The sequence below is a fragment of the Scyliorhinus canicula genome, chromosome 17, assembly GCF_902713615.1.
Source record: "Scyliorhinus canicula chromosome 17, sScyCan1.1, whole genome shotgun sequence".
NCBI classification, from domain to species: Eukaryota; Metazoa; Chordata; class Chondrichthyes; order Carcharhiniformes; family Scyliorhinidae; genus Scyliorhinus; species Scyliorhinus canicula.
In genome coordinates, this window is record NC_052162.1 from 48833569 (window position 1) to 49701201 (window position 867633).

General features: G+C 46.8%; 2 protein-coding genes across 15 annotated transcripts; both read left to right on the forward strand.

Moving 5' to 3' along the window:
• Positions 1-36538: 36538 nt before the first annotated feature.
• On the forward strand, positions 36539-87505 carry LOC119952116 (ras-related protein Rab-6A-like). 4 transcript variants are annotated; one of them, XM_038775686.1, is made up of 9 exons: positions 36562-36711; positions 50253-50292; positions 53595-53653; positions 57984-58037; positions 66747-66852; positions 75900-76011; positions 76663-76756; positions 83154-83220; positions 84436-87505. In XM_038775686.1, exons 3-9 carry the CDS (start codon positions 53624-53626, stop codon positions 84498-84500), a joined length of 528 nt encoding a protein of 175 aa, XP_038631614.1. In that variant the 5' UTR covers positions 36562-36711; positions 50253-50292; positions 53595-53623; the 3' UTR covers positions 84501-87505. The 4 variants fall into 4 exon arrangements, with proteins under 4 accessions (XP_038631612.1, XP_038631611.1, XP_038631614.1 ...); XM_038775685.1 differs by lacking the exon at positions 66747-66852 and adding an exon at positions 68274-68379 and having other exon boundaries at positions 36567-36711; XM_038775684.1 differs by lacking the exon at positions 50253-50292 and having other exon boundaries at positions 36539-36711.
• Positions 87506-99103: 11598 nt separating this feature from the next.
• dlg3 (discs, large homolog 3 (Drosophila)) lies at positions 99104-857437 on the forward strand. Of its 11 annotated transcripts, none has more exons than XM_038776233.1 (24): positions 99104-99257; positions 115229-115360; positions 211267-211403; positions 348467-348625; positions 567418-567471; positions 586040-586090; positions 594824-594948; positions 602802-602971; positions 624354-624490; positions 625772-625916; positions 626961-627111; positions 702507-702663; positions 710181-710283; positions 775376-775490; positions 780447-780623; positions 795198-795273; positions 801886-801988; positions 804291-804332; positions 805054-805104; positions 808450-808551; positions 822755-822927; positions 824744-824853; positions 833532-833623; positions 851945-857437. In XM_038776233.1, exons 1-24 carry the CDS (start codon positions 99242-99244, stop codon positions 852049-852051), a joined length of 2685 nt encoding a protein of 894 aa, XP_038632161.1. In that variant the 5' UTR covers positions 99104-99241; the 3' UTR covers positions 852052-857437. The 11 variants fall into 11 exon arrangements, with proteins under 11 accessions (XP_038632161.1, XP_038632160.1, XP_038632158.1 ...); XM_038776232.1 differs by lacking the exon at positions 99104-99257 and adding an exon at positions 104009-104063; XM_038776230.1 differs by lacking the exon at positions 99104-99257 and adding an exon at positions 108392-108488.
• Positions 857438-867633: the final 10196 nt, after the last annotated feature.

Genomic DNA, 867633 nt, shown 5'->3' on the forward strand with positions numbered 1-867633 from the left:
GGGATATGGAGAAGGGGGATATGGGGAAGGAGGGATATGGGGGAAGGGTGATATGGGGGAGGGGGATATGGGGGAAGGGGGATCTAGGGGAAGGGATATGGGGAAGGGGGATATGGGGGCTATGGGGGATATGGGGAAAGGGGACATGGGGAAGGGGGGACATGGTGGAAGGGTTAGGGTTATGGTGGAAGAGGGGATATGGGGGATATGTGGAAAGGGGGATATGGGGAAGGGGGTATGGGGAAGGGGGATATGGTGGAAGGGTGGATATGGGGGAAGGGGATATGGGGGACATGGGGGAAGGGGATATGGGGAAGAGGTTTGGGGGGATATGGGGAAGGGGATATGGGGAAGGGGGATATGGAGGAAGGGGGGTTGTTATGGGGAAGGGAGGATATGGGGGCAGGGGGATATGGTGGAAGGGGGATATGGGGGCAGGGGGATATGGTGGAAGGGGGATATGGGGGAAGGGGGATATGGGGAAGGGGGATATGGGGAAGGGGATGTGGGAGTGGGAAAGGGGGCAGGCAGTAGGTGGTCTCACTTGGAGCTGTAAACTTGTAAGCAGCCATTTTGCCGGGTCACCAGGGGGGGAGGGGTGTCTTTTGTGCAGCGATGCCACGCGGCGTCAGTGACGGCATGCGGCATCGTTAACGGCACGCGCGTCTGTGATGGGTGACACTGTCGCGAATGGCGTCACGCAGCTACTAGCCCATTCCCAGCTGGAGAATTCGCGACGTTTCGGGCGGCCCGACGCCAGAGTGATTTGCGCCGTGTTTGCCGCGGGTTCGGGCCATTGCGCCGATTCCCGGAGAATCCCGCCCATGTAGTTTGAAATTATTTATTATAGAACAAACAGCGTGGTAAGATAACTAGCATAAGTTAACTGACGAATAACTAATATTAAACAACTCTCGTGGAACTACTGCAAATATGTCTATAGCCCAGCATAACCAACTCACAATTCCCAGACCACATGCTGACGTGATGGGTTTACAATGCCACCTAGTGTTTGAAATTGGTCCACCTAGTGGACCAAACTTACATTATGCATATCATCACATTTAGGACCAGAGGGTATAATCAAAGAGTAAGGGGTCGCCCATTTAAGACAGTAATGAGGTAGATTTTCTTTTCTCAGAGGGTAGTGAATCTGTGGAATCCTTTACCGCAAAGGGCTGTGGATGCTGGGTCATGAAGTATGTTCAAGGCTGATTAAGAAATCAAAAGTTTTGGGGATATCAAATGAGCCATGATCTCATTGAATGGCAGAGCAACTGCAATGGGCCAAATTCTTAGGTCTGATGGGCGCGCATCCCAATGCCATCGCGACAAAAGGTGGTTTAGTTAAGGTGAAAGGAAGAGGCCACTACGGTGGCATGCACGCATAATAATATTATTATTAAGTCCCAGTTGCGGCTATCTGAATGCCGGTCCCTGTCCAGGTAGGCTTTCATTACTGTATTTTGGTACCATTTTATTTTATTTACGCCTGATATTTCAACACCGGTTCCCCTCCCTGATTCCAAGGTTTACAAAGATTGATCAATAGATCCTCATCTCTTAAATACACAGGCATCTATTTCATTTTGACAGTGTCTGATTTCCACATTACCCATTAGGGTAATGGGGCCCCGATCGCGGGCCTGGCCACCGTGGGGGCACCCCCCGGTGTCCGATCACCCCGCGCCCCCCCCCCCCCCCCCCAAGGACCCCGGGGGCCCGCTCGCGCCACCAATCCCACCGCCACCAGAGGTGGTTGAAACCATTGCGGACCGGAGAATCGCCGCAGGGGGCTCGCCGATCGGCACAGAGGGCACGCCGATCGGCGGGGCGTGATTCCCGCCCCCACCAATTCCCGGGTGGCGGAGAATTCCGGCCACGGCGGGGGTGGGATTTTCGCCGGCCCCGGGCGATTCGCCGACCCTGTGGGGGGGTCGGAGAATTTCGCCCCATACCTTCACTAATGCTGGGTCAAAATGCTGGAATTCCCTCCCTAGTAGCACTGTGGATATGGCTATTCCAGATGGGTGGCAGCAATTCAAGAAAGTTGCTCACCAACACCTTCTCAAGGACAATTAGGGATGAGCAAAAAATTCTGACTTTGCAATGATGCTCACATCCCATGATCAAAACAAATACTCCATGCTCAGTAAGAATGAGGGCCTTCTATCTTGTATCATTGTAATGGTCCTATGTGAAGAGAAGTTTGACAGACGATCATATCTAAAACCTGTATGTTACTAATAAGCTCTTTATACTTTGTGGTATGTTCTCCTGGTTGCTGACAAGTCGCCAATATTTCTGTGGCTGAAACAATGAAATAGGATTTTGTTGGGGCAAAAGAACTGGGGGGGGGGGGAACAAAGGAAAATATCAAAATAAACAAATTGAATAAAATGCTTACTGCCTGTACCTTTAACTGCAGTTGAGTTGTGGTTTTCAGATCCAAGATGGGTTGGTGTCTTGGCTTCCTTCTCATTGCTTCATTTATGGCTCTCAGTTCTATTCCATATTTCTTCTTTCCAAGAACCATGTCCAAGGAAGGGATAAGTAACAATTTGTCGTCTTCACATGGTCATGAAATTTGTTGAACCTGGCTGTATTACTGCGTTCTTTTCATTTGCATGATGCGGTGAGAACCAGGCATGATTTATTCCCCTTATTTGTTGCTTTCCCATTTTGTGTTCTGCTCTGGGATGTACAGGCCTCCTGGAGCTTGGGGTGACAATGGTGCTCTTTATTTTGCTGCTGCTATGCTGGAAGCAGCACAGTAAAATGTCTTTGAGTAATCAGTAGCAGATCTGCTCTGCAATTTAAGTAAGTCCCATAAAATTCTGCTGAGCAGCAGAGGAGAGATGTCCTCTTTCACTGCAATGGCTGTCAGGTCAGCCAAAGGGTAGGTTAAAGGATTTGGCAAAAGGCCACTGATCATGTCAATGCCACCAGCACTGAATAAAGGATTTGGATTTGGAGTCAATGCCAAAAAAAGTTCAATGACTTCCCAAGAGTGGGAAAGTTGAGAATTACACTTTAATCTCATGCAGTGCATGAGAGGTGGAAAAGTTTAGGGTCAAAATGATCAGACTACAAATGTTAACTTCAGCAGAGGGATACAAAGGTAGTAGGAGATCAGCCTCCCATTATATGGCACTGGACAATGTTCCTTTTCATTGCAAATATTCTTTCGATGCAATATCATTATTTATACTTCTTGCATTCTATGGGTAGAATTTTATAAATATACAGAAACTTGGTCGCATTTTTGGAGAAACAGAATGAAATAGCAGACTCAGAAAATTGTAAAACTGTTACAGGAGGAACATGGAGGAGTTTTATGTATATCCATTTTAGGATTTACGCATTTATTTACATCTTACCTGTCTTCGTTGAGACAGCTGGTACTACATGCATATGACAATGCACGACTGTGGTAACAGGACATTAACTATTTACAATGTACAATGTACAGAGCACAAACTTGGGCACAGAACATTAACTATTTATAATATACAGAACACAGATTGGGCTGGTTCACCTGGTGCAAAGCCCATTCTGTCTCTTCCGCCCCCCCCCCCCCTCCCCCTCCACCGCCCTTTACAAAATGGCCCATATGTAAACTAAGTCAGTACATCGTCATTCAGCTTGGAGTTTGGTCTGCTCAAGTGCCCTGAGCATGTAATTTTGACAGTTGGTTATGTTTGGGGTACACTCGGGTTGTTATCCACTGAAAGGATGGGCCTAGGAGTTCCACAGGTGTTCACTGTGGCTGCAGGGCTTGTTGCATTGGTATGGGAAGGGGCCTTTATCTCCACTGGTGCAGGGGGCTCAGATTGTAACTCGGTGTTGAACCCTGTGGTAGTTGGTCCTGCTGCTTCAGGTACCTGTAACAAGTTATGCCAGTTCCTGACATAGGGACCACTATCTGAGGCAACCACACAGCTGTTTGGTTGGGAGTCATGGATGAGCACCACTGCCAGTTTTTCATGGCCGTGCAGGGCTGCATTCTGACTCTTCAGCCCAGTTCTAGAGTGCAAAGTCTGCGGGGGGTTGCGGTCATGGTACCTTTTACCTCTTTGTTGCCATTTTGTAAGGGCTCCATGCATAATTTTTTCCACTTTTGGTTTCAGAAGGATATTGGCAGCAGAGATAATGTTTCTGGTACATGTGGAGAACATTCTCTGTACTGACAAGGGCAGGCCCTGTCGCGGCAAAGTTTGCAGATTGAGTATTGCGGCATAAAAATCTGTGTTGTTATGGAGGCATTTCGAAGAAGTGCTTTGCTGAGTGTACTACCCACTCTGCCCAAACCGTTCCGACTGTGGGTCGAGGGGCAGCAACTTTCAATGTGTTCAAAGTCCCAGGTGTGCGTAAAGTCCTTAAACTCCCTGAAGACAAATTCATGGTCATTGTCTGTCATCATCCTTTGGGGATGCCTTGTGTAGCAAAGTGTCACTTCAGTTTTCCAATGACTATGTTGCTATTCATGTCAGGCAGATAGTCAATATCATACCTGCCTGAGTATGAATCAATAAGGACCAAATGCTGTTTTGCAACCTAGTCGAATATATCTATCTGTTGCCTTGAGTGGCCATGGAAGGTCTACAGCCTCATGGAGGTGCAGGGGTTCTTTGGTTTGATAAGCGTGTTGCACGGTGCACATCTAGACATTTTCCTCTCTATGTCCACTTACATTGTCCATACACTTTGTCGCTTCAACCCCTGGGTACCCTTGGTGGAGTTGCTGGCCAGCTACTTAGACCGTTGGAAGGCATGTGGAGGAAACAGAATCTGCCAACAGGAGACATGAGCGTAGTGCGCTTTGAAGATTCTTTATCCTGTGCTTTATATCCAGGATACTTAGCATTGGGGATGTCAGCTACAACCTTTTCAACCATCTTCATGGGATGGTGTGTCCAAGTAGTGCCTTATTCAGGTGAACAGAGACAATGTGGATTCTGACCATGCCATCTTTCATGATGGCAGCTACCATCACAGAAAACCACTCTGTGGCGATATCTATGGGGAATTTGACACCCAGTCTTGTCATTCAATCCAATTCTTCCTGTTTCATGGCAAGAGGTACTCTTCTTGAAGTACAGACAATGGGTATTATGGAGTAATCCAGCTTCATGTGATATACGACAGGCAGCTTTCCAATGATATCGCAGTCAAACAGGTATTCGAGTATCTCTGGGGCTTGGTGCTGCAAAGTTTATACATCTTACCCATGATTGATGAGCCCCAGTGCAATGCTAAGCCGGAGACCCAATAGTGGTTTTATATCCTGGTCGACTACATAAAACTAGAACTTGCACTGCGTGCAGTGCAGGGTGACCGTTGCCTTTTGGACGTATAGTTTGTCCACCATATGCGCCAAGATTTACCTAGTAATCTAGAGAAGCACAGGGATTGATTTCTTGTAGAAGCGGCTTCTGCAAAACATTCCATTTTGCTTTAATTACAATTTTGAGTTTAAGTTTTGCATTGTTATGAGCAATGTTTAACATAGCAAAGATTTCACCTTTTCCCATGGTAGACATTCTCACAATAGACTGTTTTGAGGTGCTCAGTGCTCTGGTTGCTTGAATTGACCTTCAGCTTATTCATCTGCTCATGTTCTGAACCTTGGAGGAGTAGCCAGCTACAATGCAGCTAGTAGTGTTATGGGTCCCGTCCATAACCCCCTGTTTTCGTTAAGATCCCAGATCAGAACACAGTTATTTTCATTTGGTAAAACTGTGAGGAAATGTAACTGCAACATACGAGTGATAACACTGACTGGTAGACAGCTTTCATATTAAAACAAACTTTAATTTGAACAGAGAATTAAGCACGTCAGCAACAACGAAAAAGCTTTTCAGTTAACAGTTACAACATCTTAACTTGCTTCCTGAAACCTGCCTCTACATTCCAATTAAGCAAATCTAAATATTTCAAATACCACTTGTATATAAAGTTAACAACCAGGTTTTACTTGCTTATCTTGATGCAGAGTCCTTGGAGAGAGAAAACTATTTTTAGTATGAAAACCCTCTGCTCAGCTTAGAGCCCTGGGCAACTCCTTTGTTCATACAGACCTGGCCCCTCCATTAGTTGCACTCGAAGGACAAACATTCTTTTGTCTCTTTTTACAAGATGTGCCTTGATTTGTTTAGCCAGTCTCAAACTGTTACATTACATTAGTTCTCCATTCGTAAACAGGAAAAATGGCTTTTAATATCTTTTAGCGAAACACTTCCTGTGCAAAAATTTCACTTTTAATCACAGCTCCAGCAGGCATACAGTCTGCATGCATTTTTACTTAGGTTTTTAAAAACATGATTGCAAAAATACAAAAATATAAAACATTGCAGTTTTCTTATATTCACAGTGGTAGTGGTTGGTTTCTGTGACCTGGACCTGCAACACTTAGCAAAGTCGTTCCACCTGCCACAGTTGTTGCAATGTCTATTAAATGCAAAGCACATGCTTATATATTGTGGATGATGGCTGCCATGATTCGGGTAGGATGTGTTCTATACCACAAAAACTTCTGTTTCCCGCCTTAGTTCCTTGGTGCTTCTCTCTAACTGCTCATTAAACATTCAAATATTGATAGTGGATTCTAACATAGAACATAGAACATAGAACAGTACAGCACAGAACAGGCCCTTCGGCCCTCAATGTTGTGCCGAGCCATGATCACGCTACTCAAACCCACGTATCCACCCTATACCCATAACCCAACACCCCCCCCCCCCCCTTACCTTACTTTTATTAGGACACTACGGGCAATTTAGCATGGCCAATCCACCTAACCCGCACATCTTTGGACTGTGGGAGGAAACCGGAGCACCGGAGGAAACCCACGCACACAGGGGGAGGACGTGCAGACTCCACACAGACAGTGACCCAGCCGGGAATCGAACCTGGGACCCTGGAGCTGTGAAGCATTTATGCTAACCACCATGCTACCCTGCTGCCCCTAACATGAGGCTATTTTCCTGGAGCAACTGTTTGTGCACAACATCGCTGTGTATTCCACAGGTGATACAGTTCGTTGTCCTAACCTTTTTGGACACTAAGTACAATTTTAGCATGGCCAATCGAAGGTCGGTGGAGTTGTGGATAGTGCTGAAGGATGTTATAGGATACAGAGGGACATAGATAAGCTGCAGAGCTGGGCTGAGAGGTGGCAGATGGAGTTTAATGCGGAAAAGTGTGAGGTGGTTCATTTTGGAAGGAGTAACAGGAATGCAGAGTACTGGGCTAATGGCAAGATTCTTGGTAGTGTAGATGAACAGAGAGATCTCGGCATCCAGGTACATAAATCCCTGAAAGTTGCCACCCAGGTTAATAGGGCTGTTAAGAAGGCATATGGTGTGCTAGCCTTATCAGTAGGGGGATTGAGTTTCGGAGGCACAAGGTCATGCTGCAGCTGTATATAACTCTGGTGCGGCCGCACCTGGAGTACTGCGTGCAGTTCTGGTCACCACATTATAGGAAGGATGTGGAAGCTTTGGAAAGGGTTCAGAGGAGATTTACTAGGATGTTGCCTGGTATGGAGGGAAGGTCTTACGAGGAAAGGCTCAGGGACTTGAAGTTGTTTTCGTTAGGAGAAGGCTGAGAGGTGACTTAATAGAGACATATAAGATAGTCAGAGGGTTATATAGGGCGGACAGTGTGAGTCTTTTTCCTCGGATGGTGATGACCAACACGAGGGGACATAGCTTTAAATTGAGGGGTGGTAAATATAGGACAGATGTCAGAGGCAGTTTCTTTACTCAGAGAGTAGTAGGGGTGTGGAACGCCCTGCCTGCAACAGTAGTAGACTCGCCAACTTTAAGGGCATTAAGTGGTCACTGGATAGACATATGGATGAAAATGGAATAGTGTAGGTCAGATAGGCTTCAGATGGTTTCACAGGTTGGCGCAATATTGAGGGCTGAAGGGCCCGTACTGCGCTGTAATGTTCTATGTTCTATGTTCTAATCTACCTAACCTGCACATCATTGGACTGTGGGAGGAAACCGGAGCACCCATAGGAAAACACATGTAGACACAGGGAGAACGTGCAGACTCCGCACAGACAATGACCCAGCAGGGAATCGAACCTAGGACCCTGGCGCTGTGAAGCCACAGTGCTATCCACTTGTGCTACCGTGCTGCCCCAACCCCACTGGTTAAAGTGTTTACTGAAAAATCTTAGCAGCTTTTACATGCTGTGTGTCTGCCCACGGAGAACCCCCAGTACCAACATCACTCCCTGTACACGTCATCATGATGTACACACGACCATCCAGTCTACATCTTTAATTTCACAATATCAAAAATTAGAAAGAGCTTTTAATCAAGTGAACTCTGCACTTAAGGTGAACCTGGAAAGTACAATTCTGTGAATAAATATTTATGGAGAACAATGTTTTAACAACTAATTAAAACAACAGCTAATTAAAAGAATTAAAAGATCAAGAATCCAAACAGGTGCTTCCTCTGAAATCTGACACAATCTGACACAAGTACTTCAGAAGACCTCTCTTTGGGAGTTTATTAAGAGTAATACTCAACTGTTTTTTCGATTTCAAAATGTCATCAATTCAGGATAAGGTTGTACGTGAATGTCAGTCCCCAGATTGGCAAAATGTAGCAGCTTCCACCAGTCCTGTAGGCAGCAAGTAAATTCCCTGGTCCTTCAACCAATAACTTAATCTGTGCATAAAACTTTAACTTGACTTGAAAATTACCAGTGCATGCTCTTGTGTGCTTGAAGTGATTGATTCCAATGTCTTTCCTGTCAATGAATGTACAAGTCTATAATATGATTGATGAAAAGTATCTCACCTACTCTGAAAGTCAGTGACATTGATTTTCCTTGGGAGACATTGAATAACTGTATTGTAATTTCCAGACTGTCATCGATCACTGACAGGAAGACAAAGGCTTGAGACTCTATAGTTAGATCACAGCCCAGAGAACACTTGGGGCAGGAATTTCCGTGTGGGCTCTCCTTCTCTCCAGGCATAGCACTGATGAGAAATCTATGGATTGGCACCACTGCTCACTTCTACCTACTCTAAGAGTAGGGGGTGGCAGAGTGCTTTGTTGCTGGATTAGTAATCCAGAGACCCAGAGTAATATTCTGGGGACCCGGGTTATAATCCAACCATAGCAAATGGTGGAATTTAAATTCAATAAATCATCTGGAATTAAAAGTCTAATCATGCCCATGAACCCATTGTCACAAAAAATATCTGGTTCATTAATGTCCTGTAGTGAAGGAAACCTGGCCTGGCCTACATGTGATGCCAGAACCACAGCAAAGTGATTCATTCTTAAATGCCCTCTGAAATGGCCTAGGATGTCACTCAGTTGTATCCAACCGCTACAAAGAAAACGGCTGGCATCGATCGAGGCACTAGAAACGACAGCGGGAAACCCTGTCCCTTTTACCTTGCAAAAACCCACCTTACTGACATCTGGGCTCGTGCCAAAATTGGGAGAGATGTTGCACAGACTAGTTAAACAACAGCCTGATGTAGTCATACTCAAGGAATCGTACCTTATAGATAATGTACCAGACACCACCATTGCCATTCCTGGGTATGTCTTGTACCACATCAGAACAGACACAGCAGAGGTGACAGTCAGGATGGAGTTACCTGGGAGCCCTGAACGTTGACTGTGGACCCCATGAAGTCTCATATCACCAGGTTAAATATGGGCAAGGAAACCTCCTGCTGATTACGGTGTACCATCCCCCTTCAACTGATAAAGCAGTACTCCTCCATGTTGATCATCGCTTTGAGGAAGCACTGAGGATGGTAAGGGCGTAAAATGAGCTCTGGGTGGTGAACTGCACTGTCCATCACCAAGAGTGGCTCAGTAGTACCACCACAGAAGCTGGTCAGGTCCTAAAGAACATATCTGCTACTCTGGGGCTGCAGAAGGTGGTGTGGGAACCAGCAAGAGGTTCAAGCACTTGCTGAACTCCAGAGGTGAGGTGAGAGTGACATCAATGCAGTATTTGACCGAGTCCAGCATCAAGGAGCCCTAGCAAAACTGGAGTCAATGGGAATCGGCGAGGAAACCCTCTGCTTGTGTCATACCTGGCACAAAGGAAGATGGATGTGGTGGTTAGAGGTCTATCATCTCAGCTCCAGGACATCAATGCAAAAGTTCCTCAGGGTAGTGCCCTAGGTCCAACCATCTTCAGCTGCTTCAGCAATTAACTTCTTTCCATCATTAGGTCAGAAGTGGGGATGTTTGTAGATGACTGCACAATGTCCAGCACCATTTGTGACTCCTCAGATACTGAAGCAGTCCATGTTCAAATACAGCAAGACCAGGACAATATCCAGGCTTGTCACACAAGTGCCAGACAGTGACCATCTACAACAAAAGAGGATCTAACCATCACTCCTAGCCATTCAATAGCATTACTATCACTGAATCCCCCAGTATCAACATCCTGGGGGTAACCATTGACAGAACCTGAACTGGATTAACAATATAAATACTATGGCTTCGAGAAGTACAAAGGCTAGGAATACTGCAGTCAGTAACTCACCTCCTGACTCCCCAATGTTTGCCCATCATTTTCAAGGCATAAATCGGGAATATGATGGAATAATCTCCACTTGCCTGGATGAGTCAAGCTCCAACAACACTCAAGAAGCTTGACAACATCCAGGTCAAAGCAGGCCACTTGATTGCTATTCCTTCCGCATGGTAGCGCAGTGGATAGCACTGTTGCTTCACAGCGCCAGGGTTCCAGGTTCGTTTACCAGCTTGGGTCACTGCCTGCGAAGTCTGCACGTTCTCCCCTTGTCTGTATGGGTTTCCTCCAGGTGCTCCGGTTTCCTCCAAGTCCCAAAAGTCGTGCTTATTAGGTGAATTGGACATTCTGAATTCTCCCTCTGTATACCCAAACAGATGGAATATGGCAATTCGGGGCTATTCACAGTAACTTCATTGCATTGTTAATATAAGCCTACTTGTGACAATAAAGATCATTATTTATTATTAAACATTCACTCGCTCCACCACCGACAAACTGGCAGCCATGTGTACCATCTACAAGATGTACTGCAGGAACTCACCAAGGTTCCTAAGGCATCACTTTCCAAACACACGACCACTACCATCTGGAAGGAAAAGAGCAGCAAATATCTGGGAACACCGCCACATGGAGATTCCTAACCAAGTGACTCACCATACTGACTTTGAAATATATCATCGTTTCTTCACTGTAGCTGGGTCAAAACCCTGGAATTCCCTCCCTGAAAGCAGTGTGGGTATACCTACACCACATGGACTCAGTGGTTCAAGAGGGCAGCTCACCGCTACCTTCCAAAACGGAAGCTAAGGATGGGCAATAAATTCTGGCCCAGCCAGAGATGCCCATAACCCCTGAATACATTTTTTAAATAAATTGTATTATGGACCACTTTCGGTTATCAGATGTTTCCCCAACTTCCTGTCAAATGTACAGTGGCAGAATGGTAACTATAACAATTCCCATTGATTTACATGCATCAATTTACAATCCCAAGGTCAAGAAAAAATATTAAACAAAATTTGAAAGAAAGCAGTTACAAATTTTCCAGAAATAGAAATAAGAACATTTTTGTGTTTGTAATAATGGCTGACCAATGGGAACGGGTCACCACTATTTCAAATTAAATCTTCAAAGCTTTAATTCCTCCTGATTAACAAAAAATAGATTTTAGACATTGGTTTTGTGTTCACAGTTGGGGAATAGCAAGGGTATAATTTGTTTAGTTTGCAGAGATGGCTTCCAGAAGGAGCAATTCCGCCAGTTTAAACTTTCTGTTTCCTCTGCCAATGATAGTAATGCCATGTGTAGAACAGACGGTAATAGTCAATTATGTCAAAACCAGACACCAGCTGGCTAATGTCCTCTGCAAGCAGGAGTCAGACCCCTGCAGCCAACCTCTCTGAGCAACTCAGCTCCAATTGGAAGCAGGGACATAACAGAGGAGGAAACCTTTTCAGCATTTCCAAGGTCTTCTTTTTTAAATAGTTATTCATCACGCAGAATGCTGCTTTGATCATACCTTGAGCCCATCATGGATTAGCGCAGGGGCTGGAAGCTGATCCAGCCTTGTATTGGAACCAACAATTCTACGGAAACGTGCTTGTAGGATTAGAATAGCTGTTTTAATGTACTTACAACAGAGTCAGCCTGTTAGCCGTTGAACTTTCGGTGAACTGGCCGGCTGACTCTGTGGCACTGATTTTTATACAGCAGCTCCCGGGGGAGGAGTCTTGGGCAGAGCCAAGGGAGAAGCCCAGTACAACTCTCGAGCATTCCCAGAGCTACTCCCCCTGGTGGTCAGGTAGTGCAACTGCACTTACAATATAGACACATGTGTATACAGGTTATAATCCCGTGTGAATCACATTCACCACACTTTGCAGCATAAAAGAACAGCTATTGTAATTAAAAGAAGCACATGCAGTTCCTGTGGTGTTAACATTGACTAGTTGAAAATTATTTTTTGTCTGATTTTGAGTGTGTCCCAACAAGGGAGGGAAGGTGGCTCACCCTTCATAGAGAACCTTGAGGGTTATACTTGGGAAGGTGAAGCCTTGGAAGATCATCATGCTCAGAAGACAGCGAAATGGACAACATGGACAAAGAAGGTAGAATAGATTAACAGTGCCTTCAGTGACAAGTTTGGCAAATTGAAGAAGTTTGCTAAGGTTAGTCCCTGCTTGATTGGCATGGTAGCGCAGTGGTTAGCACTGCTGCCTAACAGCGCTGAGGGCCCAGGTTCAATCCCGGCCCCAGGTCACTGCCCGTGTGGAGTTTGCACATTCTCCTCATTTCTGCGTAGGTCTCACCCCCACAACCCAAAGATGTGCAGGATAGGTGGACTGGCCACCCTAAATTGCCCCTTAATTGGAAAAAAAAAGAATTGCATACTCTAAATTTATTTTTAAAAAAGATTAGTCCCTGCTGAACGTACCTCTTTCCATGGGTATTGTGTGACATGCTGGCAATTATGTGCTTTTGGGTAGGTATGTTCATTATATAACTTCCAGGATACATGCTGCACTCCTTCACAGGATGGTAATCACACACAGTGGAAGGCCTTATTCTTAGCTCCCCTTGCATTGGTGGAAAGAGCCCAGAAAACAACAATAAGCGATTTTCATTTATTTTTTCATTTCGTTTGCTTGTTAAATGCGGAAGCACAAAGGTGATTTAAATAATTTCTGCTTCCTAGCAAACAATGCATGAATATATGCTACAGTGAACTGTAGACATGGTGGGCAGGGTGTTTTAGATGGCAGGGTTCCTGAGTTGCCAATTGAAGTGTGAGTGGGATTACCACAGCCCCGCAGAAATTTCACTCATTAATTGCAGGAGATGGGATTTCAGTGCCTCAATCAGGCAAAAGTCCCACCAGAGAGAACTGCTGGGCAATTGCTAGCCAATTGGCTGCTGGCCCCCACATCTGAAGCCCAAGCAGGGTGACCTACCTGCCCCTGAACTCAAAATTGAGGCTGAGGTGGGAAGTGCCCTTTAAGTGGTCTATAATTGGGCCCTCGGCCTTTCCCACCATGTCACATTGTGGACAGGTCGGGTTGGACTGGAGGGCAATAGGAAGTCCACCCAGAGAAGTTTCTGAGTACCTGTGCCTGCAAACTGCCAGTGGGAAGCTATAAATGGCTTCTCAGTGGCTGCATGCGCAGTTCTGTTAAAGGCAGTAGTAATTCTCACCAGCAGAGGGCGTGCCGTCCCAGTCAGGAACAAGCAGAGAGAGCTGATTGAAGAAGACACAGTTCCATTACTGCCTCCCTGGTGAAGTGTAGGTAGTGACAGAACTCCTTGAGCATGCCCAGGTGACAGTGGCATTGACTGTGTATCTGTCGCCTTCGGTAGGAGAAGGTCTGCTGAACACTTTTCCTATTTAGCCTTACCCGATGCTCATCCCATTCCCTAATCACTAGCTCTATCTGGACTAAGGAAATTCCTAAAGGAATATCCATCCTGTGCTTTGACAGGTGTTCTAAGCAAAGGGCAAGTCTGCTCAATGTTAAATGCAGATAAAAAAGGAAATCAAAAATCATTCTTAACTCTTGCTTCCAAAAACGTTTCGTTAAATATGGGGTATTAAGGATGTTGAGCACAAAACGTGAACAGTCACTCAAGCACATAAATGCAGAACCACATGAACCACAGGCCTGTAGGAAATGGGCACACAGCCTGGTCTCCCAGTTCTGCCGTCTCCCTGTGATTCTTGGACATTTACTGTCCTGATGCACAGAACCTCACACCCTACCCCTTAATTTTTTGAACATTGGTGACTGATTAGAATCCTGGACGGAATTCTCCGACCCCCCCACAGGGTCAGGGAATCGCCTGGGGCCGGCGCAAATCTCGCCCCCGCCATGGCCGGAATTCGCCGCCACCCGGGAATCGGCGGGAGCAGGAATCACGCCCGTCAATCGGCGTGCCCCCCGCAGCGATACTCCGGCCAGCGATGGGCCGAAGTCCCGCCGCTGACAGGCCAATCCCGCCGACGTGGTTTAAACCACCTCTGTGCCGGCGGGATTGGCGGCGCGAGCGGGCCCCCGGGGTCCTGGGGGGACGTGGGGCGATCGGACCCCGGAGGGTGCCCCACAGTGGCCTGGCCCGCGATCGGGGTCCACCGATGGTGACGTCAGCGGCCACTGATGCTCTGGCGCATGCGCAGACCGGCGAAGGCCTTTCGGCCAGCCCCGACGCCTGGCGGCGTAGCACCAAAGGCCGTTGGCGCCAGTTTTGGCACCATCGGTGGAGTGGGAGCCACTCCGGTGCGGGCCTAGCCCCTAAAGTTGTGGGGAATTCCGCACCTTTGGGGAGGCCCAACGCCGGAGTGGTTGGCGCCACTCCGCTATGCCAGGACCTCCCGCCCCGCCGGGTAGGGGAGAATTTCACCCCCTATCTGACAGCTTGGTTTCTCAGATTAGAACACACAAATCCACTCTCCTGAAAGCTGGCCTGTACCATCTGATCATCATCTGTATTTTCCCCCCCTGTTTCCAGCTTTCCTCATTCTTATTTTAATGCCTGCTGAAGGTATTTATTGGCCTAAACTTTGCAGTCAGCAGAGAAGCTACAGCACTCTCCACTGAACTTGAAGAAAGCTGCCAACAAAGATGTAATGATCTCTGACGACATCCTTTCCTGATGACAGTTTAAATCCAGCGCCAGGTCAAGGGGAAATTCAGGCCTTCAGCTGCAATAGTGTCAACAATTAGGATAAGCACCCAATCACATTTAAGTATTCTCAGAGAAGCAAAGCAGAAAGTACTTCATCCTTCATTTTTAATTTAAATTTTCAGAGAGCAAATTAAAGGATCACTGTCAGATTAAAATAGAAACTAAAATAAAGATAAACAAAATTATAACAAAAATATTGGGTGGAATCTTACCAAAAAATGGCAATGAGTCAGTCCCGGTGAGAAAAATCATGCAAATCCCATCGGAGGTGTTGGTGGGAAATCTCATGGAATTTTGACCCTCGTTAGCAGAAGCTTTTTTCTTTGTGCGAATCACACCGTGCTCTTGGAGGCCTCCCGCTGATTCGCTCGCCCCGGGAAACTTAATCTCTGCAGTCACTGGGGAGCTTAGTATAAACCCCTCCCCAGCACTTGTTCCAGATCAAATAGAGGAGATGGCTGCCAGAAACCCAGCCCCAAGATTCTTGGAGGGAGCCCTGACCAGATTACTGGACGGAGTCCTGTACCCGCATTCCAGAAAGCGCCCTTCCGGCAAGCTGACCGCCTCTGCCTGGGAGGCTGTGACTGCTTTAGTAAATGCCAGCTCCCTCCAGAAGAGGACGGGGCAGCAGTCCCAAAAAAAGTGAATGGTCATCTTTGCATGGCCAGGGTAGGTCTGCCGCCTGCATTCTCTCAATGCACCACCTCACTCACCCCTCGCACCTCTAAGGTGATCTCTCACCCGGCCACCTTGCCGGTTGCCCACTTTTCACACGCTCTTTTACCCACCCCTCCAATCCCCATGGTGCCCCCTAGTCCCTACTCAGCTCCTCACATCCTCACTCCCACTCCAGTCCCATGCATGCCAATCTTCAAACATCTGAACTGGCAGTACTCCTGCCTACAATCTCCCCATCTGTTTCTCTGCAGGACAAAATCGAGCACAACAGGCGTAAGCGGGCACAGTCACACGGAGTCATGCAGGAGCTCTGCACCCTCATGAGGAAAGAGCCAATGAGCTGACCGGGGAGAAGCAAGACCGTGCCTGTGTGGATGGTGAAGAGGGAGCAGCAAACAAAAGTGAGAACCTAAAGGATACACAATTATTCCTCAAACCTCTCTTAAGTAAACATCTTGTGTCATTCAATTCGCAATGCACATCATACAATAAGCATTCCTTCTGCAATGCATTTCATATATATTCATTGAACCTTGTTTGGACCCTCTGGGCTCGTGCGTGGTCAATTTCAGCCCCACTTGACCCGGAGTCACAACACAATTGAAATTAATAAATATTTCTTCAAAAAACACCCAAAGTGTTTGGCCCTCAGCTTCCCAATATCTAGTCACCATATTTGTGAATTTAAACACAAATAAGTTTATTAATAACAATAACTATAATTAAATATGCAACAAATACAATAGGTTAACCATTATCCAATTCCTAACCCCCCCTCCCCCCCCCCCCCCACCCCCAACCTAAACCCATCCCACCCTCTAAACACAGAAGACAGACAATCACAGAGGGGGGAAGATAATAAGTAAAATAGATAAAAGTCTTTGTAAATATGGTTGTATAAGAGCACACATTCCTTCAATGCAGGTTTTCAGTTCAAGATTTCTATTTCCAGTCTGTAATGGTTTTCCTGTAGATTCAATCAAGTCTCTGCAGTTTCAGAAATACAGCAGCTTTTCTGGAGAGAGAGAGAAAAGAGAAGAGGTCCTTTCCTCTTGAGTGTCAAGGTCTCCAACTCTGCTTTCCTCAGGTCTCTGGAAATCATCCCACTCGGGCAGGACCCAATCACCACCTGTTACTGGGCGGAATACATCCTTTTGGCTAACTCATTGGTCACCAGCCAACCAATCGAACTTAGTCCCATCCCATCTCTTGGGTGCCACAAGGCTGAGTTCTGCTGCTCGGAAACTAGCACCATATACAATGCTGCAAATTTTTGAATTTCTCATTCTCTCTGCTGCTTGACTTAAAGATACATGTCTTAAGCATCGATGGATCAAAATGATAATAGCAAAAATAAAGAAAGGGCAAATAAGTAAATCAACAGGAAGGACATTGCATTATACATTACACGGTATCCATACATCCTGCAATATTTTTGACTTTAATTGTTTGGCATGGCCAAGGACGCAATACTTATAATGCAACCAAACAAGTTGAGATTCTATGTCTATATATATGTTTCTGGAACATACTTCTCCATTCACCTGAGGAAGGAGCAGTGCTCCGAAAGCTAGTGTTTGAAACAAATCTGTTGGACTTTAACCTGGTGTTGTAAGACTTCTTACTAAGATTATCCAGAAGATTGGGATAAAGGAATTCCATTCGTCAACCGAATGCAGTCCCTTTGAACTAATTTTTGGTCATGAGGTAAGAGGACCACTTAAATTGATTCAGGAAAAATTGGTGAGTGAGAAATTGGAACTTACATTATTGACTTACGTATTTAACCTTTATTTACTTAAAGGTTACTGGCAGATTCTCTGCAGGGAAACGTGCAAGTTCAGTCGGCAGTCAGGAAGGCAAATGCAATGTTAACATTCATGTCAAGAGGACTAGAATACAAGAGCAGGTATGTACTTCTGAGGCTGTATAAGGCTCTGGTCAGACCCCATTTGTAATATTGTGAGCAGGTTTGGGCCCTGTATCCATCGAAGGCGGTGCTGGCCTTGGAAAGGACCGAGAGGAGGTTCACAAGAATAATCCCTGGCATGAAGAGCTTGTCATATGAGGAGCGGTCGAGAGGATGTTTCCATTAGTAGGGTAAACTAGAACCCAAGAGCACAGCTTCAGTCTGAAGAGATGATTCTTTAAAACTGAGATGAGGAAGAATTTCTTCAGCCAGAGGGTGGTGAATCTGTGGAACTCTTTGCTGCAGAAGGCTGTGGAGGCCAAATCGCTGTCTTTAAGACGGAGATATATAGGTTTTTGATTAATAGGGGATCAGCTGTTATGGGCAGAAGGCAGGAGAATGCAACGACAAACAAATCAGCCATGATTGAATGGCAGAGGGATGGCACGTAGCACAGTGGTTAGCACTGGGACTGCGGCGCTAAGGACCCGGGTTCGAATCCGGCCCTGGATCATTGTCCGTGAGGGGTTTGCACATTCTCCCCGTGTCTGCGTGGGTTTCACCCCCACAACTCAAAGATGTGCAGGTTAGGTGGATTGGCCATGCTAAATTGCCCCTTAATTTGAAAAAAAATAACAACAATTTGTTTCTCTGAATTTTAATGATTGAATGGCCTAGCATACTTGATGGGCGAGGGCCTAATTCTGCTCCTATGTCTTGAGGTCTTATGGATTGGCCATGCTAAATTTCCCCTTAGTGTGCAAGTTAGATGTGGTTACGGGGATAGGGCGGGGAAGTGGGCCGAGGTAGGGTGCCTTTCAGAGGATTGGTGCAGACTCGATGAACCAAATGGCCTCCTTCTGCACTGTCAGGGTTCAAATTTGGAAATCTTCTGATATACTGAAATTTTGAGTGACTGTACTCTGTTACCCTGTCATTTTTTTATGGACTATTCTTGCAAATAGTTGTCTGTTCATAAACAGGGTAGGAAAGAACTTTAAGGGGGAGGGAGATGTGGTTGCGTGGCAGAGTGTGAGGAGCGGCAATTGACTATGGAGCGACGGTTTTGTGCTGACCAGTCAACACCCAGGGGAGTCATGGAGTAGGGTGACATTCGTTGTCCTGCTTTGTGTACAGTTAAACGTCAATAAACTTGCCGAGTTGTTGCTGAGCCTCACAGCTCTTAGATAGGATTTTAATTTTCTGATGTAACATCATCATGCATATCTTTAGCCTACCACATCTTTCCTGTTCAAATTAAAAAATATATTTTACTTAACAGCATTAAACCCAACATATTTATTTCAAAATACTCCATAAACATTACCACTCATACACTTCCGGCCTCCATGATTTCTCCCAATTAGATCGTGGGATTATATTCATTGGAGTTTAGGAGGTTGAGGGGAGATCTAATAGAAACTTACAAGATAATGAATGGCTTGGATAGGATGGACGTAGGGAAGTTGTTTCCATTAGCAGGGGAGACTAGGACGCGGGGGCACAGCCTTAGAATAAAAGGGAGTCACTTTAGAACAGAGATGAGGAGACATTTCTTCAGCCAGAGAGTGGTAGGTCTGTGGAATTCATTGCCACAGAGGGCGGTGGAGGCCGGGACGTTGAGTGTCTTTAAGACAGAAATTGATAAATTCTTGATTTCTCGAGGAATTAAGGGCTATGGGGAGAGAGCGGGTAAATGGAGTTGAAATCAACCATGATTGAATGGTGGAGTGGACTCGATGGGCCGAATGGCCTTACTTCCGCTCCTATGTCTTATGGTCTTATGGCCTTAATTCCCAAAACGTTCTCATTCCCCTCAGTCTGACACCCACCAAATTCTCAGTATCAACTATTCCCATTAAATAGCTCGCCAATACATTCCAATGTTCCCAATTAAACATCAAAACCGTTCTTCAAGTTCCAAATCTTTTATATGAGAAACTGCAGGAGAACCACTCGTATGTATTAAAGAAATAGTCATTAACATGCCATGGTCCAACTATCCTCCATCCTTTAAACCCATTCGTCTAAAGATTACATTTAGAACATAGAACATTACAGCGCAGTACGGGCCCTTTGGCCCTCGATGTTGCGCCGACCCGTGAAACCATCTGAAGCCTATCTGACCTACACTATTCCATTTTCATCCATACGTCTATCCAGTGACCACTTACATGCCCTTAAAGTTGGCGAGTCTACTACTGTTGCAGGCAGGGCGTTCCACAACCCTACTACTCTCTGAGTAAAGAAACTGCCTCTGACATCTGTCCTATATCTATCACCCCTCAATTTAAAGCTATGTCCCCTCGTGTTCGTCATCACCATCCGAGGAAAGAGACTCTCACTGTCCACCCTATCTAACCCTCTGACTATCTTATGTGTCTCTATTAAGTCACCTCTCAGCCTTCTCCTCTCTAACGAAAACAACCTCAATTCCCTGAGCCTTTCCTCGTAAGACCTTCCCTCCATACCAGGCAACATCCTAGTAAATCTCCTCTGAACCCTTTCCAAAGCTTCCACATCCCCCTTGCAATACAATGGGACATAGGCCATTTTTTAAACATTTAGTTTCTGGAGATTAAATGATAACTGAAAGAACTTGGAACTTTTTTCAGGGAAATTGGAGGATTTAAAAAAATGAATTAAATGCATGGGAGTACTTGCAGAGCACAGTACATGCAGTTCTGTTCTGTTGTAAGTGCCCTTGTCCTTCTATATGATAGTGCTCATGGGTTTGGAAGCTGCTGCCTAAGGAACCTTGGTGAGTTCCTGCAATGCATCTTGTAGATGGTGCACACGGCTGGCATTGTTCGTCGGTGGTGAAGGGAGTGAACGTTTGTGGAAGGGGTTGCAATCAAAATGGGCTACTTTGTCCTGGATTGTGTCACGCTTCTTGACTGTTGCTGAAGCTGCACTTATCCATGCAAGTGGAGAGTATCTTCCCGGAAACGACCCCAGCCCCCACAGTCGCTGTTATCAGGCATTCTCCCAAGTGAGCAATACCCCACTATGGGTTCGCAAAATGCTCCCTTTAGGTTATGAGAAGATGTTAGAGCAGACAGGCTGCAGCGGTGCTATGCACTGTTATGAAGCTTTAAACATAAAAGAAAGCAAGCTTCAAGGCTTCACAGGCCAAAGCAACTCCAGAGGAGACCCACAGCCTCGCCATTTCCATGCCAGCACAAGCCCCCCAATCCCCAGCTCCCTTGAAGGACACTCCCATGGCCAGTGCCTGTGCCCTTGTGCTCCCTTGTGGTAAGAGTCCATGGCACCTGGTTCCTGCTTTTAAAGACCAGTAGTGATTCGCGCCCAGGTGACTTCCCACTGGGGAGAGGGATTGAGAGGAATAATGGGAGGTTGCTGATGTGACCATCAATTCACTCGAGTAAACTGTGGCTTTAATAGACTTACAACTGAGCCTGCCTGCGACCAGAAGAACTGAGGGCAGCCTCACAAGACCGCAGCACTTTATACTTCCGGCAGTGGGAGGGGCCATGGGCGGAGCCTTTGGCAGAGCCAAGGGTGGAGCCCTGTACAAGCTCCTCATCTCCCCCTGTGGCCAGAGCCGCGCAACGGCTCACAGACGGAGCCCTCAGGGACACAGTAATACATAGTGTGAATTAAGCATTATACATTTACCACATTCACCCCCTGTAAAAAAATCAAATCCGGCGGGGGTGACTGGTCTACAGATTGAGCCGGTCCGGTGGCCGAGTCGCCCGCTGGGATCGGCGAGCACTGGGGTTGAGCGGCTTCGGATGGCTGCGTGCTGACGGGCGGTGTAGATCTGAGGGTGGACTCCGGGGGTGGTTCGTTCAGAACTTCGTTCCTGACCGGTGCGACGGGCAAAGGGGGGAGCAGGAAACCTGTAAGTGTGGGGGGTCGGGTGTGGTGTAGTGTGAGGGGTACCTCGGAGGTGGTGGTGGTGGTGGATCCTGCAGGCGCCAGGTCCCGGAAGGAAACAGGGTCCTGATGGCCGTCGGGGTGTTCTATAAAGGTGTAGTGTGGGTTTGAGTGTAGCAGTAGTACCCTCTCTACTAGTGGGTCCGTTTTATGTGTCCGGACGTGCTTCCGGAGGAGAACCGGGCCCGGTGTCCTCAACCAAGATGGGAGTGCCCCTAGGGAAAACAAATAATCGCTCGTCAGGGGTCTGATTAGTGGCCGTACACAGGAGGGACCTAATTGCATGGAGTGCGTCGGGGAAGACCTCCTGCCAGTGAGAGGTCAGAAGATTCCTGGACCACAGGGTCAGTAGGACGGTCTTCCAGACCGTCGCGTTCTCCCTCTCCACCTGCCCGTTCATTCTGGGGTTATAGCTGGTAGTCCTGCTCGAGGCGATGCCCTTGTCGAGCAGGTACTGACGCAGCTCGTTGCTCATGAATGACGAACCCCTGTCGCTGTGGACGTAGCTGGGGAAGCCGAACAGGGTGAATACACTGTGCAGGGCTCTGATGACTGTATGGGAGGTCATATCGGGGCATGGGATAGCAAACGGAAAACGGGAGAATTCGTCTATGACGTTGAGGAAGTACACATTTCGATTGATCGAGGGGAGGGGTCCTTTAAAATCGATGCTCAGGCGTTCAAAGGGCCGGGATGCCTTTACCAGGTGGGCCTTGTCTGGTCTATAGAAGTACAGTTTGTACTCCGCGCAGATCGGGCAATCCCTGGTGATGGCTTTTACCTCCTCGGTGGAGAAAGGCAGATTTCGGGCTTTGATGTAGTGGGCGAGCCGGGTGACCTCCGGGTGGCAGAGGTCATTGTGGATAGCCTGTAATTGGTTGTCTTGCGCGCTGGCGCATGTGCCGCGGGACAAGGCATCTGGGGACTTATTGAGCTTATCCAGCCGATATATGATGTCATAATTATAGGTGGAGAGTTCGATCCTCCACCTCAAGATTTTATCTTTTTTTATTTTGCCCATGTGATGAATGTTATCAGTAGCTGATATAATGGTACCTTACCTTTAATGCATTGGCCCTTTAAGACCGGGCTTGGAACCCTGGGGGACTCCGCCTCTGGCTCCGCCCCCAGGAAACAGTATATAAGATAAGGCTCACTCAGGCCACATGTGATGAGCACACTTCTCGGCTGCTGTACAGTTCTCAGATGATTAAAGCCTTTGAATCATCTATCTTCTCTTCTGTGTCGTGATTGAGGGTATCTCAGCCCCATTGCGAGTTGTTGAACATGAAGGCAACCGATCTCTAGTCGGTGATGAGGGTGAACCTCCTACCTGCGAGTTAGTGCCTCCAGTGCCGTACGGCTTCCACAATGGCTTGAGCGTCTTTTTCGACTGAGGAGTGTCGAAGTTCTGAAGCGGAGAGGGTTCGGGAGAAGAAAGCGACTGGTCTCCCTGCCTGGTTCAGAGTGGCAGCGAGAGCGACCTCTGAGGCGTCGCTTTCCACCTGGAAGGGGACGGATTCATCCACCGCCCACATGGTGACTTTGATGCAGTTGAAGGCATGGCGGGCCTTGGCTGACAGTGGGAAGAGTGTGGTCTTAAATAGTGGGCGGGCTTTGTCCGCATACTGGGGGACCAACTGGGTGTAATAGGAGAAAAATCCAAGGCACCTCTTGTGGGCCCTGGAACAATGAGGGAGAGGGAGTTGTAAGAGGGGGCGCATACGGTCCGGGTCAGCCCCAGGACTCCGTTTTCCACGACATAGCCGAGGATAGCTAGTCTGGTTGTGCGGAAAACGCATTTCTCCTTATTGTATGTGAGGTTGAGTTTCTGGGCGGTTTGGAGAAATCGGTGGAGGTTGGCGTCGTGGGCCTGCTGGTCATGGCCACAGATGGTGACGTTATTCAGATACGGAAACGTGGCCTGCAGCCCGTACTGGTCCACCATTCGGTCCACTGCTCGTTGGAACACCAAGACCCCATTCGTGACGCCAAAGGGAACCCGGAGGAAATGGAAGAGGCGGCCATCTGCATTCAACGCCGTGTAGTGGCGGTCCTCTGGGCAGATAGGGAGCTGGTGGTAAGCAGGCTTCAGATCCACCGTGGAGAATATGCGGTACTGGTCGATCTGGTTGACCATGTCTGCAATTCGGGGGAGGGGGTACGCATCGAGGTGCGTGAACCGGTTAATGGTCTGGCTGTCATCAACCACCATCCGGAACTTTTCCTTGATCTTGACGACAACCACCTGAGCTCTCCAGGGGCTATTACTGGCCTCTATGACTCCCTCACGTAGGAGCCTCTGGACTGCGGATCTGATAAATACCCTGTCCTCCAGGCTATACCGCCTGCTGCGAGTGACTACGGATTTGCAGTTAGCAGTGAGATTAGCGAAGAGTGGAGGGGGGTCGATTTTTAGAGTCGCTAAGCTGCATATAGTGAGAGGAGGTAGGGGTCCACCGAAGCTGACTGTGAGGTTTCTAAGATTGCATTGAAAATCGAGCCCGAGTAGGAGCGGGGTGCAGAGGTCTGGGAGTATGTACAGCTGGAAGTTAGAGTAGCTGGCGCCCTGTATTGTTAATGTTGCAATGGTGCGCCCTTGTATTTGAACCGAGTGCGAACCCGAGGCGAGGGAAATAGTTTGCCGTGCTAGGAAGATAGGGAGCGAACAGCATTTTACCAGGTTTGGATGAAAGAAGCTCTCGGTGCTCCCGGAGTCGAAGAGGCACGGTGTCTTGTATCCGTTGACCTGAACGGACATCATTGAGCTTAGAGGTGCTTTGGCCGTGACTGGTCCAAAGTGACTGCGTTGAGTTGCGGGTAGTCGGTGGCTTGCTCAGCAGTGCTGGAGTGGCCCCGTAATGACTGTCCATGGATGTCGTAGTCGTTGAGGTGAACATCGGGTGATGGCCAAGATGGCGGCCCCCGTTGATCGCACGTGGCGGGCGATGAAGAGGATGGCGTCCAAGATGGCCACCCCCTTGGATCGGACGTGGTGGGCAGCAAGGAGGATGGCGCCCAAGATGGCGGCCCCCATTACTCGCACATGGCCGGCCGCGTGGGGGAGGATTGCCAAGATGGCGGCACCCATGAGTCGCATATGTCGGGCGGAGGCGGAGTCGGCAGACACGCTGCAACATTGCGGGGTCTGTGGGCCTGCGAGTTGGGGGAGCGATTGCTCTGGACAGCGGGAGAGTTAGAGGGTTTAGATTTAGACAAGCATACCTTAACAAAATGTCCTTTGCGACCGCAGCTGCTGCAGGTCGCGTTGTGGGCCGGACAGTGCTGCTGTGGGTGTTAGGGATACCGCAGAAATGGCACGATGGCGCTCCATAGTGGGCGGGTGGCCGCGCGGCCCGGGCCTGGGGCAGTCTCTGGTCGGGGGTCCACGATGGGGACACGTGATCAGCGGGGAACGAGTTCAAACTTTGAAACGCGACCTCCAGGGAGGTTGCTAGTGTTGCAGTGTCCTCCAAGTTCTGGGCCCCTTTTTCGAGGAGACACTGGCGCACGTAGTTAGACCGGACCCCTGCAACATACACATCATGGACAGCGAGTTCCATATGCTGGGAGGCAGTTACAGCCTGAAAATTACATTCCCGTGCAAGAGCTTTTAGATTGCGCAGGTAGTCCTCTAGCGACTCTGCGGGGCGCTGGCGGCGGGTAGTGAAAATATGCCGTGTGTAAACTTCATTTACAGGCCGCACGTATAGGCGGTCGAGTATAGCGAGGGCTTCGGTGTACGAGCCGGTACTATCGAATTGCGTAGAGATGCAATGGCTCACCCATGCATGCAGGAGACTGTGTTTCTCCTCTTCAGTAGTCGACGCAGCCAGGTAGGCCTTGAAGCACCGAAGCCAGTGTAGAAAGATTTCCTTCGTTTCTGCGGATTGCGGGTCAAGTTCTAGTCGATCAGGTTTGAGGGCTGATTCCATGGTGGTTTTTAAGTCTATTAAATTGATGTGACCATCAATTCACTCGAGACACGAGAGGAAGTAAACTGTGGCTTTAATAGACTTACAACTGAGCCTGCCTGCGACCAGAAGAACTGCGGGCAGACTCACAAGACCGCAGCACTTTATACTTCCGGTAGTGGGAGGGGCCATGGGCGGAGCCAAGGGTGGAGCCCTGTACATCTCCCCCTGTGGGCAGAGCCGCGCAACGGCTCACAGACGGAGCCCACAGGGACACAGTGATACATAGTGTGAATTAAGCATTATACATTCACCACAGTTGCTGCATTCAACTTTAATCTCATTAATTAGATTTACATGAATGCAAATGAGCTATGATAATATTCTGATCATGCCAGCTGCAGCACGCAGGGAGCATCGGAAACTGTTTTGTGCCCGGTGCAAATCCCATTGTGGGTGTCTCTCAGAAGTCGCTCGACATAGCGGCTGAAGAATCACCCCCATATCTACTGGTTCCCTTTTATTCACCCTACTTGTTACATCCTCAGAGGCCTCTAATAAATTTGTCAAGTCCAGGGGTGGCAATTTTTGGAGTGTCGGAAGATCCAGGAGTCCAGGGGGCAAGAGAGGCCTTTGCCTCCCTGGTAGCCCAGAGATGGATATTGTTAGCATGGAGGGACTTGAAGCCCCCGAAATCGGAGACCTGGGTTAGCGACATGGCTGGGTTTCTCAGTCTTGGGAAAATCAAGTTCACCCTCAGAGGGTCAATGCTTGGGTTTGTCCAAAATTGGCAGCCGTTTGTCGACTTCTTCGGGGAAAATTAACTGTCAGCAGAGGCAAAACATTTAAAGAGGGGGGGGGGTTGGGGGGGGTGGGGGGGGGGGGGGGGGTAGAACGGACTTATTAAGGATGGAGATGATTTTTGCAATATGATTATATTTGGATTTGCATTGTTGACCGTTGTTGTTACTGTTATTATTGTAAAATTACAAATACCATAATAACATTTCTAAAACTGTTCTAAAACTAATATTTCATAAAACTGTTGTTCTGAATATCGTGTTCATAATTCATATGTTTTTGAATATCGTTTTAGTTTTAGGAATTAAAGTTTTAAATGTAGAAAATGTGGCATCGTACTGAGAAACAGGTGAGAAATCAGGCAGAGTTAGCTTGGAAAGCTCTGGGAAGGCAGCTTGATATCTGCCAGCAACCTGACCAAGGAGCTGTGCTGTCCACAGTCATGAGATTGGTAAAGGAAAAGATGGAGGATCACATCTCATGGCCAAAAGGCGGATAGAAGGACCCGCTGTAGAATCTTACCTTTGAGAATAGCTGAATTACCAAGGAGAATTAAATTAAATTCCAGAGCATGGAGCATATCTTATGGTTTCATCACAGGAAAAGTGATTTCAAGATTTTGTAATATAAGGGAACACTTGCGGAAAATAAAAAGTAAAACTGAATTCATAATATATGTTGTAAACTATAGAATTAACTTAATGTTTCTTACAAAATGTATTCTTCCTATATAAAGTGTGTTTTTGTTGAAAAATTTGAGAAATTTTGTGCCATATTTCTGGCGGTTAATTGATAAGTATTCAGATTTCTTTTTTAAATGTTAGCAATCAGCGCCGGCTCTAGGGTTGCTGGCGCCCCGGGCAAGTTGAACTTCGGCGCCCTTGGGGGGGGCGGGGCGGGGCCGGGGGGGGGGGGGGGGGCGAGGAGGGGGGGCGAGGAGGGGGGGCGAGGAGGGGGCGAGGAGGCGGGGCGGGGCCGAGGGGGGGGGGCGAGGAGGGGGGGCGGGGCGGGGCCGAGGAGGGGCGGATCTGGGGGGGGGGCCGAGGAGGGGCGGACCCGAGGGGGGGGGGGGGGGCGGACCCGAGGGGGGGGGGGCGGACACGCGGGGGGGGGGGCGGACACGCGGGGGGGGGGCGGACACGCGGGGGGCGGGCGGACCCGAGGGCGGGGCGGGGGGGCGGACCCGAGGGGGGGGCGGGGGGGCGGACATGCGGGAGGGGGGCGGACACGCGGGGGGCGGGCGGACCCGAGGGCGGGGGGCGGACCCGAGGGCGGGGCGGGGGGGCGGACCCGAGGGCGGGGCGGGGGGGCGGACCCGAGGGCGGGGCGGGGGGCGGACCCGAGGGGGGCGGACCCGAGGGGGGCGGACCCGAGGGGAGCGGGGGGGGACCGAGCGGGGGGGGCGGACCGAGCCGGGGGGCCGCCCTGGGGGCGGGCGGCCACCGCGCATGCGCTGGTTGGCACCGGCCCAACTGCGCATGCGCGGGACCCGAGTCTCTGGCGCCCCCGAGCATGTGGCGCCCCGGGCGACAGCCCGAGTTGCCGGTGCCTTGAGCCGGCCCTGTTAGCAATCCCTAGCAGGGATGTGACACTATGTTGACTCTGCTTAAAGGTGTTTTGATTTTCTAAGTGTCCTGGTGCTACTTACCTAATAATGGATTCTAGCATTTTCACAGTCACAGATGTCCGGCTAACTGGCCTACAGTTTATTTCTTTCTGTCTCCCTCCTTTCTTGAATAGAGATGTGAAATTCGCAGTTTCCAAACCACATGCACCCTTCCGGAATCCAGGGGATTTTGGAAAATGACAACCAACACACCCACTGTCAGTGTAACCACTTCTTTTAAACCTCAAGGATGTAGGCCATTCCATACAGGGAACCTGTCAGACTTCAGTCTCACTAGTTTTCCTAGTACTTTTTCTCTAATGATAATGATAGTTTTGAGTTTCTCCCTTCCTTTTGTCCCTTAATTTTCTACTGTTATTATTTGTTTTGTATCTTTTACCATGAAGACAGACACAAAATACTTGTTTCAATGCTCTGCTATTTCTTTGTTTCCCATTTATTAATTCCCAGACTCATCATCTGAGGGACCAATGCTCACTTTAGGTTATATATTTGGAGAGGTTCTTGTTGTTCGTTTTTATATTTCTTGCTAGTTTACTCTCTGTTATACCTTTGAGTTTGACTCACAGAGAAAAAGTATGAAGATGCCCGCAGTCTGGATTCTTACACACACGATGCGAGGTTTACTTAGGGATGTTGCTCATATAATCTAAGATGGAGAACTGAAACCCGTGCAAAAATGCACAGCTGACATCACTACAGATCATGGGCGAAATTCTCTGACCCCCAGCAGGGTCGGATCCCGCCCCCCCCGTGGCAGAGATTCTCCGCCACCCGGGAAGTGGCGGGGGCAGGAATCTCGCCACTCCGATCGGAGAGGCCCCTGCGGCGATTCTCCGGCCGGGATGGGGCGAAGTCCCGCCGCTGGGAAAGCTCTCCCGCCGCCGAGGTTTAAACCACCTCTGGAACGGCGGGCTCAGCGGCGCGAGCAGGCCCCCGGGGTCCTGAGGGGAGCGGGGGGGCGATTGAACCCCGGGGGGTGCCCCCACGGTGGCCTGGCCCGCGATCAGGGCCCCCCCCTCAGAGTCCGGGCCAGTGCCCTGGCTGCACTAGGTATATATTGCATTGAGAAAGAAAGACGCCACAGGAAAAATGTAGCACCCGTGGCTGACAAAGAAAGTTAAACACGGCATAAAATTGAAAGAAAAGGCATACTATGCTGTGAAGGTTAGTGGTAGGCCAGAAGATGGCGAACATTCTAGAAACCAGTAAAGGATGTCTAAAACAAAATAAAATGATAGAAATTCAAAAATTAGAGTATTTCGTATCAGAGAATACATCCCTGCCATGGCGGAAGCGGAAGAGAACCCCACATCGGAAAGCCTTTCGGCCAGCTCCGCTGCCGGGGGCGCCGGTTTTTTGCGCTGGTCTTCTGGTGGCAACCGCTCCGGCGCGGGGCTGGCCCCCAAAGGTGGGGAGAATTCCCCACCTTTGGGGAGGCGCGACCCCTGAGTGGTTGGCGCCACTCCCCTACTCCGGGACCCTCCGTCACGCCGGGTAGGGGAGAATGCCGCCCCTGGTGATGCTTCACCAGCAGGGATGTATTCTCTGATACGAAATACTCTCATTTTTGAATTTCTATCATTTTATTTTGTTTTAGACATCCTTTACTGGTTTCTAGAATGTTCGCCATCTTCTGGCCTACCACTAACCTTCACAGCATAGTATGCCTTTTCTTTCAATTTTATGCCGTGTTTAACTTTCTTTGTCAGCCACGGGTGCTACATTTTTCCTGTGGCGTCTTTCTTTCTCAATGCAATATATTTTTTTGAGAGTTATGAAATATTTCTTTAAATGTTGTTCCCCTGTTCAAGAAAGGGAATAGGGAAATCCTTGGAAATTACAGACCTATCAGTCTTACGTCTGTGGTGAGCAAAATATTGGAATTAGAATTAGAACAGTACAGCACAGAACAGGCCCTTCGGCCCTCAATGTTGTGCCGAGCAATGATCACCCTACTCAAGCCCACGTATCCACCCTATACCAGTAACCCAACAACCCCCATTAACATTATTTTTTTAGGACACTAAGGGCAATTTAGCCTGGCCAATCCACCTAACCCGCACATCTTTGGACTGTGGGAGGAAACCGGAGCACCCGGAGGAAACCCACGCACATACGGGGAGGACGTGCAGACTCCGCACAGACAGTGACCCAGCCGGGAATCGACCCTGGGACCCTGGAGCTGTGAAGCATTGATGTTAACCACCATGCTACCGTGCTGCCCTATTGGAAAGGATTCTGAGAGATAGGATTTATGATTATTTCGAAAAATATAGTTTGATTAAAGATAGTCAGCATGGCTTTGTGAGGGGCAGGTCATGCCTCACAAGCCTCCTCATTGAATTCTTTGAGGATGTGACGAGACACATTGATGAAGGTCGGGTAGTGGATGTGGTGCATATGGATTTCAGTAAGGCATTTGATAAGGTTTCCCATGGTAGTCTCATTCAGAAAGTTAGGGGACATGGGGTACAGGGAAATTTGGCTGTCTGGATACATAATTGGCTGGCCGAAAGAAGACAGCGAGTGGTAGTGGATGGAAAGTATTCCCCCTTGAGGTCAGTGACCAATGCTGTCCCGCAAGGATCTGTTCTGGGATCTCTGCTCTTTGTGGTTTTTATAAATGACTTTGATGGGGAAGTGGAAGGGTGGGTTAGTAAGTTTGCCGATGACACGAAAGTTGGGGGAGTTGTGGATAATGTTGAGGGTTGTTGCAGGTTACAGCAGGATATTGACAGGATGCAGAGCTGGGCTGAGAAGTGGCAGATGGAGTTCAACCTTGATAAATGTGAGGTGATTTATTTTGGGAGATCGAATTTGAATGCTGAAAACAGGGTTAAAGGCAGGATTCTTGGAAATGTGGAGGGACAGAGGGATCTTGGGATCCATGTACATAGACCACTCAAAGTTGTCACCCAGGTTGATAGGGTTGTTGAGAAAGTGTAAGGTATGTTGGCTTTCATTAACAGGGGGATTGAGTTTAAGAGCCGCGAGGTTTTGCTGCAGCTTTTTCAAACCCTAGTTAGACCACACTTGGAATATTATGCCCAGTTCTGGTCGCCTCATTATAGGAAAGATGTGGATGCTTTGGAGAGGGTACAGAGGAGATTTACCAGGATGCTTCCTGAACTGGAGGGCATATCTTATGAAGAAAGGTTGAGGGAGCTCGGGCTTTTCTCACTGGAGCGAAGAAGGCAGAAAGGTGACTTGGTAGAGGTGTACAAGGCGATGAGAGGCATGGATAGAGTGGATAGCCAGAGACTTTTCCCCAGGGTGGAAATGGATGTCATGAGGGGACATAATTTTAAGGTGATTAGAGGAAGGTATAGGGGAGATGTCGGAGGTAGGTTCTTTACACAGAGGGTGGTGGGTGTGTGGAATGACTGCCAGTAGAGGTGGTGGAGTCAGAGTCATTAGGGACATTTAAGTGACTCTTAGACAGGCACATGGACAGCAGTAAATTGAAGGGATGTAGGTTAGGTCGATCTTAGATTAGGATAAATGGTCGGCACAACGTCGTGGGTTGAAGGGCCTGTATTGTGCTGTACTGTTCTATGTTCTATGCTCTACCATTTACTTTCCCATACCTTTTAATTTACTTTCCCAAACCAGTCTAGTCAATCTGTCTCCATACTGCCTTTATTTCATTTTAAGACATTACTTTCAGACCAAGGTTTCTCACCCTCAAACTGAATTGTGAATGCCCATCATGCTATGAACACTCTTAACTAGATGATCCTTTATAATGAGATCATTAATTCATCTTGTTTCATTACACATTACCAGGTCAGAAATAGCCTATTCCCTAGTTGGTACTGAAATTGTCTGATTTGAAACTGAGTGTGGTGGTGGGCAGCTCCAGCTATGCCTTTCCTGCTGGCCAGAACAGCTGGATCCCACACCAGATTCTGTGCTTGGAACCTCTAATAATGCACAAACGAGTGCCCGTCTGTCTCTCCTGCTGGGCCGGAAGCTGATTTGTCCGCCTGCCCTTAGCTAGCTGGTTGGAAAATCCCAGTGCCATATTGAAACACCAGTTCTGCTCACTGATAGCACTCTCTCAAGCGCACCTGTCTTAAACACACCATGTATGACGTAGAAACTCATAGGAAAAAGGCTAGCTCCCTCAAGAAATCTATTCTTCAATTCAACCACCCTGCCCCATTATCTACAAAGTACCCATCCCCCATTTGGACCTCTATCCATTGCATCTGAAGTCTTTGGGCATTCCCTTCCAGTAAATAAAGTGGTACCTCTTTTGACCCCCTTGTTTGTGAGCATTTCATGCTGGCATGTCATAGTTCAGCTTCCCTCCCCTCGGTCTTTACTCTGCCTTCCATTGTTCATCATCTACCTTCATCTTCTTGCCTATCTGCCTGCCATCATGGGTCCTTGCCCTTCCGCCCCCCCCCCCCCTTTGTACAGTCCTCCTTCCACATTGCCCCCCTTATCCTTGTCATAACAGCACCCCATCCCCCTACCCCAGCCTCATCTTACACTCCACCCCCAGTCGATCTTTGTTGCAGTGGCTGTATAAATCCTGCAACACAGTGCTGTCCAGATAGACACTGGTGTGTGGTACTATGGGGAAGGGGACCCCTGTACTCCCCAATCCCAGTGTCTGTACTGATTAGACTTGGTAACACAGGAGGGTCCTAGCTATACAAGTCACCAGGAGGGTCCCAGCACAGTTCAAGTGAAGGCCATCCCAATGCTGCTGTCCATTAATTTCCCATTACTGGTGCCCCATGAAACCCATTTCTCCCATGCCAATCTTTGAACCATGCTTTCAAATCTCTGATCTTATTTATCCTATATGAATTTGCATGTGACTCAGGCAGTAAACCATAGATTATTACTTTTGTGGCTCTGTTCTATAACTTTACCTCTAGCTTCTAGACTCCCAGAATCACAGAATTGTTACAGCACTGGAGGCTATTCAGCCCATTTGTTATGACCCCTTACAGGGACAGAGCTGAATAACATCCCCTCTTACACACCTGAGAATGAGCTACTCGGGTGACGAGGGAGGCAGAGCTCCCTCCTAATTGGAGGAGCTCCCCACAGAATAAACCTGACCTGGAAGCAATTTGTAGAGTGGAGAGTATTGTGACTGATGTGGAATAAAGTGAGTTGTACCCTGTGAGCCTGGCCTCTTGTAGAGTCTTTGTCTCCATCTACAACATGATTTTGCCTGTGCCAGCTATCTGAATTAGCAATTTACCTATTGCTACTTCCCCTCCTTCTCCCAGTAGCCCTGCGCATTCTTCCTTTTCAAATAATCCAAATTTCTCGAATGTCTGGATTGATTGAATCTGTCTTCACCACACTCTCAGGCAGTGCATTTTGTATCCCAACCACTCCATGTGTAACCTCTACCTTTGCTCCCTCAGCAGAACCTGAATCTGATCAGATTGGTTGCAGGTTTGGCTGGTGTGACTAAGACTACCATCAGCAGTAGCAGACTACTGTTAAAAAACCTGACACTTGACATTAAAGAGGAGCGCGTCAGCAGCAACATCCTGCTTTGGGAGACTTACAGCTGGACAACAAAGAGGAGAGCAGTAAAAAGGGTTGTAGACAGATGCAATTCAAAGCAGGCACTACACTCAAAATGATGTACAGCCAGAGGCTGACTTTTATTGACCTGTCAGAACAGCTGTGCTTCCACTCAGTTTGTCATGTCTGGTGGTGACAGATATCAGGGGTGGGATTCTCTGCCCTGCTGCGCCACATTTCTGCCCTGTACCGCCGGTGAGATTCTCAATATGCCGGCCGGTCAATGGGGTTTCCCATTATGGGACAGCCCCATGCTGTCGGGAAACCCCGGCACCGGCAAAACGGATAATCATGCCAGTGTAGAATCCCACCCCTGCCGTCTCATAGAAACATAGAAAATAGGAGCAGAAGTAGGCCGTTCAGCCCTTCGAGCCTTCTCTGCCATTCAACATGACCATGGTTGAATCCTCTATCTCTGAGAAGAACACTGTAGTAACTGAGGATGCCAGCAGTAGTGGAACAAAATTTAATTTTAAACTATATGCAATAATCTGCCCATGGCAATAACTCTCCACAATCCAGTCCCTGTTGGGATAACCAACAACTCTGGGCCCTGCTTGGTCTGGCTTTTATGTAAAGTCTAACCAGCTTCAAAGAACAAAGAAAATTACAGGAACAGGCCCTTCGGCCCTCCCAGCCTGCGCCGATCCAGATCCTTTATCTAAACCTGTCTCCTATTTTCCAAGGTCTACTTCCCTCTGTTGGGTGGTATCTGCCCACTACCTGGGATTGACAATGAAATGAGCCTAATGGCTCACTTAAATATGTAAATCTGACAACCTCGTCCTAGTGATTGCGAGATCTCGTTAGATCTTGCGAAGCGTTCCGAGTGTTGTAAATCTCGAGAGAGAGGCCTCTCGAGAGATTTAATGGCCTCATCGCATCACCGAGTCAGGCGTGACAAGGCCATTCAATCGTGCGTATTAACTCTGTTTCTCTATACAAAACCCAGGAATCACTCTGGTAAATCTTTCTCAGCCTTTTCAATTCTTATTTTTAAAATTCTTTCATTGCGTGTGGAATCACTAGCTAAGCCAGTATTTCTTGCCCAATCCTAAATTCTCTTCAGAAGGTAGCCTTCTTGTAGAGCTGCAGTCTATGTGGTGTCGATACACCCATGGCGCTGCGAGGAAGTGAATTCCAGGGTTTTGACCCAGTGACAGTAAAGGTATTTTCCCCATTTAGGATGGTGTGTGGTTTGGAGAAGTGCTTGCAGGTAGTGGTGTTCCCATGCATCCTGCCCTTGTGCTTCTAAGTGGTAGAGGTCCTGGCAGAGGAGCATTTGTGACTTGCTGCAGTACATCTTGTGGCTGATACACACTACTGCCACTGTGCATTGGTGCTGGAGGGAGTGACAGGTTAAGTTGGTGGATGGGATCAATGAAGCAGGCGACTTTGTCACGAATGGTGTTAAGCATCTTGAGTGTTGTTGGAGCTGCACTCCTCCAGGCAAGTGAAAAGTATTGCATCACAATCCTGACATGTGTCTTGGACACAAGTGGACTGGCTTTGGGGAGACACGAGGTGCATTTGTTGCCATTGAATTCTCAGCTTCTGACCTGCTCTTGTGGCCAGTTCAGCCTCTGGCCAATAACAGTCAAGATGTTGATAGTGGGGATTCAATTCCATTGAATGTCAAGGGGAGATGGTTGGATTCTGTCTTCTTGGAGATGGTCATTGATTGGCACTTGTGTGGCACAAATGTTACTTACCACTTATCAACCCAAGTCTGAATATTATAACAGCTGAAGATGATTGGGCCTAGAACACTACCTTTGGGGAGATCCTGCAGTGAAGGAGGCAAGTGGTATGTTGGGGAGAATGGGATCAAAGGCTATGGGGAGAAAGCAGGATTAGGCTATTGAGTTGGATGATCAGCCATAATCGTGATAAATGGCGGAGCAGGCTCGAAGGGCCAAAAGGCCTCCTCCTATCTTCTATGTATCTATGTATGTCCAGTTTTGAGTTCTAGATCTGTTCAATATTAATCCATTTAGCACACTGGTAGTCCAACACAACACAATACAGTAAAGGGTCTCTTAGATTTGCAGAATTCACAGCATTTTGCTTTTCTATGAGAAGTATAAACTTGAGACCCTGCTGGACTGAAAGGTCAGTGATTACAAAGCTGACAGGTTAACTGACCTCGCTCAACTGGGATTTTTGAAGTAGCAATTTGAAAGTGCTCAGATTCATGTAGGGTACCCCCCCTGAAGTACGGTCATAGCATTTCCCTCTTCATTCCCTGGGCATTATTAAGCAGCCTAGATACACCTTGTCCCGAGGCCCTGCCTCACTACCCCACCCTTATCTCTAATCTTTGCGCAATTCAATCATGGTCAATCCATCTAACCTGCATATCTTTGAACTGTGGAAAGAAACTGGAGCACCCAGAGGAAATCCACAGGGAGAACATACAAACTCCACAGTCACCCAAAGCAGAAATGGAACCTGAGTCCCTGGCACTGAGGCAGCAGCGCTAATCACTGTGCCACCACCCTTTACTCCTTCCTTTTGGGCGGCACGGTAGCACATTCGTTAGCAGTGTTGCTTCACAGCACTGGGGTCCCAGGTTCAATTCCTGCTTGGGTCACTGTCTATGCAGAGTCTAAACATTCACCCTGTGTCTACGTGGGTTTCCTCCGGGTGCTCCGGTTTACTCCCACAAGTCCCGGAAGACGTGCATGTTAGGTGAATTGGACATTCTGAGTTCTCCCTCTATGCGCCCTAACAGGCGCCGGAATGTGGCAATTAGGGGCTTTTCACAGTAACTTCATTGCAGTTAATGTAAGCCTACTTGTGACAATAATAAAGATTATTAGAATTTCTCCTCTTGTTAAACCTCAGAACCCAACCCCACGTCCCACCCTGAGGGAGCCGAGTCGATCACGTGACCTATTCGAGAGTCGCCACAGCAACGTGACGTGCGGGGCGGGGCCAGCGGAAGTGACGCACTTGTTGCTGCGGTGACGGGCTTGCCTTGCAGGTCGGACGGTCTTGCTTCTATTCCCTTTCAGCACCATCATTATGTCCGGCGGCGGCGGAGAGTTCGGAAATCCTTTGCGCAAGTTTAAGCTCGTCTTCCTGGGCGAACAGAGCGGTGAGTGACCGAGCGGCCCTAGGCCCGGAAATGAGCATCGGACTGTGTCGTCAGCAAAAGCTGGCTTGCGGCAAGCGAGGGCAGCGCGACGGGAGCATCCGGGCCTTTCAGTCAGGCCCCCAGGCCGCGGTGTTCGCTGTGACTGCAAGGCCCTGTCACTGTGACTGAGCTCGGGGTAGGGAGGCGCCCCATTGAGCCTCCGATCTGACAGCCATGACCTCGCTGAAGGAGACTCACACCCACCCCAAAATTAAACTTCAGACCGATCAGCGCTCACCCCAGCTCTCCCTTGTTTCCTTTCTCTCTGTTTATCTATCTATTTATTTTCCGTGGCTAGTATCCGCCTTCGGTCTCTACCCTCTTCCAAATGTTTGGGGCCTTTCCCCCTTGCATCCTTCGAGGTTCCTCAGAAAGGGGCTTGGTGTTTTTTAAAAAAGAACTTTATTTCCATGAATGAAAAAATCTAGAACGGGTGTAAGTGTACGCCTTATTTAGCCACTTCTCTAGAATCTTCACCTTTCGAGGTTTCCGGGTTGCAACTGATCCAGGGTTTGACTGTCAGGTGGATTTGAGACTGAGGAGAAAAATTGTAAGGGTGGTTACCGTCCGGCGATCTGGCACACAGCACAGTGGAAGAGGACACATCTATCTATCTCACTCTCTTCCAAAGCTCCTTCCAGAGGAACGTTATTTAAGTGGGTTCAGTCTAGTAAATGGGTTGAGTTGGACTTTGATGCCTCCAATATCAGTGTTGTCCATTGGAATCTGTCTTGCGTGCATTTCTACACATTGGGGGGAGCCAGATGGGAGTGTGCTGATCTCCTTATATTTGGAGACTTTTATCTCTCATTTCATTCCTGGATACATCAATTAATTCCTTTGTCTTTTCCCAGCTATTGCCTGTTTTCCTCTTTCCAGTATAGAAAATAGGAACAGTAGTAGGGCAGTCGGCCCCACCAGCCTGCTCTGCCATTCAGTAAGATCATGGCTGATCTGTGTGTTTCAAGTTCCACATTCCCATCTACCTCTGATAACCTTTGATTCCCATACCCATAAAGAATCTATCTACCTCTGTCTTAAAAATTTTTAAGGACCATGTTTCACCCCCTTTGGAAGCAGAGAGTTCCAAAATCGCAGAAACGTCAGAAAAAAAATTCTTCCGTTCTATAAGGGCAATGCCTAATTTTCAAATGGTGTCTCCCCCCCCCACCCTTCGTTCTGGACTCATCCACAAAAGGAAACATCCTTTCCATGACCACCTTGACAAGGCCAATCAGGATCTTGTATATTTCAGTCAAGACATTGGAGCACCTCCTTTGTCATTGTAGGAATGCTGCCAGATCTTTCAGATAGCTTTATTCCCTATCCTTTTGTGTGTTTAGGGGAAGCTCATGTTGCTGACTTGTAAGGATCTTACATTGCTGCATAAGCATGCACTTTAGGAATCCTGTGTGTGAAGGCCCTTTTCAATGTGTTGCACTGGTTTATTATTTTATATTGAGTTAACATATCAGTATAAACATTTTTCCTGTTGGCTATTTATGCTGAGGTTCAATCCCTTGGGTACAAGAAGCACTCCAGTCTGCCCTGCAATCTGGATAAAACAGTTGACCCGAGCAGAAAATGCTATGCTTAACAGGTCAAGCAGGAGGGCAGCACGGTAGCATTGTGGACAGCACAAGGGCTTTACAGCTCCAGGGTTCCAGGTTTGATTCCGGATTGGGTCACTGTCTGTGCGAAGTCTGAACATCCTCCCCGTGTGTGCGTGGGTTTCCTCCGGGTGCTCCGGTTTCCTCCCACAGTCCAAAGATGTGCAGGTTAGGTGGATTAGCCATGATAAATTGCCCTTCGTGTCCAAAATTGCCCTTAGTGTTGGGTGGGGTTGCTGGGTTATTGGGATAGGGTGGAGGTGTAGAACTTGGGCAGGGTGCTCTTTCCAAGAGTCGGTGCAGACTCGTTGGGCCAAATGACCTCCTTCTGCACTAAATTCTATGATCTATAATTGAGCAAATGTTAGACCGTTAATGTTTTGGGTATAAAACTTCAAACTGAGCAACATTACAGACAACTCTGGTTTTGGTGTTCATGGGAAAGGGCATTGTGGCGGAAAGGGGATTTAAATCTCCAATATGATGTACTTTAGTTTCCTGCCAATTGAGCATGTTCAAAATCTTGGAGGATATTTATTGCCAAATTTATAATTTCTAGTATTACCAGAAAAATAGCAATTTGGTTGTCGTAGTTAATGTCAATGAAACCTTCTGAATTTAACTCTGTGCCACTTGTGCTTTGACTAGCATAATTCTCCAAGATGCAATTCATGGATAGCAGAAACAGACCAGGGCTGATTAATGTACATCTGCCAAAATCCAAGTCCAGTTTTGCGTGAGGTGCTAGTATCATTGCTTAGCCACATAAAAATTTATCCCTTCATATAGGAGTTGAATCAGTTAGACAAATTTATCTGGAGGACCCACTCCCTTTAGAATTAATCAAATTGAGTTCCTATTCACCAATTCAAATGTTGCATGTGTTATGACCCCCTTGGCTAGTGGGCAGTCAATTCCAACCTCACTTGAGCTGGAGTTGAAGCATAATTGAAATTAATTAATATTTTTTAGAAAAACACCCAAAATGTTGGCCCTCAGCTGCCCAATATCTACAGTCACCAGGTTTGTAAATATAAACACAATTAAGTGTGTTAATAACAGGAACTATAATGGAATATGCGGCAAATACAACCATTATCTAATTCCTAACCCCCTCCTACTTAAACTCAACCGTACACAAGGCAGGCAAACATAAGTGGGAAGAAGAGAGGTGTAAAATAAAAAGATAGGAGTCTTTGTTTCAGATGGTTGTTTCTAGCACTCCTCTCTTCAATTTAGGATTTCTGTTTCCAGGGAGTATTGGTTTTCATTGTAGATTTATTCAGGTCCCAGTTTCAGAAATACATCAGCGTTGCCGGAAAGGAGAGCAGGGCTATTCCTCTGAGCATCCAGGATTCCAACTATGCTCCCCTGACTCTGAAAATCATCCCACTCAGCCTGGGTCCAATCATTGCCTGTTACCAGGCAGAATACGACCTTTTCAGCCAATCAATCAAACTGAGTCTCATTGATCTCTTAGGTGCCGAAAAGTCTGAGATCTGCTCTCCAAAGGGTAGTGCGGTGTTTTATTTTGTAACATTTGAGTTCCTTTCTTCCGCTGCTCGACTGAAAGATAAGCATCCGTGGATCAAAATGATAACAGCAAAAGTAATGGGGAAATAATGGAATCCACAGGAAGGGCACTTACAGCTTGGTGCTGGATCTTACACTTGACCAATTGCAGGCCTGGAATATAGGAAATAGGAGGAGGCCCCTCGAGCCTGCTCTGCCATTCATTATGATCATCCAACTTAATAGCCTGATCCAGTCTCTCTCTCCCCCCCCCCCCCCCCCCCCCCCCATATCCCTTGATCCCCTTCGCCCCAAGTACTATATCTAACTGCTTCTTGAAAACATACAATGTTTTGGCCTCAACTACTTTCTGTGGTAAAGGATTCCGGCTGACCACTCTGGGTGAAAAAACGGCTCCTCATCTCTGCCCTAAATGGTCTACCCCGTAACCTCAGACTGTGATTCCTGATTCTGGACACCCCCACCATCAGGGAAACCCTTCTTGCATCAATCTGGTCTGGTCCTGTTAGTATTTTATAGGTTTTTATGAGATCTCCTTGTTGTTCTGATCACCAGTGAATACAATCCTAACCGACTCAATCTCTCCTCATATGTCTAATTATTATTCTAAATATGAACATCTTTGCCTTGTAACATGCACCCTTATAACCTGTGCATAGTGTTTGTTTGATGTTCTAAATGCTTAGGTTATGATGAGCTCCAGACCTCCATCAGTGGTGGACTGAGTACGAATCACTTTCCTGCATCATCTGTATATAATGCCCTGCAGTTCGTGTTCCTCCTATTTTTATTTCAGGAAGCACTGACCCAATAATTAATTCTTTAAAAAATGTTTTTAAGAAATTCCTTTTAACATGAGGCAGTTTTAATTCAAAATTGATGACATTTTCATCAGACACATGTAGACAGACTAGTTTGTGAAGACTGGACACAGGCACAATATTTTCTTCCTGCAAATGGTGTCATAGTGCAGATGAGGAAGTCTTATTACCTCAACCAACATCTCCACGGACATTAACTCATCCAGATATCTAAAAGTACCCAATTAAAATTTTACTTAATAAAGCAAATCTTTCAAGGAACGCATTACTAATGAACAGAGTCTCAGACTTCCCAGTGCAGTCTGTAATCATCCTAATTCTTCAGAGTATGCACACTGCTGGCCCTGGAGTAGTGCTGGATGTCATTTGTAATACAGGTTTAGGAATAGTCAGTACAAATGACATGATACATAGTACATATTTTGTACGCATACAGAGCCATTATTATCACTGTTATGCATATACCAATGCATACACAATTCAAGAGCAGGTCAGAGACTAGGAAACTTGTGGCGAGTAACTCTCCTCTTGACTCCCCAAAGCTTGTCCACCACGGACAAGGCACAAATCAGAAGTATGATGGAACACTCTCCACAGTGCTTGGATGAACAAAACTCCCAACGATACTCAAAGCTCGACACCATCCAGGACAAAGTAGCTTGATTGGCACCCCTTCCACAAGCATTCACTCTCATCACCACTGAAGCGCAGTAGCTTCATCGAAGTAGACAACATCAAATGCATTGATTTCATCTATACACCTAGTCACCGTTTTGAAAAATTCAATCAAGTTGGTCATCTACAAGATGCACTGCAGGAACTCACCAAGGCTCCTTGGGCAGCACCTTCCCAAACCACAACCACTACCACCTAGAAGGACAAGAGCAGCAGATACATGGGAACACCACTACCTGGAAGTTCTGCTCGAGTCATTCACCATCCTGACTTGGAAACATATTGCTGTTCCTTCACTGTTGCTGGGTCAAAATCCTGGAATTCCCTCCCCAGTAGCACAGTGGGTGTACCTACACCACATGGACTGCAGCAATTCAACAAGGCGGCTCTCCACCACCTTCTCGCAGATAATTAGAGATGGGCAACACCTGCTAACCCAGCCAGCAATGCCCACATCCTGTAAAAATGAATTGAAAAAACTTTTGTCTTGTAACTTTCAAAGAAAGTTTTGCTGTATTTTCCCTCTGAATTGGGATTATTTGTCCATTCTTCTACTCTTTGGGTATGATCTCTTGCTCCTAGGTATTAAATGTCAGCCGATATAGGATTTTTGTTCATGCCTGTCCAGCAAGACGTTTCAGCTGATATTTCACACATGCTGGAGACAGCCCAGTCGTGAGTTTTTATTATGGAAGCATTTATATCTAGGTTGGAGAACTTCAGTTGGAGGCCCTCCTTTAAGGCCTTTCAGCAAGGTTCCAAACCAGCTCTTCTATCTTGCTATTTTCTGCAGTATGACTGATACTAGCTGATACTATAGGTCATCACTATATTTGACAAGCTGACACTATAGGTCGTCACTATATTTGACTGAACCATGGGCAGATTTATGATGTCTGCGAGAAACTTAATGCCTTGATGTCTGCACAAATCTGAGGTTGTGTTTAGTTGTTCAGACTTTAACCGTGCTTACCTGCCTGGAATGCTGCAAGCAGCACGTTCCTTTCTCCATCAACCTTCCCAACCGTGTCTATTTCCTTGTAATTCCAATGCTCTTATGAATTGTGTATACACTGGTGTATGGCAACATTGATAATGATCCTGTGTGTGTGGAAAATAAGCACTTTGCATTATGCCACTTACTACTCCTAAACACAGCCAGTGCTGTTTTTCTCTGACAAATTAGAATGATGACCGATTACAATGGAAAGTCTGGGCTATGATCATTTGTAATGTCGTAGAGGTCTACAGCACAGAAAAGACCTTTAGGCTTTCTGCCTGTTTAAAAAAAAACAAAAAAAAACAACCACCTAAGTATTCTGATACCATTTACCAGGACTTGGCCCATAGCCTTGTATACTTTGTCATCACAAATGCACATCTAAATACTTCTTAAATGTTATGAGGGTCTCTGCCTCTGCCACCTTTTCAGGCAGTGAGTTCCAGACCCCCACCACCCTCTGGGTGAAAAGGTTTTTTCCTCACATCCCTACTAAACCTCCTGCCCCTTTCTGTAAATTTATGCCCCTGGTCATTGATGTCTCCTCTAAGGGGAAAAGTTTCTTCCTGACTACATATGTCTCTCATAATTTATACATCGCAATCATGCCCCTCCTCAGTCTCCTCTGCTCCTAGAAAAACCTCAGTCTATTAAATCCCTTCATAACTAAAACTCTCTTGTACATCTGCTCTGCACCTTTTCCAGTGCTGTCACATCTCTCCTGTAATGTGAATTCCAGAACTGCACACAATACTCCAGCTGTGGCCTAACCCATGTTTTATACAGCTCCAGCATAGCCTCCCTGCTCTTAAACTCTATGCCTCAGCTAATAAAGGCAAGTATACCATCTGCCTTCTTAACCACTGTATCTATTTGCCCTGCACACCACTCTGGTGTACATGCATGGTGTACATGCACACCACTCTGATCCTTTGTGCTTCCCAGGGTCCTGTCGTTCATCATGTATTCCCTTGTTGTGTTTGTCTTGCCCAAGAGCATCATCTCCCGCTTACCCGGATAAAATTACGTTTGCCACTGACCAGTCTATCTATATCCTCCTGTAATCTAAGGCTATCCTCCTCACTAATTACCAACCCACCAATTGTCGTATCATCCGCAAATGTACTGATCAACCCTCCCACATTCAAGTCTAAATATTTTATATAAACCACAAACAACAAGGGCCCCAACACTGATCCCTGCGGTACCCCACTGAACACCGGCTTCCAGTCAGAAAAACACCCCTCAACCATCGCCCTCTGCTTCCTGCCGCTCAGCTAATTCTGGATCCAATTTGCCAAATTACCTTGCATCCTATGAGCTCTTTGCTTCGCTATTAGGTACCCATGTTGGATTTTATCAAAAGCCTTTCTGAAGCCCAAATAGACTACATCAAATGCATTACCCTCATCTACATACCTGGTCACCGTTTTGGAAAAATTCAATCAAGACATGGACTACCGTTAAGACCGTGCTGATTGTTCTTGATTAATCCCTGTCTCTCCAAATGCAGATTAGTTCTCTGTCTCAGAATTGCTTAAAATCGTTCCCCCTGACTTCCGGTGGTGATGTCCGAGTGAGCCGCACATTCGGCAGGCTCTCACTCCGGCGGGCGTTTAGGGGCTGATTCCCCGCGATAGCGGGACCACGGACCTGAAGGAAGGTGGCAGCGAAAGTGCTGAGGAGCGGGCTGCGGCACATGGAACAGTGGGAGTCCAGGAGGCCGAAGAGAGAAAAAGGGACAGAGACAAGGACCTGAAGAAACTTACCTGGAACCTAAGATGGCGGACATACGGACCCTGGACTCAGCAATCTAGCAGGCGCTGGATAACATGCTCCAGGTAATAGAACATAGAACAGTACAGCACAGAACAGGCCCTTCGGCCCTCGATGTTGTGCCGAGCAATGATCACCCTACTCAAACCCACGTATCCACCCTATACCCGTAACCCAACAACCCCCCCCCTTAACCTTACTTTTTAGGACACTACGGGCAATTTAGCATGGCCAATCCACCTAACCCGCACATCTTTGGACTGTGGGAGGAAACCGGAGCACCCGGAGGAAACCCACGCACACACGGGGAGGACGTGCAGACTCCGCACAGACAGTGACCCAGCCGGGAACCGAACCTGGGACCCTGGAGCTGTGAAGCATTTGGCTGTGAAGTAATGAAGTCCAGTTTTGAAGCGCTGAAGCGGGACAGCTTGGACCCAATCCAGAGAGTGGTGGATCAGCTGAACCAGAGGCTGGGTGCGCAAGATGTTAAAGTTAAGGAGCTGGGCGAGGCGGTGAAGGAGCAGGCGGATGTGCAGATGGTTGCGGTGCTAGAAGTTGACGGGCTGAAGGAGCGGCAGAGAAGACTGCTAGATAGAGTGGAGGAGCTGGAGAATAGAGCCCGCCGGAACAACCCGAGGATGGTCGGCCTCCCGGAGGGAGCTGATGCCGCAGCGTTTGTAGCAGACCTATTGATGCAGCTGATGGGGGCCGAAGCCTTTCCGCAACCGCTGGAGCTGGAGGCGGCATACAGAGTGCAGGCGAGGCAGGGGCGGCCGGGCGGACCCACCCCCCCGCCCGATGGTGATTAGGTTCCACAGGTTTGTAGACAAGGAGCAGGTGCTGCGGTGGGCAAAGCGCGCCAAGAGCAGCGCGTGGAACAACAGTGTCCTCCGCATTTACCAGGACCTAAGCCAGGAGGTGGCTCGGCGGCGAGCAGCCTTTAAGAATGTCAAGGAGGTGCTGTTCAAGAAGGACGTGAAGTTTGGTCTGCTGTTCCCGGCACGTTTATGGGTCACGCACCAGGGTCAGCACCACTACTTCTCCGAGCCTGAAGAAGCAATGGACTTTGCGAGGGATCAGGGGCTGGTCCCGAAAAGAGGCCCCACGGATGCGAATTAGGGCCCGAGGACTATCGTAGGAAGGTACGCCGAATGGGCCTGGACTGCTGGTCAACGGTTTGCTGGGTCAAAGGTGCCCAGCGGAACATTTGGGACTCTTTCCTTTGTTCATGGACATTGGTTTTGGGTTTTTGTTTTGGTTGTTTTTTCTCATGTTTTTGTTTTTTCCTCTTTTTTTCTGTTTTTTCCTTTTTGGGCGGATTTGTACTTTTTGTGCAGCTTGCGGAGAACACTGGAGCCGGCACGGTAACGAAGAGGGGCCGGTCAGCAAGGGGGCCAAGGACGTGGGTTGGGGTTTTTTGTTTTGTTTTGTTGATGTCCATGGCTTCCTATGCCAGTGAGTTTGCTCCAGTGGGTTGGAGAGGGGGATGGGGTGCCGGGGAGTGGGGAGGAGGACGTGGAAACAATGGGAATGAGACAGGAAGGCGCCGGAGTGTTGAGTCACCGGCCTAGCAGATTGGCTAGTCAAGGGAGTCAGGTGGCAGGGGAGATCACAGCCAGTGGATGGCAGGGGTATCGGGGGATGTTGTTACGGGGGGGGGTTCTGCTGACGTGGGAGGGACTTGAAATAGGCACTGGAAAGGAGGTCGAGGGTGGAGGCAGCCAACGCGTGGGCCAGGAATGGCGCGAAGCACGGGCCGGTGGCCGGCCCGAGAAACGCTATGGCTGACCGGCGGGGGGGGCTGGTTGTGCCCCCCGACCAGGCTGATCACCTGGAACATCAGGGGACTGAATGGGCTGTTTAAGAGGGCGCGGGTGCTTGCGGGCTCTGAGGGCGGACGTAATTATGTTGCAGGAGACACATCTGAAAGTGTCTGACCAGACCAGGCTAAGGAAGGGCTTGATTAGCCAGGTATTCCACTTGGACTCGAAGTCCAGGGGGGTGGCATTCATGATCAACAAGCGGGTGCAATTTGAGGCGGAGGGCATAGCCGCCGACAGGGGTGGGCAGATACCTGATGGTACGGGGCAGACTGGAGGGCAGAAGAGTGGTGCTGGTGAATATATATGCCCCGAACTGGGATGACGTGGACTTCATTAAAAGAGTGCTGGGGAAGATCCCGGACCTGGGCTCTCGCAGGCTAATAATGGGGGGGGACTTTAACATGGTCCTTGACCCGGCTTTGGATCGGTCGTGTCCCAGAACGGGTAGACTCACAGCAATGGCAAGGGAGCTGAAAGGGTTTATGGAGCAAATGGGGATAGTGGACCCCTGGAGAGCCAGACAGCCGACAGGAAGGGGCTACTCGTTTTACTTGCACGTCCATAAAGTATATTCTAGGATAGATTTCTTCGTACTAAGCAGGGATTGTATAGGGGAGGTAAAGAACACGGAATATTCGGCAATTACTATCTCCGACCATGCCCCGCACTGGGTAGACCTGCAGATCGGGGGGGGGGGGGGGGGGGGGGGGGGCGAGCTACCAACGCCCGCAATGGAGGCTAGACGGGGGACTGCTGTCGGAGGAGGGGATCTGTGAGAGGCTTCGGATGTGGGAGCGAAATTACCTGACATGGGGGAGGTCTCAGCGGTGACCCTGTGGGAGGCGCTAAAGGCAGTAGTGCGGGGGGGAGCTGATTTCAATTGGGGCCCACAGAGACAGGGCAGAGATGGATAGATTGGTCAGGGAAATGGGTCGGATAGATGAAGAGCACGCGGAGTCCCCGGGGGAGGTTTTACTCAGGGAGAGGCAGAGACTACAGGCAGAACTGGGGGCACCATCCACGAGTAGGGCCGTGGAACAGCTTAGGAAGGCGAGGGGCGTGGTGTACGAGCATGGGGAAAAGGCTAGCAAACTGTTAACGCAGCAACTTAGGAAGAGGGAGGCTCCCAGGGAAATAAGTAGAGTGATGGATGGGGAGGGGCGCAAAGTGGAGGACCCGGCAGGATTGAATAAGGTATTCCGGGACTTCTATCGCAAGCTGTATACTTCGGAGCCGCCGGAAGAACCGGAGGAGATGAAAAAGTTTCTGGACGGGTTAACATTCCCAATAGTAGGTGGGGGGCGAGTGGATGAGCTGGGGGGCCCGATTAGAGTGGGGGAGGTATTGGGGGGCCTAAAGGCCATGCAGTCGGGGAAAGCCCCGGGGCCGGATGGATACCCAGTAGAGTTCTATAGGAAGTTTTCTGAGCTGGTGGGCCTGGTCTTGGCGAGGGTTTTCAATGAGGCAAGGGACAGAGGGACCCTGCCGCCGACAATGTCGCAAACCACTATATCACTGATATTGAAGCGGGGTAAAGACCCGGAGGCGTGCGGGTCCTACAGGCCAATCTCCCTGATTAATGTTGACGCCAAGCACCTGGCAAAGGTACTGGCGGTTAGAATGGAGGACTGCGTACCGGAGGTGATTGGGGAGGACCAAACTGGGTTCGTGAAAGGTAGGCAGCTGGCGGCCAACCTGAGAAGATTACTTAATGTGATAATGATGCCCCCGGCGGGCATGGAGGTGGAGGTAGTGGTGGCGATGGACGCCGAGAAGGCCTTTGACCGGGTGGAGTGGGCATATCTATGGGAGGTGCTCGGACGGTTTGGGTTCGGGGAGGGACTGCTGGATTGGATCAAATTATTATATCAGGCCCCGAAGGCCGGCGTCAGGACTAACAGAGAAGTGTCGGAGTACTTTAGGCTGTACCGAGGGACCAGACAGGGCTGCCCGCTCTCCCCGCTGCTGTGGCCATAGAGCCGCTGGCGATTGCGCTGAAAGCCGCAGAGGGATGGAAGGGGATGGTGAGGGGCGGGGTAGAACATAGGGTCTCTCTTTACGCAGACGACCTGCTCCTGTACGTGTCGGACCCAGTGGACGGGATGGGAAGTATACTGGGAATGTTGAGGAAGTTCGGCCAGTTTTCAGGATACAAATTAAATACGGCCAAGAGTGAAATGTTTGTGGTACATGCAAGGGGCCAGGAGAACAGATTGAGAGGGCTACCGTTTAGGCTGGTTGAGGAAAATTTCCGGTATTTGGGAATTCGGGTGGCACGAGACTGGGGCAGGCTGCACAAGTTAAATTTGGCCAGGGTAGAGGAGCAAATGAAGGGAGAGTTTCGGAGATGGGATGCACTCCCTCTGTCGCTGGCAGGGAGGGTGCAGACTGTAAAGATGACAATCCTCCCTAGTTTTCTGTTTGTTTTTCAGTGCCTCCCGATCTTTGTCCCACAGTCCTTCTTCAAAAGAGTTAACAGGATGATCATGAGCTTTGTCTGGGCGGGAAAATCCCCGCGGGTGAAGAAGGCGATGCTGGAGAGGAACCGCAGCGAGGGAGGGCTGGCTTTGCCGAGTCTGATTAATTGTTACTGGGCGGCCAACATCGCTATGATAAGGAAGTGGATGGTGGGTACGGGGTCTATCTGGGAGCGGGTGGATGCGGCTTCGTGCAGGGGCTCCAGCTTGGCAGCCCTGGTCACGGCTCCTCTACCGCTGCCGCCGGCCAGGTACTCCACCAGCCCGGTAGTGGTGACGACCCTGCGGATATGGGGCCAGTGGAGGAGGCATGTAGGGGAGACGGGGGCGTCGGTTTGGGCGCCAATCTGCGACAAACATCGGTTTGCCCCCGGGAGTATGGATGGGGGGTTTCGAGCATGGCGGTGGGAAGGGTGGGCGATATGTTCCTGGAAGGGAGCTTTGTGAGTTTGAGGAGCTTGGAGGAGAAATTTGGGCTTGTAAGGGGAAATGATTTTAGTTACCTACAGTTGCGGGACTTTGTTCGTAGACAGGTCCCATCTTTCCCACCCCTCCCGCCAATGGGGATCCAAGACAGAATAGTCTCTAGGGGAAGAAGGGGTGGGTAAAGTCTCTGATATTTATAAGGTGCTCATGAGGGAGGAAGGGTCCCAGACGGAGGAACTGAAACTTAAATGGGAGGAGGAGCTAGGCGGGGAAATGGAGGATGGTCTGTGGGCAGAGGCCCTGAGTAGGATAAATTCGACCGCGACATGTGCCAGGCTCGGGCTGATTCAATTTAAGGTCGTTCACTGGGCCCACATGACGGTGGCTCGGATGAGCAAATTCTTTGGGATAGAGGACAAATGCGCTAGGTACGCGGGAGGACCAGCGAACCACGTTCACGTGTTTTGGGCATGCCCTAAGCTTAGGGAGTACTGGGAGGGATTTGCGGGCGTCATGTCCCGGGTGCTAAAAACAAGGGTGGCGATGGGTCCAGGGGTGGAAATTTTTGGGGTTTCGGAAGACCCGGGAGTCCAGGGGGAGAAAGAGGCCGATGTTTTGGCCTTTGCTTCCCTGATAGCCTGGCGACGAATATTATTGGCGTGGAGGGACTCAAAGCCCCCGAAGACTGAGTTGTGGCTTGCGGACATGTCGAGTTTCCTGGGTATGGAAAAAATTAAGTTCGCCTTGAGGGGATCTGTACAGGGATGCGCCCGGAGGTGGCAACCATTTATTGACGACTTTGCGGGAGAGTGAGCGGGGGTGCGGGGGGGGGGGGGGGGGGGGGTGTAGGAGGAGTAGGGTAGAGGGGATAAAATGGCGGGTAGTACCGGTGGGAGAGGAGCGGGCTTGTGCAGTATGTCACGATTGAAGTATTGAATGTACGTGGATGTTTGCACATTTTTGCCTTTTTTGCTTTCTTTCTGTTGATGTCTGTAACTGTTTACAAAGCCAAAAACTACCTCAATAAAATTATTTATTAAAAAAATAAAAAAATCGTTCCCCCTTTCTGAGGTTAGACTGACTGGCCTGCAGTTTCATGCTGTCCCCCTTCCTCCCTTCTTGAATAATGGTACCATATTGGCTATCCTCCAGTCCTCCGCACCTTTCCTGTGGCCAGAAAGGAATTGAAAATTATTGCCAGCGCCCCTGCTGTTTCCTCCCTTGCCTCATTCAGACTCTGGGATACATTCCATCCGGCCCCAGAGATTTATCTACTTTTAAGCCTGCCAGACAACTCAACCACTGGTAAGATTTGCTTTATTTTTGTTTAAGTAATATTTTAATTTGGTACCTTTTAGATTCCTGGACGAATTCATTTCCGTGGAAATCTTGGCTGAGGTAATGAGACTTCCTCATCTGCACTTTGACCCTTGCAGGAAGAAAATAGTGTGCCTGTGTCCAGTCTTCACAAACTAGTCTGTCTGCATGTGCCTGATGAAAATATAATCTTTTTTGAACCAAAACTGCCTCAAGTTAAAAGGCATTTCTTAAAAGCAATTTTTAAAGAATTAATTATTGGGTCAGTACTTCCTAAAATACAAATAGTAGGATCATGAACTGCAGGGCATTATATTGCCATTGTCTTTTTGAGAACAGGACTGACTGATGCAACTGGTTAAGGCTGCAACAGTAGAGCTAGATTGGAACTATCTATGCTAATTTTTAAAGAGATAGCATCCCATGCAATTTTTAGACCGCTTTACTAAATCGCCTTTTCTTTTCAGGACTTGTATATCTGAATCCCTCAGTGCCTTCTCTAATTTTTTTGCACAATGTTTTACCATTTAATGTATAGTTTTTTTACTTGCTTATTCCTCCCAAAATGTATATTAACATACAAATTAGGAGCAGGAGTAGGCTAGTCATCCCTTCAGGCCTGCTTCACCATCAGGTAAGATCATGATTAATCTGGTTGTAATTCCAGCCCCACGTGGTAACCTTTCACCGCCTTATCAATTATTTATCTACCACAGCCTTGAAGATATTCAAAGACTCGCTTCTACTGTCTTTTGAGGAAGAGTGTTGCAAAGACTCGACCCGTTGCATAACAAAATCTAATTTCTGTCTTAAATGGGTGACTCCGTATTTTCAAACTCTGATACCGAATTCTAGATTCTTCCACAAGAGGAAACGGTCTCTCCACATCCACCTCATCAGGAGCTGCCAGGATCTTTTACATTTGAAGCTAATACAAGCCCAATCTGTCCAATCTTTCTTCATAGACAACCCGCTTATTCCAAACATTAATCCAATAAACCTCTGAACTACTTCCAATGCATTTACATCCTTCCTTCAGAAAGAAGATCAGTACTCCAGTTGTGGTCTCACCAATGCCCTGTATAATTGAAGCATAACCTTCCCACTTTTGTATTCAATATCCCTCGCAATAAACAATAACATACCATTAGCTTTCCTATTTGCTTGCCGGACCTGCATACCAGCCATTTGCAATTTATGCTCTAGGACTGCCAGATCCTTTGTACCTTGGTGCTCTGCAATCTCATAATCTCTTCTTTTTTTTTGGTATCAGGTTTTATTTGACACCCATCCCCACTTTTCTAGTGCAATCAGTCATTTACAGAACTTTGTTTTAAGGAGTTGATCTATTTTTAAGTAGCCTGTAAATTTTGATATTGTGCCCATGCATCCAAACCCATATGTGGTTTCACATAAAGGTTCCTGGAAATACCTGGCCTCAAGTATTTGAGAACATTTGAGGGCAGCATGGTAGCACAGTAGTTTGCATAGTTGCTTTTACAGCTCCAGGGTCCCAGGTTCAATTCCCGGCTTGCGTCACTGTCTGTGCAGCGTCTATACATTCTCCCCGTGCCTGCGTGGGTTCCTCCCGGTGCTCCGGTTTCCGTCCACAGTCCAAAGATGAGCAGGTAGGTGGATTGGCCATGCTAAATTGCCCTTGGTGTCTAAAAAGGTTAGGTATGGTTACTGGGTTACCAATTCCAAGGGCTGGTGCATATGGGAACATCATTTTAATAGTTTGGTCAGGTGGCCACTAAAATGCGCTGAGATTAAACTTTGGTCTGCCATTTGCCAATAATACTGTGCATCTGAGGACAGTGCTGCCCATTTCTAATTTTTTATTTGTTGATTATTGACTTCAATGTAGTATTTCAGATTGATCAATAATTCTGTCTCTGAGCATTTTCTAAGCAGTTGAACAGCATGATGCACCATCTGTTCATCAGTTGACTAATTCAATATATTGTTATCAAGTTTTACTGGAACAATTCATCTTAAACTCTTAATGTTGCACAAAATGCAAGTATAGTATTCTTTCTGCTATAACCAGTACTTCGCTGAAGTGTTAAGTCCAAATCCCTCTCCAAAGACAGCCCCAAATAGGGGCTGGTTTAGCACAGTGGGCTAAACAGCCGGCTTGTAATGCAGAACAATGCCAGCAGCGCAGGTTTAATTCCCGTTCCGGCCTCCCCGAACATGCGCTGGAATGTGGCGAGTAGGGGCTTTTCACAGTAACTTCATTGAAGCCTACTTGTGGCAAGAAGCGATTATTATTATTAAATCCATAATTGATTTTTTTTTCATAGTTCAAGTGGCCGTTGTATGAAATCTGACTTTCACCACATTAACTTTACTGAAATCTATTGATCAGGCATTGAAAGCTTCTTCCTGGATACATAGTCCTTTTTTCAGTGTAATTTCACCTTCCGTTCCAGATTTTCTAGTCAAACACAACACGAGCATATTTTTTCAGATGTGATTATTTGCCAACATGCTCCACATTGATGTACTGTATTGAATTTCCATAACGAGGCAAAACCCTCTGTATCTGAAGGGACAATATGCGTTTATTTTATTTTGAGATTTTTAAAATCTAAATTAAGCGCCAAGTATTTTCTAAAAACAAAACCCATGTAGTTCTGCGTTTTGTTTTCACTAATATCACTTCATGCAAACACCTGTGCTGGGGCATTTCTTCAGTCCATGTAGAAAATGGAGAATAGTGTATTTAATTTTTGATCATGCAGTTGGATGAATTGACTCTGAATAAAGTATAAACGCAGCTTGATAATCATTAGAATAGTCTTTCATGTTAGAGCCTGGGTTTGAATTCCGCTTAGGTTAGTTTCTCTCCTGAGGGACAGGGTAACATAACACAAAGAGAAGGCTTACTTAAAAGGCTGTGTATGCTACAGATTGAGGGAACTTGAAACATGATAATTGCTGTATATTTTTAACTATTTTAAAATATTACAATTTTAATGCGCTTAATGCAAATATTACTACAATAAGACAAATTAAGTGATTTTATATCAGCAATCATTGTCACTTTTATTAATCATTTCCATATGGCTGTTTTGGTGAGCATTAAACACCGATGTGAAGCTTAGTGCAAAATAATCATTTTACTCAATTGCCATATCTTGGGAATCCATATGAATCTTCTTTCAGTTATCTTTTACACTTAACGTTGTAAAAAAATGAAAAGGGTTTTCCCATTGCAACAGAATTACATGTAAATTTCTTCTCTGCTAATCTCTTGGCTGTTCCGAAGCTGTGTTTTGCCTTAATTGTGCATGATATTTGTGTCTATTTGTGTGAATTATATTCCTTTAAATTGTAAAGCATGTTTGCTAATTTGAGGAATGTTGTTTTTGTTGCAGTTGGAAAGACATCACTGATAACCAGGTTTATGTATGACAGTTTCGACAACACTTATCAGGTGAGTGACACAGAAGGCCAGTATCTCTTAACAGTGTGTTTTAAGTGTCTATGTGCCATGTTTTGTGGCACTTGTGTGCCCGTGTGATGAGTTCATTAGCAGCTCGGTCCAGGAAACTGGCATGTCAGACTCTAAATCTTTTATGAACAGGCCATTAGGGTACTGAAGGATTTATTGCATGGAGTCCGCTGAGGTGATTTTTACTGTCCGGAGCAGCAGACAGCTGAGTAGATTTCACATCTTAGTAAGTGAGCAGTGGTTGTTAATCTTCAGGATATTTTTGTTTTCATTAAGCAAAATATAATGTGTTTAATTTCGAAAAAAAAAAAAAAATTTTTATATCAGCGGGCATGTGTCACGTTTTTTCGGTCTTTTTAGTTGCGGACAATAGAGAATTATCTCTGGATTGGAAAGCAGTTTGTTGGTGTGAACAGTTTGTGGTTGTAATTGTTTACTACTCCTGTTTGTTACAAAAAGGTGAACCTAAACTTAGCTGTGACAAATAGTGATATTAGTTAATCCAGATATTCAGTCACCATGCTGAAGGCCTTGGTGGAGATGGAATTAAGATGAGATGTCCTTGTCTGCAAGGCACCTTCCAGTCACAAGCTCAGAAGGCAGTGGGAGATGTGGGGATCGATACCAGGCCAATATCTGGATGCAGTGCCAAAAGTTGTTCAGTGATTGCTCACGAGTTGTTACAGTAATTGAATACCTCTTCAAATGCCATATCCTTATAGCTGCACCACTAGGTTCAAATACTTCTTGATTCATATCTCCTTCACTCGCCTATCAACAATCTGTCACTCGGAACCCAACTGACTTTGACATGCTGCACTGCAGCTTCACAATTTTGCACTGCTCCAAGCTTCACACCTGTCCTTCACATTTATCTATAAAGTAATGAGGAGCATAGATAAGGTAGATAGTCGACATCTTTTCCCAAAGGTCGAGGAGTCTAGAGCTAGAGGGTATAGGTTTAAGGGGCGAGATACAAAAGAGACCAGGGGTGGGAAATACTTTCACACAGAGGGTGGTGAGTATCTGGAATGGGCTGCCAGAGGCAGTGGTAGAGGCGGGAAAATGTTTGCCTTTAAAAAGCAGTTACAGTTACGTAGGCAGGGTGGGTATGGAGGGATATGGGCCAAATGCGGGCAAGTGGGACTAGTTTAGTGATAGAAACTGGGTGGCATGGACAAGCTGGGCCGAAGGGCCTGTTTCCATGCTGTAAACATCTGAGTCTATGACCTACATCTCAGAGCTGCACACACCACCAACTAGTCAACCCTAACAGCTATTGTACCTTTCGGAAACTCAAGAAGTGTAACTTGGCCAGCTAGTGCAGGAACAGTAAGAAGACAGTGAGGAAGAACGTGCAACATCATTCAACTGCAGACTCGCAGCCATTAGCTCAGACATTGGTACTATACTTAATAGAGCGGCAACATCTGCATGTGGTGAGACGCTATGCGTAAGTGGCCTGCAGCCAGAGCAAGGATAGCGCAGGCGCCAGCTGCTGCAGGGCAAGGTCAGACCCAAGTCCTGCTGAAGGGTAAATAGACTAGCATTTTGATGGTTCAGTCTAAAGAACACTGAGTATGCACAAATAAATGCTTGGTGCACGAGAAAGCCTCCAAAAAAGCCTTCAGTCAATGTCAAGGAGTTTGGAGAGTCTGGCACCAATTGACACAGAGCTGTGTACAATGCTGCAGTGGAAGCTCAGCTTGCTGTCACTATGGTTGTGGATTACATTGTGCAAACAATTCTTGCTGCAGTCCAACAATCTGTCCTCCAACAGACCCCAGGCAGGTGGCTCCATGGAACACAAACCTGTTGTCCTTTCGCGGGAGGACAGCATTCACCCTCCCACCAAATGCATCATTGTTCTTATTGCCTGCGAGCTAAATCAGACTGCTGTCACTCATGCCGAGGTGATGTTGTCCACAGCTGGGATTTCTGAGCCAAACCTGCTCGATGGAGAGATAAATGCACTGAGAAGATTGGATTAGATCTGTTTACTGTCACATGTACCGAGGTACAGTGAAAAGTAGCGAGCAGCTCAAACAGACCATTTAGTGCATGAAAATAAAATTAAAATAAAATACATAAGAGGGCAACACAGGGTACGCAATGTAAATACATAGACACCGGCATCGGGTGAAGCATACAGGTGTGTAGTATTAATCAGGTCAGTCCATAAGAGGGTTGTTTTGGAGTCTGGTAGCAGCGGGGAAGAAGCTGTTTTTGAGTCTTTGTGTGTGCTCTCAGACTTTTGTATCTCCTGCCCGATGGAAGAAGTTAGAAGAGTCAGTAAGCCGAGTGGAAGGGGTCTTTGATTCTGCTGCCGCTTTCTCCAGGCAGCGGGAGGTATAGATAAAGTCAGTGGATGGCACTTATGGAAATCTCAAGAGTGATTAGTAGACTTTTTGTATGCACAATGATGCTATTTGATTTGAGCATTTGATTTATTAAACAATTGATTTAGAATGTTTATTTTGTGGAGTCTTTTAGTTTTGCAATGTGGCTAATGGGTGCTGTCATATTTAGTGATAGGAAAGGTAAGGTGTGAGAATTGGGATGGGTAACTTGTATTGCAATTGGATGAGTTCTTCATGGCCAGGACCCCCCCCCCCCCCCCCCCCCCCCCCCCCAATGCTCCTGCTGCTCCACTGCACGCTGTTGACAAAAGCTGTCTCCTCATAATTGCGAGGTTGTACAACATTCCATGGACTACCACAAATCTTAATACCTGCTTTGTCGAGTACGTAAGTTCAATAGCATTTTATGTGGCAGCATCGCTTTTGTTTTATGCATGCTGCATTTACACGTTGGTTATGCACTGGACCTGTCAACCATGCCATCAGGGAATAGCCTCTGTCGCCCATTAGTCTCTCTTCAATTTACTGTGCTAGGTCGAATTTAGTTGGCTCAATGGACTGCCACGAATGAACCAGGCATTGGCCTGCATGATATACTGCCCATGGTCACACACCAACTGGACATGGAACAAATATAATTGTTTTTTTTTTGCGACAGAGCAAAATTGATATGCATCACCAGTAAATGAATGTATCTGCAGTCAAGGGCATCTGCACCGTAGGGGGGAAGCATGCATTGTTAATCGAGCAATGTGTACAATCCCACTGCTTCACTCTGGCAAAACAGAATGAAATGAAGTTGGCTCTCATCGCGTATAGAGCCTCAGTGACCTACCATGCAATAATGGGTGGCAAACTGCGAGATGTTGTAAATTAAAACCAGGAAGGAGCCAGCTGCCAAAAAAATGTTTATTGCCGCAGTCACATTCTCAACTGCTTGGAATGCGATCCTTGTCCTGCTCTTGAGTTGTGGCTACATCAATTGGACAGTTTCATTGAAGATGTCCTTATTGAAAAACAAACAACTTGCACAATTCTCCTTACTGAGATTCATGTCGGAGAATTGTTATCTAACCACCCTAATTGGAAAAGGGTCTTCTACTGAGGGCGCTTTTCCTTGTTGTTCGCCCCCTCTTTCCTTTACTCTCTCTCAGCTCGTCTGCTCTTTTTGCCTTTTGTTCATCTGAGTCGTACTGCATTCCAAGGGGAATACCACACTGTACATGTCTTGAGAGTAATTGGTTTGTGCAGAAGCCATGAAGTTGGCACCTGCCAAACCACACACCCTTAAACTTCTGCAGTTTTAAGTATTGGTACAAAGCACAAAATACTTGTGGACCAAAGCAACAGCTGTAAGAATTGAACCAACATTTAATCTAGAAGTCCATTACCCCTTTTAAGTAGCACTGGTGGGGTTCTTCCTGCTGTTGAATGCACATTTCAGTTATGCGAGGTTGAGGGGGCATTAGATTGTTAAATGAGCTCCAAAATGTTACTGGTATCAAATCAACATTTTAGACTGACTTTTATTTTTAGCACCATTCACTGTGCCTGCCTATGCCCAAAATTATTTGCCCCAAAAATGTGCATCTGCTCCACAGATGCCATATTGGAGTTCTAAGAGCACTCGCAGCACACGAGGGGTATAAAAAAAAATCCAAACTTTTTGGGCTAAGTTTCTTTTCTCAGGGGAAAAGAAGAGTGCCATTAATATTTCTGAATTAAGCTGACCATTCAACAAGTGACCATCCAGCTCCTTTTTTAAACATGCCAGGCAATCCTAAATCAAATACTTTTGCTGGGAATTTGTCCTATGAGGAAGATTTTCTAAAATTAATTATCCTTTGCATTTGACCTATTTTTGAGCCTTGTGAATTTCGAACTTGTTGTCATTTGCCCTCTGATCAATGTAGATATTTTTTACTACTTTTAATCTAGTGTTTTGTTTCCAGGCAACAATTGGAATTGATTTCCTATCGAAAACAATGTATTTGGAAGATCGGACGGTGAGTATGATCACATTTACAGTTAATAAGAATTTTTGTCTCAAACCAGTGCTTTTATCTTGTGTAGACACACACACACTTTAGCCTTGCTTAAGTTTGGTTGAAAGGCATTGGTTGTTCTATGGGGAATACTCATTGGAACATTGTGGATTTGTTATTCAGCAGGGCGAAAAGAAAATTAAAATGCGTGTGATCTTTCATGTTACAGATTATGGTAACTGCCTCACCTGAATCTACCTGAGCTGAGGCAGAGATATTTTATTTAATGTCCTCTAAACTAGTGCTGAATTATTCCAGAAGCTGTTATTTTTAACCAAAATAATAAATTGAAACCATTTACAGGTTGTGAACTGGTGTTTGTTTGAGTTTTTCTTGCTGGATTGTGATTTGGTTGCCAAGAAGTACTGCACAAATTGTATTAATTCTGCTGAATAATTATGCACTATGTGAATTGAACAACATGCTGAAGAGAATTTTCAAGTCCTCTTGTTACAATTTCTGGTTATCAGAGCACTAGAAAGGGTGCTGCAATTATTGGGTTGTTAATTTTGTAGACTACCCGTGTATCACAAAACCATAATACTCTTGTCTTATTTTCTTTTCTCCTGAAGATGTTCTTTCATATTGGTATGTGCTCTCATTAACACTAGTTCCCTTTGAGTATCTTGTTCAATTAGACATATTTCATGTGAGAACATGAATGGTGAGGCTATTCATGTAGAGTAGAAATCGTAAGAGTCTGGTGTTTTCACCTAATTTTGGGACATAAGTTCCAGCACAAGAATATAGGTTACAGATTGCAGGTGTACAGAAATTGGCAAAATGGATTCCAGCTTATTTGGTATGTTTCTCCTTCACTGAGGCTAATTGTGTAATATCTTGTCATGATCCTGGTTGAGATTAGTTAATTAGGATTAATCCATTGCTATACAATATGGTGCATCTATCAACTAAACTTAGTCTCAAAAACATTTTTACCAGGATGTTGCCTGGTATGGAGGGCATCAGCAATGAGGAGAGGTTGAATAAACTTGGTTTGTTCTCACTGGAACGAAGGAGGTTGAGGGGCGACCTGATGGAGGTCTACAAAATTGAGGGGCATAGTCTAAAAGAGACTTTTTCCCAGGGTAAAGGGGTCAATTACTGGGGGGCATAGTTTTAAGGTGTGAGGGGCAAGGTTTAGAGATGTACGAGGCAAGTTTTTTTTTTACAGAGGTTATTGGGTGCCTGGAACTCGCTGCCGGAGGAGGTGGTAGAAGCAGGGACGATAGTGACGTTTAAGGGGCATGGGAATAGAGGGATACCGACCCCGGAAGTGTAGAAGATTTTAGTTTAGACGGGCAGCATGGTCGGCACAGGCTTGGAGGGCCGAAGAGCCTGTTCCTGTGCTGTACTTTTCTTTGTTCTTTGTTCATTCGTTTTAGTTTTCTTATTTTTAATAATGATCAGCAGGTAGCTCTTGTGAAAATGCTCCAGTCTTGTTACTTTTCTCCACGATGGCTACTATTATCTGCAGTCAGAGAAACGAGACATCCAAGTAGGTAAGAAGTATTAAAATATCAGGAATTTTGCTCCTGATAATTTTTGAATGCAAATATCTACATGTGAGACTGGTGCTGGTTACTCGTCCAAGTGTTTCTTAAGCAGGTCCATTCACTCCTGACTTCCAGGCCATATTTGTTAATCTGGACATATGACTTCAATTGATAGTTCAGATTGGGGGAGGCTATTGGAAGCCCTTTGCTGGTGCATTTGAATTTGTCTGCTTAAATTGTGTGTTCTGAGCTGACATCATGCTTTGTCCATTGTCACAATGCTGCATACACAATGCTGGAACCTCAATTTACAGGAGTGTAATGGAATACTCTCCACTTGCCTGGATGAGTGCTTTCCAAGAACATTCCAGAAGCTCATCACCACCCAGATCAAAGCAGCCTTCCACAAACATTCAATTCCTCCATCACTGGCGAACAGTGGCAGCCATGTGCATCATCTACAATATGCACGCAGGAACTCGCCAAGGTTCTTCCGACAGCACATTCCAGCCCGCGACCAATTGCATCTAGAAGGACAAGAGCAATGGATACCTGGGAACACAACTGCCTGGAGGTTCCACTCGGAGCCACTCACCATCCTGACTTGAAAATATATCGCCATTCCTTCACTGTTGCTGGTTAAAAATCCTGGAACTCCCTCCTAACAGCAGAGTGGGTGTACTTCCACCTCAATGACTGCAGCCGTTCTCAAAGGCAACTAGGGATGGGAAATACATGCTGTTCCAGCTAGCGATGCCTGCATCCCATTAAAAAAAAAAGAATGATATATAATCCTTTTTGGCAATCACTCGCTAATAAGTGGGATTGTCCACCTAAGAAACTCCATGTTACTGGTCATCGGTTCTGAGAGTTCTTGCATGGCTGATGAGTTTAGTGCTGCATCTCCGACTGCACACTTGGCACATGTTTCCAGGCAGTGGCATTGATTCTTGGACTCCAGATAGCTGGTATTCCTTTCTCGGACTCCCTTTCCAGGCTTCCTCTTGCCGTCGGGTATCCTTGAAGAATTATGTCCCTTCAATCAGGAGGTTCCTCCAAGTAGGTCTTTGCTGAACAAAGGTCTCCCAGGCATTGACATCTATGTTGCATTTCTTGAGGTAAGCCTTCGAATGTCTTTGAAGCGCTTCCTTTGTTCAACAAGAATTGGTAGATCGTTTAATTTTTCATTTCTGAAATCTTGATTCCCTGGGGTAAGATTTCCATTTATAAATTCCCAAGGGAGAAAATACGGTTGGTGCACCTGCTTTTGATTTTGAATATTTGACTCGCACTGAACTTCTAACGTGGCTAAATACCAGTTATTTTGAATCTACCGTACTGACTGTAACCTTTGTGTTCAGAATCACTATTTACTTAAATAGAAAGCAAGGATTCATGGCAAGTGCCCCATTGAAACAACACGTTCTGTCAGTTTAAAGTACACCGTTTTAACCACATAGGCTGCTCTAACCCCCTCCCCCTGAGTATATTTAAACAAGCTGCTACAATTTCTTTACTATTTAAAATTTCATAGAATTTCATTTCATAGAATTTACCGTGCAGAAGGAGGCCATTCGGCCCATCGAGACTGCACTGGCTCTTGGAAAGAGCACCCTACCCAAGCCCACACCTCCACCCTATCCCCATAACCCAGTAACCCCACCCAACACTAAGAGCAATTTTGGACACTAAGGGAAATTTAGCATGGCCAGTCTACCTAACCTGCACATCTTTCGACTGTGGGAGGAAACCGGAGCACCTGGAGGAAACCCACGCACACACGGGGAGAATGCACAGACAGTGACCCAAGCCGGGAATCGAACCTGGGACCCTGGAGCTGTGAACCAATTGTGCTAACCACAATGCTACTGTGCTGCCCTAATTTATGCAGGTCTTGTGGCATCTTGTCAAATGCCTTCTGAAAATCCAGCATAAAACAGAGGACACATTAAGCATCCCGAGATAGAATAGTAAGGGGTAAAAGGCAAAGAGGAACTTAAAACAATCACTATTACTAGACAATGTATTAGGAAAATTGGTAGAACCAAAGGCTGACTGACCAGTCTCCTGGACACCAAATAGCCAGCCTACCAGGGGCTTGAAGGAAGTGGCTATAGAGATGGTGGATCTATTGGTTGTGATCTTCCAAAATTCCCTAAATTATTGAAAGGTCCCTGTGGATTGGACTGCTCTATTTAAGAAAAGAGGGAGACCTAAACCAGGAAACTAGGCCAATGAATCTACATCTGTTATTGTACAATACTAGAATCCATTAACAAGGAGGTAGTGGCAGGACATTTGGAAAATTGTAATACAATCAAGTAGATTCACCATGGTTTTGTGAAAGAGAAATCATATTTGACAAATTTATTAGAGTTCTTTGAGGATATAACAGACATCGTGGATAAAGGGGAATCCGTAGATGGAGTGTATTTGGTTCCTGCAGAAAATAAGAGCTCATTGTATTGGGGATGATACATTAGCTCAGATAGAGGTTTGGCTTACTAAGAGGAAACAGAGTTGGGAGTGTATTGGGAAATTGTGAGGTTGTCTACTTGGTGTAAGAATAGAAAAGTCGGATGTTATTTAAAGAGAGAGAGGCTGCAGAATGCAGCAAAGAGGAATCTGGGTGCCCTCACATGAATCACAAAACATTAACATGTAGGTAGAGCAAGAAATTAGGAAGGCAAAATGAATGGTTGGCTTTTATTGAAAAGGGGCTAGAGTATGAAAGTAGGGAAGTCTTGTTACAACTATACTGGGGACATTGGTATCCTTACTTAAGGAATTATATACTTGCATTTGAAACAGTTCAGAGAAAACTCACTAGGTATATTCCTGGGACGAATGGTTTGTTTTCTGAGGTAAGGTTGAGCAGATTGGATTCATACTCATTGAAGTTCAGAAGAATGAGAGGAAATCTTATAGAAACAACAAGATTTTGAGGGGCTTGATAGGTTAGATGTTGAGGGGATGTTTCCTCTGACTGGGGAATCAAAAACTAGGGGGCACAGTTTAAAAATGACTGGTTTCATATTTATCTTCTCAGTCGTTAATCTGTAGAATTAGAGAAGTGGAGTCTGGGTCACCGAATATATTCAAAGCTGAGTTATATACATTTTTAATTGATAATGGGGTCAGGGATTAGGCAGGAAATGGAGTTAAGGCCACAATCAGATCCACATAATTGAGCTGAATGGCCTACTCCTATTTTTTTTAATGATCCCAGCATTATGCACTACAGAGGTAATTGCAAGCCCCTGCTGCTGATAGAAGGCCTTGCTTGATGAGAGTGTGGGTCAGATAGGACCACAAAACTAGCAAACCTACATTTAGAATTAGCAGTCATTTTTTAACTTTCAAAAAATTTCTCATAATAAAAAGTAAAGCATTGATTTATTCCCTTTTCCTTTTTTGAATGGGCGTGTGAAATTTGCCACTCTTCAGTCCTTTGACACAATTCTCACTTTAAAAATCTTCAATCTGGGGGCAGCACGGTGCCGTAGTGGTTAGCAATGCTGCCTATGGCTGAGGACCCCAGTACGAATCCCAGCCCTGGGTCACTGTCCGTGTGGAGATTGTGCATTCTCCCCGTGTTTGCGTGGTTTCACCCCCACAACCCAAAAATGTGCAGGATGGGTGGATTGGCCATGCTAAATTGCCCCTTAATTGTTTAAAATTATTTGGGTACTCTAAATTTACAAATGTTCAATCTGTGCTTCCAAAATCTCACCCCCAATTTATTCCAAAATCTCAGGTGCTTACCATCTAGGGTAGGGTGATTTTCCTGATTGTATAGACAAGAATTTCAATTCCCAGTGCTGCCTAGGGTTGCAACTAAGTTTCCATGAAGTTCCTCCATTTCAAGTAGTGCCTCCAGTTCTCCAATCATTCACCCCTTTTTCATGTTTTCTTATTTCCTTACTGTAATTCTTAACTGCACTGATTTACATCTCTAAAATTGCTCTGTTTTCTTCTTAATTCCCAGCAACGAGAGCAAAACCGCATTTATTCTCTCTTCTCCCCCCACCCCCAGCCTCTCGATTATTGGCTTTCTCAGTATTTTAAAAACTATAATTCAAGCTTATCTATCAGTGTTCTCGTTTATGCTCTACTTTTAATTCATTGTTTGTCCCTGCTGGTTCCATGATGCACCACACTCTGCTTGCAGTCAGCTACCATCACCCATATGCCTTTGATGTACATTGGTATATCTAAAAACTGCCAAGAACTGCAAAGGCTGCTAACGAAAGTTCCCAATGTCTTGTACCCTTCAGCACATTGTATAAAATGTATTGAGCTGTTTGGGTTTAGAGTAATAATAAAAATTTGAAATGGGGTCTTCTCTTTACAGTGAAATTAGACACTGTTCTTGTAAGTTAATGCCACCTTTACATTAATTTTTCGTGAGCTTAGGATAGAACTATCATGTACATGGACTGCATTGAGAAATATGAATTCGCTTAGATGGCCTGTGGCTCTTCAGCTATCTATTGCATTAACTATTGGTGGTCCATTTTGAAGATTATCAGTAATCCCACTGTACCATTGTGTTCAAGATTACTTGCCTTGCTTGATCACAGATTGTTTTTTTGTTACCACCTAGACGATTTTTGATTGATATTGCCCGTTGTTGTCTCGGGGCAAAATGTGTAGACTTGTGGCTAAGGAGGCAACTATGATTGTCCGAATGTGTGCTGCTATTTGGCCAGCTAGCAAAATCTGCTAAAACTGGCAGAAGGTGTAACTTGTGGAGACTTAATTTCCTGTTCTGTTAGCTAGAACATGTAACCTCCACATTGTACTCAAGATCCCTATCTAAGGGAACCAGGGGTGCAAAAGCCATAATAGGCTGTAATTGAAACCAGCAACCTCTCAGTATAGTTTGCTATTTTTCGGCCAGTTAATGAAATATAAGCTGCATCTCCTCTCTCGCAGGATGTCTGTGCCATTTGAATTTTCATAGATGAGCATGATTGGTCTAGCAAACAGCCTTTGGGAGATTGGAACCTTCCAGGGGATGGTTTCATGTGTAGGTTCATTACAAGAACATTGTTCCTGTTCAAGAATAGGATCTAGCAACAAGACTGTCTTAAAATAACAGGTCATTTTGTGATATCCTCCAAGCTCTTATATTTGAGATGTTGTCAGCTTAAAACTAGGAATAAGTTTGTGTTGTGTGGTAATACTGCTTGTAACACTGCTGATGGGTTAGCAGCAGGGATGGTAAGATACAGATTTGACTTCCATTTCAATTCCCAATCTGAGCCATAACAAAAAAAGGAGACTATAATTGAGGGACAATTAACAATACACCTTTGTTAAGTTGCCAACCATTGGACAGTGAACATTGGGTAAAGGGGCCTGGCTGCACTAATTGTTTTGGTAGTTTACAGGGCTGCTTAAAATATATCCAGGAAAAAACTGGAGATGAGCGCTCCTTATTCATCTGTACACTCTGAATAAAGGATTCTTTGCTTGCCCAGTTTGAGGCCCATTTGTGACATGAAGAGTAAGGCTGTGAATGGTCGTCTCCATTGAGCCAAACTCTTTATTGACAGGAGAGCTAAGATCAGCCGTGATTCTACTGTTATTTTTAGAAGTTTGCAATGAAAGTCGTAGCTTTCCTAGCTAACATGTCAAATATAATACTGGAGCCTTTTTCTCAACTTTATTGGTTCCTGTTTCTTACCTGTCGTCTTCCCTCACTGGGAACATTTTTTTTTACTTCTCCGTCTTTTTTTTATTCAACTTCTCCTTGTCTCCCTAATTTCTCCCAGGCTTTTGCACTCTTTTTGAGCTTTTGTTTTTTGCGCAGGAAAACGGGGCCTTTGTCTTCAAATCGGTGGTCAGTATCATCAATTCCCAAAGAACCTGGGATCTCCTGTGCATACATTAATCAAGAAAGAGCTGCACGTGCGCAGTTCAGAATGGTTTATGTTGGTAATCCGAACCGTACATGTGCTGGCTGGAAAGGACCACGCACGCACAGTTCTGATTTTTTTTACATTGGTCATTCCATGACCAATGTTTAAAAATTCCAAACCGTGTATGTGGCCAATTCCCAGCCCATGCATGCACAGTTCGAATTACCAACACAAAAAATCCAAATCACAAATACGTGGCCCATTCCCAGCTGGCACAAGTGGGGAAGGCCCAAGGGTCATCGGGATTTGGAGATGCCAACCATGGAGCTGAAAACTAAGATTAGATTTAGTTCATTTAAATTAATGTGTAATCATTTTGAACCTTATTTTGTGGCACACTGGGCTGTTGAGTGCTGCGGCACACTGGTTGGGAACCTCTGCCCTAATAGTGCCTGCATGCCGATTGAGAGAGAACAGAATGGAGCTCAAGTTGTGATGCTTTCATGATTAAATACATATTAGTATTGACTATCTAGAGTCACAGTATTAAGACTGTCACTTGGGCAGCATCTGTGGAATGATCATGAAATCATAGAATTTACAGTGCAGAAGGAGACCATTCGGTCCATCGAGTCTGCACTGGCCCTTGGAAAGAGCACCTTGCGTAAGCCCACACCTCCACCCTATCCCTGTAACCCCACCTAACCTTTTTTGGACACTAAGGGCAATTTAGCATAGCCAATCCACCTAACCTGCACATCTTTGGACTGTGTGAGGGAACCAGAGTACCTGGAGGAAACCCACGAAGGCACGGGGAGAACGTGCAGACTCCACACAGACAGTGACCCAAGCGGGAATTGAACCTGGAACTCTGGAGCTGTGAAGCAATTGTGCTAACCACTGTGCTATCGAGCTGCCCCTGAATTGTACCCCGGCAATGGGCTTGCATCTTCAGGAGAGGACATGAGAAAACTCCTAATATACCAGTGATTCTCCTATTGAATGGATGGATGACTTGCTGTATTTTGAGACTTATTGACTGGGTGTATATGGAAGAGTAGAATTTAATTCTGCGTTTGCGCATTCATGAGATAACTAAGGAGAGGACATACAATTATTTCATTATATATGATTTTACCTGAATGTGCAAACTTGTTGTGAAGCTTCTGGTTGGTTTGTAAAATACCATTCTGCTTTTCAGGTTTTTAGGTTCCCTGCATTCTTTATTTTGTTTACTTTGCCGTTCCGTGTATTTTTCCTGTGTTGTTTTCCCATTTGGTTTTTCCCCTCTGCTCCTCCACCCCCAGATCAGACTCCAGCTGTGGGACACTGCAGGCCAGGAGCGATTCCGCAGCCTCATTCCCAGCTACATCCGTGACTCGGCTGCTGCTGTTGTAGTGTTTGATATTACAAGTAGGTATTCGGTGTATGTGCGTTTTGATTCCAGTACAATCTGTACTCTTTATAAAACAATTTATGGACTATCTGTCAATTAACGCACTGTTTTGTTCAAAATAACCACTCAGGTTCATAGGTTTTGAGACAGCACTAATGAAATGCCTGTTTGCTGTGACTACATACTGGTGTAACTTACTGAACCAATTTTTCCTTTGTTATTAAAGTGAAGGTTAATGCAACTGGGAATGGAACATGTTTCACTTGCACCCATTGACATCTTCAGGTAGCCCCAAAAGCCCATTGTGCACATCAGTTAAAACTTTCTCCTGAATTCTTTCAGATGCTAGGTCTATTTTGATACATATTTTAATGCACCGTGCACCTCTTATAAAGATGGCATATCTTCCATCCGCTGAGTAAGATTTTTGCGTTTATCTTCAATTGAAGATTATTTTTATGATTTATGGATTTAGCTTCTGCAGTATTCTAGAATTGCAGAGTTCTTTTCTATTACTGTGTTGAAAGCAACTCTTAACAACTTAAAGAGACAGCTCTAGGATTTGCACTGAATTCCACTGTCTCATATCACATTGGTACAGCTGCTTGTTGGGGGACTGTTGTTTTCACCTTTTTCTTGTAGTTTCAGCAGAACTGGTTTAATTCTGCAATCTTTCTGAGATAGAAAGGATTGTAGCTGAGATTATCTCTCTTGTGTTATCAAATGAGAGCTGTGTAAAGGGTCCTTACATTGAATATTTCCTATAATGCAACCCAAATAGGATGAATTTCAGTCATCCTGAAGAAAATTGACTGGAATGTGATCTTATCAGGTTATCATGTAGTAACAGACATATACAAGGGAGTTTCACAACACTTACACAATTGAGAGGTTCAAAGAGTAGTGTGTCTGAGCCTTTAAAATGTGTAATGTGTATTGAACTAGCTTGTGATCGTCACTTTGCATGCCTTGAGTCCCAAGAATTTCAAATGCCATTTACTACACCAACCAAATATATCAACTTAAATGTATTACATTTTCTGGCTGTTTATTGCTAGGATGCACAGAAATTAAATTCTCTAATTTGTATAGTTATATAAATGACACCTGATAAGACAATTCCTTATGTTTCAGGAAATGACCTCACCAAAGCTTTACTGAATTGTCATGGGACGCAGACGCAAGTTTCATTCTGCAGGCCTGAGATGAGAGTGATGTAAAATGCTTGTTGAGCTTTTCGGACTTTCTAACTGTTTTAATTTTATAACTAAATCCAATTATCATGAAACACACAATAGTGGAGACTCTGACCTGCTCCCAGTGGGTGGCATTCTGCTGTGCTGATTGAAATTGGTCCTTGATCCTGTCGTTTTCCCCTTGCCTTTTTTTCTCTCTCTCTCTCTCTCTCTTTCTGCTGTCCTGGACCTGGTCTCTGCAGGTTCGACTGCAGCTCTGGGATACAGCCGGCCAGGAGCGATTCCGCAGTCTGATTCCCAGCTACATCCGTGACTCCACTATTGCTGTTGTAGTCTATGATATTACAAGTGAGTGCAAATTCCTGCTAATTCTTTCTCTTACTCCACTATATTCCTGTGCATGGCACACTTCTGTTTATCACACAGCTGGTATAGTCTCTTATTAGTATTCATAGTAGGGTGTAGCTAGTAACGCCATTGTGTCCCCTGTGATGTAATGCAATTACTGCAAGTGATGCTACAGTGCTGAATATGGCAGTGCATTCGGAGTGTAACTTTCCAATCCTCTTAATCCCGAAATGTAATGATCAGTGATCTTACCATGCCCCTTCTAAAATTTGGCAGTGTTTTTGCAAGAAGCAAACCTGCAGAGGTGTCTGTTCCACTCCCTACATCAAAGGGGACCAATATTTGAAAGTAGGCACCCTGAAAATAAAACTGGGGGTATTAAAATACAGATTCACAATCTGTTTATAGTAGGTTTAGAACATTGTGGGTAGCCCCCATTTTATCTATTATGTGCACTTGATCCCAAATCATAGATAACGTTTTGCATTTCATGAATATCTGATCTGTTGCTTGGAGTCTATAATTAATGGCCTGAGCTTCCAAGGAGTGTCAATCAGAATCGAATTGCCACTCTGCTTCTACTTTCTTACCTGAAATTTTTTTGACCCTATCTCGCCCGACCTTCTGACAAGTGCCAGGTGAAATCCAGGAATTGCAGTATGTCTTTAGAGCCTTGCATGGAAGGCAGCTCGGTCAGATATAAGGAAGCCACACACCCTTTTTTTTTTTTTGTAGCACTAGTTGCAACTAGGTAAATTAAAGGTCTAGTCGAGTTTAAAAGTCATCGGGCCAGGGAGAAGGTAAGTGCATAAGATAAGACCTGGGGGGGGCGGAGAAATACGCAAATTGGGGCGATTCGTAGTCAGATGGTGGTGGGGGGAAGAGGAGAGAGAGAGGAAAGTCGGGCTTAGAGTTGGAGGTGTCCTGAGTGTGAGAATGGAGAGTCCAGTGAGGACCCAAAAGTTATTAATTTTAGTCCGAACGTTTTCTGGGTAACTATTGATGTAATACAGACAACCATCCAAAGTTAATGTTTTAAGTTGCATTTTCAGATGGCTCCCACCTTGGGGCAATTGCCCAAGGGTCGCTTGCACTTCCCAGGCAATTGCCATGCAGACCTAAGCTGGGAATTTCCCAGTGATGGGTCTCCCAGCCCATCTTTGGGTAACACTTCCCCCCCCCCCCCCCCCCCAAGTTACATTGTCCAGAAGCTCGGAAGTTATGGCCCATTAAGAACTGGCAAACAAGTGCCTTTGTACCCGCCATGCTGTTCCTTTCTGATTGAATCCTAATGTGTGCTTGGACTCCATTTCCCTCAATAAACATGTCTTATTGTCTCATGAAACCATTTGGCATCTATTTCAGTTTCTTCCCTGATAACAGTGTCTTCCCTATGTTTATTATGCACTTTTAGTAAAACGTTCTACTAACTCCTGCCCCCCTTCTTGGTAAGGAATGTACCTCGCTTGGTGTTTTGTTTCCTACACAAATGCTTGCTTCCGTTGCTATTTAGATGTTACGAGCAGGGACTGATCAAGTCCCCTGGGCCGGATGGCATTTATCCTAGGATTTTCTGGGAAGCTAGGGAGGAGATTGCTGAGCCTTTGGCTTTGATCTTTAAGTCATCTTTGTCTACAGGAATAGTGCCAGAAGACTGGAGGATAGCAAATGCTGTCCTCTTGTTCAAGAAGGGAAGTAGAGACAACCCCGGTAACTATAGACCAGTGAGCCTTACTTCTGTTGTGGGCAAAGTCTTGGAAAGATTAATAAGAGATAGGATGTATTATCATCTGGAAAGGAATAATTTGATTAGAGATAGTCAACACGGTTTTGTGAAGGGTAGTTCGTGCCTCACAAACCTTACTGAGTTCTTTGACTGGAGTCCAGTTACTAGTGTTGTACCACAAGGATCTGTTTTGGGGCCACTGCTGTTTGTCATTTTTATAAATGACCTGGAGGAGGGCGTAGAAGGACGGGTGAGTAAATTTGCAGATGACACTAAAGTCGGTGGAGTTGTGGACAGTGCAGAAGGATGTTACAAGTTACATAAGCTGCAGCGCTGGCTGAGAGGTGGCAAATGGAGTTTAATGCAGAAAAGTGAGGTAATTCATTTTGGAAGGAATAACAGGAAGACAGAGTACTGGGCTAATGGTAAGATTCTTGGTAGTGTGGACGAGCAGAGAGATTTTGGTGTCCATGTCCATAGATCGCTGAAAGTTGCCACCCAGGTTGAGCGGGTGGTAAAGGCGTACGGTGTTAGCTTTTATTGGTAGAAGGATTGAGTTTCGGAGTCATGAGGTCATGTTGCAGCAGTACAAAACTCTGGTGCGGCCGCATTTGGAGTATTGCGTGCAATTCTGGTCGCCACATTATAGGAAGGATGTGGAAGCATTGGAAAGGGTGCAGAGGAGATTTACCAGAATATTGCCTGGTATGGAGGGAAGATCTTAAGAGGGAAGGCTGAGGGACGTGAGGCTGTTTTCGTTAGAGAGAAGAAGGTTAAGAGGTGACTTAATTGAGGCATACAAGATGATCAGAGGGTTAGATAGGGTGGACAGTGAGAGCCTTTTTTCTTGGATGGTGATGTCTAGCACGAGGGGACATAGCTTTAAATTGAGGGGAGATAGATATAGGACAGATGTCAGAGGTAGGTTCTTTACTCAGAGTAGTAAGGGCGTGGAATGCCCTGCCTGCAACAGTAGTGGACTCGCCAACACTAAGGGCATTCAAATGGTCATTGGATAGACAAATGGACGATAAGGGAATAGTGTAGAAGGGCTTTAGAGTAGTTTCACAGGTCGGCACAACATCGAGGGCCGAAGGGTCTGTACTGCGCTGTAATGTTCTATGTTCTAAATCATCACTGCACATTGATCCCAAGCCACCAGCCCTACAAATGCCGATTCATCTGGTTCTCAGAGTATTTATGGGGTTTTTAAAGTTAGGATCCTAACATGAAAGCATTTTATTATATGACTGTTTACATTCTGATGTTAGATGATTTAATACAGAGTGGTCAAAGTCCTTTTAGCTGGTAGCGAAAGTGATATTGGACTGGATGGGGGGAGGCGGTGATGGTGTGGGTGGTGGAGAAAGACTTGCACATTCTTGGTTGAGGGAAGATAAGAGAGCGTAATTGATCTGCTATTGGAGGGATGGAAAGAGATTCCGACTTTAAAAACATGGCTGTGGAAAATCCCACTGGTTGAAACAGTTGGTTTGCCAATGGGTAGTGTTGCAGTAATCTTGGTGGGAGTGTAGCAGGTTTAAATTCGCCTTTCAATTCCATTGCTGCTGCTTTCTTCCAGTGTGTTGGTTGTTGAGGCAAGTCCTGATGGATTAATATTAAAAGCCGAAAATGCTGGAAATATTCAGCAAGTCTGACAGCACTTGAGAGAAAAGCAGTTAATAATTAGGACTGAGGTGAGGAGAGATTTATTCACCCAGAGAGTGGTGAATCTGGAATTCACTACCACAGAACGTAGTTGAGGCCAAAAGGTTCTGCAATTTCAAGAAGGAGTTAGATATAGCTCTTGGGGCTAAAAGAATCAAGGGATAAGGGAGGAAGGCAGAATCAGGTTATTGAACTTGGATGATCAGCCATGTTCAGAATGAATGGCAGAGCAGGCTTGAAGGGCCAAATGGCTGCCTCCTGCTTATGCATATTTCTAATTCGGGTTGTTTCAGTTGTGGAATAATTAAAGATGCCACAGGTTTTAAGCAAATGCAGAGGCAGGTAAAGGGGACAGGAGGGAAAACACTAAAGAGGCCCATGACAGGGACAAAAAGGATGATGCAAGACAAAAGGAGATGGTAATTGGCAAGAAAGGAATAAAGGGTGGCTCTTGATATGTGCATGGGGAAAGCACAATCATCACCAATATCTCCTGCCTAAAAACAAAACCTCTGAACCCCACCCATTTTCTTAATGATTTTAAATTGTTGAACCCAAAATTGAGTCCGGTGGCCTTGAAAGAGGAAGTGCTGTTCCTTGAGATTATCTTGAGTTTCACTGGAACAATGTAGGAAGCGGAGGACAAAGAGGTCAGGGTGGAATTGGACGGAGAATTAAAATGACTGGAGATCAGAAGCTTGGGTCAAGCTTGTGAACTGAACAGAGATGTTCTGCAAAGCATTTCTCAATCAGCATTTTATCGCCCTAATGTAAAGGAGACTGTTGATTGGTGAATACAGTATACTAAATTGATAAAAGTACAAGTAAATCGCTGTTTCACTTGGAAGGAGTGTTTGGAGCCTGAATGGGGTAAAAGACCGGTGTTGCTTTTGCTGTGTCAGCATGGAATGGTGACAATGATTCAGGGTTGGACTGTGGTGTCTCAGAGGGAATCGTACCTTCAGACTGCTGAGGAGGGGATACCTGCAGATGTATTTGGTGATGGCATCACATTGGAGAGGACAGAGGATAATCTCTTGAAAGTTGAGGCAAGTGGGTGAAAAGTGAAGATAAGAGGACCCTGTCATTGATCTGGGAGTGAGCGGCAGGGTAGAAGTGCAGAAAACAAACTTTTTGAGATGTCCCTTTTGTGCATATTGCTCACCATATCAATGTGGCATCTTATTTAAATGGAAAAGGTGATTGAAGCCAACTTAGTAAGTCCATAGAGGACAACTGAGCATCCCCAATAAAACATGAAAAATAGGCAAACACAAGACTAAGCCTACAGCATCATTTTGAACAGCCCTTCTCACCAATCCTTGGTGCTGTGTGCATCATTCTGTTATCTCCTGCCAGCTACTGGAGTACAGATGTTGCTGCTTCTAACTTGTCTGAGTCCCAATGCCAGTTCTTCTTCTAATCTATAGTTCCAGAAACAATTTGCAAAGATAAAAATAAATCTGAGAACGAAGGAGTGAAAGAAAAAAATAATGTCGGCAAGCTCTTTTCCTGTTCCAAACACTTTGCAGCCAATTAACATAGGCCCTTGTCTTTTAGGCAAATGCAGCAGTCAATTTGTGCGCAGATCTCATGTGACAGTTAAATGAATGACCATTGGAGGCAGTGGCGCAGAGGTATTGTCACTGGGCAAGATCTGGAGACCTGGTTTCAAATCCCGCCATGGCAGGTGGTGAAATTTGAAATCAATAAAAGCCTGGAATTAGAAGTCTTAATGATGACCATGAAACCATTCTTGATTGTAAAAATCCATTTAGTTCTAGGGCAGCCCTACACTAGTAGTGCTACACTACACTACATGTTAGCTCAGAGCTCCAAGGTCCCAGGTTCGATTCCCGGCTTGGGTCACTGTCTGTCTGGAGTGTGCACGTTCTCCTGGTGTCTGCGTGGGTTTACTACCACAGTCCAAAGATGTGCAGGTTAGGTTGATTGGCTATGCTAAATTGCCCTTGGTGTCCAAAAAAGGTAGGGAGATAGGGTGGAGGTAGGGGGATGGGGTGAAGGTGTGGGCTTGGGTGGGGTACTCTTTCCAGGAGCCGGTGGAGACTCGATGGGCCTAATGGCCTCCTGCACTAAATTCTATGATTCTAGTTCACTATTGTACTTTACGGAGGGAAATCTGTCCTTACCTAGTCGGGGCTACACGTGACTCCAGATCCTCAATAATGTGGTTGATTCTCAAATACCCTCTGAAACCTGAAAAGGCAAACAGCATCTTATTGTCAGACATATCACCTTTTTTAATGTGTTACTCTTTTAGAATGCCACTGAAATGTCAGTCTCGATTGCATTATAATCTAGTAGGGCTTTAACCTACAATCTTCTTACTCAAAAATGTATTCACTAACCAAGTTGACACTTGAGGACCAGAAGACATAGGAGTAGAATTAGACCACTCGGCCCATCGAGTCTGCTCTATCATTCAATCTTGGCTGATATTTTCTCATCCCCATTCTCCTGCCTTCTCCCCATAACCCCTGATCCCCTTATTAATCAAGAACCTATCTATCTCGGTCTTTAAAGACACTCAGTGAATTGGCCTCCACAGCCTTCTGCGGCAAAGAGTTCCACAAATTCACCACCCTCTGGCTGAAACAATTCCTTCTCATCTCTTTTTTAAAGGACTGTCCCTTTAGTCTGAGAGAGTGTCCTCTGGTTCTAGTTTTTCCTAGAAGTGGAAACATCCTCTCAACATCCACTCTATCCAGGCTTCGCAGTATTTTGTAAGTTTCAATAAGATCCCCCCCTCATCCTTCTAAACTCCAAAGAGTCAGACCCAGAGTGCTCAAACGTTCCTCATACGACAAGTTCTTCATTTCAGGGATCATTCTTGTGAACCTCCTTTGGACCCTTTCCAAGGCCAGCACATCCTTCCTTAGATACGGGGCCCAAAACTGCTCACAATACTGCAAGTGGGGTCTGACCAGAGCCTAATACAGCCTCAGAAGTACATCCCTGATCTTGTAATCTAGCCCTCTTGACATAAATGCGAACATTGCATTTGCCTTCTTAACTGTTGACTGAACCTTAAGAGAACAAGGACTCTCAAGTGCCTTTATGCTTCTGCTTTCCGAAGCATTTCCCCAAATGAGATTTGGAGAGAAGCACTGGAGGAATGAATGGAATGTGAAGGGGAGAACAAAGGAGAAGTGAAATAGATGTGGGAAGTGAGAAAAGCAGAGTGAAAAAGCTGACTATCTGTTCATGCTATAGTCATAGTTCTGTCACAATTTGCCCTACGCATTGGCAATATATCTGAAGTCTGGAGGGATTAATTGTAAAATCAGTCTTTGATATCAAATCAGTAGCTGCTTAATTTTTTTTACATGTAAAGTGAATTCCTTGTGCATGAATGGAGAAACAATTGGAAATCCCATCTAGCCACCAAGGTGGCTGTAAGTAACAGGATAGATACATAGAAGATAGGAGCACGAGTAGGCCTGTTGGCCCTTCGAGCTTGCTCCACCATTCATCACGATCATAGCTGATCATCCAACTCAATCCTGCTTTCTCCCCATCGCCTTTGATCCCACTCTCCCCAAGTGCTATATCTAGCCGCCTCTTGAATGTATTAAAAATGATGGCGTCAACTACTTCCTGTGGTAATGAATTCCACAGGCTCACCACACTTTGTGTGAAGAAATGTCTCCTTATATCTATCCGAAATGGTTTACCCTGAATCCTCAGACTGAGACCCCTGTTCTGTACACACCTTCCCTGCATCTACCCTGTCTCGTCCCATTACAATTTTATAAGTCTCCATGAGATTCCCCCCTCATTCTTCTAAACAATGTAAAGGAGCTACTATTTAATCAGTCTCTGGACGATATCTGAGAAGGAGGATTTCTTGTGGCTATTACTTGGCCGTTGGGGAAACTCCTTTCTTCAGTAAAATTTTAAATTTTGTATTTGGTGGTTTAATCCAGCTGAGGTTGTCTGGAGTTTGGACAGAATGGAAATGAGCCGCACACCAAGCGAGTTGGACATTACGTCTGCTGTTAATTTCCACTGACAGCCTCTTGCATTGAACATAACTTACCAAAGTTGTGTTGCTATATTCTTAGACTGTTTCTGTTTCTTTTTGCCCCATTCCCAATACCTCCAGATTTGAACTCTTTTCAACAGACTTCGAAATGGATTGATGATGTACGGACAGAAAGAGGAAGCGATGTCATCATTATGTTGGTTGGGAATAAAACAGATCTAGCGGACAAAAGGTAACAAGCCTAAAGAGTTTTTTATGTGATCTTTCTATTTTGTATATTTTTCTCACCATTTAATTAAGTGATGTTAGTGATTACTTTATTTGGTGTGAATTGTATTTTAGTAAGTTTTGTACAATTTTTCTGTTAATTCAGGTGATTAATGAATTATAATATGGGTGCCACAGGTATGCTTCTCAAGAGATATGCACCAGACATCTGATGTGGTGTGACCAAAGTTGGAATAGGTAGCCGGTTGCGCAGTGGTAATGTCAGTAATCCAGAGTTCCAGGCTAATGGTCAGGCGACAGGGGTTCAAATCTCACCATGGCAGCTGGTTTTAATTAAATTTAATTAATAAATCTGGAATTGAAAAGATAATTTCTTCATGTGACTTCATATCCACAGTATTGTGATTGACACTTAACTGCTCAAATCTGAAATGGTGATTCGTTCTATGGTGTTTTGGGCTGGACAACGAATGCTGGCCTTGCAGGCAACGCCCAAATCACAAAGAAAAATAAAATCACGATGTTTCTTTGGAATCATTAATAGATCAAATAATGCTGTTCCCTTATTTCTAAACTAGAATATGTTACAATATCTCAGTTTTCGGTTTTCCTTTTGATCATGTACTGATATCGTGTTTCATTTCCATTGTTGTAGGCAGGTTTCAATGGAGGAGGGAGAGAGGAAAGCCAGGGAACTGAACGTAATGTATATTGAAACCAGCGCTAAAGCAGGATATAATGTCAAGCAGGTAGGTACATATATGCTTAAAAAGATAAGGTTCCCCATAGGTGTAAAAATATGTAAGATTCCCCTGAGGTGTGAAACTGTTGCTGCCCTGAATTTACAAATTGATTGCTGTAAAGCAGGCTGCATTAATCTGCAGAGTTTTGTCTTAAAAGTATTTATATTTATTGTATTTTATATATTAAATAATAATGATCTGAATATCTATTTCTTGTTAAAATTGGCCAGTGTTATACGAATGAAAAACAATGCAACTCAGGGATTTCAGTTCAAGAAGGCAGCTTGCCACCACCTTCTCCAGGGCAACATGGGATGAGCAATAAATGCTGGCTGAGCCAGTGACACCCACATCCCGTAAATTAATTTAAAAAATAATTTGTTTAAAGGGACAGGCTTGATTTTAAAAATCCATTTTAGCAGCAGAATAATAAATATGCTGAGTTTTCACATGATTTAACCCTGCTGTCGTTATATGCCTCTTGCATATAAATGGAGAGTTTTGGGACCTCTGATTTTCACTATATTTATAAATGATTTAGATTAAGGAATATCAAACCATATGTCCAAATTTGATGACAACACCAAGTTGAGTGACCCAGTAAATACTGTGGTTGGGAGCAGAAATTTGCAAGGGTTGGTGGTAGATTGAGATTGGACAAATCTGGCAGATGAAATTCAATATTTCAAATTGTCCGGCCCATTTTAGATCTCAAAAAGATAGGTCAGAGTGTTGGCTCACTTGGCTGGACTGGTATGGATCAGATTGGTGTGCACAGCCTGGGGTTTAAACCCTGTTCCAGTTGGTGTGGATTGGGATCTGCCTCCACACGTGGTAGTGATCGGAAGGAACGTTGTGGGTCAGACGTGCTCAGGCAGAGAACTCCAGAAGAAATACTCTCTGTTTTAATACTGTGTTCAGTTCAGGGCATTTCTTCTGGTTTAAACTAGACTGGCAGGGGGGTGGAATCCTAAGCAGCAGGGAAGCAAATGAGGAGCTGAAAGGAGATGCAGTACTCCAAAAGCAAGCTGAATTGGCATGATAGGCAAGAACATGGCAGGGAGCAGGGGAAACCTGTTGGATTAAATTGCATCTATTTCAATGCGAGAGGGCTGACGGGTAAGGCTGATGAACTCGGGGCATGGATATGTACATGGGACTGGGATATTATAGTCCTAACGCGAACATGGTTAATGGAGGGACAGGACTGACAGCTTAGTGTTCCAGGGTACAAGTACTTTAGACGGGATATAGGTGGAGGAAAGAGAGGAGGAGTGGGTTGCATTTTTGACTAAGGGGAGCATCACGGCAGTAGTCAGAGATGAAATAAACGAGGGATTATCCAGTGAGGCTTTTTGGGTGGAACTAAGAAATAAGAAGGGGATGATGACCTTATTGGGGTTGTACCATCGGCCCTCAAATAATTAATGGGAATTAGAAGAACAAATATGCAGGCAGATTGGAGAGACTTGCAGGTTTAATAGGGTTGCCATAGCAGGGGATTTTAATTTTCCTAATATAAACTGGGACTGCCATAGTGTTAAGGGCTTAGATGGGGTGAAATTTGTTAAGTGTGTTCAGGAAAGTTTCCTCAGGCAGTATGTGGAGGGTCTTACTCGGGAAAGGGCAAAACGTGACCTACTTTTGGGAAATAGGGAAGGAAAAGTGACTTGAGGTGACGATGGGGTACTTTGGGACCAGTGACTATAGTTGTATTAATTTTAAACTAGTTGTGGAAAGGGACAAAACTGGTCCACAGGTTCAAGTTCTAAATTGGGGCATGGTGAATTTTGATGGAATTAGACAGGAGCTTGCAAGGGTTGATTCGAGTAGCTTGTTTGAGGACAAAGAGGCCTCCGGCAAGCGGGAGGCTGTAAAAGTGAAATAGCTGTTAGGGTGAAGCAAAAGGCTGGCAGGAGTAGGGAACCCTGGATGACAAAACATTGAGATTTTGGCCAGGAAAAAGGAGACATGGCTCAGGTACAAGCAGCTGGAATTGAGGGATTCCCTGGTGGTATACAGGAGTATACTCAAGGAAATTAGGAGGGCAAAAAGGGGTCAAGAGGTAGCTTTGGCTGAGAGGATTAAGTTGTATCCAAAGAGATTCTTTAAGTATATAAAAGAAAAAATAATAACTAGAGAGAGAATAGAACCCCTCAATGACCAAAGTGGAGACACACGTGGAACGGCAGGAGATGGGTGAGGACCTCGATGAATATTTCTCCTGTGTTTACCGTGGAGAAAGACATGAAAACGTGGGAATCTGAGAAGTTTAGTGGCGATAAATTGGGGAATGTTCGCGTTACAGTACAGAAATGAAATGAAAATCGCCACATTCCGGCGCCTGTTCGGGGAGGCTGGCACGGGAATTGAACCGTGCTGCTGGCCTGCCTGGGTCTGCTTTAAAAGCCAGCTCTTTAGCCCTGTGCTAAACCAGCCTCTACCAGAAGGTGATGGACGTATCAAAACAAAGGTGGATAAATCTGGCCCCGACCAGATATCCAAGAACACTCCATGAGGCTAGAGAAGAAATTGCGGGAGCCCTGCCTGAGATATTTGCATCATCGTTCACCGCGGGAGAGGTACCAGAAGACTGGAGGGTAGCAAATGTTGTGCCCTTATTTAAAAAATGGCTGCAAAGAAAAACCTGGGAATTATAGACTGGTAATCCTAACATCTGTGGTGGGTAAGTTACTAGAAAGGATTCTGACGGATAAGATATACATCCATTTGGAAAGACAGGGTTTGATTAGGAGTAGTCAGCACAGCGTTGTATATGGGAGATCATACCTTACAAATTAGAGTTCTTTGATGAAGTAACCAGGAAGGTTGATGAAGAAAAGGTGGTAGACGCAGCAGTCTATATGGACTTCAGTAAGGCCTTTGATAAAGTTCCACATGGTAGGCTGCTCTGGAAGGTTAGATCACATGGTATCCAGGGAGAGCTGGCAAGTTAGATATGTAATTGGCTTGATTGTAGGAAGCAGAGGGTAATGGTGGAAGGATGCTAGTCGGACTGGAGGCCTGTGAGTAGTTGTGTGCCTCGAGGTCAGTGCTGGGCCCATTGCTGTTATCTACATCAACGATTTGGATGAAAATGTACAAGGCGTCAGCAGTAAGTTTGCAGACGACACTGAAATAGGTGGTATTGTAGACAGTGAGGAAGGTTATCACAAATTGCAGCAGGATCTTGATCAGCTGGGGAAGTGGGCTGTGAAATGGCAAATGAAGTTCAATACAGATAAGTGTGAGGTGTTGCATTTTGGAAAGTTAAATCAAGGGAGGACTTTCAGGGTGAATGGTAGGACCTTGGAGTATCGTGGAACAGAGGGACCTTGGAGTTCAGGTGCACGATTCTCTAAAGGCGGAATCACAGACAGATAGGGCAATGAAGAAGGCTTTGGCATGCTGGCCTTCATCAGTCAGGCATTGATTATAAAAGTTGGGTAGTAATATTGCAGTTGTACAGGACATTGGTGAGGCCAAATTAGAGTATTGTGTTCCATTTTGGTCGGCTTGCTCTAGGAAAGATATTACTAAACTGGAGAGAGTGCAGGAGAGATTTGTACGGATGTTACCAGGACTCCAGGAACTGAGTTTTAGGGAGAGATTGTACAGGCCAGGACTTTTTATCTTTGGAGTGTAGGAAACTGAGGGCTGTACTTATAGAGGTGTATAAGATCATGAGAAGCATGGATAGGGTGAATGCACTCAGTCTTTTTCCCAGGATTAGAGAATTGAGAACGAGAGGGCATATGTTTAAGTTAAGAGGGGAAAGAATTAATGGGAACCTGAGGAGCAACGTTTTTATACAGAGGGTGGTATGTATGTGGAATGAGCTGCCGGAGGAAGTGGTTGAGGCAAGGACATTGACAATATTCATACATGGATAGGAAATGTTTAGAGAGATATGGACCAAATGCAGGCAAATTGGGATAGCTTAGGTGGGCTTTTTGGTTGGCGTGGACCAGTTTGGGCCTAAGTGCCTGTCTCCGTGCCATGGATTCTATGATTACATCTCTAGAAGGGCTTATGAGCCTTGGAGTGAGTGTAGCACAGATTCATGAAAATGATTAAGGTTACAAAGATTAAATTATGAAGGCAGATTGCATAAGCTATTGTAAAACTCTTTTATAGAATATTTAAATCATCAATTAGTTCATCCCTTAAGATTTGATGGGGTAGATAGAAAATATTTCCCCTTCTGGGAGAGTCCAGAAGAAAATACGTAACCTTAAAATTAAGCTGCGCTGTTCAGGTGTGATATTAGGAAGCACTTTCTTAAAAGAAAGTAGTGGAAATTTGGAATGCTCTTTCCCCAAAAGTCTAAGATTTTTGTTAAAAATAGGTACGTTGAGGGCTGCAGAATCAAGGTGGATAGACGGAGTTAAAATACAGATCAGCCAGGATCTAATTGAATGGTGGAACAGGCACAAGAGACTGAATGGCCTACTCCTCCTGTTCGTACATTCTTACAAAAATGGTTTGACATTAGAAGATTATCAGGTTTTAAATACTTTCTCCTTTTGTCCAGCAATTTCTTTGAAGGTATTAAACAAAGAAAATGTCAGTCTTCATATCTTGCAAAATACTGGGGAACTGCCTTTTTCACTGGACATCTGCATCTCCACTGATCTAGCAAAACCCTTGTAGTTATGACTCATGCAGTTATGAGTCAACTCGCAGAATGTCCCAAAGTTAATATTAATTTAATAAACTGTGCCACCAATTTTTATACAGCAGAGTTCCACAGATAGCAAATGAATGAATGACTTATTTTTGTTGAGGAAGGAATGTTGGCCAGGAGACAAAGCAGCCAAGGGCTCAATTTGACATCTCATTGAAAAGACTGCACACCCTCATAACTGCACTGAAGTATCAATCTAAATTATGTATCCAATTTTGAACAATTGCATAATAGTCTGCCCAATACTGCAAATATCAGCATTTAAGTTGCACTGCACACGTCGCCCAAAAGATCAACCTCTTGTAGCTTCTTAAAATACATTTTGATATGAGTTTACCAAGATAGATTTTCTGGGTTTTTTATATGTCCATGTTGGGTCCCCACATAAAGACTCCTATTAGGTCACGAGAAGTGTGGTGTTGGGTCCCAGTTTAAATTCCTACCCAGGAGGAAGGGGAGATGCTTTATATGCTGTTGCCAGGACCCCAAATAAACTTTGAATAAAATAATTTTCAGGTTGTGAATCAATTGCTTTGAAGCACTCTATCATGTTTATGTAGAGAGTTGAAGTTGCAGCTTGGATTTCCACATCTCCACTGTTTGATTCTTCCTGGAGTTTCTGTCTTTGACCATATTTGTGAATTTCTGCAGATGGTCAATGTGATGCATGGTGTAATTATCCAAATTCATAAATGTTTATTGGTCTAAATATTTATCAAACTAAATCATAATCAAAGTAGCTAATAATTTGCAGTTCATGAGAATGCTTGCTGGAAGGAGGGATTACTGAGACAGGCACGGTAAGGTAGCTTAACATCAGTGGATATAATCAGGAACTGGGTACAGGCTAGGAGAAGATACTAAGCTCAGTTGCTATGGAGAAATTGGATTAACATCAGTGTAAATATATTGGTGGCGTACCTTTCTCGCAGTGACCATCACTTTTTCTGCCTTGTGCCTCCTCCCTTATTTTTATTTAGGACTTTTGAAATGTTGACATTATTTAGAACATAATGTTCCTTTCTTATATGGAAGAAACCAGTCCTGTACTAAAAGCTGCTTGTCTACCATATCTTGATGCCAGTGAATTGAATCAAAAATCTTTCTCTCCATGGCCTTGCTTTGTTTCTGAAAGCCTCCCAGTCTTCAAAGTCCTCCAGTTATCACGCTCAGATTCTATTTCTTCAGCCAAGCCTTTAGTAACATTTTCAAATCACTGCAAAGGCATGGCACCCACTTTTTTGTCAGTGAAGCCTGGAATGGTATTTCAAGAAATGTGCAATATGAATGTACATTATTAAATATGTGTATCATAGAAAGTAATTCTGTTTAACGGTTTTGGTGTAGGACACCTCTTTACAGTACATGTCCTCTCGAGTAAGGATAGTAACGAGCTTGGTTTGTCATACTTGACAGTAGATACGACGTTGCAAGCTATTACTGAGCTATGTTGTAGTTTGTAGCATGATGGTCCAAAATCAACGTTTTCCTCTCCCAATTAGTGCAAGCAAGTTGATGGAGTTTTTTTTAAAAAGTAAAAGTGGTGATGTTGGGGATGGGGACATATTGGGGGAATTGGTAGTTTGGAACAGATTACAGTTGTTGATTGTAAACCTTACACAGCAGTTGTCCAGAATGAGTTTCTTCTCTTTTGATGGCTTGTCTTCTGTTGCCTTTGAACCAGTTAGTCTTCAACTTTTAACTCATTTCTTTCAGCTTTTCCGACGTGTGGCGGCTGCACTGCCTGGTATGGACAATGCACCTGAAAAGAGTAAAGAAGACAGTATCCTTCAGTGCACTTTCCCATGGCTTTTTAAATAAAATTTAACTGTAGGTCAGAGCAAAAACAGTTATTGTTTTTTATCTGTTGGGAAAGGCTCAAAATAATAACTGCTGTTGCATGATCTAGGAAAGTAGATTGTCAATTTAAAAATTCATTGAACAGTTTATGAATGATCAGGTGAGTTTCTCATTCTGAAGTTATTGACCTTCAATGAGGTCGGTTATTTCATCTGTGGAGCAAATTAGGATATTTTACTGAATTCAAAATTTACACAAGTGCTGTTTCCTTTTTTGTGTACAGAAACTGGAATGTGTTAATATAGTAATTGTATATTGTCTGCATAGCCATCAAGTATCAGCTGTTGGGCAGCATGGTGGTGCAGTGGTTAGCACTCCCACCTCACGGCGCCGAGGTCCCAGGTTCGATCCCGGCTCTGGGTCACTGTCAGTGTGGAGTTTGCACATTCTCCCCGTGTTTGCGTGGGTTTCACCCCCACAACTCAAAAGATGTGCAGGATAGGTGGATTGGCCATGCTAAATTGACCCTTAAATTGGAAAAATGAATTGGGTACTCTAAATTTATAAATTTATTTTTAAAAAGTATCAGAGCTGTGTATGAAATGGTCGTGGGCAACTCCATTCCCAGTTTTGGGACGATTAGCCCAATTCCTTGTGTGGGAAGGGTAAGATATGCAATATTACCTGAAGAAAGTGGGGAGAAAAAAATGAGGCAATTATTCTTTACTGTCTCTTGCATTTCAGTCTTTACAAGAGACTTGAGTCATCAGTAGTTCGAGACATGGCTGGATTGTTGTAGAGGTGGGGGATGCGAGGGTGGGATTGGATACAAAGGCTTAAACATGTAAAATTTAAGCTCATCTTTCGGATGAAATATTAAACCGAGGGCCCTGCCTACCATCTTGGTGGGTGCAAAAGATCCATTGACACTATTTGACAAGAGTGGAGGAGTTATTCTGATGTGCTGGCTAGTATTTATCCTTCAATCAACGTCACAAAAATCAGATTATTTGGTCATTGTTGGATGGCTATTGTGGGAGTTTGTTGTGCACAAGTTGGTTGCTGTCTTTCATTAGAATATTGACTACACTTCAAATGTACTTCATTGGCTGTAAAACGCTTTGAGATGTTTTTAAAAGTGCTATATAAATGCAATGCATATTTCAAAAAGGTGGAATTTCCTTAACTTCATTTACAGTGATTGATATCAAGCTGGAGAAACCACCAGAACCACCAATCAACGAGGGTGGCTGCTCCTGCTAATAATGGCACAATCAAACTTTTCCCTATTGGCCAGCATCACCAACTGCATTACAGTCATTGACTAGCCACCTTGCTCCCTCTTGGTGGTGTGCTGGCTCGGTAATGTGTGAACGTGCTGCTGTAATCACACCAGGAGCTTCATTCAGAAAATTCAATTTCATTTCCTTCAGCTGCATGGTTTATTTAAGATCCAAGATCAAGTTTGATTTAATTATGTTATGTATTGCACTCTTAACACTGAGCGATGCAGTCCTCTACATTGTACAGAAATGTGTGCACGATGTAAAATGTTTGTGTGAATATGCAAAGATGTTGCTGTGTCAGGTTTTCAGAAAAAGGAAAAATTTTCTATGATGAGGTCCTGATGTGGGTATGAGCTGAGGTGCTGATGCTGCTTTGACCAGAGAATGTTTGTTTGATGGGAAGGAGGGGGAAGCACCAATGTGTCCATCAAGACTTCTGGTATCTGAGTAATGTCTGAATGTGCTGCTTTGGGTGAGCTCTGATGAGGTGGAGCAGCCTTCTTGCTACTATGTGGTGCTAGAATTGATGTTCTACCATTGAAGAAAGCCAGTGAAGCTGCATTTCTTGTCCTATCTGGATGTGTGTCTCAGCTCATGTGCACAAGTCGTGTGGAGTTCAAGTGTAAGAGAGCAATTGCAGTGATGTAATATCTGTTTATTTAAAGTTGGAAATCAGTTGATGATCAATGGGGAAAGTATCTGAAGATTTTCCGCTGAGTAGTCCCTCAGTCTCCTTCCCAAGTAGATGGTGATTATGGCATTGCACAAATAGACAGCATCCAACTTCAATACCCATGAAATAACTCAAATCATGCTTTTTAATTTTAAGTTGTGGTGCAGGATGTGATGGCTGATATGTACAGTGTCATGTTTTGGTGGTTGCTGTTTACTGAATCTATTTGGCCAATATACCAATGAAGAGTAGCCCTTTCAAATGGTCCTCGCAGGTTTCCGGTTCAAAATGAATTGGTGCTTTTACATTGTGGTGTTCTAAGTTATGCTAACTGTAAAATGCTGTCCTTTTCGGGTTGTCACAAGAAAAGTAAAAGTCGTTTTCTTGGTTACTCTTAGTAAACAGCTCTAAATTCCTAGAAATTTCTTTTGTTCGGCACCACTGGATGGGTACATTTGAATTGTATTTGCGGGTCAGGATGTCTATGTAACTGGAGGATTGCTTGATTGCAATTTTGTACTTTAAACCACATGGCTTTATGTTTCGGACTAAATGGAGTGTTTCTGAATAATTTTGCTACAGCTAAAAAGAAGATGCCGTCCCAGACCTCTGACTAGACAGAGTTTGTGGTAAGAGTAGTTACAGCTTATTACACCATACTCCTTTGTGAGCTAGCAGTTTACGGGAACTATCCTGCAGGTGAGCCACAGTTAATTAGTTTTTAAAGTCTCTGGGTATTGTACTGCTCTGTACAGTCTTTGTACTTGCGATTACAAAAAGGCTGTAATGTGTAACTTGGGGGTTGAAGTTTGTTGTTGCTTCTTGAGCACCTCAAATCTCTGTCCATTAGCAAGCTCAATTCATAGCAGCTTTGTGAATCCTTTCTTTTAATGGAATACATAAAAATTTTAATGGATAGGTTGGGAACAGCTTTTTGACATTTACAATTTTGAACTGACATCTTAAACCACAATTATTGGCTATAAAATTGTGTTTACTGTAATTTTTGATGTGACCTTATTCCTGCCAGATTGAATGTCCATGTGATGTGTATAATTACATCAGCACACATTGATTTGCTGTGTTGCTATTGATTGTAGAAGCTTAAGGTTGCATTTTTGTACCAGAGATGTACCCAGCAATGCAGATTAAGCATACTCTGGGCAATGTTGTTTGTGTTCATTTAAACTGCTGTTTGATGTGAAACTAAAACCAAATGGGGAGGTATTAAAATAAACGTGATAGTTGGTGCTAACTCATCAGCAGACATAAAATTAACTCTTTATATCCAGCAGTATACTCTTTTGTACCAATATTGAGTACAAGTGCTATTACTGTACTTTTTTGGAAGAACCTAGAATATTTAATGGAACTGATGATGATTGATACAGGGGTACTTGAATGCATAAACTCAATTTTTTCCCATTTGGGAATTGACTAAAATGAAAAACGGAGTATAATTAGCTGGACTTCTAGAAGAAGTGAATGTGCTGTGTTCAGACTTTCTGACTGGGTCCTCCTGAGAAACAACAGCTATCGCCCTAAATGAAGCAGGGATTCACTGTGGCTCACTTGAAACATGCCTTGCATTTCTAATCACACCTTCAAAATAAACAATTTACCTTTATTCAGAAGACTAGCAACATGAGTGAGGGTGTCAAGTTTGTTGCTCAGTGAAATACTCCATTTGAACTTGCCATGTCTAATCAGCTTCATTTGAGGATGTGCGCGCAAGATTGAAGTTGTAACTGATACCAAGTGTGGCTTTCCTGTTTGTGATTACAATAATTGTTGGTATTTTAATGCAGCCTGTGGAGGCCAGTAATGAAGGATACTCTTGAATAATTCAAAAACAGCCTATTACAATGGAAATATTTGCAGACAAGTACTGGGGCCTCCTCCATCAGTGGTGTGTTTTACTTTATATTTTAAAAAAATTGTCTTTTTGTTGTAAATACTTGACAGTTGTAATGTTCTCATGTCTGTGTATGCATTTACTAGATTAATATCTTTGGAAAGGCAGTAAGACACTAATCCACTTGCCTGTACTGAAGTTTATACTCTTTATCAACTTAGATTAGCTCAGCCTGTGTACCTGTGTCTAAAGTCTTTTGCAAAGATAAATATCCTGTCACCAAACCATTCACTGACACATTAACTGTTTATAAAGAAAATTTGTCTTCATATTTACCAAATTAAAATGGTCTCATTACAGCTAGTTATTAGAATATTTGTGTTAAGGTACCACCTCCTGTTGTAAAGTCACATCCTTGTATTACACACAATAAAATGAGCCATTTCATCACTAAGCCAGTTTGCAATGGGTTTGTCCTGTATATATTTATATGAGTATCAAAGTGAGGGGTGCCATGTGATTGTGCCTATGGATACTACTGAATATCCTTGTATCAGATCCAACAAGAACAAAGTTGCACATGTCGTCAGAAATTTGAAATTTATGCAGAAAATGCTGATGGCACAATCTGTCAATTCCATGCTCTCACATTGCCATTTGAAATGGCAGCATCTACTGGATTAAAGAGAGCCGACAAATGTAACCTATTGAAAAGGTAAGCTGATAATGTGTCGCCGTTTCAAATTCTGGAAGTTGGATATACTGCTTGTGCTGCACAATCCAAATTTAGCACCGAATATAAATAACAGTCCAAGGCATTATAACTGCAAAATTCAGGCCACAGTGTCACATCATTAAAAAATGCAACTGTCCAATTCAACGGATAAATTAATTGTTCCTGCAAAATGTAATTTTTTTGAATTTTCAATTTTGCTTAAGCCCATAATTGAATGTTACAGAAAAATGAAAAACTCAATTTCATTTGTTCAAACCATAAATCACTGGGGGTTTCCCCTAGCATGCTTGTTTTCATCAGAAGAAAGTTTGGTTGTGCTTTATTCATGAGAAGTAAACACCAAATTCCCTAAATTCATTCTCAGTTTCTAAGTTATACAGCTGTATTGTGATGTGATGCAAGGAAGAAATCACAAGAACAAACAAAGAAGGTGAATATATATATATAGGAGAAAACAGGGGAGTGGGTCTATTTAGATAACTCAGCTGGCACAGATGTGGTGGACTATGGTTTCTTTATTATAACCTTTCATCAATCAAGAAATCTTAAGAATTGTGGGACCACAGCAACCAGGCTGTCAATGATGAGCTGTTATAAAAATGGACTGAGGAATTTGTAATGGGAAAGTTTGGGTACTGTCTATAAAAAGTACACAAGAATGTGAATCACTAAACTTAATGTGGTTGTGAAATTAACGCAGTGTGGTATTTCTCAATGGAAATTTAGTTTAACATAGCTATAAAGTTATGTTCATGGTAGTTAACCTGATCAGCTATATGATTAAGTGCTAATTACTATGCAGGAATCTGAGTCGCATAAATGTGCATAAAGTAAGCAGTATCCACACTGGGTGGTTTTGAAAAGAATGCAGGAGGAATAGAGTGGGAGGAAAAGGTGGGAATTTGGTGCAGAAGCAGAAGGTTTTTTTTGCCTCTAATACTCATTGTTTAAATAAACTTAAGGTATTAAGCACTTAAGCTTTCTGGTCGGTGAGTGCAAGTTAGAAAACAAAAAGCAACTTGGAACAAAATAACTTGAAGTTACAGATGCCCTAAACATAACTTTCCAAAGTTCTCTCGATTTGGGAAACACTGATTGAGATTGGAAAATTGTGCATGTAACTGCTATTTAAGAACAGCGAGAAAAAGAGGGAATTAAAGTCCTAGATCTTCTGTCAAAAAATTGCTAGAGTCTACAACAATTTTGAACAATTTGAATATTTTCAGTCAATCCAAGAGAGCCAACATGGATTTGGAATGGGCAGGTCATGACTGATGAACCTGATAGCATTTTCTTGAAGAGCTGACTACAGAAGAAGATCGGGTAATGTCTATGGATGATATTTATGCGAACTAGACAAACTTTAGAAGGCATTTGATTATGTCCCTCGTAAGACACTGATAGCTGAAGTTGAAGCTCATGGAAGTGAAGACCAAGATTGTGACAGGTGGGTTTAAATATGTGCACATTTGAGACCATCCAGTTTCAACCTAGAACAGAATACTTTATAAATAAGCTAGAAACCGTGGAGCTTTGTAGAACCTTGGGACTCCAAGTGTGAAGTTCATTAAAATGTCAGGAACAGGCCTTATAATAATTTTGAAAATGTTAATGGGATGCTGGTGGTCTTATCTAAGACATTGGAAAACAAGGGGGACAGGACATCCTTCAGCTATACAAAGACCACACCTGGAATACTGTGTGTTCTGAACACCACACCATAGGAAAGATATATATTGGCCAAGGAGGGAATAGCACAATTATTCAAGTCTCAGAAGTGATGACACAAACTAAGTTGTACTGCTTGAAAGTTAGAAACTTGTGGGCCTCAAGATATTAAATGAAATTGATAGGCCAATTGGAGAGAAATGTTAACCAGAGGTATTAAAAGATGAGCAAAGGTGGGTCTGTGGAGTTAGGCTACAGATGAGCCATGATCTTGTGAATGGCAGAATACGCTTGACGGGCTAAATTAATAATCTTTATTGTCACAAGTAGGCTTACATGAACACTGCAATGAAGTTACTGTAAAAGTCCTGAGTCACCACATTCCGGCGCCTGTTCGGGTACACTGAGGGAGAATTCAGAATGTCCAAATTACCCAACAGCACGTCTTTTGGGACTTGTGGGAGGAAACCGGAGAACCCAGAGGATACACATGCAGACACGGGGAGAACGTGCAGACTCCGCACAACTGAGCAGGAAATATTTTAAGGCAGAATAAGTAGGAATTTTGCTCTTGAGGCGGGTTAAAGGCCAGTTGAGCTTCCTGATGAAGAATGTCAGGAACTCTATTTGCATGCATGAGCATCTCGTGTGCTCCCCGACAGGGGGGTGAGTGATAGGGTGCTATCAGGGGTCTGGGTCGGGGAGGGGACGATCTCGACATCTATAAGATTATGCAGGAGGTGGAGGAGGTACCAGTAGAGGAGCTGAAAGATAAGTGGAGTTAGAGCTGGGGGAACAGATAGAGGACCGGGACATGGGCAGACGCCCTGGAGAGGGTCAACTCGTCGTCGTCATGTGCGAGACTAAGGTCGCATTCAATTTAAGGTACTGCATAGAGCCCACATGACGGGGACAAGGATGAGTCGGTTTTTCGGGGTGAAGACAGGTGTATTAGATGTTCGGGAAGCCCTGCGAATCATGCACATATGTTTTGGGCATGTCCGGCACTGGAGGAGTTCTGGAAGGGGGTGGCAGGGACGGTGTCGAGAGTGGTGGGGTCCCAGGGTCAAGCCAGGATGGGGACTTGCGATCTTCGGGGTTGGGGTGGAACCCGGGGGTTACAGGAGGCGAGGGAGGCTGGAATATTAGCCTTTGCGTCCTTGGTGGCTCGGAGGAGGATCCTGATTCGTGGAGGGACGAAAGGCCTCCGAGTGTTAACACCTGGTTAAACGACATGGCAAACTTCATCCAATTGGAAAGGACAAATTCGCCCTGAGAGGGTCGGTGGCAGGCGGTTTTTCAGGCGATGGCAACCCTTCCTAGACCTCTTGGATCAGAGATAGAAAACTGAGGCGTCGACAGCAGCAACCCGGAGGGGAGGGGAGGGGCGGGAGGGAGGGGGGAGGAGGGGGGAGGGGGGACAAAGAACGAAGGAAGTACGGTAGCGGTGGTGGCACGGGCAAGGCCTGCCCGAGGACGCTGCCAGAAATGATAAGTTGGTCTGACTGTCGGGTTCGCCGGTGGGGGGGGGGGACTTTTTTTTTCATATTTCTTGTTAAGTAGGGGGGTTTGACTTTGTTTTGTTATAATTTAAAAGTAAATGTAGGGGGGGTTAAAATGTTTGTATTTTGAAAAATTTCTTCGATTAAAATTATTTTTTAAAAAATGAGCATCTCGTGTGTGTGCTCATTAAAAACCACCTTGCAGGAATCAAGTTTGCCCTCCAAATTAACTTCCAGCCTGTGAGAATATTTGAGTTGTAACGTATGGTGTGGTAGTGGCATGACGGAACTTGAATTCTTCCACAAACTTGAGGTCAGCCAATGCTGCGTTCGCTACTTGGGAACGGTAGCAAAGTTGCAACTAAGATGGAAATGAGGCAGGCTAGAGGTGGGGAAGGGAGTGAGTGAGATGGGTGAGATCGGTGGGGTGGGGGGGGCGGTGAACTCTGATACTGTAATGAAGGGGAACAGTCAAAAGGGTAGGGGGGCGAAACTGGGAATTTGTCAGGTTGATACTGGACAGCTGGTTTGTGATGCAGAATGAGGGGACCAGTGTGGTTCAATTCCTGTACCAGCTGAGGTTATTCATGAAGGCCCACCTTCTCTACCTTGCCCCCCGTGATTAGGTGTGGTGATGCTCAGGTTAAGCAAGGGGAAAGGCAGCCTATGTTCATCTGGACTATGGAGACTACTTTTATTTTGGCAGGTGAAGGTTTCATGGGGGAGGGAATCACTCCAACTTCCCCACCCATGGCTTAGATTTTGGAACGGAAGATTCTGCCCAGAGATTCTGTTGGAGAGACCAGATTAAGGAGCTATAAAAATTAGATAGTCACAAGTAAATCAATTCAGGGCTGACCCTTTGAGCAGAGTGTGGTTAGAATGTGGAACTTGTTATTTAGGTCCAGTTGAGATGACAAATATACATACATTCAGTGGCGGACTGGCCAGGGTGTCAGCTTGCCCGATGGCAAGTGGGCCCCCTATATCAAATAAAAATGCAATAAAGAAACAAATACAGACAACTGTTTTAGTAATAAAAAGGAATAAGAAAAAAAAGAGAACAGGACACAAATAAGCAGTGCATGAAAAGGAACGAAGCAGGGGAGGTAGTGGAAGGATGTGGAATTGGGGGGCCCGGGTCGGGCATAATTAAGGAAATTCCATGTTTTCAGCAAGAGTGTGAATTTAAAGATAAAGTTACAATTCGTGATTTGAGATGGTCGGCAACGTCAAAGGATATCAAGCAGTAGTCTTGGTTCAGCCGGTACATTGGTCCAGGGCCCGGAGAGCCAAGAAGGGGCCCGTGAATCTCTGAAGGGCCCTTAAAAATTATAATTAATTAGATAAATAAATCTCCAACTTCTTTCCTGAAATTTGTATTCTAACTTAATAAAATATAATTGTTTTTAAAAAGAGCAATACCAAATAAAAATGCAATAAAGAAACAAACAAATAATCACTCAGTGTATGAAGGAACGAAGCAGTGTTAAACGGATGTGAAAAGGAGTGGGGGGGGGGGGGGGGGGGGGGGGGGGGGGGGGGGGGGGGGGTGGGGGGGGGGGGGGGGTGGGCTGTTCACCCGGGTCGGACATAGTTGGAAATCCACGTTTTCAGCAAGAGTGTGTGAATTTAAAGATAAAGTTACAGTTCATGATTGAGATTTGAGATGGTCGGCAACTTGAAAGGATATCAAGCAGTACCTAGGGTCGTGAGGTCACCGAAAAGGAGAAGCGGTACCTTTGACCGTGAATCATGAGGTCAAAGATATTGAAGTGATAAGCCATGATCAGTAAACTCAAAGGGTTGCGACTTGTAACACTACACTGGTATCAAACTGGACATGTTAACTTTGGTCGTGGGACCATTCTTAATGTTTTACTATAATCGGACCAAACTTCTAAGTTTCAACAGTTGTCTCAGTTGCTTGCTGGTGTGAACACTGGACAGTGGATTGTCTCCTCTTCTGAAGCTGCATAGGCCACAGTAGTATTGACTAATGAACATAGCCTATTGAAGTGTAAGTAAGTTATTTTATATTTTTTATCAAATAGGGGTTTATCTGGCATTCCTTCAAGTTATTCTTGCAATCATCAATATTCATTTTTCCCAATGTGGGCTATTTTTAATTAATTTTTTATTTCAGGAATATTACCCCTACCAGCATGGAAAAGAAAAAGCATAAATTTGGGTCACTAAAACGCAAAGAACAAAAAGCAGAAAGGAAGGAATCAGCCAAGCGATGCAGGCCTATTACAGAGTTTATAATACCACAAGCACAATCCACATCAATATCCAGTTCTGCAACAAATAATCAAGAAGCAAGACACAATGCTCATGGTGATGATGTAATGACATGCGAGTTACAAGAACAGAGAAGAGCTACTTTGAATGGAAAGACAAATACAAGTGCATCCATTACTAATCAACCCAGGCCCAATATTTCTTCTGGCTTCCTTGTTCCGGTATCTGTACTGCTTGTAGTTGCAACATATGAACGCATAGCTTTAACTAATGACAGGGAATCAGATATTCCTTCAAGCATAAATGACTTGGTTTCTGAAGCACATCCTGTAAATGAACCTACGCAAGAAAATGAAAGATCAATTACTGGAATCTTCCAAAATCCATCACGAGCAAAGCTAAAACAGTTTTTTGCTGGACATCCACTTCAGCCACTTGATGATCTGCCATTTGATGCTCGTTTGTATGAGAAGAAAATTATGAATGACTCAGTCCCAAGAAAATGGCTAACATATAACAAAGAAAATAGATGCTTATATTGTTCATACTGCTTAGCCTTTGAGTTTCCCAACACTTGTAATCCATCACCCTTTGTACGTGGCTTTAGTGACTACAGGCGTATTAGCCAGAGCTTGACTTTACATGAATCGACAACAACACATGTCAGAAATGCTCAGCAATATATCAGTGTGGTTAATGATGGCACCTTAGATAAAAATTTTTGCAGCATCACTAATTAAAAGGAAAGAAGTATTGAAGCAGAGAAGTATTGTCATGAGGATTATAGACATCATAAAGATGTTAGGCAAGCAAGCACTTCCTTTTCGAGGTCACAGAAATGAATCGGCCTACACTCTAGATAATGAGGTTCTGAATCATGGCAATTTTTAGCTACAGTGCAGTTGATGGCAAAATATGACCCCATTATGGCAGCTCACGTTTCTGCAGTGAAAAACAAGTCTAAACAAAGAATCAAACGATTAGAGCAACAAGGAAAGGTTCAAGGTAAAGGCAGTGATGGACTTGTTACATACCTGAGTAAAACAACTATAAACATGTTAATCAAAATTATGAAGAATATACAAGAAAGAATTAGTCATGAAGTTTCTCAAGCAAAATATTATTCTATTCAGGTTGATTCAACACAAGATAATTCATCCATCAGTTTAGCATTATTTTCGGTATGTGCTTAAAGGTATTATCTGTGAGCGACTACTTTCAGTTGTGCCAAGTAATGATGGTACAGGACAGGGACTTTTTGATCTATTGATTGAAACATTACAGCATCTTAAAATTGACCCTCAAAAATGTTTATCTGATAGCACAGATGGCGCTGCAAGCTACCATGGCCAGTATAATGGTTTACAAAGTAAAACTGCTGATGTGGCTGATCAACATGTTCATATATGGTGCTATGCCCATGTCTTGAATTTGGTGATAACTGAAACAACAAAATGTTGTGTGCCTGGAGTTTCTTTTTTCAATTTGCTCCAGAATATAGCAACTTTTGTGAAAGCATCATACAAGAGAATGGCTGTATGGATAGAAGTTGTTGGGAAACATCTAGGACAAGAAAAAATGAAATGATTAAAGCTAATTGGTGAGACCAGATGGTCAGGAAAATCCAATGCAGCAACAACTATATTTGGACGTTTTGATGATGCCGCTGCCAGTACTTTCGTAAATCTATTGACATGCTTATCAATGATACAAGATTCAGAAAAGTTTGATGCAAATCAAAACATGAAGCAAATGTTTTACTTCAAAGTCTTCTAAAGTTTGAAACCATATTGACAGCATTTACTTACTTGTATAATTTGAAACTACAACCCCGTTATCAAGTTATCTACAGACAAGTGGTTTAGATATGTTTACTGCATGGAGTTTGGTAGATTCAGCTACAACAAAGTTGAAGGAACAGACAAGAACATTGATAACGTTCACAGCAAGGCTTTGGAATTTTTAAATAAATGTAATGACAGGATTTCACAGATGAATATGGAAGAAAATCAAACATTGGAAATTGATGCGTTGGAAACAGCATTGCCAGTTAAGAGGCAGAGGAAGAAGAAAAAATGGCAGATGAGCTTATTGATGATGAAAGAATTCGTCAGATTCTCTAGCTGATTTTCGAGTAAATGTGTTTAACCTAATAATGGATCGCATTGTCCAGTCACTAGAATCACGCTTTGTACAACACAAATAGTTGTATAAAGATTTGTCCTGCTTGGACCCAGCAAAGTGTAAAACTATTGCAGAGAAGGACCTTGAAGATGAAGCATTGGAAGGTATTATTAAGCTGTTTCCACAAATCAGCAAAGATCAAGTAATATTGGAATTGTTTTCTTTTGCTTCAAAGTTTGATGTATTAAAGCTATTGCTTAATGATGGTGAGAATATGGATTCCAGTTGCAACAATTGTAAAATTTGCAGCACTTGCCCATCGTGTGTACTAAAAATTCTGGCATCCAACAGACTTCATGACAAGGCATATGATAACCTTTATGAACTTTTATAAAGTCATCAGTTACTCAAGTCCAATGTGAGAGGACATTTTCAAAGCTAAAGCTCATAAAGACAAGGTTAAGAAATTCGCTGTCTGAGGAGAATTTGGAATCATACATGTTGCTATCCATTGAAAAGGAATTATTAGATGAATTGGATGCAGAAGCAATTATTGGCAGATTCGCACAATCATCTAGCAAACACAAACGATTGCTCTTAATATAGTGGACTGCATGCAATGCTCTACTGTACTTTTGAACTATCTGTTAATGTGTAAATTGTGCAGTAAACTATTTAAAAATATCAACCAATTACTTAAAAATGGTTTAAAAAATAATTCAATTATAACATTCTGTATTTACATTTGGTATCTACTGCCAGTAATATGTGCAGTACATGTACACTGTAATTACTAAGAAATACACATTTTTTCCACAAATATTTTAATTTTACTCTTTTTTCCATATGTATTTTTTGAAAATTTTATTTATTCGTTATGAAAATTAAATGATAGCATTGTAGTTGTGGGTGGGCCCCCTTTGTCTCCTGGCAACCAATATTTTTAGACCCAGTCCGCCACTGCATACATTTAAGGATAATCTGGATGAGAGCAAAGAATAGAAGGGCATGTTGATGAGGCTTGATAAAGAACGGTGGGAAGGGGTTTGTAGAATATGAACATTGACAGGTCTCCCGGACTGAAGTGCCTGTTTATATGCTGTTAACATTGATTCCAACATTTAAAATATTTTTAGAGTTATGCAAATAATTTATGAAATGTTTTAAGAAAACATTGAACTGATCAGATTTAATATAATTAAGCTTATTAACATTTTTTAAATGATAAATTCGGATGTATATTATAAATTGAAAATGTTTCAAGATATTAATATTATTGAATTTTACTCTAATTAAACAACTATGAAAACAAAAGTGAAAGTTATCATTTACAGATGCACCATAGAAAGCATACTCTCTGGCTGCATCACAGCTTGGTATGGAAACTGCTTGGCCCAAGACCGTAAGAAACTAGAGAGTTGTGAACACAGCCCAGTCCATCACAAAAACCCACATCCCATCCACTGACTCTGTCTACACCTCCAGCTGCCTTGGGAAAGTGGGCAGCATAATCAAAGACCTCTCCTACCCGGGTTATTCTCTCTTGTCAACCTCTTACATCGGGGAGGCGATACAAATGTCTGAGAACACGCACTAACAGATTCAAAAACAGCTTCTTCCCTGTTGTTACCAGACTCCTGAATGACCCTCAAAAGTGAGGAAACTTATGGTAGTGGTATAATTTAAGTATTTAAAATGATCAAGGGTATGTGCAGATAAACTATTACCCTCTAGTGGGCAATCCAGAACAATAGGACACAATATTAAATTTAAACCTGTTTTGGTCAAACACCACCAGGGAGTGTGAAGCCAAAAGAGACAATGCTGGAAAATCTCAGCAAGTCTAGCAGCATCTGTAAGGAGACAAAAGAGCTAACGTTTTGAGTCCAGATGACCCTTTGTCAAAGCTGTTTTCCGTTACTCCACCAGGGAGTAATATATTGTGTTCAGTTTTGGCACTGAACCTTTGCTCTTGAAAGGCTGTATTGCACAGATCCAGTTAAATAATGAGGACAGGCATAAGCTTGCCTTGTATTCTCTTAATTTCAGAGGCTAGGGAGTGATATAATTTAAGTATTTAAAATGATCAAGCGTATGTCCAGATAAACTATTTCCCTCTAGTGGGCAATCCAGAACAATGGGACCCAATATTAAATTTAAATCTAAACTGTTTTGGCAGAAAGTTTAAAGCATTTCTTTTCCAGTCAAAGGGTAGTGGAATTTTGACTAATATATGTAAAATATTAAAGATAATTTTAAGGTCAATCAACATTCCATTATATTTATATATATTATATATATAATGGAATGTTGATTGACCTTAAAATTATCTTAAAATTACTCCGAGGCAATTGTTACTTGCAACTGAAAATTTCAAGACACTTTGATAGACTTTTAAAATCCAATGAAAGGTCATTAATTTGAAATATGAACTATTTTCTCTTCATAAAAGTTGCCTTGCCTGCCATTTCCAGTACTTCATCCTTGCTTCAAAATTTCATAACTTATAATATTTTGCTATTTTTTGTATTGATGGGAGTTTAGTGGATAATAGCATGAAGGGCTATGAAGCAAAGGCAGATCAGATAAATGGAGTTGAGGTACAAATCAGCCATGATCTAATTGAATGGTGGAATAACCTCCTTTTGCTTCATTGAATTGTGTATCTTTCCCTTAAATGCGCCTGTGCTGCTGGCTTCAGCTATTCTTACCCGGTACTGTCCACAAGTCTTTGCCCCTGTCTCTCACTTTATCTTACCGTTCTGGCTTCTCGCTTTTTATATCTTACCGTTCCAGCTTCTCGCTTTTTATATGGTTGATTTTTCATTTCATAGAATTTACAGTGTAGAAGGCCACTCGGCCCATTTGGTCTGCGCTGGCCCTTGGAAAGTGCACCCCACTTAAACCCACTACGCGACGCTATGACGGTAACCCAGTAACCCCAAGCAACCTTTTTTGGAAACTAAGGGCAATTTAGCATGGCCAATTCACCTAACCTGCACATCTTTGGATTGTGGGAGGAAACCAGAGCACCTGAAGGAAACCAACACAGTCACAGGGAGAACGTGCAGATTCTGCACAGACAGTGACCCAAGCCAGGAATCGAACCTGGGTCCCTGAAGCTATGAAGCAACTTTGCTAACCACTGTGCTACCGTGCTGCCTAGTGCTTATTTCTTTCTCACTATCTAGGGGCTGGACAATGCCAGCAGCGTGGGTTCAATGCCCGTACCAACCTCCCCAAACAGGTGCCGGAATGTGGCGACTAGGGACTTTTCACAGTAACTTCATTGAAGCCTACTTGTGACAAACAATTATTATTCTGCCTGTCTCCATCTGGGTCCCCTTGCCTGCTTATCTATCCTGTCTGTTTCTCGCCCACCCGACTATCCGCTTTTGCTTTTTGTCCCCTTATCACTTTTCCAGTCAATTTTCTCTTTTCCCACTATCTCTATCGCCCTCTACATGGAAGTCTCCTCCAAGTCGGTTATGTCTCATTTTTCTGCTTGTCAGTCTATTTTTCTCACATTTTGCCACTCTCTTTGTCTCGATGCTCCCTATCTTGATTCTCTATCATTTTCCCCAGTGCCTCTCCCTCTCTCTGCCTCTCCCGCTTCTCTGACTGACCGTCGCTGACTTCACCAGACGCCAGCTGAGTCCGGTTCTGTGTTTTGCTGGAGCTCCTGAATGAATGCAGCATTTGCAGCTTCGCCAAATCACTAAATAATCCCAGAACAGCGGAGGAGCAGCAGCGCCGCTCGGAGCAGGCAGGACACGGTAGCAAAACGCCAAGTGGGGGACACTTTCACACATCCTGCCGACTGCAAGCGTTGAGTGGCTGGATGGTCGCAGGCACTCCGTGGCACAATGGGGTGGACGGAGCGTCGAGTGTGAAAGGAGGGGTTTGAGACTCAACAATGGTTCACAGAGAAGGTGCAGTGCAGCATCTTTATATAATACAATACCTGTTGTGCGTGTTCTCTGAAGCTCTCCGGGCCGCGTGTGCTTCGTTAGTTTGCGGTAAAATCGACTCCTTCAGAGTAACGGACGAGTTTGTTGCACTTTATTTACGTCCGATGAGAACAAAAGTGGGCTCACGCTGAAATCGCTGCGTGGATTTTTTTTTTGAGTGGCGGTCTTATTTTCAGCGCCGTGATTATTGAAGCAGTTTAACAGACAACAAGGGCACCCGCCCATCTGAGAGTATTCACGGAGGCTGCTTGCGAGCCTGACTATGGTTGTCCATTTTTAAATGTGTTTTAGACTTTTATTTGGCACGTGCTGTATAATATTCGAGTGTAACATTGATGCTTAAATCACCCCTAGTTGCTCACACACAGGAAGGCGGAGGAACAATCAGCAAGTAAAAGCTCGGGAGAAGTGTTGCTGTTCCAAATCTCTTCTTTTTCACGCGTTTTATATTGAAACGGTTTTGGTATACATTGTCAAAAGTCCATGTGCTCCATACATTACTTCCCACAAGTACACAAAGATTAACCTTGGACAGGCAACTGGGGTATTTCATAAATTGAAGGTGATACAATGGAAACAGATTAAGTTCATAAGTGTCAAGTACCTATTGACGCCTAATGGATAAACTGATGTCACCCTCAGTATTGCCCTCAGTTGTGATTTCCACTGAATAACTTTTTAACATGAGTTTTGCAGCTCTGATGCTATGTATTTAATTCATCCATAAACCAGTGTGTTTCCATAGAAAATGTAATAGTATAAATCAGGGCAGTATAAAAAGTGAATTCCCATTTCGGTCTTTCCACAAGGGTAGGTGTCAAGCAAAAACCAAGAGAATTGTTTGCCCTCCATCTCCTGAATAGGAAAACATGATTGGAAAATTACTCTGGGCCACTTTTGTGCGTTATCTTATGCCTCGTTTATCGAACATTATTGATCAAGGTTTCCTTGTTCAAAAGAGGGGTCGGTATTGAGACCCCTCTCGCTTGTTTTGATAAATATTAATGATTTTGGTGGATAGGGAACAGCTTCAAAATTTGTGGACAATACAAAACTTGAAACCATGGTAAACTGAGGAGGACGATGCAGGACTTCAAAAGGACATAGACACGGTGGACTGAGTGGATAGTGACAGATTAATTTCAATGTGAAGAAAAATGAGGTAATATATTTTGATAGGAAGACATGGAGAGACAGTATAAAATAAAGGACACTATATAAGGTGTGCAGGAGCAGAGGGATCTTGGAGATATATGTACATAAATCATTAAAGTTGGCAGAACATGTCGGAAAAGCAATGAATGAAGCAACAGCAACCCTGGCTTTATTAATACTGGCATAGAGTACAGAAACAAGGAGCTTAGATGGACTTGTATGAGACACTAGTTCAGCCTCAGCTGGAGAATTGCATACAGTTCTTGGTACCAGAGTTTTAGAAAGGATGTGAAGGCATTGGACAGTGCTGAAGAGGTTTACAAGAATAGTTCCAGGGATGAGGAGCTCCAGCTATGAAGATAGATTGGAGAATTTGAGTCTCTTCCTCAGAGAAGAGAAGGCTGAGAGGAGATTTGATGGATATATTCAAAATCATGAGGAGTCTGTACAGAGTGGATAGGGAGAAACTGTCCCCACTCATGAAAGGATTGAGAAAAGAGGTCACAGATTGAATGTGATTGGCAAACAAAGTAAAAAGAATATGAGAAAAATTTCACACAGACAATGGTAAGAGTCTGGAATGCACTGCCTGAGAATGTTTTCGAAGCAGGTTCAATCAAGGTATTCAAGAGGGAATTAGATGATTATTTGAAAATAATTAATCTGCAGGGTTACATGGAGAAGGCAAGAGAATGGTAGTAGGTGAAATGTTCATTCGGAGAGCTGGTGCAGACACATGGGCCAAATCGGCACCTCCTGCACTGTAACATAGAATTACATAGAATTTACAGTGCAGAAATTCTGTGATTCTGTTAAGGTCCGGTTGCCTTTGAGTAATCTATTGGTAAACTACTAAAATTTATAATACAGGTTGAAAGCACTTGGTGGAATGTGAGGTAATCAACAAAGATTTTAAAAATTAAGTTTTTCATAGTTAAAAAAACAAATTCCAATTAAGAAGCAATTTAGCGTGGCCAATCCACCTACCCTGCACATCTTTGGGTTGTGGGGGTGAGACCCAACCAGACATCGGGAGAATGTCGCATAGGAGACTGTTAAATAAGTTAAAAGCTCTTGGTGTTAAGGGTAATATCCTGGCATGGGTAGAGGATTGGCTGACTGGCAGAAGGCAGAGAGTGGGGATAAAGGTCTTTTTCAGGATGGCAGCAAGTGACAAGTGGTGTGCCTCAGAGTCTGTGCTGGGACCTCAAATTTTCACAGTATACATTAGTGATTTGGAAGAAGGAACTGAAGGCACTGTTGCTAAGTTTAAAGATGATACAAAGATCTGTAGAGGGACAGGTAGTATTGAGGAAGCAAGGGGGCTTCAGAAGGATTTGGACAAGCTAGGAGACGGGGCAATGAAGTTGCAAATGAAATACAATGTGGAAAAGTGTGAGGTTATGCACTTTGGAAGGAGGCATTTAGGCACAGACTATTTTCTAAATGGGGAAATGCTTAGGAAATCAAAAGCACAATGGGACTTGGGAGTCCTTGTTCACGATTCTCTTAAGTTTATCGTGCAGGTTCAGTCGGCAGTTAAGAAGGCAAATGCAATGTTAGCATTCATGTGAAGTGGGCTAGAATACAAGACCAGGGAGGTACTTCTGAGGCTGTATAAGGTGCTGGTCAGACCCCATTTGGAGTGTTGTGAGCAGTTTTGGGCCCCGTACCTAAAGAAGGATGTGCTTGCCTTGGAAAGGGTCCAGAGGAACTTCACAAGAATGATCTCTGGAATGAAGAACTTGTCGTATGAGTAATGGTTGAGGACTCTGGGTGTGTATTTGTTGGCGTTTAGAAGAATGAGGGGGGATCTTATTGAAATTTAAAGGATACTGCAAGGCCTGGATAGAGTGGACATGGAGAGGCTGTTTCCACTGGTAGGAAAAACTAGAACCAGAGGACACTATCTCAGACTAAAGGGACGAACCTTTAAAACAGAGATGAGGAGGAATTTCTTCAGCCAGAGGGTGGTGAATCTATGGAACTCTTTGCCGCAGAAGGCTATGGAGACCAAATCACTGAGTGTCTTTAAGACAGAGATAGATAGGCTCTTGATTAATAAGGGGATCACGGGTTATGGGGAGAAGGGAGTAGAATGGGGATGAGAAAATATCAGAGAAAATATGAGAAAATGGCGGAGCAGACTCAATGGGCCAAATGGCCTAATTCTGCTCCTATGTCTTATGGTATTACGTGCAAACTCCACACGAACACTGACCCAGGGTTGGGATCGAACCCGGGTCCTCACCGTCGTAGACAGCAGTGCTAGCCTCTACGCTGCCATGCCGTCCTCTTCACAATTTTTATAGAATTTTTTTGAAGGAAGATGTTTTACTTGAGTGTTCAAGAAACGGTAAATGATTTCTGGCAAAGGTAATTCAATATCGAATTAAGGTGGTTGTAGTAAAGATAGAGAGCTGGAGGACAGAAAGTAAAGGGTATAGCTAAAGGGAAATTTCCCTCACTGCAAAGGTGTTGATGGTATTCCATTGGGGCTGTGCTGGAGCTGCTTTTATTTAATACATGAATAAACAATATGAACACAGGAATTTATAAACAATGTTGAACTTTTACAATGACAATAAATTGTGTGATATGGCATATAGTTAAAATGCTTATGTAAGATAGCAGAGAGACAAAAATTAGTTGGCAGATGGGTAGGTTTGTAATAGATGCATTTCAATGTATCCAACATGTGTCATGCATTTTGGAAATAAGAATTGGGAGTAGATATGTGACCCACATTAGCCTTTTCGATGTCCATCTTCAGAGAGCTACCTGTGTCAGTGCACCGCTGTCCTTGTTAAATACCTAATTAGGAATGAAAATATGACATTTGCTATAATATAAAGAATATGCGCCTCAAAACATAACCTAAAGTTGTTGAAGGTCAGCTTAAAAAAAAACCAGACTGAAATTTTTGTTTTTGTTCCTGCTGCAAATGGATTGGCCATGCTAAATTGCCCTTAGTGTCTAAAAAGGTCAGGTCGGGTTACTGGGTTACGGGTGTGGGTTTAAGTGGGATGCTAATTCCAAGGGCTGGTGCAGACTCAATGGGCTGAATGGCCTCCTTCTGCACTGTAAATTCTATGGAAAATAAGATGCAGAAATACCTGCACACTACATTAGTGCTTTCAGCATGGCACTTGCACCGCACAGATTTACGCACAGATCACAAATGAGTCATGAGGGGCTGGTTTAGCTCACTTGGCTAAATCGCTGGCTTTTAAAGCAGACCAAGCAGGCCAGCAGCATGGTTCGATTCCCGTACCAGCCTCCCCGGACAGGCGCCGGAATGTGGCGACTAGGGGCTTTTCACAGTAACTTCATTGAAGCCTACTCGTGACAATAAGCGATTTTCATTTCATTTCATGTGCACCTGAGTTCTGGAAAAATAGGGAATTTTCGGGTTTTCCTTCTAAAGTACAGGAGAAATTTATTTTAAATAATGTGAAAATTGGTTAAAAACTGTTCTTTAAAGTCATTACATCTCATCCATAGGTGTTAACCTGGGTTGATAACAATCCAAGAAAACATGATCAAAACAATTGGAATCAGAATCAAGTGTTATGTTAAATTATGAAGCATTCATAATACATCTGGAGAGTGGTAAGCATTAATAACTATTGAAGGTTAGTTTTAATAGAGATGGAGCGTAGGTTTAAGCAGGTCTGTGAACATAATTATCCCAATTATAAAAGAGAAATAAGGAAAAAGGGTAGGGGAATAACAGTGTTAATAAGGGCTTTCATAGCACTGGAAAGAGAGTATCTTAGTGTTCACCAAGATATAGATGGAGAAATAATTCCTGGTGCACATTACCGTTCACTCAACTTTTGAGATGGGATTGATAGGTCTGAAGATAGTTCGAGGCGCTGCATGAGAACATTGGATGGCAGGATACACTTTTTTGAATTACCAGGGAACTTGGGGAGCCTACAGTCCCCCTTTCTTCATGGCAATGCTTTGGCCAGAGTCGACTTGCCAAACAAGCAATGAGCACTCTTTTCTCCTGTTTTAAAAAAAAATCTTTTTATTCTCCTCATTTTCAACATTTTCATCAATAAACAACCAAAGAAAAAAACAAACAAAAAAAATTACAATACCAACCACCCCCACACAAAGCGCACCCCACTCAGAATACAGGCCAAAACATCCACCCGTACATTGCAGGTAAAAAACTAAAATTAACAATCAATCCGTAAACAATGTAACCAAAGACAGCAATACCACCGACCAATTCGCGGAAATGCATAATAAACAGCCCCCATGAATTGTGAAACCCTTCTTTCATCTCCTTCAGCTGAGACTTCACCTTCCCGAAAGTCAAAGAAATTCAAGTGGGGGGGGGGCAAGCCGAGGCACAGGGTGGAGAAGCTGACCTCCTCAACAGGACTGGCCTCCAGGCAATCAGTGATGCGAAGGCTAAAAACATCTTCCCCCGCGCTCATCCGCCGCACAAGCCGGTCGACACCCCAAAAATGGCTTTTAGGGGTACTGGTTCCAAGTTCACGAGCACAACCCCCGAGATGACATTGAAACCCCTTCCAACAAACCCCTCGCATTCCACCTAACTATCTTAACCGTGGTCTCTCACCCCGCCCCGCCGCTCCTATCTGCCATTCTCATACCTCCAGGCCCTGCCCACTGAATTTGGCCCGCCCCTTCCCATTGTTACCATCAACCCCTTTTCCCAATCCCCTCCCAGAATCCCCCCATCCTCTTGCTCTCGAAAACACCACCCAGTATCGGTCCTCTCCCCTGACTTTACACACCTAGGCTCCGATGGCCACAGCCCCCGCCCACCACATTCCCGTTCTCTGGACAGCTTGAGCTAGCCAGTGCAGAGGTCCCGACCCCAGTCCCCTCCAATTCCCCCCCCCCCGCCCCAGTCCGAGGAAATCAAATAAATCCCCTTCAACACACAACCCTAATGTAAATACACAACCCCCAAATAGCCGTAATTGCAAAAGAAAATCCCAACCCCTACCGTGTCCAAATAGGCAACTTCAACTCTAGTACATATATCGACATGAGATAAAAAAATAACGCTACATACAAACTTCCATCCCCCCTTACCCTCAGTCCAAGACCAAGCCTTAGTCCCATTTCTCACTTCTGCCCCAGTCCTTCTGCCTTCACAAATACCTCTGCCACTTCTACCATCTTGAAATACAAGTCTATGGAGTTGTAGTCACCCTCAACTTAGCTGGGTACACTACGCCAAGCTGAACACCGCTGTGATACAGTGCCGTCTTCACCCGGCTGAAGGCTGTCCTCGTCAACACCACAATAAAGTCCTGTTATATATATATGCATACCAACTTCAGCCCACTGCACCTCCCGCTTCTACTTTGCCCAACACAGGACCCTCTCCTTCACAAGGTACCTACGGAAACAAATAATCACTGCTCTTGGTGGCTCATTCGCCTTTGGTTTAGGCCTCCACGCCCTATGAACTCGATCCAGTTCATACCGGGAGGGATCTGCCCCTTCCGCCAATGCTCCGTCATCCCTTCACCCCTTCGGGCAGGTCCACGATCCCCAGATTTTGCCGTGTTGCTCTGTTTTCCAGGACCTCCACTTTGGCTCGCAGACCCTTGTTGGCCTCGGCCACCCAATGCAGCTCTCAGCCATCGAGTTGAGCCGATTGCTCTATTGTGATAGGCCTCCTCCACTCCCTTCAGTTTCTCACCCTGCTCCTGCACCTCTGCCGATGAGCTCGACATCACCGCCTTCACCGGGGCAATCATCTCCTCCACCAGCACCTTCAATGCTGTCATCATCTCTTTCCTCGTCACCTCCATGTTCTTTGCGTACTGTTTTTCAAGTTCCAGAGCCATCACCTTGGTCATCTTTTCTGCCGTGAACATTGTGGCCCCACCCAGCAACCTAACCTCGGCCATCCTTCCAATTGCCAAGCAGACCGTCCCACTCGACGGCGAACCTTCACTCGCCCCCTTCTTCACGGTGGCTTTTCTTTGGGTTTTGGACATCCATTTTCCTGCACTTATTTATCGAAAAATTGCCCCTGGGACCGGGCATTAAATTCTAAAATATAAAGCCCCAAGCAGGAGCCATCCAACGTGTGACCTCCTCCTACATGCCACCGCCGGAAGTTACTCTTTTCCCTATAGTACAAATTGTTGCGATCATTTCAACTTTGTCGATCTTGCATTTTGTCCTGATGGTGTAAAACGAAAAACATCGGAACAAGTTCAATAAGTGATTGAACATTTAGGGAGTAATTAAATACAACTAACGTGGATTTGTTAAAGAGAAATTGTATTTAAAAACCTTAATGAAATTACTTGAATACCATAAAGATTGCCTTCTTCAAACTCATTAAATCGCCTATCTCTAGCCCTGCTGTATGCCATTTGTGGAAACTCTCATCATTACTTTCCGATTCTCTATTCCAAAGCACTCTTGGCCAGCATTGCATCCTGCACCCTCCATAAATTGTAGCTTTGTTGCCATATCCGATCAAAGTTTCATTTACCAATCTACCCTGTACTTACAGATTTATCTCAGCACTCATCCCCCAATGCCATAAGTTCCAATCCTTATATTTAAACCCATTCATGGCCTCACCTCTGCATGAGTGTATAATCTCTTACAGTCCTACAACATCTGAGAATCTTTCTTGTGCATCACCTAGCCCTTTCAACCTCATCATTAATAGCTGTATTTTCCCTTTATTCTTTCATGGGATATGGGCATCACTGGCAAGGCCAGCATTTGTACACCTATGCCTGAGTGCCTTTGAACCGAGGAACTTAATAGCCAATCATGTCGCTGTGGGCCTGGAGCAACAGTCAGGCCAGTCTATGATAGTAGTTTTACTTCCATAAAGGACATTAGTGAACCAAATGTATTTGTCCAACAATCTATTGTTGCCATGGTCACCATTAATGAGGCTAGCTTTTATATTCCAGAGATTTATTAATTTAATTTAAATTCCACCAGCTGCCATGTAGGGGCTTGAACCCATGTCCACAATACATTAGCCTGGGCTTTTGGATTGTTAGTCCAGTGACATTGCCACTGCACCACCACCTCACGTTTTGGCTTCCTAAAACATGATGCCAAAATTGTAGCCACTCATTTTTTGCTTCTTGTCACTGTACTGCCCTGGACTGTGTTTTTTTTTCTGCCTTAACAGTTACTACATGAATACAAGTTGTTTTATTCCCTCATTATAGATGTCACTTGAAAGCACCAGTCACTCCCAAAAGTCCGTTTAGACTTCTGAATTTGGATGGTGCAGTCTGAGCGTGTGCAGCATGTCTAATTTCCCAGAATGCAGCAGTTCCATTCAGCCATCACCATTCTCGCAGTTTCTCCCTAACTGTTCTTCAAATTGTGCAAAGAAAAGGTACAGGACAAACTTCAGGATTTTTATTCAGGTGAAAATCTTATTGATTTATTTTTAAAGCAATATTTCTGTGAGGGTAAGTCAAATGACAGATTACGTAGCTGTATTTTTTTTTTCTTTTTGGTCCATAAAGTTCAGAAACTGCAATAAGCTCAAAGACAGATGGTGTTTTCCCATGGTAATTGAGTTGACTTGAAGCAAACAGCCTCTAATTTTCTTAACTAGTTATCACCTGGTATGTTGTGAGAAAAGTAAACATTCTAATTATTAACAGGTGCCAAATATCACAACTCTTCCCTTGTCATTCGGTTTAAATTGATCAAAAACTGGAATTTTCAAATCTCTAATTGTCACCTGTCCTTTGTTATTAGGAATTAGATTTTTTTTAATATATTAGGCTGAATACTCAGAGGAGTGGCAATCACTGACAGATTGCTGCACTGCTCCTAATTACTTACCTTGCACCTTCTGCATTTCTTGCCCAGAGTTCTGAACTGGCCTTTTCAGAAATACAGAACAAACCAGACCTGAGAGTCCTTCCTCATAGTGCAGGATCAACAGGGGAAGCCAAATTATGCCCCCTTTTTATGCCACCAGCTGTTATATTCCAGTACATTTAAAGAGCCAGAGCAACATTGAGAATCTAAAAAGAGAAGGTAAGTGTGTAAGGTGGCAGGTGGGTGTGTGAGCGTAGAGTGGAAAGTGCATGGTATGAGAGTATTGGGTGTCAGGTAGGTGAGGGGTGGGGTGGTAGGTAAGTTGGTGAGGGGTAGAATGGCAATTGGGAGGGTGAGGGGAGGTAGTTGTGGGCAGGGAATCAAGAGCGTAGTTGTGTGGTCGGGAGTATATTCGGGGGTGTGGTGAATGTAAGTCGTATAGTTACCTAGGAGTTACAACAGGTTTTAATCCTTCTAACTTTCCCAGTAAGTGAGTCAGAACCAGTCGAAGTCTCCAACTTAAATCAGAGTTCCGAAGGCTTCCAAACACAGGGGAATTGTCTGTTGGAAGTCCAAACTTCCTGGGGAATTCCCACATATTCAATGTCTGGGGACCTCCAAGGAATCCCCATTGCATCCTTTGAGCTAACTCTGGAATATGAGCAACAGGAAATCGGAAGTACTGGGTCATTTGATATATTGGGCGTGATTCACCCCAAAAAAATTATATGTCATTTTGACGAGGTGTTTCGCATCAGCTGCAACAGTGAGATCACATCCTGTATTCACCCACTTAGTGCAAAAAATTACCCCCAAGTGCAAAAATTGAGCCCCCAGGTGAATCTTGCCATTCTTGGCTCCCTCGCTGTCTGAATTCGCCTGATTTGCACCTCAGCTGCTCGCCGCTAACAAAGGGGAGCAGCTTTTAAATGCTCCCTCAGCACTCGCTCCCAGTCAAGAAACGAGGATGGCAGCGCAGAGACCTGCTCCTTGCTTTGGGGATGCTGACCTGACTTGTTCCCCCGAGGGGGTCGGAGAACCAGCAGCAGTGTCAGCAATGGCACCTGGGAATCAGTGGCAGCTGCAGTGAGTATGGGCAGCAAGGCCAGGAGGACCGCTGTTCAAAGTCAGAAGAAGACCAATGACCTCCACTGAGCTGCAAGGGTACATCTCTCATTTCATCAGTCTCGTCTGCCACCCCTCAACTTTCCAAAATCCCTGTCCCCCCCAATCCACTGGCTGACATCTCGCACCCTCCCAATATCCGATAAAGAACAAAGAACAATACAGCACAGGAACAGGCCCTTCAGCCCTCCAAGCCTGTACCAGTCATGATACCAACATTTGCCAAAATCCTCAGCATTTCCTTGTTGATCTTCAAGCTTGATCTTCAAGCTTGTTCCTCAAAACCCCCGGCACCCACCAGCACAACCCCTTCATATCTGGGTGTGGTGCCCATAACATGCCACCTGCTTTAGGCCCCCCTGACCCATCAAGTGTGTTGCTCATAATATCCTCTCTTTGTCCCCACAGGAGAAGATAGCCCATAATAAGAGGGAAAGGGTTGAATCCCAGAGATTCGAGTCATCACCCTAATGAGGAACTGGCCCTAGAGATTGCAGAGTTGCCCAAGGAGAGAGTAGCCGACTGCGAGGTTGGCCTGCGCCAGATAAGTGAGGATCGACTGTTCCTTCATCCAGATGACCTGTCTTAAATGAGTCGTTGATGTCCCACAAAATTAACTTTTCCCTTTCATTGACCACATGTCCGTTGCCGTGCAGGATCATCGTCTGATGAGGCTGGGCATTCTGGAGTCATAGAATCATAGAATTTACAGTGCAGGAGGAGGCCATTCGGCCCATCGAACCTGCACCGGCTCTTGGAAAGAGCACCCTACCCAAGGTCAACACCTCCACCCTATCCCCATAACCCAGTAACCCCACCCAACACTAAGGGCAATTTTGGACACTCAGGGCAATTTATCATGGCCAATCCACCTAACCTACACATCTTTGGACTGTGGGAGGAAACCGGAGCACCCGGAGGAAACCCACGCACACATGGGGAGGATGTGCAGACTCCGCACAGACAGTGACCCAAGCCGGAATTGAACCTGGGACCCTGGAGCTGTGAAGCAATTGCGCTATCCACAATGCTACCATGCTGCCATTATCCCTCCCCTGTCATCCAAAAAACCACCAGAGAGGAGAACACGGGCGATGTGCCACAGCTTTCACCCGCACCTTACACTAGCCCAGTGACACACACCTCGATGGACAACATTAATGGACAGGCTTCAGGGGAACTATCTGGTGAGCACCACACAGCTGCTGATGCACATCAGGTGGAGGCAGGAAGACCGAAGGGAGACAGGAATCGGAGGTCTGCTGCATCCCAGGACTCCGATGGGTCGTAGCCAGATGCCGAGGCTCTGGACAAAGTTCTCTCAGAGCTGATGTAGATGGACACATGATGTCATGGACACAGCCATGACATTTAGGAGAGGGTGTCAGCGGCGTTCCAGCAGCTGCAAGGCCGATTGAAGGAGTGCCAAAGTCTTTGGGTGCAGGAGATGGTGCTGGCAATGCCTAGCACCCTGGCCATTACTGCTAGTGTGGCCACCGTCGTGGAAAGCCTGAAGCACGATGCTCGTGCCTTGAGTGGTGGTGTCCAAGGCGTTGATCAGTCTGTGATGACCATGACTGAGAGCCTCGACATCATATCCCAGTCGATGAGGGGCTGCATCCCAGATGCAGGTGCGCATTGCCGAGATACTCCAGAATGTGGCCCAGTCACTGAGGACCAATGCTGAGGGTGTCGACCTCATGGTGCAGACCATGGGGAACTCCAGGTTGACAGCGCCAGATGACTCAGACTTCTGGAGCTCACTTCATAGAATCCCTACAGTGCAGAAGGCGGCCATTCAGCTGATCGATTCAGAACCAATTTTTAAAAATGCACAGCACAAAAAACAGACCATTCAGCACAATTGGCTCATGCCTTTGTTTGTGCTCCACATGGACTCCTCACTTCAACTATTCATTGTGATAACAAGTTTCACATTATAACCACTCAGAGTTTCTCCTGAATTTCATTGGATTGAATAATGAATATTTTATATTAATGGCCCTTAATTTTGGTCTTCCCCTTTGCGATGTCGGTTAGTATGTTAAGATAATGTTTTGCATGAAGTATGAATAATCATTTCAACATATATGTTATCAGAGGAAGCGATGTAATGTCATGTTCTAGTCAGTATTGCACAGTCAGTAGCATGTGTCAGCAGAGACGAGACGTTCCCCAGTAAAGCTCTGTCAAACTTCCATGCCAGCCTTTCAACTGTGCTTGAATTAGTCTCACAAACCCCAGATAATTGCAAAGCAAAATTAGCTGCAGTCTTAGCCATAGGGCCCATTGCAGCATCGTGATTTGGGCACAGATGTTTTCCCACAATTGCTATACTTGCTGACCCTTCATTGACCCATCGCGAGAGTAGATTAGGTGGATTGGCCATGTTAAATTGCCCTTAATGTCCAAAAAGGTGAGGTGGGGTTACTCGGTTATGGGGTGGAGGTGTGGGCTTAAGTGAGGCGCTCTTTCCAAGGGCCTGTGCAGACTCAATAGGCCGAATGCCCTTATTCTGCACTGTAAATTCTATGATACCTCCCACTTCCAAGCTTGTAAAATCAACACTGCGCCAGTGCAGCTATGTGGACATCATGATTAGCTGCAACTCTGACACTGAATCTTGCTCCATAGAAGTGATAAAGGATTGAAATCACAGCAGCCAGATTCCCTGAGATGAACTGCAAAGTATTTGATACCCCAGATGAAGTTATGCTTCCTCCATCATAAAGTTGTGGATTTAGGAAAACATGCTATAAAAACCCATGAATAGTGACATTTTTCATGGTGCAGGTGTCAGGAGCAGCAGCAGTACCAGGATTGTCAGGACCAGCAGTAGCGGGATTGTCATTGTCAGAATGCAACAAACTTGACGTGGTCTCTATTCATGAGTTGACTCAGTCAAAAGACCACAGTAATTAAGTACATGCATGCCAATAGAATCAATTCAAACCCACCAAAGGTTGTACTCCGACAATTTGACACAGTTGGTGAGTTCCATTGTCCTTCACCTCGGAGAAGGTGCAACGCAATCTATCAACCTGTCATTCAGGAAAGATGGAGGACCGAACTAGATAGCATAGAGGAAAATGCCATAGTTTGGTGAGCGCAACACCAAGTGGACTGGTGCAGCTCCATGACCACTAAGGTTATGGTTGAACAAAGCTTTGAAGAGAGGGCTCATAAGATATGAATACTAGAAGAGCGAAACTCCATGTTCGCAGGACTGAAGTACTTTTCAAAGCTCAGTGCCGAAATTGATATTGGTCCATATACCTGTGAAAAGTGTCACAAGAGGTGATAACATTCGGCACCCCTTTTGACAGAAACATTTCCTCGGTCTACCTTTTCGGGCTATTGGTTAACTATGACATTTTTCAGCAACACATGGACATAGTATCAGTATGAGTACCTGGCTGCATGTGTGTCACAGATGACATCACTGTGGTAGGACGCACGAATGAACAACATGACTGAAACTTACGCTTGCTCATGGGAGACCACTAGGCATGAAGGTTTGGTTTTCAGGTAATTTACTCTAGCATGGATATCCACCTGGATCCTGATAAGATTCAAGATATCCAATCAATGCCAACACTGCAGGACGAGGACAACCAACAAAGATGCTTCGGTTTGTTCAGTTTCCTAGTAGCATACATTCTGAACTTCCTGGAGAAGAGATCTGTTGAAGAAAGATCTACCTTTTCAATGGTAGGATGACTACCAACGTGCATTCATTACAGTAGAACAAGCTGAATCATTTCTTCAAAATTATGATCCACATAAAATGACAATGCTAAGTGAACTAATCACAGAAAGGTCTTGGTGCATGTTTTGTTCTGGGTAACAAACATATTGCATTTTGATCAAAATGTCTTGTCCGCGTGGGCAACATATTAAATTATTGAATGTTAAATTCTCGCACTTTTCTTTGGGTTAACCGTATTCCAGAGATACTTATTCAGTCTGAGACAGACCACAAACCCGTGGAAATAATCTGGAGGAAAGTGATTGCTATTGCACTGCCTCAACTCCAAAGGTGACTCTTGAAAGATTCAAGGTTATAACCTGATAATCGGATGTTTCTCATCTGATTAATAAAATAAAATGTTATTACAAATTGCATGGCACTTGAAGATAAATTCTGTGGCGGCCCCACATAAGTTCTGTACAGTTGTGGCATAATTTGCTGCTATGCTATTCAATTCTACAGTATGATGTAAATAATAACATTGCATTGTATTGTAATACAATACAATTACTATTTTAATAAATAGTAAACACTCTCTTAAAAACACAGTTCTCAAGAATAGTCCAGGCAAGGAGATTTATGCACAATGTCTAATTGGGTAAATTGAAATGTCCTCAAATGTAAGTATTCTGTGAATTGAGAGGTCACATCCTCGATCATAGCGAGTTTTCAAGCTAGGTAACCATTTCGAAATAAGTGTCTATTTGCCCAATGGTTAATTGAACTACTGAGCTAGAGTTTAAGCTCCTGCATATGTGGCTCATATACCATGATGAAGGTTTTGAATACAACCTGTCATGACTGTATTCTAATTTGTATCTCAAGTGTATGATACTGTCCCTATGTTTTTCCTGATAGAAACTTGATTAAATCTAGTCTGCAAATGTTCTGGTCCAAAAGGAATTAAAAACAAAAAATATGTAATCTGTTCATATTTTAGAAAAGGTAGTTCTGTATTTCTGGTGCAGATCATTTATCAAAGCTGCAGGTTCCAATGAAAAAAAAGCAGATAGTTTTCTCCACATGAGACACCTAGTCGTATCCCATGCCCCTGTTCAGTCTCTATTCTCCAATATACCTTCATAAAGCAAATGGCTAATTTCCCTTTAAAAAATTTGAGCATTCTGTTTTAATAATAATTTGTGGTCAAATATTCCACATTCTAATAGGTCTTTGTATAAGTTTTATTTTCCTACAACCTGGTTTATTTATTTTTTTTCAAGTATTTTGTGTGTGGTGGTTCTTACTGGTCTTAATGACCAGTGGAAAAAAAAATTACTATTTACCTTATAATCTTGAAGATCTCTATCATGTTGCTCCTTAACCTCCGCAGCTCCAGAGAGAGAGAAATGTCAGAACTTGTCCAGTTCTCCATCCTGGATAAAAGGCATTGCACCTGAAATTATAGCTGATCTTTTCTATACCCGAGAGTCAATATCCTGAAAAAATTCTATTTAATTTGACAATTCCAGCATACACAAGTTCCTTTAAAAAATACTAAAGTTAAAATTGCTACTGTGGACATTGGAATGCTCAATATTCTGTTTAGAATTCCTGCAAACCAGAAGTTCTTCACATTGTGGCACAGTGGTTAGCACAGCTGCCTCACTGTGCCAGGGACCTGGGTTCAGTTCCATTCAGGCCTTTGGTGACTGTTTGTGTGGAGTTTGATCTTTCTCCCCGTGCTGTGTGGGTTTCTTCCAGGTACTCTGGTTTTCGCCCATAGTCCAACGATGTGCAGGTTACGTGGATTGGCCGTAATAAATTGCCCCTTAAGTGTTTAAAGGTTAATTGGGGTTGCTGGGTTATGGGGAGAGGGTGGGGGAAGTGAGCTTGGGTGCGGTGCTCTTTTAGGGTGCAGACCCGATGGGCCAAATGGCCTCCTCCTGCACTGTAGGGATTCTATGAAGAAATCTGAAATTGCCACAGTAATTAGCTGCAGAAATTTGTCCTTTTTGGGCTAAATCTTTCCAGACTGGTTCATAATGATTTATTTCTGAGCATTTTGCTACCAAATAACATCTTGTGACTACACTTGACAAATGGAATGAATTAGAGCATCCTGTTTATATTTTCTTTGTAGACACTGAACGTGCAGTACAGTTACTTGCAACATACTGCAGGAATCTTCCAGAACTAGAGGAAGAGAAACTCCGAGTGGCAATTGGGAAAGTCACAAACATTTTCAAAAGTGACTTGTTCCGAGCATTATTAGGTAACTCTTCTTACTATATGTTGATATTAGAGTTAACTACTTGACAAACCTTTCTGACTTGAACAGCAAGTTACAGATATTTTGGGGAGCTGGTCGACTGAAGATTTGGACACATAGCACTTGTTTTTTGAGGAGTATGTGTGGTCTTAAAGCAAAAATAATGTCTTTGGTGTGCGTGCACATTTCTGGTGTGAATTGCATGGCTGACATATTGGTCAATGTGTTAGCATGTGCGCAGTGATTGTCAGAAGTATACAGATTAGCCAGAACAATAGAGTCAATCAGTGTGATGAATATGCACTCAGCAGTAGGAAAGACCTCAAACTCACACACCACCCAACCATCCACCTCCTATCAGCACTATTTAAAGGGATCATTAAGTGTTTTTAGGCTAGTGGCCAATTTATTTCTACAGTAGCACAATGGTTAGCCCTGTTGCTTCACAGTGCAAGGGACCTGGGTTCGATTCCCGATTTGGGTCACTGTCTGTGCAGAGTCTGCACGTTCTCCCCGTTCTGCACCGGGTGCTCCGGTTTCCTCCCACAAGTCCGGAAAGACGTGTTTGTTGCGTGGATTCGACATTCTGAATTCTCTCTGTGTACCGAACAGATGCTGGAGTGTGGCGACTAGGGGAACTTCACAGTAACTTCATTGCAGTGTTAATGAAAGCCTACTTGTGACACTAATAAAGATTATTATTATGTTAAATATTCTAAAATATACTGGAGTGGTGTGACATCTGCTGAAGAAGCGAGTCCTGACCTTTCCTTGGAATAAAATATGACTCCGAATGAACAGAGATCACACAGCGCAGGGCAAGCTGGAAGAAAGGGGGGGAGAGGATGGGCTCAGGTGCATATGACTTCCTGATCAGAGTATGTAAAGAGCAATTTTCCCACCTGAACCTCCGCAAGAAGGGAAGTGCACTTCACAAAGGCAGTCCTCACTGAAATCTGCTAACTGCTACAGCCACAACAGCAATCTCAGAAGGGTAATGATCGTATTGTTACTGGCTGAGGCAATAACTGTGGCAATTAACTATTTTGTGTTTGGCTCCTTCCAGGCTGGAGCCCAAATTATTTGCAACATCGTGCTGTCCACTGTTGCATAAGGAAGTTCACAGAAGTTCGCTATTAAAAGAGAGCTGGCTACATTTCATTACCTTGCCTGAGAGCAGCAGGCAGAGTGAGCACATTGCTCACTAGGTTTGTAGACTGCCCCCTGATACCAGGTGTTATTGACCGCACATACATTTCTTCCAGCTCTCTTCATGTCAATTCTTTCTTTTTTTAAAATAAATTTAGAGTACCCAATTAACTTTTCCAATTAACATGCAATTTAGCATGATCAATCCACCTAGCTTGCACATTTTTGGGTTGTGGGGGCGAAACCCACGCAAACACGGAGAGAATGTGCAAACTCCACACGGACAGTGACCCAGAGCCGGGATCGAACATGGGACCTCGGCGCCGTGAGGTGGGAGTGCTAACCACTGCACCACCATGCTGCCCAACAGCTGATACTTGATGGCTATGCAGACAATATACAATTACTATATTAATACATTCTAGTTTCTGTACACAAAAAAGGAACCTCGGTGCCGTGAGGCCGCATTCCTAACTCACTGCGCCACCGTGCTGCCCCTCTTGATGTCAATTCTAAGATGTCTGACAACAAACCAAAGGGTGGCTACGGGACAAAGAGCTATCCTCGGATAGCTCTCTGGTAACCCCAGTCATGTGCAAATCACACACACGTGGTCATCGTGCATGCAATGAAAGCCATGCAACCACATGCTAAGTGAGTTGGGGTGATGATATAGCCAGAATGACTGACGAGATCTCCACAGAAGATTTGCTTTGAGACTGGGGTGCATTCTCTTGGCGGTCTGTGGAGTTTCTACAAAGACACTCTGCAGACTTCATTCAAGTATTATATTGACTTTTAATCCTGGGAGAAACCTGCCCAGGGTCACTGCACATGCCAGAACCAAAGAAAGTATGGTGCAACGTCCTTCAAATGCAACCGCATATCAGAAGCAGTGAGAAAATGCAAGGAGGGGAAATACAGAGCAAAGCAACTCGTTCAAAACTCTCACCTCTGATGATGAACATGGTCGCCTTCGCCTCAAAGGATGAGCAAGAAAATAGAGCAGATCTTTGGTGTGCTAAAACAGTGCTTCCACTGCCTGGACCCCTCAGCAGAATTTGACTAACTGGGTGTCAAGATTGTGGTAGTCAACTGTATGCTGTACAAATGTGCCACCATGAGAGCACAGCCCTTTCCACCAGCTGGGCATTGAGCAGAAGGTGGAGGAAGAAGAGAAAATGGAAAGGAGGCAGCCCCGGCTGTCCCTTTCATGCAGAGTTGTCCATGATCAAATTGTTCAATTGAAATACTGGCAAACACAACCCCAATCTCCATTTGTCACCTATTCTCTTCCACCACAATGTCCATTTAGTCACAATGCAAATAAATAGTAAATTCAGAGCAAATTCATAAATGCAGCCATGTCATATTCCAAATCAACTAATCATCCTTGTGCATTCCCTTATTGTCTGTCTTCCATGTGCTCCTACTCTACATGTGGAATTTGATGCAGGCCGCTGGAATAGGAACTGTGGCAGCCACAGAATCCCGTGAGAGGCGATGTGCTGGAGGCTTCATGTTGGGAACTGATGTAGGCATTGGGAAGGCAGCAAAATGGTGAAGCCACGTACATCCTTTATCCATGCTGATGTGTACCCCTTGACACCATGAACTCTTGTTTGTAACCTTTGATGCTGTACCGTAGCAAATGCCTTCTGGATGTCCAAATCACATCACATTTATCTACCTTGCTTGTTCCTTCTTCAAATAACTCTAATAAATTAGTTAAGCACAATTTTCCTTTTACAAAACCATGATGACTCTGCTGGATCCCGTTATGATTTTCTAAGTATCCTGCTATAACATCTTTAATAATAGATTCTAACATTTTCACTAAAGCAGCTATGTGGCCTATAGTTTCCTGCTTTTTTGAATAAATGTGTTACATTAGCAATTTTCCAATCCACTGGGACCCTTCAGGAATCTAAGACATTTTGGAAGATTATAACCAATGCCTCTACTATCCACGTACTCACTTTTCAGACCTGAGGATGCTGACCACCAGGTCCTGAGAACTTGTCAGTCGTCTGGTCTAATACATTTGCAGTACCTTTCCACTGGCGATTGTTTAAAATTCCTCCCTCCTTTTCGCCTCCTGATTTTCTATCATCTTTGGGACGTTTTCCAAGTCTCTGCAGTAAAGACAGACACAAACTACCTGTTGAACACCTCTGCTATTTTCTTGTTTTCCATTATTACTTTCCCAGACTCACCTTTCTAGGGAGGACCAGAAGTCTTTAGTTTCCTTCCCCTTTTTAAATACTTGTCGAAACTCTCTGTCTGAATATTTCTAGCTAGCTTTCTCTCGTATTCTAATTTATCTCTCTTTCTTTAGTCTTTCCTTAGTTCTCAAAAGCTGCCCGGTCTTCTGAGCTGCCACTAATCTTCACAGAAGTGAACAGAATTTATTTCAATTTGGTAATATCCTTAACTTTCTTATTTAGCCACGATGATGCATTTTCTTTGTTACTGGGATAAATCTTTGGTGAGAGCCAATAAATATCTGAAAAGTCTGCCATTGCATCTTTACTGTTCTACATTTTAATCTAGTTTTCATGTTCAGACAACTCTGCCTTTATACTCTTATTATCCTTACTTCGGTTTAAATCAGTAGTTTTAGACCCACACTTTTCACCCTCAAACTGAAGGTGAAATTTATCAAGTTGTTGCTTTAAGGCTCTTTAGCAAGAGGTTATTGATTAATCCTGTCATATAACACATGACCAGGTCTAGGATAGCCTGCTAACTGGTTGGAACTGGTGTGTACTGCTCTAAGAAATTAGCCTGAATACAGTCTGTGAATTCATTTTCAGGGAACATTTTGCAAATATACAAATAGATTAAAGTCACTGATGATTATTTCTTAAACATCACATGATTATTTCTTAAACATCACATCCTGTATACTGTCAGGGCCTATATATACTGTCAGGGCCTGTCGTACATTCAGATCCTGCGCGGACCAATTGGCGGGTGTGTTCGCAGACATCTTCAACCTCTGCCTACTCCGTTCTGAGATTCCCACCTGCTTCAAGAAGGCCACTATCCTACCGGTACCAAAGAAGAACCAGGCAACCTGCCTCAATGATTACCGTCCAGTTACCTAGACATCTATCATTATGAAGTTGTCAAGAGGTTGGTTATGAGACACGCGACTGCTTATTTCCAGACTGCTTTGATGCATTGCAATTTGCACACTGCCACAGCCGGTCCACAGCAGTCGCTATCTTTCTGACCCTACTGATCCCTGGAGCATCTCGACAGCAAGGGCTCCTTCGTCAGACTCCTATTCATTGACTACAGCTCCGTCTTCAATATCATGATCCCAGCCAAGCTCATATCCAACTCCAAAACCTAGGACTTGGCTCCTCCCTCTGCAACTGGTTCCTCGACTTCCTGGCCCATAGACCACGATCAGTATGGCTAAAAAAACAACACCACCTCCACGATTGTCTTCAATACCTGGTCCGTGCAAAGCTGCATGCTTAAACCCCTACTATACTCCTTACTCAAACACAAGTGTGTGGCAAAATCCGGTACCAACTCCATCTACAAGTTTGCTGAGGCAACGAATGTAGAGGTCGATCCCAAAACTACAATGAGTGGGCGTACAGAGTGAGACACAGAACTGAGTGGAATGGTGCATGACAACAATCTCTCTCTTAATGTCAGCAAAGCTAAAGCTGGTCCTTGAATTTCTGGAAGTAAAGTGTCTTACACCCCTTTTCTGCATCACTGTTGGAGATGGTTGACTGCTTCAAATTCCTAGGTGTGCACATCACCAACCATGTGTCCTGGTTCACCTGCGTCGACAATATGACCAAGAAGCACAACAGCGTCGATACCTCTTCAGATAACTAAGGAATTCGCCATGTCCATATTGGAACCTTACCAATTTTTACAGATGCACCAGAGGCTGCATCACAGCTTGATATGGCAACTACTCAGCCCAAGACAGTAAGAAACTACAGAGAGCCGTGAACACAGCCCAGTCCATCACGCAATCCAGCTCCCATCCATTACTCTGTCTACACCTCCAGCTGCCTTGGAAAGCGGACCAACTAATCAACGATTCCCCCACCCGAGTTTTCTCTCTTCCAACCTCTTCCATTGGGCAGAACATACAGAAATCTGAGAACATGAACTAACAGATTGAAAAACAAATTTTCCCCACTGTTACCAGATATCTGAATGGCCCCTTATGGATTGAACTGATTCTCTTATGCATCTTCTCTACTGTTGTAGCACTATACTCACTATGCTTCACCCGATGTATATGTATTTACATTGTGTATTTATCATGTATGGAACAATCTATCGGGACTATATGCACAACCATACTTTTCACTGTACATGTATATGTGACAATACATCTAAATCTACTACAAGTGACCTCTTACCTTTCATATTTTTTATTTCTACCTAAACAGATTCTATATCTTGCTCTTTTGAGCTACAACTATGCTAATATCTCCCTTAGCTTACAGAGTAACTACACCACCTTTTCCTAGCTTCCTGTATTTCTGAAATGTCATGTATCCTTCAATATTCGGATCCCAGCCTCAGTCTCTTTGTAACTCTCTCTCTGTAATGGCTGTCAGCTCATACATATTTATTTCTATATATGCTACAATTCATCTATTTTTTTTAATGAATACTGTGTATCCAGAGCTTTGACTCAGTATTTTTTTTTACCATTTTGCAACCCCGGCACTATCTGCTGGTGCATTCTTAACTTTTTGTCTTTCTGGTTATTAGGAGCCCAATCACTGCATTGCACTAGTATTTCCCTTTAATTGGCCAAATCTCCCCTGACATGATACCACCACCCCCCCCACCACCCCCCCCCCCAGCCAAACTCTACAATCTTAATTGTATGACTGTAGGATCTCTGTGTCTATTCGTATACCAGTAACGCCGTACCTATAGCTAATAACAGAAATTCAAGATTGCTTCTTGGGTTAAAGCAATTTGCAACTTTTATTTTGTCAGCCAATAGTGTCCTATTGGTAAGCTTCAATTTTCTAATACAAAATTTAGGAAGTTCAGACTAGCCCTCAGCAAGCTAATCAGAATGATTGTCTTTCGCAAATACAGATTGTTGAATTCAAAATACAATAACAGCTCATGGTAATTTCTTCAAATCAAGATACACAGTACAAAAGACTGGGCAGTTTAAAATAGAATAAAATAGCGTTTTTTGCAAAGCAGCAGATAGAAAAGATTTCAGAAGATAGGTTGAATTGATTCTAGAATGGCTTTCCCACCCCCGATATCTGAACTTTAAGGAGATTACTTTCTTTAAAGTTTCATCCTTTTTACAGCTGTGATTGGTTTTAACTGATCTATAATTCATTTAATTCGGCCGAAGTGTCTGTCTGTCAAATTAATAGATAAAAGATTTTTGTATTTTTCCACTGGAAGAAAATCTGTCCCACCAAAACTTCTTACTATGGGGTGACTTGTTGTTACCATGGACACAATTGGATCTTAGACCAGTTCTCTAATACAGAGTCTTTCTTCTAGTTTGTCCTTGCAAATTCTAGTGTTTTGCTTATCTGATCAATTCACAAGAGGTCAGCCTTTTCTTACTGTAATGGTTAATATATATTGATTGAAAATTTTAGTTAATATGATTTTTAAAAATAATTTCTTCCTTTGACCCTTTTTACCTATAATAAAAGGTTGGTTTCTATCAATGACTCACCAGAACACTAGTCCCAACACAGTTCAGGTGAAGACATGCCCAACGGTACAGCTCCCATTTTCCCCAGTACTGGTGCTGGTGCTCAATGAATGGAAACCCATTTTCCCCACATCAGTCTTTGAGCCACATATTCATCTCTTTAATCTTAATTATGCTATACTAATTTGTTTCTGACTCGAGTAATAATTGAGATTATGATCTGATGTTCTGTTTTTTAATTTAGCACCTAGCTCCTCAATCCCTAAGCAGAACCACTTTCCTAGTTCTGTATCGGTGGTATCCATGTGGACCACAGCAGATGGATACTCCCCCTCCCACTGTAGGTTCCTCTCCAGTCTAGTGCAGAGGTGCTGAATCCTGGCAGGTCACACAGCTTCTGAACCCTTGGTCTTGAATACATAATCCCTCTATTGTCCCCTTCTACTAACTTGGCGGAGGGAGGGGGGGGGGGGGGGGGGGGCGTCCTGAGAGAAGGTACAGAATGGTGAGATGCACAGCCAAAATTAAAAGAGTCAGCAAGTGAGCGAGGAAGGCATAGAAATTATAGACCTTAAGTTACAAGGGAGTTTGACAAGATTGGATGGTATATATTTGATGCAAGGAGTTCGACAAACAAGGCGGATGACTTGAGGGCACAAATTAAACATGGTAGTATGCTGCCATTGTTGTCCCTGAGACATGGTTGAGAGAGGGGCAGGATTAGCATCTCATTATTACAGGAAGGATCTTCAGGCGAGACTGGGAAGTAAGTAAAAGAGAAGAGGAGTGTTGCAATCTTGATCAGTGAATCAATTACAGCACTAAGGAGGGACGACATCTTAGAAGGCTCTTCAAATGAAGCCATAAGCGTAGAACTTAAAAACCAAAAAGGAGCAATCACATTTCTGGGAGTGTTGTATAGGCCCCCTAACAGTCCAAGTAAAATAGTAGACCTGATATAGATATATAGGCAAATTTCAGAGAAATGTAAAAGTAATAGGGTACTGATAGTAGGGGATTTCAACTTCCCCAATATTAACTGGGGCAGTCAGAGTGTGAAAGGTTTAGAGAAGAAGAATTCTTAAAATGCATCCAGGAGAACTTTTTAAGCCTGCACATAGAAGGAGCTGGACTTAATTTTAGGTAACGAAGCCGGGCAAGTGGTTGGCGTATCAGTGGAGAGCATTTTGCAGAGAGCTATCATAACTCCGTCAGATTCAAGATTATTATAAAAAAAGGACAAGGGCCTGAAATCAAAGTTCTGAAATTGGGGAAGGCCAATTGTAATAAGGTTAGATATGATTTGGCAGAGTGGACTGTGAGCAGACACTTTTAGGTAAATCTGTGACAGAACAGTGGGGCACTTTCAAGAAGGAAATAGAAGGGCAGCACGGTGGCTCAGTGGTTAGCACAGCTGCCTCACGGCGCCGAGGTCCCAGGTTCGATCCTGGCTCTGGATTACTGTCCGTGTGGAGTTTGCACATTCTCCCCGTGTTTGCATGGGTTTCGCCTGCACAACCCAAAGATGTGCAGGGTAGGTGGATTGGGCACGCTAAATTGCCACTTAATTTGAAAAAAAAATTAATTGGGTACTTTAAATTTATTTTTAAAAAAAGAAGGAAATAGGGAGAGTATCGGGCCAACATATTCCAATAAAGAAAAAGGGTGATACCATAAATTGGGTGAACCCAGGATATCGAGGGATCTTCAGCATTGGATCAGGAGAAAAAGAGAGGCATATGGCAGATATTGAGGGCTCAAAACAACAGAAGCCCTAGAGGAGTATAGAATGTGCAGGTGGGAACTTAAAAAGGAAATTAGGCGAGCAAAAAGGGGACATGAAAGGATACTGGCAGGTAAAATAATGGAAAATTCTAAGTTTTACAAGCTCATTACGTGGAAAGAGTAGGGCCCAGTAAAGACCACAGTGATAATGTGTGTGTGGAGTTGGAGGGCGTGGAACATAGAACATAGAACATACAGTGCAGAAAGAGGCTATTCGGCCCATCGAGTCTGCCCCGACCCACTGAAGCCCTCACTTCCACCCTATCCTCGTAACCCAATAACCCCATCTAACCTTTTTGGTCACTAAATAAACCAGGGATAAACCAGGAAACTACAGGTCAGTCACTTTAACCTCAGTGAGGGGGAACTAATTGAAGAAATTCTGAGAGACAGAATTAATCAGTATTTGGAAAGGCATGGATTAATCAAGAACAGTCAGCATGGTCTTGTTAAAGGGAGGTCAAGTCTGGCCAACTGGATTGAATTTGTGAAGGGGTGACCAGGTATGTAGTCTACCTGGACTTCAACAAGGTTTTTGATAAGTGTAGGAGAGTTTTCAGAGACTGAGAATTGAGCTGGCTTTTACATGGGGGATTTTCCCCACCTAATTGCAGTTCAGCAAACACAAAGACTCGTAGAAACAGCAACTGTGTTTAAGACATCTTTACTTTCCAAGCTTGGTTCCAACATACGAGGGAGAGTGATTTGGATAAATGCCAAAATCACTCTGCTTTACATTGCTTCAGGTTCAACAGCTATACAATTTCCAAAAATCAGTAGCCCACCCCAGTTGGTCTCGATCCAATCCTTGTAGCTGTAGATTTTATCTTGACCAATGAATTTTACTGCCGGCAGCATGGTGACTGCGTGATCAGCTCGTGATTTAGCCCATCCTGTTCCCTGGCCATCTGTTGTTTGTCAAGACCCTCGCATCCGCTATCTCTTGCTCTCCATTACTTCTTTCTCTCTCTCTCTCTCTCTCTCTCTCTCTCCCCCCCCCCACGCTTCAATAAGGTTCCACATGGGAAACTGATAGTGAAGCTCAGAGGCCATGGGATCCAAGGAAATTTGGCAAATTGGATCCAGAATTGGTTGATCAGTAAATTTGCAGATGATACAAAAGTCTGTGGGGTTGTAAATACTGAGGATAGCCTGAGATTACAGGAGGGTTATGATGGGCTAATCAGTGCCAAATAGAATTCTATCTGGATAAGTGTGAGGTGATGCACTTCGGCAGGACAAACAAGGCAAGGAAATAATGCGGCATGGTAGCTCAGTGCACTGTTGTTTCACAGCGCCAGGGATCCAGGTTCGATCCCCAGCTTGGGTCACTGTCTGTGCGGACTTTGCACGTTCTCCCCGTGTCTACGTGGGTTTCCTCGCACAAGTCCCGAAAGACATGCTTGTTAGGTGAATTGGACATTCTGAATTCTCCCTCAGTGTGCCCGAACAAGCGCCGTAGTGTGGCAACTAGGGGGTTTTCACAGTAACTTAATTGCAATGTTAGTGTAAGCCTACTTGTGACACTAATAAAAAAAACAAAAATGATGAAAGGCAGGACCCTGGGAAGCACTGAGGATCAGAAGAACCATGGTGTGCACGTAGACAGGTCCCTTAAGGTAGCACAGCAGGTAGACAAAGTAGTTAAGAAGACATGTGGAATACTTGCCTTTATTAGCAGAGGCATGGAGTTTAAGAGCAGAGAGTTTATGCTGAAACTGTAAAAAACGTTGGTTAGGCTAAAGCGAGAGTATTGTTTACAGTTTTGGAATCCACATTATAGGAGGGATGCGATAGTATTGGAAAGTGTGCAGAAGAGATTTACCAGGATGTTGTCTGGACTGGAGAGTTTTTTGCAATGAAGAGGGATTGGACAGACTGGGATTGTTTTCCTTGGAGCAGAGGGGAGTGGTGGCATGATCAATGTCCAGGGGCAAAGATTTAAGGTAAGGGGCAGTGAGTTTCGAGGGGATGAGAGGAAAAATGGAACTCATTGCCTGAAAGAGTGGTGGTGGCAGAGACCTTCATAGCATTTAAGAACTATTTAAATGTGCACTTGCTTTGCCAAGGCATACAAGACTATGGGCCAAGTGTTGGAAAATGGAATTACAATAGTTAGGTGGTTATCTTTGACTGGCACAGACACGATGCGCCATAGGGCATTTATCTAAATGTGGACCTCTGTGACTATGACCACAACATTCCTCTTTACTCCCCATTGAATGGCTGCCTGTACCATGCTGCCATGGTCAGTCCACTCATTCACCTTGCAACATTTCCCGCTATCATTTAAACAAGCAGCAAGAACTTCAAATATGTTTGACAATTGCAAGGGCTGTGACTCCTCCACTTCTAATTTCTCGATCCCCTTACCTGCCTCACTTGCAGTCACATTTTCCTCTTCCTATCTGTTGAACAAAACGGATGACCCTATCCTAAGGGGTGTGACTGCCATCTGCAACAAGACGTCCAGGTAACTTTTCCCCTCCTGATGCCTCACAATATCTGCAGCCCAGCCTCCAGTTTATTGACTCTGAGTCAAAATTCCTCTGGAACTTTTACTGCCAATGTTTGCCTTTGATCACATTGGCGTCCACCAGCCCCCACATATCATCTGCCCTGCCACTTTTACTCTGTGTAAATTAGTAAACTTTGCTACCATAAATAAAACCTAACCAATTATCTAATTTTGGAAGATTCTCATTTCAATTCATGTTATATCTCCCCCAATTAAAATTCTCTAGATTAGATAAGAGAAAACGTACAGCAGCCAACCACTTACCTTCTTTGTTGTTCCATCACAAATTTTCTTTGGAATGTTCTGTATCCACAGACTCAACCCTATAGTTTTTCAAACCCCTGCCAATGTCTCAATGTTACTCTCTATTTCTGGAAACAGCAACTGGAGTGGAAAAGGAGCACCTTTTCTCCCCCTCTGCACCAATTTCACATGTAAAACAAATTCCCAACTACACACTTTGGTCGGCATTCTCCAGCTGTTCGCTGATGGCGGGCATCTCTGGTCCCACTGGCATTGCACGCCATGAGTTTCTCAGAACTGTGTGATGGCTGCAATAGGAAATCCCATAGACAGTGACGGCGTACAGAGTCATGCCGCCAGTGAACAGGCCCACCGTCCCCCACTGCTGAGAGACACGTGACTGGGAGTCCGGAGAATCCTGCCCTTTGACTATTTCGCACTCAGGCACAGTCTCCTCTCCGTATGTTCCCTTACTTCATGCAATTTGAAGAAATCTGTATGCTGATATAGAGCCTCTGATGAGTCGCTATCCAGCTTAGTTTCCTATTACCGTAATCACACGAGTTGATTGACCGATAACTGTCACTGCCAACTTTTTTTAATAACGCTATTTAACTAATGTGAAGTTTGGAAAATTTATGTCAGAGCCTGACTCTTAATCCAAATTTAAACTTCAAATACCCATACTATAAACTCCAAAAGAGCTTGCAGTATCTTCAGAAAAACTTACCAGAATTTTCCACACAAACCAAATTCCCAGCCACACATCCTGTCTAATCACAGCTAGACATGGTCTGCTTTCCATGCGTCCACTTGCAACATCCAGCATAATCTGGAAAGACTTCATTTATATTGTGCGATACAACGAAGAAGATATAGCAAATTTTAAAGCTATGCTTCAGAAAGTTAACAAAAGCTGTCACATCATGTGACTGCTGTCCTCTGAAGTGGAGGCTGTACAGTCTGCGGCCTGTACTGTATTTAATCAGGGTTACTATGGACCACATCACAGTGGTGATTTCTGTCAACTCATCTCCATTTTTTACCAGAGCCATAAAATCTCGATGGGTGTTGAGCAAATGTGAAATGCATCCCATCGAACTTTCGTTGTAATGTGATGTTTCCTCAACCAACACACAAAAACCTTTGAGAGCTCTCTCAAAGAGTGAAAAGTCACAATGCAGGATGCTTATTGGCCGAACATCCCACCTTATTTGGAAAAGGACTTTGCATTTATAACAGGTCACATGGATGCGACAACCATGTTTGTTGCCTGCTTTTGAAACAGCAAGAATCAGATCTGTGGAGACAGAGAGCAACAGAAATGCTTCAAACTGGTTACAGTCAACTAAGCCAGCAAGGTAATAAATAATGCCTTGAAATTGAAAGGACTGTCTTCAATGAGTTCCAACTTCAAGTTCGCCTGAAAACCAACCTCCTGCCAATCAAACGACAAGAAGCCTCACAATTTACCGAGAGCACGCTGCTTTTCAAGGCCTTCACTCCAGCCAAAGCATCACCCATCTAAGAAACTACAGGCCTGCTCTGAAAGAGACTGAAATAATCCCAAATTTTAATTATTGTTTTTTTTCTTCATTTGTATTTAATCTTTGTGTGGATGTCAGTTGGTGTCACACCTTTAAACTTTCATGGCAAGTGTAGAATAATAAATAATCTTCCCTATGATAAAACATATCAAAACCCTTGCTGCTGGAATTATTTAAATGCGGACAACAATTCTGAGGGTGGGAAAACACAAATACCTCACTTACAAACACTTTGATCACAGACAATAGTAAACATAAATTATGTCCTGTATCTTTCACAACCAGCAGATGTCCCAAAGCACCTCACAGCCAATTGTGCATTTTGAGTACTGTCGATGTTGTCACGTAAGAAATGCAGTAGCCAATTTACATGCAACAAGCTCCCACACACAGCAATGCCATTCTGATCAGATTATCTCTGTTTGTGATGTTGTTAGAATGATAAATATTGGGACAGGATATCTAATTTCTTGTGTGGCATTGTTAGTGTTTACTGAAAGTTACTGTGGCATTCTTCCCTTTGTCGTTGTTAAACCTGTTTCCAAGCCTGTGATTTTGTGGCTTTAAATGTGTTTTCTTTCTGAGGGATCAGCATTATATTGCTGATCTCCTGACAGAAGTATTGGGACTCAAATGTTCCTCAGGTAAACAGACTTGCCAGGTTCCTAGAATGCATTTAAGATAAACCTGTCTTATCCAGCCAAAGGCAAAATAAACAGAACAGCACACCAATCGGTCCTTTGAGACACTTTTCCACCCAAAGAAATTGTTTATGATGGAGATGGGATGAACCATCTGTTCAGGAGATATTCCATTGCAAATGTAACATTGATTATTTAAAGGCAAGTAGGCACAGGTACCAGCAATATGCACTCGGCCATGAAGGGTGACACTTTAAGAGATGGGCTGGTTACATGCTATCGCCAACTTTTAATTATTAAGTGGATTTGCATAATTTTTATTGCTGCAAAATGGAATCATGCTCATATTGTAGCATTAGATTATCTTGACTAGGTTGTTCCCATATATTATAATTATGCAGTACTAGTAGATTGTACAATTTACGCTGCACATACTAATACTAAAATATTATTCCAAAGTGTCAGCAGACAAATGGTCTCGTGTTTAGAAGCCAGCGATTGTGACATGAGTTCTGTGAGAGCTTCATTAGCAAGTGCTGCCTGGGGCTGCAAATGTGTTTGTGGATGAATTATTAAGTGATATGGCACATTTTCAATAATTAAGAAGAGAGATGAGATTGTGGGAGAATGTGCAAGAAAGTTAGCATTTAACACCGCTTGGGAATCATCTACCAACAGAATGCAAGAGGGAATACTTTCTCCCCCCTCTCAAATACCCATCCTATTAACTCGAAATAACTTATTTTTACAGCTTGTCGTACATAATCTTCAGTCATGTGTTCAACCTTGGTCTAATCTGTTCAACTGAAGTCTTCATATGCAGCTTTCCATCTGAAAATAGGAATTAAGTGACAGTGCCAAATTTTGGATTCTGATTGTCACCTATTTCACATGGCAATAAATAGAAGTCTCAGATATAGTGACTCACTTGTTCTTTACATTCTAGTTTGATAATTGCTTTCAAGTTCTTTCAGCCACTGGAAATGATTGATCGATAAGTCATGACCCAAGTTAATTAAAAAAAATGCAGAACAGCCCAATCCCATATCTGTGAAAGGCGACCCTAGACAAATCAACTCTTTTACCAAAATTAACATTAGTTTGACAATGAAGTAACAAATTGATGATGTCAATTGATTCCTTCAGGCACATAAATAGGTCAGCACATCAAGATTGATGATATCTCATGTAATCCTAATTAGGAAATTGTGAAATATCACATTGTTTCAGGACAGTAGGAGAATGGAATGAACTATGCTAGTTTACCCAAGAACAGGGGTTGTGATTTCTCTTAATGAGTCTCAATGGTTTTCACTGTTGTATGTAACAGGCAAAGATCATTAAAATAGAATTTGCAAAGCTTTCTTGAATATTTAAGGAATTCAAAAAAGAACCTAAAATGGAGGGGGGGGGGGGGGGGGGGGGGGGGGGGGGGGGGGGGGGGGGGGGGGGGGGGGGGGGTGAAGGGACATGGTGAAATTGACCTCAGAAGCCCCTGTAAATATAGAAAAATAACTTTATCAGAAATGGTTTTATTTGGCACCATCATTACACATTACAAAAATCATTCAAAAACCTTTCAAATTGACATCACAATAAAGCCAGTGGTATTCTCGCGGTTCACAAATTTGTTTCTGATTGAGATCAAGTATTTCAATTATTTAAGCAAAAAACACAGTGACCCAAATCTTCCCTCTGGATCATCGGAGACTGAACCTGCATCCAGAGATGTGCATCAGGATCCTGCAGAAGTCCTGTCATGTAAACATACGTGGGAATTGCCCGGGAGTTTAATTTCTGATGGACTAATTCCTGCTGTCTAGTACCCTCCATATGATCCTGTACGGTTCTGTACTTGGTGTTATAGACGTAGAACGATACAGCGCAGTACAGGCCCTTCGGGCCCACGATGTTGCACCGACATGGGAAGTCCAAAAACTAAAGGCCATCTAACCTACACTATGCCATTATCATCCATATGCTTATCCAATAAACTTTAAATGCCCTCATGTTGGTGAGTTCACTACTGTTGCAGGTAGGGCATTCCACGGCCTCACCACTCTTTGCGTAAAAAACCTACCTCTGACCTCTGTCCTATATCATTACCCCTCAATTAAGGCTATGTTCCCTCGTGCTAGCCCACCTCCATCCGCGGGAGAAGGCTTCTCACTGTCCACCCTATCTAACCCCTGATTATTTTGTATGCCTCTATTAAGTCACCTCTTAACCTTCTTCTCTCTAACGAAAACAACCTCAAGTCCATCAGCCTTTCCTCATAAGATTTTTCCCTCCATACCAGGCAACATCCTGGTAAACCTCCTCTGCAACCCGTTCCAAAGCTTCCACGTCCTTCCTATAATGAGGCGACCAGAACTGTACCCAATACTCCAAATGCGGCTGTACAGAGTTTTGTACAGCTGCAACATGACCTCATGGCTCCGGAACTCAATCCCTCTACCAATAAAGGCCAACACACCACAGGCCTTCTTCACAACTCTATCAACCTGGGTGGCAACTTTCAGGGATCTATGTATATGGACACCGAGATCCCTCTTCTCATCCACACTACCAAGAATTTTACCATTAGCCAAATATTCTGCATTCCTGTTCTTTCCAAAGTGAATCACCTCACACTTCTCCACATTAAACTCCATTTGCCACCTCTCAGCCCAGCTCTGCAGCTTATCTATGTCCCTCTGTAACCTGCAACATCCTTTTGGTTCCTCAAACACTGCCGTTCACAAATAGGCTTGATATTTGTACTCCAGCTCCATTCGTTCATGAGATGCTTGTTCATCTCAGCTTCATCTGCTTTATTTCATTGGTGGGTGAGTTATAGGTTGGAAACTTGGGATAGATGCACAGGATCTACCTGTGTATTAACCCTGGAAATGTTGCCCCAGTAGAAAATGTGGTCTAGCAGCTGGGTAATTTCAAAACTGACCCCCCCCCCCCCCCCCCCCCCCCCCCCCCCCCCCAATCAACCTGACTACACCCCTGATCCAAGCAGACCCAATTGCTACCTGGGCTACACCACTCAATCAGAAGGTCCCAGAAGAAATGGACAGTAACATCAGGTCAGTGAATCTTTGTAGGTGTGGCAATGTGCCCAGCATTGCCACTGATCAGAAGATTTAGGCCATAATTTTCCCATTTTTATCTTATCAGTACATAGGTGTAGTTGTTGGAGTTAAAGCACCTCAGTGCCAGGACATTTCGGCAAGGCTTCCTCAGGGTAGTGTCCAAAACCCAACCATCTTCAGCTGTTTAATCAATGATGTTCCTTCTATCGTAAGGAAGGAAATTGAGAGGTTTGCTGATAATTGGACAATGTTAAACATCGTTCATGAGTCCTCAGCTGCTGAAGCATTCCATGTCCACATGCTACCCACATGCAACAAGTCCTGGACAATATGCAGGCTTGAGCTGATAAGTGGCAGATAATATTCATGCCACACCAGTGCCAGGCATAACCATACCCAACTGAAGATAATCTAACCATCACCCTTTGGCATTACCATAGCTGAATCCCCCACCATCAACATCCTGGAGAGTTATCATAATGCAGAAATTGAACTGGTCCAGCCAAAAAAATACTGTGGCTTAAAATGCAGGTCAGAAGCTAAGGATTCAACAGCGTGTAACTCATCTGGCTTCTCAAAACCTGTGCACTACCTCCAAGGCGCAAGTCAGAAATCTGATGGATCATTCTTTGCATGCCTGAATGGGTGTTGCACCAGCAACACTCAAGAATTTTGACACCATTCAGGGCAAAGCAGCCCTCTTGTTTGGCACCCCAGTCACCACTTTAAACATTCACCCCCTCTACTATTGATGAACTGGGGCAGTAATGTGTACCATCTACAAGGGCTCAACGGCAACTCACCAAGACGCTTTTGACAGCATCTTCCGAACCCCTCGACCTCCAACCACGAAAGAATAAAGGAGCAGGTGCATGTGAGTACCAGCAACTGTGTCCCCTCCAAGGCACACACCATCGCTACTTGGAACTGTATTATTGCTCCTTCACTGTTACTGGGTCAAATTCCTCCAACTCCTTCCCTAACAGCACCACGGGGGTTTCTAGTTCACATGGACTGCAATGTTTCAAGAAGACGGTTCACTACCAACTTAATAAGAGCTCTTTGGTATGGGCAAGAAATGCTAGCCTAGCCAGCGATGCCCAAATCACCTAAAAGAATAAAAAAACTTTTGGCAAAATAGTTTTCAGATTCCATAATGGGGGTTAATTAAGGAAAGTTAGCATGGATTTCTTCAGGGAAAATTGTGTCTAACTATCTTGCTGGAGATTTTGAAGAGGTAACTGAGAGTATAGATGAGGGCAATGCTGTTGATGCGTTGTACATGGACTTCCAAAAGGCATGAGACTAAACCCAGTGTCACCCACCAGACCTATGAGCAAAATAATAGCTCATGAAATACAAGGGACAGTAGAGACATGGATGCAAAATTGGCAAGTGACAGAAAACCAAGCGTAATGGTTAATGGATTTTTGGGGGAGCTGTGGAAGTTTTGTATTGGGTTCCCCAGGGATCAGTGTTGGGATCCTTGCTCTTCCCGATATATGAATTCACCATGGCTTATAGGACACCATTTAAAGAATTTGGGAATGATATGAAACTTGGAAGCATTGTGAACTATGCAGAGGTTGTGTAGAACATTAAAAAGACATGGACCTGTTGGTGGAGTGGATGAAAAAGTAGTTGATGAAGGTCAATGCCGAAAAATATAAAGGGATTCATTACGAAGATTAAGGTAAACTAAAGGGTATCATTCTAAAGGAGATGCAGGCATAGAGGGATCTGGGTCTATATGTGCCTATGTCATTGATTGTGCAGGATATGTTGAGAGCAAGACGAACAAAATATATAGTAGCCTAGGTTTTTTAAAATAGGGACACAGGATACAAGAACAACAAGCTATTGTTGAACTTGCATAAGACACAAGCCTCAGCAGGAGTAGTGTGCCCAGTTGTGGGTCCTGCACTTTAGGAATGGTGTGAATTCATTGAAGAGCGTGCAGGAAACATTCACGAGAATGGTTCTATTGGTGAGGAACTTCTGGGAGATGTTGGGATTGTTCCTTAGAACATAACGTAGAACATAAGTACACTGTACTAGGCGCAGGATTATTGAATTCAGCCGCTCAAGCTCGTTCCATTTATTATGATCATGGCTGATCTCATCTTGACCTGAATTACACTTTCCTGCCTATTCTCCATAATCTTTCAACCCATTAGTAATTAAAAATCGGTCCATCGCATTCTTAAATTTATTCAATGTCCTGACATCCACTATACTCTCGGGTAATAAATTCCACAGATTAACGACCCTTTGAGAGAAGTAATATTTTCTCACCTCTGTTTTAAATTGAATTATAGAATCATATAAAAGTTGCAGCACAGAAGGAGGCCATTTGGCCCATCTTGTCCATGCCAGCTCTAGGACACCTAGGTGCCCTTCCTAATGCCACATTCCTGCAACCGGTCCATAGCCCTGTAGCTTAGAGCACTTAAGGTGCAGATCCAGGTACCTTTTAAAAGGGTTTAGGGCCTCTGCTTCCACCACCAACTCAGGTAGCGAATTCTAGACTGCCACTATCCACTGTGTAAAAAAGATTTTCCTCATGTCCCCTCCGTACCTTCTGCCACTTATCTTGAATCTGTGCCCCCCCGGTTCTAGAATTCTGCAAGGAAAACAGTGGAATCTGCTGCCCCTTATCCTAGAACTATGACTTCTTGTTCTAGATTGCCCCACAATCAAAGGATTCAGTGCACATTCATTATTAATGATGGAAGAGGAGATAATTATGTGTAGGATAAACCCACAAGAGCAAATAGTGGCTTAAAGGGAATCTTCTTCATAAAAGAGAAAATATCAAATTTTGATATCAGTAGTTTGCCAGGAAGTACAGTCAATTTATTTGACTCCGTTATTAAGAAATTCTTAAATTGTGGGCCAATGACTGTGCCTCCGACAAATTTAAAGGACGACGGTAAACCTAAAAAAGAAAAGCGGCTTGCATTCACAAAGTGCCCTTCATGACTTCCGGATGTCCCAAAATGGTTAACGGTCATTGGGATGCATTTGAATTCTGGTCACTGTATTAATGTAATTTTGCTAGGAAGTGAGGGAGTGGGGAATGGAGCTCAAGTAGGAAGGGAAAATGGGGCCCAGAATGTGGGGAAGAGTGAGTCACTGTGGAATGGGGTTGGGGAATGGAGGCTGAAGGAAAAGATGTCTCAGTTTTCCTCCTTTGCCTGCTCAAAGTTCTTGGTTCTCATAACTTCTCACATAGAAACTGCTGATGCAAAACCATGATCAAAGATGCTCAACTACAGAGAACTCAACTTTTCCAAGGTAAATACAATAACATCTGCAGATGTGGTCGGGATATGATGTATTCGAATCTAGATCACATTTACTTATGACTGAGTAATAAAATCAGTAGATGAGCAATGCTGAGTACCCTAAACTATTGAAGCGATATTATTGTCCTAACCAATCATGTCTTTCTATGAGTTTGGTCATGTGGAAAAATGAAGGTTATTACTGAAGATTCCTGACATGCCTTACTATTGTAGTTGTGTAGTCACCGATATTAAAATGATTAAACACTGAGCAGGCCGGATTTCAAAATAGTACTGAAACTCAGTGGCTAGCATTCTAATCAATGAGCCAGACGTTGCAAGTGGCTTTACTGGGAAAGTTGGCTCGATTACTAAATTGCAATGTGGAGAATTATAAAATTGCCATGCGGTGGCTGTTAAAATAAACAATGCGTGTGGCCATTGACTCTATCAAATCTTTTCAAGCAACAGCAACTGAGATTTTCCAAATCACCCAACTTTCGGTGCATAGTTATGTCATGCAGATCACAGATACATTTTGTTTGCATGGGATATTCAATTCATCTACTTCTACCAAGAATGCATGCAACATAAAAAATAACCTTTCCTTGCAAAGGAAACTTTCAAAGGAACAGATAGGAGAAGAGAATCAACAGTAACCAATAGTAGAAAAAAGCCTGGAATAAGGAATATCTACACAGTTAAAATAAACCAGTGCTAGTGCCTGAAGCCATATATCAGGAGCAATTTAATATAATATTTTCTGTCCCTAATGATCAGGGGCGGGATTCCCTCAGCCTGGGGCCGGGCCGGTGAACCCCCGCGACTGGCGGGAATCTGCGGAGAATCGGCGCCATTGGTGCCGGTGTGGTTGGCGCGGCACCGGTCGCGGGCCGCTCTATGCGGTCGGCCCGCAGATTCTTGGGCCGTGATGGGCCGAGCGGCAGTCGTGGAAACACAGAGTCCCGCCGGCAACATCCACACCTGCTCTCAGCCAGCGGGAACTCAGAGTTGAAGGGTCCAGTGGTGGCCTGTGGGGGCGGGGGGGAAGGTGGTGTCCGACCCCGGGGGGGGGGGGGGGGGGGGGGGGCTTCCGATGTGGCCTGACCTGCGATTGGGGCCCACGGATCGGCGGGCTGGCCTCTCTGCCTTCCTGCCTCCTTTCTTCCATTCTGGCCGTTGTACTCTTGCGACATGATGCGTCGGAGCCGGTGAGGACAAGGGTGACACCACGCATGCGCGGAAATCGCACCGGTGGGACGACGCATGCGCGGGTTCGCGCTGGACCCACTGTGCATGCGCACATCCCCCGGCGCCCATTCCACAGCCGGATCAGCAGCTGGAGCAGCGTGAACCGCTCCAGTGCCGTGCTGGCGCACTGTAGGGGCCAGAATTGCTGATCCTGGGGCCGTGTTAACACCGTCGAGAAACACGACGGCATTTCCGACGGTGTCAACACTTAGTGTCAGGATCAGAGAATTCCACCCTTTATTCTGGAACCTCGCATTCAGATACCTTTGCAGAAAACAATATAGGAACCATAAGAAGAAAAATATCTTGCATTTATAACAATTTTTATGAGCTCAGATCCTCCAAAACTCTTAATTTTTAAAAAAGTTTAGAGTGCTTAATTCATTTTTTCCAATTAAGGCGCAATTCAGTGTGGCCAATCTACCTACCTGCACATCTTTGGGTTGTGGGGGCGAAACCCACGCAAAAACGGGGAGAATGTGCAAACTCCACACGGACAGTGACCCAGAGCCAGGATCGAACATGGAACCTTGGCACCGTGAGGCGGCAGTGCTAACCACTGCGCCACTGTTGGTGTAGTCATTCTTGTAATCTATAGCAGCAGGGCCATCAATTTACCCGTGTCCTACAAATGGCAATGAGACAAATTGTGTTTAAAGTAAACAGTTTTAGTGATGTTGGTTGAGGGGACAATATTGCTAGGACACCCAGAAAAATCTCTTGTTCTTCAAGTAATGTAATGGGATCATTGAGAAGTGCCTTAGAGAGCACAGTTGACTCATAGTTATTGGGCAGGACTCTCCAACCTCCCAGTGTTTCTCGGTGGCAGGAGACAGCGTGCCATTCACCAGTGGCAGGATTTTCTGCCCCCGCCGCTGTCAATGGGGCCAGATTTCACCGTACATTAGCTGGTGGCGGGATCTATTTTCTGGCGGCAGGATTCTCCGGTCCTGCTGGAAGCGCACCATGCGGCAGGTTTCCCGGCAGCGTAGGGCGGCTTCAATGGGAAATCCCATTGACAGCGGCGGAAACAGGGAAGCCTACCACCAGTGAACGGCGCGCCGCCGTGAAAAACGCAGCTGGGAGGTCGGAGAATCCCGCTGGGGATTTCCCATTGAAGCCATCCCACGCCGCCGGGAAGCCCACGGGTGGGGCTGTACTGCCGGCCGCAGCAAAGAATTCCACCATCAGCGAATGGCCGCAGAATTCCAGCCAATGTCTCCTCTGAAAGCTGTCCCCCTACGTCAATATAGCAGCTATTTTAGTGGCCATTTGGAGACAAAGAGAACATTTCAGCAAGCAAGTGGAATTTCTATGTGATTAATTGCAGATATTGGAACCATATTTCACTTTTTGAATATCGCGAAGTAGAGGTGCTGCAGCATGCAATATATATACAAGGAGCATTACTTTGTTTGACGTGGTGCGGCATTCTTCCTACAGGGGAACAAATCAAATGCATGTGAGATGTGTCCAGTGCCCATAATATCTGCAAATAGTTGAGGGAAAAGGCTACGTGAAAGAAATATTGACAAAGCTGCCAGGGTAATGCTTCTCAACAATACCATTTATTGGATAAATGATCCAAGAATACAAAGCACTCTCAAAATCTTGTAGCTTTTACAGTGCTTACTATGCATGGCTGCAGGGCAGGCATTTCAGCTGCGACTTACAACCAGAACCCTTGTGCTCTTTCATTTCAAAATAAATCTGTATCTCACTCTGAAAGATGTAGCTAGACGTGCACCAGCTACATCTCTGCAATCATACAGGAAGGCTTCTTGGCATTACATATGGGCACTCCAAGGAAATCTATAGCAAAGCCTTAATTTCAGTTGGAATTACTCTCACAAGCTAAAACAGCCTTCAGTAGCAATGTGGAAGTTGTTTTTGCCTGGCTCCAACATTTTGGCACCTATCAATGGTACTTCCTTGGAGTTTCTTCCATTCTGTTCACATAACATAAGTGAAAAATGGCATTTGTGCAAAATTTCTGTCGAAGTGATTAAGTTGGAGAAACCTTGAGAAAATGTATGGCTTATGTGTTGGGATTCACAGACCCATTGCAGCTCCAGGTCTGTTTCCACACAAGTCACTGATCGTGCTTAGGGAGTGCTCATGACTAGTAGGCATGGATGAGGGTGATGTCTCTCAGGGCAACTGGGGCAGCATGGTAGCACAAGTGGATAGCACTGTGGCTTCACAGCGCCAGGGTCCCAGGTTCGATTCCCCGCTGGGTCACTGTCTGTGCGGAGTTTGCACGTTCTCCCTGTGACTGCGTGGGTTTCCTCTGGGTGCTCCTGTTTCCTCCCACAGTCCAAAGACGTGCAGCTTGGGTGGATTGGCCATGATAAATTGCCCTTAGTGACCAAAAAGGTTAGGAGGGGTTATTGGGTTACAGGGATAGGGTGGAAGTGAGGGCTTAAGTGGGTTGGTGCAGACCCGATGGGCCGAATGGCCTCCTTCTGCACTGTATGTTCTATGTTATACATTCCCTACACCCTCCCTGCACTAAATGTGCTTTTAAGAAGGTGGAACCTGTCAACTACTGTAACCATAAATGTTGCAAATGCAAGATAAACATGTATGGCATGCAGTGGAAAATGTAGGACCACCTCATTCTACTTTCTTCTCCACCGTTACCTCTATTCTTGGCGTCCTCCTTTGTTCAATCCACATGGAACATCTTTCAAAGTCATTGCGGTTAGTTTTCACTGACTATATTGTGCTCTCCCTCACCACCACCTCTCTACTCCTCCATAGTTTCTAAATTGCCGGTACTGGATGAACAGAAATTTCCTCCAAATAAATACTGGGAGACTGAAGCTATTGTTTTGGTCACCACTCCAAACTTCGTTCCCTAGCTACCAACTCCATCCCTCCTGCCTGGCAACAATCTAGGATTAAGCCCATCGGTTTGCAAAATTGATGTGCTTCCAACCTCATATTTGTGCGATCGACATGGCGCCTGTAATATCCTGACAGAAAGGCGACCACCGAGTTGATTAATGAATAACAATTTATTAAAGTAATTAACTATGTACAGAGAGTGAGACAAAAGGCTACCACGTTCCAAGAATCCAAACTTCCAACTAACTGGAAAACCCATCAGCCCCCAGGCTTCATGCATTCCAGCCCAGTTGGCCGATCGGACCCTCTGGGAACCTCTCCCCTGAAAGGCGCCGCTACCATATCCCCCTCTCTTTAAGTTGCTGATGAACACATTTCAATAACAGCAGAACCATTTACAGTAATATACAACAAATCGATTTCAACACAGTCGCTCATCAGGTAAGTCAGCCAGGAGACTCCTTGATTTCATTGGGAGTGTCATAATTCACTAATGGGTGTTTCAACAGTAGAGGTAACTTTGATTTGAACATCAATGGTTGATTCTTGATTTGTGAAGGTGCATCCGTGCAGATAGTTTCCTCAGTTCCCAGTGGAACGTTTGTGGGTTCTTCCTTGGGGTAGCTTGTTGCAGGATTACTCACATCTGTAGCTATATCACTGACAAGCCTACGTGGACCTCTGCCATCCTCCTCTTCTCAAATGTTCCAGATGCTTTTTTATTTACCCTTTTTCCTTGAACAGTAATCTCAGACTGTTTTGGCCATGACCTCTCCCAGGATTTGGGCCAGCAACAAAACTCTTCGCATCCACCAAATCGTCCACCTCAAACGTACTCTCAGTTTTCTTGGTGTTGTGGTGTTTCTTCTGTGCATTCGGGTTAGCCTCCACCGTCCCCACCAAATTAGGAAACATCAGATCCACTGAGTTCTGTTGCGTCTGGCCATTAGCACCTCGGAGGGTTTAACACCTGTGCTAGCATGAACTGTAGTTCGATAGGCGAGCAGGAGCAGACCAGCCTGAGTTGTACAGAGGCTGATAACTGTTTCTTCACGGCAGCATTGAACGTTTGAATGGTTCTCTCTGCCAGTCCATGTGAAGCAGGGTGATGGGAGCTATTCAAATATGTTGAACGCCATTGGTTCTCATAAAATGTTGGAATTCTTCTCCAGCCCCGGTTATCTGAGAGCAGAACCTCGGGCAACCCATGGCTGGCGAATGTCTGTTGTATTTTCTCCACGTCGCTCACGAGGCCATGGACTTCACTTCATGAATGTCCAATTGTTTGGCGTTGGCATCTATGATGAGCAAGAACATGGAGCCCATAAATTTTCCAAACAACGATGTGTGGTCACACCCAAGGACGACCTGGTCACTCCCAAGGGTGTATGAGGGCTGAAGATGGCAAGTTTTGCTGCATTTGACATTGGTCACATTGTTTAGCCAGATTCTCTATGTCAATATCCATCCCGTGTCACCACATGTAACTGCGTGCAAGCATCTTCATCATTGCTATCCCAAGATGGGCATAGTGTAGCTCCTGTAATAATAGCTTTCGAGCGGGAGTGGGAATGACCACCCTTGCTTTCATAATAATAAGGCGTCTTTAAAACTTAACTCATCTTTTCATAGAATTTACAGTGCAGAAGGAGGCCATTCGGCCCATCAAGTCTGCACCTGCTCTTGGAAAGAGCACCCTACTCAAGGTCAACACCTCCAGCCAATACCCATAACCCAGTAACCCCACCCAACACTAAGGGCAATTATGGACACTAAGGGCAATTTATCATGGCCAATCCACCTAACCTGCACATCTTTGGACTGTGGGAGGAAACCGGAGCACCCGGAGGAAACCCACACACACATGGGGAGGATGTGCAGACTCCGCACAGACAGTGACCCAAGCCGGAATCGAACCTGGGACCCTGGAGCTGTGAAGCCATTGTGCTATTCACAATGCTACCGTGCTGCCTGGTGAAAGTGTCGTAACCGGTCAGACTTGCTATCAGCCTCTGTTTGGATGGCAGCTCACGAGACAGGACTTCCACTACTGGGATTTTATTCGAGGAGAAGGCCGATCAGTGGTGACCTTGTCACAGCTTGATTGACTGGTTCGGCAACCCTTACCAAAAAGAGGCACCACAGGTCTCTTGCTGGCAGGCTATACCCTGCACCTCAACAAAATTGCTTTAAGCATGGAATGTGAAGTATATTCAATGCACAGCTAGATATGTGCACTGCTTATGAAAGGCCAATTGGGTCAGAGCGTATGGCATATTTGGTGTGAGGAACTGTCAAAAAATTATCTTCTGTTCCTTCTGTGACTAACATAGTGAGGCTCCCTCTCACCTGGCAATTGCTGCATAGAGTTCAAGGCCTACATACATATATGGCAACCACAAAATGCACTGGCTCTGCATGATGGTTGCCAACCTCTCTCACACACCCAAGACATGGGAGAATTCATGGCCCGGATGGACTTGCCCATCATTTGCACATAATTACACATAGCCGCTAGCAACACCATTAGATGTTCCATTGTAATTTGCTGCATCTCCAGCAGGTTCAGTGTGGCCAACACCAGAGGCCCATCACCAGCATGGGGATCAGCTAGGCCTGCCCTCTGGACGTCAGGGTCTTCACCTCTCACATTTTCCATCAGCTATTCCTGTGGTTCTGTGAGGTTTACACCAGATTGTGACCTCAGATTGGGTACCAAACACGTACCCACTGAGGTAAATGTATCTATGCTGGTGGAAGAAGCGGGGGAATGATGTCACACTGAGGTCAACTGCAGTGTCCCTTTCGAGGCAGCAAACCACCCTTGTGGTATGTGGATGCCTGCATGTGACAACACAAACATTTAGGGCTTAGACCTTCCCATCCCCTCACTCATTTATGCTTGATGCGCGCTTCCTTTCTGACCAGACGTGGATACCTAGTTTCAGGCTCTATCAATTTGGGATCTCTCCATCAGCTGCAGCCCAGCTGCCCTGCACTCTGGCCTCAATGGTTGTCTGGCAGACCTCCATTCATCTTTGCTCTTCACTTGTGTCGTGGGCTCTTTTCTCCTGCAGGTAGAAGGGGAAAAGTGAGTCTTCACAATAGGATCAAACAGCCTGCTCCTCACCTGCAATTCCTCAGGCACAGTCTCTCTCTCACTGAAACTGGACTAGCCATATTAATACTGTGGTGACAAGAGCAGATTAAAGGCTAGAAATCCTGCAGCGAGTAACTCACCTGCTGACGCCCCAAAGACTGTCCACCATCTATAAGGTACAAGTCAGGAGTGTGATGGAATACTCTTCACTTGTCTGGGTGAGTGCAGCTCCAACAACCCTCAAGAAGCTCAACACCATCCAGGCCAAAGCAGCCCGCTTGTTTGACACCAGTTCCTCAAAATTAATTCCCTCCAACACCGAAGCACAATAGCAGCTGTGTGTACCATCTACAAGATAGAACATAGAACGATATGCACTGCAGTAATTCACCAAGGCTCCTTCGGCAGCACCTCCCAAACCCACAACCACTACCATCTTGGAGAACAAGGGCAGTAGATATTTGGAAATACCAACACCTGGAAGTTCCTTTCCAAATCACTCATCACCCTTACTGTTCCTTCACAGTCGCTGGGTCAAAATCCTGGAACTCCATCCCGAATAGCATAGTTGGCGTACCGACATCACATGGACTGCTGAACAAAAAGGCAGCTCAACACCACCTTCTTAAGGGCAATTAGGGATGGGAAACAAATGCTGATCTAGCTAGCGAAGCACACATCCTGCAAAATTGAATTTTTAAAAAATGTCCACTCCAGGGACTTGGAGGATGCTGGAACATCCTTTGATGTGAAGTGAGTTCCGTTATCACTGACTAGTTGTTCTGGTTTGTCAAATCGTGCAAATATTTCGTCCAGGCATTCTATTTTCTTTTCCGTAGTCATCAACTTCATTATTTCGGGCCATTTGAAATGTGCATCCACAAGGACAAGAAACATATATCCTTCAATTGGTCTCCAAACCGATATGACTCTTTGCCGTGGTTGCTTTGGTCAATCTTAAGAGTGAAGCGATTGAAGAGGTGGAGTATTTTGTATCCCAGCACAAGACTGATATTGATCTTCTCTTTCTTCAATCTGTGAGTCATGTCCTGGCCACCAGAAATAACTGCTAATGAGTTTTTTCATCCGTACAATGTCCTTCATGGAGTTGATCCAGTGCACAACTCTGCAAGATTGGAGCAATGATGACTTGGACCTCCCATACAAGTACTCCATTTTGTACAGTTAATTCAAGTTACCTTGTTCGTTACGGATTGAATTCTGGATTCCTCCTCTTTATCCAGCGGTTTACCTTTTCAGATCATGTCCATGACCTTCCCCATCACTTGGTCCGACCTTGTGTGTCTTTGCACTTGAGATGCAGTAATAGGTACACTAGGCATATGAGAAAAGAATACATAGGGCGCGATCTAATGGAAAAGTGTCTAAGCGTGGTAGTGAGCTTCCTGACGGCTGAAGTGGCAAGGCCACTACCGGCATCTAATGCCAATTAGGCCCGGTAATGATGCCCCACAGGCTTCACGTTGGAAATGACTGCCTCACAGTTGATTTGCCTGGACGGCTCATGGCAGTTCCCCACTAATCAGGGGGAGCAGCACTTAAAACCAATCCCGCAGAGCAAACCCCAGATGGCATGCAGCCATGCCACTGCGCAGACCAGCTCCACGATTCGGGGGTGCTGACCTCGCCAGTCAGTTGGGACCGGTGGAGTCCAGATGGGATACCCTGTTCTCCGTAGGGGTCAGAGGGTCAGCTACAGGGCAGCCAGTGCCACCTGGTAGGCAGTGACAGCGGCGTCAGCGCGGGGAGTGTCACGAAGAGGACTGCCACCCAGTGCAGCAAGAAGCTAAATGCCGAACTAGTGAGTTGGCATTGGCCCTTTGGCATCAATCCCACCTGCTACCCCCAATCGCACCCCCCTCCCCTGCCGAACACCCTGTTGTTTGCGCCACACCACCCCTTCCCATAGCACATACTACCACACCTGTGCCCTGCCACAGCCACCCCCACCCCGACGATGCATAAAGCATGTGGCTCACGATACCCTCTCTTTGTCCCCACAGGAGAAGTTGGCCCATAACAGATGAGAGAGGGCCCAGACAGGCGGCAGGGTGCCAGACATCAGAGTTCTGAACCCCTATGAGGAACGGGCCCTGGCAGTCACGGGGGTGACCGAGGAAAGAGCGGTCACCGATGTCGAGTTCTGCCTGCACTGTGGAGGTGTGTATCCAGCGGCCCTCACCCAGATGATCTGTCACATGTGTGCTGTTCATGCCAGAATAACGATCCTTCCTTCCCACTGACCACATGTCCATTCTCCCGCAAGATCTCCATCCGATGGTGCTGGCCCATTTGGGGTGTTAATCCTCTGGACCATGTTATCCCAGAGCTGATGCAGACGCTAGGGTGCGGCTGTGAGATTTGGAGGGGGATGTCAGCAACACTCCAGTGGGTCCATAGCCGATTGGAGGAGTCCCAATGCTAAGGGCGCAGGAGATGGCGCCAGCAGTGCATGGCACTGAGGCCAACACTGCTAGGGTGGTGACCATAGTGGAAAGCCTGGAGCATGATGTCGGTACCAAAAGTGGTGGTGTCCAAGGTGTTGCTCAGTCAGTGACGGTCATGGCTGAGGGCATCAATTGCATGTCCTGGTTGCTGGGGGATGTGTCCCTGATGCAGGTGGAACTTGCCGAGACACTGCGGAGCATATCCCAGTCTTAGGTAGGCATTGCCCAGGTGATCCGGTGCGTGTCATTGTCGCTGAGAGCTATGTCCCAAATGCAGGCGGATATTGGCGAGGCATTGCAGAGCATGGCTCAGTCACAGAGGGACATCCCTGAGGGCAACAATGGAAAGCCGCCATGGTCGGCAGAGCCAGAGGATGTAGCAGCCTCTGGAGCTCAATTCAGCTGCCCCTCCGTCCCAAGGTGACCCCCAGGGACCTACGAGGAGGAGAAATGGCTGGAGGCCAAACCGGAGCCTCCCTACGGGGAGGTCACCAGCTCTCCTGACAAAGGCACATCTCCGGGTCAGCGGGCAGAATGGGTGGCATGAGGACTCGTGCCACCGGTAGGTCGGCCGGGGAACCTCTGGCCCCAGGCCCTCCAGAGGATCCAGGATCGTCAAAGGCCACAGGTAAGCAGAAGGCTGCCACCACCTCTAATATGCATCCTGGGGCACTCCTAGACAAGAAGACAGTGGATCACTGAGGGGACACTGGGGGGGCAGCAGCACCATCGGTGAACTGGGACAGGTAGGGTCAAGATTGTTCACCATTAAAACCCAAGTAATGTGAAGCCTCTGTCACGTTATTCCACACTGCGGGTTGGCCTTCACCCCTGCTCCCAATTGCCCTCCGCCCTCAGCCGACCCCAGTCCTCCCGGGCACAGTGGTCCTGATTCTGGGCCCCCCCATCCTCCGAGGCATACCACGTTTAGGTGATGGATTTGAGCACACTGTCAGCAGACAGACAGGAGTCAGACTATGGCATAGATTGAGGAGCACCATAGCTCACCTCATAGCAGGTTACCATCACCCTTGTATATTAACCCGCCGACGACACAGACCAGTCACCCTGCAGTGATGTAATTCAGACCTTGGGAGCGTGGAACAGGGAGATTGGGGCGGGCGGGCGGTGGGGAATGGAAGGGTGAGTGGAGTAATTGTTGGGGAAGGGGAGGGAAAGACAGATCGGGTGGGGGAGGACAGTGCTGAGAAAGAGAGAGGGGGTGAGATGGTGGATGAAGCCATGTCTTATGAGAAGGGGGTCAAGGATGGGGGCCTCCCTGGATCTCCAAGGATGCTGGATACTCGCCGCCGCCTGTCCTCGATTCTCCAGCTGCTCCCGTTGGTCCTCCCCGGGCTCATCCTCCAGCTCCTGCAGGTCCGGCTCCTCCTGAAGTCCAATGCACCTCTCAATGACAGCCCAGGTGGCCACATGGGCCTCGTTATATTGGGTCTCCGCATCCACCTCCAGCCTCTGTACTCTCATCATTAGCAAGGACCTCAGCAGGTACCCCATATCCCCCAACAGCCAACTGGTCATCCTGGGGTGTCCCTTGAAGATGCTGGGCATCTCCGACCACCCCAGGATGTAGCTGTCATGCACACTCCCTGGGAAGCGTTGACACACGTGCAAGATCTTGAGGTGATGGTCGCATTCAAGTTGAACATTCTGGGAGTGGAACCCCTTCCTGTTAATGAAGGGTGCTCTCGGACCACCCAGTGCTCGCAAGGCAACATGTGTGCCGTTTGTTATCCTCTGGACTGGGACCCCAGCAGTGATGGAGATTTCTGCTGCTTGGGCGTCTTGATGGGCCTGGTTTAGGTCAAAGTTGATAAAGTCAGCTGCCCGGGCAAACTGGGCCTCCGTGACTTCACAAAAATTCAGGGCTGCGATGACCTTGACAGCCACAGAGAATGGGTATCCTCCTCCATGGGTTGCCAAATCCACAAGGACATGGTACAGGTGCCATTCGTCCCTTTGTTCAGGCGAAACCTGTGCGGCACATGCCGTCTGACATCTCTTCAAATGACTAGTGATGCCTGGACATCTTCGACTGTCACTGGCCTCCCCTCTGGGTCCCCCTCTGGTCTGATGGATGGTCGGATCCTCAGGGTGAAGAATGGGTTGCTGCACATGGGAAGCTGCCTTGAGCCTCTATCGACGCTGCTGCCACCGCCATCTCCAGTGTCTGGCTGCCTAGACTGCCACCGCCACCACTGGGGCAGCTGTTGCAGGGTCCACAATATCATCCATACTGTGATATCTGTAAGGAATTGGTGAGGATGAGACACCGCCAATTGGCTGTGGCTTCCATCCCGGTTCCCTCAAATCCCCCAAGCCTTCCCCACCCTTACACTGCCTGCCTTCTCTCAGGGTGCCATCCAACAAGCCTGTTATGCTACACATGCACCCCCAGAAACAGCAAGGGCCCTGGGCACCGGACCACAGAACCCAGACGACAGACCCCCACCGGGAACATTGTTTGGACTGGGGCCAGGTCCCCTACCCAATCCACACACCCACACTCTGGTCATGGGGGTTTCCCGAGTGCTGAACCCCTGCTCTTGGGTGTTTGATTGTTGGCTGCTGCCTCTGTGGTGTTGATGCCTCCAAGGTTCATGCAAAGTGTCCTGGCCTCACGGTCTGAATGGGATGCCAGGCAATAGCACTCCGGCATGGCACGTCTATCATCAATAGATGGAATCAATTTGGGAGCTGTGACGTGCTCACATTACTAACACTGCCAATTCCCTGTTAACAATAGCCTTCAGCTGTGTGGCCAGAGGCCACCTAGGTCTGTAGGAATTAATGATGTGGAGATGCCGGCGTTGGACTGGGGTGAGCACAGTAAGAAGTCTTACAACACCAGGTTAAAGTCCAACAGGTTTGTTTCAAACACGAGCTTTCGGAGCACGGCTCCTTCTTCAGGTGAATGGAAAGGCTTGTTCCAGAAATGTTTATATAGACACAGTCAGAGATGCCCCGGAATGCGAGCACCTGCAGGCAATCAAATCATCAAAGATGCAGAGAGAGAGGTAACTCCAGGTTAAAGAGGTGTGAATTGTCCCAAGCCAGTTCAGTCGGTAGGCCTCTGCAAGTCCAGGCTTGTTGGTGGGGGCCGAATGTAATGCGACATGAATCCCAGATCCCGGTTGAGTCCGCATTCATGCGTGCGGAACTTAGCTATAAGTTTTTGCTCAGCAATTTTGCGTTGTCGCGTCTCCTGAAGGCCTCCTTGTAGAATGCTGACCCGGAGATCAGAGGCTGAATGTCCTTGACTGCTGAAGTGTTCCCCAACTGGAAGGGAACAGTCCTGCCTGTTGATAGTCGCACGATGCCCGTTTATTCGTTGTCGCAGTGTCTGCATGGTCTCGCCAATGTACCACGCTTCGGGACATCCTTTCCTGCAGCGTATGAGGTAGACTACATTGGTCGAGTCGCACGAGTATGCGCCGCGTACCTGGTGGGTGGTGTTTCCACGTGTAATGGTGGTGTCCATGTCGATGATCTGGCATGTCTTGCAGAGATTACCCTGGCAGGGTTTTGTGGTGTTGTGGTTGCTGTTCTGAAGGCTGGGTAATTTGCTGCAAACAATGGTTTGTTTGAGGTTGCGCGGTTGTTTGAAGGCCAGTAGTGGGGGTGTGGGGATGACCTTGGCAAGATGTCCATCCTCGCTGATGATGTGTTGGAGGCTGCGAAGAAGATGTCGTAGTTTCTCCGCCCCAGGAAAGTACTGGACGACGAAGGGTACTCTGTCAGTGGTGTCCCGTGTTTGTCTTCTGAGGAGGTCGGTGCGGTTTTTTGCTGTGGCGCGGTGGAACTGTCGATCAATGAGTCGAGCGCCATATCCCGTTCGTACGAGGGCATCTTTCAGCATCTGTAGGTGTCTGTTGCGCTCCTCCTTGTCTGAGCAGATCCTGTGTATACGGAGGGCTTGTCCATAGGGGATGGCTTCTTTAATGTGTTTCGGGTGAAAGCTGGAGAAGTGGAGCATCGTGAGATTATCTGTGGGCTTGCGGTAAAGCGAGGTGCTGAGGTGACCGTCCTTGATGGAGACGAGTGTGTCCAAGAATGGAACTGAATTTGGAGAATAGTCCATGGTGAGTTTGATGGTGGGATGGAACTTATTGATGTCATCGTGTAGTCGTTTCAGTGATGTCTCGCCGTGGGTCCAAAGGAAATAAATGTCATCGATGTATCTGGTGTATAGCATCGGTTGAAAGTCCTGTGTGGTGAGGAAGTCCTGTTCAAACTTGTGCATGAAGATGTTGGCATATTGAGGTGCAAATTTGGTCCCCATGGCTGTTCCGTGCGTCTGGATGAAGAATTTGTTGTCGAAGGTGACGGTCAAGGACGGTCACCTCAGCACCTCGCTTTACCGCAAGCCCACAGATAATCTCACGATGCTCCACTTCTCCAGCTTTCACCCGAAACACATTAAAGAAGCCATCCCCTATGGACAAGCCCTCCGTATACACAGGATCTGCTCAGACAAGGAGGAGCGCAACAGACACCTACAGATGCTGAAAGATGCCCTCGTACGAACGGGATATGGCGCTCGACTCATTGATCGACAGTTCCACCGCGCCACAGCAAAAAACCGCACCGACCTCCTCAGAAGACAAACACGGGACACCACTGACAGAGTACCCTTCGTCGTCCAGTACTTTCCTGGGGCGGAGAAACTACGACATCTTCTTCGCAGCCTCCAACACATCATCAGCGAGGATGGACATCTTGCCAAGGTCATCCCCACACCCCCACTACTGGCCTTCAAACAACCGCGCAACCTCAAACAAACCATTGTTTGCAGCAAATTACCCAGCCTTCAGAACAGCAACCACAACACCACAAAACCCTGCCAGGGTAATCTCTGCAAGACATGCCAGATCATCGACATGGACACCACCATTACACGTGGAAACACCACCCACCAGGTACGCGGCGCATACTCGTGCGACTCGACCAATGTAGTCTACCTCATACGCTGCAGGAAAGGATGTCCCGAAGCGTGGTACATTGGCGAGACCATGCAGACACTGCGACAACGAATAAACGGGCATCGTGCGACTATCAACAGGCAGGACTGTTCCCTTCCAGTTGGGGAACACTTCAGCAGTCAAGGACATTCAGCCTCTGATCTCCGGGTCAGCATTCTACAAGGAGGCCTTCAGGAGACGCGACAACGCAAAATTGCTGAGCAAAAACTTATAGCTAAGTTCCGCACGCATGAATGCGGACTCAACCGGGATCTGGGATTCATGTCGCATTACATTCGGCCCCCACCAACAAGCCTGGACTTGCAGAGGCCTACCGACTGAACTGGCTTGGGACAATTCACACCTCTTTAACCTGGAGTTACCTCTCTCTCTGCATCTTTGATGATTTGATTGCCTGCAGGTGCTCGCATTCCGGGGCATCTCTGACTGTGTCTATATAAACATTTCTGGAACAAGCCTTTCCATTCACCTGAAGAAGGAGCCGTGCTCCGAAAGCTCGTGTTTGAAACAAACCTGTTGGACTTTAACCTGGTGTTGTAAGACTTCTTACTGTAGGAATTAAAGTGACCTTCACCATATTACCACAGATGGGGCTCTGTCCCAGGGGTGTTCTGTGGAACTGACGGGCAGAAGTTGGCCCTGATATGGATATACACGGTCTGGGGGGGGCATATCGGAACCATGGACACTGAGCCCAGCCCAAGGGCGATATCCCCACCAGTGGCGGATGACCCCCCCTCCCCCCCAGGCCCCCTGGAGGCTCCCCCAACCACCCCAAGCACTGGGGCAGCAGCCCCGGTACCACTAGGCTGATTGCCCGATTTCGAAGATGGCTATTCACCTTCTCCGACGCCCACAGCTTCACATTTTTAAATAGGTGGGCTAAAGGGCGCCACATCACTGCTCGCTGGGAAACGGTTAGATCATGGGAGGCCGTTCAATAGGGCGTACTTCCCGTTAAGAAGATGGAATTTGGCCTTAATTGGTCAGTATTGGTTTCTTGTCACATCGTGGCGGGATCCAGATCTTCCCAACGGGAGCAGGCCGGTTAGATCGGAAACCTGATTGGCCTCACCGGTGATCTAACCGGCTCATTTGGATTTGATCCCCAGGATTTTGGAACAGGGCCGGTGCAGACATTATTCCGAATGGTGGGCACTTGTACCTGAGCAGCCCTTCGTTTGTTAAAAATGGTTAGAAGTGGTTGCGGCTTAGCTGCTTCTTCCATCTGGAGTGTGCTTGGGACAAAAAGGCAGCACGGTAGCATTGTGGATAGCACAATGGCTTCACAGCTCCAGGGTCCCAGGTTCGATTCCGGCTTGGGTCACTGTCTGTGCGGAGTCTGCACATCCTCCCCGTGTGTGCGTGGGTTTCCTCCGGGTGCTCCGGTTTCCTCCCACAGTCCAAAGATGTGCAGGTTAGGTGGATCGGCCATGCTAAATTGCCCTTAGTGTCCAAAATTTCCCTTAGTGTTGGGTGGGGTTACTGGGTTATTGGGATAGGGGGAGGTGTTGACATTGGGTAGTGTGCTCTTTCCAAAAGCCAGTGCAGACTCGATGGGCCGAATGGCCTCCTTCTGCACTGTAAATTCTATGAATTCTATGAAAATCTATTACTGAACTGTTGTCCACCCGACATTCCAGAAAATAGGGCCTTGATTAATGGGAAGGGATACTAGTAGGCACACAACAGCGGGTTGTTTGTTATTTTAAAGTTTCACATTTTCACAGATTCTTACTGAGCCATCTAGCTAGATAACGGGGACAATTGAGGTTGTCCAATCGCTCGTCGGCACTCAATGAGTTCATCTTTGATCAATTTGCCAAGTTCCTCTTCGACGTTTGGTTTCGTAGCAAATGGCACTGTTCTTGCCTTTAAGCATTTAGGAGTGCTATCAGGTTTTATCTTGAGTTGTGCGTCAACTCCGGTCATTTGCCCTAAAGTGTTTTGAAATATCACTTTGTACTTTTCTAAGAGTTTCTGTAATGTGATCATTCCATCAAGCAATTGAGTCACAGCATGCCAATTTAGTTTGATTTTGTTCAATCATGCTGTTCCGAAAATCTACTTTTACAACATGTAATGGAAATTTTTCAGATTGACCATTCACTTCAACTTGGACCAAAATATAACCTTCACTGGAACCATCTCCTCCGTGTAAGTTCTCAAGATTATATCAGTCAGTTTTAGACAGTTTTAATGGTATATTTTTGAGCTATAGTTGATATAGTTTTTCAGAGGTAAGAGATACAGCAGCTCCCTTAACTATTTCCATTTAAATTTTGTTCCCATTAAGATTTGGATAGACCCAAATTCTCTATGTATCACCTTACATCGATGCATGGGGTTTTAATTCTCTGATCTACGTAGACATTGTGTCTTGTTGGGCAATTTCCCCCATTGCCTTCAGGAATTGTGTAGACTTCTTTTGTGGATTTAGATATGTTCTTGCGTTGACCAATATTCAACTGTATTTTGTCTGGCCCAACACACCTTTATTAGTTGACCTTTCTTGTCACAATTATGACATTTGTCTTCACGAAACCAACATTCCTGTGGAGAATGTCCCACTTGGGCACACCTAAGGCATGCTTGCATATTGAAAGTTCTTCTTTTCTCAGGATTCATCTTGTTTCTTTTGGCACCAGTTCCAATTTGGGTAGCTTCTTTTGCTGCCAATTCCATCGACACTGCTATTTCAGCGGCAAGTGAGTGTTAGAGTTTTCTTTTAGCAATTGTCTCTGGATTGCCACATTTCTTATTCCACAAACATGTCTGTCTTGCAGCGTGTCCTCAAGAGTTGATCAAAACTCATGATTCCTGACTAGTGTCCATCGTACAGCTACAATTTGGGGAATATTTTTACCCTTTTGCCTACATCGATGAAATCTGAATCTCTCTTGCTTTTAAATAAATGCTTTGGTCAAGAAGTGTATTTCAAAGATCTTTAATTCCTCGTAAGTTATTGTACCAGGCTTTGCAGAGTGGACAAGACTTTGTAATAGGATGAATGTTTTCCATTCTATTGCACTCAAGAAAGTGTTAATAACTAATCGGATACATTTGCAGCAAGGCTATGCTAGAATCTCTCTTCTTTGGAATTTCATGATTCTGCAATCTCTTTTCTAGGTTTATTTTCTCTGAGCAAACGGATTGTACAAACCGACTGGCACAACAGTCAACAAGTTTTCTTTTTTCACGCCTCCGAATCTCCGAGCACATCTGGCTCGTGAATGTTTAGAGAAAATTTAGGAACGGCTGTGAGTGCTTTCTATCACTTCTTCAATGAATATGCGCTCTTAGGAAGGCTAAAAACCCTGTTCCTGGTGGCCAGCTGTGCCACCAATTTATGGAAGGCGGAGTGGTCTCCTGAAAATCAATCTTCACCATGAGGTCTGAGTTGCTTTTTTCTCTGACTATTCCACTGGAAAACATCCTCGTTGCCAGCTTTGTCTTTAATATTGTTATTTTTTGGGGGTGGTTGCCTTTCTTAACAGTAGGATAACCACGTTGCCATGCTGTGGGTTATTTAACCGGTTGTCAGAGTTTATTGCAGAGGTGATGCTTGCTCACAGTCTCAGATGGAAGAGGGGGAAAATCTCCCAAGTGCCTCTGATGGTGACACCACATAATCATGTGGCACACGACATAGAGCTGACTTGGTTACAATACCTAACAATAAGCAACTGAAGAATTAAACAAAATTGCTGGGCTAAGGAGAATCGGAGGGGGACTGGAGCTAGCTGAGTTGCTCGTGCAGATCCAGTCCAGTGACAATGGGTCAACCTGTGCTGTAACCATTCCATGATTATGTGATTTTATAATTGGATTCAGATAAATAACACCTGGGTTCTTGGAGAATGAGTTCACATGATGCTTGAAGTGAATTCCACTTTTTTGACTTGTAGAATTTATAAAAACAGAGTGTTATGGCAAGGATCCTTTTCAATTTTGCTCTCAATGTTCCGTCTTCCCACTGCGGCATCTACAAAGCAGGATTTAAACAATAAATTGAGCCGAAACAATACAATGTTTTCACCTTCCAAAGGAAAATTGGGGTAAAGATAGCTTTTGAGACAATAGCTGGAAAAGTTCATGTTTGAAATAAAATGAAAGGGTGTCCTGAATATTTGCTGGAAAGAGGATGACCATCATCCAGACTTTCGGATATTAAGTCAGAGTTTACAAAGCAAGAAGAAAGAAATAATTTGGCTTCATGTCCACTGGAACAGCAAGGACACATGGATGTAGCAGTAAGTTCACTTCTGAGAAAAGCAGCAAGTGGATATCCCAAAGATATTATCTGATGAATAATTCTTGCTGTGCTTTTGTTCTCTGTTATTTAGTTTCTTTCATGAACATGAGTACAATAACCTTTGCCAGAGAAGTCAGCTTTAGTCTGGGAAGTATAATGAAATTACTCAGTAATGTGGTTTTGTTACGGAGTCCAATATTGTACAGCTTCCTAGCTTCCGAAGGGTAATTATCTTATTTAGGTCAGTCTGTGAATGCATTTGGCAATCAGAACAATTTTGTAGTTGTGTTGAATACAGTAGCATTTCATCTTGTATCAAAGCATTGTAACAGGAACTTTTTGTGGGTTTAAATAGCATTCCAACAACATTAAGTTTTTTTTTAAATTCATTAATGGGCTGTGGGCGTCACTGGATGGACCAGCGACCAGTTGGTTAAATGTTAAATGCCCATCCCTCAGGGCATTTAAGACCCACATTACTGCGGGTCTGGAGTCACATGTAGGCCATACCAGGTAAGGATGACAGGTTTCCTTCCCAAAAGGACATTAGTGAGCCAGATGCTTTTTTTACAACTATCGGCAATGGTTTCATGGTTGTCATTCGACTTTTAATTCCAGTTTTGTATTAAATTCAAATTCTACTATCCGCCGTGATGGGATTCGAATCCATGTCCCAGAGCATTACCCTGGGTCTCTGGATTACCAGTCCAGTGACAGTACCACTACATCGCCAAACAACATTAAGTTATGAAACGATGAGTACTTTATGCTTCCACATTAATGCAATCTTTGGATCAGTGAAGCTGTTAACTAACTTCACTTTTAGTCATGATGTGGAGATGCCGGCGTTGGACTGGGGTGAGCACAGTAAGAAGTCTTACAACACCAGGTTAAAGTCCAACAGGTTTGTTTCAAACACGAGCTTTCGGAGCACGGCTCCTTCACCTGAAGAAGGAGCCGTGCTCCGAAAGCTCGTGTTTGAAACAAAGCTGTTGGACTTTAACCTGGTGTTGTAAGACTTCTTACTTCACTTTTAGTGTAATTGAGAGAAATAGATTACTGGAAGAATATAGTTGACAATTGATTTAAAAGTTTTTATTGTGCAATGTTTTTCTTGTTATAAAGCAGCATAGTTAATAAGCAACACTGTGGGAGATCTGTTAACTTGTAAATTTTTAGTTAATCAGAATACAGATATCAGACTTCAAAGTACAGAAAACAACAGGAAAGTAGAACACTTCAGAGTACAGCATTTCGTGTTGCAGGGTTCTTCTGGCTGGAATTTACAACTATCCATCACTTTGAAAAATTCTCTAATCAACAGCAATTAACTTAAGTGCTAGTGTTGCCTTCTTTACTTTGGGGTGAACCACAAGCTGTTTCTTATATCGACCAAATGACCACACAACCAGTATGTTAGCTCAAAAACACATTTATTAATAGCACAAGACTTGTATCTCTATGCAATAATACACGCGGCTCCGTACTAAACTATGCCTAACAACTAAGATGACCTTTAACTTTGAGTGACCGGCACTGTGCAAGATAAGGCCTTTATCCGGTCGGTTTGGAAGTGGTTGGGTTCGACTCAGCTGGGCTTGTCCTTCAGAACTTGGTTGTTCTGCTGCAGTTGGTCGCGCACAGGCCGGTCCCAAAAGAGATCGATCTCTAGTGCGCAGGCCTTTTTATCCTTCGTCTCTTTCATGCCCTTTTGGGCGATCCTTACTCCGGGTCCAATGGATCGATAGGGTTTTCGATCACCCTCATCACCCTCATCGATGTCAGCCAATTAGGGGGCGGATACTGCGACAGCTGGGCGGGTCCCAGCTATCATTGTCTCAGGCATGTATGCATTTCCAAATAAGGGGGGGGTGGCGCTGGTTAGTCTGCTACTGTTGTAACTGCTTGATTCCAACTCTATTGTCCTGGGGGAAATGGTGACCGACTCTTAATGGATACAAGTTTCAGCCAAGTCTGGTTTCTTTGCGCAATACACAGAAGCTGTGTACTTGTCTGTGTCCCAAATTGACCACAATTCCCATGGTCCTTTGCAGGTGGCCATTTTACATGGCTACACTAGTTTAATCCAATGGTATTATTTGTAACTCTAAATTAGAAATTTATGGGTTAAAATTCTCGTACAGGACTTGATCACATAATATAGTCCGACACGCAGCTGTACCAAGGAAGTGCTGACAGCTGGAGGCAATTTTTTATTTAATAATTATTTTAGAGGAATCATTAAAAGTAGACCTCATCCGATGCTTTAGGTGGATATAAAAGATCCCATCACACTCTTTTAAAGAACAGCAGCGAGTGTTTTAAGCCAGCAACAGAGAACATGTCATGCAGGTTCTGGAAAATCTACAAGTATGATTGGGTGAAGGGAAAATGGGGATCAAGTGAAAGGATGGATCAGGCCAAGGTTTGGGGTAAGAATGGTTGAATTGTGGGCTTGCGAAGTACATGACAATAATCTTTCCTGTAGAACTACGGGGCCAGGGTGTTAGAAAACTCATTGGTGGAGAGCTGGTACAGTATCTTTGGTCTGGTAGCTCTTCCAGGCCACAAAGACATATGAAATAGTTTGGGAATACTTAGAAGGGAGCCGACAGGGCATGAGATTGTCAGCAGTTGGGAAGAAAAAGGAAACAGAATTGTTCACACTGATATAATAAGGGCAATGAAATAACATTGATTAGATCCACTTTAAAGCAACAGTGTGACATTCAGAAAGGCAGCTATCACAAATTTCATATAGAAAATATCAAATGTCACCCGCAATCCCAGAAGACCATAGGCTGCTATTCCCTCTGAGAGCTGACTAGTGGTGATTTAACCTGAGGCTCACCACACTTAAGACTTCGGGAAAGGTAGAGAAGGCAGTGCCTTCATGAATAATCTCAACCAGTATAGGAATTGAACAAACGCTGTTGGTGTCGCTCTGCATCGTGGACCAGTCGTCCAGCCAACTGAGCTAACCGACCCACTGACAATGAACCAGGAACATGAATCAACCACAACTGTTGATCCACCAGAAAGATAGAGATGTTACAACCACAGTTAATGTTACAACTGGAGGGGGAGATACCAAAATGGAACCCTGGCTCAAAAGACCATGGGCTGGATTCTCCGTTTCTGAGACTAAGTGCTGATGCCGGCGTGGGAACAGTGGTGTTTTATGACAGGAAAAATGGCGCAACAGCTGCACCGATTCAGCAACTTTAAATGGGCTAGCACCATCGCCACAAGGAACGCAACTGGTTCCATGCAAAACGGCGCCGGATGCGCCAGGTCCGTGATTGACAAACATGAGGCTCACGCGGCACAACCGCACTTAAACGATCCATCCACCCACACACACTGTCCCACTCAACAGGATGGCTGGAAGGAGAGCAGCGCCAGGGTTCAGGGATGCTGAACTGGACACCCTCCTGGACGTCGTGGAGGAGAAAAGAATGACCCTGTACTCCAGCCCAGGAGGAAGGCCACCAGTCGCTACCATTTGCTGTTAATTGGTCCACTTAACGAGGCCTCGCGGGCTTCCTGCACCAAATTCCGGCTCGCCAGCTGCTTCACCGTGACCGCACTCACCAGCCCCCCTGCTAACAAGGTCAACAATCACTTAGACTGTGCTTGCTCAGCCAACCCCAGCCAGCTCGCAACAATGGCAAAGAGGAGACCAGTCCCAAAATTCGGGGATGCTGACCTAGGGAGGCTCCTGGATGTGGTGAAGGCCAGGAGGGATGACCTGTTCCCCCGAGGGTCCAGGAGGGTGTGCCACAAGGCAACCAGTGTTGCCTGTGATGAGGTGGCATCAGCAGTCAGCTCAGGCAGTGTGACCAGGAGGACTGGCCTCCAGTGTCGAAAAAAGGTCAATGACCTGCACTGAGCAGCCAGAGTGAGTAGACACCAACGTCCCACCCTCCAACCCCCCAAGGGAACATCTCCATAGGCAGCCCCCAACCCTCCCTCCATCCCAACCCACCCTTCACCCCCCCACACCCCCCCAAACTATGAACCATGCATATTGGCTAACGATGCCCTCTGTGTCCCCTCAGGAAAAGCGCTCCTGCAATCGGCAGGCGAGGGCCCATACTGACCGTGGGGTGTCGGACATGAGAATCCTCACCACCTTCGAGGAGCATGCCCTGGAGGTGACCAGTGTAGCCGAGGACAGGGCGGTCATCTTTGCGGAGGCTGGCGGATGCCGCAGAGGTGAGGAACCACCGGGCCCCACAGCAGGACTTGTCAAACGTGAGTAGTGATTGCCTTACTGACTGACCCATCCCTCCCACTGACCACATGTCCATTCTCCCGCAGGTCCACCAGCCACCGGCCCAACCAGGGCGGCCCCCTACCCTGACTCCGAGGAGAACACCTCCCAGGAGAGCTCCGAGGATGCAACTATTGTAGTTGCGGCACAGCTATAATCTCCACCCTCCACCAGCGCAGATACAAACACCTCGGTGGGGCATGTTAGTGAACAGGCTTCTGGGGCACAATCTGGTGAGCACCACACTGTTGCTGATGTACATCTGGTGGAGGCAGTAACCTCCAGATAAGACAGCAGTCGGAGGTCTGGTAGAACCCTGGGCCCAGCTGGGTCCCAGCCTGATGCTGCACCTCTGGAATAGGGTTACCCGGGGCTGATGGAGATGTTAGGGTGCCGGCGGGACATTTAGAGGGAGATGTCAGCGTCGCTCCAGCTGATCCGTCGCCAATTAGAGGAGTCCTAGAGGCTACTGGTGCAGGTGGTGGCACCGGCAATGAGCGGCACCGAGGCCAACACTGCTAGGGTGGCAACCACAGTGGAGTACCTGGTGGACGACATCGGCACCATGAGTGAAGGTGTCCAAGGCATCGCGCAGTCGGTGATGGCCATGGTTGAGAGTCTTGGCAGTATGTCCGCTGTAATGGGGGATGTCACCCAGTACCAGGCCGACCTTGATGGGGTTCTGCGGGACATGTCCCACTCTCGGCTGGCAATGGCCGAGGCGCTGCAGAGCTTGTCCCAGCCACTGGTGGACATGGCTGAGGCGCTGAATATCATGGCCCAGTCACTGGGGGATGTGTCTCAGTCACTGACGAGCATCACCGAAGGCGGCATTGTCGGGAATGGAGTATTGTATAGCACATTAAACAACTCTTTTCACAAACATTATGATGCATCTGACACTTTCTTCTGCAATGCGGGCTGATCCCCGGACCCTTTGCCTGTCTCTCCAGGCAACCCCACCACCCCGTGGCACCAACCCACCCTCTGGCCATGGTCGTCTCCCAGGAGCTGTGTCCCATCCCCTGGGTGTTCGGATGTTGGCTGCTGCGTGTGAGGTGTTGACCCCCACACAGTGCCCAGGCATCAAGGTGCGATCGGAATGCTAGGCAATGACTCCCACATGCTACATGGCCTGCCTACCCATGGGAACCCACTTGCCAATTCCCTATTAGCGATTGCCTTCAGCCGCGTAGAGGCCTCGGCAGTCGGTGTGGGTTATTGGTGATCAGTGAGGCAGACGGACAGGGATTGCCCCCAGCATGAGGATGGGATCCAAGGGTTGGCATGGTGGTGCGGTAAGCAATTGCCCCCACCCAGCGCCTCCCAGCCCCCCCCCCCCCCCCACGCTCCCATGGTGGCCCACCCTCCGCCGAGCACTGGGGTGGCAAGGACAGCACCCCCAGTCTGTTTTCACACTCTCGGTAGCCTGTTCCACACTTGACTCAGGCACAGCATCTAATAAATTTGGTTCTTCTCAGATTCTCCAGATGCTGTTCATTCAATTGTCATATAATCTGATTTTGGCTCAATCATAATCATAGGTGCAGCAATTTCCCTACCTTGAGTGTTTGATGTTTGCCTTTCAGATACTGACTCTGAAAATTCTCTTTTAGAAGCAAGAATTTGATGATCTCCAAACTCTCATCATTGGTTTACACTGTATAAGAAACTAGCCCCATCTTTGCAAGTATTGTGGCAGGTGCTTATTTCTCACTTGAAGAGTAGTTACTTGTAAAAAAAAAAAATATTTTTTCTTGCTCAAAATCTCATGGGGGTTTTGATGTCTGTTCATGGGGTAACTTGGTTTTGTTGCTGTACAATGGTAGTAGTGTCAGGTGGTAAGAGCAAATCAAACTTGGTTCTCAACTGCCATTTTAAAACAATATTGCTGCCGCGTTTGGGGTAGTTGCATGGGCAGTGTTTCTATAATTCTATCAACTAGTTTGTCTACTAGGTAGTCAAACCATGCAAATACTTCGTCCAGACGTTGTCTTTTCTATAGTCATCAACTTCATTATCATTATTTTGGGCCACTTGGAATGTGCATTCATTAAGATAAGAAATGTATATCCTTCAATTGGTCTCACAAAATTGACATGTACTCTTTGTCATAGTTGCTTTGGCAAATCCTAAGGGTAAAGTGGTTGAAGAGGTGGAGTATTTTGTATCCTAGCGCAAGATTGGCATTGATCTACTTTTTCTGTGAGTCTAGTCCGGCCACCGGAAATAACTCCTTGTGTGCTCCTTCACACGTACAACTCCTGAATGGCCTTATTGGAGTTGATCCATTATACCAGTGTTTTTCTAACTTTTTTTCCGGGGATCCATTTTTACCAACATATCGGGTGCAAGATTCAGCCGTCTCCTTTGTGCTGTCTTCATCTTTGTGAAGACGGAAAATCCAACCTCCACATGTAGGTCGTTGTGAAGGACAAAAGCAACAAAATGCTTGTTTTACTCGGCTCCGGACACTTGTCGGAGACGCTACTCCAGAATGCTGACAGTTTCATTGACTTGTGCCATGTTTTTCATGTGCTGTCAAAGCTGAGGCACAGAAGTTCAGTCAGCTTCATTTGGAGACATGCTTGCCAGTCCATTTACAGTCTCCTTACTCATGCTGTTTTCTTCGATGTGTTGTAGCAATGTGGGGAACATGTAGTAATTTTGGCTTTGCACTTACAATTGCCAAACTTCCAATGAGTTTTGGAAAGCTGCGATTTCTTCACAGGGCCGAAAGCAATCATCAACCTTCCCTTGCAATTTAAGGTCCAGTTCATTTAGAATGGAAAAGTTGTCTGCAAGGTAATGTGGTGAATGTATTACTGCTACCATTCACCATTATATTACATTGCATTGAATTGTATTATATTGATGCCCTTGAGGGCTCCGCATATGGCTCCGCCCCCTCGGGGGAGGTATATAGATCTGCAGCCTGTAGGCAGCACTCAGTACAGAGCACTCGCAGGCAGGCACAGTTCTAGCTGATTAAAATATCAATTTAATCAGCTACAATATTGTGATGGAAGCAGCTCTCAAACCTGATCGACTGGAACCCGACCCACAGGCAGCTGAAGCCAAAGGAATTTTTTCACACTGGCTCTGCTGTTTGAGGCCTACTTCACAGCCTCCTCCTTCCCCACCGTCACTGAGGACAGAAACTGAGTCTCCTCCATGCCTGTGGGTGAGCCACAGAATCTCCGTGCAGATCGAGGAAGCGACCACGTACACAGACGCGGTCGCAATCCTGAAAAGGCAGTCCGTGAGGCCAATGAACAAAATGTTCACGCGGCATCTCCTCGCCACTCGTCATCAACGCCCCGGGGAATCATTGGAGGAGTACCTACGCGACCTGAAGGTACACGCTCGAAACTACAACTACAAGGATGTCACGGCCTCGCAGCATATGGAACTCACCTATGCACTGTTCTCTCCAAATCTCCCCCGCATTCCAAACAATCTCCCTTGCTTCCGGATCGCACTGCACTCAGTGCAGATACTGTGCCATAAACCTCGCGATACAAGGCACCGAGTACGCCAATTTTAAACTATGTGTCCTCCCCGATCTCTGCGCTCCTCTCCTGTTAGGACTGGATTTCCAATGCAACCTCAGGAGCCTGACCCTGAAGTTTGGCGGGCCCCTACCCCCCTCTCACTGTATGTAGCCTCGCGACCCTCAAGGTTGCCCCACCCTCGCTCTTGCGAACCTCACCGACGACTGTAAACCCGTCGCCACCAGGAGCAGGCGGTACAGTGCCCAGGATAGGACTTTTATCAAGTCCGAGGTTCAGCGGCTCCTGAGGGAGGGGGTCATCGAGGCCAGTTATAGCCACTGGAGAGCCCAGGTGGTGGTCGTCAGGACCGGGGAAAAGAATCGGATGGTTGTAGACTACAGACAAACCATAAATCAGTACAGGCAATTTGATGCGTACCCCCTTTCCCGGATAGCGGACATGGTGAATCAGATTACACACTACCGGATTTTCTCCACGGTAGATCTGAAGTCCGCATACCACCAGCTTCCAATCTGTCCGGAGGATCGCCACTACACGTCCTTTGAGGCAGACGGCCACCTCTTCCACTTCCTCCGGGTCCCCTTTGGCATCACCAACAGGGTCTTGGTCTTCCAAAGAACGATGGACCGAATGGTGGACCAGTACGGGCTGCGGGCCACATTTCCGTACTTGGACAAGGTCACCATCTGCGGCCGTGATCAGCAGGACCACGGCACCAACCTTCAGAAGTTTCTCCAAACCACCCAAACCCTCAATCTGACCTATAACAAGGAGAAATGCGTTTTCTGCACAACCTGACTGGCCATCCTTGGCTATGTCGTGGAAAATGGAGTCCTAGTGCCCGATTTCGACCGCATGCGCTCCCTCCTGCAACACTCCTCCCCCACTGCCCCACGGCCCTGAAAAGATGCCCATAAGGGCCCATGGTATTCGAGGCAAGGTACTAACATGGATTGACGATTGGCTGTCAGACAGAAGGCAGAGAGTTGGGATAAAAGGTTCTTTTTCGGAATGGCAACCGGTGACAAGTGGTGTCCCGCAGGGTTCAGTGTTGGGGCCACAGCTGTTCTCTTTATATATTAACGATCTAGATGACGGGACTGGGGGCATTCTGGCCAAGTTTGCCGATGATACAAAGATAGGTGGAGGGGCAGGTAGTATTGAGGAGGTGGGGAGGCTGCAGAAAGATTTAGACAGTTTAGAAGAATGGTCCAAGAAGTGGCTGATGAAATTCAACGTGGGCAAGTGCGAGGTCTTGCACTTTGGAAAAAAGAATAGAGGCATGGACTATTTTCTAAACGGTGACAAAATTTATAATGCTAAAGTGCAAAGGGACTTGGGAGTCCTAGTCCAGGATTCTCTAAAGGTAAACTTGCAGGTTGAGTCCGTAATTAAGAAAGCAAATGTAATGTTGTCATTTATCTCAAGAGGCTTGGAATATAAAAGCAGGGATGTACTTCTGAGGCTTTATAAAGTTAGGCCCCATTTAGAATACTGTGAGCAATTTTGGGCCCCACACCTCAGGAAGGACATACTGGCACTGGAGCGGGTCCAGCGGAGATTCACACAGATGATCCCAGGAATGGTAGGCCTAACATACGCTGAACGTCTGAGGATCGTGGGATTATATTCATTGGAGTTTAGGAGGTTGAGGGGAGATCTAATAGAAACTTACAAGATAATGAATGGCTTGGATAGGATGGACGTAGGGAAGTTGTTTCCATTAGCAGGGGAGACTAGGACGCGGGGGCACAGCCTTAGAATAAAAGGGAGTCACTTTAGAACAGAGATGAGGAGACATTTCTTCAGCCAGAGAGTGGTAGGTCTGTGGAATTCATTGCCACAGAGGGCGGTGGAGGCCGGGACGTTAAGTGTCTTTAAGACAGAAATTGATAAATTCTTGATTTCTCGAGGAATTAAGGGCTATGGGGAGAGAGCGGGTAAATGGAGTTGAAATCAACCATGATTGAATGGTGGAGTGGACTCGATGGGCCGAATGGCCTTACTTCCGCTCCTATGTCTTATGGTCTTATGGGTTCTTTTCATACTATGCCCAGTGGGTCCCCAACTATGCGGACAAAGCCCTCCCACTTATCAAAGCCACCACCTGACGACTGAGGCCCGCCTGGCCTTCAGCCGCATCAAGGCAGACATCACCAATGCCCTGATGCACGCGGTGGACGAGTCCATTGTCTTCCAGGTGGAGAGCGACGCGTCAGATGTCGCCCTGGCCGCTACCCATAACCAGGCAGGCTGGCCGGTGGCCTTTTTTCCCGTACTCTCAACGCCTCCGAGATTCGACACTCCTCTGTCGAAAAAGAAGCTCAAGCCATCGTGGAAGCTGTGCGGCATTGGAGGCACTACCTGGCTGGTAGGAGGTTCACCCTCGTCACTGACCAACGGTCGGTAGCCTTTATGTTCAACAGTACACAGCGGGGCAAGATCAAGAATGATAAAATCTTGAGGTGGAGAATCGAACTCTCCACCTATAACTACGATATTGTATATTGTCCAGGGAAGCTCAACGAGCCCCCAGATGCCCTATCCCGTGTCACTTGTGCCAGTGCGCAAGATGACCGATTCCGGGCCATCCACGATGACCTCTGTCACCTGGGGGTCACCCAGCTTCTCCACTTCATCAAGGCCCGCAACCTGCCTCACTCCACCGAGGAGGTCAGTGCCATGACCAGAGACTGCCAAATCTACGCGGAGTGTAAGCCGCACTTCTATCGACCAGACAGGGCCCACCTGGTGAAGGCATCCAGGCCCTTTGAGCGCCTCAGCATCGATTTCAAAAGGCCCCTCCCCTCCAGTGACTGCAAAGCGTATTTTCTTAACGTTGTTGATGAGTACTCCCGTTTCCCCTTTGCAATCCCATGCCCCGACATGACCGCGGCCACTGTCATTAAGGCCCTGCATATTATCTTCACCCTGTTCGGTTTCCCCACTTACGTCCAACAGTGACCGGAGCTTCTCGTTTATGAGCGACGAGCTGCGTCAGTACCTGCCCGGTAAGGGCATTGCCTCGAGCAGGACTATCAGCTACAACCCCCGGGGAAATGGACAGCTAGAGAGGGAGAACATGATGGTATGGAAGGCTGTCCTTCTGGCCCTACGGTCTAGGAGTCTCCCAGTTTCCCGCTGGCAGGAGGTCCTCCCCGACGCGCTCCACTCCATTAGGTCACTCCTTTGCACAGCCACGAACGGGACCCCTCATGACCGCTTATTTGTCTTCCCCAGGAAGTCCACCTCCGGGGTCTCGCTTCGGTCCTGGCTGACGACACCAGGGCCTGTCCTCCTCCGAAAGCATGTGAGGAGCCATAAGTCCGACCCCCTGGTCGAGAGGGTCCAGCTCCTTCACGCCAACCCCCAGAATGCCTACGTGGCGCACCACAAGATACAGTCTCCCTCAGGGACCTGGCACCCGTCGGTTCCCCTGTGACCATCACCTACCCCCCCCACCCTACACCGAAAATAGCCCCCGCCCCAACATGGCCAACACCCCCCTCCCCCCATCGCCGATCTACAGGGATGAAGCTCCAGAAGACACGCTCCTGGAGTCAACGAGCTCAACACCCGTGCTCGCAGCGACGAGTTCAACATCCGTGCCCGCAGCGAAACCAGAGCTCAGGCGATTGCAGCAAACGATTAAGGCGCCGGACAGACTTGATCTGTGAGCTCACTTCACCCCCGCTGGACTTCAATTTTTAACAGGGGGTGAATGTGGTGAATATTGTTGCTACCATTCACCATTGTATTACATTACATTGTATTTCAAAGAACAAAGAGAACAAAGAACAAAGAAAATTACAGCACAGGAACAGGCCCTTCGGCCCTCACAGCCTGCGCCGATCCAGATCCTTTATCTAAACCTGTCTCCTATTTTCCAAGGTCTACTTCCCTCTGTTCCGCCCATTCATATACCTGTCTAGATGCTTCATAAATGATGCTATCGTGCCCGCCTCCACCACCTCCGCTGGTAAAGCGTTCCAGGCACCCACCACCCTCTGCGTAAAAAACTTTCCACGCACATCTCCCTTAAACTTTCCCCCTCTCACCTTGAAATCATGACCCCTTGTAACTGACACCCCCACTCTTGGGAAAAGCTTGTTGCTGTCCACCCTGTCCATACCTCCCATAATTTTGTAGACCTCAATCAGGTCCCCCCTCAACCTCCTCTTTCCAACGAAAACAACCCTAATCTACTCAACCTTTCTTCATAGCTAGCACCCTCCATATCAGGCAACATCCTGGTGAACCTCCTCTGCACCCTCTCCAAGGCATCCACATCCTTCTGGTAATGTGGCGACCAGAACTGCACACAGTATTCCAAATGTGGCCGAACCAAAGTCCTATACAACTGTAACATGACCTGCCAACTCTTGTACTCAATACCCCGTCCGACGAAGGCAAGCATGCTGTATGCCTTCTTGACCACTCTATCAAACTGCGTTGCCACCTTCAGGGTACAATGGACCTGAACTCCCAGATCTCTCTGCACATCAATTTTCCCCAAGACCCTTCCATTGACCATATAGTCCGCTCTTGAATTTGATCTTCCAAAATGCATCACTTCGCATTTGCCTGGATTGAACTCCATCTGCCATTTCTCTGCCCAACTCTCCAATCTATCTATATTTTGTTGTATTCTCTGACAGTCCTCTTCGCTATCTGCAACTCCACCAATCTTAGTATCATCTGCAAACTTGTTAATCAGACCACCTATACCAGGGGTGGGAAAACTACGAGAGTATTTAAACATCCATCCCTATCCTCAACATCCGTCTTGTCCCTCTCCTTTGTGAATACCGATGCAAAGTACTCGTTAAGAATCCCACCCATTTCCTCTGAGTCCACGCATAAATTCCCTCTTTTGTCTTTAAGTGGGCCAATCCTTTCTCTAGTTACCCTCTTGCTCCTTACATATGAATAAAATGCTTTGGGATTTTCCTTAACCCTGTTAGCCAAAGATATTTCATGACCCCTTTTAGCCCTCTTTATTGCGCGTTTGAGATTCGTCCTACTTTCCCGATATTCCTCCAAAGCTTTATCAGTTTTGAGTTGCCTCGATCCTATGTATGCTTCCTTTTTCATCTTAGCTAGTCTCACAATTTCACCCGTCATCCATGGTTCCCTAATCTTGCCATTTCTATCTTTCATTTTCACAGGAACATGTCTGTCCTGCACTCCAGTCAATCTTTCCTTAAAAGACTTCCACATTTCAAATGTGGATTTACCCTTAAACAGCTGCTCCCAATCCACATTCCCTAGCTCCTGCCGAATTTTGTTATACTCTGCCTTTCCCCAATTTAGTACTCTTCCTTTCGGACCCCTCTTGTTCTTGTCCATGAGTATTCTAAAACTTACGAAATTGTGATCGCTATTCCCAAAGTAATCACCGACTGAAACTTCAACCGCCTGGCCGGGATCATTCCCCAATACCAGGTCCAGTATGGCCCCTTCCCGAGTTGGACTATTTACATACTGCTCTAAAAAACTCTCCTGGGTGCTCCTTACAAACTCTGCTCCTTCTACGCCTCCAACACTACACGAATCCCATTCAATGTTGGGGAAGTTAAAATCTCCCATCACAACCACCCTATTGCTCCTACATTTTTCTATAATCTGTCTGCATATTTGTACCTCTACTTCATGCTCGCTTTTAGGAGGCCTGTAGTAAAGTCCCAACAATGTTACTGCACCCTTCCTCTTTCTCAGCTCCACCCATATTGCCTCAGTGCTCGAATCCTCCATCATGCCCTCCTTAATCACAGCTGTGATATCATCTCTGACGAGTAATGCAACTCCTCCACCCCTTCTACCTCCCTCTCTATCCCTCCTGAAGCATCTATACCCTGGGATATTCAGTTGCCAGTCCTGCCCTTCCCTCAACCAAGTCTCAGTAATACCAATAGCATCATATTGCCAGGTACTGATCCAAGCCCTAAGTTCATCTGCCTTACCTGCTACACTTCTCGCATTAAAACAAATGCACCTCAGACCACCTTTGCGTTCATCTACTCTTCCCCTTGTCACTTGACAACATCCCCTTCATAAACCACCTTCAAATTAGGCTGACCGCACTGCACGTATGCAAATCTCCCCGGAACAACCAATTAGTAGCTCCGCTCTGCTGCCCTCTGCTGGATGCGTGCTTGCACTTGAACTCCTCGGGTCTCTATCACAGGTACACCTCCAAATTAGGCTGACCGCACTGCACGTATGCAAATCTCCCCGGAACAACCAATCAGTAGCTCCGCTCTGCTGCCCTCTGCTGGATTCCCGCATTGTATTATGTTAATGCCCTTGAGGGCTCTGCCTATGGCTCCACCCCCTCAGGGGAGGTATATAGATCTGCAGCCTGTAGGCGGCACTCAGTACAGAGCAGTCGCAGGTAGGCACCGTTACAGCTGATTAAAAACACTGTTCACTTTAACTCTCCGTCTCGTGTGAATTGATGGCCGGATCAGGTAAGACGTGGTTCGCATCCAAGTTTCAGCAGCAAACAAATGAACCAGAGAGGACAATTTCTCGAGGAGGAAAGCGTGGATTTCGTACCTCAGTTCATAAACTCAGAGTAGCTCCCCTGTTGACTGATCATTACAGGAACTCTTGAAGTGGATGAAGTCCACCGTAATAGGGATTGACTTGTTACTGTTTCGATTCAATGCTTTAATGTAGTCTAAAAGGTCAACAAAGAACCTATAGCCATCCTTCAGTGTACAGAGGACGACGATGTAATGATTTCCCATGGCTTTCATTACATCCCTTGCCAAACGTTCAGTTCTGTCCATGATTAAACCATGAGGAATATATACTCTCTCCAGATCATTTGAGTAATGTTTAGGGATACAAAACAGATTATGGCCATAGCCTTGTTGATCACGGTGATCACCACGCAGTCAGCCGTCGCCAAGCTGCAATCGCACTTTGACCCTGGGTTCATCCCCGCATGGGCACTGATGAGCTGGCACACATGCGCAGCATTCCCGCATTTTCTTTAGCTGGTTGCGGTCACCATTTGTAAAGCCACTCGCAGCCGGCATTGTTAAATGCCAGCTGCTGCGGCTGTTACGCGTGAATTCCCGCGATCGGGCAAGCCGCGATAGTCAGCTCTGCAACACTCCTGATAACCGCTCGCGACCCACCCGCGGGTCACGTCCCCACTTTGAAAATGCCTGCAGTATACGACTCCGCAAGCATGGAGGAACGATGACTCTCATCCCCCATATAAGTACTCCATTTTGTACAGTTAATTCAAGTTCCCTTGTTTGGTTCGGCTTTAATTCCAGATTCCTCCTCTTGTTCATCCAGTGGTCTAACTTTTAAGATCTTATCAATGAGCTTCCCGATCACTAAAACTGACCTCATGCGTCTTTGCACTTGAGATGCAGTAATACAGGCATTGTCAAACTCGGGATCGCGACCCGTGGGTGGGTTGCGTCAGGTGTCGGTAGGGTCACGGTGCCGTCCGCCGCGGCGCTCCCGATAGCGCAAATCTGCACGCGACAGCCGCAGCAGCCGGCTGTTAATAACGCCGGCTGCAAGCGACCTTCAAAATGGTCGCGAACATGTAAAAAAATGCAGTCACACTGCGCATGCGTGCCAGATTATCGGCGCACATGCGCAAAACTATGCACATGCGCCCCAATGATAGGGCACGCATGCGCAGTGCGGCCTCTTTTTTTTTTCAAATGGCCGCAGCTTTTAGATTTACAAGTTCCGGGGTGTTTTAGGAGCTGGTTTAGCACACTGGGCTAAATCGCTGGCTTTTAAAGCAGACCAAGGCAGGACAGTAGCACGATTCAATTCCCGTACCAGCCTCCCCAGACAGGCGCCGGAATGTGGCGACTAGGGGCTTTTCACAGTAACTTCATTGAAGCCTACTCGTGACAATAAGCGATTTTTCATTTCATTTTTCATTTCATTCATTTATTTTGTTCATTTTATTTTTATTTATTTCATTTATTTTATTCATTTTATTTATTTTTTTACAACTTCGGGGGGGGGGTTTATTTGATAAAATTTTACAGAACTTTGGACAGATGGAGACTCCATACTTTCCGACACCGGAAGGCTTCACCTTCATCCTAAAGGTTCCATTGGAGGAGTGTGTACGAGGGCCAAGGGGACCCAAAACAATTTCCTCCATTTTTGTCAGCAGCAAGCGATGTAAGAGAAAATGGTGGGTCACGCAGGTCGGCCGGCGTATGTCGCGAAGGTCGGCCGGCGTGGGTCGCGAAGGTCGGCCGGGTTGGGTCTCGAAGGTTGGCCGGTTGGTAAAAATGGGTCCCCGGAAAAAAAGTTTGAAAAACACTGCAGTAATAGGTGCAGTATGCACCTGGGAAAAGTACATAAAGTTCACTTAGTTACCCTGTGATCTGGCTTTGTCCCACATTAGTAAAAGTGATAGAGCATCGGCATTTGCATGTTGCTTCAATCATCTGTATTTAATCTCGTAACTATGTGCTGATAAGATGAGTGACTATCTCTGCAAACAACTCTGGACTGGAGACGGTATTCATTTGTATGGACCAAAATTGTTGTCCAATGTTGTTGATCTGTTAACAAGATAATATGTCTTCCATACAAGTAGTGATGAAATTGTCAGACTCCAAATATTATCCTCAAGGCGTCTTTTTCCAATTTAGCGTAATTCTGTTCAGCACTTGTCAATGTTCTTGAAGTGAAAGCTATTGGTCTTTCATCCCTATTTGGCATTATATGAGAGGCAACTGCACTCACCCCATAGAACCATAGATCAAATGCCTGTTGTATTTTCAACTTTGGATCGAAATGACTTCTGATCTCTTCGGCACATTTTTGTCTTCATTATATGTCTTTTCACAGTCCATTGTTCATTTGCACATAATAATGTACAAAGTTGGTTTAATATGGTAGAGAGATTTGGAATAAGTTTTCCATAGTAATGGATTTGACTTAAAAAGAACTTTGTTCTGCAGTTTTGGTGCATCTAAAGTTGCAGTCACCTTTTGGTTCATTTTGGAGCCCGTCCTTATCAATTATATAGCCAAGGTATCTTATTGATGGCTGGAAAAACTTGCATTTCTCTCTCTTGATGCAAAGATTGTGGGCACGATCTACCAGCCACGCTGCACCCGAAAAGCAGAGCTCTGCGTCGTAATGTGGCTAATAAATGACAGGAGACCCCATTCCCGGGATCTATCCCTATCGCTGCGCCTCGTGAGATCTTGTGGGTGGGACCGTAGTCATACACTATGGGTGGGCTCACTTTTTGGAAATTTGCATATTAGAGGAAGACAGCTAGTCTCAGTCTAGCATGCAGGTCCCTGAGGTAACCAAGGCATTAGGATCTACCCCCTTAGTCTTGGAAACCTCGGGTGAGTGTCGCTCAGTGCTCACAAATGGGGACCAGACGGAACGGCATTCTTTGGGGTGCCCAGGTGATTGCCCTCTGGCAGGGTGGTACCCTGGCACTGCTGGTGCCACCCAGGCACTCTGGCACTACCATCCTGATGGGCACTGCCAAGGTGCCAAGCTGCCATTTTATGCCTGGCAGTTTTTGGGGCTGGGGGGGTGCACTGCGCAGGTGTGGATGGGTGCTGGGGTCCCAGGGACCCCTTTCTCGTGAGTTGGTGTTTGGGCGGGGAGGTTCAATGGTCGCATTGGGAGCTCGAGAGATTGGAGCTCCAATCTCATTGCATTGAGGAGTTCCGGTGAGCGAAGTTCCTCAGTGCAGAAAACGGGGTTGAGTATTGCAGCATGGTGGGCATTTCTTATTGAGGCGCCATAGCTAACAGGATGGGCATTAGATAGCAGGGTGTTTCTCATTGCTCTGAGCAACAGGAAACACCCAGCTAAATGCGCTCACTTTGGAACTGTGTTCCCATTTGGTTAGATCGGTCCCTGTGTCTTTCAAGATGCTCCAATGTGTCTCCTAAATTCTTTAGGTGCTCCCCTTCAGTCCTGCCAGTAATTAAAATGCCGTCCAGCAACATTGAACACAGGTGAGACCACTAAGGATTTGGTCCATGAACTTTGGGAATAAGGCTGGTGCAGATGTTGTTCTCAATGAATAGTCCTTTGTGTGTTACAATAGTTAGAAGTTGTGACTCAGCTGCTACCTTCATCTGGAGGTACGCTGGGTCAAATCTATCTGACTGAACTGTTGCCCATCCAACAATCCAGCAAATAGGTCCTCTATTAATGGGAAAGGATTCTGGCGGCACCGGCATACAACACTGGGTTGTTTGACATTTTAAAGTCACAACAGATTCTTACTGAGTCATCTGGTTTGATAACTGGGACAATTGGGGTTACCCAATTTCTTGTCGTCATACTCTCAATCACTCCATCTTTGATCAATTTGCCAAGTTCCACTTTGACTTTCTTGTTTGATAGCATATGGCAGAGTTCTTACCTTTTAAGTATTTAGGAATGCTATCAGGTTTTACCCCTAATCGTGCCTCGACTCCTGTCATTTCCCCTGAAGTGTTTTGAAATATCATCTTGTACATTTCTAAGAGTTTCTGAAATGTGTTCTTTCCATCAAGCAATTGGGTCACAGCTTTCCAATTTAGTTTGATTTTGTTGAGCTATACTCTTCCGAAAAGTGCAGGAAAATCTCCTTTTACAAATTGTAATGGCAATTTTTCAGATTGACCATTCACTTCAACTTGGACCAAGACATGGCCCTTCACTGGAACCACCTCTTCCATCGAAGTTCTTAAGATTATATCAGACGGTTTTAATGGTGCTTTCTTGAGCTTTAGATGATATAAATTTTCACAGATAAGAGATACAGTGGCTCCTATCTCTAAGATTTTAATTTTGTTCGTATTTAGGTTTGGGTGGACCCAAAATCTTAGCATAGGAAATTTCCACCTGGACACACCTATGACATATGCTTGCATGTTGAGAGATCTTCTTTTCTCTGAAGACTCTCCTTGTGGATTTTGGTATGTTCTTGCGTGTCCCCATCTTTGAGGTTTGAGGATTTTGTCTGTCCCAGCCCAGCTTTCTTATGTGACCTTTCTTGCCACATTTATGACATTTGTCTTCACAACACCAACATTCCTGTGGAGACTTGGGTACATCTACTGGAATTCTTCGAGGATATAACTAGTTGAGTTGATGAGCCAGTGGATGTGGCTTATTTGGATTTTCAGAAGGCTTTTGATAAAGTCCCGCGTAAGAAATTAGTGTGTAAAATTAAAACCCTTAGGATTAGGGATAGTGTATTGAGATGGATAGAAAATTGGCTGACAGACAGGAAATAAAGAGTAGGAATTAATGGACCTTTTTCATATTGGCAGAGAGTAACTGGTGGGATACCACAGGGATCAGTGCTAGGATCCTATCTCTTCATAATATATCTTAATAATTTCGATGATGGAACAAAATGTAAAACTTTAGATTTGTAGCTGACACCAATTTATGTGGGAGGGTGAGCTGTAAGGAGGATGCAGAGATCCTTCAATGTGATTTGGACAAATTGAGTGAGTTGGCAAATGAATGGCAGGTACAGTATAGTTAGGATAAATGCGAGGTTATCCACTTTGGTAGCAAAAACGAGAAGGCAGACTATTATCTACGTGTCCATATATTAGGAGAGGGGAATGTGCAACGAGACCTGGGTCCTCGTACACCAGTCACTGTAGGTAAGCAAGCAGATAGAGCAGGTGGTAAAGAAGGCAAATTTTTGCTGAACTACATTGCGAGGGGATTCGAGTACATGAGCAGGGATGTCTTGTTGCAATTATACAGGGCCTTAGTGAGGCCATACCTGGAATATTTTTGTGTAGTTTTTGTCTCCTTATCTGAGGGAGGATGATCTCACTCGAAAAGGGGGGTTATCAATCTAATCCCTGGGATGGTGAGACTAACGTATGAGGAGAGATTGAGCGCATTAGGATTGTATTTGCTGGAGTTCAAAAGAACTCTCATAGATACTTATAAAATTCTAACAGAACTGAACAGGGAAGATGCAAGAAGGATGACCCCGGGGTCACAGCCTGAGGATACAGGGTAGACCATTTAAGACAGAGATGAGGTAAATTTCTTCACCATAGGAAGTATTTGAGGCCAAGACATTGTATGTTTTCAAGAAGCAGTTAGATATAGCACTTGGGGCGAAGGGGATCAAAGGATATGGGGGAAAGCGGGATTAGACTATTGAGTTGGATGATCAGCCATGATCATAGTGAATACTGGAGCAGGCTCAAAGGGCCAAATAGCCTCCTGCTCCTATTTTCTATGTTTATAAGGTATGCTTGCATGTTGAGAGATCTTCTTTTCTCAGTATTTGTCTTGTTTATTTTGGAACCAGTTCCAATTTGGGAAGCTTCTTTTCCTGCCAATTCCATTGACGCTACTATTTCAACAGCAAGTTTGAGTGTTAGAGTTTTCTTTTAGCAATTATCTCTGGATTGCCTAATTTCTCATCCGCACACATGTCTGTCTTGCAGCATGCTCTCAAGAGTCGATCCAAACTCTCAGTTCTTGGCTAGCCTTCATAGTACAGCTAAAATTGTGGAATATTTTCACCCTATTCTTGACTACGTCGATAACATCTGAATCTCTGCAATAATTAATTGTTTGGGTGAGACGTGTTTTTCAAAGGTCTTTGTTAATTCCTCAGGTTATTGAACCAGGCTTTGTAATAGGGTGAACGTTTCCCATCCTACTACGCTCAAGAAAATTGCTTATTTAATTTCATCCAGTATCCTGTTTGCAGCAAGGTTATACTAGAATCCCTCTTCTTCGGAACTCCATGGTTCCGCAGTGTCATTGAATGATTCCATAGCGCCATCTTTTCCCACCATCACAGTTACTAGATCTTAAGATGCGGTACTTTTTTTTAACATTTTCCTCCCCTCTAATTTAGTTCTCTTCCAATTACATTTGTATTATGTCTTTTGTTGTTTCATTAAAAATGATAATTTCTTGGGCAGCACGTTGGCGCAGTGGTTAGCATTGCTGCCTCACGGCGCAGAGGTCCCAGGTTCATGTGAAGTTTGCACATTCTCCCATGTTTGCGTGGGTTTTGCCCCCATACCCCAAAGATGTGCACGGTAGATGGATTGGCCATGATAAATTGCCCCTTAATTGGAAAAAATGAATTGGGTACTCTAAATTTAAAAAAAAAATAATTCCTGATTGGACTGTGGCTTTAAGAACAATTTTTGTTTTTGCAAACACTATGGGCGGAATTCTCCGCTCCCGCGCGGCATCGGGAAGGCCGTTGTGAACTCGGCCGAGTTTCACGACGGCCTCGGAGGCCGCTCCTCGCACCCTATTCACCTCCTCCTCCCCCCCCCCCCCCCCCCCAAGGGGGCTAGGAGCGGCGCTCCGTAAATCTCGGCCGCCGAGAATGACGTGACGGCGGCGCCTAAGTGACGTCTGCCGCGCATGCGCAGGTTGGTCGGCTCCAACCCGCGCATGCGCGGCTGACGTCACGACGGCTGCCGGCTCCAACCCGCGCATGAGCGATTGCCGTCCATCTTCCCCTCCGCTGCCCCGCAAGATGTGGCGGCTTGATCTTACGGGTCGGTGGAGGGGAAAGTGCGTCGCTTGGAGACGCCGGCCCGACGATCGGTGGGCACCGATCACGGGCCAGTCCCCTCCCGAGCACGGCCGTGGTGCTCACTCCCCTCTCCGCTCCCCACAAGCCACAAACAAAGATTTGGCGCCATGCTTGAACAGGTCGGGAACGTCAGGTCGCTCGGCCCATCCGGGCCGGAGAATCGCCGGTTGCCGTGAAAAACAGCGAGTGGCGATTCTGCGAGCGGGGGGTGCCAGGGCAGCGTGTCGTGAATCGCCCGGCCCTCCCGCGATTCTCCCACCCGGCGTGGGGAGCGGAGAATTCCACCCTATGTTTAAAATCAGAAAATTTTATCTGTAATTCAGGTTACGATTGTGTTGTTTTCCTTTTGGGAGCAGTTACTTCCCAAAAGTGTTGGTAAATTCCTGCCCACAGCTGGTGTCACCATTTGCGTCGACTGTCAGCTGGAGTTTCTCACTTGTCAAGATTGACATCGAGGGCTTTAATTTCTCTTTTGACAGCACCTTGGAATTGGAACTTTGGCGCCTGCCTGATGATCTCTTGGCACAGTCTATCCTCACACTTAGCGTATCTTTGGAATGCTGTCATGTTCTATCCTGTGCAGATGCACAAGCCAGCAAAACATTCTATGCTTGATTAGCACTAGCATGCTTGACATTTTTTCCCTAGAAAGGACTGCTTCATTGTTGGCTTTGCCGTTTCATTTGATGTCGCGGACACATTGTAAATATTAAATCTGGACGTTGTTGAACTTTTATACTTGGTCAGTATGAGTTGTCTCTGGTTTCATTGCCATTCAGGATACAGGTGTTTTGGATAAGCACCTTGTTCCTGTGGGTAAGATTGTTGTTTCTCCATGCCTGTTTGTTCGCCAGCCAAAGTTGGTGGCTTCCTTTCCAAAGCATGTGCTCAGCTTTTCATCAAGAAAAAGTCACCGTAGGTAATAGAACATTCCAGGTGATCAGCCTGGTTGGAGGGCACTTCCCCCCCCCCCCCCCCCGCCACCCCCCCCCCCCCCACTCTTTGCCGATTAGCCATCCCCTTTCCTGGCCAGCACCCCAGCCATGTGTTGCACTTCCTCTGGCCTGTCTCCTGGCCGGCTCCACCCCTCACTGTTGCCATGTCCAGCTTCCATTCTCGTCAGCAGATTAACATCCCCCCTTCCCCCCCAGTAACACCATCCTACACCTAACTCCTGCTCTAGTCTAACTGTATGGATTCCCCCCCCCCAACCTGGCTTCCGTTGACTAGCCCACCCAGCTAGCCTGGTGGCTCCCCGCTTTGGCGCCAGCGCGTCTCTCAACCATTGTTCCCTGGCTCTCTTCCTCCCCCCCCCCCCCCACCTCGGCGTATCCATACCACTTCCCCAAACCAGCCCTACTTAAACACACACTCTATACAAGTCAAAGGCATCCCCTACAATAGTGCAATTTAGATCAAACAGATAGAGATAAGAAGTACCAGGCACTCTCAGCCCTTCCCCTCCACACACAGAAAAAGATTGCAAAAAATTCCCCGAAACCTCTATCATAACCACACCCTTTTAGTTATTTTATTTTTTATTTTCCCCCTACCAAAGCTCCAACAAAACAAGAGACCCCGACAAGGAAACATTTAGGGAAACCACGATAAAGAACAAGAAAAACACACCGCAACCAAAATACATCAACCTAAAAAGGCCGAAAAAAATGAAAAGAACAGATCCAAGGGTGCAGGCATCTCTCAAAGCGAGAGAGAAACAAAATCGACTGAAAAGTTCTACCATGAGTCCAAAAGTCCTCAACTCAGAGCCAGCCCATGCTTCTTAACAAAGTCCATCGCCTCCTCGGGTTCCTCGTAATCGTGGTGCTGGCTCTCATACGTAACCCACAGTTGCGCCGGAAAAAGCAGCCTGAATTTCATCTTGTTCTTGTACAAAATCTCCTTCACCTGCCTGTAGCCTCCCCTCCTCCTGGCCACCTCAGTGCTCAGTGTCTTGGCAAACATGCAGGGTGCTATTGTCCCAGGTACAGCTTTGTGTGCTCTTGGCCCATTGCAGAACCCGCTCCTTGTCCAGGTACCTGTGGAACCGGACCACCATCGCTCGTGCGGGACCCCCTCGTCGCGGCTGCCTCACCTGCACTCTGTGTGCCCTGTCCACCACTGGCGGGCGAGGGAACACCTCGTTCCCCATCAGCTTCTGAAACATACCCTCCACATACGTGGCGGCATCCAGCCCACCAGCCCCCTCCAAGAGGCCAACACTTCTTACATTCTGCTGGCGAGACCTATTGTCCAGGCCCTCCAGCCTTTCCAGGAGCATTTTTTTGCTGATCCCTCAGCCTCCGAATCTCCACGTCCCCCACCGTTTGAAAGTCTGCGTGCTCCTCCACCGTCTTCTCCAGCTTCTGGAGCTTCACAGCCGGATCATCTAGCCCAGCGGTGGGCAAACTACGGATCGCGGGCCGCATGCGGCCCGCCAAAGGTCTTTATGAGGCCCACCAACATCAAGTCATAAAAAAAATTTGTTTTTTAATAAGGTTAATTGGGGGGGGGGGGGGGGGCTGTTGGGTTACGGGTATAGGGTGGATACGTGGATTTGAGTAGGGTGATCATTGCTCGGCACAACATCGAGGGCCAAAGGGCCTGTTCTGTGCTGTACTGTTCTATGTTCTATTTTCTATATGAGGCGCCCAGAATCATAACCGGGTGAAGCGCCATTTTTGAAAAGTAGAGAAAAAGAGGGATAAAGGCAGGATGCCGCCGGGGGAAGCGCTGAGGTATATGCCGCACGCTAATTGGTTACAACCGGGACTATTAATTAATATACTATGCGGCCCTTTAAAATTGTGAATTTCTGAATGTGGCCCTTGCACGGAAAAGTTTGCCCACCCCTGATCTAGCCTTTTTGCCAAACGGTCCATCAACTTCTGGAGTGGCTCCAAATTATCATGCTTCAGAGCTAAAAAACCCTCCTGCATGGCCTGTAGCAGCTGCTCCATTGTAGGCTGGGCTGTCGCCGCCTTGCTCTGGACACCGGCCATATTGGTCTCTCTCACAGCCTCCACTGTGTCCTTGTTTGACCACTTCTGCTGTTTGCGGACCCTCCGGCTTCAGTCCATACAACTCTGTATGGGTTCAGTGCCTGAGTACTATTGCTTTCCAGTTCCGCCCTCATAAGCGCAAAAAGGTCGAGGGGAAAGATCCAAAAGTCCAACCGAAACGGGAGCCACCAAATGTGCGACCTACTTCCTCGTAGTCGCCACTGGAAGATTGAATGCAATATTAACAGGATTTATTAAATAGATCTTCACGGTACAAAGGCTAGTATTAGACTAAGGGCTAAAGCCCATGAAGTAGCCAGTGATGTCATGCATGTCATGTGACTCAGTTCATGTATGTCATGGGACTCAGTTCTTAAAGAGACACTGCATTGCACACAACTACAATAATCCACATATATAACACACCCCCCCCCCAACCCCTTCCCCCCGACAATCCTGGCCAGCATTGCAACCTCACCAACAGTCCTCGCCGACATACCACAAACCTCCCCCTTCCCCGTCATTCATCTTTCACCCCCCTCCCCACCAACACTATGGGAGTAAAGCTGCCACTTGCCCCCCCCCCCCCCCCCCCCCACCCTCGATGACTGTTCTCTCCCCCACCACACATCAGTGCACCCGACCCCCACCATGGAACTCCCACTAAGACCCAACCCTGTCACTGCCTCGACACAGGTTGGCACTTCAGTGCCAACCTGTGCCCTGGCACTGCCTGGACATATCCCTCCCCCCTCCCCAGGAGCTATAATTACCTCTACACCCCTGGAAGGATCACCTCAACTGCCTTGCGTTGAGCCAAACTTGTTGTATGAATATTTAGCATTGGGGAAATCATGTGCCAGGGAGCCACTAATCCAGATGTAAATTGATAGACTTGCATTCAAATGGGGTTCCTGCCCTATGTGGATGTGAACCTTGTGATGACGTGGCGAGGGTGGAGAAAATCGTATATCCTGATTCTCGCGAACTTCTACTGCGTGCTTAAAATCGGTCCCAATAGCAACTGCACTTCCCTCATCCACACACCCAATCACCTCCTGAATTCACCGTTAGCCGACGCAGAAATCGGAGCTTGCGATAGGGCGGAGAATAGCTCCCGTCGCTGAAATTGTGCTGGTTTGACGCCAAATCGTGATGCGCCGACTCCTCGAATACGGCGCCATTGCGACGCACGACGCACGTTGTTTAAGCACCATTTGCATATCATTAGTGGGCCCACCCGTGATTCTCTGCCTCCGATGGGCCGAGTTCCACATGTGCTCTCAAAAATCGTGCATCTGGCAAGGTAGCTGCGGAGAGAGAGGGAGGACGTACAGACTGTGTCCAGCATCACCATCCTTCGCTGACAGTCGTGCCTCTGGTCGGGGGGCTTCGCCAGGGTCAGGTGGAGTAGTGGGTGTGGCCAGGAGGTGAGTTATGGGGTTGAGGTGGTCAAATACGCAACACCATTACTGCAGCCAGCAAGGCAGTCATGCAGCTGCGCATGCGCTGACAGCCCACTATAAAGCTGGTGCTCTGAGTCATATAGGTGACCCCCTGGGACACCCTCGTGAGTGCCCTCTGGCCCCAGCCGAACCATCAGCTGTATGGGCGCTCCAGCGCAACCTGTCCCATGATTTCGGCCCCGATCACTGTGTGTGCGTGTTTGGAGTGTATTGTTTATGCGCGGCTGCAGCTTGTCAGCCCTGAGAGTGTCCATCATGGACCCGGCGAATCCCACACCGTTTTTTATGGCATTCGATGGTGTTCCATGCGGCGCCGGTGCTAGTCCCTCACTGATCGTGGAATCGGTGCAGGTGCGGCGCCGATTTTCCTGTCACAGAAGTCGACGGATTCTTCGTTGGCGTCAACACTTGGTCGCAGAAACGGAGAATCCAGTGCCAGTTCTGAGTTCCTGTCACATCCCTCTGACAAAGCCATGTTATGTATCCCTGATCAAACCTTGTCTCTCCAAGTGGAAATTAATTTTCTCCTTCTGAATTTTCTCCAATAGTTTTCCCACCACTGATGTGAGGCTCACTGGTCTGTAATTCCCTGGTTTATCTCTATCACCCTTCTTCAAAAGTGTTAACATCCCTCCAATCCTCTGACACCTCCCCTGAGGAAGTAAAAATTTTGGCCAGAGTCCTTGTAAGTTCCTCCCTTGCCTCCCACCGTAAGCCTGAGATACGGCTTATCCGAACCCGGGGAATTGTCCACGTATAAACCTGTCAAAGCCTTTAATATCACCTCACTCCTTATGTCAGACTGTTCAAGCACCTCTCTGTCTCTCACCCCGGATTCTGTACCTACATCCCCCTTCTCCTGAGTGAAGACAGATGTGAAGTACTCATTTAACACCCGACCAATGTCCTCCGGCTCCATGCACAGATTATCCGCTTGATCCCTAATACCCTTTCCCTGGTTGCCCTTCCCCTTTTATACTTATAGAATATCTTGGGATTCTGCCTAATCCTACCCGCTAGTCCTCTCTCATGCCCCTCTATGCTCTCCTAATTGCTTTCTTAAGCTCCTCCTTGCCCTTTCTCTGCTGCACTAAGGCCTCCATTGATTTGCTCCCTTTATTCTTACAAGGAAAGCCTCTCTTTTCTTTCCTATCAAGTCCTGAATATTCCTAAACATCTAAGATTCTCTAGTCTTATTACTCCTACATTTCAAAAAAAATTTAGATTACCGAATTATTTTTTCCAATTAGGGGGCAATTTAGCGTGGCCAATCCACCTACGCTGCACATTTTTGGGTTGTGGGGGCGAAACCCACACAGACACGGGGAGAATGTGCAAACTCCACACGGACAGTGACCCAGAGCCGGGATCGAACCTGGGACCTCAGCGCCCTGAGGCAGCCGTGCTAACCACTAGGCCACCGTGCTGCCCTATTACTCCTACATCTTAACTTAAAGGGAATATGTTGGGCTTGTACTCTCCCCATTTCCTTTTTGAACACACCCCACTGCTCTGCTGTAGATTTTACCACAAGAAGCTGTTCCCTGTCTACTTTGGCCAGATCTTTCCTTATTCTAATAAAATCTGCCTTCCCCCAATCTAAAACCATTTTTCCCAGACCATCTTTTTCCTTTTCCATAAGAAACTTCAATTGCACTGTTGATGAATTGTCCACCACCATTCACGGCTGAATGTGACAGGATCTCAGAGCTTAAATCTGATTATTTGGTTGTAGGATCACTCAGCTCTGCCTAGTGTGTGCTACTTCTACAGTTTAGCATGGAAGGCAACCTGTGTTGTAGCTTTACTCGGTTGACATTTCATTTTTAGGTAAGCCTGATGCTGGTTCTGGCATGCCCTCCTGAACTCTTCATTGAACCCCAGTTTGGTGGTAATGGTAGAGTAGGCGATAGGCCGAGCCATGAAGTTACAGATTGTGGTTGCAAACAATTCTGCTGATGGCCCACAGTGCCTCATGGATACCCAGTTTTGAGTTGCTAAATATGTTTGAAATCTATCCCATTGGCTCAGCATTATGCAGTAGTCACTCCTAATAATACTGTGATGGACAGACACATCTGTGAGAGGTAGATTGGTGAGGGCGAGGTCAAATAGGTTTTTCCTTCTTATTATTCCTCGCCACCTGGTGCAGACCCAGTCTGGCCACTATGTCCTTTACTCAGCCAGCTTGATCTGTAGTAGTGCTCCTGAGCTACCTTTGGTGATGGACATTTAGTCTCCCAATTAGGAGTAGATTCTGTGCCCTTGCCACCCTCAATGTTTCTTCAAAATGATGTTCAACATGGAGGAATACTGATTCATCAGCTGACGAGGGACAGTAGGTTGTACCCAGCAGGAGGTTTCCTTGCCCACGTTTGATCTGATGCCATGAGACTTCATGGGGTCCAAAGATGGTGTTCAGGACTCTCTGGGTGACTCACTCCTAACTATGTACCACTGTGCCACCATCTCTGGTGGATTTGTCCTGTGAGTGTTACAGGACATACCCAGGGGTGGCGTTGGTGGTGTCTGGGCCATTTATCTGTAAGGTATGATCCCATGAGCATGCCTGTCAGGCTGTTGCTTGTCTAGTCTATGGGACAGCTCTCCCAATTTTGGCACAAGTCTCCAGGTGTTAGTAAGGAAGATCTTAAGGCTGTGGCACTCACCAATTTAAATATACATTCCGATAAATAAGCCAAGAAGCTGTAAAGGATGAACAAATGTAAAAGAAGAGGAAACATTCATTTTTGTCACAGGACATTTAAGCCAATCAGCATAATTTTCTCAACGGGTAATGGTTTGTGATTTTTTATTTTTAGTGAATGAAGTGTTTGAGCCAATCAGCATGCTTTGCATCCTGGGCTATTTCCTAAATCCTATTTCCCAGATTCTGTCAGCATTTTGCTCAGTGGTTGCCACTAGATACAATATTTTAATTATATAGATAACTATAATTATCTTTTCCCGTTCCCTCAAATTTAAATTGTTCTCTTCAGAACAGGCAGTTACCAACAAATCAAAATGGTTCAGAAGTATGTATATTTCTAAGAAGGTGCATTGTATGAATATATTATAAGGCACTGAGATTGATAATGAGACAGCAGTTTGATGAGATTAACTGTTTTAATTCTTAGTTTATCAACCTTTCCAGAGTCGTGTATTCATGAATGAAAAAATGATTTCCCCGCTACATACTGGGGTATTGGCTAATTCTCTGTGGTTAAAAAGACGACAGTCAAGCTGTGATTATTAAATATAAACATGGATTCTTCTAGTCAACATAATTTTAAAGATCTAGGCTATGGCTTGTGAGAAAAACATGTTAGGAACATAACATGCATTAATCAACAGCACAATTTGTTTGAACAATTTTCATTAATCTCACCCTTCTTATTCCAAAGTGGGTTTTGACAGGCCTTTTGTATCTGTGTTAACGGTGCTGGAATCTATTGTACACTTAATTGTCTTAGATTTGCAGATTCTCAAGAGGTTTGGGACATTTCTAATAAACTGGTTCGCTATCATCTTAACTAAGCCACAATGGGTGTGGAAAAATATAAATTTTCAGGGAGGAATGGCTATATAATTCCAAACGTGACAACAACTGGTAGAATTAGAGTGCTATTATCTGAAAAGCCTGCAAAGGCAAGCAAGAAAAAAGAAACTCCATAAACCCGAAAAACCCTTTTGTTCTTTTCCTTGCTCTGTACTTGATTCCAGTTCTGGTGAATGGTCATCAACTAGAATGATAACTATGTTTTCGTCTCCCTCGTTAAGGTCAGGTTCTGTTCGATATTTTCTCGTGCAAAGTGTCTTGGGATGTTTTGAAATACTGTATGAATGCAAATTGTTGTTGCCTGGCCTGTCATGTGTTTTCGGCATCTTCTGCTTTTATTTTGGATTTCCAGCATCTGTAGTGTTTTTCTTTTGTTCAGTTAGCTAGTCATCGTTTTAACCATTCATGGACTGATTCAAAATAGCTGTGACAACGGGCTGCATATGTGTGAGTGAATATTTGATCATTCAGTCTGATAGGAAACTGCTGTGACTGGTACTAATTATGCTTGAAAGTGACAGATGCGTAATGGAAATGCCCTGTTTAAATCCAGAGACGGCGACCAGCTCCACAACAATAACTCAGGGCAAGTTATTTTGTGTACTCAGTTACATATAGGCCTGGATTCTCCATTGTGAATCCGCCCCACTACCGCTGCCAGCAAGGATGGAGCATTTGGTGCTCAGCCAAATCTCCCATTCACTACAGAGGGACCAGAGAATCCCGCTGACGTGAATGGACGGAGAATCCAGCCCATGGGCTGAAAGGTTGCAATAGTACAATCATAGAGATTTTACAGCACAGAAGGAGGCTATTCGGCCCATCTTCTCCATGCCTGCCCGAGGACACCCAGTTTCCCTTTCTAATCCCACCTTCCTGCACCATGTCCACAGCCCTGTAGCTTAGAGCACTTAAGGTGCAGATCCAGGTACCTTTTAAAAGAGTTTCGGGTCTCTGCCTTCACCACCAACTCAAGTAGTGAATTCCAGACTCCCACTACCCTCTGTATAAAAAAAGTTTTCCTCATGTCCCCTCTACTCCTTCTACCACTTAACTTGAATCTATGTACCCCTGGTTCTAGAATCCTCGAACAAGGGAAACAATTTTATACTGTCCACCCTGTCTCTTCCCCTCATAATTTATATACCGCAATTAAGTCACCCCTCAGCCTTCTTTAATCCAAGGAAAATAACCCCAACCTATCCAATCTCTCCTTGTTGCTACACTTTTCTAGCCCTGACAACATTCTTGCAAACCTCCTCTGCCCTTTCTCCAAAGCAATAACGTCCTTCCTGTAATGTGGTGACCAGAACTGTACACAATATTCCAGTTGTGGCCTCACCAGTGTTATATACAATTCTAACATTATATCCTGACTTTTATATTCTATACCTCTGCCAATGAAGGAGAGCATTCCATATGCTTTCGCATCAACCTTGTCTACTTGAACTGCTGCCTTTAGGGACCTGTGTGCCTGTACGCCAAGATCTCTCACTTCATCTAGCCCTAGTAGGGCTGATTTTTGTATTAGGGGTGAGAAAAAATCTTGAAATACCTTACCTTGGTGCAATTCCTTCACCAGAATTTGAAAGTTTGTACAAATCTAGTTCAGTGAATCCTTAAAATTGTGCATAAATAGTTTTAAGGAAGAAACTCATTTATTGAAATATTGATACATCGCTAGGAAGTGGAGTATTAACGTTTTTTGGGGAATGGTGAGGAACTGAGATTAGAAAGATGGAGCTACCATGGTGAATCAGGTTCCATGTGTCAAATGAAATGCTCCTATTTCTTTGTTCTAAGATAAACATCAAGGGGCTGGATTTTATGGTTTTCGTAAGGGCGAAGGAGGCGGAACAGGAAGTGGGTGGAGCACTTGCTCCTGCTCCCGCTGTCTCAGTTTGATGAATCGTGTGTCGGACAGCCAATTAGTGGCTGCCCGGTGGGAATGCAGCCTATTAGCAATGTGAAAGGGGGTTCCGTGTCTAATCTGGGGTTATGCCGTTAACAGGATGTTTGTCATGGCTACAAATTGAAAGGTCCTCTGCCCTCTCAATCACTTTTTTTATTACAGCAGGTTCAAAATAGTTAGTAAATGAAGCCTGAAGACATACAGTCACGGCCGCCATCACCAGGGGAACCTGCTGTTACATGTAGTCATTGGTCCGGTGTCAGACCATGTCCGCCCATATGCCACCTCATCATACCTGTCATGAAGCACTTTCAAACTTTTTCCCATCTGACATCTGAAAAATACAATGGGCAACAAAAAATTGCAAATATTTGGCTCCTTAGCAGCTCAATAGCTTGTATTTCAAGATGATGGGCAGAATTCCGATCTTGATGCCTGCTCGCCTTCTGTAGTATTTGAGACTGACATGATGACATTGCACTGCTGACCTACATCACCACATCATAGTCCATGGGGGGGGGGGGGGGGGCTGTAAAATCCAGCCCAAAGAATCCAATGTATTACTTAGCGTCCTATATCCAAGCATCTTCAGCTGCTTCATCAATGACCTTCCTTCGTCAGAAGTGGGGATATTTGTGTGTTCAGCATCTTTTGCGATTCCTCAGAAAATGACACAATCCATGGCCAAATGCAGCAAAACCTGGACAATATCCAGCCTGGGTCAAGAAGTGGCAAGTAACATTTGTACCACAAGTGCCAGGCAATGATCATCTCCAACGAGAGTGAATCTAACCATTGCTCCTTGACATTCAGTGGCATTACCATCACTGAATCCCCACTATCAACACCCTGGGAGTTACCATTGACCAGAAACTGAACTGGACCCGCCATATAAATGCTGTGGCTAAAAGAGCAGGTCAGAGGCTTAGAATCCTGCAGAGAATAACTTCCCTCCTCATTCCCCAGAGCCTGTCCACCATCTACAAGGCACAAGCCAGGAGTGTGATGGCATACTCTTCACTTATCTGAAAGAATGCCACTCCAACAGCATTCAATGAGCTTGACACCATCCAGGACAAAGCAGGCTGCTTGAGTGGCATCCCATCCAAAAACATTTACTCCCTCCACTGCTGACAGTGGCAGCAGTGTACACCATTGGCAAGATGCAATACAAGAATTCACCAAGGTTCCTTAGACAGCACCTTCCTGACCCATAACTGCCACCATCTAGAAGGACAAGAGCAGCAGACAGATGGGAAAATTTCAACTGGAAGTTCCCCTCCAAGCCACTCACCATGCTGACCTGGAAATATATCGCCGTTCCTTCACTGTCATTGGGCCAAAATCCTGGAATTCTCTCCAAACGTACACCACCTGGACTGCAGAGGCTCAAGAGGCAGCTTTCTGCTATCTTCTGAAGGGCAATTAGAGATGGACAATAAATGCTGGCCAAGCCAGCACGTCCCACGAACGGATATAAAATGTACTACTTAATAATAAAGATAGTCCTTTTCTCGATTTGAATTTATAAAATAAGCACATCGTAACTTGCTGCATTAGAAACAAAGGGAGAGATTCATTGACCTCCCCGCAGCGTGTTTCACAGCCAAATCATCTGGTCCCATTGAATCTACCCCATGTCCCTGGAAATCCCATGGCAGGGGTGCACCACCCCATCGGAATAAACAGCTGAAAGATCTCACCCAAAATCTCTTTAACTGGAAGAACAACACCATTGGCCTGATTTGAACTCTGTATCAGAGAATGGATTTTGAATTAGTTAAATTGGGCCCGACCTTTAGACCTAGGACTGTCTTTTCAGCAATATTGCATTTTCCAGGTAAATCAACAGATTTAACATTTTTGTCAATGCATCTCATATATATTTGGTGCACTTCACAGCTGGATTTGAGATCTTTGTCATTTATACCTGTTAAGTGGTACTTAGCTTTCTGTAAAATGTAAAAGGAAAAGTACAGGTGTGTCGTGACTACATAATTTTCTTTTGTTCACAAACAGCCATTTTCATTTTGAGACTTTAAAATATCTGAAATCTTGGAAAGTAACTCTTTCCTCAGAGGGGAGTTTTTGCGATAACGTCAGAAATGTTTTGCCGCCCTTCCATTTACGAAGGAGTCTTGATTTTGAGGAACTGGCCTTGTTTTCAGGACAGCAAATGGGTAGCTCGCCAAACTAAGGCTAACCAATATAAGGCTGCCTTGATCATCAACAAGGTAAGTGCGGAGAGGGAATGGGAGCAGGCATGCAATTGTTGAGGTAGATGTTGCCAAGCAGTAGCAAACCAGAGTTGGGACAGATGGAGCATTCCTCTTGTTGATGCCACGAAAACATTAGCCTGGATTTTGTGACCAGCGGTAAAACAACAGTGCTTGCTGCTGACCTTGAAGAAAGCTTCCCAAAAAGGTGTAGTGATCTTTAGTACGGATTTCACCTTTCCCGCCATTGCTTCGAATCTAGCACCAAGTGAAGGGGATCGCCAGTAAAAGTGACATCGGTAAGCAGGGTAAGCAGCCAATCACATTGAAGATCTCTCACACAGCAAACCAGACAGTAAAGTGCACTGATTATCTTGCATCTTTCAAAGGAATACAGAATGAACATTGTCACAAAATGTTAGGATGCTATTAAAATTAACGCATTGTTTTTGCACAAGTAAAATCAAACTGCCATGTATTTTTTAAAACATGTCTGGGCAGCAACTCGGAGAAGGGAAAGAAAAGAATAAAGAACAGCGTGTTTTCAGCAATTAGTAACCAGAGTGCTGTGAAGCAGGTTAGACACAGAAGAGGTGTTGACGAAGCAACAGCAAGAGAGAGAGAGGGGCAGCCAACCTCAGGAAACAGCTCAGCTACAGATGAAGCGCCGAAGGCAAAAAGCCACTTAGTGCAAAATATCGTGTTTTTTTGCTATACTGAAGACCATTCCCAAGTTCTGGTCACTTATAATGTACAGTGTGGTAGTCAATGCCCAGTATAATGTATAGTGTGGTAGTCACTGGCCAGTATAATGTACAGTGTGGTAGTCATTGCCCAGTATAATGTACATTGTGGTAGTCACTGCCCAGTATAATGTACAGTGTGGTCACTGCCCAGTATAATGTACAGTGTGGTAGTCACTGCCCAGTATAATGTACAGTGTGGTAGTCATTGCCCAGTATAATGTACAGTGTGGTAGTCATTGCCCAGTATAATGTACAGTGTGGTAGTCACTGCCCAGTATAATGTACAGTGTGGTAGTCATTGCCCAGTATAATGTACAGTGTGGTAATCACTGCCCAGTATAATGTACAGTGTGGTAGTCACTGCCCAGTATAATGTACAGTGTGGTAGTCACTGCCCAGTATAATGTACAGTGTGGTAGTCACTGCCCAGTATAATGTACAGTGCGGTAGTCACTGCCCAGTATAATGTACAGTGTGGTAGTCACTGCCCAGTATAATGTACAGTGTGGTGGTCACTGCCCAGTATAATGTACAGTGTGGTGGTCATTGCCCAGTATAATGTACAGTGTGGTAGTCACTGCCCAGTATAATGTACAGTGTGGTAGTCACTGCCCAGTATAATGTACAGTGTGGTAGTCACTGCCCAGTATAATCTACAGTGTGGTGGTCACTGCCCAGTATAATGTACAGTGTGGTAGTCACTGCCCAGTATAATGTACAGTGTGGTAGTCATTGCCCAGTATAATGTACAGTGTGGTAGTCATTGCCCAGTATAATGTACAGTGTGGTAGGCATTGCCCAGTATAATGTACAGTGCAGTAGTCATTGCCCAGTATAATGTACAGTGTGGTAGTCACTGCCCAGTATAATGTACAGTGTGGTAGTCACTGCCCAGTATAATGTACAGTGCAGTAGTCATTGTCCAGTATAATGTACAGTGCGGTAGTCATTGCCCAGTATAATGTACAGTGCGGTAGTCACTGCCCAGTATAATGTACAGTGTGGTAGTCATTGCCCAGATTGGACCGATAGATTTATGGTTGCTGTCAGGAAATTGGAGGGGGTTCATTAGAATTTAGGATTACAGGGGAAATGGATGCACCCGTGGCTGGGAAACACATGAGAGAGGTTCATCTGTGGTGTCTACCATCGTGGCCCTGATGTTGGATCTCATGATGGGCCAAGGGGGCCCACCTGGAGGTCCACGATGCTAGTGCCAAGATGGTAGAGACCATCCAAGGCCATCCCGTGCCCCTCCCCACACAGCAAATCAGCCCCGACCCATCCTGCTCCTCATGGACTGCTGTAATGGGGGAGCCCCTCCCCCACAGGGACCCCTGTAATAAGGGGACTTCCCCAGGATCCCTGTAATAGGGGAACTCCCTGCAGGGACCCCTGAAATAGGGGACCCCAGAGGCCCCTCTAATATGGGGACTCCACCTCCCCCCCCCCCCACCCAAGGACCCCACACAGGACGGACCCTGTGATAGGGGGACATCCCACAGGGACCCCCTGCTTAAAAGAATCCCCTCCACAGACTCTGCCACACACAGACCCCCCTACAAACAGACCCCCACCCCCACAAAGCCCATCCCCCCCAAAAAGAGACCCCTGTCTGGAGGCAAGAGAGCAGTTCAAACAGGGGCTGCAGGAAGTATTCAAATGTTATTATCTCCTTTGCAGCTCCACTGGTCTATTCCTCGGTGAGCAGCTGTGCTTGCGTCTGGTTCCCACAGATTCACTGTCTGCCTTCCATTCATGGCTTTTGAGTAGTGGTTTTTGATTGGCAACTCGTAAAAACCATCTGCCACTTTGATCCATTCATATACCTTCACGTGGGAAACGTTGCCCACACCAAAGAGATTCCAATAACTTAAGTATGTGATTTCACTGCACTTACCTGTCTGGCCTGGAAACATCCTGCTTTACAATCAATGGATTAAAAATAGTTCAGCTCTGGCGAGAGAATATGGTCTCCCAAATGGAGAATCGTGGTCCATGGTGTTTTGGACATGCAGTTTTAAGCCCCTTTGAAAATGGCACTGGGTTTCTTTGACAGAGTTAATGGGGCAGTGAGGCCTAATTTGAGGTCGTATCCCCATTAATGATAGGTAAATCTCCTGGAAACAGATTCATATTTGCCTCGCTGGCCCACACTTGAACACTAAGCACTCTCAGCAGGCAAACCTTGGGATAAGTTTTCACAAAATCAGTATATGGAGTTGTTTTATATTTATTTGTATATATTTGCACTCTGTTCCTTATTCAAAATGTGCTGCTGGTGCTGTCACATCTTTTGTCCACATGATGGTGCCAGATGACAGAGGGGAGTTTTGCACTGGCGTAATTAATGAAACCATTATGCATAATGCATCTGTCATTGTATTTTTTTAAACCCATATTATTTATTACATCTAAAGTATTGTTTATCTCTATCACGCAGGATGGTACCAAACATCAATGATAGCTGTGGACATTTGAAGTAAACAGATTGTCCAAAGTAAAATGTTTCATCATTGCACAAATGAAAAACTGTTAATGTTTTCACCCTTCGTGCAATTTCTGTACTTCACTGGGTGATTGCACTATGCATTACCCATTTAATAAACTAAGCATCAAGGTCCTGAGAATTTGAATGTTTGGTTGAAGTTCAGACCGACTGGCACCTCTTGGAGAGTTGGGGATGCAACAAAACCAATGAAGCAACTGGGAAAAAAATAGGTGGTAAACAGAAATGTAAAGGAGGAAGAAAGAACAAAAGCCAAATAGAAGAGCAAGGCGCTATGCAGATTGAGATGGAAAATAGGACGAGTAGAGACAGCAGCCGTTTGCATGCTGTAGTCTAGAGAGAAAACCTGCCAGTAGTATAAATATTTCACTGTCTCAGTAGTGTTTATTGTAGACACAAAATTTAACACACACAAAAAACTTACAAAGATGAATTTCTTGGTGATGCTCTATCTGCAGTCTTTGACCCTTATGAGTGCACAGAAAAATCTGAATTGAAAAAATAATGCAGGAAAGGAGAAATGTCACATGGACATTTGAGTACTGGCTTTAAATAGCTAATGTAGATGAATTCTACTAATTTATTTTGCCTTATTTTCAAATATTTAATCACTAGTTTTAACTTACAAGCTAAATATATTGAGGGAATTCTCTGGCCGCGTTGCATCCGGCACACATCCCGTTAATGCAGGAGAATAGCAGGAGAGCTCCAAAACGGGGTTCACACCATCACACCAAGCTGCACCACCTGATGTAATCTAGTTCATGTCCTCGCTGGGTGTCAACCAGATTAGCATATTTAAATAAAAATGTTCCTGGCATTCTCCCATCACCCGGCCGGAGCAGCTGAGGCCGACGGGAATCACTACAGGAGACCGGACGTGATGATCATGCCAGTGGGGGGGAGGGGGGGGGATCAGAAGCCAATGGAGTCCCCAGGTAGTCAGGGATATATCAGGCAGTGCCCTGGCAGTGCCAACTAAACACTGCCAGGATGGCACTGCCAGGATGCCATGCTGGACATGGAAGTGCACAAGTTGGCACAGCCAGTGTTCCATGGCAATGCCAAGGGGCAGGGCCTGAAATGGGTAGGGCATAACAGGGCAGGGCCATGAACAACAGGGCAGGGCCATGAACGGAGTTGGGGGGCATGAAGGGGGGGAGGATATCTGGCAACCCCCCCATAGTGGGATGTTGCTGGTACTGATGATTATGGAGAGTGGCCTGATGCCAGTGAGGATGGTGGGGGTGAGCACTGATGCCCCAATGTTGGAAGGGGGGGGGGGGGCTTTACTGTCACTGAGATCTCTGTGAAGCTCAGTTTGCTGGCGTGTTTAGGCCTCACCAATCTCAGTGCTGGTGCAAAACATAATCTCTGCTTCAGAAACATTTCTAAGCATTAGAAGTTGCAATCTGAACCGTGCCGCGCCACCCTTAGCACATTTTTGGGAGAATTCCACCCATTAGTTTGTCAGTAATTCCATTGATTTAGTTGGACTCAGCACGACATTTTGGCTGAATGTTTTGTCACGGGAGTGTCCCTTTAAGAAATGTTTTTGTCTCATCACATGGCTTCAATGATGACATTGTGTGGGTGGAGCTGGGCTGTGTCTCTGAGTTTTTACTTTCGTTATTGAGTTGGAGCTGGCTGTGGCTCTGGGTTTTACTTTCGCTTTGAGTTTAATCTGGTTTTGTATTACACAAGTTGGAAGGAAATGTCTCTATCTTCAGTTTAAAAGCTGTTTCCAGATTACTGGATAACTTGTTTTCTGGAAGGAAATCAAAGCTGCTGTTTTGGAAAGGAAACAGGTGTATCCATGCCAAGTCTTAAAGTTAGTAAGAGTGCCGTATGTTGGGCCACACCGTTCAAAAGGGGTTTCTAGGGTGGCACAGTGGTTAGCACTGGTACTATGGTGCTGAGGACCAGGGTTCGATACCCGGCCCTGGGTCACTGTCCGTGTGGAGTTTGCACATTATCCCCATGTCTGCGTGGGTTTCACCCCCACAACCCAAAGATGTGCAGGCTAGGTGGATTGGCCACACTAAATTGCCCCTTAATTGGAAAAAAAAATTGGGTCCTCCAAATTAATTTTAAAAAAATAGGAAAGGGGTTTCTGGTTTATTGGATCTTGTTATTAAATTGGAACAGTTGAAGGGGGACATTTATTAAGGGTGATACATAGATTACTGTAGCTGTGTGGGGTATTTATGTTTGTAGTTGATAAAAATGCTTACTATGTATGTTTCTAAAACTGTTAACTAAATTCGTAGAATAAAGCCTGTTTTTGATTAAAAGTGCTTAAGGCCTCTGTTAAATAATACCTGAAAGGTAGGCCCTTGTGCTCATCATAACCAAAATCGATAAACAGCTGTAGGTCAGGTGAACGCCATGATATACTTTGGAGTTTTCTAAACCCTGGCCCCATAACAGTTTGTGGAGATGACAGGAAACCTGCCACTCGGCAGATCCATCTCCTTTAAATTGGCCCACATCTGCCATGTTCTCATTCTAGGGAGGCAGAAGCAAGAAAGAGTTGGGCCCACCACCCCTGGAGGCAAGCCCAATGCGGCAGAGGAGGTGGGTGGAAGTCACAGCTGGCAGTCTAGAAGGTCCACCTACATTTACTGAGATATCAGCCCGTTTTAATGATTGTCAGACCCTCTCACTCTCCCAACCACTGCTAATGACTCCTGTTGCCACTCCATGCCCCCCCCCCCCCCTACTCCCCCAGCTTTCCATTTTTCTTTCTTGCCCCTCAGTCTTCAATGCTCTCCATGCATCCTCTGTAGCCATTCACCTAATAACCACTATAGACAGACCTCAGGAACCATGGGATTCTCCCGCAACTGGCCGGATGGCCTGACGCCGGCGCCAAGAGCGGCGTGAACCACTCTGTCGTCGGGCCGCCTGGATGTTGCGGAGGATTCCACACTTCCGGGGCCTAGGCCGGCGCCGGAGGGGTTGGCGGCGCGACAACTGGCGCTGAAGGGCTGGCGTGAGTTGGCGCATGCGCAGAATGCCGGCGTAGTTCTGCGCATGCGCAGACCGGCCGGTGTGTTCCTGCGCATGCGCAGGGGGGTTCTTCTCCGTGTCAGCCAAGGTGGAACCCTACAGAGGCCGTCGCAGAGGTAAAGAATGCCCCAACGGCACAAGCCCGCCCGCAGATCGGTGGGCCCCGATCGCAGGGCAGGCCATCGTGGGAGCCCCCCGGAACCGGATCGCCCCGTGCCCCCCCCCCACCCCCCGAGGACCCCGCTAGACGGCCGACAAGCCAGGTCCCGCCATGATGGACCATGTCTATTTCACGCTGGTGGGACAGGCCAGGAAACGACGGCCGCTCGGCCCATCAGGGCCCGTAGAATTGCCGGGGGGGCGCTGCCAACAGCCCCGACCGGAGAATCGTAAACCCTGCCCGCAAATCGGCGGCAGAGAATATGGCAGCTGATGTCAGAGCGGCGGGACAAGATTCACACCACCCCCCCGGTGATTCTCTGACCTGAAGGGGGGGGGGTCGGAGAACCCGCCCCATGTATTTGGAGCTATGTTTTCTTATGGAACCCAGCGCATACTCAATGCTGATCAATGTAATGGCCAGTTTAACTTTGTGGGACAGAATCTTATGATCAATCACTGCAGTGTAAACACATCTAACTTACAAGGCAGCACCTTACTATTGAAACTGACAGAACAGGGTTTTGTTGCATTTTAAAGTCTGTCAGTGACAGAATTTTGGGACTGTTCTTTTTTGGTGCCCCACTTGGAAAGTGGGGTTCCCCATGCTTTGTGACTCCTCTAAGTCACTGTGAACCACATATACTTATAGAAAAGGCCCAACTCCCCAAAAATTGCAACCTGGAGGTTTCGACTGGCTACCCCAACAATGGAGCCGGAAAGAGCTGCCTGCATGCCGGCTACCCACACCCTTATTCCATGCTGGCAAAATTTGCTGGAAACAGGAATCAGGGTGGGAATCCTAGAATTGGGTCCCAGCTATCATTTTTAAAGGGCTCCTTACTCAGCACAAATCTGCATCTTTCTTTCTGAATGCCAATCTGTAGTTGACCATTATTTATTAATTTGTCAAGATGCAATTTGGGGGTCTTCTAAGCATTGAGAAAAGTACAAGAGCTTACATCTTGTTATCATAATTGTCATGCTTTTCTGTCCATTTTCTCAATTATATAAGTGATTTTGTTCACGCCCTATATTTGTTCACGTTTATAATGGAAAGACATTATGCAAGACACCGCTGGTCATAGTGTAATTACAGATTTGACAACTAGATGCTGGTCTGAATCTTTCTCTCCCCCACATAACTGAAATATTTGCTGTCAAAAATGAGGATCAAAAAGAAATTTCAAAAAAATAAGCGTGGTTTCTCATAAATAAAATTTGAAGCTGTGCCATGTCGGCGGGTGTGAAAGATAAAACTTTGACAGTTCTGAAATGGTAAGCAAAGCAATTCAGAAGATATACAATTACTCCTATTACAGACTAAATTCCCAGCCATCAGTTCAGCTGTAACGATTGAGCTGATATATAGGGCGCGATTTAACAGCCACGCCAGCCGCGAATCTGAGCAAACCAGTTAGATCACGGGAGTATCCAAAATCAGGGACTGAGCTGGGCACCGATTGGTTTACGATCCAACTGGCCGGGGGTTCATGTGCAGGGCCGGGTCCGCAAGCACAAATGGCTCGCTGGATGGTACCCTGAGAGATGGCAGGAAATGTAAGAGTGGGGGAGGCCTGGGAGATTGGAGGATCCGGGGTGAAATCCTAACCGATTGCCGATGTCTCACCCTTTCTAATTCCTTAGAGATATCACAGTATGGATGATATTGTAGACCCTGCAGCAGCTGCCCACGCGGTGGCAGTGACAGTCCAGGTGGCCAGGTGCTGGAGAAGGCAGCAGCGTCGACAGAAGCTTGAGGCTGCAGCCCATGTGCAAGGGCCCGTCCCACACCCTGAGGACCCAGCCCCCGGGGAGGGACCCAGAGGGGGAGGCTGGCGCCGGTCCAAGGCATACAAGCGTCCCTGGCCATTCGAAGAGACGTCGGACAGCATGTGCCAGAGGAGGCTCCACCTCAACAAGGAGATGGCACCTCGTGAAGGAGGAGGATACCCAGTCCTGGTTGCCATCAATATCACCGCAGCCTTGTACTTTTGCACCTCAGGTTCATTCCAGGGTTCGAAGAGGGACTTCTGCGGCATATCCCAACTAACAGCCCTCAAGTGCATCCGTGAAGTAACGGATTCCCTGTTTACTTGGGCAGTTGACTATATAAAATTTGACTTGGAACAGATCCATCAAGATGCCCAAGCAGCACAGTTCTCTGCCATTGCTGGGATGCCCCTGGTAATAGATGGCACGCATATCATATTGCATACACTGATGGTCCGGGAGCACCCTTTATCAACAGGAAGGGATTCCACTCCTGAATATCCAACTCGTGTGCAACCACCTCCTCAGAATGATGCACGTGTGTGCATGCTCACCTGGGAGTTTGCACGACAGCTCCATCCTGGGGCAGTCCGAGATCTGCGATGTCTTCGAGGGACACCTCATGATGACCAGTTGGCTCTTGGGGGATGAGGAGTACCCGATTAGAATCACCGCAAAACTCACACAGTCGCCCAAGGAATCAAACCCGGGTCCCTGTCGCTGTGAGGCAGCAGTGCTAACCACTGTGCCACCATGCCTGGCGAATGACGCCAGTGCGGAGGCTGGAGACCGATGCAGCAACTCGATATAACGAGGCCCATGTGGCCACCTAGGCTGTCATTCAGCGATGCATCAGACTGCTTAAAATACCCTCCACAACCTGGCACAGCAGCGGGCTGACACAGAAGAGTAGGATGAGCCGGATCAGGAGAGGTTGGAGGACAAGTCGGGAGGGGAGGGGGGGGGGGGGGCGTTGGGAATAGCTGGAGGATGGAGGATAGGCGGCATTGGCAGTGAGCACTAAGGAGACCGTCGTCCTTGCCTGATTCTGATAGGACGTGGCTTCGTCCATCATCTCACCCCCTTCCCCACCCATCCCCCCTGGGATCACCTTGGGATGGAGGAACAGCTGAATTCAGCTCTAGAGGCCCCTGCTTCATTTGGCTCTGCCAGTCGGGCAGCTCCCCATTGTCTGCACCATGCTGTCGATGCCCTCAGGAATGCTCCTCTGTGACCAGGCCACAGTCTATAGTGCCTCGGTAATTCCTACCAGGCACTGGGACGTGCTCCATAGTGCCTCGGCAAGGTTCACCTGCATCAGGGACACGTCCCCCAGCGAACGGGACAAGCAGTCAAGGCCCTCAGCCATGGCCGTCACTGACTGAGCATGGCCTTGAACACCATCACTCATGCTGCTGACATCAGGCTTTCCACTGCGGTCGCCACCTTAGCAGTGTTGGCCTCGCTGCCATGCATTGCCGGCACTATCTCCTGAAGTTAACCTTTGGGACTCATTCAATTGGCTGTGGACTCACTGGAATGTCCCTGGCGTCCCCCTCTGAATCTCATGGCTGCACCCTAGTGTTATCTCCGGGATAACCTGGTCCAGAGGCTCGATATCAGACTGGGACCCAGGTGAAGGTCGTTTAGCTTCTCACTGAACTGCGAGGTAGTCCTCCTGGTTACACTGCCTCTGCTGACGGCCACTGCCACTGCCTCCAAGGCTGCCCTGTGGCTGACCTCTGACCGCCTCGGAGGAACAGGGTATCTGAACTCCACCGTGTCCAACAGTTGGGCCATGTCGGTATCACCGAATTGTGGAGCTGGTCTGCGCAGTGGCTTGGCTGCGTGCTGTCTGCGGTTTTCTTGTGGGGCATCATTAAATACCATAATTAATGTAAAATACCGATGACAACTTCGCTGGTTCGGCCATCAGGACACACCGGCAGTTTCCGCTTGCTTCCACACTTAGAAACCTTTCCATTAGATCGCGCCCTCATTAGTAGATCTCCTGTGGTTTTACAAATGGTAATTTAGAGAATATGGCTGTCTCCTTACCTCAGTGTTGCAGTATCTTGGATTGGATTGGATTGGATTTGTTTATTGTCACGTGTACCGAGGTACAGTGAAAAGTATTTTTCTGCAAGCAGCTCAACAGATCATTCAGTACATGGGAAGAAAAGGGAATTAAACAGAATTCAAGAAAATACATGAGAATACATAATAGGGCAACACAAGATATACAATGTACTACATAAGCATTGGCATCGGATGAAGCAGACACGGGTGTAGTGTTAATGAGGTCAGTCCATAAGAGGGTCATTTAGGAGTCTGGTGACAGTGGGGAAGAAGCTGTTTTTGAGTCTGTTCGTCCGTGTTCTCAGACTTCTGAATCTCCTGCCCGATGGAAGAAGTTGGAAAAGTGAGTAAGCAGGGTGGGAGGGATCCTTGATTATGCTGCCTGCTTTCCCCCGGCAGCATTTACTTTATAACAGTGACTAAGTACTTGATTAATTGTGAAGGAATTCCAAATGTACAAAGGTTTGAAAGATGCAACATAAATGCAAGTTTTTTTTTGCTTTTATCTCTCTTCGTTTGCTTCTTCGTCTAATTCTTTTGGCCTCTCTCTCTCGAGTCAGAAATGAAGGATTACATGGTGTGGCAAAACATGTCAGGGCAAGGAGCCAATAGCTGTCCTTTTAGGCAACTTTCCAACTCTTTCCCCCGCCCCCCCATCATTTGCCTCACTATTTTAGTACTGTACAATGTTTATTTTTTACTATCTGTGTACATGTTGAACCTGCAAGTTTTAGAACTGAGCAAACCATCATGAGTTTTTATTAATCAATTTTACAAACAGCAGAGTGAACAGGAAAATAAGCCTCTTCCAGAACAAGCATAGAACTATTGTGACCTGTCATCGTCACTTACATTTGTTTGATATGGTTTGGGTTTTGAATGCACAATGAAAAACGCAAATAGAGCAATATTGTTTGGCAATATTTCAATTGTGACTTCAAGGATTGTGCAGTGGTCACTTCCACCAATACTTTCATGAATTGATGCATCTGTGACAGGTGGATAGGTGAGGGTGTGGTCATGTAGTTTGTTTCCTGTAGTTGGTTCATTGAGCACCTGCCGCAGGCCCAGTCTGGCTGATATGTCCTTCAGGACATTTCTGTAGGAGCTCCTTAGGGTAGTGTCCCGACCCAACCATCTTCAGCTGCTTCATCAATGACCATCCTTCCATCAGAAGGACAGAAGTGGGGATGTTCACTGATGATTGCACAATGCTCCGCATCATTTGTGACTCCTCAGATGCTGAAGCAGCTCATGGTCACATTCAGCAAGACTTGGACAATATCCAAGCTTGGGCTGACAAGTGGCAAGTAGCATTCATGTCACACAAGTGCCAGGCAATGATCACCTCCAACAAGCGAGAATCTAAACATCGTCCCTTGGTATTCAATAGCATTACTATTGATGAATCTTCCACTGTCAACATCCTGGGGGTTACCATTGACCAGAAACTGATCTGGACCGGCCATATAAATACTGTGGTTATTAGAGCAGGTCAGAGGCTCAGAGTCCTGCAGCGATTAACTCACTTCCTGGCTCCCTAAAGTCTGTCCACCATTTTCAAGGCACAGGTCAGGAGTGTGATGGAAAACTCTCCACTTGCCTGGATAAGTGCAGCGCCAACAACACTCAAGAAGCTAGATACCATCCACACGGTGGCGCAGTGGTTAGCACTGGGACTGTGGCATTGAGGACCTGGGTTTGAATCCCGGCCCTGGGTCACTGTCTGTTTGAAGTTTGCACATTTTCCGCATGCCTGCGTGGGTTTCACCCCCACAACCCAAAGACGTGTACGTTAGGTGGATTGGCCATGCTAAATTGCTCCTTAATTGGGAAATAGATCATTGGGTACTCTAAATTTATTTAAAGAAAAAGAAGCTGGACACCATCCAGGAGAAAGCAGCCCACACTTCCATCCACAAACATTCACTCCCTCCACAACTTATGCACAATGGCACAATGACAAGATGCACTGCAGGAACTCACCAAGGCTCCTTAGACAGCACCTTCCAAATCCATGACCATCTAGGTCAAGGAAATCCAATGCATGGAACCTCACCACCTGGAGGTTCCCCTTCAAGTCACTCACCATCCTGACTTGGAAAAATATCACCATACCTTCACAGTCGCTGGATTGCAGCGGTTCAAGAAGGCAGCTCTGCATCATGTCACAAGAGCAATTAAGGAAGGATAGGCAATAAATGCTAGCTTAACCAGTGACACCCACATCCTATGAACAAATTTTTAAAAATTGGCCCATTCACTCAGTAACCGTAGTACCACACTATCCTTCGAGTACTTTCTGTGCCTTACTACTCTCAGCGCTTCTTCCCAGTGGTGCTAAACATGGAGGAGTACTGATTTAGCAACTGACGGAGGGCAGTAGGTGTAATCAGCAGAAGGTTTCCTTTCCCATGTTTGACCTGATGCCTTGAGACTTGCATGGGTTCTGAAGTCAATGTTAAGGACTCTCAGGTCAACTCCTGTGTAAAACAGTATACTACTGTGGCACTGTCACTGCTGAGTCTGTCCAGGGCCTCTGATTTTCCAGTAACATTACCAATACGCCACCATTCCCACATGTTGCATATGTATGAGGGACGTGGTGTTGGGGTTTGGAGGGGTGACGTGCTTCCTTTGTCTGTTCTGTTTTGGCCTGAGGAAGAGGTAATGTGATAGCACATCCCCTTTAAGGGCTGAGCCCTCATGGTCCACGTGACCGGCTCGGGGCCTATAGTGCAGAAGCGCACAAACCCTAACAATTGGGGAAAAAGCTCAGGATCCTGGGCAGAGTGGTTCCTGAAGCCAGAGAGTAAAGACTTGTTTAGTGACTTTGTGCCTGTGTATAATTTATACAGTATTTACTTGTTACTGATAAACTCTTGTTCAGTTAAGGCTGACATTGACATGGAGATCCAACATTGTATCCAATCTGCGAGCGCCTCCTTCAGACCCCTAAGGACGAGAGTCTTTGACGACTGCGATATCCATGCTAACACCAAGATATTTGTGTACAAGGTAGTGATCCACCCAACTCTTCTATACAGATCTTATACTTGTACGATGTACAGATGCCACCTCAAGTTCCTGGTGAGGTGCCATCAACGCTGGCTGAGACAGATTCTCTGCATTAGCTGGGAGGACATCGATGTCCTTGAAGGAGCCAAGAGCACCAGCATTGAGGTCATGATCATCCGAAACCAACTCCGCCACCGGCCATGTGCTTAGGATGTCAGAGTCCTGACTGCCAAAGCAAATCTTCTTTGCTCAGCTCAAGGAAGGCTTCGAACGAGAGGAGGGAAAAGGAAGCACTTCAAAGACATCCTGAAGGCTTACCTCAAGAAATGCAACATAGATGTCAATGCCTGGGAGACCCTTGCTCAGAAGAGACCTACTTGGCGGAACCTCGTGATTGAAGAGACACAATTCTTCAAGGACACCCGACAGCAAGATGAGGCATGGAAAAGAAGCCTGAGAAAAGAATACCAGCGATCTAGAGTCCAAGGACTGGTCCCACCTCCCGGAAACACCTGTCAAGTGTGTGATCGAAGATGTGGCTGTAGAATTGGGCTCAGCAGTTATGCAAGAACCCACAGAGCCCATGACCAGTAAAACTGAGTTTCTTAGATGGACACTCACCGAAGAAGAAGTCTCCCTGGTATTGTCTCAAGCCACCACATTGGTGATGAGTGTAAACCAGACCAATTGCAAATCTTCAGTTGTTCAAAATTTGATAAGGAAGGGAGAAGCCTCTAAAGCGAACAGAGAAATTGAAAGCGTTGATGGTAAAACAATGAATGGAAAATGTTCATGATTGGGAAGCTTGACCCATTCGACCAGGGATTTGTTTAGTATGTGGTATTAACAACATAAGTGTACCAAAGAAGCTTCTGGCTGAAACGAAGATTACCCTAGACAGGGCAATCAAAATAGCTCGGGCAACCGAGTGTGCTGAGAGTGTCAGAGCACAGGCAGTCGACATAGTAAATTCAGCCATGATCCCAGGAACCCGATCGTGGTCAGGGAAGAAAATGGGTGGTCAGCCCTGAAGTCAAGATGATTACTATCAATGTGGGGGAGACCACCACTAAGAAGTGTGTCGCTGAAGAGTATTTATTTGTTTTTGGTGCAATATGAAGAGTCATATCCATGCACATTGCCACGACAGGTAGAATGCGTCAAATTAGAGAAAAAATGAAGTTGTGACTCCAGTGAACAAAGTTGAAAACGTTCAGATGAAAAACCTGAAACAAAACAGATTAAAGATGATGAAAGTGAGCAAAACAGTCCCAATTGAGCTCGTCCTCACAGTAAATGGAAGACCACTAAAGATGGAGGTTGATACCCGAGCGTCAGCCACAGTTGAACAAACATTCAAATATATTCAAGAAGGAGTTCAGTCTTTGAATCTAATTAGAACAACGGCTAAGTTGGCAACATGTAAGGTGAAACCCTGAAAACTTTGGGGACAACCATGTCTCCAGTGTTGTATTAGCAAATGTATGCCTAGCTACCAATGACCATTGTTGAGGGACATCAGCCAAGTCTCATGGGACGGGATTGGCTGTGCCAAGTCAAGTTGAACTGGTTAGAGATCTTAAAAATTTAGGATCGCTTTTTCCAGAAGGTCTTATGTAAATATAAGGATGTATTCCATTATGAGTTGTTTCAAATAAGGGTATAGAAGCCAAAGTTTACATCAACCTTTATTCCACACCAAAGTTTTTCAGGGCGAGACCCGACCCTTCTGCGTTACACAAAAAGTGGAAGGCGAACTTAAGCACCTGGAAGAATTGGAAATTATCAGACCCTTCAGCTTTCTGAATGAGCAGCACCCATTGTCCCTGTGCTAAAGCCAGACTGCTCAGTTAGAATATGCAGGGATTACAAGCTCACAATAAACTAGGCAGCACAAGCAGATGCCAAGACACACATTTGCACAAATTGAAGACCTTTATGTGAAGTGGCGGGGGACCTCACATGCACCAAATGTGACCTCGGGTCATACCTATTTGCAGTTAGAACTGGGTGAAGATTCTCTAAAGTTTGCAACAATTAACCCACATAAAGGTCTGTTTCAAAACACCAGATTACCTTGGCCTGTGCATTGTTCCAAAGCATAGTGGAGAATCTTCTCCAGGGCATCCCGAAGGCTGTGGACTACCTGGATGACATTCTAGTAACAGGGACATCACATGAAGAGCACCTAGCAAATTTAGAGGAGGTACTGAGAAGATTTTGGGATGCGGGAATCTGACTGAAACATGAGAAGTGCACTATTCAGACTAGTGGACTTAAGGTTCTTAGTGGACTCAAACGGTCTCCACCCACGCAAAGACAAGGTGAGAGCCATAAGAGAGACAAGGTGAGAGCCATAAGAGACGTCTCGGCACCTAAGAACATGGCAGAATTAAAGTCTTTCCAAGGGATAGTTGACTACTATGGTTGTTTTATCCCCACCTAGCAATGATGTTGGCGCCACTACACTAGCCCTTAAGAAAACACCAGCATTGGTGGCATGGGTAGGAACCACAGGATCAGGCCTTTAAGTCATTGAGTCTATTGATTCACTTTGACCCGGATAAGCCAATCAGCATAACTTGCAATACATTGGCATATGGAATAGGGACAATCTGATACCATAAAATGGAAGATGGCTCAGAGAGGCCAATAGCCTTCCCCTTCAGAACACTTTCTGATGCCGAGGGGAAATACGCACAGATCAAGAAAGAATGCCTTGCTATAATTTACGGATCAAGAAATTTCTCCAGTATGTCTATGGGCGATGTTTCACAATAATATCTGACCACAAGGCTCTGTTATTGGTCGAATCTCAGAAACACTCTTCCACGGATGGCAATGTTGCTACCTCAGAGTTGGAGGAACCAGTTGGGGGACTAAGGCAGTCTACGAGACAGATTGACATTGTGAGGAACTGTTATGGACTCTCTCCCCTTGTGTTTCTCAACCTTTTTATTGTATGTAGTAATTTTACATAACCTGTACTATAACTATGTTATCAAGAGATTTAAGAGAGAAGGAGTGTGTAACATGGCTCCTTTAAGGGACAAGCCCTCGTGGCCCATGTGACCAACTCAGGACCTATCAAGCAGGAGTATTGAAACCCCGATCAATGGGGGAGAGGCGTGGGACTCTGGGAGCAGGTCCCAGGCAAAGTGGACCCTGGAGCTCAAGAGTAAAGTGACTCTGTGCCTATGTATAGTTGGCCTTTAACTGTTACCAATAAACCCTTGTTCAATTATATTGTAAGTCTTCCTAGTATTGCCTTGAGCCACCACAGGTAATTAGTGGCTTTTATAACACAAAGTCCAAATACTTAGGGCTTCTGCATGTAATATATATATGCTGAGAGAGAAAGGAAAGTAAGATGCAAGCAGGTTGTGGAATGTGTTGAATGAAGAGCAGGTAAGTGGAATGTGAACTGAGGAACAAAGCTTGAGAGCACTTCCTTATCTGAAGTTGTTACGAGAATACTATTGACAGCTGCATTGTAGGCAGCAAGCAAGAGTTGAATGTGTGTTTGGTGTGAGAATGAAAGATGGCTAAGCGTGCCCTTGGTCACATTGCAGGAGTAAGAATTGATCAGACTGTTAGACAGGAGGCTGCGCATGTTGTTATTGAAAGAGGTGGAGAGATAGAGAGCCACATTCATCTGTGCTGCTCTTGTCAGGTTTTTTTGAAGTGTTTCCTCAATTGAGTACAAGTCCTAGAGATGATTCTGCTCTGTGACTTCTCTCCAGGTCTTGGATCTGTAGGTCTTGCCAATCTTTTCCTCACTTTTGGGAAACAGAATGTCCCAAAGGCTCGGAAAACCTAGAGACAGTTGCAGACAGAAGTTAATTAAATCCCCTTTTCAGAAGTGTCTTCTGTTTTACTCAGTCTCTGGAGGCCCGACAGAAATTCTACCCACAAAGTGGATGACTGCTGTCTTCTTCTGCATGTCATGCTTCCTAATGTTTACAGCAACGTGAGGAGTTCTGCTTCAGAACATGGAGGACATTGTGAGACATTTTGCAATATGCTTTGAGACTGAGGGATAACATTCTTCAATTGTATAGTGCACAATAAAGATCCTGTCAAAGGGAATATCAGGTGACAGGTTGACTGCACAGAATTCTCTGATTGAAGTTTGAAAAAATCAAACCTACTTTCAGATAGGAATGAATAGAACTCGATCTGACAATATACATACTGTCAGTTGATAAACCGAATCTAGAGTAGTCATTGATGTACCATCAATTGGACGCGAGACACGATGAAGATCCAAACTGTGGCTTTAATCAGCTAGTTGTTAGCCCGGTGGTCGACTACAGAGAAAGGCCGACCGCCAGGAACTCTGGGTACTTATACCCCGCCTTGGAGGCGGGGTACTAAATGCCTCTCGACCAATTGGTGAACAGTCACATGACTAGTCCCAGCCAATCGGAACGAGAGGCACATGACCAGCGAGAGCCAATGGGAAACCCATGCTCTGCACCAATGGCAGTGCTCACATTCATAACACCACAGTCATGAAAAATGAGAATAATCCATGCATGAGCAAAACCATCTTGGATATGTTCCTCAGAAAGGAGACATCACAAAATAGGGAGGCAAAGCATTACAGGTTAATTTAGAGACGTGGACTAAGGTGCCAGTTGGCTCAATCCCAAAATTAACGTCTGTTCTTTTCAAGTGTTTTCTGTTTATATTAAATACTGTACATATTAGACACGGGGGAGGAGGATGACCTAGAAAGTGAGTCTAAGGTGTTAACACTGCTAAGATCCAATTAATTGTGTTTAAACCTCCAAACAGGCTGTTATAAAAGTTCTGGGGTGTATTAAACAGAAAGTGCCAAATTTCATAAATGTGGAAACAGCTCCCAAAAGCTTCCTTTGGGAGCCTTCCCAATTTCAAGTGATCCAGATTGTAAGCAAGAGGAAAATTTCATGAAGAGTCCCACAGTCAAATCCTCACCACACAAGATTTTCCTGTCTTCCTCCAAGCTTGAGCCCATGTTATGTCACTGCCATGACCTTTTCCAAAATAAACAAACAAACACACTGTGATGAATGGTATCGGTATAGCTGCTGTAACTGTACTTTGCCTTTAATACGATGGCCCCTTTAAGACCGGGCTTGGAACCCTGGGGGACTCCGCCTCTGGCTCTGCCCCCAGGAAACTGTATATAAGGTGATGCTTAATGGGCAGCGTGCTGTGAGCACACTTCACGGCAGCTGTCTGGTTCTCTGGTAATTAAAGCCTTTGATCTGCTCTCCTGTGTCGTAATTGAGGGTCTCTATTTAATTACCAGACACATCAAGATGGACAGCGCTCTAAAGCCGGAGAAGCTCAACCTAGACACTCGGTCGCCGGAAGCCCCAAAAATGTTTAAATACTGGCCCCGGTGTTTTGAGGCCTACCTAAATTCCTCAGAGACTAAAGTCGACGGCCCTCGCAAGCTGAGCTTACTACATGCCCGGGTGGGCCACCGACTCTCCTCCGTGATCGAGAATGCTACGATATACGAAACTGCGGTCGAAATACTAAAGAAACGCTTCGTAAAGCCGATTAACGAGGTACACGCCAGACATTTGCTCTCGACCTGCCGCCAGCGCTCCAGGGAAACGCTAGACGAATACGTGGAGAGACTCACTGCGCTCGCGAGGAACTGCAATCATAAAGAAGTGACGGCAGAAGTCCACATGAACTTGCATATTCGTGATGCTTTCGTGTCCGGTATCAGGTCCACGTACATCCGGCAGAGGCTCCTAGAAGACGGGGCAAAGGACCTCCAAGGCACGGTAACGCTCGCCTCTTCTCTGGAAACGGCCCACCGTAACCTCCGTACATATTCCGCGGACCCTGCGATCCCCTCTCGATCCCCTCCAGACTCGGCTATGCTACAGGCCTGCGCCGCGCGGCGATCCACTCACACCGGGGGCTCCCCATGCTATTTCTGTGGGCAAGGCCAGCACCCACATTAGCGTTGCCCAGCCCGCTCCGCTATCTGCAACGACTGCGGGAAGAAAGGGCACTTCGCAAAAGTCTGCCTGGCTGGGCCCAAAGGCCACAAACAAAAGTCTCATCAGGCCCAGAAATCAAACTCCCGGCCTCACAGGCCCCGCAACGCAGCCACGCGGCGGCCGGTCACGCCTACTTCCGACGCGTCATCGGCCTCGTGCGAGTCATGGGGGTGGCCATCTCGGCGGCGGCCATCTTCCAATCCCGACACGTGCGACCGACGGTGGTGGCCATTTTGAGACTTCTGGCAGCCATTTTGTGAGTCCGACTCAACCGAGGACTCTGACTACCCACAACTAGGAGCGATCACGCTCAATCAATCACGGCCGAAGCACCTGAGGAACTCAATGATGCGGGTCCAAATCAACGGCCACGACGCTACCTGCCTGTTCGACTCTGGGAGCACGGAGAGCTTTATTCATCCGGACACGGTAAGGCGCTGCTTCCTGTGCACCCACCCCGCCTCCCAAACTATCGCCCTCGCTTCGGGGTCCCATTTGGTCCATATCATGGGGTATTGTGTCGCAGACCTCGCTATTCACGGCGCTGAATACATCCGTTTTAAACTTTACATCCTCCCTCACCTCTGCGCCCCCCTGCTGCTCAGTCTGGACTTTCAGTGCAGCCACCGAAGCCTGACACTGAAGTTCGGCGGACCCCTGCCCCCACTCACGGTATGCAGCCTGGCGACACTCAAAGTTGCGCCACCCCCCCCCCTTCGCGAACCACACTCCTGACTGTAAGCCCGTCGCCACCAGGAGTCGCCGGTACAGTACCCAGGACATGATTTTTATCAAGTCAGAGGTTCAGTGGCTACTAAAAGAGGGGACATAGAGGCCAGCAACAGCCCTTGGAGGGCTCAAGTATTGGTAGTCCGCTCCGGGGAAAAGCAACGAATGGTAGTGGTTTATAGCCAGACCATAAACCGCTTTACGCAACTCGATGCTTACCCACTCCCCCGCATAGCAGAAATGGTGACTCACATCGCCCAGTATCAGGTATTCTCCACGGTCGACCTAAAATCGGCCTATCATCAACTCCCTATCCGCTCAGAGGACCGCCCCTACACGGCCTTCGAAGCAACCAGTCGGCTGTTTCACTTTCTCAGGGTCCATTTTGGTGTCACAAACGGAGTCTCCGTTTTCCAGAGGGCGATGGATCAAATGGTGGACCAGTACGGCTTACGGGCTACCGTCCCGTACTTGGACAACGTCACCATCTGCGGCCATGATCAGCAGGATCACGACGCAAACCTGAGGAAGGTCCTCCAGACCGCCTGGGCCCTCAACCTCACATATAACAAAGAGAAATGCGTGTTCCACATAACCCGGCTCGCCATCCTCGGCTACGTCGTGGAAAATGGGGTCCAAGGCCCAGACTTCGACCGCTTGCGTCCCCTGAAGGAACTCCCCCCCCCCCCCCCCCCCCAACCCGTAGCCTCAAGGCACTCAAACGGTGCTTGGGGCTTTTCTCCTATTACGCCCAGTGGGTCCCCAGATATGCGGACAAAGCCCGACCACTCATTAAGACCGCTCATTAAGACCACAGTTTTTCCCCTGACGGCTGAGGCCCAGTCGGCTTTCAGCCGTATCAAGGCCGACATCATCAAGGCCGCCATGCACGCGGTGGACGAACCATTCCCTTCCAGGTAGAAAGCAACGCATCAGACGTCGCCCTGGCTGCTACCCTCAACCAGGCGGGCAGACCAATAGCGTTCTTCTCCCGAACCCTCACCGCCTCGGAAATTCGGCACTCTGCAGTTGAGAAGGAGGCACAAGCCATAGTGGAGGCCGTGCGGCACTGGAGGCACTACCTAGCCGGTAGGAGGTTCACCCTCGTCACCGACCAACGGTCGGTTGCCTTTATGTTCGATAACGCACAACGGGGCAAAATAAAGAATGACAAAATTCTGAGGTGGAGGATAGAGCTCTCCACCTATACGTACGATATTACCAGCCTCCCCGGACAGGCGCCGGAATGTGGCGACTAGGGGCTTTTCACAGTAACTTTATTGAAGCCTACTCGTGACATTAAGGGATTTTCATTTTTTTCATTTTCAAATATGGCCCGGGGGAACTCAACGAGTCCCCGGGTGCCCTGTCCCGCGGCACGGACGCCAACGTGCAAAAAGACTGCCTGAGAATCATCCACGATGACCTCTGCCACCCGGGGGTCACCCGGCTTGCCCATTTCGTCAAGTCCCGCAACTTGCCTTACTCCACAGAGGAGGTCAAGGCCATTACCAGGTCATGCCAGATCTGCGTGGAGTGCAAACCGCACTTCTATCAACCAGACAGGGCTTGCCTGATAAAGGCCTCTGGGCCCTTTGAGTGATTAAGCGTGGACTTCAAAGGGCCCCGCCGTCCACCAACCGCAACATCTATTTCCTCACCGTTATCGATGAGTTCTCCCGTTTCCTTTTGCTGTCCCCTGCCCCGATATGACCTCGGCCTCCGTGATCAAGGCACTGCACAGCATCTTCAGACTGTTTGGTTTCCCATTGCCTCGAGCAGAACGACGAGCTATAACCCGCGGGGAAACGGGCAAGTGGAGAGGGAGAACGCGACAGTTTGGAAGGCTGTCCTTCTAGCCCTATGGTCAAGTTGTCTCCCAATCGCCCGCTGGCAGGAGGTCCTACCCGATGCCCTACATTCCATTAGGTCGCTCCTCTGTACGGCCACGAACGAGACCACTCACAATTGTTTGTTTGTCTTCCCCAGGAAGACTACCTCTGGGGTCTCGCTTCCACGTTGGCTGACGCCTCCGGTACCAGTTCTACTCCGGAGACACGTGAGGAGCCGTAAAACAGATCCGCTAGTCGAGAGGGTCCAATTTCTACACGCAAACCCTCAATACGCCTACGTCGAGCACCCCGATGGCAGGCAGGACACCGTCTCCCTGTGAGACCTGGCACCCGCTGGCTCTCCTACCGACCCCACTGGCTCTCCTACCAACCCCCCCCGCTTCCACCGACGCTCCCCTCCCCGCACCAACTGCCGACCCCGACAGCCCCCCTCCCCCATAGTTCCCCCTTCCCCCCAGCCGGCGCCGGCAGCAATCGCCCTAGTCACCCTGGATTTAGGCCCCCCCCCCCCCCCCCCCCCCCCCCCCCCCCCCCCCCAGCCGCTCCAATGCTCCAATGCGGGCAAAGGCTGAGTCAACCGTGCTCCCGGATATACCACAACCGAGAACGACCGTATCCACGGCACCATCACCGGAGCGGAGAAGGTCAGCATGGACGGTCAGACCACCCAAAAGACTGAACTTGTAATTCCACTTCACCCCCGACGGACTATGCGTTTTTTAAAACGGGGAGAATGTGATGAATGGTATCGGTATAACTGCTGTAACTGTACCTTGCCTTTAATACGATGGTCCCTTTAAGACTGGGCTTGGAACCCTGGGGGACTCCGCCCCAGGAAACGGTATATAAGGTGATGCTCACTGGGCAGCATGCTGTGAGCACACTTCTCGGCAGCTGTCTGGTTCTCTGGTAATTAAAGCCTTTGAATTACCAATCTGCTCTCCTGTGTTGTAATTGAGGGTATCTCACACACCCACTTGACAGTAGTGTGGGGTGGATTGTTTCCCATCCCTGCAATCCAATAATTACCATTCAGAAAGAGTACCTTATAAGAAGCAGGCATTGACTAGAGGTGGTGTAGATTTGATTAACCGAAGGATTCAAACCAAGCTGAATGTATTTCTAAAATGCATTTTAAATATTTAAAATAGTTTAATGTCAAGCTAAGTTTTTGTTTTATATTTCTCACGTTATTTAGAAAGCTTAATCATAGGGGCTGGTTTAGCTCACTGGGCTAAATCGCTGGCTTTTGAAGCAGGCCAGCAGCACGGTTAGATTCCCGTACCAGCCTTCTCGGACAGGCGCCGGAATGTGGCGACTAGGGGCTTTTCACAGTAACTTCATTGAAGTCTACTCGTGACAATAAGCGATTTTCATCTAATTTTCATTTCATTTCATTTCATAAATGATCAGTGTGCACTGAGGAAAGTTGAGTTGGTGTGGGAGGAGTTGCATTAAATGGTAGAATGTAATTTAACTGTGAATTCAGCACAAAATTCGCTACTGAGGAAAATGTATCCAGGTATCTTTAATTTTGGGGTGGTGAGGGGTTAATGTAAAAACCTGCAAGTGAGACTTTTGGACTTTTGAGATTTTTTAATTGTTTTCTAAGTATCATATTTTCTGTTTTTCTTTTTAAAGATATTCAAGAATTTTATGAAGTGACTTTAGTTGCTGCACTGAAACTTACTGATCAGAACCTTGTAGCAAACAACTTGTTTTCAGCTGAGGTGGGGAGGACATCAGCATTCACAAGCATTGAACTTCTCAGTCCAGAGGTGAGCAACTCAATTGGCTGTACAGAAAGCAAAAGCATTGCAAATGCTGAAAATCTGAAACCAGGTCAGAAAATGTTGGAAACACTTAACTTGTCAGTCAGGTGTAAACTCTTCATCGGGAGTCAATGGGCTGTAACTTTACATGATGTAAAAAAGGGAAAGAGCATTCTCCTAGGTTTTTTAATTAAAAAGGAAATCACAGAATCCAGTGTGCCTACCATGAGACATACAAAAATGATGGACAGGAAAAGTCTCGCCTTAGCCCTAAGGATGATTAAGTATTGTGCTTTCCAACACGCCTCACCCACTGATGGTTATGCAATCTCTTGGGAGATCAAAAAAAAGCAGGAGGTCTGGGGGCAGGGGGGTGGAAATAGGAAACACATGTCCAATCTTCATGGTCAAACATGCCGTCAAATCTTTTTGAGATTGGTTTATGAACATTCACACCACACGAGTACCAGTCAATTACCATCCCCAACAAGACAGAATTGTTAGGATCCCACATCAAACCCCAACTTTTGTTCAGATACTGGATGAGAACCCCAAACAATTTTTCTATTTGTGAAATTGTGGGGAAAGGATATTTCATCCCAGGAGTGATGAATCTAACCAATAGGTATATTTTATGTTAAAACAACCTTTTATTTAAACACAGCATGGCCAGCGGCATGGTGACGGATGGTTGGCACTGCTGCCTCGCGCCGCTGAGGATCCGGATTCGCTCCTGGCCCCGGGTCGTTATCCGTGTGGATTTGCGCACACACCCATGTTTACGTGGTCCTCGCCCCCACGGTCCAAGGATGTGCAGGCTGGGTGGATTGGCTGCACTGAATTGCCCCTTAATTGTGAAAAAAAAATTGAGTACTTCTAAATTTATAAAGAGAAGAAAATAATTTAAACGCCGAATTAACATTAACATCAAAGAAATAGCTTTACAATTATCAGGTAAACAGTTATTAAATAAAAGAAAAAAGTTTAACTTACGACCTACACCTGCCACTAATTCCAATTAAGCAAACCAATACAGTTCAAATGCCACTTATAAATAACGTTAATAAAACAGGTTACATGCTTAGCTGTGTATATCTTTGGAGAGAGTTCCTATCAAAACCAGATCCAGTACACTTCTGCTGAACCGAATAACATTTAGCAAAACAACTTAAAATCCTATAATAGACTGCCAAGCTGCAGACAGACCTTGCTCCTCCCATTAATTACAGCATTAATAACAATTTTTATTAGTGTCCCAAGTAGGCTTACATTAACACTACAATTAAGTTACTCTGAAAATCCCCTAGTTGCCACACCTGTTGCACCTGTTCGGGTACACTGAGGGAGAATTTAGAATATCCAATTCACGTGTTTCGGGACCTGTGGGAGGAAACTGGAGAGCCCGGAGGAAACCCACGCAGGCACGGGAAGAACGTGCAGACTCTGCAGAGACAGTGACCCAAGCTGGGAATCGAATCCGGGTCCCTGTGAACTGCTAGCCACTAGAACATAGAACATAGAACAGTACAGCACAGAACAGGCCCTTCGGCCCTCAATGTTGTGCCGAGCCATGATTACTCTACTCAAACCCACGTATCCACCCTATACCTGTAACCTAACAACCCCCCCCCCCCTTAACCTTACTTTTATTAGGACACTACGGGCAATTTAGCATGGCCAATCCACCTAACCCGCACATCTTTGGACTGTGGGAGGAAACCGGAGCACCCGGAGGAAACCCACGCACACAGGGGGAGGACGTGCAGACTCCACACAGACAGTGACCCAGCCGGGAATCGAACCTGGGACCCTGGAGCTGTGAAGCATTTATGCTAACCACAATGCTACCCTGCTGCCCCTACTGTATTTGTATACTACTATGTTCCATGACCTGCTTAGCTGGGACTGAAGACAATCCCTCATAAATTATCAATACTGCTGGGAACCATCCAAAATATAAACAATGTTCCATTAGCCCTTTATCTGTAACCCAGAAAGTGGTTGAAAAGAATGATTATCTCAACGTTTATGACTCTTTAATTACAGCTTTAGTAGACTTACTGCCTGCATGCATTTTAAACCGGGGTTTTAAATAACATTGCTTGCTGAAATAGGAAATATAAACAACAACAATTTCTACATTCACCACAGAATCTCACCATATATACAACAGCATTACAATCGTTGAATCACCCACCATCAACATCCTGGGGTTACTATTGGCCAGAAACTTAACTGGACCAGCTATACAAGTACTATTGGTACAGGGGCAGGAATTCTGCAGTGAAGCTCGGAATTCTGCAGTGAGTAACATAGAAACATAGAAGCAGGAAAAGGCCATTGGCCCTTCAAGCCTGCTCTGCCATTTATTATGATCATAGCTGATCATCGAGTTCAATACTCTGATGCTGCCTTCCCCGCATATCCCTTGATCCCTTTAGCCCCAAGAGCTATATCTAATTCCTTACTGAAAATACATATTTTGGCATCAACTACTTTCTGTTGTAGTGAATTCCACAGATTCACCATTCTCTTTGTGAAGAAATTTCTCCTCACCTCAGTCTTAAAAGGTTTACCCCTTATCCTCAAACTATGATCCCTAGTTCTGGACTCCCCCATCATCGAGAACATTCTTTCTGAATCTGTCCTCTCTAATCCTGTTAGGATTTTGTAAACTTTGATGATATCCCCTCTCACTCTTCCAAACTCCAATGAATATATTCCTAACTGATTTCATCTCTCCTCATATGACAGTCCCGCCATCCCAGGAATTAGCCTGGTAAACCTTCGCTGCACTCCCTCCATAGCAAGAACATCCTTCCTCAGATAAGGACACCAAAACTGCACACACTACTCCAGGTGTGGCCTCACCAATGCCCTCTACAATTGCAGTAAAACATCTCTATTCCTATACTCAAATCCTCTCACTATGGAGGCCAAGATAAAATTTGCCTTCTTTACTGCCTGCCAGTGCGCTTACTTTCAGCGACTGATGCACAAGGTCACCAAGGTCTCGCTGAGTATCCACCTCTCTCAAATTACACCCATTCAAATAATGATCCGCCTTCTTATTTTTGGCACCAAAGTGGATAACCTCACATTTATCCACATTATACTGCATCTGAAATGCATGTGTCCACTCACTCAGCCTGTCCAAATTCCATTGAAGCATCTCTGCATCCTCCTCACAGCTCACCCTCCCACCCAACTTTGACCAACTGCAAATTTGGAGATAACACATTTAGTTCCCTCGTCCAAATCATCATTTATATATAATGTGAACAGTTGGAATCCTCGCTCAGATCCTTGCGGTACCCCACTCGTCACTGCCTGCCAATCAGAAAAAGTCCCATTTATTCCAACTTTTGCTTCCTGTCTGCTAACCAAATTTCTATCCATCTCAAGACAGTACCCGTAATACCATGCGCTTTAACTTTACATAGAAATCTGCTATGTGAGACCTTGTCAAAAGCCTTCTGGAAGTCTAAATAGACCATGGGCGGGATTCTCCGGTTTCTGGTGGGCGGGCTGTACCAGCGCCAAAGAGTGGCATGAACCACTCCGGCGTCGGGCCGCCCGGAAGGTACGGAATCCTCTACACCTTCGGGGTCTAGGCCGGTGCTGGAGTGGTTGGCGCCGTGCCAACCGGCGCTGAAGGGCCTCTGCCGGCCGGCGCGATTTGGCACATGCGCAGGAGCGCCAGCGTGTTTCCAGAACCGCTGCCATGATTCCTGCGCATGTGCAGGGGGTTTCTTCTCCGCGCCGGCCATGGCGGAGCTTTACACAGGCCGGCGCGGAGGGAAAGAGTGTCCCCATGGTACAGGCCCTCCCGCAGATTGGTGGGCCCTGTTCGCGGGCCAGACCACCATGGGGACCCTCCCTGGGGCCCGGATCCCCCCCCCCCCCCCCCCCCCCCCCACCCCCCGAGGTCTCTGCAGGCCGCCCTCAAAGCCAGGTCCCGCCGGTACAGACGTTGTGTAGTTCACGCCGGCAGGACTGGCCGAAAACGGACGGCCGCTCGGCCTATCGGGGACCGGAGAATCGCCGCGCGGGCCGTTGCCAACGGCCGCTGACCGGCGCGGCACAATCCCCGTCCCCGCCAAAAAACCGGCGTCGCAGAATTCGACAGCTGGCGTCGGAGCAGCGGAACGGGATTCACGCCGCCCCCCTGGTGATTCTCCGGCCCGGCGGGAGGTCGGAGAATCCTGCCCCACATCACTGGTCAACATCACTAGGTACATCTTCAAAGAATCCTAGTAGATTTTGCAAGAATTATTTTCCTTTCATAAATCTATGCTGACTTTGTCTGATTACACCACTGCTTTCCATGTGCCATGAAATCCTTGATAATGGACTCCAGCAACTTCCTTACTACGGATCTTAGGCTCACTTGTCCGTAGCTCCCTGTTTGCACTCTACCGCCCTTTTTGAATAGCGGGGTTACATTCCCTACCTTCCAATTTGTAGGAACCATTCCAGCGTCAAATTAATTTTGGAAAATGACCTATTATGTTTAGGGCCACTTCCTTAAGTACTCTGGAATGCAGATTATCAGGCCCTGGAGATTAGTCCATCTTCAATCCCATTAATTTCCCCAAAACCATTTCTTTACTAATCCTAATTACCTTCAAATCCTCACTAAAACTTGTGCTTCTCAGACCTTCCGATACATTATTCCTTTGTGAAGATAGTAGCAAAGTATGAATTTAGTTCCTTACCCATTTCTTTGTTGCCTGTTATGAATTCCCCCGTTTCTGACTGTAAGGGACATTAGTTTTGATTAATCTTTTTCTCTTTACATACTCATACCCATAGAAACTTTAACAATCAGTTTCTATGTATCCCGCTAGTTTACTTTCAAATTGTACTTTCCGCTTTTTAATCAAATCCTTGGTCTGTGGTTGCTGAATTTTGAACTGTTCACAGTCCTCAAGTCTATTGCTTTTTCTTGCCTCTCTTTTGAATCAACTACCTGAATTCACCTTGATAAAGAATTCTACCATATAAAGGTCACTCATCCCCAAGGGTTCTCTCACAACTAGATTGCCAACTAATCCTTTCTCATTGCACAACACTCAGTACAAGGTGGCCTGTTCCCTTGTTGGTTCCTCACGTATTGGTCCAGAAAACCATCACGTGTACACTCCAAAAATTCCTCCTCTATTGTATGGTGACTAATTTGAGTCACCCATCTATACGCAGATTAAATTCACCCATAATCACAGATGTTCCTTTATCACATGCATCTCTGATTTCCTGCCTAATGCTTTTCCCAACATTACCACTGCCGTTTGATGGTCTGTATACCACTCCTAGAAATGTTTTTTGCCCCTTGATGTTTCTTACCTCCAGCCTGAATATTGTATAAATATCTTCTTTAATCAACAATGCAACTCCACCACCTTTTTCATTCTGTCTGTCTTTTCTAAAAACTGAATAGCCCTCAATATTTAATTCCCATCCATGGTCACCTTGGAGCCATGTCTCCATAATCCCAAATATATCATATCTATCTGTGCAATTAATTGATCCATTTTATTTTGAATGCTCCGCGCGTTCAGGTACAAAACCTTAAGGCTAGTCCTTTTAACATGCCCTGTCCCTTATCCACTATTTTTTTACAGTTATTATCTGATAACAGGCCCTTGACTAACTTTTTGATGACCAAAGTCTATCCACCATCTACAAGGCACAAGAAAGACTCTACTTGTCTGGATAAATGCAGCAGCTCCAACAACACTCAAAAAGCACAGCATCACCCAGTACAAAGCAGCCCACTTCATCAGCACCCCATCCACCGACTTAAACATTTGCTTGCTCCACCATCGGCGCACAGTGGCAGCGGCGTTTAAATAGGTATGTCGGACTTAGGAGCAGGAGTAGGCTTGCGCCCTTTGAGCCTGCTCCACCATTCAGTCATGGCTGAACTGATTGCGGTCTCAACTCCACTTTCCTGCCTGCCTGTCTATAAAGAAAATTTCCACTCAGCCTCAAATAAATTCAGTGACCCTGAGAAAATAAAATCTTATCACTACCTTAAAAGGAGACATCTTACTCCTAAACTGTGTCCTTTAGTTCTAGCCTCCCCCAAAAGAGGAAACATCCTTCCAATATCTATCTTATTAAGTCGCCTAAGGACCTCCTCTGTTTCAGTAAGATCGTCTCTCATTCTTCCAAACTTCAATAGTGAGAGGCTCAACATGTTCAGCCTTTCTTCATATTATAAGCCCTTCATCCCAGGAATGAATTGAATGAACCTGATTTGAACTGCTTCTAATGCATTTATATCCTTTATCAAATAAGCAGACCAAAACTGTATACAGTCCTCCAGATGTGGTTTCACCAATGCCTTGTACAGCTGCAGTAAAACGTCCCTAATTTGATATTCTCCTTGGAAAAACGCCAACATACAATTTGCATTCCTAATCACTTGCTGAACCTTCATACTAAGCTTTTGTGATTTATGTACCAGGGCATCCGGATCCCTCGGTGCCACTGAGTCCAGCAATCTCTCTCCATTTAAATTGTGAACAGCATTTCTATTTTTCCTACCAAGATGGACAAGTTCACGTTTTCACACATTATACTCCACCTGCCAAAACTTTCCCAACTCACTTACTTATATCCCTTTGTAGACTCTTTCCCTCCTCTTGGCACTTTACTTTCCTTCCTACCTTGGTGTCGTCAGCAAATTTATCAACTATACATTCAATCCCCTCATCACAGAATAATACAGTGCAGAAGTGGCCCTTCAGCCCATCGAGTCTGCACTGATGCATTTCTGACCTGCCTGCCTAATCCCATTTGCCAGCACTTGGCCCATAGCCTTGAATGATATGACGTGCCAAGTACATCAAAGCAATTTGATATAGATTGTAAATAGTTAAGGCCTCAATACTGACCCTTCTGCCACTTCCCTAGTTACAGCCTGCCAACCCGAAAATGACCCATTTACCCCTAATCTCTGCTTCCTGTAAGCCATCCAATCCTCCATCCATGCTGATATGTTACCCTCTTACACCATAAACTCTTACTTTGTGTAGTAACCTTTGATGTGCCATTTTATCAAAAGTACACAAAAACCGTCACATAATCGTACACAGTTTATTTCAATTTGATACCATCCTTAACTTCCTTATATGCACCCTTGGGCGGGATTCTCTCAGGCCAGGACGGCCAGAGAATTGCCGGGCCGGGTGCGAATCGTGCGTCGCCACCCCGACGCTGGTCCGCCGATTCTCCGGACGGGGGCCACTCTACACGACCCCCACCCCCCAGTGATTCTCCGCCCGGGATAGGCCGAGCGGCCGTAAAAAAAAAATCCAAGTCCTGCCGGCGCCGTCAACGTGTGGTCTTACCCGGCGGGACCTCGATGTGCATCCATCTGGGGGCGGCCTGGTTTGGGGGGGGGGGGAGGAGAGAGGCGCCCGCCCCGGGGGGGCTCGGCTCCACTGTGGCCTGGCCTGTGATCGGGGCCTACCGATCGGCAGGCCGGCCTCTCGGGCTGGGGGCCTCTTTTGTTCCGCGCCGGCCCCTGTAGCCCTTCGCCATGTTGAGTCGGGGCTGGCGGGGAGAAGGGAGCCACCGTGCAAGCGCATCCCACTGCGCATGCACAGACCCGCGGTACCCATCTGACGCCGGGATCGGCAGTTGGAGCAGCGTGGGTCGCTCCAGTGCCATGCTGGCCCCCTGTAGGGGGTCAGAATCGCTGCTCCTGAGGGCATGTTGACGCCGTCGAGAAATGCGTCAGCGTTTACAACAGCGTCAACACAACCTCAGGATCAGTGAATCCCGCCCCTTTTCTTTCTCGCTGGGATAATTCTTCGCTGAGTTTTAAAATATTTCCTTGAAAATCTAAGCCATGCCGTATCCTGATTTGGAACCATAATGTTGTTCCTTCACTGCTGTCAGCTCACAAACCAGAAACTCTCTTCCTAACAGCACTGTGTGGGTACCTACACCGGGTAGACGGCAACAGTTCAAGTAAGTAACTCACCACAATCCTCTCAAGGGCAATTTGGGATGGGCAACAAATGCTGGCCTTGCCAGTGAGAAGAAAGCTCCTGGAGCAGTACAGCTGCAGCTTACGGATAACAGCATTTTTTGTGTTCTGGGTTTCCAGGAATATTTCCGGCTGCCAGATAACAAATTATACAGCTATTGCATTACAACCCTTTAGCTAGGTATCTCTATTGTCAAGCCATTCTTGCTTCTTTTTTTTTTTTTTTTTTTTTCTTTTTTTTATTAAATTTAGATTACCCAATTATTTTTTCCAATTAAGGGGCAATTTAGTGTGACCAATCCACCTACTCTGCACATTTTTGGGTTGTGGGGGCGAAACCCACGCAGACACGGGGAGAATGTACAAACTCCACACGGACAGTGAACCAGAGCCGGGATCGAACCTGGGACCTCAGCGCCGTGAGGCAGCTGTGCTAACCACTAGGCCACCGTGCTGCCCCTGCCATTCTTGCTTCTGGATGAGGGAAAGCAGTACCATCAACTATTCATAGGTGAGGTAGACTTAGGGGAAAGAGAGGAAGCAGTTGGTGATTTTGGGGCACATCAGCACCAACCTTTTGCAGCATTTCTCCCTTGATCAAAACCACCAAAACAAAATAGATTAACTGATCACTGATGTTTGGGATATTACTAGCACAATATTGTTAAGCACATAAAACCAGGGAAAAACTACAGCACAGAAGAGGCCATTCAGCCCATTGTGTCTCTACCAGCTACAAAAAAAAACAGCTGTCCATTCGAAGTCCGCCTTCCAGCACCTACTTCAGGATCAGATCCAGGTACCTATTTAATGAGTTGAGGGTTTCTGCCTCAACCAGCAATCTGGGCAGTGAAAATGTGTTTCCTATCGTCCCCTCTAATGCTTCTACCAATCACCATAAACTATCACATCCACCTGAATATCAGTCAGACTCCAAAAATCATTAACTGTGTGAAACAAATTGAAATTGATTTTACAGTCATAAGACAATATATAAATACAAATTATACTCCAATTTTTCTTGGATTTCAGGCAGTGGGTTTCTTCCAGTTTCCTGTGAGGCAGCACAGTGAGCATCCCACATTATGTGGAAGAAAACAGAGGGAAGATAGATTATTCACTTTGATGTATAGCAATTGTTCCCGAAGCTAAATTCAGATCTGCATGAATGAGTTCCCAACGTGGTGCTCAGTAGGGAGTAATGCTATCTAGGAACATGACTTCACAATCTTGAAGTACTGTATCTTAGAATTACACCACCTATTAATTACATGAATGGTGTGGACTGGCCCATTATTAATTTATTAAGTATGCTGTTTTCACTTGCATTTATCTGTAATGTCAGGTTTATGGATGATGCTGATCTGTGGAAGAATAAACAGTGTTCTAAACTTTTGATATTTTAAAATTGTTTGAAACAATTGGTTCAATTTTTAAGGCAATTAAGCAAATAGCTGGAAAATTGCTCAACCTAGGTTAATTTCCAAGTGGTATTGTCTTCTCCTCATCAGAACAATGGTGGTGAAAATGTTCAGAATGTAGCCTCAGCCATTCTAATTTGATAGATTTTCAACTACTGTCAGTCTGGGCTGCAAAGTTATGGATCTTGTGTTACATTTGAAGGTTCATGGTTCGGACGTAGGTAGTAACCTGCTGCTAATGTGGTTGTAGAAAGGTTTTAGATCTGTTTTCCCTTTGGCCCCAATTCACATTGGATAGTTATACTGTAGCACAAAGGCACTATCAGATGTTCAGTAGTGAAATATAAATAGCAGGTGAGTAATGGGATCAGAGCTGCTGAGACTAGTTTTTTTTCCAAAAATATACTTTATTCATAAAATCTACAATAAACATTAGAGAATATTTCGAATTGTCTTGACTGTACATTTCCATCAAAGTATACATTCCCTTGACTTTCTTCCATTCAATTGGGATGACATTCCATACATATCCCTCTTTACGTTACAATTCTTTCTTAGATATTTACATTGTCATGTTTCTTTTATACATTGGAATGTTAATGACCCAGACCGAGGGGTTTTACACTGTTACCCACCCCTCGGTGTACATTTGTTTGAAGACCTTACACAGTGGTCTTTCCCCATTGCGCCTTGGCGGCAGCTGCCCCAAGCTTGAGTGCGTCCCACAGCACGTAGTCCTGGACTTTGGAATGTACCAGTCTGCAACACTCGGTCGAGGACAATTCTTTGCACTGGAAGATCATCAAGTTACGGGCAGACCAACGAGTGTCTTTCACCGAGTTGATGACCTTCCAGCAGCAGTTGATGTTTATTTCGGTGTGTGTGTCCGGAAACAGTCCGTAGAGCACAGAGTCCTGTGTCACAGAGCTGTTCGGGATGAACCTTGACAAATACCACTGCATCTCTCTCCAGACCTTCTTTGCAAAGGCACATTCCGCAAGGAGGTGGCTGACCCTCTCATATCCCCCACAGCCACTCAGAGGGCAGCGTGCAACGGTGCTGAGCCTTCGAGTGTACGTGAAAAATCTGACGGGGAGGGCCCTTCTCACCACCAGCCAAGCTAGGTCTTGGTGCTTGTTTGTGAGTTCTGGTGATGAGGCGTTCTGCCAGATGGCTCTGACAGTCAGCTTAGGGAACAATCCAACGTCCTCCACAGTCTCCTTTTCCCTGAGGGCCTCGAGGACATTACGTGCTGACCACTGCTTCATTGCCTTGTGGTCAAAGGTGTTTTTCTTCAAAAGTCTTTCCACGAGGGACAGGTGGTACGGCATGGTCCAACTACTTGGAGCGTTCCGCGGCATTGAGGCCAGGCACATCCTTCGTAACACCGGGGACAGGTAGAACCTCAGTATGTAGTGACACTTGGTGTTTGCATACCGGGGGTCCACGCACAGCTTGATGCAGCTGCACACAAAGGTGGCCATCAGGATGAGGGAGACGTTGGGTACATTCCTCCCTCCTTTATCCAGAGGTTTGTACATGGGTTCCCTTCGGACACGGTCCATCTTGGATCTCCAGATGAATTTGAAGATGGCCCGGGTGACTGCTGCGGCGTAGGGTCGGGTAATGGGCCAGACCTGCGCTACGTGCAGTAACACCACGAGTACCTCACACCTGATGACCAGGGTTTTGCCCGCAATGGAGAGGGAGTGTTGCTCCCACCAGCCCAGTTTCTGTCTTACCTTGGCAATGCGCTCCTCCCAGTTTTTGGTGCACGCCCCAGCCGCTCCGAACCATGCTGCTTTGGGGCAGCACGGTAGCATGGTGGTTAGCATAAATGCTTCACAGCTCCAGGGTCCCAGGTTCAGTTCCCGGCTGGGTCACTGTCTGCGTGGAGTCTGCACGTCCTCCCCGTGTGTGCGTGGGTTTCCTCCGGGTGCTCCGGTTTCCTCCCACAGTCCAAAGATGTGCGGGTTAGGTGGATTGGCCATGCTAAATTGCCCGTAGTGTCCTTAAAAGTAAGGTTAAAGGGGGGGTTGTTGGGTTACGGGTATAGGGTGGATACGTGGGTTTGAGTAGGGTGATCATTGCTCGGCACAACATGGAGGGCCGAAGGGCCTGTTCTGTGCTGTACTGTTCTATGTTCTATATCCCCAGCATCTTCAGGTAATCTGACCTGACAGTGAAGGGGACAAAGAACGTGGCCTCGCTCTTGCCGCGGTTTACCTTGGCTCCCGAGGCCAGTTCAAACTGGTCGCAGGCATTCAAGAGCCTGCGTCCAGACGTGGGATCCGAGCAGAAAACGGCGACGTCGTCCATGTACAGGGAGGCCTTGACTTGCACGCTGCAGCTGCCTGGGATTGTCACTCCTTTTATACCCGGATCCTTCCTGATGGACTCGGCAAAAGTTTCTGTGCAGCACACAAACAGGGCCGAGGCGAGAGTGCAGCCCTGCCTGACACCAGATTTGATTCCCACCCATTGATTGAGACTGTACTATAGATGTTTGTGTAGAGCCGAATACAACTCAGCCAGTAAGCCGTCGCTTCCGGGAGTTTTACTCGTCTCAAAGGACTTGATGGCCTTTGTCAGCTTGTCCAGAGTTAGCGGTTTGTCCAGGTTTTCCCGCTCGCTGTCGTCCAGGACCTCCGTGATAGACGACAGGAAGGTCTGGGAAACCGTGCTATCTGTTGGCTTCAGATCATACAGTCTGGCATAAAAGGATTTACTGATCCTCAGGATGTCAGACTGCGATGACTTTACAGAGCCATCTTCTTCCTTCAAGCTGCTGATCACAGAGGTCTCTCTGTGCACCTTTTGGAAGAAGAAACGTGAGCATTTTCATCCTGCTCCACGGAGCATACTGTGGAACGGAAGATAACCTTGGAGACCTCCGAGGTGTAGAGTGAGGCTTGCTGGCTCTTCACCTCTTGGAGATCCTCCTTGACATCAACCCCCATCGGCTGCAGCTGGAGCAAATTCTGCCTACTTTTCTGGAGCCTGGACATGGCCCCTTGTCTCTCTCTCTCTCACTTTTTGAATGCCTTTGAGGATGAAAAACCTCAAGATGTGGAGACTCAAAGAGGGGTTTCACTGTTCTCCAACTTACTACTGAACAGCGCTCGCCCGAGGTGAGCAAAATAAATCCCAACATCTCGGGTGCCTCGGGAATCCGCACATTAAATTGAGGCGAGCTGGATTCACATTGCAAACCATGTAGATCCCAGGAGCGGGGTCACCTGGCTTCTATGGGTCACCCTGCGCCGCAGAGAGCTGCTTTTTGGGTGCAACATGGCCATTAAATCGCACCCGTACTTCTTTTAAAGCAGAAAAGGCTCTACCAGTTTTAAAATACCTGAATTGTTTGTCACTGGAAACTTGGATAGCATTGAAAAAAACTTGCTTTACCAGAACCATATCTGGACAAGAGCCATACTTGCACCAAAACATTTGTGAACTGCTGCGTGCTGTTTATTTACGATATGTTGGCATAAAAAGGGTTAAGTGAGCTTGCAATGTTATATGACATTAGTTTTGTGCACATGCATGTTGCTGAATGTTTGTCAGAAAACCATAACCCTAACCATATTGTAAATAAATCAGAACAAGAAGAGATGTTTTAGAAGCTGTCGTGTGTTGCCTGAATTTTTGTTGCCTGAACAGACATGCTGTAATGATGCACACAGATTCAGATTGTTTTCTAAAGTGTCTGCATCTCTACAAACCTCTAACAGACTTTTGTAAACTCAGAATTTGACAATAATAGAATTTACAGTGCTGAAGGAGGCCATTCGGCCCATCGAGTCTGCACCGGCCCTTGGAAAGAGCACCCTACCCAAGCCCACATCTCCACCCTATCCCCGTAACCCCACTTAACCGTTTTGGACATGAAGGGCAATTTAGCATGGCTAATCCACCTAACCCGCACATCTTTGGACTGTGGGAGGAAACCGGAGCACCCGGAGGAAACCCACGCAGACACGGGGAGAACGTGCAGACTCCGCACAGACAGTGACCCAAGCCTGGAATCGAACCTGGGACCCTGGAGCTGTGAAGCAACTGTGCTAGCCACCAAGCTACCGTGCTGCCCTATCTACTGCTGTATACAATATACTGCTTTAAACTGTATTTAACATAAAATTCAAATTGTATGTTTTCACTTTCCAGCTGGAACACTGTCTGCAGATTGTGATGCTAAGCGGTATTTTCCATTCATTTGAATGAATAGAACATATTTTGAATTATAACACTTTGTAGTCACTGCAGTGTAGCAAAGAATTCTACAGCACAGTGGGCTCAACAGCTGGCTTGTAATGCAGAACAAGGCCAGTAGCGCGGGTTCAATTCCCATACCAGCCTCCCCGAACAGGCGCTGGAATGTGGCGACTAGGGGCTTTTTACAGTAACTTCATTGAAGCCTACTTGTGACAATAAGTGATTATTATTATTATCAAAGGCATTAGAGTCACCAGCAGTGCACTTTGATGGATGCATTGTGCTGGTGCCGCACTGATGGAAGAAGGACTGGGACTCTTAGTGAATGTAATTAGAGCAGAACTCCAGCTCAATTTTCTACCATTGCTATGACATAATGTGTACACTCATTGAATTGATTTGTTCCATCATTTTAAACATACTCAGCTTTAGAGAACAACCTGAATTATCAAAAACATGTTACTGCACGAGAATTAAGAGGTTTGTCGATTAACATTTGTTCTGATATTTTTCATATTTGAATAAACCCTGTGGTAACCAGTCAGTGCATTTTGAAAGTGACTGTTGAATTTAGTGCATTTTGTGACTGGCAACAGCATGATAATTTCCTGCCTCAGAGAATGGGCTTTCTGAGTACTGTGTTATCAAGCCTACTATCTGCTCACAGATGTTTTATGGTCTCGATTTTGTGGTTAGTGGCAAATGAATGGGGCTTGTTATTCATTATGCTTAGAGCTGCCCATGGATGTTTCCTGGGCTTTTGTGTGGCAAGTTATGGTAATTAGAGATACATTTCAGCATGGTACCAAGTACAGGAGTTCTGAGACCTGTGTGAGCTGGGAAAGCCACAGCAGGCATCTCTCTTCATCTAATCGGATTGAAGAATTCTTAATGAGACATGTGGAATCAAAACCAGGAAGTATAAGATTTATAATATTCGGTGCAATGTAAAATCACATACATAAATTAAACCGAAGGATAAAAGATGGGATTGAGAGAGATAAGAAGCTAAGAGAAAATAATTTAACACATTCACTATTTTACAACCTCCAAACAATAATTAAAATGTGAACACTGTATTTAAAAAAATAAATTTTCTGTTCCAGTACCCGAACGCGATCTACCAACCACGTCACGCCCGACTGGGAGCACAACGTGGCTGGTAGATGCTGGGTGGTGGGGGGGGGGGGGGGGGGGGGGGGGGTCAGGTCTCCCAGGCCATTGGAGGCCCCTGGGTGGCCAGGTACAGTGCAGAGAGGCTCCTTGGCCCATCCCCTGGAACACGGGCACCTTGACACTGCCCGGCTGACATCGGGCACTGCCAAGGTTCCTGGGTGGCATCGCAAAGCCAGCAGGAGCACTCCCAGGGTGTCAGTGCCAGTGTGCCCCGGTGCCAGGATGGCACTGCCAGGGGTCAGAGCCTGAGGGGGCCATACTCATGAAAGAAAGGTGGAGGAAGCGTATGAAGATTTGGAGGTGCAGTGCAGGGAAGTAGGAACCTCTGGGAGGTTGGAAGGGGTGAAAGGTGAGGGCTCTGGAAGGGAGGGACTTGTAATGGGAAGTGGGGAGGGCCTGAAGAGGGGGGTCCCGTATGGATCCCATAACACGGTGTCCTCACTTGGGGAGTTGTGGGGTACTGCCCTTGGATGGGAGATGTGTAGGACCCACAAGCTCACTTACGGGGCACCTTTCAAAATAGCGGACTGATCTTTGAGGAGCATGTCTGGACAGTGTCCAACATCGCTATAATGTGTCGGTGGCCAGGGTGGTATCTTCCAGGGCTGGGGGTAGTAGCAGGAAGCAGCGAGGAGGTGGGGTTGGGGTGCCTCTGACTGACCACTAGGTACTTAGCGCCATGGATCGTATGGGTCCCCCCCTTCCCCAGGACACCTCCCAGGTACCTTCTGGCCCCAGGTACCTATCAACGGGATGGGGGGGGAGTGGATAGGAGTGCTCCTGTGCTATCATCTTCACTGGAATGAGGGTCGGCAAGCATTAGAATTGTGCATGTTCCACGTGGCGCTGGTGCTAGCCCATTAATGTGCCCTGATTCACTCAGGGACTGGCAACGCTTTCGTCCAAGTAGAACACTCGTGATTTAGTCCTTGCATCAGTATTTAGTCTCTCAACTGGAGAATTCGCCCCTTTAAGGGCACGATTTAACCAAATATTTTCTAAGTGTGGTAGCGAGCAGGAACAGCTGCGAGCTTTCCGACCATTGATCCGGCGATTCCACCACTGCTATTAAACGTTAATTGGTCCACTTATCGAAGCCCCACGGGCTTCTTGACACAAATCACGGTCCAGCCGGCGCTCGCCAACCCACTGCTAACAAGGGAGAGCAGCACTTAAACCGCTCCTGCACAGCCAACCCCTCTCAGCTCACAGCCATGCCGCTGAGGTGACCAACCTCACGAATCGGGGATGCCGACTTGGGCAGATTACTCGAAGCAGTCGAGGCCAGAACGATTGCCCTGCTCCCTTGAGAGTCTCGGAGGGTCAGCCACAGGGCAGCCAGTGCCGCCTGCGGGGAGGTGGCAGTGGCTGTTAGATTGAGGTGCGTTATCAGGAGGACCGGCACCCAGTGCCACAGGAAGGTCAATGACCACCACCGGGCCCCTTGGGCGAGTCTGCACCGGACCCCCAGCCGCCAGGAGAATGCACCTGGCATCGCTCTCGTCCAGCACCGTTCCATGACCCGGCCCACCCATGTCCAGAAATGCCACCTACACCACCCCATTCCCTTGCCCCCCCCTCCTTCATATGGCCCATCCACTCAAGACCCCCCCCCCCAACCTCACAGCACCCCCCCCCCCCCCTCCCCCCCCCGATGAACCGTGCGTGTGGTTAATGATGCCCCCTCTGTGTCCTTGCAGGAAAAGTTGGCCCACAATCAACGGGAGAGGGAACAGACGTGCGGCAGGGTGCTGGACATCTTTGTCCTCAACCCCTGAAGGAAACAGGACCTGGAGCTCGCGGCGGTGGCTGGGACAGAGCAATGAAAACCATAGAGGAGGCTCACGTCACAGAGGTGAGGATCCACTGGCCCCCACCCGGGTGACCTGTCAAAGCTGAGTTTATAATGCCATACAAACTGACCCATCGCCCCTACTGACCACATGTCCATTCTCCGGCAGAACCTGCAGCCAATAGCGCCGGACTATCCGCTGCAATACACCAGAGCAGATGAGGCATTGGAACCGCATCTTGAGGAGTCTGATACACTGCTCAACGACAGCTCAGATGGCTGCATGGGCCTCATTGTATTGGGTCTCCATATTGGTCACCAGCCTCCGTACTGGCATCATTAGGCACGTCCTCATCCCTATCCCCCAAGAGCCAACCCGCCATGCTGGGATGGTCCGCGAAGATGCCGGTGATGTCCGACCGCCTAGGGATGTAGCTGTTGTACACATTCCCTAGGTTGCTTGCGCACACCTGCATGATCATGTGGTGGTCACACACGAGCTACACAGTCAGGGAGTGGAACTCCTTCCTGTTGACGTAGAGCACTACCCGGTGCATACAAGGCAACATGCCTGCCATCTATTAGCCCCTGGACCTGGGGTATCCCATTGATGGCGGAGAATCCTGCTGCCCGGGCACCTTGTTGTGCCTGGTCCATGTCAAAAGTTTATATAGTTCGCTGCCCGGGCAAACAGGGCGTCTGTGACTTCACGTCTGCACTTGTGGGCGGTAGCATGCGAGATGCTACACAAGTCCTCACTCGAACCCTGGAATGAATTTGAAGCGTACGGTTCAGGGCTGCGATGTCCACCGGGAGCGAGTAGGCTCCTCCTCCACATGGTGTTATGTCCGCAAGGACATGACGCAGATGCTGCACTGTCCCTTTGCTGAGGCGGAGCCTCCTGCAGCACAAGCAGTCCGTCATCTGTCCGAAAGACCAACGATGCCTGTACACCTTGACCCATAGCTGGAATCCCCTCTGGGTCCCTCCCTAGCCTAATGCCCGGCCGGATTCTCAGTGACTGGACCATGCTTTGGAGTGCCCCGCCAATGCCCAGCTGAGACTGGGGCATGTCCCAAGCGACCAGGACATGCTCACAGGCACCTCGGCTATGCCCACCTGAGACTGGGAAATGTCCTGCAGCACCTTGGCTATGCCCGTCTGGGACTGGGACGTGCTCCGCAGCGCCTCATGAAGTCTATCTAGTATGTGACATCCCCCAGCGACTGGGACATGCTGTGCAGGCACTTAGCTATGGCCGTTACCGACTGAGCCACACCTTGGACACTGAAGTCGCTACCATAGCAGAATTGGCCTTGGTCCATGCATTGCCTATGCCATCTCCTACATTCGAAGCCACTGAGACTCCTCCAATCAGTTATGGACTGGCTGGAGTGTCACTGACATCCCTCTCTGAATGTCATGACCGCAACCTATTATCTGTATTGCTCTGGTAAACCTGTCCCAGAGGCTCAGCATGTGCCTGGGACCCAGCTGTGTCCAGGGTTCCAGCAGACCTCCGCCTGCTGTCCCGCCTGGGCATTCCTGCCTCTACCTGATGTGCATCAGCAACTGTGTGGCTGCTCACCAGAATGTGCCCCTGATGCCTGCCCACTACGGTTGCACACCAAGGTGTGTGTCTCTGCGCTGGTGGAGAGTGGGGATGACAGTTATGCCATCTCCTCGGAGTTCCCGTTCGAGGTGTTCGCGGAGGGGCAGGGGCACCATGGATGGGCCGGCAACGTCGGATGAGGATCCTGCAGGAGAATGGACATGTGGACTGTGGGAGGAATGGGTCAATCTGTATGGTATTAACATCTCACATTTGACAGGCCATCTGAGTGGGGCCGGTATATCCTCACCCTTGTGCCGTTCGCCAACCTCTACTTCGATGACAGATCTGTCCTCGGCTACCCCCGCGACCTCCAAGGCCCGTTCCTCATAGGGGGTGAGGACTCTGATATCTGGCATCCTGCCACCTGTCTTGGCCCTCTCCTGCCTTATTGAAGGCCAACTTCTCCTGAGGGGCAGCAGGGGGGGCATCTTGAGCCACATGCTTCAGTGATTGAAGGAGTTGGGGGGGGGGGTGAGGGCAGATGGGGCATGTGCAGAGGGTGTGGGGTGTATGGATGGATGGGTGTATGAGGGGATGTGGCTGTGGGGGGTGTTATGGGTGTGGGGTAGCTTGGGCGGCGCTCCTGGACATAGGTGGGCTGGGGCACACAACGATGCCAGGCGTATTCTCGAGGGTGGGAGAGGCGGGGGGGGCAGGGCTCCGTGCCAACCCACCCATGCAGCCCTGCTGACCTCGTTGATTTTCTTACAGTACTGGGTGCCGGTCCGCCTGGTGACGCTCCCCGAGCTGACGGGGCTGGTTTAGCACACTAGGCTAAATAGCTGGCTTGTAATGCAGAACAAGGCAGCAGCGTGGGTTTAATTCCCGTACCGGCCTCCCTGAACAGGCGCTGGAATGTGGCGACCAGGGGCTTTTCACAGCAACTTCATTGAAGCCTACTTGTGGCAATCAGCTGTTGTTATTATTATTATTATTATTATTATTATTATCATCAATCGAGAGGTTCTCCCTGGATTTCACGGATCTAGACACTGTCAACTGTTGGGGTGTTTAGTTATAGTTGTATAAGTTTAATTGTGTGTTGTTGTTTTATATTTGCTTCTAATTTTTGTTTTTGCACAGTTGCGTTCTTGTTAGATGTTTGTTAGTTTGTCAAAGTTCAATAAACATAATTTTTTTAAAAAGTAGTCTCCTGTTTTCAGTTTCAAATTTAACACAGCTGGCAGCTGAAAGCTAGTGCTTCTCAACCCTTCTTGTACACAACTTATGTGCATGATCAGTGGTGTTCCTGAACTCTGAATAGCTCGGGCAACGCTTGATTGGTCCATGATTGGTTTAAGTGGTGTGTAATCAGTTTCTGATTGGTATTTCAAGGGTAATGGTCATCTACTGATGTCATTTCTGTCTGATCTCGTAATGTGTCAGTAATTACTGGGACCATACTCCTCATTATAACCTTTTCTGTTATTTCACTAAATGTTATGACTATTGAGATAACAGGGCACCTTAAGGTAGTTTCGGTGTCTGCTTGTTTGAGATAAAAGAGGGTATGATGTCAGTAATACTCAATGATTGGTCTCAACATCACAAATGCCAAATTGATATACAGGCATGTCAATATGCTGTATGTCCTGTAGAATTCTCATTAAGATCAGTATGTTTTTATTGAGATGACTGCTTGCTGATGTGAAGTTCGAAAGTGCGTTGCTGGTTCTTGGCACAACTAATCAGAAATATTAAAAGTGTTTGAGTGGCACATAGCCTCAACTAATACATAATTAAAAAGTTGTCTAATATATAAAATGTATACAAAGAATCATAGAATTTATGAAATGAAAATCGCTTATTGTCACAAGTAGGCTTCAAATGAAGTTACTGTGAAAAGCCCCTAGTCGCCACATTCCGGCGCCTTTTCGGGGAGGCTGGTACAGGAAATTAAGCTTGCTGCTGGCCTGCCTTGGTCTGCTTGAAAAGCCAGTTCTTTAGCCCTGTGCTAAAGCAGCCCCCATGCAGAAGGAGGCCATTCGCCCCATCGGGTCTGCACCGGCCCTTGGAAACGGCACCCTACCGAAGCCCATACCTTCACCCTATCCCCGTAACCCAACCTAACCTTTTTTGGACACTAAGGGCAATTTAGCATGGTTAATCCACCCAACCTGCACATCTTTGAACTGTGGGAGGAAACCAGAGCACCCGGAAGAAACCCATGCAGACACGGAGAGAACGTGCAGACTCGGCACAGACAGTGACCCAAGCCGGGAATCGAACCAGGGACCCTGGAGCTGTGAAGCAACTGTGCGAAGCAACTGTGTGAAGCAACTGTGCTACCGTGCTGCCCAATATAAAGTCAATGCATAAAGACGATCAGTGTATTGAAGCTGAGGTAGCAAGATGCACTTATGAAATACAGCATCATACATTTAATTACACAACAGTCAAAACAGCACCATGGCTATAAAAACTAATTACAGAACTCAATCCTAAGCAAAGGATATATAGGGATGTTACTTAACATAACAGAAAGTGACTGCATCTCTTTTAAAGCATTACAAATTAAACACTACAGGTGCGTGTAGCCATGTGTTTACCCCCTTCCACAGTGCTGAGAAGTACTTGGCTATTCTACGCAACTCACGTTGTATAAGGGGTCTGAACAGGGAACGTGCGGCTGAGGCCGCACATAGACCCGTTTTGTACAGTGGGGAGCTCCGCTTGCCGGAACTCCCTCGTATAACAATGCCATTTTTAAATGGCATCCCGATCTCCAAGGCTCCCAAAACAATGTCCTCCCTCTCTGTCTGTGGGGACCAGTGCTGAACGGAACTCATCTGAGGTCTCCGAGGTGAAGGAGTTGAATCCAAAGCCTTAGGTACCTCGGGTATCTGCACGTTAGAGTGAGGCTAACTGCCTCACTCTAATATGCAGATTTGCCAAGAAGTAATCCCGCCCACAATGGCGGGATTTACATTGCAACATCTTGCGAGATCACATTGGATCTCACAAGGCATTGCGAGGTGCCGGGAGCAGGATCTCCCAGCTTTCATTGGCCATGCCGTGCCGTGGTGAGCTGCTTTTCCAGTGCAGCGTGGCCGTTGGATCGTGTTCTACACTGATTTAAGACATACGGCTGACTGTTTAACATTTTACAGCAGTTTTGTTTGCACAATAGACCTTTCTAACTCCCCTCTACAGGCATCAGGCACGATCTAACCAAATTGGAACAGAGTCCTGTGATGCGTGCATTTAGCTGGGTGTTTCCCAGCGCTCGCAACGGGAGAAACACCACGCTATCTATTGCAATTCAGGGCCTCAGCGGGGAACTCCCTGACCCACCCACACCCCACCTCACACACGCAGGGCACCCCTACACCCTATCCTCTCCACAGGAAAAATGCCAGCCTGGCACCTTGGCAATACCAGCCTGGCACTGCCAGTGCCACCTGGGCACCACCAGGCTGACACCCAGGTGGAATGGCCAGGCTGGCAGTGCCAAAGTGACACCAGCAGTTCCAGAGTGCTACCTTACCCAGAGGGCAACCACCTGGGGGTTTCCAATCCCCTGCGAGACACCCCCCCCCCCCCCCATCCCCACCCTAAGTGCTGTTCTGTCTGGTCTCCATTTGTGGATACTAACACTGAATGACACTTGCCCTTGGTCTCCAAGTTAAAGGAGGTAGATCCCAGGGCCTCATTTGCTTTGCTATTAAGTCATGAGTGTGATTTGCACTGGCATGAGGCCATGTGGTGTCTCTCACTTGTCAACCACAGAGAGTCAGTCACATGGTTTACTAGTGTCCTGCATTTATTACAATTAAGCAGAAAATAATATTAGTTTAATTGAGAAATATGCTTCAATTACTTGTTCATCATACATAACTAAACTAGACCTAATTGTTAAACATGGTCTGCAGATGTGCCTCAGGCAGACAATAAATGAGGGAATATTTCCCGGTCAGCCATGCTTTATGTGGAGTGGTGCCCCTCAAGCTGCAACATCTGGTGACAGGCTTGCAACCTGTTCCAGGGAATAAAAGCTGTGGAAACAAACATAAGTGCTTTGTTTGCCTCATGTGCCACTAGACGGGGAGAGAGAAGAAGACACACAGAATACAAGAATAAATAACTGTTCATAAATTGGGATAAGGCATTGGCCAGGCCATAGTTAAAATAAATTGTGTAGTTTCGGACGTCCCATTATATCATAGATATCAGATCTTGGAGAGCTTAAAGCATTAATTTACCAGGATAATACAAGGCATGGGAAACAATTATGATAAGAGATTTAAGATACTAATACTATTTCCACTGGAGCTGAGAAGCTAAAGAGAAAATTTAATAGAAGTTTTTTTTAATTTGGGGGGAATTTTGATAGTGTCTCATTCATTTGGATGAAAGTAATTGATGATCAGCAATTAAAAAATGTGACTGGGAGGGAAGAGAGAAGTGAGGAAAACTGTTTATTCAGGAGTTTGTTGGAGCATGGAATGCTTTGCCTACAAGGGAATGGTTAAGGCAGATACGATTATACTTTTTGAAGAAAAACTGGATACAGATTTAAATCGGAGAAAGATAAAAAGCCACAAGGAAAGTGCAGGGCAATGGAATTATCCATTGATTCGTCTGGAAAAGAACCAGCGCAATGCTGTCCCCAACTGTGCCGAAAATGTTTCTAGTTCTCTGGATTCAGGTCATGCTGTGAAGGGCAAGAATGAAGCTTGAGTGGTTTGTGGATGACATCAGTAGCTGTGCACTTCTGAACCATCATCAGCTCCCCAAAAGCAATGCTCATGGCTGTCGAGTTATACTTCAAATTGCGTTGTCTGTGATGCAGCTGATGATTTGTCATCTGAGACTTTTTATTAATATGAAGTTTTTCCCGGGTTCTGTTCTTTCTCCCACTCAGTTCCTTCTTCATATCAGTGAGCAGCTTTACAACATTCAACTGCATGCACATGACTGGCAATTTTGTACTGTAATACATTCATCAGCTCAATCTTTAAAATTCCATGCCGTAAGTGCTCATAATCTGTTGCCCTCTTGTCCTCTCACATTGCGTTGACTGGATCACAACAACTATCAGTTCTATGGCCTCTCTGATTTGGAAAAACTTTCCCACTGTATTGAAGGTCAAATAGAAAAGGAATGGATGATGAGAGAATGAGATGTGCCAAAACTATGGCTGAATAGGTGCATTTTAAAAAGCCTTAATAGAAGACAGAAGTGACGAAGTGGAGAGTTAGGGGAGAGATTTTGGGTATCTGAAAGCTGCCACTAAAGGCAGTGTAAAGGGAGAGAAGAACATGTAATAGAGTTGGAGAACCAAAGAGTTAACGGTTACACATGTAGAGTAGTAAGAGTCTCAGAGGGAATTGAAAATGAGAATGTGAGCCCTAATTTTAATTTACAGCTATGGCAGCACAGTGTTTTCACAGATTTCATAGATTATCATAGAATTTACAGTGCAGAAGGAGGCCATTCGGCCCATCGAGTCTGCACCAGCTCTTGGAAAGAGCACCCTACCCAAGGCCAACACCTCCACCCTATCCCCATAACCCAGTAACCCCACCCAACACTAAGGGCAATTTTGGACACTAAGGGCAATTTATCATGGCCAATCCACATAACCTGCACATCTTTGGATTTAAATTTTTTTTAAAAATCTTTAAAAATTTCTTTTAAATTTTTCCAATTAAGAGGAAATCTAGCGTGGCCAATCCACATACCCTGCACATCTTGGGGTTGTGGGGGTGAGACCCACGCAGACACATGGAGAATGTGCAAACTCCACAGGGAGAGTGACCTAGGGCTGGGATCGAACCCTGGTCCTCGGCAATGGGGCTAACCACTGCGCCACGTGCCGGCCTTGGCAGCACAGTGTTTATGTTATTAGACTAGTAACCCAGAGACATGACTAGATTTGATGGAGTGCTGTATCCCCTGCTCCACCGATTAAAAAATCAGTTGTCAGCCCACCCGCCCAAAATCCAGATATTATGCTGGGAGCAGCTTCAATTGTTTCAGGGTGAGATTTCCCCTCCTATCTGGGAGGGAGTTCCATTCTAGAGAGCTGCTGGCCAATCTGATTGGACAGCAACCCTGCAGTCAAAGCAGCACCGGGATCAAACAATGGCCAGGTCTCTGGATTACTAGTCCAATAACATAACTACTGTTTGGGACGACAGCTAGTCCCAAAGAAGAAAACGTAATAGGGTCGGACTTAAAGGTATGTCAGGAGCTTTGTCCAGGCATGGGTGGCAGACCCCAGCAAGGAGGGTGATAGGGCAGTGCAGGTGAGCCAGGCCAGAGGGAAAGATTAAAGGGAGGTGCCTCTAATGGGCAATGGCGTGCCCCAAAGCAAGTACTCGTCTTCCTACCTGATTGCAACCCATGCAATGAAAGCTGCTGTTCTACCTACCTTGCTGCCTTGTTTGCTGCTGCACATAAAGTAGAGGTGGAGCCAAAATGAGGCTTTTTAATGGCCTTTAATTTGCCACTTAAGGGCCTCAATAGACCTCAGGTAGGCAGGCTGTCTGATAGCTTGCCCACCCACTGTAATTTTGGAAACAGGTCATAGATGGGCGGGAAGGCGATGAAGCCCACCTGCTTTATTTTATAAACATCCTAAATTCAAATACCCCAGTGGGTGTTTCATCTTGAGTTTGGGTCTTGGATGGGTTTCTTGAGGCTATATCAGTTGTCCAAACAATACAACTGCTATTATATGTTAAAAGAAACCGTCTGTTTTCAGAAACAGATATATAAGACCATAAAACATAGGAACAGAATTAGGCCACTCAGCCCATTGAGTCTGCTCAGCCATTCAATCATGGCTGATACTTTCTCATCCCCATTCTCCTGCCTTCTCCCAATAACCCCTGATCCCCTTATTAATCAAGAACCTATCTCTCTCTGTCTTAAAGACACTCAGTGAATTGGCCTCCACAGCCTTCTGCGGCAAAGAGTTCCACAAATTCACCACCCTCTGGGTGAAACAATTCCTCCTCATCCCTGTTTAAAGGATTTTAGTCTGAGATGATGTCCTCTGGTTCTGGTTTTTCATCCAAATGGAAACATCCTCTCCACGTCCACTCTATGCAGGCCTCGCAGTATTGTAAGTTTCAATAAGATCCCCCCTCATCCTTCTAAACTTCAATGAGTACAGACCCAGAGACTTCAACTGTTCCTCATACGACAAGTTCTTCATTCCAGGGATCATTCTTGTGAACCTCCTCTGGACCCTTTCCAAAGGCAGCACATTCTTCCTTAGATACGGGGCCCAAAACTGCTCACAATACTCCAAATGGGGTCTGACCAGAGCCTTATACAGCCTCAGAAGTACATCCTTAGTCTTGTATTCTAGCCCTCTTGACATGAATGCTAACATTGCATTTGCCTTCTTAACTGCCCACTGAACCTGCACATTAACCTTAAGAGAATTGTGAACAAGAACTCCCAAGTCCCTTTGTATATCTGCTTTCCTAAGCCTTTCCCCAGTTAGAAAATAGTCTATGCCTTAATTCCTCCTCCAAAGTGCATAACCTCACACTTTTCCACATTATATTTCATTTGCCACTTCATTGCCCACTCTCCTAGCTTCTGCAGCCCCCTTGCTTCCTTAATACTACCTTTCCCTCTACAGATCTTGTATCATCTGCAAACTTAGCAACAGTGCCTTCAGTTCCTTCTTCCAGATCATTAATGTATATTGTGAAAAGTTGTGGTCCCAGCATAGATCCCTGAGGCACACCACTAGTTGAGTGCATCTCATATATGGACATCTCAGTTCTATAAATGAGGTTCGACTTGCTTGCTTCCCACCAGTTCTCAGTTACTAAACCATCTTACATTGCATTGCAGTTACATCAGTATTAGGTACTCCTGATGTTAACATTTTATGCTACACCTCCCCCCACCTCTCCCTTCCCCCAAAATCCTTATCCCAACTATATATTAAATCTCCTCCCAAAGTTTCAGACCTCCCTGGGGTCTCTGAGTTTCTTTGACCAATCTTATTGATCTGATTCTGATTTAGTTTTGAGATTGAGGACGAACTGTGCTCCCTCACCTTTCAACAGGAGTGTCTTTGAGTTTTTACTTTTTTCTGGTTCCTTGTGTTCATCCAAATTTTAATAGTATGCCCAAGGTTCCATTGGTTTCCTTTCCAATGATGTCAAGGCTCTTCTGCTCCTTCTGATATTTGCCTACTCCTTCTCAATTATATACAATCTCGATTTATGGAGCTCCACTGTTACAATTCCATTTTGTTTGTAAATTTTACATTCACACTCCCTCCCCAGGCAGTAACACGTTCAAATCTCGTGCCCTGTGTCTTGAGTTGAAATTACGAGCTTGGCTATCTTTTTGTGATTCCTCATGCTTCCTAACTGTCTCAAGATCCCTGAGGTGATGTTAGGTTACAGAGTTTGTATGTAAAGCTGGAAGTTGTATTTCCAACCATCTTCCCATCAATAGTCCTGATGTCAAGAACCCATTTTTAACAGTGAGTTTCTGTAATTATGAATAGTTAAGTTAATGGTCTGAACTCTCTGGCCACCCAGCCCGTGTTTCTCAGCGCTGCGCCGTTCCCTGGCGGCGGGATTCATTGCTCTGCTGATTATCAATGGGATTTCCCGTTGGGATAATGCCACTCCACTGGGAAACCCATTGGCGGGGATGTACTGCCAGCAGGAACAGTGAATCGCAACGTCTGGATAATTCCAGCCAATATCTTTGTTCTTTCCCATTACTTGCCTGATTGTTTGAAATCTTCAGTCTGCTTCTTCTTTCAACCGGGGATATCCAGGTGAACTAGTCACATGCATGAACCTATATTTTTGTCTAAAATTATGCAATAGTTTGTCCACAAACTGAACACCATTCTCTGACACCACTACGTCAGGGGTGCCGCGTGTTGATTCTGAGTGACCTTTCCAGAAAACCACTTTGTCAGTAAGGTTACTAGAGGGATGACCCCTCATAGTCTCGCTTTTAACTTTGTCTCAGAGTCGGTGAGGGAACTTCCTTGCTTAGAATCCACCTTTACAGTTATGTGATATTCCGTCTTTGGCTTTCCTAAGCCTGAAAATAGGGATGTAAATTAATTCCTACAAACATCACTAGCCTGCTTACAATCAGCAATTTCATTAATCTTGCAAATGAGCATCAGCTGCAAACATGCCTGCCTGCTCAGCAATCATGACTCCTGGTTCTTTATCACATACATGGCTTCCACAATTCCTTTTTCCTTATATTTCAGCCTTGCCGAGTGTTAGCCTATTATTTTCAGTTCATCCCTCCTGGACCGTGCAAGAGGATGGTGATTGGCTATAATGTAATATCTTGAAGCCACTTTACTTAATCAGATAAGGCTGAACCGTCTATCTAACTTGAATTCTGTGAGGAGACCATCAACTCTGAATTTAATGCTCCAAAATTATTTTCTTATTCGTTAATTTCTCTTAAGAAGGTTATTTGTTCTTTCTGTGAGTCTTCCACGTCTTGGATTTGTCTTGGTTTCATTATTTTCTCTTTCCTCCTATGAGTAGGGGGCAGCACGGTGGCACAATGGTTAGCACTGCTGCCTCACAGCGGCTGGGACCCGGGTTCAATTCTGGCCTTGGGTGACTTTGTGGAATTTGCACTTTCTCCCCGTTGTCTGCATGGGTTTCCTCCGGGTGCTCTAGAGTTTCCTTCCACCGTCCAAAGATGTGCAGGTTAGGTGGATTGGTCATGATAAAATTGCCCCTTAGTGTCCAAGGATGAGCAAGTTAAGGCGGGGGAGTGGGCCTTACAGAGGGCCAGTGCAGACTCGATGAGCTGAATGGCCTACTTCTCAACTGTAGGAATTCTATGAGCTATTCGCACTTTAGATTAGTAGACACTTTGAAAATGTCCGAACTTCCCAGAGTTTGTGGCACTCTGTTCCCACTGTTTGTTCCTGTTGTTGCAGATTTTCCTGCCACACCGAGAACATTCCAAGATAGTGGTCGGTGTGCTTGTTTCTGATTTAGTGGCCTTTAGTTTCGCCGTGCTTTCTCCTTTCTGTCTGACATATTGAATGGCTTCATTATTTTTTTTTGTGACATCACTTTTCCCATGAACAACCACTCTTGTTTAGCTTCATAAGCCTTTGCTTCCGAAGCTTCATAAGCCTTTGAGTCTTCCCTCATTTGTAAAAGGTCTGGACGTATTTTATCTGAGACAGGCGAGTACTAATTAATCTCTGAGGATCCCACAGTCACCATTCTCCACGAGTCTGTTCAGGCCATTTATGAAAGAATCCACGGATTCTCCACTTTTCGTTAACAGTTGGGCCTTACGGGATATTATGGTCCTGGCGAACTGAATGAGATTTAGAAGGCTCGCTGCATCCATCCGGGGGGAGACACACTGTGGTCAGGCCATAAAATCCTGGCGTTGATGATGGACTATCTTCTCAATCACCTGCAGAATCGGACAGTCTACCCACATGAACATTCATGCATGCTTGTCAACTGTGCTTGAAGCGAGGATTCATTACTTGGAAAAGATTGAGAGTGTGAATCTAATGGCCTCCTCTTGCTTCCCTGGAGATCCTAACTGGGGGTTAGAATGGGCGGGAATAGACGTCCTCTGCACACAGCATCCACAGGAGCATTCCCATGGCCACAGTCAGGCAGTCCTCATTGGTAGGGCCAATCTCAATAGCATCACTCCAAGAACCTTGGTTCAGGGTGGAAAGGAGGCTTAAATATCTCATCAGGAGTGAGTTCACTCCTCCACATCTCTTGGTTATTCCAAATACACTCACCTTTCTTCACACTTTTACCACATTCATTATATGTGCAAGTCTTGCACGTCAGCATTCACTTCCTCAACCAGCATTCTCACCTCTGACCTTCTTCTGGGCAAGACCATGTATGCTACCAGAGAGAAGAACAGAATAAATGGAGGAGTCCCCAGTATGATCAACCAACACATAGGCAAAGTCATAAACTCTGGACATGCCTGGGCCAGGTAAAGTCATGAGCAGTGGGAAAAGACCGAGTGCAGGCCTACCCAAGCAAGTGTCTGCATATTATTTGCAGCCCTTCACTCAACTTAGCCCAGATGAAAAAAATTAACACTTTCAACCTGAGTTCTTAAGACTGTCATATGACCATCTCCAACTTCTCCCATCATAACTTTTCCCCCTTTTCTCTTTCTTCCAGGGATTCTGCAGAAGAATAGATCTTGGAGCAGGAGAGTCTTTCTGAGAAAGCAGTGTTAGACACTGTTCCCAAGCATTAGTGCAGCCATTGCCAATCCCACGTGGGTCAACTAGTTATCTGGGTGAAACGTGTAGAACCCGTGGGTAGCAGTAAGTACTGCTGGCAGACACAGCCCAGAAGAGACCTTGTCCAAAGCTTTTTCCTTTTCAGGTTTTACTGAAATAGACAGAGATAAGGACCTTGGGGGCTCCAACATCAGAAGAAAACTGATGGTTTCACATAAGCCGCTTTATAAATTATTTGAAAAAAATGTCACTGCTATTACTAAGTGCATAAGAATTTACTGCTCGCCTTCATGATTTTCTATTGCAAAACATCACACTCTGCAGTCTATCCTGGATAGTGCAGTCCACAAATGCTACATCTGGGTCCTCACATTGCGTCTATGCTCGGATGCTTTTCATCTTTGATAGGAGCTCAAACAGCTGTCCTGCAGACTCTGGAATCCAATTGATAAAGGCTTGAAGGGTCAGTTATCTTGTGCAACCTGTTCTTCTACAGATCAGTGGAAGTGAAAAGCCCCAGCCCCAAGTGTGTGGCAGTGGCATGATGTCAGCAGCATGTCAGGACATTCACTCACCAATGCCCCCCCTTAGCCCATGTCATACCAGCCTCCCCGAACAGGCGCCGGAATGTGGTGACTAGGGGCTTTTCACAGTAACTTCATTTGAAGCCTACTTGTGACAATAAGCGATTTTCATTTCATTTCATAATAATTGCCTGGGTAGTTTCACTCAGAGGCACATAACATTGTTCCTGGGATCAGCTTGAAGCGGGCACTAGTTGTACATTAGTGGAGTGGCATCCTTTTTCCGATGGGTGAATGCCATCGGGCTTGCGTTCGAGTGCACTGATGGGCATGCGTGGGCAGTCAATCATGCCCTGTACATGAGCAAAGCCAGTAGCTGCTGCTGAAAATCCATGAGCTCTACCCTGTTAACTGTTGTCATCAGTGAGGAAGATGATGAGGGCTTGGATCTGGGAAAGTGAGTGTTGCTGACCTGCTGGTTGTAACTCTGAACCGTAGTCTGCGATTGCAGCTAACTCACCTGATATCAGACTGAAAGATCCCACTGACATAAAAAATCAGCTCTGTGAGAATGCATCAATTCCTACAAGGTTCAATGATTTTGTTTTCTGTTTATTATTATACACTTTATTAGTAGGTCTATAGAGGTGTGTATGCTGAAGAGCCAACATGGCCACACAAATTTGGACAAAAATTTCAAGAGTATGATTAAATGTGTTTATAAATAAGGATTTTTTGAGACCACAATTGTAAATACCACAGTTCGCTCCCCTGCCCATTATTTCCCCTTTTTAAAAAAAAATTGATCCATGAGCCACAGCAAGGGAGAGATTGGAGAAACTATTCCAAATCACCCAAGATTACACAGTGGCAATTGTTAAATAAAACCATTGGAAAGGAATTTGTGACGGCTCATTTCAAAGCTAATTAGAAATGCAAGAACGAACTATACTTTTAATAAAATAGTCCTGGGGAAAATCTTGTTGAATGTTCAGTTAACTCATTTTTTCCAAAAGATTTGGATTGATCCCTGCTTCCTCATGCATTTTCCTGAAGGGTTGTTGTTACTTGGTAGAGGACTGCATTAACTTCCACTGTGGTGGATTTGTTGTCAGTTAGGAGAGAGAAAAAGAGAAATGACAAATTTCAATGTAGTTTGAGCTCACTATTTTGCTTCATTATTACATCTGATGCATTTGTTTCCTTGGTCATTTGTAACATATTTAGTCAGTTCAATTATAAAGATTATGGCCAGAATGTACAGCCGTTCCTGCTGGCAGTATCTTCTGGCCCTGCTGCCGGCGAACCCCACTGTGCAAATAACATGGTATTCACGGTGGCAGGACCTGATGTTCCCTCCGCTGGCCAATGGCGGGCCCACTCCGCCACTACGAAGCTCGCTGCGGGGGCACGCGGGGTTAGGGGGTGCTTGAGTAAGTGTGATCTCTTTCAAATTGAGGAAATAATGAGATAACATGCTTGATGATTGAAGTTCAGAAGAGGTGCTTCTTCCGAGACTGACTTAGTTATCCAATACCAGAATCAAGCAGTATTTCAGGGTACTGATTAACCCATGAACTTGAATCTAAACATATCAACTGGGATTTTCTGAACCTCACACTGGCTGGATCTTCTAGTCCTGCTGACGGCGAACCCCCACCACGTGTTCCCTGGCGTCGGAGGGTGCAAACAACTGGAAACCCCATTGATAGCGGCAGGACCAGAATATATGGCCACGGGGGCACGGAGAATTCAGCTCATCGTATCCTTATAGGTCTGGAATAATAACAAGTAGATGAAGAGCAGTGCTTGGTCTCTCTGCTTTAGTAACCCATGGATCCTGCCCATAAACCCAATGTTGCATCTTTTCCTCCTGAGCAATAGACGAGAGACACCCATCTGTGAGTGAGTGTGGGCATGCCCACTTCAGGAGACACGAGTGAGGCACAAAACTTAAATAACGAGGTGGAGTTGGGACTGAAAGAGACAGATGTTACTAGCTGAAGTGGCATGAGTCCAGAGAAGAATGGAAACTTACACTGAAGAAGATGAAGAACAGGAATGCAACAAGACAGAATAAAATAACAAAACTGACTATTGAAACAAGAGGAGAATGGGAAACGGAAAAACTAGTATCATTAACACCTTCTACAACACTGGTCTTACCCTTAGAACATTACAGCGCAGTACAGGCCCTTCGGCCCTCGATGTTGCGCCGACCTGTGAAACCACTCTAAAGCCCATCTACACTATTCCCTTATCATCCCTATGTTTATCCAATGACTATTTAAATGCCCTTAATGTTGGCGAGTCCACTACTGTTGCAGGCAGAGCATTCCACGCCCTTACTACTCTGAGTAAAGAACCTACCTCTGACATCTGTCCTATATCTATCCCCCCTCAATTTATAGCTATGTCCCCTCATGCTAGCCATCACCATCCGAGAAAAAAGGCTCTCACCGTCCACCCTATCTAATCCTCTGATCATCTTGTATGCCTCAATTAAGTCACCTCTTAACCTTCTCTCTAACGAAAACAGCCTCAAGTCACTCAGCCTTTCCTCATAAGATCTTCCCTCCATATCAGGCAACATCCTGGTAAATCTCCTCTGCACCCTTTCCAATACTTCCACATCCTTCCGATAATGCGGCGACCAGAACTGCAATACTCCAAATGCGGCCGCACCAGAGTTTTGTACAGCTGCAACATGACCTCATGGCTCCGAGACTCAATCCCTCTACCAATAAAAGCTAACACATCGTACGCCTTCTTAACAACCCTATCAACCTGGGTGGCAACTTTCAGAAGATCTAAGTTAAGTCTCTTTATATTGCTTTGCCAAAGGGACCTGGCGTCGTAGAATATGAGGTATATCAAACGCCTAATGAGTAATGTAGTAAAGATCATCCACTGAATCCTAATGGCCAGAGTTAGAAAGAAAATTGAATCCGAGATTTGAAACATTCTGTTTGGCTTTGTTAAAGGTGAAGGAATCCAAAATGTAATCTGTCTTTTATAGAATTGGCAGAAAGAGCCATTGAAATATAAAATGACGTCTATGTTTTATTGATTATACTAAAGCTTTTGAGAAAATCCAACACAATCATCTCATCAAAATGCTGGAAGTCATCAACATTGACAGAAAAGGTCTTCGATTCATCATACCTATTTACTGGAATCAGGCAGCAGTGAACATGTATGAGAGCTAACTCAGTGATTGGAAAACCATCAAAAGAGATGTCAGGCAAGGCTGTGCGCTGTCACCAGACTGTTTCTCTCTACACATAGAGTGAATGCATTCTAAAATTAACTGAAGGAGAGATGGTATTAAGGTAGGAGAACAACTTAGCAACATCATTCGCTGTGTTGCTGGCACAGTACTTATAGGAACAACTGAAGACTCTAGACACAAGCTTACATTTAACTGTATGGTTATGACAAAAATAAAGGACACTCCAGACAGCAACATCACAGTATTTGGAAGCAAGTTAGAACACGTCAATCAGTTCAACTATCCAGGAAGTAACACCCAAAGTCAAAAGCAGCACTCAAATACAAAACTGGTTTGGACAAGCGAAAACTATTTTACAAAATTAAGCAACATTCTAAGAAACATCAGCTTATGTCTTGCACGGTGGCACAGTGGTTAGCATTACTGTCTCACAGCTCCAGGGAACTGGATTCAATTTCAGCCTTGGGTGACTATGAGTTTGCACGTTCTCCCTGTGTCGGCGTGGGTTTCCTCCGGGTGCTCCGGTTTCCTGCCACAGTCCAAAGGTGTGCAGGTTAGGTGGATTGGCCATGACAAAAGGCTAGGTAGGGTTACTGCATCATGAGGATAGGGGTGGAGGTGTGGGCTTAAGTACGGTGCTCTTTCCAAGGGTCGGTGCAGACTCAATGGGCTGAATGTCCTCCATCTGCACTGTAAATTCCATAATGAAATGAGGATCCTTGTTCCAAAATGTTTTGTCCGGTCAGTAATGAATTATGGGCGTGAAGTTCGGAGCATCGGGAAAGAAGAAAATAAAATCAACATCTTCAAAAAGTGATTTTCTAGAAGGATTTTAAGGGTGAAGAAAAGAATTAACGAAGGATTACTGAATGCGACCATAAGAACAAGAGAAATCATAATTAGTATCAAAAGAAAACCAGTAGAGTTCTTTGTACATGTTATCCAAGCAGAAGAGCCCTAAGGATTAAAAGAAGAAGAGCAAGAGGCTGACAGCGAAGTAAGCAGCTTAAAGACTGGCTTAATCAGAACTCCAACCTTCAGGTCATCCAATGTTGCTATGACCGGAGGTTTAGAAGACCCTGGTCGCCTATACCATTTGGGCTGGCACTGAGATGATAGCGTTACAAAAATACCAAAGTTTGTAGATTTAGCTGTATTGCAGCACAGCCTGTTCCATCTACTACAACACTGATTTTATACAATGATTAGCAATTGATGATTTGGAAAATGGAACAACCTAGATTTAGAGAGATACCAACAAATATTGCCTTGCCAGTTGTAATGTATATATGTTTCTCACTACTGCACCAACAAACCACTTCCACCAGACAGTAATTTGGCAGTTTGTAAAAATGTAATTCACTGGATGCTACTCTGTACTCCCAGCATTATTATTTTCTAATAGATGAATAAAGTAGATATTCAATGTAAAATGAAATTCAATTTCAAAATTGGGATTTATTTGTAGCATAATTCTAATTATTGTTCAGTGAGTTTGTACATTCCAGAGGCAGATTCACTGGCTAAAAAATAATGGTAGAAATTAATTTATGTTCTTCTAAAGTGTAATTGTCAAAACAGATTCACTGCTGAAAGTTTTGAAAATTCTTTCATGGGATGTGGGTGGCACTGGCAAGGCCAGCATTTTTTGCCTGTCGCTATTAATTTCCCTTGGTGAACACGGGCCACCTTCTTTAACCATTGCCGTTCACTTGGTGCAGTTCCACCCTCCTGTTGGGGAGGGAGTTCCTCAATTTAGGTTCAGCAACAGGGAAGAAAGGGTAATATCGCTGCTGTTGCGTTTTTTCAGCACTTTCTGTTTTTATCTCAGTCAAATAATGTCTTGATGCCCAGGAAATCGGATAACTCTGCAACCATCATTACTTTCATCATCAAAATAGCCACTGATCCAGGATGTTCCCAGTTTATTGGCCTTTTGGTAGCACCTAGCTTTCAGAGATGATTTCCTCCTAATTTTCCGCACTCAAATTTTTTTGTCTCATCTTCCTGTATGCAGATGAACTCATTTGAGTGGAACATTTGATAGGCAGAGCATCTTCATAAAGTAATTCATATACAAATTATTTTGAAGTGCTTCACTGAATCTTTTATTTTATATATCTTTTTGAATCTTAGGGTTTTCCCAAATATCAATTGTTTTAATCATATTCCAACAAACCGTTGACGCCACCAAATTTTGTTGCACATTGGTCTTAACAATACATATCTTGGCCGGGATTCTCTGAAAACGCGGCTAAGTGTTGACGCCGGCGAAAACACCGGAGTGTTTCACGCCGACATCAATGGGTTTCTTGGCCCAGCGATTCTATTGCCCACAGGGGACCAGCACAGTGCTGGAGTGCTCCATGCTGCTCCAGCTGCCGTACTTGGCCCTGCACTGCTCGCCATGGGTCAGCGCATGCGCGTGGCTGCTGGCCGGGTCTGCGCATGCGCGCAGAGGCCGCTTGCGCGCCAGCACTGTGCAAATGCAGAGCCACACAGCAGGTCGACACGGAAGAAAGTAGGCCCACCCCCGGATCGCGCGTGTTCGCCGATCTGTGGCCTCCGATCCCGGGCCTGATCCCCCTGCTCCCCCACCAGGATGGCCACCGCAGCCGGTCGCCGGAGAATTGCATCCCGTCGTCAGGGCCGTCTCGGCGTCAGCTCCGATTCTCTGAGCCGGCAAGGGCTTGGTGAATCCTGGCCCAGGTTCCTACTGAAAATCAAGATCATGTGCGCTTTTGCCCTTCTGCTCCATGAGCTCACCTTAGGCCACCTGCGATACGGTGTGACAGGTGTAACCACGCGGGTCAAACTCTCCCACCCCCCTCCACCAATGTCCGCAGAGTGGCGGCTGGATGCTTCCGACCAGAGAGAGATCCCCTCAGAGGTCACCTCCCCAGTTCACCAGGTAAGTGAAAAAATGATTGGGGCAGCACAGTGGCACAGTTGTTAGCACTGCTGCCTCACAACGCCATGGACCCGGGTTCAATTCCGGCCTTGGGTCACTGTGTGTGGAGTTTGTACGTTCTCCCCATGTCTGCGTGGGTTTCCTCCGGCTGCTCTGGTTTCCTCCCACAGTCTAAACATGTACATGCTGATTTGCCCATTAGTGTCCAGGGATATGAAGGTTAGGTTATGGGGTTGCAGGTTTGCGGCGCGGTGCTGGGGGCGTGTACATGGGTGGAGTGCTCATTTGAAGGGTTGGTGCAGACTCAATGGGCTGAATGGCCTCCTTCGGCACTGTAGGGATTCTATGAATACAAATGCTGTGGTTTTAATAGGAGTGTATTACCCACACATGAATGGCTTCCTGCCCAGTGACTTTCAAAAGAAATAAACTGAGTAGCAACAATTCACTTCTATAACATGAAGTCTGATTTCCCCAGGCATATGGCTTGGTAATTGACCCACTGAATCTCCAGTTCACTCAGAGCTCTGTTGTTGGACCGGACGGAATTTCCTGCAACTTGAATTGAATGAGGATGAAATGCTACTGACATCTGAATTAATACTGGCATCTTCTTCTCACACAACCACCTGATTCTTTAAAGTATTTTAGCTGCGGTGTATGGCTCACACGATGGGAATTGAGTAAGATGTGGCCAAAGAAAGCTCCCATGATTTCTGTAATTCATCCCGATACAAATTACTGAGACTGGGTTTAAAAGGTTCTATTTTTTTAACTATTAGTGTTTAAAGGTTTATTCTGATGCTCAGAAAACATTCAAAATGTCGAAACCCACAGACAAACGCAATCAAAATTAAACTGAGCCTGACAAGTTATCGACTGCAGGGTCCATTACTACCACTGGTAACAAGATGGCGGTTTGCCTATGGCCATACTAGTCTGAAAACAAGATGGCGGTTTCCCGTGCTGAATTTAATTCTTTCAGCACATTGATGAGACCATCAATTCACGTGACACGTGGTTAGAAGCAAACAGTGGTTTTAATCGTCTTACAACACAGCCTGCCTGTGACAAGATGAACTCTTGATGAATTGGCAGGCAGGCTCACAACAGCAACCTTTATACTTCTGGTTAGGGGGAGGAGCCATGGGCGGAGCCAAGGGTGGTGCCCATTACAAGCACCTCATCTCCCCCTATGGGTAGAGCCGCACAACTACACACGATCTGATACAAGGTACAGGCTCAACACATGTTGTACAATACAGTGTGGATTATTAGTGTTTATAATTCACCACACACATTTGCAGTATTCACTGTAATTACTCATTGAATTTGTTGGACTCTGTTCAGAACTGCGTTCCTCTGTTGCTAATCTGCAAGCCTCTCTACAAACCTCTGTCGCTTCCTTCAATGAATTGTGGCTCTGGAAACGCAGAATGCTGTTGCTGACAAAGCTGGACGACCGTCAGAATTTCAACAGAAGCCAAAATCTTAGCATTTTCAACGAGGAAACCCTGCAACCTTTATTGAGGCACCACTTTTGGAGGTTTTTGGCAAGGGGAGTTTCAATTCGCCAAGGGTAGTGGAACAAGCTTATTGTTCTTTGGCGTCACAGCCGCAGCATCATGAGCCCACAAGGCTAATAAGATTAAGACTGCGTCACTATAGAATGAAGGAGTAAATTATCTGACTGTCTGCAGAAAAGGATCAAATGTCTTTTCCTAGGAGTCAGATACTCATTGACCCTGACCTCAGTGTGGATCTAGCCCAGCATCATGCAGCAAACAAAACCATTAAAGTTAGTATAGTGATGCAAATGGTGATGCAACACCACATATACGATTAATGGCATAAGTGTAAACAGACCTATGGGTGGGATTCTCTCATCCTGAAGCTAAGTTTTACGCCGTCGGAAACGCCGTTGCGTTTCTCAATGGCGTCAACACGGCCTCAGGAGCAGCAATTCTGGCCCCCATGGTACTGGAGCGACCCATGCCGCTCCAGCTGCTGATCCCGGCGTCAACTGGGCGCAGCGGGGCCCCGCAGGCGCAGTGGCACCGGCGGCAACGCACGCATGCGCAGTGACACATGTGCATGCATGTCAGTACTCTGGCACTCCTGATGCCACTTGGGCACATTGGCACTGCCAGTGTGTCACCTTTATGGACCCCGGGGGTGCCCTCCGTTGTGGCCTGGCCTGCGATCGGGGCCCACCAATTGGTGGGCCGGCCTCTCGGGCTGGGGGCCTCCTTTCTTCCGCGCCGGCCCCAATGCAACATGGCATAGGGCTAATGGAGCCGGCGCGGAAGAAAGGAGGCCCCCTGCCCGAGAGGCCGGCCCACCGATTGGTGGGCCCAGATTGCAGGCTAGGCCACAACGGAGGGCACCCCCAGGGTCGATCCCCCCCCCCCCCCCCACCCCCCTCTCCACCCCCACAGGTCGCCCTCGGACCCTTCCACGGCAAGATCCCGCCGGCGGTCCTGAGCAGATTAGAACGGCACCGGCGGGACTTGGGCTTTTTGCTACGGCCGCTCGACACATCCTGGGGCGAGAATTGGAGGGGGAGCCACATAGAGCCGGAGCCGCGCTGACCACGCTGGCGCCAATGCGCCGATTCTCCGCAGGAGAATCACGTCCCGGCGTTGGGACGGCGTGGCGTGATTCGCGGCGGTCGCGGGGATTCTCCGGCCCGGCCCTGGGCTGAGAGAATCCCACCCATTGACACCAATTGTCAGAGCCTCCTGTCATTTTCTTCTTTCATTAATATGTAGGCGAGTGGCAGAATTGGCACAAATGGAGGATATTTGTCTTCATTGGTATTTTGCAGTGATGCAGGGCTATGCTAATAAGCAAAGTTGGATTTAAAGAGACAGAATGTACGATTTAACGTCCAAAAAACAAAGTCCCGTTTTGGGTGTGAGAGCGGGGTGTTTCACGGAGCCTGCAGTGCCGAGAACAGCCCCTCTCTCAAATGGGACTTTTTTTTTTACCTCTGCAAAGAATGTCCCACTCAGGCTGCACTTACTCGCTTAGCAACATTTAAGAGGCATTTGGATGGGTACATGAATAGGGAGGAAATAGAGGGATGCGGACCGAGGAAGGGAGAAGGTTTTTTTTTCGTTAGGGCATCACTATCGGCACAGGCTTGGAGGGCCGAAGAGCTTGTTCCTGTGCTGTACCTTTCTTTGTTCTTTGTTCCTGTGCTGCACTTTTCTTTATTCTTTGTTCCTGCAGTGCCGCTCTCAGCTCACCACTGCGGAAGAGATTGATGCGCCATTTAAATGCCACTCAGATCTCTTGACCCCCCCCGTCCCCCCCCCCTTCCCCCCGTCCCCCCTAACGCCCCAACTTACTGTTAGGGGATCCTCAAGCCGCAGGGCAGGGCACCTCCAGGCCCGATGTCTGGCATGGCCAACCTGGGCACCTTGATGATGCCAGCCTGGCACCCTGGCAGTGGCCCTGCCAGCCTGCCAATGCCGCCTGGGCACCCTGGCAGTGCCAGGGTGGCAGTGCCAAGGTGACACACTGGCAGTGCCAATGTGCCCAGGTGGCATCAGGAGTGCCAGAGTACCTACCCAGAGCCTGACCGCCTAGGGGCCTACGATGGCCTGGGAGACCCCCACAGGTGCCGTAATGCCAAACATGGACCAGTGCTAAACAGCACCATGGCAAGGTCGCCCAGGTGCAGGCATTGGTTCCCAGGCCTCGAACATTGGGAGCATCCGGCACTGATGTATTTAAGTGAGTTTGAGTGAGCACCCATGAGACCATCAAGGCACTGAGTGATTGGCTCGAGATAATTATTGACAGGAAGGGCTTCCACTCTCCCAACGTTCAGCTGGCATTTCACCATGCATGTGTTTCATGCATGTGTACACTCACTATCCTGGTAACTGCCAAGACACCTTCATTCTTTGGCAATCCAGGGTGCAGAAGCTCTTCAAACCAACCCCTCCTCCAAAATACACAAATGGACTCCCTTTCACTACTTGTCTCCCTTTTGCAGTCTTGCCATTAAATACTGGAAATGTCTGGGATCAAGGCACAACATTTTCAATGGTAATGATAAATTACAAATTGCACACTGACAAATGAAGTAAACTCCTGTGAACGAATCAGCGCTCTGAATTCCAGTCTCAGCCACTTGTCAACATACGAAATAAGAGCTGAGAACCATTCACCCCATTAGCCTGTCCCGCCAATGAGGTCATGGCTGATCTGTTTGTGTTTAGAATGCCACATTTCCCCTTCTACGCGGTGTTTCCCTTGGATGAGCTGGATGCAGTCTGCTTGCGGGTGTTTGCTTGCAGCTAAGATGCATGTGGTGGTCATCCACATTGTGAAGCTGCCAGTGGAGGCACCTCCAGGGGATGTCAAAATCACTTTAATGCATGAGTAGTCTCTGTCACAGGGCCCTGCAGCATAGTTGGTTCCTCAGTCAGAGGCACCATGGAATTCTGTGATGGAATGGCACCCTCTTCCTCATCACTGACTATCTCAGCCTGAATGGTGCTCTGGAACGCTGGAGGGAACAACAGCTGGGGCACAACTGACATGCACTTAATGCATTCTTTATGCATCAGCACCATTGACAAATACATGTCACTGCACTGATCTTGCATCCATTTCAAGTGCTGCATCATGTGGCTGGCCATGAGGTTGGATGCCCTCTCAACGGAGGAACTCATGCTTTTAACACCCTGAGCCAGGTTCATGATCATGAGCTGAATGGACTCCTCCATTCACAGATCATGATCCACACTGTCTCAGAGAACTCTGACATGTGGGTATACATCTCGCATTGTTAGAATCCATAGTAGAGACCCCTTGCTTGTGACTCCCAAGGGCCTGCAACTCTCCCCAGCTGATATTGGCTGTGTCTGTCCTCCCATCTCAAAGGGGGACTTTGCACAGCTACCACTGCCTCTCTCGCCTCCTGCACACAAATGCTGTGCTATTCACTTAATTTCATCCTTTCTAACCTCATGCGAGGATCCACTGTGAATGGACCTGGGCTGATGGAGGGTGCATTTGATTATGTGACTGTGCTGGCTCAGTTTCTTGAGAGAGCACTAGCATCCTCCGCATCCATGACTGACCCAAGGTCGTTATGAGAACTCTCTTGTGACAGCAGAAGCCTCTGCAGATCACGGGCCAGTCCCCTCCCGAGCACGGCCGTGGTGCTCACTCCCCTCTCCGCCCCCCACTAGCCACAAACGAGCATTTGGCGCCCATGTTCACGACGGTAGCGACCAGGTGTGGTTGCCGCCGTCGTGAACCGGTCGGGAACGGCAGGCCGCTGGGCCCATCCGGGCCGGAGAATCGCCGGTCGCCGTGAACAATGGATTACAAAGCAAATCGTAAACTACAATTGTCTCATTGACACACAAAGTCTTCTTTAGGCACACAAGATAACTGTGGTAAGACACACTCCTCTCTGAACCCAAGTGAATGTAGATTTCTCCTCAAAATCCCACCAGATAATTCTCATACCATGAGCCACTTTGTCTCACTAAACTCTGACTTCCACACGAGTGATTTCAAATTCTGCTTTCAAAAGTCACACTTTCAAACCTTTCTTTAAATTATGCTTTTCCTCTGCTGCTTCCATCAATGTTTTATTTGCAGGTTTTATACCACTCCTTTCCGGTCTCTTTTGTCTTAAAGGCTTTTACATAAACTCCGAGGTCTATCCACCGATTTACACAATTATCCCAAATAATGTCTCCCAAACTGTAATAGTTTATTAGAACTACTGCAGATATCTTTCTGGCCCCCTTACGATCGCCTTTTCAACCCTCTGTGACTTTGCTGAACAGTAATCTGTTCCGCTTCCCAGATTCCTCTGTTCTGTTTATTCCATACTTCTTGGAAACTTCTCTTCATTTCCCTAGTTTCCTAAACTAGCTGGACTTTAAACTTCTTCCATCTGTTTTTTTAACCATTACTCTGGTATGCCTTTCCTTCTAGTAAGGCTGAGAGATGTTCCCTCATTAACTGCATGTGTGGAGTCTGCGTGAGTTTCTTCCGGATGCTCCGGTTTCCTCCCACAGTCCAAAGATGTGCAGGTTAGGTTGATTGGCCATGCTAAATTGCCCTTAGTGCCAAAAATAGGGTGAGATGGGGTTACTGGGTTACGGGGATAAGGTGGAGGCGTGGGCTTAGGCAGGGTGCCCTTTCCAAGGCCAGCACATCCTTCCTTAGATGCGGGGCCCAAAACTGCTCACAAAACTCCAAATGGTGTCTGACCAGAGCCTTATACAGCCTCAGAAGTACATCCCTGATCTTGTATTCTAGCCCTCTTGACATGAATGCTAACATTGCATTTGCCTTCTCAACTGCCGACTGAACCTGCAGATTAACCTTAAGAGAATCGTGAACAAGGACTCCCAAGTCCCTTTGTGCTTCTGCTTTCCGAAGCATTTCCCCATTTAGAAAATAGTCTATGCCTAGATTCCTCCTTCCAAAGTGCATAACCTCACACTTTTCCACATTGTATTTCATTTGCCACTTCATTGCCCACTCTCCTGGCTTGTCCAAGTCCTTCTGCAGCCCCCTTGCTTCCTCAATACTACCTGTCCCTCTACAGATCTTTGTAACATCTGCAAACTTAGCTTCAGTCCCTTCTTCCAGATCATTAATGTATATTGTAAAATGTTGTGGTCCCAGCACAGACCCCTGAGGCATACCACTAGTCAGCGGCTGCCATCCTGAAAAAGACCCCTTTATCCCCACTCTCTGCCTTCTGCCAGTCAGCCAATCCTCTATCCATCCAGGATTCTATGATTAAACTTCTATAACCAACTGCTTCTAGCAGAGCTCTGAGAGATGCCTTCTCTCTAACTACCCATTTCCAACCGTAATCAAATTCACAAAACTAAACTTAAAAGCTACTCTACCTTCCAAGGCCACAGTTGCTGAGCAACCACTGCTGGTTTATTTATTCTTCACGCTGTAGCCCTCTCTGAGCACAATAAAATCACAGTTAGAATTGAAACCAACTCCCACATACAAACACCTTTATCCAGTATGAATCTAACGATGTTTTACTTTTCCAGACGCAGAAACTTTAAATTAAACACACTTAAAATTACACTTTATTTCTAATGTTTACCAATACAAATATATACCCCTTAAAACCACCTTTATTTTCTCAACACTACTATCTGTTGGAAATGTAGTTGAATGAGAAACATATGTCCAATGAGCATATACCTCTTGACAAGTTAGGAATCACCTGATCAATCATTTTGCTGTGTTCAAAAAATATTCAACTGGACATCAAACTGAGTTCCCATATGAGTTGTAATTATCCCTAGTGTTACATGGCAGCAAATTTGTCTTAGGTGCCATTCATATTATAGTCACTTGGATTGTTTACTATACCTCCTGTACTCCAAGGTTGACTCTGGTGAAAGTTTATTTTATACTTTAATACTTGTAAAGTAAAGTTGCCATAGTCCCAGATGACCATAGGCTGCTTTCCCCTTTGAGGGAGAGATTTGACTGGCGGTGATTTAACCTGAGGATCACCACACCTCAGGCAAGGGACAAGGTTGAGAAGGCAGGGCCTTCATGAATAATACTTGTAGAAGAGGACTAATAGTACTAATTGAATAATATTTATTCTAATCCTTAATTAAAAGCCTGACAGTTCCTATTTTTATCCCCTTCTGTTTGCAATCGAAGGGGAGGACGACTGCCAGACAAATCAATTGCCTGTCTTGCAATACAGTGAGCATTCATTGATCACCAAGAAAAGCTAAATAATTGTTTTCAACATTTTAGTTGGTGGGAAGTGGGTTTTGGCGGCAGTGGCACGAGTTTCAATGCATAGTTCAGAAGAATTTTAACCACCTTTATTTATCTGGATGACCAAGAGTTTTTGTGCTGCAATCATTCTGTGAAATAGTTGTTTTGCAGAAAGACAGTGAACCAACCAGCCACTGCCTGAATTTAGAATCCCATTAGGTAAAGTTTGTTTGTTTAGTCTTATATATTTTTGAAATGTGAATGCCTGCATAAATCATGTTTAATTTTTATTGTGACTTAGTTGCCAGCCGAGAGACTTTTGTTGCTCATATCTGGTTGAATGGCAAAAAGCTCAACATTCTGATTGCCTGCAGGGCTGTTGAGAAATCTTTTTTTAAATAAAGCTTGCCTCCATTTCAAAGAAGGATGGGATTATATCTGGACAGTAGCCCGAAGATTTTTTAATTCCAGAGGAAGATACTCCTCCAAGCCCCACAAATCTTGTAACTCCTTTGCACTGGGCTTCCTGGTCCATAGATCTAAGCAGGACATGAGAACATAAGAAATCAGAGCAAAGTAGACGATTTGACCTTCAAGTTTCATTCAACTTGACCATTCAACGAAATTATGGCCGATCTGATTGTGGCCTTAACGCAACTCCCTTGGAGATCATAAATCTTCCAACTCAGCCTTTAATACATTTGAAAAATGAAAATCGCTTATTGTCACGAGTAGGCTTCAAATGAAGTTACTGTGAAAAGGCCCTAGTCACCACATTCCTGCGCCTGTTCGGGGAGGCCGTTATGTGAATCGAACCATGCTGCTGGCTTGCCTTGGTCTGCTTTCAAAGCCAGTGATTTAGCCCAGTGAGCTAAACAGCCCCTTTAATGACTGAACATCCACTGTTCTGTGGGGTACCGAATTCCAAAGATTAATAATTCTGGGAGAATAAATTGTTACCCATCTCTATCTTAAATTGGGAAACGCCTTATTTTTAAACTGTGCCACCTAGTTCTAGATTCCCCCACAAAGGAACACATCCTCTTTTTATCTACCCTGTCAATCCCCCTCAGAAGCTTATATGTTACAACAAGATCACCTCTTAATCTTCTATTGGTTCAAGTTTATCAACCTTTCCTCATTGGACAATCCTTTTTCATCCCAGGAAACAATCTAGTGAACCTTCTCCAACTTGCCTCTAATGCAAGTATATCCCTCCTTAAATAGGGAGGCGAATGTTGTACACAATACTAGAGATCTGGGGCAGGATTCTCCGAGCCCGTGCCGGATTGGAGAATCGCCGGAGGCCGCTGAAATCGGCCCCTGCGACGATTCTCCGTGGGTGATGGGCCAAACGCCCGCTGAGTTCCGCCGGCGTGGTTCTAACCTGGTACCACCCGACGGGAGCTCTGACCCGCAGCCGCTGTGGATGTCCTGGTGGGCGGAGGGTGGGGGGGAGTCTGACTCCAGGGGGCCTCCACATGGTCCAGGCCCGTGATCGGGGGCATCTGATCAGTGGGCGCCCGCGATCTGGAGCAGGCCTACCTCCTTCCGCGCAGCCCGCTGTGAAGTCCCCAATATGTTGCTCCTTGCAGGCGCGGAGACGGCAACCATGCACATGCGGGACCCGAGCCAACCGTGTAGGGCGGCCTTTTGGCGCCAGAGCAGCGCGCAAATCTCAGGCGCCGTGCTAGCCCCCTGAGCAGCGGTGAATTGCTGGGCCAGGAGGCCCGTTGACGCCGGCGTGCACCACTCCGGTGATTACGCCGGCGTCAACACTTGGCCGGGATTTTGGAGAATCCCGGCCCTGATCTCATCAATGCCTTGTACAGCAGCAGCAAGACTTCCTTACTTGTATACTTCATTCCCCTTGCTGCAAATGGGCAACATCCGGGGCAGCAGGGTAGCATGGTGGTTAGCATAAATGCTTCACAGCTCCAGGGTCCCAGGTTCGATTCCCGGCTGGGTCACTGTCTGTGTGGAGTCTGCACGTCCTCCCCCTGTGTGCGTGGGTTTCCTCCGGGTGCTCCGGTTTCCTCCCACAATCCAAAGATGTGCGGGTTAGGTGGATTGGCCATGATAAATTGTCCGTAGTGTGCTAATAAAAGTAAGGTTAAGGGTTGGGTTACGGGTATAGGGTGGATACGTGGGTTTGAGTAGGGTGATCATGGCTCGGCACAACGTTGAGGGCCGAAGGACCTGTTCTGTGCTGTACTGTTCTATGTTCTATCCCATTGCCTAAATATTTGCTATTTGTGCATGCTAATGTTTTATGACTCATGCACAGGACACCCAGATCCCTCGGTACTACAGCACCCTGCAGTCTCTCTCCATTTAAGTAATATTCTGTTCTTCCCACCAAAATGAACAACTTCACATTGTTCCACATTTCTAGTCCATCTGCCAAATTTGTGCCCATTCACTCAAACTATCCAATTTATTTTTCTTTCACTCTTTTTACGGCATGCAGACATCACTGGACAGGCCAACATTTGATGCCCATTCCTCATTAGTCTTTAACTGAGTGGTGAGATTTGAACCAGAGCATTAGCCTGGGCCTCTGGATTACTAGTCCAGTAACATTACCATGGCACCTCAGTCGCCTTTGCAGGTTCCTTGTGTCCTTCTCATGAATTGCTTTCCTTTTGCATCATCAACAAATTTGGCTGCAATACTCTCTGACCCTTCATCCAAGCAATTCATATAGATTGTAAGTAGCTGAGGCCCCAGCACTGATCCCTGTGGCAATCCACTAGTTACAGTCTGTTGATCTGAAATGAACAATTTATCCTGACTTTCTGTTTCCATGTAGTTGGCCAATCCTCCATCCATGCTAACATTTTACTCCCAACACCATGAGCTCTTGTGTGTAATCTATTATGTGTTTGTGTCTGTATACGCATAAACCAGAATTTTCTGCCCATTCCCTCCTGCGGATTTTCCAGTCCCACCCATGACAAACCTCCGCTGTATATTTCCCCGCATATGCCGGGCCACCTTCGCGAAACACACTGCGAGGGGCACGGAAAATCCTTCCAAACTGTTTGATGCATAATACGACAGAAAATGAACATAGTTATTCCTGTAGCATGTTATTTTATTCATGTCATGAAAAATGCCACAAGTTTCAATTTATGGAAGATATTCATTTAGTTCACAAACCTCTGACAGAAGCCACAATTTTGCAGCAAGTTAAATTTGAATTGTAATGTCTTTCTCTTCTTCATCAATCATAATCGTTTACAACCTAATTGAAATAATAGGTGAGATTTATTGAGAAATTGGCAAAGACCAATGGCAGAAGGGTAAAGTGGCCTTGAAGCTCCCAACAGCAACAATGGCTTTCTCTGCCGTATAAATTGGAGCTTTGAAGAACAACTTTAAAGGGATGGGCCCCATGACATTCAGCTAATGGGGCGGCCACTGATTCGCCAGCAACTTAGACATTCGAGGATCGGCCTGCCATTTTCAAAGGCCACCCCAGTGCAAAGGAATTCACCCTGGAGCAACATCAGCACTGACCCCTGGCACTAACACCAGGCACTCCCTGGCAGTGCTGGGGCAATGCTACGAGACAATGCCCAGGTAAAACCCTCTTCCCATCCAAGTGCTACACTCACCTGAGCTTCCACTGCCAGGTGCACTCCTTGGGAGAGCAGTCGGGTTTCACGCAGTTCTGCTGTCACGCTGATGTGCATGGACCATCTGAGGGGGGTGATGATTCAAGCATAGAAGCCTGATAATCATATGTCATTATATTTAAGTTATGTTTTTGTAATTGAATATCAGGAAACGTGCCTCGTCACTGATTGGTGGCGGGGACAATTGCATCATACATTTAGATCAACATAAAGAATGGCTTTGACCTTGTGATATTTTCTGCTCCCATCGTCTAACCCGCCTCATGCAAATAAGGGTAGAAAATTCTGACCACCGTATTACGATGCTGCACTTATTTACTGAAGACCTCTCTAGCTTTTTAATTTGCTATTGGGATATGAGCATTATTGGCAACGCCATCCCTAATTTCACTTCAGCAGGTGGTGGTGAGCTGCCTTCTTGAACTGCGACAGCCAGTTTGGTGTAGGTGCACCTACTGTGCTATTTGGGAAGGAATTGAAGGATTTTGACTAAGTTACAGTGAAGGAACAGCAATGTCGTTCCAAGTCAGTATGATGTGTGAGTTGGAGGGGAACTTGTATGTGCTGGCTTTTTCTTGTGTCTGCTGTCCTTATCCTTCTAGAGCATAGAAGTCACTGGTTTGGAAGGCTCTGACGAAGGAGTGTAGTAGAGTTGCTGCAGTGCACCTTTTAGATGGTGCACTCAGTGCACTGTTGGTGGAGGACATGAATGGTGGTGGATGGAGAGCTGATCAGGTGGGCTGCCTTGTCCTGAATGGTGTTGAGCCTCTTGGGTGTTGCTGGAACTGCACTAATCCATGGAGAGCATTCCATCACACTCTGGCTGTGCCTTGTAGATAGTGCAAAGATTGTGGGGATTTGAGATAATTCACTCAGAGCCAAATTCCCTGCTTTTGCAGCCATGGTATTTATATTTATATGGCTGGTCCGGTTGAACTTCTGGCCAATGGTAACACCAGTCTATTTATGGTGTGGGTTTCAGCAAAAGTAATGCTGTTGAATATCATGGGGAGATGGTCAGATTCTGCCTTGTTGGGGATGGTCATTGTTGGTATTTGTGTGACACAAATGTTACCTTCTGCTTATCGGCGTAAGCCCTAGCATTATCTAGGTCTTGCTGCACGTGGGCACGGACTGCTTCAGTATCTGAGGTGCTATGAATGTTACTGAACATTGTGGAATCATCAGCGAGCATTCCCACTTCTGACCTTATGATAGAGGAAAGATTACTGATGAAGCAGCTGAAAATGGTTGGGCCTGGGACAATAACTACCCTGAGGAGCTCTTACAGCAATGTCCTGGGGTTGGGATGATTGGCTTCCAAAGACCAAATCTATCTTCCTTCCTGCTAGGTATAACTCGTGTCTGTGGAAGGTTTTTCCCCTGACTCCCATTGATTTCAGCTTTACCAGGGCCGTTTGATGCTGCTCTTGGTCAAATGCTGATTTGATGTCAAGGGCAGTACCATTCTTAGTACAGGCATACCATTATTAACACTTTTAAAAATTGGGACACAAACAAGCTGTTGAGATGGTTCATACAAATTATGTGACTTTTGGCATTTTGGCAGTTGGAAGTCTCTGGTGAATATTTAATTAAATATAGATATGGGTGGGGATAATTTGACCAAGTGGGAAGCCTTTTGGGGGAATGTTTTGTAAGACTAATTTTCAGTGTATATGTAGTCTTGTGTGTTTAAGTTTATTTTTTTTTGTTAATAAATGTTTTCATTTAATTTTTTAAATCCCCAATTGTGCTACGGAATTTGTGGCTTCCCAATTCATTAAACACATTTTCTCATAGTCAAAATGTAAAAGAAAAAGAGTTGCAAGAAGTAGGCCAAGTTTTAGGATTTGGTTTGCATGACAATTACCATCTGCCAGATCACAACAATATTCTGATGGCTAGATTGGTGCTGTGTCCCCAATCTGGTTTTATTCTTACTTGTACAGCAGTTTGATGCAAATGAGTGGCTTTCTGGGCCATTTCAGGGAGCAGTTAAAAGTCAACTACATGACTTTGAGTCTGGAGTCACATGTAGGCCTGTTCAGATAATGACGGCAGATTTCCTCCCCTGAATGACTAGTGATCTAGATCGGGTTTTACAATAATTATTACTAATGGGACTAACATTTGGGAGAAGTTTAAACTAATTTGGCAGGGGGAAGAGACACAGGCTGTAAGCAGAATAGGGGCACAGCATAATTCAATAATGCAATCAAGTCAGAGGGAATACAGCTGTATTACGTTCCAAGGAGCAAGGCAAGGCTCGGATGGCCTCTACTTTATTGACAAGAGTATTATAGGTAAAACGGATGAGTTAAGGGAAAGGATGGACATGTGGAATTTAATATAGTAGCCATTATGGGCATGTGGTTCAGGGAGAGCAGGAATGGCAGCTCAACATCCTGGGATATAGAATCTTCATGCAAGTCAGGAGGGGGTAAAAGAGGAGGAGGCATTGAATTATTAGATAAGGAGTCAGTTACGGAAGTAAGGGGCGATGATGTCTTGGATCGGGCATCAAATGAAGCTTTGTGGGTTGGGCTTAGGAAGAAACAGGGACAACCACCTTGCTTGGTGTTTATTATATAGACCCCCAGATAGTCAGCGGGAAATTGAGGAGCAAATATGTGCACAATTTGTGATGTGTAAAAATAATAAAAATAGGGTAATTATATGGGGTGATTTTAACTTTCCAGTGTTAATTGGGATAGTCATAGTGTTGCGGGCTTAGATAGAGTGGAGTTCTTAGAATGTATACATGAGAATCTTTTGGTCAATATGTAGAGGGTCCAACAAGAGACGGCGCAGTGCTGGACCTAATTCTGAGGAATTTAGTGGATAGGTGGCACGGTAGCACAGTGGTTAGCACCTTTGCCTCACAGCGCCAGGGTCCCAGGTTCGATTCCCGCTTGGGTCACTGTTTGTGTGGGGTTTGCACATTCTCCCTGTGTCTGGTGGGTTTCCTCCGGGTGCTCCAGTTTCCTCCCACAAGTCCCGAAAGACATGTTTGTTCGGTAATTTAGAAATTCTGAATTCTCCCTCTGTGTACCCAAACAGGCGCCGGAGTGTGGTGCTCAGAGCTTTTCACAGTAACGTCATTGCAGTGTGAAGTAAAAAACTCACTACTTTTCTTAGAATTCCCCCATATCAAAAAGGGTCAAGAAATTCTAAATGGTGAACAGGGATTCTCACTCCCTGACTCCTATGCAGACTGAGGTGGGTGCTATTCAGGTCAAACTAGTGTTTCCAGTTATCCCCCGGTATAACCCATATCTTCATAGAAGATTTTATCTATTTACCACTTGGTAGCAGCGATCCTGGGTCCCGTGTTGCTAAGAAAATAAAGTAGACTTTGTAATAAGCAATGTTCCAGGTTAAAACTTTAAGTTATTTTATTATTAGTTTTTCTTTTAAAAGATAAATTCACTGTCTTTACAGAAAAATAAAAAAGACCTTGCTTCTGGATTCTCCTGGTCGCTTGATTAGACTTTCAGGTCTACCTTGACAATCTCTCTTCTTTATCTTTTGGTTTTCTCCTGATGAATTCGCTGTTCTGCTCGGTTTTCGTCTTCAGTCCTTCCATGACTGAGATCACTCTAATAGCTGAGAGTGAGTTCCTGGCTGATAGCGATTCAGGATATATATCACCCTTCTACCAGCCCTTGCTGATTACATGATATTTTAAAGTATTGTCTTCTCCTCCTTAACGTAATACTTTTTTTGTCCATTTGTTTCTACATCTAGTTTCTGTCATGTCAAACGTGATAATGCTTTAATGTTAAACTTAACCTTAGTTTGTCAGATCACTGGCAGGGAGGCTTCCTGCTAATTATTCTGTGACATTCCAGCCTTTTAATCCCTTATCATTTTTAAGCATTGTATTGTCTTGTATTCCTAAATGTTTCAAGTTACATTCTTCCCATTTTACAATTTTACAAAAAAGTGTTTTGAAAAGAAGCAGTTAGCTGCGATGAATTGTCCCGTATTAAAATCAAGTGTTCTCTCCAAATTTCCACATTTAACTGGTGTCAGTAAGTTTCTATCGTTCACAAATAAATTTTATTTCAAGTTTTTCAAACTTAAGATTCTGGCAATTCCAATCAATTGCTTGCTAAACTAATTAACTTCTATTCAAGGGTAGAAAACTTGTTCCCTTTACGTAGCTTAAAACTTAACTTTTATAAAAATTCCTCCGACTTGAACTAAAAGTATCAGGTTACAGCATGAGCTGCTTTGTTATCTCAAGGCCTGTGTGATACTGGCTGTCTGCATTCTAAAGAACATAAGAACATAAGAACTAGGAGCAGGAGTAGGCCATCTGGCCCCTCGAGCCTGCTCCGCCATTCAATGAGATCATGGCTGATCTTTTGTGGACTCAGCTCCACTTTCCGGCCCGAACACCATAACCCTTAATCGCTTTATTCTTCAAAAAACGATCTATCTTTACCTTAAAAACATGTAATGAAGGAGCCTCAACTGCTTCACTGGGCAAGGAATTCCATAGGTTCACAACCCTTTGGGTGAAGAAGTTCCTCCTCTACTCAGTGCTAAATCTACTTCCCCTTATTTTGAGGCTATGTCCCCTAGTTCTGTTTTCACCCGCCAGTGGAAACAACCTGCCCGCATCTATCCTATCTATTTCCTTCATAATTTTAAATGTTTCTATAAGATCCCCCCTCATCCTTCTAAATTCCAAACAGTACAGTCCCAGTCTACTCAACCTCTCCTCATAATCCAACCCCTTCAGCTCTGGGATTAACCTAGTGAATCTCCTCTGCACACCCTCCAGTGCCAGTACGTCCTTTCTCAGGACAATACTCCAGGTGTGGCCTCACTAACACCTTATACAATTGCAACATAACCTCCCTAGTCTTAAACTCCATCCCTCTAGCAATGAAGGACAGAATTCAATTTGTCTTCTTAATCACCTGTTGCACCTGTAAACCAACCTTCTGTGACTCATGCACTAGCACACCCAAGTCTCTCTGCCCAGCAGCATGCTTTAATATTTTATCGTTTAAATAATAATCCCGTTTGCTGTTATTCCTACCAAAATGGATAACCTCACATTTGTCAACATTGTATTCCATCTGCCAGACCCTAGCCCATTCACTTAACCTATCCAAATCCCTCTGCAGACTTCCAGTATCCTCTGCACTTTTCGCTTTACCACTCATCTTAGTGTCATCTACAAACTTTGACACATTGCCCTTGGTCCCCAACTCCAAATCATCTATGTAAATTGTGAACAATTGTGGGCCCAAAACGGATCCCTGAGGGACACCACTATCAACTGATTGCCAACCAGAGAAACACCCATTAATCCCCACTCTTTGCTTTCTATTAATTAACCAATCCTCTATCCATGCTACTACTTTACCCTTAATGCCATGCATCTTTATCTTATGCAGCAACCTTTTGTGTGGCACCTTGTCAAAGGCTTTCTGGAAATCCAGATATACCACATCCATCGGCTCCCCGTTATCTACTGCACTGGTAATGTCCTCAACAAATTCCACTAAATTAGTTAGGCATGACCTGCCCTTTATGAACCCATGCTGCGTCTGCTCAATGGGACAATTTCTATCCAGATGCCTCGCTATTTCTTCCTTGATGATAGATTCCAGCATCTTCCCTACTACCGAAGTTAAGCTCAGTGGCCTATAATTTCCTGCTTTCTGCCTACCTCCTTTTTTAAACAGTGGTGTCACGTTTGCTAATTTCCAATCCACCGGGACCACCCCAGAGTCTAGTGAATTTCGGTAAATTATCACTAGTGCATCTGCAATTTCCCTAGCCATCTCTTTTAGCACACTGGAATGCATTCCATCAGGGCCAGGAGACTTGTCTACCTTTAGCCCCATTAGCTTGCCCATCACTACCTCCTTAGTGATAACAATCCTCTCAAGGTCCTCACCTGTCATAGCCTCATTTCTATCAGTCACTGGCATGTTATTTGTGTCTTCCACTGTGAAGACCGACCCAAAAAACCTGTTCAGTTCCTCAGCCATTTCCTCATTTCCCATTATTAAAACTCCCTTCTCATCCTCTAAAGGACCAATATTTACCTTAGCCACTTTTTTTTGTTTTATATATTTTTAAAAACTGAGCCATTTTTATATTCTGAGCAAGTTTACTCTCATACTCTATCTTACTCTTCTTTATAGCTTTTTAGTAGCTTTCTGTTGCCCCCTAAAGATTTCCCAGTCCTCTAATCTCCCAGCAATCTTTGCCACTTTATATGCTTTTTCCTTCAATTTGATACTCTCCCTTATTTCCTTAGATATCCACGGTCGATTTTCCCTCTTTCTACCGTCCTTCCTTTTTGTTGGTATAAACCTTTGCTGAGCACTGTGAAAAATCACTTGGAAGGTTCTCCACTGTTCCTCAACTGTTCCACCATAAAGTCTTAGCTCCCAGTCTACCTTAGCTAGTTCTTCTCTCATCCCCTTGTAATCTCCTTTGTTTAAACACAAAACACTAGTATTTGATTTTACTTTCTCACCCTCCATCTGTATTTTAAATTCCACCATATTGTGATCGCTCCTTCCGAGAGGATCCCTAACTATGAGATCATGAATCAATCCTGTCTCATTGCACAGGACAAGATCTAGGATCGCTTGTTCCCTCGTAGGTTCCATTACATACTGTTCTAGGAAACTATCGCGGATACATTCTATAAACTCCTCCTCAAGGTTGCCTTGACCGACCTGGTTAAACCAATCGACGTGTAGATTAAAATCCCCCATGATAACTGCTGTACCATTTCTACATGCATCAGTTATTTCTTTGTTTATTGCCTGCCCCACCATAACGTTATTATTTGGTGGCCGATAGACTACTCCTATCAGTGACTTTTTCGCCTTACTATTCCTGATTTCCACCCAAATGGATTCAACCTTATCCTCCATAGCACCGATGTCATCCCTTACTATTGCCCGGATGTCATCCTTAAAGAACTTTTGACTGCAATTAACCCTTCCAGGGCCTTCTGCTATGTCATTTTTTTTAGCATTTCATTACATTTACGTTCAGAGGATCTTTTCTGTTACTTTGCTTTTTCTCATGTTCCTTGGGTTTTATCATCAGACCTTCATGTTTCAAATGACATCCTTTACAAGTGTTAATGTAAGCCTGGTGACAATAAAGATTATTACTATTATTGAGGCATTGATGGGGGGCACGTTAGTGATAACGACCGCAACATCGTACAATTTAAGCTTGTGATGGACAAAAAGCTTTTGGATTGGGAGAGAGCGGATTTTAGTAAAATAAGTCAAGATTTGGCCAAGGTAGATTGGGTAGAGTTACTTGTTGGGAAATCTACAGAAGAACAGTATGGGTGTTTAAAAAAGTAATTGGAAGGGCAAAAGTCCAACACATTCCCTCTAGCGTGATAGGCAGGAGTAACAAGCCTAAAGAGCCAGAATATTAATAATCTTTTCATTGTCACAAGTATGAAGTTACTGTGAAAAACCTCTAGTCGCCACATTCCAGCGCCTGTTTGGGTAAACTGGTACGGGAATTTAACCCGCACTGCTGGCTTTGTTCTGCATTACAAACCAGCCGTCTAGCTCACTGACTGAGCTAAATGAGAAAGAAAAGAGATGCTTTAGTAAATACAAGGAGAGCAAATCAGCGGAGATATTAGTGGAGTATAGAAAGTGCAGGATGGAGCTGAAGAAAGCAATTAAGAGAAAATAGAGGGGCTATGATAAAGCTCTGGCTGGTAAAAGTAGGGAAAATCCCAAGATATTCGATACATATATCAACAGGAAGAAGATAACCAGGGAAAACTGCGATGCAACCGGATAGGATGCTCTCTATGGCACATCTGTAGAAGTTTGTAAGAGTCGATGCAGACATACCTAATTTATTTAGCTTCTGTAGGAAGTAGAGACATGTTGGGCTTTCTTGACGAACACTGTTGGGGAGGTTTTAAACTAACGTGGCAGGGGGATGGGAACCAGATTAGGAAATTAGAGGTCAGTAAAGAGGCAGCAACTAAAGCCACTGAGGTACCAGATAATAAACTCATTGTGACTAAGGGGAAGAGTAGACAGGGAAGAGATGATGAACGCAAAGGGACTAGTGGTCTGAGGTGCATTTGTTTTAATGCGAGAAGTGTAGCAGGTAAGGCAGATGAACTTAGGGCTTGGATTAGTACCTGGGAATATGATGTTATTGGTATTACTGAGACTTGGTTGAGGGAAGGGCAAGATTGGCAACTAAATATCCCAGGGTATAGATGCTTCAGGAGGGACAGAGAGGCAGGTAAAAGGAGTGGAGGAGTTGCATTACTGGTCAGAGATGATACCACAGCTGTGATTAAGGAGGGCACTATGGAGGATTCGAGCACAGAGGCAATATGGGTAGAGCTAAGAAATAGGAAGAGTGCAGTAACATTGTTGGGACTTTATTACAGGCCTCCCAAAAGCGAGTGTGAAGTAGAGGTACAAACATGTAGACAGATTATAGAAAAATGTAGGAGCAATAGGGTGGTTGTGATGGGAGATTTTAACTTCCCCAACACTGAATGGGACTCATGTAGTGTTGGAGGTGTAGATGGAGCAGAATTTGTAAAGAGCATCCAGGAGAGTTTTTTAGAGCAGTATGTAAATAGTCAAACTCGGGAAGGGGCCATACTGGACCTGGTATTGGGGAATGATCCCGGCCAGGTGGTTGAAGTTTCAGTCGGTGATTACTTTGGGAATAGCAATCACAATTCCGTAAGTTTTAGAATACTCATGGACAAAGACGAGAGTGGTCCTAAAGGAAGAGTGCTAAATTGGGGAAAGGCCAAGTATAACAAAATTTGGCATGAGCTCGGGAATGTGGATTGGGAGCAGCTGTTTAATGGTAAATCCACATTTGAAATGTGGGAGTCTTTTAAGGAAAGGTTGATTAGAGTGCAAGACAGACATGTCCCTGTGGAAATGAGGGATAGAAATGGCAAGATTAGGGAACCATGGATGACGGGTGGAATTGTGAGACTAGCTAAGATGAAAAAGGAAGCATACGTAAGATCTAGACGACTTAAAACTGACGAAGCTTTGGAGGAATATCGGGAAAGTAGGACAAATCTCAAACACGCAATAAAGAGGGCTAAAAGGGGTCATGAAATATCTTTGGCTAACAGGGTTAAGGAAAATGTCAACGCCTTTTATTCGTATATAAGGAGCAAGAGGGTAACTGGAAAAAGGATTGGCCCATTCAAAGACAAAAGAGGGAATTTATGCGTGGAGTCAGAGGAAATGGGTGAAATTCTTAATGAGTACTTTGCATCGGTATTCACCAAGCAGAGGGACATGACGGATGTTGAGGTTACGGATGGATGTTTAAATACTCTAGGTCAAGTCGGCATAAGGAAGGAGGACGTTTTGGGTATTCTAAAAGGCATTAAGTTGGACAAGTCCCCAGGTCCGGATGGGATCTATCCTAGGTTACTGAGGGAAGCGAGGGACGAAATAGATGGAATGAATGAAAATCGCTTATTGTCACGAGTAGGCTTCAAATTAAGTTACTGTGAAAAGCCCCTAGTTGCAACATTCCGGCGCCTGTTCGGGGAGGCTGTTACGGGAATCGAAACGTGCTGCTGGCCTGCTTGGTCTGCTTTCAAAGCCAGCGATTTAGCTGTGTGCTAAACAGCCTAAGCTGAGGCCTTAACAGATATCTTTGCAGCATCCTTGAGCACGGGTGAGGTCCCGGAGGACTGGAGAATTGCTAATGTTGTCCCTTTGTTTAAGAAGGGTAGCAGAGATAATCCAGGGAATTATAGACCTGTGAGCTTGATGTCAGTGATAGGCAAACTGTTGGAGAAGATACAGAGGGATAGGATCTATTCACATTTGGAAGAAAATAGACTTATCAGTGATAGGCAGCATGGTTTTGTGCAGGTAAGGTCATGTCTTACAAACCTAATAGAATTCTTTGAAGAAGTGACAAAGTTAATTGATGAGGGAAGGGCTGTAGATGTCATATACATGGACTTCAGTAAGGCGTTTAATGAAGTTTCCTATGGCAAGTTGATGGAAAAAGTGAAGTTACAAGGGGGTTCAGGGTGTACTAGCTAGATGGATAAAGAACTGGCTGGGCAACAGGAGACAGAGAGTAGTGGTGAAAGGGAGTGTCTCAAAATGGAGAAAGGTGACTAGTGGTGTTCCCCAGGGATCAGTGCTCGGACCACTGTTGTTTGTGATGTACATAAATGATCTGGACGAAGGTATAGGTGGTCTGATTAGCAAGTTTGCAGATGATACGAAGATTGGTGGAGTTGCAGATAGCGAGGGGGACTGTCACAGAATACAGCAAAATATAGATAGATTGGAGAGTTGGGCAGAAAAATGGCAGATGGAGTTCAATCCAGGCAAATGCGAGGTGATGCATTTTGGAAGATCCAATTCAAGAGCGGACGATACGGTCAATGGAAAAGTCCTGGGGAAAATTGATGTACAGAGAGATCTGGGAGTTCAGGTCCAATGTACTCTGAAGATGGCAATGCAGGTCGATAAAGTGGTCAAGAAGGCATACAGCATGCTTGCCTTCATCGGACGGGGTATTGAGTACAAGAGACGGCAGGTCATGTTACAGTTGTATAGGACTTTGGTTAGGCCACATTTGGAATATTGCATGCAGTTCTGGTCGCCACATTACCAGAAGGAAGTGGATGCTTTAGAGAGGGTGCAGAGGTTCACCAGGATGTTGCCTGGTCTGGAGGGTGCTAGCTATGAAGAAAGGTTGAGTAGATTAGGATTGTTTTCGTTGGAAAGACGGAGGTTGAGGGGGCACCTGATTGAGGTCTACAAAATTATGAGGTATGGACAGGGTGGATAGCAACAAGCTTTTCCCAAGAGTGGGGGTGTCAATTCCAAGGGGACACAATTTCAAGGTGAGGGGGAGAAATTTTAAGGGAGATGTGCGTGGAAAGTTTTTTACGCAGAGGGTGGTGGGTGCCTGGAATGCTTTGACAGCGGAGGTGGTAGAGGCGGGCACGATAGCATCATTTGAGATGCATCTAGACAGATATATGAATGGGCGGGGAACAGAGGGAAGTAGATCCTTGGAAAATAGGCGAGAGGTGTAGATAAAAGATATGGATCGGTGCAGGCAGGGAGGGCCGAAGGGCCTGTTCCTGTGCTGTAATTTTCTTTGTTCTTTGTTGCATCAACATGAGTGGACCAGGACAGACTTTTGGTGATAGTGACCCCCAGGAACCTAAAGCTATCGACCATCTCCACTTTGGATTGTTGTAGAAAAAAGATCTGGTTCACTAATGTCCTTCAGGTAAGGAAATCTGCTCTCCTTACTCTGTCTGGCCTACATGTGACTCCAGACCCACACGCGATGAGGTTGATTCTCAACTGCCCCCACTGAAATGGCCTAGTAAGCAACTCAGTTCAAGGGTGATTAGGGATGGGCATCAAATACTGACCCAGCCAGCAATGTCCACGTCTTAAGAATGAATAAAAAATATTTGTCCATAGATTTCTGAAGCCAGGTTAATAGAGTGGTGAAAAAGGGCATATGGCACACTTGCCTTAATCAAGGCATCGAATACAAAAGTACAGAGGCCATGTTTAGGGGCAGCACGGTAGCATTGTGGACAGCACAATCGCTTCACAGCTCCAGGGTCCCAGGTTCGATGCCGGCTTGGGTCACTGTCTGTGCGGAGTCTGCACATTCTCCCCGTGCGTGCGTGGGTTTCCTCCGGGTGCTCCGGTTTCCTCCCACAGTCCAAAGATGTGCAGGTTAGGTGGATTGGCCATGATAAATTGCCCTTAGTGTCCAAAATTGCCCTTAGTGTTGGATTGGGTTATGGGGATAGGGTGGAGGTGTTGACCTTGGGTAGGGTGCTCTTTCCAAGAGCCGGTACAGACTCAATAGGCCAAATGGCCTCCTTCTGCACTGTAAATTCTATGATCTATTCTATGATTTATGTTGGAGCTGTATAGAACTTTGGTGAGGCCACAGCTGGAGTACTGTGTACAGTTCTGGTTGCCACATTATGGGAAGGATGTGATTGTACTGGAGGGGGTGCAGAGGAAATTCACCAGGATGTTGCCTGGAATGGAACATTTAAGTTCTGAAGAGAGGTTGGATAGGCTTGAGTTGTTTTCTCTAGATAGGGTGGAGGTGTGGGGATAGCTAGGGTGCTCTTTCCAAGGGCTGGTGCAGAACCGATGGGCCTCCTTCTGCACTGTAATTCTATGAAAGCCGAGAATTCAAAATAACCCGGTCTTACTTAAAGACTACAGTGATAAGAAGATTTACACTTTGGTATGTGCGAATTAGACTTGCAAATAAGAAACAAAGTGCACAAGGTGAAGTTCTCAAGTGTTGCTGAAGGTCGTGAATTATTGGGTGATGAAGCATGTGAGGCACTGAAATTGGTGCGAAGAGTCTATAGCACTGACTGTATACTGAGTACATGCAGTGGTTCAGTGGAGTCAATGTTCAAGGGCTTTGGTGTCCTGCCATTCACATATAAAATACAATTAAGAGAGGATGCTCAACAGGTGATACAGGCTCTTCAAAGAGTTCCAACACCATTGCGTGACCGTCTCAAGGTAGAGTTAGACAGGATGACATAACTTGGAGTCAAAAGAAAATAGGAGAGCCAACAGATTGGGTCAACTCAATGTCTGTGTGAAAAAGAAGGAAAACAATCTCAGGATTTGTATGGATGCCAAGGATTTGAATGCAAACATTAAAAGGGGGAATTATTAAATTCCAAAGAGAGAAGAGATCACAAGCGAGATGTCTAGTGCAAAACTTTTTACCAAACTCGATGCATTGCAGGGATTCTGGCAGCTCAAGCTTGATGAAGAAAGTACCAAGTTCTGCACGTTCAATATTACTTTTGGCAGATATTGCTTTCTTCGCATGCTCTTTGGCATTATATCTGCATCCGAGATATTCCACAGAGCTATGGAACGTATCATTGAGGGCATTGAGGGAGTCCGGGTCTATGTCGACGACATCATCATATGGGTTCCACCTTAGAGGAGCAAAATGACAGACTGATCAAGGTCTTACAAAGCATCAGGCGGAATGGGCTGAGGCTCAATAAGGCCAAATGCCGGTTTGGAGTATAGGAGATTACATTCCTGGGTGACAAGCTTTCTGTTCACGGAATAGAGCCAGATGAAATGAAGATTGATGCCATACTAAACTGATAAAAAAGGAGTACTACGAATAATGGGCATGATTAACTTCATAGGGAAGTTTATTCCCAATCTCTCAGCCGAAACAGCGTGTCTCAGAGACATCCTACGAAAAGTGAATGATTTCACTTGGGCAGAGCAGCATGAGCAGGATTGGCTCCAGCTAAAGAAAGCTCTTACAACCAGGCCCGTGCTGACATTTTTTGATCCAACAAGGAACACCAAAATAGCTACTGACGCATCAAAAGATGGTATAAGTGTAGTATTGCTGCAATAAAAGATGGAAACAACTGAAAACCTGTGGTATATGCTTCACGGTCAATGAGAGTCTGAGTGCAGATATGCACAGATTGAAAAAGAATACCGAGGATTGGTAGCTGGCTTGGAAAAATTCCATACATATATATACATGGCTTACCCACATTTACCATTGAGACGGATCATCGATCACTGGTTGCAATCATTAAAAAGAATCTCAACAAAATGTCTCCACGAATACAGCGTCTCATAGAACAGTACAGCACAGAACAGGCCCTTCGGCCCTCAATGTTGTGCCGAGCCATGATCACCCTACTCAAACCCACGTATCCACCCTATACCCTATACCCAACAACTCCCCCCCTTAACCTTACTATAGGACACTACGGGCAATTTAGCATGGCCAATCCACCTAACCCGCACATCTTTGGACTGTGGGAGGAAACCGGAGCACCCGGAGGAAACCCACGCACACAGGGGGAGGACGTGCAGACTCCACACAGACAGTGACCCAGCCGGGAATCGAACCTGGGACCCTGGAGCTGTGAAGCATTTATGCTAACAACCATGCTACCCTGCTGCCCCTGCCATGATGATGCTTCAAATAAACGACTTTGAGTTGATGTATGCCTGGCAAATATATAGTGATAGCAGATGCGTTATCGAGAGCTCCAACAGCAGACAATGTCAGCTCTACTGGAGAAGATGTACAAGCTCACATCGACATGATCACTGATAGTATCAGACTCAAAATCGTAACAAATAGTTTAAGAGACCACAATCGAATGGTAAAGCGGAGAAGTGAGTTCAAATAATGAAGCAACTATTAAAAAAGGATATGGACAGCAAAACTGATCCGAATCTAGCTCTACTGAGTTATAGAACTTCACCGTTACGCTGTGGTTTTTCATCTACAAAGTTACTGTTGAATCGCAAGCTACGTACCACATTGCCATTCCAGATAAAGACAAGGCAAAAAGAAAAGTTAAGACATGAGCTGGAATCTCAGAAGCAAAAACAGAAGACATACCAGGAGTCTTAAACCTTTGTTACCAAGTGATGTTGTAAGGACTGAGGATCCTGATGGATAGTCTAGAAAAGCTACTGTACTACAAGAGGCAGGTCTAAACTCATACACGGTAATGACAGAACAAGGACAGTTTTTGAGAAGAAATCGTCAGGCACTATTAAAAACAAAAGAACCTGCTCAAGAACAGCAGGACGATGGTGTTAGTGAAGACTTCTATCAACCTGAACCAACACAAACATTGGAAGGATCCGACTTGTATTTACAGAACGACGCTCGAAACAGTGACACAACCTTATCAGATACAGATGTTCAAAGTAGTACCACCAAGCATACCGAGGTTGAGAAGATCAACAAGGAAGATAAGAAACCAGAGGGGCTGAATCTGTGATTGGGCAGTAAAATTTGTGAATTGTGTAAAGTACATTGTTACTCATATCATGTGTATTGTTTACGGAAATGATGTGCAGTATGTTTTAAAAATCTCAAGAAAAGGAGATGTAATAATATGTAGCAACAGTGTATATAACAGTGTATATAAAAGTGTATATAGCCTCCAACCACTAGGTGTTATGCAAGAGGAATAGGACACTGGAACCAGACACAGTGGGTGCAATTCTCCCATCGGGAGATTAAGTCCCGAAGCCGGAGTGAAAACCGGAGTGTTTCATCCGGTGTCGGAAGCTGTTCCCAGCCCCCTATTCTCCCACCCCCGGGGGGCTAGGGGCGGCGCCGCATCATTTACGCGCGCCGGGCCTTGGCGCTGCGTAAAAGCGGTGCCGTGTAAATTACACGGCCGGCGCTGCGTAAATGACGTCACCCGCGCATACACAGGTTGGTCAGCGCCAACCGGCGCATGAATGGTTGCGTCCTCCCCGCGGCCGCCCCGCAAGAAGATGTCGGATGGATCTTGCGGGGCAGCAGAGGAAAGGAGGTCCTCCTTCAGAGAGGCCTGCCCGCCGACTGGTGGGCACCGATTGCGGGCCAGACCCCTTTTGAGCCCCCCCCCCCCCCCCCCCCCAGCGTTCCCACGCTGTTCCCGCCGGCACCGACTAGGTGTGGATGGCGCCGGTGGGAACCTGTTGGGCAGGTCGCTTGGCCCATCCGGGCCGGAGAATCGCTGCTCGCCCATTACAAACGGCGAGCGGCGATTCTCCCAGCGGCCAGACGTGAATCTCGCCGCGCCGGTTTAAGGGGGGTGGGAGAATCGCGTGCTGGGGCGGCGTGGGGGGGACTCGCTCGCGGCCCCGGCGATTCTCCCACCCAACATGGGGGGGGGGGGGGAGAATTCCACCCAGTGAGTCTTGATCAGAGTTACAGAAGCTGTTAGTAACATGGTTAAAAGATCCATAGTTTGGTGAGCAATAATTTAGTTTACCCACAGATTATTCAACATTGAATAACTAGTCAACTAGTCTTGAATTTGATGTTTTGTCATACACTGATTCATTAATTATTTTTTTTTTAAAATAATTTTTATTGGAACTTTTACAGAAAATATAACAACAAGTATATCAAAAAGCAGTAATATGCAACTAACAGCCCCATAACACCCACAATTCCCCCCATACCGTAACATCACATGTATCACATTCCCCCACCCCCCCAAACAAGAGAACTTAACCATAAATTAAAATTAGATAAATCAAATTTAAATAAAATAAGCCAACATAATCAACGTCCCCCCCCATCCCCCCGGGTTGCTGCTGCTACTGTCCCACTACCCTATCGTTGAGCCAGAAAGTCAAGGAAAGGTTGCCACCGTTTAAAGAACCCTTGCACCGATCCTCTCAGGGCGAATTTAACCTTCTCAAGCTTAATGAAGCCCGCCATGTCATTGATCCAGGTCTCCACGCTTGGGGGCCTCGCGTCCTTCCACTGTAGCAAAATCCTTCGCCGGGCTACTAGGGACGCAAAGGCCAGCACACCGGCCTCTTTCGCCTCCCGCACTCCCGGCTCTACCCCAACCCCAAAGATCGCGAGTCCCCATCCTGGCTTGACCCTGGATCCCACCACCCTTGACACCGTCCTCGCCACCCCCTTCCAGAACTCCTCCAATGCCGGGCATGCCCAGAACATATGGGCATGGTTCGCTGGACTCCCCGAGCACCTGGCACACCTATCTTCACCCCCAAAGAACCTACTCATCCTCGTCCCAGTTGTGTGGGCCCTATGCAGCACCTTGAATTGGATGAGGCTAAGCCGCGCACACGAGGAGGAAGAATTTACCCCCTCCAGGGCATCAGCCCATGTCCCGTCTTCGATCTGTTCCCCCAGTTCCCCCTCCCACTTCGTTTTCAGCTCCTCTACTGACGCCTCTTCCACCTGCATAAGCTTGTAGATATCGGATATCTTCCCCTCCCCGACCCAGACCCCCGAGAGCACCCTGTCACTCACCCCCTTCGTGGGGAGCGCAGGGAATCCCTCCACCTGCCGTCTAGCAAATGCCTTTACCTGCAGATATCTAAACATGTTTCCCGGCGGGAGCCCAAATTTCTCCTCCAACTCCCCCAGGCTCGCAAACCTTCCGTCGATAAACAGCTCCTTCAGGTGTCTAATGCCCGCTCTATACCAGCCCCGAAATCCCCCATCCATGTTCCCCGGGACAAACCTATGGTTCCCCCTTAACGGAGCCTCCATCGAGCCCCCCACTTCTCCCCTATGTCGCCTCCACTGCCCCCAAATCTTGAGGGTAGCCGCCACCACCGGACTCGTGGTATACCTCGTGGGAGGGAGCGGCCACGGCGCCGTTACCAGGGCCCCCAGCCTTGTATCCCCACAGGACGCTCTCTCCATCCGTTTCCATGCTGCCCCCTCCCCCTCCATCACCCACTTACGCACCATCGACACGTTGGCCGCCCAGTAGTACCCCGAGAGGTTGGGCAACGCCAGCCCCCCCCCCCCCATCCCTACTCCGCTCCAAGAAGACCCTCTTCACCCTCGGGGTGCCATGCGCCCAAACAAATCCCATGATGCTGCTGGTCACCCTTTTAAAAAAGGCCCTAGGGATAAAGATGGGCAAGCACTGGAAGAGGAACAAGAACCTCGGGAGAACCGTCATTTTGACGGATTGCACTCTGCCCGCCAGCGATAGCGGCACCATGTCCCACCTTTTAAATTCCTCCTCCATCTGTTCCACTAGTCTGGTGAAGTTAAGCTTATGAAGAGCCCCCCAACTCCTGGCCACCTGCACCCCCAGGTACCTGAAACTCTTCACTGCCCTCCTGAAGGGGAGCCTCCCAATTCCCTCCTCCTGATCTCCCGGGTGCACTACAAATACCTCGCTCTTTCCTAAGTTCAGCTTATAGCCCGAGAAGCCCCCAAATTCCGCTAACAGTTCCATCACCCCCGGCATTCCCCCCTCTGGGTCCGCCACATATAACAGCAGGTCGTCCGCATACAGCGATACCCGGTGCTCCTCCCCACCCCGCACCAGACCCCTCCACTTCCCTGACTCCCTCAACGCCATGGCCAGCGGTTCAATCGCCAGTGCAAAGAGCAGGGGGGACAGGGGACACCCCTGCCTGGTCCCACGATAAAGCCTAAAATACTCCGATCTCCTTCCATTTGTGACTACACTCGCTATCGGCGCCGCGTAAAGCAGCCTCACCCATTTGATGAATCCGATTCATTTATTATTATAGTACATGAACATAACAGGTGTTACTTATGCTACCTTAAATTGGATCTCAGATAAGGAGCAAGAAAATCTGCAGCAGCATATGCAGCAAGCCTGCTGATTACTGACCTGTAGCTGTACAACAGAGAGGGAACCAGCAAGAGCTGTAGCTCACAGGAAAAACACACACTTGAAACACGATTTACAGGCAAACAGGATTGATTTCCTGGACCTGTTTGAACACCAGAGTCTCAGGATGTCTTTTCAAGTGGTGTCCGACATCTGTCGCCTCATAAAGGAAGACCTTCTGCCTGCTGGATCTTGGGGCTGTCAAAGTCACCACCATCTTCAAACTTTTTGCCACTGAATCCATCTAGACCTCTCACAGACTCCTAGCCAGACAGCCACCCGCAAATGCCCAGCGCAAGTGGTGCATAGGTTGCTTGCCAGGGCCGGCAATTACATAAATGTTTTCTGTGTTGCTACCAGTCAGAGTGAGTGCTTGATCAGCTTTGTGCTTCTGGCTGGCTTCCACAAGTCAAGGTACCACTGATGGCAAACCTGTGCTAATCTGGGTGTTAATAATTTTTACTTTATCAACTAGCTTGGATTCTAAGACACAGAACTTTTCAGAGAATTTATTGACTTTGATCAGTCTCATAGCTTTCCTCACGCGCCCCGTTCATAGAATCCCTGCTGTGCAGAAGGAGACCATTCAGTCCGTGAGTCTGCACTGACCCTCTGAAAGGGTAACCTACCCAGTCCCCCTCTCCCCGCCCTAGCCCCATAACAACACCTAACCCACACATCTTCAGACACCAAGGGGCAATTTAGCTCGTCCAATCCACCTAACCTGCATATCTTTGGACTTAGCTCTATTTATACTCTGTTCATAAAATCAATAATCAATAAATTAAACAAAAATGACAGGGATATCAGTCCCATGTGGGAACAGTAACAAAAACAAAATATCAAAAAGAAATTTAAATCATTGAATTAAAATGACATTCCTAGGTTGGTGATGCACCCCAGCCCCCGCGATGCCCACTAGTGGCAGAAGGCCTGAATCGTACCCCCTCTCCAAGAACATTTGCCTTCTCCCTCTTTTCCCAATACATTGCTGACTATATCAGTGTTGGGTCTTGCACTTGCCCTAAATTGGAAAAAATCATCAACTTTGTTTCCAATTTCTGCCCTTCTCAGTTTCACATGGACCATCTACGACTCTTCCCTTCCTTGACTTCTCTGTCTTCCTTTATTGCCATAGGCTATCAACTAATATTCATTTTAAGCCCATTGACTTCCATAGCCAACTCAACTGCACACGCCCACACCGTAGACCCTGTATGAACTCCATTCCACCTTCCACAGTAGTGCTTCTGAGATGTCTTTTTTTCCCAAACCGAGGGGCCCTCATCACTGTGGTTGACAGGGCCCATGACCGAGTCCTGCACATTTCAGCACTTTTGCTCTCACTCTTTCCCCACCCTCCTAGAACCACGCTAGTGTTCCCCTTGTCCTCACCTTCCACCCCATCAGCCTTTCTATGCAATGGACCACTTTCCACCACTTTAAGTGTGATGCCACTACCAAACGGAACCTCCCCTCCTTAGAATTCTGAAAGGTTTATTCACTCAGTGATACCCTGGTCTACTCAGTCACCCCCAGAATCCTGTCTGTAGGGATCTTTCCATGGGTATGTACATAAGGGGTTAATGGGAAATTGAAAGATCACTAGGGGGCAGCACTGGCTGGTACAAAAGCCAGACGCAAGTGGCTCTCTGCCTCTCTTAGTGATTAGACTGTGACGAGAGCAGGAGCATAGATCTAGCTCAGGGCTACTAGTGTGGTCAGACATAGCTACTGTATATAAACGTAACCTTTCTACTGGTATTGATCTTAAAGTAAGAACTCACACGGTTGTTAAATTCTGTTACTCAATAAACCTTTCAATACCTCTGGACGACTTTGAGCCTTCTTCATCAAGGTGCAGAAAGCCTCTGCAGCAACTGGATTGAGTAACTCATGTTACATACAGTAGTGCTACCAAACACACTACAGTAAGGTAACAAAAAATGGTACCAGGCTGGCTTTAAACGAACAATACTCGCTAGATTAGGTTAGAGAAAGAAAGAAAAAGAACAGAAGTTAAAGTACCGACTGTTCGACTGTGAAAGACTTCGCAGCATTTGGATCCTGGACAACCAGCCGACGCGATGGAACACGTGCAAGCTCCACGGCAGCTGAAAACTACCGGTAGCTTTAATAGTAGTTGGACAATGTTTAAACAATAGTTCCAAATATACATGGCATCTACTAACTTAAACACAGCCTCTGACGAGAGAAAGATTGTGCTGCTACTAGCAAGGGCAGGTCAGCAAGCTATAGACATTTATAACTCTTTCACTTACGTTGAAAATGAAGACAAAACTAAATTTCAAGTCATTCTCGCGAAATTTGAAGAATGCTGTAAAACACAGTGTAATGAATCCTGGAAAGATTTAACCTACACAACAGGTTCCAAAAAAAATGGCGAGACAATCTCCAATTTTGTCACAGATCTCAGGTTAATAGCACAAGGCTGTAACTATGCTGATTTTTTAAAATATAAATTTAGATTAGCCAATTATTTTTTCCAATTAAGGGGCAATTTAGCATGGCCAATCCACCTACTCTGCACATTTCTTTTTGGGTTGTGGGGGCGAAACCCACGCAGACACGGGGAGAATGTGCAAACTCCACACGGACAGTGACCCAGAGCCAGGATCGAACCTGGGACCTCAGCGCCGTGAAGCGGTTGTGCTAACCACTAGGCCACCGTGCTGCCCGTAACTATGCTGATTTAACAGATTCCATCATCAGAGATCAATTAATCTATGCACTCTCCGATGAACACTTAAGGGAATCACTAATGCAACAAAATGATCTAACTCTAAAAACCACCATAGCAAAGTGCACAGCGCAAGAACAAAAGAAACAGCAGTACCTTGAGTTTCTTTAGAAAAAAAACGGGGAGCAATTCCTCCACGAGGTAGAAGAAGTTAAAATAATGTCCTCTCCTCACAGGCATCATCTTCCAGCCGCAGGCTCCAATTTAAATATGTACGCACATGCGCACAGTCAAGAGAGACGCGACCCGGCGAGATCCCGTTCTGCGCATGCATACCGCTGTGTCAACGCCCACTTAAATGTCCTGCACAAGGGAAAAGATGTTTAAAGTGCTCCAAACTGAATCATTTCGCCTCCCAGTGTAAGTCAACAGCAAAATATCACTCTCCAACACAGAAACTTCAAGGTTCGCACAATGGAAAACCAGAAACCCAAAGAAAATTCTTCCGACCACGAAGATTTCCACTCCTGGAACAACACATACTTCTTCGGAATAATAGATTTGGCAGAGGAACTTCAAGCGCCGACCACGAATCCTTAATACGTTAATGCCATTGACTCCAAAAGTGAATGGAACTTCATGCGAGTGCAAGTGAACAACTTCCCAATTACGTTCAAGATCGTCACGGGAAGGTCCACAAACTTGATGACTAGCAAAGATCTTGCATCCATCCCAGGGATATACGAGATTATACCTGCTGCATGCAAGTTAAAAGATTACAATGGCCATCAGATAACCTCAAGAGGATCATGCCACCTACAAGTAGTCAACAAGAGGGTCACGAAAGGACGACGCTTCGAGATCGTGGACGACAAAAAGATATCGCTGTTAGGTGCTCAAGTCTGCAAGGACTTGCGGCTGGTCCAGAGAACATTCATACACACGAATGACTCACCAGGACTAGACGATGACATCCAGCTGCTGCTCAGCGAGTATCCTGGCGCTTTTCGTGGCATGGGTACATTACCTTACAAATACAAAATCCTGCTCAAGGAAGATGCAAAACCTGTCATTCATCCACCTAGGAGGCTACCAGCTCCCTTGCGGGACAGGCTAAAATCAGAGCTCCTACGCCGACAATCTCAAAGCATAATATCAAAGGTCACACAGCGACTGACTGGGTCAGCTCGCTGGTGTGTGTCAAGAAGCTATCAGGTGACCTCAGAATCTGTTTAGATCCCAAAGGTCTGAACAAAAACATTCGCAGGGAACACTACCCAATCCGCAAGCGAGAGGAGATAACATGTGAAATGGCAAACGCTTGCATCTTCACCAAACTTGATGCTTCCCAAGGCTTCTGGCAGATGCAGCTTGACGATTCCAGCAGACTTGTGTACATTCAACACGCCGTTTGGACGTTACTGCTATAATCGCATGGCTTTCGGGATCATCTCCGCATCTGAAATCTTTCACAGAGTCATGGAGCAGGTGATGGAGGGCATTGAAGGTGTCAGAGTATATGTCGATGACATCATCATATGAAGAAGACCACAATGCTCGATTAAGACAAGTTCTCAAAAGAATTTACCAATTTGGGTTGGAACTCAACCAATCCAAGTGCACCTTCACACGCTCATCTCTTGACGTTCCTGGGTGACACTATATCAGCGCAAGGGTTGAGGCCGGATAATGAAAAGATTGCGGAAATCCAGAACATGCAGCAGCCAAGAGACAAGAAAGCTGGCTCAGGTTTCTTCGATTCATTAACTTCCGAGGCAAGTTTATACCGAACTTATCAACAAGGACGTCAGCATTACGAAATGTGATAAGGAAGGACACAGAGTTTAACTGGACTCCACACCACCAAGAAGAGTGGGTGGATCTAAGCACCAATTGATGGCAGCTCCAACTCTGACATTCTTCGACCCAACGAAACCCACAAGGATCTCCACCGACGCCAGTCAACATGGAATTGGTGCGGTACTCCTCCAACAGGATGACCAATCGGACTGTTGCATACGCGTCTAAAGCGATAATCGCCACAGAGTGCAGGTATGCACAGATAGAGAAGGAGTGCCTGGGGTTGATCACAGGTATAACAAAATGTCACCACTATGTGTACGGCCTTCCCACGTTCCTAGTTGAGACTGATCATAGACCGCTGGTCAACATAATTGAAAAAATTCTCAATGAAATGACGCCGCGTCTACAACACATGATGATGAAGCTGAGGAGGTATGACTTCACACTGGTCTACACTCCTGGGAAGGACCTCATCATACCTGACACACTGTCCCGAACCATTGACAATGACAGATCACCCCCTGCGTCCTTTGACGATGTAGAAGCTCAAGCACAGTTATGCAGAGAGACTCTCCCGGCATCTGACGAGAAGCTGCAGCAAAATCGTCTGGAGACGCGAGAAGATGCGGCCTTGCTCCAGTTTATGCGCAACCTTCAGCATGACTGGCCAAAAGGTCGGTGCCCGCAGTTGCAAAACATCAACTGTCAGAAGTGGATGGATTAATATTGAGAAATAGCAGAATCGTTATTCCACTAACGCTCAAGTCAGACGTGCTCCGCAGGATTCACGAGGGACATCTCGGAATCGAAAAATGCAAAAGAAGAGCAAGGCAATCCGTGTACTGGCCTGGCATAAATGAGGACATTACAAACATGATACTCACATGTGACACGTGTCAAAAACATCAACCGGCACAATGCAAGGAGCCACTCCAGCAGCATGAGATGGCTACGTCACCGTGGAACAAAGTTGGCATAGATTTTTTTCACTCCATGGGTCGAAACTATGTTCTTATCATTAACTATTACTCCAACTTTCCGGAAGTAATGAAACTCCCGGATCTCACTTCCGCAACAGTTATCAAAGCCTGTAAGGAAACATTCTCGAGGCATGGTATTCCACAAACAGTCATGTCCGATAATGGTCCTTGCTTTGCGAGCTGGGAGTGGACGGAATTCTCTAAGAAATACAACTTTAAACACGTGATATCGAGTCCACACATTCCCCAATCTAACGGCAAAGTAGAGAAAGGTATACACATTATCAAACAACTCATAAGCAAGGCCACTGACTCGAATTCCGACATACACTTGGCTCCATTATCATACAGATCATCACCGTTGAGCTCAAGCTATCACCAGCTCAAATGCTGTTCAATCGAGATGTGAGAACAACGCTACCAGTGTTATACTTCAGCAATCCGGATCACTCACAAGTGCTTGACAAGATACAACACCAACATCACAAACAAACAAAAGCAGCACTAAGACCGGCATGCAAAATTACTGCAACCATTAGCGGTCAATGGCATGGTTCGACTGCGACACCCAGGTAGAGGATGGTCCAACGCGGCAACAGTGCTACGACAAGCAGCGTCAAATCATACATTGTAAAGTCCGATGAAGGTGTGCTGTTCGGATGCAATCGACGAGACCTGTTCAAGGTTCCACTTCCTGAACCTGTCTTTCCGACTTTAAATCTACAGGACTCACTCACTCGACAACACTTGAAATGAAATGAAAATCGCTTATTGTCACAAGTAGGCTTCAGTGAAGTTACTGTGAAAAGCCCCTAGTCGCCACATTCCGGCGCCTGTTCGGGGAGGCTGGTACGGGAATTGAACCGTGCTGCTGGCCAGCCTTGATCTGCTTTAAAAGCCAGCGATTTAGCCCATTGTGCTAAACCAGCCCCTTGACACCATCAGCAGGAGAACAGAAGGACATTAAATGAAATGAAATGAAAATCGCTTATTGTCACGAGTAGCTTCAATGAAGTTACTGTGAAAAGCCCCTAGTCGCCACATTCCGGTGCCTGTCCGGGTAGGCTGGTACTGGAATAGAACCGTGCTGCTGGCCTGCTTGGTCTGCTTTAAAAGCCAGCGATTTAGCTCAGTGAGCTAAACCAGCCAAAACCTCAGTGTCTCCATGCCCACTTAGGAGATCAACTCGAATCAGACGCACACCCAACCGTCTGAACCGGTAAACATTGGACTGATGCAATCATTGATTTCTGTAATGCATTTGCACACGATACCAACTATGTTTGTTCCATTCTAATAATAAAACTGAAACTACGTTTTAAAAAAGAAAAAAGGGGGATGTAGTGATCTTTACATGGGTATGTGCATAAGGGGTTAATGGGAAATTGAAAGATCACTAGGGGGCATTACTGGCGGGTATAAAAGCCAGACGCAAGTGACTCTCTGCCTCTCTTGGTGATTAGACTGTGATGAGAACAGGAGCATAGATCTAGCTCAGGGCTACTAGTGTGGTCAGACATAGCTGCTGTATATAAAGATTGTAACCTTTCTACTGGTATTGATCTTAAAGTAATAACTCACGCAGTTGTTAAATTCCGTTGCTCAATAAATCTTTCAATACCTCTGGATGACTTTGAGCCTTCTTCATCAAGGTGCAGAAAGCCTCTGCAGCAACTGGATTGAGTAGCCCATGTTACATACCAAACACATTTCAGTAAGGTAACAAAATACTGCCCCCTTCTCATGGCACCTTTCCATGCAAGCACAGGAGATGTAACGCCTGTCCTTTTACCTTCTCTCTCCTTACTGCCTACGGCCCCAACGCACACTCCATGAGAAGCCGCAATGTACGTGTGTAAGATAAAGATAAAGTCACCATTGTCCCAGGTGACCATGGGCTGCTTTTCCCTTTGAGGGGGAGAGTTGACTGTTGGTGATTTAACCTGAGGATCACCTCACCTCAGGCGAGGAGCAAGGTTGAGAAGGCATTGATAACCTCAGTCGATATGGGAATTGGACCCACACTGCTGGATTCGCTCTGCATCACAAACCAGCTGTCTAGTCAACTGAGCTAAACTGGCACCCGTACTCCTTCCAGCCAAGTCAACTGCATTAGCAGTTCACAATGTGAACTTCTCTACACTGGGGAGACCAAACGCAGATTGGGTGACTGCTTTGCAGTACACCTTCCTTCTGTCTGCAAACATGACCTCATACTTCCGGTGGCCTGTCATTTTAACTCTCGGTCTGACATTTCTATCCTTAGCCCATTGCGTTTTTCCAGTGAAGCTCAATGTAAGCTTCAGGGACTGCACCTTATTTTTCAATTAGGAATTTTACAGCCGGCTGAACTTGACACTGAATTCAATAATTTCAAACCGTAAACTCAGTCCCCTGTTTTGTATCCTTTTCTCTGTTGTTCCATTTTCTTTCCTTTCATACAGTAGCAAACCTGCTCCCGACAAATCTTTAGTTTCTTTGTTTCTTTTCTGACCCATCTTCATTCCCTTTGGCGGTAAAGGATTAACTTTTCTGTCATTCAATTTTTCTGTCTTTCACCCATTCACTGACATTCCTTTTGCCCTTGTTCCAACCACCCCTTGCTCAAAACTATCTCCAACTTTTCCCAGTTCTGATTGAACGTCACAGATTTGAAATGTCAACTCTACCCAACATAGAACAGTACAGCACAGAACAGGCCCTTCGGCCCTCGATGTTGTGCCGAGCAATGATCACCCTACTTAAACCCACGTAACCCGTATACCCGTAACCCAACAATCCCCCCATTAACCTTACACTACGGGCAATTTAGCATGGCCAATCCACCTAACCCGCACATCTTTGGACTGTGGGAGGAAACCGGAGCACCCGGAGGAAACCCACGCACACACGGGGAGGACGTGCAGACTCCACACAGACAGTGACCCAGCCGGGAATCGAACCTGGGACCCTGGAGCTGTGAAGCATTGATGCTAACCACCATGCTACCGTGAGTGCTGAGTATTTTGCAGCATTTTCTGTTTTACTTCCAATCTTTATGAAAGTTTGTGCAAAATTATCTTGTAGAATACTTTTGGAACAATTTTCAGAAACACTATGTTGTGGAACTGACATGGAATTAAAGTATTTTAGATCTAGTATTATGCAATGAGAGAAGTTTAGTTTATAATTTCATAGTCAATGATCCTTTGAGAACAAGTGATCGTAATAGACTTAAATTAGAGTGTCACGACTATTCAGGATTTCCCGTTTCTGCCATGGGTCTACTGAGTAGCCAATTTTCAACCCACAGATCTTTGGGGACATTGGAAAGGATGTACCATGAGGTAGTGAGATCCAAAGTGCAGAATTTTCTTCCTTTACTTTCCAACTTTGCTGCCACTCTGTCTCATCATTGGAATTCAAAAGGTGTTGCAGCCTGATGAACAAATTGTCTCCATTCTGATCAATTGATAGCAAGCTCCTCCCAGTCATCAAGGTCAACACTGACGCATTTCAGAGAGAGCTTCAGAGTATCTTTGAAGTGTTTTCTTGGTGCTCCCCTAGACCATCAGCCATTAGGAAGACGAGAAATACCAGGCCAGTCAGTCTCTCTCTCTTTCTCTGTCTCTGTCAAAGTTAGGCATTCACCTGAGGAAGGAGCAGTGCTCCGAAAGCTAGTGTTTGAAACAAACCTGTTGGACTTTAACCTGGTGTTGTAAGACTTCTTGCTCTGTCAAAGCAAGTAAGTAAGTACATCATCCAATTGGCGGCCTAGACAAAAGAAAATTCTAACAGAGACTTTTATCTTTTTATTTTTAGTATTATTTTGTACACGTCTCTTTCCCCTCTTTGTTTGTCTGCCGTGTGTGTGTGTATAGAGGGTGGAGCGAGTTAAAGTGGGGGGGGGGGGGGGGGGGGGGGAGGGGTTAGAAATTATATAACTTTTTTTTATAAATTTAGATTATCCAATTATTTTTTCCAATTAAGGGGCAATTTAGCGTGGCCAATCCACCTACTCTGCACATTTTTGGGTTGTGGGGGCGAAACCCACGCAGACACAGGGAGAATGTGTAAACTCCACACGGACAGTGACCCAGAGCCGGGATCGAACCTGGGACCTCAGCGCTGTGAGGCGGTTGTGCTAACCACTAGGCCACCGTGCTGCCCTCAGAAATTATATAATTAACCAGTTGTATTTGTTGCCAATTTAATTAAAGTTATTGTTAAAGTTAACTTTGTTTAAATTTACAAACCTGGTGACAGTAGTTATTGGGCAACCAAGACAAAACACTTTGGGTATTTTTAAAATTAAGACTTAATTTCAATTGTGTTGCAACTCCGGATCAGGTGGGGCTGAAATTGACCGTGCACTAGCCCAGGGTGTCGTAACAATGTGAATTAGTGTATCAGTGATAAAACACAGCAAATCAGTGAGAAACGCAATGTGACTGGGGGAAAACAATGGGGGGCGAGAAAACGTAACTTCAAAGCAGGGATATCAGGAAATTAACATCTGTATGCTAAAAGCTGACTCCAAAGGGTGAATAACACCAAAGGGAAAGAATGATATATCCATAACACAATGGCTGGGGAATGGTTCACAGTCACAGCTACCATCACAGCCATACCCAGCTACAGAAACTGACTCCAGAAAAGAATGAGTAGATTTTGCCTTTGCTAAAACAGTAGACATTTTTCCCAAATTTTGCAAATAACCTGTGCATGGTAACTATCTGCCGGATTTAGCTCAGAGTTATATAATGTTGGATGTTTTTTGGGAACAAAGGAGCATCTCAGTGTTCAGGGAATTTGGGTGGTTGAGAATCAAGGGGTAACTTCATATAATAGTGTGTGTATAGCCATCAGGGTAACTAAGTATTGTAGTGTATTATAGTCTCTTGTGTGTGTTTCCTTTTAGTTGATAAATATTAATTATTCACACAACCACTTGTCTATTTCTCCCCATTCACATATTTCACTCAGTATACCAAATAGAAAATATCCACCACTAAGAACCGATGGTCCAAGTTACCCTCTGTGTTTTGGGATAGTCTCACATTTTACATCAGTGGGGTTATTAACACGAGCCTGGGGAATATTTGCATGTGGCAGGTGTAGAATGACTGCATATGTGTAGTTCAAAGTTTTGTGGTTTCTGCGTATGTGCTAGCTGAAGAATGGCCTCTCGTTTGCAGCTGGTGGATTTCGCTGTCTTCAAGCAGGTAAGCACCCTGCATACATGCGCAGTTCGTTTGTTTTTTATTTCTTCATATCAGAAACCAGGCCTGTGCAAAAGAAGAAAAAGTGAAACAACACAAAATGGGAAGTCAGGTGACCGGGAGAAGAGTATCATTCCAGTGAAGGTGTTCCAAGGAGCAGGACCCAGGAGAAGAACAGAGAGCAGGTCCCAAACCAGGGAGAGAAAGAGGTCCCAGAAGACAGCCCAAATTAAGCCCAAGAACAGGAATCTGAAACAGGTCGTGTTCAGTAAAGTTAAAAGGAAGGAGCAGAGAAAAAGGCTCTGAATTGGAGAGAGAAAGATGCAGGGAGCAGAATTCAAGCAAACAGACTTGTGAGAATCCAGAAGATTCGACTAGGCAGCTGGAGTCAGTGACTCCTTACTGTGGGCCTTTGGATCAGTGGCGTTCTGCTTGGCACAAGCTAGGAGCAAATATCTTTATAAGAAGCTACCGATTAAAACTAATCTCTTTACATTTGAAGTCATACACTTGTGGAACAGACTCCCACATAGAGCTTTAGACACTCTAGATTCAGTAGAAAGTGGAGGGCTTTGGGTTTGGAAAAGGAAAATGATGAAAAATGATACTCAACTCACAGTGGTAAGTAAGAGCAGTATTTTATCTGTGGCTTGCCTTACTCAACAGTAGAACCGGAAGAGGGCAGCAGTTCTGCTAATGTTGGAACCCAGATCCCATGCAATTATAATTAAAATTAAAAATGCTGGTGGCATGCATGGGGGAGGACACATGTCATCATACAGGTATTCATTGGTGGATCCAACTGCCTCAGGTCATCATTTTCCTTTTCCCATCCCAAAGCCCAGATACAAACACAGTAAAAAAAAATAGCAGGGACAGGGCAAGGAACGTTAAAAGGACTAGCCTTAAGGTTTTGCACCTGAATGCTCAGAGCACTCAAAATAAAATGGATCAGTTAGTTGCACAGATAGATGTAAAGGGGTATGATATAGTTGGGATTACGGAAACATGGCTACAAGGATGGGAACTAAACATTGAGGGCTGCTCAGTTTTTAGGAAGGACAGACAGAAAGGAAAAGGCAGTGAAGTTGCATTGTTGATCAAAAGAGATATTGATATAATATTGAGGAACGATATTAGCACAGATGATGTGGAATCTGTATGGGTCGAGTTAGAAACACCAAGGGGCAAAAAACATTTGTAGGGGTGGTATACAGACCACCAAACCACAGTGGTAATGTTGGGAATAGCATTATACAGGAAATCAGAGACGCATGTGATAAAGGAATATCTGTGATTATGGGTGACTTTAATTTAAGTCAAATTAGTCACAGTACAATAGAGGAGGAATTTCTGGAGTGTATACGGGATGGTTTTCTGGACCAATACGTTGAGGAACCAACAAGGGAACAGGCCACCTTGGACTGGGTGCTGTTATAACACTCTGGGTAAATGCACGGTCAGTTCCAGCCCCACTTGTCCCAGTGTCACAACACAAGTGAATGAACCAATAATTCTTATAGAGATACCCCAAGTCTTTGACCCTTGGCTGCCCAATAATTACAGCTACAGGTTTGTTTGTTTAAACACAAATACTGTTTATTTATGATGAGACCTATAATGAAATAGGCAGCAAATACAGTTGGTTAAATATGAATAAGTACCTAACCCCTATTTTAACTTGACTCTGCACCCTCTATCCACACACAAGACAGACAAACGCGAAAGGGAAAAGAGACTTTGCTTCAGATGATGGTTCCTGGCATGCTTTCTTGTAATTCACAGTCTTTGTTCTGCATCCCGTACTCACAACTTTCTCAGAGAAGCAGTGTCCCTGCTTCATAAAACTTTTCTTTCAGTTTGTGCCTGTCATCGGACCTCTGTGATTTGTGGAATCCAACACCCTCCGCTTTATTGGAGAGAGACTTAGCTGGTTCTTTCTGGAGAGAATTAGCAACAGCTTTCTGTACAGATTTAGCAGATTCTGGTTTTGCCTCCACAGCCTTGAACTGTTCTTCCGTAGGTAGATTCATCCAGGCCCTCTACCAGTTCAGACTTTCTGGAGAAAAATGGAAGGAAGAGAGAGTGGTCGTCTCCCTAAGCTGATAGGAGTTGAACTGAAACCAAACTGAAAAACCCGTGACTCTAAAAAATATTCTAGTGGGAACAGACCCAATCACAGCCTGTTATCAGGCAGAGCACAGCCCTTTGGGCCACTTCTTTGGCCACCAGCCAAATCAATCAATCCAAGTCCCAACTAATTGCTGTAATTTGTACCGGTCAGTCTACAACTCCAGATTATACCAGCACAGACTTCTGCTTGAATCAAAGATGAAATGAAAATGAAAATGAAAATCGCTTATTGTCACGAGTAGGCTTCAATGAAGTTACTGTGAAAAGCCCCTAGATGCCACATTCCGGCGCCTGTCCGGGGAGGCTGGTACGGGAATCGAACCGTGCTGCTGGCCTGCTTGGTCTGCTTTAAAAGCCAGCGATTTAGCCCAGTGAGCTAAACCAGCCCCTTGGCAGGCTGCCCTAAAGACACATGTCCATTAATCATCCATGGATTATAAATGTAACGGCATAAAATAGAAGAAAGGGGAAATAAGGGAGTAAACAGGGAATAACTAAAAAGGACCCTTATAGTATTGTGCAATGAGAAAGAATTAGTTGGCAACATAGTTGTGAGAGAGCACTTGGGGATGAGTGCCAATAATATGATAGAATTATTTATCAAGGTGAACAGTGAGGTAGTTGTTTCTGAGACCAGCGTACTGAATCTTCATAAAGGTAATTACAAAGCATGAGTTGGCTATGGCAGCCTGGGAAACATTACTCAAAGGGAGGACAGTAAACAGGCAATGGCAGAACATTCAAGGAACGTACAGGTGAACTCCAAAAGTTGTTTATTCCTATTTGGTGCAAGAGTAGAAGGGGAGCTGTTGCCAAACCATAGCTTACAAGGGAATTTAAAGATATTATTGGATTCAAAGAGTTCTCAGGTCTATTAGCACAAATGAGCAAGAAAAAGCAATAAACCTGAGGATTGGAAACAGTTTAAAATTCAGCCAAGGCGGACCAAGGGATTGATTAGGAAGGGGAAAATACAATATTAAAGTAAGCTAGCAGGGAACATAAAAACTGACTGCAAAAGTTTCAATCGGTATGTAAAGAGAAAAAGATTGACAAAAATGAATGTAGGCCCCTTACAATCAGAAACGGGAGAAATTCATAATGTGGTACAAAGAAATGGCTGAGGAGCTAAATTTATATTTTGCTTCTGTCTTCACAAAGGAAGACATGAATAATGTACTAGAAGTTCTGAGAAATCTTCAGTGAGGAGCTGAAGGAAATCAGTATTAGCAGAGGAATCGTTTTGGGGAAATTAATGGGATTGAAGGTGGATAAATCTCCATGGCCTGATGATCTTCATCCCAGAGTACTTAAGGAAGTGGCTTTAGGAATAGTAGATCCGTTGGTGGTCATTTTCCAAAATTCTTTGGACTCTGGAATGGTTCCTAAAGATTGGAGTGTAGCTGATATAAGCCCGCCATTCAAAAAGGAGGTAGAGAGAAAACAGGGGACTATAGACCAGTGATCTTAACGTCAGTAGTAGGGAAGTTGCTGGAGTTCATTATCAAGGATTTCGCAGCACAGCATTTGGAAAGCAATTGTATAATTGGACAAAGTCAGCATAGATTTACGAAAGGGAAATCATGCTTGACAAATCTACTGGAATTCTTTGAAGATGTAACTAGTAGAGTTGACCAGGGAGAACCAGTGGATGTGGTTTATTTAGATTTTCAGAAGGCTTTCCACAAGCACTCACAAAGCAGATTACTATGTAAAGTTAAAACGCATGGGAGGTAGTGTCTTGAGATGGATAGAAAGCTGGTTAGCAGACAGGAAGCAAAGAGTTGGAAAAATAGGCATTTTTCCGATTGGCAGGCAGTGACTAGTGGGGTCTCTCACAGATTTGTGCTAAGACCCCAACTGTTCATATTATGTATTAATGATTTGGACGAGGGAAATAAATGTATTATCTCCAAATTTGCAGATGATACAAATTTGAGTAGGAGGGTAAGCTGTGAGGAGGATGCAGAGATGCTTCAGCGGGATTTGGACAGGCTGAGTGAGTGGGCACATGCATGACAGATGCAGTATAATGTGGATAAATGTGAGGTTATCCACTTCGGTAGCAAAAATAGGAAGGCAGATTATTATTTGAATAAGTGTAAATTGAGAGAGATGGACATTCAGTGAGAACTTGATGTCCTCGTGCATCAGTCGCTGAAAGTAAACGCGAAAGTACAGCAGGCAGTAAAGGAGACAAGTAGTATGTTGGCCTTCATAGCGAGATGATTTGTGTATAGGAATGGGGATATTTTACTACAATTGTATTGGGCGTTGGTGAGGCCACACATTGAGTATTGTGTGCAGCTTTGGTGTCCTTATCTGAAGAAGGATGTTCTTGCTATGGAGGAAGTGCAGCAAAGGTTTACCAGGTTGATTCCTGGGATGGTGGGACTGTCATATGAGGAGAGACTAAGACAGTTAGGATTATATTCATTGGAGTTTAGAAGAGTGAGAGGGGATCTCACAGAAACTTATAAACTTCTAACAGGATTAGACAGCGTAGATTCAGAAAGAATGTTCCCGATGTTGGCGAGTTCAGAACTAGGGGTCACAATTTGAGGATAAGGGAATGATGAATCTGTATAATTCACCACCAGAGAAAATAGTTGAGGCCAAAAATATTGTATGATTTCAAGAAGGTATTAGATATACCTCTTGGGGCAAAAGTGAGGGGGGGGGGGGGGGGGCGGGGGGTTTGCGGGAATGTGGGATCAGGGTATTGAACTTGATAATCAGCCATGATCACAATGAATGGTGGAGCAGGCTCGAAGGGCCTCTCCCTGCTTCTATTTTCTATGTATGTTGACAAGCACTGTTAAACAACATTTTCCTATCAATAATTCATTACACAAAGTAATGGAAGAAACCAATGTGGTATAAAGAGAGGGATTGGATTGATCAGTATTGGCTTGTTTGCGGCTGATGTTCAGTTGCCTGTGGCTTTTGATGGCCATTAGAATAACATTAGATGAAGGATGGCAGAAGATAAAACTGCTGACAGTAAGCGAGGATGTATTGACAGGGCGTAGCCCTTAACCAGATGACTAATTGAATGGCATGTTTCTGTGCTGCCAAATGTGGATGTTTCAAGTGGATCCAAATGTAGAAATCTTCTCTCGAGCTTTAGATTTTATGGATACGCCATTGCGGCAGTTTTTCCCCCTTCACTTTCATCTTCTGTGCAGCTTCATCACCTGAGAGCCATGGACATTGGATCGACACTGCAACTAGTCTGAAATACATAATAACATTAATTTTGATTGAAAAAAGATAGATTGGAAGACAGACCGGTTTTAATACATTTCAGAAATTCTCTGCCTCTTCTTGGGAAACATCTACAAGACTTTTATTTTCGCTTCAAATAAGTGCGGCTCTGAATTAATTCCTTGAACTGAAGTATGACTTGCTACTGTGGTGATTCGAACTATTTCTGCCCGTTTCTGTGCCAGTGTGTCTTACCAGGCACTAACATCAGAGTCTCCTTAACATTTGGCTGCAAGGTGGGTGGTACTCTTTGTCAATGGTGAGAATGTTCAGTGGTGTGATACAAAATGTTTTTCACCTCTTTGCTGCATTTAAACAGTAAATTAAAAAAAATAAATTACTATGTGAGATCTTCATCACAGCGTGTAGTTGGGCCAAATGTATATATTTAAGAAAACGATATATTTAGGAACTCACTTATCATTGTTTGAAGAACCAGGGCTTTTATTACTTCATTGTGAGTTGCTTAAGGGTAAGTACCTTTGAGGAGCAGCTCCTCCTGTGTGCTGGAGCTAGACTCAAACAATACTCGTGATACTGGCAGAACCTTTTGAAAAGCACATTCAATTTACATAAATTCGTCAGATGTTGGCATTAATATGAATTAAAAAAAACTCCAAACAATCCCTTAATTGAATTCTGTGACAAGGAGATGTAAGATACACGTTTTGTGTTGATCAGGGCACATGTTAAAGCCAAGATGGAGCCCACAATGCACAATAGAGTGAAAAACAAAATCCGACAAGCAATAGTAAACATGACTGTTTAACCAGTAATAACTAAACTCGTTGAAGTGTTCAATAATTCCTGAGTTCTTTGATCAGTGAAAACTGGCTTAAACAGGCAAGTGGGCACAGTTGAACAAGTAAAGCATGTAGTTAGTTATTTAAAAGTAACATTTTTAAGCTGCAGTTCTAAGTGTTGGCAAGGTTTCTGAATAGTGATCTCGATTTCAACGTCCAACAAAGGTCGAGTTATTAATTAATAATCTTTATTGTCACAAGTAGGCTTACATTAACACTACAATGAAGTTACTGTGAAAAGCCCCTAGTCGCCTGTTCGGGTACCCAAGGGAGAATTCAGAATGTCCAATTCGCCTAACAGCACGTCTTTCGGGACTTGAGGGAGGAAACCGGAGCATCCGGAGGAAACCCACGCAGACACGGGGAGAATGTGCAGTCTCTGTACAGACAGTGACCCAAGCTGGGAATCGAACCTGGGACCCTGACCCTGTGAAACAACTGTGCTAACCACTGTGCTACCATGCTGGCCTATTTGAGGAGACATTATTTCAAAAATCAAGAAACATGCAACCATCCCGCTACTAAAGTGCCTGCAACCATTTTTACAGCAATGGGTTGCAAGGCATGCATGTATCCTGTCTTAGAGAGGGGGGAATTTTACTATCACATTTAAGTTAGGTTCCCACAGTGCAGATAGGAGGCTGATTTATATTTAACAGCTGTTGACTGGATTTTCCAGGTCTCAAGAAACCTGGAAGGGAAATGGAAGTGCAAGCTGCTAGCTCCAGAAGGTGAGAGCTTTTTATAGGACTTCTTGTGGGTCAGGAGGATCAGGAATTCTTGCTCTGGCCCTTCATGAAAGTATCGGCCTCCCTTCTACCGATTTTTGAGTCTCTTCACTCCCATAATCAGCACCCAACCCTTCCCCACAAAACTAGCCACGTTTCGTCCCTCAATATTGCCGGGCTTTCCCTCCCACCCCTTCCAACATGCTATGATTGCAAACCATAATCTCTTCCTTCCAACTGCCTCAACAATCGCCGGCTGCAGCATCTTGTCACTGTTTCTTCAACCCAGCAGCAGGCCAGCCTGTCAATCTGGCTGACTGCCAGGCAGGAAACAAGAACCTTATGATGAGGTTCTGCCATTAAATTTATAGACTGGAAAGGTGGAAATTAATGCTGCGCCCCTAGCCAAGCTGTTCCAGTACAGTTACAACACTGGCATCTACCCAGGAATATGGAAAATTGCCCTGCTATGTCCTGAACACAAAAAGCAGGGCAAATTCAGTTCCCACCCCTGAAGTCTACTCTCAATCATCAGTAAAGTGATAAATGGGACATCAACAGTGCTGTCAAGCAGCACTTGTTTCACAATATCCTCCTCAACAGTGCTCAGTTTCGGCTCTGTCAGGGCCACTTAGCTTCTAACCTCATTATTGGTTCAAACATGGACAAAATAGCTGAACACAAGAGGTGAGTTGAGTGACTGCACTTGACATCAATGGCAGCATTTGATTGAGTATGACATCAAGGAGCTCTAACAAAACTGGAGTTCATGGGAATCAGAGGGAAAACTTTCTGCTGTTTGGACACGTACCTGGCACAAAGGAAGGTGGTTGTGGATGTTGGAGGTCAGTCATCACAGTTTCAGGAGATCCTCAAGGTATTGTCCTCGGCCCAACCATCTTCAGCTGCTTAGTGAATGACCTTCGTTCATCATAAAGGTCAGAAGCAGGGATGTTCACTGACGATTGCACAATATTCAGCAACATTTGTGACTCCTCAGATACTGAAGCAGAACTTGTACAAATGCAGCAAGACCCGGTAGCACAGTGGCTAGAACTGTTGCTTCACAGCGCCAGTGACCCAGGTTCAATTCCCGGCTTGGGTCACCGTCTGTGCGGAGTCTGCACGTTCTCCCCATGGCTGTGTGGGTTTCCTCCCACAAGTTCCGAAAGACCTGCTTGTTAGGTGAATTGGACATCCTGAATTCGCCCTCAGTGTACCCGAACAGGCGCCGGAGTGTGGCAACTAGGAGATTTTCTCAGAAACTTCATTGCAGTGTTAATATAAGCCTACTTGTGACACCAATGAAGGTTATTATTACAATATCCAGGCTTGGGCTGATGTCATTATCTCCACGAGCACCATGAGATCTTCCCATAGAACTCGTGGAGTACGAGCTTCCCAGGTAGGGGGCAGAGGCCATCTTGGGGCTCTTTATGTACTGATATAAAAGCTGGGCCTAGACAGACTAGTCCTCTCAGCATAGATTGTAACGCAAGCAAGATGCTGCTTTAGGCAGAATTTTGTACATAATTAAAATAAATTCATGTTCAATTTCCGCTTGATTCCTCAAGTTACTAAAGCTGACAAAGTGGCAAATAACAGTCATGCCACACAGGTGGCAGTCAGTGACCACCTCAACTGTCTCAACTAACACCGCCTGGCTCCCCAAAGCCTGTTCACTATCTACAAGGCACAAGTCAAGATTGTGATTGTGCTGTGGAGTGAGAATGAAAGATGAGTCATAGCCACAGAAATCCAGGGAAACCGGGTGCTAATGGCCACAGATACTAAGGAAAAGAGTGTTAATGGCAGTCCCCAGAGAGGACAAAAGATGTGAAAGGTCAAACATATAATTTACAGTGCAGAAGGAGGCCATTCGGCCCATTGAGTCTGCACCGGCTCCTGGAAAGAGCACCCACCCAAGGTTAACACCTCCACCCTATCCCCATAACCCAGTAACCCCACCCAACACTAAGGGCAATTTTGGACACTAAGGGCAATTTATCATGGCCAATCCACCTAACCTGCACATCTTTGGACTGTGGGAGGAAACCGGAGCACCCGGAGGAAACCCACGCACACACGGGTAGGATGTGCAGACTCCGCACAGACAGTGACCCAAGCCGGAATCGAACCTGGGACCCTGGAGCTGTGAAGCGATTGTGCTATCCACAATGCTACCGTGCTGCCTTTCGTTGTGATGGAATACTTGCCTGGATGAACGCAGCTTCAACAACACTCAAGCTTCTTAACACCATCCAGCGGAAAACAGCCCGTTTGATTGGCACATGAATTCACAGACGGATGGAATTGTCCCACATATGAACTGAACTGTAGGGCTTTAAAGGCCAGTCATTAGCAAAGGTTGTGCAGAACAAAGGTTGCAGACAGTAGATGAGGCACCAAAGCCAGAGCCACAGGGCGTTTGGAGAGGTACAGAAACCAAAACATCCACAACCTAGAAGACGAAGGTGCGTCTGAGAACACAATAGACATAGGAACTGAACAATTGCAAAACAAAAAGGCTGAATGGCGCAGTTCCCATTGAGAAGAAATTCTCACAACCATTCTAATCAGGAAAACATTGGCAGAAAAGCCCACAATGATAAATCTGAAGATAGGTACCGGAGCACAAGGAACACCATTCCACTCAGGCTAAACCGAAAGCTCTTTACTGAACATTTGAAAGAAAATGGTTATTCAAAGAAAGATGTTCTAAAAGCAAGCAACATCATGCTAACAGCATCCTGGGGAACTGAGATTCAACAGCGAGGAACAATCTAGAACTAGAGGTTAATGTTTAAAAGAAAGGGTCATCCATTTAAAATGGAGATGAGGAGAAATTTCTTCACTTAGAGGATTGTGAGTTTTTGGAACTCTCTTCCTGAAAAGATAGTGGAAGCAGAGTCTTTGCATATATTGTGTACACATCTGTATTGCATGCTTCCCACGCCCTTCAGTCCCACTCACTGCACCTGTGGATGAATGGAGAGAGAACAGAGCTCCCACCACCCCCTCCTGCCACCAATTCTTAGGGCGGATTTCTCCGTTTGAGAGACTAAGCGCTGATGCTGGGACTGAGTCGCAAGTGTTCTATGGCCCCCCAATTTGTCGCAGTCCCAGAACAATTCAGGACATATTAATTGGCCAGCACCAGCCCCCTTGTATGGAACTAGTGCAATTCCAATGCATGCCAGTGTGTGTGATACGACGGGTTGGGTTCAGCACTGGAGAGCCTGACAAGCAGCAGCTGTATATAAGCACACCACTCCTCACATACCCTCATCCCAGCCAAGAAGATGGCACTAGTTGCACTGGAGCACGCCCACCCTATTGATGTTTCAGCTGGGGTCAGAGGGTAGCTAGGGGGGTGGCCAAGCACCCATATAACCCATGGCACTAAGTTCAAGGTGAGCAGTCAATGGTGTGTACAGTCGCATGCCTCGATCCCATGGCCCACCTCCTGACTGCTCCTCACGTCCATGGTAGACACCTCCCGGACAGCGGCAAAACTGTCAGCACATTGTGGGCCTCACGGTAGCATGGTGGTTAGCATCAATGCTTCACAGCTCCAGGGTCCCAGGTTCGATTCCCGGCTGGGTCACTGTCTGTGTGGAGTCTGCACGTCCTCCCCGTGTGTGCGTGGGTTTCCTCCGGGTGCTCCGGTTTCCTCCCACAGTCCAAAGATGTGCGGGTTAGGTGGATTGGCCATGCTAAATTGCCCGTAGTGTAAGGTTAATGGGGGGATTGTTGGGTTATGGGTATACGGGTTACGTGGGTTTAAGTAGGGTGATCATTGTTCGGCACAACATCGAGGGCCGAAGGGCCTGTTCTGTGCTGTACTGTTCTGTTCTATGTTCTATTGTAGTGATGTTGGTGTTGGTCACTGCTCGTACCCCCCCCCCCCCTCCCCCCTCCCACCCTCCCCAAGCAGCCACGGCACTTGTTTCCTGATGTTAAATTGTTAAATATCACAAGTCAACCACGACGTTGGTAATTTCGGACGGAGGGGGAAGCATCGCGCGAGGCCCGGAGAATGTTGGGGTGGGCCTGTTAATGATATATATGCCTATAGCCTTTACTGTACAATTTACATGCCCAGGCCAGCGTGCGAAATAGAACACATTCACGTTGCTGTCGAAGGACCGGAGCATGGCTGTTTTGCATGCAGTCAGCAGCAATTGCCATCTTTGACATCAAATATGATCAAATGACCAAAGGTGCTCGAAGGCATCAAGTGGACTTGACGTTTGATGCACGATCAATTGCACAAAGACGAGAGTTGGATACAATTGCTCTAAGATGTGCGGCCTCCCACAGCAGCTGGCGAAATGGCTGCAGTATGGATGACACACACATTTATTGCCTACTGGGTGGAGCCAGCAGGCAGGGACTACCGACGTACCTGTAGTACAGGTCCTACCATACATCACCTAATAAAGGTGCAACAGTGGTTTACCGCATTCACCCCCTGTTAAAATTGAGTCCGACGGGGGTGGTGGAGAACTATATATAACAAATGAGTTATACATTTACAACATTGGAAAAAAAAAATGTCTTTTGAAGTCCAAGCTCCGCCCAGTTAGAGGTTTAACCGGTCCGGGGCCTTGATGTGCCGTTGGGAGCGACGCAGTGGTGGTGGCGATGCCGATGCTGGTCTGATCTTCGGTGACTCCGGGAGCATGCCGAAATCCTCTTTATCCTCGGGCGTGGGCAGTGGGAGGACGGATGGTCCTGGGGGGGTTGCTGCTGGGAGCGCCGGGGGAGGTTAGTGCCGGGCCGGAGCGGTGTGTATGTGGGGAACCTGCTGGTGCCAAGTCCCTGAGGGAGACAGTATCCTGGCGGCCTTCGGGGTACGCCACGTAGGCATACTGGGTGTTTGCATGGAGCAATTACACCCTCTCCACCATGGGTCCGCCTTGTGGAGTCGGTCATGCCTACGGAGCAGGACGGGTCCTGGAGCTGCGAGCCAAGTCGGGAACGACACCCCGGATGTGGACTTCCTGGGGAAGGCAAAAAGACGTTCCTAGGGTGTGTTGTTAGTGGCGGTGTACAGTAGTGACCGAATGGAGTGTAGTGCATCAGGGAGGATACCTGCCAGCGGGAGGCTGGGAGATTCCTGGACCGTAGGGCCAATTGGACGGCCCTCTATACCGTCCCGTTCTCCCTCTCTACCTGCCCGTTTCCCCGGGGGCTTGTCGTCCTGCTGGAGGTGATACCCCTGCTGAGCAGGAACTGACGCAGCTCATCACTCATGAATGAGGATCCCCTGTCACTGTGGATATAGGCGGGGAAGCCGAACAGAGCGAAGATTGTGTTGAGGGCTGTGATGACGGTGGCAGACGTCATGTCGGGGCATGGGATGGGGAAGGGGAATCTGGAATACTCATCGACCACACTGAGAAAATACGTGTTACTGTCGGTGGAGGGGAGGGGCCCTTTGAAATCCACGCTGAGGCGTTCAAAGGGGCGGGAGGCCTTCACCATTCACGCTGGTCCGGCCGGTAGAAGTGCGGCTTGCATTCCGCACAGACCTGGCAGTCCCTGGTGATTGTCCGTATTTCCTCGACGGAGTAGGGCAGATTGCGGGCCTTTATAAAATGGTACAACCGTGTGACTCCTGGGTGACAAAGGCTGTCGTGCAGGCCCCAGAGTCGGCCTACTTGTACGCTGGCACATGTACCTCGGGATAGGGCGTCAGGGGGCTCGTTGACCTTGCCACGGCGATACAAAATCTCGTAATTGTAGGTGGAGAGCTCAATCCTCCACCTCAAGAACTTATAATTCTTGATCTTGCCCCGCTGTGTGTTATTGAACATGAAGGCTACTGACCCTTGGTCAGTGAGGAGAGTGAAATCTGCTGCCGGCCAGGTAATGCCTCCAATGCCGCACAGCTTCAACGATCGCTTGGGCCTCTTTTTCGACGGATGAGTGCCGCATTTCTGAGGCATGAAGGGTTTGGGAAAAGAATACCACGGGTCTGCCTGCCTGATTGAGGGTGGCGGCTAGGGCGATGTCTGATGCGTCGCTCTCTACTTGAAAGGGTGGTGTGTCGTCTTCTGCGTGCATCCCGGCCTTGGCGATATCGGCTCTGATCCGGGCGAGGGCCTGTTGTGCCTCGGCCGTCAGGGGAAAATGGGTGGACTGTATGAGTGGGCGGGCCTTGTCCGTATAGTTTGGGACCCACTGGGCGTAGTATGAAAAAAACCCCAGGCAGCGTTTGAGGGCCTTGGGGCAGTGGGGGAGGGGAAGCTCCATGAGGGGGCGCATGCAGTCGGGATCGGGCCCCAGAACTCCATTCTGGACCACATAGCCGAGGATGGCTAAGCGGGTTGTGTTAAACACGCACTTCTCCTTGTTGTAGGTGAGGTTTAGGAGAGTGGTGGTGTGGAGAAATTTGGCAAGGTTGGCATCGTGGTCCTGCTGATCATGGCCGCAGATGGTGACGTTGTCTAGGTACGGGATGGTGGCCTGCAAACCGTACTGATCGACCATTCAGTTCATCTCCCTTTGGAAGACCGAGACCCCGTTGGTGACGCCGAAAGGAACCATGAGGAAGTGATAAAGGCGACCGTCTGCCTCGAAGGCAGTGTATGGACGGTCCGATTTACGAATGGGGAGCTGGTGGTAGGCGGATTTGAGGTCTACCGTTGAGAAGACCCGGTACTGTGCAATCTGATTGACCATATCAGATATGCGTGGGAGGGGTTACGCGTCGAGCTGCGTGTACCGATTGATGGTCTGGCTGTAGTCCACGACCATTCTGTGTTTCTCCCCAGTTTTAACTACTATCACTTGGGCTCCCCGGGGGCTGTTGCTGGCCTCGATGATGCCTTCCTGAAGCAGACGCTGGACCTCGGACCTGTGCTGTACCGTCTGCTCCTGGTGGCGACGGGTTTGCAATCCGCAGTCAGATTTGCGAAGAGGGAAGGCGGATCGACCTTGAGGGTCGCGAGGCCGCACACAGTAAGGGGTGGTAGGGGCCCACCGAATTTCAGTGTTAGGCTCTGGAGGTTCCACTGGAAGCCCAGGATGAGTAGTAGGGCATCGCAGAGGTTAGGGAGGACGTAGAGGCGAAAGCCACTGAATCCTACGCCCTGGAATCGTGAGTGTGACCGTACAGTACCCCCGGATCACCACGGAATGGGATCCGGAGGCCAGGGAGATTCTTTGGTTGGCGGGGTGTACCACGAGGGAGCAGCGCCTTACCGTATCCGGCTGGATGAAGCTTTCGGTGCTCCCGGAGTCCTGCAGGCAAGAGGTCACGTGTCCGTTGATTTTCATGTTGGTCGATGCGATGGCCAGGTTGTGCGGACGAGACTGATTGATGGTCACTGAGGCGAGTCATAGTCGGTTGTCGCTGGTGTCGGATGATGGGGAGCCCGGGGGGCACAGGTCCTGGAACGCTGGCGGTGCCCACGTGCCGTGGGAGAGCCAAGATGGCGGCGCCTGAAGATCTTGAGGAGAACAAAATGGCGGCGCCCATGGGCCACACGTGGTGGGGGTTGAACAAGATGGCGGCGCCCATGGGCCGCACGTGTTGCGTGGAGGGGAAGATGGCGGCACCCACTGGCCGTGCATGGTCTGAGGGGGAGAAGATGGCGGCGCCCACTGGCCGCGCTTGGTCTGAGGGGGAGAAGATGGTGGTGCCCATTGTCCGCAAACGAGGGGGGTGGGGGCAATAGCGGCGACTGCGCGGGCCTGGCACACTGTGGCGAAGTGCCCTTCTTCCCGCAAGACTTACAAAGGGCAGCGCGGGCCGGGCAACGTTGGCGGGGGTGTTTCTGCTGGCCGCATAAGTAACATCGGGGACCCCAGGGGTTCGCTGGCTGGCGCGTGGCACAGGCGTATTGCTTCGGTAAGACCCCCGCTGGGGCCGCCGTCTGTGCAGTCCACGATGCGTAGGAGGGGTGGGCTGCGCGGCTGGGGGTGTGGGCCTGAATGTTGCGCGAGGCGACCGTCATAGAGAGCGCTAGCTTCTTTGTCTCTGCAAGGTCGAGCGTAGCCCCTTCTAACAGTCGCTGGCGTATGTAGTCCGACCCAATCCCCGTAACAAAAGCTTCCTGCATAAGGAGGTTAGAATGTTCCGTGGCCGTAACGGCCTGACAGTCACAGTCCCGGATGAATGGGATTAGGGCTCGCCAGAAAACTTCTATGGACTCACCAGGGAGTTGAGAGCAAGTGGCGAGTACGTGCCTGGCGAAGAGCGTGTTCGTCTTCTGAGCGTAGTTCTCTTTGAGAAGCGCCATGGCTTCGGCTTTGTTTGGCGGGTCCTGGATCAGCGGAAAGACATTGGAGCTCAACCTTGAGTACAGGATCTGTATCTTCTGAGCCTCCGAGACAGGGCTTGTCGCCGAGTTGATGTACGCCTCGAAACAAGCTAGCCAGTGCTGAAAGTCCCTTTTGGCATCGCTTGGTTGCGGATCCAGCTGCAGGCAATCCGGCTTGATACGGAGGTCCATCTTTTGAAAATCTTAGAGCAATAAATTGATGCACGATCAATTGCACAAAGACGAAAGTTGGATGCAACTGAGGCTTTATTGCTCTAAGATGTGTGGCCTGCCCCAGCAGCTGGCGAAATGGCTGCAGCATGGAGGACACACACATTTATACGCAGCCTACTGGGCGGAGCCAGCAGGCAGGGACTACCGACGTACCTGTAGTACAGGTCCTACCATACATCACCTAATATAGGTGCAACAGTCGTTTACCACAACGTTATTCAAAGAGCTCAAAGGTGCCTTGAAAAATACAAGGAAATTCATGCCTTAAGTAAGATCTGAATTTGTTCAGTTTCTTTATTTAGTCCAAAATATATTTCCTCGTTACATTACATGCTTGAGAACAGCACCAGGTCTCCACCAGTCCTCAATTCATTTTAGTCTCAGCATTTATACTTTCCATCCCACCTACCCCCTTTGCCCACCCAGTCTCAGTCTAAACTCTCTCTCCCCTTCCTCTCTTCCTGCAGCCTCCAAACCCTACCCACCCTACCCATCCATCTGCCAGTCTCCAAACACTGCCCTCCAGTCTCCGGGCCTCGGACCTATGAAGTCTAGGCTTGCTGTCACTGACAAAGTCCAGACCACCCCCCCCCCCCCCCCCCCCCCCCGAACTCCTGGACCCCCAATGATGCTCTCCATTATCTTCTGCTGACTTTGTTACCGAACCCTAGGCCGCCAGTGCTAATCTCCATGCATACTCCCAACTCTGTCCACCCCCCCTGCAGACCTATTCCGAATGCCTAGCACCCCCACAACTCTGGGGCCCCTGCCTCCCTGATGACTCTGTCCATTTCCCCACTCCCTACTTCCCCAACTCAATACTCACAGGACAATAGTAATCAATAATACCGTCTTAATCTGGTGTCACTTACGATCACTTATGGGGCAGTGGGTTAGTAGGTGGGGGGGGGGGGACCCATAAAATTCCTTGCATGGCCACCCACCAGACAGCTATGCACCCCATCTATCTGCAGTGTTATGGCCCATCTCCTCTGTTACCAAATGAAGCCCTTAAGTGGCCAATTCATAACCACTTAAGAACCATTTCTACCCAAGCTTAATTTTCAGGCTGGTGGGAGTAGTTTAGGAGCAATAGGAAGTCTGGAAGGTGATGCTGTTCAGGCCTTAGGTGGGAAGGGGGTGTGCTTCCATAGGCAGCCTCCTTTCAACATTGATTTCCTTCCCCCTGCACTGCTTCCCCCCATCCCCACACCCTCCCCCTGCTCTGCTCTCCCCATCCCTACAATCTAAGATCTGAAGATCTGACCCCTGTAGGTGCTCCCTCCCCCCTTGGCCTCTCCATACCATCTCTGCCCACCTCACCAGGCCTCACTTCTCCTCCCTGCCCTGAGGCCCCTACACGTACCTGGGTATGAACTTCCAAAGATTTAGACTCTGGGAATTGCTTGCAGTCCCAGATCTATCCACTGCAGTTTCTAGAGCTGCTTGGACTGAGATGGGACTTCGTCATGGCCTCCTGCCAGTCAGAGCTCCTTGGGGTGTTAAAGGGGTGTTAAATGGCTGTGTGGCATCTCATCAGCGGTGATGCATTTACCATCAACTATTCTGTGGAAGGAGAACCCCATCATTCTAAGAATCCGGGTCGTGATCTTGAAAAGGCATGTTTACAATAGGTAATATGAAAATAGTTGGCAAAATGATCAGGCCTTAGCTATTATTATTCCATAGGAATTCTTTCACTGGGTCCACACAGGTTGCTATCATAACACCCCTGTAACAATTGATTATTGTCTGAGCTTCTCTGACTGTCCATAGGAGCAGGAGTAGGCAATTCAGCCCTCGAACCTGCTCCACCATTCAACTAGATCATGGCCGATCATCTACCTCAACACCATTTCCCCATATCCCTTGATGTTTTTCATATCTAGAAATCTATCGTGACCTGTCTTGAATATACTCAGTGACTGAGCATCCACAGCCCCCTGGGGTAGAGAATTCCAAAGGATCACTACCCTTTGATTGAAGAAATTATTCTCACCACAGGCCTAAATGGTGTGCTCCTTATTCTGAGACTGTGGGCAAAATTCTCCGCTGCCCGTCGGCAGTAGCAGGGTTCCCGATGTGCAGAGAATCGGGCATCGGGGCAAAATTGGTTCTGGCACCCCGCTGGCGGCAGGTTCGGGGTTCCTGCCCATGTGCCAGCAGGAGGATGCAAACGGGTTTTAATTACCCATTTGCATCCACTTAGAGTTCGTACGCCATATTCACTGGGCCCTCACAATTCTCCGGTCCTCCGGGTCGGGTATCACGTGGGCACAGATTACAAATGGTATTGCCCAGCATGGCCCTGACGTGGTGTACTTCGTGGTCAGCCAAGGGGGTAGCCCCTTAAGGGAATTATCTCCAAAGTCCATCCAAGGGCCCCCCACCCCCCTCAATGCTAGACCTGCCAACCCCATCCTCACCAGATTCCCCCCAAAAAACCCTCCCAGTGACTCCTTAAATAGGAGGATCCCCACATAGACCCACTAAATAAGGGCCGCTCCACAGATCCCCCTCCCTCCCAGAAAATAAATCCCTGTCAGGAACCATCTTGGAAAAGAGAAACCTGTCTGGAAGCCTCTCAGAAAAGAGACCCTGTCAGGAAGCTAGAGCGCAGTCCAGACAGAGGCAGTGAATAAAATCACTATTGTCACACTCACTTGGGCAATACACCTGCTGGTTCAGATAGAGGACACGCCACGTGTTAATTTCTGGAAAGAGAAATCAGTGACCTGTGTTTAAACCCCTCAGATCCTTGAGTTGTAAGCCATTTATTCCTTTCCCACAGTGGGCTGTGATTGACAGCTTCAATGCACACAAACATGGCCTTGCTTCATTCAACTTTTTCATAGTTCAGCAACTCTGAAGTGCTCTGCTGAAGTTCTCTGACCACAATGTTTACAAACATCAAAGAGAATTCAAAGAGAATTAAGTGCATTCCAATCACCCCCTTCTTGCTTGAGTGATTTTGAATTGCTCAGCTGGAAATTGACAGCACTTGACTCTGTATTTAGGGGGTCTCTTTGGAAGGTCCCCCTATTTAGGGGTCTCTGTGGGATAGCTCTATTTATGGGGTCATTGTGGGGAGGGGGGTTGGGTCAGCCTCATACTTGGGGGAATGTTGGGGCCCCAGAAAATCCAGGGATGGGTGCTGATGTGCCATGCGTGAAGTCGGGTGGGGGGGGGAGCGGAGGGGGGTGGTTGGCCAACCACAGGACCTCGCCATCGGGCCACCTGCTCATAATGGGGCTGTTTAGCACAGGGCTAAATCGCTGGCTTTGCAAGCAGGCCAGCAGCACGGTTCGATTCCCATAACAGCCTCCCCGAACAGGCGCCGGAATGTGGCGACTAGGGGCTTTTCACAGTAACTTCATTTGAAGCCTACATGTGACAATAAGCGATTTTCATTTTTTTCATTTCATTAATGGCAACCCGATAACTGGATAACATTGCAGAGAGATTGGGGTGGACAGATGTCTGGTGGGAAGGCCATGCAAGGAATTTTATGGGTCCCCTCCCACCTACTAACCCACTGCCCCATAAGTGATCGTAAGTGACACCAGATTAAGATGGTATTATCGATTACTATTGTCCTGTGAGTATTGAGTTGGGGAAGTAGGGAATTGTTCACCATCCTCATCATGTGTAAATTTGCATGGCTGTGGATTGGGAATCGCTTCCTGATTTGGGCTCCCAGCAAATCAAAAGCAATTCAACTCCGGCGGAGTCTCCTGAATGGAGACTTACACCCTGTGCCTCCTGACTGTAGAACCCCTAGCCAGGGGGAACATATTTTCTGCATCTACACTATCGAACCCTTTAAGAATTTTGTACGTTTCAATGAGGTAACAAAAGTATTCTTATTGACTCTTGGGACTATCGGTCTCCTCTCCTCAATCTGTCTTCGGAGAGTCCCACCATCCCAGGAATTAGTCTGATGAGCTTCTGCTGCAACCTCTCCCTATGGCAAGTATAATCTTCCTGAGGTAAGGAAACCAAAAGTGTACACAATAGTCCAGGTGCGGTCTCACCAAGGCTCTACAATTGAAGTAAGGCATCTCTACTCCTGAATTAAAATCCTCTTGCAATAAAGGCCAACATACCATTTGCCTTCACAGTTGCTTGCTGTCCCTGCATGTTAGTTTTTAATGATTTATGATTAAGCACACCCAAGACCCTTTGGACATCAACATTTCCCAATTTCTCACCTTTTAAGAAATATTCTGCACCACTGAATCTCCTACCAGAGTGGATTTTCTCACATTCTTTTACAGTATATTCCATCTAGCAGGTTCCTGCCCACTCACTTAGCCTACCCTAATCTCTTTGCATCCCCATCACAACTCACATTCCTACCCAGTTTTGTGTCATCTAGAAACTTGGAGATATTGGGCACGATCTAATAGCCACATTGCACCCGGCACAGATCCAGTTAAATCATGGGAGAGGCTGAAATCAGGATCAGTGCCGGGCCCAGTCGGTTTCCGATCTAACCGGCCCATTCCCGTTAGTGGGATCAGATCGTATCTAAACGTGGCAAGAAATAAATATATAATTACCAATAAAGGCCATATTGTTAACAGGTCGGACCCCTTTCCAACAGCCTCCCGTAATCTAACTGGTTCCCGAGCGAGCGGTAACACCTAGTTCAAAAAGTGAAGCTAACGCAATGGCTGCTGTGGAGATCAGAGGAGGCTATCAGAAAGGGGGTTGCCCCTGGGCTGGGGAGGGCTGATGAGTGATTGTGGATCCAACAGGCCACCCGCCCAGATTGTGCATACCCATACTAGGGGCAACTTCAGCTGCTGCCTGTCCGTCCAACCGAACACACCCAGGATAGAGCCCTGTCCGTGCTAATCTGCTGAAGATCACTGTAACCACCTCTGACTGCAGTGGTATTTGGCTGCTTAGCTGAAGGCTATTGCCACTAAGGAATTAGCATTGTTAGCTACATGAGCACTTCACAGCTCTCAAGTGGATTCCCGAGAGTAGACGTACCATGTCGCAGATGAGTGTTACTGCCCAGCATCCCAATCAGACCCTGAGGTCTGGTCACCTTACCTGAACATTGGAAGCATCATCACTGCAGAGGCAGCAGCCAACAATCGAACATCCTAGAGCTGGTTCTCAGCTCTGGGAATATCCCCGCGACCAGAAGGTGAGAATGTGGATTGAGTTGGGGGGGGGGGGTTACCTGAGCCCTGTCCAAGTAATACTCCCAGCTAGGGTTTGGGGTCCTGTACCCAATGGTCCTTGCTGTGGCCTGGGCTTTGTGCGCAGGACGGAGTCCCCCAGCACAACCGGCTCGTTGGATAGCACCCTGAGAAATGGCAGGGAATATATGGGTGGGGGAGGCTCAGGGGACCCAAGGATCCCAGGGAGGAAACCACAATTGATTGTCAGTCTCTCTGACTCTCCAATTCCTTACAGATATTACATTGTGGATGGTATTGTGGACCCCTCAGCAGCTGCCCTTGCGATCATGGTGGCCATTCATGCAACCAGGCACCAGAAAAGGAGGTGGCAGGCCATGTGCAGCAGCCCGCCACACACCGAGGACCTGACCGCCCATCAGGCCAGAGAGGGCCCTAGAGGGGAGGCCAGCAATGGTCCAAGGAGTATAGGCGTCGCTAGTCATACAAGGAGATGTTGGACAGCATGGACTCAACAGGGTGATGATGCGGCATCCCCTGCACACATGCTCATTACCCCCCCCTCCCCCCCCCCCCCCCCCCCCCAAGTGAGGACACCCCACTATGGGATTGCTGAGAGGACCCTCCCTTTTTATCCTTCCCCAACTCCCTTTCGGGCCCGCTCTGCCCTTTCAGGACCCTGACTTCATCCCCCCAATCTTTAAGAGGCCCCTTCATACCCGCCGTTCAACCCCAGCCTTCATAACCCCATCCCCACTTTCATAGAATCCCTCCAGTGCAGATGAAGACCACACGGCCCATCATATCTGCACCAATCCTCCCAAAGAGCATCCCACCTCGGCCCACTCCACCGCCCACCCCACCCTATCCTCGTAACCTAACCCACGCATACTTGGACACTATGGGGCAATTTAGCATGGCCAATCCATCTAACCTGCATATCTTTGGACTGTGGGAGGAAATCGTGGCACCCGGAGGAAACCCACGTAGACACGGGGAGAACATAAGACTCCACACAGACAAGGCCGGAACTGAACCGGGGTTCCCTGTTGCTGTGAGGCAGCAGTGCTAACCAATGTGCCACAATGCCTCATGGGCATGGACCCCTCAGGCCCTGGCCCTTGGCAGTGTTAACCTGACACCTGAGCACCCTGGCACTACCAACCTGGCTGTGCCCTTGTTAGCCTGGCAGTGCCATCTGGACACCTTGGCAGTGCCATGGTGCCAGCTTGGCAGAGACAAGGTGCTCGGGTGCCAGAGGGAGGGCCAATGTGCAATCCTGCACTGTGACCAGCCAGGTATCCCCAATGGCCTGGGACACCCACGAGATGCCATTGCACCTGGCCCACATTTGTGTGGACCAGTGCTAAACGACACCATGACGAGATCTCCCAGGCAAGGGAGTTCGTTCCTGGGCACTGGGATAATCTGGCGCAGAAGTATTTAAATTAGCCTAATGTTAGATCTCGCGAGGCATTGTTGATCGTTTAGACGATTTTTTGTTTTTTTTAGAAGATTTTAGTTTAGATGGGCAGCATGGTCGGCATGGGCTTGGAGGGCTGAAGGGCCTGCTCCTGTGCTGTACTTTTCTTTGTTTATTCCAAGCATTGCATGTGTCGTGAGAGGACTCATGTGAGATTTAACGGCCTCGTTGCTTCATGGAGTCAGGCACGACAAGACCATTCGATTCTGTTTGATTCTATTTTTCAAAAGGATACTGGATTGCTAATTCTGTCAATTTGAAAGAATTAAGCCAGACAGATATTTTTGAGTTAAACACATAAACACGTACAGTTTTATTGTACTGAAACCCACACAGGTAGAAATATGCAAAAAGGTTCAAAATACGTCCTATTTCCGATTAGTGCGTGCAAACGTATTCAAACCCAAGCGTGCAGAAAAACTCAACATTATAGAGTATAAACTGTTAAACTTGGCCAAATGAAAGTGCAGATTGTAAAATAAGAAAAGTCAATTCTATCTGGAGGCTTTGGTTTAAATTCATGGCTGGAGTGTCCTTTTCTCTTGGAAACGCTGTTTTAAAAATCCATTGTTGTAGGAATGTAGATGCACCTTTAAAACAGCGGAACAGGGTTAAATGTTTGGATGGAATATTGCAGGATAAGAGACAACTGCTCATTCTAGCAACTAGAACATCTTGCCAAATCCCAAATTCACGCATACGAACTTCCAGGAAAATGGGACCTGGAGCACTCACTAATGTGCCCTCGTAAGTGTGGCTTCTCCCGAGGCCAGAAAAGAAAGATTCCCGTTTGATAGCGGAGTAATTTCCAGCGCTGCAGGTGCCAAGAAACAGCCTTCTAAAGAACAGTTGGGCAGCATGGTAGCACATGTGGCTACCACTGTGGCTTCACAGCTCCAGGGTCCCAGGTTCGCTCCCCCGCTGGGTCACTGCCTGTGCGGAGTCTGCACGTTCTCCCCGTGTCTGCGTGGGTTTCCTCCCGGTGCTCCGATTTCCTCCCAAAGTCCAAAGACGTGCAGGTTAGGTGGATTGGCCATGATAAATTGCCCTTAGTGACCAAAAAGGTTAGTATGGGGTCATTGGATTATGGGACAGGTTGGAAGTGAGGGCTTAAGTGGGTCGGTGCAGACTCGATCGGCCGAATGGCCTCCTTCTGCACTGTATGTTCTCTGTTTGTTTGTTATTTGTTCTATGTTTGTTCTAAACTTGCCCAAAACGGGACTGTTTTTTTCCCCCCGTTAAATCGGGCCCAGATCTACGGAGGCCTCACAGATAATTACCTCATTAGACGTGTGAAAAGCTTCCTTCCTCTCTCATCCAGATGGAAGAATTAACCATTTCAGAATTAACTGCTGGAACATTAAACATCCCAGTGCCTGGGAACTATCTCCCTTGCCTGGGAGATCTCATAATGGTTCCTTGGCCATCGCAATAGCTGAGTGAAACTGTGCTAGACATGAACTGATCACCGTCCTTTTTAGAATATACAATTGGCATGGAGTGAGGTCATATGATTCCACCTTTTGTGTGTATGCTTGAACCTGGGACTTCCTGCACTGACAAGCTGAGCAGGAAGTGATGGAGGTGGCCCATTTTTAAATGCTGCCCTAATCTCTCAACCTCCCCCACTGCGGCCCCAGGACCCCTTCCCAAAGTCCCAACTTACATGTTAGGGAGTCCTCGAGCAACCCTCGCCCCACCTCATAAGGGCAGGGCACCCCTGGGCCTGATCTCTGGCATGGGCAAGCTGCCACCCAGTCTGGAACCTTGGCAGTGCCCCTGCCAGCCTGGCAATGCCATGAGGGCACCCTGGCAGTTCCAGCGCAGCACTTGTCAGGGTGCCCAGGTGGCAGTGTCAAGGTTGCTGGCTGGTAGCGGGACTGCCAGAGTACCATTCTGCCCAAAGCCCGACCACTTTGGGCCTCTGATGGCCGGGGAGACTCCACAGGTGCCGTCGTGCCTGATCCAACTTTGTGTGGTCAATTGCTAAACGGTGCCACGGCGAGGTTTCCCAGGCAAGAGCGTTCGATCCCAGGCCTTGGGAGACTCCGATATAGATATATTTAAGTGAGGCTAACTGCTGACTTAAATATGCAATTCTGGATCCCGCCCAGCGAGCCAGGATCCAGATTGCGAGATTTAACAGTTTTGTTGCTTCCGAGTTCGATCAGGGCCTTATGTCTCAATGAAATAAACTGTGGCTGCACAAATACAAATTGGCAACCATTTTAAATCAGTGGGCTGCATGTTACGTGCCCCTGCCAGGCATGTTTCCAGTGGTGCGGGGCCACTCACCCCATCAAAGTGCATTGGGGGTGAGGGGGCACCAAAATCAGTTCCATGCAACTTTGCCTCAGTTGGGGGGGGGGGGGGGGGGGGCTGGTGTGAGGGGGTGCTGAAACATTTCCCCAACACCATATTATTCACAACTCTCAATGCATTTGTTGTTCAGTGAACACTTAATATTTAAACGAGCAGATGAGATATAAAATTAATTCAGCATTGCACATCTTCATGATACATATTTGTTTGATTATGGAGATATGCACTTACTGAAGACAGTAATTTGGCAAATTCATGAACACAGCTTCTATTCTCCTGGCACATATTTGAGGTGCATATAACTGGAAACTCCTATGCATTGTTTTCCATCTGTTAATTTTGTGAAACTAAAGTACATGGTTAAATGCAGTAAGGAATTAGGTGATGTTGGGGAAAATGCAACCTTAGATACAGCAGTGGTCACCGGAATGCATGAGGGTCATATGGTGGAGTTTGTGGAGCTGATGGGTAATTTGTCCACCAATCAGAGAACCAGCCAGGAACCTATCTGTTCTCTGGCTCATTACGTGCTTAGCACAGCATTTGACATTACTGTTCAGTTCACACAGACCACAAGGGTCTTAACCCACAGTGTGGGGTGACGGGGGAGATAGAAACACTCTTAAAGAGCAGATAAATTCATGTAAGTGTCAATATGTAAAGTTATTTAAATCCCCAATAAGAAGATAACAAATTGTAGCTGTCATTTAGAGTTGCAAAAATATCAATCGCTGGACTGTTCTGATTTACCGACCATTTGGTGTAGCTTAGAAAATGATAGCGTCTATTTATGCAGTTTCGATAGTCATTTTGTTTGTTTTTAGAGTAGATTGACCATTTGAAGGGATTTAAAATCCTTGAATGGGTTTCATGAGTGTTTTGTTTCATTATCAAGTGTGCATGAGTGAGCGCTCTTAAGGTTTTAGAAGTTTTCTTTCATCTCCAGATGGCTCCTGAGGTCCGCCCATAATGGATACAGTTGAGTGGTAATGGAGGTGGCGTCAGGGTATGAGGGGATATGGGAAATGGGTAAGACGGAAGGACCCAATATCTTTTAAAACAGCTATCATGATATCTCAGAGAATCGAGGAGGGTTTTTAACCAGTCCCCCTTGGCACTCGCACCCCCTTGCCTCATTGAAATATTCATTTAAGGGATATCAGCATGACATCACTAGAAGGAAAATGTGTCATGTGTTCCAGTCTTAGTTTCACCTTTGTTCTGTGCAGAGCACACACAGATTTGCTGTCAATGAAAAGGAACAAAAAGAAGCACAGCTCTGATGTTTTCAGCTTTATATCTATGTGTCAACTGTTCTCATGTGCTTAGTCTTACTAAATGATTGCGCAATATGTTTACCCAATCCCTTATGAGTGATTGGTGCATTGTGTCTTGTACAGTCAAAATACCTGCAGTATTATATCATTATAATAACACAACACCTGCCACAGGGCAGAAATTGTGTAACAGTATCCTTTATATCGTGGCAGGTGTGCCAAGTCCAGAAATACCCCAACTCGAGCCACCTGCCTTAATAGCTAAAACTTGATCCTAGCAGTGGCAGAATGATCCATTTCAAAAGCAGTGAACTGGAGATTGGAACTCAGCAGAAAAATAATCCTCAAGCAATCTGAAATTTTAATTTACAGATGAGATAACCGGGCATGGGTGGAATAATTGATCACCACAGTCATTTTCATTTTCCGTTAATGCTGCCCATGGAGATTAATGCATACTATATTAATCACTGTTGTGCAGAATTTCACCTTCTCAATATTCACTATTCCTGCAAGATGTAACAATGGTTGTGACTCCCTGACCGAAAATGAAGAAATGAACCTTGTTTCGCTTCAGATTTCCTGATCAAATTTCAGCAAATATTCAAGGTTTCTACTTAAAGAAAGAGTGAAGTAGACAATAGGAATATAGGAATTAAGAGCAGAAGTAGCCAATTCAGCCCTTCGAGCCTGCTCCGCATTAAATCAGATCTTGGCTGATCTCTTCCAGGTCTCAAAGCCACCTGCCTAACTGTTCCCCATATCCCTTTAACCCATTTTTAAAATCAGAAATATATCTCCCTCATGAAATTGTTTAATGATTCGGACTCCACCGCACTATGGGGCTGCGGGTTCCACAAATTCATCACCCTCTGCGAGAAGTGCTGCCTCCTCATCTCAGTTTTAAATCTACCACCTCTCAACCTATATCTCTGACCTCTCATTCTAGTATGCCCCACAGGGGGGAACATTTGGTCTACATTTACTTTATCAATCCCTTTTAGTATTTTATATACCTCAATCAGATCCACACTCATCCTTCTAAACACGAGCAAGTATAAGCCCAAACTGTTTAATCTCTCCTCATATGTCAACCATTTTATCCCCAGAATCAATCTGGTGAACCTCTTCTGAACTGTTTCCAATGCCACCACACCCATCCTCAAATAAGGAGACCAAAACTGGACACAATACTCCAGATGTGGTCTCACCAACACCCTATACAATTACAATACTTCTCTACTTTTATAGTCAGGTCCTTTTGCAATAAACACTAACATTCCGTTTGCTTTTCTCATTACATTTTGTACCTGCACACAGACATTCTGTGATTCATGAACAAAGACACCCAGATCCCTCTGCCCAGACGCATTTTGAATCTGCTTTCCATTTAGATAATTTTCCTGACTATTTTTTCAGCCAAAATGGATAACCTCACACTTATCCACATTAAACTCCATCTGCCAAATTTTGGCCCAATCTCCTACCCTATCTACAGTCATCTGTAAAATCTGCATCTCCTCTTCACTGCCTGCTTTCCCACCTATTTTAGTATCATCTGCAAATTTTGCTATGTTACACTCTGTCCCTGCTTGCAGATCATTTATATAGATTGTAAACAGTTGAGGTTCGAGGACTGAACTCTGCAGCACCCCTCTAGTTACAGTTCACCAGCCAGAGAAGGACCCATTTAACCTGACCGTCTGCTTTCTGTCAGTCAGCCAATCCTCAATCCAAGCTAGTATTCTACTCAACCCCCGGCGATCTCAACTTCTGGATCAATCTATTATGCGGTACCTTGTCAAACACTTTCTGGAAGTCTAGATATATCACATCCACAGGTTCCCCATTATCCACCTTACTGTATACGTCCTCAAAGAACTCCAGCAAGTTTGTCAAGCATGACTTATCCTTCATAAAACCATGCTGACAATAGTTGATTGAGCTTTGTCTTTCCAAATGGGCTGCTACAAGATTGTTGGTGCGTGTACAATGTACCCCAGCAAACTTTTGATAAAACAAATGGAGGGGTGAAAACTTGGGTGGGTGGGGAAACAGACTGATGTCATAAATGGACTCATTAGCTCTTGTCGGGAAGGAAATGAAGAAACAGCATGAACGCAAAGATACTTGTTACTTTAATTATCAATTGGTTTTAATCTATCCATGTAGTACCACTGTCAATAATTGACTGTGATTTTTCTTAATTAGCATCAGTTCTGGTTTGGGAATGTCATTAACTCAGATAATGCTCCAAGGAGCTTGGATCAGAACTCATTGATCTTTCTGCAGGCCTTTTATTAAAGTTTATAATAGAGCAGCAGCATGCAGAATCACACGGGAAAAAACACAAGGACACTGGAATGCTTTTGCAGAGGAAATAGAGTTTGGGACCTATGTGATATCCAAGTAACATGGTGATACTTTAGATGTAGCTTAAACAATTAAGTGCTGTGAAAATGATTGAAGTTTGCCAAATTCCGTATTATTTTAAAAGACAATTTAGAGTTTCTGATTCTTTTTTTTTCCAATTAAGGGGCAATTTAGCTTGGCCAATTCACCTACACTGCACATCTTTTGAGTTGTGAGGGTGAGACCCACACAGACATGGAGAGAATGTACAAACTGCACACGGACAGTGACCTGGGGCCAGGATCGAACTCGGATCCCCAGCGGCATAAGGCAGCAGTGCTAATCACAGCGCTACTATGCGGCGTAGTATAATGAAGAAGCAGAAGCATCAACTAGTATTTTTTTTCGAATGCTTATTTCTGAAAGTACTGTGCCAGGTTCTAAAGTCAAAAAAGGCCTAAAATTGGGAGTAATAAGCCCCCATGAAATATTTTCTCCCAGCGTATTGCTTGCGTAAAGAATACCACTAAATATGGACGTTTGTGTGTATTAATGGAACATGTTAATACGGGTAAATGTGTAGAGAATCCTTCACAAAATAGCACAGAGGAAGTGACGTGAATCTGTCCATGATGCCTGAGCCACTGCTATATCTTTTATTTGGAAATATCTAGTCTGCCTCTGGCTGATATCTCATTAACCATGAGCAGTAAAGCATTTCATAGCTTCTGTTTAGAATTAATTCCTGCTCATATCCCCTTTCATTCTTTGGGTGGTAATCCTCAAATATCTTTTCTCGCAGCTTGTTGTACGGTTTGAAGAAATTTCAATATAATTTCACCCCTGCATAAATAACTTTGATATAGGGGGAATTAGAGATTCCTGGACCACAGCACTAACCACATCTTGGCCAATCACCAAGCATCTATTTACTTCATATATTTGCTTTCTGTCCCCAGTCACGCCCCTATGTACATTCCCATTTCTTTTAAGATCACACATCTTAATTCCCTTTACATTAGTTTCCTCAAAAAATTACATTAATTTATCCTAAACAAATCAATGTTACCTGTGCTTGATTCATCGTGTATATCTAAGTATTCACTCATTTCGTCCCACATTATAAATTTTGAAAGCAGGATTTTCCAATCTGGTGATTTTGACAGGATGAAAAATCATCGACTTGGGTTGGACCCTATATATATATATCAAATATATTCTGGCCTTGTTCCATGAGTGCCAAAGTGGAAAATCTCCTCTTGAAAATTTACTCTGAAACCTCACTTAATCTGTCATTTCCTTTTCCTATTTCTTCAGCAGAATATAACATTTCCATCATTCAATCATTTTCTATTATTCCTGTTTTCAAAAATCTTTGGAAAATTGTCATTAGTGGCTCTGGTACTTCCTTCTCAGGCTATTCTGTATCCCGGGTTGCCTACTATTTAGCATGATCATGACTTTCATATTTGTAGTTCTGTCATTTTTTTTGTTTAATGTCTATTCAAGTCCTCTTCTCACTTTCCTCAGTAAATATCTTTGCCACTCCTTGACCCTAAAGTACACAGAACTCCCTTCAACACTTCACTGTTGCAGCCTAACCCATTCATTATGCTTATGGAAACCCTTGCTATTTCCCTTCCTCCATTTTCCCTTTTACCCTTCTTCCTTTCCTTCCTTCCTGTTTCCTTGTTATCACTGTAATCTGAGGGTTCATCCAGGAGAGGACATTACTGAATTCAGTTTCTTCCAACCTAGACCTTCGCATGAAAGACAAGCACAAGTTGGTCTCTTTAAGTTACTCTGCTGAAGAAATAGGAAAAGGGGAAATGTTCCACATTGGCACTCATGGCACATGACCAGACTGCATCTTGGGCAACAATGCAATCCAAGCCCATGATTTTCCATCCTGTCAAAAAATAATTTAAATGGTTTTGTGCACTTAAATGAACAGGCCGGATGCAACAAAAACAAATCGGAGGGAAGATTGCAGTTGAATTCTACAGTTTCAGCCAAGGCAGCTATGTCAGTAGCAAAGTCCAGATCTGTATACATAGAACAATGGCCTAGGCTGGTACATCCACTCTTTTTCTGTTCTTGAATTCATGATAGTTTGATATCTGGCAAGAATAAGGCTGGGGTAAGACTACAGCTCTGATATAATCTGGCTGTTTGGATACCGAACTATACTCCAACAATTGTCAGGATGCTGGATGAGAATCCCAAACATTTTTTATATTTGTAAAGCTGTGAGGAAATTATACTTCACCCAGAAGTGATGATTCTGACCAATAGGTGTCTTTAATGTTAAAACAAACTTTAAATTACGCACAAATTATCCACATTAACATCAAAGAAACAGCTTTACAATTATCAATAAAACAGGTTTTAAATAAAAGGAAAAACTTTAACTTACTATCTACCTGCTACTAATTCCAACTAAGCAAACCAAGACAGTTCAAATGCAACTTATAAAATAAAGTTAACAAAACATTTGGACAGAGTTTCTTTCAAGAACAGATCCAAAACACTTCTGCTCAACATAACATCATTTGGCAAAGCTGCTGTTCAATGTAAAATCTTATAATAGTCTGCAAAAAAACAGGCAGAACTGGCTCCTTGCATTGATTGATTCATCATATCCCACTACATTCCATGACCTGCTGAGCTGGTACTAAATACAATCCCTCAAATGATCTACTCTCCAGGGAATCTCCAGCAATCACAATACAATTCCATTAGATCTTTATCTGTAATCGAGTAAGTAGTTGGAATGAATGATTTCCTCATCTTTTATAACTCTTAATTACAAACGTAGTAGACACACTCCCTGTATGTATTATAAACCAAGGTTTTTAATAACATTGATGCCACAAATATGAAATATAATATATATCAATTTCTCACATTCATCACACCTCCCCTAAAAAAAAATGAACCAGCAATATGAAAATATGTCGTCATTTTCAACTTTAAATACCACTCATTATTAAAAAAAACACTCATATTCTTCAATAATATACATATCTTGTCATATGCGAGGGGCTGATTTAGCACAGTGGGCTAAATAGCTGGCTTGTAATGCAGAACAATGCCAGCAGCGCGGGTTCAATTCCCATACTGGCCTCCCTGAACAGGCGTCAGAATGTGGTGACTAGGGACATTTCACAGTAACTTCATTGAAGCCTACTTGTGACAATAAGTGATTATTATTATTATATTTAGGCATGCAAATTTAAACATTAGTGTTGTCCATTTCAGACGATTTTACATCTCAAAGTCATGATAAAGCATCGTCAATCTTTAAACTTCCAGAAACATCAATGGATTATGGTTGTGTCAACAATTGTCTCCAGTGAATTATTAGCAACATAAATGTTACAGTGCCAATACCAAACTCAATGCCTCTTTCTTGATGGATGAATATTTATTTTGATGAGTTTTAGTTGTCTGGAGGAATAACCAACAGGCCTTTCTAGGGTGGCACATTGGTTAATACTGCTGCCCCACTGCGCGAAGCACCCAGGTTTGATTCTAACCTTGGGTGACTGTGTGGCATTTGCACATTCTCCCAGTTTCTGCATGGGTTTCATTTTTCTCCACAGTCCAAAGATGTGCAGGCAACTGATGTATATCCCCCTGGGAGCGCAAACTGGCAAGCAATTCTGTATTTGTTGACATGCAAATTTATTCATGGCATGGAAAGCGAGGGAATCCCGAAATCAAGCCACCATTTTGAGTGGTCGGCCAATAGCGAGGTCATACAACCGGCCATGACCCACCCCCCCCCCCCCATCCAAAGCAGCCCAAAACCCACCTCCCCACCCCTGTACTGCACAGCAGTCCCCAACCCCAGATTACCTGGGCGCCCCACTTCGCCATCAAGTACAGGGGTGACCCGACCAGCGCCCTCTCCTCTTAAGGGATCCCTGTAATTGGGAGGCTCCATCTCAGGGACCCCTGTAATAGGGAGGCAGCCCCAGCGACACCTGTAGCAGGGTTTCCTGTATTCAATAGGAAAGTAGCTGGAAATGACTGCCTTTCTAAAAATTTTATTGGGGCAGCAGTCATTTGTTCTAAGAGTCTTTACTTTGGAACTGAAACACCATCAATACTAAAAGTCTTATCAACATGAGAAATGCATGCATTATCAAGTAACTTAAAATGCCAATAGAGATTCCAGGATTTCAAGTGCAAATCTCTTATATCATTTGTCAAAGTCCATGATATATTCCTCCATGGACTGATCATCTCTTTGCTTAAATCTGTCAAAGGCTGACCACGGTTCCAATAAGTAATCTTTTTTGTAAAATTCATCCAATAAATGTAACGCAAGGTCCAATCCCTCTTTGTTGTACAAATCATTCATGTTCCAGCCTGAAAATACTTTACTCCTAATTTTACCTTTTGCTGGTAATGAGAAGGCTAAAGCCATACATTGTAACAACTCTACTTCAGTTTTCCATTGCTAATATGGTTCCCCTCTGAGAAAATCAGTCAATAATCAAAGTCTGACACTTTGCATCATCCGTCTGCCAACCTACAAGTTAAATTTATCAGCCCCAGTGTGTTTGTTTTCCTTAAGAGGGTGGAAACAAAACTTTATTTTATAGAAACCAATTACCATGGTTTAATGTTCATTCCCTGCAACCATATTAATTCCATTCATATTCTACCGTGATGAATAAGTCTGAAGCTTGTTTTTTACCTTAAGCAAGCTTATTTGTGCAGATTCAGTTGGCAGTTAGGAAGACAAATGCAATGTTCGTATTCATGTTGAGAGAGCTGGAATACAAGAGCAGGGATGTACTTTTGAGGCTGTATAAGACTCTGGTCAGACCCCACTTGGAGTATCTAAGGAAGGATGTGCTGGCCTTGGAAAGGGTCCAGAGGAGGTTCACTAGAATGATCCCTGGAACGAAGAGCTTGCCATACGAGGAGCAGTTGAGGACTTTGGGTCTGTACTTGTTGGGAGTTTAGAAGGATGAGATGGGATTTTATTGAAACTTACAGGATACTGAGAGGCCTAGATAGAGTGGATGTGGAGAGGATGTTTCCACGAGTAGGAAAAACTAGAACCCAAGGCCAAAGGCTCAAACTGAAAGAACAATCCTTTAAAATTGAGATGAGGAGGAATTTCTTCAGCCAGAGGATGGTGAATCTGTGGAACTCTTTGCCGCAGAAAGTCGTGAAGGCCAAATCACGGAGCGTCTTTAAGACAGAAATAGATAGCTTCTTGATTAGCAAGGGGATCAGAGGTTATGGGGCGAAGGCAGGAGAATGAGGATGAGAAGCATATCAGCCATACTTGAATGACAGAGCAGACCTGATGGGCCGAATAGCCTAATCTGCTCCTATGTCTTATGGTCTTATTCTCACACCAGCTCCGTATAGTGACAGCCTCCTACTGCTCTCCACACCAAACTGTTCCGACTGTGTCTTTTTATAGTTGAGCCAATGATCATCACCTGTCTTTAATAGTAAAATTGGTTTACCAATGTAATTGCCAACTAATGCAATTTTTGATGCATTGACAATTGGGGCAGATTTGCAAAAATACCAAATCTCAAAGAAAACAACTGTGAATCTGTCTTGATGGGTGAAAGACAAAAAGCTTCAACAAAATGCTTATTTTGTCAACAATGTTCAAGTTCTGTACATCCAAGGGACTATTTAGACCATTTTGATAGAGCTATTTTGTAATTGTGGCAGGAACCATTGGCACTCTCTATTCGCTGACTCAAAAACCTTTTACAAGTTGATGTAGGCAACATATACTGACTCCTTGTATTTGCGTAGTTTGGCTGCCACCTGCTGTAGTGTAAATATCTATTCAATAGTGAAGTTGGCCAGTTTTGCAGCATTTGTGTTTTTAGAGAGTTTTTGATGTGACCAAGTGTTCCTTTTATGCTAGACATATTCCTCATGACTTTCTTCCACGATATTCTTCCTTTATTTACCATATCCCTCTTTTCTAAACCTTGCTTTACTTTCTCTTCCATTTAACAATGGAACTCAAGTTTTCGACAACTCCCATTTATTTCAATTGGCAATATATTTCAGATGTACCTTATCCAGCAGATATTTTAGTTATCTTGACCCCACAGTCTTAACAAATTGCCATCCCATCTCCAACCTTCCTTCCATCTCCAAAGTGAGCATGTTTTCGCCTGCTAAATCTGTTTCCATTGTTCTTGGAATGCTGTGTTTGAATCCTTCCAACCAGATTAGCACCTGAGCCGTTTCCAGGTTGCCGTGGTGAGTGCTGAGGTCTCAACTATTTACAATTTATAACAAAGTCTTGGGTGAAGGGGCAAAATGCATGGTTGTGAAATTTGTTGATAACACAAAGATATGTAGGAAAGTAAGTTGTGAAGAAGATACAAGGGGCTGGAATCTCCGCACCCTGACGCCAAAATCGTGGTCGGCATTGGGGCAGAGAATCCATTTCCGCGCACTGAATTGGGACTGGCAGCGGTTCCCCGATTCTCCGGGCCCTGAAAAGAGGCTTACTACCTGCAGCCATTGCTGGAGGCCTGCCCCGCTATTCTCCGCCCCCGACCGTCCAAAGTCCCGACGGCGTGGATCTAATGTGGTCCTGCCGGTCGGGATACTAGCGTGGCAGCTGCTAGTGGTCGGGGGCAGGCCGCTCGGAGGGCAGGGGGGGGCCTTACACGGGCGCGGGGTATTTTTGGACGGATGGTCTCCGACCCGGAAGTGAGGGGGCCTGTATCTGCAGCAAAAGCTGCTAGTTTCATTCCGGGTCCCTGCTCGCAGGGCTATGAATATGTGGTCCTTTCACACCATTCTTCTGTCGTGAAAGGCCACAGATTTTACAATGAGGTGGGGAGGTTATTCAGCCCAAGGAGTCTGCAAAGGGTCGTAGGTTAAGTGAGTGGGCAAAACAAATGGCAGGTGGAGTATAACAAGTGAAAATGGGAACTTGTCCATTCTGGACAAGAATAGAAAAGTGGTGTATTATTTACATAGAGAGAGATGGCAGAATTTTGGTATAGAGGGATCTGGGTGTACCGGTGCATGAATCTCTAAGTCAGTATGCAGGTCCAACAAATGATTAATAAAGTAAATAGAATGTTGTTGGTTATTGCAAGGGGAATGGAATATAAAATTCAGGATGTTTTGCTGCAGTTGTACAAGGCATGGGTGAGAGAACATCTGGAGTGTTGTGCACAGTCTCCTTATTTAAGAAAGGATATAAATACTTTAAAAGCAATTCAGCAAAGGGTCATTCAACTGATACCTGGGATAACAGATTTATTATATGAGGCAAGGTTGAACAGGCTGGACCTCTATCCAATGTAGTTTGGACAGATGAAAGGTGATCTTATTGAAACATAAGATCTTGACAGGACTTGACAGGATCAATGTGGGAGAGAGTAGAACCAGGGGACACAGTTTAAAAACAAGGGGTCTTCCATTTAAGACAAGACGAGAAGTTTTTTTCTCTTTCAAGAGAGTCATGTGTTTATGGAACTCTCTTTCCCAGAGAGTGGTGGAGGCAGGGACTTTGAAATATTTTTAAGGCAGAGGAAGTTAGATTCTTGACTAACAAGGGAGTGAAAGGTTATCGCACATCAGCAGAATGAAAATGAAATGAAAATCGCTTATTGTCACGAGTAGGCTTCAATGAAGTTACTGTGAAAAGCCCCTAGTCGCCACATTCCGGCGCCTGTCCGGGGAGGCTGGTACGGGAATCGAACCGTGCTACTGGCCTGCTTGGTCTGCTTTAAAAGCCAGCGATTTAGCTTTGTGAGCTAAACCAGCCCCTGTGGAATGTGGAGTAATACCAGTGGTGGCAGGATGAGGATGTTTCAATTTTCAATAATCGGCCTCCTAAAGGTTCCAATTGGTGGTGGGGCCATGGGCCTTCCCACACAGAACTTAATTCTGGCAGAGGCGGATGGCGACAGGGTTTCCAGTACGCCATCATCCTGCCTTCCTAAATGCCCTTCCCGCCTCCAATGAACAAAAGCACAAGATTCCAGCCTATGACTCTGTCAGGCTATTGTGTGACTAGGCTGTGAGACCGCTCTCCAATTTTTGCACAAGTCCTCAGATGTTAGTAAGATGGACTTGCAGAGTCTATGGACAGGGTGTGCGTTTCCTGTGCCAATAGGCTATATTCTTATTCAACTTTTCCGCAGAAGTTTGATACAACTGAGTGGCTTGCCAGGTTATTTTAGAGGACAAGTAAGAGTCAACCCAATTGCTGTGGACCCAGAGTAACATAGGCCCTGAGTGGGTGGGGCGCCAGATTTCCTTCCCCGAAAGACATTAGTGAATCACATGGGGTTTTTTGACAATCTGGTAATTTCATGATTATTATTTATTGTTGATTTTATCAATTGATTGAAGTTAAAACCCTCCAGGTGTCACAAAGACACAACATGACAAAAGCAGGTGTCAAAAATAAGGGAAGTTAGAGAAAAGAAAAATTATAGGAATATAAAGTTATGGAATATACCTCCTTGAGGTGTAGATTTTTAAGGATTGTGGCCGATTTAAATGAGCTGGTTTTGTGAATGTGGTCAAATGTCAAAGATTCTCTAATTATTATGAGATCTCGGTTTGCTGGGTAGACTTCTAATGAGAGTGGGGTTTTAAACCAGGTAATACATTTGTTCCTAAAGAAAGAGAGAGCTTTCAGCCTATTTCTCCTGATGACGTCTTTCTTGCAATCTCTCTGTATTTGCTGCAGCCTGGCTTGAAATACTTCACCCATTGTGTATTTCTCAGAGGCTTTGGGTGGGTTTATCCATGGCAGACATTGGTTCAATATTTTCATTTTAATGTCTCGTCCTTAGACAGTGACGAGCTTCATTGGCTCTTTGAATCAATAATAATCTTAATTAGCGTCACAAGTAGGTTTACATTAACACTGCAATGAAGTTAATATGAAAATCCCCTAGTCGCCACACTATGGCGCCTGTTCGGGTACACTGAAGGAGAATTCAGAATGTCCAATTCACCTAACAAGCGCGTCTTTTGGGGCCTGTGGGAGGAAACTGGAGCACCCGGAGGAAACTCACGCAGACACGGGGAGAACGTGCAGACTCTGCACAGACAGTGACCCAAGCCAGGAATCGAACGCTGGTCTCAGGCGCTGTGAAGCATCAGTGCTAACCACTGTGCTACCGTGCCACCCAGAACTAAAGGAAATGTCCCTTGCTTCACACCTCCCTGAGGAAGTTTTGATTGTTTTTCACCTTCACCTTGGAAGGTGGCCTTGTATTTGTAAGTCATTTGTTCTGTGTTATTTCAAATTGCAAAATTTCTAGTCAGTTGAAAGTTGAACAAGCATATTTTCAAAATAAAGGGGCATAACCTTGTGGCAATCACGTACTATAGAGGAGCACAATCCCAGATAATTTTAACTCCAAAACAAGTACCTACCATTCTCAATTTCATGCAGACATCATCCGTGGATGCGTTTGGACTATTTGATGATCTATCATTTATTTCCAGCAACAGAACACATCCCTTATTATTTCCAAGTTCAACCCAGACTTTGTCCAATCACTACTAGTTGTAAATCGTTTTTAATTGACTGTGATTGTTTTCTTAATTAACAAGGTCATACCTTTTTTATGGTCCATCTGTGCTTAACATGCTATAGCTAAGAATATTTGCTTTCTAGTCACACCTCATCTGAAGTCAAATTTATGTCAAGGCTATCATGTCCCACCTTTGTAATTAATACCTATTGTGCCACATCTTCATTTGTACCGCTGTGCACCTGGGCATATAAACACTGCAACCCTGATCCATACATATTCATCAGGGCATTTTTCTCTTTTCTTTATTTCCATCCTGGATCAGGCAGGTGAAGTGAAGGATAATAATAATAAAATGTTTTCTTTGTGTTATATTCAGACATAAGGAAAGGAGGGAAGAAATTAACCCACTGAAAATGAAATTGGGTGAGGGCATGACAATGATGCTGCACACGATACAAAGTGCTACATGTGTTTTTGCCTCCGTTTTTTAAGAAGGAGACAGGCAGTATTGGGAGATGTTTAGAATTCAGGAAAGGAGGAGCAAGAGGTTGACTGAGAGCAGCAAAATAGAGTATGAGAGTAAACTTGCAACGAACATAAAAGTGGACTGTGAAAGCTTCCATAACTATGTAAAAGGAAAAAGTTTAGTGGAGACAACTGTAGATAGATCCCTCACAATCCGAAACCAGAAAATTTAAAATGAACAAGGAAATGGCAGAACAATTAAATAGCCACTTTAGTTCTGCTTTCACATAAGAAGAGACAAATAACTTCCCAGAAATACTAGGGAACCCATGGTCTAATGAGAATAAGGAATTGAAGGAAGGTATCAGTAAAGGGTTGTGCTGGAGAAATTAATGGGACTGAACCCAGGGTACTGAAGGATGAGGCCATGGAAATAGCGGATGCATTGGTCATCTGCCATGTTTCTGGTACAGCCCCAATCAATTTGGGGGTGCCAAATGTAACCCAACTATTTAAGAAAAAGGAGGGAGGGATGAAATATGGAATTACAGACTGGTTAGCCTAACATCAGTAGCAGGGAAAATGCTGCAGGCTATTATGAAGGATGTGATAACTGGACGCTAATGGCCATGTCACCCTGGGGCGAGAATCCATAGGAGCCGGTTAGATGACGGGAGAGTCTGAAATCGGGAAACACACCGGGCGCCAATCGGTTTCCAATCTAACTGGCCCCCTCCCATTGGCGAGATCCGGATCAGTAATCACCAATTAAGGCAAATCTCCATCCCATTAACGGGAAGGACCCTCGATCGAATGGCCTCCGCGATCTAACCGGCTCCCCAGCGAGCGGTCTTACGGGCACCCTTTAGCGCACCTATTTAAAAACGTGAACATGGTGCAGTGGGGGCAGTGAAAATCGGAGGGGGTGAGTAGCCATCTTGGGTATTGGGAAATTAGCATTGGGGCACCCAGGCTGTTGCACCAGTGCTCAGAGGAGTTCCCACAGGGGTCGGGTGCCATCGGTAGCCGGTTGCCCCTGGGCTGGGGGCTGAGGGGCTCAGTGTCTGCAGGTCTGAAATGCCACCCCTTGGATTGTGTATATCCATAATGGGGGAAATCCCAGCTGCCTGTCTGCCCCAGGACATCTTCAGGACAGAGCCCCGTCCATGGTAAAATGGTGAAGGTCACTTTAACTCCCACAGGCTATATAGTTAATAGGGAATTGCAAGGTTAGAAATGTGAGGACTTCACAGCTCCCAAGTGGATTCCTGTGGGTAGACATGCCATGTCGTAGGTGAGTGTTACCGCCTCGCATCCCAATTAGACCATGAGGCCTGGACACTTCGCCTGAACACTGGAGGCATTAACAATGCAGGGACGGCAGCTAACAATCAAACACGCAAGATATTCCCGTGACCAAAGGGTGGGTGTCTGGATTGAGGAAGGAACCTGCGCCCGGTCCATGTACTGTGGGTCTGGGATCCAGAGTCCAGTACCCAGGGGTCCCTGCTGTGGCCGGGGATGGGAGTGTGGGGGGTTGCATAAACGTCGGGGTCTTCCAGCACAACCGGCTCATTGGATGGCACCCTGAGAGATGGCAGGGAATTTAAAGGTGACGGGACCCAAGAGTCCTGGGGTGGAAGCCCTAATTGATTGTCGGTCTCTCACCCGCTCCAATTCTTTACAGATATTACATAATGGATGATACTGTATACCCTTCAGCAGCTTCAGTGGCAGTGGCAGACCAGGTGGCCAGACGACGGAGGAGGAGACGGCAGCAACCCATGTGCAGGGGCCTGCCCCACACCATGAGGACCTGACCGCCCATCAGGCCAGGGAGGGACCCAAAAGGGGAGGCCAGCCCAAGGTGTACAGGTCATTTGAAGAGAGGTTGGACAGCATATGTCGCAAGAGGCTCCACCTCAACAAATAGACAGTGCGGCACCTGTGCCATGTCCTTGCAGACTTAGCATCATGGAAAGGAGGAGGATACCCACTCCTGGTGGCCATCAAGGTCACCGCAGCCCTGAACGTTTCTGCCTCCGGTTTATTCCAGGGCTGGAGCGGGGATTTGTGTGGCATGTTCCAACCAACAGCCCACAAATACATCCATGAAGCCACGGATGCCCTGTTTGTCCCTCAGCTGATTATATAAACTTTGACCTGGTCCAGGCCCCAGTAAGATGCTTGGGCAGCAGGATTCTCTTTTTTTTAACACGCATTTTATTCAAACTTGTATCAAAGTAGGTTACAGCAAATAAACACCCCGGGAAACATTCTTCCCAACAATCAACTATACAGTTTGTACAGATTTTTCTCCTTTTTCACCCCCCCCTTCCCCATCACCCAAACCCCCCCCCCCCCCCCCCCCCCACACCCCTGCAATGAACAGCTCCTCAAACCGGTCACAAACAACGCCTGCCTTTTCCCAAACTCCCTGCTGAGCCCCTTAACTCATTCTTTATCTACTCTAACCGCAGGAAGTCATACAGGTCACCCAACCATGCTGCTACCCCCGGTGGCGATGCCGACCGCCACGCCAGCAAAATTCGTCACCGTGCAATCAGAGAGGCGAAGGCCATGACATCGGCCTTCCTCCTCTCCATGAGCTCCGGCTTCTCTGATATCCCAAATATCGCCACCAGAGGGTCCACTCCCTCCTCCACTGTCCTGTCTAAGACTGCGAACACTCCCACCCAGAATCTTCCCAATTTTTCACACCCCCTAAACATGTACACGTGATTCGCTGGCCCCCGCCCACACCTCTCACACTCATCTGCTACCCCCTGAAAGAACCCACTAATTCTCACCCGAGTCATATACACCCTGTGCACCACCTTAAACTGTATCAGGCTAATCCTTGCGCAAGAGGAGGTCCCATTTACCCTTCGCAGTGTCTCACTCCATACTCCCCAATTGATCTCCATTCCCAACTCTGCTTCCCATTTCTGCTTGATCTTCACCACCAGCTCACCTCCCTGCTCCCCCAGCCACTTATATATATCCCCAATTCTTCCCTCCCCTTCCATAGCCGGAAGCAGCAGTCGCTCCAGCAGGGTATATCCCGGCAATCTAGGGAACCCCTTCCAGACCTTTCGTGCAAAGTCCCGAACCTGTAGATACCTGAACTTACTACCCCTTGGCAGCTCGACCCTCTCCCTTAGTTCCTCCAGACTGGCGAACCTTTCCTCCAAATACAAATCCCTCACCTTGACCAGTCCCAGTTCCCTCCACCTCTTGTATACACTATCCAAACCCATGATTCTCGCACAGCGGCATTAGCACCGACATCCGAAATAATCGTGTCTACTTACTGAAAAACGGCCTTTGGGATAAAGATCGTGAGAGCATGAAAGATAAACAAGAACCTTGGCAGAATATTCATTTTCACCACTTCGACCCTCCCCGCCAACGTTAAGTGCAGTGTATCCCACTTCTTAAGATCCTCCCTGGCCTCCTCCACCAACTTCATTAAGTTCCACTTATGGAGCCCCGTCCATTCCCTCGCTACCTGAATCCCCAAGTACATAAACCTATCCCTTGCTATCGTAAATGGCATCCCCCCTAAATTAGCCCGCTGTGCCAGCTAATTCACCGGGAATACCTCACTTTTCTCTACATTCAGCTTGTACCCCGAGAACCTTCCAAACCTCCCCAACAGGTCCATAATCCTTCCCATACTCTCCAACGGATCTGAAACATACAGCAAGAGGTCATCGGCATAGAGCGACACCCGATGCTCCCTCTGTCCCCTCATTACCCCTGCCACTCTGCCGACCCCCTGAGAACCATCGCCAGTGGCTCTATGGCCAGCGCAAACAGCAGCGGCGACAGCGGGCACCCCTGCCTCGTACCCCTGTGTAAGTCAAAGCTTCGTGAGCTCATATCATTCGTCCTCACCCTCGCCCTTGGTGTCACATACAGCAACTGCACCCATGTCACAAATCTTGGCCCAAACCCAAACCTTCCCAAAACTTCAAACAAGTACCGTCACTCCACCCAATCAAATGCTTTCTCCGCGTCCATGGACACAGCCCCCTCCGGTACCATAGCCCCCGAAGGATTCATCACCATATTCAATAGTCGTCTTATATTACTTGCGAGCTGCCTGCCCTTCACGAAGCGTGTTTGATCTTCTGCAACCACCCCTGGGACACAATCCTCCATCCTCCCCGCCAACAACTTAGCCAATACTTTCACATCCCATGTTCAATAGTCATATGGGTCTACACAACCCACATTCCACCGGAGCCTTCCATTTTTTGGGGATTAGTGTGATTACTGCCTGCATCATCGTCTCTGGCAACTCCCCCTTCTCCAATGCTTCATTAAAAGCCCCCAACAGATGTGGTGCCAGGTCCGCCGCAAATTCCTGATAAATTTCCGCCGGGTACCCATCCGGCCCAGGGGCCTTGCCCGACTTCATACCCCTGATACTATCCAGCACCTCCCTCAGCCACAGGGGCTCCTCCAATGCCTGCCTCTTTGCTTCCTCCACCTGGGGAAATTCCAGCTCGTCCAGAAACCGCCCCATGTCCCCCTCCCTTCCTCCTGGGTCTGCCTCATGAAGTCCCTGGTAAAACTCTCTAAATGCCTCATTTATTTTCCCTGGCTCTGACACCACATCCCCAGCCCCATTCCGGATTTACAATATTTCCCTGGATGCAGCTTGCCTCCGCAGCTGGTGCGCCAGCATGCGGCTCGCCTTCTCCCCATATTTGTATTCCACCCCTCTTGCCCAACGCAGTTGACCTACCGCCCTCCCCGTTGTCAGCCTGTCAAAGTGCCCCTGCAACTTTTTCCTCCTCGCCAATCCCTACACGGTGGACACCCTCGAATATTCCCTGTCCACCTCCACTATCTCGCTCACCAGACGGTCATGTTCCGCCCTCCTTTCCTTATTCGCACAAACTGTAAATGAGATCATTTCTCCCCGGACCACTGCCTTCAGTGCATCCCAAAAAATGCCCGCCGACACCTCCCCATTCTGATTGAACTCCACATAATCCCTTATCACAAAAACCTCCAGCCGCTAACAAGCCCGAGTCAAACCTCCACCCCGGCCTCTGCTCTCGTCCCGTACTGAACCAAATATTCAGCCAGTGGGGTGCATGGTCCGAGATAACTATCCCCGAATACTCTGCCCCCTCCACCCCAACCAAAATCTCCTGACTCACTACAAAGTAATCAATCCTCGAATACACCTTATAGACGTGTGAAAAGAAGGAATACTCCCTTCCCTCTGGGTTCGGAAAGCGCCATAGATCCACCAGACACATCCTCTCCACAAACCCCCCCCCGCTCCCTTGCCATTCGTACCCTACCCATCGACCTGGGGCTCGATCTATCCACCCTCGGCTCCACGACACAGTTAAAATCTCCTCCCATGATCAGGTGTGCCCTTCCTTAACAGGAAGTGGTTCCACTCCCTGAACGTTCAACTTGTGTGCGGCCACAGTCTCAAAATCATGCACAGGTGTGCACGCGTGCCCAGGTGTATGCGCGACAGCTACATCCTGGTGCAGGCAGATGTCCCCAGCATCTTCGAGGGACACTCCAGGATGACCGGTTGGCTCTTGGGGAGTAAAGATACCCACTTAGGTCCTGGCTAATGACACCAGTGTGGAGGCTGGTGACCGATGTGGAGACCCACCATAATGAGGCGCATGTGGCCACACAGGCTGTAATTGATTGGTGTATCCAACTGCTTAATGCGGTTCCAATGCCTCGCCTGCTGTAGTGGTGCACTGCAGTACACTCCTCGGAGGGTTGCCCGCTTTGTGGTGGTCTACTGAGCCCTCCACAACCTGGCACAGTAGCGTGACAATGTGCTGGAGGAGGAGGAATTTCCTCATCAGAAGAGGAGGAGCCAGATCAGGAGGGGCTGGAGAATGAGCCCAGGGAGGACCCACCAGAGCAGCCGGAGGGTGGAGGACAGGCGGCAGCGGGGGTCTAACATGTCTGCGGGGCCAGAAGGACCCTCCTCTTTGCCCGCTTCTCATAGGAGGTGGCTTCGTCCGTTATCTCATCCCCCTCCCTATCCCACCCACTGTCCCCCCTCCCCCACCCATTGGCTGCCCTGTGGCTGACCCTCCTACCCCCTCAGGGGAACAGGGTATCCCATCTGGACTCCACCATGTCCAACAATCTAGCCAGTTTGACATCTCCAAATCGTGGAGCTGGTCTGCATAGTGGCATGGCTACGAACTGTCTGGGGTTTGCTCTGTGGGATCGGTTCAACAGCGGCTGCCCCTCATTAGCGGGGATCTGCCAGTCCAGGCACGGTCCAGGTGAATCGGCTGGTGGGACCGTCATTTCTGACGTGAAGCCTGTGGGCATCATTACCAGCCCTAAAGGGCATTAGATAGTTGTCTCGTCGGGTCAGTTGTCAGGAAGCACTGGCAATTCCCGCTCGCTACCACACTTGGAAACTTCTCTGTTCGATCGTGCCCATAGAAACTAGCAATGGGGAATTATGCTGACAAACCTACTGGTATACAATAGATAAGGAAGAACCAATGGATGTGGATTTTCAGAAGGCTTTCGACAAAGTCCCATATAAGAGGTTAGACTGTAAAATTTAAGCATATGGGATTGGGGTTAATATATTAGAATGGATTGAGAATTGGTTAGCAGATAGGAAACAGAGTAAGAATAAATGGGATTTTTATGGAGCAGCAGGCAATGACTGGTCGGGTACCACAGGGATCATTGTTTGGGCCCCAGCTATTCATAGTATATATAAATGGTTTGGATGAGGGAACAAAATGACCCATGATCATATTGAATGGTAGACCAGTCTTGAGGGGCTGAATGGCCTGTTCCTGCTTCTGTTTTCTTTGTTTCTATGAGATAAAAAATGGGGATGTTCGCTGATGATTGCACAATGTGCAGTATCATTCTGAGTACTCCTCAGATACTGAAACAGTCCATTCCAAATGCAGCAGGACCTGGACAATATCCAGGCTGAGAAGTGGCAAAAACATTCACGCCACACAAGTGCCAGGCAATGACCGTTTTGAACAAAAGAGAATCTAACCATCGCCCCTTGACATTCCATAACATCCTAGGGGTTACCATTGACCAGAAAATGAACTAGAGAAGGTATAGAGGCTGGGAATCCTGAAGCGAGTAACTCACTTGTTTACCATCTGCAAGGCACAAGTCAAGAGTGTGCGAGAATAGTCTCCACTTCACTGCCACAGAAAGCAGTTGAGGCCAAATGTTTTCCAGGAGGAGCTAGATATAACTCTTGGGGCTAAACGGATCAAAGGATATGGTGGGAAAGGCGGGGGCAGAAACAAAGCCCAAAGATCAGCCATGATCATGTTGCATGACGGGACAAGCTCAAAGAACCAAATGGTCTTTTTTCTCTGTTTCTATACAGGTCAAGTAGGACAAGAAGGGAACTTTTGCATTTGTCAGTCTCATGTAAGGCGACGCGGTGGCAGTGATTAGCTAACCCAGGGATCCGGGTTTGATTCCAACCTTGGTGACTGTGTGGAGTTTTCACATTCTCCCCCTCTCTGAGTGGGTTTCCTTGGGTGCTCTGGTATCCTCCCACAGTCCAAAGATGTGCAGGTTAGGTGGATTGGCCATGCTAAACTGTGCCTTAATATCCAAAAGGTTAATTGGGGTTACGGGGATAGGGTGAGGCATGGGCCTAGGAAGGGTGCACTTTCTGAGGGTCAGTACAGACTCTATGGCCTCCTCCTGCACCGTAGGGATTCTATGATTTCTATACTAATTTAATTTGTCTAATTTAATTTAATAAGAACTCTTTCACAAATGTGGTAGGGGCAGAAACCTGATTGGAGGGACCAGGAAAGATGGAAACCTATTTGCAATGCTTAATGGTATTTGAGAAGAAAGGGAGATTGGAGATCGGATGCTAGTTTGCAAAGAGAGAGGGATCAAGGGTTGTATTTTCATGGAGAGGGGTTATAACAGCAGATTTAAAAGGAGAGAGGGACAAAGCTGAAGAGGACAACCATTTACAATAAAGGCTATCATGGGGGCCAGGAGTGGGAAGCTGGATGATCAGCAATTTAATGGGAAACGGATCAAGGCAATAGAGGTGGGTCTCATACAGATGAAAGTAGCTAACTCCTCCCATCTTCTCAAACATGGATGTGTAGGCTGTCTCCACTGCCTCCACATGGGAGCAATGCTCTCAAATCATTAAACTTTAAACCATTTGGACTTTGATACAATACCTGGGTCTCTAAATTGATGGAGGGCATTTCTCCCCACTCTGCAGAGGAACAATTCTTCAGATTAATTCTCTCTGTGCTGTAATTGAGATGCAGGATGGAATTAATGAAGACATTGGAGCCATTTGGTTCTGAAGTGCCCGTGAGGCATTGAAGTTGATTCTTCTTCAAAAACTGCCCTTTGATGTGAAGGCCAGAGGAGCTTGTTTAGCTATCCGCACACTGACATTTTGGCCTCCTGCTTAATTAAGTTCCCCGGCCCACCACACTTCTGGTTATAATGATTCCTCCCAATATCCACGCCGTCTCAAAAGGGCAACATCACTTTTCAGCAAGATGGCAGAAGTTGCAGCATTTCAAAAGGCCTTCTTTCCAAAATGTCCTCTGAGGTATTGCTTTCAGAAGAGAGCTCTTAAAGGGACCATGAAAACACATCCCCCCCCCCCCCAACTTCAACGACAGGTGAACTGGCCTCTCTAGCCTCAACTGAAGCAGCAGATTGAACAGAAATGTGAGTCTCTCGCTCCCCCTTGACTGAACTAGGTTAAAGGAGTATTTACGATGCTCGCTGCACTTGTCAACTCCACATCGGGGGTCACCACCCCCTCCATTCCTCAGGTGGTCGAAGTGCTTTTTGATGATCTTTCCATTCACATCGATCACATGAGACGCTGGCCCTGACTGGGCCACAACCTGTCTTTCCAACCGAGGAGAACCGGCAGCGAGATTTCATTCCAAATCCGGGTCTCTCACACAGAACGACCTGTTACCCTCTGCTCTGACTGCCCTCCCCGCCAACTTTGGAATTACAAGGTTCAATCGGGTTCTCATTCAATGGCCCTTGAGCAGCTCAGTTGGTGTGACACCTGTGGTTGAATGAGGGGTTGAGTTGTACAACAAAAAATTAGTCAGCCTCTGGCGAAGTGCTTTTTCATGGTATTTTTGAAAGTCTGAACTGCCCTCTCAGCCAGGCCGTTTGACGCTGGGTGGTCGGGTGCTGTCAGCGTGTGTTGTATGCTATTTGCTCTTGCAAAATACTGCAAATACTTTCCGGTGAAGGGTGTGCCATTATCTGAAACAATTGACTCGGAAGCCCATGAATGGCAAACACTAAGCGCAAGGCATCTATCATGGCCGTTGAGGTATTGGTCCTCATCGCCTGGAAGGATAACTACTTTTATTGGGCATCTACCAGCACCAAAAACATCTTGCCCAGGACCGGGCCCGCATAATCAACAGGGACCCTGGTCCACAGGCAACCTGACTATTCCCAAGGGTGAAGTGTGGCGGAAGGCAGCAAAGATTGCTGATTTTGTCAAGGGTGGCACCGTTGTACTCATTCTTCAATAGTTTTGTCTATGCCTGGCCACCAGATGTAACTCCGTGCCAACTTCTTCATCTTTGTCTGCCCTGGGTGGACATTGTGTAACTCTTGAAGGAGGGCCGCCCTTGCCTGACGCAGGATGACAACCCATGATCCCCACAGGATCATTCTATCTTCACATGTCAACTTGTCCTGATGAGTGAAGTCGGGCCTCAACTGTTCAAACTTCTCGTAACATCAGTCAGACTGCATCATTCGTTTGACCTTTGGAAGAATGGGGTCTCTTTGGGTCTGGCTGCGGAAGTGTCCTGAAAAAACTGGCAGGGTGTCTAGGGAGCTTAGGGCTAGAATGATCTCCTCAGATACTAATGGTGGCGGAGAGCTCTTGCGTAGGGCCAGGCGATGTAATACATCCGCATTAACAATTTGCGTCCCAGGCTGGTGCTGAAAACCATAGTTGTAAGCAACCAACAGGGCCTGACACTGCAATCTTGTCAAGGCTATGAGTGGCATGGGCTTATCTTCCCTTAACAGGCTCAGTAATGGCTTGTGGTCAGTCACTATGTCAAAATATTGACCGTACACATACTGGTTGAACTGCATCACACCGAATATAACCACAAAACCTTCCTTCTCAACCGGGGCGGAATTTGGTTCTGCTTCAGAAAGGGTCCTTGAGGCAAAGGTGATAGTTACCATCTGCAGTGATCTGCATGTCTGTATGTACACAAGGGGTTAATGTATAGACATAACAGCTAAGTAATTAATCACTAGAGGACAGCACTAGAGATGGGTATAAAAAAACAGACTCAAGCCAAGATCTGTCTCTTTGTAAGGACAGTGACTTGTAACCAGAGACAGATAGAGACAGCTCAGTGCAGATGTAGTTAATCACAAGTATTTTTTATTCAATCTTGTTGATATAACATCTATGAAAAAATGAAATGAAAAATGAAAATCGCTTATTGTCACAAGTAGGCTTCAATGAAGTTACTGTGAAAAGCCCCTAGTCGCCACATCCAGCACCTGTCCGGGGAGGCTGGTATGGGAATCGAACTGTGCTGCTGGCCTGCTTGGTCAGCTTTAAAAGCCAGCGATTGAGCTCAGTGAGCTAAACCAGCCCCTAGTTTAAGTATTGGAGAAAGAACAAACTCACAGTTTATTTTTTAACGTTACTCAATAAAGTACTTGCTCTAATTGGATGACTACGAATGTTAATCAACATTGTGTTAACAACTGGTGTAATGGTGCTAACGTTGTGGCTAGATTCAAAATAAACCTTCTATAGTAATTGACCATACCAAGGAAAGACTTAAGCTCGCTGACATTTTTGGGTGCAGGGACATCTCATTTGGCGTTGACCTTTTCTTCCACTGGATGAAACCCTGTCGCATCAACAGGGTCTAGGGTAGGGAGGAAGACAGTGAGGGAATGAGGGTGCAGTGACATAGGAAAGGGCTTCATTGTAGCCTCAGGGGACCTGTGGTTAGGTGGAAGAGGTGTGCCTCTATACAACGATCATGGGAGACAGGTGGTGCGAAAGGACAGAGTCACTGCTCTCTACGATGACGTCCCGGGAGTTGAACTCGGGATAGAAACATAGAAAATAGTAATAGGAGGAAGCCACTCAGCCTTTAGGGCCTGCTCTGGCATTCATTATGATCATGGCTGATCATCCATATCCTTTGTAATCCTTCGCCCTAAGTGCTATATCTAACTGCTTCTTGAAAATATACAATGTTTTGGCCTCAACTACTTCCTATGGTAATAAATTCCACCGTCTCACCACTCTCTGGGTAAAGAAATGTCTCCTCATCTCTGTCTTAAAGGTCTACTCCATATCTTCAGACCGTGACCACTGGTTCTGGACTCACCCACCGTCGGGAACATCCTTCCTGCATCCTGTCTTGTCCTATTAGAACTTTATAGATTTCTATGAGATCCCCTCTCATTCTTCTGAACTCCAGCGAATACAATCCTAACCGATTCAATCTTTGCTCATACATCAGTCCCACCACCTCAGGAATCTGTCTGATAAACCTTCACTGTACTTCCTCTGGAGCAAGAACATCCTTCCTCAGATAAGGAAACAAAAACTGCATACAATATTCCAGATGTGACCTCACCAGAACGCTGAATAATTACAGCAAGACATCCCTGCTTCTGTACTCGACGACTCTTGCAATGAAGCCCAACATTCAATTTGCTTCCTTTACTGCCTGCTATACCTGTATGCTTGCCTTCAGTGACTGGTACCATTCACCAGTATCAGTGAATGGGTGGCACAGTGGTTGGCACTGTTTCTTCACAGCGCCAGGGATCCAGGTTCCATTCCCAGCTTGGGTCACTGTCTGTGAGGACTCTGCACGTTCTCCCCGTGTCTGCGTGGGTTTCCTCCGGGTGCTCCGGTTTCCTCCCAAAAGTCCCGAAAGACGTGCTTGTTAGGTGCATTGGACATTCTGAATTCTCCCTCAGTGCACCCGAACAGGTTTCGGAGTGTGGCAACTAGGGGATTTTCACAGTAACTTCATTGCAGCCTACTTGTGACACTAATAAAGATTATTATTATTCATGTATGAGGACACCCAGGTCTCGTTGCACATTTCCCTCTCCTAATTTATGACCATTCAGAAAATAGTCTGCCATCTCATTTTTGCTACCAAAGTGGATAACCTCGCATTTATCCACATTATACTGCATCTGCCATTCATTTGTCCACTCACTCAACTTGTCCAAATCACACCAAAGGATCTCTGAATCCTCCTCAGAGCTCACCTTCCCACTCAACTTGGTGTCATCTTCAAATTTGGAGATGTGCGGGATTCTCCGTTTCCTGACGCCAATTTCGCAATCGGCGTCGGGCGGAAAATCATTTTTTGCGACCGAATCAGGGGGTCGCCTGTTTTACACAGGTTGCTCATGCTCTGTCCCCTCCAAAACACATCATTGTGACCCACGTCGCAAGCCGCACGCCGTGGGGGCGGCCTCAGGACGTCACCTGAAGACCATCCCCCAAAGCTCGCCCCTGATAGGCCGTGTTCCCGACCGCGCGGTTGACATGTGGTTTCAGCAGTCGGCAACACGGCGTGGCAGCTGCGGACTGTGTCCAGCGCTGCCACAGTTGGGCGGGAACTGTGTGGCTGGCCGGGGGGATGGTGGGGAGTGGCCAGGAGGTGGCGAGAGGGTGTCCGGGGGGCACTACCTGGCAGATCGGTCCACACATGGCTGGCGCCATGTCGTACGCTGCAGGCCATCGCCGTGCACATGCCCGGTAATTCTCTGACCGTTTATTTCGTGGAGGACGGGCGTTTTATGTGGCGCAGCTGCTAGCCCCTCACCAGTCGGAGATTCTGTAAAACGCCATGGATCCTCCGGACATAGCCCCAAAATCAGAGAATCCAGCCCATTTTATTTTGTTCCCCCATAAATATATAATATGAATAGCTGGGGTTCTAGCATCAATCTCTGCAGTTCCCCACTAGTCACTGCTCACCAATTTGACAAAGACCGGTTTATTCTTCCTCTTTGTTTCTTCTCTACCAACCAGTTTTCTATCCATCTCAATACACTACCCCTAATCCCATGCGTTTTATGCAAGGTGAAGGCTCAGAGGGGAGAGAAGGCAAACGGAGGGTGATGGTTATAGATGCAAGTGTAACGGGGGAGGTTCAAGGGTGACAGAGGGGAGAGGAAACATTATATACGGTGGGTCAAGAATGAAGGGGATGGGAAGGACTTTGTTGGATGATGCGTTGGAGCGAATCTCAAATGTCACGCCATTTTGGGATTCTCAGCTATGCATCACTGTCATTCCGAAACTGCTTTCACTCAAACTGGGAGGAGGGACTTTTTGGATAGGTGGAGTTCAATGTCAGAAAAATTGTCCACTAAAGGGACACCTTAATGATCGTAAGGAAACTGTTTGACAACAATATTCAGTTATGTTCTCTCCATGATGAAGCCCACACAACAGCAGGTTTGCTCCCTGACTCATGGGTCTCATTACATCAAGATCCAAGGTGTACATCAAGGTGTGAAGCTGCCTTTAATTCTGTGTCATTTGCCATCTGCTGTCAGAGGCAAGTATGAAGGGAAAGAGGGAAGTAAATGTCTCCAAGGAGCATGGTTGGCGGATAACAGAAAACTCCTGACTCCAAAACTCTAGCCTCCTGGGTGAATGGTCATGGCTGACAAAGGTATGCTGCCATGGCAAGACTCTCTCAATAGACTCTCAAGACTAGTGGGGGCCAGCAGAATAGTGTCTGGCAGGATTCTCACACATGGCTCTCATCATTCCAGTCAAAGAGAAATTTCTCATTGCACAGTCATGGAGGAATGTGAGGAATACTCATCTCCGTTCTTCCAGAATATTCTTCACTTAGAATGGATGAGGTGGGAATGCCATGTCTAGAAGGAAGCCAGGCACAAGACTGGTTTGCTGGATCTGAGAGAGAAGCAAACATGGAATATATTCAACGGGTTGATTGCCGCAATTAGTTCCCAGATCAACTGAGGACTAGATGATGCATGCTCAGCAACCCTGCCTTTCTACTAGTTCTCGTCCAGATGTTGATGAGGGGGGACCAGTGCAGGTTGCCGCAGGACTAGGGAGGGTAATGGCCAGAACAGCAAGGTTCAGTGAGGTCTCAAAAGAGACTGGATTCTGGCAACCAGAGGTCAATGTATCTACTAGCTTCTCCACAATGATCTTTGGCCACAACTAATACTGGTAGCATTAAAGATGACCACCACAAACTTCTTTGCCAGTGGCTGCTTCCTAGACTCCACTGGGGACCTGTGTGGCATCTCTTAGTGACACACAAGGGCAGTGACAGATCCCCTGATCAGGAGAGTGCGGCAATTTTCCATTTATGCCTGGATCCCAAAAGCCAGGTTGCAAGGGTGTGTTTTGTAGAAATCATAGTATTCCAACAAGAGCAAGGGGCTATTGGGTGCACACATATGCCCTTGAGAGAACCCTGGCTCCAGCTAGTCACATTCATCAATAGAAAAAGATTCCACTTTTTGAATGTGAAGCGAATGTGTGATCACAGAAGGCAAATCCTGCATGTTTGTGCTCAGATCCCAAGGATATCTCACAATGCCTACATTCTGACCCATCCCGTAGACAGAGTCTAGCCTTCAGTCCAGACTGTGCATGCTCTCTGGCATATCTGCATGATGGTCGCCTACCTATCTGCATCTCCTTCAGGTCTCTTAGGGCTGAGTCCAGGGTCTCGTCATCTGAATGTGGGATGAATGTGACTAGCTGGAGCCAGGGTTCTCTCAAGGGCATATGTGTGCACCCAATATCCCCTTGCTCTTGTTGGAATACTATGATTTCTACAAAACACACCCTTGCAACCTGGCTTTTGGGATCCAGGCATAAATGGAAAATTGCCGCACTCTCCTGATCGGGGGATCTGTCACCGCCCTTGTGTGTCACTAAGAGATGCCACACAGGTCCCCAGTGGAGTCTAGGAAGCAGCCACTGGCAAAGAAGTTTGTGGTGGTCATCTTTAATGCTACCAGTATTAGTTGTGGCCAAAGATCATTGTGGAGAAGCTAGTAGATACATGTCAGAGGTTTTTGTAGCACCTCACCAATTGCAGGGCTGGCTCCTTGGGGACAAAGGTGACCCTGAGAAGACCTGGCCGATGATACCAGTTCGCTGTCTGCACAGTGAAGCTGAGGAGAATTACAATGCCGCACATGCCTCCACAAGGTCACGACTAAACAGGCTATAGGCCTCCTAAATCCAAGGTTCGTATGTTTGCATTGTTTAGGCAGGGCAGTCCACTCACCACAGAAAGTGTGCCAGATCATTGTTGTCTGCTGCACTTCGCGCAACCTTGAACTATAAAAGGAGAATGTCTTGCCTGAGGGAAACATGGAGGACTGAATTGTCTCCTCCTCATCTGAGGAAGGGGCAGTGCTCCAAAAGCTAGTGATTCGAAACAAACCTGTTGGACTTTAACCTGGTGTTGTAAGACTTCTTACTGATGATGAGGACAGTGTTGGGGGGGACCAGGATACTGCAGAGCCACATGCAGTGGCCATTGCAAGGGTATGATTTTTCAGAAAGGCCTGTGACAATCTGATAGCTAATAGATTCCAGGCATAAGAAACTATCAAAACATTTCCTTCACTATTTGGTTTTCTACCCTCTGCTGACTGGAAAGCCCCAGCTCCTTTTTGGTTTCAGACATTGCACTTTTCTCTAATGTACCTTGATTCAAAATAATTATACTGTATTGCACTATTTAACATTGGCCCTATGGTGGTTTGATCCTTTGCATTCACCAAACTGTGCTGATGTACAGAACCATGGCTCTAAATGCAAACAGTATTCACGCAACCGGCAAAGCACTTCATTTTCCCATGACCTTGGGCACCTGTAAGTAGAATTGTGATTCTTCCCATGCTCTCACAAAGTTTGTGTGCATGATAACTTGGAAGCAATATCAAATCTAACCTCAGCAGGGATGCACTCATGACACCCTCACACCTGCTCCTAGTGGCTAGCAGACCTAGCAGAGAGCTCTTTAAGGCAGCACCAGATAGATGGATCCACAGGGAGGAGCAGCATGAAAACACCATTTGACCCCCTCAAGATTGCTCCTCATGCAGATTGATGAGGGAAGATCATGTTGCTTCCCTCAATCACCACTCGCCCATAGTAAACCCACAGCACTTGATATCTTCATCATCCTGAAAAGTATCAAAGTAACTTTGAAGTCCACTCAATGACAATGCCTCAACTACGCTATGGGGTGTGGATAATCAACCACTCATGATTCTATAACTGCAGAGTGTCCTACAAACCACAGTCCTCAATGGCCTCAATATTGGTGCAAAGCTTTTCTGGACACCCCAGTCAAAGTAAACCACTTTGCTACAGAGCCCTGTTAGAGCTGCTGATGCTTCACATGGATAGCTTCACATTCCTCAGCACAACCCAGCTCACAGGCCTATTTTATTCTCTCTCACTTCATGGACTAAGTCCCTGGTTTTTCAATGCAGTGCACTGCATTTAGGTTGCAAACTCTTTATCTGCAACCCTTGATAAGGAGATGAACAGGCCAAACAAATCTCCATGTGAGGTATGACAAAGGTTTCAGCCAACTTTGCACAGACATTTCTTAAATCTGACACTTAGTCCCTCTGGCAATCAAGGCTAACTTACCCATTGTCTCCTTACTTGAAGCTTTCACCTGCATGTGAGCTCAAAATGTCAAATCACTAAGGAAGACCATTAACGATTGGATGTGCCCCGCCACAGCTTTCTCTAAACATGTATGGATTTGATTTGCTATTGTTATCAAGACATTGTAGAACTTCAGTCTTTCAACACTGAAACTGTACCTACTGTGTTCCATGCCACCCACATAACCTGCGGGATTCTCCGTCGGCGGGATCCTCCGCCCCACCGGCAGCACACCCATGCCCGCGTATTCCCTGATGGCATGGGGTGGCCGACAATGGGAAACCCCATTGGTCGGCTGCTGCCGACGGGAGCATGCCGTACCGGAAAACGGAGCTTGTGGGACGGAGAATCCCTCCCAACATGGTTCACTCCTCCTAAGTACACCAGGACAACAGCCGCAGAAGATGCAATGACCTTGCTGAACACAGAACACAGTTTCAGAGCTCAGACCATGGTGAGCTGCAAATAATGGCTTGCACAATGTGTGCCAATGCCTCATACGCACAAATGATGGCCAGTATTTAATCATGCACATGTGGGATTATTCAATAATCACAATAGTGATAATTATCACTATAGTACTCAAGGTCCGAGTGCATATCTGGCAGCCACTGCATCTTCTGCTGATGGCCGCCACCATTTCTATGGAGGCAGCCAAACGATTGCATGCCAGAACAACAACAGACAGAACGTAGGCAGAATCTAGCCTTCAGTCCAGACTGTGCATGCTCTCTGGCATATCTGCATGATGGTCGCCTACCTATCTGCATCTCCTTCAGGTCTCTTAGGGCTGAGTCCAGGGTCTCGTCATCTGATTGGGGCTGAACAAAGGCATGGTCTCCAGCAGTCCTCTGAGTGCCAGAGACCATGGCTGACACTTCCTCTGCCAGCTGTGGATTTGGATCTGTAATGTGCTCAACACACCATAGGAACAGCTACCGAGGTGAATGTATCTGTGCTGTTGGAGGGTGGAGATGAACAAAGTGGCAGTGTATTCCCCGAGGCTTTTGAGATATCCTCCTCAGAGATGGGGTTGGAGAGGGAGCTGGGGCTGGTCTCTGTTGTGGGACCCACCCTTTTCTTGCTACAGTAGTACCTGGAATGGTAAAAAAAAAATTAGTGGATGCCTAAACATGTTGCTTAACTAAAGCAATATGTTACTCTGTAGGCATATCTAACAGTTGCCTGCAGCATCGGCATGGTTCTGCTCCTTCCATGCTACCTTGATAGCCTGCTCCTCAATAGGGGTGAGGACACAAATGTCCTGAGTGCGACCTTCAGTCTTGTTCCGTTCACTATTATTGGATGTTATTATCCTGCAGCCAGACAGAAGGCTTGGTCGTCATCTCTATGGTGCATAATCAGTTTCGGAGCACGTATGCCTATGGTACCTGCTCAGCCTTCCCCAATAAGTGATTAAGAAGCAGGATGTCCTGAAATTCATATGAGATTGAGAGCATGACGCGGCTGCCACATATTCGGTGCAGGTGACCCATCTGCTGGTGAGCGCTGCAACCCAGATTCCTGTGTCCTGCGCACTCGCACACTTAGACTACTTGATGTCCTTATGAGTCTATTAGTTTGCATTGAGCGGATTGTGCACTCACCCTGTCTTAGTTCAGCAAATCATTCATCCTCTTTCCGCACTGCAGGATGGTTCTTTGGTGGGCCCCACAGGCATTAACCTACGCTGCAGCCTCATCCCAGGGTGCTATAGTCAGATAGGAGGACCTCCTGCTGCAACCCTGGCGAGCTCCAGCCCACACCGATCATGAGATTCAGTGAGCTCCTTATATGCAATGTGAGGAGCTAAACAGTGCAAGATCACACAGGGTCAGCCTCACATTGGGAATTCATTCCCACCAAACCTAGACTTCAAATCGGAAGATTCTGGCCTAGGAATTAGAAGCAGTAGATTGAATGTCCATGTGCATAAAGACCAATGCACAACTGCAAAAAGATAATCAAAGACAAATGTAATGTTAATTTTCATGTTAAGTGGGTGGGGGTGGATTACCAAAGAACACAAAAGAACAGGGGTGTATTCCAAATTGGGGGGAGTTAATGCTACACTTATATAAAGCTCTGGTTAGAACTCACCTGCATTCAGTTGAGGCATCATATCTCAGAAAAGATATACTGGCCTTGGACTGGATGCAGTGCAAATTCACCAGAATTATGTCAGGGCTTGTGAGATTAAATTAGGAAGATAATTTGCATAAACTGGTCTTGTATTTTCTTGGGTATATAAAATTGAGGAGTAATCTAAATGATTTAAAATTATGAAACATTCACAAGGCAGAAACAGAGAAGTTACTTCCTCTGATGAGGAATTCCAGAATAGAGGGATCACTTTCAGGTGAGGGTTGAAAATGTCAATGACACAGTGCTGCCTTATGGCCTTTGACACAACATAATTGAAATACTTCAGCACAATGGCCTACATTTTCACCACAATGGAGAGCCTCTGCATGTATGTTTCATGGAGGCAGTCAACCATTTAACTCATCAGCTGCCTCCACTCAAGTGAGCCTTTGATAGCCTTGTAGTGTGAGACCAAAAGTGTGCAGGTTAGACATGATAAGAACTTTCTGACTTCATTTGTATAGCCAGGATCTGGTCAGAGGTCATCTTGTGGGGTAGGTCAGGTGTCTTCTAACTTTGATAAGGTGCCCTTTGACATTTCTAAAAGTAGGTACATATGTGTGTACAAAGTGCATAAACCTCTTCCTGTCAAGCTCATTGGAATAGTCAACAGACCTGTCAGAGGTACCTGTCAGAACTATCAGAAGCACCAGTCAAAATGAGCTTTCAACCGTGTCAAGAGAACTTATCAAGAGAACCTGTCAAAGGGACCTGGTCAAAAATGTCAAAAGAGCCTTTCCAAAGTGTCAAATGGAACTGTCAAAAGCAACTGTCAAAGAGTGCTGTCAAGGCATTTAAAAGTCCTGCCGTTTAAATCTTTGCGGTCGGGGGGGGGGGGGGGGGGGGGGGTTTAAAAAAAACATTGCTTGTTATTTCACTCTTTGTTGACATAAGCTTGAGGGTTTCCATGACTGGATTAGTGCTGCATGACTATTTCACACCCACTCATTATCACACAAGGATACCTTCCATTTTGCAGTTTCATTGACAACTACATGTGGTTATATACTCTTTGGAGGAGGACTATGAATTCCAATATTTTGTTGTCATTAGGGATTGAGCACTTGAAATAAATGTTTGTTGTAAATACTTTATTTAGTTGAAGGAATATAAATGTAATAAATGTTTTTATGAACGTTTTATTCAATATCATGAAACCAGGAATAGGCACTTAAAATAAAGTTCTATAAAATAAGGTTTTAGTGCATTTCTGCATGAATCCTAAGTTCTTCCCATGGTGGAGACTGGGTGAGTTGGCATGAGTAAAGGGTGATGGGAGGTATGAGTTGGTATTAAGTTGGCTTGGAACTGTAAAGGGCCATGGGGCTGGGTGGATTGACATAGAACATAGAAAAGTACAGCACAGAACAGGCCCTTCGGCCCTCAATGTTGTGCCGAGCCATGATCACCCTACTCAAACCCACATATCCACCCTATACCCGTAATCCAACAACCCCCCCCCCTTAACCTTACTTTTATTAGGACACTACGGGCAATTTAGCATGGCCAATCCACCTAACCCACACATCTTTGGACTGTGAGAGGAAACCGGAGCACCCGGAGGAAACCCACGCACACAGGGGGAGGACGTGCAGACTCCACACAGACAGTGACCAAGCCGGGAATCGAACCTGGGACCCTGGAGCTGTGAAGCATTTATGCTAACCACCATGCTACCCTGCTGCCCCTACCCTGCTGCCCCTACCCTGCTGCCAACATATGTTGGCTTGGATGGTATGATAAGCCATGGAGGTGGGTGGAGTGGCATAGATTGCATGGGGGCATGAGGTGGCATGGGTTGGCAAGGATGGGGCATGAAAATCTGAGGGGGGTGAGGGATAAGGGCTGATGGGGAAAGTTTCATGTTTTATTATTATTTTTAGATTTGGGCATAGTGCTGGAACCCCGAGGCAGACCCTCTGGCCAACCACTGACTGCACCCTGCTGCCTCCTCAAGTCTTTCCAAAGTCACTGACCCCAACTTCTAATCCAGCACAGACCCGACTCACCCACCTCCCCCAGATGAAAAATGGGCGGGATTCTCCGACGCCGGGTCGGAGAATCGGCGGGAGGGGCAACGATTCACACGACGCTGCTCCGACGCCGGTCTGCCGATTATCTGCTCACTGGAGAATCTGCGCCATTGGCACGACGCAGCGCCAGTCGGCCGGCGATTCTCCCCGCGCGATGGACCAAGTGCCGCCGAGTCCCGCCGGCGCCGTTCTCATATGGTCCTACCTGGCAGGACCTCGCCGTTCATGTTGCGGGGGGTGGCCTGGTGGGGGGGAGGGGGTTCCGACATCCGGGGGGAGCCAGTGGCTTGGCCCGCAATCGGGGCCTACCGATCGGTGGGCGGGCTTATACTGGTGGGGGCCTATGTTCCTCCACGCCGGGCCCCTGTAGCTCTCCACCATGTTGCGTCAGGGTTGGCGCAGAGAAGGCAATCCACGCGCATGGGTGAGCCCGCGCCGGCTGTAGCACGCATGTGCAAACTCGCGTCAGCCGTAACGCGCATGTGCAGTCCCGCGGCACCCGTTCTGACACCAGGATTGGCAGCTGGAGCAGCGTGAGGCTGTCCAGTGCCATGCTGGCCCCCTCTGTGGCGCAGAATTGCTGATCCTCGTGGCCAGATAAACACTCCGGAGTATACGACGGCGTCAACACTTAACCCCAGGATCAGAGAATTCCGCCCATGATATCTGGGCGGACATTTTTAAAGGCCGGGTTTGTGGATTAAAAATCCAGCCCAAGTGAAGAAGAGGCAATTGCAAATGACAGGCTTGCTTAAAGTACTATTAATTGTTGCATGATATTGCAGGTTCCTTTTATTTGATGAGGTAATTAAGCTTAATTCTGTACTGCACCAACATGCTTGCGGTTAGCATTGACGATCATGAACAACTCAAGGGAGGCTCTCCTGGGACTGAGCAGTTGGACTTCATATAAAAAGGTCAATTTTCCTCCTGCAGAACATTTTCTGTTCTGGGTGGCACAGTGGTTAGCACAGCTGCCTCACAGCACCAGGGACCCGGGTTCGATTTCCGCTTGCGTCACTGTCTGTGTGGAGTCTGCACGTTCTCCCTGTGTCTGCGTGAGTTTCTTCCGGGTGCTCTGGTTTCCTCCCACAGTCCAAAAATGTGGGGGTTAGGTGGATTGGCCAAGCTAAATTTCCCGGTAGTTTCCGAAAAAGGGTGGGTAGGGTTACTGGGCCACGGGGATAAGGTGGAGATGTGAGCTTCAGTAAGGTGCTCTTTCCAAGGGCCGGTGCAGACTGGATGGGCTGAATGGCCTCCTTCTGCTCTGTAAATGTAATGAAATCTATGACATTTTATTTTACTTTTAAGACAATGGTGTTGGGGACCTTGCTGCAGTTTTATATCACTACTTTGCAACTCCCAATAAGGCAATCTCCTAATCAAAAGTATTTCTCATGCTTGGAGTATGTCCAAAATATTACCAAGAGACTTATCTTAAGTCCCTTAAAGATACTGGTGAAAGCAGTCATAGAAAACCTCACTTTCTGTGGGGCTAATCTTCAATTGGACAATCTAGGCTAATTTCAATAAGAATTACCTACCTTCAGTACCAGGACTAAAGAAATTTATGTTAGTAATAGTACTCATTGTTCAATCCAAACCAAACTTTTTTTCAGTTCACAAATGGTTGTAATGAGTTTTGGTCCTCCACCTAGAAATGTTCAGATTAGGGAAGCCAATACTCATTATTCTTTCATGTATCGAATTAGCAGAAATAGTTATCAAATACCTGTGTTTATATTTTATGTAGAGGTATGACTACTACGACAAAGGCATCATCAATAGTTATCTCCCTAACCAGAGTGCCATCGAGGATATGCCTGAGCTCATACAGATAAAGGAGAAAACTACATTTGAAGTTGAGAACGTCTGCAGCTACGTATCACCCATCCATACATCTTGCCCAGAGGTCAGTGTCATATTTTCCTTTATATGTGGTATTGTCAAAAATTAGAAAGACTTAATGCATTAATACTGTGGTAAGTGTTGTACGGTTGGTAGGTGGCTCACTAAGAGATCTAGAGGCTTGTCTGGTTGAAACAGTTCATTGTGAACACACAACTATGTACATATCTCCAAGGTTCGGCCCTGAACTCGTTGTTATCTTCATGTCCACTTCTCTCAGAGCCTCTCTACACACAAGTCCACCACCATGTGACTCTGTACTTCATAATGTGGACAGTACTGTTTCCCCAGTGTCACATTAACCCTTACTAACCCCAAAACACGCATACGACAGTAAGAGGCTGTTCTTTTACCATTGGAACCAAGTTCAATGCAGCTCATACATAAGGAATTAAGTCTTCATAAGAAGTGTTTTTGGTACAAGTCTCAATCTCGATTATTTCCATCCTTGAGTTCTGACTACTTTAATTATTTTTTAAAATTTAATTTAACCTGTGCTACTTTCCTTGGTTATTTCAGGTTTACGCTACATGTTTCTTAATCCAAATCCTTTGCTGTGGAATCTTGAACCAAAGTACTATTCAGAAATAGTTATTATAGTTGCTTGGCTGATTGCAATTAATTTGATATTTTGGAAGCACAAATCTGAATAGAAAAGCAGTGTTATTATAATGCATTGACATTGAAAGCCTGAAAACAAATGTGGTTTATTGTCCAGATTACTGCTTGTCACTGACCAGTCTTAAACCTCATTCAGTACCCTTTATTTTAACTGCAATAGAGGTATTGGAGTGAAGAATATTGACATTCCAATTGGGGTTTATTGAGAAAGCAGAAAAACTGAAGTTACATGGAATTTTGCATTGATTTTGATCATTACTGTGATTTTTTTTAACAACTATATGGGAACTAAACATGTTTCAGACGATTCCGGACAAATTCCACATGTGAGGCACTTACATAAGAAAAAATGAATTAGGACCAGTAGGCCACTCAGTCCCTCAAGCTTACTCTGCATTCAATAACATCAAGGCTGATCCAATTTAAACCACAATTTCACGTTCCTGCCTATCCCCGATAACCTTTCACCCCATTGCTTATCAAGAATCTATCTTATCTATCGTATATCCTATGAGTGGGATTCTCTGGTCTACGCTGCCAGAATCGCGTTCGCCGATCGGCCGGAGAAACCCCATTGGCGCCGAAATCGGGGTGCGGTGCCGCTTTTGCGATGCGCCGCCCCCTCCAAAAGTACACCGCACACCGTCAGGACGGCCTCAGGACATTGCCTGAGGCCCTCCCCCGATACTTTGCCCCCGATGGGTCGAGCTCCTAACAGCGTGGGCCGTGTGTGCGATTTTCTTTCAGGAAACCGCCGTGGCGGCTGTGGACTGAGTCCAGCGCAGCCACAGTCAGGGGGGCGGAGGGGGGGGGAGCTGATCCGCGGGCGTGGGGGGAGAGCCGATCCGCAGGCAGGGAGGGCTTCCGCGGGGCCTTGGGGCACAGGTGGGGGTTGGTCTGGGGGTGGCAAGCCTGGCCAAAGGAGGGCACTATTTGGCAGGCCGGGTCCGCATTGTTACACGGTGTGGTCGCTGCAGACCGCCGGCGTGCACATGCGCGGCCATGGACCCGCAATTCTCCGGCCACATCCGCCGGGGGCTCTGCGCTGCGTGCCTGCTAGCCCCCCACCAGATGGGGGATTGGTGCAGCTTTTGCGCCAATTTTTCGGGCATAAAACGCCAGTGTTCCCATGTCGACGTCATCGCATAGTCTCCCAAATGGAGAATCCAGCCCGCAGTTTTTTCATTTTTGGAATGATCTGTCTGGACTGAACGCAGGACAGTACTTTTCACTCGGTACACATGACCATAAACGCAAATCTAAACCCAAATCCAAATCTATCTACCTCTGCCTGAAAGATATTGAAAGGCTCTGCCTCAACCTCCATTTGAGGTGAGAATTCCAAAGTCTCACAGCTCTCTACGAGAATTTTTTTTTCCTAATTCCTAGTTTAAATAGGCAACCTTTTATTTTTAAACAGTGGGCACTTGTTCTAGGTTCTTCCACAAGTGGAAACATCCTCTCCATATTGACCCTGTTAAGACACCTTCGCATCTTATATGTTTCAATCAAGTCACCTCTTACTCTTCCAAACTCCAGTAGATAAAGAACAAAGAACAAAGAAAATTACAGCACAGGAACAGGCCCTCCGGCCCTCCCAGCCTGTGCTGATCCAGATCCTTTATCTAAACCTGTCGCCTATTTTCCAAGGATCTACTTCCCTCTGTTCCCCGCCATTCATATATCTGTCTAAATGCATCTTAAATGATGCTATTGTGCCCGCCTCTACCACCTCCGCTGGCAAAGCATTCCAGGCACCCACCCCCTCTGCGTAAAAACCTTTCCACGCAGTTTTAAACTTTAACTTAAACTTTCCTCCTCTCACCTTGAAATCGTGATCCCTTGTAATTGACACCCCCAGTCTTGGAAAAAGCTTGTTGCTATCCACCCTGTCCATACCTCATAATTTTGTAGACCTCAATCAGGACCCCCCTCAACCTCTGTCTTTCCCAACAAAACAATCCTAATCTACTCAACCTTTCTTCATAGCTAGCACCCTCCATACCAGGCAACATCCTGGTGAACCTCTGCACCCTCTCTAAAGCATCCACATCTTTCTGCTAATGTGGCAACCAGAACTGCACGCAGTATTCCAAATGTGGCCTAACCAAAGTCCTATACAACTGTAACATGACCTGCCGACTCTTGTACTCAATACCCCATCCGATAAAGGCAAGAATGCTGTATGCCTTCTTGACCACTCTATCGACTTGCGTTGCCACCTTCAGGGTACAATGGACCTGAACTCCCAGATCTCTCTGTGCATCAATTTTCCCCAGGACTCTTCCATTGACCGTATAGTCCGCTCTTGAATTGGATCTTCCAAAATGCATCACCTCGCATTTGCCTGGATTGAACTCCATCTGCCATTTCTCTGCCCAACTCTCCAATCTATCTATATTTTTCTGTATTCTCTGACAGTCCCCCTCGCTCTCTGCAACTCCACCAATCTTAGTATCATGTGCAAACTTGCTAATCAGACCACCTATACCTTCGTCCAGATCATTTATGTATATCACAAACAACAGTGGTCCGAGCACGGATCCCTGTGGAACACCACTAGTCACCTTTCTCCATTTTGAGACACTCTCTTACACCACTACTCTGTCTCCTGTTGCCCAGCCAGTTCTTTATCCATCTAGCTAGTACACCCTGAACCCCATACGACTTCACTTTTTCCATCAACCTGCCATAGGAAAATTTATCAAACGCCTTACTGAAGTACATGTATATGACATCTACAGCCCTTCTCTCATCAATTAACTTTGTCACTTCCTCAAAGAATTCTATTAGGTTTGTAAGACATGACCTTCCCTGCAAAAAACCATGCTGCCTATCACTGATAAATCTATTTTCTTCCAAATGTGAATAGATCCTATCTCTCAGCATATTCTCCAACAGTTTGCCTACCACTTGGGTCAAGCTCACAGGTCTATAATTCCCTGGATTATCCCTGCTACCCTTATTAAACAAAGGGACAACATTAGCAATTCTCCAGTCCTCCGGGACCTCATCCGTGCTCAAGGATGCTGCAAAGATATCTGTTAAGGCCCCAGCTATTTCGTCCCTCGCTTCCCTCAGCAACCTGGGATAGATCCCATCCGGACCTGGGGACTTATCCACCTTAATGCCTTGTAGAATATCCAAAACTTCCCCCTTCCTTATGCCGACTTGACCCGGGTATTTAAACATCCATCCCTAACCTCAACATCTGTCATGTCCCTCTCCTTGGTGAATACCGATGCAAAGTACTCATTAAGAATCTCACCCATTTCCTCTGACTCCACGCATAAATTCCCTCTTTTGTCTTTGAGTGGGCCAATCCTTTCTCTTGTTACCCTCTTGCTCCTTATATACGAATAAAAGGCTTTGGGATTTTCCTTAACCCTGTTAGTCATAGATATTTCATGACCCCTTTTAGCCCTCTTTATTACGCGTTTAAGATTTGTCCTACTTTCCCGATATTCCTCCAAAGCTTCATCAGTTTTAAGTCGCCTAAATCTTATGTATGCTTCCTTTTTCATCTTAGTTAGTCTCACAATTCCACCCATCATCCATGGTTCCCTAATCTTGCCATTTCTATTTCTCATTTTCACATGGACATGCCTGTCCTGTATTCTAATCAACCTTTCCTTAAAAGACTCCCACATTTCAAATGTGGATTTACCCTTAAACAGCTGCTCCCAATCCACATTCCCTAGCTCCTGCCGAATTTTGTTATACTTGGCCTTTTCCCAATTCAGCACTCTTCCTTTAGGACCACTCTCATCTTTGTCCATGAGTATTCTAAAACTTACGGAATTGTGATCGCTATTCCCGAAGAAATCACCGACTGAAACTTTAAACACCTGGCCGGGATCATTCCGCAATACCACGCCCAGTCTGGCCCCTTCCCGAGTTGGACTATTTACATACTGCTCTAAAAAAACTCTCCTGGATGCTCTTTACAAATTTTGCTCCATCTACGCCTCCAACACTACATGAGTCTCATTCAATGTTGGGAAAGTTAAAATCTCCCATCACGACCACCCTATTGCTCCTACATTTTTCTATAATCTGTCACATATTTGTACCTCTACTTCATGCTCGCTTTTTGGAGGCCTGTAGTAAAGTCCCAACAATGTTACTGTACCCTTCCTATTTCTTAGCTCTACCCATATTGCCTCAGTGCTCGAATCCTCCATAGTGCCCTCCTTAATCACAGCTTAATAAAAGCCTAGACTGTCCAACCTTTCCTCATAAAACAACCCATCCATTCCAGGAATTAATCTAGTAAACTTTCTCTAGATAGCTTCAAATGTATTTATATCTTTCCCTAAATAAGGAGACCATTGCTGTACACATATTCCTGGTGTGGTCTCACCAATGCCTTGTATAACTGAAGCACAAGCGTTCTCCTGTTGCCTTCAATTCTTCCCACAATAAATGATAACATTCTTTTCGCTTTGGTAAGTACTTGCTGCACCAGCATACTAACCTTTTGCTATTCATGCACTAGGACACACATCCTTCTGCATTTCAGAACACTGCAAACTCTCACCATTTAGCTAATATTCTTCTTTTTTATGTCCTGCCAAAATGGAGTTACCCATTTTCACACATTATACTGCATTTGGCAAATCCTTGTCTACTCAGCTGACCCATCTATATCTTTTTATAGCCTCCTATGTCCTCTTCATAACTTACCTTCCTACCTATCTTTGTGTCATCAGCAAAGTTGGTAACCACACCATTAGCACCTCCATCCAAATCACTTATATAAATTGTAATATGTTGAGACCCTAATCCCTGAGGCACACCACTTGTCACATCCTCCCAACCAGAAAATTATACATTTATGCCTACTCTCTATTTCCTGTTAGCTAGCCAATCTTCTATGAAGGGAATAGATAAGGTAGAAGCAGGGAGGTTATTTCCACTGGTGGATGAAACTAGAACTAGGGGGTATAGCCTCAAAATAAAGGGGAGCAGATTTAGGACTGAGTTGAGGAGGAACCTCTTCACTCAAAGGGTCATGAATGTGTGGAATTTCCTGCCCAGTAAAGCAGTTGAAGCTACCTCGCTGAATGTTTTTAAGGCAAAGATAGATTTTTGAACAGTAAAGGATTTAAGGGTTCTGGTGAGCGGGCGGGTAAGTGGAGCTGAGTCCACAACAAGATCAGCCATGATCTTATTGAATGGGGGAGCAGATTCGAGGGGCCAGATGGCCTATTCCTGCTCCTAGTTCTTATGTTCTATCCATGCCAACATGTTACTCCCTACACCATGAGCTTTCCTTACGTTAAAAAAAGAAGAACATTAACAGTCTCCCTTTAAAACTGTAGAGATCCCAGTGTGTTGCGTATGTGCTGTGTGTGTGTGAGTGGCTGGTAGAAATTGATTGTCTTTGCAGGTGGTCTCTGTGGAAAGCTGGAGAATTTCCATTCACAGCTAGCAAGTCACCAGTAACGTTGCTTGTGCTATTGCCCTTTAGAACCACCTGCTGGCAGGATCTGTGAATTCAGCACAAAAATCAGGACTTAAAATAAGTTAAGTAATAAAAGCAGCAGTCTCTGGAAAATGTTGCTGTCTGCTTAAGGTGGCATCAAGTTGCATTGTACTCGGCAGCGCGGAAATGTACAGGAGCAGAAAGACGACTGTGATCAATGTGACAAGCCCCATAGTGCAAAAGGTTCCATACATTAATGTTAGGATCTCACATGCAGACAGCGAATATGAAAAGTCACAGGCAACTGTCCAGGATTTTTGACAAATTATAGATGAAAAATTGCAGGCTGGGTGGCGTGATTTTCCTCAATGCACTAACTGTAGAAGGCCCTGCCAGCAGCATGACATCTTGCAATCCTCAATCTTCCTTTCACCTAAAAACTGTCTTAGTTCCTTCTTGAATTTATCAACACGATCCACCTCCATTGCCTCCCACACATTAACTGCATACTGTGTAAAAGGATTCAGTCTAAAAACAGTCTCATTGTCGAGGTGGACTTTAGATGAAAGGCATTTATAAAATAAATAATAAAGTTCACAGAATCTCGACACTGTCGATCTGTCATTCCCTTGTGTGGGGATGGGCTGATAGTCCCAGCGGACATCTGGAAGTTCGCACCAGTGGACTTCAGCGTAAAGGAGAATATAGGACTTGCCTCAGCTTTGCAGGTCCAAATACAGACAAGTTCCATTCAGGTGAGGATTCTCTGGCAGCAGAATGAGAAAGACACACAATTTCAGACAAGACAGAGAGAGCCAGTTAGGGTAGACTCCCTTTCCCAACTTATTCCCCAACTAGACTGACTTCATAACCAGGATCAAACCTAAAGCTTGGCTCTGCCATGCGATTTTCATTAAGTCACAGGCCTTTGCCTTTCAATTTTTTCCCCCATCAATTAAAATGATTGCAGTTCAAACCAAACAAACAGATCTTCCTCAAGTATAATACAGGTCAGATAATTTATTGGAAGAAAGCAGGCTTGCTCCCAGTCCAAGGTGAACTTATGACTTCCTTTACAAGAAAATCCATGTCAGTATCAATGTCCAGAAGAGATAATGGGCTGGATTCACCGATTTGTAGGATAAGTGCCAACGCCGGCATGGGAACTGTGGCATTTTATGATGCAAAAATTGGTGCCGCGCACACCGATCGTGCGACCGGCTTCCATGACAAAAATATCTGGAGAATGGCTGGGTCCGTGGCCGCGCATGTACACGGCGACAACCTGCAGCGGTCGCGCTGTAAAACATGGCAACGGCCGTGCGCGGAAGCGACCTGACAAATACTGCCCCCCTGGCCACTTCACACCAGTCCCCTCAGTCCTCGCGGAAGCCGCCCCGGCCAGCAGCACGGCTCCCGGCTGACTGTGGCGGCGCTGGACACAGTCTGCAGCCGCCACGCCGGGTTCCCGGCAGCTGAGACCTCACGTCAACCGCGTGGTCAGGAACTCGGCCCATTGGGGCGGAGAATTGGGGGAGGGCCTTCAGGTGACGCCGCACATGCTGTTCCAACGCCGTGCCGCTCGCTACACCATGATGCCATTTTAGAGGGGGCAGAGGATAGAAAACCGTCGTCAAACCGGCGGCGCCCCCGATTTGGACTTTGAAAGGGGTTCTTCACCTGATCAGCGTCGGGCAACAGTGAATCCCGCCCAATATCTTTCCATATTTTAAAAAATATAGTTTTGAAAGAAATTAATTTTCCCTCACTCAAGATTTCCTGAAATTTACAATCCAATTATTTTTCCTTTTCTAACAAGACACCTTTTCACCATATTCAAATGTTTACTGTTTACTCTTTGCTGTTCATGCCTACATCAAGTTGCGTCATGCTTTGAGTCACAATGCCTTTATGATGAAAAACAGCAGAGAAGAAAAGAAGAGGAAACAAATTCTGAAAACAGGATCCCACTACCAGGCTCCATGTGCCCAAATATATGCAGATCGCAAATCAGTTACATGGCGGAGCGGACTCGATGGGCCGAGTGACCTAATTCTGCTCCTATGTCTTATGGTCTTATGAAGATCCAAGGCAGATACTTGTAGTCCGAGGTAAACATCATCCTCAAATTGAGGAACAGGCAATGCTAATGATGACCTTACATATGCACTCACATCTATACTACACTATATTAGGAACATAGCAATAGGACTATGCCATTTAGCCCCTCAAACCTGTTCCACCATTCATTGAGATCATGGCTGATCTGTATTCTATCTCCATATGCTTGCCACCCGGCCCACTAGAGGGAGCACCAGAGACATTATGACACACAGACATTCAGCCAATAGGTCAGTAAGATCGGACACGACCAATGAGCAGTCAAGACACACCCAGAGGTGACACTACCACAAGGGGGCTACCCATATAAAAGGACAGGGCACACATGCTCTTTCTCTTTCCATAGGCGACACACAGAGAGACAGGGGCAGATCAGGGAAGCATCACACCCACCACATGGATTAGAGCAGACTAGTTAGTTAGATCGAGCTACTATAGTAAGAATAGCAAGAGAGTCGAACCCAAGTAGGAGAATTGTTAACTGTTCAATAAATGTGTTAAATCTATTTCCAAGTCTGAACCTTCCTTGGTCAGAGTATACATCAAGGAAGTAGTCTATGCTACATGAAGAAGCATAACACAACAGTGGGTTCCAGAATAACTGGCAGCAAGGGGTTTCAACAAAGAGGAATTTCTTCACTAGTTTAGCAACTACTTTGACACTTGTTGTCTGCCTGCGCTCCCGGTGATAATCCCAAGCTTCCACGATATGACCTCTTATGTAGCCGCCTCATCACGTCACATGGCCATTTGATCTACACATGGGTTAATAAAAAATTTTCAGGGTGGGGTTTACTGACCACCCTGCCGTGTGTTTTTCGACGAAGGGACGTGACCCGCCAGCGGGATTTCGCGTTGACAGCACCACTCGCCACTGGGAAACCTGTGCGCCGGTGTGGTATCGGAATTTCCCGCCGGCGTGAACAGCTGGTAACTCCCGTCCTCAATCTGAGATTCAAAATTTATATTTGATCATGTACCAATTGCTGTTTGCAGAAGATTGTCTCAAACTTTTAACAACTTGTGTGTGGAGGTTTTTCCGTATGTCACTCCCGAAAAGCCTGGCAGTAGTATTCAGACAGTATCCCTTTGTCCGAGACTTCTCAATCAATGGAAATACTTTCTTTCTCCCCAATTTCTTCCTGTTAAAAGCTTGAAAATTTAGATCAAACCGCCCCATAAATTTCTAAATCCCAGGGTGTGCAACCCTCGTCAGTGGCTCCCATGCTTTTCAGTTCCAGGGCGAACTTCAATGAGATTCCACAGCACACCCGCATAAACTCCAGTCAACATGCTCTATTTAAAGCTCTGCTCCCATCACTAAAATCCTGCTATTTACAGCCATTTCGTCTCGTTGAAGTCTCGCACTTACAACTCAGCCTCTTCTCTGAAATCTGCTGTACACACCCACTCTCCCCATTGAAACCTGCTGTACAGACCCATTCTCCTCACTGAAATCTGCTGTACAGACCCATTCTCCTCACTGAAATCTGCTGTACACACCCACTCTCCCCATTGAAACCTGCTGTACAGACCCATTCTCCTCACTGAAATCTGCTGTACACACCCACTCTCCCCATTGAAACCTGCTGTACAGACCCATTCTCCTCACTGAAATCTGCTGTACAGACCCACTCTCCTCTCTGAAATCTGCTGTACAGACCCATTCTCCTCACTGAAATCTGCTGTACAGACCCATTCTCCTCACTGAAACCTGCTGTACAGACCCACTCTCCTCTCTGAAATCTGCTGTACAGACCCACTCTCCTCACTGAAATCTGCTGTACAGACCCACTCTCCTCACTGAAATCTGCTGTACAGACCCACTCTCCTCTCTGAAACCTGCTGTACAGACCCATTCTCCTCACTGAAACCTGCTGTACAGACCCATTCTCCTCACTGAAACCTGCTGTACAGACCCACTCTCCTCACTGAAATCTGCTGTACAGACCCACTCTCCTCTCTGAAACCTGCTGTACAGACCCACTCTCCTCTCTGAAATCTGCTGTACAGACCCACTCTCCTCTCTGAAACCTGCTGTACAGACCCACTCTCCTCTCTGAAATCTGCTGTACAGACCCACTCTTCTCTCTGAAACCTGCTGTACAGACCCACTCTCCTCTCTGAAATCTGCTGTACAGACCCACTCTCCTGTCTGAAACCTGCTGTACAGACCCACTCTCCTCTCTGAAACCTGCTGTGCAGACCCACTCTCCTCACTGAAATCTGCTGTACAGACCCACTCTCCTCTCTGAAATCTGCTGTACAGACCCATTCTCCTCACTGAAATCTGCTGTACAGACCCACTCTCCCCATTGAAACCTGCTGTACAGACTCACTCTCTGCACTGAAATCTGCTGTACAGACCCATTCTCCTCACTGAAATCTGCTGTACAGACCCACTCTCCTCTCTGAAATCTGCTGTACAGACCCACTCTCCTCTCTGAAATCTGCTGTACAGACCCACTCTCCTCTCTGAAATCTGCTGTACAGACCCATTCTCCTCACTGAAATCTGCTGTACAGACCCACTCTCCTGTCTGAAACCTGCTGTACAGACCCACTCTCCTCACTGAAATCTGCCCCCCCCCCCCCCCCCCCCCCCCCCAAACCTGGCCACCACCCGCCGCAGCCCACCCAGGGCAATACCCACAGCAGCCCCTATTGGGGTGCCAGGCAGAGGCTGCGGAGCGTACCACTGGCAAGGGCATTGCCAGCCGACTGTACCGCTGGAAGCAGGGATGTGGGCCAGAGGCTGCCACGGTGCCGGCCACCGCGCCGTCACGGCGGCCCTACATGCCCAGCCGGCACAATACATCCACATTAATGTGGACTGAGCCCACCAGGATGCCCGAGTAACAGGGATCGTTGTCATCGACGGGATGCCCGGGTCCGGGGGTGATCGACAGGATGCAAGTCGCCCTATGAGCACCTGCAGATGACAGGCCGCTCTACACCAACTAAAAGGGGTTCCACTCGATGAATGTGCAGCTGATATGTGACCATCAGATGCACATCATGCACGTCTGCGCCCGATACCCGAGCAGTGTGCACGAAGCCTTCATCCTGGAACACCTGACGATTCCTGAAATGTTTGATTCGCCTCCCTGAGCTGGGGGATTGGCTCCTGGGAAACCGGGGTTATCCAGTGCAGTCGTGGCTGATGATGCCTATCCGGAGGCCACAGACCGATGCCGAGACCCACTACAACGAAGCCCATGCAGCGACCAGGAGCATGATTGAGCGGTGCTTCCGCCTCCTGAAGGTGCGGTTCAGATGCCTGGGTTTTCTGGAGGGGCCCTCCAGTATGATGGTATGCGGGTCGCCCGCATCGTGGCGGCCTGCTGCGTTCCTCCACAACATCGCGCAACAGAGGGGCAATGTGCTGGAGGAGGAAGAGGAAAGCCAGGCCTGTCCGACGAGGAGGATGAGGGGAGGATAGACAGGACTTGGAGCCCGGACGATGTGTGTGCCAACGCACGCGAGACACTCTGACCGCCTCCACATTCACCAACTACAGAGGGGGGGACTGGCCAGAGCCACAGACACCGCAGCCCATCCCCTCCCCGCCCCAAGCCACCCCCTAGCCTGAAATCCCCTCCATGATAATTACCTGCCGCACCATAGGGTGGGGCCCTGGGTTGGCAGTAACACCAGGTCTGGTCCATGGGATGGAGGATGATGCCAGCCCGCTCTACAGTGAGCTCTGGTGCTCCGCATCGTTTGATAACGTCTGACTCCTGCCCATGGTAGCACTTTCCACCGTCCACCAGGGTGATCCCTACATGCGAGCTGCAATCCATCACACGGTATCATCGAATCCCTGGGGTGACGGCGGTGCAGCTCGGTGAGGGGCGGTGGGGAGCCCAGGCTACCCACAATGTCTGCCTAATCCACCAACCCCCCCCCCCCCCCCCCCCCCCCCCCCTCCTCCTCCCCTCCTCCACCTCTCTGGCCAGCTCAGACTAGCCCAACCCTCACACCCATCAGACAGAGCACCGAGGCAGGTTGTAACAGTGGTAACAGGTGTTTAATGTGACAAAGAATATACAGATTTGTTGCCTAGCCCCCATAACTAAACTGTGCCCTGCATCTGGGCCAACTTAACTAGTATCTAACTTTCTGGCCTTACGGACCCTAATACTATGTCTTGGTCGTTCCCCAGAAGGTACATCAGGAGTGGAGGCGGCCTGCTGTGACTCCTGCCCTGCGACCTGGATCCCCGTTGGCGGGCGTCTTCTGGGGCGACCCGGGCCTGGATGGGCCCAGCTATTGCTCAGGTGTCCCAAGAGGCGTGGTGCCGCCTGTTCTGCCCGCTGCCCACCAGATGCACCAGGGACAGGAGGGGGAGAGTTCCCAGGTGCTGCCGTGTTCCGGCACACCTCCTGTGGCAGTCACCGGCACGGGCCTCATCACTTCCTCCTCCCTCGAGTGTCTGATGGCCCCAGGCTACTCCATGGGACAGGGGTGCAAGCGGAGCTATTCCTTGAGGTCACCCCTTGCGCTGCCAGGCCTGGAAGCCCGCTCTGGTCTCGACCAGGGACTGTACCAGGGACTGTATGCTCGCGGCCATGGAGCACAGGGAGTACACCATTTCCATCTGGAGCTGTGCCACATCACCCATTGACTGTGCCACCACCTTCTGGGTTTATGTCACATCAGCCAGTGATTGCGCCATCTCCCTCTGGAACTGGGCCACCTCCCTCTGTTTCTGCGCCATGACGTCCAGCACCTGGGCAATGCCGATGACATTTCTAGCCATGACCCGCTGCGATTTCCAGCACATGGTTGCCTGTGAGGCGGCAACCCTGACCTGAGCCTCGGCCATCACCTGCACAGAATGCCCCAAGCCTTGGACATGCCAATCGATAGCCAAAACTGTCGCCCCCCCCAATGCCTCCACCACGGACGCCACCCATGCAGTGATGGCCTGGGTGGCATGCATTGTCGGCACCACCTCCTGCTGCTGCACATGGTTGGACTCCTCCAACTGCACCTACAGGTACTGGATGTTCGCCGACAACCCCTCATGTAATTCCTGACTCTGTGACTACATCTCCACAATCGATGGGACTGCCCGTTCCAGAAACCCACAACCCATCTGGGCGGCAGTTACTCACTGGGGTTGGCCTGCCCTCCGACCATCCGCCCCCTCGGGTGTTCCTACCTCCACCAGCTGTACCGGGTCAGCTGTGTGGTGCACACCAGGTTGTGTCCCAGGAGCCTCTTCACTAAAGTACCCAACCGAGGGTGTGATGGGAAATCCAGGTCATGCTCAGACCCAAGCTCCTGCGTCTCAGGTGGAGGGCTGGCACGAGCTGCTCTCAGCGTCGGTGCTCGGCTCACGGGGGGGCTCGCTGTGGCACTGGCTGGGGATGCAGGCTACTCCATGGGACCATCTTCAGCAGGTCCTGTGAGACACAAGACGCGACGCATTCGATTTTAGATTAGACAGGCACCATGGTCGGCGCAGCCTTGAACGGCCGAAGGGCCTGTTCCTGTGCTGAATTGTTCTTTGTTCTTGCTTGCATGATTAGACCGCGGGCCGGGGGAAATGGGGGTGGTGGGGTGAGGGTGGTGAGGGGGTGGTGTTGGGGGGGGGGGGTGTTGGTTGACACACTGTCACGGGGAGCCACAACTCAGCAGGGTCTCACTTCCTCGCCCGCAGCCGAACTCCACCCCGGCGACCTCCATTTCCTCCGGGCCGCCGACCACGTCCAGGGCTCTCCGCTTTGCCATGATCAGGGTCCATAGGTCCGGCAGTCCCCCACCAGGCTTCTCCCTCTCCCGGGGGTTAGTGCCAGGGGCACACTGCTGCCGACTCACCCTGGCCGCCCTGAGGAGGTTGTGCAGTTTTTTCCGGCGCGTTACCCATGGCACGTTACCCATGGCGCATTTGCCACCTGCGCCCAGGCACAACGAATTGTGGTGACTGGCAGCCTCCTTCCAGGGCCAGGGTACAGGGTCATCCACCTGTTGTCCACTGTATCCTTGAGGATCTCCAGCTCCTCATCCGTGAAGCCTGGGGTCGTGCATCTCATTGCCATCCTGCTAACCCCTCAAAGGTAGCAGAATCGGTCCAGGTACGGCGCCAGTTTTCCTGACATAGAACTTTGCGAATTCTGTCCGTAATCTCAGAAATGGAGACTCCTGCCCATGATGTCATTAAGATATAGTGGGCTGGATTCTCCGGTCGCCGACACCAAAATCGCGTTCGTTGATCAGCCAGAGAATGCTTTTTTACATTGGAATCGGGGGGCGGCGGGCTTTTCCAATGCTCCGCCCCCTCAAAAACAGCATGGGCATCGCTTCTCGGCCTTTTGGCTAAGATTGAGCGTAAATTGAGCTTTTTGGCTCAGATCTGGCATGTCTCCTTTATGGGGACCATGAATTGGATTCAATTTGAATTGGTTTTTGGAGCGGGCTAGGAGCTGGATTAGGGGTTCTCCTCTGTCCACACTCTGAGCCCTGGCTTTGTAACTCAGATAAAGTAATTTTAAAAAACAACAAAAAAAAACGGCATGGGCGCGTGTCCTCACGACTTTCTGGGACCTCGCATGTTAGCTGCGGATTGTGACCAGTGCCGCCACAGTTGGGGGGGTGGAGCCGTTCCACTGGCAGGAGGGACTTTGGCGGAGGCTGACGGGACGGGTGGGGGATGGTCCAGGGATGGCGAGGGGGGTTACAGGTGGTTTTCGGCAAGCCAGGTCCGCTTCCACCATGCGCATGCGTGGCCAAGGTGCCATCCATTCTCTGGCCGTACCCGCAGGTAAAGCCAGGAGCTTTACCCGGCGTGGCTGCTAGCCACCCACCGGGCGGAGGATCGGTGCAGGGGAGGAGCCAACTTTTTGGTCGTAAGACCAGATGGATCAGGAGAAATAGGAAGTTTGCAGATGTCCACATAGCCGCAGAATCGGAGAATCCAGGCAATTATTGTTGTTTTCATGGCCAATTCAATTTCACGCATGTGGGGATTGATATTCATCTTTGGATCCACAGCATTGCCTTAATTACAGGTAGAGGACATTTCGCCATAGTCCCAAATGACCATAGGCTGCTTTCCCCTTTTGAGGGGGGAAAGCTGACTGTTGGCAATTTAACCTGAGGATCAATGGGTGCCTTCATGAATAACCTCAGCCAGTACAGGAATTGAACTCGCTCTGTTAGCTTTGCTCCACATCACGTACCAGCTGTCCAGCCAACTGAGCTAAACCGGCCCCCAGTTTACAACACTTCTTACTGTGGAAATATTTGGCCATAAAAGTGACAATGTGCTGATGTCAGTGGCACTAATTAAATGGGGGAAACTTCCTGGTGTTAGTATTTACAGTCTGATTTACTTGAATCATAGAATTTACAGTGCAGAAGGAAGCTATTCAGTTCATCGGGTCTGCACCAGCCCTTGGAAAGAGCGCTCTACTTAAGCTTAAACCCACGCCTCCACCTTATAACCCAGTAACCCAACATAACCTTTTGGACACTTAGGGGCAATTTACCATGGCCAATCCACCTAACCTGCACATCTTTGGACAGTAGGAGGAAACCGGAGGAAACCCATGGAGACACTGGGAGAACGTGCAAACTCCACACAGACAATCATCTGAGACCGGAATTGAACCCGGATCCTTGGAGCTGTGAGGCAGCAGAGTTAACCACCGTGCCGCCATGTGAAATATACTTATGGTGTGTTACTTTCTACATCAAACACACATCGCTGAAGCCTCGTCCTTCACAGCATGGGTCCTCTCGCTGAAGTCACATTTTTTACATGGCCCATTCTCCTCTCTGACATATTGAGATGTATATGTGTCTGAGTGTTACTGGTTCCACAATGTAACACAAATGTCTCCTTGTAACTTGTTGTTTGATGTGTATGTTGATGATTTCGACTAAATGTGGAAGATATGATTAGGAAATTTGCAGATGAAACAAAAATTGGCTGTGTCATTGATAGTGAAAAGTCAACTCGAGGATAATATCAATGGTTTGGTTGAGTGAGCAAAGTAGTGGCAAATGGAATTCAGTCCAGAAAATTCTGAGGTAATGCATTTGGAGAGGGCAAACAAAGCAAGGGATAACTCAATAAATGGAAAGATATTGAAAGTAGTTGAGGAAGTGAGACCTTGAAGTGCATGTCCACAGGTACTTGAAGGTGACAGGACAGGTGGTCAAGAAAGCATATGGAATGCTTTCCTTTATTGGGCAAGGTACTGGATACAAAAACAGAGATGTAATGGCGGAACTGTATAAAAGACTGGTTTAGGTCATAGCTAGAATTTTGGTTACCACATTACAAGAAGGACGTAATTGTTCTGTGGAGAGTACAGAGGAGATTGACAATAATGTTGTTGTGGCTTGAAGAATTGCAGCTATGAGGAGAGATTGGATAGGCTAGGGTTGTTTTCCTTAGAACTGAGGAGGCTAACTGAGGTGTACAAAACTATGAGGAGCCAAGGTGGGATAGACAGGAAAGACTTGTTTCCCCTAGCTATGGAGTCAATTATCAGGAGAAATAGATTTAAGATGATTGGTAGAGGGGATATGAGGAAAATAATTTTCACCCAGAGGGCGATCGGCGTCTGGAGTTGAGGCTGAAACCCTCAACTCCTTTAAAAGGTACCTGAGATCTGCATCTAAAATGCTGTAACTTGCAAGGCTATGGATCAGGTAAGAGAAAGTGGGATTAAAATGAGGGGCTAGTTTTTTGTTCCCTTTTTTGGCCGGCACAGATATGATAGGCTGAAAGGACTCTTTCTGCACCGTAATTTTTCTATGGTTCTATGAGTCTCTGGTTTATGATGCGTAAGGGTCCTTTCTATTGATTTCCCCTTTCTTTTATTTTGCCGTTCTTATTTCGATCCATGGATGATTAATGGACGTGTCTCTTTAAGGCAAGCAGCCTGTATCTTTATTTCAAGCAGAAGAATCCAGACATTTAAAGAGAGATCATTTGCTGGTTTAAACTGGAGCTGCAGACCTTTAGGCACCAGTATGATAGACGGGTTGAGGCTCGGTTTGATTAACCGGCTGGAGACCATTGCATTGGCCCAAAAGGCTGTACTTTGTCCAGTAACATGTGGTGCTTGGGTCTTATATCAGTGGGATGGTTCAGAGACCTGAAGGTTTCAGTTTTAATTCTGGCAGCGCAGAGGGAGAACCTACTATCTCTCTCTCCATAAAACCTTCTGACTGCTGTATTTGTCCAGAAGGCCTGTGAGTGCCATCTCTCTCCGGAAAGCCGGTTGTGAGTACTGCCTTTCTTAAGTACAAAGAACTTGAATGAATAAATGAATGAATGAATCTACAGAGAAGACCGTTCCGGGCTGCAAACAAAGACTTTAACCTGCAAGCTTCCTGTGATGAAAGATGTGATAAGGCAGTACTCACAACAGGCTTTCCGGAGAAAGATGTGATAATAACCATCATCTGAAACAAAGATTCTTTTTCCTTTCGCTTGATAATTTTTTCTCCTTTCCACCCTTCTTTGTTTGTCTGTCTTGCATGTGTGTGTAGAGGGTGGGGGACAAGTTAGATTGGGGAGTTGGGAATTGGTTAATAGTTGGCCAGTGTATTTTCTCCATACTTCATTATAGTTCTTGTTATAAATAAACAGTGATTGTGTTTGAACTTACAAGCCCAGTGACTATGATTATTGGGCCGTCGTGGGCCAAAGACTTCGGGTATTTTTATAAGAATTATTGGTTAATTCACTTGTGCTGTAACTCCGGGACCAGTGGGGCTGGAAGTGACTAGGCACTAGCCCAGAGTGTCATAAAAGGTCTCAAAAATAGAGTGGAGATCTCAGAAATAATTTATAAGCTTAACAGTAGCAGAGGAAATGATCCAAAACAGTATTTTCAGAGATGTGTGGACAGTGGGGAGTATCAGCACAGGTTCAGTTAGCAGAGAGGATGTTTATGATTGATGGATATAGAACTGAACAGCTGGAACAAGTTGCCTAGAAGAACATGTGGGGCCTCGACACTGTACCCATTTAAATATTAACTGAATGCTGTAATGCGGGAGCAGTCTGGATGTTTCTCTAGAAGAATGAATTTGACTGACTTCCTTGACTCAGTAGTCTAAACAACAAAAGCTACAGCCTACCAGCCACTCATGAACTAATCAACATTCTTCAGGATAATTGCCAAGTAAAAGCCATGGGTTTTTAAACCACTGTTTGGAACCTCTTTAGGGTGCTCAAGAGCTGCTGCAAAGGCAGGTTATGTTTGTTGTGAGGTCAGGACGATCATTTGGAAGATGAATTGGGTTGAGTGGATATGTATATTTGCAAGGATGTAGATTTCCTAATTATCATCTTTCTGTCTAACAAAAGTACTATGCTGTTACCAATGATAAACAAGTCGAGTGCTCTCTGCCAAACATATGTGGGCATCCTCAAATCTGGAAAAGATAATACTAATTTCATGTCTAACTCATCAAGTTGTTGTAAGGACCCATGTGCTGCACATGTAGCTGTCTTAATGAATCAGTTCACTAGAAAGCAGTAGATTGTCCATTGTGCCATTTAGCTTTGTGTTGTAGATATGAGCATGTCTTCATGCCAAGTCACCCAATTCTGTTTTTTATATACTATCCATTAATATATGGTTTAATCAATTCTCTGCTTTATGCCTTCCCTGATAACAATATTATTACTATATAACCTATTTGAAACTTTGTATCTCCTATTACATATACATTTAAAATTTAGAATCATGCAATGGTTATAGAACAGAAGGAGACCATGCTAACTCTCTCCAAAAGCAATTTAGCTAGTATCACTCTCCTGACCTTTCATCATCATCCAGCAGATCTTTTCCCTTCAAGTGCGTGCTCAATTTCCTTTTGAAAGCCACCATTGAATTTGCAGCTATCACCCCTTCAGGCATTTCACATTGCCACTTGAAATGTAAAAATATTTCCCCATGTCTCCTCTGATTCTTTTACCAATCACTCTTAAATCGGTGTCCTCTGGTTCGCAGCTCATCCATGAGGAATGAGGAAGGAGCTGCGCTCCAAAAGCTTGTGTTTGAATCAAACCTGTTGGACTTTAACCTGGTGTTGTAAGACTTCTTACTGTGCTCACCCCAGTCCAATGCCGGCATCTACACATCATGGTATCCATGAATGGGAATAGTTTCTTCCCATCCACTATGTCTAAACCCCTCCTGATTTTGAACACCTCTCTCTAATCTCTTCTGAACCTTCACTTTTCCAAGGAAAGCAATCCCAGCTTCTCAAATCCATTCACATAAATGAAATCCTTCATTCCTGGAAACATTCTCGTATCTCTCTTCTACACCCTCTCTAAAAGCTTCACACGTTTCCTACAGTGTGGTGCCCAGAATTGAACACAGTACTCCAGCTGACACTGAACCGCAATTTTCTAAATTTTCAGCATAACCTCCTTGCTTTTGTACTCTATACCTCTATTGAAAAGTCCAGGATTTCACTAGCCTTTTGAAATTACTTTCCAACACTTTCAATGATTTTAGCACTTGTGGCCTCAGGGCTCTCTGTTCCTGGGACCCATTTGGAATTGTATCCTTTAGCTTATATTACCTCTTGCTTTTTGGTTCCCGGATGTTGTTCAAAATCACACTTCCAAGTTTGTAAAGATGAGAAACTCTTCATGTTTCTTATTGCCATGCTCTCTGGGTCAAAAGAAAAACTGGATTGAACTAGTTATGCACACTTCATTTCAGTTTTTAGTGCCTCTCTGGAACACTTACACATAACACATTAGCCCCTAGATGAATAGTTCCCAGCAATTTACAGATATTTAAACATGATACAATATATGACATTTTTTTAAAACATATTATCAAAGCTGTTCCAGCATTAACTTTTATAAACTAAAGATTATCAATCAACTTTTGGAAATAAACGGAACCCCTTCATAGATTCTTTTATATCATGTATTGTTTTCCTAAATATTATTCATGGTGTTGCTCAGGTGGTAAAATGTTGTTCCTCCGCCTAGTAGATTTGGCATTCGTGGTTTCTTTTAATTTGTTTGCCAGTTTCACTCTTAATTATCTTGGTGTCTCGGGTTCAGGTTTTCATGGTTGGATCCTGCACTTTATCATGTTAACAGCTCAGGAAGGGATTTAACATGCTTCTTGAAGTGCTGACCTCCTCTTTCCTGTGCCTCAATGAGTTGTTGGTGCCATTTCCTCCTGATTACTTGGAGGGTGCATTTTGAATGGCTGCTCATTTCAGCCTTGAGAGGTGTGGATTGGAGTGACAATAAAGCAAGGTTAGAGTCTTCCTTTGTGTCTCGGCATTTTTCAAGGGTTCCTTTCACTGTCTGAATGCATCTTTCTATAAACCCGTGTCCTCAAGGATATTGAGGTGGTGATGTGTAACCCATACTAGTCAACGAATTCTTTAACTGGGTAGCACGGCGGCACATTGGTTAGCACTGGTGCCTCACCGCGACAGGAACCCGGGTTCAATTCCAACCCCGGATGACTGTCTGTGGAATTTGCACATTCTTCCCGGGTCTGCGTGGGATTCCTCGGGTGCTCCGCTTTCCTCCCACAGTCCAAGAATGCGCAGGATAGGTGAATTGGCCAAGCTAAATTCCCTTAGGGTGAGGTTGCAGGAATAGGATGGGGGATTGAGCCTGGTTGGTTCAGACTCAATCGGCTGAATGACCTCCTTTTACACTGTATGTGCATGAGGCAAATTTACAGTAAACTCTGAATGACCAGTTGTAACAATACCATTAACTATACGCATGCTACCCCATAGTATTAAAACCTACTACGGATCCATTCAATGCAACTAAGGCCTAACTTATTAGTTGCCACAGCAAGCTCAATGGTATTTTTGTCCCTTCCTTGGTACATTTTCGTCCAGTGTTTTTCAAACTTTTTTGTCAAGGACCCATTTTTATCAACGTCGATCCTTCGGGACCCATGCCGGATAACCTTTGCAACCCAAGCTGGCCGAACATCACGACCCATGCTTCCTGAACTTCATGGCCCACCATTTTCGCTTACCTTCAATGTGACAGCCAAGTTTCTTGGTCCTCACGATCTCACTTGCTTTGTGATTCAATGTTACATTCCTGCTAAGAACTTCAGCTGGTGATAAAAGTTCTCACTGCATCCATTGAAAAAGATCAGGAAGTTTGTCCTCGACTTCACCATGCTCAATCTTCAAATGCCTTTGAAGTTTTGAGAGTTTTTTGTCCTCAGTTCCCTGCATATAACACACATGGGCTTTGCATACTGATTTGCATTGGCACAATTAATCAACCCATACCTCAAGAAAATTCTTTATGCTGCTTTGTTCCTGATTTCAGCTTCTTCTAATGGGTCACCAGAGGGCCTGGAGCTCACACCAGCACTGTTGGCATCGGCAAAATGGAGAAATCTCTCTCGTATCCAGAGCACGTGGCTTTTTCCCTGCCACTGCTTCAGGAGAGAAGACTCCATCGATTTTCAAAAATAATCTGCTCCTGGGTCAGCGTGCTGATGTCAGGAGGAGGCAGACTGACTTACCTAGCTTCAGACCTGTGCACTGCTGAGGGGGCACACATGCACTGGACAGTCGGCATTCTGAAAGCCAGTCATGAACTATGAACTTAGTGAGTTCTCTGTGAAAGGTTATTCATGGGGATTCTGGGGGGTACCTCCATCCGGGGGTCTCTGGGCAGTCTCTCTATCGGGTCTCCAGGAATATCCCTATTTTAGGAAGCGGTGGGGGAGTGGGAGGAGCGGGGTGGGCATGTTGTGCCTTGTGAGAGGTGTAGGGTGGCCCTCAGGTAGAGTTGCCCTCAGGCAACTCCGTTAAGGGTTACCCCCTTGGCCCACAGCGAGGTCCACCACGTCAGGTACACATTTGGTAATACATGTTGCTAGCGGGGGGCCAGAGCATAGCGGTTCGTTCGGCACGTGAAGCAAACCTCGATTTCAGATGGATGCCCCATTCTCCACCCGATCACGATCCGTCCTGCTACCGACATGGGACAGAGAATCCAGTCTATCATCTCCTCTGTCTACTGTGTCTTTCTGTAGTCCTGGCATACATTGCATGTAGCCACCATATTTTCAATGTCTTTATATATGCCTATCCAGTGGACAGCTGTTACTGTGGTTTTCTCATCAAGTAAAAGCAAGGCAAAAGCTGTTCGGCTCCCAGGCCACACAAAGATAATTACCTCTTCCTTTGTCCTGCAGGAGACTCTCACAGGAGTCACTTACCTGCTGAGAGTGGGTGGATCTCCTATTCTTCAGATGTTTGGCATCCTCTTCTTGCTCATTCCAGGTGGAAAGTGAATCAGTGGTATTTAACTGAGGATCAGTGATTGAACTTCAGGTTAAAACCCACTCTATATAGTTTAATGGAAAGAAAGGGAGATGCAGGTGTACATAATAAAAGAAAATTACTGCGGATGCTGGAATCTGAAACAAAAGAGAAAATGCTGGAAAATCTCAGCAGGTCTGGCAGCAGCTGCAGGGAGAGAAAAGCTAACATTTTGAGCCCGATGACCCTTTGTCAAAGCTCAGGTTTACATATCAGGTTGAATTGATCTGCAACTATTTAGTGGAGAGAGTTGGGAGTTTTTTCTCCCCAGTTGGTTTCAGCAGCTCTTCTGCCATCGTGATGTCAGGCAAGTAGGAGAAACCCTGCAAAAGCTTTTGAAAATAGAGTTACCAGACTGAAGTAAATTTCAGGACAAACTGCAGACAGGTTTTTGAGTGTTGGTGCTAAAGCAGATTACAAACTATCACAGTTTGCGTAAAGTGCAAAGACAAGCTTGTGCAGCACATCTATCCTGTTAGAAACTGATGTTTCATGATTAGATAATACAAAGCAGTTGATTTATTATGAATTCAGTATAATAATGAAATGCCAGGTGAACAGAAAGGAATGGAGTAAGGAATGGAAAAAGCGGAACAGAAGGAAAATACTGCGGATGCTGGAAATCTGAAATTAAAACCCAGACATTCTGGAAGTTCAGATGAAAGCTCACAACCTGAAATGTTAATTCTGTTATTCTCTGTACATATGTTGCAGGACTTCATGGAGAAAGTGAAAATGTTTCATTTTAAGAAATGAGAGATTGATGTAGAAAGCAGATGGGCTGGAGAATGCCATAACAGAACAGTGCTGTATTATTTGGTTTAGGTGATGGCATTTTATAAAATCTACCTTTCCAGTTTTGTGAATACTGTTTTATTACTGGTAACACCAAGCTGTTAATTCAGATATATGCTGAGTAGGGCTGCACAGAAATATCTGAGTAGGATGGGGTGCAACAGCATGCAGCATGAACCAAATGTACATCATATAATTTGAGATTCCAGCTTGTTTCCCTATTAATTCTTCCAAACTGGAGGTAATAACTTGTTACCGATTAGATCAATAACTGCTGAGAACACTTGCAATGATGTCAAACAACCCGAACAAAGAAATAAGGAAATTAAGCACATGAAGATGCCTTCTGCTGTGTGCCAGAGAGAAGGCTCAACGGAGCTGAAACATTGAAGACTGACACAAGACTGTAATTACAGCTTAGACCTCTCATTCAGAGTCATTCATTGTGTGCGCAAATGTGAAGCATTAAAAAACTGCTTCTATTTTGAAGGCTAACAAAGTGCTGTTATGTAGTCTTCAACAGAGATCGAGCAGTCCTTTTGTGCTCTGTTCGTACATGCTTCCTGGTAGGTTGATAACAAATTGTAAAGACAAAAATACTTTGGCCATGTGCTGGCCTGCTGTCAAATTAAATACCTCTCCATAATGTGTGAAGAAACGCAGGGGACTGATAGCTGATCCATGGGAGCTGAATCCGTCTCTCAGTCTACATTGTTATGACCCAGTCACACAGAGATTCACCCAACAGTGCATCACTCATCTGAGCTAAGACAGGACAGCACTGTCTTCACATTTATTCCATTTGTCTTTGTTGGGAAATCATCTGACAATTCTTAACTATTTATGGAGAGAAACTCCAGTTATAAATTATACAGGGTGGGACATCCGTTGGTGGCTATCTGGTAAGTAGTCACACATGCGGTGGCTCGCGCCTAGGTACTTTGTTTTTGGCACTTTTCACCCAGTGGGGGGGGGGGGGGGGGGGGGGGAGGGGGGGGGGGGGGGGGGGGGGGAATTTGAGTAGTTCAATTGGATAAGGTCCCCACATAAAAATAATGCTTAACAAGTATACTAAAAGGCAGCAGTCAGGCAAAGAATCGTCGCCAGACTCAGAAGTCAGAAAATGGCGGAGGCTCCTGCTGCGACTTTGACCTCTGCACGAACGTTCAAGTTGCTGGCGAGCGTCCTGGTGAATGAATTCAAGAAGCGGGCAGGCGTACTCTGAGGACCTTGATTAGACAATTGAAGGAGCTCTAGCCACCATCCATGTGGCCTTGGAGAAGACGGATTGGCAGGTAAAGGAGCAAAACGTGGTGATACAAGGGTGGAGGTGGCACTCTGGGACCAGAGTGTTTCCCTGGAGGCAGAGATGGAGTTGCTGGCTGGAGGGCATAAAGCATTGAAGGTCAAGGTGGGCGATCTGGAAAACTGCTCCAGACGGCAACATTTAAGAATCGTTGGACTGCTGGAGCGTGGGTCGTACCGACCCATTTTGTTGCTGAACGCTAATGCAAAGTTGTTGGCGAAGGTGTTGGCAATGCGTTTAGAGTCCTGTCTTCCAGGGGTGATTTTGGAGGAACGGACTGATTTTATTAAGGGCTGGCAGCTATCATCCAACATACAATGATTGCTAAATGTCGCTCTGTCCCCCTCCCCAGTGCCCGAGCCAGAGGTGGTTATTTAAATGGACGCTGAAAAGCATTTGATAGGTTTGAGTGAGGGTACCTGTGTGAAATACTTGGAAGGTTTGGCTGTGGACCAAAATTTATATCATGGATTCGACTTTTGTACACCGCGAGTGTGTGTGTTTATGCGCCGAGTTCAGGTTACTGCCAATTGATCAGGGGTACAAGGCCAGTTTCTCCATTGTCTCCTTGGTTATTTGCCTTGGCAATCGAGCCTCTGGCCATTGTGTTGAGGTTGTCCACTAGACCGAGTTGGAGGGGGATAGAGCCGATGGGGAAGAAGCATCATCTGCGGATGATATGCTTCTGTATATCATGGACCCACTCTCCAATCTCCAATATAGCGGAGTTAATGAAGGTGTGGGTGTGGCTTATGGATCCAGATTTTATATTGGGGTGGATGTAGGCAGGCTCCTGTAGAGGTTGAGTCTGCCGGCCCTGGTCACTGCCCCGCTTACGCATTCCCCTCAAAATTCACCACAAAGGGCAGCACGGTGGCGCAGTGGTTAGCACTGCAGCCTCACGCCGCTGAGGTCCCAGGTTCGATCCCAGCTCTGGGTCACTGTCCGTGTGGAGTTTGCACATTCTCCCTGTGTTTGCGTGGGTTTCGCCCCCACAACCCAAATATGTGCAGGCTAGGTGGATTGGCCACGCTATAAGTTTTTTAAAAAACAAATCACCACAAGCCTGGTAGTGGTAGCCACTTTGATGATCTGGAGGCAGTTTAGGCAGCATTTTAGCTTGGGCTCCATGTCAATATTGCCCCAAATATTGTAGGAACCATTTGTTTGTGCCGTCTGGCTGGGACTCATCGTTCAGGGCATGGTGGAGGGAGGGATTGGAGAGGTTCTGGGACATGTTAATTTGAAGGAAGGTTTGCTGGTATGGAAGCGTTGTTGGAGAGGTTCCAGCTCTTGAGAACTAATGGTTTTAGGTACTTGCAGGTTCGCTACTTTTTGCGTAAGACAATTCTTTCATTTCCCTTGGCATCACCACCCTCACTGTCTCTGACCGAGTTGGATGAGAGAGGATTCAAATATTTATGGCCGGATCCTGTCGACAGAGCATGCTTCGTTGGAGGAAGTTAAAAGAAAATGGAAGGGTGAACTAGGTTCAGCTTTTGATGGGTGTGGTGTGGACTGAGGTGGTTAACTCCACCTCCTCTTGTGCTCGGCTCAGTTTGATCCAATTCAAGATCACAGAGGTCACAAAATTTGCAGTGCAGAAGGAGGCCATTCAGCCCATCGAGTCTGCACCGGCCCTTGGAAAGAGCACCCTGATCAAAAGAGCACCCTACCTAAGCCCACACCTCCACCCTATCCCTTTTTGGACACAAAGGGCAATTTAGCATGGCCAATCCACCTAAGCTGCACATCTTTTGGACTGTGGGAGGAAATCGGAGCACCAGGAGGAAACCCAAGCAGACGCGGGGTGAAAGTGCAAACTCCACATAGCAAATGGTGAACAGGGCACATCTGACGAGGGCACGGACAAATGGATTCTTCTCGGGGATGGACGATAGGTGCAAATGTTGGGACCAGTGAATTATACACACGTTTTGGTCTTGCCCTAAACTTGTAGGACATAGGAACAGGAGTGGGCCATTCAGCCTCTCGAGCGGCTCCATTAGCCTTTGAGTGAAAAGGTTCTTCCTAACATCTCTCCTGAATGGTTTAGCCCTGGTTTTTAGACTATGCCCACTAGTTTTAGAATCTCCAACTAGTGGAAATAATTTATCTTTATCTATCCTGTCTTTCCCTATTAATATCTTGAATACTTCAATCAGATCACCCCTTAATCTTCAAATGTAACAAAAACAGGTCAGATTTGAGTAATCTCTCCTCATAACGCAAACCCTGTAATCCAGGTATAATTTTTGTAAACCTACGTTGCACTCCCTCCAAGGCAATATCCTTCCAAAGGTGTGGTGCCCAGAACTGCTCACAGTGCTCCAACTGGGGTCTAACCAGGGTTTTTCCACAGCTAGGGGATTTTCACAGTAACGTCATTGCAGTGTTAATGTAAGCCTACTTGTGACACTGATAAAGATTATTATTGTTGTATAGCTGCAGCATAACCCCTGTATCTTTACATTCCAGTCCTCTATAAAAGCTAGCATTCCATTTGCCTTTTTGATTTTTTTTTTGCATTTGTTCCTGGCATTTTAAGGACATCTACTGTAGCTAACATCTTTCCATTTATAAAGTAGTCTGCTCTATTCTTTTTTTTTGTAAACTCTGGGTCTCCTTTACCAGCACCAGGTTGGGGATTCTGGGGATTCAGCTGGAGCCGTGCCGTTGGTGGCTATTTTTGGTGTATCGGATTCACGGGAGCTGCAGACGGGGTGAAGGCGGACGTCCTCGCCTTCACCTCATTAATAACCCAGAGGCGAGTTCTCATCGGGTGGAGATCCCCGGTACTGCCCAGTTTCTCGACCCGGCTGAGTGATCTGATGGAATTTCTGTATCTTGAGAAGGTCAAGTACACAACAAGGGGGCTGGTGAAAGGATTCTACTCGAGGTGGCAGTCTTTCATCTCCTTTTTCAGGGAATTTAGTCACGGGGGGGGGGGGGGGGGGGGGGGTGGGTTTGATGTGGGTGGGTTCATTTTGAAATGATGTTTGCTGTAAGTTATTGTCTTGTTTTACCTTGTTATTATGTAAAACTTTAAAAAATATATATATTTTAAATTATACAGGGTAAAAAATAGCATTGCTTTGTCTCTAATGTAACTTTTGAGCCCATTGTTCTCTTGCTCAGGTTCTCCCTGAAGCCTAATGAATCTTGAGACCGTTTTCTTACCATACAAATCTCAAGCCTGTCCATCATTAGATATTTCTACTGGGCCTCACTCCCCCAAACGTCTGGGGATGTTGGGAGCAATTAAGTTTCAAAAAAGATAGATAGAGTTGTATTAAGACTGTTAATAGAGTTGATGTGCAGATTCACAATGATCATAGCGCTGGTTGAGCACAGTAGCTAGACAGCTCGTTTGCGATGCAGAACAAGACCAGCATCGGGGGTTCAGTTCCTGTACCAGCTTATCCAAACAGGCGCCACAATGTGGCGACAAGGGGCTTTCCACAGAAACTTCATACTTGTGACAATAAAAGATTATTATCATGTTGAATGTCGGGACAGGTGCAAAGGGTTGAGTAAACTATTCCTTTCCCGATGTTCCCATATCTCAGCAGTTGGTCCTAGCTTCTCTCACACTGCTATGCACAATACATGACATTCTTGTCATCGCTACTCAAATCTTTCAGCACGAGCCTCCAACCTCTGCCTTTAACAACAATTCTTGACTTTTATTATTTCATTCATAGAACTATGCTTAGTTTTTTTCTCTGAACTTTCTTCTATTGTATCCCTAAATTGCAAAAATGCAGTACTACAAGCTAATACTACAATAATAAACCTAGATTTCAGAACTTTTATTATGTCGTTGTTTTGAGTTTCGTATCTCCCTCAGTCTTTCATTCTGTCTACAATTCCTCGGCTTTAACCCTCAAGTTTGATGTCACCTAACTATCACCTCTTAATTGGCTATCCCCTCAATTTTCATATTGGTCCTCCCAAGCTTTCCAGTTTACAGCCATGTTCAAGTCATATTTTTGTCTTTGTTTTTACATGCCTAATTCAGATGACTTTAAAAATGCAATTCCCAACCTTTCTCTTGCTTGAAATCCACTTAACGGCTTATATTTGTAAATTCTTGACACCAACCCTTTATTTATTTGCTCATCCTTGTTTGCTAACTCCTATAAAAGGGATTTAATATTTGACTGTGCTAGCCAGTCATGACGAAGGGTCCTACCACAAATCTTAATTTATTTTTTCCCCAAGTCCTAAATGACATGTTTTTTTATTTCCAGCTTCTGCAGTTTCTTTCTCTTTTGATAATTTCTTGATTTACCCAGTCTTCTCTACAACCATGGTTGTATTTTGCACTCTGCTACAGGGCTCCAACCTTCATCCTTAATAAAAGGAGAAGGGAGTGGTGCGATACCATAAGCACAATCGGAGCATCTCTATGTGCACTACGCCAATTCCTCAATGCTTTAGAATTCTTGGTCTTAGCTAGGTTGATGTGGGGAGGCATATGTCATGGAGGAAAGGAAAATCAAGAGAAAGCAATCTGTGAAATGCTCTTCTATGCCTTCCCGCCACAGACTTGGAGCAGCAGTGGCAAAGGTTTGGCAGCAGTTACCCACCTGCTCTCTTGTCCTCAGGTAGCTGAGAGGATTAGCCAGGTAACAAAGGGATTTTATATGCTCAGCAAAACATTTATAGATGATTTTAACAGGTTATTATTTAAGTCCGCACATCTGAGAAGGCAAGAAGGCCACCTGTCAAAAAGTAGCAGTGTCCTTCTTTAAAAATACGCATGATACAAGGTTTGAATGCTGTTTTAATCGTGGACCTGAGTCAGAAATACTGTTGTGGCTTTGGTGCCAGCGCAAGCAAGTGGGGAGAGACCAAGAAAGGTGAGACCAGGAGGACGAGGAGTTCTTCTCTGAGCATGACAGTCAGCTTATGTCTCCCACGCTTGGGCTACCCTCATGATTGCAAGGCCCTCCTGAAACCTCTCCTGGTCACAAAGTACCTGACTTGTTGCCTCAATTCTCGACTGCAACCTCCTACTGCCTGACACCAGTGGGTCTGTTGCTCTCTCGCGCGGTTTTAAACAGGAAACTGACCAGAGACATTCAGAGGCTGCCTCATTGTTCAAATCGTCCAGACCTCATTCTGCCAAGGTTACAATGGATTCCCACACTCCCCGTGGGATTTCCAGTCTAAACTCAAATTGATGCTAAAATATCTGTAAAGGAGGATGAGGATAAGGTTTGACTTGTTTAACATCACTTACCCTGGTACAATCATAACTGAAAGATTTCTTGTCATAATTTTATTTTAAATGAGACAGTCCCACATCCTGCAGAAACTTACTGAGATGGCCTTTGATAGGCATCAGACATTAACAACTGATTTGCCTGCTTGGGAAAACACATTTATCAGGTCTCGTCATGTCATCTTGCATCCAGGTACAATGTTGTCTGATGTTAATCATGAGCAGGAATCCTCGTTTTCCTCCAGCTAACAGAAGCCTGAGGCCAATTCATAGAGCGGAATTTTCCAAACCAAACTGGCACAGTTTCACGTTCTGACTGAAAACCAACGTGTTTCCAGAAACACGGGCAGATCTTCTGACACACTATCAAAAATAAATAAATCGGGGGCCATGGATTGCGCCGTCACCATGGTGGGACGCAGCCCAAAAGAACCGGCAAGGTCAGCTCCACAGAGATTGGAGCGGCATCTTTAAAGCGCAATCAGTCTGCAAATAAATAAACCCCCCCCTCCACCAACACCGCCGCCGTGGAGGATCCCCCAACAACAGAAATATCGGGGCACTCTCCCCCCCCAACCCCCGGCAAGCACTGTTGTCGATGCGCCCTTCTCCCCTCAACACACAAAATAGGATCCCCTTCCCCCAATGGAAAAGGGTTACCCCCAGTAGTACCCCCTGGCAGTGCCCCCTCATTGTCCACTTCAGTGCCTCCTGGCATGGCCCCATAGTGATTGGTGCCTGCATGATTTCACACCACTGGGGGAGCATTCCATGGAGCTCGACATTACGGCGTAAAGTTTTTAAATTATATTTAAATTAATGGAAATCAAGTTCACATCCTTAAGGTGGTGGAGAAGGGAAGATTTCAAACCGAGATCTCTCCGGCTCAAATCTCGTTTTGGCCCTTTCGCAAGATTTAGCGGCCATAATGGAAATTGCCTGCGGCCAACGAACTCGCAAAACCGCGTCCATGATCTTGACAGTAAACTCAGGAAACTGAATAAAGACCAACAATTATGGGAAGAGGCCTGAGCCAAATCAGCCCACACATTGAGTTTGATCTTGGGCGAACTGTACTGCATCTCACTGGTTTAATACTGCACGTTTTTCACGGCACAGATATATTTTTAACTGTATTCCCAAGGCCTAGTGCACTTATTGCTCCGTGTCTAATTGTGTTCGCAGAGCCTGGTACACACACGTTCATATCTCTGACTGTGTTCACAGAGCCTGGTACACACATGATCCTATCTCTGACTGGGTTCCCAGAGCCTGGTACACACCTGTTCCTATCTCTGACTGTGTTCCCAGAGCCTGGTACACCCTTTGTTAGGTCTCCAGTTATGTCCACCAGGGCTTTGTAATCCCCATGTCTTAACCTGTCTCTAACCCAAGGCCAGCACCATATGGACCACAGGCTTCAATAACTCATACCCTAGTGGCCCTCATCTGCCTTGTACTCAGCTCTGTTTAATTCACCATTCATTGCTGATGCACATCCATGGCCTGAGCCAAATAGCTGCTTCTATGTCTCAGAATTAAGGATTCCACGTGGCTGCCAATGTTTGCCTTTTTCAAATGGAGAACGATGATGGTTCATGCTAAATTTAGTGTCTCATACCAAAAATTACTAAATCCATGAAAGTCAGCTAGAGGCTGATTTTGATGCCACATGAGTGGTGTAAACGGAAGGGGTTGGTGTGAAAACCTGGCTATCCATTCAAAGATCAGGTAGTTGGTAATTCTGCTTTCATGATGGATGCTTACATGATGTTCTTATTTGAACATTAAACATCTTTTCAGAGGGCCACCTGTCTCCCAGGGGAATGTAGCTCTATTTTCCTTTTTGCTTCAGCTTCATTTATTCACCTGGACTTGATTGTCTACATATTTCCCTTACTGCTGGGCTAATTGCACATTCATAGCCTAAGACTATATTCTTCAATTATGCATTATCTTTCGCAGTCTGTTCTATTTTTTATGTGCTTCTTCGATCTTTTTCATATGTTACTGGTTTCATCTTACTTGCGCACATTAATGTTTATTTATTTCTACTTTTAAAATTACTGTCCAATCTTTGGAATCCAAACAGTATTTTACCCACACTGAAAATCAAAGCTTAGCGGATTGGGGAAATTTATTTTGAATTAACGAACTTTGCCCTGATTAAGGATGAGTAGCAAAAGTGTTTTTTAGCACAAGTGTCTGATTTTGTAGCTTGTACAGTAAGGAGGGGGCCAGTTTAGCTCACTTGGCTAGACAGCTGGTTCACGGTGCAGGGGTGGCAAAGGTTATTCTTGAAAGTCCCACCTTCTCAACCTTGCTCCTCACCTGAGGTGTGGTGATCCGCAGGTTAAATCACCACAGTCAGCTCTCCCCCTCAAAGGGGAAAGCAGCCTATGATCATCTGGGACTATGATCTTATCTTTTTTACAGCAAGGAGCACACAATGTCCATTTTTGATATTCCCATTTAGTTGGAGGTTCCTGGTTATAGATGTTTCAATAAGATTAGGGAGGGTGGTAAAAGAGGTGGGGGGGTTGCATTGTTAATTAGAGATAGTATAACAGAAACGCAGTTCAATGAGGATCTGCCAACTGAGGTAGTATGGGTTGAAGTCAGAAATAGGAAAGGTACAGTCACCTTGTTGGGAGTTTTTTTATAGGCCCCCCGATAGCAGCAGAGATGTGGAGGAACAGATTGGGAAACAGATTTTGGAAAGGTGCAGAAGTCACATGGTTGTAGTCATGGGTAACTTCAACTTCCCAAATATTGAGTGGAAACTCTTTAGATCAAATAGTTTGGATGGGGTGGTGTTTGTGCAGTGTGTCCAGGAAGCTTTTCTAACACCGTATGTAGATTGTCCGACCAGAGGGGAGGCCATATTGGATTTGGTACTTGGTAATGAACCAGGGCAAGTGATAGATTTGTTAGTGGGGGAGCATTTTGGAGATAGTGACCACAATTCTGTGACTTTCACTTTAGTAATGGAGAGGGATAGGCGTGTGTAACAGGGCAAGGTTTACAATTGGAGGAAGGGTAAATACGATGCTGTCAGACAAGAACTGAAGTGCATAAGTTGAGAACATAGGCTGTCAGGGAAGGTCACAATTGAAATGTGGAACTTGTTCAAGGAACAGATACTACGTGTCCTTGAAATGTATGTCCCTGTCAGGGAAGAGATAGTCGAGTGAAGAACCATGGTTGACAAGAGAGGTTGAATGTCTTGTTAAGAGGAAGAAGGATACTTATGTAAGGCTGAGGAAACAAGGTTCAGACAGGGCGCTGGAGGGATACAAGATAGCCAGGAGGGAACTGAAGAAAGGGATTAGGAGAGCTAAGAGAGGGCATGAAAAATCTTTGGCGGGTAGGATCAAGGAAAACCCCAAGGCCTTTTACACATATGTGAGAAATATGAGAATGACTAGAGCGAGGGTAGGTCCGATCAAGGACAGTAGCAGGAGATTGTGTATTGAGTCTGAAGAGATAGGAGAGGTCTTGAACGAGTACTTTTCTTCAGTATTTACGAATGAGAGTGACCATATTGTTGGAGAGGACAGTGTGAAACAAGAACTGCCGTGCATAAGTTGAGAACATAGGCTGTCAGGGAAGGTCACAATTGAAATGTGGAACTTGTTCAAGGAACACATACTACGTGTCCTTGATATGTATATCCCTGTCAGGGAAGAGATTCCCTGACAGCCTATGTTCTCAACTTATGCACTTCAGTTCTTGTTTCACACTGTCCTCTCCAACAATATGGCCGCTCTCATTCGTAAATACTGAAGAAAAGTACTCCTTCAAGACCTCTCCTATCTCTTCAGATTCAATACACAATCTCCCGCTACTGTAAGCTCGAGGAGATACTTGTAAGGAAGGAAGATGGGTTGGACATTTTGAAAAACTTGAGGATAGACAAGTCTCCCGGGCCTAACAGGATATATCCAAGGATTTTATGGGAAGCAAGAGATGAAATTGCAGAGCCGTTGGCAATGATTTTTTTGTCCTCACTGTCAACAGGGGTGTTACCAGGGGATTGGAGAGTGGCGAATGTCATGCCCCTGTTCAAAAAAGGGAACAGGGATAACCCTGGGAATTACAGGACCAAGATGGCGGCGGGCGGGGAACCGGCAGCGTGGCAGCAGTGGGTGCAGGAGCAGCAGGAGCTGCTCCATCGCTGTTTCAGGGAGCTGAAAGCTGAGCTGCTGGAACCGCTAAAGGCCTCACTTGACAAGCTCATGATGACCCAGACGGCCCAGGGGGCAGAGATCTGCGAGGTCCGGCAAAAGGCCTCGGAGAATGAGGACGAAATCCTAGACCTGGCGGTGAAGGTGGAGGCTCCACAAGAAATGGCAGGCGAGGCTGGAGGAAATGGAGAACCACTCGCGGCGGAAGAATTTGCGGATCCTGGGCCTCCTGGAGGGATCGGACTTGGGGGTCTACGTTGTCACGATGCTGAACTCGCTAATGGGAGCGGGGTCCTTCCAAGGGCCGTTGGAGCTCGAGGGGCCCCACCGAATGTTGGTGAGGAAGCCCAAGCCTAACGAGCTGCCTGGTGCGGTTTCACCGGTTCATCGACCGAGAATGTGTGCTGAGGGGGGCCAAGAAGGAGAGGAGCAGCAGGTGGGAGAATGCAGAGGTCCGAATTTACCAGGACTGGAGTGCGGAGGTGGCGAAGAATAGGGCCGGTTATAACTGGTCGAAAGCAGTGCTGCACAGGAGAGGGGTGAAGTTTGGCCTGTTGCAGCCGGCGCGCCTTTGGGTCACTTATAAGGACCGCCAGTATTACTTTGACTCCCCGGAAGAGACCTGTGCCTTTGTCCAGGCAGAGAAGCTGGACTCGGACTGAGGATTGAGGGGGGGTTGGGGACTGATGTACAGTGTTTGGAGGCTCTGTTCTCCTTTGTTCTTTTGTGTTGGTTTCTGGGGGTTTTTTTCTTGTGGGGAAGCTTGTGGGATGTTTTGTGGGCCGGTTGTGGCGCGGGTCTACTCTTCCTGCGTTTTGGGTTGTTAGGGTGGGGTTAAAGCCGGCTTTTTCCCGCGCTGGAGTCGGAATGGGAGGGGACTGTGCCAGCCGGGGGGGAAGGATGGTAGTGTTACACCGGGGGGGGGGGGGGGGGGGGGGGGGGGGGGAGCAGCGGGAGTCATGACTTATGGAAGTACAATGAGAGGGCAACGCAGCTAGGGGGGGCCCTAGCTTGGGGGGGGGGGGGGGTAACCGGGTTGCTGCTGGAAGGGCCGAAGGGGAACTGATGGTATTAGGAGGGGTCGGGACGAGGATCTGCCACTGGGGAACGGACCGTGCGGGGACTGCGGGCACGTGGTTGGCCGAGGAAGAGTTATGGCTGACCGGCGGGGAGGGCGGGTGAATAGCCCCCCGATTCGGCTGCTCACATGGAATGTAAGGGGGCTGAATGGGCCGGTCAAGTGGGCCTGGGTGGTTGCACATCTTAAGGGGCTGAGGGCGGATGTGGCTATGCTCCAGGAGACGCACCTTAGGGTGGGGGATCAGGTGAGGTTGAGAAAGGTGTGGGTTGGGCAAGTGTTCCATTCGGGGTTGGATGCGAAGAAACAGGGGGGGGGTGGCGATTTTGGTGGGGAAGAGAATGTCGTTTGTGGCGTCGAGTGTGGTGGTGGACAGTTGTAGCAGATATGTGATGGTAAGTGGTAGGCTCCAGGGGGAGCGGGTGGTGCTGGTTAATGTGCCCCAAACTGGGACAATGCGGGCTTTATGCGGCGCATGCTGGGCCGGATTCCAGACATTGAGACGGGGGGTTTAATAATGGGAGAGGATTTCAATACAGTGCTGGACCCAGCTCTGGATAGTTCCAGGTCCAGGACGGGTAAGAGGCCGGCGGCGGCCACAGTGCTGGGGGGGGGGGGGGGGGGGGTTCATGGACCAGATGGGAGGGGTGGATCCTTGGAGGTTTATGAGGCCGGGGGCCAGGGAGTTTTTTTTTTTAAATAATTTTTATTAAGATTTTCAAAAACATATCCAAAACAGAAAATAACAACAAGAAAACAATATTAACAACAGCAAAAAGAAAAACACACTACCCGCAAAACCAACCCCCCCCCCCAGTAACTACAAAAAGGAGAGATAGATAAACACCCGGCATATACAATAAACCCATATACACATAGAACAGTACAGCACAGAACAGGCCCTTCGGCCCTCGATGTTGTGCCGAGCAATGATCACCCTACTTAAACCCACGTAACCCGTATACCCGTATCCCAACAATCCCCCCATTAACCTTACACTATGGGCAATTTAGCATGGCCAATCCACCTAACCCGCACATCTTTGGACTGTGGGAGGAAACCGGAGAACCCGGAGGAAACCCACGCACACACGGGGAGGACGTGCAGACTCCACACAGACAGTGACCCAGCCGGGAATCGAACCTGGGACCCTGGAGCTGTGAAGCATTGATGCTAACCACCATGCTACCGTGAGGCTCCCGAAACAAACCCCCTCCCCCCCCCCCCCCCCCCCCCCCCCCCCCCCCCGGCCCCGGGTTGCTGCTGCTGCCGGTCTATTATCCTACCGTTCTGCCAGGAAGTCCAGGAAAGGCTGCCACTGCCTAAAGAACCCCTGTACTGATCCCCTCAGGGCAAATTTCACCTTCTCCAACTTGATGAACCCCACCATATCATTGATCCAGGCCTCCACTCTTGGGGGCCTCGAATCCTTCCATTCAGGCAAGATCCTCCGCCGGGCTACTAGGGACGCAAAGGCCAGAACCCCGGCCTCTTTCGCCTCCTGCACTCCCGGCTCCACTGCAACCCCAAAAACTGCGAGTCCCCAGCCTGGCTTGACCCAGGATCCTACCACCCTCGACACCGTCCTTGCTACCCCCTTCCAAAACTCCCCCAGCGCTGGGCATGCCCAGAACATATGGGCATGGTTCGCTGGGCTCCACGAGCACCTAGCATACCTGTCTTCGCCCCCGAAAAACCTACTCATCCTCGTCCAGTCATGTGGGCCCTGTGCAGCACCTTGAACTGTATGAGGCTAAGCCTCACACAGGAAGAGGAGGAATTCACTCTTTGCAGGGCATCCGCCCGCTCAATCTCCTCACACAGCTCCTCCTCCCATTTACCCTTCAGCTCCTCCACCGAGGCCTCATCCACCTCCTGCATGATGTGGTACACGTCCGAAATCCTCCCCCCTCCAACCCACACCCCGGAGAGCACCCTGTCCCGTACCCCACGTGGGGGCAGCAGAGTGAACCCCTCCACCTGCCGCCTGGTAAACGCCCTAACCTGCATGTACCAAAACATGTTCCCCGGGGGGAGCCCAAACTTCCCCTCTAACTCACCCAGGCTCGCGAACCTCCCATCCACAAACAGGTCCCTCAACCTCCTAATACCTACCCTGTACCAGCCCAGAAACTCGCCATCGATGCTCCCTGGAACAAACCGGTGGTTTCCCCGTATCGGCGACTCCATCGAGCCCCCCACCTCTCCCCTATGCCGTCTCCATTGCCCCCAAATTTTGAGAGTAGCCGCCACCACCGGGCTCGTGGTATACCTCGTTGGAGGGATCGGCAACGGCGCCGTTACCAGCGCCTCCAGGCTCGTGTGCACACAGGACGCCATCTCCATCCTCTTCCATGCTGCCCCTGCCCCGTCCATTATCCACTTACGCACCATCGCTGCGTTGGCAGCCCAGTAGTACCCACTGAGGTTGGGCAACGCCAGCCCCCTCCCCCCCCCACCCCCTTTCCCTGCCCCGCTCCAAAAACACCCTTCTCACCCTCGGAGTCCCATGCGTCCATACAAATCTCGTAATACTCCTATTGACCCTCCAAAAAAAGGCCTTCGGGATAAGGATGGGGAGGCACTGAAACAGGAACAAAAACCTTGGGAGCACCGTCATCTTGACGGACTGCACCCTGCCCGCCAGCGACAACAGCAACATGTCCCATCTTTTGAACTCCTCCTCCATTTGCTCCACCAGCCTAGTGAGGTTAAGCTTGTGAAGGGCCCCCCAGCTCCTAGCCACCTGGACTCCCAGGTACCGAAAGCTCCTCCCCGCCCTTTTCAGCGGGAGCCTACCAATCCCCTCCTCTTGATCCACCGGATGCACAACGAACAGCTCACTCTTACCCAGGTTGAGCTTGTACCCAGAAAAGCCCCCAAATTCCCTAAGGATCTGCATCACCTCCGGCATTCCCCCCACTGGGTCCGCCACATAAAGCAACAAGTCATCTGCGTATAATGACACTCGGTGCTCCTCCCCACCCTGCACCAGACCCCTCCAATTCCTCGACTCCCTCAACGCCATGGCCAGTGGCTCAATTGCCAACGCAAAGAGCAAAGGGGACAGGGGACACCCCTGCCTCGTCCCCCGGTACAACCGAAAGTACTCCGATCTCCTCCTATTCGTGGCTATGCTCGCCATTGGGGCCTCATATAGCAGCCTCACCCAACTGACAAACCCCTCCCCGAACCCAAACCTTTCCAGCACCTCCCACAAGTACCCCCACTCAACCCTATCAAAGGCCTTCTCCGCGTCCAATGCTACCACTATCTCCGCCGCCCCTTCTACCGCCGGCATCATTATAACATTCAGAAGCCTACGTATATTGGTGTTCAGCTGCCTCAGCTTCGCAAACCCTGTCTGGTCCTCATGAATGACCCCCGGCACACAGTCCTCTATCCTTGTGGCCAAGATCTTCGCCAACAGCTTGGCATCCACATTTAACAACGAGATCGGCCTATATGATCCACACTGTAGGGGGTCCTTGTCCCGTTTAAGGAAATCAGCGCCTGTGACATGGTCGGAGGCAAAGCCCCCCCTCTCTTGCCTCGTTAAAGGTCCTAACCAACAGGGGGCCCAACAGGTCTGCATACATTTTGTAAAATTCGACTGGAAACCCATCCGGCCCTGGCGCCTTCCCCGACTGCATGCTGCCTATCCCTTTAACCAGCTCCTCCAGCTCAATCGGCGCCACCAGCCCATCCACCTGTCCCTCCTCCACCTTCGGAAATCTCAGCCTATCCAAGAAGCGCCCCATTCCCCCCCCCCCCCCCCCCCCCCCCCCCCCCAAACCGGGGGGCTCGGACCGGTACAGTTCCCCATAAAAGTCCCTGAAGACCCCGTTAATGTCCACCCCCCTTCGCACCACATTGCCTCCCCTATCCGTCACTCCACCAATCTCCCTGGCCGCGTCTTGTTTACGCAGCTGATGCGCCAGCATCCTACTCGCCTTCTCCCCATATTCGTACACCGCTCCCTGTGCCTTCCTCCACTGAGCTTCCGCCTTTCCGGTGGTCAGCAAGTCGAATTTGGCCTGAAGGTTACATCGCTTCCCCAACAGTCCCTCCTCCGGAGCCTCCGCGTATCTCCTGTCCACCCTCACCATCTCCCCCACCAACCTCTCCCTCTCTCTGCTCTCCCCTCTCCCTATGGGCTCGGATGGAAATCAACTCCCCTCTAATCACCGCCTTCTATGCCTCCCAAACCATCCCCACCCGGACCTCCCCATTATCATTGGCCTCTAAGTACCTCTTGATATACCCCCGAACACGCCCGCCCACCTTCTCATCCGCCAGCAGTCCCAACTCCAGGCGCCAGAGCGGGCGCTGGTTCCTTTCCTCCCCCAGATCAAGGTCTACCCAGTGCGGAGCATGGTCTGAAATGACTATGGCCGAATACTCAACATCCTTCACCCTTGAAATCAGCCCCCTGCTCAGGACAAAAAAATCGATCCAGGAATAGGCTTTATGCACGTGGGAAAAAAATGAATACTCCCTGGCCCTCGGCCTCGCGAACCTCCAAGGATCCACCCCTCCCATCTGGTCCATAAACCCCCTCAACACCTTAGCCGCCGCAGGCCTCCTGCCCGTCCTGGACAAGGATCGATCGAATGGGGGATCCAGCACTGTTTTAAAGTGCCCCCCGCCCCCCGGTATCAGGCCCCCGTCTCGAGATCCAGAATGCGGCCCAGCATACGCCGCATAAAAACCGCATCATTGGGGGCATAGACATTCACCAGCACCACCTGCTCCCCTTGCAACTTGCCACTCACCATCACATACCTCCCTCCACTGTGAGCCACCACCTTTGACGCCTCAAACGACACCCTTTTTCCCACCGGAATCGCCACCCCCCGATTTTTTGCATCCAGCCCCGAATGAAACACCTGGCCTACCCAGCCCTTCCTCAGTCTAACCCGGTCCACCACCTTCAGGTGCATCTCCTGGAGCGTAGCCACGTCCGCCTTCAGCCCCTTCAGGTGCGTAAACACCCGGGCCTGTTTGACCGGCCCATTCAGCCCCCTCACATTCCAAGTTATCAGCCGGATCAGAGGGCTCCCTGCCCCCCTCCCCTGCCGACTAGCCATAACCCGCCACAGGCCAGCGCCCCTCACTCGGCCCATTCCCCACGGCGGCAAACCCCCACCCTGGCCCCCCCCTGCAGACCCCAGCTCCTTTCTGGCCATTTCAGCAACAACCCGGTACCCCCCCACCCCCCCGGCTAGGACCCCTCACAGCACTCCCATGAGCCAGCTAACTTCTGCTGACCCCGGCAGCTCCCGCCACACCTCCGACCCCTCCCAATGTGGGGCTACTCCTCCTCCCCAGACCCATCAGCAGACCCTCCTCCTCCCCCTCCCACTCCTGCGCGGGAAAAAAGCCCGCGCTTCTCAGCTCCGACCCCGCCCCCATCCACCCTCAGCGTGGGAAACAGAAGAAAAGGCCGCGCTTTCCCTCTGCCCAACCCCGCCCCCATAAAAAAAGACAGCACCCCACCCACCCTAGAAACAACCGACAACCAGCTTAAAACAGCATGAAACAGCATAAAACAAAGATCCTTCCCACCGAAAGTTAACACAGTTATTTACAAACCCCCGACCCTCAGTCAGAGTCCAACTTCTCGGCCCGCACAAAGGCCCACGCCTCCTCCGGGGACCCGAAATAAAAGTGCCGGTCTTTGTAGGTGACCCACAGACGTGCCGGCTGTAACATGCCAAACTTCACACTCTTTCTGTGGAGTACCGCCTTCGTCCGCTTGTACCCGGCCCTCCGCTTAGCCACCTCCGCACTCCTGTCCTGGTAGATCCGCACCACCGCATTCTCCCACTTGCTGCTCCGCTCCTTCTTGGCCCACCTAAGCACGCACTCTCGGTCAACGAACCGGTGGAACTGCACCAGCACCGCCCGTGGCGGCTCATTCGGTTTGGGCCTCCTGGCCAGTATTCTGTGGGTCCCCTCCAGCTCCAGGGGCCCCTGGAAAGACCCAGCTCCCATCAGTGAGTTCAACAAGACGACCACATAGGCCCCCAGGTCTGACCGCTCCAGCTCCTCCGTGAGGTCCAGGATCCGCAAATCTTTCCGCCTCGACCGGTTCTCCATCTCCTCGAACCGCTCCTGCCACTTCTTGTGGAGCGCCTCATGCATCTCCACCTTTACCACGAGGGCCGCAGCCTCATCCTCTCTTTCGAAGGCTCGTTGTCGGAGCTCCCGGATCTCCACCCCCTGGGCTGTCTGCGTCGCCAGCAGCTTGTCCGTATTCGCCTTTCGCGAGTCCAGCAGCTCCACTTTGAGCTCCTGAAACAGCGCTGGAGAGTCTCCTGCTGCACCTGAGCCCACTGCCTCCATTCCTCAAGGCCTCCGCCGGCCGCCATCTTGATTCTCTACCCCCGCTTTTTCTTAGGCGCTGCCACCGCTATTCTGCTGGTCCCGCTCCTGGTCAAGACCATAGACCACTGGGGATCTGCTGCAGACACCTTCCCACGTCGGGAACCGTCGAGCAAGTACCGCTGGGGGCCCTTAAAAGAGTCCAAAAGTCCGTTCCCGGCGGGAGCTGCCGAACATGCGACTTAGCTCCGCATAGCCGCAACCGGAAGTGCCGGGCCAGGGAGCTTCCGTTCTTCTCCCACGTCCACAAGGCTTACTCCCGGATTGACTTTTTTGTCTTCAGCAGGGCGTTGATTCCGAGGGTAGTAGGCGCGGAATATTCGGCGATAGCCATCTCGGATCATGCCCCGCATTGGGTGGATCTGGAGCTGGGAGAGGGGAGGGACCAACGCCCGCTGTGGAGGTTGGAGCTGGGGCTGCTGTCGGACGAGGAGGTATGCGGGCTGGTCCGGAGGTGCATAGAGGGGTACCTAGAAATTAATGATAACGGGGAAGTGCAGGTGGGGGTGGTCTGGGAGGCGCTGAAGGCAGTGGTTAGGGGGGAGCTGATTTCCATCAGGGCGCATAGGGAGAGGGAGGAGAGGGAGAGGTTGGTGGAAGAAATGGTGAGGGTGGATAGGAGGTACACGGAGGGCCCGGAAGAAGGGCTATTGAGGAAGCGTCGTAGTCTCCAAGCGGAGTTTGATATTTTGACCACCAGGAAAGCGGAGGCGGAGTGGAGGAGGGCGCAAGGGGCGGTATACGAATATGGGGAGAAGGCGAGTAAGATGTTGGCGTACCAGTTCCGGAAGCGGGAGGCGGCGAGGGAGATGGGGGAGTTAGGGATGGAGGAGGGAGTTTGGTGCGGAGTGCGAGGGGCATTAACGGAGTGTTCAGGACCTTCTATGAGGAGTTATACCGGTCAGTGCCTCCGTTGGAGGAGGGAGGAATGGACCGCTTTTTGGGTAAGTTGGAGTTCCCGAGGGTGGAGGAGGAGCAGGTGGAGGGTCTGGGGTTGCCAGTCGAGCTGGAGGAGCTGGTTAAGGCGATGGGGAGCATGCAGTCAGGGAAGGCATCGGGACCCGATGGGTTCCCGGTTGAATTTTATAAGAAGTTTTCAGACCTGCTCGGCCCGGTGCTAGTGAGGACCCTGAATGAGGCGAGGGAGGGGGGGCTTTGCCCCCGGCGATGTCCAGGGCGTTGATTTCACTGATTCTGAAGCGGGAAAGGACCCCCTTCATTGTGGATCCTATAGGCCGATTTCGCTCCTCAATGTGGATGCGAAACTGCTGGCCAAGATATTGGCCAAGAGGGTAGAGGACGTGGTGCAGCAGGTTATACATGAGGATCAAACGGGTTTTGTGAAGGGGAGGCAGCTGAACGTTAATGTGTGGAGGCTTCTCAATGTTATAATGATGCCGGCGGTGGACGGGGAGGCGGAGTTAGTGGTGTCGATGGACGCGGAGAAGGCTTTTGACAGGGTGGAGTGGGGATATCTTTGGGAGGTTTTGAAGAGATTCAGGTTTGGTGAGGGATTTTTTAGGTGGGTGAGGCTGTTGAATGATGCCCCAGTGGCGAGTCTGGCTGCGAATGGGAGGAGGTCGGAGAACTTTCAGCTGTACCGAGGGATGAGACAGGGGTGCCCCCTGTCTCCCCTGCTGTTTGCGTTGGTGATCAAACCCCTAGCCATGGCGCTGAGGGGGTCGAGGAACTGGAGGGGGATAGTGCGGGGTGGGGGGGAGGGGGGGAGCATCGGCTGTCGTTGTATGCGGACGATTTATTGTTGTACGTGGCAGACCCGGTGATATCACTGCAGATGATACGAAGATTGGTGGAGTTGTAGATAGTGAGGAGGGCTGTTGTCGGTTGCAAAGAGACATAGATAGGATGCAGAGCAGGGCTGAGAAGTGGCAGATGGAATTTAACCCTGAAAAGTGTGAGGTTGTCCATTTTGGAAGGACAAATATGAATGGGGGGATACAGGATAGGGTTCTTGGCAATGTGGAGGAGCAGAGAGATCTTGGGGTCTCTGTTCATAGATCTTTGAAAGTTGCCACTCAAGTGGATAGAGCTGTGAAGAAGGCTCATTAGTTCATTAGCAGAGGGATTGAATTTAAGAGCTGTGAGGTGATGATGCAGCTGCACAAAACCTTGGTAAGGCCACATTTGGAGTACTGTGTGCAGTTCTGGTCGCCTCATTTTAGGAAGGATGTGAAAGCTTTGGAAAGGGTGCAAAGGAGATTTACCAGGATGTTGCCTGGAATGGAGAGTAGGCCTTACGAGGAAAGGTTGAGGGTGCTAGGCCTTTTCTCATTAGAACGGAGAAGGATGAGGGGCGACTTGATAGAGGTTTATAAGATGATCAGGGGAATAGATAGACAGTCAGAGACTTTTTCCCTGGGCGGAACAAACCATTACAAGGGGACATAAATTTAAGGTGAATGGTGGAAGATATAGGGGGGATATCAGAGGTAGGTTCTTTACCCAGAGAGTCGTGGGGGCATGGAATGCACTGCCTGTGGAAGTAGTTGATTCGAAAACATTAGGGACCTTCAAGCAGCTATTGGATAGGTACATGGATTAGGGTAGAATGATGGGGTGTAGATTAATTTATTCTTAATCTAGGCCAAAAATTCAGCACAACATCGTGGGCTGAAGAGCCTGTTCTGTGCTGTATTTTTCTTTGTTCTATGATGATGCTCGTGAGGAACTACATTTGGTGTCCAAGACTTAATGCAGATATCAAGCGATGCCAGGAGAATCAATGGCTCCCACCTTTGACGTCCATGACGTCCATGGGTATGGGTGCACGTATACTTTACTGGTCCATTCTTGGGATTAATGGTCGACGCCCATTCTGAATGGTTGAATGTGGATTGCAAGGCCTCCACAACTTCTCACGCAATAATGGAAAAACTCCAGCAAGGTTTTCCTACCCACAGCATACCAGAGGTCCTCGTAACCGATAATGGTACCATCTTCACCAGTGGGGAGATCCAGGCATTCTTGAAGTCGAGCAGCACATCGGGACGGGCGTCGTACCCTTATTTGTGATGGAGAATAAACTTGCTTTGCCTTGGTCTGACAGAGTGGGCAGTACAGACATTCAAGAATGGAATGAAAAAACAGCCAATAGGCTCCCATGGACACAAGGTTGGCTCAATTCCTGTTTGACTACCGAACTATGTCTCACACTACAACGGGAGTCGCCCCAGTGGCATTATTGATGGGAGGACGACTGCGCACCAGGTTGAGCTTGCTATTTCGCAATTTGACAGTGAAGGTGGAGTCCAAGCAGGAGAGTCAAAAGAGGAATTATGATGCCAGGAGGTCCAAGAGAACATTTAAAACAGGAGATACCATATACATATGGAAATTCAGGGATGGCTCCAGTTGGATTCCTGGAGTTGTCGAGAAGGAGGGCCTGTCTCCCATAAAGTCAAGGTCCATGGAAAGGTCATGAAAAAACACCTGGACCACCTGAGGGGATGAAGCCTACTCCAGTGGAAATTACATCCCCAACACCAGTCACGGCCACATCCGGCACAAGGCCTCAGCCCATGGAGAACGCGAGGGTCATTCCCCCGATAGTGAAGACTTGGGATCCACGATGGAGGTTGAGGAGATTGATTTGATTTGCCTTCAGAGGCCAGCACTAAGGATGAGCTCCCTTCTGTATTCTGTAACCCTCAGGCACCTGTTAAGGAAGATCCCCAGTTCATGTCATACACCCTGATCCGGCTCAACCTACAACAGACTCAAAAGCCAAAAGGCAAAAGTGGATGAAAGGGACTTGAGGCGGGAGAGATGTTATAACCCTCACAAAGACGACGGGAGGGTTGTTGCTTGATCTCACCATGGGCTTTGTAGAATATGGGTTCGCATGTCGAGTGGACAGAGGCCCACCCAATAGGGGCTCACCTGCAGGTCCTTAACTAGCGACCCCCACACCCCCGACGGGCAGTTCTCGATAGTCCGGGGCTGGGACATTTGTTTTGTACACCGCCGCTGGGACCTTATTTGTGATGGAGAATAAACTTGCTTTGCCTTTTACCCTGCGTCTCCTGGAATTTTTACACTTTCTTTTTATAGAAGAACCAGAGTTGTGAAAATTTGCACCTTTGTCATTTGATGACGGGAGATGAAGTCACAGGAAATTATGATCATTCAGTCGGCACAGATCAGTGATACCTAGTGAATTTAGTGAATGGGATGTGTTTCCAATCATGCTCCATTGATAGAATTGAAGTAAGCTGCAGTGTTATGTGCATGTATATATATTTAATTTTCACTAATTCCCAATTCTGGAACAGTTGTATTGGTGAATATTGCAGTACAGCCTGTTCCTCAGATCTTAACTTATTAACATTCTGTAATGCAGCTGGTTTCCTGTCTCTTATTTCACACCTTGTAAATTAGAGAAAAAAGAAGAAATTGAATTTCCCACAACACAGAGTTTGTTTGTTTTTTAGTAACTAAAGAATGTTTAAAGGGACAATTTTGCTGAAAGAAAATAAACCAGAACAAACCAACAGATAAGCAGAAATGTTATTAAAACTGCACTCGTCTTTGTTGTGGATCTGTGGTAAAAACAAAGATCCCCTGCTTAAATTTTGTTATTTAACTATGTGGAGGTAATGCATGGAACAATTGAAAGGACACTTGAATCATAATGGTCAAAACTAGCAGTTACTGGATGCATTATAACACCAACAATTCACTGGATTGATCCCAGAGACGAGGGGATTGTCTTTGGAAAAGCTATTGAGCAGTTTAGGCCTATCCACTCTCTCGAGTTAGAAAAATGAGAGATCTAATTGAGGCATATAAGATGATAAAAGGTATTGACAAAGTAGACGTAGAGCAGATGCTTCCTCTTGTGGGGCATAGTTTTGGATAAGGGGTAGCAGATTTGAAACGTGCAAACAGATTCGAAAACAGCTTCTTCCTCACTGTTACCAGACCCCTAAATGACCTCTTATGGACTGACCTGATTAATACTACACCCCTGTATGCTTCACCCGATGCCGGCATCTATGTATTTACATTGTGGACCTTGTGTTGCCCTATTATGTATTTTCTTTTTATTTTATTTTATTTTCATGTACTGTCAGATAAATACTTTTCACTGTACCTCGGTACACATGACAATAAACAAATCCAAATCCAAAGGAGAAATGACTTTCCTCAAAGAGTCGTGAATCTGTGGAATTCACTATCTCAGAGTGTGGTGGATGCCGGGACATTGAGGAAATTTAAGGAGGAGATAGACAAATTTTAAGTAGTAATAGGTGGAAGGGTTATGGAGAATGGGCAGGAAAGTGGATTTGAGGCCGAGAGGCGATCAGCCATAATCGTATTGAGTGGCGGAGCGGGGGTCGGAGGGCTGAATTGCCTACTCCTGCTCCTAGTTCTTAAGTAATTCAGCAATTTGCAATCCTTTTAGCTTTGACTAAGGCTGTGATTTTATGGTCCCACTGTAGCAGGTTTCGCTGTGGCGGATGCACTGAGCCATTCAAACCTCCATTGACTCTGGCAGAACCATAAAATCCCGCTAGTGGGACGGGCCAGAAAATCCCACCCTAAAAGGCTATAGGCTCTGCAATTCCTGCCTTACACCTCTCTGTCTTTGTTCTTTTGAGATACTCCTTAAACCCGACACTTTGTCCAAGCTTTTGGTTATCTGGCCTACTATCTCATTTTTTATATAATGCTCCTGTGAAGTGCTTTGGAATTTTTAATTATATTAAAGATACTATAAAAATATAAGCTGTTGTTGTAACAATTCACTGTTAGTTACGAGACAAACGGTTTTTATACCAACAGATGTGGTTTTTGTTGATATCATTGCAGTTGCAAGAATGCAATTCAAAAGTTCATACAGGCTGAGCATCCCTTATCCGAAAATCGAAAAATTTCAAAATCCGGATTTTGTTTCGAGTGCTGACATGACATCAAGAGTGGGAAATCACACAAGGCAATGCGCAAGTACCCATGTGCCTCACATGGGCAGGCCCTAGGAACAGGCCGTTTCGCCCCCTCGAAAATTATAATCTGAAAAATTCCGAAATCTGATAGACTTTCCCCAAGCATTTCGGATAAGTGATGCTCAACTTGTATCATCTACAGATTGCTTCCATCATTTAAACTTGCAGTGCTGTATTGTTTTTCAGTGACAGTTCATAGCTGTGTCAAGACATTACCTAAGGGAGCAAACACTGAGAGAGAACTTGGTGCTTAGATCTGGAAAGCACGGTTACTTTCGATCATACTCAATTGATACAAGTGCACAATACCAATTATTTGATACAACAGTGTTAAGGCTGTTTGATCCATCAAAATCCTTCTTGTTTGATGTTTGGTGCTCTGAAGTGTACAGTGTTCATACCTAACATTACAAGTTACCACCAAATTAATTCTATGATATATTTTCATAGAAATTTACAATATTAGTACACAAATCCCTCAACTCTTCATATGACTTTCTCTTCTAAAACAAACAAGTTAAAATGACAAAATGAGGAATGTAATATAATCCATTAAGTGCTTGTAGACTATTGAGTTAAGTGCCAGAGCTAACGATGCTTATGGTGTGAATCGTCCTCTGTGAATGAAATATGACCTTGTTCACACTATGTGATTTGATGGGTCTGATTGTGAATTCAGTATGCCATGAAGCTTGTAACTATACAAGCGCAGATCGCTGGTGCCTCTTGACTTGATGGCATGTTTGGCATATTTAATTAAATGCATACTTGAACAGAAATGTTTGTGTAGCATAGTGCGTTTGTTCCTTTTTCAGAGATATACCTCACCTTTTCATTAAACCCTTTCACTCTCACTGAAAACAGATTTAATTGTCTAATTTTCCACACAGTCTGCTTCAGCAGCCTCCCTTTCCAAGTGAGAGGAGACATTTCTTCTACTCTCCTTAATGGGTGGAGGCCCATCAGCTGGTGCTGGTAGAAATTACCTCATACAAGCTGGCCCAATTGGGACCGGCATGAGCGGTAGTCCCGGTTGGGACCATTGTGCTGTAGGCCACATTGCGACCTTTCCTATGGGCAGAAAATAAATCAGTTTTTGGGTCTCCTGAGATTTTACACTTCCAAATATTTTCAATGGTAATAATTATTTTCTCATGATTAGGTAACTATGACTACATACAGTCTGGGAAACACTTTATATATCCATTACAGGTGTGGCTTCGCTACATGTTGAGGATATTTCTTATAAATTTAAACTATTCTCACTCAAATTATATATATTCCTCCTGCTGAGTGGTGGGAAGTATATTTTCCTGGGCATTCATTAAAAGAGAAGGGGGCAGTTAATTTAATTCTAACTATCCTAGTATTTAGTTTTTAGGCTCTTTATTTCCCAAATCACATGTCGTTGCTACTGCATGATAAAAGCATAGCACTATCAGGCTATCAGATTGTTTGGCTTTCTTTGCTCAAAAGTAGGTTCTTAGGGGAACTTCAGAGGTGTAGTAATTGAAGGCATTGTTGGAGAATCACCGGTTACAATTGGATCAGCAAGAGTAGAAATAAATTAGAGTAGTTCCTTCATAGCATAGGAGCATAAGATTTTACAGATGTGCACTTAGAAAACAGTGGCAGGGTTGGACACAGTCAGCATGGATTTATGAAGGGGAAATCATGCTTGACAAATCTACTGGAATTCTTTGAGGAAAATTTGATAAGGGGGAGCTAGTGGCTGTGGTATATTTGGACTCTCAGAAGGCTTTTGACAAAGTCCTGCATAAAAGATTAGCGTGTAAAATTAAAACACATGGGATTAGGGGTAGTGCATTGAGATGGTTTAGAAAACTGGTTGGCAGACAGGAAACAAAGAGTAGGAGTTAACGGGTCTTTTCCAAATTGGTAGGCAGTGACTAGTGGGGTACCACAGAGATTGGTGCTAGGACCCCAGCTATTCACAATATATATTAATGATTTAGATGAGGGGAAAAAAATCGAATATCTCCAAATTTGCAGGTGACACCAAGTTGAGTGGAATGGTGAGCTGTGAGGAGGATGCAGAGATCCTTCAGTGTGATTTTGAAAATTTGAGTGAGTGGTCAAATGAATGGCAGATACAGTACAATTTGGATACATTCAAGGTTATCCACTTTGGTAACAAAAACGAGAAAGCAGACTATTATCTGAATGGCCACATATTAGGAGAGGGGAATGTGCAACGAGACTTGGGTGTCCTCGCACACCAGTCACTGAAGGTAAGCATGCAGGTACAGCAGGCGGTAAAGGAGGCAAATGGTATGCTAGCCTTCATTGCACGATGGTTCGAATACAGAAGCAGGGATGTCTTGCTGCAATTATACAGGGTCCCGGTGTAGCCACATCTGGAATATTGTGTGCAGCTTTGGTCTCCTTTGAGAAAGGATGTTCTTAATCTTGAGGGAGTTCAACAAAGGTTAAATAGACTGATTCCTGGGATGGCGTGACTGATGTATGAGGAGAGATTGAATCGGTTAGGACTGTATTCACTGCAGAAGAAGGTGGGGGGATCTCATTGAAATCTATAAAATTCTAACAGGACCAACGATGATGGGCGTGTCCAGAACCAGGGGTCACAACCCGAGGATACGGGGTAGACCATTTTGGACAGGGATGAGGAGAGATTTCTTCACCCAGAGAGTGGTGAGCCTGTGGAATTCGTTATCACAGGAAGTAGTTGAGGCCAAAACATTTTATGTTTCCAAGAATCAGTTAGGTGTAGCATTAGGGCAAAGGGAATCAAAGGATATTGGGGAAAGCAGGATTAGGCTATTGAGCTGGATGATCAAACGTGATAATGAATGGCGGAGAGCCGAATGGCCTCCTCCTGCTCCTATTTTCTTTGTTTCTATGTTATCATGTCAAAGGTTGCAGAGAGGTCAAGGAGTGATAGTGCACCATGACCACAGAAGATTAGTCGGTATATCTACAATTCATCTGCCAATAGTATCCAAAGTCTTAAGACATGGTCCACATAATCTTATTTCTTGCCACAATTTTTGAGTCATGATTTTTTACATAATGTTGGAAGAAGACAATTTAAACATTTGCCTGTCATGTGATAATTGAAAGCTTCCCATTACTAGGCAATGGAATTACATTCCATATTACATTGTGTGCCTTCTTCTGCTTTTGGGCCCCTTATGCCACCACATCCCTGTCAATCCTGTAGTCTCTAACTTCTGTTTACTACATTTTTCTGATATCTTAACCGGGATTGACAGGGGATGACATTAAGACCATAAGACACAGGAGCAGAATTAGGCCACTCGGCCCATCGAGTCTGCTCTGCCATTCAATCATGGATGATATTTTCTCATCCCCATTCTCGTGCCTTCTCCCATAACCCCTGAACCCCTTATTAATCAAGAACCTATCTATGTCTTAAAGATTTGGCCTCCACAGCCTTCTGCGGCAGAGTTCCACAGATTCACCACCATCTGGCTGAAGAAATTCTTCCTCATCTCTGTTTTAAAGGATCATCCCTTTAGACTGAAACATCTGGTTCTGGTTTTCCTACAAGTGGAAATACCCTCTCCACATCCGCTCTATACAGGCCTCGCAGTATCCTGTAAGTTTCAAGAAGAAAATCGGCGTTGAATCTGCTGACAGCATGGCGACCTTAAATGCCACATAGTGCAGCACATAGTATCAAAACTTTTCACGCACAGGTTCTCATTTGGCCGCCTCACCAGCACTGTAATCATTGGGATCCCCAGATCATGGCCCTTCAGAGGATGTCCCCGTTTCTCATATGCCTCAGATGAGACTGAACCTCAATGATACAGTTCACAAATGAGAGGTGAAACTTTCCCCACTGCATTACCATGATATGACCCTAGCCATTGAGAGCAAGTGAGCTGCCATCAACCAGACATGAGTCAGACAGTCACAGATATTCTATGAGGATCTATGGACTGCCCCCCCACTGCAAGTCATCAGCCACCTCCTCAGTGGATAGCCCTTGCCCCCCATAGAGCGAACCTGCACCCACTGTGGACCATGGAAGATATCAGGGATCTTAAAGCAGGTGAGAATGTAGGAGTCGTGCACATTCCTACTAGGTACATGGATTATGGTAGAATAATGGAGTGTAGATTAATTTGTTCTTAAGGGCAGCACGGTAGCATTGTGGATAGCACAATTGCTTCATAACTCCAGGGTCCCAGGTTCTATTCCGGCTTGGGTCACTGTCTGTGTGGAGTCTGCACATCCTCCCCGTGTGTGTGTAGGTTTCCTCCGGGTGCTCCGGTTTCCTCCCACAGTCCAAAGATGTGCAGGTTGGGTGGATTGGCCATGATAAATTGCCCTTAGTGTCCAAAATTCTATGATAATCTATGATTAACCTAGGACAAAGGTTTGGAACAGCATCGTGGGCCGAAGGGCCTGTTCTGTGCTGTATTTCTCTATGTTCTATGTTCCCTGGGAATTAAGAACACACCTGCAGGATGCATCTGGTGCAGACGCAGAGCAGTTGAACATTAAGCGAGTGGAAGTCTTTATGGTTTAAGTAGTTGACAGCTTGATGCCACAGAGCTCTGAGTGCCACAGGAGTGCTGTTGATGACGCCCTGCACCTGTGGAAAACCAGAGATCGGCTCAAAGTCCATCATTCTTGCATCCTTACTAACCTGAGGCTGGATTCTCCCCTACCCAGAATCCTCCGCACCTTTAGTGGCCAAACCCTCACCTTTAGGGCTAGGCCCGCGGCGGAGTGGTTTGCACGGCGCCAGCTGGGGCAGAAGGGACTTTGCCTGCCGGCGGAAGTCCGCGCATGCGCAGGAACGTCGGCAGCTGCTGATGTCATCCCCGCGCATGCGCGGGGGGGGGGGTTCCGTCCGCCATCGCGGAGGCTGATGCCCGACGTGGAAGGAAAAGAGTGCCCCCATGTCACAGGCCCGCCCGCGAATCGGTGGGCCCCGATTGCGGGCCAGGCCACCATGGGGGCACCCCCAGGGCCAGATCGCCCCGCGCCCCCCCCCCCCCCCCCCAGGACCCCGGACCAAGCCCGTGCCGCCTGGTCCCAGCATAACAGCAGCGGGACTTCGGCCTATCGCGGGCCGGAGAATCGCCCCCGCCGAATATCCGGTGCCAGAGAATTCGGCAGCCGGCGGGGGCGGGATTCACGCCGGCCCCTGACGATTCTCCGACCCGGCGGGGGGGATCGAAGGTCTGCTCGCCAGCTGCATGCCTTTTAAAGCCAGTCATGCTTCAGGCCATTCTTACATCACACTGCCGTATAAGGGGCATGGCCAATCCATCTAAACTACACATCTTGAACTGTGGGAGGAAACCGGAGCATCGGAGGAAACCCATGCAGTCACAGGGAGAATGTACAAACTTCACACAGGCTGCAAGCTGGACCACAACAGTACATGCAATGTGGATCAGTGCAGTAAGAATATACCTTCTAGTTTTTCCTACCAGAATTAACTAACTCAAATCTTGCTATATTGCATTATATTTTCCATTTAAACATCTACTCTGCAGACCTGTGTATATCATTCAATATTTTGGTGCAGTCTTCCACATTATTAGCTATATCTCCCAATTGGCAACCACAATTCCCAAATATATGTCATGCAGACACACATACAATACAGTGGTTCAAGCATGGATCCCTGCATAACAACTTCCCATTTGCAGTATCCCTAGAATCCCTTTAATGCTCTGTCTCATGGAAAAGGAAATGTCTTACATGATGCTGGAACGTGTATTGAAGAAAATTTGATACACCTTTCAAAGGAATCAAAATGCAAGGAATACTCAGCAGGCCAGGCAGGATCCGTGAAAAGAGAAACAGAATTGGTGCTTCAGGTTGATTAACTTTCACCACAGCAAGGAAAAGTTAGAAATACAATCGTTTTTAAACAGATGGAGAGGTGGGATGCGGGTGGGGCGTAGTGGGGGACGGTGTTGGAAAGATGAACAAAAGGGAAGGTCTTTGATAGGATGCAAAACATCAGAGATTAAATGACAAAAGGGTTGGTGATGCAAGTAAGGCCAAAGGCAATGGTAATGGAACATGAATAAAAGATACATTCTGAGAAAGTTTGAATGACAGAATGGTGAACAGCAGCCATCCAAAAGCAAAAACAGGAGAAAAATGATTTAAACTAAAATCTGAAAAGAAAATAGGGGCAAAGGATAAAGTCTGACATTATTGAACTCAATGTTGAGTCCAGAAGGCTGTAAAGAACCGAGCCAAAAGACGAGGCATTATCCCACAAGCTTACAATTCCGGGGGGGAATTCATAACGGGGAACAAAGAGATGGCTGAGGAACGAAATTCGCACTTTGCTTCTATCTTCACAAAGGAAGACATGAAAATGTACCAAAAATTCAGAGAAACACAAGTTTTAGTGAGGAGCTGAAGGAAATCAGCATTAGTAGAGGACTGGTTTTGGGGAAATTAATGGGATTGAAGGCAGATAAATCTCCAGGGCCAGATAATCTTCATACCTGAGTCCTTAAGGACGTGGCCCCAGAAATAGTAGATCCTTTGGTGGTCATTATGCTAAATTTTTTGGACCCTTAAATGGTTCCTAAAGATTGGAGAGTAGCTAAAATAAGCCCGCTGTTCAAAGAGGTAGAAAGAAAGCAGTAAGCCTATCGTCGGTAGGAGGGACGTTGCTAGAGTCCATTATCAAGGATTTCATTAAGAAGTCTTACAACACCAGGTTAAAGTCCAACAGGTTTGTTTCAGATCACTAGCTTTCGGAACACTGCTCCTTCCTTAGGTTAATCACCTGAGGAGATTCACCTGAGAAAGGAACAGTGCTCCGAAAGCTAGTGATTTGAAACAAACCTTTTGGACTTTAACCTGGTGTTGTAAGACTTCTTACTGTGCTCACCCCAGTCCAACGCCGGCATCTCCACATCAAGGATTTCATAGCACAGCATTAGGAAAGCAGTGGTATAATCAGACAAAGTCAGCATGGAATTATGAAAGGGAAATAAAGCTTGACAAATCTACTGAAAATCTTTCAAGATGTAACTCGTAGAGTTGGTCAGGGAGAACCAGTGGATGTGGTTTATTTAGACTTTCAGAAGGCTTTCAACAAGGTCTTACATAGCAGATTACAATGTAAAGTTAAATTTCATGGGATTGTGGGTAGTGCCTTGAGATGGATAGAAAGTTGGTTAACAGGCAGGAAGCAAAGAGTTGGAATAAATGGGTCTTTTTCCAATTGGCAGGCAGTGACTAATGGGGTACCGCAGGAATCTTTGCTGGGACCGTAACTGTTCACAATATAAATGATTTGTACAAGGGAACTAAATGCATTGGGCGTAATCTACCGGCTGTTCCTCCCAGCGGGGTATTCCGGTCCCACACCGGCAAATGGATTTTCTGGCGATGTGGGGTGCAGTCACCGGGAAATCCCATTGAAAACGGCAGGGTCGATAAATCCCGGTGACAGGCCGCGTCCGCTGCCAAAAAACAAGCAGCAGGCTGGTCAATAAATCCCACCCAATATCTCCAAATTTGCAGGTGATACAAAGTTATAGAATTTACAGTGCAGAAGGAGGCCATTTGGACCATTGAGTCTGCACCGGCCCTTGGAAAGAGCACCCTACCTAAGCCCATACCTCCACCCTATCCCCGTAACCCCAGCTACCGTTTTTGGACACTAAGGGCAATTCAGCCTAGCCAGTCCACCTAATCTGAACATCTGTGGGATGAAACCAGAGTACCCGGAAGAAACCTACACATTCACGGGGAGAACGTGCAGACTCCGCATAGACAGTGACCCAAGCCGGGAATCGAACCTGGGACCCTGGAGCTGTGACGCAACTGTGCTAACCACTGTGGTACCGTGCTGCCCGGTTGGGTGGGATGGTGAGCTGTGAGGAGGATGCAGAGATGCTTCAGCGGGATTTGGACAGTCTCAGTGAGGGCACGTGCATGGCAGTTGCAGTATAATGTGGGTAAATATGAGGTTATCCACTTTGGTCGCAAAAATAAGAAGGCAGATTATAATTTGAATGGGTGTAAATTCAGAGGGGTGGATACTCAGCGAGACCTTGGTGTTCTCGTGTATCAATCACTGAAAGTAAGTGCGCAGAATACAGTAGGCAGTAAAGAAGGGAAATTATATTGTCGTGGAAATCATAAGAAAGACAAATTCCTTGAGGTTCGATTTAAGGAAATTTATTTACACAAATATATTTGCGGAGAGAGAGTGTTTCAGCTGCAAAAGCTAGTGCACTGCACTCTGAGATTTGATTGAAGACAGCATCTTTTTATAATCTGAAGTAAACAGGCATGTTTATATTAAATAGACCTTGGAAAGTACGTACGATGAAATACGTAGTACGTATGTTCTTACCCTTGGCTTTGTTATCTTTTGGAGGACAATGTGTTATCATAATAAGGCCGAAACCCGAATACTTAAGCAGTATTTCATTTATGTTAATTTCCCTTCCACAGATATGTTGGCCTTCATAGCGAGAGGATTTGAGTAAAGGAATAAAGATATTTTACTGCCATTGTAGAGGGCATTGGTGAGGCCACACCTGGAGTATTGAGTGCAGTTTTGGTGTCTTTATCTGAGGAAGGATGTTCTTGCTATAGAGGAAGTGCAGCGGAGGTTTACCAGGTTGATTTCTGGGATCGCGAGACTGTCATATAAGGAGAGACTAGGCCAGTTAAGATTACATTAATTAGAGATTAGAAGAGTGAGAGGGGATCTCATAGAAACTTCTAAAACTCTAACAGGATTGGACAGGGTGGATTGAGAAAGAATGTTCTTGATGGTGGGAGAGTCCAGAACTAGGGGTCATAGTTTGAGGGTAAACAATTTAGGGCTGAGGTGAGGAGAGATCTCTTCACCCAGAGAGTGCTGAATCTCTGTAATTCACTACCACAGAAAGTAGTTGAGGCCAAAACGTTGTGTGATTTCAAGAAGGAATTAGATATAGCTCTTGGGGCTAAAGGAATCAAGAAATACGGGGGAAGGCAGGATCGGGTATTGAATTTGGCTCGAAGGGTCTCCCCCGCTTCTTTTTTCTATATCTGCTTCTATGTATGTTTCTTACATTGAACATCATTGGAATACTGCAGGAGATCAATGACAGAGAAGTCAGCCTGAGTGCAAGGTGAGAATTAAAAATAAATGTTGCCTGCTGCTTGCTGTTCAAGCCCCACTTCAAAATCTGAGCACATAAGCACTTACTGCAGCAGTCATCTGTAATACAATCATCAGGTGCTCTCATATGGATTAGATGTTAAACTAGGGTCTCACCGAGACATAAAAGATCCCTTGGCATTGATTGAAGAGGAGCAAGAGAGTTCTGGTGTCTTGGCCAACGTTTATCTTGTCAACACAGGTGAACCGGTCATTTATCTTATTGATGTTTGTATCAATATTGGACACAATTAACTGCCACATTTGCCTGCAATAATAACAGTGACTTTACTCAAAAAGCAATTCATTGGCTGTGGAGTAAGTTGCGAGGAGGACACAAAGGTATTTAAGGGAGGTGACGGGGCCTTGCCCTTGCTGGAAAGCTGCCTCATTTAGAGAAGCCAGCTGCTCAAGCACTTCACTTCTCCGGGATCAAGGACTCCGGGGGGCTGGGTGGTAGGTCCCAACCACTGAGGGCTCCCAGATAATTAGAGGCCAGCAGCTCTCCTGTATGCCAGGCAGTAGCTGCATCTAGTACAATACCCGCATCTAGTACAATACCCACCCATACCTAGAATCATAACTGGATCCGAGACCACAGGCGAGTGATGGCCTAGTGATGTGGGGTATTGCAGGATGGGATTGTTGGGTAGGGGAGTGGAGTTGGGAACAAGGGCAGAAGTGACCTCTCAGCAGCCCCCCCCCCAGTTATACAGGGTTCCTCAAAGGGATATTAGTTAAATGGAGAGACTGCAGAATGTTGTGATACAGAACAATTTGGGTGTCCTTGTACATGAACCACATTGATGGTTCGGCCAATGCTTAGGAAGGCAAATGGAATGTTGTCCTTTATTGCAAAGGAGATGGAATATAAAAGTACGAACTATGTAGGGCATTGGTGAGAGTACACCTGGAATACATCGTACAGTTTTGGTCTCCTTACTTTTTGGATATAATTACATTGGAAGTAGTTCAGAGAAGTTTCATTAGATTGATCTCTGGGATAAAGGGGTTGCCTTATGAGGTTGAGCAATTTGGGCCGATACTCATTGCAGTTTAGAAGAATGAGAGGTGATCTTATTGCTGATGCTGAGGAGGCTTGACAGAGGCTTGTGGGACAATATAGAACTAGGGAGCAGAGTTTCAAAGTAAGGGGTTTCCCATTTAAGGTGAATATGAGGAAGAATTTCTTCTCTTTGAAGAGACAGGCTGCATTTAACACAGCTCAAATGTTGTGGTAGGCCGTTTTCTTCATTGTTGTCCCTTATTTGGTCAGTGCGCTTTTCAGGTGACTGATGTACTACTACCCAGCCTTCCAGCACTGCTGGTTAAAAATTCCACCCATTTTCCTTTTATGTGTAATCTGTTATTTATTACATATAATCTTCCTATAATTATAAATAGTATATTCACCAAGTTTCCTTATTAATTTAAACAATGGAAGTCTTCTGGTGGCGACCATGGAGTGAACGGTACACATTCAGCAGCTCCCGCTATTAGTGGTCTTTTAACTGCTTTTAAGCTGGATTTCCTTGGGAATTTTTCAACATAAGTGGATAAAAGTGAGAGGGGAGGAGGACGACCCCTAGTTTATAGTGCTGCGCCCAAGAAACAATCGTAAAAGAAGAAATCAAAAGTTGGTTGGGAATGAAGTTCAGAGTTTGGTGGATACAATGGCAGAGAAGCAAAGTTCGACTACGCCAGCTCAATGGACGATGGATCAGTGGGATAAATACTTGGATGAGAAGTTCGCCTGGCATCGTAAGGAGCGTGCGGAGGACCTGATCCGGGCAGTGGCCTCGATTAAGGATGTGGGTATCTGGGTGGAGGAGAAAGTGACGACCCAGGGACAGGCGATCCAAAAGTTGCAGGAGCTGATGGCGGAATAAGAGGAGCAGTCCACTGCGAGGGCAATGGAAATTAACATCCTACAGGATCGGCAGAAACGGCTGTTGGAGAAGGTGCGAGGACCTGGAGAACTGTTCTCGCAGGCAGAATATCCGGATCGGATTGGATGCCGTGCGTATGTGCGGAAGGTGCTGGAGAAGATGCTCTGGAAAGATGCATTCGACAGGCCGTTTGAGGTGAACCGGGCTCACAGGATGCTTAAGCCCCAGGGTTGTGAGCCCCCGAGGATGATGTGGTGAGGCTGAATCGGTTCCTGGACAAGAAACGCATTATGAGGTGGGCCAGGCAGACAAAACGGTTCATGTGGGAAGATTCTGAGATCCGGGTGTATCAAGATATGGGAGTAGAAGACGCAAAGAGGGCAAGTTTCAATAAGGTTCAGGCGGCCCTGTGTGCAAAGGGAATAAAATTTGGACTGCTCTACCCGGCCCGTCTTTGGGTGATCTACGAGAACTGGGAACTATATTTTGGCTCGTCAGAAGAAGTGGCGGTCTCCATGAAGGACAACAATCTGGTAGAGGCATAATGACTTTAAAATCTTAAACCAAAAATACCTCAATAACATTTTATTTTTTTAAAAAATGCCTTTAAAATCTAGACGGTAGTGGTCTGAGTTAAAAGTTTTGTGTTGCTTTATATTTAAAAAATCTCAGCCTTTCACTGTAACTTATGTTGCGGGAATCGAGAAAAGAAGGATATCTCGGTTTGGTTTCATTTTGATCCGTTGCTGTACGTACCGGGGTACAGTAACAAAGTTTTTTAAGTTGCGATATTCTCGGAGCGAAAGAAAAAAAAATGTTTGAGATCAAGCATGCAAGATTTTTTTCTTATCCTGTTTGTTTTTTCTTTTATTGTTTTCGGCTCTGTTTGAAGGTGATGATAAGACTGATAAGATGTTGTAAAGGGAGGGGGGGGGGGGGGGGGGGGGGGGCTCTGGTCCCGGACTTTAGGGGATTGTTTGTTTGCTTTCGTGTTTGTTGCTATTGTTTTGAGAACTTAAGAGTGTGGGGGGGGGGGGGGGGGGGGGGGGGGGGGGGATCCAGCAGGTGGAAGGATGCTAGGCGCCAGGGGCGGGAGCTGCGAGGCTAACTGGGAGAGCTGGTTCACAGGAGCAAAGTGGGGGAGAGCTGAAGAGAGACGGAGTGGGGGGGTGGGGGTGGTGGGAGGGGACTGCTGACGACTAGGAGACTTTTAGGTGTAGATGGAGACTAGATGGTGGTGGCTGCCGAGGGGCGGGCCAGGGGAGGTGCGGAACATGGGCTAAGGGCTGGCCTAGGAAAGGTCATGGCTGATCGACAGGGGAGGGGGAGCAAGAGCCCCCCAACCAGACTGATTACGTGGAATGTTCGTGGACTGAATGGTCCGGTCATGAGGGCCTGTGTGTTCGCACACTTGAGACAGCTAAAAGCGGACGTAGCCATGCTACAGGAGACACACTTGAAGCTGGGAGACCACGTTAGACTGAAGAAGAGATGGGTTGGACAGGTATTCCATTCAGGACTGGACTTTAAAACAAGGCGGGGGGGGGGGGGGGGGAGGTGGCCATCCTGATTCGCACCGATTGGTTATAGGAGGTGACTTCAACATGGTCCTAGATCCGAGGATGGATCAGTCGAGTTCTAGGCCAGAGAGGGTATCAGCAATGGCGAAAAAATTGCGGGGGGTTCATGAAGAGCATTAGAGGGGTTGATCCGTGGAGATTCGAGAGGGCCCGGAGCAAGGAATATTCATTCTACTCTCATGTGCACAAGGTATACCCCAGGATAGATTTCTTTGTACTGGATAAAACACTGTTGGCGGGGTTGGAGGACACTGAGTACTCAGCAGTTGTGATGTCAGACCACGGACCGCGTTGGATAGACCTGCGGGTAAACACAGGAAAGTCCCAGTGCCCGCAGTGGAGATTAGATGCAGGGCTGTTAGCGGACGACGAGATTTGTGAGTGAGGGAGGCCATTCAGGATATGTCAAGAACAACGACATGGGATTGGGGGCGATGCAATCAGGTCAGGCCCCCGGGACTTGATGGATTCCCAGTGGAATTTTATAAAGAGTTTTCTGGGCTACTGTAGCCGCTACTGGTCAAGGCTTTTAACGAGTCCAAGGAGCTAAGAATGCTTCCCCCAACGCCATCACAGGCATCAATCTCTCTCATCCTGAAGTGAGACAAGGACCCGGAGAGCTGTGGATCGTACAGGCCAAGTTCTCTTTCGATGCAGTCGCTAAATTGCTGGCAAAGATCTTGGCCACCCGAATAGAGGACTGTGTCCTGGAGGTAACTGGGGAAGATCAGACGGGATTTGTGAAGTGCGGGCACCTGACGTCCAATATTAGACGGCTTCTTAATGTTATAATGATACCAGCGGAAGGGCACGATGTTGAGGTGGCGATAGCCATGGACGCAGAGAAGGCTTTCGACTGGGTGGAGTGGAAGTACCTATGGGAAATTTTAGGCGGGTTTGGGTTTGGGCAGGGATTTGTGGATTGAGTCCGGCTGTTATATCAGGCTCCGGTGGCAAATGTAAGAACCAACCGAGTCCGGTCAGAATACTTTAGTTTCTGCAGGGGGACAAGGCAGGGATGCCCGCACTCCCCATTACTGTTGGCCCTGGCCATAGAGCCCTTAGCAATGGCCCTTAGATCATCGAATGCCTGGCGGGGGATAGTGAGGGGTGGGTGGAGCACAGGTACTCTCTCTATTCGGACGACTTGCTGCTCTATGTCACAGGGGTGGATGGCCGAAACCATGGGGATAGGAAAATTTGGGCGATTTTCAGGCTACAAGTTAAATATGAGGAAGAGCGAGATGTTCGTTATCCAAGCACGAGGGCAGGAAAGGGAACTGAAGGAGTTATCTTTAAAGTGGCTGAGAGGAGTTTTAGATATCTGGGGATTCAAGTGGCTAAGGATTGGGGGCAGCTTCATAAGTTAAATCTGGGCAAAGCGGTCGATCAAATGAAAAGGGACTTCTTCCTTTTCCGCAGATGGGACATCTTCCCGCTGATGCTGGCGGGGAGGGTCCAGACCGTGAAGATGATGGTCCTTCCAAGACTGCTCTTCTTTTTTCAATGTCTTCCAATTTTTGTCCCAAGGGCTTTTTTCAGGAAAATAAACACGGTGATATCGGGTTTTGTGTGGGTGGGTAAAACCCCGAGAGTAAAGAAGGCACTCCTGGAACGGGGTCACGGAGAAGGGTTTTGGCCCTCGAGCTTTAGTAACTATTACTGGGCGGCCAACATATCGATGGTCAGGAAGTGGGTAGTTGGGGGAGGGGTCAGTTTTGGAGCGAGTGGAAGCGGCATTCTGCAAAGGTACGAGTATGGAGGCTTTACTAACGGTGCCTCTGCCGTTCTCACCGGCTCGGTACTCTGCAAGCCCTGTGGTGGTGGCAGCCCTAAGGGTCTGGGGACAATGGAGGCAGCACATGAGATTGGAAGGGGAGTCAGTGTGGTCACCGATTTGTGACAACCACCAGTTTGCCCCTGGAGGGCTGGATGGGGGCTTTAGGAGATGGCAGCGGGCAGGGATTGAGAGATTTGGGGACCTCTTCATCCGGGAGGGCTTTCTGACCTTGGTGGCATTAGAGGAGGAGTTTGAGTTGCCGGGTGGGAATGGGTTCCGGTACCTTCAGGTGCGGGACTTTGTACGGAGGCAGGTTCCAAGCTTTCCTTGCCTCCCCCTGAGGGGACTACAGGACAAGGTGATGTCAAAACAGGGGTTAGAGAGGGGAGGGTTTCGGAGATATACAAGGAGTTGATGGAGTGGGAAGGGGCCCCGATCAGAGAGGTGAAGAGGAAGTGGGAGGAGAGCTGGAAATTGAACAGTGGGAAAAAACCTTGAAAAGGGATCATTCATCCTTGGTGTGTGCCAGACCTAGCCTGATCCAGTTCAAGGTGGTTCATAGGGCCCACATGATGACAGCCTGGATGAGCAGGTTCTTTGAGGAGGTGGAGGACAGATGTGGGAGGTGTGGGGGTAGCCCAGCGAATCATGTACATATATTTTGTGCATGTCCGAAATTGAGGGGATTCTGGCAGGGATTTGCGGACGTCATGTCAGAAGTCCTGGAAGAGAGGGTAACTCCGAGTCCAGAACTGGCAATATTTAGGGTATCTAAAGATCCGAGGACCAGGGGAGGCGGAGGGAGGCCGATGTCCTGGCCTTCTCCTCTCTGGTGGCCCGGATACGGATTTTGCTGGGATGGAGGGACTCGGGGCTCCCGAAGTCAGGAATGTGGGTCAGCGATATGGCAGGGTTTCTCAGCCTGGAAAAAAAATCAAGTTTGCCTTGAGAGGATCAACTCAGGGGTTTGCCCGGAGATGGCAACCGTTCATCGATTTCTTCAAGGAAAATTGAACGTCAGCAGTAAGGGGGGGCGGGGAAGTGGGGGGAGGAAAACAGGAGGCATGGCAATGTTAGATAAAGACAGGGAACTTAGTATACAGGGAATTAAGGAATAGGGCAGGGGTAGTAGGGGACGTTGTTTTCTGTTTTTTGTTCTTTTCGGTGTTTTGCGTGTAACGGCCCGCGCGGTTGGTAAAGAAATGTTAATGTGATAAACTGAAAATTACAATGCTTCAATGTAATATTTTCTAAACAAAAATTTAAACAATCGAAAAGCCATTAAACATGTGGAATTTTTATGCACCTATCTTCCCAATTTTCTCCCGATCCCTTGTTTGACGACAGTTCTTTGAGTGAATCTCATCCTTTGGTACATCATTCAGTTGGCTATTATTTGTATGTGAGCCTAGACAGTGAATGTAGTGAAATAGATTATTTGGACGACATGAGGCATTAGACTTGGTCCTGTTCTTGCCCAATATGAACATTACCTTTATACTGATTGCAAGTAAAAAGGTTTGAAGGGTTTGGGAATATTTTATCTTATTTTTTGCTGATTTTCTAAATGTGCCTTTCAGTGGAAGTTACCTGTGGAGATAATTATTAGTTAAACCGTGAGCAATCATTGCTGTTCCTGTATTTCCCATCCTCTGAACTGAAAATAGATTCAACTCCTTAAAAGCCACTTTTGTTTTGCTTTGGTCTGCATTGAACTGTTGCTGATAAACTGGCAGTTCTCCCATAAAAGAATCTGACTTGATGTCACTACGAACCCATTACCTTCCCAACATAGGCAAATGAACATCGAATGGTGGGTGGAGAAAGAGTCAGGTGGATCACAATTACAAAATTGAGACCCTACTCCTGCCAGATGCCATTTCTTCCTCCGTGGGAAGAGTGGAATGTCGCGACCCAACACACACGGAAACTGACATTGGGACTTTCATGTTACTGCCTCTCTCAATTTCCTATTTCATGGAGTTTGAAATTTTCACCAAGCCAGTTGGATTTCTGAAGCCTGTGTGAACCAGGTCAGGATTTCTGAAGTCTGGAAACTTTTGACAGGTGAGTTTAAAAGTTGTTGGCAACTTCACATGTCATCATTAGATGCTGTATGATAATTTAAGCTTTTGTTAGTGCAGTGATTGATGATGGAGCTTTTTTTCTTAATAGGTGACTGACCAAATATTGATCAGCTTCGTGAAAGTGGCCAGATGCATGAGAGCACATTATCCATTGAGAAATTGCTCTTCTGCATTCAACAGTGTTGAGATTTTAATAATTTATTTAGACTGTGCTTTAATCTTTACAATGATTCATCTGCTGTGCTTTCATAAAATCCCTACAGTTCAGAAGGAGGCCATTCTGCTCATCGTGACTGCATCGACCCCTGAAAAAACACCCTACCCTGGCCCATATCCTCCTATACCTGTGATCACAATCTATCCTTTGGATACTGAGAAGCAATTTAGCATGGCCAATCCACCTAATCTGCACATCATTGGACTGTGGGAGGAAACCGGAGCACCCGGAGGAAACTCACACAGACACGGGGAGAATGTGCAACTCCACACAGTCACCCGATGTCAGAATCGAACATGGGTCCCAGGTGCAGTGAGACCACAGTACTAACCACTGTGCTGCCATGCCACCCTCTGGAACAGTTGGCAATATTCCCCACAACTTAAAAGGTTTCAACATATTAATTCTGGAGGTTTTGTTGATTCAGCTGTGCAATAGCATCCCATTATGAATGATTGGCTCAGCTCCAACCTTACTAAAGGATTTAGTTCAACAGGGGTTGTTGACACAGCTGTCAGGGTGACAGTGAGCTTTGGTTTGATTAGCTTCTAAGATTTTGAAGAGATTTTGAAAGTTCTGTAGATACTTGGTGAGTGACATGGGGGCATGCAGGGAGCGTGCAGGGAGTATGGGGAATATGAGAGGGGAATGAGGGTAAGTGGGTGAGGCCTAGGGTGCTTAACATGCATGAACAAAATGGAACTGGTGTGTCAGGACTCTGAGGAAGGTCTTCTAACCTTCTCACCTCAGCATTCACCTACCTCAGACCTACTTCCAGAGGCAGCATGGGCTGGCAAGAGGTGGAATTACAATTTCAGGAAATAGCCTAAATTATAATTTTAGCTTCATTGTGTTTCAAGATATAAATGATGCCCTTAAATCACCCAAAGTAAGTTTGAGTAAGTCCAGCAGATTAAGTGAAATCTCTGCAGTCCTGCCACATCTGGGTACCAAGCCTTCAAAATATATTTGCTTTGTGTGCTAGGTTCTACAGTGAAACACTAATATGCAGCTATATGTTTTAAATTCTCAGTGTTAATGGATAGCAAAGTTCTAAACAACAACTTGCATTAATATTGCATCTTTAACATAATAAAACATCACAAGGGACTTGACAGGAATGGTATGGGAAAGAAATTGACACTGAGCCACATAAGGAAAAATTAGAGCATATGACAAATAGCTTGATTAAAGAAGCATCTTAAAGGAGAAAGGAAAGTGAAGATACAAAGAGGGAATTCCAGAGCTTATTACCTAGACCTGGAGGCAAGGCTGCCAATGGTGGAGCGATTGATATCAGAAATAAAGATTGAATATGTATTGTAACATAGAACAGTACAGCACAGAACAGGCCCTTCGGCCCTCGATGTTGTGCCGAGCAATGATCACCCTACTCAAACCCACGTATCCACCCTATACCCGTAACCCAACAACCCCCCCCCTTAACCTTACTTTTTAGGACACTACGGGCAATTTAGCATGGCCAATCCACCTAACCCGCACATCTTTGGACTGTGGGAGGAAACCGAGCACCCGGAGGAAACCCACGCACACACAGGGAGGACGTGCAGACTCCACACGGACAGTGACCCAGCCGGGAATCGAACCTGGGACCCTGGAGCTGTGAAGCATTTATGCTAACCACCATGCTACCGTGCTGCCCTATTGAGTGGAATTTATTGTCCCCCGCTCCCCTCCAGAGGTGTGTTCAGAGGCAGAAAACATTTAATCAGGTGGGAGTTGGAGATTTCACTACCTCCCTCCAACCAAGGCCATGGCAGAAAGGCTTTTGAGAATATTGGCTGCACTGAGATTCGAACTCAGATCACTGGATTCAAAGTCCACAGTGCTCACCATTCCACCATGGACACCTTCTTACCCAAAGGGCCAATTGAGGCCCTGAAGTGGCCACTTAACCAACCATGGGCAGGGAGGCTGCCCAGGAAATCCTTTGCCAAATGTTAAATTCAGCATTTCTTTGAGCCGTTTTCTCATCCGGATTCCGTCTTTATTTTAATCGTCTTTTGCTTATCCCTAATATTACTATTAATCATGTTAGTTATGCAATCATTTGTTTATTTCTGAATGTTATAACAGTTCACTGTTATATTATTTTGTAGCCTTCCATTCTCATGTCACCTTTTTCCCCATACCTATCTTCTGAATGTCACTGCTACGGCAATGAGAGGATTACCAATCAGGGTGATTTCAGAAAGGTACTAAAATCCACAGTAGACTATACCTGAGAAGAAAAGTTTTGTAAATAGTCAAGAAAGTGAGGCAAATGCTGAATACTGATGGAATTTGTTTCAGAATTATTATGGAAAACTGCTTGAAACCATTACTTCATTCATTGACAAGGACTTGCAGGATGATGAGTGACATTAACTGAGGGATATAGATTACAAATAACACACTAATATTGCAGATAAGACACTGATCAGAACCCATGGATAGAACTAAAACAGAAAATACTGAAAATTCGCAGCAAGTCTGACTGCATTTTTGGGGAGAAAAGGGAGCTAACGTTTCAAGTGTGAATGACTCTTTGTCAAAGCTCTTTGTGAAACTAGTAACTGTACCAGTGCAAGCAGAATATTGTCCTTTGGCAGATGTAGAGCAGGGCAATCTAAAATGTTTTAAATTATGAGAAGTAATGAAGTCTGGATTCAGAAAATATGAAATATGAAAGAGATTTTTAAGTGATCAAATCGAATTTCCTAAATTGTGAAGGGGTCAATAAAATCTATCCAAATAGATTGCTTATACTGTTGAAAATATGAAACATTTACATCTGTAATTAACAGATTGAGAATAGATAAATAATTCAACAATAATAGTTTGCCTAAATAAAAGAACCTTTAATGTAGGCACGTGTTGCTTCATTGAATTGTAGTCAGCCAAAACTGATATTGAGCCAAAGAAAGAGATATTGGGATGGTGAACAAAAGTTTGGTTAAACAGGTAGGTTTTAAGAGTGATCTTAAAGAAGGAGAGAGAGAGGTGTAGTTATGAGAGGGAATTCCAGAACTTAGGACCTTTATTAGTTGTCAATAGTGGAAGTTCATGGTACGTCAAAGCCATATTTGGAGAAACAGAATTTTTGAAGGCTAGTAAACCTGGAGAAGGTTACATAAATAGACAGGGGCAAGCAAGGTCATGAAATGTTTTACACATTAAGATGAGCACTTTTAAATCAATGGGCTGAGTGGCAAGAGGTTTAAGATGCAGGGAGCAGAGTTGTGGATGAATTTAAGTTTATGGAGGATGGAATATAGGAGCCTAACCAAGAGAGCGATGGAATAGTTGAAACTGGAAGTAACGAAAGCACATTTAGCAGCAGCATATAAGTTGAGGCAAAAATAGACAGCTCTGTGGATGCATAAAAATGCTGTTTTTGTCATGGAGAGGATGTGGGAGTGGAAGCTCTGCTCTGGGTCAAAAAGGTGTAATTGTTGCAGTCTGCGAGAGTGGCCAGGCAGGCAGTGGTTAAGAAAAGTGTTGGTCCAGAGAGGATTAACAAAACCTTCAAGGCCTTCTACCAAGAGCTGTACACCTCAGAGCCCCCAACGGGGAAGGCTGGGATGAACCGGTTCCTTGATGGACTGGACATTCCAGTTGTGGGAGAGGGCAGAAAACGGGACCTGGAAGCACCACTAGCACTGGGAGAGATCATGGAGAGCATTAGCTCCATGCAGACGGGGAAGGCGCCGGGACCGGACGGATTCCCGGCGGACTTCTACAAAAAATTTGCGACAGCGCTGGCCCCGCACCTGCGGGAGATGTTCACAGACTCGCTAGCTAGGGGCACACTGTCACCCACGTTAGCACAGGCCTCAATCTCGCTGATACCTAAGAAAGACAAAGACCCAACGGAATGTGGGTCATACAGAATATCTCTGCTGAATGCAGACGCCAAAATACTGGCCAAAATCCTAGCCAAAAGGCTAGAAGACTGTGTACCTGAGGTGGTCACAGAGGACCAGACGGGCTTTGTCAAAGGTAGACAGCTTACCGCGAACATCAGGCGCCTGCTGAACGTGATAATGACCCCCTCCGGGGAGAGAACACAAGAGGTGATCATCTCCCTGGATGCAGAAAAGGCCTTCGACAGAGTCGAATGGAAATACCTCATAGAGGTACTGGAGCGGTTCGGGCTTGGAACAGGGTTCACCGCTTGGGTAAAGCTCCTATACAACGGTCCCATGGCGAGCGTATGGACCAACAATACCAACTCCCAATACTTCCAGCTGCACAGGGGCACCAGACAAGGATGCCCACTGTCCCCGCTGCTGTTCGCACTAGCAATCGAACCGCTAGCAATCGCGCTCAGGGCAGCACAAAATTGGAGGGGGATCCGAAGGGGAGGCAGAGAGCACAGAGTCTCACTCTATGCAGATGATCTGCTCCTCTACATCTCGGACCCACAAAGCGGCATGGATGGAATCATCGCGCTCCTGAAAGAGTTTGGAGCCTTCTCGGGCTACAAACTCAACATGAGCAAAAGCGAGATCTTCCCAGTACACCCGCAAGGGGGGGGGGGGGGGGGGCAGCACTAAAGGGGCTGCCGTTCAAACAAGCCCGACACAAATTCCGCTACCTGGGGATCCAAATAGCCCATGACTGGAAAGGGATCCACAAATGGAACCTCACCAGCCTGACGGAGGAAGTAAAAAAGGACCTGCAAAGATGGAACACACTCCCACTCTCCCTCGCGGGGAGAGTCCAGACGATCAAAATGAACGGACTGCCCAGGTTCCTCTTCCTGTTTAGATCCATTCCGATCTACATCCCCAAGGCCTTTTTCAAAGTGTTGGACAAACTTATCATGGCGTTCGTATGGGGGGGGGGGTAAAAATGCTAGGATCCCAAAGAAGGTCCTACAAAAAACAAAATCCAGGGGGGGGGCTAGCCCTCCCGAACCTACAATTCTACCACTGGGCGGCAACAGCCGAGCGAGTAAGGGGATGGATCGAAGTCGAGTGGGTGCATGCGGAGGAGGCCTCCTGCATGGGGACCTCCCTCCGGGCCCTCGCCACAGCAGCACTCCCATCCCCACCCAAAAAACAATCCAGCAGCCCAGTGGTGACAGCCACCCTCCAATCCTGGAACCTACTGCGGCAGCAATTTGGCCTGACCAAAAATGTCGGACAAGGCTCCCATCTTCAACAACCATAGGTTCACACTAGCACTGACTGACGCCACCTTCAAAAGGTGGAGGCAGGACGGGAGGACACTGACAATCAGGGACCTATACACGGACGACAGGATCGCAACACTGGACGAACTGACAGAGAAATTTTGGCAAGCCGGGGGGGAACGAGCTACGGTACGTGCAGCTCAAAAACTTCTTACGAAAGGAGACACGGACGCACCCACAACCACCACGACAGACACTACTGGAAGGCCTACTGGACGCAAGTATCCTAGAGAAAGGGAACTGTAGCGACATTAATGACCAACTGGTAGAAAGGGGCGACACCGTACTGGATGCAACAATAAATAAATGGGAGGATGACCTGGGGATTGAGATAGGGTGGGGGACTCTGGAGCGAAGCACTGCATAGGGTCAACTCCACCTCCACGTGCGCAAGGCTCAGCCTGACGCAACTGAAAGTGGTATATAGAGCCCACTTAACAAGAAACCGTATGAGTAGGTTCTTCCCGGAGGTGGAGGATAGTGTGAACAGTGCCAAAGAGGCCATGCCAACCACGCCCACATGTTCTGGTCTTGCCCCAGACTTGTGGAGTACTGGACAGCCTTCTTCAAGGCTATGTCCAAAGTGGTGGGGGTGAGGGTGGAGCCATGCCCGATAGTGGCGGTCTTCGGGGTTTCAGACCAGCCAGATCTATTCCTGGGGAGGAGGGCGGACGCCCTTGCCTTTGCCTCCCTGATCACCCGCCGTAGAATCCTGTTTGGCTGGCAGTCAGCAGCACCGCCCAGAGCTGCAGACTGGCTGTCCGACCTCTCGGAATCTCTCCAAATGGAGAAAATCAAATTCGCCATCCGAGGGTCAGACGACGGCTTCCACAGAACGTGGGAGCCATTCATGCAATTGTTCCGGGACCTGTTTGTGGCCAACGAACAAGAGGAAGAATAGTCGGGTGGCCAAGAATCAGGGGAAAATGGACGGGAATCGGGGGAAGGTAGCCGGGGGGGGAGGGCTATGGGTTCGTTATGGGGGTTTGTTCGAATGGTTTTACGCTTATTCCTTTTTCTTGTTAATTTATTGTTTTTGTATAGGAGGGGAGGGGTTACTGTTTTTCTCTGTTGTGATAAAATTTGTTGTTGAAAACTTGAATAAAAATTATTCCAAAAAAAAGGAAGGACAAAGCCGCAAGCGACAGTCTGATGGCAAGCAAAGGCCCAAACCCAAATTGTAAATAAATGCCTATAAACATGTGCATCGGCCATATTGGGGAATGTAAAATATGTATGTCGGTTAAAGGGGGCGGCCACAGTTGTTATTATGAAGATGCTTACCTGTAAATATACATGTTAATTTTTGCGTGTTTTTTTTTCTAATAATTTGTAATTGGTTGGATATAAAATATGAAAATTCAAAAAAAACATTTCCAAAAAAGGAAACAAAAAGTGTTGGTGAAGTAGAGCTGCTAATTATTAATTCAGTGTGTGGACAAAAGTGCAGCAGATTGATTTCAACCCAGACAAGTGTGGCGCCACCCATTTTAGACCAAAAAGGACAGATCTGAGCACTTTTAAATGGCAAAAAGCTAGGATAAGTGCAGCTCTGAAGAGATTCCGGGATCCATGTACACAGATCAATAAATGTAGCCGTCAGGTACAAAAAAATAAAAAGGCTAACAGAATGTTCGCTTTTATAACTAGCGGGCTAGAGTATAAGGTGGGAGGTGTTTTGCTGCAGCTATACAGCTATATTCAAAATATAGTTCTTGGCCTTTGAAGGACACCGGGGTAGATTCACTGGAATTTTACTCGGGCACCAACTGCTAGATTCCAAAGAGGTTTCAGAAATTGGGTTTGTATTCCTTGGAATCTAGATGACCAGGTAGTTTGTTTGAAGTTGTTAGAATTTTGAAAGCCATTGATGGAAGGTGCAGAGATTTTTGCTGCAGATAGTGGTGTCTAGTACAAGGGGGCAGACAATTCAAATCAGAATCAGGCCACTCAGGCGAGAAATTAGGAAATACTTGTTTATGCAAAGGGTGTTCAAAGTGTAGACCTCTGTTTCTCAAAAAAGGGTAAATGCTAGCTCAATTAGTGAATTTAAATCTCAGGTTTTTTGCCAGCTAATGCTATTAAGATATGCCAAGGCAGGGTACAGATCGACCATGGTCTCATTGAAGGGTGGAACAGGCTGAGGGGCTGAATGGCCTACTTCTATTCCTATCAGCCTACACCTGGAATCTGACTTCATCGTTTAGGATCAGGTCACCAGAGGGTAGCATGCAGATGAAAAATATGACGGAGCCAACAACATCTTTTGGGGAACTCTCAAGGTAATGGGATAGAGGCTGGAAGGATAACTATTACAGGAGATTCTTTGAGTGCTTTCTTTGAGGCAGAGGCGAACTTACACATTTGGGGGCCCTGACCTTTGCAAATGATGTGGCGGCTGGCCCCCAATGACATCGATCCCCATCCCCAATGGCGTCAAGGTGTTCCCCAATCAGAGAGGGAAATGACTGACACAAAAAAAGGCAGTAAACTCAAAATACAAAAATGAGGAGAAAGAATATGTTGCTTGCTGCCCAGCCCTCTCACTCCCAGTCCTGTTGGCTGACCTCAGGATCTGGTCGAGTCGCCTCGCTCCTGTTGGCCGCAATTCCCCGAGTTGCGGCACCGGCACTTGCCTGGCCTTCTTCACACCTGCTGACTGCTGCTCTGCACATCTCTCTGCTGTCGCTTGGTGACCGGGCCTTGAAATGAAATGAAAATCGCTTACTGTCACGAGTAGGCTTCAGTGAAGTTACTGTGAAAAACCCCTAGTCGCCACATTCCGGCGCCTGTCCGGGGAGGCTGGTCCGGGAACCTTGATGACTGCATGTGCTCCTGGCTGTCTGCCTGGCTGCTGCTGGCTATCTGGCTTGGTGGTATGTGTTCTTTTTTGTTGGTTGCCTGCCTTACTGAATCCTGGCCTGAAGGTCAAAAGTCGCCCCGCTGCTCCCCACGACGGCCATTGTCTAGCATCTTTTCCTCAAATCACTGAAGGGTTCACCGGCTCGCACCTCAGTGTTTGGTCAACGACCTCACTTTTGCCACAGGCTACCCGCCAGACATCTAGCTTCTGCTTTGCTTGTTTACTCAATGAAAGCTCAGAAACTTTACACCAATTCTGGAGATCCATGTCCGAACTGTTCTCAGTCCCACCACTGCTCAACACCTGGGAAATTGTTTTCCCGCTCTAAAAGGAAGTCCACCAATCAGAGCCCGATGTTGTTCTGTATTGCCCGCTGATAGGCTCAAGAAATTTAAATCAGCCTATCAGCAAATTTAGAGCTACCAAGGCTCTGATTGGTGTTACCATTGGCATTACCACCACAACAGTCACCTGTCTGTATGCCCCCGCCCCATTTGTCCAGGCCCCATGCTGCACCATTGTGTGCTTCATTGAAAGTCTGCCTCTGGCTGAAGGATAGGAGTTGTACCAGGCAACTGCTGCCGCACTCAACTGAACAATGGGCTTGAGGCTTTGAAGAGCGTTGTATGGCCCACTGTGTCAAAAATTGCAGAGAGGTCCACGAGGATGAGGAGAGGTATTTTACCAAGACTATAATAACAGAGAAGGTTATTTACTACTTCGATTAGGGCCACTGCAATGATGTGATAGGGCAGAAATTTGGCAGGAGAAGTTCAAAGACTGATTGAGGGAAAGATAGGCATGGTGTTGGGAGTAAGCAACAAATTGAAGAAGAAAGGAAGATTGGAGAAGGGGAACTAGTAAATTGCAAGGACAAATGAGTCAAGGATCATTTTTTGAGGAGAGAGATGATGACTGTGAATTTGAAAGGGAGGGGGAACAGTACCAGACAAGACGGAACAGACAGGTTACAAGGTCAGCTGGAATGAGATCAAGAAGTGAAGTTTGGTGGTCAGCAGTCTGATGGGAAAAAAGTAAAGAGAGCAGGAGGTGGATCTCGTGGACAAGTTTCAGGCAGAACTATTTTACAGCTATAATAAATTCCAATAAAGACCATTGCTATAACCCCTGCACGGACCGCGGGAGAAACCATTATTAATCCTCCCCTGTGGGACTCATGGAAGAAACAGCTCCCAGCTTAGAGGCAAACCACCTGGGCTCTTTATGAGTTGAATAAAAGCAGACCAACTCAGGGCCTGGTGTGACCTATCCTCTCAGCGAGGTCTGAACTGGGAGTAAGATGCTATGTTTAAGAGTCTCACGCTCTGAGCTGGCCGGCACACTTAAGATGCTATGTCAGGTATGACCTTATAAATATGGAAATTAATTTGTCTTCGTAGATGACGGCTTCCTCGGAAGCCCCGGACTCGTCCATCGATTCGCCTATCCGCCGGTCGTTTGTATTGAATGCAGGACATCGTATCATTTAAAGTGCCATTGTTCAATAAATTGGATGCCTTCATTAAAGGCAGGGCTGGAGGATTGGAATCAGTATGCAGAACGCATGCGATACTTCTTCCAATCGAATGGCATATTGCGGGAGAACTAGCAAAACGGTTTTCCTTCTGACTGTCTGCGGGCCAGACATTCGGGATCATCAAAAGTTTACCTATCCGGCTGCACCGGATTTAACGCAGTTCGAGTAACCCATCGTAATGGTTTTGTACTACTACGACCCCATGCCATCGCTGATTTTGTAAAGGTACTGGTTTAACATAGTGATGCACTCCTCTGGTGAATCAGTTTCAAACTTTTTTAATTTGTTTGCGGTGCTTGGCTGAGCACTACGAGTTTGGCATCTCAGAAATGTTAAGGGACAGACTCCTGTGTGATATCAATAATTCAGCCATTCAACGGAAGCTGTTCACAGACACTACGTTGGATTTAAGGCAAGCCACTGAGCTTTCTCACTCGTGAAAACACGGAAAAGGGTGTGCAGGAACTGTTGATTGTGGTGTGCATAGTTTGGGCTATCCTTGTTTCCCGACGTCCCCTTGGTCACAGGACTGCACTGGTATGGGCAGATTCCCTTTGAAAGAGCAGCTCCCAAGGCAGTTTCGGGGAGAACCCTTACCTCAGGTTCTGCCAATGCCTGATGGGATCCTTTGCCCGAGGACTATGGTGTGTGCTGGCCACATTGTCAACTTTGTCGTCAAAGGACTCGGGAGAATCAGGATCACTTGTTTTAGTGCAAGAGTCGCTGTTCGCAGCAGCGACCGGGGTCACCTCGGGCCAGGGCCTTGTATGTGGATGACCCAGTTTGATGTTATTAAACTGTTTCGACTCCAAACATTGCACCCATCTGCATCCCGCCACAGGTCAATTGCCAGCCAGTGACGATGGAGGTGGGCACTGGAGATGCGGTCTCCATTAGAGACATTTCAATGTCTTCATACGGCTATCAAGCCACTAACTTTGATGGCTGCCAAGTCAAGATTGGCAACATATATGGGGAACCATTAAAATATCTTGGGTACCACCATGATGTCTGTGACCTGCCCCTGGTGGAGGTACATGGTCCAGGTCCAAATTTACTGGAAAGAGACTGGTTGAAAATCTTAAAATTCGATTGGCAGCACATCTTCAGATTGAGATCCGGAAATCTTTATGATGTGCTCCATAATTGTCCCTAGCATTTTCAAAAGATCTGGACATCATAAAGGATCCAGAGCCCACACCTGTGTCGATGCTGCTGCTCAGTCCCAGTACTTCTGGGCAAGGCCTGTCTTGTATGCGCCATTTCCAAAAGTGGATGCAGATCTGCAATTCCCCAATCCTCCCTCCTCCTCTCCCCAATCCTGCTGCACTCATTTTCCTCCTTCCCCAAGCCCCTCCCCAATCACCCCCTCCCTCCCTCCACCTGTGTCTGGGGCATGTCCCTCATCGACTGGGACATGCTGTCGAGGTCTTAAGCCATGGTTATCACAGACTGAGCCATGCGTTGGGCACACCACTCAAGGTGCAGATGTCGTGTTCCAGGTTTTCCACTGCGGTCACCACCCTAGCAGTGTTGACCTCAGTACTGATGCACTATCAATTACGAAGAAACGAGAATAGAGAGTAATCGAAGCTTTATTAAGCAGAGATGTGTTGCCTCTTGCAGCTGCTACTAGAAATAGGAGCAGCTCGATGTGCACACACATTTATACTCCACCTACTGGGCGGAAGTAGCAGGCAGGGATCTACCGCTGTACCTGTAGTAGAGAAGCCTTACCCTATTACCTCCAATACACGTATTATACAGACAGTGGTGACTACCACATTCACCCCCTGTTAAAAAAGAGTCCAGTGGGGGTGGAGGAAAAAACTATTTACAAGTATGTGATAATTTAAAGTTTACAGGGCGCGATTCTCCGCTGCCCACGACGGGTCGGAGAATAGCGGGAGGGCCTTCCCGACATTTTTCCCGACCTCCCGCTATTCCCCCCCCCCCCCCCCCCCCCCCCCCCCCCACGGCCGCCCCACGACACGAATCGCTGCTCGTCGTTTTTTACGGCGAACAGCGATTCTCCCCTGGCCGATGGGCCGAGTTCCCAGGCCTATATGGCCGTTTTCACGAACGCAAACACACCTGCTCTCACCGTTCGTGAAAACGGCCGCAAAGTGCCGTCCCGGACAACCATGGCACCGATTGGCACGGCCGCACCACGGCCGTGCCAAGGGTGGCATGGGCCCGCAGCGGGTCCAATACTCGCGCACTCTTTGTTCCTCCGCCGCCCCGCAGGATCAGTCCGCGGGGCGGCTGAGAGGCATGACGGCCCGCGCATGCGCGGGTTTGACGCATATGCGTGATGACGTCATCCGCGCAGGCGCGGGTTGGAGCCATCCAACCCGCGCGTGCACGGCTGCGCCATCGTGCGCGTCAGCCGCCGTGACACTTGGCGCGCGGGCTTAGCGACGGTCGCTAAGCCCGCGATGCCGTTCTTCACGGGGCCGCGCTGCTAGCCCCGACCGGGGGGGAGAATCGGGTCCCGGGAGGGGGCGCGGAGGCTGCCGTGAAACACGGCCAGTTTCACGGCAGCCTTTACGACTCTCCGCATTTGCGGAGAATCGCGCCCACAGTCTTTTGAAAAATTGACAAATTTAGCCGGTCGGGTGCCTTGATCCTCCGCTGTGCGTGCCGCAGTCCCGCTGGTGATGCAGGCGCCAGCTTCATTGTCTGTGACTCCGGGAGCGTGTTGTCCTCATCTTCATCCCTGGGTGGCACCAGTGGGAGGACGGATCGTCCTGGGGCGGGGGCTGTAGTGAGATGTGCTGGGGGGAGGGTGGGTGGACCCGGGACAATCGAAGGGTGGGGGTGCCAAGTGGTGTGGGGTTGTGGGTGGGGATCCAGCTTGTGCCAGGTCCCTGAGAGAGACTGTGTCCTGACGGCCGTCGGGGTACGCCACGTAGGCGTACTACGGGTTTGTATACAGCAGCTGTACCCTTTCGACCAACGGGTCCGCCTAGTGGAGCCGCACGTGCTTGCGGAGGAGTACGGGTCCTGGAGCTGCCAGCCACGTTGGGAGCGAAACCCCGGAGGTGGACTTCCTAGGGAAGGCAAGGAGACGCTCATGGGGGGTTTCATTAGTTGCAGTGCAGAGTAGTGATCGGATAGAGTGGAGCGTGTCGGGGAGGACTTCCTGCCAGCGGGAGACCGGGAATGTTTAGAGCGCAGGGCCAGCAGGTCGGCCTTGCAGACCATCCCATTCACCCTCTCCACCTGCCCGTTTCCCCGGGTGTTGTCTGAGCAGCTGGTCGTCCTGCTCGAGGCAATGCCCTTGCTGAGCAGGAACTGACGCAGTTCATCACTCATAAAGGAGGATCCCCAGTCGCTGTGGACGTAGGCGGGGAAACCGAACAGGGTGAAGATGTTGTTGAGGGCTTTGATGACTGTGGCAGACATCATATCGGGGCAAGGGATGGCGAAGGGGAATCTGGAGTATTCATCGACCACGTTCAGGAAGTACGTGTTTCAGTCGGTGGAGGGGAGGGGCCCCTTGAAATCCATGCTGAGGCGTTCAAAGGGGCGGGAGACCTTCAACAGGTGCGCTCGGTCTGGCCGGTAGAAGTGAGGCTTGCACTCAGCGCAGACCTGGCAGCCTCTGGTGATAGCCCTGACCTCCTCAATGGAGTAGGGCAGGTTGTGGGCCTTTATGAAGTGAAAGAACCGGGTGACCCCTGGGTGACAGAGGCCATCGTGTAAGGCCCGGAGACGGTCCACTTGTGCGCTGGCACATGTACCTCGGGATAGTGCATCGGGTGGCTCGTTGAGCTTCCCGGGGCGATACAAAATCTGGTAATTGTAGGTGGAGGGTCTCATCGACCACGTGCATCGTAGCCTTAGCGATGTCTGCCTTGATGCGGTTGAAGGTCTGGAGGGCCTCAGCCATCAGGGGGAAAACTGTGGGGTGGATGAGTGGGCGGGTCTTGTCCGCGTAGCTCGGGACCCACTGGGCATAATAGGAGAAAAACCCCAGGCATCGTTCCAGGGCTTTGGGGCAGTGGGGGAGAGGGAGTTCCAGGAGGGGGCGCATGCGGTCGGAATCGGGCCCTACAATTCCATTTTCCACAACATAGCCAAGGATGGCTAAGCGGTTGGTGCGGAACACGCACATCTCCTTATTGTATGTGAGATTAAGGAGTTTAGCGATTTGAAGAAATTTGTCAAGGTTAGCATCGTGGTCCTGCTGGTCATGGCCGCAGATGGTGACGTTATGTAGGTACGAGAAGGCGGCCCGCAGCCCGTACCGGTCAACCATTCGGTCCATCTCACGTTGGAAGACCAAGACCCCATTGGTGATGTCCAAGGGAACTCTAAGGAAGAGGTAAAGGTGGCCGTCTGCTTCGAACGCAGTGCGGTCCGCCTTGCGGTTGGGGCGCTGGTGGTAGGCAAATTTCACACTTGTTTCTACACTTTCTAAATATCTGATAAGGAGGAATGTTCAGGGATATGGAGACAGGGCAGGGGCTTAGAATTTACAGTGCAGAAGGAGGCCATTCGGCCCATTGAGTCTACACCTGCCCCTTGAAAGAGCACCTTACTTAAGCCCACGCCTTCACCTTATTCACGTTACCCCACCTAATCTTTTTGGATACTAAGGGCAATTTAGCATGGCCAATCCAATAACCTGCACAGCTTTGGACTGTGGGAGGAAACCGGTGCACCCGGAGGAAACCCACGCAGACATGGGGAGAGCATGCAGACTCAGCAGAGACAGTGACCCAAGCTGGGAATCGAACCTAGGACCCTGGAGCTGTGAAGCAACTGTGCTAACCACTGTGCTACCATGCTGCCCACTAGCAGTCCGGGAATTGCTCCTGAGATTCAGCGCATCGACGATGGGCCAAATGGCCTTCCTCTGAGCTGTAATATCTCTGAATCTACGGTAAAGACCTCAGATAATGCCTAGGATATGAAGAACATGGGGCGAAATTCTCCAACCCCAGCAGGGTCGGAGAATCGCCTGAGGCCACCTAAAATCCCGCCCCCGCCGTGGCAGAGATTCTCCGCCATCCGGGAAGTGCGGGGGCGGGAATCACGCCACTCCGATCAGCGAGGCCCCTGCGGCGATTCTCCGGCCCACAATAGGCCGAAGTCCCGCCGCTGGGAGGCCTCTCCCGCCGCCGAAGTTTGAACCACCTCTGGTGGTAACGGGATCGGCGGTGCGACCGGGTCCCGGGGGGGGGGCATGGGGCGATCGGACCCTGGGGGTGCCCCCACGGTGGCCAGGCCCGCGATCGGGGCCCACCGATCAGTGTACGGGCCAGTGCCTCCGCCATGGTGGAAGCGGAAGAGAAACCCACAGCTGGCCGCTGACGTCACCGCCGGCGCATGCGCGAACCGGCGAAAGCCTTTCGGCCAGCCCCGGCGCCGGGCGGTGGGCTTGAAAGGCCGCTGCCGCCGGTTTTTGCGCCAGTCGGCGTGTGCCAACCGCTCCGGCGCGGGGCTAGCCCCCAAAGGTACGTAGAATACCCCACCTTTGGGGAGGCCCGACCCCGGAGTGGTTGGCGCCACTCCCCTACGCCGGGTAGGGGAGAATCCCGCTCATGATTTGGAATGGGGTAGGAAGTCATTTTGGGTCAAGGCAGCGGCTGGGAGTAGGACAGGAGGCAATTGGGTGAGATCAAGTGAAGGTCACATTTACCCCATCAATGCCCTTTGCCTTTAGTACCAAGACTGGAAAACACTTTATTTTCAAAATGCATCTCCTGGGCTACAGCTACATAACATTGGTTCCTAAGTAGCCAGTATGTGCGGAGCTTACAAATCTGGTGCTCTTATACTGTAGCAATTTACTTCCCTTTCACATCTGTATTGACCTTGAACATAATTTAAAATCTATTCATCGTCCTTGCCCGATTCCATTATTTTGCTCTCCTTTCATTTTGTCTATTTCACACTCCACATCTATCGATACATCTCTGCCTCTGCCTGTCTGTGTCTCCCTCTCTCTCTTTCTCTCAGTTTGTCTCTCCATTTCTGTCTTTACTTCTCTTACTTCCTGTCTGTATGTCTCTTTTATTGACTGTTTCATTGACTGCTCATCTATTTTCGGCTGTTTATTGGCAGTCCCAGTTGCATATTCTGTGTCCCTTTCTCTTGTTCCTTGTTTCTCAATTTGTCTCTCCAGACTCCATTACTCTCTGCCTGTCTGTCTGCCTGTCTTGTCTGTCTATCTCCCTTTCTTTGGTCTAGAAAATTGTTCACACACATTGCTCGTTTTTTTAGATGTAAAACAGATGCCCAGTGGTCCAATATACAGTTGTCAGGTGTTATGATGGTGTATTTTTCGCATGCTGAATATAATCATTTAAATACAGGAGGTGATGCAATATTACATGATTCAGTTCTGTTGCACAGTAGATATGGGGCCGGTTTAGCTCAGTTGGCTAGACAGCTGGTTTGCGATGCACAGCAAGGCCAACAGTGCGGGTTCAATTCCCGTACCGGCTAAGGTTATTCAGAAGGCCACACCTTCTCAACCTTGCTCCTCGCCTAAGGTATGATAATCCTCAGGTTAAACCACGACCAGTCACCTCTCCCCGTCAAAGAGGAAAGCAGCCTATGGTCATCTGGGTCTATGGCGACTTCGCTCTTACTTACTTTACAATAGGTTAGCACAAGTAAGTTGATGCTGCGTTCAGCCTCTATGCCTGCCCTTCAACTTTGTTTACATAGGGAAGGAGATAATACAGCATGATGCATTGCCCAGTATATTGGATCAGACTCTTCTATAGACATTGGCCATAATTTTGCTTTTTTTGGCAAAGTGTCAGCTTGGGCAAGGAAAGAGCCCTGCTGGCTTTTCCCGCTATATTTTTTGACACTTTTTTGTTCAACAATATCCAAGAGTATGGTCAAAAAGGGCACCCAAATTTTTTAAAAATGAACATCCCCTCACAGAATCCACCTCCCCACCCGCCTCAGAAATTCCCCACACCCCCTCACTCTAAAGCCCCCCAGCACCTCCCTCAAAGGAAGTGTCACGCATCTCCCCCACGGAACCCTCCACACATCCCCCTTGAACCCCTCCACAACTCCTTAAAGTCAGGGGTCCTGTTACATCATTGGTGGGGGCGGGGACAAACAGGAAAAACCTCACCAGCGTAAAAGCCATTTTGGAGCTCCCTCTTGATTCTCCGCTCCCTCTGCCATTCCCTCTGTGCCTCTGAGATGTCCCTCTGTGACTGGCCAAGGTCAGTCAGAGCCCGTCCAATGCCCTAATGCCCTCAGTCATGGCTCTGCAGCAATGTCCACTTGGTCCTGGTACATCTCTGCCTGTGACAGGGCTCCCCTGCATCTCAGGCATCTAGTGCACACATTGCCCCTAGCCTTGGGTGTCTTAACCCATGGCTCTGACCTCTTGCTCCAAGCCTTCCACTGTCGTTGCCACCTGTTCAGTGTTGGCTTGGGTGCCACGCGTTGTCGGCAACATCACCTTCGCCTGAAGGCGGTTGGACTCCTCCAGCTGTACCTGCAGGCGCTGGAAAGTTGCTGGCATACCTTCCTGTAAACCCTGGCTCTGTCTCTGCATCTCTACCAGTAATAGGATCATACCTTCCAGAAGAGCGACACCTGTCCAGACTACAGCTGTTTCCTGAGATCAGGAAGCCCACCGACCACCTGCTCCCTTGGGAATCCCTGTCGCCACCTGATGTGCTGCAGCATGTGTCAAGTGTGCACCAAAAGGTGACTCAGGAGCCTCTTAACTAAAATGCCCCACTGAGGTGATAGTCTCTGCTAAGGTGTAGGGTGCAGGTGACAGCAGTGACGAGAAGTCATTGTCTTCCCCGCACTGGTGTTCTGGGGTGTGCTGGGGATGTGGCTTGAGGGCAGCGACCCCGGACAGACCCGCCTCATCTGTTATTGATCCTGCAAAACAAAAGACAAAAGACATGGTGAGATCTTGGGACGGCGTGATCTTTGGGAGACGCGTGACTCACTTGCTAGAGGGACATTATTTTACATTGGGACCTTACTTGCTTGCCACATGCCAACCTCCGCTTCCAAGACTGTCCTTTCCTCAGCCTCACCCACGAGCTGAGGAATGCTCTATGGAGGTTTGGACTCTCAGGTCTGGGATGTCTCCTCCAATTTTCTGATGCTCTCACCGATTATGTGGACCTTGTTCTCGGGGACACATAAAGGACATGGTTCATGGATGGAGTCAAGTTCTATGGGCAGTCGATAGCTGGTGGCATGTGTTTGCAAGGCACCTGGACAAAGAGGACGATACCAGTGTTGGGGTTTGGTGGAGGGTGGGATATAAGGGAGGCAGGCAGGTGGGTTTGGGATCGCCTCTAGGACAGTGGGGGTGATGTGAAGAGTGAGGAATGGGAGTGATGCCAGGGGCACAGAGGTGGTGGCCCACCCGAGCTGCCCTAAGGAGGTCATTCATCTTCTTCCTGCATTGGGTTCCAGACCTCCTGGTGAGGATGGCTGAACTGACCGCCTCTGCCACCTCCTCCCAGGCCCTGTTGACAATGATCGGCTTTGTCTCTGGCCCACCCTCGGGAAGAGGGTGTTCCTCCTCTCCTACACTGTCCAGCATTCGATGAAGCTAAGATTCTGAGAATCTGGAGGCAGGATCCGTCGAACCATCTTGTTGGCTGAAATGAGAGTGCTTGGGGAGTGGAGTGCATAGGTTCACCATTCTAATTCCAGCACCAGAAAATCAGACGCCAGCAGGAGTGAAAATTGCTCTAAATTCAGATAGGCAGAGTGCTGGCCCATCTGCATGTCCTGACTCGCTTTCCGAATAGCGCCCACAATGGGAACGCAAACCGCAAGGAATTCAGTCCCGGCGGCAACACTTAGGGCGTGATTTACCGGCCGCATCCGGCCAGAGTCGGAATAGGAAGCGGCCAATAAATCCCGGGAAAAGCCTCTCCCATGATTCCCGATGATTGCTACGCCCTTGCGGGATCTAATCAGTTGTGATCTGGATCCGGCCCACAATACGTGGGGTGCAGAGTCGCATAGTTAAGTGAGCATAAAACCTCACTTAACTGTGCTTCCACTGGATGTAACCGGCACTCGACCTCTAGGCGGCGCCAAGGAGACCCTCAACAGGTTGTCATGTTGCACTGGTCTCCACAAACGGGGACCAAGTGGAACAGCTCTGGGGGGAGGTCTCCTAGACGATCGGAGGCCCCCAAGTGGTCGGCCTCTATCCAGGCTGGCACCCTGGCAATACTGATGCCATCCACCTCTCTGATTTTTAAAATTAAATCGCTCCATTGGTCTCCCAAACAGAGAATCCTGCCCAGTGACTGGTATAATCCCTGCACAAAGTTTATTTTCTCTGTCTTTCCTTGTAGTGAGTCATCCACGGCGATTCAGTTTCCAGCCTCTTCCACGGGACTGGATCGGGTGGAGAATTTTTCCAACTGTGGCAGTGATATGTCTAGATAAAAGTTATGAAAATGTCAATATTTAAACTGTGCCATTATACAGATAGGTGTCTCAAAACCAGCAACTGTTGCCAATCAGCACCGGAGTCGCCAATAATGTTGCCAATTAATAATAATGCTCTTTAGAGTCGCCAGAATCAAATGATACCACCACAAGGCTTTACCAGATATCGATCAAAGGACCACACAACCAGTTTGTCAGTTCAAGTTTAAAGATGGTTTATTTACACACAGGGATTACTTCGACATGCAACACAAAACACTGCAAGTTAAACTACACCTAACAACTACAATAACCTATACTTAACTTCAGGGCAACTGGCTCTATGTAGATGGACAAGGCCTTTGTCCGGATGTTGCATGGCTGGGTGGAAGAAGTGGCTCTGTTTCTGCTGGGCTCATCCATCTGGTAGCGATCATTGGTCTTGAACTTGTCTATCTGGTCGTTATGCCGCACTTGGGCTGACATAGGCTGGATCCAAGAGAGACCGAGCACATGGGTGTGACTCTTATTATCCCTCTGGGATTTCGCGCTTTTTGGGGCGGTCCTTAACTTGGGCCCAATAATTCGGCAGGCTTCGATTACTGCCTTCGATTTTGGCCAATAAAGGGGTCGGTGCCTTGATGGCTGGGCGTGTCCTTAGCGCTCATTGACCGTGGCTGTTTGGGCTCCCTGAGTAAAGAGAGTGGCGGCGATTAGTCTGAATTTGTATCGGTTCACTGAGTACAGTTCTTTTGTTCTGGGGAAATGGACCATTCGAATGCAAATGAGTGGGGGTTTCGATCGCGTCTAGCTATCTGGTTTGCAAATACACACATAAGCTCTGAGTCTGTCTAAGTCCTGGGTTAGCCATAATTCCCATTGTCCTTTGCAGGTGGCCATCTGAGATGGCTACACAACCTCGGGACCAAGTCTACACCTGATTTTCGGGGGGGGAAAAATCTGAATCTTATTTCACTGAATAAGGGACACATGAAATCAAGAGATGAAGTTACTTTAAAATGCATGTTGGAATGTTTTCTATATATCTCGACTTTCTAGCCTTTCTGGAACACCATCATGCTCAGGAACTTCATCTGTCTTTTCTATTGATGCTAACAAATCTGGGCAAAGCTGGATCTGACATGCTCGTTTAATTTTCAGATAGACCTTTCTTATGTTTAGCATAGTCTGATGAATTTCACCCTTCTTCTTGGTTTTTACTTTTGTAGTTTTCTCTTCAATAGCATGATGCCTTTATCCTTACAGAAAACACGCTCTGAAGTAGAGTACATAGCTAAACATTCAAGCTCATTGGATTCTGCTTTTTCTGGGTGAATTCAACAGTCTCTGTCACAGCTGCACTGTCCTCATTCAAATCTAAATCATTTTCATCATCTGTCTCAGCCATCTCTGGGAAAAGTTTAGCCACCTTCACTGGTAAGGTAAGTAAGGCTGGCACACGGGCTCTGGTGGATTTCCAGTAGGCACGTGCCAGTGAAGCCGCCATACTAAGATAAGCTAAACCAGTCGGGGCTCCGTATGCTACCATACCAATGTAGCAACTTCCCCAACAAGGCAATTAGATTTTTTTCACTCATTTAATAGGACTTAAAATTCTTGCATGGCCAGTTTTTAAAAAATGTCCAGTGTTTGGACACAGTATGTAGATAGTCCAACTAGGGAAAGGGCCGTACTGGATCTAGTATTGGGGAATGAGCCCGGCCAGATGGTTGACATTTCACTAGGGGTAGCAGTTCGGGAACAGTGACAACAATTCAGTAAGCTTTAAGGTACTGATGGATAAAGATAAGTGTAGTTCTCAGGTGAAGGTGCTAAATTGGGGTAAGGCTAATTACAACGATATTAGGCAGGAACTGAAGAATATAGATTGGGGGTAGATGTTTGAGGGCAAATCGACATCTGGCATGTGGGAAGCTTTCAAGTGTAAGTTGAATGGGAATTCAGGACCGGCACGTTCCTGTAAGGATGAAGGGTAAGTATGGCAAGTTTCGGGAATCTTGGATAACGAGAGATGTTGTGAGCCTAGTCAAAAAAAATGAAGCATTTGTCAAGGCCAGGAGGCTGGGAACACACAAGTGTGGGATACAAGGAAAGTAGAAAGAAACTTTAGCAAGGAGTCAGGAGGGCTAAAAGAGATCACGGAAAGTAATTGCCAGAAAGATTAAGGAAAATCCCAAGGCTTTTTATACATATATAAAGAGCAAGAGGGTAGCCAGGGAGAAGTTTGGCCCACTCAAGGACAGGGGAGGGAATCTCTGCGTGGAGTCAGAGGAAATGGGCGAGGTATTAAATGAGTACTTTGTGTCAGTATTCACCAAACAGAAGGACTTGGTGGATGGTGAGTCTGGGGAAGGGTGTGTAAATAGTTTGGGTCATGTTAAGATCAAAAAGGAGGAGGTATTGGGGGGTCTTGAAAAACATTATGGTAGACAAGGCTCCAGGGCCTGATGGGATATACCCCAGAATACTGAGAGAGGCAAGGGAGGAAATTGCTGAGACCTTGAGAAAAATCTTTGTATCCCCACTGGCCACAGGGAAGATCCCAGAGTATTGGAGAATAGCCAATGTTGTTCCTTTGTTTAAGAAGGGTAGCAAGGATAATCCAGGTAATTACAGGCCGGTGAGCCTTACATCAGTGTGTAGTAATCCATGGAAGGCAGGAGTTCCGTCACCACACCAATATTTATTTACAATAACGATATTACAGGAGCAGCTACAAACAGTGCTGCTAGCAGTCCAGTCAACTTAAGACTGGCTCACAAAGCCTACACAGGTGATTATATGGGCCCCCTCAATGAGCTATCATTGAGGGAGCTCATACTCCAATTGGTCAACCAATGAAGCCAATTGGAGTTCATTACACAGTGGTAGGAAAATTATTGGAGAGGATTCTTCGAGACAGGATTTACTCCCACTTGGAAATAAGTGGACGATGTATTAGCAAGAGGCTACATGGTTTTGTGAAGGAGAGGTCGTGTCTCACTAATTTGATCGAGTTTTTTAAGGAAGTGACGAAGATGATTGATGAAGGTAGGGCAGTGGATGTTGTCTACATGGACTTCAGTAAGGCTTTTGAGAAGGTCCCTCATGGCAGACGGGTCCAGAAGGTAAAGTCACATGGGATCAGAGGTGACTTGGCAAGATGGATACAGAACTGGGTCAGTCATAGAAGACATGTGTTGTTCCTCGTGTCTTAATAAAGCTCGTAGTCTCAAATGTGGAGAAGATGCTTTATTGTGAATTCGTCCTCTCTTCAGAGCTTAACGTACGGCTACCTCAAATGCTGCCTGCTTGTGTGTCTGTCCTGCTTTCAGTTCTGCCTTCCGTGAAGTGTGTCCTCACTTCCTGTCCCGGTGTATTTATAGCTCTCCCGTGCTCCCTCTAGTGTTTGCTCAGTTGTATTGTATCTAGTCAATCTACGATCACCACAGACAGAGGATAGCAGTGGAAGGGCGCATTTCTGAATGGAGGGCTATGACTAGTGACGTTCTTCAGGGATCAGTGCTCTTAACTTTGCTGTTTGTAGTATATGTTTGGAAAAAAATGTAACTGATTTGATTAGTAAGTTTGCGGACGACACAAAGGTTGGTGGAATTGCGGATAGCGATAAGGACCGTCAGAGGATACAGCAGGATATAGATCGGTTGGAGACTTGGGCGAAGAGCTGACAGAGGCTTTGGAGAGGGTACAGAGTTCCTTGTAATTCTCCAACACAGCGCATTGGTATCACAGCTTTCAGGCAGTCAAATGCCTGTTGAAACTCCGCTGTCCATTGACATTTTCGACGTTTCTTCAGCAAGTCCATCAGTGGAGCAATCATGCTACAAACGTTTTGCACAAATATTCGATCAAATCTACTCATGCCAAGAAATCGCATTATTTCCCTTCGTCTTGAGGGTATCGAAAACACCTCAAGGAAAGTGACTTGGGCTTTTCCAAATTCACTTTTGGCTAGGTTTATCACCAAACGCGCCTCCTGAAGTCGATCGAATACCTCCATCAGATGTTTCAAATGTTCTGTCCATTTTGCTGGGGGATTGCTGAAAATTACCAGATCGTCGATGTATACCACACAATTGGGTAATCCTGAAACAACTTTGTTAGTTAACCATGGAAATGTGCCTGGGGCATTTTTCATGCCAAATGGCATAACTTTGAATTGGTATATACCATCTGAAGTCACAAAAGCTGAAATCTCCTTCGCCCTTTCGGATAAAGGTACCTGCCAGTAACCTTGAAGTAAATCCAATTTGGAAATAAAGCGACTGTCCCACTTTCTCAATGCAATCCTCCAAACGTGGGATAGGATAAGAGTCCGTTCTTGGAACTGCATTAACTTTACTATAGTCCACACACAACCGTTGGGTACCGTCTGGTTTAGGTACCATCACTATGGATGAGCTCCATTGGCTGCAACCCACATCAATTATGCCATTTTTAAGTATACTCTCAATCTCTTTGTTAACCTGTGCCAATTTTAAAGGATTAAGTCTATATGGATGTTGTTTGATTGGAACAGCATTTCCCACATATACATCATGTATAGCCATTTTAGTACTCCCCAATTTATCTCTACAAACTTGCCCATGTGATATCAATAACACTTTCAGTTTGTTTTTCCTCTGGAAGGTAACTCAACAATTTATCCCAATTTTTAAGAAAATCATCATTTTCCAATTTACTTTGAGGTATGTCAAATTCACAGTCATCTGGATTTGGTTCGTCACTTAAAGTTAGAATCATTAAAACCTCCTCCTTTTTCTCTCCTTCCCTATCAAAGTACCTTTTAAGCATATTCACATGACACACTCGGTGATTCTTCCTTCTATCTGGTGTTTTTACCACATAATTCACCTCACTTAATTTCCTTTCCCACAATCTGATAAGGTCCACAAAACCTTGCTTTTAAAGGTTCACCTACCACTGGTGACAATACTAAAACTTTATCTCCACTGGCAAAACTACGAACTTTGGATTTCTTGTCCGCTACCCGTTTCATCACATGTTGTGCAACTTTTAAACGTTGCCTAGCCAATTCACCTTCTCTATTTAATCGTTCCGTAAAATTTGACACGTAATCCGATAATGTAATTTCCGATTTCTCACCCATCAATTTTTCCATAATCAATTTAAGTGGTCCTCTTACCTCATGACCAAAAATTAGTTCAAAAGGACTAAATTTGGTTGACTCATTAGGTGCATCCCTAATTGCAAACAGTACAAATGGAATTCCTTTATCCCAATCCTCTGGATAATCTTGACAATAAGCCCTCAACATTGTCTTTAATGTCTGATGCCACCTTTCTAATGCTCCCTGCGTTTTATTCCTAAACTGTCAGTAACTTCTTTGAATAACTTTGAGATAAAATTTGATCCTTGATACAATTGTATTTCAATGGGTAGTCCATATCTAGTAAAGAATTGAAGTAACTCCTCCACAATCTTTTTAGCTGTAATATTACATACTGGAATGGCCTCTGGAAACCTAGTAGACACATCCATTATAGTCAAAAGATATTGATTCACACTTTTTGTTTTATGAAGCGGTCCTACGCAATCAATTAGGACCCTTGCAAAAGGTTCCTCAAATGCTGGAATGGGTATTAAGGGCGCTGGTTTTATCACTGCTTGAGGTTTCCCTATCACTTGACATGTGTGACGTGATTGACAAAATTTACCTACATCTTTATGTAGTCCAGGCCAATAAAAATGTTTCTGGATTTTTGCGTGAGTTTTCCTTATCCCCAAATGACCTCCTACTGGTACCTCATGTACAACTCGCAACACCTCCTTTCTATACCCTACCGGCAATACTACTTGATGAACTTCTGCCCACTTTTCATCCACCTGCATATGTAAAGGTCTCCATTTTCTCATCAAGACATCACTTTTACGGTAATAACACTCCGGTATACACTCAGATTCCTCTTCCGTATATACTTTCCAATACATCAGTTTTATTTCTACATCTTTCTGCTGTAACTCTGCCAATTTTCCTGAACTAAAAATATCTGCCTCATCCTCCATCTCTTCTTGTTCTTTTTCAACCATCTGATCAAAAATCGTTTCTGATAATTGCACTTCAACGGCATCTTCACTCTCTGATTTCTCCTCTTGTCTTAACCTGTGACTTTGCGACCTTCTTACTGCACATTCTGGAAAAATCCCAGGATATCCTTCAACACTTCAGTTGTCTGATTTTCCAATGGCTTATCAACCACAGTAGGCATCACTCCCACTTGTGATCCAGCTATATCATTACCCAAGATAAACTGTATTCCTGGACAAGATAGTTTCTCTATTACTCGTACTACTACTTCACCACTCTTCACTGGACTTTCCAACCTTACCTTATATAATGGAACACTACTCCACTCAACGTGAATTCCACATATTACCACCTTTTCTGGCAACATTCTTCCCAAACTACATAACTCCTCATCTCTTACCATTAAAGATTGACTCGCTCCTGTATCTCTTAAAATTGTAACTTTTTTACCTGCTCCTCCTGATATACATGAGTAAACTTTACCCACACAAGTAAATTCTTTAAAGAGATCTGGCACCTTCTTATAAATCACCTCTTGATCAGGCTGTACAATCTTGCGCACCTCCTTCACTGCACTTGAGCTTTCCTTTACCACTCTAACAAACCCCGCTGTCTTATCCTGTTTTACCACATCAGCCTTCCCAGTGCTTTTCTTCAACCATCAACACTGTGACTTTACATGGCCTAATTTATTACAGTGAAAACATTTGAAACTTTTCATTTCTTTTCCACCCTCCTGGATTTCTTTTTTAATCTGAGTTACACTCGCCTTATTATCTCCCATCAGATCACCTTTACCTTTACCACTTGAGTATTTCTCATGTCCCCAGTTTCTGTCCCCAGTTTCTATCCCTCACAGGCTGAAACTGATGTCGGAAACCAAGCTTTGATTTATGAACTAATTCATAATCATCTGCCATTTCTGCTGCTAATCTCGCAGTTTTAACCCTCTGCTCTTCCAATGAGTTCTCACTACATCAGGAATTGAATTTTTAAACTCCTCCAAAAGTATAATTTCTCTGAGAGCTTCATACTTTTGGTCTATTTTCAACGCCCTTATCCACCTATCAAAATTACTCTGTTTGAGCCTTTCAACCTCCATGTATGTTTGACCAAATTCCTTCCTTAAATTTCTGAACCTTTGTCTTCAGGCACTAGTTCATATGCACCTAAGATTGATTTTTTCACCACCTCATACGCCTCTGATACCTCCTCCGGTAGTGATGCAAACACTTCACTAGCCCTACATACCAGCTTTGTTTGAATCAACAATACCCACATGTTCTGTGGCCATTTCATTTGCTTAGCTACCTTCCCAAATGAAATGAAAAAGGCTTCTTCCTCCTTTGCGTCAAACCTTGGCAATGCTTGGACATATTTAAATAGATCCCCACCACGCCTTCGACTCTGATGCTCTTTCTCACTCTCCTCATCACTATCATCCAACTGTACGTTTCCCTTTATGTCTGCCAATTTTAACTGACTGTTACGTTTCATCGCCATTTTCTGAAGTTCAAACTCTCTCTTTTTCCCTTTCCTCTCTATCTCTTTCTTTTTGTTCTGCTAGGTCTATTCTTTCTTTGTTTCTTTCTTCTCCCTCCATTTCATTTTCCCCGATCTGTATCTCCCTCTCTCTTTCTTTCTCCCTCATTGCAAATTCAAGCTGCTTTAATTCTTTTTCATGTTCAAGTTGTTTAATCTGCAACTGGAGCTTTGCCATTTCTAATGAGTCAGAATGTATCTCAGGCAACTTTAAATGCTTAGCCACTGCCATAATTCCCTCATCTTTTCGCATTTTGTTAACTGCAATGTTTTTTCCAAATCTAATAGTCTGCTTTTGTCTCTGTCTGTAAGGTACTGCGTGTGACCGTCTCCACCCCAAAAACATCAGAGCCTCTGAAAAAGCCATTGTCCACAACACACTCCCCACTTGAACTAAAATACCACACCTGAAAAACAACCACAATATGTTCACCCCTCACTGTCTTTAAGTTCACTAAGCCAATCCAATAGATAGACTTTTATCCCGTCTCAAGCCCCCAATTGTTATGGGTCAGGGTTTAGAGAACCCCAAAGTGTATCATGGAGTTCACCTGACCCACAACTTTTAATAGATTGTGGAATGGGGCACACACGGCCCACTCTACAGGTGTGGCCCAGCAGAAAAGGACAAGTATTCTTTAAAAACAAAACAGTGCTTATTCTATGAACTCAAGTTAACCTTTCTAAAGCAAACAGTGAACATCTTAGCAACCATTAATTCAAATACAACCCCAAAGACTACATCACTAAGTAAGCCTTTAAGCTGTTCTTTTAACATCCAAAAGACTTAACAAACCTTCAAACAGGAGCACATTAGGTTTACATTCAATACTGAGACCTTTTACAATTCTGGGTTCACCAAATGATCCATAGATAGTCTTTGGATGGCAGAGATCAACAATACATCTCTTTGTTTCAACTTCAGATGCAGCTCACTGAAAAACACAGACACACCCGCTTTTTCTCAAACTGAAACTAAAAAGCAGAAGTAGAGCTCAACTCCACCCACACTCGGACATCACTCCAGTAACATGAGCAGCTCCATTTCTTAAAGGTACACTTCTTAAACACTCATTTCTTAAAGGTACTCTCACATGACATACTAGAGAGCTGAGCTCTCAGTTAAGTTGGAAACCCCACCCCTTTGTTACCAGGGGAACACATATTCAGGAGGTCACCTGAAATCTGATTGTTCTGATCTTGTGACCTCCCTGAGGGTTATAACAAGGACAAAGATTGATTAAGAAAGGGAAAATAGAATATGAGAGCAAACTTGCAAGTAACAAAAAAACGGACTGTAAAAACTTCTATAAGCATATAAAAAGAAAAAGATTATAGTCTGAAAAAGGAGAATTAATAGGCAGAGCAATTAAACAACTACTTTAGTTCTTTCTTCATAGAGGAGGACACAAATAACTTCTCATTAATGCCAAGGAACCAAGGATCTAGTGAGAAGGAGGAATTGAAGGAAATTAACATTACTAGAAAAATAGTGTTGGAGAAATTAGTGGGACTGAAATCTGGTAAATTCCCAGAGGCTGTCAATCTGCATTGTAGGGTACTTAAGGAAGAGGCCATGGAAATAGTAGATGTGTTAGTTGTCATCTTCCAAAATTCTGTAGATTCTAGAACAGAGTCGGCAGATTGTAGGGTAGCAAATGTTGCCCCACTATTTAAAAAGGGAGGGAGGAAACAAGGAATTACAGAAAGATTTAGCCTAAGGAAAATGCTTGAGTATGGATGCAATAACAGGACACTTAGAAAATATCAACGGGATTAGACAGTCAACATGGATGTAAGAAAGGGAAATCATGGACTGGGTTCTCCAGTCCTCCAGCCATGTGTTTCTCAGCAATACGCCGTTTACTGGCGGCGGATACTCTACTCCCACCGCTTATCAATAGGATTTCCCATTGTAGCCACCCCATGCCGCTAGGAAGCCTGTGGGTAGTGGTGCGCTGCCGGCCAAAAAAGATAATCCCAACGGGCAGAGAATTCCGTCACATGTTTGAAAAACCTACTGGAGTTTATTTTGAGGATGTAACTAGTAGAATAGATAAGGGTGAACAAATCGATGTGGTATATTTCGATTTTCAGAAAGATTTTGATAAAAACCCATATAAGAGGTTCGTGTGCAAAATTAAATCCACGTGGGATTGGGGATAATATATTAGCATGGATTGAAAATTGATTCGCAGACAGGAAACAGAAGTAATATTTCCAAGTTTGCTGATGACGCAAAACATGGTGGCAACGTGAATGGTCAGGATGATGTTAAGAGGTTTCAAGGTGATTTAACCAAGTTGTGTGAGTGGGTAAATACATGGCAGATGCAATATAATGTGGATAAAAGTGAAGTTGTCCATTTTGGATGGAGAAACAGAATGGCTGAATATTATTTAAATAGTGATAGATTGGGAAATATTGACATACGAAGGAACCCGGATGTCCTAGTACACCAGTCACTGAAGGCAAGCATGCAGGTACAGCTAGAAAATTACATTTTGGCCTTCATAGCAAGGAGTGCAGGAGCAAGGATGTCTTACTGCAGCTTGACAGGGAGTTGGTAAGACCACATCTGAAGAATTGTGTACAGTTTTGATCTCCTTAACTAAGAAAGGATATACTTGCCAGAGAGGAAGTGAAGGTTCACCAGACTGATTCCTGGGATGGCAGGATTGTTATATGAGAACGGATTGAATCGACTGGGCCTGTATTCACTGGAATTTAGAAGAATGAGAGGGGATCTAATTGAAGCGTACAAAATTCTTACAGGACTGGACAGACTGGATGCAGGGATGTTGTTTCCTCTGGCTGGGTGTCTAGAATAAGGGGTCACAGTCTCAGGATATAAGGTAGGCCATTTGGACTGAGGTGAGGAGAAACATCTTCACTCAGAGGGTGGTGAACCTGTGGAATTTTCCGCCACAGAAGGCTGTGCAGGCCAAGTCACTAAATATATTTAAGAAATATATCAAAGAAAGAAATAGACAAACCTGGACTCTAAAGGTGTAAAGGAGTATGGGGAGAACGTGGGAGTATGGTAATGAGATAAAGGATGTGCCACGATCACATTGAATGGCAGAGCAGGCTCGAAGGACCGATTGGCTTACAGCTGCTCCTATTTTCTATGTTTCTATGAAATAGTCTGTCTTATTTTCTCCTGGCTGAGGAATTACATGCTGTGGAATCACCATCTTTGTAGTCACAGAATGTAAGAACACTCATGAATAATCTCAAGAGTGACTATCGTGAAAGAGGAACGGCATTCATATCACATAAACTTTCAAGACTCTAAATTGACTCCGCCGTCCTCATGGAGACCAGCTTGCATGAGGAGAGGTAGCTGAAGGAACAAGCAGATGGATACATATTCTACTGGAAAGATAAGGCTGACAGCAACCCTCGTGTCCATAGAGTTGGTTTTGCCATCTGGAATAGGATCTTCGATGTGCTGTTCGACTGCCCTATTGTATAAATTAAAGACTCATAAGACTTCATCGATAGCTTAGCTGTAACCAATTTGCCAACACCATCGGTGCTTAAGTCCAGCCCATGACTCCATTGAACCATTGAAGATGTTAAGTAAAAATCCTTAGTACCATCCCAAAAGAAGAAAAGATCCTCCAAGTAAGGGCTTCAATGCCAGTGGAAATATTGGGGAAAACATGTGGAGAAAACCAATGCAAATGGCATTCTCTTGCTGACAAAGAATGCTCAGCATGGTTTTGTATAACAAACTCCCTCTTCCACCAAAAGGACAAGTATAAAACCATATGAAAGTATCCTAAAGCAAAATCTTGGCATCTCCTAGATTATGTCGTTTTTTTGATCAACGATCCAAGTGATGTATGTATCACTTGATCCACACGAGGGACGGATGCCTGCTGGACAGATCTCCAACTTGTTCAATTAACAATGAACATCCACCTAGCACCATGTCATTGCAAGGCCCAGAAGTCCAATAGGTGAAGATCATTGTCTCAGCCCTAAAGCAGCCCGACCAAAGAGAAAAATTCCAAATGCAGCTCATGACCAATTTGGAAAACATTCACACATCCAGCTCAAATTCAGAACGGTGGGATCAAATAAAGTCAGCTGCACCCGACTCCTGCACCCAGACCATTGGGTTCCAGCATCATCCACAAGGGACTGGTTCAATGAAAACAGTGCTAAAACATGCAACCTGCTAGAACAAAACATGCAGCCTTCATTGCCTGGCAGAACAACCCAAGTTCATAAGTCAAGAAGGCAGCATTCCAACAGCTCATGGCTGACACCCAAAGACACATCTGGAAGATAAAGGACATGTGGTGGAAAGAGAAAGCCCAAGAAATCCAATCATTTACCTTTTGATAAATTGAACACCATTGATGGGAAAGCTGCAAAAATATTTTTAAAAAACAACAAAGCCTGCAGTCCCAATGGTATTCCAGCTGAAACCTTCAAAACTGGCAATCTTTGGTTCACATCAAGACCATGCACTCATACTACAGACTTGGGAAGAAAAAGAACTCCCCAATTTCAAGAATGGGATAAATTGCAACTGTGTTGAAGAAGGGAAATAAATCATGCGGTGGAAAATATCATGGTATTTCCCTCTAGTGCATAAAAGGGAAAATTCTGACATGCATTCTCCTAAATTGCCTACTTCCTATGTTTGATGAAATCCTCCCAGCTATACAATGCAGCTTTAGGCCTTCCAGAGGCACCTCCAGTGTAGTTTTTGTTGCTATACAAAGCCAAGAAAAATGTTGAGATCACCACCAGGAAGTCTTCATTGCATTCATCGACCTGACCAAATAATTTCAGAATCGTTCAACCCGATTCAATCATTCAACCATTCAATCATTTCAGGCCATTCAACCTGTTGTGTCCATGTCAGTTTTTAGCAAGAACAAATCAGCTGTTCCCACTTTCCTAACCTTTCCATGTTGCCCTGCAATCTTTTCACTTCAGTACTTGTCTAATTCCCTTTTAAAAGCCACAATTTAATCTGCCTCCACCGGACTCTCAGGCAATGCATTCTATATCCTAACCACTTGTGTAAAAAAAGTTTTCCTCATCCCACCATTGTTTTTTTTGCCATTATCTAATATCAGTGTTCTCTGGTTCTTCTGGCAGAAGGAACAGTTTCTCTATGTCTCGGTCCCTCCTTATTTTGAACATCTCTATCAAGTCTCCTCCCAAACCTCTCTTCTCTAAGGCTTCTTCAATCTAGCCACAAAACTGAAATTCCTCATCCCTAAAATTATTCTTGCAAATATTTTCTGCACTCTCTAGAATGATATACAATATTCCAGCTGAGGCCAAAGCAGTTAAAGGTTCATCATAGCTTTCTTGCTTTTCTACTCTATGCGTCTATTTATAAAACCAAAGATCCCTTATGCCTGAACTGTTCTCTCTGTTCCTGCCTGCTTGTAGAATTTCACCATTTGTTTTATATTGTCTCTCTTCATTATTCCTACCAAAATTAATAACTTCACACTTCTCTACATTAGATTTCATCTGCCATGTGTGTGCCCATTCAAACAATTAATCTGTGTCCTTTTGATGCTTTTCAGTATCCTCACCATAGTTTGCAATACCTCCATGTGTTAATAAGTGAATAGGTCTATGGATTTTCCTCCTGAGGTTTAGATGTCTCAGAAACTTCATTGCAATCTTGCAATTGTTTCATGATGATATGACTCCAACTGTCTTGAGAGAGAGATCTGAAACAGACACTATCTAACTCTGAACTGGGGACAAGCGAGGTAGTGTGTAGCCCCCTATACTATTTCCAATCCTCCTGAAAGTGGCTCTTCACCGCATCAAAATTCAATTTGCCCTCTGGTGTTAGTATTAACAACCATATAAATGAAAAACTCTTTAATCTCAGTTGTCTCTGTGCCAAAACTAAACTGGCTACCACAGATATATATGATCTATAGTTTGCAGAGGATATGTGTACTCTGCATTGGATTTGCAAGCCACTGTCGACCTCTTCAATTCTGCATACAAGAAACTCAGCCTGTCCTTGAATATTGCCAAAACAAAGCTCATACATCGACCCAACCCTGGTAAGCTAAATATTCCTCCTCCCATGTATTTTGAAAGACAGGCTATAGATTATATTGAGCACCTCCCATACCTTGGCAGCCATTTATTTCACAAGGCCACCATGGATGAGAAGGTCTAACACTGGATTGACTGTGCTAGTTCAGTCTTCTACAGGTGACGGCAGTGAGTGTCTTGACAATAAAGACCTCCGCAAGTCAACAAAAGTCCTCGTGTATGGAACAGTTATTGTCACAATATCCCTGTACTGGAATGAGAACTGGTTGTATCAATCATGCATAAGGGCGCTAAAGAAATTCCATTTGCAATGAAGCCATTGCATCCTCCAGATTTAATGAGAAGATTGTTGAACAATTATTAGTGTCGTTATTGAAGCCAGGTCCACAAGCATTCAGACAAAATTTCTGAAAAATCAAATTTGATGAACTGGACACAATGTCCAGATAATTGAAAACTGCCTCCCCTGCCAGGCCCTGTACTCTCAATTGGTCTATGTTCCGGGAAAATAAATATTTCAAAGATACTCCAAAGCCCAGCATTGGTATTAATGACTGAGAGGCACTTGATACCAATCCTTCAAAGTGGTGACAACTTGTCCATCAACTTGCATCATGCTTTGACTCCAAATGTCTTAATGATGAGGCAGAGCAGTGGTAGATAATGAAAGAAAAGGAAGAAAATCCTGCACTTTGGATCCCAATACCTCATGACCTACCACATGTGCCCGAAGACCTCCAGATCAAGAATCAGCCTACTCAGCCACCTGAAGACCCATAGCAGAAATTTGGGTTCCTGAGTAAATGCCATCCTCAAATCAAGTGACAATAGTCAATAGTGAAGTAAGGGAATGATAACTGGGTGATAAATGCAGTTGCAGTTTATCTTGCAGTATGTGTAAGGTGTGAAAAAGGTAAGGAGGGAAAGGGGAATAAGGTGTAAAAAGAATCCTGCACAATTTCTCTTCCAGCATTGTCATTTGCAGGAGCCAAGTGGCTTGCAAATCCAATGCAGAGTACGCATGCAAACTATAGATCATATATATCTGAACATTTTTATGCTGAGCAATCATATCCTTGAACTAAACTAGCACTGACCTCCTCAGCAACTTTCCTCAACCACTTTCCCTAATGGTGATGGTGTTGCCTGGAGGGCTTTCTAGCTCTCTATTGGTTACAGGATCTCCTGTACAACAAAAGAAAAATACTGCAGATTCTGGAACTCTGAAATAAAACAGAAAATGCTGTAAATACTTCAGTTACACGGCATCTGTGGAGAGATAAAAAGAGCAACAGGCTGGATTATACATTGGTGTGAGTTCCCTGCATCCCAGCATAAAGTTCGAGGCAAACCAAATTCCGTGGTAGACTGCCTTGTTCTGCTTTAATTTCAGGTGAGTGTCTTTTAATTAGTGGGACCTCCTTCCGTATCCAGGAAGAATTCCTGTCAGCCAATTTGAAGCCAGATGTTCTGCACCATAGCAGGACCAATGGCCACTGCCAGTTTTATGGAAGGCCTAGGAGGAAGAGGAACCATAGATGCCCCTAATTCCAAATACGTTTGAGATCTAGTCAGGGCCCGGTAATGGGTGGGGGGGGGGGGGGGGGGGGTGTAGCGTGATGTTGTTCAAGACAGCGATAGGGTGGATATTGGGAGGTATGCCTAGTGGGAGTAGCCTCTGATTAGATAGGGGCCTGGGAAGGAGGCACCCTGCCCACCACTAACCCACACCTCACCCCATTGTCCAGCATCCCACAGGCTTAAAGCTGTTGGGTTTTCTGTTTGGCACAGCCTCTCCCACCACCCATTACCTCAGCGGGATAAGGCACTTAATTAGGGATCCACCTATTGCCTTTTATAAAATGGTTGCACAAGCAGGCCGGTGGCAGGTATGTCGCTGATGGCGTGGCGCCCTGGGTCTGTTTTTCTTGTAATATTTATCGCAATGTTTGAGGTTGATGACCCAAATAGAAATGCTGGTAATACTCAGCACGTCAGGCAACATCTATGGAGCAATACAGAGTTAATGTTTATGGTTATGAGCATAGGACTTAGGAGCAGGAGTCAGTCATTCAGCCCTTCGGGCCTGCTCCAACATTCAGTAAGATCATGGCTGAACTGCTTGTGGCCTCAATTCCATTTTGCTGACCGGCATCTATAATCCTTGACTCTCGTGTCTATCAAAAATCGGTCTAACTCTGGAATAAACTCAATGACTGAACCTCCACTGCTTTCAGTAGAATGGAATTCCACCAACTAACCACCCTCTAAGAGAGAAAAATTCTCAACTCCTTCTTAAATTCCCGTACCAGCCTCCCCGGACAGGCGCCGGAATGTGGCGACTAGGGGCTTTTCACAGTAACTTCATTGAAGCCTACTCGTGACAATAAGTGATTTTCATTTCATTTCATTTCAAATGGGTGCACTCTTATTCTTAAACTGTGTCACTTAATTCTAGCCTCTCCCACAAGTAGAAGAGAACCATAAAATCCCAACAGTGCAGAAAGAGGCCATTCAGCCCATCGAGTCTGCACCAACCCCCTGAAAGAGCACCCTACCTAGGCCCACTGCCGTGCCCTATCCCCATAACCCCCTTAACCGATATATCCTTGGACACTAACAAGAGATTTATCATGGCCAATCCACCTAACCTGCAGATCATTGGACTGTGGGAGGAAACCGGAGTACCTGGAGGAAACCCACGCAGGCACGGGGAGATGTCTCAGTGGGAGAGCATTTCGGTGACAGTGACCACAACTCCTTGACCTTTACCATAGTCATGGAGAGGGATAGGGGATAGGAACAGACAGTATGGGATGGTATTTAATTGGGGGACGGGAAATTATACTGCTATTAGACAGGAGCTGAGGAGCATAAATTAGGAGCAGTTGTTCTCGGGGAAATGCACAACAGTTATGTGGGGGTTGTTTAAGGAGCACTTGCTGCAAGTGCTGGATAGTTTTGTCCCACAGAGACGAGGAAGGAATGGTAAGGTGAAGGAGCCTTGGATGACAAGAGAAGTGGAGCTTCTAGTCAACAGGAAGAAGAAAGCTTACGTAAGGTTGAGGAAGCAAGGATCTGGCACGGCTTTAGAGGGTTACCAGGTAGCCAGGAAGGAATTCAAAAATTGACTGAGGAGAGCTAGAAGGAGGCATGAAAAAGCCCTGGCAGGAAGGATTAGGGGAAACCCCAAGGCGTTCTACACTTACGTGAGAAATAAGAGAATGATCAGAGTGAGAGTAGGGCTGATCAGGGATAGTGGAGGGAACATGCCTAGAGTCTGAGGAAATAAGGGAGGCCCTAAATGAATATTTTGCTTCAGTATTCACTGGAGAGAGGGACCCAGTTGCTCAGAAGAACAACGTGAACTAGGTTAATAGAACAGGTTGATATTAAGAAGGAGAATGTGCTGGAAATTTTGAAAAGCATCAGGATAGATAAGCCCCTGGGCCAGACGGGATATACCGAAGGTTTCTATGGGAAGCGAGGGAGGAGATTGCTGCACCGTTGGCGATGGTCTTTGCGTCCTCACTCTCCACTGGAGTAGTACCGGATAATTGGAGGGAGGCGATTGTTGTTCTTCTGTTCAAGAAAGGAATAGGGAAATCCCTGGGAATTACAGACCAGTCAGTCTTACGTTTGGGGTGATCAAAATACTGGAAAGGATTCTGAGAGATAGGATTTATGATTATTTAGAAAAAAATAATTTGATTAAAGATAGTCAGCATGGCTTTGTAAGGGGCAGGTCATTCCTCACAAGCCTCATTAAATTCTTTGAGGATGTGACGAGACACATTGATGAAGGTCGGGCAGTGGATGTGGTGTATATGGATTTCAGTAAGGCATTTGATCAGGTTCCCCATGGTAGGCTCATTCAGAACATTAGGGGACATGGGATACAGAGAAATTTGGCTGTCTGGATACAGAATTGGCTGGCCTAAAGAAGACAGCGAGTGGCAGTAGATGGAAAATATTCCGCCTGGAGGTTGGTGACCAGTGGTGTCCCGCAGGGATCTGCTGTGGGACCTCTGCTCTTTGTGGTTTTTCTAAAGACTTGGATGAGGAATGGAAGGGTGGGTTAGTAAGTTTGCCGATGGCGCAAAGGTTGGTGGAGTTGTAGATAGTGTTGAGGGCTGTTGCAGGTTACAACAGGACATTGACAGGATGCTGAGCTGGGCTGAGAAGTGGCAGATGGAAATGTGAAGTGATTAATTTTGGAAGGTCGAATTTGAATTCTGAAAACAGGGTTAAAGGCAGGATTCTTTGGAAGTATGGAGGAACAGAAGGATCTTGGGGTCTATGTACATAGATCTCTCAAAATTGCCACCCAAGTTGATAGGGTTGTTAAGAAGACGTATGATGTGTTGGCTTTCATTAGCGGGGGAATGAGTTTCAGAGCTACGAGCTTTTTCTGCAGCTTTATCAAACCCTGGTTAGGCCACACATGGAATATTGTGTCCATTTCTGGTTGCCTCATTATAGGGAGGATGTGGATGCTTTGGAGAGGGTGTAGAGGAGATTTACCAGGATTCTGCCTGGACTGGATGGTATGTCTTATGAAGAAAGGTTGAGGGAACTAGGGCTTTTCTCACTGGAGCGAAGAAGGGAGGTGACTTGATAGAGGTGTACAAGGTGATGAGAGGCATGGATAGAGTGGATCGCCAGAGACTATTCCCCAGGGTGGAGATGGCTGTCACGAGGGACAGAATTTTAAGGTGATTGGAGGAAGGTATAGGGGAGATGTCAGAGGTCAGTTCTTTACACAAAGAATGGTGGATGCGTGGAATGCACTAGGTGGTAGAGTCAGAGTCGTTAGGGACATGTAAGCGACTCTTGGACAGGCACATGGGCAGCAGTAAATTGAAGGGATGTAGGTTAGGTTGACCTTAGATTAGGATAAATGGTCGGCACAACATCGTGGGCCGAAGGGCCTGTACTGTGCTGTACTGTTCTATGTTCTAAAGTAAAAACTCCACAGTCAACCAACGCTGGAATTGGTCCCGGGTCCCTGGCGCTGTGAGGCAGCAGTGCTAACCACTGTGTCACCGTCCCGCCTGGTATCTACCCAGTCAAGACCCCTCAGGATCATAAATATTTGAACAATATCTCCTCTCATTCTTCGAAACACGGACAGGCCCCTCATGGAAACTTTTCAAGCCATTTTAGACCGTAAGCTGCCAGTGGTACCCATTTTAAAGAGGGGCTGGCTGCCTTTAAGTGGCATCAGCAAATTTCAATTTTCCATCCCTCCAAACCGGGCCACAGCAAATAAGCAGTGCCGGTTGTACTGGCTGCAGCCTTACTCATGGTAATGATCGGGCAGGACCAATTCTTAGTGACCCCTGTAACCACATACAGTATCAAATTTGTACATTTTCGCTCCCTGTGTCTCTCTATCCTAGTCTCTCGCTGTTCCACACTCAGGCTCTCTGTTTATTCCTCCATTATCCTTTCCACTATGACTAGATTTGTCTCTCTGCATCTTTCCCTTTGACTCTGTGTTTACATGCCTTATTCTCTCGTTAGTAGAAGGCTACAATGTTAACAGCAGATCGCCTGTGCACAGAAGTGTTTTACACGTGTCTGTGTTTGCAAGCTGTGGTTGGGTTGGAATGATCAGAGATTACCGAGTGTTTGATCTTTTTCTGTCTGAATGCTGTTTATTATTCAAACTGCCTGTGCACGTACAGCAGCTGCATGTTAAAAATGTGATTACTGCAATTGTTTGGATGCACACATTGTGAGTTCATGAAAACCTATTGCCTCAAGACACTAGAAATATCTTTGTTAAGAAGAATTAAATTTAGGTATTTGGGGAGATGGGAATGTGCTAAATAAAAACCAGACTTGGAGACCTGATTAGTTATGCACTGCGGATAGCTGACACTTTTATTCAGTACCGTGCTTAATATATAGTTTGGGGCAGTGAACACATCTAAATGATGCAATCCTACTTTACATGGTCCAACATAATGTAAAGGTTCTGTATTTTGTGAAATGTCCATCTTAATCTATTCGTTACATCAATTTTTTTTTAAAAAATCAAATAACTGAATTTGTCTTTTATTTCACTTGAATAATATCTGGGGAGATGAGGACACGGTAGAATTCATAATTCACCTCCCCAGTGGCAAATAGAAGTGTTTTTTAAATTTCTTAATGTGGATTAATCTCCATTCTGCAGCAGGTGTTGCAATGTCTTTAGTTGAAAAATGCATGTTTTGACATTCAGAATTGACTGTTACTCACATATGTACAGTGATGTTGAATCCAGGAACATTTGTTCATGACCTCATCAGTAGTATGTACTATGTGGCCCTTGAGATCATCCTATTGCCAAACAACCCAACACATAATCTTATGTACCGTGTCAAATATCTATCACCACCCTCGCATTCCCTGCTAGTACAAGCTTTACCCACCCACCAAACATAAATCAGATGGATGCTTGCGATTCCTTTGCCATCATCCCGCTGATGCTATGGAAACAGCCAGAAAGCTAACACCACCTCCTTCCAAAGAGCCCACTCACTGCCGTACTTCTCCCTGCTGCTTTCTTTTTCACATCCTATAACATGGAGATGTGATAGGTGCCCTGGCTGTGACTATGTGTTCCTTAGTTCAGTTTGTTAAATGACAGCAAGCATCACCAGCCATGCAGCCCACAGCACAGTGCTGGAGCTGGTCAGAAAACAGATATTTCAATGTAAATTAATCTGCTCCCACTCCATTAGAAAGAAGGCTGTGTGCTTCCTCCCTGCTGCAACCAAATTGCCCCCGACTTTCCAACCCGAATACTAAATGCTGGGCATCATCCAAAACTGGCGAAAAGTACTTCAGCCGTTTAGGTGTTTTAAAATCAGTGTGATTGTGGCAGGAAAGAGCTGGTCATTTGTTGAAAGCAGTATTTTTAATCCTGCATTTGCTTTGGCTGTATCGGCATCACAGACTAGGTTCCGTATTCCACCAACATTTAAATGGTTAGTGATAGCTAAACCAGACATGACCTGCTGTTGCGGTGGTCCTGATAATGAAAACCTATAAATGAAAATAATTCTGTTTTTAAAAGTAGCATTTATTTGAAATAATTCTTCTTATCACAATCTGACATCTCCTGTTGCTCCTGCTGCGACCAAACTCTGAACCTGAACATTCTCCTTGAGGCTGGCTCACATTCTGATCGTTGCAAACAAAACTATAATCATAGATGACTTCCGGTTGCGGCTATGCCTGGGTATGTCGCATGGTCGGCAGCTCCCGCCGACAATGGACTTTTGGGCCAATTGTGCGGAGTTCCAGTGGCACTTGGACGACGATTCCCGGTGTGGGAAGGAAACAGTGAGGATCCCCCAGCACTGTATGGAGTGGACCAGGAGTGGGGCGATCAAAAAAGCGTCTTTGGAGAAGAGAGGAGAACGGGCGCAAAAAGGCAAGATGGCGGCCGGCGCGGATCAGACAGCGTGGGCCCAATGTTCATGGGAGCAGCAGGAGTTTCTTAGAAGTTGCTTCACTGAGTTAAAAGCGGAGATGCTGGCCCCTATGAAAGCTTCTATTGAAAGGTTGGTGGAGACCCAGAGGATGCAGGGGACGGCGATTAAGGAGGCGCAGAAAAAGGCCTCCTTTGACAATGAGGACGAGATTTTGGGCCTGGCGGTTAGAGTGGAGGTGCACGAGGCCCTGCACAAAAGATGGCGGGAGAAGCTGGAAGACCTTGAAAACAGGTCGAGGAGGCAGAACCTGTGAATTCTGGGTCTCCCTGAAGGCGGGGAGGGGTCGGATGCGAGTGCGTTTGTGACCACGATGCTGGGGACGCTGATGGACCCGGGGGCCTTCCCGCGGCCCCTGGAGCTGGGCGGGGCACACAGAGTCCTGGCAAGGAAGCCGAAGTCGAACGAGCCGCCGAGAGCTATGGTGGTAAGGTTTCACCGCTTCACCGACAAGGAATGTGTCCTGCTATGGGCGAAGAAGGAGCTAAGCAGTAAGTGGGAGAACTGCGAGATCCGTATCTACCAGGACTGGGGTGCAGAGCTGGCTAAGAGGCGTGCGGGATTCAACCGGGCCAAGGCGGTCCTCCACAGCAAAGAGGTGAAGTTCAGGCTGCTACAACCGGCGAAGCTGTGGGTCACATACCAAGACCGGCACCATTACTTCGATACACCGGATCAGGCGTGGACTTTTATTAAGAATGAGAAGCTGGACTTGAATTAATGGACTGCTGTATGTTGTTGGGGCACCCCGGTGGGGCGGTGGGGGCTGGAGGGGGGTCTGTTTGCTGTTGGTACAGAGCAGCGTCACAGGCAGTGGGGACGGGCCAGACAATGAGAGCAGTTTTTGGGGTGGGGGGGAGTTGCTCATCGTCGGGGTAGCACCCAAAGTTTGTTTGTTTGAGCTTTTCTTTCTTGACACACGGGAATAAGGGGGGGTGGCTCTCTCTCCCTCACTTGGTTGGGGGGGGGGGGGGGGGGGGGGAGGTTGGAGACCCATAGAGGGAGCCAACAGTGGGATTGGAGGTAGAGGCGGGAGCGGCCATGGTCAGCTTGAGTCAGCTGACTTACGGGAGAGCAATGGGGGGGAATTGGGGTGAAGCGGATGCTTGACTTGGGTGAGGGGGATCGAGGGGGTGGGGGTGAGGGCTGGGATGCTGCTTTGCTGGCTGTAGGGGAAGTAACTTTCGGAGTTAAAGGGGGAGTCGGGACGGGGAGCCTCCAGCTGGGCGGCTGGAGTGTGCGGGAGGCGCGGACACGTGGCTGGCCTAAAAAAGGGGATGGTTAGTCGTCGGGGGGGGGAATATCCGACCAGGCTGATCATGTGGAACGTGAGGGGCCTGAATGGCCCGGTCAAGAGGGCCCGTGTGTTCTGGCACTTAAAGGGGCTAATGGCAGATGTAGCCTTGCTACAAGAAACGCATCTGAAGCTCGCGGATCAAACTAGGCTGAGGAAGGGATGGGTGGGGCAGGCCTTTCACTCGGGGTTGGATGCGAAGACCAGGGGGGGTCGCAATCTTGGTGAGAAAACGGGTGGCATTTGAGGCAGGGAGTATTGTCGTGGATAAAGGGGGTAGATATATTATGGTGAGTGGCAAGCTGCAGGGGGCCCGGGTGGTGCTAGCGAACGTGCATGCCCCGAATTGGGACAATGTGGATTTTATGAAGCGAACGTTGAGTAAAATCCCGGACCTGGAGCCATGCAGTCTGGTAATGGTGGGGGGGGGGGGACTTTAACACAGTCCTAGACCCGGCACTGGACCAGTCTATGTCTAGATCGGGTAAGAGGCCGGCAGCGGCCAGGGTCCTGAGGGCGTTTATGGACCAGATTGGGGGGAGTGGACCTGTGCTGATTCACTCGGCCAAGGGCAAAGGAGTTTTCTTTCTTCTCCCACGTCCACAAAGTGTACTCGCGTATTGATTTTCTCGTGGTGAGCAGGGCGCTAATCCCGAGAGTGGAGGGGGTAGAGTACTCAGCCATTGCGGTCTCGGACCATGCTCCGCACTGGGTGGAGTTGAGGCTAGGGGCGGAGAGAGGCCAACGCCCTCTATAGAGACTGGACGTAGGACTATTGGTGGATGAGGAGGTCTTTGAGCGGATTAGGAGGAGTATACAAAACTATGTGGCGACCAATGATACAGGGGAGGTTTCAGTGAGTGTGGTCTGGGAGGCGCTGAAGGCAGTTATCAGGGGGGAGCTAATTTCTATCAGGTCCCAGAGAGAGAAGAGGGACAGGATGGAGAGGGAGAGGTTGGTGGGGGAGATGCTCAGGGTGGACAGGAGGTATGCAGAGTCCCCCGAGGAGGGGCTGCTAAAGGAGCGCCGGAGCCTGCAGGCGGAATTTCACTTGCTTACCACAGGGAAAGCAGAGGCTCAGTTGAGGAAGTTACAAGGAGCGGTGTACTGGCGCACCAACTACGGAAGAGAAAGGCGGCCAGGGAAATTGGGGGAATTAGGGACAGGAGGGGTAACACGGTCTTGAGCTCGGAAAGGATCAATGAGGTCTTCAAGGATTTCTATGGTAAATTGTATGAGTCAGAACCCCCGGAGGCGAGGGAAGGGATGAAGCAATTCTTGGACCAACTGATGTTTCCGAAGGTGGAGGAGGAGCTAGTAGAGGGATTAGGGGCCTGATTGAGTTGCAGTTGGTTAAAGGTTTGGAGAGTATGCAGTCGGGCAAGGCCTCGGGACCGTACGGATATCCTGTAGAATTCTATCGGAAATTCTCAGAGCTATTGAGCCTGCTATTGTTGAGAACCTTCAACGAGGCTAAGGAAAGGGGAACCCGACCCCGACGATGTCGCGGGCTTTGATTTCACTCATCCTTAAACGAGATAAGGACCCGTTGCAATGTTTGCTCTCACAGGCCGATATCGCTCCTTAATGTAGACGCCAAACTGTTGGCCAAGATCCTGACCACTAGAATTGAGGACTGTGTCCCAGGGGTGATTAATGAGGACCAGACGGGGTTTGTCAAGGGCAGGCGGCTGAACACGAATGTGCGGAGGCTCATGAACGTGATCATGATGCCCTTGGAAGGAGGGGATGCAGAGGTGGTAGCTGCAGTGGATGCGGAAAAAGCCTTTGATCGGGTGGAGTGGGAGTACCTGTGGCAAGTGTTAGGCAGATTTGGATTTGGCGAGGAATTCATAGGGTGGGTCAAATTACTGTATCAGGCCCCCGTGGCGAGTTTGTCCACGAACCGACTGCGGTCGGAGTACTTTAGGCTGCATCGAGGAACGAGGCAGGGTGCCCCCTGTCTCCCCCCCCCCCCCCCCCCCCCCCCCCCCCAGCTGTTTGCCCTGGCAATCGAGCCGTTGGCCATGGCGCTGAGGATGTCTAGAAACTGGAGGGGGCTGGTTCAGGATGGGGAGGAGCATTGTGTTTCACTGTGCGCGGATGACCTGTTCCTGTATATTTCAGATCCGGTGGAGGGGATGGGGGAGGTCATGCAGATCCTAAAAGATTTTGGGGATTTCTCAGGGTATAAGTTGAATGTCGGGAAAAGGTAGCTTTTTGAGATCCATGCGAGGGGCCAGGAAAAGAGACTGGGAGAGCTCCCATTAAAGATGGTGGAGAGGAGCTTTCGCTATTTGGGCATACGGGTGGCTAAGAGTTGGGATGCCCTGCACATGCTCAACCTAACTCGGCTTGTGGATCAGATGGAAGGGGACTTTAAGAGGTGGGTCATGCTCCCGCTTTCCTTGGCAGGCAGGGTGCAGTCCGTGAAGATGACGGACCTCCCCAGGTTGTCGTTCGTCTTCCAGTGCCTTCCCATCCTCACCCTCAAGTCCTTCTTCAAGCGGGTGAACCGGATTATCATGGGATTTGTGTGGGCAAACAAGACCCCGCGAGTTAACAGACTGTTCTTAGAGCGCAGTCGGGGCAGGGAGGGAACTGGCGCTGCCGAACCTCTGCCGCTATTATTGGGCAGCGAACATATCCATGATTCGGAAATGGGTAGTGGGGGGGGGGGCGTCGTGGAAGCGGCTGGAGTCGGCATCTTGCAGGGATACTAGCTTGGGGGCACTGATAACGGCACCGCTGCCGCTCTCGCCGGCACGGTACACCATGAGCCCGGTGGTGATGGTGGTACTGAGGATCTGGGGTCAGTGGAGAAGGCACAGGGGAGAGGTAGGGGCATCAGTTTGGACCCCGATACGAAACAACGACAGGTTTGTCCCGGGTAGAATAGTCGGAGGATTTCTAAGATGGCACAGAGCAGGTATCATAAGGATGGGGGGCTTGTTTATAGATGGGACTTTCTCTAGCCTGAAGGCGCTGGAGGAGAAATTCAGGTTGCCCCCTGGGGAATACCTCTAGTACCTGCAAGTCCGCGCTTTCTTGAAGAAACAGCTGGTTGAATTTCCACTGCTGCCTTCCACAGGATACAGGGCAGGGTGGTCTCGGGCATGTGGCTAGGAGACGGAAAGGTATCAGACATATACCAGGAGCTGCAGGAGGTGGAGGAGGCCTCGACGGAGGAGCTGAAGAGCAAGTGGGAAGAGGAGCTGGGTGAGGGCCTGTAGGCGGATGCCCTGGGCAGGGTCAATTCCTCCTCATCTTGTGCCAGGCTTAGCTTGATTCAGTTTAAGGTGGTCCACCGGGCGCACATGACAGCAGCAAGAATGAGCAAGTTCTTTGGGGTGGAGGACAGGTGTGTGAGATGTTCAGGGAGCCCAGAAAACCATGTCCATATGTTTTGGGCATGCCCGGCGCTTAATGAATTCTGACGAGGCTTTGCAAAGGCTATGTCCAAGGTCTTGGACACTCGGGTAAAGCCGAGTCTGGGGATCGTGATATTTGGGGTGTCAGAAGATCCGGGAGTGCAGGAGCCGAAAGAGGCCGGAGTCCTGGCCTTTGCCTCCTTGGTAGCCCGGAGACGGATCTTGTTAATGTGGAGGGATGTGAAACCCCCGACTTGGGTTGGTGACATGGCTGGGTTTCTAAGTTTGGAGAGGATAAAATTTTCCTTGAGAGGGTCCTTGCTGGGGTTCTCCAGGCGGTGGCAACCGTTCCCTGACTTTCTCACGGAGCGTTAAGTGAAGAGTTCAGCAGCAGCAGCAAACCGCGGGGGGGGGGGGGGGGGGGGGGAGAGATGGAGGTGGTGGGGAACTGAATGGGCTGTGGATAGATTTCTCTTATAAATTGTAGTTATCCCACCTTGTTTTGTTAAGTTGTTAATTTTTTTTTCCTTCTTTTGGTAGTGGTTTTGTAAAAATTCTGTAAAATCTTGAATAAAAACAAGTTTAAAAGAAAAAGAAACTATAATCATGACAGGCGTAGGGGTGGCAACTCTATTAAGGAGGTGATTTTCTCCAACATGTCCTGTAGGAACCTGAATAATGCTAAAAGAATGTTCAGTTATATTTTCAGTAATACTTTTCCCCGGATTGCTAATTAGGAAATCTCTTTACAAAATTTGCAACCACCCTCATCCAGGGCAATGGTGATTGGACATCCCTGGGTACTTCTTGCAGTCATGTATAAGAGTTGAACATTTTGCTACACTGCCCTCTCTGTTGGGCGATGTAAATAAAGTCATCATGGCTGCTTACAACTGAGCATGTGAGTCTTTTCTCAATGCAACAGAAAGATGGCAATGAGGCTAGGATGGAATTTTAGTCACATTTCAGTTGAGAAGTCAAGGAACAAAGTTCATTCTGACACATTTTTTGGAACTCCTATAGTTGATTTTCAGAGTTTGGAAGTTTGCTCCATGTGCACCTGTCATATTCATGTGCAGTCTAGTGAGTCAGCACCGATCTAATTAAATGGAAATAACTCACAAAAGGAATATTTGGGGATAATGGGTGACTTCAACCCGAACAAAGAGGACTGGTGTAATTACAAACAACGGTTTCGCATTTGGCTGAAAGTGCACAAAATGGGTGATGAGGATAAAATAAACGTTTTTCTCAACATGTTGAGCCCAGATACTTTCAATGTAGCGTCTAAGCAGTATTGCCAAAATACCCCAGTGCCATGGAATCTGCTGAAACTGATGAGATTCTGGACTCTTATTCTATTTTGTCACTGGGAATGAAATTGCAGATTTACATTCCGTCAAATAAAATGATGCCAATTGAGACCATCGCAGATTACATTCTTGAGCTAAAGAAACCAAAGGGAGTGGGGGGTGGTGCTGGGCACCATCGGTGAGGGGTCCCCCTGGGCTGGGGCGGTGTGGGGCTAAGGACCCAAGGGTCCCCTAAGCCACCCACCCGGATTGTGTGCACCCATAACAGGGGCAACTTCATCTACTGGCTGTGCATCCACCCAACACCCCCAGGGCAGAGCCCAGTCCATGGTAATATAGCAAAGGTCACTTTAACTCCCACTGACTGTAAGCAGCCTCTGGCTGCACAGCCGAAGGCTGTTGCTCAAAGGAATTGGCATTGTTAGTTATATGAGCACTTCACAGCTCTAGAGTGGAATTCCGTGGGTACACATGCCATGTCTCAGACAAGTGCTATATAAGTATCCAAATCAAACTGTGAGGCCTGTACACTTTTGCCTGAACCCTGGAGGCGTCAACACCACAGAGGCAGCAGCCAATAATCAAACAACCTAGAGCTGGTCTTCAACACTGTAGATACTCCCATGGCTAGAGGGTGAGTGTGTGTGGATCGGAGAAAGAACCTGAGTCCGGTCCAAGTGATGTTTCCGCTGGGGGCCAGGGTACGGGGTACCTGCTGTGGCCAGGGGTGTGCAGGGTGGGGTCCCCCAGCACAGCCAGCTCATTGGATGGCACCCAAAGAGAAGGCGGGGAACATAAGGTGGGGGAGACTTGGGGGACTCGGGTCCCGGAGTGGAAGCCACAATTGAATTTCGGTCTCTCACCCTCTCCAATTCCTTAGAGATATCACATTATGGATGGCATTGTGGACCCTGCAGCAGCTGCCCTCACATTGCTGGTGGCTGTCCAGGCGGCCAGTCGCTGGCGAAGGCATTAGCAACAGTGTTGACGTAGGCTCAAGGCGGCAGCCCATGTGCAGGACCCGCCACACACCCTGAGGACCTGGCCTCCCATCAGGCCAGGGAGGGATCAGAGGGGGGAGGCCAGTGATAGACCAAGGTGTACAGGCGTCGTTGGTGGTTTGAGGAGATGTCGGACAGCATGTGCTGCAGAAGCCTCCGCCTCAACAAGGGGATGATGTAGCATCTGTGCCATTATCTTGTGGAACTGGCACCACGTGGAGGAAGAGAATAGCCACTCCCAGTGGCTGTGAAGGTCTCCGCAGCCCTGAACTTTGATACGTTGGGATCATTCCAGGGCTCGAGCAGGGTTTGGCATTTTCCAACCAACAGCCCACAAGTGCATCCGAGCATCAGACTACATAAAGTTCGAGCTGGACCAAGCCATTCAGGATGACCAGTAGCAGGATTCCGCACCTTTGCTGGGATACCCCAGGTCCATGGAGTAATACGAACCATGGAAAATTTCCAACACAGAAGGAGACGATTCGGCCCATCTTGTCCATGCCAGCCCGAGGACTCCTAGGTGCACTTTCTAACCCCATCTTTCTCACCCGATCCATAGCCCTGTAGTTTACATCACTTAAGGTGCAGATCCAGGTACTTTTTAAAAGAGTTTCGCCTCCACCATCAACGTGGTTAGTGAATTCCAGACTCCCGCTATTCTCTGCATAAAAAAGTTCTTCCTCATGTCCCCTCTACACCTTCTGCCACTTATCTTGATCTATGTACCCTGGTTCTAGAATTCTCCAACAATTTTATCCTGTCCACTCTACCACTTCCCTTCATAATTTTGTAATTGATGGCACACATGTTGCCTTGCGAGTGGTGGGCAATAGGGAGTGCCCTTAATTAATAGGAAGGGATTCCACTCCCTGAATATTCAACTCGTCTGCAATCTCCACCTCCAGATCATGCACGTGTCTGCATGCTTCCCAGGTAATGTGCACGACAGCTATATCCTGGGCACTCGAAGATCCCCAGCGTCTTTGAGGACCACCCCAGGATGACAGGTTGGCTCTTGGGGGATAAGGGGTACTTGCCGAGGTCCTGGCTAATGACACCAGTATGGAGGCCGGAGACTGATGTGGAAACCCGGTATAACGAGGCCCATGTTGCCATCCATGCTGTCATTGAGCGGTGCATCGGATTGCTCAAAATACGGTTCCAATGCCTATACCAGTGGTGCACTGCAGTACACCTCCCCCAGAGGGTCTCCCACTTTGTGGGGGTCTGCTGTGCCCTCCAGTACCTGGCCCAGCAGTGGGGCGAAGTGCTGAAGGTGGAGGAGGAGGGATCTCATCTGAGGAAGATGGCGAGGAGGAGCCGGACCAGGAGGGGCTGGAGGATAAGCCCGGGGAGGACCCGCGGGAGCAGCCAGAGTATGGAGGGAAGGTGGGAGCGAGGGTCCGGCATGCCCGGAGGACCAGGAGGCCCTCGCCCACGTCTTCCAGGACAGGGCTTTGTCCGCCATCTCAACCTCCCCCCCCCCCACCCTTCCCACCCATCTCCCCCCCAAACCCAACCCATTTGCCCCCCCCCCTCATCCATTCCCACCCCTACCCCACCGATTCTCCCCTCCGACCCTCCCCGACAACCCTCCGGGGTTTGTGTAGCATCAAGGCAGAAGGGTGATGGTAACTTGATGTGAGGTGAGATCTGTTGCTCCTCAATCTATGCTATAGTCTGACTCCTGTCTTTCTGCTGACTGCGCGCTCACACCCATCACATGCACGTGGCATGCCCCGGGGACCCCAGATTTAGGATCACTGTGCCTGGGGGGCTATGGGGGGACCGAGGCTGGGGAAGATTGGAAAACTAACAGCAGGTGGGGAGTTCAGGCCAGCCTGCAATCACGTGACAGGCTTGACATGTCTCAGGTATAACATGTTTTAATGGTGAACTATCAAAGCCCTAACTACTGATGGTGCAGCAACCCTTTCTGACAGTTTTTCCTCTCAGTGATCTTGTATCTTCTTAGTCCGCTGTGCTCTGCAGGTATGTCTGGGTGTGTCCCCAGGATGCACATTGGAGGTGGAGGCAGTCTGTTGCTTTCCGTGCCCTGTCACCTTTGATGCCGCAGGCAGGTGTCCTCTGGAGGGCCTGGGGCCAGAGGGCCCCAGCCGCCTTACCGGGCGTACTTGCCTCGCCGTGCCACCCTGTTCCGCCCCCTGAGATGCGTCGTGGTCAGAAGGGGGGGTCTTAGGGGAGCTGGAGATCGCCGTCATCTCCCTGTTGGAAGGCTCCAGGTTGGCCTCTGGCACTCCTTTCTCCCGGCCGGTGCCCTTAGACCCCTGGGGGCCACTTTGGGACAGAGAGGCAGCCGAAGTGAGGGTCCTTCATCATCTGGCTCCATCAGCCCTGGCGGTTCCCCATTGTCGGCACAATGGTTTCGACACCCTCAGCGATGCTCCGCTGTGACTGGGACACGGTAATGTCCACCTGTGTCTGGGACACGTCCCCCAGAGACTGGGACACGCAGTCGAGGCACTCCGCCACGGATGTCACTGACTAAGCAATGCCTTGCTTGGACACCACCTCTCATGATACTGACGTCATGCTTCAGGCTTTCAACTGCGTTCACCACCCTAGCAATTTTGGGTTCGGTGCAATGCATTACTGGCGCCATCTCCTGTGATGTTTGCCTATGGGGCTTTGGACCTGCTGGAGTGTCGCTAACACCCCCTCCCGAATCTCATGGCTGCACCCTAACGTCTCCGGGATAGGGTCTCCTTGTCCAGGAGCTCAGCATCTGACTGGGTCTAAGCTGAATCCTGGGACTGCTGTCTCCCCTGCAGTTCCTGGCTCCACCTCATGTGCATCAGCCTCTGTGTGGTGCTCTCCAGATTGTGCCCCAGAAGCCTGTCCACTAATGTTGTCCACCAAAGTGTTTAGCGCTGGTGGAAAGTTGGGATGATGACCGTAATGCCTCGATAGTGGCATCACCGGAGCTCTCCTCTGAGATGTTCTCTTGGAAGGTGTGGGGGGGGCTGGCGTGTGGCAGATGGGCCGGCACCATCCAATGGAAATCCTGCAGGAGGATGGACATGTGGCCGGTGAGAGGAAACGATTATTATATCTGACATGAACAACTCACTTGTGACAGGTTATCTGGGTGGAGCAGGGGGGTGTGGATCCTTACCTCTGCGGCGTAATCCAATCTTGCTCTATCAGTGACCGCTCTATCCTCTGTCATCCCCGCACCCTCCAGGGCCCGTTGCTCATTGGGTGTGAGGACTCTGCAGCAGGATTCTCCGACCCCCCCGCTGGGGGTGGGGGGGCGGTGCGAATCCCGGCTGGCTGCCGCATTCTCCGGCGCTGGTTTTCAGGCGGGGTCGGGTTTACACCACGCCCGTTGGCAGCAGATCCCCCGGCAATTCTCCGGGCCCCAGTGGGCAGAGCGGCCACCCGTCTTTGGCCAGTCCTGCCGGCGTGGATTAAACATGGTGCCACACGGCCGGGACCTGGCAGATAAGTCGGCTTGGGCAGTCCTCAGGGGGCTGCAGGGGGATCCGACCCCGGGGTGGGGGGGGGGGGGGGGGGGGGGGGGGGCTGCGGTGGCCTGGCCCGCGCTTTGGGCCCACTGATCTGCAGCGGGCCTGTGCCATGGGGGCACTTCTTCCTTCCGCGCCAGCCCCTGAAAGGCTCCGCCATGGCCGGCACAGAGAAGACAACCCCCTGCGCATGCGGCAGAATACGCCGGCCGGTCTGCGCATGCGCGGGATCACGCCAGCCCTTTGGCTCCGGCTGGCGCGGCGCCAACCCCTCCGCCGTCCACCTAGCCCCCGTAAATGTGGAGAATTCCGCAATTTCGGGTGCTGTTGACGCCAGAGTGGTTTGCGCCGGTTTTCCCGCCGGCGTGGGGACTTAGTCCTGTGAAAGGAGAATCCTGCCCGTGATGTCAGACACCCTGTCGCATATCTGGGCACTTGCCTCTGTGATGTGCCGATTTCTCCTGTTTGGACAAAGAGAGGGTATTGTGAGCCAAATGCTTCATACATCGGCGGTGGGGTTGATGGCAGAAGATAGGCGTGGACACCGATGGTGGGCATGGCTGGGTTGTGCTGATGGGTGCCAGGGTGTGGCAGGGCACAGGTACAGCATTATGCCTGGGGGTGGTCCAGGGCTGGCAGGCAGGACCAGTGCCAGGGGGCCAATGCCAACTCCAACTTATGACCCGCTGGAGGCTGTTGAGCTCCTTACAACACTGATTTGAGGTCCTTCTTGTAATGCTTCCCGAGCTGATGGCCATTGCCACTGTGTTCAAGGCAGCACCAGCTGACCTGTAACTGACCCTCCGAACCCCTCGGGGGAACAGTGTGTACCATCTCGACTCCACCGCATTCAACATTATGGCCAGGTCGGCATCTCTAAAATGTGGAGCACATCTGCGCGGTGGCATGGCTACGTTGTCTGGGTTTGCTTGGAGGGAACGTTAATGTGCTGCTCCCCATCGTTAGCAAGGAGCTGTCGGACATGGTCCAGCCGAATCTGCTGGTGGGACAACCATTGCCACCGTGAAGCCAGTGGGGGATCAATGCCGGCCCTAAGTATAATATACCTGGTTTAGCAAATAGATAATGAAGGTATCCACCAAATATAGAAGAACGTTGAGGGGATTTTGAAAGCAAAGAGAACACTAATGTACTTGGAACATTCATAGAAATTTTTGTGTATTATTCTACATTCATCCTGCCTTAGCTAACACATTCTCATCACTGTATCAAAAGATGGAATAGCTTTGGAGTGGTGTGTGGAGTGCCAGAAAGCAAAGTGAAGGAAGAAATGAAGAAAATATTGTTTTGACACTCAATTGATCCCAAAAATTAATTGCTTTTTTTCCTTCTTTTAAAATTTAACGTGCCCAATTCTTTCTTGTCCAATTAAGGGCCAATTTAACGTGGCCAATTCACCTAGCTGCACATCTTTAGGTTGTGGAGGTGCGACCCACACAGATACGGGGAGAATGTGAAAACTCCACATGGGATCGAACCCAGGTCCTCGGCACCGTGAAGCAGCCTCATCCTCATCCCAAGCGTTTGGTGTTATCTCACACAATGAAAGGTGGTGTGGAGAAGCCTGTAGCATGTGTTTCAATACTTTAACAAAGTTAAAGCAAAGTTGCTCACAGGTTGAGAAAGAGGTGTTCTGTCTCTAGGGATGTTACTCCCTTCTTTGAACCAAATATGATAGTGGTCAGCTAACAAATTAATCTTCCTACCGTTCAGGTATTTGTAGATCTATCAAGAGATTAAGATGTGGAGATGCCGGCGTTGGACTGGGGTGAGCACAGTAAGAAGTCTTACAACACCAGGTTAAAGTCCAACAGGTTTGTTTCAAACACGAGCTTTCGGAGCACGGCTCCTTCTTCAGGTGAATGGAAAGGCTTGTTCCAGAAATGTTTATATAGACACAGTCAGAGATGCCCCGGAATGCGAGCACCTGCAGGCAATCAAATCATCAAAGATGCAGAGAGAGAGGTAACTCCAGGTTAAAGAGGTGTGAATTGTCCCAAGCCAGTTCAGTCGGTAGGCCTCTGCAAGTCCAGGCTTGTTGGTGGGGGCCGAATGTAATGCGACATGAATCCCAGATCCTGGTTGAGTCCGCATTCATGCGTGCGGAACTTAGCTATAAGTTTTTGCTCAGCAATTTTGCGTTGTCGCGTCTCCTGAAGGCCTCCTTGTAGAATGCTGACCCGGAGATCAGAGGCTGAATGTCCTTGACTGCTGAAGTGTTCCCCAACTGGAAGGGAACAGTCCTGCCTGTTGATAGTCGCACGATGCCCGTTTATTCGTTGTCGCAGTGTCTGCATGGTCTCGCCAATGTACCACGCTTCGTGATTAAGAGATGAGTACTAATTTTGGTAGCCCATCATAATTATATTAAATATTGTAAGATACCCGCACATCCAGACATTGAAACAGCTTCTTCCCCACAGCTACTAAACTCAACAGCTCTCCCTCGGACTGATCTGTTCCCTGTAGAAACACCATCCTGTGCTGCTCTTGCTCATGTATTTACTTTGTTTGGCCCCTTGTTCCGCACTGTAACCAATCACTGTTTGTCGATGTCCCATTTGTCAATGTACTCTGTCGATTATTCTTTTTTAGTCTACTATGTATATACTGTGTCATTCCCTTGGCTACAGAAAAATACCTTTCAATGTACTTTGGTGCATGTGACAATACATCAAATGAAATCAAATCAAAATCAAATCAAGTCAGCAGATCATGCAAATGCAGACACTCGTTCAAAATTTCCTATGAAGGCTGAGTCATTTTCAGACATTTGTTACTTGTGAATTTACACAAATGGCATGCCAGTATCTGTCAGAAAACTTTAGTGAAAAAATTTGTGTGGATGCAGTACTAGGGAAATGCTCAATTATGTCATGAATGGTTAGCCTAAACTGTGTGATGATGAGAAAACACAGGAGTATTTCACACACCTAGAAATTGTAGCGATAAGCCCCTGTTTGTGCTAACTTGACTGATTGCAGGCACGATGGGAAGTTTTGGTCAAGTTGAAATGAGACCGTTAAACCAATGACCTATTTAAAGGACAGTTTGCAAAGCACAGATTGAAGGTTTACAGAATGCAAGGAAGAGGAACTTCGAGATGACACCTGTGAGCACAGTGTCTGAATACTGAGGAACAATGTATCATAGAATCACAGAATTTACAGTGCAGAAGGAGGCCATTCGGCCCATCGAGTCTGCACCAGCCCTTGGAAAGTGCACCCTACCTAAGCCCACACCTCCACCCTATCCCCGTAACCCAGTGACCCCACCTAACCTTTTGGCAATTTAGCATGGCCAATCCACCTAATCTGCACATCTTTGGACTGTGGGAGGAAACCGGAGCACCCGGAGAAAACCCACGCAGACACGGGGAGAGCGTGCAGACTCTGGGACCCTGAAGGGGGAGTCTGAGTGAGAATATGTGTGAGAGAGTGTGTGTGTGTGTGTGAGTGAGAAAGAGACTGTGTGAGAGAGAAAGAATGTGAAAAAGTTAGTGACAGAAAATGCTGGCTGGTGTGAGAGAGTGTGGGTATGAGAGAGTGTGGGTATGAGAGAGTGTGGGTTTGTGAGAGAGTGTGGGTATGAGAGAATGTGAGAGAGTGTGAGTGAGAATGTGTGTGTGAGAGAGTGTGAGTGAGAATGTGTGTGTGAGAGAGTGTGAGTGAGAATGTGTGTGTGAGAGAGTGTGAGTGAGAATGTGTGTGTGAGAGAGTGTGAGTGAGAATGTGTGTGTGAGAGAGTGTGAGTGAGAATGTGTGTGTGAGAGAGTGTGAGTGAGAATGTGTGTGTGAGAGAGTGTGAGTGAGAATGTGTGTGTGAGAGAGTGTGAGTGAGAATGTGTGTGTGAGAGAGTGTGAGTGAGAATGTGTGTGTGAGAGAGTGTGAGTGAGAATGTGTGTGTGAGAGAGTGTGAGTGAGAATGTGTGTGTGAGTGTGCGGCCTTTACTGTACCTTCCCCGCTGAGGTTCCTTATACAACGCGAGTTGTGTTGAATAGCGTTGAACGTGGCTAAACGTGCTTGCTATGGGACTTTGTTCCTATTTGGCTGAATTGAGCCCAGCGTGTGTGCGAGGGAGAAAGTTTGTGTGAAGGTTTGCGAGGGCAACATCCTGGAACTCCCTCCCTCACAGCATACCTCAAGGACTGCAGCGGTTCAAGAAGGCAACTCACCACCATTTTCTGAATGGCAACTAGGCATGGGCAATGAATGCTGGCCGAATCAGCGAAGCCCGTATCCCGTAGATGAATAAAAAAAGAAACAAAAGTCAGGGTAGTTAGTGACTTGGAGGGGAACCTCCTGGTGGTGGGGTTCCCAGGTATCTGCTGTTCTTGTCCTTCTAGATGATAATGGACATGGGTTTGAAAGGTGCTGACTAAGGAACCTTGGTGAGTTACTGTAGTGCATCTTGTAGTTGGTACTGTTCATCGATGGTGGAGGGTTTGAATGTTTGTGTAAGGTGGGGGGGGGGGGGGTGCAATAAAGCGGGCTGCTTTGTCCTGGATGGTGTTGAGCTTCTTGAATGTTGTTGGAACTGCACTAATTCAGGCAAGTGGAGAATATTCCATTACACTCCTGATTTGCGCCTTGTAGATGGTGGACAGACTTTGGGGGCTCAGGAGGTGAGTTACTCGCAGTAGGATTCCTAGCCTTTGAACTGCCTGGTTGTGGTGATATGATTTGCATACCTGTCTGCCATTGGGGCAGAACACCGGCTTACCATTGGCCCTGGTCGGTCATGTGCCTCTCGACCGATTGGTCGAGAGGCTGAGTTAACCACTCCTCCTTGCCGAGGTATAAATAGCCAAACGCCCGGCAGTCGTCCATTTTATTGTAGACAACTGCAGGGCTAAGTTCTAGTTTATTAAAGCCTAACTTTTGTAAAGCAACTCGTCTCTCGTGCAATTGATGGCACATCAATTTAATAAGCTAGATTTTTGAAGATGGAGTTCCGGTTCAAGCCCAAATGCCTCCGCATCAGCCCGCAAACTCCGAACTCTGCAGAACTTTTTCAACTTTGGCTGACATGCCTCGAAGGATACCTGGAATCTGCAACCAGCCCCCCCACCATGGCACAGAAGCTGCACGTCCTCCACTTCAGCGTGGGTATCGATGCCTACGCGATAATCAAGGAGGAAAAGGATTATGATGCAGCAATACTAAAGCTGAATGGACAATTCATTAAACCAGTCAACAGGGTATTCGCCCGACATCTGCTGGCCACCAGACAACAGCTCCCTGGTGAGTCACTGGCCCTGGCCCTCGCTATCCTGGGGAGGAATTGCTCCTGCGTCGCAGTCTCAGCTACGGAGCACATGGAACTACTGATCAGAGACGCTTACGTGGCTGGGATACAGTCCCCCGCTATCTGCCAGCGGATGCTGGAGAGAGACGACCTCAGCTTAACTGAGGCACGGACTCTCTCCACCTCCCTGGAGGTCGCTGATCAAAACGCCCGCACCTTTGTCCCCAGCCGGGCCTCCTGGCACGCTTCCCCACCGCCATCCGCCGCTCCCGACCTCCCTCAGGCCTGTGCCGCGGGACGCCCCGACAAGTCCACGGGGCCCCGCTCTACTTTTGCGGGTTCGCGAAACACCCTCGCCCGCGCTGCCCAGCCCGCTCCGCCCTCTGTAAGAGCTGAGGGAAGAAGGGCCACTTCTCCGTCTGCCAGGCCAAAACGGAGGCTGCGGTTCCTCTGGACGCCACGCAACACTCTCCCCCCCGCCCCCGGTCCCCTGCGCCCGGCCTGTGCGCCTCTCTCTCTCCTCCCGGCCCCCTCCTGGTCGCCGCGTCTCTCTCTCCCCCCCGGGCCCCGGCGCCCGACCTGCGCGCCTCTCTCGCATCTCCGGGCCCTCCCGGTCCCCTCCTTACCGCTGCGCAACACTCTCGCCCCCCCCCCCCCCCCCCCCCGGCCCCCGCGCCTGGCCTGCTCGTCTCTCTCTCTCCTCCCGGGCCGCTCCAGCGCATCGCGCTCCTCCCAGCTCGCCGCCCCCGGGCCCCCGCGCCTGGCCTGCGCGCCTCACCGCCCCTGCTCGCAGCCACTCCAATCGGCCCGCCGGCACCGCTAGCCCCGCCCCCAGCAACCACGAGGGCCGCACGGGCGCCACCATCTTGGGGCGCCGACTCCACGTGTGGGTCCTGGGCGCCGCCATCTTGGGATCCCGACTCCACGTGCGGATCCTGGCCACCGCCTTCTGGGACTGGCACGCAAGGTTCTTCCAGCATCTACTCGGACGACGACGACAAATACGGATTTTCTCCATGGCTCGCGGCCATTCAGCTCGACCAGTCACGTCCACGCACGCTCGCCAAAATGACGACGCTCATCTACCTCAACGGCCACGAGACGGGCTGCCTGCTGGACTCCGGGAGCACGGAAAGCTTCGTTCACCCTGCCACGGTAAGACGCTGCGCGCTCCCTGTCCATCCTGTAAAACACAAAATCGGGTTAGCCTCAGGTTCGCACTCCGTCCACATCACCGGGTGCTGCATCGCGGACCTCACGGTCCAAGGGAAGGTTTCTAAAAATTATAAATTCCTTGTCCTCCCTGACCTTTGCGCACTGGCACTCCTAGGACTGGACTTCCAATGCAACCTGCAGAGCTTGACCTTCCAATTTGGCGGCCCTATACCCCCCTCACTGTCTGCAGCCTCGCGTCCCTCAAAGTGGACCCCCCCCTCCTTGTTTGCTAATCTCACCCCCGATTGCAAACGCGTCGCGACACGGAGCAGACGGTACAGCGCCCAGGACCGGTCCTTCATCAGGTCCGAGGTCCAGAGGCTGCTGACGGAAAGGGTTATCGAGGCCAGCAACAGTCCCTGGCGAGCCCAAATGCTGGTGGTCCGGACTGGGGAGAAAAACCGGATGGTCATCGACTATAGCCAGACCATCAACCGGTTTACGCAACTGGACGCGTATCCTCTCCCCCGTATTTCCACCATGGTAAACGATATCGCGAAATACAAGGTCTTTTCCACTGTGGACCTTAAGTCCGCTTACCACCAGCTTCCCCTCCGCGCGAGTGACCGCATTTACACCGCATTTGAGGCAGATGGGCGCCTCTACCACTTCCTTAGGGTTCCATTTGGTGTCACAAATCGGGTCTCGGTCTTCCAACGGGAGATGGACCGAATGGTCGACAAGTACGGATTACGGGCTACCTTCCCGTATCTTGATAATGTCACCATCTGCAGCCACGATCATCAGGACCATGACGCCAACCTCCAGCAATTCCTCCAAACCGCAAAACTCCTTAACCTCACATACAATAAGGATAAGTGCGTGTTTAGCACCGACCGTCTAGCCATCCTCGGCTACGTAGTGCGTAAAGGAGTGATAGGCCCCGACCCCGAACGCATGCACCCCCTAATGGAACTCCCTCTCCCCAATACCCTCAAATCCCTCAAACGCTGCCTGGGTATCTTCGCATACTACGCCCAATGGGTTCCCAACTACGCTGACAAGGCCCGTCCCCTCATTCAAACCACGACCTTCCCGCCGTCGACAGAGGCCTGCCAGGCCTTTAGCCGCATCAAAGTGGACATCGCAAAGGCCACGATGCGTGCCATCGACGAGTCCCTCCCCTTCCAGGTCGAGAGCGACGCATCAGAAGTTGCTCTGGCGGCCACCCTGAACCAAGCGGGCAGACCCGTGGCCTTCTTCTCCAGACCTTTCCAGGCTTCCAAACTCCGCCACGCCTCTGTGGAAAAGGAAGCCCAGGCCATAGTCGAAGCGGTGCGACATTGGAGGCACTATTTGGCCGGCAGGAGGTTTACCCTCCTCACAGACCAACGGCCAGTAGCCTTCATGTTTGATAATGCACAAAGGGGCAAGATCAAGAATGACAAGATCTTACGGTGGCGGATCGAGTTGTCCACGTACAACTATGAGATCTTGTATCGTCCTGGGAAGCTCAATGAGCCTCCTGATGCCCTGTCCCGCGGTACCTGCGCCAGCGCGCAGATAGACCGCCTCCGCTCCCTCCACGCAGACCTCTGCCATCCAGGGGTGACCCGCCTCTACCATTTCATTAAGGCCCGCAACCTGCCTTTCTCCATTGCGGAAGTCAGGACAGTAACCCGTGACTGCCACATCTGCGCAGAGTGCAAACCGCACTTCTACCGCCCCGAGCGCGCACACCTGATCAAAGCATCCCACCCCTTCGAACGTCTCAGCATTGACTTCAAGGGGCCCCTTCCCTCTAACAACCGCAACATTTACTTCCTGGCGATAAATGACGAATTCTCCCGCTTCCCCTTCCCCATTCCTGCCCCGACATGGCCACATTGACCGTCATTAAGGCCCTCCTCTGCGTCTTCTCCCTGTTTGGCTACCCCACGTACATACACAGCGATCGGGGGTCCTCCTTGATGAGCGACAAGCTGCGTCAATTCCTGCTCAACAGGGGCATTGCCTCTAGCAGGACGACCAGCTATAACCCCCGGGGTAACGGACAGGTCGAGCGAGAGAATGGTACCATCTGGAAGACCATACTACTGGCCCTCCGGTCCAGAGATCTCCCTATTTCCCGTTGGCAAGAGGTTATCCTCGATGCCCTACATTCTATCCGCTCACTCCTCTGTACCACAACTAATCAGACACCGCATGAACCTCTTCTTGTTTTCCCCAGGAAGTCATCCTCCGGATCCCCTCTCCCGACATGGCTGGTCACCCCCGGACCCATCTTGCTCCGGAAGCATGTGCGGGTGCACAAGTCCGACCCGTTGGTGGAACAAGTCCAGTTACTCCATGCTAACCCGCAGTATGCGTATGTGGAGTACCCCGACGGTCGACAGGACACGGTCTCCCTCCGGGACCTGGCACCCACCGGCGTGCGGCCTTCCCCCCCTCCACCACAGACACCCCCCCCCTGTTTTTTTCCCCCCAGTGCCCCACTCAGGTTCCCCCTTCCCCATCCATGGCGTCTCCACAGCCAGCTTGGGTGATGGAGACCATTCAAGGACCATCGCTCCCGGACTCCAGGACGTCAGCGGAACCACCACCATCGGCCGACCTGCGTCACCTTCTCCACTGTGGCGGTCTGCCAGAACGTCGCAGGCCACGAAAAGACTGATCGAATCGATCTAAATTTCGACAGCTCCATGGACTTTGTTGGGACTTTGTGGAATATTGCTTATTGTCTGGGCCAGTGGGAAGCCACCAAATTCGATAAAAGAAAGGAGAGAAAAGTTTTGTCCTCCCGGCTGCTACTCATATCACCAGTTCTCTCTCCCCCTCCCCCCCGGCTTCTTTCTCCGCAAGGGGTGAATGTGGTGATATGATTTGCATACCTGTCTGCCATTGGGGCAGAACACCTGCTTAACATTGGCCCTGGTCGGTCATGTGCCTCTCGACTGATTGGTCGAGAGGCTGAGTTAACCACGCTTCCTTGCCGAGGTATAAATAGTCAAACGCCCGGCGGTCGTCCATTTTATTGTTAAGTTCTAGTTTATTAAAGCCTAACTTTTGTAAAGCAACTCGTCTCTTGTGCAATTGATGTCACATCACTGGTAACCAGAGTGTTAATATGGCTCATCCAGTTCAGTTTCTGATCAACGGTAACCCCAGGATGTTGATTGTAGGGGATTCAGCGATATTAATGCCATTGAATGTCAAGGGGAGGTGGTTAGATCCTCTCTTGTAGGAGATGGTCATTGCCTGGCACTTGTGTGGCGCAAATGTAACTTGCCACTTATCAGCCCAAGCCTGAATATTGTCCAGATCTTGCTGCATTTGGACATGGACTGCTTCAGTGTCTGAGGAGTCACGAATGATGCTGAACATTGTCCAGTCATCCACAAACATTCCCATTTCTGACCTTATGATGGAAGGGAGGTCATTGATGAAGCAGTTGAAGATGGTTGGGCCTAGGACACTACCCTGGGGAACTCCTGCAACGATGTCCTGGAGTTGAGATGATTAATCTCCAACCACCACAAGCATCTTCCTTTGTGCCAGGTATGACTCCAACCAGCAGAGAGTTTTCCCCCTGATTCCCATTGACTCCAGTTTAGATGGGCTCCTTGGTGCTAGATCATAGAAATGCTGGTTGTAATGATATGTATAATATAAGGAGTCTCTAGCGTTAAAAAGATGATGTTCACGTATCTCAACATTAGATGGCACCACAGAGTAGTCTTATAAAAGGCTGTGTCTCTAGGTGTTCTGGGAGAAGGTTGTGAAGAAGGATAGTGAGAGGTTGAGATGGAGTTAGTTGTACTAAAATGATATTATAGATTTCTGTAACATAGATTTTTTTTTTTAAATAATTTTTATTGAGATATTTACAAAATGTAAACATCACAACAATATTAACAAAACAACCGCGGTAAAAACCCAAGAACAACACCCATCCAACTTCAAAAGCAACTACAAACAAAAGAAAAAACAAAAGAACACCCAAAAAACAAAAGGGAAAGAGATAACACCCGCCACATCCCACAAACCCATGTACACAGTTCTCCCTCCCACCGAACCAAACCCCCCCCCCCCCCTCCCCCCCGGGTTGCTGCTGCTACCGGCCTATTTCCCTACTGTTCCGCCAGGAAGTCCAGGAAAGGCTGCCACCGCCTAAAGAACCCTTGTACTGATCCCCTCAGGACAAATTTCACCTTCTCCAATTTAATGAACCCCACCATATCATTGATCCAGGCCTCCACGCTTGGGGGCCTCGCATCCTTCCACTGAAGAAGAATCCTCCGCCGGGCTACTAGGGACGCAAAGGCCAGAACCCCGGCCTCTTTCACCTCCTGCATTCCTGGCTCCACTGCAACCCCAAAAATTGCGAGTCCCCAGCCTGGCTTGACCCTGGATCCTACCACTCTCGACACCGTCCTTACTACCCCCTTCCAAAACTCCCCCAACGCTGGGCACGTCCAAAACATATGGGCGTGGTTCGCTGGGCTCCCCGAGCACCTAGCACACCTGTCTTCGCCCCCGAAAAACCTACTCATCCTCGTCCCAGTCATGTGGGCCCTATGCAGCACCTTGAACTGTATGAGGCTAAGCCTCGCACAGGAAGAGGAGGAATTCACTCTCTCCAGGGCATCCGCCCACGTCCCCTCCTCAATCTCCTCACCCAGCTCCTCTTCCCATTTACCCTTCAGTTCCTCCACCGAGGCCTCGTCTACCTCCTGCATCACCCGGTATATGTCCAAAATCCTCCCTCCTCCAACCCACACCCCCGAGAGTACCCTGTCCCGCACCCCACGTGGGGGCAGCAAGGGGAACCCCTCCACCTGCCGCCTGGCAAACGCCCTCACCTGCATGTACCTAAACATGTTCCCCGGGGGGGAGCCCAAACTTCCCCTCTAACTCCCCCAAGCTCGCGAACCTCCCCTCCACAAACGGGTCCCTCAACCTCCTAACCCCTACCCTATGCCAGCCCAGAAATCCGCCATCAATGCTCCCTGGGACAAACCGATGGTTCCCCCATATCGGGGCCTCCATCGAGCCCCCCACTTGTCCACTATGCCGCCTCCATTGCCCCCAAAGTTTGAGGGTAGCCGCCACCACCGGGCTCGTGGTATACCTCGTTGCAGGGAGCGGCAACGGCGCCGTTACCAGCGCCTCCAGGCTCGTGCCCACACATGACGCCACCTCCATCCTCTTCCATGCTGCCCCTTCCTCGTCCATTACCCACTTACGCACCATCGCTGCGTTGGCAGCCCAATAGTACCCACAGAGGTTGGGCAACGCCAGCCTCCCCCTATCCCTGCCCCGTTTCAGGAACACTCTTCTCACCCTCAGAGTCCCATGCGCCCACACAAATCCCGTAATACTCCTGTTGACCCTCCTAAAAAAGGCCTTCGGGATAAGGATGGGGAGGCACTGGAACAGGAACAAAACCTCGGGAGCACCGCCATCTTAATGGACTGCACCCTCACCGCCAGTGACAGCGGTAACATATCCCACCTCTTGAACTCCTCCCCCATCTGCTCCACCAACCTTGTGAGGTTGAGCTTGTGCAGGGCCCCCCCAACTCCCAGCCACCTGGACACCTAGGTACCTGAAGCTCTTCCCCGCCTGCTTCTGGGAGCCTACCAATCCCCTCCTCCTGATCCCCCGGATGCACCACGAACAACTCGCTCTTGCCCAGGTTCAACTTATACCCAGAGAAACCCCCAAATTCACTAAGAATCCTCATCACCTCCGGCATCCCCCTCACCGGGTCCGCCACTTACAGCAACAGGTCGTCCGCATAAAGCACACTCGATGCTCCTCCCCACCCCGCACCAGGCCCCTCCAGTTCCCTGACTCCCTCAACGCCGTGGCCAGGGGCTCAATCGCCAATGCGAAGAGCAAGTGGGACAGGGGGCACCCGCGTCTCGTCCCCCGGTACAGCCGAAAGTACTCCGACCTCCTCCCATTTGTGGCTACACTCGCCATCGGGGCCTCGTAGAGCAGCCTCACCCAACGGATAAACCCTCCCCAAACCCAAACCTCTCCAACACCTCCCACAGATACTCCCACTCAACCCTATCAAAGGCCTTCTCCGCATCTAATGCCACCACTATCTCCGTCTCCCCTTCCACAGCCGGCATCATAATAACGTTGAGGAGCCTTCGTACGTTCGTATTCAACTGCCTTCCCTTCACAAACCCCGTCTGGTCCTCATGAATGACCCCCGGCACGCAATCCTCTATTCTTGTGGCTAGGATCTTTGCCAGCAGCTTGGCGTCGACATTTAGCAGCGAAATCGGCCTATATGACCCGCACTGCAGTGGGTCCTTGTCCCGCTTCAGGATTAAGGAGATCAGCACCCGTGACATAGTTGGGGGCAAAGCCCCTCCCCCCCCTCGTTAAAGGTCCGGACCAACAGGGGGCCCAACAGGTCCACATACCTTTAATAAAATTCCACCGGAAACCCATCCGGCCTCGGTGCCTTCCCCGACTGCATGCTCCCTATCCGTTTAACCACCTCCTCCAGCTCAATTGGCGCACCCAGTCCTTCTACCTGCTCCTCCTCCACCGTCGGGAATCGCAGCTTGTCCAAGAAGTGCCCCATTCCACCCCCCTCCACCGGGGGTTCCGACCGGTACAGTTCCCCATAGAAGTCCCTGAAGACCCCATTAACATCTATCCCCCGCCGCACCACCTTCCCAGCTCTATCCGTCACTCCCCCAATCTCCCTGGCCGCGTCCCGTTTTCAGAGCTGGTGTGCCAGCATCCGGCTCGCCTTCTCCCCGTATTCATACACCGCCCCCTGTGCTTTCCTCCACTGAGCTTCCGCCTTTCTGGTAGTCAGTAAGTCGAACCTGGCCTGAAGGCTACGCCTCTCCCCCAGCAATCCCTCCTCCGGAGCCTCCGCATATCTCCTATCCACCCTCACCATCTCCCCTATCAGTCTCTCCCTCTCCCTCTGCTCCCCCCTCTCCCTATGGGTTCTGATGGAAATCAATTCCCCTCTAGTCACCGCCTTCAATGCCTCCCAGACCATCCCCACTCGGACCTCCCCGTTGTCGTTGGCCTCAAGGTACCTCTCGATACACCCCCGAACCCTCTCGGCCACCTCCTCGTCTGCCAGCAGCCCCACCTCCAAGCGCCAGAGCGGACGTTGGTCCCTCTCTTTCCCCAGCCCGATGTCCACCCAGTGCGGGGCATGATCTGAAATGGCAATGGCGGAGTATTCCACATCCTCCACCCTTGAAACCAGCCCCCTGCTCAGGACAAAAAAAATCAATCCTCGAATAGGCCTTATGCACGTGGGAGAAAAACGAGTACTCCCTGGCCCTTGGCATCGCAAACCTCCAGGGATCCACCCCGCCCATCTGGTCCATAAATCCCCTCAGCACCTTAGCCACCGCCAGCCTCCTACCCGTCCGGGACTTGGATCGATCCAATGGGGGATCCAGTACCGTGTTGAAGTCCCCCCCCCCATGATCAGGCCCCCGACTCCAGGTCCGGAAGACGGCCCAACATACGCCGCATAAACCCCGCATCGTCCCAATTTGGGGCGTAAACATTCACCAACACCACCCGCTCCCCCTGCAGCTTACCATTTACCATCACATACCTCCCGCCACTGTCAGCCACCACATTTAACGCCTGAAACGTCACCTTCTTCCCCACCAGGATCGCCATCCCCCGACTCTTCTCATCCAGCCCTGAATGAAATACTTGGCCCACCCATCCCTTCCTCAGCCAAACCTGGTCCGCCACGTTCAGGTGTGTCTCTTGGAGCATGGCCACATCCGCCTTCAGCCCCTTCAGGTGCGCAAACACCCGGGCCCGTTTGACCGGCCCATTCAGCCCCCTCACATTCCAGGTTATCAGCTGGATCCGAGGGCTCCCTGCCCCCCTTCCCTGCCGATTAGCCATAACCCATCCCTTGCCCACCACCGGCCAGCTTCCCCCGCTCTGCCAGTTCCCCACGGCGGCAACTCCCCCCCCCCCTCCAGCACCCCTGCATGCTCCAGCTCCTTCCTGACCGTTTCAGCAGCAACCCGGTACCCCCCCCCCCCCCCCCCCCCCCCCCCGGCTAGGACCCCTCCTAGCCGCGCCCCTCCCTCCGTAGCACTCCCGTGAGCCAGCTAACTTCTGCTGACCCCGGTGACTCCCGCCCTACCTCCGACTCCTCCCCACGTGGGACTACCCCTCCTCCATCGTGCCCATCAGCGGGGGGGGGGGGGGGGGGTGAGGGGGTCCTCCTCCCCACCCCCACCCCCCCCCCTCCCTCCGCTCTTGCGCGGGAAAAGAAAACAGCCAGCAACGGCCCGCGCTTCTCACCCCCGACTCCGCCCCCACCATCTCCCGGCACGGGAAACCAGAGAAAAGCCCGCGCTTTCGCCCTGCCCAGCCCCACCTCCTCTAGGGCTACTCCCATTGTCAGTCCCCCCCCACCAGCTCCCTGAACTCCCCGTTTACCCCCCTGCCCGAACCCGTCCACCAGACCCATACAGAAAAACCCATACAAAAAAGACATAACGACATCACCCCACCCACCCTAAGGCCAACCCACATCTTACATTAAACCGAGCAAATACAAGTACAGTATTATATAACATCCCCCATCTTAGACCCTCAGTTTGAGTCCAGTTTCTCGGCCTGCACAAAGGCTCACGCCTCCTCCGGGGATTCAAAATAATGGTGCCGATCCTTATAGGTGACCCACAGACGCGCCGGCTGCAACATGCCAAACTTCACGCTCCGTCTGTGGAGCACCGCCTTCGTCCGGTTAAACCCGGCCCTCCGCTTCGCCACCTCCGCACTTCAGTCCTGAAAGATCCGCACCTCCGTGTTCTCCCACTTGCTGCTCCGCTTCTTCTTGGCCCACCGGAGCACACACTCACGAACCACGAACCGATGAAACCGCACCAACACCGCCTGCGGCGGCTCGTTCGGCTTGGGCCTCCTAGCCAGAATTCTGTGGGCCCCCTCTAACTCCAGGGGCCCCTGGAAGGACCCAGCCCCCATCAGCGAGTTCAACATAACAGCCACATAGGCCGCCAGGTTCGACCCCTCCAGCCCCTCCGTGAGGCCCAGGATCCGCAGATTCTTCAGCCTCGACCGGTTGTCCAGCTCCTCGAACCGCTCCTGCCACCTTTTATGGAGCGCCTCGTGCATCTCCACCTTCCCCGCGACGGCCACGGCCTCATCCTCCCTTTCGGAGGCCTGCTTCTGCAGCTCCCGGATCGCTGCCCCCTGGACTGTCTGAGTCTCCATCAGCTCTCTGGTGGTAACCTTCAACAACTCCAGCAGCTCCGCCTTCAGCCCCTGGAAGCAGTGGAGCAGAGTCGCCTGCTGCTCCTGCGCCCACTGCCTCCACTCCTCCGGGCCTCCGACGGCCGCCATTTTGTTTTTCAACCCCGCTTTTCCAGGGGTGCTTCCACCGTTTTTCCTCTTACCCTACTCCTTGTCCGGACCATAGGACCGTAGGGGTCGACTCCTGTCCTCTTCCCACATCGGGATTAGCCGACAAAGTTCCGTTGGGGGCCCTGAAAAGAGCCCCAAAGTCCGTTTTCAGCGGGAGCTGCCGAACGTGCGGCTTAGCTCCGCATTGCCGCCACCGGAAGTCTGTAACATAGATTTTATACTTTTGTTTTATTAGCTATTACTTAGTGAAGTGTGTGAACTATTTGAAGTAGTGTAAAATAAACTAGCTTTGTTTCAAATACATAACTTGATGTTTTTTGTCAATACTACGGCTTTTAGCCACGTTGGAGCACTATACAAGGAAAATCACGCTGGTTAGCTATTCTTTAGACCCAAATTCACTGGGGGAGTGGTGGTGATGTAGGTCGGGTCACCCCTGTACTGGGGTGGGAGGGCGGGGACCCAGAAAATCCGGGGTCAGATTTGCACTGCAGGGGGCGGGGGGTGAGTTGAGAGATGCGGTGAGGGGGATGGCCAGCTGCAAGTCCTCCTTCTCGGGCCACCCGCTCAAAATGGTGGTTCCAAAGGTGGATTTCCTCGGGAATCTCTCACAATCCTCACCACACATAAATTTACATGGCGAAGGATTGGGAATCACTTCAGGTGCAATTCAGCTCCGACGGGAGAACAGTTCCCAAACAGAGAATTTTGCCCATCGTTGAAATTAGGTTAGTTATATTGTGTTCTGGGAAATTGTGATATCAGAATGGTCGCTCACCCAAGTGTGTTGAAACAGTTGGTCAACCCAGTTGTTTTGAAATGGGGAGGTAGTATAGAGTTGATAATTTTGCTACACTGTTCACGTTGTTGCTCTTTGTTGGGGGGGTGTAATTAATGTCACCAACATAGTCACTTACAGATGAGCATGTGCGAGTCTTTTCTCAGTGCAGTATACACCTTTCCTTTCCCCTCTCCCATTATCTCTTTCTGCCTCTTGCCCCTTCCAACTCCTGTTCGCATGATCACCAGTATACTTCCCACCAATGTTTACCCCTCCCTTAAATATGTAGTTGGTGGCAACCTATAATCTCTTCCCCAATGCTCCCCACCCTGCTGTAACCTTTTTAGCGATGTCACAACACAAGTGCACTCCCAAAATACCTCGAAGCCTAGAATCTCCCTTTCTCATAGGTCCAACATCCCTCTCTGATTCCATCTACAACTCAGAACTCTCCTCAGTGCTACCATATGCTGACCACTCTCCCATTCCTACTATAGCCTGCTATCCCATTCCCAGTGCTCTGAACCACCATAACCCCATAATGTTCCCATATTGCACATCCTCTCCTACTACTCCAAGATTATTATTCCCCCTCCCTCCCTGTTCTTCCACATACAATAACGACTACTGACAAACACAAGTACCACCCTCCCAGCAGTATAAACATTCTCTGTAACTTGCAACATTGCTGAAATGCACTGAAAAAAATGTATTAATTGACATTTTCAATGACAATAAATCAGAAGACCTGATATATCTCATGCTTGTTGCAACAAATTAATATCTAGGGAATTGTCTTTTGTGCCTTAAGTTTTTTTTTAAAATAATTTTTATTAAGATTTTCAAAAACATAAAATAACAGCACGAAAACCGTATTAACAACAACCAAAAAAAAAACATAATAACCCCCAAAACCAACCCCCCCCCCCCTCCCCCCCCAGTAACTACAAATAGAAGAAATAGATAAGCACCCGGCATATTCAATAAACACATATACACATCTCTCCCTTCCCCCGCAACAAACCCCCCCCCCCCCCTCCTCTTCCTCCCCCCCCGCCCCCGGGTTGCTGCTGCTGCCGGCCTATTTCCCTACTGTTCTGCCAGGAAGTCAAGGAAAGGCTTCCACCGCCTAAAGAACCCCAGTACTGATGTACTGATCCCCTCAGGGCAAATTTCACCTTCTCCAATTTGATGAACCCCGTCATATAATTGATCCAGGCCTCCACGCTTGGGGGCCTCGCATCCTTCCATTGAAGCAAAATCCTCCGCCGGGCTACTAGGGACGCAAAGGCCAGAATGCCTTAAGTTTTTTTTTGAACGCCTCAGTCTGTGGCAAAAGCCTAGCTTGAACTTGATGAGCAGAAATTTCAACTTCAGCAGGAATGTTAACCATGTGAGATCAGAATGGCTGCTCACTTGGGTGAGCAATTGAGTATGTTGCAACAGTTGGTCAACCCAGAAATATCTGTCTGTTTTATTCCCCTGCTGAAGTTGAAAGTTCTAATGAATGTTTTTGCCTTGAGTTGAATTAGAAATCATGCTATCTGATCATGTGAAATATCCTAATTGCCTAACATGCATTCTATCAGCTATACAGTTGAAATTATTTTTAAACAATTCACACTTTTGTCTTCATGGCCAATCTTGAAAAAGGTGGAACAAGGACACATTTCTGAAATTTTATTGAGGTACCAATTAGATTGAGAGCTTTTTAATTAAAAAAATAAAGTGATGTTGTCTGTGTCAGTTCAAGAAATAAAATTACAATGTTTTGATTATATACCTGCTGTGGCTTCCGCTTTATGTTCTTTCCATTTCAGAAATTTGCATTGACCCAAGAAGAACTGGGGTCAGAGGAGGGTGAAACTGGGAATCAGGCTGTCTTTTTTCTTCAATTATGCTTTAATGTAAGAAACACTCGAGTTTGAAGCTAACTAATTAACTCACCTATGTTACTGGCAGAGAGAAAATGTCAATGCTGATTGCTCACAGAAGACTTCATTTTAACCACAAAAAAAACGGGTGAATTGGGTCAAATGAGGAATTTAGATTTTGAAGACTTCAAAATTACCCATTTTTGGTTTTAACAGAGATTGGTGGAGGGATAGGTGAGTCTGTTCGACCAGTACAGCTCTTAAAGATGCTTCGAACATCCACCTCTACAAAAGGATGGATCCATAAGTGCCTTTGCAGCAAGGCTTGTAGACCAGAAGAAGTAGAAAGCCCCCCCACTCTGTCCAAAAAGCTTATGTACTTCGCCACTGTGTCAATGTAGGAGCCAAAGATTCTAAATTCTAACACCTATGAGAAATAAGTTACACAGAGAGAAGGACACAAAGAGAGAAGTAATTTCCTTCTCCATTCTAATTTGATTACCTGTTTGGAGGAATAGAGAAAAAGGGAGATTAGGAGGGAAAGGAAATGATGAAGACTAGTTAAGGGTGAATCAGCCTCTGGTCTCTTCCCACTTACGCTTGAATGTAGTGAGAGGGAAATCGAGGAACAAAGGAGTTTGTGTAATATAGGAGTCGTTGGGTTATTCAGGGAGGAAAAGAGGATGGAAGTAGTGATGGGAACGAAGAGGGTGGGAGTAGTGCTGGCACTGAAGGGGCCAGTGTAGTGATGGGAGTGCAGAGGGTCATAGGAAGGGGAATTACTTGAGAAGTCAAAGTATAGCTGATGCAATGAGAGCGAGGAGTGGATATAATACAAATATTGGGTGCGGAGAATGGGAAGAGAGTTACTATTTTATCTATTGAAGCTGGCAGGTCTTTGAAGCTTCTTCCGACACCACACCATGTTCTACCACCCACCACCTTTCACCCAAAAGGAACAAAGTAATCGAAGAAAATAGAGAAATGGCAAAAAGGTTTAATTGTCTTGTTAGAAGAAATTAAGTAGAATTACTCTTTCTGAGAACCAATACGGACTGAAAGATCTCCTTCTGTGCTTCATGCATTTTTGGATTCTATAATGCGCCTATATTCCCTAGAGTTTAGAAGAATGAGAGGTGATCTCATTGAAATATATGAAACTTTTGTTGAGCTTGATAACATTGGACACGATTCTCCGGAAAGATTTATCAATGTGGTAGTGAGCGGAGACTGCTGCAGGCCTCCTGGCGCTCTGCAACGCAGAGACACACATCCAGGAGGGCAACGTTAGTGGTCAGGCTTTTGGGACACAAGCTGGTGAGCACCACACAGTTGCTGATGCGCATCATGTGAAGGCAGTAATGTCCAAACAAGACAGCAGTTAGAGGTCTGCTCGATCCCAGGACCCTGGTGGGTCCCAGCCAGTTGCTGAGACTATGGACCAGGCTATCTCGGAGCTGTTGGAGATGTTAGCGAGAGACCGGGACATCCAGAAGGAGATGTCAGCGACACTCCACAAGGTCCATATCCAATTCGAGGAATCCTAGAGGCTACGGGTGCAGAAGATGTTGCCGGCAATGCATGGAACCAAGGCCAACGCGGTAGGATAGTGACCGAAGTGTAGAACCTGGTGCACGAAGTCAGTAGCATTTGTGTCCAAGGTGACAGTGATAGCCATCCCTGAGGGCCTCGGCAGTATCTTTGAGGTGTTGTGGAGCTTGTGCTTGTTGCAGCCGGGCATTGCCAAGGCGCTGAAGAGCATGGCCCAATCACTGAGGAGCATAGCTGACTGCGTTGAGATGATGAAGACATTAGGGAGCCGCCAAGGCGGGCAGAGCCAGATGACGCAGGGGCAACAGGGCTCGAACCAGCTGTCTGTCCATTCCGAGATGAAACCCAGGACTCTATTGGCACCGGCCAGCTCCCTCGAGTTCCACCCCTTGATGAGGCCACATCTCGCAGTCAGCACATGGGACAGGGCGGTACACCTGTGCATGTGCCACCGACAAATGCGCTCGGGCCCTAAAGCCCCAGAGGACGCCCGCCAGGGACATCAAAGGCCACGGGTTTTTTCACCTGGATTTGATTGTCGACATATTTCCCCTACTGCTGGGCAAATTGCACATTCATAGCCTCAGTCTGTATTCTTCTATTAAAATAATCTTTATTGTCACAAGTAGGCTTACATTAACAGTGCAATGAATTGGGCAGCACGGTAGCACAAGTGGATAGTACTGTGGCTTCACAGCGCCAGGGTCCCAGGTTCGATTCCCCGCTGGGTCACTGTCTGTGCAGAGTCTGCACGTTCTACCCGTGTCTGCATGGGTTTTCTCCAGGTCCTCCGGTTTCCTCCACAGTCGAAAGATGTGCAGGATAGGTGGATTGGCCATGATAAATAGCCGTTAGTGACCAAAAGGTTAGGAGGGATTATTGGGTTATGGGGATAGGGTGGAAGTGAGGGCTTAAGTGGGTCGATGCAGGCTCGATGGGCCGAATGGCCTCCTTCTACACTGTATGTTCTGTAATGAAGTTACTGTGAAAATCCCCTAGTCGCCACACTCCGGCGCCTGTTCGGGTACACTGAGGGAGAATTCAGAATGTAAAAATCAACTAACGGGACTTGTAGGAGGAAATTGGAGCATCCGGAAGCCACGCAGACAAGGGGAGAACGTGCAGACTAATCACAGTCAGTGATCCAAGCTGGGAATTGAACCTGGGGTCCTGACGCGGTGAAGCAACAGTGATAACCACTGTGCGACTCATGTTAGGTCAGATGACCAATGGTAGGTCAAAGAGGTACAGCACAGTGGCACAGTGGTTTGCACTGTTGCCTCACAGCCCCAAGGACCCGGGTTCAATTCTGACCTTGAAGGACTTTGTGGAGTTTGCAAATTCATGCCATGTCTGCGTGGGTTTCCTCTGGGTGCTGTGGTTTCCTCCTGCAGTCCAAAACTGTGCTGGTAGAGTGGATTAGCCATGCTAAATTGTCCCTTAGTGTCCAAAAGGTTAGTTGGGATTACTGGGTTATGAGGTTGCGGAATGGACCTAGGTAGAGTGCTCCTTCGGCGGGTTGGTGCAGACCCAGTGGGCCGAATGGTCTCCTTCTGCACTATAGTGATTCTAAGTAGATTTTACGGTTTGGCTTAAAGGAGAAAAATCAGTTCGAGAAAGAGAGAGGATAGGGAGCATAATCCAGAGCTTAGGGCATAGTCAATTGAAGGCATGACCACCAATGGTAGAGCAATGAAGTTTGGGGTGCTCAAGGGACCAGAATTAGACACGTGCTGTTATCTCAGAGTTTGATGAAGTGCCTCAGATTACAAGATAGGGAGGGATGAAGCTATGAAGAGACTTGCAAATAACAGGATTTACGGATTTTAAGGGTGAGGGCTTTGACAAAGAGCCATCCAGAGTTGACAAGTCAGCTCCCTTCTCTCTCCACAGATGCTGTCAGACCTGCTGCGATTGTGCAGTATTTTCTGTTTTTGTTTCAGATTCCAGCAACCTCAATAATTTGCTTTTATCTGAGTCTTTTAAAGTCAAGACATTGCTTGATTTCGAGCCATTATCTAGACTGAGATCAGTAAGGGATATGGGGATAAGGTGGAAAGTGGAGCTGAGGTTGCAGACCACCCATGTGCCGCGATTCTCTGGTCTGGTGCCAGAGCCAAAATGGGAGTACTTTACTCCGGTGCTGGCACCGGTTCCGAGACCCGATTCTCGGGTCCTGGGGGGGCCAGCACGGCGCTGGAGTGGCCCACGCCGCTCCAATTAACGGTCCCGGCATCGACCCGGCGTCGATCCAGCGCCGCGGGGTCCGTGCATGCACAGTTGGGCCGGTGCCAACTAGCACATGCGCACTGGCCATCATCCCCGCGTCTGCCCCGACGCCAAATGGCGCAGGGATCCAGGAGCCGGTGCGGAAGAAAAGAGGTCGCAGCCAGAGAGGCCGGTCCGCTGATTGGTGGGCCCCGATCGCAGGCCAGGCCAGTACGGAGGGCCTCCCTGGGGTTAGAACCCTCCTCCCTCCTCACAGGCCGCCCCCGGACCCTTCAACCCCGAGGTCCCGCCGGCCCAGAGCATGTTAAAACGGCGCCGGCGGGACTCGGAGTTTTTCGGACGGCCACTCGGCCCTTCTGGGCTGGATAATCGCGGTGCTGCCGGAGGATCGCCGCTACAGCGGTTCTCTGTGCGGCCCGGCGCATTCGCGAGCGGTCATTTTCACAGGGGTGAGAGAATTGCATCCCGGCATCGGGGCGGCATGGCGCGATTTGCACGGTGCCACAGCGATTTTCCCACCCGACGGGGGGGGGGGGGGCGGAGAATCCCGTGATCTTTTAATGGCATAGCAGGCTTAAAGGAGCATTTGGCTTAATTCGGCTCCTATTTCTTATGTTATTAAGAAACCAAGCAAAATGTCAACAAAAACACCAGAAACAGGTCAGAGTGAACATTTAAAATGTGGCGACTAGGGGCTTTTCACAGTAACTTCATTGAAGCCTACTTCTGACAATAAGTGATTTTCATTTATAGGGGCTGGTTTAGCACACTGGGATAAATCGCTGGCTTTTGAAGCAGACTAAGGCAGGCCAGCAGCACGGTTCAATTCCCGTATCAGCCTCCCCGAACAGGTGCCGGAATGTGGCGACTAGGGGCTTTTCACAGTAACTTCATTGAAGCCTACTCGTGACAATAAGCGATTTTCATTTCATTTTCTTGATTTAGTGAATATAACACCCAAGATGATTAATTGGTATCTTATAATACACCTTATGGCTGCATGTATTACCTGTCTGTAAAATGTGATTTGATGTTGTTGCATTTTTGTATCACCTTTTATTTCAATTTTTTTTCAATGCAACATTTATGGGTATTGCCTATGCACACTCAGGACAACAGTTGACTCTGCAATCCTTAAAAGGTCTGCTGAATACTCCCTAAAAGATAAGTTTTAAATTTTTACTTACCTGAATGTGGAGCGAGCAGAAGCAGCTGTTCCAGCGGGACCATGCCCTGCTCACTCCCTCATGCTTTCTTTCCCTCCTAGCTTACCTTAGACCCTTGGCCAAAGTTGCAGCCGGCTGATCTAATTTCCTCCATGTAAATAGACTATAAATAGAAATAAAAGTAGACAAAGTTAATTGTAAGCAGAGTGCATTTTGCTGTACTCTACCTACTTACTACCCAAGCAGAAGGTCCATTGGAAAATTATCTTCAATAAATTACAGACAATTGTCAGCCAGAGAGAGATTTCTCTTCTATTTCCTCACCAGTTATTAGTCAGGTAAACCAGCAGTTAAAAACCTTTGGGGACAGGCCTCAATCTGGGGGTACAGATAGTCAGAAATTAGGGTTAGAGATAGGCTACAATTGCAGCATGTCATGGTCACAAATCAGGGCTTGGGGAGATTGGGTTGAAATCGACTATGATTGGCTACAGAGAGAATGGTGATCGTGGTAGAGAGAGGACTGTGGGGGTGCATGGTCAATGGGTGGGGGTTACAGCTGAGGGACAGAGAGAAGCCACAGTCAGCAGAGGAGAGGCTGAAAGTTTCATTGAGAAAATGTGGGAAGCATACTTGATCCTCCAGGCCTCCGGCGAATGCAGTAAAAGGCTCTAACGTTGTGAGGTGAGCAGCTCCAATCTCCCTTTCACTATCTGGGACCCTGTAGTATCTTTAAATTTAACTCATGAAAAAATTAGATGAAATGAAAAAAAAAATGAAATGAAAATCGCTTATTGTCACAAGTAGGCTTCAAATGAAGTTACTGTGAAAAGCCCCTAGTCGCCACATTCCGGCGCCTGTTCGGGGAGGCTGGTACGGGAATTGAACCGTGCTGCTGGCCTGCCTTGGTCTGCTTTCAAAGCCAGCGATTTAGCCCTGTGCTAAAACAAGTTCATTGTGGAACCTGTTTTAAATATTTTAATGAAGTGTGGAGTAGGACACTCACAGCACAAACACATTATCATGAAAATAACGATGATGCTTAAGTAATGGGCTGGTATGCGTTACCCATTTTTTATTTTTAACCCTCTCCCACCTATTGTGGTGTAGTAAATATTGAGCACCAAAGAGATTATGGACAAAATTCTCCCAACTTGGGACTAAGTGCCGTGGCGGGGGCGGGAGCGTAGTGTGTTTCCCGCTTTGTTGCCCGGAAGGAGAACACGCTAAATCTTCCTGCCCCGACCTCATTAATTCTGCACCCAGGTGTTTTGTGCAGTGGCGGAGCAAGTGTGGATGGCATCTAGTCCGCCGTTGTGTAGGGGTGCCATATTGAAAAGCTGCCCACCAATGAAGAAATAAGCTGGACCACCTGAAAATGAAGATAGATCTTCAACAGTACTCTATGAGACTGGAAGATGGACCCCCGAGAATGAAGAAGGATCTCCTGGAACATTCTGAGGCTGGAGGATGGACCCCTCCAGGACACCAAATCTGGAAGTCCCACCTGAAGATGATCCCGTGACCTACTACTGTGCTGTTCCTGGGTTGCAGGCTGCCTCGATCCTAAACTACGGAGGCAGCCCGTGACATTGTTCAGATGAGTCCCGGCATCTGCATGCCACTTTGTACGAACGTGTTTCACATCAGCATGTTTTCCCACCGGCATTACAGCAAATCTAGTATGGGGGGGGGGGGGGGGGGGGGGGGGGGGGGGGGGTCAGGCCGTTGTTGCTACCACAGTGTGTCTTTAACCCATATGCGGGGGACAAATAGTATTTTTTCACACTCACACAGTGTTGCAGTTAATCAATCACACCATCCAACACAAGCTATTTTACAGAATACTAAAATTCATACTAGACTTTATCTTAACTTTAGAGTGACTAGCAAGTATCCAGACAGATAAAGGCCTTTATCCGTATTCAACTTCTGTAGTCCTCAATGGTCTGATGCTCTGGCTCTGTTCTTCGTTCTATTTGGTGGCGTAATGTCCTCTTCGTGGTGGCCAGTGAAGATCACCGTTGTTTCGTTGCTGTTGTGCGCTGCTGCAGAGAGTTTCTAAGGTGGTGCAGAACCTTTTACCTCCAGGAATTTTGCGCCCCTTTTGGGCTGTCCCTGGGTCATTGCCAATCAACTGATCAGGGCTCAATCACCCAGATCGATCAAGTCCAATAAGTGGCTGCCACATTTATTTTGGGGGTGGGCACTCAACCTGAATGCCCCTCAACCGCAATCCCACCCAGCGGGTCCCACCATACACACCCCTTACCTGTAAAGAAGAAACACCCACAATCGCAAAACACCACAGGCAGCTGGAGGTGGGGGTTGGGTGGCTTTGCAATTACACCGTACAAACTTATAACTCCTCAAAGAAAAAAATAAAACCACCCTCCAGCAACACACAATAACCATAACCTCCAACCTTTGCAGACTGAGCTCCTCCATCTCACACCAACTCTCAGTTCTCCCTCAGTTTATGGTCACTTATAAAATCATTGACCTCTTTTGGTGTTTCAAAATAGTACTCCCGGCCTTCAAAAATGACCCACAGTTTTGATGAGTAAGGCAGCCCAAACTGAATCTTTCTTTGATACAACACCACCTTGAATCCTGCACGCCTCTTTACCAGCTCCGCACCAATATCTTGATATATTCGGACACAGTTCCCCATCAATTTACAGTCTCGTTTCTCCCTGGCCCATTGTGAAAACTTCTCCTTCTCAACAAATTTGTGGAACTGCACAATCACCGCCCGTGGCGGGTCCCCCACTGTCAGCCTCAGCCGTAAAGACCTGTGGGCCCTGTCCACCTCTGGGGATTTTCCAGCACTCCGCCCTCCACCAAACCAGCCAGCATCCGTGACAAATCTTTCATGGCGCTGGTTCCTTCCACTCCCTCTGGTAGCCCCACAACCTGCAGGGTCTGACGTCTGGGCCTTTTTTCCTGTTCCTCCACCTGCATCCTCAATGACTTGCATAGGTTCCCCAGGACCTCCATCTCCAAATACACGATCCGATCGCTCTGGTTGGACACCACCTTCTCCACCTCTCATTTCTTCGCCCCTTGTGCCTCAAGGCACTTATCTGCACAGTCCATCGACCTTCGCAAAGGTGCTACTGCTCCCTCAATGGCCTTCGGCCAGTCAGCATGCATCTCCTTCCTTTGTTGGCGAAATTCCTCTTTGATTAAGACCATCAGTTGCTCCATCTGGGCCTTTCCCACTGGTGATGATGCTTCCCCTTCCTCCCTTTCCGCAATTGTTGCTGCGCCACAGGTCCCCTCCAATTCCTTAGCCAGGTCTTTAATTGTTTTTTGCCGGGTCTGGTGGCCAGTAGACATGCCGATCTTGGGAAGAACCGCTCCCTTCTACACCACTTTCCTGCCGGAGCTACCCTCTAGTGGGTATAAATTGCCCAAACCGACGCCTTTGAGCTGGAACTGCCCTGTGTATGATCACTTACTCCATAGCCGCCACTGTAAGTCCAGAAGCCACAATCTCAGGAAGACAATTGCTTGAGCCACATGACATCCGGCCGTGATTTCCAAGGCTGGAGGATGCAGACATAACCCCAACTTTACAGCCGGTGGGCGGGGCCATCATCTCTTGTGTTAAATTCTAGCCAACTTAACAGAAGGAAATATTAATTTCTCTTATATTGCAGAGATATTTTCTGTTTGAAATAACAATGATACTCTGCATTGAACATTTGCAGTGTTTTCTGTGAAACCTCAGATACTTTGACCACTTTATTACTCAAACATTTTACCCAGGTGCCTTTCTTTGCAGGATGAACGATGGACAAATACAAGTGTATGATTCAACCAAATTTATTATTAAAAACAGTAAACTGTCAACCCCCTTAAATTATCCCTAATAATAATACTCCCAAGATTCTTGCCGGTGAACTCAGCCGAGCTGCAGATCCAAATCTCTGAGTCTCGGTTGTCTCAGGGCTTTCATCCACGAAGGTGGGTCTCGTATGCTGCTTCCTTCCGTCTCTGGTCGATTGTCCAATCTTCTCTGCTCCTCTATGCCAAGTCTTTACTGGGGAGGGTCCTGGTGATTGATTCTTATACCAATCTTCGTGACTTTCCAGAATGTTCTCTGGCCTTCAGCCAATGAGGTCTTGCGGCGGGAGTCGCAACATCCGATTGCAACTCTGCAAGACACCAGGAACCCACACCCAGGAGACCAACTCCGTGTATTGTCCGCACGTAACCTTACTCCATATAAGGTAATGGCAAGAGATCTGGGTGCCAGAAAGTCTAGCTTTATCTGGGCAATCCCAACAATTGATCTATTTGAATGGGACCAATTGTCTCCTGATGTCCTGTTTACAGGGCAGCTCAGACATGTCCCGACTGTCTGTCTCTGCTCAGTGGATTTGAACTTGGCAGTTTGAATTCCCATCAGGCCTGCCTGTAGACTGATGGGGCGGAATTCTCTGATCGTGAGGCTAAGTGTTGACGCCATCGTAAACAGCGTCGCGTTTCTCGACAGCGTCAACAAGACCTCAGGATTAGCAATTCTGGACTCTACAGGGGGCCAACACGGCACTGGAGCGACCCTCGCCGCACCAACTGCTAATCCCGACATCAACTGGGCGCCGTGGGGTCCGCGCATGCGCATTGGCATAGGCGGCAACACGCGCATACGCAGTGGCACCGGTGGTAACGCGCACATGCACAGTGACTCCATTCTCCGCGCTGGCCCCGATGCAACATGGCGTAGGGCTAAAGGGGCCGGCGCTGAAGAAAGGAGGCCCCCAGCCCGAGAGGCTGGCCCGCCGATCTGTGGGCCCCGATCGCCGGCCAGGCCACAATGGAGGCCCCCCCGGGGTCGGACCCCCCCTCCCCCTCCCCCCCCCCCCCCTCCTCCCCACACACGGACAGTCCGCCCCCGGATACCTCCACGCCGAGGTCATGCCGGCTAAGAGCAGGTTAGAACGGCGCCAACAGGACTCGGGTTTTCTGTTATGGCCACTCGTCCCATCCCGGGCGGAGAATCACCTGGGGGGGCCCCGTAGAGCGGCCCCCGGCCTGTGCCACGCCGACCGCGTCGGTGCCAATTGCGTGGCGCGATTCGCGCCAGTCGCAGCGATTCTCCGGCCCCGCCCTGGGCTGAGAGAATCCCGCCCATGGTGTTTAAATTTAAAATGTCCAATTCTTAATTGTAACTATTAATTTAACTATTATGTAGATTTGAAAGAACTGTTCCTAAAGCTGCATTTGATGGACCCAAAGGGAAAACGTATTTCCCTTGCACAAAAGGGCAACATACAGGTCAGTGAGAATGGGATTGGTGAGATGGAGAGTGTGTGAGTCTGACCTACTTCATTTTAGAGTCCATTCTTTATAATATTTCCGAGATTTCAGAGACTGCTTCACAGTCTTCTCGCGGAACTCCAAATGCATGTTATGGCTGCAACTCAGCCTTTTACATCAACATTAAAAAAAAAATCACCAGAGAATACCATCACCAAAGCTACTACAGACATCACGGTTCCTGCCTGGGGAATCGTCTCAGTTTCATCAGCTGTATCCCTGCCGCTTATATGTGGGATTCATGTTGGGATAATCATCGATTGCTGAACCCAGATTTATGAAGTAAATATTAAGACATGGTTCACTGCTCGTATCACAGTACAATTTCTCCCAATTTCATCCATGCTCCATACAGCCAGAATCCTCAATTTTAAAAGATACCTGCCCTGGTTACAGTCATCTGCAAATGTACATTATTATGCTACCAAACGCACAACCTTCTCTGGCAGGCCTGGTCTGTTGCTATAGCAACAGACCGTTATTCAATTTAGATATACTTACATAAGAACATTAGAATTTTCAGTAATAGCAAAAAACAAATTAGACCTCACAAGTCCATCACCGTAGATCAACCCCATCTACATCATACCACTCTGTGCCTTTTCCATCTGGAAGCACATCCAGTTGTTTCTTGAACACATTTATATTATCCTGTTCAATAACAATCCCTGATAACTGCTTAAATATAATAATCGTTGGATGAAAGTTTGCGTTCTGGCTTCCGTTCTTAACTCTCAACCTTTTAATTTTTAACTTGGTCACTTTATACTTGGTCTCTCCACCATATCAAATAATTTGTCCTAATCATTTTTTTTCAGTTCCCTTGATAATTGCAATTTGATCATCTCATGCAAATGTTCTTTACAAATTCTTGATGTCCAGAATCATCTTTATTTCTTGCCTTTGTACCTTGTCAAAGCCAACAATATATTTATTTTTTTTTAGAAAATATTTTATTGAAGCATTTGTCATTTTTGCAATTTAACATATTGACATTTCTAAAACAACCGTGGGGGTCGACGCACAAAATACCCCCTAAAATAACAATAAACCGCATACCCTACCTCTCCCGCCCTATCCCGAATTATCCGTATACTAAATTCCCTGTCCTTATTTAACATTACCGTACCTCCTATTTCCCCTCCCCCCCCCCCCCCCCCCCCATTTTTCCCTTTCCCCCCCTTACTGCTGACGTTCAGTTTTTGTTAAAGAAATCGATGAACGGCTGCCAACTCTGGGTGAATCCCTTTATTGATCCTCTTCGAGCAAACATAATTTTCTCCAGACTGGGAAACTCTACCATATCGCTGACCCACACTCCTGATTTTGGGGACTATGAGTCCCTCCATCTCAGCAAGATCCGTCTCCGGGCCACCAGGGAGGAAACAATATATTTCTTAACATTAGATCAGCAAAACACACAGACCCCGTTAAGGTCTGACCAATGCTTTAGACAGCCACAAAGCAATTTATTTGATGTGTGTGCTTGTACTCTATCCTGCTACTGTAACACAAGATCTATTTCACCCCTTTTACTGTGGTTAAAGATTTATTGATAGTTTCATACATTTACCCATTATAAACTGTAGATTTATTTCCTGATAACATAGCACTATGATGAGCTGTAATCAAGTGAATGGCTCCATGGATATTCCTTTATCCATAACACCAGCATATAGAACAGATATATTACAAGTGAAGAGGGCACACAATAGAGCATATACTTCAGCCATGCTGAGTTAAATCAACGTCATTACAATTGCGCAGATCTTCCTTGACGTTTTGCCCTGCTTGATTGATGCTCTGTAACTACAAATCTGAAAACCAAATATTTTTTCACAAGAGTTTCTATCTCACTGAAGAGACTGCTGGCCAATCCATATCCAACAAGCTGTTCTGAAAACTCTGCTCTCATTTCATCTCATAAGCGGGTTAGGTGGATTGGCCAGGCTAAATTGCCCTTAGTGTCCTAAAAAATAATGTTAATGGGGGTTGTTGGGTTACTGGTATAGGGTGTGTACGTGGGCTTGAGTAGGGTGATCATTGCTCGGCACAACATTGAGGGCCTAAGGGCCTGTTCTGTGCTGTACTGTTCTAATTCTAATTCTAATTTTGACAGTTGTGACAAATTCCATCATTGCAGATGAGATAATCCACCATATAATCTCAGAATCTCGGATCTGGATCCTGCGTTTTTTAAAGGATGCATTAATATTTGGAGATGGGGTGAACTGACATTTTTTAGAATGTCAGTTCACCCCTCAGTTCACCCCATCTCCAAATATTAATGGATCCTTTAAAAAACTCAGGATCCAGATCCGGAACTGCATCCTCGCCAAAAACTAGCCAATCCTTCCTGGGACATGCCCTATCTGTGTACCAGGTTTTGTTGATATTCATCCCTTAGTTTCTGAGATATATTGTTTACAACGCAATAACAATGGGTGTGTAAACATTGGTCAGCTTTTTCCACCATCAACCCCCTTTCCCCATCCCACCACCCGCCCAATTTCCCGGTGGCAGACGCTGGCAACCCACTGGTGGGATCTTCCAGTTCCGCCAAAGTCAATGGCCGTTTATGTTGCTCTCTGGCCACAGCACTGGGAAATCTCCCCCCCAGCGAATGGCGACCCGCCTACACTGTCACAAAACCCGCAGCAAGGGTGCCTGAAAATACCAGTCCTTATCTCCATAACACAAAGGAATTCACGTAAAGCTTCAAATAAATGATATCAAGTGTAAATAACTACGTTAATTTTCAAAAACAAGGTGTATTTTTCACATGACTTTATTTCTCTTTTAAAGTTGCTATTCCTTCATTCATATTTACCGTTCTTAACTACAATACTAGGCAGCGAGTGTTCCCTGTACTATTCCTTGAATAAGAGGGTAAATTGGTCAACATTGCATCTCACATTGCTTGACTAAGAGGGTAAGCATGGTGAATCATCATGAAGGAAGACTATTTGTGGTAAGGTTTATGAAATCAAGGATGGCATAGAAAATGAAGGGAATCACTAAATTATTCACTGATTAAGATGGGGTGCCGTTGACTGCAGCCTATATTATTCCCTAACCTAGGCACTGATGCTGATAACTGCTTCCTGCATTACTCTGCAAGTGAGTTACAGAGGCATATTATTAAGTATCCAGGCATCTATAGTATTGTTCTTAAATCACCTATTAGAAAGAGTGACGGCGTGATTTTACCGCGAGACCCTGCTCCCGGGATCTACCCAGTTCGCAACTCCTCATGAGATCTAACATAATCACGCAAGTCATTGTGGGCGAGATCACATTTTAGCAAATCTGCATATTAAGACGAGACAGCTAGTCTCACTTTAATGTGCCAGTTCCTGAGTACCTGAGGAAAGGAATCTATCTCCTTTGCCTTGGAGATCTTGAATGAACACTGTCCAGTACTGGTCTCCATAAACGGGGACCAGATGGAATGACACTTGTGACAGTCTCCCAGGGGATTGGATGTCCCTTGGGGCAGAGTGGTACCCTGGCACTGCTGGTACCATCTGGGTACCCTGGCAGTGCCATCTGGCTGCCAGCCTGGTACTGTCAATGTGCCATGGTAACACTGCCAGCTGGCAGAAACACCGCTAGGGTGTCAGGTTGGCACTGCCTGTTGCCAGGCTGGTATTTTATGCATGTGCCGATGGGCTGGGGGGTGCTCTGCATGGGGGAGCTGGGGTACCTCCCATTGTGTCTTGGGCAAGGGTCACGTCAGGTGCTCCAGAGATTGGGATGCCATTTTTAAATGGCGTCCCGATCTCTTGCTACACTGAGGATTTCTGGCAAGCGGAGCTCTCAGTGCACAATAATAATGATCTTTATTGTCACAAGTAGGCTTACTTTGCAATGACGTTACTGTGAAAAGCCTTAGTTGTCACATTCATGTGCCTGTTCAGGTACACAGAGGGAGAATTCAGAATGTCCTAATTACCTAACAGCACGTCTTTCAGGACTAGTGGGAGGAAACCGGAGCACCCGGAGGAAACCCATGCAGACACGGGGAGAACGTGCAGACTCCGCACAGGCAGTGACCCAGCTGGGAATCGAACCTGAGACCCTGGTGCTGTGAAGCCACAGTGCTAACCACTGTGCTACCCCTTAAAACGGGCTATGTGCGGTCCTGGCCGCACGTTCTCCACTGAGAACCCCTGTCTAACATAAGTGCCATTTTTTAGCATTGTGTTTCTCAGTGCTGCGAGCATCGGGAAACACGCAGCGAAACGTGCTCGCGATCGGGTTTTGTTCCCATTTAGTTAAACCCTGACCTGAGAATGACTCTGTTGATTTGTCCTTAAGAGTTTTGCTTTCACTCTCTCTGGCACATTGTCCTGCGTACCCAACATCCGCTCTGTGTTTCCTCTCATGTTGTTATTGTCCTCCATACATATCAGATTGTAAATTTTGATAGCTTGTCTTAGCTGTGGAACTCATTGTGCAGACATGCAACTGTCCCTCACCCACAAACTGTTAGTACCAGCACTAATCTGAAAGTCAGGCACCTTCACAATTTCTCATTGTCAAAAATCCTTATGTGATTGTCTTTGACGTGAAATACGATTATTCTTTGAACTGTGAAACAGTTTGATTGCAATCAAGTCAGTGAATCTTTGATAAGTACTTTTTAAAGTTTACAAACAAAATTATTAATATTTACAATGAACAGAGACTGTTCATATTATTTCTACAGTACAACTGTGCCAGGCACTGCAAATTCAAGTCTTCTTTGTTTAGAACACTTTAACTGCACTTGGAGAATTCTGATCATATATTGCTAAATATTCTACACATTGTGAATATTCAATGAATCACTATAACAATTTTTCTTTTAATTTTGTTCCTTAAATTGTTAAAGTTTGAACATAGTTTCCATTTCTCTGTAGAACAAATGGACAAAACTAAACTTACATTTCCAACTGATACAAAGTGATTTATTTACATTTGAATGATTCATTAATTAAGCATTTTGTTTGACTATGATGATATTTATTTTCATTGAATTTCTAAAAATTAAATAGGTGATGAAAGGATATACATTGAACAAGGATGACTGGGCCTTGTTTTCCAATCCACACAGAATGCACAAGCTTCTGTAAATTCTTATCATATAGAATCCTGGTATCCCTACAATACAGAAGGAGGCCATTCAACCCATCAAGTCTGCACCAACCCTCGAAATGAGCACCCTACCTAGGTCCACATCCCATCCCCCTAACCCCACCTAACCTTTGGACACTACGGGGCAATTTAGCATGGCCTGTTTACCTACCTTGCACATCTTTGGACTATGGGAGGAAACCAGCGCACCCAGAGGAAACACACGCAAACACAGGGAGAAAGTACAAACTTCACACAGTCACCCAAGGTCAGAGTCAAAACTGAGTTCCTGGCGCTCTGAGGCAGCAGCACTAACCACTGTGCCACCGTACCACCCAGATTCAGAAAATTAGCGAGGGTCCTTAAGGCTTGTTTGGCAAAGATAAGGAAAGATCATTTTGACTCAGTACATGGTGTAAAGTGAAAGATAGTGAATTGTTAGCCTGCATTAGTTCTCTCCTTGATTTTTTAATTTCTGTTGAAGTCAATGAAATAAGAAACAAGACCGATATAAGACAAACTGTCAATTTGCACAGTCATATTTATCCACATTGTCTATTTGGCACGTGTCATATACTGTGAAATCCACTGGCTACTAGACACCAAATAAAAATTCAAAAAAGAGATAATTGCTATTATTAAAAAAAAATCTGTTTTGAATTTTTGCTATTTTTAAAAAGTGATGTTGCCAAATCAACTGAGCTTAGTGCGGTAATAAATGACACAGACATAAGGCTTCAGGGCAGATTCAAAATTATTGCCTTTTGGGAATTAGTCTGGAGGGAGATTCTATGTCATTTTGCTTAGAATTAGACCTCACTCTCCCTTCATCTGTTATATCATTACGAGAGCCTTCGCAAGCAGCTAAAAGGTCCTGATGCTGAGTGACTAGGGTGTACTAATCAAGTCCTGAGTTACTCATCAGAGCACATTTACTAATACAGAAGGCTTCTCATAGTAATCAAGGGGCTAGGGACAACAGTTCCAATCCCCAGGGTAATCACGACAACACAGCTTAATATTAGTGCTGCACTTGTTCAGAGTGGTTTTATTAGATTTCTAACAGTAGGATGTACTGAAGTGATGCAGCCCACGGATGCTGCTGCTGACAGAGCTGGGTATCTGAATGCTATTCTGTGCAGCACATTGATTGGTGCTGTCTGAACGAAGGTTGCTGGAGGGATGCTTGCATCCTCAAGACTAACACTGGCCAGCATCAAGCGCTCTGCAGTTCCAGCTTTCGCCTCCACTGGCAAGGTCTGCCATTAACAGCAAGAAGCAGAAAGAAGGGACAAAGAACAGGGACCATCACCTTCTTGATTGAAAATAAAGAGAAACATTTTATTCTTTTCCCTCTGACTCGAAAGGTGGAAAATAATAAAATTTGAACTGGACGATAGTGTTGGTCATGAAAGCAAATCTGCACAAGAACCATCACTGCTGCAAGTGCCCAGAGTGTTATGAGGCAACCAGGATGGCAGCTCTCCGACGGATGGAACCACAGAATTACACTGAATGGCAGCATGAACCGTATGGATATGGTGGTTTCAGCTCCCAAACACTGCCGTCTTCATCAGGAGCTGCCGCCAGGAATAAAACCAAGCTCATCCCAACCTCCCGTGATAGTGGACCGATTAAAAGCCAAAATAAGAGCGTACCTAAGGTGAACGGCAACAGTGGCGGATGGTGGCCGGAGTGTACATGTTCTACACGTGACTGGTATGAACAGGTATGGTAGTAATATTTTTTTCATTCAAACCCTTTTGAGACCTGTGTAGTGAGAGATACTGCCTGATGCAGCAGCGGAGTTTGGTGCATTTATCTGCTTGAATGGTTTTTGTGATATAATCTGCAAAATATGCCATCGGTAGTTATGTACCAGCTCTGCCCCATTGCAGTTGTGATTTTTTTGCAGTGAATGATTAAATTGAATTTCTATTGTGCAGATACTGCAATGGTATGTGCTGCCCTGCTGTAGATCATCAATGGGCTGTGGTTTGTTTTTTTATTGTATTCTTAAGTTCATCATTTTCGTATAACCTGTCATCGTGGGTTAGTAATGCCTAGGGGGGAAAAAATAAAAGCACAGCTCTGCTTTCCCTCCCATCCTAATCCCAGCCAGTGGAGAAAGGAGAAATAATAGTCTGAAATAAAATGGAGACTGAAAAATCAAGTCACTGTACAATATGAATAGGAGCTATTATGAGCGAGTGCTCAAAAAGGTTTTCATTGGGGCTGCTGCTAGGATACAGTGGGGTGTTTTTTGATTACATGCTGCAATATATGTATGCCATATATTCGCAAACACTAACTCGCCTGTTGAATTCGTCACGAAATAATCCTGAGATTTTGATATTTTTGCTGCAAATAATTCAATGATTTTTTTTATTCTAATGACTATAATAAAAGTGATGGCCTGCGGCATGCCCCCGCAATTATTATCTGAAATAGGTACTATGCTTTGAATGTTGTTCGAGCCCCCCCCCCCCCCCCAAAAAAAAAACCAACTAACACGGCTGATTGCATTAGACTTACATCAAGCATCAATGTTTGTGCAGGGCTGCACCATCCAGGAGGGAGTGGGGAAAGGAAGCAATGGATAGATAAAACAGTCATTCTGGTTTGAGAGCTGCTGCTCCGTGCTCAATAGTGTCGCACTGTCCTACACTGGCAGGCAAAGCAATATTGTCATTTTGTAAATGCTATCTTGTGCCTCCTCTTCAGCGCACTCCACTTTTTAAAATTCATGCACCATCGCGAGTTCTTTAAAAAAAAGACGACACAGGCTCTGATGTGAAATGTGGAGTCGCTCATCTGTGCTGTACGTGACGTCACTGCTGAGCACATCACAGCCAAAAGGAAGATCAAGCCTTAACCCATCGAGGGCTGTTTGATTGAGGTGATTCCTGGCAGACCCAAAATGGAGACCGGGCATACGCTTCCAGCTGATTAAATTCCACATTCTGCGTGGGAAGCAGCACTGCTGATGTTTATTGATAAATCGATGAATCAGCCTGCTGTACCAGTACAGAAAAGGGGAATGCAAAGCAGATGAGGTGCCCACCCACCCTCCCCCGCACCACCACCAATAGTCAGTTTAAGGATCAAATTGATCTTGGAGCTTTCTCATATTTAAAACAAGTGCTTGGATTCTCCGACCCGGCAAGGCGGAACGCAATGGGATGGAGAATCGGGCATCCCCCGGACAACGAGGTTCGTGACCAGTGCCAAACCAAAAGCCATGCCCACTGGGGCCGGCGGTGCACCGTAACAGATGCCCTATATGCTCAGGCAGCAGACTACATAAACTTCAGTCTGGACCAAGCCCACCAGGATACCCAGGCAGCAGGATTCGCCGCCATCGCTCACATGCCCCAGGTCCAGGGGGTGATAAAATGGGACACATGTCCCCGTACGAACACTGCCTCATGAGGGAGTGCCCATCATCAGCAGGAAGGGCCTCCACTCCCTGAATGTGCAGTTGGTGTGTGACCACCGGCTGCACATCATACATTTCTGCACCCGAAACCCGAGCAGTGCGCACGGCGCCTATATCCTGGCGCACTTGTTGGTTCCTGACACCTTCGAGACTCTCCCTCGCATGAGGGTTTGACTCCTGGGCAACAAGGTTTAACTGCTGAAGTCTTGGCAAATGATGCCTATGTGGAGGTCCCAGACCGAGCCAGAGAACCGCTATAACGACACCCATATAGTAAGTAGGCGTGTCATTGAGCGGTGCATCGGCGTCCTGAAGACGCGGTTCAGGTGCCTGGACCACTCTGGTGTGACTCTGCTCAAGGCGGGTCTCGCACATCGTGGTGACCTGCTGCATCTTGCATGACATCGCACAGCGGAGGGGGGACATATTGGAGGAGGAAAAATGCCAGGCCTCTTCTAACAATGAGGATGAGGATGATGGCCAGGAGGACCAGGGCATAGTAGCCAAGCAGGCACAGGAGGAACCCTACGTGTGCACCAGGGCCGCCACACATGGGACAACCTCATCACCACCAGGGTCGCCAACGAAGGGACCTGTCCACCAACTGCTCAACCACCCTGACCCACCCCTCCATACTCCCTCATAGCCACTCACATCCTGACCTGTCCCTTCTCACTTCACTCCAGCACCCCACCCCCCTTCAAGGGTCCTAGCAGTATCACTATAGGGTGTGGGCCCTGAGTGGCAGTATCAGCTGGCCTTGTCCATGGGACAGAGAATGATGACAACTTGCTGTGAGATAAGCGCTGGTGTTCCTCATCATTTGACAAAGGCTGACTCCTGCCTTCGGGATTACATGTCCATTGGGTCACCCCTGCATGTCAGCTGAGCATTACATCTCTCGGGCCCATAATACCTTTGGGGGGCGGTAATGGGGATGATGAGCAGTGATGGGTAACTCACTGAGTAAGCTGCCCTACATAGAACCCTCAAACCTCTGGCCCTGTTCCCTGCCGCCTCTTAGGGTGACCCCAAGTGGAACGTCAGATTGTCCTGAGGGTCCTGCCGCATTCCATCCTCCAGCACCCACCACCACCCGCCACAAACCTCCCACTCCTCTACACCTAGCCCATCCCTCACACCCTTCAGACAGAGGATTGAGGCAGATCGAAATTTCGGTGCAAATGTGGTTTATAGTGTCTTTGTACATTATTGTGCCCTGACCCCTAACTCTAGCTGCACCTGTGCCAACTTAACTGGTGTCGAACTTCTCAAATTTACATGGTCTACCACTCCTTCTACATGTTCCCCCAGACAGCACATCAGACCTGGAGGTGGCCTGCTATGTTTCATGCCCTGGGATCTGGGGTGCCTTTGGCAGCTGCCCTCTGCAGGTCTCTGCATGGGCCCAGCCGATTTCGGGAGTCACAGGTGACGAGGTGCCACCCTGTTCTGCCTGCAACCCATCAGATGCGCCAGTGTCAAGTGAGGGAGATTCAGAAATGCTAGGATATTCTAGCACCTCCCCTGTGGGAGGCACCGACATGGGCCCCATCACTTCCTCCATCCTCGGGGTGCTCGATGACCCCCGCACTATTCCATGGGATGGAGATGAGATCAGAGTGAACTCCGAAGGTTCCACCATCACCTGTCTCAACCCGGGTCTCGATGCCCTCAGCCATGGAACACAGCTACTGAGACACATCCCTCGGCGAGTGCAACATGTCCCTCTGCACCTTGGTCATGCCTCTCTGTGACTGGGTTATGTTCCTCTGTGACTGGACAAGGTCTGTCAGAGCCCGACTAATGCTCTTGACGCCCTCAGCCATGACCCTTTGTGACTGGTCCAATCTCTGGAGCACCACACGATGTCAACGTGGCCCGGTACATAGCTGTGTGACTGAGCTCCCATGTCCTGCCCCTCATCCATTGACCACAAAGTGTGCCCAAGCCTGAGTCGCCTTGGCCCTTGGCTGTGACCTTCTCACTCAAAGCTTCCACCACGGATGCCACCCGTTTGGCATTGGCCTGGGTACCATGCATTATCGGCACGATCTCCTGCACCTGAAGGCGGTTGAACTCCTCTATCTGCACCTGCAGTTGCTGGAAAGTTGGTGATACCCCCTCGTGTAGATTCTGGCTCTGAGTGTGCATCTCCACCAGTGATGGGATCAATCTTTCCAGCAGCGCAATATCGGTCTGGACTAAAGCTAATTCCTAGGATCGGGCAGCTGTCCAACTGCCCGCTCCCTCAGGAGTTCCTACCTCCACCTGATATGCCACAGCATGTGTGGCGTGCAGACCAGAAAGTGTCCCAGGAGCCTCTCCACTAATATGACCCACCAAGGTAATAGTCTCTGGGTTGGTGGAGGGTGCATGTGAATGCAGAACTGAAAAGTCAGTGTCTGGGGGCTGGGGTTGTGTCTTGGAGGGGGGGGGGGGGGGGGGCTGTACCTCGGGCGTGCTTGCCTCATCTCAAGACAATCCTGCAAGGCCCATGGTCAGAGGGGTGACTCACTTGCTATAGGGACATCACTATACATTAGGGGCTCACTTGGTTGTCCCATGCCGACCTATGCCTGGGAGATAGTCCTCTCTCCCACCTCTCCGGCTAGGGCAGCACGGTAGCATGGTGGATAGCATAAATGCTTCACAGCTCCAGGGTCCCAAGTTCGGTTCCCGGCTGGGTCACTGTCTGTGCGGAGTCTGCACGTCCTCCCCGTGTGTGCTTGGGTTTCCTCCGGGTGCTCCGGTTTCCTCCCAAAGTCCAAAGATGTGCGGGTTAGGTGGATTGGCCATGCTAAATTGCCCGTAGTGTCCTTAAAAGTAAGGTTAAGGGGGGGGGGGGGGGGGGGGGGGGGGGGAGGTTGTTGGGTTACGGGTATGGGGTGGATACGTGGGGTTGAGTAGGGTGATCATTGTTCGGCACAACATCGAGGGCCGAAGGGCCTGTTCTGTGCTGTACTGTTCTATAACTCCATCGACCGCTGCTCGGCAGCAGTCAGGAGGCGATCCCCTTCCTGTTTCTCATGCTCCCAGCGGTTATGGGCTGTCTTCTCCTGGGGAACTGATAATGGACATTGTGAGATACTTGGACTTGACTTACATGGGGGCGGGAGGTTTGTGGCTGGTGACCTGTGTGTACAAGAAACCTGGCCAGAGACAACTGTACAGGTGTTGGGGTTTGGTGAGGGTGGGATGTAAGGGGATGCAAGTAGATTGTTTTTTATTGAAATAGGGGAGGGCGGGAGTGAGAGATGGGTGTAATGCAGGGGCACAGAGACGGTGACTTACCCGAGCTGTCATAAGGCGTCGTTCATCTTTTTGCGGCACTGTATACCCGTGCACCAGTGAATCTGACGCTGGCGCTAATTGCACTGATTTCACGTGGGCAGAGTGCTGACCCATTAGCATGTCCTGAATTGGCTCCGGAACTAGCGGCCCCAACAGGAATGGGATAGTCCCACATTTCAGTCCTAGCATCAACACTTAGGGCACTATCTACCGGCCGTACTGCGCCCCAGTTTGGGCAAACAGAAGCGCTGCTTGGCCGATAGATGGCGGGCGATCCCACTTCTGGGATTTACCTGGCTCACCACGCCTTGCAAGATCTAACGGAATCTCACAAAATATCGCGATCTGAACCCCGTCCATTGTGGGCAGGATCAGTATTTGGTAAATCTGCATATTAGAGTGAGACAGCTTGTCTCACTTTAATATGCACTCGCATGATCTACAGAGTCCCTGGGATCTAACCACTTCATCCCGGAGACCTCAGGCGAGTGCCACAAATGGGGACCAGATGGAATGGCACTTGGGGGTTCTCACAAGTGATCAGAGGCCCCCAGGTGGTTGCCCTTTGGGCAGAGTGGCACCAGGTGCTGCCAGCTGGCAGTGCCACCTGGGTGCCAATCTGGCACTGCCAAGGTGCCCTGGTGGCACTGCCAGCTGGCAGGGGCACTACCAAGGTGCCAGGCTGGCAGTACTGAGGTGCCAGGCTGGCATTTTTCCCATGCCAGGGATCGGGCCCAGGGGTGCCCTGCCCATGTGAGGTGTGGTGTGGGGGGGTCCCGAGGACCCCCTTATATGTGAGTTGGATATTTGGGGGGTTTCAGGGGTCTTACTGGGGGGGGGGGGGGGGGGGAGTTTGGCCGCAAGATCGAGATGTAATTTTAAAATATAGAGTGGAGCTCTTAAATGCGAGACTAAGTGCGACCTCGGCAGGGGTTCCCTGCTGAGACCCCAGATTGCAACAAAGTTCCGTTAGGTGGTATTTCTCGGTGCTACAAACGTTGGGAAACACCCGGCTAAACGCGCTCAACACGAGACTCTGTTGCAATTCAGTTAGATTGTGTTCTTAGTCTCTCAAACGGGGAATTCCGCCCAATGTATTAATTAAATAAAAATGAAGGACTCCTGAATACAATAGTCAGCAGGTAACTGGGATCCAGGCACTGCAATTCATGACATTTTCAGCTTTCAGGGAGTGGAGCCCACATCTGAATAGTATTCTACTATTTACATTTTTAAATCAGCATATGGATTTTCCAATCATGTTTCTTAGCAAATATTTGTGGGGTGTTGCGTTCATAAAATCCGTACAATCGCTCAGAAGGAGACCATTTGACGCATTATGCATGTGCTCTTTGAAAGAGCTATCGGGGCAGCATGGTGGCCTAGTGGTTAGCACAGCTGCCTCACGGCGCTGAGGTCCCAGGTTCGATCCCGGCTCTGGGTCACTGTCCGTGTGGAGTTTGCACATTCTCCCCATGTCTGCGTGGGTTTCACCCCCACAACCCAAAAATGTGCAGAGTAGGTGGATTGGCCACACTAAATTGCCCCTTAATTGGAAAAAATAATTGGGTAATCTAAATTTATTTAAAAAAAGAAAGAGCTATCCAGTTTGTCCCACTCGCCTGCTCTTTCCCAATAGCTCAGCAATTTATTCCTTTTCAAGCATTTATTGAATATCTGTCTGAAAGTTTGTATCAAACCTGAATCTACCACTCTTAGCCAGTGCAATATACATCATAAAGTTCATAGCATAAAATTATTTCTCATCGCCCCTCTGATACCCTTAATCTGTCTTCTCTGGTCATCCTCATGCAGGTGGAAACTGTTTCTTACTCTATATTCGATCAAAACTGCTCAAAACGTTGAACACCTATTATATCCTCCCTTAATCCCCTATTTTCAAAGGAGAATAACCATCTTCTCTAACCTATTTTCATAATTCCATAGAATTCCTACAGTGGAGAAGGCGTTCCCACAAACTGCACATCAGGAGTGGAGGCGGCCTGCTGCTTGTCTCGCCCTCTATTCTGTTCTGCCCTTGGCGGCTGTCCTCTGGAGGGCCTGGACCTGGATGGGCCCGGCAAAGCTTCGCGCATCACAGGTGATGATATATCACGCTGTTCTGCCCACTGCCCAGCAGATGTGCCAGTGTCAGCAGGGGGAGGTGATTCAGAAGGGCTGGAGTGATTCAGCGCCTCTTTTGTGGGAGACCCCGAGATGGCCCCATCCCTTCCTCGGGGCGCTCACTGGCCCCTAGGCTGCTACATGGGAGGAAGAGCCAGACAGGGTGAGCTGCAGAGGCCTGACCATATCTGGCGCTGTAAGTCATGGAGGCCTGCCCTCGTCTGAGCCATGGTGTTGATTTCCTCAGCCATGTCACTCTGTGACTAGGGCATGTCCCTCAATGAGTGGGCCACGTCCATCATAGCCTCAGACATGTCCCTCAGTGATGGAGTAATCTCCCTCTGTGACTGGGTAAAGTTAATCAGTACCTGCCAATGCTCTTGATGTCCTCAGCCATGATTCTGGCCTCAGATGACTGTGTGGAGTTTGCACTTTCTCCCCTGTTTGCATGGGTTTCTCCCGGGTGCTCCGGTTTCTTCCCACAGTCCAAAGATGTGCAGGTTAGGTTGATTGGCCGTGCTAAATTACACCTGAATGTCCAAAAGGATAGGTGGGGTTATAGGTTACAGAGATAGGGTGGAAGTAAGGGTGCTCTTCCCAAGTGTTGGTGCAGACTCAATGGGCCGAATGCCCTCATCTGCACTGTAGGGATTCTATGATTCTATGATTCCTTGTCCAAGGCCTTCCAATGTGGACGGGACACTTTCAGTGTTGGCCTGGGTACCACCCTTTGTCGGCAACATCTCTTGTGCCTGAAGGCGATTGGACCCCTCTGGCTGTCCTTGCAAGCGCTGGAATGTAGCTGACATTTCTTGCCCTAAATCAGGTAAATTCTTGCCCTGAATCTGTATCATGGATTGCACCATGCCTGTGCCCCTTTGATTATGGCCCACTTTATCATTGGGGACACAGAAAGGACATAGTGAGATGCTGGCACATTAGTTTTATGAGGGGCTTGTGTTTCTAGCTCGTGGCATATGTGGGCAATATGCCTGGCCAAAGAGAGCAGGGCTTATGTTGGGAGTTCCTTGAGGAGGATTGTGAGAGACATGTTGGTCACTGCTATATAACGGTTTGGGGGCAGATGTCAAAGGTTAAGAATGGGAGTGATGCCAGGGTCACATGGGTGGTTACTCACCTGAGCTGCTCAAAGAAGGTTGTCCATCTTCTTCCTGCATTGCATGCCGATCCTCTTGGTGAAGCTGGCAGCACTCACTGTATCTGCTACCTCATTACATGTTTTATTCAGAACAGCTCACACTGGCATGTTGGCGCAAAGGGCAACCATCGTCAGCCAGAAGTGCCTTCTCGGCCTCCTCCTGATATCCTTATTGTCACACCACTCTTCAGAAAATCTGATTCTCTCCATGTCATATCAAGAAATGTGAGTGTACTGAAAGGAGCAATAGCGACATGTCCTGACAACATCCCAACTCTATTGTTGATGACCAGTGCTCCAGATTTAGCTGAGCCTCTAGCTAAGCTGCTCCTCTACAGCTACAATACTGGTGTCCACATGATTATGGAAAATTGTGCTATCCACAAAATGTAAGACAAATTTAAACTGGCCAATACTTTCCTATTGATCAATTTTTAATTATCAACTATGTAATTGACAGTATCATCAATAATGCTGTCAGGCAGCATTTACTCACCAATAAACTTCTCACTGATGCTCAACTTGGATTCCACCAGGACCATGCATCTTCAGATCTCATTCCAGTTTTGTGGACACAAGCTGAATTAACCATAGAACATACAGTGCAGAAGGAGTGCATTTGGCCCATCGAGTCGGCACAGACCCACTTAAGCCCTCACTTTCACCCTAACCCAATAAATCCTCCTAACCTTTTTGGACACTGAGGGCAATTTAGCATGGCCAATCTACCTAACCTGCATGTCTTTGGACTGTGGGAGGAAACCGGAGCACCCGGAGGAAATCCGCGCAGACACAGGGAGAATCTGCAGATTCCGCACAGACAGTGACCCAATCGTAAATCGATCTAGGGACCCTGGCGCTGTGAAGCCACAGTGCTAACCACTATGCTCTCATGCTACCCTGAATTCTAGAGGTTTTAAGAGTAACTGTACTTGACGTCAAGGCTGCATTCAAATGAGTTTTCAAGCAAGGAGCTTTTCAACCACCTTACTCCTACTCTGCTTGGTATATTTTTCTCTGTCCTCTTGACCCATGCTTTCCTGACGGCACAGAAGGGGTATACCTCCACACCGTACCAGGTGGGCTATCAACTTTTTGGGAAGTAAAGCCAAGACAAAGTGAATCATGTCCTATTAAGAGAAATTCTGTGTGCTGATGATTCTGCAGTAGCAGCCCAGTCAGAAGGCCAGGTCCAAAGGCTCATGGATTGCCCCATGTCTGTGTCACATTCCCCCTCACCCTCACTATAAAGAAAACTGTAGTTCTGGAACAAAGGGTAGAATTTTCCCAAAAGACGGCCGTGTCATTTTGGGCGTGAAAACGGTGTGAATCGCACCAGCTGTTCTGGCGTAATTACGATCATGGTGATCTTCCTGCACTCAGTGGAAGAGGGCATGATTTGCATCGGCAGGTCAGGCTCCTCAGAAAGCTCAAAGTTAAGTGGCAGCCCCCCACCACCACCCTCACAGATATCACAGCCCTGCAGACAAGGGGGACTGATGAACCATCAATCGAACGCGAGACGAGTTGCTGTACAAAAGTTAGGCTTTAATAAGCTAGAAGTTAGCCCTGTGGTCGACTACAGTAAATGGACGACCGCCGGGCGTTCTGGGTATTTATACCTCGCTCTGGAGGCGGGGTTAACTCAGCCTCTCGACCAATCGGAGAGTCGTCACATGACTGGTCTCAAACCAATCAGTCGAGAGGCACATGACTGACCAGGGCCAATGGTAAGCCAGTGTTCTGCACCAATGGCAGACAGCTATGCAAATCATACCACCACAGGGACATCCCCAACCCTTGACCACAGAGAAGCAAACTACCCTCAACCACTAAAAGTTCAGGTCACGCCCCCAACACCACACAGGCATCAGGGTGACCCAAACCCCACCCACCGCCCCCCATCCTTACCGGCATCAATACCCTCCCCCAAAGTGAGTGACACCCTGCTCTGGGATCACCAAATACCAAGCAGTGTCCCGGCATCCTGACAGCAGCAACCAGGCAGTGCCAACTGGGTGCCAGGTGCCTAATGCATGTTGGCACTGCCATGTTGGCACTGCCTTGTTGGCACTGCCAGACCATGTCCCTGACCACCCGGTCGCTACTGTGGCCTCCGAGCCCCCGGTGTTGTCATCAAGTCTGATTCCCGCCAGCGCTACATCATGCTGGGGAGTGGGAACATTGCACAGGAACATTGCACATTCCCAGAAGATTTGGCCCATTTAAGCAAATGGTAATCAGATGCATGCCCTCACTGGGCATGGACCCGATTACGTCTGCTCAGGGGGGGGGGGGGGGGGGGGGGGGGAGGGGGGGGCGGTGCCAGGAACATCATGAACTATTTGGTCGACATAAATCCCGTTTCAGGGCTCCCCTTGGTATTTTCCGACATAGCGATATTTGTGCCATGCACAATGCAGCCGGAAAAAAAGGTGTTGTTTCAACCTGTGATCAGACTCAACAACATTCCACTGGAAGCTGTCGGCAAATTCTGTTACCTTGGGTCATGGTGACAGGCAACCTGTCTATTGTCAAATGGATCAGCACAGGCATTGGCAAGACATCTACCAACATTGGCCAACTAACAAAATGGACATTAAAAAAAGAACAGACTGATCCAGAGGATTAAGATGCTTATCTACGAAGCTTGTATCCTCTGCACATTGCTGTACGGCAGCAAAGCCTAGACAATTTTAATGTAGGCCATCTCCAGTCTCTGTGAAGCATATCTGCATGGAAAGACGAAAGTCACCGATATATCAGTCCTTTCTGCCAAGCAGGCTAGTGCAAAGAAGGCTTCACTGGCTTCGGCATTTTCACAGGAATGAAGATGGCCGTATCCCCAAGGTTATGCAATATAGAGAGGTAGCCCATGCCAGGAGACCAGCAGGGTGCCCAGTGCTCTGATTTAAGAATGGTGTCAAAAGAGACATGAATGCCCTCAATATTAATCATGATGAATGGGAAATGCAACCTGACGATTGATGCAAATGGCAACACTAGTTTTATCTGTTCGCCGCCATGACATCATTTGGTTTAAGAACCTCCAAAGCAGATGTCTGCCCTGCAAACAAGATGGCAGCATAGATCATCCCACATCACGGGCAAAGGGCACATCCATGTGTGGCACTTGTGACAGATTTTGCTTTTGGGCTTGTGCAACGATCAAAAGAAGTGCAGCAGATGATCTTATCTGACCTCACTAACATTCTGAGGTTGCATTCCCATAATCACTCCCAAACTGAAGAATGCCAATCACATTTTCAACATTCTAAACAATTTAGATATTTACAAAAGGAAATCACAGGATTTTGAAAAAAGGCAAGATCTTGCACTTGTATACTTGTCTTTGCATCTTAAAGGATGAGCTTCATAACCAATGAGTTACTTTAGAAGTGGAGTCACTGTTGCAAAGTAGGAAAGAAAATTCAAAAAACACCTGCGAAACAAGTGACTAGATAACCTGTTGTAGTGAGATCAGTATTGGCCAGGATGCCATAAGAACTCCTCTATTCCTCTTCAAATAGGTCTACGGGACATTTTACATTTAACCGATGGGTCTACAGTTTTCATGTCTTATTTGTCCCTCACAATAAAGCAGCACTTCAGTGGTCCACTGAAAGTCAGTTTAGATTATGTACTCTAGTCCTAGAATGGAACTTGAACCCACAGTCCTCTGACTTTTTGTAACATCCTAAATGGGAGTGCAAAACTAAAAGTGCTTAACTTCAGTCTTAGCTATTATTGGACACGCGGCTTAGCTGTTAATATGTGGGGAAGTAGGATTTCCCCTGTCCATTGCCTCTACCATAAGCAAAATTTATTAGCAACCAAAGACAAATAACAGTGAACCTATCAATATTCTTTGTTGATTTCTGCCCCCTACATAGTATGGCTTAGATCCAGGATAGAACAGAGAGGATATTGAACCCATGTCGCCACATTTCTTGCGACCACCTAATATACAGCAGGTACTCTTTTGAAAAGAATTTTTAAAGCTCATGTGACCAGTGCTTCCTGCTAATTTTGTTGGATTATATTATTTAGAGATTTACGAGGTTTAATTCATGAGCTGTGTTCTTTATAATTGGGTTTATGATTAGTGATGATTATTCTTTAATATTATTTTATTCAAGAAACTATCTGACTTTTTAAAAATAAAACTTGTATTTGTATAGTGATTTCACAACCTCAGGATGACTCAAAATTCTTTATAGAAGGTATGGAATACTTGGACACAGTTTTGTGGGATAGAATTCCATGTTCTGTGGAAATATATATTTTTTCATAATCTCCCCTTTAGCTTCTTTTGTGATTATCCAAAAATGTCTCCTTCATTACATTTTGCAAACCAGTGGAAATATCTATCACTATTTATCATAATACATCACTTCACAATCTTGACGACTCCTACCAGATTATCCCGCTGTCTTCTCAGCTTTAACAAATAAATTTCTAAATCCTCAAGTCTCTTTTCATAACTGTAAATCCTTTATCCCTGTTAATGTTCTATTTCACCTTTTCCATTGTTTTATATCTTTCAATACAGGCGTTCTCAAAACTGAACAAAATACTCCACAAATGATCTGGGTTCTCATACAAATTTGCCATTACCTCCTTTCCATATTCCATGCCTCTGGATACAAATCAAGGATCCTGCTTATATTGTTAAGCCATATCTACTTACGCAGCTAGGCTACTCCATTTAAAACCTCTCTATTTAAGGTGCATTGCCATTTGTTATTGCTTAAATAAAAATACATTTAGAAGAAATGAGAGAAGTTTCGGTGGAGAAACAAAGGCGAATGCACTTTCACCTGAGGTGTTTCATGTGCACTTGTCTTAGGAGTTGTATATTGAAAAGAACATGTTTAAAAAGAGCTGCTCTCTCCATGAAATACAGCTCAATGTATTGGAAAGAATACACTAGTTGGACTGACTCGAAAGATGTTGCATATCTAGTGGGTGATGTGACACTAATGGATGGTCAGAGCTTGCTCTCACAGTTTATGGGTTATCTCAACGCGTTTATGTGTTAGTTCCTGGTAACATACATTTGCCTATATTATCCTAAAGGTAGTGGCATATTTTATAGAGGGATTACAAAGCAGTAATCTAACCAAAGGCTTCAAATAAAATAAACCATGAATGGGAAGTTATTTGATCCTTGAAATAAGATTAGTCCCAGGGAAATGTGATTATATATTGCACATAGACATACTATAGAGTTAATAAGAAAAATTGATTCTAATTTTCCTTCTTTTTTTGTAAGACATGGTTTCTGTCAGCGCGTTTTGCTGTTTCCTCATACTAAGGGTGTTATATAAATGCAGGTTATCATATATGGACATCATCAGAATAGAAAATAGGCCAGTCATAAAGTTCAGATAATGAGCATGTAACACTCTCGCTCTCCTGCACCTCAGTTGTCTCCAATTGATGAATGTGGAAATGGCTTAGGGTCAGCCTTAGTGTCGCCTCTAAATCAGAATGTTGTCAATTTATGCCAATGAATTTAGAGTGGGGTTTATCATCCAGGCCGACATTCCAGTAGAATATAGATTCTCAGGTGAGTCTTTAAACCAGTGCCCTGACTGCCCTCCCAGGTGGATTTAGATCCCATGGCATTATTGGAAGACGAGGCCATTAATCATTCCTCTGCCAGCAAGACTAAAACAGACAATCTGGTAATTTATCTCACTGTTGTTTGCAATATCTCATACTTTACAATTCTCCAGCACCTGGGGTCATGTAATATCCTGGGAGAAGTGAAAAGGAAGATTAAAAACCTAAAGCAAATTAGGAAAAATAAATCTGGAAAATTCCGCTGAGACTCCCAACCACACCATCGTCAACACACAGCAACCCCCCCCCCCCCCCCCCCCCCCCCCCCCCATCGCTATCACCAACCCTCTCCCCCAAGCTAACCTCTCAACCCTTTCATAGTCAAAACTATTTTGTTGGCTCTGAACCACTTCAGAACATCCTGATCTTCTGAAGGGCCCTCGTATAGGTGCAAATTTCTTCTTTCTTTGCATGAACAATTACCAAAGTGCTGTAAATGTACTCTTTTGATGTCTAGCAGCCTGACATCAAAGGTAAGTAAACTTTCATTGGCTACAATATGTGATAAAATTAATATTCAAAAAGACATGGGTTAATTCAGCATGAAAAGTATATGAAAGGAAAATCATAGCTCATAAATTGACCAAATTTCTTTGAGAAAATAACAAAATGCTGTTAAAGGAAATGCAGTGGATGCTGTGCATATTAATTGTAAAAGGCTCTCTATAAGGTGTCACATAGTTGTTGATAAAATAAAGAATCACTGTTTTAATGGGATCCATGTGCAAACATGGATGCAAAGTTGTCTGAAACACAAAAAAACAGAGAAAAGTCATTAAATCGTGTTCTCCAATGTTGGATGAGATTCCACAATTGGACAACAATTGCTAAACAATTACACTAACAACCAATTTAAGATTATCTGCTGGGTTCACAATGTGACTCACTCTCGCTCTCTCGAAGCTACATCTATTCATATCCAGGGACATGTCCTCTGCAGGCAAAAGAAGCATGTCCAGGCATTGTGCCTTCTTTGAATTGAAGAAAAGTAGGGAGACAACGGTTCTCCAGTGTATTCTGCAGGTCAACACGTTGACCAATCAGAGATGACTTTCCAGCCAATCAGCATCCTTTTTTCATGCAGTATAAATTGTTGCTCCTTTTGAAATTTTGCATACTTGCATCTGTCCTGATGAGTGCAAGATGAAACACTTTAACAGCATGTCTCTTTTTACACATCTGTCCACAGTCTCCCTGGGCAGTCTGTTCCAGATATTTAGTAAGTTCTGTAGACAGTTGTTAAATCGAACTGATTGCTCACCAGGTTTTTATCGAATTTTGAGAAACCGCTTTCAGAATTTGGCAATTTAAAAAAATGTTCCGGTGCTCAATTTCTCAATCCATTCAGTAATGAGAATATTGAAAAAGTTGCACTCATCCTATCTCTTTTCCAGCAGCAATTCTGTATTCATTATTCTCTCCTTAAGCACAGATGCCCTAAGCCAAGTATCAGTTTGATTTCCCTTTTCTGCACTAACTCAATGAACTGTCTAGATATCCTTGTTGTAGTACAAGTATATCTACTTCTTTCCTCCAGGTGCACCTGTGCTTCATTACTCCAGGTGCACCTGTGCTTCATTACTCCAGGTGCATCTGTACGTCATTACTCCAGGCACAGCTGTGATTAATTACTTCAGGTGCAGCTGTACTTTATTACTCCAGTTGCACCTGTGCTTCATTACTCCAGGTGCACCTGTACTTTATTACTCCAGTTGCACCTGTGCTTCATTACTCCAGGTGCACCTGTACTTTATTACTCCAGTTGTGCCTGTGCTTCATTACACCACACACCAGTACTTAATTACTCCAGGTGCCCCTGTACTTCATTACTCCAGGTACACCTGTGCTTCATTACTCGAGGTACCCCTGTACTTCATTACTCCAGGTACACCTGTGCTTCATTACTCGAGGTACCCCTGTACTTCATTACTCCAGGTAGACCTGTGCTTCATTACTCCAGGTACCCCTGTACTTCATTACTCCAGGTAGACATGTGCTTCATTACTCCAGGTACACCTGTACTTAATTACTCAAGGTGCCCCTGCACCTCATTACTCCAGGTGCACATGTATCTCATTATTTCAGGTGCATTTGTACCTCATTACTCAAGATGCACCTGTGCTTCATTACTGCAGGTACAGCTGTGCTTCATTTCTCCAGTTGCACATGTGCTTCATTGCTCCAGTTGCACATGTGCTTCATTTCTCCAGTTGCACATGTGCTTCATTTTTCCAGGTGCACCTATGCTTCATTACTCCAGTTGCACCTGTGTTGCCAATTTGCACTGGAGACACCAATAATGTTGTTCTTTTTAACTGGATACTATTTGGGTATCTATTGGGATGGCTATTTGGGCTCCCTGAGCAAAGGGAGTGGCGCCGATGAGTCTGTTTCTGTATCTGTTACCTGAGTACAGGTCTTTTGTTCTGGGGCAATGGGCCATTAGAATGCGCAGTAGCTGGTGGGTTCTATAGCGTCTAGTTATCAGAGTTGCCAATATACATGAGCTCTGAGCGTCTGAGTCCTGGGTTGACCATATTTCCCATGGTCCTTTGCAGGTGGCCATATTTCCCGGGATCCTTTGTAAGTGGCCTTTCCAGATGGCTACATCCCTTCCTTTTGATCCTGAACGCGAAGCGTGGTGGATCACACTGTTGATCCTCATCCGTCCTTGGTGTGCCGGTTACCCTTGGTCAAAGACAGGTTCTTCACTACTCTGTCCTATGTTTTTGGAGCATTTACCTCATTTTATCAACATATCATAAATTCATAAACTCTAAGGGGCCACTGTAAAACATTTAATCATTACACATTTAACTTATTTACACAAGGGAACCTCTAACTATCATTATCTGAGCTACTCTCATGCTGCTGGCAAATATCAAAAAGGAACTTATGTACAATACAAAAATTTTGAAGAAATAAACAGCAGCATGACATCTCTACTTCATGTATTACAGTCATAGAAGAAGTACAATCTTTTTATTTTTTCAGTGAAAAAGGTTTAAAAGGTTTGTTGGGTTTGTTGGATTCCAAGGAAAGGGGCTCAGAGTGTGTATATCGGGGAGTGGGAGGCTCTCCTTCACCATTTGTGGAGTCTATGTGTCTGAACGACACTGCAGAGTATTGCTATTACCAAAAGGGCTTCTACTGTATAGGAAAGGGAATACCATTTTACAATGTTTTTGCATCATGTGGGGGTATCAGTGTTTATTTTCATGTGAGGGGCTAGGAGTCTCATATTGTATGGTCATGTCCAGTGTGGGGTGGGGTACAAAGGCTGTCAACGCGCGCAGTTGTAGGAGTCCAGCGATGATCACAATTGAGGTCATCAGTCTTGTCTTCACCTTGTCTTTTTGTTCTTCGTTCTTCATATATTCCTGAGGGTGCAAGCATAATATCTGTTATTATCCTTGGTTAACACTAGTGGGCAGCACGGTAGCATGGTGGTTAGCATAAATGCTTCACAGCTCCAGGGTCCCAGGTTCGATTCCCGGCTGGGTCACTGTCTGTGCAGAGTCTGCACGTCCTCCCCGTGTGTGCGTGGGTTTCCTCCGGGTGCTCCGGGTTAGGTGGATTGGCTATGCTAAATTGCTCGTAGTGTCCTAAAAAGTAAGGTTAAAGGGGGGGTTGTTGGGTTACGAGTATAGGGTGGGTGCGTGGGTTTGAGTGGGGTGATCATTGCTTGGCACAACATCGAGGGCCGAAGGGGCTGTACTGTTCTATGTTCTATGTTCTAACATCTCGTTTTGTTTGTCTTTCTCTCTTCAACTTCAATTACCCATTAGAATCGTCACCACGTGTGACTCCCTCATTTTTTTTGAAATAACCATTTTAGAGACAAGACATCCGGGAAAAAAATTAAGTTTAAGTGCAAAGAATCCCGCAGATTGTGGTCGATGCGATGAGTGAGTGGACAATTTCTCCGTCCAGGGTCCAGAGGTAGTTCACGTATAGCTTTAAGCTGGTTGATATGGAACCAACCTGTTTTTCCATTGGGGTACGTTATTTTGTACACAGAGGGGCTAACTTTATCTGAAATGGAGTAGGGGCCTGCAAATTTAGGATTGAGGAACGAACTGGGATTATACAGGGAAACCATCACTTGCTGACCGACTGTATACTCTACTGGGTGGCCTGTTTTATCAAAGCAGGCCTTACTCTGCTTTTTCCTAGCGCCTAGTTGGACAGCTGCAGCAAGCTGGGCTGCTTTAATATTTTCCGTGACTTGTTGGACTGCTTTTTCGTGGGTGAGGGTGGTGACTGTGGGGCTGGCCAAATCAAGTCCTGATGAATATTCAGTTCCTTTCATCGGTCATCCGGTCATCAGGGTGTGGGGATGAATCCTGTGGAACTTGATACTGTGTTCCAAATAAATATAAGAGCGAATGGGAGAACTGTGTCCCATGTGGTGTTATGCTGTTTCACCATTTTCCTAATAGTCGCTTTCAGGGTCCGATTCATACGTTCCTCAATACCGCTGGATTGGGGGTGATAAGCAATGTGGAATTTTTGTTTTATTCCAAAAATCGTTAGGACATTCTGCATTAGTGAAATGGCGGTGAAATGGGTCTGATTCAATGCTGCGGGGGAGTCCCCAGCGTGTAAATATCTGCTGTGTTAAGATCTTGGCAGTTGCCTTAGTCGTATTTGTCCTGGAGGGAAATGTTTCCACCCATTTTGTGAAGGTGTCGATTACTACCAACACATATTTAAAACCATTTCTGCAGGGGGGGTAGGGACCAATGTAATTGAGCTGTAAATCCGTCCATGGGCCATTAACAGGTCGGTATGTCTTAATTGTCCTTCCTGGAGTACCTTTCAGGATTATTCTGTGCGCAGATTAAACAATTCTCAAAATAATGCTTTTAAATCGGGCCACCAGCACAAAGGTCTTAAGTGGGCAATGGTGGTTACTATCCCCTGATGTCCGTGTCCGTCATGAAACTGGCAAATTATCTGGTTTTTGTCCTCGGTGGGGACCACATAAATTGCATTCTTTAAAATTATATTGTCCTGTACCGTCAGTGAGTCTTGAATTTGTCGTAGGGGGCTGGGTAGTTTCTGTCTAAATCTTGCTTAAGAGTGTCGTCTGCCTTTTGGGCCTGGGCTAAATCTTCGATATTGGTCTGTGAAATCTGGACTGCATGTATCGGTTCACTGTCGGGGGGCTTGCCAAAAGTGACCATGTCGTGATCCTGACTTGGCTAAGGCAGATTCAACAATTCACTGCCTTTATGTTACCGAGTGGGGAGAAACGATGGCTTCTGACTTTGATTATGCCATATGTGCGGTCTTTTGCTGTCTCAAGAATATGCTTCAATAATGGGGCTGAGGGTAGGGGTTTACCATCAGCGGATATGATTCCTCTAGATTCCCACAGGGGCAGGAATTCTGTCAAACTATTGCAGACATATAAACTGTCCGAATATATATCTGTGGGGGCGGGAAAGAATCTGGGAGCTGCACTACATATGCTATTGCTGCTAATTCGACTGCTTGTGATCCTAAGTGGCCTGGCAATTTTAAAGATATTCCCTCTAATGCGTGTCCCTGCGCGTCTTCCACATAAATACTGCATCCTTTTATTCTTTTTTCATTGTCAATGGTGGAGGAACCACCTACATAAATTTTTTAAGAGTTATCCATGGTCGGGGGATTCTGGGCGCGATTCTTCGCAAATGCGGCGATTGGAAAGGCTGCCGTGAAACTGGCCGTGTTTCACGACAGCCTCCGCGCCCCCTCCCGGGACCGATTCCCCCCCCCCCGGGCGGGGCTAGCAGCGGGGCCCCGTGAACCACGTCATTGCGGCCTTAGCGACCGTCGCTAAGTCCGCGCGCCAAGCGTCACGCCGGCTGACGTGCACGATGACGTCAGCCGCGCATGCGCGGCTGGACGGCTCCAACCCGCGCATGCGCGGGGCCGTCATCTCCCTCGGCCGCCCCGCGGACTGATCCTACGGGGCGGCAGAGGGAGAAAGAGTGCATCCCCCCTTGGCACGGCCGTGGTACTGCCGTGCGAATCGGGGCCCTGGATGCCCAGAACGGGCATGTTGCGGCCGTTTTTACGATGGCAGCAAGCAGGTGTGTTTGCTGCCATAAAAACGGCCATAAAGGCCTGGGAACTCGGCCCATCGGCCTGGGGAGAATCGCTGTTCGCCGTAAAAAATGGTGAGCAGCGATTCGTGTCGTGGGGCGGCCGTGGGGTGGGGGGAGAATAGCGGAAGGGCGTGAAAAATGTCGGGGACGCCCTCCTGCTATTCTCCAACCCATCGTGGGCAGCGGAGAATCGCGCCCTCTGTGTTCTGATGCGTGCTCGTGTGGGTAGTGACTTTGGAATAAAAGATCCTGTGTGGTGTTTGGCTGCAATGATCTGGCACTCATATGGGGTTCCTTCATACTGCAGGTTGTCTGCTAAAAATTTGTGGGTCTTCGTCCATTTAACTGTGATGTCCCATCCTTGTAATAACAGTGTCCAGCGAGCTGCTCTGATCTGGCTAACTGAACCGTCCTTTAACCTACCATCTAACAGCAGCTGCGTTGGGGTGTGCTTGGTTAAAATCGTTACAGTGTTGAAGCCTGTGATATATGAAAATATTGAACTGCCCAAAAGACTGCGAGCAAGTGCCGTTTGCAAGCTGAAAATCCTTACTCCCATGGGATCCAAAACTCGTGAGGCATAGGTTACGTGTCCTAAACAGTCATGTTTTTCCTGTAGTAGTACTGCAGAGTGGGTTTGTATCGGTAGTCGCTACTTCTATGGCGTAGGGATAGTGTGGGTCTGGTACCTGCAAAGCGGGGGCTGTGCCTAGGGTGTGTTTTAATTCATCGATGGCGTCCGTGTGCTGAGGAAGCCTTTCCCATGGGCCGTTCTTTTTAAAGAGTTCTGAAAGTGGGGCTGCTATTGTGGCAAAACCATGTATATGGTTCCTACAATACCCAACTAATCCTAAGAATGATTGGAGTGCAATGACATTGTGGGGCAGGGGCAATTTAACTACTGATTCAATCCGTTTCTGTTTGATCTCTCTTTTCCCGTATGTGACGATGGTACCCAAGTAAAGGACCTTTTCTTTCAGGATCTGGGCTTTTTTCGGGTTGACTTTGCATCCAATTTATTGTAAGAGACCTAGCAATTCGGAAAGAAGCTTAACATGCTCTTCCTTTGTGTCCGTCTGCAGGAGTAAGTCGTCCACATACTAAATAAGGTATTCGGGTCGGGAAAATTTGGAAAGTCCTTTGGCCAATTGTCGGTGAAAGATGGAGGGGGAGTTGTGGAAACCTTGCGGGAGGCATGTTCACGTATACTGCTGTCCTTGAAATGTGAACGCAAACTTGTATTGACAGGCCTTATCTAAGGGAATTGACCAAAAGCCATAGCTAATATCCAGCACAGTAAAGTACTTAGCATGTACTCCCTTCTTCAGCATCGTGTCAGGACTCGTGGAAACGGTGGGGGCAGCTAATGGGGTCACCTTGGTAGTCAATGGTCAACCTCCATGAATCATTGGGTTTCTTTACGGGTCAAATTGGGGCATTGTTTGTTGAGGCTACGGGCTGAATTACTCCTTGATCTAGTAAGCTATTGATAACTTTTGCAATCTCACCCTCAGCTTGCTATGGGAAACCGTATTGCTTCTGGGGCTTGGGATTGGGACCTGTAATTGTGACTGTTGCCGGAATTGTTCCACAATCGTGCTTGTGTTGGGCAAAGGATGCTTTATGTTTTCTTAGGACATCTCTAATCGTCTTATCTCTACTAATGGCTTGTGGGTCAAACCAATAGTCGCCTACTAAGCAGATTCAATGTTCGTAGTCTCCTACTGTGAGCGCGACGGGGGCTCTTGCTGTTCTGGCCATTTTCCATACACACGTATTCATGGGGTCAAAGGAAAGGTTGTGTCAGCTCATGAAGTCTATTCCTAAAATGTGCTCTACTGTTTGGGGCAAGTCCGCTAGAATAACGGGGTGCTTGGTATTTATGTTGCCGATTTGAATATCTAGGGGGGGCCGTAATGTATCCCTGCTGTACATGTCCTGTAAATCCACTAAGAGTGATAGTGTCTGTGGCGGGCCATTTGTCGCGCTGAAACGTTGTGGAGGAGTTTAAAATGGTGCGGGACCCTCCTGTGTCCCAAAGGAACACTACTGGGTGTCCCCGGACTGTGCCTGTGACTACTGGTCTGCCTGATTTGTCCCAGAGTGTGTCGCAGGCCCAAGTTGGGGAGTCCGAACACCGTCAATCTGTGCTATTAATCACTGCATTATCTGATCTGATGTATGGGCCTAACATTGTTCCTAGGTGGGCCGTTCGATTGCTGGTTCCTTTGCTGGTTCGGGGGGGGGTGTTGCATTCACGAGCGTAATGTCACTTTTGTCCACAATTATAGAAACCTCGTGGTGCCTGTGCTCTGGGGTGCTGACCTTTATTTCTGCCCTCATTTACCCATGCGGGGTCCCGAGTAGTCCTGACTGGGTTCATATTAGCTTCTGCCTTTTCCTGATCTGCCTTTCTATGTAGGGATTGTTCCCAAGCTCTGGAGAGTCACTTTAAATTCCAAACTTCATTATTTGTGGGGTCGTAATTTACACAGGCATTTTGACCTGCTTCTGTGGTGTGGGACACTAAAGTACGAGCCCATTTAGTTGTGTTGTTATCTAAGTTTGTGCGGTTCAATTCCCCACATACCGCTTTAAAATAGATCTAAAGGCGGCCTGCGTATGCAGTCGGATGCTCTCCCTTCTTTTGTCTACATCGGTTCAAACTTTCTCCGGGATCTCCTCTGTTGTATCCAATCGCCTCTAATATAGCTGCCTTCATCTCCTGGAGGCTTCCTCCTCCTACATTCTGGGGTTCTGGTAAAGCTGAGCTAACGGACGGGTCAAGGCTCATGACTATAAGCTTAACTTCCTCCGGTACGTTCAGACCGTACATAACTGTTTGCTGGCGTACTCTCTCGAAGAAATTGTGCGGGTCTGTTGTGGGTTCAAATGGTTCAATTGTGGCGCAGGCATCACTCAATTGGGTGATGGTTAGTGGGGTGGTGTAAACAAAATCAGGCTCATCCCGATCCGATGACTTGCGCTGTATGGTGACCGGATTCATGGGGGTGTGTGCTGTCTGTGCAGTCGGTGGTGCCGGTGCTTTCCTTTTCGGGGCCTGGAGGCTCTATTCTGATTTTCTGTATCCTCCACATATCTATGGGCGGTTTCATTTAGTTCTTGCCAACTGGGGCCATTCTCCTGATTTAAATTCGGTCCAAAGGTATCTCTGAAGCCATTTTGCACTAAAAGTAGTGACTGTAACTTTGCTATTTGTTGCCTACATTTGCCGTGATCTACTGTACTCTGTCCTTGTTCCATTGTGGAACTGTGGAGCGCTCGTAAAGCTGCCTTCAAATCTGCGCCTTGTTTCTTTAGCTGTTCTACCTGCTGTTCCGTCTCTTCTCGTACCAAAGTTGCACGCTGTGTATCTTGGTAGGACTTATCGTACTGGGTCTGATAGCTGTTGAGGCGAACTATGCAAGATTGGTGTGCCCGTTTGACATCAGCCATCTCTTTATCTTTAGCTGCCAACTGTTCCCGGAGTTGCTCATTAATTTTCACACATTCACTAAAGTTTCCCTCATTCTTCTCCTCTTTCACAGCTAGCTATCTGCGGAGCGTTCTCACGACCTCCTCTGTGCCTCGCAATTGTGCCAAACAGGACACGATTGCCATCGGCTTACGAACTTTCACTGCATTCTTTTTATGTACCTCGGTTAGGTTGTCCCACCAGGTTTGTCCTATGCTTCCTGGACCTAACTCTTCATTTGAACAAAACTCGGACCAAAGGGGCCATTCTTTCCCCTTCAAATACTTCCTCAATTCTTCTTCCCATATGGGGCACTGCTTTGCTCTGTTGGTCGCTGCGACCTCGGGTTCCTGCGGGTTCATTAGGCGTTCCATCGCTTTTGCTGCCATTGCTTCTATTATCTCTTTTCCTACTGTTAATTTGGGACAGGGGGAATAAGGCGGTGATTCGAACAGCGGGTATAGCCTAGGCTATTTTCCGGTTTACAATACTCCCGATAGTTTTACGCAAACAAAATCTAACGAGTTTACCTTATATCCCTGTTAGTACACATGCAAGTTAATACACACTTCCGAATCTTGGAGATTTGATCGATACGGGCCTTACACTTGTGGTTTCTTTCCTTACACTTGTGGTTTCTTTCACTTTTGTCAATTGGGTTTCTAATGCAAAATTTTGTGGGTTCTCTCGGGGTGACAAAATCACTTTTAGGTCGAATCCCGTCAGATGTCGCCAATAATGTTGCCAATTCACACCAGAGACGCCAATAATGCTGCTCTTTTTAACCTTATACAGATATGACAGTTATTGATGATGATATTGATTTTCAGAGTCGCCAGGTATCAAATGATACCACCACAAGGTTTTACCAGATATCAATCAAAGACCAGACAACCAGTTAGTTAGTTCAAGTTCAATGATAGTTTATTTACATACAAGAATTACTTTGACATGCAACATAAAACACTACAAGCTAAATTACACCTAACACTAAAACAACCTGTACTTAACTTCAGGCACCCGGCTTTATGCAGAGGAACAAGGCCTTTGTTCGGATCTTGCATGGCTGGGTCTGGAGAAGTGACTTCGTTTCTGCTGGGCTCATCCGTCTGGTAGTGATCGTTGGTCTTGAACTTGTCTTCTGGTCGTGATGCTACACTTGGTTTTAGGCGTAGGTCAGGGCCAAGAGAGACCGAGCGCCAGGGTCAAGAGAGACTGAACACATCGCAGTGTCTCTCTTTATCCTTCTGGGGTTTCACGCTCTTTTGGGCGGTCCTTAGCTTTGGACCCAATACAGTAGTCCCCCGTTATACCGTGTCCCGCAATACCGCGGTTCGCGATATACGGCGGGGGTGCCTATGGACCCCAACTTTTTTCACTCTTTTTGAAACAACACCTTTTTAAGCCGGTGAACTTTTTTTCATTCATTCCAGTGCCAATCAGCCGCGATGATTAGCCCGTTTAGGCGCGCTAAATAGCCGCGATGATTAGCCCGTTTAGGCGCGATAAATAGCCACGATGATTAGCCCGTTTAGGCACGATAAATAGCCGCGATGATTAGCCCGTTTAGGCGCGATAAATAGCCGCGATGATTAGCCCGTTTAGGCGCGCTAAATAGCCGCGATGATTAGCCCGTTTAGGCGCGATAAATAGCTACGATGATTGGTGATTAAAGTAATAGTTTCCTATCCCCAACCATTTTAAAATGAAAGCGTCTAAAAACCAAATGCCGAAGCGCAAGTCTTACATTGTAAAGGAAAAGATACATTTGATAGACCGTATTCGAAACGGCGAAACAAAGGCAAAATTATCCAGAGAGACTGGTGTACCGGAGTCAACCCTCCGTGGGTGGGAGAAAGATGAGGACAGTTTGAGAATTTATGTTGAGACAGTCTCTGAGAGTGAAGGGCTTGCCAGGAAAAAGGCAAGGACCGCTAGTGACATTAACTTGGAGAAGGCTGTGTTCGCCTGGTTTGTCCAGGAACAGTCTGGTGGCACCCCCCTATCTGGACCTATAATCAGGACTCAGGCTGAGAAGTTCCATCAGCAGCTCCACCCAGAGGACACCAATTTCGTAGCCAGCAAGGGTTGGCTTCATCGGTTCCAGAAAAGACATGGGATAGGTGCAGTTACCATCAGTGGTGAACAGAGATCCGCCGACTCAGCAGCAGCAGAAGCCTTTCCGGACATCCTCAAGGACTACATGGTGCAAGAGGAGCTGACCCCAGAGCAACTCTACAATGCAGATGAGTCAGGGCTCTACTGGAAGATGCTGCCTGACAAGACCCTAGCTGTCAAGGATGATGCCCACAAGACTCTGGGGTTCAAGCAAGCCAAGAACAGGCTCACCATCCTGTTTGCCAGCAATGCCACAGGAACACACAAGCTGAAGCCATTGATTGTGGGCAAATACAAGTCTCCTAGATGCTTTCACCACATCAACATGGAGAACCTACCCGTCACGTACCGAAACTCTGGCAAAGCCTGGATGACAGCTACCCTATTTGAGGAGTGGTTCTTCAAGCACTTTGTACCCAGTGTCAGGGACCACCTTAGTGCCCGCAACTTACCGCAGAAGGTCACACTCCTACTGGACAACTGCTCAGCCCACCCTCAGGGAGATGTTCTCAAGACCAGGGATGGGCAGATCCAAGTGCTCTATCTCCCAAAGAACACCACCAGCAAGATCCAGCCATGTGATGCTGGCATCATTCAGACCTTCAAGTCTGTGTACAAAAAAGAACTGATCCTGGAAATGATAGACTCTCCTCTCACTGTCCCAGATTACCTGAAAGCCATCACCATCAAGGATGCCTGTTATCTGGCAGGGAAGGCCTGGGGAGCTGTGACAGAGAAGACCATCGCCAACTGCTGGAAGAAGGCCCTAGGAGCAGCACTCCCACAACAGGACCCAGAAGAAGAGGACTTCCTAGGCTTTACTGAAGCAGAGACCGGGGCAGCTGAGGGGAGGCTAGAGGACCTGGCTGAGAGCCTAACACTCCAGGATTGGGTGAACAGGTGGTCAGCCGCAGAGGACGACATGACACCCACAGAAACATTTACAGAGGAGGAGATCATCGACCAGGTCATCCAAGAGGAGGCAGAAGAAGAGGCAGAAGAAGAACCCCAGCCCACAGTTGCAGCAAAGAGCCACTCGGATGCCATCACCAACCTCAAGTGGCTCATAGAATACACAGAGCAACAGGACTTCGACCCCATATACATACTACACCTGAAGAACCTCCAGAGACAAGCACAAGTCAAGATGAAGAAGGGTATGTGCCAGAAGAAACTCACAGACTTTTTCATGTCATTGAAATGATTTTTTAAAATCTGCTTGTAAGTGCTATTTTATGTTTTATTGTATATTTTTTTGAGTGGTATTTTTTAATAAATTTAAAACTTTAAAGAACTTTGGTGTTTTTTATTTACAACGCCCTTCCATTCTTACATTCTTACACAGTCAGCAATGTTTCCTCTCGTTCACCTATTATCGCCATCATGGATATCCGGGGCTCGGATGCAACGCGGGTGGCTGTCTTGGACCCCAACACCCGCGTTATAACAGGGGACTACAGTAATTCGGCAGGCTTCGATTACTGCCTTCAATTTTGACCAATAAAGGGGCTGGTGCCTTGATGGCGGGGCGTGTCCTGAGCGGTCATTTACCGTGGCTATTTGGGCTCCCTGAGCAAAGGGAGTGGCGCCGATGAGTCTGTTTCTGTATCTGTTACCTGAGTACAGGTCTTTTGTTCTGGGGCAATGGGCCATTAGAATGCAAAGTAGCTGGGGGTTTCGATAGCGTCTAGTTATCAGTACACATAAGCTCTGCGCGTCTGAGTCCTGGGTTGACCATATTTCCCATGGTCCTTTGCAGGTGGCCATATTTCCCGGGATCCTTTGTAAGTGGCCATCCTAGATGGCTACACCTATGCTTCATTACTCCAGGTGCACCTGTATTTCATTATGTGGAGATGCCGGCGTTGGACTGGGGTGAGCACAGTAAGAAGTCTTACAACACCAGGTTAAAGTCCAACAGGTTTGTTTCAAACACGAGCTTTTGGAGCACGGCTCCTTCTTCAGGTATGTGGAAAGGCTTGTTCCAGAAATGTTTATATAGACACAGTCAGAGATGCCCCGGAATGCGAGCACCTGCAGGCAATCAAATCATCAAAGATGCAGAGAGAGAGGTAACTCCAGGTTAAAGAGGTGTGAATTGTCCCAAGCCAGTTCAGTCGGTAGGCCTCTGCAAGTCCAGGCTTGTTGGTGGGGGCCGAATGTAATGCGACATGAATCCCAGATCCCGGTTGAGTCCGCATTCATGCGTGCGGAACTTAGCTATAAGTTTTTGCTCAGCAATTTTGCGTTGTCGCGTCTCCTGAAGGCCTCCTTGTAGAATGCTGACCCGGAGATCAGAGGCTGAATGTCCTTGACTGCTGAAGTGTTCCCCAACTGGAAGGGAACAGTCCTGCCTGTTGATAGTCGCACGATGCTCCATTCACCTGAAGAAGGAGCCGTGCTCCGAAAGCTCGTGTTTGAAACAAACCTGTTGGACTTTAACCTGGTGTTGTAAGACTTCTTACTGTATTTCATTACCCTGGGTGCACCTGTACTTCATTTCTCCAGGTACAGCTGTGCTTCACTATCCTTAATCTTTCATGGGATCTGTGCTCTACCTCACTGCTATACCTTATCCAGAGAACTTTCCTTTCTGTTGCTACACACTAAATTACTGTTTTTACTGAACCACTACTACCGCAACCCCTCCCCGATCCCAATCCTTACCTGTGTTCAACTGTAGTCTGAAGCCACAGTTTATACTCTGTTGTTTGTTTCCCTTATTTAACCTTACTACCTGGCATCTGTCCACATTTAATGTCATTTACCAGACTATTCAGATCCTTCTGCAATTGACTTGCCCATTCCCTATTATTTCAAAATCCTTCAACCCCTTTTTATCAAACTTTGACAGCTTTGGTTCCGTTCCCAACTCCAAGTCATTTAGATATACTGTAAGCAACTTGCTCAAAGATATCTACGGCATTCTATTATTAGCTCCTTGTTCTCTCAATGTAGCTCTATTCACAAACTTTCTGTTTTCTCTAGTTTAGCTGATTTTCACAAGTATTACTCAGATTTAATCCCTTTTTATCTTTTAGACAAATTGGTTGCGTATCAAAAGTTTTTCTGAATTCTAAACGCATCACAGCCAAAGAATTGCTATTTTCAACATGCCCATTTTGTTGAAGAATTTCAGTAAATCCATGACACAATTCTTCCTTCCCACAATTCGGTCTCTTATCATATCATGGCTATCGATGTGTTTCATTTTCCAGTTTTTCAGGATGTCTCCTAATACTTTATGCCAAATGTTAGGTTCACTGACTTGTGTCTCACTGCCTGAGGCTTCCCTATCATTTATTTTAAAAGATTGAAGTTATATCAGTTGCTTTCCCAGCCTTTGCCAATACTCTCATCAGAAGATGTCTTAAAGATAGTGGCAAGGCAATGACTAATTTCAATAGGCACATCATTAAGTATCCTTATATTGAATACATTTGGAATAGGTGTCTGACTTTCTTTAACTTCATCAGGTTACTAGTGGTAAACTTAGTAACATTTTTATTTCATTTAATACATCCTCCAGCCTCTGCAGAAATTCAACTTTCTGGAGCCTTCTTGACAGTTTCTTAAAGCTACAGCTGCACCTATTATCTGTAGCTGTTGGTCCAGCTAAGCTATTAGTGACCTAATCAGTATGTACCTATGGATCTATCAATGGCCATCCTTCTCTATTTGTAGATTTTAACAGAAAAGGAGGAGGATCAGAGGATCATGCCAGACAGTATATTTGCAGGGTTAGATGTACCTTTCAGACATGAGTGCCAACACTCAAGCACAGATTAGAATGGCTCTGAAGTGGGGATCGTTGATAGCTTTAAGTTCCTGGGGATCACCATCACCAACAGTCTGTCCTGGTCCACTCAGGTTGATGCAACAGTCAAGAAAGCCCTACGGAAGCTAAAGAAATTTGGCATGTCTGCATCGACTCTCACAAACTTCTAGAGATGTGCGATACAAAGATGTGCGATAGGGCAGCACGGTAGCATAGTGGTTAGCACAACTGCTTCACAGCTCCAGAGTCCCAGGTTTGATTCCCGGCTTGGGTCACTGTCTGTGCGGAGTCTGCACATTCTCCCCGTGTGTGTGTGGGTTTCCTCCGGGTGCTCTGGTTTCCTCCCACAGTCCAAAGATGTGCAGGTTAGGTGGATTGGCCATGCTAAATTACCCTTAGTGTCCAAAATTGCCCTTAGTGTTGGGTGGGGTTACTGGGTTATGGGGATAGGGCGGGGGTGTGGGCTTGGTAGGGTGCTCGTTCCAAGAGCCGGTGCAGACTCGATGGGCCGAATGGCCTCCTTCTGCACTGTAAATTCTATAATTCTATGATTCTATCCGGTTGCATCACAGCCTGGTATGGCAACTGCTCAGTCCAAGATCGCAGGAAACTGCAGAGTGTGGTGAACTCAGCCCAACACATCACACAAACTTGCCACCCCCCACATTGATTCTGTGTACACCTTCCGTTGCCTCAGGAAGGCAGACAGTATTATCAGAGACCCCTCCCACCCAGGCATTGCTTCCTTCCAGACCCTTTCATCAGGCAGAAGGTACAGAATCTGAAGACCCGCACATCCAGACATAGGAGCAGCTTCTTCCCCACAGCTACAAGACTCCTCAACGATTCCCCCTCGGACTGATCTGTTCCATGCAAGAACACTATACACAACGCCCTATGCTGCTCTTGCTCATGTATTTGCTTTGTTTGGCCCCTTGTTCCGCACTTTAACCAATCACTGTTTGTCGATGTACCATTTGTCAACGTTCTCTTCTGATTATTCTTTTGTCTACTGTGTACGTACTGTGTACGTTCCCTCAGCCGCAGAAAAATACTTTTCACTGTACTTTGGTACATGTGACAATAAATCAAATCAAATCAAATCATTAGGTTCTTATACCTGGGCCTTTCCAAAAAAGTCAACCAATTCCATCACAAGGGCAGCTTTGTTTGTCACTATCATTGAAGATTTATGCGATGACCAAGTGCAGGAAATCTTCATCATCTCTAAAACCTTATGCTATATCTGCATTGAACAATTATATTGTTTTCCAGTTTCCGAGATTTCATTATTTTATCCTGAAAAGTAAGCAGAAACGAAAAAGATCCATTCATTCATATTGTGTGACAGAACATAATTTCAGGGGACTGGAGACCACTCCACTGAGTCCATTATCTGTGGCCACAAATGTGGGGCATAATTGGCTACACTCTTGTGTCTATACGTTCTCCCTCTGCCAATGCATCTCACTTTGCAAATAGAAAGGAAAACCATTCCATGAGCTTGCAGATGGTCTGGAACCATAGGAATAGAATCATGTACATCAGTGTTCATTACCATAGCAGCTGCACAGTTCCTTCATCCTGCGGCAATCAGTAGTGCTATCATTACTTATCTCCATGGGTGACTGTTGAGGAACCAAGAATATACATTTGCAGCCATAGCTCATACTGCAACATCCAAGTAAAAGATTAGAAGAGATCAAAAAGATATAACAGAACAGCATTTAAGATAGGTAGGGGTGAACTAATTTACAAACTAATCAAACATAGAGTGGATAGAATCGCTGATGTGGGTGGATTGCATTCAAGCATACTAAAAGTTAGAGAAGAGCTAGCAGAGGCACTATTACATATATATTTTTTAAATTAGAGAAGGGAACATTGCCAGAGGACTGGGAAACAGCTAATTACTATTACATTTAAGAAGGGAGCTGAAGCAAATCCAGCGAACTACTGACCGGTTAGGTTAACATCTGTGGCAGGAACGATAATGTCATCTTTACTCAAAAATATAATTGAGAGGGCAGCACGGTGGCACAGTGGTTAGCATTGCTGCCTCACGGCGCCGAGGTCCCAGGTTCGATCCCGGCTCTGGGTCACTCTCCGTCTGGAGTTTGCACATTATCCCCGTGTTTGCATGGGTTTTGCCCCCACAACCCAAAGATGTGCAGGCTAGGTGGATTGGCCACGCTAAATTGCCCCTTAATTGGAAAAAATGAATTGGGTACTCTAAATTTATAAAAAAATATATAATTGTGAAACATCGAGAAACCAAAAATAATAATTAATAGTCGTTATGAATTTTAAAAGGGAAGGCCAGGCTGGACCAATCTTACTGAATTCTTTGAAGAAGTTACAGAAAGATTGGACAACAATAATTCAGTAGGAATATTATGTATGGATTTGCCAAAGGTCTTCAATAAAGTACCACAGTGGACTAAAGTCAGAGCATGCTGGATTATGAAGTAAGTAGCAGAATGAATGGCAAGCTAACCACAAAATACAAACCATTAGGGATTAAGGGGGTATCTAATCAGATTGATGAAAGATGGGCAACCTCGTTCAATAGGGATCGGTGCTGAGACTACTGTTGTTCACAATTTCTATTAATGATTTGGAGTTGTTACTCAAAAGTGCAATTTCAAACTTTGCAGAGAATTAATAAACTTATATAATGGGGATTTAGTTGGTAAATTAATTGCAATGTAGATTAGTGTAAGTTATCCATTTTGGGATGGAGAATAATACCCCTACATGCTGCTGGTAAATAAGAATCTAAATATGTTAAGCGACTAAAGAAATCTAGGGATACAGTTACAGAACTTTGAGTTGGCCATACATGGAGTATTATGCATAGTTCTAGCTTCCATATTGTGAAAATATTCGGAGGCACTGCAGAAGGTACAACAGAGCTTCACAGAATGAAACCAGATTAATGGGATGTACTGATGTACTTAGCAGGAAAAGCTGATCAAGCTGGAGGTCTTTTTCTTTCGGAACAAAGGGTGAACTGATAGAGGTCTTTAAGATAATCAAAGAGCTTTAGAGAGTAGATGGAGAAAAAATGTTTTTATTTGTGGGGAAATACAGAACTAGTTGCCAGAAATGTAACACAGTCGCAAATAAATCCAACAGGGAAATTAACACCATAAGGATTAGTTGACACATTTATGAGTAGATAAGCACATGTGGGAGAAAGAAGTAGAAAGATATGCTGGTAGATTCAATGAAGGGGGTCAGAGGAGACTTCTATGGAGCATAAACTCCAGCATAGAACAGTTCTGCTGGAGATCTGTAACTCCTGTAACAAGCTAAAAGTACCCTGGGTGGGACCCAATGGTCCAAATACATAACTAGACATTAAAATATGTCAAATTTATTCACCTACAGTTTTGTACACTAATGAAGAAAACAGTAACATAGACTACGTTCCTTCACCTTCAGTATCCTCCTCTCCTACCTTTTCCTTTCAACTGAACATGCTTTCTATCCTTCTAGGTTGGGAACAATTCCTGATTAATGGCAGTTAAGTTCAACATTTTCTTAAAACAATGCTACCATGTTTTTGTCATTCTGACAGTTTATTAAATTTCTAAAGCTGAATTCCTATTGTGATACAGAGCTGACAAAAGCGCCAGGCTCATATATCATCCCTTTCCCACTCTGGTACATCATGTAAGAAAACCAACAGCTGAGGAAAGATGCAATGAATCCAAATTTCCACGCAGATTATAGTGGAACACAGTTTCAGCATCCTCAGTTTGGACGAAGTAGAGACCCTAGTCAAGTATATTGTTGCCTTCAATATCCTGCGGAATCTTTCACTGCATGGGCCTAACAATAGTGTAGACAGGAGGAGAAAGGCAGAAACAAACAGGACTGGAAAGCAAGACCAACCACTGTCTCCATTGCAATAAAGAGCTTTTCTGCATGCGACATTCATCAGAGTCTAATCAATGACATTTTTAATTAAATGTCTTTTACTGCACAAGCATTACACTGGCCTGAATTTTTGCAACAACGGAGAGCCACTCCGAAAATCATGAAAGAGGCCGAAATATGGACATCCCACCCCTGACCACAGGACTTACCATTAGTACAGGGTAAGAATGGAGTTGGGTCAAGATTTACATATGCATGTTTTGCGGAGACTGCTGCCCATATAAAACAGCAGCTGCCTCCAGTCATGTTTCATTTACGTCAGCCAGGAATGGGAAACGTAATGTGCTGAGCTATGGGCATCCCTCTCCTCAGCTTTTGCTGGGAACGTAGCACATCCTCAAACAATCCTCTTTCTTGTGGTCTGTGAATCACTACACGTCACATCATTGCTAACACCATCTATATCGCAGTTTCTGCTTGAGAGCAGAGAACAAGCTAAGAGTGCATGAGCGTGACTGATTTTGGATTAAGGACACATAGAATTGGGTGGAAATTCATAGCACACAAGATGCTGCGGTGACATAGATTCTGTGTAAGGGAGTAGTCCTGCTCCTACTAGCCCACATGGCACTTACCTTGTGGTGCTGACAGCTCTAAATCACTTCCATTGATGTATTCCTAAACTCCTGAGAAGCTCATGCAGCCATAGTGAATGTAAACGAATTATACCTTGGGAGCCTGATTTACATATGTTATAGAAGTGTCCTACCTCTCCATGGCAGGATGCTCAGCCACCTCGATGTCTGCCACTGCACAATGTGTCCATCATATTTGCAATACTAACCCAGTCCACCACTATCTCCCCACGACCCTTTACCACCTGTTGAAGCCATGAGTGGAAAAGGGGGTTAACATCAATGCCTATGCCTCTGACCTCATCAGGAGTTCCACGGCCTGCTCATCATAGGCTTATCAGGTTAAAGATGCCTTCTTTAATAGCCTGCCTCTCATGGACATTATGCAACAGATTGAAATAATTAGGTGAAGCGAGTTAAGAGTGTCTGCCAGATGATATGGAGAGTTGAAGTAAGTGATGTGGTGGTATCATCCTATTAAAATGGAGGAATGGATTTGAAGGATAACAATGCAAGCTCATTATATTAGAGGAACCAGATATCCATAGTGGCGGATTCCAAATTAGAACTTCCATTTCCTCTATCCAAAATGGATTGTGAAAAATTCATTGTGTGGCTGTTAAATGTTGAGTGTGACCAGTGTGCTGCTATACAGGAAGCCTCAGGAAGAAAGGTGTAACTGGCCAGTGTATTATTTTGCCTGTCCTGTTTTGGTCATTGAACTAATTGTAACACTGGTCTGTCATCAGGGTGAGAGAATTATCACTTAGTGACGCCTCTCTCCACGCAGCGTGTGAGGTGTTTTTTGGAGGTCACTTCGCAGCAATCTGTCTCTATTCTGCTCTATGTGATTAAGAGGGATTTGTAGATCTGACTTATTTAAATTCTGGGCACTTTTATGCGTTTCTACCATGCCCTTGTCCTTGCCTTGTCTGCCTCTGCTAGCTGCTCCTGATGTTCTTGAAAAGTGACACAACAATACTCATGAGACATCCATTCAAGGTAGCTGACTTAATTTGCTAAGCCAAGTGCTTTGCCATTTACCTCCTGTTCGCCAACCTGCTGATGGAATCTTTAGCCAGAACTATCTTGTTAAAGGTTGTCATCTAATTTACAAGCACTCCCACAAATTGTTCTCGTTTTACACAAGATTTACACCAATGACTTCTCCAATGTTATGCAAATGAGCTGGCCCACAAAATACTGGGACAAATAGTTGTGCAGTTGGTGGGCACATCTGTTACTGCATTGGCAATAATGGGGCGCAACTCACCACCTGGAATTTCATGGCCCATCTGTCTGCTTGAAACTGTGTTTTTCGGTTTGTTTCTGTTACACAGTAAGAGATCAGCAGTGATGCTAATTTCAGTTTAAAGTCTATAGCCTAGACATTACTGTTGTTATATTAACAAGCATTTAATTCATTCTCAGGACTTTGATCAGCCTGTTATTTTTCAGAGCTGTTAACCTGTTTACCTTAAATGGACTGTTATAAAACCATGTTAGGTGTCTGTCTATTAATATTGACAACAGTAATTTCGAATATCATAAGGAACCTAGTGAATATTTAGCTGTATTTTGCCATGGTAAACACGGCTTGATTTTCAGCACTGAACATCTGATTGGTTCAAAATTCACCTTTCCGGTGGTTAAACTTTGAGATTCTGTCAAAGCTGAAATCAAATACTCCCCATGTGTTTAGAAGTGTCTACCATTTAAATTAAACTGTCAGTGTTGTATGCTGTTCTACACAACGACCCATGAGACTTATCTTGGCAATGATTGTGCTTTACAAATGTGTATAGACATGAGCAAATCTGAGTAAAGAACCAAAAGAGTCAATGCTGCTCTACAGTTTGTGATCCACTCAAAGCTTCAACAATAGCTTGCTTGTTTTAAACTAGAAATACCTAGAATTAGGGCGGCTCAGTGGTTAGCACTGCTGCCTCTTGACGCCGAGGACCCGGGTTCGATCCCGGACCTGGGCCATTGTCCAAGTGCAGTTTGCACATTCTCCCCGTGCCTGCGTGGATCTCACCCCCACAACCCAAAGATGTGCAGGGTGGATGAATTGGCCACGCTAAATTGGCCCTTAATTGGGAAAAAAATTATTGAGTACTCTAAATTTATATTATAAAAAAATAAAGATCTAGAATTTTGAGCATCCCTGGAAGGAGGTGGAAAGTGATTGGGGCCAATGGGGGCAGGTAACAGTTGGCAACAAGCTGCTTTCTTTTGAGATCAAGAAACCAATTCCTGCTCCTTCTGGCTCTATATTCAGGGATCTACATTTTAACAAAATACTTTGTTGATGCATTCCAACTGGCCTTTATGACCTCCTATGTCCCCTGCTGTAAGGATGAAACATGTGAAGAGCAGGAGCACCACTGAGGAAAGGCTAGGTTGATCATGAATCACAGGCATCTTCCGACTCTGACCACATGCCCCATGCCTGTAGAATAACACTTTAATACTGGGCAATGCTAATGATCCCAAGGCCACTGCCAAATGCATCCTGCCATCAGTGACTTTCCTTTGTAATGAGCTGAACTTATTCCCGTATTGATGTTGTGCTCTTGTCCATGACTATCAGTGCTTGTATTTGAGAAATATTCTGCTACATCTTCTTAAAGTCTTAATCTGTCTTTCCCTGAAAATATCTGTGCATTTCGTGTCACTGACAAAAATATTTCAGTGTAAACAAATTAGAGAACCTTCCTACTGTTTTAGACCATCATGCCTCCCTTTGGTGCCTGGTGTTGTCCTGTAACCCTAATTTTCGATTTATTCTACAGTGACGTGCAAGTGATTAGTAGCAGAAACCCTGAGGCATTGAGGTGACATTTCTTTGTTTTGGATTGTGTTTAATTTTTTCTTTGAGAAGAAGATAGTGTGCAAAGGTACTCAGCACAGATCACATGGAATTCAGTCTAGGTGTCCAGAAATCAATCTTTAATGTGGATAAGCACAGATGCTGGAAATAAGATGCACATCATGTGCGTCTTGCACTGCTTCAATATGTGTCCAGCATGAGTAAAGGAACAGTATAGCAGAAGGAAGAGGATGTCAGGAGCATTCTGCTGGCTTAACTCCTGGTATTTTTCGGTTGAATCGCACCGGTAGTTATCTTTACAATGTAGGGAAACAAGTTAGCAAGTTTGAGTACAGTAAGATTCCATAAGCAGCAATGAAACAAATTATCCACTTATCTGTTTTAGTGATGTTTGTTGAAGGATAAATGTTGGTCAGGAATCTCCCTACTCATCATGAAATAGTGCCATGACATCTTTTTACATCAACCTGAGAAAGTGAACAGGTCTCCAGTTTAACATATTCTCCAAATATCGGCCTAGATTCGGTGCTCAAGACTCCAGAATAAGGCCTGAACCATCACTTTCTGACTCAGGGGTGAGAGCACGTTCACTGAGCCAAGGGCTCACACCTTCAACATCTGTACTCAAAAAGAGAAATAGTATTAACATTAAAAATATTCCACTTACACATGACATTCAATTGCCTCAAAGTCAAAATTATTTTTGAACTGCAATGACTTACAATGTAAGCAAACACAGCTGCCATTCATCCGTGCAATATTTCATAAATATTCCACTGCTATGAGTTGAATGGGCATTTAACCTGTTTCTTGACTGCAGAGGTTATGGAAGGAATTCCCTGCTCTTCAGATCACAGAAAACACAGCGCAGAAGAGGCCCTTTGGCCCATCAGGTCTGCATCGAGACATGAAAAACTCCTGACCTACCTACCTAATCCCATTTGCCAGCACTTGACCCATAGCCTTGAATGTTATGATGTGCCAAGTGCTCATCCAGGTACTTTTTAAAAGAATGTGAGGCAGCCCGCCTCTACCACCCTGCCAGGCAGAGCATTCCAGTTCATCACCACCCTCTGGGTAAAAATATTTTTCCTCACATCCCCCTAAACCCCCTGCCCCTCATCTTGAACTTGTGCCCCCTCGTGACTGATCCTTCAACTGAGGTGAACAGCTGCTCCCTATCCACCCTGTCCATGCCCCTCATAATCTTGTACACCTCAATCAGGGCACCCCTCAGTCTTCTCTGCTCCAGCAAAAACAACCCAAGCCAGTCCAATCTCTCTTCATAACTTAAATGTTCCACCCCAGGCAACATCCTGGTGAATCTGCTCTGCACCCCCTCCAGTGCTATCACGGCCTTCCTATAATGTGACGACCAGAATTGCACACTGTCCTCCAGCTGAGGCCTCACCAAACGTCTATATAACTCCCTGCTTTTATAACTTATGCCTCGATTGATAAAGGCAAGTAACCCATATGCTGAGGGATTGTTTAAATGCACACCATAACAAAAATAAGTCACATCAGCCATCAGTTTAACATTACCTCTGATCAAAGGCACTGTAGCAATTTTAATTCATTGTGCTTTCTGTTCTTAATCTAAATTAGCCCCAGAATATATATTTTTTGACATATATTCGTTCATGGGATGCCAGCATCACTGGCTGGACCAGCATTTATTGTCCATCCCAAATTGCTCTTCAACTGAGTGGCTTGCTCGGCCATTTCAATGAGCACTGCAATTACATTACAGTGGATCTGGAGTCACATGTAAGCAGGATCTACATCAGGTAAGGATGGCAGATTGTTTTTAGCAATTCATGGTCATTTTTTATTTTCATTTGTGGGATGTGGGCGTCGCTGGTTAGGCCAGCATTTATTGGCAATCTCTAGTTGCCTTTCAGAATATGGTGGCGAGTAACTCAGAGGCAGCTGGCAGTAAATGTATTTAACTATTTACAAACTTCTGCTCAAGACAGCATATCACTCCCAGTGCAGTCCTTGCTGGGAGAACTAGCCACACCAGGCCCTGCTTTGGGCCGGCTTTTATCTCAGTTCATATTGAGACCCAGATGGGTTGGCCTCCAACCCTATCTGGGAAGCCCGTACTCCACGTGTCCCAAGGGGAGATCAATGATGATAACCCTGGTCCTCATGGGAGTTATGACAGTCACCATCAAACTTTGAAGAGTTTTGAAAATATGAATACAAAAATAACAACCCCAAACACAAATACCTGCCCCAATCCCACCCCCTCCAGCTTTTGACGGTGACCAGTTCCTTGAAATATATGACAAATGGCTGACAGCTTATGCAAAACTTCCCAATCGATCCTCTCAACATGTATATAATTTTCTCAAGGTACAAAAGCACCATGAGATTACTCAGCCTCGCCGAGGTACTGGGTGGAGAAGCTGACCCCCACTCCAAGCAGAACCTGCCTGCAAGCAATCAACGAGGCAAAGGCTAAGACATCTGCCCACGCACCCGTCTGCAGCTCCGGCAGGTCCGACACTCTGGAAATGGCTTCTAGGGGATCAGGCTCCAATTTCCTTTGTAAGATTGGCGACATTAGGAACAGCACAGTAGCACAGCGGTTAGCACAGTTGCTTCACAGCTCCAGGGTCCCAGGTTTGATTCCCGGCTTGGGTCACTGTCTGTGTGGAGTCTGCATTTTCTCTCTGTGTCTGCATGGATTTTCTCCAAGTGCTCCGGTTTCCTTCCACAGTCCAAAGATGTGCAGGTTCGGTGGATTGGCCATGCTAAATTGCCCTTAGGGCCCAAAAAGGTTAGGTGGGGTTACTGGGTTACAGAGATAGGATGGAGGTGTGGGCTTAGATAGGGTGGCCTTTCCAATGGCCGGTGCAGACTCGATGGGCCAAATGGCCTCCTTCTGCACTGTAAATTCTATGATGCTGAAGAAGTAACCCCAGAAGTTCACTAGCTCAGGACATGCCTCGAGCATATGTACATTATTCGCTTGGCCCCTCCCACACCGCTCGCACCTATCCTCTACCCCCTCAAACACTCAGTTCATCCTAGCCCTTGTTAAATGTGCCCAATGTACCATCTATGAGCTCGAGCCTTGCATACAACAAAGTGGCATTCACCCTCCACAGGGCTTCCCAGGATACCCCCTCCTCCAGTACCCTTCCCCCCAGTTCTTCTTCTCACTTGGTCTCAATCCCTTCCAACGCCGCTATGTCCTCTGTCAAAATCCAAACTCCCCTCTTCCGCCCCGACCAACGACAGTACCTGCTCCACCAATGATGATGATCATCAGATTTTTATTGAATTAAAATGTTACCATCTGCCATGGGTTTCGAACCAGAGTCCCCAAAGCATTGTCCTGGGTCTCTGGATTACTAGATTATTAGTCCAGTGACAACTCCACCATCGCCTCACCTGGTACTTGCTGCACGTGAAAATGATCCTGGAGTCACACAGTGTAAAAAGAAAATCCCTCCACAGGAAATGTAGGTGCCTCTTTACAGATACAGACCAGCCTCCATAGTCACATGCTACTCTTCTGTTGGAACACTCTACTTTCATGTAAATGAGAGGGTGTCAACAAAACCAACAAGGACCATTCCTCCCTCCAGAAAATGCTGGGCGCCTGCACAATGCAAGTTTCCCTTCCACCTGTGGATATTTAGTTCTCTGTCCACTGAGACAAAGAATAGATATACTAGCCGAGAAGAATTGATTCCTGGTGTCAAAGGACATGCTAGTAAGGAAAGTTTAGAAAAACCCAGAACTTCAAACTTGGAAGGTAATGGGCAATGGGCAAATGTACAGGGCTATGTGAGATACCAAATGGAAAAGAAAAGATTAATTAAAATCAATGTTTAAATTTAAACAATGATACAGATGCAAACTAATAAAAATTTAGGACATATCACTAAAATGACTAACATCTGGAAATGATTTACAGGTAGCGAATTGGAAACAAAAAGGCATAATTTCCCAAAGTGAAAAATGAAGTTCCTGTCCAGTTTCAAGATAAACAGGATGTTCTACACTAAAAAAAATTTAACCTCAGTGTAAATTCATTCACTAGTAAGAACAGCACAGAACGAAGTGGTGTCGCAAACAGACCGAGCTTCAGGCCACAGATATTGGGTCCTTCTGGTTCATAAAGGAGCCCTTCATACCTTTCCCTATTATCCCCATGGACCTTGGAGTCAATGACAGTAAGGAGCAGTGACAGTACTTCTCTTCAGGCACCCCTACATTGAGCTGCCCAGCAAATGGAATAAGGAAATGAGGGGGGAGACAGTGAACATTCCTCCACTCTCTTTAGCATAACTCTGACTAATCTGTGCCAACTGCAAGTGCATGGCAACCGTTGTTTACCTTTGAGAGTACAAAAGGGAATTCCCACTGGAGGCAGGAAACCATCATTTGCTGGATTTCACATGAAACCTTGGCCTTTAAATTCCAAACTACCCAGATGCTGGAAAGATGCCAGTGCCTGGGCCAGTACAGGCATAAATATGAACATGAGGCGTGCAGTCCTACATCTTTACATGAAGCACCCTAGAAACTGGATTAGTGGTGGAACAGAATACTAAAAAGTGATGATTTTAATCGCTCTACAAATTTCTGGCAGTTGCACTGCTTAGCTCCTGATAAAGAACCTTAAGTCCTCAAATTGTTGAATTGTATGGGTGCCAGCTAAAATTCAGATTAACTGCCCCTGCCCTGACCCTAGATATTCTAGTGGGGTCAGGACCTACTTACAGCAAATAAGTGAGAACAATGAACAAAGGCAACCACACCTGCTGACAGTCAAGCTAGCTAGCAGCTGAGACAGGAAAGTCTTAAATTTGATTCCTGGTCTGTATTGAGTTAATGTGTAGGGACATTGCAGTTGGCCTTAGTGCATGTCAAATGAGGTTAGAAGCAGTGACAGTTATGATGACACCCATGCTTGACCGCCTGTCAAGTTACATATACCACAACTTCCAGTGACAGCCATGGAGTGAGTGGTCGCACATTTGCTCAAGGCAAATTGTTTTGGGCCTTTCCCCCGCTTCAAAGGCAAAGTAGTTGAGGGCAAAAAGTACAGGTGTGCCTGGGGAAGGTAATACTCCTCGGGTGCAGCTGGTGCCTGGATCAGCGGACGAAGAGCACCACCAGATAGAAAGTGCAGTTGGAGCAGGAAGTTTGTCGTGGTGCACCACAGGGAAAGATGGCGGAGGGCAATCTTTTCCCTGCTGCCTGCTCAGTGGTCGACTGAGCATTTTGTGGAGTGTCTGAATGATAGGTTTTGGAAGCAGAGGCAAGAGGCCCTGTAAGACCTAGCCAAGGTGGTGGAACCGCTGAGGTCTGGGATCGAATGAGTAGAGCAGAGGCTGGAATCCCAGGGCCTGATGATACAGAAAGTCAAGGAGGCAGTGGGGGAGCACAAGGAGGCAGATGGCCTCGCTGGTGGCTAGATGGGAGTGACGCAGGCGAGCCACAAAGCTGAGGGAGAAGGTGGAAGATTTGGAAAATCGTTCGAGAAACAAAACCTAAGGATTGTCGGGATGCCTGAAGGCATTGAAGGTGCAGAGGCTGCAGTTGATTTGGAAAAGCTGTTGGGTAAGTTGATGGGGGAGGGAGGCCTTTGATCAGCCCCTGGATGTGGACCAGATGCACAGAGCGCTGAGGTGTCCGCAGGCTGGCGAGACACCAAGGGTAATGGTGATGCGGTTGCACTGCTTTCTGGACAAGGAGATCCTTTGATGGGCAGTGCAGACAGGAAATGTACCTGGAAAGGGAATGAGCTGCAGGTGTACCAGGACTTAGGTGCGGAGCTGGCGAAGAGGAGGGCCGGGTTTAACCGGATTAAGGCTGCCCTCTTTAAAAAGGGGGTGACGCTGAGGGTACTGAACCCGGCCTACCTGAGGGTGACACCAGAGGTGAGAGTGGTACTTTGACATGCCAGAGGAGGCAATGAAGTTTATGAGGGACAATGAATTAGGAGGAGTGTGAGGACATTGAACTTTGATGGGGTTTTTGGGTGTTCTTTAACGTGTTTGGTGGCGGGTTTTGGAGGGCAGATTTTGACGGGGAAGCAACAATGGTGAGTGTGCCTTTTGTTATTCTTGACGGATAGATGGTTGGGTTGATTTTGGGGATGGGGAATTGGAGGTAGGTAGGCTGGTTGAAGTCCTTGAGCGGGGGCCACAATGCTGGCTAGGTGGGCAGGTTAACGGAAGTGAAGTGGGAAGGATTGCCAGGAGGAAGGCATGTGGGGTGGGGAGGGAGTTAGTTTTTTGTTTGATGATGGGGGGAGGGTTGCTGACAGGGGTGTGGTTGGTGTGGCGCAGTTGGGAAGAGATCAGTGATGGTGAACTACTGAGGTGGGCCTGGTGGGACACGTGACATGGACCAGGGGCTGGCCCAAAAAGGGGCATGGCTAATTGGCAGGAGAAGGATGGGGCGCTGGTTTGATGCCGGTTTTCCATTCTCCAGCCCCTCCAAAATGGTGCCATCGTGTCGCGCTGCGTACGCCATTGGAACGGTGTTGGCATGTCACCTGAAGGCCCTCCTACCCCATGCTCTGCCTCCGATGGGCCAAGTTCCCGACCGCGCGGGAGACGTGAGGTCTCAGCGGTCGGGAGCTCGACGGGAGCCGTGCTGCTAGCCGGCGGGCGGGTGAGGGGGGGGGGGGGGGTCAATGGTGGGGGGTGGCCAAGGGGGAACTATTTGGCAGGTCGGGTCCACGTTCAGCCGGCGTATGTTTTACGGCGCGACTGCTGCAAGTCGTCGCTGTGTGCATGTGCGGCCACAGACCCGGCCATTCTCCAGTCTATATTGTGGGAGCCGGGAGCTTTACTCAGCGCAACTGCTACCCCCTCACCGGTCGTAGCACCGATGAGGGTTCGGCGCCGATTTTGCCGTCAGAAAACAGCACAGTTTCACGTCGGCGTCGGCACTTAGCCTCCAAAACGGTGAATCCAGCCCAGGGTTTTTTAAATTCAGTGTTGCAGGTGAGTGTCGGGAGGGTCGAGGAGTGATCGGTCGCGAACATCCCGATTGCAGGAGAAAAAAGCCCAACAGCCGCAACCAGCTTTTAGGTTGAAAATGTTGGCCATCCGGCGCTTGCGTGCACCCTCAGGGGGATCCGATAACCCGCAGGCCCAGCGGGGAAGACGACCTCCTCCTGACGTCAGCGCGCTGTTCCAGGAACAAATTTATGTTTTATACATGGCAGATTCTTCCGCCAGAAATGGCAGAGAGCAGGTCACACTCCGGCACATGCACTGACATGCACTTTGGGCACGAAATCATGGAGGAGAGATTCCTCCATTTTGTAGTTGTGAGCAAGCAAGCAACAGGCCTGTGTGAAGAACTGAAGACGGATCATTTTGTAATAAGGAAGAGAGGGCCAGAGACTTCAGGCCAGGATTGCACAGTTGAATCTGCTGAAGAGAGCTTCTCAGGTGAGTCCATGGCAGGACAAAGCAATGCTGGTGTGAGCTCCTAGGCATCTGATGGAAATGAAAAAGAAGCTGAAATCGGGAACAAAGTAGTATAAATATGATTTCTGGAGGTATGGCTTTATTAATTGTGCCAATGCAAATGAAAATGAAATGAAAATCGCTTATTGTCACGAGTAGACTTCAATGAAGTTACTGTGAAAAGCCCCTAGTCGCCACATTCCGGCGCCTGTTCGGGGAGGCTGTTACAGGAATCGAACCGTGCTGCTGGCCTGCTTGGTCTGCTTTCAAAGCCAGTGATTTAGCCCAGTGTGCTAAACAGTGTGCTAAATCAGGATGCAAAGCCACTTGTATTGTGCCAGGAAGTCCTGGCAAATTGAAGTTTAAACCCCTCAAAATTACAAATACATTTGAAGGTGAGTTTGAGGACAAACCTCTTGATTTTTTCAAAGGATGCAGCGAGATCTGAAGTAATCAGCTGAAGTCCTTAGCAGAAAAGTGACATTGAATGACAAAGCAAGTGAGATCGTGAGGCCAAAACAGGCTCACCTGTCGCATTAAATGTAAGCAAAAATGGTATTTCGTGACGGTCAGCCGACATGGTTCACGAAGATCGGCCGGTTGTTAAAAGTGGGTCCCAATAAAAAAAGTTTCAAAAACATTGATGTATCACATGAAGAATGGCTAGAGAAGAATGGACAAGTATCATAGCATTCTTCTACTTAGCGAGCCTGTCTCGATTCCTTTAGCGGGGAATGAGCAAAACAATTAAAATGATGACAAAAGGATAGAAAAATAGCAAGCCATGTCATTACTTTTTTTAAATAAATTTCGAGTACCCAATTCATTTCTCCAATTAAGGGCCAATTTAGCGTGGCCAATCCACCTAGCCTGCACATCTTTGGGTTGTGGGGGTGAAACCCACGCAAACACGGGGAGAATGCGCAAACTCCACACAGACAGTGGCCCAGAGCCGGGATCGAACCTGGGACCTCGGCGCCGTGAGGCAGCAGGGCAAACCCACTGCGCCACCGTGCTACCCTAGCTATGTCATTACTCACCAACAAAATACACTTTCATAAATAGGAAGCTGGATTCTCTGTTTCAGTGGCTACATGCCGGCTCAGACGGAAAATTCGCGGGAGGTTTACAATGAAAGAATCGGCGCTGACCTGTCACCGATTCCGGGACTGGTGACAGACTAGCAGCGGCATCGGGTGAAACTCCCGGCTTCCGTGCCGAAAATAGAATGGCCAGGTCCCTGACAACGAATGTGCACCACTGATAACCTGCAGCGGTCGTGCTGTACAAGGCGGCGGGCATGCACAGACCCGGCCCGTCACCCACAACCCCACTAGCCACCCCCACCAGTCCCCCCAGCCCTCGCGGAAGACCCCCCCCCCCCCCTGGCAGAGGCACAGATCCCGGACGAGTGCGGCACTACTGGACACAGCCTGCAGCTGCCACACCAGGTTCCTGACCGCTGAGACCACACGTGCCCCCATGCGGTCGGCAACTTGGCCCATCGGGGGCGGAGCATCATGAGAGGCCCGGCCGATGTCGCGCCATCACAGTTGCAACGCGCACAAAGCAATTACATCACTTCCGATGGGGTGGAGCATGGGCTGACCGACGTCAAACCTTCCCTGGCCCCGATTTGTGCGTCGGAGTGGATTCCGCCCGATCGCCAATTACGATATCGCCTTCGGGCAACGGAGAATTCCGCCCAGGGTTCTTGTGACTCCAGCTCATGCGCAGATATCCACTCTGGTTGCTGATGAGGCTGCATCTGTCATGTCTTACAAACCAAAATGAACTTCAGGGAAATTATAGTTCATGCAGCATATGATTGATTTCTGGGAGCAAACATGATCTGGTGAGAGGAAAGCCGATATACATGCAGTGTTTCATTGCAAATTTAGATTACAGGCTTAAATTGTGTTGATACTGTACAAAACCCTGAAATAAACTCTTGGGCTCTGAAATTACGGGCAGGATTCTCCAACCTCCCAGCCGTGTATTGCTCAGCGACAGGAGGCGGTGCATCATTTGCTGACGGTGGGTTCTCTGCTCCCACTGCCGGAGAATCCTGGCCATACAAATTGTGCACCAGCATAATCAAGATTTAATATGGTGTCTGAAAATCTGGTTTTCACTGTGTTAGTGGAGATGCAGCCCATTTAAAATAACCCACTGAAAATAAATGGGTTTCACCTTTCCTGAAGTAAAAATAATTTCAGTTGAACACATTAACATTAAGGCCAGGATTCTCTTGTCCCCGTCACTGTGGTCGGGAATCCTGATTGAGCAGAGAATGGAGCATCAGCCGAGAAACGAGGGCTGAATTCTCCGCTGTTGGGTGTCATAATATCCACTCATGTATATAATGAGTTGCAGACAGGCAGTGATTGACACACAGGATGTGGAGATGCCGGCGTTGGACTGGGGTGAGCACAGTAAGAAGTCTTCCAACACCAGGTTAAAGTCCAACAGGTTTGTTTCAAACACAAGCTTTCGGAGCACTGCTCCTTCCTCAGGTGAATGGAGAGCTATGTTCCAGAAACATTTATATAGACAAAGTCAGAGATGCCAGACAATGCTTGGAATGCGAGCATTTGCGGGTAATCAAATCATTACAGATCCAGAGATAGGGGGTAATCCCAGGTTAAAGAGGTGTGAATTGTCTCAAGCCAGAATAGTTGGTAGGATTTTGCAAATCCAAGCCAGATGGTGGGGGGGTGAATGTAATGCGACATGAATCCAAGATCCCGGTTGAGGCCGCACTCATGCGTGCGGAACTTAGCTATAAGTTTTTGCTAGGCAATTCTGCGTTGTCGCGTGTCCTTAATACTGCCTTGGAGAACGCTTACCCGGAGATCAGAGGCTGAATGCCCCTGACTGCTGAAGTGTTCCCCGACTGGAAGGGAACATTCCTGCCTGGTGATTGTCGCACGATGCCCGTTCATTCGTTGTTGCAGTGTCTGCATGGTCTCGCCAATGTACCACGCTTCGGGACATCCTTTCCTGCAGCGTATGAGGTAGACTACATTGGTCGAGTAGCAAGAGTATGTGCCGCATACCTGGTGGGTGGTGTTTCCATGTGTAATGGTGGTATCCATGTCGATGATCTGGCATGTCTTGCAGAGATTGCCCTGGCAGGGTTGTGTGGTGTTGTGGTCGCTGTTCTGAAGGCTGGGTAATTTGCTGCAAACAGTGGTTTGTTTGAGGTTACGTGGTTGCTTGAAGGCAAGTAGTGGAGTGTGGGGATGACCTTGACAAGATGTTCATCTTCATTGATGATGTGTTGAAGGCTGCGAAGAAGATGTCGTTTGGCATACGGCAAACCTGTTGGATTTTAACCTGGTGTTGTAAGACTTCTTACTGGACACACAGGATGACCAGTAAGCACACAACACAGTGCAGCCAATCACCAGAATGGACACTACCACTATAAAGCCAGAGGGCACTAGGTTTCCCGCTCTCTCTGGACCCAGCCACTGAGACAGTCAGAGTCCACGAGCTAGCAAGTGCAAACACCATGCGGTAGCTAGTAAGTCTGGTCAGGCCTCCTAGGTCTCCAGTCAGTTCAGTATCGTGTTGACCCACAGCTGAATATGCTTATCTGTTCTATCGTTGAATAAAACAGTGTTGGATTTTCTCCAGTGTTAGACGTCTGTTTCTAGCTTCCCTGCATCGAGTGCAGTCCACATCGAACCAACCTGCCTAAAACATCATTGGGATTCTCCGTTTTGCCGGTAGCCTGGGGGTTTCCCGACGGCGTGGGGCTGCCCCGAAATGGGAAACCCCATTGACCAGTGACTCAGGATCGGCGTCGAGCGCCAGACCTAGTCTCATTCTAACTAAAGGCGGCAGTTAAGCTTGCGATGGCAGTGGCACTGGTTCTCGACGGTATAGGAAAGAGACTGGAAGTGCAGGGGAGCATGATAAAGGAGCTGGAAAAAGCATCAATGGACCAGAGCAACCGAATCGTTGCCCTGGAGGCCGGAATCAAGAGGTTAGTGGCAACCCAGGGGAGCCTGAAAGGAAAGGTTGAAGACCAAGGCAATTGGTCGAGGCTGCAGAACATCTGAATAGTGGGCCTGCCAGAGAGAATCGAGGGCAGGGATCCGACCAACTATGTGGCCCAAATGCAGGGCAACCTTGTGGGGAGGGACAGCTTCCCCAAGCCGTCGGAGATCAAGAGAGTCCACAGGTCGCTCCAGCCTAAACCCAAGCCAGGGGAGCAGCCGCGGGCAGTCATTTCCAAGCCGCACAGATAACAGGAGCAGGAAAGGATCCTTCGCTGGGCCAGACAGACGAAGGCTTGCAACTGGGACGGACATAAAATCAAAGTCTACCAGGACATTGGGGCGGAACTAGCAAACTCAAGGCAGAATTTAACAGGCAAAATCGGCCCATATACTAAAGCAAAATTAAATTCGGGTTGCTCTGGTAATATATTACGGCAAGGAACATTACTTTACTGCCCCTGCAGAGGCGGAGGGTTCGTCCATCAGAACGGTTTGCACAGACAGCAAGAGAGACAGCAATGAGTAAAGCACAGAGGAGGCGGAGGAAATCAACGGACAATTTTGTGCGGGATTGCATCGTCTGGTTATGAACAGGGGAACCAGTTCACAAAGAGGAGTGGGCAGGTGCAGCAAAGCACAAGAAAGGGTGACGAGGAGATAGTGGGAACAGCAACAGAGCAAGCATAGGAGGGGGTCAGACTGACACTGGGAGGGGGGCCACTACATAGCGGGAAAGCTAGAGCTAGGAGATATGAGTGAGAGGGGTCCACGGCGCATCTCCCACCAAGAAGACAGCTTTTGGCAGGAGCAGGGGGAGACACAGCGCGGGGGGGGGGAGGGGGGGGGGCGAGCAGAAGAGAGGATATGGGGGGAGGTAAGTGGGGCAGCAAGAGTGGCGGAAAAAAACAGTGGGGAAACAGTGGGGGGGAAGGGCTCTAAACTGGCCTCAGCAGGTCACTCTTGGTAAAATGGAACAACTTTGCACCGCAAGCAGCCACTTTGGAGGGTCCCTGAACAAAGGGAAACCCTAGAGTGGTGGGGCTCGCCCACATGGCGTACACACAGTTGGCAGCCATGTTAGATGGCCCCCAGACAAAGGGAATCCCGGGAGCGCAGTGGCCCGCCCAATGGTGGGAACAGTGACCACAGCCATTTTGGATGGCTCTCTAACAAAGGGAAATCTCGAAGTGCAGGATCGCATCCACAAGGTAAGTATGCTTGATCACGCAGAAATCGGGGGACAGAAACCCACCCATCATGATAGTCACATGGAACATCAGGGGATTTAACAGCCCAGGGAAAAGATCCAAAGTCTTCGCCCACCTGAAAAGTATGAAAGCTGACATAATCTTCCTCTAAGAGATGCACCTGGGGGAGAAGGACTGGCTGCGGGTAAAGAAAGGTTGGATGGGAGAGGCCTACCATTTCTGTTACAGGATGAGAGCTGGGAGTAGCCATACTGTTAAGTAAGAGGACAGGGTTTATGGACACCAGGACGGTTACGGACCCAGGGAGGACGGTACCTCATGGTCAGGAGTGTCCTAGACGGGATACCGGTAGTCCTGGTGAACGTGTACGCTCCCAACTGGGACAACACAGAAATTGTAAAGAAGACCATGGCAGAAATCCCCGAAATAGATACCACTGACTGACCATGGGGGGAGACTTTAACTGTGAACAGGACCCACTGACGGACAGATCAAACCTCAGAACGGGGAAAACAGCTGGTATGGCTCGAGAAAAGGGAACATTGATGGAACAGATGGGGCAGTGGGCCCATGGTGGTTCATGCACCCAGGAGAGAAGGAATTCTCTTTTTTTTTGCCAGTACACATTGACCTCTTTGTAATGTGGAAATCGGTGCTTCCAGAGATAGTAAGAACCGAATACTCCGCGATTGTAATCTCCGACCACACTCCACGTAACATGGATGTGAGGTTGGAGATGGGACGTGCCCAACGCTCCACATGGAGGTTGGACATGATTCTCCTGGCCAAGAAAGGTCTTCTGCCAGAAAACATCACAGGCCATGTTACTAACAACCGGAATGGGAAACTCTCACCTTCCACGTTCTGGGATTAGAGGAGAAATTATTGCCTATAAGGCACGTAGAGACAGGGAAGAGAGGGCGGCTAAGCAGCAACTGATCAACTCCAATCTGGAGGTCAACAGGAGGTACTCCGAGGCCCTGACCGTAGACTTGCTGGCAGAGACGAAAAAGCTACAAATGGACTTTAACATGCTATCCACCAGGAAGGCAGTGCACCAATTTAGCCAGACACAGGGGACCTTCTATGAACATGATGACAAGGCTAGCTGCCTGCTGGCTCACCAACTGAGAAAGCAGGCAGCTATGAAGAAAATAGCACAGCAGAAGCAGACTGGTAGCCGAACCAAAGAAGGTCAACAAAGTGTTTGAGGCCTTCTACCAGGGGCTGTACACCTCTAAGCCCACCAACGGAGACTCAGAGATGAAACAGTTCCTCATGGAACTGCCTGTCATTGGGGATGACAGACGGAGGGGGCTTGAAGCAACACTAGGACTGGGAGGGGTCCTGGAGAGCATCAACTCCGTGCAGGTGGGGAAGGCACCGGAACCCGACAGGTTCCTAGCAGACTTCTACAAAACATCCCCGACGTCACTGGCCCCTGGGCCTTTGGGAGATGTTCTCAGAGTTGCTAGTGAGTGGCACCCTGCCTACAACGCTAACACATGCCACCATATCGCTGATACCCATAAAGGTATCTCCCTGGAAGCAGAGAAGACCTTCGACAGAGTGGAGTGGAAGTACCTCATAGAGGTACTGGAGCAGTTTGGGCTAGGGACATGGTTCACTACATGGGTTAATCTCCTTTACAATGCCCCGAAGGCAAGCATACAAACCAATGTCACCAGCTCTGAATACTTCCAGCTGCACAGAGACACAAGACAGGGATGACTGCTGTCTTCGCTCTTATTAACCTGGCAATTGAACCACTAGGAGCAGCAAGAAGCAGGAAGGGAATCCGAAGAGTAGGCAGAGAGCACAGAGAGGACCTGCTCCTCTACATCCCGGACCCGCAAAGCGGCATGGAAGGAATCATGAAGCTCCTGAGAGAGTTTGGAGCCTTCTTGGGCTACAAACCCAACCTGAGCAAGCATGAAGCATTCCCTATGAATCCGAGAGGGGGAGGGGCAGAACTGGAGGAATGACCATTCCAACGAGCCCAAAACAAATTCTGCTCCCTGGGGATCCAGATTGCCCATGACTGGACATGGATCCATAAGTGGAACCTGACCAGTCTGGCATAGGAAGCTAAAAAAGGATCTGCAGAGATAGGACACACTCCCACTTTCCCTGATGGAGAAAGTATAGAAGATCAAGATGAACGTACTGCCCAGGTTCCTCTTCCTGTTCCGGTCCATACCGATCTAGATCCCCAAAGCCTTTTCAACTCCATAGTTACATTCACGCCACACAAGTGGCAGGCAATGGCGAACTCCTTACCAGGGCAAGTCAAAGGCTAGGAATCCTACAGTGAGTAACTCACCTCCTGACCCCCCCCCCCCCCCCCCCCAAAGCCTGTTCACCATCTACAAGGCACAAGTCAGGAATGTAATAGAATACTCGCCTCTTGCCTGGATGAGTGCAGCTCCAACAACACTCAAGAAGTACATTATTATCCAGGAGAAAGCAGTCCGCTTGATTGCTCCCCTTTCCACAAACATTCAAACCCTCCACCACTGACAAAGAGTGGCACCCTTATGTACCATCTACAAGATGCACTGTAGTAACTCACCAAGGTTTCTCAGACAGCACTTCCAAACCCACGACCGGTATCATCTAGAAGGACAAGAGCAGCAGATATCTGGGAACCCCACCACCTGGAGGTTCTTCTCCAAATCACTCACCACCCTGTCTTGGAAATATATCACCGTTCCTTCACTGTCGCTGGGGAAACATCCTGCAGCTCCCTCCCTAACTGCATAGTGGGTGTACCTACACCTCAAGGACTGCAGCCATTCAAGAAGGCAACTTACATAACAACTAGGGGCAGGAGTAGGCCATCTGGCCCTTCGAGCATGCATACCAACATCGTCTGAAATGCAAATAGAGATATGCAATCAATGCTGGCCTAACCAGCGATGGCCACACCCCATAAATGAGTACAAAAAAAAGATAAAATGCTTACGTCGTTTGTGTGTGTGTTTGGGGGGGGGGGGGGGTGCAGGGCGGGGAGGGGGCCGCGGGGCGGTCGGCAGGTGGGGGAACAATCCAAGGATCCACAACAAAGTCCTACGAAGAAGAAGAAACACGGAAACATGGGAGCCTACGCAATTGCAAGGGATATGGAAGGGAGGGGAGATGGGGAGGCCAGAGAGAGAGGAGGGGGAGTCCAGAAAACAGCCAAAACATATATCAGGGGGCCCCGAGAGTCCACAAGAAACAGAACTCCCAAAGAAACACCAAAACGGAGGTGGGAGGGTGGGGGAGGAGAAGAGGGTGGGGCCAATTGACAAAGGCAGGGGAGGGGAAGGGGAAAACACTGCACACATGTAAATAGAAGATAACTGCCCACTGCATAATAAGCGACCCAAGAAAAGATCCTGAAACAACAAAAGGAGGGGGCAGGGGTGGGGGGTGGGGGGGGGGGGGGGGGCGGGGAAGGAGGGAACAAGGGTGTGGGAGGAAGATGGATCGGCACAAAGGGAAATGCCATGTATATTGTGACCGATGCACATACCCTTGTTGAATGTCCAGTGGACAAAATGTAAGACCTTTAACAAAAGCACTTTTTAAAAAATAAAATAAATTACTATATGACACTGTTTCCATGTACTTAAGTACCGTAAGTACTCAAACTAGTTGTTCCAGTTGTAAGTTTTCTGATATCTATGCTGTACATAGGGCACAAATAACCAGCAGGCATCAAGTTATCAAACTGCTCCCCCTCATTGCTCATCGGTTTATGGGCTTATTAAGTCGGCTTCTATTATTGTCCCTCTGCCCATTCAATCTCACATGTAACCCTCTATAACTGATATTCACCACCCCCAACCCCCCTCCCCCCCACACCCCCATGTATAAAATTGGCCATGTATCATTATCAACTTATATATTATTGCTCAAAGTCAAAATTATCTCCTCTTTATTTCTCTCTTTTATTTACTGTTTTCTTCAATCATAAGACTTTTTTAGTCTCTCACTTTTATCGCCCTCTGATTTCAGCTTCTCACAAAATACTAGTTACTAGATTCACCATATACAAATTGTTCCTAGTGACCGGGTGAACTTAATTCTAATAATCATGTAATTTATGAAATTCCTTCGGCTGTGCTACCAGGAATTTCAGAACTAGTTTGGGTGCACGGATGCAAGGTTGCAGACCCTATGCTTGTATTTCACAATGTAATTTTAAGGTCTTATTCAGCCAATACAACACACTGCATTAAGCATGAAAATAAAATCATATTGGCTAACATTTGGAATTATTTTTTTGATTTTTCTCAATAGTGAAATGTGGTTTAGAAATTACAGGGGGATTCTCTGGGGCTGTTAGCCGGAGGTGGGAATCACGATGATCCACTAAATCAGACGTGAGGGCAAAAATAGGATTCCCACTGGGCATCAAACCCATTGTGAATCTACCGGCCCACCCCACTGACCCCCGCTGATCCCGAAGAAGTTCTCACCCAGAGTGAGTGACAGGATGCTAATAGCCATTTACATTAATCTGAATGTTATTATCGGGCAGGAAGTCTGAATCACCAGCCTCCTGGAATGCTCAAGACCTCCCTCCCCCCCTATCCCCCCCTCCCCAGCCAGGAGTCATACTGGCATGAATTGGTGCAAGTCTTGACAAGTGGGGACATGACATCTTGTACTCCAAAGGAGGCAAGGGGGAGAGAACCCTTCCTACCCCTGTCTCTAGGGTGCTGAGGGGAGTCCTATAGAAGAGGTGGAGGTTGGGGATGCTTGAGCTGGTCTGAAGGGGCTTAGGTGGGGGTCTTTACCTGCATGGGGTCATTTGGCAGGTCTCCCCATCTGTAACCTTGAGAATCTTTAAACTGTCTTTTGGCATGTTAGCTCAGTTTAAAGTCTGCCCTCTGATGTGTTGGCATCTCCTAGCATGTCAATTACAATGAAGAAAGTGAAAGTGTACTCTCTGTAGCATCAAAACCTTTAAACCCTCTCCCAGCATGTCAATATCAATAATCTATCAGAAGAAGTCAGAAGTGTTCCCTCTGTAGCCGTAAAACCTTTAAACACTCTCTAAGCATGCATATATCAATGATATGTAAGAAGAAGGTGAAAATCTTCCCTATAACATAGTGGAAACCTTTGAAGTTTTTTTATCACAGTCAATTCCATAGCCCTTTAGCGTTTCCAAGCCTCTGTGCATTCTTAGAAGCCTAAAAGCTTTGGACTGCATTATTTACATTCAAGTTCACAGTCCATTGACTTTTACAAGTCTCTTGCTTGCATGTCCAGGCAATTTCAAAGGAAGGTAACTGTTTACTCATATATCACTACAGGGATCCATTAAATCTGAAGTGCTTCCTCTTTTAACCAAGTGTTCTTTCTAACTGGTTTGTTTAAAGAGGCTGTCTCTTCTAGAAATCTTCCTCGAAAGACCAGGTGCTCTGTCTGAGCTCTGCCTCCGCACCTGGGGGGACATTGCCAGAGATTGGGGGGCGCGGGGTACTGCATCATGATTCTGAGATCGGGGCGCCCTTTGAAAATGGCACCTCAATCTCTGAGGAGCGGGACATGTCAGTGCATTTTCGCCCCGCCCTCTCAAGTCCAACGTAAAACTGACCTTGTGAAAAAAATGTATAAGTGCAATGAAATGGCACATCAGCATTGCTGCCAGGCAAGTCGGAAACAGTCCAGATTCACTGCTGGCGGGAGCACTTACTGGAGAATTGCATCCTACATGCCGTGAATACTCAGAGATTCATAGAAGGCATTTCCCAATGTTTGACCTGCACCTCAAAGCCTCCTGTAGCAGCTGTTGAAGTGGGCAGCCAGCTCACTGCTTTCTAAAATCTACACATTTTCATCATTAAAAATCTGAATTACAGAGCATAATTAGAACACCATTAGTTGCACTGGATATTGCTGTGATATTGGGGCAGAGCTTTTCCTATTTCTGAACTTGTCAAACATTTCCACTTCTCCAGACATGACAAGTGCAGTCTGGGGAGAGCATTGTATGTGGAGTGAAAATAGAATTCAGTGCTGGACGGGTTAAGTAGCTCAAGCGTTTCGGAATAAATTCATTCTGTTGGCGTCCCACGTCACGTAAGTTTAGATGTGGGAGGCTCTAGCTGTCTTTTTAAAAGCATATAATGACAGGAGAATCTGGAAAGAAAAGCGGAAGCTATAATTACGCGACCCTGTGACTGTCAAAAAATGATGTGAATTTGCATTTGCGATGCAGTAATCTCTGAGGTTTGGAATGTTCATACCCACACTTCCCAAGCAATTACCATTACATTGTGAAGTAGACAGTCTTATCAACTCCAGTTCTGTACTGAACATATCTGAAGAACAGCTCCCAGATACAAGGACTCTCACAGCTCAATAGACAGAGCTGAAGGCTACAGAAATCATTGATATTTACAAGGTTTATATCATCAGAAATGTTTGCAACGCATATTTATTCTGCAGTTTACTATTTTAAATTTCATATTTTACATCCTGTTTTTGAATCCTGTCTTGTTCTCCACTCTGCTAAGGAATCTTAATGGGAATATTAGGAACAGGATTCCAGGTCCTGCAGCTCATACAATACCAGTCTTTGAATAATAACACTGACATGCTTTTATTTATACAGCACCTTTAATGTAAGTAAATATGTGAAGATACCTGTAAGGATAACAAATGCCAGGCTGGAGGTAAAGGTTCAGGAGGGTGCTCTAAAGTTTGGTTGAGGAGGTAAGTCCTGAGGAGGTTCTTGAAAGGTAGGAAGGTTTCAGGAAGAGTGTTCCAAAGTGTACAGCTGCTGAATGCACTTGTATTAATGCTGAAATAAAGGGAGCTGGATCACACAGAAGATCAATATAATAATAATAATCGCTTATTGTCACGAGTAGGCTTCAATGAGGTTACTGTGAAAAGCCCCAAGTCGACACATTCTGGCGCTTTTCGGGGAATAGCAGAAGAACCAAGCATTTGGATGAGGATTTAGAAAAGTAACAAATTATGGAGATAGCTTGGACCAAGGTCATGGAGGGATTTATAAACAAAGACAAAATTAGGGCCACAAATATATTTCATACTTCTCACAAATATATGGAGCAGAATTCTCCTTTCCTGAGGCTAAGTGCCGGCGCCAACGGAAAATCCACAGGTGATTAATGATGAGAAAATCGGAGCAAACCCATCACCGATTTCGGTACCGACGAGGAGCTAGCACTGGCACTGCACGGAATCCACCCGCGGATCGTGAGAAAAAGGGCCAGAGAATTGTTGGGTCCCGGGCTGCGCATGCGCGGGGCTGACGAGCTTCACTGGTCGCGCCAGAAAACATGGCGCCTGTTGTGCTGGAATCCTAACCCATTCTCTCCGACCCCACAGCCCAGCCCTGGCTACCCCCACCACTCCCCCCAGCCCTAGCAGCAGCCCCCCCCCCCCCCCCCCCCCGGCTAGCGGCACGGACCTCAGACCAGTATGTCGGTGCTGGACACTGTCCGCAGCCGGTACGCCAGGTTCCCGACCGCTGGGACCACGCGTGGCCTGCACCGTCAGGAACTCGGTACATCAGCGGCGGAGCATCACTGGTGGGCTGGCTGATGACACACCACCGGCCTTGCGACTGCACGTGGTGCATGTCCCAATGATGGCGATTTGGAGGGGGTGGAGCATCGCAAACCAGCATAAAACTGGCGCCTGCCCCGAATCCAGCGTCGGAAGCCATTCTCCGCCCAATCGCCGATCCCGATTTCACCGCCAGGCTACAGAGAATCCCGCCCATCTTACTTTAACACCTTCCTTTGGCGCAGGTCTTTTTCTGAATGGTTTTGAGATGTGAGCAAAATGTTAGACGACTGTCAGTTAAATAAAAGTTAGATTCAGAGATGTGTAATCATTATTTTGCAAACAGTAACACAAGAACATCCTTTTTACATCAAGAAAAACCATTGGGTCCGAAGAAACCTTTTCCTGCTCATGTCCGAAGCAAAAGAAAGTAAATGGGCCGCACTATGAAATTCAAAAATTATTCTTGATAGATGTGACATTGCAAGACATCAGAAAGCTATTAATAACAAATAAGACTGGACAGTATGGCAGAAACTATGGTTAATGGATTGGGATGTGACAAAGGGCATTATAAAGCTATTGTTCTTGACTGTTCATTTTTCAGGTTATTAAAAAACTGTTTTTAATAAATTTGTTGGTGCAGTATGGTAGAAAATTATTGTTAATGAATGCGATAGTACATTGTATTTGAAAACAGTTATTAACAAGTGATTCAGTGCAGGAGATGATAAATTGACTTTTAATGAATGTGTTAATAGATTGTTATAAACAGATTGTTAACAAGACTGATCAGGCAGAGTATGAGCTGTTAATGTGTGTGACAGGATATTATAAAGGTATGGTTATTAAATGTGATAATGAAGAAAAATATTGCTCTACCATCCATACAGGACAATAGAAAGACCCTGGATTCTAACTGTATTTTCTCGCATCCTGCATTCCAGATTAGAGCTCAAAAGGGAACTATCAAGTTGAGCCTGGTGGGAAATGAAGAATTTCAATGTTAAGGTTGCTGTGACTGTATTCTCACCCTCCGTAGGGAGCTTTACAGAGAGACATTGACAGAGGCAATGCATTAGGTCACAAATCTTCTCAGCTGGGAATTCTGTGCAGTGTGATGAGTCTTTTTACAATTCAGCCTATATTTTGGTGTGTTTTTTTCTGCTTATCAAGGTGAGAGATGTCTGTGCTTGGGAATGCAACAGTTTCCTCTTCTTAAATAATGGAACCGAAATTGCTGGAAATACGCAACATGTCAGTCAAAGAGGAAACGCAGTTCAAATTCAGGGGAGGAGCACGGTCATACAGTACAGCCCCTTTAAAAGAATGGCCCAAAACAGCAAAAGGACGAGAGAATAATAAGTTCGTTTGAACGATATCCACAGAAAGACAACGGGCAAAATTCTCCCATTTTGAGACAAAGCGCCATGGTGGGGGCGAGAACGTGGGGTGTTTCCCGCTGCGGCGGCCGGTGAGAAAACATGCCAGATCTTCTGGCCCTGATCTAATTAATTATGCACCCTGCTGTTTCACACCAAATTCAGTGGTGGGGCGGGGCTGGATGGTGAGTAGTCTGCTGTCGTGTCGGGGTACCATACTAAAAAGACATCCAATATCACTGACCTGCTCTTGAAGAAAGAAGGTGGACCTCCTGAAAATCATAGATATCCGGGTGCACTCTGAGAACAGATGATGGATCTCCAGGAGTATTCTAAGGTTTGAAGATGGACTTCCTCCTGGATACCAAATCACAGAGTCATACAAGACAGAAGAGGCCCTTTGACCCATAAATCTACATAGAAATTAGAAGCAGGAGAAGGCCAGTCAGCCTTTCAAGCCTGCTCCACCATTCGTTATGATCATGGCTGATCATCAAGTTCAATACCCTGATCCTGCCTTCCCCCCATATCCTTTGATTCCTTTGGCCCCAAGAACTATATCTAATTCCTTCATGAAATGACACAACCTTTTGGTCTCAATACTCTCTGTGGTAGTGAATTCCACAGATCCACCACTCTCTGGGTGAAGAAATTTCTCCTCACCTCAGTCTCAAAGGTTTACCCCTTCTCCTCAGACTATGACCCCTAGTTCTGGACTCCCCCACCATCGGGAACATTCTTTCAGAATCTACCTTGTCTAGTCCTGTTAGAATTTCATAAGTTTTTACGAGGTCCCCTCTTACTCTTCTCAACTCCAATCAATATAATCCTATCCGATTTTATCGCTCCTCATATGACAGTCCCGTCATCCCAGGAATCGCTGCAGTCCCTCCACACAAGAGCATCTTTCCTCAGATAAGGACATCAAAACTGCACACAATGGACGCAATCCAGTGGCCACGTTATCCTGGAAAAGCAGCTTGCGATGCAGCGTGGCCGATAAAAGCCAGGAGACACCGTTCCCGGGATCTACTCGGCTCGCCACGCCTCACGAGATGCAACCCAATCTCGCAAGATATTGCGATGTAAATCCCGGCCATTGTGGGCCGAATCACTTTTTGGCAAATCCGCATATTACAGCGAGGCAGTTAGCCTCATTCTAATGTGCAGATTCCAGATCCTATTTCAGGCTTTGGAATTCAACACCTTTGCCTCAGAGACCCCCATTAACGGGGGCCAGAAAGAAACACACTTGTGGGGTTCTCCCAAGGGATTGGAGACCCCCAGCTGCAAGCCCTTTGGGCAGGCTGGTGCCCTGGCAGTGCTGGTGCCATCTGGGCACCCTGGTAGTGCCATCTGGGCATCCTGGCAGTGCCATCTGGATGCCAGTCTGGCATTGCTAAGGTGCCCAAGTGACATTGTCAGCTGGCATGGGCACTGCCAGTGTGCCCAGTTGGCACTGCCAAGGTGCCAAGCTGGCACTTTTTTGTGCATGCACGATTGAGCCAGGGGTACTCAGCATAGGTGTTGGGAGATGCTAGGGATCCTCCCATTGTGCGTTTGGACTGGAAGGGGAGGTTGGGGATCATTTTGGAGATCAGGACACCATTTAAAAACGGGGTCCCAATCTTTCGCTACACTCGGGTACTCTCCCCATTTCCTCTTTGAATGCCCCACCCTCCACATTGCTCTGCTGTGGATTTTCCCACAAGAAGCTGTTCCCAGTCTACTTTGGCCAGATCCTATCATATCTGCCTTCCCCCAATCCAAAACTATTTTTCTCAGACCATTTTTTTCCTTTTCCAAGGCGAAGTTAAATTGTGTTATGATTGCTATCACTAAAATGCTCCCCCACCGCCGCCTCGAACACCTGTCCAGCTTCGTTCCCCAGAATTAGATCCAGAACTGCGCCGTCCTTTGATGGACCTTCTACATGTTGATATAAAAATCTCTCTTGAACACATTTCAAGAAATCTGCCCCCTCTAAACCCTTTACATTAATTGATGTTGGGGAAGTTGAAATTCTCTCATATAATTACCCTATTATTATTGCACATCTCTGTGAATTGTTTACATATTTTCTCCTCTATTGCCCACTGACTGTTTGGGGGCCTATAATACACTCTCAGCAATGTCACTGCCTAATTATACTCACAAAGCCTCATTTGAAGACCCTTCCAAGATACTATCCCTCCTTGCTGTGGTAACTGACTCCTTAATTAATAATGCGACACCACTTCCTCTTTTACGCCCTTCCCTGTGTTGCCTGAATATCCTATACCCCGGAATGTTGAGTTGCCAGTCCTGCCCCTCCCTCAACCATGCCTTTGTGATGGCAACAATATCACAATTCTACGCGTCAATCTGCGCCTTTAACTCATTAGCCTTGCCAATGATACTCCTAGCATTAAAGTAAAGGCCTCCAGCCTCTCCTTACTCCTTTGGAACTCAACATGGTTGAATTCCCTCTGTCTTGATTCCCTTACTATAGTATGCTGTGTCCTTACTGTACTATTGCTCTGTGTCACCACCCCTTGCTGAACTGTTCTCCTCCCAACTGTTCTCCTCCCAATAGTACTAGCAAACCAAACGGCAAGGATGTTGACCCCATGCTGGTCCAGGTGCAGACCATCCCACATGTACATATCTAACCTTCCCCAGAAATGGTCCCAGTGATCCAGGAATCAAAATCCCTCCCTCGTGCACCAACTCTTGAGCCATACATTCATCTGCCCCATTCTCCTATTTCTGCACTCGCAGGCACATGGCGCTGGGAGTAATCAAGAGATTACAACATTTGAGGTGCTGCTTTTTAATCTAAAACCTAGTTCCCTGAATTCTTGACGCAAGACCTCATCCTTAATTCTACCTATACCGCTGGTACCAATGTGTACCACGACCTCTGACTTATCATCCCCCCCTTTTAGGATGCTCTGCAGAGCCGTGGGCAGCACTGTAGCACAGAATTGGCGCTGTTGCTTCACAGCACCAGGGTCCCAGGTTCAATTCCTGGCTTGGGTCACTGTGCGGAGTCTGCACGTTCTCCCAGTGTCTGCGTGGATTTTCTCCAGTTTCCTCCCACAAGTCCCAAAAGACGTGCTGTTAGGTGAATTGGGCATTCCCAATTCTCCCTCCGCGTACCCGAACAGGTGCCAGAATGTGGCGACTAGGGGCTTTTCACAGTAACTTCATTGCAATGTTAATGCATCCTACTTGTGACAATAATAAATTTTAAAAAGGTGTTCAGTGACATCCCTGGCCTTGGCCCCAGGGAGGCAACACACCATCCTGGAGTCACGTCTGCAGCTGTAGACACGCCTGTCTATTCCCCTAACTAATGAATCCCCTTTCACTATCGCTCTTCCTTCCTTTAACCTTCTCTCCTGTGCAGTCAGGCCACTTGTGGTGCCAGAAGATTGACTCTGACTGTACTCCCTTGAGGAAGCAGTGCCCTCAGCAGCTCCCAAAATGGAAAACCGATTTGAGAGCAGAACCCCAGGGGATTCTTGCACTACTTGTCTGTTTCCTTTGGATTGACTGGTGGTCACCCTTCTTTTCGCCAGTCTTTTCAGCTGCAGTGAGAACACCTCTCTGAACATGATATCCACATAACTCTCAGCCTCACGGATGCGCCGCAGTGTGTCCAACCGCCGTTCAAGTTCCAATATTCGAAGTTCAGGGGCGGGATTCCGCGCAAATCGTAGGGGCGGGAAAAAACAGCGCAAACCTTGGCATCGAGCCGCCTAAAAGATGCGGAATCCTCCACACTTCGGGGGCTAGGATGGCGCCGGAGTGGTTTGCGCCGCGCCGGTTGGCGGGAAGGGGCTTGGCGCGGAAGGGCCTCCGCCGGCCGGCGAGAGTTGGCGCATGCGCGGGAGCATCAGCGTCGGCCATCGCGGGTTGGTACAAGGCTAACGTGGAGAATAGAATGCCCCCACGGCACAGGCCCGCCCGCGGATTGGTGGGCCACAATCGCGGGCCAGGCCACCATGGGGGCACCCCCCGGGGCCAGATCGCCCCGTGCCCCCGCCCCACCGGTGGGGGGGGTCGGAGAATCCTGCCCTAGGTTTCTGCAATTGAGAGCACTTCCTGCATGTGGACATCTGGGATACCAGTATATTATTTTCCGCATATTACAGGTCACACATTCCACTCAGCTGACCTCACCTGCCATGTCTCATACTTAAACGTACTTTTTCTTACTTGCTAACTTTTCAAATGACTTAGTCTTAAAGGATACTCCTCTTATTTTAACTTAGTCTCTTTGTCTAATTCTACTTTAGCCTACTTATCCTTGTATTACTTATAATAATTAATTATCTCTTTATTATTTTTCTTATCCCTGATGCTTCTCAGTTAATCCCTTACTATTACACTTTTCTAATTCACCACTATTTCGGGTCAGTCCCTAATGGCAGTTCCTTACTAGCCAAGTCCGAGTCACCCAACCTTATTCACCCAATTATGAGATTACGTAAAATGTCTAGAATATAAAGAGTTAATGTAATATCATAATTGACTACTAGATGGAGCTAGATGCAGAACTATATAAAGCACTGACTCAGGCTTCTGGGAGAAGGCTGGAGAGAGTCAGAGGAGAGGTCTAGAGAGCGCAAAGTACATTTAAAGATGTAGTGCAGAGGCTAGTGTTAGTAGAGTGAAGATTGCAGATTACTAGATTATTGCTTGCTGTAGGAGTAAGTGGTCGAGCTTTAATAAGTAGTGTAATAAATGTTAGCTTTGTTATTGAACTTAGCTTCTGTGGTCTCTGCGAACATTACGACATCCATCCTGATAATAAGAAGCACAAAAAACATCACACCAATCAGATGGGGTAGCACGGTAGCATGGTGGTTAGCATAATGCTTCACAGCTCCAGGGTCCCAGGTTCGATTCCCGGATGGGTCACTGTCTGTGCGGAGTCTGCACGTCCTCCCCGTGTGTGCGTGGGTTTCCTCCGGGTGCTCCGGTTTCCTCCCACAGTCCAAAGATGTGCGGGTTAGGTGGATTGGCCATGCTAAATTGCCCGTAGTGTCCTAAAAAGTAAGGTTAAGGCGGGGGTTGTTGGGTTACGGGTATAGGGTGGATACGTGGGTTTGAGTAGGGTGATCATTGCTCGGCACAACATCGAGGGCCGAAGGGTCTGTTCTGTGCTGTACTGTTCTATGTTCTATGTACTATGTTCTATGCTTATTCTTGCCCTGCATCACTTTTGGGATCCTGACGTTACCTCAGGAGCTCCGGCTCTGGATTCAGTGAAGGTTCACTGCGCTGTTCTTCTTAAAGTGTCCAATCATCTGCTCCCCACCAGGTTCATTCTCTCTCTGGCCTCTGGTGCTCTGGGTTTTACTGGGTCACTCTTTTCCAAGTCTGGAGGGTCCGCCTGCAGATGCACTCCTGACCCTCTGCTGTGCTGTTCCAGAGTCCAGGGTTGTGGGCAACCTTACCTTGAACTTGGAGGCCGCTCCAGGTATTGTTCAGATGAGTCCTGATATCTGCACGCCACGTTCTGGAAGTGTTTTACGCCAGTGTTTTTTCCCCACCGGCATCGCGGTGAATCTGGTGTGGGAGGGGTAGGGCTTCATCTGCACCCAATTAATGGGATATAGATCAGTTTCACGCCAGCCTCTGACAGATTTTCTAACCCAACTGGCAGGCGCCGGCATAAGATCTCTTTGTAAATTCATGATATCATGAAACCAATTTCTGGGCATCCAGCCATATTCTCCACCCACCATCCTGTCCAACTATTCCTTTTTCAGTAAATAGCCTTAAAATGTAGGAGAAAGGTGCATTGAATTGTGTAGTATGGGAAAAGTCAGCTCTGCCATGTACGTACAAAAGCATTGGAAAGGTGAGTTGCTTTCCACTTCCTGATCCCAGTGTCAGTAACAAACACCCCCTGAAGGCAACATCTGGAACAGAGATTGATTTTCTCAAAGAAGTGAAGGTTACCACAGCATGAGGCTTTTTTTGTACCGGATCTGACCAAGCTACAAAGAGGATGTTTGTCATATTTCTGCATACATCTATCGAGCCATTTGTCAAAACCATATGATCGACTTTAACTCCTCCTGACCAGTGGAAACTGAGAGGGGGCATTTAAAATGGAGCAGACGGCTTTGACTCTCTGTTCCTGCTCTGGTCTGACCAACTGGAATTTAAAATTTTGGGGCACAAGGAGACTGGCCGAAGTCTTTAAAATGGCAGATCAGGCAATGATGAACTTAACAGTGTCTGACTGCTAGATTTACCTGAGGTCTGGGCAGGAGTGTAATGGAGGTGTCTCTGCCAGCCCGATGCTGCTGGATGCTTCATAAGAGCAAGAAGAAGCCCAGCGGGATAAGTTTACAAATTTTAGTTGAAGGTTTTGTGGGCCAAGAGAAGCAGGAGCGCTGCTCTGGGCCCCCACAAGTCTCCTGTACCCAGACATTCCCCATCGCTCTCCAGCCACGCATACTTGATGCACTTAGCTTGCTGCCAGTGGCCACTCTCACAAGTTCCCAAAGGTGGATTCAGAGCTGCCTGACTTTATAGCGTGGCAGCTGCCTTCCTCCAGTTTCCCAGCCACTTTGCTTAGGAAACTGGTAAACAACATGTTAATATCACTGTCAGTAAAATCACCTGAGTACTTCATGCTCCGGAGAGCTTGCTAGTCCGTGGAGTGAAACTCAACCTTGTTGCTTGCTGTGAAAAATTTTAATTACTGACCCAAGGAGAGGAGACATTGCTTGAACAAATTATCGAGCTTTCACAGGCTGTCAAGGTTCCCTCAAGTATAAGAGTATAAAAAGCTCAAAAGATAACACAAATGTTCCCGGAGATGAAAATGTTACAGAAATAACAATGAAACACAGGTTAAAAATAAAGTATCACTGATGAAAAGTAAGTACAGGATTTTGATAACTATTTTAGTATCAAACATTTCCAGCTCAGGTACAGTCGGGATTAAATGAATGGTGAAACTGACTTGGCTCTATCCTAACAATATACCCAAACCTGAACTGTAGGGGCAGCACGGTAGCATTGTGGATAGCGCAATCGCTTCACAGCTCCAGGGTCCCAGGTTCGATTCCGGCTTGGGTCACTGTCTGTGCGGAGTCTGCACATCCTCCCCGTGTGTGCGTGGGTTTCCTCCGGGTGCTCCGGTTTCCTCCCACAGTCCAAAGATGTGCAGGTTAGGTGGATTGCCCTTAGTGGCCAAAATTGCCCTTTGTGTTGGGTGGGGTTACTGGGTTATGGGGATAGGGTGGAGATGTTAACCTTGGGTAGGGTGCTCTTTCCAGGAGCCGGTGCAGACTCAATGGGCCGAATAGCCTCCTTCTGCACTGTAAATTATATGTACAGAAGCATTTGCTGCTGTACCAGTGTGACAATTTCCATTTTCTGCACCAATCAGAATTATTTGAGTGAAATGGACAATGTAGTTCCTAATTATGAGTAGTTTTGTACTGTGTGTTCATGGTCAATAAGTAATGGATTGGGATTGCTCAAGCATTTATTCTTATTGGTCATTACAGCCATCAGACAGAAGAAGCTTTCATCCCATCAGTTTGGGTTTAGTTTGATATTCCAAGAGTAATAGGTGAAGCAGTTCAAGAAGGTGGCTCGCCCTCACATTTACAAGGGTGGCCACAAGAGCTGGCTTTGCCAGTGATGCCTACATCACATGAAAGAATTGGAAAAGTCTAACCAGCTGCACCTCCTGCTACAGAAATGTAAAGTTTACCATTATTTTTCTTGTATAAGATGGTAATATTGCACTTGGGAAGTTATTTCTTTGAGTTGTTTGACACCATCATTACTATGTGAAAATTCGAACTGAATATCTATTGGCAGATGTTTACCAGCACCTCTCTGCAAATGATTGATTGGTGGTGCTTGAAAACAACACTGGTCTGATTTGCTCTACAAATCAGCAGGAAACACTCTGATAATGTTGTCACTTACTCAGACAAGTGGTTAGAGTCCTATGGGCCAGATCTCCGCGGCGCCAGAGAGACTGCGGACCTTTCAAAGATGGCAGGCAAGACTGGTTTCTGGGATTTCTGCCCCCATTCCGAGCACCTCAAAGTTTGCAGGTGCAGAAGGCAGCGAGCCAGCACCCTGCATTCCTGACTTGGCTGGCTCCATTGCGGGGGGACTGGGGACTGGGCGGTGAAGGGGGCGGTGCAGGGGAAATAACTCCTAGCCCCACAATGTTTGCTTCTCAAGGACACATGGTCACGGTCTCTCAGAAGAATTGTCAGGCACAAGCCCCTCATGCCCCCACCCACCCAGTGGACCTCTATAACCTCCATGCCAACCTATGCACCACCATCCACACCAATGACCTCTCATACCCTCTGTTCCAACTCATAGCTCCTTCCATGCCCATTCACCCAGTATACTCTGTACAGAACCAATGTGCCCAAGAGTAACAATGGCATGTATGGAAATACTTAAAAAGCAACAATAAAAGTGTTAATTAACCAGAACGTTACAGAAACTAGAACACTTGGCACATTTTTATCTTATGCAAATAAAAATTGAGCCAGTGACAAAATAGATCACAGATAAAAAAAGAAGTTTGTAAATTTATCAGTCAAATAATGTTTTCCCTTTTGTGCACCTGTTTCAACTAAATAAAGCCTTGATGGAAGTCTGGGCTTTCAGCCAAACATGCCTTTTAAACAATATGCCATACTGCTCAGCAGCCCCTGTGGCCAACTCTGGTCTGTGTCTGAGGCGGCAGTCCCAGCTTCATCCAGTACCTGCTTTTCCCTTGCCCCTCCGAGCGAAAATCATGACATTTGGAGCTTTTTTTTCCCAAGGTAGATGCATCAAGGCTGGAAACATTCCAACTCAAGCTACCCACCACAGAGTGAAAGTTCAGCCTTATGTGTTGGCAGTCAGTTACTGTAAGGCAGAAAGGTCGTCTATTGCAGAAAATACGGAGGCTGGGGATTGAGGGTGATTTAGAGATGTGGATCAGAAATTGGCTAGTTGAAAGAAGAGAGGGTGGTGGTTGATGGCAAATGTTCAGAATTGAGTTCAGTTACGAGTGGCGTACCACAAGGATCTGTTCTGGGGCCGTTGCTGTTTGTCATTTTTATAAATGACCTAGAGGAGGGCACAGAAGGATGGGTGAGTAAATTTGCAGACGACACTAAAGTCGGTGGAATTGTAGACAGTGTGGAAGGATGTTGCAGGTTACAGAGGGACATAGATAAGCTGCAGAGCTGGGCTGAGAGGTGGCAAATGGAGTTTAATGTAGAGACGTGTGAGGTGATTCACTTTGGAAAGAATAACAGGAATGCAGAATATTTGGCTAATGGTAAAATTCTTAGCAGTGTGGATGAGCAGAGGGATCTCGGTGTCCATGTACATAGATCCCTGAAAGTTGCCACCCAGGTTGATAGGGTTGTGAAGAAGGCCTATGGTGTGTTGGCCTTTATTGGTAGAGGGATTGAGTTCCGGAGCCATGAGGTCATGTTGCAGCTGTACAAAACTCTGGTACGGCCGTATTTGGAGTATTGCGTACAGTTCTGGTCGCCTCATTATAGGAAGGACGTGGAAGCTTTGGAACGGGTGCAGAGGAGATTTACCAGGATGTTGCCTGGTATGGAGGGAAAATCTTATGAGGAAAGGCTGATGGACTTGAGGTTGTTTTCGTTAGAGAGAAGAAGGTTAAGAGGTGACTTAATAGAGACATACAAAATGATCAGAGGGTTAGATAGGGTGGACAGTGAGAGCCTTCTCCCACGGATGGAGGTGGCTAGCACGAGGGGACATAGCCTTAAATTGAGGGGTAATAGATATAGGACAGACGTCAGAGGTAGGTTTTTTACGCAAAGAGTGGTGAGGCCGTGGAATGCCCTACCTGCAACAGTAGTGAACTCGCCAACATTGAGGGCATTTAAAAGTTTATTGGATAAGCATATGGATGATAATGGCATAGTGTAGGTTAGATGGCCTTTAGTTTTTGACTTCCCATGTCGGTGCAATATCGTGGGCCGAAGGGCCTGTACTGCGCTGTATCGTTCTATGTTCTATGTTCTAGAAGTCAGTAAAATTGTTTGTATTTTCTATTTTTACAGGCAAACCCTCCTCCCATTATTGTGAATGCTGATTCTCTGGATTCTGGGCCTTATGTAAGTACTTTTACATTGTTTTGCTAATTATAATTCACGATGAAGGCAATAGAGTGACTACCTCACAGACAGATTGAGGGGTTGACTTTGTTTCATAGTCTTCTGTCACCCAATTGGTTTCCCTGAAGTGGTCTCTTTTCTAACCACTGAATTATGTTAAAACTGAGTGAATAGATCTGCTGCTGGACAAGATCTCCTTATAATTGTGACCAAGACTAGAGAGCTAGAAATCGTTTAGTACCATTTTTTGGGCGCTGGGTCATGATTCACTACCTCTGCCTTTGCATGCAGCAAGAGGACCCAGCAGTGCTGTGTGTAGACTGCATGGTACCACCAGCCTGCTCTTCTTTAAAGGCAGGCTTTACCTTGAGGGGAATCTGCACTCAACAATAAGATGAGCACAGGGTGGAAACACATTGAAAATGGTAGTCCTGGATGCCGGCCGTAGATCCTGATTTCTCCGGAAACAGCGCAATTTTCAAAGGTGAGGGTTCTCTTTCAAGGAGTTGCCCCCAAAGTCCATCAGAGGGCCACCTCCCCCCCACAATGCAAATCCTGCCGACCGCACCCCCAACAGACCTTCTAACCACCGATCACACCAGAGGCACCCCCATGAGAGAGAGCCCCACCTGAGACCCCGCCACATAAGAGAGGAACCCCCCCCCCCCCATGATTGACAGCTCTTGGACCACATAGACAATTTAGAACATAGGACAGTACAGCACAGAACAGCCCTCGATGTTGTGCCGAGCAATGATCACCCTACTCAAACCCACGTATCCACCCTATACCCGTAACCCAACAACCCCCTCCCCCCTTACCCTTACTTTTTTTTAGGACACTACAGGCAATTTAGCATGGCCAATCCACCTAACCCGCACATCTTTGGACTGTGGGAGGAAACCGGAGCACCCGGAGGAAACCCACGCACACACGGGGAGGACGTGCAGACTCCACACAGACAGTGACCCAGCCGGGAATCGAACCTGGGACCCTGGAGCTGTGAAGCATTTATGCTAACCACCATGCTACCGTGCTGCCATAAATTTAAGTGCTTTCTGCAGAGAAAAAGAGGAAGGAGAGCACGTAAAGCACTTAACTGTCTGTGATGTGGTCCAGGAGCTGTCAATCATAGCTAGATGTTTATAAACAATGTGATTTGTTCCACAGTGACGACTTGAAAGCCACTCAAGCCTGAAGGGAGATGAATTAAACAATTTGGACAGCTGGGTGTATGTGGCAACTGTCAATTACAGCCTAGTTAAAACAATTTCACAGAGATATGAATGAAGGTTAGCAGATCAAAGATCTTAGGGGACTTAAATCCAGCTGACTGGTTTTCACTGTCCAGGAATTAATAGGTGTTGCTTCCTCTACCCGAGCCAGCAGGTGTATTGCATAGGTGAGTTTTAAAGTAGTGTTTTTTTTTTTTTGACAGACTCTGTCTGTTCTGCTCTCTAGCTTCTAGGCAGGGGTTCTCTTATGAAGGACTTCCAGGCAGGGGTCTCTCTTATAGGGGATCTCTGGTGGGGGTCACTGTTGCGTTGCAACACATCGCTATCAGGCTGTCTGCTCAAAATGGCAGGCTGATAGCAGGATTCACGAGGGTATCCCTCGTATTTCCTGCCAGGCACAATCTTTTAATTCATTCATGGGATGTGGGTGTCGCTGGCTGGGCCAGCATTTATTGCCCATCCCTAATTGAACTTGAACTGAGTGGCTTGCTAGGCCATTTCAGAGGGTAGTTAAGAGTCAACAATACTGCTGTGGGTCTGGAGTCACATGGAAGCCAGATCGGGATGGATGGCAGATTTCTTTCCCTGAAGGACATTAGTGAACCAGATGGACCTTTACAACAATCAACAATAGTTTCACGGTCATCCTCAGATTTAAATTTCAGACTTTTATTGAATTCAAATTTCACCATCTGCTGTGGCGGGATTTGAACCCGGGTCCCCTAACCATTACCCTGGATCTCTGGATTGCTAATCCAGTGAAAATACCACTGCACAACTTCCTCCCCTTGACATGGCAAAGGATTGTCAATCACTTCCGGATTTTCACTCCCAGCGCGTGTGCAAATGAGGTGAATTCAGCTCCGGTGGGAGAAAATAGGGCTGGATTTTGAGGCGATTTACGGAGTGTCGAGTCTCACGATGAAAAAGTCAGTGGCACCTCCGCACCGATGCTCCGCCCGGTGCGTGGCTGCAGCTGCGCCACGTAAAACCCCCACCGTTCCCGGCAGAAACGGCCGGAGAATAGCCGGGTCCGTAACCACGCAAGCGCACGGCGACGACCTGCAGCGGTCGGGTCATACAATATAGTGACAGTTGCACGCTGACCAGGCCTGCAAGATAGTACTCCCCTGTAAACCACCTCTCCGCCACCCCCAGACCACCCCCACCAGTCCCCCGACGTAGCCCCCCCGCCACCCCTCCCCCGGTCAGCGGAATGGCTCCCCCCCTGACTGTGACGGTGCTGGACCCAGTCCGCAGCCACCACGCGAGGTTGATGAAAATTCAGAGCACAAGTGATGCACGCCGTCGGGAAGTCGGCCCATCGGGGGCGAAGCATCGGGGGAGGGCCTTCAGGTGACGTCCTGAGGCTGTCCCAACGGTGTGCAGCATGCTCACCGATGGTGCTGTTTCGGAGGGGGCGGACCATCCGAAAACAGGCACAGCCCCCCGATTTCAACGTCAAAAGGGATTCTCCTCCCGATCGGCGAATGTGATTTCAGCGACAGCAGGCGGACAATCCCACCCACAGTCTCCCTAACGGGAATTTATCCCATAGTTTCCCAAACGGGCAATCCTGTCTGATATCTTGTAAAGAATTTGGTCAACCTTTCTACAATCCTCCTTGTTGCGATCATTCTTAGCGGCATCACTTCCGGGAATCGAGTGGCTACATCCATGATTGTCAGAAAGTACTAATTTACACTATTTTGTCTTAGGGAGTGGCTGTATGCAATCAATTTGGACCCCAGTAAAAGGTTTCTCAAATGTTGGAATATGAATTAAAGATGTAGGTTTAATTAATGTCTGAAGTTTTTCTATCACCTGACATGTGTGACATGTTTGACAGAACTTGACGACATCTCTAAGCCATCCAGGCCAGCAGATATGTTTTTGTATTTTAGCCTGAAACTTCATGAGCAACGCACAAAATTTCCTTTCTGAATCAAAAGGTATTATTATCTGATGTTTTACTATCCACTCCTCATCCGCTGGAATATGAGAAAGTCCACAGTTCCTCATTAATACATTACTCTTAAGGTAATAACACTCTGGAATACACTCTGCCTCCGTCTCAGAATAGGCTGTCTCGTATAATTGCTTTATTTTTGGATCTTTCTGCTATAACGCTACCAATCTCACTGAGCTAAACACCTCGGCCTCATTCTCCCCAGTTATTTCTTCCTGAACAACCTTGTCAAAGATAGTGTCAGCCAACGTGTCTTCGAGACTCCTCCACCTGCTATCTCCATGGTTGAGCTTTCGATTGCGTTACCATACAATCTGGAAACAAACCAGGATGCTCTTTCTGCAACACCTCTGTTGATTGCATTTCCACAGGCTGTTCACCTACAGTGGACCTCACCAACATTTGCGACTCAGTTATATGATTTCCAAGGATAAATTGAACTCCTGCAATAGGCTATTTCTCCATTATCCCTACAATCATCTCATCTGTTTTCAAACTACTTCTTTAATTTACTTTACACGATTGAAAATAATTTTCTCCATGAATTCCACCTATAAATACATTTTCTTGCAATACTGCCTCTGTACAAAAAATAGCACTATCATATAACATTATGATAATAATAGCTTATTGTCACAAGTAGGCTTCAATGAAGTTACTGTGAAAAGCCCCTAGTCGTCACATTACGGCGCCTGTTCGGGGAGGCCGGTACGGGAATTGAACCCACACTGCTAGTCTCGTTCTGCATTACAAGCCAGTTGTTAGCCCACTGTGCTAAACCAGCCTCTGGCTAAGGGTAACAGATAAACCCCATATCCTTTAAAATGTTGATACGAGGGTTCACATGATGTGAGCGCGGGAGTGGCTACATTTTCACAAGCTCTGGCACTACTGAGCTTTTAATCCTTTTTTTATCCTAAGGCACGTCACATAATTATTTGCTTTTGACGTATACGTCCTTGCTGTGTCCTCGGAAGATCCTGTTTAGATTATTGTGATGAGGAGCCAAGTTGAGTCAGTGAATCCTGGTTTGATTGAGGCGGTGGAGCCCAGCTTGCAGTGGTGGTTTTACTGGTGGGTGGGCCTGCGCCACGGCAATGCTGTCGGCTTTAGAATAGTGAATGCCATTGCGAATGATAGACGGTGCTCTCGGCAGGTTGCTGGTGCTCACTTTTATGAACTGCGAAATATTCTTGAGAGAATAGTGGAAGCGGAGAAGAGAATCCTGATGCTTGATAGGGCAGTCTCCTTGGTGGGGGCTCAACTTCAGTCCTTGAAAATCCTGTATGTATCTTGAATATCCTGTCCGATTTGGGGAGATGGGACCAGACAGGGAATGATCATGCACCCAGTTTTTGGTGGGGAGTAGGGAATGGGTTCCCACTCAAATTTGAGAGTTGGCTGCCATGCTTTCCTGGCCTCGATTTGAGGGCTCAATTTTCCGAGTTTAGCGGAGCGTGTGGTCCGTCTTCGAGACCTGGGGTCAGTCGGAGACCCCGAACAGTGGTCTTGTCTTGCCTCATGATTCGTCGGGGGGCAGTTGGAGACAGCTGGACACATCGGGTCATTGCTAGGGCCTGAGTTTCTGCTGCCTGGGCTTCAGTGTGGCAGAGGTGACGGCACTTCAATGAGCTTTGGAGGGATCCTGGATGCCCCTTGACGTTCCTGTCATGGCTTTCACCTTTTTAAGCTCCAGGGATCCTGTTATTACAATGCAGTTTATCAATAATCTTGAACTTTATTCCTTGCGACTATACCTTGATTTTATGTTGTAGGCGCGATTTAACAGAATAATTTCGAAGTGTGATTTTGGACACGTTTGCCGGGGTGTTTCTCGATGGCTGCATTGGCAAGATCTCAGTCCATATTTAATGGCACTTAGCGCCAGAACTAACCCCCCCCCCCCCCAACAAGCTTCTCGCCATTACTGGCTGTCTCACAATCTGATTTGCCAAACATGCACCTCAACGTCTCGCCGCTAAGATAGGGGGAGCTTCTTTTAAACGCTCCTTCAACACCCACTCCCAGTCAACACACAAGCATGGCAGCGCACAGACCTGCTCCCTGCTTTGGGGATGTCGACCTGGCATGGCTTCTTGGCACTGTCGATGTGAGATGGGACATCCTGTTCCACTGAAGGAATCGGAGGACCAGCAGTCGGGTCACCAACACTGACTGGAAGGCAGTGGCAGCAGCTGTCAGTGCAGGCAACATGACCAGGAAGACTGCTGTACAATGTTGGAAGTGACCAACGACCTCCACCAAGCTGCAAGGATAAGTTACCATCTTTCAACCAGGGGGGCAGCACAGTTGCACAATGGTTAGCACAGTTGCTTCACAGCTCCAGGGTCCCAGGTTTGATTCCCGACTTGGATCACTGTGCGGAGTCTGCACGTTCTCCCCGTGTCTGCGTCGATTTCCTCCGGGTGCTCCCGTTTCCTCCCACAGTCCAAAGATGTGCAGATTGGGTGGATTGGCCGTGCTAAATTGCCCTTAGTGTCCAAAAAAGGTCCGGTGGGGTTACTGGGTTACGGGGATGGGGTGGGCATAATTGGGGTGCTCTTTCCAAGGGCCGGTGCAAACTTGCTGGGCTGAATGGCCTCCTTCTGCACTGTAAATTCTTTTAAAAAAATAATTTCCACCTGGCACCCATCAAATTCCCAAACACCGTCACCCCCACCCCTGCCCACTGTGATAGGACACAGCTGTGACATTCCAACGAGTGCATAACCAGTTGGAAAGTCCCAAAGGCTATGCACACAGGAGATGATGGCGACAATGTGTGGTACCTAGGCCAACACTGCTCGGGTGGCGACCCCAGTAGAAAGCCTTGAACACGATATCCGCGTCTTGAGTGGTCGTGCCCAAGGCATGGCTCAGTCTGTAACGTCCATGGCTGAGGGCCTTGACATCATGTCCCAGTCACTGAGGGATGTGTCGCAGACACAGCTGAGGTGCTACAGAGCATGGCCCAGTCACTGAGGAGCATCTACGAGGGTGTCAACACTATGGTGTAGACAATGGGGAGCCGCCACGATTTGCAGAGCCAGAAGACTCGGAGGCTTCTGAAGTTCATGCCAGCTGACCCTCCATCCCATAGAGACAGCCAGGGCTCTATGGGCATCATCAGGGAGGGGGAAGCATTGTAGGCCAATCTAGATCCTGCCACCAAGAAGACAATGGTGGTCTCCAGTTCTTCCAAATCCTCCCCTCCTAACACGGATGCATGTCATGGGCAGTGGGCAGAACAGGCTGGCATGGCGATGCCAGTGACACCGGTAAATCGGCCAGGCCCACCCCCCCCCCCCCCCCCCCCCCCAGCTCCAGGCCCCTCCACCCTGGGAAAGAGTGCCTGCCAATCTACTCTATCTATGCCTCTCATAATCCTGTAGATCTCTATCAGGTCACCCTTCAACCTCTGACGTTCTAATGAAAACATTCCGAGTCTATTCAGCCTCTTCACATAGCTACGCTTCAGACCAGGCAACATCCTGGTGAACCTCCTCTGCACCCTCGCCAAAGCCTCCACATCCTTCTCGTAGTATGCCAACCAAAATTGTGCGCAATATTCCAAGTGCGTCCTTACCAAGGTTCTATACATCTGCAGCATGACTTACCAATTTTTATACTCGATGCCCCATCAAATGTCATGCGACTCGACCAATGTAGTCTACCTCTTACGCTGCAGGAAAGAATGTCCCGAAGCGTGGTACATTGGCGAGACCATGCAGACACTGCGACAACGAATGAACGGGCATCGTGCGACAATCACCAGGCAGGAATATTCCCTTCCAGTAGGGGAACACTTCAGCAGTCAAGGGCATTCAGCCTCTGATCTCCGGGTAAGCGTTCTCCAAGGCGGTCTTCAGGACACGCGACAACGCAGAATTGCCGAGCAAAAACTTATAGCTAAGTTCCGCACGCATGAGTGCGGCCTCAACCGGGATCTTGGATTCATGTCGCATTACATCCACTCCCACCATCTGGCCTGGACTTGCAATATCCTACCAACTGTTCTGGCTTGAGACAATTCACACCTCTTTAACCTGTGATTACCCTTCTCCCTGGATCTGTAATGATTTGATTACCTGCAAATGCTCGCATTCCAAGCATTGTCCAGCATCTCTGACTTTGTCTATATAAATGTTTCTGGAACATACCTTTCCATTCACCTGAGGAAGGAGCTGCGCTCCGAAAGCTCGTGTTTGAAACAAACCTCTTGGACTTTAACCTGGTGTTGTAAGACTTCTTACTGTGCTCACCCAGTCCAACGCCGAAATCTCCACACCATCAAATGAAGGCAAGCATTCCGGATGCTTTCTTTTTTAAAAAATTTAGAGTACCCAATTTTTTTTTTCCAATTAAGGGGCAATTTAACGTGGCTAATCTACCTACCCTGCACATCTTTGGGTTGTGGGGGCGAAACCCACGCAGACACGGGGAGAATGTGCAAACTCCTCACAGACAGTGACCCAGGGTCGGGATTCAAACCCAGGTCCTCAGCGCCGTAAGCAGCAATGCTAACCACTGTGCCACCGTGCTGCCCCGGATGCTTTCTTGACTACCTTATCCACTTGGGCTGCTACTTTCAAAAATCTGTGGACCTGCATTCCTAGATCCCTCTTACTTTCTATATTCCTAAAATTTTTGTCATTTACGGTATATTTCCCCTTTTTGTTAGACCTACCAAAATGCATTACCTCACATTTGTTTGGATTAAACTCCATTTGCCATTTCTCTGCCCAAGTCTCCAACCTATCTATGCCGTGCTGATAATCCTCAACACTATCTGCCACTCCACCGATCTTGGTGTCATTCGCGAACTTACTAATCAGACCAGCTACATTTTACTCCAAATCGTTTATATATGCTGCAAACAACAGAGGCCCCAGCACAGATTCCTGTGGAACACCACTAGTCACAACGTTCCATTCAGAAAAACACCCTTCTACTGCTACCCTTTGCCTATTGTCACCGAGCCAGTACACCACCAGAGCGGTCCAGGCATCGAAACCATATTTTGAGCAAGCCAGTGCGCTAATCAATGACAGAATAGGTGGCAACATGGGCCTCATTATATCAAGCCTCTCGCGTTTGCATTGGCGCTATCAGGACCGCAGAGGATACCCCATAACAAGAGCCAATCCGCCACCCTGGGGTGGTCCCCAATGACACCAGGGATCTCCAAGTGTTTCAGCGTGTAGCTGTCATGCACACTCCATGGGAAGCGACACACGTGCCTGATCCGGACGTGGTGGCCACATCTCGTCTAAACATTCAGGAAGTGAACCCCTTCCTGTTATTGAAAGGAACTTCCTGATTCCCCGGTACGCATGTGTGCAACATGTGTGCCACCAACTACCCTCTGGACCTGGAGCTTCCTGGCAATGGCGGAGAATCCTGCAGACCGGCCATCTTGGTGGGCCTGGTCCAGCTCAAAGTTGATACAGATTGATTCCTGGGCATACAGGATATCCGTGACCTCCTCCTCCATGAGGTGCCAAGTCCGCAAGGTTGTGGCACAGGTGCCGCACTGACTCTTTGATGTGGCAGAGTCTCCTGCGGCGCGTGTTGTTCGTCGTCGCCTCAAAAGACCAATGACGTCATTACTGGCGTCCCCCTCTGCTTGATGAACAGCCGGGTCTTCAGGGTGCATGGAGGCCCCCTGTGCATGGGGTGCCACCTCCAGCCTGTATCGACGTTGCTGTGGCCTTCTCCGGGGTCAGCCTGCCTCCGCTGCCACCAGCACAGTGAGGGTAGCCTCTGCGGGACATAATCAGCCATATTGTTATACCTGTAAGGAATCAGAGAAAGAGAGAGACCAACAATCAATTAGGGCTTCCAACCCAGGACCCTCACATCCCGCAAGCCTCCCCATGCTTACGTGTCCCGCCTTCTCTCAGAGGGCTATCTACCGAGCTAGTTGTACTGGAAAACCTTGCTCTGCACACTCACCCCAGCTACAGCAGGAGTGTCCTGGCCCCAGACCCCTGCCGGGAACATTAGGGAGACCGTGCTCAGGTGCTCTCCCCGATCGACACACTTATCCTACAGTCACAAGGATATTCCCAGTGCTGAAGCCCAGCTCTTGAGTGGTTGATTGTTGGCCGCTGCCTCTATGGGGCTGATGCTTCTAGAGTTCAGGCAAACTGTTCAGGCTTCAAAATTGATTGAAATGCGATGCAGTAATCATCATCTGAGGCATGGCACGTGTACCCACGAGAAGTCTCTTGAGAATATTTTGTTTATTAAACGGTCAACAGTATCTTTACACAAAAAATACGAGAACACACTACTTAACAGTCCATATATCCAATCAACCATTAACCAACAAGGAAAAGGCACCATGCCATATACACACAAGCACATTTTCACTACAAAATATTGGTACAAGCATAAAGCTACAACAGTTCATATGTACAAAGAAAACCAAACACATTGTATCACCCCTCGCAGGTCCTCAACAGAAGGAAGAATCTTTGCTGTTTGGTCGTTTTCCGTATCAGTCTCTGTCCATAAGTCTCCGTTGCACAAGCCTTCTTATAAGGCCTAATTGCATCGGAACCAGAGCTAGGTATACACATGTTCCATTGGCATGCAAGGTGCAATAAAACAGCCTCAACATCCACGTGTTGGTTTCGCAGTAATGTGCTAGTCGACACGCAGAACTCACCACACTCACTAAAAAAGCACCAGCAATCTGCAAAAACATTTCTTCAACACCTTCATCAAGTTGCTTACTCGGATCAGTCTGCCTCTCTATCTTCCTCCTGCAGCTCCCAGCAGTAGACTCCTCAATAGTGAAAATTGCACCGCTCCAGAACACTGTAGAAGAGAGAAAGAGCTCCCCCTCCCCTTCTCCAGCCCAGGCAGCAGGTCATCTTAACATCCTCCCTTTCCTTACTTCAGACCACTGAACAGCAGCAACAGCCTCCAGGCATTTGCAGCAGCAAACACAACCTGCAGCATCACCTGAATAATATTTTATTGGCAAAAACGGTATACAGTAACAAAGATTTGAAAATCAACAACGTGGTATTCCACTTAGGAAAATAACCATTAATCAACAAGGAAACATCACGATTCCATAATGATATCAATACAAAGCTATAGGAGCCCATTTTCACAAAAAAAGACCAAACACAAGGTATCATAGAGGTTCATAGGTTCATAGAATTTACAGTGCAGAAGGAGGCCATTCGGCACATCGAGTCTGCGCCGGCTCTTGGAAAGAGCACCCTACCCAAGGTCAACACCTCCACCCTTTCCCAATAACCCAGTAACCCCACCCAACACTAAGGGAAATTTTGGACACTAAGGGCAATTTAGCATGGCCAATCCACCTAACCTGCACACCTTTGGACTGTGGGAGGAAACCGGAGCACCCGGAGGAAACCCACGCACACACGGGGAGGATGTGCAGACTCCGCACAGTCAGTGACTCAAGGCGGAATCGAACCTGGGACCCTGGAGCTGTGAAGCCATTGTGCTATCCACAATGCTACCGTGCTGCCCCGTAGGTTCCTCAACAGAAATAGAGGATAAACCTGAGAATGTTTTATCATGTACAGAACTCTGTTGTAGAAATGATCAGTTCAGCAGTGCATTACTTGTTGGTCATTACACGTCTCAGTGTCATTCTCCCTCCATGAGCCACAGCCATGTGTGCGCCCTCCCACAGGGCCCAATCTCATCGGAACCAAACCCTGGCATCCACATATTCCACTGGTGTTCAAGGTACAGTTGAACATCTGTGACTTCCAGCGTGTTTAACCCGCTGTGACATGCTAGTTACATGCAGCACTCACCATACCAGCAACAGAAGCATCAGCAATCTGCAAAAGCATTTCATCAACATCTTCATCAGCTTGTTGATTCGGATCAGTGTCGTACACCAGGCCCTGCATACATTCCCCTGAACCCGGTATTCCATGTTCCAGGTATCTTAGGTGACTGAAAAAGAAAGAAACAGCAGAAGTGGCCGCCAGGCATTTAAAAAAAATGTATTCATGGGATGTGGGCATCGCCGGTTGGGCCAGCATTTATTGCCCACCCCTAATTGCCCTTGAGGGGACAGTTAATAGTCAACCACATTGCTGTGGATCTCGAGTCACATGTAGGCCAGACAAAGTAAGGTCACCAGGGTCTGGAATCTCCGCCGGTAGGATGCTCGGTTTTGCCGTCTGCCCGGGAGTTTCCCGACGGTGTGGGGGGCAGCCCCACAATGGGAAACCCCATTGACCGGCTGCCGTAACGCAGCATCCCGCCAGCAGGGTGAAATAGAAATCCAGCCCAAGATTTCCATCCCTAAATTTAAAGTAAATCAGATGGCTTTTTACGACAAATGACAATGGTTTCATGGTCATCATTAAACTTTTAACTCCAGATTATCATTGAATTCAAATTACACTATCTGCCATGGTGGGATTTGAACTCAGGTCCCCAGAGCATTTCCCTGGGACTCTGGATCACTAGTTCAGTGACAATATCACAACACCAATGTCTTGCAGGTGTTCCCGAGTAAATTATCAGGAATCCTTGGGAATTCCAGATGCTTCTCCAGGTAAACATCCAAACTCTGTGGTTGGGTGCAAGGGAAAAAGATGTGAACACTGAGGAGGTGACTCCTGATGCATGTCCAGTACCCAGAGATAGATGAAGCGAAGCGTTATTACAACCAAACCCATTTACTGGCATGAATTTTATTGAAGAGACCATTGGTATCTTGAAGTTGTTATTCCATTGCCTTGACCAGTTGGATGCTGGGTACAGTAGTCATTTTCTGTACCGAGGGCTGGTGCTCAGGAATTAGAGGAAGACCATCGAAGAAGTCCCAGCTTCAGGGTGATGAGCAGGCTGGCATGGCAGCAAAGGCCAGAGTGATTCAGCAATGTTTCACTCGAGCTTTCTCAGCCTTTGTAACTCAGCTTCCATCAGAGAGCAAAATAATCCAGCAAGCCCACACATCTAAAGAATTCTATTGCCACCCAAAGATATTGAAAGTGGGGTCTCCATTAGCAACTTTCTCCCACATATTGGCCATGGAACCACCCCAGACACAAGCACCCCCCCCCCCCCCCCCCCCCGGCTCACCCCCCAACTTAACCTGCATTCTACTTTTGACATCAAGCTTTAATAATATAGAATCCGGATAAGGTCAGAGGCGATTATTATGTCTAAAAGAAAGATAAATGACCAAACAAATTGAAAACATTTCACCCAAATCATCCAAAAATGTAATTAACTATGTGGCGCTTTACGTTCCCGCCCACTTCAACAGGATACTCCCCTTACAACTGATTCACTCACCATGAAATATCTGAAAGCACTGGATCTGGCAAAGATTATAGACCCTGAAAATATCCTGGCTGCAGTATTAAAGATATGCTACAGAACTAGCTACGCCACACACAGCTACAGCATGGGCATCGACCCAACTTTGTAGCAAATTATCCGGGTATGTTCTGTCCACAAGAAACAGGACAAATTTAATCTGGTCAATTACCACGCCATCAGTCTACACTTAACCATCAGCAACACAATGGAAGGTGTCATCGACAGTGTAATGTAAGGATCTGGTCCGAGTTTTTAAAAAATATTTTTATTCCCCTTTTTCACATTTTCTCCCAACTTTGCACCCACCATCAATAAACGATAATCAGTAACAAATATAATGTCAATCCCCAAACCAATAACAACGATCCCATCCTCCTACCAAACGCCAAACATTAGCCCGCATGTTAACATAAACAAATGACAAAAAGGAATCAGGAATTGCCCATAGTCACCATTAACACACACAGTCCCCCTCCCTCCCAACCACCACCCCAACTAATGTTCAATGTTATCCAGTTCTTGAAAGTGCAGAATGAATAATCCCAATGAATTGTAGAACCCCTCAATCCTTCCCCTCAGTTCAAACTTAACCTTCTCAAGAGTCAAGAATTCCAACAGGTCCCCCCGCAACGCCGGGGCACAGGGTGGAGAGGTTGCTCTCCAACCCATCAGGATCCACCTTTAGGCGATCAATGAGGTAAAGGCTACAACATCTGCCTCCACACCTGTTTCCAACCCCGGCTGGTCCGACACCCCAAATATGGCCTCCTGGGTCCAGTTTCACGTGCGCCACTTTAGAGATTACCCTAAAAAACACCTTCCAATAATCCTCCAGCTTTGGACAGTACCAAACATATGAACGGAATTTGCGGCCACCCCCTCCCTGCACCGTTCACACACATCTTCTACCCCTTCAAAGAATCGGCTCATCCTCGCCCTTGTGAGGTGTGCTCCATATACCATCTTCAGCTGTATCAGCCCCAACCTCGCGCACGAGATACAGCCGTTCACTCTCCGGAGCACCTCACACCAGAACCCCTCCTCCATACCCTCTCCCAACTCTTCCTCCCAGTTTGCTTTGATCGCTTCCAGTGGTGCCTTCTCCTCTTCCAAAATAGCCCCGTAAACCGCTGACACTAGCCCCTTCTCTGGTCCCCCTGTCGTCAGCACCTCCTTCAGCAATGTGGATGGCGGCTCCACCAGGAAACTCTGTATCTCCTTTCTGGCAAAATCTCGAACCCGTGTGTAATTCCCCCTGCTCCAGCCCATACTTTGCTTCCAGCTCCTTCAATCCAGCAAACCGACCCCCAAGAAACAAATCATTTAGTGTCTTAATCCCCTTTTCCTCACATTTCTGAAAATTTCCATCCCACTTCCCTGTCTCAAATCTGTGGTTCCCCCGAATCAGCGTTTCCCTTGACCCTGCCCCCAACCCGAAGTGTTGGCGAAACTGCCTCCAAATTCTCAATGAAGCTATTATTACTGGTCTCTCTGAGTATTTCCCCGGGACCGTTGTGAGCGGCGCTATAGCTAGCGCCTTCAACCCGACCCCCTGCACAAACTCTCCTCCATTCTGACCCACTGCGGATCAACCCCTCTGACCCAGCTCCGTACCTTCTCCACATTCGCCACCCAGTAGTAATAATAATAGGGGCTGTTTAGCACACTGGGCTAAATCGCTGGCTTTGAAAGCAGATCGGGGCAGGCCAGCAGCACGGTTTGATTCCCGTAACAGCCTCCCCGAACAGGCGCCGGAATGTGGCGACTAGGGTCTTTTCACAGTAACTTCATTGAAGCCTACTCGTGACAATAAGCGATTTTCATTTCATTTTCATACATCAGGTTCGGAAGACCCAAACCCCCTGCCTGCCTTCCCCTCTGTCGCAGCACCTTTCTAACTCTGGCCACCTTCCCGCCCCATACGAAAGAGGTAATCATTCCTTTAATCTCTCTGAAAAATGCCTTTGGCAGGAAAATCGGCAGGCATTGGAAAATAAACAGAGATCGCGGCAACACATTCATTTTAACCCACCAAACTGGAAATGTTGTACCTGCAGAGCCCTCTGCCCCCCTCCATTCCCGGGCAACCTTCACCCCTAGATATCTAAGGTGAGTCCCTGCCCTATGGAGTGGCAGCCCCCCCCCCCCCCCCCCCCCCGCCCCCAACCCGTCCGAGACACCACAAAATACTCACTCTTGTCTAGATTTAATTTGTATCCCGAAAAAGACCCAAACACCCGAAGCAGCTCCAGTATTCCCCCTATTAACACACTCGCTTCCGACACGTATAATAACAAGTCATCAGCAGATGCTCTGTTCCCCCCCCCGCACTATCCCTTTCCATACTCCCAAACTTCTTAATGCATTGGCCAATGGCTCAATCGCGAGTGCAAACAGCAGGGGGGACATAGGACAACCCTGCCTAGTCCCACGGTGGAGAGAAAAGTATCTCAAGCTGATGTTATTTGTGCGGACACTCACCCTCGGCATCTTATATAGTAGCTTTACCCAGTCCACAAATCTTGGTGGTGCATATAGAGTTAACATGGGATTAAGTACAGTACCGTCCACACAGTGATGTAAGTGAACACATGACCCATAACTAGGGGTCAGTCTTCTATGGGATAGAGCTGTGGGCATAAGCAAGCATGGAGAGACAGTTCCGAGCTTGAATTCTTTACTGTGTCTTTGTACATAGTTCTTGTACATAGTTAAACTACTTAAGAGCATGAAAACTTCATGAAAACCTCCCAAAGGTTATCCAACAATCTACAACGTACAATGCTATCAAGTGGCACGTACACAGCAATAGCTTTCTCACTGATGCTTAGTTTGGGTTCTTTCAAGACTACTTGGCTCCTTACCTCATTACAACCGTGGTCTAAACATGCTGGCCCCAAGAGGTGAAATGAGAATGACTGTCCTTGATACGAAGGCAGCATTTGACCAAGGTCTGCTTCAGGAAACAAGCAAAACTGAATTCAATGGGAATCATGGAGAAATCTTGCCACTGGTTGGAGTCGTGCCCAGCACAAAAGAAGACGGTTGTGGTTGGTGAAGGCAAATAATTTCAGCCCTAGCACATCACTGTAAGTGCTCCTCGGGATTTTGTCCTAAGCCCAGCCATCTCAGCTGCTTCATCAGTGACTTTCCCTAGATCAGAAAGGCAGAAGTGGGATGTTCGCTGATCATTGCACAATGGTCAGTACCATTCATGGCTCCTCAGATACTGAAGCAAACCATCTCCAAACGCAACAAGACCTGGACAATATCTAGGCCTGGACTGGTAAGTGGCAAGTAACATGCACACCACACAAGTGGCAGGGAATGACCATCTCCAGAAAGAGAATCTAACCATCTTCTCTTGACATTCAACAGCAATGCCATTCCTGAATACCCAACCATCTACATCCTGGGGGTTACAATTAACCAGAAACTGCACTGGATCACTGGCGGCATGGTGGCACAGTGGTTAGCACTGCTGCCTCACAGCTCCAGGGACTCGCGTTCATTTTCCACCTCGGGTGACTGTGTAGAGTTTGCATTTTCTCCCCATATCTGCATGGGCATTACTCTGGATGCTCTAGTTTCCTCCAACAGTCCAAAAATGTGGATTGACCATGACAAATTGCCCCTTAGTGGGGTTACTGGATTATGGGGATAGGGTGGAGGCGTGAGCTTAAGTAGGGTACTCTTTCCAAGGGCTAGTGCAGACCCGATGGGCCAAATGGCCTCCTTCTACACTGTAAATTATATGATTCTATGATTATGATTCTACAAATACTATGGCTACAAGAATAGGTCAAAGACTTGGAATTCTGCAGCGAGTAATTCGCCTCTTGTCCACTATCTCTAGGGAACAAGTCATGAGTGTGATGGAATATTCCCCCCTTGCCTGGATGAGTGCAGCTCCAAAAATACTGAAGTAGCTTGACATCATCCAAGACAAAGTTTTATTTGCACCCCATCCACTACCATAAACATTCACTCCAAAGCACGATGCAATAGTGTGTAGCATATTCAGATGCATTGCAGCAACTCACCAATGCTTCTTTGACAGCACCTTCCAAACCCCAAACTCTACTACCCAGAAGAACAAGTGCAGTAGATACATCAGAACACAACAACCTTGCAGGTTTTTCTGCAAGCCACATGCCATCTGGCACTGTACCAAATCTTGCAACTTCCTTTCTAATAGCATTATTGGTGTACCTTGACCTGATGGACTGCAAAAGTCCAGAACACAAAATTTGTTGTTTTTTTGTGATGTTGATCAAAGGATAAATATTGGCCAGAATACAGCGAATAACTGCTCTACTCTTTAAAATAGTACCATGAGATCTTTTGCTTTCAACCAAGCGGCTGATGAGGTCTATGTTTAATACCTCATCCAAAAGACAGCACCTCCAGTGGTGCAGAAATCTCTCAGTAGTATCAGCCTTGATTTTTGTCCTCAAGTCTTGCAGTCAACATGAACACAGAACCTCATAACTTAGAAGCGAGAGTCACACTATTGAAACAGTGCACATGCACTGCAAGGATTCCGCTATTATCTTCCCATGGCTCTGCAATGCCTCAGGAATCTCCGACATTTGGAAACTCAACAGTCACTGATGTTCCAGATAAACCCTCCTTGCCTGTCTTTTGTTCTCCAAAGGGGACTCACTCTCCTAATCGTGCTCGCTGGTGATTGCAATTCACCCTTTGTTCCCCATTCTGATCTTGACTCAACCAGGGAGAGTGAGTGTGCACTGTTGGAAAGTGTTGAAATCTCCCTTGCCCCCCCAACACACTGGAAGCCAGCATTGGGACACTCAACTCTTCCATGCCCTTCACCTGAAGACAGAGCAATGAAATAACTCTGCTGTTCACAATCTCCCACCCACAGCTGCCACGATGGCACCCTCACACGGCCAACATCGCTGTCTCCATCGGTGTCAGATTGTGCAAGTCAACCTTACCATCTACTCATATGAGGTATCTCGTGAGTGCTGTGATCTCTCTTTTCCTGCAGGATAAAGAGAGAATGATGTAAGAGTAACCTGTCATCCTTCACCTATTCCAGTATCTTACTGATAAGAACTATTGCACACCTCAGCGATGACCCCCCCCCCCCCCCCCCCCCCCCCCCCCCCCCCCCGGCCCCGTTCTCAATTGTGCCCCATAAGTGAGGGGGCTGACTTCTCAGTGATTCAACTGGCCATTTTTTCGGGCAATCTTTCATCACCAGGCGATGGATATTGACCATGGAGATTTTGAAAGCTAAATCCAATTCTGTCTTTCCTAAATTTCTATATATGCTCATTTTCCAGCAACATGGCTGTCAGGTGTATCCGCCTTGGCTAATATATTTATCTCCTGAATCCAGCAATATTGACGTGGTTAACTCAACATAGACTAGTATTCAAGCTTGAGGTACTTCTGGCCTATAAAGCTCGGAGACTCAGTACCGTGTTCTTTATCCACTTGTTCACCAGCTCTACCTATTTTCAATGTTTGTCTGCTGTGAGCATAACCGTAAAAGTGCTAAATTAAGGAATCAGTCGTTCTTTTAGATTATGGTCCAGAAATTAAGAGGAATCTCTTCTCCATCCTTTCAGTTAGTTGAAGGAATGCCGATTCGTTTGTCTATTCAAAGCAGAGTGGCATCTCAACCCTTCTCAGAAATTCAGTAAAGAAACAGATTTTGATCATCTTTGTCAGAACAGTCAGATGTGGACAGGCATATATCCCTCCCTTATATTCTTCTTTCAATGTTCCCATGTAGCTGAAAGATTCAGCACTGCTCATTATTGGAACTTTAATTTGCCAAATCTCTATCGCTGGACAGGTGAAACCTTTGAAGAAAGTTTCACTCTCAATGGCTTTTTTACTGTGCTTTTGAACTGGAGAGGAAATTCATGTTAGATGTATTGCATATTTTTAAGAAACAACAATGTTACTGAATACATAACACTGTAAGCAATTTTGGAATGTGGCTCTGAGGATGTTTGAAATAATAAAATGTACATGTTGATTTATTTCCTAGGCTAATGGAAGTGATGGAATGTACAAATACGAAGAGATAATCCTGGAGCGTGTGAGTAGTATAGTTTGTCTGTCCATGTTACTGTGTAATGGTAATTGTACTTCCTGCAATTGGATTATTAATAGTAGCATTTTATCCATAGTGGTTGTTTTTAAACCCTATCAATCTGGCAAGAACCAGGCAGGTAGGCAATTAAAAATAATCTGTTTACTTACCTAATCACATCCCAACCACTACTGATTTTAACCTGCAGGGCTTTGCCGGCAGGTGAAGTGCTAGTCCCACTGTTTATCTAGAAGCTGGCTCAACCTTTGCCTGCCGGCAGTCTCTCTGCATCCTCTTCATGTCCATTCTGGATGGAAACATTGAAATGAGCCTAAGGGGTTAAAATACTATGATAAGCAGCCCAACATGTATGTTTCACCAGAAACCCCACTCCAGGTTAAAATCAATCCCTTAGTTTCCGTCACCTACTTACAGACTGTTTGAATAATATATATTTCTGTATTAGAGAATCATCCTGGAGCAATAAGATGATTAGAATTAATGGGACTTATGAAAGGTGATACTGTCTAGCGCAGAGCTCTAGGTCAGCCTTGTACATTATTGGTTCTCCAGCATATGATTTTTAGGATTTGGTGACCATTAATGCATGCCTCTATTGATAGATAGGCGCATGTTACTGGCCCTCAGATTTAATCAACCTGAATTCGCTTGCTGACCTATTGATTTTGAAAAGTGAAGCAAACCCTTTGGCCCCCTTTATCGTGCTCCCAAAGGAAGGTAATGATAGTCATGTGGAGACAAGATCTATTGTTCCATTTTTAAAGGTCAGACTTTAGCACAAGCGTAAATGAAATCTGGATTCCTCCCACTGGTGTTTAGTATTCAGAGAGTGTCCTCTGGGTATGTGCTGCAGATTTACAATTTTGTCAATGAAAACTGAAGCCGACCCCGTAGGTGGATTCACACTGCACCGTTAAAAATTGTCTAAAAGCCTTTACATTTGGAATCGCTCACCTTCAGGAGAGATTAATGATATAATTTCCAAGATTGAGAGGACAGTTTCATCGCAGAAAGGGTTCTTATATTCTGAGTGCTCACAATTACAAATGCTGCAGATTGGAGAGGCAGAGATATCAGCTGTAATTATTGTTGTATTTCTTTATGGTCCTTTGTAGCATACCTCCCCGCAAACTTACAATAATTATTTTAAACACATTTCAATACAAAATTTTACCCACAGTACCTTTCACATCATAAGTGGGTTGGGGTATAATTTTCCAAGGTTTTTGGAGGTGGGTTTAGGGTAAGCAGGTTGGGAAAGCTCTGGAAAGTGATGCTGGCTCAGGATCCTGATGTGATTGCGCCCTCTTCCAACTTTCCACTGTTCACCATTGAAGCTGAGTGGGAACCCCTTTGGGTCTGTCGGATAAGTAATTAACAGCTTGTTGAGGTTTTTCTGAAGCCAATTATGTGACCCTTTAGCCCTGAATCCTGGATTTCCCAGCCATGAAACCTGATTCCCAACCTGTCAGCAACTCACAAGCATCACTGAAGCAAATGCACGCCAGGAAGAAACTTTTAGTGAAGCTGACATGCTGGGAAAGCTCTGCTCAATGAAACTGAAGTGCTCTGGCCACAACCATTGAGAGACTGCTGTGCAAAGCACCTCTTTTTTGGGGTGTGTTTTTATTGCTTGACAGGTGATTGTCAACTTCTTGGAAGGCACTTTACCTGCCTAGCACTTCATTCACCTTCAGATGCACCTCCCTGCTGCCAGCATTCACCATAGCCTGAAAGGATCTTTTGCAGCTTCACCTTCCTACTCTGGTGTGGTGTCAGGATCAGAGACTACATGACCATTAACAGTTCCAACAAGAGCAATAGCATCAGCAGAATAAGTTGCCTTCTCTTCAGCCACATAATAATAACATAGAACATAGAACAGTACAGCACAGAACAGGCCCTTCGGCCCTCGATGTTGTGCCGTGCAATGATCACCCTACTCAAACCCACGTATCCACCCTATACCCTTAACCCAACAACCCCCCCCCCCCCCCCCTTAACCTTACTTTTTAGGACACTACGGGCAATTTAGCATGGCCAATCCACCTAACCCGCATATCTTTGGACTGTGGGAGGAAACCAGAACACCCGGAAGAAACCCACGCACACACGGGGGGGACGTGCAGACTCCGCACAGACAGTGACCCAGCCGGGAATCGAACCTGGGACCCTGGAGCTGTGAAGCATTTATGCTAACCACCATGCTACCGTGCTGCCCCGCAATAACCTTTTTTAGTGTCACAAGTAGGCTTACACTGCAATGAAATCACTGTGAAAATCCCCAAGTCGCCACACTACGGCGCCTGTTCGGGTACACTGAGGGAGAATTTAGAATGTCCACGTCACCTAACAGCACGTCTTTTGGGACTTGTGGGAGGAAACCGAAACACCCGGAGGAAGCCCACGCAGACACAGGGAGAACGTGTAGACTCCACACAGACAGTGACCCAAGCTGAGAATCAAATTCAGGTCTCCCTCTACAGAGCAAATGGATGGATGAGGGCCCCCATCACAGCGCCTACAGGCAGAGGATCAACTCTCTCAGTATTTCTGAGAATCAGTGTCCCAGCAAGCTCAGGTTGTCATGTCAGATTGCTGTTGACCTTCTGGAACAAGACCCCCTTCCCAGTTCACATGGTGGGCATGTATTTTCAATGGTCAACAAGGTGCCTGTCATTGCAGGAGAGGAAGTACAAAAGCGTGTGTGATTGTAATGGCTTGAGAGAGGATACCATTTGAGGAGGGAGGCTGTGATGGAAGGGTGCAAATGGGCCAAAAGGGTGAGTGTTAGTGTTGGCTCTTCAGAAGTGGATGTGAGATGCCTTCAGAGAGGGTATGCATACAACTATAAGGTATGTTGTCCCAAGTGTGGAGGAGAATGCTGTGCAGAATATAGGGCTTGGCATCTGAAATTACTATTCTACCCATATTCCATGCCCTCCTGATATTGTGGATCCTTTTGGTGCACTCTGTCTAGATTAGCGGGACCCCAATTTTTCTGTTGATCTCTTTGGCTATTGACATTCATGTTTACATGTTGGAGAGGTTGTCCTCTTCCCTCCCATCCTTGGGATAGATTACCTTACTGTATCCCTCAGATCCCTCAACAAGACCTCTGAGCAAGAATGAAAGACCTAGGTCTGCTCGCCATTCTTATGGTTGCTGAAGCCTGCTGGTGAGTCTTTCTGAAACATGTTGTGAACCTTAGAATTAGAAATCCTTCCTTTGCCAAGTGGACACATTTATCTACCCTCCCTCCCTCCCTCCCTCCCTAATTTCTCAAGGAGCCTGGAGGTGAGTTTTTAATTAGTTTGCTTTGATAACGAGCAAGTGTTGGGGCTGAAGTCAGGTTGCAAACTCATAATTTGTCCTGACATTGCGCCAGGGACTAACCTTGTAAGATTCCGTCCATAGTTTTGGAAGCACAGCTTCCTTTCTCAGATTTTAGACCATTCAGGAGTGGTCAAATACATAATTCCCAAATTAATCATGTAGTAAGTAAGATTCATGCACAGTAAGTTCAATAAGACATGGCCCGTAATTTCCTCACAGTAGCAATCTCCAGCGAATTGTCACTCTGGATAGACCTACCACATTGAACTTCCAAAGTCCATGTCTCACCCAACCTTCCTCCCTCAGGCTGGGTGAGATAGGAGCAGCGTGGGACACCCCTAGCCACATCAGCGCAGGGTAACTGGGGCACATAGAAGAAAGACACGCACCCATTTTACAGCAATAGTTGCCATAAAGATGTTTAAAGGGACAATTGAAAGGGAGAAGGTAAGTGGGAGTTCATACTTCAGTGAGGGAGACCCGGTGCGGGTGGGGGAGACCTGATGGAGGGTCAGAGGAGACCCGTTTGGGGGAGGAGTGAAAGTCATAATGGCGGGGGATACCCTGTGGGGAGGAGGGGGGAGGTCAGACCAGGAGAGTGGGTGGTTGGACCGGGAGGGGGGAGGGGTTGGATCGGGAGGGGTTGAACCGGGATGGAGGGTGGGGTTCTGACCGGAATGAGGAGGGGTGGGGGGGGGGATCGGACCATCAGTGGGGGAGGTCGGACCGTAAGGGAAGTGGGGGTGGTGTCTGTCTGGCCAGGGGGGTGTAGGGGGTCAGACTAGGGAGGGGGGGGGGGGGGGGGGGGGGGGGGGATGAGAGCAGAGGGTTTGGACCGGGAGAGAGGGATGATCTGATCGCGAAGGTGTGAGGTCGGACTGGAGAATTTGGGAGTTTCAGAGGGGTGAGATAACTCTGTCAGTGTAACTATATAGGGGTAATACTGGCAGAACCATCTGAAGTTAGCGATTTAAATCAGTTTGTCAGATGGTTCCCAGCACAGCGCAGTTGTTCAGCAAAGTTAGCACTTCTGGACAATTGCTGGGTAATCCGTTACGTGGGAACTTCTTGAAGGGATTCCCAGCGCATTATTGGGGTATCCCCAAATGCAACACAGGGGAACCAGGAAGTTATGGACCAATATGGGCCAAATTGTCTCATTCTAATACTGCAACTTTCACGTCGATACCATGGTTTGCCACTGCATGATATATTTCTTTCAGTAAAGTATAGATAGGTAGAGAGAAACAGGCAACTTTGCCTCAACATATGGACGCAGAACTTTAAGATACAATTAGAAAATCAACATGCCTCAAGCAAGATTCAAGGTCGATAATGCTGGCTATATGATAAAGCTCTTAGGGAATGGAGTCAATTCCAGATCCAGTTTATACCTTTAAAAGTATATGGATTCAAAACTTTTAAAAGATTGGGGCTTATCGAGATATGCAAATTCTATTTAATTTACATGGGATTAGGAAAGGAAAATAAGGTCTTGGAAACGAGTATATTTCCTGAAACAAACCAGCTGGACTTGACACCATATTCCATTCCTCAGTCCCGGCACACCGCAATTTCCCCTCCACATTTCTATTAAGTGTCCCCATTGGTGTTCTCCAGGTAAATAATAGACACAAAAAAGCCTCTTTCCAGGATTTGAACTGCCAGTGTTGATAGTTGGTAATTTAATGCGGTGGGAGGTGTCTCATTTTCTTTTGGCTGCAGTTTCTCGGCACTTCAGAGCAAGAGTGTCTTAAGATAGGTCAACCTATGGTTCCTGTCCTTCGAGCCGTGCCAACTGGTGTATCAAAGGGCTGCTGGAAACAGGCTGGACAGATTTGAGGCACTGTGAGATGGACTGAAGTGATGATGTAACTGAATTTCTTTTGGCTGCACATCATGAATACTGTTATACCTGGCATTCTATGAGAATGTGCATAAGGCATGATCAATAAAATTGAATTGACCACTATTGAATTTGATAGCCTGATCTTTCTGGGAGCACAAGGGTTAAGATAATGGAAGATAGTATGGAAAACGTGGGTAATTCACTAAGTATAGAATGTCCAGTGTCCTGGGTGCTGCAATCCTAAAACAGGTTATAGGCAATAAATTGACCAAAAGCCTATAATTATAGAGTCAGATGGAGTCTTGTATTGCAAACATTCCAGTGTTACAAATACCTATGAAGGGAACACTTAAACTTCTTCTGATTCCATGGTTATCATTATGGCTAGGGGAGCAAGGAACCCTGAAAGAGTATGAAGGATACATTTGCTATCAATTTTACAATGTTTATTCACATAAGATAAAAAGATTTCAAAAGCTTGGCTCTTTCAGCTCTTGAAACTTTAAAGGGTCTGAAGGGAGTGACACTTTTATTAGGCTGGAGTAAAAATGATATATTTTTTAAGAAATTAGGAAGTTAACAATGAATGATTTTTTAAAGTTTGTTTTACGCACCCTACTGCCACCATAAGGTCCATGGATTTGAAACAGTGTGCAGTGGGTGAATGAGCTTACCAATGCCATACCTTGCCATGGGGGGCATGAGGGGGTGGATGGGGGGGACATACCTTGGTATCGGAACATGAGGATATTTTGAATTTACCTTTCAATTGGCCCCCTGATGCAGACTATAGTTCACGACACTTCTTAAATGCTGTGAACCATGACTCTTTGGAAAGCTGTCTCAGCTCCATGATAATTGTGGAGGACCAGGACATGTCTATCCCTGCAATGAAGCTGACCAGATCAGGAGTACAGCGTTTTAGCTCATGGCCCAAACCAGCCCATCTTTATAAGGCACTTCCTTGGAATACGGTCATGATTCCTGGTATTGGGACCCGCCCAACCTGACTTGGTGAGAATCCAGCCCATTCTGTTTCCCTTTCTTTTGACTTTTCAGTTCAGTTTCTGTTTTAGTTAGGGTATGCCTAAAAAAATACAAATTTAATTTAAAGACACAGATTCCTTTACAATACTGTGGAGGTACTTCACAAAGCAGCAAGGTCTGCAGCTAAGGGGGAACGAGGGCTAATTGTTTTACAGAAAATCAGTGAGCAACTTCTGAGGATGCATGTATGAAAAAAAAAGGACATTGTCTTATAATGAAATACTTCTGCTGCATTCTATGTGGAAATGACATTGAACCAGCTATCCAACAATCCACGAGTCAAAATTTTGCCCCTCAAAAGTCTTCTCATACATAAGCTATTTGACTGGTTTCAGTATGGTCACTGGCAAAAATGTTGCAGTTTGTGTTGATTCTGTCACTCTTCACTTTGAGGTGCAATTCCTTGATGTCAATGCTGTTGCTTTGTGTAACAGCTTCAGTAGTATATCAACAGGCCAATGCTCAGCTAATACTTGCTCAGGCACCCCTCTTACTGACTACTCCAGAGATCAATGACAGGGCATTGAAGAATTTGGGAGTAGCATAATAATTACAGATTGTAGAATTATACTTTTTTAGTACAATGCAAGGTACAAAAACACCCTCATTTATATGCCTAACCACTGAAGGCAGTGTCGCCAATTTGAAACAATTAGTTTTTTATAAATCAGTGGACTTTTTCCAGAGTAGATTTCAATTACATTGTGTTAAATAGTCCCATATATCTCAAATTCAAAATGACAGAATTAAGCATATGCCATCAATAAATCCTTTGTATATAACTGGGCTTCTGCGAGCTTGAATGTCTGAGTTTATTTCTGGCTGAGTGCAGGTTGTGTGAGTACAAGCATTTCTAGATGAATGAAGATTTGAGTGCTTTTGAATGGATCAGCAATAATTGGGGAAACCAGATCAAGGTTGAGGCCTTAATTGCCCAGAACATCCATTCCCAGGACTAATACCCCAGAGGTACGTCAGAAAATGAGCCAGGAGATTCCCTTGGAAGTCCACACAAAAGGACTGCACAAGAATTACCCGGGAAGCTTAAACTTCCATCGGGCAATTTGCCTTGCACCTGGAACCATCGGATACTATGATTTAAATCGGAAACTTTGGATGGTTCCAACTCTATTAGAAAAATAGTTACACAGGAAAAGTTATAAGGATTAAAGCCACTTCTAACTCGGGTGACTATGGTGCTGAATCCCACTGAACCCTCACAGGATTCCCGACTACCAACCCGACCATCTCCCTGCCCAAGACCAGGCGACTATCCATCCCAGGCCCCCAACTGCATCGTAAAATTGACCACTCCCTCCACCACTCAGAATACACCACCATCCCCAACAACCCTTCTAACCCCTCCCTGACTATCCGCCTGACCACCCAGCTACCTACTAGTCTCCACCCCTTGATAACCCTCACCCGGCTATCCTCCAAGCCAGACCCCAACTAAGCCCTGTCCCTTGACCCCCTCATCTCACAAGTACCCCCCTGACCACCCGACTTAGCCCCCTCAAATTTGCCAACCACCCTAACCACTCACCCACTCACATTATAGACTTACTTTCTCCCTGGCTTCTCAAAGTGACTGGGATCTTTAAAGTTAAAGGTTCATGGCAGATAGTGCTGTAAAAAGAGGATGTGGATTCACTTCTTCTGACATTGTTGCCCTGCACTGGAAGGACTCCAGTGCTTCTGCCCTGCAGAGTTCTGGGTCAGAAGACCATGCGAGAAATATGCAGCTCCTGGCCTGGGTAAGTAGGAGTAGAATGGCAATTCGATGGAGATTGCCACCCCACGGATGTTCTGGCCCAGTATATCTGTAGGAATGCTGAGGTTACAGCAAAATCATAATGAAGCCTGAGCTTCATTTTTTGAGTAGTAAGGCATAGACCTCTGTTAATTAACAGCAGTTGAAAGAAGCCCTGGGCCCCAGTGTGCTGGCTGTCATAATATCCAATCGAGTATATAATGAAATGCAGACAGGCAGTGATTGACACATAGCATGACCAATGAACACACAACACAAAACAACCTATCACCAGACAAGACACCACCACTATAAAGCCCAAGGGCATTAAGACTCCCGCCCTTTTCGGGACCCAGACACTGAGACAGTCAGAGTGCACAAGTCAGTGGACATTATTGCCATGTGGTAGCTAGTAGGTCTGGTCAAGCCAGTAAGAGGTTGTCAGTAGGATTAGTAGAGTGTCAACCCACAGCTGAACATGTACAGCAGTTCATAGTTTAAATAAAACTGTGTTGGATCATCTCCGGTGCCAGACGTTTGTTTCCAGCTTCCCTGCATCCAGTTGCAGTCAACGTCAAACCAACCCGCCGAACATATCACTGGCTGTCATTGAAATCTGTTGTCTATAGTAACCAAAACCTGATTTAATTTAATTAAATGATTGGTATGTTGCAAGATAATGGATTTCTGGATTTTTGGTTGAATCAACAATTGATGAATTCTGTTCTTACAGGGTAATTCAGGCCTGGGGTTTAGCATTGCTGGAGGAATCGACAATCCTCATGTTCCAGATGATCCTGGGATTTTTATTACCAAAATTATCCCTGGTGGGGCCGCTGCGATGGATGGACGACTTGGGTAACTAACTAGTAACTTGCAGAAAAGATATTGTTCAATAAGAGCTATTGTACAGTAAGATGTTGCATGTGTTCCTGCATTGAGAGTTGCACTCACTACTGGTAACTAGCCTCCAACACCCTTCTTGCTTCAGCAGGTTGGCTGTCGGTAGTTGGAATGTGGAACATGGCAGGGCTTAGTCGTTATGCTCACTGGTGTGCTGTTGATGACACAGCTAAAGTGGTGGGGCAGTCAAATCACTCAATCTGTCAGAACAAAAAGTTGTTAATTCCTGCATTAATCATGTTGGAGAACAGCCTTCATGATTCGTTTTGACAATTCCTGCACTGGAATTGCTTTTTCTTTACTCCACATGAGTTTCCTTCCCTCCATATACTCTAAACTCTAGGTGGTGATCATGTTGCATCAGGGCTTCTTGTTTGTCAGATAATCACTCTTTGGTGAACCATTCTAAGCATAGAAGCAGGATATTATTCCCAATCTGAATTTTTGAAGCGAGGTATGCTGTCCTTGATATCCTATTAATACTGGATACTTGTCTTAGCTTTGTTTCATGAGCAATCTGACTCTGCCCCCTTGTTGCACTGCATGAACTGATAGCATTCCTTTCATCCCATTTACATGTTGTAAACTTTGGTGGACACCTTTGAATACATGCCAATATATGCCTTACAACTGAACTCTGGAAAGTGAATCTGTGCCGTTTGTGCCACATGTGTAGTGCTACTTATAAATACAGGAAGGTTTATCTCCAAGAGCTTCAGAAATTCCATGCATGTATTTGTTTGTTCACATAAATTTGTTGTGCATTTTCAGCACTTTGAGTTAACGGCCTCACAATGAGGATTATGGTTTGGACTAAAGGAAAGTATAGGCAAATAAATCAATGTTTAAATTATAAGCTGGTATTTGCATCATTCTCTTGCGGACAATCAGGGCGTTAACTCTTTCTGATTACAACTTGAAAAGTGCTGAAGTTGTTTCCAACATCTTAAAATTTGATTAATTGTTTAACCTTTTTAAAATCACGCAGTGGAAATTTTCTTTATATCTGTGCAACCTATCAAGTGCTAGATAAGGAGAGGATACTGTCATCTCTTAAAAGAGAGAAAACCTTTTATTTCTGTCCTTCTGTCTCTGTGTTGAGCGCATGAAGCTTTACAGCCCTTTAGGCCAGTAGCAGGATTGATTTTGCACAGCAGCAGTGTGGAGGCACCATACGCATACACCAGCACACCATACTGCAGAAGCATGTTACAGAGCCTCAGGTCACAGAACACATTATTATATGGACCCAGGTTATTGTGAGATGTGATATCCTTGCATCTTTTCATGCAAAGCTGACAATGTGGAATATCTGCAGACAGGAAATGCATTCTTGTAGCATTACTTCTGATTTGCATCAGCAGCATAATGTTGGTGAAAAGCAGCACTTGTCACCTGGGTTGCAAGAGACAGTCAAGAGCATTAACCTATTATCTCAACAATTCTTTTATCTTTTTCTGTACTTCTCTATTCATTTTCAACACCTGTATAATTTGTGAATATTTCTGACTGCCTTCTCTCACTGGAAGGGTAGTGGAGACTAGATACAGCTACATATGCCTATTGTATCAAGTAAAATTCTAAACATGCCGATTGCAGAGTCTCACTGAACAGGACAATGGATTAAAGAATGGAGCACAGAAGTCGGAATGTCAGAGTCACAGTACTCTTAATTTTCCAACGCTGATAAGCCAATGTCATGAACTAAGGGTACTGGCTATGCAGTGGATACTCCAAAACACACTCACATAAGCAAGTGCTCTATCCTGAGAATGTATCTCTTGCTGAATTTGCCTCTACAGTGTTAATTGAGTTTGATCATTATGAATCTGAAAGCACTGAACGTTTGGGTCATTTGTGAAATTCCCATCATAGCTGCACTAACAGTTCACAACCAGATGGTTCTCTTTACCATTCTTCTTGTCCAGGCACATCGCTGATGCCAAAAGACTGTTCAGCAGGCATATGGGATCTGCCAGCCTAGGGTTTTCTTTTCAACAGTGTCACCAGAATATAAAGGAAATACTACCTCAGTTGGAATATTGTGCTTAATTTTAGGTGTACGTTTTAGGAAAATGTACTGGGCTTAGAAATAAAATGTCTGAGATAATGGGATTGGCTCTGATGAGAGACTAAGAGCGCAATTCAGCGACCCCATTGCATCGAATGACGATCCGGTGTAACACGTGAATCGCGCGAGAGCCCCAAATCGAGCTCAGCGTGGCACCTGACTTGCTTGCCCGCCGCAATCTGGATCTTTCCGTCGCTGGGCAAGATCCAGATCTGCATATTTAAATGTGCCGAATGGCCTCAGTAAACTTAAGATAGATTCCCTAGAGATGAGAAGGTTAAAGGATGATCTGATCAAAGTTGTTTGAGGAAATCCCCAGGACCAGACAAGCTAGATATGGACAGATTCTTCTCTTTAGTTAGGGGATCAAGAGCACGGAGAAATATGGGCTGGTTTCTCCAGTTCCCCAGCTATGTGTTTCTCGGTGCTTGTCATTCGCTGCTGGCTAGGTTCTTCCTTTCCGCCATTTGTCAATGGGATTTCCCTTTGAAGCCATTGCACGTACCAGGAAACCCGAAGGCCGGGATCCACTGCCGGCGGGAACAGAGAATCCCAACGGCCATTGAATTCTGGCCATAATCATAGAAATGTAGCTTGTTTGGTTAAACGTGATTATAAGAAAAATTTACCCTACACATGAGGTTCTGAGAATGTGCCCCAGGAGGTTGTAACTATAAAGTCACTTGAGATGTAAATAGCAGATACTTATTTGGGAAGTTAATATATTAATGGATAGGAATATTTATTCAGGAATGTAAACAGCCAGTGTTGGAACTTACAGAATCATAGAATTGTTATGCTGCAGAAGGAGGCCATTTGGCCCATTGTGTCTATGCTGGCTCTCCAAACAAGCACTATGACTTCGAGTCATTCCCTTGCCTTTTCCCCCATACCCCAGCATATTGTTTATATTCAAGTAATCATCTAATTCTCTCTTGAATATCTCAGTTGAACTTGTCTCCACCATACTTCCAGGCATTGTTTTCCAGATCTGTACCAGTCATTGTGTGAAAAGGCTTTTCTCACATCACATTTGCTCCTTTTGCAAATCATCTTAAATATGTGCCCTCTCAATCTTGATCCTTTTATAAATTTCCTTGACTGTCACCATGTCCTGGTTAGTATTTACCTCATTGGTAAAGACGGGTGCAAAGTATTCATTTAGTACCTCAGCAATGCCCCTGCCTCCATGTGTAAATTCCCTTTTAGTTCCCTTACTGATTAAATATCTGTCTACCTCAGCCTTGAGATATTAATGGATATGAATATGCTTAATGGCCCAGCCACAGGTCTCTGCAGTAAAGAACTTCACAGATTCACTACCCTCTGAGCGAAGAAATTCTTCCTGGTGACCCTTAACTCTTTAATTGTACCCTCTGCTCCCAGACTCTCCCACAAAAGGAAACATCCTCTCAGCATCTACCCTGTCAAGCTTCCTGAGAATCGCAATAAGGTCACCTCTCATTCTTCTAAACTCCAATGAGTAAAGGCCCAACCTACTCAACCTCTCCTCATTAAAAAATCCCCCTCCTCCCCGGACCTGGGATCAATCTGGTAAACTTTCTCTGAACTTCCTCCAATGTCAATCTATCTTTACTTAGATAAGGGAACCAAAACTGTTCACAGTGTTCCAGGTGTGGTCTAATTAGTGACTTGTATAGTTTTAGCAGGACTTCCCTATTTCTATATTCTATTCCCTTTGAAATACAGGGCAACATTCTATTTGCCTCCCAATTGCCTGCTGAATTTTTCTGCAGTCTTTCTCCACCAGGGGCTGGTTTAGCTCACTGGGCTAAATCACTGGCTTTTAAAGCAGACCAAGCAGGCCAGCAGCACGGTTTGATTCCCGTACCAGCCTCCCCGGACAGGCGCCGGAATGTGGCGGCTAAGGGCTTTTCACAGTAACTTCATTGAAGCCTACTCGTGACAATAAGCGATTTTCATTTCATTTCATTTTCATTTCATTTCATTTAAATAATATTCAGCTCATTATACTTCCTTACAAAATACATAACTTCACCCTTTCCTGCATTATATTCCATCTGCCAGGTTTTTGTCCACTCACCTAACCTGTCTATATCGCTCTGCAGATTATTTGTGACATCCTCACCACTTGCCTTCCTACCTATTTTTGTGTCACCCACAAACATGAAAATAGTACATTCACTTCCCTTGTCCAGGTCATTAATATATATTGTGAATAATTGTGGTCCCAGCATGGATCCCTTTGGCACTCCACTAGTTACAGGTTGCCATCCTGAAAATGCTCCCCTTATCCCAACTCTCTGTCTTCTATCGGTTAGCCAGTCCTCTATCCATGCTACGACCCCAAACACCCTGGACTCTTATCTTACTATAAATAGCCTTTTGTGTGGTACCTTATCAAAAGCTTTTTGCATACTTTTTCTTCCTTATTTTAGTTTCTGTTTCTGTTTTCATTCAAGGAGCACTGGATTTGTTTACCCTACCTTTCCCTTTTAAGGGAAGATACCTTGATTGTGTCCAGACTATTTCTGTTTTGGAGGTAGCCCATTGTTCAGCTACAGTTTTTCCTGCCAACCTTTCATTCCAGTTCAACCGGCCCAGCTCCATTCTTGCCCCATTGAAGTCGGCTCTTCTCTAATTAATTATTTTTCACTGAATCCATAGAATCCCTACAGTGCAGAAGGGCGCCATCTGGCCTATCCAGTCTGCACCAACCCTCCGATAGAACACCCTATAAAGGTCCAATCCCTCACCCCATTTCCATAACCCCACTTAACCTGCATATTTTTGGGCTGTGGGAGCAAACTGGAGCAAACTCACAAACACTTAGAGAGATCATAAAACTCCACACAGACAGTCACCCAAGGCTTGAATTGAACCCGGGTCGCTGGCGCTATGAGACAGCAGTGCTCATCATGTTCCGCCCTGGATTGCTTATTATCCGAAACCTTATGATACAATGGTTACTGTTTCCTAAATGTTCTCCCACTGACGCTTGATCTATTTGGCTAATCTCACTTCCAAGAACCAAGCCCGTGGACTGGACACATTCTGCTGTAGAAAACTTTCCTGAACACAATCTAGGGACTTTTGTCCCTCTCCGTCCTTTACACTACCATTGTTCCAGTCTACATTCTGGTAATTAAAGTCTCCCATTAAAACTCCTCTGTAATGTTTGGATCTCTTGGTAATTTCCCTCCAGATTTGTTCCTCTACAACCCTCTCACTAACTGGTGGTCTCTAGACTACACCAAACAATATAATTGCACTCTTTTTGTTCCTTAGCTCTAACCAAATTGATTCTGTCCTTCCAAGTTCTCTTTTTCCAACACTGCAATGATCTCTTTAACCAATGCCGTCACCCTACCTCCTTTCCTTCCTTTCCTCTCTCTTCTGAACAATTTGTAACCAGGAATATTTAACACCCAGGTCTTTGTTTTCACCACATTGTCGTATTTCCACAACGCAATCTGCGCTTGTAAATCCCCAATCTTATTTACTATTTGCCTTTACATTAAAACTCAATACCCTGATTTGGAAGTCATTACTCTCTCCCTTACTCTAACTTCACTTATCAACTTACTATTTTCTATAATAGTGCTTTCTGTCTCTCCCAGTATTTTGTGCATCATGGCATTCCGCTCTCATATTTCTTCTTGGTTCCCACGCCCCTGCTGAATTAGTTTAAAGTGCCACCCCACAGCACTAGGAAAATGCCTGCAAGAAACTCAGGCACAGCTCTGTTCAGGTGCAGCCTGTCCAACTTGTACAGGTGCCAAGTCCCCAGAGCCAGCCCCAGTGTCCCACCCTCCTGCACCATTTTCCCAGCCATGCATTCATCTGCTGTATCCTCCTATTTTTGTACTCACTTTCACATGGTGCTGGGAGTAATCCAAAGATTACTACCTTTGAGGTCCTGCTTAATTTTCTGCTGAGCTCCCTAAATTCTGATACGAGATGAAAGTGTAGTCAAGGAAAGTAATACAACACCATAACTTCAATTCGCTGAAATTGCTAAAATTCTCCTTTAAAGAGAAAGTAGGAAGTTGGTATTAAAAAAATAGAGCAACCATGGCTAATAAAATGAAGGAACAGACTTGATAAACCAAAATTACCTTCTGTTCCTTTTTCGTGAATTAGCCGATTGTGCATTCCCAGTCCTGCCGGGGTGCATATTGGATTTGTTTATTGTCACGTGTACTGAGGTACAGTGAAAAGTATTTTTCTGCAAGCAGCTCAACAGCTCATTCAGTACATGGAAGAAAAGGGAATTAAACAATTCAAGAAAATACATGAGAATACATAATAGGGCAACACAAGATATACCATGTAACTACATAAGCATTGGCATCGGTTGAATCATACAGGATGTAGTGTTAATGAGGTCAGTCAATAAGAGGGTCATTTAGGAGTCTGGTGACAGTGGGGAAGAAGCTGTTTTTGAGTCTGTTCGTGCGTGTTCTCAGACTTCTGAATCTCCTACCCGATGGAAGAAGTTGGAAAAGTGAGTAAGCCGGGTGGGAGGGATCCTCCCTGGGAAATAGAGCAAGCATAGTTTATAACTTTCTGTCCTCATGGTAAGAAAATTATAGGCAGTGCATAGAAGATTTCCTATATTCATTCCTAAACTATGTGACTGCATGCAGCAGCATACAGTTAGATATTTTATCCCTATTCCTAAAGTGCTGCCATGAATATTGTGGAGTACAAACTATGGATTTACAACATACCACAGTCACTGAGAAGATCAAACGCATGCACATGTTGAGCTAAATTCAATGGCCGTGGCAGAGGCCCCGTCCACCTATTGGAAAGCCGGTGTCAATCCCGCCCACAGCCATTATCAAAAGCCCTAATGGGAATAAATGCCAGCCAGGCAACCAATTGCCTGCCATTGGGGCTTCTGTGCTTAAAGGTGAAAATCTTGTCTCCAAGAGCTTCAAACCAATCAGAGGGCTGGTAGCTCGTCAGTCCCAACGTGGTACCAGGGATGGTAGTCACTGCCTGCACTGTAGCTGGCCCTGGAGCAGCTACCATGATGGAAGCCTTGGAACACAAAAGAGTGGCTTGGGCTTGCCTGAGCCAGTCAGATAGATAGGGCCTGGTGTTGAGTGAGGAGGTGGGATGATGGTTTGTGGAGGACAAGAGGGCTCTTCAACAGTGGTGGTCCTTGCTACCCAAGGGTTTCTGTGGGCCACAGAGTACCCAATCTAAAGCTCCCATCCTCACTAAGCCCAGAGAGAGGCTACCAGTTGTTACTGCGCAGCCTCCCATGACGGAATTTTACAGTCCCTCCCTCCGGTGGGATCTTCTGGTCCTGCCGCAGTCAATGGACCTTTGAATGGTTCGCCCCAATTTAAGGCCCCACCCCCGCTGCAATAGAGCCATCAAATTCTGTCTCCCTTGTGGTGTCTGGCTCCTGCCCTCCCCAACCCACTGCTCTGCTGATACTAGAATACCAAAGGTAGTAAGATGATGCTCTTAAATCTTGCGTGATAACTGCTGTCACCTCATGCTTTAATCTGTAACATTTTGTTACATCTCAATGAACTATGATTCTCAGTACATTTTAATTTTCATCATCTCGTATCCTTTGTATCACCATTTGTCCCCCGTGACATTTTCAATACTGGTGAATAATTTCAGAGTCAAATTATTTTTAGGAATGGGATGAAACACGTCCGCATTGTAGTAAATGTCAATTCTGCTTCCTGCTGGAAACCTCATCCTTGACTGCTGTTGGTGTTTTCAGGGTCAATGACTGTGTGCTGCGAGTCAATGATGTGGATGTTTCAGAAGTCGTTCATAGTAAAGCGGTGGAGGCACTGAAGGAGGCAGGACCTGTTGTTCGCCTATTAGTCCGTAGAAGACAGCCAGCTACAGAGGCCATATTGGAAGTGAATCTTTTAAAAGGACCCAAAGGTAACATTGTAATGTCTAATTTAATCGTGCTGATTTGATCAGTGGTATTGGCACATATGCAAGGGAACAAGAGAATGTTGAAATTAACTACCGATCCATTCCAGGATCAACTCTTGGTTTCCTTGTTATTTTAATCTCAGTAGTAACAGCTCTTGAAAAGATCCTTCGGTGTCTCTTCTTCCAAAGTCAAAGCAGTGACATTCAAGTAAGTGTTTTTTTTTACAAAATATGGATGTGAACAATAACTTCTGCATACACAACACAAACCATACCTCTGCATTGCTTGCCTCAGTAATGCAAACAGCAGCTGGGCTTTTCAAGTTTTTAGCAACATAAACATCCACAGCCTCAAAAACAGCACCTGCACTTTCCCAGGCTCAGTAATACACAGTGCCTAAGCATTCCCAAACTCAGTGGTACAGAGGCCTGAAGTTTCGCTTAGGATTTGGGAGGTGGGTTCGTTTTCGGATCGCAAACCTGCCTCCAATGGTAAATAGATAAAGCTTCAGATTTTGCCAAAGGCGAGGTGCTAATTTTCTGAAGGGTCAGAGGTGGTGGCCAATTAAGCAGCAGGAGAGGGAGAAGGGTGATTTGAGGTAGACAGCAGGGAGGTGAGTGACATTCTGGCCCAACTCAGCAGTCATTGCTGTAGCTGCCATTTGTGCGCGATTTTAAAAATTAAAGCATCTGAATCTACAAATTGGCCAGGGCCGATAAAGGTTTGGAACCCAGAAAAGACTTGGGAAATATTAATGTTATTAAAATTGCATTAGATTTTCTTCAAAACTTCCACTTTTTCTCCAATCAAATAAAACTTTCTCCACTCTGCAGCTTGATTCATGCCCCAATGGCTGCCCATCCCTGCAAAAATTTTCAGTCCTTAGAATGAAGCTCTTAAGGAAGTACTTAATCACTTAAATTCACCCAGTTAACAATGCAGGGAACTTCACTTTCCTGCCCCAACCCCACCTTCATGAAAATTGGCAGAGTTGGGAACAAAGGTGGGACATCATGATACCAACATTGGTGTCAATGTTTTTGGTTGCCACCTCCGCACCAATCCAAAAGGAGCATAGGAAAATCCAGCACACAATTTTGGACTATTCCCAGTCCCAGTAATATGCAGTATCGGAGTATTGCCAGTCTCGGAAATACATCGTGTTTGAATATTCCCAGTCTCAGTAATACACAGCGGGCATAATTCTCCCAAAAAAATGTCATTTCAGGCTTGAAAATCGTTGCGAATAGCGCTGGCTTTCCGGTGCGATGTCTATTGTGATCTTCTCGCACTTAGTCATTTTTTTGGAGCTGGGGATAATTTGCTCCCCATCTCCCCCCCCCCCCCCCCCCCACCCCCACCCCACCCCCACCCTCCTGTCCCATCATCAACATCCAGGCTGGGCACCCCAGCCCTGTCAGAAACAATTCCAGCGTGGCACCTTAGCAGTGCCAACCTCACACCCTGGCAGTGCTCTTGCCAGCTGGCAGTGCCACCTGGACCCCTTGGCAGTGCTAAGATGGCACTGTCAGGATGCTAAGGTGGCACCAGCTGTGCCATGGCACCATCTTCTCAAAGAGCATACAGCTGATAGTCTCCGATCCTCTGGGATACCCACACCAGTGCCGCTCTGTCTGGTCCCCATTTGTGGGAACCAGTGTGGGACAGCGCTTGCCTGAGGTCTCTGAGGCAAAGCGGATGAATCCTAGATGCTCAGGTACCTCGGGAATCTGCACATTAGAGTGAGACTAGCTACCTCACTCTAATATTCAGATTTGCCAAAAAGTGATCCTGCCTGTAATGGGCGGGATTTACATTGCAACGTTTCACGAACTTGTGTTGGATCTCGCGAGGCATGGCGATCTGCGGAGCGGGGTCTCCCGGCTTTCATCGGCTATGCTGCACTGCGGCATGCTGCTTTTCTAGCTCAATGTGGCTGTTGGATCATACCCCTGGTCTCCATTTGTGGAGACCAGGAGTGATTCGTGCCGGTTTCACATTGCGCTGGTGGGTGGGAGAATTACAGAAACCGGGAAAATTTGGCTTAAAGTCAATTCTGAATATTTAAGTGGGACATTTAACGTGCTAACCTGGTACATGCTCTGATCCTGGGGCCTCTTGGTAGGCCTGAACCAGGTCAAAAGTGATATAGTCTGATGCCCAGACATACAGAGCATCCTTCATCTCCCAGATGCACCTGTGGGGGATGACTGCAATATGTAAGAGGTCTGCAGAAGTTTGCAAATGCTTGCCTGGGAGAAACACAGCCTTCTCCAGCATTGCTTCTCAGTCAAATCCAACAAGGTGAATTTTGGCCAGTGTATTGAGTATAGCCTCCTTTATGCAACCTACCACCAACCCCCTCCCGCTCAACGTTGTCCCAATCTACCCTGAGTAGCACACGTGATTGCTTTGGTTATTGCTGATGATGCTGTTTCTCATCCCAGATTAGGTACATTTAGGAGACTGGATCCCATAATAAGTAGAGTCCTGATCAAAGATATTAGGCAGGATTCCCCCGAATCAGCGCGAAGGTCCGACGCCAGCGTATAAAACGGCGCGAACCAATCCGGCATTGGGCCAACCGGAAGTTACGGAATTCTCCGCACTTCCGCGGGCTAGGCCGGCGGCGGAGGGGTTGGGGCTGCACCAGCCAGCGCCGAAGGGACTGCGCGAGTTAGCGCATGAGCAGAACCGGCGGTGTGGTTCAGCACATGCGCAGACCGGCCGGCGTATTCTGGCGCATGTGCAGGGGGTGGGTGTCTTCTCCGCGTTGGCTATGGGGCCTACAGGGGCCGGCGCAGAAGGAAGAAGTGCCCCCACGGCGCAGGCCCGCGCGCAGATCGGTGAGCCCCATGGGCCAGGCCACCATGGTGCCACCCCCCCCCCCGGGTCAGATCCCCCTGCGCCCCCCCGAGGATCGCATCAGCCAAATTACCTTCCAGGTCCCACCGTGTGGAACCATGTCCAATCCACCCCGGCAGGACTGGCCAAAAACAGGCAGCCGCTCGGCCCATCGAGGCCCGGAGAATTGCCGGGGGGGGGCGCCGCCAACAGCCCCCCGACTACCAACCGAAAACCGGGGAATACGGCAGCCGGCGTCGGGGTGGGATTCATGCCGCCCCACGAGGATTCTCCGACCCGGCGGGGGGTCGGAGAATCCCGCCCATTGTTGGGTAGAGAAGTATAGAAGTTGCGATCTTAAGGGCCGTATTTGGCAGGTTGGGTCCATGCACGGCTGGCGCCAAATTGCACGGCCCGACCACTACAGGTCGTCACTGTGCTCATGCGCGTCCACAGACCAGCCGTTTTTGGCACGGGAACCGGGAGTTTTACCCGGCGCTGCTGCTAGCCCCTCACCGGTCCCGGAATTGGTGATGGCTCGGTGACAATTTTGACAATAAACGCGACAGGTTCCACTGCGGCATCAGCACTTAGCCGCAGAAACAGAGAATCCAGCCCCATTTCTTTGGTTTGATCCCAATTAATAACCTAGTTTGTATATTTTAATACAAATAACCTTTTATTATTTAACAGTAATTAGTATTAAAAAGCCAACAATACAACTGCACAACTGCTATCTAATTCCCAACCGTGCCACCCATTTTATATACACACACAGCCCACACCCAAACCCGCACAGACAACATAGAGGGAAAGGGTAGTGTAGAGGGAAGAAAATAATGATTAAAAAGTAGGAATCTTTGACTTCAGATGGTTATCTTCCAATTAGTTTCTTTATCCAGTTTAGGCCTTCAGTTGGATGTTATCTTTTCCCTCAGCTTGTAATGGTCTTCACTGTAGACTCACAGAGACAACAGGCAGCCAGCAGCCGAGAGAGAGCGAGAGGGAGGGAGAAAACAAGGTTTCCTACTTTGAGGATCTGTCTTCTGTTGGGTTCTCTCGGAAAACCCCACCTGGCGGGAATTGCTGACGGTTGCCAGGAAGAACACTGTGCTTGGCTAACCCATTGGCTGCCAGCCAATCAATCGAACCAAATCCCTCCAATTTGCTGGGTGCCAGAAAGTCTGGGATTTCCTTTCGCAAGTCCAAAACTTAAGCACAAAGTGTTCCAGTTGTCAAGCTATTGGAACCTTTGGGTTCTGTACTTCCTCTGCTCGACTTAAACGTATATCTCATATTCATGATCTCTAGAATTAAAAAAAATAAAGATAAAATTAAAACAAATGGGAACAAAGGGGAATCAAAAGGAAGGACTCTAACAGTTGAAACGTCCATTCTATTAAATAGATACAGGACCATCTGTTACGGGACCAATCACAAATTCTCTGCTCCTGACAGCTGAGGTTTGCATTGAATGTGATGTATTGTGTGTCTTTGGTAAATTATATCTTTGGTCATCACCTTAATCAGCTGATGCCCCCTGTTGCAGACTTAATGGAGAAAATTCAGAGATTTATGGCATGGGTTACAAGTGCTCACCAGCATTTGGATTTTTGAGGCTGCTGCAACCACAGGAATCGAGGAGAGGCCTGGCAAGGCTTCTCTCCAGGTATTTTACTCTATTCTGGGGGTCCCGCTGTATGGCCTGAGCGGCTGCAGTGAACCCCAAGGATGGAAGGAGGAGAAGAACCTCTCTAATCAAGCATGTGTAGATGCAAGTTACCAAGGAAACAAGGGCAGCACGGTAGCATGGTGGTTAGCATAAATGCTTCACAGCTCCAGGGTCCCAGGTTCGATTCCCGGCTGGGTCACTGTCTGTGCGGAGTCTGCACGTCCTTCCCGTGTGTGCGTGGGTTTCCTCCGGGTGCTCCAGTTTCCTCCCACAGTCCAAAGATGTGCGGGTTAGGTGGATTGGCCATGCTAAATTGCCCGTAGTGTCCTAAAAAGTAAGGTTAAGGGGGGGTTGTTGGGTTACGGGTATAGGGTGGATACGTGGGTTTGAGTAGGGTGATCATTGCTCGGCACAACATTGAGGGCCGAAGGGCCTGTTCTGTGCTGTACTGTTCTATGTTCTATGTTCTATATGCTGTTTTCAAAGACAATGCTCCAAGACCTCAGGAGGACATGACAGGAAAATGACATCACACTTTCATGTGCCAAGCCCACACTCTGATTTCTCCACTTTCTCTTTCTCAGCACTGCTCAAGTCAACACAGCTTGCGGCTCCACACCTTCCTCTCTCTGTAAGAACCTTTCACCTCCATTCAAACAGCAAGCACTCACTCTGAATCAGCTTATGGCTGTCACATCGATGACTCACAGTGACCTTGGATAAATAGTGGCCTTCCTGCTTTGGCAGGAAGAGGTGACTAAGGTAATGGACAGGGGAATGTCTATGGATCTCAGTTATATGGACTTCCAGAAGGCATTTGATAAGGTCCCACACAACTAAGGTGGAAGCCCACGGAGTTGAGGGCAAATTATTGACATGGTTGGGAAACTGGTTGAATGGCAGGGGACAGAGAGTGGGGAGATTGGGTAATTACATTAATTGGCAGGAGGTGACTCATGGTGTACACATAGATCTGTGTTGGGCCTCAATTATTTATTTTACTCATTGGATTATAGCAAAAGAAGACATGTATCCAAATTTGCTGATGATACAAATATAGGTGGCATTGCAGACAGCCTAGACGATAGCATAAAATTGCAAGGAGGTGAATGGGAAAACTTGTGGCAGATGGAATTTAATGTAAAAAGTGCGAGGTTATCCATTTTGGACCAAAAATGATGTAGCAGAGTACTTTCTAAATGGAAAGAGGTTAGGTAAGTGGATGTCAAAGAGACTTGGGGGTTCAGGTGCATAGATCCTTAAAATGCCAGGAACAAGTGCAGAAAATAACCAAGAAGGCTAATGGAGTGCTAGCCCTTATATCTTGAGAATTGGAATATAAAGACACCAGGGTTATGCTGCAGCTATACAAAACTCTGGATAGACCCCACTTAGAGTACTGTGAGCAGTTCAGGGCACCACACCCTAGGAAGGATACTTTGGCCTTGGAGGTAGTGCAATGTAGGTTTACAAAAATGATACCTGGATTACAGGGGTTGAGTTGCGAGGAGAGAATACTCAAATTAGACCTGTTTTCACTAGAATTTAGAAGGTTAAGGGGTGATCTGATCGAAGTATTCAATATGTTAACAGGGAAAGATAGGGCAGGTAATGATAAATTATTTCCACTGGTTGGAGATTCTAAAACTAAGGGGGCATAGTCCTTTCAGGAGAGATGTTAGGAAGACCTTCTTCACTCAAAGGGTGGTAGAAGTTTGGAACTCTCTCCCACAAACAGCAGTTGAAGCTAGATCAGTTCTTAATTTTAAATCTGAGATAGATAGATTTTTGTTAAACAAAGATATTAAGAAATATGAGCCAAAGGCTCATATGGAGTTAGGTGACAGATCAGGCATGATTTCATTGAATGGCAGGACAGGCTCGAGGAGCTGATTTGCCTACTCCTGTTCTTCTGTTCCTCTTCGCAGAAGCCTTGATGAACACTCAGACTTCTCTGCTTTCTCTTCTTTGAGGGGAAGAGAAAATGGCTACAGCAGCAGGGACCCGGATTAAATTCCGGCCTTGGGTCACTATCTGTGTGGAGTTTGCAGCTTCTCCCCTTGTCTGTGTGGGTTTCCTCCAGGTGCTCCAGTTTCCTCCCACAGTCCAAAGATGTACAGGTTAGGTGGAGTGGCCATGCTAAACTGGCACTTAGTGCCCGAAGATGTGTAGGTTGAGAGGAGCTGCAGGGATAGGTTGGAATGTGGGCTTGGTGTGGTGGTCTTTCAGAGGGTCGATGCAGACTTCATGGGCGAAATGGCCTCCTTCTGCACCACAGGGATTTGATGATTCTATGTCACACAACTAGAGACAGAGACCTGAAAGACGGGAGAGTTAGCCATCCACTGATGGGTACCTTGTCAGCTATTTGCAATGCATGTCCACTATGTCCACTGTGAAGGAGGTCTTGTTTCAGAGGTTCGTAGATGTCAGCAGTGAGCTGCCATGAATGCTAAGACCTCCTGAAGCACTAGTGCTCAGACATAACCAGAGAGCTGATCCTCTGCCTATAGACCCTGTGCTGGCGGCCTTGGCTCCTTTCAGCTGGATCTCAGCATCTAGCCCATCTGCCCTGCGAAGAGACATATGGCGAAGGAGAAGGCAGCTGATTGTGCTGACAGTATAGCTCCTGCTGGAACTGTCAGTGGTGATGTGACTTCTGCCATTATCCCTCAACAGAGTTACAAGGTAGAGCAACACAAAGTGCTCGTGCCCCATGGTAAAGTCTGGTAACAGGGAGATGCAGCTGAAGGTGAGTGAAGTTCCAGATAGCAGAGGTTGACAATTATCTGTCAAGCAGTGATAGTCTGAGAAAAGAAGTGCTTTGAACAGCAATCATAGCTGGAGTTCTTCAGTTTAATGATCAAAGCCTTCTCAGCTTGTCAGCTTCACCGAAGAGGTTCTTCTCATTGGGTAATTGCCTCACTGGTGGTGAGGTGCAGACAAAGGGTGGAATGTTATTATGTGCTGGCTCAGGCAAGAAACCCGGTGTGCAGCTTGTCGGCTGCACAACTATCATTACCCAGCAGATAATTCAGCACATGGTGCAAAGAAATGGAGGCCTGGCTCATGCCATCCCACCGGTAGGGCAGGGCCAGGAAAAGCCAGCAATGCCCCCTCTACATGCAAACAGACAAACCCCCACAGCAATGGAACCGCCTGTGGAACCCCCCCCCCCCCCCCCCCCCCCCCCACCCACCCCCGGTGCCACCTCCTGGCACTGCCCCCAGGTGGAATGCCATTTGGATCCTGACCTGACTCCCCAATCCTGTGCACACTGGAACCTGCCGCTACCTGAATGGGAAGATTCCCTCTTCAAATCCTTGTTGCCCACTCTGTCCCCACTGGGTGAAGATTGGGGCTTAAAATCTGCCATTAAAACTGGGCAATTGGAACTAATTCATGGCCATAACCAAATCATTGTGATAAATTTCAGATGTATGAGATTAAACTAAGAGTGAAGTAGGAATAAAAGTTTACAAAGACTGACCAATTCACCCAGTATAAAGTCATACAGACAAAAAATAAATAAGGGGTGCTCAGACAAAGAAGAGACAAAACAGCAGAATTAAAATATAAACCTAGAGGTAGCTGTTGGTATAAACATAGAAAATAGGAGCAGGAATACACCCCTTGAGCCTGCTCCGCCATTCATTATGATCATGGCTTATTATCCAACTCAATAGCCTTCTCCTGCTTTCCTCCCATAGCCTTTGATCCCTTTTGCCCTGAAAGCTATAAACAACTTCTTACAAATACAAAGTTTTGACCTCAACTACTTTCTGTGGTAGCCAATTCCACAGTCTTGCCATTCTCTAGGTGAATAAATTTCTCATCATCTCAGTCCTAAATGGTCAGACTGTGACCCCTGGTTCTGGACTCCTCCACCCTTGAGAACGTATTTCCTGCATCTACCCTGTCCAGTCCTGTTAGACTTTTGGAGGTAATAATCAACAATTAACCAAGTGTTGCTTTCAGTTTTTAAGTGTTACAAGGCACATCCATTATATATAATCTTTTATTGTCACAAGTATGAAGTTACTGTGAAAAGCCCCTAGGCGCCACATTTCGGCCCCTGTTCAGGTAAGCTGGTACTGGAATTGAACCCACGCTGCTGGCATCGTTCTGCATTACAAACCAGCTGTATAGCCCACTGAGCTAAACCAGCCCTATCCCTGTTTTTGTGGAACAAACATGGTGAGCATAATGTCCCATGAAATTTAAATAATACATATGTCAGCCAGTACAGGTTTATTGAACTAAACAACCATTTAAACCTCTCCAATGTTCTTGAACATATTGCCACCTTCAAATTTGTTCCCATCTTTCCTGAAACTCCTTGGACGGGATTTTCTGTCCTGCACACCACCCAGATTGTCCATTTACACTGAATGTTAATGGACTTTTGGCTGGTCTGCCAGATCACCTGTGGAGTCGGAAAATCCCGGCTCTTCTTTGAATCTCTCCAAATAGATTTCTGTCCTGCCACAGTACCAAAACAGCATTATCCATAGTCTCAAAGTACATATTTTATAACTGTGGCTGCGATGCATTATCCCTCCTTATTCTCCTCAACCTCTCTGCAGTGTTTAACATGGTTGACCCCAGTGACCTCATCCATTGTCCCTCTCAAAGGGACAACCCTCACCTGGTTTCATTTGTAACTACATTATCCTGGCAGCACCATGGCGCAGTGGTTAGCATTGCTGCCTCACGGCGCCGAGGTCCCAGGTTCGATCCCGGCTCTGGGTCACTGTCTGTGTAGAGTTTGCACATTCTCCCCGTGTTTGCGTGGGTTTCACCCCCACAACCCAAAGATGTGCAGGGTAGGTGGATTGGCCACACTAAGTTGCCCCTTAATTGGAAAAAATGAATTGGCACTCTAAATTTAAAAAAAAAATACATTATCCTAGCTACAGTACCTCCAGCAATGGCTTGTCTTCAAGCCCCAATGTTATCTGCAAAATCCCCAAATCCTTGGCGACTTCCTTTCTCATCTAAATGCTGCCTCTTGATGATATCATCTGCAGACATGGGATCAGCTGCCACACATTAGCTGGCTATATGCAGATCTGCCTTTCCACAGTCATTCTAGACCCTTCCACTAGCTCTGTGTTGTCAGACTGCTTGATCAACATCCCATCTTAGATCAGCCACAATTTCTTCCAGATCTGCCAAAAACCCTATTTCCTTACCATTGATTCTATCGCTCTGCTTGACCACTGTCTTACGTTTAACCTGACTGTTGGCAACTTTGGCGTCCTTTTCAACCCTAAAACAGAATTCACAAACCCATAATCCTCTCCATGGAATGAGCTGCCTACTTTTTTTAATCTTGTAATTTAGTTCGCTTCCACGCCTGCCCCAGCCCATCTTCTGCAGAAATCCTCATCCAAACCTTTGTCACCTCCAGATTTAACTATTCTATTGGAGGAAGAAAAAAGAGGGATGAAAACTTAACAAGAAGCATGAACTTAGAAACATAATCTATGTAATGATGAGGCCCTGGAGAAGTAGCAATAGCTTTTAGAATTTACAGTGCAGAAGGAGGCCATCCAGTCTGCACCAGTCCTTGGAAAGAGCACCCTACTTAAGCCCAGGCTTCCACCCTAACCCAGTAACCCCTCCTAACCTTTTCGACGGTAAGGAGCAATTTAGCAGGGCAAATCTACCTAACCCGCACGTCTCTTGACTGTGGGAGGAAACCGGAGCACCCGGAGGAAACCCACGCAGACACGGGTAGAAAGTGCAAACTCCACACAGACAGTCACTCAAGGCCAGAATTGAACCCGGGACCCTGGAGCTGTGAGGCAGCAGTGCTAACCACTGTGCCAGCGTGCCGCCCTCAGATAAGGACATAAGTTAGACCTCTGAAAATAATGGGGGCGGGATTCTCCAATCCAGTGGCAGAGCGTCCACGCTGTCGTAAACGCCATTGTGTTTTATGACGACGTGAACAGGCTGCACCCGCGACTATTCCTGGCCCCTACAGTGCTGGAGCAGTTGGCGCCGCTCCAGCTGCAGATCCCGGCGAACAGTGCGCCAGGGGATCCGCGCATGTGCAGTTGCGCAGGCGCCAACGAGGACATGCGCAGTGGCGCCGGCGCCAACACGCGCATGCGCAGTGGCTTCCTTCAACGGCTGGCCCCGACGCAACATGGCGTAGGACTACAGGGGCCGGCGTGTAAGGAAGGAGGCCCCCAGCCACAGAGGCCGGCCCGCCGATTGGTGGGCCCCGATCGCAGGCCAGGCCATATCGGAGGCCCCCCCCCCGGGGTCGGACCCCCCTCCTCCCCCAAAGTCCGCCGCCACCCGACCCTTGCATGCTGAGGTCCCGCCGGCCCAGAGCAGGATAGAATGGCGCTGGCGGGACTCGGCTCTTTGCTTACGGCCGCTCGGAGAATCGGTGGGCCAGCCATGTAGAATGGCCAGCGACCGTGCCGTGCCAACCACACCGGCACCAATGGCGCTGGTTCTCCGCTTCCGTGCGGGCGTCGGGGCGGCATGGCCCGTTCGCAGGGATTCTCCGGCCCGGCCCAGGCTTTTGGGGACCCATTTAAAGCAGTTTTCAATTGGGTCTTCTTTTAAATCTTCACTACTCCTGCCTAAAGCTGACAAGGGGGTTTACTGATATATTTAAATTGGGATTTGCTATTGTATTTAGGGCTCCAATATAATTTTAGTCTTCCATTTGTTTCAACTCCACTGATGTTAAATACAAGGGTATCCCAAAACACAGAATGGTGACTTGGAACACTGGTTCTTAGCGGTGTGTATTTTAAATTTGGTATCGTGTGAGAAATATGCAACCATGGAGGAATAGTCCAGTCATTTTGTGATCAGTAAATAAAGAATATTTATTAACAAGTAGGACTATAATACACTACAACAGTACTCTTAACTACACTGATGACTATGCACATTACATGAAGTCACGCCTTTGTTCCCAAATACCTATGTTTTCTGATCTCTGAGCCACGCCTTGTTCCCAAACGATGTCCAATATTATATAACTCTATGAGATAAATCCAGCAGATAATTACCACCCATGGGTTATTTGTCCACATTTGGGAAAATCGTCTTCAGTGATCTTCTCAGTTCGAGTTTTTAATTTTAACCGACTACCCTTATGGCAATAATTTGTTTTCTGGGGCAACTGTTTTCTGCAACTGGGTGTGGCTGTGGTGGCAGCTGCCTCTAATTAATGTGCTTTGGATATATCATTCTTTCTGTTTGATGTTATCACCCTGTGGACCCAACTTTTAGTATATAAGTGTAAATTCCCTTATCTTTCTACTTTGAAGTTACCTATTTTATACTCCATTGTTTTTCCCAAGTCACATAGGTAAACACTTACTTTTCTTACTGGTAATCTAATTTGCACATCAAAACCCCATTCAGCTGCCCTTATCAATACCATCTTTTATTTTATTGTGTCCCAATTTCATCCTTTAATCTTAATTTTCCACAATTCTTAACACCTTCCCTATTCCTTTCAAATGAAACATCATCATTTGAAAGACGATTTCATTTCTCAACCATTTGGTTATCAGTTCTACATTATTTAACATTACAAAGATGTAAGATCATGCATTAACATAAAATATACCCCAAAGTATTTACACACAGGGCTCCTGTGCATTTTTTTACCCATGCTGTCTTTTTTACATTTGTGACAATGCATAGCAATGATGTTTCATTTCCAGCCACATGAATGATTTTCAAATACACGGTTGTAGTAACAAACTCTATCTAAATAGCCTAGTGTTCCAATTTCAAAATCTTTCCAGAGATTGTAGGGGATTATGGTGTATACATATGATTGTTTCTGCTGAATTGTTCGACAACATAAATCTCAAAATGTTGCAATGCCAATACCAAACATAAAGGGTGCAATTCTCCGACCCCCACGCCGGTTGGGAGAATCGTGGGAGTGCTGGGCGATTCCCGCCACGCCACCCTGGCATCCGCACGCGATTCTCCCACCCCGCCAAAACGGTGTGCTGCGTTTCACGACAGGCCGCTCGGAGAATCGCCGCTCGCCGTTTGTAGCAGGCGAGCGGCGATTCTCAGGCCCAAATCGGCTGAGCGGCCTGCCCAATCCAACGGGTTCACGCCAGCGCCAACCACACCTGGTCGCTGCCAGCGTGAACAGCGCGCGGATGCTGCGTGTGCGGCCTGTGGATGGGGGGAGGGAGGATCGAGCACCAGGGGGGCGCTCAGTAGGGGTTTGGCCCGCGATCATGCCCACCGATTGGCGGGCTGGCGTCTCTAAAGGACGCACTCTTTTCCTCCGCCGCCCCGCAAATCAATCCTCCATGTCTTGCGGGGCGCCCGCGGGGACAACGGCAACCGCGCATGCGCTGGTTGGCGTCGGCCAACCTGTGCGTGCGCGGGTGATGTTATTTACGCGACGCCGGCTGCGTAATTTACACGGCGCCGCTTCTAGCCCCCTGAGGGTTGGTGAATAGGGGGCAAGGAGCGGCGTCCGACGCCGGAGTGAAGCACTCCGGTTTTCACTCTGGCGTTGACACTTAGTCTCCCGATGGGAGAATTTCGCCCCAAGTCTCTTTTTCAATTGTAGAATACTTCTGCTCATGAGGATTTCATTTCCTTGAGAAATATCCCACAGGCTTCTCAATTCCAAGTTCATCTTCCTGTAACAACACGGATTAGCTTCTTTTAAGAATTCAAATAGTTATTTTAGGTGTTGCAGATGTTCTTTCCAATTTTAACTGAACACCACTAAATCATCAATGTAACTGCACAGTGACTCAGTCCCTGAATAACTTTATTCATTAGTCTCTGAAATGCTGTGGTGCGTTCTTCATCCTGAATGGCATAACTTTAAATTGATAAAGTCCATTTGACGCCATGAATGCTAAGATTTCCTTTGCCTTCTTGGATAAAGACCCTTGCCAATATCCCTTTATTAAGTCAATTTTTGTGATGAATTTAAACTGTCCGACTCTTTCACTGCAATCCTTCAACCGTGGTATCGGAAAAAAAATCCCTTTCGGTGATGACATTCACTTTCCCGCAGTCCACACAAAGTCTCTGACTTTGGCATTGTTACAATTGGTGAAGTCCAATCACTAGAACTTAATTCCAGAATGCCATTCTGGAGCATGTATTTCATTTCCTTCTGTCCTTGCAATAACTTTGCTGGATTTATCCTCTATGGATATTGCTTTATTGGAACTGTGGGCGCGATTCTCCCAAAATGGGAGAAATCGTAAGGCTGGCGTCAAACCCGGGCGGGTTTGACGCCAGCGTGCCCCTTCCCGACCGGGAACCGATTCTGGTCCCCGGTTGGGGCTAGCAGCCCGACGCCGTAAGCTCCGGCATCACGGGCTTAACGAATTTCGTTAAGCCCGCTTGCCGGAGTTAGCGCCGGCTGACGCGTCATATGACGTCAGCCGCGCATGCGCGGATTGGAAGACTCCAACCCGCGCATGCGCGGATGACGTCATCGCGTATATGCGCGAAACCCGCGCATGCGCGGGCCGGGATGCCCCTCAGCCGCCCCGCGAATGGATACTGCGGGGCGGCGGAAGGAGAAATAGTGCGCGGGCATCGGGCCCGCTGCCCGCGATCGGTGCCCACCGATCGCGGGCCCATGGCACCCTTGGCACGGCCGTGGTACTGCCGTGACAATTGGTGCCATGGTTATAAAAAGCGAGTTGTTCCCGCCGTTTTTACGAACAGCCAGACCAGGTGTGTTTGCCGTTCGTAAAAACAGCGTAAAGGGCTGGGACTTCGGCCCATCTATCAGCTGTGAATCGCTGCCGGCCGTAAAAAAACGGCGGCAGCGATTCATGTCGGGAGTTGGGCGGGGGGGGGGGGAGAATAGCGGGAGGGCGGGAAAAATGTCGGGAAGGCCCTCCCGCTATTCTCCGACCCGTCGTGGGGGGCGGAGAATCGCGGCCTGTTTTCTCCACATCTACATTATGCATCACTATCTCCGTTTCACCTAATTTGTTCCTACAAATACTTTTAAAAGACTGCATCAACTCTTCCAATTCACCTCGGCTCTTATCTGGAAGTTAACTTAACAAGTTGTTTATATTTCACAATACTTCCTCATTATCCAAACAAATTAGAGAAAAGTAATTCTCAGAATTTAATTCTTCCTTTTATCCCTGCTTCATTACTACCAAGACTTGTCCTCATCTGCTCTATCCCAATACCTTTTAATATGACACTCTCTGAGAGACTTGCGTCAATCTGGTGTGCATGTCAGATCATTTATTTCACTCAGTTTTTTTTCAATCTGATATGGTCCACTAAGTCTAGCTTTCAATGGTTCACCCGGCACAGGTAATAACACGAGCACTTTTTCCCCTGCTACAAAAATTCCAGTCTGCGTTCTCCTATAAACCATAGCTTTCATTCGTTGCTGTGCAATCTTTAAATGCTTCCTTGCAACCTCACAAGCCCCATTCAGTCTTTCTCTGAAACTCGATACATAGCCCAAAAGTGTAGTCTCTGATTTCTTTTGGATTAATATCAGTGGTCCTCTAACTTCATGTCCTTAAACCAATTCAAAAGGATTAAAACTTGCAGAATAATTTGGTGCATCCCTAATGGCAAATAATAAAAATTAAATCCTTTTGTTCCAATGATGAGAGTAATCTTGACCAAATGCTCTCATCATTATTTTCAAAGTTTGATCACCTCTCTAATGCTCCCTGTGTCTCTGGATGATATGCTGATGATTTATATTGTTTTATTTCCAAGCTATTCATGACTTCTTTAAATAATGCTGACATGAAATTTGACCCATAAACCGATTGTATCTCTTTCGGTAATCAGTGTCTAACAAAGAACAAAGTAAAGTACAGCACCGGAACAGGCTCTTCGGCCCTCCGAGCCTGCGCTGACCATGCTACACATCTAAACTAAAATCTTCTACACTTCCGGGGTCTGTTCCCCTCTATTACCATCCTATTCATGTATTTGTCAAGATGCCCCTTAAACATCACTATCGTCCCTGCTTCCACCACCTCCTCCGGCAGCGAGTTCCAGGCACCCACTACCCTCTGTGTACAAAACTTACCTCGTAAATCTCCTCCAAACTTGCCCCTCGCATCTTAAACCTATGCCCCTTAGTAATTGACCCCTCTACCCTGGGAAAAATTCTCTGACTATCCACTCTGTCTATGCCCCTCATAATTTTGTAGACCTCTATCAGGTCACCTCTCAACCTACTTTGTTCCAGTGAGAACAAACCAAGTTTATTAAACCTCTCCTCATAGCTAATGCCCTCCAAACCAGACACATCCTGGTAAATCTCTTCTGCACCCTCTCTAAAGCCTCCACATCCATCTGGTAGTGTGGCAACCAAAATTGAACACTATACTCCAGTGTGGCCTAACTAAGGTTCTATACAGCTGCAACTCCAGTGTGGCCTAACTAAGGTTCTATACAGCTGCAACATGACTTGTCAATTTTTATACTCAATGCCCCGGCCAATGAAGGCAAGCATGCCGTATGCCTTCTTGACTACCTTCTCCACCTGTGTTGCCCCTTTCAGTGACCTGTGGACCTGTACACCAAGATCTCTCTGACTGTCAATACTCTTGAGGGTTCTACCATTCACTGTATATTCCCTACCTGTATTAGACCTTCTAAAACGCATTACCTAGTAAAGAATTTGGTTAATTCCTCTATCATTCTTTTGGCTGTAATGTTTCTTCATGGTATGGCTTCAGGAAATCTACAGGATATATCTATAATAGTTAACAAGTATTGATTTCCAGTTAACATTTTGACAAGTGGTCCAACACAGTCAACTAGAACTCTTGTAAAAGATTCTTCGAAAGCTGGCTTAGGGATCAAAGGTACTTGCTTTATTGCAGCTTGTGGTTTCCCTATTACTTGACATGTGTGACATGTTCGACAAAATTAAACTTCCTCTTTATGTAGTCCCGGCCAGTAAAACGGTTTCTGTATCTTTGCTTGTGTTTTCCTTATTCCTAGATGTCCTCCTATTGGAATTTCATGAGCTATCCTTAGAATTTCTTTCCTATACTTAGGAGGTAATACAATTTGATGTATTTCTGCCCATCTGTCATCTGCACTAATATGCGTGGGATGCCATTTTCTCATAAATCCTTTACATAATGCCATTCCGGAATACATGAGTCTCTAATTTCGAGTAAATCATTTAATAAATTTGTTTTAATTTGGAATTACCCTGCTGTAATTCTATCAATCTCTTTGAGCTAAACACATCTTTTTAAACATAGAACATACAGTGCAGAAGGAGGCCATTCGGCCCATCAAGTCTGCACTGACCCACTTAAACCCTCACTTCCACCCTATCCCCGTGACCCAAAAACCCCTCCTAACCTTTTGGGCACTGAGGGAAATTTAGCATGGCCAATCCACCTAACCTGCTCCTCTTTGGACTGTGGGAGGAAACCGGATGCACGAAACCCACGCAGACACAGGGAGAACGTACAGACTCCACACAGACAGGGACCCAGCAGGGAATCGAACCTGGGACCCTGGCGCTGTGAAGCCACAGTGCTATCCACTTGTGCTACCGTGCTTTCCTTTCATCTTTTCCATCTTCATTCAGGATACAGTACTAAAGAAAGTATCAGATAACCTTGCCTCGCTGTTATCATCCAGTGCTCTTAATTTCACCTTCTCTTGTCTCATCTCATGTGCCTGTGATCTTGTTATCACACAATCAGAAAACACCCCAGGATGGTCCATTTGCAATTCTTCTGCAGCTTGATTGTTTTGTACTGGCTGTTCAACCACAGTAGGTGTCATTACTATCTGTGATACAGCTATATCATTCCATGGGATGAATTGAATCCCTGCAATGAACAATGTTTCTAACACTCCTATAACCACTTCTCCCATCTTCAAGCTACTCTTTAAGTTTGCATTCACTGGAGACATTTTTTAGTCTCTGCATAAATACCGCTAAGGAGAACTTCTTCCTTCAATATACCACCCATGTAACAAATACCTTTATCCCACAACATTAGGGATTGACTCATTCCTGTATTTCTTAAAAATGTAATATCTTTCCCCATTCCATTTTGTATACATGAAAAAACGTTACCTTCGCATACAACAGTGTCAGGGACCCGGGTTCATTTCTTATGTTGAGTGATTCTGTGGAGTTTACATGTAGTCAGGGTTTTCTCCAGGTTTTCCGGTTTCCTGCCACAGTCCAAAGATGTGCAGGTTAGGTGGATTGGCCGTGCCAAATCGCCCCTAGTGCCCAAAGGTTAGGTGTGGTTACAGGGATAGAGCAGGGGATTGGATCTAGGTAGGGTGTTCTTTCAGAGGGCGAGTGCAGACGTGATGGGTCGAATGGCCTCCTCCTGCCCTGTATGATTTTATTCTATGAAAATCCTTGAACATATCACCACCTGCTGTTCACTCTGCCCCTGTACAAGTTGTGCGCACTTATTTTCACCTCATTATTTATTCTTCTCTGTGTACACACCCTATCAGCTTCTCTTGTTCTCCAGTCTCTGATTTAATATTCCCCTTCTTAAGACTTATAACTCCAACTGGCTTGCCATTTAACTCTCAATTATAATGATTTTGTATGGCCCATTTTATTACAATAAAAGCATCTAACTTTCCTCATATCCCGCATTCCCTCAGCATTGTCTTTTTTACATTGAAGTGAGGTCTTCGTGGAATTTTCGACCACTTCCTCTCTTGTTTGACTGTCTTTTCTTGCACCTTCCCATTTTCTATCTTTCCACGACTCAAAAGTATGTCCAAAGAAAGGCTTTGCCCGATGAACCAGTTCATTGACATCAGCAAGCTTCATGGCTTGCCTCACAGTTTTAACTCTTTGTTCCTCCACATGAGTTTTTATCATTGCAGGTAATGAATCTGTGAATTCTTCCAATACTTCTAATACTTCTCTCAGGGCCTCATAGGACCCTTCTATTTTTAATGTTCTCCCCCACCTATGAAAATTACTTTGTTTAACCCTTTCAAATTCAATATAAGTCTGTCCAGACTGTTTTCTCAAAACTGTTGTCTGAGCCTCTGGTACTAACCCATTAGCCCTCAATATAGGTTTCTTCACTGTGTCTTACACCTTAGATTTTTCTTCTGACAAAGACGCATAAACTTCACTACCCCTATCTACGAGTTTACTCTGTAAGAGCAGCATCCAAATATCTTGCGACATGTCGTTTATTAGAATTAGAATTAACAATGTTGTGCCGAGCAATGATCACCCTACTCAAGCCCACGTATCCACCCTATACCAGTAACCCAACAACCCCCATTAACATGATTTTTTTTTTTTTAGGACACTAAGGGCAATTTAGCCTGGCCAATCCACCTAACCCGCACATCTTTGGACTGTGGGAGGAAACCGGAGCACCCGGAGGAAACCCACGCACACACGGGGAGGACGTGCAAACTCCGCACAGACAGTGACCCAGCCAGGAATCGAACCTGGGACCCTGGAGCTGTGAAGCATTGATGCTAACCACCATGCTACCGTGCTTCCCCCCCCCCCCCCCCCTCTCTTATCTCACTATTTCCTCAAATTAATCAAAAAATGCCTCCACATCCTTTTCATCTAATTTTGGAAGTGCCTGTACAAATCTAAACGTCTCCACACTAGCTTCATGTCTAGAACTACTTCCATCCTAAACCTACTCTGGTGTCTCTGCTTTAACTTCCAGCCTACTCCCAGCCATGTTTTAGCCTTTGCAGTCATTAGTCATGTTGCAATCATCTTATTTTAAATCACACACCTCCTCAATAGGGCAGCACGGTAGCATTGTGGATAGCACAATTGCTTCACAGCTCCAGGGTCCCAGGTTCAATTCCGGCTTGGGTCACTGTCTGTGCGGAGTCTGCACATCCTTCCCGTGTGTGCGTGGGTTTTCCTCCGGATGCTCCGGTTTCCTCCCACAGTCCAAAGATGTGCAGGTTAGGTGGATTGGCCATGATAAATTGCCCTTAATGTCCAAAATTGCCCTTGGCGTTGGGTGTGGTTACCTGGTTATGGGGATCGGGTGGAGGTGTTGACCTTGGGGAGGGTGCTCTTTCCAAGAGCCGGTGCAGACTCGATGGGCTGAATGGCCTCCTTCTGCACTGTAAATTCTATTATAATAATCGATTGGTTCCACACTTTCCTCACTCTTGTTATGTTTGAAAATCACAAATTCCCCTACACCCAAGGAATTATACTTTTCAAAATCCTGCCAAAGAGCCGCCAATTTTGTTATGAAACCCACTGATGCTAAATCATCCCAAAACCCAGAAGGGTAACTTGGAACATTGGTTCTTAGTGGTGCGTATTTTCAATTTGATATGATGTCAGAATAAATGTGCAAACCAGGGAGGAATAATCCAGTCGTTTTGTGACCAATTAGTAAAGAATATTTATTAACTTAAAAGAAAAACACACAAGAAGGACTATAATATAATCAGTACACTGATGGCTCTGCACAGTATTACAGGATGTCACCCCTTTGTTCCCAAATACCTAAATTTCCTGAATTCTGAGATGCCCTTTGTTCCTAAACAACATCCAATATTATATAACTCTGTGAGCTAAATCCAGAGGATAATTATCAACCACAGGTTATTGGTCCAGGTTTGGGCAAACCTTCATCACTTTCAGCGAAGGCGTAATCTTCTTGGTTCGAGTTTTTGATTTTAACCGGTTGCCCTTTTAGTAATAACTTGTTTCAGGGAGACTGTTCTCTGCAGCTGTATGTGGCTGTGGTGGTAGCTGCCTGTGTCTCTTTCTCTAGTTATTGTGCTATGGATATATCATTCTTTTCCTTTGATGTTACCCACCCTGTAGACCCGGCTTTTTAGTGTATAAGTGCCAATTCCCTTATCACTCCACCTTGAAATGATCTATTCCATATCCCATTGTTTTCCCCTAGTCACATAGGTAAACACTTGCTTTTCTCACTGGTATGCTAATTCACACATCAAAACCCTCTTCACGCAGCTGCCCTTATCAATTCCCCCTTTTATTTTCTTTTATCCCAATTTCATTCTTTAATGGGCAGCACGGTAGCACTAGTCGATAGCACTGTGGCTTCACAGCGCCAGGGTTCCAGGTTCGATTCCCCGCTGAGTCACTGTCTGTGCGGAGTTTGTAAGTTCTCCCCGTGTCTGCGTGGGTTTCCTCCGGGTGCTCTGGTTTCCTCCCACAGTCCAAAGACTTGCAGGTTAGGTGGATTGGTCATGATAAATTGCCCTTAGTGACCAAAAAGGTTAGGAGGGGTTATTGGGTTACGGGGATAGGGTAGAAGTGAGGGTTTAAGTGGGTTGGTGCAGACTCAATGGGCCGAATAGCCTCCTTCTGCACTATATGTTCTATGTTCTAATCTTAATTTTCCCCAATTCTTAATACATTCTATTAAGCATGTATTCCACGTAATCTGCACAAGTCTATAGTTGTTGAACTCAACGTTGAAACCTATGGCCTTTCTCCTTCATATTAAAGCCTTTATTTTAATATCCCATATATTTATTGTCTCAATTCAAAAACCCTCCAACCCGCCACCACCCCTTTTCCATGCCCACAGCAGGCTATCTGTCTCTTGTTCTTAAGGTTGCTATATCTTGTTGCCATCTCTCCCAGCTACAGATTAATATCCAACATGTTTTCCCTCTCTTTAGTTCTGATGAAGAGGCAGACAACCCGAAACTTAACTCTGTTTTCTCTCCCTACAGATGCTGCCAGACCCGCTGAGTTTTTCCAGCACTCCCTGTTCCAGAAATCTGACATGTTCTTTGGGGGGTTAAAGTCCATATAAATAGACACCTCACATTCATTACAACCTGAGTATTTCTTTCGAATTGCAGTATTACTTCTTTGTTTTTCATACTCTGTCTCTTAGGTCTCGGGTTCAGTATTGCTGGAGGAATTGGGAATCAGCACATTCCTGGAGACAATAGTATCTATATTACCAAAATAATTGAAGGTGGTGCTGCCCAGAAGGATGGTAGACTGCAGACAGGGGATCGACTGCTTGCTGTAAGCACTGGTTTTTATTTATGCACTTCAATGTGTTTAGTCACCTTGCTGTTTTTGAACGTGAAGCTAAAATGTATTTTTATAGTAAATTGCAAATGAACAAACCAAATTCAGAGGAATTTAAGTGTACATTTACTCAACAAGCTGAACTGAGTAACTAAATGAGGGGTGGCTGATATTGTGTATCTAGACTTTCAAAAGGTATTTGGTAAAATACCACAGGTACTAGTAAAATTGAAGCTTATTGGATTAAAGGGAACAATGTGAATCTGACATTGGCTAAGAGACAGAAAGCAGGGAATCGTGATAGGCAGACATTTTTTTTAAATTGCGGGAAACAAGAGTGGTGCCCCACAGAGGTTGGTATTAAGACTAATGCTCTTTTGGCATATGTTAATGATCTTGGACAGGGCATAATTTCACATTTTGCAGATAACACAAACTCTGAAATGTATTCAACAGTGTGGTGGATTATAGCAGACTTGAGCAGGACATAGACAGATTGGTGAAATGGGATGTTACATGGCAGATTAAGCTTAATGTGGAGAAGTACAGAGGAATGCATTTTCAGAGGAAGAATGAAGCACCATGATCTAAATTGTACAGCTTCAATGGAAAGAGCGAGCCTGGGGTTTTACGTACACAAATGTTCTAAGGTGCCAAGACAAATTGACCCAGCTTTTTCTAATGCATCTTTGGCTTTATAAACATAGGAAAATCAAGAAAACAATGCCAAAGTTTTCTAAACCACTGATTAGGCCTCAGCTGGAGCTGGAGCATTGTGCCCAGTTCTGGGCACCACAATTTAGGAAGATGACGAGGGGGCAGAAGAGATTTATTGTCATGTGAAGAAACTGGAGAAGGTGGGATTGTCCTCTTTAGAACAGCAAAGGTTAAGAGGGGTTTTAAAAAAGATGCCCCAAATGTTAGGGTTTTTTTATAGAATATATGGACAGAAATTGTTTCCAATGCCAGGAGAATTGACAACCAGAGGACACAAATAAGAAATTGGCACGAGAACCAGAGGGGAAATGAGAATTTATTTCAGACAGCGAGTTTTTATGAGCTGGAATTCACTGCCTGTAAGGGTGATGGAAATATATTCAATAATAACTTTTTTTCAAAGAGGAAATAGGATAAATACTTAAAATGGAAAAAAATTGTTGAACTTTGAGGAAAGAGATGGTGAGTGGGATAAATTTTTCTAACAGCCTTCCTCGGCATTATGGACTGAATGGTCTTCTGTGTAAATGTGAAAACCTCGCTGTTTGTGCTGGGCAGGTCAATAACATCAGTCTGCAGGAGGTACGGCATGAGGAAGCAGTGGCTGCTCTCAAGAACACCTCGGATATGGTATATTTGAAAGTTGCTAAACCTGGTGGCAGCCACCTCAATGATGTATATGCGCCACCTGACTATGCAAGCAGTAAGTATTGTGTCAATTGTACAATCTTACCTTACTGACAACATTACTACAAAGATGAAAATTTGTGCAAACCAGGATTTGTGTGGCAATTCTGTGAGCAGCGATTCAGTTGGTTAAGTTTATGCCTATTTTGAAATTGAGGCATATTGACTGAAAAAATTCAAATTTTGAATGGAAATAGGTATTGGTTCCCTCGTCCCAGCTGCTGTATGGTACAGGCACTAGATTTATCTTCATTACCTGAGTTATGGAAAAGATAAATGAAACTGAGTTCACCTCAATTTCCAGTGGCCTCCAACAGCCAATCCTGTTGTTTATCTAATATCTACCTGCAGCCTCTACAATTTGCCATCATCGTTAGGAAGTCAGTGGGTGGGATTTAAATGAGGCCTAGGTGTTAAAGTACTTTGAGGCTCATTACCGGAGCAGTAGTGAGCATCTAATTCATATTGCTGCCAAACCTCCCCCCCCCAAAACAAGGCCAAATATAACATCAGGATCATAGTTTGTTATCTGTCTCGTTGCCACTACCACAAAACTTTCCATAGCTTTATCCATTACTCACCCAGACATTTTCTGCAGCTTGGCCCTACACACGGCATCTGCACACCTTGCTATCACACAGTCAGACACAAACTAGAGCCTGGTGTATTCCGCAACCTGACAAACTTTCCATTCAGACGGGCTCCACGTCTGATATACTTCTGCCTGATTTACTCCTTGGTTTGGACCACATTCCTACCTGACTGACTCTCTGGCCTGACGTAGCCCGCAGCCTGTGATTCTTACTATGATCAGTCTGGAACCCTGTAACTCTCACTGTCTTCAGGAAATGTTTGTCCTCTACAAGACGACAGTGAGTTTATGTCTGGAGATCATGGGGGTAAACCCATTTCCAAGGTCTCAAGAAACAACATTTTAACGTTCCAACATATTGTATTATTTTCTGAGCATCTTAGAAAAAGTCATGTTTATTCTGGCAAGCATGTAACATTTAGATTTAAGCAGCTTCTCAAACTCATTACATTTATCATTCTGATGCAGCATTTTCTGCCCTGACTGATAATCACGTGAACTCTGCAATGGGTTATATGGGTGGAGTTGAAAATAAACCCACATATCCGCTGCCAGCAATCACTTCGGGGCGATATTCTCCAGTCCCTCGGCATGTGATGGGAGACGAAGACTTCACAAGGTCAGTTTCTGCTGGTACTTTGCAACAGAATGTTAGGCTGCAGCTTTGGGATGGAAAGAGTTGTGCATGTTAGCCATGAACATTCCTGAGCAGAATGGATATGGGAAGTTCGGATTGTTTGACAGTTCTCATGATGGATGGGAGAACAAAAGTGTGAACAAAATCTATTGTTTATTTCTTTGACGAAATAAGGAACTTGGACAAAGGGAACTAAGTGGAAGTTATTTATTTACATTTAGCTTTTGACACAAGGTGTCACACAAAAAACTGGTTCTCAAAATTGGAAGACTTGGAATGGGGTAAACTGGAGAACTTAGCTAAATCAGAGGAAATAAGATAGTTGCTGCACTCGGAATATTAGCATGGAAAAATGATTAGCAGTATGTTTCAGAGATCAGCACTTATGAATTGATACATGAAATATGGGGCTGAATCGTACCATATTTTTTCAGCATCAGCCAGTTGTCAGAACTGAAAACTGAATGAAAATGAAAATCGCTTGTCACAAGTAGGTTTCAAATGAAGTTACTGTGAAAAGCCCCTCGTCGCCACATTCCAGCACCTGTTCGGGAAGGCTGGTACCGGAATTGAACCGTGTTGCTGGCCTGCCTTGGTCTGCTTTTAAAGCCAGCTATTTAGCCCTGTGCTAAATATTGGGCTGAATCGTACCATATTTTTTCAGCGTCAGCCAGTTGTCAGAGCTGAAAATTGGAGTGTAACTCTCCAGCTGTACAGAGCAGTATTCATTCCAGATCATGAGCCTCTTGGAGTAAAACAAAATGAGGGGGTATAGTCTGGTGGGGTGGGGCATGATGGAGCCAGCAATGCCAGCTCCTGAGATTGGGCGGCATCTTTAAAGGGAGCCTCGTTGAGAACTGAAGATCAACTTCCCCTCCCCCCCACCACCACAGAGATATCGTCGGCATTCCCCTGCACCCTCTGCACAATCACGGGGGGTCTCTCCACCACCTCACCGTGGAGGTATTGCCCCCCTCGCTGCCTGTTTCCCTCCATGCCTGCAAGTTCCTCCCTCAATGGCTTGGCACTCTACCTCCTCCCCCCCCCCCCCCCCCCCCCCCCACCACCACCACCACCACACATAATGGCAAACACCTACACCCATGTGGCTCTCCAGAGGGCTTGCTCTGACACGCTCCCCGACACTGCCCCTTGGCACAGGTTGGCACTGCCATGTTGGCACTGCCAACCTGTGACAGGGAGGGTTGTCGCAGGGAATCCCCCGCCCCCCACCGCCACCCCCGGAGCCATACAAATCTTTGCACACCCGGGGGAATCCTCGACTGATTCACACCTTATATTTGCTGTTGTAAACCTCACCAACTTGATGTTGCGTTGGCAAGGTATTAATATTCAGTGAGGGAATCATGTGGTGGGGTGCTGGGCAATTACATTGAAATGTATTCATAAACATTAAAGTGATGCTCTTGCGCTTTTTGGACCTGATGACATCATTGGATTGGATTGGATTGGATTGGATTTATTTATTGTCACGTGTACCGAGGTACAGTGAAAAGTATTTTTCTGCAAGCAGCTTCAACAGGGGGGAGCGTGAAAAATCATGAAATGCGGTCCTCTCCAGATTTCCCACCTGAGCCAGCAATCGCAGGCTTAACATTTCCCCCATTTGTGCCCTTGGTGACTGGCTGACAGAAGATAGCCTGGGTACTGGTGGAGTGGCAATGGTTGGGGGATAAATGCTGCCATGTGAAGAGAGGAAAACAACTTTGCACTCGACGGTTCTGCTGCCATTTCTCCAAGGCAGTTCTCAGCAATCCTTGAATCCTAGAATCTATAGATTCTTTGGCAATGTGTTGGAGGATAGTGTTATGATCCCAGATAATGTTATAACTCGATGGGAAAATCTGAGAATGGAACCCTGTCTTAAAAATCTATTGGCTGGTTTATCTACCGGCGGGATTCTCCGTTGCGCTGACAGCGCACACGTCTGCGGGTTTCCCGGTTGCATGGAGTGGACACAGTGGGGAATCCCATTTGCTGGTGGTGGAATAGAGACTCCCGCTGCCAGCAAGGGGGCACCACCCAGGAAAACGTGGCTGGCAGACTGGAGAATCCCACTCCTTAACTTTTACTCTTTTTTTAGTAAAATGTGGAGGAACAGTCACAGGACCACTAATTAGTATTAACAACAAGAAAAAACAATTGTTAAACATGAAAAAGTTGATTTATGATACAATACGCCTTTACTTCCCCCTTATCTTAACAATTAGGATTTAAGATTAACATGGGCAGCATGGTAGCATTGTGGATAGCACAATTGCTTCACAGCTCCAGGGTCCCAGGTTTGATTCCGGCTTAAGTCACTGTCTGTGCGGAGTCTGCACATCCTCCCCGTGTGTGCGTGGGTTTCCTCCGGGTGCTCCGGTTTCCTCCCACAGTCCAAAAGATGTGCAGGTTAGGTGGATTGGCCTTGATAAATTGCCCTTAGTGTCCAAAAATTGCCCTTAGTGTTGGGTGGGGTTACTGGGTTATGGGGATAGGGTGGAGGTGTTGACCTTGGGTAGGGTGCTCTTTCCAAGAGCTGGTGCAGACTCGATGGGCCGAATGGCCTCCTTCTGTACTGTAAATTCTATGATCTATGATCCACAATGGTTTCATTAACACAAAGTCCTTTTTAAGCACACAAAGGATTCTCCGCACCCCAACGCCGAATTCGCAGCCGGCACGGGGGTGGAGAATCCATCTTCTCGCACGGAATCGGGACCGGAACGTGTGTTTCTGGGTGGTTTTCCATTCACTGCGGGTGGGATTTTATCTTCCCGCTGCTTGTCAATAGGATTTTCCATTAAAACCACCCCACGCCACGTCTTCACAGCAACTGAAGAATCCCACCCAGGTTCTCCATTGTACCCGGCCTCACCCGTGACATTCCTGCGGTGGGCGGGGCGGGAGAATCCATCCCTTTGTCTTAACCACCTATACACCAACTCTAAGATCCAGCCACTGATTTCCATAATTATTTCAACTCACATTTCACAGGCTGTAGTAAAATCTCACAAACCTAAAAATCACTTCAGATATCTTTCAGGCATCTCAACCTTTTTTCTAACTCTTTCTATCTTTACTGAACAGTACTCTGTCCTAATATCTTTAATCTCAGACCTCTTGGGAGCTTCTTTAACTTCTCTACTTTTCTTAACTAGCTGCTCTTTAGATCTTTGCACTTGTATTCTTAAGTATTACTCTGGTGTGGCTTTTCTTTTAACAAAGCTGGGAGAAATGTTTCCTCTCTAACTTCGAACAGAGCTGTGAGAATCATAGAATTTACAGTGCAGAAGGAGGCCATTCGGCCTCTTGGAAAGAGCACCCCATTTAAGCTTCCAACCTGTCCCCATAACCCCACCTAACCTTTTTGGACATTAAGGGCAATTTAGCATGGCCAATCCACCTAACCTGCACATCTTTGGACTGTGGGAGGAAACCAGAGCACCTAGAGGAAATTCATGCAGACACAGGGAGAATATGCAGACTCCGCACCCTAACCCAAGCTGCGAATTGAACCTGGGACCCTGGAATTGTAAAGCAACTCTGCTAACCACTATGCTACCGAGATGCGTTATGTTTCACTACTTATCTTCAACTGCAATAAAATTAGCTAAATTAAAATTTAAAGCCTCTTTACTGTACAACGTACCAGTAGCTAAGCAACTACTGCTGGTTTATTTATTATTCGCGCCGTAGCCCTCTTTAAGCACAATAGAAACACATTTGGCAACTAACTAACACACATATTCTTTATTGCAACAGTATTTCTTTAACTGTTAGTGCCTTCCATACCATGCTATTTCTATCATGCAATACCCATCCTATTCGTCCCTTTCATATTTACATAGAATACATAGAATTTACAGTGCAGAAGGAGGCCATTCGGCCCATCGAGTCTGCACCGGCTCTTGGAAAGGGCATCCTACCCAAGGTCAACACCACCACCCCATCCCCATAACCCAGTAACCCCACCCAACACTAAGGGCAATTTAGCATGGCCAATCCACCTAACCTGCACATCTTTGGACTGTGGGAGGAAACCGGAGGAAACTCACGCACACACGGGGAGGATGTGCAGACTCCGCACAGACAGTGACCCAAGCCGGAATCGAACCTGGGACCCTGGAGCTGTGACGCGATTGTGCTATCCACAATGCTACCGTGCCCATCCATTCCCACTCATCCTTCCGAACCATATCTTCTATGTCACTCTCCCCACCTTCTCCCTACCCCTCCCATGCCATTCAGTCCTCATGCCTTTCCCTGAAAGCCATGTCTTCCACCTTGTCCCTCTCTTATTGTCCATGCGCACTCTCTCTCTCTGTCCCTCTGCCCACTCTCCCAACTGACCCAACTACCTTTCCTCCCATATCTTCCCCTCCCTCCCTAATAACCATAACTGAGGAAGTAAAGCAATGGAAGCTAGTGGGGGTGGTGCTGGAGCTCAGTAACTAAGGTCAGGGAGCAGCGAATGTCATACGCCAATCAACACTTGGCTCCACCCATCAATTCAATCCATGTGGACAAACAAAAACTATTATTATTATAGATTGTGGAATGAAGAGGAAGTGGATGTGACCAGGTGTATTAAGTATGAGCATAGGGGACTTCCGGTTGCGGCTATGCGGAGCTAAGTCGCAGGTTCGGCAGCTCCCGCCAGGAACGAACTTTTGGGCTCTTTTTAGGGTCCCCAGCGGTACTTTTTCGATGGTTACCGACGTGGGAAGGAGTCAGCAACATTTCCCCAGCAGTATATGGCCTGGACCAGGAGTGGGGCGAGTAAGAAAGTGGTGGCAGCGCCAAAGCAGAAGCGAGGGAAGTAGCACAAGATGGTGGCGGGCGGAGACCAGGAGGCATGGAGGCAGTGTGCACAGGAGCAGCAGGAGACTCTCGTTAAAGGCTTCAATTGATAAGCTGATGGAGACCCAGATGCCCCAGGGGGTGGCAATTCGAGAGATCCAGCAAAAGGCCTCCGCAAGAGAGGACAAGACCTTAGGCCTCGCGGTGAAGGTGGAGATGCACAAGGCGCTCCATAAAAAATGGCAGGAGAGGTTCGAGGAGATGGAGAACCGGTCGAGGCGGAAAAATCTGTGGATACTGGGCCTTCCGGAAGGGCTGGAGGGGTCTGTCATGGGGGTCTATATGGCCATCATGTTAAATTCGCTGATGGGAGCTGGGTCCTTTCAGGAGCCGCTGGAGCTAGAGGGGGCCCATCGAATATTGGAAAGAAGATCCAAGCCGAATGAGCCGCCACGGGCGGTGCTGATGCGGTTCCACCAGTTCGCTGACCGGGAGTGTGTGTTCAGGTGGGCCAAGGAGGAGCGGAGCAGCAAGTGGGAGAATGCGGTGGTGCGGATCTACCGAGACTGGAGTGCGGAGGTGGCAAAGAAGAGGGCCGGGTACAATCGGACGAAGGCGGTGCTGCACAGGAAGGGAGTGAAGTTCGGCATGCTACAGCCAGCGCGTTTGTGGGACACCTACAATGACCGGCACTTTTATTTTGAGTCCCCGGAGGAGGCGTGAGCCTTTGTGCAGACCGAGAAGTTGGACTCTAACTGAGGGCTGGGTGTGGGGATCTGCATGTAATTGTGTTATATTGTGTTATATTTCGAGGGGGGGTTCTCTTTTTAATGTTGGTTCTTTGTTGTTTTCAGGGCGGGTGGGGCGCTGTTTTCTGCTTGGGTTTGTTGGATGGGCTCTAGGAGGGGGGCAGGCCTGCAGTGTGGGGGGCTGATGGTGTGGAGGGGGGTTGGGGCCCCGCGAGGGGACCGGGCCGGTGAAGGGAGCTGCTGTAGGGGAGGTGGGGTCGGGCAGGTGGAAAGCGCGGGCTTTTTCCCACGCTAAGGGTTGAAGGGGGCGGGACCGCAGCTGGGAAGCGCGGGCTTTTTCCCGCTTGGGAGCGGGAGGGGGAGGAGGAAAGCCTGCTGGCGGACACTGGGGAGGAGGGGAAGCCCCACGCTGGGAGGGGTCAAAGGAGTGGCGGGAGTAGCCGGGGTCACCAGGAGTCAGCTGACTTGTGGGAGTACAATGGGGGGAGCAACGCAGATGTGGGGGGGGTTACTGGGTTGCTGCTGGAATGGCCAAGAAAGAGCTGGAGTATGTGGAGGGGGTCAGGATGGGGGTCTGCCGCCGTGGGGAATGGGCTGAGCGAGGGGCGCGGGCACGTGGCGGGTTGAGGAAGGGTAATGGCTAGTCGGCGGGGGACGGGGGCATGTAGCCCCCTGATCCGGCTGATCACCTGGAATGTGAGGGGACTGAATGGGCCGGTCAAATGGGCCCGTGTGTTTGCGCACCTGAAGGGGCTGAAGGCGGATGTGGCCATGCTTCAGGAGACGCACCTGAAGGTGGCGGATCAGGTTAGATTGAGGAAGGGATAGGTAGGCCAGAGGTTTCATTCGGGGCTGGATGCAAAAAATCGGGGGTGGCGATCCTGGTGGGGAAGAGGGTGTTGTTTGAGGCGTTGAATGTGGTGGCAGACAGTGGCGGGAGGTATGTGATGGTGAGCGGTAAGCTACAGGGTGAATGGGTGGTGCTGGTCAACGTATATGCCCTGAATTGGGATGATACGGGTTTCATGCGGCGCATGTTGGGCCGGATTCCAGATTTGGAGGCGGGGGGGCCTGATAATGGGGGGGATTTCAATACGGTACTGGACCCGGCAATGGATCGATCCAGATCCAGGACGGGTAGGAGGCCAGCGGCGGCTAAGGTGTTGAGGGGGTTTATGGACCAGATGGGAGGGGTGGATCCATGGAGGTTTGCAAGGCCGAGGGCCAGGGAATTTTCATACTTCTCCCATGTGCATAAGGCCTATTTCTGGATTGATTTTTCGTTATGAGTAGGGCGCTGATTGCGAGGGTGGAGGGTGCTGAGTATTCGGCGATCGCCAATTCTGACCATGCCCTGCACTGGATGGACCTCGAGCTGGGGGAGGAGAGGGACCAGCGCCCACACTGGCGCTTGGAAGTGGGGCTGCTGGCGGACGAGGAGGTGGGCGGGCGGGTTCGAGGATGTATCGAGAGGTACCTGGAGGCCAATGACAATGGGGAGGTCCGAGTGTGGACGGGCTGGGAGGCGCTGAAGGCGGTGGTTAGGGGGTAGTTGATCTCCATTCGAGCCCACAGGGAGAGGAGAGAGCAGAGAGAGAGGTAGAGACTGGTTGGGGAGATGGTGATGGTGGACAGGAGATACGCGGAGGCTCCGGAGGAGGGATTGCTGAGTGAGCGGCGTAGTCTCCAGGCTGAGTTCGACTTGTTGACCACCAGAAAGGCGGAAGCTCAGTGGAGGAAGGGAGCTGTGTATGAATATGGGGAGAAGGCGAGCAGGATGCTGGCGCACCAGCTCCGTAAGCGGGATGCAGCCAGGGAGATTGGTGGAGTTAAGGATAGGGGAGGGAATGTGGTGCGAAGGGGGTAGACATTTATGGGGACTTCAGGGACTTTTATGAGGAACTGTATCGGTCCGAACCCCCAGCGGAGGAGGGGGAGATGGGGCGCTTCTTGGACCGGTTGAGATTCCCGCGAGTGGAGGAGGGACAGGTGGTAGGACTGGGGGCGCCGGTTGAGCTGGAGGAACTGGTCAAAGGGATAGGGAGAATGCAGTCGGGGAAGGCGCCGGAGCCGGATGGGTTCCCGGTCGAATTTTATAAAATGTATGCAGACCTGTTGGGCCCCCTGTTGGTTAGGACCTTCAACGAGGCAAGGGAATGGGAGGGCTCTGCCTCCGACGATGTCTCGGGCGGTGATCTCCTTGATCCTTAAGCGGGACAAGGATCCCCTGCAGTGTGGGTCATACAGGCCGATCTCACTCTTAAATGTAGACGCCAAGCTGTTGGCAAAGATCTTAGCCACGAGGAAAGAGGACTGTGTGCCGCAGGTTATCCATGAGGATCAAACGGGGTTCGTGAAGGGGAGGCAGCTGAACACTAACATACGGAGGCTCTTGAATGTTATAATGATGCCAGCGGTAGAGGGGGAGGCGGAGATAGTGGTGGCGTTGGACGCGGAGAAGGCCTTTGATAGGGTTGAGTGGGGGTACTTGTGGGAGGTGTTAGAGAGGTTCAGGTTTGGGGAGGGGTTTGTCTGGTGGGTGATGCTGTTATATGAGGCCCCGATGGCGAGCGTGGCCACGAATGGGAGGAAGTCGGAGTATTTCCGGTTATACCGAGGGACGAGGCAGGGGTGTCCCTTGTCCCCCCTGCTTTTTTGCGCTGGCAATTGAACCCCTGGCCATGGTGTTGAGGGAGTCGAGGAACTGGAGGGGGCTGGTGCAAGGTGGGGAGGATCACCAAGTGTCGCTCTACGCGGACGACCTATTGCTGTATGTGACGGACCCGGTGGGGGGAATGCCGGAGGTGATGAGGATTCTTAGGGAATTTGGGGATTTCTCAGGAAACCAGCTCAACTTGGGGAAGAGTGAGCTGTTCGTTGTACACCCGGGGGACCAGGAGGGGGGGGGGATCGGTAGGCTCCCACTAAAAAGGGCGGAGAGGAGCTTCAGGTACTTGGGGGTCCAGGTGGCCAGGAGCTGGAGGGCCTTGCATAAACTTAACCTCACGAGGCTGGTGGAGAAAATGGAGGGGGAGTTTAAGAGGTGGGACACGCTGCCGCTGTCTTTGGCGGGTAGGATGCAATCAGTCAAGATGACGGTGCTCCCGAGATTTCTGTTCCTGTTCCAGTGCCTCCCCATCCTTAACCCGAAGGCCTTTTTCAGGCGGGTTAACAGGAGCATTACGGGATTTGTGTGGGCGCACGGGACCCCGAAGGTGAGAAGAGTGTTTCTGGAGCGGGGCAGGGATAGGGGGGGGCTGGCGCTGCCCAACCTCTGTGGGTATTATTGGGCTGCCAACGCAGCGATGGTGCGTAAGTGGGTGATGTACGGGGAAGGGGCAGCATGGAATAGGATGGAGATGGCGTCCTGTGTGGGCACGAGCCTGGAGGCACTGGTAACGGCGCCGCTGCCGCTCCCTCCAACGAGGTACACCACGAGCCTGGTGGTGGCGGCTACCCTCAAAATTTGGGGGCAATGGCGACGGCACAGGGGGGAGGTGGGGGCCTCGATGGGGTCCCCAATACGGGGGAACCACCGGTTTGTCCCGGGGAGAATTGATGGCGGGTTCCGGAGTTGGCACAGGGCAGGTGTTAGAAGGTTGAGGGACCTGTTCGTGGACGGGAAGTTTGCGAGCCTGGGTGAGCTGGAAGGGAAGTTCGGGCTCCCCCTGCGGAACACCTTTAGGTACATGCAGGTAAGGGCGTTTGTCAGGCGGCAGGTGGCGGAGTTCCCTCTGTTGCCGCCGCGTGGGGTTCAGGACAGGGTGCTCTCGGGGGTGTGGGTTGGAGAGGGGAGGATCTCGGAAACGTACCAAATGATGCAGGAGGTAGACGAGACCTCGGTGGAGGAGCTGAAGGGTAAATGGGAGGAGGAGCTGGGCGAGGAGATTGAGGAGGGGATGTGGGCGGATGCCCTAGGAAGGGTGAACTCCTCCTCTTCTTGTGCGAGGCTTAGCCTCACACAGTTTAAGGTGCTGCATAGGGCTCACATGACCGGTACAAGGATGAGCCGGTTTTTGGGAATGAGGACAGGTGTATTAGGTGCTCAGGGAGCCCAGCGAATCACGCCCATATGTTCTGGGCATGCCCAGCGCTGGGGGAATTTTGGAAGGGCGTAGCAAGGACGGTGTCGAGGGTGGTAGGATCCAGGGTCAAACCAGGCTGAAGCCTCGCAATATTTGGAGTTGCAGAGGAGCCGGAAGTGCAGGAGGCGAAAGAGGCCGGCATTCTGGCCTTTGCGTCCCTAGTAGCCCGGCGGAGGATTCTTCTTCAGTGGAAGGATACCAGACCCCCAAGCGTGGAGGCCTGGATCAACGATATGGCGGGGTTTATTACATTGGAGAGGGTGAAATTTGCCCTAAGGGGTCAGTGCAGGGGTTCATCAAGAGGTGGCAACCATTCCTAGATTTCCTGGCAGAACGGTAGAACAAAAGGCCAGCAGCAGCAGCAGCAACCCGGGGGAGGGGGGGGGGGGGGGGGGGGCGTTTTCTTTGTTTTGGGCTGAGGGGACATGTATAGATGTTCATTGCTAATGATGGGTGCTATTTTTTGTATATATGGGGAGGGGGGGGGGGGGGGGGGGGGGGGGGGGGGGGGGGGGGGGTTTGTTCAGTCTTTTCTTGATTTTTTTTGTTATTGATATTTTGTGAAAATTTGAATAAAAATTATTTATTTAAAAAAAAGTATGAGCATAGGATAATCTCCATCTGCTCTGCCGCTGTAGCCATTTGGGATGGCCACTTCCAACTAGGTACAGAGAAACTTGCAAAGCCTGGTGGGTAAAACGGACAAGCCAAGACTCAGGCCGGCTCAGAGCCTGAAATGCATATTTGTTAGCAAGAAGTCCAGACAGTATCGAAACTCCATCCAATTAGCATTTTAATGGGGCCGATTAGCATTTGATGGCCCATCCTCACCAAAACAAAGGACTGGTACTCAAGCAACCGGGACAGTCCCAGACATTTCGGCGCCACTCCATGTCCAAGGGAAACGCAAACAATGGGGTCAGTGACCGCTTGGGACACGCCCAGCCATCCAGATCCCCGCCCACCTATTGGCTAAGGAATCGAACGGAGTGATCAGGGATCACCCAATTAGTAAGGCCCAAATCGAAGGACTGCCCAAAAGAGCGCGAACCCCCCCCCCCAATAGTGTAAGAAGAAGGGTTCGCCATATGTTCGCTCTCTTGGTCCTGGTACCTCGGTCACGGTCATCGCCAAGTGCAGCAACACCAGAAGCAAGTACAAGTTCAACACTCGCTACCAGAGGGATGAGCCCAACTGAGCAGCAGTTACTCCTTCAAACCCGATAGATCCAGAATCGAACAGCGGCCACTGTTTTCTGACCTAAGCCAGGTGCCTGAAGTTAAGTACAGGTTGTCTTAGTCGATAGGTGTAGTTAACTAGTAGTGTTTATGTTGCATGACTAATTGTACCCTCGACCTTGAACTAACTAACTGGTGTTTGGCTCTTTGATCGATAGCCGGTTGAAACTTGTGGTGGTATCATTTGATAACTGGTGACTCTAAGCATTAACACAGAAAAAAGAGCAAACTTACTGATTGCCATAATTGGAACAGAGCCACAGAAAAGACAAAGTAAAAGGAAGCACAACAGTTATTGGCGACATCAGACGGGATTCGACCCAGAAGTGACCGTGTCACTCCGAGAGAACCCACAAAAGCATTTGAATTAGAATCCAAATTGGCAAAATAAAAGAAACTCACAACACCGCTGATCATGGTCTCATGTATGACCACCACAATGATGGTGAATACTGTTTCTTCTATCAGAGTGAAGACATGTCTTCCACCCATTATCACCTGCTACCTGCAGTTGTGTGATGCCTTGTTCTGCAAGAGAGAGGGAAGTGTGCCAGGGAGTGTGGTACAATGTGTTTGGGCGACATAGCTTTCATGGTTGAATAGCTGGCAATGTGGGCAAGCTGTGAGATGTGGGTGGGCGATTGTAGCAATGTCAAAAGTGGGAGGGTGAAGTGAAGCTGTGAATGTGAAATATGAGTCATGGCTGATAGAAATTGTTGGTAGGTGTGTGAAGGGGTGGTGGTGAATTGAGAGTGGGTGAGGTTAGTGATACTGTTGGTGGGATATAGCATTTGTAAATGCGTTCAATTACTTTGATTCCTCATGCGGTCATTAGACTTCTTGCAGCATACATCCAGATACTCAGATATACACTGCAATGACCACAATAATTATGTTCCCTCTGTCTCTTATATATCTATCTGGAGGGCCTTCTGTCTCTTATGGATGGAAAATGTCTTTACACCTGTCCACCTTTTGCACCAAGGCGTGCCATTCTTCTGTCTTTTCCAGGACAAATTCACTTATAGAATGACTTCCAGAACCTGTTCCAGTCAAAATGCACCTCCTGTGTAATTTGACGCCTCGCTTTAAGTAGTGCCAGCTAGTTTAAACTCAGGCTAGCCTTTCACAATTTGCATCCCCTTCTCAGGCATGTATTCTCCCTACAGCGCACATAGCACTGGTTGCACTCTTCAGTCATGTAAATGAGCAAGCAGCACATAGTTTGTATTCATCACACATCACATTCCCTTCATTTATTTTTGCGCATTATCGAATTTCGCAACCTCAATCATTTTGGAGGCCTCCAGCCCTATTCACATCTGCTGAAGGTAGTTAAAATTTAACTTTAATCATCATCTATGTGCTGATATATTGCTGTGTCCTGATCGTTTTCTCTCTCCATTTCTGCTATCGTACATGGATACCTTTAAATCACTAGTTCAGTGCATTTGGGTATTGTGATCATGTGCTGCAGGACTGGATTTAGCCTGCCTGTAGGTGGAGTGACTGATTCTGCAACAGCCAATTGTATTAAAAAAAATTACAATCAAGGAGTTCAGGGCTGGGGCTGAAAACCGGAGCTATCATGGCTCAAGACATTCAACACCAAATGGCTGAGTGAGTACTGAGATGTTCTGTGATAGTCTTCAGAATAATGATAAATTGCATGGTCCTTAGACATGTGGTAAAGGTGGAGTACATTTACTATCAAAGCACTGCTAATTTTCACCTTTAGGAAAGTACTTCCTGGTTATGGGGCAGGCTGCAAGTCCCTGAGTATTTTGGGCTTTACACGGTACAGAAAGCAGCAAAGCACAAAGCCTACATGTCATTCGTTTCTATTAAGCACAGCTTTCTCACAGTCCCTGTGTGTCAGACATTTCAATTCTACACAACTGTACTGTGCAACATTTAAACTTCTAAAGGCGGCAACGCAAACTGAGGGAGTACATTATAGGTTGAAACTTGTTGATTTAATCCTGCAGAACTTGAAAGTCTGCATGTGTAGTATTTTGTGGAATGTCAGGCACCCAACCTTGAAAGTCACAGTGATGCATTGTAGAATTCCCGAAGAATGACCAGAGATTACACAGTTTAAAACCATAAACTAAGAAGAGGGACTATTAGAACTCCAAACATTGTGCCTCAGCAATTCACTGAAGCTGAGACACTGAGACAGGGTAACTTTTTCGAGGCCCTGCACTACCACTGGGGCCTTGGACATAGCCAGGAAACATTGGAAGATTGTTGCCATGCTGCCTATGCTTTGCTGTTTTATAATTTCATCCCTGTCATTTTTAATACCACTGGCTGCATATGAAATTTACTGCTAGGTGGGCAGATTAAGTCCTGATATGAGACACAAATTGTCAAACTTCTGACTGAAGCAAGAGAACTGTGAATGGGACCAAGTTAACAGCATGTAGCGAGATGTTAGTCGCTTTAAAGAGAGATACATGAGAGTGAGATAGAACAGCTTCCTATTCAGCACTACTATTGGAAACTATGGCTTGATTTTATGGGGTAGGGGGTGGAAAATTGACCAGCAGGAGGCGCACCTGGAAGAGGCCAACCCCACAGCTGTAACTCACTGCTGGCAGACTACACATGGGGGTCTTCCACCCCTCAGGAGGCCAGGAGGTCCCCTAACCTCGAGGGCTGATAGCCAGTCTGATTGGCCAGCAGCCCTGGCAGCACCAGAGCACAATTGTGGACACCGTCAGGACTGTAAGAGAAGCAGGAAGGGGAGTGATGTCTGCCAGAGACAGGTAAGTCCTGGCTTTTAAGGCAGGGAGGTATCTGAAAGCCCAGGGAGGGGGAGGTGGGGACCCAGTTTTGGAGGGCAGTGATGTGCACAGGTCACCCCTGCCCGCGGAATGGTGTGTTCCTCTTCCTTCCCCTTTTTCCAACTTGGAACCAAAAATGGACTGTCAGTTCCACCTGCCAAACCACACCCACATGTTATGGCATGAGCAGCATAATATCCAATTGGCTTGGTAATGAGCTTTAATTACCTATAATTACTTATTTAAATATGGCAGACGGGTTGCCAACTTTGGTGCCTGCCCACCATCTTGTTTTGGGGGACAGTTTTGGGGTGGGCAGGTAGGTAGTGGGCTGGAAATCCCTTGTAATTTACATGCCCCCTCCCCACCTGGACAAAAACATGACCAAGGAGTGCGGAGTAGGGCATAAAATCCAGCCCCTAGTTAACCATGCCAGTCCTGAGGTGCACATCAGTAGGGCCATCATTAGAGGAATTAGTACTTAAGTTTGGCATGCCTTGTGAGGAGGAAATGTTCTAAATGATCTTTTAACACATCGTGTGCGATGTGGGAGATCAGGGACATGTCCACTATCCCTGGCTCCTTCACGTGCAAGAAGTGTGTCCAGTTGCAGCTCCTGTTAGACCGCTTGACGGCTCTGGAGCTGCGGATTGACTCAATTTGGAGCATCTGCGATGCTGAGGACATCGTGCATAGCACGTATAGCGAGTTGGTCACACCGCAGGTGAAAGTTACTGAGGGAGATAGCAAATGGGTGACCAAAAGACAGAGCAAGAGTAGGAAGGCAGTGCAGGTGTCCCATGCGGTCATCTCCCTGCAAAACAGCAGGGCAGGAAGAAGAATGGCAGGGCTATAGTGATAGGGGACTCAATCGTAAGGGGAATAGACAAGCGATTCTGAGGACGCAATTGAGACTCCAGGATGGTATGTTGCCTCCCTGGCGCAAGTTTCAAGGATGTCTCGGAGCGGCTGCATGATATTCTTTGGGGGGGGGGGGGGGGGAGAAGAGGGTGAACAGCCAGCTGTCGTGGTGGACATAGGCACCAACTATATAGGTAAAAAACGGGACGAGGTCCTACAAGCTGAATTCAGGGAGTTAGGAGTTAAACTAAAAAGTGGGACCCCAAAGGTAGTAATCTCAGGATTGCTACCTACCTGTGCCACGAGCTAGTCAGAGTAGGAATGTCAGGATAGATAGGAGGAATGCGTGGCTCGAGGGATGGTGCCCGTAGTCTAGATGTTGTCTATGTACGGGAAGGTGGCCCGTAGTCCGTACCGGTCAACCATTCGGTCCACCTCACGTTGGAAGACCGAGACCCCATTAGTGACGCCTAAGGGAACCCTAAGGAAGTGATAGAGGCAGCCATCTGCTTCGACCGCAGTGTATTGGCGGTCCACTGGGCGGATGGGGAGCTGGTGATATGAGGACTTCGGATCCACTGAGGAAAAGACCCGATACTGTGCAATCTGATTGACCATATCAGATATGTGTGGGAAGGGGTACGCGTCAAGCTGCGTGTACCGATTAATGGTCTGACTGTAGTCAATGACCATCCTGTGCTTCTCCCCAGTCCTTACTACTACCACTTGGGCTCTCCAGGGGCTGTTGCTGGCCTCAATGAGGCCTGCCCGCAGAAGCCGCTGGACCTCCGAACTGATGAAGGTCCTGTCCTGGGCACTGTACCGTCTGCTCCTGGTGGCGACGGGTTTGCAATCCGGGGTGAGGTTTGCAAACAAGGAAGGTGGATCGACCTTAAGGTTTGTGAGGTCGCATAAAGTGAGGGGGGGTAGGGGTCCTCCGAATTTTAAAGTTAAGCTTTGGAGATGGCACTGGAAGTCCAGGCCGAGTAACAGGGCAGCGCAGTGGTGGGGGAGAACGTAGAGCCGTAAGTTGCTGAACTCTACGCCTTGGATGGTGAGGGTCACGATGCAGTACCCCCGGATTTTCACCGACTGGGATCCGGAGGCCAGGGAGATTTTCTGGGTAACGGGGTGTACCGCGAGGGAGCAGCGCCTTACCGTCGTGGGGTGGATGAAGCTTTCCATGCTCCCGGAGTCAAAAGGGCAGGGAGTCTTGTGCCCATCGATTTTCACCGTTGTCGTTGCGGTTGCAAGGTTGTGGGGCCAGGACTGGTCAAGGGTGATGGAGGTGAGCTGCGGCCGATGCTGGGAGGCCCCGGGCTGGTCAGCGGTGGTGGCAGGCGATGAGCAGTCAGACGAGCTTCCCGACGAGCAGGGGTCCTGAGGCGCAGTCCAAAATGGCGCCAAAGATAGCGGCGCCTACGGGGCACACATGGCGAGTGGAATTAAAGTTGGCGCCGCCCACGGGCCACACACGTGGCCTGTGGAGAAGAAGATGGCGGCGCCCACAGGCCGCATGTGGCTTGCGAGGAGGAAAATGGCGGCGACCCTGGGTCGCACGTGGCGGGTGTAGGAACGCTGGGCCTAGAAACAGCGGCAACCGACCGGGCCTGCACAGCAGCAGTGTCCCTACTTTCCGCATCCTTTGCAGGTTGCGCTCCGCACCGGGCAGTGCTGCCGGGGTTATTTGTTCTGTCCGCAGAAGTAGCATTTGGGCATCCCGGGTTGGCTGGCTGTCGTGCGGCGCAGGCTTGCGGTGGGTTGGGGTCGGTAGGTTGTGGGGCCCACGATGCTCATGAGGGTGCCGTGCGGTCGGGGGCGTACGACTGGACGTTACGGGAGGCCACTGTTAACGAATTGGCAAGCTGCCTGGTTCCCGCAAGATCAAGCATACTCCCTTCCAATAGGCACTGGCGGACGTACGCCAACCCCATGCCTGTAACGAAGGCGTCTCTGATTAAAAGTTCTGTATGCTGGACTTCCGAAACTGCCTGGCAGTCACAGTTCCTCCGCAGGATGTGCAGGGCACGCCAGAAATCGTCTAGGGACTCACCGGGGAGTTGCTGTCTCGTGGACAGGAGGTGTCTGGTATATAGTTTGTTGACTGGCCGAGCGCAATGTCCTTTCAGGAGCTCCATTGCTTCAGAGTAAGTGGGTGCATCCCGGATGAGAGGAAAATGTCAGAGCTCACCCGTGAATAAAGGACCTCAGCGGATGTTCGGAGGTAGCTATCGAAGCAGGCTAGCCAGTGGTCAAAAGCGGACGTAGCGTTGGCTGCTGTAGGGCTCAGCTGTAGGCAATCAGGCTTGATGCGAAGTTCCATTGTTTTAAAAATCTTTGCTCAATAAATTGATGCACTATCAATTACTACAAAGACGAGAGTAGTGAATAATCGACGCTTTATTGAGCAAAGCTGTTGTGCCTCATGTAGCTGCTACCAGAATGGGAACAGCACCGGCGAGCACACACATTTATACGCCGCATACTGGGTGGAGCCAGCAGGCAGGGATTACCCATGACCTCTAGTATATGAGTCTTACTGCACTACATCTAATACAGTTAGTGGTGACTACCGCACCTGTCTACTAAGTGCTCGCACACACCTATCACCTGCACACGGTGATGCATCGCGGAAGAAGGTGACAGAGGCATCCTACTTGTTGTTCAATACAGTTCCCCACTCTCCCGATGGTGCCGCCCCCCCCCCCCCCCCCCCCACCCAAACCTCACCCTCCACACACACACCTCCCCTCCTCCCCCGGTGCCATCAGAGATCCTCAATGTGCTTTTCCCTCATCATAGAATCATAGAATTTACAGTGCAAAAGGAGGCCATTTCGCACATCGAGCCTGCATCAGCTCTTGGAAAGAGCACCCTACTAAAGTCCACACGTCTACCCTATCCCCATAACCCAGTACCCCCACGTAACCTTTTTGGACACCAGGGGCAATTTAACATGTCCAATCCACCTAACCTGCAAAGCTTTCGACTGTGGGAGGAAACCGGAGCACCCGGAGGAAACCCAGGCAGACACAGGGAGAACGTGCAGATTCCGCACAGACAGTGACCCAAGCCGGGAATCGAGCCCGAGACCCTGGAGCTGTGAAGCAACTGTGCTCCCCCTAGCTCTATTACTGCGTCTCGGTAGCTCCTCAGGATGCACATCTGAGGTGGAGGCAGCTAGCTGCTTAACTCATCCCGTGGCCTTCGATGCCCCTGGCGGGCGTCCTCTGGGGCCGGAGGGCCCTGGCTCACTTGTCGACGGCCTGGAAAATTACTGGGTGGAACTTGGGCCAGAATTCTTCGGGCATTGACATTCTCTTTTCCCTCTGGCAGCGTACTGCCGCCCGCAGGTTTCCCAGTGGCGGCAATGAATTAACGGGAATGTAGAATCCTGCCGCCAACGAACGGCATGCCACTGAGAAACTCACAGCTGGGGGACCGGAGAATCCGGCCCTTGATGCGGGATGAGTGAGCAGTGAATGAGGCTGGGGGAGGGCATTGAATTTCACCAGGAATTCCATGGCAAGTCCCTGATGTCAGGAGGAAAGCGCCAAGTTATCCTGGTGGCTGAGAGGAAGCAGGATGGCAATACCAGTGCCACATAACAAGGAATTTGTATGCAATAAATACTAAGTCACAAATTTTAGCAATTCAGTGCTACCTTTGCAATTAAGTTGGAGGCACTTTCCCAACTGGTTAAAGCTGGTGGTGAGTAGGTGAAGCTGTCCTGACGTTGAAAGGTGAGCTATTTGGAGCTGTCTGCCACCACTTGGGAGATTTTGTTGGAAGAAGGGAGAGGAGATTAAGAAGCATCACAGGGGAGGGCGAGTGTCACCGAGGTGCCACAGAGAATGGAAGGGTTCACTAAAGGGAGAACCAGGGTGAGCTCAGGAAATTCCTGGGTGAGCTTGAGCATGACAAGGGTGAACCCGGGGCCATGGAGCTTGGTGACTGTGGAAGAGGTCATTCTTGCACAAGTGCAGTTTTTGGTGAAGGTCAAATCACCATTCTGAGCTTGGTTGAACCTCTGGATGCAAAATAGAACATAGAACAGTACAGCACAGAACAGGCCCTTCGGCCCTCGATGTTGTGCCGAGCAATGATCACCCTACTTAAACCCACGTAACCCGTAACCCAACAATCCCCCCATTAACCTTACACTACGGGCAATTTAACATGGCCAATCCACCTAACCCGCACATCTTTGGACTGTGGGAGGAAACCGGAGCACCCGGAGGAAACCCACGCACACACGGGGAGGACGTGCAGACTCCACACAGACAGTGACCCAGCCGGGAATCGAACCTGGGACCCTGGAGCTGTGAAGCATTGATGCTAACCACCATGCAACCGTGAGGCCCCAATAGGTCTTGTCCGCCCAATGTTCCTGGAGCCTCGGGCAGAGGAGGATATGCGCCACTGACTGAAGTTGGGTGCTGCTGACTCTGGGACATTGCATTGATCTGTTTTAGACTGCCCTCGTTGGCTCATCTTCCATTAGCTACTCCCGCGTGTCTGTAATGTGTTCAACAGATTGAGACCCCAATTCTTTTTTTATAAATATGACCCCAATTCTTTTTTTATAAATATTTTAATTCAGATTTTTCATTTTATATAATACCAAATAATACAAAACAAAATAAAACATTGGAACAAATATAAAACCCCCAAAACAGAGCCTACTCCCTCCCACAATCTAACCTCTCCCCTCCCCCTTAACAACTAATGGTGACCAACTCCTTAAAGTAAAGAATGAACGGCTGCATCTTCGGTAAAACCCTTCAATTGCTCCCCTGATGGTGTACTTGACTTCTCATGGTATAGGAACTCCATCAGATCTCCCAGCCACACCGAGGCACTGGGCGGAGAAGCAGACATCCACCCCGGCAGGACTTGCCTCCGGTAATCAGTGAGGCGAAGGCCAGGACATCGGCCCCCACGCCTGTCTCTAGCTCCGGCAAGGCTGTCACCCCAAATATGACTATTAAGGGACAGAGCTCCAGCTCAATTTTCAGAATCGCCAACATGATGCTAAAGAATGAGACCCAGAACCCCACAAGCTTGGGGCAAGAACAGAACATGTCCACATGGTTGGCCAGGCTCCTTGAACAACATTCACATTTGACTTCCACCCCTGCATAAAAGCGACTTATTCTGGACCTATAAAGCACTTGGAGTTGGATTAAACCAAGCCTCGCACAAGAGGACGTGGAATTCACCCTTCGCAGGACCCAACTCCACCCCTCGTCACCTAGTATGGGCCTTAATTCCACCTCCCACCCGGCCTTAACCTGTCCACCGACACTGAATCCTCTGACATAATCCATTCATAAATATCAGAAGTGAGGGCGGCACGGTGGCGCAGTGGTTAGCATAGCTACCTCACGGCGCTGAGGTCCCAGGTTCAATCCCAGCTCTGGGTCACTGTCCGTTTGGAATTTACGCATTCTTCCCGTGTTTGCGGGGGTTTCGCCCCCACAGCCCAAAAGATGTGCAGGTGAGGTGGATTGGCCATGCTAAATTGCCCCTTAATTGGAAAAAATGAATTAAAATAAATAAATAAATAAATATTGTAAGTGCCCCCTTCTTCCAACCCTGCAAGTGAAAGAACCCTCTCCATTACAGAGGTTGGCGGCACCACAAGGGAATGTTGGGGAAAACCGCTTTGCAAAGTTGCAAACTTGCAAGTGTCTGAATAAGTCAGATTGCAAGACCCTGAGCTTTTCCGCCAATTCCTCTGCACTGGCAAACTGCCCCTCCAGGAACAAGTCAGTGACCCCAATTGTAATGAACAGTGCTGGACAATTAAACAATTCCCTGGAGAAGAAAACTTCATAAATATCCCCATACTCAATGATGCAGGAGCCCAGCACCTCCGTTCAGTGGATAAGGCTGAAGCATTCGCAACAATCTTCAACCAGAGGTGCCGTGTGGATTATCCGCCGTAGCCTCCTCCGGAGGTTCCCAGCATCACAGATGCCAGTCTTCAACCAATTCCATTTACTCCACATGATATCGAGAAATGGCTGAAGGCACTGGCTACTGCAAAGGCTATGGACCCTGGAAATATTCCAGCAACAGCACTAAAGACTTGTGCTTCAGAATATCCCCCCCCCCCCCCCCCCCCCCCCCCCCCCCGCCCACCCCACAGTCAAGCTGTTCCAGTACAGCCACAACACTGGCATCTATCTGGCAATGTGGAAAATTACCCAGCTATGTATGTACACTAAAAGCAAATTCAACCCAGCCAATTACTATCACATCAGTCAACTCTTGATCATCAACAAAGTGATGGAAGTGGTCATCAGCAGCACGGTCAAGTGGCATTAAAGCAGATTACTGCACATGCTGGAATCTGAAATAAAAACAGACAATCTCAGCCGGTCTGACAGCAGTTGTGGAGAGAGAACGGAGCTAACGTTTCGAGTCTGGATTATTCTTTGTCAAGGCTAACGAGAACTGTAAATAGGATGAGATTTATACTGTTATGTGGGCGGAGGGGTGCGTGAAGCAATGGGGGTGAATAGAGGGCCAGTGATAGGTGGAAATTGACAAAGATACCTTGGCCAAAAAGACAAAGGGAATGTAAACGGTGATGATCATGGCTGAGAAGAGTGCTGATAGTGGCAGATTAAGATGACAGACTGGAAAAGGGTACATTTTAGGGGTCTAAAAGTTGAACTGGAGCAGGTTGACTGGAAATGCATTTTGGTGGATAAAACAGTGGATGAAAAATGGGAGACTTTCAAAGGAGAGATGAATAGGGTGCAATAGGGTGCATACACATGAGAAATAAATACGGGGTATCCAAAGCTAGAGTACCCTGGATGACTAAGGATATTGATGATAAAATAAAGAAAAAAAGAGGTATATGATGCATGCCGGAATAATAATAGCAATAGAAATCAGGAAGGCGTATCCCAAATGCAGGAGAGAGGCTAAAGCTGGACTAAGAATAAGAAAGGCTAAGAGGAAACATGAGGAAAGGGTAGCAGGCTGTGCTAAAATAAATAGCAAAGTGTTCTTCAAACATATTAATAGTAAAAGAAGGACAGAGTAGGGCACTCCAGGTAGAGATGTCGCCAGGCCCAGATGGGATGCATCCTAGATTTCTGAGAGAGGTAAGGGAGCCGTTGACAGAATTTTTCCAGGCCTCTTTAAACAGAGGATTAGTCCCGGATTGTGATTTGTGGCGCGTTATTTAAGAAAGGGGCAAAGGATAACCCAGGGAACTACAAACCTGTCAGTTTGACATCAGTCGTGGGAAAGCTGATGGAGGCCATAATACAGGATGAGATAAATATATACTTGGGCAAAATAAGTTAATACGAGACAGTCAACAGGGCTTTGTCAAGGGGAGGTCATGGCTGACAAATTTACTTGAGTTCTTTGACAAGATGACACAGGCAGTGTATAAAGATAGTGCTGTATATTTACATATTTGTATATTTTGTATATTTAGACTTTCAGAAAGCATTTGACATGGCGCCACATGGCAGGTTGGTTAAACATGGGGAGACAATATAAGCTCAACGGTACAACTTTGAGGGAAGTACAGAAGCAGAGGGCCCTCAGCATTCAAGTGCAGAATTCTCTGAAGGTGGCCAAGCAAGTTGAAACTGTTGTTAAGAAGGTCATAGAATCCTTGGGTTTATAAATAGGGGCATAGAGTATAAAAGCAAGTAAATCATTGGTCAGACCACATTTGGAGTATTGTAGGCGCAATTCTCCGCCCCCCACGACGGGTGGGAGAATAGCGGGAGGGCCTTCCCGACATTTTTGCCGCCCTCCCGCTATTCTCCCACCCCCCCGCCGAAGTCCCGACCCGAATCGCTGCCGCCGTTTTTTTACGGCCGGCAGCGATTCTCAGCTGTTAGATGGGCCGAAGTCCCAGCCCTTTCCGCCGTTTTCACGAACGGCAAACACACCTGGTCTTGCCGTTCGTAAAAACGGCGTCACAAACTCGCTTTTTATAACCATGGCACCGATTGGCACGGCAGTACCACGGCCGTGCCAAGGGTGCCATGGGCCCGCGATCGGTGGGCACCGATCGCGGGCAGCGGGCCCGATGCCCGCGCACTACTTGTCCTTCCGCCGCCCCGCAGTATCCATTCGCGGGGCGGCTGAGGGGCAACCCGGCCCGCGCATGCGCGGGTTTCGCGCAAAAACGCGATGACGTCACCCGCGCATGCGCGGGTTGGAGTCTTCCAAACTGCGCATGCGCGGCTGACGTCATATGACGCGTCAGCCGGCGCTAACTCCGGTAAGCGGGCTTAACGATTTTCGTTAAGCCCGTCTTGCCGGAGCCTACGGCGTCGGGCTGCTAGCCCCGACCGGGGACCAGAATCGGTCCCTCGCGGGAAGGGGCGCGCTGCCGTAAAACCCGCCCGGGTTTTACGGCAGCTTTACGATTTCTCCCGTTTTGGGAGAATCTCGCCCTGTATTCAGTTCTGGGCACCTTATTTAAGGAAGAATGTTAAAGCCCTGGAGAAAGTGCAGAGGAGATTTACTAGAATGATCCCAGGAATGAGGAATTTTAGATACAAGGAAAGATTGCAGAAATTGGGCTTGTTCTCCTTGGAGCAGAGAAGATTAAGAAGTGACCTTATTGAGGTGTTAAAAATAATTATTATGGCAGAATAAAGAAACATATTCTGTTTCCACTAGTTGGTATGTCAGTGACTAGGGGGTCACAATTTCAAGATGGTCAGCAAGAGAGCTAGGAGTGAGATGAGGAGAGACTTCTTTACTCAGAAAGTTGGGGTTTGGAATGTGCTGCCTTGGGAGTGTGCTGGAGGCAGATTCCACAGGAGGTTTCAAAAGAGAGCTGGATATATATTTGAATACGACTAATTTAGAGGGCTACGGAGATAGGGCTAGAGAATGGGACTAGCTAGGTAGCTTTTTGTGGGTCGATGCAGACACGATGGGCCGACTGGCCTCCTTCTGTGCTGTAAATGAAAATTAAGAGATCAGAATGTGTTAATGGCAGAACAAAGGTAAGCAGTGTGTCAGAGGGCAATTTGGAACAGTGAACAGATGGCCTTCGAAGGGTGAGGTGGGGGGGAGGGAAAAATTAATCAATGTAAGAAATGAAAATAAATGGAAGGAAGTAAAAATGAGATGAAGGTGGAGGAGAGAGTTCACAGTCTGAAGTTGTTGAACTCAATGTTAAGTCTGAAAGGCTGTAATGTACCGAATCGGAAGATGAGGTGCTGCTCCTCCAGCTTGTGTTGGGCTTCACTGGAACATTGCAGCAGACCAAGGATGGACATGTGGACATGAGAGCAGGACAGTGAGTTGAAATGGCAAGTGGCAGGAAGGCCTGGGTGCTTGTGGATGGGCTGGAGGTGTTCCGCAAAGCGGTCACCCAGTCTGCAATAGTCTCTCTAATGTAGAGTAGACCGCATTGAGAGCAGCAAAGACCAGATTTAAGGAGGTGCATGTGAAGTGCTGCCTCACCTGAAAAGAGGGTTTAGGCCATTGGATGGTGAGCAGGGAGGAGAGAAAGGGGAAGGTGTTGTGGGAAGAGGCATGGATAGAGTGTTATGAACATAGAACAGTACAGGCCCTTCAGCCCACGATGTTGTGCCGACCATTTATCCTAATCTAAGATCAACCTAACCTACATCCCTTCAATTTACTGCTGTCCATGTGCCTATCTAAGAGTCGCTTAAATGTCCCTAATGACTCTGACTCCACCACCTCTGCTGGCAGTGCATTCCACACATCCACCATTCTGTGTAAAGAACCTACCTCCGACATCTCCCCTATACCTTCCTCCAATCACCTTAAAATTATGTCCCCTCGTGACAGATATTTCCACCTTGGGGAAAAGTCTCTGGCCATCCACTCTATCCATGCCTCTCATCACCTTGTAAACCTCTATCAAGTCAACTCTCTGCCTTCTTTGCTCCAGTGAGACAAACCGTAGCTCCTTCAACCTTTCTCCAGAAGACATGCCTTCCAGTCAAGGTAGCATCTTGGTAAATCGCCTCTTTACCCTCTCCAAAGCATCCACATCCTTCCTATAATGAGGCAACCAGAACTGGACACAATATTCCAAGTGTGGTCTAACTAGGGTTTTATAAAGCTGCAGCAAAACCTCACGCCTCTGAAACTCAATCCCCCTGTTAATGAAAGCCAGCACACCATACTCCTTCTTATGAACCCGGGTGGCAACTTTGAGGGATCTATGTACGAGGACCCCAAGATCCCGCTGTTCCTCCACACTTCCAAGAATCCTGCCTTTAACCCTGTATTCAGCATTCAAATTCGACCTTCCAAAATGAATCACTTCAATTTTATCAAGGTTGAACTCCATCTGCCACTTCTCAGCCCAGCTCTGCATCCTGTCAATGTCCTGTTGTAACCTGCAACAACCCTCAACACTATCTACAACTGCCCCAACCTTACTAACCCACCCTTCCACTTCCTCATCCAAGTCATTTATAAAAACCACAAAGAGCAGAGGTCCCAGAACAGATCCTTGCAGGACACCATCAGGCGGAATACTTTCCATCCACTACCACTCGCTGTCTTCTTTCGGCCAGTCAATTCTTTATCCAGACAGCCAAATTTCCCTGTAGCCCATGCCTCCTAACTTTCTGAATGAGCCAACCATGGGGAACCTTATCAAATGCCTTACTGAATTCCATATACACCACATCCACTTCCCGACCTTCATCAATGTGTCTCGTCACCAGGGATTTCCCTATTCCCTTTCTTGAACAGGGGAACAACATTCGCCTTCCTCCAATCATCCGGTACTACTCCAATGGAGAGTGAGGACCCAAAGATCATTGCCAACGGCGCAGCAATCTCCTCCCTCGCTTCCTGTAGTAACCTTGGGTATATCCCGTCAGGCCCAGGGGACTTATCTATCCTGATGCTTTTCAAAATTTCCAGCACATCCTCCTCAATATCATAGACTGTTCGAGTCTATTAACCTGGTTCACACTGTTCTCATGAGCAACAAGGCCCCTCTCTCTCATGAATACTGAAGCCTTGGGGGTTTTCCCTATTCCTTCCCGCCAGGGCTTTTTAATGCCCCCCTTCTTACTCTCCTCAGTCCATTTTTGAGTTCCTTCCTGGCTACCATGTAACCCTCCAGAGCCGAGTCAGATCCTTGCTTCCTCAACCTTACGTAAACTTCCTTCTTCCTCTTGACTAGAAGCTCCACTTCAGTTGTCATCCAAGACTCCTTCACCTTACCATTCCTTCCTCGTCTCAATGGGACAAAACTATCCAGCACTCACAGCAAGTGCTCCTTAAACAACCCCCACATTTCTGTTGTGCATTTCCCCAAGAACAATTGTTCCCACTTTATGCTCCTCAGCTCCTGTCCAATGGCAGTATAATTTCCCCTCCCTCAAATAAATACTTTCCCATACTGTCTCTTCCTATCCCTCTCCATGACTATGGTAAAGGTCAAGGAGTTGTGGTCACTGTCACCGAGATACTCTCCCACCAAGACATCTGACACCTGACCTGGTACGTTGCCGAGCACCAAGTCCAATATGGCCTCCCCCCTGTTGTGTTATTCACTCTAGGATAACACGGACTGCAACACGATGTAGATAAACGATAAAGCATACACCAAACGTAGGCGTTGGTTCAATACGATTTATTGAACTTCCGTAACAATGCACAATGCTGCCTGTGGGTTGACTCTCTACTACTCTAAGTAAACTAACCCTAACTATCTAGAACAGGCTAGCTCTGATCCACATTTAGAAGGTGTTGACTGATATGTACACCTTGACTGTCACTACAGTTGTCACCAGTGGAAAGAGTTGGAGTGCTGATGCCTTGTGTGTTATAGTTGGAAGCCCCCCTCTGGTGTTCTGTCTGGTGATTGGTTGTGTTCTGTTCTGCATTTTGATTGGCTCATCTGGGTGAATGTCACTGCCTGTTTTTACCTCATGATGTGCATGGGTAAAAAGATTTGTCGGTTGCTTAGAGCATATACGACATATTTAGAGAAATAACTACTTACAGCAATTGGTGAGTGAATGAATATGTACATGTAAGGTGTCTAGCGTGCATAAACATAACAATATATATAGAAAGGAACTATTTATAAGTCCAGTTGCTGGGGCTGGCGTAGGATTCTTGTGGACCTCCTGAGAGGTGGAGGTGGGGATGATGGCGTCTTGACAGGCGGGTATGCAGCCAGATTGGTGGCCTCGTGGAGCGAGGTGTCCGGATAAGGCATAACAACATCTGGGAACGTGATATCCAGTGGTGGGCAGGCAAGTTTGCGTATTGCCCTTCTGTTGCGCCTGACAATGGATCCATCAGCCACGTGAACCACAAATGACCTGGGAGCAGCCTGTCGAACAACAACAGCCGGAGCTGACCAGCCTCCACCAGGCAACTTGATGCGAACAGCATCCTTCGGAGAGAGCACGGGCAGATCAGTAGCTTGAGCATCATATGTCAGTTTTTGTCGGGTTCTGATTTGCTGCATCTTTTGCAGCAGGTCAGGTAAATGAATGGCCGGAACAGTCGTCCGCAGGTTACAATTCATAAGGAGCTGTGCCGGAGACATTCCGTTGGACAGAGGGGTTGCCCTGTACGCCAGGAGAGCAAGGATAAAGTCCGAAGCTGAGTCCGCAGCCTTGCAGAGCATTTGCTTCACGATATGGACCCCTTTTACGACCTTCCCGTTAGATTGCTGGTAATGTGGGCTCGAGGTGATGTGCTGGAACTGGTATTGCTTTGCAAAGTTGGACCATTCTTGACTATACAAAGAGGGACCGTTGTCGCTCATTACCGTGAGCAGGATATCATGCCTGGCAAATGTCTCCTTGCACGCCTTTATGACAGTCCTCGATGTTGAGTCGGACATTTTCACCACCTCGGGGTAACTCGAGAAGTAGTCAATTATAAGGACATAGTCACGCCCATTGGCGTGAAAAAGGTCAACTCCTACCTTCGACCACGGAGAGGTCACGATCTCGTTTCTTTGGGCTGAGCAGGCTTGAAACGCTGGCAGGTCGTGCAATTGAGGACCATGTTTGATATGTCCTCATTGATGCCAGGCCAATAGGCAGCCTGCCGGGCCCTGCGCCTGCACCTCTCAATGCCGAGGTGTCCCTTGTGAATCTGCGTGAGCACTAAGCTCTGGAGGCTGCGAGAAATGACGATGCGATCCAACTTGAGGAGGATCCCCTCGACAACTGTTAGGTCATCCTTTACATTATAGTACTGGGGGCACTGCCCTTTCTGCCAACCATTTGTGAGGTAATGTATGACCCGCTGCAGAAGGGGGTCCTTGGCGGTCTCTTCTCGAATGTTGACGAGTCGTTCGTCGGATGCCGGGAGGGTGCTGGCACACAGTTGCACCTGTGCCTCAATTTGGCGTATGAAATCCACCAGCTCACAGGGTGAGGTGAGGCCGCACGACAGGGCATCCGCAATGATTAGCTCCTTTCCAGATGTGTAAACCAGTTTGAAATCATACCTGCCGAGTCGAAGGAGAATGCGCTGGATCCTGGCCGTCATGTCATTCAGGTCCTTGTGTATGATATGAACTAGGGGTCTGTGGCCAGTCTCTACTGTGAAGGGTGGCAGACCATAGACATAATCGTAGAATTTCACAATGCCAGTGAGAAGGCTCAAGCATTCTTTCTCTATTTGAACATATCCTGAGCATGTCTTTGCTCAATGGGGGTCATGGCCCTTGACGCATAGGCCACTGGAGCCCAGGACGAGGAGTCATCCTTCTGGAGGACCACCGCACCAATGCCGTCCTGGCTGGCGTCTGTGGAGATTTTAGTCTCCCGCTCTGGGTCAAAAAAGGTTAGAACAGGTGCGGTGGTGAGCTTTGCTTTCAACTCAAGCCATTCTGCTTGATATGCGGGTAGCCACTGGAAAGTGGTGGACTTCTTCACCAGATGCCTGTGAGCCGTGGTATGTGACGCGACGTTGGGAATTAACTTCCCCAAAACATTTACCATACCGAGGAAGCGGAGGACCGGCTTTTTGTCTTCTGGGATCTTCATTGTATTGATGGCCTTGACTTTGTCTGAATCCGGTTGCATGCCCTGCTGGGATAATTGATCACCCAGAAACTTGATTGATGACATGCTAAAGGAGCATTTGGCTTTGTTTAACTTCAGGCCGTTGGCATGTATGTGTCTGAAGACTTGTTGCAGACGAGAAATATGTTCCTCCAGGGTCGTGGACCATATGATGACGTCATCAACATAAACCCGCACACACTCAATGCCCTCTAGCATTTGTTCCATTATCCTATGAAAAGTTTCAGAGGCCGAAACAATACCAAATGGCATGCGGTTGTAACAATACCTTCCGACAGGTGTATTAAACGTGCCGAGCTTCCTGCTGGACTTGTCCAGTTGTATCTGCCAGAAGCCATGCGATGCATTCAGCTTTGTAAAGAATTTGGCATGCGCCATCTCACTTGTCAGCTCCTCCCACTTCAGGATCAGGTAGTGCTCCCCCATAATGTTACGGTTCAGATCCTTGGGATCGATACAAATGCGCAGTTTTCCAGAGGGCTTCTTCACACAGACCATTGAGCTGACCCAGGCAGTTGGTTCCGTCATCTTAGATATTATCCCTGATCTTGGAGCTCCTGCAGCTGCGCCTTTAAACGGCCCTTCAGAGGTGCCGGCACCCGACGTGGTGCATGGATCACAGGCGTGGCATCAGGCCTGAACAAAATTTTGTAGCGGTAGGGCAGTATGACCATCCTACTGAACACATCCGGGTATTGCAGTAGTAGCTCATCAATGTCGGCCTGAAGAGTGATTTTGGCAGAGGACATGGCACGTACGCGCTGGAGATGGAGTACCTTGCATGCATGGGCACCAAGCAGGGAAGCCTTGTCAGGCTTGATGATTTCAAACCGCAGAGTGGCCTTGTTGGAGACATGCAGGTGACAGGACCCTAACGCAGTGATAGAAATCGTCTGGGGGAGGGTGGGGGGGGCCAGCCCGCCGATCGGTGGGCCCCGATCGCGGGCCAGACCCCATCGGAGGCCCCTCCCCCAGTGAAGAAGCCCCCTTCCCCCCCCCACACACACAGACCGCCCCCTGACCGTTTGTGCAGAGTTCCCGCCGGCAGCGACCAGGGGTGAACGGCGCCGGCGGGACTCTTGTCGTATTGGCGCGGCCGCTCAGCCCATCCGGGTCCGAGAATTGGCGGCCCCGCCAATTCCAGCGGCCCGCGGCCGGCACCACGCCAAACGCATCGGCGCAAATGCCGCCGATTCTCCGCACCTCGGAGAATTGCGCGCCAGCGTCGGGGTGTCATGGCGCGGTTGCGGCGATTCTCCGGTCTCGCGCGGGGCTCGGAGAAACACTCCCACTGTTTTTGTTTTCAATTTTTCTAGATCTGAAAGTGAGGCAGGAGCTAGAGGTAAAAATGTCTCTGTGGTTCACCCCATCAGGGTTCACATTTGGATTCAAAAGCCCAAATTAATGGAGGGTTAAATGAGGCTGCAAGAGTTGCCTAGCTTGGGCAAGGGGGACACTCCCTAGGAAAAGAAGGTGGCACGATGGCACAGTGGTTAATACTGCTGCCTCACAGCGCCAGGGACCCGGGTTCAATTCTGGCCACGGCTGACTGTGTGGAGTTTGTACTTTCTCCCCATGTCAGCGTGGGTTTCCTCCGGGTGTCCCGATTTCCTCCCACATCCAAAGATGTGCAGGTTCTGTGGATTGGCCATGCTAAATTTCTCCTTAGTATCCAATAGGTTAGATTGGGTTACTGGGATAGGGTCGGGGTGCGGGCTTAGGAGGATACTCCTCAAGCAGACTTGATGGGCCAAATGCCCTTCTTCTGCAGTATAGAGATTCTGTGGAGATTATTAGATTGCAAGTTACTAGGCTAAAAGAAAACAAAAACAATAATAAATCCTCAAGAGCTAATAATCATTTTGGACTGATTCGTAGAAAATTGAATGTCTGTGTAATGTAAAGTATAGGTTAGGCAGGAAGTAGCAATTAAATATTGCTGTTGTCTCTTGTATTTTGTGTTCAAGTTGCAAAAGATGGTGGTAAGACCAAAAAAGTTGGTTTTACAAACTTAGGCCGAGTATTTGTACGGTACGGGGCTGCCAGAGATTGAAGGTCTTTTACTGCTAGCTGAAACTTACTGGCTGAGATTAGGAAATCAAACAACTTCTCTTTCTTGAGAGCCTTGGGAGAGAGTGAACTTGGATAAGCATTATGCAGTTTCTCATTGAGATGTGTCAAATTGGGATGAAGGAAGATGCAACTCTTTCCTAACTCATGAAGATGGGATATCATTAGCATATATAGCAGGACTCAGAATGCTCCGAAAAACAGAGAGAGCGAAAATCCTTTCCATTCTCATTTATCAATTCGTTAACTGATGCTGTGCATATGTCTTCACGGTTGCCTGGAACTAGGACAGGGCCTGTTTATTGTTCTAACTAGAGTCAGAGTATAGCTGATGCAACAGTTCTATATGTTTGTTGCAAAAGGATGCATTTAAAGAGTTTCTCCCACTCATTTTACTGTTCATTCTATAAGCTTTGGTACACTAAAGGAACTTTCATCACCCAATAATAAAAGGCTCCTTTAGTTTCCTTTAATATCTTGGCCTATTAATAAAACCTCTTTCATGTACTGCATTCAGTGCCACCTTTGTTGAAATTATAACTTTTTGATTTGTTTCACAGGCTTCTATGAGTTTGTAACCCTCTGTGTTCCTTGATCGAAGCAAAGTATTTTTATAGTCATAGGCACACATTGGTGGTTTTCCAGTTTACAATGTGGAAGGGCGTGGCCCCTTACTAAGAGCTATAAGAAGGTGAGCTGCGCTTATAAGAACATAGGAATTGTAAAGGGTTAAGGGGGGCACAGTTAAGACAGTGGTATTGAAGGTGGGAGGACAGGTCAGCTGAGCTGATCTGGAGTGTAATTGGGCATTGCTCAATGTTACTGTTTGTGACTTGAATTGGTTTGGAAGTAGTTTTAATATGAGAAATGCTCAGAAGGAACCAAAATTCATCACTTTTAACTTTCCGGTATCACAGAGACCTGGGTGTCCCTCCCTAGAAATGCACTGCCATTTTGTGCTTTCAGCATTTGAATTTCCCTCCTCAGGCTTTCATTATGGAACAAACTTTTAGCACACACCAGATATTTTGTGTGTTATCAGTCATTTTGGAATTGAGATCGTTTTGGTTTGAAGTTGTTTTGCTAGTTCTCCAGGTTGGCATCTATGTTATCGAAATATATTGGATCATTTGAAGTCATATTGAATGCTAGCTAATACAATACAGTATTGGCAGTGTGCTGCAGTTGATATTCCAGCTGACCCTATTGCTCAAGTTTAAGCTCATACTACATTGTGTGAGTTAGCAATCAAACTCCTTCATAGTAGTTTTTAAAAAACTAATGTTCATAGTTCGCTCCCATTATTTGCATAGTGTTTATCTTTCTTACATTCTGCAATTTTTTCTCAATTTCACTGAGTAACATGCAGAACCTTTTCCATGACGCATCATTTTCATTTGGTTAATTTGTCGTCTGCTAATCCAACATATTGGAGCTCTTTCAAAGCAAAGACTGGGTTGACAACTGGCTGTTGGACGATACAGACTTTGGGTAGCAACCCTCAGCCTGTACACCGGGTTTGGGACATGGTACAATGAGATCCCAGTTGCCTGGAACATGTTGGCACCATGCAATGTATTTCCCAAAGCAAGTGGCCCAAAAGGTATTGGTGTCCTGCATGCTGTAGGACACAGTCTTTGGTGGGGTTGTCAGGAAACAGTTCACAATGGTCAGTTAGGCACAAGTGCAAAAGAACAAGATAAGGTAACAATATCACTCCCGTGAAGAATGACAGATAGTAACAAGGAAACAGCCTTTGAAACAGTCTGCTCCGATACTTTGTATCTCAGAGCTACTGCACCGGAACAGTTATTGACTGGAATCAAGCTCCTTCTATCTATCTGCCTGTCGCTTATGGTCTTGAATCTTAATGATCACCAATTAAAAAACGTGAGGTTATATGCATCAGTCTTCACAGATTCGGCTGAAACAGCATAATTTTAAAATTAGACTCAACATTTAAAGAGTATTAAGGTGCAAATCCATGTGTCCTTCATATATGTTTCTCTGCCTTTGGCGGAATATATACTCATAACTGTGATATATGAAAAGATTTAATAATGTCTAAAAACTTATGTCTAGTATTATGGATGTCAGTGTCACCAGTTGAATGGATGAGACAAATACACTATGTGTATGTATGCCCATATCCTCTTCTGTGCAAAGCACTTCCTTATGGTCCTACTTTATCTCGGGCTGTGATCCTGAGGGCAGAGGGGCTCATTGTTGAAATGCCACTTGCTACTTCCTCACCTCTATGATCTTTCTTTTTAGGTGCCATGCCCTGAAAGCCCTGGTGACCATGGGCTTCTGTGTTGGTCTATAGTTGTTCTTGGAAAGACACTGCAGTGGTTTGCAGTTGCCTTCTGCAGATGGTTCACCAAGACTCTTAGCACCTGGTGTATAACAGAAGGATTTACAGGCTTAAAATCAACCTTTTTGGCCTTGTTGTGAGCGCACCTCCGTGGCCATCAAGTGCTGGGGTGGGGCTCAAACCTGAAACATCTGGCTCAGGGGGATGGATGCTTCCCCCATTCCACCCCAAGACCTTGCCTCCATAATACCCAGCAAAAAAAAAAGCAACAATTTCCTGAGATATTAATGGCACAGTTTCCCAAGTTGTGCTTAGTGTTGTCAACCGTCCCTGACTGCCCAGGAGTCTCCCGGAATGGAAATTTCCTCTCCTAGGTTGTGTTTCCAGCAATCTAGTAAACATTTTCGACCCATGCTGTTTGAGAGAAGCCAGCATGTAAATTGAAACCCTCCCAGCTTCACACCCTCACCTGGAACCGATCTCCCTCATTTTTGAGACTGTATGCTACTGCCTGTCTTAGGTTCCCAGCCTTTCCCGACCTGACATTGTAAATAAAATGGACTGCAATTTCTTGATAGCTGATCCAGTTTCATCACACTCAGCTGTTATTAGAAGTGCTGCATGCAAATTCTGCAACTGGTAATCAAAATTACAAACAAAAGTCCAGTCTTTTTATCCTCGACATAATTTAAGATCTGACATTCATAAAATGTATATATTGTTCATTCTTCTTGTTTAATAAACACTCTGCTGTACCAAGCAAATGTCACCTTGACCCTACCCCTCTAACTTCTTAAAAGTTGGAAAAAGTCCAACATTGATTTATATTTCACAGCAGTAATATAAAAGATGAGTTTACATGGTCACATTAACTGAGTTACAAGTATCCAGGGGCAGGATTTTCACGGAAATCGGCAATGTCCGATGGTGGGTGGAAAAACAGCATTGAGCCTGTTGACAGCAGTGGTGATTTTTCATGCCATATAGGGCAGCACATGGTGCCCAAAAATTTCAGCCACAGGTTACTTTTTTTTTTCTTTTTAAATTTAGAGTACCCAATTCATTTTTTCCAATTAAGGGGCAATTTAGTGTGGCCAATCCACCTACCCTGCGCATCTTTGGGTTGTGGGGGTGAAACCCACACAAACATAGGAGAATGTGCAAACCTCACACGGACAGTGACCCAGAGCCCGGATCGAACCTGGGACCTCGGCGCTTTGAGGCAGCTGTGCTAACCACTGCGGCACCGTGCCGCCCTGTTCCACACCATATTACCTCGCCTCACATCACCTCAGTGCTGCAATCATCGGGGAACCACTCCAGCGCACACCAGCCACACTTCATCGGTTGCCAGGAAGTGATGGCTGCCAAACAGTTTAACCCCAAATTTTCGGATGCTTCCCTGGAGAGACCCCAGGATGCAGTTGAGGCCCTGATGTCTTCTGCCCATGCACAGGAAGAAAACCAGCCAGCAAGGTCACCAACCCAGCATGAGATAAGTGGCAGCAGTCATGAGTGCCAATGTCCTGCAAATGTGGACAGCCATCCAGTGCAGGAAGATGATGATAGATCTCTGTTCTGCCAGGGTAAGTCACTCACCTCATCACACTCAACTCCACACACTCACACACCCATCACATATCCACTGGTATTGCACACATTGCCAGATCTTAAGGCACCACCACTCGTTCTCCCATAACATATTTGCATCACCCCTGTGGGTCGGTCCTCATCAACTTGCTGGTCCCTCTTACCATCCACACATACCAGGCATCCTTACCATCTTCCCTGACACGCACCCTGTTTACCCTCTCACGGGCTCACAACAACAGGGAGATATCCCAGATGGGTGGAGGGATGCCGGAGCTGAAGGTCCTAATGGACTTTTAGGACAGAGCCATCCAGCTGGCTTGGGAGGATATCAACCTCCCCTGTGCTAAGCGGGAGGTCAACTGTGATAAACCAAGTGAGATCCAGCACTTCATCATCCATCAGGCAAAATTGCCGTGAGTCATTGGCTACCTCCTCAGTGTAGCCTTTGTCCCAGAGGAGCCAACACTGCAACCACTGTACTCTGAAATATTCCAGGAACCTGAGAGCTGATGAGAATGTAGGAGTCATGCACACTCCCTGGGAATTGAGCACACATCTGGAGGATGCATTTGGTGTTGTTAGGGGCGGGCTGTACACCCTGGGTCTAGCGAGGCATCTCTGAGCGACAGCTCTCTGGGGTTCATCATCTGCTTGTGGAGCAGGCCCTGTCACCCCTTTGTCTTCACTGTTCTGCTCCTGCCTTTAACGAGGCAGGGACCTCGATTGATGTCTTCTTTTCTCCTGCCTATGAGTGAGAAGAATGATAACAAGTTCATTAGGCTCCATGTCTTTGTGCCTTCCCCTTACTGCAGTATCAAAGGGAGAAACGTAATGGTTAGCCTCTGTTTCCTAAGGACGATTCCTTATCCACTCATCATCTGAAACTGGCCCCACTGACTCATGTCCTGGCCACCACATTGATGCCCAGTCCTACATTCATATGCTGGTTGAGCAAGACCACATACCACCCTTGCCCCCCACCACATGACCAAGTGCCCGCAGCTTTGACCACTCTATTGCATACTAAGCTCTCATGTGAGGGCCTGGTCAATGGGGGAACTTGTCAACATGCACCTCAGCACACAGCTAAGGGTTAGGAGCGCTTTCCTCAGTCAGTGTGCCATTTCCAACTTTATAAGCGAATGTATTTGCTTGCTCAGTCGGCCAATGGTGCAGATATATATGGCAGTCAATGGTTTTGGAAGTCAGTGCACCAAGCGTTTAATGCAGAGCAGCAGTCACTGGCACTCACATGGATAAGTGGTGCTTCAGTGGACACAATTGCACGACTAGTTTGAACGGTCTCAGCTGCAATGGGACAATGATCACTGACATGAACCGGTACATCCGAGTCAGAACCTGGTCACCCCCAGTAAGAACTGGTAGTCCCAGGTCAACCGCCTTAATACATGAAGCTGCTCTGTGAATGCTGCAATCACTGCTACAATGGGCCTATAATGATTTGCAAATATATTCTAATGATGTTTCTGATGTTGAATGACCGGAAACCTGGCCCACCACTGACAGGGAGAAGATGACCGTGCCAAAGTAAAACATGACAATGGTCTTCTTGCGATATTTTCCTCTCCTGTCACTGAACCTGCCCAATGTTCACCAAAGCGGAAAATCCCAGACTAGGTATAAGATTCCTTAATTTAACAGGCTCTTCATACATCACTGTTTACCACATATGTAAGTTAAGGTCACAGCCCCTGTAACTCTGCTGGCACTGTTGCTCTTTGTTTAACCACAAAAGACCTGGGGTGCTTCTCGTATGGTGAGTTTAGTGGTGGGGGTATTTAATCGGGTGGGTCCCTGCCGCCTCCCCACCTCCACCCGATTCCATGCTGGAAAGACTCGTAGATAGCCTTCCTACCCAACCAACAATGAGGCCCTCAATTGTGAAATTAATGCCCAATTAAGAGCTTCATTGCACCATAGTTGGTATTAACCCAGCGACTGATGGGGTCTTACCATGCATACAGCACAACAAGTAAACTGGCGTGGAGGGATCTCTCGTTCAAAGGCACACGGGGATCCAGCATCAGATAGGGGGAACCACTGAAAGCCACCCCACTGCACTTGCTGCCTCCCCACATGACTACCACTTACACCATCTTATGGCCTGGGATCCAGCGATGATACTGGGCCTCAACATAAAGAACAGATGATCTAGGAGCAAAAGTAGGCCTTGCAGTCCCTTGAGCTTGTTCCATTATTTGATAAGATCATGAGTGGTCTGATTGTGGACTCCATCTTCCTGCTTATCTCCTATAAACTTTGACTCCTTCCTGTGTGTGTCCTTAAATTAATTATAAGTAAGCTTCTTAAGGGTTAAGTAAAAATGCACTCATTTCTTATTACACAAGTATCCTAATAACCTTACCTGGCTATTTGCACACACTTCCTAACAGCAGTTATTCACCAACCAATCATCTTACGGCCTTCCTGTGGTATCTTTGATTGTTTTTTTTCTCTTCACATTCAGTCAGCTTACACTCTCACCTAAAGGTACATTTCTCACAAGACCACCTCCTCTCGCGACTGCCTCCAGGTGAATGAAGGGCCGTGAGCCTGGGCCACAATTTATGCTCTCCTCAGTAGTTTCCTCACAGGTCCACCACTTTTCCTGACTCCCACCAAGGAGTGTGGTACCAGCAGCAGCTACTGCAATGCCAATGCACTGACGTAAATTAGAGCTGCTGTTAACCGATTGGCCGGCAACTCTCAGCGGGCATGGCTTCTTCCTCTGATGTCCTTGATCCCAGCAAAGGCCCACCTATTGGAACCATGTCTTAAGGAACTATATATTTTAAAATTTGAAAGGATATTGCATTGTTTGGAGACTTGGAAGTTGACATTTTTAGTCATGTATGGTGCTGCCCTTGGCATGCTCTCATGCAATCTCCATTGAAACTGGGTTGATCCCCCGGCTTGATGGTAATAGTAGAGTGAGATATATGCCAGGTCATGATCTTGGCCAGATACAATTCTACAGCTGCTAATGGCCCATAGCACCTTACCATTACTCAGTTATGAGCTGCTGGATCTGTTCCGAATTTATCTCACTTGCCACAGTGGTAGTACCACACATGGAGGGTATCCTCAGTGTGAAGACATGAATTTGTCTCCAGAAGGACTGGGTACAGGCCCATCAGAGGTAGCAGCTCAGTAGTCAGAAGGAAGTTGCCCAACATCAACTCTAGATTCCATGAAGTAATTTCTACCTATACTATCATGGCAGATGCACCTGTGACAGATAGATTGGTGAGACTGAAGTCAAGTTGAGTTTTCCCTCTTTTTGATTCCCTCCCCACCTTTTGCAGGCCCACCCTTGCACTTATGCGCTTCAGGACTCAGCCAATCACTGTGGATAAAGGGGAACCCATAATGTGCTGTAACTGGATTTCCAAAGAGCAAATGTCACTACACAAAATAAGAGTTCTTGGTGTAAGGGGTAATCTATTAGCATGGTTAGAAGCTTGATTCATTAACAGAAAGCAGAGAGTAGAAAAAAAAAGTAATTTGGCAAGGTGTAACTATTGAAGAGCCACAAAGATCAGTGCTGGGGCCTCAACTATTTCAACCGATCAATGACTTGGATGAAGGGACCGAATGGATGGTTGCTAAATTTACTGATGACATAAAGATAGGTAGGAAAGTAAGTTGTAAAGAGGGCCTCAGGAGTTTTCAAAGGGATATATTTGGCTTAAGTGAATGGGGGAAATATTTGGCAGATGGAGTATAATGTGGAATAATGTGAACTTGTCCACTGAGGCAGCAGGGTAGCATGGTGGTTAGCATAAATGCTTCACAGCTCCAGGGTCCCAGGTTCGATTCCCGGCTGGGTCACTGTCTGTGTGGAGTCTGCACGTCCTCCCCCTGTGTGCGTGGGTTTCCTCCGGGTGCTCCGGTTTCCTCCCACAGTCCAAAGATGTGCGGGTTAGGTGGATTGGCCATGCTAAATTGCCCGTAGTGTCCTAATTAAAAGTAAGGTTAAGGGGTTAAAGTAAGGGGGGGTTGTTGGGTTACGGGTATAGGGTGGATACGTGGGTTTGAGTAGGGTGATCATGGCTCGGCACAACATTGAGGGCCGAAGGGCCTGTTCTGTGCTGTACTGTTCTATGTTCTATGATTCATCAACTGAGGGTAGGGTGCAGTGAGTGGTAATCGGCAGGAGGTTTCTTTGCCCATGTTTGACCTGTTGCAATGAGATTTCATGGAATCCAAGGTTGATGTTGTTGGGCAACTCCCTCCTGACAACTGAGCTGCTACCTCTGATGGGCCTCTACTCCAGTGGAAGAGGACATACCCAAGAATGGTGCTGGCGGTGTCTGGGACATTGTTTGTAAGATTTGATTCAGTGAGTGTAACTATATCAGGCTGTTATTGACTAGTCTGTGAGACAGCTCTCCAATTTTGGCACAAGTCCTCAGACTTTGCAGGGTTGTGTGTTTCTGGTGCCTAGATCGATGCCAAGAGGTCTATCTGGTTTCATTCCTTTTTGACTTTCCTGAAGTGATTTGCTATAACTGGGTGCCTTGCCAGGCCATTTCAGAGGACAGTTAAGAGTCAACCAAATGTTAATGGGTCTAAAGTTACATACAGTGGTAATTTGTGTACGGAGCCCGAGGACACAGGTCAAGTTCCAAATTAATACTTTGGTGTTCACTCGTGAGAGGGACGATGGGGGTATAGAAATCGGGGAGAAGGTCTGATAAAGTGGGCAGCACGGTGGCGCAATAGTTAGCACTGCTGCCTCATGGCGCTGAGGATCCAGGTTCGATTGCGGCCCCGGATCACTGTCTATATGGAGTTTGCACATTCTCCCTGTATATGTGTGGGTCTCACCCCTGCATTCTAAAGATGTCCAGGATAGGTGAATTGGCCACGCTAAATTGTCCCTTAATTGGGTAAAAAAAAGAATTGGGTTCACTTATTAAAAAAAAGGACTGGTTAGTGGTGGAGAGGACTCGGTAACACAGAGTTCTCTGTCCAAGACATTGATGCAAGCATCCATTTTGCTTCTCTTAAAAAGGATAGGCATATGGTGGAATGCGAATTGTACTGCCCAATTTCCCTTCTAAATATAGATGCTAAGATATAGGCCACGGTATTAGCACTGAGGCTGGAGCAGTGTCTTCCTCAAGTTATCGGGGAGGATCAGACGGGTTTCGTTAAGGGTCAGCAATTGTCTAACATGTGGCTATTAATAAATGTGGTGCGGTCCCCTTCGGAGGGGAAGGAACAGGAGGTAATTGTTGCACTGTATGCCGAGTAGCCTTTTGTTTGCGGTACTGGAAAGGTTTGGGGTGGGGCCTAAATTTCTGTCGTCAGTACAATTGTTGTATGAAGCACCAAAGGCCAGTGTCCGCACAAATGACGAGCTCGGAGTATTTTCAGTTGAACAGGGAATGAGCAGAGGTGCCTGATGCCCCCCATCCCCCCCCCCCCCCCCCCCCCCCCCCCCCCTCTTGTTTGCATTGGCAACAGAATCTTTGGCCATTGCCCTGAGGGCTTCAGGTAGGTGGAATGGGATAATGAGGGGGGGGGGGGGGTGCATAGGGTGTTACTATATGTTGCTGAACTCCTAGTATATGTGACAGACTCACTCCCCACAATGGGCAATATAATGGCGCTGCTGAGGTGCTTTGGCTCTTTTTCAGGGTACGAGTTGAACCTGAAGAAAAGTGAATGTTTCCCAGTTAATCCCCTGGGGAGGGGAATCAGTCTGGAGGGGGCTTCCATTCCGCTTCGTGAGTTCTCATTTCAGATATCTGGGGGTTCAGGTAGCTCAGGATTGGGATTGGGTCCGGCTCCATAAGTTTAACTATACGAGCTTGGTGGGAAGGGTGAAGATCGATTTGCAGAGGTGGGATAGTCTCTTTGTGTTCTTGGCAGGCAGGATTCAGTTGGTCAAGATGAGTATTTTACCAATGTTTGCCAATTTTTGTTCTGAAGTCCTTTTTTGAGGGAGTCGAGAAATTGATTTTGTCTTTTATTTGAGCGGCAAAGATTACGTCAGACGCAGTATCGGTGGAGGGGGTTAGGCCAAGTGGGAGGAGGAGTTGAGGCTGGTGTTGGAGGATAGGATATGGACTGAGGGTCTTCGGAGGGTGAACTCCACGTCCTTGTGTGTGAGGCTTAAAGCAGTGTTTAGGGCTCATCTGACTAGGAGCAGGATGAGTAGGCTTTCGCAAGAATAGATGACAAGTGTGAACCTTGTGGAAGGGGTCCATCCAACCATGTGCACATGTTCTAAGCTAGTGGGGCTCTGGGTCTACATCTTTAGCACCATGTAGGCAATTCTGAAAATTGAAGTGGACCTCTGTCCCTTGGTGGCCATATTTGGGGTGTCAGGCTTGCTAGAGTTGCAGACGAGGGGGCCAATGCCCTGGTCTTCGCCTCACTGATTGCTCGGAGGCGAGTGCTGGTGGGATTGATGTCAGCTTCTCCACCCAGTGCCTCAGTGTAACTGGGAGGTCTGCTGGAGTTCCTATCGAGAAAGTCAAGCTCACCATCAGGGAAACAATTATGGAGTTCTACTGAAGATAGCAGCCGTTTATTATGTATTTCAAAGAGCTGGTCACCGTTAGTTGCTAAAGGGGGGGATGGGGGGACCCAAGGGGGGTTGTATTTTTTACAGTGGGGGTGTTTGTGGTTTGGGTGTTGTTTTGGGGAGGATAGATAAACCACCAGGACCAGATGAAATGTATCCCAGGCTGCTGAGTGAGACAAGGGAGGAAATAGCAGGGAAGCTGTCAATAATTTTCAATTCCTCTCTGACCGCAGGAGAGGGGCCGGAGAACTGGAGGATAACCAATGTGGTACCATTATGCAAGAAGGGTGGAGAGATAAACCTGGAAACTATAGTCTAACCTTAGTGGTGGGGAAAGTATTGGAAGCAATTCTGAGATAGAATTAATCTGCATTTGGAGATGCAAGGGCTAATCAAGATGAGTCAGCATGGTTTTGTTAAGGGGAGGTCACTCTGACGAAATTGATTGAATTTTTCTAAGAGGTGACCAGGTGTGTAGGTGAGGGCAAGCATTTGACATAGTCCACTTGGACTTTAGCAAGGCTGTTGATAAGGTCCCACATGGGAGACTGATAGCAAAGATAAGAGCTCATGGGATCCAAGGAAATTTGTTAAATTGGATCCAGAATTGGCTGAGTGGTGGGAATCAGAGGGTGGTGGTCGAGACGTGTTTTTCTGACTAGAGACCTGTAGTCAGGGATCAATGTTGGGAGCCTTGCTATTTGTTGTTTCTCTAAATGATTTAGACTTGAATGTGGGAGGGTTGATCGGTAATTTTGAAGATGGTATGAAAATTGGTTGGGTGGTAATTAGAGGGGTGGATAGCCATGGATTACAGGAGTATATAGACAGGCTGGTGAGGTGGGCTGATCAGTGGAAAATGGAATTCAGTCCAGATAAGTGTAAGTTGATGCACTTGGGTAAAACAAACAAGGCAAAGGAAACAAACAGAATGAACGGCAGGAACCTGGGAAAGCCCAAAGATCAGAGGGACCTTGATGTGTAGGTACATTGGTCCTTTAAACTAGCAGGGTAGGTGGATAAAAGTGGTTAAGAAGGTATATGGCATACTTGACACTTTATTAGCCGAGGCATAGGGTGCGATCAAATGGCCTTGTCACGCCCGACTCGGTCACGCCATAATGTGATCTCGTAAGATATCGTGGTCTGGATCTCGCCCTCACTGGCAAGATGCAGACTAACATATTTAAGTGAACAGTAAGGTTTACTTACATATGTCTGCGTGGATTCTCCCAGCGCCCAGGATCAAACGGCCATGCCTGGGAGACCTCGCCATGGCGTCATTTAGCACTGATCCACACAAATGTGGACCAAGCGTTACGGCACCTGAGTAGGGTATCGCAGGCCATCGCAGGCCCCCAGGTGGTCGGGCTCTGGACAGGGTGGTACCCTGTCACTCCTGCTGCCACCCAGGCATCTGCCAGTGTCGCCCTCGCACTACTAGGGTTCCCAGGTGGCACTGCCAGAGTGCCAAGCTGACAGTGCCAAGGTGTCCAGGTGTCAGGTTACCCTTCCCAGGGATCAGGCCTGGGGAGTGCCCTGCCCTTGTGAAGGGAGGCTCCTGGATTACCCTAACAGGTAGGTTGGGTTATTGGGGTGTCAAGTGGGGGGTAGTGAGATTGGGGTGGCATTTTAAAAATGGTACCCCAATCACTTCTTGCACTGACGAGCTGAGCTATTAAATCTCCTCTGCACCCTTTCCAGTGTTACCACATCCCTCCTATAATGTGGATTTCAGAACTACACACAATACTCTAGCTGTGGCCTAACCAATGTTTTATACAATTCCAGCGTAGCCTCCCTGATCTTAAACGTTATGGGCACTATTTAACACCCAAAAAAGCAGAGTCCCATTTTGGGTGCGGATAACGGGATGTTTCCTCTGTGCTGAGAACCAAACCGCTATCAAACGGGACTCTTTCTTTCGGCCTTGACGAGGAACACCCCACCAAGGCCGCACTTACCTCATTTCCTGCACTGACCAGCTCGGTCCCCACCTTGCACTCTCCAGCCTGATTAAATGCCATCCTCAAACCTGCCACAGGAGAGGGTGTTAAATACCGCCCCAGGATAATTTTGTAGTCTGTCCTGTTCTCCACATAAATGTGATTTGGGCATGGACTTAAACTTTTGTTGGTCATGCCAAACTGGAGGCAAGGCAAACTATATAAGGGAGACTGCAGAAGGATCTTGACAGTTTTTGTTTCCAATATAGACAAAAATAAAGTACGTTTTGTGAATATGAGCAGGTAATAGAAATGTAGTCTGAATAATTAAATTCTTAATGGAATAGAGGGGTCTATAGTTGAAGCTACACAGATTTTTACAAGGTGATTGCAGGTCAGTAAAGGAAAAAGGAGCTCTGTGTTTTGGATAAATGGGCTTTGAATGCAAAAATGAGGAAATGATCATGAAGAAATTGGTTAGGCCTGAATTCGAGCATTTTTTATGGTTTTGAACACCCATCTATGGAGTATATTCGTATCATTGGAACAAATGTAATGGTAATTTACTAGAATGTTACCAGGGCTGAAAGACTTGAAAGAATTGTATTAATTGGAGAATCGATTGAAGTTTTCAAAATTTTGATGGTAAGTGATGAAAGGTTATGTCCAATACTCAGCAAATCAATACACAGTATAAATTTAGGATTGACACCAGGTTATGAGGCTAGAAGTAACTTTTCTCATGAAAGATCATTACAGAAGACCACAGATGTCCATTAAAACTACATTTGTCATGGTATTTAAGAGGAAATGAGATAAACACGAAGAAGGAAAATATTTTATGGATATGGGGAAACTTAAGGGAAATGGAATAAGCACAAGAAATTCTGATGAAGAGTTAGATCTTGAAAAGGCATGTGAGCCAAATGGCTCCCTTCCATGACAAACGTTCAATGATTTTGTTATCAATGCTTATATGCTGTGGATGTGGTATCAGCTGTGGGGGTATCCATCATCATGTTCACTCTTGCTTATCTTATCTCAGTGATTCTTTCTGTATTTACTAGGCCTGAACCTGTTTACAGCACGGTGATCAAACAGAGTGGCCAACCTGAGCCACCTCCATCTCCTAAGGGGTATACCAGTATAACTCGTAACATGCATCCTTGTCTCTCATCCGGCCCCACTCGCAACGCTGTCAGCCAGGGAGTTGATATAATCTCCAGCAGGTACTAACACCGCTTCAAAAGCTTCAGCATATGCAACCCGCTTGTGCTTAACACAGATTGGTGTGCTGATTAATACCTGCACCATGGCTGCAGTCTAGCCTATTGTTACCAGCTAGCATGCTTTCACATTTCAAGTTCTGAACAATGGAGTAAAATAATTAACCATTAAAAAGTACAACGATGAGAATTACAGAAATGTGGTTCCCAGTCCTTTCTCTTCCTCGATGTGCAGGACATTAGCACATTTCAACTAACCACTTCCCTTGCAATTTGTAAAGTGGGTGCAGCACAAAATCCATCTCCCAACTGGTTCAGAGAATTGATTAAGGAGCAAGCTGCATTGAGAGTAGCATCTGGACATTTGAATTAAGGACTTTTCTTTCTCACCCACCTCCTACTGCAAGGGAATATATATTTAGAAAATATTAGTCATAATGTAATGATGAAATAGGACTTTAACTGATCATTAGAAGTTAATTCGTTCAATTCATTGTCACACATCGCATGCGATCTCACCTGTGTATGGATTGTGTGGTAAATCTCAGATTTCTTTTACTTTCTTCCACTGGAGAGAGAGAACGAAAGAGAATCCTATGGAAGAGGGGGCTCCCCCAGTATCCATCATGGTAATGAAAGCTCTTTATTAAAACTTAGTAGTGCTTGAATGCTAAGTTAATACCGCCACTGTACCATATTCCTGCTTTCACTGTTCTGTAATGAAAATCATGAGGAAACACAGGCAAATCCCCCTGTCAGACACGTTATGAATAGCAAAAGAGAAAAAGTGAATAGTATGGTAAGGAAAAAAAACAATGCCATCTTACTAACTTGTTCAATGACCTACAATAACTTAATTTAATTTATAAATATGCTAATGTTTCCAGTAGGACATCTTTTTAAAGAGGAAGTCATACCATGGATACCCATTAAAAAAGAAAAATCTCCCCAGTCTTCAGAATTATTATTAATTTTAATATTGTTTGATTTCTGTTACTTTTGAATATTTGCTCAAACGCAGCGTCAGACTCCAATTCACTGAGACTTGACTTGGTTGGTTCCACTGCCAATTTGATCCTAACCAGATCATCTCCAACAATGGTGTCTCTCTTTCCACCCTGACACTGTCAACACCACATCAGGACTTCCTTCAAGGATCTATCCTTGATCTCCTCTTCCTTATCTACATACCATCCCTGGGGAACATTAACCACATATATGGAATTAACTTCCTGTTGAACAAGAGTGACCCCCAGCTTGGTACTTCCATTGTCTCTATGTTATCATCAAGATTGGATGAGGTTTAGTTTTCTTCAGCTAAACATCAGGGTGACCAAAGCCACATTTTTCAACACCCACCTTAAAATCTACATTCTTGAGACCAACACCATGTCCCAAGCTGAACCGAAGTGTATGCAACCTCCAATCTTTTCAAAACCTAATGTAAGCTTATGAAAGAAATGATAAAGATTGTGCATCAGTATAAAACTGGCATTCATAATCCTTTTTCTCAGTGAACTTCAGTGTACATCTGAATTGGATATTAGGGAAATGACAAAAACCCTTTCACTAATTAATATTAGATAAGAGCAATATCAGCCATTTACGCTTCCTTTCTGACTGACTACACTTCAAAAGTACTTTGTTGACTGGAATGTCCTGAGGTTGTGAAAGGTGATATGTAAGTGTTGTCTTCTTATTAATAGAAATTCATTGCTATTAATGTACCAGGAAAAGATTACAATCTCTGGGTGGGATTCTCTGGTCCCCTAGCCACTTGTTTCTTGGTGGAGCATTGTTCGCTGGCAACAGGATTCTCTCTCCCCCGCCGCTTGTCAATGGGATTTCCCATTGAGACCACCCTACACCGCTGGAAAACCCACTGGAGGGGGGCGTTGCCAGCAGGAAAAGAGAATCCCAACAGCTGGAGAATTCCAGCCAACATGTTTCCTTTCCCATCCTCAATGTTTCTTTAAATACAGGTTCACAGTTTTTAAAATGTTAACAAATCTCAAATGTTAACTCCTGATCCCAAAATAGTTTTTCTTCTTTTCACATTATGAGGATGGTCAAGACATGTGTAGCTTTGAGCATGCACTTTGTGTTTGTCACAGGCATCCAGTTTCAGGATGTACACATCCTCGTAAAGTGTATTCCCAGCTTTGAAAAAAAATTGTATTCCCATACCAGCTTTTACGTTTCTTCAGGGCAATGCAAACAGTTTTCAAATCCAGTGAAATACTTTTGAAGTGTATGCAAATGTGACACTACAAAGACACACAAAATGACCTTTTAATCAGAAAATGAAATGAATGGATAGCTAGTAAGTTTTTGGTGGCATTGTTAGGGAAGGAATGCTTCAGAAAACCAGAAGGTCTATTATCAGTGCAAGTTGAGTTAAGTGAAAACTGCTTTTGAAATAATCCAGGAGCAATTACCTGCTTATCTAAAGTGATAAAATGGCAGTGAAAACAGGTGACTGGAAGTTGAGTCTGAATGACCAGTACTGCATGTGTTTAACCATAAAGAATGCACCACTTCAGCCATTTTATTAAATTTTCAAGCTTGGAACACTTCACATGCCTGTGATTTGGTTCCAAACAACTTGCACTGGATTCCATTGATCATGCATGTGATGAATTTTGTCAACAGTACCATCGTGTTCCTGGAGAGATGTGGGTGGTGTTCAACCAGTGTTGTATAGCCTAACAATGAAAATGTCTACTGTTGACTAAGCACAGAGCAACCTTGCTTTCAGAATTCTGGCAAAATGTCTAACTCATATAATGCTTTGCCAAAAAATAGCACTTTTCTGCATGATGATTCCTACTGCAAATTGAGCAGGATAGTAATATTTTCAATGGTTGTCAGTAATCAGTTGAAGCTACTCCACGAGGAATTCTCAGTCAGTCGGTATGACTAGCTCATCTGTTGATAGATATTGTCCTCTTTTAATAATGAACATTATGTTAAACTATAAGCAAATAAACTATTGAATTAAAATTCAGTTGAGACTAGGTTGTTTTGTTGCAGTGTAAAATGTCAGCACATCCATTTGGAATGCTGTATGTAGTGTTATTACTGAATCACAGGGAAGATATTCCTGTTAAAACAGTGAAAAGCAAGAAAAGAAAACTCCATCCAAACATGTCTACTTATGATCCAAATTATTCACACTGAGAATCTCAATGAGTTCCTGTTCATAGGCTTAGCTGTGAGGACTTATGTCGCTCCAATTCCCTGGGTGTGAATATGGCTATGCCTCTGATTATGTGGCAATAATGGTGAATGTGTTGTCGGTTTTTGGATGCTGTGTTGGAGATATTTCACAATTGTATCACACTAATTTATTTGATTCATGCGATTTGCATTTTGGATAGCTTGCAGGCCATATGAATCTCAATAATGTTAATTGACAGTAACACAGGTGACTTTGTCAGATGAATTACAACAGTAGTGACTCAACATACACAATTGTTGTTTGAAGCATGATTGCCCAGGAATGGAAATTTGTGGTCTTTGGACCCTCAGCAGACTTTTTCATTTAACTATTAAATTGGCCTAGGGCGGCGCACTGGCGTAGTGGATAGGTCTGCTGCCCACAGCGCTGAGGGCCCGGAAGTGCGGAGTTTGCACCTTCTCTCCGTGTCTGCATAGGTTTCACCCCCACAACCCAAAGATGTACAGATTAGGTGAATTGGCCACGCTAAATTGCCCCTTAATTGGAAAAAAATATAATTGGGTACTCTAAAAAAAATTTTTTTAAATTATTAAATTGTTCTGAAGGATTTGAAATTATGTTAAATAGTCTGATTGTGATATTACAAATTTTGAACAGCTACAGGGCGCAATCTATCGGCTTTGTCACGCCTGACTCAGGATGCAACGAGGCCGGTAAATCTCATGAGAGGCCTCTCGCAAGATTTACCAGCCTCGTTATGCCTCGCGAGATCTACCCAACTCACACCCATTGAGGTCGGGATCCAGATTTGCATATTCAAATGAGTAGTTCATCTCACTTGAATATGTCTACGTCAGATTTATCAAGCGCCCAGGATTGAATGGCCTCGCCTCGGAGACCTCGAGCAGGTGTCATTTAGCTCTGGTTTCCACAAACGTGGACAAGACGTACCAGCACTTGGGGTGGGGGTGGGGTGGGGGGGGGGGGCACCCAGGCAATTGGGGGCCCCTGGGTGGTCGGGCTCTGGGCAGGGTGGTACCCTGACATCCAAGACCACCTGGGCACTGTGGCACTGCCAACCTGGTACGCTGGCAGTGTCACCTGTGTGCCACCCTGGCACTGCCAGGGTACCCAGATAGAACTGCCAGGCTGGCAGTACAAAGGTGCCTGGGTAGCATCTTGCCCATGCCGAGGATTGGGTCTGGGTGGGTACCTGCCCTTATGATGGAGGGGGCTCAATGACCCCCTAATTGGTGAGTTGGGGCTTTGGAGGGTCCGGAGGCTGTGGTAGATGGTCTAGATATTGGGGCCCCTGTTCTCCTCATATCCATGTTTATCTACCTTAAGGATTTGGCTTCAAATTCTCTAACCTCCTCAGGAATCTCGGGTGAAATTCTCCGACCCCCAGCAGGGTCGGAGAATCGCCCGGGGCCGCCGAAAATCCCGCCCCCGCCGTGGCAGAAATTCTTCGACAACCGGGAATTGGCGGGGGCGGGAATCACGCCCACCCGATCGCCGATGGGCCGAAGTCCTGCCGCTGGGAGGCCTCTCCCGCCGGCGAGGTTTGAACCACCTCTGGTGGCGGCGGGATCGGCGGCGCGAGCGGGCCCCTGGGGGGTCGCGGGGCAATCGGACCCTGGGGGGTGCCCCCACGATGGCCAGGCCCATGATCGGGGACCACCGATTGGCGGGCGGGCCAGTGCCGTGGGGGCACTCTTTCTATTCTGGCGCCGCCACGGCTTCCGCCATGGTGGAGGCAGGAGAGAATTGCCCAGCGCGCATGCGCCGGTGGTGACTTCAGCGGCAGCTGCTGCTGACGTCACCACCGGCGCATGCGCGAGCCAGCGAAGGCCTTTCGGCCAGCCCCGGCGGCGGGCCTGAAAGGCCGCTGGTGCCGGTTTTGGCGCCAGTCGGCATGGTGCCAACTGCTCCGGTGCGGGCCTAGCCCCCAAAGGTGCGGAGAATTCCGCACCTTTGGGGAGGCCCGCGCCGGAGTGGTTGGCGCCACTCCGCTACGCCGGGACCCCCCCCCCGCCCCGCCGGGTAGGGGAGAATCCCGCCCTTCAATTCCAAGCATTTCTGAAGACCAAAATTGTGGAAGACACAGTTGACCACAGGTCCTAGGCAGCATTTGGAACACTGCAGAGAGTCCCAGAACTGAGGCATGTTTTAAAATTATGAAAGGTTTTGATAGCTCTGTATACACTTAGGATATTTGGACAGTGAGCCAATTTAAGGAGGAGTTTGAAGACAGATCTTTAATTGGTAATGGATTGAAGGGTTATGAAGAACGGGCAGGACAGTGGAGTTGAGGCCAGGATGGGATCAGCCATGATCATATTGAGGGTGTTAGGCTCAGGAGGCTAAATTGCCTACTCCTGCTCCTAGTTCATGTATTCGAGGGAAGAGATGCTTTGGCTGATTTTGGAATCCAGCTCTTGGTCTGTAGCATTGTAGATGAGGAACATATGAGCCATGATCGAATGATGGAACAGAGCTGATGAGCCGAATGGCCTAATTCTGATCCTATACCTTATGAACTTATGGGAAAGTGCACAGCAAGAGGCAATCAATATTAGATAGTCACCGAGAAATCCAATAGGGAATTCAAAAACCTCTTCTTCACGGAAAAATTGTCGCCAGGCATGAATGTTCCCTTTCAGTCGGGGAACACTTCAGCAGTCAAGGGCCCTCAGCTTCTGATCTCCAGGTAAGCATTCTCCAAGACGGCTTTCAGGATGCGCGACAACACAAAATCACAAGCAGAAACTAATAGCCAAGTTCTGAACACATGAGTACAATATCAACCAGGACCTTGGATTCATGTCACATTTCATTCATCCCCCACCATCTGGCCTGGGCTTGCAAAATCCTAACAACTGTCCTGGCTTGAGACAATTCACACCTCTTTAACCTGGGGTTACCCATATCTCTGGATCTGTAAAGACTTAATTACCTGCAAATGCTTGCATTCAAAGTATTGTCTTGCATATTTGACTTTGTCTATATATATATATTTCTGGAACATACTTCTTCATTCACCTGAGGAAGGAACAGTGCTCCGAAAGCTACTGATTTGAAACAAACCTGTTGGACTTTAACCTGGTGTTGGAAGACTTCTTATTTTTTAGACATGTTAGTGGTCTGTTCAGTTCTTAGCGGTCACACTGTGTCAAAAGGGTCTGGGTTCAAGCGTCATTCCACAATTTGAGAAGATAATTCAGGTCGACGGTTCAGTACAGTATTGAATGAATGCTGTACTGCCAGAGCCATCAACATGCAAATGAAATGTTAAATTGAGGTTGGATCAGCCTACTCTAAAGGATGTAAAAGATCCAATGATGCTTGTCAGAAAAAAGTCTTTCTCTTAATGCCCTGGGTAAAATTTATATCACATCCAAAAAAGATTGCTGCATCTGGCCATAATTAATTATTTTTTGTGAGACCTTACTGGGAACAAATTGGCTTCCATGTTTCATAGATTTCATAGAATTTACATTACAGAAGGAGGCCATTCGGCCCATCGAGTCTGCACCGACTCCTGGAAAGAGCACCCTACCCAAGGTTAACACCTCCACCCTATCCCCATAACCCAGTAACCCCACCCAACATTAAGGGCAATTTTGGACACTAAGGGCAATTTATCATGGCCAATCCACCTAACCTGCACATCTTTGGACTGTGGGAGGAAACCGGAGCACCCGGAGGAAACCCACGCTCACACGGGGAGGATGTGCAGACTCCACACAGACAGTGAACCAAGCCGGAATCGAACCTGGGACCCTAGAGCTGTGAAGCGATTGTGCTATCCACAATGCTACCGTGCTACATGCTACTTATGTTGCCCCACGTAAGAACAATGACTACCACTGAGAAGTAATTAATTGGCTGTAATGTACTCTGGGGAATTCCGAGGATGTGAAAGGTTCCATACTTTGTTCATTTGTAATTTGAGAGTAGGATGATTCTAAATGCAATGTTTCCTCACTTTGTGGATTGTTCTTCTCAATGGTGTGAGTAGCTACAATAGTATTTGAATACCTCTTTGTCTCCAAGAAGCCAGCCAGCATCTTAACCTTGAGTTTGAAAGAATGTAAGGCACACTGGAATATTACAGAATGAAATGATCATGGCAGCTCCACTGTACTAATAGTGACATAAAAACACCTGAGTCTTGAAGTTGAGCACTAATTGCGGGTTAAAGGAATTAAATCCCTTTTAATTCACACAATGGTCTAGTTGCGACTCATTTGGACACTTGAGTGCAGTCTATAACTCCACGCACTCACTCACCCTGTGATCTGATTAAGAAAAAGGTCTACTCAACCATTTGTTTTGCACTTTCATCATACATTAATGCACTGCCAATCTTGCTTTCTGCAGAAATGGTCAGCTAACTGACTGATCTGAAGGATTTACATGTAATTATCAACTGGCTAGGAAATTAAATGCTGTAGTAATTTTCTCATACATTGTCAAGGTCATCTTGGTCTTGAATATGTTGACATATTTACTGGTAGAGTGTGGAAAGTTGTTGCAGAATTTCTGCACTAGTCCCAATCAATAAGCTGAAGTGAGATTTTCTGGGTCTATGCACATAGGTCGCTGTGTATTTGAGAGAGGACTTGGATCCCCTGCTGTGTGAGGTTGTTTTCTTGGGATCTTTGCTATTCCTCCACTTTCTCTCCCAATATATAAATCGCAAAGAGGGCAATCCAGATTGAGAAGCCTTTAGAGTGTAGTTTAGAAATATTTCACAAACGTAAAACATCCTGAAAGAAAGATTTCCAAATAAAGCTAGGATCTTCAAAACGAAATAAAAAATATTGACAAAGGACCATTCAAAAGTAAATTTTAATTTCCTGTAAAAGGTAAAGGTAAAGTCGGCATAGTCCCAGATGACCGTAGGCTGCTTTCCCCTTTGAGGGGGAGAGCTGATTGGTTTAACCTGAGGATCACCACACCGCAGGCGAGGGGCAAGGTTGAGAAGTCGGGCCTTCATGAATAACCTCAGCCGGTGTGGGAATTTTCTGTAAAAGCATAATGAAGCATAGAAAATCACCTTTACAAATAGAGCAGCCTATTCAGTTGCCAGGTTATTTCATAGTGGTATAAGCTAGACTGATGCTATCTTGGCCTCAATCCATTACTTGCATAGAAGCATCACAGACTCTCTTTCAATTCTGAATTTTATAGATGTAAGTCCCAAATCCTTAACCAGACCTTGATAGATCTGCCACATGTATGACATGATAAAACTAGTAGAATTTCGGTTTGGATTATTTTTTATTCATTCTCTCAGGGTGTGGATGTCACTGGCTAGACTAGCATACAATCCCGAGTTGCGCTTGAGAAGATGGTTGTGAGCTGCCTTCTTGGACCGCTGCTGTCCCTATGTTGTACAGTGCAGTTAGGAAAGGAGTTCCAGAATTTTGGTCTAATGATAATTCCAAGTCAGGATAGTGTGTGGCTTTGAGGGTAATCTGAAGATGGTCATATTCCCCTGCATCTGCTGCCCTTGTCCTACTAGGTCGAAGAATTTGTAGGTTTGGAAGGTTCTCTCAAAGGGCCCTTAATGAGTTGCTGCAGTGCATCTTGCAGATAGAACGCACTACTGCCACAGTGCGTTGGTGGTGGTGGGAATGAATGTTGAAGGTAATAGATGGGGTGCCAACTAAGTGTGCTGCTTAGCCCTGGATGATATCCAGCTTGTTGAGTGTTGTTGGACTTGCACTCTTCCAAACAAATTAAAGTATTCCACCACACTCCTGGCTTGTGCCTTGTAGATGGTAGGACAGGCATTGGAGAGTTAGGAAGTGTGCTAGTCACTGTAGAACTCCCAGTTTCTGATCTGCTCTTGTAGCCATTGTATTTATATGGCTGGTCCAGTTCACTTTCTGGTCAAAGGTCACCCTGGGATTTGACAGTGGGGGATGCAACCATGGTAATGCCATTCAAACTCAAGGAATGGTGGTTAGATTTTATTTTGTTGGAGATGATCGTTGCCTGGCACTTGCATGACATGAATGTTATTTGCCACTTATCAGCCCAAGCCTGAATATTGTCCAAGTCTTGCTGCACATGGGCACGGACTGCTTCAGTATTGGAGGATTATAAATGATACTTAAAATTGTGCAATCATCAGTCAACATCCTCACTTCTGACCGTATGATGGAAGGAAGGTCATTAATGAAGCAACTAAAGATGGCTGAACCTAGAACACTACCATGACGACCTTCTGCAGTGATGTCCCATGGCTGAAATGATTGACCTCCAACAACCAAAACCATCTTCCTTTGTGCCAGGTAGACACCAACCAGCGGACAGTTTTTCCCCTGATTCTCATTGGCTACAGTTTTTCTAGGGCTTCTGAATGCTACACTTGGCCAAATGTCGCCTTGATGTCAAGGGCAGCCATCCTCACCTCACCTCTTAAGTTTGGTTCTTTTCTCTATGTTTGAACTAAGGCTAGAACGAGGGCAGGAATTCAATGAGCCTGATGGAACACAAACTGAGCGACAATGAGCACGTTATTAGTGTGTAAGTGCTGCATAATAACACTGTTGACAAAATCTTCCATTACTTTGCTGGTGGTCGAGAGTAGGCTGCTGGGGCAGTAATTGGCCAGGTTGGATTTGTCCTTCATTTAGTTGGCAGGACATACCAGGCAATTTTCCATATTGTCCAATAGATGCCATTGTTGTAGCTGTACTGGAACTATTTAGCTGGGGGTGTGGCTAGTTCTGTTGCACAATCTTCAGAACAATTGGTCGAATGTTGTCAGGACCCATTGCAGTATTCAGTGCCTTTGGTTGTTCCTTCAAATCATGGAGTGAATTGAATTAACTTAAGAATGGCATCGGTGATGCTGAGGATCTCAAGAAGAGGATAAGATGGATCATCCAGCACTTCTGGTTAAAGATGGTTGTAAGTGCTTCAGCCTTGTCTTTTGCACTCATGTACTGTGCTCCTCCTTCATTGACGATGGGAATATTTGTGTAGCCACCACTTGTTCATTGTTTGTCACAACTGGATGTAGCAGGACTGCAGAGCTCAGAGGCATGTTTTAGCTGTCTCATTGCACCTGACTTAGTGTCAGGACAAGGCTATTGAATTTTGCAAGAGTCTGCATCATGATTTGCGACACTAAACATCTCACGAGATTCAAAGGAATCTCGCAGCATGTCGCATTCTGGATCTCGCTTTCACTGGCAAGATCCAGACGCACATATTTAAATTAACCATTTGGCTAATTTAAATATGCACTCCCCCAATTCACCTGGAGCCCGGATTCAGCGGCCTTGCCAGCGAGGCCTCAACTGGGTGCCATTTCATACTTGTTCACAAAGTCGTGAACCATTTGTGATGGCACCTTGGGTGGTCTTGCTGAGCGTTGAGACTTCCGGGTGGTCAGGCACTGGGCAGGTTGGAACACTAGCACTCTCCCGACAGCTGGGCACCTTGGCACTGCCAGCCTGGCACACTGGTACTGCCAACTTTGCACTGCCAGGCTGGCAGTACCAAAGTGCCCAGGGGCCAGGTTGCCCGTGCCAGGTTACCCGTGGGCTTGCCCATAAGAGGTGGGATGAGGGGGAGGCCGAGGTTCCCGGAAGTGGTAGGTTGCATTAAGTGGGGGGGGGGGGGGGGGGGGGGGGGGGTGCTGAGACTGCGGTGGGCCGCAAAGGGGGGTGAAAGATCGAGGCTGCCTTTAAAAATGGTGACCAATCTGTAAGTGGTCTTATCGACAGTGCAGGAAATGACTTAGAGAGTGGTCTTGAAGGTGCGTTCCTCGCTAAGGTAAAAAAACCCAGCAAAATGCTGTTGAATAGCGGGATTTTTCTCGGCGCCGCATGCTAAACGTGCCATTCAGTAGAGTTTAACTTGAGCCTGCTGAATCGTGCCCTAGATCTTATCTGTTGGTTGTGGGATTGCTTAACTCAGTCCATTGCATGCTGCTTCAGTTATTTGTCATGCAAATAGTCCCATGTTGTAGCTTCACCAGGTTCAAGCCTTATTTTTTGGTACATCTGGTGCTGCTCCTGGCATGCCCTCCTGCACTCTTCTTGAACCAGGGTTGATCCCCCGGCTTGATGGTATTGGTTGAGTCGGGGATATACTAAGCCATGAGATTACAGATCCTGGTAAAATACAATTCTGCTACTGCATGAGGAAGTTAGATCTGTTCGAAATCCATCCCATTTAGCATGGTCTCCACAAGGACTGTGCGGTGATCACTCCTACTAATACTGTCATGGACATGCATCAGCGAAAGGTGAGGACGAGGTCATGTAGGTTTTTCCCTGTTATCGGTTCCCTCACCACTGGCTGAAGAACCAGTCCAGTAGTTATGTTAATTAGGATCTAGCCAGCTCTATTAAGCCACTCTTGGTGATGAACATAAGATGATTATCCCAAGTCTTTTCAAATCTAGGCCAGGACTGTAACTTGGACCCCACAGCCATCGTTGATGAGGCTGGAAAACCACTTCCCCCTGGGTATATCTGCATCTGAAAAGGTGACAAACTCCTTCCTGGCTCAGATCAAGGGGGCCTTCATTATAGGGAGTACACACGAGTACACACCCTGTCCCATACCCTCAATGTCTCTAGGTTTCTAAGGAATGGATGGGGGTTCCAGCCTTTACCCCATTTTTCTGGTCCTTACACTCCACTTCCGCTGGAGTTAGAAACAGAAGTACACCATAGTGTTGGCATTTTCAATTCTTGTTCTTTGAATAATCTCAAACTTTAATTTGCTAAAATTATGGGATCCAGTTGGTTTATTTTTTTCAATTTTTACAAATAAATTTAGTGTACCCAATTCATTTTTTCCAATTAAGGGGCAATTTAGCATGGCCAATTCACCTACCCTGCACAATTTTGGGTTATGGGGGCGAAACCCACACAAACACAGGGAGAATGTGCAAACTCCACATGGACAGTGACCCAGAGCCGGGATCGAACCTGGGACCTCGGCACCGTGAGGCAGCAATGCTAACCACTGTGCCACCATGCTGCCCTCCAGTGATTTTATAACCTTGTCCATGATACCTCAACATTATCAAATATTGAATGGAAGGTTTTTAAAAAAAATACATATTCTGAACAGGCTTCGAAACCAGTCATTGAGACTTGTGATAACAAATGCATTGTGTTGCTACCTAAAGCAGAGTGTTTATTATAGCTTGGGTTTTGAGAGGCTGTTGGAGTTGAACCGAATTATGAGGCAATTAAATGTCATGACACTTTTCTAAACATGAGCTTGGATAAGGCTGCTATGTGTGGAGCCTGCAACACATTCATAACATACTATCCAAGCAGCAGAGAAAGGCAGGGAAAAGAATCAGAGAGGAGTTTCAGTAAGTAGCCATGTTCACCGTCAATGTTTCTTCATCCATAACAATTCCACAAAATCCAACAGTGAAACGGCAAGGATGTCAGAAAGCACAACGGAAGGTACATTCTGAAAGGTATTGTGATTTTGAAACCTTTTTATTCAACTGGCTATATATTATTTCAAAGAAAGGTTTGATTCATTTGATTAATTTCCCTAAACACAATATACATTCACTTGTACAAATGCGTAGAAACATACTGTGTAAGAACTAGCACTGTCTAAAAGCACTGATATTTATGTTAAATAAATGAAATTAATACCAGAGTATTAATGCGAGATTTTTCATACACTTAAAATGTATTGTTCTATTAAGGGTTTGACTAATTATAGAACAGGTCAGCTCTAATTTTCACAAGATTTCAACATGCCATATTTGTATGAATTGTGAAAAATCTAACTTGACTGGACTTGCTAATATATCAGCTTTAGGTCTGAGATTTTGACCAGCATTAAATCATCTTTAGCTGTGTGTCAAAGATATCGACACACACAAAAGCGTGCTCACGAATGGGTCTTTCTTTTTAAGTGTATTAAGTGGCCAAAATAAATCCGGGAAAATTACAGTATGAGACAGCATGAAAGTAATGAGCAGTGGAAGGAGCCGGGGCTAATGGCGATGGCCACAGTTCTGATGACCTGATGCTAGTTTTGAGAATCCCCAGGCACAGGGTACTCAGAGTCAAAAGCAAATCCAATAGTTGTTTTTATTCAGAGAAACCTTTCAAATTCTGCTAATTCTAAATCTGCAACAGTCCTGGGACACTCACTGAGTTTTACATTTTGCCCAGAGTGTGGAACACTATGACAAAGGCTCAGTAGTTCAGATAGAGGACTATGAGACTTTCTTGTCCACAAGTGATGCATTTTAAACTGAATTAAAAAACCCATACTAATCCTTCTGTGAAAATTGTTCTGATCATGAGATTCACAAAATGCTAATCATTTTGTGGCAGCTGTAGCTACTACATTGAAACCCAACAAAATGTTAAAACATCCTCAGAACGTCTGATAAAGTACTGAAGGAAGTTAAACAAGAAAACTGATTTATGGAGTGCTAGTACACCTTGCATCAGCTAAGTATGAGGCGTTCTTGGCTTCACTAATTTTGTTGAAAAAAGTGTGAATAAAAAGAGGAAAATATTCATTGAATGTATAGTATAAGAGTAAGTGTTCATGGGACTGGAAAACATTACTGCCCACAGTATAATATAGAGAGTGACATGATGGTATACTGTATGTAGAGGAGTCTAGCAGAGGCCAGCATGGAGACAGTACCTATGCTGGGTTGTACCTTGGATATGTATTTTATATCTAGTTATGGGTCACCAATATATGGTTTATGTTCAACCAAACAAGCCTCCAAATCTCTTAGCGAGACACCAAATAACCTTACAACATGGTGGCAGTGAAAGATGGGCTCGGAAATCCCGAAAGCAAAAAGTGTGCCGAAATAAAAGACAGCTGGAGATTGTCCAGAATGATTGAATGCCGAGGCAAAGTGAAGATCAAGAAAAATTCAAAAAAGGGAAAAAAGGGTGCAAGGAAGTGAAAGAAACCACTGGAAAACCCCGCCCAAAGCTTCACTTTGCAAAGAAAAGCAACATATGCCGAAGGGCTTTCACCACAAGGATCCCTCAAATTAATTGTAATTGGTAATTGTCCCTCTGAAAATCACAAGGAGATGCTAAATTAATTTAATTTAACTCTGTACAAACTGAAGAACTAGTTTGCAGAGAAGATTCAGCAATTTTCTATATTCCAGGAGGAAGCCAAGAGGTACAAGGAAGTGACTGAGGGGCTGAATGGAAAAGAGGAGGAATTGAAAGGAAAGGCTCCAGAACTTTCCAAGTTGCGGGGCAGATAATGAAACCATGAGTAGCACAATTACAGAACTGAAATAAGTTCAGACTTCACCAGAGAACGACCTGGCCAACAGTTAAACAAAATTGAAGGACAGGGACAAAGCTCTGCTGCAGACAGAGAAAGAAAAGACAGAAATAATGTTGGAAAATGTAAATCTGAAGCGAAAGCTCAAGGAACCAGAAGAAAAAGCACTGGATGCCTCAAATGTACTGAGAGCCATTGAGTTGTTGAAAAATGAAATGACTGAAGTGAAAATCAAAAACCTAAAATGTCATGATAAAAATTGAACAGGTGCAAAAGAAAGTAGAGGTTCTCATAAAGGTACGTGAACAGTCTCCGAATCAACTAGCAGAAGTAAATCAAAGAATGTGAGCCTGAAGGATAGCACACAGGAAATAGACTCCAGCAAGGAGAACTGTTCAACATAGAGAACCAACTTTCACATGGAATATGTGTTTGCTGATGAAAAATTAGAACTGGATGAACTTCACTGTCAGAAGCCTCTATTAAGTATCGTGAAAAATGCCTGCAACGGGAAGAATAATTGCTGCTGAATCAGAACAGTTGGTTAAAGGAATTAACAACTAAAACTGATGAAATGTTGGAATTTCATCATGAAAAAAGCAAATGAAACTCCTGAACGTTGACCCAATCTGAAAAATATGAAAGGTCTGATGCACAGTATAGTAGAGCAAATCCAGACTTTAAAAGCAGAAAAGGAGACTAAAGATTGAGGATCTAACGCATGATTGAATGCTTCCAAGTAGCCGACATTGATCATGGAAGAAAGATTCTGAAAATAATTGAATGCCCAGGTGATGCTGTTAAGCATGTATAAGGATTTTGCAGATAACTCTGAAACAGCACGGATAGCACAATTGCTTCACAGCTCCAGGGTTCCAGGTTTGATTCCGGCTTGGGTCACTGGCTGTGCGGAGTCTGCACATCCTCCCCGTGTGTGCGTGGGTTTCCTCCGGGTGCTCTGGTTTCCTCCCACAGTCCAAAGGTGTGCAGGTTAGATGGATTGGCCATGATAAATTACCCTTAGTGTCCAAAATTGCCCTTAGTGTTGGGTGGAGTTACTGGGTTATGGGGATAGGGTGGAGGTGTTAACCTTGGGTAGGGTGCTCTTTCCAGGAGCTGGTGCAGACTCGATGGGCCGAATGGCCTCCTTCTGCACTGTAAATTCTACGAAAGATAAATGGTCTCACTAGAGTAGTAGTTCAGCTGAATGAAAAGATTCATAAGCTTGAAAGATGGTTAGAAAATAAGTGAGTAAACCATTTTTTGGACAAAATTGTGAAACAAATGCAAACTAAGGTTCCATTTTTGAAATGGAAGCAAGATCATGGTGGACTCCACGGACAAAGAAAGTTCAAGCTCACTCTAGGAATGAACATTTTCTCTGGAAGGAATTGAACAAACCCACAGAGTCCAAACAAAGCAGACGGGTTGTTGATAAAGAGAATCGCAACTCTTAAGGAGCGCAAAACGTGAATCAAATGGAGACAGCCAAGTGCCAAAAACACAGAGTACTCCAACGTCAACACCAAACTGACAAAGTCAGCCCAAAACAGTTGAGAGTTCCACTCCTCTAAACGTGACAAGAATGAGATCTGAAAGGGTTGTCAAGCCTCCAGACGGTTTGAATTTATAACGCCTGAGGGTGGGGGTGGGAGAGAAAGAGTAGCATGGAAGTAAAGTAACTTGTATTGTGAATACATTTGGATAAGGACAAGGGGAAGTTACAGTACAAGGATTTTCATGCAGATCAAGGGTTCACAGTAACTTTATTGCAGTGTTCATGTAAGCCTACTTGTGACAATAATAAAAATTATTATTAGAATGTGGGATTGGACGACAGTACTCCCCACAGTATAATGTAGACAGTCATATGATGGTAGACTGTGTGTAGAGGTGTCTGACAGAAGTAAACATGGAGACTGCACCCATGGAGGGCTGTACCTAGTTATGGGTTACCAATAAACAGTTTATGTTCAACTACACAAGCCTCCAAACCTCTTAAGTGAGGCGCCAAGCAACCTTATAACAGAAAGCACTAATAGATTTATCATCATAATTTAGGGTTACTCTGCATATTAATATCCATGCAAGATTAAATTAACAAATATTAGTCAAAAAAAGAGAAAAGGCTGATTCGTATTTGCTCAGAATGTGTTACTTAAATTAATGAGGAACCAGTGCAGCATTACACAACATCATAGTCAAATTGCAACCTGATCGGCAGCGAGGATCCGGGCCGAACCCGTTCCCGGGTCACTGTCCGTGTGAAGTTTGCACGTTCTCCCCGTGTTCGCATGGTTCTCACCTCTACAAACCCAAAGATGTGCAGGGTAGGTAGATTGGCCACGCTAAATTGCCCCTTAATTGGAAAAAAAGAATTGCGCACTCTAAATTTTTTTTTTCAATTGAAAGCTGAGTATTTTACTCCAGGCTAGACTTGCATTAATTAGTTTAACAAAAAAGCTTTCGAATTGTAAATGAAGCACTGATTTTAAAAATTGTAATCTGTTACTCTGTGGTTCAATGGGTAGCACTCTTGCCTCTAAAAGTGACTGAGTTCAAGACACACTCTAGACTCACATTCCAGTGGGGCTTTGTCTTTTAGATAAGATGTTGAACTGAGGTACCATCTACCCTTGCAAGTGGACATAAAAGGTTCCATGTTACAATTTCAAAGAAAAGCACAGGAGTTTTTCCTGGTGTCCTGGCCAATGTTTATCCTTGAACCAACCTCAGTAAAACAGATTACCTAGTCGTTATCACATTGACATTTATGGGACCTTGCTGTGGATGAATTGGCTGCTGTTTTATCCTTTGCGATAGTGATTACACGTCCAGGAGCAGTTAAGGTGAATGGTATAGATGTGTTTAAGCAGAAATTGGAAATTGGGAGAAGGGAATAGAAGAATACATTGATGGAGTTCGATGACAAAAGATGGGAGATGACTTGTGTGGAACCTGAACACTTCAATGGACCTGTTGGGTTGAATGGGCTATTCCTCTTCTGAAAGCATTTTGCAACCACAATCGAAGTAGTGATGTTTTTATTGAGAAAGAGAACATCAGAGGTGAACAGTGACTCTGGCTGTGCATATCAACACTTATGGTGAAAGTCACAGTTGTCTGACCTGCTGAGTATTTTCAGCGTTCTCTGTTTCTATTTTAGATTTTGAGTATCCGCAGTATTCTGCTTTTCAAGCAGCCTTTTCAAACTTGCTACTAACGATATTCTCTATGAAATATTTCTCTTACCCAAGTGGTATGAATGTGGTTGTTTGTCTACTTCAGTTGGAATGCTTTCTAAACGATATTAAAATGGGATTCTTTTTGCAATGATGATCTTGTATTAGGGTGGCATCCTGTCTGCTTACAGTCACTGCTAACAGTCACTGCTATCAAATGGAATCTTTGCAACTTGTCTAGGTATACTTCATTACAATCAAAAATGGCAAACAAATCTATTTTACTAGGTATTTGTTGATGATCTACTAACATTAGCAATTCCTGTGATTGAACTTTCAGTTGTGGCTTTGCAAATATATCTTTTTAAAGTTCTTTTCATGGGATATGGGTGTCACTGTCAGGGCCAGTATTTGCTGTCCATCCTTAATTGGCCTTGAACTGAATGGCTTGGTCGGCCGGTTCAGAGGGCAGCTAAGAGTCAGCAACATTACTGTGGGTCTAGAGTCATACTGGCCACGCTGAGTAAGGATTCCTTTCCCTAAAAGGACATTAGTGAACCAGATGGTTCTTTACAACAATTAGTGATCGCTCCATGCTCATCCATTCTTGAAGACTAGCTTTATGAAACATTTCTCTTACCCAAGTGGTATGAATGTGGTTGTTTGTCTTCTTCAGTTGGAATGCTTTCTGAACGATATCCAAATCCATGCAGCACTTACTGGAGTAGATTTTTGTAATCACTGCCTATTTATCTATTTCATTTTCTGTACGTGCACACACTCACATATATATCTGCTCTTTGCACTTAATTCTATTTAAATAAACTTGAATTCCACTTTCCTTCAATACTGACTAACAGACAATCTTTTTTCTCGGGATTGTGGTTTAAATATTTTTGTGTTGTAAATTACAGCTATGTAGTCTTACAACACCAAGTTAAAGTCCAACAGGTTTGTTTCGAATCACTAGCTTACTCCTTTCCAAGTCCAACGCTGGCATCTCCACATCATTTCAGCTTTGGACATAGGGGAAGGAGATTTTAGAGAGGTCCTTAGTTTTTAACTTGGGGTGGATTCTCCATTGCCTGACCCTGCGATGATGATTCCCGATCGGGCAGGGAATGGATTGTCCTCCGAAAAACAGGTTTGTAATGCTCCGATCCCCCACTAACGGCCTCAGCGCGCTACCCACCCCGCATCAGCAGAAGGATGAAATCTGTGGGGGTTGGTGATTTGCATCCATATCAATTTGATTAAGGGGTGGAAGCCCATTCATCCCCCCTCCCCCCCCAATTACGCATTGACCCCCACAGCGGGATATCCACCGGGCAGGCTTTGGTTGCAAGTTTTCCCAAGCATGGTCCTGAGGCGGTGGACACCGCGTTGGGTCCAGTGGGTCAGTGCATAACCCAAATTCCATTGGAAGACCTCCTACCCGCATAATGTAAACCTGCCCCACCCCTAACAAGTAGGGGCATCTTCCCTCCCCACCATGGGAGTAATGGATCACCCCCCCTACAGCACTCATGCAAGAAGATGACCCAATCTCCTCCCCTAACGACCCCCACCGACCATCCGCAGCCCTTCCAACAGACCCTTCAGTGCTTTCGGCTGTGAATAAGAGAAAGAGAAACCACTTTGATGCTTTTGATGGGGTGAGGAGGTGTCAATCATCAGAAGAGTGTTTATAAACATTGTGGTTAGCCTCAAAGCAGGCTACTTGAGATGTGGGATAAGGGAAAGATAGATAAACAATCCACCAAGCACATGTCTCTGGATTAATAAAATTGTCAATCATTGACTAATGCAGTGTGTGAAGTTGAATGGGAGTTTTGCATTTCAAAGGCAGTCAGGCGATTTGAAAGCTTGTCAAGTGTACTTGGCCTCTGACACTTGTAACAGCTTCTGCTTTAAACACTTTTGTCTGAGGCAACAGATGTTAAGAAAGGGTGAGTGAAAATGCAGTGATCTTTCAGTGTACTGCCTGGCCTGCTCCAGCTTTCAGGCAGAGTGACTGATGGAGGTCTCTGATGTCGGGTAAGTAATGGAGGGTCTAATGGGGTCTCTGCTGGGTCTCTGATGGGGGTGACTGCTGGGGGGAACTGGTGGGTTACTTATGGGGTGTCTATAATGGGGGTCTTAGGAGGGTAACTGATGAGGGTGACTGATGGGGGTCTCCGATGGGGGTCTAATGGAGTTTCTGATCTGTGTCTCTGATGGGAGTCTCTAATGGGGGTGGCTGATAGGTGGTCTGGTGGTGTGACTAATAGGGGTCTCAAATGGGGACTCCAATATGGGTCTTTCTGATAGGGGTGATGGACTCTGAGGAGGTCTGTAATGTGGGTCCCTGATCGGGGTCTCTTATGGGAGTCTCTGATGGGGTTGGCTGGGGCATCAGTGGAGGGTTTTGTTGGGGTTGGGTCACCCTCATGCGGGCGTGCCTTGAGGGAGGTGACTCGTTCCCGTGGTGGGGAGGAGGATGCCCCTCCTTGTCAGCAGAGGTGGGGGTGGGTCAGGATTGGCATTTTAGGGGGGGGGGGGGGGAGCGGTGGCCTGCCACCAGACACTGGGGTCAGGTCTGCCACTCAAAATGGTGGCCTGACACCGGGACTTCAACGGAATCCGACAAACTCTCCACCATGCATATATTTGCATTGTTAAGGAGAGAGACTCACATCTGGGCCCCACTCCCAACGCCAGCAGAGACTAGTCCTGATTCTCCAGAGCACTTAAACTCCAGAACGGAGAATCCAGACCCTTATTTCGCTATTTGCTGCATCATGGAAGGAGCCGATAAAAAAAATCTTCCAGCTATGTAAACTATTGTTCAATGCTCAGTATTATACTCAGCGCTGCCTTTCTGCTTGGTATGATAGATTTGCTTCTTTCCCTTAGTGAAGCACAGGACGTAATCTGATGCAGTTGCACAGCAAGAATATCACCACAATGGTCTAGACTCAGGTCTCCAGCAAGGGTCCTCTGCCTCCATAATGTCCCACTGTTGCACAAACAGATTTCATAGGTACAAATATAGCCATCCAGGGGCTTGAATGTTATGTAGGATTGGGTGATATAAGTAAGAAAATGACAAAGTACTGTGAAATATTTAAACAGTAAACTGGTTCTGTTAATTCTCTATTATGCTGCTTATCCAAACAACCAGTGCATATGGTACATACACATGCTGGGAAGGTTTGGCAGATTTTAGCATTTCTACTGTAACATTGTGGGAATCACTTGCTCACTAATGTAGAACGTGTGATATTCTAAAATGGTACGACTAGAATCAATACTATATTAATTTACAGGTATATGTTCGGTTCTTAAGGGCAATATATTGCACTCCATGGGCTATGTTTCCCACAGTCCCAGCTGTCCAGTTTTGTTCTGCTACACCCTTCCAACCTTCCTGTGTTTAGGGCAGCACGGTGGTGCAGTAGTTAGCACTGCTGCCTCACGGCGCCGAGGACCTGGGTTCGATCCCGGCCCCGGGCCACTGTCCGTGAGGAGTTTGCACATTCTCCCCATGTCGGCGTGGGTCTCACCCCCACAACCCAAAAAGATGTGCAGGGTAGGTGAATTGGCCATGCTAAATTGCCCCTTAATTGAAAAAAAAGAATTGGGTACTCTAAATTATATATTTTTAAAATCTCCCTTCTGTTCAAATTATATAGGTGTGATTTTGCGCCCACGTTCGCCCTCAGTGAGAACAGCAATGCGGAGGTAAAATTCCACAAGATTTGAGAAACAAGATTCTCGCCGGCGGGATTTCATTTCCTAATTTTCCCCACCCTCACTGGTGATGTAATGAGTTCTCATTTAAATACATTTAAATCAATTTGAATATGATTAAAGGGCCAACCCATCACATGATCCTTGCTCACTGAATATGCAAACTTTGCTGACTGGTTCACAACAGCTTTATGAAGATAGGAAACAGTCAAGGGGATCCCGCTGGGGGTGCCGCGGTCACTTTAGCCCTCACGGGGAGAGCGACATGCTGAAACTGCACGCTGGCACAAGTTGCCGTTGCCAGATTGGCATTGCCGGGTCACCAACCTGCCGGTGCTGGTCTGTGCCAACCTGCAGTGCCAACCTCTGACGGGGCAGTGCCAGGGCAGGACCACTGAAAAGCCCAATTTGGAGGAGTTTTGCTATTATGGGGGAGGGGGAGAGCACCACGCATTTGATGGGGGGGGGGGGGGATCTGGCATGGACGGAGCACCGGTGATACTGCCACGGTGGCTATGGGTGGTTGTGCTGTGGGGAGGAGAGCCCCCGATGGTTTGCCATGGGGGAGGCCCCGATACCGTGGTGGGGAGGGGTTTTAGGAGGAGATGGCACCCTGATCTCTGTGGAACTAGCCTTGCCAACTCTGGCCCTGCCACACCAGAGTGACAGCGTAAACCACGCTATCCAATTTAATTTGTCAGAGTAGCTCACATTCTGGTCAGAAAACACGGTAGTGTATCTTAATATTAATCACTTATTGTCACAATTAGGCTTCAATTAAGTTATTGTGAAAAGCCCCTAGTCGCCACATTCTGGAGCCTGTTCGGGGAGGCCGGTACGGGAATTGAACCCGCGCTGCTGGCCTTGTTCTGCATTACAAGACAGCTGTTTAGCCCACTGTGCTAAGCGGCATCTGGGGAAATGCATGCCAATTTTCAGTCAGAGCCTGACACTCTGACAAATTATACAAAAGCTCCACCATAATGAGATAAAGGAACCTTGCATGGAAGGTGAGCTGGTATCCTCCCAGAGCTCTGTACTACCCTGAGCCATAGACTCTGGAGTTGACGAGACGGGATGTGGCAGGGTTTATGCTTGGTTAGCTACCTCATGGAAGGCTGTCTTTTCTACTACGACTGCAGGAAGCACTGGATCCAAATCCTTCAGATTGTCCTGATCAGAGAATAAAAATGCTTTCAACTACATGACAGTCATTTAAATCACACAGCAACTAGGCACATCTAATAAGGTGATATGTTAGAGAAGTGCTGAGGAGTATTATTAAGTGCAACCCATTATTTCCAGAATGCAGTAGATACATTTGTTTCACAATGTTGATTGTGGGAGATGATGGCGTAGTGATAATGTCACTGGACTCGTAATCTAGAGGTCCAGCCAATGTTCTGGGGAAATGGCTTCAAATCCCATCACATCAGCTGGTGCAATTTAAATTCAATTCATAAATCTGTAATGTAAAGCTAGTCTTCAGGAATGGATGAGCATGGAGCGATCACTGATTGTTGTAAAGAACCATCTGGTTCACTAATGTCCTTTTAGGGAAAGGAATCCTTACTCAGCATGGCCAGTATATGACTCCAGACCCACAGTAATGTTGCTGACTCTTAGCTGCCCTCTGAAACGGCCGACCAAGCCATTCAGTTCAAGGCCAATTAGGGATGGACAGCAAATACTGGCCCTGACAGTGACACCCATATCCCATGAAAAGAACTTTAAAAAGATATATTTGCAAAACCACAACTGAAAGTTCAATCACAGGAATTGCTAACAAATATCTAGTAAAATAGATTTGTTTGCCATTTTTGATTGTAATGAAGTATAGCTAGACAAGTTGCAAAGATCCCATTTGATAGCAGTGACTGTTAGCAGTGACTGTAAGCAGACAGGATGCCACCCTAATAAAAGATCATCATTGCAAAAAGAATCCCATTTTAATAAAGGTGACTGTAATCAGTTAAGCTGCTTCAATGCAATAAATAGATTTGTTCCATTGAAATTAAACACATCAGAAGTAATATCTGAAAACTCATCCGTTCAAGAGAAAATGCAAAACCTGTGATAGAAATCTGAAATGGATAAATAAAATGCTGAAGTTGTACACGAGGTCTGTCAGCATCTATAATGTTTTATGTAGGAGTCATCATCAGAATTGTGACAAATGCCTCACTGCAGCACGAACATCAATTTTAATAGCATTGGTTGAAGGATAGATGTTAGTCAGGCCAAGGGAGAACAAAGCTGCTCTTCTTTGAAAAATGCCATGGGATTTTCCTTTAAAAACCGGGCAAAGCAAAATAAAAATATATTAAACATTTTTCCATCTTCCTGAGTGGGCAGTTTAATGCCTCCAGCAGAAGATGGTGGGTGGGATTATCAGCTCCGCCTGCCGCGTTTTCCGGCACGGTGCGCCCCCGCCAGCAGCGGGATTCTCCGTTCCCGCAGGGGCAGCACGGTAGCACAAGTGGATAGCACTGTGGCTTCACAGCACCAGGGTCCCAAGTTCAATTCCCCACTGGGTCGCTGTCTGTGCGGAGTCTGCATGTTCCCCCCGTGTCTGCGTGGGTTTCCTCCGGGTGCTCCGGTTTCCTCCCACAGTCCAATGATGTGCAGGTTCGGTGGATTGGCCATGATAAATTGCCCTTAGTGACCAAAAAGGTTAGAAGGGGTTAATGGGTTACGGGGATAGGGTGGATGTGAGGGCTTAAGTGGGTTGGTACAGACTCGGTGGGCCGAATGGCCTCCTTCTGCACTGTATGTTCTATGTGCAGTCGGTCAATGGGGTTTCCCATTGTGGACACTACATGCCGTCGGGAAACTAGCGGGCGTGGGTGCATTGCCGGCGGACCAGAGGAGCCCGCAGACGGAGAATTGCGCTCGGTACCTGTCAAAGTGCAGCACTTCTTCAGCACTGACGTGTTAGCTTACGTTACGTTGTATTAGCGAAAGGCAGCACGGTTTTGTGAAGGGGAGGTTGTGCCTCACTAACTTGATAGAGTTTTTCAAGGAGGTCACAAAGATGATTGATGCAGGTAGGGCAGTGGATGTTTTCTATATGGACTTCAGTAAGGCCTTTGACAAGGTCCCTCATGGCAGCCTGGTACAGAAGGTGAAGTCACATGAGATCAGAGGTGAGCTGGCAAGATGGATACAGAAATGGCTAGGTCATAGAAGGCAGAGGATGGCAATGGAAGGGTGCTTTTCTGATTAGAGGGCTGTGACTAGTGGTGTTCCGCAGGTATCAGTACCAGTGCCTGGTATGGAGGGAAGATCATATGAAGAAAGGCTGAAGGACTTGAGGCTGTTTTCGTTAGAGAGAAGAAGGTTAAGAGGTGACTTAATTGAGGCATTCAAGATGATCAGAGGATTAGATAGGGTGGACAGTGAGAGCCTTTTTCCTCGGATGATGATGTCCAGCACGAGGGGACATAGCTTTAAATTGAGGGGAGATAGATATAGGACAGATGTCAAAGGTAGGTTCTTTACTCAGGGAGTAGTAGGGGTGTGGAATGCCCTGCCTGCAACAGTAGTGGACTCGGCAACACTATACGCATTCAAATGGTCATTGGATAGGCATATGGACGATAAGGGAATAGTGTAGAGGGACTTTAGAGGGGTTTCACAGGACGGCGCAACATCGTGGGCCGAAGGGCCTGTACTGCGCTGTTATGTTCTATGTTCTATGTACTGGGACCTTTGCTGTTCTTAGTACATATTAATGATTTGGAGGAAAATGTAACTGGTCTGATTAGTAAGTTTGCGGACGACACAAAGGTTGGTGGAACTGCAGATAGAGATGAGGACTGTCAGAGGATTTAGATCGTTTGGAGACTTGGGCGACGAGATGGCAGATGGAGTTTAATCTGGACAAATGTGAGGTAATGCATTTTGGAAGGTCTAATACTAGTAGGGAATATACAGTGAATGGTAGAACGCTCAAGAGTATTGACAGTCAGAGAGATCTTGATGTACAGGTCCACAGGTCACTGATAGGGGCAACACAGGTGGGGAAGGTAGTCAAGAAGGCATACGGCATGCTTGCCTTCATTGGCCAGGGGATTGAATATAAAAATTGGCAAGTCATGTTGGAGCTGTATAGAAACTTAGGCCACACTTGGAGTATAGTGTTCAATTAGAGAGGGTGCAGAAGAGATTTACCGGGATGCTGCCTGGTATGGAGGGCATTAGCTATGAGGAGAGGTTGAATAAACCTAGTTTGTTCTCACTCGAACGAAGGAGGTTGAGAGGCCTCTTGATAGAGGTCTACAAAATTATGAGGGGCATAGACAGAGTGGATAGTCAGAGACTTTTTCCCCGGGTAGAGGGGTCAATTACTAGGGGGCATAGGTCTAAGGTGCGAGCGGCAAGGTATAGAAGAGATATACGAGGTAAGAATTTTACACAGAGGGTAGTGGGTGCCTGGAACACGCTGCCAGAGGAGGTGGTGGAAGCAGGGACGATCGTGACATTTAAGGGGCATCTTGATAAATACATGAATAGGATGGGAATAGAGGGATACGGACCCCAGAAGTGTAGAAGATTTTAGTTTAGACGGGCAGCATGGTCCGCGCGGGCTTGGAGGGCCGAAGGGCCTGTTCCTGTGCTGTACGTTTCTTTGTTCTTTGTTATGTTCTCAGGTCTCTGGAGTGGGACTTGAATGCAGAAACCTCAGCAATTAAATTCCTATCACTGTGACGAGTCTGACATTCTGGTAAAAGGGGCATAAACAAAACCTTCCACGCTAAGACAGTGGCCATGTAAGACTTGGCAATTGTTAGGGAATGCCGCCAGGAAAATGTGTCATACATTCAGCCTCTTTAACAAGGTATTTTCTTTTCACACGCTTGTGGCGGCTTGCCTCCGATTCACTCACCGCAGGAAAATTTGTAATCAGTGAGCGCTCCTTTTAAATGCCTCCCAGCACTTGTTCCAGGCACAGTCAGGGGGATGGCTGCCAGGATGACAACACCATGTGTCAAGGACCTCAGCAAACTTTTGGATAGTGTCGAGCAGATGCATGACACCCTCTACCCGCGATCGGCCAGACATCCAGCAAGCAAGGTCACCAACCCCGCCTCGAATGTTGTGGCCATGATAGTGAGTGCCAGCTAGCTCCATAAGAGGATGGGGCTACAGGGCTGAAAGATGAATGTCCTTCTTCATGCACCCAGGTTAAGTCTACCTCCTCACGTCTCCCGTTACAGTGGTAACAAACACATCACACCTCCACGGTAATTTATCTGTCCCAGCCATCTCACAGTGTCCCCCCTCGTCCCACACCACCCCCCAAACTCCCCATGCCCCCCCCCCCCCCCCCCCCCCCCCCCAGTAGATAATCTGCTCCTCACGTCCCCACTCCCAAGTATGGCAGACTTCATCACCATCTGACAAGAGAAAAGAAAAGTAGACCAGTGAGAAAAGATCCAGTCTTGCTATGATCATTCAAATAGAAGAATGTTTAATGATTTGTAAAAACACAATACAAAACAAAGGTTCAATTACCGACAATAATGGCTACACATACATACACATACATATTCATAGGCACACATAAACATACACCGACACAATATCCATGAATTAAACCCATTCCACATCTATCTACATTTCTAAACTCTGAGAAATATCCCTTGTTCCAAAACAACATCCCATACAGTTTAACTCTATGAGCTAAATCCAGCAAAAATAATTACCACTTGCGAGTTGGACCTTTAATTTTGGGAAGTCTTTCTACTGTTTCAGCATTGAGTTTCTGAGTTTTTAAATAGCATCTTCCAGCATACAATACTGATTTTGGGGGAACTTCTGTGTTCTTGGCTAGCTATGATCTTAACTGCTAATCAGCTGCTTTTCCTATAGTACAGAGCTAACCCCACTACAAATATAACTTATTTCCCATTTGATCTAATTCTATCGAAACAACCCACCTTAGGAGCTAGGTTTTTAGCATGTAAGTGTGAAATGCAATCTTATGTCTCCACTTTGAACTCATCACTTCTGTATTTTTAACACTTACAATTCTATACTCTACTGTTCTCCACTTCACTTCGATAAATAACTGTTTACCCTGCTGCTAAGCTAATTCTCATATCAAAATCCAGACCTCTGTTTTAGAACCATAGAATTCCTACAGTGCAAAAGGAGGCTATTCAGCCCATCGAGTCTGTACTGACCTTCTGAAAGAGAACCCTAACCCACTTACCCACCTCATCCCCATAACTCCCCTTAACCTACACATCTTTGTTCACTAAGGGACAATTTTTAGTATGGCCAATGCACATAACCTACACATCTTTGGACCATGGGAGGAAACTGGAGCACCCGAAGGAAACCCATGCAGAAACAGGGAGAAAGTGCAAACACCACCCAGTCACCCAAATCCAGAATTATACCTAGGTACCCGGCGCTGTGAGGCAGCAATGCTATCTACTGTTGCCAACGTGCTGCCATTAAAGTTAATTTAAACTTTAATTTAGCATGCTCCTTAAATCTTTATTTTATTCAAGCTTCTGACACAGTGAATTCTACTGTCTCTTTACTACACCTTTCTTTGGAACCGTCTTTCTAAAGCTGTCCACCATGCTCTCTTATCTTCTAAAGCCTGCTCTAAAGCCTACATCATAACCATTCTTTTGGCCGCCGTGCCTAATTTTGCTGTTGCTGCTCCTTGTCCGATTTCCGTTTCCATATTCTTTTATGAAACACCCAACTTATAGTTCTTTTGACCCACGAACCACAAGGAAACATATTACATAGAATTTACAGTGCAGAAGGAGGCTCTTGGAAAGCCCATACCTCCACCCTACCCAATAACCCAGTAACCCCACCCAACATTAAGGGCAATTTGGACCCTAAGGGCAATTTAGCATGGCCAATCCACCTAACCTGCACATCTTTGGACTGTGGGAGGAAACCGGAGCACCCGGAGGAAACCCACGCACACACGAGGAGAACGTGCAGACTCCGCACAGACAGTGATCCAAGCCGGGATTCGAACCTGGGACCCTGGAGCTGTGAAGCATTTGTGCTATCCACAATGCTACCGTACTGCCTAGCTTATCCACCTACACTGAACATATTTGGGCTGTAGGGTTGAGACCCACGCAGACATAAGAACATAAGAACACTGGAAGAATGTGCAAATTTCACACGGACAGTGACCCGGGGGCGGAATCGAACCCGGGTCCTCGGCGCCGTGAGGCAGCAGTACTAATCACTATGCCACCGTGCCACCCATTTATTGATTTTTGTCATTATGCGTTGTAGCTTTCAATTTCATGCATTTGACATTTGGCTTTGGCCTGCACATGTGAGATTTCTGTTAGCTGACTCTTGTTAAAATCGGATTGATATATTGATATAGAACGTGGGTGTAATATCAGTACATTTTGGAATTGTATTAATCGACTCAGCAAGCTCTTTCTGTATACTAGCTTAGGGGCTATTTTTTTGAAAGGGAGAAATAATTGAGGAGTTCTGGTCAAATACTGAAAATTTCTTTGAAATGGCAATTGGTTACTGAAGATTACCAGGTGCTGTTAAAGTTAGAATCCCCCAATGTCTGCCTCTGGTTTACTGAACATGTGATTTGAGCTCTGGTCTTACGGACTTGATATTGACTCGCCCAAAAGATTGTTTTGCTTCATGGGGGTAGTTTCTTTGTAGCCACGATTACAGACTTAACATGGGCACAGATTTTCACTGAGCACAGGAAAATCAAATGGTTACAGAAAATGATTACAGATTTAACAGGTTGAGAAATTGAGAGAAAAGAAAATAATAATAAAGAACAACAACTGTTTTGTGACTTTACTCCCAGCTGTGCAACTCTTTGCTGATATCTAGCAACAGAATGCTCAAGTATGTTACTTACTTCCAGCAACTAAATAATTCATCATATATCTGGTTCAAATATAATGGGCAGGATTTTCTAGCCTGCCTGTCACTGGGATCGACCGGTCCCCCCAAAGGTCAATGGACATTTGGCTGAGCTGCTGAATCTTACATGGTAGGTCCGCCATGGCGAGGCCAGAAAATCCCGGCCAATATCAGCTGTGGTCATACAATCACCAGGAGTGGCCATCTCCTGTGGTGTGCACTCTTGTGTGCAGTGGGTAGTGCCCCTGCCTCTGAGCCAGCAGCTCCAGGTTCGAGTTTTACCAAAGGACTTGATCTCCAAAGAAGATGTGTTCATAATGTGGCCAAACAGGTTGACTACCAACCTGCAAATCCTTCTGGCAAATGCCAGAGGTAGGCAGTAAGTATGGGGGTGATTCCTGGTCAGCCATGTGATGGAAAGAAAGTTGGACCTTCCACCATAATTATTCACAGCTCCAGCCTACAACTCCTGCAAAACAGTGCATGTTGCCACAGAAATTCGGCCCCCCTGAGTGAGTGGTGACATGCCACCACCCTTGACCTCTGAAGCTTCTTTCAAAAGACCATAGGCAGTTTTGTTCTCTGGCTTTTGTTTGAACCATGGTTAACATCTGCGCTGATAGTTGTCCGCCTTTCTTTTGCTTTCTCCAGTAATTTTCCATTAAATTATAGTTAATTTTCCAGGAAAACAAGTTTATACTTTGTTGGAACACCTTATCTCTATTCAAGGCCTAGTCTTCATAGCTAAACACTAGTGTCTCTGGTTGGGCTGTATTATCTCTGTTGCTTCCCTTGATAGCATTTGTTTTGGTCTCTCAGCTAGGTAAGTTCAGCAAGTTTAATTTTAAAAGACTGACTAACAAGCACCTCTTCAGCTACATTTTCCTTGTTTCCCAAGACATGCTGATCAAATGTCAACTTTACAGAAAGCAAAAGCGTTTCTTTGTCCTACGTTTCAGAAGTGCTTTGGGGTGTTCTACTCTGTTAAAACTCTGTGAATATAAGTTTGCTGCAATTGGGTAGGGAATGTTCACGAAGCAGTAGAACTCTGTGATTATCATTTAACCTCTTATTTATGTATTTGGAATTCTACATTGTCAATTTATGTAACACATTTTCCTCAGATTTGTTTGTTTTTATGGTGCATGGATATAAATTGGGTTTTCACAAAATATTCCGTAACAATGTACCTTTAACAATTATGGTGAACATGATACTGGCTGTTTATATTTCTTGCTTTCCTGATTTCCCTGTTGGAATATTGTTTACGATGTGGTGTGTAATTGATTCTGTTCAGATGACTTTTAAATTTTGGATTTTCCCAACCGTTTATGGTAATGATACTCCAGAATTCAACAGAGTTTGATGTAAATGTACAGTGAAACTAGTTTCTGGATCAGATAGCCAGGACCACCTGAAAGGGACATTCTGACTAGACATTCCTTAGTTTCGCAGAATTAAATTAAACAAATGGTACAGAAGCATTGTAAATTCTTCTTTTAGACAAAGTATAGAGTGAACTCACTGATGAACCCTCACCCTTCCTCTCCTGTGGGCTGATTTTTTCCCCCCTTCTCTTTAGGTATAGCATTTAACTTGGGCCTCTCATCAGTTTAATTGAGAATTTAATTAGTTCAGTTCAAAAATTCTCTATAGTCGTTCAACATGGCCTAACCATTTAAAATATCTTTTTATGTGGTCTTACTCATCTCAATGACAGAGAATTGAGTGGAGTCAGCTTCCTGGGACTGGGATCTGGATTTCTCCAACAATTTGGTTGAGTGGTGTCTTTCTAATGTTGTTCCTATTTTTATTTCAGAGAACCAAGAAAGATTGTCCTCCACAAAGGATCAACAGGGTTAGGCTTTAACATTGTCGGCGGAGAAGATGGCGAAGGAATTTTTGTATCATTCATTCTGGCAGGCGGACCAGCAGACCTCAGTGGAGAGCTACGGAGAGGAGATCGGATTTTATCCGTGAGTGATAAGCGTATTTGCTGAAGATGAGAAAATTTTCTCAGCATCTGTAAATTGATATCAAGTGTAGCATCTATGCCTGCAGCTAGATCTACTTTGAATCTAACTGGCTTAATAAGCTACATTCTGCATCTCACAAGATGAAAAGAGGAAAATCAGCAACGTTTTGCCATGCAGAGTGCTGATGTATAATAGAATCATAGAATTTACAGTGCAGAAGGAAGCCTAGTCGGCCCATCGAGTCTGCACCGGCCCTTGGAAAGAGTACCCTACTTAAGCCCATGCCTCCACTCTATCCCAGTAACCCCACCTAACCTTTTTGGACACTAAGGGCAATTTAACATGGCCAATCCATCTAACCCGCACATCTTTGGACTGTGGGAGGAAACCGGAGCGCCCGGAGGAAACCCATGCAGACACGGGGAGAACGTGCAGATTCCGCACAGTGACGAAGTCGGGAATCGAACCTGGGACCCTGGAGCTGTGAAGCAACTGTGCTAACCACTGTGCGACCGTGCCGCCCATAATGTGGCAGTGCACAGCATCACAAAATTGCTGGTGAAATTTCAATCCTACGCTCTTCTCGCCAGTCTTACCCATTCTACTAGGGATAAGTACCAAAATGAGGGAAGCATCTTTACACAAGGAGTTGGAAAAGGAGCTAACTTTTCGTGTGGTGGAGCTCGCTTTATATAAATTCGGATGCATCATTACATGATAGAGAACACAACTGTATAGTAGCGTGAGGCAGAGTGGGTACAAAGGCATTTTTATGTGATTGAAGGGATGCAGAGACACCTTTGTATGATGGGGAGTACCTTTACACAATTAAAGCAATGATACATACAGTAGAGTAAGAAGTCTTACAACACCAGATTAAAGTCCAACAGGTTTGTTTAGAATCACTAGCTTTCGGAGCGCAGCTCCTTCCTCAGGTGACTCACCTGATGAAGGAGCTATTCTCCGAAAGAGAGTGATTCTAAACAAACTCGTTGGACTTTATCCTGGTGTTGTAAGACTTCTTACTGTGCCCATCCCAGTCCAACGCGAGCATCTCCACATCATCACATACAGTAGTGGTATGGTTACATGAGTTAGGAGAATCACGCTAACAAGTGGAGGATGAGGCAGAATGCTGCTTTAAGTGTCCCGAATAAAACATGTTAGTCTTAAATCAACCCAGCTTCATGGAGGAAATATTTCATTTAATGACAACATGGAGGTAGTTGACGTGCAAAATGAAAATGGCAGTGGTGCAATGAAGGTGCCTTCCTGAGATTTAGGTGGAAGTGCATTAATGGGCAGAATGCTTTTACTGTGTGCCTAACCCTTGCTATATTTGACCTGAGAGTGCTTAATGGGGCAATGTGAAGAGAACTTTACTCAATTTATAACCCAGGTAACAATTGCAAAGTGAATTATTTTGTGCCAGGTATGACTCCAACCAGCGGAGAGTTTCCCCCCTGATTCCCATTGCCTCCAGTTTAGATAGGGCTCATTGATGCCATACTCGGTCAAATGCTGCCCTGATGTCAAGGGCAGTCACTCTCATCTCATCTCTGGCATTTAGCTCTTTTGTTCATGTTTGAACCAAGGCTGTAATGAGGTCAGGAGCTGAGTGACCCTGGTGGAACCCAAACTAAGTGTCTGTGAGCAGGTCATTGCTGACTAACTGCCGCGTGATAGCACTGCTGATGACTCCTGCCATCACTTTGCTGAAGATGGAGAGTAGACTTATAGGCCGGTAATTGACTGGATTGGATTTGTCCTGTTTCTTGTGTACAGGATATACCTGGACAATTTTCCACATTGCCAGTAGATTCCAGTTTTTGAAGCTGTACAGCTTTGCTAGGGATACGGCCAGTTCTGGAGCACAAGTCTTCACAGTACTATTGCTGGGATTTTGTCAGGGCCCATAGCCTTTGCTGTATCCAGTGCCTTCAGCTGTTTCTTGATGTGTATCGTACTGGCTGAAGACTGACATCTGTGATGCTGGGGACCTCCGGAGGAGACCGAGATGGATCATCCACTCGGTACTTCTGGCTGAAGATTGTTGCGAATACCTCCATATTGTCTTTTGCACATATGTGCTGGACTCCTCCATCATTAAGGATCGGGCTATTTGTGGATCTCCTCCATCAGTGAGATGTTTAATTGTCAACCATTCACGGCTGGATGTAGCTGGACTATATATGTGTTTCTACTTGCTGTTTATGCAGTTTGGCACAAAAGTGCTGTCGCTTCACCAGGTTGACACCTCAGGCGAGATTCTCCAACCCCCGCCGAGTCGGAGAATCCTCGGGGGGGGGTGGCATGAATCCCGCCCCGATGCCGGCTGCTGCATTCTCCGGCGCCGATTTTCAGGCGGGGGCGGGATTCACGCCACGCCGGTCGAGAGCTGTTGGAGCGGCACCCCCGGCAATTCTCCGGGCCCCAATGGGCTGAGCGGCCGCCCATTTTTCGTCAGTCCTGCCGGCATGGATTATACATGGTCCCACACGGAGGGACCTGATAGGTGTTGGCTGGTGCGGTCCTCGGGAGGGTGCGGGGGTATCTGACTCCAGGGGGTGCCCCACAGTGGCCTGGCCCGCGATCGGGGCCCACCAATCTGTGGGTGGGCCTGTGCCGTGGGGGCACTTCTTCCTTCCGTGTCAGCCCCTGTAGGGCTCCGCCATAGCCGGCGCGGAGAAGACACCCCCTGCGCATGCGCCAGAATACGCCGGCCAGTCTGTGCATGCGCGGAACCACACCGGCGGTTCTGCGCATGCATGGAACCACGCCGGCAGTTCTGCACATGCGCTAACTCGCGCACTCGCCGCTGGCTGGTACAGCGTCAAACCCTCCGGTGCCGGCCTAGCCCCCGGAAGTGTGGAGAATTCCGCTACTTCGGATTGCCCGACGCCAGAGTGGTTCGCGCCATTTTTGACGCCGGGGTCGGGCCATCGCACTGATTCGGGAGAATCCCCCCTCTCATTTTTCGGTATGCCTGATGTTGCTCCTGGCATGCTCTACTGCGCTCTTCATTTGAAGAGTTCCTCATGGTAGTGTCCTAGGCCCAACCATCTTCAGCTGCTTCATCAATGACCTCCGTTCCATCATAAGGTCAGAAGTGGGGATGTTTGTGGATGACTGCACAATGTTCAGCACCATTCACGACTCCTCAGATAATGAAGCAGTCAATGTCCAAATGCAGCACGGACAAGATCCAGGCTTGGGTTCACAAGTGGCAATTTACATTCGTGCCCCATAAGTGCCAGGCAATGACCATCTCCTTCAAGAAAGGATCAAACCACCGCCCCTTGACATTCAATGGCATTACCATCGATGAATCCCCACAATCAACATCCTGGGGGTTAGTATTGATCAGAAACTGGACCCAGCCATATTAATATTGTGGCTATCAAGGTAGGTCAAAGGCTAGGAATCCTACAGCGAGTAACTCACCTCCTGACCCCCAAAGCCTATCCACCATCTACAAGGCACAAGCAGGAGTGTAATGGAATACTCTCCACTTGCCAGCTCCAACAACACATCCAGGACAAAGCAGCTCACTTGATTACTCCCTTCCACAAACATTCAAACCCTCCACCACTGATGAAACAGGACAAGAGCAGCAGATACCGAGGAACACCACTACCTGGAGTTACCATCCTAGTCACTCACCACTCTGATTTGGAAATATGTCGCTGGGGCAACATCCTGGAACTTCCTCACTAAGAGCGCAGTGGGTGTACCTACATCTCAAGGACAGCAGCAGTTCAAGAAGGCAACTCACAACTAACGTATGAAGGGCAACTACGGATGGGCAATAATTACTGACCCAACCAGCGATGCCCACTTCCCGTAAATGAATTTTTAAAAAACTTGCTGGGGCAATATAGAAGGACGGCAGATTGGAGAGAGCTTTATGATTCTTCTATCTTGTGCTCAACGTAACCCTGGAATGTTTCTTGGGGCAGTATCTTATGTGCCCACTTTGCCCATGCCATACTTGACCTGAGCATGCTGCAGATTGAGTTTGACTTCCCATCCATCTTGTAATATACCTGACCTGAATTCATATGATACTATCAATGTGAAGTGGAGAGTGTCTCATTTCTCTTTGCTGGTTATCATAGTATTAACAATGCAGAAGGAGGCCATTCGGCCCATCAAGTCTGCACTGACCCTGGTGAAGAGCACCCTGCTTAAGTCCACGCATCCACCCCATCCCAGTAACCCCACCTAACCTTTTGAACAATAAGGGGCAATTTATCATGGCCAATCTACCTAACCTGCACACCTTTGGAAAGTGAGAGGAAACCGGAGCACCCAGAGGAAACCCACGCAGACACAGGGAGAAAGTGGAGACTCCACACAGTCACCCGAGGCCAGAATTGAACCCGGATCCCTGGAGCTGTGAGGAGCAATGCTAGCCGTCATGCCACCCCAACCACTGTGCCACCCCAACCACTGTGCTGCCCCAACCACTGTGCCACCCCAACCACTGTGCTGCCTCAACCACTGTGCCACCCCAATCACTGTGCCACCCCAACCACTGTGCCATCCCAATCACTGTGCTGCCCCAATCACTGTGCCACCCCAACCACTGTGCCACCCCAACCACTGTGCTGCACCAACCACTGTGCCACCCCAACCACCGTGCTGCCCCAACCACTGTGCCGCCCCAACCACTGTGCCACCCCAATCACTGTGTCACCCCAACCACTGTGCCACTGTGCCATCCCAATCACTGTGCCACCCCAACCACTGTGCCACCCCAACCACCGTGCCATCCCAATCACTGTGCCACCCCAACCACTGTGCTGCCCCAACCACTGTGCCGCCCCAACCACTGTGCCGCCCCAACCACTGTGCTGCACCAACCACTGTGCCACCCCAACCACCGTGCTGCCCCAACCACTGTGCCGCCCCAACCACTGTGCCACCCCAATCACTGTGTCACCCCAACCACTGTGCCACTGTGCCATCCCAATCACTGTGCCACCCCAACCACTGTGCCACCCCAACCACCGTGCCATCCCAATCACTGCCACCCCAACCACTGTGCTGCCCCAACCACTGTGCCACCCCAACCACTGTGCCGCCCCAACCACTGTGCCACCGTGCCATCCCAATCACTGTGCCACCCCAACCACTGTGCTGCCCCAACCACTGTGCCACCCCAATCACTGTGCCACCCCAACCACTGTGCCACCCCAACCACTGTGCTGCCCCAACCACTGTGCCGCCCCAACCACTGTGCCGCCCCAACCACTGTGCCACCCCAACCACTGTGCCACCCCAACCACTGTGCCACCCCAACCACTGTGCCATGCCAACCACTGTGCCGCCCCAACCACCGTGCCACCCCAACCACCGTGCCACCCCAACCACCGTGCCACCCCAACCACCGTACCACCCCAATCACTGTGCCATGCCACCCACTGTGCCGCCCCAACCACTGTGCCATCCCAATCACCGTGCCACCCCAACCACTGTGCCGCCCCAACCACTGTGCCACCCCAACCACTGTGCTGCCCCAACCACTGTGCCATCCCAACCACTGTGCCACTGTACCATCCCAATCACTGTGCCACACCAACCACTGTGCTGCCCCAACCACTGTGCCACCCCAACCACTGTGCCACCGCGCCATCCCAATCACTGTGCCATCCCAATAACTGTGCCGCCCGAACCACTGTGCCGCCCCAACCACTGTGCCACCACATCCACTGTGCCACCCCAACCACTGTGCCACCCCAACCACTGTGCCGCCCCAACCACTGTGCCACCACATCCACTGTGCCACCGTGCTGCCCCAACCACTGTGCCACCCCAACCACTGTGCCACCGTGCTGCCCCAAACACTGTGCCGCCCCAACCACTGTGCCACCATGCTGCCCCAACCACTGTGCCACCGTGCCGCCACATCCTCTGTGCAGTGCCGCCACATCCACTGTGCCACCGCGCTGCCCCAACCACTGTGCTGCCCCAACCACTGTGCTGCCCCAACCACTGTGCCACCGTGCCGCCCCAACCACTGTGCCACCGTGCCGCCCCAACCACTGTGCCACCGTGCCGCCCCAACCACTGTGCCACCGTGCTGCCCCAACCGCATGCCTTTATGGAAACAAAATTTTACAATATGAGTTTGAAAATTTAGACATGTGTAACAACTAGTAATGAACTCTTACTGTTGTAAGTGTACAGAAAGCAGTAATAGAAAATAAGGTCATTTTGACTCTAATAACAGACATTTTGCCTGATTATGTGTTTTCCATTAATCATAAAAGCTGCTTATATGGCTCATTCTTTAAAAGAGTTTTGAAAATGGTAGCTGCATGACTCCGTTTTTCCTCCAACATTGCCCCATGTAGGTTGTTCTGGAGTTAAACAGCAGCAGCATTTACGAGTTAGAAATTAGTTATTACCTATACTTTAAAGGATAGTGGAGCACAATTTATAATGTACAGAGTACCTATTTATAGTTTGCTAACAGGTGCTTCCCTGATATTTGTCTCTCAGATTTCTATTTCAGGACACTGGCCAGAGCACCTTTAGCACAAACACCACCAGTTGCTTCAACAGTTTGTACAGTGCTGAATTAAAATATTGTTACTCTGATAACTGTTCCATTTGAGATTATGACTGCAAGCATATATAATCTACCACCATATCCCCTCTCGTACTCCATCCTATTCAAGAACTAAGTATGCTTTACTCTTATTTATTAATTATCCCAACCATTTTTATTAAAAAGTTTGTTGTTGGAAATTCTGCTACTCAAATGCTTGTTTCTTAGATTAGTGCCCACCTGGATATATGTATGACAGAATACCTGCTCATTAGCACATCCACATTCTAGGTTGCTGCTCATCAAGGTGCTTTCATCCCAGAGTGCAGTTCATTAATAACACTCTTCCTGAGGCAGGAGGTTGGTGACAATCTTGCAGTCAATAGCAAAGCTCTCTTGCAGAGGAATGGCTGATCACTTCCAATGTATAAAATCATTATGTTTTCATACAACTCTGTGCCTTTTAATCTTCATTACAACTAAATTCCATTTGCCTTTTCCCCTTGTTGGATACTGAAAATGCGTGACAAAAAGAGACCACCTGCATCTTACACATCCTGGTAGTCGCATGATAAAGTTTTGACTATTCATAGTCATCAATCTCTATCAATTAGTCTGCAACAATACCAGCCCTGCCAAAAGCAAGGACCACTGGTGGAGATGCTTTGGGAACTAAAGGTCCAAAGTCATCTGTTCCTTTCAAGGATTTTACACTTAGCACATTCCATTTTCTTTCAATTACTCATATACAGGATCCCGATTATGTTAGGAAGAGGTCTATCTATTTAATGTGGTTGTTTCTGAGTGAGCTGTCGGAAAGCAAGTAGTTCAATCCAATTCATAAGCCACCTGTCAGTCAGTAAGCACTTCATAAATGCCATAAGTTTACATCACTACAAACTGCCATCAACTGAGTGGGAACTTGCTTGTGCTTTTAAATAATCCTACCTCTTTGTTTCAGGTGAATGGTGTAAACCTTCGGAGTGCTACCCATGAGCAGGCAGCAGCAGCACTCAAAAGAGCCGGTCAGACTGTAACCATCGTTGCCCAGTACAGACCAGAAGGTAAGCATGTGTGGCATGTGGCAATCAATGTGTTACTGGCGATGATTGGGCAAATCCAGCAATGACAGCAGATAAAGCTTCTCTTGATTTTCCTGAGGGTGTCTGACTGTTTTAATTCAATTTCTCCACCTCAGAAAGTCAGTCAATTTCCCCAACCCTTTGTCAGTTCTTCCTCTTTGGTGCTTAAACAAAGCTAATATGCAGGTCAATCCAGTTGTACTTGATTAGAAAAATAACTTTGAGTATCATAGCTAGTTGAACACTACTTCTAAGGTATGGCATTCGGAGGCTATTTTAATAAACATATGTTTTCTCTCTCTGTCAGTGCAATAACCTTTTCAGAGTTGTATTTATCTGCCTTTGCATCCAGAAAAGGAAATTGAAAATTATAACAGACCTAACTATGTTGAACATTCGGGTCATTGGCATGTGCATAACAACAGTGACTTCATATCTAAAGCACTTACTTGGTTGAGAGTATTTTGGGATGGCATGAGGGCATGCATCTCGCAGTGCATTCCTTTTCGTTTTTTTAATGGCATTGAACTGTTTCTACCTCAGGGGGGCCTCATTGAGCTATGAAATCATAAACTGCTGGCGACATTGAGATGAGATTCAAGAAAAACACAGTTCAACTTCATGACTAAAAGTGGAAAAATATACTATCATTTATCATTGATGCTTCCTAAAGGAGTACATAATTTGAAATGACCAGGAATTAATATGGTCCATGGAACACTGAAACTAATGGAACATTGATTTTACTCCTGTTCTTTGTGGGGAATAAAAACTTGGGCGCGATTCTCCGACCCCCACGCCGGGTGGGAGAATTGCGGGTGTGCCGGGCGATTCCCTGGCACCCGCACGCGATTCTCCCACCCCCCCCAAACGGCGTGCCGAGTTTTACGACAGGCCGCTCGGAGAATTGCCTCTCGCCGTTTCTAACGGTTGAGCGTCGATTCTCCGGCCCGGATGGGCCGAGCGACCTGCCCAATCCGACCGGTTCACGCGGCGCCAACCACACCTGGTCGCTGCCGGCGTGAACAGCGCGCGAACGCTGCATGTGCGGCCTGTGGGGGGGGGATCGAGCACCAGGGTGGTGCTCAGTGGGGGTCCGGCCTGCGATCGGTGCCCACCGATCGACGGGCCGTCTCTAAAAGACAGACTCTTTTTCCTCCGCCGCCCCGCAAGATCACTCCGACATGTCTTGCAACCGCGCATGCAAAGTGACGTCATTTAAGCGCCGCCGGCCGCGTCATTTACACGGCGCCGCTTTGACGCGGGCGTCAAGGCCCGGCGCACGAAATTGACGTGGCACCGCTCCTAGCCCCCTGGGGGTGGGAGAATAGGGAGTGAGGAGCGGCCTTTGTCTCCCGTTGGGAGAATTTCGCCCCTAGTGTATTGCAGCATTTTATTTTGGGCACGATCTCCCGGCCACATTACGCCTGAAAGGTAGTGCCACATGGCCGGTAGATGCCGGCAGATCCCTCTTCCGGGATCTACCGGCTCGCCACGCCTCATGAGATCTGGCAAGATGTCGCAATGTGAATCCATCCCATTGTGGGCGGACCACATTTTAGAAAATCTGTATTTTAGAGCAAGAGAGACAGCTAGTCTCACTGTAATAGGCATTCCCATTATCAATCAAAGGCGTTGGGATCTAACCCCTTTGCCTTGGAGACCTTGAGCGAGTGCCTTTCAGTGCAGGGATCAGACAGAACGGTACATGTGGCGGTCTCCCAGGGGATTGGAGGCCCTCAGGTGCTTGCCCTCTGGACAGGGTAGCACTGCCAGGGTGCCAAGCTGGCATTGTTCCTGCAATGAGAATCGGGCCTGGGATTCCCTGTGTGGATGCTGGGAGGGGGGTGGGGGGGTGGCTGGACCCACCTTTTAGGTGAGTGGGGGATTGGGTTGAGAGATTTGTGCGATATTCTCTTCCTGCACCATGGAGTTCCAGCGAGCGGATTTCCTCGGTGCAGGAAACAGGACTAAGTGCGATCCCCGCCAAGGCCCTGAATCTACCCAAATAGGAATAAAGTCGCATTCAATAGCATGGGGTTTCTCGGCACTCCGCTCGCTGGGAAACACACGGCTAAACGTGCTCATTATGCTCATATATTCAGCTCTTTTCTCTCCCTACAGTTGCTGCCAGACCTCCTGATATTTTCCAGCATTTTCCCTTTGATGCTCATTATGGGACTCTGTTCCCATTTGGGTAGATTACGCCCAAAGTCTTTCAAATACATTCTCATGCAATTCATATGCAGTGAATTTCTTTGTTGTGGAGTTACTGTTGTACTGTAGCTGAATACAGCAGTCATGGAAAGCAATGGTGTAAAATGGGTAGAATTTTAAGGATGGCGAGTGATCAGTGCTCACCATCCCGAGAGTCAGCATGTAACATTGAACCACCGATTTTTGAACTCCCACTGCCATTTAACGTTCACTTGAGCGTTGATTGGCAGTGGCCGAGACTTCTATTTGCCCTTAGAAGGAAGTCCCACCCATGAAACATATTAGTCAATCTGATTGGCCAACAGCTCTTCAAACGGGCACAGCATTAAAGTGGCCAGAAGCGGTACTGCAACACTCTGCCTGTGACTAACTCCTGGGACATTTGAAAAGGTAAGTCCCGGGGGTCCTTGGCAGCAGGAGGGCAGCAGATACCTGGGGTGATCGTGGCGTTGGGAAGTAGGCCTGGGAGGAAGAGGGTGCTGGAGCTCAAACATCCGATGAGGAGAGTGCCCCAACTCTGAGGGGGGCCTCCATAGCGAGGTGCCCCCTCCCTTTCCCACCTGAGTTGAGGAAAAAGTGAAAATGTCACTTTCCCACCCTACCCACACCTGCCTAAAAGTTGAGGCTGTGCGGGTGGCCATTTAAGAGCCTCAATAGGTGAATGGGTGCGTTTCCCGCCTCAGGCCATGCCCGCTCAAACATGAAATTGTGCCTGGGTTTGGGTGGGCTGTTTTCCGGGAGGAATCAAGTCTATTCAATGTTATGCCCCCCACTGCCTCAGAACCCGCCTTGAAGGAGGCGTAAACTTCTTCCCATGGTTTAGGTTAGCAAAGAAATGTTGATTGGGACATATGGAGGATTCCATGTCCTCATTTAAATATTTGCATAGAATCCTTAACACACAAACACGGTTTCAGTTTAACTTCTTATCTGACGATTGGGTATTTGACACATGCAGAAACTCAGAACCATGTTTGAATGTCTGAACTAAACTGGGGCTGTTTAGCACAGGGCTAAATCGCTGGCTTTGAAAGCAGACCAAGTAGGCCAGCAGCACGGTTCGATTCCCGTAACAGCCTCCCTGAACAGGCGCGGAATGTGGCGACTAGGGCCTTTTTACAGTAACTTCATTTGAAGCCAACTCGTGACAATAAGCGATTTTCATTTCATTTCATTTCAACTACTAGGAAAATAACACCTGTGGAATTTATGCTGGTTTAATAAGGCACCAGCCTGGAGACCTAGTAACAATTTAACTGCAGCTTCAAAGGTGACTGGTCAAAAACAGGCCTGATTCTGTCTATGACTTGAAAAGATAGTTCAATTAGTATTTGTAACTTAGCGATAGCTACACATAATTTTCTTTCCTTGGACTTGAAAGTCTGGAATAAAGATCCAAATGTTGACGCAAAATTGGTATTTCATTTATAGATCTCTGGGTTATGTTCCTCAGGACATTTTTGAACATTGCATTCAAAATTAACCATTCTGGTTATTCTTCGACCTTAAAAACTTTGATGATTCAGAACTGACAGATCTTCAATATGAAAGGAGAGGAGCATGGCATTTATATATCTTGCAGGTCAACCAGACCACCATTTCCACAAAAGTAACATCAAAGCTCATTTTCCCCGCATTCAACCCATTATCACCTCAATTTACGAAAGTAATTTTAGCATGGCCAATCTTCCTAATCTGCACATTTTAATATTCTGGGAGGAAACCCACGTAAACACTGGGAGACTGTGAAAACTCCACACAGTCATCCAAGGCCAGAATTGAATCTGGGTCCCTCATGCTGTGAGGCAATAGCGCTAACCACTGAGTCACCATGCCAGCATACTCAATGGTTGAGCTTCCGCAACCTTTTTGTGAAAAATCCCATGATTCCAGTCTTATGGATGGATGAGAATCTAAATTTGATCATAGTTTCCATAGTTTGTTCTCGAGAATGAGAAGAGATGTGCTTTGTGCTGTCTGAAGATAAGATGTATTTGTTGAGTACAAACAATTGCTCACAATTCAGTCTCCTCTACATTGGGGAGACTAAGTCTACATTGCAGACTTGGTGACTGATTTGCAGAACACCTTCGCTTAGTCCGAAAGCATGATCTTCCCATCGCTTGCCATTTTCAAATATAATTTATTCCAAACACTTATCAATAATACAAACAATCATCATTCAAATATCATTAAGTTTCAAACAGTTTGAAATGTTTCCCTTTTTCTCCACTAAACTACTCCTACATCCCCCCCCCCCCCCCCCCCCCCCCCGACACCCCCCACCACCCGACCCACTGGCGATAGACAGATCCTCAAATAGAGACAGAAAGAGCCACCATCTTACAGAAAACACCTCTTCCGACCCTTTGAGAGCGAACTTAATCTTCTCCAATTGTAGAAATTCCACCAAAACCCCAACCACACTGATACCTTCAGTGGCAGGGCCGACCTCCAACCCAGTAAGATTCGCTGCCAGGCAATCAAAGAGGCAAAAGCCACGAGATTGGCCCCCTTCTCCTCCAGCAGCTCGGGCAGTTCCGAAACACCAAAAAGTGCCACCAAAGGGCACGGCATCATCTTTACCCCTACATTTTCTGACAGGGCCTCGAAAACTGATGCACAGAATTTCCCCCAACTTCGGGCAGGCCCAAAACATATGAACATGATTCTCAGACCCCTTCTTGCACCTCTTGCATACGTCCTCAGCGTCATGGAAGGACCCACTCATACGAGGCCGAGTCATATGGGGACGGTGCAACACCTTAAACTGTATACGGCTCATCCTGGCACAAGATAATGTTGAATTTATCAGGTGCAAAATTTCACTCCAGGCCTCCCCTCCAAGCTCTCACCCCAATTCCTCCTCCCCTTTCCGTCTTATCTCCTCCACTGGCATCTTCTCAGTTTTCAAAACTATCCGTAAATGTCCGCAATCCTCCCTTCCCTCAGCTCATCCTGAGTTAGCACTTTATCCAAAAGCGTATACTTTGGCACTGGGGAAAAGATGGGAGCTCCTTACGAACACAATCCTGGACCTGCATGTACCTGAATTCACTCACCCTTGGTATAATGACTTCCGGCGCTTCACCCTTCCCTGCTCTACCCCTTCCCTATGCCAACTCCTATACGTCGTGTCTATCTCTGTTGAAATGAACCTATGATTCCCACATATTGGGGCCAATACCGACATACCCCTTTCACAGAAGTACCATCTCAGCTGGTTCCATATCCTGAGGGTCGACACCACGGCGGGATTGTTGGTATACCTACCCGGAGAGAATGGGAGGGGGGGCCCGTAAATACACCCCCACAAAGGAGGCCTCCTCAACCTTCACCCATTGCAACCCCTCCCCTCACCAGCGTCTCACCTTCTCTACATTTGCAACCGAATATTAATACAGCAGGTTTGGGAGCACCAATCCCCCCACCCGCCGTCCTCTCCACAAAAACGCCCTGTAGATCCTAAGCATACAAATTCCAAAATTAATTTATCCATCCTCTAGAAGAAAACCTTTGAAAGGAATATCAGAAATTAAAACCTTGGCAAAATGTTAATTTTACGGTCTGTACCCTCCCCACTAAGGATAGACCTTAAATCCCCTTTCATCTCTTCCACCAAACTGGCCAAGTTCCATTTATGCATCATGCCCCAATCATGGGCCACCTGAATACCCGGATACTGAAGCCTTATTTTGGCAGATTTAAATGGAAAGGCACCCAAATTCACTTTCCTCCCCTGTGCATTCACCGGGAATACCTCTTTTTTTTGCCACATTCAGTTTGTACCCAGAAAAGGCACCAAACTTCTCTAGTAGGTCCATTATTTTCCTCAAACACTCCACCAGGTTGAAAACATATGGCAACAAATCATCGGCATATAATAACACCCTGTGCTGCCTACCTCCTGTTACTATGCTGTTCCACTCTCTTGACGCCCAAAATACAATGGCCAAAGGCTCAATAGCTAATGCAAACATCAGCAGGGACAGTGGGCATCCCTGTCTTGTGCCTCTATGCAGACTAAAATATCTTGAATTCATTGTATTCATCCTCACACTTGCCATGGGGGCGGAATATACAATGCACCCATAAAATGAATGCAGCCCAAATCCAAACTGCCCCAAGGTCTCAAACATTCTACCCGGTATGAGTCTATTGATATAATGACTTCCGGCACTTCACCCTTGATGGAGTCATTACCACGTTCAACAGCCTACTGATGTTGCTGGACAGCTGCCGCCCCTTAAGAAACCCTGTCTGATCCTCAGAGACCACCTCTGGCACACACTCCTCCAATTGCCTCACCAACACCTTAACCAGTAACTTCACATCAGTATTCAGCAAGGAGATGGACCTATAAGACCCACACTCTGTCGGATCCTTATCCTTCTTTGGGATCAAAGAAATTGATGCCTGCACAAGTGTGGCTCATAACCTTCCCCCCCCCCCCCAGTGAATCATGAAGCATTCCCAGGAGATGGAGTGTCAACTCTGCCGAACACTGCTTCTAAAATTCTACCAGAAATCGATCTGGCCCTGATGCCTTCCCTGACTGCATCTACCCGACACACTCCATTATCTCCTGAAATCCCAATGGGGCCTCCAATCCCTGCCCCTTCCCGATTTCCACCATTGGGAACTCAACCCATCAGAGGCTGGGCATCGCAGGAGAGCCGGCCGATGATGCTCCAACTGGCGCCGGCCCAGATTTGGGCGCTGGAGTCGATATCAACATCGGGCAACGAAGAATCCAACCCAATGTTTTCCCACTGCAGGAGAATTGCAACCGATTTATCATCCTCCTGGGAGTAAATCGATCTGTGGGGTTGAAACACAGGTCACAGCTGTTCTCCTTCGAGAAATAGGCATATGGAGCTTCCAGGTAAGTGGTATAGCTGTAATTATTTTACCCTGGCTGGATTCTCTAGCTTCCTGCAGAGGGTCTCTCAAGTCAGGGGTCCCTGGGGGGGGGGGGTCAGTTTAGTAAGAGTGGTCTCTGTGGGGGATCCCTCTAGCTAGGGGGTACCTGAGGGAGGTGGTTCCTTCAGTTAGGGTGTTCCGGGGGTGTCTCCCTATTCATGGGGTCCCGGGGGGAATCTCCCTATTCATGGGGTCTGTCTCCCTATTTGTGGGGTTCCTGGGGGAGCCTCCCTATTCTTGGGGTCCGTGGGGGGGGTCTCCCTATTAAGGGGCTTCCGGGGTGGGTTGTAGGGGTGGGGGTCTGGTAGAGGAGGGGAAGAGATCTTAGATAGTGCATTGTGGGGGGGGGAGGGGCTCCCAAATGTACCTTGGGGGCACTCCCCAAAGGAGTTACCCCTTGGCCCACTGCGAGGTCCATCACGTCAGGGCCACGCTGGTAAATACCAGAAGTGATCGCACCCATATGATTGCTGGCCCAGGGAACCAGAGAATCACAGAGGGCCGGAGACTCTGGTGCCGGGCCCGTTAAATGGATGCAAATGGATCATTAAGACCCATTTGCTTTCTTTTACATCCTCCGACCGGCGCGTGTTCATGATCCTCTATCCCGGCGCCAGCAGCGGGGGCGGAACCGTATTTGGATTGGCGCCCGGCACTGATCCCGATTTTCCCCCGATGCCCGATTCTCCGTCCAAACAAGAAACGCACTTTGGGCATCATGGGACAGAGAATCCATCCCATTATCTTTATTCCGTTATTAGCACCTTTTTTAGTCTTTAATACTATCATTAATAATCCCTATGTCTTGTATCAGTGACATCATTGTCAATCTCTCCTGGGTCCCACGTATCCCTGACCAGCAATAAATCTCTCTGACTGTGACCTCAGCGGGGACAGACTCCGCGAGGCACAGTGCCATTGAATAGCGGTGTAATGCTTGGCGCTGCAGCCACCGAGAAGTACCCTGCCAAACCCAAAGGGGGCCTTAATCTTTCCACTGAATCACACTCATTTGGGCAGCACGGTAGCACAAGTGAATAGCACTGTGGCTTCACAGCGCCAGGGACCCAGGTTCAATTCCCCACTGGGTCACTGTCTGTGCGGAGTCTGCACTTTTTCCCGTGCGTGTGTTTCCTCCGGGTGCTCCGGTTTCCTCCCACAGTCCAAAGACGTGCAGGTTAGGTGGATTGACCGTGCTAAATTGCCCTCAGTGTCCAAAAAGGTGAGGAGGGGTTATTGGGTTACGGGGATAGGGTGGAAGTGAGGGCTTAATGTGGGTCGGTGCAGACTCGATGGGCCGAATGGCCTCCTTCTGCACTCTATGTTCTAATTAATGGATATGAAACCGAGTCTCGTATTGAGCGCGTTTAGCCAGGTAATTCCCAACACTGGCGGTGCCGAGAATGAAACTCAAAATTAAACAGGACTCCGCTTCATTTCTGGACCTCGGGGAGGAACACCCCACCAAGGCCAAACTTAGTCTTGTTTCCTGCACAAATGAGCTCCACTCACCAGTGCAGGAAGAGATCGGACCCTCACCGTGTCCTCCGGAACCCCAAACTCACGGGGGGGGGGGTCATCAAGCCCCCCCCCCCCCCCCGCACCCAGTCTCATCGGGGCTGGGCACGCCTAATCATGCCCTGGCATAGGCATGATGTCACCTGGGCATCCTTGTAGTGCCAGGGTGACACCCAGGTGGTACTGCCAGGGTGCCGAGGTGGAACTGTCAAGGTGCCGGGCTGGCTGTGCTATGGTGTCCAGGTGGCATCAGGAGTGCCAGGGTACCACCCTACCCAGAGTCCAGCCACCCTGGGACCCCAATGGCTTGGGAGATCCCCTAAGTGGCGATACACCTGGTACACGTTTGTGGAAAGTGGTGCTAAATGGGGCCCGCTCAGGGTCTCCGAGGCAAGGCCGTTAGGTTCCGGCGCAGACGTATTCAAGTGAGATTAACTGTGAATTTGAATATGCAAATCTGGATCCCGACCTCAATGGGCGAGATCCAGATTGTGACGCCTAGCAAGATCTTGTTACATCTTGTGAAGCCGTTGAGGCCAGTTAATCAAGCGAAAGATCTCTCACGAGATTTACCAGCCTTGTTGTGCCCCAAGTCGGGCGCGGCGAGGCCGATAGATCACGCCCCAAATCTTTTGGTGTCCTGAGAATGGAGGAAAATGGCATTAAAAGTCAATCATTGATGAGATTAGGAAGCGAAGGAAGGGTTTTTCCTTTCCTTGAAAAACATTGCTGACACAGTTCCATCAATCACCAGATTAATTGAACTCAGTTTGAATTTTGAATGCGTTATACCAGCCCAATACCTTAATCATTACATTGCCATATCTGGGTGGTGTTTGAACCCACAACCTTCTGATTTAGAGGCTAGATTTCTACCAACTAAATCAACCTGACAAACATATTTACAAATTCCTGCTTGGTTTGTAACTGGTAAAATTTAAATCCAATTCTTTTCAAGCAGTTCTACAATTTTGCTAAAATACACCAGAAGAATATTTCACAAATGAGCTTACAACGTTGTTAAACATAACAACGAAAGCCATTTGTTCATCGGCATATTACAATATAATTTCTCAGCAGTCTACATAAATATCGGAAACAGTTTAAGTTGATAAGAGATGCAGTTTAAATGCTGGCTATTCTTATATAAAGGCTTCATAAATCAGTGTATAATCAGTGAGCATTTCTAAATTTAATTCCTTTGATTTTTTTTAATGTTAAATTCTGTCACAAAGGTAAATATTTTAATCTACTCAGTGGCAAAGTTCAGAATCATTTAAAGACGTAATCATTCATTCTTTCAGTTCCACCACTGCAGGAAGAAGATTTAAAAACAGCCAAACAGCTGTGTGGCATGCAGAGGTGGATATAAAGGGAATTCCATCTGTGGCTTTATTGCACAGTTTTAATTTTGTAATCAAGACATTGCAAGCTACTTATTCACGATCTGATTGATAGAAGAACCTAAAGGTCATTGCATTAATTGAAAATGATTATTAGTTTGGAATTACATCGTATTCCAGTCAGCATTTGTTTAATTCCTTTAATTACACTTTACTTTCGGGACTCAAATGATCTTCTCTCATAGTTTATGTCACACTCACTGGATTGGAATTTAATTACTCATTGATCCACGAACTACTGGACCTCAGAAACAGGAATATCTTCCTAAATGCTAGATTCCAAATCAAGCCCAATTTGTAGAATTAATGTGAGGGTGAGTTCAGTGTAGATGTAATGTCTCAGGGCTAATGGTTAGTCCCAGTCTTTTTGCATTAGTCTGGTAGATCCATTCTCTGGACACTTCCAACAGTCCCACTCTCTTTGGATAAATCCTACAGATCCAGTTTCTTTGTATCTCAATTCCTAGTCTCTCTTGACAATTCAAAATCTTAGACTCTGCATAGTTTTCGGTCACAGTTTAGATTTTCTCTTTTACAGTCCCAGACATATAGATAGGCTAGGAGATTGGGCTGATGGAGTTTAATGTAGATGCTTGTGAGGTTATCCATTTTGGCCAAAAAATAGAAAGGCAAATATTATCTAAATGGAAACAGATTCAAAATGCATCTAGGCAGAGGGATCTAGGTGTCTTTGTTCATCAATTACAGAAAGTTGGTATGCAGGTGCAGCACGTAATTTAAAAGCAAATGGAATGTTCGCGTTTATTGCAAAACTGGAGTATAAAAGTAGAAAAATATTGTAGCATTTGTGTCGAGTGTTGGTGAGACCACATCTGGAGTATTGTATCCAGTTTTGGTGTGATTGCATTGGAGGCAGTTCAGAGGAGATTCAACAAATTGATTCCAGGGATGAAAGGGTTGACATATAGAACATAGAACAGTACAGCACAGAACAGGCCCTTCGGCCCTCAATGTTGTGCCGAGCCATGATCCCCCTACTCAAACCCACGTATCCACCCTATACCCATAACCCAACAACCCCCCCCTCCCTTAACCTTACTTTTTATTAGGACACTACGGGCAATTTAGCATGGCCAATCCACCTAACCCGCACATCTTTGGACTGTGGGAGGAAACCGGAGCACCCGGAGGAAACCCACGCACACAGGGGGAGGACGTGCAGACTCCACACAGACAGTGACCCAGCCGGGAATCGAACCTGGGACCCTGGAGCTGTGAAGCATTTATGCTAACCACCATGCTACCCTGCTGCCCCAATATGAGGAGTGATTAAACACTTTGGGCTTATACTCGCTAGAGTTTAGAAAGATGAGGGAAACTGATTGAGGTATATAAGATACTAAAAGGGATTGATGAAGTAAACATATGTCCCCCCTTGTAGGGCAATCTAGAATGAGAGGTCACAGATACAGGTTGAAAGGTGGTAGATTTAGAACTGAGATGAGGAGCCAGTACTTCTCGCTGCCCGATAGTGCGGTGGAATCTGAGTCATTAAATGGTTTCAAGAAGGACATAGATGTATTTCTGATTTAGAAAATGGGGTAAAGGGATATGGGGAACAGGTAGGAAGGTGGATTTGAGACCAGGAAGAGATCAGCAATGATCTGATTGAATGGCGGAGCAGGCTCGAAGGGTTGAATTGCCTACTTCTGCCCCTAATTCCTACCCTATGTCTCTTTAGTTAGATCCCACATTCCAGACATATTTAGACTGCTACATTTTTGGATGGTACCTACAGTTTAATTTTCTTGGTATTTCTTGCACTGTTCCCGTTTCTTTTGATGGATCCACTATGATTGCACTATGGTGTTACCTTAGCAAATTTTAAAATCCATTGGTTATATTGGCACGATGGGTGGCACGGTTGCACTGTTGTTTCACAGCGCCAGGGACTCGGGTTCGATTCCCGGCTTGGGTCGCTGTCTGTGAGGAATCTGCATATTCTCCCTGTGTCTGCGTGGGTTTCCTCCAGGTGCTCCGGTTTCCTCCCACAAGTCACGAAAGACATGTATGTTAGGTGAATTGGACATTCTGAATTATCCCTCTGTATACCCGAACAGGGGTCGGAGTGTGGTGACTAGGGGATTTTCACAGTAACTTCATTGCAGTGTTAATGTAAGCCTACTTGTGACACTAATGAAGATTATTAGTATTATTGGGCAGAACTTTAACTGCTGGTAGATGGTAGGGGTGTTTGGGTTGGCGTGAGGGTGGGGGTGGTGAGGTGGGGGGAGATGATTAAGATCCTGAAAAGTGCCAGTGGGTTGGATGTAACTTGGTATTATCCTATCCACTTATGTTTTAACTGCATATTTGGAGATGGCACTGTCAGGCAAGTGAGTTCAACATTTATAGCTTCAGAAATTGTGAAAAATGAAAATCGCTTATTGTCACGAGTAGGCTTCAACGACGTTACTGTGAAAAGCCCCTAGTCGCCACATTCCGGCGCCTGTCCGGGGAGGCTGGTACAGGAATCGAACCGTGCTGCTGGCCTGCTTGGTCTGCTTTAAAAGCCAGCGATTTAGCCAAGTGAGATGGTTATGACTTTCCAAAGTTCCTAGATTCTAGAATGTTCCAAGCGGATTGGAGGTTAGCAAATCGAACTTTCCTATTCATAAATAGAATAAAAATAGGAAACTGGCCAGTTAGTCATCAGGAAAATGATGTAATCCATAAATCAGGAAATCTTAATAATGTGCAGAAAACCATGGTGTGATCAGACAGAGTGGACATGGTTTTGCGAAAGGGAAATCTTGTTTGACAGAGTTATTCAATTTTTTGAGGATGTAACTGGTGGGGTAGATAAAAGGGAACCAGTAGATGTAATATGTTTGGATTTCCAAAAGGCGTTCAGAAGGTGACAAACACAAATGTTTAGTACACAAGATAACGGCTTAAAGAGTTGAGATAGTATGTTGGCATGGATAGAGGATTCATTAATGGACAGGAAGCAAAGAGTAGAGATAAACAGACTTTTTTTTCAAGATAATGAGCCTCAAGTATTTACAATCTATTAATGAGTTAGACAAAGACATCGGGGGTAATTCATCTAAATATGCTGACGATACCAAGCTATGTGGGAATGTAAACTGTGAGGAGGGCACAAAGAGCCTGCAAAGAGGTAAAGATAGGTTGAATGAGTGGGCAACAAGGCGGCAAGATTGAGTATAATGTGGGATAGTATGAGTTTATTCATTCTGGTAAAATTGGTAAGCAGTATATTTTCGAAAAGATGTGAGATTTGTAAATGTTGATTTTCAGAGGAACATTGGTGTACTCCTACAAGGAATACAAAAAGTAAACAAGAAAATAAACAATTAAGAAGGCAAATAGCATTGCAAGGGGATTGGATTACAAGAATAAGGAAGTTTCGCTCATTTGCACAGGGTTTTGGTGAGTCCACACCTGGAGCAGTGTGTACAGTTTTGTGCACCATATTTGAGAAAGAATATACATCTCATTGGAGGAAGTACAGTGAAGGTTAAATGAATTGGTTTCTGGGATGAGTGGGTTTCCTACAATGAGAGGTGAGTAAATTGGTGCTATATTATCTGGGGTTTAGAAAAATGAACTGTGACCTCATTGAAACATACAAGATTCTGAAGGGGCTTGACAGAGTAGATGCTGTGAGGTTGTTTCCTCTGCCTGGGGAGTCTAGAATCTGGAGTCACTGTCTCAGGGTAAGGGGCCAATCATTTAGGACTGAAACAGAGAGATATGTCTTCACTCAAAGAGCTGTGAATCTTTGGAAATTGTCTACCCCAGAGGATTGTGGATGCTCCATTGTTGAACATACTTAAGACTGAGATAGCCGATTCGGGGGAACCACAGGTTTGAGCCAGGGAGGTGGGAGGGAAATTTTTGGAAATTGGAGGAGAAACGGGTTAAGACACTAAAAGATTTGTTTCTTAGGGGTTGGTTTGCAGGACTAAAGGAGCTGGAAGCAAGTATGGGCTGGAGCAGGGGGGAAATGTTTAGATACATGCAGGTTCGAGATTTTGCCAAAAAGGAGATACAGGGCTTCCCGGTGGAGCTGGCATCCACATTGCTGGAGGAGGTGCTGACGACAGGGGGACCGGAGAAGGGGATAGTGTCAGCGGTTTGCGGGGCTATTTTGGAAGAGGAGAAGGCACCACTGGAAGGGATCAAAGCAAACTGGGAGGAAGAGTTGGGAGAGGATATGGAGGAGAGGTTCTGGTGTGAGGTGCACCGGAGAGTCAATGCCTCCACCTTGTGCACGAGATTGGGGCTGATACAGCTGAAGGTGGTATACAGAGAACACCTCACGAGGACGAGGATGAGCCGATTCTTTGAAGGAGTCAAAGATGTGTGTGAACGTTGCGGGTGGGGGGAGGGGGACGCTAACGTTCATATGTTTTGGTCCTGTCCAAAGTTGGAGGATTACTGGAAGGAGGTTTTTAGGGTAATCTCTAAAGTGGTGGTCCCGGGAGGCCATATTCGGGGTGTTGGACCAGCCAGGGTTGGGAATGGGTGCGGAGACAGATGTTGTAGCCTTCGCCTCGTTGGATCGCCCGAAGGCGGATCCTGAAGGGTTGGAGAGCAACCTCTTAACCCTGTGCCCTAGAGTGACGGGGGGACTTGACTCTTGAGAAGGTTAAGTTTAAACTGAGGGGAAGGATGGAGGGGTTCTACAATTCATGGGCATTATTCATTATGCACTTTCAAGAACTGGATAACATTGAACATTAGTTGGGGGGGGGTGGGTGGGATGGTTGGGGAGAGGGGGGCGGTGACTATGGGTGATTCCTTTTTGTCATTTGTTTCTGTGGATATGCGGGCTAATGTTTGGGGTTTGGTGGGAAGATGGGATCGTTGTTATTGATATGGGGATTGACATATTTGTTACTGATTGTTGTTTATTGTTGTTGGGTGTAAATTTGGGAGAAAATGTGAAAAAGGAGAATAAAAAATATTAAAAATAAAAAGACTGAGATAGACTCATTTTGGTCTCTCAGGGCATGAGGGATATGGGAGAAGCGGGCGAAAAGTGGAGTAGATGCCAAAGATCAATCATGGTGATATTGAATTGCTTGACAAGTCTGCTTGTGCTTCTATTTCTTATGAGATCGTTGAACTCGGAGTACTCTATCCGGGTTTGGGAGATCACAGTCCTGCTCAATTCCTTGGCCATTCCTACCTGAGAGGTTAGCCTTTTCTTCCCGGTTAGAAGGCAACCGTCCCTCAGATCCCACAGAAGGGCTTCCCGGAAAGATTCAAAGACGTACTAAATTCTTACTGACAAAACATATTGATTTCTAGCCTCCTACTACCTGCCCCCCCCCCCCTTCTCTCTGTATAGATCTATTTTGGTAAAATTCCACCTGTTTTGTTTGGACAAGCAGCATGGACAGATTAACCTAAAGCTGCTGTGTTAGTACGGTCTTTTTGGAAGAAGACTTAAGAGTCATAAAGGTGCTTTATAAATAGAACAAAATTCTCAACACTACATAGATAATGAATTACTTGGAAATGCATTGAGTTTTTATGCACACAAACGTGACAAGAGATTCCACAAGCAATAATGAATAAACGATTAATCCGTTTTTAGTACTGGTGGAGGGACAATTGTTTAGCAACACACCTATCTTGCAAGTAGGCTCAAAGGATTTTTTATTCCTGCTGGAAGAGACACTTACGGCCTCAGTTTAATATCTTGTGCAAAGTTTGTCACCTCTAACAATCCAGTGGAGTGCTTGTCTTTTAGCAAGTGTAGCTTGTATTGGCAATCTTGATTATGAGCTGGCAGGCAAGCACTGCTGCCTCACAGCGCCTGGGACTCGGGTTTGATTCCGACCTTGGGTGACTGTGCAGAACATAGAACATACAGTGCAGAAGGAGGCCATTCAGCCCATCGAGTCTGCACCAACCCACTTAAGCCCTCACTTCCACCCTATCCCTGTAACCCAATAACCCCTCCTAACCATTTTGATCATAAGGGCAATTTATCATGGCCAATCCACCTAACCTGCACGTCTCTGGACTGTGGGAGGAATCCGGAGCACCCGGAGAAAACCCACGCAGACATGGGGAGAATGTGCAGACTCCGCACAGACAGTGACCAGCAGGGAATCGAACCCGGGACCCTGTCGCTGTGAAGCCACATTGCTATCCACTTGTGCTACCGTGCTGCCCTTTTTTACACGGAGATGAAAAAATTAGAAGAATGGCAAAATAGCTTTCAAAGCTGCCTGTTTGCACAATCTCCCCATGTCTGCATGGGTTTCCTCCGGTTGCTCTGGTTTCCTCTCACAGTCCAAAGGTGTGCAGGTTAGACGGATGGCCATGATACATTGCCCCTTAGTGTCCAAAGATTAGGTGGGGTTATGGCGATAGAGTAAGGGAATGGGCCAAGTTAGGGTGATTTATCGGAGGGTCGGTGCAGACCTAATGGACCGAATGGCTCTTCCTGCACAGTACAGGTTCTATGATAATTTGGGAAAATCTGATGCATCAACAAAGGAACTCAGCTACTGGCCGGATAAATAAATTAATGCTGCTTTCATGCCAATTAGTGTTTTAGGATCCACTAGCTGAAATCATCGGCCAGAATTTTACTTTTCCACCCCCTGTCCCATTATCTCTCCCACTGACAAGTTCTGAGTCGGGGTGAAGTTCTGAGGCAGGGTGGGTGAAATTTCACAGACAGGATTCGCTCTGGGTTCCCGCCCACCTCAACCTTGTTGTAATTTTACAATGAGGTGCGCAGGACCTTGGACGAGGATCCCATCCTTGTCCCAATCAATGCACACTTAAGGACCATTTCCTGCCCAGCCTCAACTTTTAGGCTGGCAGGTGGATGACAACTCAGGGAGAAACCCAGAAGCAAATAAATCTAGATCTTGGAATGGAAGAGGGTGGTAGCCCTTCATTAGAACCTCCTCTGACTAGGGAATGCACTCCAATTAAGGCCCAGTGACCTCCAGATGTCCCAACCCCCCATAGGCTATCCCTGAGACCCTGACCGCCTCCCAGACCTTTCCCACCCTTCCCACCTTGGGATCCCTGACTCTTACCCGGGCATCCGCCTCCCAGGATGTATGCTCTGGTAGATCCGTGCAGTGCCTCTTCTTTTTTTTAAAGTATTTTTAATCAGGTTTTGCAGAATTTTTCATAAAAGAACAGTAATAACAATAATAACAAAAGTAACTAGAGTGAATATTAACATAGCGTAAAAAGAGAATATAGAATAACAATTAAATAGACATTACCCCACGCGACCCAGTCTTCCCACATCATCCCAATGAAGCAATCACCCCCTACACCCCTCCCCCCAACCCCCACGGTGCCTAGCTTTATCTTTTAAAAAAATATATTTTTTTGAAATAATTTTTATTCACGTTTTCAACAACAAATTTTATCACAACAGAGAAAAAAAGTAACCCCTCCCCTCCAATACAAAAACAATAAATTAACAATAAAAAGAAATAAGCATAAAACCATGAGTACGAACCCCCATAACGAACCCGTAGCACCCCCCCCCCCCGACTACCTTCCCCCGATTCCCGTCCACTTTCCCCTGATTCTTGGCCACCCGGCTATTCTTCCTCTTGTTCGTTGGCCACAAACAGGTCCCGGAACAGTTGCATGAGTGGCTCCCACGTTCTGTGGAAGCCGTCGTCTGACCCTCGGATGGCGAATTTGATTTTCTCCATTTGGAGAGATTCCGAGAGGTCGGACAGCCAGTCTGCAGCTCTAGGTGGTGCTGCTGACTGCCAGCCAAACAGGATTCTACGGAGGGCGACCAGGGAGGCAAAGGCAAGGGCGTCTGCCCTCCTCCCCAGGAATAGATCTGGCTGTTCTGAAACCCCGAAGACCGCCACTATCGGGCATGGCTCCATCCTCACCCCCACCACTTTAGACATAGCCTCGAAGAAGGCTGTCCAGTACTCCACAAGTCTGGGGCAAGACCAGAACATGTGGGCGTGGTTGGCCGGGCCTCTTTGGCACCGTTCACATCTGTCCTCCACCTCCGGGAAGAACCTACTCGTACGGTTTCTTGTTAAGTGGGCTCTATGTACCACTTTTAGTTGCGTCAGGCTGAGCCTTGCGCACGTGGCGGTGGAGTTGACCCTATGCAGTGCTTCGCTCCAGAGTCCCCACCCTATCTGAATCCCCAGGTCATCCTCCCATTTCTTTCTTGTTGCGTCCAGTACGGTGTCGGCCCTTTCTACCAGTCGGTCATACATGTCGCTACAGTTCCCTTTATCTAGGATATTTGCGTCCAATAGGTCTTCCAGTAGTGTCTGTCGGGGCAGTTGTGGGTACGTCCTTGTCTCCTTTTGTAAAAAGTTTTTGAGTTGCAGATACCGTAGCTCGTTCCCCCTGGCTAGCCAAAATTTCTCTGTCAGTTTGTCCAGTGTTGCGATCCTGCCGTCCGTGTATAGGTCCCTGAGTGTCAGTGTCCCTCCGTCCTGCCTCCACCTTTTGAAGGTGGCGTCGGTCAGTGCTGGTGTGAACCAATGGTTGTTGCAGATGGGAGCCTTGTCCGACATTTTGGTCAGGCCAAATTGCTGCCGCAGTTGGTTCCAGGATTGGAGGGTGGCTGTCACCACTGGGCTGCTGGAGTGTTTTTTGGGTGGAGATGGGAGTGCTGCGGTGGCGAGGGCCCGGAGGGAGGTCCCCATGCAGGAGGCCTCCTCCGCGCGCACCCACTCGGCCTCTGGCTCCTGGATCCATCCCCTTACTCGCTCGGCTGTTGCCGCCCAGTGGTAGAATTGTAGGTTTGGGAGGGCTAGCCCCCCCCGGATTTTGTTTTTTGTAGGACCTTCTTTGGGATCCTAGCATTTTTACCCCCCCCCGCCATATGAACGCCATGATTAGTTTGTCCAGCGCTTTGAAAAAGGCCTTGGGGATGTAGATCGGAATGGATCTAAACAGGAAAAGGAACCTGGGCAGTACGTTCATTTTGATCGTCTGGACTCTCCCTGCGAGGGAGAGTGGGAGTGTGTTCCATCTTTGCAGGTCCTTTTTTACTTCCTCCGTCAGACTGGTGAGGCTCCATTTATGGATCCCTTTCCAGTCATGGGCTATTTGGATCCCCAGGTAGTGGAATTTGTGTCAGGCTTGTTTGAACGGCAGCCCCTTTAGTGCTGCACCCCCCCCCCCCCCCCCCCCCCCCCCCCCTTTGCGGGTGTACTGGGAAGATCTCGCTTTTGCTCATGTTGAGTTTGTAGTCCGAGAAGGCTCCAAACTCTTTCAGGAGCGCGATGATTCCGTCCATGCTGCTCTGTGGGTCCGAGATGTAGAGGAGCAGGTCGTCTGCATAGAGTGAGACTCTGTGCTCTCTGCCTCCCCTTCGGATCCCCCTTCAATTTTTTGCTGCCCTGAGCGCGATTGATAGCGGTTCGATTGCTAGTGCGAACAGCAGCGGGGACAGTGGGCATCCTTGTCTGGTGCCCGTGTGCAGCTGGAAGTATTGGGAGTTGGTATTGTTGGTCCGTACGGTCGCCATGGTACCGTTGTATAGGCGCTTTACCCAAGCGGTGAACCCTGTTCCAAGCCCGAACCGCTCCAGTACCTCTATGAGGTATTTCCATTCGACTCTGTCGAAGGCCTTTTCTGCGTCCAGGGAGACGATCACCTCTTGTGTTCTCTCCCTGGAAGGGGTCATTATCATGTTCAGCAGGCGCCTGATGTTCGAGGTAAGCTGTCTACTTTTGACGAAGCCCGTCTGGTCCTCTGTGACCACTTCGGGTACACGGTCTTCTAGCCTTTTGGCTAGGATTTTGGCCAGTATTTTGGCGTCTGCGTTCAGCAGTGAGATGGGTCTGTATGACCCACATTCCATTGGGTCTTTGTCTTTCTTAGGTATCAGCGAGATTGAGGCCTGTGCTAACGTGGGTGACAGTGTGCCCCTAGCTAGCGAGTCTGTGAACATCTCCCGCAGGTGCGGGGCCAGCGCTGTCACAAATTTTTTGTAGAAGTCCGACGGGAATCCGTCTGGTCCCGGCGCCTTCCCCGTCTGCATGGAGCTAATGCTGTCCATGATCTCTCCCAGTGCTAGTGGTGCTTCCAGGTCCTGTTTTCTGCCCTCCCACGACTGGTATGTCCAGTCCATCAAGGAACCGGTTCATCCCAGCCTTCCCCGTTGGGGGCTCTGAGGTGTACAGCTCTTGGTAGAAGGCCTTGAAGGTTTTGTTAATCCTCTCTGGTTCTGTTTCCAACGTGCCTCCGGTACCCCTGATTTGCGCAATTTCTCTGGTGGCTGCCTGCTTTCTCAGCTGGTGTGCCAACAGGCGGCTGGCTTTGTCTCTGTGTTCGTACAGGGTCCCGCGCACCTGGCGGAGTTGGTGCACTGCTTTCGTGGTGGAGAGCAGGTCAAAGTTCCTTTGTAGTTCTTTCCTCTCCGCCAGGAGCTCTACGGTCGGGGCCTCGGAGTATTTACGGTCTACCTCCAGTATGGAGTCAACCGGCTTCTGCCTAGCCACCCTTTCCTCCCTATCTCTTTGCGCTTTGAAGGCAATGATTTCCCCTCTTAGTACGGCCTTAAGCGCTTCCCAGAACGTGGAGGGTGAGACCTCCCTGTTTTGGTTGTTCTCCTTGTACTCTGCTATGGCCCGCACTATCCTTTCGCTGAAGGCCTTGTCAGCTAGTAAGGCACCGTGCAACCTCCAAGGCGCTGGGCCCTTCCCGTCTCGAGCCGCACGTCCATGTAGTGTGGAGCGTGGTCTGATATCACAATTGCGGAGTATTCCACTTTGTCTATCCCTGGAAGCACCGTTTTCCCCACCACAAAGACGTCAATTCTGGTGTACATGTTGTGTACTGGGGAGAAGAAGGAGAATTCTTTCTCCCCCGAGTGGGCGAACCTCCAGGGGTCCACTGCTCCCATCTGCTCCATAAAGTGACTGAGTTCCCTTGCCATGCTTGAGGTTTTCCCCATTTTGGGGTTTGATCTGTCCGTCTTTGGATCCTGTACACAGTTGAAGTCCCCTCCCATGATTAGTCGATGCGTCGCTATGTCCGGGATTTCTGCCATGGTCTTTTTGATGAAACTTCTGTCGTCCCAGTTGGGCGCGTACACGTTGACTAAAACTACCGGCGCCCCATCCAGCGCTGACCATGACATAACGCCCCCCTGGGCCTGTAACTGTAGTGCCTCTTCTAGTCACTTCAGCGCTGTTGCTGGAGGGACTGGTGAGATGCCAGCCAATCTGATTGTCCAGTAGCTCTTCAAGGCAGGACTTTCTCCTAACTGAGGTGCGGAAGTCCTGCCTTATACCAAGCAACACTCATTGGGGCAAAAAGTGGCAGTTGGTGGGAATCTGTTATCCACTGACTCTTCAAATGGCGAGGGCCAGAATATTAAAAATTCAGACCTTGGTGAGTGGGATTTGTTGTCTTGATTATTTCAGACGGGTGGCATTTTCTAAATGACAGTGGCACCATCTGGGAATTCTAATCTATGAGAGTATTTTGAATAATCGCAGGGGGAAAGGATACCCAGAAATTCTCCATGGTGCTTGCTACTTCAAATCATCCAGCTCTATCTTTAAATACATTCATACATTTTGCATGTGTTTAGTACACCTCTGGCACCACAATCTTGTGTCACACCTGAATGTGCAAAGCATGTGTCAGATTTACAGTTGATTGGCTTGTATGTCACATTTGCAAAATAGCATATCTGGAACATAATGATAGTGCAGTAGCAAACAGGAATGAAAAATACCAATTCAGAACAGACAGTCAATAATTAACCACTAATAATCTTTCTAGCAAGGAACCAGAGGTGAGCCAATAAAATTATTCAAAATATTTCTTATAGATTAGAATTCCCAGAATATTTTACTGACAATTAGAAAACGTCACCCTTCTGAGTTGATCAAACACCAACACATTTTAAAGTTGGGAACATACAACACAGGAAGACTTTCCAGATTCACAGTAGATCGACAGCTCAGTGTGTGTCAGGACCAATTGTTTGTAAGTCCGATTGCAACGTTTAGAGCTATGGAAAAGACTTGAGATCGGACCGTTATAAATGCCAGAAAGCCGTTATTGGGGCTAAGGTAATTGTGATTTTCTTTTTGAACAAATATATCAAAATAATAGTGCAGCGTGAACATTTGAACTGTTCCTGAAGTAAACCTGTTGGCAAACAATGCAATTAACTATATTCAAGGGCTACTTTATTCATTGCATCATATGAATATGGAGTTATTCGTTTCACTGTGGTATGTGAAGGAAGTCTTTTTTTAAATCTAGTGCTGCTTACAGACTTTGGGGTTGGATTTCCATGAGGGTAGGGTTCTTCCAACCAAATGCTGTTCCATGTTTAAATTGCCCTCCTTGAATTCAACTATGCCCCTCTCCAAAGGACATGTTGGGGGATAACCTTGTTAACCTCCTTTGCAACCCATGCTACTTCCTTGGATTTTGCCAAATAGATTAATCACAGCACCCCGCCATATTTTTCTGAAGAATGATAATTGAAAGTCCCTGTCATCTATGACCTTATTATGTATCATTTCTTTGAATTGTTGCTTGTGACTGATATTATAGCTTACAGGTAATAAATCTTTTCCCTTACTTTATCCTGACTTTACTTTAAACCAGCTGTGCATCCAAAATATGTTACTTTATCACATATTCACAGATCGGTTTCTCTCCATACTCCTCTGTAACCTTTCACTACTTCACACACCTTACCTTGTCTCACTCTTTTCACCTTTCCTTTAAAAATCCTTATTTTCCATGTCCTCCAACCCCCATCCAAAATCTTTACTCTTAATAAGCTCCCTCTTTTTGTCCCTCAACCGCTGCAGCATTCTTAGTGATTACACTAATCATATCAACAAATCATTTCGCCAGGCTGTCTCCTTTGAAGTCACTTCACTCTTGCCCTTTCTAAATCTCTCTTTCCATTTACATTTTCCCTACCCAAAGTGATGGTTGCTCCTTCAGTCTCATTTTCTTCTGTTGCCCCTCTGCCCCCATGATCTAAGCCAGTGACAAGACTATCTCCAACCTCTTCCATTTATCCATCTCCAAACATATGCTTCTACTCCTTTCCAACCCTACTCTCTTCTCTGTCCACCTCTGAAAAATAAACTCTTCCTCAAATCACCTACACATTCAAACTCCCAACTGTTTAGTCTTTGGTCTTTCCATTCTGATACTTCTGCAGTTACAAATCTGCTGAGCCATTCTGTCATCTTAACGTCTGATACCCATGTCACCAATAATCCCCTTACTCTCTCCCAGCCTGGTTATTACCTCCGTTATTGCACAAAAGGCACGGGGAGTAGACTTCAGCACAGCTACTGGTTTAGCAATCCATTCCCAGATGTAACTGGATCACCTTGAGTGCTGCACTTTTCCAGGATCATCCTGGGAGCAAAGGCGACGCACAACTTATTTTTCCCATCACAACATACTCTTTAATCCACCTCAAAAAAACCTAACCAAGACTTCTCTACCCTTGTAAGCAATAACACCAGCTACAATCTCCCTTTTCTCTTTCAAAGTCTTTGAACATGTTGCCGCACTCCTTTCCTTCAGAGTTCCTATTTGAATCCTTCAAATTAGGATTTTGGACCTAGCAAAAATCAAAAATTAAATCCTCTGAGACCATGATGCATAATCTCTATTTATCCACACTCTGTCTGCAGTTTTGACATTGTTGTCCACACCATCCTCCTCCTCCATGCCTCTCCCCTGACATCCATTGTGGTGAGACTACTTTGTTTGGTTGCAGCCTTACCTTTACAATCATACAAAATCATATGTAACAGTTTTTCTTCCTGCTGTTGCACCATTATTCCAGGGGCACCCATGGATCTGTCCTCAGCTCTTTGATATTCCTCATCTACCGTTAACGCTCCAATTGAGTGTTCATGAAACTTAACACCTGTGGTTGAGAAATGTGTTAACATGAGTGGAATGAAGAAATGCGGTTTCTTGGAGGGTTACCTTCAAGTCGAACCATCAGTGAATATATCACAGAAAATAAAGAAGGCAGCAGGATTTCAGACCCCAGTAGCTAATAGAGATCTACGAGGTAAATTGGATTGCTCACCCCTCAAAAAATAGTTCTGGGACTGTGATGTATGATTAGCTTATGCCACTGGTTTTCAATTTTTTTTTCCCGGGACCCACTTTTACCAACTTGCGGACCTTCAGGACCCATGCTGGCCGATGTTTGCGAGACATGCCGACTGATGTTAGCGACTCATGCTGGCCGACCTTCGCGACATACCATTATTGCTTACTTTTAATGCGGCAGGTGGGCTTGCTTGGTCCTCACGATATCTCTTGTTTCATCATTCAATTGTACATTTCAGCTAAGGACTTCAGCTGTCGATTTAAGTTGTTGCTGCATGCTTTGAAAAACATCAAGAAGTTTGTCCTCAAACTCTCCATGCTTAGTCTTCAAATGCCTTTGAAGATTTGAGTGTTTTAAACTTCATTTGTCAGCACTTCCCTGCATATAACACACATGGGTTTTGCATCCTGATTTGTATTGGCCCGATTTCAGTTTCTTCTTAATTGTTTGTTCACCAGAGACCCTGGAGCTCGGGATACATCTCACACCAGCACTGCCTTGTCCTACTGTGGACTGTCCTGTGAAGCTCTCTCCAGCAGATTTAGTTGTGAGATCCTGGTCTGTTTCTACCTCTGGCCTTCTCTACCTTATTACTAAATTACGTATCTTCAGTTCTTCACACAGTCCTGTTGCTTGCTTACTGGCAGCTACAAAATAGAGTAATCTCACTTCTATCTCACTTCAAGAATTGACGTGCCATACGCGTGACCTTCTCTCTGCTGCTGCCTCTGGCGGACTCATCGTTCATATTTTTAAAAAAAATATTTTTACTATCCGTTTTCACATTTTCCTTCAAATTAACATCCCCCCCCACCCCCAACAAGTAGTAAACAGTAATAAATACAAAGTCGATACCCTTAACATCAACAATGATCCCTACCTCCCACCACCCCAACCAATGACCCACCTTCAATATATGCATCAAATAAAACAAACTCTCCCATGGTGGAAAAAAAAGGAGAAAAAGAAAAAGGAGTCCGGAATTGCCCATGGTCACCATTAACCTATAGAGTCTCCCCGCCCCCCCGACACTCAATGCCATCCAGCCTACGAAAGAGTACTGTAAATGACACCCAAGAATTGTAAACACCACTCCCAACTCCTCCCCTCCACTTCCTCTTGTAAAACACCTCCCCCAACCTCGGTTCCTTCCCCCCAACTTTCCACCCGGCTAGACTCATCGGACCCTGTTCTGCCGGGCTCCGATGGCCGCAGCCCTTCCCCCCACCTCACCCCCGTTCACTGGCCGGCTTAAACCGGCCAGCGTGGAGGCCCCCACCCAGGTCTCCTTCCCCTTGCCCGGCCCCAGGAAAACCCAGAAGCCCCCTTTAGCACACAAAGCCCGCATACACACCCACACCCCAAAGAACCCTCATTACGACTGAAAGTCCCATTTCTTCCCTTGTCCAAATATACACAACGTTGGCTCCTGTAGCCCATACACCAGCACGCAGTGAAACAAAAAAGAAAGAATACAGTCACGAGGTTAAATCGGTACATGACCATTTCTCAATTCTCCCACAGTCCTTCTGCCTTTGCAAACTCCTCCGCTGCTTCCGCCGTCCCAAAATAAAGGTATTTGAGCTTGTAGGTCACCCTCAGCTTCGCTGGATATACAATGCCGCACGGCACCTTACTAATGTACAGTGCCCTCTTCACCCGGTTGAAGGCAGCCCGCCTCCTCGCCAGCTCCACCGTAAAGGCCTGGTATACGTGTGTACCAGCTCCAGCCCACTGCACCACCCGCTTCTGCTTAGCACAGCACAGGACCTTCTCCTTTACACTGTACCTACGGAAGCACAGAGTCACTACCCTTGGCGGCTCACTTGCCTTTGGTACAGGCCTCCACGACCGATGAGCCTGATCCAGTTCATATCGGGAGTGATCCTCCCCCTCCCCCAATAGCTTCGCCAATATAGTGGCAAAATACTCAATCAGCCTCAGTCCTTCTACTCCTTCGGGCAGCCCCACAATCCTCAAATTCTGTCGCCTGGATCTGTTTTCCAGGTCTTCCATTTTGGCTCGCAGACCCTTGTTGGTCTCTATCACCTTCGGCATCTCCTTCCCCATCGAGGGAAGTTGATCACTGTGTTGCAATAATGTCTCTTCCACATCCTTTAGCACCTCGCCTTGCTCCCACACCTCCGCCACTGCGCTCGCCACCGCCGTCCTCACCGGGGTAATCGCCTCCTCCACCAGCACTTTCAAAACCGTCCCCATCTCCTTCCTCATTGCCTCCATGTGTTTTGTGAACTGCCTTTCGAATTCCACAGCCATCACCTTAGTTATTTCTTCGGCCGTAAGCAATGCGGCCTCCCTTGGTGCTCCAGCCTCCATTTTCTTTACCGACCCCGCGGTGACCTTTCCACTCCCCGACGGACTTTCAGCTGCTTTTCTCACGGCCGTTTTTTTACTGATCCTCGACATTTCCCTTCCCTGTGCTTTCTCCCGACTTTTACTGCCTTAGCTTCCCCTAGGACCAGGCGTTAACCCCCGACAATGCCATTCCAGAACGGGAGCCCTCCAACGCGCGGCTGCCTCCCGCCCGCCGTCACCGGAAGTCCCGACTCATCGTTCATATTTAAAGGCCGGTCGCGGCCGTCTTTCTTTTTTTTAACTTTGAAACTTTATTTCTAATACCTAATTTTTCCAACTTTATGACTTTTTACTGCTAAAAATTAAATTAACTTCAGTTGAACATGTGCAGCCTTACATTTATACAAAAACTTTGTTTTAAATATATTCCCATTTCTTTAGAAATTTAACCAATTATAGGAAAAAGTACAAACTTGTTTTTACCTTACAATCTACAATTTTAGAGGAGATGAAGTAACTTGTCAAACACACACAGTGTCACACTATTTCTTACTGCTTCCACTGCATTGCACTATCCATACATCCAAGTCACCTCCTGTTCCATTCTCACCAAAAGCTCTGATTTCCTGGTTTCCAGAGAGTGGTGACACAAAGTGATGACTGTTGGTTTCTTTCACATATGTCAGCCCTATTGACTAGCCTTGATTAATCAGTGTTCCGAGAAACCTGGCCTGGCTTCCTCTCACGGTATCCACCCCAGTCACAGACCACTTCCCGACCAGTACTTACCACCATGGAAGTGCAAATGGACGTTGTGCTGGCCGTTGAACGGATTGATCAAGTAGCCGCAGGTTGCATACTACCGATCAGTGGCGGGGGACGGGCCGAGCAGTGCGCAAAGGGCGAGCACCAGGGCGGAGCTCCAAGGTGGGGCTACCACCGTTAGCATCGCGTCCATGTGGACGCCTGTCAGCCCATCCTCCCCCCCCCCCCCCCCCCCCCCCAACGCTCTGTGCGCGGTGACCAGCACACAACCCAGCCTCGTGCCGCCCGCCCCCTCAAACACCGCAACCAGTCGGGGGCTGCAGTTGGGAACTTCATCCCGCGATCGGGAACGCCACGACCGGTAGCTCCACGGCCCTCCCGACATCCACCCGTGACCCACCTGCGGGTCACAACCTTGAGTTTGAAAACCCCTGGCTTATGCGCATTCAATGTAATGGAGGTAGCACATTCTGATGATTTCTGCATGCAGTCAGTGCTAGCCACATTGTTGAATGATTGCCTGCATCAGGAGAGGACCCAAAATTGTAACTTGCCAGTTCTACTTAACACTAGCTTGCTTCTCCTAAAGAGGAGTTGGGAGGGGTTGTGGTTGGAGCAGATGTTAGGAGTCTTTTGTGAGCTGAATCTGACCTGGAAATGATAGAAGAGTGCCCGAACATAGAATACCCTGCACTGGTATAGAGGTATAATTGGTATAAAGGTGGACGGGGGAGGGGTCAGGATACTCTTCAGCCACATGGTGAAAAGGCAGTGGAAGTAGATAGTGGTGGAGGTTGATGCCAGACGTTTAGCCCCAAGAACTTGGATGCAGTATTTCAAGAAGTATATTGACTTCACGGGAGTGGTCTAGGTAAGTGAACACATCTTCAAATGCAATATCCTTCCCCATTGCTCATTCCTATGACTCAACAAACCAACAATCTATTAGTCAGAACCCTTACCGAACATTCATCTCATCCTTACATTTAGCACTGTCACAATGCTTACACACATAGCTCACAGCTTTCACATAGCTGGCTGTTAAACCAGGACAGCCACATCACATAATAGATTTCATTATGCGCTTCCACCTCTCTTGCAGGAGAAGGCAACATACAACCTGAGGTAGGTGGAACTAATCATAGGGCAGTGTTCTTATGTGCATTTCTTGTGTTCTTATGCGCATTTTCAAATCCCAATGGAGGAGATAGTGCTCGCCATTGTTGAAAAACCCATTGCTGTGGTTATGGTCAGCTGTAGCACTGAACCAATTGAGGATGTTGGTATTTAAATACCTAATCAAACCTGTTTAGCACACTGGGCTAAATCGTTGGCTTTGAAAGCAGACCAAGGCAGGCCAGCAGCACGGTTCGATTCCCGCAACAGCCTCCCCGGACAGGTGCCAGAATGTGGCGACTAGGGCTTTTCACAGTAACTTCATTGAAGCCTTCTTGTGACAATAAGCGATTTTCATTTAAATACCTAAATCATCCTCCTTGCATCCTACTTCCCCCACAATTCTCTTCTGATTCACAAGCTACAGATGTTGTAGGCATGAACTTCTTCAGGCCCCCTTCCTCTCATCACAATCTTACCCTTGTCCCTTTCATATACCCATGTATTGCAACCTAGCTAGTCACTGAGGGAAGAAAAAGGAGACAGCTGATGATGATACAAACTGCCTCATGATTTCATACATGAAGCCACGCGCACACTGCACATACTTTAGAGAATAGTATAAAGGTGGGATCTGCACATGGTGAGACGCTGGGCACAAGAGTGCTTCAGCCACAGCAAGGGTATGACAGGTGCCAGCTCCTTGAATGGCAAGGTTGCATATGGGTTTTGTGCAGAGGAGTCCCATGAGGACTTTGCTGCTCCAGGTTACAGATAAAAACCAATGGGTCAACACGCTGAAATACTTTGTGCATTGGGAAGCCTGTTAGTAAGCCTGTGTTCAATGCCAGGCACACCCATCACAGGTGCAAAGAGAATGTACAAAGGCAATTTGTTTAATTTTGTAAGCAATATGACATGGTTTAATTCATAATGGGTTTGGAATATGTATTTTGTGTTGGCTTTTATTGGATTGGAGCCGGAAGGACAATGCCAGTTACAGAGGGTAAGTAAGGAATATTGGACTGTTGGCAAATAGGGACTTGGTGTTACAGTTACTGCTATTGCACTTGAATGAATTCTTCATGTACAACCCAACCAGAAAGGGAATACCTTGGTTGCAGCTTCTTTTCCTCTTTCCCCCCTTCCACCTCCTCAGCTTCTCATCTGACAGGGGTGGGACAGACTACTTCTGCGGGATGGTAAGTTTGTGCAGCGTGCAGCACCCTCCACAAATTTTGAGAGCAACTCAGACGATTACTGCAAGAATCCTCCAGAGTTGTCCAGGCAGTGGGAATGATTTTTCAGGATACATTTTCTTGTGACAGCACGGCATTCATGGTATACATGCTGTGCATGTGTGCAAGGATTGTAAACCAGAGTGATGAACCATGTAGTAAATGAACAGCCCTTGTCATCCAGTAGCCACCCTTTGATTTGCAGGAGTTGCTTAAATGCAGCTCGCACAGTGACCGTCTCAAAATGACTACATCATGACGACTTCATTGTCTATGGTCACACACAAGCTATACGTCGAAGAAGTGGAATCCTTTTTGGATTTGTCAAAGAGCAGGGCTGGTATGCAGTGCTTACAAAGCATTGCATGTGCCATCAGTGGCACCTTGGGAAAGTTGTCCGACCTTGCAAACCCTTGTGCTCAGCTCCAACTGCTCCTCTCTGGCAAGGCGGAATGAAATTAAGCGATTCCTCCTGGAATAGAGAGCTTCGGTGACATTTCTTTCGCAACTCTGGACTGCAAGCTGTGTGATGTTACCAATATTTCAAACAGCATCCTCGGAAGGAATTGGATGCATTAAAATGCATACCCATGGTCACTCCATCTGTACATTCTCCCATTTATACTGAATTCCCAGAGAATGGCCTTCTGGGGCACTCGTGCCTGAGAGCAACTGGTTTGCCCAGAAGCCTTGAAGTCAGCAAGAAGACCTCATGCTCCTGCCACAGCATTCCCAAAAGACTTATGCAACTTGAAACAACCATGGGCAAAATTGAGGACATCGAGACCTGGATTTTCCTCTTAGTGGTGAAGCTGCGCCATTCACCCTGAACGACATCAAAAAGTCCATTCTTACCTTGTCCTTAGCTGCAACTAAAACATCCTCTTCCTCTTTCAGTAGAGCCGAAGGTTGAGACAAGCAGGGGGGGCTTCCAGCAGCACATCGTGTCGGTGAAGCCGAACCACATTTGGCACCATGAGCAGAAGCCAAGCCCCTTGAGGTTAATCTTCAGGTCAATGACCTGATAAGAATTTTTAAAAATGATTTTCAGTATTTTCAAACAGTTTTGTCACTAGTTAAAACTGTTAATATGGGCAGCATGGTAGCACAAGTGGATAGCACTGTGGCTTCACAGCGCCAGGGTCCCAGGTTCGATTCCCCCGGGTCACTGTCTGTGCGGAGTCTGCACGTTCTCCCTGTGTCTGCGTGGGTTTCCTCCGGATGCTCCGGTTTCCTCCCACGGTCCAAAGACATGCAGGTTAGGTGGATTGGCCGTGATAAATTGACCTTAGGGACCAAAAAGGTTAGGAGGGGTTATTGGGTTACGGGGATAGGGTGGAAGTAAGGGCTTAAGTGGGTCGGTGCAGATACGATGGGCCAAATGGCCTCCTTCTGCACTGTATGTTCTATGTTATAATTGTTAAGAGTATTTAAATGTTTGTAACAGTTTTTAAAAGCATGTCTGTCCTTTGGAGACTAATACCATCAGGCTCACCACATGCCCAAGCACCTGCCTCTCCTCTCCTCCAATATCTCCTCCCTACCCTCTCCTCCCCCTGCTCCTGAGTCTCACTAATGTCTGAAGCAGCAGTTGATGGAGGGGAGAAAGGTTTCATCAGCCCTCATTGTTCACTGTCTGTTGTTGAATCTTAAAATTAGGGCCGAATAGTGGCCAGTGTACCTCATGTTACTTGAGTAACAGGTTAATCAAGCATTTCACCCGGCTACTATGCAGTGGCTACATGAGAGGCTCATTCCACTAACAGGATGCTGCTGTGAGTCCGTAAAGATGTTCTGTCTACATACAATTGGATAATTGGCAGGCAAAGTTTTCAAATTAATGGTCCCTGCCGCTTTAAGAATAGGAACTATGGGACCATCAGCCTGACCTCCTCTGGAGCCTATTAAGGGACACGGCAACTTTTGAATTTCACCAGAAGTGAGCCCGCCAGACGGTGTGATGCTGTTTCCCTGCTCAATAGCTGTGAACTTCTCGGCTTTCACTATTATTATGAAAGAAAAATGCAGGCTGCATGTAGAATTGTAGAAACAGCCAAAAGAAATTGTCCAGCAACTAACCTGCGGTTTGTTATTGATTTTTAAAATAGCTTTTATATGTGTGGAGGGCTGAGGGGTAGAGGGACGGGGAGGAGGAAGGGGTCCTTCCTTCTGCTCAGAGGATGTTCTGCTGTGCATATTTCAGAATGCAGCTGGAGTTTTTGCTCTAAAATGACAAAGGCCTTTATTAAGATTGCATCTAGTTTGTTTCAAATCAGAACACTGGGCGGCATGGTGGTGCAGTGGTTCGCACTGCTGCCTCATGGCGCCACGGACCCGGGTTCAATCCTGTTCCTGAGTCACTGTCCGTGTGGAGTTTGCACATTCTCCCCGTGTCTGTGTGGGTCTCACCCCCACAACTAAAAAATGTAGGTGGATTGGCATGCTAATTGGGAAAAAAAAATTGGGTTCTTTAAATTTTTTTAAAAGAAAAAAAAAAATCAGAATGCTTGCTATGTCTCCATTTAGATCCCTAATGGCACTCATAGCACCAATAAATATGGATGCGATTGAGCCCAATTTTCATCCAACATTATTCATTTAATTTATGAGCATACAAAGGAAACTCAAGAAAAGTCCATTATGAGTATATATAAATGTTTAGCCCAAAAATTGATCATGCAACCTTGTACGCTATTCTTTTTTTTTATAAATTTAGATTAGCCAATTATTTTTTCCAATTAAGGGGCAATTTAGCGTGGCCAATCCACCTACTCTGCACATTTTTGGGTTGTGGGGACGAAACCCACGCAGACACGGGGAGAATGTGCAAACTCCACACGGACAGTTACCCAGAGCCAGGATCGAACCTGGGACCTCAGCGCCGTGAGGCGGTTGTGCTAACCACTAGGCCACCGTGCTGCCCTTCTTGTACGCTATTCTAACCAAATTAGGAGTAATACTAACTTTTAGACAGATGAATAAAGATAAAGCTTGTGCCAATTTCAGAGTGGAAAACTGTGGAAAATTCATTCCCATTCCATAATGTAAGTAAAAGCTTCAGGCGCTTACATTGCATGTGACACAACATTGGTCAAATATTTTGAACTCTCTTATCTCTCTTATGTCACAATTACTCCTTAAACAAAAACTTCTCTCTTGGTATTTGTTTTCCTTTAATTTTCTCCTCGATTCCGCTGCTGTTCCTAGGCACATAGGGTGAGAGTATCCTATTTCTAAGCTAAGTGCTGATGCTGGCGTGGGAACATTGGTGCTTTAGGCCAGAAAAGGGGTGCAAGCTGCACCGATTCCAGGATCATTGGGGGGCGAGCAGCTGTGCCGGGTAAAGCACCCGAACCCCCCAACAAAAACGGCTGGAGAATGGCCGGGTCCTTGGCCGTGCATCACCCGGCTGCGGACCCAGCCAGCCAAATAATGACCCCCCCAGTAACCCCCCTTGCCACCCCGGGCCATCCTCCCACCAGTCCCCCCAGCCCTCGCCAAAGACCCTCCCCAGACAGTGACACAGTCTGCAGCCGTGGCGCGGGGTCAACGGAAAAAAATTGTATTAGTGTTCTGCGCCATCGGGAACTCGGCCCATCGGGGAGGGGCTTCCGATGACGTGCCAACGCCTTTCCAACTGGTGTTTCGGATTGGGCGGAGACTCGAAAACAGGCTTCAAATTGGCACCGTCCCCAATTTGGGCGCCGGAAGGGATTCTCCTCCCGATCACCGATTACAATATCGACATCGGGCAATCGAGAATCCCGCCCATAGTATCTGCAGTGGAAAGTTGGACGGCATACTGGACTGAATTATCTGTTTGGGAGACTATGGGCGGGATTCTCCATTGCCCAACGGCGATATCATAATCGGCAGTCAAGCGGAGAATCCCTTTTGACGCCAAAGTCAGGGACGGTGCCTGTTTTCAGATGCCCCGCCCCCTCCAAAATGGCACTATCATGGAAGGACGGCCTCAGGATGTCACCTCAAGTTCCTCACCGATGCACCGCCCCCGATGGGCCAAGTTCACAATGGCGCGGATCACTTGAGTTTTCGTCAACCTCATGTGGCGGCTGCAGACTGTGTCCAGCGAGAGACGTGTCACTGGCCAGGGAGGATTTGGTGGGGGCTGGGGAACTGGTGGGAGTTGGCGAGGGGGGGGGGGTCCAGGGGGCAAATCTGGCAGATCGGGTTTGTGTGCTGCCAGCGCCTGTTGTACTGTGCGACCGCTGCAGGTCGTCGCCATGCGCAGCCACGGATCCAGCCATTCTCCGGCCATTTTTGGCACAGGAGTTGAGAGTTTTGCCTGGCGCCACTGCTAGCCCCTCACCGGTCTCGGAATCAGTGAGGCATTGGCCAATTTTGGCATCGGAAAATGCCACTGTTCCCACGTCGGCGTCGGCACTGAGCCACAACATTGGAGAATTCAGCCCTTTGTTCTCCCACTGGAACTGACTCACTTCTGGTTTATGCTGACAGTGGGGGTGGCACCCAGAAGCGATTCCCTCTCACTTGCCAATCAAATTTATGCATGGCGGGGAGCAAAGGGATTCCGTTCCAAATCATGCTGTGTGGCCGCCATTATGGGTTGGCCCGATACCGAGATCTGGTGGCTGACCCCCCTCATCCCCATAACACAGACCCTGACTCCCCACCCGCAGACAAGTAGGGGCATCATCCTCCCCCCACCATGGAATTGTCACCAATTTTCATCTTCCTGCTGGTGCGGGGTGTGTAGCTCACCGCTACCGCCGGTGGGGGCCCGGAGTATAGGAACAGAATGCCAATCCCATTTTTCGGCCAACATTGCATTCTCCACCCAATCAAGAAATCAGCTACCAGCGTCAGGCAACTCTGCCCAATCGGGAAACCCACTACCAGCATCAGGCAATGGAGAACCCAGCCCCATATCTTTCTGAAATTTGCTCATCGGACACTTGCATGGGAAAAAATATGGCTTCCCACATGAATAGGTTGGGCAAGCCTGCTCTATATCACAGTTTTAAATTGTGTGTAGGAACTGAGGTACTTGGGGGCATATCTACATAGGTCTTTGAAGATGGCAGGGCATATTGAGAGCATGGTTTGCAAGGCATATGCCATCAGAAAATGAGTTATTGAGTACAAAATCAGGAATGTTCGGCCACAACTAGAATATTGCATCCCATTCTGATCACCACGCATTAGGAAGGATGTTAGATGGTGCCAAGAACATTTATCAGAATGGTTCCGGGGTGAGGAATTTTAGCTACAAGGTTATAGTGGAGAAGCTGGGGTTGTTCTCATTCAAGCAAAGGAGGTTCAGGGGGTTCTGCTGAAGGTTCAGGAGGTTCTGCTAAAGGTATACGAGATTACGACATGTTTGGATAAGGTAGACAAGGAAAAACTGTTCCCATTAGCTGATGGTGCAAGGACTGCAGACATGGATTTAAGTTTTGGAAAGAGATGCAGGGGGAATGTGAGAAAGAAAGGTTTATGCAGTGAGCAGTAATGTACCAATTTGGCTCTGTGGGAATCGCATTTCAATGTGGAGATGTACTGGAACCACAGAGTTTCGCTCCTCGAATTTGCATTTGGTGTTTGATTGTACCCAGACCATTAAGTTGGTGAATTTCTACTATCCTGGCAACAATCAAATTGCATCAACACTGTGCCAGTCCTAGTTCCAGCCATGTTGAAGCTACACTTTGAATCAGAAGGTAGTTTCGCAATGACAAGGGCTGCCCACTCATATGATCTTTATTCCAGGTCTTTGGTGACAACCACCAGAGGAGAAAGAATAAGATAAAGGAATGCTATCATGCCAGGTAGGCTGTCCATGAATATCTCATGGGATTGCAGTTCCCCTGAAATAAATCTACAGATCAGCCTCGTGGTTCCATACTTCCTTGCCTTTCTGTCCCTCCATTATGGTACATCATGGTGTCTTCTTGGCTAGCATTCTGGAATATAGGTCACCACAAAACAACCAGTGCATACCCATTTCAAAAAAATATTTTTTACGGGATGTGGGCATCATTGGCTAGGCCAGCATATGTTGCCCATCCCTAATTTCCTTCTGAGATGGTCGTCAGTTGCCTTTTTGAATTGCTGCAGTCCATGTGCTGTAGGTACACCCACAGTGCTGTTAGGGAGGGAGTTCCAGGATTTTATGCCAGCGACAGTGAAGGAAAGGCCACCATATTTCAAAGTCTGGATGGTGAGTGATTTGGATTGGATTGGATTTGTTTATTGTCATGTGGACCGAGGTACAGTGAAAAGTATTTTTCTGCAAGCAGCTCAACAGATCATTCAGTACATGGGAAGAAAAGGGAATTAAACAAAATTCAAGAAAATACATGAGAATACATAATAGGGCAACACAAGATATACAATGTAACTACATAAGCATTGGCATCGGATGAAGCATACAGGGTGTAGTGTTAATGAGGTCAGTCAATAAGAGGGCCGTTTAGGAGTCTGGTGACCGTGGGGAAGAAGCTGTTTTTGAGTCTGTTCGTGCGTGTTCTCAGACTTCTGTATCTCCTGCCCAATGGAAGAAGTTGGAAAAGTGAGTAAGCCGGGTGGGAGGGATCCTTGATTATGCTGCCTGCTTTCCCCAGGCAGTGGGAGGTGTAGTTGGAGTCCATGGATGGGAGGCAGGCTTGTGTGAATGACTGGGTGGTATTCACGACTCTCTGAAGTTCCTTGCAGTCCTGGGCCGAGCAGTTGCCATACCAGGCTGTGATGCAGCCCGATAGAATGCTTTCTATGGTGCATCTGTAAAAGTTGGTAAGGGTTAATGTGGACATGCCGAATTTCCTTAGTTTCCTGAGGAAGTATAGGCGCTGTTGTGCTTTCTTGGTGATAGCATCGACGTGAGTGGACCAGGACAGATTTTTGGTGATGTGCACCCCTAGGAATTTGAAACTGCTAACCATCTCCACCTCGGCCCCGTTGATGCTGACGTGGGTATGGACAGTAATTTGCTTCCTGAAATCAATGACCAGCTCTTTAGTATTGCTGGCATTGAGGGAGAGATTGTTGTTGTTACACCACTCCACCAGGTTCTCTATCTCCCTCCTGTATTCTGACTCGTCGTTATTCGAGATCCGGCCCACTATGGTCGTATCGTCAGCAAACTTAGAGATGGAGTTGGAACCAGGTTTTGCCACGCAGTCGTGTGTGTACAGTCATGTGCGTACAGGGGGCTAAGTACACAGCCTTGCGGGGCACCGGTTTCTTTGCAGGGCAATGCCCAGGTGCTGGTGTTCCCATGTATCTGCTGCCTTTGTCCTTCCAGACGATAATGGTCATGTGTTTGGAAATTACTGCCTTAGAGCCTTGGTGAGTTCCTGCAGTGCACCTTGTAGATGGTACACATTGCTGCTGTGCGTCAATGGTGGAGGTAGTGAATCATTGTGGAAGGGGTGCCAATCAAGCGAGTTGCTTTGTCCTGGATGGTGTGGAGCTTCTTGAGTGTTGTTGGAACTGCACTCATCGAGGCAAGTGGAGAGTATTCCATCACACTCCTGACTTGTGCCTTGTAGGTGGTGGGACTTTGGGAGTTAGGAAGTGAGTTACTTGCCACAGAACTCCTAGCCTCTAACCAGTTCTTGTAGCCAGAGTATTAATATGACTAGTCCAGTTCAGTTTCTGGTCAATGGTAACCTGATATTGATAGTGGGGGGATTCAGTGATGGCAATGCCATTGAAAGTCAAGGGTGATGGTTAGAATCATCGAATTTACAGTGCAGAAGGAGGCCACCTGGCCCATCGAGTCTGCATCGGCTATTGGAAAGAGTACCCCACCCAAACACACACCTCCACCCTATCCCCATAACCCAGTAACCCCACCAACACTAAGGGCAATTTTGGACACTAAGGGCAATTTATCATGGCCAATCCACCTAACCTGCACATCTTTGGACTTTGGGAGGAAACCGGAGCACCCGGAGGAAACCCACGCACACACAGGGAGAATATGCAGACTCCGCACAGACAGTGGCCCAAGCCAGGAATCGAACCTGGGACCCTGGAGCTGTGAAGCAATTGTGCTAACCACTATGCTACCGTGCTGCCCTCTCCGTTAGATTCTCTCTTATTGGAGACGGTCATTCCCTGGCACATGTGTGGCACACATGTTACTTGCTACTTGTCAACCCAAGCCTGGATATTGTTCAGGTCTTGCTGCATTTGCACGTGGACTGCTTCAGTGTCTGAGGAGTCGTGAATGGTGCTGAACGTTATGCAATCATCAGCGAACATCACACATCTGACCTTATGTTGAAAGGTAGGTCATTGATGAAGCAGCTGAAGATGGTTGAGCCTCGGACACTACCCTGAGGAACTCCTGCAGTGATGTCCCAGGACCGAGGTCACTGACCTCCAACAATCACAACCATCTTTCTTTGTGCCAGATATGACTCGAACCAATGGAGGGTTTTCCCCCTGATTCCCATTGACTTCAGTTTAGCAAGGGCTCCTTGATGCCGTACTCAATCAAATGCTGCCTTGATGTTAAGTGCAGTCACTCTCACCTTTACCTAATGCCACTTCCAATAATACAAACAATACTCAGTTATTCATTCTTGAGCTTTCCCGTAGTGATTGTCTTTCTTTCACCTTCCTGGCTTTCATTTGAGGAGACTGCAAGGCACCCTCGAGCAGCAGTCTGAGCTGGTTGGCTGGCAGGCAACAACAAGGGCACTGCAAGTGTGGGAGCATGAATTTACTGTCATCTTGCAAGAGCGGGTTCATGCACCACCGATCCACTGTCACTCCCTCAGGGAAGTGCCTCGGCCAATCTTAGAAATCTGTTGAAGCATATATCTGCATATTGCTGAAAAAAGATGCAAAACCCCTTTGTGCACTGGTACCCACAGCCATGAAGGCAAAGGTCTGAGCCTGCATGGCACAGTGGTTAGCATTGCTGCCTCATGGCACTGAGGTCCCAATTTCGATCCCGGCTCTGGGTCACTGTCCGTGTGGAGTTTGAACATTCTCCCTGTGCTTGTATGGGTTTCGCCCCCACAACCCAAAAAATGTGCAGGGTAGGTTGATTGGCCACACTAAATTGCCGCTTAATTGGAAAAATGAATTGGGTATTCCAAATTTATTTTAAAAAAGTAATACAGTGAGGACACGCAGTTGTGCCTGTGCCCTGCCAGTTCTTCACTGCTGCCTCCTGTTACATGTTGCCTTTTCCTGCAAAAGAGAGGGAAACGTGCCAGTGAGTGTGGTGCAATATGTTTGGATGATATGCCTGTAGGTGGAAGTATGTGGAACATGTGTAATGTGGGTGTGAGGCTTGCAGCTGTGGTAAGTTTGTGAAGGTTTGGTGGAGTTTATGGAAGTTAGACATGAGTCCTTACTGATCGAGATTGTTGATGGGTAAATGATGGGGGTGTGGTGCATTGAGCAGCCTGAGAGGTTATCATGCATTTGATTGGAGACAGCAATTGAAGATGCATTCACTTGATGACTTGTATGAAGTCATTGACCTTCTTTCCAGCACTATATCCAGGTCCTTGGGGCCAGACTCCTGGCATTGACCTCTGTGCCGGTCTGCTCCGATTTATTTCCAAGTAATTGTCTGGACGGTCTTTTGGAAAGATCAACTCTTGCCTCCTTTCTACTTCCTGTACTAAGGTCTCAAGAGTTGTGTCTGAAAATCTGTGAGCCCTGACTCTGACCTGCTGCTCCATCGCTCTGGTGTCCTATGCAGCGGCCTCTCTCCCATCGGCTTCGGGCACCTGCTGTAGACAGAATGCCCTTCCTCCTTTTAAGAGGTGCACGCTAGCTTTAATTGGTGCTAGTCTTGCACAAACCTGGGCCACCTACTGAGCATGCAGCCACTCAGCAGCATAGTTAGCTTTGGGATTCACACCACAATCGTGGAAAAGGAGCATGAAGTTTGCGTGCTACCATCACCTTGATTAGCTCCACCTGAGGTAATCAACATCCTGATCCCCATATCTGCTAACAGGCCTCATTCAGTTTTAGCCCATTGTTTATTGAGAATGGGCTTGTTTAATTTAATCAATCTCACATTATTTTGAAAGTAGATATTCAGTTAAATAAATGGTCTGTCTTTGAAACAATTTCTGAGGTTTAAAGATTTTTATATTAAAGTTGCCTAGGAATGGCAGCACGTGAACAGTTCATTCATCCCACCCATATGTCAAGAAAGTACAAGGGGAAGACAAATACGCCTGAACAATAATGCCCCTTGGATTTGACTCTAGTATCAGCAACAGAGCTAAAGTTGTTTGAACTGAAGATCCACAAAATTTGGGGGGTAGATTTTATGGAGGGATGGATTATCCATATCCCCAGTGGAAATGTCGAACAGCACCGTGACAACTAGAAATCTAGCTGCCCCATAGCAATGGGCAGCACGGTAGCATTGTGGTAACATTCGCTAAGAAGGGGATACAGAGCTTTCCGGTGGTGTTTTCCTCGACATTGTTGGAGGAGTTGCTGACGACAGGGGGGATGGAGAAGGGGGTGGTGTCAGCGATTTATGGGGCAATTCTGGGAGAAGAGAAGGCAGGAGGGTATTAAGACAATGTGGGAGGAAGAGTTGGGAGAGGGCATGGAGGAGGGGTTGTGGTGTGAGGTGGCCGGAGAGTGAATGCCTCAACTTCATGCACAAGGTTGGGGCTGATACAGCTGAACGTGGTTTATAGGATGCACCTCACAAAGGCGAGGATGAGAATACTCTTTGAGGGGGTAGAGGATGTTTGTGAATGTTGCAGGGGGTGGGGGGGGGGAACACCGCAAACCATGTTAATATGTTTTGGTCCTGTCCAAAGCTGGAAGGGTATTGGAGGGAGATTTTCAGGCTAATTTTGAAGGTGGTACACGTGAGACTTGAGCTGGGTCCTCTGGAGGCCATATTCAGGGTATCGGATCGGCCAGGGTTGGAAGCGGGTGCGAAGGCAGATGTTTTAGCCTTCGTCTCGCTGATCGCCCGAAGGTCAGTTCCTCCACCCTGTACCCTGGCGTGGCGGGGGGGTTGATCTGTTGGAGTTTTTAACACTTGAGAACGTGAAGTTTGAGTGAGGGGAAGGATGGAAGGATTCTACAATTCATGGGCTTTGTTTATTATGCACTTTCAAGAATTGAATGACATGAAACATTAGGGAGGGTTTGGGGTGTGAGGGGGGCGGTGCAGTGTTGGACTGTGTATGTCAGTGATGACTATGTATGGGTGGATGGTGGATTCCTGATTCATTTTCTTTAATGTTTGTATTTTATATGTTGAGGGTTGTTTGGGGGTTGGTGGAAGGAATTGTTGGCCAGGATATTGACATTGTATTTGTTACCGTTAATGGGTGTTGGTGGGTGTAAATTTGGATGAAAATGAAAAAGGAGGAGAATAAAAATATTTAAAGAAAAATATTATGAGGGTTTCCACAGTACTTGATCTTGCTTTTATCTCTTCTGTCATCCAGGGAGCTCTGATTTTGTTGCCTACCTTTTCCATTTGTAGACCCAAACCATCTCCTCTTTAAAGGCAGCCCATTATTCAGTCGCACCCCAATTAATTATTGTTGCTTCTCCCTTTCCACGACTAAATCTTATGATACTATGATCACTGTCCTTTAAATATTCCCTGACTGACACTCGATCCACTTGACCAACCATGAACCCTGGAATCAAATCCAGCAATGCCTCCTTCCTCATTGGGCTGGAACAAAGTGATCTGGAAAATTCTCCGGAGGAAACTCTAGGAACTCTGCCTCTTCTCTGCTATTTACACTATTGCAATCCGGTTTCATATTAGGAAAATTAAAGTCGCCCATTTTAACTCTTTAGTTTTTGCATTTCTGTAATTTCCTTGAAAATACATTCCTCTATAACTGTCCCATTAGTTGATGGCCTACATAGGACTGCAATTATTTCTTAGCTCTAAACAAATAGACTCTATACCACTCCTCAAGGGCGTTCTCTCCAGCACTGAAATGTTCTCTTTAATCAATATTGCCACAACTTTCTTTCCTTCCCCACCTTTCTTGAACACCTTGTATCGAGGGATATGTTTTACCCAGTCCTGTCCTCCTCTGAGCCAAGTCTCTGTTATTGTCACAATAGCATATTCCCACGTGGCTATCTGCACCTGCACCTTATTTACAATACTCCATGCATTCAAAAACAGTAAATGCTGGACAATCACAGCAGGCCTGACAATATCTGTGGAGAGAGAAGGAAGCTAAAGTTTTGGGTCTGGAAGACACTTTGTCAAAGGCATTATGCACAAGTCGAGGAGACACAGCTGGAGTGAGACACATCCAGAGTGGGAATTTGGAACTTGGTAATTTGGTGCAGCGAGGTAATCAGGAAAGGGAGAGAATCAGGGAGCATCTGAGACCCTGGGTGAGTTCTCCCAGTGAGCCAGAGAAGACACAGCCAGAGTGAGGCACAACCAACAGTGAGTTTGGGAATTTGAAGCTAGGTGGGAATTCGAAGCTGGGTGGGGAGGAGGTGCTTTTCATCCCTGGTAAGTGACTGGTAAGTAGTTTTTCTTTTCATTGTTTGATTTATTTATTTTTTCTTTCATTTTTTGTAATTGTAGTTGTATAAGTTTACCTAAGTTTTAAGATCCCAGACCCACGTCATGCTCCTCGTGTGCAATGTGGGAGCTTAGGGATACATCCACTGTCCCTGGCTCCTTCACGTGCAAGAAGTGTGTTCAGTTGCAGCTCCTGTTAGACCGCTTGACGGCTCTGGAGCTGCAAATGGACTCACTTTGGAGCATCCGCGATGCTGAGGACATCGTGGATAGCACGTTTAGCGAGTTGGTCACACCGCAGGTTAAAGTTACTGAGGGAGATAGAAAATGGGTGACCAAAAGACAGAGCAAGAGTAGGAAGGCAGTGCAGGTGTCCCCTGCGGTCATCTCCCTATAAAACGATATACCGCTTTGGATACTGTTGAGGGAAATGGCTCACCAGGGGAAGTCAGCAGCAGCAAGGTTCATCGCACCGTGGCTTGCTCAGCTGCGCAGCAGGGCAGGAAAAAGAATGGCAGGGCTATAGTGATAGGGGATTCAATCATAAGGGGAATATACAGGCGGTTCTGCGGACAAAATCGAGACTCCAGGATGGTATGTTGCCTCCCTGCTGCAAGGGTCAAGGATGTCTCAGAGCGGCTGCAGGACATTCTTGGGGGGGGGGGGGGGGGGGGGGGGCGGGTGAACAGCCAGTTGTCATGGTGCACATAGGCATCAACGATATCGGTAAAAACCGGGACGAGTTCCTACAAGCTGAATTCAGGGTGTTAGGTGTTAAACTAAAAAGTAGGACCTCAAAGGTAGTAATCTCAGGATTGCTACCAGTGCCACGAGCTAGTCAGAGTAGGAATGTCAGGATAGATAGGATGAATGCGTGACTCGAGAGATGGTGCAAGAGGGAGGGATTCAAATTCCTGGGACATTGGAACCGGTTCTGGAGGAGGTGGGAACAATACAAACCGGACGGTCTACACCTGGGCAGGACTGGAACCGATGTCCTAGGGGGGGGTGTTTGCTAGAGCTGTTGGGGTGGGTTTAAGCTAATGTGGCAAGGGGATGGGAACCGATGCAGGAAGTTGGAAGGAAGTAAGGGGGAAAGTGTAAGGCAGAGAAGCCATAGTCAAAAATCAAAAAGGGCGACAGTACAAGGTACAGTGATTCAGGGGAGCTCAGTGAATAGGCCCAGTAATACTAAAAGGAATAAAACGGGAAGTAAAAACATTGTAGTAAGCGACGCGGGAGGTTGTTACATGAAGATATGGGTTCAACGACAAGGAAAGTTAGGAGAAAAGTTAAGAGGAAATATAACTTAGGAGAGGTTACTGATCGAGGTGTTAAGATTCAAAACAGAGGTGAAAAAGCCAACATAAGTGTACTTTACCTGAATGCTCGTAGTATTCGGAATAAGGTAACTGAGTTGATGATGCAAATCATCGTGACTGACTGATTTAGTGGCCATTACTGAAACATGGTTAAAGGATGGTTACGACTGGGAGTTAAATATCCGAGGGTATCAAACTATTCGGAAGGACAGAGTGGATGGTAAGGGAGGTGGTGTAGCTCTGTTACTTAAGGATGACATCCGGGCAATAGTAAGGATGACATCGGTGCTATGGAGGATAAGGTTGAATCCATTTGGGTGGAAATCAGGAATAGTAAGGTGAAAAAGTCACTGATAGGAGTAGTCTACAGGCCACCAAATAATAACATTATGGTGGGGCAGGCAATAAACAAAGAAATAACTGATGCATGTAGAAATGGTACAGCAGTTAGCATGGGGGATTTTAATCTACATGTCGATTGGTTTAACCAGCTCGGTCAAGGCAGCCTTGAGGAGGAGTTTATAGAATGTATCCGCGATAGTTTCCAAGAACAGTATGTAATGGAACCTACGAGGGAACAAGCGGTCCTAGATCTTGTCCCGTGTAATGAGACAGGATTGATTCATGATCTCATAGTTAGGGATCCTCTCGGAAGGAGCGATCACAATATGGTGGAATTTAAATACAGATGGAGGGTGAGAAGGTAAAATCAAATACTCGTGTTTTGTGCTTAAACAAATGAGATTATGGGATGAGAGAAGAACTAGCTAAGATAGACTGGGAGCAAAGACTTTATGGTGGAACAGTTGGAGAACAGTGGAGAACCTTCCAAGCGATTTTTCACAGTGCTCAGCAAAGGTTTATACCAACAAAAAGGAAGGACGGTAGAAAGAGGGAAAATCGACTGTGGATATCTAAGGAAATAAGGGAGAATATCAAATTGAAGGAAAAAGCATACAAAGTGGCAAAGATTAGTGGGTGACTAGATGACTGGGAAATCTTTAGGGGACAACAGAAAGCTACTAAAAAAGCTATAAATAAGAGTAAGATAGATTATGAGAGTAAACTTGCTCAGAATATAAAAACAGATAGTAAAAGTTTCTACAAATATATAAAACAAAAAGGAGTGGGTAAGGTAAATATTGGTCATTTAGAGGATGAGAAGTGAGTTTTAATAATGGGAAATGAGGAAATGGCTGAGGAACTGAATAGGTTTTTTGGGTCGGTCTTCACAGTGGAAGACACAAATAACATGCCAGTGACTGATAGAAATTAGGCTATGACAGGTGAGGACCTGAGAGGATTGTTATCACTAAGGAGGTGGTGATGGGCAAGCTAATGGGGCTAATGTCTCCTGGCCCTGATGGAGTGCATCCCAGAGTGCTAAAAGAGATGGCTGGGGAAATTGCAAATGCACTAGTGATAATTTACCAAAATTCACTCGACTCTGGGGTGGTCCCGGCGGATTGGAAATTAGCAAACGTGACACCACTGTTTAAAAAAGGAGATAGGCAGAGAGCGGGTAATTATAGGCCAATGAGCTTAACTTCGGTAGTAGGGAAGATGCTGGAATCTATCATCAAGGAAGAAATAGCGAGGCATCTGGATAGAAATTGTCCCATTGGGCAGATGCAGCATGGGTTCATAAAGGGCAGGTTGTGCCTAACTAATTTAGTGGAATTTTTTGAGGACATTACTAGTGCTGTAGATAATGGGGAGCCAATGGATGTGGTATATCTGGATTTCCAGAAAGCCTTTGACAAGGTGCCACACAAAAGGTTGCTGCATAAGATAAAGATGCATGGCATTAAGGGTAAAGTAGTAGGATGGATAGAGGATTGGTTAATTAATAGAAAGCAAAGAGTGGGGATTAATGGATGTTTCTCTGGTTGGCAATCAGTAGCTAGTCGTGTCCCTCAGGGATCCGTGTTGGGCCCACAATTGTTCACAATTTACATAGATGATTTGGAGTTGGGGACCAAGGGCAATGTGTCGAAGTTTGCAGATGACACTAAGATGGGTGGTAAAGTGAAAAGTGCAGAGGATACTGGAAGTCTGCAGAGGGATTTGGATAGGTTAAGTGAATGGGCTAGGGTCTGGCAGATGGAATACAATGTTGACAAATGTGAGGTTATCCATTTTGGTAGGAATAACAGCAAACGGGATTATTATTTAAATGATAAAATATTAAAACATGCTGCTGTGCAGAGAGACCTGGGTGTGCTAGTGCATGAGTCGCAAAAAGTTGGTTTACAGGTGCAACAGGTGATTAAGAAGGCAAATGGAATTTTGTCCTTCATTGCTGGAGGGATGGAGTTTAAGACTAGGGAGGTTATGTTGCAATTGTATAAGTGTTAGTGAGGCCACACCTGGAGTATTGTGATCAGTTTTGGTCTCCTTACTTGAGAAAGGATGTACTAGCACTGGAGGGTGTGCAGAGGAGATTCACTAGGTTAATCCCAGAGCTGAAGGGGTTGGATTACGAGGAGAGGTTGAGTAGACTGGGCCTGTACTCGTTGGAATTTAGAACGATGAGATATATGTTATATATATATGTTATATATCTTATAGAAACATATAACATTATGAAGGGAATAGATAGGATAGATGCGGGCAGGTTGTTTCCACTGGTGGGTGAAAGCAGAACTAGGGGGCATAGCCTCAAAATAAGGGGAAGTAGATTTAGGACTGTGTTTAGGAGGAACATCTTCACCCAAAGGGTTGTGAATCTATGGAATTCCTTGCCCAGTGAAGCAGTAGATGCTCCTTCATTAAATGTTTTTAAGATAAAGATAGATAGTATTTTGAAGAATAAAGTGATTAAGGGTTATGGTGTTCGGGCCGGAAAGTGGAGCTGAGTCCACAAAAGATCAGCCATGATCTCATTGAATGGCGGAGCAGTCTCGAGGGGCCAGATGGCCTACTCTTGCTCCTAGTTCTTATGTTCTTATGAGCTTTAGGGGGGGGGGGGGTGCCCTTTGGCGGGGGGCGAGTGGCATAACGCCTACGGGTCTAACAGGCCATCTCCTCCCCCCCCCCCCCCCCCCTCCAGATTGTGCACACCCATCACAGGGGCAGCTTCAGCTGCTGCCTGTCCATCCCACCAAACACTCCCAGGACCAGAACTCTGTCCGTGGTACATAGATACATAGAACATACAGTGCAGAAGGAGGCCATTCGGCCCATCAAGTCTGCACCGACTCACTTAATCCCTCACTTCCACTCTATCCCCATAACCCAAGAATCCCTCCTAACCTTTTTGGACTCTAAGGGCAATTTAGCATGGTCAGTCCACCTAACCTGGACGTTTTTGGACTGTGGAAGAAAACCGGAGCACCCGGAGGCAACCCACGCAGACACGGGGAGAACGTGCAGACTCCACACAGACAGTGACCCAGCGGGGAATCGAACCTGGGACCCTGGTGCTGTGAAGCCACAGTGCTAGCCACGTGTGCTACCGTGCTGCCCAATAATAGGGTAATATGATGTAGGTCACTTTAACTGCCCCTGACCATGGCGGTCTCTGTCTGTACAGCTGAAGACGATTGCTAATAGGGTTAGGCATTGTTGTTTACACAAGTACTTCACTGGCCTCAAGTGGATTCTCATAGGTAGATGTGCCATGTTGCAGGCAAGTTCTACCTAGCATCCCAATCAAACTGTGAGACCTGGATGTTTTCCTGAACACTGGAGGCATCAACACCACAGAGGAAGCAGCCAACATTTAAATACCCTAGGGATGGGCCTCAGCACGGGGGATTTCCCCACGACCAGAGGTTGAGTGTGTGGACCCTCGGTACCTGAGCTTGGTCCAACTTATGTTCCCAGCCAGGGTCCAGGTCCATGGGGCCCTGTTGTGGCCAGGATGCCTGTGCAGGGTGGGTCCCCCCAGCGCAACCAGCTCATTGGATGGAACTCTGAGAGAAGGTGGGAAATAGAAGGGTGGGGGGGGGGGGGGGGGGGGGGGGGGGCGGAGGCTTGAGGGACTTGAGGATCTCAGGGTGAAAGCCAGAATTTATTGTCGGGCTCTCACCCTCTCTAATTCCTCACAGATTTCAGATTATGGATGGTATTGTGGACCCCGCCGCTGTTCGGAATAACATGACAGAGGTTTCACATGTCTTAATGGAACGCATTTTAATGGTGTACAGTCAAAATCCTAACTTTCCCTAGCTATCGATGGTGCCCACCCCCCTCCCCCCATGCCCTCTGTGATCCTCTATCTTCTTAGCCCTCCGTGCTCTGCCGCTACGTCCAGGTGTTTCCCCAGCATGTGCATCACCGTGGAGATAGCCTGCTGCTTTCCGTGCCCTGTGGCCTTTTATGTCTCTCGTGTGCATCCTCTGGAGGGCCTGGGACCGGAGGGATCCAGCCGACTTGTCGGTGGCACATGCCTCGCCATGCCACCATGTTCGCCCGCTAACTTTTGAGAAGCTCCAGGGTAAGGAGGGGGAGCTTGGGAGATCTGGAGACCGCCGTTATCTGCCTTTTAGAAGGCTACGTGTCGGCCTCTGGTGGTTCCTCCTCCCAGACGGTCCCACGGGCCCTGGGGGCCACCCTGGAGCAGAGAGGCAGCTGGAGTAAGCACCCAGAGGCCCCTGTGTCATCTGGCTTTGCCCATTGTTTGCAACATGGTGTCAATGCCCTCAGCGATGCTCCTCAGTGACTAGGACACGCTCTGGAGTGCCTTGGCAATGCCCCCCTGAGACTGGGATATGCTCCGCCGCACCTTGGCAAGGTCCACTTGTGCCTGGGACACGTCCCCCAGCGACTGGTAAATGCTGTCGAAGCGCTCAGCCATGTCTTGTACACCACCACCCATGATGCTGCCGTAGTGCTGCAGGCTCTTCACTGCGGTTACCACCCTAGTCAGTGCCATGCATTGCTGGTGCCATGTCCTGCACCTGTAGCCTTTGGGACTCCTCCAATTGGCTATGGACCCATTGTACCCCAGAAGCCTGTCCACTAATTTCACCCACTGAGGTGTGTCTCTATGCGGGTGGAAGGTGAATATGACAGCTGCACCTCATTGAATTCCTCTTGGAATTCTCGGAATATCTTCCAATGTGATCTCTTAGAAGGCTGTGGGGGGGGGGATGTACCTTAGATGGGCCAGCACGTGAGGGGGCCAGTGGATCCTCACCTCTGCAGCACAGGTCAGCCCCAATGTCAGTGACCACTCTGTACTTGGTCACCCCTGCGACTTCCAGGACCAATTCCTCATGGGGGAATGAGAATTCTGATGTCCTGCACCCCGCCGCCCATTTCCTGCCTATTGTGTGCCAACTTCTCCTGTGGGGACACAACTAGGGTATCATGAGCCGCACGCTTCATGCATCGCGGGGCTATGGCAGGAGACAGACGTTGGCAGCAGGGCTAGGCATGGATGGGTTGTTCTGGTGCGTTCCAGAATGTGTTGGGGCACGGTATTGTGCTGGGGTTAGGGGTGCTAACTACCAGCTCAACTTGGGCAATCCGATGCCAACTTCCCCTTATGGCCCAGAGGAGGTTGCTGAGCTTCTAATGGCGGTCCTCCCTATGACACTCCCCAAGCTGACAGCCGCCGCACTGCCTCCCAGGCTGACCCTCCGACCTCCTTGGGGAAACAGGGTGTCCTGTCGCAACTCCACCATGTCTAGCAGTCTGGCGAGGTCAGCATCACTGAAACAGCATCATCTGCACAGTGCCATGGCTGCATGCTGTCTGGGCTTTGCTCAGAGGGAATGGTTTAAGAGCTGCTTGGTGGTGGGGAGCTACCGTGCGCAGTCCAGGTGAGTCAGCTGGCAGGATGCCTATTTCTGGTGTGAAGCCCGTGGAGCATCATTACCAGCCCTAAGTGACGTTAGATACTGGTCGCAGTCACAATGAGTTGGCCGTCGGGAAGCACACAGCAAGTCTCACTTGCTACCGCACTTAGTGCTTATCCCATTAGATTGCGCCCTAAACATTTTGAGGATTTGCCTTTACCAAAATAATTTGCAAGAGCCATCTGGGAATAGAGTGTTCTCAAAATAATTTGCAAGAGCCACCTGGGAATAGAGCAGTCTATTTACCTTCTGATGTTAGTTTCTCTGCTGTTTGGCCTTTCACACCTTTTGTTCTCTCTGGGGTCTGCCATTAGCACTCTTTCCCCTTGGTTTCTGCGGCTATTAGCACCCCGTTTCCCTGAATTTCTGACTCATCTTTCATTCTCACTCCATAGATGCATAGAACATACAGTGCAGAAGGAGGCCATTCGGCCATCAAGTCTGCATCGACCCACTTAAGCCCTCACTTCCACCCTATCCCCATAACCAAATTACCCCTCCTAGCCTTTTTGGACACAAAGGGCAATTTAGCATGGCCAATTCACCTAACCTGCACGTCTTTGGTCCGTGGGAGGAAACCGGAGCATCCCCACACAAAACGGAGAACGTGCAGACTCAGCACAGCGACCCAGCAGGGAATCGAACCTGGGACCCTGGCACTGTGAAGCCACAGTGCTAGCCACTTGTGCTACCGTACTCCACAGTATAAATATTTCCCACTTTCTGTCTTTTAGCTTTGACAAAGGGTCACCTGGACTCTAAACGTTAGCTCTTTTCTCTCCCTACAGATGCTGCCAGACCTGCTGAGATTTTCCAGCATTTTCTCTTTGGTTTCAGATCCCAGCATCTACAGTAATTTGCTTTTATTTATGGGAATAGAGCGGTGTGTGCTTCACATCACAATTATGCACTTCTATTAGATGGGCATATTCCTTTGTGTTCATCGGACACAAGAAAGAGGGATCCACCAGAACATTTAAATTGTGTGCATCAATTTGATGTGTGGTCACAGAGAATTAACTGTGTTCGCTATGAGACAGAGGGAGACAGAGACTGACTCATGCTGAGCGAGGAGGAGCTACTTAATAATATATTTTAAAAACACATGGCATGCACTCCATTGGCTGGTTGCATCAAACTAGGTTGTGTTTCACTCTTTCATTTTCATAAACCGGTTTAGACCGTACCAAACAGCAAGGTTAATGATTGACTTTTGTGACCTCCGCCTTGTTCACTTCACCTACTGAATTGAAGCGACTCAAAGAGTGCATCCTGATCTCTGGAGAAAACGTGAATATCATTGCACTTTCTTGTTATGACAGTCTGAAATGTTTTGTAACGTCTCTTTAAAATATTTTACGAATAAAGTATATTTTTGCAAAAAAGAAACCCTTTCACTTCTGGGCCTCATGATCAAGCCCCAAGATCAGGTGCAATGCCTGCTCTTGTCAGTTTGGATCGTCTATGTTTCCCTTGTGGGGACCATGAATTGGATTGGATTTGATTTTTTTTGAAGCAAGCAAGGAGCTGGATTACGGCTTTACCCTGTCAATCCGCGCCTTGGCTTTGTAACTTTGGGAAAGGAATAAAAAAACAAACCCACACACCTTGAAGCGGATTTTAACGAGTCAGGAAGACTACGTAGAGAAACTGCTTCACTTCCAAACCGATCACTCTCAGAGGGCAGAAACCGAACAGCTGAGCTTCTTGCCTGTATCTGAGCAAGGGCTGCACAGTTTTGTTGCTGTGATCAGGCGAAGTCTTTAAACTCTCTTCTGAGAAGCGTTTGCGTCACTGCAGGCTCAGGAAGGGCAGGTCAAAGCTGAGCCAGTGCAAAGTCGCAAACAGCGAGCTTTTATCCTTCTGTGAGCAGCTCAAATTCCACCAGCCTGCAGGCGGGTAAGGGAGGGGGAGGGAGGGAAGAGGAAGTGATCGCAGAACCTGAGGAGCCCAATCTGGGCTGATGTGTGCGTGGATGTGGGAGTCTCTTCATTATCCCATGCTGCTGTATCATTGCAATTCAAACTTGCAAGCAGTTCCCCAATAACTGCAGCGTTGATGACACTGTAAAAGGTGGGTACTTTTTGCATTATTGCTGTGGGGGAGGTGCAGTGAGGATCCCTTTCTTCAGACATAGTAATCCTGCAGCAGCTGGTGGGGCCTTTGTTTTACGGATTTACCTCCAAGAAAGGGACTTGGAACAGCACCAGACACATTAAGAGGTATCGGTGATACTCAGACTTGACATATCACCACTCGGCGACGTGCCGTTTACTCCCAAATTATTATATGGTCTCTCGATGCGAACACGTAACGTCTGACCACAGCCTTCAATGAATGGCTTCATTGAACCGTAAATCGTTTTGAATTTTTCATCCGATTTTTAGTCAAACTTCCTAAATTTCGTTCGTAACTCCGCTCCCCGGGGCCAGTGTGGCCGTGTTTGTCCACGCGCGGTGGGAGCACGAGCCTCCAGTCGGATAACCTTTCTCCACCGTGTGTGTCTGATTGATGGCAGGGGTTCAGAGCAAAGTGCAGCAGGGGAGGGAGAGTGGCCCAGGGCTCTCGTGTGCTCCCAGTATACCTGGCTAAGTGCAGTGTTGTTGGTGAATGAGAACAGCACTTACCTACCTGTGCTCATGCTGTGCCATCTGGTGTGAACATAATAAGTCCCCAATAACCTCCACAGAAAATAATTACTGTCGTTTTGCCAGAGAAAAGTGACGCTGAGTGGATAGGTGGGTGGTCACTGAAGAGGTACATCTCTGGTAGACACGATATGTGTGCACTGCGGTTTACATGTTGCCAGTTTCTCGCCATGTTGATTTACTCCTGATCATGGAATTATGACTAATTGTTTACTTATGATTATGGTCTAGTCAGTGTGAGAATAGTTCATTATTAAAAACTAGAATAGTGAGTAGACAATAGTATGCCAGTTTACAAATGCTTAACGTCACACCTTAAAGTATCCTCGTTTTTTTTAGCAGTATTGTTGAATGTATTTTAAATGGCTTAAACACCATTGCTGAAATCGTGGAAAAAGGAATTTCGTATGAAAATATTTTGCATGTTTTCTCCCTAGGTGTGATTTCAGGGCCTAGATTTTTATCTTCAGATAGTCCTGAGCCCATTTGTACTTCATTCTGTATTTCTTCCAGAAGTGATCTAAAAGTCCTGTATCCAGTTTTAAATGTACAAAGAAGAAATTGATTGTTTAACCACAATTGAGGATCTCAGTTAAGCCCTCATGTTACAATATTCTGTAATATTTTGTTATAATGCTTTACTTTACTGTGCCGTTGATCTGCGAACTGTTAAAACACGTGATTATGCTATCAGGTATTTCAAAACCTTTAAAACCCAGCTACTCCCTCACAAATTCAAGTCTTTCTGTAGCTATTGGGTAAAGTGGTGCTAGTTGCTACTGAGAATGGTGTCTTATATTTAGGGCTGTGCCCAAAAATACTCATATGGTCGTGTAATCCAGGTGTGTAACCAAAATCTCCTTGTGAACCAAAATTAAATGAAATGAAAATTGCTTATTGTCACAAGTAGGCTTCAAATTAAGTTACTGTGAAAAGCCCTTAGTCGCCACATTCCGGCACCTGTTCGGGGTGGCTGGTACGGGAATTGAACCGTGCTGCTGGCCTGCCTTGGTCTGCTTTCAAAGCCAGCGATTTAGCCCTGTGCTAAACCAGCACTGCTGGATATTGGGATCTTCTGCACATGCCCCCAAATGCTACTCAACAAATGTTTTCCCCTGTCCACCTTCAAAATCATTGGAAAGATGAGACAAAGTCAAGGTCATTGCCTCCCAGCAAGTGAACATACAGAGAATAGTTGTAATCTAATTCACATTGTTTAATATTACAACAATATTCATGTAATAATACCAGCTAATGAGCCCACAATGCTTTCTTATAACAATTTGTATTTATTGTATTATAATAAATGCCCCCAAGGTACTTCAGTTGAGCCTTATAAAACAAAACGTGCCATTAAAGGCGATATTAAGTCCGGTGACTAAATCTTGGACAAAGAGATAGGTTTTAAGGGGTGTCTTAACTTCTCTACTTTGCTTTCTTTCTTTAATGTGGAGTTGCCGGCGTTAGACTGGGGTGAGCACAGTAAGAAGTCTTACAACACCAGGTTAAAGTCCAATAGGTTTGTTTCGAATCACTAGCTTTCGGAGCACTGCTCCGTCATCTGAGATACAGTGAAAAGTATTGTTCGGCATACAATTCAGAGATCGTTCCAAACATGAAAAACATGGGACATACATAAATACAGAGACACAGGCATCAGTTGAAGCATACAGAGTGTATTACTACTCAGTAGAGAAGGTGTGTGAAGAGATCAATTCAGTCCATAAGAGGGTCATTCCGAAGTCTGGTAACAGCGGGGAAGAAGCTGGGCGAGATTCTCCAGTCCGCCAGCTGCGCTTTCCAGCACGGCACACCCCGGCAGGCAGCCGGGATTTTCCGTTCCCACAGCCGGCCAATGGGGTTTCCCATTGTGGCCAACTCACGCCGTTGGGAAACCCGCGGGCGTGGGTGGGCTGCCGGCAGACGGGAGGATCCCACCGACAAATTCTGCTGGCTGTTTTTGAACCTGTTAGTGCTTGTTGTCAGACTTTTTTATCTCCTGCCCGATGGAAGAGGTTGGAAGACCGGGGTGGGACCGCGTGGAAGTGCTCTTTGATTATGCGGCCTACTTTCCCAAGGCAGTGGGTGGTGTAAACATAGTCAGTGGATGGGAGACGGTTTCACGTGATGGACTGAGCTGTGTTCCTGACTCTCTGTAGTTTATTACGGTCTTGGGCTGAGCAGTTGCTATACCAGGCTATGAAGCAGTCGGATAGAATGCTTTCTATGCTGCATCTGTAAATATTGGTAAGAGTCAATGTAGACAGACAAATTTCCTTAGTTTCCTGAAGAAGTGTAGACGCTGTTGTGCTTCCTTGGTCATAGCATTGACGTGGGTGGACCAGGACAGATTGTTGGTGATGTGCGTATTGATGCAGATAGGGGTGTGTACGATACTTCGTTTCCTGAAGTCAATGACCAGCTCTGGGTTTACGCCCCACGCTGGTGGGGGGCTTGCAAAATTGGCATTTGCAAGCATTTAAATATGATTAGCAGGTTGGACACAGTATGCTCTGCCCTTCCGTGATGCTCCGTTCCTCTCGGACGGAAGTCATGCGGGTGCGAATTAGTGCAAGTATTTACAAACGGGACTGGGAATCATGGCTGGTTAGGCATGCTGAGGGGGAGTGAGAAGAGAAGCAAACTTTTAAAAGTCTTCAAAATTGTCGCGCTTGCTGGGAAGTGACTGCCTGGGTTAGAGGGAGGAGCATGGAGCGACTGGGCAGCAAATGACATAAATTTCAGTCTAGACCAGGCACACCAGGATGTCCGGGCAGCAGGATTCGCTACCATGTCCCAGGTTCAGGGGGTGTGATGGAATGCATGTCCCTCTGCGAGCACCAGCTCATCAGGGGGTCACCTTTATTAATAATAGAAAGAGCTTCCACTCCCTGAATGTGCAGTTGATGTGTGACCACCAGCTGCACATCATGCACGTCTGTGTCTGATACCCAGGCAGCATGCACGGCGTATACATCCTGCCGCACTTGTCGGCACCTTGAGGTGTTCCCTCTGGTGAGGCGTTGGCTTTTGGGAAACAATAGTTACCCGTTGAGGTCTTGGCTAATAACCCCCGTCCTAGACAGACACAAATAGACCCGTTATCACGATGCCCATGCAGTAACCAGGAGCGTCATTGAGTGGTGCATCTGCTTGGACTGCTCTGGTGGGGCTGTCCAATTATAGCCCCAGGAGGGTCTCTAATATTGTGCTGGCCTGCTGTGTCCTGCACAACATTGCGCAGCAGATGGGGAGACATGCTGCGTCAGGTCTCATCAGATGAGTGTGATGACCAGGAAGAACCAGGCGTTGGACCTGGGCAGGCCACCTAACGCGTACATAGGACAACCTAATCAAACTTCCCGATTTGCCAACTAAGAGGCCTAGCCCTGCCCCATTTCTCCATTTGACCCCGCCCACCTTTCCAAGTGGTGCCCCCTTCCCCATAGCCACTCACTACATTCCTTGTTCCTCCTCCTTCACTGCACCTTCCCTGTCCCTCTTCCCTTCATTGCATCCCACCACCCCAGCTCCACAGCCCCCCTCTGATGGTCTTACCAGCATCAAAACATGGTGTTAGCCCTAGGTAAGCAGTCTTAGCGGCTCTTGTCGACGGGATGGACGATAATAATGACTCGCTGTGAGATGAGCTCTGGTGCTCCTCATCGCTGGACAAAGTTTGACTCTTGCCTTCAGGGTCACATTCCACTGTCTGCCCGGGAATTTCCTGCATTTGTACTGGCCATTCCATGTCATGGGCCTATTTATCTTTGGGGTGGGGGGGCGATGGTGAGGCTTTGTGTAGATGGTGAGTGGTGATGGATCACTCACTGAGTAAGCTATCATACAAGGTGGCCTTATACATCTGATCGCATATACTGCCACCTCTGAGGGTGACCCGAAGTGTCCTGGGGGCCCTGCCCCATGTCGACCTCCAACCCTCCCTTCCACCCGCCCCCTCCCACACCACCGCCCCACACCAGCCAGGAAACCTCAACACCCAGCTCATCTGGTTAGCTCTCAACAGTGGCTAAGAGACTGGACCAGTGTCAGAGCTTTTTTAAAGTCTTAATACTGTGCAGAAAGATCAATTTGTTCCAGGTGTATTAATATAAGAAACAGGGCTTGGTTATTTTATAAACAAACTAAAAAGAAAAAACAATATTTCAACTTTTACTTCAGCTCTAACACTAATAGATTACATGTAGTTTCTTAACCTGAACACAGTAGTTCCTATTAAACATCAATTTTTATTTTTTTTTAAAATAGGCTGCTCTCGTGCCGCGTACACAGACAGGCCACGGCAATACTTGCATTTTTTAAGCCATTTTTCTTCTGTTAGGGACATTTGAAAATGAAATGAAAATCGCTTATTGTCACGAGTAGGCTTCAATGAAGTTACTGTGAAAAGCCCCTAGTCGCCACATTCCGGCGCCTGTTCGGGGAGGCTGGTACGGAAATTGAACCGTGCTGCTAGCCTGCCTTAGTCTGCTTTAAAAGCCAGCGATTTAGCCCAGTGTGCTAAACCAGCCCCTATTTGAACATTTGTTCATAATTCTGTTCCAAAGCGTGCCTTGGTGGCAACTTTCATAACCTCTCTGGTCGATTTCCATAGCCTTCTCCCTGTGACTTTTAAGAACAGCATTTTTCTCCCTCTCTCTAGGTTCTGCCTACCCCCTCAAACAAAGGTTCTTCCCTGAGGTGGCCAGGCTTGAATCTATTATTGTTACCGTAGCTGTCTGATTTCCTAGTCCTGTCTGCAAAATAATAGTGCTGTGCCATTCATATGCAACTAACCTTCCATTGACAGGCACATAAGAATCAGACTCTGTGATGGGCAGATAGCTGGTTAAACAAGGTTGTCCCGAATGACAATAGATCTTGTGTAGATCATTCTGGCTGAACAGGAGCATCCTGTGTATTCGCTTATGAAAATCGCTTATTGTCACGATAATCATTAACGAGGTTAAATCTGAATGCGACAAAGTAACTCAGTCTGTCGGAATATCACTCTGACTCCGCTGCTGGCAGACTTTTCCCTCAGTCTGTTTGACCCCTAAATTGCCTGCTATATCTTGGCCTCCATTTCTGGACACAAGTTCCTGTTACCTCCCTATCATTTCAATCCCTAACACCCTTCAGACAAAGAATTAAGGCAGGTCAGAAGTTGGTGAAACTGTTTAATGGTGACTATATACGTTGATGGACCCTGACCCCTAACTCTCACCTATGTGCTGCACCCATGCCAACTTAACTGGTGTCTAACTTTCTTATTTTACATGGCCTACCACTGCTTCTAGGTGTTTCCCCAGACAGCACATCAGACGGGGAGGCAACTGCTGCATTTCTCACTCTGTGACCTGAGATGCCTTTGGTGGCTGTCCTCTGGAGGGCCTGGACCGACCAATGTGTCAGGCCGACTTTCGGGTGTCACAGATGATTATCTGCCACCCTGTTCTGCCTGCTGCCCATCAGACTCGCCAATGTCAGGTGGGGAGGATTCAAAGCTCAGGGGTGTTCCAGCAGCGCCCCTGTAGGAAACACTGGCATGGGCCCTATAACCTCCTGCTCCCTTGGGGTGCTCAGTGGTCCCCCGGCTACTCCATTGGACGGAGATGAGGCCGTAGTGAACTCCAGAGGCTCCACCATCACCAGGCGCTGTCAGTCTTGGAGGTCCACCCCCGTTTGAACCAACGTCTCGATGCCCTCAACTATGGAGACTGGGACACATTCCTCAGCGAGTGAGTCATGTCCCTCTGCGCCTCTGACATGTCCCTCTGTGACTGGCCAAGGTCAGTCGCTGCCCAACCAATGCTCTCAATGCCCTCAGTCATGACGCGTTGTGAATGAACCAAGCTCTGGAGCGCCATAATAATGTCCATGTGGGCCTGGACATGTCCGCCTGTGACTGGGTTCATCATCTCCACCATCAATTGCACAGTGTGCCCCAAGCCTTGGACGTCTTGACCCATGGCTCTGACTTCTTGACCCAAGACTTCCACCGTGGATGCCACCCGTTCAGTGTTGGCCTGTGTACTACCCATTGTTGGCACAATCTCCTGCATCTGAAAGCAGTTAGACTCCTCCAACTGCACCTGCAGGTGCTGGAAAGTTGCTGACACCCCCTCCTGTTAATTCGGTCCCTGTTTCTTATCTGTACCAGTGGTGAGATCATACCTTCCAGAAGCATGATACCTGTCCGGACTGGGATCCCTGCAGCCCTGCTAACACCCGTTCCCTCAGAAGTCCATACCGCCACCTGATGTGATGTTGCATTTGTGAAATGCGCACCAGAAGGTGACCCAGGAGCCTTGTCATTGAAATGCCTCACTGAGGTGATAGTCTCAGCGATGGTGGAGGGTGCAGATGACAGCAGTGACAAGAAATTAGTGTCTTCCCCAGAGTGGTGCTGGCTGGGGACACGGTACCACGGTGGCACGGCCTGGTCTGATGGTGATCCTACATGACAAGAGACATCTTGGGAAGGAGTGGTCTGTGGGAGAGGGGTGACTCACTTGCTACAAAACATAATTTTGCATTAGAGGCTCACGTGATTGCTCTCTCCAGCAGATTCAGTTGTGAGATTCTGGCCTGTCTCTGGCCCTCTCTTCCTTATTACAAAACAATCCAACTTCAGTTCTTCACAGTCCTGCTGCTTGCTTGCTGACAGCTACTAAATGGAGGAATCTCTCCTCTGTGAATTTGTGTGGAAAGCAAGTGACTTCAGTGTATGTGCCGGGCGCATGACCTGCTCTCTACCGCCGCTTCTGGCGTGAAGACTCCATCGTTCATATTTAAAGGGCGGTTGTGGCTAGCATTCTTGAAAGCCGATCGCAGCTGTTGGGCACGTCTCCTGCGATTGGGAATGCTGCGATTGATCCTGTCACCCGTCCGCGGGTCGTGACCTACAGTTTGAAAAACCCTGATCTAAATGGTACTTTTGTGTGGGTGGATCAGTAGCGGGAGCAGGGAGTGCGTATTTACAAATCTTTGGATGTGACGAGGCAAGCTGATAAGGCAGTTGAGAAAACTCATGTGATTCTTGGCTTTGCAAATAGGGCATTGAATACAAATACAAGGAAGTCATACTTAACTATGCAAACTTCTGATTAGGCCTCAATTGGGAACTGTGTACAATTATGGATATCACACTGTCGGAAGAATGAAAAGTCATGGAAGAGGGTACTGAGGAGGTTTACCAGGATACCAGGTATGAGGGACTTCAGTTTTTGGAAATGCTCCAATTTGCTCTTGGTAATGGGGAAACCTGATTGAGGTATTCAAAATTGCGAGGGATTTTGACAGAACAACAAGGGAGAACATGTTTTATGGAATATGGGTCAGTAACCAAAGGTCATTGATTTAAAATAATTGGCAAAAGAGCTGTAGGGAAATGAGATTTTTTTCATATGAGGGTTGTTAAGATCTGGAATGGAAGGGAATGCACTGTCAGAAAAGCTTATGAAAACTGATTGCATAGAAGAGAATTGAAGAGGACTAATTTGCAGGGTTTTGGCAAAAAAAGCTGGAATGTGGGCCTATATTGAAAATATCTTTCAAACAGCCGGCATAGACATGATGGACCAAATGGCCTCCAGTGCTGCAAATAATAAAAGTAAATACAGTGTGAATAACATTTGCATAAAAAATAACATTTAGGTGTATAGCTTTTCCAAATTCTCCTTGTAAAAAAATCTAGACAATCTCATAAGGGCAGCACGGTAGCATTGTGGATAGCACAATTGCTTCACAGCTCCAGGGTCCCAGGTTCGATTCCAGCTTGGGTCACTGTCTGTGCGGAGTCTGTACGTCCTCCCAGCGTGTGCGTGGGTTTCCTCCGGGTGCTCCGGTTTCCTCCCACAGTCCAAAGATGTGCAGGTTAGGTGGATTTTCCATGTTAAATTTCCCTTCGTGTCCAAAATTGCCCTTAGTGTTGGGTGGGGTTACTGGGTAATGGGGATAGGGTGGAGGTGTTGACCTTGGGTAGGGTGCTCTTTCCAAGGGCCGGTGCAGACTCGATGGGCCGAATGGCCTCCTGTACTGTAAATTCTATGATAACAACATTCCTGTGTCATGACCCTTTGTTATATGACACTTAGGTATAACTCGCTGTGGAAGATATTGCATATTATAAGACTCCACTATAATCTTCATTCTGTTATAATGCTCTCCATTATATTTAGTTTTATTATAAGGCTCTTAGTTATAATCTTGCTGTGTGATAAATCTTCCAGCTGTAACTCTTGCTGTGTTATAAGGCTCTGAGCAATAACACTTGCTGTGTTGTAATGTTCTTGATTGTAATTCGTGCTGTGTTATGCTTTCAGTTATTTTCCTTGCTGTGTTTATAAGTTTCCTGACTATAACTCTGCCATATAATGCTTTGAGTTATAACACACTTATATGTAGTACTGTGGAAGTGCTACACTGTCATAGACATAGTTGTTCATATGGGTATAAATATCCCATGGCACTATAGAGAAGAGCAGAAGTTGTGTACTACGTTTGTCTTTTAATGACCATCACTAAAACAGGTTATCTGGTAATTTGATCTATTGCTGTTTGTGGAACTTCGTGTGCAAATTGCCTGCTGCATTTGCCTACATCACTACAGTAACTACATTTCAAAAATACTTCCATTGGCTATAAAGCTTTTTGGGAAATGCTGAGGTTAAAGACACTGTATAAATGCACATTCTCTTTTCCTATTTTTACTGCTGTGTTTTAAGGAGCAGGATGCTAGGATTCTTTTGGTAACCACTCTGATGTTCTTTATGATGTCTTGGATATTTACAATAATGCACACTTTGCTGCCATACATATATTGCACCTTATTGTATTCATGACGCAGGAAGCACTTTTGGGACAATGCAAAGTCAGCATGCTGAAAGAAGTAATCACTGATGCAATAAAATAGCTCCATGATGTCCTTGAACAGTGTTTAGCCACTTTCCAGTACCTAACATGGAAACTTTCCTTTGTAGGAACACATTTAACCTTCACCTCAATGGTAAAGATGTATTGGGAGAGCCTGAGTTAATCCAAGGGCTGACTGTAAAAACGTTGTATTCCTAATTAAATATGAACATTTTTGCATCTGGTTGCTGTCCAGAAATAGAGAGAAATGTGTCTATTAAGCATTCCCAGGCAAATGATCTTGGGCGGATGGCTAGTGAGAACTCTTCTCTCAGCTGGTGATAATGAAGCTTGAAATTCAAAAACCTCTTCCTTGTACCAAAATAGTGTTGTATGCTACATTGATTCTTCTATAATAACCTATATTGAGGTCATCTGCCTTTGGTTAACATCAATGTACAAAGAAAAATGTTTACTGCTTAGAAGATTAGATTAACACCAATAATAACGAATATTTGATCTCTTTAGAAAACATTACTAGCTCTGATGTGAGGTTGATTGTAAAAAGGTTTGCTTAACTGTAGTGCCAATGCCATTGTTTGTTCCCTACGAGCCTTGGCCAGTGTTGTTGCCAGGACTGATTATTGCTTGACTAGTTTTGTTTTGGGGGCTGATCAGTAAGAGCTTTGACTAACCCTGGTGGTGGGGCATAATAAGGACAGCAGTTTGCTTTGTTCATGTGTTGTTTATTTGGTGACCGTGCCTTCAGCTGCCTCAGCTTTAAGCTCTGGAATTTCCTCACTAAACTTCTTCATCTCTCTTTTTAAAGTCACTTCATAAACCTCATCTCTTTGTCTCAGCATTTGTCAATGTCTCCTTATGTTGCTCCGTATCACATTTAGTTTAATAATACTCCATGATGTGACTGGGTATCTTTTTATTACGTTAAAGGTGCTATATAAACTGTTGTTGTATGTTCTTTATTTTGCTGAATTATATTCGTCTGCGGATTTCCTTCATAGAAACAACATACAGACCTGAGAAGGTGTGCATGATCAGAAAGGTATAAAGATTTGCATTAATATAGCACCTTGCATGTTTACCCAATAGATCTCAAAATACTTCACGTGTAATTATTTTCTTTGAGGTACAGTGACATTGACATGTAAACAAATGTAACAAACATTAATTAGAAGCAAAAGGAAATTTTAGACAATTGCAGTCAAGTATCTGGAGGGGAATTTGAGACTGAACAAAAATAATTGTTGTATTGGACAGGAAGGGGCCTTGAATTAGGGATCTGTGGTATATTGCCAGGAGTCGTTTTTGGCCTATATACTTGGGGTATGGAGAGACAGTACAATAATTGTGGGTAGCGCAGTGGTTAGCACAGTTGCTTCACACTCTAGGGTCCCAGCTTGACCATTCGATTCCCGGCTTGGGTCACTGTCTGTGCGGAGTCTGCACATTCTCCCCATGTCTGCGTGGGTTTCCTCTGGGTGTTCCGATTTCCTCCCACAGTCCAAAGATGTGCAGGTTAGGTGGTTTGGCCATGCTAAATTGACCTTAGTGGCCAAAAAATGTTAGGTGGAGGGTGCGCTTTCCAAGGGCCGGTGCAGACTCGATGGACTGAATGGGCTCCTACTGCACTGTAAATTCTGTGATTCTATGAATAAAAGGAAATACTTCAGTTCACTCAAATTTGTATGAAACCTAAGGTGGCGCAGTGGTTATCCCAAATGTCTACGTCGCTGAAGACCCGGGTTCAATCATGGCCCCGGGTCACTGTCTGTGTGGAATGTGCACATTTCCCCCCCCCCCCCCCCCCACCCCCCGTGTCTGCGTGGGTTTCACCCCCACAACCCAAAGATGTGCAGTTTAGGTGGATTGGTCATGCTAAATTGCCCCGTAATTGGAAAAAAAATAATTCAGTACTCTAAAATTATTTTCAAAAGAGGCTTTGCATGAAACCACTGAGATTCCCTTAAAATTTAACTGAAACTTCCCTGCCCTGCAGCAGTTTCAACGGAATTGGCGGTGTAGTGATAATGTCACTGGACTATTAATCAAGAAGCCCAAGCTGATGTTCTGGGGACATGGGTTCAAATCCCACCATGACCACTGGTAGAATTTAAATTCAATTTTTAAAAATCTGGATTGGAAGCTTGTTTCAGTAGTGGTGATCACAAAACTATCATTGATTGTTGTTAAAAATCCATGTGGCTCACTATTTCCTTTTAGGGAAGGAAATTTGCCGGCCTTACTCGGACTAATCTACATATGACACCAGATCCATGGCATTGTGATTGATTTTTAACTGCCCTCTGAGGTGGCTTCAGTAAGCCACTCAGTTCTTGGCAGATAGGGACATGCAGCACTGGTCTTGCCAGTGATGTGTACATCCCATGAAGGAATTGAAAAAAAAAACAGTTTTTGTAAATAAAAACAAATGACTTGTGTTCGACTCATTTGTTGCTTCTCCCTTCCTGGCCAGTGCATCTCAACTTGTGGTTGGTGTAGTGATTGTGGTGTCTGTCTCTTAAAGACAACAAACCTGAAGAGGGTCACCTGACCTGAGAGACCAATGGGGACTGAGAGTGGGTGATCACCCCAGAGGGTGCTGTCCTCTCTTGGGTAGATTACAACTAGAAGCCATGTAGTAAGCTTCTAAGGACTGGAACAGCCGGGCGCTGCTGCTTCAAGGCAACCAATGGTTGCAAACCCACGTACATGGTTTCTCTTTATCAAGAAATATATTTTGTTCCTAATGAAGCCTGAAGTGCCACTACAGCTGTAGAATAAGTACCTGTTTGTTTATGCAGTCCCATGTGGGCAGAATTTGGGCTATTTTGCTGCTTGGTGATCATCACAAGCTTTTAGAAATTATTTAAAAATATAATCATGATGCCAAAGAACCCAAGTTACTGTCTGATAACTCTTAATTTATGCTCACCAGTGTACCACAATCCACCGCCATAGAGCGGTAGTTTTAATTCAGCCTGATAAAATCTGGCTGACAATAAAAATAGCTTTTATGAACAGACGATGCTGCAGAGATCGTTGACCTACGTACCAAAATTTCTTGTGCACTTCTGATAGATTCTGCTTCACACCGGAACAGGAATTCAATAAAATCTACCCTTACACATTGTCATGATAAAACTGGGTTCTGGATCTATTGGTGTGAAGTGTGATGAGGGTTGGAATGTTAGAATTAGTTAACTAGAGTAATATGATTATCCAGTACCAGTAGTTCTGGATTGAAGACAAATAGAACATAGAGAGCAAGAGGAGGCCATTCGGCCCATCGAGTCTGCACCGACCCACTTAAGCCCTCACTTCCACCATATCCCCGTAACCCAATAACCCCTCCTAACCTTTTTGGTCACTAAGGGCAATTTATCATGGCCAATCAACCTAACCTGCACATCTTTGGACTGTGGGAGGAAACCGGAGCACCCGGAAGAAAGCCACGCAGACACGGGAGAACATGCAGACTCCGCACAGAAAGTGACCCAGCGGGGAATCGAACATGGGACCCATGCGCTGTGAAGCCACAGTGCTATCCACTTGTGCTGCCCATGATAGCATGGGTCTTTCCAATGCAAAATGGGAGGAAATTTCTGCTCGTCCAATACAGGATGTTGGACAGGCAGTGTGATAAATCGAAGGCAGTAGAGTGGCAGAGGTGGTGGTGAAGCAGAGCTCAATGTCATCTGTCAGTGCACAGGTGAACCTAATGAGTTTTTGGATCGTGTCACCAAGGAGCAGCTTCTAAATGAGAAATGCGGGTGGTGTGGGGTCAAGATTGATCCTTGTAGACTTGAGAGGCAATAATTTAGAAGCAAGAGGAGACACCACAATCCAAAAGTCAACTTTCAGGGATTTGCGAATGCTGATCACTTGAGATCCAAAACACTGGGCGGGATCCGCCATCCCGCCGCAACAGATTTCTGGTGTGATGCCCCCCTGGGATTCCCCGTCTCGCCAGCCGGCCAATGGGATTTCCCACTATGGGCAGCCCCACGCCGATGGGAAATCCCGGGCTGCTGACGCAATGGAGGATCCCAACAGCAGACAATCCAGCCCACTAGCTTTAGTAGATACCAACAGGTTTGCTTTTGGAATATAGCCGGCTTATCGCAGGTTTGCAAAAATGGCGCAACTCTTGCACAATATCAAAGCACTATTTTCTATTTCCCTCCTGTCCTGTAGTATGATGTAAGTTCCTACAAAGCTAAAATTGGAAACCAAATCCCATTATAGGAACTATGGGTAACCAATGTCGCCATTTGTTCTCTGGTCCATTATGTTATTCAATTCATAAAATTTGCTACAAAACCATTTTTTTTTCATACAGAGTATAGCCGCTTTGAGTCTAAAATCCATGACCTTCGGGAACAGATGATGAATAGCAGTATGAGCTCTGGATCTGGCTCTCTGCGGACTAGTGAGAAACGTTCGCTTTATGTCCGGTAAGTTTATTATTCAGGTGAGGAGATGGTTCATTTCCCTTGGCTTTACCCAAGGATTTCAGTTAGCAAGAGATAAGAACATAAGAACTAGGAGCAGGGGTAGGCCATCTGGCCCATCGAGCCTGCTCCGTCATTCAATGAGACCATGGCTCATCTTTTGTGGACTCAGCTCCACTTTCCGGCCCGAACACTATAACCCTTAATCCCTTTACTCTTCAAAAAACGATCTACCTTTATTTTAAAAACATTTAATGAAGGAGCCTCAACTGCTCCACTGGGCAAGGAATTCCATAGATTCACAACCCTTTGGGTGAAGAAGTTCCTCCTAAACTCAGTCCTAATTCTACTTCCCCTTATTTTGAAGCTATGCCCCCTAGTTCTGCTTTCATCCGCCAGTGGAAACAACCTGTCCGCATCTATCCTATCTATTCCCTTCATTATTTTATATGTTTCTATAAGATCCCCCCTCATCCTTCTAAATTCCAATGAGTACAGACCCAGTCTACTCAACCTCACCCCATAATCCAACCCCTTCAACTCTGGGATTAACCTAATGAATCCCTCCTCTGCACACTCTCCAGCGCCAGTATGTCCTTTCTCAGGTAAGGAGACCAAAACTGAACACAGTACTCCAGGTGTGGTCTCACTAACACCTTATACAATTGCAGCATAACCTCACTAGTCTTAAACTCCATCCCTCCAGCAATGAAGGACAAAATTCCATTCGCCGCCTTAATCACCTTGTACCTGTAAACCAATTTTTTTGCGACTCATGCACTAGCACACCCAGGTCTCTGCATAGCAGCATGTTTTAATATTTTATCATTTAAATAACAATTCCTTTTGCTGTTATTCCTACCAAAATGGATAACCTCACATTTGTCAACATTGTATTCCATCTGCCAGATCCAATGCCCATTCACTTAACCTATCCAAATCCCTCTGCAGACTTCCGGTATCCTCTGCACTTTTTGCTTCACCACTCATCTTAGTGTCGTCTGCAAACTTGGATACAGTAACCTGTGATGTCATCAAAAGCCAGGCCAACTTGTTGCTGCCACAGGTTGCTGCACATAATAGTATATTACTGGGTACTATACCACTCTTCAAAAGTAATTTGTTGTCTCAGTGTTTTTTGAGTTGTTGAGATTTAATTGGGTGTTGCATGAATTGAAATATTATTCTGTTTTTCAGCGGTTAATTGATCAACTAATTTATCAGTTTACACTGACACCAGTCTCCTAAAGAGGAAACTAGTTCTGAACTGTTAGAATATCTGAGGAATGCAGTAGTAACATGACTGCAGTCTGATTCTTTGCCATGTTAATGATTTGAGTTTATTAGTTTCAACTTCTTCAACTGAGAAATCTGGATTCCATAAGAGCAGACTTTTTAAAGTTAATACTTGGCACGTACAGTTTACAGTAGACACTACAGGATTACAGTATATTGGTTAAATAGCAAATTAACTATTGGGAAGACCAAAGTCATTCTCTTTGCACACCACCTAAATCTCTGTTTATCAATGATTAATTCCACCCCTCTCTTGGTTTACTGTCAGGGTTGAACTAGACTCTGCAACATTGCTGTCTAGTTGATCTGTATCTGAACTTTGACCGTATATCCTGTCCATAACCTGGACCGCCAATTTTCACCTCCATAATGTTGCCGTCCTACGTCCCTGCCTCAACTCACAGTAAACAAAGTAGTTGCACAATATTTACAACACAAACAGATCATATGGTCCATACAAGTGCTTATGCTTCACGTGGGCTTTCTTCCCCCCCACCCCTTTTTCATATAATTCCATCATTATATTTATTGAATGCTTTCTGTCTCACGTTGATTTAGCTTCCCTAGAATTAACTATGCTATTTGTCTCATCTGTTTCTTGTGGTAGTGAGTTCCACAATCTAACCACTGTATGGCTGAAGAAGTTCTGTCTGAATTCCCTACTGTTACAGACGACTGGTCAGATCCCAACAGTAGCTGGACTAGAGCCGCAATGTTTTTTAATTTTTTAAGACTGCACAGAAAGATAATTTTGCTCCAGGAGTGATTGCATAAGAAATATGACTTTTTTATTTTTACAAACAAAACTTTAGTAAAACAAAAGATAACAATATTTAAACTTCAAACCTAACAAGAACAGCTTACATGTATATTTTAATGCTAACACACGATTTCCCATTAAACAGCGCGTAATGTCATACCGCTCTGTGCTCCCCTTATACAGGCAGACAAACCTGATACCTGTATTCACAAAACATATTACTGCTGGTAGTGAAGCTCTTTCAGACCCCTTTCCAAAAGCCTCTCTTGGTGGCAGCTTTTCATGACCTCCCTTGGTGGCTTCCCAAATCCTCCTCCCCATCTGTTCGAACAGGATTGTTTTCTCTCTCTCTCTCAGCTTCATCCAGCTCCTCAAACAATGGTTCTACACTGGGGTGTACAGGCTTGAACTCATCCTTGCAATCCGGGCTTTTGATTCCCATTTACACAAAAGAACAGGGCCATGCTATGAATATGCAATTAACCTCCAATTTCCAGACAAGAGGCCATCAGACTCTGTAATGGGCTAATGGCTGGCAGATCAGAATGTCCTGGAGGACAATGGATCTTGAGTGGATCTCCCCGCTGAACAAGAGTATCCTATTTATTCCCATTAATGAGTTTAAGTCTGAATGGGACAGTGTAACTCAGGCCAGGTGTGGGAATATACTTCTGACTCAGTGCTGTTAACCCCTAAACTGCCCACTACATCTTCAATCTTATTTCCGGATCCAATTACTTAACATCTCCCTATCGCAACACTATTGGATTTAATATAATATATCTGTGGCACCTATCTGATCTACTCATGTATGAGGAAGCATTGTGTCCACATCTACTCTAAAAAACCCTTTCATAATCTTAAGAACCTTTATCATGTTCGCCCTCAGTCTTTTCTGATGAAAACAGTCACAGCCTGTCAAAACAAATCCTGTTTGGAGCTCATTACAAAATCAAGTTCCCAGTCCCATTGACAGCTGTATTAACTTCAAATCCTACTGCAACTTAGTAGCCAGGTCTTTCTACAGGCAGGTGTGGAGGGCATTATTATTTGAAGAATTGTGAATGGAACTAAACACTGCACATTATAGGAAGGATGTAATTGCACTGGAGGGGTGCCGAGGAAATTTACAGAATAATGCTGGGATTTAACAGTTAAGTTATAAAGAGAGGTTGGATAGGCCTGGGTTATTTTTTCTGGAGCACAGAAGACTGAGGGGTGACCTAATTGAGGTGTAGAAGATTATGAGGGACTTGGACAGGGTGGATAGGGGGCAGCTGTTCCCCTTAGTTGAAGGGTCAGTTATGAAGGGAGAAAAGTTCAAGGCCAGGAGCAGAGATTTTGGGGGGATTTGAGGAAAAACCCTTTTACCCATAGGGTGGTGGCGGTCTGGAAAATTCTACCTGGGAGGGTGGTAGAGGCGGGCTGCCTCCCATCCTTTGAAAAGTACCTGGATGAGTACTTGGCACGCCATAACGTTCGAGGCGATGGGCCAAGTGCTGACAAATGGGATTAGGTGGACAGGTCAGGTGTTCTTTATGCGTTGGTGCAGACTCGATGGGCCAAAGGGCTCCTTCAGTGCTGTTTTGTTCTGTGATTTGCCTACATATCTGCTCTTCTATAAACTATTTCCTTTGCGGGGAAGTGCAAATCAAGGGGGCATAACCTTTAAATCTTTAATGAAATTAGAGGTGATGCCAGAAATCATTTCATCACACAAAGGATAGTGGACACCTGGAACTTTCAACCTACCCCTAAATGGAAAAAAAAGCTGATGAGTGTGACATTTTGTTAGGCAAGGATATTAAGACCTACACGGCGGGATTCTCAGTTCCTTAGACTAAGTGTTGACGCCGGGCACGATTCGTGAACTTCCACGACAACAACACTGGCACCACGCCTGGACTGATTCAGCGACTGTGGACAGGCTAGCTGGCCGCCACATGTAATACAATCGATTCCAATGAGAAACGGTGTGGGATTCACCGGGTCCATGTTTGACTTGAGGCTGACAAACTGCAGCCGCATATATACACTTAACTCCCCACACACTTCACTCCCAGCCAATAAAATGGCACTGGTAACGTTGGAGCGAGCCCATCCTGCCAATGGGTCGGCTGAAGCCAGAGGGCACATAGAGGGGTGTCCTGGGGGGCACCCATAAGACCTGTGGACCTGGGTTCACAGTGTGCAGGCCGCAGCAATGAAGCTCTGTGCACGTCCACCCTGACCCCACAGCCCAGCTCCTGGCCACCCCAGCCTCCCTGGCAGAAGCCCCCTGGCCAGCGACACGACTGTCAGCACCTTATGGTGATGTTGAACATTTTCAGTACCCCCACTCTCCCTTATCAGCAGCCACGGTGCCTGTTTCACAGTTTTTAAAACACAAGTGAACCTCGCTATTGGGAATTTCTCTAGTGGAGGCGGAACTTTGCGGAGGCCCCGGAGAATACTGGGTCAGGCCTGCTAATGATATGCCAATGGCATATACTGTACATGCGTTCTGGAATGCATTAATGCTGCTGTCGAGACACTGAAGAATTGCGATTTGACGTGAAGCCAGCGTCCGCCACGATTTTGGCGTCAGAAACAATTCTCTGCTCAATTGCGTTTCCCGATTCCAGCATCGGCCGATGGAGAATCCCGCCCACAGACTAAGATGGATAAATACAGCAAATGAATTGATCAGCCAAGATCTATTTGAATAGTGGAACAGGCTCTATAAATCCTGTGCTTGGTTGTGCATCTGTTCACCAGTGAGGGTATTAACGTTAGAATTCCCAGATTTCACTGCGTCATTGCTCCAAGTTTGTAGCTGCTGTCTTATTGACCTATAGTTGTTGCTTAAATACTCTGTATCTGTTCTGAGCTCACAGTATCTCCTGTACTGTTTTGTTTTTCAGTGCTCTCTTTGACTATGATAGAACCAAGGACAGTTGTCTGCCGAGTCAGGGGCTGAGTTTCTTGTATGGTGATATTTTACATGTCATTAATGCCTCTGATGATGAATGGTGGCAAGCACGACTTGTTACACCTCATGGCGAAAGTGAGCAGATTGGTGTCATTCCCAGTAAGAAACGGTAAGTGAGAAACTCTTATACTGACACATCAGTGCATTGAATCATGCAGCAATTTACTTACCTTTCCTGAAAGGCAGTTAAGCCTTTCGATGTCACACACATTAAAACCCCTGGCAAAAACTTCATTTCCTAGCCACCGATTTCATCGGATGCCCTGATAGATATTCAAGTTGAACCAGATTATTCATAACATTATTTGACCCGAAAGGGAACTTCCAATCCCGTATCCTTCTTGTCACAAAGGTCCTCATACCTATCCCTCCATAACCTTACAATCTCTGCCCCGTCCAGGTCCTTCTGCTGCTGAAATGCTCCTTCACACTTCCAATCTTGACGATTCCAATATTCTTTATCATGTCTCATCTTCGACACTCTCTAAATTGGAGCTCATCCAAAACTCTGCTTTTGATATTCTAACTTGCGTAAGGTTCTTCTCACCTATCACTCTGTGCTCTCTGATCTACTGTGGATCCCAGTACTGCAATGTTTTGAGTTGAAAGTTCTGGTCTTAATGTTTAAATTCCTCCAAGATTTTGCATCTCCCATCTCTATACCCTTCTCCCATCACTATATCCTTCTCCCATCTCCATACCCTTCTCCAATCCTTTATCCTTCAAATAGCTCTGCATTCCTCCAGCTCTGACCTCTTGTTGGTCCCCCACTCCTTTCATCCCACCATTGTTGGCTGTGTCTTGAGCTTTCTAGGCCCTAAGCTCTAAGATTCTGTCCCGAAATCTCTCAATTTTTATTCGTTTAAGCCTCTTCTTTAACCAAACTTTTTGTTACATTCTCCAAATATCCCCCCCTTTCAGCTCAGTGTCAATTTTTGTCTGGTTTTCTGTTCCTGTAATGTGACTTGAAATGCTTTCCCTGATAAGAACAAAGGACAAAGAAAATTAAAGCACAGGAACAGGCCCTTCGGCCCTCCCAGCCTGCGCAGATCCAGATCCTTTATCTAAACCTGTTGCCTATTTTCCAAAGATCTACTTCCCTCTGTTCCCCGCCTGTTCATATATCTGTCCAGGTGCATCTTAAATGATGCTATCGTGCCCGCCTCTACCACCTCCGCTGGCAAAGCGTTACAGGCACCCACCACCCTCTGCGTAAAAAAATTTCCACACATATCTCCCTTAAACTTTCCCCCTCTCACCTTGAAATCGTGACCCCTTGTAATTGACACCCCCACGCTTGGAAAAAGCTTGTTGCTCTCCACCCTGTCCATACCTCTCATAATTTTATAGACCTCAATCAGGTCCCCCCTCAACCTCTGTCTTTCCAACGAAAACAATCCTAATCTACTCAACCTTTCTTCATAGCTAGCACCCTCCATACCAGGCAACATCCTGGTGAACCTCCTCTGCACCCTCTCTAGCATCCACATCCTTCTGGTAATGTGCGACCAGAACTGCACGCAGTACTCCAAATGTGGCCTAACCAAAGTCCTATACAACTGTAACATGACCTGCCGACTCTTGTACTCAATACCCCGTCCGATAAAGGCAAGCATGCTGTATGCCTTCTTGACCACTCTATCGACCTGTGTTGCCACCTTCAGGGTACAATGGATCTGAACTCCCAGATCTCTCTGTGCATCAATTTTCCCCAGGACTCTTCCATTGACCATATAGTCCGCTCTTGAATTTGATCTTCCAAAATGCATCACCTCGCATTTGCCTGGATTGAACTCCATCTGCCATTTCTCTGCCCAACTCTCCAATCTATCTATATTTTGCTGTATTCTCTGACAGTCCTCCTCGCTATCTGCAACTCCACCAATCTTAGTATCATCTGCAAACATGCTCATCAGACCACCTATACCTTCGTCCAGATCATTTATGTATATCACAAACAACAGTGGTCCGAGCACGGATCCCTGTGGAACACCACTAGTCACCTTTCTCCATTTTGAGACACTCCCTTCTACCACTACTCTCTGTCTCCTGTGCCCAGCCAGTTCTTTATCCATCTAGCTAGTACACCCTGAACCCCATACGACTTCACTTTTTCCATCAACCTGCCATGGGAACCTTTATCAAACGCCTTACTGAAGTCCATGTATATGACATCTACAGCCCTTCCCTCATCAATTAACTTTGTTACTTCCTCAAAGAATTCTATTAGGTTTGTAAGACATGACCTTCCCTGCACAAAACCATGCTGCCTATCACTGATAAGTCTATTTTCTTCCAAATGTGAATAGATCCTATCCCTCAGTATCTTCTCCAACAGTTTGCCTACCACTGACGTCAAACTCACAGGTCTATAATTCCCTGGATTATCCCTGCTACCCTTCTTAAACAAAGGGACAACATTAGCAATTCTCCAGTCCTCAGGGACCTCACCCGTGCTCAAGAATGCTGCAAAGATATCTGTTAAGGCCCCAGCTATTTTGTCCCTCGTTTTCCTCAGTAACCTGGGATAGATCCCATCCGGTCCTGGGGACTTGCCCACCTTAATGCCTTTTAGAATACCCAAAACCTCCCCCTTCCTTATGCCGATATGACCTAGAGTATTTAAACATCCATCCCTAGCCTCAACATCCGTCATGTCCCTCTCCTTGGTGAATACCGATGCAAAGTACTCATTAAGAATCTCAGTCATTTCCTCTGACTCCACGCATAAATTCCCTCTTTTGTCTTTGAGTGTCCCATCCTTTCTCTAGTTACCCTCTTGCTCCTTATATACGAATAAAAGGCTTTGGCATTTTCCTTAACCCTGTTAGCCAAAGATATTTCATGACCCCTTTTAGCCCTCTTTATTGCGCGTTTGAGATTTGTCCTACTTTCCCGATATTCCTCCAAAGCTTCATCAGTTTTGAGTCACTTCGATCTTATGTATGCTTCCTTTTTCATCTTAGCTAGTCTCACAATTCCACTCTAAAAAAACTCTCCTGGATGCTCCTTACAAATTCTGCTCCATCTACACCTCCAATACTACATGAGTCCCATTCAATGTTGGGAAAGTTAAAATCTCCCATCGCAACCACCCTATTGCTCCTACATTGTTCTATAATCTGTCTACATATTTGTACCTCTACTTCACGTTCGCTTTTGGGAGGCCTGTAGTAAAGTCCCAACAATGTTACTGCACCCTTCCTATTTCTTAGCTCTAACCATATTGCCTCAGTGCTCGAATCCTCCATCGTGCCCTCCTTAATCACAGCTGTGATATCATCTCTGACTAGTAATGCAACTCCTCCATCCCTTTTACCTCCCTCTCTATCCCTCCTGAAGCATCTATACCCTGGGATATTTAGTTGCCAGGCTTGCCCTTCCCTCAACCAAGTCTCAGTAATACCAATAACATCATATTCCCAGGTACTAATCCAAGCCCTAGGTTCATCTGCCTTACCTACTACACTTCTTGCATTAAAACAAATGCACCTCAGACCACCTGCCCCTTTGCGTTCATCATCTCTTCCCTGTCTACTCTTCCCCTTAGTCACATTGAGTTTATTATCTAGTACCTTACTGGCTTTAGTTGCTGCCTCTTTACTGACCTCTAACTTCCTAATCTGGTTCCCATCCCCCTGCCACATTAGTTTAAAACCTCCCCAACAGTGTTAGCAAAAGCACCCCCTAGGATATTGGTTCCAGTCCTGCCCAGGTGTAGACCATCCGATTTGTAATGGTCTCAACGCCCCCAGAACCGGTTCCAATGTCCCAAATATCTGAACCCCTCCCTCCTGCATGGTGCTCTCAAGCCACGTATTCATTCTGACTATTCTTGAATTTCTACTCTGACTGTCTCGTGGCACTGGTAGCAATCCTGAGATTAAAGCTGCTATATAAATGCAAGTTTGTTTATCTTGGTTCAACGGATAAATGTTTCATTTAGGAAGTTGGCCATTGAATTTTCCCATTCTTTCAGTGACTTAATTGAAAAACTATAGGGTTCCGAAACTTTCTAAACATTGATATTGTGCTATTTGTACTATAATGGAGTTAGAATTTCGGTATTAGCTTAAAGCAAATTGCCGTTTGATGATAATAATAATAATCACTTATTGTCACGAGTAGGCTTCAATGAAGTTACTGTGAAAAGCCCCTAGTCGCTACATTCCGGCGCCTGTTCGGGGAGGCTGGTACAGGAATTGAACCCGCGCTGCTGGCATTGTTCTGTACTACAAGCCAGCGATTTAGCTCACTGTGCTAAACTAGCCCCTTAAACATGCAAATTGTTTTATTTCCGTCCTTATCTGAAAATTCTGTAAACTACTCTTTATAACAGATGAAATTTCCCAAGGATGACCCCAAGATGTTGCAATTATATTTGTGAAAGAACTTCATTATATGATGCCCTGCTGATGTTACGGAAAAAAATAACAAAAAGACATACATTTATCCAGCACTTTTCATGATCAGACATCTCAAAGTGGTTTATCGTAAATGAAGTACTTTTTTGAAGTATTGTAATGTAAGAAAAACGGCAGACAACATCTGTAACGCTAAATCCTACAAACAGCAATGTGATAATAGCCAGTTCATCTGTTTTTGTGATGTTGATTGAGGGATACATATCGGCCAGGGCACTGTGTCATCCTTATTCAAGAAAGGGTGCAGGTACAATCCTAGCAACTCCAGGCCAGTTAGTCTATCAGTGGCAGATAAGTTTTTAGAATCCTTAATCAGGGAAATAATGAACAGGCATTTGGGGAGATTTCAGTTAATTAAAGAGAACCAGCACAAATTTATAGATAGAATCATAACAGTGCAGAGGAGGCCATTCAGCCCATTGAGTCGGCACCGGCCTTCTGAAAGAGCACCCTACCAAGGCCGAAACTCCACACTAGCCCTTTAACCCCACCTTGGGCCAATTTTGCATAGCCAATCCACTTAACCTGCACATCTTTGGACTGTAGTCGGAAACTGGAGCACCCGGAAGAAACCCACGCAGGCACGGGTAGAACCAGCAGACTCCGCACAAAGAGTGACCCAGGCTGGGAATTGAACCCGGGTCCCTGGCGCAGTGAAGCAACAGTGTTAACCATGTGCTACCATGCTGCGCAGGTAGATTGTAGTTGACTAATTGAAGTTTTTGATGAAGTAACGGAGAAGATTGATGTAGAAAATGCGATAGCTGTTGTCCAATTAATTTTAAAAAAATATTTGACACAGTACCACATAATAGGCTGGTTAAAAAAATTGATGCTTATGAATTAGGAGTGTAAGTGTGCAATTGGATAAATTGGCTTAAGCACAGAAATCGGTTGGCACAGTGGCCCAGTGGTTAGCACTGCTGCCTACAACGCTGAGGACCCGGGTTCGATCCAAGCTCTGGGTCACTGCCCCCGTGGAGTTTGCACATTCTCCCCGTGTCTGTGTGGATTTCACCTCCGCAACCCAAAGATGTGCAAGTTAGGTGGATTGGCCACGCTAAATTGCCCTTAATTAGAAATTAAAAATTGGGTACTCTAAATTTAAAGAAAGGACAGAAAGCAGTGAGTCATGGAATTGAGTGTGGGAGCCAGTGGCGTTCCTAAGGGTCACTGCAATTTTTGCTATATATAAATTATTTAAATCTTGGAATACAGAATAGAATAATACCAAAAACTTGGAGGAATGGCAATGAGGATGGTACAAATTGCCTACAACAGGACTTAGACAGGCTAGCAGAATGGGCTGATGAAATTTAATACAGAGAAAGGTGAGATGATGCATTTTGGCAGAAGAATGGGAAGAGACAATATAGACATAATGGCACAATTCAAAAGAGTGTACATGAATGGAGGGCCCTGGGGGTGCATGTGCGTTGATCTTTGACGATGGCAGGACATATTGAGAGACTAGTTAACAAAGTATAGGGGATCACAAGTTCCATAAATAAGCATTGAGTTGAAAAGCAGGAAAATCTGAACCTGGTTAAGCAATATAGGAATTAGAAGCAGAAGTAGGCAATTCAGCCTTCGAGCCTGCATTCAATCAGATCGTGGCTGTTCTTGGTCTCAAATCCAACTTCCTTGCCTGTTCTCCATATTGCTTTAACCGGTTTTTAAAATCAGAAATATATCTACCTCCTTCTTGAGATTATGATAGATTTAGCTAAAGTAGACAAGATTAGCGGATTGTAAAAGGACGAGTGGAAGCAAATTTGAGATGTTGGACAAAAGGTGAAGGAGAATGAATGGTAATAGAACTTGCTGTTCATGAGTGCGGAAACAATCAACAACTTCAAAAGAAAGTCGGATGGGCACCTGAAAGAAATAAACTCGTAGGGCTATGGGGTGGAGGACTGGCTGGACTATTCACTGGGGAGCCATTCTGGACTTGCCGGACCAAATGGCCTCATTCTATACTGTATACTGTAAGTTACACTGTGACTCTGGGACACCAGGCATAACGTACGTGCTCTTTTTCAAAATAACACTGCAGAATCTTTTACATCCACTTGAACAGGCAGATGGGACCTTGATTTAATGTCTCGTCCAAATGCATCCTTATGATGCAGTCTGCGTCTGGGATTTTTGATCTTGGCCCACTATGCTGGGGCGGGAGGAACATGATTGGCGTGTGGCCAAGTCCGTTGTGAAGGCTAAAGTGCCAGAGGCTTCATATGTAGCAGGTGTGACATGTTTAATGATCAAAGCATTTCAATGTGGCAGATTTCCAGTCCCTTAGCTATGGATAGTGACCTCCTCTTTGACCACACAGTGTTTCTCTCTCTTGATCTTCCATGGTCTTAACTACTACATCTAGGTGTGTTCCAAGAATGCACATCAGAAGTGGAGGCACCTACTGCTTTCCATTCCCTGTGGCCTTTGATATACTTGGCGGACGGCCCCTGAAGGGCTTGGTGCCGGATGGCCTTGGCTGGCTTGCTGATGTCGAGGCGCCGCTGTGCCACCTTGTTCTGTCTGCTGTACTTGAAATACGCTGGTGTCGGGGGGTGGGTTCCAAAAGAACTGGGGACTGCTGTCGTATCATTGGTGGAAGGTCCCAGGTTCGGCTCCAGCACTTCCTCCTCCCTCAGATTGCCCATGGGATGGAGGAACAACTGGAGTGAACTCCAGCAGCCTCTGGATCATCTGGCACTGCCAGTCCTGGAGGCTCCCCATTGTCTACACCATGGTGTCGACACCCTCAGCGATGATCCTCAGTGACTTGGTCAAGCCCTGGAGAGCCTCAGCAATGTCCCTCATCGAATGGGACACGATGTCGAGGCCCTCAGCCAAGGTTGTCACAGACTGAGACATGCCTTCGACACCATTACTCAAGGTGCAGATGTAGTGCTCCAGGTTTTCCACTGTTTTCCACTAGCAGTGTTGGCTGGGTGCCACGTATTGCCAGCACCAACTTCTGCGCCTGAGGCTTTGGGACTCCCCAAACCATCTTTGCAGTCGCTGGAATGTCGCTGACACCCCTTCCTGAATGTCACGGCTGTGTCCTGTCAGCTGCATTAGTTCTGGGACCGCCTTGTTCAGAGGCCCAACATCTGGCTGGGACCCAGTGGAGCCCTGATGTGTATAGAGCATCTGTTTTTTATTTAAATCTTTATTATTGGCATTTTCAACATTTATAAACAATTATGTACATGTTGGCCGTATTTATTCATTGTACAACACAGAAAGAATGTTTGCCTTTTCCCTTCCTGAGGTTCTCCTATTTACATTCTGCCGTCATCTGGCTTGACGCGTGGTCCCGCCCACCCTTCCCTGCCCCCACCCCCTTGTGTGTCCCCAGGTCGGTTTTTTTTTTTGGGGGGGGGAGGGGTTCTTCTCCCCCGCCCCCCTTTCTTTTCTTTTCCCTGTCAACTTTGGCTGTGTTTCCCCTGTGATTGGGGGGGGGGGGGGGATTTTGAGGAGTGGCAGGCAGGACTGATGCCATGAAAGAGATGGTAACTTACCCTTGCAGTTCATTGAAGGTATTCTTCCGACATTGGATGGTGGTCCTCCTGATCATGCTGCTCGCACTCACTGCAGCTGCCATTGCCTCCCAGGTGGCATTGCTGACCCTGTTGCTGGTTTACCAACCCCCCTCAGGGGAACAGGGTGCTCTGCCTCTTATCCATGGTGTCGAGAAACCTGGCCAGTTTCTCAAGGCTATTAGGGATTGGCAATATATGATGGCCCAGCCACTGATGCCCATATGTGAAAGAATAAAAATAAGTGTTGTGAATCTCGTGCTTTGTCTATTTTAAACAAAAGGTTGCTGGTCCCCTTGGGGGTCAGGTCCAGAATCATAACACAGTCCAGTTATAACTGATCTGTATCCTTCTGTGCTTTTCAATGCATTCTCTGACTCTTGTACAACAGTTCACCACTGGGTTGACCTCAGACTAGAAGGTACGTTATAAATTCTGGTCTGCTGTAGAAAAGTTGAATTTAGTAGCACTGGTTGCTCCTGTAACCAGCTTGAACCTCTGGTTTTACTAAGAGCTGGCTTACACTATCCCCATCTACAGTTAATATAGCAAAATCTGCAGATGTAAAACTGCAATCTGAACTAGATAGCTGTCTTTTGCATGTGTATTCCTTCACTCTTCATTGAATTGTGTTTCCGTTGAGCAATGCACAGAGCAATAGTTGTGGTCAAATTGACTCATGCAACTGCTAACTAATTAATCTGTCCATCAGCGTCTTCTTTGAATATTGCAATTATATTTTCATTCCTCCAATCTTTTTTATCCCTTTGTCACTAAAGTAGTTCTGAAAATGATCAAAGAAAGCTTCACTTATTTTCTCTTTAATTCCATGATAATTTTAAAATATATCCCATATAACTTGAGAGCATTGTTGATGTGAGGGGAGGCAGTGGCCCAGTGGTATTGTCACTGGACCAATAATCCAGAGACTGGGCCGGGATTCTCCGGCCAATCCTGGCTAAATGTTGACGGCAGCGTCAAAACCGGCGCGAGCCTCCAGGCCCAGTCATTCTCCCCTTCTTCAGGGTCCGCGCATGCGCACCACGGCCATCTCCGCGCCGGCTTTCAGGCAACATGGTGGAACCCTGCAAGGGCCCGGCGCAGAGGATCATAGGACCCCCCCCCCCACCAGAATGAGCGCGCCTGCCGATTGATTGCCCCCGATCGCGGGCCTGGCCACCTTAGAGGGTCACCCCGAAGTTGGCTCCCCACCCCCCACCAGGACGGCCCCCGTAGACAGATTGCAGAGGTCCCGCCGGGTAGGACCATACGCGAACGACGCCGACAGGACTTGGCGGGCACTCGGCCCGTCGAGCGTGGAGAATCGCCGCGGGACCGCTTTCGACGGCTCCCGAACGGCACCGTCCAGGCGCGATTGCCGCCAATCCTCCGGTCGCTGGAGAATCGGTGGCCCGGCGTCGGAGCGGCATGGTGGGATTCGCGCGCTCCCCCTGGGCTATTCTCCGACCTGGTGCAGGCTCGGAGAATCCCACCCTCTGGGACTCAGGTTTGAATCCTGCCATGGCAGTTGGTAAAACTTTAATTTAATAAAAATCTGGAATTAAAAGTTGTAAAGACCCATCTGGTTCTCTAATGAAATAAATCTGTCGTCCTTACCTGTGCCTCCAGATCCACAGCAATGGATTTATTGCCCTCGAGGATGGGCAATAAATGCTGTCCTAACCAGTGACATCCTATGAACGAATAAAAAAAACACTTTTCAGTGTTATAGATTATTTACGCACTTGTTATATAATTGGGGTTTGTCTTCAAATATATTTTGTGAAAACTGATGTGAAAAATCAATTTAATATCTCTGCTACGCGATGATTATGCTGCTTCAACAAGTTATACTAGCACAATTATTACTTCTACCCAGAAATCATGCCTCCAATGCTACTTACTACCAAGTGACACAAATCACATTGGGAATGCACCACGCTGATTAAAATAAGGGAACCTCAAACTGGTGAGGCACTGGCAACACACTGTGCCAACCTGGTAGTAGCAAAATTACAGGCCTTGATTTAAAGATGCTCATCAAACTCTTGCCATTGACCAGGTTAGGTTACTGCTTATCATAATTCAAATGTTGTTATGAATGATAAAATGGTTAAATTTAGCCTTTCCTTTGAACACTGCTGGTATACTAACCATAGAAGATAGTGTTTTGATAATTGGTGGAAGAGTACCAGTATTAACTTTAAAATATTAATCTGCATTCAACCAACCTGAGAAAGCACCCAATCAAAAAACTTTACCCTGAAAATTAGGCCTCAAGGATCAGTTTAGCTCAGTTAGTAATGCATCATTATGGATTCAAGCTTCATCCCAGAAATTAAGGGCATAATCTAGGCTGAGGAAAATATTGTCACGACTGACACTACATGCAATATTAAGGTAGTGCTACACTGTTGAAGATGAAATGTGAAAACTAATATACTATCTGCCTGTTGACGTGAATCTTGACGATCTTATGCCACTGTTAAATGAAGAGCATTGAGCGTGGTTTTTGCAAACAAATGCCACATAAAACGAATCAACTAGACATACCTTCCATTGCTGTCCTTGGGGCCCAGCCATTGCTGGAAGGGTTCTAATATTTTTTTTAAACATTTTTATTCAAGGCATTTTCATATATCCAAACAAAGTCAGAAGAAGGTCTTGCCGTCTTTCTCCACCGCCACCCGGCAAGACGTGGCGGCTTGATCTTGCCAGGCGGCGGAGGGGTAAGAGTGCGTCCGTTTTGGACGCAGGCCCGACGATCGGTGGGTACCGATCGCGGGCCTGTCCCCTCCGGAGCACAGTCGCGGTGCTCCCATCCCAATCGGGCCCCTGGATGCCCCAAACGGGCATCCAGTACCCGTTTCACGAATGCAGCGACCAGGTCTGGTTGCTGCCGTGGTGAAACGGGCGTGAAGGGCCGGCCACTCGGACAATCGGGCTCGGAGAATCGCCGTTCGCCGTGAAAAACGGCGAGCGTCGATTTTTCTGAGGGAAGGGGGAATCGCGGGGGCGCCAAGGGGGCGTAAAAAATGTCGGGAGGCCCTCCCACGATTCTCCCACGCCACGTGGGGAGCGGAGAATTCCGCCCGTGCTGTTAGGTAATTTGGACATTTTGAATTCTCCCTTTCTGTACGCGAACAGGCGCTGGAATGTGGCGACTAGGGGATTTTCACAGTAACTTCATTGCATTGGAAGCCTACTTGCGACAATAAAGATTATTATTATCATTATGTTCCACCATGTGTGTGTATCTGTGCTAGTGGAGGGTGGAGATGATTTCTTTTTTTTAAAAAATAATTTTTATCGAAAAATTTTGAATTTATACAACAATAATGCACCATAGTATAATACCAAAAATAACAATAATATTAACAATCACAAACATTTGCCCCACCTCCATGAACAACACAGCATTTTAACAACAATGCAAATTAACACAATATAAAGTTACAGAATAGACACTACAATAAGGAACACCCCCCCCCCCCCCCACCCCCCGGGTTGCTGCTGCTATTGACCAAGTTACCTATCTTTGAGCCAGGAAGTCTAGAAAAGGCTGCCATCGTTTATAGAACCCTTGTACTGATCCTCTCAGGGCAAATTTGACCCTTTCCAATTTTATAAATCCCGCCATGTCACTGATCCAGGTCTCCACACTTGGGGGCCTTGCATCCTTCCACTGTAGCAGAATCCTTCGTCGGGCTACTAGGGACGCAAAGGCCAGGACACCGGCCTCTTTCGCCTCCTGCACTCCCGGCTCCACCCCAACCCCAAAAATCGCGAGTCCCCACCCTGGCTTGACCCTGGATCCAACCATCCTCGACACCGTCCCTGCCACCCCCTTCCAGAATTCTTCCAGTGCTGGCCATGCCCAGAACATATGGGCGTGGTTCGCTGGACTCCCCGATCATCTGGTGCACCTGTCCTCACCCCCAAAGAACCTACTCATCCTAGTCCCGGACATGTGGGCCCGGTGCAGCACCTTAAATTGGATGAGACTAAGCCTCGCACATGAGGAGGAAGAGTTGACTCTCTCCAAGGCATCCGCCCAAGTCCCGTCCTCTATCTGCTCCCCAAGTTCCTCCTCCCATTTAGCCTTCAGCTCCTCCACTGACGACTCCTCCACCTCCTGCATTACCTTATAGATGTCAGACACCTTCCCCTCTCCGACCCACAACCCCGAAAGCACTCTGTCCATCGTCCTCCGCGACGGCAGCAGAGGGAGTCCCTCTACCTGTCGCCTAGCAAACGCCTTTACCTGCAAGTATCTGAACATGTTCCCTTGGGGAAGGCCAAATTTATCTTCCAGTTCCCCCAGGCCTGCAAACCTCCCGCCAATAAACAGGTCCCTCAATTTGCTGATGCCCGCCCTTTGCCACCCCCTAAATCCCCCATCCTTGTTCCCCGGAATGAACCGATGGTTGCCACCCAGTGGAGCCTCCATCGAGCCCCCTGTTTCCCTCCGATGCCGTCTCCACTGTCCCCAGATTCTTAGGGTTGCCGCCACCACCACCGGGCTCGTGGTAAACATCTTACGGGAGAGCGGCAACGGTGCCGTTACCATGGCACCCAGGCTCGTACCTCTACATGACGCCATCTCCATTCTTTTCCACGCCGCCCCTCCCCCTTCCATCACCCATTTACGCACCATTGACACATTGGCTGCCCAATAGTACCCCAGAAGGTTGGGCAGCGCCAGCCCGCCTCTATCCCTCCCTCGCTCCAGGAACACCCTCTTCACTCTCGGAGTCCCATGTGCCCACACAAAGCTCAAAATACTGCTAGTCACTCTCCTAAAGAAGGCCCTGGGGATAAAGATGGGCAGGCACTGAAAGAGGAACAAGAACCTCGGAAGCACCGTCATTTTGACGGACTGTACCCTCCCCGCCAACGATAATGGCAGCATGTCCCACCTCTTGAACTCCTCCTCCATCTGATCTACAAGTCTGGTGAAGTTATGCTTGTGAAGAGTCCTCCAGTCCCTGGCCACCTGCACCCCCAGGTACCTAAAGCTCGTGGAGATGATTTCTGTGCTGCGATTATAACGGTGTTCTCCTTGGAGTCAGGAGAGGGTGGCGCCCGGGGTGGGCCGGTGCCGTTGGCTAGAGGACCTGCGCGAGAATGGCAATATGGTCCTTGGGAGGGCTAAGTCAGTCAAGAAGGCAAAACAACTTATGTTTGACAGGTCCTCCTGGTGGTTCCTCACCTCTGCGGCGTCTGCCAGCCACTGCGTGGGAGTCCAATCTGTCCTCGGTCACCTCCAGGGCATGCTCCCCGTAGAAGGTGAGGATTCTTAAGTCCGACACCCTTCCGCCAATCTGGAACCTCTCCCGATGATTAATGGAGAGCTTTTCTTGAGGAGACACAGAGGGGACGTCGTTAGCCAAATGTGTGCTTCACAGTGGTTAGGGGAGGGTGAGTGAAGGGAAGGTGGGGGTGGTTTGAAGTGGGAGGGGGTGAAGGACGGGTTGGGGGTCGCATGGGGAGTTGGGGGGTGGATGCTCCCTTGGGGGGGATGCGGAGGGTGGCGTTGGTGTCTACTTACTCGTGCTGCCCGGTGTAGGTCATTGACCTTACGGCACTGGAGGCCAGTCCTCTGGTCACATTCTCCGAGCTGACAGCTGCCACCCCTCATCCCAGGCAGCACTGGTTACCTTGTGGCGGATTCTCCAGGAAGCTCCGGGAAACAGGATGCCCCTCCTGGCCTCCATGGCATCTAGCTGCCTCCCCAGGTCAGCATCCCCGAATCTTGGGGCTGGTCTTGGCGCCATTATTGCGAGCTGGCTGGTGTTGGCTGAGCAAGTTCAGCTTAAGTGGTGCCCGACCTGTTAGAGGGGACTGGCGAGCGTGGTCCCAGTGAATCAGCTGGCGAGCCTTCATTTGCGGCGAGAAGCCTGTGAGGTTTTGTTAACTGGACCAATTAACGTAGAATTGCGTTGCCCGCCTCGTTGGGCCAAGCGCCAGGAAGCTCGCGGCAATTCCCGCTCGCTACCATACTTTTCCGGAGAATCGCGCCCATAGTTTAATATTTCATCTCCAACACTGTAGCAGTACAGTAATACTGTAACACTGTTTGTCAGCCTAGATAATGAGCAGGATTCACCGGTCCCCCAGCTGAATGTTTCTCAGATGGCACATCATTTGCTGGTGGCGGGATTTTCTCTTTCCGCCGCTTGTCAATGTGGTTTCCCATTGAAGCCACGCCACGCCACTGGGAAACCCGCGGCCGGGGACGCTGCTAGCGGGAAAAGAGAATCTCACGGCCGGAGAATTCCAGCCAATGTCTTCTTCCATGCTTAGTTCTCTGAATGAGGTTTGAATTCAAATATAATAATGGTATAAGTGTGCTAAGTTTATTCTTGAGGCCCGTGGCATAAGCTACAAGCAATGTCCCGGGAGTGTAATTGCACATTCTTAGGTATGATTTTAGGCTGCCTTAAAAGGGCTTCCATTGTAGCACATTACAAGGTGGTATACTGTTTTACTGTTCAGTTTGATCTCTGTTAGGAAAGATAGACTGGCCTGTACTAGTAGGAATACTAAATGGGTAAATATCGCATGCCACAAAGACTACCCACTCTGCATTGCATACTTTTCTGTGTAGTCCACTGATACTATATACAGAGTGGCCCTTGGCTTAAGGGATAATGTCCATCCAGTTTCTAGTCACTGGTTCATGTCATTTTATTTTGTGTTTTTATTTCTCAGAGTTGAGAAGAAAGAGCGGGCAAGATTAAAAACCGTTAAATTCCACGCCAGGCCTGGAGTCATTGAAATGAAAGGGGTAAGTTTGGAAAAAGAAACTGCTGGGAAATAACCAACATTTAAGAACTATCGCAACATTGTTGACTCTCATCTCTTCCTGTCGTCCTCTTAGTCGTAGCCGGCGGAATTCTGAGCCTCATCATCCACTTTTCTCCTGTTCCCATTACTGTTATTCTGTTTGGTTTTAGTAGCATTGAACAGTGACAGGAGGCTATTGGGGACGATTTAACATTAAAGTTTGTAAGTGTCAGGGCAGCACGGTGGCCTAGTGGTTAGCACAACCGCCTCACGGCCTTGAGGTCCCAGGTTCGATCCTGACTCTGGATCACTGTCCGTGTGGAGTTTGCACATTCTCCCCGTGTCTGCGTGGGTTTAGCCCCCACAACTCAAAAAGAAAATGTGCAGGGTAGGTGGATTGGCCATGTTAAATTGCCCCTTAATTGGAAAAAATAATTGGGTAATCAAAATTTATTTAAAAAAAAGATATTTAAAAAAAAAAGTTTGTAAGTGTCATTTGTGGCGGGTTTGGCTGGGCGTTTTCGGCTCTGTCAGCAAGTTCCCCAACGCTATCTAACGAAACTTAGGACGCAATTTAACTAAATGGGAACAAAATCCCATAGTGAGTGTGTTGCCGCTAGTTTCCCGACACTCGCAGTGCCCAGATACACAGCGCTATTGAACAGCACTCTGGTTCTATAGGGGGCCTCAGTGGGGAACATGAGGACGAGGCTATACATAGCCCATTTTCTGCACTGCAGAGCTCCACCTGCCGGAGCCTCTCAGTGTAGGGAAAGATCAGGATGCCGGCAGATGTTATCAATACAGAGGTGGACCCACACGTGATTTATTGCCAAAATGACAGCAGTTCTGGATGATCTGAAATTTGAGGTGGTTGGGGTAAGAATGCTGTGATCTGCTCAGATTGGGACCTACTCAGATTTCAGCAGTTCAGATTTTGCGCCATCTTGTGATTGAGGCACAAGATTTGTTTACATATCCTGTAAATTGAAGGAACACATGCATTCTGACAAATTGAACAACCTGCGTGTCAGTAAGTGAAAATGCAGCTAGGTTGTTTTACAATGTTACAATGCTGTAACATGCAAAGACCTTTTGAAGATTGATTGAGACAAGGCTTTCAGTTGTAAGTTGCAAGTTGACCGCGTATCTGGCTGAGGTATGGGTGTGTTGAGATTCAAGGTTTGGCGTGCGTGAGCAGTTGATGTGGACAACTGACGGGCAACAGTTTGCATCCTGGTGTCTTGGGCCTTACAAGGTATTGGATACCTTGTCAGACCCTTACTGTGTTGTCTACTTATTGTATTTGTTTCTATGTCTTACAGTATGTACCCTACAGTCAGTGTTCAGTGCAGCCTCCAACCCCAGCGAAATATATCTGTCTGTTGTCTGATGAGGGTGCCTACAGTTCCAAAAGGGTATTCTTCCTCACACACATTTCACACACACCACAACCTCTTCACCAGCCTTCAAACAGGCGTACGGTAGCACCATTCCTCTGCCATTTGCTAGTTTCTGTTAATATATCTCCATGTCGACTTTCTTGTATTTTGTGGACTTTTTTTACCCTTATGTTGCTTTGGCAAAGGCTGATGACTTGATGAAAGTATTTTGAAATTTTAAGAAGTTTAGACATATTTTAATTCTCACGGGAAGAATTTTAGTCTCCCACTGGCATGTTTGCTGGTTTACAGTCTGCAAGGTACCAGCATCTTAAGTACATGTGCTGTGGTTGAAATACTGAAGCCAGAAAATCCAGTTCCTGGCAGTTCCGGCATGTATGGATTACAAAATTAGTCCTGTGTAATGCTTCAGTTCTCATTTCTCAGGCCCGTATGAATAGCTAGCAAGGACAGCTGTATGTTTGTACAGAGCTGGCTGCTAATGGAGCGGTAGTGATTGCATTAATTCTGAGCTTGTACGTGTGGTTTAGCAAACCTAGGTTATTGTGACCTTTGTCAAAGAGCATAGGTGAGGTTTACACCCAGGAAGTGGTGTAAAGGTTGTCACTCCATTCAGTGACAGTTGAACGTGCTCTCAGTGTCAAATTCCTTACATTTAAAATGTTATATCCTCATCATGGGCGAAATTCTCCGACCCCACGCAGGGTCGGAGAATCGGCCGGCAGCGGCGTTAATCCTGCTCCCGCAGGGTTTTTAATTCTCTGACCGGCCAAAAACCGGCGCTGTGCAAATCCCGCCGGCAGCCTCTGAAAACAGCTGGCGCCGGCGGGATTTCATTATATTTTTGTTTCCACAAATCTCCGGCCCGGATGGGCCACGTCGGCGAAAATCACAGTAGCTTTAAAACGGCGTCAACCATTGATGATGGTTGACGCCGTTCAGTGTCGGGGGGGGGGGGTTGCGGCATCGGGGGGGGTTGCGGCATGGGGGGGGGGGGTTGCGGCATCGGGGGGGGGTTGCGGCATCGGGGGGGGGGTTGCGGCATCGGGGGGGGTTGCGGCATGGGGGGGGGTTTGGGGGCAGCGGCGTGCAGAGAGGGGGGGCGACGGATGCCCGGGGCCAACGTACCGTCGCCCCCCCCTCTGTATGCCGCTGCCCCCTACCCCAACCACCCCCCCCCTCACCACCCCTACCTCCATCCAACGCCCCTACCCCCCTCCCCAACCCCCCTCCCCACCACCCCTACCCACCACCCCTACCCCCCTCCAACGCCGCAACCCCCCACCCTCAACGCCGCAACCCCCCCTCATCGCTGCAACCCCCCCTCTCAACGCCGGGTCCCCCCCTCCCCTCAACGCCGCCCCCCCCCCCCCCCAACGCCGGTACCCACACCCCGTCCCCCTCCCTCTGAAAGCCGGTACCCACACCCCCCCCTCCCTCTGAAGGCCGGTACCCACACCCCCCCCTCTCCTCCTCCCCCCCTTCCTTCCTCCTCCCCCCCTTCCTTCCTCCTCCCCCCTTCCTTCCTCCCTCCCCCTCCTTCCTCCTCCCCCCTTCCTTCCTCCTCCCCCACTTCCTTCCTCCGTTAGTTGGGGGGGGGGTGCGGCGTTGGAGGGGGTAGGGGTGGTGAAGGGGGTAGGGGTGGTGAGGGGAGGGGGTTGGGGTAGGGGCAGCGTCGTGCAGAGGAGGGGGGCGACGGATGCCCGGGGCCAACGCACCGTTGCCCCCCTCCTCTGCACGCCGCTGCCCCTACCCCAACCCCCTCCCCTCACCACCCCTACCCCCTTCCAACGCCGCCCCCCCCTCCAACGCCGCCCCCCCTCTCTCAACTCAACGCCGCAAACCCCCCAACGCCGGTCTGTCTCTCTCTCCTCCCCCCCCCCAATGCCGGGTCTGTCTCTCTCCTCCTCCCCCCCCCCCCCCCCCCAAAATGCCGGTCTGTCTCTCTCCTCCTCCTCCCCCCCCCCAAATGCCTGTCTGTCTCTCTCTCTCCCCCCCCCCCCAAATGCCGTGTCTGTCTCTCTCCTCCCCCCCCCCCCCCCCCCCCCAAATGCCGTGTCTGTCTCTCTCCTCCCCCTCCCCCCCCCCCCCCCCAAAATGCCGGTCTGTCTCTCTCCTCCTCCTCCCCCCCCCCCCCCCCCCAAACGCCGGGCTGTCTCTCTCCTCCTCCTCCCCCCCCCCCCCCCCCCCCCAAAACGCCGGGTCTCACCACTTCCGCAGCTGGTGTAACTGACGCGTATCGCGTCAGTCCGCTGCTGGCCCCTCCGGGAACTGAGAAAAGCCGCCTAAAAGAAGGCCCCCACGCCGGAGTCATCTACACCAATTTTGCTCGCCGGAAATCGGCGTTACGACGGTCTGCAGAGAATTTCGCCCCATATATTTATGTCCTTTATTATATTGACTAATCTCTGTGTAGCCTCATCGAGCCCTGGAGTGGTTCCCCCTCAATCGGTCTTTCCAGGAATCTCGGTTCCTTCAATTCTGGTCTCTTGTACACCCCCCTCCCCCCAACCCCCTTCACCATTGACAGCTGAAGGTCAGCTGACTTAATTCCACTCTCCATATTTTACTCTCAATGCCTTTCCCTCTCCTCCTTTTGGGCTTATCTCTTTGACCAAGTTTTACTGATCACCTTTGCAAATAATCTTTTTTTATTTGAGCACCCATTTTTGCCTGATGAAGCCTAAGGTAGCAAAGTGGTTAGCACTGTTGCTGCACAGTTCCGGGGTCCCAGGTTCGATTCCCGGCTTGGGTCATTGTCTGTGCGGAGTCTGCAAATTCTCCTTGTGTCTGTGTGGGTTTCCTCTGGGTGCTCCGGTTTCCTCCCGAAAGATGTGCTGTTAGGTACTTTGTACATTTTGAATTCTCCCTCTGTGTACCCGAACAGGCGCCGGAGTGTGGCGATTAGGAACTTTTCACAGTAACTTAATGTTAATGTAAGCCTTTTTTTTTCGACATTTAGAGGCGCTACAGAAATGCAAATTGTTGACAATAGTAGTAGGTCATATCAATCTTTTAGGATAATAATTGCAAACAAGGAAGGTCCTTTAAAAGAGCAAAATCACAGAACTACAATCCCAATGGTAAATACTATTGCTGCCTTTGCATTTTCATCCACCTGATACCAGATCCTGCCATTTTAATGTTTATGATATTCAATTTTTTTTATCATTTGGTTATCTGACTGTTCTGACTTTAAAATGTAAAGGTTTTGTTTCACTCCAGACCAACTCAACATAACATTCTCATTGAATGAGCAAAGGAAAATAGACTCCACAAAGTGATTTCTTGTTTGCTCCCAGTTGGGGGTGGGGGGAAGGTGTTGTGAGGGGGAAATTCTAGAGCTAGAGATGGTTAAAGAGATGGGTTGGGTCAAGACCATAGAAGGAAGGGTGGGGAATGGTTTGGTATATCATGGACTGCCAGTAGTCGACACGTACTGCCCAGTGGTGTTTAGTTTCAATAGGGGATGTACCCTTATGGAACTGTTGGTTGGTGTCAGGGTGGATTGATCCAGAGAATGTTAGTACTGTCAGAGGTGGGTGGGAGGGTTTGCACACTCCTTAGATGTTGGTATGCCTATTCCTCAGAAGTGTTGATAGCATCTGGCTGGTTTGGGTGGGAGGGGGGGGGGGGGGGGGGGGGGAGGGGGGGGGGAGGAGGAGGAGGAGAGGGGAGTTAGGATTGTAGTTCTCATGTCATAATAGTTCTATCTAGGGCAGGCGATTTTTCAGGTAAAGGGAGTGGCCTCCTCAGGTTGCGTTAGTATTATCTGGGCAGGCATACTTCTTGTTGGGAGATACAACTGAGACATCTCATGCTCTTCTAGGCCTGGTAATTCATTGTTAAAATTGTCACTTGGGATGTTCGTTGAATTTCCTTAAGTTTCCTGCTTGCAGCACTCCAAACATTCCAAATCCAGTAATACTCCTGTTACTATGTATTTAGCAAAGTGGGGGAGAAAGGACTGTCTTCCTAGGCTGCAATTTCTATGGTAGTTTTAGTGAGAGTTGTCGTGTAATTCAGACTATACAGAAAGGGAAAGATTGAAATAGGCCAGTTAAACATGTTCAATAAATGCCACCTCAATGGCCGAAATGTGTGGTTGGTCTGGGTTTGTTTCATTTGTTTCATTTGTTGTTGTTTTTTTCCTACAATATTATAATTTCAAACATTTCCCTTTCAATTTTGTAAACATGGTGATGCAATGACTGAAAGGTGAAAATGCATTGAATAAATATCACCTCTAAATATCAGAAAATACTTTTCACTGTACTTCGGTACATGTGACAATAAATCAAATCAAATCAGCTTCAATGAACTATTATTGCATGGGAGAGACAGTCTCTGGATTGGAGTTAGTGCTGTCCCAGTCAGGGATCTTTGCACAAACAGTTACAATGAGGAATAGACTCGATGCAATTAATTTCAACATGTTAGTAAAGAACTTGACCTCTGCTTTGGGAAGTGAATGTTGAAAGCTTGGAGACAACATTCAGGTGAATATCTACTTCCTGGTATTGTGATTTCTTTACCATTCCCCCCAGATCCATATCAATATTATATCTATTATTATGAAATCTATATTCTTGGGTAATTTTAATTCTGTACTGGTGGCAGTAATGCTGCCTACCTTGTGCACGTTTAGGCATACGTAGCAATTTGAGTGTGTACAATGCTAATTTTCTGACTGTAGTTGAAAATCCCGGGTAGGTGTGTATTGGAATTTCTGTTATGTGCTACCAGTTGGCAAGGCTATCTGTTACCAGCGTGAACTCATAAAATTACCCATAAATCCCACTCTTCATAGACACACAAGCATCTGCATCACTATCAGGATACAGATATTCGCAACACATTCCTTGAAGTGTTGAAAAGTACAAATGTTCTAAAAAGTAAATAGACACATGTAAGACTTTATTACAACCCAAGCTTTCAACATTATATTTAAGAGTTGCTTGCTGCTCCAGTGCTGTTGGAGAACCTAAAATGCCAACAGGTAACAGACAGAATTGGTTTGATGAAATTTGGTTGGCTGAAAAACTTTGCTATTTAAAGGAGATGCCACACACAATACAGAACTAAAAATACCTTGTTTATCTGGTTTTGCTCACCATGTCACTGCTGATCCACCTTTACAATGTGTTTTGCATGAATTAAACATCCATTCATCCTCCTGTACCCTCCATCCATCCTCTTTTCCTTCACAGTCATCCAGGGCCAAGCGTAAAAAGAGCATCCTCTTGTCTCGAAAGTTTACCTTCTACAAGAGCAAAGAGAATATTGTACAGGAGCACACAGGTGATCATGACCGTAAGTAACTGTAGGCTTACGTGAAGTTTGGTCAGAGGGAACAACATTCTATAAACAGTAACTCAGTGTGATGCCAACACTAACATGCTTACATCATGGTTCCAACATTCCGAACACCCTTCCACGAACTGTACCAAATGGGGCCTCAGCAGTTCCAGACTGTCATATACAACAAAAGGATATACATTTTGCCGTATATAACAGTGAACAGAGTGAGACCTGATACTGTCAATGTTCACAGAATTAACAGTTTTAGGCTATAATTCTTCAAACAATGTTGCCAGAATTTATCAGTATGTGTGCAACATCATATCTGCTCAATCTGGATTGGCACCAAATATATTTAATGCAATTTCAATTTAATAGCCGTACAATTCTGGTTGAATATTCCATGATCTCAATGTTGTGGAGCAGTTAAAATCTCTGGAATCCTCGTCACCAGCTGCAGTGGCCTCAATAGCTGCTTCTATTCTGCTCTATCACTGTGCAGGAGTCCAGCTGCTAATTTACTGCTTTCCTCTGTTTCTATATCTCCTTTTGTTTCTGTGTTATTTCTAATTTTTTGCTGTCCGGTGATTGGATCCAGGAGTTCCCTGGATTGAGTGATGACTATTACGGGATGAAGAACCTGAGTAAGTGAGAGACAAGCATTTGTGAATGTAAAAATCACAAACATCTGCATTTGAACATCATTTCTGACACAATCCTTTATTTTCTTCACTTCCACTGTTATCTCAAGAAATATTATTAACTTTTCCAGTTCCACACATCATTATAGACCAGTTATTAAGGGCTTCCTATTTCATATTTTCAATGTTTGACCCAGTGTTGCAAATTAAACTAGTTTACAAGTTAATATTGTGCATTTCAATTCTATAATAAATTCAGAGTCAACACTTGTAGTGGTTTGATACAATCTAAATTATATAATTGATAATCTACACTTATGTACTAAATTATGAGGTGCTTGATTTTATTAACTTTAAATATTTGAAAAATCTGTGTCTTAAGTTAAGAGGTTTTTTCTGCAAGTTTATAATGTGTGTGGTTTAGAAAATGGGTATTGAAAAGAGATCAGTTTTAGTTTATATTTTTAGTTTTAAAAATTTCCATGTTGACAGGTTCCTGGCTATCATAAATTACATGGCAGAGTGGCCCATTGGATGCTGCAGTTCAGGGGATCAGAGCTATAAACCGGATCATAAATAGTTGGGTTTATAATTATCCATTTGATCTTTATCAAATCTCTGCACTTTGTTCCAATATTCCAAGGGGGGAATATTCTTGGATCAACAAATGTTAAGGGTATTTCAGTTGTATCAACTGGCAACTGCTTCCCTATAAAGAGAACTGCTTAAATTTCTTGCTTTGGCAGATTTTAACCACCCTGAGCTGTGCTGCTGTAGGTCATTACATCACTTACACACTGCATAAAACTAACCAATTACTCACTCCTAATCTATTAACATGTAATAAATCATCATTTTAGATCCTTCTTAGTTTCTTGATTCACTTCTGTCAGGTTTTCTATGGCAGAACAGATGGGCCAAGCTAGTGAAGGTACCGGATGAGTCAGGCAGTGCACAGGTGGATGAAAGTGAACTTTTCTTTCATATAAGTCACTGATGCACTTTTTTTTTTTCTTCATAAATGTAGAGTACCCTATTCATCTTTTCCAATTAACAGGCAATTTAGCATGGTCAATTCACCTAGCCTGCACATCTTTTAGGTTGTGGGGGCGAAACCCACGCCAGCACGGGGAGAATTGGCAAACTCCACATGGACAGTGACCCAGAGCTGGGATTGAACCTGGGACCTCGACGCCGTGAGGCAGTAGTGCTACTCACTGTGCCACCATGCTGCCCTCACTGCTGCACTTTCCACCACCTTACATGTTGCTGTAGGAAAGAGTGCAGGAGGAAAGTTAACTTCTTCAGAATAGAGGGCACCACAGAACATTAGATGAACCAGCCTGTGGGAGTATACTCACTATGACAATGAAGGATTGTGTTTGGGAATGCCCAAGAGCTTTTTATATTCCGACCTGTTATTGACAGCAGCATCACATCCCACGGAGGGAACAGATAGCTTTTCAGAAAACACAAAAATCTAATAAGAATCAGTTGAAGATTTATGATCAGCATGTTTCTCCAAACCCAGTTGAAAATATTCGGTGTTAGCAATGTGGAGGAAGTTACTGTGCCAGTACATTGTAATCAGAAACACATTACAAAGGACAGTCAGCCCATCTGTTGTATGCTCCTTTTATAACCTGAAACTCTGGCACCTTGCTTTTTTGCAGAGTGTATGACGTCCAACACCAGTGACAGTGAAAGCAGCTCCAGTAAGTAACCCCTTTGGGTTCCGTCATTCATTTTTCTTCTCCCTTTGCAGGTCATTTGTCTCCACAGGTCCTCTCCTCAGGTGGGACAAACAGTTGGGAACACTGACCACCTGCATAGCCTTACCATGAGGCAATCACCCTATTCAACCATTTTGTGTTTGGATAGACAATCAGGACCCCAGCTGTATTTAGGGCTAAAGAAAAAATTGAACCCAAGCTCTACTTGCTGTCACCAGAGCCGGTCAGAGTCTTCAGCTTCAGTCTCCTCAGGATGGATGGAACAGTTGACTTGGACCATTTCATTTGTTGCATTTACCTAGCAGTGAGCAGGACAGTCTGGACTGCTCATTCCCACATATTTTGTGCTCGGGTCGACATTCTGGTGCTGAATTTCACAAATATGCAGCTTATTGTTGCTTTTTATTTGCTCGAGCCCCAGTCTGCCATAACATGGGACACTCACCAGAAACTCACCTGGAAAACCATTCATTCAAATTATGAATTTTCACTAACACTGACTGACTGACACATATTAATTCCCTTTTGTATTCTAATTACTTCTCGAGATGAATACCTGGAGGATTAGCAAGTTTTGGCAGACTGTACAGAAATAGATGAACAGCATATGGAAGAACAGGAGCAGCAAGTTGGGGAAGGGAAGATGATATCTAATTGATGAGGCTGATTTCAGCTGATGTTTATCTATTTTCCTCCTTCATAGAGGGCCAGGATGATACTGTTCTATCTTATGAAGCAGTGACACGTTTGGAGAGTAAGTAGAAATTTTCAGATCGATTTTCCTTTGTACAAAATTGTATTATGTTCGAAAGCAGGATTAATTGGGTAGCCCTACAAATTAACCAGTAATGGCATGATGGACTGAATGACTTCCTTCTGTGCTCTGTCATTCTATTAAATCCAGATTTAGACCTGATATTTTTGCGGTAGTTTGAATGCTATTGTGTGTGTGGCAAGTACATGGGAACACCACCACTTCAAGTTTCTCTCTACCCACCATCCTGACTTGGACACATCATTGTTTCTTTGTGACCACTGTTTCAAAATTCTGGAACTTGCTCCCTAATCGCATTGTGAGAGTACCTTCACCATATGGAGTGCAGCAGTTTAAGGCAATGATTCATCACCATCTTCTTGTCGGAAACTAAGTATGGCAATTAATGCTGTTCTTTCTGGCAGCACACCTTAGTATGAATTTTTTTTAAAAGAAATCCTCTATAGTACCCTGGATGCATAAGTATCAAGAATTATATATGTGCGAGTAGTCCCATCCCTATAAGTCCAGGAACACTTGGAGCAGATAGCACTGTCTGTAACCTGTGGGTGCAGTTCTACCATTGACAGATAGTTATACAATGGCTGGTAGAATAATGTAGATAATCCATCTCTGATACAATTTGTTATCTATGACATCAATTCTTTCATAGAATCCCTGCAGTGCAGAAGGAGGCAATTCGGCCCATCAAGTCTGCACCAACCCTCCGAAAGAGCACCCTAAACAGGCCCAATCCCCCACCCTATCCCCGTAACCCCACCCAACCTTTGGACACTTAAGGGGCAATTTAGCATGGCCAATCAACCGAACCTGCACATCTTTAGACTGTGAGTAGGAAGAACAATGGCACAGTGGTTAGCACTGCTGCCTCATGGCGCGGAAGACCCGGGTTCAAACCCGGCTCTGAATCACTGTCCGTGTGGAGTTTGTATATTTTCCCTGTGTCTGTGTGGGTCTCACCCCCACAGCCCAAAAAGACGTGCAAGGTAGGTGAATTGGCCATGCTAAATTGCACTTTAATTGGAAAAAAAAAATTGGGTACTCTAAATTAATAAAAACAATTTTAGGAGGAAACCGGAACACCTGGGGGAAACCCACACAGGCATGGGGGAGAATGTGCAAACTCCTCACAGACAGTGACCTGGGGCCGGGATTGCACCCGGATCTTTCTTGTTCTTTATTCCCTTCCACTAAATTTTAAGATGTGGAGATGCCGGCATTGGACTGGGATGAGCACAGTAAGAAGTCTTACAACACCAGGTTAAAGTCCAAATTGTCTCACACCAGTACGGTTGGTAGGATTTCACAAGCCCAGGCCAGGTGGTGTGGGGTGAATGTAATGCGACATGAATCCACATCCCGGTTGAGGCCATACCCGTGTGTGTGGAACTTGGCTATATGTTTTTGCTCGGCGATTCTGCGTTGTCGCGCGTCTTGAAGGCCGCCTTGGAGAACGCTTACCCGAAGATCAGAGGCTGAATACCCCTGACTGCTGAAGTGTTCCCCAACAGGAAGGGAACATTCCTGCCTGGCGATTGTCGTGCGATAATCATTGATCCGTTGTCGCAGCGTCTGCATGGTCTCGCCGATGTACCACGCTTCGGGAAAGGATGTTCATTGGTACATTGGCAGACGCTGCGACAACGGATGAACGGACATCACGCGACAATCGCCAGGAAATTATAGCCAAGTTCCGCACACATGAGTACCACCTCAACAGGGACCTTGGATTCATCTTGTATTACGTTCACTCCCCACCATCTGGCCTGGCTTCCGAAATCCTACCAACCGTCCTGGTTTGAGACAATTCACACCTCATTAACCTGTGAGTATCCCTCTCTCTAGTTGCTCTGTCTGGACCTGTAAAGACTTAATTATCTGCAAAGACTTGTATTCAAAGCATTGTCTTGCATCACTGACTTTGTCTATATATATGTTTCTGGAACCCACCTCTTCATTCACCTGAGGAAGGAGTTGTGCTCTGAAAGCTAGTTATTCAAAACAAACCTGTTGGACTTTAACCTGGTGTTGTAAGACGTCTTACTAAATTCTAAGATACAGGTGCCAGGATTTTCCTTCCCCTCTCTGGGGAATGTGGAAATTCTCAGCCAGGAGTGCTGAAAGCAGTCCACATGGCTAACAATTGAGTGGTAGCAAAAATAAACAAATAACTTTGCACATTGTTAAAGAGCAAATTGATAAACTTAGCATATCAGATATGAACAAAAAATGAACAATTTTGTGGCCATTTTCATTAATATTTGATTTGAGTTATACTTGAATATAAAATAAAATTCTGAGTGAGAGGACACTGCGACAGGAAAGGAAATTAGTGCAAGTACAGAGCAAGGGAGCAATTTCCCAAACTCAATTTAAGAACAGAAATTTCTAGGCTATCAAACGTGGGTGAATTCACTTGTCAAAAGGGACTGCTTTGTTGAGTACAAGGGATTATTTTCCAAAATATAATGTTCTCATAAAAGAAGATTTTCATGTTTTGAGAGATACCCATTGAATAAATTGGTTCTTTGACCTGTGTTGTATAGTTGACTTAAAATGTGAAATTCATCAAGTCCTGCTGAAGACCGGCAGTGGTATTTATGGGATTTCCATTGATGACTTTGTTAAAAAAAAATCATTCTCATGATGTGAGCATCACAGCAAAGTCAGCGTTTGTTGTCCATCGCTGGTTGTCCTGAGAAAGCTGGTTGTGGTCTTTTCCTTAAACCATGAAGGCTAACACTGTTTTTAGTAGTGGTTTCCAGAATTTTGATCCTGTGTTCTTTTTAAAAATTTGTTCACTGAACGTAGATGTCGCAGGCTGGGCCAGCACTTATTGCCTATTAATTGCCCTTGAAAGGGCAGTTAAGAGTCAACCACATTGCTGTGGATCTGGAGTCACATGTAGGCCAGACCAGATAAGGATGGCAGATTTCCTTCCGTGAAGGACATTAGTGAACCAGGTGGGCTTTTATGACAATTGACAATCAGTTGACTTTTAATTCCAGATTTCTTTATTGAATTCTAATTTCACCATCTGCAGGGGCGGGATTTGAACCTGGGTCCCCAGAGCATTATCCCGGGTCTCTGGTTTACTAGTCCAGTGAAAATTCCACTATGCCACCGCCGCCTCCCCTGAAGGAGCCTGTCCAATCCAGGATGAAGAACGTGGAGGTGATGGTGCTCCCATGTACCTGCTGCCTACCCTGTGATGGAGACTGCATGTTTGTGGGGTGCTGCTGAAGTTGAGGGGTGGATGTTTAGTTTTTTTAATAGCATGGTTCTGTATGATGTTTCATTCAAGGCTGTCTGTGTAAATTTCAGTTCACTATGCTCGGCCAATTATAATTCTGGGGCCAATGAAGGACAGAATCAATGATGATTTGATCTCGGAGTTCCCAAATAAGTTTGGTTCCTGTGTACCACGTAAGTAATTTTTGTACATGCCATTTAACCAACTATTTTTTGATGTCCACTATTCTAGAAACATTGACTTTTGGATACTTCACCTTAAACTCATCCAAATATGTTGTTATCCTTTTACTTCCTCTGACCTTGGGTCCCCAAACTAATTTCACAGCAACATAAAAAATACTCTAAAATCTACTGGAGGTTGGGTCATTGGCCATACAAAAACTTTTTTCAAGCTTTACTGTACGTGAAACATGGAAATATTGGATTGGATTTTACGGCCTCCACTGATGTGTTTTCTGGTGGGACACATGGAAAATATGACAAGTGGGTAACCCACCACCTTCCCCAAGCTATTGAGGCACTTAATTAATAGCTACCTAGGACCTCAATCTGCCTTCATTGTCATAATATGATTGACAGTGGAAGGCAGGTAGGAATGGGAACGCTGATCGTGTAAAGGTGGGACGGTGGATACTTGCTTTTAGGGATGCCCTGTGAGCCCTTTCTGCCACTCTGCCTGGCCCCCAAAAACCCACCCGCCACTTCCCTTCATAAGGTGCTTGATCTCTTACCGCACAAAATTCTGGGACATACCTGGGTCAAGTGTTCATGATACTTCATTGCAGTCCCAGTATCACCTACTACTATCTTCTGGCACTATGTCTGCAAGAGCTGCTGGCTAATTAGATTGTCTGGCAGCTGTTAAGGACTTCCTTTCACTGAGATGAATGTCCAACCCTCAGCATATTATTGCTGTGGGGTGACCTTTGGTTAAAAGTTGGCTTGTAACGTCTTTTCTTCCAGGGGATGGAATATGTGTTCCCTCTCCTCCAACCCCTCAAAAAAATTCAGGAATGACACTTCTAGGATACATTGGGCACACCCTTCAGGGCTGCCCTCATAAAATATTGACAATCTGTTGTGAGCCTACTTCAAAACATTGTAGACAATCACAAAGACCACTACAAATATTGATACTCTCCCGAATGCTGTTACATAAAAGTGTCAGTGACATAAACTATCATTGCAGTAGATGCTTTTTTTAAAGTTTATTATTAGCATCTAATAATAGAATACTGTGCTGGTAAATAAATATACATAGAAATACAAAAATACAATGACATCCAGGGCCCCCAGTTTGAAAGCCATGTAATTCTCAGCAAAAACTGACAGGTTGGTTCGATGTGGACTGTGCTTGATGCAGGGAAGTTAGAAACAGACGTCTTAACACTGGAGAAGATCCAACACTGTTTTATTCAACTATAGAACTGCTATACATATTCAGCTGTGGGTCGACATTATACTGATCTGACTGGTGACCTTGTAGTAGCCTGACCAGACTTACTAGTTACCGCATGGTGTTTGCACTTGCTGGCTCATGGACTCTGACTTTCTCAGTGGCTGGGTCCCGAGAGAGTGGGAAACCTAGTGCCCTCTGGCTTTATAGTGGTAGTGCCCTGTCTGGTGATTGGCTGCACTGTGTTGTGTACTTACTGTTCATCCTATGTTCAATCACTGCCTGTCTGCATCTCATTATATACATGAGTGGATATTATGACAGTGCTGATTTTCTATCTGTTGATCATGAATGAGTAGGAAAAAGTAAATCTGAAACAGAAGCATAATTTCTCTATTCAGTGACTATGAATGGATTAAATCTGGGCATGAGATAAATACCAGGATTTCCTGCTTTGCTGGTGTAAATTTATCAAGTGCATAGAAAAGCTCTCAGTAGGGTTGCCATCACATTTATGAAGTTACAGCACTACAACCTTTCCAGCTCTGACAGAATTCCTGGTGGAAGACAATGAAGCAGAACAGGGAGAATTGCCGCAAAACCGAGGACAGAGGACATCTAGTGGCCAAAATCTAATTTACAGCCTTTGTAGACCTGCTGCAGTTCTCTGAAAGAATGGGGCGGGATTCTCCAGTCAGCGACGCCAAAATCGTGTTCGGCGATCGGCCAAAGAATCCCCGTTCATGCCCGAATCAGGGGTGGAGCTGTTTTCGTGATGCTCCACCCCCTCCAAAGCGGCATAATCGAAGAGTAAGCCGCGCGTCATACTGACGGCCTCAGGATATTGCTGAGGCCCTTCCCCCGATGCTCCGACCCCAACCGGCCGGGTTCCCGATGGTGTCCTTCGCGTGTGGTCTCATCCATTAGGAACTCAGTGCGACGGCTGCGGACTGAGTCCCAGCACTGCTATTGCGGGAGAGGGCCGATCCGCGTGTAGTTGGCACTTTGCCATGGGCTGTGGGCACTGTTTGGGGGTGGTCCGGGGCACGCGAGCCGGCTAAAGAGGGACACTATTTTGCAGGTCGGGTCCGCGAGCGGCTGCCGCCATGTTGCATGGTGCGGCCGCTGCAGGCCAGGGCCGTGCACATGTGTGGCCACGGACCTGGTAATTCTCCGGATCGTATCGGCAGCTAGAGCCGGGTGCTCTATGCTGCCGTCATGCTAGCCCCCAGCGAAACGGAGGATCGGTGGCCGTTTCGTGCCATTTTTTCTGTCGTAAAACATCACCGTTCCCACGCCAGCGTGGGGACATAGCTTCAAAATCGGAGAATCCAGCCCCTTGTGTTTGTTTTTTTTTGTGTGTGAAAATGAACTGATACAGCTTTGTATTGGTACCAATATGGAACAGTGAAGTTTCCTTGTACAATGGTTAGTGTGATATGTGGAATGTTACATAATTGATTTTCAAATCTTTGATGCTATTGACCGTTTAATAAACAAAATATTCTCAACTCTCAAGTGCTTACTCCAGGTACACGTGCCATGCCTCAAGAGGATGATTAGTGCATAGGAAACGCTATGGAGGCAGCTACCAACAATCAAACACAAAAGAACTGGGCTTCAGCACTGTGGATCCTTTCATGACCTTAAATGTGTGGATCAGGGGAGGGCACCAGAGCATTGCCACACCAATGTTTCTGGCAGAGGTCTGATGTCTAGGGCTCCTGATGTGGCCAGGGCTCTGCCAACACACCTCGCTGGGTGGCACTCTGGGACAAGGTGGTTATGGCTTGAGGAATTTGAGGGTTCTGGGATGAAAGTCTTAAAATCTGTCGGTCTCTCTCCTTTTCCTTCTCCAATTCCTTCGAGATTAAAAAATGTTTGCTGGTGTGGATCATGCAGAGGCTGCCTTTGCATTGCTGGTGGTAACTCAGGCAGGCAGCAACACATCTGAAGACATGGCCGCCCATCAGTCCGAGGAGGAATCCAGAGGGGGAGGCCAGCCACGACCCAAGGTGTACCGGCTTTGTCGGTGTTTCGTCGCAGGAGACTCCGTCTCAGGAGACAGGAAGTTCAGCACCTGTGCCACGTCCTCGTGGACATGGCACCCAGTGGGTGAGGCGGAGGACACTGCTCACGGTGGCCGTGAAGATGAATGCAGCTCTGAACTTTAAGCATCTGGTTCATTCCAGGGCTTGGTTGGGGACCTGTGTGGCATTTCTCAAGCCCCAGTCCACAATGCATTCAGGAGGTCACGGAAACCCCGTTTGCCCAGGCATCTAACTACATCATCTTCAACCTGGACAAAGCCCGTCAAGATGCATGGGCTGTAGGATTCTCCGCCATCACCGGGATGCCCCAGTTCCCAGAAATAGATAGCACACATGTTGCCTTGCGCGCACCAGGGCATCAGGGAGTGCTCTTAATTAACAGAAAGGGGGTTCCACTCCCTGTTCAGATTGTGTGCGACCAAGGCGTCCATATCATGCACGTGTGTGCATGCTTCCCAGGGAGCTTGTATGACAGCTGCAGCCTGGGGAGCTGGAGATCACCGGTGCCTTTGAGGACCATCCCAGGATGACAGTTTGGCTCGTAGGGTACAAAGGGTACCTGCTGATTCGTGCGATGCGGAGGTTTCAGACCGAGGCAGTGACCCAATATAATGAAGCCCATGCTGCCATCCGTGCTATCATTCAGCGGTGCATTGAACTGCTCAAAATGCCTGGACCACTCTGGTGGTGTACTGCAGTACACTCCCCAGAGGGTCTCCTACTTTGTTGTGCCTTCTACAACCTGGCACATTAGCAGGACGACATGCTGGAGAAGGGACATGTGGCCTCATCTGAGGAGGAGGAGGCGAACCAGAAGGGGCTGGAGGTCAAGCCCGGGGAGGAACTCCAGGAGGAGCCAGATAATGGAGGACAGGTGGCGGCGGCAAGCGCCAGGCACACCCGGAGGACCAGGGAGGCCCTTATTCTGGCCAGATTCATATAGGACGAGTCTATGTCCTTCAGCACAACCACTTCATCCCAATCCCCCCCTCCCATTTCCCTCCCCAGCCCCCAATCCTTCCCCCCATTTCTGTCGCTACCCTCCAATTCCCCCTTCCCCATCACACCTTCCCTTCCCCAACCACCCTCTAAGGATTTGTATAATATCACTCCAGAGTGACGGGCCTGTGCCGTCACTGTAATTGGGTCAACATACAAGGAAGGAGAGTGAGAATAACTCGCTGTGCAGAAAGCTATAGTGCTCCTCAGTTTCTGCAAAAGTCTGACTCCTGCTTACAGCGTGCTCACGCCCATCCTCTGAACCTGGTCTGCATGGGGGTGTTAGATCTTGGACCACTGTGCCCAGGGGCGGGGGGAGCAGAGCGCAACAGGGTGTAGAGGTGCAGACAGGCCCTCATCCTTGCCAGATTCATATAAAGATTAATGCGACAGCGGCCTCCCATGTATTACATGGTTTAATTGTGAACTACTGACAATTCCCTTCCCCCTAGCCACAGATATGTAGCCATCCGCGTCCCCCGCCTCCAGTGCTCGCCAATCTTCTTGCTCTTTTGTGGTCTACTGCTAGGTCTACATGTCCCCCAAGATGCACATCAGAGGTGGAGGCAGCCTGCTGCTTTCCGCGCCCTGTGACCTTTGACGCCCTTAGTGGATGTCCTCCTGGCGGCCTGGAGGCGGGGGGTGGAGGAGGGTCCTGGCCGACTTACCAGTGTCACTGGAGTCGCCGTGCCACTCTGTTCTGCCCACTGCCCTTGAGATGCACCATTGTCAGGGGTGAGGGGGAAGGATGCAGGAGAATTGGAAACCACCATCATCGCCTTGGTGGAAGGCTCCGGGTTGACCTCCAGCGTTTCCTCCTCCCTGACTGTGCCTGTAAGGGCCCTGGGGGTCTCCATTGGACAGAGGGGCAGCTAGAGTGAGCTCCGGAGTCGCCCGAGTCATCTGGCTTTGCCAATCTTGGCGGCTCCCCATTGTCTGTACCATGGGTGTCGATGCCCTCGGTGATACTCCTCCGTGACTAGGCCACGCTCCTCGGCTATGCCCACCTGCGTCGGGACACATCCCTCAGCGACTGTGCCATGTTCTGGAATGCTCGGCATGTTCACCAGCATCTGGGACACCCCTCTCATGTCGAGATCTTCAGCAGTGGTCGTCATAGACTGAGCCATTCCCTGGATACCACCACTAAGATGCAGCCGTTGTGCTCCAGGTTTTCTACTGTGGTTGGCACCCTAGTGACCTGGGTGCCATACATAGTCGGCAAGAAGTCTTCCAACCGAAGCCTTTGGGACTCCTTGAATCGGCTATGCAGTTGCTGGAATATACATGACATCTCTTCCTGAAAGTCACTGTGGTGTCCTATGATGTGCATAAGCTCTCGGAGAACCTTGTCCAGAGGCGCGGCATCTGACTGGGACCCATCTGAGTTCTGGTATCCAGCAGACCTCCGACTGTTGTCCCTCTTGGATGTTTCTGCCTCCACCTGATGTGCATCTGCCTCACCAGATTGAGCCCCAGAACACTGTCCACTAGTATCACCCACTGAGGTGTATCTCTGCGCTGGTGGAAGGTGGGGGTGATAGCTGTGATGACTGTGAGAAACTTTGGTCTCCACGTTTATGGAAGGATCGACCGACATTGGCAGTACAGTGAAGGTTCACTAGATTGATCCCTGGGGTGTGAGGGTGTCATGTGAGAGTACCTTTAAGAAATGAGTGTTTTTTTATAGAATAACTGTAGTGGGTGTACCTTTAAGAAATGGTTGTATTACTGCAGTGATGTCGAAGTGTGGGTGGAGCTGGGATGTCCGTCAGCTATTAGTTTCACTTTGAGAGAAGTTTGGGTGTGTCTGTTTTTTTGGTTTTGTTTCAATGTTGGAGCTGCAGTCAGCCACAGAATGTGAAATGTTGTTCTCTCTGCCATGTAAAGACTATCGCTTGATCATTTGGTGAATTCAGAGTTATAACTGTTCTCAGTAGTGAATTTAAACCTGTGTGCTTCTGTTAAAAGGTTTTTTCTTTTAAGTCTTATGGATGTTAAAAAGAAAGTAAGAATTACTTAGTGTTGTATTGTTTGGGGGTTGTATTTGAATTAATGGTTGCTAAGATGTTCACTGTATGTTTAAAAAGGTTAAGTTGAGTTTATAGAATAAACATTGTTTTGCTTTAAAAAATACTTTTCCAATTCTCCTATACCACACCTGTAGAGTAGGCCCCCCATACCACAACCTATTAAAAGTTGTGGGTCACGTGAACTCCATGATACACTTTGGGGTTCTCAAAACCCTGGCCCATAACAAGGGTTTCTCTTTGATGAGATACTGAGTAGATTGGGTCTACATTATCTGGAGTTTAGATATTCACGATTATGAAGACTCTTTACAGAATTGAAACTGAGAAATTGGGCATGATTCTCCGAAAAATTCTGTGGCGTGTTTTCAAGGAGTTTCCTGCTGGCTCTATCAGCGAGTTCCCCACCACTATTCAAAGATATTTAGTCACTTTTTTGAGCCCTGGGGAGTTTCTCACCAGTTTAGCCAAGACGTGGGGCTGGATTCTCCGATCTTCAGGCTATGTCCTGATGCCAACATGGGAACGGTGGCGTTTTACAACCGAAAATTTGGCGCAAAACGGCCACCGATCCTCCGTTTGGTGAGAGTCCAGCAGGCAGAAAGCGTAGAGCAGCCGATTCCAGCTGCCGATACAGCCGGGTCCGTGGCCGCGTATGCAAGTCGCTCGCCGCGGGAGGACCGGCCTGGCAAATAGTGCCCCCCTTTTGTCCGACTTGCGACCCCTGGACCACCCCATCCCCCCCAACAGTGCCCCACTCCCTGCCAAAGTGCTCACTGCCCGCAGATCGGCTCTTCCCCGACTGTGGCGGCGCTGGACTGAGTCCGCAGCCGCCTCGCCGAGTTCCCGACAAACAGTAGAATGAGAAACCCACGGCTTCAGCGACTGGAGAACCCTGCCCACAGTATCACCATTCGCAACAGAAACCAACGATGAGCCTGAGAATGTGTTATCGTGTCCAGAGCTTTGTCGTAGAAATGATCTGTCCATCAATGTGTGACTTGTTCCACGTATCAGTGCCATAGAACATGACCTGGTCATCACAAACACCCTGTTCCAAGCAGAAGACCTCATGGCAACACCCCCGCTCCAAGCACTGGCATCTAATAGACTATATCATCGTCTGTGCAAGAGACCGCAAAGACGTCTGTATCGCCCGCACTATGACCAGAACCGACGACTGCTGGACTGATCACCGACTAATCCGTTCTACTATCTCCATCACCCTGGTCCCAAACTAGCACCGGCAGAAGAAACTCTGCCGCAGGAGATTCAATGTCGCTGGACTCAAAGACCCCCAAGAAGAAAGAGCTACTCAGCCGGCGCCTCACAGCTAACCTGGCGACAAACGAGCCAGAGCTGCAGAATACCCACAGCGCCTGGTCTGCCTTAAAACCAGCACAGTCAGCACCTGTGAGGAGACATTCAGGCTCTCAACCAGGAAACTCCAAGACTGGCTCGACGTTAACCATCAGGTGATCCAGGATCTCATTGACCACAAGCGCAAGGCGTTCCTGAACTGGCAGCTTCACCAAAACTCGTGAGGAGAAACAAGCCTACAGGCAACTGAAAGCTGAGGTACAACAAAGGACTCATCACCTAAAGAACAGCTGGTGGGTGGAAAGAGCGCGGGAGACTCAGCAACTCGCTAACAACCACGCTGTGCGTGACTTCTTCACAATCAAAACCATCCGTGGTCCGAGTACCCAGGGGCTTACCCCCAAAGAGAGCCAAAAACAGAGAGGTAGTCAAAGCCTGCTGGAGAGAGCACTTCGAGAACCTTCTCAACCAAGACATAGCTTTCGACACAAGCCTCCTTGACACCATCCTGCAACACGTTACTCGTCATCATCTCAGCGGAATCCCAACCAACAGCTGAAGAACAACAACATGGCCTCTGGCGCAGGTGGAATCCCCGCAGAAGTACTAAAATGCGGTGGAGATGCACTCTTGACACGAATCAACAACCTCATCACCTTTGTCTGGAAGGAAGAGAGCATGCCAGATTATCATAGAATCATAAAATTTACAGTGCAGAAGGAGGCCATTCAGCCCATCGAGTCTGCACCGGCTCTTGGAAAGAGCACCCTACCCAAGGTCAACAACTCCACCCTATCCCCATAACCCAGTAACCCCACCCAATACTAAGGGCAATTTTGGACACTAAGGGCAATTTATCATGGCCAATCCACCTAACCTGCGCATCTTTGGACTGTGGGAGGAAACCGGAACACCCGGAAGAAACCCACGCACACACGGGGAGGATGTGCAGACTCCGCACAGACAGTGACCCAAGCCGGAATCGAACCTGGGACCCTGGAGCTGTGAAGCGATTGTGCTATCCACAATGCTACCATGCTGCCCCACAATGCTACCATGCTGCCCCATCTCAGAGATGACTTACTTTTGACCATCTTCAAGGAAGGAGACAGGTCTGACTGCGGAAATTACAGAGGGATTACCTGACTCTCCGCCACGGGAAAGGTCCTCAACTGTCTCCTCCCGGTGACTGAAGAGCTCCTCCCTGAGTCTCAATGCAGCTTCCGCCCATCAAGAGGCTCAATGGACATGATCTTCAGTGTGCGACAAATCCAGGACTAGTGCAGGGAACAGCATCAACCTCCCAACATGGCCTTCTTCGATCTCGCAAAGGCCTTCGGCTCTGTCAACCATGAGAGATTGTGGAGCATCCTCCTCAAATTTGGCTGCCGGCTGAAACTTGTCATCATCCTTTGCCTGCTCCACAATGACATGCAAGCCACGATTCTGACCAACAGAACCACCACAGACCCAATACATAAGCAAACTGGAGTCAAACAGGGATGCATCCTCACACCAACCATCTTCTCCATATTCCTTCCAACATCACTCTGAAGCTCCCCACTGAAGAGGAGCTAACCTGCTACACAAGCGTGAAACTGTTCAACCGTAACGCCTCAAGGCCAGAACCAAGACCACCCGAACCTCTGTCGTTGAGTTGGAGTATGCAGACACCTGTGCGTGCGCACATTCAGAGGTCGAGCTACAACCCATCGTTGACACATTTAACGAGGCATTTGAGAGAATGGGCCTGTCTAAACATCTGGAAAACAAAGGTTCTCTACCAGAGAACCTTTCTCATGTGGTGCAGTGGTTAGCACTGGGACTACGGCGCTGAGGATCCGGGTTTGAATCCCGGCCCTGGGTCACTGTCTGAAAAAAAAATAATTGGGTATTCTAACAGCCTGCTCCTGCCGCACAAAACTGCCCCGCGACCATCAAGATCAATGATGAGCCCTCAGACCATGCGGATTATTTCCCACACCTCGGGGAGCCTCCTTGTTGCGACCAGGCATTGATGACAAAATCCAGCATTGACTCCAATGTGCCAGTGCAGTCTTCGGATTCCTGAGGGACAGAATATTCGAAGACCAAGACTACAAACCCAGCCACCAAGCTTATGATCTATAGAATAGCCATGGTCCTTGCTCTCCTGTATGCATCAGATGGACAATGTACAGCATGCGGGCCACATTGCCTGCATGCCTGACACAAGACTCCCAAAACAAGTACTCTACTCTGAGCTCTGCAATGGCAAGCGATCATTAGGAGGGTATAAGAAACGCTACAAGGGCATTCTGAAAGCCTCCCTAAATAAATGCAACATCCCCAGTGACACTTAGGAATCACTTGCCTTATAACGCACAAGCTGGAGAAAAAGCATCCGTGAAGGCACCAATCACCTCAAGAGGTGTAGGGTGGAGCATGCGGAGGCCAAGCATAAACAGTGGAAGGATAGTGCAGAATTCAGAGTGTCCCACTGACTCACCTCATCAAACTTGCCAAACTTGTGGCAGAGTCTGCAGAGCCAGTATCGGACTATTCAGCCACCGTGGAACCCACCTCTATCCTTGACGCTGAGGGACTGCCCAAGAAGAAAAAGAAGATCAATGCATTCTCCATCTAGGAGCCACAGCTGTGCAGGCCCTCCCACATGGCCCAATCTCACTGGAACCAAATCCTGGCATCCACACATTCCATTGTCGCTCAAAGTGCAGTAGAACATCCTTGACTTCCAGCTTGTTTCACCCTCGGTGATGTGCCAGTTACATGCAGCACTCACCACGTCAGCAACAAAAGCATCAGCAATGTGCAAAAGAATTTCTTCAATGGCATTAGCAGGTGGCCCATTTGGAACAATGTTGCACACCAGGTTCCGCAGTGTCTTCTTGCTTCAAACTGGATTGCCTTCTGGACTCGTATGTCCCTCTGAAGTAAGTCTTCCAGGACCCAGGTTCCATAGAAAAAAATGCCATAGAAAAGGTGGCCTTCAGGACACGCGACAACGCAGAATTTCCGAGCAAAATCTTATAGCTAAGTTCCGCACGCATGAGTGCGGCCTCAACCGGGATCTTTGATTCATGTCACATTACATTCACCCCCCACCATCTGGCCTGGACTTGCAAAATCCTACCAACTGTCCTGGCTTGAGACAATTCACACCTCTTTAACCTGGGGTTCCCCCTATCTCTGGATCTGTAATGATTTGATTACCCGCAAATGCTCGCATTCCAAGCATTGTCTGGCATCTCTGACTTTGTCTATATAAATGTTTCTGGAACATACCTCTCCATTCACCTGAGGAAGGAGCAGTTCTCCGAAAGCTCGTGTTTGAAACAAACCTGTTGGACTTTAACCTGGTGTTGTAAAACTTCTTACATAGAAATAATTGTCCTTTTTTCCGGCTACACAAAAGGACGGAAACAGCAACACCAGCCTCCAGGTAGCTGCAACCACCAGCAGGAGCAAGCAACAAACACAACCTGCAGCTGTGAAGTGTTCTCACAATTAACAAAGCTAATTCATCATTTGCAATAGCCTTCAGCTGTGCGACTCGAGGCTGCTCACAGTCAAAGGGGGTGAAATTGACTTTCAGCATTAATGGCAAAGCAAGGCTCTGACCTGGATGTATTTGGTGGGACAGACGGGCTGCAGCTTGCCCCTGTTCATGGTCTCTGCAATATTTAAAGATGGCTTGAAGACAGTACAGATGCAATACCCCCTCCCAAGGGTGACCCCCCGACATGGAACGTTTCAGGCCCCCTCCCCCCCCCCACCACCCCAGGCCAACATCATTGAGGAGTCCCCCCAGCACTGGAGCAATAGCTTCAGTACTCTCCAGCTGCATGCCGGGATATGGAAATGGCTACTCACTTCCCCCTAAGCAGCCATTGCGCCAGCTTCACCTTTTTAAAGAGAAGTCCGAAATGACGCCCGTGTGATTTCATTTTGGTGAGTCAGGTAATTCCTGGAAGGCCGCATTCAACTTCAATCTTGCTACAGAGATTGAAATGGATGTAAATGGAAGTTTACCATATTGTCATTTTTGGGTGGGATGTGGAACTCCCCATCGGCAGCGGGCCAGGTGAATTGGAAATTGGTTCTCGTCTGGCGTGAAACTCGATTTTGGCCTTTTGCCTCTATTCACTCAGTGCGCCCTATCCTCACCAAGCGCAATGCGGTGGTTGAATTGCACACTATCTCTACAGCTATCTCCTTTAGAACCCTAAGATGTAGGCCATCAGGTCTTCGGGATTTGCCGGACTTTAGCCACTTGAGTTTCAACTGCATTTTCTTTCTGCTGATACTAATTAACTTAATTTCCTTACTCTAGTAGGCCCTAGGTTACCCTCCATTTCTGGTATGTAACTTGTATTTTCTACAGTGAAGGCAGACACAAAATATCTTTTCATTGTCTCTTGCTATTTCTTCATTTTCCATAATGATTTCTATTGCCTCTGTTTTTAAGGGACCAATGTTTACTTAAAAGCTAGTCTCTTCCATTTTATATACCTATAAAAGCTCTTCCAATACGCTTTTGTTTTCTTCTTTAGCTTATTCATTCCATATTTTTCCGTTTCAATTTTTGGTGGCAATTTCCTTTCTGAAACACTCAATTCTCAAACTTAGTTTGAACATTATACGCCTCTTTTAATCTAAAATATCTAATGGATCTTTCTCGCTGAGTTTTTGTTCAAGGGAATGTATTTTTGTCAAATATTATATATGTTGTTTCTTTAAATGTTTCCCATTGTTTATTTATCCCCATGTTATTTCATCTATTTACCCAATCAACCATAGTGAGCTCTCCCCTCATACCTGTGTAATTTCAGATGCTTGTGATAGGAGTATATTGTTTTCAAACTTAATACAAACATATGAACTAGTGGTAGGAATGTGCCATTCAGCCTCTCAAGCCTGATCTGCTATCTGTTAAGACCAGAGCTGATCTGAATGCAGCCTCAATTCCTAGTTTCCTGTTTGCCGCAATAATATTTTGCTCCCTTGTGTTACAGCCAGGAGGGGGGTTAATTCAAACAGCTCTGAACTCTCCTCTCGCCATCCGTCCTTAAACAGAATGGTATTTTGATTAGCTTTCCCCTTTATAAACGGTGTGGTATTTTCCAATCCCTCAGTTTTGGTGTGGTCCAATTTCCTATTAACCCCACAGCAAACTCGAGAAATTATTAACTCAAAGAGTTAGTTTATTTGCATACTCTCAAATCATGGGAGGGTTGCCAGGTTACTTCCTGTGTATTTGTACAGTTAAAAGGATGGAGAAAAGGATTTATAGGGTAATGACCACAAAGAAAAATAATATTTATTTCACGGGGGTGTGAAAACTGAGGGTGAAATTCTATCATGTTATGATCACTGTTGCATAGAGGCTTCATTATTTTGATGTCATTAATTAATCCTTTCTCATTGTACATTATCCGGCGCGGCGCACAGTGGTTAGCACTGCTGCCTAACAGCGCCAGGAACCCGGGTTCAGTTCCGGCCTTGGGTGACTGTGTGGAGTTTGCATGTTCTCCATGTGTCTACCTGGGTTTCTTCCGGTTGCCCTGGTTTCCTCCCACAGTCCAAAGATGTGCAGGTTAGGTGGATTGGCCATGCTAAAATTGCCCCTTGGTGTCCAGGGTACTTGGATAGAGCGGGTGTGGACCTAGGTAGGGTGTTCTTTCAGCGGGTCGGTACAGACTTGATGGGCTGAATGGTCTCTTCTGCACTGTAGGGATTATGTGACTATTGGGTTACTCCCCTGGTTGGCATTGGAATGTAGTGCTCTAAGAAATTATGCTGAATAGACTACAAATTAATCTTCGAGGCTACCTTTGCCAATCTGATTAATCCAATCTATATGTAGATGTAACCCATGGTTATTGCGGTACCCTTTTTACTAGTTTCTAGTATTTCTTCCTGTATACTTTCAGTCTTGTGAAATTCAATTGTATTATCATCACTATTCCCAGTAGATCTTTTTCTGTGATATCATTGGTGAATGATGGGACAGGGCTGAAGACTATTGGCCAACATCAATTAGCCAATGCAGTGGCTAGGGATGGATTTTTGAATTTTAATGGTCATAATGGCTATTTATGCATGGATTACAGTTTTAACTCAGCCTTAAAATACTTCAGTAACTTGAGGAAGTCAGCAGTAAGAGAACAAAGGTTTATTTAACTATATACAATATTCTGCTCAAGGCAGCAACTCACTCCCAGTATAGTCCTTGCTGGGAGAACTAACCACCACACGAGGCCCTGCTATGGGCCGCCTTTTATGTTAGTTTGTAATGAGCCTCTGACTCCTATCTGGGAATCTCGTACACTACTAGTCAGAAAAAAATTCTTTACTCAAAGATGGTGAGAATTTGCTACCGCACAGAGTAGTTGAAGTGAATGGTACAGATATTCTTTAAGGTGAAGCGAGATAAACACATGACGGGGAACGAAATAAAGGGTTATGATGATAGAAATAAAGGGTTATGATGATGATAGGCTCAAATAAAGCATAAATGCGGGCATGTAGTGGTTGAGCTGAATAGTCTGTTTCACTGCTATTCCTTTGCCTTGCAGACACCACCAGGTCAAGACGCGAGAATGAAATTGATGGGCAGGATTATCATTTTGTAACTTCGCGGGAGCAAATGGAGAAAGACATTCAGGATAATAAATTCATTGAAGCTGGCCAATATAATGACAACCTGTATGGTACCAGCATTCAATCTGTTAGAGCTGTAGCTGAGAGGGTGAGTACAGTTAAGGGTTACAAAAATAAAGTTTATATCTTATTAAAGGAAAAGCTAATTGCTACTCCTGTGCTTTTAGTGGACAATGTGCACTGCTTACTGTCATTGCCTCACTCTTAAGGTGATGGACAGTATCTTACAGTTGATAATCATATTGTTGGAATCTGCTCATCACCGTGGAAAACTCCCCATAAGAAGGTCCCTTTTTAAGCTGTTCATTGCAGAAAAATAGATTCACTCTGACAGTGGGTGATTAAAAAAAATTGGGTTCAAGATGCAACCAAATATTTTCAATCTACCAATTTGTGTTGAAGATAGAGTCAAGTATTTTCTGCTAATAATTGGGTGGCATGGTTGCACAGAGGTTAGCTCTGATGACTCACAGCACCGGGGTACCGGATTCAATTCCAAGCTCGGGTGACTGTGGAATTTGCACTACTTCCCCGTGTCTGTGCGTTTCCTCCGGGTGCTCCGGTTTCCCCCCACAGTCCAAAGATGTGCAGGTTAGGTGGATTGGCCATGATAAAAATGCTCCTTGGTATCCAGGGATATAAGGTTAGGGGGGGTTACAGGGATGAACTGTAATATTGAAATGAATTATCCCAAGGGGATTTTCCTGGTGAATATTGGGCATTATCTCACATTATGTAAGCCTGAATATATGGAAAAATTGGCAAACAGGTAAACAAGTCGAAAAATCGGCTTATTAAGGGCTCATCACTCCAAGGGTAAAGACACTTCATAAGGTGATATTGAGTCTACTTCCCTATTAGTCACCATATTAGTTTTGTATTTTGACACGTATGCAGACCCAAGAAAGTCCTAGGTTTTATTCCATATTTACAATTAATTGATCTTGGGAACGATTTACCGGCCTCATCACGCCCACCTTGGTGATGCAACGACGCTGATGAATCCCGCGAGATTCGTGACGCTTGAGACATCTCGCGAGATTCAACTGCACGACACAAGATGTCGCGATCTAGATCGCGCCCATTCGGCTCATTTACACATGCTGGCACTAGATTCTCCCGGTGTCTGGGAGCTAATGGCTTTCACAGCGAGGCCTTGACCAAGCGGCGTTTCGTACTGGTCCACACAAACGCGGACCAGGTGTTGTGGCACGTGGGGGAGAGGGGGTCTCCCAGGCCATTGGAGACCTCTGGGTTGGCAGGGACAGGGCAGATTCCTGGCTCTCTCTGGCATCTGGGCACCTTGGCACTGCCACCTAGGCACTGCCAGGGTGTCTGGACAGCACTGTTGGCGTGCCCGAGTGGCACTTCCAAAGGTTGGGGCCTCGGGTGCCATGTCTGTGGAAGGGGATAAGGGGGGGTTATGAAGGATGGAGGGGGGGGGGGGGGGGGATGAAGGACGGGTATGTAGGGGCCTCATAAAGATTCAGGGGGTTAAGAGTGGGGGACTTGAAAGGGGGGGGGGAATGCTCAGCAACCCCATAGTGGGATGCACAGTGAGGATGCTTCAAATCCTTGAGTGGAGTAGAGAAAGGTGAAGAGTATCATTTTGGATGTCAGCTTTTAAATGTTCGCCAGTGATCCTTGGTAATGCGTCTTGTGTGTGGGAGCACCAAACTCACCTTATTAGCCTCCATAATTAAATAGCCTTTCTATGCTTACTTACTGTCAGGATGTATGTGAACTCTTGACCCAGCAAGATTCACTGCCTTTCGTGGAAGACGGAACAATATATTTCTTCATATCCTGATCTTTCCTTATTTTTGTAATATATAATGCTCTTAATTTTAAAACTGCAACTCAATGGATTTATGTTATTGAGGTTGTTGCTTCCACCCTTGTAGGGAAAACACTGCATTCTTGATGTGTCTGGGAATGCTATCAAGAGGTTACAGCTCGCACTACTCTATTCCATTGCCATTTTCATCAAACCCAGATCTGTGCAATCCCTCATGTAAGTATGAGATTCTCTCTGCCTGGCTGCAAGTAATTTTTATTGTAATTTAATCTATCTTATTTTATAATATAAAAATTAATCTGGATGCTTGGATTTAAACTTATCAGAAAATAGAAAGTTTGGCTGAATATTGTCCTACTGAGTGATCAAAACCATGTCACCATGATGCTTCCACTTGGTTGCTATAATTGGAGTGGGAGTGAGTTATGTTTTGCGTCTTAAAAGATTTTGGGTGCGATTTTACGGCCACACTGCGCCCGGAAAGCAGCTTGCTGCGGCTCACAGATTTAATGCGATCTTGTGAAGTGTTGCGATGTAAATGTGATCCCACCCATTGTGGGCGGAATCACATTTTAGCAAATCTTCATATTAAAGCGAGACAGCTAGTCTCACTTTAATGTGCAGATTCACGAGGTACCTGAGGCATGGGATCTATCTCCTTTGCTTTGGATGAGTGCCGGTCAGTACTGGTTTCCACAAACGGGGATTAGACTGTTGTCCCAGGATATCAGAGACCCTCAGGTGCATGCCCTTTGAGCAAAGTGCTACCCTGGCACTGACCAGCTGACAGGCGCACTGCCGGGGTGGTGGTTCGACTGTGGGAGCCCTGGTGGGTCTGTGGCTGGGGGACCTTCCTGCAGTGCATTGGGGTTGCTCGAGAGATTGGGACCCCATTTAAAAATGACGTCCCGATCTCTCGCTACGCTGAGGAGTGGACCGGTGAGCAGACCTCCTCAGTGCAGGAAACGGGGCTATGCGCTGCCTCGGCCACGTGTTCTCCGCTGAAGCCCCCTCTCTAAAGCGAGTACCTTTCCTTCCTGTGACTTTTTAAACCTATGTGTGAAATCAAGCAAGTGTAGTTTGATGGAAGTGAACATGCTGATGATTGTATATTCCTCACTACAGAAGCTCTTTTTTGTATTTATTTAGAAGTAATGCTCGATCAACATTCTTCATTTTCTTTCCCCAGTAGAAAATTTAGTTATTTGCCAAAAGACATTATGGTGTCCACTGGAACTGCCGGTGACTCAATACATTGAGCCTACACTGCTCAATATTCTAAAATTACTTTAAAATTGTGAACAATACCCAGGATTTGCTTCAGGTGTCACTATCTCTACAAAGATCATTCACTCATGTACATCAGAACAGCTTTCATACATCTTGTTGTGAAGAAAAAAAATCCTTAATGTATCTGAGGAATATTGAAATTATGTTCTCCTGCAACTAGAAATTATGTTTTCCCCTTAAATTGGAAACAAATAAATGATCTTGAATGTCCTTAAATTAATTTCTTAGTTGCAAAATGTACATCAAAAGTCCAATATGGCTGACTGTGAACACATGCTCAATCTGTGTCAGAGGTTTGCCACTCATGTTGAATTGGATTGTTCCAGAGTATGTCCTGGAAATAAGTAAAATTATTAATAAAATATTTAAATAAGGCACCAATGCTTTGGACATTAGTCTGTCTCCATGCCTGACTCGCCAGATAATAAGCCTGCTGAGCAACTCTTGCCATTAGTGGGCAGGAAGGATCCTTCAGCTGTGTTATTTAGAGGATTGATTGAGGTTAGTTATTTTATCTTTTACAGCTGCGTTATTTTCTGGTATATTTTGGTTTCCTTCGTGACATAAAACTTAATTCTGACTCCTGCAGAGACGTTTTTGATAGTTGGGTGGACTGTGGCTTCTAAATAGTTTGACTAGTTTTTACTGGCGAAGCTAAGCAGCACAGAGGGCACATCCTTTTAACATCCCTACTGTCTTCGGGATAATTAGTTAGTTAGTGAGTGATTGGGTGGGTGGGTGGAAGGAGGAAACAAGTGGTAGGGGAAGAGCAGAGGTGGGGGAGTACGAGAGTTGTCGGAGGGAGTCCTCAGCCGACAAAGATCAAGAAAGCTGTTGGAAAGGATTTGTTTTTTTTTGTTTGGTTCTGTTTTTTCAGCAGTAGTCTTGTAAACTTGAAAGCCAGTCCCAGGAGGAGGTTTTAGAAGGAAAAAATATTTTTTTTACAAAATAGTTGTATAATCATAAGTTTGCATTGTTGCCTGTTATGCACACCTTTTCTCTTTCTCTCTTGCTCTGAAATTCCCCCTCCTCCACCACCCTTTCCTTCCTCAGTATCTCTTACCCCCCTCCTGTTCACATTTCCTTTCTCTCACAAACCCAACAAGAGCTGCTTTACTTGCACTGGATCTCCTGCCATTGTGGCTTTCTTGTCTGCTTTGAATCCACCAGTGGCGGTGCCATGATCCAAATTTCCATGTTTTTTACTGAAATAGCAGGATTACTGTACCTGGGAGAGGAATGCGACTGTGTGGGGAATGCTGTTTATTTATGAATAATGTAAAAAATACTCACCTCCATGTATCCCCCCTGGTGGTTATGGCAAATAGCCCCCTCCTCCTTCAAGTAAAGCACACAACCCTGAAAGAGTTTTAAATAATAAATAATTTCAAAAGAAGGAAAAAAGTGTATCAACTGTCCTTTGACTCTCAAGTTCTGAAATTCTGCTCTGAAGAGAATTGTTTCTGCCTTTCTCCCACTCTTCAACTCGGGGGATTGTTTTTTTTGGTTACAATTCTCCTGTCTCTTCTGTGCCGCTTCAGTTCCACCCATCACTAATTCCTTCCCTCCTACTTTTGCTGCTTCTCCAATCTTAGATTCTGGGCGGGATTCTCTGGTCGCCCGCGCCAAAATTGCATTCGGCGATCGGACGGAAAATTCCCATTTCCGATGAAATCGGGGGCGGCGCTGGTTTTGCGATGCTCTGCCCCCTCCAAAGCGGCATACTCTAGGAGGACGCCACGCGCCATATTGACGGCCTCAGGATGTTGCCTGAGGCCCACCCCCGATGCTTCGTGCCCGACCAGCCGAGTTTCCGATGTTTTGGGTCTCTCATGGTTTTACACGTCGGAAACTAGGCGTGGCGGCTGCGGCCACAGTTGGGGAGGGCCGATCAGCAAGCAGGAGGGACTTTGGCACTGTTGGGTGGTGGTCCAAGGGTTGCAAGCCAGCCAAAGGGGGGGGTACTATTTTGCAGGCCGGGTCCGCATACAGCCGGTGCACGGCGCGGCCGCTGCAGGCTGTCGCCGTGCGCATGTGCGGTCACAGCCTGGCAATTCTCCCACCCTGTCGGCAACTAGAGCCGGGTTTTCTGTGCTACCCCCAGCCAAACGGAGGATCGGTGGCCATTTTGTGCCAAATTCTCAGTCGTAAAAGGCTACCGTTCCCACAATGGCGTCAGGACATAGCCTGCGAATTGGAGAATCCAGCCCTCTGTCTCTCCTGCTCCTGGTCCTGGCCAAACGTGGCATAAAAAGGCCCAGCGGGCGATCGAGGGGGTTGTCCAACCTGTCTTCCCCTCTTCCGCGGCCTCATTCGCAGCCAGGTGTCCCTGGAAAGGGAGCATGCGATGTTCACGGGCACACTTGAGGCCTTCTGTGCTTGGTGGGCACCGCAGGAATGGACTGCTTTATTGACCCCGATTTTCATATCTTGGTTTGATGGTTTTTAAGTTTTCGTTCCCTCTTTATCCCTTTTGGGCTGAGCTCCATTTGTTCTTTGGGAGTGGCCCCTTTTAATTTGTCCATCTGTTCATTTGTTTTATTCTAATTATTTGATGGGCCCAATAAAAGGTACCCCCATGCTCCTGATCTACAGGCACCAGAGAGGTGGGGAAGGAGGATGACCACCCCATGAACCTGCTCCTGGGGCTGGCCTAATTTGCCATCAACAGGTCCTGGCAGTGGGCAATCGAGGAGGTAATTCAACCCAACTGTCTGCCCCTCTACTGCGGCTTCATTCATGGCTGGATGTCCCTAGAGAGGGAGCATGTATTGTCCACTGGCACCCTCAAGACTTTCCAGACCCAAATTTGACCCCATTAATCACATTTTGGTTTGATGTTTTTAAGTTTCATTTGGAATTTGTTTTTGTTTAAGGCAGTTTCCCTTTGAGGGACTGTCCCTATAATTTGTCCATGAGTATATTTAATTTAGTTTAATTAGTTATTTATGTTCATCAAAATAGTTGGAAGCATTGCCTCCCTGTACTGAACTCTAAGGTTAATACTCATGTCTACATAACAGAGAGATGACACAGATGTGGCCCCCAATGCAAGGGGAAGTCTCTCATAACTCCTACCTCCATATGTCAGAGCTTCAGTGCCGGAGAAGACTGTGTCTGTCTTGGGGACGGTGGACCACCTGTGGCAGATGATGCAAGAGTTGGCACCAAATGGACTGGGCGGTCACCATTCCCTGTGGCCCTTAATGTTAACCTCTATGCCAGTGGTTTGTTCCAGGACTTCATGAGAGACCTTTGCAGCATACCCCAGTCAGCTCCGCACAAGTGCACAGGAGAAGTCACAGATGCCCTATTCACGGGACTGGGACGAGGCAAGCAAGACAGCAGGGCCTGGTGCAGAGTGTAATTGACTGTACCCACGTGGGTCTGCAATTTCCATAGCAGCATGGAGTACCATTTATGAACTGCAAGAGTTACCACTCCCTCACTGTCCAGCTCATCTGTGACCACACATGCACATCATGCAGGTTTGTGCCCCTTTCCAGATGAGCGTACGTGATAGTTGCATCTTGCAGATCACAGTCGTCTTTTTGGGAGAGCGGTGGCTGGAGGGCTAGCTCCTCAGGGACAAAGAGAACGCCTACAGTAGGTGGCTGATGGCACCAGTGCGGAGGCCACAAACCCCCACAGAGATTGCTACAATGTTGCTCATGCATCAACACACGGTCTGGTCAAGCAGTTGATTGCAGTGGTCAAGATGCGGTTCTGGTGCCTAGACTAGTTGGGGGGGAAGCCCTCTAATTCAACCCCCAGAGAGTGTCTTGCATCAGTGTGGAGTGCTGCAGTGTGCACAACCTGGAACTGCAGCAGGGAAGCAGTTAGACCAAGAGGAGATGGACAAGTGCCACATCTCGAATTAGGTCAGTGAGGGTAAACACGCAGAGGAGGAATGGCCAGGGCCTGTATGGGGCAAAGGGCTAGGGATGCCCTCATAGCATCGCAGTTTGGGGATGACCAGGCATAGGGAGTGAAAAGCTCTTCCACCATGGGGTCTGATATCAACTTATTAATGTGGTGCCTGCTGAAGGCCCTCGTGATGGTTCCTACATTCGTGTGCAGGGCACTAAAACCATTGGCTGCACTCTGCAGGAGAATAATGGTGACTTGCATTGAGGCCAAAGCAATGCTCCTTTCCTCAGTGATATGTCTGACTCCTCTTTGATGCTGGTCTCCGAGGTGTCTCCCTTGGAGCTGCTTGGGTCTGTGGTGTCACAAGGGTGCAAGGATGGTCCAGGCTAGTCGTTGATTGACCTGGAAGGTAAGGCAGATGACATTAGGGCATCACGGGGGATAAACAATGGGAGGAAGTTAACTCATGAGGGGCTTGCAGCATGGCTGCATGTCTTGACAGTTCATATTTGTGATGGTTCACATTTTTGTCTATTTTCCCACTTCACCCTCTGCACAGGTGCGATCCTGCTCACGCCTGCCAGCTATGGCATCAGGCATCTCAGTGTGGGCATGGCTTCGGCAGGCTATACCCGCTTACGCCGTTTGTGCTCAAGTTTGTCATGCAATGAGACAGATCGGGAGAGTGTAGGCGAGAGACCTGCCAGGTCAGATGGTGATGAAGTCTGACGTGTGTGACATGAGTTGAGGCAGAGATGTGAGCAGCAGATTATCTACTTGGGGGGAACTCTGTGAGTGGGGTCATGGGGGAGGGTGCCATGAGAAGTGTTGGAAATCTGTGAGGTGGCTGTGTGAGAGATTACCGTGGAGATCTGATGGGTGCTGCGGTATACGTCAGGAGGCAGATTTATCTTGGCTGCACGAAGGTAATTCATCTTCTTCCGCCACTGTTGCACTGTCTTCTTGTGCAGCAAGCCGACAGTCGGTATTGCAGCCACTGCCTCCCAGGAGGTGGGTGGTGACTTTGGTTGATGGATGTCTGTGGGAATGCGGATAGAGGATATCACGCCTCTGCTCCAACCTGCTTCCACTGGCAGTACAATTATTACCGGGACGGCTTTCTGCCTCCTGGAGAGATAAGATCTTCCTCCTGCAGTCCACTGACTGGACAAGGTCCTCCCAGGTGGTATCGGAGAGCCTGGGAGCCCAATTTGTATTTCTCCCATGTTACAATTATGAGGTTTATATTTAATATTATATTTTGGGACTGAAGCTTTAAATTTAGGGAAATTAAGAGGGCCATGTGACCTGTTCTGGCATCTACCTGACAATAAACCTGGTGGTTTGATGAGATCAAAAGTAGGCAGTTGTTTAACTGAGAAGGTGCAAGGTTTGCACCTTCTCAGTAAAACAATTGTAGCAGTCTCTGAGTTTACCAGAAGTAGACTCTGAACAGCCCAAAGGCCCAGAAAAGAATTAGGTAGTGCTTTAAACTATGGGCGCGATTAAACGCCCCAAAAACAGTCCCATTTTGGGTGCATACAGGGTGTTTCCTGATGCTGATCGACCCTATTATCGAATGGGATTTTTTTTTGGTCATGACGAGGAATGCCCTGCCTAGGCCACACTTGGCTTACTTCCTGCACTGACAAACTTAATTCAATCAAATTTGTGAGACATGGGACACGATTTACTGGCCTCGTCGCACCCGGCTTGATGACGCCACGAGGCTGTTGAATCTCACGAGAGGCTTCTCATGAGATTCACGACACTTGATACACCTCATGAGATTCAACCGAATCTCGAGAGAATACACAATCTGGATCCAGAACAGCGCATTTAAGTGAGCCCTAGGCCCTAGGATTCTCATGGTGGCCAGGAATATCGGCCTCGCCAGTGAGGCCTTGACTGGGTACCATTTAGTACTGGTCACCGAAACGTGGACCAGGCAAAACAGCACCTGGTGCGTCTCCCAGAAGATTGGAGGTCCCCAACTTCATACTTTTAGGGCAGGGTGGTGTCCTGGCACTGCTGGTGCCACCTGGGCACCCTGGCAGTGCCACCTCAGTGCCGGTGTGGTACTGCCATGGTGGCACCGGCACTGCCAGGGTGCCAAGCTGGTATTTCTTTGCATGTGTGCGATTGGGCCGGGGTGCACTGCATGGGTGTTGCCTTGGTGGGGGGCGGCGGACTTTCCCATTGTGCGTTCGGGCTAAGGGGGAGTTCAGAGATCGGGACACCATTTTAACATGTTGTCCCAATCTCTCGCTCGCCAGTATACAAGTTGGGCCGAACGGCCTGTTTCCATGCTCTGGTGTCACAAGTAGGCTTACATTACACTGCAATGAGGTTACTGTGAAAATCCCATAGTCGCCACACCACGTCGCCTGTTCGTGTACACTGAGGGAGAATTCAGAATGTCACCCAACAATCACGTCTTTCAGGATTTGTGGGAAGAAACTGGAGTACCTGGAGGAAACCCAGGCAGACACAAGGATAACGTACAGAGTCTATGCAGACAGTGACCCAAGCTGGGAATCAAACCAGGTCCCTGGCGCTGTAAAGCAACAGTGCCCTACACTGTCCTACCATGCCATCTCTAATGGGATGCAGATGAAAGCTCGGCGATTCTCAGTGACGCCAGTGGGAAAATATGCCGGTGCAAAACACATCTAGAATAACATGGCATGCAGATGTCAGGACTCACCTGAACAAAGCCTGGAGCTGTTGCCAAAGTTCAGAATGGAGGCTGCCAGTGACCCTGGACCATCTAACACCACAGCAGTTGGTTGGGGGAACAACTACAAGTGGACCTTCCAGATTCGGTCTCCTGATGGGGTCCATCTTCCAGCCTTATACAATTTTCTTGGAGATCCATCTTCCTTTTCAGCAGGTCTATCTTATGGTCTCAGAGTGCTCCTGGAGATTCACCTTTATTTTCAGATGGTCCACCTTTTCATTTCAGTACAGGTTTTAAAATGTAAAATCTTAACGTTTTATTATTTTAGCTATTGACCAGATGTTTGAATTTCTTTTTAATTTTACATAACGCCAAACTATTTCTGTGTCCAGATGTGTTTGTGTTGTCTGCAGCCAAAGCCCACCTCCCCTTTTAAGTAACATTGATGCATCCCAATGTTTTGTTTCGCGACTGCATCCCTACTCCCCAGCTGCCCTCAAACTGGTTGGTCACATTGGCTGTGTACCTAAAACATCATGAAGTTCCAGCATCAATTTCACATAGTTCCTGGGAGCACATAAATGCACACATAGAACATACAGTGCAGAAGGAGACCATTTGGCCCACTTAAGCCATCATTTCCACCCTATCCCCGTAACCCAATAACCCCTCCTACCTATTTTTGGACACTTGAGGACAAGTTTAGCATGTTCAATCCATCTAACCTGCACGTGTTTGGACTGTGGGAGGAAACTGGAGCACCTGGAGGAAACCCACACAGACACGGGAAGAACGTGCAGACTCCGCACAGACAGAGACCCAGCGGGGAATTGAACCTGGGACCCTGGCGCTGTGAAGCCACAGTGTTAGCCACTTGCGCTACCGTGCTGTCCATGGTTCCATCTTGCATGTCTGTTAGAGGGCAATCAAATTTCTCAAGCAATGTGTTGTTGAAAGTAATGACATTATAAAAACCATTCAATTAACTGTTACTTACTTTAATAACACGTAAAACATCAAAAAGCAATACAAGCCTTTGATTTTTTTTAAACAGGGAAATGAATAAAAGACAAACTGAAGAACAAGCATCCAAAACCTTTGATAAAGCATTGAAGCTAGAGCAGGAATTTGGAGAGTTTTTCACAGGTAGGTCTATTCACTGTAATTTGCAACCTGTTAAGGTCATTGGAGGGCATATTCCTGTATTTGTAAAGGTTTAACTGAACTCACGGCTGGAGGAACACTTCTAATTTGTTAACCTGGCTAAATTTGGAATATTAATAAAAATTAGAGTTGGAATATCCTCCCAGTGGTGATGTTTCAAGGTTGGGCCTTCAACCCATTCAAGGCAGGCTCTCAGTGGAATTCCTGTTGCAAAGACAGGGAACCCCTATCCTGGAAGGCGGGGTGGGGGTTGGGGAGACAACCCGGATGGGCCTTCGGCGTCAGACCTGCGGGAGAATGAACAACGTGGTCAGTGGGGGGAACAAGTAACTCTGTATGGCAATAACAACTCACGTTTGACAAGTCCTCCGGGTGAGGCAGGTTGGATCCTCACCTCTGTGTGCCGACCTCTGTGTTGGTGACCGCTTTGTCCTTGGCCACCCCTCACCGTAAACTCCAGGGCCCATTCCTTGAAGGTCGTGAGGATTATTATGTCCGGCACCCCTCCACCAGTCTGGGCCCTTTCCTGGTGATTGTGGGACAGCTTCTCCTGCGGAGACAGAGAGGGCATCGTTTGCCGCACCTGTAGTTCACAGTGGGGGGTGTCAACTCACGGGTGCGGCCCGGTATAGGTCCTTGAACTTCTTGCATCACTGGAGGCCAGTCCTCATGGTCACGGGCTGACAGCCACTGCCACTGAATCCCAGGAGGCATTGGCTGTCCTATGGCTCACCTCCGGGACTGTCGAGGGAACATGAAATCCTCCTGATTTTGATCACATCTAGGAGCCTCCCCAGTTCTGTGTCTCAAAAGCTTGGGGTCGGTCATCTAATGAATAAATATTGGGTGTCGTTTTTAGCATCATGACCAAGGTTCTGCATATGGAATTGGAGCCAGTTCCCCTGGAGGCTATATTCGAGGTGTCAGACATGCCGGAGTTGCAGACTGGAGCGGGGGAAGACGTTTTAGCCTTCGCCTCGTTAATTGCTCGCCGGGGGGTTCTGTTTAATTTTTCTTTTGTATAAATTTAGTGTACCCAATTCATTTTTTTCCAATTAAGGGGCAATTTAGCGTGTTCAATCCACCTATCCTGCACATCTTTGGGTTGTGGGGGCAAAACCCACGCAAACACGAGGAGAATGTCCAAACTCCACACGAACAGTGACCCAGAGCCCGGATCGAACTTGGGACCTCGGCGCCGTGGGGCAGCAGGGCTAACCCACTGAGCCACCGTGCTGCCCTCGGGTTCTGTTTAAGTTGAGGTCAGCTTCTTCCCCCAGTGCCTTGGCGTGGCTGGGGGACCTGTTGGGAGTTCTTGTCCTTGGAAAAGGTGACATTTGCCCTGAGACGGGTGGATGAAAGATTCCACCAGAGATGGGGGTTGTTCATTTTACATTTTGGAGACCTCGTTGCTGCTGAAGGGTGTGGTTCCTGGGGGCACATCAGGTACTGTTGTTGTAAAAATGTTGAATAAATAATTTTTTAAAAAAAGAACTAATTCATTTGTCAAACACGATTCCCCTTTCAAAAACCATGCTGACTTTGCCTGATTGTACTATAATTTTCTAAATGTCACACTACCATTTCCTAGAATTTTTTTGCATTTCAGATGTTAGGTAGTTGACCTCCAGTTTCCTTTCTGTCTCCCTCCTTTCTTGAATAGAGATGTTTACATTTGTAGTTTTTCCAATCCACTGTGAGCCTTCCAGAACCTAGGAACTTTTGGAAGATTATATCTACTCTCTGTAGACACCTCTTTTAAGATTCTGGGTTGCAGGTCCTCGGGTTCAAAGGACTTGTCAGCCTTTAAATATTCCCAGAATTTGTTCTCTAGTAATAGTGATTGTTTTAAGTTACTCCCTCCCTGGGGCAGCAAGGTGGGACAGTGGTTCGCACTGCTGCCTCACGGCACTGAGGACCCAGGTTCGATCCCGGCCCTGGGTCACTGTCTGTGTGGAGTTTGGAATTGGATACTCTAAATTTATGAAAAAAAGGTTCCTCTCTCCCTTTGCCTCTTAATTGTCTACTATTCTTGTCATGTTTTTTGTGTCTTTCACTGTGAAGACAGTGTATGTCTCATCTTTTTGTTCCACCTTCTAAGGGACCAACACTTATCTTAGCTACATATTTTATATGATTGCAAAGCTTTTACTGTCTGTTTTTATATTTCTTGTTAGTTTTGTCATGTCCTCCTTTGCTAGTTTCTAAAAATCTCCTAATCTTTGCAGCATTGTCTTTCCCTCTTTACTTATTTAGCCATGGATGGTGCATTGTTCTCAATTAAATGTATCTTTGAAAAATTATAAATTAAATGTTCACCATTGTTTCTCTTCCATTTTACCTTTCATCTATTTTTTCCCAATCCACTTTAGCCAACTCGACCTCCATTGTAATTGCCTTCAAGTTTACGACTCTTGTTTCTACCCTCCAGCTAAATGTGAAACTCTATCGTGCTATGACCGCTCTTACATAGAGGATCCTTCATCATGAGGTCATTAATCCCGTGTCATTAAACATTACCAGATCTAAGTTAGCTCCCAAGAGGGATCTCCCTCGGCACTGCCCCTGGCTGCCAGGTGCTGCCCAAAAAAGTCCCTCTCCCCGGGCGGGCTGTACTTACCTGTAGGCCCTCGGGAGGTTCCCTTCACCTGTTTCACATTTTGGAAAACATGTTGTAAACCTCGCTGACATGTTGTCACACCAGCAAGTGGGTTCTGATTCAGTGGGGAAAGCACTTAAATGAGATGTTGGTTCATTGAAATGAGGCTCCCAACCTTTGTTATATCACCGGGTAGGGGCGAGGAAAATCAGGAAACAAGATCTCACTTGCGAGATTCCCATATTCTGACTCGCCCGATATTTTGTGTCCATGTTGCTTTTTGTGCGTGCTATGAATGTGGCTGCAAAATCACAGCAAATGTTACCGAAGATTTAAAAGATTGACACCGAGATTTTATTTATTTTTTGATAAACATTTTATTGAGGTATTTTTGGTATAGTAACAACCAAATAAATATACATGAAACCGTAAACATAGTTCAAAAGCCATTTACCTCTCATAGAGGTCCCTCCCTTATTGACCCCTTACTCTAATCTAAACTACTCCCACCCCCACCCCCGTCTGCTAACGATTAATTTCCCGCAAAGAAGTCGACGAATGGTTTCCACCTCCAGGTGAACCCTGACAGTGACCTTCTCAAGGCGAACTTGATTTTCTAAAAACAGAGAAATGTCCGATAGTCAGGTCTCCGACTTTGGGGGTTTTGAGTCCCTCCATGCTAATAGTATCCGTATCCGGGCTACCAGGGAAGCAAAGGCCAGAACGTCTGCCTCTTTCTCCTCCTGGATTCCCGGGTCTTCTGACACCCCGAAAATCGCCAACACTGGACTCAGCGCCACCCTTGTTTTTAACACAGTGGACATGACGTCCGTAAACCCCTGCCAAAATCCCCTAAGCTTTGGACATGTCCAAAACATGTGAACATGGTTCGCCGGTCCTCCCACGCATTTTGCACCTGTCCTCCACCCCAAAGAATATGCTCATCCGGGTCACTGTCATGTGAGCCCGGTGAACAACCTTAAATTGTATCAGCTGAGCCTGGCACATGTTGCAGACGTGTTGACTCTACTCAATGCGTCTGCCCATAGACCATCCTCTATCTCACCTCCCAGCTCCTCCTCCCACTTGCACTTCAGCTCCTCAGTCTGCGTCTCCTCCGACCCCAAAAGTTCCTTGTAAATGTCAGAGACGCTCCCTTCTCCTACCCACCCTCTGGAAACTACCCTGACCTGAATCCCCCTTAGCGGTAGGAGTGGGAAGGTTGACACCTGTTTACGAAGGAAGTCCAGCACCTGCAGATGCCTGAATTTGTTTCCCCTCGCCAACCCAAACATTTCCTCCAATGCCCTCATACTCAGAAAGCTCCCCTTTATGAACATATCCCCCATTCTCTCAATCTCCACCGTAACCGGAACCCCCAGTCCATACTCCCCGGAGCAAACCGGTGATTATCACAGAATGGGGCCCAGACCGATGCTCCCACATGCCACCTCCACTGGCCCCAAACTCTCAGGGCCGCCACCACCACTGGACTGGTGGAGTACCGTGTCGGTAGGAACGGCAGGGGTGCAGTTACCAACGCCCCCAAACTGGTGCCCTTACATGAAACCGCCTTCATACGCACCCACGCCGACCCCTCCCCCACCTCGCACTTCCTGATCATGGCTATATTAGCCGCCCAGTAATAGTTGCAAAAATTTGGCAGCGCCAGCCTGCCCTCTCCCCGACTCCACTCAAGCATTACCTTCCTTACTCGCGGGGTCTTGACCACCCAGACGAAGCCCATGATTATTCTGTTGACCCGCTTAAAAAAGGACCGCGGAATAAAGATGGGGAGACACTGAAATACAAATAGGAATCTCGGGAGGGCCATCATCTTCACTGTTTGGACCCTCCCAGCCAGAGACAACGGAAGCGCGTCCTATCTCCGAAAATCGTCCTTCATTTGGTCCACCAACCAGGCCAGATTTAATTTATGCAGCCGGTCCCATTCCCGCGCCACTTGGATGCCTAGGTACATAAAGCGTCCCTCTACTAACCTAAACGGAAGCTCCCCCAGTCTCCTCTCCTGGACCACAAACATCTCACTCTTTCCCATATTAAGCTTTTACCCCGAAAACCGGTCAAATTCCCCTAGAGTCCTCATGATTTCTTCCATCACCTCTAATGGGTCCGAAAAAATACAAAAGCAGGTCATCCGCATAGAGCGAAACCCTGTGCTCAACCCCCCCCCCCCCCCCCCCGGTCTGGTCCTCCCCAATAACGTCTGGAACACAATCCTCGACCCTGGAGGACAAGATTTTGGCCAGCAACTTGGCATCTACATTCAACAGGGTGATCAGCCTGCAGGACCTACACAGCTCCGGGTTCTTGTTCTGCTTAAGAATCAGCGAAAATTTGCATGTGACATCGTCGGGGGCAACACCCCTTTCCCTTGCCTCATCGAACATCCTCAACAACACAGGCCCCAATATCCCCAAGAACGTTTTATAAAACTCCACTGGGTACCCGTCTGGACCCAGGGCCGTACCCACCTGCATGGCCTTCAAGCCACCTACTCCCCATGGGCCCGGATCGAGACCAGCTCCCCCCCTGACCAACGCCTTCAGTGCTGCCCACACCACCGCTGCTGAAATTTCCCCCGTGTCATTGACCTGCAGGTAGCTCTGAATACATTTCCTCAGCTGCTCGCACACCCACTCATCCGCCAAAAGTCCCACATCCAACCTCCAGTGCGGGCGCTGATTACTGTCTTTACTAACTTGCAGGTCAACCCAGTGCGGAGCATGGTCTGAGATTGTAATTGGCGAGTACCCCGTGTCCATCGCCCCCGCCAGCAAAGCTATGCTCAAAATAAAGAAACCATTCCGGGAATATACTTTATGCACGCGTGAGTAGGAGAACTCCTTCATCCTCGGCTGCCCAAATCTCCATGGATCCACCCCCTCTTATTAGCTCCATGAACCCTCTTAGTTCCTTTGCCATTGCTGACACCCTGCCATTTTTGAGCTTGACCAGTCCAAGCCAGGGTCAATAACTGTGTTGAAGTCCCCTCCCATGACCAACCTGTGCGAGTCCAGGTCCGGTATCTTCCCCAGCATCCTCTTTATAAACTCCACATCATCCCAATTTGGCGCATACACATTTACTAATACCACCTGCACCCCCTCTAGCTTCTCACTGACCATAATGTACTGACCTCCCACAGAGACTACTCTACCACCTCAAACACCACCCGGTTATTGATCAAGATCGCGACCCTTCTAGTCTTTGAATCTAGTCCCGAGTGAAAGACCTGACTGACCCAGCCTTTCCTCAGTCTAACCTGGTCTGTTACTCTAAGGTGCGTCTCCTGCAACATTACCATGACTGCCTTCAATCCCCTAAAATGCGTGAACACGCGTGCCCTTTTGACTGGTCCATTTAACCCTCGAACTTTCCAGATGATCAGCCTAGTTGGGGGGCTCATTGCCCCGCTTCCGCCGATTAGCCATCCCCTTTTTTAGGCCCGCGTCCAGCCCGTGCTCCGCGCCTCCACCGGTCCATCCCCAGGCAGCCCCCGCCCCCAACCTCCTCTCTGTCCCTCAGCCTAAGTCCCTCCCTCGTCAGCAGAACATTCGCCCCCCCCCCCCCCCCCCCCCTCCCTAGTAACAACACCCTGTAACCCAACCCCTTCACTAAACCAAACATATGCACACACCCCCACTGCGCTTCCGAGTGCTAGCTCGCCCAGCTAGCTTGGGACACCAAGATTTTAAATAAAAGCAAAATATTGTGGATACTGAAAATCCACTTCTTTAGTCCTTAAAGCAACACACTATATCTTCCATCCACGTTATCCTTCTCAGTCTGTCCTTGGTTCTGACCTATCCTTGACCTTCTATTCTGCTCCAGCTTCTCCACCGTCTCTCTCCAATGATACGGGCGGGATTTACCGACCACCCTTCCAGCATAATCTACCGGTCCCTTGTCAACAGTACCGGTCCCTTGTCAACGGGATTTCCTGTCAATAGCACCCCTCGCCGCCAGGAAACCCACGCACTGGCGCGAGACCGGAATTTCCCGCTGGTGTGAACAGCTGGTAACTCCCGTCCTATATAATCCATAACATTCCTGCCCCTCTTCAGAGTCGTCATATCGACTCGAAACTTTAACTGTTTCTCTCTCCATGCTGCCAGACCTACTGAGTTTATCCAGTATTTTCTAACTTAGTCCTGAATTTCACATTTAACCTTAATACTGAACGTTGAAGACTTTTTTAAGAGGGTTGGGAAAACGCAAAGTGCATTGCTGGAATTGTTGATTAAAGAAGGCACCTTGACCTGTAACTTCCTCAGAGTTGCAATCGCTGCTGGATTGCCATTCTTGATGGATTTACCCACATGGCGATTCCAAAGTCCCTGTCTCACCCATCATTCCTCCCTCAGGTTGGGTGAGGCAAGACCAGCGAAGCACGCCCTGGCTGCAGTGGAGTAACTGGGGCAGAGGTAAGAAACATCCCCTTTTTATGGCACTAGGTGCTGTAAAGGAGGTGTTTAAAGGGACAATTTAAAGATAAGTGGCGGGGGTTCGGTCAGGTCAGGAGAGGGTGGGGGCTCAGCTTGGTGTGGTCGATCCCCTGAGGATTCATGTGTGTGGAGGATGGCCTGTGCGAGGCTGGGTTTGAGCTTTTTAAATAGTTATTCTGGAGTTAGAAGTCATTATTTTCCTCTAACTCTTACGAAGTAACTATCAGGGTAAAACTGGCAGAGCCATCTAAAGTTAGCGATTTTAATTGCTTCTGTCAGATGGTTCCCAGCGCAGTATAATTGTCCAGAGGAAGTTAGCACTTTGGGACAATTGCCGGGTAAACACGTATGTGAGAACTTCCTAGAGCAGTGTTTTTCAAACTTTTTCCCCCGGAACCCACTTTTACCAACTGGTCAACCTTCGGGACCCGTGCCACGTTTTGCGACTCACACCGACAGACCTTCGTGACACAGCATTATTGCTTACCTTTAATGCGACAAGTGAGCCTGCTTCGTTCTCATGATCGCACTTGCTTTGTCATTCAATGTTTTATTATGCTAAGGACTTCAGTTGATGATTTAAATTCTCACTGCAACCTTTGAAAAAAATCAAGTGGTTTGTCCTCGAACTTGCCATATCTTCAAATGCCTTTGAGGTTTTGAGAATTTTATACTTTCAAAGAACAAAGAAAAGTACAGCACAGGAACAGGCCCCTCGGCCCTCTAAGCCTGCGCTGATCATGAAGCCCTAACTTTAAAAAAAAACCTTCTGCCCTTACTTGGGTCCGTATCCCTCTATTTCCCCCCTATTCATGCATCCATCCAGATGCCTCTTAAACGTTACTAATGTGCCTGCTTCCATCACATCCTCAGGCAGCAGGCACCCACCATTCTCTGCGTGAAAAACTTACCCACACATCACCCTTAAACTTTCCCCCTCTTAACTTGAACCTGTGTCCCCTTGTAATTGACACTTCCATCCTTGGAAAAAGCCTATCCACCCTGTCTATGCCTCTCATAATTTTGCTGACCTCTATCAGGTCTCCCCTCGGCCTCCATCTTTGCAATGAAAACAATCCTAATTTATTCAACCTCTCCTCATAGCCAACACCCTCGAGACGAGGCAACATCCTGTTGAACCTTCTTTGCACTCTCTCCAAAGCTTCCACATCCTTCTGATAATGTGGTGACCAGAACTGCACGCATTACTCCAAATGCGGCCTAACCAAGGTTTTATGTAGCTGCAACATGATTTCCCAACTCTTATATTCACTGCCCCACTGATGAAGGCAAGCATGTCTCATGGGGAGTTAGTGGCGTAGTTGTATTGTCACTGGATGAGTAAACCAGAGAGCCAGATTAATGTTCTGGGGACCCGTGTTCAATCTGGAATTAAAAGCCTAATAATGACCATGAAACCATTGTCGATTGTCATAAAAACCCATCTAGTTCATTCACTAATGTCCTTTAGGGAAGGAAATCTGGCCTACAGACCGACTGCAATGTGAAAACTGCCTCCCTCAAGGGCAATTAGGGATGGACAATAAATGCTGGCACAGCCTATGACGCCCCCATCTCATGACCTCCAGTCCTGCTGAGCCCTGCGTTCTCCCTCTGCCTGCTCTTACTCGGCACTATGTTTATCTCAAGTCTCTACACTTACTGGCCTGCTGTTCCTGTTCCCACCCCCTGCCACACTAGTTTAAACCACCCCGAACAGCACTAGCAAACCGCTCGCCCAAGATATCGGTGCCCCTCTAGTTCAGGTGCAATCCGTTACTCTTGTACAGATTCCATCTTCCCCAGAAGACATCCCAGTGATCCATGTCTAAAGACCTCCCTCCTACACAAACTCTTTAGTCACGTGTTCAACTGAACGAGCTCTCTGTTCCAAGCCTTACTAACACATAATACGGGGAGTAATCCTGAGATTACTACCCCAGAGGTCCTGCTTTTTAGCTCCTGACCTAACTCTCTGAATTATTTTTGCAGGACCACTTGCCTCTTCCTGCCTATGCCATTAGTACCAAGGTTGCCAATGACACCTGTCTGTTTACCCTCCTGTTTCAGGATGCCCCGTAGCCATTTAGACATCCAGGACCCTGGCACCAGGGAGCCAACACACCATCTGAGACTCCCATTTGCAGCCACAAAAATGCCTGGCTGTGCCTCTGACTATCGAGTTTCCCACTACTGTCACTTACTTGGACCTAGCTCAATCCTGTTCTAAAGCAGAACCAATTGTGCTGCCACAGGCCTGGCTGCTGCTGGTAACTTCCCCTGAGAAGCTATTCCCCTCCAACAATATCCAAAACGGTATATCTGTTTGAGAAGGGAATTCATTCACCAGTACTTCCCTGCCTGTAACAGACCAGGACTTTGCATCCTAATTTGGCAAAATTGACAATGCCATACCTTAAGAAATCATCTTTCTCCTGCTTTGTTCCCGATGTCAATTTCTTCTTAATTGTTTGTTCGCCAGAGGCCCTGGAGCTCTGGATATAGCTCACACCAGCACTGCTTTGTCCTCTCCTGCGAAGCTGTCTCTGGCAGATTGAATTGTGAGATCCTGGCCTGTTTGTATCTCTGGCCCTCTGTTCCTTTATTACAAAATGATCCATCTTCAGTTCTTCACACAGTCCTGTTGCTTACTTGCTGACAGCTGTAAAACGGAGGAATCTCTCCTCCGTGATTTTGCGCCCAGAGCACGTGACGTCAGTGTACCTGCTCTCTGCGCATGACCTGCTCTTTTTGGCAGGAAGGCTCCCATCAATTTTTTTAAAAAAAAATCTGGGCCAGCGTGTTGATAACAGGAGGAGGCGGTCTGCCTGGCTGGGCTCTGGGCCTGTGCACTGCTGGATCCAGCTGAGAGGGTATGCATTCACAGAAAGCCCAGCATTCTTGAAAACCGGTGTTGTTGGGCACGACTTCCTGCAATGGGGAACACGGCGACCGATTGCTCTGCGACCCTCCCAATAGCCGCCTCTGACCCATGGAAGTTTGAAATGACTGTCCGAGAGGGAATCCCCAGGCACCATTGGAGAACCCCCTAAATGCAACGCTGGGGAACAAGGAAGTTATGGGCCCATGTCTACATTGAAATAACGTTAGAGTGGTAGTTTTAGGAACAACAAATTAGTATTACACCTGTTAAGGATAGACAGTGAAGGGACTTCCGGTGGCGGCGATGTTCGAGTGAGCCGCACATTTGGCGGGCTCTCACTCCGGCGGGGCTTAGCAGCTGATTCCCCGCGATAGCGGGACCACGGGGGCGGCAAAACGGCTGCCGTGAAAGAAGAGGAGAGCGGGCTGCAGCGGATGGAATCGTGGGAGGCCAGCAGGTAGAGGAAGAAAGAGAGAGAGAGAGACGGAGGCAAGGAGGAAACTGACCTGAAGGGTAAGATGGCGGACCCACGGACCTTCTTTCCTCCAGGACAAGGAAAAAAAGTTTGGAGTTGCTGAGGATTGGATTGGATTGGATTTGTTTATTGTCACGTGTACCGAGGTACAGTGAAAAGTATTTTTCTGCAAGCAGCTCAACAGATCATTCAGTACATGGGAAGAAAAGGGAATTGAACAAAATTCAAGAAAATACATGAGAATACATAATAGGGCAACACAATATATACAATGTACTACATAAGCATTGGCATCGGATGAAGCAGACATGGGTGTAGTGTTAATGAGGACAGTCCATAAAAGGGTCATTTAGGAGTCTGGTGACAGTGGGGAAGAAGCTGTTTTTGAGTCTGTTCGTCCGTGATCTCAGACTTCTGAATCTCCTGCCCGATGGAAGAAGTTGGAAAAGTGAGTAAGCCGGGTGGGAGGGATCCTTGATTATGCTGCCTGCTTTCCCCCGGCAGCGGGAGGTGTAGATGGAATCAATGGATGGGAGGCAGGTTCGTGTGATGGACTGGGCGGTATTCACGACTCTCTGAAGTTCCTTGCGGTCCTGGGCCGAGCAGTTGCCATACCAGGCTGTGATGCAGCCCGAGAGGATGCTCTCTATAGTGCATCTGTAAAAGTTGGTAAGGGTTAATGTGGACATGCCGAATTTCCTTAGTTTCCTGAGGAAGTAAAGGTGCTGTTGTGCTTTCTTGGTGATAGCGTCGACATGAGTGGACCAGGATAGATTTTTGGTGATGTGCACCCCTAGGAATTTGAAACTGCTCACCATCTCTACCTCGGCTCCGTTGATGCTGACAGGGGTGTGTACAGTAGTATCCTTCCTTATGCCGATGACCAGCTCTTTAGTTTTGCTGGCATTAAGGGAGAGATTGTTGTCGTTGCACCACTCCACTAGGTTCTCTATCTCCCTCCTGTATTCAGACTCGTCGTTATTCGATATCCGGCCCACTATGGTCGTATCGTCAGCAAACTTGTAGATGGAGTTGGAACCAAGTTTTGCCATGCAGTCGTGTGTGTACAGGGAGTAGAGTAGGGGGCTAAGTACGCAGCCTTGCGAGGCACCGGTGTTGAGGACTATTGTGGAGGAGGTGTTGGTGTTCATTCTTACTGACTGTGGTCTGTTGGTCAGAAAGTCAAGGATCCAGTTGCAGAGTGGAGAGCCAAGTCCTAGGTTTTGGAGCTTTGATATGAGCTTGGCTGGGATTATGGTGTTGAAGGCGGAGCTGTAGTCAATAAATAGGAGTCTGATGTAGGAGTCCTTGTTTTCGAGATGCTCTAGGGATGAGTGTAGGGCCAGGGAAATGGCGTCTGATGTGGACCGGTTGCGACGGTATGCGAATTGAAGTGGGTCAAGGCGTTCCGGGAGTATGGAGGTGATGCGCTTCATGATCAGCCTCTCGAAGCACTTCATTACAACTGACGTCAGGGCCACCGGGCGGTAGTAATTGAGGCACGTTGCCTGGTTCTTCTTTGGTACCGGTATGATGGTGGTCTTCTTGAAGCAGGTGGGGACCTCGGAGTGGAGTAGGGATAGGTTAAAGATGTCTGTGAAAACCTCTGCCAGCTGGTCCGCGCAGGTTCTGAGTGCACAACCAGGGATCCCGTCCGGGCCCATCGCCTTCCATGGGTTCACTTTCAGGAAGGCCGATCTGACTTTGGAAACTGTGATGGTGGGTACGGGTGAATTATGGGTTGCTGGGGCACTCGATAGCGGGTTGTTGGTTACCTGCTCAAACCGAGCATAGAATGCATTAAGTTCATCGGGGAGGGGTGCACTGCTGCCAGAGATACTACTCGGCTTCGCTTTGTTGCCCGTTATGTTGCTTAGTCCTTGCCACAACTGCCGAGAGTCTGTCTGTGACTCTAGCTTAGTTTGATATTCTCTCTTGGCATCTCGGATGGCTTTGCGGAGGTCGTACCTGGATTTCTTGTATAGGACAGGGTCGTCTGCCTTGAACGCCTCAGATCTGTCCAAGGAGGGACAGCTTGGACCCACTTCAGATGCCCAGGAGGTAAAATTTAAGGAGCTGGGCGAAGGAAGGCGGCAGCGAAGGTGCTGAGGAGCGGGCTGCGGCACATGGAACAGTGGGATTCCAGAAGGCAGAAGAAGGAGAAAAAGGGACAGAGACAAGGACCTGCAGAAAATTACCTGGGACCTCGGATGGCGGACACACGGACCCCGGACTCAGCAATCCAGCAGGCGCTGGATAACATGCTCCAGGTAATGACGTCCAGTTTTGAAGCGCTGAAGCGGGACAGCTTGGACCCAATCCAGAAAGCGGTGGATCAGCTGAACCAGAGGCTGGACGCCCAGGATGTTAAAGTTAAGGAGCTGGGAGAGGCGGTGGAGGAGCAGGCGGATGCGCAAACGGTTGCAGCGCTAGAAGTTGACGGCCTGAAAGAGCGGCAGACAAGACTGCTGGACAGAGTGGAGGAGCTGGAGAATAGAGTCCGCAGGAACAATCTGAGGATGGTCGGCCTCCCGGAGGGGGCTGAGGGAGCTGATGCTGCAGCGTTTGTAGCAGACCTGCTGAAGCAGCTGATGGGGGCCGAAGCCTTTCCGCGACCGCTGGAGCTGGAGGGGGCACACCGGGTGCAGGCAAGGCAGTGGCGGCCGGGCGGACCACCCCGCCCGATGGTGATTAGGTTCCACAGGTTCGTGGACAAGGAGCGGGTGCTGCAGTGGGCAAAGAGCGCCAGGAGCAGCACGTGGAACAACAGTGTTCTCCGCATTTATCAGGACCTAAGCCAGGAGGTGGCTCGGCGGCGAGCAGCCTTTAAGAATGTCAAGGAGGTGCTGTTCAAGAAGCACGTGAAGTTTGGTCTGCTGTTCCCAGCTTGGCTATGGGTCACGCACCAGGGTCAACACCACTACTTCTCCAAGCCCGAAGAAGCGATTGATTTTGTGAGGGACCTGGGGCTGGTCCCGAAAGGAGGCCCCAAGGACACGAGTTAGGGCCCGAGGATTTCTGTGGGAAGGAACGCCGAATGTGCCTGGACTGCTGCTCAACGGTTTGCTGGGCCAAAGGGGCCAAGCGGAACATTTGAGACTCTTTCCTTTGTTCATGGACATTTATGTGCTTTTTTCTGTGTTTTTTCTTTCCTGTTTGGGCTGGTTTGTGCTTTTTGTGCAGCTCGCGGAAGATACTGGTGCCGGCTTGCCCCAGTGGGTGGGGAGGAGGACAGGGAAACAATGGGAATGAGACAGGAAGGCGCCGGAGTGTTGAGTCACCGGGCTAGCAGATTGGCTAGTCAAGGGAGTCAGATGGGGGGGGGGGAAAAGTTACAGCCAGTAGATGGCAGGGGTGGGGGTATCGGGGGATGGGGTTAGGGGAGGGGGGGGGGGGGGTTGTTCTGCTGACGGGAGAGGGACTTGAAATAGGCACTGGAAAGGAGGTCGAGGGTGGAGGCAGCCAAAAGGCGGGCCAGGAATGGCGCGACGCACGGGCCAGGGGCTGGCCCGAGAAAGGCTATGGCTGACCGGCGGGGTGGGGGGGGGGGATGTGCCTCCCGACCAGGCTGATCACCTGGAACGTCAAGGGACTGAATGGGCCGGTTAAGAGGGCGCGGGTGTTCGCGCACTTGCGGGCCCTGAGGGCGGACGTAATTATGTTGCAGGAGACACATCTGAAAGTGTCGGACCAGACCAGGCTAAGGAAGGGCTGGATTAGCCAGGTCTTCCATTCGGACTTGAAGTCCAGAGGGGTGGCAATCATGATTAACAAGCGCGTGCAATTTGAGGCAGAGGGCATATCCGCAGACAGGGGGGGGGCAGATACCTGATGGTACGGGGCAGACTGGAGGGGAGAAGAGTGGTGCTGGTGAATATATATGCCCCGAACTGGGATGACGTGGACTTCATTTAAAGAGTGCTGGGGAAGATCCCGGACTTGGATTCTCGCAGGCTAATAATGGGAGGGGAGTTTATCATGGTCCTTGACCCGACTTTGGATCGGTCGTGTCCCAGAACGGGTAGACTCTCAGCAATGGCAAGGGAGCTGAAAGGGTTTATGGAGCAAATGGGGGCAGTGGACCCCTGGAGAGATAGACAGCCAACAGGAAGGGGCTACTCGTTTTACTCGCACGTCCATAAAGTATATTCCAGGATAGATTTCTTTGTACTAAGCAGGGACTGTATGGGGGAGGTAAAGAACACGGAATACTCAGCAATTACCATTTCAGACCATGCCCCGCATTGGGTGGACCTGCAGTTCGGGGGAGCGAGCTATCAACGTCCGCAATGGAGGCTAGATGTGGGACTGCTGTCGGAGGAGGGGATCTGCGAGGCTTCGGAAATGTATAAAAAATTACCTGCAGGTGAATGACACGGAGGAGGTCTCAGCAGCGACCTTGTGGGAGGCGCTAAAGGCAGTAGTGCGGGGGGGGGGGGGGGGGGGGGGCTGATTTCAATTGGGGCCCACAGAGCCAAGGCAGACCGGGCAGAGATGGATAGATTGGTCAGGGAAATGGGTCGGATAGATGAAGAGCACGCGGAGTCCCCGGGGGAGGTTTTACTCAGGGAGAGGCAGACTACAGGCGGAACTGGGGGCACTATCCACGAGCAGGGCCGTGGAACAGCTTAGGAAGGCGAGGGGAGTGGTGTACGAGCATGGGGAAAAGGCTAGCAGACTGTTAGCGCAGAAACTCAGGAGGAGGGAGGCGGCCAGGGAAATAGGTAGAGTGAGGGACGAGGGGGGGGGCGCAAAGTGGAGGACCCGGCAGAATTGACTAGGGTATTCCGGGACTTCTATCGTAAGCTGTATACTTCGGAGCCGCCGGAAGAACTGGAGGGGATGAAAAGGTTTCTGGACAGGTTAACATTCCCAACAGTTGGTGGGGGGCGAGTGGAAGAGCTGGGGGCCCCGATTAGAGTAGAGGAGGTATTGGGGGGCCTTAAGGCTATGCAGTCGGGGAAGTCCCCGGGGCCGGATAGATACCCAGTAGAGTTTTATAGGAAGTTCTCTGAGCTGGTGGGCCCGGTCTTGGCGAGGGTTTTCAATGAGGCAAGGGACAGAGGGACCCTGCCGCCGACAATGTCACAAGCCACCATATCTCTGATATTGAAGCGGGGTAAAGACCCGGAGGCGTACGGGTCCTACAGGCCAATCTCCCTGATTAATGTAGACGCCAAGCTCCTGGCAAAGGTTCTGGCGGGTAGAATGGAGGACTGTGTACCAGAGGTGATTGGGGAGGATCAAACGGGGTTCGTGAAAGGTAGACAGCTGGCGGCCAATCTGAGGAGATTGCTCAATGTGATAATGATGCCCCCGGCGGGTAGAGAGGTGGAGGTAGTGGTGGCAATGGACGCCGAGAAGGCCTTTGACCGGGTGGAGTGGGACTATCTATGGGAGGTGCTCGGACGGTTTGGGTTCGGGGAGGGATTGGTGGATTGGATCAAATTATTATATCAGGCCCCGAGGGCCAGCGTCAGGACCAACAGAGAAGTGTCGGAGTACTTTAGGTTGTACCGAGGGACCAGACAGGGCTGCCCGCTCTCCCCGCTGCTGTTTGCGCTGGCCATAGAGCCGCTGGCGATTGCGCTGAGAGCCGCAGAGGGTTGGAAGGGGATGGTGAGGGGCGGGGTTGAACACAGGGTTTCTCTTTATGCAGACGACCTGCTCCTGTACGTGTCGGACCCAGTGGCCGGGATGGGAACTATACTGGGAATGCTGAGGAAGTTCGGCCAGTTCTCAGGATACAAATTAAATACGGTCAAGAGTGAAATGTTTGTGGTCCAGGCAAGGGGCCAGGAGAACAGATTGAGAGGGCTACCGTTTAGGCTGGTTGAGGAAAATTTCCGGTATTTGGGAATCCAGGTGGCACGAGACTGGGGCAGGCTGCATAAGTTAAATTTGGCCAGGGTGGTGGAGCAAATGAAGGGAGAGTTTCGGAGATGGGATGCACTCCCGCTGTCGCTGGTGGGGAGGGTGCAGACTGTAAAGATGACAATCCTCCCTCAATTTTTGTTTATTTTTCAGTGCCTCCCGATCTTTATCCCACAGTCCTTCTTCAAAAGAGTTAACGGGCTGATCATGAGCTTTGTCTGGGCGGGAAAATCCCCGCGGGTGAAGAAGGCGATGTTGGAGAGGAACCGCAGCGAGGGAGGGCTGGCTTTGCCGAGTCTGGTCAATTATACTGGGCGGCCAACATCGCTATGATAAGGAAGTGGATGGTGGGTACGGGGTCTATTTGGGAGTGGTTGGAGGCGGCTTCGTGCAGGGGCTCCAGCTTGGAAGCCCTGGTCGCGGCTCCTCTACCGCTGCCGCCGGCCAAGTACACCGCCAGCCCGGTAGTGGTGGCGACCCTGCGGATATGGGGCCAGTGGAGGAGGCATGTGGGGGAGATGGGGGCGTCTGTCTGGGCGCCAATCTGTGACAACCATCGGTTCGCCAATCTGCGACAACCCGGCAGTATGGATGGGGGGTTCCGAGTATGGCGGCGAGCAGGGGCGGGAAGGGTGGGTGATATGTTCCTGGAAGGGAGCTTCGCGAGTTTGAGGAGCTTGGAGGAGAAATTTGGGTTGGTAAGGGGAAATGATTTTAGATACCTACAGTTGCGGGACTTTGTTCGTAGACAGGTCCCATCTTTCCCGCGCCTCCCGCCAATGGGGATCCTCGACAGAATAGTCTCTAGGAGGGAAGAAGGGGAGGGCAGAGTCTCGGGTATATATAAGGTGCTCATGAGGAAGGGTCCCAGACAGAGGAACTGAAACTTAAATGGGAGGAGGAGCTAGGCGGGGAAATGGAGGATGGGCTGTGGGCAGAGGCCCTGAGTAGGGTAAATTCGACCGCGACATGTGCTAGGCTCGGGCTGATCCAATATAAGGTCGTTCACCGAGCCCATATGACGGTGGCTCGGATGAGCAAATTTTTCGGTATAGAGGACAAATGCGCTAGGTGCGCGGGAGGACCAGCGAACCATGTTCACATGTTTTGGGCATGCCCTAAGCTGAGGGGGTCCTGGGAGGGATTTGCGGGGGTCATGTCCCAGGTGCTAAAAACAAGGGTGGTGATGAGTCCAGGGGTGGCAATTTTTTGGGGTTTCGGAAGACCCTAGTGTCCAGGGGGAGAAAGAGGCCGATGTGTTGGCCTTTGCTTCCCTGATAGCCCGGCGACGAATATTATTGGCGTGGAGGGACTCAAAGCCCCCGAAGACTGAGTGGTGGCTTGCGGACATGTCGAGTTTCCTGGGGATGGAAAAAATTAAGTTCGCCTTGAGGGGATCTGTGCAGGGGTTCACCCGGAGGTGGCAACCATTTATTGACTTCTTTGCGGGAGAGTGAGCGTCAGCAGGGGGGTGGGGGGTAGAGTAGGAGGGAAAATATGGCAGGTAGTACCGGTGGGAGGGGAGCGGGCTTGTGCAATATGTTACGATGGAAGTATTGAAAGTACGTGGATGTTTGCACTTTTTTGCTTTCTTTCTGATGATGTCGGTAACTGTTTATAAAGCCAAAAACTACCTCAATAAAATTGTTTATTTAAAAAAAAAGGATAGACAGTGAAATAGTTGGGTGACAACAAATTAGTACTACACCTGTAAAGGTTTTAGAGCTTGTTTTTGTTTTGGCATTGTTACACTCCCTTTTGTTCGTTTATTTAATTCTATTTGTTCTGTTGCATGACTCAACTTTTTATTATATTTGTTCACTTCGTATTAATATGTTTAACCATCTCTTTGCTCACTTTTATTGTTGAAATCCGAAAGGTCAACTGTTCTCTCCACTGCTGATTTGATTTGATGTTTGTTATGCAATTTCTATATTTGTTGCAAGCTTCCAACAATTGCAGTATTTTGCTTATAAAGGAGTAATGTTTTTCTTTTTCACAGCCATTGTACAGGGAGATTCATTAGAGGAGATCTACAATAAAATTAAACAGGTCATCGAAGAACAATCCGGTCCCTACATCTGGATCCCTTCATCTGAAAAACTCTAAACATGGCTTGATGTTTAGAAAGAAGATATTATTGGGAGTAGGTGGGGGGGAAGAATCCTCCTATGATGTTGCATATCAAGTTTTATCTTTCTCATTATGTTATGAATCCTCACCGTTGCTGTGGCTGTTTCCATTCTGCATGGTTTTTATGGAATTCCATCAAAGACATGGAAATGCACACCCAAGTATTTTACAGAACATCTTCAGGAAACAGGACCAGGATTGGTAATGACTTTGTACATTTGTATTACCTGAAGATCAGCTTGGAGAGTTTCATATCGACTAAGCGGTGGTTTGAAAGAACCAGTGTTCACAGGGGATTTCTGTTGGTACCATTCCTTAAAAAGGATCTTTTTGAAATTTCCTAATGCAGGTGGGTTTGAAAGGAGAAGAGAAAACCACTATTCTTCTGTGATTACACATAGCAGTGCTTTTAAAGACATGTACGCAATTCCTCAACTCAGGAGGAGAATGAAAATCAGAAAACAATTTTAAATCATGATTACGGTACTGTAGATGAAAATATAAAAAGAATTTTCAACGTATTAAATTGCACATTGTTTTACACATGAAAACATGGTTGTCTGCATGGACATTTTACATTTTTTTGCTGTTTTTAAAAAAAAAGTGATTCCAGTAAGAACTGAGCAGGTGAATGGTAAAGAATGTGTAAATTGCTCAGATTGATGCTGTTCACATGTGGCTTTGTATGAATGAAATGTTAGAAATGTATTTTAATGTCTGCCTAAATGCCCCATTTCTTCCTTTCAGTGAAATCGATCATTCTCCTTTGAACAATTGGATTTAATTTGAATTTGTAGTGGTCAGGAAACCTACTTTTAACTATATCACTACACAACTGAAATGCTTTTATAGAAAATCACTAATCGGATCTCTCTAGCTTGTTGAAACACAATACACATCCTTCCATGTGCTTAAATAAATCATTGTTGAACAATACATCCTCCTAATTAAGGAGCTAAGATAAGTAGCTGCATTTTCTGTTTAGTCCCCTCAATGAAAGTAAAACAAGCTAATAGAATGAGTAAGATGTATGTTGTACCCTTGAAACTCTGTTACTAACTCAGCCAGTTGTTTGACCTACAGCATGGGGCACTAGAATGGTTCGACACTCTTAAAAGGCAGTATTCATGTTTTCTTGAATCAATCTGTAAATTGAATTGAATGAATTAGTGCAAGCCTTTGTAGTGATGTGACAATTTTTACTCTTTTACAAAGAGTTATGAATCTTTTATGTGAGGGAACAGGTAGCAGGGGACAGAAAACAGGGGTTTATTTGTTAGCGGTAAAGACATGGATTTTGAGATGCAGGATGTAAATTTTGAAATGTATCCAAACGACATGGATATGGTGCATCTTTAGACATGAGTGATCATTGCTTTTAAATAGATACATGAACAGAGGTTATAAATAGCTCTACAGCTACTACAGTTCCCCTTGCAAGAGGTTAAGTCTGTTTATCTTTGGAGCATAATTTTCATTATCTGCATCATCGACCCTGGTTTAATAATTTAAATCAGTGATCATTGCCGCAGTCCATAAGATGTTGCATGTAAAATCAATTTATACATATTTTTAGTGTAAATAGTCAAGCTGCAACTTTGATCAACAAGGAAGTTATCAAGTAGGTATTCCCCACAAGATGACTGTGTCAACACATAAGTGCAGTTATCCCTGGCCTTTTTCTATAGACAACTGTATTATATAATGCTTTACCTATTACACTACATTACAAATTGTTATTTTCTAATGCTAATTGGAAGAGTATAGAATAACAACAAAATGGAGATAGTAAACATTGTTGAATGGATTGAGGGTTAGACAGGAAGCCTTTCCCATCTTCCTATTCATTTAGTCCAACTCTCATTTACTTGACAGTCTTAAAGATGTTGATTCAGAGACTAGTGTGTAGTAAATGATTCATGTCCCTACAATTTTGGGCAGAAGGGGAGACCAAGTGCCTATGTTGTAACACTGAAGGCCATTCTTGCATTGCATTCATTTCCCCTTTGTACTGTGGCACAGCAGTACCTTTTCCATACTCCACTTTGTAGTTGGGTTTTACTTCCTCCCAGTTTATGCAAATTACATGAAATGGACTTTATATTTCACGCTGTGATTTTTCAATTGAACTTTATTTTAACTCTCAGGGTTTCCAATGGAGTAACTGATCATTGGCCCAAGCTCTGTAAATAATTTCACTGGTAGGGTGGGGCTTGTGCGCCTGTTAACTCGGCCAAGTCATTGTATATTTAGTAACAGCAGGGAGGTCAGATTGGAAAACTGACTTTCATTTCATGAGTGGAAAGATTATGCTTGGCAAGATATTGCAGATGGTCTCTACTCCTAATCATTTTCCCTGTATTATTTTTGTAAAGTAAATATTTAACTTTTATCCATCACAAAAACTAGTCTTTTATAACTTCCTCCCAAAGTAGCAACCAAGCAGCAATATTGAAATGGACTAATATTTTAATCCATGTTCAGTGATTGCTTCCAGATTTTTACAAGCTATGCCTTCATTCTTGCTCAGTAATACTAACTGATAATTTCTGCCCATGATCATAGAAGTCCTACATGTAGTGAAATGTTGGAAGCATGCAAAATACGCCAGATAACACCCTGCAGTGAAGTGTTTTCCATTTTGCACAAAGAAAAGTAAATTGGCAGTGTTTGACGACACAACATAAGGTTTTGAAAATAAGAATTCGGAAAGGGTCCTCAATTTGTACACTCTATTCTATCAAATTATTTATTGAGCTCCTTTTGTGATCCCTCTATATTTTTTCCCCATGGTGATCAGTTAGTAGATGGGTTTCCATCGATTCCTCCCAATGAGTCTGATAAATTTGTTCATTGTTTGGGTATCTCTAATTTGAAATTTGTGACATTGAAGCCCCAATTTCATTTTTTGTTGCCATATTAGCCTATTTACACAAATCATTAAGTGTTCCAAATACATTAGTTTACCTGCATATTACAGGTCATGCTGTAATACACTGTTGACTTGCTTTTGGGCAATCTGTGAATTGCCAAAAATTCCAGTTAGTAATTTCAGTGGCAGTTGCTTTTCCTGCAACCCTCCCATCCACATCTGCAATGTGCAGCTAGTCTGTTAAAGGATCACCAAGGCCTAGAAATTACACTGCTTTGTTTGAAATTACTTTGTCCCATTATTTTAACAAAAGTATTAACCTGTTTATTTTTGAAGTAATTTTGAAGATAAAATGTTCTGTATAACTGATGGCCTCCTCCACTCAGAATCACAGAATCTTTACAATGCAGAAGGAGGCCATTCACCCATCGAGTCTGCACCGACCCACCGAAAGACCACCTTACTGAGGCCCTATCCCAGTAACCTCACCTAACCTTTGGACACTGTGGGGAAATTATAGCATAGCCAATCCACTTAACCTGCACATCTTTGGACATGGGGAGAATGTGCAAACTCCACACAGTCACCAGTGTGAGACAGCAGTGCTAACCACTGTGCTCCTGGTCACCCATTGAAGAGGATCATTTTGTTGTACATGCACAGATATAAATGCATAAAGGAAGAACATCTTAAATTTCACCTATGCCAGGAATGCATTTGAACATGTAGGGCAGAGCAGTCTTTGGAAAAACATAAGGAAATTAAATAACTATTAGAGCGACAAAATTTAAACTAAATAAAGAATCAGGATAATGGGAGGGCTTTTCAGTTGATTTTACTTTGAGCAATATAGTGACAGATGGGAAGGAAATTCAGTCTTTAAAGAGCAAAGGCTCGAATTTCTTTGCTAGAGCATTCTTATTACAAAGTGCTATGTATTCAAAGAAATTAAAGGGTAAAGAAAATGTTTTCTAACTGACATCATGAGACATTTTTATGTGAATCACACACTTAGACTACAATCTGTAGAGAATCTATTTTAAGTTTGAGGCAGTTGTAAGTATTCAGAGTGATATTTTAAAATGTTTTAACTGTCTTGCTTAAGCACTGTGTTTCTCTTTTAAATTGAGGAAATATTAGCATTTAATTATCATTAGACCAATACATTGGGACCAGAGTATATTTGGAAAACTTCCATTAAAAACTATTTTCATAGTCTGTAGCTTTTTAAAAAAATGGCTGGACATTCATCTAATTTCTGTCATCTTCGCTTAGTAGTTCTAGCCAGCTAATATTAAATACAAGTGATTCAAAGGGCTAAATTCTGCACAGTCACAGTATCTATGAGCCGATTTTCAAATATAAAAGATGGAGGTTTTGAAAAAAAAATGTAATCATTGAATTCTTAGTGATGAAATGCTTAAGAATATGATAATCTGATTTCTGATCATTTAGAAATATAGCCTACACAGAACACCCCTAAATGACACATTTCTGTTGCTCTGATCTGTGTGCAGCAATGCTGCTGTTTAGTTTGTAAATTGTGTGGAATATTGTACTGGGATTGTTATATAAACTGTTGAATTCTGTACCAGGATAATTCGGGTCCAACTGAAATTGGCATACAGTGAGCATGCAAATTCATTGAATGTAGACTCTCATTCTGTTGGGAATAATAGAAGAGGAAAAACACACGGAGTCCTAAGTTTTATTCAATGCTTTTTCATTACTGTGTGTAGACTAACAGGGATCACCAAGGGCCTGAAAGTACAATGTACCTATATTAGTATCACCTCTTTTCTCAGTAACTGTGATATTTTACTTACCTTTGGTTACTATTGTAATGAAAATTCACTGACCATTCAGGTACAAACACATTATTAGCTTTTATTTTATAGGTATATAAATAGACAATGGATTGGTATATGACATACACACACACAGAGTTGATTTTGCTATGCTCAGATCAGAAATATGAAAGATAGCTACATTAAAATCATACCTGTAAGTCGTTGTGGGATCACATTACTGTTGTGTTCATTTTTGTGCCAAGCAGAGTAAAGGCTGCCAAAAACAAGTAGACTACAGCTTTGGACCATAAGCATTGCATATTCTGTTTAAGGAAATGTAGTTGTGGTTGGGAACTTACTGTGGTAGATTAGTTATCCTGATGCAGCCATCCTTCCCTGCAGTTCAGTAGTTACATGTAAATTGACTGATTTTTTTTCTCTTTAAAATTTCATTTTGGGATTGGTCTTTTGCAATCCAGGAAGTATAGTAAGAAGCCTCCTGGTTACAAATGTGTTAAGAGTTTGTTATACACATTTAATGCATAACATTTCCCTGATTACATTATATGGATTACCTTTAGGCTTCCAAATGTTGAAACAGTGGCAAATCAAAGGAATAAGAAGTTTTATTCTGTTTACTTAAAAAAAAATATTGGCTCTGGATACAAAAATAAAATCTGTTTAATTTAATTAAAATCAAGTTAAATTGTTGCTGTCTCTACTTTCAAAACATCCCAAAATTAACAATGCAGCATTTAATTATGGTTGTTACTTAAAAATCTAAAATCAACCTTCTTATTTTCCCTTCTTCCCCATCCAAGTCACAAGCCATTACCTTGCTGAATAAAAGAAACAATCAGCAGTTGGAAGTATCGAACCTACTGGCTGTGGGCTATAGGCAACCCAATCCTCAGTTAGTGCCCTGGCGATTCAGTGCTGTATGGGCTTTTACTTTTTTATTTGAATTTTTGAAGCTTTGAATTTTATGAAATGCCATCTTAGTGCTGTTGTCTAATTGGCGGATAAATCCCACAAGTCTCAAGTGCAACCTGACGTCAATGCACCTCATCTTCTGCAAAGTTCTCTGTCTCGGTTCTTTTACTACCTGCCTTTATAAATAGCTTGGGATGTTTTATAAAGATAAATAATTGATTTATTGAAAAATCATCTCAGCGGTAGGTGCCATATTGTGATGATGATACAAATAAAACAAGGAACCATAATTCATAACATTGTTATAGACAATTAAAATAAAGTATAGTTGCAAAATGAAGGTTTCCTTGACTTTCAGAATAAAAATGAAAAGTCTACTACACTGCATTATCTATTGAAGCCCATGGATCATGGCCAGAACTTTCCTGTCATTGGGATTCTCTTTTCTTCCTGGCAGCGCATCCCCGCTTACGGGTTTCCTGGCAAAAGAATCCCGCTGCAAGAGAAACAGACGGCAAGGGGACCAGAGAATCCAGCTGTGGTCATCAATGATGAACACAAGGCTTCCTTTTTCCTGTTTGAGATCCTTTTGCCATTTTCTCGTAGAAAGGATTTTGTGGCAGTCTTTCTTTTAGCAAACATTTTCCTAAAAGGGGTTAATTTACCAAGATCTCCTCCTCTGCCACTTTGAATTGCAGACAGGTGAACACAAAGGCACTTATTCTCCCTTCAGAAAAATGGGAGGGAGCTCTTTCACAGAGTCAGTAAAGCAGGAGAAAGCTACAGAGTAAACCATCATCCTGTGCCTTTAAGTTGAGCTGATATGGATAACATTCAAATTGTTATATATTATACAACACAACTGGGTTATCCATTGTGTAATGATGCACTTTTAGAGACATCATCAGTAAACAATGGATTTATTTACAAGGATCTACAAGAGCATTAGCGTGTCTGCAGTTGATTCTGCCTAAGAGAATTCCTCCCCCTGAGACGATTCCCCACTCTGAGTCCCAATAGGTCACCCTGGCCAGATGACCCGTTATCTGCTGTGCTGCCCCTTAAAGAGACAAACACTACACATCGAATCGCAATGGGCACGGTTCTCTGGCCTTGTTACGCTCTCGCTCAAGCAAAACGTGGCCGGTGAATAGCAGGAGGGGTCAAAAACGAGAACCAGCACAAACAGTTTGCGATGCAACCATTCTGCAGCCGTAAGCGAAATCACAATTAATGAGAGCCACCCCATTTCCAATGGCCTCTCATCATTCAGCAGCCTCCCCAGCAAGTAGTCATGCTGGCACCAATTAGTACTCCTTTGAAAAATGTCAACTTGGCGGAAGGGCTTTTGTGGGGAGCCGAAGAGGTAAGTGCCATCTTTTCTCAGAGGCAAAGAGCCTGGGGTGCTGGGCTTGCCTTGTCAGTGCTCGGTGCGGGACCCTTCGCAGGGGTGAGCCGCCATTGGGAGGATGCGCTGGGGGGGGGGGGGGGGGGGGGGGGGGGGGCAACCGCTCACGGCACCACTATGCCAACCCCTGGACCCATGTGTTCCGGTTCCTGGGACAACCTTTGTCCCTGCCCGTCTGCCCCAACGACTATCCATAACCCCCACTGACTGCTGAGGCCTCTGGCTGCGCAACTGAAGGCTATTGCTAATAGGGAATTGGCAATTGTGGTTAAATGCGCAGTTCACAGATGCCAAGTGGATTCTCGTGGGTAAGCAGGCCATGCAGCATGTGGGAGTCATTGCCTAGCATCCCAATCACACCTTGATGCCTGGACACTACGCTTGAACACTGCGGGAGGCAGCACCACACACACAGCAACCAACATCCGAACACAGCTCCGGGGACATGAGCACGGAGGGTGGGTGGGTGCCATGGGAAGGGGCGATATTTTGAGAGATGGGCCAAGGGTTTGGAGGTAAGTCCGTATTGCAGAAGAAAGTGACGGGTATCATATTGGTTGTGCACAAAGGTATTTATTATTTTGACAATTCCCCAAACTCCCGATGGTATTGCCCCTCCCTCACCCCCAGCCTACACCCCCCACCCCCGGTGCCCTCAGTGATCCTCGATGTGCTTTGACCTCGTTCTACCACTACGTTGAAGTGTGTCCCCAGAATGCACATCAGAGGTGGAGGCAGCCAGCTGCTTACCTGGTCCCATGGCCTTTGATGTCCTTGGCGGGTGTCCTCTTGAGACTGGATGACCCAGCTCACTTGTCGGCGGCCCACATGTACACCCTGTCCTGTGTGCTGGTTGTGAGACATGGCCTTATCAAAGGGGTGGAACTCGTGGGAGCTGGTGGCCACCAACGTCACTCCATGGGACGGGTCTGGGTAGGCACCTAGAGCCCCCTCCTCCCGGTCAATGCCCATAGGGCCCTGGGATGGAGGAGCAGCTGGTTTGAGCCCCGACTGCCCCTTGATCATCTGGCTTTGCCTGCCTTGGCGGTTCCCCATGATCTGCAGTGATGCTCCTCAGTGATTGGGACATACTCTGCAGTGCCTCGGCAATGCCCACCTGCGACTGGGACAAGCTATGTAGCGTCTCCGCCATGCCCACCTGACAGCGGGACATGTCCCACAGAACCTCATCAAGGTCAGCCTGGTACTGGGTCACATCCCCCAGTAAGGTGGACATTCTGGCTACCCTCAGCCATAGCCGTCACCAACTGCGTAAAGCCTTGGACATCTTCACTAATTGTGCTGACGTCATGCACCATGCGGTCACCACCCTAGCAGTGTTGGCTTCAGTGTCATGGATTGCCAGAGGCATCTCCTGCGGGACTCCTCCAAGCGGCTATGGACCTGCTGGAGTGTCGCTGCCATCTCCCTCTGAACGTCCCGGATGCTCCCTAATGTCTCCATCAGCTCCGTGTAACCCTTTTAGGCTCAGCATCAGGCTGGGACCAGCTGGGTCCTGGGAACCAGCAGCCCTCTGATTACTGTCGGACCTGGAGGTTCCTGCCTTCACCTGATGTACACGAACAGCAGTGTGGTGCTCACCAGATTGTGCTCCAGGAGCCTGACCACTAACATTTCCCACCGGGATGTGTTTATCTGCAATGGTGGAGAGTGGGGATGTCAGCTATGCCGCGACTATCACGGTGGCATCCTTGGAGCTCTCAGAGGACGTCTCCTGGCAGGCTGGAGAGGGTGCCACCCGGGATGGGCCGGTGCCATCAGCTGGACGACCTGCGGGAGAATGGACATGTGGTCAGTGGGAGGGATGGGCCAGTCACTAAGACAATAACAACTCATGTTTGACAGGTCCACCAGGTGGAGGCCGGTGGTTTCTCACTTCTGCGGTATCCGATGACCTTTCTGTCCTCAGCCACACCGGTCACCTCCAGGGCACGCTCCTCGAAGGAGGTGACGATTCTTATAACCGGCACGCCACTGCCAGTCTGGGCCCTCTCCTGACGGCTGTGGGAGAGCTTTTCCTGAGAAGACAGAGAGGGCATCATTAGCCACATGTGTGGTTCAAAGTGGTGGGGTTAAAGGAGGAGGGGGTGGAGGTAGGTTGGGGTGTTGAGGGGAGGGGGTTATGCTGTCTACTCACTCGTGCTGCCTGGTTTAGGTCATTGACCTTCTTCCCGCACTGGAGGCCAGTCCTCCTGCTCACACTCCCGGCGCTCACAGCCCAGCTGCCCTTTGGCTGACCCTCTGGGACCTTCGGGGGAACAGGACAACCATCCTGGCCTCTACAGCATGTTGCAGCGTCCCCGAATCTTGGAGCTCTCTCCTTGGCACTATTTTTGCAAGTTGGCTGAGCTAGTGCTGCTTAAGCATTGCTCAAACTTGTTAACGGGGAGAGAGGGGGCTGGCGAGTGCAGTGCCCGTGAATCAGTTGGCAAGCCTTCATTCGTGGCGAGAAGACAGTGAGGCCGAGTTGAGTGGACCAATTAACGTTGAATAGCATTGCCGGCCATGCTGGACCAAGCGCCGGGACGCTCGCGGCAACATCCACTCGCTACCACAGTTGTTAGAAACCTTTCCGGAGAATCGCACCCAGTGTGTCCTACCTGCCCAATAGCTTGTTTATATTTCAACTGGAAACCTTTTTCAAGCTTAAAGAATTCCGTGACAATATTCCACAGTAATAATACAATGATTCGTGTCATGTGGATGCTTTTCACGTGCTTTATCAAATCGTATTTAGTGATTGCGCTGGAGAAAATCTTGGGGTGTCAACATTGAATGAACAGTTCAGGAAAGCATGCTAGAAGCAGCATCAGGCAAATAAAAATGAGGCACTAACGAGGGAGGTAAAAAGAAATTACATGCATGTCAACAGCAGATGCAGCATGCAATAAAGCAAGCAATCCCGTAACTTGTGGGCAGCATAGTGCCACAGTTGTTAGAACTGCTGCCTCACAGCGCCAGGGGCCCGTGTTCAATTGTGACCTTGGGTGACTGGAGCTTGCACCTCCCTGTGTCTGCGTGGGTTTCCTTCCACAGTTCAAAGACATGCAGGTTAGGGGATTGGCCTCACTAAATTTCCCCTGAAATGTACAAAGATGTGTACGTTAACCAGAGTTACTGGGATAGGGCGGGGGAGTGGGCCTGGATAGGGTACTCTTTTGAAGGGTCGGTGCAGACCCGATGGGGCGAATGGGCTCCTTCTGCATTGTAAGGATTCTAACCAGCAGATCAGATCAAAGCTCTAGTCTGCCGCATCACAAAAGGAACGGTGGTGGACAATTAAATAACTAACTGAAGGAAGAGGGTCCACAAACAGTGCCATCCTTAATGTAAGGGTGCACAGCACAAGTGCAAAAAAGATTGATACATTTGCAATCACCTTCAGCCAGAAGTGCTGAGTGTATGATAAAGCTCAGCCTTCTGTGATCCCTAGCATCACAGAAGTGAGTCTTCAGCCAATCTAATTCATTCCATGTAATATAAAGAAATGGTTGACGGCAAGAGTTATTACGAAGTCCTGAGGTACTGAAGACTTACACTCCAGAACTGGTTGCAGCCCGAGCCAAGCTATTCTGTTACCACTACAACACTGGCATTGACTCAACAATGGAAAATTGTCCAGGTATGCTCTGCCACAAAAAGCAGGACAAATCCAATCTGACAAATTACCACCAATTCAAGGGAAGGATCTATCAGCCTTGGAATAGTATCTTTAGAATCGAGGTGGTGGAAATCTAACATCAATGGCATATTTCTCCAGAGTCTTTGAACCTTCTGGAATATGTCAGTTACTAACACCATCTTTAGGCAGAAGGCAGAGAATAAAAACTCTTGGCTGCACCCAAGATCACGAGCATCAAATTGATTTTACCACTACCTGACAGAGCAAGATAAAATATGTTATCACCAGGGTTAGGAGAAGAGCTGAGTGCTCTACAGGCCAGAGGATGCCACACTCCAAGATGATATTTACTACCTCACCGAAAAGAAGACCAACATGTACTAATCTCCCCCCCCCCCCCCCCCCCCCTCCCACACACACTCACACACACCCAGGAGAGCTGGCTGTGCAGAAACTGGCATCCACAGAATGCTGGTAACTATTCAGGCTCAGAATTGAGGAATAATTGTCTTCTGAAGAAAACTCAAGTGATTGTGATGAAGTTACATGGACATTCTTCAAAAGAAAGTTCTAGAAGCTGCCAATTATGTTTTAGGAATACAGAAAAGAAATAACTGAGGTTGGTTCAATGAAAATGATGTCAAATTAAGGACTGCCAAAAAAATGCAGCATATAAAGTGTGATTGGGAAACAAGAATACATCCGCTGCTAAAAAAAACACTCCAGAACAGCAAAATAAATCTCCAACAGAAAATGCATAGGTTGAAGACCATGGTGGGACAAACAAGCCAGAGAGTTTCAAGTCTAAAAGGTCTGAAGACTGTGCAAGGCCCCCCCTCACATGGCTATTCATCTGTTCTCAAAAGCTGACAGAGAAATGCGCCAAACAGGACAATTATCAGAGTGCTGGGCTAAGCACTTTGAGGATGTGTTTAACTGTCCATTCACTGTAAATAAGGTACCTATTGCTGATCTCTTCAGAGACTGGTAACTTTTTAAAAAAAAGGAATTTGAATCAGTTTTTAATTGGTAAGACCGCGTTTTAAATGTAAAATTGTTTACTGACAAAAGTAAAAGAAAAGGCACTATTCCCACTAATACTATTCACAAACACTTATACTTTAAACCAAAACCAAACTTTCTGGGTGTGATTTAACAGAACAAGTTCCAAGTATCATTTTGGCCGATGGAAGCCAACCCTGGACCTTCGCAGGGAGACGGCAGCGGTCTCCAGTTCCTCCAATTCCCCTCCTCCAGACATCAGCGCATCTCAAGCTTTGCAGGCAGAAAAGGGTAGCATGACAACGCCTGAGGCACTGATAATTCGATCGGGACCCTCTGGCTCCAGGCCCCAGCTGAGGGGACTGAGGAGGGGGTGAGCTCATGTAAAAGGCTCATCCTATGAGAAACGGGCCAGGACGAGGGCTTCCGGGCAAGTTGGGCCCCTGCCGCCGCCTGTCCTCATCTTCCTGTGGCTCCTCTCTGGGCTCATCCATCATTCCTTACCAGTCTACCTCCTGCTCTTCCTCGATCATGTCGCCTCACTGCTGTGGCAGGTTGTGGGCATAGCAAAATCACCACAAAGCTTGAGACTCTCTGTCGGGTGTACTGCAGTGCATCACCAAAGCAGTCCAGGCATCAGAATCGCATTTTGAGCGGTCCGACGCACCGCTCAATGACATCGGGTGGCAACATGGGCCTCGTTCTATCACATTTCTGCCTCTGAACTGGCGCCATCAGCCAGGACCCCAGCAGGTACCAAATATCACCCAAGAGATAACCCGTCATCCTGGGATGCTCCTCGAACACGCTGGGGATCTCAAGTGTCCCAGGATGTAGCTGTTGTGTTCCCTGGGAAGCGTGTACATGTACATGATCCCGAGGTGGTAGTCGGACATGAGTTGAACATTCAGGGAGTGGAACGCCTTCCTGTTAATCAAGGGCGCTCCCTCACACCCTGATGCGCAGAAGACAACATTAATTACCCCCTGGACGTAGGGCATACCGGCGACGGCAAAGAATCCTGCAGCATGGTCATCTTGTTGGGTTTGGCCCAGCTCAAACTTTATGTAGTCAGTTGCCCAGGCTTACAAGGCATCTGTGGCCTCACAGATGAACTTGTGAGCTGTCGCTTGGGAAAGGCTGCACAAGTCCCCGCTTGAGCCTGGAAAGAACTGATGGCATAAAGAATCAGGGCTGCGATGACCTTCACGGCTACCCAGAGCTGATGTCCTCCTCCTCCTCCATGGGGTGCCAAGTCCATGGGCATGTAGTACAGGTGCCGCGCTGTCGCTTTATTGAGCCAAAGTCTCCTGTGGCACATGATGTCCATCCTCTCCTCGAAAGACCAGCGACACCTGTACACCGTGGGCCGTTGCTGGCGTCCCCCTCTGGGTTCCTCCTCGGCCTAATGGGCGGCCGAGTCTTCAGCATATGCAACGGTCCCTTGCACTTGCGGTGCTTTGGTGGAGAGGATACCCCAGTTCTGAAGCACAACTCATGAGTGTTTGATTGTTGGCTGCTGCCTCTATGGTGCTGAAACCTCTAGAATTCAGGCAAAAATTTGATTGAAATTCATTACAACAATCATCGTCTGAGACTATACCCATGAGAATGCGCTTAAGAGCTGTGAAGTGCTCACATAACAAACAAGGCCAATTTCTTACTAACAATAGCCTTCAGTTGTGAAGGTAGAGGCTTCTCACAATCAGAGGGAGTTAGAGGGACTGTTAGCATATAACGAAGTACAGAGCTCGGTCATGGAAGTGCCTGGTAGGACAGAAAGGCAGCAGCTGTAGTTGGCCCTTTTATGGGTATCTCCTCAACCCCACCACTCCCAGCCCAGTAGCAACCCCGACCAAGCCCAACCCCTCCTGTGGAGTCCTCCAGAGCACTGGGGTGGGCAACTTCAGTGCCCTTGAGCTGCTTGGCTGAAAATGAAAATGGCTTGCCACCTCCTCACTCTTCCCCACGCTCCCCCCCCCCCCCCCCCAGCAGCTATTGTGCCAGCTTCGCGTTTTTAAAAAAGAGTACTAACCAATGCCTGCGTGATGTCTTGCTGGGGAGCCAGTTAATTCTCAGGAGGCTGTAACATTTGACTTCAATCTCACTAATGAAATGGAAATTGATGCAAATTGGGGCGATGATATGGTCACCACATTTGGGCATGATCCGGAACTCGCCATCGGAAGCAGACGCGTTAAATGGCAAACTGTTTGCACCCTCAACCTATCTCCATAGCAATGTGACACACATGGGCTCGTCTTCAGATAGAAATGCAAATTAATTATCTGTAACTATAAACCTTTGCCTTGACTTGAAAAATATATTGATACTTTAAAACGTTCCCATATTTACCAATGTAGTCAGGACCAATGGGAAAAAGACATGAATAATTTAAACCCTCTACAGATTTCTCGCAGACAGACCGATCGTTAACATGACTCCCATTGTTTAACTTCTTGCACCTTACATCATGGCTTCACTAGCTTCCCTTTGGTGTATAATTACCCAGGCCTGTCTGCCATCCCTTCAGGTCAGGTGATCTTTTATTTATCCCACATCTACAAAATCAATCATATACACATTTGTAACAGTAAAGACTTGGGGCACGATTCTCCCAGCCCTGCGCCGGGCTGGAGAATCGGCGCAACCACACCACGCCGTCCAGACGCTGGTGCGCAATTCTCCGAGGTGCGGAGAATCGGTGCCATTTGCGCCGGCACGTTTCGTGCGCCGCTGGTTGCTGGATGAGGCCGGGCCGCTAATTCTCCGGCCCAGATGGGCTGAGCAGCCGCGTGGAAAAAGCAGAGTCCCGCCAGCGCCGTCCACACCTGGAACTCTGCGTGAAGGATCGGGGGGGGGGGGGGGGGGGGGGGGGGGGCGGCCTGCGTTGGTGGGGGGGGGGGGGGGGAAATGAGAGGGGTCCATCCCCGGGGGGGAATTGTGTAAAATCTTAACCAAACTTGAATGTCCGTATACAGCTGTAAATCTGGTACAGCATGTTCACGATGGAACAAAGGCCAAAGTTGCTGAGTGTGGTGAACCTTTTGACAAATAAGTGGTCTGAAGCCGAGGGGTGTGTAGCCACCTGGGGTGGCCATGTCCCGATTACAAAAAGGACACTTTGCAGAGAATGAATGATGCATAATGAAAAACGTCCTCACTTTTCGGGATAAGACAAAAGTTTCATATTGCATACCACCCTCAGTCAAGTGATTCTGTAGAAAGAATGAACAGGACAAAAGCCATCCTCAGGAAAATGGTGCAGCAGAATAACAGCACCTGGGATTCAGTTCTCCCATTTGCGTTAATGTTTTTACGTAACACGGTATCCACGTCCACGGATACACCCCCCATACTCTCATAACCGGATGCCCCATGAAAGGGACAGAGTATTTATTAGGACTGGATTTGACCAGCCCCGCAGTCACAGCCCTCACACATGAAAACGCTGGACAGCAGCTAATTGAGAACATAAAGGCAGCCCAACTGGCAGCAGCTGTGAGACTTGGGACATGGAAGAAACAGACCAAGGCTTGTTTCGACAGAACAGTACACGCCACTGAGTTTGCAGTAGGGCAGCAAGTGATGCTTTCCCTATTAAACCCCAGTTCATTCCTTTACCCCAAATTTTCCGGACCGTACTCCATTTCCGACAAAGTCAGCCCCTCGGTATACAAGATTACATGTCCCAATAGCAAGTCTGCGTGGTTCCACATAAGCCAGCTCAAGGCTTCTGGCTCACAGAATAATCACACACACATCTTGCTCGCAGCAGCAGACGAGCACGCCCCACCCACAGATGACTCATTCCTACCCTCCCCCAGCCAGTCCAGCCCGTCGTCAGACACAATTTCAACTCCACCCCCAGAGGTACGACTCCGCCTCTCCCCGCCCCAACCAGCAGCGA

What these genes read in the sequence shown, in the direction of transcription:
- dlg3 (XM_038776230.1), top strand. Translation starts at nt 108,407, where the DNA reads ATGCCCCCTTTTTATGCCACCAGCTGTTATATTCCAGTACATTTAAAG. An exon ending in TCCATACATCTTGCCCAGAG is followed by an intron (nt 348,626 to 567,417) that starts GTCAGTGTCATA and finishes CTATTTTTACAG; the next exon opens with GCAAACCCTCCTCCCATTAT. An exon ending in GAGTCATTGAAATGAAAGGG is followed by an intron (nt 795,274 to 801,885) that starts GTAAGTTTGGAA and finishes TTTCCTTCACAG; the next exon opens with TCATCCAGGGCCAAGCGTAA.
- LOC119952116 (XM_038775684.1), top strand. Translation starts at nt 36,639, where the DNA reads ATGTCCGGCGGCGGCGGAGAGTTCGGAAATCCTTTGCGCAAGTTTAAG. An exon ending in TGTAGTGTTTGATATTACAA is followed by an intron (nt 66,853 to 75,899) that starts GTAGGTATTCGG and finishes CAATACCTCCAG; the next exon opens with ATTTGAACTCTTTTCAACAG. An exon ending in TGAAAAGAGTAAAGAAGACA is followed by an intron (nt 83,221 to 84,435) that starts GTATCCTTCAGT and finishes CTTCATTTACAG; the next exon opens with TGATTGATATCAAGCTGGAG.